At 48.0% G+C, this 1,023,298-nt stretch overlaps 25 protein-coding genes and 4 long non-coding RNA genes across 80 annotated transcripts; 13 read left to right on the forward strand and 16 right to left on the reverse strand.

Moving 5' to 3' along the window:
- Positions 1-2,603: 2,603 nt before the first annotated feature.
- LOC310832860 (transient receptor potential cation channel subfamily V member 2-like) lies at positions 2,604-20,560 on the reverse strand. Of its 2 annotated transcripts, none has more exons than XM_083715115.1 (16): positions 19,751-20,560; positions 16,920-17,090; positions 15,785-15,912; positions 14,083-14,235; positions 13,816-13,956; positions 13,383-13,684; positions 12,367-12,543; positions 11,286-11,444; positions 10,115-10,210; positions 9,284-9,354; positions 8,297-8,462; positions 7,214-7,280; positions 6,139-6,450; positions 5,093-5,210; positions 4,855-4,949; positions 2,604-3,601 (listed from the first exon to the last, which is right to left on the reverse strand). In XM_083715115.1, the coding sequence occupies exons 2-16, from the start codon at positions 17,084-17,086 to the stop codon at positions 3,501-3,503; spliced, it is 2,253 nt and encodes a 750-aa protein (XP_083571241.1). In that variant the 5' UTR covers positions 17,087-17,090; positions 19,751-20,560; the 3' UTR covers positions 2,604-3,500. The 2 variants fall into 2 exon arrangements, with proteins under 2 accessions (XP_083571241.1, XP_083571240.1); XM_083715114.1 differs by having other exon boundaries at positions 16,920-17,102.
- Positions 20,561-23,111: 2,551 nt separating this feature from the next.
- LOC310832859 (transient receptor potential cation channel subfamily V member 2-like) lies at positions 23,112-43,711 on the reverse strand. Its single transcript, XM_083715113.1, has 16 exons — positions 43,245-43,711; positions 40,170-40,355; positions 39,074-39,201; positions 36,872-37,024; positions 36,603-36,743; positions 35,313-35,614; positions 33,822-33,998; positions 32,695-32,853; positions 31,852-31,947; positions 29,821-29,891; positions 28,916-29,081; positions 28,581-28,647; positions 27,865-28,172; positions 27,322-27,443; positions 26,952-27,046; positions 23,112-25,411 (listed from the first exon to the last, which is right to left on the reverse strand). Exons 2-16 carry the CDS (start codon positions 40,340-40,342, stop codon positions 25,314-25,316), a joined length of 2,256 nt encoding a protein of 751 aa, XP_083571239.1. The 5' UTR covers positions 40,343-40,355; positions 43,245-43,711; the 3' UTR covers positions 23,112-25,313.
- Positions 43,712-43,796: 85 nt separating this feature from the next.
- Positions 43,797-65,882, forward strand: LOC310832865 (uncharacterized protein). Of its 8 annotated transcripts, none has more exons than XM_083715131.1 (19): positions 43,797-43,894; positions 45,461-45,599; positions 46,460-46,605; positions 47,133-47,250; positions 47,949-48,077; positions 49,897-50,126; positions 50,753-50,852; positions 52,094-52,168; positions 54,222-54,361; positions 55,705-55,858; positions 57,785-57,863; positions 58,733-58,822; positions 59,329-59,419; positions 61,441-61,536; positions 61,920-61,948; positions 62,182-62,261; positions 62,639-62,725; positions 64,704-64,798; positions 65,644-65,882. In XM_083715131.1, the coding sequence occupies exons 2-19, from the start codon at positions 45,509-45,511 to the stop codon at positions 65,818-65,820; spliced, it is 2,007 nt and encodes a 668-aa protein (XP_083571257.1). In that variant the 5' UTR covers positions 43,797-43,894; positions 45,461-45,508; the 3' UTR covers positions 65,821-65,882. The 8 variants fall into 8 exon arrangements, 7 of the variants coding, with proteins under 7 accessions (XP_083571257.1, XP_083571259.1, XP_083571260.1 ...); XM_083715128.1 differs by lacking the exon at positions 43,797-43,894 and adding an exon at positions 44,440-44,550; XM_083715129.1 differs by lacking the exon at positions 43,797-43,894 and adding an exon at positions 44,440-44,550 and having other exon boundaries at positions 57,785-57,854.
- A 1,214-nt stretch (positions 65,883-67,096) lies between these two features.
- Positions 67,097-71,119, reverse strand: UBC (ubiquitin C). Of its 2 annotated transcripts, none has more exons than XM_083715111.1 (2): positions 70,748-71,119; positions 67,097-69,540 (listed from the first exon to the last, which is right to left on the reverse strand). In XM_083715111.1, exon 2 carries the CDS (start codon positions 69,531-69,533, stop codon positions 67,248-67,250), a length of 2,286 nt encoding a protein of 761 aa, XP_083571237.1. In that variant the 5' UTR covers positions 69,534-69,540; positions 70,748-71,119; the 3' UTR covers positions 67,097-67,247. The 2 variants fall into 2 exon arrangements, with proteins under 2 accessions (XP_083571237.1, XP_083571238.1); XM_083715112.1 differs by having other exon boundaries at positions 70,507-70,847.
- A 34-nt stretch (positions 71,120-71,153) lies between these two features.
- Positions 71,154-73,019, forward strand: LOC310832959. The gene is made up of 2 exons (XR_014558478.1): positions 71,154-71,293; positions 72,578-73,019. It is a non-coding gene; the product is annotated as an uncharacterized lncRNA (long non-coding RNA).
- Positions 73,020-82,661: 9,642 nt separating this feature from the next.
- Positions 82,662-90,638, forward strand: CENPV (centromere protein V). Its single transcript, XM_083715289.1, has 5 exons — positions 82,662-83,031; positions 85,016-85,114; positions 86,843-86,912; positions 88,649-88,763; positions 90,363-90,638. Exons 1-5 carry the CDS (start codon positions 82,736-82,738, stop codon positions 90,485-90,487), a joined length of 705 nt encoding a protein of 234 aa, XP_083571415.1. The 5' UTR covers positions 82,662-82,735; the 3' UTR covers positions 90,488-90,638.
- Positions 90,639-92,272: 1,634 nt separating this feature from the next.
- PIGL (phosphatidylinositol glycan anchor biosynthesis class L) lies at positions 92,273-137,052 on the reverse strand. The gene is made up of 7 exons (XM_083715287.1): positions 135,960-137,052; positions 133,213-133,312; positions 109,831-109,921; positions 103,718-103,785; positions 99,349-99,380; positions 94,263-94,396; positions 92,273-92,775 (listed from the first exon to the last, which is right to left on the reverse strand). Exons 1-7 carry the CDS (start codon positions 136,186-136,188, stop codon positions 92,677-92,679), a joined length of 753 nt encoding a protein of 250 aa, XP_083571413.1. The 5' UTR covers positions 136,189-137,052; the 3' UTR covers positions 92,273-92,676.
- Positions 137,053-138,744: 1,692 nt separating this feature from the next.
- On the forward strand, positions 138,745-244,683 carry NCOR1 (nuclear receptor corepressor 1). Of its 6 annotated transcripts, none has more exons than XM_083714945.1 (48): positions 138,745-138,864; positions 158,789-158,966; positions 162,219-162,349; positions 163,291-163,486; positions 164,533-164,715; positions 166,733-166,846; positions 170,935-170,991; positions 172,164-172,216; positions 173,218-173,284; positions 174,392-174,564; positions 174,839-174,901; positions 175,909-175,999; positions 177,270-177,448; positions 179,301-179,355; positions 179,642-179,794; positions 189,874-190,001; positions 192,470-192,687; positions 195,957-196,019; positions 200,055-200,194; positions 201,719-201,845; positions 203,354-203,915; positions 206,521-206,650; positions 208,872-209,052; positions 210,023-210,196; positions 211,513-211,673; positions 213,342-213,462; positions 215,147-215,248; positions 215,604-215,704; positions 216,670-216,841; positions 217,703-217,843; positions 218,910-218,993; positions 220,343-220,596; positions 221,474-221,828; positions 222,685-222,894; positions 224,590-224,796; positions 225,514-225,663; positions 226,866-227,039; positions 227,514-227,679; positions 229,125-229,621; positions 231,005-231,136; positions 231,559-231,740; positions 233,751-233,974; positions 235,748-235,885; positions 236,753-236,895; positions 237,495-237,548; positions 238,822-239,058; positions 240,790-240,969; positions 243,234-244,683. In XM_083714945.1, exons 2-48 carry the CDS (start codon positions 158,859-158,861, stop codon positions 243,419-243,421), a joined length of 7,719 nt encoding a protein of 2,572 aa, XP_083571071.1. In that variant the 5' UTR covers positions 138,745-138,864; positions 158,789-158,858; the 3' UTR covers positions 243,422-244,683. The 6 variants fall into 6 exon arrangements, with proteins under 6 accessions (XP_083571071.1, XP_083571072.1, XP_083571073.1 ...); XM_083714946.1 differs by having other exon boundaries at positions 238,822-239,043; XM_083714947.1 differs by having other exon boundaries at positions 179,642-179,743.
- Positions 243,724-259,590, reverse strand: TTC19 (tetratricopeptide repeat domain 19; the record flags this gene model as incomplete). The annotated part of the gene is made up of 11 exons (XM_083715246.1): positions 243,724-245,139; positions 245,398-247,366; positions 250,431-250,593; positions 251,441-251,595; positions 253,070-253,164; positions 254,192-254,253; positions 255,376-255,432; positions 255,915-255,953; positions 256,511-256,621; positions 257,615-257,721; positions 259,413-259,590. 10 exons carry the CDS (start codon positions 259,588-259,590, stop codon positions 247,197-247,199), a joined length of 1,137 nt encoding a protein of 378 aa, XP_083571372.1. The 3' UTR covers positions 243,724-245,139; positions 245,398-247,196.
- ZSWIM7 (zinc finger SWIM-type containing 7) lies at positions 259,500-330,469 on the forward strand. Of its 4 annotated transcripts, XM_083715318.1 has the most exons (12): positions 262,477-263,731; positions 264,129-264,236; positions 267,605-267,626; positions 271,353-271,455; positions 275,561-275,665; positions 277,139-277,324; positions 310,342-310,520; positions 321,204-321,338; positions 322,881-322,985; positions 326,555-326,630; positions 328,465-328,842; positions 329,457-330,469. In XM_083715318.1, the coding sequence occupies exons 2-6, from the start codon at positions 264,161-264,163 to the stop codon at positions 277,256-277,258; spliced, it is 426 nt and encodes a 141-aa protein (XP_083571444.1). In that variant the 5' UTR covers positions 262,477-263,731; positions 264,129-264,160; the 3' UTR covers positions 277,259-277,324; positions 310,342-310,520; positions 321,204-321,338; positions 322,881-322,985; positions 326,555-326,630; positions 328,465-328,842; positions 329,457-330,469. The 4 variants fall into 4 exon arrangements, with proteins under 4 accessions (XP_083571445.1, XP_083571443.1, XP_083571444.1 ...); XM_083715319.1 differs by lacking the exons at positions 262,477-263,731; positions 310,342-310,520; positions 321,204-321,338; ... (2 more) ...; positions 328,465-328,842; positions 329,457-330,469 and adding exons at positions 259,500-259,636; positions 285,744-289,666; XM_083715317.1 differs by lacking the exons at positions 262,477-263,731; positions 310,342-310,520; positions 321,204-321,338; ... (2 more) ...; positions 328,465-328,842; positions 329,457-330,469 and adding exons at positions 259,588-259,725; positions 285,744-289,666.
- ADORA2B (adenosine A2b receptor) lies at positions 279,424-300,011 on the reverse strand. The gene is made up of 2 exons (XM_083715251.1): positions 298,884-300,011; positions 279,424-280,776 (listed from the first exon to the last, which is right to left on the reverse strand). The coding sequence occupies exons 1-2, from the start codon at positions 299,237-299,239 to the stop codon at positions 280,059-280,061; spliced, it is 1,074 nt and encodes a 357-aa protein (XP_083571377.1). The 5' UTR covers positions 299,240-300,011; the 3' UTR covers positions 279,424-280,058.
- Positions 312,222-417,417, reverse strand: SPECC1 (sperm antigen with calponin homology and coiled-coil domains 1). 4 transcript variants are annotated; one of them, XM_083715029.1, is made up of 16 exons: positions 417,133-417,271; positions 407,230-407,339; positions 394,848-395,021; positions 392,736-392,871; positions 359,289-360,811; positions 355,687-355,894; positions 354,642-354,715; positions 353,793-353,974; positions 344,215-344,360; positions 342,666-342,766; positions 339,264-339,345; positions 335,181-335,334; positions 334,212-334,314; positions 322,099-322,215; positions 320,828-320,887; positions 312,222-317,365 (listed from the first exon to the last, which is right to left on the reverse strand). In XM_083715029.1, the coding sequence occupies exons 3-16, from the start codon at positions 394,995-394,997 to the stop codon at positions 317,276-317,278; spliced, it is 3,126 nt and encodes a 1,041-aa protein (XP_083571155.1). In that variant the 5' UTR covers positions 394,998-395,021; positions 407,230-407,339; positions 417,133-417,271; the 3' UTR covers positions 312,222-317,275. The 4 variants fall into 4 exon arrangements, 3 of the variants coding, with proteins under 3 accessions (XP_083571155.1, XP_083571154.1, XP_083571153.1); XM_083715028.1 differs by having other exon boundaries at positions 407,230-407,344; positions 417,133-417,235; XM_083715027.1 differs by lacking the exon at positions 407,230-407,339 and having other exon boundaries at positions 417,133-417,417.
- Positions 417,418-417,475: 58 nt separating this feature from the next.
- TIMM22 (translocase of inner mitochondrial membrane 22) lies at positions 417,476-422,563 on the forward strand. Its single transcript, XM_083715312.1, has 4 exons — positions 417,476-417,757; positions 419,956-420,152; positions 420,930-421,002; positions 422,053-422,563. The coding sequence occupies exons 1-4, from the start codon at positions 417,511-417,513 to the stop codon at positions 422,127-422,129; spliced, it is 594 nt and encodes a 197-aa protein (XP_083571438.1). The 5' UTR covers positions 417,476-417,510; the 3' UTR covers positions 422,130-422,563.
- Positions 422,564-424,437: 1,874 nt separating this feature from the next.
- On the reverse strand, positions 424,438-548,353 carry ABR (ABR activator of RhoGEF and GTPase). Of its 5 annotated transcripts, none has more exons than XM_083715052.1 (23): positions 547,592-548,353; positions 495,126-495,328; positions 482,772-482,876; positions 480,818-481,003; positions 477,495-477,602; positions 475,709-475,769; positions 470,732-470,784; positions 469,332-469,472; positions 467,365-467,486; positions 466,344-466,509; positions 464,197-464,319; positions 462,890-462,965; positions 461,528-461,632; positions 458,838-458,912; positions 457,715-457,812; positions 455,929-456,060; positions 432,689-432,748; positions 432,409-432,518; positions 431,955-432,094; positions 430,354-430,488; positions 429,165-429,270; positions 427,319-427,469; positions 424,438-426,566 (listed from the first exon to the last, which is right to left on the reverse strand). In XM_083715052.1, the coding sequence occupies exons 1-23, from the start codon at positions 548,169-548,171 to the stop codon at positions 426,477-426,479; spliced, it is 3,126 nt and encodes a 1,041-aa protein (XP_083571178.1). In that variant the 5' UTR covers positions 548,172-548,353; the 3' UTR covers positions 424,438-426,476. The 5 variants fall into 5 exon arrangements, with proteins under 5 accessions (XP_083571178.1, XP_083571179.1, XP_083571180.1 ...); XM_083715053.1 differs by lacking the exon at positions 547,592-548,353 and adding an exon at positions 523,408-523,696; XM_083715054.1 differs by lacking the exons at positions 495,126-495,328; positions 547,592-548,353 and adding an exon at positions 488,524-489,156.
- Positions 548,354-564,717: 16,364 nt separating this feature from the next.
- Positions 564,718-565,702, forward strand: BHLHA9 (basic helix-loop-helix family member a9). Its single transcript, XM_083714228.1, has one exon. It carries the CDS (start codon positions 564,735-564,737, stop codon positions 565,437-565,439), a length of 705 nt encoding a protein of 234 aa, XP_083570354.1. The 5' UTR covers positions 564,718-564,734; the 3' UTR covers positions 565,440-565,702.
- Positions 565,703-569,768: 4,066 nt separating this feature from the next.
- TRARG1 (trafficking regulator of GLUT4 (SLC2A4) 1) lies at positions 569,769-584,494 on the forward strand. Its single transcript, XM_083714924.1, has 3 exons — positions 569,769-570,508; positions 580,239-580,368; positions 581,860-584,494. Exons 1-3 carry the CDS (start codon positions 570,116-570,118, stop codon positions 581,877-581,879), a joined length of 543 nt encoding a protein of 180 aa, XP_083571050.1. The 5' UTR covers positions 569,769-570,115; the 3' UTR covers positions 581,880-584,494.
- A 7,824-nt stretch (positions 584,495-592,318) lies between these two features.
- GOSR1 (golgi SNAP receptor complex member 1) lies at positions 592,319-637,720 on the reverse strand. 3 transcript variants are annotated; one of them, XM_083715285.1, is made up of 9 exons: positions 637,486-637,720; positions 633,838-633,952; positions 632,543-632,630; positions 630,603-630,710; positions 628,890-628,981; positions 626,998-627,072; positions 606,869-606,898; positions 598,007-598,089; positions 592,319-594,568 (listed from the first exon to the last, which is right to left on the reverse strand). In XM_083715285.1, exons 1-9 carry the CDS (start codon positions 637,520-637,522, stop codon positions 594,444-594,446), a joined length of 753 nt encoding a protein of 250 aa, XP_083571411.1. In that variant the 5' UTR covers positions 637,523-637,720; the 3' UTR covers positions 592,319-594,443. The 3 variants fall into 3 exon arrangements, with proteins under 3 accessions (XP_083571411.1, XP_083571410.1, XP_083571412.1); XM_083715284.1 differs by having other exon boundaries at positions 633,832-633,952; positions 637,486-637,683; XM_083715286.1 differs by lacking the exons at positions 592,319-594,568; positions 598,007-598,089 and adding an exon at positions 603,684-603,822 and having other exon boundaries at positions 633,832-633,952; positions 637,486-637,637.
- Positions 637,721-641,533: 3,813 nt separating this feature from the next.
- On the reverse strand, positions 641,534-679,944 carry CPD (carboxypeptidase D). Its single transcript, XM_083715022.1, has 21 exons — positions 679,186-679,944; positions 674,512-674,759; positions 668,374-668,516; positions 666,628-666,797; positions 665,483-665,847; positions 661,924-662,115; positions 660,396-660,563; positions 658,825-658,934; positions 654,049-654,151; positions 653,248-653,390; positions 652,161-652,330; positions 650,840-651,151; positions 650,197-650,392; positions 649,175-649,310; positions 648,740-648,880; positions 648,335-648,430; positions 648,187-648,251; positions 647,916-648,047; positions 646,671-646,856; positions 645,795-645,894; positions 641,534-645,405 (listed from the first exon to the last, which is right to left on the reverse strand). The coding sequence occupies exons 1-21, from the start codon at positions 679,902-679,904 to the stop codon at positions 645,179-645,181; spliced, it is 4,122 nt and encodes a 1,373-aa protein (XP_083571148.1). The 5' UTR covers positions 679,905-679,944; the 3' UTR covers positions 641,534-645,178.
- Positions 679,845-695,363, forward strand: TMIGD1 (transmembrane and immunoglobulin domain containing 1; the record flags this gene model as incomplete). 4 transcript variants are annotated; one of them, XM_083715271.1, is made up of 7 exons in its annotated part: positions 679,845-679,969; positions 688,049-688,151; positions 688,377-688,655; positions 689,343-689,621; positions 692,238-692,341; positions 693,455-693,495; positions 694,458-695,363. In XM_083715271.1, the coding sequence occupies exons 2-7, from the start codon at positions 688,073-688,075 to the stop codon at positions 694,459-694,461; spliced, it is 786 nt and encodes a 261-aa protein (XP_083571397.1). In that variant the 5' UTR covers positions 679,845-679,969; positions 688,049-688,072. The 4 variants fall into 4 exon arrangements, with proteins under 4 accessions (XP_083571397.1, XP_083571398.1, XP_083571399.1 ...); XM_083715272.1 differs by lacking the exon at positions 679,845-679,969 and adding an exon at positions 686,105-687,629; XM_083715273.1 differs by lacking the exon at positions 679,845-679,969 and adding an exon at positions 686,105-686,461.
- On the reverse strand, positions 684,828-686,184 carry LOC310832979. The gene is made up of 2 exons (XR_014558501.1): positions 686,056-686,184; positions 684,828-685,688 (listed from the first exon to the last, which is right to left on the reverse strand). It is a non-coding gene; the product is annotated as an uncharacterized lncRNA (long non-coding RNA).
- Positions 689,628-700,109, reverse strand: LOC310832970. The gene is made up of 3 exons (XR_014558491.1): positions 700,015-700,109; positions 695,367-695,456; positions 689,628-690,111 (listed from the first exon to the last, which is right to left on the reverse strand). It is a non-coding gene; the product is annotated as an uncharacterized lncRNA (long non-coding RNA).
- Positions 700,110-700,138: 29 nt separating this feature from the next.
- BLMH (bleomycin hydrolase) lies at positions 700,139-716,057 on the forward strand. The gene is made up of 12 exons (XM_083715265.1): positions 700,139-700,271; positions 703,342-703,539; positions 703,623-703,732; positions 704,769-704,910; positions 705,491-705,579; positions 706,171-706,263; positions 707,611-707,766; positions 708,564-708,722; positions 708,821-708,888; positions 709,747-709,864; positions 711,642-711,711; positions 715,102-716,057. The coding sequence occupies exons 1-12, from the start codon at positions 700,259-700,261 to the stop codon at positions 715,251-715,253; spliced, it is 1,368 nt and encodes a 455-aa protein (XP_083571391.1). The 5' UTR covers positions 700,139-700,258; the 3' UTR covers positions 715,254-716,057.
- Positions 716,058-721,051: 4,994 nt separating this feature from the next.
- SLC6A4 (solute carrier family 6 member 4) lies at positions 721,052-759,105 on the forward strand. Of its 6 annotated transcripts, XM_083715140.1 has the most exons (15): positions 729,961-730,073; positions 731,198-731,291; positions 734,477-735,035; positions 739,525-739,659; positions 740,106-740,325; positions 741,952-742,090; positions 743,433-743,567; positions 745,658-745,761; positions 746,000-746,127; positions 749,644-749,756; positions 750,362-750,493; positions 751,549-751,648; positions 752,942-753,042; positions 755,316-755,483; positions 757,027-759,105. In XM_083715140.1, exons 3-15 carry the CDS (start codon positions 734,594-734,596, stop codon positions 757,099-757,101), a joined length of 1,992 nt encoding a protein of 663 aa, XP_083571266.1. In that variant the 5' UTR covers positions 729,961-730,073; positions 731,198-731,291; positions 734,477-734,593; the 3' UTR covers positions 757,102-759,105. The 6 variants fall into 6 exon arrangements, with proteins under 6 accessions (XP_083571262.1, XP_083571265.1, XP_083571266.1 ...); XM_083715136.1 differs by lacking the exons at positions 729,961-730,073; positions 731,198-731,291 and adding an exon at positions 721,052-722,573; XM_083715139.1 differs by lacking the exons at positions 729,961-730,073; positions 731,198-731,291 and adding an exon at positions 725,924-726,049.
- LOC310832962 lies at positions 740,007-924,819 on the reverse strand. Of its 2 annotated transcripts, XR_014558481.1 has the most exons (5): positions 924,294-924,819; positions 902,340-902,439; positions 901,578-901,833; positions 896,807-897,779; positions 740,007-740,022 (listed from the first exon to the last, which is right to left on the reverse strand). It is a non-coding gene; the product is annotated as an uncharacterized lncRNA (long non-coding RNA). The 2 variants fall into 2 exon arrangements; XR_014558482.1 differs by lacking the exons at positions 740,007-740,022; positions 896,807-897,779 and adding an exon at positions 849,661-849,680.
- On the reverse strand, positions 761,278-780,204 carry NSRP1 (nuclear speckle splicing regulatory protein 1). Of its 2 annotated transcripts, none has more exons than XM_083715189.1 (7): positions 780,048-780,204; positions 777,878-777,959; positions 769,941-769,997; positions 767,182-767,313; positions 766,070-766,277; positions 765,170-765,278; positions 761,278-762,885 (listed from the first exon to the last, which is right to left on the reverse strand). In XM_083715189.1, the coding sequence occupies exons 1-7, from the start codon at positions 780,065-780,067 to the stop codon at positions 761,955-761,957; spliced, it is 1,539 nt and encodes a 512-aa protein (XP_083571315.1). In that variant the 5' UTR covers positions 780,068-780,204; the 3' UTR covers positions 761,278-761,954. The 2 variants fall into 2 exon arrangements, with proteins under 2 accessions (XP_083571315.1, XP_083571316.1); XM_083715190.1 differs by lacking the exon at positions 780,048-780,204 and adding an exon at positions 779,860-779,951.
- EFCAB5 (EF-hand calcium binding domain 5) lies at positions 783,579-830,716 on the reverse strand. Of its 5 annotated transcripts, none has more exons than XM_083715010.1 (22): positions 830,593-830,708; positions 825,731-825,910; positions 822,947-823,514; positions 821,685-821,841; positions 820,740-820,803; positions 816,734-816,804; positions 811,773-811,928; positions 807,069-807,168; positions 805,910-806,659; positions 803,442-803,528; positions 803,239-803,331; positions 802,220-802,434; positions 801,031-801,187; positions 798,823-799,112; positions 796,991-797,163; positions 795,008-795,236; positions 794,629-794,781; positions 792,027-792,133; positions 787,461-787,714; positions 786,131-786,363; positions 785,939-786,035; positions 783,579-784,433 (listed from the first exon to the last, which is right to left on the reverse strand). In XM_083715010.1, the coding sequence occupies exons 3-22, from the start codon at positions 823,504-823,506 to the stop codon at positions 784,207-784,209; spliced, it is 4,173 nt and encodes a 1,390-aa protein (XP_083571136.1). In that variant the 5' UTR covers positions 823,507-823,514; positions 825,731-825,910; positions 830,593-830,708; the 3' UTR covers positions 783,579-784,206. The 5 variants fall into 5 exon arrangements, with proteins under 5 accessions (XP_083571136.1, XP_083571135.1, XP_083571137.1 ...); XM_083715009.1 differs by having other exon boundaries at positions 822,947-823,512; positions 825,620-825,910; XM_083715011.1 differs by lacking the exon at positions 825,731-825,910 and having other exon boundaries at positions 830,593-830,716.
- Positions 828,102-950,562, forward strand: SSH2 (slingshot protein phosphatase 2). Of its 7 annotated transcripts, none has more exons than XM_083715000.1 (15): positions 828,102-828,173; positions 871,298-871,341; positions 912,873-912,976; positions 914,655-914,719; positions 922,273-922,394; positions 925,042-925,110; positions 925,546-925,611; positions 928,408-928,602; positions 931,537-931,630; positions 932,987-933,115; positions 935,722-935,768; positions 936,461-936,611; positions 937,915-938,111; positions 943,382-944,240; positions 944,773-950,562. In XM_083715000.1, exons 1-15 carry the CDS (start codon positions 828,171-828,173, stop codon positions 946,747-946,749), a joined length of 4,122 nt encoding a protein of 1,373 aa, XP_083571126.1. In that variant the 5' UTR covers positions 828,102-828,170; the 3' UTR covers positions 946,750-950,562. The 7 variants fall into 7 exon arrangements, with proteins under 7 accessions (XP_083571126.1, XP_083571123.1, XP_083571122.1 ...); XM_083714997.1 differs by lacking the exon at positions 828,102-828,173 and adding an exon at positions 830,278-830,623 and having other exon boundaries at positions 936,461-936,607; positions 937,911-938,111; XM_083714996.1 differs by lacking the exon at positions 828,102-828,173 and adding an exon at positions 830,319-830,623.
- Positions 950,563-953,961: 3,399 nt separating this feature from the next.
- On the forward strand, positions 953,962-978,426 carry CORO6 (coronin 6). 5 transcript variants are annotated; one of them, XM_083715201.1, is made up of 13 exons: positions 953,962-954,284; positions 954,595-954,837; positions 958,757-958,972; positions 965,467-965,589; positions 967,033-967,162; positions 967,658-967,839; positions 969,286-969,405; positions 971,092-971,211; positions 974,392-974,496; positions 975,632-975,777; positions 976,639-976,696; positions 977,300-977,530; positions 977,944-978,426. In XM_083715201.1, the coding sequence occupies exons 3-13, from the start codon at positions 958,775-958,777 to the stop codon at positions 978,064-978,066; spliced, it is 1,536 nt and encodes a 511-aa protein (XP_083571327.1). In that variant the 5' UTR covers positions 953,962-954,284; positions 954,595-954,837; positions 958,757-958,774; the 3' UTR covers positions 978,067-978,426. The 5 variants fall into 5 exon arrangements, with proteins under 5 accessions (XP_083571327.1, XP_083571325.1, XP_083571326.1 ...); XM_083715199.1 differs by lacking the exon at positions 971,092-971,211 and having other exon boundaries at positions 953,963-954,284; XM_083715197.1 differs by lacking the exon at positions 969,286-969,405 and having other exon boundaries at positions 953,968-954,284.
- Positions 978,427-979,782: 1,356 nt separating this feature from the next.
- On the reverse strand, positions 979,783-1,016,329 carry ANKRD13B (ankyrin repeat domain 13B). 2 transcript variants are annotated; one of them, XM_083715146.1, is made up of 15 exons: positions 1,015,939-1,016,329; positions 1,003,492-1,003,627; positions 998,611-998,735; positions 998,051-998,096; positions 997,409-997,552; positions 996,431-996,620; positions 994,648-994,714; positions 994,347-994,428; positions 993,812-993,876; positions 990,100-990,230; positions 989,790-989,947; positions 988,569-988,727; positions 987,201-987,364; positions 985,478-985,554; positions 979,783-983,856 (listed from the first exon to the last, which is right to left on the reverse strand). In XM_083715146.1, the coding sequence occupies exons 1-15, from the start codon at positions 1,016,095-1,016,097 to the stop codon at positions 983,634-983,636; spliced, it is 1,926 nt and encodes a 641-aa protein (XP_083571272.1). In that variant the 5' UTR covers positions 1,016,098-1,016,329; the 3' UTR covers positions 979,783-983,633. The 2 variants fall into 2 exon arrangements, with proteins under 2 accessions (XP_083571272.1, XP_083571271.1); XM_083715145.1 differs by having other exon boundaries at positions 1,003,492-1,003,630; positions 1,015,939-1,016,328.
- Positions 1,016,330-1,023,298: the final 6,969 nt, after the last annotated feature.

Here is a 1,023,298-nt window from a genome sequence, read left to right on the forward strand (position 1 = left end):
CATGCAAAAAGGATGCGGCGAGGCGGAGAGAAAAATATTGCCACCAGCGCAACTTTTTTTTCAAAAAAGAAAGAAAGAGATCTTTCTGTTAATTGTGCAGAAGAGATGATTCACTTACCCAGAAGCAGGAGGAGGAACTGAAGAGTGGTCATGGTTGAGATGCTCCTGGGTGGACAGCGCAAAAGCTTCTGAGATAAAACTCACAAGAAGCAGCTGCTTGTGGCGTGAAAGAGGGGAGGCCTTTTCCAGAACTGCCGCCTCTGTCACTGATGAGACACAACTCGAGACAAGCCCATTGTGGGTTTCCTCACATGAGTTTCAAGATGTGGTTGAGCCTCTGAGGCTTCAGGCGAAGCCGAAGCGCTGTTTGCATCAAAGGCTATCTTCACGGACCACCTTTCCTCCACCTGCTCTCTTTCAAGCCCACTCAAAGGGGTTTCAGTTTTGCACCTGTGTGGGGGCCGCACGTCTTTTGTCTTCTGGCATTTTGACAAGCAACATCTTCTGGGCTACATTTGCTGCTTAGTTCAGTGACGGGAAAGGTGGTTGTAGATAGAACAGGCCCCAGACTCTGCTCACCTGCCATAATTTTCTTTGGGTGCTCTGACACTTTCCAGGCCAAAAACAGCACCACCTGAAGGACAGATTTTATCTAGGGGCTGCCACACTTGCTCACACCCCACCCAGAGCAAGGGGGGCCCCGATCTTTGGTTCACTGGATGTTGCTGGGCTACAACTCACCTCATCCCTGACTACAGACCAAGTTGGCTGATGGAAGCTTTCCCTGCAGATGGTCCCAGGTTCAAATCCCGGTTATCTTTGCTTACAAGGATCTTGAGGAGAGAGTTCCGGGAATGACCGTTCTCTTTCTAGGATCCTGGAAAGCCACTGCCAGTCAGTGCTGACAACACTAGGCTACTAGGCAGACCAATATTAATTTGGGCACATTTTTTAATAGATAAGAAGCTGCTTTCCCCCTGCCAGAATATGAGAACCCACAACAGGGTCATCTCATGCAGCCAAATGCTGAAAGATTCAGGAGAGACCAAAGGAGGAATTTCTTAACGTAGCACATTCTTAAACGATGGCATTTGCTACAGCATTATTTTTATTTGTTCATTACATTTCTATCACACTTATCCTTCACAGAGCTCATGGTAGAACACACATGTATCCTCCTTCCCTTTCTGCTTCATCTTCACAGCAACCCTGTGGGGTAGGCTAGGCTGGGAAGGTAGCAACTGGCTCAAGGGCATCCAAAAGTCTTACACCATCAGCCACCAACTCAGGTGGTTTAAAAGGAGCTTAGACCTGAGGTCCCCAATGCAGGGCCCATGGGTACCACAACACCCTCAAGTAGGGGTCTCTCTCTCTCTCTCTCTCTCTCTCTCTCTCTCTCTCTCTCTCTCTGCAGTAGGGACCAATAAGCTCACCTTGATGCTGAAAATGCAACAACAACAATAACAATCTTTATTGCGGTCCTCCAGAGACCCAACAAATCGTTCCAAACCAATGCACAATTCAGACCGCCTACCTCCAGTTTAAACAAGCAGAAAATGCAAATTCATTAACAGATCGTTCTTTTTAAATGTTTTATTATGTCTTTTATTTTTTTATAAATGTTGGAAGCCGCCCAGAGAGTTTAATGGCTGTGTTGCTGCTCCAACTATAGGTGGCTCTCTGTCTGAAAAAACTAAGGCACTCAGCCAAGCTGCCCTTTCAGGACATCTTTAGCAAGAAAGTTGTTGGAGGGGTTGGGGGAGTGGGGTTAACATCACCCCATCACTGCCGGTTGGTTTAAGCTGCAAATTGAGCAGCAACTTGGCTTCCAAACTTCTAGCACTCCATATGGGCAAGGTGTACTTTCCAAAGGCAGGGAGTTCTGCAGGTTAGTTCTGCAGAGAATGCCTTTATTCACATCCTGAGGAATTTTGGCTCAGGGGATGGAAGGATGCTGAAGAAAGCCTCCTGGTTCATCTTAATGAAGTGAGCAGGGCTTATGTGGGTTCCCCTGGCAACAAACCACCTTGGGGCAAAGCCCTGCAAGACCCTGCCAATTTTGGCAGCAGCCAAAAGAGAGGGGGTGGTGGACAAAATTAATCCTTTATTCCACCCAGCCCTGCCCCTGATGTAAATGCAAGTAAGCCCTTCCCTGGTTATCACATCCATCATTTTATGCACTCAGTCTTCACAATTGGTTGGGGGGAGAGGGCAGCCCTTCACTTAGGTGTGCTTTTTAGCCAAATAAAGACAACAGCATCGTGGGAAGAGTTCAGATTTTATTACAGGCTGCAGTAAGCATAAATAACCACAGAGGAGTTCTCCAAATTCTGGACCTAGAATGCAAAATTCAAACACTTTTATAACACTCTCTAGCTCGTGAACAAACCCTTTCAGCAATATGATTGGATAACAGAATGCATGAACAGCCTGTGGACGCCTAAAGCTAATCTCATTGGTCAGAGCAGCCTGCTCCTAATTACTACAGCAACAGGTAGTTTTGAGCAAAGTTTATAAATTCATTATTTTTTTTTCTTTTTTCATTATTTTTTTTGGCAGGGGGTTGGACTCGATGGCCCTTGTGGTCTCTTCCAACTCTATGATTCTGTTCCATGCAAAATGTTGCTATTCTGCTACCTGTTACCTGAAGTTGTCTGAATTAGTGAGCGTTTCTGACATCCACCTGGGTCCCAGGGCATCACACTCAGGTATCACTGCAGCCCTTCTGATGTTCTTAGGCTGAAACTCTTTGATACGAAACTCTTTGAACTAACCTTCCTCTAAAGCAAGACTGTTAACACCCAGCCTACATTTATTAAAAAACCAGAAGCATTTTTACTGGGCATTGTAGGGGAGGACATTAACAGACAGGATTGTAAATTATTTTTATATGCAATAACGGCAGCAAGAATATTACTGGCACAGAAATGGAAACAAGAAGAATTACCGATGAAAGAAGAGTGGCAAATGAAATTAATGGACTATGCAGAATTAGACAAATTAACAGGGAGGATTCGAAACCTGCAGGACCAGAGATTCTTAGAAGACTGGAGTAAATATTTGAACTATTTAAAAAGCAATTGTAATAAACAGGTTACGCTAGTAAGAAGTTCTGTAAGGAGGATTATGTGAAATATTGCAAGGAAGATTATGAAGAGGATTATTAGTTAAAGATAATTAAAAGTAATAGATTAAGAAATGCAGAATAAGTGATAAAGAACGGAAAATCTTCAGAAGTTGTTGATGGAAGTCTAAAATATTGTATAAGATAAGAATTTATTTTAAATGATTGTTGGAAATGAGATGTTAAAAAACTAATAAAAATGTATAAATAAATAAAAAACACCCGGCCTGTAAAAGGCATGCTGCGTGGTCCTTAACAGTGATTTGTTTTGTTGTTGCCATGGTCAGATTGCTCTCAAGCCATTGAAGGAGCATAGCTGGAGGTGGGTGTTCACGTGGTCTGAGCAATCCATCATGCCCTCCTGGTGTTCTCTCCCTCAGTGGCTTCCGTCTTGCAGCGGCATCTGTTCCTCCGCCACCTCTGGCATCATGAATCGTGCCCTCACCCCCTGAGACACTCGGCTCAGCAGGCGCTTCCCTGGAATGGGACAGAATGGGGAAGCATCTATCAAGGCTGTGAAGCAAGAACAGGCAAGTCTTCAAGGAGGTCAGTGGTTGTGCCCAGGCAAATAAGTTAGGAGGGGCCATAGCTGGGCCTTTGTATGCAGAATGTCCCAGGTTTGATCCCTGGTATCTCCTGATATCTTTCTGCCTGTCACTTCCTGTCCACTGATGCTTGTGGTGCAAAACTCTATGCATATTTTTGTCTGGAATGATATAAAGCTCCCCCAAAATCCATTCCCCCTTCATTATTGTATGACATTCTTCCTCTTCTTATAATAAAAATGTTTTGTTTTTTAATTAAACAAAATGAACCAAAGATAAAGAGCATTTTCATAGCATTCAGATATAGTGGGATATATGCCTCACCCTTTAGCTATTCTAATCTTAGCAGCAATTATAAGGTGGAAAAATAACATCTTTTAGATAACCAAGCAGAGATATTTTAGGACCCAAGGGTATATGGTATCCTAACATATTAGAGATATTAGCCTGAACAGATTTTCAGAACATTTCTATTTGAGAACAATCCAAGAAGATATGTATGTAATCTGCTTTGTTTAATCTGCATCTCCAACATTAAAAAAAAGTTTTTAAAAAAAAAAATCCTGGAAAGACTCTTTCCTGAAAACCTGTAGCGCTTCTGAAAATCTCGGAAGTATAGAGAGAGCAGCTGCAACATCATGAATATTATCTTTAAAAAAATATTTTAAAAAATACTCTTTTGCCAGGAGAAGTCACTCGGCTGCAGAGATGGGCAGGCATGAGACTTTCTCCTGCGACTGGTTTCCTGATTCTGATAAAGCAACATCACCTGCTGGCTGGCCAAAAAAGACAGAGCCACAAGCAGGCTGTGGTGCTGTCCACAGGTCTCAAGTGCCACATAGACTTACCTGATAGTGCATTAATGACTGTGAAGGCAAGTAGGTAAGCAAGGCTTTTGAGTAACAGAGGGGTGGATTGCCTGTGGTTTCCTCCAGCTGTGGCTGGATTTCAACTCCCATCATCCCTGAGCATTGAGCCATGCTGCCTGCTGAGGGTTGTAACTGCACATCTGGAAGGCTGCAGGTTCCCCAAGACTTGTTTAGGACAGGTTTGGTGAACCTGTAGCCCTCCAGATGTTGTTGGACTACAGCTCCCATCATTCCCAAACACTGTACGTACTGGATGGGGGTGATGGGAGGGTCACAGGTTCCCCACAGCTGGAGTAGGATGTTGCTCTTCACTTGCCTTTTGACACTGTCTCGTTGTGGTCTGAGTCTGCAGGCTCCTCCTTGAGGGCTCCCACCTCTTTCTTCCAGTTAGCCCAATCTAGCTCTTCTACTCTGCAAAACATACAAATAAACGGTGAACCACCTGAATCCCGTCGCTCACTTGGGGGAAAGACACAGTCAATATATATTTGCTTATCTGTACAGCCCTTGTTGCTCTGTGGACCTGCAACAGTGCAGGGCACGGTCAAACTCACCGAAAAAAATATCTCTTATCTTTCTCGTCTTTGGAGCCGATAGACAGCTGGCAACCAGACCGCTTGGGTTTCTGCCAATGCCAAACCCAGCTTTTCTCCAACTCCATAATAGCAGTTGCTCGCTGTGGGTACAATTCAGGAGGAATAGTCACATTTTCAGATTTAGGGGTGATTTGAATAGGAGCAGAGGAAGCTGTCTTATATGAAGTCAGACCGCTCCTCCATCTAGCTCTGTATAGTTGACCTGACTGGAAGTGGCTCTTGGGGGGTTCAGGCAAGGGACATTCTCAGCCCTTTCCTGAAAATTGGAGGGATTGAACCTGGGACCTTCTGCATGCAAAGCAGGTGCTGTGAAATGCTGTCCCACCTGTAGACTTGCCACAGGCACCCAGGGGGCCACTTGGGAACAGGGTGCTGAACCACATGGGCTTGTTCCATCAGGGTTCTCCCTATGTGTGAATCCTTTGTCAAGGTTAAGCGAATAAGCAGCTATCAGAGTGGGATCGAGAGTTGGGCAGTGAGGAGGCAGGAATTTGTGTACTTATTTATTTACAGGATCTGTATGCCGCAACGTATAGCTTTATGTTCCCTGGCCAGTGAACAATGGCAACTGTGCTTGTCAAGACCAATGAATAAAGCCAAGAGTCTATGACAAAGAGACATGTTGCAGAACGCTCAGAAACAACCAGTCTGGAGGGGCCTTTAGTGTACTGGTTAATCTGGCCCTGTTCCATCAGGGCTCTCCTTATGTGTGAATCCTTTGTCAGGGCTGAGCTAACAGGCAGCTGTCACAGTGGGATCAAGGGTTGGAGAGTGAGGAGCCAGTGTACTTATTTATTTTCAGCTGGTGTATGCTGCGGCCAGTAGCTTCATTTCCCCAAAGCAGTGAGCAAGGCCCATTATGCTTGTCAACACCAAGGACAAAGCCAACAGTCAATGACAGAGACATGCTGAAGAATACACACAGAAACAGCCAGTTTGGAGGAGGCCTTGGTGTAATGGCCTTGGCTCAAATTAAACCCCCCCCCCCAGAAGTGGTTTTGGACTTGCCTGCAGCTTCCAGATCTTTTGACCGTCTTCAGAGACCTCGGTGACCGTCTCGCTCATCAGGGCAATCAGCATGTTCAGAAGGAGGATGTAAGTCATGATGACATAGAAGAGCAGGAGGAACATCACAAAGTACCTGAACCTCATGTTCTGTTGGAACTCCAACTCCCCCATCCCAATGGTGAACTTGAACAGCTCCAGGGAAGTCTGCAGCAGCCCGACATACTTGACTTGGTCTTTGCCATCGCTGTTGATGAGGGAAGACCCATTCTGGACTGGCTGGGGAGGCTCCCCGGTAAGTATGACAAGGGCTGAAATGGGAAATGAGAATATTTAAATCAGGGGGTCCTTGAAGAATCTCCTTGTAAACCTCTCTATTTGCATGAGAATCCTGTCCCGAAAGATGTCACAACTCAGGACCTACTAGTCATAGACTGTGCCATCCACAACTCATCTTGGGTTGCCAGTTCGTTTCCAGGTCCAATTTGAGGCGCTCACATAAGTGTTTCAAGTGATAAATGACATAGGCCCCAAACAGGTGTTTTTTTTGGGGGGGGGGGGAACCCACCTACTTCCCTACAGACCCTCCTCAGCAGAGGGGGCTCCTTGGAAGTTCTGTGACCCTCTGAAGTTTGGGGGTAGGTGACCCAAGAAAGGACATTCTCTGTGGTAGCCCCTAAGTTGTGGAAGTCTCTCCCCATAGATGTGCATCGGTCACTTCCATTACAGTGGTACCTCGGGTTAAGAACTTCATTCATTCTGGAGGTCCGTTCTTGTATATAGTTTCCGCAATATGCTGAAGACACACCTCTTAACTCTGGCCTTTGCAGGGGGGAGTGTAATGCACAAATATCAATGAATCCCCTTACTCTGCCTAATAACAGGGCCAGCCCTGCAAGTGAGATCAGGCGGCATGTTTACTAGGCATGATTATTACTATGTGTCATTTTTCCTTGTCTTTGTATATTGGATGCAAAAAAACAGTCAACGGTGCTGCTAAAGGAGGAAGTGGGTAGGATTGTGGCTTCTGCTGCCAGTTCTGGCCCTTCCCTGTTAGGACAGGTAGAGACTCACCTGTTGAAAAGCTGAAGAGGAAGATCACATAGACCATGAGGAAATGCATGAGGTTCCGCAGGATAGCCTGGAATGCAGAGCAGGATAGAAGTGAATTGGGGAACCCCAGCCTGATGAAGGACTGGGCAGAGACTTGGGTTCAGATTTTTGCCCAAGGGTGACTTTCAGGTGGTTGACCTTGGGCCAATCACATTGCCTTGCAGTTTAACAGTAGTGCAGTTGCGAATTCAGAAATGCAGGGGCCCTTCATGGTATCCACAGACATGTGCCCTCGCAGCCACACACCCTTCTAATATTATACAACTCTAAGTTTGTACAATAATATTAGAAATATATAACAATAATTAGGGATGCATTGCAATAAGCAGTACTGATCTCCATGTGTTGCCATTCAGTTAAATCGACATTTCTGCACAAATCACATGGGCAAATTGTTTGAGTGCTCCAATATGTTCCTTCTCAGTGAAGGAACTTGTGTTTGTTTGTGTTTAACTTGAAGTGTGCGATTAATCAGCTTCATATAACCGACAGGCTTAACCTCACACAGCAAGCCTATGAGGCAGGTTAAACTGCAGAGGCGTCGTGGCCCAGGATCAGGATCGCAGGGTGTCAATGACTTTTTACTATTTCTGCAGCAGGGTCTCTCCTTCAAGCATCCTGGAGTCGCCCAATCAGCATAAAAGGGAATCCTCACACCCTTTTTGGAGCCAATCGGCGTAAGCAGAAGTGAGTCAGCCACGGAGGATGGGCTCCTAGGGTCACTCTGAAGAAGATACTCAGGAAGAACACTGTGGAAGTTCTGCATGCTGCATGCTGGGCATTTAAGAACTCTGAAAACACCAGGTGCTTAAGTTCCAAGAGAAAGGTGTGCCAGGTCTGTTATATACAGTGTGCTGGTTTTAATATTTTGGTACTTGGCTAAAAGGGAAAATAAAGAGGCAATTCTCTGAATGCCTAGATCCAGGTTTTGGAGTACTCTTTGGTGAGAGGGCGCCAGCAGAGATTTAAAATCGCAGAACATGCAGCAAAGTAAAGCATGGGAACACAGGCTGTTAGACCTTTAGAATATGGAGTTATACCAACCTTGTGTATCATGACAACGTAGATCCCGGTCTGCTGAAAGCCTCGCATGTAATACAGCAGGTTTGTCCAGCCGAGCAGGAGGGAGAAGACCATCCAAGACAGGTAATCTTCCAGGCCTGCAAGGTACATCACTGCCGAAACCAGCAGGGTCACGGACTGCAACAGCCTGTGAGAAAATGGGGGGGGGGATGGGATGCAGAGATGGTCCCGCTTAGCGAAGGCGCCTTTCAGGCATAGAGGAGGCTGCTTGGCCTGCCTAGCACACAAAAGCTAAGCCACATGCCACAGCTAAGCATGAATGAGCTACAGGGTGGATATTCAGTGAAGAAAAGGCAGCCTCTTCACTCCTCCCTTGGTCCTAATACCGCCACAGTACCCAGAGCTAAGCCATGGTTTGGCTATCGCATTACATTCAAAGAGGGGCTTCTAATTTGTCCTAGGGGATAAACCATGACCGCTGAAGCAGGAGCAAACAATAACTACAGTAGAAGTGTCCCAATGAGCGACCTTGGCTCCAGCAATTCCACACAAAAAAATATTTATTTCATAAAAGTTTTGTGCTGCTTGAATGTAAAAAATAAATAAATCAAAGCTCATTATTATTATTATTATTATTATTATTATTATTATTATTATTATTATTTCTACCCCACCCTCCCCAGCCAACACCAGCTATAAAACAATTGATTAAGATACAACTTAAAAACAAGATTAAAATACAACATTAAAATGCAGCCTCATTACAAGAGAAACTCAGATCAGAAACATTTGGGGGATGAAAACATCAAATCTTCACCAAGGCCAGCTATTCAGACTGGTCCTACATGGGCCAGAAAAAGCCAGGGAAGTCCCCAGATAGTTCCTTCACAGAAGGATGAAAAAAGCATGAAAAAAGAGCATGAAACAATAAAACTATCAGTAAAAACAGTTTTAAAACACCTTTTTAAAAAAAAAACACACCTCTTCCCTCCCCCCCCCCCAACATACAGAAAAATCTCGATGTAGCCATCCTGAAGCAGAGTTGTCAGCGACCGGCGTCTTCTCCACAGGTAAAAAGCCTAATAAGCAAATGGACAGGAACACTCTTGTCAGTACAGCAGAAATAGTGCAGCGGCAAATTCAGAAGCGCAAGATCCTTTCATGATAAGTCCAGACTAAGTCTGCACAACCTTCTAAAATTATGCAATATTAATTAGCGATGCATTGCAATGATCACTGCAGACACCCATGTGTTGCCTTCCAGCCAGGTATATACACGGGCAAATCAGCTGGAGTGCTCCAGAACTTCTATCTCAGTGGTTTAATTTGTGTTTCCTTTGAAGTTGTGCATGACAGAACTTGCACAATGGTCTCTTGAAACTTTAACAGCTTGTGATGTCAGTGTTCCTAAATGCTGCATGCAAAAGAATTCTTCCTCAGTGTTCTTCCCCTGTGCCTCTAATTCTCTGTGAAATATTCATTTTTGCTTTATTGTATCCTTGGGTTAGGATATCTCTTGGGTAAGTTAGGATATCACCTATTTTTTTCAAGGCTTCACATCATGGTGGGTTGACAGAAAAAACACACTGTGAGTCTGATGTTTTAGGCTTGTACGTCCAAACTAACCATAGTTAGAATAAACAAATCATGGTTATGTGCAAACCAGGGTAGTGTGTGGAACCTTAAGGACTAGGTACTTTGTTAATTCTTTTAAAAGGAAAGATTTGATGCTGTATAATTCTGCAGCCAATCCTATTTTCTTCTGGCTTTCTGTAGCCAACATAAGATATCAAACACATCCCAAACAGCAGCAGGAAGAGCAATAAGAGTATGTCATACCTGATCAATGAGGAGATACACGCCTCCAATTAAGACAATGATCTGGCCAATGAGCCTCAATACATCTCCAGCAGTGAGTGTCACTGGAAAAGGAGGCTGGGAAGATTAAAGGAAAAAAGATAGGTTGGGAGAGAGAACTTAAGTAATTTATTAAGATAAAAGCAGAGACAATCAACTGTTTGTCAGGGTTTGCAAAAAGCTGCACAGAAGTCTGAAGAGGGTGTTGCCAGTGCCAATCAACTGGTTGATGGTACCCTCTTCTTGACCTAGGCACAAATTTAACTCCCTAAAAACTATGGATGTATGGCTCTGTCAGTACTGGCTTCTCTCTTTTTCTCCAATCTTCATTTTGGTTCTCTGCAGCAGTTTGCAATAAAATAAAATAAAAACCATAAAAACGGATTCTCATTTTAAAAACATTTTCACAGAAAACTATGCACACATTGCTCTAAGTACATGCATTTCTTTCTCTTTTTTGTACATGCTGTTTGGATGGAGAATTGCATTGTAAAATTCAGAGAATGTGAAAGGATGGTCGTGTTTCAGTCTATGGATTGTTCCAAAAAGTGGAAATTAGGTAGGTTTGCCTTTAAATGCAAATTTGGCACACTGAATTTAAATGCAAATTTGGCACACCAACCGTCCCTAACATCTTCTTGCTTTGGCGATCACTTCTTGCTTTGGCGATCATGGATTTAACAATGAGTCCACAAGTGACTGTGGAGGCCAATTCGGGATCCACACGCCCTTCCACAGTGGGGACATTGGTTTCCAGGCGGGAGTTGATCACGGTGTGGATTTCCCTAACATAAGGTACTTTTGTATGCTATCTTCCCACAATATATCCATATTTATGCACACATGCATCTTTTGTACATGTTGCTTGGCTGCAGAACTGCAGTGGCAGATTTGGAGAAGTGTGGATTTCAAAGGATGTCTGCATTTCAGTTCAGAAAGTGGAAATTGGGTAGGTTTGCCTTTCAGCGCAAACTGAATTGCATCTCTCTGCCACCCTTAGCCTACATCATGTATGGGCAGGTGGGTGCGGCTTGGTCCAAAAGGGCCTTGTAGAACAAACAGGGAGCTTCCACACTTCTGCCCTAGAGAGCCACCCTCCTCCTCTCTCTCTGCCTCCCTCTCTGTATCCCCCAAGCCCCAAAGCTGCTGTTACCTTCCCCTCCAGAGGCCGGTGATAAGCAACAGCTGAGAACACGGACATGAACAGCACATAGGAGAAAAAACTGATGTAAAATCTCATGGCAGCAAAGGAGTCCCATTTGCTTTGAAGAAGCTTGTTTATAGGTTCCAGGACCACCATCTCGTACCGCTTCTGTATGTCGGAGAAAGAAAGAAAGAAAATAATTCATTGATTCAGCCCCCACCATCCCTGGTTATTAGCCATGCTGAGGCTGCTGGCAGTTGGCGCCAAAAAACATCTGGAGGGCCACAGGGTACCCTAGCCCTGCTCCAAGTTGCACAAAACCACAGCTTCTTCAGCCTGCAAACAGGTTGGCTGAATAAACTGTGGTTTTGCGCAACGAAGAGGCCTATACTGGTGTGTGTGTCTTTACTTAAAGGTATTAAACTGCTTATTCATCTAAAATGTTCTAAGCCATGTACAACAGTGCAAATCGGCATAAGAATGCCACTACAGTGCCATCAAAACAGAGAGAAACAGGGTACCCCTGCCCTGCTCCAAGTTGCACGAAACCACAGCTTATTCAGCCTATGGCCTTTACTGGTGTGTATATGATTGTTTCAGGATATTGAACTGCTCAATTGTTTCAAATTTTCTAAGACATGTACAATAGAACAAATCAGTATTAAAATGCCAAAACAAATGTCATAAAAGCAGAGATAAAGTACAGCAATCCAAGATTTTCTATTACAGCTTTTTATAGGGAGAGGCCATTGATCAAGGTTACCTATTTTGTTTTCCCAAAATAAGTATCCACAATAGTAGCCATCCTGGATTAGGCCAATGGCCCATCTAGTGTCACAAAGTGGCCAACCAGTGCCTTTGGGAAGACCACAATAAATATATTCTCATGAAGACTTCTTCAAAGAAGAAATCAAGTATCTAATCGGCCTGTGCAAACTTTTTTTGAGGGGGTGTTGCTCAGTACTGGAAATAAAACAAAGATGGCACCAAGAAAATCTCCTGAGAGAGAAGCCTAGATGTAGAGAGAACTGAAGGATCTCCCCCAGTGATTATTTTAAAGCAGACAAGTCACCTTCATTGATCATCTCACCGGAGTATTGCTGCTGTAGGCAAGAATGTCCAACACAGAGTTCTCCTCATAGCTGTCAATGGAGGTCAGGTCATAGAGAGAGATGTGGACAGGCCCGTAGGTCCATTCAGTGAACTTCCGCGAAAGGTGACGGTACTGCGGGTCTTTGATTTCGCGGTGAATAATGTTTTTGAAGATCTAGGAAAGACAAAATAGGGGGAGGGATTTTCTTTGGGTTTTCCCTTCCAACGTTTATTCTTATTTCTACTTAAACATCATATGAGGCCCTTCTTTGTGTGCTCCTTCTACAAGAGGTCTGCAGGGTGGCAAGATGAGAACTGGCCTTTTCAGTGTTTTTGGTGTTTCTAAATGCTTAGCTCTGGAATGTACAGACCAACAACTCCCCAGTGTTCTGCTGGCATGTCTTCTCCAGAGTGACCCTAGGAGTCCATCCTCAGTGGCTGACTTACCTCCTTCCACTCTGATTGGCTCCACTTAGCACAAAGGGTGGGAAGATTTCTTCTCAGTAGCTAAAAAGGTCCCCTTTCGGACACTGGAGAAAGGGACCCTGCTGCAGAAATAGTAACAGGACTTCAATCCCCCATGACCCTGAACCACTACACCTGTGCCAGAAACAGCTGTAGCTTGGAGGGTGTGAAGTCTAAAAATAGTCCCAAAGGCTGGATAGAGAAGCCTGGAGGGTTGAAACTGGCTATCAGGCCTGAGTCTCGCCATCCCTAGAACATGATAGCTGAGCTTGTGCACTGTAATGGCGGACTTGTGAAATCATGTATCCCCTGGAGGTTGACAACACTGACCTATCTTATGTGGCCTGAATCTCTTTGAATTACCTGCTAGCATGACATGAAGATGCCACCTTCTAGATATTGTTGGACTTCCATCTCCAAGTAGCCAATGGGAATGAGCAGTGAGAGCAGCCAGGAGAATGATGGGAACTGGAGTCCAACAACATCTTGGAAGGTCATAGGTTCCTCAGCTAAGAAATGCAGTTTATGATAAACTCCCAACTGACTTACCTCTATCTTTCCAGTCTTGACGGCCAGGGTCAAAGGGTTCAAGCCTTCCCTGTTGGTTAATTCCTCCAGTTTCTGGCTCAGGTTGAGCGTAGCACTGTGCATCAGGATCTTGTTGTACATCTCAATCACCAGCTCCCTGTTCTTCTCATCCATATCATCGGCCACCATCACCAAGGCATGGAGGACTGTGTTGCCGAGGGAATCCCGCTCTGCCAGGTTGGCCTTCTGATGAGGGTTATCCAGGAGATACCTGATCACTTCTGGCTGGTTGGTGCAAGCAGCTAAGGAGAGGGGAAGCTCACCTGGAGGAGGAAGGAGATAAACGGAAGCAAAGCTAGGAGAGGAATGGCTGCTTTTGGCACAAGTTACAAAAACTGAGCACCCACTTCAAGAATCTGTGACAGGGGACTTTAGGCACACAGTATTGACCTACCAAAGTAGAAGCATGCTCCTTTCTCCTGCTGGTGGAAGAACCTTCCACAGGCCTTGGCATGGACGTCAGCACCATTCTTCACCAGGAGCTTTATCAGATCTAAATTCCTCTCCTCAATGGCAATGTGGAGTGCTGTGTGGCCTAGCAGAACAAAAAAGGCATGAAAGAAAATCATTAAAGAAGTCAAACGTAGAAAACAAGCATGTTCTCCTACGCCTGAGTGGAGGAGTTCTTTTTTTAATGCTGTCTCCCCCCCAAGGTCCTTACCTTTATAGAAGCTATCCTTACAAGCTACGTTGATCAGAGGCCTTGGGTTCTTGGTCTCCTTGTCTATCTTCAACAGCAAAGGGATGGTGGGGTTTGCCCCATCTTTTAAATTCAGCAAGGCCTTCATCAAGCAGGTTTTGCCCGTTTCTCCATCTGGAAGAGAAGGGATTTTATCCTTTGTTTGGAGAAGTGCATTTCTTTTTTCTAACAAGGAGGGCCATTCAAGTCTATCAAATGCTATAAGAATATCCAACTCAGCAGGGAGTCTTGCTGTAAAGCTTTAGGTGAATTTTAGAAAGCCTTCACAAAAGAGCTCATCTCCAGATTAAGGATTGTCTTCAAAAGTTGTCTAGAGGGGTAAAGGATCTCTTGGTCTTGAAAACAATATTGAGTTGCAGCTATTTTGAAACCTAACAAAGACCCAGCAGATCTAAGAATCTTTGGACCAATAGTACAAGCTAATCAAGATTAAAATATTTATCTGCTGTCTTTGCTCAGAGATTAAAGATTTTAATCACAAGATATGTCCATAAAGATCAATAAAGTCTCATGCCAGGAGGCCAAATAAGCCACCCCACCCGCATTTCAAACATTCAGGGAAGAGCAAATTTGGATTTGTGAATTAAGTTGGTTCACTTTGTTAACTGCACTGAACTTATCTGCAATTCCTAGCCTTGCTCTTCACCTGCTCTCAGATCCTTTTCACTGGAAATTCACAGGAATTTAACCTAGGGTCTTCTGCACACAAAATAGCTAAATGTATCGCTGTGCTGTGGGTCCTTATGACATCATATACTACAGCATTTCTCAGCCTGTTCAACTGGGTCACGAAATCTGTGCAGATGGGTCACATAATGATTGAACCCAACACATCCTGCAGTCAGATGATGTACATTCATTCCCATGAACAACACTAATTTGTAAGTACCAAATATTTTTCAACAAATTTCAAATTAATTGGGATGTTAAGTTTTTTAAAAAAATTGTATGTCTGAAGCAACAGTTGTAAAATAGGGAAACTTGCAGTTACAAAATAAATGGCCACAAAATATGTAAGGTCCAAAATCAGGTGACGATTTTGAATCAAAATGGTAGAATATGCATTTCACAACTGCGCTGATTTTAACCAATTTTTGCATGTTGGCCCCTGAGACCAAGCAGCAGATTTTTGTCTAAGTCTGGATACAACTGGGATCTGTTTTGAATCAAGATGATGGCTTGAACCTTTCAAAACTGAACTGTGTATTTGGACACCTCTTAAGGTATTGTAATCATATATTGCATGATAATTTGGGAGATCTAGAAACAAGTTTTTGTCTGCTCAACTGAATCAATATGGCAGACTGAGCCTTTCAAAAACTGCCCTGTTTTCAACCACAAGTTCTTTTAGTTTCCAAGCAATGCCAGTTATTAGTTTCCAAACAAGGCCAGGTGTGAAGCAGCTAAGTTGGTGAAAAACCACACAACTTACCCTCAGAAATAATGCCATTAGTAAATCACTTTTTTACTCTTTTCTCTTCTGAACTCCACTGTCAGTCCTCTTGCACTCTGATAGTCCTCCTCAATCCTGCAAATACTTCTGTGAAGTCTGAAATTCCTGCCTATTCTCAGATCAATGAGAAGTAATACTACTACTACTACTACTACTACTACTACTAATAATAATAATAATAATAGCCCCAGCTCTCAGGCTCATGCCCACCTGTGTACTCAGAGTTGGTAAGATATTTGCCACTTCTTCGCAAATAGTCCCCCAGTCCTTCCAGCTCCTCAGGGTTCCCCCTCACGATAGCACCAAAGAGGCGATCCTTGTTAAAAGTCTCCTCTTTACTGTGGAAGAAAAGCAGAATGAACAAATCCGCAACATACATTTGAAGCAGCATCATACCAGTTTAAACAAAGAATCTTGGGAACTGTTGGTTAAGGGTGTGTAGAGTTATTAGGAGACTCCAGCTGCCCTCACAATTTCCAGAGTTCTCATGGAAAAGAGGAACTGACTCCTAAAGCTCTCTGGGAATTGTAGCACTATTAGAGGTCTCCTAACTCTCTGAACCTTTAGCAAACTATAGTTCCTGGGATTTTTTTATTCAGGGAATCGATGGATGTTAAGTTGGTATCATAGCATTTTATGGCATAGGTGTGACTGGCTGGCAACATTAAGCCTGCCATGTGAGAATCCCTTGCAGGTTTGAGCTCATCCCGAAAGGCACACTTTTCCATTGTCTCCTGAGACAGATGGATGCCAACCAGCTAGTCTAGGAAGGACTATACCTCGGTGGTAGAGTTCCTGCTTTGCATGCAGAAAGTCCCAAGCTCAATCCATGAAAGCTTCTCCAGGAAGGGCTGGAGATTTAGGATTTCAGCACCTTTCCCCCTCTGCAGAGGTGGGAGATCTATTAGTATGGCCCGCCCTTGGAGACTGATTGATCCAGTGCGTTTCCAGATGGCTCTGCAGGATTTACCTTTCAGAACTCTTTGGAAGTACAGTGGTACCTCGGGTTGCATATGCTTCAGGTTACAGACTCCGCTAAACCAGAAATAGTACCTCAGGTTAAGAACTTTACTTCAGGATGAGAACAGAAATCGTGTTTTGGCAGCGTGGCGGCAGCAGGAGGCCCCATTAGAAAAAAGGGGTGCTTCAGGTTAAGAACAGCTTGAGGTTAAGAATGGACCTCCGGAACGAATTAAGTACTTAACCCGAGGTACCACTTTATCAACAAATATGGATAGCAGCCTACATGCCCATGATGGAAGTTGTTGTCCGCCGACTTCCATAGGGCCACAGATGATCCCCACCCCTGTAATAGATGGGTTGACTCCTGAAGGAAACTCCTTACCTCAGAGGAGGAATCTTAAGCCCAATCTTAGGAGATGGAAGATGTTCCGGCTCATAGGAGGTTTCCATGGGCCGCGGCTCTCCTTTCCCCCCAACTGCCTGCTTCTCCCTTGCCTCCACATTGTCCAAGGTGCCATCATCTATCTCCAGTATTGGTAAGGTATGCATCACGCTATTGAAAGTGCTGGCAAGAGAATAGATCATCACAAGAAGAGTTATTTAATCTACAGGATATATATAATATAGTAAAATATCAAACATTAAAAACTTCCCGATACATGGCTGCCTACAGATGTCTTCTAAAAGCTATGTAGTTCTTTAACTCCTTGACATCTGAAGGGAGGGTGTTCCACAGGGTGGGTGCCACTACTGAGAAGGCCCTCTGCCTGGTTTCCTGTAACTTCACTTCTCGTAGTGAGGGAACCAGCAGAAGACCCTCAGAGGACTATCTCAGTGTCGAGGCTGAGCGATGAGGGTGGAGACCCTCCTTCAGGTATACTGGGCTGAGGCCCAAATCAAAGCGCAAGATAATAATTTAAACATAAGCCAGCTTCGTCGCTTTATTTTATGAGACGTGTATTAGGAGAGTCTGAACATCATCCAAAATGCAAATATGGAGTGGGTACACAAGAAGCAATGAGTCACTTCCTCAAATATACACCATATGAACGAAGCAAATATGAACCCTTATTCCATGTCACTTTCACTCTTATTGTTGATGAAGGGAAATTTCATTATCCTTCCTCATGAAGCCAAACTTTATTGATTTCTATTGCAAGGTTTAGGCAAATACATGGAAGATAAGGTTACTAGTGTGAAAGGCCTCTCTGAATACCAGTTGCCAGGAACTGGTTCCTGTCACACTCAGGTCTTGATTTGAGGCTTCCTGTTATGTACTGAGTTGAATAGGATCCAAAATGCAGCAGTCTGATTGGTCCTAGAACAATAGGATTCAGAATGCAGGAGTCTGAGTAGTCCTAGAACAATGCAGCAGTATGATTGGTCTGCAGGAGCCACCCAATCCAGCTCCAGATGGAAGTGAATCCACAACCTGATTGGCCTACAGGAGAATTCCAGAATTAGCCAATCACGTGTAGCCCATTGTGTATATGTATATGTATATGTATATATATATAAAGCAGATACTTTGGGGGGGGGGGGCTTTCATTCCTCCTCACCACTATGAGCTGAATAAAGAGCATGAAATCCACTCTCAACTCAGCATATTTCACTTCCCAATGGGGGCCTCTGGTTGTCCCCTGTGAGAATGGACACCCCCAGGATGCTGGACTAGATGAGCCACTGGCCGTCGGGCGCTTCTGATGTTCCTAACTTCTTTCAAGTCCTCCAGAGCTCAACCCTGGAACCTGAGAGGCCCCAAAGAGCACTGTCCCTAACTGGGTCTATTCTCATCCTTATTGCACCGTACCTGGAGCTTTAGGAAGAACAGGGACTGCATGACAGACAGAAATCCAACAAATCAGCACATGTATGCATGCCTGCGCACACAGACACCATTGCAACACCTCTAGGCCAATTTTATATCTGAAACTCACTTCAAGTTTTTAGTGAATAAAAACTTTACTTAAAAAAACAACAGCAAGAAGGCAATCAAGATCAAGGGTCTAGAAACCAAGCCATGTGAAGAATGATTGAAGGAGCTGGGTATGTTTAGCCTGGAAAAGAGGAGACTGGATGGAGATAGGATAGCCATCTTCAAATAATTCAAGGGTTGATACATGGAAGATGGAGCAAGCTGGTTTCCTGCTGCTCCAGAGATTAGGACTCGAACAAATGGATTCAAGTTACAAGAAAAGAGTTTCCAACTAGACCTAGGGGAGAACTTTCGGATAGTAAGAGCTGTTTGGCAGTGGAACAGACTCCCACAAGAGGTTGTGGACTCTCCTTCCTTGCAGGTTTTTAAGCAGAGGTTGGGTGACCCTCTGTCATGGGTGCTTGAGTTGAGATTCCTGCCTTGCAGGGGGTTGGACTAGATGACCCTTGGGATCCCTTCCAACTCTACCATTCTAGGATTCTTTGATTCTGAAAAATATCTCTTGGTTCACCCCCTCTGATTTAAAAGATCATTCCCTAATCACAGACATGTGGGGCTGGGTTTGTGGCTCTGATGACTCCAGAGCAAGGGGAAAGCATTCTGCACGGGCTCTGAAACTCTTCTCCCTGACAAGCAAAAAATAGTACTATTTTCATTTCCCCCCATAAGGTTGTTTAATTTTCCAATTTTCCTTAAAAGCAAGCTGAGGTATAGTTATGCCCTAATATCTTTGGGTCTCTGAAAATTCTCTTTTGTCCTTAACCTTAGCAGAAGGGAGCTGGGTTGTAGTTCTTACAGCAGGAGCAATTGTACTTATGAAGCAAGAAGCATATTAATTAGATGGGACGGTTTTATAAGCACGTTTTCCGCAGATAAAGCACAGGCCCATGAGGGCTAGAACAAACTAAGCACAATAATGGTTAACCTGAACAGTTCTCCAACATAACAGCAGCTATTCCTGAGAGGATAATAATAACCAGCATGGAAATTCAATTAGAGCAATAACAATGTAGCCCCACTCATGAACCAGATACTGGGCATAAGCCATCTTTGCACCATGATACTGGCAGTAGGAACAGCCATGGTTGATGGAAAATATGTTATATTTAAGGGGTCCTCTGCCAATGGACTGAAGCTCCAAATGGGGAGGTCGTTCTGTATCCTTTTCCTGATGTTGTATCTGAGTTCATTTCTTGGGCCACGTACGAGGCTTCATTCCCAGGCTCTCCAAGCCACGCCTCAAGGAAGCAAAATAGAAATTTCCAAAGGTATCTTACCTTTCTGAAGGCGCCTTAAGATTTAGGATTTTGTGCTGGACAGCACGCAGAGACCAGCAGAGTCCAAGGCAGTTACAGATCCCACAATATGACCTTTCGAAACATACGCCTGCGACATCCTTCTGTTTTCCGATACGCGTAACAGGAGAGTCACATTACCCACCTGCTCCATAGGTGCTCTGAACATTTGTCCAAAATGCAAATATTTATCCAGTAGTTGACACACAACAAACAACGAGTTACTTCCTCAAATATACAGAATATGAACCATGGGCGTAGCCAGGATTTATGTTGGGAGGGGCAGGATTTTTGGGGGGCGCAAGCAAGCTATATGTGATGTGACTGGTCAGTTAAGTATATTTATTTATTTACTTGATTTGGGGGGGGTACAGCTACCCCCTGCCCTCACTTGGCTACGCCCGTGATATGAACCCAGCAGCTGCCACCCTCGCCCTTATCCCAGTCTACCTTCAATACTGCCTTACTCCATATATTCCCTCATGACTGCTTCGATCTGTAGAACTGGAACTGTTATAGGTTCCACATAATATCTGTTCCTCATTAGTAAGAATTTGATATTTTAGTGTAGCAGCACCAAAACCTTTGAACTCCCTGCCTAATAACGTCTTGCAGGCACCTTCACCATACTTCCCCCCCCCCCCAGGGCCTGCTAAAAACATCATGCTGTTTTTCTTCTTTTTGTAAAGCGCTTTGAGGTTTTACCTGCAATCAAGAGGTTGATAAATTTCATGGAACAAATAAATAAGAACTTAAAAGATACCCCATGTTACCGTCACTCTTTTTTTGTTGATTGGGTAAAGGTAAAGGTACCTCTGCCCGTACGGACCAGTCTTGACAGACTCTGGGGTTGTGCGCCCATCTCACTCAAGAGGCCAGGGGCCAGCGCTGTCCGGAGACACTTCCGGGTCACGTGGCCAGCGTGACAAAGCTGCATCTGGCGAGTCAGAGCCGCACACGGAAACGCCGTTTACCTTCCCGCTGGTAAGCGGTCCCTATTTATCTACTTGCACCCGGAGGTGCTTTCGAACTGCTAGGTTGGCAGGCGCTGGGACCGAGCAGCGGGAGCGCACCCCGCCGCAGGGATTCGAACCGCCGACCTTTCGATCGGCAAGTCCTAGGCGCTGAGGCTTTAACCCACAGCGCCACCTGCGTCCCCTTGTTGATTGGGACATGGCCCTTAATCCTGAAGCCAAACCTTATTACGATACGATACGATAATCTTTACTGTCATTGCCCCATACAGAACGACGAAATTGAAAAATCTACATAAGACATTCAGAAACCAACAAGCCTGCTATCCCAACCTGGTTAGCCCCCTAAAAACTCTGATACCCCATTTTTAAATACAATATAATATACTCCCATAGAGACTCCTTACACTGTGTTTAAAACCAAAATCGCATTTGGGTAGAAACTGCTGATTTGTTGATTTCTACGGCAAGCATTAGGCAAATTCATGGCACGATGGCTATGTTTTCTCTCCACTGCCAGAAGCTTCTCTTGAGTATCAGTTCCTCTTCCCTTCGGGTCCTGCTTGTGGGGCTTCCCATTGGAGGCATCTGGGGGTCCACTGTGAGAACAGGATGCAGGGCTAGATGGGGGACCGACTTGATCCAACAGCTGGGCTCTTTCAGGTGCTCTTGGGCTGAGCTCTAGAAGCCAAGAACTTTGACCCTAGCTATGTTTATTCTGATGCCACTGTCCCTGGAGCTTTTGGAAGAACAGAGGAGAGACTGTAAGACAGGCAGAAATCCAACACATGCAGCGCACACACCATTCCGGCACCTCTAGGCCAATTCTCCATCTCATGTCACGTTTTTAGCAAGTCATCTCTTTTCCTAATAATCATAATAATAACCAGCAAGAAATACCTGCTGCATTGCCCCCTCTAATTTAAAAGGTCCCACCTAATCTCATACATGTGTGGGGGGATGATCTTATTTCTTGGATTACTCCATGGCATGGGAAAGGCATTCTTTGTAGGCTCTGAAATCCAACACATGCCTGCTCTAGAGGGTAGGACCTGAACCGATGGAGTCAAGTTGTAAGAAAGCAGATTCCGGCTAAAAATTAGGAAGTGCTTTCTGACAGCAAGAGCTGTTCTACAGTGGAACGGACTCCCTCAGGAGGTTGTGGCCTTGGAGAATTTTAAGCAGAGGTTGGGCGGCCATCTTGTCATGGATGCTTTAGCTGAGATTCCTGCATTGCAGGTGGTTGGAGTAGACGGCCCTCGTGGGTCCCTTCCAACTCTACAATCCTATATGATTCAGGAAGCTGCTAATTTACACCCTCCATGCTTTTGCCAGCATGAAAAAGCTTCGGGAGGCCAGAACCTTGGTTAAGGTTGAACCACCGCCATTTTGTCCTCCTATTCAAAGAGGTTTAGATGTTGAAGCATCAGAAGTGGGCAGTGGTCCTTCTTCCCTTCAGGACGAAGTGCTAGCAGCACCATGTGTCCCTTCAGCCATAGCTGTCAACATTTCCCTTTTTCTTAAGGGAAATTCCCTTATTCCAAATAGGATTCCTCGCAAGAAAAGGGAAAAGTTGACAGCTCTGCCTTTAGCACATCTCTTAGCTGGCTCCATAATGACAAGAGAGAAAGGAGACCCTCACAGCAGCGCCACATGAGGGAGATTTGTGCGATTGCCTTCTCTTATACCTCCCAGAGAGTGCCAACTCTTTCCTTTCATGGAGCTCCATAAAAAGGAGCTCCCCCTTCTGTTTTACTGTGAGAGTGTGTCATTTTAGGGGGTGAAACCATTTTTGCAAATTACTTCAGTGAGGGGTCTTAAAAAAATATGTTTTTGGAGAAGAGTGGCAGACGAAGATGATGGACTTTGCAGAACCAGCGAAGCTGGCAGAAAAAAATCCTAAACCAGCATCATCAAGTATTCCAAAAGGACTGGAGTAAATTTATACAATATTTGAAAGATTATTGTAAGCAATTAACATCACTAGCAGGGTTGTCTGAAGACTTGTAATGAGAAATTTTCTGTCTTTCTATTTTTATTTAAATTTTGATCTGTTTTGTAATGAGTGTAATTAGAAATGGAAAACATACAAAATGCAATGATATAAAGGTTAATTTTGAAAGCTGTGAGGCGGAAGGGAAGGAAGTCAATAGGCTCTAAAGAGCCAAAGCAGTAAAGTGGATAACAGTGATGTGAATGTATAATATTAAATGGAAAATAAATAAAGATAGATGATAGATAGATAGATAGATAGATAGATAGATAGATAGTTTTTGGGGTGTGAGGGATTCCAGTATGCTATTATTTTTTGCGACTGGACAACATTCAACTTGGTAAGTCTACATTGCATGAAGAAGCACATCAACTGGTTTTGGAAAGCCAAAGAACTTTAATTTTACCTCCTGTTAACGTCAGGTCATGCTAAATAATACGAGTAACAATAATTTATAATATAGCAGCAAGTAGTTGGCAATCATTTGTAATGATTTTGCACACACTTTACTCAATCATATTAATGTAACCGAAATATATTCTGAATTCCCCTAAGTCGTGCTACAACTTTTTATCAGCTTGCAGTTTTGGAATTTGAAAGTTGAAAAATTCAACACGTCCTTTGTGAGGGAGGGAGTCCTTTACTTCTTTGGAAATGCAGGGAGCGTACCCATGAGAGGAAAAAAACCCCATAATTGCCAGAAAGCAGCATTCCTCACCCCCACACCCCTGAATTTTGAGCTGGTGAATGTGAAGCCCCTGCCTTAAAAGCCCTGGGCACTGTCAAAGTCAGAGCCATGGGAGCCTGACCAGACCCTTCCTGGGCAGCCATCTTGGCCAGAGATGGCGGAAGCAACAGGCAAAAGTATAACAGCTGTGGCGTACACCTCAGAGCAGGGAGTGGGCTGAGCAATGCTGAGGAACCCCGCTCATGACACTTGGGAAAGGCAGTGTGGATTGTGTCCAGGGACTTCCAAAAGCGAGCCCTCAGGATCCTGCCCCTCGCCCATAGGGTCCTTTAGCTGAGGAGTTTTCCCGCCATTTTCCTTCCTCGCCCTCATGGCAGTGCCAGAATCTCAGGCTTGAATGGTTCCCTTTAGAGAGCTGCCTTTTCTCTCCCTACAAGCCATGGAGGGCCATGGGAACGTTTCCAAGGCTAAAGCCTCCCGAGGGCTGCTGTCAAATAAGTGCATAAACACCCATTCCCTTGGGAATTGTTTTTCATGAAGATTCAAAAGGCTGTCTCTCCCTCGCTTCCCCCCATGAGGGGTAGCTTACTTAGTTATATACACTTGATCGTAAGAAAAAAACCTCAGAGCGATTTACAAAAAGAAGGGAGACCCTTTGAGGTTGGTGTTTTTTTAAAAAAAACACAACCAATAGGTGTATAGTTTTTATGAAATAAAATTAATCAGTATGTGGAGGCATCTGCAAAGGCAGCTGGTCTTTCTAAATAGCTTCAGAATAAAATAAATTCATTTAATTACCTCATGAGGAGTTTTAGGGCTCCCCTAAAGAATGGGTTAGAATTACCTTGCTGCATGAAACTACAAAATGGGCTTTTCCTGATTCTAGTTTCATGAGGCTTCTCCCTTAGCTATTGAAAATGTATAGTGTCCTTTCTTTTCTCCTGGGCTTCAATTCATTGACTTAAGGAACCCCTCAAACACGCTCAGTAGAGTTTAGTTTTCTGCACAATACATGTTACTTGGATGTGGTTTGAACATGAGGGCAGATACAGCCTCAGGTTTTTTTACTGACAGTTCAGTACTAAGTAAAGTGTATTATTTAAATGCAATACAAATTTTCTTCATTCCTTTATTTGCCAGACAGTCCCTTTGGAATTTTATTTTGAAGAAGTCTTTAATAGGATCAAGGACACGAAGGTGCTTCTTTCTGTATTGCCCAATTTCACATACGTCAACCAACATCAGAAAATTCAGAGAAGTGCAAATTTCATAGGACAGCTGTCCTTCAACCCGTGATTGTTTCAGGAAGTGTGAGTTAGGTTGTTACACAATGAAGTGAAAACAAAAATGGGGGCTAGGGGGTCAGAGAAGGTGTGGAGTCCATTTTCATTTGCAAGGTGTCGACTAAAAAACAGCCGATTCGCTCCCACAAGAGGTAGCGATGGGCACAAACCTGGATGGATTTAAATAAGGATTAGGGAAATTCATGAAGGATATCAATGGCTACGTTTCCCCTAAACTGTCAGAAGCAGGATGCGTCTGAATAAACGTTGCTGGGAATCTCAGGTGGGCAGAGTGTTTTTGCACTCATGTCCTGCTTTGGGGTTGGCCACTGTGAGAAGAAGATGCTGGACTAGATGGACCTGATCCTGCGGCCAGGTTCTTTCTCGGTTCTTAGGCTGAGACTCTTCGACAGGAGACGGAATAATCCTTCATCTAAGGCAAGACTGTCAGCACAAATCTGTAAATGACATGGAACTTGGGTCTGAGTCACGGCCTTAACGGTGGCCAGGCTGCTCCAGCTAAGCTCTTGCACTTCACAGCTTAAGGAACGTCGCTGTTAATGTGGCCCGAAGAATTCACCGCGTCTTCCTTGTGGCTTCCTCTCACTCACTGACTTCTGTCACGCAAGGGTATTTGCTCCTCCTCTGCTTCTGACGCCGCCATGTTTGTCATCCCCTGTGACACCCAGCTCCATAGACGCTTCCCTGGAACAGGAAACAGAAGAAGGGGGAAGCATCTGTCAAGACTGTCCAGCAGGGACAGCCAAGTCCTCAAACAGATAAGCAGTTGTGCCCAGGCAAATGGGTTAGGAGGAGCCACAGCTGGGCAGAAGAGCACCCACTTTGTATATAGAATTCAGTCCCTGGCATCGTCTCCTGAAATCTTTCTGCCTGTCGCTGCATGCCCGCTGATGCTTGCGGTGTAAAATATGTATACTTTTGTCTGGAAGGATGGTGCCTCAAAGAGTTTGCAGTAAAAGAGAGCACATATACCTTCCCCCGAATTGCATTTTCCTCATCGTTATTTTATGGTGTTCTTTCTCTAACAATAACAACAACAACAACAACAATAATAATACACTTTAAAAAAACACACACACACCAAAATGCCTGGCATCCCTTTGCCTGTTGCCAGGAGAGGTGCTGCTACTCATTTAGTAGATAATGTAGATGAAACAGTGGTCTGATTTACTATAAGGCAGTTCCGTATGCTGCTATGTCAACTCTTTGTTCAGAACCATGAGGACTAGAACCTTCTTTCATTTTTAGTGGAAATACTGCAGATGTCAGGGAACAGGTGGTGGTCAAGACCTTTCTCTCTGTTATACCTTGGAGGGCCATTGCCAGTGAGAATATAGATGAGTTACATGGACAGATATATCAAGTCAGACTAAAGTCAGGTCCCTATGATCAGGGAATATGGGACTGAATACAGTGGTACCTCTGGTTACGTACTTAATTCATTCTGGAGGTCCATCCTTAATCTGAAACTGTTCTTAGCCTGAGGTACCACTTTAGCTAATGGGGCCTCCTGCTGCCGCCGCGCCACCGCCGCTTGATTTCTGTTCTCATCCTGAAGCAAAGTTCTTAACCTGAAGCACTATTTCTGGGTCAGCGGAGTCTGTAACCTGAAGCATCTGTAACCTGAAGCGTCTGTAACCTGAGGTACTACTATGTGTGTGTGTATATATATATAAAATTTCTGCCTTGTATACTTAACTCCTGTTCAGCAGCATTTCATGCTGCAAGCAAGGAATTTTGAATTCTCTTTTTTCTGGGTCTACTAAAAAGATTTCTCAAGGGCAGAAACTCTAGTAAGTGTAGAGAGAGTGGGTATGACCAAGAATATTATTTTTGGTTTTTTTAATTTCCTTTTTTTTTTTTTTTGCCAGATGAATGCACTCAGCTGCTGAGATGGGCAGATATGAGACTTTCCCCTGGGACCAGTTTCCTGATTTGACATAGCAACATCACCACCAGCTGGCATGGCCCTGTGGTGCTGTCCAATGACCTCTTGTGCAACAGAGCTTTCCCTGATGGTGCATTAATGGCTCTGAAGGCAGGAAGGTAAGCAAACCCTTTGAGTAATAGAAGGATGGGGAATTTGTGGCCATCCAAATTTTGTTGGACCACAATTTCCAGCATCCCAACCATACTAGCTGTGACTGATGGGAGTTGGAGTTTAATAACATAAGGACGATCATAGGTTACCCATGTCTGGAGTTGGGTTTTGCGCTTTATTTACCTTTTGACACCATCTCACTGTGGTCTGAGTCTGTAGGATCCTCCTTGAGGGTTCCCAATTCTTTCTTCCAGTTATCCCAATCTACCTCTTCCACACTACAAAACACATACAAACACAAATGAACAATGAACCGCCTGAATCCCATCACTCAGCTGGGAGCAAATATACAGTCGACATATTGCATAGCTGTGTAGCTTTTTTGGCATAATTGTTTGTTTCCCCACTCTTGACATACATAGACGGAGCTGTATCAATACGTAACAAACTACAATAGAGAATCCACCTCGTCACCATTGTGCTGCATTGCACATTAGTCCAACCATAAGGTGCCCTATGGGTTTGCAACAGTGTGAGGCATGGCCGAACTCACCGGAAAAAATATCTCTTATCTTTCTCTTCTTCAGAGCCGATAGACAGCTGGCAACCAGATCTCTTGGGCTTCTGCCAATACCAAAGCCAGTTTTTCTCCAACTCCATAATAGCAATCGCTCTCTGTGGATGCAATAAAGGAAGAGTGTACACCTCACAATTACCTTCCCACCATCTTAGATCTATAGGGGAGATCTGTCTCTTTGCTCCATACACTAATTTGACATTGGTCCATCTAGCAGTGGCTCTCTTGGGTTTCAGGAAGCAGAGATTTCCAACCCTTGAACTGCTGTTCTGCTTATAGAATTTGTTGGCCATTTTGGAGCAGGATACTGAACTACATGGGCTTTAAATCTGATCTTGTTCCTTATGTGTGAATTCTTCGTCAGGGCTGAGCTAACAGACAGCTGTCAGAGTGGGATCAAGGGTTGGAGAGTGAGGAGCCAGGAATTTATGTATTTATTTATTTTCAGCCATTGTATGCTGCACACAATAGCTTTATTTTCCCAAAGCAATGAGCAATGCCCAGTGGTTTTGGACTTGCCTGCAGCTTCCAAACGCCTTCACTGTGTCCAGAGAGTTTGGTGACCGTCTCGCTCATCAGGGCAATCAGCATGTTCAGAAGGAGGATGTAAGTCATGATGACATAGAAGAGAAGGAGGAGCATCACAAAGTAATTGAACTTCAGGTTCTCATGAAACTCCAACTCCCCCATCCCAATGGTGAACTTGAACAGCTCCAGGGATGTCTGCAGGAGCCCAGCATACTTGACTTGGTCTTTGTCATCACTGTTGACGAGGGAAGACCCATTCTGGACTGGCTGGGGAGGCTCCCCGGTAAGTATGACAAGGGCTGAAATGATAAATCAGAATATTCAAACCAAGAGGCCCTTAGAGACCTTGAAAATGTCTCTGTTTGTACCAGAATCCAGTCCCAAAATACTGGCAGAATTCTGGCTGCTGCCACCCATTCCAACGCTTCCTGCTGCGACAAGTAGAAGAGTTTGGATTTAATATCCCACCTTTTACTCCCTTTAAGGAGTCTCAAAGCGGCTAACATTCTCCTTTCCCTTCCTTCCCCACAACAAACACTCTGTGAGGTGAGTGGGGCTGAGAGACTTCAAAGAAGTGTGACTGGTCCAAGGTCACCCAGCAGCTGCATGTGGAGGAGCAGAGACGTGAACCCGGTTCCCCAGATTACGAGACTACCACTCTTAACCACTATACCACGCTGGCTACACCACAACAGGTAGAGACTCACCTGTTGAAAAGCCAAAGAGGAAAATCAAATAGACCATGAGGAAATGGAAGACGTCCCGCAGAATAGCCTGGAACACAGAGCAGGATATAAGTGAATCAAGGGACCACAGCATGGTGTAGTGGATAAGAGTATAGAAATTAAGAATGGGAAGAGACCCAGGTTCAGATCTTTGCCTCGGCATGAAATTCAAGTGGATGAACTTGGGCCTAAGAGCAGGGCCAGCCTCACAACTGAGGTGACATGATTCCTACTAGGCCAGGAGAAGGACTGGATTGAAACCAGACTTTGCTTTGCGAAGATGCTAGCAGTTTTTATTGGATTGGTGTTCTACCAACCTTGTGTATCATGACAATGTAGATCCCGGTTTGCTGAAAGCCTCGCATGTAATACAGCAGGTTTATCCAGCCGAGCAGGAGGGAGGAAACCATCCAAGGCACATAATCTTCCAGCCCTGCAAGGTACATCACTGCCGAAACCAGCAGGGTCACTGACTGCAACAGCCTGTGAGAAAATATGAGGGATGCAGAGATGATCCCTGCTTAGAGGTTTCCTTTACAAATAAGGTATGCAAAATCTGTTCGATTTCTACCTTGCAGAATTCCACAAGGAAGCCAGAGGAGGCACCTTTAAGGCATAGAAGAGTCTCCTTGGCCTGCTAACACACAAAAGCTAAGCCACATGCCCCAGCTAAGCATTGTGAGTGAGAAAAGAAAAAATTGCAGCCTCTTCACTCCTCTCTCGGTCCAGAGCTAAGCCATGGATTGGAGAATGCATTACGTCCAAAGCTGGGCTTGTGATTTGCACCACCCGCCGGACAAACCATGAGAGATGAAGCAAGAACAAACCATATTTAATGCTTGACTGCAAAAAATAAAAAAAAACTCAAAGTGGTTTACGAAATGCAGGAAGCAATGAAATAATCAGTAAAAATGGTTGAAAAGAACTATTTAAAAATTTAATTAATAAATAATAAAATTCTCCTAGGATGCACACTTCTGTAGAGAAGTGCAGATTTGGAAGGATGGCTGTACTGCAGGACTCAAGTCATATTCTTTCAAAAACTGCAAATTATTAAATACTGAAAATATTGAAATGTCTTGAAATACGAACTGAATCCATCAAAATTATTGTACATGACAGCAGGCTATGGTGGGAGAAATGGGGGGGAGAGAGATTGTGTTTTGAATTGTAAACCACCTCCACCCATAATGGCCTCTTGCCCACATGCCCCCCAACATACAGGAAAATCTCAATGTAGCCATCCTGAAGCAGACTTTTCAGTGACAGGCGCCTTCTCCACAGGTAAATAGTCTAAAAAGCAAATGGATAGGAACACTCTTGTCAATACAGCAGCAACAGTGAAGTGGCAAATTCAGAAGTGCAAGATCCCTTCACGATGGTCACAACTAAGTCTACACAACCTTCTCAAATTATACAATATTAATTAGTGATGCATTGCAATAATCAGAGCAGATACCCACTTGTCACCTTTCAGCCAAGTGTACTATTTTCTATGTATATACACAGGCATACTGTGTATATACACCCTTTCATACTGATGGAGCAGCCCTAGGAATCTGGAGACAGGAGTCCTTCTGAGACTCTGCTGCAGAAATAGTAAGGTGTATTTGCCTCCCCCCCCCCCATGACCCTGGACCACTACACATCTGTACAACAGGTTGAACCATCTGGTGGTGGTACAAAAAGAAATCGCTGGCAGTAAATGAGTAAGCAGCTGAGTGGGTATTTATTTACAAACTTACTCACCAGCCCCTCTAGTGTGGAGACGAACAACTATATATATATGCTGCACCCCCCTGCAATCCCTACACAGATCTGGCTGACACAAGCCACAAAACCACAGCTCGCCCCTATACACGAAGCCAAGCCAAAGCACAACTAAGTGCAATACAGCCATCTTCTCAGGAAAACTCTTCACAAAGTTCAAGAGGTCAAGACACAAAGACTTTAGCAACTAATCCACACCTAATGACCCACCTAAGTGGTACTCAGGATATCACTCAAGAAATCACTCAAGGTATCTCTCAAGTAATTAAGGAACAAAAGAAGAAAAGGCACACTAGCCTGGGAACTTCCTCTCTGCCCAGAACATTGGAGGCTAGACACCACACCCCCTCTACAGTATTTATAGGAACTCAAACATTGAGATCCCGCTCTGTTCCAGTAACAAGAAGCCGAAAGCACCAGCCTGAAGATGACGAGTGAGACCTCGTCGAAACGTCGCCTAGACACCCCAACTTTTACACGGGAAGACACCCGAGGACACCAAAACCTGCATTCCTGTACCCGTGAAAATCTACGAAAGCATATATATATATATATATATATGTGTGTGTGTGTGTGTGTGTGTGTGTGTGTGTGTGTGTGTGTGTGTGTTTTAAGGGTGATTTGACCAGAAGGATCACTGTCCTTGGTATGTGCTTTCACTCATCCCTGGTTCACCTCTGGGCAATAAAATCCTGCAAAACCTGGTGACTAATCTGTGTCTCCTAAGGGAGCAGAATGTTGGAAAGATTCCAGAAAGACAAAAGGAAGGATTTGTTCACACAGCTCAGAGTTCAATTGGCCACCAATTTGGGTGGCTTTAAAAGAGGATTAGATCAATTAACGGGGGAGGGAATTATCCGTGACTATAAGTCACAATGGCTGCGTTCTCCTTCCTCTGCTGGAAGCAGTGTGCTTCTGAAATCCAGTTATTGGGAATCTCAAGTTGGCTCTTGCACTCAGGACCCAACTGCGGGGTTCCTAGTGGGGAATCTGGTTGATTAAAAAGGCTCCTCCTCCACAATGTGTTAAACCATCCTAATGGTTCACCTCTTTCTATCCTCACCCCAGATTTTCAACTGATTCGACTGCAACCTTGTGTTTCAGCACTGGGCAGGCAGCCATGAGAGACAAGGAATAACATGTATGCAACTGAGGTGTTACATTATGAAGACATGGTTTATAAGCCAACAACAAACCAAAGCTATACATTGTGTTTGCTTGGCAGAAAAATCAGACGGTTGTGGTCGGCTCAAATGTCCAAACTAGCCATAGTTAGGCTCAACAAACCATGGTTATGTGCAAACCGGGGTAGTGTATATATTTTGTTAATTCTTTTAAAATGAAATATTTGATGCTCTTCATTTCTGAAGCAGTCCTATTTTCTTCAGCTTTCTGTAGCCAACCTAAGACACACAAAAAACCCCCCAAAAAACCCAAACACATCCCAAACAGCAGCAGGAAGAGCAGGAAGAGTATGTTGTACCTGAGCAAATAGGAGATACACGCCTCCAATTAAGACAATGACCTGGCCAATGAGCCACAATATGTCTCCAGCAGCATTTGACACTGGAAAAGGAGGCTGGGGTGATACAAGAAAAAAGAAAGGGGAGGTACATAAGTAATTGAGGAAGATAAAAGCAGTGACAATCAGCTGATTGTTAGGGCTTGCAAAGTGCTGCACAGGACTCTGCCGGCACTGACCAGCTGGTCAGCAGTGCTTACAAGTTCCTTTTTGACCAGATATGACTTGGACAGATCTGGCAGTTTCAGCTTCTCTCGGTTTCTCATTTATTCCAATCTTTATTCTAGTTCTCCACATTTCTGCACCTGCTTATGATTTATTTATTTTTAATCTCATCAAAATGAATTTCATTTTTTTAAAGACATCATGAAAATTTATCCCTGTGAATCTCTGCTGGCGATTTTTGCCTCAAATGCAGATTTTGGCACACCAACCGTCCCTCATCCCTAACATAACAAACTTTTGTATGTCATCTTCCCCTGATATATCCATAATAATGCACACTTGTTCATCTTTGCTTGGCTGCAGAACTGCAGTGAATGATTTGGACAAGTGTAGATTTCAAAGGATGATTGCATTTCAGTTCAGAAAGTGGAAATTAGGTAGGTTTGCCTTTCAGCGCAAACTGAATTGCATCTCTCTGCCACCCTTAGCCTACATCATGTATGGGCAGGTTGGTGTGGCTTGGTCCAAAAGGGCCTTGTAGAACAAACAGGGAGCTTCCACACTTCTGCCCTAGAGAGCCACCCTCCTCCTCTCTCTGCCTCCCTCTCTGTATCCCCCAAGCCCCAAAGCTGCTGTTACCTTCCCCTCCAGAGGCCGGTGATAAGCAACAGCTGAGAACACTGACATGAACAGCATATAGGAGAAAAAACTGATGTAAAATCTCATGGCAGCAAAAGAGTCCCATTTGCTTTGAAGAAGCTTGTTTATAGGTTCCAGGACCACCATCTTGTACCGCTTCTGTATGTCGGAGAAAGAAATAAAGAAAATAATTCATTGATTCAGCCCCCACCATCCCTGGTTATTAGCCATGCTGAGGCTGCTGGCAGTTGGCACCCAAAAACATCTGGAGGGCCACAGGGTACCCTAGCCCTGCTCCAAGTTGCACAAAACCACAGCTTCTTCAGCCTGCAAACAGGTTGGCTGAATAAACTGTGGTTTTGAGCAACGAAGAGGCCTATACTGGTGTGTGTGTGTCTTTACTTAAAGGTATTAAACTGCTTAATCATCTAAAATGTTCTAAGCCATGTACAACAGTGCAAATCAGCATAAGAATGCCAAAACAGTGCCATCAAAACAGAGATAAATAAACCTACTGGTACAGTGTTCATTCTTATAGACAGGACAGGAAAAACATGCAAATCTTTACAAGAAATTAGTAGTGCATAATTGATTGTGCTTCAGTTATGGCACTGAGAATGGCAACAGCAGAAAATATTGGGGCTCGCCGTTTGTGGGTCACCATCCTATGATACTCTGTAGGGCATGGTGCTATGGATTACATTTTCCAGGCTAATCCCATATTTTATATTACAGCTTTTTATGGGGAGAGGCCATCAATCAGGGTAACCTATTTTGTTTTCCCAAAATAAGTATCCACAAAGGCACCAAATCAAGACTCTCTAAGGCAAGAGTAGCCTCCTGAATTAGGTTAATGGTCCATCTAGTTTCACACAGCGACCAACCAGGTGCCTATGGGAAGACCACAAAAAAATTATTATTGTGTAGACTTCTTCAAAGAATAAATCAAGAACATAAGGGGCCTGTGTAAACTTTTTTTTAAAAAATGATGGGTGCAGAGCACTGAAAAGAAAACAAAGATGGCACCAAGAAAATCTGAAGAGAGAAGCCTAGCTGTAGAGAGAACTGAAGGATCTCCCTTAGGGATTATTTTGAAGCAGACAAGTCACCTTCATTGATCATCTCACCGGAGTATCGCTGCTGTAGGCAAGAATGTCCAACACAGAGTTCTCCTCATAGCTGTCAATGGAGGTCAGGTCATAGAGAGAGATGTGGACAGGCCCGTAGGTCCATTCAGTGAATTTCCGCGAAAGGTGACGGTACTGCGGGTCTTTGATTTCACGGTGAATAATGTTTTTGAAGATCTAGGAAGGACAGAAAAGGGGGAGGAATCTTCTTTGAGTTTTGCCTTCCAACATTTATAAATAGTTAGACAGCATCTGAGGCCCTTCTTTATGTGCTCCCTCGATGAGAGATCTGGAGGGTGACAACATGAAAATGGGCCTTTTCTTTGGTGGCTCCCCATTTGTGGAATGCTCTCCTCAGGTAGGCCTGCCTGGCACCTTCATTACACACCTTTAACCACTGAGTGAAAACATTTCTCTTCAACCAGGCCTTTGGCTGATTAAACAATCTATGGCCTTTTAAATGTGCCGGAGGGGGGGTATTGTTTTTTCCGTTGTTATATTATGTATTTTGTGTTTTTATATTGTAAACCACCCTGTGATCTTTGCATGAATGGTGGTGTAACAACATCATCAACAACAACAACAGGAACAGACCAACAACTCCTCAGTGTTCTGCCGGCATGTCTTCTCCAGAGTGACCTTAGGAGTCCATCCTCAGTGGCTGACTTACCTCCTTCCACTCTGATTGGCTCCAGTCAGCACAAAGGGTGGGAATACTTCTTCTCAGTGGCTAAAAGATTCCCATTTCATGCTGATTGGGGAGCTCTGGGATACTGAAGAAGAAGATGACGACACCGGTACCCTTCTATAATGGGTATTTGACCCCCTGTGACCCCCAGACCAAAACATCTCTGCCAGTAATGGGTGTGGCTTAGAAAGAGTTCCAAGGGCTGGAAAAAGAGCCTTGAAGAATTGCACCTGCATCCTGGGCCTGAGTCTCGCTATCCCTGGGACATGATATTGAAGCTTGTGCACTGTAATGGAGTTGTGAAATCATGTATCCCCGGTACAAATCTTGACAACTTAAGAAGATTTGTGCAAGTTGCCCTCTCAGTTTCAGCCTCCTACTCGGAGGTTGACAAAGCCACTTCCGCCCTACAGAGAAGGTGGGGTTGCGGGCTTCACAGCCCAGCCCACATGCGATTGGGAGGATTCCCGGCTGCGTCACCCCCTGGCCAGCCAATCGGCTGGCTCTCGGGGCGTGGCCTGCCCTATTTAAGACAGGACGCGGCCGGGGATCTCCCTCTTTGCCACCTGCCAGCTGTTCCGGTTCTGGAGGTTGACAACACTGACCTATCTTGTGTGGCCTGAATCTCTGCTAGCATGACATGAAGATGCTGCCTTCCAGATATTGTTGGACTTCCGTCTTCTTGTAGCCAGTGTAGCCAACAGCCAGGAGAATGATGGGAGCTGGAGTCCAACAACATCTTGGAAAGTCACACGTTCCTCAGCTCAGAAATGCAGCTGATGATAAGCTCTCAACTGACTTACCTCTATCTTTCCAGTCTTGACGGCCAGGGTCAAAGGGTTCAAGCCTTTCCTGTTGATTAATTCCTCCAGTTTCTGGCATAGGTTGAGCGTAGCACTGTGCATCAGGATCTTGTTGTACATCTCAATCACCAGCTCCCTGTTCTTCTCATCTGCATCATCGGCTGCCATCACCAAGGCGTGGAGGACAGTGTTGCCGAGGGAATCCCGCTCTGCCAGGTTGGCCTTCTGATGAGGGTTATCCAGGAGATACCTGATCACTTCTGGCTGGTTGGTGCAAGCAGCTAAGGAGAGGGGAAGCTCACCTGGAGGAGGAAGGAGATAAACGGAAGCAAAGCTCAGAGAGGAATGGTTGCTTTTGGCACAAGTTACAAAAACTGAGCACCCACTTCAAGAATCTGTGACAGCAGACTTTAGGCAGAATTCATCATGCGAAAGGCTGGGCTGGATGAATCCCAAGCCAGAATTAAGATTGCCGGAAGAAATATCAACAACCTCAGATATGCAGATGACACAACCTTGATGGCAGAAAGTGAGGAGGAATTAAAGAACCTTTTAATGAGGGTGAAAGAGGAGAGCGCAAAATATGGTCTGAAGCTCAACATCAAAAAAACGAAGATCATGGCCACTGGGCCTGTCACCTCCTGGCAAATAGAAGGGGAAGAAATGGAGGCAGTGAGAGATTTTACTTTCTTGGGCTCTATGATCACTGCAGATGGTGACAGCAGTCACGAAATTAAAAGACGCCTGCTCCTTGGGAGAAAGGCGATGACAAACCTAGACAGCATCTTATAAAGCAGAGACATCACCTTGCCAACAAAGGTCCGTATAGTTAAAGCCATGGTTTTCCCAGTAGTGATGTATGGAAGTGAGAGCTGGACCATAAAGAAGGCTGATCGCCAAAGAATTGATGCTTTTGAATTATGGTGCTGGAGGAGACTCTTGAGAGGCCCGTGGAATGCAAGAAGATCAAACCTCTCCATTCTGAAGGAAATCAGCCCTGAGTGCTCACTGGAAGGACAGATCCTGAAGCTGAGGCTTCAGTACTCTGGCCACCTCATGAGAAGAGAAGACTCCCTGGAAAATACCCTGATGTTGGGAAAGATGGAGGGCACAAGGAGAAGGGGACGACAGAGGACGAGATGCTTGGACAGTGTTCTCGAACCTACAAACATGAGTCTGACCAAACTGCGGGAGACAGTGGAAGACAGAAGTGCCTGGCGTGCTCTGGTCCAGGGGGTCACGAAGAGTCGGACACGACTAAATGACTAAACAACAACAACATCAACCTACCAAAGTAGAAGCAAGCCCCTTTCTCCTGCTGGTGGAAGAACTTTCCACAGGCCTTGGCATGGACGTCAGCGCCATTCTCCACCAGGAGCTTGATCAGATCTAAATTCCTCTCCTCAATCGCAATGTGGAGTGCTGTGTGGCCTAGCAGAACAAAAATGGAATGAAAGAAAATCATTAAAGAAGTCAAACGTAGAAAACAAGCATGTTCTCCTACGCCTGAGTGGAGGAGTTCTTTTTTTAATGCTGTCTCCCCACCCCAAGGTCCTTACCTTTATAGAAGCTATCCTTACAAGCTACGTTGATCAGAGGCCTTGGGTTCTTGGTCTCCTTGTCTATCTTCAACAGCAAAGGGATGGTGGGGTTTGACCCATCTTTTAAATTCAGCAAGGCCTTCATCAAGCAGGTTTTGCCCGTTTCTCCATCTGGAAGAGAAGGGATTTTATCCTTTGTTTGTAGAAGTGCATTTCTTTTTTCTAACAAAGACAGTGTAAAGGGCCATTCAAGTCTATCAAATGCTTTAAGAATATCCAATGAAAGGGGTGCAGGAGGTGTATCTTATAATGTCTTCTGAGAAGAGCTGGATCCTAGACTAAGGATCCTGTTCCAATATATTCTAGAGGGTGAGAGGATCCCTGAATCTTGGAAATTGTCTCAAGTTTCCGTCATATTGAAACACAGCTGAACTGTGTTCATATAGGTCAAAAGCACTAGTTGAGCAAAATGAAAATATTTAATATGCGATCTAGGAACAGAGATAAATATTTTCCTCACAAAATTGGTGCATAAAGATCAAGCAGACTTCATGCTGGGGTGCCATATAAGCAACTCCATCCATTTCAAATATTCAGGGAAGAGCCTGTTTCAAAGAACATAGATGCTTTAAATTTGCATATGTATTGTGAATTGTGAATTAAGTAAGTTTGCATTTGTGAATCAAATGGAACTTCTCTGTCATTTCTCCTCTTGCCCATTATGCGCTCCCTGATCTTTTACACCAGAAATACCAGGAATTTAAACAGGGACCTTCTGCAATCAAAGCAGATAACTGTACCTGTAACTGTGCTATGGGCCCTTATGATTTCCTCTGCTACAGAGTTCCCAACCTGTGGGGTTGAAAACCCAAGCAGGTTTGAATCCTGTGTAAGGTCTAACATTCGACTGACAGTAAATGGATGGGTCAACATAGGAAATAAATTTGGATTTGTGGGTTGCCATACCAAAAATGATGGGAACCACCAATCTACTCTATAGTTTGGGAAATTGTCTTTTCTCTATGTGCTTGGACCCCCCCCCCCTTAAAATACCATAGCCAACTTTTGTATGTTGTTCCCTGAGACCAAAGAGCAGGTTTGTTCAGATACTGTTCAGATACTGTTGAGCACCATTTTGAATCAGGTGTAACAGAATATACATTTCAAAACTGCACTGATTTTAACCAATTTTTGCATGATGGTTCATGTCAGGGAACTGACATCAGAGCGAGCAGAGCGAGAGGCGGAGGCAGGGCTCCAGGGCGATGCCAGAGAGGGGACCAGCAGGGGGGAAGGAATTCAGCGTAACACCAATAGAGATGAGAGGGAGATGGAGGAATTGGTGACAGGGCTCCAAGACCCTTCACCCGAATCTAGTGGAGAGAGCGCTGGCACGCCCCTGCCTTCCCCTCACTTGCGCAGACGCGTTCCGCGCAGGGAACATAGGAGGAGACTTGGGGTCAAACAGCTTTTATGCTGGAAGAGGTTCAAGAAACGCCCACTGACGGATTCTGCAAGTGACTAACAGGTCACGGAGGGCGAGCTCTAACCCTAAACATGGTTGAGCAAACAAACTGACTAAACTGAAGGCAATTTACGCACAAGTAACCCCTTACAACCATTACAGTTCATGAGATCAAAGAGCAGGTTTTGGTCTAAATCTGGATACAATTGGATCAAGGTGGAAGACTAACATTTCAAAACTGCACTGATTTTAACCACTTCTTTTTTAACTTTTTTTTTTACAATTCCAAAGAAACTCCAGATGTGAATGTTAGTTAGTTAAAAACAACAAAACTTCCCTGAGAAAATACAGTGGTACCTCGGGTTACATACGCTTCAGGTTACAGACTCCGATAACCCAGAAATATTACCTCAGGTTAAGAACTTTGCTTCAGGATGAGAACAGAAATCGTGCTCCAGCAACACAGCGGCAGCAGGAGGCCCCATTAGCTAAAGTGGTGCTTCAGGTTAAGAACAGTTTCAGGTTAAGAACAGACCCCCGGAACAAAGTAAGTACTTAACCGAGGTACCACTGTAATGTGATTTACTACAGTAAATCACATTTCCCTGCTCCAAACATCACTATCTGTCCTCTGCACTCTGATGGTCCTCATCAATCTTGTGAATAGTTCTATGAAGCTTGAGAAGATTGCCTATTCTTACATCAGGGAGAAGGTTTTTTTTAGCAAAAACCCTAGCTCTCAGGCTCATGCCTACCTGTGTACTCAGAGTTGGTAAGAAATTTGCCGGTTTTTCGCAAATAGTCCCCCAGTCCTTCCAGCTCCTCAGGGTTCCCCCTTACAATAGCACCAAAGAGGCGGCTCTTGTTAAAAGTGTTCTCTTTACTGTGGGGGAAAAAAATCAGAATGAACAAAGACCACAATCTGCAGTGTACATTTAAAGCGGTATTGTACTACTTTAAACAGTCGTGGCTTCCCCCAAAGAATCCTGTCATTTGTTAAGGATGTATTATTAGGATACCCTAGTTCCCTTCACAGGGTTACATTTTCCAGAGTTTTCTTAGAAGAGGAGCTAATTGCTAAAGCTCTTGGTGGGTTGTAGCTTTATTAAGCGTCTCCTGATTCTCTTTAGCAAATGATAGTTCCCGGGATTCTTGGAGGGAATCCGTAGCTGTTAAGGTGGTGTTATAATGCTTCATAGTGCAAAGGTAACCTACATCCCTCTTTAGGCAGAATATAGTCCAGGGAGGACCATACCCCAGTGGTAGAGGCTCCTGCTCTGGATGCAGAAGGTCCCAAGTTAAATCCATGGAAACTTCTCCAAGCAGAGCTGGGAGTGACCCTGAAATTCCCAAGAGCCTCTGTAGACCAGTGGTGGTGAGGCAAATAGTGGTGTCAAGAGATGAACTTCTAGGCCTTATAGACCTTGTTCCAGAAGGCATTCACCAAAGAGCTCTTGATATTGCTGATCTTCTAACAAAATCCGTAATATCAGCCTCCATATCTGAGCACTGGACAGTGGCCAATTTAACACCCATTTTTTTAGAAATGGACCTCTGGGAATTAACACGGGGAAAATGGTGGAAATCATGAATAAAGATAGAATGACCAAACATATAGATGATCCAGTATTTCTGAAGAAGACATAAGCATGGCTTCCACAAAGGTAAGTCCTGTCTAATTAACCTTTCAGAGCTCTTGGAGAGTGTCAACAAAGATATGGCTAGGAGCTCAGCAGCCAGCAGGACCAATAGTCAGCCATGATGGGAGTTATTGTCCACCAGCTTCCAGAGGCCCACAGATGTTCACCATCCCTGCAGTAGATGGGTTGACTCCTGAAGGCAGCTGCTTACCTCAGATTGGGAGGAATCTTAATCCTAATCTTTGGAGATGGCGGACGTTCCGTCTCATAGGAGGTTTCCATGGGCCGCGGCTCTCCTTTCCCCCCAACTGCCTTCTTCTCCCTTGCCTCCACATTGTCCAAGGTGCCATCATCTATCTCCAGTATTGGTAAGTTATGCATCATGCCACTGAAAGTGCTGGCAAGAGAATAGATCACCACAAGAAGGTTTATTTGATTTACAGCAAATATATTGAATAGATTCTAGCCCTTGGGATTACAAAGAAAAGTGCGTTACAAAAAAGGTCTGGCACATTCAGAGGTCCAGGAGCATGGAACTGCATATAACAGAAGATGTATATATGGAACCTTAAATACCTTAAAAACCATCTCCATCTGCACAAACTAGCCTGAGCATTAAGATGCTCACTGTAAGCTATGAGCCTGAAACTCCCTGGTTAAAATCTGCCATTCACATGCCAAGGGTGCTGTGAAAGCCCCCATCTCCAGTAACTTGTGTGTGCTGCAATGAAATGTCGCACTGTGTCCTTACCTCCTCACAGGAATGCTCATTTTCAGGGTTCAAGACAGCCATTATCTCAAAGCAGAATATTCCATTGCCCACCATCCACAACCTGAGTTTTCTCTTTTTCTTTCTAACTGATATTGAACACCCGTGGCTACTGAGAATGCTCAGTCCTTGACTGTTGGGGTGAGGGTCTTCCCCTTAAGTGTGTGGGGGTTTTTAATGGACTTCTACAACTCTGGGGTAAATGCAAATTAGATGTTGGGAAGTGTGATTTAGGTAGATTCACCTTTAAATCTGCACTATACATTGAAATCACAATGATGCATATAAAGTGCATTGCCTATACATTACTACACATTTAAAGCACTATGATACCAGTCTGAACAGCTGTGGTTTCCCCCAAAGAGTCCTGGGAACTACAGTTGTTAAGGATGCCAAGAATCATTAAAGGTAAAGGTAAAGGGACCCCTGGCCATTAGGTCCAGTCGTGGCCGACTCTGGGGTTGTGGCGCTCATCTCGCTTTACTGGCCGAGGGAGCCGGCGTACAGCTTCCGGGTCATGTGGCCAGCATGACCAAGCTGCTTCTGGTGAATCAGAGCAGCGCATGGAAACACTGTTTACCTTCCCACCGGAGAGGTACCTATTTATCTACTTGCACTTTGACGTGCTTTCGAACTGCTAGGTTGGCAGGAGCAGGGACCGAGCAACGGGAGCTCACCCCGTCGCGGGGATTCGAACCGCCGACCTTCTGATCAGCAAATCCTAGGCTCTGTGGTTTAACCCACAGTGCCACCCGTGTTAGGAGATGCCTATTCCTCTCATAGTGCTATGATTCCCAGAGTGGTTTAACAATTAATCCGTCTTCCCAGGGAACTTTGGGAATTGAAGCTCTTTGAGGAGAATAGGGGTCTCGCAACAACTCCCAGTCACTGCTAATAAACTACACTTCCCAGAATTCTTTGGGAGAAGCCATGACTGCTTAAAGTGGTCTGGTGCTGCTTAAAATGTAGAGGAAACCTAAAGGCGAACTGACTCTTGATTTCTCCCCCATTCCAAATGAGACAGATTGTTCTTTTTTTGTTTGGCAGCCCTGTGAACTGCGTAATAGCATTTTGATTCTGAGGTGCTTCGTCTTTTTGCTGAGCAATGCTTTGAGAGCCATCTGCAACGACAAGCTTCCGACACACTCAGACAGAAACTAGGAAGAGGATGCGGCTGAGGGCGTTGCCTCCTGAGATGCAGGACCTAATGGAGTTTCAAGACAACGGCAGCATTCATTATCAAGAGTGCCTCATGTCACATGCCTACTGAAAGGGTGTGAGGCTTCAGATATAATTGCAGCGAGCAGGGGAAACGAGGGGGGGCTAGGAGGCTTTTCATGTGAGCCGCACAATCTGATGTTGTGATGACCCCCGGACTTTAAAAAGAGGGTTAAAAAAATTCACCAAGGATAAGACTATCAGTGTCTACTAGTAGCCACAATGGCTATATTCTCCTTCCACTGTTGGAGAACTCTCTGAATACCAGTTCCTGGGAACTGCAAGGAGGGAGAGTTGCTGTTACACTCATGTCCCGCTTATGGGATTCCCACTGGGGGCAGTTGGTTGTCCCCTGTGGGAACAGGATGCTGGCCTGATGCAACAACTGGACTCCTCTGATGTTCTTAACCTCTTTCAAGCACTCCAGGGCTCAACTGTGGAACCTGAGAGGCCAAAAAGATGTTTTTTTACAACTATGTGCCTCATCACCATCACCATCATCATCACCACTGAACCGTACCTGGAGCTTTAGGAAGAAAAGAGGTACCGCATGACAGGCATAAATCTGACACATTCAGCGTAAACATGCACACACAGAGATACCGTTGCTTCACCTCTAGGCCTGAGGTGAAGTTCCACCTGAAACTCAATGTTTTCAGTAATCTCTTTTCTAGAGTAAAGGAAAAAATCAGCCAGAAATATATGCCATTCCTGATTTCAAAGGTCACACCCTAATCTCAGACATATGGGGGTGGGCATACGGCTTGGATTACTCCATGGCATGGGAAAGGCATTCTGCACACGCTCTGAAACACTCTCATTTTTTGCCTGAGAAGAGCCAGACTTATGCTTGGAATTTTAAAATGATCTCATAGCATGATGAGGGGTGGGTGGAAGGAGAACATTTTTCAGTCGCCACAGTCCACCTTCCGGAGACCACCTTGCAGTGGTGGGTGTGGCCCAGCGTAAAAGTAAGCAGAGCAACAGATACAAATCTTCTCTTTGCAAAGGAAGCTGCATGTTTCCCACAATAGAAAAGTCAGAAGCTTTTGCATGCCTATACCTCTATCCAGGCAACTAAGAGGCATTATGATAGTTCAAGGAGGGCGTGGCCTGGGGAGGCTCCTGGGGGCCACAATGAAAGACACGGGGGGCCACATTCACATCCCTGAGATTCCCCATCCCTGCCACAGACTGGGGACTTTCCCTGGATTAAATTAAGCTCTGCATGTTTAGTTATAGGCGAGGCTTGTTGGGGAGGGGAAAGGAGAAGGAAATAATGGTTTATAATGTACTTACTCCACAAAGAGGTTCCACCCGGTCTCAGTGCACAGGTCTCCTTTATCCTGCCGAGCAAACGATGCCCCGCAAATGCCAGCAATATTTCAAATGTCAGGCTTTTTGGATTCACAACCCCTCCGTTGTTGGGCTGCAAATGCTGATTCTTTTGTTTAAAAAGAATTAAAAGGAAAGAAAAGCAACATTGGCTTTCCTCACTTGCACACCAGCAAAAGGTCCATTTTCCCCCGGCGCAGCATTTCTTCCACCCAACCCGATGCAGAACCTGCCGCGTTCTGAAACCCCGTAGCTACTTGCAGACGGTTATGTCGGAGGCAATCTAGAGGAAGTCGTTATTATTGACTGCCTGTTCCCATAAAGAGAATGACAATTGCATTTAGAAGACTGATGGGTGTGGGAATCGTTCCACGTTTCAGAGATGCCGGAATATTGCTAATATCTGTCTGCTTGCCTCCTGCCAAGGCGGAGAAACAGAGTCACGCAAGGCCCCCGTTGAGAACAAGATTTCCTCCTTTTTTGTTAGTTCCCCTTTTTTTTTTGCTTGTGGTTTCACCACTCGTGCACATCACAAGTTATCTGGAAATGCCACCCTTTGGGCGGAAAGGCACCAGGCACAGCTACACTCACTGCCAGACCTACTTATTGAGAAAGTAAGTGTGCTTTCCCTCATGCTGATAAATTGAGATGAAAACATGAAAAACACATCCCCTCCCCCCTAAGTCAACAGGCCCAGTCCTACTGTTGGGCAGAGTGAGGCAGATGGGGAGGGAGGAATGACTGACACATAGTGCATTGAGAAGAGGCGGGTTCACACAAACAAGGGGCAGGGTTAATTATAAATAACTATAAATTTTTCATTCCACGTATGAATCTCCTCCTGTGAAACAGCTCAAAGTGATTCAACGATTTAGAAACCTCCCACTGATAATGTTTTTAATGGAAATTTCAGGTTCAGACTGGTCTAAAAAATAAATAAATCTTCACTATGACAACTTGTTCAAACAGAAAAAGTCTTGTGTTCTCTGCATGCCACGCAGAAAATTTTACAATTTAAAGTGATTTTAAAAACACTTTGAAGAAACATCTCTGGGCCGGTAAGAGAGGCAGGTGAAGGTCACCTGATCTCCAACAGCTAAATTTAGCATCAAACCATAACTGTTTCCGGTTTGAAAAAAGGACTGTTGTAGCAACCAATCTCTAAGCGCCGCTTGACTCCTTGTGAGAAAAGCAGTTGAAATTCATGGCTGGTTCCTCAGGTGCTCTGATTTGGCTGCAGAAGGTGCGACTCAGCATTGAGAAGTCACAGGTAGGACAGGTGGACTGGACTGTCTGCATCTGGGATCTGAGAGGGTCCAGCAACGCCAGAGACTGAAATGCAGGTTTCCTGACATTGCAACAGGGTTGTTTTCAGTGGCTGCCAACTATCACCATCGTCATCACCAATAATAAACAATGATAACTGATGTGGTTTTGTCTGAAATTTAGCTGCCGAAGCTGTTCTACAAAGGTAATTTCCCCTCTTGCATGTCAAGAGGGTGTTAAATACACTGGAGCAGGGCCAAGGGAAGAAGCTGGCAACCCAGGTTGCGCCTGAATCTGATTGCTTCCCAAACACCCTCATGCCAATCAGGCAGAAGTCCAACTGGCAAAGCTATATCTAGAGATAGAGATGTTGTTGTTTAGTCGTGTCCACCTCTTCGTGACCCCATGGACCAGAGCATGCCAGGCACTCCTGTCTTCCACTGCCTCCTGCAGTTTGGTCAAACTCATGCTGGTAGCTTCAAGAACACTGTCCAACCACCTCGTCCTCTGTCATCCCCTTCTCCTTGTGCCCTCAATCTTTCCCAACATCAGGGTCTTTTCCAGTAAGTCTTCTCTTCTCATGAGGTGGCCAAAGTATTAGAGCCTCAGCTTCACGATCTGTCCTTCCAGTGAGCACTCAGGGCTGATTTCCTTAAGAATGGATACGTTTGATCTTCTTGCAGTCCATGGGACTCTCAAGAGTCTCCTCCAGCACCATAATTCAAAAGCATCACTTCTTCGGCCATCAGCCTTCTTTATGGTCCAGCTCTCACTTCCATACATCTCTACTGGGAAAACCATAGCTTTAACTATATGGACCTTGTTGGCAAGGTGATGTCTCTGCTATTTAAGATGCTGTCTAGGTTTGTCATAGAGATCTGCAAATGCTGTTTGACTCTTTCCCCCTTTATCAGGAATGGGAAGATTTCATTCTGACGCTGTCCGACGCTGTCCAGCAGCAGATGGTTGAGAGCCACATCAATGCCTTGCAGGACCTCTCAGAGGCAGCGAAAGGTTTTGTCCTGGAGAAAGCAGTCAGCGCCATCCAAGGAGGTGAGAGTTTAGGAACCAGGCCTGATAAACAGTTCACTTCTACTGGATTTGCTGTGGGGAGGGAGGGGCTTAAGAAATGCCACACATGCAAGTGAAACCAGAGTTCTCTGATATCCGCTCAGCTTCTCCCAGGAGCAAGCTATTCAGGCTAAGCAGCCAATCCCAAGGTAGAACCAGTGTAGGGCCTCCAAGATCCCTATTAGCTGCTCAGGTCACCTGGTCCTCTTGGGCTAGAGGTCTGGGTATAGTTTCTCTTCCCTGCCACGATCAGCAGGAGACGCTAGGGAGCAGCAAAGCTCTCAAGAAAGACCTGCGTTCAAATCCTCAGTCACAAAGCACACTGGGTAAACTTGAGTTGTCAATTTCAATTTCTCTCAGTTTCTGTTCCCTTTGCCAAATTTCCTTGTCGATTTGCAATTTTTTAAGAAAAAGAGCCCACCAAATCTCTTTTTAGCACACATCTCTCCTAATACACACATTTTTGTATGAACTTTTGCCTAATATACTTTTATTTTTGCAAGCAATACCCCCCCAGTATAATGCATCTTGATATGACATTTCCACTAATATATGCATTTTTTATGCATGTCCTGCTAATAATATGCATTCTGTGCACATTTGTTTGGTTGGAGCCAACACCAAAAATTTGGAGAAGTGTGAATTTTGAAAGATGGCTGCTTTCGTTTCCTATACTATTTCCAGAAGGTGCAAATCAGGTGTGTTAGAACCAAAATGTCAACCAAACCAAATTTCTTCCCTGTCCCTAGACACGGATCTGCCCCTCCACTTTGCCCCTCCTTGAAAAGGGGAGTTAAGAAAATGTTGCGAAATAATCCACTCGTTCTCTGATATTCTTTCAGGTGACGCTTATAAGGCCCTGATGTCGCAGGTTAGCGGCTGCTTAGAGGAACAGATTTATTGCCAGATCGCCCGGGAGATTCAGGATGGAGACCGGCGGGTGAAAAATAAGCCAGCCCTGCTGCTCAATCACCTCAAGGATGGAGTGGTACCTAGCTTTGCTGCTTTGTATTCTCAGTTGGGGCAGTGTGGGGCTGACACCCACTAGGGCTGGTAGGGTGGAATGTGTGGAGCCCAACAGTAGGTGGCGCCAGAGCCAATGACAGGAGAGCAAACTAATTCTCGTTTTGTCCTTCTTCCTGCTGACTTCTGCAAGGCACAACAATGATACTTAGGAGGAAGAGGAAAAGGGCAGGGTCAGCCTCTGGACTGATGGAAGCAAGAGGACAGGGCAAGTGAGGGCAGACTGAGGTTGGCAAGGAAGTGCCCCTAAAGGACCCATCAGTCAGATCGTTGGTCCATCTAGCTCAGTATTACCTACACTGACAGGCAGCAGCTCTCCAGTGCTTCAGACGAGCCTTTCCCAGCCTTACCTGGCCAGGGATTGAACCTGGAGCCTTCTGTGTGGAAAACATTTGCTCTAAGCAACTTTGCTACGGTATCCGGTGGTTCAGCTATTGTAGAAAAAGGAGCCTTAATTCAGCTACATTCAATGAGCCAACTCCTTCCTTTCAGATGACCTTGCTGGAGGAACGGCCGGAGCTGCGAGGGAGGCTGTGTTCTCTTTTTAACCAGCCCTTACCTGCCGATCTGCGTCATCTCACCTGGAAGCTTTACCTCTCTAACACAAAGGGTATGACACATATCAGTTCTCTAAAACAGGCAGGCAAACAGCGAAGGCAAGACCTCCAGATGGCTTGGGCCATGTGGTTTACCTCACCGGTTTGTTTTACTCAGTTTTCCCTTCTGTGAAATGGGTTGCTTTCTTCTCCAGTGGTTTGTTATTTGGAATTAAAACCCACCGTCTACCTGGTAAACAATATTTGGACAACTTATTTGGCCTTTGTGGTTAGCAAAGGTCTGGCAATAACATTGCTTCTGTTTGCATATCTGATAAATGGGAACCATTCCTGGTCAGATTGATGGCTTTTACTTTGGCCGCTGACACCCCTCCTGTCTTGTGTTAGATACTCAGAAAGAGCCAGGCCCCAAACTTCCCTTGCCATCCCATCAGAGATGGACCTTTGGGGTCTTTCCAATGGGAGGTGATCTCTAAGTGGGAAGCAGAAAGCAGCATGGCAGTGTGGCCCTTATGTATTGACATCTAGTGACAGATGGGCCAGAGCAGGATTTGGGTTCAATGACTAACTGGTAATATTAGAAATGGCATCAAAATTGCTTTGCCAAATCCCAGTCAGCTTATCACATGCCCACCATAAATATATGAGGGCATACAACACCATACTGTCACAATTGCATCTCTTTATTTGGCGAAAACGAAATGAAATGCACCAACCGTTGCCTTTCTTCTGTTCCTTTTCTCATTCCCAGCAAGGTTAGGGTATCTCTCCCATTTGGCAGCAAACAGAGCCACTTCCCGGAAGGACAGAGAGATCTCACTGAGGTGCCAAGCCCTGCTGGATTCTGAGCCGACGTTCCAGTCCTTAAAAAACCACAAGGGTAAGAAGAAACCACCACAGGAGTCACACAAAAGTATTGAGGAAAACTGGAGGTGGGATGGGGGGAGGCGGACTCAATTCAGTTTGCATTTAAATGTGAATTTACCAGATTTGCACTTTCTGAAACAATGCATGAACCAAAACAGCCTCTGAAGCTGGAACTTCTCTGAATTTTACAATGCAGAGGAGTAATGTATATAAAGATGCGTATAGTGGGGTGAAGTGTGCATATAAATGCATATGAATTGGCAAAAAATACCATACAAAGCCGCATTGTATTAAGGGAACTTAGTTTGGAAGAAGAAAAAGGTGTGTGTTAGGAAGTGTTTAAGAGAAATTCACTCTGCAACATTGGGGAATTTTAATGAGGGTTTAAAATAACTAACTAACTGTAGGAATAATGGAGACGACAGGAGGTTGGATGCAGGTCAGCTGTGCAGAAGCACGCTGACAAGAACGCTCCAAGCAAGCTGCCGGCTAGCTCTGCCGAGGCTCCTTTGATTAGCAGAAGTCAAAAATTGGAAACAGTAGCGAAACCACCCTGAACTAGACGTATTTCCATCTAATCACATTTTCAGCGTTAGCAATCACACGTGTCAGCAGGTGTTTCCCTCAAAGTTTCCCCCCGATACTTGATTACATCTGCGTCCCTGGTCATGCTCCAGCCAAGCTATATGTCTAACAAACAAATTGTGAGAGGACAAAAGGTCAGGGGGGGGAACCCTGTTTTCTACCCAAGAAGGTCAGGGAAAGCAGGTGTAACGCTCCTGGACATACTGTTGCACGTCTGGTGTGAGGTTTGCCTTCGTAAAGCGGAGCGTTACCTCCACAACTAACTAACTAGCTGATGTGGCAATGTGGAGAACTGAACCTAAGATTGGAAGAATGAAGAACTGACAGTGACTTATTTAGCCCAGAAGAATATAAAGGAGTCCTTCTGGATCAGACCAGTGTCCCATGTATCCTGTTCTCACAGTGGCCATGCAGATGCCTGTTTTTGAGGAAAGCAAGTGTTCCTTCCCACATGCCTAAGTTGGGATGAAAGGAGGAAGCCAGTAGAGACCACAAACAAGACCATGGGGCATCAGCCCAAAGCCTTTGAGGCAGAAAGGGTGGTCTATTTCTTTGCTTTCCCTGGGAGGCGCATTTCCAGTTAGCAGAAGCCATGTTCAAATATATCAAAGGATGTCACACAGAGGAGGGAGAAAGGTTGTTTTCTGCTGCTCCAGAGAAGCGGACACGGAGCAATGGATCCAAACTACAAGAAAGAAGATTCCACCTAAACATTAGGAAGAACTTCCTGACAGTAAGAGCTGTTCGACAGTGGAATTTGCTGCCCAGGAGTGTGGTGGAATCTCCTTCTTTGGAGGTCTTTAAGCAGAGGCTTGACAACCATATGTCAGGAGTGCTCTGATGGTGTTTCTGATGGTGTGGTGATGGAGAGATTCAAGGGTTGGGTTTTCTTTCCAGGTTGCATTTCAGGGTCAGTGCTGAGAAGTGGTTCAATAAGAACAGCCGGCTGAATCTGACCAATGGCCTACCTAGTCCACCATCCTGTTCTCACAGTGGCCAACCAGATGCCCCAAAGAGAAACCCTCAAGCAAGTCCCAAGCACAAGAACCCTCTCTCTCTCCTGCCCTGTGGTTTTCAGAAGTATCACTGCCTCCAATTGTGGAGGCCGACCATAGCCATTGTTGCAAATAGCCTTTGCCTCCATGAATTTGCCTAGCCTTCTTAAAACTATCTAGGTTGGTGGTCACGCTGTGGCAATGAGTTCCATATGTTAACTATGCACTGCTTTTCCAAAAACCTCTCCTTAGTTGCCACACAGTGCCTGCGGAATGTGCTTTCTTATTACCACAAGCTTCAGGGCACCTCCACACCTCTGCCAGACCAAGATTATTTCCTGCCCGTGCCTCTCTTGCAAGCTATTATGGATTTGGGTTCTTCCACCAGCTCTGTGGAGTCTGTTTCTGCCCTCCTGGTTGAAGAATTTATGTCTCTCAAGAAGCTCCATCCTCAACTTGTTAGAATCTCCGTCTCCATCCAGGTATCTCCACCTCTCCACCCATTCATATAGGGTTATAAAGAAAGGTAAAGAGACCCCTGACCATTACGTCCAGTCGTGGCCGACTCTGGGGTTGCGGCACTCATCTCGCTTTATTGGCCGAGGGAGCCGGCGTACAGCTTCCAGGTCATGTGGCCAGCATGACTAAGCCGCTTCTGGCGAACCAGAGCAGCGCACAGAAACGCTGTTTACCTTCCCGCCGGAGTGGTACCTATTTATCTACTTGCACTTTGACGTGCTTTTGAACTGCTAGGTTGGCAGGAGCAGGGACTGAGCAACGGGAGCTCACCCCGTCACAGGAATTTGAACCGCCGACCTTCTGATCAGCAAGCCCTAGGCTCTGTAGTTTAACCCACAGCGCCACCCGCGTCCCTTATATAGGGTTTTAGGACACCCCAATTCCTGCTGAGCAGTGCATAGGATTCCAGCAGCCTTGGCCATCAGCCAAGGTCTCCCCCTCCCCACAAACACCTGGAGGGCAGCAGATTAGGAAGCCTGTTCTATTAAATTAAATTTCATTTAGAACAGCTAATCCAGAATCCAAATGGCACCACTAGACTTTAAATAAGACTCTTTTGATTTACTATTTGTGGCAAATTTCTGTCTAGGATGCTTCCCGGGTCAGCATAGTGGAAGAAGTTGCCTCCCTGCTGGAGCAGAGAGACAGGGATCTGGCAAGGTTCCTGGAGAGCGTTTATGCACAACCAGGTAAGTCTGCTTTGGGGCTCCACCTCAGTAATCCTGTCACTATAGGGGCATTTCTCTTCCTAAACTTTGGGTGCATGGCCCCTGCGCAAGGTACTCCATTTCGTCCTCAGCAGCTACTGAGCATGTTGACTGGCAAGTCCTGGAGTCCTCACCTTCTTAGCGTTCCCCCTCTATTTTTGCTTTTCATCTGCAAATTTTGGGGTTTCCCTGAGCTGGCTTACTCTTCCCTCTTGAGTGTGGATGGTGGTTTCTTGGATGCCTAAGTAACGTCACTCACCTTTGAGCACTGAAAATAACAGGACCACCAATTCTGTATAAGCAAGCTTAACGTCTCTTGGCCAATTTACCCTAAACAAAGATTTGGGATTAGAGGGGAAAGTCCTACTTTCATGATGTTCCTGCTGATGTGAATGCCTTCAGATCCAACTTCTATAGAAGAGATGGGCTACAACTCACACGGATCTCTGGGAAGAGAGATTGATGGCTAAACCACTCTGGGAATTGTAGCTCTGGGTGTGGAATACTAGTCTCCTATCAACTCTCATCAGCCTTGGCGAACTACAGTTCCCAGCGTCATTTGGGGGAAGCCATGACAATTGAAAGCAGTAGAAAAAAGACAGTCACGGAACTGAGAAATTGCACAAAACAAATGAAATACCATGAGAATCCCTGAAACAAGAAGTAATTGACTAGAAATATTATCTTGTGGAAATAAACTACCGGTAAATAATAAAAATCAAAAAGTTTAAGGAAAAAAATCGAAAAACCTAAAATTGAACAAAGCCTTAAGGGGTTGCCGGCTACAAACCTCATTTCACTGAACTATTCAGTTTCCCCAGAAGGAAATAGAAAAATCATAAACCTTAAATGACCAAAATTAAAAAAAAATCATAAGGCAACGGATTTCAGATGGTTTGATTAAGCTTTTTTGATTAAGGCTTTGTTCTATTTTAGGTTTTTCTAATTTTTTCCCTTAAACTTTTTGATTTTTATTATTTAGTTTATTTCCACAAGATAATATTTCTAGTCGATTACTTCTCGTTTCATGGATTTTCACGGTATATCATTTGTTTTGTGCAATGACAATTGAAAGTGGCATCACCAAACTTGGATTTGATATTGAGAATTGTTCCATCAGCTGCTCTGAGAGCCTCTTGGGACTACAAAGCGGGATGTAAGTGCTGTAAATAAATAATCATCATCATATACTTGTAGAATCCCACATCTTTGATGTTTTCCAGGGGAAGACTCCAGAGACACCTTACTCAAGGGACTGAGCCGCATGATCCAGCCGGCTATTGACACTCTGCTTGCTGGTGAGATGCACTTCTTAGCATAAAAAAAAGATCCAAAAAAATTGACCCTAGAGCTGAGACTGGGAACTAGGAGGTTCAGGACCACCAAAAAGGTGTACCACTTCACACATCCCATTGGTAACTTGTTGTTGTTTAGTCGTTTAGTCGTGTCCGACTCTTCGTGACCCCATGGACCAGAGCACGCCAGGCACTCCTGTCTTCCACTGCCTCCCGCAGTTTGGACAAACTCATGCTGGTAGCTTCATCCCACCATCTCGTCCTCTGTCATCCCCTTCTCCTTGTGCCCTCCATCTTTCCCAACATCCGGGTCTTTTCCAGGGAGTCTTCTCTTCTCATGAGGTGGCCAAAGTCTTGGAGCCTCAGCTTCAGGATCTGTCCTTCCAGTGAGCACTCAGGGCTGATTTCCTTCAGAATGGATAGGTTTGATCTTCTTGCATTCCGTGGGGCTCTCAAGAGTCTCCTCCAGCACCAGAATTCAAAAGCATCCATTCTTCGGCGATCAGCCTTCTTTATGGTCCAGCTCTCACTTCCATACATCACTACTGGGAAAACCAGAGCTTGAACTATACGGACCTTTGTTGGCAAGGTGATGTCTCTGCTTTTTAAGATACTGTCTAGGTTTGTCATTGCTTTTCTCCCAAGAAGTAGGCGTCTTTTAATTTCGTGGCTGCTGTCACCATCTGCAGTGATCATGGAGCCCAAGAAAGTAAAGTCTCTCACTGCCTCCATTTCTTCCCCTTCTATTTGCCAGGAGGTGATGACCTGCAAAGCATAGTGATGGCCACCAGCTTGGGTGTCTTCAAAAGAGGACCAGGCAGTTCATGGAACAGGATAAGGCTGTCAATAGCTACTGTACTGGTCACAAGGCTATGTGCTTCCTCCTCAGTCAAAGGCGGCCATGCTTCTGAATACCAGTTTCTGGAAACCCCAGGAGGGAGAGTTGCTTGGGCCCTGGCTTGAAGGTTTCCTACTGGGGCATCTTCTTGAACACCGTGATAACAGGATGGGCTGGTCCAGCAGAGCTCTTCTTTTGTATTTTGATTCTGTCGTTCCTCACCACAACAAAACCCCTCATAGTGCACCTGTATGTGTGTGTGTGTGTGAGAGAGAGAGAGAGAGAGACTTAGGAAGCTACTGCCAGGCAATCTAGCTCATTAATGTCTGCACTGACTGGCAGCAGCTCTACAGGGGTGCAGAAGGAAGGCATTCTCTGTCCTACCTTGAGATGCCAGGGATTGAATCTGGGACCTTCTGCATGTTGGTTATTTCACAGATTCATTGGGCTGCGGGAGGCATGCTGGGGAGACCACACATTCAAGAAACACAAAAGAAACTTTTGCTTGGTTTAATAACAAAAACAAAAACTCATTTTACACTAAATTACATTATATCAATAAGCGTGAACCATCCACCAGGGTACTGAGAGAGCTACATGCTGCTCTTATATACTATAAGGTAAAGGTAAAGGGACCCCTGACCATTAGGTCCAATCGTGACCGACTCGCGTTGCAGCGCTCATCTCGCTTTACTGGCCGAGGGAGCCGGTGTCCAGCTTCCGGGTCATGTGGCCTGCATGACTAAGCCGCTTCTGGCGAAGCAGAGCAGCGCATGGAAACACCGTTTACCTTCCTGCCAGAGTGGTACCTATCTACTTGCACTTTGACGTGCTTTCAAACTGCTAGGTTGGCAGGAGCAGGGACCGAGCAACGGGAGGTCACCTCGTCGTGGGGATTTGAACCGCCAACCTTCTGATTGGCAAGTCCTAGGCTCTGTGGTTTAACCCACAGCGCCACCCGCGTCCCTATATACTATACCCAACAGCTTAATTAACATAACCTAACAGCACCTACTATACTGCTTCACAGCTGTAAAACTAGGTCATGTTATTTGCTCTGGCCCTTAACAACATACACATCTTGTGAAACAATAATGAAACCTGAAACTTAAAGAAACCACTCAACACTCCATACATTGAGCCACAGACCTTCCTGAAGTGTTTGTTTTGCCTCAGAGAAGCTAGTGAGATGCTCTTCAACTTTTGCTTTGTTTGCAGGCTACTTAAACATGGATACTCTGTTGTACATCTGGGACCAGATTATCCTGGGACTGGAGCGGCCATCATACAACTGTCTCCCTGTGTTCACCACCATTTTTGTCCTCCTGCTCCGTGGTCGGCTACTCACATGTCAATCCGTATGTGCAGCCTGGTGAAATCTAATGCCACAACTGTTTTACAAAGCATTGTTAGAGTTGTCCAGCAGATCCCCTGATGGGGACCTTGTGCAGAAATGAATTCTCTCCTCCGCAAGAATTGAGTTTCAAAGCTTTGCTGCAGAATAGATTTAATAAGATAAACGTTACAAAATAACCAAGCAATGGGGTTCAGTCCTTCATGGTGTTCAGTAAACGGTCCTCTCTCTAGAGGGAGATCTTAAGCTTGTTCATCACTGCAGAACTTCTCTGCAACCGCTGCTACTAGCCGTCACCAACAAGCACACACTGGCTTCTCAAGTTTCCAATTCCAATATAAGGTAGTTTAGCTCATTGAAATGGAAAGATGCCAGCCTTCTCTGATGCTTTTGCCAGAGTGAAACTGCTTGGCCACTGTAAACTTCCCTTTGTAGCATTTTAAATACAATGCATTTAAATACCACGTTTTATGTACATTAGACATGTAACTTCAACAAGTACGGTATTGCATTAAATGCTGAGATAATATAGAATTGGTATGGACAAGAATCAGGGGTGAATGGGGCTACATCCTAAGATAATGGAACGTTGTTCTAGTGGAGATCTGTCCATCTGTATGTGGGGGAAAGCTGTAGCTCAGGGGAAGAGTAATTGCCTTCATGCAGAAGACCCCAGTTCATTCCCTGATATCTCCATGTATAGCTGGGAACAACTCTTGTTTGGAACCCCAAATGCCTTCCTGGGGAGAACATCCTACAAGCAGGGAGCCACCACTGAAAAGGTCCTGTCTCGTGTCACCACCCTCCAGAAATTCTAACATTCCTATGACTTTCTTACTTTGCCATCTTTGCATGTACAATCATATCTTGGTTTTCGAACAGCCTAGTTCTCGGACGTTTTGGCTCCCGAACGATCAAAACCCGGAAGTGACTGTTCCAGTTTTCGAACATTCTTTTGAAAGCTGAATGTTCAACGGGGCTTCCACGGCTTCCGATTGGCTGCAGGAGCTTCCTGCAGCCAATCGGAAGCCGCGCTTTGGTTTTCAAACACTTTGGAAGGTGAATGGACTTCTGGAATGGATTCCGTTCGATTTCCAAGGTATGATTGTATTATCTGTTGTTTACAAAGTTTCTTCTAAACTCTGCCATGGATTGAACTTTTTGCTTTTGTGTGGCTTTCTTTTTAAAATTGTTTTAACAGCTGCTGCTTTTTTTGGGGGGGGGGACAAAAGCCCTTTTCTTTCTAAGAGGATGATTGTTGGCCCTACCATTGTGGCTCCCCATGGGTGCCCCACCAGCCACCACTGAGCAGTTTTACCCACCCACCATCCCTGCCTTTTACTGCAGCCAGTGGAATTGGAAGCAACACTGAAAACCTGGGGACCATCTCTGCTTGTGCAAGAGTTCCAAGACATGATGGAGAAACACTTCTTTGAAGATTTGTACAGCCAGTTGCTTGGAGGAAACAAGGAACCCGCCCCAATCCATGACCCTACCCAAAGTAAGACCTTGACGGGCATCTTCTGCTCAGGCTCAAAACATTTACCTGTCAATCAATCAATCAATTTATTATTTTTATTTATTCAGTTTATATACCGCCCTCGATCTGAGGATCACAGGGCAGTTTGCAACATAAAAATACAAAATGAGAACACAAAATACATAAGAAAGAAAGAAAGAAAGAAAGAAAGAAACCAATAACAGTCAATAGAAGAAAAATAAATATCAATCAATAAGTATATTGTGCTAGCCAAAGGCCAAGACAATTACGTTACAACTACCAAAATACATAGCAAACGTTAATGATATAGGAGAGAAAAATCAGATGTGCCATCAGCTGACTCAAGATTAAAAGTCTGAGTTCCCAAAACAATTTATAGCAATATGATCTAACTTTCTCTTCCTAGTCTTTTTTTTGCAGCCAGCCTAAACAAATAGATCTTTTCCACCTTTGACCCCCCAGCAGGCATAAGGCAACCAATTGCAAAGCAAGATTTTTAAAATACAGAATAATAACATTTTTTAAAAGCAGCCAAATAAGAGCCATAATAAAAAGCATGCAAAGCAGCCAGAAGAAAGTAGACCTAAAGGCTTGGACTGGAGCAGAAGGTACCCCTTTGTATCATCCAGAATGATCCCCCAAGCCTATCACAGTATTCTACATACTGCCTATTACATTCTGTCTCCAGGCAGAGCCAAAGATAAAAATATAAAACCGCAGTAAAATGGTAATTGTTCCATCATAGCAGTAAACCACTGAAGCAGTATACAATGTAAGAAGGAAGAATTAAAAGCACACATGCTCTCTAAAAAAATAATAATAATCTCAGCAACTATTGTTTGCAAAACTGCTTGGAGGTATCATTTACAATGAAGCAGTATGCAGGTTTTGTTAATAAATAAATCATATTCTCTCCCCCCCCCCCCATTTCTGCAGACACGCAATTAATATTTCATAAAATGACTAGGTCACTCCAGGGAAAGCGCTTTTAAACTAAAATGCCTTTGGCAGGGGCCAAAACATCACAACTCTCTGATATGGGCTAGGTACTGATTCCAGAGGGCTGGTGCTGCAACACTAACAAGTTTGGTTTCTAGGACCTGCTAAGCTTGGGCATCTGTGGGGGGCATGCATTAGTCTCAGCAATGCTCAATCTCTTGAGATGTGCAGGTGCCGGAATGGGGTAAACGGGGTGAGATGCATAAAAGACATCTGATAATCATCTTGAGGACACATGGCATGAAACTCTAGTGGCGGGGGGAGAGAAGGGGAGAGAAAGCTTCCAGAGTGCACAAGTACATTTTCAAAACATGCTGGAATTTTATCAGCTTTTGTGCCTGTCATTCCATGTGTCATTCAAAGGTATGGGGCAGGATAGCCGATCATAGCTGTCAACCGTCCCTTATTTGGCGGGAAAGTCCCTTATCCCAGCGCCATGTCCCGCAGCTGTCCCTTATTGATGATGTCCCTTAAATTTCCCGAGGTTTCAAAGGAAGCAGCTCCTCTCCCTCCCTCCCTGCCGGGGAGGAGGGAGGCTCCAACTGTGTTGCTTGGCTGCGTTGCTCACCCAATAAGAAGTCTAAGAACGACTGGGGGGTGGAGCTTGCATGCCTTGTGCCGATCAAATCGGCCGCGTTGCCTGGGGACTTGCCTTTCCTCAGCGCTTCCCAGCAGAGAGGTGACGGTGGCTTTCCTTGCTGCATCCCCATTGCTGGGTTGCTGCCCTGTGGGAACCACCGCTTGAGGCTTTGTTTGGCTGCTGGCTGGGCTTTCTGCCTTTGGCTCGGAGGGGCTCAGAAGTTGAATATACCTGTGCTTGGAAGATCCCTTATTTTGGAGGCTGCTGGTCCCTTATTTTCAAATCTGCAAGTTGACAGCTATGTAGCCGATTAACATTCATTATTTCTCTTTCCCTCCCACTTTGAGCTTTTCCTCCGTGGCACTACAGAGATTTCCAAGCGGTACCACCTCCAAGGACAAGGCCAGAAGACAGGAGGCAAGCAAGGTGCTTAAGGGGTGTCCTCTTGCTCCATGGCCCCATGAAAGGCACAAGGGAAAGGGGTGCGGCTCAGTATCCTCAGCACCTCCAGGTGGGGCTGGAACGGCTTCCAGTCAGTGTAGACAATACTGAGCTAAATTGACCAAGGGTCTGGCTCTGTTCCTATTTAAATCAGCCCAAGGTTCAGAACCATGGGGACTGGGATCTTGTCGTTTTGTCTCACTTTGCCTAACCAGCACAGAGCTGACCAGCCCTGGCAAGGACCCAGAACGTACCTAGTGCTTTTTAATCCTTTTTTGCCAATAATAATAATAATAATAATAATAATAATAATAATAATAATAATTTATTTATACCCCACCCATCTGGCTGGGCTTCCCCAGCCACTCTGGGTGGCTTTCAACAGAATATTAAAATAAAATAGTCTATTAAACATTAAAAGTTTGCCTAAACAGGGCTGCCTTCAGATGTCTTCTAAAAGTCTGGTCGTTGTTTTTCTCTTTGACATCTGGTGGGAGGGAGTTCCACAGGGTGGGTGCCACTACCAAGAAGGCCCTCTGCCTGGTTCCCTGTAGCCTCACTTCTCACAGGTAGGGAACCACCAGAAGGCCCTTGGCGCTGGACCTCAGTGTCCGGGCAGAACGATGGGGGTGGAGATGCTCCTTCAGGTCTGCTGGACCGAGGCCATTTAGGGCTTTAAAGGTCAGCACCAGCACTTTGAGGTGTGCTCGGAAACGTATGAATGTATGCTCATGTCATTCTGGTCCTCTCCCACTCCTTCGGAGCATCGGTAGCATTTTTGAGGCTCACCTGAGGGCACGGAAAGACGGGGAGAGAGAATACATACAGCAAACATGGCACGTCCTGATTTTCAGAGAGGAGCGCCAGTTGCTGGAAGAGCAATGCCTTGAGAGGGCGCAACAGGAACAGAGACTTCAAAGGTTCAGAGCGGAAGAGCAGAAGAGGTAAGGCTTTTCATGTCAGCAGCATTCACAGTTACCCACATTCTCAGCTAATTCTCAGTCCCCAGCATGGCATCAGTGGCACCCAAAATACTCTTGCCCCATTCTTATTTTTAAATCGAGGGGATGCTTTTTTAATTATGGGGGGGGGGCATTCCTTGGTTGAGATGTTGCCCGTTGTTGCTTTGTGGGATGGACTGCATCTCTATCCATGTTTTATTTTTTTGAAAATACATATAAGTGCTTGGGGAGGTGTGACAGGGAGCTCAGAGCACCCCAGTTTTTCACTTCAGTGAAATGGGTATATTGTGGTGTTTCTTAGATTTCCAAATGTGCCAGAAAAATTGAGCCGAGAGGCGAGGTGGTACTCTGCTAAGACTTTGCTCCCGGCTGTTTTAACCATTCTGCTGATTACCCTACAGAATAAGGGTCGGGAGAAATTGGGCACCCATATCTGATTTAATTTTCTGGGTGTTTCTCTGCAACATTTTTTTTTAATGGACTTGCAGGCAACAAGAGATGAGATTCCTGCATCTTTTAGAGGAGAATAAGAGAAAATTTGACATGCAGAAGGTCCATTTGGAAGATCAGCTGTCCCAGGTATTTCCTTCCAACCGTGGAATAAAGATTAAGAGAAACACAATCAATTTACGTAGATGGTTGGGGGTGTCCTGGAGAAAGGGGGTGTGCCAACCCCACTGGCTTAACCATGGACTCTCTGGGTGGGCCACTCTGTTCATTACTCTCTCTTGTCCTCTCAGTTCCCCATCTGTAAATTGGGTTTATTAAGGGCACAGCCTCACACAATGAAACACGAATCTGCATAATAAACATAATTGCATTGTGCAGATTAAGCTGAGCTGTACCATTTGAGATTTCATAGCTGCACTCACTAGCATAGCTGGGGGGCGTAATAAAAAAATTAAGGTCATATATATATATATATATATATATATATATAAAATAAATGTTCATAAATGTACCAACCAAGCACAAACATAGATATGTAGACCACATGTCTGGAGCAGCACAGGAAAACCGTCCTGAAACCATTTTGACTCCCAAACTGACCAAATGTTTCACTGCAAGGAGGGAGGGGGTGAGGGAACCTTCCCATTGTCTCAGGAATTGGGTAATCACCACCTCAAAGGAATTGGCAGACTACCAGGAAAGGCAATCAGATAAGGCATTATCAGATAACCTGGCAGACAGGAAAAACAACATTCAAATTTCTGTTGTAGACCGCCTTTTCTGTGATGTAGGTATGATGTTTGTGAAGGGTGGTCTTTGGTTACACCCCTTCTGTGATGTATGTATGATGTATGGAGGGGTGGCCTTGAGCTCCAGGGCAGGGAATTTAAGATGTCTATATTAGGGCAGGCACACCTTTGTTCTGGGTCCTCCTCCATCCTCCTGCGTGTGACGGGAGCACCCTGTTGCAACAGTTTTAATAAAGATCAGGTTTAGTAGCTGCTTTGCTTCTCAATATTCTCTGGTTGGCCTCTGTTATTTTCTCCTACCAATAGGGAACCCACGTAAGGACTCTATACGGGCTCTTGGATACCCCATAAGGGGAAAAGGGCAGATTTTGTTTACAACAGGTGCACTGGGTGGCCACTTACCGCAGGGTGTGTGCTGCAGCGCGCCCGAGCCTGGGAGTGTCGCAGTGGCTCAGGCACCTGCAGGCACCTGGGCTTGGGTCTGCTTGCCGCCTCCCCTTCAGCTGGAGGGTGGTTGAGGGGGAGGCAGGTGGGCTGAGAAGACTCCATGCAGACTCTGGCACCCAAGCGGCTAGCTATGCCACTGGCTGCACTTGAGAAGAATAGACAATCAGGCCTAGAGTCTGGTGAGCTGGAGGACTGTACTACTTTGCCCTGCATTCGGATGTTGAAGAATGAGGATAGCTAGGGACACTTGGCCTAGGGGCAGAATAGGACTGTACCACTAGACTGCTAGACTGAAGACTGGGAGCGGCCGCCGAGACCATATAACACCGGTCTTGAAAGACCTCCACTGGCTGCCAGTATGTTTCCAAGCACAATTCAAAGTGTTGGTGCTGACCTTGAAAGCCCTGAACGGCCTCAGTCCAGTATATCTGAAGGAGCGTCTCCACCCCCGTCATCCAGCCCGGACACTGAGGTCCAGCTCTGAGGGCCTTCTGGCGGTTCCCTTGTTGCGAGAAGCCAAGTTACAGGGAACCAGGTAGAGGGCCTTCTCAGTAGTGGCACCCGCCCTGTGGAACACCCTCCCACCAGATGTCAAAGAGAAAAACAACGACCAATACTTTTAGAAGACATCTGAAGGCATTCCTGTTTAGGGAAGCTTTTAATGTTTAATAGGTTATTGTATTTTAGTGTTTTGTTGGAAGCCGTCCAGAGTGGCTGGGGAAAGCCAGCCAGATGGGCGGGGTATAGATAATAAATTATTACTATTATTATTATTATTATTATTATTACTACTACTACTACTACTACCACTTTAGCCTGCATTTGGGCACTCAGGAGGCAGGAAGGTGAAGTAGTATGACAGTACCAATTCAGCCTCCATTCGAGCACTCAGGAGGTATGAAATCTCTCTCCCCCCCTCCAAAGTTTTAACAACTACAATTTGGCACCTTTCAGGAGAGACAGGTCCGCTACGAAATGCAAATGAAGGCAGAGGAGCAGATAAGCAGGCTGCAGGCTGAAATGCACAGACTTGCTGTGGACAGGAAGATGGTAATATTTTATTTTTCAAAATGAAGTTTTGTTTTAATGAGCTCACCCACTGCTAAATACTAATGCTCAGGGAACTTGTAGACGGAAGCAAGGCAGTCCACTGTGATGGAGATGGTTTGCCCAATAGCCTGGAGCTGGGTGTTCCTATACTGGAAAACATGCATCTGTTTTGACAATCACTGCTCACTGTCCCTGCCATGGCAAATTATCAAGTCAGGCTCTGGCTAGCAAGCCTGTCTATGTTCCAGCAGCCTAGACTTCAGCATTTTGGATTTCTGCATTTTAACTCCTGTGCCTTGGGTCTTAAAACAAACTTGGGTTCCCCAAGGAGATCCTGCCGCTTACGCAGATTTTAATACTTTCCTTCCATATTTTTCTTGCAGCCTTCACCTGACACCTATTCCGCTGGAAGGTAACGTTCTGTCCAGGCATGCAAAGGTACACCCCACAACTTAGAAACATAAAGTCAGAATGTGCCCACAGTGATCCCAAAGGGAACGGGCAGCATAATACTGTTGACTTTGACAACAGGCCTGTTTCCCTTGCATCTGAGAATTGGTGCCTCCCCTTCACAAATGGGCTAAGGGATTTGTAAAAGGGCTTTGCTTTGAAGACTTACTGAGCACCTGATTTCCTGCTTTGCAGTCTCCTCGCCCCTGCACCTTCCCTGCAGTCCCAGACGTCATCTCAGACTTCCCTGCCTCATTCTTGCCTGTCAGACACAGGTTAGTGAAAAGCATTTGCGGGTATTAATCAGGTATTATTGAGATTTGCAATTTGATTCCAACACTCTCCCTAATTGCCTGTGGTGAACAGGAATCACTTCCAGCCAAGCAGGCAGGGAAGCTTATTAAACTGACAGATAACTGGATGTGTGCTTTAGATGCTAACATGCCACAAATGAACAACATAGGCCTGTGAAAGCAAAGAGGCCTAGCAATTTTTGTTCTTGTTGACCAATAACTTTGCATATAAACATTTGCAAATCTGAGATTGAAATAACTCTGGATACAGGCAACCTACTGGGCAAAAAAGCAGGATGTAAGGTTAAATAGATTAATCACATCTCATGATTTGGCTTTTGCATTTCAATCTTTCACAGTTGCTGCACATCAGAAACACAAAACCGCCGATGGAGACACCATTGCCTTCAAACTGCTGAAGCACATGATGGAGACAGCCAGCTCAAGTAAGCAGAAGTTGTCTGTAAAGCAAATGCTGGCATCTATGGAACTCACTGCCACTGGATGTTGCTAATACAGTGGTACCTCGGGTTAAGTACTTAATTCGTTATGGAGGTCTGTTCTTAACCTGAAACTGATCTTAACCTGAGGTACCATTTTAGCTAATGGGGCCTGCCGCTGCCCCGCAATTTCTGTTCTCATCCTGAAGCAAAGTTCTTAACCCGAGGTACTATTTCTGGGTTAGCAGAGTCTGTAACCTGAAGCGTCTGTAACCTGAGGTACCGCTGTACAATGTATTTTTAAAATGAGCTCCTTCCCTCCCTCTCCCTCTCTTTCTCAAATAAAAACAGAAGCCAGGCTGAAAAGGATAAAAAGTAACAGCCAGTAGCCAAAACTGACTGGGACAAAACACGCAGCTGTTTGTAAACTTACTTTAAGTTAATGCAACTAAAATTGAACATTATCAAGCGACACATTCCCTGGGGGTGAAATGTGCCTAGGAGCAGGGACACACATACCGGTTTATAAAATAACAAACAACACAGTGCAGATTGTTGTTTTTCACCCTTTCTCGTTTGCCTAAAACTTTATTCAGGGTCAAGTTTAAAGGCTTTGGGGACGGAGGCACCGGAGGCTGATCCACTGGGGCAAAAGGGGAACTGCCCCACCAACCTGTTGCCCCCACCTCCCTGCCTTCTTACAACCAGTCCAGGGGGGTTGCCTTGCCTGCCCCCTCCCTCCTCCTTAGTCTCAGTGCTGTCCCATGTAGAACTGAGCAGGGAGGAAGACGGGGACAAAACTAGAATTACCTAGTCACTGGCGCTTGCTCTGTCTGCTTTGAGGCTCCTGACCCTCCTCCCACCAGCACTCGTGATGCTCCCTTCATTCTCTTTACCCAGAAACGTCTTAAGGGACATCACAGATCACAGGCAAGGAACACAAAATGTGTGTGCATGCATTGGGCAGCCTGGAGAGTGAGGCTATCGCCATTTCCATGGAAGATAAGTGACACCTTCTGGTCAGAGATGCAACTATTTCAGTACAATACTCCTTGGTGGAAGACTTGGAGATTCTTTGAGGGTTTATGCTTTGCAGAAGTGGATCCAAACTATTGCCATTTTCCATCCTGCTAACGTGTCTGTGGGCTGCCTGGAATTCTACTGAGATAGCATCAATCTGCCAGAAAGTTTCCAGTTTGTAATCTCCATGATCCAGGGTCACCACCCAAACCTGCTGCACTCGTATTGCCTAAGCCAGGGGTCAGAACACTTTTTCACCAAGGGGCCGGTCCACTGTCCCTCAGACTTTGTGGGGGGCTGGACTATATTTGGGGGGGTGTGTGAAAAAATTCCTATGCCCCACAAATAACCCAGAGATGCATTTTAAATAAAAGGACACATTCTACTCATGTAAAAACATGCTGATTCCCAGACCATCCACAGGCCGGATTTAGAAGGCGACTGGGCCGGATCCAGCCCCCGGGCCTTAGTTTGCCTACCCATGGCTTAAGCCATCCAACATTTCACCTGGTAGCTGGGAGTTCTGTTTCATTTTGCGTGGCATGTGTGTGTAGATCTACCAATGCTCAACATCACCCTTTTAGAAAGGGTCAGGAAAAACCTCCATGGAGAACAGGGCTGTCATTGGCTTCTTAGCTGTGATAGCTAAATCAGACCTCTGTGTTGAGAGGCACCCGTATCTCCTAATAGCAGATTTTAGGGATGAAGCATAGGGGGCGGCCCTTGCTGTCGCGCCCCAATTGTAAGGTCTGGGTGGCATCTGGATGGAGATAGCGTGCTAGATTTGAGCTGCACCTCATCCACCAAGACCATCCCTGTATTCCATCTGAAATTGGAATGAGAAGCTGGACCGTACTAGTTACATTGCGACAGCCTGAGCCACAAACTAGTTAAGCGAGAGTGTTGTGTATTTAAACAGGTTGCAACCTAGGTGTCTTACTACCCAGAAATTGTGTTTCTTTAGTTGTTAATGGGTCGAGCACCGAGGAAAGGGAGCGCTTGGATGCAGCCACAAGGGAGCATATTCAGGACTACAATGAAGATTACAAGAATGCAAAGGTATTTTGAAGCATTCTCTCATTGCCTGCCTTTTATATTTTTATGGTATGGTCCAGCAACAGAAAGGAACAGTAACTCTCCACATTTGTGATTCCCCAGCAACTGGCCTTCAGAGGCATTCTGCGCCTGAAAGGATAGGTGGAACACAGCCATCAAAGCTAGTAGCCATTGGAAGCCTTAAACCTCCACAGATTTATCCCATCTTCCCAATGCATTATTAGGAGGGCCGAGATAGAAAAATTATTCCGAGATTTGTCATTTTTATAGGGATAAAAAGCATGACATACTAGGGGCTGCCACCCCACTTGCTAACCCCAAGTATCCCTTTGCCCTTCCCCCACACTGAACCAAACCTCCCTCCCCCTACATTTCACGCCTTCCCCAGCTCAGCTGGCCGTTCCAGTACCTTATGTAACAATACATTGTGTATATAAAAGCTTTTTTATATATTAGGGGAATGACATGAACCTGCTTCCCAGCCTGCCTGTACTAATCCAACTCCCCCTACTTTGCCCCACTGACCAGGTACCCAGGCCTAACTCCTTCCTACAGCCTTCTTTTCCTAAGGCCAGGTGTGGGACACACACTGGACAGGAATAAAGTTGAGGGCTGCAGAGCATTATGGATCGTTGTTGTTGGTAATTTAGTCGTGTCCGACTCTTCGTGACCCCATGGACCAGAGCACGCCACACATTATGGATAGTTAAAGATAAAAGCTGCTGTGAGGGCACATAAAGCTTCCAGGCTTGAGGTGCCACACCTCTGCACTTCACTTTCTATACAAGCCACATGAGCACTTGTGACAGCAATTGCTGCCAAAATTCTGTTTCTTGTTGCCTCCATAGATTGAGATGTTTGGTTATGAAATCAGTGAAGATGAAATAAACAACATCCCCGAAGCCAGAAGGAAAGAAGTGAGAAAGAAACTAGAGCAGGCACTCCGACGAGGGGCAGCAGCTCGTTACATGGCAGCCAGAGGAAGGGGTTTACCAGCATTTATTACCCACATGGATGTGTTGTGATTGGTGTGCCCTTGTTACACAAGCAGAGCCTTTGGAATCCATAAACCTGGTTAATAATCTGCTACTGAGCATTGCTTTTATCAAGGGCATTGTGCTACAGGTACACCTCCCACTGAGCAAATATTAGCCTCTTTGGCTACTGAAGGAAATGTCCTCAGTCACCTAGAGCAGCAATGGAAAACCTAATTAGGCCAAGCAATGCGCACACACCCTATGATCTGATGGTATGTGAGACATCAGAGGTGGGACAAGGAGTTTGCAGACACCACTCTGCCTTTGCCCGTGTGGTGTAATAGAAAAGGGAAGAAAGTCACCTGACAATTGTGAATCCTCCTGGGCCTCAATCTGACACTGCAGAGAACCATTGAAGTAGACAGCCTTTATTTATAGAGCTGTGGATATGTATTAAGTTACATTTGGCATAAGGCAGAACTTGTGGTGTCCTAGTGATGTAGACTATTTTCACACACACAGTTTGTCAGAGTACCCTCCATTGTGACAACTGCATACTGACCCAAAATGGATTGTTGAACCCTGAAATACCGTGTCAAGATGATGCTCTAGAAAAGTGTTATCAATGGTTGGGTCTTTAACCACAGCAGGTATTACCTACCAGAGCAGCCAAATTTGCTTAGGATGGGAACTGCTGTATGGAGTGTGTTATTACTGGAGCTATTTTTAAAGGACCTTATCAATTGCATGTGCAAGCCCTCAATGCTAAATGGTACGTTACATACCATTTTAGATCAAAGCCTCCGCAGTTACTTATCACTCTCTGTTCTTTCTGCATCTTTAAATAATGAAAACAAGCAACTTCCAAGCATAAACAGAACATTTGAGTGGCACCAAAGTAAAGCTGTGCCCCTGGTTTTGTCCTTGCCAGCGTTGTAGAAAGCTCAAGCCACTAAGGTGACTAAAATATAATTGCCAGAAGTCATGGTAGTTGTAGGAGCTACAGTTTAATCAGTTTGAGCACTCGACTCCCAAGTTTCATATTCTGTATTCTAAGCTTACACCTGTTTTAACATGGCAAAAAGTCTGGTGCTGTGACTTCCATCATTGCAGTTATACCTCATGACATGTTTGGTATCAGTTTATTTAGGATTAAGTTGCAGAATCCATGTCAACTTGCACTTAATTTTGATATCTCTCGCTATATGTTACCTTTTATTTCTTTCCCAGAACCTTGCAGTTACGCACAACACCTACAGTGTAAAAAAACTGGGAGAAAAGTATTCTTGAACACCATACTTAATCATTCATGAGAACTACAAAGTAATGTGCAACAAAAACTTTTATTTAGCATTTACACCAACAGTCCAGCAGTTACTTAAAACTTTTATTTACCTTACAATATTAAGACATTAAACAGCTACAGTGCAAACAAATGCTATTGGCAACTTGCAAATAAAGAGTTCCGTTAACACCTAAAAGCCACCTCTCAGACGCAGCACAAGGTGGAGGGTGGATTCTTTCTGGATGTTGTAGTCGGAGAGGGTGCGGCCATCTTCCAGCTGCTTTCCGGCGAAGATCAGCCTCTGCTGGTCAGGGGGAATTCCTTCTTTGTCCTGGATTTTAGCTTTCACGTTCTCAATGGTGTCACTGGGCTCCACTTCCAGAGTGATTGTCTTCCCAGTGAGTGTCTTGACAAAGATCTGCATACCTCCCCTCAGACGCAGCACAAGATGGAGGGTGGATTCTTTCTGGATGTTGTAGTCAGACAGCGTGCGGCCATCTTCCAGCTGCTTTCCGGCGAAGATCAGCCTCTGCTGGTCAGGGGGAATGCCTTCTTTGTCCTGGATTTTAGCTTTCACATTCTCAATGGTGTCGCTGGGCTCCACCTCCAGGGTGATGGTCTTCCCAGTGAGTGTCTTGACAAAGATTTGCATGCCTCCTCTCAGACGCAGCACAAGATGGAGGGTGGATTCTTTCTGGATGTTGTAGTCAGACAGGGTGCGGCCATCTTCCAGCTGCTTTCCGGCGAAGATCAGCCTCTGCTGGTCAGGGGGAATGCCTTCTTTGTCCTGGATTTTAGCTTTCACATTCTCAATGGTGTCACTGGGCTCCACTTCCAGAGTGATTGTCTTCCCAGTGAGTGTCTTGACAAAGATCTGCATACCTCCCCTCAGACGCAGCACAAGATGGAGGGTGGATTCTTTCTGGATGTTGTAGTCAGACAGCGTGCGGCCATCTTCCAGCTGCTTTCCGGCAAAAATCAGCCTCTGCTGGTCAGGGGGAATGCCTTCTTTGTCCTGGATCTTAGCTTTCACGTTCTCAATGGTGTCACTGGGCTCCACCTCCAGGGTGATGGTCTTGCCAGTCAGAGTCTTGACAAAGATTTGCATGCCTCCTCTCAGACGCAGCACAAGATGGAGGGTGGATTCTTTCTGGATGTTGTAGTCAGAGAGGGTGCGGCCATCTTCCAGCTGCTTTCCGGCGAAGATCAGCCTCTGCTGGTCAGGGGGAATGCCTTCTTTGTCCTGGATTTTAGCTTTCACATTCTCAATGGTGTCGCTGGGCTCCACCTCCAGGGTGATGGTCTTCCCAGTGAGTGTCTTGACAAAGATTTGCATGCCTCCTCTCAGACGCAGCACAAGATGGAGGGTGGATTCTTTCTGGATGTTGTAGTCAGACAGGGTGCGGCCATCTTCCAGCTGCTTTCCGGCGAAGATCAGCCTCTGCTGGTCAGGGGGAATGCCTTCTTTGTCCTGGATTTTAGCTTTCACATTCTCAATGGTGTCACTGGGCTCCACTTCCAGAGTGATTGTCTTCCCAGTGAGTGTCTTGACAAAGATCTGCATACCTCCCCTCAGACGCAGCACAAGATGGAGGGTGGATTCTTTCTGGATGTTGTAGTCAGACAGCGTGCGGCCATCTTCCAGCTGCTTTCCGGCAAAAATCAGCCTCTGCTGGTCAGGGGGAATGCCTTCTTTGTCCTGGATCTTAGCTTTCACGTTCTCAATGGTGTCGCTGGGCTCCACCTCCAGGGTGATGGTCTTGCCAGTCAGAGTCTTGACAAAGATTTGCATGCCTCCTCTCAGACGAAGCACAAGATGGAGGGTGGATTCTTTCTGGATGTTGTAGTCAGAGAGGGTGCGGCCATCTTCCAGCTGCTTTCCGGCGAAGATCAGCCTCTGCTGGTCAGGGGGAATGCCTTCTTTGTCCTGGATTTTAGCTTTCACGTTCTCAATGGTGTCGCTGGGCTCCACCTCCAGGGTGATGGTCTTGCCAGTCAGAGTCTTGACAAAGATTTGCATGCCTCCTCTCAGACGCAGCACAAGATGGAGGGTGGATTCCTTCTGGATGTTGTAGTCAGACAGGGTGCGGCCATCTTCCAGCTGCTTTCCGGCGAAGATCAGCCTCTGCTGGTCAGGGGGAATGCCTTCTTTGTCCTGGATTTTAGCTTTCACATTCTCAATGGTGTCGCTGGGCTCCACTTCCAGGGTGATGGTTTTCCCAGTGAGTGTCTTGACAAAGATCTGCATGCCTCCCCTCAGACGCAGCACAAGATGGAGGGTGGATTCTTTCTGGATGTTGTAGTCAGACAGGGTGCGGCCATCTTCCAGCTGCTTTCCGGCGAAGATCAGCCTCTGCTGGTCAGGGGGAATGCCTTCTTTGTCCTGGATTTTAGCTTTCACATTCTCAATGGTGTCGCTGGGCTCCACCTCCAGGGTGATGGTCTTGCCAGTCAGAGTCTTGACAAAGATCTGCATTTTTTATCTGCAATAATAAAACATTATGAATATCTCATTATACTTCAGCACCTTCCCATTTCAGCAATGCAGAAGTTATCCAATAACCAGAAACACTAAAAGCCTGTGAGGTTTTTAACACCCATCAGAACCAATATGAGTATACTGTCAAATAAGTTTCCAACATTTTTCATATTGTATCAGCAATTAACAGAGATACAATGGAATTGTCTCCCATGCATCTACAAGCAGAAAAAGGAGGCAAAAATGGCAAGCCTAGTCAAACTAAGCACTATTTGATATCCTCAAATACTACGCACCAAGGTCAGAAGCAGGGGGGGCGGGGGGGGACCCTTAATACAAAACCACCAAGGAGCTGAGCTGGATGACCTTTTGAAACGCCCTTTTAACCAATTCAGTGATCTCACACTTATTTCCCCCCCCCCACTATGCTTTTGCTCATAAACATACATACTACGCATGCGCTTTCCCAAGCCACCCCCTTTTTTGCTTTAATACTTTACATCGCATTTCCCCTTATTAGAACTGACTCAAAGGCAGCTTATTGCTACAAATACCAGTATAACGCCAGCCCATCACATGCCAAATCTTTTGTAATTATGACGCACTTTCCCGGAAGGATTTGAACTGCACTTTTTGGGGGGGAGGTGGGCGGGAGAACTACCCAGGACGCCTAAAATTAGCCCCGTCAGTTTCTGGCAACCGACTCTCCTCATCCCCGTTTTTCAAAAAATACAGCACCGAGTTTGCTTCTTTGTGCTTCATACACGGGTGCATTTTTACTATACAGTATTAAGTATGTGCGTCAGCTGAGGCTCCCGCTTATACGGTTCCCCGCCCATTTAAAACGCGCGTCTCCCGACCGCCACGACACGGCTTTTGCCCGCTTCTTTGTGAGGACCTCCATTACAGCACAATAAAAAGGAATTTATTGGGGGGGGGGGAGGGCTGGTCTCGGTTTATTCCTTTTTACCTCGCCGGCGCAGAAAGCGCCGCGCTCGCCCCTCAGGCGCGCCTCCCGCCACGAAGCCACCCCATCTCCCCTCTGGCCGGAGCTGCGCAGGAAGACCCTCGCCGAGCCCCCTCCGCCCCCCCCCCCACGTCGCCGGGCAGCGCCTCGCCACAATGGAGGCCGGTGACGCCACGCCCCGGAGGCGCCGCCACGTCGCTCGAAAGGCGGCCTCCTTTCCCAACCACCCTCCCCGCCGTCTTACCAATGTGTTACGACCGCTTCAACTAGGAAAAACGAATCCCGACCGTCGCTTCAGTTGACAAAACTCTCTCCAACCTCTCCTTTCGTCAATGACAGCGCCGAATATGTCCGCTTCGCTTCCGCCCTCTGGTATTTATAGATCTCTGTGGCTTATCGCTCCTCCTCCTGGAAGGAATTCTAGTCTCCTTCCGCTAAAAAAAATAGTCCGGCGATAAACGGTAATGATAGCCACTTCTCCCTTCCCGGTGTATCCTCCGCTATTTGAAAGGAAGGAAAAATGAAAACGGAGAAAGTCGTTGTGGTCTCCTTGTTACGACACGCGATAAAACGAGTTGTGTGAGCTGCGGAGGGATATACAAAGGCAGGTGAAGAGACTCTGCGCAATTTCGACGGGCCGTTGAAGAGAGGCGGGATTAAATCGGAGGCTCGGTGGCAATTGGTGCGAAGGGAGGAACCATGCGATCGCTGATTGGCTCTCGGGTAGGAAAGCTCTGGAAGGATCTGGAGAAAGGAAGGGAGGTGTTTTTCCTCCGTGTGTTTCTAATGAGTAAGTCTTCGCTGATTGGTGCAGGGTGAGGTCACCCTCGTTGCTAAGGCCCCTCCGCTTCAGCGAAGCAGATTTCGAGAAGTGGGGTGGGAGGAAAGTGAATGCGGGCAGTTGTGCGCATGCGGGGAAGGAGGGGGAGACGGCGAACCGGGGGTGGTGGGGGATGGGCATCTTCGCGGGTGGGGGAGGGGTCTCCCGAGGGGAAGTTAATATTAAAACTGAAAAATCAAGATAATAAAACCAAAACACATAAAATACATATAAAACAAAAGAGAATGCTTTGATTCTCTCACAAATGGGGCCCGTCCTCTTTGACGGAAAATTTGGCTCCCCCTCAGAAACCTTCACCATTTAAAAAAATTGGTTATGTAATTAACTGAGGCGTTTCTTTCCTGCTCTTCAGTCCCAGAACGAGAGCTGCCAATTATAACCTCGCTATGTTTTAAAATCTATTTGTTTCTTGTCATACAATTTTTTTTAATTTCATTTTTTTCCATTATGAGGTAGTCTCAAAGCAGAATATTTGAGGGGGGGAGGGGAAATAAATTAAAAGCTCTGCAAGCATTATCATCGGTGAACAAAACTGGAAGGAACGGGGAAGCAGGGTCAAAAAAGGAAAATAAAAAAGGCCAAGGGGGAAAAGAAAGAATTACCACTAACCAGCAAGTCAGGTCTGTTGAACAAAAACACTTGAATAGTATCACCAAAATATGCCCCATAAGTCAGGCTTTGTAAAATGGAGTCACTCCTGCCCAGCAGAACTTCTCCCCTCATACATTTTAAAAGTGGGAGTACATATTTCCATACTGAGTTATCCCCCAAAGTCTTCATAGAAAATGTTAAAAGGATAACCCATATTTATGTATTAAGTTATTTATCATGTTGACCCATTTAGCCACATATGAGGTGCTTGTTCCTGGGAGACGATTCTGTTTGTCTCCTTGCTGCAAACTGTTCCATGTTTTTGTCAATGGAGTTGCTGGCATCGAAACAATAGTTGTGCAAAGCGGTCTTTATTATTATTATTGTTGTTGTTGTTAATTTATATCCTGCCCATCTGGCTGGGTTTCCCAGTCTTTACATAGGGAGCATCCAGCCGTTGGTCTCAAAGTAGACCCACTGAAATCAATGGAGGGAATTTAGCCATGTCTGTCAATTTCAGTGGGTCTACTCTAAATATTGCTTACTTGGGTTCAACGCACCCCCAAGTTATTATGTAGCGATGAAAACAGGGCTCAGCATTTGAAACTCAAGCTGGTGTTTTCTGTTTTTGGCTTTCAACAGGAAACAATGTTCCAGTCCCTGAAGCCATTTCCTCTTCGGAGCTCGCCTGAAATTAATACTTTGTTCTGGCAGATGGGAATCTCGCTGTGTACCTTGAAACGGGGTCACACAACCAGTTTCTCTCTTCTTCCCCTGCCTAGGATTAGCAGGCAAGAGGCACCCTGAATTTTGCAACTTAATAGCATATGCATGTTATTTCCTGTAGCACTTCCTGTAAAAAAAGAAAAAGAAGAAGAAAAGAGGTATCCAGGAGAAAACAGAGTGGATACATATTTTAAGAGGATTGGATACAAAATAAGTTTGAAATGGCTGGCTTGTTGTGTTCATTATTTATTTGCTTTTAAAGCCTTTTACCAAAACCCAACTTTCCTTGTACAAACCTACTGTATAGCAGCTGACCTCAGATTAATAAAATGCAATAAAGAAACAAAGAAAAAGAAAAGCAGTAGTAAAAACGTTGTGAATACAGTGAGGGGGGAAAGTATTTGATCCCCTGCTAAATTTGCCCGTTTGCCCTCTGACAAAGAAATGACCAGTCCATAATTTTAATGGTAGGTTTATTGTAGCTGTGAGAGACAGAATAACAACAGGAAAAAACCCCAGAAACCCAGAAGACAAAAATCAGAGATTGATGCGCATTAGAATGAGTGAAATAAGTATTTGATCCCCTATCAACCAGCCAGATGTCAGGCTACCTGGTATCTTCACTGTATGTAACGAGCTGAGATAAAAAGCACCTGCTGTAAGGGAGAGGTCTTACCTGTAATTCCAGCTTGCTACCTGTACAAAAGACACCTGTCGACAGAAGCAATCAATCCAGAAAAACAGAATGAATTTGCTGCAACCCCTTCACAATTTCTGGGTTGCCCACAGTTTTGTTTTTTAAAAACCCACAATTTGCTTAAAATGTCTTGGTGAGTTTAAAAAACGAGTTTAAAAAACTTCACTTGCCCCCTCAAAAAGGGAATCAATAAAAATATATTCTTCAGCTTTTTATATGGATGAACTCATTGAATCAGACAGATCTATGCTACTTGCATTGCTTCTTCATCAAAGCATACTTCTATGTAACATTGAGAGTCTCACAGATGTCAAGGATCTAATACATATTCCATTCTCTTTGGTGACCAAAGCAATGTGCAAATGGGAATAAAAAAGCTTTTCCTTAATGCCTTATAATTCTGTTTCCCACCCATCTAAAACAATTGCTGAACATCCAAGCAGAGGAAGAGTTCTGTGTTGCTTAGAAGCTTTCAGAATGCATTGTGAAACTGGTGGGGTGATGGCACTAATAAACACTATACTTTATTTATGTCCCCAGTTCCACAAATCTGTCCCTGGACAAATTTGTCCACAGAAATGTCCCCAGATTTGCAACGCATCATATGGGGACTTCCGGAGAGGAAAAATGGTGGGCATCACAACAGCAAGCAGCTCCTGAAGCCGGCCAGAGCCAACTGCACTACAAGGCTGCCTCTGGGCTGCTGACTGCCACTGCTGCTGCCACTACCGAAGGGGAACTGGGGACACTCGGTGGTACATATCTCTTGCCCCCTTCCCCCTTTGTTTTGACTAATCAGGGGAGGCTCGGGGGTTGTGGGTTGGCGGCCTTTGCCCAGTTTTTTAAAAAACTCTGCACATTTATGTTTCACAGGGTGCAAATTATTATTATTATTATTATTATTATTATTATTATTATTATTATTATTAAAATTTTGTTTACACTCCACCCTCCCCAGCCAGGGCTGGGCTCAAGGCAGCTAACAACAAATATGATTTACAGTAAAAGGTAATAGGAAAAACAAACAAACAAAACAACAAACAAACAAACAAACAGTTAATTAAAATATGGCTTAAGAAGGGCTCTGCACCTTGCCTGGCAGATAAACCGCACACCTTGTTCCCGCTCCTGGGCAATGGCCACCCGCCTGTGACTCCCGAGCCTCCCCCGATCTATCAAAGCAAAGGGGGAAGGGGGCAGGAGATCAGGGAAGGCTCGGGAGTCATGGGCAGGCAGCACGCTGTTGCCTAGTTTTTTAAAAACTCTGTGCATTTATGTTTCACAGGGTGCGAAAGAAGGGCTTTGCACCTTTATACAATATGCATGTGTGCTTGGGCCCAGGGTCTTTTGCCTCACCATCCCCACTACTGAATCCCTGTTGCTACTCTGCTTCTGAAAAAAAAGTGTCCCCAGATTCATTGAAAAAAATCTGGTACCCATATGTTAATCTTGGGTCAGTTTGTGTTCCACAACATGTTTACGGGCATAGCTTGTGCCATATCATGGGGTAACTCCAGAATGTAAACCATTGACCCTTGAAAGCCTTTGAAACATGTTTCCTTTTAAATGCTATCCTGAGAATTCTGGGTGACTCAGTGCTTAACGAGTACCAGCTGATGGCAACATATCTATCGTTGCTGGGCTGGCAAAAACCACAAATAAATCCAGATCTTATGACCTCCTTGATCCTTTCAGTGCATTTGGATTTCCCAGAAAAACTGAGGGCAGGCAAGAACTAGGTCACCAGGCAACATTATGAAAGCATCTATTATTTAGAAAGAGGGCTGTGTGTGTTTGCATAGATTTGTACACAAGTCACAAGGTGATGATCAGGGTGTATGCAGAATGTGCCACTGCTGATTTAGGAGAGTTTACACACACACAGACACACACACACACACACACACACACACACACAGTGCCTGCACAGTGGGAAACCAAGGGTATGTCCTGCTGTTGTTTTCCTGAGAAAAGGAATTAAAAGAATTCTCAGGAAACAACCCAATTTCATTGTTTGCTGTTCAGACAAAGAAAGCTAGATTGAGGGTGGCAGGGGGGGAGTGTTTCAGGGATGCTTCTCAGCATAATCTGCCTGGTTTGTGTCTCTTGACTTCAAACAGGACAGATAACGGCATCACATTCATCATCCACGATAACCCAACTTGTATGGATCACAGAAATGCTCCCTTCAGAACAAATGACAACATCCTTGCTTTAGATTATGTTGTTCTCTTCCTGATGACAGTTTTGCTCTCCTTGCAGAACACAAGAATGCCGTCAAAAAAGAAGAAAAAACTTCCTCTCTTTTCCAACACATGAAAGAAACAGGACACGAAATTAATTTTGCAGATTCCAAATTGCTCTTTAACACGGAACATCACCACAAGAGAATAATCATGGAAGCCATCGAGATAGAGAAACACCCTCACAACATGAACAAGCGTGACGACACATCCCGCTTGCCAGACATCTGGAAATTAGCCCTCCCCACAAAAACTGACACCAGATCCAGAGGCACACAGAACGCCAACACCAATCAACCACACCAGACCCAAACCCAGACCCTCTCCACAGATGAATTACTGACACCATCCAGTAGCCAATCCATGGTGGCACCTCCGGATGCTGCACCCCCCTGCAATCCCTACACAGATCTGGCTGACACAAGCCACAAAACCACAGCTCGCTCCTATACACGAAGCCAAGCCAAAGCACAACTAAGTGCAATACAGCCATCTTCTCAGGAAAACTCTTCACAAAGTTCAAGAGGTCAAGACACAAAGACTTTAGCAACTAATCCACACCTAATGACCCACCTAAGTGGTACTCAGGATATCACTCAAGAAATCACTCAAGGTATCTCTCAAGTAATTAAGGAACAAAAGAAGAAAAGGCACACTAGCCTGGGAACTTCCTCTCTGCCCAGAACATTGGAGGCTAGACACCACACCCCCTCTACAGTATTTATAGGAACTCAAACATTGAGATCCCGCTCTGTTCCAGTAACAAGAAGCCGAAAGCACCAGCCTGAAGATGACGAGTGAGACCTCGTCGAAACGTCGCCTAGACACCCCAACTTTTACACGGGAAGACACCCGAGGACACCAAAACCTGCATATATATATATATATATATATATAAAATGTGCATAAATGTACAAGTATATAAACCACGTGTCTGAAATAGTACAGGAGAGAAATCCTGAAGCCATTTTGACTCTCCAATGACCTCAAATATTCCTCTGCAGTGAGGAAGGAAATGGAAAAGCCTCTCCATTGTCTCTTTGCTCACAAATCCTGTTTTCAGGGCATATTTGTGTATGAATAGGGTGAGCCGGTGACCTGGATTCAGGAACTAAGTATTTAGCATCTCAAAAGCAATGCCCAGGCTGCCTAGGTGGAGTAATCAGTGACCATTATCAGGGATACTGACAGACAGGATTTCTGTTGGAGACCGCCTTCTTCTGTGATGTATGTACGATGTTTTGGAGTTATGGGGCATCTGGTTGACCACCCTGAAAACAAGATGCTGGAATAACTAGGCCCACTTTGGACTGATCCAGCAGCCAGGCACTTCTCTGCTTCTGCTTTTCTTTAATTATATCGTTGCAGGGAAACCCGTCCCCCCCATCATTCAGTTTGTACTAACACCACACACTCACACACGACGTTTCTGTTATAAATTCATAGTAAATCAACCATACATCGGATTTACACCGGTCCACTTTTATTTTACTCCATGAAGGAAGGACTATCAAAGGAGGATGGTTTGATACAGGACGGCCATAATCCCTTAACCATACCTGCACATACACAGGAGCCCTACCCAGTTGGCATGACAACCCTGATGGTCCTAGACAGAAGACCATCAAGGACACAAAGGACTTGCATATGGGAGTGGATTCAGCATGGACTGGACAATGATCAGCTCTTCCCTCTGGAGGCAGGAAACTGCCAGCTCCCCTTTGTCTCCTGGAAGTGACTCATGGGGAGGGGGAAAGGAGGAACCAGCCAGGTGACAAGACACTCAGGTTACCCCTCCACAACTCCTCCCTCAACCCCTCCTTTCTGTGATGTGTCAATGTTGTAGTCATGATGTAGTTCTAGGGGTGTAGTTTGGGGGATTAGTAACTAATAAAAGTAGGGGTCTTATTTTGTTCTGGGCTTCCATTTTGTTTCACCTGGTGTCCTGTCGCAACAGTCTTCAATAAAGACCAAGCCTACTGGCTGCTGTTTTGCTCTGGTATTCCTGGCTGGTGTCCTTGTTTTTTTGTCCAAGGGAGCCCTCAGATTTTTCCGTTAACAATATGTTACATGTATATACCACATTTTCCTCCAAGGAGCTCAAGGCATTGTACATGGTTCTCCCTGTCCCCAGTTTACTTTCACGCCAACAAGGTAAATTAGGCTGTGAAAGACAATGGCTGGCCCAAGGTCACCCAATGAGAGCTTAATGGCTGAGCAGGGATTCAAACCCTCATCTCCCAGGTCATCGTCCAAGCACCAACAATTTCTGACTTGAGTACTCATAATAAATCTAAGCAGGAAGTTGAACAGATCAGAGACTGTGCCTCCTCCCATCCTGCTTTCCTTCCTTCAGCAACCAGAATCTAATCAGATCAGGGCCCAGTATCCTCCACTGGGAACGACTCCCTGTCGAAATGCAACGGAGAGTTACACAAGATTGCAGAGGGATCTTTTGCACAACTCCCCCCCACAAGCGAGAGAGGCCTTTCGTGCTGCCTGGATGCCTGTTTGGTATCCTTGCCCAGCCTGAATCACAAAACAGGCTGCTCTCCCAGAAACCTCGCTCTGCTGAGTCACCGCCACGCAAGCATGCCTGATTAAGATAGCGCCAGGCGGTTGGCAGGGGAGAACGGTACTTTTGTACCGAAACACAGCTTATCCTTGAAGGTGAACTTTGAATAACTGGAGAATGTTCCACAGCTTCTAGACTGTTCTTTCTTTTTGCCCTTTAATCCCCCCTTTCTTCCCCCTTCTTCTACTAATCAGAATATTATTCTATAGCCTCTTCCAGCCTGGTGCCCCCAGATGCCCCAGCCCCATCAGCCGCAACCTGGAGATCCGTAGCAACTGGAAGCAGCTGGAATAAGAGGCCAAACAGAAGACACATTGTTAGGGTTAACTGCCTGAATTAGCTAGGCATAAAGCCTGTCAGCCCTATAAACTATATGTGCTCTCTGCTCAAAAATATAATGGAGCCTGAACTCTGCTGCATTTAAATGTCCTTCCATCAGCTGTTCTGGAGGGTTAGCCCAACCCCCCCCCACTGTCAACATTAAAGTCCCAGTGAATTTGAAGGTAGAACTGATAACAGATGTTCATACGTATTGCTCTGTTTAATGTGATATATACAATGGGGGGGAGAGGTTTTTTAATGTAATTTTATAATGTATAACAGAGAGAACAGCTATAAAAACACATGGAAATTCAAAGATAAAAACCGAAACTATAAAATAGGCTCAGAAAATAAGTACAGTTATACATGAGTTAACCAAATTCAAAGGAAAAAAGTGAGCACAAATGCTGTCTTCATATAAAGAATATTGGCAATATCTGAGGTATGCACCAGGAGTCAATGGGAAGCTATGTCTTGGCTGGCCTGAATGGCAATGAATCATGCTTCACATGGTTGAAAAACACGAGGTTGTCCACTAATATCATCAACCTTTGGGCTTTCCAGAAGAAGATTACCACTGTGGAGAGCAAAGTGCTGAGCTATTTATTAATCCAGGGCTCATTCTCTGATATTCTTTCTCTGGGACACCAAAGTTCAGTGTTTCTGCTCTGAGGTCTTCCTGTGTGAAACTGATGGGGGGGAAAACAGGAATGTTTTAACATGAAGCAAACCCTGTTAAGTTAAATGGGAAGCAATTAAACCCCTTTCTTTGGTTTTAAACTGAATTTAACATCGTCTTTTTAAATTGCCATAACCTCCAAGTCACATATGTATTGACAGCTGTGTATTCCCCTTAAGTAAATCCCGTAATGGATAAATGCCCTATAGCCTACCTTTGATTGTCCAGTAAAGGCAGCAAGAAAGGTCACAAGAAATAGAAGAGGGAGAAGACAGAAGTACTGAGTTTTTAAATGAGGACTAGAATCTTGAAAGGGACGCGGGTGGCACTGTGGGTTAAACCAAAGAGCCTAGGACTTGCTGATAGGAAGGTTGGCGGTTTGAATCCCCACGACTGGGTGAGCTCCCATTGCTCGGTCCCTGCTCCTGCCAACCTAGCACTTCGAAAGCATGTCAAAGTGCAAGTAGATAAATAGATACCACTCTGGCGGGAAGGTAAACGGCATTTCCGTGCGCTGCTCTGGTTCGCCAGAAGCGGCTTAGTCATGCTGGAAGCTGTATGCCGGCTCCCTCGTCCAGTAAAGCGAGATAAGCGCTGCAACCCCAGAGTCGGCCACGACTGGACCTAATGGTCAGTGGTCCCTTTACCCTTTACCTTTTAGAATATTGACATTGAAAAATCATAATGGCAGGCACAGAATTATGATACTCGGGAGAAGGAAATTAAGGGCTGGCTGGTGAACATGTTCTCTCCAGTGACCTTTCCTTCCAATACTTGACAGGAAGGCAAACCAAACGAGTTTGACCAGCTGCGGCAGCTTAGTGGAGTGTTTCAGGCCTGCAGTTCTGGGTGGGGACTGGGGTTTGTCAATACACACAGAAGGCTTTAGGTTACAGGAAAGAAATGAGTCAATGTGGAATTTAACTCTTGGGATGCATTCAGAATCAGAAAACCAGAAAGCACTTATTTCTGGCCCCCTTTCCACCTGCTAGGAAACCAAATCTGGGCTTGTGATTTCAAGACACTTTGTATTTATTTATCATTTTAGAAGTAATTCTTAACGACTTAACAATCAGTGTGGCTCTATGGCCCTCCGGCAATGTACCCCGCAGGCCTTGTGACAGCAGACTTCCAAGGAGCTCTGAGGATGTTTTCCTACATTGAGGATATAAGAACTTGGCTGCTGGATCAGACCTACTGGATTGGACTGTTATGAGAATTATAATGTCTAAGATATGAATTAAATGTTCATAAATGTACCAAGCAAACACATACATAAGTATATAAACCACGTGTCTGAAATAGAACAGGAGAACAATCCTGAAGCCGTTTTTACTCTCCCAAATTGACCTCAAATATTTCTCCACAAGGAGGAAGGAAATGGGAAAACCTCCCGTTGTCTCTTTGCTCACAAATTCTGTCTTAAGGGCATATCTGTGTATGAATTGGGTGAGCCTGTGACCTGGGTTCAGGAACTGAGTATTTACCATCACAAAAGAATGACCAGACTGCCTAGGTAAATGCAATCAGCGACCATTATCAGGTATCTGGCAGACAGGATTTCTGCTGTAGACCACCCCTTCAGTGATGTATGTCTGATGTTTTGGAGGGCGGTCTTGAGCTACAGGATGGCAACTTCAAAAGTCTATCCAAGGGCTTGTACACCTTGGTTCTGGGTTCCTCCTCCCTCCTGCGTGTTGAGTGAGGACCCTGTTGCAACAGTTTTAATAAAGATCAGGCTTACTAGCTGCTTTGCTTCTCAATATTCTCTGGTTGGCCTCTGTTATTTTCTCCTAGCGGTAGGGAAACTACGTAAGGACTCTATACGGGCTCTTGGATACCCCATAAGGGAAAAGGAGCAGTTTTTTCTTATAACAGTTCTTAAGTGAAAGGTTGGCACCTCTGCTTCATCCCCATCCAACGCCAAGGCTGGAAACGTCCTCATTCAGCAAACGACATGCTCAGAGGCACACTTGCCATTTTCACCGCTTGTCCCACACAAAACTGGTTCAATGCTTGATGGAGACCTATGAAAAAGCTCCTTTCAAATGACTTGCCAGGAACTTGGCAATTATCAGCTTTGGGGTTCACAACATCCGGTTCCCATGATCAGCGGTGATCTTGTCGCCACCATTAAATGAGACACAGAATTGGCACCCAGTAAGGGTGAGGACTTGCTTAAAGGAGGCATGGATCATTCGCTGTTTACTGCTGAGTCACCTCTGCATGCCTTGGCGTGAGACTTCATATATTTGTTTGTTTCTGGATTAATTGTAATTATATTCTGCATCTCCTCCATGGAGTTCAAGGCAGCAAACATGCACCTCCTCCTTTCCCTTTTATCCTCCCAGAGACCCTGCAAAGTAGGCTAGGCTGAGAGATAGGGAGTGGCCTAAGGTCCCCTGATGGGCTCCATGGCTGCATGGGGATTTGAACCCGAATCTCCTCCATGTTCTAGCCTGACACTCAAACCACTTATACCACACTGACTCTTCTTCCCCCCCCCCCATAATATTTTTTATTTGATTTTCAGAAATATAAACATACAACATAAAATAGTACAAAATCCAAATATCGAGATTACTCTGAATCTCCTGACTCCCCTCCTTCCTTTTAATTCTGTTTTCAGCTGCATATCAGTACTTCTCCAATTTTTCCATCTCCCTAAATTATCTATAGGGGACGTGGGTGGCGCTGTGGGTTAAACCACAGAGCCTAGGACTTGCCGATCGGAATGGTCAGCGGTTCAAATCCATGCAACGGGGTGAGCTCCCCTTGCTCGGTCCCTGCTCCTGCCAACCTAGCAGTTTGAAAGCACGCAAAGTAGATAAATAGGTATCGCTCTGGCAGGAAGGTAAACGGCGTTTCCATGCGCTGCTCTGGTTCGCCAGAAGTGGCTTAGTCCTGCTGGCCACATGACCCAGAAGCTGTATGCCGGCTCCTTCGGCCAATAAAGCGAGATGAGCGCCGCAACCCCAGAGTCGGCCACGACTGGACCTAATGGTCAGGGGTCCCTTTACTCTTTATTTTTTTAAATATATTTTAAAATTTCCATTTTATCATGTATATTAAAAAGGGAGCAGATGAAAGTAAAAAGATGGAAAAACACATCTGCAAAACAGGCACAAAGAAGAGTGCAGTTGCCCAGAAGAACACCAGCGTTATCCGAGTATAAAGTTTAGTTCCAGATTCAAAGGTTTTGCCAGGAAGATGACGATTCTGCTGTACATGTATTAAAATAAAAATACCAGATCATATAAGAAGTGTCTGGAGGTACTAATCCCCGTGCAAGAAGCGTCGACAGCTGGTGCTCGTATGAAAGATATTGTTATTATTACAGGTCGATCCGCGTCTCAAGGCCTTTTGCGCTTTTTTGCTCCAGCCTTGGCATTTTGGAAAGGGCATCTCTGAAGGAGCCCCCCCTTTCCCCCCTCCCCATAGTTCCTCCTCCACGTGGCTCCTCACCGGAGGCGCTGGCACAGCTCTGGAGCGCCCCCGGGCGGCCGAGGCGGCGAGCGCAAGAGGGGCGGCGTGGCGAGGAGAGGGGGGAAAAGGAGCTATGGGGAAGGCGAAGAGGACCCCGGCGGCTGCCGCGACGCGCAAAGGCCCCCAGTCCGGCGGCAGGAAAGCTCCCGCGCCGCCTCCTCCGGCCCCGATCCCCTCTTCCCCCCGGGATCGCGCCTCTTCCAAAGGCAAGGCGGCCCCGCCGGGCAAGGCGACCCCCGCCGCCCCCGCCGCCGCCCCGGAGGAGCTGTGCGCCCTGGCGCTGGGGGCGCAGAAGGAGCGCTGGCTGCAGTTCCAGAAGCGCCAGCGGGTGAGCTGCGAGGAGGCGGCCAGGCTTTTGCTGGACACCTTGTGAGTAAGGAGGAGGAGGCGAGGATGGAGGGGAGGGGGGCCCGATCCGGGACACGCCCCCGCCCACCTGTGCAACCTGCTTTCCCCTTTTGCTCGCGTGCATCGAAAGCTCCAATCGCCACCGCCGCCGCCGCCGTCCTTTTGGGGGAAGCGTCTTGTTTTTGCACCTGCTGGAGCGCGCAACCTTTTTTTGGGGGGGGGGGGCGTCTTCCTGCAAATGCAAGGTGGATGCCCCACCCTTCCAAACGAAGCCCCTCGCCCTTATAGAATCGTAGAGTTGGAAGAAGAGTGCTTTATTTTTCAGGATTTTTATTTATTTATTTTTAGTGTAGGAGTGGGGATTCCCTGCTCCTCTAAGGCTGCTGTCCTAACACCACTTACCCGGGAGTAAGTCCAATTGAATACAATGGGAGCTTAAGAAGCTGTCTTCCTAGAACATGGGTAGGCAAACTAAGACCTGGGGGCCGGATCCAGCCCAACTGCCTTCTAAATCTGGCCCGCGGATGGTCCGGGAATCAGCGTGTTTTTACATGAGTAGAATATGTCCTTTTATTTAAAATGCACCTCTGTGTTATTTGTGGGGCCTGCCTGGTGTTTTTACACAAGTAGAATGTGTCCTTTTGAATGTGGGGCATAGGAATTCATTCATCCCCCCCCCTCAAAATATAGTCTGGTCCCCCACAAGGTCTGAGGGACAGTGGACTGACCCCCTGCTGAAAATTTTTGTTGACCCCGTCCTAGAATCATGGAGTCCATACGGGAATTGAACCTGCAACCTTGGAGCTAAACCAGCTGAACTCTCCAGGCATACTTCTGCTGAATCAGCCCATTGATCAGTATTGTCTAAACTGACTGGCAGGTGCTGTCCAGGATCTCAGGCCTTTTCCCAGTTTTGCCTGGCAATTGTGGGAACTGAACCTGGGACCTGACTCAGATCAAGGTGGCTTCTTGTGTTCCTGCTTCAACCCTTTATTCGGAACCATGAGGGCTAGGATCTTGCTTTGCTTTTATGGATAGGGCCACAACTCTATGACAGAGCGCAAGGTTTGCATGCAGAAGGCCCCATATTCAATCCCAGGCAGCCCCTAATAGCGCTGGGAAGGATGGACCAGGCCTGAGTTGGTATAAAGGCAGCTTTTTAGGTTCTTAACTAGTTTGCTATCGGCCAATAGATGTGGAAGGCCTGACTTCAAATCCCTCTTCCGTTAAGAAGCTCACCGGATGGCAGTGGCTCTGGAAATGTTGCTTATTGATGGATTGCATATATTTCCCACCTTTCCCTGCAAGGTGACGTACATGGTTCTCCTTTTCTTCCTTTAATCCCCACAACCACCCTGCGAGGTTGGTTAGGCTGAGAGGCAGTGTGACTGGCCCAAGGTCACGCCCAGTGAGCTTCATAGCCAAGTGGGGATTTGAACCCAGGTCTTTCCCGGATCCTAGCATGACACTCTAACCATTACACCACCAGCAGCTCTCTTTTCCTCCCCAGTGAGAGATACAAAGTTCATCTTCTGCAATTTCACTGCTTCCAGAAATGGTAAACATCATATTTTTCGCTCTATAAGACGCACCCGACCATAAGACGCACCTAGTTTTAGAGGAGGAGAACAGGGGGGAAAAAATTCTCTCCCTCTCTGCTCAGCGCCTCTCCAGCAAAGCGGGAGGAGAAACGGAAGGGGCTCCATTTCTCCTCCCGCTTCGCTGAAGGGGCGCTGCGCAGAGAGGGAGAGAATTTATTTTTTTTCTGTTCTCCTCCTCTAAAACTAGCAGCACCTTTCCAGCGAAGCGAAGCTTCAACGAAAGCTGCGCAGCCTGCATTCGCTCCCTAAGATGCACACACATTTCCCCTTACTTTTTAGGAGGGGAAAAGTGCGTCTTATAGAGTGAAAAATACGGTAGTTGGCCAGCAAGGCAAAAGTGCATTGCTTCAGACCTCGAAGGAGCATTAACAAACCTATGTTCTTTCCCCTCTCTCTCCCTCTAGCGAGTACCAAGGGCTGGTGAAGCACACAGGGGGCTGCCACTGCGGGGCTGTACGCTTTGAGGTCTGGGCATCGGCCGACCTCCACGTCTTTGATTGCAAGTGAGTGTCATCCACAATCCCTCTCCACCGACCCTTCCCACTTTGAGGGGGGTTTACGGAAAGCGTTCAGAAAGCACACCAACACACAGCGAGTTCATGGGCATAGCAGCATGGCCAAACACAAGAGCTGCTCTTTCAGAGAACTGTTCCTGGAATGTGGCGCTTTTGCCCACAGTCCCAGTCTCATGCACTCACACGTCCAGAGTTTGTTTTGTTTCCCTGACATTTATACCTTGTGAAACAAATACCCCCCCCCCACCCGGAGCGTGTTGGACCAGCGGCGTAGCATGGGTTGTCAGCACCCGGGGCAAGGCAAGTAATTTGCGCCCCCTAACCCGGGGCAAGGCAAGTAATTTGCGCCCCCTAACCCGGGGCAAGGCAAGTAATTTGCGCCCCCTAACCTGGGGCAAGGCAAGTAATTTGCGCCCCCTAACCCGGGGCAAGGCAAGTAATTTGCGCCCCTAACCTGCCGCCGCTGCCAGCTGCTTCTTGCTGCTGCCTGGGCTGGTTGGGTGTGGTTCTCTCCCGCGCTCAGCGCTGTGCTGGGCGGCCGCTGCACTGTCCCTCCCCAGGATAGTCCCTCCCGCGCTCTCTCTCCGCACCGCACGCCTGGCACCCTCCCCCTCCACAGTGGGCGGCGACCCAGCAGCTCGGATCGGATTCGCACAGCCAGCACTGCAGTGAGAGAGAGTGAGTGAGCCAGGTAGGGGCAGAGAGCTGCGAGTGCGCCCCCCAAATGTTGTGCCCGGTGCGGTCGGCCCCCCTGCACCCCCCACGCTACGCCACTGTGTTGGACATCCCATAATATTGAGGGCAACTGCAGAAAACACCCCTTTTTGGGTCACTGGACTATGATATTCTGTAGGGTGTGCTGCTGCAAATAGAAATTCTTCAGATGATCCTTTTTTGCTCTGCAGGCCAGGTCTTTATCAGGATCTACTTCTTGGGCCAAATTTGAGAGTTGGGTTGCCCACCTGTCCAAATCCCTTTTGCTTTGCAAGTCTCCCCATGCTCCCTCTTTAAGCCCCTGATCTTGAAGGCTTAAAAGGGATCTCTGGGAGACTCACAAAGTGTTGTGAAAGTATCTCCCTCCTTTAGGTCCCCAAACTCATGGGCTTCAAAGGGAAGTGTGGGGAGACTTGGAAAAAGCTCTGCAAGTTTCCCCCCAAGATCTGAGACAAAGAGGGAGGGAGAGAGACTTGCAAAGCCCTTTGTGAGTCTCTCTGTGCTCCCGGTTCAATAATAATAATAATAATAATAATAATAATAATAATAATAATAATAATAATAATAATAATTTATTATTTATACCCTGTCCATCTGGCTGAGTTTCCCCAGCCACTATGGGCGGCTTCCCATCGAGTGTTAAAAACAATACAGCATAAAAATATTCAAGTCTCTGGAGGCTCAAATAGAAGCACATGAGCTGTTTTAAATGCTTTGCAAAAGCCTCTTTGTGCACAACATACTTCAAAGGGCCTCTTTGCAAAGGGCTATAAATCCCTTCTTAGCTGATGAGGGAATTAAATCCTGCTGTCTCGACAGTGTGATCTTGTTCCCTACTGGGACATAAATCTAATGCAGAATTAAACCCTGCCTTCCCACTCGTCAGCAGAGGAGTGGGTGGGCGTGGTTTGATCCTGCGGGACTATACGGGCATGGGGGGCAGGTGGGCTTTCAGGTAACTAAGTCCTGACTTCTTTAATCTTTCTCTCCTGCCTTTTCCAGTTGCAGCATCTGTGTGAAGAAGCAAAACAAGCACTTCATCGTTCCTGCCTCGCACTTCAAGTTGCTGAAGGTAGGTTTGGCGAGTTGGGGAGGGTGCACCCAACAGCTGCACAACACCCCCAGACTGCAAAGACAGGCCTGGATTCACCCTTTCTCCTTATTCTGCCCATCTCCTTTCCCAGTTGCAATGGTGATCATACCCTTGCTTTTTCCAAGCAGGACTTTGCTTTGCCCTTTGACCTCTCTGGCTGCAAAACAACTCGCACCGAAACTTGGCTGCCAATCTAGATAAAAGTTGACACCTCGGCTCTTGCCTTTGGCAATGAAGGCAGCAAGCAGCTGCTGTTCCTGGCCTGGGGGAGCCTCTGGCTGCCCCCCAGATGTCCCAAGGCTCCAGCTCCCAGTGGAATGACGGGAGTTGGCAGCCCAGCAACATCTGAAGGACTGGTGGACTATTCCCAAAGCCAGATTCTCTCCCTCCCCCTGCGATGATGGGATCCTTTCTTTTATTTTATGATATCTCTGGCACTGCTGCCATTTGCAGAAATCTCAAAGGGGTTTTCAAGGGAACAAACACGTATTAAAACAGTTTAAATGAAGAGAAACGGAACGACGGAAAACAAAAAGGCAAAAGTCAAGAGGAGGGGCTGGTCAGATCAGGATGCTGAAGAAGCTGGAGGAGTTGCCAGCTGATGACCCCAGAGAGGGACCCAGTGGGTGAAGGGGGGGTTGAGGGCAACCCAGGGCGTGGAGGGAGCCACCCCAAAGCATGCCCTGCTTTCCTATTGCCACCAGGTGACAATCCGTAGGTCACAGCTTCTATCGGCAAGCTCTCCTTCTGATGATCCTGTATAGGGGAAGGTAGCCCTACAGGTAAGCTGGTCCTGAGTCGTTCAGGAAATTGTATGCTAATGCATAAGGAGAGACCTGCTGGACTCAGCTAGTCCAGCACAATCGTAGAGTTGGAAGGGACCCTGGGAGTCATTTAGTCCACCCCCTGCAATGCAGGACTCTCAGCTAAAGTGACTGGGAGCGGCCGCTGGGACCACATAACACCGGTCCTTAGAGATCTGCATTGGCTCCCAGTACGTTTCCAAGCACAATTCAAAGTGTTGGTGCTGACCTTTAAAGCCCTAAACAGCCTTGGTCCAGTATACCTGAAGGAGCGTCTCCACCCCCATCATTCTACCCAGACACTGAGCTCCAGTGCCGAGGGCCTTCTGGCGGTTCCCTCATTGCGAGAAGTGAGGTTACAGGGAACCAGACAAGAGGGCCTTCTCGGTAGTGGCACCTGCCCTGTGGAACGCCCTCCCTTCAGATGTGAAGGAAATAAGCAGCTATCTTCTCTTTAAAGACATCTGAAGGCAGCCCTGTTTAGGGAAGTTTTAAATATTTATTGCTGTATTGTTTTTAACACTCGATTGGGAGCCGCCCAGAGTGGCTGGGGAAACTCAGCCAGATGGGCGGGGTATAAATAATAAATTATTATTATTATAAGGCATCCCTGGCAGAGAGCTATCTAACCTCTGCTCAAAAACCTCCAAGGAAGGGGAGTCCAGCACCGCCCGGGGGAGACCGTTCCACTATCGAATGGGACTTCCTGGCTGCTGAATTCTGCACCAGCTGTGGCTCCCTTGGCCAGCCTCAAGGGCAGGCTCACAAAGAGTGCCCTGCAGGGATCCGACCTTACAAGCTGGTTTGTGGAGCGCACGGCGCTCATTGGCGCAAAGCGCTTTGGGCGCCTCGGGAAAAGCACCTTGTCTAGAAAGGCTTAAGTGTCATGCTGTTGTCATCCTTTTCGCCAAGGGTGCCGACAGCCTCGCCACTTACACCTTCAACACCCACTGCGCCCAGCACACCTTCTGCAAGACATGCGGTGTCCAGAGCTTCTACACGCCCCGCTCCAACCCAGACGGCTACGGTAGGTCCACGGGGGGCCTGAGGCTTGAAGAGGGTGGCGGGGTGTGTGTGGTGGGAGTCTTCCTTTGTTTGCTGCTTTCTGTACAGCTTCCCCCTCCCGATACAACTGATAGTGTTACATTGCAGCACAGGATGCTCCAACTTGGGGTTCCAGCGACCCTTTCCCAGTGTACTCCATTCCAGTCACCCTCCTTCACTCCCAAACAGACAAGTCAGCATTCTGTGGCTGCTGAAGACCCCCAGTCCCAATAAGGTGCTTTTAGGGGTGTTTCGAACCAGTGAGAGTTATTTCCTTAAAGACTTCTGTACTCCTGCAAAACTGGAGGGTTCTCCCAAGCCTGACCGTATCTCCATCCTGCGTACGGATGGTGCCCTTTTGACTATGTAAGAAGCGGCGCTTGGAGAATTGAGCCTGCTGTCAAGTGGAGGACCTGTGGCCCTTGAAAGGTTGTTGTACTCCAACTCACATAATCTCTGTTGGTTGGCCATGATGGTTGTGGGCTGATGGGAGTCGGAGTCAGGGCCGGATTTAGGTTTGATAAGTCCCTAAGCTACTGAAGGGATGCGGGTGGTGCTGTGGGTTAAACCACAGAGCCTAGGACTTGCTGATCAAAAGGTCAGCGGTTCGAATCCCCACAACGGGGTGAGCTCCCGTTGCTGGGTCCCTGCTCCTGCCAACCTAGCAGTTCAAAAGCATGTCAAAGTGCAAGTAGATAAATAGGTACCACTCTGGCAGGAAGAAGAAGAAGAGAAGAAGAGTTTGGATTTGATATCCCGCCTTTCACTCCCTTTAAGGAATCTCAAAGCGGCTAACATTCTCCTTTCCCTTCCTCCCCCACAACAAACACTCTGTGAGGTGAGTGGGGCTGAGAGACATCAGAGAAGTGTGACTAGCCCAAGGTCACCCAGCAGCTGCATGTGGAGGAGCGGAGACACGAACCCGGTTCCCCAGATTACGAGACTACCGCTCTTAACCACTACACCATACCGGCTAAACGGCATTTCCGCGCGCTACTCTGGTTCGCCATAAGCCGCTTAGTCCTGCTGGCCACATGACCCGGAAGCTGTACGCCGGCTCCCTCGGTCAATAAAGCGAGATGAGCGCCGCAACCCCAGAGTCAGCCATGACTGGACCTAATGGTCAGGTGTCCCTTTACCCTTTGCCTTTTAAGCTACTGAAGGTAATGGGAGCCCTTTATATGTCAACAACAAATTGTCGCTGCTTTTTGTGTTGAATATATGCTGTATGGTACCGTAATTTGTGGACCTAATAGGTATCTATAGCCATTTGCACATAACAAATAGGTGCCTGCACAACACAAAACACTGTTGCTGTATGTAGGTTTTATTTTATTTGTTTTTTATCTTATATTTTGGAAATGTACATCCAGTTTTTTCCCCCTTTAAATTTTTTGGAGGAGAGTGGGGCCCTAAGCTATAGCTTGTTTAGCTTATATGTAAATCCGGCATGTAAATCGGAGTCTAGCAGCATCTGTAGAGCCCCAGCTTCACCATACCTGGGACAAAACCACAAGAGTTCAGGGGACGATCGCTAGGAATCCGAGAGCATTGCTTGATGAAGCTTCTCTCCTTCTCTCAGGAATAGCTCCGCACTGCCTGGATGAGGGCACAGTCAGCAGCGTCACCATAGAGGCCATCAACGGCAAGGAATGGGAGAAGGCTGTGAAGGGACACCCCACCATCAGGAGTATGTCCAAAGAGTGACCCAGCCCGTTCTGGTAGGGCAGCAGCCCCCGAGGCTGGTCATTCTCAACACACACACCCCATAGCCCATCTGTCCTGGATCACTGAGAGAAAGATCGATCTCTGTTTCAAATACCTTTGGGAAATAAAACTTGTATTTTTGTAAAACAAACCACTCTCTGCTGCATACTCTCTGACCTGGAAGCTCAGTGGAACAGAAGGGGTCTTCAGATTTGCTGCCAGCCAGTGTAGACAATACTGAGCTATGCAAACTTAAACCCAAGGAAGTTTCCTACATTTTTTGGTGTGCCTTGTGGAAATATACAGGAATCAGATGGTCTTGAAAGCCCTACACTGGCTTCCAGTGGCCTTCTCGGTGGTGGCACCTGCCCTGTGGAATTCCCTCCCACCTGATGTCAAAGAAAAAAATAACTACTCAACTTTTAGAAGACATCTGAAGGTAGCCCTGTTTAGGGAAGCTTTTAATGTTTAATAGGTTATTGTATTTTAGTGTTTTGTTGTTTTGTTGGAAGTCGCCCAGAGTGGCTGGGGAAACCCAGCCAGATGGGTGGGTATAAATAATAAATTTATTATTATTATTACTGGACCTCGGGACTCCATAAGGCAAAGGTGGAGGCTGAAATCAGTGAGAGACTTGAGGCACATGCTGCGTGTGAGGACATCAATATAAATAAGGGAGCCTCTCAAATAATGTAGTGGCATTTGGGGTGGCTTGAAGGCCAGGTCCTCAGTCTGGCTCCTGCAATCTTAGTGAGTTAAAATCATGACTGCTTTATCACATTTTCATCTATTTATTTACAGACTAGCTAAACATTGGTTTGCATTCTTACCCACCCTTCTTCAGGTGACGTACCTGATTCTCCTTCACATTTTCTCATCGCCACAACCTTGCGAGGTAGACTGGGCCAAGAGACACAGCAGATGGCCAGAGGCCACCCAGGGAGAGGGAAAGCCTCCTAGCTGAGTGGGATTTGAACTCGGGTCTCTCCCACTCTAGCGATAATAATAATAATAATAATATAATTTTTTTATATCCTGCCCTCCCTGGCCAGAGCCAGGCTCAGGGCAGCTAACACCAATAAAATCACAGTAAAAACATAACGGGGGGGGGGGCACCCAATTTAAAATACAGGTTAAAATGCAATTTAAAATGCAGCCTCATTTTAAAAGTAGCCAATAGATCAAGACCATAAGGGGAGGGCAACATAAGAGTCAGACTGAGTCCCAACCAAAGGCCAGGCGGAACAGCTCTGTCCTGCAGGCCCTGCGGAAAGATGTCAAGTCCCGCAGGGCCCTGGTCTCTTGTGACAGAGCGTTCCACCAAGTCGGGGCCATTACTGAAAAGGCCCTGGCCCTAGTTGAGACCAATCTAACCACTTTGCGACTTGGGACCTCCAACATGTTGTCATTTGTGGACCTTAAGTTCCTCCGCGGGGCATACCGGGAGAGGCGGTCCCGTAGGTACGTGGGTCCTAGGCCGCATTATACCACACCACATTTTGGGGAACCTTCAGCCCTCCACAGGGCTGATGCTTAGCCTCAGGTGTTGGGGATGATGGGAGCTGGGAGTCCAAAGGCATCTAGAAAGCACTACATATCCCATCCAAGAAATTCAGCGCACAAAAGGTGTTCCCACTTCGTCCCCACATGAGCCTGTAAGTCCAGCTGAGGATGGGTGACTGACCCAAGGCCCATCCACCAAAGTTCAAGGCAAAGAGAGGTTTGGGCTGAGTTTTCCACGCATGCCGCTTGGGACTTTACTTAATTGCCTGGGGGAGGCCACTCTTTTCAGCAACTGTGTCCATTTATTGTGAAATCGCTTTGAGGTGCTTTTACAGGAAGTGGTGCGTAAGCAGAATGATAAAAAGAGACTTTTGAAAAAAGATGGCACACTGTAAACATTTGCAAAGTGAAGTCATTCCAGGATAAATCCTCTCCTTTGGCGCCCATCTCTCGTATAATCCATGTCGCCTTGTAAAGTTCCGTCTCGCTCGCCTTCGCAGAAACGGGCACAGATCAGCGCTTAGTTTCTCGGACATCCGTCATCTCAACCAGACTGCGTCAGCGGGATAGAAGGACCTTGTGCCCTCCTCGGCTCAGCAAGAGTTTTAAGGAGGACCTCCCTCCTCCAGCCTCTCTCGCTCCTGCCAGTCTCCCAAGCATCCTGAGGGAAAAAGGGCCCTTCCCTGTCAGAGGCTGCGAAGCGAGTTGATCACCACGTAGCGCGAGAAGAACAGGTAGAGGCGTCGGAACCAGAGGAGCTGGCTGCGGTGGCACTGCATGGCTCTCTGGAAGGACAAGAGAACAACACCCTCTTTTCAGTTTTGACTTGGGGTTAGGCCGACAGAGGAATCGGCGGGACGCCTTGGGTGAAGCAGAACTATCTCTTCCCTCGCCTGTTTGGCTGCTGCCCCTGTCCTGGTTCTCTGGAACGCTTTCCCCGGTGAGGTCTGCCCAGCACCAACATTAAGATACTTCCGGCACCCGCTTAAAACCTCTCTCTTCTCCCAAGAATTTGACACAGTCCATTTCCTTTAGTTAAAAAGGGTTTCTGGTAGGAGAGGAGAAGAAAGATCTGCCCTGGAGAGTTGCTGCCAGCCAGAGGAGACAATACAGGCCTCAACAGGCAAATCGTCTGACCTCTTCTGTTTCACACACAGTCGTACCTTGGTTTACGAACAGCTTAGTTCTCAAACATTTTGGCTCCCGAACGCCGCAAACCTGGAAGTGAATGTTCCAGTTTTTGATCGTTCTTTGGAACCCAAACGTCCGACGGGGCTTCCACAGCTTCCGATTGGCTATAGGAAGCTCCTGCAGCCAATCAGAAGTCTCGCCTTGGTTTTCAAACATTTTTGGAAGTTGAACAGACTTCTGGATTGGATTCCATTCGAAAACCAAGGTACGACTGTACTCTTGGGGTTGGGATTCTAATACAACCTTCATCTAAATCGAGTAAGCTTTTTGCAACCCATTTCTCACAGATAATCTTACAGGGGCCACATGCGGGTGGTGTGGGGGCCAGAGGCAAAATGTGGGCGGGGCCCTGGGTGTGATTTTGGCTTCTTGTGCAGTGGGCTACATTCTAGTCATTATTACGATTTATTGCATTTATATCCCTCCTCTCCTAGCGAAGGAGCGCAGGGTGCTCAAAACCAGAGGTTTCTCTCTCTGTGTGTGTCTGTCTCATGCACACAAACATACATGCACGTAATTATCTGAAGCCAGCCGCTATTACAGCTCAAGACACATCCCAGGCAGGCCAAAGCACTAGAGGAGATCACAAAACAAGGGTGATGAGAGTCATGACCTGGGGAGAATGCCAAGGGCCGGATAGAGAGGCCTGGAGGGCCACATCCATGGGCCTGAGGTTACCCACCACCTGCTCCAATGCTTCTGTCAGAAACAGCCCCACATCACCTAAATGAGGGTATGGGCCGACAAGAGGACTCAGAAGGGGGCAAAGCAAGGCTGGTGCACGGGGTGTCCTGGGGAGCACCCTAGGTCCAGATCTGACAGCTGTAGAGGGCCACATTTGGCCCCTGAGGTTCCCTGCCCTTCGTTTTGAACATGGTAGAACCAGTGTTTGCAGAAGGGCCTGTGCAGATGGCTGGTTGTCTTGAAAAGCAGCAACTCTCGAGAACCTCAAGTTCATTTTCAAGGCTGCTGGGTGGGTGGGAAGATTATTTATTATTATTATTATTATTATTATTATTATTATTATTATTATTATTGGAATGGGCTGCACTAGGAACTCTGGATATCCTATGGCTCTCACCTTGGCTAAGTCTGCATCCTTTCTGGCCAACACAACCAGAACATCTGGGCTCTGAAGGTAACTGATGGGGGCATCTAAGATGGAGATATACTTGCGGAAAAGGTTCACCGTCTCCAGGGTGAGGACTTGGCAACCTGGGTGGGGGAAACAGAGAATAAAGAGCCGGTGAGATCCAGCTAGCTTTCTGTGCTGTCTTACCTTTTACAGTGCAACCCAACACATGTTTACTTGGCAGTAAGTTCAATGGTGTTCAGGTGGGGCTTCCAACCAGGTTAAGTGAGCAGGAGATTTTAGCCTCAGATGGGATAGTTGCAAGTGTGATAGTGAATAGTATTATTCCAATGGGTTTCTCTGGCACAGTGCTCTACTTGGAAGTAAGCCCGACTGAGTTCAGTTTCTTCCTTCCTAGGATTCACACTCTGTGTCAGACCAAACACCACCGCAAAAATATGCAAAGCTAGGATAACCAATAAAACCTATCAAGCTGAACTTGAGTCAGTGCTGCAGAAGCAAAAAAGGCCAATGCTATTCTGGGCTGCATCAAGAGAAGTCTAGTGTCCAGATCATGGGTAGGCAAACTAAGGCCTGGGGGCCGGATCCAGCTCAATCGCCTTCTAAATCCGGCCCATGGACGGTCTGGGAATCAGCATGTTTTTAACATGAGTATTTAACATGTGTGCTCTTATTTAAAATGCATCTCTGGGTTATTTGTGGGGCATTGGAATTTGTTCATTTCCCCCAAAAAAATATAGTCTGAAAAATTTGAAGTTTATATATAGAAATACTGTAAAATTAATGAGTGATAGAAAAATGGTGGAATGATATTTTATGGCCTTAGCAGAAATGTTATAAGGAGTTAAGCATATATAAGTATTTTAGTTTTAATGGAAAATAAGGTTAAAAAATACATTAAGATATTTATAATATGATAGAAAATAGAGAAAGATGGAAAGGATTTGCTGAAACAATTAACAGAAGTGGAATACAAAAAGGGAGGTGAGAGGAGGTCGAGGAAACAAGGGAATGAAATATATATATATAGTCCGCCGCCCCCCAAGGTCTGAGGGACAGTGGACCGGCCCTCTGCTGAAAAGGTTTGCTGACCCCTGCTCTAGGGAGACATTTACAGCCCTCCCTGAAGATGCTCTCCAAGTCAAGCCTTCGCCAAGCTCCAGGCGCTTTGGACTACAACTCCCAGGAGGGCTGGGGCTGATGGGAGTTGTAGTCCAAGGCAGCTGGAGGACACCAGGTCAGCAGAGGCTGCTCTAGGCTGCCAGCATCGCTGCTCCCTTGGGATGATGCGTCCCATGGCATGTCATAAGTGGACATTCCCAACAGATGGCGCTGTTTGACCCTGAACTAGCCAAATCTGACTGGGAGGTGATTTGCAAGCTCCAGGCATGGCACTGCTTTTGCTAGGATGAAAAGGGACACCCCACCTGCTCCCCTCACCCTCATTTCCCCCAGAATACCCATCTGTGGCTGCCAGGCCACCCATACTGGGGCGCTGTAAGATTTTCCCTTTGCTGCTACGACATCCTCTGCAAATGCAACATCGTTTTCTCTTGTCTTATAGACTACTTGGCAATAATAATAATAATAATAATAATAATAATAATAATAATAATAATTTATACCCTGCCTTCCCCAGCCAAGGCCTGTAAAGAAAACCTCAAAGCAGTTTACAAAAAAAAATTGTGAAACCCCCCCCCCCAACTGTTTGAAACCTTCAGGAAAATAATTAAACTCGGCAATAAGCTAAAAGCAGCATTAAAACAATGCCTAAACTTCGCCTAAACAATGACATTTTTGGCAGGTGGCAAAAGGGGACAGTGAAGGTGCCCGGTTGATATCAAAAGGCAGGGAGTTCCAAAGTGCAGGTGCTGCCACACTAAAAGGCCCATTTTTTACAAATGTGGATGGGCATTTTATGGCACTTGTAAGTGCACCCATTCTGCAGATCAAAGTATCGAGTGGGACTAGATTGGGTAAGGCGATCTTGCAGGTAAACTGGTCCCAAGCTGTTAAGGGCTTTATATACTAAGAGAAGCACCTTGAACTTGGCCTGGTGTAAACGACATTCAGGACTTAATAGCTCTGGGGCCAGGCTATCTGAAACACCCCCCCCCCGGGTTGCACCCAATGCTAATCCTGCTCAGAGCAGACACAATGAAACCAATGGATACGACTAACTTTGGTCCATTCATTCTAAGAGGTCTACTCTGATAAGAGCTGCGTGGCATCCCAGGTGAACTTCCCCTGGTCTCAAGACCAGCCTCAGAAGCCCAAGCCATGGTCTAGCCATCTGGGCATACTGCATTTTGGGGCACGAGGGACGGGGTCTTTTTCGGGCATGTGGTGGTGGCCCCACAAAGGGCTCTTCCTTGACTGGCTTCTAAGAAGGCCCTGGAATCTGTGTCAGGCTGTTTCTTAACACACGACTTGTGGCATTGTTTCAAAGTGACTGTTTCTTAATTACTCTCGAAACTTTTTGGGGGTGCTGCCTTAGCCTGTTAGGGACGCGGGTGGCGCTGTGGGTTAAACCACAGAACCTAGGACTTGCTGATCAGAAGGTCGGCGGTTTGAATCCCTGCCATGGAGTGAGCTCCCGTTGCTCGGTCCCTGCTCCTGCCAACCTGCTTAGTCCCGCCTGCTGCCGAAGTGCAAGTAGATAAATAGGTTCCACTCTGGCGGGAAGGTAAACGGCGTTTCCGTGTGCTGCTCTGGTTCACCAGAAGTGGCTTAGTCCTGCCGGCCACATGACCCGGAAGCTGAACACCGGCTCCCTCGGCCAATAAAGCGAGATGAGCGCCGCAACCCCAGAGTCGGCCATGACTGGACCTAATGGTCAGGGGTCCCTTTACCTTTACCTTAGCCCTTTAGACACAGGGATGGGGACCCCCAAGCCCCAAATGTAGCCCTGCAGCCCTCGCTATGTGGCCCTTGGGGCTCTCCCCAGGCCACGCCCCCTCGCCAGCCCTGCTTCGCAACCTCCTTCAGTGTTTTCGCCTGACTTTGGAGGGTAAATGTGCCTCTTGCACAAAGGTCAGATTGAGATTCCTTGCTCCGCCCATGTTTAGATCTGGCACCACCCACCACCACCATGTGGCCCTCAGAAGGTTTGCTGGGAGGGAATTGTGGCCCTTGGGCTGAAAGAGACTTGTTACCACTGCTCTAAGATCTCAAATATGGGGTTGGGGAACTGCGTCAGACGTATCCTCTGGGACAGCAGGCGCTGCGTTAATACTTGGGTTTAAATGCCCACTTTGCCGCCTTGCAAGTTAGATTTGGGGGGTGAGTGACAGAAGCTGGAATTGCAGGGGGGCGGAATTGATGAGAGAGAGGGGGAATATTTTTGTGTGTGTCCCTTCTGTTTGTGGAGCGAGCCGGGAAGCCAAAAAGCAAGAGGCGTCTCGGAAAATAGCAAGCGCTCCTTTCTGCAGCTCAGGTGGATTTTGGGATTTGCAGGAAGGCACAGGAGCAGGTGGTTCCCGTGGACAGACGCACTTTGGGTCGGCTGCCCTCCAGGCCCCGACGTCACTGCTGCCCCCCCTCCAAGGCCCCCACTTAAGCCCTCCTAATGTGACAGCCTCTCATGGCTGCCAGATCAAATTAAGACCTGCCGGGAACGGCAGCTATATTTGGAATCAGCTTAGCCTAAAGCGGCCAGGCGGGCGTTCCCTGGGCCTTGGGCGATTGTGGGTCAGGGAAGAGGGTGACGTCAATTGGAGGATTTGTGGGCGGCGGCCGGCTGCCTCGGTGGCGGAGCAGCGCTGAGGGGAGCCCGTGGTTTGGGAGGGGATGCCGGTGGCGGTCAGGGTTCCCACCTGTCCCCAGCAGCACTTTGCATACAGCCGGCCGAATCTCACCCACCCCTAGCCAGCTCTGCTGTTGGGCGAGGTGGGCCAGGCCCCTTTGGACCGTGCCATTTGGAACGTCACTAAAGGGCAGCAAATTTTTTCAATTTTTTCATTAATAATCTATAATTGTATGGATTCTTCTCCTACTCGGCCCTGAAGCTCAGCTTAACCTACCTTGCAGGGTTATTTTGGAGATTAAATGAGGAACGGGGAGAACTGTGTATCTGCCGCCTTGGCAAAAAAAAAAAAGGGGGTATAAATCAATCAACCACTCAAAAATATTGCCTAAGCCATCCAACGCTATTATATCCTGCAGCTGTGAGTTCCACAGTTATGTGTCGGGTGCAATGTGTGTTTGTGTGCCCTTCTCTTTGCACCAGACGACTATGTGCAATCTGCAGTTAATAATAATAATAATAATAAATTTTATTTATATCCCGCCCTCCCCAGCCGAAGCCAGGCTCAGGGCGGCTAACAACAATCAACAATCAAACAATCAGATATTCACACATTCTAAAAATATTTCATTATAAAAATCAATTAAAATCAAATTAATGGCAACTAATTAAGCAAGATTCTAAGCAGGTTGCCAGAGGAGGGAGTCAGGCTGTGCCCTGGCCAAAGGCCTGGTGGAACAACTCTGTCTTGCAGGCCCTGCGGAAAGATGTCAGGTCCCGCAGGGCCCTAGTCTCTTGGGACAGAGCGTTCCACCAGATTGGAGCCGCAGCCGAGAAGGCCCTGGTTCTAGTTGAGGCCAGCCTAACCACTCTGAGGCCTGGGACCTTGAGGATGTTATTATTTGCAGACCGTAGGTTCCTCTGTGGGGCATACCAGGAGAGGCGGTCCCGTAGGTACGAGGGTCCTAGGCCGTATAGGGCTTTAAAGGTTAAAACCAGCACCTTACCTGATCCTGTACTCCACCGGGAGCCAGTGCAGCTGGCATAATACCGGATGAATGTGATCTCGCAGCGAAGACCCCATAAGGAGTCTCGCCGCGGCATTCTGCACCCGATGGAGTTTCTGGGTCAGTCTTAAGGGCAGCCCCACGTAGAGCGAGTTACAATAATCCAGTCTGGAGGTGACCGTCGCGTGGATCACAGTGGCTAGGTCAGGGCGAGAGAGATAAGGGGCCAACTGCTTAGCTTGGCGGAGTTGTACTGGATGGCTTTTTAAAAAATGGCCAGGAAAAATCCCCCAATAATAAATAAATAAGCAATGATAAACACCTTCTGGAAACTTCTTCTCGGAATGCAGGTGCCTGCAAAATACAAACAGAACAGGGGTGAGTAAACACCGCGTGGGGTTGAATCCAGTTACCTTTAACGGAATTGCAAAGTCTCATTTATCAAGCAATGCAGCCCTCTTGGAGGACTAAAACTTTTAAAATCTGTCAGTGACACCGGTTTGTCAACAAATGGTTAATCTGACTGACCTGCATGAATCAAACTTAAAAAACAAAACAAAAAACTGTTGGGTTAGGGAGACTTTTTCAAGCCCGAGGGCCGACTTTTCTTCTGGGAAACCTTCCGAGGGCCACATGGCGCTGGTGGGTGGGGCCAGAGGCAAAAGTGGGCGGGGCAACCCATGTAAATTTTTGTACAGTAGGTTAGTTTCTAAGCACATCATTCTCTGCGCACCGTCCAGATGAACAGGAGCCGCGATCAAAGTTCAAGGAAAACAAGCCAGGGAAAATGATCTTGCGTGCAAAGCAGGGCCAGTGATCCTTCTCCTTTTGAACCCCCCCTCAGCAGTAAAGACTGCTGGGCCAGGCAATGTGCAGCGGGCAAGCCTACCTCACAGGGCTGTTGTGAGGACGAAACACGAGGAAAAGACACATGCCTAAATGTTTAGGGAAGCTTTTAATGTTTGATGTATTACAGTATTTTAATATTTTGTTGGAAGCCGCCCAGAGTGGCTGGGGAAACCCAGCCAGATGGGCGGGGTATAAATTATTATTATTATTATTATTATTATTATTATTATTATTATGCCTCAAACTCCGTCGAAGAAGGGAGGGATACAAATGGCAGAGAAAGCAGCCCTTCAGCTCTATAATCCAAAGCAGCTTCTTACAGAGACAAACACACAGCATTCAATGAGATGAATTTTGGAAGATAAAAGAAAGCCCTTATTCATGCTTAGTTACACTGCGGAACTCCCTCCCACTGGAGCCAGTGATGGCCATCAATCTGGATGGCTTTAATAGAGGATGAGGCAAATTCAGGCAGGAGGAGAGGGTGATGGGTGACTCCTAGGCTGCGATCTGCCCTCCACAGTTAGAGGCAGCGATGCTTCTGTGCGTCAACGTCTGGAAACCGGGAGGGGAGAGCGGGCTCCTGTGCTTGCAGGTTTCCTATAGTGGCTTCTGACTGGACACTATGAGAATAGGATGCTGGAATCCCAGGTGGTCCCCACTTGGCCTCATCCTGCTCTTCCCGTGTTCTTCTGCTCCACGGAAGGCCAGTAGGGGGCAGCAGTGACCTCACAGCTGCTCTTGCCTTTTGCAAGTTACACCATTGTCCCTTGCAGCCAAATAGGGTGGGGTGTGATTAGGCAGGCGAGGGGGGGGGGAGACCCAGAGAGTTACCGAACTCTGTGCAATAATGGAAAGAAATCCTTATTGCAGTGGTTCAAAATGGTGTGTCACCGGGTGAGGAGGGAAACCAGGGGTGGATAGGGGCTTCTTGCTAAATTGGATAGTTAGCCTTGGTGAAGACTTGACGTTTTCATCCTCCAAAAAGCTTTTGATTTGAGTTTCCACTGAAATGAGGCTGTGTTTTAATGTTGTATTTCAATCTTGTTTTTAAGTTGTATTTCAATCAATCGTTTTAATTCGGGTGTTAGCCGCCCTGAGCCTGGTCTTGGGTTGGGAGGGCAGGGTATAAATAAAATTTTTTATTATTATTATTATTATTATTATTATTATTATTATTATTATTATTATTACAACCCACCCTAGGACCTTAGGCTGGAGGGTGGGTGAGAAATCTCTTATAAATGAAATAAACAGCACTTGGGTTGCATAAAAAGTTGTAATTTCTAATGTGGCTCTTACGGAAAAGGGTTGTTTTTTTGCAGGGGGGTTGCCAACGCAGCTCCTCGCCCTACGTACGCCTCTATGGCTGTGTATAAGGCAGCTCTGAAGTCCCTACGAACTGAGAACCATGAGGTCTGGAATCTTGTTTTATTTCTCAGGGTTGGGGCACATTCGTAGAGCGACTGCTTCGCATGCAGAAGGTCCCAGGTTCAAAATCTCCCCTCCCAAGTACTGTGGGGTTGGGCTGCATGAAACCCTGGAGAGGCGCTGCTGGTCAGTGTCGACTACACTGGGCTAGACCGGGCAACCTGGCCTATAAGGCAGCACCAGAGGTTCTTGTGGCAGCTAATTCAGACAGGCTGCCTGGCGGAGGAGCCACGGGGCAGGATCACAGCTGCTTCCCAGCCAGAGAGTGAGTGGGGCGGGGGGGGGGAATGCAGAGACCCTTCCCCACTGCGATCATCCTGTCCTTTTAAGACTATAGATGGGAATGGACTGAGCTGGGCAGCTTTTGCAGACATAGACGAGAGAGGGGGGCAGGGGGGTGGGAGAGAGAGGGAGAGAGTTTCAGTCCTTTTCCACTCCCCCCCATCCCTCGTCCTCGCAGTCCCTGAAAGACAAGAGTGGCGAGGGCTGGAGCCGGGCCAAAGAGGGGAGAGGTTGCAGGCAGCTTAGCTCTGCGGCGTTGCCATTTTGGGAATGTTTGTTTTTAGAGTTTGGACTCGGCTGCGGCTGGCGCGGTGTGTGTGTGTGTGGAGAGTGAAGCTGGGGCAGCATTTCCTGATCCAGGGAATGCTATACGCAGGGAACTTTCACAGACACACACACACACACACACACACACTCTCTCTCTCTCTCTCTCTCTCTCTCTCTCTCTCTCTCTCTCCCCTCCCCTCCCCTCCCCTCTCTTTCTTTCTGTATATCTTCCTATAGAAATAAGAATGTATGGCGTCGTCACGTATTGCAGCATGCGGAACCATGGCAGACTGGCCCAGGAAAGCTGGAGCCCCTTCCCGGGGCATGGCGCACCCTCCCCGCTGCTTTAAAAGTGGGTAGGGCTTTGGGGGTGAGCTGTGGGTTGATAGGTGAGGGGGTGAGCGAGCTTTTAAAGGGGGGGAGATTGGTCAGGGATAGGGGGAAAGGGTTGATAGGGTTGGTGAGTGGAAGGGGGACACACACACACACACACACACACACACACAAACCCTCTTTCTCTTTCTCTGTACACACATATATACATTTCCTCTCCTAACCCTTTCTCGCCCAGCCAGAAATCACCAGAGCTCAGTTCCTGCTCCTCTTAGGTGGGTGCCATTGCCATTATAATAGGACAAGGGAAAAATTCAGTGTGAGTTCCGGCACTTCTTTTTCTAGAAACAGAGCATTGCCTCTCCTGCTCCTTTCCCAATCCCCCATGGTTAGGCAGAGAAGAAATAATAATAGAAATAATAATAATAATAATAATAATAATAATAATAATAATAATAATAATTTATTATTTATTATTTATTATTTATTATTTATTATTTATTATTTATTATTTATTATTTATTATTTATTATTTATTATTTATTATTTATTATTTATTATTTATACCCCGCCCACCTGGCTGGGTTTCCCCAGCCACCCACTCTGGGCGGCTTCCAACAGAATATTAAAATACAATAACCTATTAAACATTAAAAGCTTCCCTAAAGAGGGCTGCCTTCAGATGTCTTCTAAAAGCCTGGTGGTTGTTTTTCTCTTTGACATCTGGTGGGAGGGCGTTCCACAGGGCAGGTGCCACCACCGAGAAGGCCCTCTGCCTGGTTCCCTGTAACGTGTCTTCTCGCAGCGAGGGAACCGCCAGAAGGCCCTCGGAGCTGGACCTCAGTGTCCGGGTAGAACAATGGGGGTGGACATCTCTCTTTCTCTCACTCTTTCTATCTCTATCTATCTATCTATCTATCTATGCAAAGCAGATGTTCTGCCACTGATCTGTGACTTTCCCCCTAGAAAGCAGGTTTCTAGTCCAGGTGGTAATTAGTAGAGAGGTAATATAAATAGGATACTGCCTCAAAATGAATCAGATCCCATAGAATAGTACAGTGGTGCCTCGCAAGACGAAAAGAATTCGTTCCGCGAGTCTCTTCGTCTAGCGGTTTTTTCGTCTTGCGAAGCAAGACCATTGACGGATTAGCGGATTAGCGCTATTAGCGCTATTAGCAGCTTAGAAAAAGGGGGGGGAAGGGAAAAAAACCCGCAGGAACTCGCAAGACATTTTCGTCTTGCGAAGCAAGCCCATAGGAAATTCGTTTTGCGAAGCACCTCCAAAATGGAAAACTCTTTCGTCTAGCGAGTTTTCCGTCTTGCGAGGCATTCGTCTTGCGGGGCACCACTGTACCGTGGCTCGCTGTGGCTCTGTGGGGCATCAGACCAGGAGGGACACAGCTCATGGAATGAATTATATTACTGTATTGCCAGCAGCTGAGACCGTCCAAGATCTTTGGTAGATGGGAGGGTCTTAAGTGTCCCCAAAATGCACCACCATTGCTTGCCAAATGATAGGAAGACTGTACCTGACAGCGGTGTAAAGGGATTTGTGGTTCAGGTGACCACTCACTCCTCTCGCGTCAAAGGTCACTACCTGTGTGGGGAGGGAAAAGAAAAGGCGAGTAAGGAAGGAAGGATTTACTGGTATATAGTCCAATACTTTAAAATATATTTATATATTTAAAATTAGAGCATTTTAAACCCACCCTCCAGTCAAAAACGGCTCCCAGAGCAGCTTACATACAGTCAACAGATACAAGACATTCCTTATATACAAGCTTGCAGTCTAAACGACATGGCAGAAGAGGAAAGGGCGATGGGGAGGGTAGAGGAAGAAAAAAGAAGAAGCAAACTCAGGCACCAATTCATCAGGTGAAAAATTAGTTCTTATTCTACTCCACCAGCTGTTTTGGAAACTGTTCAAGGACTGGAGAGCAACCCTGATAGAGATGGTCTTTGTGGTGGATTGGGTCCAGTTTCCTTTTTCTCCCACTGAGGCAGACAGATAATGAAATCAAGACAGCTGTGATTTGGGCAGGGAGTGTTTGGATGCTGTATGCCCTGAAGGATCTGGTTTCAGGGGATGCTGTTTCAAGGTCTTTGGATCCTGATTCCCATTCAGTTTATTTAAAGGTGTGTGTTGGAGGTGAAAGCCCCGCAAAATAGCACATACAATAGGATAAAATAAAGAGCTTCTTCACACAATACGCCGTTAAACTATGGAACTCACTGCCACAGGATATAATGACGGCCAGCAACATGGATGGCTTTAAAAGAGGTTTAGACAAATTCGTGAACTCTATGAGAGGTGGCTAGTAGCCACAATGGCCAGGTTGCCCCTTCACGATCAGAGGGCAGCCTTCCTCCAAAACCAGCTCCTGGGAATTGCACGTGAGGAGAGTTGTTCTTGAACTCAGGCCCTCCTTGTGGGTTTCCCCGTGGGGCATCAGGTTGGCCACTGCGAGAACGGGATCCTGGAACAGATTCTGCCAGCCTTTTCTTACATTCTAAGCTCCAACCAGAGCAGGCCCACAGAAAGTAATGGTTTTTCTTGACATTTTCTCAAGCGTGTAACAAACAGAACATACATAACACATCTTGACTGTGAACTTAGTCCTGGAGAACTTGTAGACGCATAGGAAAAAGAGAGGAATTGAAGCAACCTGAGGATGCAAAATATTTATTTATTCAATTTCATTTATACCTCGTCCTCCCAGGCCAAGACCGGGCTCAGGGCGGCTAACATCAGGGATAAAAACAATTAATTAAAATACAACTTTAAAACGGGATTAAAATACTACTTAAAATGCAGCCTCATTTCAGTGGAAGCCCAGGTCAAAAACTGTTTGGGAGGGGAGAAAATGTCAAATCTTCACCAAGGCCAACTATCCAGACTTGTCCTACGTGGGCCAGAAAAAAGCCAGGGAAGTCCCCAAATAGGAGTTCCATCACAGAAGAAAAAGGAAAGAGGGGAAGGGGATCAAGTTGATTCCAAGCCAAAGGCCAGGCGGAACAACTCTGTCTTACAGGCCCTGTGGAAAGAAATCAGATCCTGCAGGGCCCTGGTCTCATGAGACAGAGCGTTCCCCCAGGCCGGGGCCAGTGTTGAAAAGGCCCTGGCTCTGGTTGAAGCCAATCTGACTTCCTTAGGGCCCGGGATCTGCTATTTATGAACCTTAAGGTCCTCCGTGGGGCATATCAGGAGAGGCGGTCCCGTAGGTACGAGGGTCCTAGGCTGCAAAGGGCTTTAAAATACGTAAAGAGAGAAATCTAGAAGACCAAAAGTGGTGATTGATAAGTTTTAAAGCTAAAGGCCAAAAAGTGTTTAGATATTCAACAGACGGCGGAGATTGGAGGGAAAGAACTGCAAAACAAATTCCGTAACTGAGAAGGTTATGGATTTAGCCCCTCTATGTCGTCTGTTACGTTCTGGGACTTTTCCCGCTACCCTTAAGTTATTAAAACACAGATGTGGAGAAGGGACAAACTTGAGGAAATCTGCCCTGATGCGTGATGTGTGAAAGAGGGAGGGCCAAGGGCGCTGGACCACTCCTTGGCTGGCAGGGGCAGACACGGCACACTTCACAGAATCACAGAAACGCAGAGCTGGAAGGGACCACGAGGGTCATCAAGTCCAACCCCTCGCAGCGCAGGAATATTTTTTGCCCAGCGCGGGACTCGAACCCAGGACCTTGAGATGAATCACCTTGCGCTCTGCCGACTGAGCTATCCCAGCTCCTGCAAAGGAAAGGAAGAAGAAGAGCACCTTCCTCCTTCCTTGCTGGTCCAGTTTGACTCCCTGGGTGACGAGGAGCAGTTTTGCCCCAGTGCAGGCACCGCCCCGCTTGCACAAGAAGAGACATGGCCGCCCAGAGAGTAGGGGAAAGGGCAGAGAGGGAGGATCAAAGGCTTTGCCGCCCGGCCTTCCCTACCGGCTAGGTCTCCACCCTGCTGCCAGGAAGGGCTTCGCACAAACACACACACTGCTCTGCAAAGAGGCAGGGGAACAGGCAGAGCACCCCAAGAAAAGGCCAGGAGGAGAGGTGTGGCCGGCTTTTGAGAGCGCCCTTTCCTGCTCTTGCCTGGCACAAACCCAATCTCAGCACAGCCGCCGCCTCAGTGCCTCACCCCCACGGTCGAGGGTTTTAAAATATATATATATATATTTGTTGATCAATTTTTGCATTTAATTAATGCAACATAATTATTACAAAATATAAGCAAAATATTGCAAAGACATAAATATTTCAGATAAGGACACACACACACACACATATATATAAAGAACAAAAGAGAAAAATAGAGAGAAAAAAGAAGGAAAGTTGGAAGAATTTCTTCCAAATTTATTCTACAAATATCTTAATCGTTGAGCTATTTATGACGTTGATAGCTTGCCCGTCCTTTTCAAACGGGAGGCCAAGAGCGGCAGACGTCAAAACGATGCCATCTGCTATGGCCTCCTCTGGAGATATCGCCACCAAACTCTCAAGGTGAGGGGGGTGGTCTCTGCCAATGCTTGGGCGCCATTTTGATTCAACATGGCAGACCAAAATGAGGATTGGGCATGGCTTCGCCCACTTTTTGTTGGGGCAGCTCCAAACTCACAAATGAAGCGACCCCATAATTTTTTTTTTTAATGTTCAGAATTCCAACGAGCATCAGGGTTGGGGTTTAGATACTGGGAGAAGCCTTGTGGCAGGAGCGAAATGGTCTGCGGGACTCCAGCCTCCAAAAAGCGAGGGAGCAGGCCGAATAAAACAAATTTGGTTGGCTTCTCTCGTGACACAAAACTTGTGGGGGGGATCCAGTGAAGCCGACAGTCGGGAGATACAGGGCAGATGAAAGAAAGGACTTGTTTGTGGGGTGCATTGTTAATCTGTGGAACTCTGGTCGGCCCCTGTGAGAACAAGATATTGGACCAGATGGGCCACTGAGCCGACGCAACAGCCGCTTCATGTGTTCTTACTATTAAGGCCTTATGAACGGTCTCGTTTGGCATGAGGCAACTTCCTTTGTCCATCCCAAAACACCCATTAATCTGCTTCTGGCTTGGACTGTGTAAAATCTGACATTTCCTCCGCCTTTGCATTACCTGGTGTTACGCTTGAACAAAGGATAGCCGTACGGTTCCCCAGGCAAGGCTTGGGGCCTCTGAGAGACCTACACTGGCTCCCAGTACGTTTCTGAGCACAATTCAAAGTGCTGGTGCTGACCTGTAAAGCCCTAAACGGCCTCAGCCCAGTAGACCTGAAGGAGCGTCTTCACCTCCATCGTTCTGCCCAGACACTGAGGTCCAGCGCCAAGGGCCTTCTGGTGGTTCCCTCACTGCGAGAAGCCAAGTTACAGGGAACCAGGCAGAGGGCCTTCTCGGTAGTGGCACCTGCCCTGTGGAATGCCCTCCTGCCAGATGTCAAAGGGAAAAACTACTAGACTTTTAGAAGACATCTGTTTAGGGAAGCTTTTAATGTTTAATAGGTTATTGTATTTTAGTGTTTTGTTGGAAGCCGCCCAGAGTGGCTGGGGAAACCCAGCCAGATGGGCGGGGTATAAATAATAATAATAATAGTAGTAGTAGTAATAATAATAATAATAATAATAATAATAATAATAATAATCTGTGAGAATGAGTAACTATGACCCCACTGGAGTGGGGAGGAGAAAGGCAGACAAGGCAACGCTATGCAGATTCCTCTTCTCATCTCAGAACCTGCTGGGGCTGTAAGATGCTCTCGCTATTAGCAGATGGCGGAGGAATTCAGTCAACAAGAGATTTTCCTGCGAGACTTATCATGCAAGGGACTCTTAAGGAATCTCCCCCTCCAGCTCACCGCAAGCTATTTCCACCTCAGCTGACCTCACCTCCACCCTCTGTCCTGAGAGGGCTGGATAAGCAGCATTTGCGCTTGTGAATTCTGCTCAGGTCGGCGCGTGGATCGGGCCGCAGAGTGCACCCACCCGGTTTGTCAGTTTCGCAGCTGAAATCGAGAGCAGTTGCCTGCCCTTTTTTTTGGCTGGGGGTTCCTCAGAGGGAAGGGAGCAGCTCCACTCCCTGGAAGCTGCAGAGATCGCTATGGCACGCACTTCAATACACTTTGGCATCAACTAATGCACTGCAAGTGGGACGCGGGTGGCGCTGTGGGTAAAACCTCAGTGCCTAGGACTTGCCGATCGTATGGTCGGCGGTTCGAATCCCCGCGGCGGGGTGAGCTCCCGTCTTTCAGTCCCAGCTCCTGCCCACCTAGCAGTTCGAAATCACTCCTAAGTGCAAGTAGATAAATAGGTACCGCTTTATAGCGGGAAGGTAAATGGCGTTTCCGTGTGCTGCGCTGGTGCTGGCTCGCCAGAGCAGCTTCGTCACGCTGGCCACGTGACCCAGAAGTGTCTCCGGACAGCGCTGGGCCCCGGCCTCTTAAGTGAGATGGGCGCACAACCCTAGAGTCGGACACGACTGGCCCATCCGGGCAGGGGTACCTTTACCTTTACTAATGCACTGCAGAAGCTTCCGCACAGTGTGTCAAGCCGGGATTGTGTGGTAATGGTGCCAGCAGAGGTATGGAGGTCTTCCTTTATTTATTTAATGAAATTTACATACTGCTTGATTGTAGGTTTACAAAAACATACAGTGGTACCTCGGGTTAAGTACTTAATTTGTTCCGGAGGTCCGTTCTTAACCTGAAACTATTCTTAACCTGAAGCACCACTTTAGCTAATGGGGCCTCCTGCTGCTGCCGCGATGCCAGAGCATGATTTCTGTTCTCATCCTGAAGCAAAGTTCTTAACCTGAGGTACTATCTCTGGGTTAGCGGAGTCTGTAACCTGAAGCGTATGTAACCCGAGGTACCACTGTAAATTGAAACAAGAAAACTCCCGATGATTAAAAAAACAGTTAAAAACAGGTATCTAAAGAACTTCAAAAGACTATTACAATCCACAGCAGCCAAAAGGAAATAAAACACACAATGACTTCTACACATTTGGATAGAGAAAAAATGTTTCAAGGAAGCACCAAAAAGTGTGCAGCAAAGGCACCTGCCTGAGGTCAATATTAGGGAATGCTGGTTCTACGATCAGACAGGAGGGACCTGCAGCCCATGAGATCTTGCTGGACTCCAACTCCCATCATCCCTGAACTTTGGCCCTGCTGACTCATGGGAGTTAGAGTCCAGCAACATCTGGAGGGTCACAGGCTCCCCCATCCCTGATCTACAAGGAGGCATCCCTCTGTCTCATGTACACACAAAAATTGTCCAGCATCACCTTAGAGACCAACTAAGTTTGTTCTGGGTATAAGCTTTCATGTGCGTCTGAGTATCTGAAGAAGTGTACATGTACACGAAAGCTTATACCCAGAATAAACTTAGTTGGTCTCTAAGGTGATGCTGGACAATGTTTTAATTTTGTGTCAGACCAACATAGCTACCTACCTGAATCTCATGTACACAGTAGGACAATACTGGCTCTAAGATTGAGGAGGAGGGACCTGTGGCCCTCCAGATGTTACTGGGCTTCAACACCCACCATGGTCCTTGACCACTGGCAGGGCTGAGTGCTGGGAGTTTGAACCTGACAACATCTGGAGAGTGACCTGCAAGTGACACCCCCATCCATATCCAAAAGGAATACAAAGGCTACACCTTACCAGGTCGATCTGGTTGGTCTTGACATGCTTAAGGATCAGAGCGGAGAGCAGCTGAGTGTCCCACTCGACAGATGGGTGGTCTGGAAGATCCCTACAAAGAAGAATAAACATCCTCATCATCATCCAGAACGCGGCAGCTAGACTGGTGACTGGGAGCGGCCGCCGAGACCACATAACACCGGTCTTGAAAGACCTACACTGGCTCCCAGTACGTTTCCGAGCGCAATTCAAAGTGTTGGTGCTGACCTTGAAAGCCCAAAACGGCCTCGGCCCAGTATATCTGAAGGAGCGTCTCCACCCCCACCATTCAGCCCAGACACTGAGGTCCAGCGCTGAGGAGGGTCTTCTGGTGGTTCCCTCGCTGTGAGAAGCCAAGTTACAGGGAACCAGGCAGAGGGCCTTCTCGGTAGTGGCGCCCGCCCTGTGGAACGCCCTCCCACCAGATGTCAAAGAGAAGAACAACTACCAGACTTTTAGAAGACATCTGAAGGCAGCCCTGTTTAGGGAAGCTTTTAATGTTTAATAGACTATTGTATTTTAATATTCTGTTGGAAGCCGCCCAGAGTGGTTGGGCTGGAAACCCAGCCAGATGGGCAGGGTATGTATGTATGTATGTATGTATGTATGTATGTATAAATAAATAAATAAATAAATACACTCTTCATCCTAAGAACCTAGGGCAGGCTACAGAAATTAAAACACAATACTACACATCTACAATTGCAGAAGTGAGGCATACCCTCCAACAGTCCTCTGGTGAAAACTGGGGTGTGTCTTTTGGGGCCATGCACTCGGGGAAGCCAGCTGAGTCACACAAGAGCGCAGCGCCGCTAGAAGTGCCATCACTGCAGCAAGCACCCGCTCATCGTCCTTCCTGAACTCAGGGAGGGGAGAAATGGGACATTCCGGGATCAAATCAGAAGCTGGGATGGCTTCTGCAGTCCTGGGAATGCCGCAGGAGAACCGGGGCAGTTCTAGGGTATGATTAAGGTGGGCATTAAAAACATACATCTCTGGTGTCGAAGGCCGGGATACAGAGATGTGTCTGCAGCATCCTCCGGAAGCTGTATAATGAAGGTGCCAGACACACCTGTGCGGGGAGGGAGTCTCACAGCTTAGGAGCCACTACTGAGAAGGCCCTATTCCAGGCCGTTGCCACCCCAGATTCTGAGGGCAGAGGAACAAGAAGGACACCCTCTGCTGATCTTAGCACCTGAGAGGGTTGGTAGGGCGGAACAGAGATGCCATACCCTGCAAGTGTCCCGGAAAAAACGGGACACCCCATTTTTCATTGCGAAATAACAGCGGCCATTTTAGTTGCCATGATTTTGTGCACAATTCCCCCCCCAAAAAGTGGGGAGTTTTTTTGGGGGGGGGGGAGAAACTGCAACGTAAAATCACGTGAGATCACAGCAACCCAAATGGCCGCCATGCTCTTGCGATAAAAAGCGGGGAGATGGCGTCTCTGATTTTGGCTTCAAATCGCTGGAGGGTATGAGATGTCTGGCAGGCTGGATTTGGCCCAGAAGCCTGAGGCTCCTCCCCTTTTCTCTAAGGCAGCCCTGGCAGGGCCTCTAATATGCTGCTGGGCAGGTTTTGACTCGATGCAACAGATGAAGGTCACTCAAGTTCAGTGGAAACAGACAGCTGGAGGCGGTGGGCCGAAATCCCTGGGAGCGCGGTGATGTGTTGACAGCGAGCCAGAATTGCCACCAAAGAGCAAGGGCTGCAAAAACTCACCTGAGTGATTTGGGGAAGGGGCAGAAAGTGGGTTAATCGCGCCGATAAAGTTATAGCTGGTTAGCCTGCAAAATGTCCTTTGGTGAAAACGTAGTCTCCACAGGATCCCATCTTTTCTCAAAACAGGGGGTGGAGAACCACAGGACCGGGGCTTGAATGCGGCCCTCTGAGCCTCTCTATTTGGCCCCCGACTCTCCTCAGAACGCTCCAAACCCCTTCCCCGGCCACAGAGCAGCGATGGCCTTCACGTTGGATGGGTTTAAAAGAGGATTAGATAAATTTGTGGAGGAGGAGGCTATCAATGGCGACTTGTAGCCAAGATGGCTACAGCTGGCTGGTTAGAGCGTCATGTTGAGAATGCCAAGGTTGCAGGTTCGATCTCCGTATGGGACAGCTGCATATACCTGATTTGCAGGGGGTTGGACTAGATGACCCTCAGGGCCCTTCCTACTCTACAGTCAAACCTTGGTTATCGAACGTGATCCGTTCCAGAAGAGCATTCGACTTCCGAAATGTTCAACAACCGAGGTGCGGCTTCCGATCGGTTGCAAGAGCTTCTAGCACCCAAGCGGAAGCTGTGTCCAGATTTCAAAAAACATTTTAAAACTGGAGCATTTACTTCTGGGTTTTTGGCATTCGGGAGCCGAAACATTCGAAAACGGAGCCATTCAAGAACCAAGGTTTGACTGTACAGTGGTACCTCGGGTTACAGATGCTTCAGGTTACAGACTCCCCTAACCCAGAAATAGTACTTTGGGTTAAGAACTATGCTTCAGGATGAGAACAGAAATCGTGCGGCGGTGGCGCAGTGGCAGCGAAATGCCCCATTAGCTAAAGTGGTGCTTCAGGTTAAGAACAGTTTCAGGTTAAGAACAGACCTCCAGAACGAATTAAGTTCTTAACCCGAGATACCACTGTCCTATTCTATGATTTTCTCTCCACCGTTGGAGATGGAGAATACAGGGGAAACAGCACAAGTATTTAGTAAAAGCACACACACACACACACACACACACACCCATGGGCCTGGGCCTGATTCAAGGCATGCTTTGAATGTCCCAGCTGTGCAGCCAGCCTGAACCAGATTTAACTTCTCCGGTCCTCGCAAGGGATTCGGCACCGGCTGGGTTCGCTCAGCTGTTTGGGTGCTCAAGGTCACAGGAAGCAGGGAGATGAGGGAGCAAGAGGGATGTGATGTTCCCTAAAGCCAGTGAATACGTTCTCCCCCCTTCCGACACACACATCCACTGCCCTGCCCCTGCTTCTCATCCTCCCCTTAAAGAACTGAGAAGGACCCCTTTCAAAAACCCAGAGAGCTGCTGCCAGTCAGTGTGGACAATACAGAGCTCGAGGCGCTGGTGCACTTTAGTGCAAATAGCTTTTTCCCTTTGGGGAAAGGATCTGGCTCAGCGGTAGACCACCTGCGTTGCCTGCGGAAGGCCCCAATCCCTGGCAGCATCTCAGTCCAACAGGTAGTACTGGTGGATGTCCCCCACCTGGAGAGCTGCTGCCTGTCAGTGTGGAAAATACTGAGCCCGATGGAACAGTGGTCTAGCTCAACAGAAAGCAGCTTCCTAAGTTCCTGTTAATTCAGAACCACGGTGGCTGGAAGTGCCACTTCCAGCTTTAAGGTTTCCCTATCCTGAAACATCCCTATCCTGGGACGCAGGTGGGTCAAACCCCAGAGCCTAGGGCTTGCCAGTCAGAAGGTCGGCAGTTCAAATCCCCACGACGGGGTGAGCTCCCGTTGCTCAGTCCCTGCTCCTGCCAACCAACAGGAGCACGTCATAGTGCAAGTAGAGAAATAGGTACCACTCCAGCGGGAAGCTAAACGGCGTTTCCGTGCACTGCTCTGGTTCCCTAGGAGTGGCTTAGTCATGCTGGCTTCATGACCCAGAAGCTGTACGCCGGCTCCCTCGGCCAATAAAGCGAGATGAGCGCTGCAACCCCAGAGTTGGTCACGACTGGACCTAATGGTCAGGGGTCCCCTTTACCTTTATCCTGAAACAGGCAATTAAGATCTCCTCCAAATATCTTGGGTGAGTCTGATTTTGAGAAGCAATAGTGGCGTTATTAATCAATGCCTTTTCAGTGGTGGCTCCCCCTTTGTGGGATCCTGTCCCTGAGGAAGAATGTCTGTCTGCTTTTACGTGCTGAGCAAAAAATAATATTTTTGCTGTGATTGACCTTAAATGGGGTGGGCAGGATGTGTTCCTTTTAAATACAGTCACACCTTGGTTCTCGAATGCCTTGTGCCTCTAACGTTTTGGCTCCCGAGCGCCGCAAACCCGGAAGTGAGTGTTGTGGTTTGTGAATGTTTTTTGGATGTCGAACGTCTGACATGACCTCTGTGACTTCTATTTGAGTGCAGGAAGCTCCTGCAGCCAATCGGAAGCCGTGCCTTGGCATTTGAACATTTTTGGAAGTCGAACGGATTCCATTTGAAAACCAAGGTACGACTGTACTGTCTACTGTCAGCTGAGCATTTGAGTCTTTGTTATTTTATTTCTACGATGTAAGTCTCTTTGTGGCACTTGAGTGCAAGCATACAAAAGAATAGCAACTCCTCTTTTTCGAAGGAGGAACTTTGGAGCAAAACTCAGTACCAACATCGCCCGAAGCCCTTGGCGCCGGCTTCATTTAAAAGGTCGCAGCACTCTCTCTTCCACTGCAAAGACCACAGTGCTGTCAGAGAGCTTGACACAGAACGAGAGAGCAAGGTCTCTGCCCTGAGGGGCCTACAATCTAAAGACAGAAGAGAACGCAGGAAGGGGAAGGAGATGGCAGCAGGGGTAAGCGACAGGCTAAAACTAGAATATTAGAATCATAGAACTGTAGAGTTGGAGTCACTGAGTCCGACTCCCTGGAACGCAGGAATAAACTAAACCAAGAAGTAATAGTAATGTTTAAACAACTCAAATATGCCTGTCAATTAAAAAATGCAAAAAAAAAACCCCCACAGCATCAGGACCCTTCGGCAACACTGAAAAATTCTGTCCCTTGAGGATCTCTGGCAAAGGCAGCCTGCAGCTCAAAACAGAAACCTGTTCCCAATCCCAGGCTGTGCTCTGTTTTTCGGGACACCATCCAAGTATCAGCTCCTTTGAACGATTTGTGTCATGACGCGATATCATCATGAATAATATACACTGTTTCCCGGCAGGAGGCCGGGATCCTCTTCTCAGAGATGACACAAGGCCTTTATCGCAATGTGAAATCTGCCGTTCATCTGACGCAGGCTTGACGGGAGAGCAGGCAGCAGCAGGAACAAGTTCATATTCATCATCCTCGAAATGGGGATGTTTGGTGGGTGGGTGGGGGGAGGCTTCTGGGTCAGGAGAAATGGAGAGGGTGGGTCTAAAGGCTGGGAAACCAGGGATAGCGAGCTACACACAAACACATATTTAACTATCAGAAGAAATTAGGCCGCTTAATATCATAGCCTTGCCAACAAAGGTCCATATAGTTAAAGCCATGGTTTTCCCAGTAGTGATGTATGGAAGTGAGAGCTGGACCATAAAGAAGTCTGGTCGCCAAAGAATGGGTGCTTTTGAATTCTGGTGCTGGAGGAGACTCTTGAGAGTCCCATGGACTGCAAGAAGATCAAACCGATCCATTCTGAAGGAAATCAGCCCTGAGCGCTCACTGGAAGGACAGATTGTGAAGCTGAGGCTCCAAGACTTTGGCCACCTCATGAGAAGAGAAGACTCCCTGGAAAAGACCCTGATGTTGGGAAAGATGGAGGGCACAAGGAGAAGGGGACGACAGAGGACGAGATGGTGGGACAGTGTTCTGGAAGCTACAAACATGAGTCTGACCAAACTGCGGGAGGCAGTGGAAGACAGGAGGGCCTGGCGTGCTCTGATCCAGGGGGGTCACGAAGAGTCGGACACGACTAAACAACAACAACAATATCATAGGAAGCTGAGTTATATCAAGTCAGGTCCTTGGTGCATCTAGCTCAGTCCTGTCCGCACTGACTGGCAGCAGCTCTTCAGGTTTTCAGGGAATTCCCAGGCCGACCTGCAGATGCCAGGATTTGAACCCAGGTCTGCACTTTTCGAAGGAACGTGAGGGGGAACCGAAACACACCCATCCTTCAAAATGTGAACCCCTAAGGATTTGGCAGTGTGGGTCCCCAGTCAAATAATGTGCCCCATGAAAATGCATATACTGGGTGTATCGGAAGTTTCCCAGATGCCAGGTGCATTTTGTGACTGGCGCAGGTCCAACTGAGACCACAGGGACATCTCCATCTGGCTGCCCCCTCCAGTTTTCTTAAGCAGAAGGGCTTATTTATTGCATTTATAGCCCATGGTTCATACACACCCCGCTCAGTTAATCCTGACGACAACCCTGTGAGGCAGGTGAAGAAACTGTGACTGACTTCAAGGTCACCCAGTGAGCTTCCTGACTGAGTGGGGATTCGAACCCTGGTCTCCCAGGTCCTAGTCCAACACTCTTAACCACTGAATCACACTGGCTTCCTAGAGTACTTCTGCTACGTGACAGCTCTATAAATTCACCAGGTAAATAAATATGGGGAAAGCAAAACGTCACTTAGAGAAGGCTCTGAAATATTTTCCTTGAAGCGTTTTATTCTGGATTGTTTGATTTCATATTTTAACGTGTTGTAAACTGCTCTGAGATTTTTTTCTTTAAAATATAAAGTGGGATAGAAATGAAATAAAGAAGAAAAAATCTATTGCCAAAAAAGAAAAGGCACTTAAGACATTCGGTTGTGGCGATCATAACCTAGGTTTAAGGTGCAAGTTGGTGATTAGCTGTTACACCTGAGTTTCTAGCACTGAAAAGTCTGCGTTAAAAAGGCCTTCCTAGCTTACAAAAGTGCATTAGATTGGGGAAATCTGCCCGGCAAACACGTCAGCATTAGGCAAAATTGCATACGAAGGCGTGTCAATTAGGAGAATTTCGCGATGAGCTTTCAGGATGACTTATTTTTGTCTTTATTTTGCATGGGGTGTGTGTGTGGGGGAACAAACAGAGGAACTAAAATGGACCGATTTGCCCGTCCCCAAGGTGGGAGCCACTGGCCCGAAAGCCGCCAAGCTCTCTTGAAGAGGAAGAAACGAAGCTTTTTGGAGAGCGCCAAGCCAAGCAACCTCTGGGTTCTTCACAGCCTCCCTCCAAAGCAAACATTACGCAACCGCAGGAACCGCAAGAGGAACTGCCTCTCCCGTGATCTAGAGTAACCCCAAGATCAGCGCTGGCATGCGAGGCCCTCTCTCCTGTCCCCGTTGCCGCAGGGACCCTGTGATGCAGTTCCTCAACTTTGGCCCACAAGGAAAGCCTCCCATTCAGGATGGGTTTTTTTTGTGTGTGTTGGGAAACTGTTTACAATAGTCACATGGAGGCGGAAGGGGGGGGGAGACTCCTGGCAGCACATCAAGAAAACCAGCAAGGCAGGGAAGGGCTGGGAGGAGACGTTAACCCTTCTGAGCCCACTCCCATCCTCTGGCAACAAAAAGCCATTTTGCTGATTTCTCTTCTTTTGCAAAGGGACCGCTGTCATTTGCAATGCTGCAGTTATTCAGTTGCGGTTTCTGTTTGGGGAGGAGACAGCTGTCAATGGCTACTAGCCAGGGTGGCTGTTGTCCCTCTGCTGTGGAGTGGCTGGGGTGGCCCAGTCCCAAGGGTGGGGTTCAAATACATAGCTGTCAACTTTCAGATTTGAAAATAAGGGATCAGCAGCCTCGAAAATAAGGGATCAGCAGCCTCACCTGTCCCGGGGACAGTCTACGGGATATCTAACAATCCGGGATAGCAGCGGGAAACGGCGCTGGAATAAGGGAATTTCCCACAAAAAAAGGGAAGGTTGACAGCTATGTACAAATAATAGAATTATTATTACCTCTCAGAATGTCAGCTGCAGGGAGTCATAGAATCGTAGGGTTGGAAGAGACCCCGAGTGGCATTGAGCCCAACCTCACTGCAATGCAGGAATCTATCTTTTTTTAATATATACATTTTTACTGATTTTTTAACATATCAGTTCCAACAGTCATACAACATATCTTCTCATCTTATACAATATTTTAGACTTCCATCAACTTCTCTGATGATTTTTCTGTTCTTTATCACTTATTCTACATTTCTTAATTTCTACAGTACATTTAATTGTCCTTAACTAATAATTCTCTTCTTGTCTTTCTTGCAGTATTTCAAATAATCCACTTTACAAAACTTCTTGCAGTCCTACTAGCGTAATCTGTTCATCACAATTACTTTTCAAATAGTCATACCTCGGGTTAAAGTAGCTTCAAGTTAAGTATTTTTGGGTTGTGCTCCACGGCAACCCAGAAGGAACAGAGTGCGTTACTTCCGGGTTTCGCCGCTCGCGCATGTGCAGCTCAAAATGACGTCATGCGCATGCGCGGAAACGGCGAAACACAGCCCGCACAGATGCGTGTTACGTTTACTTCAGGATGCGAACGGGGCTCCGGAACGGATCCTGTTCGTATCCAGAGGTACCACTGTAGTTCATATATTTACTCCAGTCTTCTAAGAATCTCTGATCCCGCAGGTTTCGAATCCTTCCTGTTAATTTATCTAATTCTGCAACCTCACTGCAATGCAGGAATCTCAGCTAGATCATCCATGACAGAGGGCCATCCGACCTCTGCCTCGAAACCTCCAAGGAAGGAGAGTCCGCCAGCTCCCAAGGGAGACTGTTCCACAGCTGGACAGCTCCCGCTGTCAGAAAGTTCTTCCAGATGTTTAGCCGGAATCTCCTTTCTTGTTACTTGAAGCCATTGGTTCGGGTCCTACCCTCTGGAGGAGGAGAAACAAGCTTGTTCCCTCTTCCATGCAACAGCGTTTTAGATACTGGAAGATGGCTCTCATATCTCCTCTTTTCCAGGCTGAACATGCCCAGGTGCTTCAACCGTTCTCATAAGGCTTGGTTTCCAGACCCTTGAACATTTTGGTTGCCTCCCACCCCATGGAGTCACCAGTGGAAAGAGTTGCTCTTGAGCGCAGACCCTGTTTTTCAGCATCCCTTGGGGGGCATCTGGTCAGCCCCTGTGAAAACAGGATGCGGGACTAGATGATGATGATGATGATGATGATGATAATTTATTACTTATACCCCACCCATCTGGCTGGGTCTCCCCAGGCACTCTGGGTGGCTTCCAACAGGAGATTAAAAATACATTTAACCACCAGTCATTAAAAACTTCCCTAAAGAGGGCTGCCTTCAGATGTCTTCCAAATGTCAGATAGTTGCTTATTCCTTTGACATCTGATGGGAGGGGGTTCCACAGAATGTAAGAATATAAGAAGAGCCTGCTGGATGAGGCCAAAGTCCCATCTAGCCCAGCATCCTGTTCTCCAAGTGGCCAACCAGATGCCTCCATATGAAATCCGCAAGCAGAATTTGAGCCCAACAGCCCTCTTCCCTCCGGCAGTTTCCAGCAAATGGGATTCAGAAGCACTGCTGCCTCTAACCATGAGAGGAGAGCAGAATCTCCATCACTACTAGTGCTTCTCTTCTCCTTGAATTTGTCCAATCCCTTTAAAGCCATCTGGTTGGTGGCCATAGCTGCCTCCTGTGGGAGGGAGTTCCACAGTCCAACTACTTTCTGGTCATATCAAATTCCTTACAGCCTAAAGTCTTTCAAATATAAATTTTGGAGGGAGGTTATTGTTTTGTTTTGTTCTTGTTTTTATCATGTACTTTGTGGTTTTATTCTGTATTATTGTGCTCTGAACTGTCCCCAGATCTTTGGATGAAGGGCAGAATACTGATTTAATAAATAATAATAATATTGGCTGGTGGGCCAGGGAAGGAGCTGGTGGTGGGCTTGACAGATCATAGAGTCAGAAGGGACCCTGAGGCTCATTCAATCCAACCCCTGACGATGCAGCTGCCCCATACTATAATTATAATAATAATTTATTATTTACACCCCAGCCACTCCATACAGGGATCACACCTGCAACCTTGGTGTTATCAGCACCAATTCTGGGAGCCACACAGCACAAGATCCTCTCTCTCTCTCTCTCTCTCTCTCTATCTATCTCTCTCTCGCACACGCCGTGTTCTGAGCTTCAAGCTTAAAAGCCACACTTGGTTCCTGCGGGCTTCCAGCAAAGCTTGCTGCTGAATTTTGGGGAGAGGAGTGAAATGAGAGCAAGCTTCCTTTCCTATCCAAAGAAGCAAAAACGGAAGACAAAGGGTTGGCTTAGTTTGAGGCTGAACGCATTAGAGCGCACTGTGATCTCGGCTGGCAGCAGGGAGCCATGAGTGGCTCGCAGGCGGGGAGGAGAGGAGAGCAGCAGCACAGCTATACCAGGGGCTGCACTTGTCCTCCCTTGACACACACCCACACACCCACACCCCGGCCACGTGCAAGCATTCTCCTGGCAGGCTCTGAATCAGCGAAGAGGCAACCTACCAAACAGGTCACCCTCCGAGTTTAAGGTAAAAGCTGGAGACAGGAACCTTAGACCTGGGGTTGCAATTGCGGCCCTCCATACCTCTCTGGCCCTCAAGACCCTCCCTCACTGACCCAGTTTTGCGCCCCTTGAGTGCTTTTGCCTGGCTGGAAAGTTGTCCTCGAACTCCCAGAATGCTCCTTGCTTGGAAGAAAAAAGCTCCTTGCTTGTTTGTAGAAACCAGCCAACTGAACAAAGGCCAAATTGACATTTGCTGCCCCCCCCCCGCACTGCCATGTGGCCCCTGGGAGGTTTCTCAGAAGGGAATGCGGCCCTTTCATGTCTCTCTCCCCCCCCCCACCTTATTCCTGCACAGGTGAGATTGGGAGAATCCACCTGCCTTCTAACTAATCACCTGCAACATATTCCAACCAGGGCAAAACAGAAATTTTTTCTTTGTCAAACTTTGAACTGTGGTTTGTCATCCTGGCTTGTTCGGATAAAGCTCCATTGGGAGCCATTGGGAGCTAGCCATGGTCCTGACCTGCGCAGAAAGACCTTCCTTGACTTTGCCTGCCCTGGCTTTGCCTCGATCTGACTTGACTTTGCCTTGGCCTGCTCTGACTATGCCTGCCCTGACTTTGCCTAGCCTGCTTGAAAGCCTCTCCTCCCTGCTCCCACTTCAGCTTCCCCCAGCAAGCCTCATCAGGATAGGCATGGCGGGCAAACTCAGCCTGCACCATAGGATATGCCCTAAAATCCTTTCCAAATGCACATTAAGGGTTTCATGGCCAACCCAGACAAACTCGGGCAAAGAAGTTGAAGTTGTGGGGAAAGTTTCCTTCGTTGGATCAAATGGCGTGTTTTTACATTTTCCTCCTCCCCTAAGCTAAGAATCCCATTGGGGTGGGGAGGTTTGTGAAATCCCGCTCCTTCCAGGAACTGCTGGCAAGCAAAGTTCCCAGCCTGATGTCTGTGCTGGTTATAATTTGCCATGTTCAGCAAATTGAGCCAAAATCTGTTTGCATTTAAAAAGGGGGGGAGAGATGTCTGGGAATTTCTCTGCCAAGACCGCTGGAGGGAGGGGGGGTTGTTTTGGCCTTCAGAGTGTTAAATGTTTTCACTAGGCTGAAAGAACCATTAAGTCTGCCTCCGGCAGCCTTGGTCCCCTCCAGAGGTTTTGGGGACTTACAACTTTCAGCAGCCGCTGTCAATGGGACAGAATTCCTGGAAACTTATAGGGAAGCGGATTGTGGGGACCACAGAGCTCCCAGACTTAGCCAAAGCTTCCTCATCGCACTCAGTCTCTGCTCTCATGTCGTAAGGATGGAAGGAGAGCCCGGGTCCTGGATCGGGTCGGAAGAAGCCCATTGAGTTCAGCCTCCTGCTCTTACCATGGCCAAACGGAAGCCGCAAACGCAAGACCTGAACACAGCCATTGTGCATGATGAATGATCCACTTCGAAAAGTGTAGTCAAGGTGGGAAGGTTCAGAAACTCAACCAAGACCCGTTTCCATAAAAACATATGAAAACTTTATGAAAACAAAACTCCGTAAAGAAGGAACACTTCAAACAATCACACAAAATTAAGGTTGCTCAGAGGCTAACAAAAATAACAAAAACTATCTTATCTTGTTAGCTGACTGAAACACTTACTCATAAATCTTAGCAGGCTGAATGGCAAAGCAAAATACCTTCTAAGGTCCGATCAGATGCTGACAGTCTGTGACGAGAGAGCCCTATGCTTGCCCCAGCCCAGGTTTTTAAAGGCATGCTGACTGCTCCCATTTTGTGTCTTTGATCACCATTCGACACTGGTCTTGAGGTCTTAATGAGAGGCATCTGTGTTTGGGCTCATTATTCCAGGAATTCTAACAAATTCCCACAGGACCCGCAAGCTAATCTTAAAAGGACTATATGACCACAATGGGGTGTTAGGGGAGGGGTAGGACCTCTGGTAGGGCAGATGTTGTGTTCCTTCTGGGGTCATTTGTCGACCTTTGGTTCCCACTCTGCACTCAGCTCTCACCTGTGGCTCCTAGAAGTTGCCAGCATGCGACCGCAGCCACACCCTGGGAAATGTTGTTGACTGGCCAGCTAAATCAGGTGAGGGTAGCCCGATTGGTAACTCACAGCACCTGGTGGCAAGAGCTGGGAAGGGATATAAGGTCAGCATTTCCCTTCGGCTCTTTGCCACAGCAACACGTTTCCTGCCTTGCTGCGTTTGGGTCCTTGACCCTTTGCTTCTTGGTCCTCGGACCCTTGGCTTCTGGACTCCCAGCTCTCTGACCCTCAGACTCTTGGCTTCCTGATTCCTGGCTTCTGGACCCCTGTTCCTGCTCCCACCCCACCATCTTGAACCCGGTCCCGACGTCCCCAGCCAGGACTTCGATTGCCCGTGGACCGGACCGTGACACCTGCAGCCAAGCTGAGAGGGGGGTCGTCGTCTGGGCAGCCCAGGACCTCCAGACACACTGCCCAGGCTTGATGTGCACCATGGAAGGTCACTTAAGTGCTGCTAACATAGCAGTTTGACTTCACCCCCAGTGGCGCACTCCATTGTTCCTCGAGACCCACATGTGCCAACAACAGCAACACAGCAATCATGGCTTGTAGCTACTGACAGACTTGTCCTTCTCCATGAATCCTATTTAAGAACCTCGGAAAAGCCCTCACAGATCTGACAAAAAGAGCACATTGAGTCTAGCATCCTGTTCTCACTTTGACAAACCAGCTGCCTCAAAGGGAAAACAACAAGTAACCAAACAATTTAACCCCTGTGTTGCAAACAGTAGTCAGTAATATCCAAGGCAACACAATGACCAAATACAATGATACAATATCAATATACACTCTTTATATAATATGAAATATATGAAATCACATAAACAGAAAACTCTGAAAGTCACAAACTAGGCAAGTTACTACATAACTTTATGATCACTGCTCCATAGCAATTGTTATATTTTTCCGTTCACCATATAGATGGGTTTATAAAGCATTTTTGTTTCTTCCTGCTGTGCTGAAGAATTATTCCACAAAACAGTGAGTATATCCGGAATCACTGTTCGTCTGTTTGCGAACTACTTCAGCAGCATTGGACGCCATAAACAAAGCTTTACAGCCTGTTTGCACCAGATAAGAATCTGATACATTGCTTCTTTCAGAGACTTGCATAGTCTTCAAAAACTTATAAGACTTACGTTTATTTGGTTTTATGTTTTCTAGAGAATCCATTAAGAGTGCATATTTTGTGACTTTCAGAGATTCACAAGTTTTCTGTTTATGTGATTTCATATATTTCATATTATATAAAGAGTGTATATTGATAGCGTGTCATTGTATTTGGTCATTGTGTTGCTGAAGCACGTGAACGTAAGCAGGTACTCGCTTGGTGTTAAATAAGGATCAGGCAGACTCAGCAATGGAGAATAAGAAGGTGAAGTTTATTGCCAGGCAATAAGGACCCAGTTTGGAATCTCTTCCAAAAGGAACTGGGACCCCGATTGACAGAAATCCAGAGGTCTTTATACCTGAGCAGATCACAGCAAATCATAGATCATGAGACAACCATGAGGCAGTCACGATATTGTCAGCGAAAATTTGCCAATTAGCAAGCTTCTTGCCATGCTACCAGCTCCTTGGACAGGCAGGACTTGAACTTCAGGAACTGACGTCCAGAGGCCTCCAATGGTGGAGCGAGGACCCAGGCATTGTGGCAAGCAGCTGCTGACCTAAGAACCTAAGAAGAGCCCGCAGGATCAGGCCAGTGGCCCATCTAGTCCAGCATCCTGTTCTCACAGTGGCCAACAAGATGGCAGCAGACACCCACAAGCAGGACCTGAGTGCAAGAGCAACTTTTCCAGCAGCTGGTCTTCAGAAGCACTGCTGCCTGCAGCTGTGGTGGCAAGCATAGCCTTGCGGCTAGTAGCCTTATCCTCCGATGCATTCATTCATTTGTCTTATCCCATTACCCATCACCTCCTGGCAAATAGAAGGGGAAGAAATGGAGGCAGTGAGAGATTTTACTTTCTTGGGCTCCATGATCACTGCAGATGGTGACAGCAGTCACGAAATTAAAAGACGCCTGCTTCTTGGGAGAAAAGCAATGACAAACCCAGACAGCATCTTAAAAAGCAGAGACATCATCTTTCCAACAAAGGTCCATATAGTTAAAGCTATGGTTTTCCCAGTAGTGATGTATGGAAGTGAGAGCTGGACCATCAAGAAGGCTGATCGCCAAAGAATTTATGCTTTTGAATTATGGTGCTGGAGGAGACTCTTGAGAGTCCCATGGACTGCTAGAACAGTGTTTCCCAACCTTGTGCCTCCAGATGTTTTTGGCCTACAACTCCCATCATCCCTGACCACTGGTCTTGCTAGCTAGGGATGATGGGAGTTGTAGGCCAAAAACATCTGGAGGCACAAGGTTGGGAAACACTGCGCTAGAAGATCAAACCTCTCCATTCTGAAGGAAATCAGCCCTGAGTGCTCGCTGGAAGGACAGGTCCTGAAGCTGAGGCTCCAATACTTTGGCCACCTCATGAGAAGAGAAGACTCCCTGGAAAAGACCCTGATGTTGGGAAAGATGGAGGGGACGACAGAGGGCAAGATTGGTGGGACAGTGTTCTCGAAGCTACCAGCCTGAGTTTGACCAAACTGCGGGAGGCAGTGGAAGACAGAAGTGCCTGGCGTGCTCTGGTCCAGGGGGTCACCAAGAGTCGGACACGACTAAACAACAGCAACAACAAAACCTGGCCACAGATATTTTCTGGGTGTCAAGCCATTCTTAACCTATTCAGTGCTGGAATGATGGCAGCTACCACTTCGAAACAACCTGTGCCCCTCCTGCTTCCTCCTCCCTGCAGTTCTGAGCTACTAGCACATGTTTGTGTTTGTCTGGTGACATGACCCTGCCAAGGCAGGAACCCAAAGCCAACACTGCGTCCCCCCCCCCCTTCGTTAAATATTTGCCTGCTTTCAATCTGCAGCACACAGAGCTTACAGGGGCTCCGTCTGAGGTACAGGGTTCTGGGAAGAGGAAATTGACCACCTGCAGTGTCAGCCAAGTTCACTCCCTTAAAGGAGAACCACATTGGTCTGCAGAGCGCAATAAAAAGAGAGGGAGACAGAGCACCCGATGACCTACTTTCCTGCAGGAATCAAAATCCCTTGCCTTGCCTGCTCCCTTTTCAAAACGTAAATGGGTTTTGCACATAGGAGGGGGAGAGCAAGGGAGGGTTAAGTGATCCTTTAGACACCAAGCAGGGAAAAGGACATGTAAAACTGCAGCCGAAATTTGCATAGCTGTTTCCTGAAAGCTAGTCGGGAACAGCTGATTGCCTATGGTGAGGAAGAATCACCTCCAGGCGACTAGGGCAGGGGTCTGCAACCTTTAAGACAAAAAGAGCCACTTGGACCCGTTTCTGAAGAAAAAACAACTGGGAGCCGCAAAACCATTGCGACATTTAAAACAAATATATCTCCGAAGCCGCGATCTGACAGCGGGCAGGAAGTGACGTTGGGATGGTGCGTGACTAACGCACGCACCGCCCCCATGCGATGTCACAGCCAGTACAGCGCCCACCACGGTGGGAAGTGTCAGGGCGCACAATGCCTCCTCCCCTCGCTAGTATCCACCCCAGAGCCACGGCAAAGGTGTAAAAGAGCCACATGCGGCTCCGGAGCCACGGGTTGCTGACCCCTGGACTAGGGGAAAAGACCCCTTGAGAAAGTGGATCCTCTGTTTCCTTTGCATTTTGTATTTTTACTGTGTGCTAAGTCCTGCCTAGGACCATCTTAGTGCAAGGCGTCTAAGAAATGCGGTGAAACAAAAATAAATAAATAAATAAATAAATAAAAGCTCTGAAAAAATAAAAACAATTAAATACTGTATTTTTCCATGTTCTAAGACTAGGTTTTTCCCCCCTAATGTCCACAATTTGGGGACGTCTTATACACGGATAGTTCCCCCCATTTTCTTAAACCAGTCCCCCCAAATAGGGGGTGTCTTATACATGGGGGTGTCTCATAGACAGAAAAATACAGTAAATAAAGCTTTGATAATTTACTTATTTATTTTAACATGTTTATCCTTGGAAAGAATTCAGGGCAGTGTTTGAAGGTGTGTTTTATGCCAATGCCCACATTTTCAAACATATTTAATCCTAAAAATACAAACTTTTAAAAAGCTTAGGGGGGTTGTTTAGGGGCTTTTGTTGGGGAGTGTAATTACAGTGGTGCCCCACAAGACGAATGCCTCGCAAGACGAAAAACCCGCTAGACAAAAGGGTTTTCCGTTTTGGAGGCGCTTCGCAAAACGAATTTCCCTATGGGGTTGCTTCGCAAGACGAAAAAAATCTTGCATCCCCCCGTGGGTTTTTTCCGCTTTTTTCGCCCTTTTCTTAAGCCGCTAAGCCGCTTATCAGCTGTTCCGCTGATAAGCCGCTTAACAGCTGATCGCTGGAAGCCGCTTGACAGCTGTAGCGCTAATCCGCTAAGCTGTCAATGGGCTTGCTTCGCAAGACGAAAAAACCACTAGACGAAGAGAATCGCGGAACGGATTATTTTCGTCTTGCGAGGCACCACTGTATTATTATTATTATTAGCTTATATTAGTATTGTTAACTGTTTTATATATTTTTATTATGCATCTTGTGCGTTTATATTATAACTTTGTATTGTGAACTGCCCTGAGACCTATGAGTATAGGATGGTATACAAATTCAATAAAACAACAACAACAACAATAAACTGTGTCACAAAATTCAGGAGAAGTGCAATTTCTGAATTACTATCATGCACTTAACAAGGCAGGTGGTACAAAGCTCTCCTCCATCGCCCCACAGATAAGGGAACCATCCAGCCCTTGTTTCTATCTAAAACTAGCTTGTTGCTGGCTTTGTATGGAGAGTCATTTTTTAAAGAGTGTTGTTGGAGGAGGGGTGTGTGTGTGTGTGTGTGTATGTGTGTGCACGCAACTATTTTAAACACTGAAAAGGTGGCTGACCCGCTTTCCTTTCTTTCTGCTTCTCCCCGCCCCCCCCCCTGCATCTTTGAGCAAACATTCAAGAAAATTAATGATAGTGGGGAAAGAGAAAAGAGGTTTGAATGGCCCAGCAACCCACCTCAAAAGGTTATGTTTGCCGTAGTTGAGGGGTGTCCAATGCCAAGCAGAGTGAGGGGAGGGTTCCCCCAAGATTGATTGGGGTCAGCCACCATTTTCCCATGGAAAGTTCTTTCTTTCTTAAAAACCTCCAAGGAAGGAGAGTCCAAAACCTCGTGAGAGGGTCCATTCCACTGTGGAACAGCTCTTACTGTCAGAAAGGTCTTCTGAACGTTTAGGCAGAATCTCTCTTCTTGTAACCTGAAGCCATTGGTTAAAATCCCACCCTCTGGAGCAGGAGAAAATAAACTTCATCTTCCATGGAACAGCCCTTGAAATACTTCAAGATGGCCATCGTATCTCCTCTCAGTCTCCTCTTTTCCAGCTCCCTCAACTGCTCCCTCATACGGCTTGGTTTCCAGACCCTTGATCATCCTGGTCGCCTTCCTCTGCACATGCTTCCAGCTCATCAATATCCTTCTTAAATTGTGGTGTCCAAAACTGGACAACGTATTCCAGGTGAGGCCTGACCAAGGCAGAACAAAGCGGGGCTACAGTTGTACCTTGGAAGTCGAACGGAATCTGTTCTGGAAGTCCGTTCAACTTCCAAAATGTTTGAAAACCAAACCACAGCTTCTGATGGGCTGCAGGAAGGTCCTGCAGACCATCAGAAGCCACGGAAGCCCCGTCAGACATTCGGGTTCCAAAAAAAGTTCGCAAACTGGAACAATCACTTCGGGGGTTTGCGGCATTCAGGAGCCAAAACGTCTGAGCTCCAGGGTGTTCAGGATGCAAGGTATGACTGTATTACTTCCCTTGATCAGGATACTATATTTCTGTTAATGATATTGTGATAGGAATTTTGAGGTTTTAGATATATGGTAATGTTCATAAGTGTACCAACCGAGCACATACATAGATCAGCACAGGAAGACCGACCTGGAACCATTTTGATTCCTAAACTGAGCAAATGTTTTCTCTGCAAGGTCAAAGTGGAAAAGCCTCCCCATTGTCTTTCCCTTCACAAATCCTGTCTTAAAGGTATGTCTGTGTTTGAATAGGGTGTGAGCCTGTGACCTGGCCCAGGAACTAAGTATTTATCATTACAAAAGACTGGCCAGGCTCCCCAATCAAGTAAACTGCCGGACAGGAGATAAACAAGGACAGGAGAAAAACATTCAAATTTCTGTTTTAGACCGCCTTTTTTGTGATGTAGGTGTGATGTATCTGGAGGGTGGTCTTAGGTTACACCCCTTCTGTGATGTATGTATGATGTTTCTGGGGGTGGTCTTGATCTAGGTAAAGGTAAAGGGACCCCCGACCATTAGGTCCAGTCGTGACCGACTCTGGGGTTGCGGCGCTCATCTCGCTTTATTGGCCGAGGGAGCCGGCGTACAGCTTCCGGGTCATGTGGACAGCATGACTAAGCCGCTTCTGGCGAACCAGAGCAACACACGGAAAGACCGTTTACCTTCCCGCCAGAGCGGTACCTATTTATCTACTTGCACTTTGACATGCTTTTGAACTGCTAGGTTGGCAGGAGCAGGGACCGAGCAACGGGAGCTCACCCCGTCGCGGGGATTCGAACCGCCGACCTTCTGATCGGCAAGTCCTAGGCTCTGTGGTTTAACCCACAGCGCCACCCACGTCCTGGGTCTTGATCTACAGGGTGGCAATTTCAAAAGTCTTTATAAGGCCTTGTGCGCCATTTTTCTGGGTTCCTCCTCCTCTCCTGCGGGTGAGGGGAGCACCCTGTTGCAACAGATCAATAAAGATCAAGCTTACTAGCTGCTTTGCTTCTCAATATTATCTGGTTGGCCTCTGTTATTTTCTCCTACCAATAGGGAACCTGCTGCATCACATTATTTACTCATGTTAAGCTTGTGGTCCACTAAGACCCCTAGATCCTTTTCCTGTGTACTACCGGCAAGCCAGGTGTCCCTCATATTATATCTGTGAAGCTGGTTCTTCTTCTCTAAGTGCCGAACTTTGGAAGCAGCTGGGGAAGGGAGCGGGAAGCTCGCCTGTTTACACAAATCTTCTCTCTCGAACTCTTATTATTTTCTCTGGCAGGGACCAGGCCAGGCCAGGCATCATCAGATGGAAGCCGCAATGTTGATATTTATCTGCATCTCGCTGCAAGGGGGGAAACTGCAGATGTTGCTGCGAAGGACAGCCTGGCGTTCTCAGTCACCGAGAAGATAGGGTGGGGAAACTAAACATCTCGTAGGGTGCAGGGGAATAAGGAGAGAGAGAACGTGGTGTCCTTTCCTTTGAGTTAATAACCTACTTCAGTTGGGTGGGTGGAGAAGAGAGGAAAGAAGCCTTGGGAATGTATCCTGTTTACATTCAAGAGGGCAGAATGCTCATCGCCCCAGAGCCCTGGCAGAAGGGTCTGATTTGGGGGGACAAGTATGGTTCATACAAACAACGTTTCTGCTGTGAAAAGGAGACAGACAGAAGCTTGTTAGGACTCCTGCTGGATCAGGGGAAGTCTCCATCCCTGGACCAGCATCCTGAGCCAGATGTCTTCAGGAAACTCACAAGGAGATGGGAGAAACCAGCGTCAGATTCCTAGATGTTCAGTTGGCAGCCCACAGCCCGCTCTAGGATGGATGCACCGGGCATCTGGATATTCAGAGTATACTGTCTCCAAGGATGGAGGGTGCATTTAGCCAATAGGGCTAATCCCCCCTGAATATCAATCACTGGAAATTATGAGGGGTGATATGGAGGGACTTGATACAGATCTAGACCAGTGGTCCATTCAAGCTCAGTACTGACAGCAGCTCTCCAGGGGTTTCAGGCAGGGCTCTCTCCCAGCTCCGCCCAGAGACCCAAGTTGTTGAACCTGTGTGCAAAGCAGGTGCTCCACCTCAGAGCTACGACCCTCCCCCTAAAAACAAAGCAAGATTCTAGTCCTCATGGTTCTGAATTAAGCTCTGGTTTGAACAGACACAGGAAGATGGTTTTCCCCCAAGTCAGACCATTATATCTACACCGGTTGGCAGAAGCTCTCCAAAATTTCAGGCAAGGGGCATATCTGGTCCTACTGCCAAAAATTGAAACTGGCAACTACTGCAAAGCCAGGGCCTTCTTTCCTATCGTCTGCTCCCTCTCCCCCTGTAGCGCCCCTACATTTGTGAGGCATGAACTGTCATGGGGGGCCCTTCCTAACCAGCAACAAAGTCTGGGTAACCACATTTGTTTGTTTGTTTATACTATTAAATTAAATTTATATGCTGCCCTTCCTCAAAAGATCTCAGGGCGGTTCACAGAATAAAATACAAGATAAAACACAAGTAAATAATTAAACCAAAGCAACCAAACAATAACCACCCCCTTCCTACAGATACAGTGGTACCTCAGCTTAAGTACTTAATTCGTTCTGGAGGTCCGTTCTTAACCTGAAACTGTTCTTAACCTGAAGCACCACTTTAGCTAATGGGGCCTCCTGCTGCTGCCGTGCTGCCGTAGCATGATTTCTGTTCTCATCCTGAAGCAAAGTTCTTAACCCGAGGTACTATTTCTGGGTTAGCGGAATCTGTAACCTGAAGTGTATGTAACGTGAAGCATATGTAACCCGAGGTACCACTGTACATTTAAAACGCTGTAGGATATTAATCACCCATAGGCCTGGTTGAAAAAGAACATTTCTGCCTGGCGCCTAAAATATATGTAATGAAAGCAGCAGGCAAACCTCCCTGGGGAGAGCATTCCACAAACAGGGAGCCACTACAGAAAAGGCCCCGTTCTCGTATTGCCACGCTCTGGACCTCTTGCGGAGGAGGGACAGAAAGAAGGGCCTCAGAGGATGAATGCAGAGTCCGGGACAGTTTATATGGGGAGAGGCAGTCCTAGAGGAATTGGTGTCTTCAATGAGGCTGTTCTCCGACAGATCACCACCCCTTTACAACATCTGTGCTACTGACTTTCAAATGTTGGGATTATTGAAATATATATAGAACAAAAAATTAATCAATTTGAGTTGTGTGACACAGATTTGGTCTCTTAGACCCAAGATTTTTAAGCAATGTTCACTAAAGTCGCTTCCGAGTCTCTTCTGAGATTAGGAGCCCTGGAGCTTAAGTTTCATTAATTTCATAGTAGATCCATCCTTGCTCTCCTCCACCCCGACCCTCCTCTTGGGAAACTGTTCTGCATTTTTGCACCGTTTTGTTTTTTACTCAACACAGCAAAAGGGAAATCCCCAGGGTGCTTTGATTACTCAATGCTGAGAGAAAAGGGACCTATTAACTGGAGCAAAGGGGCCCTGGGAGAAGTGCCACAATACGTCAAGGAGGAGAAAAGAAAAAAACATAACCGCAAATGAAAAGGAGAAGTGGTCATGGTGTCCGTACGATGATCTCAGGGCTCGAACGGGAAACGGCAACGAGCAAGGATGATGGGAAACTTGCGGCCCTCCAGATGTTGACCTCCAACTGACATCATCGCCCCCAACTACTGGCCATGCTGATGGGCCCTGGAGTCTGATAACATCTGGAGGGCCACATGTTCCCCCCTCCCTGATCTGCAAAGAGGCACTCCGCTCTCTCAGGAGCGGATGCCTCTTCTAAATAGAGAAGCCTCTCCATCTCTTGCATGCAGTAGGGAATTAAGATTCCTGTTGGAGTCTGCAAATTGGAACATCAGGCAATTATCAGTAGCAGGGGATGCAGCAGAGGTTCCATTGCTCCATAGAAAGCATTTGATCTTCCCCAATATAAGAAGCAGTACAAATTGCTCTGCAATTGTTTTGCTAGGTGGAAAACTTACACGCCTACAGGCCTGCCCAGTGATAACCTGTCACTTTCCTGCTTCACCCAGCACAGACCTTCACTGGTCTAAATACAACGCACTGTGTTTTTCTCAGATCTGTGTCTCGATCGCCCCTCCCTGACTTGAAGGAGAAGTCACAGGGTCACTGGGGCTGTGGAGCCTCTGTAGATACAGCCCTGCAAGGCTGAGTCACTATGTCTTCCTCTCACTTTCCCCGACCGGGCAGGAATTGCAGCACTGCGATGGACACATTTGGTGCTGCTGCCGTGATTGCAACATCAGATTGGGACCTGAGATCACTCCCTAGTGTGCATATAACATGCAAGACTTCTCCCAAAGAGTCCTTGGAACTGTAAACTCTCACGGAGCTACAATTCCCACGATGCTGGACAAACTACAGTTCCCAGGATTTTGGGGGCGGGAAGTCACACGATTTAAATTGGCTTTAAACGCATGACTTTGAGAGACTCGGGTTCAAATCCCGACTCAGCCACAGAGTCAACTGGGCAGCCAGTCGCTATCTATCAGCTTAACCTACCTTGCAAGGTTGTTGGGAGGATAACATGGGAAGAGGAGAACTGAGTACACCATGGTTGAGTGTGGTGGTAGATCAGTGGCATGTGGTCAGTGGACTAGGGGGCCTAGGCTAGTCCCATAAATGTTTCCCTGGCACCTCCTTCCGAAAGCCTGGGAAGCCTCTGCCCGGCTTAGGGAGTGAGGAGCGAGGCTTGTGTGCACAATGTCACAACGTCGGCGCTTTCCCCATCACCCTCGCAAGCTGGTGACTCCGGCCCTAACAGTTCATCTATGAAAAATTTCACTGCGGTAGATACAAACACAAGAGTAGATCGGATAAAGAACAGAAAGCCCACAAGTTGGCTCTGCGTGCAACAGCAGCTCTCACTGCTTTTAGATTTGTCCAGAAGGGATTCAGACAAATGAATGGAGGGCGATAATGCGATCAATGGCTACTAGCCACAAAGGCTATGCTCTGTTTTCACAGTCAGAGGTAGTGATGTTTTTGAACACCAGTTGCTGGTAAGAAGGGCACTCTTGTGCTCAGGACCTGCTTGTAGGCTTGCCACAGGGATAGGCCACTCTGAGGGCAGGATGCTGGGCTAGATAGGCCATTGGCCTGATCCAGTACAGCTCTCCTTATGTTGCTGGAAACCACAGGAGAGGAAAGTCTCAAATGGGCGAGAGCACTGTTGCACTCAGGTCCTGCTTGTGGACTTCCCCTTAATAGGCACCTGGTGGCCTCTGTCAAAACAGGCTATTGGACTGGATAGGCTGCTGACCTGATCCAGCAGAGCTGCTCTCAGGCTCTTACAACACCAGCATTTTAAGTGTAGAAAGCTACCTGTGGTCAATGATGGTCACATTGGAAGGCGGGATCCCTAGAACCAAACAGCTATCCAGGAGTTCCTTCTTCCGGACGTCCCCTTGGCTGTAGTAATTCCCTGGAAATACGAAAGAAGACAGCTGTCACACTCTGCAACACAGAATCCTCCCTCCTGTGGGAAATTGAAAGCACCAAGGGACCGGCAGCTTGCGTTAAAATAACGGAGCAAAGAAGGGAATATTAAAGAGATTTTCCTGAGACTAACTTGTGACGTTAGTCTGCCGCATTGTAAAAAGTTCAAGAATTCTACAGCACCTTAGTACAGGCTGCTAGGTTTGCCAGGATTTGAAGGCGAAAGGCTGCTGAAGTTGCTTTTTGGGGGAAGGATAGGAGTAACATTTGGAAATTTGGGAGAGTGCTGCGGGCGCCAGTCACAAAATGACCGCAGTGGGAGGGGCAGGGGCATGGTATAACACAAAATGGCTGCCGTATTGAAAGCGAGACAGGACCACGAAACGGCGCAGGCATGCCCCTCCATCTGTCACCGCCATACTCTCTCAGAGAGAGAAGCTCTTTGCATCTCTCCTCTGTTCAGAACAGAACATAGGGCTGGTGTTATGTACTGGGTTGAATAGGATCCAAAATGCAGCAGTCTGATTGGTCCTAGAACAATAGGATCCAGAATGCAGCAGTCTGATTGGTCCACAGGAGCCACCCAATCCAACTCCTGGTGGAAGTTAAACCACAACCTGATTAGCCTACAGGAGAATCCCAGAATTAGCCAATCACGTGGGGCCCATTGTGTAAATAATGTATATAAAGCAGACATTTCAGGAGAACTTGCATTCCTCACGACTATGAGCTGAATAAAGAGCATGAAATCCACACTCGACTCCAAGTATATTTCAGCTGGGGTCCAATCCTGGCAACCCACTAAAATGTGGGCATGTTTAAAAGAGCGTGTTTGATGTGGGAGAGGCGTAGGCAGTGAAAACAGGAACCGAGTAGGAAAAGCAAACAGCACTGAGGATTTTTGAGGGGGACATTTACTGAGACCTTTTGCAGGTACCATAAAAGCTGCTGTTGGGCATGCTGGCACCCATGGGCACTTGCACTGGAGACCCCGCAACCAGAAAATAATCTGAGAAAGCAATTACTTACTGGGTTGCATTAAGTGCTTGGAGTCTGTAAAGCTTCCAAGGGAAATTTTAATGCCTTTTTTAAAAAAAGATATCTATAATGCTAGGGTTAACGGCAGGTCTTGAGTGAACTTCTCAAATCCTGCCAATTCCATACCTATTTATAACATTTATAAAGTGCCTCTTCTGACTCACACACCAAAGTGTTCAAATTAGAGGATGTTGTTAAAACCTTAACATAAGGAGAGCGCTGTTGGAATAGACCAGAGGCCCAACTGTTCTCGCAGTGGTCAACCAAATGTATACAGGAAGCCCGAAAGTGGGGCCTGACCGCATTAATTTATAAAATCTCAAGGTAAAAGCAGCAGAATATGCACAGAAACGAACATATACATATATATATATATTAGAGAAGTACGCCTGCAACAGCCTCCCAAAAGCATATAGGGAAGAATCTAACTGCTAAATAATTCCAAAAGGAGGAGGGTGTCACCACTAAAAAGGCCCTGCTACATTGGTCTTGTTCCTCCCTGTTATTTTTAAATTGCAATTTTTAGATTGGAAGGGAGAAGAAACTACTTTATACCAGGTCACAGGATTTCTTCACCTAGCCCAGCGCTGCCTACTCTGACTGGCAGTGGCTCTCTAGAGTCTCAAGCAGAAACAGGTCTTTCTCATCCCCTGATACGTGCTAATTGTTTTAAAAAGAAAAATTGGAGATGCCACTGGATGAGCTTGGGACATTTTGCAGTTATTCTGTACCCAGTTAAGAAACAGTGTGTGTGGATGTAGTGGCCTTGCTTGCTTTTACTTCTTTTGCCTGGCTGGAATGTGTCCTTGAACCCTAATAATACCTCTTGCTTGTCTGAGTGGAGAATAGGCAGGAGTGTGTAGAAACTAGCCTACTGTACAAATGGCAAATTTTACATTTGTTGCCATGCCCACTCTTCCCTCTGGCCCCACCTTCCACTAGCATGGTGCCCCTGAAAGGCTGCCCAGAAGAGAATGTGGCCCTGAGGTTGAAAAAGGTTCCCTGTCCTTGAGATAAGCAATGCTTCAAAAATCTACCCTCTCATATATTTATAAATAAATGAATCTCTTACCATTCCATGTAGGCTGGCTAGTCAAACGTTGTTGTATGCAAATATATAGCAGTAGTTTCAATTTTGGGGGAAAGTGGTATTATACCCATTTTACTAATATGGCAAACTGAGGAGGAAGGGGGCCCATCACCTGGGCCTTCCACCACACCCTGTAATTCTCGCTTAGCTGGCACTATATAACAAAACAGTAAAAAATTAAGTATAAAATAATAGAATTCTCATATATTCTCACTATATAAAAAAAATACATAATATTGACATAATAATAAACACACTGCAATATATTATTTATTTATGCAATAAATATAAATATATATAAAAATATACTGTATTCAGTAACAATGACATTATGATTAATAATAATCCTGTGACGTCAGAACGACCTGTGCGCGCACTTCCGATCAATATAAAATGGCTGCTTCAGCGTGATGACGCCATACGCACAGCTCCGGAGAGACGGGAGCGCTTCGAAAACAGACGTCATGGTTGCTAAGCAACGCTACGCTAGCCTCCTCCTCCTCACCTGTGGACCCGCAGAGCAGCCATAGCCTGGCTTGAGCCAAGCTGAGGATGGTGGGGGCGAAGAACATTGCTTCGTCATCAGGGTGCGCCGTCACGAAAAGGGCGCGCGTCGCCGGTCCGTCGGCGAAAAGCCTCCGGTCGCTCCCCAGCCGCCACCTCAGCCACCAGCAAGAAAGCAGCCATAGCAAAGGCAGAGGAAACAGCAGGGTGAACAACCCCGTTGCCACCATGACGGGAGAAGCGGGAGAAAAGGGGAGCGCCACGCATAAAGAATCCGGCCAGAAACTCGTTCCGCGACGGAATGCTTCCGTCTGTTCTGTGCAAAAGGGCGCTCTCCCGAAGAGAAAAGGCGAAATGAGATTCACGCCAGAATCAGTCTAAAGCTTCTCGTGGGGTGGCGTGACTTGGACCCATGCATAAACAGCGCGGAAAGGATAGCAGAGGTTTGCAACAATCAATGCAACTCCCCTGACTGCCCTTCAACAAACTGCTTCCCCAAACTTACCTTATGATCTAATAAGAGGATGAGCCTCCTGCATAAGGCCAAAGGGCACGAACTAGTCAGTCATCCTGCTCTCACAGTGGCCAACCGGATGCCCCAAGGGGAAGCTTCTCCCCTCCTGCGGTTTCCAGCAACTGGCATCCAGAGGCATAGGCAGAGCATAGCCATTGTGGCCGGTTGATAGCCATTGATAGCCTTCAACATGGATTTGTCCAATTCTTTTTCAAAGCCATTGAAACTGGTGGTCGTACTGCCTTCTGTGGGAGCGATTTCTATACTTTTAACTCTGCGCTGCTTGAAGAAGTCCTTTTTTATAAGTCCCGGCGCTTCCAACATGCAGCTTCATTGGATGCCCATCACTTCTAGTGCTTTGACAGAGGAGAACAACTTTTCTTTATCTACTCCCTAGATGCCATACATAATTTTATAATCCATTTGACCTTTTTGCATTAAGGAAAGTTACAGAGAAAAGCACTGGAAAATGTGGAATAATGCTTGGCTTGGATGCAATGGATTCTAGCCAACCTCTCCCAATCCCCCTGCAAATGAATCAGGATGAATGCTCAATAAAGAGGTTGTCTGGCAGAACCCTTCCTTTCAGTATTATGCATTATACATCTTCAAGCCCCGATTAATTCAATACTGATTCTATCCTGAATCTTATACAGATGTTTAAAAATAAAGCTATCTCCAACTGCTTAAAAAAAAATCAATAAAGGAAAATCCTACAATCTTTATGGATTTCATTGCTGGTCTTCCTATATATTTTAATAATAATAATAATAATAATAATAATAATAATAATAACAACAAATTATTTAAACCCCGCCCATCTGGCTGGGTTTCCCCAGCCACTCTGGGTGGCTTCCAGCTGAACATTAGAAACAATACAGCTTCAGACATTAAAAACTTCCCTAAACTTCTATTATATAATTTCTATTATATATTTATAACTTCTATGGGCTAGCAGCCAAATAATTATAAGGTTGTCACATTTTTATGGACATAAATTATGTGCTTCCTACAGCTAATTAGCAGGTAAGAAAACCAATGTGAACTTTTGACCATCACTCTAATTCCATACCCTCTACCACATTGATTTATTACCTTTTATACTCTTAAAGGTACAGAGATGTCCTTTAAGAAAAAAAATGAACAGCAAAGAAAAACAAGCTCAGCAACCTTGATAATATGGCATATTTATTTGACCTTAAGAAAGAGTTTGTTGGGGGATGGGAAGACACAATATTTCAGGTTATGTGCTGGCTGTTCTAATCAAAGTACAATCCAGGAAATGGGTATGGCGGTTGCCCAGTGAATTATGGGGAAAGAAACACCTGTAAGCTGGTGAGCACTCCAAATGCTGCTGTCTTTAGGAACCAGCATATCAACCTCTCTCGAGTAGAAAAAATGTATTTTAAAGTATTCCCCATGCACTTCAACAAAACACCCCAGGGCTGAATAGATGGAATTTGGGACTCTGAATTTAAATGGTATTTTCAGCACCCTCTTTAGATGAAAATCTGTTTTTCTCCGCTTGCCTTCAAAATGTGACAAGCAAGCAGTGCTGCATGGGGGCCTTCCTCATTCTGCTAGGTGGTGGCTGTACTTTTGCACCCCAAATCCTGCCTGATTGCTTCCCCTGCTTGGGTGACCGACTGCAAGAGAGGAATGGGCTCCTGAACCTTTAATTGCTTGCTTAATTCCTTTTTCCAGCCAACTATTAAAGGTGCAGAAGCCCCGCCTGTGTAACATCTGACTAAGCGACTTCATTTTTTATTTTTGTGTGGTTTCCCTCCTGGCTCTCCATCGTTTCCCGGAAGTCTTATCTGATGCGTCTCTCGCTACACCCTTTACCTCTATATACTCGCCGACCTCTCCCTCAGAACCCCGCTCCCTTTCTCTCCTCTCTCTTATCGCGTCCTGCTCTCCCATTGGCCGGCTGCTCAGAGCCACACCCCCCTCAGCCCTTTTTCGCTATTGGCCGGGGGCTGCCGTCCTGCTCTCCCGGAGAGGGAGCGTTTGCTGCTTCGCTGCCGCGCAGGTCCTGAAAGAGACATAGTGAGCTCCCGTCGCCCAAGCACCCAATTCAAAATACACTTCTGGAGGGTCAAGAGAAATAAAAAGAGGGTGGCAATGCACCCTAAACCCCTTGAGTTGAGGTGTATATTCTCTCCATTGTTATAACGATTTCGCACGGTTGTTTTGATGGCCGCTCTACGGAGCTGTCAGGACTCTTCGCGGTGAGGGAGAGGGAGGCGGGGGAGGAGTGGGCGGAGCCTCCGCGGGGCCGGAGGGAGGGGGAGGGGACGGCGGGGAGGGAGGGAGTCAAGATGGCGGCGGTGTTGCTCCTGAAACCGCCGAGGTGCTGGAGGAGGAGGAGGATGGTGAAGATGGGGATGAGGTAAGGCGCCCGGGGAGGGGTCGAGGAAGGCGGAGGCGGGGAGGGGGCCGCCATTAGCCCCCCCTCATTGGGAGGGGAAAAGAGGGAGGGCGAAGGCAACGGGTGGGGTCGGGTGGGGGAGGGGAGGCAACTGACAGGTCGGGTGGGGGAGGGGTGAAGGGGTGACTGGAGGTGGGGGAGGGTAACTTAAGGGAAGGTGGGGGGCCCAAAGGGAGGGGAGTAACTTCATACCTCCCCTACCGAAAAAAGGATGACTTAAAAGGAGGGGGATGAACCTGCCTGAGCTCTTACTCAGAGTAGACCCATTCGAAACTGGGTCTACTCTTGAGTATGGCTTAAGTAAGGGGTGGGGGTTGGAAACGTGCAGAACTGCAAAGAAGAGTCTGGATTCCCTCTAGGAAGGAAGCCTCCCCCTAGTAAGTGTGGCGGCCCTGTAGGGCGGTCCTTTAAGAACATCTTATAATCATCATCATCATCATCATCATTAACTGAATTTTAATGACGCTAGTGTAATCGAACAGAAAAGCTCACTGGAGTTCAAAAGAAAGACGTGTTATCTTCAAAAGTGTTTACATAGGGCTGGGAGGGGTAAACAGGCAATACTGTATTGGGGGGACGGAGACGGCGTGGTGAATCGTGTCCCAATATTTAGTTGCGTTGTGCTCTTAACTTTTAAACATACTCTGAGTAAACCTCTTGAAGAGTAATGGGGATGAGTTAGCTGTCTGCGTTGCTTTCAAAGGGTCTACTCTTGAGCGGAACTGAAGTTTGATTCCAGCCTAAGAGACAGCAGGGACGGTTCAAGGCATGTTGATTGAGGATTAAGACCCCTTTAAGCTCAGCGGGGTCCTAACTGCGGTCCTAACTACAGCAACTCAGGAATGAGTCCTGTTGAATTGCAGAAGGGGTGTGTGGGTCTTACTCCCAGGTAAGAGGCTTATGGGGTTAGGACTGCATTACAGAAGTGTAGCTGAAAAGACTGAACTCTGAAGCATGTTTTCTTGGATGTAAGCCTTGGTATTTGTGTGTTTTTATGTTGGAAGCCTTGGAGGGCAGTTTTTATACATTTAATCATAGACTCATAGAATTTTTGAATTGGAAGGGACTCGTGCAATACAGGAATCTCAACATGAGACCCCCACATCCAATTTGAAAACATACCAGACCCTGCTTAGCTTTGTAAATGTTCTAGCAGTTTAATTGCTGCCTATGGGAGTAAATAGACAAGGGGGAGATTCCATCTTCCTTCCCAACTGAGTGGACAGTGCAGCCCTATAAATCTCTACTCACTCACTGGGGCTTGCTCCCAGGTAAGTAGGCATAGGATTGCAGCCAAATTGCTCAGAAGCTTAAGCATATTTATTCAGAAATAAGCTCCTTTTGCTTTGAGGGGGCGGGGCTTCCCCCTAGTAAATGTACCGGTAGTTTGTATAGTAGTCTAAGCTCTACCCAAAAACATACTGAAATTATTAAGGTAGTCATGTCCATTAATTTTGGTGGGTCTGCTTTGAGTAGCAGTAACCTTGGAGAGCAACCCTGTGTGTTTAAGGATGACAGCCTTATAGGGTTAATAAGTGAGTCTTAGGATGGCAGCTTTTCTCCTGAGTAGACCTGCCTGGTGAGGTTGTTGCTCAAAAAGCAAGACCGCTTATGCTCAGCTGGCTTTTATTCATTACTCCTGAGAAAGTGCACCTTGAGTTCCTGCTTTGCAGAGCAATTCTGCTCACACTTGCTCAGAAGTAAGTCTCACTCGGCTCAGTGGGCCTTACTTCCAAGTAATTAAACATAGATAGGCTGCAGTCCCAATGCATAGTTAAACTGTTGGTAAACCTCATGGAAGACAGTTGTGTTGGGTTCATACTTCTGTGGCCGTCCAAATAGTTCTGGCCTCCCAGCTCCCACCAGCCTCGGGCCAGTATGGCCAAGTCTCTGGGATGATGGGGTAGTAGTGGGTAATGGTTAGATTATCCCACCAGGACCTGGGAGACCAGGGTTCAAATCCCCGCTTGGCCATGAAACTCACTGGCTGTGAGCTTGGCCCAGTCGCTGCCTTCATATTCCCTCATACAAACCTGCCTGGGTTTTGAGATCCTTGGGGGAGGGCCTTGTCTCAGTCCTGCCACCCTCACAGGCGTGCTCAGGACTCAGGACAGGGTCTTCTTCGTGGCTGCTCCCAGACTTTGGAACTCCCTAGAGAAGCTAGAGTGGCTTCCTCCTTGTTGTCTTCCCACCAGCAGGTGAAGAATTCCTTGTTCCCACAGGCTTTTGAGAATTGAATGCTTTGAATGAAACAGCTGGCGCTGTTTTTATTGTAATTATTTGTATGTTTCATGTATGTGAATAGCTTCATCTCTATCCATGTTTAATTGTTTTTTAATGGTTGATTTTTCTGTGATTTTAGCGGTTCTTGTTTTTATCTGCAAGCCACCTTGAGTCCCGCCAGGAGAACAGGCAGGGTATAATTATATTTAATAATAATAATGAAAGCAACAATAACAGCACCAGCAAATCCCACCATTCACAGCCATCTGGCTGGGGGCTGATGGGAGTTGTAGTCCAAGACAGTTGGAGAACACCTGATTGGCGCATATGGAGATTTTAGTAGGCATAGTTTAGGGGGAGTTGACATGGAAAAGGAGTGGATTATATTGGTTCTGGGCGAGACTAATATAACGGGGTGCAATTTGTAATCTTGTAATCTGCATTGATTCTGCAAGTGGACTCCCCTGAACTCCATGGGGCTGACACCTGAGTAAACCCATATAAGATCACACTGTGCATCCCCTTTAGATGCCAATGAGAAAAAGAACTACACAACTTTTAGAAGACATCTGAAGGCAGCCCTGTATTGAGAAGTTTTTAATGTTTGATGCTTAGTTATGTTTTATATACAGTGGTGCCTCGCAAGACGAAATTAATCCGTTCCGTGAGGCTCTTTGTCTAGTGGTTTTTTCGTCTTGCGAAGCAAGCCCATTGACAGCTTAGCGGATTAGTGCTATTAGCGGTTTAGCAGCTTCTAGCGGATCAGCTGATAAGCGGCTTAGGGCTTAGGAAAAGGGGGAAAAAGGGAAAAAAAACCCGCAGGAACTCGCAAGACATTTTCGTCTTGCGAAGCAAGCCCATAGGGAAATTCGTTTTGCGAAGCGCCTCCAAAACGGAAAACCCTTTCGTCTAGCGGGTTTTCCGTCTTGCGAGGCGTTCATCTTGCGGGGCACCACTGTATTCTGTAAGCCTTCCAGAGAGGCTGGGGAGACCCATTCAGATGGGCGCGGTAAAAATATTAACATTATTATTATTTAAAATGCACTGACCTGAGCTTTTCCTTATTTTGCTTTCTTTCGTTTTCAATGCCATGTGTGTTGGCACATGGATGCCAACGTCTCATTAACGCTGCTGCTCTTCCAGTTTTATCGTGCTCTGTCCGGGGATGTGTCTAGGCTTGGGGAAAGAGGTGGAACAGCTGAAGAAGTCAACGTGCAGCCTGGGTGTGTGGTCAGGGGTGTTTTGCTGGTGTTTTTGGGGAGAACAACAGCAACAAAAAAGAAAATAATAATTCCAGCGCAACTTGGGCGAGTATAGACTGAAGGAACGGAGGGAATGTTTCTCCAGGTGATAAAGCTATTGGTGGCTGCTAGCTGTGTGGCTGTGTGCCCGGTTCGAAATTAGCAGGGCGCCAGGTGCATTTTGCCTCCAAAGATTCTCCATTTGCGAGCACCTCAAAGTCTGGGCGCCATTTTTTGCCCCTGGCTGACACTCCAGGATTACTGAAACGTACAGTGAGGGGAAAACATATTTGATCCCCTGCTAAATTTGCCCGTTTGCCCCCTGACGAAGAAATGACCAGTCCATCGTTTTAATGGTAGGTTTATTGTAGCTGTGAGAGACAGAATAACAACAGGAAAACCCCTAGAAACCCAGAAGACAAAAGTCAGAGATTGATGTCCATTATAATGAGTGAAATAAGTATTGGATCCCCTATCAACCAGCCAGATGTCAGGCTACCTGGGGATCAAATACTTTCCCCCCTCACTGTATGTGCTTTGAAGCCTCGAAGTATATGTTAAGGGTAGACAATACTTTAAGGAATTAAACAACAAAGAGTAGAGTGCTTTGAAAACTGAAGTATGGTACCAATATTTTTATTGTCAGCACCCAATTAAACATGTATTAACAATTTCTGCTAAAAATGTGATATTAGCAATGTGTCACTTAAGTGAGTTGCGGATTAATTCGTGCTTATCCAAATAATAAACAAAAAGTGTTGCTGCCCCTCCCCCCCCAGTGGCGACTAGACATTCTGTTTTGGCGCCCACAACCCAGGTCCCAGAAGCCATTTGGCTCCTAGCTTTTCCACCTCAGTTTCTAACACTTCCCAGAGAATAAAGCTATAGGTGGCTGCTAGCTGTGATGGCTGTGTGCTGTCAATACTCTTGGAGTCAGTATATGCCTCCGGACTCAATTTGCTTGGAATCACAAGGGACAAGAGTTGCCGTTATGCTCAGGTCTGGCTTGCAGGTTTCCTGAAGGCATCTGGCTGGTCCCTGTGAGGATGGAGTGCTGGACTCAGGTCTGATCCAGCTGCAGGGCTTTCATGTTTAGGACTCACAACTTCCAGGAGCCCCAGCAGCCGTCATGGCTGATTGTCTGAAGGCCACCCAGGCTTTGTAGTCCAACCCTAGTGTGTCAGCTGAACCTCTTCCTGGAAATGTCTGGTCTGGCCACATGGCCACACCCCTTAATCGCATCCCATTTGGATTACTGTGGCACGATCTACGTGGGGCTGCCTTTGAAAAGTGCCCGGAAACTTCATTTTTCCCAAAGAACCATTGCCCAGGGCTGGTTACAGGGAGCCCTTGTTACAGCAGCTCCACTGTGGCTCCCAGCCTGATTCCAGGCACAGTTCTATTACCTATAAAGCCCTGTAGGTTTTAGGCCCAGGCTAGCTGAAGGATCCTATTCTCCCATATGACCCTGCTTGTTCTCTGAGGCCTTCAGGGACGGCTCTCCTCTCAGTCCCACCACCCTCACAGATCTGCTTGGTGGGGACGCAGGAGAGGGCCTTCTGGGTGGCTCTTCCCAGACTTTGGAACTCCCTCCTTAGAGAAGCTCCTCCCTTGCTATCCTTCCGCTGGCAGGTGAATTCTTGTTCCAACAAACTTCGTGGAACTGACTGCTTTTAAGGAAAAGGTTTTCAATAGTGCTGTATAGTGTCTGTGTCCTTTTTATCTGGTATTTACATCATTTTAACCCTCTTATGAGGGACTCAGGTGGCGCTGTGGGTTAAACCGATCAGAAGGTCGGCGGTTCGAATCCCCGCGACGGGGTGAGCTCCCGTTGCTCGGTCCCTGCTCCTGCCAACCTAGCAGTTCGAAAGCACGTCAAAGTGAAAGTAGATAAATAGATACCGCTCCGTCGGGAAGGTAAAGGACGTTTCTGTGTGCTGCTCTTGTTCACCAAAAGCGGCTTAGTCCTGCTGGCCACATGACCCGGAAGCTGTACGCCGGCTCCCTCGGCCAGTGAAGCGAGATGAGCGCCGCAACCCCAGAGTCGGCCATGACTGGACCTGATGGTCAGGGGTTCCTTTACCTTTTAACCCCATTATAGTTTCATTACTTTTTGACTGTTACCTTTTCTTTGTTTTAGCTACCTGTGTTTTATCCATGTTTGTTTTGGATTTTGGTGAGCCGTCTTGAGTCCTCTGTTCTGGGGGAAAGGCAGGATATAAATACATAAAATAATGGGGAAAGGCTGCTTCCATGCTTGACCCAGTGAGCAGGAAGAGGTCGCTCAGAAAGCCTGGGTCCCACTTGAGAGTTGACGCAGATGTCGAGGAAGAGGCGGGTTCTGGCTAGGGAAAGCCCCAGGCATCCATAGTCACTTCTCTGTGTCTATATGATGTGTGTTTCTGCCTAGACGCTGGAGGCTGGTGGGAGTACAGCCCTCCAATCTTTTACCTCCAGCCTCATTCAGAGGAGCTGGAGGTTGAAAACTTTGTCACCTTTTCCCCATTCCCCTGCACTTTTGGATTGCTGCCTGCCTAAGTCAGGCATTGCTGCTTGCCCAGGCTCACTTGTTTGTGGGACTCCCATAAGGGTCTCAAGCCTCTGCTGGGTCTGAGCAACTGAGTCCTCTGTGATCAAAGTCGTTTCTTGCAAAGCTGCACCCCAGCTGCAAAATTTTGCCTGCAGAGAAGTGCCTGGCTTCTCTCCCCCAGCCTCCCTCCCCACAACCCCGGTTGTGGGTCTTGAATGACGTTGTGTGGACGTGCGTTCCCTTTGCAACTCTCTCTGAAGGTCACAACTGCTGCCCAAAGTTACTCCACGCCCCCTCCTGCCTCCTTTCCCCCCCCTTACCCACCCACCCCTTTTGTCCAGGACAGGGCCATTATTCCCTCCTGAAGTCCTTCAATGATTTACAGATATTTCTCGCTCTGGTAGGTTAGCTCATTATGTCAGTGTTTCAAAATGCTTGGGCAAGTGTGATTTATTGATTGATTTATTAACTTGGCGAGAGCTGTTGCAGAGCAAGAGTCTAGGCCTCTCGTCTGTGAACCAGGAAATCCCCGTTTTCAGATCTCACAGCTGCCGGGAGGGACCACAAACGGGTGTCAGAGAGAGCCCCTACTCTGAGAGCAGAAGGTCGGTTCACTCCTCAGCATCTCCAGTTACAAGGATCAAGTGACGCATGACGATGATTTGTTCAATTTTTATTCCCCCATCCCCTGCCAAAGGGGTCCTGGGCAGTAAACGCATCAGTACTAAAACTTTTTCTTTCTTTCAAAAAAACATTTTAAAAAATGGTTAAAAACACTTGAAAAACAGTGATCTGGAGCAATATCTTTCGGGTATCAAAATTCCTGCGTAAGCAGGAGTCTTTTTTAAATCCCTTCTGAAAGCTAATAAAAAGAGAGAGCAGATGCGCCTCACTAGGGTTGCTGTTTCCATGGATAGGGAACCACCACAGAGAAGACCCTGTCTCCTGAGTGAAAATCACCAGGGCCTCCTCCTGCCCTGACAATGGTAGGGCCCGAGATGGGAATCGGGGAAAGGCAGCTATTTTTTGCAAGAGAGATGGCCCTGGTGTTTCTCCTCGTTCGACTATTCCCAATGTGCTCAAAGCGCTTTGCATTGGCATGGCGGGCTGTCCCAGGATTCGGGGGTTTATTTTTCTTTTTTGCAAGGTTGGCTTCTTGTCCCGGGGTGGTTTGATCGAGCGGGATGACTTGCTGGCTGCCTTCCAGCTCTGCGAAGTGTCACGAGGCGCCTTGGGACGGTGTGTCAGCTGATCGCTGGGCAAAGGTGTCCCTGTTTGAGTGTCTCTGTGGATTTAAAGAGAAAGCAGGCCTCGGGTCTTCCCCTGCTTGCCCCAGAGCTAGCCTGGTAGGAGGCAGTGGAGAAGGGGGTCAGGGTGGGAGCAGTTGCCGTTGGTCATTCCAAATGCCGGGGTGTGGATTAGATATGCAGGGCTATATCTGGGCTGGCCTCATGGCGGGGGGCCTGTCACAAAGCAAATTGCCATACAATGGATTAGGAGCTTTGGATTCTGTGCTGATCCCTCTAGCTCAGTATTGCCTACACTGACTGGCAGCAGCTGTACAGGGTTTCAGGCAAGGGGACATTGCTAGCCCTACCTGGAGATGCCAAGGATTGCGGGGTGGGGGGGATTCTGCATGCAAGGTGGATACTCTGCCAGCGAGCTACAAGATTCCAGTCTAAACGATTCTGGATGAAGGGCTGATTTACATGGGAACAAAAGAAGCTGTCATACGCAGAGTCAAACCATTGATCCATTTAGGATCAATGCCAGGGATTGAACCCGGTATCTTCTAAATGCAGAGCAGATACCCCACCGCAGAGTTTTGGCCTTGCAGAAGGATGAGGTAGTTAATACTGCAAGGAGAGCTTTCTCTTCTTGTCAATTTCTCTTTCTTCTAATTTCCCCCAGGTGCAGGAGGATCAGTTTGCTGCTTCTGTATTTAATAGATCTCTGTGTTTATAGTATGTATGTACATTTCAGAACATCCCTGTACTGCTTGATTACAGTAAAACTTCAAGCACTAACTAGATATACCGTATATGTTATGAGGGAATCGTAAGAAGGAATTCCAAGGCTGAACCAGTGAGCAAGGCAGCAGCCTCCATACGTATTTAATTCAACTAGCAGTTTGTAAGCATCCCAATGCAGTGAAAGAGCACAGCAGAGAGCACTGAGAGAACTATTGTATGAAACAGTTAGGAGCCCCACTGCAATAAAATTCATTAAGGAACAGAATGGGCTGGCCGCTTGTCATCGGTGATGTCACAGGCGCTGTCCAGTAGGTGCCTGTGGCACTTGCCCAGCGTCATTCCATGTAGCAACATCCAATGGGGCTGTGCTGGTCAAGGAGAAAGCTGCCCTTTCGGAGCATCGTAAGTGCTTCCTTGGTTCTGCATTGTTCCTGGAAGTGATTTTGAAAAGTGCAAGAGAGGAAGTGTTGGTTCTCAAATCAAGCCTTTCCCCGTTCTCTCCCCCCCCCCCACCCACTTTTTAAAAGCACCGTGCATGCTAATTAGGTTGCTATAACAATTGAAAGCGTTCGGGATTTTGATAGTGCCCAACGGTGTGATCCAACACCTCTGGTTATGCAAGCCCCACGTGCCTCTCTTCTAGTGCAAAAATGTACATCTCCCGAGCGGTGGGAACTCTGAATTTAAGCTTCCCGTTTGGCTGCGCTTGTAAGGACACCAAGCGAGATCTCGCACTCGGAAAACTTAGCAGCACAATCAGATGCGCGTTTGTTGGTACGCTAAGTCCCGCTGTGTTCAACAGGGCTTAGTGAGTGTGTGTAGGGTTTCCCATGGGCAAATTCTACCCAGAGGAATGCAAGAAGAAGCTGCCTTTTACTAAACTAGATCACTGATCTATCTAGCCCAGAATTCTCTACAGCCAGAGGCACTGTTGCTTCTGGTTACCAGTTGCTGGAAACCCCAGGAGGGGAGAAGAGGGTGCTCTTGAACTCAGGTCCTGCGTGTGGCCCTCTCAAATCTGCCAGTGTGAGAATAGGATGCTGGACTAGATTGGCCCCCTTTGGCCTGATCCCACAAGCTCTTCTTACATTCCTATGACAATAATAACAATAACAATAACATATTATTTGTACCCCACCCATCTGGCTGGGTTTCCCCAGCCACTCTGGGCGGCTTCCAACAAAGATTAAAAATACATTAAAATGTCACACATTAAAAGCTTCCCTAAACACGGCTGCCTTCAGATGTCTTCTAAATGTCAGGTAGTTGTTTATCTCTTTGAAATCTGATGGGAGGGCATTCCACAGGGCGGGTGCCACTACCGAGAAGGCCCTCTGCCTGGTTCCCTGTAGCTTTGCTTCTCGCAGGGAGGGAACCGCCAGAAGGCCCTCGGAACTGGACCTCAGTGTCCGGGCTGAATGATGGGGGTAGAGATGCTCCTTCAGGTATACTAGCAGCAGCACTCCCTGCCCTGTCTGGAGATTGAACCTGGGACCTTCTGCATGCAAAGCAGATGTTCTGCCCCTGTTCTATGGCCCTTCCCCAATCTATGAAGCTGCCTTACGCAGTTGATCCACCCGGATCGGTATTTTCTATACATTGGCAGGGTTTCAGGCAGGGAGCATTTTCCCCCAGGCCTGAGATGCCAAGGGAAAATAAGAGAAGAGGGAAAATATTTAAAGCAGCCTGACAAGGATGCATGAGTTTCTGAGGTGTATGTAATATGGTAAAGGTAAAGGGACCCCTGACCATTAGGTCCATTCATGGCCGACTCTGGGGTCGCGGCTCTCATCTCGCTTTACTGGCCAAGGGAGCCAGCGTACAGCTTCCGGGTCATGTGGCCAGCATGACTAAGCCGCTTCTGGAGAACCAGAGCAGCGCAGAAACGCCGTTTACCTTCCCGCCAGAGCGGTACCTATTTATCTACTTGCACTTTGATGTGCTTTCAAACTGCTAGGTTGGCAGGAGCAGGGGCCGAGCAACGGGAGCTCACCCTGTCGCAGGGATTTGAACCACCGACCTTCTGATCGGCAAGTCCTAGGCTCTGTGGTTTAACTGGACAGGGATCCAGGGATAGGGGATTTGCCTTCTTACACCCAAACAAGCTTGTAGAAAGTAGGCTGGAAGGCAGGTGAATAGGGGTGGGCAATGGTTGCTGTGAAATCTAGCAAACAAACTTTCCCCCACCCGACAGGGATTATTCCTTCCTTTTTGTTGGTGAGGCCTGCGGCTCAGCAGAAGAGTATCTGCGCTGTGTGCAAAAGGTCCCAAGTTCATTCCCTGCAGGAATCTCCAGGTAGGGCTGGGAAAGACCCTCTGCCTGAAACCCTGAAAGTCTGCTCTGAGTCAGTGTAGACAGCAGTGAGCTAGATAAAGCCGTGGTCTCGCTGCTCCTGTTTAAACCAGCCCTTTGTTCAGAACCATGAGGACCGGAAACTTGCTTTGTTTTAAGAGGGCTCTTCCCCTCCCACAACTCATCAGTTCAATACAGCTGCAAAGAAGTCATCTTTGGGGGGTTAACGGCCAGCCCTAAATCCGAGTCCCTGATAATGCTATGTAGCCCAGCAGGGGAGGGGGCTTTAGGGGAGGGATGCAAGAAGAAAACTATCCTCTCCTCCCTGCCTGAATAGCTCTACAAGGCTCCTGTTCAAAGCTTCCTGAGCCCTTGACGGGAGTGAGCCTACGCTGCAACGTGTTGTTGCAGTTCTTGCTTATCTTTGTCGTTCAGGTGGATGCCTGGGCTCATGTAGATTCCTGCAAGTGCATGATCCAGTGAGTAAACAGTGGCTTGTCTAAAGCCGCCCTGTGAACACACTGGGCAGAGGTGTAATTTAAACCTCTGACTTCCTGACTTGTAATCCGCTATGGTGAACCAGCTCTTCTCTTCCCTCCCCGCCCCCATCAGAAACTAGGGGAATGCCCAGGTCAACCACACATTCACATTGCTCAGACTGACTCTTAAGTTCCTCCACTGGGACTTGTCGGGGTCTCCTTCTGTTTTGCAAGTGATTCTCGTCTGGGTTCCTCCTCTACAATGGAGCAGAGTGGGGCCACCCCAAAGTGTTTGACTGCTGTAGCAAAAATTATTATTATTATTATTATTATTAATCCTTGTTGCACAGGTTTAGGAAGCTTTTTAGTAGAAGCTCCCTTTGTTCCTCTTGCCTTATTATTATTGTTGTTGCTGTTGTTGTTGTTGTTGTTGTTGTTGTTGTTACAGTGGTACCTCTGGTTATGTACTTAATTCGTTCTGGAGGTCCGTTCTTAACCTGAAACTGGTCTTAACCTGAAGCACCACCTTAGCTAATGGGGCCTCCCACTGCTGCTGCCGCCGCCGGAGCATGATTTCTGTTTTCATCCTGAAGCAAAGTTCTTAACCCAAGGTACTATTTCTAGGTTAGCAGAGTCTGTAACCTGAAGCGTATGTAACCTGAAGCATATGTAACCCGAGGTACCACTGTAAATTATATACTGCCCTATACCCATAGGTCTCAGGGCAGTTCACAGGATAAAATAACCTTCGTAGCGTGGTGAATGCCTGGGATGCAGAAACAAACCATGCTTAATTTATCTATTGATTACATTTATATCCCACTTTTCCTCGAGGTGGTGTACATTGGTCTCCTCCTCCATATTTTATCCTCCTGGGAGGTAGGTTAGGCTGAGAGTGAGTGAGTGGACCAGGTTCACTCAGTGAGCTTTGTGGCTAGGGGAATTTGAACCCTGATCTCCCAGGTTTGAGTCTGACTGCACCACACTGGCTGTCCAAGGTTAAGGAAGAGCACTGAGCTCTTGCAAGCGCCACACCATAGTTGAAACCAGCAATCCATGGCTTCAGATTGTGGTTCTTTGGCAGCGAACACACCATTGCTAAGCTGCTGGGCAGGGTTTGGATGATTAGGCAGACTGTGGTTTAATAAACCATAGCTTGGTAAACTGTGGTTTGCGTGCAAAAGAGGTCATAGACCTTGTTGCTTTCTGGGTTCCTGCAGATCGTTTAAGGCAGCCTTGCCAAATGCACGTCTCTGAGCTGGGATTGGATGCTCAAACAAACCACAGTTGAATAAGCCACCGTTTGGTAAACGGTGGCTAGGTACTATGTGCGAACCCGGCTATAGCACACCCTGTACTTTTCCAGCAGATGGCTTAAGGTGTTTTTGCCAAGGATACACCCCTGGCCGGCCTTTATCTGCAAGAAAACTTAGTGCAGGCCATGTTTTCCAACTGCAGTTGAGAACTACGTTCCTGAGTTCCCAGCTCAAGGGGGCTTGCAGTTGGGGTCTCCGCTGAAATGACGTGACCTTTTTAGACCAGCTGCGCGGCCCAACAGAGCGCTTGAGAGCTGCGTTCCTGGTGCATCCGAGCGAGGGTGGGCGAGACAGTTCCCAACAGCTGTTAACAGTAGCGGAGGATTATTGTTTCTTTTAGCGGGGGGGGGGGGGATCCCTTTGCTTCGATCGTGGCTCCCTCTGTCTCCAGCGTAAGCAGTGCTATTTTTGACGTGTATGGGATTATCAGGTCAACGGGATGTGGCATTCTGTCTCTGCTGCGGAACGGATTCTTTTCGGGGCTTGGTGGACGAGACCGTCCTTATCCCAAAAGCTCGCTGTAGCGGGGAGGGGAGGGAGAGAAGAGGAAACTGTGAAACCTCAGGGGAGAGAAGTCAGAGCACTGGTTTCCTGTCCCAGAATACACAAGTCCTGCATCGGGGTATCAGATCTAGGGCATAGAGCATCATTTGGGATTCCTGCAGGAAGATCTTCTCTGATCGCTGAGAAGCCACGACTTCTGCATAGCCAATTTTTTGGGGGGGGCGGGGGAGCTGTGTTCTAGGTGCCATACAAACAAACAAACAAACAAACAAACAAACAAACTTCACCCTTGGGTGACCAGGTCCCTGGGACTTTCTTTCCGTGCTGACTTGGCAGAAACAACACGCAGCGTTCTCGACTGTTCCATCTCGGAAACAATTGGTTTCCTGCACAATGGGGATTTACCCTCATTAACACTAATTACTGGAGGCTAGACGGGTTTGGGGAGGGTGTGTGGCTCGCCACAGTCGTTTAAAAAACAAAACACAGTGCGGTGGCCATCTTAATTGTTTTTTGTTTTTTTTAAAGAGCAAGTTGTTAGGGTCATAGGCTGTGGAGGAGCCTGGTCAACTGCCCAGATGTCACCTCTATACTTTGAAGCATATATTTGAATCCATAAGGACAAGTAACTTGCTTCACTTGCTCGAGTGATTTTTGCCCAAGGACGGAAAGAAGAAAACGTCTCAACGAAAGAAGAATGGCAGCAGAAGTTATTAGAGTACTCAGAAATGGCTAAACTTACTGGAAGGTGATAAACTCTTTAATGTAGAATGGAAACAATTCACTATTGTAAACAAATTAAGACTTTAGTAGGATTAAAGTAAAAAATGCACAGAAAACCTAGACTGATTATTTGGGATAAATAATAGTTAGGGATAATTTGGAAATGCAGTAAAAAAAGCAGTACATGTGTTAGAAACCACAGAAAGGCGGGGAGAGTCAAAATACGATGTGGAATAATTTAAATTTATGTTTTGTGCTTGTTGTAAAAGGAAAAGTATAAATAAAAATGGCTTGGGTTTTGTTTTGTTTTTTTGCAAGTTTGATCCCTGTATGGGACAGCTGCATATTCCTGCATTGCAGGGTTTGGAATAGATGTTCCTCAGGGTCCCTTCCACTTCAGTTCTATGATTCTGTGACCTGAAATGAGTCTTGAAGTGCTGCTTCTGTAATCACACAGAACACCTCCCCGCTTTCTTGCCTATGTCGACTGTCTGCAGAGCAGCGCAGTGGTTGTGGAAAGCTCAAACACGTGCCACGTTAGCCTGAAATCTATACGGCCACACAAGTTTGAGGTTGGAGGGACGGGGGCAGGAAAGGCAGGAGCCAGCATATAATAATAATAATCATCATCATCATCATCATCATCATAGAAAAGTCTTGAGGCTCCCGAAGGCAGTGTTAGAAACACAGACATGTAAGCTAATTGCCAAAATGGCACCTTAAAACTAAGTTACGATCGCCACAGTGGAATGTATAGGAGCCATCTTTTCCATTATTATTATTACAGTGGTACCTCAGGTTACATACGCTTCAGGTTACATACGCTTCAGGTTACACACTCTACTAAGCCAGAAATAGTGCTTCAGGTTAAGAACTTTGCTTCATGATAAGAACAGAAATCGGGCTCTGATGGCGTGGCAGCAGCAGGAGGCCCCATTAGCTAAAGTGGTGCTTCAGGTTAAGAACAGTTTCTGGTTAAGTACGGCCCTCCGGAACGAATTAAGTACTTAACCCGAGGTACCACTGTAATTGTTATTCATTTCTATGATTTCTATTTCTAGAGCCTTCTCTAAGGGACATTTTGCTTTCCCCATATTTATTGACCAACTTAATTTATAGAGCTGCCCCAGAACAGAAGGAACTGTAGGAAGCCAGTGTGATCCAGTGGTTCAGAGTGTTCGAGAGATCAGGGTTTCAATCCCCACTCAGTCAGGAAGCTCACAGGGTGACCTTGGAGTCAGTCACAGCCTCTTTACCTGCCTCACAGGGTTGTCGTCAGGATTAACTGAGCCGGGGAAAGGTGTGTGAATCATGGACTCCTTGGAGAAAAAAAGTGGGCTATAAATGCGGTAAATAAGCGCTTCTGCTTAGCTGCTTAAGCAAGCTGGAGGGGGCAGCTTCCCCACTCTAGGTACACCTTTGCACCCCTTCCCAATAGCATTTTGTGTCTGGACAATTTCTTCTAAACTTTTCTGATGGTCCTCGAGTGCACCCTTCCTGAAACCTCTTTATAAATGTGTGCAGTCTCTCAAAATACATGCCCAGAATGTACCTTCTGACCCTGAGCACTGGGTAGCACCATTCAGAAGGAGGTGCAAAAATCCAGAGGTTTGTCCAGGTCCTGATCCACTTGCCGGGCAAGAGGGGTATTTCTGCATAAGGCTTCACGAAGATCTACCTGCATAGACACAGAGCACATTTTGAGAATTCTAAGGAAAAACCATCTTCCGCAGAAACTGCTGCTTGCCTTCTATCACTGTGCCATTGAGAGCGTGCTCACTTATGGCTTATGTGTGTGGTACGGAAGCTGTACTACCCAGGACAGGATGGGGTTGTGCAGAGTTGTTAAGGCAGCAGAGAGCATTGTTGGCTGCCCACTCTCCACCTTAGAGCAGATTTATGCCACAAGGTGCCATAGGAAGGCACTGGACATAGTAAAAGATCCATCGCATCCTGGTCACTGTCTCTTCGAGCTCCTGCCGTCGGGACGGAGATACAGGACGATGAAGACAAGAACGAGCCGTCTTAAGAACAGCTTCTTCTCCAGAGCAATCTCGGCCCTGAATGGGAAGCCTGGACTTTGAAAGTCATCTAATCTTCCTTGCTGTATTATACTGTATTGTTTTAATTAGTGTTTCTATAGTTGTTTTGATTTTGTGTGGAGTGCCCTACCTGGGTGGATGGAGCAGCCAAGTAATTTCGTGGTCCCCGAGAGGGGGCAATGACAATAAAGATATTATTATTATTATTATTATTATTATTATTATTATTATTATTATTAAAGCACCTGTGTTGTGGTTCGTGGGCCAGTCCTCCAAACTCCAGCAGGACCTTACAGGGAGAGGGATAGGACGCGAGGGGCTTTGACGCACAAGCCCAAACAGTAGAAAGCTGCTGCCACCTCCTTTACTGGGCCAACGTTTGAAAAGAGTCCAAGGAGGAAAATCCCCTTTCAATATTTACCGGGTTGTCCAACTTTGTGTCACTGTACCGTGACACAGACAGAAATCCAACGGGTATAACCAGTAGGTGGCCAGGCACTGGTTAGCTTCGAGGATTTGCATGGCAAGATGGTCTGCAATTTGCATCTCAATTCCTCCAAATCTTTATTCCTGGAGAAAGGGTTTAGGGACCAATCAGGTCTTTAGATTAATTATCAATTTGCCAATGGCTGTATGCGGAGACAATAACTCTTGATTATCAGGAGGCTTAGGACAGCTGAACTCTGTTTAGTCTCAGAAACCTTGAGGATCAAAGACTCCCCCTTCATTCCCAGACTCTACTGGGCGCTTTGAGTGACTCCCAGCTGCCTGAATTTACAAATCAGGTAACAACTTCTTCCTGCCCAGAGAGGAGGCAATTTGATTCACACCTCGAAAGACAGAGAGTTTTACAATTAAAGAAACCAGACACACATTCCCCAGGATGCCACAGTTTTAACTCTCCCACAATGCTTCACTCCTGTATGAACCAAAGTTTCAACGTACAAAGATTTCCCAACTTCACTACAGCCTGACTACCCGCAAAGAATCCTGGGAACTGTAGTTTATTAAGAGTGCTGGGAATTCCATTCCTTTGAGGAGTCAACTGCATCTCCCAGGATTCTCCGGGGGAAGCTATGTGCTTTAAATGTAAGGTGTGTGTGTGTGTTTGTGTATGAGAGAGAGAGGGATTGGGAGGTCAGGTTAGGAAAGCATGATTTAGCTTGTATGAGTCATCCGGCGTTATGACTCAGTAACGTGGGTGGCCGGCCTCCAGCACAGACACCGCTGGTGGCAGGCTTGGGTCAGAGATGGAGGTGTGTGGCTGCAGGGCTGCAGCTGCATTGCAGAATGGTGCTTTGCAAACCCTTTCCCAGGGATGGGCGGTGTTGCAAACAAAAATGGCTCTTTTCCCTTATGGGGTATCCAAGAGCCCATATAGAGTCCTTACGTAGGTTCCCTATTGGTAGGAGAAAATAACAGAGGCCAACCAGAGAATATTGAGAAGCAAAGCAGCTAGTAAGCTTGATCTTTATTGATCTGTTGCAACAGGGTGCTCCCCTCACCCGCAGGAGAGGAGGAGGAACCCAGAAAAATGGCGCACAAGGCCTTATAAAGACTTTGGAAATTGCCACCCTGTAGATCAAGACGGAGGGACACGGGTGGTGCTGTGGGTTAAACCACAGAGCCTAGGGCTTGCTGATCAGAAGGTCGGCGGTTCGAATCCCCGCGACAGGGTGAGCTCCCGTTGCTCAGTCCCTGCTCCTGCCAACCTAGCCGTTTGAAAGCACGTCAAAGTGCAAGTAGATCAATAGGTACCGCTCCGGCGGGAAGGTAAACGGTGTTTCCGTGCGCTGCTCGGGATCTGATTTCTTTCTGCAGGGCCTGTAAGACAGAGTTGTTCCGCCTGGCCTTTGGCTTATAATCAATTTGACTCCCTCCCCCTCTTTCTCTTTTTTCCTTTCTCCTCCTGTGATAAGGCTGCATTTTAATATTTCAATGTTGTATTTTGATCTTGTTTTTTAAGTTGTATTTCAATCAACTTGTTTTTATTATTGGTTGTTAGCCGCCCTGAGCCCGGTCTTGGCTGGGGAGGGCGGGGTATAAATAAAATTTATTTATTTATTATTATTATTATTATTATTATTATTCTCTGTCTGTGGAAGCAGAGTGTAGCCATTGTGGCTGTGAGCCATCAAGAGCCTTTTCCCCTCTGGATTTGTCTAGTCCCCTTTTGAAACCATCCATGTTGGTGCTCCAGTGGCAGGGAGTTCCACAGTTTAACCACGTGCTGCATGAAAAGAAGCCCTTTCTTTTCTCCATCCCAAATCTTCAAACACTCAGTGTAGCTCCTGGGAGTGATTATATATGGGGGAACCTAGGGCAGTGTTTCCCAACCTTGGGCCTCCAGCTGTTTTTGAACTACAACTCCCATCATCCCTGACTAGCAAGACCAGTGGCAAGGGATGATGGGAATTGTAGTCCAAAAACAGCTGGAGGCCCAAGGTTAACACTGACCTAGGGAGCTAAATTATACACCAAGTGGCTCACTGATCCACCTAGCTCAGTACTGACTGACTATGGCTATCCTGGCTGAGGAGGCCGTGTTGAAATGTTCCCAGTTTCAAATTTCTGAGGTTTATGTCTTCAGTTTTGCATGCTGTATTTTTTTAGTGTTGTAAGCTGCTTTGAGACCCAGATGGTGGAAAGTGATTATTGAAAGTTGATTATTGAAATAATAAAATACAAATAACTAGACAAGTGGATGTGGGTGGCGCTGTGGGTTAAACCACAGAGCCTAGGACTTGCTGATCAGAAGGTTGGTGGTTCGAATCCTTGCGACGGGGTGAGCTCCTGTTGCTCGGTCCCTGCTCCTGCCAACCTAGCAGTTCAAAAGCACGTCAAAGTGCAAGTAGATAAATAGGTACCACTCCGTCGGGAAGGTAAACAGCGTTTCTGTGCACTGCTCTGGTTCGCCAGAAGCGGCTTAGTCATGCTGGCCACATGACTCGGAAGCTCTACGGCGGCTCCCTCGGCCTGTAAAGCGAGATGAGTGCCTCAACCCCAGAGTCTGTCACAACTGGACCTAATGGTCAGGGGCCCCTTTACCTTTACCTAACTAGACAAGTAGCAGACTTTAATTGCAAAAGCAACCATGAGCTCAGTTCGGTTATGGCACAGAAAATGAATGTTCTCTGGTTGGAATGCTGAACTCTTGAAGTGTGAGTGTGTAAGTTTGTTTCTGTGTTGCGTGTAGCTCTGCTTTGAGCTTGTATAAGAATAATTGTATAAGAATAATGTTAAAATCCCAAATTTATTTTACAAATATCAAGGCACATGGTTACTCAGTGCCACCAGTATATGCAAATGTATAGAATCTTAGTTCACAATAAAAATGGAACTGGCTGGTGAATACTTTTTTTTTAATATAAATCTTTACTATTTGCAAAGGGAATCTTTGCATGAGTTAATATTTTACTATCCCTTTGGAGCTGCTCTGCAAATTTCTACTTTTCTCCTTGCTGGCTGTGATGCTTTACAGTTTAAATTTTTGATGTTCTGTTTCTTTTGTGTGTTTTTTTATGTTTGCACTTTTTCTGCTGTTAACAAATTAATGATAAGTAAGTAAGTAAGTCAGTCAGTCAGTGCCAAAGCAGGTCGGATGAGCCTGACACCCACTTTCCCCTCTGCTCTGATATTTGACGTACGCCACCTTTGGCAACCATGCCAACCTGCTGGCATATTTTTACCGTCGCTCACAGCTGCGCTGAAGTGAACCACGATGCTGACGGGTGATGGCGTGGAGTTTCAGCAGCTTCTTAACATTTCTTCTTCTTTTTTTAAAATAATTTTATTTCGCTTTAAACAAATACATATAAATATAGACAACCAAAATTGCGAAAGAAAATTCCTTAATAATAACAATGAAAAAAGCTAAAAAAACTACAAAAAATATCAAAGTACATGGCATAAAGGATAAGCCATTATGGGAAAGAAAAAAGGAAAAGGAAAGAAAGAGGGGAAAGGAAGGAAGGAAGGAAGGAAGGAAGGAAGGAAGGAAGGAGGGGGGAGGGGGGAAAGAAAAAAGAGAGGAAGATGAGCCAAAACACAAGAAGGCTCATCTGTTGTATGCTTCCGTCAAGGTCACAACAGATCATTATTCTTATCAAATCTCTCTGTCTGCATTCCATAGAATCCCTCATCTTTGTACAGTGGTGCCTCGCAAGACGAAAATAATTCGTTCCGCGAGTCTCTTCGTCTAGCGGTTTTTTTGTCTTGCGAAGCACGGCCATTAGCGGATTAGCGCTATTAGCAGCTTAGCGGCTATTAGCGGCTTAGAAAAGGGGGGGGGGAGGGGAAAAACTCGCAAGAACTCACAAGACGTTTTCATCTTGTGAAGCAAGCCCATAGGGAAATTCGTCTTGCGAAGCACCTCAAAAACGGAAAACTCTTTCGTCTAGCGAGTTTTTCGTCTTGCGAGGCATTCGTCTTGCGGGGCAGCACTGTATCAGGAAACATTTCCCTATGCGGTATCATTCTAAACATAACCAGGTCTTTCTTGATCAACCCTTATCCCCTTCTTACCATTTCTTTCTCTCCCCCCCCCCCTCTTTTTTAACAGACTCTTTCCAGGAAACACGATTGCTCGCCGGCCTTGATCTCGCATCGCGGCGAGGAGCCCTCCTCCCAGAATGTCAAGCTCGGGCTACCCTCCTAGCCAAGGAGCGTTCAGCGCAGAACAAGGGCGCTACCAGACGCATTCAGTCCAGTACACATTCCCCGGCGGCCGACACCAGCAGGTAAGGGGGGAGGGCGCGCTCCCCAGGCGGTAGCGCTGGAGGGCTCTCCATGGCTGCTAGCAACAGTGGCCATGCTCTTCCTCCAGTGTTGAAAGCGGCAATGCTTCTTGGTTGCTGGAAACCACAGGAGGCGAGAGGGCTCTTGTGTTTGGGTCCCACTTGTGGGTTTCTTCTTGTGGCTGTTGTGAGACCAGGATGCTGGACTAGAAGGGCCACGGGCCTGATCCAGCAGCCTCTCCTCATGTTCTTATTCAGGAACACAGGAAGCTGCGTTACCCTGAGTCAGACCACTGTTCCATTTGGCTCAGTGTTGTCAACACTGGCCGGCAGCAGCTCTCTAGGGCAGCGGTTCTCAACCTGTGGGTCCCCAGATAATTGTTGGACTACAACTCCCATCATCCCTGAGCTCTGGCTCTGCTAGCTAGGGGTGATGGGAGTTGTAGTTCAGCAACAGCTGGGGATCCACAGGTTGAGAAATGGATCTGGCCCAATCGCCTTCTCAATTCGGCCCGCAGACGGTCCATGAATCAGCATGTTTTTACATGAGTAGAAGGTGCCCTTTTATTTAAAATGCATCTCTGGGTTATTTGTGGGGCATAGGAATTCGTTCATTTATTTATTTTTCCAAAATATAGTCCGGCCCCCCACAAGGTCTGAGGGACAGTGGACCGGCCCCCTGCTGGAAAAGTTTGCTGACCCCTGGTCTACGGGACATTTACAGCCCCCCCTGAAGGTGCCATTGGGGATCAAACCTGGAAACGTCTGTATGCAAAGCTACAGCCAGTAGTATTCATTGTTACCTTCATTAGAATAATTTAAGTCAATGGTTTCCCATCCCTGAGCTCAGGAAGTTGTATGACAAGACTAGCTATGATGATGATGACAGGTCAGGAGAAGCTGGAGGAGCAGACAGTCTACAAAGTAAATGGATAAACGTTTATTGAATACATTGGGGGAAATTGTGTACACTTGAAAACGTTGGCAGCATTAAGATAAATTCAACAGTGTACGTAAGTTTTGATGTATGTAAGAATGGAATACTGAATGGTTTAGTTTCTGTAAAATATGCAGGGATTTATGATATGCAAAATGAACCATGGAGAAGTGTGCATGCACACGAAAGCTCATACCAAGAACTAATTTAGTTGGTCTTTAAGGTGCTACTGGAAGGAATTTTTTTTTGTTTTGACCATGGAAAGAGAGGAAGGGAAGTCATTGATATTTTAAGGATGTTTAAATGTGTATTTCAAATTGTAAAACAGAAAATTTAATTATATGTGTGTGTACCGTATTTTTCTGTGTATAACATATTCGCGGCTGCAACCAAAACCCCCCCTGCACTATCCGTGTATAAGACGACCCCTGATTTTTAATAATAATAATAATTTTTATGTATACCCCGCCCTCCCCAGCCAAGGCTGGGCTCAGGGCGGCTAACAAGCAATAATAAACACAAGTTGAATGAATACAACTTAAAAACAAGATTAAAATACAACATTAAAATATTGAAACATTCAAATGCAGCCGCATTTTTAACATTATTTTAGAGTAAACCTCGTCTTATACATGGAAAAGTACGGTATATGTATATGTATGTGTGTGTGTGTGTGTGTATATATATATATATATATATATATATATATGTGTGTGTGTGTGTGTGTTTGTGTGTGTGTGTGTGTGAGAGAGAGAGAGAGAGAGAGAGAGAGAGAGAGAGAGAGTAAATGGATAAAATGAACAAATTGAAGCAAAGAAAACACGGGTCATTTGAAAAGCAACAACCCATCAACCCTTCAGCTTTCTTGAAAGCAGTTGTGCTAAGGAGGCTGGTTCCTTAATTATTGCCAGCCTCGTGGCTCCTTCGAAAAACCATCCTCAAGTAACTGTCAATATTTGAGCAGCCAGTTGACCACTGTGCCAACCCTCGGACCAGGGAGCTAGAGGCGTGGGTTGCGGCGGGCCCAGTTCTTAGCAGCTCACGTGAACCTCTGTGTCTGTGTTACAAGGGGAGCAAAGTATGTCCCTTCCTTCCTTCCTCTTCTTCTTCTTCTTCCTCCTCCTCCTCCTCCTCGTCCTTCTCCTTCCAAAAGAAACGAAAGGTTCTTCCCGGTTGGGGCATCTCGGTTCTTCAACCTTGAGAGCAGAATAGCTGGTCAGTTGTCAATGTTTGACCAGGCAGGTGGCTGGCGTGCCAACCCTGAGTCGTAAGTACATTAGAGGAGCCCTGCAGGATCTGGCCAGAGGCTTCCAGAGCAGCTTATGTACCATCAAATAAAACCGGACAGTCCCTGCCTTCAGGCTTTATGATCTAAAAGAGTCGGCAAAGAAAGAAAACGGGAATGGGAGCAGAAGAGGGGGAAAGCCAAGGCAATTTCTTAAAGTAAAATTGTAGTTCTTACAATGAGTGGCTGGAACAGTAACAGTTCAGGGGCAGGAGGTCACTTTGGCGGAGCTGATGATACGAGCCCCGCTTCCTGTCTAGATATTCTAAGCATGGGAATTTTTGGCCCTCCAGAGGTTGCTGGACTACAACTCCCATCATCCCCAGAAAGTGTGATAGCCAGCAGCCAGGGATAATGGGGTTTGTTCAGCATCTTCCGGAGGGCCAAAAGTTCCCCGGCGCCTGTTCCGGACGCTGTTGTGACCAAAGCTCCATCACAGACACCCAAACATTGGCCATTGCAGCCAGGGGCTGATGGGTGTAAGAATTAAGAATGCTGGACTGTGATCTGATAGAGAGAGCAGGGTTCGAATTCCCACTCAGCCAGTAAGCTCACTGAGTGTGACTTTGGGCCAATCACTGACTCTCAGCCTAACCTACCTCACAGGGATGTTTTGATGATAAAATGGGAAGGGCGGGGGAGAGCTACCATAGCTGTCAACTTTCCCTTTTTTTGCGGGAAATTCCCGTATTCCAGCACTGTTTCCCGCTGCTTCCCGCTGCTATCCCGGATTGTTAGATATCCCGTAGACTGTCCCTGGGTCAGGTGAGGCTGCTGATCCCTTAATTTCAAATCTGAAAGTTGACAGCTATGAGAGCTACGTATGCCAGCTGGAGGTCCTTGGAGTAAAAGGTAGTATACAAAATAAAATAAAAATAAATGACATCTGGGCAGTGCCATCTTGGGGTAGGCTGCCCTAGAAGGCACTGCTCCCGGGCACTCTACAATTCTATTATTCTCTCTCCTGGGTTGCAGCTGTTTCTTTGTAAAAAATACTGACAAAGTAACCTGCCCCCCACTTTTTATCTTGTAGGAGTTTGCTGTTCCTGACTTCCGCCCTTCTCACTTGGAAGTCAGCCAGGCCACCCAGCTCCTGCAGCAGCAGCAGCAACAGCTTCGGAGGCGGCCCTCTTTGCTGTCTGAATATCACCCTGGCTCCGACAGGTAGGGCGCCCTCGATCTCTGACCTATTGTTACCTGATCATATCACCTTTCCCTATATGCGTCAACTCAACCGCTCCAATCTGCTGCACCAGTCCTGTTGCAGGTTTCCACATAATCCTTTTTCCAAAGTAAAAAAAAAATCTTAGATTGGTTAGATTGGTCTCAACTAGGGCCGGGGCCTTTTCAGTACTGGCTCCGACTTGGTGGAACGCTCTGTCACAAGAGACTAGGGCCCTGCGGGACTTGACATCTTTCCGCAGGGCCTGCAAGACAGAGCTGTTTGTTTGGACTCAGTCTGACCCTTATGTTTCCCTCCCCTTATGGTTTTGATCTATGGGCTACTTTTAAAATGAGGCTGCATTTTAAATTGCATTTTAACCTGCATTTTAAATTGGTTTCCCCCCCCCCCCATTATGTTTTTACTGTAATTTTACTTGTGTTAGCTGCCCTGAGCCTGGCTACGGCCAGGGAGGGCAGGGGATAAATAAAATGTATTATTATTATGATATAACTTAATAAAAGGAGCAGTAAGTAAAAACATGAGCTGTCGGTTCTTCCTCTCTGGGTTCACGGGGGCATTTGCGTTCATAATAGGGGATTTTATTTTGGAACCTCCCCTCTGGAACTGCTGATGGAAGGATGCTTAAACGCGCCGGATTAAAGGCTCTGCCATGTTTTTGAGCGTCAGCGATATTTCAGCAGAGACTGGGCGGCCCCTCGCCAGGGGTGTTGCCTCTGTGTCCAGCATTGCAGATCCCCAAATTGAGCAGGGGGTTGGACGCAGCGACCTCTTAATTTCCCTCCCGACTCTGCCATGCTGCGAAAACACCCCCGCCCACCCCAGATGTGCAAAAACGAGGCTGTGGTTTACTAAGTAAATTGGAACACTTTTTTGGACAGCTGGTGGGTATGCCATTGCACTTATTTCCTCTCCCTCTCAGGCCTCAGGAAAGAAGATCTGGCTACGAGGCCCAGTTCCACCCCGGCTCGTCGCAAGCTGATCACGATGCGCTGGATTCGAAGAGGCCACGCTTGGACCAGGTTTCCGACTCCCACTACCAGCGGGTCAGCGCTGCGACGGTCCTGCCGCTGTCCCACCAGCTGCAGGATGGGCTGCGTTCGTCAGACTTGAAGAAGGTAACGCCGGCTGGGAAGAGGCCGCCGCCAAGTCCTGCCTTTTTGCCCGGTTTGAGGCATCGGCTGTACAACGGTGCCTGGTGTCCTTTTGGACTGGTAGGGCCATTGTCAGGGAGCCCAACAGTAGGTGGCGCCAGAGCCAGTGACAAGTGGAGACAGCTCTAGGAAGCTCAGAGCTCCTCTGCCAAAGGAGTCTCACAGGAACATAGGAAGCTGTGTTACACCGAGTCAGACCATTGGTCCATTAATCTCAGTATTGTCTGCACTGACTGGCTGCAGCTTTCCAGTTTTTCATGGGGGGAGTCTTTTCTCAGGCCTACCTGGATATTGAACGTGGGGTTTTCTGCTCATGAGGCTGGGCTCTACTCCTGAGCAATGGCCCTTCCTTGCTAACTCACTGCTGTAGACTTGGGACACTGAAGGGCAGCGGTTGTGGCTCAGGGCTAGGGCCCTTCAGCTAGTGCAGTATTCAGCTTGCTCTCTGAAGCAAGACAGTTTGCACATATTACACCGATCCTGGCCCAACTGCAATCACTGCCAGTTAGCTTCCGGGTCCAATTTAAAGTGCTGCTTTTAACCTATAAAGCCTTAAACGGCTCAGGACTGCCATATTTCAGGGACTACCTCTATCTGTATGAACCGACCTGGACTCTGTGATCATCATCTGAGGCCTTTCTTTGTTTGCCTCCTCTGTGAGAAGTCTGAAGGGTGGCAATATGAGAACGGGGCCTTTTCTGCAGTGGCTCCCTGTTTGTGGAACGCTCTCCCCAGGGACCTTCGCCTGGCGCCTTCATTACATATTTTTAGGCACCAGGCAAAAGCATTCCTTTTTAACCAGGCTTTTGTTTGATTAATATTCTATGGCCTTCCAAATGTGTTTGTGGAAGGCCGGGGAGTTATTTTTATTATTTTAAAAAATGGTAACTATTTTTCTGTTTGTTTTTATCCCGTATTTTTATCTTGTAAACTACCCTGAGGATCTTCGGATGAAGGGCGGTATATAAATCTAACAAAACAAAACAAAAATATTTCTCCTTTCTCCCCAGGACTCAGCTTTTGGAGGCAAGCATGACGGGCCGCCATCGCCACTCTCAGGCCAGCCCTGCGGAGATGACCAGAATGCGTCTCCGTCCAAGCTGTCAAAGGAGGAGCTGATCCAGAGCATGGACCGGGTGGACCGGGAGATTGCCAAAGTGGAACAGCAGATCCTGAAGCTGAAGAAGAAGCAAGTGAGTTGCCGGAGCAGGGCACCCTTAGGCCTGCTGGATCAGGAATGTGTGTGTGGAAGTCTCTTGGCAGAGAAGAGATGGGATGGGGGGCAGGGAAGCCTTTGGCCGAGGATGAGGGGATGCTGCTGGTAGGTCAGGTAGGCTGCAGGTGGGTGGAGGCAGAGCAGGTGGGCAGGGGTGGAGTAGCAGAGGACGGGGCTGCCGTTCCTGTTGATGGGATCTGGCTGAATCAACAAAAGGTTGGTCAAACCAGGGATCTGGCTGTAGAGCAGGCGTGGCGAACATCTGTGAGCCTCTAGCTGTTGTGGTCCTCCAGATGTTCTTGGGCTCCAAACTTCCCATCAAGCTCCCAGGGATGATGGGAGTTGTAGTCTAGCAACATCTGGAGGGGACTGCAGGATAGCCACCCTGGAGCTAGCAGAAGGGTGTCTGTTTATTTGTCTTAGTTAATAATAATAATAATAATAATAATAATAATAATAATTTTTAATTTATACCCCACCCTTCCCGGTTCAGAAAACCGGGCTCAGGGCGGCTAACAACAAATTTAAAACACTTAATTGATACAACAAAAAACAGCATAAAATACAGTATAAAATGTAAATAACAATAAATACAGAATTCAAAAAACAATTTAGGGGGGAAATCCATCCAATAAGCATTAGATGATCACCAGGGCTAGCTGGCTAAGTTAGTCCTATTTGGGCCAGCGAGGAGGCCAGGGGAGAATTAGCTGTGGGATCCCAGAGCGGGTAATCTTCATAAAAAAGGGAAGGGGGAGGGAAGGAAGGGGAATAAAAGATCAGGATAAGTTTAAATTGAAAGCCAGGTGGAATAGCTCTGTCTTACAGGCCCTGCGGAAGGAGGTTAAATCCTGCAGGGCCCTGGTCTCATGGGACAGAGCACACCACCAGGTCGGAGCCATCACTGAGAAGGCCCTGGCCCTGGTGGAGGATAATCTGACTTCTTTAGGGCCTGGGACCTCTAAACTATGATTATTCATGGACCTTAAGGTCCTCTGTGGGGCAGACCAGGCGAGGTGGTCCCGTAAATAGACAGGCTTTGTATGCATTGTGATGCCACTTCGAGAGTCTTCCCAAGAGTTAAATGAAGTTTAATCATAATTGTATATTTATATGCCATTTAACTGTCGCAAACTGCAAGTGGTCTTTTGCAGAAAAGCAATATAAAAGTTTGATTAAAAAATACTGATAAAAAAGCAAACTTTAAATGGAACTCAACCTAAAAATTGTTTTAAAAGAAGTAATTTCAGCGTTGACAGTACTGTGCTAGATGGACCCGTGGTCTAATTCAGGATAAGGCAGCTTTCTGCGTTCCTCTCCCTGTTCTAACAGGAAATGCTAGAGAGTTTCCCAAACTTGTGTCTCCAGCTGTTGTTGTACCACAACTCCCATCATCCCTGCCCCCTGGTCCTGCTAGCTAGGGATGATGGGAGTTGTAGTCCAGCAGCAGCTGGAGACACAAGTTTGAGAAACACTAGCATATTCTTGTCCACACCAGGGGGTGGAGAATCTCTGTGGCTTTCCTGCTGCCGTTGGACCCCAATTCCCATCACCCCAGCCAGCGTGCCCCGGTTGGTGGTCAGGGACGGATGGGTGCTGGAGTCCCAACAACAGCAGGAGGTTCCACACTGGCGACAAGTGGAGTAGGCAAATCAAAGCATGGTGTACTGGTGATTGTTTCCTTCACCCCTGGTTTACCAAACCCACTTTTTCCTGGTGTAGACTTTTTAGTCTCCCTCTGCATGATTATTTTTAAGTTTCTTTTTTTTTTTTAAGTTCAAAAGCAAAAATACTCTGCAGCCTTGTGACTGGCACAGCCTGGTGGCTCTGCAGTCTCTTTGTGCTCGTTCCTACCTTTACAAATTTACACCTTGCAGCAAACTGTTGATTCAGAGGCTGGCTTTCCCTCCCTCTCTGGTGACTCATTCCCGGTGAGAGCAAGGACCTTGGTACAGATGGCTGATTCTCCCCCCCTCGCTTTTTTTGTCTCCTAGCAACAACTCGAGGAAGAATCTGCAAAGCCCCCTGAGCCGGAGAGACCTGTCTCCCCTCCCCCTGTGGAACAGAAGCACCGCAGCATCGTCCAGATTATTTATGATGAGAATCGGGTAACACTTGCTTCTCCCACCCCTCCTTTTCAAAGCCTCTTTTATATTTGATGCAGGGATTTCTACCGGGCACCAGTCCTTACTTGTGCCCGCGAGAGAGAGGATTCCCGTGTTTGCATGTTGTGATGAGCTGGGGTTGGTGACCTAGTGTGGTTTCATTTCGCATGCCAATTGATCGCACTTTCCCTGGGATGAGAGAATCCGGAAGCTGCCAGTTCCTATTAATGTCTGAACCCAGAAGTGAGGGTTGTTGCTGGTCTTTTTAGGCTCGTGGCTTGGATTTTTGAACAAGTGCCTTGAGCCCCACCCCCTCTGGCTCCACCTCTTCCCTCCCTCTGAGAGATGGAAAGAGAGAATGTGGGTGCAGAAACACACTTTGCTTTCCCAGAGCCTGGTCCAGTAGAATTAATCCGAACTTTTGAAAGCACGTAGAGCAGAAAGAGGAAGTGGGGAAAAGAGCCGCTCTTACAACTTCCTCTGTCAGCTCTATGTGCTTTTCAAGGGAGAGAAAGGCAAACCTTATAAATATAAGGAAGGGGTCTGTGAGTGGGGAGTGGCAATCCCTGGCTCCCTAACAAGCCAGGATCCCTAACAAACTGCGGTTTGTTGTTGGGCTATGTGGCACTCCTGCTTTCGCTAGGCTAGTGAGTTTCATGCTGCACCAGAGACTGCCTTGTTTTCTATGGCGAGAGCCAGTGTGGTGTAGTGGTTAAGAGCGATGGACACGTAATCTGGTGAACCAGGTTTGCTTCCCTGCTCCTCCACATGCAGCTGCTGGGTGACCTTGGGCCAGTCACACTTCTCTGAAGTCTCTCAGCCCCGCTCAACTCACAGAGTGTTTGTTGTGGGGGAGGAAGGGAAAGGAGAACGTTAGCTGCTTTGAGACTCCTTCGGGTAGTGAGAAAGCGGGTTATCAAGTCCAAACTCTTCTTCTTCTTCTATGGAACGAGGTTGTCTTCATGAGTTCCCAAGACTAAGTGCACCCTGTGTACGGTGGTACCTCGGGTTAAGAACTTAATTCGTTCTGGAAGTCTGTTCTTAACCTGAAGCACCACTTTAGCTAATGGTTGCCACGCCGCTACTGCGTGATTTCTGTTCTCATCCTGAAGCAAAGTTCTTAACCCGAGGGTACTATTTCTGGGTTAGCGGAGTTTATAACCTGAAGCGTCTGTAACCCGAGGTACCGCTGTATATAGCAGAAGTCATTTCTTTATTCCAAGTTCAGCTTTGCAAGAGCTTCCAGGGCAACATTTTGAAGCAAGCTTTAAGCTTTCATTTACAAAGCACGTGGCCAGAGTTCCACAAGTTTGGGGCTCGCTCAGAGCTGAATACAGTGGTACCTCGGGTTACAAACACCTCGGGTTACAAACCCTTCAGGTTACAAACTCCGCTAACCCAGAAGTTGTACCTTGGGTTGCAAACTTTGCCCCTGGATGAGAATGGAAATCGCGTGGCGGCGGTGTTAGGCCCCATTAGCGAAAGCGCACCTTAGGTTAAGAACGGTTTCGGGTTAAGAACGGACCTCTGGAATGAATTACATGTAACCCAAGGTACTTCTGTAAAAAGGTGTATTTGTTGGGACTTTCCCCTCCGTCAGTTCACTATAATAAGAATAATAGATAAATTTTGCTTTTAGGAAGATGCAGTCCTCCAGCTGTTGCTGGACTCCAGCTCCCATCAGCCCCTGCCAGCTCAGCCATTGGTCAGGGCTCTGGAAGGCTACATTTGCAGGGAGGGACACAGGTTCCTCACCCCTGGTATATTCCAGAGGCTTTTTAAGCACCGGTCAACCAGATCCTCCAGTGCCCAGCTCTTTTCTGGTATCTTTCCGAGCAAGGAAAGTGTGTGTTGTCATTCCAGGATATAGCGTAATCCTGTGGTTCCCTAACTTTTTGGGTGCACAACCCTCTTGGGTCCATAAACTGATCCCCATTGTCCCCTGCCCTGCCTCATAAAAAGCATTATTTAAATAGCAGTTTGTGTGACCCACTAAGGAACATAATAGCACAATAAAATTCAAAACAGTCACAATTAACTGCACATTGATTCAAAATCCAATTAGAACTATTTAGTTTAATTAATTCATCACAATTGGTATACTCAGTCCAGTGACACCAGCTTTTTAAAATCCGAGAGGCATTTAAACCTCAAGTACCCCATTGCCTCTTAGTGCCCCCCATGCAATCCCACCACCCCCTAGGGAGCTATGCTGCCCACTTTGGGATCCACTGGCGTAATCCATTCCACGTTTGTTAGTCACCTGAGGGGCAGGTGGGCCGTGAAGCCCCTTCCCCGGACCTTCCACCCAGCCACCTCTCTGACTGCTTTAATTGAGGATGCCCCCCCCCCCCGATCTTTTGAGCCCAGCCGTGGTAACTGTGCTCTGTGTCTGTTGCCAAACTCCTGCCTGATGCAACATGGTGGTGGCGACACTGAATGTACACAGGCCTGGCTGTAACGTGTGTGTGTGTGTGTGTGTGTGTGAGAGAGAGAGAGAGAGCTATCTCTATTCTCCCCGTTGTGTAAGCGAGAGCCATTTCCATGGAGAAGAATGCTGTCAAAGAGGAAGGCGAGGTCAGCGCGAATAACCTCCGTTTCAGCTGGAAAGTTCAGCTGGTCTTGGGGGAGGGATATTTTGGCCAGGACGCAAGGCCTTAAAATTCGGATCCCAAAGCTCTTTGGATCCCAAGCAAACCCCTGGGTCCAAGTTCAAGTATCCAAACATCCTCCTGGCCCTTCAGGCATGGTAGACCTTAATGTCTGTCTCCCCCTCCATCATCGTCATCAACGACAACAACAACATATTTTAGCACTGAAGCATTGAGGGGGAGCTTTGCATCTCGGTGGTGAAGAGCCAGGGTTGGGCAGGGGATAAAAGAAATAGGAAACACTTCCCCCACCAGGGCAGAAATGGAACTGGGTTTGGGATGGACAACCCTCCTTAGAAAATATTTTTGCACTCAGAATGTTGTGTGAAATGTTTCCTTAATATATGTGTGTGTTGTTTGTATAAATCTATATGTTTGTGTGTGTGTGTGTGTGTGTGTGTGTGTGTGTATTTTCTCTTAAGTGCCCCAGTGCTATGTCTTAGAATAAGGGACAGATAGAAGGAGGGAATATGTGTGTGTTTGTTTATAGACAGCTTTCTATATCCATTTAAACCTGTGTGGGTGCACATATCTTGTCTATCTATCCATAGAAACTTATCTGTGTGTAAACATAATCGATATCTATCAAAATCTGTGGGTGGGTGCCCACATCTATCTACCCATAGAGAACTCTCCGTGTAGACCTACCTTATCTGTTGAAACTGTGTATTTGCATACACATCTATCCATAGAAACCTCTTTCTGTGTGTAAGCCCATCTATTTATATTGAAACCTCTCTCTCTCTTTGTGTACACCTCTGCCTGTCCGTAGAAACCCCTGGTGTGTGTGTATACCATGGGTAGGCAAACTAAGGCCCGGGGGCCGGATCCGGCCCAATTGCAGACGGTGTGGGAATCAGCATGTTTTTATATAAGTAGAAGGTGTGCTTTTATTTAAAATGCATCTCTGGGCTATTTGTGGGGTATAGGAATTAATTCATTCCCCCCCTCAAAATATAGTCTGGCCCCCCACAAGGTCTGAGGGACAGTGGACTGGCCCCCTGCTGAAAAAGCTTGTAGACCCCTGTCCTAGAATCATGGAGTCCATACGGGAATTGAACCTGCAGCCTTGGAGCTAAACCAACTGAGCTCTCCCGGCATACTTCTGCTGAATCAGCCCATTGATCAGTATTGTCTAAACTGACTGGCAGGTGCTGTCCAGGATCTCAGGCCTTTTCCCAGTTTTGCCTGGCAATTGTGGGGACTGAACCTGGGACCTGACTCAGACCAAGGTGGCTTCTTGTGTTCCTGCTTCAACCCTTTATTCGGAACCATGAGGACTAGGATCTTACTTTGCTTTTATGGCATATATCTATATCCATTTATTGAAACATGTGTACATATCTCTGTCTACATACATGGGTGTATATATATATCAATTTGCTGATTTTCTGGGCCATCCGATGATGCCTTCCTCCCCCCCCCCCCCGGGTTTTGCAGAAAAAGGCCGAAGAAGCCCACAAGATCTTCGAAGGCCTCGGCCCCAAAGTCGAACTGGTGAGCAACCCTGTAATTTTTGTGGCCTTTCCATGTGTGTCTCTTTCTCAAACTTGCTTTTAGCTCTTCCAGCGCAGGAGTGGGGTGGGGATTCTCCCCACAGGTTCTTGGGCCCCGCTTCCTAATCATCATCATCATCATCATCATCATAATTTATTATTTATACCCCACCCATCTGGCTGGGTTTCCCCAGCCACTCTGGGTGGCTTCCAACAAAACACTAAAATACAATAATCAATTAGACATTAAAAGCTTCCCTAGACAGAGCTGCCTTCCGATGTCTTCTAAAAGTTTGGTAGTTATTTTTCTCTTTGACATCTGGTGGGAGGGCATTCCACAGGGCAGGTGCCACTACCGAGAAGGCCCTCTGCCTGGTTCCCTGTAGCTTTGCTTCTCGCAGTGAGGGAACCGCCAGAAGGCCCTCGGCACTGGACCTCAGTGTCCGGTAGAACGATGGAGGTTGAGACACTCCTTCAGGTATACTGGACCGAGGCCGTTTAGGACTTTCAAGGTCAGCACCAACACTTTGAATTGTGCTCGGAAATGTACTGGGAGCCAGTGTAGGTCTTTCAAGACCGGGGTTATATGGTCTCGGCAGCCGCTCCCAGTCACCAATCTAGCTGCCACATTTTGGATTAGTTGTAGTTTCCGGGTCACCTTCAAAGGTAGCCCCACATACAGCGCATTGCAGTAGTCCAAGCGAGAGATAGGCGAGACAGTCTGCGGGCAGATAGGGTCTCAGCCTACGTACCAGATGGAGCTGATAAACAGCTGCCCTGGACACAGAATTGACCTGCGCCTCCATGGACAGCTGTGAGTCCAGAATGACTCCCAGGTGAGTTGGGAGCTCTCCAGATCTGGGAGGGCACTAAGTGTCTTGGTGGGTCGTTAACTTCCTTTGAACTGGAATGCCCTGGCCCAGCTTTCTAGGGCGGGCGGGTGTTCCTGGCTGTGCTGGCTTTGTGCCTGCCGCACGTGCGTGGCAGTGCTTAAAGTGCCCTCTTAGTGAGGTTTGCTATTAAGCAAAAAAATCTTGCCCTGATGTATTCTGTGCTGTGGCTCTGGCTTTGCAAGGGGTTGGGCCAGACAACCCTTTAGACCCCACCCGACGCTACAGTTCCATGATTCCTTGTTCTTCTTACCTTTTTTTCTTTCCACCCCCTGCTCCGCAGCCACTCTACAACCAGCCGTCGGACACAAAGGTGTACCATGAAAACATCAAAACGTAAGTGCCTCGCATCACCACCAACATGATGGTTCCCCGGCCTGGATGGCTTTGAAAGACGCTTGGACTCTTGTATATGCAACTGAGAGATGGATAGTGAGAAGTCCTTTTTACTCATTTTTCTCTCTTTTTAAGAAATCTTTCTTGTTTCCTTTAATACAGTGGCACCTTGGTTCTCAAACTTAATCTGTTCCAGAAGTCTGTTCCAAAACCAAAGCGTTCCAAAACCAAGGCACGCTTTCTCATAGAAAGTCATGCAAAAATGGATTAATCCGTTCCAGACTTTTAAAAACAACCTCTAAAACAGCCATTTAACATGAATTTTACTGTCTAATGAGACCATGGATTCATAAACTGAAAGCAGTAAACAATGTACTGCAATCACATAATCAATCCATCAGTAGCTCCACACAGCCACAAAAACAAAACAAAAAAGCTCTGCAAAAACAAAAACACAAAATTAATAGCAAAAACAGACAGACCTCAGCGTAACACTCAAAATGGAGCACGTTTGGCTTCCAAAAAAAGTTCGCAAACCAGAACACTTACTTCCAGGTTTGCACTGTTTGGCTTCCAAGTTGTTTGAGTACCAAGGTGTTTGAGAACCAAGGTACCACTAAAAAATAATAATAATAATTAATAAATTTATTATTATTTGTTATTATTATTACCAGCTGCAATGGCTATGTTCTGCCTCTGAATATTTCCAGTTGCTGGAAAGGGCAGCGGGAGAGTGTGTTCAGGTCCTGCTGGCAGGCCACTTTGAGAACAGGATGCTAGACTAGATGTGCTACTGGCCTGATCCAGCTAGAGACAGGGTGTTTCTGAATCCTAGTTGCTAGGGACCGCAAATTGGGATGTCCCTCTTGCAGGCTTCCCATGGGAGGGTGTGCCTCTGGTTGGCCCCTGCGAAGACGGGATGCTGGACTCAGTGGGCCCCCTTTGGCCAGATCCAGCAGCCAAGCTCTCTTCTTATGCCTTTCATGCTCTTTTTTTGTTAGGAACCAAGTCATGAGAAAAAAACTGATCCTCTTTTTCAAGAGAAGGAATCACGCCAGGAAACAGAGGGTATGGATCTATTTATTTGTTTATTTTTTGTCCCCCTGTACATAATTTTTTGGGAGTGGTCGGTTAGCTTGTTGTTAGCACAGGCTGTCTTTTCCCTCCCCTTAAAACGCACCCCAAAACTCGCTGTCAGTTACGAGGATATTTGTTTTGGTGCTGAGAGTTGTCCTTTATACACAAAGCAGCACACGTCATTCACCTGCCTATACGTGGGCAAAGGTGGCAAATACCCAAACCTTACAGATGGCTCTCCTTTCTGGGCTCAGAACTCAGCACCCGAAGCCCCACAGGTAAGAGAAATGCCCTTAAATACGGAAGCTATTAAATTTGGGTGTGAATAAGCTAACTGTGACATTAAGACATACTAGCTCACTCGATGAAATAAAAAATGAATGGAATTTAGCTGTACTAGGATGCATCAAAAAGGGTGTGTTTTACATGAGAAGTGCCTACGAAACTACCAACCATTTGATTTTGTGTGTCCTTTGTTAAAAACGAAACAGAGCTCTGATTGAGCACCAGTGAAGCTGAAACTGGGCAAAATTAGGCGGCTTGGTGCATTTCTGGTTTGCACATAATGCTAAAGCGTGGATTATTAAACTATATTAAATCGTGACTTAGCATTATGTGAGAGCCCAGATAAGTACCTTAATTATGGTTTGTCAGCTTGTTTTAAGATTAATCATTAGCCAAGGATTTGTGTCTGGCTTATAAACTTTAGTTGGTATTAACCATAGCTTAGCATTACGTGCAAACTTGGACCTCCTCCTTAACCATGGTTAAGGAGCCATCACCAAATATACAGAGCCATGAGTGAACAGCGGCGAAAAATTCGAGCTGCTGTCAAGGATCACCTGTTCTGGCTGATGCTTTTAAGTATCCTGTGATGTGACAAACCCAGGTTTAAGTGATGGGCTCCAAGGTGCCTCAGCTTTAATGATGGTTTACGCTAACCATGGTTTAGCAGTATTTGTGAACCAGGTCTGTATGCCCTGCTGAAGCTGCCATCTTTTCAGTTTTGTGTCACGCAGTGGCATTCTAGCGTTGTGCGAGAGAGAGCTTTTTTTAATCCAGAAATGGGGGGGGGGGGCTGTGTGTGGAATTAACCAGGAGCAGAAAATCTGTCAGCGTTACGATCAGCTGATGGAAGCCTGGGAGAAGAAAGTGGACCGCATAGAGAACAACCCCCGCCGGAAGGCAAAGGAGAGCAAGACCCGCGAGTATTATGAGAAGCAGTTCCCCGAAATCCGGAAGCAGAGGGAGCAGCAGGAGCGGTTTCAGAGGTAAACGGGAGTTCTGGTCCAACTGGTCTGGAGGCCACCAGGCTGGCAAAGGCCGATCTGGTCCAGCCTTCTGATTTTCCCCAACAGCACCTGGGTGGTGCCTCCCGAGCGGGACATTGATCAGAGGGCCATATCACAGAGTGGTGCAGGAGAGGCAGTGTGGTGCAGTGGTTAGCGCATTGGGAGACCAGGGTTCAAATCCCACTACTCTGCCATGAAGCTCAGTTGGTGATCTTGGGCCAGTCACTCACTCTCCGCCCAACCTCCCCCACAGGCTCGTCGAGGACAAAATGAAGAGGAGAACCACATCCGCCACCTTCAGCTCCTCAGAGGAAAGGTGGGTTTCAATGAATGAAATAATGAATTCAGTTGGGGATTCCTTCTGCCTGTTTTGTGATTCCTCTCCTCCTCTCCCTTTTAAAAGCCACCTTAAAAGGAAGAGGCCACCCCACACATATCCTACGGTGGTGCAAACTTCACGCGTCAGTTTGGGGCTCTCTGAAATGGGCTCAGGCCTCCTTCCCCGGGCTGGATCAAAACGTTTTGTAGTTGCATCAACGTTGTGTTAGGATAGCCTTCTTTACCACCCTTGAGAGCAGCAGGCTGTCATAGGGGTTTCAAAATAGGCCACACAGCACATTCATCTCTGCCCTCCAAAATCTTGTCGCTGTTCCTTGTCCCTCCATTATCTGCCACCTGAGGCGGCTGCATTACTCTGCCTCATGATAGGGCCAGTCCTCTTGCTGCTGCTAAGGTGATCCCCAGTTCTCATCTTATTTATATGTAAAAGGTAAAGGGACCCCTGACCATTAGGTCCAGTCGTGAACGACTCTGGGGTTGCGGCGCTCATCTTGCTTTATTGGCCAAGGGAGCCGGCGTACAGCTTCCGGGTCATGTGGCCTGCATGACTAAGCCGCTTCTGGCGAACCAGAGCAGCGCACGGAAATGCTGTTTACCTTCCCGCCAGAGCGGTACCTATTTATCTACTTGCACTTGACGTGCTTTCAAACTGCTAGGTTGGCAGAAGCAGGGACCGAGCAACAGGAGCTTGCCCGTCGCGGGGATTCGAACCACTGACCTTCTGATCGGCAAGTCCTAGGCTCTGTGGTTTAACCCACAGCGCTACCCGCGTCCCCTATTTATATGTAGGAGAGAGCTAAAAAACAACAACCTTTTCCTCACATCTTTTGCCAAAGCTAGCATGCATTCTGTCCCGTCCGGCCCTGAAGAGGCTGGCTGACCACACCTCACCCTGCTATTGCCAATTGTTTTCCTGTTCTCAGAAAAGAGCTACTTTTTATCTTTTCATTTTGGTTTCCCTTTCTGTTGTTGTTGCACTCCCAGGGTGGGGCAGAGAGGGACCGGACTTTCGGCAACCATCGCCCGGAGCGAGCACGAAATCTCGGAGATAATTGACGGGCTCTCGGAACAGGAGGTGAGAACCGGGCTTCTTATTTATGTTAGAGCATTTTTACCCTGCTCTTCAACCGAAAAGGCTCCCAGAGCGGCTTACATACGATCAAGGAAAACAAGACAGTCCCCTGCCTGCCGAGACTTACAATCTGATAAAAAACCAAAACATGACACACATAGCATCTTTGAATTTGGAAGAGGGGAGGGTGCAGTCATCTTGTACTGAGTCCCTTGCCAGATATATTCTTACAAGCTCCATCCTCTTCTCTTTGTCAGGAGACCCCCTAGTCCCTTCCCAGAGCTATAATTGCCTTCACAGGGAACTCTGGGGATTGTAGCTCCGGGATGGGAATAGGTATACAGTGGTACCTCGGGTTAAGTACTTAATTCGTTCCGGAGGTCCGTTCTTAACCTGAAACTGTTCTTAACCTGAAGCACCACTTTAGCTAATAGGGCCTCCTGCTGCCACCGCACCACTGGAGCACAATTTCTGTTCTCATCCTGAAACAAAGCTCTTAACCTGAGGCACTATTTCTGGGTTAGTGGAGTCTGTAACTTGAAGCGTATGTAACCTGAAGCATATGTAACCCGAGGTACCACTGTACTAACAACTCTCAGCCTCCTTAACAAACTACACTTCCCAGGAGTCTTTGGGAGAAGCCTTGAATGATTAAAGTGATCTCGTAGTGTTTTAACTGTATGGGTGTGAATGTGCCCTTAGCTGGGCCTTTGGCCTGACCCAACTGGGCTCTTCTGAGGTAGGCTAGTCAGAGGGGGGCTTTGTGGGTCGAGACGGGTCTGGCCCAGACCAACGTAGCAAGCCTTATGGCTGGGACATTCTTACGTGTGTGAACATGGATTTGAATCCTGAAGTCCAGCGTGGTGCACACATCCCATAACCTGTGCTTTTTATAGCCTGATCTTACGCCATGTCCAGCACAGCCTGTTTTCTCTGTCCTAATGTGGATTTTCTTACAGCGTTGGCAAACCCCTTAAATCATCTGCAGCAAAGGGTAGCTTTTCATGAACAAGCACCACCATCTTCCCTATTTCTTCTTCTTCTTCTTCTTCTTCTTCTTCTTCTTCTTCTTCTTCTTCTTCTTCTTCTTCTTCTTCTTCTGTACTTGTAACTAAGGAAGTCCAAGATGTAACCGCAAGAGCTGACACCCCCTCCCCCCCTTTTTAAAAAACAATTTTGGCTCTGTCTTGGCTGACTTGGGGGGTCCATTACTTGTAAACAGAAACTTCACTATAAATTTTGTGTGTGTGTTTTTCCTTCTCCGGTCTTGCAGAATAACGAGAAACAAATGCGCCAGCTCTCGGTCATTCCTCCCATGATGTTTGACGCGGAACAGAGGCGGGTGAAGTTCATAAACATGAACGGGCTGATGGAGGACCCCATGAAAATCTACAAGGACCGGCAGTTCATGAACGTCTGGACAGACCACGAGAAGGAGATCTTTAAAGAAAAGTACTTTTATTTATTTTGTGTGGGGTTTTTTAAGGGTGTGCATTGCACAGTAGAAAAATTGGTTGCATGGCGACAAACTAGGGCCAGTAAAGGCAAGTGATGGTCTAATTCAGGAATGGGGAATCCGTGGCCCTCCCATGGACTACAGATCCCATCATCCTTGACCATTAGATGGGGCTAATGGGGCTTGGGAGTCCCAGCAACACCTGGAGGGATAAAGGTTCCCCTTCCGTGAACTGGAACATCACATGCTTTTACTTCCCCTCCATCACTTGCTCTCACTGCCCCTAGATACCTCCAGTATAACTCTGCCTCCTTTTAAATCAGGGATGGGCAACCTGTTCACCTCCAGGTGTTGCTGGACTACAGCTCCCATCATTCTTGATGGTTGGTAGGGTTGAACGGGGCAGATGGGAATTGTATATTATTAGGACCCCTGGACAGTTAAGCCCAGTCAAATTCGACTATGGGGTGCAGCGCTCATCTCCGCTTTTAGGCCGAGGGAGCTGGCGTTTGTCCGCAGACAGCTTTCTGGGTCATGTGTCCAGCATGACTAAACCGCTTCTGGCGCATGGAACACCATGATGAGTGCCAGAGTGCATGGAAACGCCATTTACCTTCCCACCGAAGCTGTGCCTGTTTATCTACTTGCACTGGTATGTTTTTGACCAGCTAGGTTGGCAGGAGCTGGGACAGAGCAACGGGAGTTCACCCCGTCACAGGGATTTGAACTGCCGAACTTGTGATCGGCAAGCCCAAGAGGCTCAGTGGTTTAGACCGCAGTGCCACCCACGTCCCTGAGTGTATATATTATTAGGTCAGCTTCAAACCAATGCTTTTGTAGCCTGGGTTGTTCTGAAGCTGGGAACGGTAATATCTACATATGGACACAATGGAAAAACTGGTTAATTATAAGACTTCTATTTTGTTGGCTCGCCCTGTGAAAGGTCTATTTGCGGGAGCAGTGGGTTCATCTCACGTAGAAGCTTATTCAGCTTAATGATTGACAAAACACAGATTGATAATAAATGCTCACAATTACTTTGGATTCAGCTGTCAGAGTTGTTTGTCTTCTGTGGTTGCCATGCAAGTGACGTATAGTCGTCAGGCTTGGTATTCAACCCTGAAATGCTCACCTTTCGTTAAAAAAACCAAAACAGAGGTCAGGTTTCTATTCCTGATGGATGATGAGAGTGTGAACTTTTAGGCCCTGCAGGTGATGTCTGGCAAAAGGAACGCAGAATGCTGCCTTATAATGATCCAGGCCATTAATCCATCCAGCTCAGTATTGTTTGCACTGTTTGGCAGCAGCTCTCTAGGGGTTCAGGCAAGGAAGCCTTTTCCCAGCCCTACCTGGAGATTAGGGATTGGGCCAGAGATCTTTGGCATGCCAAGGGGGTAGGCACAGCCCCTCAGTTTAAAGGGCCTTTCCCACAAGATTCGAGTCCTTGTGATTCTGAATTAGAGGGCTGATTTAATAGGAACCTACACAGCTGCCTTCTGCGAAGCCAGCCCATCAAGCTTAGTGTTGTCTGCACAGACCAGCAGTCTTTCACCTGGAGATGCCAGGACTCGAACCTGGGACTTTCTGCATGTGAAGCCAGGACTCTCCCACTGGGCTACGGCCCTTCCTCCAGTTAAATGCCAGAAGTTGACAGGGCGAACAAGCAGGGTTTCTTGAAACTGGGGCGGGGTGCTTTGGCTATTTTGAAGCCCTTCTTTTTAATATTTGAAGTTGCCTTTAACCAGGTTGCAAAAGGGGTCTAGCAAAATGTAGCCCTGGTAACTGTGATGGTTTTAATTTTGGATGGCAGAACATGAGGTTTTCTCTGTGTGTTTTCCTCCCCATCAGATTTGTCCAGCATCCTAAGAACTTTGGCCTAATTGCTTCCTACTTAGAAAGAAAGGTGAGATGCATTTTTGGTTTTTTTGTGATGGAATGTGCACTTAATTCTCAAGATGGCTTCTTAAGTGGTTTGCACTTGCAAACTATGCCTGATTAAAATTCTCTACAACAAATATTCACACAAGCACACTTTGACTAAAGGCACTTGCGGTGTGTAGTGTTATTTGTGACCCAGGCTAATGTAATTCCCTCACTTCTAAGCCCAGGTCTGCACAATTGACGGTGAGAGCATTTACATGGCGTATCCCACTGAGGGTCCGTAAGTTAAGCAAATCTTTCCATTTCAGAATGTTCCAGACTGTGTCTTGTATTATTATTTGACCAAGAAAAATGAGAACTACAAGGCCCTTGTGCGAAGGAACTACGGCAAGCGGCGGGGAAGGAACCAGGTGCGTTGCGTTGAGTGTTGCGACCCGCTCGTTTTCTCACGACTGAAAAAGGCAATTTTAAAATTATTATTATCTTACAAATATATATATATGTAATTTTCTATGCAACGTTTTGTGGGGCGCTGTTTTTAAAGAAGTTTCCCCCACCCCAAATGTACTGATGACTTGGGCAAAGGGTTTTTCCTTGGATTAAAACGGGAGACTTCACTGTTGTACCAAGAAAAAAGATCTCTCTCTCTCTCTCTCTCTCACACACACACACACACACTCACTCACACTCACACAGAGCGAGAGATGCCCTTGCCCTTCCTTCCTGTGGGTTCCCCAGGGGTGTCTGCTTGGTGTTTGTGTGTTTGTGTCAAAGGATACTGGACTTATGAGTCTTTGGTCCGGACCTAGCAGGACTCTCCTTATCTCGTTTTGGAGGCTAACCTCATCAACAACGGGATAGCCAAACTGAGCCTCTGTGTGCCAGGGCAGTCTACCTCCAATTACTGTATTTTTCGCTCTATAGGACGCACCGGACCATAGGACGCACCAGATCATAGGAGGGGGAGAACAGGGAATTTTTTTTTTCTTGTTCTCCCCCTCTAAAACAAGGTGTGTTCAAGGTGCATTCACCCAAAGCCTCCGGAGCGCAGCGGGAGTTCCCGCTGAGGCTTCAGGCGGCTACCTTGGAAGCCTGGAAAGCGAGAGGGGTCGGTGCACACTGACCCCTCTTGCTCTCCAGGCTTCAGTGAAGGCAACCCAAAGCCTCTGGAGCGCGGCGGGAGTTCCCTCTGGGCTCCGGAGGCTTCAGGTTCCTTTTGACCTGCTCTTTGGGGCTGGTGGGGGGAAGCGCTGCTTTCCCCCACCGCCAGCCTCAAAGATCCCTGAAGCCTTTGGAGCGCAGTGCAAGTTCCTGCTGTGCTCCAAAGGCTTCAGGCTTCGGGGACAGCCTTTGGAGCCTCCGCAGGGCAGCGGGGTGCAGGCACCCCGCTGCCCTGCATAGGCTTTGCGCAGCCATCCCCAAGCTAGAACAGCACTCCGTCTCCCTGTTCTGGCTTTGGTCTTAGCCGCGCAGCCTGCATTCGCTCTAGAGGACGCACACATATTTCCCCTTAATTTTTGGAGGGGAAAAAGTGCGTCCTTAGAGTGAAAAATACGGTACCAAATGACGAGTGCAGCAGCACCACGGGGCTGTCGGTCTCCTTGCCCTGCTTGGGGGCTTCGTGGAGGCATCTGATGGGCCAATGTGAGAACAGAATGCAGGACTAGACGGGCCGGTGGCCTGATCTAGCCGTAGGGCTCTTAAGTTCTGACACGCACAGACTCGCTCACCCCTCTTATATTCTTACAAACATACACACTTCTTCTTGTAAGTACCAGGCATGGCCCAGTAAATTCTCCCTCCTGTTCCTTCTTTCCCCCAACCATTTGGGACCTGGGAATCTTCTGGAATCCCCCTCTGCTTATCTGATGTGACGCAGGCTGGAACACAGAGTCCCAGTAATTCTCTCCCCCCCCCCCCCTTGGGATGATGTTTCTGCTTGTACATTGGCGGCGAAAACAAGGAGTCAATGGATCTGACCCGTTAACTTTCCAAGGAACATTTTCTGGCCAGCCTTTCCCCAATCTGATTTCCCTCCGACTCTTTTAGGGACAAACTAAACAGGGACATAGGAAATGGCCGTGTACAAGTCGAGTTCACAGTGACCAGCAGAGGCTCTCTGCAGTTTCAGGCAGTTCGTAGAGCGTGAGACTCTTAATCAGGGTTGTGAATTCGATACTCACATTGGGGCAAAAAGTTGCGTGTCAAGACCCCGCAACCACCCCCTCATAAAGAATTAAGACACCAGGACACAGATATTATGTTAATGTTATTGGGCAAATTTTGGCCACAACTTTATTGATTACAGACTGTGAGCAGTATTGGCTTAGGCATTGAATGGACCCGACTATATCTGACTCCTGCCCGCTGCGCAGGAAGTCTGGTAAGGGTAAATCGCCAGAAGGGGGAGTCCCGTTGATGTAGACCAACTCAAGCTCCTCCAGATGTTCCCGTCAGGGTTGTGTCATGGCCGGAGGCGCATGTGGAAGATCAGTGATCGCTCATCAGCTTCACTCCCTCTGGCTGAAATTGTTTGGGGTCAGGAGGTGGGGGCCATGGTTGTGGATCCAAGACAGCAATGTGTAGAAAAATTGTTGTTTGGGGGCTCCGGAAAATCTCTGAATAGCTGTCAATCGCCCGTTGATGTTTTTAGGGGTGTTTTAGCAGTGATTTGAAAACGGAGTGTGTTCAGCCACAAGGTTTTGGGTTTCTTGCTGGCTTGCATTGTCCCCACCTGCAGAGAATTGTGAGAAAATGGTTGTGTCGATAGAAGCCTGATCTCGACTCTCCAGCACAGGGTGGATTTGATTTAAATCACTAGTCAGTAAGACTTGATTTAAATCATTTTATATTATTGCTGGTATAAGCTTAATATTTACAACCAGATGAAGGTTTCATTTTTGGAGTAATAAATTTTCAGAGCAGTTTTTACAGTTATATAAAAAATTACTGATTTGATTATACTATTAGAAATACATTGACAGATAATTATCAAATTATTGTGAGGTTTAATAAGTTAACTGTTTACATTTGGACAACTTTTCTGCTGTACTTTATTGGAAGGAGAAAAAGAATCATTTCCTTAATAACAATTGAAACAATTTATTTAACTAAAACAGTAACATTATAGCATATTTATCCATGTTTGTTAAGTGATGTGGGATATTTTTGGGAGAAGAAAAGGCTTAGGGGTAAACCCTACACCAGGAATGTCCAACAGGTCGATCGCTATCTAGCGGACGATCCCCGGGAGGTTTAGGTAGATCGCAGTCGATTGCTGGGTCCTCCATCCGTTCCCCGCCCTCTAGATCGCGAGAACGGAAGAAGGAACTCTCACTGTTTCATTAGCGATTTCTTGGCAAGGTATACAGTGGTACCTCGCAAGACGAAATTAATTCGTTCTGCGAGTTTTTTCGTCTTGCAAATTTTTCGTCTTGCGAAGCACAACTCCTGTGCTGAATTTCTTCCTCAGTCGCTCAGGCTCCCCCCTCGCTTTCAACCGGCCACCATGACCGTCAATTTGCGCTTGGGCTTCTACGTGGGCAAAAAGTCCGCCGCGCTGCTGGCGCTGCTCTTGGCCGCGCTGCTCTTGGCGCTGCTGGTGCTGGCTATCCTGTACGGGTGCTGCGTGCAGGATCTGGAAGGGAGAGGCGACGAGGCGGTGGCGGTGCCCCCAGACGAGGCTCCCGCCAGCGCCGACCCATCCGCGCGGCAGCCTGGGACGTAAGAAAAAGGAAACAAACTTGCAAGACGTTTTCGTCTTGCGAAGCAAGCCCATAGGGAAATTCGTCTTGCGAAGCGACTCAAAAAAACGAAAAACTCTTTCGTCTTGCGAGTTTTTCGTCTTACGAGGCATTCGTCTTGCGAGGTACCACTGTATTTCTCTTTTACTCCTTTCCCCTGATTCCCCTCCAAAAGTGTGATTTTCCTCCGCAGAGAAAAGCTCAACAACTTTGACCTGAAACCCCCCCCCCCAAAAAAAGGGGTAGATCACTGGGAGTTTTTAATTGTGTGAGTAAATCGCAGTCTCTTGGAAGCTGGTCGTCCCTGCCCTACACAAATCCAGATTGGAGCCTCTTAGTTGGCTCCTTATACTCCTCCTTCCTGCGACTCCTGCAAGCAAGCAGTTGCTTTCCCTTGAGTCCAGTTTTTTTATTCTCATTGACAGTCTTGTTTTAATCTGCAAAAGCAAAGGTCCCACCTGTTCCATATCAAAGATGCTGCTTTGGTTCTGGTATGTTTCCACAGCAGGCAGTGGAAATGAAAACACCAGCTTTTTCTCTCCTAACAATGAGTCATTATTCGTCCCCTTTCTTAAAAAAGGGAAAGTCACTGTGCACTTCCCTCAGGATCTCAAAATGACCTCTAGATTGTTTTATTTATTTAATAGGCAAGCATTAAAAAATTAATACAGTGGTACCTCTGGTTACATACGCTTCAGGTTACAGACGCTTCAGGTTACAGACTCCACTAACCCAGAAATATTACCTTGGGTTAAGAACTTTGCTTCAGGATGAGAACAGGAATCGCGCGGCGGCGGCACAGCAGCAGCCGGAGGCCCCATTAGCTAAAGTGGTGCTTCAGGTTAAGAACAGTTTCAGGTTAAGAACGGACCTCCGGAACAAATTAAGTACTTAACCCGAGGTACCACTGTATTGGCTAGCAGATTTCGGGTGGTTAAAACTTAATTATAACAGCTGCTGCATCACACATACCTGAAAGGCCTCCTCTTTCTCTACAGCTAGGATTTTGCTTGTTCCACCACATCCAAAACTCAATTTGTTTGTGTCCCAGCAACATCCCTGGGGGAGGGCCTTCTCTGTGGCAGCCCCTAAGTTGTGGAAGTCCCTCTCCACAAAGAGGTGCATCTGACGCCTTCATTATGCAGTTTCCAGTGAATGCTGAAGACACAGTCTTTATCCTGGCCTTTGGCACTTGAGTTTCTATTTTTAGGACCAACCTGCTCTCTGCAATTTTAAGTTGTTCTAAACAATATTGTGTTTAAAGTTTTGTAACCCACCCCAGGAGGCTGAAGGGTGGGCAAACAATATCCATGCAGTAATATATAGATAAGGCAGATTGACAATATGCAAAGACCAAAATCGACGACAGGTAGCTGTTTCTGCATCCAAGTAACTATCCTCATTGGTTTACTGATTGCCTTCTAAACCACCATCTCAAGGCAGTTAACAGGAAAGAACAGTGCTTTTTATATGGGGAGACGCAGGAGTACACATACCCCTAAAAATTTTGTGAATCTTTGTACTTTTGTCCATTTGCTGTGCTTATTTCCCCCGATTTGAACTATAAAATTGTGATTTTCTCGAGCCAAAATGAGAGTACCCCTAAACGTTTTGTTTAGAAAAAAAGCACTGTGAAAGAATATTAAAAACATAGGAACAGGGACTGAAACCCTGGCAAGTCAGCACTTGTGGTCTTGGCTGATAAATCCTTGGGAATCGCCCTGCTCTGTGCTTGCGACATTCAGATGTGCAGAGGCAGAAATCAGTTTAAAATCCTGGGCCCGGCCTCCAGATGTGCAGAGGAGGAAACGCAACCTCAGATTCTCTCTCCGTTTTTCTTTTGCATCCTTTTTTGGAGCGCTTGATCTGCCGCTCGACCGGCCTGGGGTGGCGGGGGAGAGACCCTTCCTTGCTGTCCCTAGTTGACACAGTTCCCGGCACGAGCCGCCGTCCCTCGTGGACTGGCCCCCCTCCCCTCCCTCCCTCCCCCCCTCCGCACGCGTGTCCTTCCTTGCAGCAGCTGGTTCAGCCGGGCGATCTGACTAGACAGAAACGCCTGGTGCTCCTGTGACGGCCAATCAAGGCTGCGCTCGGCGCAGGGATTACCTCGTGTGACCCCGGTCGAGATTAGAAGCTGGCATGTGTGGCCAGCCACCTCTCCTCCCTGCTTAGGTGCTTTCCTTTTTCCTTTTTTTTTTTAGTGACCAGGATGACACCGTGAGATTCTCTCTCTCTCTCTCTCTCTCTCTCTCTCTCTCTCTCTCTTTCTTTCTCTCTTCTTCCCCTTTCCCCCTGCAATCTAAAAGTTGGGCAGTCTTCCCCTCTTCAAATTTAGGGGGGAGGCGCTGCCAACAAGTTTGCCTCCCCCCGTGTCATTTGAGCCGTTGGAAACTTGGCCCAATTTTTTTTTCCTTTGACCCCCCACGCCTAACACAGACCGGTATCTCCCTTCTCTGGGCTGTGGATAATTTAAAACAAACAAACCAAAACCCTTTTTATTTTTTAAGCAAGAGTCAAGCATGCAGGTACGTCGAACCGCGAAGCCTCAGCCGACCGAAGGTTTGTGTTCCCAGAACTTGCCTTTTGCTTCTCTTCCATCCGCTGGATAAGCCGACTTTTAAAATCTCGTCAGCCAGTTTATTTTTAAAAGGGGGGGGGGGAGGTTTAAAATTAGGAAGCGGGTGATTAGCTCTGTCTAATTTTTGTGTGTTGCTGTGCAGGGTGGGGGGGGGAGAGAGAAGGGGCTCCCCCCCCCGCGACTTTGTAAAGTTAACCCTTTACATCTGGGGCTGCTGTGATTTGGTGCCAGGTGGGAGCATGGCAAAGGACACCCCCCCCCCGGTTTTTTTATTTAAACCATGTTAAAGAAACACTTGGGATAACCAGTTAATGCCGTAAACGCTTTGGCGTCGTAGCCATAAGCAAGGCTTGTGGAGTCTACTGTGTGCATGTGTTTTTAAGAGCGTCACTTTGAGTTTTAAAGCATTTCAAAGGTAATCTCATTTTCACTCTAAAAATAACTTTGGGGCTTTTCTCCCCCTGCCTCCGCCTTAACTGTAATAAAGATATCTGTTGCTTAGGCTTAAGGAAGGTTTTGTTGTTGTTGTTGTTGTTTTGGAAATTATTAAGTGCCTGCATGTGCGATTTTTAAAAATATATTTAAAGCACCTTTTTTTTCAAAAAACGAACCTTTAGAAACAATCATTTAATATGCAGTCTTTTTCTTATGTCTGGCTTTTAACTCCGCATTTCTTTTCCAAATTGGGGCCAGCCTCCAAGGCATTTTAGTACCTGGTTGGAGATGCAAAATTTTGCCCAACTCCCCCCAGCACCCACAAATGAGGGCCTGATCTACTATGTTCCTTTACACACACCCCTCCTCTCCCCAGCAGGTCTGCCAGAATATTTATGTATTGCCTTTCTTTCCCACCTTTTTCTCCAAGGAGCTCAAGGTGGTTTCATGGTTCTCCCCCTCCCCATTTAATCCCCACAACGACCCTGCGAGGTAGCTTAGGCTGAGAGAGAGGCAGTGTGACTGGCCCAGAACCACCCAGTGAGCTTTGTGACTGAGTGGAGATTCGAAACCTGGTCTTTCCCAGGCCCTAGTCCTATATATAATTTAACCCATGAGTTTGATCTCCCTTCCAGCTCAGCCTGCCCTTAATGGTCCCAAAATCGCCCCTCATTGCGGCTGATGGGGGCCTGTTTTAACCACCTGCTTTGTTGATTTGGAAGCTCCTGGCAGCGGCACCAAACCTCCCTTCGGCAGGAGGCAGGAACGCTGTGTCTCATTCCTCCAGCTGCCCTGTCCCGGGCCTGCAAAGCGAGATGCTTTCTGCTAGAGTTTGCTTCTCTCTTAAATTTAGTAAACAACCCCCCTCCTCCTCCTCTTTGCTTGAGTATGTGTGTTCCCTGGCACATCTGGTGGCACTGTGTGACTATTTGTGTTGGCAAACCCTTCGGACTCTTCTGAATAGACCACGCAGGCCAGGACGTTTTCCGGGGTCGTCTTGCGCACTAGAAACACAATCTAGTTTCTGCCATGCGCCCACTCGACCCGCTGCTCTCTCTAAATATTCCTTGAGTGTGTTAGAATCGGAACAGCTGACTTCCAGCGACTGAGGCTGTTCTCTCTGAGTGTGTATGAAGGGAAAGACCTAAGTTGCAATGAAGAGTACTTCTCTCTCTATATATATATGAATTTTTTTAAACATATCATTTCCAACAGTCATTTAACATATTTTCTTATCTTATACAATGTTTTTGACTTCCATTGGCCACATCTGAAGATTTTTCAATCTTTATCACTTTTATCTACATTGGTTAATTTCTCTATTACTTTGGTCGTTTAACTAATAACTCTCTTCATAGTCTTCATTGCAATATTTCGTCCAATCCCCCTTACAAAACTTCTTGCAATCACAAATGAAGAGTACTTCTCCCTCCCTCCCCCCTGTCCCCCCCCCCCGGAAAAGTTATATAAATGCTGGCTTTGCCCAGTGATCGATTTAAGGCCGTCACTTCTTATATCCTATCAAAAGAAGCCAGCGTAGTGTGTAAACTGAGGTTGCCTCGTTTCTCCCCTCCTGCTTCACCCCTCACAACAACCCAGCGAGGTAGGATGGGCCAAGAGGGGATGAGCGGCCTTGAGATGGACTCAGGTGCCGAGCCAGGGAGGTGCGCTTGGAAGTCTCCCTGGTTGGAGCCCTCGCCTCTCATCCAGGGGTCGAGTAGGCTGTGGCCCTCCTGCAAATGTGGCTGGACTCCCAACTCCCATCAACCCCAAGGCAACGTTTACCAACAGTCAGGGATGATGGGAGTTGTAGTTCGGCAACATGCAGGAGACCACCGTTTCCTTGCCCCTGGGCCAAAGTGGTAGAGTTGATTCCTAGAGTGGGGACAGAGAGAGAGGGAGAGGCCACAGAGAAGGAAATGGCTAGAGCAGCCTTCCTCTCGACCTCTTGCCCTCCAGATGCTTTGGAATGCAACTTGCATCATTCTGACCATTGACCGTATTGGCTGGAGTTGATGGGAGTTTGACAGCACCGGGTTTGTGGGGAGAGACTGGGCAGGATCTGCGTTCTGCGGTCAGGTGCTGGGCTTAGGGTCATGTTTGGCTTTTTTGAATAACAGCTGGCCGCGCCATACAGGAAACCGATGGGGGAATTTTAAAAGGTTGTGCTGTGTGTATGGGAAGTGTGTATGAATATTTCGGAGTCAGGGAGAGAGAAATCAAAGATCTACCTCCGAAAGAGAAAAATCAAAGATCTGCCTAAAGTGGTATCATATAGGGTAGGCATAGGCAAACTTGGCCCTCCAGATGTTTTTGGGACTACAACTCCCATCATCCCTAGCTAACAGGACCAGTGGTCAGGGATGATGGGAGTTGTAGTCCCAGCTGGAGGGCCGAGTTTGCCTATGCCAGATATAGGGTGACGGAAGACATTTAAGTCAGGCATCTTCTCTGCGGCAATGCCAAACCCATGGGTCCAGAGGTGTTCTCTGTGGTGGCCCACCTGGAATTTATCTATTGCATTTATATCCCACCTTTTCCTCCAAGGAGCTCAACATGGTTCCCGTCCCCTTCCTCCTCCATTAATCCCCACAACAACCCTGTGAGGTAGGTTAGGCTGAGAGGCAGTGATTGGTCACATGCAGTGAGAGCTTTATGGCTGGGATTTGAACCCTAGTCTCCTGAGCCCTAGTCCGACACTGACCTCTCCATCACATTGCTTTGGGCACCCTTCAGAGAGCTACATGGCCGCCTTAATATAAACCTTAGACGCCTTTCGCTCTGTCATGGGTTCCCTCCCACCAACCCGTCCTGGAGTTTCCGCTTAGTTTCGCCATGGGGGCTGAGCATTCTCCCTGCAGATCCCAAGCCTTATGCCAGATTGGGCCACTGGTCCATCTGACCCAATATTGTCTGCACTGACTGGCAGCGGCACATTCCTAGCCCTCCCTGGAGACACTGCTCCCAAAACCATTGCAGGCAAACAACATCTTTTTGAAGCCAGATTAGGCCTATAGTATGAGGCTGTTTTGCTAGAAGGCAGGCAGAGGGGCAGGAACGTGTATCAGGATGGTACCATTGACTCTCCTCTTTCCTCACCTTACTGTTAATACTTCATTTATGAAACCCAGAAGCCAAAATTTCATTTAGCTCAAACCCTGTCTCTGCATGTAATTAGCCACTTTCCCCTAGAGCAGAGCTTTCCTAACTGTGTGTCGTGACAGGTGAGTGTGTTGGCTGCAGTGTGCAGGTGTTTCGTGTGAACGCTCCCCACGCTTCTCTCGGGGTTGGAAAAGGGTTAGTTTAACCTCCGGTTTGCTAGTAAAACTGAATTACTGTGTTGCGAATTGATAAAAAGTGTGTCACCAACAGGAAAAGTTGGAAAGCTCTGCCCCAGGGTAACAATTGCCTATAGGTGACCAGGCAACCCTTTGTAAATCTGGATTGTGGTTGCTTCTTTTTCATCCAGGCTGTGAATGTCACTTCATGTGGGAATCTTAAGATTTGTATGAGTAATTCTACCCTCTTGTTGTGGCAGTATTTGTGAGGTTTCCTCATGTTGGGAATATTTCACGGGATCCCAATTCTCATTCATTCTCCTCTCTTTCTCAAATGCCTGGTGTAAGTGAACATGTGGGTGCATCTCTGACTTGTGGGGTGGGGGGCGCCAGGAGGATTCCTGTCCCCGAGATTTTAGCTCGGGCGCTTGCGATCTCCCAGACCTGATCCTGCCGCTGCTGCTGGCTGTAGCCCCGTTGTGTAATTCCGATTCCTTCTATTTCAGCAAATCCCACGTCCTTCCCAAGAAGAAAAAGTCGAGGAAAAAATAGAGGAGGAGAAGGCCGAGAAAACTGAGAAAAAAGAGGAAGAGAAAAGAGATGAAGTGGAAAAAGACGAGAAGGAAGAATCCAAGTGAGTTGTGTCGTGAGAGCCCTAGCTCTGCACCAAGGGGCGGTGGCGGGGGGGGGGGAGCAGGCAGGGGGAAGCCAGTTTAGGCGCCTGCCTGGCGGTGTCAAACCACTGTCAGTCATGCAGGAGTTGGAGGTGAACGACATGGGGGGGGCGCGGCGGCACATGTTTCCCACCCTATCCATCTGTGGAACTCTCTGCCACAAGAGGCAGTGATGGCCACCAACTTAGATGGCTCAGAAACAGAATTCGACAAATTCACCAGCCACTAGCCAGGATGGCTCTGCTCTGCCTCCGTAGTCAAGAGGCAGCAAGGCTTCTGAATACCAGCTGCTGGAAACTCCAGGAGGGGAGAGTCCTCTCGTGCTCAGATCCTGCTTGCGGGTTTCCCACAGGCATCTGGGTGATGGCTGTGAGATCAGGATGCTGGATGCTTCCCTCGTAGCCAAGTAAGATTCTCTTCCATAAACACGGTTTTAACAGTGAGTCTGTCAGTGACTGTGGAGGCCAATTCTGGATCCACACGTCCTTCCACAGTGGAGACATTGGTTTCCGGGCGGGAGCTTATCATGGTGAGGATTTGCCAAGCGTGCCTTCCTCCTAGCACGTTTCTCCCTTGCGTCCTGAGTTCAAGTGTCTTCAAAGCCCATGACACCTTTGGCAAAGGCTGTTCTCCAACTGGAGCGCTCGCAGGCCAGTGTTTCCCAGTTGTCAGTGTTTATACTACATTTTTTTAGATTGGCCTTGAGACGGTCTTTGAACCTCTCTTTTTTTTTTTTTTTTTTTTTTTTTTTGACCACCAGCATTACGCTTTCCATTTTTAAGTTCGGAATAGCGTCGTTGCTTTGGCAGACGATAATCAGGCATCCGCACAACCTTTACAGTTAAAGCACTTTGATGCCCCGTTAAACTGTCGCGGCTTCCCCCAAAGAATCCTGGGAGCTGTAGTTTGTTGAGGGCCTGAAGAAAACCTCCTTTCACACTTTCACACCCAGGCAGTGTGCCTTCTTTTTCTCCTCCCCTTGCACTCACAGGGGATCTCATGTCCTTCCTCGCTCCCCTTCAATTGCACTCGCAACGGAGTTCTCTCTCTTTCTCTTTGGCCCTTGCGAGAACGCAACGCTGGGCCTGTTCCAGCAATCAGTCTCGTACAGATTTTCAGTCCCACAACTCAAAATGCTTTGCGTGGGCTCTTTACGCTTTCCATTTTTAAATTCAGAATAGCGTAGTTGCTTTGGAAGACAATCATCGGGCATCCACACAACATGACCAGTCCAACGAAGCTGATGTTGAAGAATCACTGCTTCAACACTGGTGTTGGTCTGACCCCGCAAGGCTCTCCTTATGTTCCTGTGCTTTAGCTGCTGCCTTGCGGACAGGAGTCCACTTCCCTGCTCCCCTCTCCGGATGAAGGGCCACGAGGTTGTGCAAGTCTCTGCTTGCAGCTGATGTTTGCCACCTCTAATGACTATTGGCACCCATTAAATTTCCTGCGGCCCCCATTGTTCCTGACTGTTGCTCATGTTGGCTGCTTAGAGCCCAAGGAGCAGCAGGCACTGGGTCAGGGCTGCATCCCTGACCTCTGGCTGGCCATGTTGCTTCCGCTTACCAGGAGGTGAGGCCACAGGGTCAAGGGTAGTGCAAACAGAATGGCAGGAAACTGGCTCGTTGTGCAAAAGCTCTCCTTTAGTTATTCAATCAAGATGCATAATTGAACCTTGGTTGTGATTGTGTGTGTTTTCCCCCCTCCCTCTACAGTCATACCTCTTCTTATGTTAGCTTCAGGTTATGTCTTTTCCGGTTGCATTCTGCGGCGACCCGGAAGTACCGGAAAGGGTTACTTCTGGGTTTCGCCGCTTGCGCATGCGCAGACACACAAAATGACGTCATGCACAGAAGCGGTGAATTGCGAGATGCGCAGACGTGGGTTGCGTTCTCTTGAGGTTGCGAACGGGGCACCAGAACGGCTCCTGTTTGCAACCAGAGGTAGCACTCTACTGCGCTTAAAACTCTTCAGCTTTTCATGTGGTCTGTTTGTAACTTGCCTTGAGACGTAGGTAAAAGGCAATGAATGACTCATTTATCTATTTTATGAAAAACATCTTTATAAAAGTAGTTGAATACCACAGTGTCATTGGTATATATGTCGTTTGCAGCAATACAAACATCCAACTATACCAAGAAAGACCTTTAAAAGGTTAGAAACAGACATCAGCTAGCCATCGTGGAAACTAAATAATAATTATTGACAATAACCCCTTTGAGGAGGGTGTTGTTGTTGTTGTTTTTACAGTCCAGCTGTCTATAAATTGTGTGAAATAAAATAATAAATTTATTTCCCCTTGTAAAATGGCAGCCGCCGTGGAGGCACCCTTTGGCACTTTGGGGGGAGAAGGGACCCCCGTCTTCCATGCAGTTGCTTCACGGTTCCGGATCTCATTCTTCTCGCCCCCTTTCTTTTCCCCTCTCAGGGAGAATATCAAAGAGAAGGACAAGGTTGAAGTTGTTCCCGAAGAGCCTGAGGAAAGGGAGCAGGTGGCCCCGCGAGGCCGGAAGACGGCCAACAGCCAGGGCCGGCGGAAGGGCCGGATCACCAGGTCGATGACGAACGAGGCCGCGGCGGCTAATGCCGCGGCGGCTGCCGCCACCGAGGAGCCACCGCCGCCACTGCCTCCGCCGCCAGAACCTTGTGAGTAGACGCCCTGCAAAACAGTTGTCGGCCAGCGGGAAGGGCAGGGCCAGCCCTGTGATGAGGCAGAGTGAGGCAGCTGCCTCAGGCGGCAGATGCTGAGGTGCAGGGAGTGGGCGGAGCTGCGAGTGCCATGAGGTCTGCCCTGTACCTGCTATGCTAACCTGCTGCCCTCAAGTGCAATGGAAGGTACTATGTTTTCACCGGTCTTGGATTCAGCTAATAAAATGCCCCCAAATGCCTAAGTCCTCTGTCAAGGACCTGTTCTCCCTTCCGAGTGCAGAATGAAAGAAAATTAAAATTTGCCAGTTGTTGCGGAAGCAGCAGAACTTTGCTTCTTTTACCCTGCTTTGCAGGTAGACATTCCCGGGTTCAATCCGTGGCAGGACTGGCCAGCTGCTGCCGGCCAGTGCCCGACGACACTGAGCTACAGGGGCCAACAGTCTGACTCTGCAAGAGGCAGCTCCTTCTGTTTAAACCACCCCTTTGTTCAGAATGGGGAGAGCGGCCTTTTAGAAGCGGGTGGGATGTTTTTAATGTATTTTCCCCTGCTTGGTTTTAATGCATCCGTGTGGGTTTTGTTGGTCGGTGGGTGGGTGACCTTAGGCAAGATAAAGCAAGCAACACATTTTAAGAATAAGGATAAGAAACCGGTGTAAATACTGAGCCAAGAATTTGTCCTTCTAGCAGCAACTGTTCAGGGTTTTGGGCAGGGAGTCTCTCCCACAGCCTTGCCTGGGGCTGCTCTTGGGGACTGAAACTGCATTGAACTAAACAGCAACAACAATTTTATTATTTGTACCTTGTCCATCTGACTTTGTTGCCCCAGCCACTCTGGGTGGCTCCTTATGGATCCTCTCTTGACAACAGAGGAGACTGTTTTCTGCCAGGTCAGACTCGTTGCTCATCTAGCGCAGTACTGTCTGCTCTGGCTGGCAGCAGCGCTCCAGAGTCTCACACAGGGAAGCATCTCATCCTCTCTTTTTTACCTGGAGGTGGTGGGGATTCAGCCTGGGGCATTCTTCATCTCCACCTCCATCGTTCTGCCCGGACACTGAGGTCCAGTGCTGAGGGCCTTCTGGCGGTTCCCTCGCTGCGAGAAGCCAAGTTACAGGGAACCAGGCAGAGGGCCTTCTCGGTAGTGGCGCCCGCCCTGTGGAACGCCCTCCCACCAGATGTCAAAGAGAAAAACAACTACCAGACTTTCAGAAGACATCTGAAGGCAGCCCTGTTTAGGGAAGCTTTTAATGTTTAATAGGTTATTGTATTTTAGTGTTCTGTTGGAAGCCACCCAGAGTGGTTGGGGAAACCCAGCCAGATGGGTGGGGTATAAATAATAAATAATAAATTATTCTTACTATTATTATTAATGCAAAGCAAGCGCTCTGAACCACTGAGATACACAGTACCTCTCCCATAATACAAAAATGATTAATGGCACAGCAGTTAGAGTGTCGAACTAGGACCTGGGGCACGAAGCTGCCTCTCTCTCTCAGCCTTCCCTACCTCAGAGGGTTGTTGTGGGGATAATACGGGTGTTGGTGGTGGAGAACTTTGTACGCCACCTTGAGCTCCTGGCGGGCGGGGGGGGGGAGGTAGAATATAAATGCAATAATTAAGCTCAAAATTAAAAAACTGAGAAAATAATTCATCTTACTAACTGTAAGGGAAACAGAACCCAGACCTTCAGATAGCAACAGAAAAAAAATATTTTAAACTGCCTCTCCCCGCTTTGCTTCCTTCACTGTGTAAATGCTTTCCATGCAGATGTACTCTGAAAGTTTTATTTTATGCGTGAGGGTCTGCCTTGTCTGTCCTGTCCTAATTTTAAGAACAGCAGGCCAATAAAAAAAAGCGAACGAGGTCACTCCGTCTGTGGAGACGTGGTGTCGGTGGCCTTGATGCGCTTAAGAAATTCAGTGAATACTTCCCTCTTTACAATGGCCTCGGGACTGTTGATTCTGGTCTATGGCTCCCCGGAGCGAATAAAAGCTCTCCGCAGTTATTTCCCTCAGAGAAAAGGATGACGCCCTGTCATTCTGTGCTCAGGAGGTAGCCCATTTATTCGTCTGTAAAGAGACGAGAAAAATCCAGGCAGCCGTCAGTATTGAAAATCAAGTCCATTATAAATACATTGCCATTTTGTGGGATCTCTTCTTAGCTATATTGGAAGGATTCTGGTTTATAAATTGTAAATTGGAAGGGAAATACATAACAGACGCACTTTCTTATGCAAAAACAGCCCAAACGTGCTTAAGCTTCCTATTGTCATAAGTTGGGGTGTGTGTGTAAAAAAACAGTGACCCAAAGTGGCGTCATTCGATTAAGCTGAATGCTGGAAGATTCAGGAAGAAAGCCCTTTTTCATGCAGCACAGAGTTAATCTATGGAACTCCCTCCCACAGGAGGCAGTCGTGACTACCAAGTTGGATGGCTTTCATAGAGAATTAGACAAATTCATTGATATCAGTGGCTACCAGCCTTATGTTCTTCCCTCCACTGTCGGAGTCCTTTTTTTATAAATCATTTTTATTGATTTTCCATAAAAAACATCCAATTAATATCCAATCATAATACTTCAATTAAAATAAAAAACTAAAATAAAAAAGATCAAATTGTATTTATTAATTTCTCGGAGCTCCCCACGGTCTGGATCTCTGAAGCATATCTCCACATCTTAGTCCTGCTTCTCCTCCTTGTTTCTCCATTTTAACGCTTCATCCTCCGCTGTAGGAGTCCTGATCCAGCAGGACTTTTCTTACGTTCTTATGGAACTTCCAGGCCCTAGATTCTCAGGGCCCTTGCGAGAACCCAGTGCTGGGCCTGTTCCTCGTGCGGATTTTCAGTCTCACAAACTCAAAAATGTTTCGCGTGGGCTCTTTGATAAAGAGGTGCTTAAGGAGAAAACCTCCTCTCACACCCTGGCACCCCCCCCCCCAGTGCCCCTTCGATTGCACTCGCAGGGGAGTTCTCTCTCTCTCTTCTCTTCTCTCTCTCTCTCTCTCTCTCTCTCTTTCTCTCTTTCTTTCTATCCTTCACTGGCGCGCGCAAGGGATCTCTCTTCCTCTTCCTCCCTCTCTCTGCCCCTTGCTTTTTGATGTAATAGGAACCGACTCTCTCCCGCTGTCAGTGGGCATGGTTCCCGAATGGCCTCAGCAGGCCTTAATGTAAACAGATTAATAGATTACGCTGAAACCGCAAGTCTTGGCCCTTTCGCCATCTGACGGGGCTCTCCCGCCCCCCCCCCTCTCTCTCCTTGCTCTGTTTCAGCTTCGGCAGAGCCGGTGGAGACATCCCGCTGGACGGAAGAAGAGATGGAAGTTGCGAAAAAAGGTAAAAGCACCTTTTTCTTTTTCAAGGGTTTTATTGAAGATTGGGCAAGTGTGTTTTGTACAATGCAAAGAGATTCTTCAGTGTTGTTAAACCTTTTTGTAACAGCCAGGAACCTTTTTTTTTTTTTTAAATCAGACCATTGATCCATTCAGATCAATGTTGTTAGCACTGGAGGGCAGCAGCTCTGCAGGGTTTCAGACTCAGCCCTACCTAGAGATGCAGAGAGGCCTGTGGATCCCTAGAACCTTCTCATGCAAAGCCGGGTGCTCCGCCACTGACCTGAGGGCCCTCCTGGCTTCAGAATGCAGCGTTTGTCATTTTCAAATAATTCCCTGAACCGGATGAAACAGACTAGAATAGAAAGATAGAGTAGGAAGGGACCCTGAGGATCATCTAGTCCAACCCCCTGCCATGCAGGAATATGCAGTTGTCCATTAACGGGGATCGGACCTGCAATGGAATTGTGTCTGAAGATCTTCCTCCCCAAACCAACTCACGGTGTTTGGTTAGCCCTCTAAAACGCTGAGGAGATTCGGCTGTTCTGGGTGTCAACATTTCAGTTTTATGAAGCTGGTTGCCTTGCAGCAATAAAGGCCACTCTTGACATTACCTGTGTGTTGACACACCTTGGTGGCCTTGGGTGCATTGCCATTCTGAACGCTTCTTGCAAACCTTTGAGGCTTAAATCGGCAGGTGTTCTGAGTTGTATAAAGTGGAAACTCCCTTGTCATCAGATACCAGAGGTGAGTTCTTGCCGGATATTTATATGTGGGTGAAGAGAGAAGTTTGGGTCCTGTGTGGGAAGGAGAACATTAAAAATGCACCGGTTGAGTTGGAGAGAGGCAGTGTGGCTTAGTGGTTAGGGTGTCAGGCTAGATTCGAGTCCCCACTCCGCCGTGAAGCTCACCGGGTGCAGCCGCCACTTGCCTCTCAGCCGAAGCTCTACCTCACAGGGATGTTTTGAGGGGGAAATGAGGAGAGGAAGAGCATTGTGTCCTCCCTCAAGCTCTTTTATGCAGGAAAAGTGGGATATAACACAAACTAATAATACAAATCACCATTGTGGGTCCATAATAATAATAAACAGTTTAGGACACCTGCTCTTGCTGTTCACTTGCTGGCACCTCCAGCTGAAAGGGCCCCAGGAAACACCTGAATGTGGCTCAGGGGCATTTGTGTCTAGACAAGTGGGGACTGCAACAAAGTGTTGCGGTATATCTCTGGTCCTGACATGGCGGGTGGAGAACCTCAAGCCCCCCCACTCCCAGAGGCGAGGGATGAATTTGGTCCTCCAGATCCCTCTACCTGATCCTTGGGACTGTCTCCAACCCACAGCACCCCCTCTGAGTGCTCTTGTCTGGTCGCAGTGCTTCCGTGAACCACAGTTACTCCTCTTTGCTTGTGAGAGGTGTTTAGTGGTGCCCATTTGCGGAAACTTTTGCATGGCTGGAATGGAGGTGGCTGCAGAATGGTAAGAATGTCCCATCCATTGCCCCGCCCACCTTTTCCTCTGGCCACGCCCACCCCTGGCATGTGGCCCTCGGAACGTTGCCCACCTGGGGATGTGGACCTTGGCCCAGCCACACCTTCTCCAATCCCCTTTTCCCCGTCTTCCAGATGATTCCTAGCGATTACTGCGCATCCTTGTGGTCCCTGTTGGACTGCTTTTTAGGGGGTGGGGTTTTCCCCCTTTGGATTGGCTTTGAAGATTTTTAATTTACTTTTTTCGGTTTCTCCTTCTGCAAGCATCTTGTTTCCCCCCTGAATATCCTGACTTGCAGTTTAACCCCGGACTCATTCTCTCTCTCCACTCCTATCAGCACGGAGACACCAGTTTTGTAGGATAACCCAAAAAGTTTTGGTTCTGTAGAAAGAGGATCAGTTGCTGCCTGAGGAGTCTTTCTCTATCATTTTCACCTGGAAAGGTCTCTTAGCTCTGTTTCGCTCCCACCATCTCTCTCTCTCTCTCTCTCTCTCTCTCTCTCTCTCTCTCTCTCTGCTTAATACCAGTTGGGGTTTTGTGGGGGGAGGTTTAGCAGCTTTACAGCCCAGGGAGAATTAGGTTATGTCAACCAGGGAGACTGCATGATCCAGTAGATAAGCTCTCGGCGCTGCGGGGTCAAGAGAGCTGAGTTTTCCCCCCTTTTATTCTTGGCGCTGACATGGAATGACCTTAAAAGAGTCGTGCTCTTCCCCCCCCCTTCTCTTCCCCCCTCCCAAAGCCGCCTCTGAGCCTGTCAGTTTCGCTGTGTGGGAAAGGAGGCTAAGTCTCATCTTCAGAGGAGAGATTGCCAGCCTCAGGTGTCCTCCTTGGTGGTTTCTCCAACGCTCTTGTCTTCCTGGAAGGAGTATGGGAATCGTGCAGCCCGCTGTGGATTCATTTCCGCACCCTGATTCCTCAGCGGGATAATTAATCTGCATTCAGAGCTTCCTGTGGGGTCATTTATTTTTTAAAATGCACACGCCACCTGGTTTTAGCTGCTTTATTAAAAATAAAATGCTCAGTTTACATAGAGAAGAAAACGATAAAATTATTGGTAAAAGGTAATTATCAGTGAAAGGTAACAGCTAATAAAAACCAGCTCTACAGTCATACCTCGGGTTAAATATGCTTCAGGTTGAGTGTTTTCAGGTGACGCTCCGCGGCAACCCAGAAGTAACGGAACACGTTACTTCTGGGTTTCGCCGCTCGTGCATGCGCAGACGCTCAAAATGACATCATGCGCATGTGCAAATGCAGCGAATCGCGACCTGCTCATGCGCAGGCGCAGGTTTCGTTCGCTTCAGGATGCGAACAGGGCTCCAGAACGGATCCCGTTCATATCCAGAGGTAGCACTGCATAAAACATTCAGAAGGTAAAATAAGCTAATAACAGATTAAAATACACATGGACATTCTGCACACATTGGTAGGCTTGTCTAAACATAAACGTTTTTAGCAGGCACCGAAAAGAGTACAGCTGCCTGATGTCAATAGGCAAGGGGTTCCAGACTGCAGGTGCCGCCACGCTAAAAGATAGAATTCCTTCAGATGTGGAAAGGGTATTATGCGGCGCTTGTAACAGTGCCAGTTCTGCAGATCAGAGCAGCTGTGTGGCCTGTGTGGGGTCAGGCGATCTCGTAGGTAAACTGGTCCCAAGTTGTTAAAGACTTAATAGACTAATAGTAACACCTTGAACTTGGCCTGGAAGCAGCTTGGCAATCGGCGCCAGTCTCTGAGCGCAGGTGTTCCTTGCTGAAAGATAGCTCAGTCGGTAGAGTCTCTCAGAATCTCAGGCTTGTGGGTTTGAGCGCCACTCCCTCTGTGGAGAGGGGAGTCCTGTGCATCTTAATTTGTGGTGTGTAAGATAAAATCCCGCCAAACAGCATACAGTGGTACCTCGGGTTAAGTACTTAATTCGTTCCGGAGGTCCGTTCTTAACCTGAATCTGTTCTTAACCTGAAGCACCACTTTAGCTAATGGGGCCTCCTGCTGCTGCTGCTGCTGCGGCGCTGCCGCCGCTGGAGCACAATTTCTGTTCTCATCCTGAAACAAAGTTCTTAACCTGAAGCACTCTTTCTGGTTTAGCAGAGTCCGTAACCTGAAGCGTATGTAACCTGAAGCGTATGTAACCCGAAGTACCACTGTAGAATTTTTCAGGGTCCTCCAAACCTTTGGCAACACGTAATTTCCCCCCCCCCTCCAGCTCACGCTAAACATACTTTCATACCACAGCAAATTGCTCTGATATCTGCTTTCATGAATGGCAATCTATGCCTATTTTAATTAAATCAAAATCTGAAAGGCTGCAGGTTCGTAGGCCTGCATCCTGGGTTGTGTTGCTGTTTTTTGAAGCAAAGAAAACTTTGTGTAGACCCTGAGGGGGGAAAAGCCCAGAGGTGTCTTGTAAATAAATCACATTCTTCTCTTTGACCAATCTCAGTGCTTCCCCCACCCCACCCCTCCAGCGCAGTTTTGAAAGCCAGAGATTTTTGCGGTTATGATTCCTTTTTTTAAAAAAAACCCAACAACTGTCTCTCTTCTGCTTCCGACAGGGTTAGTGGAACACGGGCGCAACTGGGCAGCCATTGCCAAGATGGTGGGAACGAAGAGCGAGGCCCAGTGCAAAAACTTCTACTTCAACTACAAGAGGAGACACAACCTTGACAGCCTCCTTCAGCAGTACAAACAGAAAGTGAGCAGGAGAAGGAGTTGGGGGGGGGGTCACAGAATCGCAGAACTGTAAAGTTGAAAGGGACACCAAGGGCCATCTCTTAGGGGTCCCTAAGGGGTCCTCACTGCGGGATCACATTCACCCAGTGCTATACCAGCTGCACTGGCTCCCGGTGGAGGAAAGGATCAGGTATAAGATGCTGGTTTTAACCTTTAAAGTCCTATACAGCCTAGGACCCTCGTACCTATGGGACCGCCTCTCCTGGTATGCCCCACGGAGGACCTTACGGTCTTCAAACAAAAACATCTTGGAGGTCCCAGGCCACAGGGAGGTTAGGCTGGCCTCAACCAGAGCCAGGGCTTTTTCGGCTGTGGTTCCGATCTGGTGGAACGCTCTGTCGCAAGAGACTAGGGCCCTGCGGGACTTGACATCTTTCCGCAGGGCCTGCAAGATGGAGCTGTTTCACCAGGCCTTTGGCCAGGGCACAGCCTGAACCCCTCCTTCGGTAATCCTCACAGAACTCTAGCCCAATGGTTGCCATTAATTTGATTCTGAATTGATTTTAGAATGAATTGATTTTAGAATGTTGTATTATTTTACTGTTAGCCACTCTGAGCCCGGCTTCGGCTGGGGAGGGCGGGATATAAATCATCATCATCATCATCATCATCATCTAGTCCAACCCCCTGCAATGCAGGAATCACAGCTAGAGAATCTCTGACAACTATCCTCTGCTTGGAAACCTCCACCGAGAGTTCACCATCTTCCGAGGGAGCTTGTTTTGCCATCAAACAACTCTTACCCTCATAGTTCTTCCTGATGTTTAGTCAGAATCTCCCTCCTTGCAGTCTGAAGCCAGTCTGGTGGCAGCCCTTCAGATATTGGTCAGCCTTGGGTCAAGCGCTGGGGCGGGGGCAAGGAGCGTGCAGGCAATAGCAGGGACCTTTTCTGTCTGGTTTGGGAAACCAGAGCCAGGTTCCAAGAGAGGGCCTTCCACATCTTGAATCAGAGCCATCAGTCCCTTTATCTCAGTATTGTCCACACTGACTGGCAGCAGTTCTCCAGAGTTTCACACAGGGAGGGTCTCTCCCAGCCCTCTCCATGAGGTGCCAAGGATCGATCCTGGGACCTTCCGCACGCAGAGCAGGGCCCCTGCCAGACAGCTGCGGTGCCTCCCTTCAAAAAGCAAAGTAGGCTTCTAGTCCTCATGATAAAATGGTTCAAATGGGAACATAGGAAGCTGCCTTGCACTGTACGTGTAATAAATGAGTGCAACTAACCCTAACCCTAACCCAAAACCCTAAGATCTTGGCTGTACGCCCCACCGAAAATGTAACATGTGAAGAAGCCCTTGTGATGTAGTCAGGAGACTGTTCTGCGTTTGGCGCTGGGTTAAGGGGTTAAAACTACAGAGTTGGGAGGAACCATAGAGCTGGGAAGAATCTAGCCTAACCAATTAGCCGTGTGTGTCTAGTCTGTCTGTCTGCACCCATATATATATATATTTGAGTAACCACCTTCCCCTTATTTTTCTGCCTTTTTTAGTCTTCTCGAAGGCCCCGCGAGGAGCGCGAAGTCTCACAGTCCGAAAGCGTGGCATCGACAGTCTCTGCGCAGGAGGATGAGGACATCGAAGCATCCAACGAGGAAGAGAACCCAGAAGACAGCGAAGGTAACTATTGGCCCTCAAAATCCCAGCTGGATTTGCAGGTTTCGCTTCCCTTTCGATCGGGAAACAAGCTTCATGGGATGATGGGAGTTGTAGTCCATGAGCCTTGGGAGTGCCCTTAGGCTCCTGTCCCAGCGCTCCCTGTTTCTGGACTCCCATCAACCCCCACTCCTGCGGCTGTTGTACTCCAACTCCCATCGGCCCCAGCCAGAGGGCCAGTGGTGAGTCATGATGGGAGCTGTAGCCAGTCTGAAGAGGTCCAGGCTCCTCACCTCCTGAGTACAAAAAGTAGAGAAGGCTGCAGTAGCCAAGACCAGAGCAGGATACTCCACAAACCAGGGTTGTTATTATTATTCATTTAGGAAAATATTTGTATACCGCTGTACCTTTTTAAAAAATGAAAGCGGTTTACAAAAAAAAAAGTGGAACCTTATAATAAAGCCATAAAGAGCTTAAAAACAGGCATCAATTAACCACTTTGGATGGATGTATTCTTAACCTGGGCATTTGGCAGAATACCAAAATGTTTTAAGCAGGCGTTTAAAAGTTGCCACAAAGGGTGCCTGCCTAATCTCTAGTAGCAGAGTGTTCCACAGGACGGGGCCGATGACACCCAAGGCTCGGTTTCTTGTTCTCAAATAAACCTCACCACCTGGGGGAATGATCAACGACACTCCTGCGGGTGAGCTGAGATATTAGGGGGTCAGGCAGAGGGAGGACTGAGTTTTCATCACCTTGGGTAGGGTAGCTGCTGTGGTCTGGCTTGGTGCAGTTTCAAGAGCGCAGAGCCAATCGACTATGTCCACCCCCCTCCAGTGCTTTTTTCCCCAGGGGGGGTACTCAAGGGCACACAGCACCGGCACCACTTTCCACTGTTGTTAAAAAGTGTGGCACTTGCTATAACAGCTTCATGGTGACTAAGGTAAAGGTAAAGGGACCCCTGACCATTAGGTCCAGTCGTGGCCGACTCTGGGGTTGCGGCGCTCATCTCGCTTTATTGGCCGAGGGAGCCGGCGTACAGCTTCCGGGTCATGTGGCCAGCATGACTAAGCCGCTTCTGGCGACCCAGAGCAGCGCACGGAAACGCCGTTTACCTTCCCACCGGAGGGGTACCTATTTATCTACTTGCACTTTGATGTGCTTTCGAACTGCTAGGTTGGCAGGAGCAGGGACCGAGCAATGGGAGCTCACCCCGTTGTGGGGATTCAAACCGCCGACCTTCTGATAGGCAAGTCCTAGGCTCTGTGGTTTAACCCACAGCACCACCCGCGTCCCTGACAGCACCACCCACATCCCTGCAGCGCCACCCACAACCCTGACATGGTACCTATTTTTCTAGGAAAAAGTCACTGACCCCACCCCACTGACCAGAGGCCTGAGGTCTCTGAGGCGCCAGCTCTCCTCTTTTGAGAGTGCGTTGCCCGGCGCCGCTAAGCGTTAATCGTCTGGCATCCCGTTAAAGCTCCTTAATTACCGTTCGGATGCTTACACCCGACTTAATGCCTTTGCAGGTGCTGAAAATAGCTCCGACACCGAGAGCGCGCCGTCTCCTTCGCCCGCGGAGGCTGCCAAGCCCATGGAGGAGGCCCCTCCCGAGAGCGTCTCTTCCGCTTCCAGGATGACCACTGCCGAGGCCGCGGAGCAGGAGCCCCCCGCGAAAACAGCGCCCGGGGCCTCCCCTCCCTCGGCAGCCCAGAGCACCAAGCCGGGAGCCGAGAGCGAGAGCCCTGAGCTGCAGGTGAAGGAAGAGGCGGGGGCCGAGGCGGAGGGATCCATGGAGGCCGAGAGCGGGAGCCAGCTTGCGGACACCAAGCCTGTCCTCCCCGTGAACCCCAAAGTGGAGCCCCTGGAGCCCGAAGCAAGGCTTCCGGAAGACGTCCAGGTGAAGACGGAGAGCGATGCCAAAGAGCGGGAAGAGGAGATGATGGCCAAGGAGAAGACGGAGCCGGAAGGCATGGACTTTGGCTTGGCCCAGGAGGCTAGCGCCCAGAGGATGGAGCCCACCTCGGACAATGACTCCAGCGCCACTTGCAGCGCCGATGAGGACGTGGACGGAGAACCCGACAGGCAGAGGTAAAAAGGTCTGCCCTCCGGTCGAAGGCTGGAGTGTTTTCACAAAAAATTGGTGCTACTGATTGTGGCCAGGTGAGGAGCCGTTCTGGCCCGCTGTGTACCACCTGCTTTGCGGTCTTGTCCACCTAAGTTGGATACACAAGCAAGTTGGATACATGAGTATGTTCCCAATTGAGAGCAGGAGTTGGACTCCTTCGTTCTGTGTGCCAAGCTTGACCTGCCAGAGGTTCAGATTTGGCCTTTGCTCGGAAACCCCTGCCCCACACCTGACATCGTATGTGATGTGGGGCAGGTAGAGGCACGTCTGGCAGTGCACAACCAAATGCACTCCCCATTGTGTCTTTGGAGGTATCGCTGAAGCCTCAGGTCTCTTAACGCGCCACTCTTTGCAAATCCTGCACGGTGCTTGGAAGACCCACTTTTGGGACCTCAAAGCATCCACTCGCCTCACAGCATTGCAACATTGGGAGGCTGGCAGCTACACAGCCCCTCACACCTGTCAAATGTGACCTACATGCTTAGGATCTGAGAAGGATCCGTCTGGCCTGTGGACCCCATAAAATTCCTCAACCCTGATTTAGAGACAAGTGGGTTTTTTTAGTCCAAGACTGCTTTTAGCCACAGGCCTCCTTCAAATGAAGCAAAGGATCTCCATAATTTTGTGTATGTGTTTAGGCCAGGAGTACCTAATCTGCTTGGGCCCTGTGGGAAGCTGTTGCAGGCACCACGAAATAGTGAGAGCCAGTGTGGTGTAGTGCTGAACTAGGAGGACCTGGGAGACCAGGGTTCAAATTCCCACTGGGCAACCTTGGGTCAGTCACTCTCAGAGGTTAGATGGCCACCTGTCAGGAATTCATTAGCTGTGATTCCTGCTTTGCAGGGGGTTGGACTAGATGTCCTTTTTGGCCCCTTCCAACTCTACAATTCCGAGATTCTAAGATGTAGAGGGACACGGCTTCTTCCCAGCCTGGAAATTTGGCTTGCTAGCCCTTCTCCTCCCCGCCCAATCATTCTCGGTTTCCTGCCCCTAAAACACAGAATCCAGTCTGGCCAGGGGTGAAGAGTGGAGTGTCTCTTCCCTCTTCCAGCCTCGCCATCTGCACCTATCTCTGTGATCTCCCCTGCACAGAATTCCTTGCCCATTTCAGCCAGGTGAATTGTTTAAATGCAAGACTGGGCTGGGCTGAAAAAAGCAACCCCGTCCCTCCTAACACTCAAGTCTCAGTGGTGTTGGCCCCGCAGTTTTTCTGCCGCCGAGAGTGCGCAGACTGCTCTTGCACAGCGTGGGGAGTTTGTGTGCTGTCCGGGGAACTATCTCCAGTTGTTCCTTCCGCCTTCCTCTCCAGGGTTTCAGTGCCGTCTGCGATACACTCGGCCCCTCTCCGTGTAATGGAAAGTTTCCTCTCCCCCTCTCAGGGTTGGCTTGGAAGCCATCCATGGAACGGTCTTAGTTGGGCTTGCCCGGGACAGGGCGCTAAATGTCAAAGCTATTGAGTTGCTCTGTTTCCATTCTTTTTTTCTCACCAAGAGTATTGCAGAGAACTTTCCTTTCTAGCCAATGGAGGGGCCGGGGGAAGAATCTCCGCTGTTGGTCCATAAAAGTCCCAAACCAGCCTGCTGCAACCAGCTACCCAGAAGACATGTCCCTTTTTCTTTTTAGTTAGGGTTGCCACCCCGAAAGTTATTGAACTTATTTTTTTTTAACAAAAAACACCGAAATAACACTCCAGGACAAAGCGCCGCCTTTCAGAAATTCCCCCCAGACATCAGTTCCAGGAAAATCCGGATGTATGGCAGTCCTGTTTTTAGTCATAATATTGCTTAATTAATGGTACCCTGTTTTTATCCTACCGTTCCTCCATGGAGCTCAAGGTGGCATACATAGTTTTCTTCCTCCCCATTTAATCCTCACAGCAAACCCTTTAAGGTAGGTTAGGCTGAGAGTGACCACAACGTCACCCAGTGAGCTTCATGGCAGAGTGGGGACTGTTGCTTCGAGTCCAACACGCTAACCACTATGCTACGCTGCACGTCGATGGATCATTTGTTTCCCCCTTCATTTTCTTTCCTCAGTGAGTTCTCTCTTTAAAAAAACCCAAATCATTGGTTTCATAGTTTATAGAAAAACCAATAATTGCAACACAACAAATAGTAGCATTTCAGAAACAATTAGGTACGTCTGTCAGTTGAAGACTCTGCCTTATGTAATTATATGCATACACATTTTCACTCTTTTCGGTTACATTTGGTTTAAATGAGTCCTGCCCTAAACAGATCAAGCCTTTCCAATTTCCAAATAAGAGCATACTGAGTTGGTGATGCTCTGCCATTATCCTTTATCTTCCTATATAGTATTTGTGTAAGGGAAAAAAATCGTCATGCTGCAGTTCATGTGCCTGCCAGCTGGCGGGGTTGGTGAGCAACGTAAGCAGGGGCAGCAACAGCTCCAAGTGTTAACATTAAATAGTGTAGTTACTCCAGGATAAACTTAATCCGCTTTCTTACCTCCCTTCACGGTTCTCAGTTTTTCGTGTTATTTTTTCTGCACATGCAATAGTCCCGTTCCCCCACCGTGTGTTCTGATGTAATTTCCTTCCCCATCCAGAATGTTTACGATGGACTCGAAGCCTTCCCTGTTGAATCCCACCGGGCCCCTCCTTGTGTCGTCCGCGATAAAACAAGTGCCGATGGACTTGCAGCAGCTTCAGCACCGGGCGGCTGTTATACCACCCATGGTACGTTCCGTTCCGCATGGCACTAGGGATCCCCTTGACCAGGAAGACCCCTAGCTCAGCAGAGGGGCACCTATCATTCCTGGCAGTGTGGGTAGTGGTTAGGGTCGGAGGGAGCTTGGGAGTACAGCAACGCCTGGACCTTAAGGAGCAGGAAGGCTTCTGATCAAACCAGTCCCACATTAGATGCTTTGCCAGGTAGAGGGGAGTGGGTGGGGCTGTGGTCTAAACCCCTGAGCCTCTTGGGCTTGCTGATCGGAAGGTCAGTGGTTCGAATCCCCACAATGGAGTGAGCTCCTGTTGCTCTGTCCCAGCTTCTGCCAACCTAGCAGTTCGAAAGCACACCAGTGCAAGTAGATAAATAGGTGCCACTGTGGTGGGAAGGTAAACGGCCTTTCTGTGCACTCTGGCACTCATCACAGTGTCCCATTGTGCCAGAAGCAGTTTAGTCCTGCTGGCCACATGACCCAGAAAGCTGTCTGTGGACAAACGCCGACTTCCTCGACCTGAAGCGAGATGAGCGCCACAACCCCATAGTCGCCTTTGATTGGACTTAACTGTCCAGGAGTCCTTTACCTTTTTGCATTGTCAGGCAATTTGGGCCTCGAAAATCCAGGCAAAATCCTGGAAGCTCTCCTTTTGATGAATACATGCCTTCCGATTGGCTCTGTGCAGATGTCCTCCAAGTTGAATCCTGACATGACAGAAGAACTGTTTCTGGTGGGCAGGGAGCGGGCAGGCGTGGGGGACTCCCTGGTCCTGAATGGGGTAACTGTGCTACCAAAGAACCAAGTGCGCTGCCTGGGAGTCATTTTGGACTCACAGCTGTCCGTAGAAGCGCAGGTTAATTCTGTGTCCAGGTGTGCTGGTCCCGGGGGGAAGGTTACCGTTGGCGTAGTCAAAGTCCGGTCCTGGGTCACTAGCCTGGAAACAGTTCACAAGGAGCGGGGCGAGGTCCGAAGCAGGAAGCCGGGCGGGGACAGGAACACTGGAGGGTCAGGTCTGGTTCCAGGCAGGAGCAGGTACTCAACGACGTTGCTCCCACAACCTGGGACCGGGCTGACTGGCCTTTATCTTCTCTGAGGCCAGGGGCAGCCCCGGCCCACAGGAGACCACTCCTCCTGGGAGAAACCAGTTCCCTCCTCCTCTCTGCCCTAAGCCTCTGCAGTTCAGGAGAGGCTGGGGAGTTACTGGACCCAGGGGGAGACTCTCCTTCCTCTGGCAGGGCTGGGAGAGGCGCACCTGTAGGCACTGTGTCCTCAATCACCTCTGGAGCCAGAGTGGATTCACCTGGTGCCTGCTCCTGAGGATCCAGCACAGGTGCAGGCGCTTCAGATCCAAGGCCCTGCCCCAGTTCAGCTGGCCCTGGAGGCGGGGACTCCTGTGCAGGCTGGGATTCCTCCGGTTCAGCCTCTGAATCGGATTCCCAGGCCATCACACCAGGGCAGCTGGTCTACCAGCTCCATCTGGTATGCCGGCTGAGACCCTACCTGCCAGCAGACTGTCTCACCAGAATGGTGCATCCTCTGGTTATCTCCTGCTTGGGCTACCTTAGAAGATGACTTGGAAACTAAAACCAATCCAGAATGCAGCAGCAAGACTGGTCACTGCGAGCGGCCACCGGGACCATATAACACCGGTCCTAAAGGATCTACATTGGCTCCTAGTACATTTCTGAGCACAATTCAAAGTGTTGGTGCTGGTCTTTAAAGCCCTAAACGGCTTCGGCCCAGTATGCCTGAAGGAGCGTCTCCGCCCCCATCATCCAGCCCGGACACTGAGATCCAGCGCCCAGGGCCTTCTGGTGGTTCCCTCACTGAAAGAAGTGAGGTTACAGGGAACCAGGCAGATGGCTTTCTCAGTGGTGGCGCCCGCCCTGTGGAACGCCCTCCCGTCAGTTACCAAAGAGATCAATATTTTACTTTTAGAAGACATCTGAAAGCAGCCTTGCACTGGGAAGTTCTTAATGGTTGTTCTTTATGTTTTGTTGGGAGCCACCCAGAGTGGCTGGGGAAACCCAGTCGGGTGGGTGGCATATGAATAATGATATAATAAGATTATTATTAAGCTGTTGGGAGCTCTCCTTACGTTGAATGGGTGGCTTCCGATGTCCTCCCAAATCTGTTCCGAGCCGTTTTTGCTTTTCTTTTTTGACAATCAAGTGTCGTGCAAATTTCATGAAATGAGCTGCGTCTGTTTCCTTCGCCCTCCTGCTTCTCTGCAGGTCTCTTCTACTCTGCAGGGGCTCCCCATGAGTGGCTACACCCTCTTCCAGCAGCACATCAAGGCCATGCACAAGTCCACCATGCTGGAAGAGCGGCAGCGGCAGGAGACCATGGAGGTGGATTGCCGGAGGCCAGGCAGCCCCTGCGGCCCATCCAAGAGCCCAAACGTCGAGTGGGACGGTAGGTGGAACCCGCAACCCTTCCACCCTTATCCCGTCTCCTGCGCCCTTCCTCAGCCTTCCACCCTTCAGAGGTTGCTGAGCTGCGGTGACCGTCAGCCCTGGCCTACGCATCTTCCCAAGGTTTCAGACAGGATGTGCGTTCTCAGCGCTGCCTAGAGATTTCTTGGGTCAAACCCCAGGAGAGCTACAGTCCTTTCCTGTAAAACCAAACAAGGTTCCGTTCCTCATGACTCTGATTTCATTAGGAAGCTGCTTGGTACAGAGTCAGACCAATGGGCTGCCTAGCTCAGTGTTGCCTACTCTGACTGGCAGAGGCTGTCCGGGGTTTCAGACCAGGTGGGACATCAGATGTTCTACCACTGAGCTGCAGTTTTTCCCCATCAAATTTTAGTACACTCGTACCTTGGTTCTTGAACCTCTTGGTACTCGGACGTTTTGGTTCCCGAACGCTGCAAACCCGGAAGTGAGTGTTCCAGTTTGTGAATGTTTTTCGGAAGCCGAACGTCCGATGCAGTTTCCGTGGCGTCTGATTGAGTGCAGGAAGCTCCTGCAGCCAATTGGAATCCGTGCCTTGGTTTTCAAACCGTTTTGGGAGTCAACCGGACTCCCAGAACGGATTAAGTTTGACAACCAAGGTACCAGTGTATTATGAGATAGCGGGGTAGCCCCCTGTCCTTCCTTTTCTCATTTTCCATAATTTGTACAGATCTATGATGTAGCTCAATGGTAGAGCCTTGCATGCTCAGGGTTCCAGGTTCCATCACCCCACACTTCTCCCTGGGGAGTGTGTTCTGCAAATGGGGAGCCACCACAGAAAAGGCCCCGTTCTCTTGTTGCCCCCCTCCAGACCTTTCGTGGCTCCTTTGGGTGACACCCCCTGACGCTTGGAATAAAAACGGAGGGGTCCTCTAGTTTGCCTGTGGTCTCTGCAATTCCCAGCCTGACTTGTGCTGCTTTCCTTTCCGCAGGGAAGTCCGTTGCCTACATGCCTTATGCCGACGTCAAGCGAGCCATGGAGCAGGAGGCCCAGATGCAGAGCGCAGTGGTGAGGTCAGCCTCGCCTTACCGCCTGTCTCCAAGGGAGGTCAGCAAGGTCTCCCCGCAGCCTGACATGAATGCCGCTCGCTACAGCGTCCCCCCAGGTATTTTTGGCCCAGCCAACTGTGCCCCCCTCCCCATTTGCTTGCTGGGAGGATCGGGGTAGGTAGGGGCAGGTTTGTTGATGATTGGGTTCTTGGAGCCTGGTATTTATTTATTTTTAATTATTATTATTATCATTATTCTCATACCCCAAAGAATGAATAAAACAGTGAAATTACCGGTAAATGATAGAATCCTAGAGTTGGGAAGGATCATCTAGTTCCCATGCTCTGAGCTAACCAGTTAAAAACAACCATTTGAAGGGTGATTGTACGGGGGTTATTGGGTTGTTGTTTTTATTTTGATTATGTATTTTGTGGTTTTATATTTTTATATTATTCTGTGAACCACCCTGAGACCTCCGGGTATAGGGCGGTATATAAAATAAAATAATAAAATAATAAAATAATTTAAAACACCCCCAAAAATAATTAAAATCAGCTCTAAGCTGAAAACCAGATTCAGGCATATGTAAGCATTCTATGTATCTGGGCAGGATTGCGGAAACAAAAATGTTTTTAGTAGGCTTCAGAAGGAGTGCCTGCCAGCCTGATGACAATAGGCAGAGAATTTGGAGTGTAAATGCTTCCACAGTGAAAGATTCAATTTCTTGTTTTTCGTTGCATTCACTTGAATATTTAGGATCCATGCTTTTGTGACACGTCTCAAGGCAGCTTGCAAAATGAAAAGCCATAAAACTAGTTGATAAATAATCTGAAAAACTTAAATTTAAAACATGGATAGAATTGTAATAGATACTAACTGGTGACAGGGAAGGAGGAAGGACCACAGCTGAACGCATTGAATGCAGGCAGTCCTGGGTTCAGTTCCTGGCGTCTCCAGGTAGAACTGGGGTAGACCCCTACCTGAAACCCTAGAGGGCTGCTGCCAGTCAGTGTAGTAGGCAATCCTGAGCTGAGGGGTTGACTCTGCATAAGGCAGTGTCCCGTGATCCTGCCAACGCTGATAGGGGCTAAGCCCCATTTAGTTTAGCAATAATTTTCTTTCACTAAATGAGCATAGCGTTGGGCTTTGAGCGTAGTTTTTGAATGCACAATTTCGCTTCCTGCGATTTGGGTTTTCAGATGAATCGCAGGCACTCTCAAAGCTTAAAAACGGCAAATTTAAAACAGATTTCTACAAATGAAAACTTGTTAAGTCGAAGCTTTCTGACTACGGCTAGAAACTTGGAAAGCGTACAGAGCGCGGCTCATCGTTCAGTTCTGATATTTGTTAGCTTTCTTTAAAAATGATGCAGATTATTCACCCTGTTACTTACGGAGGCCTTTCCCTTCTCTCTCCCTCCCCTCTTTCCAAGTCCTCCAACCTGCTCCTCATCAAGTCATTAGCAACCTACCTGAAGGGGTCCGGCCCCCAACCACACGGCCCACCAGGCCGCCGCCGCCCCTGATCCCATCTTCCAAAACAGTGGTACCATCAGAGAAGCCTTCTTTCATCATGGGAGGGTCCATCTCGCAAGTAAGGCCGGGGGACGACTACTTTGTATTAAAGGGGCTCATTTTAGTAAAATGCCAAACTGGGGAGACGGCTAGCCTTACCCTGTAGAACAAGGGGCTTACCGTATTTTTCGCTCTATAAGATGCACCAGACCATAAGACGCACCTAGTTTTTGAAAGAGGAAAACGAGGAAAAAAATATTCTGAATCTCAGAAGCCAGGACAGCTAGCGGGATTGCTGCGCAGCTCCTCTATATGGAAGATTTCTTCCCGCTGCACATCCAGGGCATTATGATAGTCATCTTTCAACAAACGTCGTTGTTTTCCTAGCACTACTGTCAAATCTTCCTATACATAATCAAAAGTTAAAAACAGGAATCCCAAATTACACACAGTATACCTTTACAAAACAATAAAGCAAAGGCAGACATTGGCACCAGAAAAAGATACTGCATTCTTCGCTCTATAAGACGCACCAGACCATAAGACGCACCTAGCTTTTGGAAGAGGAAAACAAGAAAAAAAAATATTCTGAATCCCAGAAGCCAGGACAGCTAGAGGAATCGCTGTCCTGGCTTCTGGCTTAGCTGCGCGCAGCCTCTCCTGGGCCAGGGGAGCTTTCATCCCCTGCCCGGGAGAGGCAGCGCACAGCTAAGGCTCCCCCAAGAGCTGCGCTCCCTTTAAAGAGCACGCGGAGTGTGTGTGTGTGTGTGTGTGTGTGTGTGTGTGGCTCTTGGGGGCTTTTCCCCGAGGAGGGAGAAGGGCAGCCCTTCCCCCTCCTTGGGGAAAAGCCCCCAAGAGCCGCACACACGCTCAGCGCGCCTCTTTTAAGGGAGCGCTGAGCAGAGCCTCCCGCCTGCATTCGCTCCATAAGACGCACACACATTTCCCCTTACTTTTTAGGAGGGGAATTAAGTGCGTCTTATAGAGTGAAAAATACGGTAAATGGTGATACGCAAGAAGCAACAAAGGAGGTCCGTTGCGGCCCTTGCTTCCTGTTTCTTCTGCCGAGCGAATGCCAAGTGGGACCTCTGCAGCAAAATGTTGCAGTGCGAAGTTGCTCCCCTGTACCTGATTCCAGTCATCCACTCCTCAAACTCCACTATCAGCGTCTGAGGCGCTTCTCTCTTTGCCCTCTGCAAGAGATACTTGGAGAACTGTCCTTTTCTGTTGCGTTGTGCAAAAACATTCAGAAGGTACCAGGATGCGGAAGCCTGGTGTGTGCACGTGAAGGATTTTGCGCAAGCATGTATGCAGCTGTTCCATGGCAGGGCAGGATGTGGCTCGTCAGTGTTGCTGCTGCTGTTGCATTTATTTATATTTTGCTTTTTTTCTCAGGGCAGGGCTTGAGGTGGCTGGCGCAAATCAAAACAAGACAGGGAAAAAATGCAAAAACCTAAAAACCTAAAAAGGATCGCAGTTAAAGTGCAACAGAGCTCTAACAAAATAAAAGCAATATAAAAACCCTTTCCATTAAAAACAGCCAGTCCCCCAAAGCCTTCTGGTATAAAGCAATGATGGAGCCAGCCTGGCTTGTCTGCGGAGGGAGTTCTAGGCTCTTAGAGGAGCCACCAAGAATGTTCAGTTCCGCTCTTGTTTCTACATACCGACCAGCAGCATGATCCGCTCTGTCCTGGCTTCGAACTGAATTAACACCACATTTTTGCTTCTCTCCCCTTCCGACTTCCAGGGAACCCCGGGCACTTACTTAACGTCCCACAGCCAGACCTCTTACAGTCAAGAACCACCTAAGCCCTCTGTGGGATCCATCTCCCTAGGGCTGCCCAGGCAACAGGAATCTGCCAAACCAGGTAGGTGATGCTGTGGGGCGGGAGAGATCTAGTTTCTGCTCCAGTCTCTGGTGTGAAGTGGGAGGGGGGAGGGAACCCAGTGTTTTCTTGTGAATGGATCCCACTCATAATTCCCTGGCTGTCGTCTGTATGTTCTGAGAATAAGTCCCCATGTGGCCAGCTGTGAGTCAAAACCTGTCTTTGGAACGTGTGAACAGGGGAGCAGCCTTGCAGGATCAGGCCCGGGATGCCTACAGTCCAGCAATTTGTTCCATGCTCTGCTCTGCTTCCAGAACTGGAGGCACTGATGCTTCTGATGGAAACCGCAGGAGGGGAGAGGGCTCATGCACCCCCTTCCTCATTTAATCGCCACAACAACCTTGTGAGGTAGACTCAGAGGCAGTGACTGGTCCCCAAGGTCGCACCTAGTGGGCTTCATAGCCGAGTGGGAATTTTAACTCTCGTCTCCCAGGTCCTAGTCATATATAGATATCCATATATATATATATATGTATATGCACAATTTATTGATTTTATAATAACAAAGAAAAAAAGAAAAACATCATAAACGCATAAACCATATTTTTTTGCTTGACTTCCCTCCACTCCCCCTCTTGGTTCCATTGTTTTGTGCTTGTTCATGCACGCCCATAAAACCTTATATTCTTAACAGTCCAATTTTAAAACCTTCTTCATCTTACTACAAGTGACTTTTAAAAGTTATGCTAATGTGGAAATCTATACACAAAGCTTAAGGAATATGCAGTAAACACTTGCCCTTTTTAAAAGGAAAAAACCCCCAAAATTCAAAGTCCTCTTTCTTTCTTTCGTTTAAATTATCTAATATGCCCTGCATAGTTCAATAATTTGTTTTGCCAATCTTCTTTGGCGGAAGGCTTCTTCCTTCTGCAGGGATGGGCTGGTCTTGGCCTGCCATCCACTCTCAAATACAGGGACAAAGTCTTTCGCTCTATAATTCCATCAAGTCCTGTACATCATTTTCAACATTCTCTTCAAATCTTTATATGTCTTTTCCCAGGCCTTTTAAATAATTTTACATTGTCACCACATAGGGTAACTTCTTTTACTTTTTGCCCTCCCTTCCTCCTCAGTTCCTAGTCTGATACTACACTAAACTGGCTCCTATTATTTTCTTTTGCTTGAAAAGGTGATGGGCTAATTAATGAGCAAGTGCCCTGTGTGTCCTAGGGAGGAACCGACTCCCCTTGTTCAGATGGCATCACTCAGCTGGTCTTTGTTGAAAGAGTGCCATATACATTTCTGAAATTTATTTTAAGGGGGCAGGTAGCATTCCTAGCTTGGAAGTCTCGGCTGCTTGAGTCCCCACACAGTCATAGCTCAGGTTAAATATGCTTCAAGTTGAGCGCATTCGAGTTGTGCTCCTCGGCAACCTGGAAGTAACGGAGCGCGTTGCTTCCAGGTTTCGCTGCTTGCGCATGCGCAGACGCTCAAAATGACGTCACGCGCATGCGCAGAAGTGGCGAAAAGAGATGCGCGCGTGCGCAGACGCGCCATCACTAGTTACGTTTACCTCTAGATGCCAACGGGGCTCCGGAACGGATCCTGTTCCTATCTAGAGGTACCACTGTATATTGCTTGCAGTTTTTGCGAGTTTGAAAAGCATGTGCGTTCCAAATGCTGGCTAGAAACCTCATACGTCTGTCTCCTTTCTTCCCTTTAAAAGCTTCCATGCCGTACATCAAACAAGAAGAATTCTCTCCCAGGAGCCAAAACTCGCAGCCCGAGGGCCTCTTGGTCAGAGCCCAGCACGAGGGAGTGGTTCGGGGTAAGCTGTCTGAGATCTGCTGCTTCGGCCGGCAGGAGTTGCTTTACGCTGAATGAGCCACCTAGCAGAGATGCCACAGGAGGGAATTTTCTGCATAAGCCGGGGGTTGGACTAGGCAGCCTTCGAGGTTCCTTCCAGCTTTGCAAATTGATGAATCACATGCTTATGATAAAGGGTGGTAAACCTCAGCCCTTAACAAGAAGGAAGGCCAGGTTGCAGGACTGGAGGTCCTCTTTGTTTTGGGTGAAAAGGAGTTATAGGGACTGAGGGAGATACCTAGGAAAAATTAGTTCTGGGTGCATGTTTGGGTGTGCTGTGTTTGTATGAGTGGCATTGAATCTGTACCTTCAACCAGGTACGGCGGTGACCCTCCAAGAAGGAAGCATAACCCGAGGGACGCCAGCCAGCAAAGTTTCTGTTGAATCCATGCCGACCTTGCGAGGCTCCATCACTCAGGTATCTCCTTCTGTCTTGTGACGTTGATAATAATAATAATAATTTTATTATTTGTACCCTGCCCATCTGGCTGGGCCTCCCCAGCCACTCTGGGCGGCTTCCAACAAAGACCAAAAATACACTAAAATGTCAAACATTAAAAACTTCCCTGAACATGGCTGCCTTCAGATGTCTTCTGAATGTCAGGTAGTTGTTTATCTATGATGGACCAAGGGAGGGGGCAGTTTCCGAAACCATCACTTGGGTTTTCATGATTTGCAGGAAGAAGGCCTCCACACCCCGGGGTTTGGTCCCTGGCATCTTGACGTAGAACCAGGGGAGGCCCCCTGTCTGGTTATGATAGTAGAAGAACAATAATATTTTGCTGCTGTTGCTGTTTCCACATTTTAAGTAGCAGAATTCAGCAACGATAAATATCTCGAAATGGCGCCTGTAAAAGCAAATCCTATACAAAGCATTCAGACACAACATAAATACAGTATAGATGAAAAGATCAATAAATAAACACCACAACAAAACAACCCTCACATGTACTAATACAATCACCAAAATCCTTCAGATGCACATTCACGCTACACAAACTTGGGTCTCCAGCCGTTTTTGGATTACAACTCCCATCATCCCTAGCTAGCAGGACCAGTGATCAGGGATGATGGGAATTGTAGTCCCCAAAAACCAGCTGGAGACCCAACTTTGGGAAAGCCTGCACTACACAAAACAAAGTAAACGCACAACACCCACCTAGCCCAATCGCTCAACAATTAAACTCTCTTTGCGGCCACCACGTGACTCCATATGCTCAAGTTTCCCACTTCAGTGAAACAGCCCAAAACATTCAGCCACCGTCTAATCGAGTCTGTGAGAGCCATAGCCTGTCCTGGAGAGCGATCGTTCTAGAGGAGGCGGCTTCCATTTCCAGGGCCCGGCTTGGCCCAAGTTCCTAGCTCCCTTTGCTTTCGTTGCAGGGGACACCAGCTCTGTCGCAGTCGGGGATTGCAGCTGACGTGCTGCTAAAGGGAACCATCACTCGCCTGGCCACGGAGGACAGCAGCCCGGAGAAGTGCCAGGAAGAAGCCGCCTCTTCCAAGGGCCACGTCATCTACGAGGGCAAGAGCGGGCACATAATAACCTACGACGGTAAGTCTCAAGCTCAGGGTGCCTTTGGTGTCTGGCACAAGACGTCCCACAACTGAGGAGCGGTGATGCTGGTCCGGTGTTTCTCAAACTCAGGTCTCCAGCTGCTGTAGGACCACAACTTCCATCATCCCATCCCTGATGGGAGTTGTAGTCCAACCTCACCTGGGGATCCAAGCTTCAGAAACAAAGTGCTACCTGGGAGAAATTCCCAGGTGTCAAAAAAGGTTATTTATGTGTGCCACTACTGTGGCCCGTGTTTTGTTAGCCCACAAATGGAAAACGAGCGAAGTCCCAACTAAAGAAGAATGGCAACTTAAACTGATGGAATATGCACAGTTTGTGGACCTAATTTTATAGAATAAGAGAACAAGAAAAACATACGTTTAAAGAAGATCAGGAAATGTTTATTGAATATATGTGGGGAAATTGTGTACATTTGAAAACGTGAGCAGCGTTAAGATAAATTCAGCAGTGTAAATAAGTTTCGATGGATGTAATAATGGAATACTGGATGGTTTAGTTTGTATAAAATATGCAGGGATTTATGATACAGAAAATGAACTATGGAAAGACCAGAGGGGAAGCCATTGATATTTTAAGGTTGTTCAAATGAATATTCTAAAATGTAAAACAGAAAATTTAACAAAAGGAAAGAAAGAGAAACGCAGTTCTAGTTGCTGAGCATTGATGGGGGGGGGGGAGCGGTAACACTAGTTGACCAGTCTTGACTTGATGGGTGATGCTAACAGCTAAGCGTCACCTTTTGGAGTGGCACTACATGGCAACAAAAGAGCCACTTCAATATCCCTCCCCACATTGTTTCTGCCGGTGTCCTGACCCACGTTTCTGCATTTTTGACAGCAATCAAGAATGTCCGCGAAGGAACCCGGAGTCCACGGACCGCTCACGAGATGGGGCTGAAGCGGACGTACGATGCTATGGAAGGCAACATCAAGCAAGGGATGTCGATGAGGGAATCTCCTGTCTCCGCACCGTTAGAAGGTGGGAGGCCTGCCATGTGGCGCCTTACCGTTTCTCTTCAGATGCTTAGAACCTGCCTCGCAGTGCGCATAATCCAGGGGTCGGCAAAAAAATTTAGCCGGTCAGGGGTCCCTTTACCTTTACCTTTTAGGTCTATAAATTACCATATAGCATATATTCAACACAAAAAACAGCGGCAATTTGTTGTTTGCGAAGGACACCTGGACATATAAAGGCCCCCCCTACCTTCAAAACAAAAAAAAAATCCTTCCAGTAGCACCTTAAAGACCAACTAAGTCAGTTCTTGGTATGAGCTTTCGTGTGCATGCACACTTCTTCAGATACACTGAAACAGAAGTTTCCAGACCCTTCTATATAGTGAGAAGGTGGGGAGGGGTATTACTCAGAAGGCTGGTGGGAATGGGTGGTTGGCAGATAGCTGTGATGAGCCTGTTGATGACTCTTAACGACTGCAATAGGTCTTACAGGGAGAAGCAAGGGGTGAAAAGGTGAAAAATGGCTTTGTCATGTATAATGAGATAAGAATCCAAGGTCTTTGTTCAGGCCAGGTTTCTCCATGGTTTTAAGTTTGGTGATAAGTTGTAATTCAGCAGCTTCTCTTTCCAGTCTATTTCTGAAATTCCTTCGTAGTAAAACAGCTACTTTGAGATCTTGTATAGAATGTCCTGGGAGATTGAAGTGTTCTCCTACTGGTTTCTCTGTCTTGTGATTCCTGATGTCCGATTTATGTCCGTTTAGTACCTTCAGTACCTACCTTCAGTAGCTTAGGGCCTCATCAGACCTAAATCCTGCCCTGTTCCCATCTTCTTGCATTTAACTCACGGTATTTCAACCAACTGGCTGTTGACCACATATGGTTGAAACCAAACAAAATTACACACGAGTCAGATGTGATCATACTGGAAGAGATGTTCGGCTGGAGATGTATAAACTTTTGTGCATGCTTGATGCATATGTATTTTATTGTATGAACATGCCACTCTCGTAACGTAAAACAGCATGTGTCATTTGGGAGAGGAACGGCGTGGTTTTGCACCCGTCTTAAGTCCCCATCCGTCTTTTTCAGGGTTAATCTGCCGTGCTCTTCCTCGGGGCAGCCCCCACTCGGACCTGAAAGAGAGGACTGTGCTGTCGGGCTCTATAATGCAAGGTAGGTCTCCCCATGGGGAGGGAGGAGGTTAAAAGCTCTTCAACTCCCCCAATCTGGGTTCTGGTCCAGCTATTTATTGAAAAACAAATCTCTCATATTAACATGGTAGAGCGTGAGACTCTCAATCGCAGGGTTGTGGGTTTGAGCCCCACGTTGGGCAAAAGATTCCGAGACTAGATGACCCTCGAGGTCCCTTCCAATTCTATGAATTGTGAGTCTTTTTATGATAATAAATAGGATGATGGTTATTAAATGTATAAGAGACAGGACTAAGGAAGTATTCCAACAATTCAAAGAACGAGCACCAGTTGAGCCTGGTAAGGTATAAAGACAGTAGACAAAAGATTTATATTTATATACAGTATACACCTTTTGACGTAGATAGAGATATAATTAAAAGAAACTTGTAGAAAAGAGGCAATATGACAGTATACCTAGATGGTAAATAAACAGTGGGTAGTAAATAAAGATAGTAAATAAAGTGGATCAGAAATGTGTATTTATCAATGGCTAGTTTTCCTGCTGGACGTGGGTGGCGCTGTGGGTTAAACCTCAGAGCCTAGGACTTGCTGATCAGAAGGTCGGCGGTTTGAATCCCGGTGACGGGGTGAGCTCCCGTTGCTCGGTCCCTGCTCCTGCCCACCTAGCAGTTTGAAAGCACGTCAAAGTGCAAGTAGATAAATAGGTACCGCTCCAGCGGGAAGGTAAATGGCGTTTCCGTGCACTGCTCTGGTTCGCCAGAAGCGGCTTAGTCATGCTGGCCACATGACCCGGAAGCTGTACACCAGCTCCCTCGGCCAGTAAAGCGAGATGAGCGCCACAACCCTAGAGTTGTCCACGACTGGACCTAATGGTCAGGGGTCCCTTTACCTTTACCTTAGTTTTGCTGCTAAATCAACATCCAGGCTAAATACTGTGAAGTATCTTTTGCAAAGGCCATGGCATAACTACATTTCGGCCCCTTTCATTTAGCCCCCCCAAGTAGCCAAGGGGCTTCAGAATTCTGCGCGTTTCCCCCAAGGCTCAGAAGGCCAGATGTCAGAACAGCTGAGCCAACCTTGCATCATATCACACCTTGCAAACCCAAGGCCAGGCGGCTGATTCAGTTGCAAGAAGTGACATTAAACACTTAAAAAACAAACAACCCATGCTTAACACGGCCCACTTAATACTTTCATTAAAAATGGATTGGAGCTGCGGCTCATGGAAAGAGATCTTTCGGGAGGGACGGAGCAGTCGAGAGGCATTTGCGGGAGCAAAACAGCATTTTCTCCTGCCAACGTTCAGCTGTTTGGTTGTGTGAGCTCTTCTAAAGCTTTCCTCCTTCTCCCTGCTTCCCCCCACAAAAGGCACCCCGAGGGCCGCGGCCGAGGGCTACGAGGAAGGCCTCAAGTACCCGAAGATCAAGAGGGAGTCCCCTGCCCTGCGTAGTTTCGAAGGCGCCATCACCAAGGGGAAGCCCTACGATGGGGTCACCACCATCAAGGAGATGGGGCGCTCCATCCACGAGATCCCCAGGCAGGACCTGCTGAGCCAAGAGAGCCGCAAGACCCCAGAGATTGTCCAGGGTTCCCGGCCGATGATCGACGGCTCCATATCTCAGGTAGGCAGGTGCCAGACAGGTGTCAAAGCCCACTGGAGCAGCTGGGCGTATTCACTCTGAGAAAAAGAGGAAGAGGGCGCGTTTTCTCACCGCAAGCCGAGGGCCGGCCCGAGACACCGAAGAACTACAACTCCCATCAGCCCCAGCAGACACAGGGTGATGGGAGTTGTAGTTCAGCAACATCCGCAGGGGCAAAGCTTCCCCGTGCCTGGTTTAGATCATTATTTGATTACTTGCCCTAAAAGGCCTCGGTCCTGTATACCTGAAGGAGCCCCATCATTCAGCCTGGACCCTGAGGTCCAGCTCTAACTGGGGGGTGTATTTTATCTTGTTTTGTGTATCTCGCTTCATAATGGCAACAGAAATAAAGAAAGAGTAAATGACTTGTAGGGACGTGGGTGGCGCTGTGGGTTAAGCCACAGAGCCTAGGACTTGCTGATCAGAAGGTCGGCGGTTCGAATCCCCGCGACGGGGTGAGCTCCCGTTGCTCAGTCCCTGCTCCTGCCAACCTAGCAGTTCGAAAGCACATCAAAGTGCAAGTAGATAAATAGGTACCACTCCGGCGGGAAGGTGAACGGCATTTCCATGCGCTGCTCTGGTTTGACAGAAGCGGCTTAGTCATGCTGGCCACATGACCCGGAAGCTGTACGCCGGCTCCCTTGGCCAATAAAACGAGATGAATGCCGCAACCCCAGAATCGGCCACGACTGGACCTAATGGTCAGGGATCCCTTTACCTTTTAAAAGACTTGTATGGAAAAGAATTGGGGTGAGGGAAAACGTGTGCGTCTGTGGGGTTTCTGAGGTGACTTCCCATAGCTGTGGACCCACCGAGGCCTAGCTGACGCTGCGGCCCCCCGTCCTCTTCCCTCCTCCAGGGGACGCCCATCAAATACGAGAGCGGCTCTGGCCAGTCGGCAATCAAGCACAACGTCAAGTCCTTGATCACCGGCCCGAGCAAACTCCCTCGCGGGATGCCTCCCCTGGAGCTGGTGACGGAGACCGTGAAGGCGGCGGAGCGAGGGAAGTACGAGGAGGCCAAGTCCTCCGGGGAGGTCCGCCAGCGCCACACGGTGGTCAGCTCCGGGACCTCGGTCCTCCGCTCGACCCTCCACGAGGCCCCCAAGTCGCAAGTGAGCCCCGGGATCTACGAGGACGCCAACGCCAGGAGGACGCCCGTGAGCTACCAGAGCATGTCCAGGAGTTCCCCCATGATGAACAGGGTGTCAGAAGGTGAGTTTCCCTCAGGGGACCCCCGGCCTGAGGGCTGGTGGGAGTTGAAGCCTAAACTGCAGCCGGGGATGGGAGGAGCAACTGACCATTAGGGGACTCTCCGGCCAATAGTCAAAGGTAGCACAGCTGCTTCTGCAGGTCTCGGTACCTGAGCCCACTAATCCAGGGCAAACTCGGCCCTCCAGATGTTTTTTGAGACTACAACTCCCATGATCCCTAGCTATCAGGACCAGTGGTCAGGGATGATGGGAATTGTAGTCCCAAAACATCTGGAGGGCCAAGTTTGCCTCTGCTTGGTCTAGGCAGCTATTCCCAGGTTCCTGCTCTCTGGAGCAGCTGCAGCAACTGGGGACCACTCTCCCCCCACCAGTTTATGTGCCTTCCAACCGTTCTTCTGCATCCAACCGGTCCTTGACAATTCCCCACCATGAATTTATCTCCTCCTCTTTTAAAGTCATCCAACTTGGTGGCCAATGGCTACTGCTCGTGGTAGAGCTTCTGTTCTGCATGCTGAAGGTCCCAGGTTCATTCCTCAGCAGGGCGAGAGCCTTGTTTGAAACCCTAGAGAGCCTTTGCTGCCGGTCAGTGTGGGCAGTCCTGAGCCAAATGGCCCAGTGATCCAACCCAGTGCTCCTATTTAAGCCAGCCCTTCATTCGGAACTGTGAAGACTGGGATCTCATTTAGGGGAAGAGCTGCAGCTGCCAGTCAGTGTAGTGAACACTTAAGTCAGATCCGACTCTGTGGAAAGCACTCGCACACATGTTCCTTAGGTCCAAAACGCCTACGTTTTGAAATATTTCATTATTAGCACCGTTCCTTACTCTGGCTTTTCATTTGCACCCGGCGCCTCTTCAGGGAAGTCCTCCAACCATGAGAGGAAGTCCACCCTGACGCCAACGCAGAGGGAGAGCATCCCGGCAAAATCCCCCGTCCCCGGGGTGGATCCCGTCGTAACTCACAGCCCCTTCGACCCCCACCACCGAGGCGCTACTCCGGAGGTCTACAGGAGCCACCTCCCATCACACTTGGACCCAGCCATGCAGTTCCACAGGGCGCTGGATCCCAGTACGTCCAGTCCTTTTTGAGCTACTTATTGATTTCATTTTTCTGTCTTCATTTTATCAATCTATCGTATTTTTCGCTCCATAAGACACACTTTTTTCTTCCTAAAAAGTAAGGGGAAATGTCTGTGCGTCTTCTGGAGCGAATGTGTGGTCCCTGGAGTCAAATTGCCCAGGGGCGAAAAGCCGATCATGCCTTCTTCTTTTTTTGAAAGAGGGAAGTGGGTGTTTAAACAAAGCGATCAGGGAGGGAGATAAGGGATGCTAGCAATAAAGGAGGCTGCCTGGGAGGGGGGGGAGGTAAAGACAGTGAACTTGCAAGGAGAGGAGACAGGAAGACTGAAGCAATGAGGAGAGAAATTAGAAGAAAAGGAGGAGCAAAAAACAGTTGCAGCTAAGGAAAAGACACTAAGGCAAACAAGAGGGAAGGGAGTGTTGAAAGGAAGCAGCTGATTGGTAAGCGATCGAGAGGGAGATAAGGGACGGTGGAGATACAGGAGGCTGCCTGGGAGGGGTGAGGTAAAAGCCCATGGATCCTCAGGTTTTTTACATTGGGTCACCCCAAATTCACCATCAGATCACATAGCATGTCCATGGCTACATCCTGCACCCAAAAAATGATGCACCCCCTGTTGCGTGGGACCGCAATGGCACAAAAATGTAATTACAAAGTATGGCTCCACATGGATCCTCTGGAGCTTTCCTTTCAGGTCAAAGGCCAGGTCCCAGTCTGAAACACCCTCCCCAACCCCTTTTGATAGGTGGGTAGGGCCACAGTCCCCTGACATTGAGTGACACCAGGAGATTCATATTTGAAGCCGTAACAAAGACAAATCCCCTGTGTTGCAATACAGAAAAATCTGCTCAAATTCAACCGCAACACATGGCTAATAATATATTATAATTAGTTAGATCATAATCCAGAATTTACAAATCTTAAGCATTCACAAATAATGTATGTATAAGTCCATAAACAAGAAATGTTAAGTGCAATGAATTGCTGCCAGGGAACCCCATGACGAAGTTAGGATGCCTTTCAATAGATAATGTCCAACATTGCAGTGATAGATGCTCCAAGGTGTAGAATGCAGCAACGAACAGCAAATGAAACAGGAACAGAACAGAACAGTGTTAGATTCAGGTAAGTAGCCATGTTGGTCTGATGCAGTCGAAATAAAAAAAAAAAATTGTCCAGTAGCACCTTATAGACCAACTAAGTTTGTTCTGGAATAAGCTTTTGTGTGCATGCGTTGGTCTATAATCATTATATGTGCCTGAATGGACAATTCATTTGGAATTTATTCGCTGATGAAGATTCATCCTTGAAACAGTTGACTTATCCCGGAAACACTGTTCTTGTTTTGTTTGCTGTTCATTGCGGCATCCTACCTTCGCCGTGGTGTTCCCTGACAGCAATTTATTACGCTTACCATTTCTCATATTTGAAGCTGGCAGCTCAGTGCTGTGGATGGGCAGATCCTGCCTTTTTTCCTCCAGAAAGTGGTGCAGATGGTTCCCAGCTCCCCCATCTAATTATTATCTTCACAACAACCCTGTGAGGCAGACTAGGCTGGTCAGTGGCATCCGGCCAGTCTGAATTTGCTGATGGAGTTGGGATCTGAACCTGCGGGGCCCTGCAATGCAGACTCAAACCTTCCCTTTTTAAAACGACCCCTTTCTCCCTTCTCTGCCCGCCCAGCCGCTGCCTACATGTTCCAGAGGCAACTTTCGCCCACCCCAGGCTACCCGAGCCAGTACCAGCTCTATGCCATGGAGAACACGCGGCAGACCATTCTCAACGACTACATCACCTCCCAGCAGATGCAAGTCAGCCTGCGGCCCGACCTCACCAGGGGGCTCTCTCCCCGGGAGCAGACCTTGGCCCTCCCCTACGCGGGAGCCAGAGGTGAGTCTGCTTCCTCTGGGGCGGATAACCGGTGGCAGCCTCTTGCACACCTTTCCTCTTTCCCAGCCTGCAACTTTCAACGCCTCTAGCTTTAGTACGTAGGGCTTGTTTGTTTTTAAGCAGGTTGAGGGGTCCAGTATCAGGGGAGATGTGGTGGCAAATGGGTTTGGCGCACCCATTCTTTAAAAACAGAGGCTTTAAAGCAGGGTGGTTGGGAATCTTCGGCCTTTGGGCCAAATCCGGCTCGCCATTTGACCTCTGTGAGGCTGTTTGGGGCAAGCCACACCCGCCTGCCCCACACCTTGGGTTCCGTGTGATGTCAGGGGTGAGTGGTTTAATGGCCAGCCCCTCCCCACAGGGAACTCTGGGAATTGTAGCTCTGCGAGGGGGGAATGGGGATCTCCTAGTGACTCTTGGCACCCTTAATAAACCATGGCTCCCAGAATTCTTTGTGGGGGGAGCCATGACTGTTTAACGTGGTATCGTAGCGCTTATGCGGTCAGAGTCCTTGTTCTTCAACTGACGGTTCACGGCCTGATTGACGCAGCAGCAGCAGCCCCATCCTACAAATAAATGCTTTTTGAAAATTAACAAATTGCTCCCCAAAATGCATATTTGGGTTAAAGGTGGGTCCCCGGTCCGAACCGGCTCGAAGACTGCTGGCCTGAGTGATCTTGTGCATATCTCCATTATGTTCCCCCCCCCCTTTTTAATTAGGGATCATTGACCTGAACACCATGGCACCCACCATCTTGGTGCCCCACCCAGGAGGGCCCAGCACCCCCCCGATGGACAGGATCACCTACATCCCTGGGACTCAGCTAGCGTTCCCCACCAGGCCTTACAACCCTCCTTCCATGTCTCCAGGTGAGAGCTGCCTCCCCGCTAGGTGGGGAGAGCAGGGGGCACGCCCCCCCTCCCCCAAAACAACAGTGGGCCGCTGAACCTTCCGCCCTGGTGGGGAAGGAAACCCATGGCCTCTGTCGCCCTTTGGCCACTACCACCACCACCCCGGAGTTCCAGGCAGGCTGTTGCCACACCCAGCGTCATCAGTCAGATTCTCAATCTTTTTTTGGGGGGGGGTATGCAAAACCTAGCGGCAGCACCCACCTTTGATGTCTTCTGTACCAGTGCCCACCCCCCCTCCCTGCTTTGGTGGATGTTTCCAGGCCATCCATCCTCTCCCCACACTGCCTTAAGGGCCACCAACCAGCTGTGAAGTTAATGGAGTGATTACACTTAACATACAAGGTTTGGGGCTTTTTTAGCATGTCACGTAACTCTTTACTATTACAGTGGAACCTCAGTTTTCGAACGTAATCTGTTCCAGAAGACCGTTCGACTTCCTAAACGTTAAAAAACCGAGGCTGGCTGCAAAGCCAATGGATAAAAAAAATGAAAAACGCACCCCGGAAGCCGTCCGACTTCTGAGGCACGTTCGAAAACGGAAGCAATTGCTTCCGGGTTTTTGGCGTTTGGGTTCCAAATCGTTTGGCTTCCGAGACGCTCGAAAACCGAGGTTCCACTGTATTTACTTATTTCATAAAATGTATGTGCTGCTTTGTTGTTTTCAAAAAGACCTAAAGCAAGCCTCAAAGCGGTTTATATTAACAGGACAGGTGGGGGCACAGCTTTTAACACTCCTGCTGCAGAGAGTCTGACAAAAATCCCTCTGAGATTCCTGCATTAGTTGGCCCTTAGGGTCTCTAGCTGCTTTTGGCATTCTTAGGGGAGCTTCAAACCAGGAGTGTCTTTTTTTGATAAATCCACATGCTCTTTCCACTGACTTCCGCCAGCTTTTATCAGATGGCATCCCTTCCCTGCCCTGTTAGGTTTTTTTCTAGCAGTAGGAACATGAGGGGCGGGGGAACCCTAGATGTCAAGAGGACTTAAGAATTTCTTGTGGACTCTGGCACCCTCTCCAAACTACAATTCCCAGGATTCCTTGTGGGGAGCCATGACGGCAGCGAAACCCCTGCAAGCTGCGTCGTGTCGCCTGGCCTTGTTATGCAAACGGACCCTCTTGTCTTGTTTCCCCACCCACATTTCTCCTTTTCCATCCTCACCAGGGCACCCTTCGCACCTGGCAGCCTCCGCCGCAGCCAACGCTGAGAGGGAGAGGGAGCGCGAGAGGGAAAAGGAGCGGGAACGGGAGCGTGAGAGGGAGAGGGAGCGTGAGAGGGAGCGCGAGAGAGAGAGGGAGCGGATAGCCGCCGTTCCCAGCGAGCTCTACCTGCGCCCAGGTGAGTGCCCAGAATGCCTTCTCCAGCTGCTGCTGCTGCTGCCTCCTCCTCTTTGATACCTCAGAGCCTAAAGTGATTGTGTGTGTGTGTGTGTAATCTTTAATTTGCTAGTGGGAGGGAGTTCCTCTGTCACTAGGAGGCAGGTGGTTTAAAGAAAGCTTCAGCTAGGGCTTCTGATTGGTACAGGCGCCCCGGAAACAATAGCCGGCAGTCGCATCAGACGTCCGGCTTCCGAAAAATGTTCGGAAACCAGAACACACACTTCCGGGTTTTCGACGTTTGGGAACCAAGATACCACTGTACAGCTCCCAGAATCCTTTGGGAGAAGCCACGAAAGGGGTACCGCAGTGCTTCAAAGTACAGCGTGGATGTGGCTCTTGAAGCAGTGGCTCAGACTCTTCAAACCTCCTGGTTCTTTTCTGCTACTGCTGGGTGGGACGTTGCTTCATTTCTAATATTTGTTATATTCTTCAGGCGCTGAGCAGCCAGGAAGGCCAGGAAGCCACGGCTACGTCCGCTCGCCATCCCCGTCAGTCCGCAGCCAGGAGAGCGTCATGCAGCAGCGGCCGAGCATCTTCCAGGGATCAAACGGGACGAGTGTCATCACCCCACTGGACCCCTCCGCACAGCTGCGCATCATGTACGTTCGTTTTAATTCTTTTGTGCAGCCGGGATCCTGTTTGCCCGTGACTGACACTCCTTGTGGATTAAGCAAAGTTGCATCAGGCACTCCTGAGGCAGGACGGTTGCTCTGTGCAAACAGGGATGCACTCGGTCTTCTCTTAAAGCAGTTCCTCAAAGTTGAGTCTCCAGCTGTTTTTGGACTACATCTCCCATCATCCCTAGCTAGCAGGACCAGTGGTCAGGGATGATAGGAATTGTAGTCCAAAAGCAGCTAGAGTTTGGGGAAACACTGTCTTAAAGGGATACATCTGTCCTCAAAGCCCAAGTTGCTCAATGCTTGTAAATAATGTGTTAATTCCTTATGGCTGATAGAGCTTGGAGACAGGGTTATTGTAAGGAATGGCTGCAGGAGAATACCAACCGCCTTTCAAATATTTCAAAGGGCTGCCAGGAGGAAGACTGAGAGAACCTGTTCCCTGTCCCTCAAAATTGGAGGGCCGTGGATCACCCAGCAGACTCTCCTTTGCAGGAGATCTTTGAAGCAGAGGCTGGAGAGAAGGAATCTCTCGGGGGGGGGGGGCAGTTGCAAGACTTACCTTTGCTGAAGCAGGGGGTCAGATTGGATGGCCTCTATGGTCCCTTCCAACTCAATGAGTTGCACCCAGCAGTAGTTGGGCTCAGAGTCAGCCCGCTGTAATGAATGGATGTTGTGTTCTGAAGGCAAAGGAAGGACTGGACCCTGATTAATACAATAGACACGAGGCTTGACCAGCAAGACCCTGGGAGAAAGTGCGCTTGCCACTCCCTGGCCCAGGTTGTTTTATTAACAAAAGAACTTTAACACAGCATTTGTAAGAACCAATAAATTTCCTCTGAGCATTTCAAGAAATCCCCACATGGGGACAAAGTCAGATCAGAGGAAGCTTCTTAACTACAAAGAACTATTTCCTATTTGAGCATGCACACATGTTGCGGCTAAATAAACAGGAACCAAGGAGGACTGCATGTAGCAAACCCCGGAGGTCATAAAAGGACAGACAGGCATTTTACCACCTCCATGTGAACTCTGTTCCTGGCCCTAAGATCTACCTAAAGATTAACAAAAGCTGCATCAAAGCTACCTCCTTCAAAGCTATCTCCTTATTTTTATGTACCCAGGATGCCTGGTGAAGCAACTGGTCTGTACGTGACTGAGATGCAGAGGCTTGTGGGACTGATCAGAAATCATGTCAGTGACTCAAACCCAGATGCTTTCCCCGCTGACACAATGGCTTGCTTGATTTTTCATAATTCCTCATAGCAATCCTAGATGACCACTACAAATAGATACGGTTAAGTTGGTGAAACTTAGCTGGACGCAACCCTATGAGTCTGTGCCAACAGTTGACGATAGTGCCACTCTTGCTGTATAACTCAAAATGTCCTAAGGTGTTACCGCCCTCTTTTTGTTCCGACCAACAGGCAGATCCCCCCGGGCACTCCCACCATCACCCAGGCCTTGCCCACCTCCCGCTACAACACGGCCGCCGACGCTCTGGCTGCCCTCGTGGATGCTGCCGCTTCCGCTCCCCAGATGGAGGTGGCCAAGTCTAAAGAGGGCGGCAAGCACGACGGGGGCCGCATCGAGGAGAACCCGGGGCGCAGATCGGTCGTGAGCGAGCAGCAGATGGAGCAGAAGGCGATGGAGGCAGAGAAGAGGGGGCCTCCGGGCCTGTACCCCTCGTCCTCATCGAGCTACTCCTCCTTGGGGAAATCCCAGCCTTCCTCATCCATCTACTCGGACGCCGGGAAGGACAAGGGCCCGCCTTCCATATCCAAGTATGAGGAGGAGCTTCGGACGCGTGGCAAGACCACCATCACAGCGGCCAACTTCATCGACGTGATCATCACCCGACAGATCGCCTCCGACAAGGACGCCCGCGATCGCGGCTCCCAGAGCTCAGATTCCTCCAGCAGCCGTATGTCTTCGTAGTTTTCCTTTGGCCTCCTTAGCCTGGCTACAGGTTTGGCCCGTTTAGGTGCAGGGCAGTGGTATCAGTGTTTGAAAAAGAAAAGGTTCTGACCTCCTTTTTACTCCTTTGCCTAGTCCTCAGACCTTAGTTGGCACAAAAGAGTTTTTGAGAAAGAGTATTCTTGCAGAGTATTGCTGCTTTTATTCTTAAAAAGTCTTCTTCCCCAACCACGACCGACAGCTTTTACACACACCAAACGCATCCAGCTTTCTACCATCCAACCAACCAACCCACACCAAACACTAATACAGGTACAATTTGGTGAAAGGTTGCATGAGTCATTGTAGGCCGCTGACTCATGCTGACTTAGTTCTTTTAGCATTAAAGAAACAGCAGCCAATTTTTAGCCGTGACAAGTGGTTCTCAAACTTTTATGGCCCTCAAACCCACCCCCAACTCCCCCTACCCTTTACAAAGTATTATTCAGGGTCGCAGTTTCCCTCTGGGACTACTCCAATGTGCTCTACTTGGGGTTACCTTTGAAGGTGGCTTGGAAACTACAACTAATCCAGAACGCAGCTGCTAGGCTGGTGACTGGGAGCGGCCGCTGAGACCACATAACACCAGTCCTAAAGGATTTATGTTGGCTCCCAGTACACTTCAATTCAGAGTGTTGGTGCTGACCTTGAAAGCCCTAAACGGCCTCGGCCCAGTAGACCTGAAGGAGCGTCTCCACCCCCATTGCTCATCTGAGATCCAGCTCCGAGGGCCTTCTGGTGCTTCCCTCACTGTGAGAAGCGAGATTGCAGGGAACTAGGCAGAGGGCCTTCTCGGTAGTGGCGTCCGCCTTGTGCAACGCCCTCCCATCAAGTGTTAAACGAAACTGTCCCAAAAGGGGTTCAGCAAAATGTACTTTGTAAACCCCTTTTTAGAAGAGAGGCTTTCAAACATGGATGGATGAAAATGTTAATCGGGGATCCCCAAGCTGTTTTGGGGTTGGGGGGCTGAGGACACCTATGGAAATCTAAGGAACGGTCTAAAGCAGCACAAAATACCCATTTCACAGAATTAAAACAAGTGGGTGCTCAAATCTTCTCTCTGTCAACAACAGACGAAACACCTGCACACATAACCTTAAACACAGACGGAAAACAGGGCTCCTCTCTAAAATATTTAGAAGGGGGAGGGACCTATGGTGTTTCCTCCAAAGGCAGGCTACCCACCTGCACCCCTATTTATACGGGTTTTCCTGGGAAACAAAGTCAGCCATCTCTCATCCAAAGTGTGAATCACACTTCTACACCAGCAGACCTAATACTACCAGGGGCAGGTCAGGGTTGGGCCTTACGAATGACCTCTGCCTCTCTCTCTCTTCCTCGATCCATGTAGTTTCCTCCTCCCACCGCTATGAGCCCCCCCGAGATGCCATCGAGGTGATCAGCCCCGCAAACTCGCCGGTCCCTCCCCAGGAAAAGATGCTGCCTTATCAACAGGAAGCCCCCAAAATGAGCCAGGCAGAACGTAAGTTCTCACTGTGCAGGATTGGGGCAGCCTCTCGACTTGCATCTTCATGCAGGGAGGGTGAATCGGGTGCAGACGATTTTTTTGATTCATTTATTCAGAGTCGTAGGTCACAAACAGCAAATGACGAATCTTAAAACCGAATAGAGTCGCAGGCCAAAATGCATACATATGTATGGGCGGAACAAGCTTGCAAGTAATTCGCAATTAAGAGTCGCGTATCTCTTTTTGCAGTGCGGAAAGAGGACCTTGCAAGCCTGTAGCTGGAGCGTTTCTTATCAAGTCCCACCAAGCGCCATTGGGACGTTCTGCTGATTTTATGAGTGAACTTTTCTGAGGGCAAATGAGTTCCTCTCCTGCTATAGAGGACCACAGGCTCCCCACCTTCTTGCATTGTGAATCTCTTCTTCTTTTCTAACTAGGAGACTGCAGCCGTCAGTATGAGGGGTCGATCCACTCCTACAGGCAGCAGCAAGATTCTCCATCGCCGCAGCAACAGCAGCAGCAACAGCAGCAGCCTCCTCCTCCGCCACCTGCTCAGGGCGAAGGGATGGGGCCCGTGCCACGAACACACCGCCTGATCACCCTGGCCGATCACATCTGTGTAGGTTTGCGTACTTGTGCACCTCTGTAGGAAACTTCCCCGATGCTTTCATCTGAGGAAGGCATCCCCAAACTCAGCCCTCCAGCTGTTTTGGGACTACAATTCCCATCATCCCTAGCTAACAGGACCAGTGGTCAGGGATGATGGGAATTGTAGTCCCAAAACAGCTGGGGGACCGAGTTTGGGGGTGCCTGATTTGAGGTTTACCCCCAGATTCTCACCGCTGCTTATAGGAACTCACATGGGATCTGATTTCTTTCCGCAGGGCCTGTAAGACAGAGTTGTTCCGCCTGGCCTTTGGCTTGGAGCCAATTTGATTCCCTCCCCCCCCCCTCTCTCTCTCTCTCTTTTTTCCCCCCTCTTTCTTTCTTTTCCTTCTCCTCCTGCGATGAGGCTACATTTTAATATTTTAATGTTCCATTATTTTAATGTTGTATTTTATTTTTGTTTTTAAGTTGTAATCATTCATCTTGTTTTTATTATTGCTTGTAAGCCGCTCTGAGCCCGGCCTTGGCTGGGGAGGGCGGGGTATAAATAAATTATTATTATTATTATTATTATTATTATTATTATTATTATTATATACTTGTAGTGTCTAATACGGTCCATTTCTAGTTCCAATTCATCAAATTTGTACAGCGCTTGATTGAAAAAACAAACAAACCTTCAAAGAGGTGTACAATAAAGGATAAAGCAAAAATGATCCATAAGAAAAACTAACAAGCGTAATTCAAGACTTTCGAAAAGTAACAACCGACTAAAATTAAAATGCACACCAGCTTTCTAAGCATCTGGATAGGCTTGTCTAAGCAAAAAAAAATTCAGCAGGAAGGGTATAGTGACAGCACCTGCATAATTTCAATAGGCAGGGAGTTCCAAAGTGTAGGCGCTGCCATGCTAAAATACTGATTTCTTACTATTGCAGAATGGGTATTATGTAGTCTGACCTGCTGATCGAAGCGGTTGAGTGGGTGTAGATGTGATCTTGTAGGGAAACTGGTCCCCAGTTGCAAAGGGCTTTATCTACTAATAGCAGCACCTTGAACTTGGCCCGCTAGCAAACTGGCAACCCACTTAGGTTATCTGCAGCACAGAGAGAATTCTTCACTTGACGTTATATAGTTAGATGGAGACAAGGGTGGAATAGTTAGCTGGAAGCTGTGGTTCACTGGTAGAGCCCCTGCTTTGCCAGTTCCAGTCCTCCCCATCTCTAGGCAGGGGCTGGAGAAAACTGCTGCCTGAAACCCTCACTGGAGAGCTGCTGCCAGTCAGTACTGAGAATACTTAGCTAAATGGGCCCAGTGGTTTGATTCAGTAGAAGGTGGCTTCCTGCTTTAAATTAGCTTTTTATTGAGACCCATGAGGATTAGAAGCTTGGTTTAGTTTCACGGGAAGGGCTGGAGCACACTCTTTGCTTGCAGACGGTTCCAGGTTCGATCCCCTGCACCTCTGGGTAGGACTTGGAAAGCCTCCCTTCCTGAAATGCTGGAGAGCTTCTCCCAGGACGAATGCTGAGCTAGGTGGATCATCAAGTCAGTTTCCTAAGCAACTGGTGGTCATCATCAGGGCAAGAACTGAGTTGGTTTGTGGGGTGTGATTGAGAAGGGTAGGCACGCGCCACTACCAGCACTCTTGATCGTAGGATCTTTTGCAAACCTGTTAAGGTGTTTTTGGAGGCGAGACTATAATAATAATAATAATAATAATAATAATAATAATAATAATAATAATGGGATTCTCTGCAAAATTCCTTATCCCCAAAGCCAAGTAAACATTGAGTCTACACTGGCTAGTTGCTTTATTTTGTAGAAAAGTTGGGCATCCTTCATCTTGTAATTTCTAAAACACACACCCGCTGCTTTTACACAATTCACAACAAAAATAATTAAAGGTTTCTCCCCTTGACAGCAGTCTGCAAATCAATCACACATGCTTCCTGCCTCAGGTGCTGGTTTGGTTTTGCGAGATTGTTGCTGTTTGTTCATTTTGTCTTTTCCGTTTTCCCCGCAGCAAATCATCACCCAGGATTTTGCCCGCAACCAACCTACTACGCAGCCATCCCTACAGACTCCCACTAGCACATTCCAGACCTCCGCCCCAACTTCCATCGCCACCACGAACCGGGTGAAGGCCTCAAACCGCTACAGCCCTGAGGTGCAGATCCAGTCTGCGCCCCACCAGCGCCCCGGGTCGCGAGTGTCCCCTGAAAACCTCTCGGAGAAAAGCAGGGGAAGGTAACGATTCATGTGACTTTCCACCTTTTTTGCTGTGTGGTCTTGTGTTAGAAGGCTGCGCCGCATTGAGAAGGGGGGTCGTTCTCTCTCACCCACTCGCTCGGAACTGGCTTTGGAGCTCGTCATTGATTTGGCTCGTCATTGACTTTGCTGCTCCACAGTTTGCTAAGAGCCCCTGATCCAGGCCTTCCTGAGAACTGAGACGGAGGCTGCATATGATAGCTGGAGTTTTAAAGACCAACTAGTGGTCTCTGCTGTTTAACATGCCCTGACTTACAAAGTTTCATACATTGCCGTGTATCACCTGGTGATCACTGGATGAAGGACAGCCTAGAAAAACAACTGCCATATTTTTTGCTCCATAAGACGCACCTAGTTTTTAGAGAGGGAAAGCAAGAAAAAAATATATTCTGCGCAGAGCAAAGCAAATAAAATCAAGCAAAGGGAGAGCCGCTTACGTGGCTTGGGTCCCACTTTGTGCAGCTCTCACTTTGCTCCTGCCTTGCTTTAAAAGAGGAGGAGGAGGAGACACCGGGACAGGTGCTTTGCTTGCTTTCCAGCAAGGTGGGAGGAGGGATGGGCAGGCAAAGTGATTGCTGCACAAAGTGGGATAGAAGCCACGTAAGCGGCTCTCCCTTGGCTTGCTCCCGTCTGTCCCTCCTCCCGCTTCGCTGTGAAGCCAGCAGAGCAAGAGGCACTGTGCAGCTCTCGCTCTTGCTCTGCTGGCTTCAGCAGAGCAGCGCAGCACCTCTCGCGGAAAAGCCAGCAAGAGCCGCACTCATGCTCGGTGCGGCTCTTTAGAGAGCTGAGCAGAGCCTCCTGCCTGCATTCGCTCCATAAGACGCACACACATTTCCCCTTACTTTTTAGGAGGAAAAAAGTGCATCTTATGGAGCGAAAAATACGGTAATACTCATACAAAGTAAATAACACATTAATGCTAATAATAAACCATACTAGTGGTAAGTAATATTACTAATATTTACTTGATAAATGGTGAAAACATAAAAATTACATACTGCTTGATTGTAAAAAACCCAAAAAACCTCCAAGCAGTTTGTTCAAATGAAAGAATGCTTTTAGTATTGCTAATTTCAACTGTTTCCCAACATTTGCTAAATCCTTAAAAGGAACAAGATGCTGAACTAGATTGGAGAGCCAGGGTAGTGTCGTGATTAAGAATGTCAGACTTAAGACCCAAGAGGGAGGAGGCTTTTGGTCCCCACTCGGCCTTCAGGAAACTCTCTGGGTTAACTCTCAGGCTAACCACCCTCACCAGGTTGTTGAGAATAAAATAAAGAGGGGAGAACTATGCACACAGCCTTGAGCTCTTTGGAAGAAATGTGGGGTGTAAATATAATATATGGTATGCCTTGCGGAGGACCTTACGGTCCGCAAAAATAACATCTTGGAGGTCCCGGGCCTCAAGGAGGTTAGACTGGCCTCGACCAGAGCCAGGGCCTTTTCGGCCGTGGCCCCGGCCTGGTGGAACGCTCTGTCGCAAGAGACCAGAGCCCTGCGGGACTTGACATCTTTCTGCAGGGCCTGCAAGATGGAGCTGTTCTGCCAGGCCTTTGGGTGGAGTTCAGTCTGACCCCTCTTCTTTTACAAGACCCTGCATATAAATGGCCTCTCTAATTCTTCTCACCGGCTCATACAGTTTAACCTCAGCCTCCCTCCTCGAAAGTTTGGGGCAGGGAGACCAGGAGAGGATTTCTGCGTGTTTATAATTTGATCTGCTTTTGTACGTTTCTTGCCCCGCAACCTCTCTAGGCTTGGAAAGTCCCCAGAGAGGAGCCACGTTTCCTCCGAGTCATATGAACCGATCTCGCCCCCCCAGGCCCCGGCTGCTCACGAGAAGCAAGACAGCCTCATATTACTCTCCCAGCGATCCGAGCCTTCGGAACAGAGGTACACAAGACGGGCATCACAGCAGTTTCACTTTCGTGTCTGTCGGTTAAGTTGCTTGACAGGCGCACACAGAGCCCAAGGTGCCCTGATAGAAATTTCTGGTGCAAGAGTTTGGCAGAGCCTGTTAAAACGTATGTGCAGGTCCTGCTATCGGAACACAGGCCATCTGTGTGAAATCATTCGTCAGGCGAGCGTTCACATAACGAACTGGCAGCTTCCCTTATTTCCTTTGGGGAAATTTCTAATGCGTGATTTGTCCCTTCTGCCTTTCCTCTGTTGTTTCTGCCCGAAACGGCTGCCATCAACCAGCAAAACACAAGCAAGGAAGTACAGTGGTGCCCCGCAAGTCGAACGCCTCGCAAGACGGAAAACCCGCTAGACGAAAGGGTTTTCCGTTTTGGAGGCACTTTGCAAAACGAATTTCCCTATAGGCTTGCTTCGCAAGACGAAAATGTCTTGCGAGTTCCTGCGGGTTCCCCCCCCTTTTCTAAGCAGCTACGCCGCTTATCAGCTGATCCGCTAAGCTGATAAGCCGCTAAAAGCCGCTAAACCGCTAATAGCGCTAATCCGCTAAGCTGTCAATGGGCTTGCTTCGCAAGACGAAAAAACCGCTATACGAAGAGCCTCACGGAACGGATTAATTTCGTCTTGCGAGGCACGACTGTAGATAAACTTTAAGGCTGATCCCTGAATCAGCCATTCCTGTAGCAAGGTTCTGGGTGCTAATTCACCGTGTTCAAATAAGCAGATTTTCACATAGCGAGTGTCAAGATAGCGAGAAACACGTGTATGCCTGCAGGTGTTTTCTTTTTTTAAGACACGCCCGTTTTCTTTCTGCGTCCCTTCTCAACCCTTCATTTTCCGCAGGACGGACTCTCGTTCTCCGGGGAGCATGAGCTACCTGCCTTCGTTCTTCACCAAGCTGGAAAGCACCTCGCCAATGGTGATGTCGAAGAAGCAGGAGATCTTCCGCAAGCTGAACTCCTGCGGGGGAGGCGACAATGACATGGGTAACGAAGGATCTTCAGCTTGCCTTTTCCTTTTCTCAGAAATAATTCCCCAGCCACTGTGTGTTTCCTGAGTGCAGTCCAAGATATCCTCATTTGGCCCTGATGAGATAGATTGATTCCTTCATTAATGCCTGCTAGGATCACTCCCAAAGCACTCTCCTGGGCAAGGGACTCCCTGTCTGTCTCTCTGTGTGAGTTGCTGTTCTATCCTCACCTCCTCCTTTCAATCGACTTTCATCCTCATCTTTGCATTTGGAGGCATCTGGGCCATTCCACCCACTCTTCCTCAACCCGGTGCCCTCCAGACATTTTGGACTACCAATCCCATCAGCTGCAGCTATGCTGGGGAATGGCTGATACTCACTCCTGGTGCAGAGATAGGGTAAAAGCCACACCTGTTGCTCCGCCCACTTTTGCCTCTGGCTCCGCCTCCTCCCCACTGTGGTCCCAGAAGGAATCCAGCCCTTGAGTTCAAAAAGCTTCCTTATCCCTGCAGGGCAGAGGAATGGAAGAGAATCTCATTTAGATGAGGACATGTTTGAATTTGCCCGAGTTGATTCTGATTGGGACGTGTGTTTTGTGTGTCTCTTTTTCAACAGCTGCCGCTCAGCCAGGGACTGAAATCTTTAACTTGCCCGCGGTCACTACCTCAGGTGAGCCTTCCTTGAAAGCACCTAGTGAGTCGTGGGACAGAGGAGGTTCCCTCTTCCTTACCGCAGTCTTGAGCTGCTGTTGGGTGACAAAGCTGCTCTCACAGTGGAGCCCGTGGTAACCTGAGAGTTTGGATGCCGCCTTCACAGCATTTTAGGAAATGTTTGCGTGTGGGGAGAAACCTCAGAAATTGAAACGATGAGGTCTAGAACCTTAAATAGATGCAGCACCGATCCTGCCACAATAAGGGCAGGGAGCTACAGAAGTAGCTGCTGACACTTTGTATGGGGTTGTCACATCGCAGCCACATTCACTTTTTTAAAAACAACAACAACTTGTCCACATCTGTGAGCTCAACAGTCATGGAATTGTAGTGCTGGGACTCCCAAAGGTCATCGAGTCCAACCCCCTGCAATGCAGGAAGCACAGCTAAGACACTTGCATTTCATCAACCAGGAAACATTCTTAGGTCTGTAGATCCCACCGGGGGACGGGGAAACTCTTTAATTCCTGAGGAATTGGTGAGGTGATCGTGCAAGGTGTCATGGGGGGGGATGCCTGTCAGTCTGGCACCCGTGTAAATCCCTTTGCTCTTGCGTTTTCAATGCACACATTAGCAGCCTTGCATGCGGCAAGCCTTTATTATTTTGCAACCAAAACAGTGCTCCTACTGTCAGTCGCTGGCACGGTGGATTTTTTCCCCAGCTGCTTCACAGTTTGCAAACTGAAGCTTTGGAGCATGGGTAGGCAAACTAAGGCCTGAGGGGCCGGATCTGGCCCAATCGCCTTCTAAATCCGGCCCGCGGACGGTCTGGGAATCAGCATGTTTTTACATGAGTAGAATGTGTCCTTTTATTTTAAATGCATCTCTGGGTTTTTTGTGGGGCCTGCCTGGTGTTTTTATGTGAGTTGAATGTGTGCTTTTATTTAAAATGCACCTCTGGGGTTTTTGTGGGGCCTGCCTGGTGTTTTTACATGAGTAGAATGTGTGCTTTTACTTAAAATGCACCTCTGGGTTATTTGTGGGGCATAGGAATTCGTTCTTTTTTTTTTTTTTTCAAAATATAGTCCGGCCCCCCACAAGGTCTGAGGGGCAGTGGACCGGCCCCCTGCTGGAAAAGTTTGTTGACCCCTGCTTTGGAGCATTGCATCAACTGTACTCACCATTTTCTTTCTCTCCCCCCACTTTCTCTGCCCCTCTTGAAAACTGCCTCTTCCTGTCCCTGCCACCCCTCCTCCTCTTGTTCCCTCCCTGTCTCTCTTTCCTCCTCCCAGGTCCAGTCAGTGCTCGAGGTCATTCCTTTGCAGATCCTGCCAGCAACCTGGGCCTGGAGGACATCATCCGCAAGGCCCTGATGGGCAACTTTGACGACAAAGGGGAGGACCACGCCATCGTCATGGCCCAGCCCATGGGACTGGTCTCTGCGGGCTCCAACCCCTCTCTGGCAGCCAGCAGCGATCTCCGGAGGGAAGACGCCAACCCTTCCCCCAACCCAGGTAAGGGCGACTGCGGTACGCTTGGGGGGAAGCTTGCGGCGGCTGCATGGGCCCAGCAGGTCCTTCATACGCAAATTTTGCGGCTTCATGGTTGCAGGCAGGCAATGCTTCCTTCGAGCACCAGTTGCTACAAACCACAGAAGGGGAGAGTTGTTCTGGCGCTTGGTCCTGCTTGAGGGAATCTGCCACTGCGAGAACAGGATTCTGAACTAAATGGGCCCCCAGGACTCGTCTTAACGTTCATTTATGTCACATGCCCTCAATCTCCAATTGACTTCACAGGTGGCGCTGTGGGTTAAACCACAGAGCCTAGGGCTTGCCGATCAGAAGGTTGGCGGTTCGAATCCCCACGACAGGGTGAGCTCCCGTTGCTCGGTCCCAGCTCCTGCCAACTTTGCAGTTTAAAAGCACGTCAAAGTGCAAGTAGATAAATAGGTACCGCTCCAGTGGGAAGGTAAACGGCATTTCCGTGCGCTGCTCTGGTTCGCCAGAAGCAGCTTAGTCATGCTGGCCACATGATCCGGAAGCTGTACGCCGGCTCCCTCGGCCAGTAAAGCGAGATGAGCACCGCGACCCCCAAGCCGTCCGTGACTAGACCTAATGTAAGACGGGGGCACCTGGCTTCCACGTGAAAAGGATCTAGGGGTCTCTGTAGACCGCAAGCTGAACACGAGTAAATTATTATTATTTTTTTTATTTATATGTATATGAATAACACACACACATACCGCGCCCATCTGGCTGGGTTTCCCCAGCCACTCTCAGGGGCTCCCAACAGAATATTAAAATACAATAGTCTATTAAACGTTAAAAGCTTCCCTAAATAATGTGATGCAGCAGCAAAAAATAAGCTAATGCTATTCTAGACTGCATCAACTGAAGTATAGAGTCCAGATCAAGGGAAGTAATAGGACCATTCTATTCTGCCCTTGGTCAGACCGCAGCTGGAGCCCTGTGTTCAGTTCTGGGCACCACAATTTAAGAAGGACATTGACAAGATGGAAGGTATGCAGAGGAGGGCGACCAGGATGATCAAGGGTCTCGAAACCAAGCCTGATGAGGAACGGTTGAAGGAGTTGGGGGTGTTTAGCATAGAAAAGAGGAGAGTGAGAAGAGATATGATAGCCCTCTCCAGATATCTCAAGGGCTGTAACATGGAAGATGGGGCAAGCTTGTTTTCTCCACTCCAGAGGGTAGGACTCGAGCCAATGGCTTCAAGTAACAAGAAAGGAAATTCCGGGTAAACATCTGGAAGAACTTTCTGACAGTGGGAGCTGTTTGACAATGGAACGGTCTCTCTTGGGAGCTGGTGGACTCTCCTTCCTTGGAGGTGTTTAAGTGGAGGTGGATGGCCCTCTGTCATGGATGTTTTAGTTGAGATTCCTGCATTGCAGGGGTTGGACTAGATGACCCTCGGAACCCCTTCCAACTCGTATGATGCTATGCCTTCAGTGAAGGCAGCATGTAGCCAAAGATGGCAACTGGTTGGCTACTGCGAGAACAAGATGCTGGACCAGATGGGACCCCCCCTCTTAGCCTGATCCAGCCGGACTCTTCTTGCATTCCTTTATAAAAACAATTTGAATGCAACTTTTGAAACCAAGCCCACTGCCCACGCAGCAGCCCGTGTCCCATTCTCACCCCACGTGAAGAGGCATCCCCCTCTGTTGCAGAGAACTGGGCAGTCTCTGTCCGAGGGCGTGGAAGAGGCCCTGGCATCCCTTCCTCCACCTTTCCTTTTTCCAGGTGGTGTCAGCAAGCAAAAGCTGATGGGGAAATCGGGCAGCAGGAAGTCCAAGTCTCCGATCCCCGGGCAAGGCTACTTGGGGACGGAGCGGCCCTCGTCGGTCTCGTCGGTGCACTCGGAAGGGGACTACCACAGGCAGACGCCGGTGTGGTCGTGGGAAGACCGGCCCTCCTCCACAGGTGAGCCAGGCCAGTCGTGGGCGCCAGGAGGAAGCGCCTTGCTGTGGGTGGCAAGATCTTCCAGAAGGCTGTTTTTATTTGTTCACATAAAGCATGGGTAGGCAAACTAAGGCCCAATCGCCTTCTCAATCCGGCCCGCGGACAGTCCAGGAATCAGCGTGTTTTGACATGAGTAGAATGTGTCCTTTTATTTAAAATGCATCTCTGGGTTATTTGTGGGGCATAGGAATTGGTTCATTCCACCCCAAAAATGTAGTCCGCCCCCCCCCCACAAGGTCTGAGGGACAGTGGACCGGCCCCCTGCTGAAAAAGTTTGCTGACCCCTGGCGTAAATCAAAGCAAATTAGGCAGTTTCTTTAGGCCACCAGGCCACCTAGCAAGGCAGTTTTCTTTTCCAGTAAGCTGCAGCTCTTCCCTTAAAATGAAAAGCCAAGTTTGCAGTCCTCGTCGTTCTGAATGGAGAGCTCCTTTAAACAGAGCCACAGGAAGCTGCCTTAGGCAGAGTCAGACTGTGGGCCATCGGCTTACTGTTGTCAACACAGACTAACATTATTGGCTCCCCAGCATTTCAGACAGGAGTCCGGCATGGATATGCCATTGAAAGAAAACAGAGCAGCTTAGCCACCAAACCATGTTAAAAAGGCAAATGGGAAAAGGATACATGGGTGGCCAACTCTCGAGAGACTGCGATCTACTTTCAGAATTAAAAACTGGCAGTGATCTGCCCCCATTTGGGGGGGGGGGGGTTCAGCTCAAAGTTGTTGAACTTACTTAGGGAGAAGAAAAGCCCCGTTTTTTAGGGGTTAAAAAACCGGCTTTTTGGGGGGAGCTCCATGGGGGGGGGGGTTAAAGGCAAGGGACAAAGGGGTAAAGTCACTCACAAAAAGATCGCTGTGGATCAAAACAGCAGCACAGAGAAAGCTCCGTCTTCTCTTCCAGAGATCAAACAACAATGGAGGGCAGGGTGAGGGGGCGTGGCAGGAGTCAGTTTTAGCGATGCTAAGGAAAGGGAGGCAGAGATCAAGCACGATCTACCAAAACCTCGCAGGGATCTACCAGTAGATCACAATCGACCTGTTGGGATACTCCAACGAAAGAAAACGGGGGTGGCTTATAACCAGAACGAAATCACAATTAGATTGAAAGGGGTAGGATGCTCTGCTGTCCTTACAATCAAGAGCCATATAAGTTTTGTGAAACAGAAACAGTCAATAAATATATTGGGAGAGGGTGATCCCAGGTGCGGGCCAATAATGCCAGTGGCTTGATGATGTGAAACGAGCCTCACAGGGAGGAAAGGCCTATTCATGGAGGAGGAAAGGACTGTCCTTGGGTACCAAGCCTGCTGTGCTCTGCTTCCACAGCTGGAGGCAGCCATGCTTCTAAATCCCAGTACAGTCGTACCTTGGATCCCAAACGCCTTGCAAGTCGAACGTTTTGGCTCTCGAATGCCACAAACCCGGAAGTGAGTGTTCTGCTTTGCGAACGTTCTTTGGAACCCGAACACCCGACAAGGCTTCCGGAAGCCGCACCTTGGTTTCCGAACGTTTTGGAAGTCGAACAGACTTCTGGAACGGATTCCGTTCGACTTCCAAGGTACGACTGTAGCTGGAAACCGCCAGAGGAGAGATAAGCTATTGGGTTCAGATCCTGCTTGTGGGTTTCACTGGTCAACCACTGAGAGCTGGAGGATGGACTAAAGAGGCCATTGGTCTGATCCGGTATTCTCTTACGCCAGGCATGTCCAAAGCCCATTGGGGGGGGGAGGCTAATCCAGCCCGCTGGTTGGAATATTTCCTGGGGGTAAAATCCCCCCAAAAGCTCAAAAAGCTTAACAACTTTGTGCACTTCATCAAGTCTGGCCCTCTTTGAACAAAGTTTGGGCACCCCTGCCTTACGCAGTTCTGTTCAGGTAGACAACCAGTGGGTCTCCTGCAGCAGAGCTCGGAGGACTCTATTGAGAACCACCTTGAGGGGGAAGGATTTGTGAACCTCACAGTAGCTGATGCCACAAGATCTTGTCTCCCACCAGTTGCACAGGGCGGTAGTTCAGGTTTAACCTCCTAATCCAATTCATTCTGCTCCCAGAATCAATTCATCTCAAGTCTAGTCAACCCTGGGTTGGAATGTGCTTGACCCAAAATGCAGGATCCGGCTGGGGGCTCTGTGCACAGGATGATAGGACTTGGGACGATATTTCAACCCCTCATTTCTTCTTCTCCCCTTTTCCCTCCCCCCCCCCTTCTAAAACCTTAACCCTCCAGGATCCACGCAGTTCCCATACAACCCTCTGACCATGCGCATGTTGAGCAGCACCCCTCCAACGTCCATCGCCTGCGCCCCTCCCTCGGTCAGCCAGGCCGCCTCCCACCAGCCCAACCGGATATGGGAACGGGAGCCGGCGCCCCTCCTATCCGCCCAGTACGAGACGCTTTCGGACAGCGACGACTGAACCAGGAGGAGGAGGCGGCCCAGGGAGGCAAGGGGAAGGACCCTTTTATAAAAGAAACTTCGTTTCTGCGTTGGAAACTGTTGGGTTGCGCTTTTTGTTTTTAAAATGACACGTCTCCCCCCGCCCCCAAGACTTTGCAAGCAAGAGCCGGGACCTTGGAAGATGAAGGAGTTACAGGAGCCGGTTTTGTGGGGGGTTTTATTTTTATCAAGACTCCCTTTCTACGCAAGCCTACGTGAGCAAGGGGAGGCTCAGTGCCCTGAAGATAAATATGTAAAGAGGTTTTCTTTGTTTTTTTAACAAAAAGAAAGAGGAACGGAAAGGAAGGGAAAAAAGGACCTATTCCTGAGCAACATCTTTTATTTGTAAAGAGAAAAAGCCTAACATAATGTCTCCTTAAGGAAAAAAAAATCATTCTTATGTAAATAGAGGTAACTTTTTTTTTCCTGCTGTGTCCCCCCCCCCCCTTTCCACACTCCCCTGTCCCAGCTCTGTTGCTAGGTATCTGGTGTGCTTTTGTTCATTCAAATCATTGCATAAATGTTTTTGGGGTCATTTTATCTTTTTATTTTTAAGGAAAGTGTTTTATCAAAGGGTATAATATTTTGAGCACGCGATACAGCCCAGGACATCTCCTGCCTGTGAGCTCCGGTTTTGAGGGGCAACCACAGTCAACGTGTCCCCCAACCAGGCTCACACCCCTAAGTTCCCCTCCGCATCCCATCCTTGCTTGATCTGCAGAGAGCTACTTCTTGCAAGTAGCACAAACTATCTTTCCTCTCTCCCCCCCACCTAATTCTAGGGATTCCCCACCCCCCCACCCCTTTTCTGTGGTTGTTCAACACCTTGTGGGAAAACTTTTTTTTTTTTTAAACTGACCCCGTTTAATGAATCCTGTACATTTATTTTTTATTTTTAATACAAACCAACCCTGGCCCTCTGGCAGGTGAGGATGTCTTTTTAATGATTCTGCCACGCTGTAAATTTTCTTTCCCCATACAGTTGGGTTTCTGTTTGGCAACACTGTGAAAATACTTTTATTGCATGGGTACATAATGGTGAAGCTCCCTTCTCTCGCTCCCCGATAACACAGACGTGGCGAGGGTTCCCTCGCCGGCCACACACTGAACTGCTTGAATGGCACAGCCCGCCCCGGTCCCGATAATTCTCTTGCTTCAACATTGTCTCTTGTTTTTAAAAGGAAAAAAAAACACCCCACTTGTTGCTTTGACGGGCAGCCATAGTAAATTTGTTTCCCTAAATCAGAAGGCTTTGGGTGAGTTTTGTCTTCTTTAAATTCCATTACTGGGGCGCACAGGGTGTGGGTGGCTGGGGTGGAAAGCTGTGGTTCTGCTGGAAGTCTTTTTCCCTTCTCCCAATTTTGTTGGAAGATTCGGGGTGGATAAAAGGAAATAGTTCTTCATGCAGCGCATAGTTGAACTGTGGAACTCGCTGCTGCTGCTGCTGCAGGAGGCAGTGATGGCCAACGACTTGGACAGCTTCAAAAGAGGTTTTGGCAATTTCATAGAGGATACAGCAAGCATGGTGTAAGGGATGTGGGTGGTGCTGTGGGTTAAACCACAAAGCTTTGGGCTTGCCGATCAGAAGGTCGGCGGTTCAAATCCCCGCAACGGGTGAGCTCCTGTTGTTCGGTCCCTGCTCCTGCCAACCTAGCAGTTCAAAAGCATGTCAAAGTGCAAGTAGATAAATAGGTACCGCTCCGGCGGGAAGGTAAACGGTGTTTCCGTGTCCCGGGGCGATTTAAAAGCCCCCGCGAAGGCAGGCAGGGGGGACAAAGACTTTTGCCCCCCGCCAGCCTTCAGAAGAGGTCCTGGACCTCTTCTGAAGGCTGGCGGGGGGCAAAAGTCTTTGCTCCCCCCTGCCTGCCTTCCCGAGAGAGCGGAGAAGGCAGGCAGGGGGGAGCAAAGACTTTTGAATTTGAAAGCACGTCAAAGTGCAAGTAGATAAATAGGTACCACTCTGGCAGGAAGGTAAACGGCGTTTCTGTGCGCTGCTCTGGTTCGCCAGAAGTGGCTTAGTCATGCTGGCCACATGACCCAGAAGCTGTACGCCGGCTCCCTCTGCCAATAAAGCGAGTTGAGCGCTGCAACCCCAAAGTCAGCCACGACTGGACCTAATGGTCAGGGGTCCCTTTACCTTTACAGCAAGGAAGACCTGGGTTGCAATAGCAGCAACTCTTCCAGCAAGTGGGATTCGGAGACATCAGTGCCTCCCGGATGGAAACTGTGTTCCTGGGAGCCACCAACAGCCTCATCCTCTGTGGATTTGTCTCCAGGAACAGGGATCCTGCAGCTGCTCCCGGACTCCCATGTTGGTTGGTGGGAGTTGTGAGTCCAGTGATGCCGTGTACACCCAATGGGCCAAGCTGGGCCAGAAGAGGGACAGCAACTGGACCTCTTCTGCAACTCTTCCCTGCAGCCCACTGCATGGGCCGCATCCTGCCCCCTAGTCTCTCCCCCAACACATGATGTAGCACATCCTCCTATAGGGACGCGGGTGGCGCTGTGGGTTAAACCACAGAGCCTAGGACTTGCCGACAGGAAGGTCGGCGGTTCAAATCCCCGTGACGGGCTGAGCTCCTGTTGCTCGGTCAACCTAGCAGTTCAAAAGCATGTCAAAGTGCAAGTAGATAAATAGGTACCGCTCCGGCAGGAAGGTAAACGGTGTTTCTGTGTGCTGCTCTGGTTTGCCAGAAGCGGCTTCGTCATGCTGGCCACATGACCTGGAAGCTGTACGCTGGCTCCCTCGGCTAATAAAGTGAGATGAGCGCCGCAACCCCAGAGTCGTCCGCGACTGGATCTAACGGTCAGGGGTCCCTTTACCTTTACCACACACATTGCTCTGTTTGCACAAGGGGCTCTCTTGTCGCCCTGCTTCATGGGGGTGCTTCTCCCCCATAGCTCTAGGTTTAGGGGAGTCCTGAAGTCTGGCCAGCAGTAAGGCCCCTGTGGAGGGCTGGTCAGGAGAGGCAGGCAACCCAAAACAAAATTCTTCTGTCCTAGGCACTGCCCCAGTCCTTACCACCAGAGGCAAAGAAAGAGAGAGCAGAAGCTGGCTTGTGACAGAGTCAGACCCAGGGGTCCATCTGCACCAGTACTGCTGGCACTGACTGGCAGCATCTTGCCAGGTCTCCTAAGGGAGCCCTACCTGGAGCTGCTGGGAAGTGTACCCAGGTCCTAAGAAAAGCGTCCTGGATCAGGCCAAGCGAACTGTGTGTCCCTTTCCCAGGAGTTGAACTGGCTCCCACCAGCTCCTCTGAACTGCTGGGGTTGGGGAAGGAAGAGGAAGAAATGGAAAGGGAAGCAAATTCTCCCATTCCGCCACCCACTTCTTTCTTTTTCCCCAGAGCCCTTCACCCTGCTTAAACACCCCCCCCCCCTCCAGTGGGCCGGTGCCAGCCCTCTTAAATCCTCAGAGTAAATGTTGTCGACTCTCTTCTTTCTTTCTTTTTAAAGATCCACCCTTAAGCTGCATTCATCTTTATTCAGTTTTGGGATGCAAAGCGTAGCTTTTCGTCTCCTTTCCCAGCCCAGAGATTTACAGAGTCGCCTGCCCGCATCGTATATTTCGGTGGCACAACCTCACCCCAGCCTCCTGGGGTCTCCCACCCACTGACCTTTCTTGACCCTTTTACCAGGGATTCTTCATGGGGTCGCCTTGCGTTTCCCGCAACACACCTGCAAAGGGAGACGCTGGGCTTCTGAGGGTTTTGCTGCGATGCTTGCGCCACCCTCTCCCTCCTGCTCTGCCTCCATCACTTCTGTTCTCCTCCTGAGGAACTGGCCGTAGAGACTGGCCCCTTCCTCTGCCGCCTGGCAAGCTCAGCCAGCTCTTTCCGGATGTGTCTGACGGAAGCCCCGTCTCCAGCTGCCTCTGCCTTCTGCAGGGCTTCTTTGTAGACAGCTTTCGCCGATGAATACTCTTCTGCGTTTTGTGGGAGAGAAGCGGGGGGGGGGGGCAGGGAAGCAAATGAGGTAAGTACCCCCGTGACAGAAACACATTTTTCTCCTATGATGCAATTTATGCACATAGCGCTTCACAAAGTCTGCCGGAAACTGAGGCAACTGGAGACAGGAAGATGTGATTTTGGTTGCAGATACAGTGGATGCTCGGGTTGCGAATGTGATCTGTGTGGGATGCATGTTCACAACCAGTGTCTGTGCACGCACAGGTTGCAATTTGGTGCTTCTGCACATGCACAAAGTGCTATTTAGCGCTTCTGCGCATGTGTGACTGCTGAAACCTGGAAGTAACCCGTTCCAGTACTTCTGGGTTTCGGCGGTCCGTAACCTGAAAAAACGCAGCCTGAAGCAGCTGTAATCTGAGGCTCTGGGGGCCCATTTAGGGAAGTTTTTAATGTCTGAGGCTGTATTGTTTTTAATATTCGGTTGGAATATTCGGTTATTATTATTATTATTATTATTATTATTATTATTATTATCATCACTGGCCCTCGGGACTCCATAAGGCAAAGGTGGAGGCTGAAATCAGTGTGAGACTTGAGTCACATGCTGCGTGTGAGGACATTGATATAAATAAGGGAGCCTCTCAAATACAGTGGTACCTCAGGTTACATACGCTTCAGGTTACGGACTCTGCTAATCCAGAAATAGTATCTCGGGTTAAGAACTTTGCTTCAGGATGAGAACAGAAATTGTGCTCTGGTGGCGCAGTGGCAGCGGGAGGCCCCATTAGCTAAAGTGGTGCTTCAGGTTAAGAACGAACCTCCAGAATGAATTAAGTACTTAACCCAAGGTACCACTGTACAGAGGTACCTCTGGTTACCAATGGAATCCGTTCCGGAGGTCTGTTCATAACCGGAAGCCGCTTGTAACATGAGCCACACTTTCGCTAATGGCGTCTCCCTCTGCGCAATTTCTGCTCGCATCCTGGGGCAAAGTTCGCAACCAGGAGCGGCTACTTCCTGGTTAGCGGAGCTTGTAACCCGGAGCATGCGCAACCAGAGGCGTTCGCGACAGGAGGTAGCACTGTGGCCAGCTCAAGGGAAGTCATGGTCCCACTCGATTCTGCCTTGGTCAAGTTACAGGGAACCAGGCAGAGGGCCTTCTTGGTGGTGGCACCAGCCCTGTGGAACGCCCTCCCACCAGATGTCAAAGAGAACAACAACTACCAGACTCTTAGAAGACATCTGAAGGCAGCCCTCTTTAGGGAAGCTTTTGATGTTTAACAGACTACTGTATTTTAATACTTTGTTGGGAGGCCAGCCAGATGGGCGGGGTATAAATAATAAATTATATTACATTATTATTGGTTGGACCACAGCTGGAATGCTCTGTCCAATTCTGGGCACCACCGTTTAAGAAGGATGTTGACAAGCTGGAAGGTGTGCAGAGGAGGGCGACTAAGGAAATTGAGGGTCTGCAAACTGAGCCTTACAAGGAACGCTTGAAGGAGCTGGGTACGTTTAGCCTGGAAATAGGAGACTGAGAGGAGATGACGACAGCCATTTTCAATTACAGTGGTGCCCCGCAAGACGAACGCCTCGCAAGACGAAAAACCCGCTAGACGAAAGGGTTTTCCGTTTTGGAGGCGCTTCGCAAAACGAATTTCCCTATGGGCTTGCTTCGCAAGAAGAAAGCCCATAGGGAAATCTCCGGGGACCTCTTTTAAATGCTAGCAGTGGGGAGCAAAGCCTTTCCCCCCCCTCCAGCCTTCAGAAGAGGTCCAGGAAGGCCGGCGGGGGCCGAAAGGCTTTGCTCCCCACCGCCAGCATTTTAAAAGCAGTCCGGGATAGCAGGGAAGCGCTTCGCGCTATCCCGGATGGCTTCTGAAGGCGGGCGGGGGGCAAAAGGCTTTGCTCCCCCCTGCCTGCCTTCCCGAGAGAGCGGAGAAGGCAGGCAGGGGGGAGCAAAGACTTTTGCCCCCCGCCAGCCTTCAGAAGAGGTCCTGGACTGCGTTTCTCCGCTCTCCCGGGAAGGCAGGCAGGGGGGACAAAGACTTTCGCCCCCCGCCGGCCTTCAGAAGAGGTCGGGGGACAGACTGTCCCCGGACCTGGTCTGAAGGCGGTTTCCATAGGAACGCATTAATTGATTTTTAATGCATTCCTATGGGAAACTGTGCTTCGCAAGACGAAAAGACTTGCGGAACGAATTAATTTCGTCTTGCGAGGCACCACTGTACATGAAGGACGATCCATAGAAGAGGGAGCAAACTTGTTTTCTCCTGCTCTGGAGAGTAGGACTCCAACCAATGGATTCAAGTGACAAGAAGGGAGATTCTAATTATCAGGAAAAAGCTTTATGAAAGTAAGAGCTGTTCCACAGTGGAACGGACGTCCCCCTCGGGAGATGGTGGACTCTCCTTCAATGGAGATTTTAAAGCAGAAGTTGGACGGCCATCTGTCATGGATGATTTAGCTGAGATTCCTGCACCACAGGGGGTTGGGCTACAGGACCCCTAGGCTCCCTTCAACTCTACAATTCCATGGTTTGCAAGGATGTTGATACAGGCATCCTCCTTGACCAAAAGAGCAGAGAGGAGTTACTTGAGGGAAAATGGAAGCAGGGCAGAGTAGCCAAGGAAGCTGACTTAAGAACATGAGAAGAGCCTGGTAGATCTCGTCCTCTGGGTCGTCAACCAGATGCCCATTGTGGGAGACCCGCAAGCAGCCCTCTCCCCTCCTGCAGTTTCCAGCAAGTGATATTCAGAAGCCTTGTTGCCTCAAACTGTGGGGGCAGAGCCTGCCTGTCTTTGATAGCAGCCATCAATAGCTTTCTCCTCCTCCGTGAATTTGTCCAGTGCATTCTTAAAGCCATCCAAGTTGGGAGCCATCACTTCCTCCAGTGGGAAGGAGTTCCACAGTTTCAACTTAATGTGCTGCCCAAATAAGAACTTCATCTTTATCTGCCTTGGGAAACAGGTAATAGATTGAGGGGGGGGGCAACTGTCCTTGTTTTTGATGACAGCTCTCCAGTTAAATCCACCCCACCTACTGTCCTTCAACCCCCCCCCCCCTTTTACAACCCACCTTTGTGCATGAGAATCCCAGCGAAGTTGTTCAACACAACGTAGGTCTCTGGGTGCTCTGTCTGCTGGGCCAGCTCCGACGCCCTCCTTACTCGCACGTAGGCATCTTCGTAGAGGCCCTGGGCATCCAGAGCCGTCGCCAAATCGTTCATCAGAACCACCGTCTGTGTCGGGGGGGGGAAAGGAGCGGGAGGGACGATCTCTCATCAAAAGGAATCCATCCTCAACCAGCCTTGCCTTGTCTATCTAGCAAGAGCATGATCTGCACTGAGAACATCTAAAGGGTGACCAGAGGCCCATTTCAGCAGTGAATCTGCTCACATCAGGGGTGGGGAACCTCAGGCCAGCTAGGGGCCGAGTGTGGCCCTCCAGGCCTCTCGACTGCGGCCCTTGCCAGTCCTGCTCCACTTCTTTTCTGACTGGCAGCTGTTCTCCTGGGTTTCAGGCAGAGGAATATCCAGCAAGGATCCCACCAGCTGATAACTTGCAGGTTATGGTTTTTTTTTTTAACTGGAGGTAAAGGTAAAGGGACCCCTGACCGTTAGGTCCAATTGCGGATGACTCTGGGGTTGCGGTGCTCATCTCGCTTTCCTGGCTGAGGGAGCCGGCTTACAGCTTCCGGGTCATGTGGCCAGCAGGACTAAGCCGCTTCTGGCGGACCAGAGCAGCGCACGGAAACGCCGTTTACCTTCCCGCTGGAGTGGTACCTATTTATCTACTTGCACTTTGACGGGCTTTCGAACTGCTAGGTTGGCAGGAGCAGCGACCGAGCAACGGGAGCTCAACCTGCCACGAGGATTCGAACCGCCAACCTTCTGATCGGCAAGTCCTAGGCTCTGTGGTTTAACCCACAGTACCACCCGCATCCCTATTTAACTGGAGGTTCCCCGAATGCGTTGCGCAGGCTCTTTCCCAGAGCTACGGTCTGGACGCTTAGCTTTGTTTGCGGAGAAAGATCGGTGTTCTCCACTCCCAAAACACAACTGCTCTGCTCCCATGCTGCGCCCTCACCTGGGGGTGTGTCTCCCCTTGAACCTCCATGGAGATCTGCAGCGCCCTCTCGTACATCCTCTGGGCCGCGGCTGCCTGGCTGTGTGCCAGGAGGTAGCGGGCGTACGAGTCGAGGGTCATTCCCAGGAGCAGACGGGTGTCGGATTTTTCTTCCTCTGTGGGGAACAGGAGAGGGAAAGAGAGTGGCGACGAGAGCCAGTGGGGTGTAGTGCAGGGGTCTGCAACCTTTAAGACAAAAAGAGCCACTTGGACCCATTTCCGAAGGAAAAAAAACCTGGGAGCCGCAAAACTCATCATTATAAAAATAACTTTTTTGTCACTTTTTATTATTATTTCTTTGTTTGACCCCTCAGAATTACTCCTCCTCATAGAAATAAACGTTAAATTAACAAGTTACCTTTTTTTGTTTGTGTGTTCTTCACTCCCCTTCAAAACAGTGACCAGCGTACATGCCCCCTTTCAATGCAGTGACCAGCTTACAATGTAGCGGGCGGGCGGGCGGGCGGGCAGGTGACGTCGGGACGGTGTGTGACTAACGCACGCACGGCCCCCATGCGATGTCACAGCCAGTACAGCGCCCACCACAGTGGGGAGTGTTGGGGCGCACAATGCGCCTCCTCCCCTCGCTAGTATCCGCCCCGGAGCCGCAGCAAAGGTGTAAAAGAGCCACATGCGGCTCCGGAGCCGCAGGTTGCAGACCCCTGGTGTAGTGGATAGGAGGAGGCAAATTTTGGAGGTGGGGTCACATATTTCTGAATTCATGTGTCGGTACTGGGTTCAAATTATGCAAGGATAAACCTCTGGTGACCTCTGGGCTGCCCTGGGCTTCCCTCTCTTCCTCTGCCCTGACTTAGGGTTGTCGGAAAGGAAATCAGGGAGGAATTGTAACAGCAATCCAAGTTCCTGAGTTTGATAAGAGTACTACATTTGGTTTTTTTATTTACAGTGGTACCTCGGGTTAAGAACTTAATTCATTCCGGAGGTCCGTTCTTAACCTGAAACTGTTCTTAACCTGAGGTACCACTTTAGCTAATAGGGCCTCCCGCTGCCGCCACTGCACGATTTCTGTTCTCATCCTGAAGCAAAGTTCTTAACCCGAGGTACTATTTCTGGGTTAACGGAGTCTGTAACCTGAAGCATCTGTAACTCGAGGTACCACTGTATTTAGGGAATGGGATTGTGATAGAGGTGTCTGAAACTATGCACGATGGAGAACAGGCTTTCCCAGACTTGGGTCTCCAGCTGTTTTTGGACTACAGTTCCCATCATCCCTGACCGCCGCTTGGGATGATGGGAGTTGTAGTCCAAAAACAGCTGGGGACCCAGGTTTGGGAAACCCTGATGTAGAACATCGTCTACGCTAGCTGACAGCAGCTCTCTAGAGCAGGCACCCCCAAACCCGGCCCTCCCGCTGTTTTGGGACTACAGTTCCCATCATCCCTGACCACTGGTCCTGTTAGCTAAGGATGATGGGAGTTGTAGTCCCAAAACAGCTGGAGGGCCGTGTTTGGGGATGCCTGCTCTAGATTTTCAGGCGGGGGAACATCCCCAGCCCTACTGGGAGATGCCATCAGGGACTGGACCCCGGGACTCTGCATGCAAAGCAGCTGTTCTGCCTTCCCACCATACCTGGCAAAATGTCAACAGGGATGTCCTTTTGTTTTGCGACCTTCTCCTCCAGGGTCAGAATGCAGAACTCGTAGCCAGCCAGGGCCAACTTGTCCCTAAACCAGAAAAATAAAGTAAGTGGGGAGAAGGATGCCATCACAATCCCAAAATGGGGAGCTGCATTATGTTTTCTTACTACTAAGCTGCTTGGGAGGAGGGTGTGTTTTTAGGGCTACATTACTTAAATCGGTTAAATGCAACTGCATTTGTACATTCTGTAAAACAACTGAAATATCGTAATTTTTGCTCTATAAGACTCACTGTTTCCCTCCTAAAAAGTAAAGGGAGATGTGTGTGCGTCTTATGGAGCGAATGCAGGCTGCACAGCTACCCCAAAAGCCAGAACAGCAAGAGGGATTGCTGATTTCACTGCACAGCGATCCCTCCTGCTGTTCTGGCTTCTGAGATTCAGAATATTTTTTTTCTTGTTTTCCTCCTCTAAAAACTAGGTGCGTCTTATGCTCTGGTGCGTCTTATAGAGCGAAAAATACGGTGTGTTTTTGTTCCAACAACCTGTGGAGCCTGTGCGGTGCAGCACTCAGAGTGTTGGACTAGGACCTGGGAGAGGTCTGGGTTCAAATCTCGCCATGAAGCTCGCTGAGTGACCTTTGGCTGTCACTCCCTCTCAGCCTCCCCTACCTCGCAGGGTTGCTGTGAGGATTAAATGGGGAGGAGGCAAACAATGCATGCCACACCTTGGGCTCCTTAGAGGAAAAGGTTTGGTTTAATGCACTAACAAATCAATAAAACAAAAAATAAACTGGCCGATGAGATACCTCAATTCATTCGGCAGGTCAATAATAACGGGCTGTCTCCAGCTAAGATTTGCTCTTGAGTAGACCCAGCGTTTCAGGCTGCGGACATTCCCAGCCCTCCCTGCAGCTGCCTGGAATTTAACCTCACAATTATTCATGCAAGACAGGGGCTGTATCACTGAGCTGTGTCCCCCCTCCCCTGCATGGGAACAGGGAACAGCTACTGAAATTTCAGAGGCCATGATGGAAGTATGCTAAGACAGGGGTGGGGAACTGGTGCAGCAAAACCCGTCTGCCCCCCCACGTCTCCCTGGACAGACAAACTTACTCATTCCGTGCTGCATAGATGCTGGCCAGCTTCAGGGACATCTCTATGATGGCATTGTCATCCTGGAGAAGGGGAAGGAAGGTTGCAGGAGATTAGCCAGCTAAGATTGCTGTTTAGGTAAAGGGACCGCTGACCATTAGGTCCAGTCATGGCCGACTCTGGGGTTGCAGCGCTCATCTCGCTTTATTGGCCGAGGGAGCCGGCGTACAGCTTCCGGGTCATGTGGCCAGAATGATTAAGCCGCTTCTGTCAAACCAGAGCAGCGCACGGAAACGCCGTTTACCTTCCCACTGAAGCGGTACCTATTTATCTACTTGCATTTTAACGTGCTTTCGAACTGCTAGGTTGGCAGGAGCAGGGACCAAGCAGCGGGAGCTCACCCTGTCACGGGGATTCAAACCTCCGACCTTCTGATCGGCAAGTCCTAGGCTCTGTGGTTTAACCCACAGTGCCACCCGTGTCCCTAAGATTGCTGTTTACCCCACTGCTAAGACCACAGGAAAAGCCTGCTGGATCAGGCCAATGGCCATTTACTCCAGCATCCTGTTCCCACAGTGGCCAACCAAATGCGTGTGGCAAACCAGGAAACAGGATTCAAGCACAAGAGCAACACTCTCCCTTCCTGTGGCTTCCAGCAACTGCTTTCAACCACAGAGGCAGAGCAAACCCACCAGTGCTAGTAGTCATCAATATTAATCCCTCCATGAAGGGCCTAATCCTGCCTCCTGTGTTCCATAGTTTAATTCTGCCCTGCATTAAGAAGTACTTCCTTGCCACTAGGCTCCACCATCCGAAAATTGATCATCCCTCTCTCTCCCTGGTCCAATGTCCCCATTCCATCCCCATTCAGGATGTGGTGCTCCAGGAACTGCATGGGCAGAAGTCAGATCAGGATAGCACCTTCTTTGCTTAGCCTTTCCTCACCAGGTGCAACTATCAGCTCACCTGGCCCAGTACCGTTATGTTCCTACATTGTAAACTCTGTGGTCTTTCTTGGTAGGGCAGCTATATAAATCTCTTAAATAAAATGGAAGTTTCTTAAAAATCAAATCTGCAAGTTAGCTTTCTCCTCCTCCAATTCCACCAAAACTACTACAAAGTTCTGTCTCGCTTATTACGTGTTTCTAGAATCCAGACACCTGGGATCAGATCAGGACGGGTTTCTAGCAGAGAAAAATCCTTACTTGCTTCATGTCCCCAGCCAGTAAGTAGCTCATGGCTGCCTTGAAAAGTTTTTCTGCCTGAAATGAGAGGACAAAAGGGGGAAATGGTCAAAAGAGCCAAGAGATAGGGAAAGAGCTAGAATCAGTTCATGTCTAAAGGTGAACCTACACAATTTGCAGTTTCCGTAACAGAGAACCAGAACACATCCATCCCTTAAAATTTGCGCTTCTCTGAACCTTGCAATAAAGTTATCTGGCTAGGTGACGTGTTTTAAAAAACAAACAGTAAAGTGTGCATAAGAATACACTTATTTGTGAAAACAGTATACAAAACTCCATTGTAGTAGGGGAAATTGCTTTGCAAATATGTGTACATTAGGCAAAAAAGCATATAAAAATCTACATTCAGATTTTTAAAACTGCATTAAAATTCTGCTGAATTTTCTCAAAGGGCTTGAAAACAAACACAGATTCACCCGTCCCAGTAACAACTAGGGACTTAAGGGAGCGCTCCCTGTTCTGTAGGCAACAGGGGTTGGCCTCTTCTTGAACTTACTTACGTGATCCAGCTGACCCCTCATGAAAGCCAAATTCGCCATCTGCAACAGACAAAAAAAAAAATGGAGCTGCTTAGATGTTTTAAGAGGAAAAATTGTCCTTTTGCTCTGCTTCCATCAGTGGAGATCTCAACCATATGAAAAACGAGGAGGACTAGAAAGTTGTGCACATTTGATTCTGTGGAATGAAAGCTGAGGTTTTAAGGCTGCTCAATGTTGCACTCCAGAACAATTTATGCACGTTATCCAGCTATGTATTATAATAATAATAATTATTATGGATCTTCTTCCTCATATTTTCCAATTTAACACAACGGGTAGCCGTATTTTCACCCACCAGTGTGTATGTGAGTGTTGCCGCATGAAACTGTTTTTATACGATTGTCCTTGAACTGTTGTTCTATGTGCAAATGTTTTACACATTTTTAACCCGTACAACTGCATCGTTCTTCGCTGCATCGTACATCGCTCTGGGATGCCTCACAGGAAGCGAATCATAACAATCACAATGATAAGATGTTGTGCTGTGATCTCAGGACAGACGTTCCTCCGATTCAGTGTGGCTTCCTTGCAGGGTTTTAAGCAGCTCCTGGACTCACCGTGTCGTACGTATAAATAATTGCTTGCTTGTTGTCCGACTGGTGCGAGAGCCTCGCAGCTTCGTGAAGGAACCTCTCCGCCTCTTCCAACTCTCCTTTCATGATGCTCAGCTGGGGGCAAAAACAGAGAAAGCCAGGTTTAAACCATCAAGTGAAGACCATCAATTTGCACTGGCCGCCAATCTGCTACCTAGCCAAGTTCAAGGTATTGGTACTAAGACATAAAAGCCCTAAGCAGCTCCAAACTGGTTTAAATGTGAGGCCACACCAGCATGGTATAGTGGTTAGAGTGTTGGACTAAGACTTGGGAGATCAGGGTTCGAATCCCCACTCAGCCATGAAGATCCCTGGGTGACTTTGGGCCAATCACTGCCTCTCAGCCTAACCTACCTCACAGGGTTGTTGTGGGATAAAATGGGGAGGAGGAGGGAAGTGTAGACGCCACTTTGAGCTGCTTGGAGAAAAGGTGGGATATTGATGCAATAGAAGAAGAAGAAGAAGAAGAAGAAGAAGAGGAGGAGGAGGAGGAGTTTGGATTTGATATCCCGCCTTTCACTCCCTTTGAGGAGTCTCAAAGCAGCTAACATTCTCCTTTCCCTTCCTCCCCCACAACAAACACTCTGTGAGGTGAGTGGGGCTGAGAGACTTCAGAGAAGTGTGAATAGCCCAAGGTCACCCAGCAGCTGCATGTAGAGGAGCGGGGAAGCGAACCCGTTACACCAGACTACGAGACTACCGCTCTTAACCACTACACCACACTGTGGAATGCACTGCTCTCTGGGCATCAGAAAACTTTCTGATGGAAACAGGACATTTTCCTATGCCGATTAGCACTGGAAAATATTTCCCAAACACCCAAATCACTGAGGAATACCACTGCCTGCTATGCTCTGTCAGTTACAATTTGAAGTATTAGATACCATGAGAAGCTGACTCACTGCAGGTTAGGAGAGTCATTGGTCTAGCTAACCTGGTGCCCCTTGCCCCCCGCCTCCATGCTTTGAACCCCAACACCTGTTAGCCCCAGCCAGCGAGGCCAGTGGGTTGACTCCCACCCCCACTGTGATTAAGTTCCCGTGTCCCAGTTTGGCCCCAGAACCTCACCTTGGCCTTCTTTAGCAAAAGAATGATGGTGTCTTCTTCCTTCGCCTCGCTCTGCCCTTCTGCTGAATCCTTTTCTTTCTCAGCTTCGCGGGAGAAAAGGGAAAAGGCTGGAAACAGGAAGAGGGAGATGGAGTTTAGAAAGCCAGACCCAGAGGGCAGGTGTACCATTTGACCATCATCTCACAGTGTGGAGCGTTTTAGCAGGAGCCAGAGTGGCTCCTAAGGGGATGACATCTGTTTTGCAATCTCTGAACAGTCATCTAGGGCATTTGTAAGTATTATTATTATTTTATTATTTATTAAATTTGTATACCGCCCTATACCTGTCGATCTCAGGGTGGTTCACAACACAAAATCACAATATAAAAAACACAAAATAGATAATTTAAAACAAAAAACAACCCAATAACCCCCTTTCTATTATAATAATAATAATAAACATCAGTAACAACTAATAGTAACCACTTAATACGACTACCAATCATTCGAAACAAAATTTTAATAAATTCCGTCCAGTAGCACCTTAGAGACCAACTAAGTTTGTTATTGGTATGAGCTTTTGTGTGCATGCACACTTCTTCAGATCCACGCACCTTGTTGGTCTCTAAGGTGCTACTGGAAGGAATTTATTATTATTATTATTATTATTTTGTTTTGACTACGGCAGACCAACACGGCTACCTACCTGTAACTACTACTAAACATTCTTTCACTTTTAGATCACTGGACAGAAACACATTATAATAGCTTTTTAGAATGTTTTTCACTATAACTGGTTTTATATGTTTTCAATTGATACTGTTTTCAGAGTGTTGTGGCCTCCTTTAGGATGTTTTTATTTGTTTTAAAAAACTGTATCTCTCTTTGCTGCCCTGAGCTGCATGGAGAGGAAGGGCAGGGTATAAATTCAATAAACCCTTCCTCTTTTATGTTTCTGTTATGCAGGCAATTAGATTACAGTGGTACTTCGGGTTAAGTATTTAATTCGTTCCGGAGGTCTGTTCTTAACCTGAAGCACCACTTTAGCTAATGGGGCCTCCTGCTGCCGTCACGCCGCTGGGGCCCGATTTCTGTTCTCATCCTGAAGCAAAGTTCTTAACCTGAGGTTCTATTTCTGGGTTAGTGGAGTCTGTAACCTGAAGCGCATGTAACCCGAGGTACCACTGTAGCTGGTTGCAACATCTGCCTAGATAATTTTCCAGTCTATGTACTGTAATTCCCAAGCAAATTGTCTTCAGGGGTATTCAATGCCCTTCCTCTGTATCTTATACAGTGGTACCTCGGGTTAAATACTAAATTCATTCCGGAGGTCCGTTCTTAACCTGAAACTGTTTTTAACCTGAAGCACCACTTTAGCTAATGAGGCCTCCTGCCGCCGCTGCACCGCCGGAGCACAATTTCTGTTCTCATCCTGAAGCACAGTTCTTAACCTGAAGCACTATTTGTGGCTTAGCAGAGTCTGTAACCTGAAGCGTCTGTAACCTGAAGCATTTTTAACCCAAGGTACTACTGTACATCTCTGCACAACTGTCACCTGATTTGCGGCCATAACTTTTTATATGGCTTTTAATTATATGGATTTTATGGGCTGCAGTCGCTATAAACTGCTCTGACACACGCACATAAATAACCATTGCTCTTGATCGTATTAAATCCCCTTTTAGCAGCTCAGACTGCCTAAGCCTGGCAACATTCTGGGACATCAACCTTCCCCTTCTTGCCCTTATTTAACTACTGCCTGCGCAGACCCCGCCCACAACGGAAGTCACGCCCCCGTCTCTGGCCACGCCCCTCGCACCTGATAGGCCGAGGCCTCCCGCCAAGGTAGCGGCTCCCGCGGCTGTTGTCAGGCGCTTCCCTCCTCCGTCTCCGCTGCGGCCGGCCCTCGCCTGCGCCAGGCTGCGCCTTCCCAAGGCCGCCGCGGCCGCCGCCACTCTCAGGCCCCTCCGAGGCAGCAGCGCCACACACAGCGACATGGCCCTTTAAGAAGAGGAGGGTGACCTTGACGTCGTCGCTGCCCAGGCACGTGATAAGGGGTTCTGTAACGTCATTTCCGATCTTGTTTATAGACGTCTTTTGAGTAGAGAGGTATACTTTCGGCAGCTTCCGGGGTGAGTTTAGAGCTTTTTTCCCCCCCTCAGCTCCCTGACGGGGAAAATGTGTCCAGGTCAGCTAAATTTCCTATGTCTGATTTCAGCTTCTGGGGCTGGAAGGGGAAGGAGCCATATCGAGAAGTTTCTTCTCCATCCAATTGTCTTCGCTCTCCATTCCGCTTCTCCTCTTTCTCCCCTCTACCTTTCTCAGAGTCTGTGGAACTCTTCTCGCTTGCTGATTGGCCTTTAAAGGCCACGTGGCTTGCCTTGATGCCGCGCGCGCTTTTGATTTTCCCTCGTAGTAACTCTTGCCGGGGAATCTGGCGCCACGTGACTGAGCTTGGTTTCTCTGAGCGGCGCGGCGGCGCATGCGCTTTTTGCCCCTTCCGGGCGGGGGAGAAATGTCTCCGTTGCCAGGCAACGGTGTGGGTTCTGTCCTAAACTCACTAGCGCCATCTCTCTGTTTTTATACTTAAATCTCATAGTAACCAGTTTCTGAAAGAATCAGGGTTGTCAGCAGCTTCCTTAAAAAAAACAACAACACCTAAATTTGATGCACACAGGCAAACTTTTTGTTAAATTTCCAACATATTCTTAAAAAGATAATAACAGAATAAGGAAATATATGACGTGTGTGTGTGCGTGCCATCTCCAACTCCTCGAAAGATTCCATCAACGGCCTCTCCGAAAAATACTACGCATCACTTGGGAAGACAGACAAACTAATACCAGTGTACTGGAAGAAGCAACGATCACCAGTGTTGGAGCAATGATTCCTCAACATCATCTTCGTTGGACCGGTCATGCTGTGAAGATGCCTGATGATCGTCTTCCAAAGCAACTACTCTATTCCAAACTTAAAAATGGAAAGCGTAATGCTGGTGGTCAACAGAAGAGGTTTAAAGACTCTCTCAAGGCAAATCTTTAAAAATGTAGTATAAACACCGACAACTGGGAAACACTGGCCTGCGAGTGTTCCAGTTGGAGAACAGCCTTGACCAAGAGTGGGTCCAACACTCAATAAAGCGTTTTCTGCATGTGCTGTAGAGGGAAGTGAGAGGCAGATGGGGCTCGTCCACCAGGGAATGGTGCCCACCTAGGAGAACGAAAACTCTGATCCTAAAGCTCCACTGCCTGGCGGGATACCTTCGGGAGAAGACAAGGCTCAGGAGTAAACCCTACACAAATTCGGAGTGAAGTCCCTAAGGCGATTGGGTGGCGCCTTGTATGCCTCCTTCTGGCAACTCCGGCAGCCAAACTGGTGCCCAATATCTTGCTCTTTTTCCTTTGGACCACATCAGTGAAGCCAAGAGGGGGGTTTTGCCATCTGGGCAGCCTGGGATTTCCAGGCTTGTGCCCCAGAGAGGTCTCTTCACCCCGAAGGTGCACTCTGTTGTCTCTCAAGACAGACAGATGCCAACAACAAAGCTGTGCTGGGTGCAAAGATTTGGAGCGCTGTGACTCACAACAAAAGTTAAACCACTTGAGCTTGCAAGTACAACCCTACTTATCCAAGAGTGAGTCCCCCATTGATTTTAATAGGACTTACTTCTGAGCAGACTTGGGTAGGATTGCATAACTCGCTCTACGTGGGGCTACACTTGAGACTGACCCAGAAACTCCATCGGGTGCAGAATGCCGCGGTGAGACTCCTTATGGGGTCTTCGCTGCGAGATCACATTCACCCGGTACTATACCAGCTGCACTGGCTCCCGGTGGAGTACAGGATCAGGTTTAAGGTGCTGGTTTTAACCTTTAAAGCCCTATACGGCCTAGGACCCTCGTACCTACGGGACCGCCTCTCCTGGTATGTCCCACGGAGGAACTTACGGTCTGAAAATAAAAACATCCTGAAGATCCCAGGCCGCAGAGAGGTTAGGCTGGCCTCAACTAGAACCAGGGCCTTTTCGGCCGCAGCTCCAATCTGGTGGAACACTCTGTCGCAAGAGACCAGGGCCCTGCGGGACTTGACATCTTTCCGCAGGGCCTGCAAAACAGAGCTGTTCCACCAGGCCTTTGGTCAGGGCGCAGCCTGACCCCCCTCCTCTGGCAATCTGCATAGAATTTTGCTTATTGGTTCCCATAAATTTGATTTTAATTAATTTTTATAATGAAATGTTTTTAGAATCGTTGGATTATTTTGATTGTTGTTAGCCGCCCTGAGCCCAGCTTCGGCTGGGGAGGGCGGGATATAAATAAAATTTTTTATTATTATTATTATTATTATTATTAATATTAATATTATTAATATTATTAATATTATTATTATTAATGTTATTGATTGATTGATTACATTTGTATACCACTCTGCATCTGAAGATCACAGGGTGGTTTACAGCACAAAAATGCAAAACAAGGACACAAAATACATAAAAAAGCAAAAACAAACCAATAACCCACAGCGCCACCTGCGTCCCACCTAGTTGTTTTCTTAGCTTATGTCTAAAGCCATAAGGGATGCAGGTGGCGCTGTGGGTGAAACCACAGAGCCTAGGGCTTGCCAATCAAAAGGTTAGCGGTTCAAATCCCCGCAACGGGCTGAGCTCCCGTTGTTCGGTCACTGCTCCTGCCAACCTAGCAGTTTGAAAGCACATCAAAGTGCAAGTAGATAAATAGGTACCGCTCCGGCGGGAAGGTGAACAACGTTTCCGTGTGCTACTCTGGTTCACCTAGAAATTTGACTGTTTATTTTTTTTTTAATCCATTGAAAAAAGAGAGAGAGAGAGGTCCCAGTGTCGACTTCCATTATAGAACTGAGACAAACAAACAGAAGAATGAAATAAAACTGGAGTTTTGAGTAGGTGCTGATGAATGAATTGAAAATACCAAATTTTACACCACCACAATGTGATAATTTGTACAGTTGATAGTAAACACAACTGCTAAGTTGTAAGTAGTGCTACTTTAAAGCTGCAGATATCAGGTGGTATTGAATGTTTGCCACGCTCCGACTTAAATCCATGTATATTAATGGGCCTACTTTGAGTATGACTTAGTTGAGTATCACCCATATTTCATGATGTTAATACCCCAAGTTTTTATAATGGCAAATGATAGATAGATATCCTCTGATTTAACACTTTGTAGTTGTGTAATTAACTTTAGAGCCTGTCGCTATTCCTATTACTCTTGCTAGTACTATTTTATTAATGTTATCATTTTTTGTTGCTTCATCATTTTTTGGAACGGGTGCATAATATCTCAAGATAAAATTTATATGTTAACAGGCGTCATTTGCTGTATATCTCAAAACATGCATAGGTGACACCCATGTTGTTATAAGGCAGAGAACACAACTGTCCCAAAACCTTTCCAAGAGAAATCTGAGGTGAAACTGCTGCTGCTGCTGCTTCTGCTTTGCCTGCACCCTCTTAATGTCCATCCCTTTGCTCCATGCACACACACAGGATGGGATCATTCCAGATTTTGGCACGTTTTGCGGCTTTCAAGGATATTACCTCTGTCTCCACTTCGGGCTCCATCTGTCTTTAGCTGACCAGGGAGGAAGAGCGGGTGGGGGGAGCCTTGCGCCAGACCTCTGTCTGTTCATCTCAAATATTTATATCCCTAGAGGTCAGAATCCCAGGATCTCCAACCTTCCCTCCTGCCAGAATTCTAGCTCTCTCTTTGCCAAACATGCAATGCATTTAAATAAGCAAGAGGGATCTCTGGGGCAGGAGGAAATTGTCTCTTCTCTCCCCCTCCCACCTTTTCTTTTAAAAGAAGCTTGACAAAATTACACTGACGTTATCTCTCCCTGGCTACCTTCAGATACATCCCAGTTCACTCTCTTCCCTTTCCATCCTGTCTTGAATGGCACCTCTCCACCCCCAGACAGTCAAAAGCATCTGCTTGAGGGGGACTTTGGAATTGAGGGAAGAGAGAGCGACCCTCCAGATTTTGCAAGCAGGCCTTGCAAGCCAGCTCCTGGAAGTCCCAAAATGGTTGGGAGTCCCATCGGTAGTGCCATGGATGAAACTGGCAGAATGCCGTTCCAACTCTTAAGTTCTGTGGTTCTCCAGAGGTAATTTGGGGTTGTGTCAGCTTATGATTTGACCTCTTTCATCCTAGCCGATCCAATGTGCGGGCAGAGCTGATCCATGGATCCTCACATTCAGGATGGAGGAATACCTTATGTTATTTTATTTATTTTAGCTTATTTTTTACCCTTCGGGTCCTAGAGGCTCCGAAGTAGAAGGTGACGCTTAGTCAGTGTTTGTGGGGTTTCAAATTCCCCCGGCGTTATGAAGATATCTGAGAGGCCTTCGCTTTTAATGAAAAATAAACGAAACAGGAGATTTATTAAGGATAAATAAATAGGACCCTCTCTCTCTCCCCCACCCTCCCCTCTTCTGGGAAATGAAACTCGCTTTGTTATCCTTTAATAACAAGCTTGTGTGTGTGTTTGTTTTTCCACCCAGAGAAAAAACTGCCCGCCTCATACATTCTCCTGATGGGTGCCACTCTGCCAGCTTTAGCGGAAGAACTGTTGAGAGAGATAGAAAAGGCTTTTTGCGAGACATCTCACGGTAGGTGGAGGAAGGTATTTGCATCATAGAATTATAGAGTTCGAAGGGACTCCCCAGGGACATCTAGTCCACTCACTGCAATGCTGGAATCACAGTTAAAGAATCCCTGACAGATGGCTATCCAACCTCTGCTTAAAAGCCTCTAAAGAAGGAAAGTTCACCAGCTTTCCAGATAGTGGTCCGTTCTACTGTTAACTGTCTCTTACTGTCAGAAAGTTCCCCCTGATGTTTACTCAGAATCTATTTTCTTGTCATTTGAATTCATCGGTTCAGGTTCTGGAGCGAAAGAAAACAAGATGGCTGCATATTCCACATGACAGCCTTTCAGATATTTGAAGATGGCTCTCATGTCACCTCTCAGTCTTCTCTCCTCCAGGCAAAACTTATTATTATTATTGTTGTTATTATTATTATTATTTGTATTTGTATACCATTGGCTCCCAGTATGCATAATTCAAAGTGTTGGTGTTGACCTTAAACCCTAAACGGCCTCGGTCCTGTATGCCTGAAGGAGCGTCTCCTCCCCCATCGTTCAGCCCAGACACTGAGATCCAGCTCCGAGGGCCTTCTGGTGGTTCCCTCACTGCGAGAAGCCAAGTTACAGGGAACCAGGCAGAGGGCCTTCTCGGTAGTGGCACCCACCCTGTGGAACACCCTCCCGTCAGATGTCAACGAGATAAACAACTACCTGACATTCAGAAGACATCTGAAGGCAGCCCTGTTCAAGGACGTTTTTAATGTGTGACATTTTAATGTATTTTTAATCTTTGTTGGAAGTTGCCCAGAGTGGCCGGGGAGACCCAGCCAGATGGGCAGGGTACAAATAATAAATTATTATTAACCACCCTTCATCTGAAAAACACAAAATACAAAATAAAAACAAGAACAAACCAAACCAATTGCCCCATCATCCCACAAACACATTTAGAAGGATTTAGGATGTTAATCGGGACGCGGGTGGCGCTGCGGGTTAAAGCCTCAGCGCCTAGGGCTTGCCGATTGAAAGGTCGGTGGTTCGAATCCCCGCTGCGGGGTGCGCTCCCGTTGCTCGGTCCCAGCGCCTGCCAACCTAGCAGTTCGAAAGCACCCCCGGGTGCAAGTAGATAAATAGGGACCGCTTGCCAGCGGGAAGGTAAACGGCGTTTCCGTGTGCGGCTCTGGCTCGCCAGAGCAGCGATGTCACGCTGGCCACGTGACCCGGAAGTGTCTCCGGACAGCGCTGGCCCCTGGCCTCTTAAGTGAGATGGGCGCACAACCCCAGAGTCTGGCAAGACTGGCCCGTACGGGCAGGGGTACCTTTACCTTTACCTTTACCTAGGATGTTAATCAGCCAAAGGCCTGGCTGAAAAAGAATGTTTTCGCCCGACACCTAAAGGTGTATAATGAAGGCACCAGGTAAGTCTCCCTGAGGAGAGCATTCTACAAATGGGGAGTCACCACGTTCTCGTCTTGCCCCCCTCCAGACGTCTCATGGAGGAGGATGCACATGAAGAAGGGCCTCAGAAGATGATCTCACGGTCCGGGTCTGTTCATATGGGGAGAGGACGTCCTTGAGGTATTGTAGTCCTGAGCCATTTAAAGCTTTATAGGTCAAAACCAGCACTTTGAATTGGGCCTAGAAATCAAATGGCAGCCACTGCAGTCAGGCCAGGAGCGGTGTAATACGTTCAAACCGTCTTGCCCGATTGCTAAATTCTGCACCAGCTGAAGTTTCCGAACCGTCTTCAGAGGCAGCCGTACGCATAATGCATTGCAGTCATCTTGCCTAGAGGTTACCAGAGCTTAGGCAACAGAGGTTAGGCTGTCCCTGTCCAAAATAGGGGTGCCACTGAGCCACCAGCTGAAGCTGCTGGGAGACACTCCATGCCATGGAGCCCCAAGCAAGCAATAGCAAAGGACCCAGAAGTATCCCCAAGCAATGTACCCACTCCTTCAGAGTGTAGCCCAGGGGTTGGCAAGGCTTACCGGACATGGGCCAGATCACTCCCGCAGAGATCCTTCTGCGCGTGCCCAGACGCCAGAAAACCACACCTGCGCAGCAGCAATTTTGGGCATCTGGGCATGTGCAGAAGCCATTTCCAGCACCACGGACATGCGCGGACGTGATTTCCGGCGTCTGGGCATGCGCAGAAGCAATTTCCAGAGCCACGAAAGAGAGCTGCCACGCTGCACCAGTTTAGCGCAGGTGGTTCGATTCGGGGGTGGCTCATGGGCCAGTTAAACCACCTTTGTGGTCCGCTTCCGGCCCATGGGCCTTCGGTTGCCTTCCCCTGGTATAGCCCCATCAAGAGCAGGCAAGCTCCCATCCCTCTGGTCTAACAGTGCCTCTGTCTTATCTGGATGGAGCTTCCGTTTGTGGTCTGCCATTGCCTCTCCCACCCCTCGTCACCAGCAGAGAGTGCCACAGCCCTGCCAACCATGCAGATATTCTAAGCAGCGGTGCAGATCAGGCTTGAGCCAGAATCCTCCCCGCTCCCCCCGCAGCCTTGGCTGGTTGTCGAGACAGGCGTGGAAGTATTATTGTCCTCTGCATGGCAGATTAGGGAGCTATTTTGATGACCCACACAGAACGATTCCCCACCCCCACCCCCAATATCTAGAGTTTCTCTTAATCCTCCGTGGTGCCTGCCGAGCCAGAGAGCCTGTTTAATGACGTTTATATTTGGGCTTGGGCTGAAACCCAAACCCCATTCCTGCTAGGACTAGTGGTGCCTGCCACCCCCAGTGGTTTGCCTTGCTCCGGGAGCGCGATATGGTTTGCACAGAAACCTCTGCTGAAGTGGAGTAGAGTGCAAACAGCTTTGTGCTGCCTGAAGCAAGGCGTGCGCCAGAAAAGCAATGAACAGGGCAGGCAGGCGCAGTTTATTGGGAACAGCCTCGTGGGCCAAATTGGGACTCTTCCTTCTGGCTCCTTCCCGTGGGCCAGAGGTTCTACACCCCGATCTAAAAACGTGTGACACAAGAGGAAAAAGGAACTGGAGGGATGAGGGGAAAGCAAGCACAAGCATTGGGAGGACCTGTACGGACAAGTACAGAAACCAGTTATTAATAACAGGTCTCATCAGGGATCCCAACCTAGTTTTTATTAATGGAAACTCAGCTTGCGTTGGTTTTTTTTTTTGGTTTTTTTTGCACCAAAATCCACTCCTGGTTCCCCTCCGGCTACCCTGGCCTTCTTCATTTTAGCAGCCTTGATTTAGGAAGGTGGATAACACTTCATTGCTGTGGCTGTTGTTAAACAACCAGCCAGAAGCTTTTGCAGATCTGCGCAGAGATTTTATAAGAGTTCCTAATTGACATTCTGTGCCCTTCTCAGTACCTTGCTGTGGGCCAAAATTAATGCTGCTTTTTCTCCTTCTTTTTTCCAGTTCCCGATGACCTCCTCCTGGCGTGAGTAGTTGCTAAGGGGCCTTCGTTTGTGGCCCTAACATAATGTAAACAGTTAAAAATGCTTAACGTTCACACGGCAAAATAATGTATACAGGAGGGAGCTTCCATAAAATGACATGCATGCCTGAAAATCATATACAAAATGCAAGATCTGGGATGTTGCAATGGTAGGTTTTGTTTACAAGGGTAAACGAAACATTGCAAATAAGAATTTTAAAATAAAATATATAACTGGTTTGCAATAGGGGACTTTGCTCGTGAAAATGTTTGTATCAGGATAAACTCACATCAATACGCTGTTGAATTTTCTTTTAAAAGAAAAAAAACAATTGCAGACTCTTGCAGAAATGGGTAGAACTGAACTGAGTCAGGGGTGGGGAAGAGAGAGAAACTGAGAGAAATCGAAATTGACCTATCCCTAGTTCTGAGTGCTCCTTGCAACTAATGTTGAACAATGTTATTTCCCTGGGAGCTTCTGCTTTCCACTTTATGTATTCATTTACAGCATTTGTACCCTGTACGTCAGCCAAAAAAGGATCCTGGTGACTTACAAGCAATCAGTTCAAACAACCCCTGCCTGTAGGTTTACAATATGAAAGAACATGGCACACGAGGGAAGAGGAAGAAATCAAACTCAGGCACCAGATATTAAGCAGTTGTTCTTAGCAGCTGGCAAAGTTCAGGGGTAGGAGATGGAACAGGGTTTTGGGCAAAGCTGGTGGGTTATGCTAGGGATCTCTGACATCACATTTTCATAGAACCATAGAGTTGGAAGAGACCACAAGGGCCATCGAGTCCAACCCCCTGCCAAGCAGGAAACACCATCAGAGCACTCCTGACATATGGTTGTCAAGCCTCTGCTTAAAGACCGCCAAAGAAGGAGACTCCACCACACTCCTTGGCAGCAAATTCCACTGTCGAACAGCTCTTACTGTCAGGAAGTTCTTCCTAATGTTTAGGTGGAATCTTCTTTCTTGTAGTTTGGATCCATTGCTCCGTGTCCGCTTCTCTGGAGCAGCAGAAAACAACCTTTCTCCCTCCTCTATGTGACATCCTTTTATATATTTGAACATGGCTATCATATCACCCCTTAATCTCCTCTTCTCCAGGCTAAACATGCCCAGCTCCCTTAGCCGTTCCTCATAAGGCATCGTTTCCAGGCCTTTGACCATTTTGGTTGCCCTCCTCTGGACATGTTCCAGTTTGTCAGTGTCCTTCTTGAACTGTGGTGCCCAGAACTGGACACAGTACTCCAGGTGAGGTCTGACCAGAACAGAATTTTGCTACACGAGTTTTTGCACTTGAGTGCATCTTATTGTCTTGGTTTGTTTACCTATTCCATTTATGTCCCTCCAAGGAGAGCAAGCTGGTGTTCCGTATTTCTCCTACCTACTGTTTTATCCTCACAACAACCTTTTGAGGTAGGCTAGGCTGAGAGGCAGTGACTAGCTCATGTTCACCCAGTGAGAGCTTCGCAGCCAATCAGAGATTTCAACCCCAGTTTTCTAGGTCCACTTTTAACCGCTATACCACACTGGCTTTCAATACCCCACAGTTTTTTGCCTCGTCCACATGGGTTGCTAGCCATTTCTGAAACAACAGTGACAAATAAGTTTCTAGCCCTCATTACGGAAACACCCGCTGAAAATATGTGAGCTGTTTTCTCCTTTAAGGCTTCAAAACAAGGACTTAGTCTGGAAAGGGGAAGGTTAAGGGAATGGGAGAAATCAGCTCAGTAATAATTTTGAGAGAGGAGAGCGATGTTCCATAAAAAGGAGAACCTCCATCACTTATTTGGGCTGTTTCTGCTCTCTCTTCCCCATTCTTCCCTCTGGATTTTCTTCCGCCAGCTGTTCCAATCTTGAGTTGTCACCAGCTTCCTGCTCGTGCAAAGACAGAACAACTTTTTTCTTTTTTTAAAGGAATGGCATTTATAAAAGGGGCTTGGATTCTGAGTTTGGAAACAAACATCCTTGTGGGCCTCCAGAGATCCTTGACCACCCTCTCTTGATCCTGCACCCGGCAGCGCTCTTTCTTGCATTTCTGACTCTCCGATTCACGGCATTAAGCGCAAGTCCATCTGCCAGCCGTTCCGTGACGTAGAGATTAGGGTCAACAGTGCTGTGCAGCCTTTAAAATCCCTTGAGTTCTGTCCCGAGCTCTCAGGCGGAATTAGATCTGCTCTTCCCAGAATAGAAAGCCCGTCTTTCTGATACTGTTTTCAAACTGGGCCCTTCGGCTGAAAGCCGCCTCCTTTTGTTTTAAAAGTTTGCAGCTGCAGTCGGTACGGCATCAAGGCAAAACTTCACGTTGCACACCAAGCCACCTTTGGTACATCACATTCTCATGCCCCCAGAACCCAAGCCGGGAGGATGTCCTCGCCTAAAATAACAGCTAAAATCTCCCTAGTCTGTCAGACAGTGGGTTACGTCCTCCTACTAATCACACAGCCTCTCCTGACGTTGGTCGTGTGTGGTAACTGTGTCATCACTGGATTAAGGCTTCTTGGGGAGGGCATTAAATCATCACATCGCGCTCTTGGGATTTGCAGGGATGTTGTTCCTCGGTTTGGCAGGTGTTTCCTCAGGCCCGCGAAATTATTTCTGCCAGAGTCCCCAAACCCGCAAACTTCATTTGACAGCCGCACTGTGTAAAAGGATTTGTCGGTTCGGAGGAAAACCACATCACCCTTTTTTTGCAAGCTTCCCTTCCCGGTCATCGCTCGCCACAGGCAACCAGGAAATTTGGCTTTGTTAATAGATTGCTGTTGGGGTTCTTCTCAGTAATGTATTAACAGCACAAAACCTACTCACAAAAATCAGACAGGAGAACATCTGAATTCAGCAGGGCTCAAGTACGTTTAGGATTGTGGCTCGGGGATGCTATCCAACCAACCTGTTCCACTGGTACAAGGATTTACACTTGCACAGTGGAATTTCCCCCTCCCCCCATGCATGCCCTGTGTCCCCCCCCCCAATATCTGCTCTGGAGGGTTGGGGGAACCCCTGGAACAGATTTAGGGCATGGAGTGAAGGGGAGCATTAGTCCTGACGCAGATGGGATGAATTACTTAGCACTAATCTGGCCAAAACCTTAAACATCAGTAATAAGGTGTCTTGAAATCCAACAGGTGTTTAAAACTGCATGCCAGTTTGGCTGGGCAGTGTGGTGCAGTGGTTGGATCCAGGCTGAGGAACTGGTGGCTTCATGACGCTTTAGCCGGACTCCCAGCTCCTCTTAGGGGTGATGGCAGTTGCAGTCCAGCAACATCTGGCAGCCTGCAGGTGCCCCAGGCCTGGGCTAGAAGTATCTGATCGGGACTAAAGGGAGCTGGGTTCGAATCCCTGCTGGGTGACTTTGGGCCACTTCCTTTCTCTCAGCCGCCTATTGTGGGGAAGGGTGAAAAGCAAAAAAAAACCAGGATAGCTCAGTTGATAAGAGCACGATCTTCTTAATCTAAGGGTCCTGGGTTCGAGCCCCACATTGGACAAAATATTCCTGCACTGTGGGGGTTGGACTAGATGACCCTCAGGGTCCCTTCCAACTCCACAGTCCTAGGATTCTCTGATTTAAATATCCAAGAGGATTAAACCTCAAACAGGACCTCTTGGTTTCAAACCCGTTTAGCTTTATAGTGTAGATCTGAGACCGTCCCAGAGCATTTGGGCAGCAGGAGCAGAACTCTGCGGTTAGAAGCTTAACCCGGCACCTTTTCCATCTTCCCAGGCTGAAGTTCATCTTTGGGGCTTCTGCCGTCCCTGCTCTGGACTTGGTGGACCGCCAGTCAGTCACACGGATCACATCTCCCAGTGGAAGGCAGGTCTACCAGGTACGACCCCCAAAGGTCTTGTCTTGCAGGCAGCTGGTGTGCAATGTGGGCCGAGGCTGGCATGGGCATTGGCTTCCATGAAACCCTGATCGCACTGAAGTATCCCCCTTAGCAAGCATTAGAAGGACCCAGGGACAGAAGCATTGCTTTGCATGCAGAAGGTCTCCCAGCTTCAGTCCCCAGCACCTCTGGGTATGTCTGACAATACTATGCTAGGTGGGCTCTGCTTAAGGCAGCTTCCTTTGCTCCTTCTGATAAGAGCCAGGGGTTCCTTTGCCAACCTGGTACCCTCCAGATGTTCAGGATCACAGCTCCCGTCAGCCCTGGCTGAATTAAAACGTTTGCATCCGTTGATAACAGGATCCCGGAGCAATGTTGTGAGAAGGACGATGAGGAACCCGGAAGGAGCGACCGTTGGGGTGGGAGAGATCTCGCAGTTAATACACCCGGAGCCTGCCCAGCGAACAGTCTGCGTTCAAAGACAGCCGCTGTCTCTGGTGTCTTAGGGAAGAAATAATAATTGAAAAGCTCACTTCTTAAACTGGCAGACAGGGTCCCTCCCGGTCAAGTAAGCCAAGATGAGCTGTCTGCTGCTGCTTCCTTCTGGAAAGCAGCCTCAGGCCTCTGAAGAACCACGGCCGGACAACTCCTTCGCTCCCTGTTCACTTAAAACATGGGTAGGCAAACGAAGGCCCGGGGACCGGATCCGGCCCATTCGCCTTCTAAATCCAGCCCGCAGATGGTCCTGGAATCAGCGTGTTTTTACATGAGTAGAATGTGTCCTTTTATTTAAAATGCATCTCTGGGTTATTTGTGGGGCATAGGAATTCATTCTCTCCCTCCCCCCCAAAAAATATAGTCCGGCCCCCCCACAAGGTCTGAAGGACAGTGGACCGGCCCCCTGCTGAAAAAGTTTGCTGACCCCTGGCTTAAAAGATTTCTTATGCATGATGTCCCAGGAAATGTAGTTGTGAGAAAGCAGATTAAATAATTGTGATTGTTTAAATACATAAGACGCACCCCAAATGGAACCAAACAGTATAAATTCAGCTGAAGAGATGGGCCCCACAAAACAAAGTATCTTAGCTCTTAAAAAGGAGGTGGGTGGGGTTTAACATGCAGGAACTAAAACAAAACATAGTAAAATAATAAATAAATACAAAGAAAGGTCAACAAAATACCCCACTAAAAATAAGGTATTTGGGTGAGCACTCAGTACAATGATGAAAAACTGTCATACTTTGCGTCATACTGGCCGTGACATAAATGAATGGAAAATCGTGGAAGGTTTCTTAGCTCTCAAAGGCCAAGTAGCCCCATGGCAGAAGCTGTGTGTTAAAGATGCCAGACGCAGCTCTCTGGGGAGGGAGTTTGAAGAATCTGGGGCTGCTGCAGACAAGGCCCTCTGCTAGGTCCTAATTCCCCAGATCGCAGCCATAACTCGCACAGCCATTGATCGCCTTCCTCTCATGAATTTGTCTAATCCTCTCATAAAAAGCCATACATATGCCCTGCGGAGGACCTTAAGGTCCACAAATGACAACATTTTGGAGGTCCCAGGTCCCAGGGTGGTTAGATTGGTCTCAGCTAGGGCCAGGGCCTTTTCAGTACTGGCCCCTCTGTCACACCCCTGTGGAACTTGACATCTTTTTGCAGGGCCTGCAAAACAGAGCTGTTCCGCCCGGCCTTTGGACTTTCCCTCCCCTTATGCTCTTGATCTATCGGCTACTTTTAAAATGAGGCTGCATTTTAAATTGCATTTTAAATTGGTTCCCCCTCCCCATTGTGTTTTTACTGTGATTTTATTGGTGTTAGCCGCCCTGAGCCCAGCTCTGGCCGGGGAGGGCGGGATATGAATAAAAATTATTATTATTATTATTATTATTATTATTATTATTATTATTATTACTACTACTACTACATGTTGACGGCCGTCATTGCCTCCTGTGGGAGAGAGTTCCGCAGTTGGCCGCTCTGCGCTGTGTCCTGCTGAAGTCCTTTCTTTTCTCTGTCCTGGATCTTCCACCATTCAGCTTCCTTGGGGGGCCCATGGGATTCTGGTCTTACAAGACAGTTGGGCTCTTCTATGCCCTCTGTGGTAATGGGAAACCAAAGCTGCCGAGGGGTTGCAGTGTGAGATAACTGGGTCTTTGCTGGAGAGTAGATGCTTCATCTTCCAGTGCCACCCCCCCCCCCCTCAGCTTCTCTGATCTGTTTGTTTGCTCCTGCTAATTTACGTCCTTAAAAAAAAATATTAAAGGAAAAGATAACTTTCATCTCAATTACCTATTATTTCTGTGGCAGCCTGCCCCCAGAGCAGTAAATAAGTGGATTAGGCCTGCCAGGCTGAAATATCGTCTGGGGCTCCTCCCGAGCCCTTGGACCAAAACAGGAGCCAGATTAGCTGCGTGACGGATGACACCCGGAGCTGGAGCGGTTGTGTCTGTTGGTCACACGCCAGTTTTGCATCCCTTCTCTGTCCGCCCCCGGCTTGGATGCGTAGGCGGCTCAGCGCTCTCTTCCTTTGCCGCAGCGGCTCCTAACCCTACGTGCAAGGTGGACCCGCAGCAGAACTAGAGCGGATGCGTCTGTTGGTCACATGCCAGGCTTTTCCTCAGGCACTTTGGTGGGGCTGAATAGCAATCCCCCCCCCAATAAGAGAGAGAGAGAGAGAGAGAGAGAGAGAGAGAGAGAGAGAGAGACCTCTCATTGTGCCCAATCTGGAGTCAATTCAGGACAGCTCGGCTCGGAAGTATGTTCCTCTGGCTGGCTTTGGTACCTCGGGACATTGGCGCCTCAGGCCAAGACCTGACGGCCCGACACTCCGGAACCAGGCCATCTTAACACACGCCTCCCCATGGGATGCTCTGACTGCCTCAGGGAAGACTGGCAGACCCTCCCACCCCCTCAAAGGAACACGAGGAGAAAAGAAAATATTAGCATCTTCCTTTTTCCACCCCCCAAAAAACCCTGGAAGCGTTTTCCATACAAAAACCAAGCCGAGAGGCCTGGGCCCCAGAGACTTGATCTTTCAAATTCCAAACAGTTAGAACCGCTTCGCGAGACGTCCGTTCTTTTTTGTTTCCGGTACCGGAGACTTCTTTTGAAAATAATGATTTTCTAAAAATTCACTCGTGCCGTTGGCGTCCGAGGAAGGATACCACTGGGTGCTGTGGGAAGCATGTTTGCCCGGGGGTTCTCTTGTTTTCATTATGGCATTCAATATCTCACCCTTCCTTCCATAGGAAGAGTGGACAGAGCGAACTTTTGGACTACAATTCCCATCATCCAAAAAGCTGTGGCCGATGGGTGTTGTAGTCCAAAACAACCCAGAGGGTTGAACGTGTGGACATCCAGGGAAGCTGAATTTTGGAAGGCTCAGGACAGATAAAAGAAAGCGCTTCTTCATGCAGCCAACAGTTAAACTACGGAACTCCCTCCCACTGGAGGCAGCGATGGCCATCAACTTGGAAACTGCAGAAGGGGAGAGCTACTCTTGTGCTCAGGTCCTGCTTGCTGGTTTCCCATGTTGTTAGCTCTTCTTTTATGTTTTTAGCTGTCAGGGGTAAAACTGGGGTATAAATAAATAAAATTATTGTCGATGATGATGTTATGTTCCAGGAGTTGAGGGTCCCCTTGAATGAGACCGTTTTCACGACGACCCAGGCTGGGCCGGGAGCAAGCGACTGGCCCAAAGGCTTCACTGTGGTGTAGTGGTTAAGAGCGGTAGTCTCGTAATCTGGGGGACCGGGTTCGCGTCTCCGCTCCTCCACATGCAGCTGCTGGGTGACCTTGGGCCAGTCACACTCCTCTGAAGTCACTCAGCCCCACACTCACCTCACAGAGTGTTTGTTGTGGGGGAGGAAGGGAAAGGAGAATGTTGGTTGCTTTGAGACTCCTTAAGGGGAGTGAAAGGCGGGATATCAAATCCAAACTCCTCCTCTTCTTCTTCTTCACTGGTCAAGGGTGGCGGATCTGAACCTGGGTCTGACACAGACTCCTATTTCTAACTCCCCAGCCCACCTCAATCCTTCAGGCTTTCATTAGATACGGCATCCTTTTGTGCGTGTTACGAATAATATGTTTTCCCTCCTTCTGCCCACAGGTGGTTGGAAGCTCAGGGAAACACTACACTTGTTACGCCTCCTGCCACTTTTGCTCTTGCCCGGCCTTCATGTTTTCTGTCCTCCGGAAGGGCGACAGTCTTGTGGTGAGTCTGACCGGCAAGGAGGAATGTCAGGGCGAGAGGCTCTGCGACGGCAAGACAGGTAGAGCGGGACGGAGAATCCTAGCAGTGAGGCAGCTCTCATGCAGCCCGCCCCAACCTGGAGCTCTCTGAGTTGTTTTGGACTACAACTCCCATCAGCCACAGCTTTGTGGATGATGGGAATTGTAGTCCAAAACTATCACCAGCCCCCGGATCGTACAGCCACTTGGATGAAGGGAGTTGTCGCCCAACAGCATAGTGAGAGTTGCTTCCTTTTTCTCATTGTTCCGCTCAACTTCTGCAAAGGAGGAATTACTGAGCTCAAAAGACTAGTAGTGAGGGAACACAGCTCAGTGAGCAGCGTCCGTGTTTTCCTATGCAAAGCCTGCCAGGTTCAATCTCCTGGCAGCTCCTATTAAAAAGGGATTGCGTTGCAAAGGGCATAGGGAAGACCTCGCCTCAAAAAGGGAAATTGCAGAGCTAGGAAGGGGCAGCAGAGATGATCAACAACTCTCCTGTGGAGGAAAGGCTATAATGTTTGGGCCTTTTTCGTTTAGGGGAATAAAGGCAAGGAAGTGGGAAGATACGATGGAGGTCGATAGAATTGTGCCTGGCATCGAGAAAGGGGATAGTGTGTGGTTTTTCTCTGTTCCTCATACAGAGAAGCTGAATGTTGGAAGACTCGGGACAGACAAGAAAGTTTCTTCACACAACACAGGGTTAAACTGTGGCTTTGTGGCCACAAGTAGCCACCAATTTGGATGGCTTTAAGAGACGATTTAAGAGAGGGACGCAGGTGGCGCTGTGGGTTAAACCACAGAGCCTAGGACTTGCCAATCAGAAGGTCAGCGGTTCAAATCCCCGCGACGGGGTGAGCTCCCGTTGCTCGGTTCCTGCTCCTGCCAACCTAGCAGTTCGAAAGCACGTCAAAGTGCAAGTAGATAAATAGGTACTGCTCCGGTGGGAAGGTGAACGGCGTTTCCGTGTGCTGCTCTGGTTCGCCAGAAGCGGCTTAGTCCTGCTGGCCACATGACGCGGAAGCTGTACGCCGGCTCCCTCGGCCAATAAAGCAAGATGAGCGCCGCAACCCCAGAGTCAGCCACGACTGGACCTAACTGTCAGGGGTCCCTTTACCTTTACCTTAAGAGACGATTAGACAAGCTCATAGGGAATACTGCTAGATCAGGGGCTGCAAGCCATGCTGGCTATGCACTGCCAGAAACAGTATGCTGGGAACCATGCATGGAAGAGAGCTGTTGTGCTCCTCTCCTGTGAGGACAGGATGCTGGACAAGATGGGCTTGTGGTGGGGGGGGACTGGTCCAATAGCCAGGGTCTCTTCAGATATGCCCCCCACCCCAGCCTGAGACTCCCAGCAGCAAACAGAGTCTTGTTTTTCAGCCTGCATTAAAAAGCATTCTGCCTCTGCTCTGGGCACTTGGCTGCCCTGCTAACCGTTCTCGTTCCTCCCTTGCAGTGTAAGCACCTTCTCGCCGTCTACCTCAGCCAGGCGCTCGGGTCCTGCCAGGAACTGACTGTCCCAGACAAGCAGCTGACCAGACTCTTGTTGCAAGAGGAGGAGGAGGAAGAAAGATGAAGACCTCAGCCTGGGTTTCGAGAGAGAATCCTCTCCTGCTCCTCCACAAACAGCCTCCGAGATTCAGTAAGGGAACAGAGGACATGTGGGGCTGTCTGGACACTGCTGGACTCCAACTCCCATCAGCCCTTGCAGTTAGCAGTGGCTGGTGGTGAGGGATGCTGGGAGTTGTGGTCCAAGCAGACCTGCTCTAAGCAGCAGCAGTGAATGCTCCACAGGAGTGATGCCTCTGTTTGGAAGAGGCCTTCCCTCCCGAGAGAAGGGAATCCGCAAGTCCTTAGACTCCAACTCTCATCAGCCTCTCTGCCAGCAATGGCCAGTGATGTTGGGGGGTTGAATTTGACATTGTCCGAAGGGCCATGGGGTCTCAACCCCAGCCTTAAGCCAAACTGGGATCAATGAAAGATTATATCTGGGGGAAGCAGGTAGACGTCTACCCTGGACCTCTAATTGCTCCATGCAGAGACTTAGGGTCACATTATAATTTTTGTATATGGGCATGCAGGAAAATGAAAGCTTTTATGTGTGTTGGTGGGGTGTGGAGGGTAAATCCTCCCAGGGCTCCCAAACGTAAGTCCGGTTCTGCGTTCCAAAGCTGAATGCGTCCGCTGAGCTTCTGTGGGGGCACATTTGAATGTAGAACTCCACCCTGCGCTCAGCTCCTTGAACCAATCAGCTTTGTTTCAAGTTTCTAGTCCTTATTACCGGGAAGAGAATGCTGCTGTGATGTATATAGAGAGCGAGCCGATACAGGTGGTTGTTTTTCCAGGCACCATAGCGAGAACTGAGGATGGTAGCTTCTTGCTCAGTCAGAGGGGCTGCTTGCCAGAGGTGAGCTAGGCCACCTATTTTCCCTCTTCTCTTTTCCACCCCTTCTCTCGCTCTCTCTCTCTTCCACCTTTCTTTCTCTCTTTCCCTCTCTTCTTTCCTTTCCCAGAAGGCTGCCCATGGGAGAGGCAGATCACTCTGACCTAAACTCATCACTTGCAGACAGCCTTTCCCCTCTTACCAGTGCAACCTTTTCAGCCCATCCATCCCTCTTCTCTCGCCCAGCTCCTACCTCACCTTAAATCAGACTGTGGAGCTCTGAGTATTTGCCTAGGAGAGAGAAGCCGCACGTTCTGTCCCAATACCAGCCCTCAGCCCTGAAACTCACCAAGTGATCTTGGGCCAGGCACTCGGACAAAATGTCTAACCGATCTCCCAGGGTTGCTGTGAGGACAAAATTCAGAGGACAACAGTGGGTGCCCCCTGGGTTTCCTTGCAGGGAAAAGGCAGGGTGCCATTTAGAAGCCAGGTGTCAAGTGTCGCCTGTCCCAAACCACAGAACATGCTTCCAGCAGAGATACGGCAGGCACCCTCGCTTTCTGACTCTTGGGCAGCTCTTGAATATCTTTTTGCGTCGACCGGCCATTTTGCAGCTCTTCCTTTTTTACTCTGATGAGCCACTCAGCTTAATGGTTATCCGTTTATCTTTCAAATGGCATTTTGTGTTTTTAGCACTTTACCCCACCCTGATATTCCACGAAATAGCTGTACAGGAATACTTCTCTCTGCAATAAAAAGCTAAATTTAAATAAAGTAATAAATGGTTGGAAGGTTGTGACAGGTGACATCTGATGAAACCTCAGAAGCCAGAGGAATAGTTAAATATAATTTTGTTTGGGTTTGAGATTTTTTTTGAGGTGTGTGTGTGTGTGCTTGAATGCATTAGCCCCCCCTCCCCCCAAAAAACAAAAACCTGTAGTAATGCATACAGGGATTCGGATTTTTCTCACTGAGGAAATGACAGCATCATACATTTACCTCCAGCAAAACTGACTACCTGTCAAGGCTGCCCGTTCCATTCACAGCTCTGATTAGACAGCCTTTTCTCTCTCGGTATCAGATATAACCCAAAAAGCACCGTGCTCAAGTTTTCAGGCAAATTAAAACACAGTACACTGACAGCGATGTAGATTTTGGCCCTCAACTCTCCTTTATTAAAGGAAGAAACCGCTGTCACTAGGTTCCCTCCTTTCTGAATTAAAACCAATTTGTTCAGTCAATTCCCCCCCATCCCCTTAACTCTGCCCTTTCTGCACCAATTTTTAAGGGGGAAAACAAGCCCACAATTTATACTTAAAATGATTTCCCATTGGAGAATACCAGCAGCATCAAACAACTGATGACCATTCTTTTAATTTTTTTAAAAAGGCGGTTGCAGGGCAAGAGAGGACAGACAGACAGACACACACACACAACATTCTTAGTCAAAACAACAAACCCATCACGTATATATTTTTAAAAAGTTGCCTTTGAACGATGAAAAAATAACAACCTCCACAAAAGAAAGCGCGAGAGCATCGTGGTTGGGAAACCGGCCCTTGTTCCAGAGGCAAGAATTTGATGTGAGTTCTCTTTTCTCTCTCTTTCGGAAGGAAAATATAAATGTCATCCCTTCTCTCTCACTCCCTCCCCCCCAAGTTTCATCCGTTAGGGACTTAGACAGCATGTAAGGTTGACGGTAGGATTCCTCCTCTCAGAGGCACCATTTTTATAAACAAAACCAAAAACCAAACACAACTAAAATCACAAAATAAATCATCACAGTTTTAAGAGTTAGAAACAAGGGGCCATCCAGAGGCCGTCCATTTTCGCCCCCTGCTCACAGCAGGAGTAGATATGCATATTGTGGACTGTAGACTCAAACTGTGGCAGTACAAACACAGCTCAATGGTGGTCCCTTGTCGTCACGGTCTCCTCCCGGAGTTTTGAGGGTCACACGCGTCTGCCGGGACCTCCAAAAACGAGGTAGTCCTCAAATGCAGGTCGGAGTCGTGATGATGCTGGCGACCGCCAGGTCGCGGTTGCTGCCGCCTCCGCTTCCACCTCCTTTAGCGCCCTTGGGGAAGTCGTCGGCCTTGCAGAGGACGTACCGCCAGAGAATCTTCCGGAAGGTGAAGCGGAAGTCCTGGATGCGGTAAGCGTAGATGATGGGGTTGACGACCGAGTTGGCGTGGGAGAGGACAATGGCCAGGTTCATGATCTCGGTGGGCTTGGCCAGCTCCGGGTCGAAGAGGGTCAGGCAGTTGAGGATGTGGAGGGGCAGCCAGCACAGGGCAAAGAGGCCCACGATGATGGCCAGGGACTTGGCGGCGTTGACCTCCTTCTGCAGCGTGGTGCGGGAGTTGCCCATCAGCTCCATCTGCCGCAGCTGCTTGCAGGCCACCAGGAAGATCTTGGTGTAGATGCCCAGCATGATGAGCAGCGGGAGCAGGACACAGCCGAAGAAGTTGAAGTAGACCATGTAGCTCATGGTCACCACCTTCTCAAAGAGGCATCTCACCTGGCAGGGCCTACGCTGATCCGCCTCAACCGGGCTCCCATTGGCAAAGGTCGTGAAGTTCTCGGCGCAGGTGGTGGCGTTCTCCCCGCGGTTCCAGCCCATCAGCGGGGTGAGCCCGATGCCGAAGGAGAGGATCCAGAGGACGGCAATGAGGACCCGGGCCCGTTTCCCCGTCACGATGCTCTTGTATCTGCAAGGAGAAACACGCGTAAGGACACGGGAAGAGCCTGCAGGATCAGGCCAAGGGCCCATCGAGTCCAGCATCCCGCAGTTTCCAGCATTGCAGAAGCATTGCACAGAGTCATCCCAGCTAGTATCTAGCAATAGCCCTCCATGAATTTGTCAAATCCTCTCTTAAAGTTATCTAGGCTGGTGGCCACCCCTGCCTCCAGTTTTTACAAACTTCTATCATGTCGCCTCTTGCGTTTTCTCTAAATACCATATTTTTCGCTCTATAAGATGCACCAGACCACAAGACGCACCTAGTTTTTGGAGGAGGAAAACAAGAAAAAAACATATTCTGAATCCCAGAAGCCAGAACAGCAAGTGGGATCGCTGCGCAGCGAAAGCAGCGATCCCTCTTCCTGTTCTGGCTTCTGGGATAGTCGCATAGCCTGCATTCGCTCCATAAGATGCACACACATTTCCCCTTACTTTTTAGGAGGGAAAAAGTGAGTCTTATAGAGCAGAAAATACGGTAGTCCCAAACGCTGCAGCCTTTCCTCGATCATTTTAGTGGCTTTCCCCCCGAACCTTTTTGCAACTCCACAAACTCCTTTTTTGAGGTGAGGCAACCAGAATGGTACACAGTGCTCCAAATGCAGCTGCGCCATAGATTTGTATACCGGCATGGTGATATTGGCCCGTCCATTTTAAATTCCTTTCCTAATGATCCCTAGCCTGGAAATGGCCTTTTTCACGGCTGCCGTGCACTGGGTCGGCATCTTCATCAAGCTACAGAATATGACCCCACGGTCTCCTTCCTGGTCCTTCCCCTCCAGTTCAGAGCGTGCACGTGAATTTAAGATTTTTTTTGGCTCCAACATGCATCACTACATTTCTCTACGTTGAATTGCATTTGCCATTTTACTGGCCATTCACTCAGTTTGGAGAGGTCCTTTTGGAGCTCTTCTCAGTCTTTTTTATTTAGTGTCACTGGCAAACTTGGCCACCTCCCTGCTCACACCTAACTCTGGGACATTTATGAATACATTAAAAAGCCCTGGCCCCAATACTGATCCATTAAGAGAACTTTGCAGTTATTGCTACTCTTTGCTTCCTGCAGCTTAACCAACTGACAAAAGACCATCTTGGCTGTGGGTCCTGGGAGACCTGCTCCCTGCCTCGCACACCTTTTCCCACCTGGCCTGGGAGGGCGGAGCTTGGATTGACTCCAGCTACAAAAGCGGAGGCTGCTGAACAGAGTCTTAGGCTGGGGCGTTGCTCAGGTGTGTTTTTTGTTGCTGTCATTGATATTAATTTTTTTAATCTTTATTTTAGATGTTCTTATGACTCATGCGGAAATTGTTTTAATTTGGGCGCGTGCTTTTTGATGTTTTGTTCATTTGCTAAGGACTAATATTGTTTTATTTTGACAAAGAAATAACCATATATAAAAAAGAATAAAACGTGCACCCCACCACCGAGACCATTCCAACCTCCCTAAATTTTGACACCTCTTGCAATGGTTTAACCCCTTTCCATTTTAACAGTACAAATGCTACAAACACCCTCCACATCTTCTCAACATCATTTCTCCTACATATTCCCCGTCTTACCTTAATGACACATGTTAATTTATCATTCATGGCTATATCCCACACCTCTTCCTACCATTCTATTTTATATTCTGCTTGCCCCTACCACTTCCTAGGTATCATGATTCGTGTAGCTGTCAATCTTCTGACAACTTTTGTTAAGTTTGTGATTACTGTATTTTATTTTATTTTCCATGTTGCGAACCACCTTGAGCATAGCTTCAACTACAGAAAGGCGCTATACAATTAAAGTTACGTACAGTGGTGCCTTGCAAGACGAAATTAATCCATTCTGCGATTCTCTTCGTCTAGCGGTTTTTTCGTCTTGTGAAGCAAGCCCATTGATGGCTTAGCGAATTAGCGCTATTAGCGGTCTAGCGGCTTTTAGCGATCAGCTGAGAAGCGGCTTAGCGGATCAGCTGAGAAGCGGCTTAGCGGCTTAGGAAAAGGGCGAAAAAAGCGGGGGGAAACCCGCGGGAACTCGCAAGATTTTTCCGTCTTGCGAAGCAACCCCATAGAGAAATTCGTTTAGCGAAGCGCCTCCAAAACGGAAAACCCTTTCGTCTAGCGGGTTTTCCGTCTTGCGAGGCGTTCGTCTTGCGGGGCACCACTGTATGGTACAAATGCCAGCAGAGAGTTTTGTGAACTAACCACTAGCAACGCTCAGACAGACATGCCAATTTAAGACCTTCTGTAATAATCCATAATGTAAGAACTTGATGTAAGATAGGCCAATGGCCCATCCTGGCATTCTGTTTCCAACAGGGGACAGCCATGGAACTCAGAATCTGGCACAGTGACCCCTGATTGGTCAACCCAGAGATCCTCTGCTGCAGGGCTTCAGTTTCCCATAACTTTCCAATGTCTCCACACCTCTGATGCTTTCCTTAAGCCTGGAGACTGAGAATGTCAGGAGAGAGCTCAGTTGCCGGATCAAACCAATGACCCATCTAGTCCGGCACCCTGTTTTCACAGTGGTTAAGTAAGTAGATGACTCTAGAACTCTAGGGGTGCCCAAACTTTTTTCAAAGAGGGCCAGATTTGATGAAGTGAACATGCATGAGGGCCAACCAAAGGATTGAAGTTGTTGAGCTGGTATTCAGAAGCATTCACAGCTTCTGACAGTAGAGGGAGAAGACAGCCTTCGTGGCTATTTCCATTTATTTATTTCATAAAATCTATACGCCTCTTGATTGTAAAACAACAACAACCTACATACCTCAGAGCCGTTTACAAAACAATAATATCACCACTCAGAAAAATTAAAGCAGCAATAATTTGAGGCATTTGGAAAGTTGAAACAACAACAGACTCAAAGCAGATTAAGGCTCGCGTTAGTCTTCTAAAACCTGCCCCAAAGAAAATGGTTTTAGCAGGCGCCGAAAAGAGGGTGAAGGCGCCTGCTTGATATCAATAGGCGGGGAGTTCCAAAGGACTAAAAGATCGAGTTTTTACAAATGCTGAACTGGTATTATATGCCACTTCTGCAGAGCGAAGCAGGAAAAGTGGGCATATTGGTTTAAGGCAGTCTCGTAGCCATTGGTTAGCCTAAGTTGCGGGGCACCTCTGAATTTACATCACCACCGGTCCCAGAATCCGAAGTGGTCCCAACCACAGACGCACGTTTGCACTGTCTCCTCCGTTCCGCTGCAGGATGGGAAGAGAGCAAGAGGAGACCTTTGCCGAAGCCAAGGTCAACCTCCGGACTCTCCCTTCTGCTCTCCTCGCCGTGGGAAAGAAGATGGAGGCTGTCCAAGAGGCTTGGACGTGGGACGAGGACAATGGGGGGATACGAGGAACAGCAGGGAGTGGGAACAGACTCAGAGGAGGAAAGGGTCCAGGACTTCCCCTGCAAAAAAATTCCAGAGATTCCAAGCCTTCCACATCAAGGAAGAAGGAGCAGGTTGAGAGTTTGGCCATCATTGTTATTTACATTTGTGCCCTGCAAGAAACTCGACACGTTGCCCCTAATTCTTCCCCACCGACTCTTTGAACCTCACAACACCCATGTGGAGTAGGCTAGGGGGCTGACCCAGTGGGCTTCCCAGTGGGGCAGCAGGGATTTGAACCCGGCTCTCTTTTTCTCAGCCCAGCCCTAGACTGCCGCTGGAACCACTGCACAGCGCTGTCTCTCCATTGCGTCTGGCCGTGACAAATCGCTGAGCTCTGCAATTGGCTTTACAGTGGTGGTAAAAAAACGTACAAGTCATTTAACCCTGGGACATTTACACATGTAAACCCAGCTCGCCGCTATTGTAATCGTCCACCACCCACAAACGCATGCCAGGGATTTTTTGCTTGAGAGGAGGATGTCTAGTAATTCGCGTTTGGGATCCCTAGCCTGTTCCAGAGTTCCCTAGCCTGGGATGCAGAGTTCCAAAATTAGGAAACATTCCATAGTTCAGTGGTACAGCCACTGCTGCGCTGCACTGCATGCAGAAGGTTGCAGAATCGGACTCCAGCATCTCCCATCTGAAACCCCAGAGAGCGCCTGCCGGTCAGTGTGGATGGTACTGAGCTAGATGGAGCAATGGTCTGACTTGGTGTAAGGCAGCGCTTGACGTTCCGTGCTTAGCAGTCCATCTATTCACAGCGTTCTGGCTGTGAGTGCCATTCCTTGTGTAGCCGAAATGGCACAAGGAGAAGGGAGTGGCTGGCAAAGTGGGTGGGAGAGTCTTAAGGAGATAAACCTCCAAAATGGCTGAGCGAGGATGGAGTGTGCTTGGTAGGCATGGAGTGTGGGGAGGAGATCAGAACAACAACCACCCCCACCAGGAACTGCGGGTGAAATGGAATGGAGCATGCAGCAACAGGCATGGCCGGCAGAGCACTCAGTACAGTGGCGTCTTGGTTCTCAAACTTAATCCGTTTTGGAAGTCCGTTCCAAAACCAAAGCGTTCAAAAACCAAGGTGTGCTTTCCCATAGAAAGTAATGCAAAATGGATTAATCCGTTCCAGGCTTTTAAAAACAACCCATAACAGCAATTTAACATGAATTTTAACGAGACCATGGATCCATAAAATGAAAGCAATAAACAATGTACTGCAGTCACACAATCAATCAATCAATCAATCAATCAATCAATCACTAGCTGAACTGGGCTCCAACACAGTCACAAAAAAACAAAAGAGAGCCGCAAAAACAAAAGCGCAAAATAAATAGCAAAAACAGACAGACCTCAGCGAAACACTCAAAACGGAGCATGTTCAGCTTCCGAAAAAAGTTCGCAAACCAGAACACTTACTTTGGGTTTGCATTGTTTGAGTTCCAAGTTGTTTGAGTACCAAGGCGTTTGAGAACCGAGGTACCACTGTACTGCAACAAGTGGAATTGTCTTTCGATTTTGGTTTTATCGAGGGATATAAATCCGACAAGCAACAATAACAATGTTTGTTTCAGGCCCTGGTAGCAGGAAACCAGGCAGGTTAGAAAGAGGCTTGGTTTGGCAGTGGAGAATTGTGCCCGCAAGGTGACGATCCCACGAAGCTGAGAAGGGGCAGCCCTCCAGTTGCAACAGGCGCTGGAATGAGGAAGCCTTCCTCCCCTCCTCACACAGAGAGGGAAGTGTCTGCTGCTGCCGCTGCCACAAAAGCGGCCATTCTTTGCCGCCTTATTTGTGCTTCTACTTTGCCTCCTGCATTGAAGGGCATGAATGGACCCCGGCGTTCTTCCGGGATGCCCTGCCGTTCCCATGGAAACGGGACGCCACCAGCGAGCTGGCATTTCGTGCTTGAAATAAGGAGAGAGGCATCGGGGAGAGGAAGAGAGGAAGAGGGAAGGGGGCATTTAAAACTTGTCCTGCTCTCTCCCACCCTGCATCCAAACACACAAAACGCATTTATTTCCTTGCAAAACAAAACAAGAACCCTCTGTTGCCCTTGCTCTGATCAAGCAAGCACAGCTCTGTCGTCATAGAACTCAGGCTGCTGCAAAGGGGCCACAGCAAGCTTTGCAAGACCCAAGTGCAACTTTAAGGTCTGCATTGCTCAACCTCAGCTGAAGATGCAGAGAAAACAGTAATTTGGAAAATGAGAACACCTATGTTGAAGCTCGCCTCGGTCTTTCAGCTGGAACAATGTTTGCGCAGCAGGCAGATACATCTCCTTCGTTTCTCAGGTTTATTTTCACCACCTGTGAGAGCCGGTGTGTCGTGTGGTTCAAGTGCTGGACTAGGCCCTGAGAGGTAAAGGTAAAGGGACCCCTGACCGTTAGGTCCAGTCGTGGCCGACTCTGGGGTTGCGGCACTCATCTCGCTTTACTGGCCGAGGGAGCCGGCATACAGCTTCCGCGTCATGTGGCCAGCAGGACTAAGCCGCTTCTGGCGAACCAGAGCAGCGCACGGAAACGCCGTTTACCTTCCCGCTGGAGTGGTACCTATTGATCTACTTGCACTTTGACGTGCTTTCAAACTGCTAGGTTGGCAGGAGCAGCAACCGAGCAACGGGAGCTCACCCTGTCGCGGGGATTCGAACCGCCGACCTTCTGATCAGCAAGTCCTAGGCTCTGTGGTTTAACCCACAGTGCCACCCGCATCCCTCCAGGCCCTGAGAGACCGGGGTTCAAATTCTCCACTCAGCCGTGAAGCTCACTGCTGGACCAGTCACAGTCTCTCAGCATGACCTGCCTCACAGGGTCGTTGTTGTGGACAAAATGGAGAGAGCGAAAACCATGCGACCACCTTAAGCACATAAGACTCCAATAAAATAAATTACTGAAAAGAAGAAGGGAGGAACCTCAAGGCACAAGAAGGTGGCCATTAATCTCCACAAGGCATGTATGCTCCTTGCAGGCAGAGACCAGCCAGTTCAGCTTCTGCTGGAATGCCGGAAAATGCACAAGTCACGCAAAACCTTCCCACCCACTCTCAAAAAAGTAATTCTCAGTGGGAGGGTTTCCTACCATCTCAATTTAACCCACCTATTCAAAGCAGAACTTCATGAGGGCAACGAAATATGCTCTTCCTTGCAAAGGTCCACTTGTCCAAGGTCAACTATTTGCGGCCAGGGCTGATCAGGATCAGCTTAGCAGGATAACTTGACGGGGTCGTGTCATGTACAAGATTGCTGACCCGGTCTGAGCAAAGATGGCTAATTGGCCAAATCCTGAGGATTTGGTTTTCAAAGCAGATATTATTTTAGGTGGTTGAGGATTCGGAGGGGGGGAAAAAGATAGAGAAAAAATTTTCTTCCCTCTTCAGCATCTAGTACAAATCAGAACTGGACAGAACAAATGTATAATCTCCTACACGCTTGGGGTTTTTCTAAACCCTTTCCTTGAAATTTTGACTTCCAGTAAGCAACGAACACACACATATATTTTACCTGTTTGGGAATTTTTTTGCAAATGACGTGGTGAAATTGGTTAACAGATTGAGAAAAATGAAATTTTCATCATTATTATTTAGATTTTCCACCTGCCCTTCTCCATGAGATGCCAGGGAAAATGACTACCATTTAAAAACACCGTGTTAAAATCAGTTTAAAACAAATTGCACTTGAGAGAATAGGGAAGGACAGTCAAGAGAAAATTTAAATTGGTGAGCCTGTGGTCTTGTGGTGGTGAGACAGAGGGGCAGGCAGAGAAAATGCTGAAGATTTTCATCTCACTTGTGGGAAGATAACCCTCTTTCAACACCAAACCTGCGTCGCTAGCTTCCTCACTCCAACCCACAAACTAGGCATGTCCCTCCCTGTGTTCTTTAAAGAGCAGCTCGTCATTCAACAGGTGCAGCAGGTTGTAGGGACAGGCTTCCGTGGTTGAACTTACGCCTGGCAGATTTCTGCCTGGCAGAAGGAAAGAGTTCATTCACAACCCAGTCCAAAGACATCTGAAGTCTAAATCCCTCACTCAGGAGTGAATTGGTGAATGAACGAACGAATGCCCTCGCCCATCTTAAAGCAAGCAGTCCATCTATTAAGCACCAGTTCTTCCTGCTAACAAAATGGGAATAAACACTTCACAGGAGTCACGGGTCCAAAGCGGAATGGGATAAAGCCTCTCCCCCGCTAGTTGGTGCATTTTAAAAAATATTTAATTTTTAATGAGCCCTAAGAGGCCTTTTCGCTCTTTGATCCTGTTTACCCTTTGCATCTATCAATTTATTAATCACTGTTCAGGCCATTAATGCAGAAAAAGTGTCTCAGAAACCTTGTTTATCTCCTCCCGGCGTTCTCCATTCAATAATTCATGGTTCAAAGCAAGGTGCGATTTTGCATTACGGGCTTCAATCCAGTCTTTATCATAAAAGCCAGTGCGGCTGTTGTGGGAGGGTTGCGCCCATTTCACAGATTACGAGACAACTGAGGCCAAGAAAGAATTAGGGCACAACGCTAGCCTTTGAAATAATCCCTGTGATTTTTTACGGTACCGGAGGGAGACAAACGCCGTCGAGAAAGACTGTAGCTGCTTTGTGGCGCAAGGTCTTGAGAAAAAGCTCCAGAGAAGGTGCTAACAAATAAGGAACCGTGTTCATTCACGCTTTGTTAAGCCATAGGCTATGAAATCTGAGATGAAGCATTTCATGATACCCCAGTAATCCCTCACACAAAGAGAGAGGAATCCTCTGACATGCACACCCATCATCTCTATAACCCTTGCAATAAGTTTTGCCCATTTAAGGTAGGCAAGGCTTATTATGCCCATATTGCAGATAGAACAAGTGAGGCACAGCAAAGGCAGTCACTGGGTTCCAACTTCCAAACTCCCATCACTAACCATGCTTGGCTGCTGTGTTGGAGTCTGAAAACATCTGGAAGTTGCTACATTGGCCACCTCTGGATTAGAGGCTTGTACCAGCAAGCTCATCGTTGTCTCGAAGCCAAAAAGCTATCCAAAATATTCACCGGAGCAAGTCCTTAAAAAAAAAAAAATCTGGCACAAGAACTGCACACCCTCCACCCCACCCCTGAAATTGCCACCTTCCTCCTCTCCACCACCAAAACATCTCGTGAAACGAGTTCTGCTGCCCAGCTACAACTGCAGGATCTGTTCAGGCGGAGACGAGACCGAGAGCATCGCAAGCCCTTCAGTTTTAAATCTGGGTGGCAGCTGCGGGATCTGCTGTGAATTCCAGAATCCCGACCAGGTTTCTTGCTGTTGCATTTTGCACAGGAATGCACAAACCATCTCACACGGTTAGAAACCTGCATGTTCGTATTCGAAACAGTTTTAAAATGGTAACAGGTTCCCCCCCTTAAATGTAAGCTGTGCTTTGCTTTTTAGCCTGCTAGACCTCATGGGTGTTTCTAGACCTCATTGTCACAACCCTACTGTTCTTAAAATAAGAAAAAGCCGAGGTTTGCTGTGCCTGGCTTTTTAGCCGGCTGTTTTGGGTCTGTGTTTTTTAATTCATTTTTTTATTTTTTAGCCTGCATGGTTACAAATCTACGAAAGAAAGAAAGAAAGAAAGAAAGAAAGAAAGAAAGAAAGAAAGAAAGAGAAAAAATTCTGAACATCTCTTCTCTGCCCAGTTACAAATTCAGGAATACCTTCTGGGTATGCCTGGGTTTCCCCAAAATTTGGGTGGTGGCAGGAATGGGGTTAAAGCCCACGTTAAATACGGAAAAAACATTGTGACATTTTTTTTTTAAGCGCTCGTTGGGTTTTCCCCTTTTCCTCTACCTAACGGCAGTGTCAATCAACTTACTCAAGAGCAGCGACAATCAGCCGGGGGAAAACCCTCAAAATACCCCCCAAAATGTAAGCAGCACATTCCTTGTGGTTTTGCTAACCTTTATCACAAACTGCCCTGGAAATTTGGAACCAAAGGCCAATCCAGAAATGTTTTAAAACAATGGTGGGGCGTTTCAGCCCCGTGGGCCTAATCCTAGAATTGCAGAATCTCTCTCTGCAGTTGTGGCTTGAAGATAACTAATAGCCCAATGTACTTATTTTAACGATCAGAGCAAGAGACTTATACAGTACTGGAAGGCAGGAAGGGTCAACGCTCACCAGCTACGAATCAGTGGTCTGAAGATTTCTGCATTTCAGGGGAATCTCACTGCCCTTTCCCTGTTGCAACGCAGAACTTGTAATCGCCAGTCTTGATCCTGAATTCTGATATACGGCCAATATTCATGCACTTCAGTCGGGGCCGATGGCCGGTGTTCTTATCGTTAATGTCAGCTGGCAAAGATTCTCTCTCCCCGCCGCCCCTGGTGATAGTTGCCAAAAAACTATTCTTTAAATATGCATATGACTACCATTAACCAGCACTATTTATTACCATTGTCGTCACGGTTTACCAACGGAAGCGGAGAAGGAAGGACGGTTGAGAAAACGCTCTTCAGCCCACAAATTGTAGGAAACTCTGCCTATTTGTAAGCGTAGGAAACGAGGCTGGTTCATAATTGTAGGAAACGCGAAGCAACGAGGGCGACTGAGTTTTTCCGCCGCCCGGGAGCTGTCAAGGGCGCTGCCAGCCCACATTTCGAGATACCGTGTGACAAATCTGTTTGATGACATCGGCAGCTTCAAGAAGTCCCTCTCGCCGGCCATGCCAGTTCCATCCCAAAACCCTCCCAATGTCGCCTTCAACCCAAAGATGAGTAATTTCTAAGCATATTGTCGGAAGACACCTTATACTGAGTCAGAGCACTGAACAGCAGTTGCAGATGTGCGCAGAAACCACTGGCTTTTTTTGCCTGCGGCCCTCGGAAAACTCCCCTAACGGGAAGGCGGCCCTCAGTCTGAAAGACGTCCCCAAAGTCTGCTCTCTAACCAAGATTCACTCCCTTAAGGCTACCGTATTCTACATACCAGGAAGGATTCAGTAGCTACTTGGAACGAAATTCCAACTTCTGAACTAGCTCCATATTGTCAACTCTGACCGGCAGCTGCTCTCCAAGGTACCAGGCAGAGAGAGCGACAGTCTTTCACCAATAAATAAAGCAAGGCTCTGGTTGTGGAGAAAGAGCTATTAGGCAGGGACACAGGAAGGCACATCAGACCGAGATAAAGCAGTGGTCTATCTAGGTCAGTACTGTCTTCACTGACTGGCAGCCGCTCTCCAAGGTTTCAGAGAGTTAATCAGAGGCTTGCAGGTCAGAAACGCACCACAACTGATTTAACTGGTCAGCCAGGGCATTCAGCCAAACTTGCCCCCTTTCCCCTTACTCTGCTACCAGATTATTTTTATGCTGGAGAGACCAGGATTCGATTGGGGGCCCTTCTGCATGCAAGCCAAAAGAGCTCCATCAATATCAGCACCACAGCTGCAGCAGAGAACCCGCCAAGTCAATTGTTATTCTCAAGTACCACTTTCCCAAGAAGTTCAGAGCAGGAGGGCTTCTGAGGTCCAGCTCCGAGGACCTTCTGGCGCTTCCCTCCCTGCGAGAAGTGAGGTTACAGGGAACCAGGCAGAGGGCCTTCTCGGTGGTGGCACCCGCCCTGTGGAACACCCTCGCATCAGATGTCAAGGAAATAAACAACTATCTGACTTTTAGAAGACATCTGAAGGCAGCCCTGGACAGGGAAGTTTTTAATGTTTGATGTTTTATCGTGTTTTTAATATTCTGTTGGGAGCCGCCCAGAGTGACTACGAAAACCTGGTTAGATGGGCGGGGTATAAATATATTATTTATTACTATTATTATTGGAAGGGGGGAAGGTTACCGCCCCCCCCCGCCGCCGCCCAGTGAGTGTGAATCCCAAGATAAACGAAGTTCGCAGAAGGGAGTCTCCTATCTTCAGAAACATATTTCCACAGTCACAGCGGGATGACTTTGCACGACAGCCGCGGATCACACCCTGCCACTGCTTTTCCATCGAAGACTTTGGCCCGGGCTGATTGGGCAACTGAGGTTATGCAAAAGGAGCAGCCAGGCATGTACAAAGTTGGTCTGCAATGAGCGAATCAGAGAGTTGTTTTCCCCCCAAAGGGTAAATGTATCACAATTGGATTTTCAAAAAAACCAAGCAGGTGTTTTACAATCAACTTTGTTCCTTTTGCTGTTTTACCTTCCGATTTGAGGCAGGCTCCAATCCTGCTGTGTTTTGTATCTGACATACAATTTTTGGTGTGTTTTATTTTGGGGATGGATATTTTGCTAAATCAGAGTCAGCTCATTAAAAGAGATGGGCTTAAATCAGCCAGGACAAACTTAAGTCTATTAAATTCAATGGGTCTACTCAGAGTATGAGGCTAACGTCTATTTTTTTGTTTTTACAGGCATAGCATAGATGCCAAACAATACAGTATCCAAATTTCCCCAGATATCTCTCCCCCGCCCACTCTCATTTCTCAGACCCCCTGAGAGGGGATATTTATGCCAAAAATCTCTAAGCTACGAAAACTCTGAAAGGCGGAAGACATTTCAATGGGTTTGAGACGGGCTGTTATTCATTGCAGTAGGTCTATTCTGCAAATGACTTCCTGCTCAAAGCAGACCCATTGAAATGAATGAACCCAAGAGAGAATCAATGGGTTTACTCTGAGCAGGGCCAGCATTGGGTGCAACTGAGTCACAATATGCCACTCTAAATATATAATTTATTTTTAATAAAGAAAAAATAAGACCACTTTGATGAACAGAAAGATGTAAGTATACAAATGAATTTTAAACATTAAGTAGTGTTGAAAAGATTGCATCAGTAAAAGTAGAGAAAACACCTTAAACATGTGTTCCTTTTCCTTTTTTAAAACACAGTCCCGCCCTGCATTTCTTGGCAAATTCACGGAAGAAATACGGCAATTCTGGGCAACTAGGTAGGAACTGCCGCCTCAGTTTCCCCACTGGGGAAGCTTATCAGCAGATGTTTTCGAGAAAACAACAACTCCGCATAAATTTCCAGAATGATAGTGTCATCCCTTTGTGACATTGATGAGCTAACGTGCCCCCCCCCAAACCATATGCTCAGAGGCGGCAACATTTTCCTCTTCCTCAAAAATATGAGATTGAGTAATATATTGTGACTGATAAGCGGCTAAGCAAGTTCTCCTTTCCTCTGACTGGGCAGTTATTTCTGCAGCTGTGGAACAGGTAGAAATGCGACGGGAAAAGCAGCCACGCTTGCCTGTTGAATGCCTGCCTGCCGTGCAGGGGTTCAAAGGCATGGCTTTCATCCACCCACCTGAGAGGATTCTGGCCCTGCGACAAGCAGGCCTGGATCAGGTCCCGTTTTCCTTCCACACCATTAACTATGTTACTGTTCAAACACCGCCACCACTCCATATCGCTTTGAGCACCAAACACAACAGAAAAGGAGATTAATACATCAAAAACACAGAGGTTGCAAATGAGCAGCTGGTGGTACAAAGCAGAAAACGCGTTGAATAATAATAATAATAATTTATTATTTATACCCTGCCCATCTGGCTGGGTTTCCCCAGCCACTCTGGGCAGCTTCCAACCGAATATTAAAAACAATACAGCCTCAGACATTAAAAACTTCCCTAAATGTGGCCCCAGAGCCTTTCTACCTGGCCCTTGGGCATCCAGGCCACGCCCCTTTCCCTTAGGACACACCTCTCACTGGAGAGGCTCCACCCCCAGCTCTTTCTGCCTATTCTGGATGGAGGATAGAAAGAGGTTGGTGTGAATGTGTGTAGAAACTAGCCTAAGATGAGATTTATATCTGTTGCTTCGTCCATTTTTGCCATGCATGCACTCAGAGAATCTCAGAATCGTAGGGTTGGAAGGAATCCAAAGGGTCATTTCGTCCAGCCCCCTGGAATGCAAAAATAAGCATGCTTCCCTGCCTGGGAGAAAATCATTATATGGCAATTTACTGCCTGTTAGCAGCAGAGATCCACTACAAAATAATCCAGCATGGAAGGAGGGGCAGAGAGAAGGCTGTGCAAAGCCAGAGCCCACTGCTGTGACTGTAAACACAGTGGAGGCAGAGACCTTCTGCTACAGAGCAAGGCATCATGTATGCCTGGATTAAAGGTAAAGGGACCCCTGACCATTAGGGCGAGTCGTGGCCGACTCTGGGGTTGCGACGCTCATCTCACTTTATTGGCCAAGGGAGCCGGCGTTCAGCTTCCGGGTCATGTGGCCAGCAGGACTAAGCTGCTTCTGGCGAACCAGAGCAGCGCACGGAAATGCCGTTTACCTTCCTGCTGGAGAGATACCTATTTATCTACTTGCACTTTGAGGTGCTTTCGAACTGCTAGGTTGGCAGGAGCATGGACCGAGCAACGGGAACTCACCCTGTCGCGGGGATTTGAACTGCCAACCTTCTGATCGGCAAGCCCAAGGCTCCTTTGGTTTAACCCACAGCACCACCTGCGTCCCTAGGCCTGGATTGGTGCTGTGTAAATTGGAACATCAGAAGAACGCCGGTGGGTCAAGTGGATGCTTCAACAGAAAGAGCAGGAAAGTAGCACACGAGAACAATCAGTAGCCTCCTCACACCGTTTCCCTCCCAGCAATACCGATTCAAGGATAGACTGTGCCTGACTGTGGAGGTTCCACAGAGCCCATTGCCATCGATAACCTTATCCAGAGACGGGGGAGAAACCCACACTGAAAAGGTGAACATAGCCAATTTTCCAGCTGTCAAGAACAATATGTGAAACCAGAACACAATCCTCAAAGTTCGCAATATGTATCTCCAGCCAAATAAGCTTCACCAAAATGCAGAGAGAGAGAGTGTGAAAAGTATGTATACAAATGCAAATGTTGGTGAAAATCATGTGCAAAAATACATGGGAGGGCAAACTGTATAATTACACCAAATTGCAGAGATGTGTTAGGAAAAATCTGCAAAACAATGCTTTTCACAAGGACTTTTTTTTAAAAATAGTGATAATAATCACAAATTCATGGGAAAATATGGGGAACTGAGGATCAGGAAAAAGTGAGAAACCGGGAAGTAAAAAATGGAGAGCTTTGCCTATTTGTGGCCATCCCATATATTTATAACTCAAAGTACACACAAATAGTGACCTCGTTCCCCAAATACCTTAGGTAGTTTAAATGGCACCACTGTTTCACAATCAGCAGTCTCAGGGTAACCAAGAATTATAGGATGAACCCCCCTACAAAGAAAAATAGAGCAACCCTCAGCTCCCTAGGGTCTGGGGTTTTGAATTCTGGTGCTGGAGGAGACTCTTGAGAGTCCCATGGACTGCAAGAAGATTCAACCTATCCATTCTGAAGGAAATCAGCCCTGAGTGCTCACTGGAAGGACAAATCCTGAAGCTGAGGCTCCAATACTTTGGCCACCTCATGAGAAGAGAAGACTCCCTGGAAAAGACCCTGATGTTGGGAAAGATGGAGGGCACAAGGAGAAGGGGACGACAGAGGACGAGATGCTGGGACAGTGTTCTTGAAGCTACCAGCATGAGTCTGACCAAACTGCGGGAGGCAGTGGAAGACAGGAGGGCCTGGCGTGCTCTGGTCCAGGGGGTCACTGATACGGAAGGGGGGGCATGTCTTCTTCACCCCTTCCGCCGGTCTCCGGCTGCGCTCATTTTCCTCCGCAGGGACCCACGGACTTAGTCCGACGAGCTGGGTGGCTGAGCAGCCTCACACCCAGATTTTACCGTAACAGTCACAAAGAAGCGGACACAACTAAACGACTAAACAACAACAACAAAAGGTCTGGGGCTGCTCTGTGGGCACAGAAGGAATGGATGTCTGTTAGGCAAGGAAGGAGAGCGTGGCAGGAGGTGGAAATGGAATGGAGTAACCCATGGGAGGGCGTGGTCGGCGGGCTGAACCGACACACACACTCCCCCCTGCAACATTTTATTGCAGGACCACACTTTGTAACAATAACCGTTAATAAGACACCTCCAGCGCTACTGGGAACGGCCTCAGCTGATCGCTTTCCAGAAAAGGCAGGGGGGCAAGCTTTGAACTGCCCTTTTCCGAAGCAAAAAATCTCCGGCCTGCCAGCAGGGAAGAGTTATACTTGTGCAAATATCAGGATATGCTCACAGTTGAGGTTTCGGCTGCAAACAGCAGGAAGGTCTCCTTTGAAGAAGTCAGGTCTCTGGTCTTCCCCCAAGACCACACACACGCACAAGGCTTCTCCAACAGGGACTTCTCACATTCTTAAACATATCTCTAGGATTGCCATATTTCAAGAATTTTTTTTAAAAAAACCCAGGACATCCCAAAAGTTACTGAGCTTTGTTTTGGAAAGCCCCAAAGTTCTTTTGAACACCTTCCAGGTTTCGCCATCGCCCTAAGTGAACTGAGCGTGTTCCCTCTTCCCCACTCGTAGCACTCCTGCGTTCAAGAGCAGTCTACCTTGATCTACGGACCCAACTCAGACACGACTCACTGGACACTACCCGTTTTGTGGTGGGTCCCTGGCACACCTCGCCAGATACACATCCTCCATCCCAGATTTCTCCTTCTCCCAGACCTTTTCATTTGCCCAGAACCCCCCCAGAAATACGGGGGGGGGGGGGTTAGGTCTCCCATCCAAGTACTAACCAGGCCTGACCCTGCTTAGCTTCTGAGATCAGACGAGATCGGGCATGTTCAGGGTAGTATGGCCGTAGACAGGAGGGGTTAGATGAAAAACAGCTACTTGGTTAAGTAGCAAAAAAAAAGGACCAAGACAGACAGAGAGGCACAGCCCCATTGTGAGCTCTTTCTCTTGGCTTAACCTACCTCACAGGGCCATTGTGAGGATAAAGGGGGAAGGAGTAAGATGCATACACTATTTGTCCTCTTGCTTGACCACAGTATCTAGGGACCATCCTCAGAAAACCATTAGCTGGGTAAACCTTCACGAAAGCCCCACAAATTGGGCCTGCATCATTCTTCACGCATGCAAGGTGGTGGCGGGGAGCAGACCAGTGGCTCGCTCAGGGACACACCAAATAGCTGAGCCAGTCATCCAAGGTAGACTGCGCCTGCACAGGGAGGTTCAATGGGAAGATGGTTACTGCGGCTGTCAGAAATGGACAGGCCTGCCATCAATGAATTGGGCAATGGCTGTTAGCCATCACAGATTTAATAACCTGGTGCTTTAATGTATGAAACCATTTATATGGAACTTTTTTACTGTCAGGGTTTTTTTAAATGATTTTTTAAAATGCACTTAATGTCGGAGGGAATAGGCCTAGCGTATCCCACTTTCTAGGAACCTTCAGTGAATGCTGCTTGTTTATTTACATTAGTTTATATCCCACCTTTCTTCCAAGGAGCTCAGGTCCTCCCTCAGCATTTTATCCACACAACAACCGGCTTAGGTCAGTTAGGTGGAAAGGTAGTGACTGGCCCCCAAGTTCACCCAGGGAGCTTAATGGCAGGATTTGAACCCTGGTCTCTCCCAGGTCCTGGCCTGACACTCTAAGCATTACACCACATGGGGTGGTAAGAACCGGAGGCTGGGCTGGGTAGGGCCTGATCAAGCAGCAGGGATCCTTCTGATATTCAACCTCAACCGTATTCCACCTTCAGTAATAACAACCCTGTGAAGTTAACTGATTGGCTGCACCCATTTCGCAGATGAGACAACTGAGGTTAAAAACAAACCAGGATGCCAACAAATCCCGCCCGACTTTAAAACTACCTGGAGAGGAGGATATCGGTGGCCTCCAGGTGACTCAGCCCCCGGACATATATATTTCCAATGAGCTGAATACGGTTGCAACCCCAGGACCTAATAGAAGCACATGGTTTGCTTTGCCATGACTCACACAACTACCGGAATTCTTACCCACAGACTCGGAGGCAGAGGCGGAATTTTAACTCCCACCCACTCCCCCAAGGCCGGCGTTTGATCCCAGGACAATGCTAGTTAAAGAAGAAGAAAAACTAAAGGGGGAAGCAAATCTCTGCAAACACAAACACTGCATCTTGTGGGAGGGAGTTCCATAGTCTAACTATGTTCTGCGTGAAGGACAACTGCCTTTTCTCTTTTCCGGAGAGCCACCGCCTGCACCAGGGACCCCCTTCCACTCTCCAGAGCACAATCTGCTACCAGCGGAATTGCAAATGTAGGAAGTTGCTTTATAACGGACTCAGGCCGTTGGTCCACAGTGAGTAGCAGGGACTTCTGGCCAAGGGGACATTCCAAGTCACCGTTGTGCTAAACTACAGCCCTTCCTTTAAGGACAAAGCGAGGATCCAGTTCTCACACTTCCAAATAAAGGGCTGATTTAAATAGAAGCGAAGGACGCTAACGTATACCAAGTCAGATCATTTGGCTATCCACCTCATTATTCCCTACACTGACTGGCAGCCGGTCTCCAAGCTTTTAGGCAAGGGGGCGTTCCCAGCCATACCTAACCCTGAGCTACGGCTCTTCACTACACTGAGTCAGACCACTGGCCCATCTAAGCTCAGTATCACCCGCACCGATCGGCAGCAGCTCTTATGGGGTTTCAGAAAGCGGTCCTCCCCAGCCCTACCTGAGAGGCAAAAGTACTGGGGGTCAACCCATGCCTTCTGCATGCAAAGCAGGTGCTCTAGTCCTGAGCCGCAACCCTTCTCCAGAGACGTGCAGCTCGGGCAAGCGAGCCAAGCTGCGCAAGCCAAGACTAAGCGGTCAACGCAGCGGAAGTCGCAGGATCTGGGCGAGGGAAAACCCTTCTCCCCTACCCACACTCTCTCCCCCTGATCACTCTGTTACCTAAGTGGGATCTTGATCGCCAAGTACCGGTCCACAGCCACGGCCAGGAGGCTGAAGATGGAGCTCTGGGTGAGGACCAGGACAAAGCTGGCCAGGAAGAGGCAGGAATGGAAGTTGATCCGCAGGCCGATGCTGATGGTGATGGCGAAGGGGATGGCCAGGAGGCCCACGGCGATGTCGGCCACCGCCAGGGAGACCAGGAAGTAGTTGGTGGCGTTCTTCAGGGTGCTGTTGATGGCCACTGCCCAGCACACTAGGACATTGCCCGCGATGGCCAGCACAGCGATCACCAGCTCCACCACGATGTAGACCATATCCAGGCCATGGAGGGCCAGCGGGGACGAGGACGTGGTCATTTCAAGCAGGGGGCTCAGCCCACGCCAGCAAATGCCATGGGTCCACCAAACCCCCAAGAGCGGTGGTCAAGGGAGAGCTGGCCTGCGGGAACGAGGACCTCCTGCTGGCACCAGACATGGAGGCGTGCCGATTTGGGGTGTATGCAGAAGCTCAGCCCACGCTGCCACCACACCGCCTTGCCCGCTGGGACACGTCTTCGGCCATCGCCGGTGGACCGCAGGCCAGGCAATCTCCTGGCGCAATCGGTGATGCTTCTTACGGTGCCAGTCTCTTGCTTTTGTTCTTCTGCCACACCAGAAACCTCAAAGCGGCAGCGCAGAAAGCCAAGGCCCTAGTTCCTGTTGTTTTCTCCCGCCACGTGCCACAGGGTGGGTGAAACAGGACTTCCCCCAGCCGGCTGAGCCCAGGGAAGGGTGCAGGCAGTGGGGATCAGTCTTGCAGGCTAGGAAATGGGCACAGCTGCAGAGTGGAGCGCAGGGGAAGGCCCATCCCGGGAGGCATCTCACAGAAGCAGGGGAAAACCCAGGCGGTAGAAATGATGTTCTGTCTGCAGGAAGCTGATCCACAGGACGGTCCCAACTTGGAGTCGCGAGTTCGAGTCTGACCACGTCGAAAAGCCAAGGCAGAGCTCCTCTCTTATATCCTTGCTAATTAAAAAAAGGGGGGTGATCGCGGTCGCTGCAAACGCCCCTCTTTTCTTAAGCGCCCCCCGGATGCGCTCCTACAAAGTCTCCTTCGCGGAGCCGCGGCGTCTTTCCCCCGCAGCAGAGGCTTGCGCGGCTATTTCTGCACATGGGGAGAGGGCGGGGCGGGGCCTCGGCGGAGCCCGGCGTCCGATTGGCGGAGGCGCGCTCCCGGACTCCGCCCCTTCCTCGCTTTTACCGTAAGGCCGCGAGCGAGGCGCCGCGCGATGTTTCCCGACGCCCTGCAAAACTTAGAAGAAGTCTTTTCGCAGCGAACCAGAAGAGAGAGTCGTCGAGGGCGCCGTGGCGGGTGAGTCAGAGGCGCTCATTCATCCTTATCTTCTTTTTTTAAAAGTGTAATCTTCCGGGGCTGATGATCTGGAAGATTAAGAATGGGACGAATGCACTTTGCACGTCCTCAGAGACACACTGTGAGTCTTAAAACAAAAAGGGGTGTGAGCGTTGGAGACTAGGGTTGTGTTTTATTTTATTTTACTTCCATTGTCCTTTATGAATCACTTTCCAAATGATTCACACTGAGGCATCAGAGGGCGCTAGCTCAGTATCCTGGTATCTCCAAGTGGGGCTAGGAATGTCGCCTGGAAAAACGCTGCCAGTCCGTGTAGGAAAGGCTGAGCTAGATGGTGCAATATCTGACTCATTAAAATGCAGCTTCCTATATTCCTCTTTAAACCACCCCTTAAACATGAGACCTGGGATCTTATTTTATCTTGAAGAGAACAGCTGTAGCTCATTCTCGGTAGTAGCGCCCGCCCTGTGGAACGCCCGCCCACCAGATGTCAAAGAGAAAAATAACTACCAAACTTTTAGAAGACATCTGAAGGCAGCCCTGTTTAGGGAAGCTTTTAATGTTTAGTAGGTTATTGTATTTTAGTGTTTTGTTGGAAGCCGCCCAGAGTGGCTGGGGAAACCCAGCCAGATAGGCGGGGTATTAACAACAACAACAACAACAACAACAACAACAACAACAACAACAATAATAATTAGTAACAGCATCTGCTTTGAATGTGGAAGATCCCTGGTTCAGTCCTTGATGGTCTGGGAGAGAGACTCCCTTGCCTTGAAACCCTCAAGAGCTGCTGCCAGTCAGTGCAGGAAATACCAATGGTGTGATTTGGTATAAGGCAGCTTCCTAAATTCCCTGTCTGTCTATTGATCAGTTGACCAACACACACACACACACACACACACACACACACAATCTCAACTCCAAAGCAGATCTGGAACAGGATAAGAAACCCTACTTAAAAAGCTTGCTGAAAAGATAGAGATGGCAATGATCTGATCTGTGGTGTTGTTTAATTTTTATAAATGTGCATTTGGGTTTTCTATCCTAACCCTGTGTACTCAGGAGTAAGTCTTCTTGAATTCAGTGGGGCTTCCTTCCCAGGCTTTCTCATAAACAATACAAAAGTCCCTGTTGCAAAATAGTGAGCAGGGTTTTGGGTCCTGCAGAGCTCTTCTCCAGCCTGGATGCCAAGTGAAACAGAGCAACGTGGGGGACCTGGCTCAGTGCTGAAGAAGCTGGATCTTCTTCAGGCTGGATCACAAATTTGACATTTAGTCAGCATCTTAAGAGGGAGTGTGTGGGAAGTGATGGCAGACAGTATTCTTATTGTGCCATGAGGAAGGGACTTGTAAGGTCTGAATGCTTGCATCATTTTAAAAATTGCCAATCAGAAAATTATTATTATTATTATTATTATTATTATTCAATCATCTTTCATTTCAAAGAGAAATGCCAAGGTGGTTTACAGACAAACAAAAGCCAGCAATGAAAAACCAATATCCATATATACTTCGCCAAGCTTTTGCTGGCAGCCAAAGGCTCAGAGCCAATATATTCAGATACTTTCATTTATTTACTTGACATTCCTTAAAATTCTTACTCAGCGGAACCTCTCCCAGTGACTTGCTCTTTTATCGCTTCTGTTTTGCAACAAATAGATAGGGGATAAGAAATAATCCGGCTGCTGCTTTATAAGCAAATATTGATAATGATTAAAACAATACATATAACGTGATGAAGCAGAGATGTCTGAGCCAAGCCATCAGAAGGGAGAGGCAGGAAAAACTGGTTGTCCTCAGCTTTCCACCCTGCTCCGCGTCCTGTCAGTTTTCGGGATATTTCCAGCAAGTTTAAATTAAGTTAACAAAATTTGGGTTGATTAATTGTATGAGTGTTGCTTGACTGAACTTTTCAATTTGACTAAACCTTAAGAATAACTTCCTGATGGTAGGAGCAGTTTGACGGTGGACTCTCCTTCCCTAGAGGATTTTAAACAGAGATTGGAAGGCCATCTGCCAAGGGATCCTTTAGCTAGGATTCCTGCATTGGCAGGGGGTTGAGCTGCATGATCCTTTGGGATCCCTTCCCTACAGTTCTATGTTTCTATTATTCAGTCTGCGCAGGAAGAAGCCTGTCGACGGCTGTTAGCTGCAAGGGCTGTGTGGAGCTTTCAGTCCAGAGGCAGTCTATCATCAAATATCAGTTACGGGAGAGCAATGGATGCTGGAATCGGGCCTTTGGTGTGGTGACAGATGCCCTTTGGAACTGAAACTGTACATCAGACAGGCGCTCTCTCCGTGGGATCTCACATTTGCTAAAGGCTTTCTTCTGTCAACAAGAGGCTTGTTTCTGCAGCCGCACAAGCAAACCCTTCTCTCCAACCTCCATCCAGGCAAGAAATGAGGGAGGACAAGAACCAGTGCCAGATTTACGTACAGTGGTACCTCAGGTTACATTAGCTTCAAGTTACATACGCTTCAGGTTACAGACTCCGCTAACCTAGAAATAGTACCTCGGGTTAAGAACTTTGCTTCAGGATGAGAACAGAAATCGTGCTCCGGTGGCAGCAGGTGGCCCCATTAGCTAAAGTGGGGCTTCAGGTTAAGAACAGTTTCAGGTTAAGAACGGACCCCCAGAACGAATTAAGTCATAGAATCATAGAGTTGGAAGAGACCACAAGGGCCATCGAGTCCAACCCCCTGCCAAGCAGGAAACACCATCAGAGCACTCCTGACATATGGTTGTCAAGCCTCTGCTTAAAGACCTCCAAAGAAGGAGACTCCACCACGCCCCTTGGCAGCAAATTCCACTGCCAAGCAGCTCTTACTGTCAGGAAGTTCTTCCTAATGTTTAGGTGGAATCTTCTTTCTTGTAGTTTGGATCCATTGCTCCGTGTCCGCTTCTCTGGAGCAGCAGAAAACAACCTTTCTCCCTCCTCTATGTGACATCCTTTGTGCATGCACACGAAAGCTCATACCAAGAACTGACTTAGTTGGTCTTTAAGGTGCTACTGGAAGGAATTTTTTTTGTTTTGACTATGGCAGACCAACACGGCTACCTATCTGTAACTGATCCTTTGATATATTTGAACATGGCTATCATATCACCCCTTAACCTCCTCATCTCCAGGCCAAACATGCCCAGCTCCCTTAGCCGTTCCTCATAAGGCATCGTTTCCAGGCCTTTGACCATTTTGGTTGCCCTCCAGTTTGTCAGTGTCCTTCTTGAACTGTGGTGCCCAGAACTGGACACAGTACTCCAGGTGAGGTCTGACCAGAGCAGAATACAGTGGCACTATTACTTCCCTTGATCTAGATGCTATACTCCTATTGATGCAGCCCAGAATTGCATTGGCTTTTTTAGCTGCCGCGTCACACTGTTGGCTCATGTCAAGTTTGTGTACTTAACACAAGTACTTAACCCGAGGTACCACTGTGTAAGCTAAACAAGCTGTAGCGTAGGGCCCCACTCTCTTGGGGGCCCTCTAAAAAATTAAAGGGAAAAAACTGGATGTACATTTCCAAAATATAAGATAAAATACAAATAAAATAAAACCTACATACAGCAACAGCGTTTTGTGTTGTGTAGGCTCCTAGGATGTAAGTAATGGGCCCCACCTGCTAGCCTGCTCCCTAAAATATAACTGGTTCTTAATTGTGCTTCAGTTCGACAGTTACTTGGATAAAATACATATTTTGTTATGTGTAAATGGCTTTAGATACCTATTAGATTCACAAATTACTGTAAAGCATATATTCAACCCCCCTCCCAAAAAAACAGCGACGATTTGTTGTTGAAAAAGGACAGCTGGACATAAAAAGGACAGCCGTTCCCTTCAGGGCCCTCATCAAACCTAAATCCAGCCCTGACAAGAACCAACACCCAAGGGTGCCACAAAACAGGGCTGGCATGGGGGCGTGGCTCTGCAGGGGGTGTGGCCTGAGGGTGAGTCTGAGGGCCGGGCAGAGAGGTATGGAGGGCCACATATATATTTTTTTACCTCCAAGGGAGAGGCCCACCATCCCCGGCTTACGTGTGAAGATGGCGCATGTTGCACAGACGAGTGTGGGAAATTAAAGACCCCTCCACTGAGAGGCAGACGGGCGAAGAGGGCAAACCAGTCTTCCCATTCCCAGATACAGAAGTCGACAGGATAGACGCAGGGGGTTTATTTTTACCACACTGGAGACAAGTCAGGGTCCTCCGCGGCACATAAAGGAGGCAGCCGTCTAGCTCAGTGAGCACAAGTTATAGAAACATGGGACTGGAGAGCTTGTAGGCACCCCAGGGGTCATCTAGCTCAACCCCCTATGGGGAGGGAATCACAGCGAAAGGATCCCTGGCAGATCCCCCCCCCCCCCGCTTAGAAACCTCCAACGAAGGAGGGAGTCCGTTCCACTCCGAAAGTCTTTCCTGCATCCGACTCCAGCTGCAAACTCCTCCTCCCCGTCCAGAATCTGCCTTGTGTTTACAGTGGTACCTCGGGTTAAGAACTTAATTTGTTCCGGAGGTCCATTCTTAACCAGAAACTGTTCTTAACCTGAAGCACCACTTTAGCTAATAGGGCCTCCCGCTACCGCCGCGCGATTTCTGTTCTCATCCTGAAGCAAAGTTCTTAACCTGAGGTAATATTTCTGGATTAGTGGAGTCTGTAACCTGAAGCATCTGTAATCTGAGGTACCACTGTATTTACGAATGGATTGAGCGGACAAGAGCAAGATTGGGTCCAACAGTCATGAAGGCTGTTTCTTCATGTGCCGTAGAGAAAAGAGAGGGACTGATGGTGCTCTTCCTCCTAGGAAGGGAGCCCATCTAAGGAGAAGGAAAACTCTGATCCTAAACTTCTGTTTCTTCGGGAGAAGAAAAGGTTAAAATGTAAACCAAGGGTAGGCAACCTAAGGCCCGGGGGCCAGATGTGGCCCAATTGCCGTCTCAATCCAGCCCGCGGAATCAGTGTGTTTTTACATGAGTAGAATGTATGCTTTTATTTAAAATGCATCTCTGGTTTATTTGTGGGGCCTGCCTGGTGTTTTTACATGAGCAGAATGTGTGCTTTTATTTAAAACGCATCTCTGTGTTATTTGTGGGGCATAGGAATTGGTTCTTTCTTTTTTTTCAAAATATAGTACGGCTCCCCACATGGTCTGAGGGTCAGCCCACAGCTAAAAAAGGTTGCTGACCCCTGGTGTAAACCCAACACAAATGTGGAGTCCCTGAGACAGTGGGGTGGTGTATTGTACACCCCAAAACTCCTGCAACCAGATGGGTGTCAAACGTCTTGCTCTGCTTTCCTTTGGGCCACTTCAGCGAGGCCGAGAGGGGGGTCTTGTCGTCTGGCCAGCCCAGCACCCCCAGACCCACTGCCCAGACTTGCAGCCCAGGGAGGTCACTTCACTGCTGCTAGCACAGCAATCTGACTTCACCCCCGAAGGCACACTCCATTGTCTCTCAAGCCATGCAGATGCCAACAACTTTGGCATCCATATCTCCCCCTTTTTCTCCATGGAGCTTGAGGTGGAACGCTGTTCGTCCTCATTTCCACCCCCACAACGATCCTGTGAGGGGTCTGGCCCAAAGTCACCCCCCAGTGACCTTCACAAAGGACGAGTGGGGATTTGGAACCCCCCCAGTCCTTTTTTTAAAAAAAAATACATTTTTATTGATTTTATAATATATCAGTTCCAACAGTCATACAACATATCTTCTCACTTTATACAATATTTTAGACTTCCGTCAACACCTCTGATGATTTTCCTTTCTTAATCACTTATTCTGCATTTCTTAATTTCTATATTATCCTTAACTAATCATTCTTTTCATAGTCTTTCTTGTAATATTTCAAATAATCCACCTCACAAAACTTCTTGCAATCCTACTAGCCTAATCTGTTCATCACAATTACTTTTCAAATAATTCATATATTTACTCCAGTCCTCTAAGAATCTCTGATCTTGCAGGTTTCAAATCCTTCCTGTTAATTTATCTTATTCTGCATAGTCCATGAACACACACACCCCCCGCAAGTCCTAACCCGACACCCTAAACGCTGCCCCACACCGGCTCTCCAAGCGAAGGTTAGGCCTAACGATAGGGCCGGCTCTCTTAAGTCCCTGGACTTGAGGAGATCTTTGGCATTTGATCTTGTAGGAGCCGGTTTGCAGATTCAACGGATGTGGCTGTCATCGATGGACGATTTCGCTTGGGTCGAGCCGCTCCCCAGCCGCAGACCGGAGAGATCCCGTTTTTCCTCACCATTCCCTCTCCGACATAGTCATGGGAGAGAGATTTATTTGCCTCATTCGGAGAGCTTGCCTCTTTTGCCCTCCCTTTCTTTGTGTGTGTGAGTCAGTGATTCAACCCACCCCGAAGAGTTTTGCAATGACCTGATCTCACACACGCACGACTCTCCAGAAGGGACTGTTTGAAAGATCAGCTCGGAGCACAAAGATCACAGTGATGAGAGGGTGATCTTGTTGGCTGGGGGTCTCCCTTGTGGAAAGATGCTGCTGGAATTATTTAACAAGGCTGCATCATTCAGCCTGTTCATTTGCCATACAGTGGCAAAGGGAAGATTGTTACGGTAGCTATTCAGGGTGTAGCTCATTGATTAAGTCGGCAAGTGTTTGAGTTGATTAAGCGGGCATTTAAAAGAAGGCAAAAGACCCTCAACCTGCAAGAAGGCAGGACGCTTTGGGGCCAGTTGATTAAGTGGGCAAATGTCCAGGTTGATTAAGTGGACATTTAAAAAAAGTGCAAAAGCCAATCAAGAGGGCTAGAAGCCTTGCCCCTTTCACAAGGCCGGTGGTGACCATTCAATGCCAAAGCAGTTTGCTTCTTAATTGGCGTCTTTTTAAAGCTGGGCAAAAGTTGTCCTTCGTTCCTGCCTCCCTGACTCTGTGCTAGTGCCGGCGTTTCCCCGCGGTGCCATGAAAAGGTTGCGCTCGCTGCAGATTTTATTGGCTGCCCTGATTTCAGTTTGGTGTTGTGCTGTAAACAGCCTTCAGAGAGACCTTTGCCGTTTGGTGTGGTGATAAAAAAGAATGAGAGAAGGGAAGGGAAAGAGGCCGCGAGGGCTACTGCCAGGTTTATTTCTTTTTAAGGATTTATGCGAGTGTGTGAAGCAGGCTGGCCCTATCAAACGGCTGCTAGCCGTGATAGCTCCATGAAGCCTCCATATCCAGGCACAGTCTATCTGCTAAACGCCAGCTGTTGAAGCAAAAAGCCAGGGGAAGCTGATGCCTCGCTTGGGGGCTTCCAGCTGGGCACTGCTGGCAAACAGGCCTGTGGACTGATCTCTCTATCTTCCAATATACATTAAAACGTAAGGTGTCGTCGCACACTGCAGCGTGGGGAAAGGCCAGTTCAGGTGAGGCCCTTCAGTCAGTGGTTTAGTAAAAGGGAGTTGGGAGGGGAGGGCGTTGGGCAGTCTATGGAGAAATAGGGAAGGGGTGAATGAGGTGGAAAGGTAAGGGGTTGTTAATAAGAATAATAATAATAAATACTACTACTAATAATAATTTATCTATACCCTGCCCATCTGGCTGGGTTTCCCCAGCCATTCTGAACGGCTCCCAATAGAATATTAAAAACACAATAAAACATCAAACATTTAAAACTTACCTAAACAGGTCTGCCTTGTTTCATTTTTATTAATTTATTGCATTTATATCCCACTTTACCCCTTCAAGGAGCTCAGACCACTACGCCATGCTGGTGTGGTCTTGCATGTAACTTGGCCCTGAGCTGCATAGGCACCAGTGGAGAGGCAGAGTGGTGTAGTGGTTAGCGTGTCAGACTAGGACCTTGGGAGACCCTGGTTTGAATCCCCACACTTTGCTGTGTGTAGAGTGAGCCAGGGGAAGCTGCCAGAGGGGTTGGCGAGAGGAGAGGGTGTGTGTCTATGAATATGTCAGTCTGGATAGCTCAGCTGGTCAGAGTGTGGTGCTCTTAATGCCAAGGTTTCAGGTTCAATCCCTGTATGGAACAGCTACGTATTCCTGCATTGCCGGGGGCTGGACTAGATGATCCTTGGGGTCCCTTCCAACTCCGCAGTTCTATGATTCTATTGTATTTAAAGCGGCAGCGGCAGCAGACATGCCAAGAGGATGTTCCTGCACGCAGCTGGGACCAGGGGTGGGTGGGCGGGAATCCCCGAATTTCAACAAATTGGATGGAGAAGGAAGGAAATGGTTACTCAAAACGCCCTTCTCATTTGCAAAAAAAAAGTTGTGAATTACTTTGCTTCTAATGCCTTTCTCCCTTCCCCGAACAGAAATCACATCATTTTATTTATTATTATTATTGTTTCATTTTATATTTATTAAACTTTTATACTGCTGTCCATCCGAGGACCAAAGGGTGATTTAAAATGTAAAAAAACCCAAAAACAACTAACGTAGATTTTGGAGAGTTTCGGGTGCGAAGTTCCATGCCAGATTTCTCAAATCCAGACTGGGCAGATGTTGGCAGTGCTGCAAATGTTGCCGCACTACAACTCCCATCATCCCTGGCCGTGCTGGTTGCTGGGAGTTGGAGTCCGACAACATCTGGAGAGCCACAGGCTCCCCATCATTGAATCAGAGCCACCTTCCTCAACCTGGTGCCCTCTGGGTGGTGGTGACTGGCAACTCCCATCCATCCTGGCCAGATGTTTTACCCAGAGCTCCTGGCATTGACAGGAGTTGCAGGTCCAAAACATCTGGAAAGCACCGCGTATGAGAAAGGTGCTGTTAGAGGATTGTGTATCAGGTCGAGACAGAGCCTCTTGGAGGGTGTAGATGGCTTCGCAAGTAGCAAAGTTCCCATCAGTGTGGTTTCCCCGCCTGAGACACACCGGCACTTCGCACAGTCAGAACAAAACAGAGCAACCAAAAAGGTACAAATGGATGACTTTGCAAAAGAAGGGCTCTGCGCACTTCTCTCCCAGAAATGGAAGCTGAGATGTCAGCTTTTGCCAGTATAAATTGACTGAGTTGGAGCCATCAGCGACTTTTAACCATGCCTGCTGAGTGGAACTTCCATATTCTAGCACAGTCTATCTTGAGATTGCGAGTTCCCCAGAGAGTTGCCTGATGCCCCCTTCAGCACCGTTTTTCATAGGGTTACTTATTTAATTGGTGGCTTAAAAAATATATATTTGTGTGCTTTCAGTTATCCCTGTTTTATTCTGGGAGTTTCCTTGGGTCCTGCACTAGGAGAAAGGCTGGATATAAATAAAATAAATTACTCTCCTAATTTATTCCTGTATTGCAGGAGTTTGGACTACATGAGCCTTAGGGTCCCCTCCAACTCTCCAAACCTCCACCCTTTCCTTCAAGCCTGAGAATGATTGTTCTCTTGTGTTTTTCCAGCCCCCGGAGAAGGAAATTGGTTGAAATATGAGCTGCCTCTGTCATTTCCAGAAGAGGCAAACCAGTTTGGGTTATGTAAGCGTTTGCAACGGCTGCCAATGAATTTAGGATACCTGGCCTCAGGTGTTGGAGCCGAACCTGGAATGGAGTTGCCAAACTCGTGACTCATTTCACCGTTGAGCTGCTTCTTTCTACCTGTCGATCCCTTTTTCCCTGCAATGGCAGCCGGTCCGTTAGGGCAAATGGGTCACTGCCCCACAGACCTCCGACTGCCCTCGCCAACTCTCACTTGCCCTGCCTTGTTTCTCAAAACCAAGCTGGCAAGTGGCTCTGGGTGTCAGCCTCCTCCTCCTCCATCTCTGTGTCTCAGGAGGAAGAAACTAGGACGAGCTGGCTCTGCCTCTTGTTGTCTGTGGCTCTCTTTGGGGTCCCTGCCCCACCAGCCCCAATGGGCACCAGCCACCAGGGGAGCATTGGAAGAGGCTGGTGGATCAGGCCAATGACCCATCAAGTCCTGCATCCCACTCTCACAGAATCATGAGGACTAGGACCGTGCCTCTCAAAAACAAAAGCGAGCTTCTTTGCAAGCTGAATTCTGTAGCTATTGTAAATTTTTTAAAAAAATGTCCTCATGGAAATTCATCAGGATTTTAGGGTGAATTTCTAATATACACACGTCTGTAAGCAGTTTGCCCCAATGTGCTCACTTTTTGCAAATGTTTTTTTAATGTTCTTTTATGAATATTTGCATTTTTTAGGCGTGCCTTACCCTGCCCTGTGCTTTTTTTGCACACATCGCTTGACTGGAGAACTGCAGAATTCTGAGAAGCGTGAATTTCAACGGGCGGCTGCATTTCCAGTTCACGCATGGCTTTCAGGAAGTGCGAATTGAGGCATCGCTGCCTCTGAACACAAACGGAACCACGTTTCTCCCCAGGTAAGGCTGGAGATAAGACTCCCCGTTTGCCAACCGGAGAGCAGCTACCCGTCAGTGTAGGCAGTATTGAGCTAGGTGGACCATTGTTCTGACTCCCCACAAGGCAGAGTTCTTTCATCTGGTTGGTCTCATCACAACACAGAACGTGGGCGCTGAGATCTTCCCACTAGGCTAAGGATGCTTTGAGTCGCTTTGCTCTCATGAGCAAGACTTCAAGGTGGGCTATTTTGGTGCCTTTGCAAATGACACCCTGGGGCTGTCCTGACGGCTCCCCAGGGGGTCCAGTTTCCTCTTTCAGCCACAGACTTCTGGGCAATGACACATTGTCATATGAAGATTTAGCACAGACTGAGAAAGAGCTGTAGGGTAGGGTAGGGTCATCTACACCAACTCTCTGCCATGCACCCCCCCATACCTGTTCATGCAGGCCTAGCAGCTGCACGCAACACATCTGGTGGCACAATACGTCATTCATGTGGATGTTATAGTTGCCACTGCCTCGCCCACCCCTGCCCCAGAACATCTGTTTCCTGCATACCATGGGAGAATGAAATTTGCAGGTGGCCGTGGGACCAGGAGAACTGATGCTGATGCAGCATGGTGACTGAGGCGCATGCACACACACGCTTGAACATGCCTCCTGGTCCATCACATCAAATGCTTCTGCACAAGCCACACAGAACACAAAGTGGTGGTGGTGTCCAATCACATTGGGGTATGAGACTTATTTTTACATCTCTCTGTTGTTGGCCACTTGTCATATCAGTTCAACATGTCAGCGCAACTGTATTTCCCCCCCACCTCCAAGCAATTTGGAAATTTAGAAAACAGCGAGTGGTAATGTAATCTAAGGTTCAGGCGTGTTGGCTAAAAGGTGAGACCTCCGTGGCTGAAACGCATCTGGCTTTTCTGGTAAGAGATCAGGGGTTCCCACCTGTGGTTCTTGAGCTCAACTCAGGTGGTCGGTGGCATGTCTGTGGATTTGTAGTTGGAAAATACTGAATGTTCACATACTGATTTTAAAGGGACACAGGAGTTTGACGAGGAGTTATGCATTTGGACATACTGTTTTGTTTCACTCCTCATATTAAAGTGTCAAATTATTTATTTTAGGAGTTAAGCGTTAGGTAGCAGCTGCTTGCACAATTTATAGCTTTAATGCTTTGCAATTCATTGATTTGTGTTTTATCCTGGCTTGTTGACAAGTCTCTCTATCACCCCCCCTTGCAAATGTCTTGGTCAGCAATAATACCTTGTAGGGTTGTTGTAAGAATGGCAAGGGAATATATTTCTTACCTGCTCCTGTTATTCAAGGAGGTGTGGTCAGTACTTTTTAAAAAAAGAAATCTAATTAAATTGGAGTTAATTGCCCCGACATTGGTTATGTGTATATGTTTTGAATATTTAGAAGGCTGCCATCCTATTTACCTGGGAGCAAGTCCCATCTGGCTCAATGGAACTTACTTCTAAGTAGACTCTGTCCCAGTCTGCACTCTACATTGGAAGCAGTATCCTACTACCTTATACAGTTATAGCTCCCCCCGCAAATAATCCTGGGAACTGTAGGATGCTGTTAAGGGTGCTGAGAGTTGTTAAGAGAGCTACAATTCCCTGTGTGTCCTGGGAAGAAGGACTAACAGTTTAAACCACTCAGGAATGACAGGATGCAGCCTAGACAAGAGCAGCACCAAAAGCCAAGTGTCAGAAACCAAAGGCATTTATTAGAAATATTATGCAGACCCTGCACCCAATGGTTCAGTAATGTTAATCTTCTTTAAATAAAAACATTGGCAGTCGCACATCCTCGACCGTTGAAGTCTCCGAGGGCCTGTACATTCTAGTGTGCTCTTGGTGTATAAATAAGATGGTTTTGCTCTCCGGCGGGAACAGTTCAGACTTGAAGCACCCTGGCCAGGCCAAGAGAGAGGTCCGGTATTTGTTTTTTTAATAACGCTCACAAACAAAATGATGAACAAACAAAATGTATCTGGAAGTTGGCACGTGTAAAGGCTAAAAAAATAAAGATAATAGAAGGCAGGGCAGGGATCCAGAATCTGTTAGCTCTCCCAAAACAGGTTAATAAGCAGAGGAAAGGACTCTGTTCGTTCACTGCCAGTTGGAGTCGATCGATGGCATATTGGAAAGATCATTAGCACCTGCAGACACCAGCCATTCTAGTTGGGACACCTGCTCAGGAGTCATTTGGGTTTTTACAAAATTATGGGGTGGGGTGGGGGGCTCCAGCATCTCTCCAGATGTCAGGAACCCCCGGGCCTTATCCTGCTCGCTTGTTGCTCCTGCTGGGATCCAGTGAAATCCGCAGCCCACAGATGTCCATGCCCAATTCCCTGCATTATATTATGGGGTGCATTTCACTGGAGAAGCATGTAAGATGGGCTGGGAGAATCCTTCAAGTGAGGAGGGTCTCCTGGAGGTGTTGTTGGGGACTCCCAAAGGCCACCAGCCGGCACAGCTGCCAGGGATGATGGGATTTCAGAGTCCAATATCTGGAGGAACACTGGGCTCCCCCCATCCCTGGCCTACAGTCACACGACCCCCAATGCTCCTATGTCAAGGACGGTGCCCCCCTTGGCATCATTTGGGGAAAGGTGGGCGCAGGTTGATGCGGCCACCTAGTGTTGTGTGGAGGAACAAGCTAATAGGCCACCCTCTGGCTTCAGCCGCAGTAGGAGGAGTGGAAAGTGCCTGAATAAAACCCTGCACAGGTGGACCCTAAATTGAGGAGGGTTGAAAAGAGAAGCAGCAGGCTTTGAAATCTGGCGGCATTTCAGTGACTGAGAACCTCGGGGAAATTAAGCTCAGTGTCACCCTGGATTTCTATTCCTGCACCTCATTTTGGGATGGGGAGGGAGAATGAGGTGGAGTCCTAAGGAAAATGGGGACTTTAGGGGGAGGAGATACAGACACACACAACCTTGTCTATCTTCCCAACCTTCAAGAGCAAGGGAAGTAGATTCAGAACCTGCCCCTAAAACATTCCCTTCAAGATGCTAGGCCTCAAGAGACCAGGAGGCTGGTGGCGCCTCTGGCAAAGAACCTGCCCAGGCTTCCTTCGGACACCTCAGCTCAGCATTACTGACAAAACCGATACAGACAAAACTCCCATTCTGACACGGACATTTCAAACACCTCATCTGCTCTCCTTGCAACTGTTACAGGTGCAAAACCACGCCTCGCTTTGCTCTGGAACCTCCTTATTCCCATAGCTGTCACCGTTTCCCTTTTTTAAGGGAAATTCCCTTATCCCAAAGAGGATTCCTTTCAAGAAAAGGGAAAAGTTGACAGCTATGCTTCTTCCCCCTGCTTTTCTGGAGGCAAAACCAAACCGGACCTTCAGGGTGACCAGACGCGAACCCTCACTCACTTCCCGCCTTTCCTCCATCTCTTGCTCCAACTGAGGTGCACAGCAAAGCCAACAAACCTCCCTTTCCCAGCGCCCCCCCCCCCCCCCGGTAAACCATATTTCTGATGCACTCCAACACCTGGACACTCAATGGCCCAGAAACATTAACCTTATAGGCATATATATCTCTCTCACACACACAGCTTTGCCAACTAATGTTTACGAGACAGTCTGAGGGACCGGTTTAAATGAAGCGGGATGAAGCTGTCCTGAAAGGACCTCAGACTTTTTTGCCCCTGCCTGCCTCACACGTAACGACAGACCTCCTCTTAAAGTAGAGAAAATGGCAAAATGCAGACAGCAGCACAGAAATCTCCTTTCCCCTGCAGATCACGGGGCAGTAACATCAGAGGCTGCAATCACAGGGACCTCCAGAAGTTGCTGGAATACTATTCAGCCTTAACTGATGCTGGCTGCAAGGGGCGGGTGGGAGTTTGGGTACCATTATGCCTAGAGGGCCCCCCCACTGTCTACCTTGTGGGGTTCTTGTTCCATCTACTCATGGCTACAGACCTTGGCGTTGGACGCAACTCACTAAAGGAACCGTACTTTTCCTCGACCACAGGAAATTCCCTCCCCACAGCACCTGACTCCCCCAAGTTAAAGATCTGTTTGCCTGATGAAAATGCAAAGGTGGTGTGCCACTTCCTTTAACCCGGTGGCACGTTTTCTCCATAGAAGATGGCAAACGATTTTGGAATGACTGGATGATGTCTGGAGACTGGCAGGTTTTGACTAGGAACCATGAGGACTAGCGCCGGACATCTGAAAGTCTTCAGGCAGAAACCTTACACCAGGCCTGCCTGAAGTCTTCTTTCCACAGCCGTTGGGATGTCAAAGGGGAGAAGGGGCTTTGGATGGGAAGGAGAGACCCAAACAAAGTGGGGGAAGCTCAGCTCAAGCCAAAACCAAAAGCGGGGAAAGAGATTGATGTTCTCTCACTGATGAGATGAACTGGGCTGGGAGGCAGCGGCAGAAAGTGAGGCCTCCTCCTTTGGCAAAGCGAACAACTTCAAGCAATTATTTGGCACCTTCAACTTCGTATCCAGTAACAGAAAACACACGATGATAATTTGGGTGTGCAGGCTGTCCTCCAAACCCTCTGTGACCTTATGGTGGGATGTCTAACACATCTCCTGCAGAGCCACGGGGCACGGAAGAAGCGGCAGCAGATGTGGGCGATGTGGGCATCTGCTCACAAGGCCTCGTGGCAAGGAAGCGCTTCCTTCACAGCATCCTCTAGGGGACCCTGGGGTTCGTGCCCACGGGTCATGTCACCCACACACAACACTCCCGTGACAGGCTTTGCCTCCCGAGTCTCAGAAAGGAGCCAGCGAGTCACACCAAAGCGGCAAGGAGGAAATTCTACCGAGCCAAAGGAAGCGCCACTTGTGTTTGTGACCTGGTGGCCTTCAGGTGCTCCTGATGCCAGCCAAGGAGGTTTCGTGGTGGCCCTTGGGTGACACGCAGGTGTCGTGAAACGGGGCTGGGGAAGGTCAGTGCATTTGGCGCTGCCAACCCTGGCTTTCACCCACACAGGTCATCGACTCAACGCTTCAAGCTCACACTTAAAGGGCACCTGAGTCCTTGCAGAGAAGCCCTCAGTCCTGCATGAATTTTCAGGCTTTTGACGCCGCATAAATCAGCTGTGCTGAGGCTCCCTTGTGAGCTAAGGACAAGTCACTTTCAACAGGAAGTTAACTTGCAGATTTTCAGAGACTTCCCCTCCCCTCACAGGCTTGCCAACTCTTCCCTCTTCTCCCCTGGAAGGGTTCCTGCGCTCTTAGCAGAAGCGCAGTAGGTGGAAATTCAACAGGTAAAGCTTTTGCCTTGTGTCTGCTCGGATGGGACAGACTTCCTGTTGGCACGGCTGTGAAAAGGGCAGGTGGGGTGTGGCAGGAAATTATTATTTTTTTGGCAACTCCAGATTTCCAAAAGCTGTTGGCCCCACCAGCCTCGCAAAGGCCATTGCCCCCCAAGAAAAAAAAATCTATCAGCATGTGCAGAACTCACCCTTTCACCCTCCAAAAAAAACCCCACATTGCCCCCACAACCTTTTCTCTCCACTACTCAAGCTAGCAACTGGTGCCTTTAAACCTGGGTATCAGGCATGGTCAGAGATGGTGGGAGTTTTAGTCCAGCAACTTCCTGTAGGCTGCAGATGTTCCCTGTGAATTAGACAAATAAGATGTCTGCAGCAACACAAGGAGGTTTGTGCAACAGAACACAACTCTTGCATCTCCTGCACCAACTTGGAGGCACTGGGGGGGGGGGGCGGGGAGAATTTTAGAAGGCACCGCTTCTCCCACTATTACGGAAAAGACACCAGCCCAAATCCCCGTGCAACGAGTTAAAGAGACAAGCAGTCTTTGTTCTGCAAAAAAACCCCAGCGGACTAAATCGGGCATCAAGGTGATCCAGTCACAACACAGATCCTGGGTGTGCAGGAGATCTGGGCCTGATAATGGCTTCCTCTAGCCTTGTGGAGCAACGATCAGAAGGGCTCCACCCTCCTCTCCTTGCATCCATAACTCAAGACAGTGCAGGTCCTGGATGGACAGAAGCCTATTCAGATCCCGACAGTCCCTAAATTAGTCCTGGGATGGGGGGAATTTGCAAAAGCCAAGATCAGCCTGGCTCTCTCTACCGTCCTACCAGCTGCATGAGACAGGGCCAAGGCAGCTGTCATTAGGGGAGGGGGGCCTTGTAAGGGGATTTTAAGTTTGGTGCTTTGTTTTTTCCAAAGATGCTGTCATGTTTCAAGGGGTCCTGGCTGTTCCACACAGCGCAGCCTGTTTCAGGAAGCCAGCCCACTCTGCTCTTTTCTTGAGCCTCCGGGGAGAAAAGTAAGGAAGCCTTTCCATGGGACCCATGAAGAGGGGAAGCCACAACCAGGTTTTGTGAAATTAAAGAGGGGGAAAGCAGCAACTTCTGATGCCCTTGGGGACCTGCAGAGGCTGTGCACAAGGCCACCAATTTGTCCGGCGACAAGGGGAGTTGTTCTCTGCCCCACAGCGCAGGGCACCCTGGGTGAAAAGGAGTCTTATTTGGCACGGTCAAGTATGGGGGAGATGTTATTTCCTGCGTCCCCCCCCCAAAAAAAAATAGTCCCAAGCCAAGCAGAGCCCCTCCACTCTGCTTCAGGCTGCAGGCCTGGGCTGGATCGTGGCCAGTCCTTTCTGGGGCCACGAGAAACGTCTGCCGGGGCCTCTGTCAGGCAGGATTGAAGGGGGAGGATCCCTTTAGTGTTTTCCTTTTAAAGTGATCTAGTGCGTTGCATGGTGTTCTTCAGACGCCTTCCTCCTCCTCCTCCTCCTCCCGGGTCCGGAACTCAGGTCTCAAAATATTTGTAGATTTGGGCGACGTACTGCATAACGCTCTGCCAGTCGGGGCGGTCCGTGTACATGATCTCGCTGAGCTCCTGTGACGGGAAGAGATGGCAGCGTCATTGGGAGGGAGGAAAACAAGGAAACGTAAAGCACTTTAGCTGCAGCAGGGGAACCAGAGGGTCATTCTGAACCCCCAGGGACAGTTAAAAGGCACAATGCAGGTGAAATCTCCTCCTCCCTATCCCAGTCTCCCAAAATATACCAGATCATCTTCATAGGAAGTTTGTAAATGTGTGAGTACATACATATTCATAGAATCAAAGAATTGTAGGGATGGAAGGGACCCTGAGAGTCATCTAGTCCACCCCCTGCAATGCAGGAATCCATGACAGATGGCCATCTGAACTCTGCTTTGAAACCTCCAACGAAGGAGAGTCCACCATCTCCACTGTCAATCAACTCTTCCCATAAGAAACACTGTCCAGTGCCGAGGGCCTTGTGGTGGTTCCCTTGCTGCAAGAACCAGGCAGAGGGCCTTCTCGGTAGTGGCACCTGCCCTGTGGAACCCCCTCCCACCAGATGTCAAAGAGAACAACAACTACCAGACTTTTAGAAGACATCTGAAGGCAGCCCTGTTTAGGGAAGCTTTTAATGTTTAATAGGCTATTGTATTTTAATATTTTGTTGGAAGCCCCCCCAGAGTGGCTGGGGAAACCCAGCCAGGTGGGCGGGGTATAAATAATAAATTATGATGATGGTGATGATGATGATGATATTTATCTGGAATCTCCTTTGTTGGTGGGAGCAGTAGAAAACAAGCTTTCTCCATCTTCCATGGATATTTGAAGGTGTCTCCCATACCTCCCTCTCAGTCTCCTCTCTTCCAGGCCAAGCCTGCCCAACACCCTCAGCCGCTCTCGTAACATTCTTCCTGTCTGCTGAAGCTTCTCAGTTCTTCCCTTGAAGCTCCAGAGAGAAAACTGGGTGGGGAGGAGCGGATCTCTGATCCCACGCACACACTGGACCCAACACATCTGAGCCCCAGGGAACGTGACGGCTTTCGCTTCCCCTCTCGCGGTAGCAAATGGAGTAGGGGGGCAGCCAGGAACAGCAGCACCCCCCCCCTCCTGTGCCGGAAGGGCTCCCTATCTGCTTGGCAAGGCTTTCAAGGAGGGAGTGGTAGCCAAGAGTAATTAAATCCCGGCCGTAAGTCTTTTAAAGAAATGAATTTGAAACGCACATACACCGAAGCTCACATAAAACGAGGGGGAACGGGACGGCGAATTGACGGTTGTGTGCCAGGAAGACTTGGTGATGGGGACAGAGAGCCGTGAGCACGTCAGGTTCCCCTGATTTGGGGAAGGTATTCAGGAGATGGAGGCAGGGAGAGTTCAACAGGGAGAGTTTGGCGGAGGGGCCCTCTGGGGTGGGGAGGGGAGGCTGGTTTTCAGCCGACAACAAGGCTTCTAGGGAGCTGGCAAGGAGTTGCAATACTTCTCTTCCAACTCTACAATTCTAAGATTCTATTAAAACTGCCCGAGGGCAGAGGGGAACCTTAGGGAACCTAAGGCAAGCCATCTTATATAGAGAGAGGCCCTTGGTCCATTGAGCTCAGTCTGGTCTGCACTGCAGCAGGAACTCGGCAGCGTTCCTGCCCTGCTTAGCAGTGCCGTCTGAACCTCCCGCATGCAAAGGGGGTGATCTGCCCCTGGGCTAAGGCCCTTCCTCCGAAAATAAGATTCCAGCCCTCATGGCTGAATCAGGAACACAGGAAGCACCTTAACAGAGTCAGACCGTTGGCCATCTAGTTTGATATTATCTGCACAGGACCTCTCTGGGGTCTCCAGCCCTTCCTGAAGTTGCTGGAGATGGTGAGGAAGGTTGCATGCTATGAGACATCTCACTTAATAATAATAATAATAATAATAATTTATTTATATCCCGCCCTCCCCAGCTAAAGTCGGGCTCAGAGCGGCTAACAACAGTAAAAATAGCACAGTTTACTTAAAATCACAGTCAATTAATTGAAATACATTCAAAAATCAATTCATTCTAAAATCAGAATCAAATCAATGGCAACCATTGGGCTAGAGTTCTACGAGGATCACCGAAGGAGGGGGTCAGACTGTGCCTTGGCCAAAGGCCTGGTGGAACAGCTGTGTCTTGTAGGCCCTGCAGAAAGATGTTAAGACCCTCAGGGCCCTTGTCTCTTGTGACAGAGCATTCCACCAGATAGGGGCCACAGCCGAAAAAGCCCTGGCTCTGGTTGAGGCCAGCCTAACCTCTCTGTGGCCTGGGACCTTCAAGATGTTTTTGTTTGAAGACCGTAAGGTCCTCCGTGGGGCATACCAGGAGAGGCAGTCCTGTAGGTACGAGGGTCCTAGGCCGTATAGGGCTTTAAAGGTTAAAACCAGCACCTTAAACCTGACCCTGTACTCCACCGGGAGCCAGTGCAGCTGGTATGGCACCGGGTGAATGTGATCCCGCGGTGAGGACCCCGTAAGAAGTCTCGCCACGGCATTCTGCACCCGCTGGAGTTTCTGGGTCAGTCTCAAGGGCAGCCCCACATAGAGTGAGTTAATGCACGCCGAGGTGTGTATTTCAGCCTGAGCAAGGTCTTGGCGACTCAAGGCTCACACCAACCCCTAGCCACATTGTCCCCCAATCTTAAGAAGAGCCCTGTAGCTGTGCAAAAAATTATTTGGAGCAGTGCGATGGGGCAAACGACTTTTTAGAAGCGATAACTCAACAGGTTTAGGAAGACAGCAAGAGCAAGGGTGCTTGGTGTGTTCCTGTTAGCCCCGTGATCTTTCGCACCTCTGCACCACAGCAAACATGTCTATGGCTGCAAACTTGAGCGAGTCATAGAAGAAGCAAAACGCGAGTAGCATTTTGCTCGCCCCCACATCGAAACCTGCGCAGGCAGAGTCAGAGCTAAGGTTGTACTGGGGGTGCTGGGTTCAAATTCCCTGGTCAGCTGTGGGATTTGCTGGGGATTGGCCTTAGGCGAATCGGTCTAGCCTCACAAGGCTGTCAGGAGGATAAAAACCAGCCCCAGGGAGGAACAGTGGACCATAAATGCCATAAAATAAATAGCTGTGCAGTCTGGGATTGAAGGCTGGCTTTTCTAAACCAAAAGGAGCAACAGATCTGAACTATCCGAGCTCTGAATCACAAAAACCTCGGTGGGTTCGGCAAACAACAGGAAACCCTCAACCAAGCATTTTCCTTTCTTTACGAGCTCAGAAACTCCCTGAAATTGACTGGCCGAGGAGATTCAGGATGATTAAAAGGGAGGGTCTTCCCCATGCAACCGCACTCTTTGACTTGTGGAACTAACAACCACAAGATGTGACGGCGGAAGATGGTCGCTGGTTTTAAAGTGGGAGATTAGATAAATGGAAGGGAGGGTGGAATGGATTTGAAGCCATGCTCCCGTTGCCCGTTTTCCTGCAGGTGCAAATATGACACACACACCCTCCGGTCCCCCACTGGCCTCATCCCCTCCAATGCTATATTGGCACAATGCATCTCCCCAGGACAAAAGCACTCACCAAGCTGGGTTTAATGCCAACGCTTTCGGCAGCCTGGAATGCCAAAAGGAGATTTCTTTTCTGTGGGGAAGGGGAGAGAAAGACAACAAATAGGTCAGGATAGAAGGGCTGTTTTCTCTGACATTAGCCTGCCCCCCCCTCCAGTTGCCATCAGACATTTGCCACGGGTACAGCTGTGGATGGGGAGGACATAGATTCTGTTTGCCTTTGAATGGGAAAGCTCCCCGATCGTTGCTTCCTAAAGCAATAAGCCAACCAAAACACCATGATTCTTTGAAACTTGCACTGCTCCGAATTTTGCAATGCAGTTTTCCAACCCCACAATGTGTGTTTATAGGGGAAAATTTTGCAAAATAAATTGCTTTTTTAAAAAAAGGTGAGAAATAGAGGGCTTAGGCGAGGTGCAAATGGCAAAGACCTCGCTGGGAACACAACCCACAACTGAAAGAAAACAGGCACTCCTTGATTCAAAACCCACAAACGGAAGTGAATTCAAGTATACATCAATCAGGTGAGAAGTAAGTTTCAGATTCTGCTTCTTCCTGGAAGACTTTATTATTGTAGCTACAGCAGAAAGGCACCCAGGTGGCCCTCCAGATATTTTTGGACTACTGTTATTAATTAAATTTCTTAGTTGCTCCCCCCCAATGCAACTGAAAGCAGCTTACAGCAAAAAATAAATAGCATATATTAAAAACCAAAGCACACACTCACAAAATCTAAATTTAAAAGGCCGGATCAATATTTTAAAATTTACAACTGTTATTAAAGGTTGGAACTACTTATAAATAACCAAACATTAACCTTATCATGTATTTTTATTTTATTAAAAAAAAAACTCGGGGCTGATTATATTTGAAACTCCTTGGGAATTGATGTCAGGCTCCGCCTTCACTGTCCTCTTTTTGGGGTCTGCCAAAATGTTTTCGTTTAGACAAGCCTGTCCAAAGGTTTAGAAAGCTGATGCAATTTAGTCTATTGTTATTTTAACTTTCTGAGAGTCTTAAATCATGGCTGCTACATTTCTGCTAGTGTTAAATTTTATTGCTTTGGTTCTCCCCCTTTTTTCTTTACAACCAAGCAGCATATAATACATTTTATGAAATGACTAAATAATAAACAAGGTCACTTGGTCAGGAATGGTTGGTGTGTGTGTGTGTGTGTGTGTGTGTGTGTGTTTACCCTGCAATTCCATTCCACATCACTAGGGGAAAGGTTTCCCCACCAAATCGCCGACCATCTGAAGGATGCTGGTGACAGAGGGGCCTCACCTTGTCCTGGCTGTTGAGCTCCTGGTAGGGAATGTGGGCAGGCAGGTAGGTGTGCAGGAGGGCGCAGAAGGCCAGGCCGTCGCTCCAGCTGCTGCTGAAGTTGGTGATGTCGATATTCTGCGGGAGGAAAAGAGAAGGGAAGGTGAGCTCAGCGGGAGAGGAAACCCAGAAGACAAAAGTCAAGAGATTGATGTGCATTATGATTAGTGAAATAAGTATTCAATCCCTTTGCGAAAGATGACTTAGTTGTTGTTGTTTAGTTGTGTCCGCCTCTTCATGACCCCCTGGATCAGAGCACACCAGGCCCTCCTGTCTTCCCGCAGTTTGGTCAAACTCATGCTGGTAGCTTCGAGTCCCACCATCTCGTCCTCTGCCGTCCCCTTCTCCTTGTGCCCTCCATCTTTCCCAACATCAGGGTCTTTTCCAGGGAGTCTTCTCTTCTCTTCTCATGAGGTGGCCAAAGTCTTGGAGCCTCAGCTTCAGGATCTGTCCTTCCAGTGAGCACTCAGGGCTGATTTCCTTCAGAATGGAGAGGTTGCATCTTCTAGCAGTCCATGGGACTCTCCAGAGTCTCCTCCAGCACCATAATGACTTAGTACTTGGTAGCAATTACAGAGGTGAGACGTTTCTGGGGGTTATTCTGTCTCTCACAGCTACAAGAAACCTACCATTAAAATTATGGACTGGTCATTTCTTCGTCAGGGGGCAAACGGGCAAATTTAGCAGGGGATCAAAACTTTTGCCCCATAGTGTATAAGTCAGCCTCCTTCACTCCTATTCAGCACCATGAGGACTGGGACCTTGCTGCGGATTAGACAAATTCATGGATGAGAAGACCACTGACAGCTGCCAGCCACGATGGCTATGCTTGGCCTCCAGAATCGGAGGTGGCAATGCTTCTGGGAGCCACAGGGGAGGAAGGTGCTTGGATCCTGCTCGCAGGTTTCCCACTGGGGCTAGGATGCTAGCCTAGATCCAGCAGGCTCTCTCCCTTTGACCCTGATCCAGCAGGCTCTCCTTGCTGCCTCCCAAGATCAACAAGTGCGCCAAGGCTGGACAAACAAGCAATCAACTCCCTATCAGTGGCAATAATGCAAAACAAAAGGCCTTTGGGTAGTAGGTTGGCATGGCAAGATGAATGCTGCCCACTGCCTGTGAAATTAACATTTTGGCAGGAGGTCCTGCGGGAGGGAAAGATCTGGGGGCGTTGGGGGAGAAGAGAAACTGTTTGTCCCAAATCTTAATTACCTCCACCTCCCGGCATTGTGTTAATTACATTAAGGAGCTCTGCTAAGATTTGATTAACTCACTTTGCTGCTTTTCAAGAGGAGGAGGGGAGGGGAGGGGAGCAAAGCGGAATATTTCTGTCCATTAACCGCTAGCTTCTTGGGTTTCGATAACGCCCCTTCAGATATTCTGCACCGGGGCAAAATAAAACAAACCAACCTATGCTTGTCTGATCCGTGGGGCTGGTATGGTCAGCGGAGCAGGAGCAGTCAAAGCTGCTATACTGCCCTTTGTAAATAATAATAATAATAATAATAATAATAATAATAATAATAATATTGTCTTCCCTGGAAATTTTGTTGTGGTGGGGCAGGAACTGTGGCTCCTTGCAGGTATTTCCAGGTGAACTGCTTATTGGTCATTCGCCTGGATTTGTTTGCAATTCAATTCAATCCCAAGAAGCTCAAGCAGGGAGGGGGGGTTACATGCTTCTCTCCCCCCCCTCCATTTTATCATCACAACAACCCTGTGAGGTAGGTTAGGCTGAGTACGAGAAAGTGACTGGCCCAGGGACACCCAGTGTGGGCTTCCTACCCAAGCAGGGATTCGAACCCTGGTCTCCCTGATGCTACGCCACAAAGGCCGCCTTTGTGGCGAGGATAATGCCTCCCCTGAGCTCCTGGGAGAGAGGCAAACACTGAACAAAACAGAGCCCGACTTCCTCGCAAAGGGCTGAGACCTGCCGAGATGTTATCCTCCCTGGTTGTTGTGACCTGGCCAGTGTTAAAGGCAAACCACAGAGCAGTTGGGGGAGAGACGGTGTCAGTTGGCCAAGCAGGAAGTCAGCCCAGAAAAGAGCTATCCTGACTTTGCTTAGCCAAACTGAGGAGGCGAGTTCTCCCCTTCCGCCTGCACAGGGAAAGGAGGACCTGGACGGAGGGCCAGGTGCAGCTCCCACATCCTGCAGATCCTGCTTGCGACAGGGACTGGGAAGGAGGGGCAGGATGGAAGCAGCGACGGGGAGGGCGAGCAGCGCCTTGCCGATGTCATCCTCGACCTTGGCTGCAGAAGACAAAAGCAATGCCAGGGAAACTTAGATAGGAGGACACTAGGGAATTAGATGGACACGGGTGGCGCTGTGGGTTAAACCACAGCCTAGGACTTGCCGATCAGAAGGTCGGCGGTTCGAATCCCCGTGACGGGGTGAGCTATTGCTCGGCCCCTGCTCCTGCCAACCTAGTAGTTCGAAAGCACGTCAAAGTGCAAGTAGATAAATAGGTACCACTCCGGCGGGAAGGTAAACGGCATTTCCGTGCGCTGCTCTGCTTCGCCAGAAGCAGCTTAGTCCTGCTGGCCACGTGACCCGGAAGCTGTACGCCGGCTCCCTTGGCCAATAAAGCGAGATGAGCGCTGCATCCCCAGAGTCGGTCACGACTGGACCTAATGGTCAGGGGTCCCTTTACCTTAGGGAATTAGAAGAGCCTGCAGGATCAGGCTAATGGCCCATCTTAGTCCAGGATTCTGCCCTCATGCTTGTGTCCATCCATTTCTGTGGGTCTATTCCAAGTTGAATTTAGAAGATGAGAAGCGTTTGATGGACTGGGCCAAAGGACCTCCATCTAGTCCAACATCCTGTGGCCGACCAGATGTCCTTAATGGTAAGCCCACAAGCAGGATCCGAGAATAACAGCAACGCTCCCCTCCTGCGGTTTCTAGCCACTGGCATTCAGAGGCATTGCTGCTTCTGACTGTGGAGGCAGAGCAGAGCCAGCCTGGATAGGACCCATCCATAGCCCTCTCTTCCTTCGTGGACTGGTCCTCTTTTAAAGCCACCCAGGTTAGTGGCCATCCCTGCCTCTTCCTCCTCCTCCTCCTCCTGTGGCAGGGAGTTCCGTAGTTCGACTATGTGCTGCGTGAAGAAGGGACTTTTCTTGAGGGAGGGAGGGAGGGAGGGAGGGAGGGTGGCATCATTCCCATGCGGATCTGGCGCCTCACCTCAAAAAATAAAAAATAAAGATGCTGCAGAGCTGGAGAAAAGGTCCAGAAAAGAGCCACCAAAATGATGGAGCGACTCCCCAGTGATGCAAGGTTCCTCCAATACAGTGGTGGGAATGAATGGAGGCAAAGTTGGCGTTGAAGAGAAAACACGGTGGATACTGACCAAAAATAAAAAACAATTTGGCAAACCCCTTGGGCTTTTCGTGCAAAAAAAGAAATGAATGATTTTGAGACATTCTGACTTAAAAGAAAGACTGCTTAACGGAACATGGCGAAGATGGGTGTTATTATGGACTGAATGTCTTAAATATATATTTTTCTTTTTAACCCGCAAATGGAAAATTGGAAGCCCTTTTTATCTTTCTTTATTATCTCTTTTCTTTCCTTTCCCCTCTTCTCTCCTTTTCCTTTTTTCTTCCTTTTTCTTTTTCTCTCTTCCTGTTTTCTTCGGCTCTGCTCTTCCTCCTCAGCTGAATACAACAGAGGGGAGAGGGCTCCTGCTCTGGGGTCCAGTTTGCAGCTTTCCCTTTGGGGCATCTGTTCGGCCACTGTGAGAGCAGGCGGCTGGGTTAGATGGACCCAATCCCGCAAAATCATCTTATGTTCTTGATAGGACAGTGCTCTGTTGGCCCTAATGGACTAGCCCCTCTGTGCTGAATTTGCTGGAAAGTCATTGCATTTCACCCCAAAATAAGGATATTCTGGATTCTCCAAAACAACTGCCCAGCTCCATGCAATCTGCCCTGCTAGCTAGTTCCAGGAAAGGGGGGAAAGGAAACCTCTCTCCACTTCAAGATGAGACACTGCACTTCCCAGACACTGAAGGGCATTGCTTACCAAGGGCTGGGGACAGAAATTGCCAGCTATCAAGAGACCATGTCAGTTCCTTTTATTTCCCCCCTCGGGAAAGCCCCCAGCCACCAATTAGTAACTGCCCGGTCACAGTATTTCGAGACAGCCAAAGCAGGGATGCGATTCGCTATTTCTTAAAGTGCTTAACATAACACAGGCTTGCACAAATATTTGAAAAGTCAATAGGGCTGAGACTGCGGGCTTATAATTGAAATAATAAAACAACAAATAAGAATTGGAGAGGGAGAGAGAGAGAAGATGGAGGAGGAAGTAGAAATTGTAATTCAAGATGAAGCAAATGGAGATACTTAAATGAGATTTAATTTGTTTTATATCGCCAAAATTCTTGCAGAAGTATGTTCTTAATTAATGTTCTCAGGCCCTCCCTGCCTCTTATAGTGCAAATCCTTTGCAAGTTTACTCAGAACACAAATCCCAATGGGACTTACTCCCAGGTGAATGACTGTACATCTGCGGCTTTATACGTTTACTTTTCAGATAATTTTCATCGATACTATTATTATAATTATTGCTACACACAACACACCAGTTTTAATCTCCTAGTTTCCATTACAATTTTATTTTTCATCCTCATTAAAATCAGCCTTGGATATTTTATGGTAAGGCAGAATGTACAGAAGAGTCTGCAGGATCAGGCCTATGGCCCCTCTAGTCCAGCATCCTGTTCCCACAGGGGCCAAGTAGATGCCCCAAAGGGAAACCAGCAAGGGAAGTTGCATGTTTGGAGCACATGGTACCATATTTTTCTGTCTATAAGACGCCCCCATGTATAAGACGCCCCCTATTTTGGGGGACTCCGATTTAAGAAAATGGGGGGAGATGTATCCGTGTACAAGGTAAAGGTAAAGGGACCCCTGACCATTAGGTCCAGTCGTGGCCGACTCGGGGGTTGCGGCGCTCATCTCGCTCTATAGGCCGAGGGAGCCGGCGTACAGCTTCTGGGTCATGTGGCCAGCATGACTAAGCTGCTTATGGAGAAACCAGAGCAGCGCACGGAAACGCCATTTACCTTCCTGCCGGAGTGGTACCTATTTATCTACTTGCACTTTGAGGTGCTTTTGAACTGCTACGTTGGCAGGAGCAGGGACCGAGCAATGGGAGTTCACCCCGTCGTGGGGATTCAAACCGCTGACCTTCTGATCGGCAAGTCCTAAGCTCTGTGGTTTAACCCACAGCGCCACCCGCATCCCATTGGTGTACAAGAAACCATCAAATTTTTGACATTTTTTTTTGGGGGGGGGAAACCTAGTCTTATACACGGAAAAATACGGTAAATCCATTCCTTATCAGTCCATTTTTAGATGTCTGCAGGTGAAGGTCTGGCCCTTAGCAATTTCAAGAATGCAAAAAGGCCCTGCTGGATCAGGCCAAAGGCCCATCATCCTGCTCTCACAGTGGCCAGCCAGATGCCTCTTCGGGGAAACCCACAAGCAGGATCTGGGCCCAAGAGCGACTCCTGTGTTTTCCAGCAACTGGCATTCAGAAGCATCGCTGCCTCCGTCTGCGAAGACAGAGCTGAGCCACTGTGGCCAGGAGACCTCGATAGTCCTCTACTCCTCATTGCAGTTGCCTAATCCTCCTTTAGAGCCACCACGGAGCATGGCCATGTGCTTTCCCAGCTGGTCAACAAGCCAGGACAACAAGCCGAGACTGGATAACACGAGCCTGGATCTCCGCCGGAAGCCAGGGCATGGCGAGAGGAAATGTGGAGCGAGCGATGAAAGCCATTTCCCGTTTTATAAAAGTGTGACTCGGGAATCTGTGGGAAAATATCCACACTTGGCCACTGTGCATCTTTTCATTTTTATTTCTTGAACATTTTGTGTTTTTTTGTTGTTGTTTTTTGAGAGCCAGCATGGCGTAGGGATTAGAGTGTTGGACTCGGGGAGACCCAGGTTCGAATCTCCACCTGAAGCTCACTGGGTGACCCTGGGCTGGCCATTGCCTCTCAGCCTAACCTACCTCTCAGGGTGGTGGTTGTTGTTGTGGGGATTAAATGCAGAGGGAAGAGTGGCGTGTGAGCCACCAAGCTCCGTGGAGAAAAAGGAGGGATAGGAATGCAATAAATAATAAGTTTGCCCATTTTCCTCTGGGCTCCCCTCCTCGCATCTGTACAACATCTGTGCAAAGCCCTGGGCCACCAGGAAAGAGTTGTTTGAATTTTGTGTGTGCAGGGGGGAGAGGAGGGTGATTATCTCTGAAATGCAACCTCCTTTACCCCGTTCACAGATCAGCTCCATTAAGCTGAGGTCTTTTCTTTCAACACAGGGAACTTCTGCCAGGCGATAAGGCAGGCAGAACTCTGGGGGATTATCTCAGCCCGACCCCTGCCACCTCTCAGCCGCTGAGAGGCATCGTGGTAAATCACCAGCGGGCAGGAGACGGAGTTGGCAGGCCTCAGCCAGGAAGTCTCCAGGAAGAAATATGGGCTTGGTGAGATTTTTTTGAACTGACAGGCCTCTAAATCACTCCTTGGGGAAAAGAAACAAGATTCTGCTGTTGCTGCTGGAAGGATCTTCCCCACTGCAAGGGAGGAATCCAATTTAGTTTGCATTTAAAGGCAAACCCACTGCACTCGCGCTTTCTGAAATGAAATGTGGACCGAAGCACAGTTCTCTGAATTTTGCTCTGCAGTTCTCCAGTCAGGTAAGGTTTTGCAAAGCAATTTCCCCCAACACAATTTTTGCATCCCTCCCCCCATATACATTCTGTTATATGCACGCTTTATCCTGGTATGTGCATAGAATACACACACACACACATATAAATATATAGAATAGAATGTATATACATAGAAATGCATATACCAGGATAAAACGTGCATGAAACAGAATGTATATGGGGGGAAGGGATGCAAAAATTGTGTTGGGGAAAATTGTTTTGCAAAAAAGTCCCCTTTTAGGAATGTAAGAAAAGCCCTGCTGAATTAGGAACACAAGAAGCACTGAAAGGCAGCACATCTGGTCCAGCCTCCGGTTCCCACAGTGGCTGACCGGATGCCCACGGGCACAAGACCCGGGCACAAGAGCCCTCTCTGCTCCTGTGGCTTCTGCAACTGGCATTCAGAAGCATGGCTGCTACAGACTGCAAAATTGGCACTCAAGCACTGATGCATTTCCACAGACCGATGTGGAAAGGCAGAGTGCTGAATGGTTAAGGTTGGAAGAATGAGCAGAGGAGAGAAATGGAACTGGGCAGGTTTGCCTGACTGCACCCCTCAAACCAAAGAATCCTAAACTGGGAGTGTCTCATTTTTGTAGAACCGGCCCCCAAGTGACCCAGGAAAGATTGTGCGGAACGGACTGTGGGAGTGTCAAAGTGTCAGAATCCGGCTTGCAGTTTCCACTGAAGAGAGGTAAAATTCCACCTGGCTGTATCAGGTGTGCGCCTTGTTGCGAAACCACCTCTCTGCGGACACCCAGCCCTCCAAAAATCCCCCGGATTAGAGAATAAAACCGCAAGAGGATTTCCCCTTGTGGGGAAGACTCAAGGCTTTCCCCCTTATCTGGGGCTGGAATGCAGTTCCTCCTCCCTCCCTCCCACCCTCCAACCTTAAATTGCTGTAGAAACAGTGTTGCAGAGTGGTTAGAGGTTCCTGGAACAAGCGGGCCAAGGAGATGTGGATTCAAATCCACATTTTGCCGTTGGGCTGACAGGGCTGAATCTTCTAGCACTCAGCTTCATTAGGAAGGGGCCGGTATTATTATTCCTAGTCTCAGGGAAAAGAACTTGATCCACTTTCTTTCAGGTTGGAGAGGAGCCTGTTGCAATCTTGGCCAGTCCCTTAAGTTACGGTAACTGGCTTCTGCTTGAACGATTAATGACGCATCCCTTGTTTACTTCAGGGATTATCTGAAGTGTCCGGGGGCAGCCGAAAGGTCAGCGGTATTCAGTCTTCCCCAAAGGACCACACGCCTTCCCTGACGGACACTGAGGCACGGACGGCAAGGCCTCACCACCAGCCACTGAGGGCTGGAACCCCTCATTCAGAGATGAGTCCCTCAGCCTCGCTCAACGCCAGAAAACCCCATTCCCTCAACAGCTGGGCTGCTACCTCCAAAGGGGGAGGTGGGCAAGGGAAAGGGTATTTCTACATTATTTTGCTGTTTACAAAACAGAAAGGAAAATGTTCTTCTCGGTTCGGCTTTCACTCACTCAGACCAAGCATCTAATGAAGTAGGTTGTTGCCTAAAGAAACCCTCAAACCATTTTTTTAAAAAAAATGCTGGTTCATAGCCTCAAGGTGTCATTAAATGCATTTCTCTTCAGGCTACATCTTTTTGTCAGGGATTCTTCAGCCACGATTCCTGGGGGCTGGACTGGATGACCCTTTTTTGGGGGGTCCCTTCCAATTCTGCAATTCTACAATTCTTCCCTGCTCCACGTGTCTGGTTGGAGCTGTTCTGTTGAGGGATTTGTGGGCCAAGACAAAAGAAAGGAGTGCTTCACACAGCTGAGTTAAACTATGAAACTCCTGAGATGGCCACCAACTTGGACGGCTTTAAAAGAGAGTCAGACAAATTCCTCATTTAATCCCCATAACCATTCTGTGAGGTTGGCTGGCCCGAGAGAGGCAGGGTCTGGCCCAAGGTCAGCTTCCTGGCTGAGTGGGGATTCGAACCCTGATCTCCCAGGTTCTAGTCCAACACTCCAGTTACACCACACTGGCTCTGTTGAAGGCCGAGCCCCCCCCCCCCTCTCTCTTTCTCGCGTGTGTCCAGCAACCCTGAGGGGGGAAAGAGAGACAAGTACTGCTTGATCCCTAGGTTAGGGCTGTTGCCTTCTAAGATAAGAAGCTGGATTTGGATGATTTTGGCCCCATGACAAATTGTCGGATCAACAACAGCCGGAGCACTTAAATCATGACCCGACTGCTAATGACGTGATTAATGAGGACGGAGGCTAATGAGACTAAGAGCGAGGAGACAAGAGCAAAGAACAGGAGTTATTAGTCCACCAGCAGCGTGGAGCCTGGGGGCTGCCCCCTCCCTGTTGTTCGCAGGCGTCAGTTTCTCAGCAAGAGAGATTAAGCTTGGGGTCTGGCGGGGGGGGGGGGGAGAGAAACATGGCTCCATCAACACCCACAGAACTGCTTCCACGAAATGAATTATTTGGGTCTCTGGGATAGAGGGGAATCCGGAGCGCGAGAGGCATCAAGACGTCACGTCACTGGCCGTAATGTCAACAGGGTGAAGGAGACGAGAAGAGCAGCTCGTGGCAACAGGAAAAGGCCTCAGGCCTGCCCAGTGGGGTTGCCCTGGGCTCCATGCCAGAGACCAGGAGCGGGGCTCACGTGGAAGCCAAAGGCTCTGCTAACAAAAACGGAAAATCCCTTGCTGTAACTGACGCCGTGTCGTAGGCTGCTTTCAACGTTTTACGTATGCATCTGGATATGGTGGAGTTGTCACAGCAGGGCTGGACAGATCTGTTTCCGTTTTTCTCTGAATTGCAGTCTGAAATATACTACGCCATGCTTATGCATCACAGAATCCTAAGAGTTGGAAGGGACCCCAAGAATCATCTAGTCCAACCCCTGCAATGCCGCTGTCCCACACGGGGATCGAACCTGCAGCCTTGACGTCATCAGCACCAGGCTCTAACTAACTGAGCTATCCAGTTGGTTAGTCGGTGAATTCTCTCAAAAACCCTTACAAGATGCATTCCAGATAAAGCCATCCAGACATAAGAATGCAAAAAGGGCCTGGATGCTGGATGAGGCCAAAGGGTCCTGTTCCCACAGTGGCTGGACCTGAGCCCCACAGCAGTGCTTTCTCCCCACATGCAGTTCTCAGCAGCTGATGCTCAGTGGCATTATTTGCCTCCTGACAGTGGAGGTAGAATATCGCCCTTCTTCACGCAGCGCCATGGTTAAACTGTGGAACTCCCTCCCACATTAATTAAGCTGTGTCAGCAATTGGGTATAGTATATAAAGAGCACATAACTGGCAATGTTTCCCTTTTTTAAAGGGAAATTACCTTATTGCAAATAGGATTCCTCGCAAGAAAAGGGAAAAGTTGACAGCTATGAAAGAGCAGCGTGTACCTCTCTCAGTACTCTGGTGAATGGATGGGTCCTACGTAAAGATTTAATGTAAGAGGAGTTTTTGTAATTAAAGCCAAGCAAAATATATTTTGGTGTTTCTTCATTGTTTCCTGAACGTGTGGTCTCCCCAGCACGCTTTCTGCAGCGCAATTAATCTGCTAAATACGCATCAGGCCACTGTGAGAACAGGGTGCTTGGCTAGACAGCCACAGGCCTGATCCAGCAGGCTCTTCTCGTGGTTTTATGTTCCTAAAATGAACAAGTCCGTCAGCTCGCTTTGGGGGAATGCATAAGTTGCCCAGCACAACGCCCCTCCTCGTGGGCTCAGTGCCCCCCCAACAACCACCACCATCATGTCACAGAGAGCTTTGTGCTGCCAGGGGAAGAAGGCAAACGTGTGGCGTTTGTTTGATGCTCTGAAGATAACAGAGGCAGGAAGAAGAGAAAGGTTTATAAAATAAATGCCTCGCTGAAGTTTCGGCCAACAATTACAGATGCCGCCGCCTTGTTAGAGAGGGTTGGGCAGCTGCCGCAGGAACCGCAGGGATCCCTCCGAGAGCCAAAATTAAAAATAAACCAAAGGAATTCTGCTGTCCTTTGAACCAAGGGGACGTGTGTGTGTGTGTGTGTGTGTGTGTGTTTTGGACCGGAGAGGTGGGTGGTTGTTTTTTGAAGCGAGAGACGAAGGGCGCTTTCCAGATTGTCGGTATTTGGGGGCAGGATTCAATCACACGCTGGCAAGTTTGTGTTGCGCAGTTGCTGCTGATCGGGAGGTCTTGCGCAACAAACTTGCTCCCCCCCGCACTAAAAGCAACAAAAACCACCAGATGCTTGGATAGGCGCTTACTTTGAGGCAAGGTCTCATCTAAGTTCCTTGCAGAGTTATGGGAACACGTGCCTCCTTAAATAGGTGCCTGATCTCTGTGCAATGAAGTCAGGGTGTGTGGGCAGGAAACAGGTCCAGCACTAGGAATCTGTCAGGGATTCTTCAGCTGAGATTCCTGCACTGCAGGGGGTTGGACTAGATGACCCCTGGATTCCCTTCCAGATCTGCTATGATTCTAAGACCTTCAATTCGGTGTAAGCCCAGCAACGAACGAGGCCAGCAGTGTCCTGCCTCGCCTGCTCCGAGACAGGGCAATCTACTGCGCAGCCTGCAAAATGTGTTGAAATGCATTAATTTCAAAATGCTGCTTTAAACAGGCAGGCTGGCGACCCACTGTAAACTTGGGGGAAGGAGCCAAACTGTTGTAGTGGAGTGATTGGGAACCCTTGCTTTGAATGCAGAAAGTCCCAGGTTCAAACAGCAGATGTGCAGACAGGGCTAGGAATTACTCCCTGCCGGAAGCCCTGGAGCTGCCAGTCAGTGTGGGCACTGCTGAGCTAGTTGGCCCAGTGTCTCACTTGCTGCCAGGGTGTAATCTACATTTATCTTTTGCCTTGCTGTTTCCAAGCGCAAGGTCTGTGCTTAAAAGCTCTGCCTTCGAGAGTGGGTTTTTTTCCATAGCTCAGTGGCAGAGCACCTGCTTTGCATGCAGACAGTCTCGGGTTCAATCCTGACACTTCCGGGCAGGTCTGGGAGAGAACTACAGTCGGGAAGCCCTGGAGAGCCGCTGCCAGCCAGTGTCGACAATACCAAGCTGGTTGGATCAAGGGTCTGACTACGGCAGCTTCCTACATAAACCAGCTCTTAATTCAGAATCATAAGGATGGGAAACTTGTTTTAGCATCCCATGTTGCCAAGGGAGTCGGCGTTTGCTGGAGAAGAGGGTGCACATATTGTCTGAGGAGCAAATGGAAATATACTCCATGCCCCCCGCTCAAATGCTGGCTCCTGTTTTTACGTACTATTGTGAGCACCCAGAAGGAAAGGGCTTGGCTGCTGCCACAGTGGTGCTTTGGGGCAAAATGATCCCTTTGTGACAAGCAAACAACTCCGCCACCCACGCAAGCAAGCTGCCCATTTACTTACTGGGTACCCCTCTGTTTTCTTCTGACACCATTTCAGCAGGGCGTTCCTCTTGGAGCCGCCGTACTCCCTCGCCAAAGCGGCCAAAGGGTCCTTCCTCTCCACGCTGGAACCAGGAAGAGGAAAAAGTTTTGTTAACGAACCTCCCCTGTTACTCCGCTTGGACTGCTCCGCTCTGAAAAGGGGCCGGGGATGGCTGCGATCCCCACGTGCCCCCCCCACTGCAAAACACACACCACACATACAACCCCACAGAAATGGCACCAATGTTGGGGAACTGGTGGCCAATTTATGCATTTGCTATAAGGAAAATGCACAGAGAGGGGAAATGTGGCAAGTTCCTATTTTAGCCAGCCGTGCCCTCTTTGGGAGAGTCCATCATGCCCTCCCCGTCCCCAAAATGGCCATGCCCACCACTGAACATGCTCAGTCCTACACTGCTAAAATCGGCCGTGTGGGCCATCTGCTCTGCATTTTATGATTTGGTGGCGTTTTAATAGCTTTATGTCTTAAAAATAAACAAATAGGTGCCACTAGGTGTTCAACCGGTGATGTCTGAGTTGAGGCTGCCAAGCTTGATCGGTAGAGCATGAGGCACTTAATTTCAGGGGTTCAAGCCCCATGTGGTGTGAAAGATTCCTGCATTGCAAGGGGTTGGGCTAGATGACCCTCGTGGCCCCTTCCAACTCTAAAATTCTACAATTCCGCATGCATGGCAGGAGCTCTGCCGCTCAGCACCGACAGACAGCACTGATGGGCACCCAGGAGAGGCAGTGGCTCAGTGGCAGATGTCCCCGGTTCAGTCCCTGGCAGCCTCTCTAGGCAAGGCTGGGGGGAAACCCGGCCTGAAACCCTGGGAGCCTCTGCCAGCCAGTGTAGGTAATATAGGGCCTAATGGCCTGGCTCAGGCAAAGGCAGCCTCCATTCCCCCCCTTCCTTCCTCTCTTTCAGCTCAGCTTCCGTTTCGCTTACCTGAGCTTGCTGGGGGGTTTCAGGCCGCTGTGGGTGGAGGTGAGCATCCTGCCGGAGAAGGACATGGAGGGCGGTTTGCTCAGGGACTCCAGCGAGGGGCTTTTGCGGAGAAAGTGGTCTGGCTTCAGGTCCTCACTTCTCCCTTTCAGCAAGTCTTGGTGGTGAGAGGAGAGAGACAAGGAACCGTCATTTACAGACTTTGGGGTGGGGTGGGGTCTGCTGGTGTATGCCTGGCGCTAGGGCTCTCCTTCCTTGTTTAAGCAGAGGGCCCCCTGCTGGGGGTTCTTTGTGATTCCTGCCCTGCAGGGACTTGGGGGTCACTTCCCACTACAATTCCGTGATTCTGTGACAAGGGTCAGCAATCTTTTTCAGCAGGGGGCCGGTCCACCATCCCTCAGACCTTGTGGGGGGCCGGACTATATTTTGGGGGGAAAATATGAACGAATTCCTATGCCCCAGAGATGCATTTTAAATCAAAGCACACGTTCTACTGATGTAAAAACACCAGGCAGGTCCCACAAATAACCCAGAGGTGCATCTTAAATAAAAGCACACATTCTACTCGTGTAAAAACACACTGATTCCTGGACTGTCCGTGGGCCGGATTGAGGTGGCGATTGGGCCACATCTGGCCCCCGGGCCTTGGGTTGCCTACCCCTGTTGTATGAGCTGATTTCAAGAACATATCTCTGCCCTCCACACACACAAAGAGGAGGGTCTCCCTCCAATAAGCCCCCACCACTCAGGGCTTTGGCGCACAGAGCACATACTCTCCATGTGTGAACCCAAGCTTGCCTTTTCCTGCTCAGAGACAACCCCTTTTCTACAGCAAAGAAGTAAACGCAGAGAAATGTTTTCTTCTGCTGCTGCAAAGCTCAGCCGTAAGCTCTCTCTCTCTCTCTCGCACACTTTTTGCCGTGCTGGCTGGGGTCTGATGGAAGTTGCAGCGCAGAACGCCTGGCGGGCGGCAGGTTGGCGGTGGCTGGCCTTGCAGCAAGGGCTGCAGGAGGGAAGTGAAGACCACGCAACGTTCAGGCCCGGGGGGGGGGGGGGGCTTGAGTTTGCAATACAGGAAGCAACGACTGAGGAGCATTAGCGGACTTAACAAAAGGACGTCACACATCCTGCTGTCTTATGGCTGTTCCAGGAAACAGGAGTCCCCCCACCTCTGCCCACCCCACCGAGAGATCCCTGGCTCAGATCCTCCCCGGCCATTTACTCCACGGCTGCAGCAAGGAGACGCCTGCGGTCTCCCTCTGCTCCTCTTCTGCTGTGTCTGACTATCTGCTCAATTAAGGTAATGGCTGTTCTGCAACTGCAGGAAGATCCAGGAAACGGCACCCTTTTTAATGACCCTCGCAGCAGCTCTGAGAAAAAAAGTCTCCCCTGCACGTAGAGCAGGTTCTTTGGTTCCTCATTTTAAAAAGTTGCTTCTCTAAAAAAGCAACCAATGCCGTCCCAAGGAAACCTGGGCGTGTGGAGACCCGCTGGAGGGATTGGTTGCTGCCAGTGCTGTTGGACAAGGGGCAGAGGGGAAGTGGACAATACTGACATAGGTGGGCCGGTTGTGTAAGTCAGTGTAAGAACCACGAGCGTAAGAACGACGTCACAAGAGCAGCGGGCAAAGGAGGCCCGTCTAGTCCACGATGGCCAACCAGTTGCCACAGCGCGAATCCCGGGAAGCTGAGCCTGAGTGCAGCAGCAACTCCCTCCCCACTTGCGATTCCCCAGTATACTGCCTCCGAGAAGGGAGGTAGCACATCACCATCGCAGCCAGCAGCCAGCCACAGCTTCATCCTCCTCTGTGAATTTGCGATTCTCTGATTCTAAACCTCTCTTAAAGCCCCCCAGGTTGGTGGGCATAGCTGCCTCGAGTGGGAGAAACCAGACACCCGCAAGGAACAGGCCCCACAAGCAGGGCCTGAGCGCAACAGCACTCTCCGCACTCTGGTGACTCCCAACAATGGGGATTTAGAGGCATTAATGCCTTCAAGAGTGAAGGTAGAACATACTGTAGCCACTGGGGGAGTGTCTAAGTAAAATAGGAGTTCCTGCAAACCAGAAGTCTGCCAGTCCTGCCCTGAAGTTGAAGACAGGCAACGAATAATCTGCATGTGATTACGCATACACACACAGCGCCGGACCCCAAAGTGACCCTAAAATGTCACTAAAAGGGCAGAATGGGGGCAGGGCGGGGCAGAACAGTTTACAAGGATCCTGCCGATATGCATGGGGTCCGAAACATAACCCCTGTGGGGGGAAAGGATTGCCTGTAATCCCCCGCATGTTCACTCAAAAATGGAGAATCTTGCTGCTGCCTGTAGGAGTGGATCGATCACTCATACTGACGGCTGCAGTCTCCTAGTTAGAAAAGAAGAGGAGATTCACAACGCAGGAAGGTGGGGATCCTGTGGTCCTCTGTAGCGCTTCTCGGCCTCCACATCCCATCAGCCCTGACGTAGGTAACCGGGAGCGCAACTCATTTGCACTCAGAAAAGATTGCTCATAAAATCAGCAGAACGTCCCTATGGCGCTCGGTGGGACTTGATAAGAAACGCTTCAGCTACAGGGTTGCAAGGTTCTCTTTCCACACTGCAGAAAGAGATACGCAACTCTTAATTGCGAATTACTTGCAAGCTTGTTCCGCCCATACATATGTATGCATTTTGGCCTGCGACTCTATTCGGTTTTAAGATATGTCATTTGTTGACCTACAACTCTGAATAAATGAATAAAATGCCTTTTCTTTTATCTGCCCTGAGTCTTCCAACATTCGGCCTCGTTGACTGTCCCCCTAAATCCCAGTGTTACCAAAGAGTGCGCGGCCGGCCGGCTTTTGCGCCGTCAGTTTCTTTTGAGGCTGATGCTCTTTTCAGCAGATGACACCCACACAACGCATGGGATTCAAATGTCTTTGGACAAGGGGAGCTTGGGCTGCTGTCAGATCGCTGAAGAACCCCACGGGCGATTGCTGTTCTCTCAAAAGGAGCCAGGAGGCACTGGGGGTGGGGAAGCGGACCCCCCCACACACACGCGGCCTGGGAGGTTGGCTGGCTGTGACTCATCCTTCCGAGCCACAGCATTGCCCGACGGGCACCGAGGGAGGGAAAGCGCCAAGAAAGAGCGCCCTGATCATGTCAGGCTCAAAACCAGCCGCCCACCTCAGTGGCAAGAGGTGGTGGTGGGGGACACACACGCAGTCACAACTAAGAACGTCGGCCCCTCTGCTCTGGCTGGTGCTCGCTGGGGCTGGCAGGGTGGAAAGCAGGGAGCTGAACAGTAGGTGGCGCTAGAACCAATGGCAGGTGGAGGCAATTGGCTCTCATTTTGCACCCAGCATCCTCCTAAATAATAATAAAATTTATTTATACCCCGCCCTCCCCAGCCAAGACCAGGCTCAGGGCGGCTAATACCAAATAGAAAACAATTCATTGAAATACAACTTAAAAAACAAGATTAAAATACAACATTAAAATGCAGCCTCATTTTAGCAGAAACTCAACGATGAAAACGTCAAGTCTTCACCAAGGCTAACTATCCAGACTGGTCCTACGTGGGCCAGGAAAAAGCCAGGGAAGTCTCCAAGTACGAGTTCATCACAGAAGGAAAAGGGAAAATGAAAGAGGGGGAGGGGATCAAGTTGATTCCAAGCCAAAGGCCAGGCGGAACAACTCTGTCTTGCAGGCCCTGCGGAAAGAAATCAGATCCTGCAGGGCCCTTGTCTCATGAGACAGAGCTGGAGCCAGTGTTGAAAAGGCCCTGGCTCTGGTTGAGGCTAATCTGACTTCCTTAGGGCCTGGGACCTCTAGGGTGTTGCTATTTATGGACCTTAAGGTCCTCCGTGGGGCAGACCGGGAGAGGCGGTCCCGTAGGTACGAGGGTCCTAAGCCGTGATGGGTTCTGCAAGGAGAAACGCTGAGATAGAGAAGGAAGCCACCCCCTGAGCTGGTTGTGAGTAGAAAGGCAGGGCAATTGGGGCTGGTTGAAGGTAGGTTGGTGGGGAACTGGCCTGTGGCAGCCCCTGATTTTAGAAGGTGGGAGTGTTGCATCCAGAAGGCCTTGCTTGCTATTCTTACAACTCACCTGCCAAGGGAAGCTCTGGAAGATCAGCGTGCTTGGAAAATGCTTTCCCAGAGGGCTTTGGGTTGCTGAAGGTGGAGTGTCTCTGCAACCAAAACAGAGAGAGAAACGACCACAGAATTTAGCCGGTTACATAGCTGGTTAAACCACACATCTGCAAAGACAGAAGGTATGTACCCCCAGGAGAAGGAAGCTCCCATCTGGTTGCTGACAAGACACATTCAGCCAATTTTTCCCCAGGCAGATTCTGCTCTGAATCGGGAGGTGGGGGAGAATATGCCCCCAGGGATGTGGGGGGGAGGGGGCTTGTTTCATGGAAACACAGGCCAGGCACAGAGGGGTGATTGGTGGTGATGGAGAGCCTCCCCTCTGGGGAAAGGTTGGAGCATTTGGGGCTTTTTAGTGTAGAGAAGAGGCAAGTAAGAGGGGACGTGAGAGAAGTTGGCAAAATTATGCCCAGCACAGAGAAAGTGGAGAGAGGAAAGCTTTTCTCTCTGTCCTAACACGAAAACATCACTGGACACCCATTGAAGCTAGATGTTGGGAGGTTCAGGACAGATGATGATAATAATAATAATAATAATAATAATAATAATAATAATAATAATAATAATAATAATAATAGTTGTTGTTGTTGTTTGTTTGTTTCCCACCACTCTGGGCAGCTTCCAACAAAATATTAAAATACTGTAATGAACCAAACATTAAAAGCTTCCCTAAACAGGGCTGCCTTCAGCTGTCTTCTAAAAGACTTCTTCACACAGATTGATGGAGGAGAAGCGCCATCAGTGGCCATCAGTCATGATGGCTACTCTCTGCCTCCGCGGTTCGAGGCAGCCATGCTTCTGAATACCAATTGCTGGAAACTGCAGGAGGGGAGAGAGGGCTCTTGAACTCAGGTCCTGCTTGCTGGTTTCCCATGAAGGGCACCCGGTTGGCCAAGGTGAGAGAGAGCAGGATGCTGGACTAGATAGACTGGTCTAAACCAGTCGTCCGGCCACTGATCTTGTCTGGCTGCACAAAAATGTAAAAAAAAAAACAGAACCAAAAACTTCACAAGGCCTTTTGAAAACAACTCCTGCACATCACACGAGTCATTTTTCTTTTTTCCCCCTAGGCAGAGAATTTGGATTCCCTCAGGATTCAAGTTTCCTGTCTTGTTTGAAAACTGGATGATAGCCAGTCCAGTGTGCGCCTTGATAGACCCCAATTGTTATTATTATTAACTGTGCCTGGATAGCTCAGTTGGTTAGAGTGTGGTGCTGGTAACACCAAGGTTGCAGGTTCAATCTGCATATGAAACGGTTGCATATTTCCCGCATCGCCAAGGATTGGACTGGATGATCCTCAGGGTCCCTTCGAACTCTATGATTCTATGATTTATTATTTTATTAGTTATTAAATTTGTAAAGCACCCTATACCCGTAGATCCCACCTTGATGTCCCACCTTTTCCTCCAGGGAACTCAAGGTGGCATACATGGGTCTCCCTCTCCTCTATTACTCCCTGGAAAAGACCCTGATGTTGGGAAAGATGGGGGGCACAAGGAAAAGGGGACGGCAGAGGACGAGATGGAGGGACAGTGTTCTTGAAGCTACCAGCATGAGTTTGACCAAACTGCGGGAGGCAGTGGAAGACAGGAGGGCCTGGCGTGCTCTGGTCCAGGGGATCACGAAGAGTCGGACACGACTAAATGACTCAACAACAACAACAACAACTCCTCTATTAACCCCCACAACAACCCTGCAAGGCAGGTGAGGCTGGGAGGCAGGCAGTGTTCCAAGATCACCACCAGTGAAAGTTCCGCAGCCGAGTGGGGATTTGAACCCTCGTCTCCTGCGTCTGGCACTCTGAGCACTGCACCACAGTGGCTTGCGTGGTCCGAAGCCCCTCCAAACTGTAGAAGAGCTCCTTTTGGGTTTATCCTCACTCTGGGCATCAGCCAGCATCCTGGCGGACAAAAAGGGAGAGGAGCTGGTCCCTTGCAGCTTCCTGAGGCTGCCTCTGCAAAAAAACGCAGCCCCAAAACTGGGCGGTGGAACCCGCTCGAATGGAGCACCTGTCTTGGGTGGGGTGGAAGGGAGTCTCCCCTCCTGCTTCCATTGTTTCATAAATTACCAGTTCCTCCAGATGCATCCCTGCTGGGTGACTCTGGAAAACACCACCTAAGCTAGTTGTTATATCACCCCAGGTGCTCAGGGATGGGCGGACAATTCCCTGAAGAGGGAGAGGGCTGCAAGGGAGAGGGGAGGGTGTGCCTCTGCATGATCACCTGAGGATGAGCAGTTAGTAAATAAAGAACAGAAACACACGGCGGGCAGGGAGAACACAGAGTGTCTGCAGGAGGTCACCAATCTTAATCGCGTGTCAGGAAAGGTAGGGCAAAGGGCCGCAGCCCAGCAGTGGAGCATTTGAGTTAGATGGAAACAGAGCTGCAGGTTCGATCCCTGGCAACTCTGGGCAAGGGCTGGGAAAGAGACGCCCTGTCTGAAACCCTGGAAAGCTGCTGCCAGTCAGTGCAGGCAATACTGAGCTGGATGGATCAATGGTATAAGGCAGCTTCCTGGGGTCTGATTAATCTCTCCCTTCCATCTCAGCTAAACCTAAAGAAACTCTGCTAAACTTTAACTCAGAACGAGGAGGACGGGGATCTCGCTTTATTTTTTTAGGGGAAGAGACACAACACAGGGACTGCCTGCCCCAACACATGCGATGTTCATCCCGGCATTTATCTGCCTGAGTCTGTACAAAACTCGACTGAAGAAACAAACCCGAAGGAGCAGCAAAGGAAGGCAAACGTTTAAAACTTTTTTAAAAACCTTGTGGGTGGGAGGATTTTTGAAAAAGGTCAGATTGGAAATAGATTTAGAGTTGAAAACTGAATCCACCTCCCCACTGCATTTCAGGGGGTTGGGCTAGATGACTCTGAGGGTCCCTTTGAACAGAGGGGACTTTGGCCTGGCCTGGCTCTCTCTTCCCGACTTCTGCATATCTCTCTGCACGTGCCCCAAGGTTTTGGCCCCTGCCCTCCCCATCACTGCCCACGCCCTGAGCATTTATTGTTTATTAGGGCTCTTGGGAGCAGGGCGGGGGGAGATCAAAACCGGATCGTTATTATTATTTTGAAGACGGCCCCAAAAGTGACCTCCGCTGCTGGATTCCGAGAGGCGGTCAGAAGGGGGGGGGGGGCTTTTCACTGGGGCCCACCAAGGGCTTCGCTTTGATCTGCCGGTATTTGGTGCCTTTGCAGAAAAGAAACAAACAGATCCATTTCCCCTTCCTGGTGGCGACGTGCTGAACCTCCCCCCCCCCCATCTCTCTCTTCCCCTGCCATAAAAGGCTCCCTGAAGTCCGTCCAGCACCCAAAGACCACAAGGGAAGGGAGGGGGGCTGCTCCTTCCGTACCTGGATGGGCGAGACGGCAGCTGCCGGAGCTGTCCTGGTGGGAATGCCGCTGAGAGGGCTCCGGGAGACCTTGTGGACAGGAACGCTTTGCCCCGGACCACCTGCGAGGGAAGAGAAAGCAGCCGGTTGGTCTTTGTGGAAGGGCAGAGGAACTGGCTGCTGGATCAGCCAAAAGGGGACCCGCCAAGTCCAGCACCCGGTTCTCACTGTGGCTGACGAGGTGCTGGCGTTGGTTGCTGCCATCGCTGATGGCAAGTGAGGTCTAATGGAGAGTGAGAGCAGTGTGGTGATGTAAATGGGCCTAAGAAGAGGCGGCCTTGCTGGACCAGGCCTAATGGGGCCCATCTAGGCTGGCATCCTGTCCTCACTGTGGCCAACCAAAGCTAGGGCTACATGCTGCCATCGCTGATGGCGAGTGAGGTCTAATGGAGAGTGAGGGCAGTGTGACATAAATGGCTGCGGGAAGAGCCTGGCTGCTGGATCAGGCCGAAGGAGGTCCCTTCTGGGCCAGCATCCAGCTCTCACGGTGGCTAACTGGATTTGGCTGCACACTGCCGTCACTGATGGCAAGTGAAGCCAAATGAAGAGTGAGGGCAGCAAGATATAAATGGACGCCAGATATAAACCAGGCCCAAGAGGGCCAATCTAGGCCAGTATCCTGCCCTCAATGTGGCCAACTAGGTGCCAGCTAGGCCTAGGGCTACATGCTGCCATCACTGATGGTAAGTGAGGTCAAATGGAAGGAAGTGTGTTATAAATGGCTGCAGGAAGAGTCTGGCTGCTGGGTCAGGCTGAACAAGGCCTATCTGGGTCAGCATCCTGTCCTCACACAGGCCTACTAGATGCCCCAATGGGCAGCCTGTAAGCAGGACCTGAGTTCAAACAGTGCTCTGCCTGCTTGGGGTTCCCAATTAGTGGTATTCAGGGGCATATTCAGGGGCGTTCAGTGGCTAGTAGCTATTGACAGCCTTATCCTTAGGCATGGATTTGCCCAACCCCTTTTAAATCCACCCCAAAAGCCCTGTAATGCCTGACTGCAGGATTCCCAGAAGCAACTGGCTGTCCCCTGTTGGAAGCAGGGAAGCTGGTCTGATCCAGCAGCACTCCTTGTTTTCAGTCTAAAACGTAAGGTTTGACTCGGCATATATAGGAAGGATTGCAGCTCAGCAGCAGAGTATCTGTTGGCATGGAGGTCCTGGGTTCCATCTATGGCATCGAAACAGCCGGGCTGCTGGATCAGGCCAAGGGGGCCCCTCTAGCCCAGCACCCTGTTTTCCCAGTGGCCAACTAGATGCCCATTATGGGAAGCCCACGGGCAGGATTTTAGCGCAACTACAGGGGTCTCCCTGCATTTGAATCACCATCAGTGGTGAACCACTGTTTTAAAATGCTGTTTTGCTGCATGCATAGTGCTGCACAGAGCCCTGGTGTATGTATAAAGGCATTTGCAAACAAATCCATACAGGGAATGCGAATGAGAGCTGGGTGAGGCGCAATTTGTCAGAGAAATAAGAGACCCTCAGCTCCGTGGCGTTTTGGGGTTTTTTACCTGGGCACCCCAAGTCGAACGACTTGATCAACGATTTGACGGTAGCCAGGGACTCGGGGGGCGTCGGCGACGCACGGCTGACGGAGACCCCCTGCCAGCGGCTGGCGGGATCCGCCTCGACTGTGTCCATCACCTCGATGGTTGGCCTGGAAGGAAGAGATGAGAGGGAGGTGAGAGGGAGGAATCCTTTCGATCTGCTGGAGTTCCTGAGCAGAAACCCTGGTGGGGTGGGTGTGAAAGAGCACAGGCCCAGGGATTTTGCCTGCGTTTCGTCTGCATTTTAAGCTCCTTCCCGCCTCCTGGAATCATCGAGTTGTACGGTTGGGAGGGACCCCCCAAAGGTCATCTAGCCCAACCCCCTCGCAATCCTGAAACGACGTGGGAAACAAATGTGCCGCTGTCCTTAGAAAGCCGCACGTCTCTGGATTTTGTGATGCAGTTCTTCAAACGGAACAACAACAAAAAAAACCACGAGGTGTGGGGAACCTTTAGCCCTCCAGATCTTGCTGAACTAGAACTCCCATCACTGACATTGGCCATGCTTGCTGAGCTGCTGGGAGTCACAGCGCAGCAACATCAGGGCGCCAAAGGTTCCCCAGGCTATAATTATATAATTATTATGGTACCCCTTGAAAACCAACAAACTTAAGGTCCTTTGGAGTGGTCAATTTCTTGAGACTCGTGGCTGCAGTAGTTGCTTTCCCATTAATAACGTTTTTAAATGTGACTCGCCACCTGCGATGCAATTTATGTGGATGCAGGAAAGGGGATATGATGACAACAGGCACACGAGACGGATGAAAGACCATCAGATTCTGTGCTGAATGGGCTTCTCTTTTCTCCTCCGAGCCTTGTGAGATCCCTTCTCTCTCTCTCCCTCCCCCTGGCACCCAGTCCATTCCCAAACAGCTGCGTGGCTTTGGCTGGGCTATTAATAGGCACTGAATACTTTGGGGTGGGGTGGGGAGGTGTACATGGAGGGGGTTCTCCCCCCCCCCTTTTGGCATCCCAGCCTTGTCTCTGCAGCACAAGAGCCCCTGGGAAGTGGGGGCAATGAACGGCAGGCCGAGGTGGGGGGGCCTTGCTCACAGCTCAATGGAGGCACTGTCTGCGGGTGAACAGCACCTGACCTGCCCCTTGCCAAATGCCCGGATTTTGTGCCAAAGCGACAGGGAGAGCAGCGAGAGGGGCAAAAAGCCCCCTGGGGACTGATTGCCCCAGTCCTGGCCTGATCCAATACAGGGTGCGGAAAGAACAAAGTTTAGGAACAAGGGACATCCGCTAGGATTTTTTCATTTTCGCTTTTTAGCAGATTGGAGTGGCGTGCTTCCGGCTCCTGCGTACAAGGGGCAGCAGCTGGGCTGGGTTTTTTTAACAGGGCACAAAAGGCCAAGCAGAGGTTGGATTCTGCAGGAGGGCAGCGGAGCAGGGGAATGAGGCTGGGGGGGGGGGGGTTCCAGCCAGCCTTCTGGCGGTTCCCTGGCTGTGAGAAGCCAAGTTACAGGGAACCAGGCAGAGGGCCTTCTCGGGGGCACCCGCCCTGTGGAACACCCTCCCACTAGATGTCAAAGAGAACAACAACTACCAGACTTTTAGAAGACATCTGAAGGCAGCCCTTTTTAGGGAAGCTTTTAATGTTTAATAGGTTATTGTATTTTAATATTCTGTTGGAAGCCGCCCAGAGTGGCTGGCGAAACCCAGCCAGATGGGCAGGGTATAAATAAAATACTATTATTATTATTGTTGTTGTTGTTATTGTTATATTTGCCCCTTGGGGCTGTGCACCCGACCAGAGGAGAAAGGGGGCTTGGGGGCCACAATGGCACGGGCTTTGCTCAGGTGGGGAATGACAGAATTGTACCGTTGGAAGGGACCCAATGGATAATCCAGCCCGACTCCCTGTGATGATAATATGAGGACAAAGTTGTTTTTAAGCATTTACCGAGGAGGCGGGCAGCTAAACACCAATCTGCTGAGACGGCCTTTGCTTTTCCAGACGTTTTGGACTCCATTTCCCACCAACCCCAGCTGGCACAGCCCTGTTTCGGACGACACCTCCCATCACCCCCAGCCCAAGTGGCCATGTCTGGACCTGGGGCAGGTAGGAGTTGTGGACCAAAATATCTGGAGCTCATCAGGTTGGACCCCCCAAAACCCTTCTACTGGGTTCGAAGGGCTACTGGGCATGAACGCACTGGTGGCTATTCCGTATGCAAACTGCAAAAAAAGAGCAGGCGCTCACACAGAACAGAAGCTTTTCCCCAACAGATGTGACAAAAGGCCTGTCTGTTCCAGGACCCCATTTCCCCCAGTGCCTTCTGGAAAACACAGACATGGGACTTGGAGGCAAGGCCTGCCTCTCTCACCATTGCTCCCCAGCCAATGGTCTTCAGAGGTAGACTGCCTCAGGAGCTGGAGGCTTCACGTAAACAGCGGTACAGCCTTACCACGGAGCTAGCCAGCATCACCTGTGTGGATGCGCTCGCCAGGTAGAAATCTACACACACACGGGAGATCCGCTGTGATCACATCCACGTTTAAGGAAGGTGCAGCAGGTATTTTAAACCGACAAAAGGTATAGAGAGAAGAGGCGGAGAAGGGCACCTGGCTGCCAGTCGCAGATTTATTTGCAGTTTTGTACACGTTTGTTGAAATATTAGTCTCCCTCCCTTTCTTACACACAGACATACATACACGTGGCTCAGCAAATTGTTGTCATTACCGGTTCAAGCATGTTTACAAGTATGGAAGTCAAGTGGTCCGATCGCAGAGCATTCCCGAACTGCATACCAGTGTCTGCAGGTGGGATCTGCCCCACAGCGGGTGCCCTTGTGGGTTTCCCCACCACCCATGAGAGGTGACCTCAGTGCTTCTGATCGAGCGAAGTGTCTGAAGTTCGTATGTGTGGCACAATCTCAGCAGAGACCTGCTGGGATCCCAGTGTTCCTCTGCACCCCAATGCCTTCTGCGAAACTACGCAAGGGCCCGAGAGGTGCGAGGCTGGAAGTTTCCCTCCTCTTGCTGTTACTGATCTGGAGTGTTTGCAACCCGCTCCTCAGCCCAAAAGCTGAGTGGCTTACATACAAACAATCAAGGTCAGAGATGAGTCCCTGCCTGCAGGCGCACGGTCACGGCACAAAAGGAAAATGCGAAGGGAAGAGAAGAGGAAATAAGAAGCGAATCTTCAAGTAAAACGGCACTTCTTAAAAGAAACCGGCTGGAAGGGAATTTCACAACATTCTACCTCCCAGGGACTTGTGAGAGGGGCTACAATGACAAGGCGGCGGGAGGAAACAAGCCAAGGACCCCTGGGGGGAAATAACGAGAGAAGACGCTGTTCATCCATGCTCTTTCTTGCATCTCTGGGGCTGGAGGGCTAAATGGCTCCGATCCAGATTTGGCTCAGAGGCTGGCTGCGGCCAACCCTCGAAGTCTACCTGTGCAAATTTCTCAGCAACTGTTCTGCAAGAACGCAGAGACAGGACATTTCAGGATGAGCGTCGGTCATGCCACAGACTTCCCCTGAGTAAAGATTCTGAGGAATAAAATAAAACAAAACGTGGACTTCCGATTGCCTTCACAAGGGATAGATGGGACCACCCTTTTGCCGGCTCTGTAGAGAGGACTCCCTGCAGGGTCGTGGGGTCCAGGTGCTTTTGGTCTGGGGGAAAGGAGCCATTTCCCGGGCTGAAACGCCAGCGACGCAAGCCCAACGTTTTAAAAGCATTCTTGTAATCCAAAAGGGTGGCTTCAAGTTGGAGAGACCCACAGCTTCCCCCCTGCAAGTCAGAATTCAAGCAGCTTCCAAGTTTGCAAAAGGGGGAGAAGTGGGGGCGCAGGAAGATGGCTCTGTAGTGCAGCTACCGAGGGCATCCTCGCTTGACCCTCACTGCCCTCTGCCCTTTCCTCTTTCCTGCCTTCAGATCTCAGGAAAAGCAGCAGCAAGTGGTACACAGAACATAGGCTGCAGAACAGCAAATGGGTTTCTGGGTTCCAAGTCATGCACTGCCACCTAGTGGCTGGTCCCTGTCGTTGGACATTGAGGAAGCATCCAGTCCCACCAGACGGACATTTGCTTCGTGCTCCGTGTGGACAGTTGCCGTGGCAAACCCAGAACAAAGAGGTACGTGCGGCGGCAGGTCGTTCTCAGCGGAGAACCTCAAGTGTGCAGATTAGCAGCTCTTTCCCGTGTCCGGAGCTGGGTCATTTTAAAAACCTCAAAGCATCAGAATGCAAAACTGGGGGCCTGCAGCAACCCCGAAACTTTAGCTTCTCACATATTGCTTTCACATAGCCTTCAGGGAGAATAAATCTCCCCCTTAAAGAGTTAGGTTTCGGAGAGGGAAAAAAGACAGAGAACACGTAGAATGACAGTCTGGAGAAAACGCCAGGAAAATCATTTTGTTGTAAGTGCTCAGATGTTTCTTTCCTGGTTTAAAACCCCGTATTCTTCACCCACGTTTTCAAGGAGGAGCTGTTACATGTGGCGGTCCTGAGCCCCTGGGCCCGGCTAATTGACTGGGATCAGAGATCTGTGGAAAGAGAAAGGGAGACCAAAGGTGGGCTTTAAGGGATGCTGACAGGAGGCAGAGTCCAAAAAAATGGATGAATTGAAACCCCCCACACCTGAAATGTATACTGAGCCAGGCCACTGGAGTATCAAGCTCACGCAGCGTTGCCTCCATCCAGGATGAGATGTCAGTGGACTCCCTCCTTCCACCAGCCCCAGCCAGCATGCCCAATGGTCAGGGATGATGGGAACTGGAGTCCAACAATGTCCAGAAGGCCCATGCATTCTGCGTCCAGCTCCCATTGTCCCTGACCCTGTTGCCTGACGGGAACTGGGAGTCGCCTGTGGCAAGGGGAATCATTCTCCAGGCGACCAGGCTGGGAAGTGCTTGCAAACTGGAGGGGGGGGTCTTCATCCCACAGCCGCTTTTCAGACCATTCATGGGAAATCAGAGGCAGATAGGAGCAACGATTTGCTGCTGTTGACTAAGGACTTTGATCTTTGCAAGGCAGTCCTGAGACCCATTTTTCACATGAGGGAGGAGTAGTTGTATGGATTGCTGAGACAGAATACACACAACCTCCCTCCCTGAATTCCGAACAATTTTTTTATCGTCAGCTTCTCGGCCCTCCTTGGAAAGGTTCTCATCGCCTCCAACAATGGTCAAGACTCCTGCCAAAATAAGATCCTTTGACTCTGCCCAGAGTTTTTTTGTACCATTATCCGTTGGTGTTTAAAGGCCTAAATGACTCAGGCCCCAAATATCTTGATAGACAGCTTCTTTCCCTACAGACAGAGGGAAAGGCACTCATGGTAGTTCCTCAGCGAGGCCTTCTCTGGGATGGCCCCCAAGCTGGGGAACTCCTTCCCCACAGAGGTGCTGCCTGGCCCCTTCACTGTACAGCCTTTGGGGAATGCCGAAGACACGCCTCTTTTGCTCTGGCTATTGACACGTGAAGTGTCACCTTATTTTTATGGCTGCGAGTTGTTTTAAATTTCTTTTAAGGCACCCCTGGGCCCTCGGGTGAAAGTGACATGATAAATAAATTAATAATAGTAAATCATAACCCACACCGCTGTTGAACCCAATCACGCCTGCAAAACAAACCTCTTCTCCGCTCCAGACAGACTCCTCTGAAACCGTGATCAAGAGGGAGACGGGGGGGGTGTTAAACAAGGGGGATCCCCTCCCTGCCCCCCCATTTTTGAGAGTGACCGTTAAAAGCGAGAGCCCGGCAGCCTTCTCAAGCCTCTGCAAGATGGGACAGCCGCGACACACATGGAACAGGACGTGAGGGGGAGACACCAGCGGACGAGGGGGCTTAGTACACACACAGAGCGCAAAGCTGGACTCTAGAAGAGAGAAAGGGAGGTTAAAAAAGCAACGAAAGCAAACAAATGGAAATAAAATTGTTAAAGCACAATGCAGCCTTCGGGGCATGTGCAAAGAGCAAAAACAAATGTGGGAAGGAAGAGGGTTGTTAGGGCTGGAATCAGGCGTGAGGGGTGAGTTTTTGCCCTTTGCACTGCCAGAGAACCTCTTACCTTCACTTCAGGTGCGCTTTGGAGACTTCTGGGGGGGTTGCGCTCTGTATCCTCTCCGGGAACGAAAGGGAATTGAGAGTGAAAGTGGCGGAGAGAAAGGGGGGCTGGTGGTGTTGTGGGAAAGAAGTTGGAAGGAAGTCAAAGGACAGGCACTCCAAGCTGCAAGGGCAGGCGGTTTGCTGCCTGGGGCGAAGGGCACAATGATGGCAGCCCCAAAGAGAGGCCGACAGGCGCGGCAGCTCAGTTTTACCCTGACGCTGGTGGCAAGACAGCGTCCTCCACTGCCCTTGAGGTGTTGGAGACTAGTTTTGGGGGGCCAGGACAGGCTGTGTAGACTGAGGACCTCAACTTTCCTTTACAAAAAGAAAAAGCAAGCTACTAGTCCTTATGGATGGGCAGAGATATTCTTGAAAGCACGCAAAGCGGGTCAGAGGAAAGAAGGTTCAGAAACTTGATACCTTTCTTCACTCCATAATTATGCGAATTGTGCAAAATAAATTATGCAAATTTGCACCGCCAAGTCCGGCCGCAGAGCTGAAGTTTCCTTGGCTTTAAGAGGTCTCGCTGTATCGCTGTCTGCGGAGGACAAATAACTGCCCCCTCCAACACACGCCCAGAGATGCAGTAGGCTGATCTGCCCCACAAGTGTGTGGGGTGGGCCAGACCCACTGCAACGCGTAATGAATAATGTTACGGACTAAAAAATGTCAGCAGAATCAGGGTGGTTTCGGCGCTGCTGGCTGCTTGGCAGTTCCACGGCGCAATCAAATTTGCGATACGACAAGGAAGCTGGACAGAGGCGTGGAAAAGAGGGAGAACACCAAGCGAAACAGACAAGAGAGGCAGGTTGATAAAGCGAGACTCCTTCAACAGAAAACACGCCCTTTGCGAGAACCAGGTGAGGCTTGAGGGTTTTTTTAGAGATAGTTCCTTGTCTCATGTTTTCCATATCATGGACCCAGCAGGAAAAACAGTCCGTCTGCATCTCCTGACCTGGAAACACTGAAGGAGCAGATCTGAACAGGAGTGCATCCAACTAGGGTTGATATTTTACACATCCAGGGGACAGACACATGGCATTTCCGTTGTGTGTGCATATCTGTGCATGTGTGGAAGTGCAACAGATTGCTTGCAGCTGTGGTTTTCTGCTTCGCAGTGACCCCTGCATTGCAGAGGTTTGAATTCGATGACCCTTTGGGTTCCTTCGAACGCTGCAATTCTATGACTCCAAGACCTGCTGGATCAGGCCAAAGGCCCAGGCCAGGGTTTCTCAAACTTGGGTCATCGGCTGTGGTTGGACTACAACTCCCATCATCCCTAGCTAGCAGGACCCGTGGTCAGGGATGACGGGAGTTGTGGTCCCACAACAGGCGGGGGACCAAAGTTTGAGAAACCCTGGCCTAGACCAAGTGAAGGCCGCAGCCCTCATTTGTGGATGCTCTTCAGAAACCTGCAATCAAGGATAGACTGCCTCTGATCCTGGAAGTTCAACGCAGCCAATCAGGTCAAACCACCACTGAAAAGACCTCACCTTCGCCTTCACAGATCTGTCGGGTCCCCTTGCAACGCACCCCCCACCTCAGTAACACGTTTGAATGAAGTGTAGCTGACTCCCAAGGTAGAAAAGAGGTAAGTCTCTCTCTTCCGCACACACTCTAAAAAACGTCAATTGCCAGCATTCTGCCACATGCTGGTGTGAGCAAGAAATCGCAGTTGGAAGCGCCACTGAGAACTGAAGATAAACCTGCCCTTCATATCAACTGAAGATAAACCTTCACCAGAGACCTACCCCCCAATGGGTTCCCTTAGGAACAAGTTCCCCTTCATGCCAGCAAAGGAAGAGAGTCCTCAGCTGACCCCCGGCTGCTCTTCACTCTTCAAATTAACCAAATGAACAACCTTAAAGTTCCTGCAGGAAAGTTCGTCCTCAGGGTGTTTTTTATACTGGAAACCCGTGCTCACTTTTGCACGCATCCCAGTCGCCATGACGACGGGCATTTTGCTTGTGCATGCAGGACGGGAGGAACAAGTGGGACCGGATCATGAGCAGGGTGAGACCCTCTGGACTGTGGAGCCAGTCAAACCATGGTTTAGTGTGAGGCGTATGAGAAGGAACAAGACGAAACAAGTTGATGGGACAGTAATTTGCGTATCAGCTGAGCAGCCTCAACAAGCCTCTGGCTCGCGAGAGCCCAAAGAGAATGTCCTCTTTGGGGATCCAGGGAGGGTCTCCTTGTGAGCCGGAGGGGCAGTGGGGCTTTGCTGAGACTGCTCAAGTGCGAGGAAGTGGGTCAATGCACCACCCTGCCTGTCGGCTGCTGGGCAGGAAGGCTGAGCAGCCTCAATAAAGTCCTCTTCAGGCTCTGAGGAGGGTCTCCTCGCGAGCCAGAACTCTCCAGGGTGCTCCTCATTTCGGGGTCCCACTGCCAGGCTCCCGGGAGCTGCATGTAAATGGGGAGTTGCCTGTATAGTTCACCAACAGTTCTTGGTTGGGACGACACGGGGAAGTGCGGTTTATTAAAAGCAGAAATTTCTACATTCCTCCTCTTAGCCACGTGGGAGGCAGAAGGATGTGAAGAGAAGGAAAAAGGGAGTGTGGAAGGGTATTGTTAGGAGAATCTGCTTACTCAGAGTGTTTGTGCAGGAAAAACTCAGCACTGGGCCAGTTTGATAGAGAGCGGGCACCCTGTTCTTGCTGCCGAAGCAAGCATCCAGCCCTGGCAGATGTGCTTTTCCCTATCAGAACAAGACTTAATTTCTAAAAAGGTAAAGTACCCCTAGACGGTTAAATCCAGTCAAAGGCGACTATGGGGTTGTGGCACTCATCTCGCTTTCAGGTCGAGGGAGCCGGCGTTTGTCCGCAGACAGCTTTCCGTGTCATGTGGCCAGCAGGACTAAACAGCTTCTGGCACAACGGGACACCGTGATGGAAACCAGAGCACACAGAAACTCCATTTACCTTCCCGCCACAGCGGTACCTATTTATCTACTTGCAATGGCATGCTTTTGAACTGCTAGGTTGGCAGGAGCTGGGACAGAGCAACGGGAGCTCACTCCGCCGCAGGGATTCGAACCGCCGACCTTCCGATCAGCAAGACCAAGAGGCTCCGTGGTTTAGACCTCAGCACCACCCGCATCCCTTCATTTCTATGCATGGGCAAAGCAAAGGCGAAGGAGATGCCTCTCTCTAAGCCCATGTAGTTTACAGGCCTGGGAAATCTACCTTCGTTCTGTATGAGGAAAAGCTGCCCTGAACATCCCCCAACTAGTGCGGTTCACTGAAGTAAATTCAGAACATTGTTGGCCAAAGGGAAAGGCGATTCTCAAAGGGCCCCGGATGACATGCGATACATGGAAGACAGGCTCTTTGCATACAGAAATAAAATAGGAAGTGCAACGGAACCTGCTTGGAAAAGGGGACACACAGAGAAAGAATGCGAAGGCATGGACAGCAAAGGGAGTGCAAACTTCCCTGGGTGCCTGCGACCCCTACAAAAAGTCACTGGCCCCGTGCCCCACGCACCTTGTGCTCCCACCCTGGGCCTCATCCAGCTCCTTCTGCAGCCGGGCGCTCTTCTCCTCCTCCTCCAGCAGGCGGCGCTTCACCGTCCGAAGCTCCTGCTGGGCCTCGCACTTGATGTCATTGGCCACGACCACCGCCGTCTGTAGGTCGGCTTGGAAGCGGCGCCACTCAGCCGTGTCCTCCTGGAGTTGAAGGGAAGGAGGGAGGGGAGAGGAGAAGAAGCAAGAGTTTGAGACTCGCCCGACAAAAGCAGCCATCACCGCAGGGAGGTCGGAGGGCGGTTAGCATCAGTTCTCGCAGACACCGGCACAATAAGGCAGTCACTCTCACTTTGCGTGGGAGGGAGGCTGCAGAAGGACACCCCCCCCCCAGTTTGGAGCCTCTTCTTAGATTGTAAGCTCCTTCGGGCAGAGACCCTCCTCTTACTTATTCATTTAATGACATTCAAACACCGCTTGATTGTTTTTTTAAAAAAGCCTCAGAGGGGTTTAAAAATGATAAAGCATTAAAATCGAGACAAATTCACCGCCTGACTTTAAAACATACAAAAGTTAAAACGCTAAAACAGATTAAAATTACACTCCCTTCATTTGGACAGGCGTGTTGAAACAGAAGTGTTTTTAGCAGGTGCTAAGTTTCGGAAATGCGACAGCCATATTGGTGACGCCTGAGTGTGTTCTAAAGCTGGAGGCTTTTAAGCAGAGGTCGGGTGGACACCTGTCGGGATTCCAGTCCTCGTGGTTCTCAGTGAGGGGTCCTTCCCAGCCCCACCTGGGGATGCTGTCAAGGACTGAACTCGGAACCTTCTGCACGCAAGGCAGATGTCCTGCCAGTGAGCTCCCTTCTCACCTTCATCTGCTTGTTCAGGGTCTTCAGCTGCCTTTCCAAATCCGTCTTCTGGACTTCCATTTTCAGTAGATTACCTGGGAACAGGGAAAGTAGGAAGAGTCTACTGAGATAGGACAGGGAGGGTGGGGGCACCGAAGACACTGCCAAGGTAACACAGGGAAGTGTCCTTATCTCAAGCCAGACCTCCGGGCCCATTTAACGCAATATAATCAACAGAGACTGGTACAGATTTCTACCCCCAAAACGGCTTGCAGTTTTAAAAGAATGCACAGCATGGAATAAAATACCCTTCTTCAGAGTCCAAACACTAAAAACTTGCTGATGCCCAGGACACCTTTGGCAGCACAACCCTACATTTACTCAAAAGTTGAGTCTTACTGTATACAGTGGGGCTTCCTCCCCAATTAAGTGATCGTAGCCCTAACCTAGCTAATTTGCTTCTGTCTCGGCTTGCAAAACAGCTTCGCCAGCAGGTGGCGATCTCACATGCAGGCTGGCCCCAATTCAGCTATCATCTTATTATTTTATTGCCTTTATATCCCACCAATTTTCTCCAACGAGCTCAAGACAGTGTGTGTGTTGTTCTCCCCTTCCTTGTATAACCCCCCACAACAACCCTGTGAGGTAGGCTGGGCTGAAAGCCACAGTGACTAGCCCAGGGTCACACCCACTGAGCTTAATGTCCAAGAGGGGATTTGAACCCTGGTTGCCCTAGTCTGATATTCTGACCACTACACCACCACCGGCTCTTTTTGGACCCTGTTTCTGCCCCTGCAAAAGGCTTCTGCCCCCCCCCCATTCATCTTATCAGATATTTGTCGCTTGCGACAGCAGCCTGATGACATCCTTCACTTGTTGTTGCAGAGAGAGAAAGGCATGCTGTGTCTCCCCCCTGCTTCCTTCCCAAATAGGCTGCACTAAATTGAAAATTATTTCTTTATTGGAGAGCGGGAATCTCAAGCAATCCCTGCCAACTCCATAACCTGCTTGCAATTTCTCTCTACATACTGTCCTAAACCCTTCCCCCCTCCTTGCTTCCACCTACTCTCCAAGTCGCTGATGATCTGGTTGTCGTGCAGTTTGAGCGCCCGGTGTTGCTCCACCTGGTCTTCCAGCTCAAAGATGGTCTCCTTCAGGTTCTTGAACTCGGCCTCGTTCTCCGACGTCTTCTCCTGGAGCTTGAGGCTGGTTCGGCTGAGCTGGTCCGCCTGACGGTCGCAGGTCTCCTTCAGCTGAGCACGCTCCTTTTCAGTCTGGACAGAGAGAGAGAAAAGGGTGAGAAATGGCACCAGGATCCTTGCATCGCAGGGGGTTGGACTAGATGACCCTTTGGGTCTCTTCCAACTCTACAATTCTGTTATTGCACTGTGTGAAGCTAAGATGCCACCGCTAAGTGCAGGTGGAGAGCACACAGTGTTTAATTCCCCAGAGACCACCAGCTTCCATTTATATAAATAAAAAAATTAATTGAAAAGGACCATATCCATGATGCCTGTCCCAATAAACTGGGTTTGCTGTCTTCTTTGGGGGGGGGGGTCTAGCCACCTCCGGCTGCTCCTGGACAGGGACGGATAGCCTGGCCGCAATAATCTCTTGCAACACCAGAACTCCTGGGCATCCAATGAAGGTGAATGTTGGAAGATTTGAGACAGATAAAAGGAAGTTCTTCACTCATTGCAGGAGACGAACCTCTGGAGGAGTGTGATATACAGAAACAGGACTGTCAGGAACCAAGCTGTGTTAGCAGAGCTGCAAAATCGTTTCTATGCCAAACCTTGGATGCCGATTCTGGACCAGCAAGTTGCCAACCTCAGAAGACCATTTGGAAGAGATTTGTGGTGAGGATAGGGGACAGAGGCAGCCATGTGCAGAGGGAACAGGATGTCCCAGGAGGTGTGCTGTTTTCTCACAATGTGAGAAAGAAGTTGCCAAGTCTTATAAAGCCCACTGACCACAACCCTGTCCTCCTGATTCATGTGGGCACCAACGATACTGCCAGACACAGCCTTCAAGGTGTTGGAAGGGACCATGGGGCTCTGGGCAGGTAACTGAAGGGCCCTGGGATGCAGGTGGTCTTTCCATCGCTCCTTCCTGTCAAAGGCTGTGTCCCAGGAAGAGCGGGGGAAATACCAGAAGTCGTCAGGAAGGGTTTGGCTGCTTGGATCGTGGTCTCCGCTTCCTTGAAGAAGGAGTTCTGGCAAGAGATGGGCTTGCACCTCACAGCAGTTGGCAATAATGTGCTTGCTAAGAGCCTTGAGAACGTGATCAGGAGAGCTTTGAACTAAATCCGGAGGAGGAGGCAGACAATATACCATATTTTTTGCTCTATAAGACTCACTTTTTCCCTCCTAAAAAGTAAGGGGAAATGTGTGTGCGTCTTATGGAGTGAATGCAGGCTGCGCAGCTATCCCACAAGCCAGAACAGGAAGAGGGATTTCTGCTTTCGCTGCACAGCGATCCCTCTTGCTGTTCTGGCTTCTGAGATTCAGAATGTTTTTTTTTCTTGTTTTCCTCCTCCAAAAACTAGGTGCATCTTGTGGTCTGGTGCGTCTTATAGAGCGAAGTCAATGGGTCCACCAGTTTCAACTCTGAGGAGAATGTAGGTGGTGACAATGCCAAATCTAAGTGGAAGGAAAGGATGAAACTTAGGATGTCTGGTGTGTTTTTTTTAAAAAATATATTTCGGCAGTAAAACCCCAGTTAAAAACGATTTTTAAATAGGCATCAGCTTCTCTGCAGATTTCCATCCCACTCCTTCCCACTTGCTACGGTCATCGCCAACCTCGGCCAAAAACACACCTAGAGTTTCCACTTCTCTATAAATCAGGTGGTGACTTTTGGCAGGGTATCCTGGCTCCCCCCATCCCGGCAAAAGTTCTTCCCACGGGCCGCTCCCTAACTGTGGGAGTTGGGGTTTCCAAGCAGGGCAGCAGCGAAGGCTAATTGCAGGCTTGGGTTACGAGTGCGAGACTCGCCAAGAGAATTAACATGCACTCATCCATTGTGTTTCCCCCCTTTCCTTGAGCACAGCGAGAGCACCTGGTCTCTCTCGAAAAAAAAAAAAACCACCAAGCTGCTAATGAGGTCCATCTGTCTGGGACAGGAGGGGGGGAAAGTGCTGAAGGGCTGGACCAGGAAAGAGGAAATTGCTGCAATTGCGGTGAAAAGGGTCATTCAGCTAAATGTCCAAATGGATGCAGTTCTGCAGGGAAGGGAGGTTGTTAATGTGTGTTGCCCGGATTTTGGATGTACAGGAGAGGCATCGGACTCAATCAGATTGCTGGTTGGCCTGTGTCCATCTTGTTTGTACCAGGAGTGGCTAACTCATGGCTCTCTGGGTGCCGTTGGACTGTGGAACTCCCTCCCACAGGAGGCAGTGATGGCGACCAGCTTGGATGGCATTAAGAGAGGAGGGGGTGAATTCATGGAGGTTAAGGGCTTGGCTCTGCCTCCATAATCAGGCAGTCTGCAATATCAGTAGCTGGAAACCGCAGGAGGGCAGAGGGGCTTCCCACAGGCATCTTGTTGGGCATGAAGCTCTTAATCTTAGGGCTGTCGGTTCAAGCCCCATGTTGGGCAAAATAGTCCTGCATTGCAGAGGGTTGGACTAGATGATCCTTGGGTACCTTCCAACTCTACGATTCTATTACTCTATTTAACTGAAGATTTTACCAGCTGCCAGGGGGAAAGGGAGAAACCAAACAGAGCCGTTTTGCTCATGGTTCCACAAAGAGGGAGAGAACAGAGCGTGGCTACTTCACAGCAAATGCCCTGTGCGGAAACTGACTCACAAGTATATAATACAGGGCAAGAGGGACCAAACTGCACGCGCTGTCCAGTACTTTGAGTATTCAGGGAGCAGGGAGCCAGAGTCCTCCTTCCTTTCCCTGTTAGCATCAGCGAAGCTGACCTCTTGCAAACGGTGCAAATCTGCTAAGAGAAAATGGGGTCCAGCTACGTAGCCGAGAAAAACTCCAGAAAGCAACAGATCTAGGCCCTCTGAGAGAGCAGAAATCTCTATGCACATGAGCTATGAAAGCCAGTATGCTGAGTGGTCTGGACTAACATCTAACAGGGTCCGAGGGAAGGAACACCAAAAAGGTGATTCAGTCGACTTCTTCACTCCTGCAAAGAAGCAACTTAGAAAGGAAGGTTTCTGTGACCCTCCAGGGCACGGTGCCTAGGAAAACCTTATCTGATTACAAGATTTTGATGCTTCTAAAATTTTGTTTTGATGGCTGTAAATATTGTGCTTTTATTGTATATTTCATTTGCATTCTTGCATATGAATGCTGCTCACTGGCTTTGTGAGCCTTGGGGTTAAGGCAGCATGTAGATAAACCATATGGACTCACAGAGCTGGAAGGGACCCGAGAGTCATCTAGACCAACCCGCCTGCAATGCAGGAATCCTGCCCACATCAACATCCCTGGGTGGGCTCAAACCACCAACCTTTGAGTGCAACAGCCAGGGCACCGACCCAACGCAAGAAAAGCCCGGCAGGTTTACTAGGTCTCTCACAACGGCCAGCCAGAAGCCTCTGGGAAGCAGCCCTGGCATTGCTCCGCAGCAGCCGACATTTAGGGATAGACTGCCCCTGCATCTGGAGGCTCCGCTGAGCTCTCCCCACTCCCCAGCAATCCTTACCTTGGCCAGCTGCCCTTGCAGGGTCTTGACCTCGCTGTGCGCCTTCAGCAGCTCCTGCCTGAGCTCCGTGCAGGCCAGCTCCAGCTGGTCCCTCTCCCCGCGGGCTCCCTTCAGCATCTCCTGCATGGCGCCAGGGTCCCCACCCCGCCCAACGGTGTCCATGTCCGCAGCCTTTTGCTTGGCGCTGTCCAGCTGGGCCCGGAGCGAGCCGTTTTCAATCCTCAGCCCCTCCAGGGCCACCTTGCAGTCCTCCAGGGCCCTGGCCAGGCCGGCTGCGCCCTGCCTCTCCGCCTCCAGCAGGCCTCCCAGCCGCTCGATCTCCTCCCGCAGGCCCCGGGTGGCCGCCTGGGCTTCCTGGTGCTCCCTCTCCAGGCCGCGCAAACTGCTGGTCAGCTGCTGCTGGATGTTGAGCAGCTTCTCCCGCTCAAACTGGGCCTTCTCCTGCAGCTCCCCGCACCGCTGCTCCAGCTCCTGGATGGTCTTGGCCTTGCCATCGTCGCTGGCCGGCCGCTCCTGCAGGAGGGCAGCCAGCTTCTCGTTCTCCTGGCCAAGCTGCTCGGCTCTCTCGCGGTGCTGCCGGAAGGAGCCCTCCAGCAGGGCCTTCTCCTCGGCCAGCCGCTCGTTCTCGGCCGTCAGCTCCTGCACAACCTGCTGCTGGTCGGAGAGCTCCTGGAGCGTGGCCTGCAGCTCCTCGGCCGTGCAGTGGTGGTTCTCTTCCATCCTCTGGATCCGCTCCGTCAACGAGGCCACCGAGAGGTCGCTGGCGTTGTTGGGGGAGCTCCCGGCGGGGGAGTCCTGCGGGGCCTGGGAGGGGTGGCTCCCCGACGACGGGGGCCTGGAGGGCACCTCCGCGATGTGCTCGAAGTCCGAGGCGTCTGGGGACAGGGACGCCTTGGTGACGTCGCTGCTGGACGACCCCGAGTTCCGCAGGGAGGCTGTGGCCCCGTTGGCCCGGGGGTTCCCGGGGGGCTGCGTGGGGCTGCCGAAGCTCGACTCCTGCGTGGTGGGGGTGGCCAGGCTGCTTCCGCAGCCCCCGCTGCTGCTCAGGGTGTCTGACAGTGGCGACTGCTCCAGGCGGCTGAGTTTCTCTCTCAAGAGGCGGTTTTCCTCCCCAAGGCTCAGCAGCTCCCTCTGGAAAGCCCGGTTCTGGTCCTGGAGGGTGCGGACCAGGGGCTCCGCCTCGGCTGGCGACACCCCTGCGGGGTGGTCCAGCTCGCAGTGCACCCATTCCCGGTCCTGGTGCTTCTTCAGCTCGCTCCGCAGCTTGGTGATCTCCGAGTCCTTCGCCTTGGCCTCGGCCAGCAGCTCCTTGACCTGCGACTCCAGCGTGGCCTTATCGCCGGCATCCCCCTCATTCTTGCACTTGGGGGCCGGGCGTGAGTGCTTGGTGGGCGTCGGCGCCCCGGAGGAAGTGGGGCTGGGCTGAGCCTTCCTGGGTCTCAGGGCCGCCTTGTCTCTGCCCGGGGTAGTCGACAGCTCCCGCGGGGCTGGGATCCCAGTGCGCTTCGCCGACGGGATGGAACCTGGGAGAGCAGGAAGAAAAAGGCAGTTAACGCCTGGAGCATAAGGGCTTGATGGGAAATCAGCAATCAGGATTCGAACACAGGGCTGCACCCTCCCCCCTGCAGTTTCCGGCAACTGGGATTCTGAAGCATTGCTGCCTCCAATAGTGATGGCAGAGCACAGACACCATGGCTAGTAGCCATCGATAGCCCTCTCCTCCTCCGTGAATTTGTCTTGCCCTCTTTTAAAGGCCATCACTGCCTCCAGTGGGAGGGAGTTCCACAGTTTAACTACACACTAGGTGCAGAATGACTTTAGTGCAGCCGGTGTGGTTAAAGCACTGTACCGGGGAGACCAGCGTTCAAATCCCCTCTCGACCATGAAGCTCCGTGGGTGACCTGGGGCCAGTCACCATCTCTTAGCCTAACCTACCACACAGGGTTGTTGCGAGGGTGAAAAGGGGCAAGAGGAGAACCATGTACATACACCACCTTGAGCTCGATGGAAGTACAAGGTGGCATGCAAATGTAATATAAAAACAACAAAACCATTCCCTCTGCCCTGAATATCCCAGCAATCAGCTTCTTTGTATGCCCACAAGTACTTATTCTCTTAAAGCCATCCAAGTTGGGGACCCCCACTGCTTCCTGTGGCAGGGAGTTCCATAGTTTCACTATGCACTGGAATATGAGTTCTACTTTTACGAGAGAGGGAGAAACACTTTTTGGTATCTCCGTCTGGGCATAGTTTTATCTACTGACTTGCCCTCACCTACTCCCTTCCCTGGCTCTCGCCCCAACCTCCACCTGCTCACTACAGCAATTGTGAGCGCGAACTCTCGGGGCGGGGCGGGGCGGGGGGGGGCGGCAGCGGGCCAACGTTTCCACTGGGGGAGCGAAGCCTGGTGGAACAAAAGCTCCGTTTGAGGCGGGTGCCATTTCCCTCCCCCCCAGAGATGACCTTCAGAGGGAGCCTGCCCGCCTCTCGCTGGCGGAAAGGCCCCAGGCACCCTGCGTGGAATGCAAGGGCAGGCTGCGACCCGGAGAGATCGCGAGCTGCGCTCTCTTGCCAGAAACTGCGGGGAGGAGGGAAAGATCCGGCCAAAAGGAAACAGAGAGGGAGCCTCCCGGGCAGTTCCCCAACAAGGTGCCCCCCAGCTCTGAAAAGCTCGAGAATCGACTGGGACGGGCACGCACTCGATTCTGCCACCGTTGCCACCTTCCCGAAAATCCCCAGCAAAAAGAGGGGGAGAGTTTATATTTTATAGAGAGCGCTCTTGAAGAGTACACTGTTCTAAGAGCGCAGGAAAAGCCTGCTGGATCAGGCCAGTAGCCCATCTAAGTCCAGCACTGTGTTTTCACAGTGGCCAAGCCCAATGCCTGTCTTCTGGGGAACCTGCAAGCAGGATCCGAGCACAAGAGGCTCTCACCTCCAGCAACAGAGATTCAGAAGTGATGCTGTCTCTGATGGCCATTCTGGCTGCCAGCCATCAATAGCCCTTTCCTTCTCCGTGACTTGGCCCCGTCCTCTTTTGAAACCACCCAAGATGGTGGCCACCCCTGCCTTCTGGGGGAGCAAGTGCCAGAAGTTTAAATATGTCGCCTCTTGCTCACTTTCTCTCTGGACTAAAAAGTCTCAAACCTTATTTCACTCGCCAGAGTGGTACATGCTCTGGTTATCTCCTGCTTGGACTACTGCAATGTGTTCTACGTGGGGCTACCTTTGAAGGTGACCTGGAAACTGCAACTAATGCAGAGTGCGGCAGCTAGACTGGTGACTGGGGGCGGCTGCCAAGGCCACATAACACCGGTCTTGAAAGACCTATACTGGCTCCCAGTACGTTTCCGAGCACAATTCAAAGTGTTGGTGCTGACCTTTAAAGCCCTAAACGGCCTCTGTCCAGTATATCTGAAGTAGCGTCTCCACCCCCATTGTTCTCCCCAGACAATGAGGTCCAGTGCCGAAGGCTTTCTGGCGGTTCCTTCATTGCGAGAAGCCAAGTTACAGGGAACCAGGCAGAGGGCCTTTTCAGTAGTGGCACCTGCCCTGTGGAACACCCTCCCATCAGATGTCATGAGAACAACAACTACCAGACTTTTAGAAGACATCTGAAGGCAGCCCTGTTTAGGGAAGCTTTTAATGTTTGACGGTATTTTAATATTTTGTTGGAAACTGCCCAGAGTGGCTGGGGAAGCCCAGCCAGATGGGTGGGGTATAAATTATTATTGTTGTTGTTGTTGTTGTTGTTGAATCACTGTCAAGGGCTCTCTAGCTATGATGATTATATTGCGGAGAGTTGGACTAGATGACTGCTGGGGTGCCTTCCAACTCTATGATTCCATGTTTCTCTTTCTCTACACACACACACACACACAAATGCAGAAAGGGGACAACAAGCGCCATCTGCATCGCACGGGGGTTGGGCTAGATGACCGCTAGGAGTCCCCTGCCAACACTACAATTCTATGAAACCTAAGAGATTTCCTGTTCAGGCTTCTATTCCTTCTCCTCACCCCCTTCTGATTTCAAGGAGCAGTGTTTTAGGATGCGTTTTGCATACATTGCTGAAATGTAAAAAAAAGGGGGGGGGAATATGTGTGTGTGTAAATAAATAAGCAAACAATGACAGAGAGCAAACGAGAGAGAGCTGTTTTCCTCCTTGCATTAATTAGGCGGCTGCCTGCACCTGGCTTTTCCCAAACAAATAAAAAACCAGCCAAGAACACAGAGCACCGCCTTTCAGCCTGGAGGTGGCAAAGGAATTCCTGGCTTGGCAAAGGGGAGCAGAACGGCTTGGCGGCAGATCCAGGGGTCCAGCTCCAACCAGCCGGCCCTCCATGACCTCATCCGGGGAAACTTCTGCCCAACCTGCTCCAGGCCAGTCGCTCCCTCTTGAAGGCCCCCAGCTTCCTTCTGCTGTATTTGATGGGGCCAGGAGGAAATCTGGCTTTGCCCAAACCCCCAGGGACGTTTGTTCATCGGCCTGAGTCATCCGTTCCCGTTTGTGGCTCTGGTGAGGGTCCCGGTCAGTTGCCAAACTCCACATGGGGAACGAAGGGGAAGTGGGGGGGAGATGCAACTGGGGGAACTGGGAAACGGAACTGGGTTCAAGACCCTTCCTTCGCTAACGGGCCTGCCAACTTGGCCACCCCAACGTCCCAGGCCAAGTTTAAGGACTGGTGTCATGGGGTTGTTTTTGGCAGCGGGGGCACGGCTGCAGTCGTTCCAAAAGTAAATGGAATCAAACCAATACTGGCTACAGTATTGTTAGGATGCCTTATTCCAAGTCAGACTGTGGGTCCCTTGAGCACAGGGATGCCTGCACTGACTGGCAGCGGATTGCCAGGGAGTCTTTGGTACAGCTGAGAGGCAACAGGGACTGAACCTGGAACTCTGAGCTGCAGCCCTTTTCCTGGAAAACAAGTCAAGTTTCTAGTCCTCATGGTCTGGGATAAGCAGCCAGTTTCAGCAGAAAGCTGGCTTGTATTGTCAGACCACTGTGTCTATCTAGCTCAGTGTTGTCAACGTGGACAGGCAGCAGCTCTTCAGGGTTTCTAGTTGGGGGGACGACAACAACGTCTCTGGTCCTGTCTGGAAATGCCACCGGCTCCTTCTGCATGCAAAACTGAGCTGTAAAGCTCCCCAAAAAGTAATAATAATAATATTTTTTTTATACCCCACCCTCCCCGGCCAGAGCCAGGTTCAGGGCGGCTAACACCAGTAAAATTACAAAAAACCCCCACACAATTTAAAATACAGGCTAAAATATCATTTAAAATGCAGCCTCATCTTAATAGTAGCTCATAGATCAAAACCATAAGGGGAGGGAAAACATAAGGGTCAGACTGAGTCCAAACCAAAGGCCAGGCGGAACAGCTCTGTCTTGCAGGCCCTGGGGAAAGATCTCAAGTCCCGCAGGGCCCTAGTCTCTTGTGACAGAGCATTCCACCAAGTCGGGGCCAGTGCTGAAAAGGCCCTGGCCCTAGTTGAGACCAATCTAACCACCTTGCGACTTGGGACCTCCAAGGTGTTGTCATTTGTGGACCTTAAGGTCCTCTGTGGGGAATATCAGAAGAGGCAGTCCTGTAGGTATGTGGGTCCTAGGCCGCATAGGGCTTTAAAGGTCAAAATCAGCACCTTAAACCTGACCTTGTACTCCACCGGGAGCCAGTGCAGCTGGTAAAGCACTGGATGAATGTGATCCCGTGGCAAGGACCCCATTAGGAGCCTCACCACGGCATTCTGCACCCGCTGGAGTTTCTGGGTCAGCTTCAAGGGCAGCCCCACGTAGACTTGCAGGGGGCGCCTCCCCTCCATCATTGACAAGCAAAAGTTACAAAGCGTGGTTCAAGAATTCAAAAGCCCTGACAGGGAATCCTGCCAACAAGCACCACGTTCTACGTTAGAATATAAGACGAGTCTGCAGGATGAGAGACCGGGAAGCAGGATCTGAGCGCAAGAGCAGTTCTCCCCTCTTGTGGTTTCTTGTCAGAAGCGGTGGTGGTTGCATCTATGGCCAGCGCTCAGAAAGGCAGTGGTGGAGGCGGCTTATACCGGCTGCAACCACCGAGTCCCAGATCCCTGCAGCTGCAGATGCTGAAATGCAGCCGGGGGTGTAAGGGGCGGGGGCAGCTGTTGGCTCCACAGCCAAAGAATGCCTGCACTATCTCCTTCCTTCCCCCGCCCTCTGCAAAAAAACACTGAGCCCTTTGTCTTTGGCCTTCCATTATGCCTGTAAGGCAACACAGAGCTGTTCTGTGCCTCCTTCTGGTGCAAAATAGCCCCCTCCTTTCTCCCAGCCCCCTGAATTCTGAGTCTGTGTGTGTGTGTTTGTGTGTGCTGGTCATCTATCCTTCAACCTGTTATTCACCACCCCCTGTCTGATCCTACAGTGGGAGAGCCCCAGATTTGCATGCAGAAGACATCTCCAGGTAGGAATCACAGAATCATGAGAGTTGGAAGGGACCCCCAAAGGTCATCCATTCTAACCCCCTGCAATGCAGGACTCTCAGCTAAAGCACCCAAGACAGATGACCATCCAAACGCTGGTTAAAAACCTCCACGGAGGCAAGAGTATTGTTAGCTCAGAAGTGGAAGCAAGAAGAAATTCCAACGAAAGAAGAACAGCAGACAAAATTAATGGACTATGGAGAATTGGACAAAACGACAGGAAGGATTCGAAACCTGCGGGACCAGAGATTTACAGAAGATTGGAAGAAGTATATGAATTATTTGAAGAGCAATTGTAACCAACAAATTACACTAGTAGGACTACAAGAAGTTTTGTAAGGAGAAATATATGAAGTATTACAAAGTAGATAAAGATAGAGATATCAGTCGTGTGTTTTAAATGTACAGTGGTCCTCGGGTTACATACGCTTTAGGTTACATACGCTTCAGGTTACAGACTCCGCTAACCCAGAAATAGTACCTTGGGTTAAGAACTTTGCTTCAGGATAAGAACAGAAATCGTGCTCTGGCGGCACGGCAGCAGCAGGAGGCCCCATTAGCTAAAGTGGTGCTTCAGGTTAAGAACAGTTTCAGGTTAAGAACGGACCTCCGGAACGAATTAAGTACTTAACCTGAGGTACCACTGTAATAGGGAAAGTAAGAAATGCATACTAAGAGATTAGATTGGAGAATTTTCAGACAGGACTGATGGAAGTAAAAAAATTGAGTAAGATGTAAAAGTATGTTTAATTACAGTTGAAAATGGTATGTTAAAAAACTAATAAAAAATTATATATATATATAAAAATAAAAACCTCCAGGGAAGGAGAGTCCACAACCTCCTGAGGGAGGCTGTTCCACTGTCAAACAACCCTTACTGACTATTTAGTTGGAATCTCATTTCTTGTAACTTAAAGCCATTGGAAAGAGCCCTTCAATGGAGGAACGGACTCCCCTGGATGGTGGTGGAATCGCCTTTCTTGGAGGTTTGCAAGCAGAGGTTGGATGGCCCTCTGTCAGGGATGCTTCAGCTGGGACGCCTGCATTTCAGGGGGTTAGACTGGATGGCTCTTGGGGAGCCCTCACAACCCTGCAATTCTCTTGTTTCCCAGGGGAACGCACAGCAAATTGGGCACAGAGCAGGGAGCAGCCCAATATACAGCGACAATAGTGCAAGGAGGAGGGGTGGCTGTCAAAACCCCCACATAACCGGATGTGTACAATTTGGTTCGGTCTGCATTTAAACCTGAGCCTGTCTAAACGGCGCTTCCCGAAACAAGATGCAAACCAAGACACAGCTCTCTTTCGACACAGCTCTCCAGCCCAGAAATGAATCCATGAAGAAGAAGAAGAAGAAGAAGAAGAAGAGTTTGGATTTGATATCCCGCCTTTCACTCCCTTTTAAGGAGTCTCAAAGCGGCTAACATTCTCCTTTCCCTTCCTCCCCCACAACAAACACTCTGTGAGGTGAGAGACTTCAAAGAAGTGTGACTGGCCCAAGGTCACCCAGCAGCTGCAGGTGGAGGAGCGTGGAAGCGAACCCGGTTCCCCAGATTACGAGACTACCGCTCTTAACCACTAAACCACACTGGCTCCATGGATGTTTGTGTTAGGGGGAAATGCATCTATGGGCAAAAATGCTTTTAAAAATGGATCCCATCAGGTGCCCAGGGTGCCTGCTAGGAGAAATCCTAGACAGCATCTTAAAAAGCAGAGACATCACCTTGCCAACAAAGGTCCGTATAGTTAAAGCTCTGGTTTTCCCAGTCGTGATGTATGGAAGTGAGAGCTGGACCATAAAGAAGGCTGATCGCCGGAGAATAGATGCTTTTGAATTATGGTGCTGGAGGAGACTCTTGAGAGTCCCATGGACTGCAAGAAGATCAAACCATTCTGAAGGAAATCAGCCCCGAGTGCTCACTGGAAGGACAGATCGTGAAGCTGAGGCTCCAATACTTTGGCCATCTCATGAGAAGAGAAGACTCCCTGGAAAAGACCCGGATGTTGGGAAAGATGGAGGGCACAAGGAGAAGGGGACGACAGAGGACGAGATGGTGGGACAGTGTTCTCGAAGCTACCAGCATGAGTTTGACCAAACTGCGGGAGGCAGTGGAAGACAAGAGTGCCTGGCGTGCTCTGGTCCAGGGGGTCACGAAGAGTCGGACACGACTAAACAACTAAACAACAACAACAGGGAGAAATCCGGGCAGTAGCATGGGTGACATTTCACGAGGATGTAAAAGAGAGCCATGTAAACTGAGAAAGAAATGGGGAGAAGTGGCTTGAAAGATGGGGGGAGGGAATAAGAAATGGAGAAAAACCCATATTAGCTGATTCGACCCTCCCCATAGCAGTGCTAAACACTGTGAATGGACAACAGGGAATGCTTTTCACAAGGTCGTAACAGGTGTGGGGCATCTCTCTAATCCTCTTTTAAAGCTACCCAAGTTGGTGGCCATAGCTGGTTCCTGTGAGAGGGAGTTCCACAGTTCGTCGATGCTGATGGATGCCTTGCGCTCTGGTCGGTTACTGTGGAGCTGAACTGAACAATTTATGAAGGGCTAGCGAGGGGAGGGACTCAGCCCACCCACAAAAAGAGGGACGTTGCAAGGACCGCCAACCCCAAGGAGCACAAATCGACCCCTCCTTGCTCAGCTATGGGCTTGGGAGCGTATTTCCAGAAAGCGGGGGGACCAGGGCAAAAAGCAAGAAGTGAAGAGAGGCAGAATGGCGAGAACAAAGAGAGGAAATAAGAAGAAGAGAAAGCCAGAAACGGAAAGGCAGGGAGGAACAAATAACAGACTTATCGAAGACCGAGGCAGTATTTGTGGTGGGGAGGGGAGGCAGATAGGAGCGTTTTCGGCAAAGATGCAACAGCAGTTTCCACTGAGATCATAGGCTTGCTGGACAGAGAAGAGTCCAGCGGGGGGGGGGGGGTTGTGTGGAAGCGGGAGATGCCTGCAGAACAGATATGCTGTCTATTATCATGCTTTGTTTTTATTATTACGCTCCACAAAATGTTTTTACTATCGTACACCGCACCGGGATCTTTTGATAAAGGGTGGTATATAAATCGAATAAATACTAAATAATAATAAAGCCATCTCGGCTGGTGGCCGTCACTGCGTCACTGCCTCTTGTGGCGGGGAGTTTCATAGTTTAACTATCCACCACGTGAAAAATTATAAGGCAGAGGGGCCATTATCTCCTAGACTTTACCGCTTGGCTCGGCCTTCTCAACCTCCGGGCGGCGCCAGCTCCGAGGGGAGGGAGCCGCCAGGTGGCCTCGGACTTTGCGTGCCGAAGAGACACTCCAGCCATGAGAAGCCACTGTACCGTTGCCTGGAGCCGTGCGTCTGTTTGCAGAGGGGTGAGTCAGAGAGGCAACACCCGGGCGATGTGGCTAATCTTGCTGCCCTGGGCCTGCCGTCTCCCCAGGCAGGTATGAAGAACGCTCCCAGGCGGGAGCAGACGGAACCAACTCTCTCTCTCTTTCTGTGCAGTCGCTGGGCCGGTTTGTGTTTGCAATTGGTATCGCCCCCTCCAGATCTCTCATTCCTACGGCCTCCAGAGATGCCTGCCCTCTGGGCCTCGCCGCTGATCCGACAGGCTGGAACCTGAATGCAAGAACATCGGAAGAGAGCCTGGCTGCTGAATCAGGCCAAAGGAGGCCCAGCATCCAGCTCTCACAGTGGCTAACCGGATTCAGCTGCAACCCGTCATCACTGGCGGCAAGTGAAGTCAAATGGAAAGCGAGGGCAGCGAGATATAAATGGACGCCAGAAGAGCCTGGCCACTGAATCAGGCCCAAGGGGGCCCCATCCAGGCCAGCATCCTGGCCTCATTGTAACCAAGCCAGCTAGGGCTACATGTTGCCATCACTGATGGCAAGTGAGGCCTAATGGAGAGTGAGGGCAGTGTGGTGATGTAAATGGTTCTCACAGTGGCCAACCAGATGCTGCCAAGTGCCTCCGACGGTGGAGGGAAAATACAGCCGTTCTGCTTTGTTGCCTTACCATCCATGGAACGAGCTAACCTCCTTTTCGAAGCCAGCACAATATGTGGCCGCCACTGACCTTTGTAAGAGCAAATTGCGTATCAGAAACCTGAGTAAATTATAAAAATCACAACTCCTCTCTTTCTGAGCTTCATCCGGAAAGAGATAAACTTGTCACAGCAGCTGTGCTCCTTGTTCCCTGGAAATCTGAATCAGCCTCTGAAGGTTTCACTGTTTGTGGCACTACTGCCCCACCCTTTCTAGCATTTCTTTGAAGCTCCTGAGGACTAGAAACTTGCCCCGGCTCCATTTCCTCTTTGAAGAGAAAGCCAAGATTCTGAAGACAATGACGCAATGCTCTAACTTCCCCGCCACCCCATGGTTTTGTGCAGATATGTCTCTGACCTGGAAAGCCCTCTTGGATCAGAAGAAAAAAAGGTCCATTTAGACCACATCTCCTGTTTCCAACAGGGGCGGCCAACACCCACCCACCCACAACAAAGCATAAAATCTCAGTTCTGTTATTCATCTGCCGGTGCCTGGAATTCAGAGGTATACTGCCTCGGAACATGGAGGCTTTATTGTGATGTGTGGTAGAGATCACGGTATAGGTGACTGTACTGCACAGGGAAGATATTCTTCCACAAGGAAGCTGCAAACAAGGGAGGTGGGGGCCCTACCCCAGGAAGGAATGCTGCTTGGGTTGCTGGGGGTGCTGACAGTGGTGCCTGGATGCCTGAGGATGGTAGGGCAGGCTGGGAGGAGAGAGAGAGATTTCTCCAGCTGGGTAAAAACCTTACTGAGGTTAATGCCATTGTTGCCAGATAAGAATTGCCAGTAATTGCCTGGCTCTTATCTGCAAAGGCTCCAAATCTTTACTCAAAAAATAAAAATAAAAATAAATACCCTTGAGAGGCAGGTAGGATCACATGACCTGGTGGACTTCAAATAAATAAATGTTGCTGAGGAGAGAGAAGGAAAAGGACTCCTTTCAAGGCTCTGAGCTGGTTAGACTGAAGAGATTTACTTGAGCAAAAAGTTATCCCAGATTAAACAGGTAGAAGATTATATAAATAATGTGGACCAGCAGCAGCAGTGTGCCAGCCAGCCATGCCCCTTTTAGGATACTCCATTACATCCCCCCCATTTTCCGCCCCCTCCTGCAAAGCAGCCAGTGAGCATTCTACCCCTGCCCTTGCTCTGTCATAAACTACAAAAGTGACAAAATTGGCCATTTGCTCTGCATTTAACTATTTAATGATGTTTTAATGATTTCACTGCACATCACCACATTTCTCAGGAAAAGGCAGGAAGCTGCCCTCTCAGCTCAGCACTGTCTGGCAGCCAGGAACTGAACCTGGGACCTTCCTATGCGAAGGAGGCATTCTACTACCAAGCGACAACCTTTTCTCTAAATGAGTTGGCGGTTTAGAAATACTTTTCTACATGAATAAATTCTGAGCGGTGCCTGCAAAGACGTGTGTGCTCACCACTGCAAAAAGGTGGAAGCAGGTTCCTTTCGTCACAAAGGCACTTTCTTTTGCCCGCGTTATGATTTTCTGTCAATCACTTAGAGGGACCAAAGAAATGTTAACAGCATCATGCGAGTTTTCATCGGCTTGAAACTCTTTTGTTTTCAAGTCCTTGAGCATTTCCCCACATTGCAAAAGAGGTGGAGAATCCTGGAATGCTGGGATCTGCCCCAGAAGGTCCCTCAATCCCGGAAATTCACAGCTCCCCACGTTATGGCTTGCAATGACACCCCAAGCAGCCGGTGGAAGCTGGAATGAGGACAGCAACTCAGAGATGCAACTCTAAACACTGGTTTGCCCCAAACACTGGACCCTAAGGAAGGAGCTCAACGTCACGCTAAAACAATTGTTCCACCAGGGCAAGCAGGAGGACTCGCCAGACAGAACCTCTCCTTGGGTTGTCTCAAGCACCCCAATTTGGGGGAGCGCAGGGGGGTTGTGGGGGGATCAGAGGGGGCAGCTCACTTGCACAAGTCCTTGAGAAAGGTTTCTGCTGGTGGGAATCGGCATGCAAATCCCGCCCTACCAAGAGCTGCTCGTTGGGGATGGAACCTTGGACCTTCTGAGCTGGGACACCGCTGAGCTGCGGCCCCTTCTCTGCAAAAATAATGTTAAGATTTCAGTCCTCGTGGTTCTGAATAAAGGGAGGAACGGAACAGTAACAAAGGAAGTTGCCTTCTACAGAGTCAGGCCATTGGGTGCATCCAGCTCAGTACTGCCTGTGCTGACTGGCAGCAACACTCCAAGGCTTCTGGCAGGGTCTCTCTCCCAGCAACACCCGGAGGTGCCAGTGGGGACCAAATCTGAGACCTTCTGCATGCAAAGCCGATGCTCTCCTACCGTGTCACGGCCCCTGTCAAACCAGCCCTCAATAAAATGCAAGGAAACGCTTGAGTGGGAACACAACACAAGGCAAGGGGGAAATCCAAGATATCCCGGCGTGAGGCAGTCCACTTAAGCACAGAGCCAGCTGGAGCAGGACAGAACACATCTAATCCAGCATCCTGTTCTTGCAGCGGCCAACCAGATACCCCAAAAGGGAAGCCCCAAAACAGAATATAAGTGCAACAGCCACGCTCTCCCTTCCTGTGGTTTCCAGCAACTGGTATTCAGAAGCTCACTGCCTCTGGGGGAGAACTTATTGGAAATGGCCCTGCAGGATATGGCAATAACCCCCAAACTGCTCCCCCTCTCCCCACTTTTCCATGCTGCTTCTGAATCTCTCATTCAACAACCAGCTCATTTCTAGCTGGTTAGCTAGAAAGCGTGCTAGCTGGTTGGCTCATTGCACTGGCAAAGCCCCACACAGCTGTGTGCGATTCAGGTCGGTCAAGGGAGAGCCTGATCAGGAGGGGGATTTCCATGGAAAGAAAAGGTCCCGAAATCTAAGCTGCCCAGATCAGTGCAAAACCCACCTGGGGGTGCAGATTTCACAGACTGTGTGTTCCTAAGCACATTGACTCGGAAGTAAATCCCGCCCCTCTGTTTTCAATGGGGCTTTACCCCACAATTTAGGATCGTGGCCTTAAGGAGGGATGTGGGAGCTTTGTGGGCACGGACAGCCGGTAGGCCTTGCTTGCTCCGGACTAAGTTTTAAGACGATTGAGGCTTTTTCATTCAGTTTAGTGAAACAGCCACTCACTCACCAGTCGCCTCCAGCGAGCAGGAATCTCCTTTGTAGAAACACCAGGACCTAGAGGGCTGCTTCAGACCATGCCATCCGTCATGGATATTTTAGCTGAGATTCCTGCGTTGCAGGGGGCTGGACTAGATGACCCTAGTGGGTCCCCCCTCCAACTCTACAATTATCTGAGTCTATGTCGCACCAGGGCCCACCTGGCTCAGACTCGTCCACTCCAGACGGGAGGTGGGGAGTCTTTTCCAGCCAAAGGGCATCACCCTCTTTGTGGAGAACCTACGTGGTGTTGGGATGGACCAGGGGGAAAGGGGGTCTGAGCTTTGGGCGGTGGGCCACACTCCAGTCAGGGCATTCGAGGACACGCTCCAGCAGGGCAGGAGCTCCCAAGAAGGGTGCAGAGCGTGGCCAGGGACTGGTACAGCCAAGGAAGAGACAGAGAGGTATTGAGGGCCAGCATTTGGGTGCCGGGCCAGTGGCTCCCCAGTCCACACTGGCCGGCAGCAACTTCAGAGGAGTTCCAGAAGGGTTTTACTGGGAGATTCTGGGGATTGAACCTGGGAACTTCTACAATCAAAGCAGGTGTTCTACCAGTAGCAGTGAGCTATAAAGCCAAGGGATTTCTCTCGCATATATGTATCTACATTTCGTATCCCAAGAACAACCCTGCAAGGTTTAAGCTCAGAGCTGGCTCTATGGAGCTTGGACCCCAGATCTCTCTCTCTCTCCCTCCCTGCTCTAGAAATCTGCCACTCCACAGCACTATCTAGTTATATTAATCACTCTTAAGTAGGGTGATTAAAAAAATAAAAATACATACACAGGCAGCAACTCTAGTTGATATTGCACTCTGACAGCTTGGTGGAAGAAATAGCTTGGCACAACCCGTTTCAGCCTCCAAGGTAATTGGGGGTGAGGGGAGCCTGCATCCTGTGGGCTGGATTAAGCCCATCAGACCTTCTCATTTGGCCCACACCATTGTTTGGGTTAAGCCAGGTCCACTTCCCCTACACCTGATTTCTGCAGATCACCAGCAGACTAGGGAAGTGTTGCAAACACACCCACCTTTTCTGCTTGCATGTGCAAAAAAAAAGGGGGGGAGTGTCACCTGACATTAGGCAATGGACAAGTGGGTGGACCAGCCACCTGTCAAACTCTGCCTGCGGGGGGTGTGCAGGTAAGGATTTGGCCTGCAGGAATGGATCCGGTTCCCCACGCCTGCCTCGCAATACCGCTGTCAGTCTCCTTTCTAGGAAACCCAGGCCTTGCTGGCAAAGTCTTGGGTTTTTGATTCTTGCCCGAGAAAAACAATTAGCCGGGCTGGGTTGGAGGTTAAACCTGTCTCTCTTCCTTTCTTTTTCCTTCACCTGTCAAGGAAGCAGCTTCCGCGCCAGGAGATTAATCATTATCCACACCCCTCCAACGGGGCAGAACCCACAGACATCAGGCGTTGCTACGGTTTAGGGAGGCGGTAAGAGTGGAGCGCGGCTCCGGTGGAGGAAAAACTGCAGCGGAAAACCCCGAGTGGACGACGAATCAGACCCCACCCCGGCCAAAGGAATGAGGGGATCGGGTTTGGGGGAATCAAGCACCCTCCTGCAAAGTGGGACTGATGCTCAAAGTCCCAGGACTCTTGTCTCTCGCTCACTTACACACATTGAATCATAGAACTGGAAGGGCCTGGGAGAGCAACATGTTACCTGGAAGGAAAGGGTTATTTTGCACGCCCAATATTATTAACGGACTGTCAACTTCTAATTAAAACAAAGGCTTCGCCCCTGTATTATTTGAAATATGAGCCCGTAAAAATCAAAAGTTGTTAACTTTGAAAATAAATGATACAAAATACAAGGTTATTGCAGAAAGCTGACATTGAGGATGGAGTCTCCCCATCTCGTCCCGTCTCCCCACATCTTCTGCGCTGTTCCACAACTTCATTTTATTTTCCGCAGGCACTGCCACCTAAACCACAGACAAATTGATTTCACCCTGGCCTAACCCTCTGGCCAAACACTCCTGTCAATGAAATGTCATTAACAAATTGCTGATTGGAAGAGGGCTGGGGGATGCCCTAGTTTATTAGAGCCTAACGGGGCTTTTGCTTTGACCGGGGGAGGGGGGGAGCAATCACTCAGCCGAAGCCACACTTTCAACCTCCGAAGGTCACCCAGAATGCAGAGCAGGGCCAGGCAGCCAAACCACACTTCGTCCATCCCCACTCCTGGATTTAAACTGGAGGGGCCCTTCGCTTTTATAACCGAAAAGGTGTCCTTTCAGGTTGGAAGAGTATGATAAATCTCCCCACACACACTTTTCAAGGAGTCTCCAACCACCCCTGAACAACTTTCTCCTCTGCATGTGCCTCCTGAATGGATGTTAGCAAGCCTGGAACAGGAACTTGCACAGAGAGGCAACAGGCCAACTCCTCTGAAGGCAAGAAGTTCTTAAAGACTGCCTTGAACCACTGATAACAGAGGATAGGTTGGCAGCCTTGGGGGGGGGGGGTAGCCCCTGCCTGGATGTATGGAATTCTTCCACAATGAACGGACATTCAGTCACAAGTGGGTGACTCTAAGGCGCTTCAAGATGGTTGTTGTTTGGGAGTTTGCAAAATGATAGCCAATTGAATAATAATAATAATAATTTTTTATTTATACCCCACCCTTTCCAGTTCAGAAAACCAAGCTCAGGGCGGCTAACAACAAATTTAAAACATTTAATTGATACAACAAAAAACAGCATAAAATACCGTATAAAACGTAAATAACAATAAATACAGAATTCAAAAAACAATTTAGGGGGGAAATCCATCCAATAAGCATTAGATCATCACCAGGGCTAGCTGGCTAAATTAGTCCTATTTGGGCCAGCGAGGAGGCCAGGGGAGAATTAGCTGTGGGATACCAGAGCGGGTAATCTTCATAAAAAGGAGAGGGGGAGGGAAGGAAGGGGAATAAAATATCAGGCTAAGTTCAAATTGAAAGCCAGGCGGAATAGCTCTGTCTTACAGGCCCTGCGGAAGGAGGTTAAATCCTGCAGGCCCCTGGTCTCATGGGACAGAACACACCACCAGGTCAGAGCCATCACTGAGAAGGCCCTGGCCCTGGTGGGGGATAATCTGACTTCCTTAGGGCCTGGGACCTCTAAACTATGATTATTCATGGACCTTAAGGTCCTCTGCAGGGCAGACCAGGAGAGGCGGTCCTGTAGATACGAGGGCCCTAAGCCACAATAGAATAGAATCATAGAGCTGGAAGGGACCCCAAGGGTCATCCACTTCAACCTGCTGGTAGGCTCTAGTATGACCCCCCTGCAATGCAGGACTCTCAACTAAAGCACCCTTGACAGATGCCCATTCAACCTCTGCTTATAAACCTCCAAGGAAGGAGAAGGAGATTGTCCCACGATTGAACGGCTCTTACTGTCAGAAAGTTCTTCCTGATGTTGAGTCAGAATCTCCTTTCTTGCAAGTTGAAGCCATGTGTTCGAGTCCTACCCTCCAAAGGAGGAGAAACCCAGCTTGCTCATTAAATAGTCAACATCATCTCATCTCCCTGCAAACCAATCTTTATTTTCATTTACTACTACGTACACTTATATCCCCGCCTTTTTCTCCAAGGAGCTCAAGGTGGCCTGCACGGTTCTCCCTCTTCTCATTCAATGCCCCACAACAACCCTGCGGGGATTTGAACCCTGGTCTCCTAGGTCCTAGTCCAGCACTCTACCCACTATACCACACTGCCCCTCTTTCAGTAGCTCTTGATCTCTCTCTGCTTCACCATCAACACCCAGGTGGATTTAAAAGAACCTAGTAGTATATCTGCTCGCGGAACTGCCTGGGGGGGGAAAGTGTGCTTTAACTTTTAATAATAATAATAATAATAAAGGCACCGTTTGGGCAGGAAACGTTAGGCCGAGGCCAGACACAACAGCCGTGGTGGTTTGCCGCTGAGCCATCCTGGTATGGGGAAAAGGGTTTGTTCTGGCATGTGGACCTCCTGCCTCCTACGAGTCACAACCTTGTAAATTCCATTCGCAGACCTCCTCCTCCTTCGCAATCTTTTAGATTAAGCAGAAACAATGGAGAAGCTCTGGGGGTGGGAAGAAGAGTCCTGGTATCAGATGCCCGGGGTGGCTGTGCCTCTGCCCTTGCTCCCAGCAATGTCACAGAATCATAGAACTGTAAGACTTTCCAAGGGCCCTCTAGCTCAATCCCTTGCAATGCAGGAATCTCAACTTAAGCATCCATGGCAGATGGCCATCTAACCTCTGCTTAAAAATCTCCAATGAAGGAAAGTCCACTGCCTTCTGAGAGAGTCTGCTCCACTATCAAACAGCCCTGAACTGTCAGAAACTTTTTCTGAATGGTTAGTTGGAATCTCCTTTCTTGCAACTTGAAGCTATTGGTTCGAGTCCTACCCTCCAGAGCAGGAGAAAACATCCTCCATGTAACAGCCCTTCAGAGACGTTTCCGAGCACAATTCAAAGTGTTGGTGCTGACCTTTAAAGCCCCAAATGGCCTCGGTCCAGTATACCTGAAGGAGCGTCTCCACCCCTATCATTCTGCCTGGACGCTGAGGTCCAGTGCCAAGGGCCTTCTGGCGCTTCCCTCACTGCGAGAACCCAAGTTACAGGGAACCAGGCAGAGGGCCTTCTCGGCAGTGGCACCCACCCTGTGGAACTCCCTCCCACCAGATGTCAAAGAGAACAACAACTACCTGACTCTCAGAAGAGATCTGAAGGCAGCCCTGTTTAGGGAAGCTTTTAATGTTTAACAGACCACTGTAGTTTAATACTTTGTTGGAAGCCGCCCAGAGTGGCTGGAGAAACCCAGCCAGATGGGTGAGGTATAAATAAATTATTATTATTATTATTATTATTATTATTATTATTATTATTATTATTATTATGGCTCTCATACCTCCTCTCAGTCTCCTCTTTTCCAGGCTAAACATCCCCAGCTCCCTCAACCATTCCTCATCAGGCTTGGTTTCCAAGCCCTTCATCATCTTGGTCGCCCTCCTCTGCACATGCTCCAAGCTTGTCAACATCCTTTTTAAACTGTGGCAGCCAGAACTGGACAAACATCCATTGCCTCCCGCCCCACTCTTTCCCTGTTGCATCCCGTCTGGTCTTGATAATAGACCTCCTGGCACCAAACCTCCCCTCCGTGTCTCATGCCCCGAGCATTTGAAGGAGAGTTTCCTTCCATGTCTGCCAACCTAGATGGCCTTCAGATCTGCAGAAGGCACAAGAGATCTGCTCCGTCTGTCTCACCCGAGATGCATGTAAATTTTAACTTTCGTAGAGTAGGCTAGTTTCTACTCTACTAGCCTACTACTAGACTGCACTCGCCCGCCCCTCTCCACCCTCCGTCCAGCCAAGCGAAGAGGCAGGGTCAGAGTTCAAGGGCCCAATCCCAGCCAGGCAAAGACACTCAAGGAGGCAGTGAAGCAGCGCTGGTGGGGGCGGGGAAGCCTTGGGAGTATCACAGGGGCCAGAGAGAGAGAGGGTCTGGCCCCCAGGCGTGAGGCTCCCTCACCCCTGCTATACGGATTAAAAGCAGCACCTTGAATTGGGTCTGGAAACAGAGATGTGGAGCAAAGTAGCAATTATTCTGAGCAGAATCTCCTCTCACACGGTTTCAACTCTCGAATTCTTCTTGGGTTACCGAGCAGAGAATTTTGGAGGCCAGGGCAGTGTGGAGTCATACCCTATTAAAATGTCCTTAGATGGGTGGCCTTATTAACGGCTCTGCCAGCGTTCTCTGTGGCCAGGAATAGAAAGGAATCTCCCCCTTGCCCTGCCTGGCTAGATAAGGCTGGTGAGGGGGCACTGGAGTGGCCAGTTTCCCTTCTCTTCTCCTCTCCCTTCACCACCCCTCTGGCAACACGCAGCTTGGCTGGCTTACAAGAGCCGCCTGAGAACGGAAGAAGGGCCTGGCTCCTGGATCAGGCCCAAAGGGGTCCCATCTAGTCCGGTCCTTGCAGTCACCACCAGATGCCCCCAAGGGAGGCCTGAGGACCTGAGCGCAACAACAATTTTCCCCACTTGCAATCCCCAGCAACTAGGATTCTGACGCATTGCTGCTGCCGGCCGGTTTCTCTTGCATTCACTAGTTGGAGATAAATAAAGCAGCAACACTGCTCTACATTGCAGGGCTGTCAGGAGGGTTGTTGGCTGAGAGAGGATGTACGAAACAAGCTTCGGACACACAAGAACGCTTTGCTTTTCCAAAAAAGAAACGTGTTCGCACTTGGCTTGCTTTGCAGGCAAAGCACTCTGCACATGCCCTGAGGCCTGAGTTTCAGCACTGGGGTGGAAGATTCTGGGGGAGGGGGAGTAAATCAGATTAAGTTTCTTTTGTAGACCCAGACAAATAGCTCCTGACTCACAGAGAACAGGAGGGCCTGGGTATGGTAGTCACATCCTGTTGTAAACCAGCATGTGAACTTTCCTTAAACTTCTTGCCAGGCAGAGGTGGCTCATCAGACCCAGAGTGGAGAATCCCCGTCTACAGAGACAAGATCTTTTTGGGGGAGATAAGATTTCCCCATCTCCAAAAAAACACACAAAAAACGAGGATGGTGATGCAGAACTGGGAAAGTTAGATAAAGGCATGGAAATGCAGGTCAAGGGGCTGGAGCAGTTTTGCCCAAGTATTTGAAGCTTTCTTATAAGGTGAGGGGAACAGAGGGGGAGATGTTGGCAGAAAGAGTCACGCAATGCTAAACCATGGTTTGTTTAACAAGCCACAGATTGTCCCACAGACGCTCCAGCAAACCGTGGCTTGTTTCTCCAAGGTTTGTTTTGTCTTTCCTGCTGCTCCTGCAGAAGCATAGTGAGCCTCTGGGTTGGACCAAAAAACACCATTGTTAGGGACAGACACAAGATTTGCACGTGTAACACCAAGGAATAGTTAAAAGAAACCAAGGTTTCCGATTGTGGGTTTATTGGCAGCAAAGAAACCACAGATAAGTTGCTGGGCAGGATACTAATAATGATGATGATGATGATTTAACAACAACAAATTGTTTCCCCAGCCATTCTGGGTGGCTTCCTACAAAATATTGAAAACACAATAAAGCATCACACATTAAAAACTTCCATAAACAGGGCTGACTTCAAATGTCTTTTTATGCCCACGCTATGCCAATTAATATAATCCTTTCCAGTAGAAAGCCACAAATAAAATAGATTGAAACTTTTTAAAAAGGGGGAGCGATATCAAAATGAGGTATACACAGAGTAGGCCCATCAAAAACAAAGGAATCATAGGAATGTGGAGTTGGAAGGGACCATGAGGGTCATCTAGTCCAACCCCCTGCAACAGAGTTAAGTCATCATCCCAAATCTCCTGAGTTAGGAAACAACTTCTTCATACAAGTACGGAATATGCTCACCCCGGTGGAGAAGGTTGCTAGCTGAGATCATTTCTGTTAAGGGTTTGGCAAATTCATGGCGCAGAGGCCTACTGGAGGCAACAACAGGTAACAATGGAACCTGCATGTGCAGAGCTTGTCTACCTTTGTAATACAGTGGTACCTCTGGTTAAGTACTTAATTCGTTCCGGAGGTCCGTACTTAACCTGAAACTGTTCTTAACCTGAAGCACCACTTTAGCTAATGGGGCCTCCTGCTGCTGTTGTGCCGCCGGAGCACGATTTCTGTTCTCATCCTGAAGCATAGTTCTTAACCTGAAGCACTATTTCTGGGTTAGCAGAGTATGTAACCTGAAGCGTATGTAACCTGAAACATATGTAACCCAAGGTACCACTGTATCAGCCATTTTGGGCAGAGAGAGACAGAGAAAGACACACACAGAGAGAGCTGCCCAGAGAGATGATTCCAGCAAAATGATGCTTAAATTGGGCTTTTGACATGTCCTCAGAGAAAACCACTTGGCACCAGAACACGGGGCTAAAATAATCATCTCCCATCCCTTCCCTGAATAGTCTAAACAGGAGCCCCACCTTCCCTCAGCAGTAAACACCTGAATTCCCTGGACCAGCAGAACTCGTAGCAGGTATGTTCCGAGACAAGGGTGTGGGGCAGGCGCACCATGCATCATTTGCGTCCTAGAATGGCCCTGGGGCAGCTTCCCCTCTGGCGAACATCTGCTCACACATTTCCAGACACCACAACATCCCCAAACAAAACCCAGAGTATTTGGCCTCCTCCCTCAGCCATGAGCCGGCAGTGCTTGTGCTCGCAGTTTCAGTAACACCCCCTCCATCCCTGATATTTGCTCTTTTTCATTATGAGTTGGCAGTGAAGGAGGAGCTGCCTTCATCGGGTGCTTGGTCCTTCTAGCTCAGTGTTGCCTGCACTGACTGGCAGCAGCTCTCCAGGGTTTCAAGCAGGGAGGTACGGTTCCCAGAGTACCCTGAGAAGAGGGATTAGCTTGAAGCGCTCTGGGAATTGTAGCTCGGGGAGGGGAATATGAGGCCTCTCAGCAACTCCTTAACAAACTACAGTTCCCAGGATTCTTTGCGGGGGAGCCATGATTGTTTAAGGTGGTATCATAGTGGTTTAAATGTTACTTTTAGAGGGCAGAAATCGAGGCCTTGGAGCCAGCAGAGGAAGGTCTCTGTTGGGTGGCGAGGAAGGAAGGCTGAGGCCATGAGATGCAAAGGGGAGGATGAGGTCGCAGACAAAATAAACAACAATATGGCAAAAGGCCAGTATGTTTCCCCCCAGTTTCTTCCCCCAAAATTGCCAGCTGCATCACAATCAGCAGAAATGTTTTGCAGCAGCAGCAAAAGCAACAAACGGTTCTACAAGTGGATCAGGGAGGGCCAGGACTGGCATTTGCTGTGCCCTTTCCTAGCGAAAAGAGCACACCAGCGCTACCCTTGCAGAGATTCCCAGGGGTGGGGGAGAGGCGCAGCCACACTGTTGCGGAGAAAGGAAAAGAACCAACTGTCTTACGGCATCAGCTTTTGCGGGACTATGGTCTACTTTGTAAGAGGCGTAGGAACCATGGTGAGCACATTCCAGTTTCTCTTGGATCAAGGGTTGCAGGAGAGGGCTCAGGGGTTATCTTCCCTAAAATTCTGGGACCGGGCACTGCTGTCTTTACGTGGAGCAGTGGGGAAGAATACAGCGGTATCTCGGTTTATGAACTTAATCCGTTCCGGAAGTCCATTCTTAAACCAAAGCGTTCTGAAACCAAGGTATGCTTTCCCACAGCAGCGGGGGACTCAATTTACAAATGGAACACACTCAACAGAAAGCGGAACATGTTCTGCTTCCAAGGCAAAGTTCACAAACCAAAAACACCTACTCCCAGGTTTGCAGCATTCTTAATCCAAGTTGTTCATAAAACAAGCTGTTCTTAAACCAAGGCACCACTGTATATCATTTTATTCTTAAAAAGAAGTTGCTTTCAGGTACGTCAGAAGAGATTAGATAAAGGTAAAGGGACCCCTGACCATTAGGTCCAGTCGTGGACGACTCTGGGGTTGCAGCGCTCATCTTGCTTTACTGGCCGAGGGAGCCGGCGTACAGCTTCTGGGTCATGTGGCCAGCATGACTAAGCCGCTTCTGGCGAACCAGAGCAGCGCACGGAAACGGCGTTTACCTTCCTGCCGGAGCAGTACCTATTGATCTACTTGCACTTTGACATGCTTTCGAACTGCTAGGTTGGCAGGAGAAGGGACCGAGCAACGGGAGCTCACCCCGTTGCGGGGATTCGAACCACCGACCTTCAGCTCAGCAAGTCCTAGGCGCTGTGGGTGGCCCACAGCGCCACCCGCGTCCCTCAGAAGAGGTTAGCCACGGCAAAATCTCTTACTACCAGGAACGAAAGGAACTGTCTTGTACTAAGACCCTCAAGTCCATCTGTTGACACTGACTGGCAGCAGCTCTTAAGGGCTACAGGCAGGGGACCTTCCCACCCAACCGTACCTGAGAGGCCAAAGTCTAACCTTGTAGTGCTGGGGCTTGAACCAGGGGACCTCCTACAAATGTCCTAGTGCCAGACGAGAGCCCTCTTAATATTGGTTTGGCTACTGATTGGTTTGGCTACACAGCAGCCCATCCAGTTTACAACAAAATATCAGATGTAAGTTAAATAACAAAAAGGACGCATTCCTCTGAAACACACAAAAAACTACCCCACCCCCTGTAAAAAGCAGTTTGCAGGAAAAATATAAAAAGTTTAAAGCACACTTCAAAAGCCTGAGCAGTAAGAAGGTTTTCGAAAAGACCTCTAAATGAGCAGCATCAAATTAATTGAAACCCAGAAGGGGTCTGGGGTGGGGGAAGACTCCCCCAGGGTAGCTTAGCTACAAGACAAAATGTTTGCATGACAGCAGGGCAAGGCTGTCGCCCCCCCCCCAATCTTATTCCCACTCCCCATGCCCCACAAGAAGTCCTCTAATAATCTCTAGGGGCCCCTGTATGCATAAAACAAACCCACCAGCGGCTGAGCGCCCCCCTTAAAATCGAACAAGATCTGTGAAACAGGCAAGAGAGGCATGCTGCTTTCTGAATCATTTTGGCCAGCCTTGCAGACAGAGACACATCAATTGGGGGTGGGTGGGTTGGCTTTTCAGTGGACCCACAAAGGAGAAGGAGCACACACTCCTTTATTTCTCCAGGAGCTCCCCCAACCCCAATTCCCTGTTTAACATGCATAGCGATGCACTTCCAAGAGGACAATGGGGGGGGGGAGGAGAGGAGGGGAGAGATTCTCACAAAAGACATAGCTGCTCCGAGAGGCCTGGTAACCGTTCCCTAGGGTGCGCCACCACTGCCGAAAAGCTGGATGCCACAGCTGGTTATTGTCTCCCCCATAAAAAAAAAAAACAGCACACAATTCCCAGGGACCTTGCAGCATGCTGGGAGAGACGTCCACCCGGCCCCCAACATCCCAGCATAATTTGACACCCCCCCATTTGTGTGTTTACAGACACTCCTGGCTCTGAACCCAATTTTAAACTCTCTGTTCTTCCTTGGGACACCCTCAGTTTTTGCCACATGCCCGTTCCTCTGCCCCCCCCGCCCCCCTCTTTCGGGAGATGTCCCGGAATGTGCACAGCCAAAACTGGGGGGGGGGGCTTAACTCCTGGGGGAACCCCCGTTTGTTGTTATGACACCGCCCAAACACACAAGCTTCTCCTACAAAGAGGACCCCTCGACTGGTGAACTGATGCTAAGACTCGTTCATCATCTCAAAGTTCGCCATTCATAATTATACAGAATCACAGAATTGGAAGGGGGCCGAAGGGTCATCCAGTCCAACCCCCTGCAACGCGACACAGACGCACATATTTCTAAAAGCACTTTTACACACACACAGTTTGCCCCCCCCCCCCCCAGGTCAAGAGCCCCAGTAGCTCCTCCTGTTCCTTTAGAACAGAGACTCTCCACTCCTGATCCTCTAACCGTTTCTCATGCGCAAATGTTACCTGCCTCGTTTGCGTTATCATAGTGCTTATGGCTCGCGCGAAAGCGATTCAACAAAACGAAACGAATTCTGCAAATGAATCGAAATCCACGGCGAGAGGCTCCGGTGCATTAACACCCGTCCGTCCCCCCCCACACCCACCGGAGAGAAAAGGCCAACCCCGGCGAGCCGGGATGCAGCCCCGCTCCGCTTTTCCTGGTTGGCACGTGCCCGGCGGGCGCCCACCCCCCCAGCCCCACCTGCGAGGGACCCCCTGCGCCCCCCGACATCTCCCCTCCCTCGCTTCCCGCCCCCACTTTCCCGCGGCTAACCGACCTGGCTCCACTTCCTCGGGTCTCCCCGGCTGGTTGCCCATCTCGTCCGGCTCGCTAAGGCCCCCTCGGCCGCTTCATGGGACCAGGTGGGCGGGGAGGGCGGCGGCGGCAGCTCTCCCCTGCGAGCGCCGGCAGAAAGGCAGCGGCTCGCTCGGGCTCGGCGGAGGCATTGTGCGCCGGGCCAGCCCGCCCGCCCGCCCTCGCTCGCTCTCTTGCGCGCGCGCCGCTCCAAGACCCGGAGGCCGCTGCTGGCCGGGGCACCGCGGCGGATCGCTCCCGGCAGCGGCAGCGAGCCAAGAGCCGCCGAGGTGACTCACGGCCGGGGATGGGAGGCCACGCAGCGGCGGCGGGAGAGCACTGCAAGCCGAGGAGGGGGAGGGGGAGGGGGAGGGAGACGAGGGCGCCTCCGAGAGCGAGGGGAACGCAGCGCGCAAAAGCGCACCAAAGGCTGCAGCGGCGTGGCCAGAGCGCATTTGGAGAAGGAGGGGGATCTGCCCCGCGGAGCTTGCAGTCTGGCCCCAAATTTGAACAACGCAGTTGGAAGGGACCCCGAGGGCCATCTAGTCCAACCCCCTGCAATGCAGGAATAATGCAGCTGTCCTTTACAGGCATTGAACCTGCAACCTTGGCGTTATCAGCACCACGATCTAACCAGCTGAGCTATCCAGCTGATGGCTATTCGGACAGTTTATAGGAAACATCATTATTTATTGTTTCCATCATCATCGCCATAGCAGGGGGCGCAATGGGTCAGTGCATGCAGCTGTTAGCCAGAAGGTTGTTGGTTGAATCCCACCCAGGGATGGCTGTGGGCAGGATGATGGCCCACATGGCAACTCTTTGATACTAGTCCCCTTCTAAACCACCACTCCCCAGGGAATCCGCCACCAAAATCTTCTCCCAAAAGTAAAGCAAGATTTCAGTCCTCTTGGCTCTAAATAGGGTTAAAAGGTAAAGGTAAAGGTACCCCTGCCCGTACGGGCCAGTCGTGTCCGACTCTGGGGTTGTGCGCCCATCTCACTTAAGAGGCCGGGGGCCAGCGGTGTCCGAAGACACTTCCGGGTCATGTGGACAGCGTGACAAGCTGCATCTGGCGAGCCAGCACAGCACACGGAAACGCCGTTTACCTTCCCGCTAGTAAGCGGTCCCTATTTATCTACTTGCACCCGGGGGTGCTTTCGAACTGCTAGGTTGGCAGGCGCTGGGACCAAACAACGGGAGTGCACCCCGCTGCGGGGATTCAAACCGCCGACCTGACAATCGGCAAGTCCTAGGCGCTGAGGTTTTACCCACAGCGCCACCCGCGTCCCCTAAATAGGGTTAAATGGGAGCATATTGCGAGACAGAGCCTAGCTCAGCGCAGTTTTTGCAGTGACTTACAGTGACTCTCTGTAATTTCAGACAAGGCCTTTCTGGAGATACTAGGGACTGAACCTGCAATGTTCTGCATGCAAAGCAGCTGCTCTGCAACAGAGTGCTGGTCCCTGTCCTAAACTATGTGGCTGTCACACAAGAATACCTAAACAGAGCCTCCAGGTCCAGTAGCAGTGTACCTCTGAATACCAGGTGCCTGGGAGCAGCAGCTCAGGGAAAAGAGCTGTGGCTTCTGTGCCTTGCTTGTGGGATTTCCCAAAGGCACCTGGTGGGTCTCTATCACGGGTCAACCAGATGGCTGCCAAGACAGCCTCGAAAGCCAGAGTCCATCTCTCCTGAAATGTAAGCCATGGGGAAATTCCACGCTCTGCTCCTCACGGCCTGCAAATCACCCAAAATGGCTAGAAAAAGAAAACTGCTCTTTTCATTCCCAGTTTATGCCCCCAAATGGAGTGTGTCTTTTGGGGGGTACATACAACACCCCTCTGTGTACCCTGCCTGCATCTCAGGAAGGGAGAATGAGGAGGCCATCTGGCTGATCCTAAAGACCCAGGTCCCTCTTCTTCCTCCTCCTCAACCTGCTTTCATGTGAGGGGTTGCAGAGAAACAGAGCCTGTTGATCCCTGATGGATGGTGGGGCAGGAGTGGGTAAGGCCTCCCTCCTCAAAAAAGCAAGGGGGTCTGACAAGGCCTGGCCTTCAAAGGGGATCTCAGTTCTTGCCTGGGGCCTAATTGGAGCCTGTTCACATTTTACAGGGGGATTGAAATGCTAATTAAATTGGACGCCAATGAATCCAGGTTTTGCTGCTGGCATTTCATTAATATATCTGCTTTGTGTTTTCTAAAGTGGCTTGCCTGCCTGCCTGTTCTCTATAGGTTCCTGAGGAGGTGGGGGTCCTCATCCAGAGTACTGTTCTGAAACATGACTTTGGACTTCCTCCGATATTTAGTGGGACAGATCCAAATTCACAAACGACACTGTCCATTTTAAACTCTCATCATTTTTCGGTTTCTACAAATTGCTGGGCAATGCCAGGCACACACACACACACACACACACACACACACACACACACGGGGTATGCTATGAAAGAGTGATGGAAAGACAGACCAACACCAAGATTTCTCTCTTGGGGTGGGGGGATCTGATGCCATTCACATTTAAAGGCACACCTACCACATTTGCACTTTCTGAAAGGATACACAAACCGAAATGAATTTGCACTTCTCCAAATTTTGCAGTGCAGTTTTCCAGCCAAATAATGTGTAGAAAAGTGCCTATATGAGTGGAACAACAACTACTACTACCCACCATTCCCCAGCAGGTCACAGGGCAGGTTTGCAGAGATTAAAATTCTGAATTAAAAACAGTTAAAACAGTTGCGGGAACAGGGAGAGCCCTGCAAACACGAATCTTGGGTGTCCCAAAATAACATAAAAAAATGCATTATATTAGGGGAAACTGCTTTTCAAAAAAAAAAGTGCACATGAAGAGAAATTGACACTAGAACCTTGATTAATCTCCATGAGGACATTTTTTTTGAAATCGCACACTTGATGTGGGAATATGGAGAACGAGGAACAGGGAGAAGTCATAACCGAGCATATTCATCCACCTCCTGCTCTTGATCAACTGCGAAAGGCTGAAAGCAAGAGTTATTTTATTTCCTTTTAAGTTATTGCTGGTGTGTGTGTGTGTGTGTGTGTGGTGCAGGAAACGGCAAGGTTGAATCCTCCCTGGGGCACCAGCCTTGCCTGCGTCTGCAGGAGAGTGACCTTGACGGCTGCATTCTGATCCCAGTGTCCCAGACTGTAAATAATCCTCCAGTTTGGGGGTGGGGGCAAAAGAATCCTGGGTGGAATTAAGGCTGCTGCCTCCCCCCCCCCCAGCTCTGCTAACTGGGAGTCCCCTCCTCTTGCTCACCTTGGGTTGCCTCTCAGCCTGACCTACCTCACAGGGTTGTTGTGGGGATAAAATGGAGAGGGTTTGAATGCCGCCTTGAACTCCTTGGACAAATGGCAGGATAAGAATGCAATTTGTGTTTTTCAAGAATATATAATGAATAGGAATATTTGAAAATTTATCAGCAGTAGTCATCATCATCATTTATTACCGTAAATTTCTATACTGCCCTTCATCTGTAGATCTCAGGGCACTTCACAGCATAATTATATCACACCCCTTCCTCCAAGGAGCTCAGGGTGTTTGGCAAAGACTCTTCGTACGTATCTTCTTAGGCTCTTAATGGGAAACCTACAAGTGGAACAACTATCCACAAAAGCGTCAATCCCTCCAGCCATGGAGGCAGAGCAAAGATACTGTGGCTGGTAGCCATCGATATATACTTCTGTTGATGGAGCCTAGAATAGCATTAGCTTTTTTTTGCTGCTGCATCACACTGTTAACATGAGTCAACAGAGGATGCAGCAGTAAAAAAAAGCTAATTCCATTCTAGGCTGCATCCACAGAAGCCTAATGTCCGGACCAAGGGAAGTCATAAAAAGGTTAAGGCAAAGGACCCTTGACAGTTAAGTCCAGTCGCAGACGACTCTGGGGTTTCAGCGCTCGTCTCGCTTTACAGGCCAAGGGAGCCGACGTTTGTCCGCAGACAGTTTTTCAGGGTCATGTGGCCAGCATGACTGAGCCGCTTCTGGCGAAACCAGAGCAGAGCATGGAAACGCCATTTACCTTCCCGCCAGAGCGGTACCTATTTATCTACTTGAATTTGACATGCTTTCAAACTGCTAGGTGGGCAGGAGCAGGGACCGAGCAATGGGAGCTCACCCTGTCGCGGGAATTCGAATCGCTGAGCTTCCGATCGGCAAGCCCAAGAGGCTCAGTGGTTTAGACCACAGTGCCACGCGCATCCCTAGGGAAGTCATAGTCCCACTCTATTCTGCCTTGGCCATCCTGTGTCCAGTTCTGGGTGCCACAATTTAAGGATGTTGACAAGCTGGAACGTGTGCAGAACCCGAGGGCAACCAAGATGACCAAGGGTCTGGAAACCAAGCCTTATGAGGAACGGTTGAGGGAACTGGATATGTTTACCCTTGAAAAGCGGAAATTGAGAGAAGATACAATAGCCATCTTCAAATAACTGAAGGGCTGTGACATGGAAGATGGAGCAAGATTCCTGCATTGCTGGGGGTTGAAGTGAATGACCATTGGGGTCCCTTCCACCTCTATGACTATGACTCCTCCTGCATGAATTTGTCCAATACTCTTTTAAAAGTATCAAAGGAAAAGCCAGGCATAGATAATAAATAAATACATAAACCAGTCAGCCAGGTTTGCAGAGGAGGCAGGGCTTTGGTGGCCCACCTGGTCCGACTGCGGGCACCCCTGATCTGAGACTTGCGGCTCTTGGGAGAAGGGGCAGCGGTGTTGAACTGAGGTTTTTTGGAAGTGGCAGCGTGTTTTCCCACCCCAACTCCAGGGCTGTTTCACCCTCGTTTCACTTTGCAAAAAAAACCCACATTTCAGCAAACATCTGAGGGAGCTGCAAGCTAACTGAGCGGTCAGCTCTTAAAACTGCTTAACGAGCGCGCCAGTAAAAAAACACACAACACTCACAAAACCTTGCACATATTTTGAAGTTAAGCTTTGAAGCTTCGGCATAAAATATTTACACCACATCAGAGGGTGGTTCAAAGAGTCTCCCCCACATTACAATAAATAAATAAGGATTTCAAATCGAGTTATTGGATAGGTTTATGCAGCATTAGTGCAGGATGCTAAAATTAAAATATGGCATTTTTTTTAAAGGGTTGTTTACTAAATATTGCAGTCATGCTAAATTGGATGAGGGTTGCTTTAGGGCAGCCTCCTGCTTCCTCTGCAGAAGCTTTGGACTACAGCGCTCATGAGTCTGAAGCATCTGGAGAGGGCGCCAGGTTGCAGAAGACTGGTTTAGGTCATCAGAGAAAGGAATTGGGTTTGCTGGAAAACCCAGCATCGCTAGTGTGATCTCAGGCCTCACCTTGAGGCAAGTAACGGAAATACGGCTACCCAAGATAGCCTGTTCCTATTGGGCAGGCAGTACGGCGCCTCCAGATTGGTCAGTCCTGGTATAAAGACAAGAATGCTGACTTCCCTGACTTTTGCTCACTCGGAAGGCCTTGAGAGTTCCCCGCAAAAGGTGCCACCGAGCCCAGATTCCACTGGGGCCTGTTGGCACGAGAGAAAGAAAGTACGGAGATGCCCATTTATGCCAAGCAGTATTAAAACAGCAACACCACTCAGTCCGTCTCTCTCCCTGCAAACATACAGGGAGGCGGTTTGTTTATTCTGCCAAGGCTGCTTTGCCAGAAAGCCTGTTTGTTTGCTTGGCCCTAGCAGGCTAGTCAGCCAGACTCCTAGGGAACAGGCACCGGCTCCTCAGACACAAACGCTGGGTTAGTGGGTGAGACATGTCTGGATTGCAAGACCAGCGCCCAAAGCTTTCTAGGAGACAGCACAGAACCCCCCAACGCACACACTCACATGCTTGAAATGTGAAATTTGTGGCAAGGCGCCACAGAGCCTAGGGCTTGCTGATCAGAAGGTCGGCGGTTCAAATCCCCGCGACAGGGTGAGCTCCCATTGTTTGGTCCCAGCTCCTGCCCACCTAGCAGTTCGAAAGCACGTCAAAGTGCAAGTAGATAAATAGGTACCACTCCAGTGGGAAGGTAAATGGCGTTTCTGTGCGCTGCTCTGGCTTGCCAGAAGCGGCTTAGTCATGCTGGCCACGTGACCCGGAAGCTGTCTGGGGGAAAACGCCAGCCACCTTGCCTATAGAGCAAGATGAGCGCACAACCCCAGAGTCGTCCGCGACTGGAACTAATGGTCAGGGGTACCTTTACCTTTACCTTACCCGCTCCTAAGCCATACTGTTATGATGCACATCTCTCTCTCTCTCTCTCTCTCTCTCTCTCTCTCTCTGGACCATTTGTTGGAAGATTCAGGACAGAGAAAGGGAGCCCTTCTTCCCCCAGCACATAGTTCAACTGTGGAACTCACTCCCACAGGAGACAGTGGCAGCAGGGAGTACCAAAGTGCAGGTGCTGCCGCACTAAAAAGAACAATTCCTTACAAATGCATAACGGTTGTTATGCCGCAGCTGTGCTGGTGCCAGTTCCACAGAGCAAATTGGTTGACTGGGCACATATGGGGTACATGTGTAAGGATATCTTGCAGGTCATTGTGGCATTAAAGCTTTCGCAAACTGGAGCCTGCTTCATCAGATGTGCGAAGGGTTGCCCTCAGCTGATGACCTTCCACGGCCATCCGAGAGCAGCAACCACGAATCGCAATGGTGTTTGACAGACTGATCTCAATTCCGGGTGTGGGACAAATGAGTGGGCAATTTTTGCTCCCATTTCTATCAGATTCTCCGAGAATTCTTACCTAAGACAACATTTGCAGTAAGGTTTTCACCTACAGTATTTGGGCTGACCGCTGGCGCCCTCCAGTGGTTAGACTGCATAAATAACGCGGGGGTGGGGAGAACAGGAAATCCTGATAGCAGAGCCCCATTGAAGACAAGCAAAAAAGAAACTCCAAACGTCAATTCCTGCCGTCCTTCCCCGCTGACCAGTCTCCAGTGATAGGAAGTTCTAGGGTAGTTGTTTCACAACTTTTTTGGGGCCCTGCCCACCCTTGTTTCTAGAAACTCACCCCCAGCGTCCCCTAGCCTATAGAAAGCATTATTCAGAGTTTGCACGACCCACTTGAGATAATAAAACAGTAAAATTCAAAACGGAAACAACTGATTGCACATTTATTCAAAATCCAATTAGAATTTAATTAAAACTGACAAACCTGATCCAGCGATACCAGCTTTTTCAAAGCTTGGTAGTCATTTTTACCCCCCGAGACAGTTAACGGGTGTGGTTTTTTGGTGGAGGGAGGGAAGGGGTTAAGACATCCACTTACTTGTACATATGTATCTAACACATCATATGCCAGGCAAACAGTCAAAAGGCTGCTGGTGTTCAAAGCAGCATTAACCAGTCTCCCCCCACCAAAACAACAGGGCACCCACACACACAACGCACCTTTAAGTCAGCTGCAAAAACTCAGAATAATTTCTCCTTTCAACAGCTACCTTAGGGCCATGGGCCTTACACTGAGGCCACATTCACACCATGCATTTAAAGTGCCACTTTAAAACAATCATGGTTCCTCCCCAAAGAATCCTGGGAGTTGTAGTTGGTTCCGGGTGCGGAGAGTTGTTTGGAGACCTCCCCACTTCCCTTACCACACAGCTACAATTCCCAGAGTTCCCTGGGAAGAGGGACTGGAGATGAAACCACTCTGGGAATTGTACCTGTGCGATGGGGGAACAGGGAGTCTCTGAACAGCTCTCCTCAGCCTTAATGAACTACAGCTCCCAAGATACTTTGGGGGAAGCCATGACCGATTAAAGTGGTATCGTAGCTCTTTAAACGTATGGCTTGTGTGTGGTCTTGGCGTGACTTCCCCCAACGGTGATGGTGTGACTTCCCCCAACGAAACTTGGGAGCTGTAGTTTGTTAAGGGGAACCCTGACTCCCCAGACGAGTTTCAACTGTCAGTCCTTCTTCACTGGGAATTATAGTTCCAGGAGGTACTTGCTGGCAGCATTCTGCCCCGCCCAGCCTTGGATCCCCCACATTCTCCCCATTAAATTCTAAAGCGAGTCGCAAGAGGGTCACTTTAGCTTTCTGGCTGGAGACCCCACGCCCAGCTTTCATCACCCCTTCCCCTACCTGAGACGGGCCGCAGTCGGTTCTCAGCGAGCTCGGAAATGGCCCCCGTGGTGATGGTCTTCTTCAGCCGGGAGCCTCCTGAGGCTGCCATGACGCCTGGCTTTGTGAGCATGTCTTCGCTGCTGGCTCTCTTCAGCTGCAAGAGAGGAGAGGGTCAGATCGCTTTGGAGCCGAGATGGGAGGAAGAGGCATCAGCTTAGATTTCCCACACGCCCACCCCTGCAGGGCCTTCTTAGCTGTGGCCACCAGGCAGGGCTGGATTAGTGGTCCAGGGCCCAGTGGCACGGCTGGATCAAGGCCTTTAGAGACCCATCCTTTGGGTGGGTAGGGGAGCTATGCCTGTTTAAAGTGATATCAAAGTGCTGTAAATGGAGAGTGCAGATGCAGACCCTCCAAGTGCCCCTATTTTCCAGGGACAATCCTGGATTTACAGAAGCCATCCCGGTTTCAGATTTGATCCAGGAATGTCCCACTTTTCCTTAAGACTTCCCTATTTTCATTTGAGGAATGTTGGATAGTATGGAGCCATGCGACCCCTGAGTCAAGGAGATAAGTAACTACGAAACCTTTAGAAGACATCTGAAAGCAGCCCTGTATGGGGAAGTTTTTAAAAAATGTTTAATGTTTTTTTTTATTATTATTATTATTAAATAATATTTATTGGTGTTTCAAAAAGTTACAAGAATAAAAAAAGAAAGAAAAAGAAAAACAGAAAATACAAAATACAGAAAAAAATAAAAAACAATTAAGAACAAATCCATCTTTCCATATCTTATCTATCATTTGCTTGTTTCCTTGACCTCCTCACACCTCCCTTTTTTGTATTCTAGTTCATTAGTTTTTTCAGCAAATCCTTTCCTTCTTTGTTTTAAATACTCAACCTTATTATGTTTTTATATATATTGGAAGCCGCCCAGAGTGGAAGGCCTATCCAGTCAGATGGGCGGGTTATAATGATAATAGTAAGGCATCTGAAAGCAGCCCTGTATGGGGAAGTGTTTTTTAAAATGTTTAATGTTTTATTATGTTTTTATATATGTTGGAAGCTGCCCAGAGTGGAAGGCCTACCCAGTCAGATGGGCAGGGTACAATAATAATAATAGTAATAATAATAATAATCAGTGCTTTTTTTCTATGGGTACCCCTAAACATTTTGTGAATCTTTGCACTTTTGTCCGTTTACTGTATTTATTTCCCCCCAATTTGAACTATAAAATGGTGATTTTCTTGAGTCAAAATGTGAGTACCCCTAAACATTTTTTTGGAAAAAAGCACTGATAATAATAATAATAGTAATTATAATAATAATAATAATAATAGAATAGGATGTCCCTATTTTCCTTGGAGAAATATTAGAGGGTGTGTGGCCTTGATTTAGCAACCCTTTCCTTCTCCACTCATCCACTCAAAGCCATCAAGGACTTGACCTCATTTGCCCCCATGACGGGGACACCTGGAAAACTTCAATCCCACCTGACAGACCACATGGCTCTCTCTTTGAAGCAGGAGATTTAAGCATCTCTTTTCAAAAAAAAGAACTAAAATGAAATAATAATAATAATAATAATAATAATAATAATAATAATAATAATGAACCAAGGCTCGCTCCTCCAGAGAACGATTTCGCCAAACAGCCAGAGACGCAGGAGGGGAAATTAAAAAAACAGGCTCTCGAGTTCTGTGGCTGCTGCAGCGACAGCATCAAACCGCTCCTTCCCTCCCTATTCCAGGCCATCGCCCTCCTTTCATCTCTTGGGCCAACTCACAAAAATGTGGGGTTTGCAGGTGCAGCTGGAAGACAGCAGCCTCTCTGGTAGCCAAGCCACTGACTGGCTGAAGGGAGAGAGACATCTGAAGGGCTTGACGTCTTTGGCAAGGCTTCTCCCGCAGCTCAGGGCTGGCTTGCCTTTTTTGTGGGGTGGTGGGAGAGAGAAGAAAGGGGAGCTGACTTCCTGACCTTTACGCTTCTGGAACCAGTCTCTGCGCAAAGCTCTGATGTCCCGTAACAACCTCCCTCTTTTGTTTCCAAGGAGCTTTGGTCGACCGAAGCTCCACGATTTGACGCTTCCTGCTGCCAGCACGGGATTTACGGCCAACCAGCCTGAAACCCACCTTGCTGAGCCGGGAGTCGAAGGCGAGGGAGGTGGATGACTTGGAGGTCTTCATGCCGATGGGGGCGGAAGGCAGAGGTTTCCCTCGTTCTGTCCCATGGCACCCCTGCTTGGAGAGGGCTGTGCTCCACGGCCTGGTGGCCCCCTTCATTTTCCTTCCAGGCGGGGAGTCAGTCTGCAAAAAAGGAAGAGGGAATGAGGAAAGGGAGGCAGGGGGGAAGCTCCTACTAATGGTACCAGTGCAGATTTGTTTTTGTTTGTTTTTGGGGTTTTTAATTGGAAATTTTATTTACAACATAAACCCCCCACCCCCCAATACAGAAATCCATCCTCATTAAACGTGAACATAACATACAATAAGCATATCATACAACAATACAAACAACCAAATAAAAGACTTCCTTTATCCTGTATCTAGCCTCCTTATTTACTTCTTATAAGCTGTTTCCTTTATGAATAATTATAAAGATTTTTCTAATTATAACTTAAATATCCACAAAGTCTCCTGCAGACATTAATCGAAACAAGTCCAGGTATGTATTTTAGGGCACTGTTTTGTGACGTATTCTCTGCATTTTCCCCATGCTTTTTGAAGCTATTGTCTAGTGTGATCTCTAACTGCCTCTGTTAATCTAGCCAATTCAATATACTCTAACAGTTTGTCTTGCTATTCCTTTTTTGTTGGCACAGTTTCTTTTTTTCAGTTTTTAGCAGTTAGGATCCTTGCCGCTCCTGTGGCATAGAGGAATCTTTTCAGTTCCAGTGCAGATTTGGAACAGCTTTACACATACTAATTTAGATGCATAGGGGTATTGATTGCTGCATTGCAGGGGGTTGGGGTGAATGACCCCCAGGGTTCCTTCCAACTCCACAATTCTATGATTCAAAATACAGAAGTAACTGTGATTATCGGAGCAGATGTGCAACACATTTCCCCCTGCACATCACCCAAAACATGGACGGGAAAGGGTATGATTTTGAATATACTTTACACATACTAATTTAAATGTCTTTTTTTTTAATTACTATTATAGTTTAGTTCTCCTTGTAAAAGGTTGGCAGCTTCTTGTGCCCACCTTTAAAGGCTGAAAACCTTTTTGTTGCATCAGACTTATGCAGGCAATTTTAAAAATCCTTCCACAATCATTGACCCTTTTATGGTTTTTATTGTATGGTTTTATGTTTTGTTGCTCTAAACCGCTTTGATTTTTTAAAAATGGCATAGCGGTATATAAATATCTTTAAATGAATAAATATATTCTTGAAGAAAACACTTTGAGGGTTTCTTTTTCTTGCTATACAGAAATTGTATAAAACAAATAAAATAAAATGTATACTGTCTTGGCCAAAGTTCTATATTAATGCATAATTCTTATATAAAATTTTGATTCATATATTTCTGTTTCGCTACAACCCATATTTGGTTGCCTTATTCTCACAGTCGAAATGGTACGCATAAATGCATTTTATTTACTTATTTGTTGCAGGTAAAACTCAACAACCCTGTGAGGTTGGCTAGGCTGGGAGAGGCAGTGGCTGGCCCAAGTGAGCATCATGGCTGAGTGGGGATTCCAACCCTAGTCCAACACGCTAACCATTGCACCACACAACCACAGAAGCAGTAGCGATTATTTGAATAGAAATACCTTCCAGCGCACCATCATGTGCCCACATGACCTTTGTGTATTGGTGTACCTGTTCATTTCTGATGCCCAGGTGCAATTTGAAGCCCGCCCGCCCACCCTGCAAAGCAGACAATGTCTCAAGGTAGAGTAGGACATGGGGACAGCCTGCTGAACCCCTTTCTCCACCCCACTCCCCGGCAGAGGGAGAACATCTGGCGCAAGCTGACGCAGCATCTGGAAGAGATATTCCACATGTTCTCTGATTCCTCTCTCTTCACACAGAAAACATCACAGAAGGATCACAAGAGTGATTTTCAGCTGCCACAGTTTTAGAAGGCCCCCCCTCAACAGTAGCCCCCCCAAACTGGAGGGACGAGAGGCCTTGAATTATCACTCAGGCACAAACTCTGCAGGCAAGAAGGTTTGTTTTGTTTATTTATTGCTTTTGCATCCCACCTTTTCTACTCTGAGGAGGTCAAGGTCACGTGTACGGTCTTCCCCTTCCTCATTTACTCCCCACAACCACAGTGCAAGGTAGGTTAGGGTGAAAAAAGGCTGTAAGTGGCCCATAAGCTTCGAGACTGAGTGGTGGTCTCCCACGTATATGTTAACACTGTCGCGTAAAGTCCTAAATGACTGGGGTCCCCAACAGTCAAAGGGCCGTCTCCTTCGATGTCAGTCTGCCCGGGGGTTAAGATCAGTAGAAGAGACCCCCTTGGCATCACCCTCTGTGGTTTGAGGAGTTCTGGAGCATGGCACCAAGGCCTGGTTGAAGAGGAATGTTTTTGCCTGGTGCCTAATAGTATACAGTGATACCTCTGGTTGCGAACGGGATCCATTCCAGAGGCCCGTTCGCAACATGAAAAGAACGCAACCCGATTTGCCACTTCTGCGCATGCACGTGATGTCATTTTGCACGTCTGCGCATGCGTGAGTGGCAAAACCCGGAAGTAACCCTTTCTGGTACTTCTGGGTCGCCGTGGGACATAACCTGAAAGAACGTAACATGAAGCAGATGTAACATGAGGTATGACTGTACAATGAAGGTGCCATGTGAGCCTCCCTGGGGAGAGCATCCCACAGATGGGGAGCCACCACAGAAAAGGCCCCTTTCTCGTGTTGCCACCCTCCATACCTCTCATGAAGAAGGGCCTCAGAGGATGATTGCAGAGTCCGGGTCAGTTCATATGTTGAGAGGCGGTCCTTAAAAGTTCAACTTTCTGACAGTGAGAGTTGTTTGACAGTGGAACAGAAGGTGGTGAGCTCTCCTTCCTTGGGATTTTTAAAGTAGAGGTTGGGCGGACATCTGTCAAAGATTCTTTAGCTGCAATTCTTGTACTGCATGGGCTCGGACTAGATGGCCAACTCTATGGTTCCATGAGAGTCATAATACGCTTTAAACTGGGATGCTTTTGCAACCTGCCCTGGAACCATTTGATTCAGGGAGAGGCCTCGAAGCACAAATAATAAACATATCAGCGACCCGCCTGCCACGTATGTCTGGGCACCAGGTGCCCATCAATCTGTCATGTCGCTAGTGCTTGTCGAGGAAGGAACACCCGCTTGTCTTTTATTAAAAAGCTGCCTTTCAATTCTCTTCCGCCCACTCGCCTGCCTTCAAAGGACTGGTGTTCTTGACATCCGGTACAAAAAAAACAACAAAAAACCATGGGTAAAGCAGAAACGGCTGGCTAAGATTAGTTGCCGTGGGGCCTCTGCTGGGAGACAACCCCTTAACCCTCTCCTGGTGCGATACTGCGATGCGTTTGTGTTGAAAGGGACAAAGTATCGGCTGATAAGGGTTAAGGATGGGCGTCATTCTCCTATGTAAGTAATTCTGCCATATCTCTGCACGGAGCTTTTACCAGCCAAATTCAATCACCCGTGAAGCAGATGCACAGAGATTTGTCCACACTCAGAGGAGGGTGCCCGTTGCACCCCTGCGCGGGGCCCACTGCCTTCCAGTGAGAAGGCACACCTGCAACAGATGCAGAGCAGGCTTCTCCAAAAGGCGCCAGGTGATTATTATTTTTAGCCCTCCTCAAAAAGCAAAGCAAAGTCCTATACGGCCTAGGACCCTCGTACCTATGGGACCGCCTCTCCTGGTATGTCCCACGGAGGACCTTACGGTCTTCAAACAAAAACATCTTGGAGGTCCCAGGCCACAGAGAGGTTAGGCTGGCCTCAACTAGAGCCAGGGCTTTTTTGGCCATGGCCCTGATGTGGTGGAACGCTCTGTCACAAGAGACTAGGGCCCTGTAGGACTTGACATCTTTCCGCAGGGCCTGCAAGACAGAGCTGTTCCACCTGGCCTTTGGCCAAGGCACAGCCTGACCCCCTCCTTCGGTAATCCTCACAGAACTCTAGCCCAATGGTTGTCATTAATTTGATTTGAACTGATTTTAGAATGAATTGATTTTAGAATGCTGTGTTACTTTTATAGTTGTTAGCCGCTCTGAGCCCGGCTTCAGCTGGGGAGGGCGGGATATAAATAAATTTTTATCATTATTTATTATTATTATTATTATCAGGCAGAAGAGCAAGATGTGCCTCGAAACTTCGGGCGGTGGTCCAAACCGAAACCCCACAGTTCTTTGACTAAAGCAAAAAGATAGATGGGTCAAAGAAAGGCTCTAGAGGGGGGTGTTATGGGGAAGGTTGTCACAGCTTCCCTACCGGGGGTTACAGAAGTCAGGAAACAGCAGCAAGCCAAGATAGGACTAGGAGAGGTCGAAAGAGACTCCCTCAAACCTCGTTGGAAACCGCAGCGTTTGAGAGATACCAGCCTCCTTGCCTGACTCATCTCGGTCAGACGCAAGCCGGCTTGAGAGGTGGCAAATTTTCGACTGAATGGTTTTTCTGTAAGTTATTTGACGTCCCTGGATGAAAGTGTGATTATAAAGAACGGGGGGGGGGGGGATAATAATAATAATAATAAAGGGGGGGAGAGAGAGAGAGCTGGCAAAGGAAGCCAATAGATGGGGAGGATGGTTGACGGAGATGAAGATTCGTGAAACACATTGATGGGGAACCCAAGCAGGTGCCAGGGAGACTGGTGGATTCCCTGCTCTCCGCACCCCCAGCCCGCAACACACACACCCGGTGCTATTTTTCTCGCCATGAACACCTCCCTCGTTCTCTCAGAATGGCAATGGTGCCCCCAAGAGGTGCCAGAACTGAGTTCCTGTGAGTTCCCCCTGGGGAAAAAACCCTGTGTTGTTCAGTGAGCAAATCCAGCTTGGGGGGGAGAGAGAATTTCACCAGCCTGGATCTCAGGGCTTCTGCCTCGCAGAAAAGGCCCCGTGATGCTACAATTTAAAAATGTTAACGAACTAGGCCACCGCAGGCATTTGACAGGTAATCGATATGCAATCAGCACTGCCGACACCCAGCAGGAAAATAGTTTCCTTAGCATGAGACAGAGAGAGATGGGAGAAGAATGGCTGGGGGTTTCTAATAGGGAAAGCTGAAGCCCACGAAACACTCCCTGACTGGCTTCTTTTGGGCTTGGAAGAGCCAGGAAGAGCAGCGGCTGGGAGTTTGGCACACAGAATTTAGACTTGTGGGCTAGAAGCCTCAGGTAGATGGAGGGGAGGTGAACAAAACCCAAACAGAACTGCCTGGCAATCCTGTAAACACAGACTGGACTTCTCTGGAGAAAAGTGAAATATAGAGACAGTCCTATTGGCTCGGTTGGTAGAGCACGAGACTCTGAATCTCTGAGTCGTGGGCAAAAAGATTCCTGCGTTGCAGAGGGTTGGACTAGATGACCCTTGGGACCCCTTCCAACTCTGTAATTCTATGGTTCTACAGGAGCCACCGGGAATTGATAAATATTGTTATGAGTTTGGAGGGGGAGGAGGCTGTATGCAAGATCCTTCTAACTCCTGGATCAAGCAAGTGTTCGAATATAAGCCAGACTAGCTTCCTGCGTTGAGGCGATCGCTTGGGTGATGGGCCATTAAGAGCGCCAAGGGAAGGGGCTCTGAGTGAGATGCAAAATGGGGGGCGGGGGCTTGCTAATTCAGGTTAATTAGAAGGACAAAGCCAGAGTTTGGTGTTGAGAGGCAGTGAAGTGACTGAGAAGTAGAGCACCCTAAAGATACCCCAGTCTCCGTTGTGCCACATTCCCCAAAGGAAACACAGACCTCGGAACCCCTGGAACCCCTGCAATCTCGCACAACAACAAGGTGTGCAACAAGGCCTATTTCCCAGTTATCCCAACGCATGTATGCGTTAATTCCCCCTGGAGCTCGATAGAAGGTGAGAGACAGCTAGAGGTCCAGAAAGGTAACAGAAGCTGCAGAGTGGAGTTGGGGGAGCATTGGCCCTCCAGGTGCTGCCAGAGTCCAACTCCCAGCAGACAGCATGGCTGAGGGTCAGAGATCACAGAATCACAGAGTGGTAGATTCTAGCCTGACCCCCTGCAATGCAGGACTCTCAGCTAAAGCATAACCTCTGCTTAAAAGCCTCCAAGGAAGGAGAGGCCACCACCTCCTGAGGGAGACCATTCCACTGTCGAACGGCTCTTGCTGTCGGAAAGTTCATCCTGATGTTGAGTCGCAGTCTCCTTTCTTGCAACTTGGTTCAAGCCCTGCCCTCCAGAGCAGGAGAAAACAAGCTCGTTCCCTCTGCCATATGTCAGCCGTTGAGATATTTGAAGATCGCTATCATATCTCCTCTCAGTCTCTACTTTACCAGACTAAACATACTCAGCTCCTTCAACCATTCCTCATCAGGCTTGGTTTCCAGACCCTTGATGGAATAGCAACATCCTAGAGGTCCCAGGCCCTAAGGAAGTCAGATTAGCTTCAACCAGAGCCAGGGCCTTTTCAACACTGGCTTTGGCCTGGTGGAACACTCTGTCTCATGAGACCAGGGCCCTGTGGGATCTGATTTCTTTCCGCAGGGCCTGTAAGACAGAGTTGTTCCGCCTGGCCTTTGGCTTGGAATCAATTTGATTCCCTCCCTCTCTTTCTTTCTTTTTCCTTTCTCCTTGTGTTGGAACTCCTATTTGGAGACTTCCCTGGCTTTTTTCTGGCCCATGAAGGACATCTAGATAGTTAGCCTTGGTGAAGACTTGACGTTTTCATCCCCCAAAAAGTTTTTGATTTGCGTTTCCACTGAAATGAGGCTGCATTTTAATGTTTTTATGTTGTATTTTAATCTTGTTTTTTAAGCTGTATTACAATCAATTGTTTTTATATTTGGTGTTAGCCGCCCTGAGCCTGGTCTTGGCTGGGGAGAGCGGGGGATAGATAAAATTTATTATATTATTATTATTATTATCATCCTGGTCGCCGTCCTCTGCACACCTTCCAGCTTGTCAACATCCTTCTTAAACTGTGGCGCCCAGAACTGGACACAGGGCTCTAGGTGTGGTCTGACCAAGGGGGAATAGAATGGTCCTATTACTTCCCTTGATCTGGACACTATATGAAGGGATGATGGGAGCTGGGTTAGCCAGCCCTGGCCCAACAGTTACAAGAGTCTGCCTTTGTTAGCGCTCCAGTTTGCAATCTCATTGCAGCCTAACCCTGATGCCAGCCTTCTCCAGCTTTCTCCCCAGCCACACGCAGAAACCAGTGAGCTTCGGAACACTCCATCCCACTCTTGGAGAAATCCAAGAGGCCTTTTGCATCCATACAATCTACCCCCAGGGATGGAGGCAGTCTGCCTCTCTGAATACCAGTTGCTGGGCAGTTGCACATGGGGAAAGGGTTCTGTGTTGCCCCTGGATCCTCCTCGCAGGCTTCCCATTGGGGGCATCTGGCTGGCTGCTGTGAGAACAGGATCCTGCACTGGGCAGGCCCCCTTGGGCCTGATCCTGCAGCAGCCAGGCTCTGCCCTCTCTTATCTCTCAGCTGGATCTGAAACTTCACTCCACCCACCACCCTGGCTCTCTAGATTTCCTGGCAAACGGCAGCCTTGCATTCCATGAGGGACAGAAAGGAATTGTTGTGTGCTAAGATTCATCGAGATGCATCAGCCAGAACTTACTGACACGTGGGGAGGAGGAGGAGGAGGAGGAGGAGTGATGAAAAGCCAAGCTTTTGCAAGAAGCTCCCCCAGTTCAGTGAGCTTCTCTAGATTTACTGCTGTTTTTAAAAGTATACCTGCCATATATTTGCAGAATAACTCGCAAACCCCTGGGACTCAAGAGCGTGACACCCTGCGCAGGACAGAGTGACGAATGGGCCCTGGGGCAACGTGGGCTTAAGTGGAACGGCTATGTCATTTTCGTTGGTTATTTAAGTGTATGAAAATTATTGTTTACAGTGCTAAAAGTAAATCCTTAGTTCAGGCAGTATTTATTTCTATCCTACCTGCATATACCCCGCAGCCTTAAACAGGAAGCTGCCCTTTTACTGAGCCAACTCCGTTGGTCTACCTAGCAAGATTCTGGTCCTCATGGTTCTGAATTAAGGGGTGGTTTAATAGGAGAGTCTGCGAGCTGGATCCTTTTTTAAGTCTGGAGACTGAACCCGGACCCTGCAGCATCTAAAACAAGGACAGTCTCACAGCGTTATTTAGCTCAGCATTGTTCACCTTGCTCAGTACTGCCTACACTGACTGGCAGCAGCTCTCCAGAATTTCAGACAGGGAGTCTCAACTAGCCTGACCTGGAGATGCCATCAGGGACTGAATGCAGAGAAAATGGTCTACTATGGAGCTACGGCTCTTTATCATACAAAGAACTCAAGGTGGGTCGCTGCATCCAAACGCTACCTCAGAACCAACCCATCAAAAATATATTCACAAAATCTACAGTTCACAGTCTAAAAAACTGAGTGAAACACACCCACCCACTCCACACATCTGTTGCATCTTCTACACGGCATAGGTTGATGATGACAACTCAAAACACATGTGTGTGTGTGGGGGGGGGGAATAAATGCTTCTACCTGGTGCCAAAAGATAGTCCATGTCGCACCAGCCCAATCTCAAAGTGGCCGGGGAAGGATATTCCACAATTGGGGTGCCACCACTGAGAAGGCCCCGTCGTAAAACATGGTAGGCTGCACTACGTACCTGACCTCCCACCGACCTGGTTGGCGCTGCATACCTGAAGGAAGCAGGGTAGGGGTGAGGCTCCTGCTGGCACACTTGAACTGAACTGCCATTGCATCGCTCCTACCCATCTCCACCCTGGGATGCAGCAGCGACTCAGATGGCAGGAGGTCTGGCAAGCCTGCCCACAAGAGAACAACGCTCCACAAACCCACCCAAACACTTATCCCAGCAGCCGCTGCAACATCCCACGGCAATTACTTCTGGTTGGAGAACAGGACCGCAAAGTTGGGAAGAGTGTGGATTACACAGAAGAGAGACATTTTTGGGTTTGCGTGCAGGGCTTGCCGATCAGAAGGTCGGCGGTTCGAATCCCCGTGACAGGGGGAGCTCCTATTGCTCAGTCCCAGCTCCTGCCAACCTAGCAGTTCGAAAGCACGTCAAAGTGCAAGTAGATAAATAGGCACAGCTCCAGCGGGAAGGTAAACGGCGTTTCTGTGCACTGCTCTGGTTCGCCAGCATCGGCTTAGTCATGCTGGCCCCATGACCCAGAAGCTGTATGCCGGCTTCCTCGGCCAATAAAGCGAGATGAGCGCCTCAACCCAAGAGTTGCAATGGACTACTTCAGATGACAGAGGAATCTTCTCCAGTGGAGGCAGGATGGCCATCTGTCAGGGATTCTTCAGCTGCGACTCCTGCATTGCAGGCGGTTGGGCTAGATGACCCTTGTAGGTCCCTTCCAAATCTAATATTCTATTATCCTGCCAATCGATCTCATCAGGCGATCCCTAGAGCTCTAGGAGATATAGTCAGTGCTGAATACCAGCTGCTGGAAATCGCAAGTGGGCAGAGAGCTGCTCTTGTGCTGAGGTCCCATTTGGGACATCTGGTTAGCCACTGTGGGATCAGGATACTGCGTTAGATGGGCCTGATCCAGCACCCAGGCTCTCTTCTGATGGTCTAATGTAATAATAAAAAGCATTCAAAAACCGAAGAATGCTGGAAGGGGCAAAACTATAAAACAAAGATGATTTGAGGAGTGGGTGGGGAGGTGAATAGCCCCTCCTCCTTTTACTCAGTGCAATAAGAGCATTGGAAGTGCCTGGGCTGGATCAGGCCAAAGGCTCCCCTATTCACAAGCATCCTGTTCCCCACAGTAGCCAAGCAGGCGAATTTGTGGAGCGCAACAGCCAGACGCGAAGTCACTGTATATTCTCTTACAGTGGCTGGCAATCTTGGGGACGCTGCCCTTACACATGGAGGTTCGTATTAGCTGCCATTAGCTGACAGGAGAGGGCAGGCATTGCTGCCCACACACTCGGCAAGGAATCTGTTCACGTGCTGTGACCCATTCAACAGCAAAGGGGAATTCCTGAAGATGTTGCTGGACTCTAAATCCCATCAGCCCCCAAGCCAGCCTGGCCAATGCCCTGTCCTGCCTGCCTTCAGTTCTGCTGCTTTTGCAATATACCCCCCCACACACCTTTTCTCACCTGCTGCCATTGGGAACTCCTGGATGAGGCCAGTGGCCCACCTGGGCCAGCCTCCTGTTCCCACAATGATCAAGCAGGTGCACATAGAATCCTAGAAGTGACCTGATCCCAGAATCATGGATTTGGAAGGGACCCTGAGAGTCATCTAGTCCAGCCCTCAAGGTGGGCTCGAACCACCCACCTTCTGGTTAACAGCCAGACGCACTGACCCACTGCACCCCATAGAAAGCTCACAAGCCAGCAGGACCTGGGCACCTGCTGCAGCTCTCCCCACCTGCGATTCCCAGGAAACTGATGTTCAGAAGGACTAACTACCTCCAGTCGTGGAAGCAGAACACAGCCACTGTGGCGAGGAGCCATCAACAGACTTCTCTTCCAATAATAATAATAATAAATTTTATTTATACCCTGCCCTCCCCAGCCAAGACTGGGCTCAGGGCGGCTAACACGAGGTAGAAAAACAATTAATAAAAATACAAGTTAAAAATAAGGTTAAAATACATTAAAATAATGTGTCTCGTCCTCTTTTGAAGCCATCCAAATTGGTGGCTGCCACTGCCTCCTGCGGGAGCAAGGAGAACACAAGACCCTTGAACTGAGGGTCGTGGACGAGATGGGCTCCCAACTCTCGTTGGCCCTCGCCCAGCATGAGGATGGATCTGGGGGTGATGGGCTCTGCCTTCCCCCCAAAAAGGAACCCTGGGAACTAGTTATTTTGCAGACTGTGGAGGATGGGGCTGTAGTTCAGTGGCAGAGCACCTGCTTTGCATGCAGAAGGTCGCTGGTTCAATCCCCGACGGCGTCTCCGGGTAGGGCTGGGGGAGAGACTCCCTGCCTGAAACCCTGGAGAGATGCTGCTGCCAGTCAGTGTCGGCAATACTGAACAAGATGGGCCAACGTTCTGCCTCAGTGTAAAGCACCTCCCTGTGTGTTTGTATTTCGAATCAGGCTCTCAATTCAGAACCACAAGGACTTTGTGCTTTGCTTTTATTTGGTCTGGCTCTGCATGAGGCAGATTCCTATGCTCTCATTTAAGCCAGCTCTTCACCACAAGGCCTGGAATCTCATTTTATTTTTAGGGAAAGGGCTGTAGGTCACGGGGAGAGTCTGCATGGTCCAATTCCAGGGTCAGGATGGTCCCTTCTTCTGAAACCCTGGAGCGCCGCTGCCAGCCAGTGCTGGCAATACTGAGCTTGATGGACCAGTGGTCTGACTCAGCAGAAGGCAGCTTCCCATGTTCAGACCAGACTATGTTTATTCATGCAGCTCAATGTCATCTGCTGCAGACAGAATCTCTGCCATCCCAGAGACAGGTTTTCCTACCCCCCATCTCCCTCCTCCCTCTCTGGTCCTTTCTGGGGATCGAACCTGGAACCTTCTTCCTGCAGGGCACCTGCTACATCTCCTGAAATGAGCTAAAACTGCTGCCACCTGTCTTTTCTCAGCCTTCCTCATTCCAGGCAATCCGTAGCAGAGCAGCCCTGGAGAACGCTCCTGGGTTGCTGTTGCTAAGCAAACTCCAGGGGAGGGAGAAGCCAAACTCAGGTGGAGCCTCCAGGTGCAGAGAGAGTGTACCCCCAAATGCTAGAGTAAAATAAGGAGTGGAAGAGGGGAGACGTGCTGCATTTGTGCCTCCGGGCTTCCTAGGAGTGCCAGCCCGGCTCTGTTGGAGAGGCAAAAGCCTGGCTGAGATGGTCTGATCCAGAGATGCTTTTGCACGAAGCCGAGAGATGCTCAGCCCGTCTCTGTCGCTAAGGAAACTCCGCAGAGGTGGGGAGGGGGGAGCAACTGACAGCAACCACAGCAGGTCCTTTAATCCGGCTAAGCACACATGCATGCACAGGAGCCTCTGCTAGATTCAGGAGACACAGGGAGGCGAAATAATATTATTTTTTTGCAAAGCGTGTCAGCTTCTTCAAGGAAAAAGGGAAGCCACGTTCCACGTCTTCTGAGGTTTTTCTCTCTCTCTCTGCAATCCAGCGGAAGGGCGCGGGAAGGTCTCGGAAAAAGCAGAAGCCGAGCAGCCTTTTTCCGGCAGGGTGCTGGCTCAAAAGGCTGGGGAGGGGGGAGAACGTACGGTCCAGCTCCCCACCCCCAACCCCCGTTGCCCCATAGGGGGCTATTTCTAAAGCATCCCGGAATCCTCACCAGCTGGCAAAGCACATGGGGGGGGGAGAGAGAGAAAGAGGGAGAGATGCATCTCTCCATCCCTGCCGATAAATAACATTTAAAAAATGCAGAGAGGGGGACTCACTTGTGCCGTGGGATTCGCGCTCTTTGCTGCATCAACAGGAGTGCCGTCCGCCTCCAGCCTCGCCTGAGCAGCATCTGCACACCAGACTCAGAATGCAGAACTCTGTGGAGCTTCTCTGGTCGGAAAACCACATTGCAATGAAGGAGAGAGAGAGAGAGAGAGCGGCTGCTTGAGAAATGATTCACAGACGGAAGCTTACGAGGGTGGTGGTTCCATTTCTTCCCCCTCCCTTTCTTTTTTTGGCATTCAGTACGCACATACACACACAGGCAGAGGGCAGCTCACTAGCGGGCTGCGAGGAAGGGGGGGGGGGACCAGCCAGGGAGCCTACCTGGACCAGAGGAGTTTCGGGGCGGGGGGGGGGGGTGTAGATTTCTGCAAAGTGGAAGGGATGGACTTCTGCATGCAGCACAAAATTAAACTTGCTCCAGTAGGAGGCAGGAATGGGCACCAACTGGGATGGCTTTAAAAGAGGCAAATTTGTGGCTAGGCTGTGCCTCCATAGTGAAGGCAGCAATGCTTTGGAATACCTGCTGCTGGAAACTGCAGGAAGGGAGAGTTGCTCTTGTGTTCGAATCCTGCTTGTGGGTTTCCCACGGGCATCTGGGTTGCTGGACTGGGTTGCTGGACTGGCTGGGACACTGCCCTGACCCAGCAGGCTCTTGTTACGGTCTTAGGTCCCAGATTCAAAGGACTCTTCTCTGTCCGACACCCTCGAGGGCCACTGGTGGTCCCAGCAAGACAAAGGCAGAGCCAGAAGGATAACTGTTATAACCTGGTGCAGAGGGCAGGCGCTTGGGTTTCCTGTAAGCGTTGCTCTGTGTCTCACACATGCAGTGGTGGTGACTCAGATGAACATGGCAACGGATTCCCTTTGCAAAGGGGGGGGGGGGCATGGCTTGCATGCAGAAGAGGTGCCAAGTTTGATCCCAGGCAGGGCTGGGAAAAAGATTCTGCAAAGCTTTCTATTATTATGATAGCGGCACATGCAATGACAAATGTATTGGAGAGGCAGAGAGCAAATGGAGGTCCGCTCGCTCTTTTCTAATGCTAGAAATCCAGGTTGGCCATTGGATTCAGGACTGACCAGCAGGAAGTGCTCCACACGCAAGGGTGGGATTAACCTGTGGAACTCATTGCCACAGGATGTCAAAATCGTAGAGGACAGGCCTAGCCAAAGGATACCTAGCTTTGATAGCTTCATAGAGGCTCTGCGTGCAGGAGAATTTTTTTCTTCTGCGTAGGCACGCAAAAGCACAGGAGCGGGTTGCTGACCTCATTGTCCAGCGCTCAGATCCCAATTAACTTGTGCAACGGGCAAGATCAAGGCTGGCTGCCCGAAGGCTGGCAGAGGTGCTTCTACAAAGCAAGGACCCTGTGTTGCCCCTTTTCCTAGCCCTGCCTGGCAATTACACCTGCAGGCTTCTGCATTGAAGCAGCTGCTCAGCTACTGAGCTGTCCCAAGATCCTAGTCCTCATGATTCTGAATGAAGGCAGATAAGGCACTCTGCCTCTGAGCTACACGCCTTCCTTGGCTGTATTTAATTCCGACTCTAAATAAGACTCCAGACTCAAAAAAGGACATCTTATCTCCCTCTCACCACTGCGTCCTGGAGAGCAGCTGGTTCCATCTATCATGCCAGGCTGTTTGCGCTCTCTCGAATTATTAAAAAAATTGCAAGCTTCCATGCTAAAAAAGACAGCAAGGGACCTGTGTGGAGAGGGCTTAACTTCAGACAGCTGTGCACAATTATGTGGCGGACATCTATAAACAGCCCAGCCTATTCCTCCCTAGCCAGCTTCCCCAAGGCTGGCTTAGCAAGAGGCGCCACCATACCCTCTCTTGGACCAAGGGAGAGGCTGGGAAGAACCAAAACGCTTCTGTGTGCTAAGCAGAAGTTCCCCTGGTGCTCCTGGGCGGCTGGGTTTGGCCTGCACCAACTCTCTGAAGATCAGCAACAGTGGAGGGTTGTCCCCAAGGCTCTGTGTTTCAAGGAATCTCTGGGGAGAGCGGCCTCTTGGTGGGGGGGTTCACCTCCTCACTTGGGGCGCTTGAGGGGTGGGATGCAGATCAGGGCCTGTGGCGGAGGGTGGAGTTTGAGGTCCCACCCCTCTTGTGGGGTCTGAAGCCTGTCTTGCCGCCCCCACCCCAGTCTCAGAAAAGGCGGGTGACAAGGAAACTTCCCACAGTTTCTCAGGGTGATACCGGACCAGGGGCATTGTTGGAAACGGAGAGGGTGGGGCTATATCCAGCCATCTCCTGGCGCTGCTCAGAGCATCAGGAAGGAATAACAGTAAGAAGGGGTCCTCGCTGCTGTGCAAGTCGTGGCGCCAAAGAGCAAAGTTGTGGTTGAAACGAGAGCATGGATGGCGAGGTGAAAAAGGAACAGGGAAGCCATGGATGGCGAGGTGAAAAAGGAACAGGGAAGCCAAGACACACAACAGCCAATCCGGACTTGGGTTGGACTAGATGACCCTTGGGGCCCCTTCCAAGGCTACAACTCTCTGATTTACCTAACTCTTTGAACTACCTAAGGAGACTGGTCACAGTGTAGATCAGCCTCTGCCCATCACTGCCAACAAAGGAAGCCCCAAGTGACTTGCAGTTGCAAAATTACATAACTATTTAAAAAGTTAAAACGAGCAGAATTACACTTTCCGGAGAATTTAAGCTCTGCTGTTGTGTTTTTAAAAGGGGACGCTCTAGTCCTCATCGATGTAGATGTGCCCTTGAAAGCAGACAGGCAACTCCTAGAGAAATCTCAGGAGCCAGAAAGCTTGGCAAATAAGATTCCCAGTAATAAGAAAGGGAATTGGGGGGGGGGGGTCTAGGTGGGAAGATGCCAACCTGCTTTGCAGAGCAGCTGCCTCCTCGTGACAGGAAACAGGGCCAGTGGGGATAATTTGTGGAATGCATGTACAGTCGACGAAATGCAGGCTTCTGTGGCGGAAAAAATCTGTGTTTCCTTTTAAATATGTTTTTGCAACACCCTGTTGGTCAACTGTACTGTGGTCAAAGGTACAACAATTTTATTTTATTTTATTATTATTTCACAAGATTTATCTACTGCTTGGCTGTAAAAAAAAAAAAACTACTGTACAACGCCCTCCCACCAGATGTCAAGGAGAAAAATAACTACCAAACTTTTAGAAGATATCTAAAGGCAGCCCTGTTTAGGGAAGCTTTTAATATTTAACTGGTTATTGTATTTTAGTGTTTTGTTGGAAGCCGCCCAGAGTGGCTGGGGGGGGGACCCAGACAGGTGGGTGGGGTATAAATAATAATAATAATAATAATAATAATAATAATAATAATAATAATAATTACTATTATTACATAATAGTAATAATAATAATATAACAATGAACAAACTTCAAAACGCTCCACAAAAGGAATAAAACAATAAAACTGTCAATAAAAAGACAGCTAAAAACAACCCCTCAGGTATTAATAATTAAATTTGATGGTAGGCTAAAAACAGATTTATGTCTGCACCCATGAGGACTAGAAACCTAAGTTTCTCTCTTTTTTTTAACAAAAGCATACTCCTTCTCCTCCTTTGCTCCGCAGCATGCAAATTTAAGAGCTTCAGTTAAACCGAAACACAGTGGAAGGGAGTTGTGAAAACAGCTTCTTCTATTATTCTGCCAGCGGAGAAAGTCAAGGAGGGAGGAAATCAGTTTTTTTAGGCTCAAGGGAGCTGTTACAAAAGAACGCCGAGCAGCTCTTGGCTTCCTGGCTGCCTTTTCCAAGCCTTGTATTTTTGGACGCAGGGTGGTTTTCCACACAACCACTTTTAAGCTTCCCCTCCCACCCCAAAGAGGAAGAGAGCACTTAGCAAGCCAGAGGAAAGATATAATAATGATGGTGATGATCATCAGAATAATGAAAAAGAGAAGTGCTTGAGAAACAGGGGCAAAAAGAAGAAGCCGCTCATCTGGAGACTGTTCCCCTTTTCCTACTGAGCTTGCACACTTTGAATCTGCTGGCTTTGCGTTCCTACAGACGGACGAACCTCAAGTGCAAGGAAACAAAATGAAGCTATTGCCGCTCGATCCAGTCTCTGTGATTATTTATTATGATCTGATCTGGTATTGCTGTCATTAAAGTACGTTGCCTTCTCATAAAACATCAGTGTGCAGCAATATAAAAACATTTTTAAAACACACACACGCACACACACAAAATAGTTGTTAAAATTACTAGCTACTGTTATGCGTCCATCACTGCACCCTGCAGAGGGTGGCATTTTATGCCGCGATCTCTTAAATATGGGTGGCCGTTTTAAGCAAGCTTGATTGCAAGAAGCTGCCCTGTATCGGGTGGCCAACAAATTAATTAATTGCCTGATCCATCGTTGCTGGGATAGGGTGTAAGATGACCAAGGAATGGAGGCATGCCATTCCTTCCAAACTGAGCAACCGAATATTTAGAATTAAGGAGCAGGGCGTTCTTCCCCCACGAGGCAGAAGGAGGAGCGCAACTCAGTGGCAGAGCAACTGCTATGCATACAGAAGACCCACGGGATCAACCCCCAGAGAGCAGATCTCCTGGCGGTCAGCACAGAGAACACTGAGTTAGATGAACCAATGGCCCGACTCAGTATAAGGCAGCTTCCTAGGTTCCAATTCAATCCGCCTCACACTAGGAACCATGAGGACTAGAACCCTTATTCCCAAGGGAAGAGCTCAGTGGGAGCGTGCCTGCTCTGCATGCAGAAGGTCCCAGGATTCAACCTGGGAATGTCCCCTTGTCTGAAGATCTGGGCTGGGAGAGAGAACCTCAATCTGAAATCCTTGAGTGCCGCTGCCAGTCAGTGCTGACAATACTGAGTTAGATGGACTTAGGGCCCTCGTATTTATGGGACCGCCTCGCCTGGTATGCCCCGCAGAGGACCTTAAGGTCCATGAATTATCATAGTTTAGAGGTCCCGGGCCCTAAGGAAGTCAGATTATCCTCCACCAGGGCCAGGGCCTTCTCAGTGATGGCTCCAACCTGGTGGAATGCTCTGTCCCATGAGACCAGAGCCCTGCAAGATTTAACTTCCTTCCACAGGGCCTGTAAGACAGAGCTATTCCACCTGGCTTTCAACTCGAACTTAGCCTGATATTTTATTCCCCTTCCTTCCCTCCCCCTCTCCTTTTTATGAAGATTACCCGTTCTGGGATCCCACAGCTAATTCTCCCCTGGTCTCCTTGCTGGCTCAAATAGGACTAATTTAGCCAGCTAGCCCTGGTGATCATCTAATATTTATTGGATGGATTTCCCCCCTAAATTGATTTTTGAGTTCTGAATTTATTGTTATTCGCGTTTTATACTGTATTTTATGCTATTTTTTGGTTGCATCAATTGTTTTAAATTTGTTGTTAGCTGCCCTGAGCCCGGCTTTCTGAACTGGGAAGGGCGGGGTATAAATAAAAATTTATTATTTCCTATTATTATTTATTGAACAGCATAAGGCCACTTACTGTGCTGTTATGGGACAGGGCTGTTTCTCAGAGGCAGAGTGCCTGCCTGGCATGGTCCGGTCCCGGGTTCAATTTCCTGGAAGTATCTCCAGTTAATAAATAATAATGGGGGGGATCAAGGCGGAGAATCTAGACTAGAAGATGATTTGGTATAAAAGGCGGCTTCTAATGCCTGCTGGATTCACAACACAGGAGTGGGGAGGGTCAGGAAGCCGCTCTGCCCACTCAAGGCTTAGCTCACAGAAAGAGAAACTGAGGGACGCTGGCAGGGAAGGGAGACGTGGACTCTTTTCAGAAACACTGGCCATAATCACAAGGGAAAGAAAAGGAAGCCACAATGTTTGGACAGGCCCATAATTAGACGGCGAGACGAAGGCCCTGATCCCGCTCAGACTGAAGCCTCTGAGCTGGCAGAAGACGAGGCAACAGTCTAGTTTAAACCACAGGCCGTTATGAGGGTTAAATGCTGGGGCTGTAAATACCACTAATAAACTATCCACTCCCAGTCCTTGAAGGAATGTAGGGGTAGCAGGGGCCACAGAATAAGATCTGCCTGGAGCTACCGATGCGAGGAAACTTTGGAGCGGATCCTGCCAAGTTCGACAGCATGGCTGCCTCCGAGGGTGCTCAGCGGTCCGGGGCCAGCTAAAAAGAAAACAGCCGAGTCGTCAGCCGGCTTCCCCTGCGTCGTCACACAAGCTGAACTGCTGATTCCTCAGGATTTCGGACCTGCCGACGCAGTGGGCATGGCGCGTGGGTGGAGCAAGCAAAGACACGAAACAGGAGAAATTGGCAAGGGGTGGGCAGGCAGAATATATCCAAGGGCATATGGAGAGCAGAAAGTCCCAAGAGAGAGAGTTGAGTTGGATTGCTCAGGAAGAGAAAGAGAGGGATCAGCATTGTTGCATAACCAAAAGCACCACCTCTCTGGAGAGAACTTGAGCGTTAAGAGCTTAGGGAGACATCCAGGGCTGAGAGACAGACAAGTGTTCATACAGATGCAGCTCCGAGGGCCTTCTGGCGGTTCCTTCATTGCGAGAAGTGAGCTTGCAGGGAACCAGGCAGAGGGCCTTCTCGGTGGTGGCACCTGCCCTGTGGAACACCCTCCCAGCAGAGGTGTGCAAGAGTGTGTGGAAGCTAGTCTGCAGTACAAAGCTAAAAATTACAACTGTCACCTCTGGCGTGTGGCCCCCAGAAAGGGAATGTGGCCCCGGGGCTGAAAAAGCTCCTCTGCTTCTATTGCCATATTCTTTTTCGCCGAAGGCCTTCTGCATGCACAGAGCACATTGTTCACCGATGAGCCCCAGGCCCCAATCCATAACCTCCGTTTTACTCGCGGTTCAGCGACGCCCCCCTCGCTTTAAGGGATAACCTCCCTCTTCCCCACCTGCGATGGTTCCTCTGGGCCAAGCTGTCAATCACGCCTCCTTCAACACACTTTATTAAAAATAGCAAACCGATTATTTCTGCCGCAACAGCCATAGCCGCTCAGGGAAGGCTGGCATCTGCCTGCCAGCGAGGCACCCTGTTCCAGCAGTCGCTATGGTGACGGGATATTTAAAGGGGGAGCAGGGAAGAGAAACGATCATTCTTCTGCACAGGGTGGGTAGGAGCACGCCAGGCTTGCGAACGGAGGACAGTTTCACCGGCAGTTCCAAGCGAGCGTGGCGATGGAACAGTGTTCCTTTCCTCTCCAAGTTGAGCAGGCAAATGTCACATTAGAGCAGCATCACTGGCCGAATTATGTAACACAGCAACCCTTTCCAATGGAACACACACTTCTTTGAAAAAGTCACACGTGCAGCGATGGAATATGAGCACTGAGAAAGCCTGCAGGATCAGAAAGCCCACAAGAGCGCTCTCCACTCCTGAGGGTCCCACCAACTGGTATTAAGAAGCATTCCTGCCTCTGACCATGCAGGAAGAGAGCATAGCCAATCTGGCTATTAGCCATCAATAAAACTCCCCTCCATGAATCTGTCTAATCCTCTTTAAAGCCATCCAAGTTGGTGGCCATCACTGCTTCCTGTGGCAGGGAGTTCCACAGTTAAACTATGCTCTGTGTGAATAAGCGCTTTTAAAATCTGCCCTGAATCTTCCAACATTCAGCTTCACTGGATGCCCACAGATTCAAGCGTTATGAGAGAAGGAGAAAAAATATTTCTCTTTCCACTTTCTCTTTCTCCCATGTACAGTTTTATAACCTTCTATCAGGTCACCATAGTATGGAACCTACCTAGCAATATGTTTTTGAACTTACGAAGCTTTAAACTTCACATCAAATCTTCACATCTAATGTGAAGGTCCGGCACTGATCAGAAGCTGCTGCCAGTTAGAGTGGACAATACTGGCTTAGATAGACAAGAAATCTGAGCTGGAATGAAGCAGCTGCAACTGTTGGTGCCAGAAGAGACTCATCAGCTTTAGGCAGGTGCGGAAGGCATTTTGGAGAAAGAGCCATCACATTCCATGGCATTTCCTTGAGTTAAATAGGTTTGGCAGGCAATTCAAAAGCCTACAACATCTGCTTACTCCCCAATGTGAAAACAAGTGCACTATGAAAACCTGTTATTCCAGGGGTGGCCCAAGACATTTTGTGCCTGAGATGGAGTCAAGATGCACAGTAAAGCTGTTTTTTGGATACTTGAGGGACACTAAGCAGCACAGAATGGAAGATGGCAGGATCCCCAAGGACGTACTCTATGGAGAGCTGGCTTCAGGGACTAGGCCTGTCAGCAGACCAATCCTGCAGTACAAAGATGTCTGCAAAAGCGACAGAAAGGACTGGGAACATTAACTTTGTCACAGGCCTGTGCAGAGCTTGTCTGAGACCTGGAGCAGGAGTCTTGTTAGAATAAAGTTATAAACAGACGAAAATTCAGCTGGTCCTTGGTGGAGGACCCCAACCAACTGAGCCCCCTGAGGCCTGGGGCAAGTGTACCCAGTTGCCCCCCACTCTGCATGGGCCTGTCCTGCCATATGTCCTTGCAGTGCCTGGAGACAAAACGGTCAAGTTGTATATCCACAGCAGTGACCAAAGGAGGAATGACAGCTGGGAGGTGCACAAAAAGAAACAACATCTGCAACAGCAGCACCGGACGCCTTCCATCTGCCCCAGCTACAACAAAACATGTCTCTCCCATATCAGTCTCTACAGCCACAGCAGACGCTGTAACTATCCAACAGTTTGACTTCACCCAGGGATTTTTCCCACCGTAACTCAGTTCCAGCACCTCTCAGGTGGGTGCCATTGCCATTATAAGACAAGGGAGGAGTTCATTGTGAGTTCCAGCCCCTCTTTTTCTTGAAAAATAGCACTGACTTCAGTTCACCCCATTGTTTTACCAGACAGATGGATGTCAACAACTGAGGGGGGAAATCCCATAACTACTTCCTTGGGTGTGGGATACAATAATAATAAAAAATATTAAATAATTGATTTGCTGGCCTTTCACAACATCCCAAATCAACTGCTCAGTGGCAGGCCCATTTCCAAACCACCTTCAGGTATCTGGAAATACTTAATTTCTGAGTCACCAGTCTTCCTCACACCCCCAACTCTTAATTAGAGTTGGTGTGCCAGTCAATGTATTTATGTTATGAAGGGCAGTATACACATTTAATTGATAATAATACATTGTCAACCAGCCACTTTGTATTTAACTACAATCAAGCATTATCATAACTTCCAGGAAAGCCCCAGGGTACGTAAAAGATTTTAAAAGTTCACTATGCCACAGGCCCTGGTGGGATAGAGTGTCAGGCTAGGCCCAGAAAGGCCCCACTCAGCCACAAAGCTTACTGAGTGACCTTGGCTTTGGAACAACTGCCACCTCTCGGCCTAACCCACCTAATAAAGTTTTAGCGGGGATAAAAAGGGATATGAAGGAGTTACACTGAATGGAGAGTCAGATAAAAATAGCACAACCCAGATAGTATGATATAGTTGGTCAGAGTGGCAGACTAGGGCCTGGGAGACAAGGGTTCAAATCCCCACTCAGCCATGAAGATAACTGGGTGTGGCCTTGGGCCACAGCCACTGCTTCTCAGCCTAACCAACCTCACAGGGTTGTTGTGGGGGTTAAATTAGAGCTGGGGCAGAGGGAGACTATGTACACCACCTTGAGCTCCTTGGAGAAAATGGTGGGACACAAAAGCAAGAAATAAAAAATAACTATTAAAATTCCTGATAAGTTATTTGTGCAATGGCTGAAACACTTGGTCAGTTGGCAATCAAGGCACAGCAATCAATTCCACCCCTCAATACAGCATTGTAATAATGTAATTATTAATTGAATATATAATATGGCATAATAATTCCCCTCTGCAATATCAGGGAGCCCCTTTACACAATTCGGGTGCCTCTTTTCTCCCTCAGCAGCAGCCCTCAAGGACCCGTAAGCTCTAGGCCTCCCTCACCTGGAGCACACTTACCTGTCCCTTCCAAAGATGCTCCCGTCTGGTCCTCCTATGCAAACTCTCTCCTATGCAACGGCTCCTAGCACGCCCGGCAGGGGGCCACCTCGCGCAAGTCCAGCTCTTCCACCGCCCCAGAAAACTACACGTCCCATGCTGCTTAAGGCCATCCCCACAGAGCGACGCGCCTGGAGTGCATGCCGGGAGTCGTAGTTTCGGCGGCGGCAAGCGGCTTGAGAGACGGCGCTTGCGCAGTGTTGAGTTTAAAAACCGCCAAGCGGCCAACATTTCCCGTGAGCCTCGGCAGCACGAATCCTATTGGGAGAGCCGGGCGCTGCGGAGCAAGGCATGACGGGAGTCGTAGTCTTGGTTTTCTGAGGCGGGGAACGGACAGTTATGGCGGCGGCCTCATCTTCCACGGGCCCGAGTAGGCCCGACGAAGCTGCGGTGCCTCCCGGAGCGCTGCAGTACAGCCTCTTGCTGGAGCACTTGGTGGGCGAGAAGCGCGGGCCGAGGCAGGCGAGGGCCTTGGACCCGGCTGCCCTTGGGGGCTTCCCGGCGCCGGCCAAGAGCCCCGAGCAAAAGATGGTCGAGAAGGCCATGGAGAGCTGTGGCTTCAAGGCGGCGCTGGCCTGCGTCGGGGGTGAGTCGTGGTGAGGAGGGAGGGAAAGAGGGGTTTCGTTTGGTGGTGAGGCGTCCCTTTCTTTCTTTTTTTTTTTTGCGAAAAAGTTACTCGGGCCTTCCCAGCGGCCTACCTTGCAGGGTTGTCGTGAGAAAGACCTTAAGCGAAGAGCGCATGCGCCAGTTATGCTCATTAGCGTCGGTGGAGCTATATTTGTGGTGAATAACAATGTGGATTTTTTTTCTAAATTATTCTATGTTTTCTTTAAATTTATTATTTTAAATTTCTAGTTTTTATTATTAGCCCCAAGTTTTATAATCTGAGAGGTGCAATAATAATAATTTTATTTATACCCTGCTCATCTTGCTGGCGTATAAAGATTATAATAATCTAAATTGCACCTCTCAGCTTCTACAACTTGGGGCTAATAAGTGCTGGCCTACCTTGCAGGGCTGTTGCAAGAACAGCCACAAGGGAAAAGAGCATAAAATGCTTATTAGCAACAGCACAGCAAGCCTTGTGAAAATGCGTTCCTGCAGGCCCACAATATATTTGTGGTTAATAACAATCATTGTGGATGTATTCTATATAGCATTGCATCTCTCAACTTCTACAACTTGGGGCTATGAAGAACCAACCTACTTTGCAGGGTTGTTGCAAGAACAACCACGAGTGAAAAGAGCACTGCGTAAATTATTATTAGCGATGGCATAGCAAGACCTATTAAAAGTTTTCCTGGAGGCCCACAATATATTTGTGGCTAATAAAGAAGCAGGAGAGTTTCAGTGTCATTTATAAAGGCATGCCCATTTGGAAGCCGTCAGAAAATATGTCCTTGCTTTATTGAGCCTTTAGTGGTATAGAAAAGCATCTATATGGCACTTTAGAGCACTTAGAGCTCGATAATAGTGATGAAGAATTGTGCACTTGCTTATTAAACATTTAATGAATGCACTTTTCTTTAGTGGGCTCATCAGCTGCAAAGCATTAAGTGGCAGGATGTTGGGTATATATAATATTGCCTTTATACAAATTTATGGTGCGACCACATTTGGAGCACTGTGTATGGTTCAAAAGGATGTTTTAGATATGGAAAAGTTTCAAAAACTGGCAGCCAATGTGATCAAGGGGATGGAGCAACAGCCCCATGAGGAAAGTCTGCAGTATTTGAAACAAAAAAATTCCTTCCAGTAGCACCTTAAAGACCAACTAAGTCAGTTCTTGGTATGAGCTTTCGTGTGCATGCACACTTCTTCAGATATGTTTTGACTATGGCAGACCAACACGGCTACCTATCTGTAACTGCAGTATTTGAGACATTTTAGTTTAGAGAAAAGGCGAGTCAATGGTGACATGATAGAAGATAGATAAAATTATTCATGGCATGGAGAAAGTGGAGAGAGAAACGTTTGTCTCATAACTCTAGAACTCAGGGACATACAATGAAGCTGAGCATTGAAGGATTTACAACAGAAAAAAGAAATGGCTTATTCATGCAGTACATAGCTAATCTATGGAACTCACTCACGCAGGAGGCAGGGATGGACACCAAAGAGAATTGCTTTAAAAGAGGTTTAGACTGATTCATGGAGAGTAAAGGTGATCAGTAGCTACTAACCTTGATGGCTATGTTTTCCTTCCATTGTCGGAGTCAATATGGCCCTGGTTGCCAGTTTGCTGGGAAACAGAAATGGGGAATGAAGTGCTGTTGCACGCAGGTCCTGCTTGTAGCAGTGGTGTAGGAAGGGGGGTGCGGGCCACCCTGGGTGTCGTCACTGAGGGGGGTGACCACGGAGCCTGACCTGCAGTGTGCCCAAGACACATCTCTCCTGGGGAGTGACGTGGTGGCTCGGGTACCTGCAGGCTCCGCGCTGCCCAAAACGGCAACGTGGGGCTTGCAGACTCCGTGGAGGTGTCTTTCGCACAGTGTGCTCTGCCCCGGCTTGCCCCGCCCCCGGGTGCAGTGCATTTGTGCCACCCCGGGCGCCCGAGCAGCTAGCTATGTCGCTAGCATGTGGGCTTCCCATCGAGGCATCTGGTTGGCCCCTGTGAGAAAAGGATACTGAATTAGATGGGCCACAAGCCTCCCCTGTTTTCATGTGTCCGAGCAGAGTGGCCTGAAATTGAGATGAGGAAGCTTCTGAGAAACAACACTGAAATGGAATTTGGAGCCTGTCACCCTGCTAATTGCCTTGCCAACTTTTCTGTTTACTTGTCAGGATTCGTGCTGGGAGGTGCCTTCGGTGTGTTCACGGCTGGCATCGATACCAATGTGGGGTTTGACCCCAAGGATCCGTACCGCACGCCAACAGCCAAAGAGGTCTTGAAAGACATGGGGCAAAGAGGGATGTCCTACGCCAAGAATTTTGCCATTGTCGGTGCCATGTTTTCCTGCACTGAATGCCTGGTGGAGTCTGTGAGTAACTCTCTGGCTTTGATCTGCTGGTTTCTTGAAATTATTTTCTTATTTAAATATAACTTATTACACTGTAAGCTGTCATTCATGCCAGGCTTAAAGCCACAGTCTTCAGTAGGACTGTATGCATGACTAAAAGTGACAACTCCTGAATATCTCTGTGGTCTTCCCACTGGGGCATCTCATCTAGTTGGCCACTTTGACCTGACCCAGCAGGGGAACTCTCATGTTTTCATCTCAGGCCACTAGATTTATTCCCCACCCACCAGTACAAAAGCAGCACTGCTGCTGCTGTTGTGATTGATTATTACAGTATTTCTTAGGTGCCCTGGGTCAGATACAACTATTTATACAAGATAAAAGCAGTTTCGGATAAATTAGTTGCAAGAATAGGGTTCCGAAAGATGTGGATTTTCAGCATATGACGAAAGCTTATGACGATTGCTTTAGGGGTTGGTGTTTTGTTTTTGGTTTTTTACAATCAAGGTGTATATAAATTGCATGAAATAAATACAAAAGGTGCCTGGCTCATTTCTGTAGGGAGGGAATTCCACAGCTTAGGGGCTGCCACAGAAATTGCCCTCTCCCAGGCCACCCCACCCTTTGAACTTTCAAGGGCAGTGGACCAAGAGGGCATTCTCTGTCAATAGTAACACTCAGGAGGGTCTGTAGGAGGAGGTGGTCTTTCAGACATCTGGGGCCTAAGTGGTTTAGAATTGGTTTTGTATGCAGAGGTTCATGTGGCTGGTCTTGATGTTGTGTTTCTCATTTCCCTAGTATCGAGGCAAGACTGACTGGAAGAACAGCGTGATGAGTGGGTGCATTACTGGAGGGGCCATTGGCTTCCGGGGTGAGTCGTGTTGCTGTTGAGCAGTTGCTGGGCTCCTTTGGATCCTGATAAAGACAGAATGCTCCCAAATGTTCAGGCCAGGAAGTAATATGAACCATAGCACAGAGCAGGATGTTGGACTGCTACTCGCACCTTTCCTATCCTAGGCTGTGGCAGCTGTGGCTGATGGGAGTTGGAGCTCAGCAGCATCTGGGGGACCACAAGTTGCCCACGCCTGGCTACAATCCTGGCCCTATTTAACTTGGAATAAGCCTCACTGAATTTAGTAGGACTTACTGTAGTAGACAGGGCTAGAATTGTGCTTTAGTCTTAGCACCTGCTCCAAGGAGCTGGAACTGCTTGCTGAAGGTGAATGGTCTCATCCTTTCTCTGATGACCTTCCGCTGACAGACAGGTGCTTTTTCTGTTTATACAGGGATTTGTCCTCATAAGCTGACTTGTGGCCACTGTAGATGCTGTGGCTCAGTCAGGTGGTGTTTTCCCCACTGACTGCTTGGATCATGGATGGAAAACCTCTGCCTTGGTCTAAGGGTTCAATCCTTAGGATGGCCTGTAGTTTCAGTCTCCACTGGAATCTCCAAGTAGAGCTGGGAAAAGGACTACAAACCTACAGAGCTGCTGCCATTCGGTGTAAACCATACTGAGCTAGCTGGAGCCGGGCAAGTTAAAAATTAAGAGTGTTAATCTTCCCTAAGAGCATTAAATTGTTTTCTGAACAGCTTCTAGCTAAGCTTGTTATGTTGCGTCCGATTGGTTTAAACGTCTTTGAGAGGGAAAGACAGCTGGCGCTACCTGAATCCCATCTCTGCGTTTGCAGCCAAGAGTTGTAGCTTCTGATCTTACTGAGTGCTCCAGTTTCCAGGGCCAGGACCTGGTTCAGGTCATCCTCTGTAGGGCTGAAATAAAAGGAATATTTTACAAGGGGTTGGAACCAAACCTGCTAGTGGAAGTGATCTTTTTTGCTTTCCAGCCAACAATATAGGCTTAGCTACAGGAAAGAAACTTGATTATGTGCTGTTGTGCTGACTACCTTTTCCTTTTGCCTTGCAGCTGGCCTGAAAGCCGGGGTCCTTGGCTGTGGGGGCTTTGCTGCATTCTCTGCAGTGATTGACTACTACTTACGGTAGCAGCTGATGCCAATGAAGGAGGACCTTCTGGTGTGAACTGTGCAGGACAGCTGGCCCAACTCACTTTCCTGTTCCTGACAACCGATTAAGGAAAGGGGAAAGGTTTCTGAGAGCTGTGTCCTAGAAAACAGGATACGCATCCAGCCCGTGGGCAGAGTCAGCAAGTCATCTAAGGAAAGTGCTGTTCAAACATCGTTGGAGAGGTACGACTAGGTGTTAATTCCAAGGACTGACTGTATTCTCTCAACTCCTTCTGCTAAGTGTATGCATTTGCTGTGGCAAGCATAAAAGCTGTTACAGCGTGTCAGCACTTGCTACAAACACAAGCTCGTAGCTTCATGACTATGTCGGATACAGGAGAAAATTGAAAGATTTAATTTATTCCACGCCTTGTCAAGTGTTTGATGCTAATGAAACAAGAACAATATTTCCTAGATGCTGTGGTTAGTTGTTTGTCAATGGATATCAAATTTAAATTAGGAGTCTGAAATGGAGCTTGACATCTACAAATTCATTGAGGTGAGATCGTTCTACAGTTATTAGTCATGTTCGCTACATAGAGCCTCCTTTTACAGAGGCAGTATACCTTTGAACGCCAAACAGCAGGGGAGGGTTGTTGCCTTCATTCCCTGCCTGTGCACATTGCAGAGACGTTTGGCTGCTTACTGCTGGAAACAGTGTACTGGGTTAGAAGGATCCAGTAGTGAGGCTATCTGTAGATTCCTGTTATACGAATAGTAAGGAGTAAAGTACATTCTCTTGGGTACAGACAGTGTAAAGCTGGAAGCATCTCTCCTGCCTCCCACACTAAGCTTGGTAACCTAGGGCCCCTCTCCCTACTACAGTGCATTCTGGGAAGAGACCCTTAGGAGAAAAGCGAGGGTGACTCTGCCAGTGACCAAGAAAAAGTGGGGTTTTGTCCCCTGCAGATGTTACAGATGCTTGTCAGGCGAGCTCAAGCTTCCAACTGGCTGAAGCGTCTTAAAAGAGAAAGTGAAATAAAACACCAAAGAACTTGGATGGTTTATGAACTACAGTGCTACATCAGGGAGACCTCTCATCCCTCACTCTGGTACAGCACTGTTGGGGGTCTCCAGAGGACTTCAGTGAGGCAGCGCAGCAGGTAGGTGGGACTTCTTGATGATCTACTTAAACTAGGCAGTTATAGCTTGTCAGTGCATAGGCTGGTGTTGAATGTGCCCGGCTCTGTCTTTGGAGGTGAGAGAAGCTCAGCTAGCATCACTGGTTCAAGGTGAGGGGCTTCTTTCCATGCTAGACTGAAAGGAAGTTGCCTTCAAGACTCACCACCTCCATCCACTAAATTATTTTTTCTAGAGCAGGTTCTAAATCTCTGCATTCTGAGTTGGTTTTGCATCAGACAAAGGCCAGCATCATATTGCGTGCTCTCCACCCCCCCGGAGCAAATTGTGATGCTGCATACGGAACCTGGGGCCTTCTGCACCCTCTCACTAATCAGCACCACCACTGGGACTTGCTTTCAAATTGTAATTAAAAGATCACAAACGGGGGGGGGGGGGCACTCGTGTGTTCAGAGCTGGTTTGTGAAGTGACACCGAACAGGAGGATGGAAGCACACCAGGCACCCATCTTGGCATTCCCATGGCAACAGCCCTAGTTGCCTAGGAGAAATATTGCTGTTTCCCAGGCTGAATAATTAAGCTTTCCCACTCTCCCCAGCCTTTATTTCCCTTTACCAGCCCCCTTCCTATTGGCAGAATTGCTTATTGAGCTGCAATAGCCCCTAATAAGGGCATGGGATCAATTGCTTGCATGAATTCTGTCATGTGGTACAGGTGTGCTCATAGCTAGATGTGCAAGACATGGTCTTCCCTCTCCCTTGCATAATCCCTGTACAGGAGGGGAAATGCAGCTAGACTACAGTTATGAGCAAGGGGGTGGAAGGTGGTGTAGATTGGAGAGCTGTTAGAACAAGAGGAGCCAAAGTGGTACCTCTGGCTATTATTGAACTCCCAGTTCCCATCAGCACCAGTGTCCGGCCTAGCTAGTGCTCAAGGGTGAGGGGAGTTTTAGTTAAGCAGCATCTGGAGGGCAGCACATTGGCTGCTCCTATATTAGATGCCTAGGATGTTGACTTCTACTGAGTCAGACCACTGGGCACCCACATCTCACACTGACTGGCAGCAGCAGCTCTCCAGGGATTCAGGCAGGGTCTCCCAGGTGCCCTACCAATTGAATTATTACTCCTGTCATGTGTCCAAGCTAGTTATGCCAAATCTTTTTCTTTTTCAACACTGATTGAGATACGAAAGACCAAACACCCCGGAAGTAATTTGTGCAAATGTTTGGGCTTTGCATTTTATTAACTTTTTTTTTTAATCTCCTCACATGGTTTACATCCATTTAAAGTTTGTCATCTACAGAGAGGGGAGAAAAAACCTGCAACGGAACACAACCAAAAATATATATATATATATATAATATATATCCTTAAACAAGTCAAATATCAATTATACAGTTTCTAATCTAACCTGTAGCTCCAGGAGTCCCAGTCTCCCCTTCCTCACCATCAGAAAAAAGAGCAAGTGCAGTTGGGGGGGGGGGGCTGGCTATGCTGGTATCAGATTCTGACACTCAGAAGTGCGCGGAGGCGCTCTGGCTTAGGAATGACTTCAGCTTCCACAGACACATACATACAGGTAGATGCAGACCCACAAAGATCTGTGCAGGAGGGCCCGAAAAATAACAGCTCTGGCCAGCAAAATATTTCTGGTCCCTGAACGGTGGGCCACAGAACATTCCATTGTCCTGGGCAGAAAGTGTGGCCGAAGTCACTTTTAACGTGGAGGGGCAGGCCCGGAAGTAATTTCTCTTGTGAGGGTGGGGGATTTTTCCATGAAACAAAGGGCTGTCTAGCTTGCCAATACAACTCATTGCTGGATTGCTGCTTGGCACCTGGGTGTGTGAGTGGGGTAGCAATCGGGAACACAGAGCCCCCACTCCTTTGGAGGGCTGCACTCTCCTCGGCTGCTTCACGCAGTCTGTCACAGAGAGAGAGAGAGAAATGGGGGGTGCAGGTGGAGGCTCTTAAGGGCTGAAATGAAACCTTTGACATCCAACCTGAGTCTTCCTTAGCTGAACCCTGTAAGTCATGCTGTGTGAAGCACTGAGAAACGGCCCCTTTTCCAGACACCCTCCTGGGGGAAAGGTGCCCAACAGCCCTGGCAGATGGCTGGGCTGGATCGAAGCCATGTGGAGGAGGCGGGAGCAGGAAATACTCACTGGCTCCCTGGCCAGGCTTGGCTAGCGAGAGCCACCTGCAAGAGGCATGGCCACAGGGCAACCAGCCTCCTGCCTTCCTCCCGGCCAGCCAAATAATCCTTTCAGGGGTGGGGAGCAGGACACTCTCGCCCGCATTAAGATCTGATTTCCTTTCTAAGGATTAAGTTTGAATTAGTCCCAAGAGAATCTAACCATAAATAAAGTGATTGTGGGCAACACAGCAGGGCGGCGGGGATGGGGAGGTAGGTATCACTCTCTGTCACACGCACATCTAAGACTAGCAAACAGCCACTTTCTCTTCACTTTCCTGCCATCAAGGTTCATTATTAAAACCTTTTTACAGAATAAATCAGGAAGATGGCTGCTTTACACCCCCCCCCACATTATGCACAGTTACAAAGCCTACCGAGGCACAGGAGTCACAGGACGAGAGGCTCCCCCAGCATTAAAAAAGTGGGGGGAGCTGCAATAGGCAGGGCTTTTTAAAAACAAAAATGCTGCTGTCTTCAGCCCTGCCAGCTGGGGTAAAAGAATGCAGAGTTCAGCAACCAGGTCTGTCAGGCGAGACAAAAGCGAAGAGAATGTAGGTTGACCAGGACGAGGGGAAGAGCCCTTGGTGTCCTCCTTAAGCCTCCAAAAGCAGGAAAATCCAAGCAAGCAGCGTACATGCAGGCCACAAAGGCAGGGAGCAAAAAAGATCAAGCATTGTTGCGGGTGGCGAGGCCGGCTGGAGGAGAGGACTTGGCTGCAGCGAAGCTCTATTGGACCCAGAAGGCGGCAACCATTTTGGGGAAGAAACGAGAGGCTGTGTCTTCATCCGTCGCTCACTTCCTTCCCACTGCTCAACAAATGGAACGTAAAAAATGACTCCTGGACACAAGAAGTATCAGAGACGTGGACTACTGTGCTGGGAGGTGGGCAGGGGGGAAAGAAGGGTGTGGGGCTGATACAAAATCGTCCCATGAGGTATGGGGCAGCGTCTGGTTCCAGGGCAGCATTATTCTCAGCAGGATCCGTGCTCGGATTCATGAGTCTGTGCTGCGCCCATCGGCTTAGAAAAATGCAGGTGGCTGCAGGGCCCCGGGGCTACACGTCTGTGGAGAAGTAGAGTGCGTTGCGTTTGAGCTCAGCAAAGGAGATGGGCGTGTGCTGTAAATAGTAGAGTAGCACTTGCACCTGCAAAAGGAAAAGTGGGTTAAAATCAGGATAGTCTCTCACACTGCAAAGTGTCCCCAACAGAGAACAGCTCTTGATAGGCAGAGATGTCTTCTGATGGAATCCCTGCGGAATTTATATCTGCCACCCTGTGAAGTTGATGGAATAAAAAGCACAGCAGGAACAGAGCTACGAACCCAGAAGGGCCAGCTTTAGGAAGAGCTGCAATGTGCCCAGAAGCTGCAACATACATACTCTCTCTCTTTCAGTTATTTAACCAGCCCCTCAAACTGCCCCTCCAATTAAGGGAGCCCAGCAGGAATTTGGGCAAAGACAGATGGGACATTTATTGAGCAATGAGGCAGGTCTGGAAGCAGCATTCCTGTGCTCAGTTCACACAAAGTGTGTGCTTTACCACTAAGCTACAATTCCTCTCCAAATTCTAAAGCAGTTTTCAAATGTTACCCACTACAGTTTTAAAAAGATTAATGCACAAGAAGGTAATACAAGTTCGGAGGTTTTAAAAATGAAATTAAGGTCTACCTGAGCAAGCAAGCACGCTCTCTCTATACACACACACACACACACACACACACAGAGAGAGAGAGAGAGAGAGAGAGAGAGAGAGAGAGAGAGAGAGAGAAACAGACACAGCAGCTGCACTTCCAGGGTGAAGTTTGAAAGTTTGCCCAGCAGAGGGAGCTTGCCCATCCAAACGCAGTCGACTCCTCTGCCTGCTGCCCCCCTGCCCCTCTCTTCCCCACCCACTGTACCTGCGCCATTACGTCGTGGGACCAGATATCTGAGGCCAACGTGAGGTGCTGCCCTTTGCTCTCCACCTCAGAAGGTCTCAGCAACGTTGGGCCAAACACAGTCGCCAGATTGTGCAGGGACATTTTGTTGACGGGCTCTTTCTCAGCCACCCTGTGCAAAAAGACAGAGAGACCCACTTCAAAAAGACTCGCAAGATTTTGGCGCTGCCTTCTAAGTCAGCTAAGACAAGGTTTGCAGGCTTTTCCACCGTAGCCCAGCTGGAGAAGATCAGATGGAATTTCTCACCATTTCCCCCCTCTCTCTTTCTCCTTGCCTGACCCCTCATTCTGGACACACACAATTTCCACATGTGAAAGGGACACAATCCCAGCTTCAAACTCCCGCCTTGACGTGGCACCATCCGCTTTTCCCAGTTCCCGCCCCCTGCCAACTTGCCCTCTGAGGTTTTGGCTCTGGAAATCATCCAAAACTTCCTCCGGCACACACACACACACCTTCCCCGGAAACTACTGCTGGCTGTGCTGGTCCATGGCCAGCTATTGCCTTGGAAACCAGCGTCAAAATATTGCCATGTTAGGAGGCAGCTGCGCTCCAGCCCCAATAACACAAGCTGTGCTCCATTTGAGTGGCGTCCAGCAGAACAGATGTGGGAACTGGATGTGCCCTCTCTTCCGAGCAGAGAGCCAAGTGGATTTTCCTTCCAGGACGCAGCGCTGCTCTCCCCCCGTCCTGCAACCACCTCTTTCTGCTGCTGGATCTTCCTTCTCCCCCCCTGCTCCCCCGCCTCCACTGCTTGATTCTTAACAAACAAAACAGGGAAGAGGGATGTGCCAATTAACACAAGATTACAGCCCCAAATTCCCACTGGTGCAGAGGAGCTTTTGGCCTGCCCGGCACTCGGCCAAGCCACAGCTCCTACATTGATTCCATGTCCTCGGCAGAAGCCGAGTGACTTGAGGGAGGGAGGAGGATGGAGCCCGTCCACATCCAAGCCCTCAAGAGCAGGCTGCTAAGTGACAGCGCCATCTCCTTAAACCCCTCTGTCACCTCCCTTTCAGGATCTATAGAGGTAGCTGAGGTTTCTAGACAGTCTGCAAGCAGTTTCTCCTTATAGGAAAAGAGTTGCACCGGCCGCTGAACTCTGCTCCGCCCCAAGGGAAGCAAGTGGAAAATTAGAACGGGTTTTTTTTCCTTTGCTGTGGACCCTGAACACAAGAACGCCAGAAGAGCCTGGCTGCTGGATCAGGCCCACCTAGTCCAGCATCCCAGCAGCCAGCCAGGTGCCCAAGGGGGAAAGCCTGAAAGCAGGACCAGAGCACAACAGCAGTGTTCTCCACACCTGTGCTTCACAGCAAAGGATCATCCGCTCTCCAATGAGACACAAAGAGCTGACCTCGCAGCCAAAAGGCAGAGCTAGTCTGGGAACTGGGGGTCCCCTCTGCAGGGCTTCTGTGGTGGTGGCCCCTCAGTCCTTGGAATGCCCTCCACGTGGAAGCTCTCCTGGCAGCAGCCAAATATTTCAGCACCAGCCAGAGATCATTTCATCTGACCGATCTGCTTAGATCCTCTTCCAACAACTGTTTTACCAATGCTTGGCCCTGGCTTGAGTGAATTTCCTATTTTTGCCGTTCTAGCATTTCTTTTTTTAAAAAACGTTTGCTATGTTGGTTGGCTAGACTTTGATTTGTTTGCCACTTTTTGACTTTCTGGGTCAAACAGCAGGATGAAAAACAAGATAGATAAAGAAACAAAATATCAGGCTCCCTGCACTTTGGGCCCTACCCGATTGCAGTGCTCCCCGTTCACAGACTCAGTCTCCATGTTCTTGAGGCAAGAGGGACTTACCGTTTCAAGTGTTCTAGCAGAAAGAGGAATGTGATGAGGTTGGGGTCAGGCAGAGAACGCAGAAGGTGCATCATACAGTTCTCCTTGGCTGCTGGGTCAGAGAGTGCTGGGGGTGGAAAGGTGGCAGTGAGAGAGCTGGCAAGCGCCCACACCCCAACTAATCTGCAAAAGCCTTGCTAATGTACCCAGAACCACCAAAGTCCAAACTGCACACTCATTCTCAAAAGACCCAGTGAGGGGCAGTAGATACAGACTGTCAGTGCCCAGCATCAAAACCTCAGGCAGCCATGAAGCTCTCCAGGTGCTCTGTTCTTGGTCTACCTCACGGTGGTTGTGAAGATGGACAGCTCAGACCATTTGTCCTTCTAGTCCAAATGACTGGCAGCAGCTCTCCAAGGTCTGAGGCAAAGGTTTCTCTCATTTCCTTTTTACTCATAAGTTGCCAGGGATTGAAGTTAGGAACTTCTGCATGCTAAGCAGGGGCTCTACCACAAAGTAACAGCCCCCCCCCCCAATAAAACGAGGTAACTTCATCAGACTGTTACCGGGGGCAGCCATTCTGCGGACTGCCTGGGTGGGAGCAATGGGAAGCAGGGCTCATTCCATCAGTTTTGCTTGAAAGCCCAGCTCCACCAGGCTCCTGTTACCCATGAACTGTGCCAGATGGGCATTATATGAGCAACAGTTTAAGAACTGGTGCCCAACTTTTATGTTTTCTTCTTCCCTCCTTGTCCTTTTTTCCTTGTGTGCTGTGCTTTTCTAGATCGTAAACCTGCAGGCAGGGACTGTCTCGTTTTAACTGACTGTGTGTAAGCCATTTTGTGCTGAAGAGCAGGGTATGAATGCTCTGAATAAATAAATAAAAATAATAAACTCTACGCATATTGCCCTGAGCTGGCTGCAGGGCTTGGGGGTGGGGAGAATAAAATACAAAAAGGAAATTAACACTGCAAAGATGTGTTAGTTGTTAGGCCGTATCTGGGGTTTCTACGCCTATCCAGATACAAGAGAAATGATACAGACAACTTGCCCCCGCCCTGTCCCCTCATACCTGTGTACAAATTCTGCCCTCTTTGTCCTGTGGTCCTGGCTAGAGTCTCACCCACTCCCTGAATCCTGAGCTCCAAGCCTGTATCAAGAAATTTCTGCGCCGCATCTCTGCAAATACATGTAACACAAGCTCCCTTACCGATACCCTCCATAAAAGCAGGATAAAGCCGATCCGTGAGAAGAGGCTCAGGGAGCTCGCGGAAATACAGCTTCAGGGTGCCTGCGATAGCATTGATGTCCATGTCGCTCAACATCATCAGGATGTCTTTGCTGTCTACGGCAGAATTAAAACAAAGGAAAGAGGAATGCTGGAAGGGGAACGTGCTGTCTTATATACCAGATCAGACTCTTTGTCTACCTAGTTCAATACTGTGAACTCTGACTGGCAGCAGCTATTCAGGGTCTGAGGCAGAGAGAAAGAGAGAGAGAGATGATCATTCCCATTGTCTGCTAACCTGATCTTCTTTTTCCACCTGCCAGGTGCCGAACCTGGGGCCTTTGTATGCAAAGCGGAGACCCTGCCACTGAAGCTATAAAACCACCCCCACCATCCTCAAGAATTCCCCTGCTAAATCAGGCCAAGATCCAGCTAATTCCCTTTCTTCTTTCAATTCAGCCATCTGGCTTTAGAACCATAAGATGAGGTGATAGCTTACTTGGCTTTAAAACAAAAGGAGTAGATATATTTGCAAAGAATAGGGTGAGATTAGGGGAAGGCGACTGACTGTGTTGGAGGGGGGTTTAAAAAAGCATTTATTGCTGCTGCCCCCAATATTTGGAAGACTCTTCCCTCTCCTGTTACAGCAGAGACCTGCTCTGCATGTCTTTGGAAGACACATCTTTCCCCATTCATCAAGCTGGACAATATCCCTCTACAAATATTAACAAAGCCTTATTGCACTTCCACATTTTGACTGCTGCTTTTAGGCACTTGGACAGATGTGTTTACGGAATATCCGTAATGGTGCAGCCAAATGTTTATCTATTAAGCCAGGAGTGTCTAACATGGTGCCCTCCAGATGTAGGCAGACTCCCAACTCTCATCATTCCAAGCTGGCTGGAGCTGATAGAAATCCAATAACATAAAATCATAGAGTTGGAAGGGACCCTGGGGGTCATCTAGTCCAACCCCCTACGATGCAGGAATCCTGCCCGCAGCTGTGTACAAAAGTAGCTAAATAGATAATAATGATTTATCTATTCTTGAATTTATACCCTGGTCCTTCCTCCCGAAGGAGCCCAGGGCAGCAAACAAATACACAATTAAAAAACCATCTAAAATAGTTAAAACATTCTATAAACAATTACAATTCAAGACAGTTGCTGGTGCTGCTGTATTTATATCCCACCTTTTTCTCCAAGGAGTTCAAGGTGGCATATGTGTTTCTCCCCCTCCTCATTTAGTCTCCCGCGACAGCCCTGTGAGGTAGGCCAGGCTGAGAGGCAGTGACTGGCCCAAGGTCACCCAGCACATGTGGCCGAGTGAGGATTTGAACCCTCGTCACCCTAAACCACTACACAATGCTGGCTCTAAGAGCAGCTACAGTTAAAACTGTCCTAAAAGCATTATTAGAGAAAACAGCTAAATAAAAACCTCCGTGTTTAGTGGCAGCATATTCGTGCGAATGCCAGATACAAAGACTGGGGGCTGGCTGCTCTTGGAGAAGAGATCCTTGGCTAAGCAATGAGATGGAGAAAGAAATTGGCACGGCAGCAGCAGAGATGCAAGGGGGAACTTACTGGCGTCAAAGGCTGCTTTCAAGGCCTGGATGTCCGTGGCCACCCCCGAGATCCGGTAGATCCCCACTTCATCAATGCCGCGCTTCTCCACTTCCTCAACGCACTGGCGCACAATGTAGGGCACTTTGGAGCGCTCACGCCTGGAAGCGACAGAGCAGAGAGAGCAAGAGGAGAGAGATGGGTCAGGAGAGAGCCCAGGACACCACGGAAGAAGCCAGGCCCTTGCAGAAGCTGCCTGCATCTTCGCTATGTTTGCAAGCAGTAGGGTTTTTTTTGAAGAAAAAAAAAATTTAGGGACCTTATTAGCCCCGAGTGGCTGAAGACCTGAAAAGGCACAACAAACAACTATTGCAAAGGCTCAGGCTGGCATTCCCTCCCCCTCCGCCCAAAACGTCACCAGACCCCCCTGATCAGGGCAGCCCTGCACCCACCGCCGGACCCGAACCCAACGTACTTTGTGACGACGCTGATTTTTACCCCGAAGACTCCCGTCTGCTTTTTCGATGGGGTCCTTTTAAGGCTCAAGTCGCGGCTGGTGAACTTCATAGAGAACTCCACTTTGATCTGAAAGGGAGATTTCAAGGTCAAAGTCACATCCTGCAATGGAGAAACTCTCTACTACGGGGGTGGGATGGGGGAGAGGAGCGTCCAGGGTGGGCAGTGAGAGCATGAGAGAAGGGGGATCTTGGGCAAGCACCGTGGGGCATGGTATCCGACCCGTTTCCCCTTCTTACCCCGTTCATTTCAATCACATCCATGTGCCAGTTCTTGGTCTGCACTGTCTGGGGATCCAGCTGCAAAAAAGGAACAAGAGGAGAGAATGAGCTTCCAAAATATCCACCCCCAAGAAGAAAAGACCACAAAATAATAAGGGAGAGTGCTGGGCCAGGTAGCATAAGAATAGATTTATTCAGGCCCCATCTGCAGTATACAATTAAAGCAGCACCATACTACTTTAAACAGCCCCCGGAGAATCCTGGGAAGTGTAGTTTGTCAAGGGTGCTGAGAGTTGTTATGAGACCCCTATTCTCTTCCCAGAGCTACAACTCCCAGAATTCCCTGCGATTGTTAAACCAGATTAAAACAGTTGCCAACATTCTACATGCCTGGTAGGCATGTCTAAGCAAAAAATGTTTATAGCAGGAAATCAAAGGAGTGCAGTGAAGGCGCCCCAACCTGATGTCAATAGGCAGGGAGTTCCAAAGTACCATGCTAAGTGGTTGGTTTCTTACAGCTGCAGAACGGGTACTACGTGACACCTGTAAGAAGTCCAGTTGCACAGAATGCCAAGCACTTGAACGAATGGCTTGGGGGCTGGATATAAGCCCATCATCCAGGGGCAGCCCCTCATCTGCAACCTGGAGGAGGAGGAGGAGGTGGACAGCGTTTCATTTCACAGGCATGAGTTGTCCTTGTTCCAGGAGAGGCTCAGCAGGACCCAAAGCCCCGTTGGAAAAAGATAACAGATGGCCGTCTCCGCTTCATGATCAACCAAGAAACGCTCCCATGAATCAGGGATATTTCTGGAGACCGGTTCCTAAAATAAATTTCAAAAGGCCACGTCTTCCACACGGCCCTGCTTGTGGTCTCCTGGGAAAGGCGGCTGAGCTGTTTCCGAAAGGCCTCCGCACTCTGGGAGTGCAGCCTGTCTCAAAGGCGAATTGGGTCGTGCTGGGCTTTTCAGAAGAGGCCCTTGGGTTTCCCAGGAACCAGAGTAGCACCGGTGTGCAACAGGAGAGAAGGTAACAGACAAGCGGATCACGCTGGCAAATTGGACATAAAATGGAGGAGGGGGTGACTTCAGACCTTGGGTCACATGAGCTGCTCTGTGCATGAACAACAGGTGCACATTTTGAACCCTTTATTTGGTTAGCACCTGGGGCATATTCCGTATAGGGCAGGCCAGGCCAGCGTCTTGTTCTCACAGTGGCCAACCAGATGTCTACAGGAAAGCCACAAACAGGATTCTAGCTTAAAAGCCCTCTCCCTTCCTGTGCTTTCCAGCAACTGCTATTCAGACACATTTATCATATAATGGTAGAGTTGGAAGGTGCCACTGGGGTCATCTAGTCCAACCCCTGCAATGCAGGAATCTCTTGCCCAAGGTGCCGCTCGAACCCACAACCCTGAGATTAAGAGTCTCGTGCTCTACCAACTGAACTATCCCAGGTAGACAATACAGACGGCAGTTATATATAGTTGTTGAACTATAACTCCCATCCTTGCCCATTGGCCACACTTGCTGAGGGGCTGCTGGGAGTTGTAGTTCAGCAGCTTCCACAGGAGCCAAAAGTTCCCTGCACCTAGTATACAAAGAAAGGTAGGAGACAACAAACCAAATACCATATTTTTCGCCCTATAGGACGCACCGTCCCATAAGGCGGACCTAGTTTTTTTTGGGGGGGAAATAAAGGGGGAAATTTTTTTTTTCCCCAGGCGCGGGGCTGGGGCGGGGGAAGCCCGAGCTTCCCCCGACCCCAGCCCCCAGAACAGGCAACTCTCCGCAAGCAGCGGGAGCCCGGCGCAGTGCTCCCGCGCCTTGTGAAGAGCTGTGTGAAGTCTGGGCGCGCTGAGCTCAGCACGCCCAGCCTTCAGCATGCAGGCACGGGCTCCCACGGCTTGCAGAGACCTGCGCGAAGCCTGGAGAGCGAGAGGGGTTGGTGCGCACCGACCCCTCTCGCTCTCCAGGCTTCAGCGAAAGCCTGCATTCGCCCCATAGGACGCACATACATTTCCCCTTCATTTTTGGAGGGGAAAAAGTGCGTCCTATGGGGCGAAAAATACGGTAAGTAACATTTGCTACCTAACCAATTCCTTTCATTTGAGCTTCCCCACCCATGCAGGGTTGCACTGCTGTTTTCCCTCTCGCTGCAGATGTTTGTTTCTTTTCAAGAAAGCAAACAAACAGGTTAGCTTGAGGGTTGGATTAGATGACCGGTCGGGTCCTTCCCAACTCTACAGCTCCATGAACCTAGAGGCCTTGCGTTGCATACACACGTCACAAATGCACCAGGAGGACAGAGCCTGGATCTGAGGGAGGGAGCCCCTGCGTGTGTTCGGGCCACAGATGTTCCATGAGGCTGGCAGATCCAGGCCCCCACGCTGTGTCGGCTCCTCCAGGGTGCGTGCGGTTTCCCCCCAGGGCGCCTGGTATCTTGGGAGCAGCCATCTGAGCACAAACTTCAGAGGGGATGTGCGGTCCCGCCCTGCTGATCCACCATTGCTGGCAGCAAATGCTACACAGGGCTCCCGGGCTCCCGCAAGCACACAGCCCCCATCCTGGAGGCTGCAGGATGGGGCTGGCAGAAAAGCAGATGGAGCCCCACACAGAGCCATCAGAGAAGAAAGTCTCCCCTCCCCAGCCCCTCCACCGGAGCCAGAGGCCTTAAGGCTGCAGGTGGGTGATCATTCCCTTCTCCCCATCCCTGAGAAGGGTCGAAGGTGATTTGAAAGCGATAGCTCAGAGTCGGTAGAGCATGAGACTCTTAATCTCAGGCTCATGAGTCCGAGTCCCACGTGGGGTGGAGATTTCTGCATTGCAGGAGATTGAACTAGAACCTTTGGTCTCCAGCTGTTTTCAGACTACAATTCCCATCATCCCTGACCATTGATCTTGCTAGCTAGGGATCATGGGAGTTGTAGTCCAAAAACAGCTGGAGGCCCAAGGTTGGGAAACACTGAACTAGATGATCCTCGTGGTTTCTTCCAACCCTGAGATTCTACGAAGGCAGGATCGTTGCCTGCCGCACGAAGACACTCACTCCAGCTACACCTCCAGGGCTGAACAGCGCTTGCAAGTTACTGCTCTCATTTCATTAAAATTAACTAACTGCCACCTCCAGAATGTCTCAAGGGCTGGAAGATGCAGCAAGCCTGTCTTCTTCCTGCTCTGGAGGGCAGGACTTGAACCAATGGCTCCTAGTTACAAGGAAGGAGATTCCAGCTAAACACCAGGAAGAACTTTCTGACAGTAAGAGCTGTTTGACAGTGGAACAGACTCCCTCAGGAGACTCCTTCCTTTCAGGTTTTAAAGGAGAGGTTGGACGGCCATCTGTCAGGGATGTTTTAGTTGTGATTCCTGCATTGTTAGGGGTCCCTTCCCACTCTACAATTTTATGATTCTATGATCAGCGTTGCAGAGTTGGAAGTGCCCTCAAAAGGTCACATTGCACACCCCACTGCTGAATTAATGCAGACCGTTGCAATTGCAGCATCCCAGCCTCTGCTTAAGATATCTCCAGCGGAGGAGAAAGCCCACCACCTCTTGAGGCTGTCCGCTCCAAGGCTGAACAGATCTCACAGTTCAGAAGTTTCCTCTAACTTTCAGTCTAAATCTGCTCCTCACATGCCCCTTGGTTCTAGAGCAAAGCTACAGTGCGAGATGCAGGCCAAGGGAATTTGGGGGAAGAGGTGTAGCTCAGAGGGAGAGTACCACCAGCGGCATCTCCAGGTCAGGGTGGGAATGTTCACCTCCTGAAACAATGGAGAGCTGCTGCCAGTCAGAGTAGAAAACACTGCGCTAGAATGAACCAGTGGCAGCTTCCTGTGTCAGGGTCATCAAACGATTAAAGAGTGTCCAGGACAACTAATCAAACTGCTGAGCGTTTAGTCAGTGACATTTGCATGTTGCCCAAACCATCACAAACGTCATCAACCATTGACAAAAATCATCAAGGCGGCAAGGTGCCTTTTTGGTTAGAGACAGAAGGGGCTGTGAGAGAAAACTACCAGCGCAGTAAGCACACACAAAGCCAAATGTTTCTGAACGCCCATTGTTGATCCCTTCTGCAAACATTCCCTGGAGCAGCATAGCCTAAAAACCAAAACAGCTACATATACCCCAAAAGGTATGCCCTCAACTTGCAGCCCCATGAATTAAAATTGGGTTATTCAATCCACCAAAATACTTCTTATAACTGGGCTACTTAATCCACCAAAATACTTTGTCAAACAATTGCTTTAATATTTTTCCACATTCTACTCTTCTTCCAAATCAGCTCAGGGAGATATAAAAAGGTCTCTTTTATCCACACAATAACCCGGTAAGTAGGTTAGGCAGAGAGAGAGAGAGAGGCCCAAGGTCACCTGGCAAATTTCACAGCTGAGTGGGAATTTGAACCCAGGGCCTTGCCAGCCCTAGCCCAACACTATTCATGATCCCACCCCGCCAGCTTTAAAAATATTTTCAAAAAGGCAGTTGCCTTTGGTGAAGCATTTCTTGCTTCTAGGCAACCAGGCACGGAGGACTTTGCAAACTTGGAATAGTTGCTTCTCTCTTAAATAAAAAAAAGCAAAAAATCAGGCTGCTGACGTGCATCCTCAATAGCTCTTTTGTATAATTTGCAAAGCTGGATTTCGTCTTGCAGTCCCATGCATGCTAAAAGCCCAAACAAATCCACACTTTGCAAAGGGCCCAAATCTGCCAACCTGCATCCTGAACAGGATAAATTGAGGCCAGGCCAACAGCATGATCTGCCCTGCGTCTTGACTTCCTGGTCCCATTTATTTCAATGCAAAATCGGAACAAGCAGCGAGGGCTTATTTGGGGCAGAGAAAACAATCCCTTGCTGAGGCCTCTGGCAAACAACACCACATTGGCTGATCTCCCCACCCAAAACAAGACCTGTCAAGCCCCCAGATGTACCTATTTCGTGGCAATTGCTACCCACCAGATCCTCAGCTCAGGGAGCCCAGTTGACTCTGTTCCTTAATTTACGGTGTTGAATAAATTGGTTAGCCACCTTTTCAGAATAAAATGTTTTCTCAATGACTTCTTGCATGCGGGAAGAAAGAGGCGCTAGCCCGCCCCTTCAGTAACACAATCCAATTGCACTGAACTTAATTTGAAACAACCGCAAGCTCCCATACTCAGAGCCTCCCTTGACACTGCCCCTTTGAAGTGGCCTGAGATCCCATATGGAAGGGATTTCAGCAGGGCCCTACATGAAAAAGGCTTTATGAAAACCAGCTTGGCCTCATGGGTAACGCCATAAACCTGTCTTTCAGGAATTCTCCCTCCACCCCGGATCTGAGAGAGGGGAAATTTGCTCACTTCGGGCTCCCCTGCCTCGCGGGAAGGCAGAGACTGAAGGATGGGTGGCTCTGTAGGGCTTGGATGAAGGACTACTATCCAGCTCCCGCCTGAGCTGCGAGATGCTCCACAGAGCAAAATACCATTCATTGCTATTGTAACTTATAGGTTTAAAGCCTCCTTAAAAAAAAAAAAGTATTAAAAAAATACTGCACCAAATGTCTTGTGTGTGCACCTCACAACAGCAGTTATAGCTGTCAACATTTCCCTTTTTTAAAGGGAAATTCCCTTATTCCGAATAGGATTCCTCACAAGAAAAGGGAAAAGTTGACAGCTATGCAACAGCTCTGCCCACCCCACTCCCAGCTCACTTTTTAAATATTTCAGACATATGCTGTTTTTTCAGGTCTAAGCAAACATCTCAATGTGCTTGGGAGTTAAAAAACACAAAACCCACTATAAACACCAAGCTAAAAAAAAAAAAAAAAAGATTCTTCTGTAGCTGGATAAAAAAGTTAAAAGAATCAAAAAATGGGTCTGGGAGAAGAAGAGCAGAAGCACAAAAATTAGGAAGAGGAGGGGGTCTTCCCCTGGTGTTGAAAAAAGTTGAGCAAGTGCCAAGCAAAAGGGGCTTTTTGGGGTCCCCTGCCCACCCCACCCCACACGACGGAAGGGCACACAGATGGGCCTCTGCTGCAGCTCTTCATACCTGGGCAGTTTCATGTCTGCAAAAGGGAGATACTTTAAAAATAGGGCGCTGAAGGCGGGAGACAGGGCTCCAGATAGTGAGACCACAGAAGGTCCACAACTCCAACGACAAAGAACGCTGTTGCTTTTAAGAGAGCTGAAGGTGGCTGGGGAGAGGTTGGGCATCCCGAGGCTGCTATCCAGCGCCTTGGCCAACCTGGCGCTCTCCAGCGGTTTTGGAACACCCATCAGCCCCGGCTTTTGTTCTGCTGTCACCCCATTAAAGAAGGTGTTACTAGCTTCATAGCCATCACAGCTAATAGCCACTGAAAGCCCCTCTCCTCCATGAACTTGTTGAATCCTAAAGCTATCCCAGTTGGCGGCCATCGCTGGTATTCAGAAGCATTGCTGCTGCTAACTGTGGAGACAAAGCCATCATTTCTAATCCTCTTTTAAAGCCTTCCAAGTTGGTGGTCATCACTCCTGTGGGAGAGAGTTCCATAGTTTAACTCTGCGCTGCAGAGTTAAAGAATTCCTTTTTAAAATCTGTCCTGAAACTTAGAACATTAAACTTCATTGGAAGTCCCCAAGTCCTAGTGTTACGAGATAGAGAGAAATATATATTGCATATACTTCTCTCTTGCCTTTTCTATAAACTAAAAAGCCCCAGATACTGCAGCCTTTCCTCACAGTTGTGAAAATGGCACATGAATGAAATGATGGTGCTGGTGATGACAATGGTAACACAACCTGCCCCAGCGACACCACATCAGGTGTCGCTGCACATCCACAATGCCGGGATGGTCTCAGGTTTCGAAAGGGCCCTTGAGACCTGGCGTGCCAACCTCCTCTGCTGTGCTCTGGCGAGGACTGGCGATGCAAGCAGAAGAGAGCGGAGATCTTCTGCAGAAAAAGGCTGAGACACCAACTCGGCAACCTTCAGGAACAGGGCGGGGAGAGCAAAACACACACACACCAGAAAAGCAGCAACAATGAAGTCTTGCTAGATTGGATGATCTAAGTACAGCTTAGCTCACAAGCAGGAGGGCATAAGAAGCAGTGGGTTGTCTGTCAAGGCAAATGTGGCAGCCCCACAACCAACCTCTGTAACAAACACACACAGCCATGTATTAGTCTAACCCCATTTTAAAGCCTATCCTCACCGTTCACAATGACCAGCTGTGGGACCCTCTGCCCTGAATCTCCAAGCAGCGCTTGTCAGGGTGTAGGTGGTCTGGTCACAAAACTGGATTAGGTCGAGGGGATGTCCCATTAAACATTAATTAGTTTAATGCTAAGTAAATGTCCAGTGCGCTTCCATCGTCACAAGTCCCATTACACCATGTATGCCATCTTCTGCCCCTTGGGGGAAAAGGAGTGTGCTAAATTGATCAACCAGGGGGGGTGCCCTCCCCCACCCGATGTTATTGGTTTACAACTCCAGTCCATTCCTGACCATTGGCATGCTGGCCCAAGACATTTTGCTGCCCGCCAGGAGGACAAGTCAATCCCCTCCCAAGCTCACTGTGCAGAAACCAGCTGGATGGACAGCCAAATCTTACTTCAAGTCTTGTCACTAGACAGTATCCCCCAGGATACCTGGAGGCAGCTCAGTGGGCAAAAGGCAACCCATTGGACACAGTCCACTCTGTCCTCCAACAGAAGAAGAGTCTTGCAGCTGCTAGACCAGCTCAAAGTGAGCCCATCCAGCCCAGCCGCCTGTCCTCATGGTGCCCGACCAGATTGCCCCTATGGGGAAGCCCACAAGCAGGACCTGAGTGCAACAACAGCACTCTTTCTGCGTACGATTCCCAGCAACCGGCATTCAGAAGCATCAACTGCCTCCGACGGTGGAGAGAGAACAAAGGCTATCAATGGCAGCTGGTTCACTTTGCCTAATATTAGGGCCGGCACCATCTGGCCTGGAATCGGGTGTGATGTGATCTTCCATTGGGGAAAGGAGTTGGGGGAAAGAGAGCTGCTGATACGTCAAGTGTCACCTCCTGGATCCTGGGTGGTCCCATGGAAAAGAGGGAAGGATATCTCTGGCAGGAAAGCCACACACCCCTGCCACCCCCCAACAAGAGCGCACACCAGCTCCAGGAGACGGGCGCCGCCTCCATCCCCCGTAGAGAGAGCTGAACACAAAAGACCCCAGGAAACAAGCTCTCTCTCGCGCACAGCTGCTGCTCCTGCCTGCTTAGCATCTCATCTCAATGAGGGCCTCGTGCCAACCTTGGCGGACAACAAGCATGGCCACCTGTTGCACATCCCCCCCGTCCGCCCTTGCACACGTAGATAGACACACTCAAAAGAAGGGGGGCCCGTGCTTCTAATTAAAAACAGCAACAGCCACAGCAGAGTTACTGGAGCCCAGCCCTGAATGGGTGAAGGGAAGGAGAGAGTCGCCCTGAGCATGCACAGAATGTCCCTTCCCCTCAAGCTGATCTGCAGGGCGAGCCAGAGCAGAAAATTGCAGCCATGTCTAGTTGTGCAAGGGAATAATGTAGGAAGCTGCATCTCAGGGTCCCTCCCCTAATATTAAAAACAAGGCTCTAGTCTTCGAGGGTCTGATCTGAAGGGGTGAAAACAGAAATGCTGAAAGGTGCCTTCTATCGAGTCAGACCACTGGGCCCCTTGATCTCCTGCACGGACTGGCAGCAGCTCTCCAGGGTTTTAGGCAAGAGGGTGCTGGGGACTGAACCCAGGACCTTCTACACTCAAAGCAGGGGTGCTGCCACGAAAACGATGGCTCATTCACAAACTTCTCAAGTATTAAGCGGATAAGGGGGAGTCACAGCAAATCAAATTGGCACAAAAAATGCCTAAGGAGATTTGTCCTCTGCTGAGGATCCCAGGGAAATATCCTGGTCCCATCACAGAAGGTGACCTGCGGCCCCCGACACCCTGGGCCTTATCAGCCTTTACAGGCTCAGCCAAGATGCTGTTGGCGGCTGTACTGGATAGGAGACCCTCAGAGGTCCAGATCGCCCCCGCCCCCAACAGCCCAGCAATTCTATGGCATGCATAGATGGTCCGGATCAATTCCATGCAGACGCCCTCCAATTAAGGGGGCCGTCATCCTCAGGCATCGTCCTGGGAGCTCTGCAGCACCACCCAGGCGCTTTAGGCCTCACCAGCTGCTCTGCTCCAATTCCCATCACCAGACAGTTAGCATGGCAACAGCCGCTCAGCCCCACTGGACCAGAAAGCCTGCTGGCCAATAACCACTTTCCAGAGAGAGAGCCTGGCTCCCTCCTGGCAGACAGCAAAGCAACAAGGGGAGGGAGCGCTAAGCCATCAACCTGATCTCTGCTCCCAGAAGGGGAGAAATCATTTGCCATGTTTTTTTGTGCGTGCGTGTGTGTAAACTGTTTTATATTTATGTCACTTTACAGAGGTACCTCGGGTTACATACGCTTCAGGTTACATATGCTTCAGGTTACAGACTCCGCTAACCCAGAAATATTACCTTGGGTTAAGAACTTTGCTTCAGGATGAGAACAGAAATTGTGCGGCGGCACAGCAGCAGCAGGAGGCCCCATTAGCTAAAGTGGTGCTTCAGGTTAAGAACAGTTTCAGGTTAAGAACGGACCTCTGGAACGAATTAAGTACTTAACCTGAGGTACCACTGTATTGTACATTGCTTTGGTATGCCTAATGGGAAGCTATTAATAAACAAAATAAATAATAATGAAAGGGAGGTGCAGCAGTGTTCCCAAAATTCATGCTAGCCATTTTTTGAGGTGGGGGCTCCCATCCTCTGAAGTAAAGATATGCTTGACTGTTAGCACACACACGAGAGAGAGAGAGAGAGAGAGAGAGAGAGAGAGACTCTGACTGTTGTGGACCCAGAATTCTGACACAGATCAGTGACTCGCACAGGGAGGCAACAGGCACCCTCTGCTGAAGGCATATCATCCTGCTGTGTCATGGAGTGGCCCCCCAGGGCAGTAAAACAGCAGGAAAGGACACTACCTCTGGGTGAGTTGGAGACCAGCCAGCCAATCAGCAGGAGGCACAAAAATCAGGTCAATGGTGCCTGAGCGCTACAGCTCAACAAAACCAGCCAGGCAGAACAGTGAGAGTCAGTAATAGTCTTTATAAGGAGACCCTCCCCTGGCCCTGTGGGCTCAGTTTCCTTGGGGCAGCCAGTGTAAAGAAAAACAAAAACCACAGGGAATTAACGCAGATCACACACCACAACTGCACCTTGTGCTCCCTGGAAATTAAACTTTGGCACAACAAACTTTGATGGTCCTTTGATCCTCACAAACTGTCACGGGACCCCCCCCCCCAAACTTCACACCTAAAGGGATGGGACACACACATACCATCTCTTCTTGCACCCTGTCTTAAGGGTGCTACAGTTCAAAACTGCTGATCTACCTTAAGGACTCTTGAGTACACACACACAACCCATTTCCAAGAGCTGAGGATCAGAGGTCTTGACTTCACCTATATAGAAGCAGACACAGAAGGTGCTGTAAGGGGTGTCAGAGCTCAAATAACTGTGGGGGGAGAGGAAAGGGGCTGTTAATTAAATCCACAAGTTCCACTCCTAACTAAATCATGCCCCCACTTTATAAAAACAGTTGCATGAGGGAAGGCCCCTCTCCAGACCTCCTGCAATATGAACGCCAGGGGTACAGAACAACTTTTTCACCACTGCGGCCCTTGAAGGGACCGGGTCAGCCCTTTGGAACTGCAAGCAGATGCTGTGTGGCTGAGCTGCAGCCCTTTCCTTGGAACAATAAAACAAGATCCCGGTCCTCATGGTTCGGAATTAAGGAATGACGGGCCAATTTAAACAGGAACAGAGGAAGCTGCACCACTGGCTCATCCAGCTCAGGAGCGTTCGATGCTAGCCAGCAGCGGCTCTCCAGGATTTTGGGCAAAGAAAACCCCCAGCCCTACCCAGAGAGGCCAGCGGCTGAACCTTGAGCATCCTGAAAAGCAGGCTCCCCCCATCCCATCCAGTGGCATGGGTTGTCAGCCCCCGGGGCAAGGCAAGTAATTTGCGCCCCCTAACCCATGGATTTGCGCCCCCTAACCCGTGGATTTGCGCCCCCTAACCCTAACCCCCAGATGTTGCGCCCGGTGCGGCTGGCCCCCCCCTGCACCCCCCACGCTACGCCACTGATCCCATCTCTCAAAGCTACAGTCAGGAAAAGGCATTAAGGCAGTCAGTCTTTTTATGCACCTCTAGAAACCTAGAGATTGCATAAACACACGTGCAAAACACTAAGGAACTTTGGGCTAGAAGATTCCAGCAAGGATAAGACGACTGAGTGTGTGCAGGAAGGCTGGGGTGTCCCACGCCTGGTGCAGTTAGTCCTTGGGTGTCCCCTGGAAGCCCTGAGGCAGCATTTTTGACCCGCACGTCCCTCCGCTGTCACCTTTGAAAGGACGAAACAAAACCAAAAAAAAATGCCAGTAGCTCTGGTGACGTTTGCACAAAGCGCATCTCACATTCCCTGCATGTCAGCAGCCCAGGAGCGCTGACCCTTCCTCTCCTAAGAGACTACACTTTGGGGAGAACTCATGCTGTAGTCTTGCCAGCTGGGAAGGGACTGGGAGCGATCTCAGCCCCAGAACCTATTCTTACGAGTGCTCTCTAAAAACCCCACAGAGTACACCTTCTGTGCTGCTTTAAGAGCCAGTCAGCCCCAAGGTTTATGAGGTTATGAAATGAAGGTAAAAATGAAGATCTCTTTTTAAAAAGAAATTAACCAACTTTGAGGCAGCCAGAAAACATCCAAACTATCTCCCTAGCCTGAGAAATATGGAGCCTTAACAAGTGTCAGAACCGTCCAGCTACTCTCCTTTACATGTCGCATCACCCTCTTAGTCCATGAACTCCACAAGCAGCTAGATCTCAGTATGTACAACTCCCACCCTACATTATGCCATGACCGAAAGAAGGCACCAGCAGGAGATTAGGGTAAGGAAGCTGTAGTAGCTATTTCACATGGTGGGGTGGGGGATTCCCACAGCAAGGCTGTTAAGAGAGAAAAAAGGGGGGTCTGAAATGAAAGCCTTGGGTATACCCTGAGAGGCAATTTGACTCCCCACCCGCTGGAGGAGGGAGAGAACTGCAAGTTGATGCGGAGTTTGGAAAAGGAGACAAGTCTTGAGAACACTGCTCCCCCAAAATTTAACCGTGCAGCCACAAAAGTGATGCCTTTCACTGCAGCAGGAGACAGCAGCATATGAACCAATCATTTCTCCCCTCTCCCCCTCCCAAAATAAGCAGAGAGATGCAAGGAAGAGCAACCCCCAGCCCACCTTTTGACGAAGGAGCTTGCTGCGCACCCGGCCCCACAGCCTGGACCCGGTGTTGGGGGTCCGCTTGCCCTCGGAGGCTTCTTCCTCCAAGCTGTCCAGGGAGCAGTGGTCCAGCCGCTCAGAGGCCAGGTTGAGCGGGCATTCGGGGGTCTGCACCAGCACCTCTGTCATCTTGCTGGCTTTCTCCCCACTTCAGCGGGGGGGGGGTTGCTTGGGTGCGGGGAGCACCCCTGGAAATCAGCAATGGATGAGGAGATGCCAAAGATTTCCGAGAGGGTCTATTACCCTTTTGGCTAGCAGTTTGAGGTGGGGGGCATCCTGGAGACAGCCGGTTCCCGTGCAACCTCAGAGACTTTGCAAGAAAGAGCCCCTCATCTCTCCAGCATCCTCTCCGACTTGACTTGAGGGGAACACTCCCTCTCACAGGCTGGAGCAAGGAAAGCCAGTCTCTGTTCCGCCCCCTTCCTAGCAGCTTCTCCACCCCCCCTTTCCCTCTACTGCGTTAACCCCTCAAGCGCCAGGCTGCTTCCCTCTTCCCTAAGTCGTGCACAGACTTTCTCAAGAGGATTAGTCAATGGGTTGCCAGTGGCCCTTGGGTTGGTGCCTTTTAGGGGGTGGGCAGCTCTCGATAAAAGCAGCATCAATATCTCCCTATGCTGGATCATCAGATGGAGGCGCTAACCCATCTGTCCATGTGAGCGGCCAGCCAGATGTCCCCTCCTGAGCACAAGCTACCAAAACAAGACAGTTTTCTGACCCCCTTGGCTCCGTTATTTGGTCTAGATTCTTTTATATCAGACAGAAAATCAGTGGAAAACTTTTAGAGGCTGCTGCTAATTGGTAGATCTGGGAGCAAAAGAATGCACTGGGTTGAGAATTAAGCTAAGTAAGGGTTGTTGGGTTGCTAACATCTAAGTTTGTTATGATTGTTTTCTTTCCCTCCTCTATTTTATACTAAAAACAACCCTGCAAGGTAGACCAGGCTGAGAGATATCACCCAATATACTAATCAAGGATGCAAATCTATGGACTGTATTCACGCTTGTCCTACTCTGGGGAGACCCACTGGAATTAATGAACCTAAGGCAGGCATGTTCTTTCATTTCAGTGGGTCTACTCTGAGCAGGACTAGCCTTGGATAAAATCCTGAGTCTCCACAGTTTTCAGTCCAACACTCAAATGGATATACCAAACCAGCACTTATTTCTGAAGGGGTCTTGTGGCCCAGCTATTATCTGGCGCTCCGAGATTGCGGCATGCGTTCAAGATTGAGCACAATTCCCTCACAATGCAGGTGTGCATCTCAACACATGCTCTCTGCGAGAACACACAGAACCTGAAGCCAAAGCGCTTCCATTTCTTAACAACATAAAGCCTTACACCAGACCATTAGTCCATCTAGGCCAGTGTTGTTTACTCTGACTAACAGCTGCTTTTCAGGGTCTCAAGCACACAGAGTCCTCCCCAGACTTCCCCAACTTGGTGCCGTCTTGGACTACGAGTCTCGTTGGCCCCAGCCAGCAGTCAGCTTTTTAAAGTCTTGTCAGCAAGCCCTGCAGTGAAGTACAGTGGTACCTCGGGTTAACAACTTAATTCGATCTGGAGGTCCGTTCTTAACCCAAAACTGTTCTTAACCTGAGGTACCACTTTAACTAATGGGGCCTCCTGCTGCTGCTGCCGCTGCCGCGTGATTTCTGTTCTTATCCTGAAGCAAAGTTCTTAACCCAAGGTACTATTTCTGGGTTAGCGGAGTCTGTAACCTGAAGCGTCTGTAACCTGAAGCGTCTGTAACGAGAGGTACCACTGTATAAATGCGACTCCTTCTGACAACCTGCTGGTGAAGGAAGGCCCTGCCCTTCCAGTGTCAAGAACTGGCTGTGGTGACGCATGAGCAAGCAACAGGCCCCGGCTCTCTGTCCATGCTCAGAGGCACTTGCACCATGCCACATAACTCAGGCATGGAAAACAGGTGCCGGGGGTACATCACGGCTCACGTTAGGTCTTTCATAATACTCAAAGATGGTAAGGTTTGCATTTTTGGATCTCACCCAAGGATGAAACACCTGCCCCCCCCCAAAAAAAAACAGTGGTCTTTAACACATCCTGATTCCCCTGCTTGATGTAGTCAAGAACATGATGGACTATATGGAATTGACGAAAAGGACTGGCAGAATCCGAGACCAGGGAGAAGGGATGGTGGAACAAGATTGGGAAACTTAAAGTTTATTTATGGAAATACTGTAAAATTAATGAGTGATAGAAAAATGTTGGAATGAAATTTGATGGCCTTAGTAGAAATGTTATAAGGAGTTAAGCATATATAAGTATTCTAGTTTTAATGGAAATGAAGGTTAAAAATATGTTAAGATATTTATAGTATGACAGAAAATATAGAAATATGGAAAGGATTTGCTGAAACAATTAATAGAAGTAGAATACAAAAAGGGAGGTGAGAGGAGGTCAATGAAACAAGGGAATGAAAACCGAGTATGGAAAAGGTGTGATGTATGTTTTTAAATTGTTTTTGTTTTGTTTTGTGTGGGGCTAGGGTTAGGGATAGGGTTTTGTTTAGTTTAATGTGTTTAGCTTAATGTGTTAAGGTTGTGTTGTGTATTGTTTAAATTTTGTATTGTATTGTTTTTTCTGTTTGTTTCTTTTGTTTTTCTCTTTTGTTTTTTCTTTCTTCTTTTCCTTTTTTGTAAATTCTAAAAGTAATCAATGTTATTTGGAAAAAAAAGATGTAGTCAAGAACACCAGGTTTTCACCGATGTCTCCATCTGTCTCTCCTTCCATCCCTCTCCCTCGGAGTAAATGCAAGAGTTAAACAGCAAGCTCAGTTTGGAATGTTCCTTTGCAAATGAGAAGCCAATGTGGTGGTGATGGAGGGGCAGACAGCAGCAGAGGCCTCCTCCTTCTTCTCCTTTAAACCTCCAGGATTCCCCCATAAGCTGGCCTCATTCTCTGGCACCTGCCAGCCATCAGGGGCATCCTGAAGAGGGTCCTCCAAGGCCACAAAAACCTTAAAACTCCAAAGCTGGGTGGTGCTGGGGGGGGGGGGTAAAACATCTGTGCCCCCTGCCCAAAATGCAGCAAGACTTCTAGCACAGCCAACAGGTCAGGGATGGTGGCAATCTGGAATCATTGGCTTATTCATTCAAAACAACCCAACCGATTATCAAGGTCATCAGTCTTGTTGGATTAATTAAACTCAATAGTTTTAATTGGATTTCGAACAAATGTGCAATTAATCATTACTGCTTTGAATTTTATTATTATCTTCCTCAGTGGGTTGTGCAGATGGCTATTCTGAATGCTTTTTATAGGGTAGGGGGGAACTGCGGGTGAGTATATGGAACCAGCAGGGAGGGGGGCAGGGCCCCCCAAAAAGTTTGGGAACCACTGACGTAGATGTAACGAGGCAAAATAAGCAGAGTTTCTAAAATGAAAAAGGAGAAGGCTGTTTCACAAATTCCCCAGCTAGAATTAAGAACAAAACGTTCTGTCCTCACAGTGGCCAACCAGATGTCTCAGCAAGAACCCCGCATGCTGGGCCTTAACAGGTTTGACAGCTTGAAGCAGCTAGTCAGTAAGGGAGATGCACTCTGCTTGTGGCACAGAGGCACTCTGCTTTTTTTTATTTAAAAGAGAAATATGCAAACTAAGCCTAACAGGTGCACACACACCTCAAAGGAGCTTGTCAATGTAGCTAGTGTGGTCAGAGTGTCAAACTAGGAGCTGGGAGACCTGGGTTCAAATCCCCCCTTGGCCATGAAGCTCATTGGGTGTAACCTGGGGCCAGTCACTGCCTCTCAGCCTCACCCATCTCACAGGGTTGTTGTGAGGATTAACTCAGTTGCCTCTCAACAGTTGCCCTAGTTTCCCAAACCTGGGTCTCCAGCTGTTGTTGGACTACAACTCCCATCATCCCTAGCTAGCAGGACCAATGGTCAGGGGTGATGGGAACTGTAGTCCAAAAACTACAGCTGGAGACCCGAGTTTGGGAAACACTGGTCTAGACTTTGACTTTCCATTTTAAAAACAAGCAAGTCTCTAGCCTTCCTAGAAAGTAAGTTACGGTGCAAAATGTGCAGGGACCTTCTAAGCAGTTTCTGTGAAATGAGAATGTGATGTGCACACCTTTTTTTGTTTTCCCTGGTGTTGAGGAATGCTCCCTGTTGCTTACTCGAAAGCAACAGCACCTGCGTTTGTGTGCTTGTGCAAAATCAATATTGTGCAATCTCTACAATCAGGACCAGCAGGACACAGCTGACTCCCCATGGTCAGTATAAGGCTGTTGGGGTGGCTGACTCTCTAATTTTGCATTATGCACCCCCCCCCTCCTGCTGCCATTTTGTGACTGGCGCCTACTCAAAATCTGAAACATGTCCTCTGGTCCTGAAAAGGTTGGCGAGTCCCATACTATACCGTGTTCGGCAAAAGGAACAGCTGAGACCTTATCCTTGCAGTCCAGGGTTGTTACTCTCCTAGTCACTCCCTTTCCCTGAACTAATTACGGTTTGTGCTGGACCGTAGCTAACAAGGCAAAAACTATTATTACTGCAAGTGGCTCGAAATGCTGATTGACGCTGCGCCGCTTCAGAGACTTTGCTGATTTGTGGCTGCTGTTTAATTCCATCTGCTGACGAACTGCCCAGAGCACTGTTTGATTGAGGGAGGCTGATACGTAAATAACATGCAATTGATCCATAAGGAGGCAGAGAGCACAGCCGCTATCAGGAAAAGGCCTTTTTTTAAAGGAGATACTCCCTGGGCCTCTCCAGAGATCCTCTGCATTGTGCATTCATAATGGTTCTCAGGGTGGTGATATTATTATAAACAAGAATAATACTGAATGGCTTCAGAAGAGGATTGGACAAATGAAGAACCTAAGATGTAGTTCCTGCTGGGTCGGGCCAATGGCCCATCTAGTCCAGCATCCTTTTCTCACAGGGGCTACCCAGAGTCCTGTGTGCGAAACCCGCACGCAGGACTGGACCACAAGAGCCCTCGCCCCTCCTAAGGTTTCCCCCAACTGGTATTCAGAACCATAGCTAGTAGCATAGATAAGCCTCTCCTCCTCCCTGAATTTGTCTAATCCACTTTTAAAGCCATCCAGGTTGGTGGCCATCCCTGCCTCATGTGGGAGGGAGTTCCGTAGTTTAACTGTGGGCTGCGTGAATAAGTCCTTCCTTTCATCTTTCCTGAATCTTCCAGCATTCATGGAAGTCCACAAGTTCCAAGGTTGTGAGAGAGGAGGAAAAGCTTTTCTCTATACACTTTCTCCATGCCGTGCCTCAATTTATAAACTTCTGTCTTCTACTCATGGAAGACAACAGTGGCCATGATGCCTCTCTTGGGAAGCATTTATGCCTCTGAATACCAGCCGGTGGGAATCGCAAGTAGGGAGAGCACTGCTGATGTGCTCAGGGCAAAACAGGGTGCTGGAGGAGATGGGCAATGGCCTGATCCAGCAGGCTTTATGTAGGTTCAGCGCCACCATCACAGCTGCCGCCACTGCAGCCACAACTAGAAACCAGGGGTTGGTCCAGCTGCCCCATGCCATATCCTTCCAATACACAGAAGGTCAATCGTAGGCCATGTGCCACCATTGCAAGCCCCATGAACCTCACAAGACCACCTTGTGTGCACCATGGTGAGACAGAGCGAGTTGCCTGCCACTGACCCCGGGGGTCTTCTCCCCCCAAGCCAGGCCTCCCACCTAATTGAAGCCAGAAACAGGTCTCCTGGCTTGACAAAAGGGCCCTTGTCTGCACAGCTCTCCTGGCCGGACAGGGGGGCTCAGAGGCACTGGGGGGGGGGGGAAGCTTGGAACTTGGAGGGGTGGGGAGAAAGAGGCTGCAAAACAACACAGATCTGCGATGGACTGAGGACACGGGGGTCTGTGCAGGATTCTGCCCATAGGCAGTTTAGTCTAAACTGTTTTGTCTCTCCCGGGTCGAGGGAAAAGACTTTGGGGTCTGGTTGAAAAGAGGAGCCACCTTCAGCATCCAGGGAAAGGTGGAATAGTCTGGCACCCTAGAAAGTCACTGCCTGTCCCTGCGGATATTCCCAGCCCTACCTGGAGACGCCGAGGATTGAAGCAGGGACCTTCTGCATGCGAAGGAGGGGCTCTACCACAGAGCCAAAGCTCACCCTCTAACAACGAAACAAGGTTCCAGTCCTCATTGTTCTGAGTTAAGCCCCACTTGGGGCAAAAAGGTTCCTGCGTTGCAGGGGGGGTTGGACTGGATGACCCTCATGGTCCCTTCCAACTCTACAGCTCTATGATTCTAAGGGCTCGTTTCAGCAGGAAGCCAGGAAGCTGCCTTATGCTGGCCCCATTCATTGGTCCACCTAGCTGGGTATTTTCTACAGCAGCTCTCCAGGCAAGAAATCTCTCCCAGCCCTAGCCGGAGATGCTGATGGGGCTGAGCTTCTGCATGGGCTTCACCACAGGCCTCTTGGCCCTCCTTGCCTTGCCCACATCTCCTACCCCCGTCCCTGCAGCACAGCACACACACCTCTGGGCACTGCCTATCGCAGGCAGCCTGGCCGGGCTGTGGCCACTGGGGAGGTCCTTGGTTCCCAAGATTCCCCTGCCCGCCCCCAAGGTTCACACGGCTGGAATCTCCACACCCCCAGCGGCCGTGACTCATGCTCCTTGAGGCAAGCCTCCTTTGCGATGACACGGCCACGCTGTTTCCATCCACTGCCTCCCCTCCAGACGCAGAAACCGCTCCAGGCTAGGAGGCCTCCAGCATTTGGCTAAGAACATCCGAAGAGAGCTGGCCGCAGCTGGATCAGGCCCAAAGGGGCCCATCTAGTCCTGTCCTCACAGGGGCCAACCAGATGACCCCAAGGAGAAGCAGGACCTGAACACAACAGAAGCAACTTTCTCCCTGCATGCAATTCCCAGCAAAGGCAAAGATTAGGCAATTTCGTGGAGGACACGACCATCAGTGGCTACTAGGCCCAAGTGGCTACGTTCTGCGTCCACCGTCAGAGGCTCTGAATAATACCACTTGCTGTGAACCACAAGCGGGGAGAGTGCCATTGCTTATTCATTATTATGTTGTTATTATCCTGCGAGAACCTCAAAGTAGCAGCATAGTTCTGTTCCCTGCCCACCTCTCCATGTTATCTTCACTACAACCCTGCGGGGGGTGTGCCTGACTCAGTTTAGTCTGTTTGCACATGCGACATTGAGGATAATGGTTGAAAACCAGCCCTGAAATTTCATACACAAACAGCCTCCTCTCTCTACACATCCCCAGCCTCTGCTGTGTCAAGAACAGAACCGCCTTCCTTTCAACCCCCCCCCCCCCAAACTAACAGGGACACACAGACATGCTCCTTTTCATTCAGCCCAACTGGATCTCTGTTCAGGGCACAAATAGCTTAGAAGAACCTGACAGAAGCCAATGGGAAGGGGGGCTTGAGAAAGAAACACTCCCCACAGCCCACAGCCACTAATACAAGATGCTTTCCCTTCAATATGACACCAATAGATCTTTTATTACTCTGTGTCTGGTGAGCATCCTATTCAGGCAGGTGATAATATTTCTCCCTCCACTCTCATTATCCGCCTCTCCCAATTGGAGAGGAACTCAACAGTTGTCTTAGCAACTGTTGCTAGAGCAACCGTGGGATAAAGATGATATGGGGCAGTGTGTGTGTGTGTGTGTGTGTGTGTGTGTGTGTGTTTATTGGGGGAGGAAAGGGGCTGGGAAAGCAGGCAGAAGGCAGTCCTGAGAGCAGGGCAGGCTTGCTCCAATTGTTTAGATGTATCTGCTTCAACTGATTTATAGGGAGGGAGAATTTCCGCTGTTGCCCCTTCTCCAGTCAGGGCAGCGCAGCAGAGGGAAAAGATGCCACTTTCTTCCCAATGGTTTCTGGCCCAGACCCAAGGAGCTGCTCAGTTAAGAAGTGCCTGATGGATCAAGCCAGTGGCCCATCTAGTCCAGCATCCTGTTCTCACAGGGGCCAGGCAGATGACCCAAATGGAAGCCCACAAGCTGGTAGCTTTTGATATTCCCCTCCTCCTCTATGAATTTGTCTAATCCTCTTTTATTGCCACCTGAGTTAGTGACCATCACTGCCTCCTGTGAGAGAGAGTTTAACTATGTTCTTGCATGAATAAAGCCTTTATTTTATCTGTCCTGAGTAGTCTCATGCAGCCCTGCTTGGGAGGGTATGGGACTTGCAGGTCTCAAACAGCAGACTCCCTCCACATGCTGCTTGGGCACCTCACTGAAAAAACAGTTGGGAGATTTGAGACATATGCAAATAAGGACTTTGTCATGCAGCCAGAAGTTAAACTGTGGAACTCACTGCTGCAAGAGGCAGGGATGGCTTTGAAAGAGGATTGGATAATTCAAGGAGAAGGGATACTGGACTAGGTGGGCCCCCTTTGGCCCGATCCAGCAGACAAGTACTTATTAAATTCTTATGAGTTTTAATCTGATTTTAGTCTATTGCTATTTTAACTTGTTGAAAGTCTGAAATTATTGTTGTGAATTTTCTTATGGATAATTTTACTGTTTTATCTTTTTTGTAAACCACTTGAGGGTTTTGTTTCTTTTTACCATCAACTGGTTATAAATTTTATGAAACAAACAAACAAATAAATAAAATTGTGTTTGCAAGATATGGCACCAAGGTCCCAGCATTCAAATGTAGATGAAGAAAACTCACACTGAAGCTTTGCACAGGTCTTTGGATCCAGGTTTCCTCCACACCCCTCCCCAAAACTATCCTGTGGCAAGTTTAGCTTCTGATGCACCTCAGAAAAAAACTCAGAAAAATAAACCAAAACCCAAAAGCAGACAACACATTGCTATGAGAACACTCAGACACCCAGCAAAACAGTCGGTCTGCTCACAGACTCTGATGGTGCCTCAGCCTGTGTCAGTTTTTAAAAATAGTGGCAACTCTACATTATTCTGGAATCATCACCGAAGAACAAATCATCTCCCATTTTGAAGGATGGGCCATTTGAGACACATCTTTGAAAAGCCAGCAGGGTATTTCCGACCCTGGGTCAGAGGACAGCCGCGTAAATGGAGAACTAGGTCAATCGTACAACAGCAGAGATGTGAGTCACTTGGAAACTTAGTCTCCCTAAGAACTGCAGGTGGTGTCCGCCAAAATATGGAAAGAGTGAGTTACCTTTGCAGATAAAACTCACTGAAACTGAATAGAGAGTCCACAAAGTAAGTTGTACCAGGGAAGCCCTTTGCCAGCTTGGGGCCTCCAGATCTTTTGGAGTCCAGCTGCCATCAGCTGCAGCTGGCACGGCCGTGTTTTCGACCACAATTCCCACCAGCTCCACCCATGTTTTGGAATCCATCTCCCATCAGCCCCAGTAGTTCTGCACATCTATAAGGCATCTGTTCAGCAAAGGCTGTACTAGGGAAAGACCATCACACAGGCCTAGGAGCAGGGAACTCTCCCTGCATAAATGTGCCACAGGTTTTTTATCTGATGCAAAGCCACCTTGAAGGGCGTTAAGACTCCAAAGAACCACATTTCTGGAACTAGACGTATTCCACTTTGATGCCAAGATTTGACCCTCTGCAAGCCAAGTACAATTTGCGCCCTTGTCAGAGACCAGATACGCTCCAGAACGCGCTTGCGAACATACAGATGGGCTGGAGACAAGAAGCAGGAAGCCAGACAAAGCCGCAGCATGCCAGAGAGGAAAGAGGAAAAAGCAAGCCCACCCACGGAGAGCCTGGCAGAGTGGCACAAAGGAAGTGGTGCCGCCTGCAGCTTGGCACCCAGGGAGACGGGTTGAACTGCATCGCTTTGACATCCTAGCAAGTGGAGGAGCAAAGGGCCTCTTGATCAATGCCCCCAAACAAGGCATGTGATCCCTGGAGCAAGGATTGCCAATAATGGCCTGAAGGGCACTCACTTTTAAAAAGGAAGGCAAGGTAGCAGTAGTAGTAGTGGTAGTAGTAGTAGTAAAGGTAAAGGGACCCCTGACTGTTAGGTCCAGTCGTGACCGACTCTGGGGTTGCGGTGCTCATCTTGCTTTACTGGCCAAGGGAGCCGGCGTTTGTCTGCAGACAGCTTCCAGGTCATGTGGCCAGCATGACTTAACCCGCTTCTGGCAAACCAGAGCAACACACGGAAATGCTGTTTACCTTCCCACTGGAGTGGTAGCTATTTATCTACTTGCACTTTGACATGCTTTCGAACTGCTAGGTTGGCAGGAGCTGGGACTGAGCCACGGGCACTCACCCCGTCATGGGGATTTAAACTGCCCTACTGATCGGCAAGCCCTAGGCTCAGTGGTTTAACCCACAGCGCCACCCACTGGGCAGTAGTAGTAATAATATATTATTTATACCCCTCCCATCTGGCTGGGTTTCCCCAGCCACTCTGGGCGGCTCCCAACAGAATATTAAAAACATGATAAAAGATCAAACATTAAAAACGTCCCTAAACAGGGCTACTTTTAGATGTCTTCTAAAAGTCAGATAGTTGTTTATTTCCTTGGCATCTGATGGGAGGGCGTTCCACAGGGTGGGCACCACTACCGAGAAGGCCCTCTGCCTCATTGAAATGCAACAACCAAGAAGACCTTGTGGCTTGAAAACAAAACACTGCCTCACACCAAGGAACATCCCACATGTTCTCTCACATACCTTCTCCAAGATAACTACCACCGCCTTGGCAATATGTACCAGAGACTGTCCCATTAGGAGGCAGAAATCTCACCCATTTTGCAAAAAAAAAAAAACCACCCTTTTGTGATTCTTCCATCACTTTGTACTACATGCTAGGGGTGGTGTCGCTGAGCTTCAGGGGCAGGACAACATGGATGCATCTCTTCTTGAGGTGCTAGCTTTCTGCATTCGGGTGGTTGGAACGTGGAGGGTGGTACGGTGGTATTAGATGCCATCTCTGCAAAATTCCACAATGCCGGTTCCCCTTCCCACTCTCATGCCCGCATGGCCCTACCTGGACCTGCCCCTTGCCCATGATTTTGTCCACGATCTCGTTGTTGTCCTTGTTCATCTTGCTCTTGTCGTAGCACTTCTCGTAGCAGAGGATCCGCAGCGACTGCGAGCCCTCTAGCTCGATCTCAAACTCCTGCAGAAGTGGGGCAGAGCAAAGAGGAGAGTGAGTGGGGACACTGGGAAGGGTGGGGAGATGGGCGTGTTTGCTGTGTCGCTCAGGGAAGGACCATAGCTCAGCAAGAGCCTCTGCTTTACACGCAGAAGGTCTCAGGTTTCAATTTCCGACAGCACCTCCAGGTAGGACTGAGAACGTCCCTTCCCTGAAACATTGGAGAGCTATTGCCAGTCATAATAACAATAACAATAATAGTAATAATAATTTATTTCTTATGCCCCGCCCATCTGACTGGGTTGCCTCAGCCACTCTGGGTGGCTTCCAAGAAAATACAAACATTAAAAGCTTCCTAAAACAGGGCTGCCTTTAGATGTCTACGAAAATTCATATGATTGTTTCTCTCTTTGACATCTGGTGGGAGGGTAACACTACCGAGAAGGCCCTCTGCCTGGTTCCCCGTAACTTCACTTCTCGCAGTGAGGAAACTGCCAGAAGGCCCTTGGAGTTGGACCTCAGTGACCGGGCTGGACAATGGGGTGGAGACGCTCCTTCAGGTATACAGTTAGGGTGGACAGTATTGGCAGTCAATGGTCTTGGCATACAGAAGGACCCAGGTTCAATCTCTAGCACTTTCAGGCAGGGTTGGGAATGTCCCTCCTGATCTGAAATCCGAGAGAGCTGCTGCCTATCAGTGCAGACAACACTGAGCCAGATGGTCTGACTGAGCGGAACGTAGGCTTGCCATGCTTCTGAAAAATTCCAGACATGTACAGAAATTGGACGCCTAAAATGGCGTCCAGGGGAATTTTTTTGAATTTTAAGAGATGGCAGGAATTTCTGGGACATATGGCAACCTGGGGTTTTCCTCCCTGGTTTTTTTTTTCCATTTTTTCAGGGTGTTTTAAAAACAAATTCCGGGGGAGGCTGTGCCCCACCGGCAGTGGAAGTGACAAGAGGTCACTTTCCTTGGCTGGTGGAGGAGAGGGAGGAGGTGGGGGAGGGAGGCCACGCCACCAATGTGAGCCTGGCCATTTTCAGGTTGGAGGGGGGTTCACCAGGTTTTAGAACAATATTATTATTATTATTATTATTATTATTATTATTCCTGTCAGAGCTGGGCACAGTGACCATCCAGCCGGTGCCTTTGAGGGTCTCCCTCCCGCAACGGAGTGAGCGCAGCCGGATGGAGGGCAGGGGGCTGGAGCTGCATGCGCAGCAGAATAGGGCTCTTGAGGCTCAAGGGGCTAGCAGTGGGAGGCACATTCCTACTCCTCTACCTCCTTAAGCACCAAGGAGCATTAAATTTAAAAAATAAAATAAAAACCAAGGCAGTTAAAAGTAATTTGTCTTTTCATCTGTGTGTAGTTTCAACAACTTTGGTTAAAAAGGTAGCTTCCAATGTTATGATTTAAATCAACCCTTAATCTGGAAGCATGAGGACTAGAATCTTGCTTTATTTTTAGGGGAAGAGCTGTTGCTCAGCGGCAGAGCTTTGGCTTTGCATGAAGAAAGTCCCAGGTCCAGTGCACAACAGCGTCTTCAGGTAGGGCTGGTATAAGACTCCTGGAGAGCTGCTGCCGGTCAGTTTGGACAACACTGAACTTGATGGGCCAGTGGATAGAGCAGCTTCTTGTGTTCTTAATTCAGAACTGTGAGGACTAGACATGCTCACCTCATTCCACTGGGGCTCGGTCGTGTCCCGGAACACCCGTGTCTTGGCTTTGCTGACAAAATAGCCGAAAGAGTCGACTTCCAGTGTGCAGTAGAGGTCTGGGAATAGGGAGAAGAGACATGTGAGGCAATCTTCCTGCCACCCTGCACCTCAAGGGGAGAAGACTGGATACTTCAAACTGGGAAGGGCACCACTGAAAACCAATCAGCTAGATTAACTGATGGATCAAAAGCTTTTGATTGCTCGATCAGCCAGCAGGTTAATTAAAACAAATAAATAAATGCAGTAATAATAATTCTACAGCGTTGTAATCTAACACAGTTCTACGGAGGACGGACTCGTTGTTAGTCCTAGATGAATCAAATAATTGTAGAGATGGAAGGAGCCAATGAGGATCATCTAGTCCAACCCTCTGCAAGGCAGGAATCTTTTGCCCCACATGTGGATCAGACCCACGACCCTGAGATTTACTGTCTCATGCTCTACAGACGAAGACGCTGTTGTGACAAACCCAGCCATGCTTTTGTCTAAAAGCAAGAGAAGGCTTGCATAGCCTTTAGGTTCCAGAATTATCACGTTTTCTCATACGCAACTGTGGTAAGTTAATGGACCGATGGAGCAATATGTGCACGATTAAAAACAGACAAATATTTCTTGAAATGGGCAATTGGCCGGCTCTGAAGCACCACTTTTCCAGCTTTTTCAGATGCAGAATATCTATTTAGCAAACAAACACCACCCCCAGATTTGCACTAGAAGCCAAGACTAGCAGCCTGAGAGATGGTGTTTGCTGATTTGTTAGACTGCACTTTGCCGCTTCATCTGAGGGTGAGACGGAGCCTGGGAAGACCTCAAACAGAAAGCCAAAAAATAAAAATCAGGCTGATAAGGGAGGGGGCTGAAGAGCAAAGCAGGAGGGGGAGGGAAGCCCCCGGCTCCTTGACAGGTGGCGGCTCAGTGGACCCTGCAGAAAAGGCCAGGCAGCAAGAAGCAGCAGTTGCAATCTCTGGCCCCTTCCTGTGCCAGGCCACTGCTGGCTCAAATCACAGAACGGGGCAGGGGAGAAACCAAAAATGCAGACATTCCCCCCCCCCCCAAAAAAAAACCCCGAGGCAGCACTCACTAGCGGATTGTTTGAAGCCCGTGGCAGAGTGGACGATAACATGTAAGAAGCCGTACATCCCAGGAGATTCGTCATCTGCGGAGAAACAAAGAACCACCCAAAGAGAAAGCTATTAGATTTGTTTGTTTGTTTTTCCGGTTGCAATCATTATTATTTGAACAAGCTTTGAGTGGAACTGCTTGGGCTGCTAAGTTGAAGCAATTAATTAAAGGGCCCAGGAAATGACTAACTAATGGAAGAAGACTCAGAAGGGTTGTCTTAGTCCACACCAAGTAAGATCGACGCTGCTAAAAGGCAGCTTTGGTAGGGCTGCAACATTTAATCTGGGCACCTGTTGTGATTCTTTTAACCTTCATCTGATCTGTGAGGACCAAAGCCTCCAGCCTTAGCACACTTTTCACACATACAGCTGCAGAGCAGGCCATCCAGGGCATTGTCACAAATTGTCACCTGTACAACTTCCCCAAATTTCAGCCCTTTACCATTTATTGCTTTCCCCTTCTGGAAACACAAAACCATCCAAGGCATAAGATGACCTCAAAATGCGTTGAATTTTGCCATTGGGGTATGTATACTAACTCAGCCAATGTTAGTGGGCTGGGGGAGTAAAACACTCCCTCATTTTCCCCTAAAGAAACGGTCAGAAAAAGGTCACGAAAGCGTGTGGGGTGTCAATAGGTTGGCACAAACTTGATTTCTCTTAACCAAAGATGATTTTCTTGGGTTTCTTAATGGGGTCAGAAAAAACACTCCACAACACTCCTAATGTTAGTTCTCAGCTGTAACAAAAGAATTTCTAGACAGTTTTAGACCATGTTTTCATAATTTTTTCCTTTAAAAGATAGTTTTTGTTGCTTGTAATTGCCACTGAAAATAACCCACCCCACAGTGGCAATCTCATTGGGATAGAAAGTGCCCCCCAAAACAGTTAATGTGATTTTTTTTCACACTTTGGATGAAGGTTAATTGAACATTACATGTTTTGTTTATTCTATAAAAATGAATAAAACAAACTTTTTTTAAAAAATGCCACTATGCCTCTGCTAAATAATAAGAATAAAAAACAAAGACAGAAGAACTCAGAGAACACAGGAAGGCAACAGTTTAGCCATGATGTCAGGAATCTCAGAAACACACTGCCGTGATAAGAGATACAGCCTTATATACATGGCGGCATCTAGCGGTGGGACAGAGATGTAAACCCGGCCCGTAACCTGAGGCCTGTAGGACATGGCTGGGCACCATGTCGGCAACCTTTGTTGCTTGGGCAGGCCCTGGATTGGTACCCAAACTGGCATGAGCTGTGTGGTTCTTCTACTTCTCGTGGTGGCAGAATCTTGGCAAGGGGGAAACAAAGGGGAGGACAGGGCAATTGGAGCATTTCTGCACTTGGCTGTAGGCAAAAGTGTACAGCACTGCTTTATGGCAGCTGGCGCCCCACTGGGACTGGTAGGGTGGAAGGCAGGGAGCCTGACAGTAGGTGGCGCCAGAGCAATGGAAGGTGCAGCCAACTAATTCTACGGCAGACAGAGACTGGTGAGGCAGTGCTCCGCTTGCCCTAATGGACCAGCCACCACTGCTCGCCCCCCCCCCCCAGCCACCCTTGTCACTCCATTCACAGGATGATGATGATGATGATTATTATTATTATTATTATTATTATTATTATTATTATATTTTATTTGTACCCCGCCCTTCCCGGCTGGAGCTGGGCTCAGGGCAGCTAACATCATAAAACTAACACAGTATACAAAGAACATAAGAACATAAAAACAGGCAATCAATTAATTACAATACATCTTAAAATTAGCCAGAGCAAATTAAAATCTGGACAGATGGCAGTTCACGGTAAAATTGAGAGTGGTTAATATTCCCCAGGGCCAACTGTTACCACTGGTCTTATAAAAGACAGTGTTCCACCAGGCCGGGGCCACGGCCGAAAAGGCCCTGGCTCTGGTCAAGACCAATCTAATCTAATCTAGGATCAGGCAACCTGCGAAATAAATTAGAGGGGTCCCACAGGAACGTCAGAACACTGGTGCACCTCTGCATGAGACACCAAACCTCAAGGATTTACCCTTTCCACGACCTTCAACTTGTTGGGTGGGGGAGTCGTAGGGGTAGAGGGGGTGCCACAGCCCTTGGGCTTCTCAGAAATGCTGGCCAATTTCATCTCACAGTGAAGCAGAAGGCATCCAAGTGCTAGTGGGGGCAGTCAGGGCATCCAAGTGCTAGTGGCGGCATCTAGTGGTGGGACAGAGATGTAAAGCTGGCCTGTAACCTGAGGCCTGTAGGACATGGCTGGGCACCATGTTGGCAACCTTTGTTGATTGGGCAGAGCCTGGACTGGTACCCAATCTGGCATGAGCTAGGTGGTTCTTCAACTTTTGGTGGTGGCAGAATCTTGGTGAGGGGGAAACAGGGGAGGACAGAGCAATTGGGGCATTTCTGCACTTGGCTGTAGGCAAAAGTGTACAGCACTGCTTTATGGCAGCTGGTGCCAACTGGGACAGGTAGGGTGGAAGGCAGGGAGCCTGAAAGTAGGTGGCGCCAGAGCCAACAGAAGGTGCTGCCTACTAATTCTAGGGCATTCCATCTCACAGTGAAGCAGAAGGCATCCAAGTGGTAGTGGGGGCAGTCGGGGGTGGAGAGAGTTTTCCTAGGAGAAGGAGGGCAAAGGCATCACTCACCGTCCTTATTGCTGGTGACAGGAATGTTGTGGACGGTGCGTAGCTTGAAGCACGACCCTGTCAGGACCTGCAGCTCCACAGAGCTTAGCACAAAGGTCTGGAGATCTATCGTGCAGGAATAAAAGAGGTCGGTTTAGCACAGAGAAGAACTTGGGGGTTACAGTCCAGTATGAGAACACAAAGGATCTCTGGTTGCTTCTGCAGGAGATGGTCACCAGGGGGCAACAGAGAGTTAACATTGGGGAGACCCACCAAGGCCCCTCTGGGCATCCTTTTTATTGCCCATTAGTGATGATTGGTCCTTGTGATGTCATCCGGTCAGCTACCTGCAAACCTGCCTGCAAGGTGTAGTGGTTAGAGTGTTGGACTGGGACCTGGGAGTGACCAGGGTTCAAATCCCCACTTGGCCATGATGCTCACTGCCTTTGTCAACCTAATCTACCTCACAGGGTTGTTGTGAGAATAAATGGGAGCAGAGAGCCATGTCTGCCACCTTGAGCTCCTCGGAGAAAAAGGCAGAATATAAATGCAATAAATAAATATTTTGGGGCAAATGTTCTGCTTCAGTTCAAATGGCTGTGTGTGCTGCAGCTTCCTGCTGGTATCTTGTTCACATTTCATACCACAAGCAGCTTATTTCAGGTCTTACTTTTGTGGCACTATGAAGTGCAAGAGGGCCTCTCTGGAAGGCAATAACGTGGTCACATTGGGGAAGCATTGCAGAATAAATGAATAAAGTAGAATGACGTATGGACAGCCTAGCATAAATCCAGGGCTAATGCACTATTACCCCATCAAATATTTATTTATAAAAATATTTATATACCGCTATTTCATTGAAAAATATCAAAGCAGTTTACAATAATAGATAAAAGCATACAATAAAAACCGTTCCAAGAATTAAAATCAGACATCAATTAACTATTGTGGAAAGATGCATTCTTAGTTTTCAGCATATGTTTAAAAGCTGAAACCAGCTTTCTGCTGTAGAATACATGAAATGACCTCTTTGGACTTTATTTTACATGGATGTTTTAGTATTGTGGTGATGGCTTAGGACTATGCAAATAAATTTACCTTATTTTCCCTCCCTCAAACCCCCACCAGTCTAGAGGGACTCTTGCTGTAGAAACAGGTCCCTGGAAGCCCCATTCAGATGACCCTGCAGTCACCAGATTAGCCAGAGGCCAAAGAAAACTGCAGGGTTTTTGGGAAGCCAATCGTGGAAGGAAGGGTCTGGGGCCTCAGGCCCCGAAGCCCCCCACTCCCTTCTTGAACTGGGCATTCAGGTAATGCTAGTGGTCAGCCTGGGCACTGCCAGGTTGTCAGGGGGGAGATGTTACCACAACAAGAATCTCTTGCCTTTCTTCTGCAGCTTTTGGATGGCCTCCCTCCACTCTGCTCGCTCGTAGTCAGAGGAAAGCAGGAACAGGTAGCTCTGGAAGAAAAGCAGGGTGGTGCTCAGCCTGGGTGGCAAACATAGGAGCTCCCTGCCTCCCAAAGAGCAGAGAGAGAGAGAGAGAGAGAGCACATGGCCCACACAAAGAGGAGGCAGATCAGTTTTGGGGCAGGGGCTGGGGATAGCAGATCATGGGGAAGACTCTTTTCTGTTGGAGAGCTGCTCCCAGTCAAGGGAAGAAAATGTTGGACTAGGTGGACAGATAGCCTGACGATACGATAATCTTTATTGTCATTGTCCCATACAGAACGACAAAATTGAAAAAATCTGCATCAAACATTCAAAACCAACAAGCCTGCTATCCCAGCCTGTTTAGCCCCCTAAAAACTCTAATACCCCATAATTAAATACAATATACTCCCGTAGAGACTACCTTACACTGCGTTTAAAACCAAAATTGCATTTGGATAGAAACTGTTTCTCAGGTGGCTAGTCCTAGTCTTTATAACCCTGGACCTTCTTCCAGAAGGCAGAAGCTGAAAGAGATTATTACCGGGGTGCGCACTATCCTGCACTCTCTCTGCAGCTTTCTTATGACACCTGGAAGCGTAGATTTGATCCAAGGTGGGAAGAGTGCACCTAGTTATTCTCTCCGCAGTCTTTACAACCCTGGACAGCATTGTTTTCCCCCTGACTGTGCAGCTCCCAAACCACACACACAGACCATAAGTTAATACACTCTCAACAGTACAATGGTAAAATGCCATCAACAGGTCCTTTGAGAGATTATTTTTTCCGGAGGATCCTCAGAAAATATAACCTCTGACCTAACTTAAGGCATTTTCCTATGTTCTTAAGGGAGGCTCAGTGACAGAGCACCTGGTTTGCTTGCAGAAGGTCCCAGGTCCAATCCCCATTTGGCATTTCCAGGCAGAGCTGGAACCCCAGAGAGCTGCTGCCAGTCAGTGCAGACAATACTGAGCGAGATGGACGAATGTGGCCTGACTCAGTATAAGGCAGCTTCCCACATATTTATTTAAATCAGAACCATGAGGACTGGGAACTTGCTCTGCTGATTTAGGAAAAGGGCTGTCGCTCAGAGGTGGAGCGCCTTCTTTGCATGCAGAAGGTCCAATTAAAAGATTGGCAACTGTAAAGACCCTTCTCTGCCCGGGACCCCAGAAAGCAGCTGCCAATCAGAGGAGACGCCTGCCTCTCTCTTCCTGCCCACAGCCCCACCCCTACCCAGGCACGACTCGTCTGTCCGTACTTTCCCATTGCGGTTGTGGATCCGGAAGGGGATGGATGGGGAGTTGAGCAGGAGCCAGAACTCATTGTCAAACATCTTCTTCTTTAGCCGTTCCATCGCTCGGCTCTGACCCTTGTTCGCCTTCTGGGAAAGAGGGGAAGGAACAATGTTTGACACACAATTCTCTTCCATTTGGGACCAGGGGCATCGGTGGGTCACATAAAAGATTCAGGGATGAGACAAATCTGCATGAAATATGCACATGCTAATCCATTACGCTAACACCTATGTTTATTCCCAAGCTTTCCCCCTGACTCATAAAACTGGACCTCGTTTCATGTGTTAGAACCTTCTGGGTTTCTTTTATTCACATTTATAAACGACTTTTAATAATGTGTCTTAATATTGTGGTAACCTGCCCTTGGACCTTTGGGTGAATGGTGGATAATCATTCCTAATAATAGTAGTTTTAGAATGTGTTTATGTTCTTGCTTTAATGATACTGTACATTGTTTGGGGCTTTGTTAGACTACACACTGCCTAGAGATTTTTAAAATATTAAGTAGATTATAACTGCTATTAAATAAATAACTGAACAGATGCAATTTTAGGCTTTAACTCTCAAAACAGAACAAAATCAACTAATTTTCCATCCGAATCACCTTAGAGCAAATTCTTCAAATCATTTACCCCCCTCAAATTAATTTCCCCAAGAGATCCTGCTCCAGATCCATTCAACTGTCCCTGTTCCTCAGTCCCTAAATCATCTTCTCCCCAATTAATATCCAGAGCAGTACATGTGAAAAGTACAGAGCAGTACGTGTGAAAAGGATCTAGGAGTCTTGGTTGACAACAAACTTGACATGAGCCAATAGTGTGACGCGGCAGCTAAAAAAGCCAATGCAATTCTGGGCTGCATCAATAGGAGTATAGCATCTAGATCAAGGGAAGTAATAGTGCCACTGTATTCTGCTCTGGTCGGGGACGCAGATGGCGCTGTGGGTTAAAGCCTCAGCACCTAGGACTTGCCGTTCGAAAGGTCGGCGGTTCGAATCCCTGCAGCGGGGTGCGCTCCCACTGCTCGGTCCCAGCGCCTGCCAACCTAGCAGTTCGAAAGCACCTCCGGGTGCAAGTAGATAAATAGGGACCGCTTACCAGCGGGAAGGTAAACGGCGTTTCCGTGTGCAGCTCTGGCTCGCCAGAGAAGCGATGTCACGCTGGCCACGTGACCCGGAAGTGTCTCCGGACAGCGCTGGCCCCTGGCCTCTTAAGTGAGATGGGCGCACAACCCCAGAGTCTGTCAAGACTGGCCCGTACGGGCAGGGGTACCTTTACCTTTACCTTATTCTGCTCTGGTCAGACCTCACCTGGAGTACTGTGTCCAGTTCTGGGCACCACAGTTCAAGAAGGACACTGACAAACTGGAACGTGTCCAGAGGATGGCAACCAAAATGGTCAAAGGCCTGGAAACGATGCCTTATGAGGAACGGCTAAGGGAGCTGGGCATGTTTAGCCTGGAGAAGAGGAGGTTAAGGGGTGATATGATAGCCATGTTCAAATATATAAAAGGATGTCACATAGAGGAGGGAGAAAGGTTGTTCTCTGCTGCTCCAGAGAAGCGGACACGGAGCAATGGTTCCAAACTACAAGAAAGAAGATTCCACCTAAACATTAGGAAGAACTTCCTGACAGTAAGAGCTGTTTGACAGTGGAATTTGCTGCCAAGGAGTGTGGTGGAGTCTCCTTCTTTGGAGGTCTTTAAGCAGAGGCTTGACAACCATATGTCAGGAGTGCTCTGATGGTGTTTCCTGCTTGGCAGGCGGTTGGACTCCATAGCCCTTGTGCTCTCTTCCAACTCTATGATTCTATGATCCCACCCATGACGCAGTCTCTCACACAAACACTCTTTGGGGCACTTAGAAAAAGATCCGGGGTCCTGTACCCTGTGGCCTCCTCCTTAGCTATACTGCTGCCTCGGATATAAATTTGGGAAGTCACTAAGTACAGGAATCCAGTGACCGGAAAGTGATTCTGTTTTCAAAGCCGGCTGGTGGAATTTCCAAAAGGCATCTTGCCAGCCTGCACTGGAAACAGAATACTGGGGTAGAGGTAGATGGACCTTTCCATAGGATCCAGCAAGGGTGTTTTTAGCCTGCCCCAGGGCATACCTCCTTCTGCACCTCGCTCTTCATAGAGGAGATCTTTATCTTCATGTCCTCCAGGTCGTGGTCGGGCATGGCATGGACGTGTGGGCAGGAGTCCGACTCCTCCAGCGACGGGAACACCAGCTCGGCCAAGGGCATGTACCACTTGCAGTCATATTGCTGGTGTTTCCTGGGAAGGAAACAAAGAGCTCATTCTGGGCAATCCCAGTGATCCACACAGCCCCATCCCCATTTGGACCGCAGGCCAAGGAAAAGACTCCTGCCCCAGACCCTGCAGAGCTGTTGCCGGCCAGTGTAGGCAGTATGGAACTATACAGGCCAAGTGGAAGGACCGTAGCTCAGTGCTGCAAAGCATCTGCATTGAATGCTGAAGGTCCCAGGTTCAATCCCAGCAGCATCTCCAGGTAAGGCTGCGACTATGCCCTGTCTGGAACCCTGCTGCCAGTCAGTGCAGACAATACTAGATGCCACCGTATAAGGCAGCTTCCTATGTTCCTTTTAAAACCAGCTCTCAGTTCAGAATCATGAGGACTGGAACCTTGACTTTATTTCTAGGGGAACAGATGAAGCTCACTGGCAGCAACTCCAGGCAGACGGTCCCAGATTCAGTCCCTGGAATCTCCAAGCATGCCTGGGAAATATTTCCTGCCTGAAACCCTGGAGTGCCGCTGCCAGTCAGTATAGAGAATGGTAAGTTAGATTGACAAACAGTATCAGGCCACTTGCTACACTCCCATCTGAAGCACCCTTTTATTTAGAACCATGTGGACTGGGGTATTAACTTCATTTTTAAAGAACAAACATTTGTTCAGTGGCAGAGCACACTGTCTGCATGCAAAAGCTCCCAGATTCAGCCCCTGCAAGTAACTCCAAGTTATACCACTTAGGGATATTTTAAGTATATTAAGCGGTATAGAAATTAAATAATCAATCATTCTGCTATGGACAAAGTGCAAAGGAAGGTAAGGATTCCGTCCCAGTGCCCCGTTCTTCCCTACTCATCTAGACCTCCCCCGGGCCTCACCCCACGCCCGTTTTCTTCAGCTTGGCACAGAGAAGGACATCTGTGAAGAGGAAGACGTGGCGCAGCTTGCGGGAGCCCTCAGCCAACTCCACCAAGAAACCGTCCTTGACCAGTTGCCGCGTCTGCAGGTGCGACAGCAAAAGAGGAAAGCATGTGTGTGAGGAGGAGGAAGAAGGAGGAGGGAATGTAAGAACATCAGCAGCCAGTGACCCATCAAGTTCCCAGCATCCCCTTCTCACAGTGGCCAATCAGATGCCCCCAAAGGAAGCCCACAAGCAGAGCCTGAGCGCAAGAGCAACTCCCCAGTATACTGCCTCCAAAAGTGGAAGCAGCATACAGCCTTCATGGCTGTCAATAGCATTATCCTCGTGAATTAGTGTAATGGTCAGGCACTGGCTGGATGAGGAAGAGTGGTGGCAGCTGCTGCCCAAGGAGGGCAAAAGACGATGACTTAGATCAGGGCTCCTCAAACTTTTTAAACAGGGGGCCAGCTCACTGTCCCTCAGGCACTAGTGGCGGCCAGACTAGTTTGAAAAAAATAATATGAAAGAATTCCCATGCACCCCATGCATGTATTTTATTTGTAGTGCACAAAAAACAGGAAAAACAATACATTATTTAAAATGTTAGATTGTGGGTGATAGCCAATGCCAGTTTGCCAGATCACTCAGAGTAGATCTACTGAAAACAATGAACATGAGTCACTTGGGTCTATTAATTTCAATGGGTCTACGCAGAGTAACACTGAGTTTTGCCCACATCCCAGTTACTTGCAGCACTGTCCAAAATGCCTTATTATCTCGACACTCTCGTCTGTACGTCCCCGCTTTCCTCCACAAATCTGTGCCACTTGTGGCAAGGCGACCGTACCTGCCCGCAGACTGTCTCGCCAGAGTGGTGCATGCTCTAGTTATCTCCTGCTTGGACTACTGCAATGCATTCTTCATGGGGCTACCTCTGAAGGTGACTCAGAAACTGCAATTAATCCAGAATGTGGCAGCTAGACTGGTGACTGGGAGTGGCCACCAGGACCGCCTAACTCTGGTTCTGAGAGATCTGCATTGGCTCCCAGTACATTTCCAAACACAATTCAAAGTGTTGGTGCTGACCTTTAAAGCCCTAAATGGTCTCAAAGGGCCAGTATACCTGAAGGAGCATCTCCACCCCCATCGTTCAGCCTGGACACTGAGATCCAGCGCCGAGGGTCTTCTGGCGGTTCCCTCATTGTGAGAAGTGAGGTTACAGGAACCAGACAGAGGGCCTTCTTAGTAGTGGCACCCACCCTATGGAATGCACTCCCATCATATGTCAAGGAAATAAGCAGCTATTTTATTTTTAAAAGACATCTGAAGGCAGCCCTGTTTAGGAAAGTTTTTCATATTTAATGCTGTGTTGTTATTAACACTCGATTGGGAGCTGCCCAGAGTGGCTGGGGAAACTCAGCAAGATGGGCAGGGTATAAATAAATTATTATTATTATTATTATTATTATTATTATTATTATTATTATTATTATTATTATGCCTGGGAGGTATCCTCTAGTGAGAGGCTACAGGGGAAGGGCGGGGACAGTGGTCAGTTTCAAAATGTCTCCATCTGCACTGAAACCAGCCAGAGGAGCTCTGCTGCGTAGTTAGTTTCTGTTATGCAAAAGCTAATTGCATTCCGTGCCTCCGGTGCCTCCCTGCCCTGTGGTCGACCTGGGCTTGCTCGACAGCTCCTTGACGAATTGCTGAAACTGTGACAGTAATCCTCTTCTAATGCTATCGTGGTTGGTGGGCATCGCTGCCTCTGGTGAGAGAAATACTGAGCCATACTGAGCTAATATGCTCCTATGGCTCTTTCCAAGTTCTCAAAATATGCCCCCTCCAGGCACCCACTCTCACTGCTAGGCCAGCCTCTCAGTGCTGGAAGCCTCTCTGGCCCCTCTCTCTCACACACACCCCACTTCATCCCCTCCTGCTTACCTCTCCTTTGGGGGTGGTGACTGCCGTCCTGCGGGGGTCAATGTCCTCATTGATACTGGAGAGGAAGTTCTGAGAGATACGGAGGGCATCTTGGAGCAGCGGGTAGTCGGGGTGGTCAGAAGGAGTGTGCTTCAGCAGATCCTAGTGCAGCAGGAGAGGAATGGACTTGAGATTTTACAGATGTGTTATTTCTTAATTATCTTTGTGTGTGTTTTAATGCATTATGGGACTTTCCAGAAAGTGAGCCATGTTAGTCTTTATGGTTCTACAACTGTCTTTGAGCTGGCTTTGCTGCCGCTGAGGAACACATCTTAAAATGGCAAGATTCAAAAGCCAGTGGGGAAGACATGTTGGCCTCCCAGGACATGTTTGTTTAAAACATGGATAGGCAAACTAAGACCCAGGGGCTGGATCCGGCCCAATCGCCTTCTTAACCCGGCCCATGGACGGTCCAGGAATCAGCGTGTTTTTACATAGAATGTGTGCTTTTATTTATAATGCATCTCTGGATTATTTGTGGGACATAGGAATTCGTTCATTTACCCCCAAAAAAAATATAGTCCGGCCCCCCACAAGGTCTGAGGGACAGTGGAACAGCCCCCTGCTGAAAAAGTTTGCTGACCCCTGGTTTAAAACAAAAGACGAAAGGTGACTTAAGAGAGGACACCCTTTTAATGACTTAAAGTGGCCGTTTTTGAACTTTGCAGTGTAAAACCAGTGAATTACCATTTCTCAAGAGGTTTAATACTATCACTTGTGGAGAGGATCAGGACAAAGGTGTTGCTGGGTTTTTTAAAAAATCACACCGTCCCTTCCAACTCTACAATTCTGTGACTCTACTATGACAAGTGTTAATTGTCTGACCAGTGCCACAATGTCTGTTTTATTATTAACTGTTTTACAAACTGCCATGGTCAGTTATGTACATTATCAGTGTCCGCACTTAATTTTGCTCCGATTTCATCTGGAAAAACCCCAGAAAAAACAGGCTAATGTGGACTAAGCATGTTCTGTAGCCGCAGAACACCAAATATCTTTTGGCATGGGGGGTGGAAAATGGGGAGGGAGGGATGGAATGGCATATTCGGTTAAAGGGCACAGCTGGCACCCGGAGCTGGCACCCGGAGCTGGCAAAACGTTGCTCTATACTGCAACATTTTGCTGCGGGTTCCATTTGAATAGGGTCTATTTTGGGGCTACACCTTGAGATGGTAGTTGTTTTTATTTTAAAAAAAATTCTGCAAGGATTAAATATGGGCAGGTTTTGATCATAGCAGAGAGGCAAATGGATTCCTTGGTTTTGTAGAAATTGCTCTCTTACATACGCATACGTGAGACCGGCTGAATTTTGGAGCACTGGCGTGTGACGGCAACAGGTGAAAAACAAAAGCTATACTTACATGTAATACAAGAGTGCTCCGGGTCACTCGATTTATAGGTTTGTACAGCAGCGCTATAAGCAAGGAAGAGAGAGACAGGTAAGCCGGTGAGTGCCACACAAAATAGCCACTGTATCCACAATCTGCGTCAGAAAAAGCCACACGTAGGGTACTGCCCCACCAACTCCACTCTGCCCTCAGCCAGCCCCCAATCGCCCTGCCTTTTTACACTCAACCAGCCCACTGAGTGGCCCTGCCTGTCAACTTCTTCCTCCTCCTCCTCTATCTCAGCGCTGCCTCTTGTAGAACTCAGCTGTGGGGGGCGGTTTTCCCCTCAGAGAAAGGCAGGGTTCAAATTTATTAAATAAATGAAAACCTGGTCTATTCTGTTATGAGACATTGGAAATAGTCCTTCTTTGTGTACCTCCAACACAAGAGGTCCAGAGGGTGGCAACATGAGAACGGGGCCTTTTCTGTGGTGGCTCCCCATTTGCAGAATGCTCTCCCCAGGGAGGCTTGCCTGGCACCTCCATTATACACCTTTAGGCACCAGGCAAAAGCGTTCCTCTTCAACCAGGCCTTGGGCTGATTGACATCCTTTTAAATGTGTTGTGTGGGGGGGCAGGGTTATGTATTTTCAGTTTTTTATGCTGTGAACTGCCCTGAGATCTAAAGGTATAGGGTGGAAAACAAATAAATAATAATAATAATAATAATAATAATAATAATAATAATAATAATAGTTACAGATAGGTAGCCGTGTTGACTTACAGATAGGTAGAAGCTGCTGAATTACAACTTATCACCAAACTTAAAACCATGGAGAAACCTGGCCTGAACAAAGACCTTGGATTCTTATCTCATTATACATGACAAAGCCATTTTTCACCTTTTCACCCCTTGCTTCTTCCTGTAAGACCTATTGCAGTCGTTAAGAGTCGTCAACAGGCTCATCACAGCTATCTGCCAATCACCCATTCCCACCACCCTTCTGAGTAATACCCCTCCCCACCTTCTCACTATATAGAAGGGTCTGGAAACTTCTGTTTCAGTGTATCTGAAGATGTGTGCATGCACACGAAAGCTCATACCAAGAACTGACTTAGTTGGTCTTTAAGGTGCTACTGGAAGGAATTTTTTTTGTTTTAATAATAATAATAGTAATAGTAATATTGCTGCCTGTGGCTTCAATGTTTTGTTATTCCTGTTTCTCTTCTCACCTCTGTGGTCAGACAGGTTTGGGATTGCTACAAAACCACATAAAGCACATGCCACCTGTCTACAAACAGAAGGGCCTTCTTGGTAGTGGCGCCTGCCCTGTGGAACGCCCTCCCACTAGATGTCAAGGAAATAAAAAACTATCTGACTTTTAGAAGACATCTGAAGGCAGCCCTGTTTAGGGAAGCTTTTAATGTTTGATGTTTTATTGTGTTTTTCATATCCTGTTGGAAGTCAACCAGAGGGGCTGCGGAGGCCTGGCCACATGGGTGGGATATAAGTAACTCCTCCTCCTCCTCCTCCTTCTCCTCCTCCTCCTCCCCATCCTCCTCCCCCCCTGGATATTTGCTGAACTACAACTCCCTGACCATTGGTTGTGCTGGGTGAGGCCTGATGGGATCTGGAGTCCAAAACATGTGGAGGAGACCAAGTTAGGTCTGATATGCTAAAAGCAAACATGGCGCTGGCAGCCATTTTGCCTCTTCACGTGCCCATCACAAATAAAGGCAGCAGAACTTCACACCCATAACCATCTCTGGCCTAACCTTGCCGTGCCCCGTCACACACGTCAAGGTGTGTCTTTGTGTGTGAGAGAGAGATTCATGCTCCCATTTCCTGTGCAAATTAGGTCCCTTCCGCTTCATATGTGAAGAGGGCAGGCTCTGAACAAACATGGCCGCCCTACCACGTTGGGACGTGGGTCTGTAGCCAATGTCCATTGCCTTCAGAGGAGGCCCACTGAAATGAATGGACATGACTAGCAAAGCCCCATTCATTTCAACGGGTCTACTCTGAGTAACAGTTAGCTGGACAAAACCCAGTTAGGGGCAGACCCAGAGCAAACATGGCCGCCCAACCACACCTCTGGTTTAAACAGAGGCAAAAGAGGGATGAATGTCAGTGCCACAGAGATGGGGCACAGGGTTAGGGGACTTGTGGGCCTCCAAATGTGGTGGGCCTCCAACTTCCATCAGCCCTGAACAGCCCTGGGAGCTGGAGCCCCACAGATGTTTCCCAGCTCTGCTCTAGGCCCACATCTATGGACTAACCACCCCAAAAAACTATTGGCATTCTCTGGAACCCAGCCCAGTCAACAGAGCCTAACAGAGGATGGCCCCAAAGCTTCTATCTTTTCCTTTTCCCAATGGGAAATGGGTGGAAAAATGAGATTTCCCATTATATAACAAAAGGATAGGAAGTGGGGGTTGGTGCTGTGAACCGCCCCAAGATCTTCAATGAAAGGCTGTATACAAATTTAATTAAGAAATAAAATAAATAGCATCAAAACAGAGATGAAAAGAAAGAAAAACAAGCAGAACCTCAAAAACAAAGGTTGTACACCAGACCACACCAGCCATCTCCCACCAAAAAAAAAACAATTTTTGCAGAGCTCCTGAGGCATCATCTCTTGCTCTGTGTCACACACCCCTTCTCACGGCAAGTGTGAGCAAGAAGAGGGGAAATTATGATCTTTAATACTATCTGGGTGGGTGTGCCCAAGCATTTGAAACTAACGTCAGATTCTGAAATACAGGCACAGGGAGTTTCCTCAGACTTCTACTTGGGTTACGGAAGTGTGGTTTTAAAAAAAAACATTTTGGAAGAATGACACGGATCAAGTGGTTTTGCACGCTCACACAGTGGCTAAGTGCTTGGAAAACTATTGTTTCATTTCACCTTCTTGAATTCCACATTACATCATCCTTTTTTAAAAAAAAAAAAAAAGTGCCAAGGACACAGCTTAAAGAGAGCTTTCCCTGCTGAACCCCAAAACTCGTGTCTCTCTGGGACGCCTCCTTGAGGAGGCCCACAGAATTTTGGTGTTCGGGACAAAATGGCACATGCGGAACTCATAGCAATTAAAACACACACACACACCCGAAACCCAGTCCTGCCATTAAGCTATAAAACTGACAATTTGCTGCCCTCTAGTGGTGCAGCAAAACCTGCCGCCCGAGTCAAGAATTAGGGCAGGCGGAGGCTGAGCATTCATCTCCCTGAAATGTTTGTGCGCTTGGCTCCAGTCCAGCCCAGACGTGCAGCGTGGATTTCCCCCTTTCCCCGCTCAAAGCCACTTCCCCAAGCTGAAGGGAACAGGCAGGGTCTCGTTCTGAAACGGACGCAAATAGGGAAATTCATCCTCGCCCCCTCACAAAGCAGAGTGCCCAATCCCCACAACCCAACCACCTGTGCCCATGCCAACCCAACGGGGGCATCTCTTGAGGAAGCACCCCACCCCAAAGGGAACGGGTGCAACAAATCCCCATTTCAATGGGACACATTTACGTATAGGAGCAGTGACAGAATTTAAATCGCCTTTAGTAACAAGGGGCAGGTAAAACGCCGTTCCTCCACCCCCACCCCCCCGTGGTGGTTAAAAGGAAATTGACAATTTGACACCCCCGAATCAGTCACTTTGGATAACACCCCTGAAAAGCAAGAAGTAAAAACCCATGTTGAAAAGTCCTAGGAAATGCCCAAAATTGGGGTCCAGCACCCCAATAAAGATGGCCATGATGAAAGATAGTGGCTTCCAACACAGCCCCCCTGCTCGTCGCCATGGTTACAAGGCCTGGAAGGGAGGGGGAGAAAACATTTAGGGGGCAATTGCGGGAGGTCAATACCCCACTTCCCTCGGGCAGCTAGTGAATGGGGGCAAAGATGAAGCAAATGTGAGGCGGTTTGGGGGAGTCAGTGGGTGGGAGGGATGGAGAAAAATGGAACAGGTGTGTTTCCACCCCCAGCCACATTTTGTTACAGGTTCCAAGGATAATTCTGCATTCAGAGGTCACAAAGACCCACGTCAATTGAAGTTGCGCCCTAACGGGACCAGGCAGAAACTGGGGGCAAATAGTGACAGAGTAGCAGTGGGAGCCCCCCCCCCCAAAAAAAAAACCCACCTGCCATAGGGACCCAATATTTTCTTGGGTGTTGGTTCCTTGGTTCCTACTAAATGGGGGGGGGGGGACACCTAGCGACAGAGAAGAGCCCAGCCTTAGCATCGCTTAGGAACAAAGAAATCACCAAGTTGGCACTCCCAAGCAGAGCAGAAAAAAAATAGAAATCTGGAAAAGTGTGTGTGGGGGGGTGTTTCTGAGTCACGCTAAGACCCCTCCACACTTCCCTGGCACCCGGACCGGTGAGGACAAAGGCTTGGTTGCCGGAGGGGCATTTGTGGAGACAAAGAGAGCAGCGAGAGAGAATTCTTACAAGCCACCCCGAGAGAGGACCTCAGACCCGAGCGAGCGACACCGTCCCTGCCCTGCCCACCACCTGCTCTTTAAAAAAAATGGGGAGGGGGTGGAGATGGATGGAAAGGAGACCCCCACCGTAGGTGCAGTTACAGCAAAAGCGGATGATGAGCAGAATCTCCATGGCACCCTCCTTGCGGCATGGCTAGCACCCGGCTCCATCGGTGGCGGTCCGCTGGCTGTCAGTGAAAAGAGCTCCAAAGCCAGCCGGTAGTTGTAGGGGAGGGAGGAGGAGGAGGAGGAGGAGGGAAGGGGGCGTGAGGGGCTATAAGACGCTGCCAGCATTGTAAAAAGGTGCAGACCCCTCCTCTCAGCCCCCTTGCCTCCCGCCTCTCCCCATAAGAGCACAAAGGGATCCGTATCTCCAATGTGCACACACAGCATCGGATATTATCTATCCTTTGATGGGCTCAGGGGATGGTGGGGTGGTGGGGTTTTTTTTGAGAGTCAGACAAAAGAGCATGCTACATAATTTAAACGCTCGCTCGCACACACCTACAAAAATATATGCATGCAATAAAATTGATACCTTCCATGGTAACGGAGGTGTGGCTCTCTTTTGAATCCTTCGGGCCCTTGACTTTCAGCTCCTGCCGAGAGGGGAAAGAACCATTAGAGGCCACCGTTAGGGATCGGGCCAGAGGCCATTCTGCAAACGTCTTACCCAGGAGTAAATCTCATGGAGTTCAATGGGACTTGTTCCCCTTTGAGTGTTACATCCTTGGGGTTGCAGAGTAGACCCACTGGGATTAATGAGCCTACGTTAGCCATGTCCATTAATTTCAGTGAGTAGGTTTTGTACCAGAGACAGCCCCCATCACCCAAGGTTTCTAAAATCCAGTCTCTTTTCCTCTTCTAAATTTCCAAGGATTGCACCCTTTGTATGCCAAAAATTATAATATTTTTTAAAACAGAGAACGAGAGTGCCTCTGAGGATGTGCAGAGAGGACCCTGGCCAGCAAGCTGAGGTCATACACAGGCACACCATTCTACTCCCCTGAGTTATATCCAACTAAATTCTATGCAGAGATTCTATGTAGAGAAGAACTGGAATTAGGGGAGTTACGTTAAGTCACATACATTCATATCTCTGAGTAAGATCAAGATTGGATATAAGCCAGAGGATTTGGAGAGAAAGGGTTGATTTAAAAGAGGAGCACAATTTCTGAAGTTTGTTGAGCCCAAGAGAAAGTAATTTCAGTGGTGGTGGTGGGGTCATTAATAGAGTGCAGAAAGAAAACAAAGAATTAACTACACAGAAGGTCTTTCAGAGACCCCCTGCCTCATTTAAACTCAAAAGACACCTGTTTTAGATGTACTCCACACAGCAATTTCTCCACACAAAAGGCACCATTAGAGTTGCTTTTAACCTGACCAGATATGGACAAAAAGGTTCAGAGAAAAATACATTTCTTGGCTGGCCTCTTCACTCACACTGCCCAACATCACAAGCATCAGATCAGAACAAATAGTCCCCTTTTCAGTCCAGCCGCTGCCACCCACAAATCACAGAAATCAAAGAATTGTAGAGTTGGAAGAAACCACGAGGGTCATCTAGTTCAATCCCCTGCAAAGCAGGAATCTTCTGCCCCACATGGGGCTCAAACCCATGACCCTCAGCTGCTCCACCAACTGAGCCATACCAGTTTCACAAGCAAACTCTTGGAAGTGAGGGTGGTGTGGTGGTAAGACTGTGACTGCTCAAGGAAGTTCCGCTTGTCAATCATGTCACAATTTTGCCCCCCTAAACATCAACAGAGACCCTTGTCTCTGCTTGGGAAGGAAATTCTTCACAATGCCTGGGGGGGGGGATCTTGGGATTAGAATAAATTACGCCAGCAAAGACATGGTATAAAGTAGAGAAAGATGTCTGGGGCAGGGATGAAATTTTGGAACCCTCCTTTCCCGCCAACCCCCAGCAAGAGAAAGTAGAAATGGGATCAGTAGGCAGGCAGGCAGGCTTGCATTGCATTTTTCAAAATACACAATTCTGTTTACTGCACAGTAATAAGGTAGAGATCAGCAAATCCTTTGTATAGCAAAGGGATTTGTAAGATGCCCTACTTTGTGGACTCCTCAGGGCAAAGACTTGTCTCTTTTTGGAGCAGGAAGGGGAGGCTATATTGCTCTATAAAAAATCTCATTAGGCAAACTAGTGTGTGTGTGTGTCCATCCTGACCAACCTCACAGGGTTGTTGTGAGGATACAGTTAAACACATATTCCGACCCACTCACAGGATTAACTCCATCTATGCCACTTTTGACCCATGTGAAGAAAAGACAAGCAAATAAACGACAATATTTTGAATCCTCACCTCTGAGATTTTCTGAAATTGGTTGTTGCTCTGGCTGCATTTTTCTGCCGTCTCCAGCGCAATTTTGTAGTTGTCCACGAAGGCCTTGTACACCCCCAGCTGGCTAGCCTATTGGTGGGGGGCAAACAGGGATATGTGTGCATAGGGAGGGAAACATTAGAAAACCATTAAGTTCATTCCCTGAGGCCATAGGTCACAGCCTTCTTAAACCGTGGCACCCACACTTTCTGATCCATATCCCCGCAGGCCCCATTTTTCCCACATGGGAAATTAAAAGGGGTTCATCACAGGACTCGAGATTATCAAGGCCTCATATATATTTATACCTCCCCTTCCCGAAATAGCTGAGGATCACTCCACAAACAGGTGAGATCTTTGAATGCACCCTCCCCAAATAAAAATAAATATAGTATAATTACAGCTTGCGCAGCAATTTTCCTAAAACCCAGACAAGAAAAGAAATCCAATTTTTGTTAAGTAACAAAGAAACATTTGCATCCACCTTTAGGCAAGGACAAATCCATCTGCAGCAGCACAACCTTAATTTTCTAAGTGCTGCTTTGGCAGGGAGGACTTCCATTTAGTATAGGTTTGGTTGTTTTTAAAATAGTCATTATATTATACAGCAACGGGGGCAGTGGGAAGGACAGATCATTTGCTTCCACAGGCCAGATCCTTATGAGGACCTAGCCTTGCAGGCCAAATCTGAAACATGTCAATGACCTGATGCCATAATGACATCGGGAGATTGGGTGCTCTGAAGGCCCGAAGTTAGGGCTTTAAGGCACCTGAGGCTTCCTATAGACCAAAGCCTGATTTCCACTGCCAATGCAGAAGTGGAATCTTTCAGATGCCTTGATAGCTTACTTGGATACAGCGTGGTGCTGATAACGCCAAGGTTGCAGGTTCGATTCCCGTATGGGACAGCTGTACAGGTGAGTCCTTTAAGGTTCCCTTCCAACTCTACAATTCCATGATTCTAATCATGTCCATTAACTGAAAATTGGCCTTCTCTGAGTAGGAATAGAATTGGCTACAACCCACTTTTAAACACAATCAGAAGCAAACGAACACCTTTTTTGTGTGTGACGTTTTCTCCACTTTGGAACAAAACAAGACAAAAACCCACGCATTGGGCCTTTGCATACCTGCTCCATCTAATTCTAGGAATCAAAAACAGGAAGATGCTCCTCCCAATCTCAGATTAACAGCATCCTTGTTTCTGAATTCAGACAGGACCCCCCAAATGTACCACTGGGGATGCCTAAGAGGCAGCTGATTTTTAAAAAGATTTTGTATATATCCCATATCTGCAACAATCTCCTCCTACGATGGTGCCTTCCCCCAATACATGAAGCTCCATGTGCTTGTTCTCGACTCAAGAACTGGGCGAACTTGTTTGCCCCCCCCTCCACACCACCCACACAGTTTCTCCAAAACTATGATAATGTATTTAAAACTCTTTGGAGAGAACAGGCAGCGCTCAGGGCAAGGTTTCCACCCTGGAAAACTGTCTGACCTCATTTCAAGCAGTTAATAGAGCTCCTGTCTGCAAGGAGGGCTGCTTTTGGCTTCACAAAGACAGCCTTGGGTGAAACCTCTCGCTGGCAGGCTCCATGGAAGCAAGGGGTCCAGAGACCAAATTTCCACAAGCAACCCCGCTCTGGCTGATCCGTGGGCGAAGAGAACCTCAGGAGAGCCATCCTGGTTGAGGCCAAAAGCTTCCATCTCATCACTGCTGGCCAACAGCTATGCTAGCTGGGTGTGAAGAGAAGTGGCTGGCCAAACCACATCTGTTGAGCATCATGTTGGCTACTTCCGTTCCATCTAGCCCATCATCCTATTCCCCCCGCGATGGCCCAAGAAGAAGCCCAGAAGCAGGGCGCCGAAGCAGCAGCCCTCTCCCACTCCTTTGGTGCAAGGGAAACTTCTGTGTTGGGAGAAGAAGTCCTTTCTGACTGTCCCAAACCTCCTGCTCATCAGCGTCTTATTGGGTGACCCTTCGACTCTGTAAACTTCGGTTGTGTTCTACCTCGGATCTTAGTCACCTTCCTTCCAAACAAGGAAGCCTCAAACGCCGTAGCCATTCCTTTCGGAAACAGGCCAGAATGTAAAACAAGAGCCACACGCAAAGCTAAAGCTTAACCACGTATTGCCCCTGCTTTTCTGAACCGTGATGAATTGTTCTTGACTGTAGTAAACAAACCAGCCTTCCCCAACTTTTAGGTCTCCACAGCTGAGGTTATTATGTACTGGGTGCGAAACCAGGGTTTGAACTGGATTTGCAAAGTGTGGTTTTTTGTGGCTTAAGCATTTGGTGCTAGCGATGCTTTATTATTTTAGTGTCTGATGCTGTATTGTGTTTTTACTATTTTTTATTGGGTGGAATTTAATCACTATTATTATTATTATTATTATTATTATTATTATTATTATTATTAGGTGTGACTGGAAACTTTGGTGAATGGTCACAGGAATCGGACGAGAAATATTCAAACATAAAATCGGCATCGGAAACCCACAAAATGCTCACAATTGTGTACAGAGATGAAACTGTAACTTGAAAGACAGTGTATAAGTGGTTTAAGCGTTTTTGTGAAGGGCGGCAAACCATCGAAGATGACCCTCAGTCTGGCAGACCGTCAACGGGCAGAACAGTGGCAAATGTCAACACAGTTTGTGAGTTATTGATGCGGGATCGGTGTTTGTCCGTCTGATGGCAGAAGAACTGCAATTCCATATGAAATCATTACTGGGGTTACTGAGTTGTCCCACCCTCCATATTCTCCCAATCTGCCCCCCCCCCCCGATTTATTTCTTCTTCCAAAACTGAAATCTTCACTGAAAGGGCACAGATTTTCCAACATTTCACACCTCCAAGCTGCTGTGACGAGGGAACTGAAAGCAGTACGAAAATAGGACTTCTTCAGATGTTTTCAACAGTTCTACGAACGTTGTCAATGGTGTATTGTATCAGAGGGGGCCTACTCTGAAGGTATGTAAGGTATGCATGTTCAAATATTTCTCGCTGTCCAATTTCTGTGACCATTCACCAAACTTTCCGGTCACACCTTGTATTATTATTATTATTATTATTATTATTATTATTATTATTATTATTGATCTAGCCTGGGTTTATGAGTTTGGTGCTGGCCACAGTTTATGTGTCTGGTGCTAACCATGATTCATGTGTTTGGTGCTAGCCACAGTTTACGTGTTTTATCCGCACCAAAACTACTGAGGACACCTCCACAACAGAACTAAAAGACTGGTGGTGGACACACAGGAAGCCAAGGACCAGAGAAAGCCTACGGGTAACTCACCAGCTTCTGGAAAAGGTGGCCAAGCACGACACTGCTGTCCCAGTTCTGGACCTGGGGCCAAAGGCTGTCATAGAACTCCTTGTGGATCTCATAGATGTCCTGGATCTTGTAGAAGATGGTCTCGATCTGCTGGATTGTGAGGACAGGCTGGGAGGTGGTGGCTGTTGCTTTCAGGGGCTTCATGGGCTGGAGTGAGCCAGACACAGAGAAGAGGAAGCATCAGAGAAAGAAAGTTAAACACTGGGGACCCCCCGCCATATTCTTGTGAACCAGCCTTGCAAAGAAAACCAGCCGTGGTGCTTTGAACCTACACTTTGCCTCCATGGTCAGAGGCAGTAATTCTTCCGAATACCACACATAGCACTAAACCGTGGCTTGCTTACACCATGGTTTGTTTAACAAACCATGAGTTAACCATGAGCGGTCCCACAGACGATAAAAAAACACACACCATCTGTACGCTACCTTAAGCTCTCTGGAGGAAAAGGTGGGGTACGAATGTGATTAATTAAAAAAAGTAAAAATAAATGAATATATACAGTGGTACCTCGGGTTAAGTACTTAATTCGTTCCGGAGGTCCGTACTTAACCTGAAACTGTTCTTAACCTGAAGCACCACTTTAGCTAATGGGGCCTCCTGCGGCTGCGGCGCCGCCGGAGCACGATTTCTGTTCTTATCCTGAAGCAAAGTTCTTAACCTGAAGCACTATTTCTGGGTTAGCGGAGTGTGTAACCTGAAGCGTATGTAACCCGAGGTACGACTGTATTACCGGACTATCCTGAACACCTCCACAGGCGTTTTAAAAAACAAACCAGCTCCCCACAGAGCACAGTGGCCCTTTGAAATGTCAAGAGGAGTACTTCGCGAGCTTCCCCATTGCGCCAGAATATGGAAGGGGAAGCTTCCCGTGGGCCCAGGCGGGTGTTGCGAAAGGCAGAGCTGCTGTGACTCGGATGCCAGGCTCTCAGGAGGAAGCTGGAAGCTATAAATAGGCCTCATAGGGACACTTTCGAGATGAGGCCACCAAAAGGAAGCTGCAGAAGACGTGGCCGCTGTCTCGGGACGTCTGCTCCAGCCAGAAACATGCGGAACTCGCAGCTGCATGACGCGGCCATCTCCACCGGCTTGGAGCAGGCTCTTTCCTTCTCAAGCAAGGAAGGGAAACTTTGGGTCTCCAGTTATTGCTGGCCTACAACCTCCATTCATCCCCTTGAGCGATGACCACCCTGCCTGAAAGGGCTAAAGGGAGGGGAGAGGGCTGCGGCGGTGCTCAGGACGTGCTTGTTTGTTGTTTACCTATAACACAGCCGTATCTTGAGGACCACCTATCCCCCTAAGAACTGGCCTGGACTCTGTGCTTGTCAGCTGAAGCCCTTCTCTACATCCCTCCTTGAGAGGTACGGAGGGTGGCCACACAAGAACGGGGCCTTTTCTGTGGTGGCTCCCCAACTGCACAATGCTCTCCCCAGAGAAGCTCACCTGGCATCATCATTACATGTCTTTAGACACCAGGGGAAAAACATTCCTCTTTACCTAGGCTGTCGGCAGCCAGCCTCTTTTGGTGTTTTCCACTGGCCGGGAAGGATCTGTCCTCGTCTCCTCTCTGATTCCCAACCTCACTTCGCCCAACTAGCCAGGCGTGAGTTGGGTTGTTCCTCCCAGCTATTGGCCTCCTCTTCACCAGTGGTCCAGCACCGAGGGCCTTCTGGCGGTTCCCTGTCAGCGAGAAGCCAAGTTACAGGGAACCAGGCAGAGGGCCTTCTCGGTAGTGGCACCCGCCCTGTGGAACTCCCTCCCACCAGATGTCAAAGAGAACAACAACTAGCAGACTTTTAGAAGACATCTGAAGGCAGCCCTGTTTAGGGAAGCTTTTAATGTTTGAGGCATTACTGTATTTTGTTGGAAGCCGCCCAGAGTGGCTGGGGAAACCCAGAGTGGCTGAGGCGTACTCACCAGCAATAGTGCTTCGAGCTGGTTGATGTACATCTCCTCACTGGCCAGGAAATCCTTTAGGACCAACCTCCGCATGTCCACCCCCTTCCCAGCATCTTGTCCACCCTAGAAGAAATAAGATGCCACATGTTAAAAGGTGAGCGGAACCAAGACTCAGCTCCAAAGATGATGGTGATGATTGTGTCTCTGAGCATGCAGAGACTGATTTTTCCTCACACTCCCAAGTTGGAGAGTGCAATTGTTTTTTAAAAAATTGTATTCCCTTGCAACTCCACAACCCCCCTGTGAGGTAGGTTAGTCATAAAGGCAGCAACCTGGCCCTGTTTGCCCAGTTGTGTGACCAAGGCAGGATTTGAACACAGGACACCAAGGACCAAGCAATGACACACGAAGTCCAGTGGCTCAGTGACAGAGCACCTGCCTTGAATGCAGAAAGTTCCAGGATCAATCCCCACTGGCAACTCTAGGTAGAAGGAAAGACACCCACCCACCCATCTGAAACCTTAGAGAGCTGCTGCCAGTTAGTGTGGCCAGTACTGAGCTAGACAGAGCAATGTTCTGACTAAGCTCAAGGTGGCTTCCTAAGTTCCCAGCACCCTGGCTAAGATGGGGAATGTTGCATTTACCTGGGGGCTAAGATTTGCATTTCATGGGTCTAAGTCGAGGATGGGGGGGGTGTGGTCCTCCAGACATTGATATACACCAACTCCCAGCAACCTCCATAGCCAAAGACCAGGGGATGATGGGAGTTGTAGTCTGGTAATGTCTGGGGGACCACAGATGTTGCCATAGCTTGTAGAGCAAAAAAATGAAGACAGCCCAGAGGGTTGATCGCCAAGGGTCCCAAATTCACACAAGCCGCTTTCAACACCCCCCCACGGAAGAATGACAAGATACTATTTTCAAAAGGAAATGCAATTTGCCTCTCACAGAGACATTTCCTTGAGACAACATAAACCTGAACATAATGACTGAATTGCACATTTACCTTGAGGTCCATGACACGATCTGGGAAATGCTATTTATTTATTAGATTTTTAAAATCCAATAAGTCCAACACACACACACACACGGTATTCAACAGTAAATACACAGAGCTTGAAGCAGTTCATACCATAATTAAAAAAGCAGCACCAGCCAAACAATTTATCCTGAAACAAATAACGATAATGGAAAACAACTGAACCAGGTTTTTAAAAACCACCTAACTAGAATCAACAAGATCAGACAATTAACATCCCCTAACCCATGGGTAGACGAACTAAGGCCTGGGGGCCGGATCTGGCCCAATCGCCTTCTAAATCCGGCCTACGAACGGTCCCGGAATCAGCGTGTTTTTACATGAGTAGAATGTGCCCTTTTATTTAAAACGCATCTCTGGGTTATTTGTGGGGTACAGGAATTCATTCATTATTATTTTTTTCAAAATATAGTCCGGCCCCCCACATGGTCTGAGGGACAGTGGACAGGCCCCCTGCTGAAAAACTTTGCTGACCCCTGTCCTAACCTGTGAAAGGAATGCCAGGTGAATGGTGGCAATCGGAGGTGAAAATTTGGTACTCAGTGGTTTTCAACCAGGGTGCCGTGGCACCCTGGGGTGCCTTGAATGATGGTCAGGGGTGATGCAGGCAACACTAGCCTCTGCCCCTCTTTCCCTTCCCTCCCTCCTCAGATGCCTTCTCATGTCTCTGCCTCCCAAAGGCTTGCACAGCGAATGGTGCCTCTGGGGCTGGCCATGGGGTGCCGGTTGCTAGGAGCTGAGGCAGCCTCAGAGTAAGCAAGTAGTAGTAGTAGTAGTAGTAATAATAATAATAATAATAATAATAATATTTTATTTGTACCCCCGCCCATCTGGCTTGGTTTCCCCAGCCACTCTGGGTGGCTTCCAACAAAGATTAAAAATACATTAAAATGTCACACGTTAAAAACTTCCCTGAACAGGGAAGTTTTCTGAATGTCAGGTAGCTGTTTATCCCTTTGACATCTGATGGGAGGGCGTTCCACAGGGCAGGCGCCACCACCGAGAAGGCCCTATGTAACAGTGTGAGTGAGCCCAGCTAGCCAGTCCACCAGCCCTTACTGCTGGGAATGGACAGACACGTCCCAGGCCCCTGTGGGGCAGTGTGAAGGGGCACCTCTCTTTGGGGCAGCTCAGGGACCAGGGGCAACAGCAGCGGCTGCCCAGAGAACCCCCAAGGATGGGAGAGAATAGGCTGAGGGATCACTCTATCAGGGATGGTGTTCAGAGAGGCGGCTGGTTCTGCAGGCAAAGGGTGACGTAACTGTGCCTCACAGGGGTGCTGCAGAACAATATAGCTGGCCAAGGGGGCTGTGGGCTTAAAAAGGTTGAAAACCTCTGCATTATTCCATTACCTAGTGGGTTTTCCTTCTAAGGAGTTCAAAGATGTTTTCCGCAATCATTCTCCCATAAGAGCAGGCCAGTGCGGTCACACACACACCCCACACAGTTTTGTAAGGAGCTGATTTAAGGCCACCCACGGGAACCTGTGGCAGAGGTGAAATTTGAAATGGGGACCCTCTTGGCTCTACCTCTCCAGGACACAGGGGCGGAGGAAGGGGGGGTGCAGTGGGGGCGAACCACCCTGGGTGTCTTCGGTGAGGGGGGGTGACATTTGGCGTACCTGCGACTCCCAAGCCTGTGCCGACTTTGCCCCCAAAGGCTCCCAAGACTAACCAATATACTGCTTGAGTGCATATGGAGCCTCTAAACCATGGATTCCTAGAATTGTGGCTTGCAAGATCCAAATAATATGATAAAATTCACAATGGTAAACATTAATGGCACATTTCTGCCAAAACATTCTCTATTCTCACAGTCTTAAAATATACTTTTTAAAAAGCAGGGTGCCTCTGAATACCACTCACTGGTAGTCACAGGGAAGGAGGGTCGCTGCTGCCATATTCGGGTCTCGCTGTGGGGCTTCCCTTTGTGGCATCAGTGAAGATGCAGGAGGCTGGACCGGATGGGACCCCCTTCTGGCCTGATCCAGTGGCCAGGCTTCTCTGACACTCTCAGGTTAAAATGCCAGTGGCAGAATAGCTCATTTCGAATGCCTCCTTGCAGAGACGCTCGTTTTGGTTCGCTTTGCATTAATTGCGGTTCATTTGCACTGTAAACCCTCCAGGTGACGTACTACTACAGAGGCTGCTTTTATGCGTCCACCAAACAAGCGGTTATCGCTGGGTGGTGTTGCTTGGGAAAACAAAGCAGGTACAAATGAGGGCAAGTCATAGGAATGCCGGAAGTGGCCTTATGGGGAGTCAAAAGCCAGTGCTCCATCTAGGCTCAGGGTTGTCGACATGGACCGGCAGCAGCTCTCTAGGGGGCACTCAGGCGGGGGGCATTCCCAGGCCTACCTGGAGAAGCTGGGGACTGAACCCAGGGTCTTCTGCTTGCAAAGCAGGTGCTTTGCCACTAGCTGCAGCTCTGCCCCTAAAAATGAAACAAGACTCCAGTCCTCATGGTTCTGAATCAACAGCTGATTTAAACAGGGGAAGCCTCCACATCGGACCGTGAGACCATCTGCCACAGTGCTGTCTACACCAGGGGTCTGCAAACTTTTTCAGCAGGGGGGCCGGTCCACTGTCCCTCAGACCTTGTGGGGGGCCGGACTATATTGGGGGGGGGGGGATGAACGAATTCCTATGCCTCACAAATGACCCAGAGATGCATTTTAAATCAAAGCACACATTCTACTCATGTAAAAACACACTGATTCCCGGACAATCCGTGGGCCGGATTTAGAAGGCAACTGGGCCGGATCCAGCCTCTGGGCCTTAGTTTGCCTACCCATGGTCTACACCAGTGGTTCTCAACCTGTGGGTCCCCAGATGTTGTTGGACTACAACTCCCATCATCCCTGAGCTCTGGCCTTGCTAGCTAGGGATGATGGGAGTTGTAGTCCAACAACAACTGGGGACCCACAGGTTGAGAACTGCTGGTCTACACTGACCGGCAGAGGCTCTTCAATGTTTCAGGCAGGCGACAAGCCCAGTGGGCCTACCTCACAAGGTTGTTGAGATAAGTAACAGAAACGGAGGCAGAGCAATCAACCCCACTAGTTTCCCCTGTGCTCCTTGGAAGAAGGGAAGGATATAAATGCGAAAGAGCCTGACAAACAAATCACCTTTTTTTCTTGTTGCTTTCCAGCAGTTGGAGAGCTTTGTTGTCACTTGTCTACATTCGGAGGGAAAACCACTTAAGATCTCACCGTCCTCAGGCGGCTCCAACGTGGGGCCTGCTGGGGCTCGACTCACTCTCTCTCCCGCCCCCTTCCAACCTCCCATTCACTCGGTGCCGCGGGCACCCCACGGATCCAAACCCTTTCCCCCCAGCCAATAGCACGACACAAAGAGCCTGAACGCCCGATGGGCTGCCAGCCTGGGCCTGGCAGGGCTGGACTCACACATCACAAACACAGAGGAGAGGAAAGCACACACACAAGTCAAGGGAGCTTTCAGCTGCTGTACACAAACGGGCACATTCCCAACCCAGGGAAGAATAAATAAATAAATAAAAACCTTCCACTCCACTCCCAGGACTTAATTTGTGTGCCTGGCACCAAAACTTCCTGTAAGCTGAGCTTGTCAGCTCCAAAAGGGGAGCTGGTGGAGAGGCCTGCAATTACTCAGCAACGAAACAACAGCAAAAAGAAATGCTCTCTGCCCATGCTCAGAGGCAAGCCATCGTTGCCGCAACACTCCCCCAGCCACCCAAAAAAGCCTGAGGCTTTGGCACTGAAAATCATTTATTTTCTTGGAGAAAGATGAACGTCGTGCTCAAATTAAGCCCTTGCATCTGAGCAGGGCTGTTCCAAAAGCATAGGGGGATTTAGAAATGGAGAGGGTTAGTTTTAGACAGCAACTGTTGAAGGGGAAAGAGAAAATAGCAAGGCACAGAAATATATCGGCTCCAGCCCAAACAAGCAGCCTTATCAGGCCCCGCTGACCTCCAGCTTTCTGCAAACCCCAAACCCTTTTACCTCCAGAGGTGGGAGGACCAGGCGGGGATAAAGACAGACCTGGAAGCCCTTGTTGCTAAGCTCACACAAATCGCCAACATCTTGTTCCCAAGAGGCCCCCAAATCCTGGGAAAACCCTGGAATTATATCAAGCAGGAGCGAGAAAGAGAGACTATGGCAGCATTTTCACTCACCCGATCTCCAAGCCACAAGAGTGCCTCTGGCCATATACAGGTATTATTATTATTATTATTATTATTATTATTATTATTATTATTACAATTCCCTCCATCACAGAACAAGGTGGGATTGAAGAGGCAGGACGTCCAGCAACACCTTGAAATCAGCCACCCCTTGGGGGCACCTCTGGGGAATCGAGTGAGGGGCTGAACCCACAGCAAAAGCCCTCCTCCCCATTTTATTTATTGCATGAACAGCAAACTGTCGTCTCTTGAGGAGCTCCAAGCAGCGTACGCAGTTCCCCCCCCTCGCTTAGCCCCCACACCGAACCTGCGAGGTAGGCCGGGCTCAGAAGCAGCAAGTTGCCCCAAATGGCCACAGGTTTCGTGACCGAGTTGGGATTTGAACCCAGGCCCAAGCCTGGCACTCTAGCCGCTGCACCAGTATGGGCTCAATCCCAGTGCAATGCCCAACTTAAGCCTTTAGTGGCCAGGCTACTGGGTCCTTCTGCCCCCTTTGGAAGCCCCCGTGCCAGTCCCGGAGGACCAGGCCAACACAAAGAGCCCGCCTCACCCCAACTGCGTGCCCACCTTCTCTGAGGCCGGCGAGCAGGGGGTAGCCGGCCTCTCCTCTTCCTCTTCTTCAAGGACCTTATCGAGATAGCCAATGGCTTCCTCTTCTTCTTGCATGGCTCCCCGGGCTGTGGGGAGAAGTCGGCCCCCCTCAGAGGAGCCAGGGGGCAGCCAGGCCTGGCATCGCCGCCTGGCACGGCCTCCTTCCGAGGAAGAGAGCCATTCCCGGGCACCGCAGCCTGGGACGGCACACGGCACACACCCCAAACGCAGCCCGCACCCTTTTTCCAGCCGAGGCAAAGTCTGCGGCCAAGAAACTCAACTCCTGTGGGAAAAAAGCGAAGGAGGAGAAGCCAGGAAACAGGAGGCTTAGCTTAACCCCTTCCCTGGGCTGGCAGCAAGCATGGCTCCCGTCTCTTGGTCTTTTCTTTCGGCCGTCCTTGCCCAACCTTGGCGCTCGTCCAGCAGACAGGAAGTGCCAGCCTCGCCTGCTGGCCTGCCCTCCGTAGGTGGGGAAAAGGACCCTCTCTCCGAGATACCCACGCCTGGCAAAACGAGATATATGTATATATTTTTAAGAAAAAGAAGGAGGTTGTTTCTCTCTCTCTCTCTCCGGTGCCAAGAGAAATGGGGAAAGTTCGTGGGAAGGAACTCCCAGCACTTTGAGGAAGCAGCTTTTTTTCCGTGGTGCAGGAGGGCGGAGAGGTGGAAGAGGAGGAGGAGGAGGAGGCTAAATACACCCCCTCAAAAAAAACCTGGAGGGGGGGAAAAAGCACAGACACAAATGCCACCGGGTGGTTGGAAGAGGGAGGAAAGATGGATGGATCCCAAACTTGCAGCCGTCCCATTTGGACGAAGCAGATGTAGAAATCACCTGCAAAAAAGCAGCTAAAAACTACTGTCCCCAACCGCAGGACGGCCTCTCAGGAAGGAAATGCAACTGTCCCAGCCACAACACTTCCTAGGCTGGGGCTCGTTTTTTTTCTCAGCCAAAAGATGGGGCTGACAACCACAGCCCGCCTCGCAAGGCTGTTGTGAAGATGGCCAGAGGTTGTGTGCAGAGCGGGGAACAACAACACTTGAGTTCCCTCAGGGGAAAAGACGGGGGTATGAATGAAAAAATAAATACAGTGGTACCTTGGGTTACATATGCTTCAGGTACATACGCTTCAGGTTACAGACTCCGCTAACCCAGAAATAGTGCTTCAGGTTAAGAACTTTGCTTCAGGATGAGAACAGAAATTGTGCTTCGGCAGCGTGGCAGCAGCAGGAGGCCCCATTAGCTAAAGTGGTGCTTCAGGTTAAGAACAGTTTCAGGTTAAGTACGGACCTCCGGAACGAATTAAGTACTTAACCCGAGGTACCACTGTATAAGAATTGTAATAATTGGTTAATGGAGAGTTGGGGAAAGGTCCTTTCTGTAGCAAAGTGTTAGGGCAGGGGTCAGCAAACTTTTCCAGCCGGGGGCCGGTCCACTGCCCCTTAGACCTTGTGGGGGGCCGGACTATATTTTGGAAAAAAAAATGAACGAATTCTTATGCCCCACAAATAACCCAGAGATGCATTTTAAATAAAAGCACACATTCTACTCATGTAAAAACACGCTGATTCCCAGTCCGTCTGCAGGCCGGATTGAGAAGGCAATTGGGCCGGATCCAGCCCCCGGGCCTTAGTTTGCCTATCCGTGTGTTAGGGGAATGCAAGTCAGTGTGTCTCGGTGGTTAAAGTGCCAGACTAGGGTGAGAGAGGCCCAGGTTTGAATTTCCACCCAGCCCCAAAGTGAGTTGGGTTACTGCAGGCTGGGTGCTCTCTACCTCGCAGGGTTGTTGGTGAGGGTTGTTTTTTGGGGGGAGAATGACCTAGGCTCTCCTGAGGGCCTTAGGAGAGGGGTAGACTATTGCTCTAAACGACAACAAACAAATATTTCTGGCTGCAATCTATGCAATAATAAGGAAGAAAGGGGAGGGGACACAGGACGTCTCGGGATCTTGAAATAGTTTTTAAAGCTGCAAGAAGGACCGGCATTGACAGCATCCCACTGGCTCAGGAGAGTCACAAAAATGTATTTCCAGTTCTGCCTATGCAGGCTTCTGAGCCACACAGGACTTTTCTTTGGCCCAGGTGAAGAGTCCTGTCGGATGCTTAAGCCTGCATATGCATTTCCTAACAAACACAGAAGAACTATAAGACTGCAGATGGGTGAGAGGGGGAAACCACCCAGACAGATGGGAATCCCTGCTAGCTAGCGGCCCCCTGGAAAGGGCATCAGGGCCGACACAGCTGTAGAGACCCAGAAGCAGCAAGGGAAAAAAGAAGCCTTCTCATCTGCAACAAGGAAGAAAAAGGGGAAGCCGCAGACCACAGAGTTTGCATAGGAGACGCGTTCTGCTGCTCTGGGGAGCTGGGGGGGGGGGGGAGAGAGAAGAACCGCCTTCTTTTCCCACCGCCTCTGAGCAAATATACTCCTTCCTGGGCAATTTCACTCCCTGCAAAAATTCACAAGTCCATCTTGACGAACCAGTGATCTTGTGCAAAATTAAACTGCGCTACTAAATGGGTTTTTATATTGTGCTTTAATGTTGTAACCTCCTCTGGGAACTTAAGGTGAATACTACTACTACTACTACTACTACTAATAATAATAATAATAATAATAATAATAATAAGTGTTTGGGCAGGGGAGATTAAATTCTGCACCCGGGCAGTCCAAAATCCAGCCACTGTGGTGCCGGAGAGGATCGATCCTAATGCCAGGAAATCGTCGAGTTAAGCTGAATGTTGGAGGGTTCAGGACAGACAGAAGAACCTCCTTCTTCATGTGGTTAACCTATGGAACTCCCTCCCACAGGAGGCAGCGATGGTGGCCAACCTGGAGGGCTTTTAAAGAGGATGAGACAAATTCACGGAGGAAGAAAGGGATATTAATTTGATGCTGAATTGATTTTAGAATGAATTTTAATTAATTGATTGTGGTTTTATGTAAACTGTGTTACTTTTACTGTTGTTAGCCGCTCTGAGCCCGGCTTCGGCTGGGGAGGGCAGGATATAAATAAATTATTATTATTATTATTATTATTATTATTATTATTATTATTATTATTATATTGATGGCTATGAGCCTGGATGGCTATGCGCTGCCTCCACACTCAGAGGCAACGGTGCTTCTGAAGACCACAGGAGAAATTGGCCTGATCCAGCACGCTCCTCTTATGTCCTTGTGCTGGACATGGAGCTGGGAAGGGGCAGAGAAAACTCAGCTTCAGCTGCTCAGTCTCTGCCCGACAATCGGCTTCTCTCAACCTAGCCTGTGGCCTACCTCACAGGGTTGTCGCAAGAGAAGCGGGGGGAGAACAGGGCACACGCTTTGGAGGAAACCGTAATAAAGAAATGCAAAAAGAGCAAGCTGCCGCCCAGAAGCACAGAGTTGGGGAGCCCCTCAGAGGTCCTCTAGCCCACCCCTGTCAGCCCCCCGCTTAATACAGGACGCAACCACAGCAGGGTTCAAATCCACACCCTGCCGTGAAGGTTTCACCAGGTGACCTTGGGCCACTCGCTGCCTCTCAGCCAAAACTATCTCACAGGGTTGTTGTGATTCTGCCTAAACACCTCTAACTAAATCCCTGTAAGTCACACTGCAATTAATTTTTGCTTATTTTATTTTAAAACCATTTTTATCGTTTTTCAATCAAACAGTAGACTTACAGGAAAACCGGCACTACCAGTGCACCAGTGTTATCGTTTCCTTGCAATACGCTTGGACTAACGTGAAATATAACAGGTTATCAAGTAGGCTGTTTGTGTGTTTGTACACTATTTTGCCTCCTTCGTAGTAATTTTCCTGAACAGAGCCATCAGCGATGCAGCAGGATCCTCCGGTCCCTCTGCCGGCCATTAGGCTTTCTCTAGAATCTATTGACATCCATAAGGGCTAGAAACGTGATGTTTTGGACAACAATTCCCATCTTCCCTGACCACTGGTCCTGTTAGCTAGGGATTATGGGAGTTGTAGGCCAAAACATCTGGAGGGCCAAAGGTTGGGGATGCCTGATCTAGTCCAACCCCCTGCAATGCTACAAAAACAATTAGCCACAATAGTTTTAAAACATTCAAAAAAAGCAATAAATTAAAAACAGGTTAAAACATGCTTGAAATCACACAAAAACCACATTTAACATAATGTGCAGTTTTACCTGCCCCTTAAGGAAAGGATTTGTGTGGGGAATAGGGGGGGGGGGCAGGAGAGGCAGAGCCGGGTAGCGGAGGGAGAAGAGAGAGCACAGTCAGGGATAAGTAGTAGAGATCCTTTTAAAAAAAAAGCACAGCAAAGACAATGAGGACTAGAGACTTAAAGCCAAGACAAAACTGGGAGAAGGAGCCAGCGCAGGGAATATGAAGGAGTAGGTGACGGTCATGACGGGGGCCTCAAAGCCAGCCACACTTTCCACCCAGGACAACGTGGGAGGCTAAGAGTTAACCGCAAGGGAACGGGAGGATTTGTGGGTTTTAAGGCTTGCAAATCCCCTCAGCTATGGGGCCTCAGCCTCAACAAAGGCAAGCTATTTTCCGTGTGGGTTGCAGGGCTTTCTTCTGCATGCTCCCCACAGCAAAAACCCTGGTGCTGCAACACACACACACTCAAACACCCACCATACTGAATTTTGATTCTTAAATCATGTATGAAGAAAAGCAGATATATGGGGGACAGGTGTCGCCTTTTCTAATCAGAAACCTTAAAAAAAGAAAAAGCAGTGTGGTAGCTCATTATGGCCACCAGGTGGGGCAAGGAGCCCAGATCACAGGAAGTTGGTGCCCTCCTAACTTGATTTTAAAATGAAGACCTGGCAGAAAGCGATTTCCAGGGCTAGGAAGCTGCCTTATACCATCTACCTCAGTATTGCTTACACTAACTGGCAGCAGCTGTCCAGGATTTCAGGCGGGGAAATTCTGGTCCTCGTGCTATCCTTTAAAATAAGGACTGATTTTAAAGAGACGCTGCTTTATACTGAATGAGAACCTGAGTCCACCCAGCTCACTATTATTGCCCACACGGACAGGCAGCTACGTCTACAGCCCCACTAGGAGATACCGGGAATCAAACCTGGGACCTTCTGCATGCAGATCAGGTGCTCTGATGCTGAGCTCTGGCCCTGCCTTGCCTTCCCAGGTAGCAGGCCGTGAAAGAGGCCTCTCTGCCCAAGGCCTCGGGGCCAGTTGAAGAAGAGGAAGAGGCAAGCACTCAAGACCAAGAGGGTACCCTCGTACTGCAGCCTTCAGCCCCCATCGTTCTGCCCGGACACTGAGGTCCAGCGCCGAGGGCCTTCTGGCGGTTCCCTCACTGCGAGAAGCCAAGTTACAGGGAACCAGGCAGAGGGCCTTCTTGGTAGTGGCGCCTGCCCTGTGGAACTCCCTCCCACCAGATGTCAAGGAAAGAAACAACTATCTGACTTTTAGAAGACATCTGAAAGCAGCCCTGTTTAGGGAAGTTTTTTAATGTTTGATGTTTTATCATGTTTTTAATATTCTGTTGGGAGCCGCACAGAGTGGCTGGGGAAGCCCAGCCAGATGGGCGGGGTACAAATAATTTATAATAATAATTCATAAAATCTATGACAGATCATAGAATCTTAAGAGTTGAATGGGACCCAGGGGTCATCTAGTCCAACCCCCTACAATGCGATGAAAACAATTAACCACAAAAGTTTAAAATATTCAAAAAATTAAAATAAACAATAAATGAAAAACAAATTAAAACGTGCTACATTCCAGATAACTGGGTAGCCTTGCCAAAACAGAAAGGTTTTAATCAGGCACAGAAAATACAGTAAAGTTTCCCGCCTGGTGTCAATGGGCAGGGAGTTCCAAAGGGCAGCTGCTACTGCTGCAGTGGACGATGGGAGTTCTTACAAATGCAGAACGGGTATTTTGTAACAGATTGAAGCTGTTGAGGGAGCATGAAACTGCTTATGGTAACCGCACTCTGTCGGGTGGGTCTAGGAGGAGAGGCTTCCCAGGCGCTGGCCAATAGCACCCTGCAAACGTGGCTCTGGTGCCGTTCCGTAATAAGATTTGAGATCATATTTCCACCTCGCCTGCCTTTCACAACATGCAAAGCAACTTTGCAAAGTCCTTTACACCTCCACAACACCTTATCAGTTCTTGGGTTTTAAAAATGCAAATATCCCACAACCTGCTCCAGCACGAGAGAATCGCCGAATTAGACACATTCAATAAATAAAACAAACACAGCACCAACCAGGTTTTAAAGATGGGCCTGCTTCTCCCATGCTCAAATTTAAACAGCAAAAAGGGGGGGTCACCCATCACGTCTGCCCCCCACCTCCACAATCTGTCCCACAAACATGACTTCTTCACACAGAACATAGTTAAAACTATGGAACGCCTCTCCCAGCAGGGCTGGAAAATTACTGCCTGGAACCCTGGACAGCTGCTGCCGGTCAGTGCGGACAATACTGAGGTAGATGGACAAGCAGCCTGACTCGGTAAATGTGAAGCACTTTCAAACACCGTACGCTATCATAGCAACGCCTAATTAACCATCACCAACAGCAACAACAAAGAGGGGGGAAATGGCATTTTTGGCCGGACCCCCAGCCACTTACCACAGTCCCCAGTCCATCCGCTGGGGTGGGCGAGAGGCTCTCGCACCCGTCTCCGCCGTTTCCACCCTCTTGGCTGCGGGCGCTGAGCTGAGGCGACATGGTGGGTGACTCGTCGATGTAGGGCATGGTCTCCGAGCCCCCAGGGGGCGCCTTGGGCTCCTCGTTCCCCTCAGCGTCATAATCCTCCATGCCATAGTTGAAATCTGTCAACAGAACCAGAGAGAGAAGGCCGGTCACTCAAAGTCTGACGGGGAGCTCTGGGCAAAGATGGCAGCAAGTCTAAGGAGCGCTGTGTATTGTTTTCATTCATTTATTTACTTATTGCATTTCTATCCCACCTTTTTCACGAAGGAGCTTGAGGCGGCATACAGTGGTACCTCAGGTTACATATGCTTCAGGTTACATACGCTTCAGGTTACACACTCTGCTAACCCAGAAATAGTGCTTCAGGTTAAGAACTTTGATTCAGGATGAGAACAGAAATTGTGCTCCAGCGGCGCAGCAGCAGCAGGAGGCCCCATTAGCTAAAGTGGTGCTTCAGGTTAAGAACAGTTTCAGGTTAAGAACGGACCTCCGGAATGAATTAAGTACTTAACCTGAGGTATCGCTGTACATGGTTCTCCCATTCCACATTTAATCCCACACAAAAACCCTGTGAGGTAGGGATAGAGGCTGAGAGGCAGGTTCTGTGGCCCAAGGTCACACACCCAGTGAGCTTTTTGCCCAAAAGGGGATTCGAACCCATGTCTCTCCCAGATCCTAGTCTGACACTCTAACCGCCACGGTGGTGCAGCACTATTGCCAGGATGTTGTTATTGATTTGTCACCAGATTCTGTCTTAAAGTTTTAAGTGTCTATTCACTTATCGCATTTATAAATTTCAAATTTATTGTCGTACATTGTTTTAAATGTTTGTTTTCCTTCTGTTTTTTTTTTAATAAAATTTTTATTAGGGGTTTTTACAGAATAAAGTACAAAGACAATAAACAACCTTACTTTTATCTCAACAGAGTTTCATAACTTCTTTGGACTTCCTCGCATCTCCCGCTGCCATTTTCATCATCATAGATTTTTTCCATGCAATTTATCATCTAATTTGCAAATTTTATAACCACTTATTTAAATATAGTCCTCTGCAAATTAATTTCTCTTAATCTCACTTTACATCCCATTCCGATCCGATTTTGTGGTGGCCAATTATTTATGATCAAACATCCTACTTAACTTTCCACCAAATCACAGTATTTTTGTAAATAAGTCTTAAATTTCCTCCAATCTTCTTCAACCCTCTCTTCTCCCAGGTCTCGAATTCTGCCAGTCATCTCAGCCAGTTGCATATAGTCCATCAGCTGCATCTGCCATTCTTCCAGAGTGGGTAGATCTTGAGTTTTCCACTTCTTGGCGATAAGTATCCTTGCTGCTGCTGTTGCGTACAAAAAGAATGTTCGATCCTTCTTTGGCACCATCTGGCCGACAATGCCCAGGAGGAAGGCCTCTGGTTTCTTAAGGAAGGTATACTTAAATACCTTTTTCAGCTCATTATATATCATTTCCCAGAAGACCTTCACCCTGGGACAAGTCCACCAGAGGTGAAAGAATGTTCCTTCATTTTCCTTACATTTCCAACATTTATTGTCTGGCACATGGCATATTTTGGCAAGTTTAACTGGGGTCATGTACCACCTATATATCATTTTCATTACATTTTCCTTCAGAGCATTACATGCCGTGAAGTTCATCCCCGTGGTCCACAACCTTTCCCAATCCTCAAACATAATATTATGCCCAATATCCTGTGCCCACTTTATCATGGCCGACTTAACCATTTCATCTTGTGTATTCCATTTCAACAGCAAGTTATACATTCTTGAGAGTACTTTAGTCTTAGGTTCTAACAATTCTGTTTCCAACTTCGATTTCTCCACCTGGAATCCTAACTTTTTATCCTTTTTAAAAATTTCTTGAATCTGAGCGTAGTGTAACCAGTCTCGCACTTTGTCTTTCATTTTTTCCAAACTCTGCAATTTCCAATTATTGCCCTCTTTCTCTATTATTTCCCAATATTTCGGCCATTTGGCCTCCATATTGGGTCTTTTTCGGGCCTTAGCCTCCAGAGGTGATAGCCATCTTGGAGTTTTATTTTCCAATAGGTCTTTGTATTTTGTCCAGACATTAAACACTGCTTTCCTGACAATATGGTTCTTAAAGGCCTTATTGATCTTAACTTTGTCATACCATAAGTATGCATGCCAACCAAATGCATTGTTAAAACCTTCTAAATCTAACACATCAGTGTCCTCTAGAAGTAGCCAGTCTTTTAGCCAGCAGAAAGCTGCGGCTTCATAGTACAACCTTAAGTCTGGCAGGGCAAAGCCCCCTCTTTCTTTCGCATCAGTTAATATCTTAAACTTAATTCTGGGCTTTTTGCCCTGCCAGACAAATTTAGAAATATCTCTCTGCCACTTCCTGAAACACTCCGTCTTGTCCACAATTTGCAATGTTTGAAACAAAAACAACATCTTAGGCAATACATTCATCTTAATAGCAGCAATTCGGCCTAGCAAAGAAAGCTTCAATTTTGACCAACTGTCCAAGTCTCTCTTAATTTCAGACCAACATTTTTCATAATTGTCCTTAAATAGACTCAGATTTTTTGCTGTTATGTTTACCCCTAGGTACTTTACTTTTTTAACCACAGTTAGTTCTGTTTCTCTCTGAAACCGTTCTGACTCTGCATCTGTCAAGTTTTTTCCCAACACCTTAGTTTTCTGTTTATTTAGTTTGAAACCCGCTACCCGACCAAAGTCCTGAATCAATTGTAACACTCTTTTTGTGCTAGATTCTGGCTCTTGCAATGTCAAAACAAGGTCATCTGCAAAAGCTTTAAGTTTATATTGTTTCGCTCCGATCTGAATCCCTTGCACCAACCGGTCCCCTCTAATCAAGTTCAAGAGCACCTCCAGGACAGAAATAAACAGCAAGAGGGAAATCGGGCAGCCTTGTCGTGTCCCTTTTTCAATCTTAAACTCTTCTGTAACCACATTGTTGACTATCAGTTTTGCCTTTTGTTCTGAGTAAATCGCGTCAATCCCATTTTCAAAACCCCGCCCCACTCCCATTTCTTTTAAATTCCCCTTCATAAATTTCCAAGAGATGTTATCGAAGGCCTTCTCCGCGTCTATAAAAATTAAAACTGCTTTAGTGTTAATATTTGTTTGCAAAAGTTCCAAAATGTCAATAATGTTCCTTGTATTAGCAAACAAGTGTCTTCCTGGGAGAAAGCCTGCCTGGTCTTTATGAATTATCTCATTTAAAACTCTTTTGAGTCTTCCTGCCAAAACGTCAGCAAATATTTTATAATCCACATTTAAAAGGGAAATGGGACGGTAGTTCTTAAGTTGTGTCTTTTCAGTTTCTGATTTTGGTATCAATGTGATGAAAGCTTCCTTCCACGATTCAGGCGCCTTCTTTCCCTCCATAATTTCATTGCTGACCTCCATCAGTGGTTGAATCAAATAGTCACTTAATGTCTTATAATACTTGGAGGTCAAGCCATCTGGCCCTGGAGACTTGCCCAGCTTCATATTCTGAATGGCATGTTCTATCTCTAATCGTGTTATTTTACTATTCAGGAGTGATCTATTTTCTTGTGATAGTTTTTTAAGTCCATTTTTCTCCAAAAATTTTGCAATCTCTTCCTCATTTTGTGGCCCTTGAGTGTATAATTTCTTAAAATATTTCTGGAAACATTTTCTAATTTCCACCGGGTTCTGAATATATCTTCCTTCTATTTCCAAATTTGTTACTATGTTCAACTTTTGTCTCTTCTTCAACTGCCAAGCCAGCAGTTTCCCACATTTGTTAGCCGATTCAAATGTTTTTTGTTTCATTAATTTAATCTTCCATTCTATTTCCTGATTTATCAGTTTGGAATATTGTGCCTGATGAAGTTTAATTTCTCTCAAGATCGGCTGTGACTTCGGGTTTACTCTTAGTTTCTTCTCTAACTCTTTAATTTTCCCCAAAATCTTATCCTTTTTCTCATTTTGTAGTCTTTTCTTTATGGCGTTCTGTTGTATCAAGAACCCTCTCATCACAGCTTTGCTTGCGTCCCAGATTGTTCTTTTTTCCACAGCAGTGTTCAAATTTATCTCAAAGTAGTCCTTTATTGTTTTTTTGGCCTTCTTAATAATCTCCTGATCTCTAAACAAGTTGTCATTCATCTTCCATCTAAAGGAGCCGGTTGGTAATAATGTCATGTCCATTTTCAACGCGTTATGATCGGAGCAGGTCTTTGGGCAGATTTCCACTTTCTTCACCTTAGGAGCCAGACCTCTAGAAATCCATATTTGGTCAATTCTTGTCCAAGTCAGTTGGGCTTCAGAGAAAAATGTTCCTTCTTTCCCCAAGGGGTTCTTTGTCCTCCATATATCAATCCAGTCCATGTTGTCTGTCATTTCGAAAAAGGTCTTTGGTAGTCTGCCATCTTTAGTAACCTTTTGGCTTTGTGACCTATCCATGTTCGTTGAAACGATCCCATTCATATCTCCCATCATGATGATGTTATCATAGTCCAGATAATCCAGCATAATCTCATGCAACTTCTTGTAAAATTCTGATTTCCCTTCATTTGGAGCGTAGATTCCTAATATCAAAATTTTCTCTCCTTGGTGCTGTATTTCAATTGCCAAAATTCTTCCATGTTCATCTTTAAATAGAAATTTTGGTGAGAGGCTCTCCTTTGCATATATCACCACTCCTCTCTTCTTAACTGAATCCGAAGATATAAATTCTTGGCCTAACCTTTTATTTACCAATATTTTTCTGTGGAGCCTAGTCACATGTGTTTCTTGTAGACAAGTAATGTCTAGTTGCTCCTTTTTTAATATGTGAAAGATTTTCTTCCTTTTTTCCGGGCTGTTACAGCCATTTATGTTCCAGCTTAAAAGTTGCAGAGACATCCTGGATGGATCTGTTTAGTTTCCTTGGGATGGTGTTTTGTTCTGTGAGTCTTCAGGGTTCTGAGGTACAGGTACCTGTGGTGGTTCAGGCCCTGAGGGTAGTTCAAGTCCTTTATGAAGGTCCTCTCCGTAGGCAGTCAAAAACTTATCCCTATCTTCCAAAGTTCTAATTTTAATCTTCTTCCCTCTAAAGGTAAAAGATAATCCTTGGGGAAAGTCCCACCTAAAGATGATTGAGTTGCTTCTCAGCAGTTTTACTAAGTCCAAATATTCAGATCTGAGGTCCAACAGCTGTTTAGGAATGTCCTTAAAAATCTCAATTCTTTTGTCCGAAATGTTCAGGGATCTTCCGTAGTGCAGGCCCAAAATCTTGTCCCTTTCCTCCTTTGATCTCAACGTAATCAAACAGTCTCTGGGCTTTTCTCTCTTTGTGAGTCTTCCAAGTCTGAAGGCTGACACAATTTTAAAGTCTTCCTCCTCTAGACCCCAGAACTTGGAGAATTCTTTGGTCAAAAACTCAGCTAGATTACCTTCTTCCACTTCTGGTATCGATCTTATCCTTAAGTTAGTCTCCCTGTTCCGAAGTTCCAACATAGAGAGGTAGGTCTGGTGTTCCCCAACCTGCTTGCTGAGCGGCCTTACTTCTTTTTCCAACTCTCCCACTCTTTGGCTGGTCTCTTCGGCCAGTTTCTGATTTTCACCTGCAGCCTCCTTCAGTTGTCCGATTGCTTGTGCATTCTGTGCAACTTGCCCAGATAATTTGTTTAGAGTTTCTGTATTAAGGTCAATTTTCGCAGTTTGTTGGTCAACTTTCCTGTCCAAAGACTCCAATTTCTCAAGAATTCTCTCTAATACAGAACCAGATCCTCCTGAGGCCATCTCTTCTAGTTGTAATTCCTCAGTTTCTCCCTCCCCTGCCTGTGACAGGGAGGTAGCTTTTTCCTCCGAGGGCAGAGTAGGCACAGATGATCTGCGTGTTTGTGAGGCTGCAGTTAAGGTTGTCAGAGTTGTTTGTCTAGTTCTTAATCCCTTTCTTTTTGCGCCACTCATTCCAAAGTTATCTAGCAGTCAAGGTCAAGCTGAGTTGTTCCCATGAGAAAGCTACGGCCCAGGTGGTAGCAGTCAAACAGAGGGCCGGGAAATAGAAAGTAAAACAATGTTTTTGTTATAAATCCTCAATCCTCTAGGGGGAGCATAAAATGTCCTAAGAAGAAGAGTCCATTCCAATCATACGAAATCTGAACCAATACTTAGGGATCTTCACAAAAGTAGTTTTAGCAGAGTTGGTTTTAGGTTTGCCACAATATTTCAAGTTGTGCTTACTGGAGTTCCATAATGCAAGAACGTAACCATTCTGAACTCCCTCAGACTGTCTCAAAGTTTAAATACAATGTGTCCAAATTTGCAGTCTGACAGTTCTACTGCTCAGGCAGTTCTGACACCTGGGCTTCTTAAATAAAATTGTAATCCACAAAGAAGAGAATATATAAGTCCTGATAAAAGTCCAAAAATCAGTTGCTTACAGTCTTTAAGGGGATTGAAAGTAATTTCTGCGGGTGCTCAATCTGAGCTGTCAAAAGTTCTCTCTATGCCTCCACTCCTCCTGCTCTTTGCTTTAAAAGTCAATGGCTGCGGAAGACGGACTTCCTTTTCCTCGTCTCTCCGCTTTCAGCTTATTTTCAGTATTTTTAGTCCCAAAATTTAGTAAAGTCCTCAGTTACTCACGGGTTGTTGCGTTTTAGAATCTTGTGTTGCAGGAAGAAAGGTCGGCGCTCACCGGCAACGGCAGCGCGGCTTCGCTCCGCTGAATGCGCATAGACCCACAGCGCCGCTGCCCCCTCTGCGATCCGGAGCCCCTTACGGGGTTCCCTCAACGTTTCGGGGGTTGCTCCTGGCGCCCGCCGGGTCCCGAGACCTCAGGCTTCCGCTGCCTGCGGTTTTCCAGAATGGGTCTCCGCTTCGCCGTAGCGGACGGCCCTTTTCCAGCGGAGCTTCCCTCTCCCGGTTAGGAAAGGGCAGCCATTACCGTTCGCGCCGCCTCCGGAAGTCTTTGTTTTCCTTCTGGGATTGTACGCCCAAGTGTGTTTTATAAGCTGGTCTCCAACCGTAATAAATTATCTCTCTCTCTCTCTATTGATCAGTCGTAAATTGACCTGAGTTACTTCTGTTAAAAAAAGAAGTGACTAGTAAGTTGAATAATAATACTGAAATTTGTTGTAAGTCGAGGACTAATACATTTATTAAGAAAATCATAACCATACAGGCAACCCCCATTTACGTGCATTCAATATGTGTATGACTCTATGTGTGCACATGGCACCAATCCCAGAAGTGAAGAGTCCCGAAAACATCACAAAAAGGGGCAGAATGGGGTGTTTGCAGGATTTCCCAACCATGTTTCCAATATACGCAATTTCACTTAAACGTACGGTGCCTTGGAGTGTCAAGGTGGGGTGGCCTGTATTCTGAGCCCCCGCTGTAAACCTCTCACACCTGAATTGTCATCTGGCTATTAAAGCCCCTTCCCCCTTTTATAATCATCGGTAGGCAGCGTTTCACTTCCCCTAGCGCCTCGCTTTTCCCGGGCAGCACACCTTGATAGCAGCTAGCTAGCCTGGGAGAAAAGCAATGACAATGACAAACCTAGACAGCATCTTAAAAAGCAGAGACATCACCTTGCCATCAAAGGTCCGTATAGTTAAAGCTATGGTTTTCCCAGTAGTGATGTATGGAAGTGAGAGCTGGACCATAAAGAAGGCTGATCGCTGAAGAATGGATGCTTTTGAATTATGGTGCTGGAGGAGACTCTGGAGAGTCCCATGGACTGCAAGAAGATCCAACCTCTCCATTCTGAAGGAAATCAGCCCTGAGCGCTCACTGGAAGGACAGATCCTGAAGCTGAGGCTCCAAGACTTTGGCCACCTCATGAGAAGAGAAGACTCCCTGGAAAAGACCCTGATGTTGGGAAAGATGGAGGGCGCAAGAAGAAGGAGATAACAGAGGGCGAGATGGTGGGACAGTGTTCTCGAAGCTACCAGCATGAGTCTGACCAAACTGCGGGAGGCAGTGGAAGACAGGAGTGCCTGGCGTGCTCTGGTCCAGGGGTCACGAAGAGTCGGACACGACTAAACAACAACAAAGCCTGTCATCAGTGGGGCCAAAACAGGGACCCTTCTCTGGCCAGGCCCTGCCTCGCCAACTTTCTGCTGATGTTCTTGCCGACACCTCCTGCCAGCCCCCCAGATGCCTCCTTCTAAACCTGCCAGCCCCCGCATGGTTCGGCCATCAAGGGGGGCCGATGCCAGTTGGGCAAAGGCTGCCCTGGTGGGTCTCACTCCAGACCAAACCCAGGCAGAGACAACTGAGCTATGCCCCATCCCACAGTCAATGGACATCTCTGGGAAAGGAAACTGGGGTTTCTTGCATGGCATGGACTCTTGGGCATTTCTGAGCACAATTCAAAGTGTTGGTGCTGACCTTTAAAGCCCTAAACGGCCCTGGTCCTGCATACCTGAAGGAGCATCTCCATGCTCATCGTTCTGCCCGGACACTGAGGTCCAGCGCCAAGGGCCTTCTGGCGGTTCCCTCCCTGCGAGAAGCGAAGTTACAGGGAACCAGGCAGAGGGCCTTCTCGGTGGTGGCGCCTGCCTTGTGGAACGCCCTCCCATAGGATGTCAAAGAAATAAACAACTATCTGACTTTCAGAAGACATCTGAAGGCAGCCCTGTTTAGGGAAGTTTTTAATAACTCATGCTTTAATGCATTTTCAACCTTCTGTTGGAAGCTGCCCAGAGTGGCTGGGGAGACCCAGCCGGATGGGCAGGGTAGAAATAAATTATTATTATTATTATTATTATTATTATTATTATTATTACTACTACTGCTGCTGCTGCTGCTGCTGCTACTACTACTACCTCAGGTTACAGATGCTTCAGGTTATAGACTCTGCTAACCCAGAAATAGTACATCGGGTTAAGAACTTTGCTTCAGGATGAGAACAGAAATCGCACGGCAGCAGCAAGAGGCCCCATTAGTTAAAGTGGTACCTCAGGTTAAGAACAGTTTCAGATTAAGAACAGACCTCCAGAACGAATTAAGTTCTTAACCTGAGGTACCACTGTATTATGCACAGAGAGTCTGTGCCCAGACCCTGTTCTGCAAAAAATAAGGCTCCCAGATGAACACAACACAGATGTGAGAAGATAAGAAAGTGGGCGGGTGCCAGCTGCCCCCCCGCCTCTCCCCCTCCCCAGAGGCACCAATTCCTTCCTCTCACATTAGTGCATTATTACCTCCTAGAGCATCCCAGCCACCCACTCTGTACTCAGTCAGGCGTGCGGCCCCTGCTCACTCCCCCTCCCCAACAGCCTGACACACTTCCCCACTTTTGCACAATTAACCACGCGTCCTTGAATCCGCCGCCTTGAAGCCCGATGCTTTGTGCCAATTTGCTGTGGCAAGTCCAGGCCAGGAATGGGGCGCTTCTTTTGAGAAGGCGGCTGCATTATAGAGAGAGGGAGAATAGGGGCCACCCCCCAAACACATTAGAAATAGGATCGGGTTCCTGTGTGCTTGGGGGTGAAGCAGGAAACCCACCCCCATTCTGCAAAACTGATGGTTCAAAACAAAACACCCCACAAGCAACATCTCCACCTCGCATCAGTCGGGCCCAATGAAACATGTTGAGTTGCACTGCATAATTTATCCTGCCTCTGAAATTCACGGGGGTTGGGGGAGACGGAAGAGATGACCTGAATGTGTGAATACAGATCCAGGTTTTTTTGCATTGCCAGAAGTCACCTCAAACGCAACAGCTTTGTCGTGGAAACAGTTCCGATGATGATATTATTATTATTATTATTATTATTATTATTATTATTATTATTACTACTACTACTACAACACCCCTATCAGTATTCTCTTTATTATTAATTATTATTGTTGTTATTACTTTGCAGTCACCTTATGGGGTCCTCACTGCGAGATCACATTCACCCGGTGCTATACCAGCTGCACTGGCTCCCGATGGAGTACAGGATCAGGTTTAAGGTGCTAGTTTTAACCTTTAAAGCCCTATACGGCCTAGGACCCTCGCACCTACGGGACCGCCTCTCCTGGTATGTCCCATGGAGGACCTTAAGGTCTTCAAACAAAAACATATTGGAGGTCCCGGGCCACAGAGAGGTTAGGCTGGCCTCAACCAGAGCCAGGGCTTTTTCAGCTATGGCCCCGATCTGGTGGAACGCTCTGTCACATGAGACTAGGGCCGTGCGGGACTTGACATCTTTCCGCAGAGCCTGCAAGACAGAGCTGTTCCTCCAGGCCTTTGACCAAGGCACAGTCTGACCCCCTCCTTCGGTAATCCTCACAGAACTTTAGCCCAATGGTTGCCATTAATCTGATTGGAATTAATTTTATAATGAAATGATTTTATAATGTTTTATCATTTTACTGTTGTTAGCCGCTCTGAGCCCGGCTTCGGCTGGGGAGGGCGGGATATAAATAAAATTTATTATTATTATTATTATTATTATTATTATTATTATTATTATTATTATACCATCCTTCATCCTAAGCTCTCAGGGCATTTTGCAAGGTGAATTGTGGGAGTCGTAGTTCCAAACATCTGGAGGGCACCAGATTGGTGTAGTGGTTAAGGGGGCCAGACGTTAAGATCCAGGGTTCAGATCCTGCCCCAGCTGCAAAGCTTTCTGGGTGAGAATGGGACCGGTCCCCGTCTCTCAGGCCAAGTGTGAGAAGAGGGTGTTGGTCTAGATCGGCCACTGGCCTGATCCACCAGGCTCTTCTCGGATTCTTGCCTTTGACACTAGATGAAGAATTTAGCTTTCAGAGAATCTCACTTTTGTTTTCAAGAGGCAAGTTACTAGTCCTCATGATTCTGTGAGAGTGGGATACAGGACTAGATGGACCACTGGCCTCATCCACTCTTCTGATACTCTTGCCCATGCCACAAGATGTGGGCGACTCTCCAGGTAACATACCAATTGACCCAGTTTACTGGAGTGTAATATGAGAGTTTAGTGATGCTTCTGCACATTGCCAAGTTCCAGAAACTTGCAACATTCTGGGAGAGTCACGGAGCAACATGCAAATGTGTCCGTGTTGCACTGTGCTCTCTTTGTCTCTGTCCTAGGGAAATTTGAGGGTTGAGGTTTGCATCCCAAATCCTCTTCCCCAGAACAGAACAATGAAGGTGTCACAGCGGGGAAAGAAATAAACTGGAAATAACATTCCCCCCTACAGCAGCTCCCTTCTTCCCAGAAAACAATTAAGAGGCCACAAAACAAAAATCCCCAAGAGAAAGAGGAACATTTTTGGCCGCCTCTTTACAAAAGGAGAGCAATGACAACAACAACATCACCCCTATCAGTATTCTCTTTATTATTAATTATTGTTATTATTACTTTGCAGTCACCGTTTCAGAGCACTGGGGCAGATATCTTTTCAATTATCTCTAAGCTGACGGGGTTCCAGTAGCGTTATAGAAGGGCATAAATTTAGCAAGAGCAGCCGCACTTCATCATTCGACCTTTACTTCCGCCTGGCTGCAAATTTAATTTTTATGCGAGTTTGCTCTTTCAAACAATCCTTTCTCCTTATAAACAGGGGGAGCAAACTGGTGCTTTCTAGACTCTGCTGGGCTGCGCCTCTCATCTCGCTGGCCGTTGGTGGAGAAGGAATCACAGAATTGTAGAGACAGAAGGGACCCCAAGGGTCATCTATTCCAACCCAGGAATCGTTTGCCCAACATGGCACTTGAACCCACAACTCTGAAATTAACAGTCTCACGATTTAGCCAGATAGGAATCTAACAACATCTGGAGGACCACGGCCTCCCCCAGAGCAGCCTTTGCCCACTTGGTGCCATCCAGATGTTGCTACAACTCCCAGCAGCAAACACGGCCGTGAGGACAGGAACTGTAGTTCGAAACATCTAGAGGCCGTTCGGTTGCCTATCCCTGCCTTAAAGCTCCCATTCAAGCACAGTCTGTTGCCAGGATCATCTCCTAGGCTCTGCTGTGAAACCCCCCCACCCCACCAAAAAACCCCACTCCCCCTGCTCTTCTGCTTTAGCGCCCGCCTCCCCATCCCGATCCCACGCAACGCTCCTTCGCTAGCAGCTTGAGGCCTGTGCCGTCGCCACGGCAACCGCCTCCTACTGCATCCCACAGTGATGCAATTCCTGCAGCTGTAAAAGCCACTCAGGTGCCCCCACACGGATGAGGGTGGGACGATGCACCCCATCAGCCTTTGTGGCAAAAGGGGTGGGGTGGGGCGTTAAGAGGGAAAGCAAGGAGGGCCCCCCCCAATTCCTGGGGTGAGGTGGGTGGGCAGGAAGATAATGTCCCCCTCTCCCTTTCCACCCAGAGAGGTTAGACAATACTCCCGCCTGCTGAGATCCAACCAAGAGCAAGGCAACGGAATGAGAAGTTTTCAGGCCTGCCAGATCTACTGTGGTGGGTTGGTTTTTCTGCTTGATCCACCAACCGGGCCCGGGTGCGAAATACACTCACCGAAGCGATTAAGGGATGTGGAGCCCACGCATCTCTTCTCGAGGGCCAGAACTGGATATAGCTCTCAGCCCCCCCGCCCCACACGAGGTCCAGTCGTGGTGAAGGGGTTATACAGCATCCGACTAGGACTTGGGAGAGACCAGGGTTCAAATCACCATTCAGCCTTGAAGCTTCTGCGACTTGGGGAGCCAGTCATTGCCTTTCTCAGCATGTTTCTGTTTAAGCCATCCTTTAATTCTGAACCATGAGGACTGGAAGCTTGGTTTAATTCAGGGGACAGGTCTTAACCCAATGTCAGAGCAGCTGCTTTGTGTAACTTCAATCAGCTTCAATTTCCAGGCAGGGCTGTGGGGGAAAGACTCCTGTCTGAAGCCCCAGAGAATCGCTGCCAGTGAGATAGGCAACACCAAGACAGATGGCCCATTTTTTGACTCTCTGAACCCCTGAAATCCTTTTTCATTCCATCCAGCCCCTTCCTACACGGGAATGCCCTCAATGGGAATCCCATTGGACTGTTTGATTACCCCCCCCCAAAAAATAACTAGCTTGCAAGCATGCTTTCTCGATCTCGGTTTGCAAGCAGCGAGGTTAATGCCAGGACCTGTTAAGGGAACCTCGTCTAATCTTTCTTTCCCCCCTGCCGTTCAGAAGTCATTTTAAAACTTCAGCTGAGCAGTGAAAACTGTAATACAGACGGAGGCGTCTCACGGTTCCCCACTGCTTTCGAACTCGGCTCCTTGCATTGCATGTTAATATGAAGAGGTGGTTTGTTGATCCGGCCCTGCATGACCCCCGCCCTTTCAGTAGCCTGGCACTGGGGAGTGTTTGTACCTGAACTCTGCAATTCTTTATTTTATTTTGGTTGGGGGTGGAGTGCCAGATGACAGAAATGGCAAATGAGACCAAAACTTGCTTAGCTGGGAGGGAACCTCAGCCGTGGTTTAAAATGCCTGGTGCGTACAAAGCCCTTAACTATTCTATAAGAACATAAGAAGATGATCAGGATCAGGCCAATGGCCCACCCAGTCCATCCTTCTGTTCTCACAGTGGCCTGTGGGAAACCCACAAGCAGGATTTGAATGCAGGAGTGCTCTCCTCTCCGGGGGTTTCCAGCAACAGGAATTCAGAAGCACTGCCGCCTCTGATCATGAAGACAGAGCATAGCCATCGTGAAGTATCATAGAATTGTAGCGTCGGAAGGGACCCCGAGGGTCATCTAGTCCAACCCCCTGAAATGCAGGAATCATTTACCCAACGTGGGGCTCAAACCCACAACCTGGGTGGCTGAGCTAGTCAACAATTGCCTTCTCCTCCCTGAACTGGCCCAATCCTTTTCGAAGGCCGTCTAGATTGGTGGCCATCACTGCTCTCCCTAGCGAGTTCTATAGCTCCCTCGGTCCCGAACACATGCACTCTTAACATGCTCAGTGGCACTCCACTCAAAGAGCTTGAAAACGCTGGCGCCAAGTGCTTTGTGCGCAATGCCCTCACCCATACGCAACACCGTTGCTTTGTTTTACTGCAGCCATTCTGCGCCACGGCACTAATAATAATAATAAATTTTATTTATACCCCACCCTCCCCAGCCGAGACCGGGCTCAGGGCAGCTAACACCAAATATAAAAACAATTGATTGAAATACTGCTTAAAAAAACAAGATTAAAATACAACATTAAAACATTAAAATGCAGCCTCATTTCGGTGGAAACCCAATCAAAAACTTTTTGGGGGATAAAAATGTCAAGTCTTCACCAAGGCTAATAAAATTTGAGTAACAGGAACTCCCTTTTCTTTTCCTTACCAGAAAAAAAGGACTGCTGGCACCTTTAAAAAAAAGGCTGGCAATTCTTAGAAAGAGCGCATGATGTAGGTGGCCTCTGAGCTCTGGAACTGCCCTCACCCAGACCCTTCCCACCTCACTTCCTCTGCCCTCCTTGCCATGATGGGAATGCCAAGCGCCTGCCATCAATCCAGCCTCGCTCTGTCCTCTGACTCCCCCCGCACACACGCACCCGAAAGGCAGCCCGAGGCGACAGAAAGGGGAAACCAAAGTCTGAAGCAGGACCTGAATGCTAATGCCAGCACCAGAGGTCTCCTTGGCTCCTTGGTGGGTTTGTAAATGAAGCAGCTGTCCTGAAACAGAGGCTGGAAACTGGGGCAGTCCTCTCCCACCCCACAGCACCGCATGCCATCTCCTGGCTTGCAGCAATGGGGAAGGGTGGGATTAGGGCTGCAAAGCTCATTGTCTCAAGGGCCGCATTGTCCTGCAGGCAGTCTTCTGGGGGCCACTTGCAGGCCCAGAGGGAAAAGTAGAAGAAGCAAATGTTGCAACTCTTAGCTTTGAAAAGCAGGCCACAGTTCAACCACAGCCAGGTAAAAGGGCTCTGTATTTACATATATATGAGGGTGAAAGAGGAGAGTGCAAAATATGGTTTGAAGCTCAACATCAAAAAAATGAAGATCATGGCCACTGGTCCCATCACCTCCTGGCAAATAGAAGGGGAAGAAATGGAGGCAGTGAGAGATTTTACTTTCTTGGGTTCCATGATCACTGCAGATGGTGACAGCAGTCACGAAATTAAAAGACGCCTGCTTCTTGGGAGGAAAGCAATGACAAACCTAGACAGCATCTTAAAAAGCAGAGACATCACCTTGCCGACAAAGGTCCGTATAGTAAAAGCTATGGTTTTCCCAGTAGTGATGTATGGAAGTGAGAGCTGGACCATAAAGAAGGCTGATCGCCGAAGAATGGATGCTTTTGAATTCTGGTGCTGGAGGAGACTCTTAAGAGTCCCATGGACTGCAAGATCAAACCTCTCCATTCTGAAGGAAATCAGCCCTGAGTGCTCACTGGAAGGACAGATCCTGAAGCTGAGGCTCCAATACTTTGGTCACCGCATGAGAAGAGAAGACTCCCTGGAAAAGACCCTGATGTTGGGAAAGATGGAGGGCACAAGGAGAAGGGGACGACAGAGGATGAGATGGTGGGACAGTGTTCTGGAAGCTACCAACATGAGTTTGACCAAACTGCGGGAGGCAGTGGAAGACAGGAGGGCCTGGTGTGCTCTGGTCCAGGGGGTCAGGAAGAGTCGGACACGACTAAATGACTAAATAACAACAACAAAAACCTTGCTTCACCCAGGCAAACAAGGAGGCAGGGTCAGAGTTCAAGGGAAGACTTTTACAGCCAGGCAAAAACACTCAAGTGCAAATCAGTGCCGTGTGTGGCTTGGGGAGAGTGTCCTGAGGGCCACACAGAGAGGTATTGGGGTCCACTCTCAGTCCCTTCCCACACTGCCCTAAGCTTTCCCAATCCCAGCTTTGATGGTGCAAGTAACAAGGTGCCCTCGATTGAAACATGCAGATATTTATTTTTTTAATGGCATCCGTCTGTCTTGAGCGACAATGGAGTGCACCTCTGGGGATGAAGTCAAATTGTGACCCCCCCCCCCCCAAGGCACAATTAATGCAAGCCACGCATCTGCTTCCCCCACAGGATGGCACAGCCAAACACTTTTCAGGTTTCGGGCGTGCAGAGCGTACTTGGCACACCTTCTGCCTGGCATTATTCGCACACCAAAAGCCCAAATTATTTCGCCTGCCAAGAACATTTATAATTCACACTCGCTTCCCCTCGTACTTCCCGCCGGGCTATCTTTGCCACAGCAAGGAGCCAAGCTGGGCGTAGGATTCGGAGTGGCAATTCCTGAACTGCGTCCCAGACAGAGAGAGAAACAAAACATTTAAAGAAACAGAGGACACCCAGAACCCAAGTCATGTCCCTGCCTTGGCATCCTCCAGATCAGGCTCTCCGGGAGGGTGGGTAACCATTATTAACCCCCACCCAATTCCACCAGCCCCTTCCACAGCAACTCCTTTCTCTTCCCCCTCTCACTAGAGGTCTAGACCCCTCTCTCACAGGGCAAAAGGTTTCCCCTTACCCCCCCCCAACAGTCATTTTCTAATAATAATAATAATAATAATAATAATAATAATAATAATAATAATGATGATGATGATGATGATGATGTTTTATTTATACCCCGCCCTCCCCAGCCAAGGCCGGGCTCAGAGAGGCTTACAAGCAATAATAAAAACAAGATGAATGGTTACAACTTAAACACAAAAATAAAATACATTAAAATAATGGAACATTAAAATATTAAAATGTAGCCTCATCGCAGGAGGAGAAGGAAAAGAAAGGGGGGGGAAAGAGAGAGAGAGGGAGGGAATCAAATTGGCTCCAAGCCAAAGGCCAGGCGGAACAACTCTGTCTTACAGGCCCTGCGGAAAGAAATCAGATCCTGCAGGGCCCTGGTCTCATGAGGCAGAGCGTTCCACCAGGCTGGAGCCAGTGTTGAAAAGGCCCTGGCTCTGGTTGAAGCCAATCTAACTTCCTTAGGGCCTGGGACCACTAGGGTGTTGTTATTTATGGACCTTGAGGCTCTCCGTGGGGCATACCAGGAGAGGCGGTCCGTAGGTACGAGGGTCCTAGGCCGTGAAGGGCTTTAAAGGTCAAAAGCAGCACCTTAAATCTGACCCAGTACTCCACCGGGAGCCAGTGCAGCTTGAAAAGCACTGGGTGAATATGCTCTCATGGCAGAGACCCTGTGAGGAGCCTCGCTGCAGCATTCTGTACCCGCTGGAGTTTCTGGGACAGCTTCAAGGGCAGCCCCGCGTAGAGCGAATTACAGTAGTCAAGCCTGGAGATGACCGTCGCATGGATCGCTGTGGCCAGGTCGGGGCGGGAAAGGTAAGGGACCAACTGCTTGATGTGGCGAAGGTGGAAAAATGTCGCCTTGGCTGTTGCTGTAACTTGCGCCTCCATGGAAAGGGAGGCATCAAGGATTACTCCCAAACTCTTAACGGAAGGCAATGGCACTAATTGGGCCCCCACAAGAGAAGGGAGTTGGTCCCTCATCCCCATGCCATTCTACAGACAGGAGTCCCTTTAGAGGAGTGCCTTTAGAACCTTGGGAGATAGCCACCGAAAACAGCGTGACGACAGACTTGTGCTAATATAGTATAGGGAGAAAGAGATCGTGTGTGCTTGGAATGTGGTTTAAAAAGGTAAAGGTAAAGGTAAAGGGACCCCTGACCATTAGGTCCAGTTGTGGACGGCTCTGGGGTTGTGGCACTCATCTCGCTTTACTGGCCAAGATGTGGTCTACTATACCACAAAAGGGAGGGGGGTCACATCTGTTGCTCCACCTACTTTACCTCCAGGCCCCACCCACCGCTGGGATAAGGCATCTCAGGAGCTTGAGGGGAACTTTGTGGGGGCCATGGGCCAGTGGTGGGTGGGACTAAAATGGGGGAAAGCATGGGACTCCCAACTTGAATGGCCATCTGTCATGAATGCTTTAGCTGAGATTCCTACATTGCAGGGGGTTGGACTAGATGACCCCTGGGTCCCCTTCAAACTTTAAAATTCTACTACAGTGGTACCTCTGGTGGTGAACGGGATCTGATCCGGAGGCCCATTTGCAACATGAAAAGAGCGCAACCCACAGCGGCACGTCTGAGCACGCACGGGTTGCGATCCGCCACTTCTGTGCATGCGCGGGACGTCATTTTACTCGTCTGCACGTACGCGAGCGGCAAAACCTGGAAGTAACCCTTTCCAGTACTTCCAGGTCACCTCGGGACATAACCTGAAAGAACGTAACACGAAGCGGATGTAACATGAGGTATGACTGTATTCTATGATTCTATTACAGTGGTCCCTCTAGTTACGAACTTAATTCGTTCCGGAGGTCCATTCTTAATCTGAAACTGTTCTTAACTAGAGGCGTGCTTTTGCTAATGGGGCCTCTTGCTGCCACTGCGCCGCCAGCACACAATTTCCATTCTCATCCTGAGGCAAAGTTCTCAACTCGAGGTAACTCTTCCAGGTTAGCGGAGTTTGTAACCTGAAGCTTTTGTAACCTGAGGGAGACGCTTGTAACTCGAGGTACCACTGTACCTTTGTACTGAATGCCTCCCAACATTATTATTATTTTGGAGGGGAGATGCATTTCAACCATCAGAAATTCAGAAAGCTTTGAACCCCAACCCACCCCAAACAAGCTACAGTAGAGAGGGGGGAAAACCCTGAGAATAAACAGAATTAGAACCTGGAATGCTCAGGCAAGGTTCCTGAAACATAAGGCCAGCGACTGCCTCCTCGGCCTGGTCTACCTCACAGGGTCGTCGTGAGGCTGGAACTGGAGGGCAGAACCCCTCTAGGCTGACCTGAGCATTTTGTAGAAGAGGTAAAATAAAATAACCCATGGAAATAATAAAAAAATAAAAAAACAAAATAATAAATAATAAATAATAAATAATAATAAAATAACCCATGGAATTAATGAAAGTGTCATAAGCTGCAGAGAGAAATTCCCTGCAAAAGGAGGGGGAGGCAGGAGAAATATCCCACGCTCATTAGAGTATAAAAAAAAATCAGGTTTTATTACTAATGAGTGTTAACTGGTGGCGGCGGCAGCAGCAGCAGCAGCACACTCAATTGGCCACGAAAATTGTTTTGTGCAAACAGATGGAATTAAGAGCATCAGGTTCTGGCAGGGGAACCTTTGGAGGAATCTCAAAGAGCTGGAAAATGGGCAGCAATGGAGGCCCAGCAAGTTGCAGGGAGGTAAGAAACAGAAGAATTGCTATACAGGGATTGGATCCCAAAATGTTTTTGGGGGAGGGGAGTTTTCTGCAGTTTAGAAGGCCTGGTTTTGTGAGTGTGTGTATTGTGTTTTCTGATGTATAAAAAACAGAGACAACAGTTATAACAGCAGATGGAAATTAAAAGATGAAAAGCGAAACCACAAACTAGAAATAGGTACACAGAAATAGCACAGTTGCAAGGAGGTTAAAATAATAAAGTCCAAGTAAAGACTATTTGATTATTTAGGACAGTTCTAGATTTGCCAGGCTTGCGAGGAGGGCTGTCTTGAAAACGATGGTTCTGCTGCAGGTTCTCTACGCAAATCATTTAGAAAGTGTCTGGAGGTCTCAGTCCCTGCTGAAATCTCAAATCCTGCATAATTACAGCTATATTCCAGAGTGGTACCAAACCTCCAACGTGAAGATTTTAGGATGTTTTGCAATTAAGAAGGGTTGGAGTATCAAAGGGTTAAAGCAAGTTTTTAAGTTTAAGTGGGGGGGGGGGTTTCTCCCAGTCAGTAGGCAGATGTATTTTAACTGGTTTTATATATGAAAATGTTTTACTTATTTATTTTAACCTACCTATCTGTTTTAATTCTTTCCATATGAACTTAGCCGGATCCTGAGATCATCTTCTGAGGCCTTTCTTTGTGTGACTCCTCCATGTGAGGTGGGGGGGGTGGCAACACGAGAACGGGGCCTTTTCTGCAATGGCTCCCCATTTGTGGAATGCTCTTCCCAGGGAGCTTCACCTGGCGCCTTCATTATACACCTTTACACACCAGGCAAAAATCTTCCTCCTTAATCAGGTCTTTGGGTGATTGACAGCCTATGCTATTTTAAAACGTATTGGGGGGTTATTGGGTTGTTTTGCTTTTTTAATGTATTTTGTGGTTTTATTTTGTGATTTTATGTTGTAACCGTCCTGAAACCTGTGGGTATATGATGGTATACAAATTTAATAAAGAATAATAATAGCATATAAATATACATGCAGTTGGGAACGTATTTCCCCTTTTTGCATATGCATGCAATTGTTCTGCATGTGAGTCTTTAAAAAAAACAAAAAGCAGTACTGTGAAATCACATTAAGCAGAAAGCAATTTGTAAATGAAATGAAACAGTAATAATGATAGTGATTCATATGTGAAATGAAGCAATAGTAATAATAATAATTAAAATGATTAATTAAAACTAAAAGGAGTCACAATACGAGATTTATTAAACTGATGGACTTTGCAGAACTGGCAAAACTTATGGGAAGAATCCGGAACCAGCGAGACGAAGCATTCCAAAACCCAGCCAGATGGGCGGGGTGAAAATAAATTACTATTATTATTATTATTATTATTATTATTATTCCAAAAGGACTGGAATAAATTGATATTATGTTTGAAAGACAACTGTAAGCAATTAACAACATTAGCAGGGTTATCTGAAGATTTGTAAGATGAAATTGCTACCTATTCAGGTTGAGTCATATAATATTTTAGGTAATGATATAACAAGGATAGGAAACGAAGCGAAATGTAGAGATGTAAAGTTTAATTCTGTAAATCATCAGACAGGAGGGAGGGAAGTCATTAGGCTCAGTTTAGCCAAAGATATAAAATAAGAGGTTATGATGTTACGTAATGTGATTATATGTAAAACCAATAAAAATTATTTTTTTAAAAGAAGAGATTTACAAAATGATGAACAGTGTTATCTCCCTATATACATAAACATGTAAGGCTGTGGTCAGGTTTGCTAAACTGCTGTATGAAGCGCCTTCTCCCAGGCTTTTAAAAGGGGTTGCATGCTCTAAAATGGCAATGCTCGCAGGTGCACACTCCAGCACGCATCGGCCAAGATCCGCCTCTCTCCTCCTGCGCTCTGAAAGGCACCTCTTTCTCCTCCCTCTCTCCCCACAAATGCTGGCTGGATTTCTCCCCCTGCCAGCCGAATTTCCAAACTCAACTCATCTTGTTCGAAACCTTCAGGGAACTAGGGAAGAAAAGGGAGGTTTTCTTTTGAAACAGAGCACAAGAGGATGGAACATGCCAGCGAGCAACAGCTCCCAGCGCACATCCGCCCAGCGGAGAAGACAGTTCCCAAAGGTTCCTGGACCGAGGACGGCTCCACGGCAACCGGTGCGGCCCTAAGAGGACGAGAATGGGGCTGCCCAAGGGACCCAAAGGAGCAGCACAGGCGGGCAGAGACCGGGGCGAGCGGGAAATCAGAGGCGTGTGAAGGTAAGGAGAGCCCAACAGGGACCTGAGCGCAACAGCAGCAGCGCATGCTCTTCCCCCTTCCAGAGGCACTTACTGCCTCCGACAGAGGAGACAGAACATATTTCTTCATGACATTTGCAGCCATCATTCTCCTCCTCCCCATTTCACCCTCACAACAACCCCGTGAGGCAGGTTAGTTAGGCCGAGGACGAATGACCAGCCCAACGGCTTGGGTGGGGATTTGAACCCAGGTCTCGCCCGGCGCTGTAACTACTAGGCCACACTGCCCAGCAGCCACGGACAGCCTTGCCCTCCTCCGTGAGTTTGTCTCATCTTCTTTCAAAGCCGCCCTGGTTGGCGGCCTCCCTCGTGGGAGCATATAGGGCACAGAACTCCTGAAGGTTAGGAAGGGTCTCAGGAAAGGGGGAGAACCTCTGTCCACCCGCCATTTTGGAGAGACTCCCATCATTTGTGACCATCAGCCGTGGTGGCCTCTGGGAGTTGGAGTCCAATGACATTGGAAAGACCATAGGATTTATCCATTCCTGATATGGGAAGAGGCATCCCAGACCCCTCAGGAGGGAATTCCTCTTCTAGAGGCATTCCCTCCTGAGAATGGTCCCTTCAGCTCAGTCAGTAGAGCATGAGACTCTTAATCTCAAGGTTGTGGGTTCGAGTCCCGCATTGAGCAAAAAGATTCCTGTATTGCAAGGGGTTGGACTAGATGGTCCTCATGGTCCCCTCCAATTCTATAGGTCTATGATCTATAGGGCTAAGGGAGCTGTGGTCTCCTCTCTGATGTCGTTGGACTGCAGCGCCCATCATTCCTGACCACTGACCATGCTGGCAACCAAGGCTGATAGGAGTTGGTGTCCAAGAAGGAACAAGCACGAGGCATTCATTACTTACCCCATACATTTGAAACTTGGTCCCACCGTTCTGAACTGTCATGGCTTCCCCCAAAGGATCCTGGGAACTGTAGTTTGTTGAGGGTGCTGAGAGTGGTCCCCTATTTCCCCCTACAGTTCCCAGAATTCCCTGGGAGAGAGGTTGACTGTTAAAGCACTCTGGGAATTGTAGCTCTGTGAGAAGAATAGGGGCCTCTTAGCAACTCTTGGCACCCTTAACAAACTACAGCTCCCAGGATTCTTGGGGGCAAACCATAACTGTTCAAAGTGGCATGATATGGTTTTAAACGCATAGGGCAAACAGGCCCCATATGCAAGCAATGTGATCCCCATCAACTGTCAAGCACTAGCACAGATTATTTCTTATTTATTACATTCCATCCGACAGCTATTCCCAAGTGGTCTCTCATCCAGCCGCAAACCAGACCTCAACCTGCTTAGCTTCACTACGGCGGCTGTGTCACAGACCTCCGAGCCACTGCCTGCTCTCGACAACTGTCAAGTTCCGAAAAGCTCTGAATATTCACTGGGTATTTGACATCCCATCAAGGGATAACTTGGCTGAATATTCTAGGGAGAAGGCTTTCTGGAAGTTAAACCTGCCTCGAATCCAGGTTAAGAAGAACGCTTATCCTTCTGCACATCTACATAAGCAATACCTGTATTCATTTATGCATGCAAAACAAAAGAAAAGCATGTGTTATGTTGGTCACAGGCCATTTGATGGCCACAAATCAGGGATTTTTGCTCCCCATAACTCCACCACACTGCTGCTTTTTCTGAGACACATTTTTTAAAGGTACTAGTCCTCATTATAACAGAAAAAATGCTTAAAAGGGAAGGAAAACTGCCGCTGAAGGCGTTTCTTGATGATGGGGATAATACTTAGGCAGGATCAGCCAATATGATACCAGACAAATGTTTTGGACTAGAACTCCCATCATCCCCAGCTACTCACTATTCTGGTTGGCGCTGGTGGGAGTTATAGTACACAGAAGCTGGAGAGCATCGCTCTGCCTAGCCCTGCTACAGGGTGCACAAAGCACACCACATATATATAAAAGTTTCAACAACCCCTTGAGGTAGGCTGGTGGGGGCTTTTACCGCCATATGGCAGAAAAAGGGCTGGGAGAGAGGCCCGCTCAAGGCCAATCGGTGAGGTCAAGACAGAGGCAGAATGTGCCGCCACCCTGAGATCTGCGGTTGAAGGGCGGTATACAAATTCAATTAAATAATAATAATAAATTTGAGGACAGTGGAAAACATTGCTTATCCATCTCTTCCTTGTTTCAGGGAACGGTTCCTTATTTCGCATTTAGTACTCACTGAGTACTAAACCGTCTTAAATAAGGAACTGTTCCTTAAAGTCGCCATTGGGGAAGAGTTGTGTGGGACTCTACATGCTCCTGCATGGCCCATGCGCAACGATGATGGGAGCTGTATTCCACAAGAGTTACTGACGCTCAACCAATTTAGTGGTTTAGACAAATTCGTGGAGATAGATAAAGCCATGGGTCCATCTCCACCGGTCAGTGCCTGATCTCTGCAGCCAGGCTCTTCTAACGTCGACTGCCCTCATCCACCGTATGACTTCACTTGCCATCAGTGATGGCAGTACATAGTCAAATCCTGCACTGGGTTAGCCACTGTGAGAACAGGGTGCTGGGCTAGACCCGATCCAGCACCCAGGCTTTTCAGCCCTTCTTGATTTCTGGAGGGCCACCAGCCCCTCATCCCTCCTTAAAACACAACATCAGATCTACAGGGAGAAGCAACAGACCTCACGCTCCTCCTTCCGAATTCCTTCCACATCGATATCCATTCCCTGCCACTCCAAAGCAACAGCAAAAAAGTAAATCCCCGCTTTAAAAACCTCTCTAATGTCCTGTTTCGTAACAAGGAGGGAGGCTGAAGTTGGCACCAGCCAAGTCAAACGTTAAAATAGTGGATTGTCAGGAGTAACTGCAGTCGAAAACAGGACAGGCGCTTCAGCCAGACCAGCTGGTCTGGGGTGAGGGTGAAGAGCATGAGCTCTGAGCCAGGAAGAGACACCTGCCTGGACCCCATCAGAGGCCCTTCCTCCAAGTAGCTCCCACAGGAGATGTTGCCGGTTTGTGTGTGTGTGTGTGTGTGTGTGTGTGTGTGTGTGTGCAACAAGATAGAGGGCCTCTTCTGTGGTTCATTTGTGGTCTAAAAGGTGGCAAGAATTATTCTTTTTGCTATTATGGGAACCACAGAACTGTAGCGTTGGGATGGACATCCAGTCTAACCTGCTGCAAGCAACAAACATTATTATTTACTACTCGCCCTCAGCCTAAGTTTCCAGCTATGGCTTTCATACTATTGCTCCGGCATGGGCCCCACCTGCAGTTTGAATAGTCCCAGTTTCCCCCAAAGAATCCTGGGAGCTGTAGTTTGTTAAGGGTGCTCAGAGTTGGTAGGAGACCCCATACTCCTCCCAGAACTACAATTCCCAGAATGTCTTTTATTTATACCTAAAAGTATATCTCTCTATAGTTTTTAAGCGCCAATATGAACAACACCTGTATGCAAAACGCACACAAACACCTCCCCACCCTCCCTGCCTGGGAAAAGCTCTCCTGTGAGTCAATGGCAAGGGAAGAATTTAAAAATCAGGCCTCCCACATGCCAGTCTGTCAATGAAACCGCAGGGAAAGATGCAGCTGTTTGAATCTCCTGACCTGAAACTCCTGTTTCTAATTGCTGTTTTGACCGGTTTAATTTGTTGTGCTGTGTGCGTGTTTATTCCACACTTTAATTGTGGATACTTTAAAAAAAAAATGTTTGGTGGAATCGCTTTATGGTGGGTGTTTACATCTCAATTTTGCAGTCACTTTTATACTTGTAAACGGCTTAGATGCTGCCTAACTGATTGACTGCATTTCTTTCTTAGGCCAGAAACAGGCATCTCGATAAAACAGTTTATCGGACCTGGATTAAGCCTTGTTCCCGTGTGCTTTCTCCTCTACCCCACATCTGATTTTAGTGCTGATATCTTACAGTTCCATGTAAGGTCTGAACCAGAAAACTGGTTTAGCTTAAGCCAAGATAGGTGCCATTAAAGCATGGCAAGAAGGGTTTGCAACAGGCTATTAATTATAAATTTGATTGTCAAGACAGAATCCTCATTCTGTTTCGTCTCTTAGGTGCATGCAGTGCTAAATTCTGGATTTAGTAGTATTGGTATAGAAACACTTCTATGAACATGGGTTGCTCTCCTCAGGGAAACCCGCCTGGTGCCTTCCTTGTATATCTTTTGACACCGGGAAAAACACTCCTCTTCTCCCAGGCCTTGGTTTCACTAGCCAATCTATGGCCTTTTAAACTGTGAGCGTCTGTGTGGGGATATTATTTTATTTATATACTGTGAACCACCCTGTGATCCTCAGATGAAGAGCAGTATAGAAATACTACTATTAAATGATAATTAAAATAATAATAATGAAGGTGAATGGTGGGAGGTTCAGCACTGAGAAAAGGAAGGACCTAGCACTGAGCTGAACTGTGGAACTCACTGCCACAGGAAGCAGTTGTTGGCCACCAGCCGAAAGGAGGAGTAGACAGACTCTTGATCTCAGGGCTGTGGATTTGAGTCCCACATTGGGCAAAGAGATTTCTGCATTGCAAGGGGGTTGGAATAGATGGGCCTTGTAGTCAAGTACAACAAAGCATGCGTTAAATAGGAAATACATATATAAATATATGCTTAACAGCACAGAAGAATAACCACTCAAAGAACTTCGGTTACTTGGACAACAGAGAAGCTGAGTTAATGAAGCAGAGGAGAGGAGCCTGCTTTTTAAATGTTGTTGTTGTTGATTTCATTCCGTGTTTCATTAAAAATGTAGACGGCCCCCTTAACCCTTAAAACCAGCAAGACATTTATCACACCTGAGACTTCCCGAACGCCAAAGCACAACGCAAACCCAAAATGTCTGAGCATAATGTAGATTTGCACATTTATAAAACACTCTGCTGGAGCCTGGTCTGTTTTCCAAACCCTTGTTATCAACCACAATTCTGAATTTTCAGGGGTGGGGAAGAGACTGAGGTCCAGTTCAACGGGGAAGAAAGAGGTTTGCTTTTGAGCATCATATCAGCTCCACCATCCTAAATCTTTCTGCTTTAATCACAAGCCCTTGAGCCTGGGGAAGAAAGGCACTTTGCATATGTCCAGAGGAACCATTTCTATTACAAACCTGCCATTTTATTTTTTAAAAAAATTACATTTGTTACATTATCATCCCAGCATCCCTCCAAGAAAGCTGCAGTGGTATATACTGTTCGTTCTCTCTCTCTCTCTCTCTCTCTCTCTCTCTCTCTCTCTCTCTCTCTCATATCACATAGAGGAGGGAGAAGTCACACAGAGGAGGGAGAAAGGTTGTTTTCTGCTGCTCCAGAGAAGCGGACACGGAGCAATGGATCCAAACTACAAGAAAGAAGATTCCACCTAAACATTAGGAAGAACTTCCTGACAGTAAGAGCTGTTCGACAGTGGAATTTGCTGCCAAGGAGTGTGGTGGAGTCTCCTTCTTTGGAGGTCTTTAAGCAGAGGCTTGACAACCATATGTCAGGAGTGCTCTGATGGTGTTTCCTGCTTGGCAGGCGGTTGGACTCGATGGCCCTTGTGGTCTCTTCCAACTCTATGATTCTCATCACAACCTGTTGTACAACCACCCTGGAAGGTAGACTTAGCTGAGAAACTGCCCCAATGGCACACTCAGTGAGTTTCAACAGCTGAGCTGTGATTCGAACCTGGATCTCTGCCCTGTCCTACCTCAAGAAAACTTAACTATCACACTGGCTCTTGGGAAGGTGTCTTGGATTAGCATGGTGGCTGATTTCCCAACAGGGCGCCCCCGCCAATCAAATCTTTCCCCCGGCATGAATTCCGTCCGTATTGAATTGGCCTCAGTCTCCTCATCTGCAGTATGGGGGATAATACTACTCTAACTTACCTGGCAGGTTTGTTGTGAAAGAATGGCACACTTTTGAATGCCAAGGGGCCGCTGTATAAACCCTGTTATTGATAAGATTTCTGAAAAGTCTCAAAGATCAGAATTCATATCACGGCTGGCTTCTGACGTCACCTGCCCTGCTTTGCCACCTGGCTCTGCACCCCCAAAAATGCTCGAGACCCCCCACTAATGTGGTTTTGGGGGGAATAGAGAAAGTTCCAAGGCTGGAACCCCAAAAGCAAGGAGGGAAAGATGGAGGCTAGATGCAGGGAGCCAGGAAGAGAAAGTCAAGCTCAGTTGTGTAAGCAGATCACACCTGCTGTGATGAGCTTGCCAGCTCACCAACACAACCCCCCCTTTCCAAATTTCTTTACATCACAGTCTGGGGCGGGCAGAGGGGTCCCCAAGGAAGTTGGGGGGAGGTTAGGGGAACGAAAAGGCCAAGCAGCTCAAACCAGGGTGTCAGGAGTGTGAAGCAAACTCACGAGGGGGATGTTGGTGTAGAATCAAGCTGCATTTTAAGGGGGCATTAATTTCAGAGAGATTCAACTGGAAGTAAAACCCACAGGTTTTTCTTTTTGGGGGGAGATCTCAGTGGATGGTCACCCCACCCCAATTTTGCATCCTCTTTCTCCTTTTCCCTCCCTCCTTTGCCACATCAGGGTATCAACAGCCCTGGCGGGTTTATGTAACCCGCTCCAGACTTCCTAAAGCAGGTATTTTACGAGGCCAGCCACAGCGCATGCAAATCAGAAATGTTGGATAGCAAAATGGGGGGGGGGGGAGATGAGGGAGGGCAATGGTTTTGCTGGCGTGCACACACACTCTCCTACCCCCACCCCTTTTAAAAAAGGCGAGGGAGAGCCCAAATGCCAACCGGTCGCCCGCCTGCCGATGACACAGAACGCCAACGAAAGCTGGTACCCCTGGGGCAAGCAAGAAGACCCCTGTTTCCTCTCTCTCCACCCCCATACATAGACAAGCTCCCCAAAAGATTGGGGGGGCGAGGCACGAAGAGCGCAAGGCACGTACTGCTATAGAGGGTGTCGATCCAGGAGAGGCGCGGAGGTCCCCGCTGGCTCAAGGGCTCCATCCTAATTCAGCGATGATGTTGTTGCCGGGAGAACCATCAAATCCTCCGGCAGAAGAGCATCTCTAAACAAAGGGAGAGGGGTTGGGGAGGGGAGTTGGGGAGCCGAAATGTGGAGGCGCACGACGCCGAGAAGAGGGGTGCAATTTGGAAGCTGGGTTTTTTAAAAATAAAAATAAAAATTGGGGGAGATAGGAAACGCACACAGAGATAAACAGAGCAGCTTCGGGGAGAGAGCAGCGGGGGAAAAAAGGTGGAAGCTGCCAGGGAGGGAGAGGATGAGAGGATGAAAAGGGAGGCAGTGAGGATGGAGCTCACATGCCCGCTGGCAGGGGTGGCGCTGGAGATGTGACAGCCCAGTGTGTGTGTTGGGAGGTGGGGTAGGGAGGTGCTGTGTTGGGTGGGGGGAATAGAGAGAAGGCAACTTTCTTCCCAGGGTTTGAGGGGGAGTGAGAGCCCTGCCCACCAATGGCGAGCGCACGAGTGCTCCCCCAATGCTCCCTTATGCAAGGGAGGGAGAGGGAGGCACAAGATGGGGAGGGAGGGAGGGAAGGGAGCCGCCAGTGCCCTGCGGAGGGTGTCTGGGGAAAAGGGACACACACACACACACACACACACACAGGCAGGCAGGCAGTCTCAGGCTCTCGCCCCCTCTGGAGGGAGATGCATGTTCGGGGGTGGGCTGCAGCCGAGTAGTTAGAACATCAGCATTGCGTGCAGAGGGTCCTGGGTTCAGGTTCTAACAGCAGCTCCGGATAGGGCTGGGGACGTCCCTTCCTAAAACCCCTGGAGAGCTGCTGCCAGCCAGTGTGGGCAGTACTGAGCTACATGGACCAGCAAGTTAATGCGGTAGAAAACAGCTTCCTCTGCTTAAAGCATCTTTTTATTTCAAATCATGAGGACTAACATCATGATTCCAGGGGAAGAGCCGCTGGGGCAGAACCGTGTCACAGACTCTGGAGAGACACTGCCAGCCAAGGCTGACAATACTGAGCTAGATGGACCATTGCATCAGTCTACTGAAACCCAGCCTTAATCCAGAACTTTGAGGACTAGATCTTTATTTTATTTTTCCAGGGAGTTCAGTGGGAGAGCAGGTGCTCTGCATGCAGAAGGTTCTGGCTTCAGCTCCCAGTGGGGCTAAGTGACCTCCCTCTAACCCCAGGGAGCCGCTGCCAGCCAGTGTAGACAACCCTGAAGTATGACTCCATAGAAGGCAGCTTCCTACGCTCCTATTTCAACCCTGTATTCAGAATCATGAGGGCTAGAATCTTAACTTGCACTTTGGGGAAGAATCAGACCTGCTTGGCATGCGGAAGGTTCCAGGTTCGATCCCCGAAGGCATCCTGAGGTTGGGCTGAGGAAAACCCCCTCACTCAGGCAGAAAAAGCAGCAACTCTCCCTTAAGAGTTCATCCCCCAACATGTGGAGCTCAGAGGCAGACTGCCTCTATCTCTGGAGGCTCCACCATGGATTGTGAAACCCAGGTGTTCTCCGCCTAAGCTATCCTGATAGGTAGCGGGAGTAGCTGTTCTGTGGCCGTCCTGATGCTCCTGAACTACAACTCCCATCATCCTCTCTGGCTGCTGACCATCCTGGTTCACAGGGCTGATGGGAGCTGGAGTCTGTCAAGGCCTCGGAAAATGGCCAGGGTTCCTCATCCCAGGGCCATGAGGAAAATCCACTTTGCTGAACGAACTCCTTGGCTACAGGGCAGGGAACCCTGTGGGTGCAGATGTGGATGAACTATAACTCCCATCACCCCTAACCTCTGGCCTTAATGGCTGAGGACAGTCTCAGCACCCTTGAACCACAGTTCCCAGGATTCCTTAGGGTGAGGACGTTGTTGTTTAGTCGTTTCGTCGTGTCCTCCTCTTCGTGACCCCCTGGACCAGAGCACGCCAGGCACTCCTGTCTTCCACTGCCTCCCGCCGTTTGGTCAAACTCATATTAGTAGCTTCGAGAACACTGTCCCACCATCTCGTCCTCTGTCGTCCCCTTCTCCTTGTGCCCTCCATCTTTCCCAACATCAGGGTCTTTTCCAGGGAGCCTTCTCTTCTCATGAGGTGGCCAAAGTCTTGGAGCCTCAGCTTCACAATCTGTCCTTCCAGTGAGCACTCAGGGCTGATTTCCTTCAGAACGGAGAGGTTTGATCTTCTTGCAGTCCATGGGACTCTCAAGAGTCTCCTCCAGCACCAGAATTCAAAAGCATCAATTCTTCGGCAATCAGCCTTCTTGATGGTCCAGCTCTCACTTCCATACATCACGACTGGGAAAACCATAGCTTTAACTATATGGACCTTGGTTGGCAAGGTGATGTCTCTGCTTTTAAAGATGCTGTCTAGGTTTGTGCTTTAAATCTATGGTGTCCATACAAACTTAGTTGAACCTAGGACCTTCTGCATGCCCAGCAGCTGCCCTGCCCTGGAGCTGTGGCCTAATACAGCCCAGCAGGGTCTCTACACCAGTGTGGTGTAGAGGTTAGAGCATCAGGCAAGGCCCTGGGAGGCCTGGGTTCGAAGTCCCCTCTCAGCCATGAAACTATCAGAGGGTGTGTGGCCTTGGGCCGGTCACAGACTCTCAGCCTAACCTACCTCACAAGGAAGACCACATACAGTGGTACCTCAGGTTAAGAACTTAATTCGTTCCGGAGGTCCGTTCTTAACCTGAAACTGTTCTTAACCTGAAGCACTACTTTAGCTAATGGGGCCTCCTGCTGCCGCCGTGCCGCCGGAGCACAATTTCTGTTCTCATCCTGAAGCAAAGTTCTTAACCTGAAGCACTATTTCTGGGTTAGCAGAGTCTGTAACCTGAAGCATATGTAACCTGAAGCGTATGTAACCTGAGGTACCACTGTACATACCACCCTGAAATCCTTGGGGTACAAATGCAATAAATTAAAATCAATTTTTAAAACGCCAGAATACCAAGCCGCATTTCTGCCTTTCCCAAGCCGTCCATGTTTTCTCTCCCCTGGGGGGCAGAGAACAGAATCTGGCGACCAGGGCAGCTGTTTGGCATGCAGAAGGTCCCCAACTTTGATCTCCACCTTGATGGGACCGACGCAGCGAACCCTGGCGTAAGCAGCTTTCGCCGTTCAACATAGAGAACGCCACACCCGCTGTGGCAACAGACCAGGAGCCATGAGGAGGTCGGCTCTGCTCTCTCCCCCCCCCCCCCATCTCTACGTTTAGCCCAAGGAAACGCAAGCGCCAGGGAGCCATCAACCCCAATATGTCACAGTGCCAGCCAAGCGTTGCGGCGCAGAGGCTGCCCTTGACGAGAGCGCTGTTGGCCGGTCCGCGCTTGAGGCAAAGTGCCGGCATGGGGCTGCTCCCCCCCCACCTTTGCCTCTGCATATCCCACCCAGGCAGATGTCTCAGGGAATACCAGCAGGATATTTGCAGCAAGGATAGAATCGCAGAATTACGGTAGAGTTGGGAAGGGACCCCCGGTGGTCATCCAGTCTAACCCCCTGCAATGCAGGAATCTCAACCCAAGCATACCCAACAGAGGGCATGCTAACCTCTGATTATAAACCTCCAAGGAAGGAAAAGGCCTCTGTGTACAGAGTTCTGGGATCCTTTCACTAGGACTAGCGACTTTCCCCTCCTTTTCATACAAAAGCTCAAGAGCTGGCACACCTGCCCAGAAGCACCTAGGGAAGCCCTCATGGGCGCCACAGCGCCCGTGGGCACCTGGTTGGCGACCCCCTGTTCCTGGGGATTTCAACCATCAGTATCATGGGCTGCCCACCGGCCAAGGAGTTTTTCCTAGAAGCCCACACAAATGCTTATCCGAAGATAAAAAGGAGGCGGGCAGGCAGGCAGGAACCCCAACAGTCCTGGAACACTGACTCCCTTTTCAAAATAAAATAAAATAATAATAATTTATTATTTGTACCCCGCCCATCTGGCTGGGTTTCCCCAGCCACTCTGGGAGGCTTCCAACAAAGATTAAAAATACATTAAAACAAAGATTAAAAATCACACACACACACACACACACACACACACACACACAGTATTGTCCCCTTGAAATGGCAAAGTCAGATTTAGAGGATATTATTATACTAGAGCAAGTGATCAAAACCAGCACACCTTGACAGAGCAGCTTTGGGTTGCAAGGCTTGGGGAGAGAACCGGAGTCAGTGTGGTGTAGTGGTTAGAGTCCTGGACTAGGACCCAGAAGACGAAGGTTCAAATCCCTGCTTAGCCGTGAAGCTCGCTGGATGCGGCCTCAGGTCAGTCCCTATCCTTCTCAACCTAACCGACCTCACAGGCTTGTTGAGAGGACCAAATGGGGAGGAGGGAGACCGAACGCCACCTTGCGCTCCTTCGAGGAAAACAAGGATGTACCGTATTTTTCGCTCTATAAGACGCACCAGACCACAAGACGTTTTGGAGGAGGAAAACAAGAAAAAAAATATTCTGAATCTCAGAAGCCAGAACAGCAAGAGGGATCGCTGTGCAGCGAAAGCAGAACTCCCTCCTGGCTTCTGGGATAGCTGCGCAGCCTGCATTTGCTTCATAAGACGCACACACATTTCCTCTTACTTTTTAGGAGGGAAAAAGTGAGTCTTATAGAGCAGAAAATACAGTAATTGCAATATATAAGTAATAATAAATAACATAGATCTATAAATTATTATTATATTATTAGTATTAGTATTCATCAAAATATTTCATGCCAAACAATTGAGAATGGCAAAACATTAGGATTTTAGAAAATCAGAAATTCAGAAATCAGAAATCAGAAATTTAGAAAATTATCATAAAAAAGGAATTATTATTATTGGAATAGATCTAGCCAACGGCACCCTGATCCTTGGGGGGGGGGGGCATCCAAAAATGCGGATCTGAAACCAGGAGATAAGGGAGAACGGCAAAAGATTTGGATCCACCAAGCTTCTTTTCTCCTGGAGGGCGGGACTCGAACCCATGGCTTCGAGTGACAAGAGAGGAGATTCCGACTGAACATCAGGAAGAACTTTCTGACAGTGAGAGCTGTTTGACAGCGGAACGGACTCCCTTGGGAGGTTGTGGACTCTCTCTCCTTGGAGGTTTTTAAGCAGAGGTTGGATTGCCCTGGATGCTTGAGTTGAGATTCTTGCATTGCGGGGGGTTGGACTAGATGACCATGGGGGGTCCCTTCCGATTCTACAATTCTATGAAAACTGCCGGCTGCCTGACTCTATGTCTCCCAAGAGTGATCTCTCTCCCCCGCCCCTTCTCCTCTGCCACTTCACTCACGGACTGGCAGTGCCTCTCAACACCCTCCAAGTGAGTCACGAGGGAGGGGTGGCAATGAATCACCAGCAGAAGGTGGGAAAAGGCGGGGGGGGGGAGAACGTGCCATAATTAGCCCCCAAAGATGCCTGCACAAAGGAGACGGATCAGGACAGTATCTTTGCTCTCTCTTCTTCCACCTGCCTTGCCCAACCTTCCAGTCTCTGCTTCTCAGTTTGTATTGTATTATTTTATGCGCTGTGGCTTGCCGTTGTTTTATTGACTGGAGTTTCGAAATTATTTATTGTAATTGTTAAGAGTGGGTTTCTAATGATAGTTGAATGTAGATTGCTTATTTTAAAGCTGTTTTACTGTCACATTTTTGTACTGCATTACAGTGGTACCTTGGGTTACAGACGCTTCGGGTTACAGACGCTTCAGGTTACAGACGCCGCTAACCCAGAAATAGTGCTTCAGGTTAAGAACTTTGCTTCAGGATGAGAACAGATATCGTGCTCCGGTGGCGCCGCAGCAGCAGGAGGCCCCATTAGCTAAAGTGGTGCTTCAGGTTAAGAACAGTTTCAGGTTAAGAACGGACCTCCGGAACGAATTAAGTACTTAACCCGAGGTACCACTGTAGATTGTTATCAGCTGTACATTCTTTGTTTCTTCAGCTTGAGTATTGTAAGATAGAAAAGGCGGTACAGTATACAAATTAAAAGTGGTGATGATGGTGGTGGTGGTTGCCTGTGTACAAACACAAAACAAATGCCACCCTCATCCTCAAGAGACGACAGAAATAAAGGCAGATTCACACATTCATCCGCATTCTTTTTTTTGGGGGGGGGTTAATTCTTACATGCCCATCAGTTGACTGCAATCAAGATGGCAGGCAGGGATGTGTGTCCCCCCCCAAAAAAACACCACTTATCCTCACAACAACCCTGCAAGGAAGGCTGAGTTGAGAGGGAGGAGACAGCAGGCAACTGGCCCAATATAATCCAGTAAGCTCAATCATAGAATTGGAAGGGACCTTGGGGGTCATCTAGTCCAACCCGCCGAAATGCAGGACCTTTTGCCAAAGTGCTGCTCGAACCCAAAACCCTGCGATGAAGAGTCTCAGGCTCTATTGACTGAGATGGGGTACATAAGTTTATTTCCCCAATTTCCGCATTTTTGGAAGATGCTTGGAGGCTCCTCAGGGGTCAAGAGACTAATGAATTGAAGAAATTAGTAAATAAAATAATAATAATAGAGTGAGACCTGTCAGCATCTCACAGCTCTTCTCAGATACCTGGACTAGTCCACATTCAAAGTGTTCCCATTGGAATATAAGGCTCTTAATAGCCTAGGACCAGTTTACATGCAAGATCACCTTGGAACTTTAAAAAGAGGAATAAACCAAAAACAGATTAAAAAGCACATCTACATTCTACAAGCCCCCATAGGCTTAATGGTTGCTTTTAACTGCTTTTCTAAACTAATAATTTCATTGTTTTATTCTTTTCACAAACTGCTTTGAGGTTGCTGGGTTTGGGGTTTTTCTTTATTTACAATTAAGCGGTATATATGTTTGATAAAAGAAAAGAAATAAAATTCATCCACACTTTAAGGAGAGCAGCCGGGTCATCGTGAAGTTAAACGCAAAAATGCCGGCCTGCAATTATGTTCCTGTAGATTCTGCCAAACTGATACCCTCCAGATGCTTTGGGAGTTGTAGTTCAAAACATCTTCTGGGGGGCGTCAGCTTGGCGAAGGTTGTTTTGCTGTGTTGCTTCAAATTGCTTTTATGGACTTTTCAGATCTAGTGAGCCAGCCTGGGATCTGGATGGAGGCTCTTCTGCTGGCAAAGGATGTGACTGACCACCAAGCTACAGCCCCGTCCTACGTCAGCAGCAGGAACCCAATTTTATCTCTGTGGGGAAAGCAGCATCAGACAAGATGGGCTCTGGCTTGACTCCAGATAGAAGGTGGATTTCTTCCTTTGCCCACTCACGTCAGTGCAAAAGGATGGGAGCGAAAAGCCGTGGCAGCTTTGCATGCCAAGCGGGGCTGGGAAAGGCTCCTCCTGAAACCCTGGAGGGATGCTGCCAGTCAGTGCTGCTAGTACTGAGCCAGAAGGAGCAACGGTATTTCCTGTTCAGCCATTGATTCAGAACCATGAGGACTGGAATCTTGGCTTTAGTTTTAGGGGAGGAGCCACAGCTCAGGGGTGCGAACCCTGTTTTGTATGCAGAAGGTCCCAGGTTTCATCTAAGTGACAAGTTGCTTTCCCCATACAGTGGTACCTTGGTTCTCAAACACTTGGTACTCAAACAACTTGGAACCCAAACACTGCAAACCCAGAAGTAAGTGTTCTGGTTTGCGAACTTTTTTTCGGAAGCCAAACATACTCTGTTTTGAGTTTTACGCTACTGATGTGAATGCCACACTTCCATTTTGAGTTTTATGCTGAGCTCTGTCTGTTTTTGTTATTTTTGTTTTGTTTTGTTGGCTCTTTTTGTTTTGTTTTTGTGGAACCCAGTTCAGCCATTGATTGATTGATTGATTGATTGTGTGACTGCAGTACACTGTTTAATGCTTTCGTTTTATGGATCAATGGTCTCGTTAATATGGTAAAATTCACACTAAATTGCTGTTTTAGGGGTTGTTTTTAAAAGTCTGAAACGGATTAATCCATTTTGCATGACTTTCTATGGGAAAATGCGCCTTGGTTTTAGAACGCTTTGGTTTCCTTCTGGAAAGGATTAAGTTTGAGAACCAAGGTACCACTGTATTTATTTACCTACTTAATTTATACAGCTGCCCTATAGGAGAAGTACAACAGGAAGCCAGTGTGGTGTAGTGGTTAGAGTTTTGCACTAGCACCTGGGAGATCAGGGTTCGAATCCCCGTTCAGTCACAAAGCTCACTGGGTGAGCCTGGGGTCAGTCGCAGCCTCTTCACCTACCTTGCAGGGCATTGTAAGGATTAACTGTGGAAGGGGATGAACCACGTACTCCTGGGGTACAAAGCAAGAATAAGTTCTTCAGTTTACCTGCTTAAGAAGGCTGGAGGGGCCAGCCAGGTGGAGATTTCTAACCCTGGCTCTCTCTGCTAAAACACCCTCTGTGCATGCTCAGGAGGCTTCCCGCTTCAGCTGTGCCTTCTGGCTTTCAGAGGTCAGTTCTAGGGCCAACACAAAACTCTTATTGCTGCGGCAAAGGCAGAGGGGGAGAGACAGCTAATCGATGGAAGGCAAACCTCTAATAAAATAAGAACTGAGAAAATGTGTGCGCGCACGCACACACACACACACACACACAGTCCATCCTCTCCTTCCCTTCTTTACCACAAGGTCCCCAAAGCCCAGGCAATTACTGGTGGGGGAACGAGAACGCAGAAATGGAAACCACCAAGGACAGGTCCAGTCCGGTAAAATTATATATTGTTACTTTTGAGAAGCTCTCTGACATCTCTGCCCTTAACCAGCTCCAGGCCGCCACCTTGTGGCCCAAAGGGATCCATGCAGTAGTTTTTAGATGGGTCCAGGGAGAAAAAGGGAGCCCTTCACCAGTTGAATGGCTGCCTGTCACATTGCCACCAAAAGGGAGTCTGTGCTTTCCAAAAACAGTGGGGGCTAGATTTCTCTGAAAGTCCAGGCTACAAAGAACCCGCCCAAGCGTATCCCCACCATGCATTTAAACCCTGTTTTTAAAACTATCATTATTTTTTAAGGTTGCTGTTCTCTTTTTTCCAGTTTCTACCTTTGGCTCCTAGGCCAAACACACAAAAAATGTGTGCCCAGGAACTTTTGCATGCACTAAATAACACTTTTTAAAAAACCAACAACTTGAAACTTGACGCGAGAGTTTTGCAGGTCTCTGAGCTGCCTTGGGCCCAGGGCCAAGTGCGGCCCTTAAGGCCCCTCTGTCTGGCCCCTCTGTCTGGCCCCTGGGACTCCCTCCATCCCCAGGCCACGCCCTTCACTGGCCCTCCTTCGCACCCTCTTGGGAGTTTCGGATGGGCTGGGGCTGTCAGATCTGTTTTTTGATATTTCTTGCTCCCATGGGAGACACTGGTGAAACAAACTTAAATGGGCAACTTCATGGAAAAGAGGGCTATCAAAGGCGACTAGCAGGAGGGGAGAGCGGCTGAAGATCACAGGGCGGTTTGCAAGATAAAAACACAATTATACATAACAGAATGAATCCCAATTCCTGGAAACCTCAGGAGGGGAGAGGGCTGCTTGGATCCTGCTTGTGGGCTTTCCTTCGGTGCCTCTGTGAGAACAGGATGCTGGCCTAGATGGGCCACTGGCCTGATCCAGCTACAGAGCTCCTCTGATGGAACCTCCATGCCCAGAGACAGTCTATCTAGGTGCCTAGGTTCTTAGGGACTGAAGGCAGCCCTGTTCAGGGAAGTTTTTAATGTGTGACATTTTAATGTATTTTTAATCTTTGTTGGAAGCCGCCCAGAGTGGCTGGGGAAACCCAGCCAGATGGGCAGGGTACAAATAAATTATTATTATTATTATTATTATTATTATTTGGCCACTGTGGAGACAGGAGGCTGGAACAGGTGGGAAACCGGCCTGATCCGGCAGGCGCTTCTTATGTTCTTATGGTGTGTTTTACACTGCTTTTTATAGACGTTTCTTGCAAGTTGCTTTTTTTTCTTTTTATCTGAAAAAAGCAATAGATAATAATCGTCATTTTGATAAATGAGACAGCATCCTTCCCGGCCCTCCAAGAGCTCGTTTCTGCTTTTACCATCGGCAAAAGGCTTTCGCTTCCTTTTGAGGGGGGCGAGGCAGCAAAACCGCAGGGACGATGCTCAGAGGCAGGTGCAGAGACCACCGTTTCCTGAGAGAAGCACTGGCAGCTCTGAAAGCCTTGCAAGCTGTCCCCTCGGCCTCAGAGAGGAGATGCTGCACACAGGAGCATCACCAATGAGTCACCCGAAGTTTTTAGGCGAGAGTTCTTCAGTAGCATCAGACTTCCCCAGCCAGCTGCCCTCTAGGAGTCCCACGAAATCTTCCTTCTGCCGTCTATGCTCTGGTAACCTCTAGGCTGGATTTGTGCAATGCGTTATACATAGGGCTGCCTCTGAAGACAGTTCAGAAGCGTCACCAGGGCTAGAAGGTTTGAGAATATAATGCCAATCCTAGCCCAACGGCACTGGCTGCCAATTGGTTTCTGAGCCCATGGACTGCAAGAAGATCAAACCTCTCCATTCTGAAGGAAATCAGCCCTGAGTGCTCACTGGAAGGACAGATCCTGAAGCTGAGGCTCCAAGACTTTGGCCACCTCATGAGAAGAGAAGACTCCCTGGAAAAGACCCTGATGTTGGGAAAGATGGAGGGCAGAAGGAGAAGGGGACGACAGAGGATGAGATGGTGGGACAGTGTTCTCGAAGCTACCAGCATAAGTTTGACCAAACTGCGGGAGGCAGTGGAAGACAGGAGTGCCTGGCGTGCTCTGGTCCAGGGGGTCACCAAGAATCGGAGACGACTAAATGACTAAACAACAACAACAAAAGCCCAACAGCACTGACTGCCAATTGGTTCCTGGGCCCAATTCAAAGTGCTGGTTTTGACCTGTAAAGCTTTAAATGGCTCAGGACTTGCAATCCCTCAAGGACCGCCTCTCTCCTTTTGAACAGCCCCAGACCCTGAGATCATCATCTGAGGCCCTTCTTTGTGCGCCTCCTCCGTGAGAGGTCCAGAGGGCAGCAACACAAGAACGGGGCCCTTTCTGTAGTGGCTCCCTGCTTGTGGAACGCCCTCCCCAGAGAGGCTCCCCTGGCGCCTTCACTCCATATCTTTAGGTGCCAGGCAAAAGCATTCCTCTTCTCCCAGGTCTTTGGCTAATTAAACAATCTATGGCCTTTTAAATGTGTTTGATGAAAGGGGGTTATTGTTTCATTAAGTGTTTTGAGCTCTCATTTTGTATTCTTACGTTGTGAACTGCGCTGCGATCTTCAGATGAAGGGCGACAATAACAATTTAATAAATGGGAATAATTATCATCTGGAGGGCAGCAGGTTAGGGAGTGCTTCTGTGGGGGTGTCCCTTGTGATCCAAACTGACCCCCAGAAACCCTACAGATCCCGGTCCTCAGAAGCCCCTTGAGGGATGACACACTAAAACGGGGGAGGGGGGGCACAAATGCACGCACGCACGCACACACACACACACACACACACACGCACACACACATACACACACACATCAGGAAGTTGCTTTAGCAAGAGGTCAAAGGGAACCAGACCGTTCCTAATCACCTCTAAAGCACCATGTTCAAAATCACGCACCTAAAAAAAAAGTAACTTAAGGCAGAGCCCTAAATGCTGCACCCAGACAGGAGCTCACCTGCTGCAACTCTGCGAGAGTGCCTGCTCTGGTCTGCTGCCAATCCATCTCTGCTGGGGCGGGATAATTTGTCCATTGTCACTCTGACCGTTCCCCATGCTGGGATGAGGACCTCAGAGAAGAGGCGGCCTGCCGCAGCTCTGCACAAGTTGCTCCAATCAGGAGGCAACCCCCGGGAACAGAACCTCAGAGGACATCTAGTCCAACCCGCTCTAGAGGCAGAAAATTCACAGCAGCAGCATCCCTGATGGAAATCTTTTATCTGCTATCCTTTGGGGCCAATACAGAAAGCAACTGGCATACGACATAGGGAGTCAGACCACTGATCCATCTAGTTTAATACTGTCCGCACTGACTGGCAGCCGCAGCTCTCCAGGATTTCAGGCAGGGTGTCCTCCCCAGTCGTACCTAGAGATGCTGGAGATTGAACCTAGGTGCTCTACCACTGAGCCACTGCCCTTCCCCTAAAAACAAACCAAGTTTCCAGTCCTCAAGGTTCTGAATTTGGGGTTGAAATAGCAAGCGTTCATCTAGTTCAGTATCGCTTCCGAGCATGTTTCCGGGCACAATTCAAAGTGTTGGTGCTGACCTTTAAAGCCCTAAACGGCCTCAGTCCAGTATACCTGAGGGAGCGTCTCCACCCCCATCGTTCTGCCCGGATACTGAGATCCAGCGCTGAGGGCCTTTTGGTGGTTCCCTCACTGCGAGAAGCCAAGTTACAGGGAACTAGGCAGAGGGCCTTCTCGGTAGTGGCACCCACCCTGTGGAACTCCCTCCCACCAGATGTCAAAGAGAACAACAACTACCAGACTTTTAGAAGGCATCTGAAGGCAGCCCTCTTTAGGGGAAGCTTTTAATGTTTAATAGTCTACTGTATTTTAATATTCTGTTGGAAGCCGCCCAGAGTGGCTGGAGAAACCCAGCCAGATGGGCGGGGTATAAAATATTATTATTATTATTATTATTATTATTATTATTATTATTTTGCCTACACTGACTGGCAGCAGCTCTCCAGGACCTGGAGATGCTGCCGGGTCCTTCTGCATGAAAAGCGAGGGCTGTACCGCTACGCTACAGCCCTTCCCCAAGGGCTCTGCCTCCCTGCCACTCCTGGCTCAAGCTTGAGAAGAACACACAGGTAGGCATGTCACTCCCGCAGGGCGTAGCAGTTGCCGTGTTGCCCTAGAGGCAAGCAGCCCAGCTTGGCTTCCCGGCCAGAGGACATCCTCCTCCTTGCCTGAGTCAACAGCCCAAGCGCACCCAATAAACAAGGGCTGTTTGCTTTGGCAGGAGAGGCAAACCAAGGAGGGGTGGAGAGCAAGCCTTTGAATCAGGTCAGGGGAGAAGCTTAGGACCAGGGGCTGAATGCGGATCCTGCTCTCTTGAGCTGGTCCCTGGACACACCCCTCACCAGCCCTGATTCAGTAACAATAAACACAGCCGTACCTTGGTTTTCAAACAGCTTAGTTCTCGTACGTTTTGGCTCCCAAACGCCACAAGCCTGGAAGTGACTGTTCCGGTTTGCAAACTATTTTTGGAACCCGAATGTCCGATGGGGCTAATTTTATTTATTTATTTATTTATTTATTTATTTATTTATTTATACCCCGCCCATCTGGCTGTGTTTCCAACCGAGTATTAAAATACAATAACCTATTAAACATTAAAAGCTTCCCTAAACAGGGCTGCCTTCAGATGTCCTCTAAATGTCAGATAGTTGCTTATTTCCTTGACATCTGATGGGAGGGTGTTCCACAGGGCGGGCGCCACTACCAAGAAGGCCCTCTGCCTGGTTCCCTGTAACCTCAACATCTTGCAGTGAGGGAACCGCCAGAAGGCCCTCAGCGCTGGATCTCACTGTCCGGGTAGAATGATGGGGGTGGAGATGCTCCTTCAGGTATACAGGACTGAGGCCGTTTGGGGCTTTCAAGATCAGCACCAACACTTTGAATTGTGCTCGGAAACATACTGGGAGCCAGTGGAGGTCTTTCAAGACCGGTGTTATATGGTCTCGGTGGCCGCTCCCAATCACCAGTCTAACTGCTGCATTCTGGATTACCGGTAGTTGTAGTTTCTGGGTCACCTTCAAAGGTAGCTCCATGTAGAGCGCATTGCAGTAGTCCAAGCGAGAGATAACTAGAGTATGCACCACTCTGGCGAGACAGTCTGTGGGCAGATAGGGTCTCATCCTGCGTACCAGATGGAGCTGGTAGACAGCTGCCCTGGATACAGAATTAACCTGTGCCTCCATGGACAGCTGTGAGTCCAAAATGACTCCCAGGCTGCGCACCTGGTCCTTCAGGGGCACAGTTGCCCATTCAGGACCAGGGAGTCCTCCACACCTGCCCACCTCCACACCTGCCCACCAAAACAGTACTCCTGTCTTGTCAGGATTCAACCTCAATCTGTTAGCTGCCATCCATCCTCCAACCGCCTTCTGTGCGCAGAAGCCAAGGTGGAAAATATTATTTATTAAATTTGTATACTTTGCCCTTCATCCGTAGATCTCAGGGTGGTATACAAAGTAAAAATACAGAATTAAAAGCACAAAATGCATAATAAAAATAATAAACTAAACAAACCAATAATCCCCCATTCCAAGACACATATAAAAGGGTATAGGATGTCAATCAGCCAAAGGCCATGCAGAAGAGGAACCAGTCGCCTGGCACCTGAAGGTGTATAATGAAGGCACCAGGCGAACCTTCCTGGGGAAATGCATTCCACAAACGAGGAGCCACTGCAGAAAAGGCCCCGTTCTCGTGTTGCCACCCTCCGGACTTCTAGTGGAAGGGGCACACAAAGGGCCTCAGGTGATGATCTCAGGGTCTGGGTAGCTTCATATGGAGAGAGGCGGTCCTTGAGGTACTATATTTACATGCAATGCCCCACCCACTTTTGCCACTGGCCCCGCCCACTACTGGCACGCCCCACCCCACAAAGCAATGTGACTCTCAAGCTGGAAAGTGTCCCTCTCCCTTGCTCAGAATTCTAGCCCTTAGGTCGCTTGATTTTAATGATTTAATTCTAATGCTAGCAAAGTTGCATTTCAAGTCGCTTTGGCCCAGTCTTGAACCCACAACAAAATGGGCTGCTGGTGAAACCTGTGCCCCCCCCCAGCTGTTTAGAGTGTTGCAGGATCAGGCCAATGGCCCATCTAGTCCAGCACCCTCTACTCACAATGGCCAACCAGATTCCTGTGGGAAACCTGGAAGCAGGACCCAAGCAAAAGAACTCTGTCCCCTCCTGCGGCTTCCATCAACTGCTGTTCAGAAGCATGGCTGCCCCCAACCGTGGAGAAAGAATCCTGGCTAGTAGCCATCAATAGCCCTTTCCCTCCTCCATGGATTTGTCAAATCCTCTTTTAAAGGCACCCAAGTTGGTGGCCATTGGTCCCCTGTGGCAGGGAGTTCCACAGGTCAACTAGGTGCTGTGTGGAAAAAAAGGACTTTTCTTTAATCTGCCCTGAATCAGCTTGACTGGTTACCCACCGGTTCTAGTGCTCCTGGGTTTGTTGGACTCCAGTTCCCATCAGCCCCTGCTGGTGTGGCCAGTGCTCAGGGATGATGGGAGCTGTAGTCCAACTGCATCAAAAAGGGGGCGCAGTTTAGCTCGCCTGCATTAAGCTATCAAGGCTTTATGTTGTTGCAGGAATTTATGTATAGGTTGGGGGGGGGTTTGCCCCTCCAGCAGATATCATGCACATGCAGCCCACTACCAAAATCAGCACAATCACTTTTGTGACTTGTCCCCACAAAACACTTCATCACAGTTTCTTCCTATCTATTCAAAGGGCCTTTGCTGCAGTGATACCAAATGTAAGAATTCACTGATAGATGCATCTGTGTACTGACTCACAGGGAAAACTTCAGAAATTCATATAGACGTGAGCTCAGCTACTCAGCAGTCCCTCTGCCTGAGTGATAATTCCTGGCATCCTGATTCCTGAGTGCCAGACAGGTAGCCATTCCAGAAATAACAAACCCAGATGAAGACAAAAGGGTGTGCTTAACTTGGCTGGGAAACAGGGAAATGTAAATATCTATTTTGTTACACTTGATGGGTGTTTGGTGGAGGGCAAGGATAACCATGGGGCAGGGTCCAGGATGCTCAGATTACTGCCACCAGACCTCCCCTTTCATGATGTAACTGTGATGTATTAGTGATGTCGTTTGGGGGGGTGTAACATGGGGATTAGCAGCTAATAAAAGTTGGGGTTCTCTTTTGTTTGGGGCTTCCACCTTGTGGCAGGTGGGAGTCCTGTCGCGACAGTCTTCAACAAAGACCAAGCCGACTGGCTGCTGTTTTGCTCTGGTATTCCTGGCTGGTGTCCTTGTTTTTTGTCCAAGGGAGCCCTCAGATTTCTCCGTTAACAATGTCCCTCTGGTTTTGAAGAAAAAGCAACCAGGACACACTCCAAGGATGCTCTTTTCAACTGGGAGAAAGCCGCTGAGCATTACAGGGATAGCCAGCAGGCTGGGTGGTCAAGGAGGCAAGCAGATCTCTGGGAAGGTCAGGATCTTGAGCATCTTTCAGCTGCTCTTGCATCCCTTCCAGGTAAAAGCCTCTCCATGCGCCCCCAAGTGGTGAAACGGAAGTACCGGCGCAGAACCTGCCCTCGTCTTTCCCTGCATGGAGCTAAAAACCCACCCGGCCCAGTATCCTGTTTCCAACAGAGGACAGCCAGATGCCTCTGCAAAGTCTGCAAGCAGAGGGCAAAGACATCAGATCTCTGACACTTCCTGCCCCCATCTGTGGTCTAGCAGGCCTTTTCTCAATTTTGGGTTCGCACACTAAAAATAAAGAAATCACAAGCCAATTAAAGCAGATGATTGGGGGGGGGGGCAGGGAATAGAGAGCAGTACCAGCTCAGGAAATTGTCAACTGTGGCTTTACTGGCAAGGCAAAAGATCGCCAGCACGATCAGATCACCCGTTTCCTTGCCGACCTTCTGCAGCCGGGGAGATAACAACTTGCCATCTGATCCACCTACAGCCCTCTCTCTCTCTCACGAACGCATGTCTGCAGAGCGACTAAAGCCCCAGCTGAAATCCTTGGCCAGCTGAAAGGATGTTTTGCTCATTTCCCCACAGCCAAGCCAGCAGCCTTGACTCTCAGAGCCTTGCAGATTAATCAACTCGAGTGTGTGTTGATTAATCTACTGAACAATCAACTCAAGCGTGTGGATTGATCAATTATCTCTCTACATTATATATATGTATGGGATGGGGAAAACTGTTTGCAGCCCAGGGGCCACATTCCCCACCTGGGGAACCTTCAGAGGGCCAGTCCTCAGGCAAGGTCTTAAGAGACAGGGTGTGGCCTAGAGGAAAACGTTGCTCACCCCTGCCATGTACATAAATTAATATTATTCTTTATGGTATTGATATTGGCTGCTCAGAAGTAGAGTTCCCTGGTGGATACAGACCCATTCGCCAGATGCAGTCTGCATAAGCTTATGCCGTAATAAGAGAGGTTAGTCTTTTAAAGGCGCGACACAGCCCTTTCTTGCAAGAGAGCGACGCATCTGCACTCAGAGGGAAAACGATAATCCACAAGGTTAATAGCGGGTAAATCACAACAGTGTTGTAAAAACAATTGCAGCCTTTTTAAAAAAAATGTTCACACAATCAGTGGTTTTTTTAAAAAAACAACAACAACAAAACACCACCAGATCTCAAGAACCTGCAAGAAATAGAAGGGGCCAAGCGGGTTTCCTTGGGGAGGTTTTCCATTGCCAGAAGAGGCACCACCAACAAGGCCCTGTCTGCAGTAACCCTCTGATCTACTTCATTCAGCTGGTATACATGCGCCAAGACCTCCTCACTCCATCTTAAAATTTGGGCAGGTAAGCATGGAGACAGTGGCCTCTCAGGTAATCTGGTCTCAAGTGGTTAAGGCCTTCAAACGTTACGCAGCTGCACATGGAGGAGGAATCCCGTTTGATGCAGATCTACACACAGGACTTTGGGGTTCTGACCCAATCAAGCTTCGCTCTCCATTGGACCATTCACTCTCCATTGGCTCTCCTCTTGCATTGAGTACCTGCTGATGTCTGCTTGTGCACTGTCAGTTTTTTCATTTTTTAAAGGAAGCCTGAGTAATTATATGCAAAATTACACACACACACACACTTATCTGTATAAAAGAGTCAAACTGCAGACTGTATTATATTTTTGCAGCCTAACTTTATAAATACATTATATCTTCCTATATACATAAAATATAATGCTGTCATCAAGCAGCCACACTGGAAGTGACACATTATATGAAGCACCCAACTGTCAAATTTGTTGAATATTGCTTTTCAAGAGTCCCAGCCTTTTAAGGTTCCACTGGGCATTCCCCAGAACATGCATTCAATTACCTCCCCCCCACAGCACTAGGGACTAGAAACTTGACTTTCTTCCAAAACCAAAATTAAAACCAAGTTTCTCAGAAGGCTGAAGCTGCAGTCCTATAGCTGCAGGTAAACTCTTGGAGGCACCTGCAAAATTGACTTCTGCACCAAGAAATTGAAAGAGTTTGCCCATTTCTGCTCTGTAATGGCAAAATGATGAAAGAAACACTCTCTTTGGCTCTCAAAGCTTTACCTTAAGATCAGTAGAGCTGTAAAGAACCAGCTGATAAAACTACGAAGTTAAAAATAAAGAAACCTGAAAACAGCTAATGAAGTTTCAGAACTGGTCAGCAAATGCAATCATCTTGATCAGGGCTGGGGGACCCTCCAGGCGTTGCTGTCATATAATATTTTATTTATTGCCATTATATCCCACCTTTTCCTCCAAAGGAGCTCAAGGTGACGTATGTGCTTTCCCTCCTTCTCTCCCATTAATCCTCACAACAACCCTGCGAGGTAGGTAAGGCTGAGAGAAGACAGTGACTGGTCCAAGGTAACACCCAGTCAGCTTCATAGCTAAGAGGGGGAGATTTGAACCCGGGTCTCCCAGGTTCTAGTCCGGCGCTCTAACAACACTGGCTCTCTGTTGGTGCCTCTGCTGGGAGCTGTAGTCTAAAGCATCTGGAGGAAGCCAGGTTAGTGACGGCTGGTCTAAAAGGATGCCAAACACAGTGGAAACCTAAGCAGAGCTTGGCTCTGAACTGCCGCAGGACGCAAACCTGTCAAGAGGGCTTTTAGCTAATTAAAGAAAGGAAGAAAAAAGAGGGTGTCACGTGGCAGCATCGCTATATAGGACACAGGTCAACAGCCTTGGAGGAAAACCTCCCTCGCAAAAGACACAGCTGTACCACCATCCATTTGGCAACGCGGACCGTGACCTTTGGACAAGCATCTTGCCTCAGAAAGAGCTGGCACAGGCAGTTCTCCCCACGAAGGCCAGAATCAGCTCAAATGCACCCAAGTTCCTCCAGGATAATACAAAATATAAAAGCTGCAACTTCCTGGTTAGGAAAAGAACTAGGTGGGTTGGGCAACATGCTCCCCTCTCTTTCACACACACACAAAAACAAGTGGGGAGGGAACTGGCCAAGCTGCACGAGAGAATCTCAGCTTTCCTTTAAAAAAGCTGAGCTACATTTATGTATCCGACAACAGCCACACGGATGCTACTAGCCCAGAGATTGAAAGAATAGAGTCCCTAACCTAGACAGCATCTTAAAAAGCAGAGACATCACCTTGCCAACAAAGGTTGGTATAGTTAAAGCTATGGTTTTCAAAGTAGTGATGTATGGAAGTGAGAGCTGGACCACAAAGAAGGCTGGTCGCCAAAGAATTGATGCTTTTGAATTCTGGTGCTGGAGGAGACTCTTGAGAGTCCCATGGACTGCAAGAAGATCAAACCTCTCCATTCTGAAGGAAATCAGCCCTGAGTGCCAGTGGTGTAGCGTGGATTGTCAGCACCTGGGGCAAGGCAAGTAATTTGTGCCCCCTAACCCATGGATTTGCGCCCCCTAACCTGTGGATTTGCGCCCCCTAACCCCCAGATGTTGCGCCCGGTGCAGCCGGCCCCCCCTGCACCCGCCACGCTACGCCACTGCTGAGTGCTCACTGGAAGGACAGATCCTGAAGCTGAGGCTCCAATACTTTGGCCACCGCATGAGAAGAGAAGACTCCCTGGAAAAGACCCTGATGCTGGGAAAGATGGAGGGCACAAGGAGAAGGGGACGATGGAGGACGAGATGGCTGGATAGTGTTCTTGAAGCTACCAGCATGAGTTTGACCAAACTGTGGGAGGCAGTGGAAGACAGGAGGGCCTGGCATGCTCTGGTCCAGGGGGTCACGAAGACGCGGACACGACTAAACATTGCCCGAGAGGGGGCAATGACAATAAAGATATTATTATTATTATTATTATTAAACAACCAGAGAGATATGGCAAACTAAGCTGATGGACTATGCCAAAAACGGCAAAGCCGACTGGAAAACTCAAAAAACCAGAGAAAAACTTTTTGAAAGAACGGGAAAAAAATTATAATCTATTTAGGAGACCGCTGTAAGCAAATGGAAACATTACCCGGATTCTAATTTCACTTGTAACGTAACAAATGCTATGGATAATATGGATGGATACAAAATATAGATTATATGCAGTTTTAAATGTTGATAATAGGACCCATGGAGTGGATGTCTGGCGATTCAGAAAAATCTCTGTATACGGATATGTATTTGGTATTGTTATACATTTATATTTGTAAGATCAAATAAAAACGATTTAAAAGAAAAAGTTGAGCTAAGCTGCTAGTCCCTGTGGTTTCAAAGTTGAAGCTGAAACTAGTGAAGCCCCAAGGAAAGAAGCCTCTGGCAGTGGACTGCCTTGGAAAATGGGGGCCAAATTTGATGATTCTATGATCCGGCTGCTCTAGACAGTCCCAGGTGTGCACAGGCACACACACACACACACAAACAAGCAACAACCCCACGAGAGGAACCCAGCTGAAAATGCATTCCTGACCCATTTGGCTCAAGACTGCCTACTCTGTCTGGCAGCGGCTCGCAGGGGTTTCGGGCAGGAAGTCTCTCTGGACACGCCAGTGTGAATCGGGGACCTTCTGAAGTGAAACAGCGCAGGCAAAAGAAAACGGGTCGCCTGACGCTGTTGTGAGCTCAGGCGACTAACCACCAATCCAAAGTGGCCCACGCAGGTGGACAAAATAAGGTTTCGGCCAGGGGCGATTCCACCTCCCTGCCATTGCCAACTTTCAAAATGAACCAGGCGTATTTTGCTCCTGTCAGCTGGCCGCTGGCAACCGAGTGAAGATGCCTGGGTGCCAGAATGGCGCCTGGCAGCTCTACCATCTGGGGATCTTGGTGCCTAGCTTATACACCTGAGTTTCTAACACTGGGCCTCTCATGAGAATAATAATACTAATACTACTAATAATAAATTTTATTTATATCCCACCCTCCCCAGCCGATGCCGGGCTCAGGGCAGCTAACAACAATAAAACAGTACAAAAGTACAACACAACACTCTAAAATCATTCATTATAAAATTAATTCAAATCAAGCCACTGGCAACCATTGGGCCAGAGCTCCGCAAAGATTGCTGAGGGAGGGAGTTAGGCTGTGCCCTGGCCAAAGGCCTGGTGGAACAGCTCTGTCTTGCAGGCCCTGCAGAAAGATGTCAAGTCCCGCAGGGCTCTAGTCTCTTGTGACAGAGCGTTCCACCAGATCAGAGCCACAGCCGAAAAAGCTCTGGCTCTAGTTGAGGCCAGCCTAACTTCTCTGTGGCCTGGGACCTTCAAGATGTTTTTATTTGAAGACCGTAAGTTTCTCTGTGGGACATACCAGGAGAGACGGTCCCGTAGGTACGAGGGTCCTAGGCTGTATAGGGCTTTAAAGGTTAAAACCAGCACCTTAAACCTGATCCTGTACTCCACCGGGAGCCAGTGCAGCTGGTATAGCACTGGGTGAATGTGATATCGCAGTGAAGACCCCGTAAGGAGTCTCGCTGCGGCATTCTGCACCCGCTGGAGTTTCTGGGTCAGTCTCAAGGGCAGCCCCACATAGAGCGAGTTACAATATTCCAGTCTGGAGGTGACCGTCGCGTGGATCACAGTGGCTAGGTCAGGGCGAGAGAGATAAGGAGCCCACAATCCCACAATCAGGACCTGAAGGCAGCAGGAACTCTCTTGACTTTCAGTTTCCAAGAACTGGCATTCAGAGGCACTTACGGCCCCTGGCTGAGGATGGAGAACAGAGCCATTGGGCCTTGTGGCCAGCGACAGCCTTAACCTCCATGACTTTCCTTAACCCGCTTTCAAAGCTGCTGATTTGGGCAATGTGTCACTCTCTCTGGTGGGAGCAAATAGCGTAGCCGTGCTGCATGACAAAGTCCTTCCTCTTGACTTTGAAGAATCTCTGACCTCTCAGCTTCATCAGATGACTCCCGAGTTGCATGAAAATTGAATCGCCTCCCACCTGATCCTTGTTAATGGGACCTTCTTCCCGCAAAGGTCTTCTGCTGAGCTGCACTTCTCCCCCCCCCCCTTACTATCAGGTCAGATTCTCTTCCCACCCAGGCCAGTGTTGCCTGCTCTGAACGGCAGCGAGTCTTCAAGATCCCCTGCCGAGGCCCTTCCCACCTCTTGCCATCTGATCTGCTTACATTTCAAGCACACGCCCCCCCCACACACAAAGAATTCTGGGAACTGTAGTTCACCCCTACAGAGAACTACAGTTCCTGTCACCTTTAAACTGCAGTTCCCAAGATTCTTCAGTGGAGAATTTGTAAGCGGGATACATGTTTTAAATGTATGGTGTGCAGGCAGCCTTGGGGTTTGGGGGGTTGCACCTGGGACCTTCTGCATGCCAAGCAGCTGTCCTGCCACTGAGCTGTGACCTGATGGGATTTGGAGTCCGGCACCCCTTGCCTTGGGCCATGACATTCATTACTTCTGCACCAAGAGACTGTTTAATTTCTCTCTAATCCCAACCCTCCCTGTAACCGCAGATGTTTTGGGGAAGGTGTGGCCACTCAGACATGAGGACAGGGCCCTCTGTACATGCTCAGGGGCACCTTGGGTTTCCATTACTGTAAAGACAACTCTATATTGAGTGTTAGTGCTGAAAACTGGCTTGGACACCCCAGGATGTTTCCAGCAGGGATGAATCCCGTAACCCCCTCAAAGCAATGTGTGCGTAGCTGAGAGAGGATTTGCCTCTAGGGGCCAAATTAAAACCCGGCAATAACATGCTCTTCCTGAAAGTCCTGGACCTATTAAGCTATTTTGACAGCGGCATCAATCCTGCTCTCTCTGAGGAGCTGCCTCGGTCTTCCCTGGAGAGGCTTTGCGGCTGGCAGAACGAAAACAAACCCAAGTCTTGCTTTAAGCAATGGGCTCGGTTCCAGGTCTGATTATTGAGGCTGAGCCGGGGATCTGCGATGCTGGGCTGTGGGGAGGTTTGTGCCCAAAAAACTGTTGTTGTTATTAATAATAATAATAATAATAATAATTTATTTATAAAAACTGTTTGCCTGCTGCTTTGTCATAAAAAAAATACATGAAAGTGGTTTGCAACTATAAAGCCATAAAACCATACAATGTAACCATAAAGAAGTTTAAAGAGGGCATCCATTAGCCTTTGTCGAAGGATGTATTATTAATTTCCTGCAGAGGCACTTAATTTGTTGTTGTTATTTATTTATCAAGGGATGTTGATTCTCCAGCAAGTTAAGGTAGCAGTGTTAGAAACTCAGATATATAAGCTAGGGGCAAATGGCTCCTTAAACCAAAGTTACAGTCGCCAAAATGGAATATCAGATGACGGACTGACTGTGACTGATACTTAGTTAAACATCTGGTTAGTTTATATGACAACCTTGAGTTAGATTTAGAGAACTTAGAGAAGTCACTAGATCCAGGGACAGTCCACATATATATTGGCTTATTCCTACCGCTTTTTCTTAATGGTGACATGGACCATTCATAACGAAGAAATATTCTTCACAGCTGTGCGCAGGGCAGTGGGGTGGGGTCAGTGAAGACAAACTACAACAATTAACTATAAAGTGTTCACTGCTCCTGCTTAGGCTGCACAGAAAAAGCACTTTGGTTCCTGAAATTCATTCCGATAGAATGTAAGCGTGAGAATTCTACAGGATGTGGTCTTAGTGTGTGAAAACAGCCCAGATCCAATGGCAGGAACTTCCAGATGGAGATTGTTAGGCACCATCCCACCGCCTGGGCATCCTCACTTTGATAGCCTGGTACAAAATGCGCCTGGCGCCAGACGCCCCCAATGGGCAAGCAGGACCTGAGCACAAGAGCAACACTCTCCCCTCCTGCGGTTTCCAGCTACTGGCATTCAGAAGCAGAGCCATCCTGGCCAGAAGCCAGAGACAGCCTTTTCTTCCACGAGTGCCAGACGCCCAAAGATGTAGCTCAGCACAAGGCAGTTAAGTTCCAAAGCTGCAGTCAAATCCCAGGAATGGCATTGTTATAATAAAACGGGACAAAGCCAAGTCACTTCAGTGGAGCCTCCCTGGGCAGGCGCAGTCTACCAGTGTATTTCTGGAAAATGGGAGAGAGACTGAGGGTGGGGTGGGGCGTGCCAGGACCCCTTCTCCTCGCCCGGAGACCTACCTACGGACGAAGCATCCTCGTGGTCGGAGCTGGTGCAGCTCCAGTCGCTGCTTCCTCCTCCTCCTCCTCCCGCTCTTTCGGGGTCGCAGCTGCAGCCGGGATACTCGCTTTCCTGGACCAGGCGCAGGTGGCGCTCGGGGGAGCCGCAGCCGTCGGGGAGCTCCCGAATTGGGGGGCGTTTCCAGAGGCGAGGGGGCGGCGGCGGAGGCAAGCGCCGGGCCAACGGGGGCTCCCCCGGCGCCGAGTCGTGCGCCCTAGGCGCGCCAGGGCTGGAAAGACCCTTCGGCGTCTCCTTGTGCGCTCCGGGCGCGCAGGGGCTGAACGGGGCGGGCGGCTCTCCTCCGCCTCCTTCTCCTCCCCGCCGCTGCAGCGCCGCCTCCAAGTAGACCACTTTGAACTTCTCCTCCTCCAGGGCCCGCTGGAGCCGCTGCAGCGTCCGCCGGCACCGGCCCAGCTCCTCCTCCATGGAAGCCACTGAGTGCAGGCGCAGCGCCGGCGCCGCCTCGCCGGGGAACTCGAGGCGCCAGTGGTGCTCGAACTCCGCCGCCGCATCTTCCCCTTCTCCCTCCGGGTCCCCCATGACTGGGCGCCGGGCCCGGATCGGGGCCTCCCGGGGCGGAGGGGCCCTTGGCGAGGATGGAGAGCCCCGTCCCCCGCTCCTTTGCGCGGAAGGTCTTCGCCCGTCCGCCTCCCCCGGAGCACAAATAAATTCAAACTTTCCCCAAAGTTTCCTCCTCCTCCTCTCGCTTCAGGAGCTTCTTCCGCTCTCGGCGCCCTGGGCCAGCCCCAACCTCCGCCCGGAGGGATCCGCCCAGCAGGCGGGGCTGCAAAGGCCGGCCCAGACTGCTGTCCCAGGCCCTGGTGCGCGCGCTCCTTCTGCGTGCAAGAAGACGCGCAAGACCCCTAAGGCGCAGTGCACGCGCTTGCTGGAGAGTATGAGTGGCTTGGACCCCCCCCCCAAAAAAAACAAAAATCCAAACGTGAAAAAAGGATCTGAATCGTTTCCTCATATTTCTAGAGAAATGTGTGTCTGGTTGCCTTAGGCAGTGATGGCCAAACTTGGCCCTCCAGGTGTTTTGGGACTACAACTCCCATCTTCCCTGACCACTGGTCCTGTTAGCTAGGGATGATGGGAGTTGTAGTCCCAAAACAGCTGGAGGGCCGAGTTTGGCCACCACTGCCTTACAGGGTTTTCAAAACTCGGGTCGCCAGCTGTTGTTGGACCACAACTCCCATCATCCCTAGCTAACAGGACCAGTGTTCAGGGATGATGGGAGTTGTAGTCCAAAAACTGCTGGAGACCCAAGTTTGGGAAACCCTGCTTTCCGAAGAGACCTTGGTGGCTGCTGTATCAGGCCCAAGGGGGCCCATCTCGTCCAGCTTCTGGCTTTCACAGCGGCCAATCAGGTGCCATCTTTGGCTACCTGCTTCCACCACCTCTGATCGCCACTGCAGTCAAGTGGAGTGTGAGGCAGTGAGATACACACAGATGCAAGAAGACACCAGGGGCCGGCATCCTGTTCTCTCAGTAGCCAAATGAAGAACCTGGGAACCTAGATAGACTGCCTCTGGATCTGGAGGTTCCATATGAAGAGCTAAATCAGGGCAAAGAAGCCCATTTGGTCCCCCAGCACCCTGTTCACACATGGGCCAAACAGATGCCACAATGGGAAGCCCACAGGCAGGACTTTATGGCAACAGAAGCTCTCCCCCCTCTTGTGATTTGCAGCAACCAACAGTGGAGGGAGAATATAGCCATTATGGTTAGAAGCCACTCACTTGAATGTCTTTAAAAGATTAGACTAATTCATGGGGGATAATAAGGCTATCATTACCTCATGTGGCCATGAGTTCCGCAGTTTGTGCCTTGCGAAGGACTTTCTTTTGCCTGTCCTGACTCTTCCAACATTCAGCGTCATCTGCTTTTATTATAAACCTCTCTAAAGATCTCCATTTCTTTGCTCTAAATAAGTAGCTGAAGGGTGCTTTCAAAAGGGTGCTCTTTTGTGGGATGGGTGCATCTCAAGCATGCACATTTTTGGGCGACATCACTGTTGCAAAAAAAAAAAAATGTAATCAGAAAGCTCTGAATAGAAAACAAAAACTGCTGCCAATGTCCCATTTGCAAAATCTGAACAATTGTTTACAACCTTAACACACACACAGTTTGGAAGCACTCTGATTGGAACCCAGAACCTACTATTCATTCTGACTGTCACATAAAATGCACAAACTCAAGAGATATAAACTGGGAGGCAGTGTGGAGTAGTGGTTAGAGTGTCAGACTAGGACCCGAGAGCAGTGGCGTAGCGTGAGGGGTGCAGGGGGGGCCGGCCGCAACATCTGGGGGGGCGCGCTCGCACTTGCAGTGCTAAAATCAGTGCTAAAATCCATGGGTTAGGGGGCGCGAATTACTTGCCTTGCCCCGGGTGCTGACAACCCACGCTACGCCACTGCCCGAGAGAGACCAGGGTTCGAATTCCCGCTTGACTCGGAAGCTCACGGGGTGATCTAGGAGCCAGACACTGACCTAACCTACCTCACAGGGTTGCTGTGGGGATTAAGTGAGGAGGGGGAGGAGAATCTTGAGTGAAGAAAAAGGTGGAAGTATAAAGGAAATAAACAAAGAAACAAACAAATAAGACCAGACACTGAGCTTCTTAGCTATTCTGAACAAAATGTGCCTGAACTCCCTTTCTTTTTGCCTGCTCAGAATCACCCTCTGTTCCCAATGCCTCTCCCTCCTCCCGACCAAATTTGGACTGTGGGCCAGGGGTGGGGGGCCGCATTCCCTTCTGAGCAACTCCACAAGGGCCACCTGCCAGGGGTGGGCGGGGCCCAAGGCCAAAGGGGGCGGGACAAGTGATGCAAATCATCCTTCTTGTCTCTCTGAATGCTGCTTTTCGTACCCAAACCGTCTGCCAGCATAATTTGCTAACCAGATTTAAATGGCGCTGTGGGTTAAACCACAGAGCCTAGGACTTGCCGATCAGAAGGTCGTCGGTTCGAATCCCCGCAATGGGGGAGCTCCCGTTGCTCAGTCCCTGCTCCCCCTAACCTAGCAGTCCGAAAGCACGTCAGAGTGCGAGTAGATAAATAGGTACCGCTCTGGCGGGAAGGTAAACGGCGTTTTTGTGCGCTGCTCTGGTTCACCAGAAGTGGCTTAGTCCTGCTGGCCACATGACCCGGAAGCTGTACACCGCTCCTTCGACCAGTAAAGCGAGATGAGCGCCGCAACCCCAGAGTCAGCCACGACTGGACCTCATGGTCAGGGGCCCCTTTACCTTTGCCTTTACTAAAAACAACAGCCCGATGGCAACTTCTCATGCTGATCCACCAAGCAATTGGCTGATCAGTGCCTGACAGACAGTGCGGTGTAGTGGTTAGAGTGCTGGGCTAGGAGGACCCAGGAGACCAGGGTTCAACTCCCCCACTCGGGGTGACCTTGGACCAGTCACTGCCTGACCTACCTCACAGGGTCGTTGTTGTGGGAATTAGACTTGAGGCAGGGAGAACCATGTACACCCCTTTGAACTTACTGGAGGAGCATGGGAGATATAGAGGCAATTAAGAAATAAATAAGTCATTCCTAGTGAAGTCCCAACAATTAAAAAACATATACAAGAACATCTGTCAGATGACAGCAAAGGAAATCCGGACATCTCCAAAGCAAAATTCTGACCCCCGGTTAACCTCGTTTGTTTTCTAGTAACTGAGGTTGGGGGGCTGGCTGGTGTATCCCCCCCCCCCGGCTGTGGCACCCTGCTGGACAGCACCCCTACTTCTCCACCTGAGCTCCTGACCCGGCCACCTCCGGTCTTCTCCATCGCCTGCCATCGCTGTCTTCCACGGCAAAGACGCTTACGGGACAGCGTTGGAGACAAGGGCTGCCTCTTTAATCCGCAGCCGAAGACACCCCACACGGTTTGGGGGTCTCGCTCTCGCCTCCCGAGTTCACCAGCCTGGAAACAAGAAGACGGGGGTCCTCCGTCGAGTTCTTCCAAGGGAGCCTCGCTCCTCACCGCCTTTCACAGCCCTCCATCCTCGGACTTCTGAAAAAGCCCCCCTCGCTCGCTGGAAGAAGATCAGGCTTGCTTTGATGGAAGCAAATCAGCCGGTTGCTTTTCATTCATTCGAGAAATGGACCCGAAGCTCGCAACAAGCGGTCGGCGGCTGGGAAGCGGCACCGGTGCGCACATCCGCAGGCGCGCACGGAGACCTTTCCTCTCCCGGGTTCCCCCCTCCTTTCGCTGCCCCACCGGATCAAATGAAATGGATTGGATGCAACCAGCTGGCTTGAGGGAGGGGAGGGAGGTTTGCGCCATAAACAAGCCTTCAGTGACACTGGCTAAGTGTTTTCCTGGATCTCCTCCCAGTGCTGATGGAGCAAGATTTTTTTTCCTCTTTTCTTTTTAACTCTGCCACATGCATTAGAGCCAGCTTGCTCCCTGGGGGATCTGCTGGACGTGCGCCACGGATGTGTCTCCAAAAGCGGTTCAGCCTGAGCAGCAAGCAGCCGAAGTGCTTTGTTGTTGATGAGTCGTTTAGTCGTGTCCGCCTCTTCGTGACCCCCTGGACCAGAGACACGCCAGGCACTCCTGTCTTCCACTGCCTCCCGCAGTTCGGTCAAATTCATGCTGGTCGCTTCAAGAACACTGTCCAACCACCTCGTCCTCTGTCGTCCCCTTCTCCTTGTGCCCTCCATCTTTCCCAGCATCAGGGTCTTTTCCAGGGAGCCTTCTCTTCTCATGCGGTGGCCAAAGTCTTGGAGCCTCAGCTTCAGGATCTGTCCTTCCAGTGAGCACTCAGGGCTGATTTCCTTCAGAATGGAGAGGTTTGATCTTCTTGCAGTCCATGGGACTCTCAAGAGTCTCCTCCAGCACCAGAATTCAAAAGCATAAATTCTTCAGTGATCAGCCTTCTTTATGGTCCAGCTCTCACTTCCATACATCACGACTGGGAAAACCATGGCTTTAACTATACGGACCTTTGTTGGCAAGGTGATGTCTCTGCTATTTAAGATGCTGTCTAGGTTTGTCATTGCTCCGAAGTGCTTAGTAAAATAATAATAGCATGTGTATGAGTGTGTGTGAGAGAGGAGGGCCAGGGTGGTATAATGGTTAGAGTGTTGGACTAGGATTTGGGAAAGACCAGGGTTCGAATCCGCGCTTGGTCATGAGGCTTGCTGGGTGGCCTTGGGGGTCAGTCACAGCTTCTGTCAGCCTAACCTACCTCACAGGGTTGTTGTGAGGATGAAATGGGGGGAAGGAAAACCAAATTACTCTGCCTTGGGCTCCTTGGATGAAAAGGCGGCATATGCATATTCATTGACATCCATTTGTCTCTGGAAACAATGGCAGAGGGTGCTTTGGGGGTGAAGACAAACTCAGAAGCTTGCAGCGCCTGCTGTGGCTGTAGAGACTGATACAGGAGAGACATGTTTTGTTGCAACTGGGGCAGAGGATGGCATCCGGTTGTGCTGCTGCAGATGCACCATGGCATTTTGTCTCTCTGTACTCTTCCCAGAGGGCAGTCCTTCTTTGGTCACTGCCATGGATGCACAACTTGACTGCCTTTCTCCAGGCACTGCAGTCATCTGCAAGTTGCCTACAGGTAAGACAAGTCGGGAGATGGTCACAACAGCTCAGTCGCTAGAGCATGAGACTCCTAATCTCAGGGTCATGGATTCAAGTCCCACGTTGGGCAAAAGATGCTGGGATACTGCCGGGGAGACAGGGGCATCAGGCAGGCCTCCAGCTGACTCCAGCCACTGGCCGGCAGCTGATCACCCGTTTCCCTTGGAACAGCATCAATCAACCACACAAGCCTCAGATACGTTTAGAGACCCGTGCACGCTCTATCAACAGAGGGTGTAAATCTTCTCACAGCAGAAGAGGCAGACAGAGCCATGTGTAAGCAGTATTTTACAGCAGTTTATTCAGCAGCAGGAACAAAGAAAAGAACATGTCTGCTTCCCTTCATGTCCAGCAAAACAGCAATGCAAAAGCTATATACAAACAGAAGTTCCCAGCAGATCTGTGCTGGAAGTAAACAGGCATGTGACACACAACAGTCATGCCTGTACCCTTTTAAGGTGGAACGGAACTATATCCTAACAAAAGATTCCTGAATTGCAGCGGGTTGCACTAGATGACCCAACTCTACAATTCAATGATTCTATGATTTGGGGGCAGCTGGCAGAGAGCAATACTGAGCTAGGACAGAGGTCTGACCCGTTATAAGGCATCTTCCTACATTCCTCTTTAAATCAGGCTTTTTCCCCAGAAGTATGAGGACTAGGATCTTGCTTTATTTTTTTTAATTTTTAGGGGAAAGGGCATAGCTCAGTGACAGAGCATCTGCAGGATGAACCCGCAAACTTCAGCTCGTGGAATTTGGTGTGAGGCAGCGAGACAACAGTTTCCGTTGCCTTGCCTCCTACACCAGCCTCCTGCCACATCAGCCGTTTGAATCTTTTCACCCACGCCACACCTGGGCCTTCTTGTGATGCCCTTTCAGCCCCCAAGATCCTGTGGGCAGCAAAAGTCCGGGAAACCCCCTACCTCCCAGTGTGGACACAAAGGCCGTCATTTTGCAGAAAAGCAACTTAAGCCTGCCTTTTGCCAGCTGCAAAACCATTCATTTTTGCTCTTATTCTTGTTCTAGAAGGGACTGCTGCCTCCCCCCACATGCGCCCACTTGACAGCTCCCATCAGTGGAACTGGCACTGCTACAGGAGCCACATGATACCCATTTTGCAATTCAAGGAACTCAGCCTTTTTACCCTTTGGAACTCCCCGCCTGCACGCTTTTTGGCAGCTGCTGAAACCATTTTTGTGAAGGCAAGCTCACCTAGATGTTTAGAAAGCTGATGCAGGTTTTAATCTGTTTCTTGGGTACTGTATTGCTATTTTAACTTTTCAAGAGTTTTAAATTATTGTTGTTAGTCCAGAGGTAGTATTATTATCAGTTTACATTGGGGTGGAAGGTTCACAGGCTATGAAGGACTTGCTCACAAATTTATTAACAGCTGCACAAATTATTATAGCTAGGAAGTGGATTGGGCAAGCAGAATATAAAATGGAAGAATGGTACAAAGAGGTGTGGGATATAGCTATTAATTATAAATTAGCATGTGCCATTAAGGAAAGATGGGGAATATGCAGGAGAAATGATTTTGAGGAGATATGGACGGTGTTTGTAGAATTTGTTCTGTTAAAATGGAAAGGGGTCAAACCGTCGCCAGAGGTGTTGAAATTTAGGAAGGTTGGATAGTTACAATGGAATGGTCTCAGTGGTGGGGGCGCACATTTTTTATTCTTACTTATTTATGATTATTACTTTGTCAAAAAAATAAAGAAAAATAAAATTTCAAAATAAGAAGGGGAAAAATTGTTGTTAATTTTTCTTAGTGATTTTTTGGGGGTAAACCATTTTGAGATAGTTTATAAATACTGTGTGTGTGTGTGTGTGTACACACACACTATATATATTACAATCAAGCAGTGTATACATCTTAGGAAATGAAATGAAATAAATAAGTGCAGCTTGCTAGGCTGCCTTATTTCCTCTAACAGCAAAGACCGCTGGTTGGGGGCCAACAGAATCAGACCCCCAAACAGAGCCCTGAGAAACGAGAGCAAGTTATTAGCATGCTCAGCTTGCAGAAATACAACACACACACACTCTTTGCTTTTTTAAAATCAAGGTGGAAGGGAACCCAAAATCAGTTCACTGAAAATGGAGCCAGCTCAGTGGTCATCCAGAAGACACTGAGCAGTGAACATCTGCTAGAAAAGAGCAAGGGGGAAACTGAGGCAACGGGGGGGGGGGGGGAGAGAATAGACCAGCCTGATCCCCAAACAGTTTGGTGAGGAGGCACACATCACTTGAAACAGATGGCATTGATTTCTATTTTTAAAAATGCACGATAGCTTAAATGTTTAGGTGCAAATTCAGGAGAAAATTGCTGTCACTGAAACAGACATCATGTAACATGTGTCTCCAGGGTGGGGGAAAGTGTGCTCAGATATGTGCCTCTTCCTTTCTATTTATCATTTATTGCATTAGCATCCCACCTTTTTCTCCAAGGAGTTCCTCATTCAGTCCCCACAACAACCCTGTGAGGTAGGCGAGACTGAAAGGCAGTCACATCCAGCGAGCATCATGGCCAAGTGGGGATTTGAACCCTGGTTTCCCAGGTCCTGGTGTGATACTCTAACCACTGCTCCAGGCTGCCTGTCAGCTGCTGTCCACCTGCTGCTGACTGAGGATAGGAAAAGAAAGAAAGAAAGAAAGAAAGAAAGAAAGAAAGAAAGAAAGAACACCACCGTTTTTCCAGTTTGGATGGGACAGCCTTTCCGAGAGATGGCTCCTTCAAAGGACTCAAAGGACTGTCTTCCATACAGCAAGACGCACAACCGCCCTCAATGTATGCGCTGCAACATTTTGTTGCAGTCGCCACTTGGTTTTAAAACAAAGGCAAATACACAGGGTGTGGCTCAGTGGCAGAGCACCTGCTTGGCATGCAGAAGGTCCTATATTCAATCCCTGGCATCTCCTGGCAGGGCTGGGAACAGGACCTCAAAGTACTGTAAATATAATCTTCTGGGTGGGTGAATATGCCCTATAATGTGGTCCGCTATGTGGTGCTTGACATCACTTACAAAAACTCTTTTCCTTTTTTTTTTTGGATTTGATATCCCGCCTTTCAGGGAGTGAAATTCGATAGGTAAAGGTAAAGGGACCCCTGACCATGAGGTCCAGTCGTGGGCGACTCTGGGGTTGCAGTGCTCATCTCGCTTTATTGGCCGAGGCAGCAGGCATTCAGCTTCCAGGTATGTGGCCAGCATGACTGAGCCGCTTCTGGCGAACCAGAGCAGCGCACGGAGACGCCGTTCACCTTCCCGCCGGAGTGGTACCTATTTATCTACTTGCACTTTGAGGTGCTTTCGAACTGCTAGGTTGGCAGGAGCAGGGACTGAGCAACGGGAGCTCACCCCGTCGCGGGGAATCGAACCACCGACCTCCTGATCGGCAGTCCTAGGCTCTGTGGTTTAACCCACAGCGCCACCTGTGTCCCTCCTCTGAATCTGATAGCCTTGAGCTAAACAATAGCATGGGGGTCTAATGATGGGAAAGAACCCTGCCTGAAACTCCAGGCAGCTGCTGCCAGTCAGTGTAGACGATATTGAGCTAGATGATCTGACTTAGCGATAAGGCAGTGTCTCTGCACTTCAGAATACCTTCCCGTGTCTTTAACAAAAAGGCAGAGGACGGGTGGCCTACATGGTGTCTCAGCATTCACAACGACCCTGTGAGGTAGGCTAGACTGAGGCAGTATGCTGGCCCAAGGTCATCCAGGGAGGTTCGTGTCCAGGTATGGATTTGAACCCAGTCCCCTTGGGTCTGTAGCCTGGCACTCTAACACGGGGTGGCCCAAGCAACGCTTTACATATGTTGTGGGACTCCAATTCCCAGCAGTCCCAGCAGCCAGCACGCCCAATGGTCAGCGGCGATGGGAGCGAGGGTACAATAACTTCTGGAGGTTTGGTAATAAGTAACCCAGACATCCACAAACTCGGCCCTACAGGTGTGTCAAGACTACAGTTCCCATCATCCCTGACCACTGGTCCTGTTAGCTAGGGATGATAAGAGTTGTAGTCCCAAAACATCTGGAGGGCCGGGTTTGGGGGTGCCTGAGTTAACCATTACCACATTAGCTCACAAGCACCTGAACTTCCTAATTCTCCCACCAGAGAGAGCCAGAACACAACACAACCTTCCTTTCAGGGATGGAAGAGGAGGAAATCTAGAGTCACCAAAATCAATGAAAAGCGAGTGTATTAAGGAGGGGTCCATCTCTTGCCCCCCACCCCCAACTCTGATGCGTCCATCAAAATGCCTCCATCAAGCAAGGCGATTGGATGAAACGAAACAGGCACCTTTATCCTGCATAAACTTACAGCAGGGTGGGGGGTTGTTTTGTTTTTACCAGCAAGCTGTTAAAAGGCTGAGGAGCCCCCGCCCTTGCTCAAAGAGAGAGAGCGCAACGTGGCTCACTTTATGTATTTACTCATTTTATTGGACGTTTGTCAGCTGGAGCGATCGGAGCTACTTAACTAAATTAAACCGGCTAACATACAATGGGAATTGCACAAATTGATTTAGCCTTGCTGGCATCCCGTATTGCCAGGGAGGGGGAATGGCAGCATATTTCCCATGACGTAGTTAGCCCAAGCCCCCCTAGAAAAAATAGATGACCCCCCCCCATTGTCAAAACCACTTGCCACAGAGGGCGTTCGCCCACACTCAGTTGTTGAGGGACAGTGTCCATTTAGCCCGGGTGGGTGGGTGGTGTCACCGTGCTACTGACTGCCCTGCAGGAATGACCTGGCCGCAAACGATGGGAGAGGAAGAATGAGCAACCGAACCACAGTTGAATATATCCCCCCCCCCAGTTGATCCATGGTGTTGATCCATACACAGCCCCACTCCACACCCCACAAGTCCCAACAGATTCAGACTAACTATGCGCAGCATGAAGAAGTAAGCTATGGAACTCCCTGCCACTGGAGGCGGGGATGGTCAGCAACTTGGATAGCTTAAAAAGAGGATTAGACAGGTCCTGCTTGCTGGTTTCCCTTGGGGGCATCTGGTCGGCCACTGTGAGAACAGGAGGCAGGACTAGATGGCCTGATCCTGCAAGGCTCTTCCTGGTTCTTTGATTTGTGGAGAATGGAAATCCTGGAGCAGAGGATGCAATAGGACCCTTGTACCTACGGGACCGCCTCTCCCGGTCTGCCCCACAGAGGACCTTAAGGTCCATAAACAGCAACACCCTAGAGGTCCCGGGCCCTAAGGAAGTCAGATTAGCCTCAGCCAGAGCCAGGGCCTTTTCAACACTGGCCCCGGCCTGGTGGAATGCTCTGTCTCATGAGACCAGGGCCCTGCGGGATCTGATTTCTTTCCGCAGGGCCTGCAAGACAGAGTTGTTCCGCCTGGCCTTTGGCTTGGAATCAACTTGATCCATTTCCCCTCTTTCCTCTTTCCTTTTTCCTTTCTCCTTCTGTGATGGAACTCCTATTTGGGGACTTCCGTGGCTTTTTTTCTGGCCCACGTAGGACCAGTCTGGATAGTTAGCCTTGGTGAAGACTTGACGTATTCATCCCCAAAAAGTTTTTGATTTGAGTTTCTAGTGAAATGAGGCTGCATTTGAATGTGGTACTTTAATCTTGTTTTTAAGCTGTATTTTAATCAATTGTTTTTATACCTGGTATTAACCACCCTGAGCCTAGTCTTGGCTTGGGAGGGCGGGGTATAAATAAAATAATAATAATAATAGTAATAATAATAATAGTTTTTTAATGCAAAGCTGCTCTCTTGGCACAGCCCACCTGGGTTGGTTGCTAGAGGGGTGAGGAAGCGACCCCACAGCGCCCCATTTGTGTGGGGCGATGGGCAACCCAGATTAACGTTCTGCTTTGCCTGTGGCTGAGTGGCTGCTCTGCAAGAGAAAACAGCCCCAGAGGGAGGGAAAGGGAGAGGCCTTGGCTTCTCAAAGCTTACTCCACAGGGACTAGCCCCTTGGGCGCAGCCTTTAGTTATAGGTGGTGGAAGCACGATAGATTAGCTCTGGGATTAGGGAGAGAGTCTCTCAAGGACTGCTATGAAAGCATAACAGCAAGGAAACCAACCTTAGTGAGCTGATAGATATTTAAAAAGGGCAGAGGGGTGTTCATAGAGACGTCTTCTATCCCTGCTTGATCACTGTTTTTTTCTTTGGTGGGGGAGTCCTTGTTAGTGGCCCCCCATGGCTCAGGTGCACAGCTCAGATTCACCATAGAATCCACCTGATTCTATGGAACATCCAGCTGAGGTCAGACAGGCTCCCTCCCTGTTGAACTTCCGGTGACTGAATTTTAATTTTTAAAATATTAATTAGCAGGCAGTTTGAGCAAATTCTGATTTCATAGCGTTAACTGATTTTTCTTTTCACTGTATTGAAGAGCCAGTGCACTGCTTAGGGATGACTGTAATTAAGCGGTATATATTTATAAAAACGGGACGCGGGTGGCGCTGTGGTCTAAACCACAGAGCCTAGAGCTTGCCAATCAGAAGGTCGGCGGTTCGAATCCCTGCAACAGGGTGAGCTCCCGTTGCTCAGTCCCTGCTCCTGCCAACCTAGCAGTTCGAAAGCACATCAAAGTGCAAGTAGATAAATAGGTACCGTTCTGGCGGGAAGGTAAACGGCGTTTCCGTGCGCTGCTCTGGTTCGCCAGAAGCAGCTTAGTCATGCTGGCCACATTACCCAGAAGCTGTATGCCGGCTCCCTCGGCCAATAAAGCGAGAGATGAGCACCGCAACCCCAGAATAGGCCACGACTGGACCTAATGGTCAGGGGTCCCTTTACCTTTACCTACCGTATTTTTCACTCTATAAGACGCACCAGACCACAAGACGCACCTAGTTTTTGGAGGAGGAAAACAAGAGAAAAAAATTCTGAATCTCAGTAGCCAGAACAGCAAGAGGGATCACTGCGCAGTGAAAGCAGCAATCCCTCTTGCTGTTCTGGTTTCTGTGATAGCTGCGCAGCCTGCATTTGCTCCATAAGACACACACACATTTCCCCTTACATTTTAGGAGGGAAAAAGTGAGTCTTATAGAGCAAAAAATACGGTATTTATAAAAACAAATGGTGGGCTTGAGTGGAGCTTCCATGTCCAGATGTCATTTACCCATGAATACCAGATGCTAGGGAAACAACCATTGAGGAATGGTTACTACCTTATTGTCCAGTTCCCAGGACACCAGGCTGTCCATCATCGGAAGCAGGATGTCCGGGTGGGGGATGGAGTTAGACAAATCCTCATGTGGTTCAAGCCTTATTATTATTTTAAAAAACCCAAATACTTTGTCTTGTTGGCCAAAGCCATGATATATTTTTTTGCTGGTGCCCCAAACCTGTTTGTTCCTGCCTCACTTTGCACCCCTGCTAAACTCAGGTGCCTGTATCTTAAAATTCACTCAGCCACCCATCCCCACTGCCCCTACATGCCCCACATATTCAGAGCTAGGAGAGGTCTTTCTCGGAAAGCTGCTCCCCCCCCCCTTCTCTGAACCACAAGATTTACGGTGTGACAAGAAATCATTCTGACGCTAGGTCCGCCCGCCACCCATTTCTGGGTGCTCAGGCTTGTAAATCTTGCCAACAGGGTGGAAAGCGATAAATCAAATGGGGGGGGTGTGCAGGGGGAGTTCCCTGCCCCGAAACACACACATACACACACAAAAGGCTATATTTGCACAAAACCTGAAATGACAATGGCAAGAAAACTAGGCTGTGTACGGGTTCTGTGAGCAGGTATTTGCTAAGAAGAAAATAAATGTCAATGGAGACATAAAGTACAGGTTTAAGTGGAGCCTCTAAGTTCAGCAGCAGTCTACCCAGTGTTTCTTGCAGGCAGCGAGAAAGGAGTCAGAGATGGGGACGTGATAGAAGCTGAATAATGCATGGCATGGAGAAAGTGGATAAAGGGAAGTTTTCCTCCCTCTCTCCTAACACTAGAACTCAGAGAGATCCATTGAAGCTGAAGATTCAGGGCAGATAACCTAATAAATAATAATATTTTAAATGTGCTTGTGGGAGGGGGCAGTTATTGTTTCGCTGTTTCTGTTTTAACTATTTATTTGTGCTTCTGTCTTGTGAACCTCTCCTGAGATCTTGTGATGAAAGGCAGTATATAAATCTAATAAAACAATAAGATAATAAAAGATAAAAGAAAGTCATTTCTCATACAGCACATAGCTGGACTGTGGAACTCCCCGCCACACAATGGCTGGAGGCAGCCGTGCTTCTGAATCCCAGTTGCTGAAAACCACAGGAGGGGAGAGAGTTGCTCTTGGGCCCGGATCCTGCATGTTGGTTTCCCTTTGGGGCATCTACTTGGCCTGATCCAGCCTGGGCCTGATCCCACATGGGCTCTCCTTATGCCCTTACATTCTCCCTCCCTCCTCCATCTCCCAAGCTGCAAGGTGCAGGAATTTGCTCAGGGGGTCCCAGTCACGCCCCCCGCCCAAGGACCAGGAAGGAAGGGCGGTTGCGAGACAGATTGGAGCAGGTGATAAAAGAGGCCGGGGAAATAATTTGCTCCCTGAAAACAGAGACCTTCCTGTCCCCTTTTGCGGCGGGGCAAGGACCTCGGGGCAGGCAGTTGTCTGGGCTAGCTGCCACCCAGCTTTTGGGATCAACATTCCTAGGAGGCTGGAGGTGGTGTGAGAGCAGGCAGGGAGGCAGTAGGAGCAGGCGGCTGCAATCCCCTCCCTTTTAATCAATTCGTTTCCCCAAAATGAATGTGCATCCCTTTCCACCTCTCCATCTTCCTGAAGGCAGTCGTGGGCCGAGCTGCAAATGGGATTCCTTCTAGTTACGTCTAGTTCCTTCACGTCACCGATCTAGTTAGTTATTCTGCTCTGGTCAGACCTCACCTGGAGTACTGTGTCCAGTTCTGGGCACCACAGTTCAAGAAGGACACTGACAAACTGGAATGTGTCCAGAGGAGGGCAACCAAAATGGTCAAAGGCCTGGAAACGATGCCTTATGAGGAACGGCTAAGGGAGCTGGGCATGTTTAGCCTGGAGAAGAGGAGGTTAAGGGGTGATATGATAGCCATGTTCAAATATATCAAAGGATGTCACATAGAGGAGGGAGAAAGGTTGTTTTCTGCTGCTCCAGAGAAGCGGACACGGAGCAATGGATCCAAACTACAAGAAAGAAGATTCCACCAAACATTAGGAAGAACTTCCTGACAGTAAGAGCTGTTCGACAGTGGAATTTGCTGCCAAGGAGTGTGGTGGAGTCTCCTTCTTTGGAGGTCTTTAAGCAGAGGCTTGACAACCATATGTCAGGAGTGCTCTGATGGTGTTTTCTTCTTGGCAGGGGGTTGGACTCAATGGCCCTTGTGGTCTCTTCCAACTCTATGATTCTATGATTCTATGATGTTCTGCTGGAGTGTGCTGTTGGAATTTTTGGAGCGTATCACACCGATCCTGGCCTGGCTGCACGGCCTGCTAGATAGCTTCCGGGCCCAATTCAAAGTGCTATAAAGCCTTAAACAGCTCAGGACCGCAATACCTCAAGGATAGTTTATACCTCTCCCCATACAGTGGTACCTCGGGTTACATACGCTTCAGGTTACAGACTCCGCTAACCCAGAAATAGTGCTTCAGGTTAAGAACTTTGCTTCAGGATGAGAACAGAAATTGTGCTCCGGCAGCGCGGCGGCAGCAGGAGGCCCCATTAGCTAAAGTGGTGCTTCAGATTAAGAACAGTTTCAGGTTAAGAACGGACCTCTGGAACGAATTAAGTATTTAACCCGAGGTACCACTGTATATACTGCCCCAGACCCTGTAATCATTCTTTGAGGCCCTTCTTTGTGTGCCTCTTCCACATGAGGTCTGGAGGGTGGCAACATGAGAACAGGGCCTTTTCTGCAGTGGCTCCTTGTTGCAGAATGCTCTCTCCAAGGATTTTCAGCTGCTGCCTTCATTATACATCTTTAGGCACCAGGCTGAAATGCTCCTCTCCAAGCAGGTCTTCGGCTGATTAATATTCTACAGCCTTTTAAATATGTTTGAGGGAGGTTATTGTTTTGCTGTTTTTGATTAAACCACTTATTTGTATTTTGTAAATCGCCTCAAGGTCATGTCTAATAAACAATAACAAATAACAGACATCCTTGCTGCAGTCAAAAGGTGAGAAACGAGTTTGTTATTTTTAAGATCTTTATCAGCTTCAGAAAATAAATTTAAAAGTGCCAGACAATCGGTCCTTTGCACAATTGATGCCTAACAAACCTCTGGAACTCCCTGCTACAGGAAGTTGCAACAGTCACTATGCTCAATTGAAAATATGCATAGGATGGCACTCCTAGATGAGTTCATGTGCAGGGTTGCACCGAGGATAAAGTAGGGCAGGGGAGAGACATTAAATGCCCCCTCGATCTCCGTAGTTGGAAGGCGAGAGATGCAATATAACCTCAAACAAAAAATGTTAACAAAACTGACAAATTGCTGTGTCCTTGTTGTTAGGCCCACAAACCTGAGAGGCAGCTTCTCCAACCTTTTATCAGCCTGTGTCTGATTTGTGTCCAGTAATTGATCACAGCAATTACTACCTGTTCCGTTTGTCTCTTGCCATGCTCCTGTTTGGACCTTTTGAAGCCATGGCTAATTTCAGGGTCTGCATCCAATAAATCAGCTGCAGGGACCCCCGAGGGAACGAGGAGGATGGGAAGGGAGACTTCAAAGGGAGGCATGTTTTACACCTGCCTGGTTCTTCATGGATGCTGGAATCTCGCCTTGCCAAGAGGCCCAATTTATTTTTATTTTTAAAAAAGAAATTGGGGAGGGGGGAGAGGCCTAAATTAATAGCTAGCCACAGACATCTGGGAGAAAGGGGCCAGTGATTTAAAGACAGTGTCTTTTCCTGGGAAGGCAACCAAGGTGCTTATTACAACTTTTGGAGGGTCGAAAGGCTGGTGGGGGGGAAAGGAAATTCCGTCCTGAGTGTATGCAGAGCCTGGCTGCAGGATCAGGCCAAAGGGGGCCCATCCAGTCCACCATCTTCTTCTCACAATGGCCAACCACATGCTCCAACAGGAAGCTTGCAAGCAAAACCCAAGCAGAACAACAATTCTCCCCTCCTGTGGCTTCCAGCACCCGGCATTCAGAAGCTGCCTTTGTCCGATGTGCTGGATACGATCATTTATGTACATGGCAAAAGCATATGACTCGTTCCACAGTATCGGGAGCTCTTGTCAGACCGCCCACCCTGCAGTGTAGGCAAGGAACTCGAGTTGGAGGAGAGGGCGTGACAAAGAGGCAGAGTGGTGCACGGAGGTGGGAAAATCTGGCGTCTACATGAGCGGCTTCCTGAATAAGCTGGTGCCCCTAACCCCAGGATACCTGGAGGCTGGTGATAAAAAAGGCTACCTGGGACAGGATTCCATGTGGTATAATTAAATCTCAGCCTCCAGGAGTTTGGAGGAGGAGGAGGAGGAGAAGGAGGAGCCTGGTGCACAGGACTGTCCAGCAAAGATCTGCACAGGAAGAGGGAGAGAAATCTGAACAGAGAGGCTCAAAAATGCCCAGAGCTGCCGCGAGCCACCTGGAACAGCCGGACCCCTGGGAAGGAGAGGCACGAGGTGTGCCCAGGCAAAGGACCCGCTTCCTGCAGCCTTGCAAGGTCAAGTCCCTGGCCTTCCCTGGAAACCTCGAGGAGGCCCCAGAGAAGTGCAGGGTCCGGCCCATGCGCTCCAAAGCCCGGCGCATGGCGGCCAACGTCCGGGAGCGCAAGAGAATCCTCGATTACAACCAGGCCTTCAACGCCCTGCGGCTGGCCCTCCGGCACGACCTGGGCGGCAAGCGGCTTTCCAAGATCGCCACCCTCCGCCGCGCCATCCACCGGATCGCCACCCTCTCCACGTCCCTCCGGTCCGGGCCTGCAGTGGGGTGGTCCTGCGCCCACGCTGAGTGCCAGCCGACCCGGGGCGAAGGCAGCTTTAGTGACAGCCAGCCCAAACTCTTCCAGCCTCGCTGGGATCCTGGATACAGTAAGGGGTCCCCATTTCAGCCCAGTGCGACAGCATGCGTGAAGTACCTCCCTGAAAACGCTTCCCGTCACTTTGTCGAAAACCCCAAAGAGGGCACTTATGGATCCAGCCCTGCCTGTTGTCCAGCCGGCACCCTCCTCCTGGGGGGCCGAACCCCCTACCAGCAAAGACTTGCAGACAGCGGCATTCAAAGTTGTCCTTCTGGTCATTTTCCCTGGAAGCACGGCTTGTTCTGAGATGGAGACTCTCAGCCTTCTTCATCCTTGTGGTCCTGATGGTGAGGGCACGATCCTCTGCTTCCCCTGAAGTTGGATCGGGACAGTTTTCCTAGGATCTCACATTGACCCTTGCAGACTTAGAGAAGTTGCGCTCTCAGGATTTCACATTTCCTCTGGCTGAGTTTGTAAAGGTATACAGATGCTTTTTTGACTGTGCCTTCGTGGGGTAGAGACCTATCTCTTAGGTGCTCCAGCTAATTTGTAAATATATACAGTGGCTTTTTGACTGCATGCTCCTGGGGAATCTGTAAAATGCCATGCACGCTGATGGAACTGTATAAATATATTATATTATGATCTTGCAACCACTGGATACTGCAGGAATATTTGTGTCTTTAGGATGTTTTAGGTTCACGGAGGCCACCCGCCTTTGTGACTTTTCCTGAAATAATCTGATGCCTGCTCTGTCAGGCTGATGGAATCACTGCCCTGATCTGGAGGGCAGCCGCACTGCAAAGCAGCTGAGAGGCGGCAATATTTCAAAGGGGCGTCAGAGGGGTACCCGCCACCAGGATGTGAGCCTCAGATGGTTTTCCACAAGGGAACGTGGTCCTCGTACCAGATGTGGAAGCTTAACCACTACCAGTAGAAACACTGACTTGGGAATAAGCCCTACAGAACTCACTGGGGCTCATTTCTCAGTAGATATCCATGGGATGGCACTTGTCAGCATCACTACAGTTCTGGGCGCAAGTAGAATGTGGGGGATGAGATGTGAACCAGCTGATGTCTTAAGAAGGAACAGAAGGATTCCAGCTGAGACATTTGAACACCAGCACAGGCAGCAAGATAGGTGTGGTTTGTTTGTCTGTTTAGATCTGTTGGGGCATAAACTCTAGAACCTGTAATCCACAAAGGGTGCGCCAGGGCATGCTAAGAGTGCTGCAAGATGAAAGTTAATTAAATAATCGAAGGCCAAAGCATTTTGGGCATGTGTCCCTTCTCTTATTTCGCCTCTTACTAATCCAGACTGTACTGGGGGATTGGGGCACGTGATGGCGATGGGAAGTAATTCTGCTCTACCAGGGTACGGACGGATCAGGGATTTCTAGCTGCGATTCCTGCATAGCAAGGGTTTGGACTAGATGACTCATGGGTCCCTTCCAATGCTATAATACAGTGGTACCTCGGGTTAAGAACTTAATTCATTTGGGAGGTCTGTTCTTAACCTGAAACTCTTCTTAACCTGAGACACCATTTTAGCTTATGGGGCCTCCTGCTACCGCTGTGTGATTTCTGTTCTCATCCTGAAGCAAAGTTCTTAACCCAAGGTACTATTTCTGGGTTAGCGGAGTCTGTAACCTAAAGCGTCTGTAATTTGAAGCATCTGTAACCTGAGGTACCACTGTACTATGATTATCTACACACACACACACACACACACACACACACACACACACGTGTCTGTTGTGCTGTTCTGGCCTTGCCTCCTTCTAATTAGGAGAGATTTCCTACCATCGCAGAGAAAAACAGAGGGACAGATGGATTTTGCTGGAGGCAATCATTATTTCTCTCATGCATTCTTTTAAAACATTCATGTGTAAGAGTGAAGATGGCCTCCCATTTTAATTCAGAAATTTTTTTGTTGCTGGTTTTTTGTGTTGTTGTTTTTTTTCAAAAGGATGAGCTTTAGCTATCTGCAGTTGGGAGACACACTGATCTGCACCGATATAACAGAGTCACTTGATAAAACCAGTTGCTGTGTTTCTGTGACGCTCCTTTTGCCCAGCCGCTGAGATCCCCGTGCCATTATCTACCATGTATCAGTATAGTTGACGGTATCATAGTTATCTGTTCACTGTCCTGAACGGTGGAGCAATTTGTTTTCAAAATTGATGTAACCTCCTCTGTATTTTTGAGCAATATTGGGAAGGGCTGCAGCAGAGTGACAGAGCAGCTGCTTTGCGTGTGGAAGGTCCCAGGTTCAGTCCCCGGCGGCATCTCCAAGTAGGGCTCAAAATGTCAGTGCAGATAAAAGAAAGGACTTCTTCACACACCTATGGAACTCTCTCCCACAGGAGGCAGAGATGGCTACCAACCCAGATGGCTTTAAAAGAGGATTCACATAGGAATTCATGCATTAGTATTGATGGCTACCAGCCATGAATGGCTCTGCTCTGCCTCTGCAGTTGGAGGAAGCCATGTCCGTTGCTGGAAACTGCAGCAAGGGAAGAGGGATCCTGTGTTCAAATCCTGCTTGGCATCTGGTTGGCCACTGCGAGAAGAGGATGCTGGACTAGTTGGGCCAAGGGCCTGATCCAGCAGCCTCCCCTTATGTTATGCCATTATTCCCTGCCTTGAAAGTGTGGAGAATCACTTCCAGACAGCATAGAGAGCTATTGACCAATGATCTGACTCAGAGAAATGCATCTTCCTGTTTAGATCAGCCCTATATTCATGAGGACTGGAATCTTACTTTGTGTTACTTGCAGGCTTCCCATTGGGGCATTTGGTTGACTGCAGAATTCCGGAACTTGCATCTTCCTACTATCCACAAATAGGTTGTGAGGCTCAGAACATCACTGTTTCCACAGTGCTTTCCTTCCTTCTTTGCAAAGGAGTCCTCCAGGGAAACAGCAATATGAGACTCCAGCAAAGGGCAGGAGATTCTGTTCTATTGAGCTTGACCCACACATACTTCTGAGCATCACAGAAGTCTTCTTCAAGCAGAGGAGGGAATGGCATCAACATTCCAACCCGTTTTGTTCTCTGTATGAGGTGGAAATCTTGTTTGGGAGCAGCGGGGGGGGGGGGGGGAGAAAATGTAGATTCTTTTTGTGGGAGGGTGACCCAGCCAGAAAATTCCTCATGTGGTCCACAAGGTGGCACTCTACACTAGTTCTAAACTCTGCACATATACCGTCCCAGGTACCAATCCCAGCATCTCCAGGTAAGACAACAGTTGCAAAGTGCAATGCTGAGCTAGATCATGGGTAGGCAACCTAAGGCCCTGGGGCCGGATCCAGCCTAATCGCCTTCTAAATCTGGCCTGTGGATGGTCTGGGAATCAGTGTGTTTTTACATGAGTAGAATGTGTTCTTTCATTTAAAATGCATCTCTGGGTTATTTGTGGGGCACAGGAATTTGTTCATCCCCCCCAAAAAAAATATAGTCTGGCCCCCGGCAAGGTCTGAGGGACAGTGGACTGCCCCCCTGCTGAAAAAGTCTGCTGACCCCTGAGATGGACCAATGGCCTGATTCAGTATAAAGTCTCTTTAATACAGCCTTTTATTCAGATCCATGAGGACCAGGATCTTGCATTATTTTTTTAGGATGGTTCAGAGGCACAGCACATGCAAAAGGTCCCGGGTTCAATATGGAACATCTGCAGGGAGGCTGAGAATGTCCCCCTGCCTGAAACCCTGGAGAGCCGCCGCTGCCAGTCAGGGTAGGCAATACTGAGCTAGAGGGTCTCCTGACTTGGCCTAAAGCCCATGCTCATCACTGCTTGGGCACTGCAACAGCAGATGCAAAACTGACGTGCTGGTGTGTGCATCCTGCAACACCCCCCTGAGAACTAGTAAAATGCTCAGTCCTTTGAAAACTGGGGCGTGGTGCCTGCCTCGTGATAGAAGTCAGCAAAGAAGGGCACGCAGGTGCTGAATCTAACATCGAGTGTTTCTCACTTTCATAGACTTGAAATAGTATTTGGCAGCAACTAAGAAGATTACCCCTGAAAATGGGCCAAGCCACATCCACACATGGAGCGGGTTGCCCCTTCAAACATCTTGACAGTTTCCCAGGCTCTCCCCTCCTGTTTCGGGAGCACTTTTAAACACTGCCATTTCCCATCTGGTCTTCAGACACTGTCGCTAAATGGAGCCTCCAGATTCAGGGGCAGTCTATCCCTAAACGTCAGCAGCTGGGGAAGCAACAACCAGAGAGGGCTGCTGCCTCCAGTGCCCTGCCCAGTGAGCTTCCTTAAGGCTCCTGGTGGGTGCCCGTGGGTGGGAAAGGGGTGCTGAATCACTACGGTTGGTTTGATCCATCCCGCTGAGGTTTCCTTGAGGACTAGAACAAGGAACTGAGAAGGAGGTGTAAGGAAATAACTGCTAAATGCGAAGAAGGAACTGAGGTTTAGGAATTAGGGATCAGAAGAAACGATTTGGGAATAAGGAAAGTAAGGAGACGCAGGAATAAGGAACGGGGAATAAGGAGCCAATTCCAGCCTCCATCTGCCTTCTCCAGGGCTGCGGCTGCTGTTTCCCACCCGCCAAGTCCCTACCGGGAGCTTCTTCCCAAACCCCGCTTCTCCACCACACAACCCGAGCAATCTGCCCACTGCCGGCGGTTGGCGGGCCGTGCCTTGGGGCGAGCGACCGTCAGGGAAGGCGCTGTGGCTCCTCCTCCTCTTGCCTCCTCCGTGAGCTCACAACCCAGCCTGGGCGGCCCCTTCGACGGACCGGCGCGCAGTTGCCAAAGAGCGCTTTGGAGAGAGAAAGGCGAGCGCGGCGGATAAGAGAGAAGCCTGCGTGGCTGGGTCAGGAAAGCGAGTAAGAGGCAGGAGGAGGACGGAGAGAGCCCCCAGCACCAGGGCGCGGCGCGTGTGATCCCGTCGAGGCGGCGCCTGCGGCTCCCTCCCCGGACCCCCTGCACCTTCGCCCGGATCATGGGAGTCTAAGCGCGGCGCAGCCATGGCCATCAACACGGAGGCGCCGCTGGCGAAGGCGCTGGAGAACTCTCCTCCGCCTGTGGACTCGCACGAAACGGAGAAGCTGTTGACCGCCGTCGGGGTGGCCCCGAAGTCCTTCTCAGCCGGTGGAGAAGGCGGCCATGAAGCGCCCGCCGGGGGAGAGGCCGAGCGCAACGGCCACCACAGCCTGCCTTACCAGTCCGGCTCGGAGGGGAAGCTGGAGGCCACGTCGCTCTCGCCGTCGCGGCTCAGCCTGGGGCGCGCCTCGTCCACGGCCACCACCTCCAACCTCCACGAGCCGGGCCGCTCGCGGGACTATCTCCCGCTGGCCATCTTCTCCTGCTTCTGCCCCATCTGGCCCCTCAACATCCTGGCCTTAGTCTTCTCCATCATGGTAAGCGACCGTTCCCCCGCTCCAGCGCGTCCCCTCGGGACTCCGGCTGTGCGCAAAGACGCGCCGCCCTCGCCAAGTTCCTTGTGCGCCCTAGGCGCACCGGGGACATCGGCACGGCGTCGGGGAGTCGCGGAGCGCGGAAGTCCCCGGTGGGAACTCTGTAGCTGCGTTTAAAACTTGAGCAGAGGGCGTTACATCGGGGAGAATGGAAGAAGAGTGTCGGTAAGGGAGGGGTGTCTTAGTTTCTCCAAAAGTCTGTGAACTGCACGTTTTGGAGTGGACTGTTCTTCCAGTTTCGGAAGGACACGACTTTTGGGGGTTTGCGTGTGAGAGAGAAAGAATATGCAATCATGTCGACCTAGCTGGGAAGAGGAGGAGAAAACAAAGAGTGAATAATTGTTATTAACAACTTTCCCTGCATAACAGACTCCAAATACAGCGGCTCCCTTCTCAAATACGGGGTGGGGCGTGTGCGTTTTTTGGATTGGGGAGATGGGAGAAAGACTTAAACTGAGTGTGAGGATTTGGGGGAATTTAATAATAGTAATATTATGCTAAAAGTGCCCTTTCAAATGTAGAATCTTGCTCACGACTGAATTAAGGCTGCGGTACCCTATACCCGCTGACCTGGGAGTAAGGCGCGTTGAATTCAATGGCAGTTCTGAGCAAAGATGTCGAGGATTACACAGCAATAAAATCAATTTAATTCGCGGGCCAAATTACAAGGGTTTTTGGTTGGTTGGTGTGTGTGTGTGTGTGTGTGTGTGTGTGTGTGTGTGTGTGTGTCTAATTCCCTCTTCTGCTTAGCAAACGAAGTTGATCAATAGCTCCAAACCCTGCCCTCTTCCTTCCCATCCGCCCCAGCTAGACACGGGTTGGAGACAGCTCCCACTTAAGTTAAGACGTCTCAAGAACAGCCTAGGCGTCTCTTGCTTAGCTCTGGATTTTGTCGGAGAGAGATGTAAAAAATTATACAGTGAGGAAATTGGGGGGGGGGGGTTGCCAGAACTTGTTGCCATGTAATGTCGAAATAAAAAAAGACTACCCTGAACATGTACAGAGCGCCTCTGACCACAAAGAACAAACACAAGCTTCTGCCACGGGGAGGGTAAGAGAGCTCAGAGAGCAGTTTCCAGAGCTGATAGATGCAAATTTGGTTGCACATTAACCTCTGACTGGGGGGGGGTGTCCCTTCCATTCCCATCCTGTGGGTGCGCTTACCAGCAAGGTGAGGGGCAGCCATGTGTTAACAGGATCCCCTGCAAAGAATGACAGGACCACAGCAGTCCAGAGAACCCCAAAACGGGCAAAAGTCTCCTGGTCACAAAGGCGTACGAACTAGCGGGGATGCAGTGATTAGCGTGGGAGAGACCTGGGTTCAAATCTCCACTTGGATATATGAAGTTCTCTGGGTGTGATCCTGGGGGGCCAGTCACCATCCTCATAGCCCGACCTACGTCGCAGGGCTGTTGTAGGGATTAAATGAGATGGGGGAGAGACACGGATGCCGTCTTTGAGCTTCTTGGGAGAAAAAGGTGGGTTATAAAGGGAAGGAAGGAAGGAAGGAAGGGGGGACCCAAAGTTTGTTGGGGGGCAGCACCCCCCCTCAGAAGTCACACAGCTTCCCTGTGATGACTAGAGGGAACGAGGAAGAATTCGTTTCCGTTCAGCTGACTATAGAAAGCTCTGGGCATCCATAGGGGGGTGTCTTCCTGTTTCTCCTCTCCCCAGTCTCTCCCCAAGCATATGTGGGGTTGGCTTTGGGGCAGGCAGAGATGAATTTGGATGCTGAGGAGATTCATCCATAGGGCTGGCACAAGGAGGCCTCTCTCTCCCTCTCTCTCCCTCTCTCTCTCTGGATTTGGCTCCAGGAAGGCCTCCTGGCAGATGCAGCCAGGGAAGGAAGGGAAGGGTGGAAAGGGAAACAGAGCACAGAATTCTAGCATTGTACAGTTGGGAGGGGCCCAAAGGGTCATCTAGTCCAACCTCCGCTGTGCAGGATGCTCTTTTAATTTCTAAAACGGGGCGTGCCGGTTCTCAAGTTCCGCCTTTGGGCTGAGATGAGGGCAGCCACCCACCTGCGTCCCTAAGGGTGTAGAGGGCAGGTATCTGGCAGGAAAAGGCCCGGCGCGCTTGACGTGCTCAGAGGCAACGCTTACGCTTTTGGCATGGTTCGAGAAGGCTGAGCTTAGAAACAGAGAGGACTAAGGTTTAGCTGCCACGCAGGGCTGGGAGAGGTGGAGTAAAGGGCAGCCAGCATTATTTTTTTTTTTTTTAATAAATTTTTATTAGGGGTTTTTACAAAATAAAGTACAAAAATAAACAACCTTTCTTTTATCTCAACAGAGTTTCATGACTTCTTTGGACTTCCTCACATCTCCCGCTGCCATTTTCATCATCATAAATTTTTCCCAGCAATTTATCATCTAATTTGCAAATTTTATAACCACTTATTTAAATATAATCCTCTGTAAGTTAATTTCTCTTAATCTCACTTTACATCCCATTTCGATCCGATTTTGTGGTGGCCAATTATTTATGATCAAACATCCTACTTAACTTTCCACCAAATCACAATATTTTTGTAAATAAATCTTAAATTTCCTCCAATCTTCTTCAACCCTCTCTTCTCCCAGGTCTCGAATTCTGCCAGTCATCTCAGCCAGTTGCATATAGTCCATCAGCTGCATCTGCCATTCTTCCAGAGTGGGTAGATCTTGAGTTTTCCACTTCTTGGCGATAAGTATCCTTGCTGCTGCTGTTGCGTACAAAAAGAATGTTCGGTCCTTCTTTGGCACCATCTGGCCGACAATGCCCAGGAGGAAGGCCTCTGGTTTCTTAAGGAAGGTATACTTAAATACCTTTTTCAGCTCATTATATATCATTTCCCAGAAGACCTTCACCCTGGGACAAGTCCACCAGAGGTGAAAGAATGTTCCTTCATTTTCCTTACATTTCCAACATTTGTTGTCTGGCACATGGCATATTTTGGCTAGTTTAACTGGGGTCATGTACCACCTATATATCATTTTCATTACATTTTCCTTCAGAGCATTACATGCCGTGAAGTTCATCCCCGTGGTCCACAACCTTTCCCAATCCTCAAACATAATATTATGCCCAATATCCTGTGCCCACTTTATCATGGCCGACTTAACCATTTCATCTTGTGTATTCCATTTCAACAGCAAGTTATACATTCTTGAAAGTACTTTAGTCTTAGGTTCTAACAATTCTGTTTCCAACTTCGATTTCTCCACCTGGAATCCTAACTTTTTATCCTTTTTAAAAATTTCTTGAATCTGAGCGTAATGTAACCAGTCTCGCACTTTGTCTTTCATTTTTTCCAAACTCTGCAATTTCCAATTGTTACCCTCTTTCTCTATTATTTCCCAATATTTCGGCCATTTGGCCTCCATATTGGGTCTTTTTCGGGCCTTAGCCTCCAGAGGTGATAGCCATCTTGGAGTTTTATTTTCCAATAGGTCTTTGTATTTTGTCCAGACATTAAACACTGCTTTCCTGACAATATGGTTCTTAAAGGCCTTATTGATCTTAACTTTGTCATACCATAAGTATGCATGCCAGCCAAATGCATTGTTAAAACCTTCTAAATCTAACACATCAGTGTCCTCTAGAAGTAGCCAGTCTTTTAGCCAGCAGAAAGCTGCGGCTTCGTAGTACAACCTTAAGTCTGGCAGGGCAAAGCCCCCTCTTTCTTTCGCATCAGTTAATATCTTAAACTTAATTCTGGGCTTTTTGCCCTGCCAGACAAATTTAGAAATATCTCTCTGCCACTTCCTGAAGCACTCCGTCTTATCCACAATTTGCAATGTTTGAAATAAAAACAACATCTTAGGCAATACATTCATCTTAATAGCAGCAATTCGGCCTAACAAAGAAAGCTTCAATTTTGACCAACTGTCCAAGTCTCTCTTAATTTCAGACCAACATTTTTCATAATTATCCTTAAATAGACTCAGATTTTTTGCTGTTATGTTTACCCCTAGGTACTTTACTTTTTTAACCACAGTTAGTTCTGTTTCTCTCTGAAACCGTTCTGACTCTGCATCTGTCAAGTTTTTTCCCAACACCTTAGTTTTCTGTTTGTTTAGTTTAAAGCCCGCTACCCGACCAAAGTCCTGAATTAATTGTAACACTCTTTTTGTACTAGATTCTGGCTCTTGCAATGTCAAAACAAGGTCATCTGCAAAAGCTTTAAGTTTATATTGTTTCACTCCGATCTGAATCCCTTGCACCAACCGGTCCCCTCTAATCAAGTTCAAGAGCACCTCCAGGACAGAAATAAACAGCAAGGGGGAAATCGGGCAGCCTTGTCGTGTCCCTTTTTCAATCTTAAACTCTTCTGTAACCACATTGTTAACTATCAGTTTTGCCTTTTGTTCTGAATAAATCGCGTCAATCCCATTTTCAAAACCCCGCCCCACTCCCATTTCCTTTAAATTCCCCTTCATAAATTTCCAAGAAATATTATCGAAGGCCTTCTCCGCGTCTATAAAAATTAGAACTGCTTTAGTGTTAATATTTGTTTGCAAAAGTTCCAAAATGTCAATAATGTTCCTTGTATTAGCAAATAAATGTCTTCCTGGGAGAAAGCCTGCCTGGTCTTTATGAATTATCTCATTTAAAACTCTTTTGAGTCTTCCTGCCAAAACGTCAGCAAATATTTTGTAATCCACATTTAAAAGGGAAATGGGGCGGTAGTTCTTAAGTTGTGTCTTTTCAGTTTCTGATTTTGGTATCAATGTGATGAAAGCTTCCTTCCACGATTCAGGCGCCTTCTTTCCCTCCATAATTTCATTGCTGACCTCCATCAGTGGTTGAATCAAATAGTCACTTAATGTCTTATAGTACTTGGAGGTCAAGCCATCTGGCCCTGGAGACTTGCCCAACTTCATATTCTGAATGGCCTGTTCTATCTCTAGTCGTGTTATTTTACTATTCAGGAGTGATCTATTTTCTTGTGATAGTTTTTTAAGTCCATTTTTCTCCAAAAATTTTGCAATCTCTTCCTCCTTTTGTGGCCCTTGAGTGTATAATTTCTTAAAATATTTCTGGAAACATTTTCTAATTTCCACCGGGTTCTGAATATTCCTTCCTTCTATTTCCAAATTTGTTACTATGTTCAGCTTTTGTCTCTTCTTCAACTGCCAAGCCAGCAGTTTCCCACATTTATTAGCCGATTCAAATGTTTTTTGTTTCATTGATTTAATCTTCCATTCTATTTCCTGATTTATCAGTTTGGAATATTGTGCCTGATGAAGTTTAATTTCTCTCAAAATCGGCTGTGACTTCGGGTGGCAGCCAGCATTATTGGGGAATTGCAAGAGCATCTCCTCTGGCCAGGGTTTACAGGGTTGGCTGTGTAAACTTGGCAGAGCAGTGGGTGATGGGAAGAAAAGAGCCGTGCTGGAATCGTAGTCCAGAACAGCTGGAGGGCGCCAGGATGGCCAAGGCTGGATTAGTGGTTAATAATATAAAAGCTGAAAGAGAGAGATGCAAAGAGGGAGCTGTGCATGGTAGCAGCCAGGATTCCTCCAAAACAGGGAAAGTTTTTCAGGGAAACGCAGAGTGGTTCCAGACTGAACATAGGAAGCTGCCTTAACACTGAGTCAGAACGTTGCTCCATCTAGCTCAGTACTGCCTACACTGGCTGGCAGTGGCTCACCCGTATTTCAGATCAAGGATCCCTTCTCCAAGCCCTAGCTGGGGACGCTGCCAGAATTTGAACCTGGAACCTTCTGCATGCAAAGATGATGTTTTACCACTGAGCCAAGGCCCATCCGTTAAAAAGAAATCAAGATGCTAGCCCTCATTGGTGCTGAATTAAGGGCATGTTTGAATAGGAACACAGGAAGCTGCCTTATTGGTCCATCTGGCTCAGGACACTGGCTGGCAGCAGCTCTCCAGGATTTTAGGCAGGGAGCCTTTCCCAGCCCTACCTGAGGATGCCATTGGTGATTGACACCTTCTGCATGCAAGGCAGATAGGCAATGGGGAGAAAGGCTTTGATAAGCCCCCCTTGTACAGGGCTTGTCCACAGATAGACAGCAGGCTGAGTAGGACATGGAAATAGGGGGTCGTGGCACATTTGAGCTCTGCATCCATACTAACCACATGAAAACACTTGTTTCTCAAGACCGTCAAGTAGGATCGATCTGGCAATAGCAATGCGGAGCCCCCAGGTTCAGAGGAAGTCTATTTCAGGAGACCAAGAGATGATGAAGAATGCCATGGGGAGGGCCTTTGCACTCCTGTCCTGCTCAGGAGCGTCCCGGAGGCACCCAGATGGCCATACAGCAGGGAGGAGGTTGCTGGGCCTAGGTGGGCCTTAGGCTCCTGGGACGCCTCTCCAGATGTTCTTACGAAGTAAGATAGTTAAGAATGCAGCCTCCATAGGCAGAATCAGCAGCAGGGCCTTTGAATATTTTATTTATTCATTAAATTTGTATGGCACCCTTAATCAGAAGACCGCAGGACAGCTCACAACATAAAAAAATACAAAACGAAAAGACAAAATACATAATAAAACCAAGTTCAAAAACAACTCCCAAACACATTTAAAGGGTCACAGAATGTTTAATTAGCCAAAGGCCTAGGAGAAAGGGAATGTTTTCGCCTGGCACCTAAAGATATGCAATGAAGGTGCCAGGCGAGCCTCCGGGGGGGGGGGGGAATCCCACAAATGGGGAGCCATTGCAGAAAAGGCCCCGTTCTCATGTTTCTGCCCTCTCGTGAAGGAGGCACATGAAGAAGGGACTCAGATGATGAACACAGAGTCTGGGACAGTTCGTATGGGGAGAGGCAGTCGTGAGCCTTAAAAAGGTTTAATAGGTCAAAACCAGCACTTTGAATTGGGCCTGGAAACTAATGGGCAGCCAGTGCAATTAGGCCAGGATTGGTGTAATATTCTCAAACTGTCTTGCACCGGTGAGCAACCTGGCTGCCAAATTGTGCACCAACTGATGTTTCTGAACCTTATTCAGAAGCAGCCCTACATTTAACACTTTGCAGTAATCTAATTTAAAGGTTATCAGAGTACAACTGGGGGACAGACAACCGGGGAGGGTCACTGCCATTTATGTCCTGCCCTCACACCTGGAAAGGGCTGTAGCACAGTGGTAGAGCATTTCCCTTGCATGCAAAAGGCCTTGGGTTCAATCCCAGGCATTTCCAGGTAGGCTTGGGAATGTCGCCTTCTCTGAAATCCTGGAGAGTTGCTGCCAGTCAGTGTAGACAATCTTTAGGTAGAAGGACCAAATGGTCTGTGTCAGAATAAGACAGCTTCCTGCATTATTATTATTATTATTATTATTATTATTATTATTATTTTAACCAGCCCTTTATTCAGAACAATGAGGACTAGGATCTTTAATTTTAGGGAGTCACAGCTCAGGGGTGGAAAACCTGCCTTACATGCCAAGTCACAGGTTTAACCTCCAGGCAGAGAGGCTCATCTTCTGAAACTCTGGAGAGCGGTTGCTGCCAGTCAGTGTAGACAGACCTGAGCCAGATGGTCTGACTCAGCAGATGGGTCCTTGAGAGTTTCCCAAATGCATCCTGCAAAGTAGAGGATGCTGGATGGACCATCTTTGTTTAAGAGATTGTTTCGGCAGTTAAGATTTAGTTTTTGGAGATGCAATCTTGTAGCTGTTACCTGCTGCATTTCAGTGATCAGCAAATACATTTTATTGCATATTCATGAATAGAAGTAGAAGTTCACATCAGCTTATCGCGGCCATTTAAAGTCTTGTAACTGTGAGCGAACTGCCTAAACCTTTGGATGGTGTGAGCCGCCTTGAGCTGGGCTTACTAAGGATCAAATGTAAGAGGACGTTGGAGGCGGACCTTTGGTCTGCTCCAGCAGCCAGGCTCTTCTGAAGAATTATTGGAAGGGGGGTCAGCATTTCTGTCCCCTTTCAGGTTGAGAAAAGAGCCACTAAGAAGTCTTTCCTGACTCCCTGTTATTTTGTTACAAGTCAGGAGCGTGTGATGTTTTTGCCACCTGTGTCCATTTGATTACCGAAAGCAGCCCCAGAGGACCATTACATACTCCACGGTTTCGCAAAGATAACTTCAATTCTCCGCCGCGGAAGCACACACAGAGGCCATCTCCCCGATTAGCAGCAACAACAAAAGCAGGCTTATAAACTGCAGTCATAACCCCGTTTACCTGGGAGTGAGTCCATGCAAAATAAGTGTGTGTTTGTGTGTGTATCTTCTTCTTCTTTGGCGATCCCTCGTAGCTGAGTAAGATTGTCTTCCATAAACACAGTTTTAACAATGAGTCCGTGAATGACTGTGGAGGTCAATTCTGGATCCACACGTCCTTCCGCAGTGGGGACATAGGTTTCTGGGCGGGAGTTGATCACGGTGTGGATTTGCCAAGCGTGCCTTCCTCTTAGCTTGTTTCTCCCTTGCGTCCTGAGTTTGAGTGTCTTCAAAGCCCATGATACCTTTGGTAAAGGCTGTTCCCCAACAGGAGTGCTCGCAGGCCAGTGTTTCCCAGTTGTTAGTGTTTATACTACATTTTTAAATACTACTTTTTTTTTTAATCGAGCACAGCTGTGGAAGTGGGTTCAGGCTGCAAGGGAGGGTTTAATGGGAGAATCAAGGGTGGGGGAAGATTTAATAAAGGGGGGAAGTCGGCTAGCCAAGGGTTGACCTAGAAAGGTGTGTGTGAGTGAAAGCAGTGTAGACCTAAGTAAAAGCACCACACAGACATGCACATTGAAGGTTTCCCATTTGTAATGTAAACATGAGGCAGCTGTGTGCTGCTGCAGCAAATAAAGACAATACAATCCTAACCTGGAGATTTCAGGGATTGAACCAGGCAGGGACATTCTGCATGCAAAGCAGATGCTCTATATACCTTACCCATGTGGGAAGCTGCACAGGGGTCCTTTTTAAAGGTGTTACAAAATTATTATTATTTTAGAAATCTGCCCATGCATGGACCTCAAGGCTGCTGGCTTGGAGAATTTACTTTCCAGTGCTAGATTTATTTATTTAGTTATTAAATATACCACTTGGCGGTGGTGGTTGTTTCTATTAAAATAATCTCAAAGTGGTTTACAAAAAAAAAGCTAAAACTATCAATATTATAAGATGACCCGACAGCAAAAATTCAAACTTCCAAAGATGTTAAAATAACAGTAGACTGGATACAGATCAAAACCCACATTAAATTTCTAAACAACTGGACAGCCTTGCCTAAATAAGAATGTTTTTAGCAAGCACTGAAAAGAGCTCAGTGAAGGCGCCTGCCTGATATCAAGAGGCAGGGAGTTCCAAAGGGTAGATGCTGCCACAGTAAGATGCCAAATTCTCCCAAATATACTGGAACAGGTATTATGTGGTCCCTGTAACAGTGCCAGTTCCACCGATCGAAGCAACGCTGTGGGCTTATGTGGGGTAAAACGACCTCACAGGTAAACTGCCCCCAAGTTGTTCGCTGATAACAACAACACCTTGAATTTGGCCTGGGAGAAAATCGGCAACCGGTGAAGATCTGTGAGCGCAGATGTTCTGTGCTGACAAGGCCTCACTCTGGTCAGCAATCGTGGGGCAGCATCCTGCCCCAACTGCGGCTTCCGGGTCAAGCATGAGAGAAGCCCCCTGTGAACCAGCATGAACCAGGGGGGTGAATGGCAGCGCACAGGTCTAAGACGGGTCCATTTTTCTCCCCTCCCCTCCCTTCTTTTGACAGTCTAGGAACAGCTGCCAACAGGGAGATGTGGACGGAGCGCGGCGGTTGGGGCGGGTTGCCAGATTCCTCAGCATCATCTCCATCGTCCTGGGGACCCTCATCATCGTGGTTTGCACACTGAAGTTCACAGGTAGGTGCCAATCCGTGTCCAACCCAATTCCTCCAAAGACACTCGCTCACAACCCTAAAGAGAGCTCAAACCAAGACGGCATGTTCAACACCAACACCATTATTCTTCCACCGCATGCAATTATTTTGACATCCAGCCGCTGTGTTTAGGCAACCGATTCAAGACGTTTCCTATCAAAAGATCAACAAGGAGCCTAGGATTATACAATACTATCATGTAGTGAGCACGAGACATACAGTCCTTCACATGTAACAGTACACAGGGCCTTTTCGGTAGTGGCACCCTCCCTTCAGATGTCAAGGAGACAAAGAACTACATAATTTTTAGAAGACATCTGAAGGCAGCCCTGTATTGGGAAGTTGTTAATGGTTGATGTTTTGATATATGCTGTAAGCCGCCCAGAGTGGCTGGGGAAACCCAGCCAGATGGGCGGGGTAGAAAGAATAAATGAATGAATTGGAAAAAGCCTGGCATTTCAGGTGGCAGAGCATGAGGCTCTTAATCTCAGGGTTGTGGGTAAAAGATTCCTGCATTGCAAGGGGTTGGGCTAGATGACCCTCCGGGTCCCTTCCAACTCTAAGATTCTATTATTCTAACAAAACGACGTGATTTTCAAGGATGGTCTTTGCAGGGCTACCCTCCCCGCAGCTCCAGGCCAGATCAAAAAACTTCAAGGAAATGATTCTGCCTCGCCTCTCTCAATTTTGGTGGCAGGGAAGGGGGGAAAAGGAGAGCTTTGACAGCATATCCCAGGCAAAACAAACCCATGTTTATGTCTGCAAGGAGTTTATAATGCAGAGCGGCTTAGTGGTAGTGCCTGAGCCAATGCATTCAAATGGTGAAAAAGGAGATTGCGACTAAACTTTAGGAAGGAGATTCTGAGAGTAAGAGCCATTCAGTCATGGAATGGTCTCCCTCGGAAGGTGTGGACCCTCTTTCACTAAAGGTTTTCTAAAAAGAATTTTAAATTTAATTTATATACAACAATTATTCAACCATCATTTTAACATCTCCAACTTCCACTCCTTTTAACGAATGTACTCTGAAACATCTTTTTCAATTCATTATACATCACTTCCCCGTAAGCTTTAACCTTATTGCAAGACCACCACATATGGGAAAAGCTAACTTCTTTATCTTTACATTTCCAACACTTATTCGATTTTGAATTAGACACTTTTGCCAGTCTAGTAGGTGTTAGGTACCATCTATATAACATGTTCCTATAACTTTCTCTTAAACCAGAACATGCTGTCAATTTTATGCCCATATTCCACAATCGTTCCCATGCTTCCATTTCTATGTTATGTCCAATATCTATTGCCCCTCTTTCACTAAAGCTTTTAAAGCAGAGGTTGGCTGGCCATCTGTCGGGGATTATTTAGCTGAGATGCCTGCGTTGTAAATAAAATTGTAACAGGAACACACCTGTCTTGTGCTTGTAAAAACTGCCTGACCAAAATGACTCTCTTTCTCTCTTTCCACCCCCAGGTTACCTGCAATCAAATTAGCATGAGCAAAGCTTGAGGGAAAAGGAGGTGGTCCTTCGACCTGCATATTTATTTGTGTTTTTGAGTGGCTGTAGGATGCCTCCCATTCCTGCGCGGTTGCAAAAGGAAGGACTTTTTCAGCGGGAGAAAAACGTGGGCGTCCTCCACAGCCCAACCCTATCCTGCTCCCATCCTTGGACAGAATTACAGCATGCCCATCTTCACCATTAGCCTTTCGGATCACAAAAAAGTTTATTTCTGGGGGACGAACAAAACGTACAACCCGATGAACAGGACTAGGCAGGAGGGGAAGAATGAAGATCCCTTCCTGCCTGGCACAGGAACTCTCTACCTCGTCATCTGCCACACAGAGAGAAAGACACGGATGGGCACGGAGAACCATCAAGAGGAGGCGCATTTCTCCCAAAGCAAAACTCTCCTTGATCTCCCGCTTCCCCCCACGCCAGCGGCAGTGAACTGGGTTTTGGACAGCTGGATGCTTTGCCTCTCCGCGGGCGTTGGGCAGAAATCACTCCTATTGCCGTGCAGAAAAAATTGAGAAGGAAAATCCACCGAGCCACCCAGCCCATTCCAAATACTGTTTCTCCTCTGCAGGGATGGTTCTGGAGCAGGGATCAAGGGAAGGTGTGGGCGTCGAGAGGGAATTCTGTTTTGTATATTTTGGATGACCATTTGCATGCCTGTACGTAGGAGTAGGAGAAACTCATAGCTGAGCCTTGTCTCACTGCCCAGACGCCATCCTTGTGCTTGCTTGGTCCTGCGCGACGCATGATGGGTTGTTTTGTGGGGTGTTTTTTGTTTCCTTTTTGCAAGAGAGGCCCATGCCGGAGAATTAGTGGCGGTCCGCTGCCTCTCTCCGCGACCCAAGGACGTTTCATCCCTGGGGCGGCTGAGGGGAAAGGGCCCCGCTTCTGCGTCTCCCATCAGCTCAATCCGGCACCCATCAGGGCTGGGATGTGAAAAGGGACTGTTCCGCATCCCTTCGTTGAAATAAATTATAAACCTGCTTAAAAATAATATGCAGGAGAAGCAGATGCAACGGAGGGAGGCAGTTCCAGCGTCTGAAGGCAGCACCAGTTCTTCCAACGGGAAAGCGGGTGTAGAAAACCTTTTTCTCCCTCTCTCACAACACTAGAATACAGGGACACCCAGCGAAGCTGAAAAATGGAAGCTTCAGGGCACATAAAAAGAACTCTCAAGTAATGCTGGGGTTACGTTTTGGGGGTCGCAGGTAAAACCAAAATCGTTTATAGTCAAAGCACATTGGGTTCAATGGTGGGTGGGATTGCCAAAGTCCTTTTTCACACAACTCTGCCGCCTTTTTAATTACCGTATTTTTTGCTCTATAAGACTCACTTTTTCCCTCCTAAAAAGTAAGGGGAAATGTGTGTGCGTCTTATGGAGCGAATGCAGGCTGTGCAGCTATCCTAGAAGCCAGAACAGCAAGAGGGATTGCTGTTTTCACTGCGTAGTGATCCCTCTTGCTGTTCTGGCTTCTGAGATGCAGAATTTTTTTTTCTTGTTTTCCTCCTCCAAAAACTAGGTGTGTCTTGTGGTCTGGTGCGTCTTATAGAGCGAAAAATACGGTAATTGATTGCCAAGCGCATAAAGCTGAATGCACACAAATGTGTGCAAGCTGCGAGGTACCTGTACTTATTTAGGCTCTTGTGCTCAAGTTCTGCTTGTGGGTTTCCCATAATAGGCATCTGGTTGATGCCTGTGGACGCAGGCATCTAGACGCAGGACTAGATGAACCCTTGGTCTGATCCAGCAGAACTCTCCTTAACGTTTTTATGGCCAAGGGACAGAAGGCAGATTCCTCTTTAAATCAACCTTTTTTTCCAGAACCATGAGGACTAGGCTCTTAGGGAAATGGCCACAGGGCTTCTGCTTGGCATGCAGAAGGTTCCAGCTTCAATCCCTGCAATCTCCAAGTAGGGTGGGGAAAACTCCTGCCTGAATCCATGGAGAGCCGCTGCCAGTCAGGGGTGGGAGGACTTTTCTGGCCAAAGGGCAACCTTCTGGAAGCTGCATGGCAGGAACGGGTGAGGCTAGAGGCAAAGGAAAATGAACACAGTGATGGATAGAATCATATAATTGTAGAGTTGTAGCATCCACATGAGGACTGACCTAAGATACAGCAATGATCTGGCTTGGTAGAAGGCCATTTCCTGTGTTCTGGGATGTTCTGGGGAAGTTCTGATCATTCCTGCTGTAAACACCTGGATTCTACACATTCCATAGAATCTATTATCAGAATATTTGGAGATTTGTTAATCCACTGGCCTAGCAATGGAGTCAGCATTTACTTTTCACTGGGGATCAGGAGGCCGGATCCTTCGCGAAAGATCATGCAAGGAAGCAGCATTCACACATCCATCCCAGGGAGAAAAGAAAAGAAATTGAGGCAGCCACACTGTCTCTATCTTCTCATTTCTACAGACTCCAGGTTGGTGTCTGGGAATTCTGGGGGGGGGGGGTCTCCTTTATTTTTGGATGAAAATATCTCTGTCTTCCATTTCTTCCTTTTCTGCAAGAGATTGTATCGTATTTTTGTCTTTATACTTCTTGGCATGATGACAAATAAACAGAAAAGTTACCATGCATGGTCAAAACCTGGGCTGGACTCAAGTCTGTTGAAACAGTCCCTTCCAGATCGTGAAGCGGGAGGTATGAGTTAAATAAAAGCCCTTGCCAGAGGTCTCATAAAAATTAAATATCTATTGCTTGCTACACCCAGCCTCATTTTCTACTCCTAACTGCTGAGGTGCTGTGGAATTCAGGACTTCGTAAGAGGCTGCCTGCTGTCTCTCTCCAGGAGTCTCCGCTCTGAGTCAGGCCATGACTCCAGCCCTGTGTGTTTCAGAGGTGAGCTCCTGCGGGGATGGCCATCCCTGCTCTAACCAACACGACTGGGGAGGTTTAACTGCAGGTGCAATTCAGGAAAATAATAAGAAGGAGGTCTTGCCTATCTGAAGTTTGGGGAACAGCAATCTGGTTAAAGCGACATTGCAGCTGCAAAGAAACCCTGTAAACTGCAGCCCTAAAAAATGCTTCTTTGCCTGAGCAGCTTCTCTCCTGCTGCAATGGGTGAGCCTTGTGGAAACTTGTCAGCATCTCAGTGCAAACCTCTCCCAATATAACAACAACAACAACAACAACAACAACAATTTATTATTTCTACCCCGCCCATCTTGCTGAGTTTCCCCAGCCACTCTGAGCAACTCCCAATCGAGTGTTAAAAACAATACAGCATTAAATATTAAAAACTTTCCTAAACAGGGCTGCCTTCAGATGTCTTTTAAAAATAAGATAGCTGCTTATTTCCTTCACATCTGATGGGAGGGCGTTCCACAGGGCGGGCACCACCACCAAGAAGGCCCTCTGCCTGGTTCCCTCAGTGTCCAGGCTGAACGATGGGGGTGGAGACGTTCCTTCAGGTATACTGGACCGAGGCCATTTAGGGCTCATTTATAAAATATACTCATTTTTGCTAGCTATAGATACACACAAGCACAACATAGTGCAGCCTTATGTGTCACATGCACTTTGCACACACCTCGGGCCAACACACAAATCTTGGCGGGCCTTCTCCACTGAAGAACTGCACCCCAAAATTAGCAGCAGTTCAAATTCCAAAGGATCGCTGTGTTTACGTTTCCCACACTGTTTTGGAAACTGCAAAATTGGCAGGTTTGAATTGAATTCAACTTCAACTGAATTTCTCCCCCAATTGTTGTTCTCTTTGACATGGTGGGAGGGCATTCCACAGGGCGGGTGCCACTACTGAGAAGGCCCTCTGCCTGGTTCCCTGTAACTTGGCTTCTTGCAGGGAGGAAACCGCCAGAAGGCCCTCGGTGCTGAACCAGTGTCCATGCTGAGTGATGGGGGTGGAGACGCTCCTTCAGGTATACTGGGCCGAGGCCATTTAGGGCTTTAAAGGTCAGCACCAACACTTTGCATGGTGTTTGGAAACATCTGGGAGCCAATGTAGGTCTTTCAAGACCGGTGTTATGTGGTCTTGGCGGCCGCTCCCAGTCCCCAGTCTAGCTGCCGCATTCTAGATTAGTTGTAGTCCTTCTACATGCAGTGCATAAACTATGGAACTCCCTCCCACAGGAGACAGTGATGCCACCAACTTGGATGGTTTTAAAAGATGAATTTGCAAAGGATAATGCTATTACGGCTCTGATGGCCATGTCTCCGCAGTTGCAGGCAGAAATGCTTTTGCATCTCAGCCCCTGGAAACCACAGCAGAGAAGAGGGCTCTTGTGCCTGGGCCCTGCTTGAGGGTTTCCCTCGGTGAGGCATCCACTGTGAGACCAGGATGTTGGGCCTGATCCAGCAGGCTCTCCTTATCCTTATGGTCTTCACGTTAACCAGCCTGGCTGATGCGGAAATGGGATGCTGGGAGTCTTCAGTCCAGCACGACCTGGAAGGCTGCAGGTTCCCCGACACAGATAAGCAGAAAGACAAGACTTTCAGAGCTGGAAGCTGAATTCAGCTACCAAAACGGAAGCAGCAGCTTTGTCTGGAATGAGTTGCGGGCTGCTGGGATTTGAACTGCAGGGATCTACAGCCAGCAGCGACAGAATCCCGCTTTCCAGCAAAGGCCGCTGCCCAAAAGCAGGTTCCCTCCGGAGGCGTTTTCTTCCCCCGAGTGGATCTGCGGCAGCTCTCTTCCCATCCGGCTCTCCCTGCCAAATGGAAGCGAGTTCATGGCAACAGCCAAGCTTGCATTATCGCAGCAAAGCAAATTAAAAATAAAATAAAACACAACCCGCCTTTCCCCCCTCGTCATCATCTCCCAAGCGCCGGCTGCAAGCCAGTTTACACCATCAGCAAAATTGATCTGTAAAGTGTGGGAGGAGGGGAGGCTGAGAGCATCTGTTCCGCTTGCAGAAAGCGCCAGGTTCAAGCCGCCCCTGTGACATATCTCCAGATGTGGCCAGGAACATCTCCTGCATGAAACCCTGGAGAGCAGCTGCTGCTGCCGCTGCTGCCGGTAAGTGTGGAAAACACTGAGCTGTCTGGATCACAGGTCAGAATCTATATAAGGCACATGCTTGCATTTCAACCCTTTGTTCAGAGCCATGAGGACTAACATCTTGGTTTATTTTAAGGAGAGCAACCACAGCTGTTTGGTGCAGCCGCCTCCTTTGCATGCAGGAGGTCCCAAATTCAATCCTCTACTGGCATCTCAAGTTAGGGCTGGGAACGCAGCACTAAATGTCACCCCAGAAAGCCCTCAGCCAGCACTTTGGGGGGCTACACTGCTCCAGCATATTCTGGGTTCGTAGAGGGATTTTTGTCTTCTCAGCTCGTGACTTTATGGGCCGGTGGACAAGACCTGCAGCAGGGATCTTTACAGCTAAGGCATAATTCGTGTTTCCATCTCTGCTTGCCTGGTGGGAGACGTGCTAACTGGCTTGTCCAATTAGATTAAGGCTTTGGGTACAGAAGCGAGAAAACATAACGGCTCTTAGATGGAAGGGGGGTAGGAACCACGAACAAGCACATTGCTTGAAAAGCTTACAGCAGGGGTCAGCAAACTTTTTCAGCAGGGGGCTGGTCCACTGTCCCTCAGCCCTTGTGGGGGGCCGGACTATATTTTGAGGGGGGAAATGAACAAATTCCTATGCCCCACAAATAACCCAGAGATGCATTTTAAATAAAAGCACACATTCTACTCATGTAAAAACACCAGGCAGGCCCCACAAATAACCCAAAGATGCATTTTCAATAAAAGGACACATTCTACTCATATAAAAACATGCTGATTCCTGGAACCATCTGCTGGCCGGATTAAGAAGGCGATTGGGCTGGATCTGGCCCCTGGGCCTTAGTTTCCTGACCCCTGGTTTACAGGGAATTGGCTCAGCAGGGCAGAGCCCCAGAACCTATTTGAAAGGCCACAAACATACTTGAAGGGAGAGGGGGCACAGACACTATTCTAATTCATTAACTTTGCAGTGAAAAGCTTGATCTGTAGGACTTAGGACATAGCTGATTGAAACCATGATGAATTTGGGAACACCTTCACTGTTGGAGGCTGGATGGCCCCGAATACGTCTGCTGGGAGTCACAAACGGAGAGAGTGTTGCTGTGGGGCTCAGAGGTCCTGCCTGTGCGATTCCCTTTGGGGCACTGCTTGGTCACTACAAGAAGCTGGACTAGATGGGCCTCCTCTGGCCTCAACCAGCTGTGAGCTCTTCTTATGGAACCTCCAGGTCCAAAGGCAGTCTATCTTGGTTCTTAGGTGAATTTGATCACTGTCAGAAGATAACGCTGGAGCAGAAGGGCTTCCTTTGGCCCAATCCAGCTGAAGAGCTCTTCTCATTAATTAGTCACAGGCAGCTTTTTACCACTGATGTACTTTTAACATACAATTAAGGTAATAAGAGATACCTTTTACATTAAATTAAAGGCTCAAGGGTGTTTTAAAAACAACGATGTTAAGGAATGACAAAATAATCAAACAAGGGAGAGGAGGAGGAGCAGCAAACCTGTAGCCAACCTGCAAACCATGTAGCCACCACCAGGCATTATATAAGCAACACACCCTCTCAATTCATTTGGAGACATTAAAATTAAAAGGTTAAAATGTCTTCAGGAAACAAATGTCTGCACAGAGGCAGAAAACCATCGGTGAAGGAGCGATACCGGCCTTCCTTGGTAGGAAGATCCAAAGTTGTCCTTATCTTATGAACATGAGGACTAGAAACTTGGATTTTAAACACAAACAAATCCCGCCCCCTGCCCCTCCAATTGCTAAGAAATTCTTAAGATTCAAAGCACAGAGGCTGTGTCCTGGGAGGTTGTTCCAATTCTTTCCATGTGTTTGACCTGCTTTTGACTCTCGGCCACGAGAGGTTCCCCTGTGGCTAAAGTCAGCCTGGGAGGTGGGATTTGGGGAGCAAGCCCAAATTGAAGCACGAGAGAAGGATTGGACAAGACAGGATGTAATCCCAAGGAGCACCCTCACCCCCCACCCTCCTTGGCTGGACAGCCAACACACCTGAGACGAGCCAGGCAGGTGCAAAGTGCTGGGCTGCTGGAGATCAGAGCAGCTGCAGAGGCCAGCTTCTTCCACCTTCTATATTATTAATAAATACAACAACCCGATGGGTCCCCATGAATAATAGATCCCAAAAGGAAGATGATTTCCCCTTTGCAGGAGTACATTTCCATCAAAAAGTGCTAAGGCAGATTCATTCATTTCTTTACACACATACTTGCCTCCCCCTTTTATTTGGCTTAATTGCCTTTGTGTCTTATTTTAGATCTAGAACCAGCTTGCAATTATTTGACCCAAGCAGACCTGAGGGGGGAAAGAGGGGATTGAAACAGCAGAACTGTGGAAACAGTGAGATTAAGGATAAGACCTTGAGGACACAGCAAAGCTTTTGGATTATTATTATTATCAAATTTCTTCCATCTGAAGATCACAGGGCAGTTTGCAATAGAAAAGCACCAAAATACGTTATCAGTATGATTGCCAGTTGCTGGAATCCGGCAGAGAGCTCTTGTGCTTGGGTCTTTTCACGACTCTCTAGTGGCTATGGCGACTCATTTACTAGAAGTAATGTTCAGTGGTACCTTGGTACTTGAATGGCTTGACTCCCGAACAAATCGGCGCCCAAACGCCGCAAACCCGGAAGTAAGTGTTCTGGTTTGTGAACATTTTCCAGAAGCTGAACATCCGACGTGGCTTCTGCTTGAGTGCAGGAAGCTGCCAACTGGAAGCCGCGCCTTGGTTTTCAAACGCTTTCAGGAGTCGAACAGACTCCTAGAATGGATGAAGTTCAAGAACAAGAAGTTCAAGAACCAAGGTACGACTGTACTTGACAGAGCCCCTTAGAGCGAAATATACAGGAGGAAAAATGTACAGGAGGCCTCTGCAAGATCTCACGTGGCATCCCACTGGAAATCAGAATTGATGCTGGTGGAAGGCACACCGACTGGGGTGGTGGCTTCACCCCACCTAATGGTAGGGCCGGCACTGTTCCTATTCCTGGTTCAGCTATTGATGCCGCTGGTGGTTGTGCTGGTGGCTGGGCCCTTTGGAACTGGTAGGGCAGAAGAGAGGGAGACCAACAGTAGGGGGCACCAGATCCAATGGGAAGTGGAGACACTTCCCAGAATCGTAGAACCACAAAGGTAATCTTGCGACGCAGAAAACTTTTGCCCAACGTGGGGCTCGAACACCCAACCCTGAGATTAAGTCTCATGCTCTACTGACTGAGCTTGGGTTGTAGGTAAGGAAGAAAGCTGAGGTGGGGATTGGATGAGGGCAGGCTGAGGTTGGTGGGGTAGCACCCCCAATTGCCCCAATGAACCAGTGGACTGGTCCTTAACACATCCGTATAAATGGATGGATGGATACATATCCCACCTTTTTCTCCAAGGAGCTCAAGGTGGTGAACATGGTTCTCCCCCACTTAATTTAATCCCCACAACAACCCTGTGAGGTAGGCTAGGCTGAGAGGCAGTGACTGGCTCACGGTCGGCTAGTTAGCTTTGTGGCCAAGTGGGAATTTGAACCCTGGTCTCTTGTATCCTCGCCTGATACCCAAACCACAGCACCACCACTGGCCACCTGCAGCTGCTCCGTCAAGAGAGCGGAAGACATCCTTGCAAAGCCCGACTTCAAACGAGCCTTCTTGTGGCTGGAGGACCGGGCAAAACTCGAACTCGCTACCCCCTCTCTGTGCTCAGTTACCAATGCATTTTTCCTGGGCTGCAGCAGACTGTGACTAACGAAGGGTGTGGTGGAAGCAGCGGCGTTTGTTGGGAGGCGGCCACAGGAGAGACATCACCCGGCACCGCTTCTCTGCTTCAGAGCTGCCGGGCCTCTTTTGGGAGGCAATTAGGCCTGGCCAATTTGCAAGAGCAATGGCCTTGCGCTGTGTGTGCTTGCCCCAGGATTTCCCCGCCCGTGGGCAGGAAGTGGAGAAGGCAGCTTTCAAAAGGATGTGAGAAGAGGATCAGAGTGAAGGTCTCTCCAGTTTGATGTCCCGTTGCCCACAGGGGCAACCAGGGGCCTGCAGGAAGGTCCCAAGCAGGCCATGAATGCATCAGCCCTCTTCTGTCGCTGTCATGGTATTGAGGGATGGACAGCCACTGAGGAAAGGGGGTTCATTTGGCTGCCCCCAAACTCATTGCCTGCCTGCCTCTCCTTGCCATCTCATCTGTAAGAGCTTTGGGAGAATGTAATGAGAACCTGCTGGACCAGGGCAATGGCCCATCTAGTCTAGCATCCTCTACTCAACAGAGGCAACTTCTGAAAAGCCTGCAAGCAGGACTTGGGCACAAGAGCTCTCTCCCTTCCTGCAGTTTCCAGGAACCAGGATTCAGGATCATGGCTGCCTCCGACCGTGGAGGCAGAACGCAGACATCATGGGCTTGTAGCCATCCTCCATGAATTTGTCTTATCTTCTTTTAAAGCCACCTAAGTTGGTGGCCATCACTGCCTCCTGTGGCAGAGAGTTCCATAGTTTAATTCTGCATTTGCATGAAGAGATCCATTCTTTAATCCATCCCAACATTCAGCTTCAGTGGATGTCTACAAATTCTAGCGTTAAGAGAGAGGGAGATAAGTGGTGGCGCTGTGGGTTAAACTACAGAGCCTAGGACTTGCCGATCAGAAGGCTGGCGGTTCGAATCCCCATGACGGGGTGAGCTCCCGTTGCTCGGTCCCTGCTCCTGCCCACCTAGCAGTTCGAAAGCACATCAAAGTGCAAGTAGATAAATAGGTACCGCTCTGGCGGGAAGGTAAATGGCGTTTCCGTGAGCTGCTCTGGTTCGCCAGAAGCAACTTAATCATGCTGGCCACATAACCCGGAAGCTGTACGCCGGCTCCCTCGGCCAATAAAGCGAGATGAGCGCAGCAACACCAGAGTCAGCCATGACTGGACCTAATGGTCAAGGGTCCCTTTACCTTTACCTTTACTTATTCACTTTCTCCATGAAATGTATTTAAGGTGTCCATTGAGAGGGATATCTGGCCTCTAAAAACCATTTCCTTCAAACCCACAGCTGACAATGCATAGTCAGTCTTCCCTGAACCAAACGACACGTCTGGCAAAATCACACAGCACAGATCCTGTAGGAGTGTGTACCAGTATGGATTACAGCAGGGGAACTCGTTTTTGTTCTTTTCAATAGCTCCCCACATTTAAGAAGTAACAAACCACCCTGCACATTGAAAACTAGAGGATCAAGGATTTAATATGAGCTAGCTTTCCACAGGCAGGGAGTCTCTGTGTGTGTTTTGAAACATGGATCATTCTGTTACATACTGGTGTCTGCACCCTCTCTAGCTGAACGACATCGGTTCTGTATCTCATTCTCCACTGCTCCTAGCTCCCCACGAGTTCTCAAGATACACTCCAAATAGTCTTCCGCTGAATCCCGGGGAGGGGGAAAAGAACTAACAATTCTAAGATTAAATAAATGGATTTTATTTAGGATAGTGCTTAACTTATTACTTTGCCAGCTACAGAAAGCAACCCATTCCTTCCCATCTCAGCAGAGTACAACCACCGTCGACATGTGGCCAAGAAGTACAGAAGAAAATAAAAGAGAATCCAGGGGTCATCCTTTCCAACTCTGGTTGCATAAAATTTGATAGCAAATCCACTTAATTGCCCTTTAATCTTCCCCTTCGCCATTTCCCAAGTCAACAGTTTGTATGGATCCAAAGATCAACCATCAACCATCTGTCCGCTCCTTGTAGGCAAAGGATATAAACCCTGTAATTTTTTTGTTTAAGGAAATCAGCACTAACGGTAAAACGCCTTCAAAACCCAAACAGGATCAACAGTTAAATCAGCTCAAGGAATTTGGAGCATCTGTAAAACAGCAATTTTCTGAGTCTATCTGAACAGATCATGTATTAATTCCAATGGTTCGGGTTTGGATGTTGTTGCTTTTTGCACAAGGTGAACGGGATATGGTCTTTGCTGGGCCCAGAAACAGGTTACTTGGAAGCCTCTAAGTTAAAGCAGTGACTGATGCAAAGTCTCTTGATCAGCCTTGGCCAACCTGGTGCCTCCAGATGTTTCGATGGCGTGCCATAGTCCAGAACACCTGGAAGGAAGGGCACCAGTCTGCCACAGGCCGCTCTAGTCCGACTCCCCACTTTCGCTAAAAGAATGGGCGGAACACGGAATCCGCATTTGCTTCTATGGAAAACGGCGATCTCTTGTCTGAGTCTGGAGAGGCTGCCACAACAATTTGGTAATTTTTTAAAACCTATTTTTCTTTTTAAAAAACCCCCAAACCCCTGGAAATCCAGTGTCTGTTGTTAGAACAGGAGCAGGCTGCTTTAGGACAGGTTAGGAAGCCCGGGAGAAGAGAGCTCACAATCTGATTTCTTTTCTGGTGTGCAAAGGTGACATCTGAAGAGAAGACTGATTCATGCCGGTGAGGACAGAAAAGACATAAAAATAAATGCATCTGCAGCCATCCTACCCTCCCCACGACGTTGCAAGATCCAAAAGGACGTGTCTCCCTCTCTTTCTTAAGTCCTTTAAATAGGAGCATGGCCATCTATATCTCAACAGTTTTACAAAGAGAGATTCCAAGAACACACAAGCCCTTCTCCACGTCAAACATGATGGCCCTTATGTGTTCCCCTCATGCTCTGACTGCGCCTTACATTACATGAATGCCACATACATTACAGTAGAAAACAATGTTTAGAATAGCTTTCCATCTAAATTAAAATAGATTATTTTTTTTAAAAAAACGGGTCCTATGTGAAGCCCTGGCCAGAGATATGAGTCAAGATGATAGGCTTTGGTCGCTCTCAAAAGTCCCTTTCTCCAAAAAGGGGATTTTATATCCCTTGCCCCACCCCCAGAGGATCTCCCCTCTTCCTTAAATCCACCAGGAATCCCTCCTGAACATGCACAGATTGGTGTGCTGTGAAAAGGGAGCCAAGCAACTGGATCTCTCGCAGGGATCTCCAAGAGGCAGGCGGCGGCTCAAAGTAACGCAGGAACAATTGAACGGCTGGACCAGGCTAGAATTATATATATTTTGAAAGAAACCAAATGTCTTCAAGCTGTATTCATAATAAAGCCAGCACGTGCTGGCTTGAAGCCACCTCAAGATCTCAAAACATTTGAGAAAGGCTTGACTCGACATTTGATGGGCAGGTGGGTTTGAGAAAATTGGGGATGGATCTTTTTTGGGTCCCAACCCCACCAAAATATGGTCGTAGGTGACACTAAAGGTGGCAGCATTGTCACGCAGGTTTACTCACCTTGAGCCTACGCATATGTGTGTGTTTTTCAAAAGAAGGGAAGCGTTAATGCACATGTTTTGAGTACAACCGTAACTGAAAAGAGATGAAGGGGGAGACACCTCTGGGGGTTGTGGCCGGCCTCAGAGAGAGGGAGCGTGACCCCCCCCCATGCCGCCCTCCTCTCTGCGTGACCCTCGGCTTCGATTTCACCAGAGGGGGGGCACTCCAACAGTCTTTGCCTGCCTGTCCCTCCCAGACTAGGCAATGGACACCCCCCTCCAAGCTCAGAAGTCTCTGTGCAAAGCGTCCCGTCAATGGAAAGCGTAGAGTAACAAGAGGATGGTGCAGATCCCGATAACGCCGCCCAGGATGAGGGAGTCCCGCCGCTTGCGGAAGTTGATCCGCTGGATCAGGCTGTTGACAGCTGGAAACCGGTCTTTTTTGGGGGGGGAGCAGAGTTAAGGTGATCATTGTGCCAAGGAATGCATTTTGTCCAGGGAGCGTGCCCTGAGTGTTCCTTTCCACTCCCTCCCCGTGGCCCCTTGCAAGGCTACTGGACCTCGGTGACCACGCCTGAAGGAAACATAGAATTGGAAGGGACCCCCAAAGGCCATCTAGACCAACCCCCTGCAATGCGGGAGTTGCAGCTGAAGATTCCCTGCCAGATGGCGACTCGACTTCTGCTTAAAAACCTCCAGCTTTGGATAAACATTCATGGCTTTGATATTCAGGCGCATCCACCACTCTCTCCGTCCTCCATGCAGGCAAGCGAAGAGGCATGGCCAGTTCAGGGACACGTTTCCAGGCAGGCAGAAACTCTCAAGGGAGGGAGAGAAGGAGGGGCAGAGAGGGGTGTGGCCTGAGAGGAGGCGTGGCCTGAGGAGAGGAGGCGTGGCAAGGGAAGGGATGAGAGGTCTGAAGGCCAGAGGTTCCCCATCTTGCCCTGAAGCTACCCACTTCCTCCCCTCCCCTGGACAGGCAGCCATGCTTTCAAAAGCTCTACGATGAGCAGAAATCCAACCGGTGCAGATACTCAATCACAGAAGGGCCCTTTTTGAATCAGAAGGATTTTAGGAACTAGATACATTGGGTGGGGAGGGGCAGATCAATGGGGTGGCCAGCATCTCCCACCCTTTCTTCCTTCACCTCAAAGAGAGTGTAAAGCAGGGCTGGTGAATGGCATGGCTTGGGGAGAATCATGGGGGGCAGGCAGAGAGGCTTGGAGGGGGGCGCATTCAGCCCCCAAGGGTCTGAGGTTCCCCAACCCAATCCATGAAGATTTGAATTTTTAATATGAGCAGAGCATAGGGGAGGGGAGAAGGGGAAAGGAACATGTCAGAACCCTGTCCCCAAGATCATTAGTCATCAAAGAGGGGAAGGAAAAGTCCCCAACTGCTGAGATTAAGGAGAGACATGTGGCTTTAACTGCTTAACAGCTTATTAGTGGGACTGCAATTGTTTTTTTGTCCTCAGAATAAAAGAAAAGGGGGAAGCAATAATGAGAAGGGGGGGTGAGGAAGCTTAATGCTCACAATTATGCAGAATCCTAGTATTTAATCTTCCTAAATGACTGGCTTAGTTTGTGATACAGAGGGAGCTTAGTTGCTTTAGTTAATTGTTTAGAGACCATAACAACTAACTGAGGGGGGGCAGGGGGAGGAGTGAGGGAGGGAGAGAAAGTAACATAGCATATACTGAACATACGTAGGCCAGGGAATCAGGGGGCAAAAAGAAGAAAAAGAAAATGTGCCCCAGTGGTTTACTTCCAGTGCAAGGGAAAAGCATTATAAACACCCTTAATAGACATGGCTTTCCCCAGAGAGAAGAGCAACAGTGCCATTGTGAAGGGGACAGGAAAGATGCCATTAGACTACAACACCCATCATACTCTGCCACCAGCCATGCAGGGGACAAGGGGAGTTGGGAGTGTGACAGCATCTGTGGGACCACAGGTGTCCCTGTGCTTGATGCACAAAGAAGGATTCTTCCAACTCCTCCTCCTTAAACGGGGATGGGGAGCGGCCATGGCCTCTGGATCTTGCGGTACTACAACTCCCATCATGCCCTGCCACCTGCCGCAATGGGGCTGCTGGGAGCTGGAGGCTAATGATGTCCGGAGGGCCACCTGCCTCTCTCCATCCCTGCCTTCCAAGATTCCCTTGCATGTCACGCAGCAAGGAAGCAGGGCTTGGGGAATCTCCTTTGCTCTGGGCCTCGCCTATGAGGGGGTCCCTTGGAGTCGACAGCGATGGCTTTGCAGGAGCAAATAAAAAGCTTTCCCTGCTGATCAGCCGCACTGAAAAAGGCTGCACCTTCTGGAGGTCTTATATCTCCTTCCCCAATAATCTTTTAAGGGTGAAGCTTATAGCCAACGTTGCTTTGTTTGTGCCCGATGCTGGAGGGGAGGGGGGGGGGGAAAAGAAGGAACGGGGAAGGAAAAAGAGAAGCCTGAATGAAATTTACGGTTCATCAAGCTGCGCATCTTTGGGAATGTGATCTGTCTAATCAAATGAGGCTTAATGCCTTTTCTTTGGGCTCATGCAAGGGAGGCAGGAGGGGGCAAAAGCTTTGTTCTTAGGCTTGGGGAGCGAAGAGGAACGAGGAGAACGAGTCAGGGTGGGTGGGGAGACACACAGACCAGGACAGGAACGAGAGCAGCCTGGGGGATGCACTGAAGTGGCAGCAATCTTCCGGTTGGCTGCAGGAAAGGGAGGGAGAGGAAGATGGAAGAAACCCCTGCAGAAGACTCTGCCAACCTTGCCCCCCCCCAGGACTTGGGCAGCTGGGGCTGATGGGAGTTGGGGTCCAAAACATGGTCACTTCATCAGGGGATGATGGGGACTGGAGTCCAGCTAGGGCTGATGGGGGTTGTAGTCCAAAACACGGCTGTGCTGACAGAGGCTGATCGTAGAATCATGGAAGGGACCACAAGGCTCATCCAGCCCAACCTCCTGCAATGCAGGAATCTTTTGCCCAACGCAGGACTCGAACCCATGACCCTGAGATTAATAGTTCTGTGGTCTAGCTTGCAAAGGCTGACCGAAGCGATTTCCTTTGGTGTTTGTTGGAAAGGTTTGCTTGTCCTTTAGAATGCTTCCTCCAAAGGTGGGGGGGGGGGCAGGTGTCAAAGGAGAATTCTCACGACCCCCGTGGAGATGGGTTGGAGAGAGTGGGAATCTGGAGCTAGATGAATTGGCAGAGGGGCAGGCGGAGTCTGAGCGGGATGAGAGAGGGGTGAAATCGGGGCAGTGCCAGTCATCCAGAGGAGCTTGACCCTGGGGAAGTTTCAAGCGGGGGGGTCAGAGAGGTGTCTCCCACACCCTGTGATACTGGACACCTCTAGCCTGGCCTACCCACCCTGTTGCCATCAGCTCCTTCTGCGAGTAAGCAGCCTCCTTGAGAGCAAGTTGGATACTGAGGTGACGCCTCCATCTCAAGGACATGGGGATGCCAAAGCCATGATGAACGAACCTCACATGCCCAGCCCAGGAGTCACCATTTGCTTGCCCAGAGCAAAGGTGCCTGTTCTATGCCATGCTCAGGCTGGTGCCCGCCCCGCAGGGGTGGCGTGCAGCTTGTTGGATCAATGTCTTGCCTCAAACTTTGCCACCCAGTTCCCCTTCTGTGCCTTTAACCCTTGCCTGGGGCACTGCTCAGATTCATGCGTTAAATAATCTGGCAGGAACAGAAACCCAAGTTTGAGTTATTTCACCCGGCAAAACAAGAGTCTTGCTACGTGCAAGTAAGATTCGCACTCCGGAGCAGGTCCAAGGCGAAGTTTAGCTAGAGGAAGATCGCACCCAACCTGCCCAGCCGCAGTGAATTGCAACGTGGGGATGTTTGAAAGCAGAACCGGCTTTCTTTGAAAGGATACTGGCCAAAGTGTTCATCTTGCTCTGTATGGACTTCATCATCCCTCGTTGAGAGGTCATGTTTTCTTTCGTTGCCATGGCAATGCTGGAAAGGAGGTGGGTGAGCAGAGAGAGAGAGAAAAGAAAAGAAAGGTAATGTCACTGGTACCCCGAATAACTTGCAATCTGATATAACAAAAAGCTGCCACGTATATATGTATGGATGCAAGTGGAAGCACGTTGACAAGTACAAGCTGAATACGGTTTCAACCATCATGGTTTCCCGCTCCCCAGAGAATTCTGGGGGTTGTCATTTGATGGGGGTGCATAGGAAATGCCTCTGCTAGAGATCCCAAGGCCCCACTCGGATCCCGGGGTTCCCTAAACAGAGGGGATAGCTGTTAAAACCAGCAGAAGGCCCCACAGCAGGTACCGTATCGTGTTTAAAGCTCCATGAAGGCGTTTCTTTTTCAAAGTTGGAAGCGGTCTAAAGTCTGCTGCTTATGACAAGAGAAGGGACCACAGAGGGTGAAGAGAAGACCATAAGCGACTCAAAACCTAGAATGTTTTAAGGATGCAAGCAAGCAAGCGAGTGAAAGCAAGCAAGCAGGGGGCGGCCGCAACAGGGAAGGAGAGGCGGTGGCTGCTGGGGATGATGACAGTGAGAAGGCACTTTGCTGAGTGACAGGGAGTTGTGCATGAGGGTGTCAGAGCCAGCCCTGGTTGCTGTGGGGAGAGGTCGTGCGAAGCACAACTTGCGGACAGACTGGGCAACACAAAAGCTAATCAGGAGCGGAGAGGGAGATACAAACAGAGGAAGCTGCCTTATACTGAGCCAGACCATTGGCCTATCCCACCCAGGGTTGTCTGCACTGGCTGGCAGCAGCTCTCCATGCTTTGAGGCAGGGAGTCTTTCCCACCAGGCCTACCTGGAGATGCTGCTGGGGTTTGAACCCGGGCCCTACAGGGATGGGGAAGAATCACTTGGCTGAATCCTGCTCTCTTTGATTTCTTGAGGTTTGCTTCGTTTCGGAAGTGTTTAGCCATGTTAAGATGCGGCCTTTAAGTCGGGGCAAACCCCAAGGCAGGTGTATAGGAGGTTGTTGGGTTTTTGTATGTGTTTTTAAAAATGGGAACCTCTGTATACGCAGCACGGCAAATCGGTGTTTGTTTCCACAGCTACCCAGGCCCAAGGGGAAAGAGAGGCAACCCGCTGGCACTCATGGGAGCCCTCTTTTGAAGATCAGGCGAGCAGGGGACGGAGGAAGGAAAACAAAGAAGCAGAAAGGCTTCTCCTTCAATGGTGTGGCAAAGAAAGGGATTCAAAAGGGGATCCTCAAAGCTGGAGGAGCGGCCAGCAAATGTGCAGGAAGCAGAAGGAAAAGGGGTGAAAACGAGAAAATGAAAATGGGAGACAGGAAGGAAATTCTGCAACACAGGGAGCAAGAGGGAGAAAGAGAGGTTTGTTATGCTGCTCTGTAGCACTGGAAAGTGCATTTCCTGTGAACCCAGGGACACAGCAAAACCTGGGTGGATTTGTTGCTAAGAGAGTATCAGGTGCAAGAAGCTGCCTCATCCCAAGTCAGACTCATTCGTCCATCTAGCTCAGTATTGTCTACACTTGACTTAAAGAGGCTCTCCAGGGTTTCAGGCAGAGGATCTTTCCAGTCCTGCTCAAAGATGCTAGGCATTGAATCTGGGGCCTTCTGTGTGCAAAGCAGATGCTCTATGCCGCTGAGCTATGGTCCTTCCAATGCAAAAGGAGAGCTTTATGTGTTCCACCTAGCACTGTCTGCACTGACTGGCAGTGTCTGCCCAGGGTTTCAGGCCTGGTCTCCCCAGCCTTAGCTGGGGATTTCTGCATGCAAGGCGGCTGCTCTGCCACGGAGCTATGGCCCGACTTCAGAGAAAGTCAGAGAAACTTTGCACTGCCATGGAATAAACAACCATAATTGGCTTTAGGTAATTGGTGAATGACAGCAAGTGATTTATGTGATTGGCTAATGAAAACCTCCACTCAGACGATAACACTTCCCAGCCTAGGTATCCGCCTTCTTTACATAAGAAAACCAGAAGAGCTTGGCTGCTGGATCAGACCATGCAACAGCATCATAGTCAGTAGCCATTCATAGCCTGATCCACCATGAATTCCCCCCCTCAAATCCCCTTTTAAAACCGTCCAACTTGCTGATCATCACCTCTTGTGGCAGTGAGTTCCACAGTTACCCATGCATTCTGTGACAAAGTCCTTCCTTCGTCTCCCTTGAATCTCCCAGCATTCAGTTTCAATGTGTGACTTTCTGGGGTTCTAGTATTGTAAGGGGGGAGGAAAGAAGTCTCCCTACCTACTTTCTCCCTGGAGGAAAAATTTATTCAGCTTCCCTGCGTATCTTTTTGACCTGAGCTGTAAAGGAACCTCATAAGGTTTTCCTTTCACCAGAAATCCAAAGCATTACCTTTTCTGCCTCTCAGTTTGTACTCTGAGCATACAAACAATAAAGGTTTGTTCTGCTGGCCAATATGGATTTGCGGCAGCCCGTAGGGACATTTTTTAAAAAATTTTTTACAGAGGAGTCTTCCTTCAAGGGAATATTCAAAAAGCCCCAGAACTGAGCACAGGTTTTACCAGGGAGACATGGTACTGTATGACATTTCTGTATTTATAGGTAAAACATAAACATTCATTCATCATAAACATTCAGGGCATATGACTAGACTAAATTATTTGCATCCCTAAAGCAGAAAATTCACTCTGATAATGCTTCTTGTTTTTGCAGATGTAGTATAGAATCATAGGAAGCCGCCTTATACTGAGTCAGATCACTGGGTCCATCTAGCTCAGAGTTGTCTACACTGGCTGGCAGCAGCTCTCCAGAGTTTCAAGCAGGAGTTAGTTTAAATATGGGAGATGCTGGGGACTGAACCTAGAAAGCTATGGCCCTTTTCCAAGAGAAAGACAGGTGGGTGTGAAGAAACCAGCTTACTGAAGAATTACAGTGGTGCCTCGCAAGAGGAAATTAATCTGTTCCATGAGGCTCTTCATCTTGCGAAGCAAGCCCATTGACAGCTTAGCGGATTAGCGCTATTAGCGGTTTAGCGGCTTTTAGCGGATCAGCTGATAAGCGGCTTAGCGGTTTAGGAAAAGGGGGGGGGAAGGGAAAACCGCAGGAACTCGCAAGACATTTTGTCTTGCAAAGCAAGCCCATAAGGAAATTCGTTTTGCGAAGAGCCTCCAAAATGGAAAATCCTTTCGTCTAGCGGGTTTTCTGTCTTGCGAGGTGTTCGTCTTGCGGGGCACCACTGTACAAGATTTGCATCTGTTGCTCCACCCACTTCCATGTCTAGCCCCGCCCACCACAGGCATGTGGCCCTCAGATGGTTGCCCAGGACAGAATGTGGCCCTCAGCTGGAAAGGGCTTCCCTGAGCAAGGGAGCTGCCGTTTTCTGCCCAAGAAACACATAATTGTTTTTGTTCAGAACCATGATCCTTACCCTGGGCAACTGAGCGGCCCCCGATCTGCACAGGGCTGGGTTTGGGGGCTGGCAGAAGCAACCCAATCGACCCGCCACGACGCCCTGCCAGCCAGCCGTGCGGGTGGGAGGGCCCCGAGCCAAGCGCTAATGTTAAATACATCTCAGGCTCGCTCGCTGCAAAGGCCGCCGCAAGCGCTCCCCTCGCTTCAGCTGGCGGGGGGGGGGGGGGAGGCTGCCAGATGCTTTTCTGTTGCATTAGAAAGGAGAGAGAGGGAAAGGGGGGGGGGGACACCATTAAGGAAGAGAAGCTTGAAAGGAACCTTTTCCGACAGCTGCTTAAAAACCTCCGGTGAGATGCTTGGAGCAGCAGAACCGCCTTCTCCAGCACCAACCTTGCAAAACGGTTTCAGAGCAGCAGAAAGGGGCTGAGTTTTTTCGCTGGGGCAGGCAGTGGGAGGAGGAGGGGGCAAACTCCAAGGGCCAGTGAGTAAGTACCAGCACAGAGCCCCTGCTTGGCGTGTTAGGCTGCGTCCACAGAAGCAAAGTGCTCCAATCAAGGGAAGTAATAGTCCCACTCTGTTCTGCCTTGGTCAAACCACACCTGGAGTAGGGATTCCAGTTCTGCCTACCACAATTAAGAAGGATGTTGACAGGCTGGGAGGTGGGCAGAGGAGGGCGACCAGGACGGCCATGGGCCTGGAAACCAAGCCTAAGGAGGAACGGTTGAGGGAGTTGGGGATGTTTAGGCTGGGAAAGAGGAGCCTGAGAGGAGATATGGGAGCCATCTTCCAGTATCTGAAGGACTCACATGGAGGATGGGGCAAGCTTGTTTTCTCCACTCTGGAGGGTAGGACTTGAACCAGTGGCTTCAAGTTACAAGAAACGAGATTCCAACTAACCGTCAGGAAGAACTTTATGACACTTAGAGCCGTTCGACAGTGGAATGGTGTCCCTTGGGAGGTGGCGGACTCTCCTTCCTTGGAAGTGTTTAAGCAGAGGTCGGATGGCCACCCCTCTTGGATGCTTTAATTGAGATTCCTGCATGGCAGGGGGTTGGACTGGATGACCTTGGGGTACCTTCCAACTCTACAATTCTACGATCCCCAGTGGCACCTCCTGGCAATGTCCCTCCTGGCTGGCAATGTCCCTCCTGCCTGACATGCTAGTGTTACGCACTAAACCTTCCACACCTGCATTTGACCCTGAAACACCTCTGTTTGTGTGTGCAGTAGAAAGTGGTTTGGGAGCTGCACGGTCAAGGAAAAAACAATGCTGTCCAGGGTTGTAAAGACTGCGGAGAGAATAACTAGGTGCACTCTTCCCACCTTGGATCAAATCTACGCTTCCAGGTGTCATAAGAAAGCTGCAGAGAGAGTGCAGGATAGTGCACACCCCGGAAATGATCTCTTTCAGCTTCTGCCTTCTGGAAGAAGGTACAGGGTTATAAAGACTAGGACAAGCTGCCTGAGAAACAGTTTCTATCCAAATGTGATTTTGGTTTTAAACGCAGTGTAAGGTAGTCTCTTGTATTTGATTATGGGGTATTATGAGTTTTTAGGGGGCTAACCAGGCTGGGATAGCAGGCTTGCTGGTTTCTGAATGTCTGAATGTAGATTTTTTTCAATTTCGGTGTTCTGTATGGGACAATGGCAATAAAGATTACCGTATCGTATCGTAGCTACTGAGGGCAACTGGGGCACTGCCCGACCATGGTGATTCTTCTTGCCTTCAGCCAGCCCCACACCTGACTGCCTCTTTACCCACAACCAGCCCCCTGGGGCTGACCTTGCCCACCAGCTCTCTCCTTTTCCTCCTCTGTGTTGCCCCTGGTTACCTCTGGCCCTGCCTACCGTTGGCATCCCTGCCTTCCATCCCACCAGTCTCAATGGCACCAGTCACTGCTGAATATAACTGGGGTGGGTGGGGAGAGTTGAACCACTCGGGCTGTTGCCCAGAGCTAACAGAAGTCTCTCACTAGGTCACTCTGCTAAATGCCACACCCTGGTATATCCTTCTCCAATTTTCAGAAGGAGGTTTAATGTACCCTGAAGAGCTGAGAGAGATCACCCCTCCAAACCCCTCCAATTTTCTCGGGGTTTGCAGCTAAACAAACAGAGCCCCAACGAAGAGTGCCCCTCCCCTCAAAAATCCCCCAGCAGTCGTAAAACTCTAGAGGAGGCAGCAAGAAGCCTTTCTTGATGATGGCGCACAGGAATTTCTGCTTCATTTAGGTGGCGCATGGAGCGTAGCCGGTCATTCGTTTTACTTCATTTCAGGGAAAGCTGACATAACAAAGGGGAAGGGATGAAGGAGGGAGGGAGGGGAGAATGAGGACATGGTTTTGCAAGAGAAAGCACTTCCAAAACTGCTCTTTTCCACGGAGTTGGCAATGCAAGAGAAAAGTGAGGGAGGGAAGGAAGGAAGGGGAAATTTTTGTTTAGGATGCTGGAGCTGAATTTCACACGTGCAAAAAATTAAAAGTAAATTTATCTCACTAGGACGGATTGAGGGGTCATCTCCCCCAAATTCCTGCAAGACAACAGATCTCAGAGGAACAGGTGAAGCTTCCTCATAGCTCATTGGTCCTTCTAAGCCCAGTGGTGTCCACCCTGAAAGGGAATGGCTCCTCAAGGTTTCAGGAAGGGAGTCTTAAGAAGCTCTACCTGTCAGGGATTGAACCCAGGAGGTTCTGTGTCCACAGCACACAGCACAGTTGACCGCTGAACTATGGGTCTTGCACTAAAAGCAAAACAAGGTTCAAGTCCTCATGGTTCTAAATTAAAGGCTGCCTTATACTAAGTCAGACCTTCAGCCTATCTAAGCTCAGTATTGTCCGTGTTGACTGGCAGCAGCTCTCCAGGACCTCAGACATTCCCAGCTCTACCACCTCTGCATAGCAGGGTCTGTCTACCACTAAGCTATGCTCCTTTCCCTAAGAATAAGTTAAGATTCCAGTCCTCATGATTCTAAAGAAAGGGATGGTTTAAACAGGAACACAGGAAGCTGCCTTATCCTGCGTCAGATCACTGGCCCATCTAGCTTAGTATTGTCTACACAGACTGGCAGCAGCTCTGCAGGATTTCTGGCATTCCAGATGCCAGCAGGGACTGAACCTGGGACCTTCACCGTGCCGAGCTCTTACCACTGAGCTATGGCCCTTCTCTAAGGGCTCTGTTGCAAATCTCCTCGGGACCTGTGGAAGACCCCTGGGGCAGATCTCCAGTCTCCTTCTGCTCTCCACTCCCCAGATTACCACCCGCCTTAAACAGATGACGGAAATGCACCAGGAAGGCCAGGGAGCCAACCGCGCTCCAGTCACCCAAGCAGCCGTAACTCAACGCCGCTCAGGCTCTGCATCGCCTCACGTGCTCCCACTGGGTGATGACAGACAAGGAGCTAATTAAGAGACGGGCAAATTCCTAGTGGGTACAATTCCCTCAAGCAACAGCAGCAGCAGCAGCAGCAGCCGCGCTACCACCAATTAATCAGATACACAAATGTTTGCAATTACAGTGAAGAAAACCGGGGGGGGGGGGGGGGAGGAGAGAGAAGAGAACAAAAACATGGGCTTTGTTCTCACAGGGTGTTTTGCAGAAGCCACACCTGAAACGAGGACATGAAAGTTTCCCTCCCTCCCTCTCACCCAATGAAGCTGAATGTTGGAAGATTTAGGACAGGTTAAAAAAAAAAAGCCCTTCTTCACGGAGCATGGAGTTAAACTGTGGAACTCACTGTCACAGGAGGCAGTGATGGCCATGAAAGACGACTGCACAAATTCACAGAGGGAGAGGGCTATCAATGGCTATGAGCTACGATGGCTATGCACTGCCTTCACAATTGGAGGCAGCCATGCTGCTAAATAAGTGTGTGTGTGTGTGTGTGTGTGTGTGTAATGTAAGTAGGCTGCAAATTGAAAAGGCAATGAAAACTCAAAACAGAAGGTGATAGACTGAGTAAAGAGGGGAGCTACCTCTCACAACTTTGCAAACACCTCTGCCCCTCTCTGGCAGCTGCTGCTAATCTATATTTAAAACACCCTCAAATTGCCTTTCGGCTGCCCAGCAGTGCTGAAGGCGTCACATGACGTGACACTGTGCGTTTATAAGATAATAAATGAACATTCAGAAATAAAACAGGAGGTCCGAAGAACAGAGTCCAGAACGAAGAGCTTTGGAAAACAAGCACTGGCTTTGCCTCCCACCCAAGGCAAGCAGTGAAGTCAACTTGTCAAAGTAACAAGGACTCAAAGGTCATTTAGTCCAACCCCCCTAACAATGTTTATTTTGTTGAACTACGTCGATGTTGCTTTTTAAAGAAAAGTTATGACTAAAAGTGTCAAGTGGCTGGTGGCAGTATTTAATTTTCCCTTTTTTATTTTGATACGTCAGTGACTTAGAAAAGATCTACAAAACGTTCCACTATCCTGGTTATTGTGGGGGCAAAATGTCTTCTTTTTGGGGGGAGTGGGAGAGATAGTCAATCAGCAGCGCTTAGGCAATTAAATACCTGGGAAAGTAGCTTGATAGCACAATGTTCTGGTTGACACAGCCATAGGTATACCGTATTTTTCGCCCTATAGGACGCACTTTTTCCCCTCCAAAAATGAAGGGAAATCTGGGTGCGTCCTATGGGGCGAATGCAGGCATTCGCTGAAGGCTGGAGAGCGAGAGGGGTCGGTGCGCACCGACCCCTCTCGCTCTCCAGGCTTCAGGAAGACACCCGCAGCCTAGGCAGCCCTGCGGGAACTCCCACAAGGCTGTCTAGGCTGCGCATAGCAGCCTGCTTCCCGGAGCGCCGGGCGCACTGAAAGCAGAGCGCCCGGCGCTTCGGGAACACATCCACAGCCTAGGCAACCCTGCGGGAGGTCCCGCAGGGCTGTCTAGGCTGCGGATAGCAGCCTGCCGCCCGGTGCAAGGGGCGCCCTGAAGCAGAGTGCCCCTCACGCCGGACAGACATCCGCAGCGTGGGGAGCCCTGCAGGAACTCCCCGCTGCAGATAGCAGCCTGCCGCCCGGCACACCCTGAAGCAGAGCGCCCCGTGCGCCGGGCAGACATTTTTTTCCTTTATTTCCCCCCAAAAAAACTAGGTGCGTCCTATGGGACGGAGCGTCCTATGGGACGAAAAATACGGTAACTATTACCCTAAAATCCCAGTGGAAAAATTACTCCAGTTGTATAAGAAATTTAGTGGGCAGCTATATGGATTAGAAAACTATCTCCATCAATCTCTGCACCCACCAGAAGTGAGATGGCTGGTTGATGGCTGGCATTAGGACCCCTCAGAAATTGTATAGAGGCTAAACTCTGAAGCAGGGAGGGGTGAGCCTTGCAAGTCTGATTCTACAAGCAGGTAAGTGCAAAATGTATGAGCTTAGAAAAAAGACGGGTATGAGGTGGTAGGCTGGGTCTTACCTTATTGTCTCTTCTACCAGCCGGTCAGAGCTGAAACAAAAAAAAAAGGGGGGGGAGTTAAAAGAAATAGAATTTTATACATCACAATTTCTACACAGTAGAACTATATATAAAATAAAATAAAATAAAATAAAATAAAATAAAATAAAATAAAATAAAATAAAATAAAATAAAATAAAATAAATAAAATAATAAAATAAAATAAAATAAAATAAAAGTCCAGTAGCAGCTTAGAGAGCAACTAAGCTTGTTCTTGGTATGAACTTTCGTGTGCATGCACACTTCTTCAGATACTTGAATAGATATCTATACACACAATCAGAGCAGCTTACGATAAAAGCAGGAAAACAGAATGGCTTACTAATAGCTCAACTGTCAAAAAATCTTTCCATATACAAGTTTGGGATTTCGGAAGAAGAAGTGGGTTCTGCTCTCCGTTGACTAATGAACACTCTCTCTTCTATTTATCCCCCTGGCAGCTCTTCTGTGCTTTGTCAAACGGTCTGCAGGGGCCATCAACCATACAAGGCTGACCCAATCTATCAAAAGGTATCTCAGATTTTGTCTTCCAGTGTTCAAAGTGTTAAAAATCGCCTGCTTGACCAGAAATGCTGGAAAAACTACAAGGAATCTCCCCCTATGTGAGTTGCATGAATGGCAACGCAGGATACAGTGCACAATTTGATATGGCCTGACTGCTACCGCCACAGGAAGGGTTCAAGTTGGTATGAATGTAAGGGCCTGCTGGATCAGAAGAAGAAGAAGAAGAGTTTGGATTTGATATCCCGCCTTTCACTCCCTTTAAGGAGTCTCAAAGCGGCTAACAATCTCCTTTCCCTTCCTCCCCCACAACAAACACTCTATGAGATGAGTGGGGCTGAGAAGAGGAGAAGAAGAGTTTGGATTTGATACCCCGCCTTTCACTCCCTTTAAGGAGTCTCAAAGCGGCTAACATTCTCCTTTCCCTTCCTCCCCCACAACAAACACTCTGTGAGGTGAGTGGGGCTGAGAGACTTCAAAGAAGTGTGACTGGCCCAAGGTCACCCAGTAGCTGCATGTGGAGGAGCAGGGAAGTGAACCTGGTTCACCAGATTACGAGCCCACCGCTCTGAACCACTACACCACATCAGGCCAAAGGGGGCTCATCTAGTCCAGCATCCAGATCTCACAGTGGCCAACCAGGTGCCCCCAATGAGAAGCCCACAAGCAGGACCCAGGTGCAACGTTTTCTTCCTCCCCAGACCCCAAACTCTGCAACTGCTTGCCTGCTGATTTCAGCTTGCTGCTGAGCTCCGAGAAAGAGCCCGTGAGCCCCCCGAGAGCAGAATTCCGCCTCCAGTTTGCAGAGAAGGAGAGAGAGAGAATCTGCTCATTTGCTAAGTTTTACAAAAAGTTCCCCCTCGCTGCCGCCACCCCTCCCCATCTCAGCGCATGGATTTCCACATTTAGCAGAACGCTTCCCTAAGGCAACATAACTTTTTGCAGAGTCCCCCCCCCCTTCCCACCTGCCCCATATTTTCTCAAAATATATTTAAACCCCTTGCAGGGAGCAGATGCCAAAGCAAGATGCCCACATTTTATCTAATTTAAGGAGTGGAACGGAGGAGTGGGGGGGGGGAGAAACCTAACAGATTCTTACTTTGGAATGCACGGCACCCCCTGAGTAATATCATGGAAACACATGGAAAAGGGGTTACAAAATAATAATACAGTAATACTGAAAATAAATCAAGGACGGTATGATACAGAAAAGAAAGGAGAACGTTGCCTCTCTGTATGAGTTACTGTTCTGAAGGTGTCTCCCCAATACAGAAACATAGAAGGTTAGGATCCAATCATGTGAAGACCCACTGAAATCCTTGGACATGACGAATACAGGTCCATTTATTTCAGTGGGTCTACTCTGATGCAACCCAGGTGTTCATCTGAGGATGGGAAATTCTCCACATGCTTTAGAACAAAACCAGCTTGGCTGAAAGTGGTGAAGTGTGTCTCTGGTTTTAGTTTAGATAACAAAGGATGTGTTTAAGCCTGTTGGGAATTTCAGCAACACTCCTCTGGACACTCAAGGGTTAAAGCCCCTGCTTCGCATGCAGAAGGTCTCCTGAAAGCCTCTCCAGCTAAAATGAAGATTAGGTGACCTTCCTCTGTTTGGAACCCCAGAGAGCTGCTGCCAGTCAGTGTAGACAACACACAGCTAGCTGGACGCAGCATAAGAGGTAGCTGAGTGGAAGAGCAGCTACTTTGCATGAAGAAGCTAGGCATGTTTAAAGCACTCTTGTTACACCACTTTAACAGTCATGGCTTCCCCCAAGGAATCCTGGGGACGGCGGTTCGTTAACCTCACAGCACCACAATTCCCAGGACCCACAACAAACTACAGCTTCCAGGATTCTCCATGAATTTTAAAGTGCGGTGCTTCAAAATGGATGGGCAAAGTTCACAGGCTTGGGCCTCGTCTACATGACCACACATTTTTTGATCGAGATTCTCAAAACAGAAGCATTTGAGGGAGGGGTTGCACTGCAGGTGGCTGGACTACATGGCCCTTGGGGTTCCCGTGCAACTCTAGAATTCTTAACATTTCAGACAACTAATGGCAGACCTAGATTTCCAGGTGCCACGGGAGACGCATCACGTGCCCCGTTTGATCTGGAGCTGAAATGCTTTTGCAAAGTACACGGGGCTAGTGACACAGCCCCAGAGAGAGGCCTTCTCAGTAGGCACCCGCATTGTTTTAAGATCAAGAGAAATAAACAAGCCCCATATGCACTAATGGAGTAATTAGCAGCAGCGTCAAGAAAGCTGGGTTTATATTTTCAAAAGGCAACAGGGCGGTGGGTGGAGGAGAGCGAGGAAATCCGGGCCGTTTTCCAAAACCTTCCAAGGAGAGTTTGCGGCTCGCACTTTTCCGAGGAAAAGCACAAAGCTAGACTATGGAGCTCACTCCTGCGGGGGGCAGCGAGGACCACCACCATGGATGGCTTTAAGAGGTAAAGGTAAAGGGACCCCTGACCATTAGGTCCAGTCGTGGCCGACTCTGGGGTTGCGGCGCTCATCTCGCTTTATTGGCTGAGGAAGCCGGTGTACAGCTTCCGGGTCATGTGGCCAGCAGGACTAAGCCCCTTCTGGGGAACCAGAGCAGCACACGGAAACGCCATTTACCTTCCCGCCAGAGTGGTACCTATTTATCTACTTGCACTTTGACATAATTTCGAACTGCTAGGTTGGCAGGAGCAGGGACCAAGCTACGGGCAGGAGCAGGGACCGAGCTACGGGGATTCGAACCGCCGACCTTCTGATCAGCAAGCCCAATAGGCTCTGTGGTTTAACCCACAGCGCCACCCGCGTCCTGGCTTTAAGAGAGGACTAGATAAATTCAAGCTGTCAATGGCTACTAAGCATGGCAGCTATGCTCCGTCTTCACGGTCTGAAGCAGCAATTTCTCAATACTGGAAACCACAGGAGGGGGGAGCTGCTCTTGGGCCCAGATCCTGCTTGTGGGTTTCCCAGAAGGGGCACCTGGCTGGCCATTGTGAGAACAGGATGATGGGCCTTTGGCCTGATTCAGCAGGGCTCTTTTTGCATTCTGGAAATTGCTAAGGGCCAGACCTTCTAAAACATCTAAAAATGGACTGATAAGGAATGGATTTGCCATGTGCTCCAAACATGCAACTTACCCCTCCCCACCCTTCTCCTCCTTCTTTTACCTGGCAAGACAGATGGAGAGCTGACAGAAACATTTTTTAAAACAACAACAACACGCCTCTTGGAAAGGGATGGCGTATAAAGATGCTGATGCAAGCTAATGGCCCGGATCCAAGAACAGCAGCAGCCGGCGTCTTCCAAGAAAGATGACCCAACACAAAGCACCTTGTTTACAGTCAATCGTGGCTTTGAAAAGGAATTCCCGAAGAACTGCCTCATGGAATCATAGGGTTTGAAGGGACCCCCCGAGTCATCTAGTCCAACCCCTGGCCATGCAGGAATCACGGCTAAAGAATCCCTGGCAGGGACGGATCCCGGATATGTCCAGGAAATTCTAGACATATGACAGCCCTAAGTTAGACCTCTTAGACTCATGTTCCCTTTTCAACTGGCACCAATCAACTATTGCCCTCCAGTTCACTCTGTCTGGCCCTTGAAACTCTCCACAAGCCATGCCCTTCTCTATCCCCATTCTGCATCCTGTGCGTTTTTACCTGGCTGCCAATGTGTCCCCGAACCGTGATGGACCTCGTCCATTCTCAGTCTGCTCACCATGAGCTCTGACCAGGCCGCACCTCATTTCAATCCTTTGCAGCCGTGGTTCATTTATTAAGCTTGCAATTCTATCCTGCTGTTCCTGCAACAGGGAGAGCACTTGCCAGCAGAGATTCTGCCAAGCCTGCCTGCATAGATTCCTGGACGCACCCAAGCCCCACACCACTGCTCCAGCTCGGATGCTTGAAGGAAGACAGTCCAGCCAGGAACCCTATGAACAGAGGATGCTCCCACCCTCATCCTCACACACTGGGTGGAGCAAGAAAGTGACAAGTACATTAACTGTAACCCAGTGGTCTCTGAAATAAGTTATCTCTCTTTCAGAAATCGAATGTGTGGGGTGAAGAACTACATTTTGCCCCCCGTTATTAGCTGGTGTGGGCACGTCCTTGGGGCCGTCAGAGCTCCAGGGCTTAGCGCTGCGACTCCTGAAACAATGTAAGTGATACATCATCCCATCGCCATCCCAAAATATCCACAGAGCCGAGCAGCGACAATCCTCATTTACGTGTTGTTGGAATGTAGGGCTTTGAGTGAGGATGCTTCTATGCAGCACGATGAAGGCAGAGCCCATGATCTGCAGAAGGGAAGTTACAGAGCTGCTAAGGGCTGGAGATGAAAGGCTGCTTTCAAGGCTGAGCCACTTCCGTTTGGAGAGCAGATGGAGGGGAGCGCTGCTCTCCTGCCCAAGCAGAAGGCCGCAAAGGAGAACTAAGATGGAAAAAGAACTGTGCTTAAGAATAAAGGAGCCGCTTGCAGGGATCGAACCGTGCAACCTGGCACTGGGGATAATAGCTTCACTGATGCACAGGAAATTGAGGTGGTGCTCCAGAAACCTGCTAAAGGGAAAGAAACTACAGGAAGGCAGCAGCTGGAGGGAACGACTCATGGTTTCAGTTGTCTCTACACAAATGCACAGAGTATGGGAAACAAGATGAATTTGAGCTCTTAGCACAGGATGGCAAATACGACCTGAAATACATTACTGAAAAGGCCAAATACATTACAGTGGTACCTCAGGTTAAGAACTTAATTCATTCGGGAGGTCCATTCTTAACCTGAAACTGTTCTTAACCTGAAGCACCACTTTAGCTAATGCGGCCTACAGCTGCTGCCACGCAGCCAAAGCACGATTTCTGTTCTCATCCTGAAGCAAAGTTCTTAACCCGAGGTACTATTTCTGGGTTAGCAGAGTCTGTAACCCGAAGTGTATGTAACCTGAAGCATATGTAACCCGAGGTACCACTGTACTGAAACCTGTTGGGATGAGACTCTTGACTGGAATGTAGGAATTGAGGGGTATAACCTATTCAAAAGGAATAGACCAAACAGGAAGGGAGGAGGAGTGGCGTTGTATAAAATGGATGTGTACATTTGTGAAGAAATACATGACCTGGAGCACGAAAAGGAGATTGAGTGTATAAGGGTAAAAATTGTAGGAGAGAGAAACAACAGTGACCTTACTGCTATAGACCACCAAGCCAGACTGAAGACTTGGATGATGCCTTATGAGAGCAGATTACCAAACATTAAAAAAGGAGAGAAATAGCAACCATGGGGGACTTCAACTTCCCCAATATCTGTTGGGACTCAAACTCTGCCAAGAGTTCCTCCACTGCATCGCTGACAATTTCATTTCCTGGAAGCTGGAAAAACCAACAAGGGGAATCATCTATCTTGGACCTGGTCCTCACCAATAGGGAGGAACTGACTGATGGAGTGCTCAGAAACTTGGGAGGAAGTGCTCGTCTTCTCCTGGGTTTCAGGATACAGAGGCAAGAGAAACACGCACTCTGGACTTTAAGAAGGCCAGTTTTGAAAAGCTGAAGAAGCTCCTGGGTGTGATCCTGTGGTCAGAAATATTCAGTGAGAAGGGAGTTCAAGAAATAGGCATTTCTCTAAGGAGAAATATTAAAGGTCCAAATGCAGATAATAGCAACGAGAAAGAAAAGTGGGAAGCATCTAAGGAAACCGGTGTGGCTGCATAAGGAGCTTATCAATGACCTGAGAGTTAAGGAAGGCATGTACCTCGGGTTACATACGCTTCAGGTTACAGACTCTGCTAACCCAGAAATATTACCTTGGGTTAAGAACTTTGGTTCAGGATGAGAACAGAAATCGTGCTCCGGCGGCGCAGCGGCAGCAGGAGGCCTCATTAGCTAAAGTGGTGCTTCAGGTTAAGAACAGTTTCACATTAAGAACGGACCTCCGGAACGAATTAAGTACTTAACCCGAGGTACCACTATATAAGAAATGGAAGAAAGGGGAAGTATACATGAGTAGCCAACAGTTGCAGGGAGAAAGTCAGGCTGGCTAAAGCTCAGAAGGAGCACCCTTCCAACTCTAAGATTCAATTATTATTATTATTATTATTATTATTATTATTATTATTATTATTATTATTATTAATACCCCACCCAGCTGGCTGGGCTTCCCTAGCCACTCTGGGCAGCTTCCAACAAAATTTTAAAATACAGTGGTGCCTCACAAGACGAAATTAATCCATTCTGTGAGGCTCTTCGTATAGCGTTTTTTTCGTCTTGCGAAGCAAGCCTATTGACAGCTTAGCGGATTAGCGCTATTAGCGGTTTAGCGGCTTTTAGCAGATCAGCTGATAAGCGGCTTATCAGCGGATCAGCTGATAAGTGGCTTAGGAAAGGGGGGGAGGGAAAAAACCCCGCAGGAACTCGCAAGACATTCTCGTCTTGCGAAGCAAGCCCATAGGGAAATTTGTTTTGCAAAGCGCCTCCAAAACGGAAAACCCTTTCGTCTAGCGGGTTTTCCGTCTTGCGAGGCGTTCGTCTTGCGGGGCACCACTGTACCGTAATACATCAAACATTAAAAGCTTCCCTAAACAGGGCTGCCTTCAGATGTCTTCTAAAAGTCTGGTAGTTGTTGTTCTCTTTGACATCTGGTGGGAGGGCGTTCCACAGGGCGGGCGCCACTACTGAGAAGGCCCTCTATCATTCCATGAACCATTCAATATGAACAGAGATGCACTGGGTGGCAGGGGGTAAGGAGGAAGTGGAGGGGTCCTATAGGATTTGGGGGGACAGGCCCCATCCCAAAATGCAAAGCCACTTCAAGTCCTCCAGTTAAGACAGGGATGGCGATTAGCGTTGATGCAGAGGTCACTCTAAGCTAAGGTTACCAGATTTTTTTCAATGAATCCGGGGACACTTTTCAACTTTAATGGATTTTGTATGGGGACTGATTTGTAAATCCTGGGAAATGGGGACGTCTGGTAACCTTACTCTAAGCCGGCCTACTCAAGCTGGTGCCCTCCAGATGTTTGGGAGTTGTGGTCCAAAACATCTGGAGGGCACCAGGTTTCATTCATTCATTCATTCATTCGTTGAATTTATATACCGCCCTATACTCAGAGGTCTCAGGGTAGTTCACAGAATAAAATCAAAATATAAAACCACAAAATACATAATAAAAATAAAAACAATAACCCCGCAAAAAACACATTTTAAAAGGGCTGTGCTTGGGGGCGGGGAGTGATGTAAGCATCTCCACTGGTCTTCCAAAGCAACAGCTCTGTTTTACAGGGGCTCAGCACTACCTCTTCATCCTCTGTGAAAGGGAAGTTTATTGCATTTAAGCTGTGACTCCTGCAATGCAGAGGGTTGGACTAGACAACGCTTTGGGTGTCCCTTGCAACTCTACAGTTCTCTGATTCCACGATTCCCTGTGTGTAAGAAGAAGGGGGAGGCTATGCATTCTCCTTGGGGGTGGGGGGTCCCAGGCTAGCCTATCTGCCTGCTCCCTGGCACTGCCAAAGCCAGGATCCTCCCTCCCTCCTCCCTGGAAGGCCAGTTCCTGGAGAGACTGACCCTCCCATGTAATTGCAGCAGATTCCCCCAGGAACCAGGATAAATGAACTTAAAAAACAAAACTGGGCGGGCATTAATGTAAGTCATTACCACCAACCACATCTGTCAGAACAAATTCCGGTAATTCACTAATGGACTATGCAAAGCTTCTCTCTCCCCCCCCCCCACTCTTACCCATTTCAGCTTTTTCACAGCCCTGCAAAGCTCTGAGCCAGAGAAATCTGCTGGAAAGGAACCACCGTTGAGGAGCTCTATAGGGACACCCACCCACATAAAAAAAGAGATTTGTAATTAAGAATAATTCAAAGGAAACGGGAGGCACTGAGGCCTTCGTTAAGATAAACTAAGAAGAGAGAAAGTTTTAAGGGAGGCTTAAAAAAAGGAAAATATTCTTATCAGACTGAATGTTAATCAAAAGAAGGCATGGGGGGGTTAAGGATGCTATAGTGAGAATGATGGGAAAATGTCAGCCTGCCATTAGGAATGAGAGCTCTTCTGCACGAATAGATACAATTTTGCCCTCTGCTTTTAATTAAAATATAAATATGCATGTATAGAGATAGAGGCATTGACACACACACACACAGCCTAAACCTCATAGGGGCAATAATAATAATAGCAATAATTAAATTTATTACCCGCCGTTTACCAGCAGGCCCCAGGATGGGTTACGACAACCTAATTGTAATTAATTTTTTATTTAAAAAATTGGTATAATAAGTCTGTGAAATAAAATTTAAGTTTAACTTGCAAAATAAATCTGCTAAGGTGCATCCAATAATATTCAAACAAGAATGCCAACGCAGGCACAGATGCCTCAGTAACCAGCACATACCCAGAGCCCAGAAGAAGTTGGACTCATCCATTATGCCGCACCAGCAGAAGTAAACACTGAAAACAGCCATTCCAGAGCATTTCACCTAAGTCATGCCTCCTTCCAACCACTCCTTCCCTGCAGAATCAGATGCTTCCAAAACAAAACATCCTGCCTAAGGCAATTCTCAACCTCCAGGGAGGGGGAGATCGGGTTTAGAAGCACACTTAGGAAGGTGCTAAATGGCTGGCCTTTGCCCCTCCCTCCCTGTGATTAGCAAAACAGGAACAAATTAAGCATCTCAGCAGAGTTATGCAAAACAAAGTAGGCACATTTGCTCAATGACTAAGGATCTCAAAATCCAGCTTTTACTGATTTGCTTCTCTCTCTCTTTTTAAATTAAAGCATGGAGTAAACAACTATCTACTAAGGATCAGAAACTTACTTTTCTCTCTCGTTTTGGTTGGGTTTTTGTTTTTTTTAAATGAAAGCACTGTTAGACTGACATCAGAGTCCACGCTTGGGCAAGAGGTGGCAGAGGCAAGTGGTACATACACTTCAAAGGAGAATATTAATAAGATCTGGATGCTGGAACTTTTTAAAAAAATAGCCAAGAGCCATCCTCTTCCACCAGGGGAAGGAACATAGGAAGCCTGCCTTATTGAGAGTCTGACCACTGGTCCACCAGGCTCAGTACTGTCTGAACTGACTGAAAAGAAACAAAGATTCTAGTCCTCATGGCTCTGAATAAAGGACTGAAATAGGAACCCAGGAAGCCCCCTAAGCGTTTTGAATTAAGGACTGATTTAAACAGGCAGTTGTCCTATGCTGAGTCGGCTCTCGGGTCCATCTAGCTCAGTATTGTCAGCATTAACTGGGAGCTCTCCAGAATCTGAAACAGGGTTCTGCCCCAGCCCTACCTTGAGATGCCGCTGGGGATTGAACTTGGAACCTTCTGCATGCAAAGGTGATGCTCTGCCACTGTGCTGCGGCCCTTTCCCTAGAATCATGATGCTAGCCCTCATGATTCGAAATAAGTAAAGGTAAAGGGACCCCGACCATTAGGTCCAGTCGTGGCCGACTCTGGGGTTGCGGCGCTCATCTCACTTTACTGGCCGAGAGAGCCGGCGTACAGCTTCCGGGTCATGTGGTCAGCATGACTGAGACGCTTCTGGCGAACCAGAGCAGCGCACGGAAACGCCGTTTACCTTCCCGCTGGAGCGGTACCTATTTATCTACTTGCACTTTGACGTGCTTTCGAACTGCTAGGTTGGCAGGAGCAAGGACCGAGCAACGGGAGCTCAGCCCGTCACGGGGATTCAAACCGCCGACCTTCTGATCAGCAAGTCCTAGGATCTGTGGTTTAACCCACAGCGCCACCCGCGTCATGATTCGAAATAAAGAGATGGTTTAAAGAGGAGCAGAGGAAGCTGTTTTCTGCCGAGTCAAACCACTGGGCCATCTAGCTCAGTACTGCCTTCCCTGGCTGGCAGCAGATCTCCTGGGTTTCAAGGAGGGGCATTCCGAGCCCTACTTGGAGATGCTGTTGGGGACTGAACCCAGAAGGCCCTGCATGCAAAGGGAGAGTTCTTCAACCTCCAGCTGTGAATCCTTTCCTCCGTGCAGGGAGTGAGCAGCGTGACCTCACCACACCGCAAGCAGAACGTTCATAAAGACACAAGTCATCCTGCCAAAGCTTCAAGGAACATTCGCCTTATTGCATCCTTTCGAAGTTACAAAAAACAAAGCAAGAAAGAAATTCAACGGGGAACCAGCTGGAGAGGAATGTGTGTGTTCTGCAGTTCCAACAGCAGCCCTTCTTGCTCTCCTACACTTAATTTATTTTTTATAGAAGAGTATATTTTGGTTCAAGCCACCGGAGCATCAAAAATAGCAAAGCACCAGGGTGATTCAAAACTCTGCAGAGAGAGAGAGAGAGAGAGAGAAAGAAGGGGAGAAAAAGAGAAGCACCTTGCCCATCTGGGAGAGAACAGGTAGGATAGGACAGCAGTTTTATTTAGCGATCTTCCTAGCTGAGCGAGCAATTTAGAAGTGCCAAACTGGGCTTCTTTTATCAGAGCTCTTAAAAGCTATGTTGCAATCTGACAAGTGGAGACTCTTCGTCCAGTTGGAGCCCTTTGCAGACTTTGCTGGCAGGACCAAGGGTGGGTGGGTTGGAGGCAGAAGCACCATAAGGATAAAGGTATTTTGGGCAAAGTGCAGCCAGACTCCTGTGCATGGGAGGTGCCTGTGAACCCTACACTCCGTTTATTTATGTATTCCATAAAATTTAGAGCCCCTTGGCAGAATACCTGATCTACATGAAGAAGATCCTGGGTTCAAACGTAGGAAGGGTCGAGGGCAACCTCTGACTGACAGCCTGGAAAGTCACTGCCAGCCAGTGTGGGCAAAGCTAAGTCTGATGGAACAATGGTCTGTCTTGGTAGAAGGTGCTGCCACCTGAGCTCCAATCTTGAACACCTCACTCTGTCAACGCCAGGGTTCCAGTAACTAATGAACAAAGTGTACCCTGCAAGGCTGAGGTCTGCCACACCTGGTCTAAACAATGCGCATTTGCTGTGGGTTTAAAGGTAAAGGGACCCCTGACCATCAGGTCCAGTCGCAGACAACTCTGGGGTTGCAGCGCTCATCTCGCTTTACTGGCCGAGGGAGCCGGCGTACAGCTTCCGGGTCATGTGGCCAGCAGGACTAAGCCACTTCTGGTGAACCAGAGCAGCGCACAGAAACACGGTTTACCTTCCTGCTGGAGCAGTACCTATTTATCTACTTGCACATGACGTGCTTTGAAACTGCTAGGTGGGCAGGAGCAGGGACCGAGCAACGGGAGCTCACCCCGTCGCGGGGATTTGAACTGCCGACCTTCTGATCGGCAAGTCCTAGGCTCTGTGGCTTAGACCACAGCGCCACCCGTGTCCCATTGCTGTGGATTTACGATCAAGCAAATAAATAAATATTTATTGCCATTAGGGATGCTTGCCCTGGAACGCCACTCCTAGGAAATCTTGCAACAATGCCATTTCTCTCCCCTCCACTGGCTGGAAGCTCACCTCCTCTGACACAAACTGCCAACCAAAAGGAAAGCCAAGGGTATAACCAGATTAGTCTGCACCCACCCTCTATTACCCTTGCTCTGCCCGTCATTTGGGGCTTGGAATACACAAAATACGATAAAAATCTAATAGAGCAAATGTTAAAGAGCGTGGTGACCAGGCGTTTTTCGTCCTTATGAACTGGCAGTTGTAAGAATCAGACAGGGAAGAATATAATAGGATCAGTTTGTACCAGCCTTTGCAGACCTAATGCTCTCTGGGTGTTTTGGACTGCAACTCCCATCAGCCCCAGACAGCACTGGTCAGAATCTGCAAGTAGGGACCCTCAAGCCTGGGCCTCTTTAGGTGGCCCTCGGGAATCTCCCCAGCCACGCCTCCTTTCTCAAGGCCACACCCCTCCCTGGCCCTGCTTCACATCCTCCCATGACTGCTTCTGCCTGGCTGGGAAAAGTGTCCTTGAACTATGGTCATGCCTCCTGGGTGGAGAATAGAGAGAGGAGGGTGTACAGAATCTGCACCCGCTGCTTCCCCCAGAAGGTTGCTCAGGAAGGAATGCGGCCCTTGGGCTGGGGGAAAAAAGAAAAGATTTCTCAACTCCTGAACTACTGGGTTGCAGTGGGTCAAAGCCACAGCATGATCACTGTACAAATAAACAATTAACAAAAAAAAAGTGGGTCCCCAAAATGCGTTTTGGGCTAAAGGTGGAACCTCAGGTCTCAATTGCCGAAAATTGCTGTTTAAGTTCTTGTATATATATATTGGGGGTGGGGGCAAGAGAAAACAGTTCTATGAGTTCTTGTATTCTAGCATATACAGAGAAAACTGCTGCACGAGTTCTTGTGTTCTGATATACAAGCAGAGACCATTCTGCACGCGTCCAATTAATGTGTGACTGCTGACAGGCACACCACTTTTGGCCCTGGAAGGTGGCGGAACGGGCTGGCATTTGCAATAACCAGGAACGCAACCCATATGCAAATGGGGAGTTGCTAGTATATATAAAGAGAAAACTGCTGCACAAGTTATTGTGCGTGCATGAGAGTTTTCTCTCTCTCTCTCTCTCTCTATATATATATGTAAAACTGCTGTACTAGCTCTTGTGCTCTGATTTTAATATATATATATTGGGTAAATCCCTTGCCAGGGAAAACAGATGAAAGAAATGCACGTACAGACATAAAAGACCGGCTGTTATCTGTACTAATGATGCTCAAGCAAGCCCACTCTCTCTACCGCATCTGCCTTTCATGCTGGTTATTTATAAATACCAACAACAATAGTAATGGTAATAATAAGGAAGCCCAGGAGAGCTCCTCTGCCCCTTGGAGCATCCTGCGCACGCACTCACAGGCACGCAGAAAAACCCTAATTAAGCTGTTCAAGGACCTGCCTGGCTCCGTTATGTAACTGTGCTCCTCCATCACAGCCATTGTTTCCATAAATGGGAACTCTGAGGGGGGAGACGAGGAGTGGGGGGTGGCCCCACCGGTCAATATGGCAGGGCATCTGCCAGGGCCCCCCACCCCACCAAGGGGGCTCACCCTGGACTTTCTCCTCATGCTTCACCAGTCTGCTCCCCTTCACAACAGTGGTGGAGAGGCGGAGAATCAGTAGACATCGCTTCCTGCTGGTTCCTGTACGCAATGGGCATGGATGGCTAAAAAAACCCTCACTATACCAATGCATATTCCACCTGGCGACTGCCTGATGGGGCATCTGTGCTGCCTGTGGAGAACCAGGTCCCTAAGTTATCCCACTGCTTGCCTCTGCTGCCTTACTGGGCCAGCCACTCCAGACCAGCCTCCTGCTTCCAGTGGTGGGCCATGCTTCTAAGCCATGCTCTGCTAGACGGCCACTGACCTGTGACAGGGCCTTTTTAGTGGTGGCTCTCCATTTGTGGAACGCCCTCCCTTGACTCACCTTTACTTTAAGAGACACCAGTGCCCAAATGTTGCAAGTTAAAAAGATAAGAAGAGCCTGATGGATCAGGCCAACGGCCCGTCTAGTCCAACATCTTGTTTCCACAGAGGCACACCAGATAACTATGAAAATGTTTTTAATGTTTGATGTTTAATTGTGCTTTTCATATTTTGCTGGGAGCCACCCACAGTGGCTGAGGCAACCCAGTCTTATGGGTGGCATATAAAAAGTAAAATAAAATAGTAATAGTAATAATAATAATAATAGTTGTTATTTCTCCTCCATGTATAGGGACACGGGTGGCGCTGTGGGTTAAACCACAAAGCCTAGGACTTGCCGATCAGAAGGTTGGCAGTTCGAATCCCCGCGATGGGGTGAGCTCCCGTTGCTCGGTCCCTGCTCCTGCCCACCTAGCCGTTCGAAAGCACGTCAAAGTGCAAGTAGATAAATAGGTACCACTCCGGCGGGAAGGTAAACGGCGTTTCCGTGTGCTGCTCTGGTTCGCCAGAAGCGGCTTAGTAATGCTGGCCACATGACCCAGAAGCTGTCTGCGGACAAACGCCAGCTCCCTCGGCCAGTAAAGCGAGATGAGCGCCACAACCCCAGAGTTGGTCACAATTGGACCTAATGGTCAGGGGTCCCTTTACCTTTACTTTACCCTCCATGTATAAGTCCAATCCTCTTTTAGAGCCATCCAAGTTGGCGTCTTTCATAGGGGAGTTGCTCCTCAACACCCTGAACACATTGGGCTGCCCTTTTCTGAACCTTTTCCAGGTGGGGGGAGCAGAACTGCAGGCATTCAGGGAAGGCCACCTAGCAAGGCCTGACGCCAAGAGCTTCCACCCTTCAGAGGTAAACCAGGTCTTCATGGAGAGAAGGCAGGCTCTAACCATCCTTGGTATTCTATACTGCCCCCAGAAAAAAACACTTTACACATACAAATGAATTCCTTCAGTGCTGATTTAGGAAATTACTCCTCCCCCCCCCCCATAAGCCATTAAGCTTCAGAAGCTCTCAGGGCTACACTCTCCAAAACACACACACACACACACACACACACACACACACAGAAGTGAGTGCTGAGCTGACAAACTCATTTCCTCTTAGCCCAGCACTTTGCAGGATGAGCAGCTGAAGTCTGTCCATTCATCACCCAGCCCTGTGCCTCCATTTGATGGAAAGACTCGCCCGCTACAGGAGGGAAGGCCATGGGGGGGTGGGGGGAGAAAGGAGAACCACACAAATGGATGAATTATTTACTCTGCTCGCCTAAAAGGGTATTAGCCGGGGAAAGTGGGGCAGGGAAAGGGAGAGGTGCTTTGCAGAGCTGGTCATCAAGGAAACCCAGGAGCTGCTTCACTTATTACTCATACGCAGGATGGGCAGAGCAGCATCTCTGCCTGGGCATCCCTAATGCAAACAAACATTCGGATTCCAACTCAACAGCGGAACGGGCTGCCTCAAAAGGGGGTGGATGGACTCTCCTTCAGCAGAGGTTTCCAAACAGAGGTTGGATGGCCATGTGTCAGGGATGCTCTGCTAGATTCCTGCATTGCAGGGGGTTGGACTAGATGACCCCCGGGGTCCCTTCCAAAGCCACCATTTCTGGGGTGACCCACTTGTTTCAGAGAGCAGTCTGGAGCGCCAGGTGTAATGCTTAAGGCTCTAACTTGACCTTACTTAACTGGGTGCCCTCCAGATGTTCTGGACTATGGCTCCCACCAGCCCAAGGCAGCATGTCAAGCCACTGGTCCCTCTAGCTCAATACTGTCAACACTGACTGGCAGCAGCTCTCCTGGGATTCAGGGAGGAGCCTTTCCCCAGCCCTACCAGAGATGCTCCTGGGGATTGAACCTGCGACTTTCAGCATGCAAAGCAGATGCTCTGCCAACTGAGCTTTGGTCCTTCCTGTAACATAGAGCAAGACCCCAGTCCTCATGGGTATGAACTAAAGGCTAATTTAAATAGGAACATTGGAAGCTGCCTGAAACGAAGTCGGTCCGTTGGCCCATCTAGCTCAGCAAGGACTACACTGACCGGCAGCAGCTTTTCAGGGATTCAAGCAGGAGTCTCTCTCCCAGCCTTACCTGGGCATGCTAGGGATTGAACCTGGGACCTTCTGCATGAAAAGCAGATGATCTGCCCCACCCTCTTCTGGGACCGAAAACGGCCTATGCCTCAGTGGTCGCGCGTGCAAAATGGGAGTTACCTGTATACATCCCCTTAGGACCCTGCTCCCTCCCACCCACCCCAGATTTGGAACAGCCAGCCTTGACATCTGCACCCCCATCAGCAGCTAAATCTTTTATTACGATCTTCCTGCTTTGCTACTTCTCCCTCCTGCAGGAAGAGGAGAGACGCGGGACCATCCCTGGAGGACACAGGTTTATAACAGCTGGCCTTGACCCCAGACTCCTGGGTGGGGTGGGGAGGTTAAAGGGGGGAAATTGCTGGTTCAGTGTGAATGATTTTGGGTCTAGGGGGAGGTTGAGGTTTCGTTTATTTGTTAATTAGTAGATCTGAGTATCGCTTTGTTTAATATTTCACTTTTTAAAAAAACGGATGCCATCTTATATGAAATATTAATGTATTACATGATTCCCCCCCCCAACTTTCCCCCCCATGGTACTATGTATTGTATATCTTTCTTTTGTTGTAAGATGCTCGGAGACCTTTGGGTGACAAGTGACGAATCAGTCTAATAAATGGAAATGAATATTTAGGGGCTTCGAGAACAGTTGCAAAACAACCCTGCATATTTGGAAACAAGCCCATTAATCTGTGGCTACCGGTAAGGTAAGCTCCTGAGTGGAAGCTGCCCAGCAGCTGCGGTCTCCTTTGCAAAGGCTGAAACAACAGAGCTAATTCCCGAGCAGAGAATCCGTCGACATATATCAAGGCTTGCACAGGCGTCGGTGGGGTTTTCCGGTCCCTCCACCTGACCTGTCTAAACAAACACTGCTGAAGGGCCCCTTGGCCCTTCCTGAGATGGAGCAGGATGGAAAGCGCACTGCTTGAAAACATCCCATGGGGAAAATGAAAGGGGGCCGGAGCTTGGAAGGGTACCATCCAGCTGGCAATCAGGATAGGTAGGGGGAACTACAGCTGAGGAATCAGTAACCACAAGGTACCTTCTATATGGTTTCAAAGAATGCAAGCATGCTATAAGCACTCTAGCCTCAAAGCCTTGGATATTACATTTTTGTAAATGATAATAATAAAATAGGCAAAATGCCGACCGAGCTACAGGCAAAATACTCTTGGGATGATGCAAGGTTGCAAATCCCCACCATTAAAGCTGCCACACTACAGCTGCTGCCTCTCTCTCTCTCTCTCTGCTCTGGGCTAGAGAGCCCCACTCTCAAAAAGGAAATTGCATTAGGAGCGCAAGGCTTTCCGGCCAGAAAAACCCTCCAGTCCCGTAGCAGCAGGGCCAGAGCTGCATCGATCCTGACAAGCCACCCACCCAGAGTGCCGCAAACGTCCACGGCAATTAAGCAGAGGAAGGAGGTGGGGCTGGGCTGCGAGGAAAGAGAGCAGTGCCTGGATCCCTGGGTCAAGCGAAAGTATTCAGGCTGGCCACATGAGAAGTTAAAGAGAGTCTGGACAGAGAAGAGTTTCCTCCTTTTCTCATAATGCTAGAATTGTGGGTGAATGTTGGAAGACTCAGAACAGATAAAAGAAAATCCGTCTTCTTCACACAAGGCATCGTTCACCTACGGAACTCGCTCCTGCAGGAGGCTGTGGCGGAGACCAACTTGGATGGCTTGCAAAGAGGATTAGACAAGCTCAGTGAGGGCTTTTGATGGCTGCCAGCCAGGATGGCTTTGCTCTGCCTCCACAGTTGGAGACAGCGATGCTTACAAATACCAGTTGTTGGAAACCATAAGAAGGGAAAGCGCTCTTGTGTTTGGATCCTGCTTGTGGGTTTCACACGATAGACAATACCTAGTTGGCCACTGTGAAAACAGGATACTGGACTAAGATGCCCCCCCTGTGGTCTGATCCAGCAGAGTTCTTATCTTTTCATATTCTTAGACTTCTGGTGGAGGGGAGGGACTGCTCCTCTCATCTGGCTGGAAACTGATGGATGACTTCCTAAAACCCAAGGGAGGAAGGGAATCTACCTGTCCTCTATCAACCTGGAAAGGGAAAGGGAGGTTGTCTTCCACGAGATGGATTGAGAAAGTGTTTTATCAGCCTCAGCAGCCAACTCAATTAGCTTTCGGTCAAAAACCGTATTAGAAAAGATGTGATGAATAGATGTCTTTTTTTAGTCGTCAAGATTTGTGGCATATCCATCAAACTACACACACACACATTTAAAGTCTTGCGCTTTCTTAGTAAGAATATTCAAGACAAATGGATCCTTGGGGACTTGCCTGACAGGTGCTGTACCTGCAAATTTGCGATACCTGCAAATTATGCATGAGGGGCCACAATGCACCAGGAATCAATCTGGCACAGAAATTGTCATAAACCATGATAAATGGGAGTTGCTCCTTATTTGTCACAATGGGATTTGTACAGAAGTTCCGCAAATACAACGGAAGTAAAAATCCACAGGCTGCAGAATGTCGCTTGCTGAGAACTTTGGCCTTTAAATATGAAGTTTCTAGTCCTTATAAGGCACATGGCCTATCTGCTGAAATCTCAGTAGGCAGAGAGGTGACAGAGTGGGGCTGCTATTATGGGGTGTGTGGGGGTGTGTGCTTCGGAGCCCTATTGAGCAGCTCATGGCTCCCCTCCCTAGGGAATAGAGCATGCAGAATTATTTATGCAGGTCACAGAATCTAGTTTCTCTTAGGGCAGAATTGGCTTTAACTTGGCAAAGTACTGATCGCAAGGACGATGCTGCTTCCCACTGTTCAGCCTACTGCTGCCCTACATCCTACCAGTCCCAATGAACACCAGCCACCAAATAGCCCGCAAGTCCCCTATTCCTGCTCCACCCACTACACCACACTGCACGCTCCCTTCCTCCACCGACGTTTCAAAGCCAGAAGGTACTCAAAGCTTCAGGACACTTCTAACTAACAACATTTGCCCATTATCTGTTCGCAACAGACATCCAGCAAGTGAAAATCAATGGATGCCCCTCCCTCAGCCCTTCCAAACTTTGCAAATGCCAGCGAGAGCCCCATGGGGAAACTGAGGGATGCACAGACGCGGTTTATCAGATTCCTTGGCCTATCACAACCAAGCAAAAATTTAAAAAGCCATTTCCTGTAAGAGGTTTTTATGCACCTTTGATTACAGAAAATAACAACTGCCTTCACCAGGAGCAGATATTGGAGAACGGCTCTTCTCGAGGGGAAGAGCGCCCCCTGGAGCCCACATGCTGCTATGGCTTTTGCAGAAAGCATCCTGCTGCTATCACATTTCCCTGCAGATTTTTTTTAGGAATGCAGTTTCATAAAATTAATCAGATGCCTAATGAAGGAGCACACTGGAAGTGAAGCTGCACAATGGGAAGAGACAGAAACACATCTAAAATCTAAAAGTGAAATAATAATAATATCATTATCCCTAGGAAGCACATTATATGTCTTCAGAGGCACAGTGAAATCAGTACGTTGTTGTTTTTTTAAAAAAGCATTTCACTGATTTGCTTTTTCCCCTAACACTCTAAATAATGTAAGGGAAGTCTGTGTAGGCAACTGAGCTGTACATTGCTAAGCACCGCTGTAAAAAAATGACATTTGAGCAAGGGTGCCTTTGCCAACCGGTGGCCCTCAAGCTGTTTTGTACTACAGCTCCCATCAACCCCAGCCAGCAGGGTCACATTGTCCATCTGGATGAATGAGACTGTGCCCCACCAACCAGCGCCTGCTCTCAGCCTGCCCCTCACCTGCCTGCCTTTCTACTCATAACCAATCCAGGAGGTTGCCCTGCCTGCCTTCTTCCTCCTCTTTAGTCTCAGTGTTGTCCCTCATAGAAATCAGCAGGATGGAGGACAGGTACAAAGCCAGAATTAGTTTTCTCTGGCGCCACCTGCTGTTGGGCTCCTTGCTTTTTGCCTAACCAGGCCCAATGGGCAGTGCCCACCACTGCTTTAAGGTGGCACAGGGCTCCTTGGCTTTTCTGGCTGCAAGAGTCTAACACAGACACCCCTGCTGGAAACGTCCCCTAGATGTAGAAAACAGTGGATTATGACAGGAGGTATCGTGGGTGGCGACCAGTTCTCTTTGAGGAATAATCGGATACTAGGCACAGACTTACTTCCGAAGGTGCTCGTGTTCCTTTAAGAAAAGCTCTGTCCTCCTGTTGTTGACGCCACACCCGCTTTTGTAGGACCTGGAAGATAAAGGTAGAAAGTCCCCCCAAAATGAGATTGCAGGAGCAGTGAACCATGTTGTAGTTAATTGTTGCAGCTTGTCTTCACTTACCCCGCCCCACTGCCCAGCTCACAGAAGAATATTTCTACGTTATGAATGGTCCATGTCACCATTAATAAAAAGAGGTTGGAACAGGCCAGTATAAATGTGGACTGTCGCTGGATCAAGGGACTTTTCTTCTTTAAGTTCTCAAAGCTCTTAACCTAGCTCAAGGCTGTCATCTGAACTAGTCAGATGTTTAAGTGGCAATCAATCACAGTCAGTCCATCATTTGATAAATAGGACTTTAGAGCCGCCTTGCCACAAAATGGCAATTAGGCATTCTGTTTTGGTGACTGTAATCTTGGTTCAAGGAGCCATTTGGTGCCTAGTTTATATATCTCAGGGACGCGGGTTGCGCTGTGAGTTAAACCTCAGAGCCTAGGGCTTGCCGATCAGAAGGTCGGCGGTTCGAATACCTGCAACGGGGTGAGCTCTTGTTGCTCGGTCCCTGCTCCTGCCCACCTAGCAGTTCGAAAGCACGTCAAAGTGCAAGTAGATAAATAGGTACCGCTCCGGTGGGAAGGTAAATGGCATTTCCGTATGCTGCTCTGGTTCTCCAGAAGCGGCTTAGTCATGCTGGCCACATGACCCGGAAGCTGTACACAAGCTCCCTTGGCCAATAAAGCAAGATGTGCGCTGCAACCCCAGAGTCGGTCACGACTGGACCTAATGGTCAGGGGTCCCTTTACCTTTATATACCTCAGTTTCTAACAGTGTCTGCAGGCCCCAAGCCCCAGCAGAACAGAATGTTGGCTGTGCCACCAAGTTGCCTGGGAGTGAATCAACAGGCAGGCTCAGCCTCGCTGCTCCTTCCACCATTTGGGCAATTCAAATTGTAGCCTCTGTGAAAAAGCCAGTTGCCAATCGCAGCCATGTAGTGCTTCTTTTGCTGTTCTGGAGGGAGGGAAAGGCTATTCTGCGGTTCTCAGCAGACAGAAGGCAGCCACAGGCTGAGCTCGGTTCAAAACAGCAGTGGCCTCCAGGAAAGTAAATATTTGCTGGAGGGAAAACACAAGCAGGGAGTGGCTCCTTGCATGAAGCAAAGATCCGATTCTCGCTGTTGGCAAATCCTGCACAGCTTTGGGGAAGCAAAAGAGAAATTCCCAGGGCATATTTTTCTTGGGAATGAGGCAAACTATCTTTTCCATGCTCTGTGAGCCTAGGTTTTATTGGAACAGAAAATTTTGCTGTGTCTCTCCCCCTGCTCCTCTTTGGTGTCTCTTACAAAGAGCAGAGATCTGCCTTGCCTTTCAAAGCTAACTCCATAACACCAGACTTCTTCAATCTTGCCAGCCCAGACGTTGCTGGACTACAACTCCCATTGTCCCTGATCATTGTCACAACTCCCTGTGCGATGGGAGTTGGGAGTCCAGTGGCTCCCCAGGTCTTTCTATCAGGCCCTGGGAACTCCCCCTAGGCCTTGCCCTCGCTGGCCCTGCTTTGCATCCTCCTCAAATGTTTTTGCCTGGCTGGAACTGTGTCCTTGAACTCCGATCATACCTCTCTGCTGACTTGGAGAGGGGTGTGTATAGAAACGAACCTTCACTGCCCAACTCACTTTCTCCTCTGGCTCTGTCCACCAGTGGTCTGCGGTCAACAAGAGGCTGCCCAAAAGGCAATGTTGGCCCTCAGGCTGAAAAACATTCTCTACCCTTGGGCTCTGGGTCCTTTCTGCCCTGGTGGGGCTTAGGTGAAGGCCACGCTCCCTAACGACTGCAGAGAGCACTAACTTACTCGATATCCTTCCGCACTGAACCCATGAGATTCTCTCTTTCCCGCACTGCCAGGAAGTTGGTTTTGGTTTTGTGGAATTCGTGTGTGTAGTCCTGTAACAAGAGCAAAAGATTCCAAGCGTGTTAGACTTTGAGAAGTGCTGTTCTTCCTCTAAGGATGAAGCTCAAAACGTTACAAATCATCTGAGAACCTTTCCCAACCCACTGACCTCCTCCACATTTTCTGAACTACAACTCCCAGCAGGCCCTGCAAACAGTGTTCAGGGATGAAGAGGGTTGGAGTCCAATAGCACCCAAAAGGTGCCAGCTTGGGGACGACTGTCCTACAGTATGTATGCACCAGGTGTAAAACTAAGGCTCACACAGAAACAGGTCTACCAAGGACTCTGGCTCAGTAGATGCCTACTCTAGCTTAACAGTTGTGGCTGCAACCTATTTAAGAACAGGATCAGGGTCACATTTATTCTCTAGCAGATGTTCAGGTCTTCATACATGACATGGCGGCCTTGTTCACACACAACAGTAAACCGTAGCTAACTGTGTACTGCGAATGCACCGATTTTGACCAATTTGCTCCTCCCAACTAGCTCACAGAACAAGCAAAGCTATACACGGAGGATAGACACTCACCCTGGAAGACCAGCTCTATAGTCTTGAGGTGTGCCTAGTCCCCATGGTGTTGGTGAATGTCCTCTAGAGCATGGAGCACCTATTTCTGGCTTCTGCTGGTTTGTTCCCAGACAGGTCCAGCTTGCCCACTGCACTTCATGCTCCAATAATGTCCCACCTGGACTCCTGCAATGCACCCTATGCTGCCCTTGAAGACGGCTTGGAAGCTGCAGCTAATGCAAGATGCAGCTGTGAGAATTCCATTAGGCTTCTCACCTAGGGACCATGGAAACAATGGCACCCAAAGTCAATTAGCTACCCAATTCAAGGTCTTGGTTTTGATGTATAAAAGCCCTATGATGCTTGGGACCCACTTATTCAAGAGATTGCCTCCCCATGTATAAGAAATGGGGAACTGGTCATCATCCCTGACCACTGGTTACTCTTAAGACATACAGGGCTGTATCCAACGTTCTCTGTCCGCTAGTGCAAAGGCTCTTGTGCTAGAGGACAGATGAGTTTTAATGTTGTGCAACTGAGGAAGGCAATGAAACCGTTCTGCCAGCAGAAACTCATTGCACGATAGATTGTGCAACTTACTTCACAGCAAGGATGCCAGCTTGTGCGTTCTTTAACTTACCGCCTCACTGGATACAACCTGCAGGCTTTACAAAACATATGATTTTTAAAAATACTTGATTGCTGTGTATTTACTTCTGCAGTTGTAACACCCTACCTTACAGGGAAAGAGCACGTATAAATGATCAAACTAACTGATGAATGCAAAACAAATCCATAGTCAATGTTTGGTGTTGGTTGAAAGGTCATGGTTTGTTCGAAGTGAAACAGAACAAGATTCCTGGTTCAGCTGTAATGCTCTACCTTTAAAGCACATTCCTCTCCCGTCCAAGAATTCTGGGAACTATAGTTCCCCCTGCGCTATAATAATTTATTTCTACCCCGCCCATCTGGCTGGATTTCCCCAGCCACTCTGGGCGGCTTCCAGCAAAAGATTAAAAATACATTAAAACATCAGTCATTAAAAACTTCCCTAAACAGGCTGAAAGAGCCACCAAGTCTGGCAAACACCAGAGCTTCTTCCTACCTGCAAGATGTCTCTGTGCCGCTGCAAGGTGTGCATCAGAGCCGCGTTGAGGGATGGGACTCCGGCGCTGTTGGTGTACTCGGCCATTTTGTCATTTATCCCTGTGAGCTGTGAGAGGGGGGAAAGGGAGCACACAGGTTGGACAGGACACAGGTTCTCCACAGGAAAGTTAAGAGCATGCATTTGGAAAGGGAAAGCACTGCTTTTTGGAGCACACAGCAGCTGTTTTAACGAAGAGCAAGGCTGGCAGAAATCCTGGTGGCAGGTGTGGAAGGCATTCTGAAACAAACGTACAGGCTTTCCAAAACAAATGCTCAACAGTTCCATAATCACTGTTTTGGCCCAGTGCTGTTCTGGGACTTCAGAACATTACAATGAATCAGGCCAATCCAGCACCCTCTCCTCACAGTGGCCAACCAGATGCCCCGGTGAGAAGCCCAAAGTAAGACCTGGGCACAACAGCACCATTATCCCCATCTGCAGTTCCCAGGAACTGGGAGGCATACAGAGATATACCGCTCCAATGGTGGAGTCAGTACAGTTTGATGCAATTTGTGCACAAACAACTCAGACCACCGTATTTTGAGGATTTCTATGCTACTCTTTAGAATACATATCTGAGGGCTATCTATGGTAAGAAATTACCAGCGGTAAAATAAGCAACAACAATGTCAAAGTGCTTCAAAAATGACAGTGTGAAATCAGACAAAGCTATCAGTGTTTAGAATTTTAAAAAGGTCTTGTTACCCAGCCTTGCACTGCAACTCTTGTGTGGGTGAAATACGCTGGCATTTTTCAGGCCTCCCCCTTTGGATTGAGCTTGTAAAGAGCAAAACCCATGACTGAAAAGCAACCAGACAGTTCTGGTGGAGGCAAAGAGGCCATTCCAAGACCCTCCAGGTGGTTTAAATTGGGGTGGATGGAAGGCATGTTGGGATCTACTGGAACATCTCTGGATGGATGTGCAGCAGTAGTAGATTCCTTTGTCCGCCTTCACCAGACTATCCCAAACCAAAAAAAGGTTTAGCAGTACAAAACTGACACAAGACACCGTCAATGGACGTTTACTCAGATAAAATAAAACATAAAAAATCTTAAAATGCTGCATTACCCTGGCAGATCACAACATGCCTTTTTAAAAAGGGAGAGAAAGCTTCCTCTCTTAACAAAGATTTCATTAGATGAAATAAAATGAGTTTGCACAAATCTAAATTAAATTTTGTAAAACTGCAATTTGATACGCATTGAGGGTTCCTGTTATTAACAATGAGATAATTTTATTATCATTCACTAACAGTGGTTTTCTTATTTTTGTGTCTTATGTAAAACGTAAATGAATAAAAAGCATAAAACTAACATAAAATACCTATAATTGTCCCAAGTATTGCTCTCTGAGATGGTATATAAAGGAAAATATATAACATGTATGACTTGCAACAGGTTGGCAAGGGTTTGGCTGTTTAACAGCAGCAACAACAACTTTAAAAAGGACTTTTCTTACCACCTATGAAATTAAGCTTCTGGGATTTCTGATGAATTACAGCCACCTAGCTGTAGATAAATATATATAATCAGGTCATTCCAGGAGATGGCTCATGGAATGAGGAAAGAACTGGCTGGGCCCCTGGACCATCAATCTGCATCTGACTTCAGTCCTAATTTAATCACTAATTTCTTAGCAGTTAAGAAATTCCCTAATGTCTGCATCACAGCAGTAGAATACAACTTTAAAAAAAAGGGGGGGTAAGGAAATTGAAGCAGAAAAGGCATCCATTCCAGGCAGCAGATGACTTTTTTGCTCGTGAGAGAAAACAACTTTAAGGAAACAGAGCCACCACTTTCTGCACCGTTGTTTTTTAAACTGTTCCAGCACCTTGTGTCAAAAACCTTGAAGGTCGCAACAGAGGCCTGGGAATTTAACTGGCTGAAATCCCACTCACCTTCCCCAAGAGCTGCTCGATTTCTACAGCCATTGTTTCGAACATTCGGTCTTGGCTTGATCCATTCAGAAGGGGGGTTGTGTCGGAGCTGAGAAAGACAGACAGACACCCCTCTGTAAATATTATGGCAGAGTAAAAAGGTGCACCTAATTGTCGCAAAATGTCATGGGGGACCCTGCAACCCAGAAGGCCCTGTTAACGCTGGGGAAACCAATGGGCCACAGGCAAATGCCCAAGAATCCCAGGTGCTGATGCCAGTCTCTGTGGTTCTCACCTGCAGAGAGGGTTGCATGTGTGCTCTCCTGGGCCTTAAAGGCACAGAAGGAAAAGCGCTGTTGCCAGGCTCTTCAGCCTGTTCCTTTAAACTGCCATGATGCTGAGCTGCGGCTTCCTATTGTCTTGGACTGGTTGAATGCAGAGGAGTGGGGCGAGGCAGCAGTTGAGGAACCCCCAAAGGAAGAATGCTCAGAGCCCAGGGATTGGTGGTGGGAGGACAGTGAGTGGTCAGAGGGAGAAGGAGCAGAATGGGAGGAGGAGGTGACAGAAGCTGAATAGGTAACAGGGTTTAATGAACAGGAAGAGGCTGGGGCAGAAGACAGTGCAGAATCAGAGGCAGAAGGGGAAGCTGGAGAGGAGTGGAGGAGGGTTGTTGAAGCAGCCAGGGAGTCTCTCCCTACTGCTGTGACCAGTTCCCCTCCCTGCTGGTCCTCCAGAACACACAGAGGAATTAAGAGAGCAGAGCAAAGAGAGACAAGACGAAGGAGCTTCAGATTGCTGGGGAAGGAATCTTAGGGAGCAGTGGGGCAAGACCTACTGGGAAGAGTTGCTGTGACCACTAGGCCTGCACCGTTTTGGCTCTTTGAATAAAGAGTCAGCTTCACTGACACCAGGTGTTTTATTGCTGACCTGCTCTTGACTCTGGCTCCTGACACCTAATCTGGAAAGTACAGCACTGATGAGCTACCCCAGACACTATGGTTTCAGGACAGGTCAACAGCAGCTAGGAGAAGCAGTGGGAAGAACCAGGAAGCAGAATGGCCCTCTTTGCCTGGCCCCTCAAAGCTTCTGGAGAAGTCTCTCCCTAGAAGTAGCCTCATTAGGTAGTGTAAAAGCAACTAGGAATTGTGGATGGGGCACAAGCACAACCCCTAAACTGTGTCAGGTAAGCCACAAGGCAGGAGTCTTGAGTAATGAAGCTCAAAAAGAATAGAGAAAAGACAGGTTTAAAACAAAAACTACTTTGAAATGGTAAAAATGTCAAAAACAAAAGAAAAGTAGGACAGTAGTACCTATACCTGTCGCGCCTTCCTTCTCGGGAGCTGCTGTGGCTGTAGCTGGTGCAGAGCTTGCTGAAGGAGACCAGCTTGAGGTCCAGCTCATTCTCCAGCTGCCGGGCTTGCTTCCTCAGATCTGCACCAACAAGAGAAAAGGGGGGGGGGAGTGAGCCTTTCCTGCCCCCACACACCCCTACATACACATCCATACCCCTACATTCCTACACACACACATTGCTGCTCCTAAGTCCTCAAGGGCAAAAAGGAAGGGGACTCATTCAGCTCTGTTTCCGAAAATGGATATGAATTTCAACAGTGTAATGAGATGCAATGTTTCTAATATGATCTGTCACGGATCAGCAAAATGGAAAGCATTCGGCTTTGGAAATGTTAACAGTGTACTGGCTGAAGAGAACAGAAAATGTGTGCTTCTACTACTGATTAAATGATTGCATTTAGATCCCATATTTTTCCAGGGTGCACAAGGTAGCATAAATGATTTTCCTGCTGCTCATTTAATTTCCACAGCAACCATGTGAGGTCAGTTAGGCTGAGAGGCACTGACCGGCCCAAGGTTGCCCAGGAAACTCCATGACTGAGTGACGATTCAAACCCTGGACTCTTGAGTACTCTGCGACACCCCACTGGCCCTCTCACTGCATCACCCTAGTGAGGTGGGAAACCTGTTGCTCTCCAGATACTGAACATGGGAAGCTGCTGTACACTGAGTCACACCATAGGTCCCTCTAGCTTCAGCCCTGCCTACACTAACTGACAGTTAGCTCTCTGCGGTTTCAGGCAGGAGGCAATTCCCAGACCTAGGTGGAGATGCTGGGAATTGAAACTGAGGGCTTCTGCCATACAGCTATGGCACTTCTTATTTTATTTTTGATGAAAGCAGTTTATACAGTATTATAATAAGTAAATAAAAAGTGGAGTCACAGAATCATAATGTTGGAAGGGACAACAAGGATCGTCTAGTTCAACCTTTGCCTAACATGGAGCTCGAACCCACAACCCTCGTGCTCTACTAACTGAGCTATCCCTCCGGCGGCAGTTGCTAGGGGCAGAACACCAAAGAGGAGTGCCTGCTTATGAACCTCCTGGAAACAACTGCACTCTCATGAAGGAAAACAGCGCATAAAAGCTCCAAGTTTAAAATAAAACTGGTTTCAAAATCCACAGGAAAACAAGGTATTTCAGATAACCTTCAGTCTAATCCAGTAAGCCATAAAAAGATAGTGTCTTTCAGTGCAACTTAGATGGCAGGGTCCCTCTTAGCACCAATTACTGGGAGGTGGGATAGAGAAAGCGAGAAGCAGGGTGCCAGGGGCATGTAAATGCTTTTGAACCATTTGCCTCCCTGCAGGCACCTTTCAGGTTTTGACCTATAAAGCCCTGTGTGTCTCAGAACCTCAGTGACTGCCACCTCCCACATGAGTGAACCCAATCCCTGCGTTCACCATCCAAGGGCTCTCTCCATGTGCCCCCCTCCAAGGAAGCCGTGCAGGGCAGTGACTCGAGCTTGGGCCTTTTCAGTGGTTCCTCCCCGCTTATGGAATGCTCGAAAGCATACCAGCACGAGTGGATAAATAGGTACCACTTCATTCAGCTCTGTTTCTGAAAATGGATATGAATTTCAACAGTGTAATGAGATGCAATGTTTCTAATATGATCTGTCACGGATCAGCAAAATGGAAAGCATTCTGCTTTAGAAATGTTAACAGTGTACTGGCTGAAGAGAACAGAAAATGTGTGCTTCTACTACTGATTAAATGATTGCATTTAGATCCCATATTTTTCCAGGGTGCTCAAGGTAGCATAAATGATTTTCCTGCTGCTCATTTAATTTCCACAGCAACCATGGTGAGGTCAGTTAGGCTGAGAGGCACTGACCGGCCCAAGGTTGCCCAGGGAGCTCCATGACCGAGTGACGATTCAAACCCTGGACTCTTGAGTACTAGTCAGACTCTCTGCGACACCCCAAGTGGGATGAGGTGCAGTGGGAGGACAAACAGCATTTCCATGCACTCTGGCACTCATCACGGTGTCCTGTGCACCAGAAGCAGTTTAGCCATGCTGGCAACATGACCTGGAAAAGCTGTCCATGCCTTCAGACAAACACCGGCTCTCTCAGCCTGAAAGCAGAGACGAGCATTGCACGCCATAGTCGAATTTGACTGGGCTTAACTGTCCAGGGGTCCTTTACCTTAACTGCTCTCCCCAAACAACATGTAGCATGAAAGTACTATATAAACACTGCAAATAAATAAATGGGTGGTATTCAACTAAGTTTTATTCAGAGCTGTTGTTGGCATCTGTCTGTCTCGAGAGACAACCGAGTGCCCTCTTGGGGTGAAGTGAAGACCGCTGCATCGAAGTGACCTCCCCAAAGTCCAGTGTGTATGGAGGTGCTGGGTTGCCCAGACAACATTATCCTCTCTCAGCCCCGTTGAGGTGGTCCAAAGGAAAGCAGAGCAAGATGTTCAGCAGCAGCTTAGCTGCAGGAGTTGCTGGAAGGAGGCGTACAAGGCACCATCCAACTGTCTCAAGGACTCCACTCCAGATTTGTGTAGGGTTTAGTCCTGAGCCTTTTCTTCTCCCAAAAATATCCCACAAAGCAGCGGAGGCTTAGGATTAGAGTTTTCCTTCTCCTACATGGGCTACATTCCCAGGTTGACAAGCCCCATCTGCCCCTCGCTTTCCTCTGCAGCACGTGCAGAAACTGCCTTCCTGACTGTTGAACTCACTATTGGTACCATCCACTCAATCTGCTGGGCCTGTCTTTGCATGCAATGGAAGTCCCTAACTCACCAAGGTTCTGAGAGACCCATCGGCTACCTTCCCCTGGTTTAGCTAGTGAGTCAAAGCCATTCTTGGGGTGCGACCACTGTCGCCTGCTGACAGCTTCCTGGAGCCACAAGTGAGAGCAGAGTGCAGGGTGGGGACCAAAGCTGGGTAAACCACCCCAGAATGAGCATGACGTGTCCCCCACCTGAGGTACGACCCCCTCCCCTAACACCCCATAACCTATTCAGAGCGGACCCAGTTAAATGAACAGATGACCCAACAAACGAAGCCCCCAAGCAGGACCTGAGCGCCACAGAAATTCTCCCCTCCTGCAGCTTCCAGCAGTTAACCCTTAGTTATGACAAGCAAACAGAACCTCCTTACACAGGAGCAGTGTACCACTGAGCACTTTTCATGTGTGTGAGAGAAAGAAAGAGAAAGAGAGAGGGACCCATGATGTCTTGTTTGTGGGTCTCGCATTTGCTGGCCCCGGTTGGAACAAGGCCCCTGATGCTCTGTGCTGGGCCCCACACCTCACCACGCCCCCCCCACTCCATTTTCCCCGCCCTCCTCCGGAAATGTGGCCCAATAGAACCAAAGCACCCCCGCCTCAGCCCCCTCCCCTTCTTGAGCTTGGCCCCCTCCCCCCGAGACACTTGGGAAGCCCTCGCCCTCCCCAGTCGCAGAATATGAGGCCTTCCAGGACCAAAGCGCTGCCTCCCCTCCCTTGACAACCCCAAGAGCCCCCTCTCCATTTTCCTCCCCCTCACCCGGTGCCTCCCTCCCCCTCCCAGCTGAGCTCCCCCTCCCCCTCCCCCTCTCCCACCCCTCACTCTTCTTCCCCCGCTGCCCCTCCTCCCCCCGTCCCGCCCTACTCACCCTCCCAGTAGTTGCTGCTGCCCCCCGCCGCCGCCATCTTTGTTGTCCAACGTCAGCCCTCGGCGGCCTAGGCCGGCGGCGCGCTGGGTTACAGAGGCGGCGCGGGCCAGAGCGCCTTTCCCGCACGACTCTTCCGGGTCATAGAGATGGGGATGGGGAGGGAGAGCAAGGGCTACTGCAGAGAGCGTAGACTGGGAAAGGAGGGCGGTGGAGCGTAGTGGAACCATAGAGATGGCGAGGAGCGGCGGTGGAGTGGGGACTCCTAGAGCGCCAGGCGCGGCAGCGCCACTCGGCGGCTCCCGGCGGTAATAGCTACCCGCACCCCGCAGGGCGGACTTTGGGCTTTCGGTTCTCTGCCCCGCCCAGGTTACCATCTGAAACTTGGTCCTGGGCGGGCGGAAAGCCAAGTTACCGGTAATATACCGTACAATCCTCGCTATGCCTTTGCATAATTTTAATTCTGGTGTAATCTGATTTTTCTTAAAAAAACAAACCCATGGGTTTTATCGTATGGCTTTATGTACTATTGTTAAACCGCGATCTAATGAATGAATGAATGAATCTATTTCTATTCCACTTTTCCCCAGGGAGCTCAAGGTGGTGTGCATGATTCTGCCGCTGCTCATTTAATCCTCCCAACCCCCCTGTGAGGTAGGTCAGGCTGAGAGAGGAATAATAATAATAATTTGTTCCCCACCCATCTGAATGGATTGCCCCCGCCACACTGGGCGGAAGTGACTGGAACCCAAGGTCACACCCAGTGAGCTTCCTGTTTGTGTGGGGATTTGAACCCTGTTCTCCAAGGTCCTAGTCTGACACTTACTAATACTCTGCACTGGCTCTCACTGAATAATTCAGTGGGTCTTGCTCCCATAAGGTTATGATTGCAGCCTAATTAATTGATTCATTTATTTATCATTATACATACGTAACCCAGCTTTCTTCCAAGGAACTCAACATAGTGCATCATGTAAGAAGCCACCTTGTACCAAATCAGATCATTGGGTCCATTCAGGTCTGCATTGTCCAAAAAACTTTCATCACTACTGCATTTATTTACTTACTTATTTTATAAAATTTATACACCGCTATATTTTGAAAAAAATAAAAACCTGAAAGAGGTTTACAAAATATAAAACAGTAAAACCAAGAAAAATTCATAACTATACTTTAATAATAATAATAATAATAATAATAATAATAATTTATTATTTATACCCTGCCCATCTGGCTGGGCCTCCCCAGCCACTCTGGGCGGCTTCCATAAAAACCAAAAATACAGTAAAATATCACACGTTAAAAACTTCCCTGAACAGGGCTGCCTTAAGATGTCTTCTGAATGTCAGGTAGTTGTTTATCGCTTTGACATCTGCTGGAAGGGCGTTCCACAGGGTGGGCGCCACTACCGAGAAGGCCCTCTGCCTGGTTCCCTGTAGCTTTGCTTCTCGCAATGAGGAAACCGCCAGAAGGCCCTTGGCGCTGGACCTCAGCGTCCGGGCAGAATGATGGGGGCGGAGACGCTCCTTCAGGTATACTGGACCGAGGCCGTTTAGGGCTTTAAAGGTCAGCACCAACACTTTGAATTGTGCTCGGAAACATACTGGGAGCCAATGTAGGTCTTTCAAGACCGGTGTTATATGGTCTCGGCGGCCGCTCCCAGTCACCAGTCTAGCTGCTGCATTCTGGATTAGTTTTAGTTTCTGAGTCACCTTCAAAGGTAGCCCCACGTAGAGTGCATTGCAGTAGTCCAAGCGGGAGATAACCAGAGCATGCATCGCTCTGGCGAGACAGTCCGCAGGCAGATAGGGTCTCAGCCTACGTACCAGATGGAGCTGGTAAACAGCTGTCCTGGACACAGATTTGACCTGTGCCTCCATGGACAGCTGTGAGTCCAAAATGACTCCCAGGCTGCGCACCTGGTCCTTCAGGGGCACAGTTACCCCATTCAGGACCAGGGAATCCTCCACACCTGCCCGCCTCCTGTCCCCCAGAAACAGTACTTCTGTCTTGTCAGGATTCAACCTCAATCTGTTAGCCACCATCCATCCTCCAACCGCCTCCAGACACTCACACAGGACCTTCACTGCCCTCACTGGTTCTGATTTAAAAGAGAGGTAGAGCTGGGTATCATCCGCATACTGATGAACACCCAGCCCAAACCTCCTGATGATCTCTCCCAGCGGCTGCATGTAAATGTTGAAAAGCATGGGGGAGAGGACAGAACCCTGCGGCACCCCACAAGTGAGAGTCCAGGGGTCTGAACACTCATCCCCCACCACCACTTTCTGAACACGGCCCAGGAGGAAGGAGCGGAACCACTGTAGGACAGTGCCCCCAGCTCCCAGCCCCTCAAGACTTTAAAAGAAGCAAAATTTAAAATATTAAAACAGATTAAAATTACTTCAACTTTCTAAGCATCTGGGTAGGCAGGTCTAAACAAGGCACCAAAAATAGTGAAAGCACCTGCTTGCTCTCAATAGGCTGGGAGCTCCAAAGTGCAGGTACTGCCATCCTAAACAACTGAGTTCTTACAAATTCAGGAGAGGTATTTTATGTGGCACCAATGGTAGTGTGGTAGTGCCAATTCTGCCAATCAAAGTGGTTGAACGGACACATTTGGGGTAAGGAAATCTTGTAGGTAAACTGATCGTTGATGTATCACATTTGACTGTCTGTTGGAGGAGTTAGTTTAAATGCAACTGAAAAAGACTGGAGGCCTTTGTGATTATCTCTGTTGGTGCACCACAACTAAAGATCTCCATCCCATTAAGATGCCATGTTTGTTACTTGCTGATAACTGAGGAGCCTAGTGACCAAAAGATGCTGTGGATTAAAGCTGGGCCCTGAACATAAAACCAATGCCGTTTAGTTTTGGCTTTATAGCAAGCAGCTTAGTTTGCTTGGTGCAGGGCATGTAGCTGGGTCAGTTGTATATTGTTAGGTAGGAGCGGGTTGGTGATAAAAGCTGTCCCTGAGAAAGTCCATACCTTTGCAGCATTAAAATGTATGAAAACTTTGTTGTAAACACAGACTAGTAGTCATTGCCTGCAGAAGGTTTGATCTTCAAATTTCATTTCAAAAGGATCTCAAGGAATTTGTGTGTGTGTGTGTGTAAATCCCCTCTGCCTGAGCCACTGCCACACAAAAGATGAAACCGTGGAGCAGACAGGCTAGTTATCTAACTTAATAGGGCGACGTATATTCAGCTCCCCTAAAGCCTGTGTAAAGGGATACTGCTGTAACAAGCTGGTGGTCCCACAGTGTGTTTCAGATGCTGTATTCCGATCATGAAGGGGCTGCTCTGTTACAATACCACTAGCTAATCCTTTTAAAAAACAATACAGCATGACTCATACTACCTGGAAACTTGTCTCCCCTTCTCAAGCTGAAGTAGCACCCTATGTTTAATTTTAGGTGGAAGTTTTAAAAAACTCCACCATTGCCCAGAATTTTGATAGAAAGGGATGGTAGGGCCACTGGTGATTTATTGCCGCAGGAGCAATTAAGTATTGTATGTTGAGGACTTCAGTTTTGTTTGATGGGTATTTAATATGGTTGGATATTCTTATAGAACCTGTGCTGGGGATCAGTGTGCAAAGAGGACAGGAATGTAACATAAATACTGAGGGCTTGAGAAAAAGGGAAAAAAAGCTTCCAGCAACTTGTACAGGTGAGAGCTGACTCTTGCATTGCAATTTCCATGTTATTTCAAGGGAGAATTCTAAAGTGTGGCTCTTGGCACCATAATGGACATTAGGAACAGCCCTTTGGGAAGACTAAAGCAAGGCTGAAAGAAGCTTTTGGAGCAGGAGTGGACTCCAATTCCCACTAGCCCAGTGATCAGGCTGATGGAAGTTGCAGTCCAACAACAAGAGGAAGGCCACAACTTCCCTCCCTCGCCCCAATGGCAAAAACACAGGAACAAATGAGGCAGCTGTGCGTGTATTTTGCATTTGATCTAGAAAAAGATGCCCCTGCATATAAGCTCTGATCCACACCAAGGAATGTAACCAGCGGTGAAGCAAATAAGACACAGGAAGAAGAGACATCATAAAATAGTTTTATACAGATTAGAGCTCAGTGTACATGTTAAAAAACCCAACACACACTCACAGAAGAGTCATCAAGCCACCCCACCCCCCATTCACACCCACTGGTTTGCATTCCCAAGTCAAGCCCCTAATTTCAAACTTTGCTTTTGAAGGCACAACAGTGCATGGACTAAGACAGGGATGGGTTACACACCAGCAGCAGTTGCAGACCACTCTTCCGCACCACAGAAGCAAACACCAGATCCTCCAAAGGCATAAGGTGTCGCACAGAGCAGGAGCAGGACGCACTTTTGTTGTTCTTTAAGCACCTTTGCATAATTGCTACCAAACAGATGCAGCCACCTGTGATCATCAAGGCAAGACTTGCCTCCACATTGAGATTCTACATTTCATACAAGTTCTGCAAAGAGGTCTGGTGCCCCACCCAAATACCACCTTATTGCCACCTGGGAAGTTTAGGAGGAAGAATGGCAAGGAGAGAATCCTCTAAATATGTGTTAGGAAGGCCCAACCCAAGACCCATAATATGGCAACAAGGATATCTGGAATCCACACTCAATAATTTGTACTTCAGAAGATTATATATTAAAAGCCAAACATCAATTAAGGCAGAAGATGATTAGGATAGCATTGAAGACTTTTGTAACAGTATTTTGGGATGGATAAAACAGGTAGGAAGGTTGTTAATGGACTTAGGAACTTGATTTCATAGAATCCAATCCTGGCTGATATGAGAGGGACAGTGTTAACTCACGTCTTCAACCTTTGAAGCCCAGGGGGGCACATGTGGAATTAAAATAAAAAAACTGTTGTGGGCACCACACAACACCCATTTCATGGAATAAGGCTGGCAAAGCTGGTCACTGCGTTTCCTAAAGAGGCAAAAACATAACCCCCCCCCAAACAACAGAAAAGCAGGCAAGACCCCAAACCACCTCAACTTTTTAAAAGGGATAAAAATGGGAGGGGACCTTTATGGGTACAAAGAGGTGTGTAGGTGTCTGAGCCCACAGGCACCATGTTGGGGATACCAGGGTTCATGGTCCCTGCAGTTACTTAAGAAGGAGGGAAACTGAAGTTAAGGAAGCCGAGGCCGGGGAGCATATTACCATCAAATCCTGAAGGGAACATCAGTCTGCCTGAGAGGCAGTCTTGTATATTACTCAGTTTAGTATTTTACAACTGTAAACAGCCTTGAGTGCCTTGGCAGAATGCAATTACTATTATTTATTCAATTTCTATACTGGCCTTCATCCAAGGATCACAGGGCGGTTTACAGTGAGCAAATCCAGACAGAGAACAAAGGCTAGAGGGTATTTCTAGCCCTAGCTATTAGAGAGGGTATACTGAAAGCATCATCTCATGGGGTTTCAGATAATTATGGTATATGTACTTAGCAGTAAGCCATAGAATAAGTGTGGCAATCCCAGTCACTGTGTTCCCAATCAAAGAGGTTTGAGATAAGGCCTTGTGGATCACTTATACCAGCCTTTGCCATGCTGGTCCCCTCCATAGGTTTTGGACAAGCTGACCAGGCCTGATGGGTATTGCAGTCTAAAACGTGTGAAGGAGACTAGTTTGGCAAAGGGTGACATAAGCATTTCTCACAACAAACTGAGTCAGTATAGGTGGAAGTATTTAGCTAAGTTCCAATAAGAAAGCTAGCAAAGGATGAGTGACTGAGCCTTGTTTACCTCCCACAGATTTCATTATCTTTCTTCAAAACAAAAACAAAAAAACTGGTCTGTTTTGTTAGCCCGACTCCGTGACAGGTTGCATCTTCCTACACAGGTAATGTAAGAGCCCATGACACAAAGATACATATTGGCAAGAGGACGTCACCCAGCAGATAAATACTTGCAAATGGGTGGTGCCTGTCCAGTCTTGCCTGGCAGCAGCAATGCAGAAATCACCACAATCCTTTCCATTCCCCAACCCTCAAAACAGCCCAGCTTCACTCGGCTGCAATTCATCCACTTCGTGGTTTGACCCCTAGTGAGCATGCACCTGGCTGGATTTTAACCCTGATGCCTTCCCCAAATAAAGCTAACAAGGCTTAAGAAATGGTGATGTTTAACAAGGAAACAAAAGACACACACACATATCCATCATGTACAAAGAGGGAGCTGGTCTACCTTCTAAGAGATTTTTCTAGCCCAAACAGTGAAACATAAAACATCAGAAAAATAGGAGGCAGCCTTAAATCAAGCCAGACCATTTGGTCCATCTAGCTCAGTACTGTCAACACTTCCTGGCAGTGCCTCTCCAGGGTTTCAGGCAGGAGGAACATCCCCAGCCCCATGTGGAGATGCTGTTGGAGATTGAATCTGGAACTGTCTATATGAAAAGTGGATGCTCTACCACTGAGTTGCAGCCCTTCCCCGAAGCTTGTGGTAACTGTGTGTCAGCTTTGCAACAGCTTTTTACTCTCACTATATGCAAAGTCCATAAATGAAATTTCCAAACAAGTGGCTGAAGAGGGGGGGGGGACTAGACTTGTACCATGCAACATGAGGAATAACCACCGTAGTGCCTTCCCATCCAGAACAGGCCCACTAACATTCTCTCTCCCTTTTGGAGATACTTTGAGAAGCAGCAAAATATAATCTCAGCAGAAGAGCAAATTTGCAGTTACAGACTTGGTGCTCAAAAAAGGAAGGATCAAGAAGGAGGTGCCCACTCCCCGCTCTTGTTTTTTTGTGGTTAGGAGTAACCTGGTGAGTTTTCAAAGCAATTGCATATTAATAAGGTTTACTAGGAGGAAATATTTTTCTAGACTACAGATACACAGTCACGAAAGCCACTAGTCTGGCTGCTTGTACAAAGGCTGCCTGAATCCAAAAAAAATGAGCTGCGAAGGACCATTTGGCATCCAAGCCAGGAATTCTGGCTCACAATCTAGCTAGCGTTAGACTCTTGCTAGTCTACATTGTCAAATAGTGAACATCAGAACTTCTGAAGCAGGATCGGTGCGAGAGAACTCAACCAAAACACGTTTTTTATTTTTCAAAAGAACTGTCGCCTTTACTGGAGACAGAGATTCTTGCATCTTGATACAACACTCCTCTTTTGCTAGGAGTCAAAGGTAACCATGAACCAGGCTTCTGCCAAAATAACCTAACCTGAAGTCATTCTTAACAGAAGGAAGAGCTTAATTCCTCTAAGTAGTGAGCAAAGACCAGTTTCCTAACACCCTGCACCCATTAATCCTGCCCCAGGCAGAAGAGAATAAGAGGTTCCAGAGACTTCCATATGCTGCTGGAGCAGCAGTAGTTTAGACAAACGTCTTGGCAGCTACAGTGAATTTCCCACAGATAATTGCATGGAGTGAAAAGTCTCAGATGGGCTTAGGGAAAACATTGCCGAAGTGCTAGCAACGCCACAAAACCATTTGGTCGTTCCCCTCCCTGGAGTGGGCTTGTAAGCAACCAAGCTTCCAGTTGCACTCCTGACTAGAAGAGAAGCCAGCTGGAGGGTGGGGTGGGGGTGAGGTGCCCTCCTTGTGCATAAACCAGGAACTGGCATGAGCCAAGAGCAAAGGTTTGGGAGGACACACGTTCTGGGTCCATCGCTTGAGAAGGGGGAAATGCTCAGTGTTGCAGGATCTGTCTCTGCAGGGAACTTCCCTGCTGCCGGGTGGGTCAGTGTTTGCTAGAGTAGAGTGTCTCCTCCTCAGTGTCCGTTTCATCCTGGAACTCGTGGCTCAGCAAGGACTTCTTGGAGCCCGTGGACATCATGCGGATCTCGTCCTCATAGTCGTCATGGTGCTGTCGTAGGCGGTGGAAGCCGTCCTTGTGCCGGTTGGACTTGATGGAACACACACACCAGATGATGCAGGCTGTCAGGATCACAGCTGTCATGGTAGCCCCTGGAAAAAGGGGGTTGTGTGTGAGAGAAATCAAAACCCACACATCAACATCAGGACAAGGGCAGAAGCTTCTTTAACAGAAGACGACACATGCAACTCCATGGGTTTATCATGCACCTAAGTTACATTTACACACATTACATTTTGCATGTTTATGTAAGAAAATACCTCCCACATATTAATATATGAAGCTGTTCTTCGTAGCAAGCAGAGGCATCCTAGATTCAGGAGCCATGGGGCATGCAGGGGACACAGAAGGAGAAAATGGCTCAAGTCTTTAAAGAGCCAGAGGGGTGAAATGTCTTACTTTCTAGCCTCCTAAATAGACATTCAGACACAGACACTTCCCCCCACAACACACAAGAGGGAACAGTAATGTGGGGTCTCACCTGCTACCGTAACCACCAACTCCCTTGGAAGGCCAAAGATCTTGTTGTCCGTGTCAAACTGCACATGGAGAAAGCTAGCCATGTCATGGCGAACCAAGACCTGGAAAGAAGCAGTACGCATTTCAGCAATTGTGTGGATGAAAGCACAAGTCCAGGGTTAAGTGAGAAAAGAAGCCAACACGCCCCACTCCGAATGTACCAGCAACCAGGGGCCTGGGACTCTATTATGGAATAAGGAAAAAGTCTGCACTGAACTCGTTTTGTGGGGAGGGCAAGGACAGAATCTTAGGGTATGTTTTATGCACAATGGTTGGGGGGGGGGAGTCTGCTCCAGTCCCTAACACACAAATGCTGTCAAACTCAAATAGGTTAGAAAGCCAAATTCCCAGGTGCTTGGAATGTGGTGGGATACCTTCTGGGTAGAGTGGGAACCTCTGAGAGGTTCACATGTAACATTCTTGCCTTCAATGTGAAGGTAAGTTCATGTTTCTCTTGCAGTGGCAGAACCCCTTTCCTCATAATCTCCTTGCCCACAACAAGAGAGACGACTCCTCTCAAAGAGTTCCTGAGCACAAAGAGTTCCTGCACAATTTGGTGTCCTAATTCCTAAATCCCTTTTGACCTTCTGAAAGTACACAGTGTCCCCCTTTCCAAACCCCCACTGTTCTCAGTTCCTCTTTACAGCCAGGACTTCTCATCTGCCTTCTGTCACACAGCTCCGGCTCCCAATTCCCAGAAGGTTCTTGTGTGATGGTCGCCTTCCAAAGAAATGCTTCAGGTCTCATGCTGCATTTCTTCCCAACTCAAGCCAAAGCTGTCTCAATCACATCTTCCACCAGGATTATGAAACAAGGCTGTGGTGTGCCTTTCCCATACCTTGACATGCTGCTGCTGATAGCCTTCCGCTATGGCATGGATCTTATGGTAGCCAGGAGCCAGCAGCACATGGAAATAACCACCTTCCTTAGTGTAGACTTTTACCCCTTCGTTGAGCACAATTTGAGCTTTCGACACTGGCTGTCCATGCCTGTCTCGGACAAACCCATAGACTCCTTTATGAACCTGGAAGGAAAGGAAGGAATCTGAGGAGGCGTACATCAATAAGTACTTTTCTGTAAGGATACAAATCTTCTCTTCTCTATGGGATATGACAAAGGTGGGGAAACCTCTGGTCTGCAGGCTGGATGTGGCTCTCCAGGCCTCTCTATGTGGACTGTGGAGGCCTCACCCCTCCCTAGCCTGCTCTCTGCAAATGCTTTTGCCTAGCTGCCCTCTTGCGTGCCTGGACTGAGAGATTGCCACAGGTGGGTGGATTGTAGAAACCTTTACAAGGCTGGAATGTATAGTCAACTGTGCAAAAGAAAGAGCTGCATCTGCTTCTTCATCCATTTTTGACTCTGGCATGTGGCTCCCAGAAGATTGACCATGAGGGGAATGCCGCCCTTGGATTGAAAAGGATTCTCCATCTCTGAAGTAAGAAAACCTCCATAGAACAAAATATGCACAAAAATTAAGCAAGACCCAAACGTATGTTCCTGATGTTACATTTCCTCATTGCCTAACCCTCAAGGCTTATGACTGGGAACGCAACACATTATCAGGCAGAGTGGCAGGCAGTGGGCCCAGGATGACCCAACAAACCTCAGAGCCAAGGAGGATTTAAAACCAGCATAAACCTTGTTGAAAATCTCAGCTCACTCATTACACCTTTACTGGGTCCTCACTATATCACCCAGAGGAGAGCTGTTAGTTGTCCTCCATATCATAGAGGTCTGTCTGGCCTCAGTTGGAAGTCAGTAATGGGTGCCACTGGTCCCATGCTTGGGAACACAATTCTAGCAGAGATTCTGCTGGCAGCCTCACTCTGGATTTTCTGGATTTTCCTGAAGTCTTTAATGCTGACAGTTGTTTAATATTTGCTTGAGTAGACAGTCATTTTAATGAGCGCTCTGTGCTGTTTAATGATTTATGTGTATACATTTTTTTAATATCGGTTCCGTGTACAATGAATATCCAACAGTAAACAGCTACAAGAAATTCCATCCTGAAATCTAACATGGTGTCCAGCCCATTCTGAGCAATTGCAAACAAAAGCTTGAATGCGTTCAAGTCCAAACTCACCTCCACTAGCATGCTGAGAAGAGATTTCTTATTCTCCGCCCAAAGAGTAGGAAGCTGCCCTGCACTGGGAAAGTAACAGCAGCCAGTGTATACCGTAATCTCTGGGCAGTGTCCGTAGGAAAGACTGAAATCCTGACAAAAAGAAATGCAAAAAGAGGGTTTGTGGCAGGAAAGAGAGACAGGACTGGACCAAAGCGCCACCACTGGCAACTCTGATTGAATTTGGCTAAGAGAAACCAGATCCTCAAAGTGTAGTACAACTGTGAAATACCTTCATGCTTCCCAAGTGACTATTCCATTCAGCCCCAAGCAACACTCCTCCAGGAATATTCTCATCTGCAAGAGAGAGACATAAAATCAGAAGCCCTTTGTAGGAAACAAGCCTGCCCCAAAAGGTCCAAAGCACCCTGGGCACATACCTGACTTGTTTGGACAGCTAGGCTGGCCCAGATGCATTGTGGGATGGTTGTTTGCATACACAGATGCCAAATATCTCAGAGTCTCTTTGTTCTCCACTATAAAAAGAAAAGGGAAGTTAGAGAGTCAACAAGTGTGTGATTCAGCCTGTGGTGCTCGAGGCAGACAGCAAATGTCATGGTCTCATTATAATAGCCGATGAGAAGCCAAGCATGCTCAATGGCCAGGGATGACGGGAGCTGTAGTTCAGCAACCTCTGAATGGTCAAAGGTTCCCCATGCCCAGTCCAAGTTCTCCATGTCTAGTTTACTCCTCAAGAAGCAGCAGGGAATGGAGTGCTCTTTAAAAGATTGAAGATAATCCCACAAGTTGTTTCCAAAGTACTCAGAGGATGGCACAGCCATTACCTGTCTGCACAGGCTTGTCATAGGGGTAAGTGACAAGCAGAGATCCTCCGTCCAAGGCAACAGAGAGGCTGAAGTCTTGCTTCAGTATCAAGTTGTCCATGATGGCCTTGGTTTCCGGTTCTCTTGCCCCAGAGGAATTGCCTAATGGAGTAAGACACAGAGGTTCTCAAGACTTGAGGCAAGCAAACAACTCAGTAACAACCTGGTGAGGAACAGGTGACTCCAGACAGTACACAAGCTTTGCCAAGGCTGCTGCCACAGCACTGAAGCACCTGACCATTCACTCACATTTCTACTCAATGGCAAGCCATCAAAGTGCGTAGATAAAGGCAATTAGTACAGTGCCACAACAGGGCTCTCTTTAACCAATTAGACACCCCTCCCCAGGTTGGGATGAAAGGATTTGGCACAGGAAGAGGGGTGTGCATGCTTTACTTGTGAAATCAGTGTCCAGATCTTTGCCATGAATGTTGGTCAGGCCAGTCTTTGAAGTGCAGTCTCTCTCCTGAGCAATCTCTCGCCCATCTGGATTCAGGGATGGCACGATGACAATTCTTGTATTGTCAATCAGCTAAAAAAACACACAGAAACAGTAAGGGAGAATCATCAAGCATCAGCCAATCCTATCTATCTAAAAGGGGTGGATGTGAAGAAAGAGGGAAGTTGGCTTTTCATTGGATAAGTGGCAGGACTAGGGTGGGAAAGAGCAGCCAGGGCTGTTTTGCACAGAACTGCCTCTACTGGAGAAGCGGGAAGTGCAGTGCATAAGAGGCGGCCCTCCACCATTATTCCACATCCCACAACTGGCAGCAGTTTGACAGTCTGGAAGAAGAACTGAAGAGAAGTTGAGGAATTTCCAAAAGTGAAATGAAAGCAGTGTTTGCCCCTCCCATAGGTGCCTGTCACTGCTTGAATGGCACTGGGACCACTTTGAATGCTCTCACGGCTATCCCTTGGTCTGAAGGCAGCCCTGTTTAGGGAAGCTTTTAATGTTTGATGAATTACTGTATTTTAATATTTTGTTGGAAGCCGCCCAGAGTGGCTGGGGAATATTTTGTTGGAAGCCATCCAAAGCGGGCGGGGGTATAAATTATTATTATTATTAGTCAGATTTATTGAAGTCTCGTGGTGTTGTACCCTTAGCTCCAATATACCAGGTAAAAGCCATGTTTTTCCCACCTGAGAAGTAGAGGCTGACAAATCGGTCTCAGCAGCCTTTACACTCAGCATCACTTTGGATCTCCTGAGGCAGGGGTGGGGATCCTTGGGCCCTCTGGAAGCTGCTGAACTGCAGCTCCCATCACCACTGTTCAGCAACACCTAAAGAGCCATACGTTCCCCCACCCAACCTGAGAGTTCTTCTCAGACATATTCTTTGTTAAGTGACATCCCCCTCTAATAGTCCATAGAGTGCCCGAAAGGGACATCCTGAAGCTGACAGACATGCAACAGCCTACCTTGGTAATGGCCAGGTTCTTTTTGTAGTTCATGCAGAGGAACTCTGCCAAGGCCAAGAGCAGCTCTGTGCCAACAGGGGCATTGCCATGGATGCCAGCCACAAAACGGATCTTTGGCTCCTCTGGCTCAGATTCTTTGGGTTTGTTGGAGATTTCCAGGGACCAGATATGACGAAACTCAACACTTTGGCCCAAGCTGAGAAACAAACAAACAAACAAAGGTACAGCTGGTTAGCTTTTTAATGGAAAGAACAGCTTGAGCCTTGTGTGTGGTTGATGCGTGCAAAAGCCAGAGGCTGCAAAAACAGGATTTTTCAGGAGCCTACGATCCCTGCATAGATTGTTGCCCCCTCTATGTTTCACAAAAGAAGAATAAATAATAAAGAATTCAGAGAAAATTAACAGACTTTGCTCTGCTTGCAGAATACACAGTTTGGGATTTCTCAGGACAGAATGTGGGTTGTCTGGATACAGTGTTCAAATTTGTTTTTTGTTTAGCCAGAAATGTACACAGGGTCACTCCCTATTCAGAGTAAGCTTGTCAAATGCTTGTTCAGGATTACATAAAGGACTTATTATTACAGCAAAGCTGTGACTTCTCCAGAACAAACAGAATTCCCCATAGCCCAGGAGTTCCACCTACCTAGAGAGATTTGTGATCTTCCGATAGTTCAAGTTGAGGCCTCTAAGAGACTCTGAGAGTTCATTGTAGGAACGGTAGCGATGAGGCTGGACATCTGCCGATGACGACAGCAGGAGGCGCTCCAAGCCATTCTCTGCTGAGAGGTCTTTAATCAGGGTCTCAAACTCTTTGGTGACTGTGCCGTTGAGGCCAACCATGTTTATATCTGGTACTGTTCCCTCCTCTACTTTGGAGTCTTTTCGAGTCAAAGTAAAGTTGACCTGCACTGCACCTTTACCTCCAACTTTCACTGTCTTAGTTTCTGAATTATACCTTTCAAAAAAAACAAAAAAGGAGGTAGGGGGAGAAGTTGAAATTTACGTAAAATAAAACTGAACATTCTTACTGCTTGTGACAATAGGATATAGGCTGTTGTTTTTTTATATTGATTACTGAGAAAACTTCAGCATAGCAATTAAATATATGTTAGGAATCTTGAAGGAATATCTGTGCAAGAAGAAACAGGCACATGCCAGGTTGCTGATTCCAACCACAGATCCAGTGGACAGAATGGTATAGTTGTGTATCATGGTTTAGAGTTGGGTTTATATCATGGACTGTATGGAAGCCATTAACAATAGTCTCTGGGTTCACCCACAACAGGAAGCTCTGGGGTTAAGTGATGAATCTGGTTTTGTTCAGCAGTTCAGGCAAAAAGAAGAACAAAGTGGCTGCAAAGGAGCTCTGGGCTCCAGCATACAAAATGGGCATCTCCTGGTTTCTTAAACCAGGGTTTTTAGGGCATGGCCAGGAAGTGAACATACGCTTTGCTTCTTGGCCAACAGATGGTGCTACCGGCTCTAACTCAGTGACTGTCAAGCAAGCTCATAAAGGGAGTAGCAATATTAAATAGTGTTCGCTGAAAAGAGCCACTTGGCCTAGCAGCCTAATCAACAGCAATAGCAGTTATTGATCCCAGAGTATTTATTTCTGTTTTCACATCATACGGAACTCAGGGTGAGTTCCAGCACCATGCCATATAGAGAACATTTTATCCTACAGGCTCAAAGTCTATTTAGGAGAAAGCCCCCAATTCCAAGTTAAAAGTAAATCCTTCCTTTTACAACCCAAGTCACTTTCTTCCAACACAACATATTTTCATGGACCAACTCCTAATAGTAGCACCTTGAATTTGCCCTGGTAGCAAATTGGCAAACAGCACAGATCTCTGAGCACAGGCGTTATATGCTGATAATGCCTTATTCCTGTCAGCAATCAGGCTGTAGCATTCTGCTTTAGGTGAAAGAGGAAAAGATGTCAAATGCAAAGCTGAAAGACTCACCCTCGTGCAGATGCTGTGATTTTGTATGTTCCCTGGGTCAACAGGCGCCAATAGTCTCCACTCTTATAGGTAGAGACAGGGTGATCAATGTCCGCAACACTGATGGTTGCATTTAAGATGCCCCGTCCATCTGTGGCATCCAACACAAACCCTTTGACGCCTTGGTGGACCTGGGCAGGGGGAGAGAGAGAGAGAGAATGAATATGAATCCTGGCCAATGTTGTATTTCTTCTTTAGAACAGAGGAGGACAACCTGTGGCATTCAGGCTCACACATGGCCTCAGCTTCATTTCATGCAGAGGGGCAAGGAAGACAAAACATGGAGAAGAAGGGTGGCAAAAATAGAATGGAGTACCCACCCCCAACCTCTGCCCACTGATGCAACAGGAGAAAAGGTCCCCCACCCTTGGGTTTAGAAGATGCCCTATTCTGGAAGTTCAGAATACAAGAAATTCAAGGGAAAATCTTTTTCATGCAGGCATCCTCAAAGGCTGCCTCATTCCTAAGGCTTAGTGCCTACTATACAGTGGTACCTCAGGTTAAGTACTTAATTCATTCCGGAGGTCCATTCTTAACCTGAAACTGTTCTTAACCTGAAGCACCACTTTAACTAATGGGGCCTCCTGCTGCCGCCGCGCCGCCAGAACACGATTTCTGTTCTCATCCTAAAGCAAAGTTCTTAACCCGAGGTACTATTTCTGGGTTAGCAGAGTCTGTAACCTAAAGCATATGTAACCCAAGATACCACTGTAAAACATATATGCACACGCTAACTGGAAAATGAGTGTCTTTATTTTTTAATGGAGAAAGACTGAACCCTGGCCACACCCACCCACCCTTTACTGGAAGGGGCTTGTGCTCAGTTTTAGAAGAGTCCCCTAGAAAAGCCACAGAATGTCATTCTACGATTACTCATTTATCCAAATTTGATACTTGAATGAACTGTTTAACAGGGCACTCTGTAAAGAGTTTGTCTTCTCATTGTGACAGTACACAGAGATGCTGCCATGCCTGTTCCAACGATTCATGGCACAAGAGATTGAGGCAGCAATAGGCAAACAGTTGTGAAGACAACACACCAACTCACCTGCTTGATGAATTGCAGCAGAGACCTGTGGTTCTGCTTCCAGTATTTTGGCAACTCCTCTGCCTGAGGATATTTGATGCAGCCCAGCTCAATGGTCACTTCAAAGCAATTGGTGTTTAAGTAATTCCAGTCCTGCATGCCACCTGAAGAACAATGATTTATCAGAAGAGCCCTATCAAATGCCTCTGCTTAGCAAGGACCTTTGTAGCATGATACACACAAATAAATCTGTCACTTAATGAATTGAGAGCTGGAATTCTAACTCCAGAATGATGCCCTGGGCCTGTGAAACAAATAAGGAATGTTGCTTTTGAGCAGGTATGTGTTAGTACAAAGGACGACAGCCCAGGCTTAACATGAGGCCTGCACAAAGGCAAGCAGGATTGTTCTTTAATGAAGAGAGTGCTTTTGACTCTTCATATAAAAGATGCAAAAATAAAGCAAAATCACAAGGTAGGAGGGAGCAAGCAAGCAGGGGATGGGAAACACTGTCTGGAAGAACATACAAGTTATTCTTTCTGCAGCACTTGTGCCCAGGTGTAAGGTAGATATAGCAAGTTAGCTTGTTTTAAACTTTTTTGGGGGGGGAGGAGATCTGAAGAGGATGCAGCCCATTGTACAATTTCCTTAGACTAAAAGAATTTCAATATAATTCTTGTTGTATTTCAATCTTGTTTGTCAGAAACAAGGTTTTCTTCACCTCTAGAATGCAAAACCACCTAGAGTGGATTGGGATGCCACAAGCCATGGCAGAAAGGATTGGTTTTGCAGACTCCCGAATGAATGGTGCTTTGGTTTTACCTGGAACATTATACCACTGAGCTCCATTGGTGATGCCGTGAGGGAAGTACTCGCCAGGATACATGTCCGCACAGGGGTGACCCTCAAACATCCGTGCGTTCTCCTGGAAGAGCAAAGGATGACCACCTGTGAAAACTGGATTTCCTGACAGCACTAGAGTTAATGGGCTGTTTCTAGCCAACTCCTACTAGAGTAGACCTAACTGGCTACAACCAAGTGCTTTTATTTCCCAGTTATTGTGCTGCATTTGAAGACATGGACAGTTCAAACATAATGGCACCAATTAATATGCACCTGATTATCACTGTACATAAACATAAGCCCTTGAATTCAGGCCTCCCAAAATCCAAGTACAAACTATTTATTTATACAAATTTTCAACTTCTGTTCACAAACTTTTGTACTTGAGTAGATTAAGCAATTAATGTAATAACTATAGTTTTTGTTCAAGAAGCCAAGGCAACATACAATGTTTAAACAATCTCACCACTTTTCTATTTTTTTAAAAATATTTATTAGAGATTTTCTTAGTACAGTAAAAACAACAAAAACAAAACAAAAGAGCAACAAGAAAGAAAAAAAGAAAAAACACTTACATCAATTAAACAATAAACATATTTTCTTCACTTTTTGGACTTCCTCACATCTCTCGTTCCTGCGTTCCTGATTTATAAAACTTTGACCAGCAAATTATCACCTTATTTCAATTCTTATTTTATAAATTTCCAATATTGTGTCCCTAGCTTTAGATACTTTTATCCAGACCTTATATTTTCTTAAATTTCACTTATGTTCATAATCTTTTCAACTAGCTTAGTGGTGCCATGTTATTTACACTCTTGCATCTTTCTTAACACTCATACAATTTGCAATGTTTTTGTAAATAGTCCTTAAATTTCTTCCAGTCCTCTTCCACTGCTTCCTCTCCCAGGTCTCGGATTCTGCCAGTCATTTCTGCAAGTTCCATATAGTCTATCAGTTGCATCTGCCATTCTTCCAGTGTGGGCAAGTCTTGGGTTTTCCAATGTTTGGCTACAAGTATCCTTGCTGCTGTTGTTGCATACATAAAGAATGTTCGGTCCTTCTTTAGCACCCTCTGGCCAACAATGCCTAAAAGGAAGGCCTCTGGTTTCTTAGGAAAGGTATACTTCAATACCTTTTTCAACTCATTATATATCATTTCCCAGAAAGCCTTAACTCTAGGGCAAGTCCACCAGAGGTGAAAGAACGTTCCTTCAGTTTCCTTACATTTCCAACATTTATTGTCAGACAGATGATATATTTTTGCAAGCTTGACTGGAGTCATGTACCACCTATATATCATTTTCATAATATTTTCTTTCAAGGCATTACATGCCGTGAACTTCATACCGGTGGTCCATAACCTTTCCCAGTCAGCAAACATGATATTATACCCAATGTCCTGTGCCCATTTTATCATAGCTGATTTAACCGTTTCATCTTGTGTGTTCCATTTTAACAGCAAGTTGTACATTCTTGAAAGTACCTTAGTCTTAGGTTCTAACAATTCTGTTTCTAACTTCGATTTTTCCACCTGGAATCCTATTTTTTTATCCAAATTAAAAACCTCTTTGATCTGAGCATAATGTAGCCAATCTCGCACTTTATCTTTTAATTTCTCCAAGCTCTGCAGCCTCCAATTATCTCCATCTTTTTCTAATATTTCCCAATATTTCGGCCATTTGGCCTCCATATTGAGTCTTTTCCGAGCCTTAGCTTCCATTGGTGATAACCACCTTGGGGTCTTGTTTTCCAATAAGTCTTTATATTTTGTCCAGACATTAAACACTGCTTTCCTGACAATATGGTTCTTGAAAGCTTTATGACTTTTAACCTTGTCATACCACAAATATGCATGCCAACCATAAGCATTGTTAAAACCTTCCAGATCTAGAACATCAGTGTTTTCAAGAAGCAGCCAGTCTTTCAACCAGCAAAAAGCTGCTGATTCATAATACAACCTTAAGTCTGGCAGGGCAAAACGCCCTCTATCTTTAGCATCAGTTAATATCTTAAACTTAATTCTGGGCTTTTGGCCCTGCCAGACAAATTTGGAGATATCTCTTTGCCACCTCCCGAAACACTCCACTTTATCCACAATCTGTAAAGTCTGGAACAGAAAAAGCATTTTTGGCAATACATTCATCTTTATAGCAGCAATTCGGCCCAACAAGGAAAGTTTCAATCTTGACCAACCTTCTAGATCCCTTTTAATTTCTGACCAACACTTTTCATAGTTATCCTTAAATAAGCTCAGATTTTTGGCTGTTATGTTTACCCCCTAGGTATCTTACTTTTTTAACCACATTTAACTCTGCCTCTTTCTGAAACCTTTCTGATTCTCAAGATGTCAAATTTTTTTCTAATACCTTAGTTTTTTGCTTGTTTAGTTTAAATCCCGCCACCCGACCAAACTCATGAATCAATTGTAATACCCTTTTCGTACTAGATTCTGGCTCCTGTAGGGTCAAAACCAGGTCATCTGCAAAAGCTTTAAGTTTATACTGTTTCGCTCTGACCTGAATTCCTTCAACCCACCGGTCCCCTCTAATCATATTCAAGAGCACCTCCAGGACTGAAATGAATAACAAAGGAGAAATAGGGCAACCTTGTCGTGTTCCTTTTTCAATTTTGAACTCTTCCGTCACCACATTGTTAACTATCAATTTAGCCTTTTGTTCTGAGTAAATTGCATCTATCCCATTTTCAAATCCCCGTCCCACTCCCATCCCTTCCAGGTTTTTCTTCATAAACTTCCATGAAATATTGTCAAAGGCCTTCTTCACATCTATAAATATTAACACTGCTTTTGTATTAATATTTGTTTGCAAAAGTTCCAAAATATCAATAATGTTCCTTGTGTTAGCAAACAAATGTCTACCTGGGAGAAAGCCTGCCTGGTCCTTATGAATCACTTCGTTCAGAACTTTTTAAAAACTACTTGCTAAAATGTCTGCAAATATTTTATAATCCATATTTAGGAGAGAGATGGGACGGTAGTTCTTAAATTGTGTCTTTTCAGATTCTAATTTGGGTATCAATGTGATGAAAGCTTCTTTCCACGATTCCGGTGCCTTCTTCCCCTCCATAATTTCGTTGCAAACCTCCATTAATGGATGTATCAAATAATCTTTCAATGTCTTATAATATTTGGAGGTAAGCCCATCTGGCCCTGGAGATTTGCCCAATTGCATATTCTGAATGGCTTCTTCAATCTCTTGTTGTGTTATTTTATAATTCAGGATTGTCCTATTTTCTTGAGACAACTTTCGTAGTCCATTCCTTGTCAAAAATTGTTCTATCTCAACCTCATTTTGCGGCCCTTGAGTATATAATTGTTTGAAATATCTCTGGAAGCACTTTCTGATCTCCACAGGATTCTGAATATTTCTTCCTTCAATCTCTAGATTTGTAACCGTATTCAATTTCTGTCTCTTTTTCAACTGCCATGCCAACAATTTTCCACATTTGTTTGCCGATTCAAATGATATTTGTTTCATTAACTTAACTTTCCACTCCACTTCCTGATTTATCAATTTGGAGTATTGTGCTTGATAAAGTTTAATTTCTCTCAAAATCTCCTGTGATTTCGGTCTCGATCTTAACTTCTTCTCACATTCTTTAATTTTCTCCAAAATCTTGTCTTTTTTTCTCATTCTGTGCTCTTTTCTTTATAGTGTTCTGTTGTATCAGAAACCCCCTCATAACCGCTTTACTTGCATCCCAGATTACTCTTTTTTCCACTGTAGTGTTCAAATTTATCTCAAAATAGTCCTTCAAAGCTTTTTGGGCCTTTTTGGTAATCTCCTGATCTCTAAATAAATTGTCATTCATCTTCCATCTAAAGGAGCCGGTTGGAGTTAGTCTCATATCCATCTTTACGGCATTATGGTCGGAGCAGGTCTTTGGGCAGATTTCCACTTTTCTTGTCTTAGGTGCCAGACCTCTAGTTATCCATATTTGGTCGATTCTTGTCCATGGCAGTTGGGCTTCAGAAAAGAATGTTCCTTCTCTTCCTAGGGGGTTCTTTGTCCTCCAAATGTCAATCAAGTCCATATTGTCAGTCAGTTCGAAAAAAGTTTTAGGTAGTCTGCCATCTTTTGTCACATTTTGGCTATGTGACTTATCCATGTTGGTTGATGGCACCCCATTCATGTCCCCCATCATAATGATGTTGTTATAATCCAGATAGTCCAGCATTATCTCATGCAGCTTCTACAAACACCTTGCAAGGTAGATTAAGCTGAATGTGCCCCCAATAAGTATCACAACCGAGTGCAGATTTAAACCAAAGACACCCCAGTCTTAGTTGGACACCAACCACTGCAGACCAGTGGTTCTAAATCCTCAATCCACAAGTCACTTGCTGCTGCAAGAGTGTGTGTGTACGAAAGAGAGAAAGGAAAAGACAAAGAGAGAAAAGGAGAACAGAAATCTGGTCAGAGCTATGGCCAAAGCCATCAGGGAAAGTATTTACTTCCCCCAAATGGAGAAGCCGATGACATGAGATGTAGCTCAGTCCACAGACCATGCCATTATCCACCATCTAAAACAGACATCTTATTTTGCTCACGTCACAGAATTACTCTATGTCTTTCACAGAGCTAACCTTCCTGCCATGATCTTGTACATACAACCTAAAACATCTCTGTTTACAGAAGGAAGGAGGTGTGAAACAGTTTTCCATGTTAAGAACTGAAAGCTCCGAGAATCTGATTTCAGGATTTCTCAAGGACACCCTGGGAGAAATTTTACCTTGGCATAGGAAAGTGCAATTTGCTGAAAGACTGCATCATCAGGGGATCTACTATATGTCGCAACTCCTTGTTGGTCGTCATCATAGGGGTAGTTAACCACTAAAGAGCCTGAAAAAAAATAAAAGAAAATATGGAAAATATGGACCTAACAGGTTTTTTTTTACAAGGTGGCTGCTTTGCCAATGTGCTAAAGAACGAATATTACATTTTTTATATGTAACAGTGTATTTTTGTAATATTTGGTTTAAGTTGTCTGTTGTTGCTTCAGTTTTTTGTAAACCACTTAGATTTTTAGTATATTAAGTGATATAGAAATTAAATAACTAATCAATCCATCAACAAGCAAGCCTATGTCCCTAGTCTCAGGGATTAACTACAGGACAAAGCTCAGTAAACACAGGCAACAATGAAGATTGTGTAGCAACACTGAGGCCACTTACTGGTAGTCACTTGGTCTAAGAGACAGCAAGTCACATTCACTTGTCACTTAGTATGGCAAAAGACAAGGAAATGAAACAGCTACTGAGAAGCTTTGACACTGAATGCAAATGGCACTTTACTACAGGTTGTGACTTAAAAGTTGAGCAAGGACAGACTTCCCGGCTAAATGCCATCAGACAAAATGGAACTTTTTTTTTTAAAAGGTATCAATCTTGGGTCACAGCAATAGCAGCCAAGTAGCCTAGGGAACTATTAGCAATGAAATAAACTTAGGGGGGGAAGGCTAACAAGGTTGGGCTGAGCCTTCTGGAGTGTTTCTATTTACAGACACCCAAAAGGTCTTAGGATAAAGGGTTTAAGTTAAAAAAATACCAAGCTATTATCGTTTATTTATGAATTGCTTTCTCAGAAGCATCTCAAAGCAATTTCACAATACAATAAATACATATATAAAATAATGGCATGTATAAAAACCATTTTAAATCCAGTACAGTTACAAATTGGGTTAAAAATCTCTTTTCAAAAAGCTTCAGAGAGCATGTTTTATAATGAGTCCCATCACTATACAACAGAGGTGGTGAGCTACTGGCCCACAAGCCTCATTAGGTCCACCATTTAGGTCAAGTCATGCCCACCTGCTCTACACCCAACATCACGGGTGACATCAGGTATGGGTGGGGCAAGTTAAAAACCTGGCTCAGCCAGTTTGCAGGCACTACTAGCAGTGTCTGCAACCCCCCATGCAAAATAGTGTTTTGAAAGGGCTTCCCAATAGGGGCTTGTGGAGAGCTTTTGCAAGACGCTCTTGCAAGACCCACATGGTGCAGAAAAGTCATTGTGACATCAGGTGATTGACAGGTGGGTGGCCACATGGGAAATGGGGGAGATAACTATCTGGCCCACTGGCAAGATCCAGTTCCAGACCTTGAAGCACAGTTTCCTCAAGGTCCTTCCAGCCACTTGCTAAATTTTCTTGCAATGACCCCAGAGGTCAGAGAAAAACATTTAGAAGGGATGGAGCTTCCACAGGCACAGTTTACCTCCACAGCTGCTTACTTAAGCTTTGCCTGCAGGGTACTCAGCAGCACAACCCTACCTTAAACCTACGAGAGACCAGGATTCTCTTACCTCCATGCAAGTTTGCAGAAAGCACAAATGGGTAGGTCTTCAGCCAGCTCATGACAGCTAATGTCTCTGGCTGTGGAGGGTCAGTGATCTGGAAGAACTGATCAGGGAAGTTCCGATTCAGGTCATAGTTGTTGCTGTTGTTTCTGCCAACAATCCCCAATCGGTCTCCTAAGGAAAGAAAACAAAGCCTGTTGAGCTTCTCAGAAGAGGCATCTCGTTGGCCTACATGAGATCAGGGTGCTGGGTTAGAAGAACCTTGCAGGGTTCTTCTGGGATTCTATTCTTTGTGTCCCTGGTCCCTCTGCTCTTCATAAACTCAAGATTACATCCTCCAAGTCCCTGACTCCACCTGTTCTTGCTTGCTGCCTCCTATCACTGTACTCCAGGCTCTACTGATATATTTAGATGCCTGATAAAAAAACCCCACCTCTCCACCAAGAACAGCCATTTCCTTCCACTCTTCATTCCTTGCACATTGCATGTTTGCAAGCAGAAAAAGCATCTTAGCTTTGTTTTATGTGAAGTGCCTGGTCTTTCTAGGCGCTCCAGAAATAATAATTCTCTTGGACCATGATAAAATGCCAGGATCTGATGAAATATCCCTGCATCAGATCCTTGCCAAATAACTGTCCTCTTGCTAAAATGGGGATGAATGGAATAAGTTGCCCTTAAAAGACCGATTGGGGAGATAAGATGCCATGAACAAAACAAAGGCAGGCATTCTGGCATAGCAAAAGAAAAAACAAGGAAGTAGGACCCTCTACATAGCTTGTGGTAAAAGCTGGGTAATGAAAACAAATGAAAACTGTTGCCTCTCCGGAGGAATACCTTTGCTTTCCCTTAAAGCAGGGGTCAGCAAACTTTTTTTGGAGGGGGCCAGTTCACCGTCCCCCAGACCTTGTGGCGGGCCGGATTGCGCACACAGGGGGCGAAAAAGGCTTCTCTCTCTCCCCCTGCCTACCTATGCTGCTGCCATCAGCGCAGCGCCTCTTCCAAACACGGCTCCTTTGCCTGCCCTTGTGAAGGCTGCTTTTGGGCCGCTCGTCCCGCCGTGCCACTGCCACTGCCAGCCTCTGCCGCTGGCAAGGGCAGGCACAGGAGCCACAGTTGGGAGAGACGCTGAGCTGCGCTGCACTCTAATCGCGGCTCCTGTGCCTGCCCTTGTGAGTGGCAGAGGCTATCAGTGGCGGAACAAGCGGCTCGAAAGAGCTGGCTGGCTCCGGAGAGGCGCTGCCCAAAATGGCACTCAGCCAGCTCAGCCCAGCCCCCTTCCTCCACTACGCAGGGTGGGGAGAAGGGCGGGGAGAAACCAGGAGGAGGTGCTGCGGTGTGTGAGAGGGAGGGGAGATGGTGCCGGGGTGTGTGAAAAAAACAAACAAACAAAAAAACAGAATCACCGATCCACGGAATGTCCGCGGGCCGGATCTTGAGGGCAATTGGGCCAGATCCGGCCCGCGGACCATAGTTTACCGACCCCTGCCTTAAAGCCACCAGTGGTGGAAAGCACAAAATGAAAACACACAGCTACCTTCATGGGCTTTCTCGTAGCCGTCAGGATTCATGGATGGCATGATGTGGATCCGAGTGTTTTGGACCAAGTCAGTTACTTCAGGATCTGTGCCATAGTTCTTGCAGAGGTACTCAATGAGATTAAGGAGAAGCTCTCTTCCTACTACCTCATTGCCATGCATATTTGCAATATACTTGAACTCTGGTTCAGCTGGATGAAAGCGGGGGTGAGGGAGGGCAGAGAGAAACATGTTAGACCAAGTAACCTACTCTTAGTTGTTTGTCTACCTGGATAATGCACAGCATCTAATGAACTCTATTCTAATGAAAATAGCAAAAAACAAACAAACCCACAAATGCTTAACATACTTGCAAAATAATTTGAGACAGTCAGGCTAGCATAAGAAACCACATATTGAAAGTTGCTATGCCCAGCTTTGAGCAAAACAGGCTTTCTTCATCCCCAACTGGGGCTGACCATTTAATAGGCTGAATAAGGGTGACCACTTGGAAGAGTGGCTCAGGCCACCTCCCCTGTAGAGTCTTGAGAAGCCCCATGTGTTTTGCTGAGGTCTCTTCCCTGGTGGGGCCATGCTTCAGACAGGAAGTGACCAGCAGACAGCACAGAACACCACAAAACAGGGTATCCTCATGCCAATAGCAGCCAGTGTAATGATAAGGATTAGGGGCTGCACAATCCAAATGGAAGCTTTGGGACACTGTAAGTCAAACACCCACACCTCCAGGGGAGCCCCTTCTGTGAGACGGCACAGAATGGCACCTAGTCCTACATTTGCTTGGGATGCAAGAGATTGTCAAAGTATTTGGAGTGGCCCCACATTTCTTGGGGTGTGCACATCTCAAGTTCCTTATTGCTGGCATGGAGATGCCATGCTTGGCCGTGTCTTCTGCCCAAATAATCGGGCTGGACACAATTCTTTGCCAGAAGATTATGGTAGTGGATGCTAATGTCAATAGGTGTTAGTACTGATATAACAATGAATATTTATAGGATGAACTACAGCTTGCCCCATATTTGCCTATTGGCAATGGTGACAGGGGCTGATGGGAATTTGGAGTCCAACACCATCTCAAAGACCACAAGTCAGTCACCCCTTTACAACTGTTAGAGGGTTGTGCTTTCCTTTTGTGGTTTTCATTATTATTGTGCTGGTAAGATGTATACATTGCTCTATTAAATGTTTAAAAAGCTAACTTACAAAAAAAAGGAGACACACTTCGACCCCACAGGAGCAAAGATATGACCATGTCAGTCAACTGTTGACTTTCCAGCCATTTCCAACAACTGGGGAAGAAATGACCCATTATGTCTTTAGCTGGGCATTGTGTTTTTTGCAAGTGTCAAGTAATTTTAAAGGTCAGTCTTACATTTACTGGACTATTCATGTATTGCAGATTCAAGGAATGTGAACACACACACACACAAGGAAAAATGTGCAAGCAGCAAAAAAAGGAAGTAATAATATAGCCTCAACCAGCCCCTTCCTTGGCAGTAGAGGAATTCCTTTGGCACTACAGTACATTAGTTGAAGCTACAATACGGAATCCAACAAAATGGATCCAAGCATCCTTACTTCCTATGTGTCATAATTTGCTTTTCTTTGAAAAGGAAAAGGAAAGGATAACAAAAAATGACCACAGTAACAATAACAGTGGAAAGTCTCAAGGAGAATCATTGTAAAATTCAAACATACCATCCAGACATATTTTACATCTTCCTTGGGGACGTGAAAGTTTAAATAGCAGTAACTGAATAATCAATGAGAACATTATCACAATGATGGAGAGGGGAGACAGATAACTGCCAAAAACCATGGAAATATCAAATGGCTAAAACGTAAGGGGGGATATCCAATGTTAGTCATGCTCAGAGTAGCTCCATTATAAAGAATGGTCTTGTTACTTAAGTCCATTGATTTAAATGGGTTTGCTCCAAGTACGCCTAACATTGGATTTTATCCAAAATTATCTTTAAAAAAAATACATACATACATACATACATACATACATACATCATATTTATAAACTATGTATTTCTTGAACCATCTTGTACATTCTTACCCAAACATATACACTTAAAATTGTAAGTAATTCTGGACTATCATTTCTGAAATAACAAGGACAATCAAACCCAGTGCAGCCATTATTTAAGCAAAAATAATGAGCTAGTTATATTCAACAGAAGTTATAATAGAACTTGCATTTAGGAAACAGAACTCAAGCATCCCAAAGGAGTCCCAATAAAATCTAAAGCTGGAGAATGAAAAAATTCAATCTATAAATCAAGCTCAGTCTCTAAAATACAATCCCCCTCCCCTTTCATTGTTTAACTGAAGAACTCTCTGTTACAAATTCTTATTACAAAAAAGAGCTTCCAGACAAGTTTTGACTTGCATAGCATGTTCCAGAGAATTAGGACGTCACAATAAAGATTTTTATACCCCATCTCCAAAATCTAATAAAGGTAGAAAGAGAACAAGTAGCTGGCAGTTGACTAGTTAATGAGGCTAATTTCCCCACTTCCAATTAACCTTTTCAGTACTGCACTGTATTATGAGAGAGGGAGGGAGGGGGAGAGAGAGAGAGAGAGAGAGAGAGAAAGATCTCCTGAGGTTTCAAGATAAAAAGGAAATGGGAAGAACGAAAGGTATCTGAAGTATTCTGCAAAACCAGCAACAACAGCTTCCTGATACTAAGAGGCTCACTTTTTTTTGCAAGCAGAATGTCCCCAATTCAATCCACAATTGCACCCCCAGGTCGGGCTGGAAAAGAATCCTTGCCTGAAACCCTGGAGAGTCAGTGAGTGTAGACAACACAGAATTAGATAGACCAATGGCTTGACTCAGAATAAGGCAGGTAATTTTCATATTCTGCTGAGCTCACTGGAAGAAAGCACTACATCTTTAGAGATGCTACCTGCAGAATGCTACCTGGATAGGAGCAGCCACAGTAACAAGGTGGCTTCAGCCAGCTGCACACAAACCCAGCTCAGTTAAATGCTTTCTCTTATACCTTCAGAGATTGGGGTTGTCAGTGCTGTCTCTGCGGTGCTCCAGTGCCTGCACCCTTGGAGGAGTATCAAAGACAATGGTATCTTTTTTGCTCCAAAGTTTCTATTGAAGCACACCAATATTTCTTTTAGGACCCCTGGATGATTAAGTCCAGTCAAAGGCGACTATGGGGTTGCGGCACTCATCTCGCTTTCAGGCCAAAAAAGCCAGCGTTTGTACACAGACAGATTTCTGGGTCATGTGGCCAGCATGACTAAACTGCTACTGGCACACGGAGGACCGTGACAGGTGCCAGAGCGCAAAAAACGCCGTTTACCTTCCCGCCGCAGCGGTACCTATTTATCTACTTGCACTGGCATGCTTTCGAATTGCTAGGTTGGCAGGAGCAGGGACCGAGCAACGGGAGCTCACCCCGTCACAGGGATTCGAACCGCCGACCTTCTGATCAGCAAGTCCAAGAGGCTCAGTCATTTAGACCACAGTGACACCTGCGTCCCTGGGAAGCACATTCATAGAAGCAAGAGAGCCATAGGCTAAATTAACTACCTGCTTCGTGGATGCCTGGGTTGTCAGATATTTCCATGACATACAATTCCAGCTGCTTCACCGACTTGCCAACTGAGTAGAGGCGAGCAATATTTGGGTACTCGGTGGCATATTTCCTCAGGAAGATCTCCATGTCAGGGAAATGATGATGGCGGAATTCCTCTGGTTGGATCGCTTGGTGGAAGGAAGTTGTTCTATTTGCATCAGTGGTGTTGGTGGTGTTGGTAACAGACTCTGTGGTGGCTAGTGGCACATCCTGGGTTGGGTCAGAGGCCAGCACCGCTATTGAAGGTTGCAAGGAGAAGTCCACAACAGTTGCATTCCCTTCCTTGACTTCTACGTTCACTTTGGTGACTGGCAGGTAGCTGCAAAAAAGGAGAAATGGATACAAGAACTTTCCTTCTGCTTCAAATTCAATCTGCTTGGCCTCACCTAGGAAGGGCTAACTAAAACACTGATTATGATCAGACAGCATGAAGATTAGAAACTTCCTGAAAACAATCCTGAGGACCCCCACCCAGGAAAAACCTTTCAGTTCAGAAATCAAGGCCATCAGCACCTGGAGGAAGATATATTACAACATTCAGGCTGTATCTACATACAACTGCTATGAAGAGAGTTCCCCTGGATACAGTGGAACTAACTCTTGGGTAAATATGAACAGAATTGTTGTCATTCAATACTTGGTAAAACGTGGTTTTTAATATAAAGTCCACTTCATCATTATTATTCCCATTTCACAGACGGAAAACTGAAGCTGAAAGATTACAAGGCCATCTACTTAATTTCTGCATCTAATCCCACGGTCCCCATGTCAAAACCCAATTCTGTTTGCTGAGCCAAAACAGCTTGTCACCATACAAGTCTTTCCACCTTATCTACAAAGAATTTAGCAAAGCACAGTTAAGGGTAGGATGGGTGCTTAATTCTCATGGGAACTCAAGGAGCCCTTCCTTGCCCTTGGACTTGGCCTGCCTCTTGCTTCTGTTTGCATAAAGCAATATGAGCAAATGGTTCAGGGTGATACGAGACAAGGCAGCAAGAATGGCTTCTACTGTTTCAGGGAAGGAGCTTCCAACTAGGAGCAGCCTTGCCAAGTGCAAGAGACAGCAGCACAGTGTCTTTGCCAGCATCAGAGACTTTACCCCATGACAGCAGCTGTGATGTTGTAGGTCCCAGGCACCAGCAGTCTGTGATAGTCACCAAACCAGTCAGTTGTGATGTTGTGATCAATCCCAGCCACAGCAATAGTTGCATTTTCCAAGCCTGCCCCAGTCACCAAATCCCTCACAAACCCTTTGATTCCAATGTGAACCTGCACAGATTAAACATGAAATAGATCAAAAGACAGGCACATCATTGAAGAGCAATACGATTCTTTGCCTCATCACCACGGTTGTTGTTGGGTTTTTTACTCTATAAAACTTCTCATTTCATGCTTAGAGTTCACTATGAAAGGTACATAGTGCTATTAAATTCATAGGCAAACAATGACACACATAATACAGCCTTTTCCACCAAGATATAAAAACTGCACCTCCAATGCACAAACAGAATTAGAAACTGGCATATTTGTGTGTTACTTGAAAGTGCATTTATGCTTTTCTGAATCACTTTTTATTATCTGAGTTACAGAATATTAAGTAGACAAGACAAAAAAGAGTATCAGCTATCAGCATTTAGATCTGTCTGAAATGTGAGATGCTGCTGCAGAGTAGTGTAACTATGCTTGCATTTCCCATTCCTTTATCTGCAGGGGGGAAAGAGGCTGCATTTGTCCCCCATACTCTTCCACTATAATAGAACAGAGAGTGTCATTCAATCCTGTGACATAATTCTGTAAAACAGCAGCAAAAGACAACTTGTGCTCTTTTTATCAGGCTTGCAAAAGGCAACGGCAGACAGAGACACCCAGTTGCCACTTTAGAGGAAAGGTGTGCTTTTTTTTTTAGTTGCAATTGCTTAGAGGCCTGTCTCAAAATGGATGTTGTTTGACTAGAATGGTCTCTCTGTCTTGAAAACACTACACCACACACAGAAGAAGCCTTTCAAACCACATCTACAGCAACAGCCACCTACAGGAAGGTTTATACTGAACCAATGCCACAATTCTGAGGGCAAAAAGAGGGCAGGGTGCCAGGAAGAAAGGGGATTCATGCTAAATGACATCAAGGCTAATATATAGGTGACATTAGTTTAATGGACACACCTCTTGTTTAGGGTGATAGAAAATGATTAAAAACAAAACAAAACATACATCAGAGATATTTCCTGACTGTTGCTTGGTCATAAATATGGGTTGTATTCAATGTTGGTCCTGTTTGGAGCAGACACTTTGAAATTAATGCCTATGACTAGCTTAAGTTTAATAACTTCAGTGGGTGTCCTCTGAGTAGAAATTAATTGGAGACAACTCCTAGTATCTGCTTGTTTCATTTGTTATTATTGTTATTGATTTTTTAAATCACTTTCCACAGAAGTGTCTCAAGGGTGAAGTTTAATAAAAATAGCCAAAACAAAAACAAAAAACCCCCAGCAGATATATTTAAATGAAACAAACCAATAAGATAAGATAAAATAAAATAAAATAAAGAATATTACACCCATGGCAGAGACCTACTCATCCAACTGAGAAAAAAACCCCATCAGGACAAACATGTATTTAGTTGTTTCCGGAAAATGTAGGTATCAGTCATATTACATTTTGTGAGCTTTCTGCTTTGTCTGATTGGCCTAGGGTGCAGTTGAGGAACGCGCAACACTTACAGGAAATGAAGCCCCAATGCCTGTGAATGGGGTCATCACCTTTCAACACAAGTACATGTCCATGTGGCAGATGGAAGTATTTGACATTTCAAACAGCCTGCAAAAGGGCCAAAACAATGTCTTACTTTTTCAATGAAGGTGAGAAGAGATTCCCGGTTATTCTCCCATTCCTTCTCAAGCTGCGAAGCTGGTGGGTATTTACAGCAGGAAAGCTCAAAGGTGACTTCAAAGCAATTGGCCCACAAGTAGTTATAATCCTGCATGCCACCTAAGGAATTTAAAGGGAAGTATTAAAGTACCATCACTCAAGAGACTTCTGCCATCAGCAGTATTTCTTTACATTATTTTAAACTAGTGGCCTTTTACTTTCCAATGCTTATGTATCCTAAGGGGGGGAAACCAGTGCAGTTTTGAAATCAGTCTGCCACTTTGATTCAAAATGGCATCCAATTGTATCCAAACACAGCTGAAAAACAGCTCATTGAACTCAGGAACCACCATGCAAAAGTTGGTTGCAATATCTTAATAGGTGTCCAAACAGTGTATTATCAGTTATCTTACTAGACTAGAAAAACTCAGTGTCTTTAACTAAAGAGGGGGAGAAAATTAAGCCAAAAGCAAAACCCAGGTGCTGTGGCTTTGGCACTGGAATGGAACATAGAAGGTAACACATTTACCGTAATAGGTTAATACCCCAAACCCTTTACAGGCAAACAGAACTGACGATCCAGCAGCTTTTCTTATTTGGCATCTCTAGCCACATAGTCAGAAAAAGCTCAGAATGTGATTAAAGCAGAAGCCACGCTTCCCTCACTTCTTGCAAGTACCTGGCCAGCATTACCACCACCACAGTCTATCCCTTCAACCAACCCTCCATGAGAGGTCCAGAGGCTGGCAATACGAGAACAGGCCTTTTCTAGGGTGGTTCCCCATTTGTGGAATGCTCTCCCCTGGTAGACTTGCCTGGTGCCTTCATTATACATCTTTAGGCACCAGACAAAATTGCTTCCTCTATAATCAGGCCTTCGGCTGATTAAACAATCTATGGCCTTTTAAATGTGTTGGTTGGAGGGGGACTGTTATTGGTTTGGTTATGTATTCTGTGTTCTCATTTTGTATTATTACGCTGTAAATTGCCCTGTGGTCTTTGGATGAAGGGCACTACTGTATACAAATTTAATTAATACATAAATAAAATAAAGGCATTTTTACTTCTTTTCAGAGCAATTTTATCAGACAGGATCTTCTGTGTTCTTAACCTCCAGCAGTTCAGCACTTGGTGATAAACAGGATTAGAAGTCCCAAGGGACACTGGCCAGATCAGCATATCATTCTTTAAATGCCTATGTAAACTTATATGGGTTTCAGTACCACAGTGACAAAGGCTTTCTGTTATTTGTTACACAGTATAATGCTCTTCAAGATACTCATGTTATACAAGCAAGGCATCTCTTTGGAAGGCAGCACTCTATAGAAAGCAAGCTACAAGCTTTATTTCCTTGGAGGAGAAAAAATATTCTATTAAACATCCCATACCTTTATTTCAAGGATCTCCAGGCAGTCTACATAGTTTGCCCTCATCCCATTCTTATCCTTACAATAACCCTGTGATATAGGCTAGGCTAAGAGAGAAGGTCCTACAGTAAGCTTTATGGTAAAGTAGGGATTTGAAAATATTATTATTATTATTATTATTATTATTATTATTATTATTATTATTATTATTATTTCTATGCCGCCCATCTTACTGGGTTGCTCCAGTCATTCTGGGCAGCTTCCAACAAATTATATCAAATACCATAAACTTCCCTACACAGGGCTGCCTTCAGATGTCTTCTAAAAGTCAGATAGTTGTTTGTTTCAATGACATTGACAGGAGGACGTTTCACAGGGTGGGCGCCAACTACTGAGAAGGCCCTCTGCCTGGTTCCCTGTAACCTAACTTCTCACAATCCGGGAACTGCCAGAAGGCCCTCAGAGCTGGATCTCAGCCTTCAGGTATACAGGGCCGAACCCAGGGCTTCCCTGTCCTAGACTGACTCACCAACCACAACGCTGAGCTGGCTGGCTCTCCACATTACCAGAAACTGCAGCACGAGGTTGATTGCAACAGATCAAGACCAAAGGCAACTCTTCAGTAGACAAAATTGTTTTGTTTTGTTTTTTGTGGGTTGGGAGGGGAGGTAGACACAAAAGAATGTTAACAAGGTTAGTGAAATATGACCGAAGGAAAAAAGCCTTGCCCATCCAAGCTCATGTAACTCTGCACCTTTGAAAGTGCCAAGTAACAGAAAGATTCTGCTCAGAAGAGTTACAACATTTGGGTTAGTGTGCAATTCATTTAGTAAGTGACAAATCTGAGAAAATGTGGTGTGGATGGTGCGTAAGAGATTAACTAAACTGGACGGTTAATGGCCATTTCCCTAGATAGCCTTTAGCTCCTCCTGGCAACTCTATTTCAGCAGTTGCACACTTAAAATGAGTGGGTTATACAGTACCAAGTTTTTAAGGCAGAAAAAATATCTGAAGGGAATTAAGAAGGAAGTAGCCTTAGTGTGAACCTGTTCCCCTTCCGAAAATCTACACTAGTTGTTGCTTATCTTCAGACTATGAATTCCCATTACATCACATTCATGGTGGTGACCTCTTACCAAAAGGCATTGCTTAGTTTCCTGTTTTCCACACAGTGAAAGTGTTCTAACACCACTGAAATCACACTAACAATATGATTCTATGCATGTTTAGGAAATGAATAAAAACTTTTAAACTAGTGGTTAGATACTGCAAGGGAATATATTTCTATGGCATTCCCACAGGCCACTAACCACCTGATATTAGCAACCAAGTGAACCTGATTCACCAAATCTTTAAAAGCTAGTCAGAATACGTGGCCCTTGAGATAGCCACTAAAAAAAATACATAATAATCTTCAGTTCAAGCAGGCAATAAAGAGATGAATGTGCAAGTGAAATGGCAGCACCAGGCAAACCAACCAAACTAAAGCGGTCACATCTGAACTAAAGAACCTACATCAGGGATAGGAGATGAGAGCAAACCTTATCGCTCATCAGCCAGAAAACATGGAAGATCATGGCCAGAGTGCAAACAACAAAACTGAGAACATTTTCCTGGTTGTTAGAAAGTTATGCAGCTTATGCTTGGCAAAAAGGAAGCCCTCACAAACTTGGGAATCAAACTGGCTTCCTGCAGGAGCTCACACAGGGGACGCTACTGTTGGTGAACCTATATTCTACCTAACAGAGGGTTCTATCCACCGTTAATAATCACAAAGCAACTACTCTATTCCGAACTTAAAGATGGAAAGCGTAATGCTGGTGGTCAACAAAAGAAGCTTAAAGACTGTCTCAAGGCAAATCTTAAAAAATGTAGTATAAACACTGACAACTGGGAAACACTGGCCTGCGAGTGCTCCAGTTGGAGAACAGCCTTTGCCAAAGGTGTCATGGGCTTTGAAGACATTCGACCTCAGGACACAAGGGAGAAACATGCTAGGAGGAAGGCACACTTGGCAAATCCACACCATGATAAGCTCCCGCCTGGAAACCAATATCCCCACTGTGGAAGGACGTGTGGATCAGGAACTGGCCTCTACAGTCACTTACGGACTCATTGTTAAAACCGTGTTTATGGAAGACAATCTTACTTGGCTACAAGTGATTGCCAGAGAGGAGGAGGAGGAGAACAGTTGTATAGTTCTTTATCTGTTTGACATCAGATGGGAAGGCGTTCCACAGGGCGGGCGCCACTACCGAGAAGGCCCTCTGCCTGGTTCCCTGTAACCTTGTTTCTCACAGTGTGGGAACTGCCAGAAGGCCCTTGGTGCTGGACCTCAGTGTCCAGGTTGAATGGTGGGGGGTGGTCATACGTTAGTCGTACATAGAGCAGACCCATTTAAATTAAGGAGCATGACTAGCTTATCATCCATTAATTTCAATGAGTTTCTGAGTAAAATTTATTTGGATGCAACCCTGAACTTTTGAGCAGAACTTGCCACTGTGAAGAGTGAATTAACTTAGTCCCTTCAGGATATCCTGGTTCAAAATTAAATGACAAGTTTACAGCTTCACAAGCATTCACTCATTCTGTCTGCTTGTGATACGTTGTTGATTTAGTAAACCCAGAGCTTCCACCACAATTTGGGTGTGTCTGTAGTGGAAAGGAAGCAGGAAAAGAGCTGGCAACTACTGGTAAACAGCATGAAGGAGAACCTTTATTTGAACAGTTAGTTAGGCATGTGGCCAGCCAAAATAAGATGTGTTCACATGACTGGTCCAGTACTTCTAAAAAGTTTAATGCTACTAGGACAAAAGAGAGATGTTTATCCATCAACACATCTGATACTTATGTTGATTATAAAAACAAAATTAGTTAAATGCTGGGCAGGGTTTCTATAGACATGAATAATTCACAATACACATAATTTTCATTTTTAATGTTAACCGCAATTGCAGTTCTAAAATTAAGGTAGTTTGGCATAAAATCTGATAATGTTTGAAGTATCTTTGTTGTTGCTGAGCAAATATTGTAGTGATTAGTTGACCAAATAATTTTGACAAGCCAAAAAGAATGTCAGGGGAAGGACAAGTATAAAGAGCTCTGGCTTCCCTTTAAAAGTCAACTTCTATCAGGCTACAGTAAGTGAGAGAAGGGAGGGAGGGCCACCTCTTAGGCTCAACTGAGAGACCAATAACTTTTGGCTTTCCTCTCTTTGAACTGCTTCCATTCCAGCTGGCCATTGTAAGAACACTAAAAACTAGTGTCTGTCTGTGTTTCCTTTTCTCTCCTCCCAATTCCTTTTGTGTTACGTATTTTAGACTGTAAGCCTGAGAACAAGTACTATTTTATTACTGATCTTTGCAACCACTCAGGGAACGTTTTCAGTTAAAGAGTGGGACAAAAATACTTTAAATAAGGAGAAATGAGATTATCTACAAGCAATTATTGCAAGTATTTTGTAAATGGTTTTAGATAAGAAAAAAATACCAGAAAAAATGTGGGTCTAAAGCAGGCAATGAAAAAGAAATGGTGCAATATGCTTTTCAAATTTGATTAGCATGTCAAAAAAATCTAAGTAAACATGCATAGCTTTGACACTGTAAATCTGTATAGAAATACTAACATAAAAACCTTTCTAATGCAACTGATGCTACTTTTTGAGCTGTGTTATAACCTGGGTGACATACCCAAATTACTTCTGTTGAGGTTAAATACCATTTCAAAGTCATGTAAATCCTATGCTCAGCCACCAGTAAAGCTCAGAAGCTCACCATCAGGTGTGATAATAAAGGCTAACATACCATACTGGCAGTCACTCCCACAGGAAGACCCTATAATTTTTTTTCTATCACAGTTCAATTCCCAAAAATGAAATTATTTTATGCAACCTAGGAATTGTAAGTTTTGGAAGACTGGCCCTTGGGTTCTCTCCAATTGCACCATGTGTTGCAATTATAAGCAAACTTTCTTGGGAACTTTATTTTTCAAGTGCCTCATTTTTTTCAAATTACAGCTTTACAGAGATTAAGGAAAACACAATCCATGCTTGAAGCCTTACAGCATAATAGGCAAAATACAAAAAAAAAAAAAAAAATTTAAAAAAAATGGGAAAGAGAATGTGGGACCGCACAGGAAAACAAGGAAGGTTAGGCACCAGTTAGTCGTGAAGTTCAAATGAATTCAGCAATGCTTACTTTCAAGTCAGCATATTTCGGAGGGCTCTGCATGGCAGCTACAGACAAATTCAGTACTCTGAATGCAGATAAGCAACACTAGTACCAAAGACAGCTCAAAGACCACATGCTCAAGCAACGCAGCCTCAAGTCCAATGGAGTATCTATACCCATCAACCTACGTCTTACAGGCCATATTCAACAGTAAAAGGGTGGCACACAGTAGTGCTCCATAAGTGCTTTGTAAATCTGGGAGAAAGTTTCTCCTGTTAAAACAAAATTAGGCAACACCAACAGACAGCTAGCTAGCTAGCTGCAATGTGCCAAAGCAAGCTATAAAAGTTTGCTTATATCATAAAAAAATGTTTGACAACAATTGAGCCAGGCATTTTCTTTACATAGCTTTTGTTGAATGACATATGAAATGCAAACACATAGAATCAATAAACAGCACCAATCATGTCATCACCTTGATGCTGCCTGCAGGATTCCAGCAGCAGTAAAGTGACAATAAAGAGCAACATGCTACTCTTTTGGAAGATACTAGTAAAGTAGTTCACTTGAGCAGCCTACCTTCCACGTCATACCACTGAGCACCATTGGTGATGCCATCTTGGAAAGTTTCTTCTTCCTCCCCAGGGCAGTTTGGGGTGCCGGTTTTCATTATGGGATGGTTTGATGCATAAGCCTTTGCCAAATACCTGAATACCTCATCATCGGCAGATTTGCTGTACACCCCAGAGGTCTTGTGCACAGCGGAGTCATCAAATGGATAGCTTGCAACAACAGATCCCCCATGCAGGTTCCCGGAAAGCACAAACCTGTTTTCAACAGAAGCGCAACAGTCATCAGAACCAGAAAAGATAACTGCAGGGTAAAGATGCAATTAGATTAATGTGGCATGTTTTATCCCATCACACTAAATTTCTTTAATGAAGCAGCACAATCAACATTTGGAGGAAACACAGTGGCTCTTTTCAGAAACTGCAAAACAACTTGTCAACAAGAGAAGAAGATTCCTGAGTAAGTGTGATGCAGTTTACAGAGTGCTGCATTTAGAAGGGGGGACCACACCAACCCCTGTATTTTAAAAGCCAGTTCACAATGAAGGAACTAGTATTAGAGATGAAAGCCAATTCAGACCATTATCAGCAATTAAGTTGGCAAACAAACTGGGTGCTAAACACAAGAAGCCAGGTCATAAAAATAAGTTACAAGCAGCAGAACCTACAAGCATAGAAATCTTAGGGTGACTATTCCTATAAGCTTGTCAACACCAATTGAGATTAAGACTGATGGGAATTAAGTTTGCAAACTAGTTAGGAAATGGAAGTGCCTAGGAAACAGCCAAGATTTCCTTAGCCCTGTCACAAGTGACTGTACTCTTTAAGCTTTTTTCTCAGCTGATAAAGGAACTTAGGGTTCCTTCCAAAAGCACTTGATATTACGCATTTGGATTTTTTAAACCCGCCAAGATCAGAAAAGCCCCATTTTAACAAACTACTGAGCACCAACCAGAACACTGCATTCTATTCAAGAAAAACAACTCATAAATTGTTAAACTAAAGCATGCATAAAGCTTGATGTTTATTCAGTTTTGTACCAGTGACATAGTATTGCAATTGTAATCATTTTAAGCCCTATAACAAGGCAGAAGGGCAACCACAAAGGACTGCCTTGTTTAGTCAGCTTTAGCGGCTTCTGTTATTTTAATTTGAGGTAATTTTAAACAGATAGAGCTGAGAGAATGTAGATTTGAATGTGCATTGTCACATGGAAGATCTTGAGACACCCAACATAAGAAGTCAGATTTTGTACATTAGAACGGCAACAAGCACATTCGCAAATCCTTATTGAGCTCTTGTTTTCATTCAGGCAGAAAAACATCAACAGAACATCAAGACCACTGCATGATAATAAATTTATTTCAAGTTTGGAAGTATAGTATTTTGCAGTGACCAAAGGCAACACTGCTTCTTACCATGTTTTTGCCACAAGCAAACCCAGTTCACCTCTCAGTAGCCAATACATTCCTGTGCAAAGGGGACAAGCCATACAAACAGCATCTTCTCCAACCACAACTACCCCCCAACCAGCCAGGAATCCTAACCATTCACAGTACAGTTGTATCTTGGTTCTCAAACGCCTTGGTACTTGTATGTTTTGGCTCCCAAACACCGAAAACCCGGAAGTAAGTGTTCTGGTTTTCATACTTTTTTTGGAAGCCTTATGTCTGACGCAGCTTCCACTTGAGTGCAGGAAGCTCCTGCAGCCAATTGGAAGCTGCGCCTTGGTTTTCAAACATTTTCGGAAGTCGAACAGACTCCCGGAATGGATTACATTCGAGAACCAAGATACGACAGTATCAAAAATGTGCAATCCCTTGGACCTTCAGAATCAAAAATTGTTTTAAAGTCCCATCATAACCACAGATACTTCTTGAAGGGTAAAATCCTCTCTCTGTGGCTTCTCTAACTACACACTCCAGATCTCCTACCCAGTTCTCTACAACAATGAAGGCCACCTGGAAACTGGCTTCACCCACAGAAGAACACCTATACTGAGAATCATTTACTGAAACCTTGTTGTCTGTTTCCCCTTCATAAGAGTTGTTAAGGGTGGTGACACAGAACAGGACCAGGCTATCTCTGTGATAGCACAAAGGAGTCCCATCTGACTTAGTTAAGGTCTCTCACCTCAGTTTTTAAGTACCAGGTGATGGAAATGTGTTTAACTGCTGGTGTTTCTGTCACTTCTATTTAGTTGTTATGTTGGTTTCTTTTTGATAGTACAGTATTATGTTTTTATTTCTTTAATCCACTTTGTGACATAGGGAAGGGAATTAAGAGCAGATAGCACCAAGGGAACTGGAAAATAACCAACACAGCACCTGAGCCTCAAGAGGATGCCAGGAATGAAGAGAGGAAAATTACAGTTGCCCAACACATTTTAGCATGTCACCTTCTTTGGGTCATGACATTTTCTCCCTCTTCTACATTTACTCTTCTGTATGAAAAACAGCAATGGTGTGGCAATAAAACAAAACACAATTGCAGTTTTCAATAAACGTTTTCATCCCTAGTATCTAGTTGAGGCTTTGCCTCCTGATTTTTGGTTTCCAGCTAAAAATGTAGAAAATACTTCCATCCCCACATGAGAAAATAAGCTAGCTCCTGGGCTTCAAAAAGGGACAAGCCAAGACATCCAATTATCCAGTGTCCCCAACCCAGTACAGAACAACTGCCACCCATGGACCTCTTAAAACCTTCCACTGCACCCCCAAATAACATAGACAGCATATGAGGCGGCCCAGCCCTGACTGAAACACCCAGTAGGGATCCCACCACCTAAGCCAAGAAGCTCTGCCAACCAATGAAAGCTCAACTGGCTCAGCACTATTAGACCTGGCCCCCAAGGAAAAGCCTGGCCTGCCAAGCATCATGTAAGATTCTACACTTAGGCAGGAAGAACCAGCAGCACAAATATAATACAGCAGCCGCCTGAATTGCCAGTAGTACATGTGAAAAGGATCTAGGGGTGTTAGGAAACCACAAGCTGAACATGAGTCAACAGTGTAATACAGAAGTAAAAAGAACTCAGGCTATTCTAAGCTGCATCAACAGAAGTCTCATGTCCAGATCAAGGGAAGTAATAATCCCGCTGTATTCTGTCTTGTTTTGGTCCCAGGCCCACCTGGAGGTGGGCACCACAATTCAAGGATATTGACAAGCTGAAATATGTGCAAAGGAGGGCAACCAAGATGATCAAGGGTGGAAACCAAGCCTTATGAGGAACTGTTGAGGGAATTGGGCATGTTTAGTCTGGTAAAGAGGAGACTGAGAGGAAATATGAAAGACATCTTCAAATATCTAAAGGGTTGTCACTTGGAAGATGGAGCAAGCTTGTTTTCCCCTGCTCTGGAGGCTTGGATCCAAACCAATGGATTCAAGTTACAAGAAAGGAGTTTACAACTAAATATCAGAAATAACTTTCTGACCGTAAGAGCTGTACAAACAGGCTCCCATGAGAGGTGGTGGACTCTTCTTCCTTGGAGGTTTTAAACAGTTTTTGGATGGCCATCTGTCACAGCATTCGAAATTCGCCAGGAGCCAGGCACATTTTTCACCTGGCGTTTGACCACTTGCAGCCAAGTGAAGATGCCTGACATCGCCATCATTTGCAGGTACATGCCTGGGGGATCCTTGGATATTGATTGTTTTCACACACCCTTAACACATTCTACAGAACTTTATCAGTTAAATCAGCTGAGATTCCTGCACTGCAGGGGGTTGGACCGGATGACCCAAGGGTCCCTTCCAACTCTACAATTCTATGACTATGAGATCCCACCTCCAGAGAAGGAAGCTGCACCCAACCACATAAAGCTGACGCCCTCCCACCGCAAATGAGCCCTGCCAACCAATAAGGGCCAGAAGGATAGTTTAGTCAGTAGAGGACGAGACTCTTAATCTCAAGCTTGTGGGTAAACGTACTATGTTGGGCAAAAAAAAAAATCCTGCATTGCAGGAAATTGGACTAGATGGCCCTTGTGGTCCCTTCCAACTTTACAATTCTAAGATTCCAGGTTACACCTGCCCCCCAAAAGCCCCACCCATACAGCATGGAGACCCTGTCCCCATGCAAAGCACACCCACCAAGAGACACTTGGTTCTGCAAACTAAATAAGAACCCATCCCAAATCACCAGTCAACATACTATAAGGCTCCACCCCAGCCCAGCAAAAGACTGAAGCACCTAGGTAAGACAAGCCATGGGCATAGCCAAGGAGGAGGGCAACTGCACCCCTAACATAAATCCTGGCCATGCCCATGGCAGAGGTCCCACCCCAAAACAAAGAAGCCTCATGTTTTAATTTTCGCATTAAAAATTAGAAGGCATTAATAAGTGACTAATGGATGCTAATAATGCCTCAAAATAATAATAATAATAATAATAATAATAATTTTTATATCCCTCCCCAGCCAAAGCAGGGCTCAAAGCAGGGCTCAGGATGAAGCCCTACTGTCAAGATAAACCTAGCCCACCCTGCAACATGAGACCCCCCATGCCCCAGCACGAGACCTCACCCCTGTTCGAGTGAAGCCACGCCCACAAACAGAACCTCAACTCATTGAGCACGAGGAAGCCCCGCCTCCCAGGAGACGCCTGACCCGCCCTGCGCCACGAAACCCCGCCCCCCGCAACCGGAGCCCCGCCCACTGCGCCCGAGCCCCGCCTCCCCCTCACCGGTTGCGCCGCATCCACTCCATGAGGGCGCGCACTTCGGGGACGTTGGCCAGGTCGGGCTGAGCTGCCCCGAACTGGTCCGGGAAGCTGCGGTTGAGGTCTTTCCCCCTGGCGTTCTCCCTCCCGGAGGCGTCCTGCTGGGCGCCGCAGTCGCCCTCCTCGGCGCGGGCGAAGCCGTCCGGATTGAGGCTGGGCATGAGGTAGAGGTCGGTGCCGTTGAGGAGGCGCTGCGCCCGGGGCTCCCCGCGCAGCCACCCCGCCACCAGCTCGCGGGCCAGGCGGACCACCAGGGCCCTGCCCAGGGCCTCGTCGCCGTGCATGTTGGCCACCAGCTTGACTTGCGGGCGGCCCGGGATGGGGGGTCCGCCCACCGGGTCGCCGACGTCGCCGCTCCCGCCGCCGGGCTCCGGCAGGTCGGCGCTGAGGCGCAGCACCCACAGCTCCCGGCCTTCGCCCGAACGGCCGATGGAGAAGAGCCTGGCCAAGCCGCGAGGGGCCTCGTCCTCCGCCAAGCGCCGCAGCGATGCCCCCAGCTCCGCTTCGTCCAGGTAGCGCGTCGCCGCCCCGCCGCCGGCAGCCGAGGGCTCCGTGGAGGCCGCCGCCTCCGCTTTCTTAATGTGCGCCGCCTCCACCCCGCGCCGCCACAACAAAAATACTAAGAAGAAGAATGAAGATAAAGCGAAGGGAAAGAGACCGCCGCCTCCGCCCCGGCCCGCCATCGCCGCCTCAGATGTGACAGGCCGCTCGCCCGCCGCCGCTGAGGGGAGGAAAAGTGCTCGCTGAGGTAACTCGACACTCGATTGGCGAGGAGGGAGCAGGGCAGCGAGCCAATCGGAGAAGACGGCAAACAGCCAATAGGAAAGGGGAAGGGGGAAAGAGAGCCAATAACAAAGGCTGGAGGGCGGGCTTATGGCGCGAAAGAGGGCGTTGTTTAACCCTTGAGGGCCCGGAGGAGAGAGAAAAAGCGTTTCGAGGTTGGTGAATAGTTGGGAGAGATAGAACGGGAATCTATGGATGGAAAGAAGCGGGGGGAGAGAGAAAGGGGGCGGGAGAAAGCATGACGGAAGCCAATGAAAGACGACAGAGGAGATGACGGAGAGGTTGAGGGGCGGGGCTGAAAGCGGGAGACGTGGAAAGGGTAGAGATGATGTCGACGTAACCAACTGTTCACGTGAATGGGATACCCGCGTGTGCAGCGTCACGTCTGGTAGAGAAAACACGGAGATTTATTAGATTTGTCTATCATCTTGTTTAGCTATTGTATTTTTATCCTGCATGTCTTACAAATTAATTTTAAAAAACAAAATAACAAACGTTAAAAAAACCAGATAGATACTGACCGTGATCTTGCAAAAAAAGACCAATTTTCCTTAAAAGGGTCTGCTTCCTTTGATAACATAAAACGAGCCTTCTGGATCTGACCAAACGGACTCCAACCAGTCCAGCCTCCTGTTGCCGCAATGGCCAGTCACCTCGCTACTTTTGATAACCATCAACTGATATTTTGCCTGTAAACTCCGAGATTCTGTGTGTTTGACTGTATTCTAGTGGCTGATCTGATCCAAGATCATAACAATAAAGTTTAATTGAGCATCAGATATTCACAGTGATGAGAGAACACAATCACTTGTGCTTAGTAGCCATAGATGGTCTCATTCTCCATAAAATTGTTCAATATTTAAAAGTCATCCAAGTTAGTGACCATCACTGCATCTTGCAGTATATGCAGAGTAAAGTCCATAAATAAGTTGGCAAAGGCTGCCCCAGAAGATCTGAAGATAATGGACTTTTTGGACGGGGACCCTTGGATCAGCTTCGTGGTCAGTTGGTGCCACAGGTGGGAAGGAAAACACCTGCAGGCTGCCAAACCCTTTCAAGGTTTGTTTGCGGAGGTTTTCTTGAGACTGACGTATGCAGAGTTGTGAAATCAAGGAAGCTGAGCGGGCTTGGGAGAAGGCATTGACCCTGCAGGAATTCCTCTGTAGGAACATTGTTCTCATAATGGGACTAAAGCCATGAATGATTCGTGACTCACTCGGACCTCTGCGGTTGCTGGCTGTGTATTTATCCATCCCATAATGCAGCCAGCCATTAGGTCTGCTCTGTGGTTCTGCATCTGTTGCACTTAAACCTTTTAACATTTGGACCCCCAAAGATAAGAGAGAAAGAAGCAATGGCTCACTGAGAATGTATTCTCTTTGAAGCGTGTTGCACTTAACAGGAGCTGCTCATGAGAAGAAGTTTCCCTTGGATCCCATGCAGGGTTTTGAAAGCCTCTTCAGAAGTAACCAGGACAAAAGGAGGCCAAAAGCCATTTCTCATGACAATGAATTGAATGTTAAGACTTTGTTGTCAAGTGGAAAGAAACACGAAACATTGAATATCTTTTCCTATATGGAATTAGAGACGCTCACCCCGTGTTTGGAGGGTGAGGAAATGCAGTTTCTCTCCAGTCAAGTGGATTTCGATGATGTGCAAGTTTAACCAAAAAAGTCTCTCACACACACAAACACTAATTTTCTATTTTATTTTTTCAGGTCATGTACAAATAAATAATATACAATATTAATTAAGGAGAGGAAAGAAAGTGAAGCAAATAAAGAATAATAATAATGCACATTTCCCTTCTCGTTCTCTATGTAACATATTCAAATAAAATAAGTAAATTATAAAAGTACATGGATTTACATTTTTCTGCACTCCATTACACCAGTACATTATAAACACACTCCATTTCCCCACAAAACTGTTGTGAGATTATCTGTCCTTCTTTATTCTGATTACCGTAGTCAGCTTTAGTCACATCCTCTGTCCAATGTTCCACTCTTCCAATGTGGAAGTTCTTGTTCTTTTTCAGTTATAACATGGATATTCTTTGTCACTTGTCAGTACCTGAATCTTTGATGGATCCTAAGTGTAGGATTAATGGATCCATTGGGAGTATATAACATGCAATCGTTTCTATTTCTTTTAACACCTTGCTGTGAATATCTGGTTCCAAGATAAATATCCATTAAGCCCATTAAATATGCTGCAAATTGCCACTATTCATTTTACAACTCCCAACAGAAATAGCTTGCTGTTCTATATGTATGATTAGGACATGATGGTATTGAATGCATTAGACCTGCATTTTATATGTATAAATGTATTTTTAGCTTTTATTCTCTTTTATCTTTTTAATCCTTGCACTATTTTATAAATTGCTTCAAGCTACCTTTTGTGGCAAAACTACAGTAATAAGTGCAATAAATAATAGTATCATTATTGCATGATTAACTCAACTTTGAGATTAACACTTATAGTTTGCTGTGGAATATTTAACCAGAGCCACTGTCACACATTCATTAATATAACCAAAATCTCCTTCCCATTTCTGCTGGTAATTATTTTCTTTTGATTCTATGTTGCTTCTCATTCATATGATTTATTTGATCATTTTTGCAAGTTATATTTTGACACCATACGTTCAAATTCCAGTATTTCCAGGAGAGGACCCTGTTTTGCAACTAAAAGTCTGAGTAATATTTCACAACTGTAAATATTGGAAGGATTGTGGTCCTTTTTGTTGCCCTCTTTCAGCCTCTTCCTTTTCCTCCTCTTCCCTAACAGCCACAGACCTGCCTGGAAGCACTTAAAAAAAATGTTTTTATTAAAAGATTTTATTGGGTAGTGTGATGGGATAATGACCTGCTTGTGCGTAAAGCTTGATCCCTCCGGGTTTTGGCTGGTCAGCCAACCTAAGTCTCTAACGGAGCCCCCCAAAGCATGACTCCGTCAGTCGCTGGTAGTATCCGACAGTGGGCGTCTACGGAACTTACTCCAACATAAAAGCTGTTTGACGGACATGCGCCTCCTGGACTCTCTGCGTGACAGCTTCCGGCGAGGGGGGGGGGGTTGCTAAAGGGGGTCTTGTTACCTCCTCACTGTTCTCACTGGAAGTATCCCAGAGCCTCCCCTCCGACTCCCTTTCCCTTTGAGCTCCTGCTCTCCCCCTACTGGTTCCCTCTTCTGCTGCAGAGTCTCTCCTATTCTCCTGGATCCTTTCTACCACCTGTTTTTCCGATGGCAGTTCCCTGACATCCACCTCCCTCCCAGGGCCCCCTTCACCCCCTCCCGCCTCCTCTCCCACTGGCAGTGAGGGTGGAAAGCCCCTGAAGGAACTCTCCTCGTCGTCCGTGGATTCAAACACTTCTTGCCACGGCTTACCGTCTCTTGCCCTGTCTTCCTCTTCTTCGTCGGAGTCTGCTTCCTCATCCACCCCTGACTCTGGGAACCCTTCAAACTCCCCTTCCTCATCGGTGGTCCCGAAATGTTCCCTTCTAAATCGTGCCACGGGCTGCGGTTTCCTTGGGAAACGCCTATGAAACGTTTCTATTAAAATCTCGTCATTGACTGCCTCTGCTGGTACCCATGTGTTTTCTGACTCTACTTCCCCCTCCCATTCTACCAAATATTCCACCTGATTCCCCTTCCACCTGGAATCAATGATTCCTGCCACGTTCATGTCACGTTCTCTCTCTTCTATCACGGGCGTTTGGGTGACCTCCCTCTCACGTTCCCCCCACTCACGTCCCTCTCGGTACGGCGACAGTAATGACCTGTGAAATACTGGGTGCAATTTCATGTGACTGGGCAATCTGAGTTTGAATGCTACTGGGTTGACCTGCTGTATGACCTCAAAGGGTCCCAATCTTTTGGGTCTCAATTTCTTACTCCCTCCCGTGAACGGTAGTCCTTGGGTGGATAGCCACACCCGGTTTCCCACCCTTATAGTTTCACCTTCCCTCCTATTTCTGTCTGCTTGCTTCTTATATTCTTCCTTGGCTTTCTCTAAGTTGAGTTGGAGCTGACGGTGGATCGCTTCCATCTCTTCAACAAAATGTTCCGCCGCCGGCACGCTCCACCTCTCCCCTCCCTCTCCTGGAAAAGCCCGGGGATGACACCCATAATTTGCCAGAAAGGGACTCATCCCTGTGGACTCATTCTCTGCGTTGTTGTAGGCAAATTCTGCCAGAGGTAACTTATCTACCCAATCATTTTCTCTGTCCTGAACATAACACCTCAGGTATTGTTGTAAAATCCCGTTTGCCCTCTCCGCTTGCCCATTTGTTTCTGGGTGCCGGGCAGTTGAAAAATTGATTTCCACGTGCAGTAAGCTCATGAGTTTCCTCCAGAACCTGGAAGTAAACTGTTTCCCTCTGTCGCTGACCACCCTCAAGGGGGCGCCATGCAACCTGAAAATATGCTCTACAAACAACTTGGCGGTTTCCTCCGCTGTGACCGCATGTGAACAGGCTATAAAATGACACATCTTAGTTAATAGATCTACCACCACCATGACCGCTGTCTTGCCTTTGGATTTTGGCAGGTCCAACTTACTCCAACATAAAAGCTGTTTGACGGACATGCGCCTCCTGGACTCTCTGCGTGACAGCTTCCGGCGAGGGGTGGGGGTTGCTAAAGGGGGTCTTGTTACCTCCTCACTGTTCTCACTGGAAGTATCCCAGAGCCTCCCCTCCGACTCCCTTTCCCTTTGAGCTCCTGCTCTCCCCCTACTGGTTCCCTCTTCTGCTGCAGAGTCTCACCTATTCTCCTGGATCCTTTCTACCACCTGTTCGTCCGATGGCAGTTCCCTGACAGGTAGCAAAGGTACATACAGTGTCTCAGTTTTTAGTTTGTGGAGTTCTTTGTTCAGGTTATTTATATTCAGTGTGAGACATTACTGTCATAGGCAGCATGCAGTTGGGGGCAAGAGAAGTGGGAAGAGAGAAGAGAGGAGGAAGAAGAAGGGGAAGACAGCAAACTTTCATTCTATTACATGGTGTACGAGTGGGGCTTTTGTGTCAGCGTCAAGTGAATAGGTATCCTATTTTTATGGGTGGTGAGAGAGACCAAAAGGCTCAGGGTGAGCACTCTGAAATATTGTGTCTGCTGTGTCTTTACCAGGTCATGAGGTTCCCTTCTCACCTTTACACCTGTCTGAAACCTGGTCCAAACCAGGTCTAAGACCGGGAGGTTAAGAATGTGGAAAGTGAGCTTTTCAGCTTATCACGTCCTAGATCTCCTTTCTTCTCAGGTGTGTTTCAGTTACATGCTGAACTGACTGGTAACGACTAATTAATTACGTTTTGTGGCTATTTCAACATGTTCCCAAGAAAAGCTCTATTGACTGGCACTCCCTTTCCACCTGGTCTCATGGCCTGGGCTTGCAGTTGGTGGATGCCAATTTGCTGCAGTGGCTGTTGCCAGATGCTTCCAAAGAAGGCACAGAAATCTCCACGGTGCACAGCAAATCTTTCTGTCTAATTGCAAAATTGTAGTCTCGTGACAAATGTAAAAGAGATGCCTGGTCTAGCTCTCTGTCAGCCTGGATATTTTGTGCCCCCTAATTTTCAGAGAACCAACCCAATTCTCACAGTGGTGATCATCAGCATATTGGTTTAAGGCAGGAAGAATGAGCAAGCCCCCATTTTTAAATCTCAACTCTGATCTATGGGAAACTGTCACCTCTTCTCTTTAAAGGTAAAGGTACCCCTGCCCGTACGGGCCAGTCTTGACAGACTCTGGGGTTGTGCGCCCATCTCACTTAAGAGGCCAGGGGCCAGCGCTGTCCGGAGACACTTCCGGGTCACGTGGCCAGCGTGACATCGCTGCTCTGGCGAGCCAGAGCCGCACACGGAAACGCCATTTACCTTCCCGCTGGTAAGCGGTCCCTATTTATCTACTTGCACCCGGAGGTGCTTTCGAACTGCTAGGTTGGCAGGCGCTGGGACCGAGCAGCGGGAGCGCACCCCGCCGCAGGGATTCGAACCGCCGATCGGCCGACCTTTCGATCGGCAAATCCTAGGCACTGAGGCTTTAACCCACAGCGCCACCTGCGTCCCAATTTCCTCTTCTCTTTAGCTCCCACCAAATAAAGTAGCCATAGAGATTAGCTCAATCCTGTATGCAAAGCACTTGAAGCACATTTTCAAAAGTTGAATTTTACATTACCACCCTTACAGCAGGGTCCTGGCTAAAGTGTGAGCCTCCTGCATCCTCTAAGCCACGTTGCATTCAATCTCCTCCATCCTACAGTTTGGAAATAGAAGGAATGCAAATATCCCAAGGCTGCAAAAGGACAGCCCTAAATCTTATGCTTCTGCTCCCCCTGGTGGCAACTCTCATCATTCAAGAAATTGGAATTTAATAAATGACTGCGAGCTCAGCCACATCAGGCACAGGAAAGAACACCCCATCCAATGTGACAGCAAATTGGAGTGACTGAGAAGTGGTAAGTGGCCCCATTGGTTACCTTTTCTGAGACACTTTCCTTCTATGCCAGCTTCCTTCTGACCTCGGTGCTAGAGCACCTCTCAGTTAGGTCCAGCGTTGTGTTATTTTGGTATGATCTAAGGCTGCTCCTTTTCAGATTTCAGTTCTCTTTGCAAAATGGAAAAATGGTCCTCCTTGGATCAGAGCAGAGGAATAACAAAGATCCTGCCATGCGGCCTTGGTTTCATTAAGAGTCATCCTTTCAACACCACCTGCCCTGTGGGCACTGACTTTGCCCTGTTGCTTCTCATAATAACCCCCGGCCTGGCCCAAGTGGGTTTAGTGAACTAACCAGCATTTTCCACTTTAAAATCTTGCATCAAAAGCAAGGCAAGGGGTTAACAGTGGCTACAACTCATGTAGGTGAAGTCTGTCAAATGTATTAAACAACAGCACATTTTGTGGCAATGGCTGTCAACATTAGTATACAATTTCCAGACAATAACGCTGGCTGTTGCCCTGAGCATGAGGTAAAATGACTTGTTAATTATGTATATTTCTTTCTTTTCTTTCTATTTGGATGGATGCCAAATAGTTTCTTCTCAACCTTTTGGCTTCAGGGATGAGGAGCTGACATAATATTGGATTGGATCTTGTTGGACTTTGTAGCTTAGGCGAGTAATAAATTCTGCTTCAGCAGAGCGAAGAGATGGGCAGAAAGCTGTGACTCGCTGGCGCAAGATGTAGGATCTTAGGATCTGGCAGCCTGGCTCTCCTCCAAGGTGGCCTTTGGCCACCTTGTACAACAAAGACGTGCACAAAGGCATCCCCTTAGCACCCAGTGCTGTTAGAGGGGAAGGGCGTTCTGCCCACTGTGTGCTGCCTTCAGAGTCAAAATCAGGGGTGGTTGACCCATGATAGATGCACTTTGCTGCTTGTTACTCATTGCCTCAGCCACGGCCATAAATCTGGGAAAGGTTTTTTTGGCCAGCTTCCTTTTGGGAGAGAGAAGCACCCAGTGTTTACCCAGGAAGTCCTTAAGAGAACGCGGCCTTGAACTCGAGTGGATCACTTGTCTCTGCACGGCAATAAAGACATATAACCACGGGGGCCTATAAAAGCCCAAGGAAGGCCGTGGTTTGCTCTCCATTTCAAGGCAAGTGCCCACACGATTGGCCTTTCCCAACGTAAGTGTCAGTATTTGGCAGAGAAGAATGCAGTGGGGTAGCAAGGTGGCGTTTCCTGGGGTGGGGGGCTATTTCTCATAGCTTCAATACATATACAGGTCACTCCCCGAAATGTGGAAGGCATTTGTAGACCCCGGGCTGTTGGGTGAAGAAGTATGTGTTCAGGGAAGTTTTTAATGTGTGACATTTTGATGTGTTTTTAATCCTTGTTGGAAGCTGCCCAGAGTGGCTGGGGAAACCCAGCCAGATGGGCAGGGTACAAATAATAAATTATTCTTATTCTTATTTATTATTATTATTAATGGTGCTGACTTTGGGGTGGGTGAGCTTGGGTGACTTGGGCGCTCCTCCAACCTTACGGGGGGCAATCGCTACCACGAGGCACACAATGACTCTCTCCTGCTTCCTTTCTGCTGCAGGTCTTGGGCCAGAGTTCTTCGCAGATGGCCTCAGGGGGGACGGCAGGCATCCTTTGCAGGGCAACTCTCTTCTTCTTCGCACTTTTGCCTTGTGCTGTCACAGGTACGCAACCAGCGTGGGTCCTCACGTGAGCTTCCCAATGGAGTTCCACATCTGAATTGCCTAAAGTGTGTGGGGCAAGATTAAATGATCCTCTCACTCATTCAGCCAAACTGTTGATTTTGGGGATCAGGACAACTATTGATGCTATTTTTTAGAGTCTGTCTGTCTTTTTTTTTTTTTTACAAAACTTTGCTTCATGGGACTGACATCTTTCCCCCTCCCCAGGCACCCATCTGGCTATCAATGGCAACACTGCTGACTACCAGCTGTCAACAAAGCCAGGCGTAGCAGAGTCCCTCGTGTGCACAGTGCACAACAACAGCCAGGGAGAAGAGCTGCTCTGGTTCCGAGGGGACACGCAGGTCGACCTGAAAGATGGAAACAAAGTGAATGCCAGCAGCGTCTGCATCTACCCCGTCGCTGTAGATGACAACGGAGTTTCCTTTACCTGCAAGTTGGCCCGAGATGGATCTGTCATGATCTCTGTGGTCCTGGATGTCCGTTGTGAGTGGCCGGCTCTCTGTTTCTGAGGAAGGGAAGCTGTAGGCTGGGTGCTCTACAGAATTTCAGATAGATAGATAGATAGATAGATAGATAGATAGATAGATAGATAGACATACATAAATATGAGAGAATCTAGTCCATTTTTTAATTAGATTTTTCTCCTTTTTTGCCCAGAAATTAAATGGCATTTAAAATTAAATCTGATTTTTATAGAACCCCTCCCTGTGGAACGCCCTGTGGCACCCCTCCCTGTGGAACGCCCTCCCATCAGATGTCAAGGAAATAAACTACACAATTTTTAGAAGAGATCTGAAGGCAGCCCTGTATCGGGAAGTTTTTAACGTTTGACGTGTTATTATGTTTTATATTCTGCTGGAAGCTGCCCAGAGTAGGTGAGGAAACCCAGCCAGATGGGTGGGGTATAAATAATAAAATAATTGGTTTCTGTGCAGTTACAGACCTGGGTGCTCTGCCTGCACAATGACAGAAGCAACCTTGGTTTTTTTTTTAAAAAGTTTGTTTTTTAATGGTTGCTATTTTGTTTTTGTCATTTGGGACCAGTGCTACAGCACTTGAGGGGTTTTACAAGCCCCCCCCTTCTCTCTGCTCTGAATATTCATTCAAGCGTAATATCAAAGAATTGAGGAATGGGTGCTGTTGAATGTGATCCTTTGTTGTTCTCCACAGTCCCCCCCATCCTCAGCGGAGAAGACCCTCCCCCACAGGAAGAACAGGCCGATGTGACACTGGATTGCCACACAAAGGCCAACCCTCCTGCTCAGATGGCCTGGTATAAGGACAACAGCTTTCTGACCCTGGAGAAATCCCGTTACCACATTTATCAGACCAGCGAGCTCTTTCAGTTAACCATTGCAAAGGCCCAGATATCCGACAATGGGATATACACCTGCGTGGCTAGTTTGGATGGGATAACAGAGAAGAGGGATTTCCACCTGACTGTTGAAGGTAATGCAACTGCTGTGATGTGGCTGGCCCACTGGCCACTTGGGGCCTGTAGCCCAGCCAGCTGAAGTCTTCTTGCTGGGTGCTTGCCTTGATGTCCTTGACATCTTCCCTTCCTACCTGTGTTGGCTGCAGGCAGGTCCTGCCTTGTGCAAGGTCGTCTTCAAAGACCAGGATATTAAGCCTGAAAGCACACACAGGGGTCAGCTTTCTCTCTGGTTTACCTTGTGAAGGCAGGACCAGCCCTCTAAATCCCCCAGGAGCTGCTGTGTTATCAGCAGCTCAGTGTTTGTAACTGGGAGCAAATGAAATCAAGGCCCTGGTAGTCATTACGAAGAAGCCATTTGTTTGCTGTGTCTAGATCAGCAGGTTGGGGAAGCTCAGGACCTCCAGGCCTTTCTCTCCGGCCCCCAGAACACTCCCCAGCCCTGCTCCAGGCTCACGTCAGGCACTTTCCCGCTGTCTTTGAATTGTTGTAATGCCTCTCGCTTACCTGGGTGGAGAATAGAGAGAGGGGAGTGTACATTAGACTCTGGCTTTTGTGTGGCTGGAGTTTTAAGGGGATAGTAAGAGTCACTGCCATAGTTCTGCACATCTTTGCCTTTGGCCCTGGCCACCTCTGGGATGTGATCTCTGGAAGGTTGCAACAAGGGAACATGTCCCTCGACTTCACTGCTCCTGGACTAGATTCTTTGGATGAGGGACTAAAGGGTTAATGGTCCCGCCTTCGGATTAGATGACCTTTGGATCCCATCCCTCACCCCAGTTCCTGAGTATAGACTCAAAGGCATCACCCAGAATATTAAGCATCTGGTTCATGTTCACAATTTGAGATCCAGGAGTGGCTGGTAGGAGCCAGCATTTGGCAAAATAAGGACCGCCATATCTACGTTGCCCCTGTGGACCTCCTGAACACACTCTTGTTCCATTTATGGTTCTAGGAGAGCATAAAACACTCTTGGGCTTTCACAATCGTCAAATCTGCAGCCTCCTGTGTTTGGGGAGAGACCAGTGGTAGACCAGGCACCTTGCATGTACCGTATTTTCCCCTCTATAACACGCAGATTTTTTCTCCTAAAAAGTAAGGGGAAATGTCTGTGCGTGTTATTGAGCGAATGTGTGGTCCCTGGAGCCGTTTGTCCCAAGTGCATGGCAAAAATCAGGCAAAAATCATATTGCGCCGTCAAGGAGGAGAGGAGGCTGCTGCTTTCCTGCATTCTGCCTCAGGGTCTTACTGCCCACCCTGTTCTGTTTCGGTTGCTGTTTGCTCAAACGGAACAAAGAGCAGTGAAATCCCCTCCCCTCCAGGCAACCCCTCCCCTCCAGGCAAGTAGAGAGGAAAGCAGAGGTCCTTCCTTCTAATTCCTCTCTCTGCTCCTTCTCCGTGCTCCGGTGCTGTTGCTGCGTCTGGGGACTCGGCAGGCAGCGGAAAACATGCAGATGAGAGAGAGAGAGAGGGAGAGGGAGAGAGAGAGAGGGAGAGAGGGAGGGAGGGCTGGCTTGGGTGGGTGTGTGGGTGGACTTTTGCCTTCCTTTCCCCCCCCCTTTAAACCCCTCTCCTGCATTCTTAGCCAGCTGCTTCTCCGCACACCCCTCTCGTGCTCCTTGTCCCTTCTATATTTTTCCTTCCCTCCCCACTTAAAACGTGGTTACAAAGCACGGATCCACATGGATCCTCAGGATCTTTGCATTGGGTCACCCCAAATTCACCATCAGATCACATAGCAATGATCTGATGCAAAAACAGGGCTGCAATGGTGCAAAAACGTGGTTACAAAGCATGGATCCACATGGATCCTCAGGATCTTTGCATTGGGTCAGCCCAAATTCACCATTAGAGCACATAGCATGTCCATGGCTACAGCATGCACCAAAAAAAAAATCACGTACCCACTGTTGCCTGGGGCTGCAATGGTGCAAAAACGTGGTTACAATACATGGATCTACATGGATCCTCAGGATTTTTGCATTGGGTCACCCCAAATTCACCATCAGATCACATGTCTGTGGTCACAGCATGAAGCACAAAAAAAACAACTCAACATTGCCAAATTCTGTGTAGCCGCTATTAGGCGTAGGAAACAAGAGCAATATGCAGGTGAAGGCAAATACTTAATTTTATTTATGCTGTCTAATTTTAAATTGCTGTTATGGCCTAATCTGTATTGAAATTGTCTTTTGTCCTTTGTTTTTTTCCGGTGTTATGCTTCGCTGACTAGCTGTACGAGTTAATCTGGTCTGTGACCGTTTAATAAAATTTGATTTGATTTGATTTGAAGCACAAAAATGATACAGCCACTGTTTCATTCAGAATGTTTTTTCCCTTGTTTTCCTCCTCTAAAAACGATGTGCGTGTTATGGTCAGGTGCGTGTTATAGAGCGAAAAATACGGTAGGTTCAATCTCAGGCAGCTCCAAGTAGTAGGTGATGGGAACTTCTCTCTGCCAGAGACCCTGGGGAGATGCTGCCAGTCAGAGTAGGCTGTGCTGTGATGAGATGGGCAAACAGCCTGACCTAGTGTAAAGTAGCTTCTGCTGTTCACTGAATGCATTTAATAGCATTGATACTCCACGTCCAAAATCCAGCTAAGAAGGCGGGTTGCATTTGTTTTCCCAACAGAAGGGAATCTCCCTTTCCCAATGGAGGCTGTCATTGCTGCGGCTGTGGTCGTTTTTTTCACTATCCTCTTTGGCATTGTGGCTCGATGGAAGCGGATTGCACAGGTAAGAAGGACCTGGTATGTTAGAACATCAGAAGAGAGCCTGGCTGCTGGATCAGACCCAAGGGGGGCCCATCTGGTCCAACATCCTGTTCTCACAGTAGCCAACTAGATGCCCCAACTGGAAGCCCAGAGGCAGGATCTGAGCACAACAGCATCAGTCTCCCCCCTGTGGTTTCCAACAGCTGGTATTCAGAGGCCTCCTACCTCGGACACTGGCTAGTTTTCACTGATAGCTGCCTCCTCCATCATGAATTTGTCTAGTCCTCTTTTAAAGCCATCCAAGTTGGTGGCCATCAATGCCTCTTTTTGAAGGCAAATTCCGTAGTTTAACTATATGCTGTGAGAAGAAGTCCTTTCTTTTGTCTGTCCAGACATTGTTTCATTTTGGAAGCTAAAGAGGCACCCAAGTGTATCACCACCCTTTATTAGATGGCAGAGACCAGCAGGGAAACCTTGTGTTGCCTCGGCCAGCAGGGGGCGCCATTCAGGGAACACCTTTCTGACCCAGCTACAGTGTTGTGCTTCAGACCAAAATGCCTCCCACCCACAGTCCTTTTCCCCATCTTCTGCTTGCTTTGTTGAAAGTGAGGAAGGAGCAAGGAGCAAGCGGGGTTGAAAGGAGGTGGGGGAGACACTTCCAGCCACTCCATTTCAACAGGGCTGAGGGCTCTGTGTCAGGTGGGAACCAAAGCTGCTCCTGTGTTATAGCTCAGCCAGTTAGAGCGTGGTGCTGCTAACACCAAGGTCAGGGGTAACTGGTGCTGGCCGGCTGCATATTCCTGCAATGCAGGGGGTTAGACTGCACGATTGTTGGAGTCCCTTCCAGCTCTACAGTTCCATGATTCTATGTACACATTTGCAAGATTTCTACTTGCTACTACTTCCTAGCATAGGGGTAGCTCTCCTGTGTCTCTGCAGATGCTGTTGGGACTCCAATTCCCATCATTGCTGGCTGCTGGGAGTTGGGGTCTCAACCATACCTGGAAAGCCACAGGTGAGCCATCACTGCCCTGCCAAAACCACAGAGTCAGCTCCCATCCGAAATGTATGCAGCTGGAAGACATTAACTGAAACCAGTGGCACTGAAACCCCTCCTTTTTTATTTTTATTTTAGTGCTTTGGGATAGGGTGCAACTCATCAAGCAACACGTTTCTGTAAGTATCTTTGCCACCAGTCCTTATTCAGAAAGCTCAGTGATGAAGCTGGCCCAAAAAACTCCTCCTCAAAGCAGGGCTGGCCAGCGGCATTGTGCAGCCTGAAGCAGAAAACCTAGAGGCACCCCCTTCTCTCCCAACCAATATGGGGCTTGTGAAGGAGCCTGTCAGCCCCCCCCTCGCCTCAAAGGAAAATGCACCCCAGAACAACACAACCCCAGGCAAGCAAGAGGGAACCTGCAGTCTTCCCAAGAGAGAGGCCTACTTTGGAACTGCCATCCCTTGTTTTCTGGGTGCTGGAAGCTGCCTTTCAAAAGGACCCCAAAAGCACACAAGAGCAGGGTGTTATGGCATGTTGATATGTTGGTGCTGGTGGTGGTGCTGCTGCTTTGTAGCCTGGCGTGCAACTTACGAACCTGTGCAGAATGGGCACAAAACACAGCTATGTGGCTGCACATGTGACCATGCGAAGAGCCACAGTTACAGACAAGCCCTCTTTTAGCTTTCTCCCTTCCTTTGATCTTTGAAGGTGGGAGTGTACACTCCAGTCTCATGTGATTTAAATCTAGCCACTGACCACAGAGCCAATGAAAGGGAACGTTATTGTACTCAGGGTAAAGATCTGGCTCCGCTCTCAGCCCAACACGAGCCTTGTCTTACTTATTATATCTATATTATATTTATATCAGGCACCAGGCAAGAATGTTCCTCTATAACCAGGTCTGTGGCTGATTAATCTATGGTCTTTTAAATGTGCTTATAGGAGGGCGGTTATTTGTTTGTTTCACCATTATGTTGTGTTCTCAGTTTGCACTGTTAGGCTGTAAACCTGTAATCTTCTGATCAAGGCCAGTATACAAATTTAAATCATCATCTAGCCAAGATGGGGTTGGTTTGTTTTTTAAAAAACGTTGTGCTCCTTTCAGATGTGTTTACTTTTGATCTGTTTTCTTCCCTTCCAGGTGAAGGAATTCCTCCGCTGGACCAAGCAAAGGAGCACCCCTGCCCATCACCATAGATGACAAGACCCTTCCAGCTTTTAAGGGCCCTGGTTCAGAGGCCTCTTTGATAGCATTTAAAAGTTGCACCCTTTCTGCTGTCTGACAGTTGCTCCTGTAGGTTTAAGTGCATATATTTGGCTTACAATTGAGAAGGTCAGGCTGGCCAGACCTTTGGTGTTTTACCAAAGTAAAATATTAACTTCAGGCTTGCCATTCAAATGCCCAAACTGCAAATCAGGAATGGGGAATTTGTGTTTCTCTAGATGCTGCCAACCCCCATCATCACTGACTGCAGGCTATACTGGCTGAGGCTGATGAGAGGTGGAGTCCTAACGCCACCCAGAGGACCAAAGGCTTCACTCTCCTTGGTGTAAACATGCAGATTATTTAAAAAAGTAAATATAGAGTTAACACACTGGTTGCTGTTTTGCTACAGAGCCAGGTTCAAGGTCTTCATGTTAACTCACAAAGCTCTAAACAACTTGGGACCAAGGTACCTTAAGGACTATCTGATCCTTTATTCTCCACCTTGATCACTGAAATCCTCTGGTGGGCCACCTCCTTGGGGGGGGGGGGGTGTACTCCATGCTCCAGAAGTTCAGCTGGTGTTCACTAGGGACAGAACCTTTCATGTAGTGGGCTCTGCCCTATGGAACTCACTGCCAGTAGAAGTTCAGAAGGAACCACCCCAGCCTTCCTTCAGATGTCTCTTGAAATTTGCACTTTTTAAACACAATATGATTTTGCTCCTTTTAACCAACTAGTACTGGTTGCTGTTTCGTTGTTTTTTCTAATTATGCTTTACATATATTTATGTAAACAATCATAAATATTCAAACAAACAAATAAATACAATATCAATACAAATACCTGTATGAGGAATTATTGCAGGTGTGTCTTCCGCTGCTGCCTTCAGGCATCTCCCTTTTTAAGAAGGCCCTGCATAACCTGAAATGAAGTCTTGGAAAAAAATAGGATTTTATCATTACTTTGCTGGTTAATATCTGCTATGGGCTCTTAATTTGTCCTTCTCCCCACCCACACAGGGAGCTTTTGACAAAACCAAACCAGGAAAGTATCATCAGTGGCGTAGCGTGGGTTGTCAGTACCCGGGGCAAGGCAAATAATTTGCGCCCCCTAACCCGTGGATTTGTGCCCCCTAACCCTAACCCCCAGATGTTGCGCCCGGTGCGGCCGCCCCCCCTTCACCCCCCACGCTACGCCACTGAGTATCATCCCAGCAGCCTTAAACAGTCCCTGACCCGTCTGTCTGCATTGGGGGTGGCAAACGTTTCTGTCTCATTAGCTTATTTTCATGGAACATCTTACTGGCTTGGCTCTAAGAAAGCCTCTCTCTTCCAGTGGGGCAGCCTCCTGCTTTGTGATAGAGGGAGCAAATTTGCATTTTTATTTTGTGAAATGGTTTTCAGGGGAAAGCAGAATGCGTCGGTTGAACACTGCTGGGGAGAAGTTTGCGACTATGTTAACTGAGGGAAGTCTGGCATCACCAAGTGTTCTAGGCCTAAGAAAATGTTTTGCTATTTCAGCCCTGGTGCTTTTCTTCAGTTTTTGGACTACAATTCCCATCAGCTGGGAGGGCACCAGGTGGGTGAAGGCTGCCCCATGGCTATTACAAGGAATTATGCTGCCTCAGGGCCACATTGCGCATTCTGCAGCCTGCTACACAAAATGTAACTATCGCACCAGAAGAAAATTGCCCATTTTATTAGTGTGGCCCAGGCACTGCAGGTTGTATGCTCCACTCCCTATAGCTATGCAATCCTGAACTGAGAAGTGGCTGTCTGACTCAGGTCCACCTGGCCAATAAGTATGATGATACACAATACTTTTGCAGGGCTAGGAGAAGAAAAGGTATAAACAGAGCAGTCCTCGGGGTTACATACAATGCACCCTCGTTTACTTCTGAGCAGGCCTACCTACATCCGAATGAGTTACAAGCACCTTTTGTTTCCCTGCCATGATGGGCAATGCAGAAAGTTGTTGTTGTTTTTTCATTTTTGTGTATCAGGCTGTAATTAAAGGCACAGGAGCCGAGCCAGACAGCAAAAAGCATAAAAGTTGGCAGCACTTTGGGCCTCTGCTCTTTTCAGGTTTGCTGGCTTCTTGCCCCATGAAGACCACTTGGCACCAACGCCGAGGCTTGTGCATTTGTTTTATTTCAACAACATTTTTCTGCTTAATCACAGCGGTCTCTAAGTGATGCATAAATAGGAAGTGTAGGTGGGGAAAAGAAATCAGCTGGTTGGCTGTTCCAAGCCCCAGGGAAGGTTTTGCTCAAAGCTGCTTAAAAACTCCAATCAAGACAATACATGTTTGCTGCCAGACTGACTGGTTGCTCAGCTCTGCCCTTTACCTTGGTTTTTATGGGTGCCCACACACAGCACATCTTTTTTTTTTTAAGTACTTCTTGGGAGCCTCTTGGCAGTCCCCTTCCCTTGCTTCCGCCCATCCCATTCCCATCAATTGTATACAATTATTTTTATTTAATTGGGGAGAGAAAATGAAGTTCTAAGTGAATCAAGAAAGGTGTAGCAAAGTTGTGCCCTCTCCATGTTGGGGGTGGGGGGTGCTCTTTAACATGTTTGTAAATGATCTGGAGGTGGAGGAGAGCAGGTTTGTAGATGACGCAGAAGCAGATAGTGGGTAAGTGAAGCCTCAAGGAGACTTCAAGTCTCTCTCTCTCACACACAAGTATATATTCCCCCCTGGTTACACCCTCCTTTTTTACAGGGTCAAAGTCTAGCTGGCTCATTTTATCTGTTCCAAGATGCCAAACCAAAACTTTTATGGTGGATCATAAAAATAAAGCAATTTAGGAGGTGTGGAAGATGAGTAAGAGCCCAGCTAGCTCAGCCCAAAGCAGCCTTCCCATAACCAGGTGCCGTGGGCTATAACTCCTATAACTCCCAGCTGGGGGCAGATGGGAGTTAGAGTCCACAACACCTGGAGGGCAGCAGGTTGGGGGAAGGCTAATCCAGGGGAGCGTGTGGCCATTCTGGATGCTGTGCAGAGTCCAATTCCCATTGGCTCAGCCCAGCATGCCCACTGGCCAGAGATGACTCTGATTCCCTTACAGAGCCCATATAGAGTCCCTTGAGAGGTCTTTATCAGTAGGAGAGAAAAGCAGAGGCCAACCGGGGTATACTGAAAGCAGCTAGTAAGCCTGATCTTTATTTAAAAGGAAATAAACTGTTGCAACACCGCACGCAGGAGGGAGGAAAACCCCAAATAAAAGGAAACCAGAATTTTTATAGCCTCTGATCCATAGATCGATCTCCCCACAGCCCACCCACCAAGAGCATCAGAAATATGTCATAGAAGGAAGGTACATCGGATAGGTAAGTTTCACAGGATACAGGTAAGTCACCAACACCTCGGGTGTCCGGAATTTTATTTAACATTTATATGACCATTTAAATGGAGAGACAAAAGGAGAGGCAGGCATGGGTGCTTTTCCACCTGTCACCCCAAAAGGTTTTCCTGCCAGTTCTGTTATCGCTCATCCTGATGTTGATAAACTGCTAATGATTACTCATTGTTATTACCCTTCACAGGAAGAAGCCCACCCTTATAAATGCAAGTGGAAGTGCTCAGAGTCTAAGGCAGGCATAGGCAAACTCAGCCCTCCAGATGTTTTGGGACTACAATTCCCATCATCCCTGACCACTGGTCCTGTTAGCTAGGGATCATGGAAGTTGTAGGCCAAAAACATCTGAAGGGCCGAGTTTGCCTATGCCTGGTCTAAGGCTTGGGGGTGCCAGCTTAACAACATATAGAATGTATAAACAGAATTCATTATCTTATCCTTTGTCTAAATAATAAACTTTATCGTTTTATCTATGGCGGTTCTTTGGTATATGTACATATGTACATATGTACACTGTGTAAATCATGTTAGGGCATTATGCGATATATATGGAAACACTTTTGTTGTTGTTTATTCGTTTAGTCGTGTCCAACTCTTCGTGACTCCCTGGACCAGAGCACGCCAGGCACTCCTGTCTTCCACTGCCTCCCACAGTTTGGTCAGACTCATGCTGGTAGTTTCGAGAACACTGTCCCACCATCTCATCCTCTGTCGTCCCCTTCTCCTTGTGCCCTCCATCTTTCCCAACATCAGGGTCTTTTCCAGGGAGTCTTCTCTTCTCATGCGGTGGCCAAAGTATTGGAGCCTCAGCTTCAGGATCTGTCCTTCCAGTGAGCACTCAGGGCTGATTTCCTTCAGAATGGATAGGTTTGATCTTCTTGCAGTCCATGGGACTCTCAAGAGTCTCCTCCAGCACCAGAATCCAAGGCATCAAATCTTTGGCGATCAGCCTTCTTGATGGTCCAGCTCTCACTTCCATACATCACTACTGGGAAAACCATAGCTTTAACTATATGGACCTTTGTTGGCAAGGTGATGTCTCTGCTTTTTAAGATGCTGTCTAGGTTTGCCATTGCTTTTCTCCCAAGAAGCACGTGTCTTTTAATTTTGTGGCTGCTGTCACCATCTGCAGTGATCATGGAGCCCAAGAAAGTAAAATCTCTCACTGCCTCCATTTCTTCCCCTTCTATTTGCCAGGAGGTGATGGGCCCAGTGGCCATGATCTTTGTTTTTTTGATGTTGAGCTTCAGACCATATTTTGTGCTCTTGATGGCTTATGAATGAGCCTCAGCCATCCATTGAATAAAATGGTTTGACCTTGTGAATTGGTCGGTGTTATTCATTATAGGCACAGTAGGTGGAGCTGTCAGAGCTCCCTTTATGCTTTGAAGAAGGGAAACCCGTTTGTTACCTTTCTACCAGATGTAACTTATCAGCTGTCATGCCCGTTTTCATTAATCTTATGATAATTTCTTATAAATATAGGAACACCAGCAACATCTCTGTTGTAAGGAAGCCTGGCAGACATCATTTAGCACAAGGGGCACATTAAGACTCCTCCAAACATCATCTTCTTTCCCCCTCCATGCAAGGAATGGGGGGGGGGGAGCAAGGCTGGATGGGAAGTCACTGGTTTTGTTTTGCTTTTTAAGGAAATGTATTTTAACAGTGCTGTGTTTATTGTTTTCATTATGCTCTGCATTTTAAGATTTTTTATTTTTTTAAAAAATATTGTTTTAATTCTATTAGAGCAGAGCTTTCCAAACTTTTCATGTTGGTGACACACATTTTAGACATGCATCATTTCGCGACACACTAATTCAGGTTTACTAGCAAACCGGAGGTTAAACCAACCCCTTTCCAGCCCCGGGAGGAGTGCAGGGAGCGTTTGCATGACACACCTACACACTGCAGCAGACACATGTGTCAAAACACAGTTTGGAGAGTTCTGTATCAGCGTTTAATTAACTTTTTAGCGATTGGCTTCTACTGCCTTTTTTTTTTTTTAGCTTTTTGTATATAATCTGTGTTGTATGGAATTGTGTAAGCCGCCTTGGAGAAGGAATAATAATAATAATAATAATAATAATAATAATAATAATAATAATAATAATATTCCAAGTACAGTACCTGTAACAGCGAGAAAGCTGAACGGCTCCTTTAAGAGGCGTGCCCCCCGAAACTCTCTCCGCCCCTCTAACGGGGGCGGGGAAGAGAACCCGCGAAGGACAGCGCAGGAGGTTTGTCCTTCCCGCGCTCCGTCGCGGGCCCGGCTTCCTGCTTCCGAGGCTATAAAAGAGCTGCTTCCGGCGCCGGCGCCCGGCCTTGGTTTTCCTCCTCGGTGGCTCGCGCTGCTGCGGCCGAAAGACCCACGATGAGTCTCCCAGGTGCGTGTGTGTGTGGTTGCCATGGGAACGGCAGAGGCCTGCTGGGGGTGGGAGAGGCCGGGCGCGGGGTTTCCATGGCAACGGGAGGCTGCTGTTGCTTTTTGGGGGTGGGGATGGGGGGAAACAGGCGCCGTCGAGCCGCGGGGCCCCAGGATTCCGCCCCGGCACCTGTTTCCCACCCACCCACACTTCAGTCCCGGCCAATTTCGCGAGGAGAGGATTGCACCGCCGAGGGAACGTGTCCCTGAGCATGTGCAGAGTGCCTTCCCCCTCCCCAGGCTCCTGGGGTTGAAGGAAGCGCCCCTTCCTAGTCCGATTTCCGCCCCGGCGCCTGTAGGCTCCCCACCCCTCCTCCCTGCTTTAGTCGATCTCTGTTTTTTATTAATAATCTGATTTTTATTATCGAGAATGAGTGGCTTGTTTGTTTGTTGAGCGGTGGGCAGCCTCGACAACTTAAGCAGAAAAGCCTGGGTATAAATGCCAGAGAAATAAAGGAAGCAACCGACCCTGGAGGCTATACATGAAAAGTAGTTGCCTGATGAAAGAAGGCTGAATTTAGCACCTCATTAAAAGAGCCCTTAGACTTAACAAGGCACCCGGCAGCCATAGGCAGGCAGGAACTGTGGGAAGAACAGTGTGTGGTTTGCATGCTACTTGTGAAGAAGAATAATAATAATTAGCAGTAGTAGTAGTTTATTTCCTCCAGAAGCTTGAGGAACTGGAGGCTGCTTGCAAGAATTAAAACAAATGAAGATAAAACACAGATCACTAAAAACATATGAAAGATAATAGTTAAGACGTAATTAAGATGATAATGGAATCAAAACGATGTAAAAACAAATCTGTCAAAAGGCCGGTAGCAAAAACAGCAGAGCACTATTAAAAGCCCTTTCCTTAAAAGCAGTTAGTTCCCAAAAGCCTGTTGGAATAAAACGGTACCTTCTGTGGTCTTGCTTAGAAAGCTGGTTTAAAAGGGACCCATGAGGGAGCCAGGCCGCTCTGTAATTTGGCCACTGCAGTGGAAGAAGTCCTGGGTTCATACCCACCTGCCCACCCAAACAGTCAATGTGATACATCAATAAAGGATATAGGTTCAGATCTGCAGCCAGCCAGATGCTCACTTAGGTGATCTTGGTTCCAGTAACTATCTCTCTGCCTTCCTCCTTTTTATTCTCACAACAACCTTGCAAGGTAGTTTAGCCCGAGAGATAGCTACGGGAACCAAGATCACCTAGTGAGCATCTTAGTTGGCTGCAGATCTGAACCTATATCCTTTATTGATGAATCACCTTGACTCTGTTTTTCTTACACCACTTGAGTTTTGGTGGCTGTATAAGTTTTGGGGACTTCATGGTAGGGCCCCTGCTTTGCACATAGAAGGCCTGGGGTTCAAATCCACTTAGGGCTGGGAAAGACAGTTCTGAAATCCTTCAGGTTACATATGCTTCAGGTTACAGACTGCTAACCCAGAAATATTACCTCAGGTTAAGAACTTTGCTTCTGGATGAGAACAGAAATCATGCTCCGGCGGCGCAGCAGCAGCGGGAGGCCCCATTAGCTAAAGTAGTGCTTCAGGTTAAGAAAAGTTTCAGGTAAAGAATGGACCTCTGGAACGAATTAAGTACGTAACCCGAGGTACCACTGTACTGAGCTAGATAGACTAATGGCCTGATTCAGGGTAAGGCAGCTTCCTATGTTCCAGTGACAAGATATATATGAAATTAAAAGGTCGGTGTCAGCCCCATTGCCTTTGGGAAACGACAGTTCTTTTTAAAGTTTTATCTACTTTTTGTCAAACATCTTTATGTCAAGATAAGCATGCATTGAAATTCAGCCACCCTGGCAACATGGCAATTAGCTGTGCTTGGGTGAGGCACTATTAGGAAACGTGTCTTTGGCACGAAGCAAGGCCTTTTGATTACAGGAGTGGATCTGGAACAGTTTCACACCCTTAAGAAGGTGGAGGGCAGCATTGCCTAAGAATATAGATACTGAAGACAGAAATATTTGCATAGTGTTAGAATACATTTCACAAAAAGTTGTTTTTGCTGTGGTCTACTTCACATAGGAGCCTGCACACCTGCAGATTCCCAGCTTTTATTTTAAAAAGAAAGAGTAAGTTTCTAGCATTTGTAGAATCAGAGGGATAAGCAAAATGTATAGATGCTGGTCTTGTCTTTGGTGGGAATCTAGCCTGCTCCCCCCGCTCGTCGTTTTTAGTGCTTTACTTTGCCCCCACCCCCAGGCCTGAGGCGGGAAATCCTGCAAACACCCATGAACAGGAATATTTGCCTATTCCATTTTTAGACCACATGTAACACTGAAATCTCCATCTATCCCCTGTTATTACTATAAGACAAAGCACGAAGTTTGAAGGGAGGGGGGAATTGGAAAGGGAATAATTGCAGTGAGGCAAATGTGTAACCTCAGGATCTGTTTTGAGATTGCTGGATTTCATTACTTAAATTATCATCATCATCATCATCATCATTATAATCTACTCTGGTTTTTGGTTTAAAAACACACAAGACAGCTAGCAAAAAGTTAATCTGGTTGCTTATAATTGTTTAAAAGTTTTACTGATTTTTATCTGCAGCTTTTATTATGATGGTTTTATGTATATTTGTTTTCAGGTTACCGGTAGTTTCTTTGTTTTCCTTGTGTTTCGTCTACTGTTTTATTGGAGACTGCTCTTTGGTTAAATAGCTTACAAATCTTCTAAGTAAATAAGCACAATAAAAATAGGCAAACGATACATATAGCAATCATAAAATGAAAAAAACACAGGCAATTATCAACAACAGCTGAACACACTAACATAATATATTAAAAGCCTGTTTTAAAAGAAATTCAGCAATTTGAGTAATAAGAGTGTCTCTGAGAAGAGACAGAGGACATTCCCTGCCACGTCATGAGTGGTATCAGCATCAACCATGTCTGCAGACACCTGTGATGAACTTCCAGCATTCTTCCTGAGCACATCCTTGTTCTGTTCTCTCCATGTGTGCCCTCTGTTGCTGACTTTCAGAATCAACTGTCCTGAATCGACTGTCCTGCTTTGTCTTAGCAGGGTTGAGCCTGAAAAAATCTTCAGCTTTCGCCCAAGCCCTGAAAGCTGAACCCCGGTACTTGTTGGCCCAGAATGTGGCCACGTGCGCAGACCCCCTGGAGGTGTGCCTGGAGCGAGCCGTGGTGCAGGACACGCTGCAAGTCTTCCAGCACATGGTACCTGCTGAAGGCAAGCCCATCACCAATCAGAAGAACTCAGGTAATGGCCACCTCCCTTGAGATTGCACATCCCATTTTAATGCTTTGCGATGCCCATCTCCGCTGTGCTCCTCTGACCCCCAGGACGCTGCTGGATCTTCTCCTGCCTGAACGTGATGCGCCTCCCCTTCATGAAGAAGTTCAACACGGAGGAGTTCGAGTTCAGCCAGTCATACCTCTTCTTCTGGGACAAGGTGCTTCTAATTGTATTTAACTGCCCTTCTGCTTCTTGCATTTATATCCCACCTCCAAGGAATTCAAGGTGGCACACATGATTTCCCACCATCCACATTTTACCCCCTGTGAAGTAGGTTGCGCTGAGAGATGGTGACTGGCCCAAGGTCACCCCCCAGAAAGCATGCCTGAGTGAGGATTTGAACCCAGGTCCTTGACCAACACTTTTAACCGCTATGCCATGCTGGCTCTCAGAGGTGCTTTATTGAGGCTTTGTTTAGGTGCTAGGGCGGGAAGCCTGTGGCCATTTGGATGTTATGAGTCTTGAGAGGTGGTGGAAATTAGGGTCCAGACTCATCTGGAGGGCTTCAGATTCCCCTCTCCTGCTTTGAGGAAAACCCAGCAGACTGGAAGAGCCAGTGTGGTGTAGTGGTTAAGAGCGGTAGACTCGTAATCTGGTGAACCAGGTTTGCTTCCCCACTCCTCCACATGCAGCTGCTGGGTGACCTTGGGCCAGTCACACTTCTCTGAAGTCTCTCAGCCCCACTCACCTCACAGGGTGTTTGTTGTGGGGGAGGAAGGGAAAGGAGAATGTTAGCCGCTTTGAGACTCCTTAAAGGGAGTAAAAGGCAGGATATCAAATCCATACTCTTCTTTCTGTAAACAGGGGTGCCATTCAGGCTTCTGCCTTGAACTGCCACCCTCAGAAACCTTTTTTTTGGGGGGGGACAGCAACCCAGGAGGGGGCATTCTCTGTGGACTTCCATCCCCACAGAATGGTGTCCTCATTGCACAGCTATCATTGCATGCTGAAAACACACCTGACCCTTTGTATTATGTCTTAGTTCTTATTGTTTTATTATCATAACCTGCTCTGGGCCTTGATGGCAGGTAATTGATTCTATAACTAAATAAATAATAACCAGGGGGCCACCACTAAGTGGGCCATCCTAGCTGTAAAAAGGCCAGAAGGTTAAGGTGGGGTGGGTTAGCTTGAAGTCTACCAGGGCTCAACAGACCTGGTTTCTGACTGCATTCTGACTGGCTTATTTTCAGGTTGAACGCTGTTACTACTTCTTGCATGCATATGTGGAAACGGCTCAGAAGAAGGAGCCCGTGGAGGGGAGGCTGGTGCAGTTCCTGCTCTCCAATCCCTGCAATGACGGCGGGCAGTGGGACATGCTCGTGAACCTCATTGGTAAGAGAAGCTGAGGCTAAGGCACTTTGTAGTCCACCTAGGTTCCTGGGCAGAGGATCCAGCATCTTAAGCAAGGGCGGGGGGGGGGGGCTGCTCAGCCAAGACAAGGAAATCAGGAGTTGGGATTACAGAATTCTTTGGGTGGGGCTGGAATCGCTAAAGCTTTAGAAGGTCTTCTGACGAGGTGGACAGTTGCAGTACAAGACGGAGTCAGAGTCCTTTCTCTCTGAGATCCCCACAGGATCTTCAGTCTAGTGCTCTCTTACGTAGTTTTTAAAAATGTATGCATTGAGCTTATGCAGCTAACCAATGGTGGAGTCAGGCTGCCCGGCAGGGTATGTCCAAGCTCTCAGGCAAGCCCAGCATTTATTACCCTGACTCCTTTAACTGGTGATGCTGAGGACTGGACCTAAGGCTCTCCTGGACTAAGGATGTGGGAGGACAGAAGTAGCCTGGGAACAGTTTCATTGTGTCAAGATCTGTGCTTATTTCGCACAGCGTAAACTGAGTGCAGCAGGCAGAACAATCTTTCCTTTGGCCCATCGGTTCTGGTCAGTTACTAAAACTTGTTCCTTCCTAGAAAAATACGGCGTAGTCCCCAAGAAGGTTTTCCCTGAATCACACACCACTGAGGCCTCCAGACGAATGAATGACATTCTGAACCACAAGGTAATTAAGGGGGGGGGGGCAGAGAGAGTGTTACCGTCTCTAAAATCATTCATCTTCTTACCAGTTTGGAAACTTAAGCTCAGGCTTGTAAATAAGCCCTTAAAAATAATCAAGCCCCATGGAATGGTTTAGTTGCCTGCAGGTATCCTGTGTAGCACACTGATGACCTGAAAAAAAGGATGCTAAGTGAAGCTTTCCTGTCTGGTGGCTTGCCAAGAAGATTAAATTCGCCATAGGCGATCAGATGAGTCCATTTAAAGCCTGTTAAAGCCCTTAAAATCAGAGGTGGGCCTTTGGACAGACCTGCCGCTCCACACACACAATGAGTTGACATAGTTTTCACAACCTTCCTGTTCAGATGCTGACACCTGGCATTGCTTGCCAAGGTCCAAATCCATGGGAGCTGAATCTTTTCTTTCCAACTATTAAAAGGTAAATTCTAGCCTGGTGCTCTCCAGATGTTCTGGGCTGCATCCCCCACCAGCCAGCTCAGCCATCTTGGCTGCTCCAGCATCCTGAACTTTGAGCGTGTCGAAAGCAGAGATTGCCATTTAGAACTTGCTTTTCCCGCTTTTCTTTTCTTCCAAACAGATGCGAGAGTATTGCCTCCGGCTGAGGAATATGGTTGAGACTGGATGCAACAAGGATGAGCTCTCTGCAGCCGTGGACACCATGATAGAGGAGGTCAGCTGCTCTTGGTGTGGGGGCAAATGCGATGGCTGAGTAAAAAGAGATTTTCTGTCCCTGCCCCCCCTTTCTCCCCGCACAGGGCCCCAGTCATGATGCTTCTCATTCTGCTGCAAGACTTTCCAAGTGCACCTTAGTCTTTATTGCGTTTATATCTCGCCTTTTCCTCCAGAGAGCTCAAGATGGCATACCTACTTCTCCTCTTCCCCATTTGTGACAGGCCCTCGTCTCTCCCAGGTCCCAATCCAGCACTCTAACCCCTACACCACACTTGCTCTCACACTCTCCTGTTCTGATCCCAAGATTCCCGCTGTATAAATTTTCCATGGATAAAAAAGAAAGAGCTGCTAGGATGAGCTTGAGCTGTCTCATTGCACATTTTGTAAAGAGCACATTGTTCACAGGCCTCCCCAGGGGTTCTTCACGTTTTTGGTGGTGGCAGGCTTGTTGCACGTGGAGTTTGGGGTGGCACGCATGTGCACACCCTCCGAAGTCTTGGGAAACGATCACGCTTTGTAGATCCTGCTGCCTCACTGTGTTCTTGGTGTGAGGCAAGCCAAGTCCCTTTATTCTTAAATCGGAACAGAACTCTGATTGGGAGGAATCGTAACATGCCTGCTTCTTGATTAGGGCAATTTCACTAATCTTCTGTCGAAAGTATAACTGAGCACAGCTTGGACCAGCCTTTGCAGCTCTGAAAGTGGCGCCTTAACAGAGAGATGCAGAGATCCACCATGAATGCATTTTGGTTGTGCTCTTTACAATTTGGAGGGGCACTCTTTCTTCTCTCTGTTGCCAAAGCTGCCAAGAGGAAAAGTATATCAGGCTGTTTTAATTTTACTTTTTTACAGGAGTCGCATTACAGGAGTCCTTCACTGCATTTCTGCAAAGCCCTTGCTTGGTGCCTCCCTAAGTGTCCGTCCAGGGTGCCTGCACTAGAGGGCAGCAGACAACAACGTATATCATTTTTTTTTGCTGTTTTCCAAGGCACTGGCAGCTCCATGCTGGGTTCCCCGTCTCTTCTCCCAGAACTGCCTCCATCAAACTGGTGGCCATTCCACCTGAACATTGTGTAACGTTTATTAGGGAGCAGAATGAAAGAGTCCATAGATTTCCTCTCCCCTTCTGTTCCCTTTTGCCTACTGTGTCACGTTGCTTAGCTTCCACGCTGTTGTTCAAAAAGCTATAAACCAGCTTGATGCCTTCGGCAGAACAGTAGCTTATAAGCAAAGCGAGCAATTAAGCAAAACGAGGGTTTGTGAGTCACAAGCATCAGTTCCCTCCAGCCGATTTGAAGGGAGGCGTCTGGGTTCCACCTTCCAGTAATCTGCTTTCCCTCCCCAGGTGTTCAGAATAGTGACCATCTGCCTGGGGAGCCCTCCGGACTCCTTCTGCTGGGAGTTCTACGACAAGGAGAAGGCCTACCACAAGATCGGGCCAATCTCGCCCCTGCAGTTCTACAAAGAGCACGTCAAGCCCATCTTCGACATGGAAAGCAAGGTTGGGCAATGTGGTAAACACAAGGCAGCCTGTGGACAATCATTGGCCCCCTTTCTGTGAGATCCTTTTTAGATTTTGGAAACGGATAAGACACACCCCTGCCCCACACGGTCTCCTGGAGCCTTCCCAGTCTGTTGCTCCCTTCTTTTCGTTTAATACCACAACCCCTCTTTGGTCTGTTCAAAAGTTGTGGCATGGCTGCAATCATAGAATTGTAGAGTTGGAAGGGACCCCCCAAAGGTCATCTAGCCCAACCCCTGCAAACCTGGAATCTCAACTGAAAGAACCCCTGACAGATGGTCCCCCAACCTCCCTTGAAAAACCGCAAATGCTGGGAAGTCCATCACCTTCCGAGGTAGTCGGTTGCATTGCTGAACAGCTCTTACTGTCAGAAAGTTCTTCTTAATGTTCAGGTGGAAATCCTTACAAAAAGGCCCACCAGATTTCCAACCCCAGATCTCTTTTTGGGGGCCAAGCATTGATTGGTCAGATGGTGATAAAATTGTGACCCAGAACATCAAAACCGTGATGAGTCTAGCAGAGGATATTTGCTGCTGAGAAACGGCACCCCTCATATTATTTCCAAACTTCCATCTTGTTTGAAATGGAACCTCCAGGTTCAGTGGCAGCCTACCTCTGTATGACACCTGCTGGAGACAAACAAGAAATGGCCATCTTTGGCCATGCTCTCCTTGTGAGCATTTTAGTTGGCTGCTATTGCTGGTTCCAGCAGAGTTGGGAGGAGTGACCTCCTTGAAATTAACTTCTTGCGCTAACTCAGCCCTTTGACTTAACAGGTTTGCCTGGTGAACGACCCTCGGCCCCAGAACCAGTACAGCCAGCTTTACACGGTGGAGTACCTAAGTAACATGGTGGGGGGCAGGAAGACTCTTTACAACAACCAGCCCATCGAGCTCCTGAAGAAACTGGCAGCTGCTTCTATACGGGATGGAGAGGTTTGGCCGGCCCTTTCTTTGTTTCGCTCCTTAGCACAGTGTCTTCCTGCTCTTTGCTTCAACTGAAGGGTCCTGATTGTCGCCTGCTCTCTCCTCAGGCCGTGTGGTTTGGTTGTGACGTTGGGAAGCACTTCAACAGCAAACTGGGCATCAATGACATGAATATGTAAGTGCTTGTCGGGTGGGGGAAGAGGGCTGTGATCCTGCACACAGTCCCCCTGGGGATTGTGGGTGTGCACGTCAAGTTCAAACTTTGCTTTGCCTCCATTTCTTTGTTCTTCCGCAAGCTCAGAGCCCCATGGACCGCAGATCTGCTGCACCTCATGCTTAACTGCTCCTGTATGTTGTTGTTTAGTTGTGTCCGACTCTTCGTGACCCCCCTGGACCAGAGCACGTCAGCCACTCCTGTCTTCCACTGCCTCCCGCAGTTTGGTCAAACTCAGGCTGGTAGTTTCGAGAACACTATCCAACCATCTCGTCCTCTGTCATTCCCTTCTCCTTGTGCCCTCCATCTTTCCCAGCATCAGGGTCTTTTCCAGGGAGTCTTCTCTTCTCATGAGGTGGCCAAAGTATTGGAGCCTCACGATCAGCTTCACGATCTGTCCTTCCAGTGAGCACTCAGGGCTGATTTCCTTAAGAATGGATAGGTTTGATCTTCTTGCAGTCCATGGGACTCTCAAGAGCCCCTCCAGCACCATAATTCAAAAGCATCAATTCTTCAGCGATCAGCCTTCTGTATGGTCCAGCTCTCACTTCCATACATCACTACTGGGAAAACCAGAGCTTTAACTATACGGACCTTTGTTGGCAAGGTGATGTCTCTGCTTTTTAAGATGCTGTCTAGGTTTGTCATTGCTTTTCTCCCAAGAAGCAGGCATCTTTTAATTCGTGGCTGCTGTCACCATCTGCAGTGATCATGGAGACGACCTGATAAATGTGTTTACTCCGCAATTTAGGATTACTAGGGGAGGCACTTTCTCTGAACTCCACACTTAATGTGCATTTCATGTGTGCTGCTTTGTAGATTTAACCACAAGCTGGTGTTTGGTGTGTCAGTCAAGAACATGAACAAGGATGAGCGGCTGATCTTTGGGGATTCGTTGATGACCCACGCCATGGTCATTACTGCCTTCACTGAGAAGGTGGGTGTTGGGGCAGCAGGGCGGGTGGCGGAGTTCCTTCCCTTCCTTTCCACGTATATGGCAGTCAACCAGACAATAATTGCACGCACGATCTGTTCATGGAATCCTTCTGGGGACGGTGTGTGCTTTTGAAAGACGGACAAAGAACCGGTGGCCCTCAAAGGTTTTTGGGCTCCATCTCCCATCCGCCCCAGCCAGCCTGGTCAGGGGATGATGGGAACAGCAGTCCAGCAACATTTAGAGGGTGACAAAGATCTCTGCTCTAAGAAGTTGTATTCCGTACACGTGAGAGACAAAGGGATGCTTCCACTGAGAGGAGGATGCCCCTTAGAGAACAACATGCAGAGAACATCTGTGGCCTTCCAGAGACTCGATTCCCAACACCCACCTGCCTCAGCAGGAGCATGGCCAGCGGTCTGGGGTGCTGGGAGCTGGTGGAGGGTCCCATCCCTCTTCTCAAGTGCCTTGTCGACAAAGACCACCGTTCTTCTATGATGAATCATAGAACGGTAGAGTTGATATCTGGATGATGCTGGTGGCAATAGCACTGAGGCCACCAACACTGCCCCCCTTACCAGAGGCAGCTGCTCTTCCCCCAAGGACAGTACAGGGACTCCACAACCACCACCACAATCCCATGGCGAATGCCTTGTTATTTTACATTATGCATTTTAGGTACACAGCCTTCCAAAGCTTTCTAAATTTACTGTGTGTCTCCAGTTTCACAGACAGAAATATACAAAGGTTAGCAACGATGAAAGGTAGTAAAGACAGCTGTGGAATTACTTTAAAAGCCAGATAGGCCCACCAGGCAGTCAACCCAATGAGATCGGACCCTCCTCTCTCTCCTTAATCCAAGAGGGATGCTCAGTCCACTCTGCCCCACTTGATCCTTGCTAGCTAGAAAGGGCTTGTCTAAACATTTGGAGGCTCCTCACCTCAGAAATCCAGAATGTTAAAACAGAGAAGGAAGGCAAGATTAAAAGCCGCAATGCCCCTAGGCTGTTTTTGCCAACGGTTGGCAGATTTATAATTCTCACTAAAAGCTTCTTTAGGCTGAAAGCAGGTATTAAAACATGGGGCTCCCCCCTTTTTTAAAAAAAAAACAAACCTGTTGTGCAAACAGGTTCTAACTACAACTGTGATGTAATTTTCTTTTCCCATGAGGGACGTTTAATCCTTGCCAGCATTCAAAACTAAGCTAAATGTGGCTTGATTGAATTTTAAGAGCTTGAAAGTAATTCTAGTCAGGCCTTCAGAGGTTCTTGCCACCATCTCTTCCAGCTGCCTCGCATGGACCTGAGCACAGTTTGGACCCAAAGTCTTTAAAAGTACTGTAGCATGATTTATTTTATTTATTACCACATGTATATCCTGCCTGCAAGGACCTCAAGGTGGGTTGCAGGGTCTTCCCACTCTCCAATTTATCAAAATCTTGATAAAATCAGCAGCTTTATATATACACTGAATAAAATATCCACAATAAAAGTAAATGTCTAGCTAGGCCTGCAATATTCCGCATGCAATATTCTCCACACTGTAGAACTCCTTATGTGATCCAGATACCAGGCTTTTAGCATTTGGGGTTGTAAAGGCACGGGTGAGGGATGCTTTCAGCAGTTTATGAAATGAAAGCGCAGGTGTCATCTGTCAGGTAAGGGAGGCATTTTATTTCTCTGCTATAAATCCACAAGCAAGTGTGAATCGGCCTGGCCAGGGGAAGCTTTTCTGCAGGGCTCTTCCTCCTGTTGACCCCTGCATTTCCCCCTCTTTCCAGCCAGAGCAAGAGGGCTGCTTCGAAAAATGGCGCGTGGAGAACTCATGGGGCGAAGACCGTGGGAATAAAGGTAATGTGTTGCTAACGCGGTTGCTGAAAGTTGGTCTGGCCTCCTTTCGTTTTGCATCGGGGGGTTGTCTGGATTTGGGGGGAGGGGGGTTGGACTAGATGACTTCCAGGTGTCCCTTCCAGTGCTAAGATTCTCAACAGCGTGCGTATTGGGATAGCGAGCTTAATTCTGGGCCAGTTTAGCACTCAAAGCCTATGCAGTTTGCCCTGCCTCTCTGCCTTAGCAGAATCCTGACAGGCTGGTGGTCAGGCCTGGTTTGAGTGAATTCTTCCCGTTCGCCCTCCATCACTTCCGGCCTCTCCAACCTGGGGTCTCTTCCCAACGCTGAAGTTTCCTGGGTTTGTGATGAGGCTCCTGGACCTCCCTCCTTTCCTGTGTTCTGCACTCTCTGCCAGGATCGCCATTGGGCTGTGTTTGTCCCCCACCTCCTTTTAATTACTCCGGGGTCATAAGGCAGAGATTATAGAATTCCTGCATGGGGTTTATTGCAGAGAGAGAGAGAGAGCACATGAGCACTGACTGGGCTGCCGTGCCTTTAAGCTCCTGATGTAATCTTATTTTGTGTAGAAAGTTCATTACCCTTTCTTCGAACAGCCTCCAGTGGGGGAAACTTTTGCTATTGGTTGTACAATTGGGATAACAACAAGCAGCGTCTTTGTCTAGCAGAATTGTAGCTGCCACATGTGTTCCGTTTCCCTCTTCACTTCCTCTGGGAGTTGGTGGAAGACAAGAGCCCATGGTGCCCTTGAGCCTTTATGCTACCCATGGCCATTTCAAAGAGCCAAGGACTTTTCTGCGTGTACCAGTGTCTCCCATTGAGACTGGAGCTTCTGTTTGCATAACAAGAGCTTTCGTGGAACAGCAGGCGCAGGACTATCTCAATGATCCAGGCGCGCAGGTGGCCCTCACCCCCGCTTCCCAAAAAAGCCGCCTGGAGGTCAAGGCACAGCTATTCTTAGCCCTTCGTTTACCCATCTGTTTTATGAGCGTGCTAAAACCCAGAGTTGCTCCAGCAGTTAAAAACACACACACACACTCCTGCCATCAACCACAAGAGATGAGTGCGAACCACTTTGAGCTTTCAAAGTTTAAAAATAACCCGGTGAAAGCGAGACAGATTACCGGCATTCCTCAGAGTTTACCTTCTCCAGCCTCCTGGCAGGGCAGCCAGGAGGCGTGAGGTTGATTCCTTGAGCTTCTTAGCCTCTTGCTGTTCTACGTGGAAGTCTCACTCCCACTCAGAGGCAAAGCCTGCTTTTAATGAATGGGGCCTGAATGGGGCTTTTTCCTCGAGGGCTCTGGCCTTGCCCCTGAGCAGACTTTGGGGACCTCTCACTTTGGGGTCCAAGCAGAGCCCTCTCGCCACCTCTGCCCAATCAGTCCCTTGCAATGGCCAACCCTGGTTGCGGCTGCTCTTTTCCACTTGCCAAGCAGGCAAAATGCTTTAGAGCCTCTCTACCCTGCAAGGTAGGCCTCTGTTTGGGGTGGCGGGGAGAATCAGGCTGAAGAAGAGAGCTGCTTGCCCCAGGCTCATCACCTGAAGGCTGGCCAAGGCGAACGGCAATGTTCCTTCTGTAAGGACGGTGTGGGTTGCTTGCAGAACGTGTCTTGGGCATTGATTCAATACATGTGTATTGCGGGCACAGAATTTGGCCAAGCCTGAGTCCTCTGTCTTAGTGATCCTTACAACACAGGCCTATAAAACAGGGCAGCAGCGGTTAGTGCTACAGTGGTACCTCGGGTTACATACGCTTCAGGTTACAGACTCCGCTAACCCAGAAATAGTACCTCGGGTTAAGAACTTTGCTTCAGGATGAGAACAGAAATCGTGCTCCAGCGGCGCAGCAGCAGCAGGAGGCCCCATTAGCTAAAGTGGTGCTTCAGGTTAAGAACAGTTTCAGTATGAATTAAGTACGTAACCAGAGGTACTACTGCACTAACATTATTTCTGCATTGCAGCTGGGTGTGCTGAGGCTCAGAAGAGCAGTTGCTAGCTTAAGACATCACCTAACCAATCTGTCTTGCTAGGGGCGAGATTGTCCGGAGGGCTTCCTGGCTCTAAGGCTGGGCTCTGCAGTGCTATGCCTGTGGGAACCCTCAGTTGTTGGTGTCAGCTTCGCCCCTCCCCTCCCAATTCTAACCTTACTTTAAAATAGTGTTTTGGGCCTTCTATGTTTGCGGGGGGTGGGTGCCTATTTTTTGGGCTAGTTTACCTGCTTTTTAAATACATGTTTTATTTGGGGCGCATGTGTAGGTGTGCTACATGGGAGGTGTTTGAGTATTTCCAGTTTTTCCTCTGCGGAAGGGCTATTTTGCAGAACCTGTGAAATAGTTTCTTAGGTTTCCAAATGAGTTCTTAGCCTCCCACACCCATGTTTTTGGGACTCCTCTTCTAGCTGCTTTCCCACGCCACATCCTCCAGGGCAAACCTCTAGCCGCTGCTCCAAAGTCGTCATTTGCAGATATGGTCCTCCGAGAGGGTTTTGGGGATAGCTGGCCTCTTGAAAAAGCCTGGGCTTGTGTGGGAAGGCCAAGCAGCATTCTGGCAGGCCCCTTGTTTAAGGAAGAGGTGAAGAATGAGGATGTTAGATTTGGCACTCAGGCTTGGCTAGGCGTGGAGGCATTAAAATAACAAGCCCCAACGTCAGTCCTTGAAGAGGGTTGATAGAGTATTGCCTGAAACAACAGAGGCAAGATTAGACTCAGGGGCTTAGCTGGAGGATGATGAGTTATGGAGGAAACGCTTAACCCTTTTGTACGGTGCTTTGGGTCCAGATCGCCTGGTCTGGGTTTACCAGCTTAGCATTGTGATCCTGTTGTTGAAAGGCAAGGTCAGATCTTAGACAGGGTTGGAGCATCTGACCTGTTAATTGCAGAGGCAAAGCCACTAGAGGAAACCTGAAAGGCCAATCCTCAGTCACTCAGGAATTTCCAAAAACTCTGGGTTTGTAAAGTGGTGTTTTTGGAAGCTCCTGGGTTTTGCTTCCAAACACAAAATACAAGAGACACCACGTGAGACCTCATCTGTTCCTTGTAGGATTTTGACTTGTGGTGTTTCTTGATGCAGGGGAAAGGCAGGAAAATGTTCCGGGGAGGAATTTGATCTGGGATGGCAGTTTGAGCTTGGTTTGCCTATTTCCCTCCCCGAAGCACATTTGACATTGCAAGCACCACCCAGTCCGCTGGTACAAAGCAAGGAAAGGGGCCTGTATTCAATTAGCTGTGAAAATTAATGGGTCCTTAATGTTCAGAAGCAGTCTACCTCCATGCAGATTTTGCAGGGCTGCCCTCTTAGATTTCAGTGTGGCATAGAGGGCAGGGCCCCCCCAGGTGGCACCTCTTAAGCTGAGCATCTCTTAATAGACCTTGTCCCGTCCTCCTCTTCTCCAGGTTACCTTATCATGACTGATGACTGGTTCTCTGAGTACGTCTACGAAGTGGTGGTGGACAGGAAGCATGTGCCAGAGGACGTCTTAGCTGTGATGCACCAGGAGCCAGTCGTCTTGCCTGCATGGGACCCCATGGGCGCTCTGGCTAAGTGAACTGGTGTGTGTGTGTGTGTTGAGGGGGCTCTCTGCTGCCTCCTTCTGGTCAACCTTGAAGCAAGCATGTGGGGGGGGGGATCTGGAGGGCCAGGAACCAACGCCAAGTGGCCCCATGAGCAAACTCCCACTTGAGGTGCCAGTCTTGAAGAGTGGTGCCCTGTGGATCTTCAGAGGAAACAGTGCTTTTTCTGTGGATGGGGCTACTCTGCAACCTTTGCGTCGACATGTGTGCTTTTCATTGTAGTATAATCCTTTTCTTTTCTTTTTTTAAAAAAACACCCTCTAAAATTATTTTATTCATATACTTGTTTTAAAACTTCAGAAATGATTCTTTCACGCAAACCTCGTATAGAAAAAGACGGGTGGGGGGGGTGAGATGAACGCTTGGGGTGATTGCGTACCACAAAGGGCCACCAAGTGGAGATTAATTGCTTGTTGGTTGTGATTTTGAGCTGCTTGGCTGCTTGCTTGTGGGGAGAGAGGCATATAACCCATGGTGCACGATGCTGCCCACTTCCTCCATGATCTCCATCTGTCTTGTCTTTTCCAACTGAGATGTGGTCTGAATTTAACAGCCTTCTCCCTGGAGCACCTGAATCACAGCCCAGGGGATTTCCCCCCCATAACCACCACTGAGGCTCAGCTGAACCAACGGAAAGAGTGGCTGCAAAGGCTACATTCCAGAATGCCCAGTTCCTGGGTAAAATGGGATTTTTAAAAAATGGCTGCGTTTTTATTTGAATGCCATCTACAACTACCTGGTGCTATGGAGCGTTTGAATAAAAACACTTTGCTGAATGAGCTTCGGTGTCCTGTATTGATATTATTGATGCATAAATTGCTGGCAAACTGCAAAACATATTGCCAACAAATGAATGAGGCAGTGGGGGGGGGAGGGGAGAGAAGACACTCCCCTCCCACCTCTCTGCCAGCAACATTGGAGAGCTGCTGCCAGTCAGAGGAGACAATATGGAGCTACTAGCTCAGTTTAGCCAGCTAGATGGGCAAATAGTCTTGACATGGCATAAGGCGTCTGCTTTGGGGTCCTTCTTTGCCAAGGGTTCTTTCCACACATTGGAAACTTCTGATTTGGCACAAGCCACACCTGCAGATCAAGCCCCCACTGATCCACAGCTAGCTGCAGTCTGTCAGCATGGTGTTGGGACTCCAGCCCCATCAGCCTCGGCCAGCATGGCCCAAAGGGTCAAGGATCATGGGAGTTGTAGTCTCAGCAATACCAGGTTGGCAAATCCCCACACTAGTCTCTGGGAATTAAGCCTGGTGCCAGATCAGAGAGCTCTGAGAGGGGTGGGGGGAATCTGCCAAACTAAAGCAATGGGGAGAAAAACGTAGGGCATATCAGAATGAACTTGGCGAGAGGAGAGATGAAACTGAATGGGTTCTTACTGAAAGCTGGTCGCAGAGTTAATCTCTAATAAAGCAGTTTAGTCCTCAACAAATGTTTAACATCTTGAAAGTTAGGCGACACTAAGACAGGCTTAGGGTATAAAGCTGGGGTCTGCAACCTTTAAGACAAAAAGAGCCACTTGGACCTGTTTCCAAAGAAAAAAAAACTGGGAGCCGCAAAACTCGTCATTATAAAAATAACTTTTTTGTCACTTTTTTATTATTTCTTTGTTTGACCCCTCAGAATTACTCCTCCTCATAGAAATAAACGTTAAATTAACAAGTTACCTTTTTTTTTGTGTGTGTTCTTCACTCCCCTTCCAAACAGTGACCAGCGTACATGCCCCTTACAATGTAGCGGGTGGGCGGGCAGGAAGGTGACGTCGGGACGGTGCATGACTAATGCACGCACCGCCCCCATGCGACGTCACAGCCAGTACAGCGCCCGCCACAGTGGGGAGTGTCGGGGCGCACAGTGCGCCTCCTACCCTCGCTAGTATCCGCCCTGGAGCCGCAGCAAAGGTGTAAAAGAGCCACATGCGGCTCCGGAGCCGCGGGTTGCCGACCCCTGGTATAAAGCAACTGATTTTGTATCCATCCAGGTATTGGGTCAAACTAATTAAAAGCAAACCCCCATTTTGCACAGCAGTCTAGAATTCTGGCCATTTCTATTTTTAAATTATTGGTTTTTTAAAAGTTGCATGCTTTCATGCATTTAATACATCTATCTACACTGGAGTAACAGACCTATTTTAATTGTTGCCTTTAAGTCTCTTAAGTCCCTTGGATTTTTTTTTTTTAAAAAGGGTGTTTAGTTTGTGTAAGAAGCTGCCTTGATACAGTCTCAGGCCATTGGTCGATCTAGCTCAGCAATCTAAACCAGCTGTGGGGAACTTTTGGCCCTCCAGATGTTGCTGAACTGCAACTTGGAATACTATGTACAGTTCTGGTCGCCTCACCTCAAAAAGGATAGTGTAGAGTTGGAAAAAGTTCAGAAAAGGAATGTGGAAAGGTTGCAACATTTGGGGATTTTCAGTTTAGAAAAAAGGCAAGCAAAAGGCGACATGATAGGAGTTTATAGGACTATGCATGACATGGAGAAAGTGGAGAGAGACAAGTTTTTTCTCCCTCCTAACACAAACCACAGAGCCTAGGACTTGCTGATCAGAATGTCGGCGGTTCGAATCCCTGCGACGGGGTGAGCTCCCGTTGCTCGGTCCCTGCTCCTGCCAACCTAGCAGTTCGAAAGCACGTTGAAGTGCAAGTAGATAAATAGGCACCAGTCCAGCAGGAAGGTAAATGGTGTTTCCATGCGCTGCTCTGGTTCGCCAGAAGTGGCTTAGTCATGCTGGCCACATGACCTGGAAGCTGTGCGCTGGCTCCCTCGGCCAGTAAAGAGAGATGAGCGCCGCAACCCGAGAGTCGGTCACGACTGGACCTAATGGTCAGGGGTCCCTTTACCTTTACCTTAACACAAGAACTCAGATATCCAATGAAGCTGAATGTTGGAAGGTTCAGGACAGAAAAAACCACACTTCACGCACATAGTTAAACCATGGAGGGTAGGGCACAAACCAATGGCTTCAAGTGATAGGAGATTCTGACTAAACGACAAATTTCTGACAGTAAGAGCCGTTCGACAGTGGAACGGTCTCCCTCAGGAAGCGGCGGACTCTCCTTCCTTGCAGATTTTGAAGCAGAGGTTGGGTGGCCATCCGTCATGGATGCTTGAGTTGAGATTCCTGCACTGCAGGAGGCTGGACTAGATGACCCCTGGGGTCCCTTCCAACTCTAGGATTCTATAAGGCTGTCTCCTAGCCATGATGAATATAGCCTGCTTCTATGGTTGGAGGCAGCCATGCGTCTGAATCCCAGTTGCTGGAGACCCAAGGAGGGGAGAGGGCTCTTGGGCTCAGGTCCTGCTTGTGGGTTTCCCATCGGGGCATCTGGTTGGCACAAGATGCTGAACTAGATGGGCCATTGGCCTGATCCAGCAAGCTCTTTTTTGCTCATTTCTGCACCTTTCCCAGCTCCACAATATCCATTCGGAACACTACACTGTACTCCACTATTCCTCAGATTTTTATATCCACAGTTTTATTTTCAATTCCTTCCCTAAAGGAAGGAATCTTGCTTCCTGCCCCCCCCCCAATTCAGAAGACTGCAACAAATTCCTATATGCCCTAGGAGAGAGAAAGTGATGTGGTATTTAGAAGCCTAGATTCATTCATTCATGTATTTACAAGTGAATAACTCTACCCTCCCAAAAGAAGGTCTTGGATGTGCCTGGTGGGATCAATGCCATTTCCACCTCCCTTTTTGAAATGCAGCCGCCACCGCTTCCCTTATCCCAACCCCATGCTATATCACAAGCTGTTTTTCTCAACCCAGCCCTTTGTCTGCCCCAAAGCCTCTTTTGAGCAGCCTCTAGGAATGTTTCGTGGGTAATCCGGACGCGGCGCCTCCCCTGAGAAGGGCTGAGACGATCCCCTTGTAATCCATGCAACTCAGATCTCCTCCCGTTGTCCTAACAATTGCCAGCTATTTTAATCCTAATCTATTTGGTGCCCAATTTGGGGCGGCAGGGAGGCGGCAGAGAACCAATTAAAGCTGTGTTGGTACATCTCGGGTGGAGGACAGGAGACCATCCGGCCATGCAGGTCACCCCCACTTCCACAGACAAGCCCCTCGGACCCAGGCACCACTCTCCCAGGTCCCCCTCAACCTGTCAAGCCACCAGTGCAATCCCACCACTGGCCTTCAGATGGCAGCAACTCCTCTCCTTATCCAAGGGGGTGGGGTGGAGAAAAGGATGAAATAACAAAAGGGGGAGCAGGAAAGAGAAATGTTTGGCAATTTCTTCCTCTGTTCCCAGGACTGATGCTGCTGCAGAGATCCCTGCAGACTCCCACCTTCCTCCTGTGTCTCATAATCCCTTTGGTGGGGAAAGGCTGCCGTCCCTCCCTTGTTAATTGCAATGCAGTTAAATTAATACATTTATATCCCAGCTGTCCTCTGAGGAGCTTAAGGTGGCACTCGCTGTCTCCATTTTATCCCCACAGCAACCCTGTGAGGACAGTTAAAGACTGAGTGTGCTTGTGTGAGAGAGAGAGACTGGTTCAAAGCCACCCCGTAAGAGCTGAGTGAGGATTTGAACCCAGAGCTCCCAGGTCCTAGTCTGACACACTAACCTAATGTGATGTTCTCATTTCCCCTGCTTGCTTCAATGATCCACCTGACAGCTCTCATGGGCTTGAGGTTCTCTCAAGAGCCCAAACTGGGGCAGCAGGAGTTCAAGGGATCACCAAATCTCACCTTGCAATATTGCAGGGCACATTTTCCCCCAACAGTGCATCTGGCAGGGAGGCAGTGCAGGACACCCAGTCGGCCTCTGAACCTACTGCAGCCGCAACTCACTGCTCTGAAGGGACAGGCTCATCTTGGACTAGTGACGCGGACGAATTCCTCATCCACGACGCCTGGACCTGAAGTCAACATCCACCTTGCCACTGGCAGAAGGCCGGAAAGCTCCACTGTCTCTACCATAGCTCCCTACCTGAGGACCCCGGCCAATGCAGCATCTGGCTGAGCTGGCTTAACAACGGGCATTATGTGTATTTTAATGAGCTGAATAAAGTGACAGCTTATCCGTCTTGGAGGCGTGGCAAGTGTGTGTATTAACAGTGCTTAGATTTTTTTTTTTTTAGTTGTTATCCTGTTAATGTTGTTAATATTGTTTTATAGAGTATAACTGCCACATTTATTTGTGAAACATATACTATGGATTTTGATGTTAACTGTGATGTTTAGTTGCTGCTTTATTAATAGCTTTTTATAGATTGTAAATATGATTTATGCTATTTTGTGCTGTTCTATTATGTTTGACTATGTTACTCTTATTTACTGTTTGTAAGCTGCTTTGGGATTCATTTGAAAAGCGGCACAGAAAAATAAAGTTATCAATCCCATGTTTGTTGAGCGTGCAACCTCATTTGCTTGCCCAAAGTTATGTGAAGATAATACAATGAACACTCTTTACTGGGTTAAAATGGATTGCACAAGTTGCCCAAACCATGTTTCAGCCCACCATCTTGGGTTAAAATGGAGGCCAGGGTCCTGATGTCAACAAAGACGGCTGCCCCACCTTGTGCAGAGTTTGGAGGCAATATCTGGAGAGGCAGCCAAGCCTCGAAAGAATAGATGGGCGGACAGACTGACCGCTTCCCAAAATATACAGAAGATTTGTTCTGATTTTTTTGCGAGGGAAGTTACACAACAGTGAGTAGTCTCTACAGTATCAGCAGTTATATACGCCTTCCCATTAATCACATTTTGCCATTGCTTTCCTAAATGCAAAAAGCCTGTTGTTGTTCTTTAAGTGGATATGTTGCACCAGAGTGCTTCAACTAATGTTAGTGGTGCAAACCTAGATTTCTGGTGACTGATATCCTTCTTGCAAAATGCTGAAAGTCTAGAGGTGTCCTCAGTCCCTCTAACCCAGCAGTGTGGACTCTGACTGGTAGCATCCCTTCAAGATCTCAAGAAGGCAAAGCTCTTTTCCATCACCTGGTCCCTTTTTAACTAGAGAAGTTGGGGATCAAACCAGGGACCCTCTGCAAGTCAAGTGTGTGCTCTGCCACTCATCTTACCATTTCATGGAAGGAAATTTGTGGTTGGGATGTTTTGTGTGTGGGGTATGTGGATATGAGTTTTTTTTTCCTTTCTGGGAGGAGAGGAAGTGTTTGTGGTGATTAAAAGCAGCCGAATCAGTCTTGGGTTCCATCCCAGCGATGCCGTGCCCTGCTGTTAGGCAGAGTGATAAAGCCGTCTCAGGCAGCAAATTTTAGGTATTAGGAAAGGGCAGGCAAATTCGTAAACTCCTTAATCTGCTGCTATTGTCTTTCTACTGCTAGAGAAAGGGAGTGTCACATTTTCATTTTGCCTCAGGTATCTTGGATGCCTACGCCAGAACTTGTGCAGTAGTGGTTAAGAGCATTGGATGAGGACCTAGGATTCCAGGGTTCAAATCCCCATTCGGGGAGGAATCTCACAGGGTGACCTTGGGGCCAGTCATGGTCTCTCAACCTAAACTACCTCGCAGGGTTGTTGTGAGGGGGGAATGGGGGAAGAACTCTTTGGTGGAAAGTTGTGTAACAGAAATAACAAATATCTTGGGCAGCAAAATGTCTTGGGCCAGCCCTGCTTGGGAGCAACTTCTGATAGCAAACCCCAAGTCCCTTTCCACTTGACAATTTTTGCATTCCCCCCCCTCTTTGTCCTTAAAGTGAAGAATGGAGAAGGACGGGTGAGAATTGCAAAAGTCTGTTTTTCTTCTCCTAATGTGGCCCAGAAGCAGACACACACCCCAGTCTCACATTTGCCACAGTGGCAGGGCACCTGTCTTGGCCTCATCATCCACCCCCAGCCACTCTCTGCCCCCATTTGCAGACCCCCCCTCTCCCTCGCCCCCCCCTCGCGCTTCCATTTATAGCCGCAGCCCAGGCTGCCCTCCCTGACTCCAACCCAGAGGCTCTTGCATTGCTGTGCCTGGAGCCCTCCTCCCGCTGCTGCTGCTGCTCTGAGCTGTTGTGAGCTGGTTGCTTTTTCTGTGTGTGGAGTCACCCACCTCTAGGAGGAGGGTTGCAGCCTGCTGCAGTCCCTCCTGGCAAGGCAAAAAGTTTATTTTTTATAAAAAAGAGAGAGAAAGAGAGAGGAGAAGAAAGAAAGTGACGTAAAAAAATCTTAAAGAGCATCTGGGAATCGGACCATGTGAGAAGAAGGGGTATACAAAGACAGTCCCCGGTGCAAATTGACCCATAGGATCCAAAGCAAATGTAGGTGGGATTGGTGAGGCCGGCTTGGATGAGCCAGTGCAGGAGAAGCGCTCCTGAATCCGCTGGGACACACCAGGTATTTTACGCTTTATTCTCCCCCCACCTCTTCTAAATGCAGATGCCTAAAAGTGCCCTGTTTAGTGATTATGAGACAGAAGCTGGGGAGGGTCTTTTCCTTCGCCTTCCCCAGCAGAGCTAATTGTGCTTTTGCTCATCTTTTTCAATCTTTATTTTTTTAAAAAAAACAAAAACCTGAGATGGCAACGGTAATGCACACCAAAAAAAGAGTCTGTATATATTTGCATGAGAGGCTTTTATGCCCCTGCTGCACTTAAAACAGACAGTCAGACAGTGAAATGTTCCTGCAGCTCCAAGGGACGGGGACGGGGGAAGGACAGGGACGGGGACAAGGGAGCCTTTTGAATTTATTTATTTATTTGTTGCTGTTTCAAGTTTTGCTTGAGTTAAGAATGTGTTCCTTCCTCAGCTTTTCTGTCTGTACATGCTTGCTATCTCAGTTATTAGTGTCAGCTTTGAGAGACGGGTGAGCAGCGTGTTTCAACCAGCTTTTGACTGAGTGATCGGAGCAGCCCTTAGCCGTACTGCAAGATGCAACCTCGTTATTTTAGAGAGAGGGCAGGAGGGAGAAAAAGTGTGCTTTAAACAAAAAAATAGTAGGGACAAGACATTTCAAACAAGAACAATGATTCAGTTAACTTGGGTGCCTTGCTTTTCATGTTGGTTAAGACAGGAAAAACTGCCGCAGCTTACCTGACAGCTTACTGATGTCAAAATATTTCATATTTTCACAACACCTCTCTCACTCACACACCTGTACAGGTGAGAGGGGTATGTGGGTGTCCCCCTCCTTACAGAGCAAACGGAAGGAGCTTATTTTGGTGACAAGTTAACAAGTTGAACTGGACAGAAGCGAAACAAATTTCACAACATGCATGGGTCTATGAAAATAAATTACAAATGTGGTATAAAGTGCAGGATGACGGGTGCTTTTGACCTCCAAGGACATTAAAAAGATTGGGAAAGCTGAAAGGGAGAGAGAGGCAGCAGATGTGGAAATATCTGAAAATAGGTTTGGGGTTCTTTTGTTTCTTAAGACAGTTGCAATGACATATAGGTGGCTCATTACAGCACAGGCAACAAAGGACGGGACCCTGGCCCCAGGGGCCATAACATAGGCATGAAGGAACGAGGAATGTCACTGTGCCTTTTTAGTTCTGATCTCCTCTCAAGTAAGATGGCCATCAAAAAATAAATATATCCCCCTCCTTCTGTTTTTTACCTGTTTTAGGACTTTGGAACCTGGTGAGCTAATTTAAAAGTGATTCCTAGTACATGTTCTCACTTTCTTGGCATTACAGCGCCATGCCTCTTGATAGCACAGCTTGGCTCTGCCTCTCGTGGGGAACCAGTTGAAAATCTGGGAATCAAGAGCACATATGCTACTGTGACTTTAATTTTATAAAGTGCAGGGAAGGGCTGTGGCTCAGTGCGGAGAGCAGATGTAGGAAGTCCCAGGTATAATTCCCAGCATCTCCAGGTGGAGAGCTGCTGCCAGTCAGTGTAGGCAATACGGAGCTAGTTGGTAGTTTCTTTTGCCTTGGCAAATCTTCCATGCTCTTTTTTGCATTGTGTTTTAAATGGAAACAGGAGTGTAGGCCAGCCTCCCCCAACCTGGTGCCCTCTGGGTGTTTTGGATCACAGCTTGGAAACTGCCTTGTGTATAATAATATAGAAAGGTGGTATACAAATTAAAAGTGAAATGGAATGAAGCTCTCATCGGCCTCCAGAAGTGTGCAGGGTTTCTGGCTCAGTTTTCCAGCTGGAGAATAAGCTGCCTTTGAGAGCATTAGGCGCAAATGCACTTGACATTTTGCTGGGTGTTCACTTAGGTTAGGGGCAACAATATGCAAGCTATCTGAGTTTCACAAATCTCTGCCTGCTGTGGAATGCAAAAGCTTGTACACGTGCTTCACCAACTCTCGAGGTGCAAGGTAGGTTTTGAAAGATATATTAAATCACAGCAGTGGCAACCTGATTCAGATAAATGGTCTACCACCACAGAATCCTCTGCCACAGAACAAGGATCTTGGCTTTAGATGGTTTTAAAGGGTCACACGATTTTGTGGAGGGGTGAGACTGCAGAAAGCTCAGAGACAGGATAGCCAAGTGGAGCCTGAATGCACAGAGGTGGCTTACCTCTGAGTAAGTTTCTGGGAAGCAAAGCTGGAAAGAGGGCTGTTGCCATCATCTCCTATTTGTGGGCTTCCCAATGGAGCCTCTGGTCAGCCACTATGGACACTGGATGCTGGGTGAGATAGGTCCCCTTTAGGGACTGATCCAGCTGCAGGGGGACTGCTGTGTTCTTACACTAGATTGTGCCTGGCACTTGGAGACATGCAGAAGTGTGTGACTGCAAAGGCTTCTAATAGGTACTTGGTTCTGTTTATTGTTAATTAATTAGAGTGCTGCAGAACTTAATGAGACATAACCAGTGGTCTTCTTGGGAGAAACGGTTCATATTCCCACAGTCCACAAAATTCTTTTGGTCCTTTCTACAAACAACAGATCTTCCAAGGCAGAACATTTTAAAGTTTGCTTTCTGCTGCGAGGGAGCCCGTCAAGAGCTGGTCTCCCTCAAGCTGCGCACGGCTTGAATGTGAAAAATAGCGAAAAAAGGTCTTTGCCCAAAGGAGTCTGGAATTTCCACAGATTCGTCAGGAATGCAGACCATAATAAATAACAATAACAACAAACATAGACTCAATTGTGGAAAATTGAAGGTTTGTGCTATTCTAGACAATTGGCTCCAGAGCTTGTTGTCTAAGCTGGGAAGAACTTCAGAGACTGTTTTTGTTCTGACTGGGAAGCTATGATTGACCCCCAAAAGATACTAAAAACAAGCTTTAAAGCACGGCTGGCACACAGGCAAAAAGCACACAGGCAAAAAGCCACCGCACCCCAGTGCATCTGAAATGTAAGGGCAGACGAGAGCGGAGGGAGAGGAGAGAGAAAGAGACAGGATGAATGAACAAGTCAAGACTTCACAAGCGTAGCAAGAATGAAGTGAGGAATGGTTTCATAAATGGACCTACAATCTTCAGGAAAAACAAGGTTGAGGTCAAGGAAGACTTCTTAGAAGTGAGGAGAGGGAAAGAGAAGGAAGTAATCTGAGCCAAAGTTTTGGAGTGACAGAGAAGCATGACCCGGGGTCAATGAGGTTTGCATAGGGCTGGAACAGATTTTGAGCGCAAATCCCATCCTTTGGGTTTTAGATGGAAATGGATGGATGCCTCTGCCTGAATCCAGAACACGCTTCTTAAAGGTTGATATGGGGTGGATCCTTCTCTCTTTTAGGGGAGGTCCATAACTCTCTGGTAGCAGCCTCTGCTTTGCATGCATGAGCCCATTCACCCCCAGCACCTCTAGTGAGAAAGGGACCAGGGAGCATGTGATGCGAGAAGACTCTTCTCTCCATGGGGAGCCAGTCAAGAGTAGACAACATTGGGCCAAGTGGACGAATCACCAGATCTGGTAATATGGCGCAGAATGGTCACAGCTCAGGGGGCAGAGTGTATGCTTTGCAGGAATAAGGTCTATGCTTTGATCTCTGGTCTCTCCTGTTAAAAGGATAAGCTAGCATGTGATGGAAAACATCCTCTCTGACTATGAACCCAAACAGACATTGTTAGCTAGAAAGACCAAGAGCATGACTTGGTATGAAGAGATTGCTCTACAGCTTCCATCCCTTCTGTGACATTGGAGGGGTCACTTTATTGCACATGTAGCCCAGGTAGGGCTGAATGTATTTGTCTATTTCTCTTAGTTTCTCATTTTTCCAGCCTTAAATTCTGTTCTTCATATTTCTGCGTTAACTTGCAATTATCATTCTCTTAAAAAACCCTAATGAAAATTAATCAGCAAATTAGGACTGAAATTTCTCCTAACATACAGATTTTTGCCAGTGATTTCCCTTTGTATAATGCTTCACATGTTATTTTCACAAATGTATGTGGTTTTTATGCACTCTAAGCAATTTTTCGTGCAAAATATGTGGTTGCTGAACTGCACCGCAAATTTCAGGTTAGTGTGAGAATTTCAAAGGACACCTGTGTCCCAGTTTGCTTTGGGAAATTGCTAATTTGCTAGTTTTGCATTGAAATCCAAACTGAACCAAATTCCTCCCCATGGTAGTAGATTTTTGAAACGTGTTTTGCTAAACCCTGCTCCAAGCATCCATTCTTCCAAAGGAAGTTGGCCCCGTCTAGCACTGAAGACTCCCCGGTGAATGAAGCAAGTGCTCTTGGGCATAAAATGAAGCACAGCTAAGCGCAGTGACATAAGGCATTTGAGTTATGTACTGAATCCAAGGGAGAAGGGACATATTATCTCACAAAACCAAACACAGACCCACTAGCCCCATTCAAAGAGCCCTGCTTTCTGGTTCTGCTGCCAAAATGGTGGAGGTGACGCTGCCAACCCCTATCGGACCACAATCCATGGTTGGTGGGCTTGGCTTTGATAAGTCAGGAATGTACCAGCCTCCGTTAAATTGTGTGCGTGTTTGCAGGTGGGTTTATTTGTTTTCGTACCACTGGGTGAAGGAGAGAAATGGTTCTCTTTTTTGCAAGTGAAACTGGGGGGGAACTTTTAAGCTGTACTATGATGAAGATTTGGTGTTTGGCTGTGAGGGGCCCAACAGAGTGGCCTCGAAGACCAGCTACCTATCCTTGGCCTGCAAGATGCATTTTAAATGCAATTGCCTTGGCCTACGGCAAAGTTTCCTTTTGCAAATAAATCACCCTGAGTAATCCCCACTCAAAGCTGCATGAACTACAGTTAGATAACAGCCAGGCTACCCATATACATTCATTCCTGAGGTCGGGGAGGACTCTTTCCCATGAGAGTCTGAAAAACCGAAGGGGTGAAATTTCGGCAGGGGTCTGGCATGGGTAAAATGTGGGTAACTACAAAATATGCTCCACAAAGCAAAGTCTGGATTCCACCCCTGCAGGATGCATCCTACAGGGAATGCTTGATTTTTAAAGTTTGTTTGGGGGGGGGCATGGTGTTAGGGCCAGGGCTTTGTGTCTGGTTCTTGTGAGGAAAACTGAAAGTTAAGGAGCATCTGAGCTTACAGAAAGTGCCTTTTCCTCCTCGTGAACTTAAAAGCACAGCCAACTTCCACACCTGGAAATCGCTGATTAGATGTTGTTTTCCAGACTGACCCCTGGCACTTCTCCTCCATAGCAACCAACTATCAGCCAAGAGGCTTCCTGGGTGAAAAGTCCATTCCCATCTTTGCAGTTAAGGAGCAAGGGTTGCATCTTGGTGGTTCATGCAACAGGTCTCAAGTTCACTCCACGGCATCCCCAAGTAGGGCTGGGATAGCGTTCTGCTTGAGAACCTGGCAAGCTGATGCCGATCAGTGTAGGCATTATTGAGCTAGATGGACATACGGCCTGATCCTGTACCAGGCAGCTTTTGCTGAATAAGCCAGACTACTCAAACGAATGGGGGGACCCTAACGGCTCTGGGGGAAGGGCCTACAGCTCAGAAGCAGGGAACCTGCTTTGTGGGCAGGAGGTCCTGGGTTCAGTCTGTGGCATCTCCAGGTATGGATGGAGGAGATTCCTGCCTGGAACAGGAGACAGCCACTGCCAGGCTACATGGGCAATACCAACTGAGATGAGCCAATTGCCTGACTCTGCATAAAGCAGCTCCCTATGTTTCTATTCAGAGCAGCCCTTTATTAACAACCTAGGTGACTGGAATCTGTTATCACAGCTCAGTAGTAAGCAGGGATTTTTTCCCCCAGCCAGAGCTCACAGGATCTCAACTCCGGCACCTAGAAAAATAGCACTGGCGATAATGTAAGCAGAGGGTCTCGGATTTAATCCCCAGCATCTGCAGAAAGGCTCAAACCACTGGGAGCCGGCCACTGTAGATACTCTGCTGGATGGCCCTGTGGTCTGTCTTGCATATCTCCTTCCCACCTTCCATAGTGGAGAAGCCTCTTTTCCCTTAGCTTGCCTCTGAGCAAAGGTGTGCCTGAACCCTCCAAATGTCTCCCAGAGCCCCTTTCAAGGCTTAAGCTGCGCTTGAGAAAAAGAGCAGCCCCAAAGCCGGGTGCACTTTCCAGGTTGTATGTTTTTTATTAGTGGTGCTTCCAGCTGTTGAGGAACAGCCAGCCAGCCTGTGTTTGCGTAAGAGTGACCTTTCCAGCGGCTCAGAACAAAAATAGATAGTAATAAACTCTTATCCTTGATGCTGTTCACTGGGGGACCTGGAAAGTGTTGGGTGGTGACGGGCAGAACGGCAGATGGCGAAGGAGCCAGTCCCAGGGGGAAGTGAGCCCCAAGGGGTTTAGCGCAGACTTTGCCAACCTGGCGCCCTCCAGATGTTTGGACCACAACTCCCAACATCACCATTGGCTGGGACTGATGGGACCCATGGGCCAAAGCATCTGCTGGGCACCAGGATGGCGAAGTCTTGTTTAGTGGATACCTGCTGCCCCAAACTCTTGACATGGCTGCGTGGTCTTTCTTTTTTTAAAGGTGCCTGGGCAGCCTGGCTGTTAAGCAGACCAACCCACAGTTAGACGGGCTGTTACTTACTTGCCATCAGCCGTCCAGGGCTGTGCCACTTGGAAAATGTTTTTTTCCGTATCAGCCCATAAATTTGTTGATGTTGTTTTTCTTGATTTTTTAACTGTGAAATCACTTTGGGATATTTTACGGGAAGCAATTCTTAAAGGAATCAAATATAGAAATAAAACAATATAGAAATAATAGAATGGCTTAAAGCACTATCCCTGCATACATATGGAGGCTCCATTCAGATATTGGGTTGCTAACTGTGGTCGGTCTCCTCCTTTTTCGAAAGCTGCCTTAAGCTGGTGGCTGTCAACACGTCCTGTGGCAGTGAGCAAATTCCATGAGCAAATCCTAAACTATCTATGGAATTGAGCCGTAATTACAAATAAGTTACTTATAGGTATATAAAAAAGATGAGGCACTGGGAGGATGTGACTCAGCAGGAGCCCAGGGTGGCCTTAACCGAAGCTGGCTGTGGAACGGAACGTGAAGATGATTGTGGAAAGTTCTCTCCCAGGGTGCCTGTGACCGGTGGGTCATTCTCTGCCATTCTGTCAAGTCCAACCCAGAGGCTTAAAGTCCACCCGGGTTGCCTCTCTGCAATTGTACCTGGCACTGAATTGCTCTTGCCCAGGTTGTGAAATCACTGGGCTTCCAGTCCCAGCGTGGTTTTTATTATTTTCGGAGGCTGGCTGAGCCCTCCAGTGGCAGAGCTCCGAAAGGATGTCCCAGGCGTGGAATCCTCACGGGAAAAATTGAAAGTGCTCGGTCTCCTGCTCTGTGCTGTTTGCTGCTTCAGGGTCTTAGTAGATAGCTGTGCGCTAGTTGATGATTAACCAAGGTATGACAATTGCAACATGCGCATGGCCCTAGAGATCCAGGTTTCTCTGCATGGGAAAAGGAGCTAGCAGGTGATTGCATGGGGAGCCTTCACAGTGCCCTGGAATTTCAGGATTCAGCAGGTACAAACCCTTTCTTCTTTCTCCTCTTACAAACTGCTCCCACCTGGCCACAGCCGGGAGATGGTGATACTGGATTGTTGATTAGAGTTCTCTGATCTAATAAGGCTCCTGTGGGCTGCATGGGGCAGATCCTCCCCACTTTCCCCCTTCACAACAATCCTGCAAAGTAGGTAAGGCAGTGAAAGTGGGCCAAAGGCCCTCTGGCACTTCATGGCTGAGTGGGGATTTAAACCCAGGTCTTGCCAATTAAGTCCGCAGGATGTTGCTGTGGGATGATGAGGCTGATGAAAGTTGTAGCTCAAAATGTCTGGAAGCCTCAGCTTGGTGACAGCTGGTGAAAAACTTTACTCTGCCTATAATAGGAACTGGCCAGGTGTCCCTACTCCTCTCCTAGAAGAGCACTGGATGGAGACAGGCAGCCCTGTCCCCAACATCTGATGATCTGAGGGGTGTCCTCTCTTTTAACTGTTTTAGCTGCATGCTGTCCATAGATCATTGCTTTGCCCGATGCTTTTTCAAAGAAGCCACTTACGCTAGGCTTGTCCATCACAACACCTTGTGGTGTGACATGCCATGTGTCAACAATATGCTGTGAACGGAAAGTGCTCAGAAGTTACTTTCATGTCTCTTGGGATGTTGCTCATAACTCCCAAATTATGAAAGCTCCTTCATCATTCATACTTGTGGTTTTCGGTCAGATTCCAGCAGTTAAGTGAGCATAAGAAATACAGCTGTTTGTTTAACCTATCACACACTAAAGGTATGTAATAACCAGCAATAGTCTTTTCGTAGAGCTATAGAATTGGAGGGGACCCTGAGGGTCATCTATTCCAACCCCCTGCAATGCAGGAATCTCAACCAAAGCATCCCTGACAGGTGACCATGCAGACAGATGGTGCCCAGAACTGCACACAATACTCCAGGTGTGGTCTGACGGAGGCAGAATAGAGTGGTACTATGACTTCCCTTACTTATAACATACAGAAATGCATTATATTAGGGGAAATTACTTGCAAAAATCTGTACATTAGTCAAAACTGCATACAAAAATCAGTTTATTGGGAAAGATTTGAACTAAAGTGCTGAATAATTTTCATGAGGATTTTTTAAAAACAAATTTGCAGATTGCTGTAAAAATGTGGAGAACTGAATGTAAAATTGGAAAAATGAGAAGCTGGGAGAAATGAAACTGAAAGATCCTTCCATCCCTTCTTGTAGGTAAGGCTCAATGACCCAATGTGGCACCTTCTCTAACTAGCAAGTCATATACCGTATTGGCCCGAATATAAACCGCACTCGCAAATAAGCCACACCTTTAAAATTCAAGAGGAAAAAAGAAAAAAGAAAATACCCAAATATATGCCACTCCCTTAAAATTGGGTTACAGGGTGAAAATTGCTGCGAGCCAATTTAAGCCTTTGATCTTGCAAGCCCGCAAAGATTACCGTACAATCGCTAAAATCGCTATGTAATTGCTACAATTCTGCAGGCACTCAAGCTCGCATATTGGCAATAAAACACTTTTTGTTCAATTTTAATGTGTGTTTGTTTCAGCAGTGATATCGTAAAAGCCAGTTTTTGTAGGTCGTGAATTTAAGCTGCACTTTTAACTTTTCATGGTCGGAATTTTTTTGGGGGGGAAAGTGTGGCTTATATTTGGGCCAATATGGTACTGTAGGAACATAGGAAGGTGCTTTACAGCATCTAGACTAGAACTGCATCATCTGACAGGCTACCACTCTCCAGTGCCTCAGGCAGAGAAAGGTCTTTCACATCACCTGTTAATCCATTTTGACTGGACATGCAGGGGTTTGAACCTGGGACCTTCTGCAGGCAAAGCAGAGTGCGCTGCCACTGAGCTCCTTTCACTCTCTTAGGAACCGATGATGCTTCCTTATACCAGGTCAAACAATTTGCCCATCTAGCTCCCTGGCAGCCAGTATCTGGGGTCTCCAGCAGAGATAATTCCCATCACTGCTACCTGAGACCTTTTAACTGGGGGGTTGGATTCAGGACCGTATGCATGCAAAGCAAGAGGTTCTACGACAGAGCAATAAGCCCCCCTCCAAACACTGGCAAAGTTTCCACGATTTTCGGTGCTCATCGCAGCACACCGTATCCCCACCATCTCAGGGTGGACGGTGGCTGAGGAGAACAGAGTTCTCAGGGGGAGGGGAGGGTGTGCGTTCATTCAAATAGCTGGAATTATGACGGTTTAGAATTCTGCAGCTGGGAGGAAGGGAGGGGCTTTAAAGAAGCTGATCTGGTAACGCCAATGTTCAATAAGCAATGCTTTTTAAAAATCAAGCAAGTACGACACCATAGAAATTAAGAGGGCTGGATACATTGCTTTCATATGTTGCTTTATGCCAGAGGAAGTCAATACCTCTGAATGCCCAGGATGCTGGACTAGAAGCACTGTCTGATTTGCGCATCCTCAAATATCTTGGTTTTATTTTTCTAAGACTGCTTTGTACCTAACATAAGGTAAAAAGGTGAAGGGACCCCTGACCATTAGGTCCTGTCGTGTCCGACTCTGGGGTTGCAGCGCTCATCTCGCTTTATTGGCCGAGGGAGCCGGCGTACAGCTTCCAGGTCATGTGGCCAGCATGACTGAGCCGCTTCTGGCGAACCAGAGCAGCGCATGGAAACACCGTTTACCTTCCTGCTGGAGTGGTACCTATTTATCTACTTGCACTTTGACGTGCTTTCAAACTGCTAGGTGGGCAAGAGCAGGGACCGAGCAACGGAAGCTCACCCCATCGCGGGGATTCGAACTGCCAACCTTTTGAGCGGCAAGTCCTAGGCTCTGTGGTTTAACCCACAGTGCCACCCACGTCCCTTTGCACCTAACATAGCACACCTTAAATGTTCAAAGCCAGCTGGCATGTTCAACCGTCCTGTAAATTAGACCGGTATTACACTCTGCACAATGAAGACTGGGTGGGACATAGGGAGTATGATGTGACTTGAACCACAAATGCTCTGGCTACGGCACTGCTCACACAGCACAACAGCGTGGCTGTTAGATCATTCTTCCCCTATTTGGCCAGATTTCCGTTGGCACAAGACCTACCTGATTATAAAAACAGAAGGGAGAGGTTATTACAAATAATGGCCGGGTTCCAAAGAGCTACTTTGGGCGCGCCTGAGAGTTTGAGTAGGTCAAATCGTGACAGCAGGTAGCAGCAATTGGACATGAAATCAGAGCATTTGTGTCCACTGAGAGGGATCAACGAAACAGAATGAAGAGAGGGTGGCAAGGATAGATCCTTTAAAAAATACTGTTAAAAGAAAAAAAGAAAAGTCAGTGCCAATTAGACTGTCATTGCGGGGGCAGAGGGCAATAGCAGCGTCTTTTCCTAAAGTAGTAACAAGAAGGCCAACCATTACTGCAAATCTGGAGCAAGATGCCAGTAATTGGAAAGCACCAAGAGAGCCAAAGTCCATTGCCTATGCCAGAGTGGGGCTTTGTCACTAGCAGAAGAGGATGCTGGACTAAGTGGGCTTTGCTCTGACCCAGCAGGGCTCTTCGTATATTCTTAGGAAAGGGCCAATTAACCAGATGGATGCAACTCCAGGATGGAAATGGGAACTGCACAGACCTGGGTCTGCTTCGTTGGGATAATTGTTATGGCTCTCCTCATGCTTACATGGGAGTAAGCCCAACAAAAAGCAACAGGGCTTGCTTCTGAGTAGTTGTGTGGAAGGCTGTACTGGAAGAGGAACATTTTGTTCTGCCTGGTAATGTAGATACAGATAGGTAGCCGTGTTGGTCTGCCGTAGTCAAAACAAAAAAAATTCCTTCCAGTAGCACCTTAAAGACCAACTAAGTCAGTTCTTGGTATGAGCTTTCGTGTGCATGCACACTTCTTCAGTATCTGAAATGATTTGGTGACAGTACTAGCAGCAACATCACCTACACCCCAGTACCTGCCATATAGGGCCAGCCCTACTATTAGGTAGACTGAGGTAGCTGCTTAGGCAGCAGATACTGAAGAGCAGTGTATCAACCCACCCCCATTTTGCCTGAGCTCCCTAAGCTGTCCTGGTGCTCCAAGTGTGGTAGAGGATGCGATCCCATTACCAACACTGAAGTAAGAGTCACCCTGGTTGGGTTCTGTATATGGAATGGTAAGAGACCACTACCTTGTCCTTCACATTATACAGCAAAATGCCTTGAAGTACCTGCATCATTGCAAGAGCTGAACATTGCCTTCTACAATCTTGCCGCTTACAATTATTTTTCTATCTCATTATTAAATAAAAAAACAGAAGTTTCATTTCTGTATGCATGTTTATGTAAAATAAGACCATATAACCAATTGATAATCATCTTGCCATTTTCTTTTCCCCTGCACAATTAAAATGTTGAGCTGCCTGTTTCCTCAAACATGTTGCAGGGCCCACAGCTGAGCTGCTGATGCTGGAAAACCCACAAAGGAATCTGTGGCTGGAAAGGCGGTCCTAGTGGAAGTCCCCTGCAGATGGATAGGAAGGCTGCCTTCTAACCCACCGGAATGGAGAAGGCAGCCCCCAGCGAGACCCAGCCCCTCGCGCCTCCAAAGGCCTCGAACTGTAAGGAAGGGGATGACTGCTCAGAGAACGGACTCCTGATCAAGATCACAGAACCTAAATTCCAACTGGTGGAGGGTGCAAACCAAGCCCACCCTAGCCAGGGAGAAAAGGAGGAGACAACGAGCCCTGTGTCCAATGGGATTTCAGGAGCCCAGAGCCCAAGTCCTTGCAATGCGACAGGGGGCAGCGAAGGCACCCCTCCCACACCCGCTGCTCCCATGACCACCACCCTCTGTGTGGCAGAGGGTCAGCAGCAGCTGATGGAGCTGGATGAGAGGGAGACTTGGAGCAAGAAAGTGGACTTTCTCCTCTCTGTTATTGGCTATGCAGTAGATCTAGGAAACGTATGGCGCTTCCCTTATATATGTTACCAGAACGGAGGAGGTGAGTGTCCATTGATTGATTTGATTCAATATTTGTATTCTGCTTTTCCAAACACAAATGTTGAGCTCAAAGTGGCTCACAAGAGTCAGTTACCCTGCAGCCCCCCTGCTTAATCTTGGCACAGCACCGGGGCCTTGCTCCTCTAACATATACTTGGGGGTGGAGCAGGATGGTGGTGCTGTGAACTAACATCTGCCCCCCCCCCGAAAAACCTGCAGCACAAAGCAACCAAAGGCCAAGCGAGAACTGGAGGTAAGGCCGATTGCAAGCATTTATTTGCAATTAAATAAAGAGTATGTATATACATAGGGACGCAGGTGGCGCTGTGGGTTAAACCACAGAGCCTAGGACTTGCCGATCAGAAGGTCGGCAGTTTGAATCCCCTCGATGGGGTGAGCTCCCGTTGCTTGGTCCCTGCTCCTGCCAACCTAGCAGTTCAAAAGCACCTGAAAGTGCAAGTAGATAAATAGGTGCCGCTCCAGGCGGGAAGGTAAATGGCGTTTCTGTGCGCTGCTCTGGTTCGCCAGAAGCGGCTTAGTCATGCTGGCCACATGACCCAGAAGCTGTCTGCGGACAAACGCTGGCTCCCTCAGCCTATAGAGCGAGATGAGCCCCGCAACCCCAGAGTCAGCCACGACTGGACCTAATGGTCAGGGGTCCCTTTACCCTTTTTATGTATATATGTGTGTGTGTGTGTGTGTGTGTGTGTGTGTGTGTGTGTATGTGTATATATATATATATATATAGATGCTTGAGACTCAATTCTCTCATGCCACCCAGCATTCCCACTTAAAAGATGCTGACAGGCAAGGCTGGGCAATGTCAGGTTTTTAACACCACAATGTGTTGCCAGCCAAACATTGCAACCTGGTGATATGCAGCAACAAGCTACGTTGAAGGCACAAGGTGAAACTGTCGCAACTCTCAATGCTGGAGCTGAGAGGCTTTCCTCCCAGTGCCTCGCAGGTCAGGGATGATACAGCTTGTTTGCATTGCTGAGCTGGGGGGTGGGAAGGCTCCCGCCCCCCAGCTGAGTGAGCCCTATGCCTCTCCAGCTTGCATGTGAGGCATAGGGGCTCACTCAGGTGGGGGAGCAGCGGGAACAGTTTAAAGAAGCCGAGGAAGGAATAAGTTGTATTGGACTGGCGATACAGCTTGCTCCTCCCTCTGCAGCATGAGGGGCAGAACGCGATGGTGGCTTCATGTGGCAGTATAGCACAGGTGAAACCGAGGGGACAAGACACTGGACAAAGTTTATTCGAATGTAAATCACGGCTATAGGGCTTTACAGCTGCCACATTTGGGCCAGTCCGACCATATGTCTCTGTTCCTGGTACCAGCATATATCCCACTCAGGAAACGGGCTCCCACAATATCAAGGACTGTTAAAATCTGGCCTGAAGGTGCTATCCATCAGCTGCAGGACTGTTTTGAGAGAACCAATTGGGACATTTTCGATCGTTCAGACCTGGAGGAGCACACGGCGGCAGTTCTGTGCTATATCAATCACTGCACAGACACTGTCACAGTAAATAAATCCATCCGGTTTTACCCCAATCAGAAACCCTGGATGAATAGAGAGGTCCAGTGCCTGTTGCGGGAAAGGAACAGGGCTTTTAGGTCGGGCGAGGTGCAGCTTTACAGTGTGGCAAAAGCAAACTTGAAGAGGGGTATTCGACGGGCAAAACTGGTCTATAGGCAGAGGATTGAGGATAATTTAAGGAGTAACAACACAAGACAGATGTGGCAGGGGATTCAGCATATTACCAACTACAAACCTAACCTTGGTGCTGTCGACGGTGACCCTTTGCTGGCGGAGGAGCTTAACTTCTTCTTTGCTCGCTTCGAGAAGGAGCCACCTGAGACGCCGGTATTACAGCCACCAGCCCATAGGGGCCCCTCATTCACTGTAGAGGAGCATGAGGTGAGACAGGTATTGAGGATGGTGAATCCGAGGAAGGCTGCTGGACCTGATGGCATCACGGGAAAGGTGTTGAAGGGCTGTGCGGATCAGCTGGCGAGGGTCTTTACTAAGATCTTCAACAAGTCCTTACACCAGTCTATTGTCCCACCCTGCCTGAAGTCGTCAACTATTGTTCCTCTGCCTAAAAAATCCACAATCAGTAGTCTGAACGACTACAGACCAGTTGCACTGACTCCAATCATCATGAAGTGTTTTGAGAAACTGGTGCGCCGTCACATTATTTCCTGTCTTCCATCAACTTTTGACAACTACCAGTTTGCATACAGGGCAAATAGATCCACGGAAGACGCTATCACTACCACTCTCCATGCTGCTCTGTTCCATCTGGAGCAGCCGGGGAGTTATGTGAGGCTGCTGTTTGTGGATTTTAGCTCTGCTTTTAACACTATCCTCCCCCATAGACTGGTGTCCAAGCTAGAGGCGATTGGACTCTCCAACTCCACCTGTCTCTGGGTTTTGGACTTTTTGTCAGAACGTTCTCAGAGGGTTAGAGTAGGGTCACATATGTCCACAGCCCTTAGCCTTAACACCGGCTCACCACAGGGTTGTGTGTTGAGTCCCCTGCTCTATACTCTCTATACGTATGATTGTACAGCCATTTATTCCAGCAACAAAATCATCAAGTTTGCTGATGACACTACGGTGGTGGGGCTCATTTCAGGAGGGGATGAGTCCGCCTATCGGGACGAGGTGGAGCGGCTTTGTGCTTGGTGTGGAGAGAACAATCTGGCTCTTAATACGACTAAGACCAAGGAACTGGTGGTGGATTACAGGAAAAAAAAGGCGGACATTCAGCCCTTGTATATCAACGGGGAACGGGTGGAGAGGGTGGCGGAATTCAGGTTTTTGGGAGTGACTATCGATCAGGGCATGACTTGGAGCGCAAATACCACTGCTCTGGTGAAGAAGGCCCAGCAGAGAATTTATTTCCTCAGACTTTTAAAGAAGAACAATCTGAGTGAGAGACTGCTGGTGTCCTTCTACCGAGGCTCCATAGAGAGCATTCTCACATACTGTATTTGTGCCTGGTTCTCCAGCTGTACAGCTAGGAAGAGGAAGGTGCTCCAGAAGGTCATAACCACAGCCCAAAGGATTATTGGTCATCCCCTCCCATCTTTGGAAGAACTGTACGGTTCCCGTTGTCTTAGGAAAGCAAACAATATCCTGCAGGATGCATCTCACCCGGGACACAGTCTGTTTGTACTACTGCCTTCTGGCAGGAGATACAGAAACATCAAGTCAAGGACAAATAGACTGAAAAATAGTTTCTATCCAAGAGCTGTGGCCTTCTTAAATGCAGTAACTCGATAGTGTGACCTGGGAGTTTGATGGGTGTGGGTGTGGGTGTGGCTGGAATGTGGTTTGTTTGGTTGTTGTTGTTGTGTTGCTTTTGTTGTTTTTAAGGGATGGCATCCAATTTCGTTGCACTTGTGCAATGTTGCACTTGTGTAATGACAATAAAGAATCTATCTATCTATCTATCTATCTATCTATCTATCTATCTATCTGCTGCTCCTGAGTCCCTCTGCTACCAGCCGCCTGATGTTGAGCATGGCACTGGTAGCAGAGGGACTCAGGAGCTGTGTTGGTTTCACCCATGATATATTGCCAGGTGAAGCAGCCATACACGGTCCTGGGCGATGTATCAGTACATTGCCCAAGCCTACCGACAGGTTACAAAAAACAACACACACTCCAAGCGGACTCTAGCATGGAAGCAATCTGTATTAACTGAGGGATTCTTAAAATCGCTCCTGGAGCTGTGGACAAAATAGGGAGCTATCCCTAAAATAGCCCCATAGAGGCTGGGCAGCGTGAAATGTTGACAACCGGCTGGAGAGGAAGATAAACAGATCTAAGAAAGGAAAGAAACCGCATTGTTGCCTCGATAAAGTCATTTCCTGACTTGTTCATTCTGATAAGCTATTTTGCAATGTCCTCAAGATGGAAGGGAGAGCTGGCTACAGGCATCAATGGAAAGATCAAAGATTTTAATGTAGCTGGGATTGAACACAATACTCCGCGCCCCCAAAGCATGCACAACTGAGCATGCAACAGGACAGCAAGGATTCAGCTGGCTGACAGATGGAAAACTGGGGTTAGGGGAAGGGGAGTAGTTGGGGTCTTGAACAGCAGTACTCCACACAGCAACATTGTTGTTGCAACACCCCCACCTTGTTCCCTCTATTTCTGGCACTCAGAGACCTTTGTGGACACAGTGCACCCCCCAGGCACAAGAGGAATCTGTCAGCATGCTTGGGGAAACACCAAGGTTTTTAGAACTAATATTCAGGAAGGAGGAGCCAAAGGAAATGCTGACTGACCTTTGCTGAGCAGCGCTGGGGGTGGGAAGTCAAGGGAACTGAGTCTTCTGGGGAGGGCACAGCTGACTGGCTGGCATCTTGATCAGAAACACTCCACACTGCAACATTTTGTTGCGTAGGCCACTTGTTACCATCCAATGCCTCTCTGAATGGTGTTTTAACGTTGGTCCCTTTGATTCAGGGGCTTTCCTCATCCCGTACACAATCATGGCTATCTTTGGAGGGATCCCGCTCTTCTACATGGAGCTGGCACTGGGGCAGTATCACCGAAATGGATGCATCTCAATCTGGAGGAAGATCTGTCCCATTTTCAAAGGTAATCCTCAAGGGGAAATCTTTATTCTCAGAATTCTGGGTCATAGTTAAAGCTGCAGAGCACCTGGCATGTGGAGCCAGGGGCTTTCCGGGGAAGGATTCCTGGCATATGTGGAGATCAGACGTCTTAGACATGTAATTCTGCATTGACCCTCCAAATCCACACATAAAAAGTTCTCTACTTACTATGAGCATAGTTCCCAATAAATGCACACCATGAAAAATGACTGACAATGCCCTTTTATATGCTGTTGCCTATGCCCTCATCCATGTTTTTATGGCCTGTGCTGGAGCTCCATGGCTGCATAGGAACCTCTGCACTCAAGAGCAAGTTACAGGAGCTCCATGTGTTGCATGGAAGCCTCTGCATTACTAACAGATCACTTAACAGGAACATCAGAGCACCCGTCTTTCTTACATTTATGCCAACATTTTCTATCTATCCAGGAATTGGCTATGCCATCTGCATCATTGGCTTCTACATTGCCTCGTACTACAACACCATCATGGCCTGGGCCTTGTACTACCTCATCTCCTCGTTCACGAGTGAGCTGCCTTGGACCAGCTGCAAAAACCCCTGGAACACCAACAACTGCACAAACTACTTCTCCAACAAGAGCACCGCCTGGACTGCCAACTCAACCTCGCCGGCAGAAGAATTTTACACGTAAGTGCATGTAAGTGGAGAGACAGCCATGCCAGAATAAGGTGGAGCAGGGTGGGTGGGGAAGGAGCTTTTGAGGAGGGACGGATGTGTTAAACCCTGCGCTTTCTTTATATGTAGGCACTAGCTCAGGTCTACTAGTTAGCAACTGCTTTTCATGAGCATCAGTGAGAGTTAGTGGTTCATTCTTTATGCCTGCAACAACCTCTGAAGCCCTCTGCAACATCAGCCTTGGTCATTCCCTAACTAGGTGCCAGAGAACACAAGATCTGCTAGAGCTGTGAGAAACATGTCAAAACACACAAGGTTCCTAAGTGCCCAAAGCATCCATGAACAGAGGAGGGTGCATTCTGGATCTCTGGATGACTCCCTGCTCTGTTCTCACCTCCTTCCAATCCATCTCTGCTGGTGGCATGGATAATTCTGTCAAAGTTCTGCACTGAGCAAACCGCCACTCCTGATACAGAAAAGCGAAAGAACTGTCCACCCTCACAGAGAAAGCTGCCCATTGTATCTCTGCATGAGTCACTATTCTGAGTGTAGCCCCTCCCAAACAGAAAGCCTACATAGAATTGTGACTCATGCAGAAACACACAGGCCTGGTTCACATTTAACACTATGTCATTGTTTATTTATCAAACCATGAATTAAAAACAATTTGTCCTACAGATGATCAAACTATGACTTGTTTCGCCAAAGCTTCTTCTGTTTTCGAGCTACTCTTGCCTCATTAGAATGTGAAGTGTCTGGGGTTCAGGTAGCCAAAAAATGCAAGGGTGCTGTTTTCACAAGTAGCACCAAGCCATAGTTAAAATAACTCAAGTTTTAGAAGCCAACAGTAAACCATGGCTTCAAGTCACAGTTTGTTGACCGTAAACAAGCCACAGTTAAGGTACTGGGCAGGGTCTGCACACGTTTAATAAACCAAGGTTTAATGTTACATGCGATCCGCACCATAAAAAGTATGCTTCATAGTATAGTGTATAAAGGAAGCCCTTTCGGGGTATAAGAATGAAGTGGCATCTCCCATTTTAATCAACAAGGGAAATGTGTGCCGGAATTGTCAGAAGTTAGAACTACCCCGCCAACTGATGTTAGCCAATTCCTCGAAATCAGGCTGTAATCAGGCCTGGCTCAAGACGTACATTGTTTTGATTGCCAAAGAAAGGAAATCCAAACCATTTTTGTTAAAAAACCAACTGAAGTAAATAACTGCCACTTTTTGAACAGAACTGGCATGAAATTGACATGAGGTAGCCAGCTCTAGGCTGTTCTTCCTTCTCCCCTGCTCGTACTCAGGAGCAAATCTTTAAATGAGGAGAAGCCAATGTGATTCCCTCCAGACAATATTGGGCTCCAATTCCCATCAGCAGCCAGCATGGCCAATGGTCAGGGGGATGGTGGAAGTTGCTGTCCAACAACATTGCAAGGCTACCCTGTCCCTGACCTCCCGTTTGCTTGGCTTGCATCCAACAGTCACATTGATGGCAAGTTCCCAGTAGCAAGCCCCACTCCATCCCACCCTCAGGACTCATGGACCTGAAGCAAACGTCACCCGCTTGAAATGATCCCTTTGGAAAGTCTGCATCCCGAAGGATCCCCAACACGTCTGTTTCCTTTCCATTTCAGCCGCCACATTCTCCAAGTGCACAGATCCAAGGGGCTGGATGACCTGGGAGGAATCAGCTGGCAGCTCGTCCTGTGTTTGATGCTTATCTTCACCATTGTGTACTTCAGCATCTGGAAAGGAGTCAAAACATCTGGAAAGGTGAAGAGGAAGGACAACAGCAGGAGGAGCTATGCCAGGATTGTATCTGGGTGGTCAGGGATGCTGAATTTGAAGGGGGGGAGGCACATGTGGCCCACCAGGCTTCTCCATTCCTTAGTGCCTTAGGGGTCTTCCCAGACCACACCCCTTCATCAGGCAGCACCCTCACCAGCCCTGCCCTGTCCCCTTCTCAAGTGCATTTAGCTGATTTGAATGAGTTCTTGACATATGAGAATGTATCTAGCTTGCTTGGCTAGAGACTGGGGAGATGGTATGTGCTGGTGTGTTTGTAGAAACTTCTGGCTTTTGCATGGCTGGGATACAGATTACTGTACACAGTAAGTGTCCCATCTGTTTTTACCTCTGGTCTGGCCCAAACATGGCATATGGCCCCTGGAAGGTTGCCCATTAAGGGAACGTGGCCCTCAAGATGAAAAAGGTTCCCTACTTCTGCCACCAAAAAGAGGGAGAACACTTTCATGTTCCTGTCTTTGAGAAGCAGCTGGAATGATCTGAGAGTATTCTGAAGTTACCCAAACTGGTGGCCTCCTGTGATCTTGGCTAGCACCCAGTGAGGATGTCTCCATCCTTCCTTCTGGCTGTGTTTTAGGAAGGCCTTTTCTATACAGAAGATTTGTCAGTGTCAGGGGTGCAGACACCACAAGCCTCCCAAATATGGGGCAGCAGGCAAGGCGCCACTAGGCCAGGAAACCCCATCTGTCCCATGGGAGCAGGTCAAGAGGAAGGAAGTTCAGACTCAGGGGAGTCTGTGCCACCTCCTTGGGGTTAGAAGAGACAGGGCTTTGGCACAGGATGGGATAGTTCATGGAGCTGGCAGAAGAGACCCCCGGAACTAGGGATGGGGGTGGGGGAATTTTATAACATTTGCACATTTCCAGATTTTGCAAGGCAGTTTTCCAGTCAACTAAAATGTACAGAGATGCATATTCTAAGGTAAAATGTGCATAAAGAATAGTTTAATTAAACTAGCACACAAAAGCATGTAACACTTGCTTTGCAAAAATGTATATATTTCCTAAAAATGTATACATTAGGATAAATTTGCGCTAAAATGCTGGTGTTTTTCTTATTTGCCTGGGTCTTTGGATAGGGACATTCAGGCACTGTCAATATTAAAACTTTCATTTTAATCACCGTTTTTAGATATGGTCTTGTTGGGTTTTATGTTGCTAGGCACCGTGGGCATGTTTTGAGTTGTGGTGGAGAGTGGGCTATCAATTTAATAAATTAATATTGCTGCTAATTCAGAGCGAAGTTTTCATCCTTTGTGCTGGTGGTTTCCCTCGGACGAATCCTCAGTCTTGATTTCTTCTCCAAACAGGTTGTGTGGGTGACTGCCACATTCCCTTATGTCATACTCTTTGTCCTCTTAATACGGGGCGCTACCTTGCCTGGGGCCTGGAGAGGGGTGGTCTACTACCTGAAGCCCGAATGGGATAAGCTTTTTGCTACTGAGGTAAGCAGGGGGGAAGGCGGGTGCAACAAATCAGATGAATGGATCGGCTACCTTAAAAGTCCTGTGGCAAATGCAGAGTAATGGATTGTTGCAGACCAGATCCAGGCACTCTTGTATCCCTGTTAATTCTCAACCTTTCAGCAGCTTTCAATACCATGGTATTTCAACTGCGGTATCCTTCTGGAGCAGCTGTGGTGGGCGGCACCACTTCGCAGTGGTTCTGATTCTACTTGGTTGTTTCCAGAGGGTAATGCTTGGGGAGTGCTCTTTGGCCCTGTGTAAGTTCCAAGGTTTACCGAAGTCTGCTCTGCAGCTACTTGGAGCAAAGCCGGTAGTATGCTTGCTCCTGCTCTATGGTATAATGTTCCTGTCGAGATACAACACATACCCATTATCTGTATTTTCTGGAAACAGCTGGAAAACAGGATAAATGGAACTTGCAGAAGAAGCTTTTCTGCAGACTGTCTGCTGAGTGTATAAGGGATAAGACAGTCTCTCAAGTATCCTGTTCCTGAGCTGTATAGGGACTTATGTTAGTAGCAAATTGACAGCCAGTGCAAATCCCGCAAGCAGGATGTGTTATATGCTGGCAGTAGGTTGCCCCCACAAGCCATCAGGCCCTGCATTCTGTAGAACAGATGCCAATGTCATTTCCCCCTGAATAGTTATGAAAGACTCAGATGAGGCTGGGGGAGATTTTGGCCCTCTAAGTAATAAATACAGCTACTGTTGAGATTACAGGTTCTAATATTCGCCAGCCAGCGGGCTCCCGGTTGATAGGAGAGAGTTCAATGAAGAGGAAATGAAGACACATCGTTCTCTGATAAAGCCACATCTCCAATAAGGCCCCGTAGCCTCCCCTAAAAGTAATAAAGGGTGTTAGTATTGTATTGGATGTTTCTGAAGCGAAGAGCGAGGCCAGATTGCGATCTCTGTGCTGTTGATATATGGCCACTAAGCTTTCATGTGGTGGCTCCTGGGGCAGGAACGATCTACAAAGTTGGGCAGTGCTCAGCTTTGAGTCTGGAGAATAAAAAGGAACTGGTTTGTTCTGGAGAAAGCAGGAGATAAGAAGGCTAGTCAGGAAATCTTGGGGTGATGGGAGAAGGACAGCTCAGAGATGTCAACCCAGTGTGTGGCAGCTGAGTATAGCAAATTCCATCCTAAGTACTGTACTATCAAGAAAGAACTGAAAATAAGTCTGCCAGTGGTGTAATGCACTTGGATAAATCTATGGGGTGGGTGAACTTGAAATATAGCGTACAGTTGTGGTCATCTCATCTCAAAAAGGATATTGAAAGAACTAGGGAAAAGTCACAGCTCAGTGGTAGAGTATCTGCTTTGAGTGCAAAGGGCCCCATATTCAATCCTCAGCATCTCCAGGTAGGACTGAAAAATGTCTCATGTCGAAAACACTAGAGTGCAACTCCATCTGCTATGGACCACTGGTCTGACTCAGTACAAATGTGCAGAAAATAGCCACAAGATTATCATGAATCCGGAGCATTTTCTCTATAAAGGAAGGCTATAAGGGTTTTGGATTTTTTTTAACCAGAAAAGAAAAAACGGTAATTAAGGAGAGAATTGATGGAGGTTTGTAATACTATAGTATGATGCAGAGAAATTGGATAGAGTGGCAACTAGGAGTCACTCAATGAAATTGAGTGGCAGGAGAATCAAGACAGGCCAACCCTCTCCCCCAATATAACTTCACATACTGCATTATTAAGATATGGAGCTCACTGTCACAAGATGCAGTGATGGCCAGTAGCTTAGATGGCCAGCTGTGGGGATCTACTGTGGGGAACCCATGGAGTGGCTGTGACTGGTGCTGCCCTGCTAGGTCTTCAACTTCAAGTCCATTGCCTCTGCTACAAAGCAGTCATCCCTGCCTGTATCTAACTGATAGCTTCCTCGGTTACAGCAAGAGTCACCATAGTAAACTCTTAACCTGAAACACTTGAAGCACAGGGCTCAAAACACAAACTGGAAGCTGAAAGCGCTCACTCCTTGCATGGCTTCCCAGAACAACTCTGCTTTTCCCGATACCGCTTTTAGTGAGCTGTGTCTGTTGATTCTTTTCTTTTTAGGTGTGGATTGATGCAGCTGCTCAGATCTTCTTCTCTCTTGGCCCAGGATTTGGGGTCCTCCTAGCCTTTGCAAGCTACAACAAGTTCCATAACAACTGCTACCAGTGAGTTTTCTCAAGGTGGAAGATTACTAGGAAGTGGGGGGGGGGGGGGCTCAAATTGCCATTGTGGAAGACTCTAACAAACATACTGATGGTTTACACATAGTTCTAATTATTTATACTCCAAATCAGACCAGCTGGAGGGTACAAGGAGAATTTGTGTATGGGGTATGTGTGTGTGTGTGTGTTATATCACAAGCGTGTCCTGATTCTCAGAGGGGCATGTGTGTTTCCATTACAGGGATGCTCTAGTCACCAGCACTGTGAACTGCCTGACCAGTTTTGTGTCCGGGTTCGTCATCTTCACCGTGCTCGGGTACATGGCTGAGATGAGGAACCAAGAGGTGGCAGACGTGGCCCGAGACACAGGTAAGCAACCAAGGATAGGCAAATGTGGCCAATCTCAGTTTCTCATTTTTCCAGTGTTATGTTCCATTTGCCCCATTTCTGCAGCAGTTTGCAGTATGGTTGGGTTGTTGTTTTTTAAGTGCACCTGAAAATTTCTCCTAACATAAGTCTGTTTGCAATTTTCTGTAATATGTTTATGTAAGCAATCTCCCCAAACAGATGTATTTTTACAAGTATTTTTTGTATGTTATTTCTACGAAAGCAAGATTTCTTCCTGTAACATATACTTTCGTTGGTGAACTTTTTTTGTCTGGAGAACTGCACTGCAAAATTTGGAGAAGTGTGAATTCGAAGGATAGCTACTTTTCAGTTTGACATACTGGTTTGGGAAGTGCAATGCAGACAAAGAATTCTTCCCAATCCTTTCCTTTTATATTCTCATTCCCTTTCCTGTGATGGTGGGAAGGCTGTAGCCCACTGGGGTGCAGAAAGTCTCAGGTTCAATCTGCAATGGTATCTCCAGGCAGGGCTGGGAAAGATTCCCTGCCTAAAACCTTGCAGAGCCACTACCAGTCAGTGTAGACAATACTGAGCAAGATGAACCAATGGTCTGGCTCAGTATGTTCCTGTATTCTGATGCAAGCTGTCCTGCAGAGAATCTTTTGCATCCTAAGAAACTCTGCACAGCCCCTTTTAAAACAAGAGAACACCAGGCACCACTGTGTCTCGATAGCCAGTTGAGGAAGGGCTGGAACCAGTGAGCAAGGTTCCATCCCTGGCATCTCCAGTCCCCTTCTGAATAAGTAATTTTAGGATGCAAGTGATGGGGGAAGACCCTTTTCTCCCTGAGACCCTGCTAGTCATAGTAGTGGGCTAGGTATCCGGCATAAGGCAGCTAGCTTCCTGAGTTCCCATGAAACATGTTTCAGTGTGCAACTGGGTTCATCATTAGGCAACTGGGTTCAATGGCCTCATTGAATAATTCCTCAAACACTTCTTTGGCTGACTAATTTTGACACACTGTCTAGCCACACATGCAGAACTTGACTTGAAGGCATAAGAAGACACATTCCTAAAACAGCTCAGTATGTTTAGTCAAGAGCTACTTAATTCTCAAATTACAATGATTGGCTTTGCATGAAAAAATATTCCGGGTTCAATTCCTAGCAACTCCAGGTAGGGCTAAAAGCCTCAGTGTTGCCTAAAATCCTTCCCCAAAGGGAACATCTCCAGATGTTGCAGGACTCCTGATTCCCATTAGCCCCAGCCAACATGGCCAATGGTCAGGAATGGTGGCAGTAATAATTCAGCAGCTTCTGGAAGGCAAATCAGAATCACAGAAGAGCTGAAAGGGACCCTTAGAGTCATATAGTCCAACCCCCTGCAGTGCAGGAATCACAGCTAAAGAATCCCTGGCAGACGGTTATCCAACCTCTGTTTAAAACCCCCAATGAAAGAGAGTCCACCACCTTCAGAGAAGCCCATTCCACTGTTGTTCAGCTCTTACCACCAGAAAGTTATTCTTAATGTTTAGTTGGAATTTTAATCCATTGGGTCAAGGTCCTACCCTCCGGAGCAGTAAGAAACAAGCTTGAAACAGTTATCATATCACCTCTAGGTCTTCTCTTCTCTAAACTAAACAGATCAAACTTCCTCAACCATTCCTCATAAGGCTTGGTATCCAGACTCTTTGTCATCCTGGTTTCCCTCCTCTGCACGTGTTCCAGCTTGTCCATATCCTGTGTTACTCAAGTCAGGGAAAGCTAGCATAGGTGATACTGAGCTAGATGGACCAGTGGGGTCTAACTTGGCATATCAGTCAGCTTCAAATGAGGCAGGGAACTCTCCTTGGTTGGAAGCCTTTGAGACCAAGCTGGAAAAGCCTCTGTTTGGAATGCGAGGTCAGAGAGACTGGAACACAGGGATTGCCTTGCTGTTTCAGAATAAAGTCTGGAGTGCTATTTCTAGTTTGTTTGGCCTGGCTTCAAATCATGAAGGTTCCATTTAGTGATTATGGGTAGCATCCTCCTTGAAAAATATACAGATCTCTGGTGCCTGCCATTGGCAAGGCATGGGATACTCTCAGATCTATAAACTTTTGCCCTTCAGAGCTCTGCCAACTGGCTGCTTGAAAGGGATGTTTGGGACTGGATGAAGGATTGAAGGCCCTCAAGATGAAACGCAATACAATTCATCAAGCCAGGGGACAAAGCCGCTCCCTTCCATCCTGCTAGAGCCTGATGCCACACTGAGATAGTGCTGCACAGGATTCCCGGCTCACTTGCTGCAGCAAGCTCCTTACAGGCACCCACAGGGTCAAGAGCATTGCCCAGAGCCAATCAGCTTGGCTCTGGATAATGCTTTTGCTGGCAAAAGTATAGCCACTGGCCATGATCACACATGCCTTAGTTACATAAAGGTTGGATCACTGTAACATGCTCTAAGTGGGGCTGCCTTTGAAGTGTTTGGAAACTTCTGCTGGTCCAAACTGCGTCAGCTGAAGTCCCAACCAGAGCCAATTTATATTTTATCACATTTTTATTGTTTATTGTATTTTGATAATGTAAGCTGTCCTGGGGAATTGTTTAAGGGTGGGGTATATAGCCATCTAAAATAAACAAAAATAATAAAAATGTGGGGAGGATGCAGCTCTACGGCTGGTGCCAGCTGATTTGGCTCCTGGACAGCATCTGAGCTGCAGTTAGCTTTAAAGTCTGAAATGGGCTAGGCCCTAACCATAATGTGAAGCGCTCTCTCCTTCCACACCAACCTGTCTGACCACTCATGGGTAGTAAACATGGTGCCCTACAGAACAGATGCTGTAGGGCTTCTGGGTTTCCCATTTAGGGCATCTGGTTGGCCACTGTGAGAACAGTGGGGAACCGGCATAGCTCAGCAGTAGCATATTTGCCTTACATGCAGAAGCTCCTGGTTCAACTCCCAATGGTATCTTCACATAGGGCTGGGAAAGGCTCCTTCTCTGAAACCCTGTAGGGATACTGCGCGTGAACTTGGACAATACTGACCTAGATAGACTAAAAGTCTGTCTTGGTATAAGGCAGCCTCCTTTGTTTCTAACAGGATACTGGCCTAGACAAGCCACTGGCCTAATCCAAGAAGGCTCTTCCTATGTAGTACTCCAACTCCCGTCCAGAAGACACATTAGATACCCTTGACTGGTGACCTTTGGAGCTAGAGTTGTAGCTGGTGGGAATATAGGAGAGTATGACGTCAGGGCTGTGGAACTCCCTGTCACAGGAGATCAGATTGGCTCCCTTCCTAATGAGTTTGACGTGCCAGATTAAAGCATGGTGGCGAGAAGATACCGTCACAGCTGAACTGGCTCTGAAAGGGGTGGCTGATTATTTATGCTGCTGATTATCAGCTGTTCTGATTTGTTTTTCTCTTATCTGGTATACGGCTTTTGTGTTAACTTATATTGACATTAGCCACTATGTTACAAGCTGGGAAGGGGGGCGGGAATAAACTCTGGAGGAAGCAGAATAAGTCATGGACTGTTATCTCATTGACTGACAGGACCCAGCCTCCTCTTCATCACCTATGCAGAGGCCATCGCAAACATGCCTGCCTCCACCTTCTTTGCCATTATATTCTTCCTGATGTTGATCACTCTGGGACTGGACAGCACAGTGAGTAATGGAGCAGTAGAAGGAAAGGTTCTGTGTGTGTTATTGCAGACTTAGTCCACACTTAGCCAAACCAAATCTGAAGAATGGAAATATTATCTTTTTGGATAACCTCAGTTGGCGTTCGTGCTGGAATGCTGACACTTGACCAGCTAGTAAGAAAACAATGTTTCCCCCACTTCCTCTGGGGCGGAATCTAGAGCCACTTTCCTGAACTTGGTGTCCTCAGTCAGTGAGGCCATTTTGGACTAAGTCCCATTAGCCCCAACCAACAAGTTGTCTTGCCAGGGTCTTGGTCTGGTGGGAGTTTCCTCAAACATCTGGAGAGCATCAGGCTAGGGATGACTGGTCAACACCAAGGAACTGCATCCTTCCACTTGAGAGGAGGCAGGCAAAATCAGGTCGTAGCCTCTGGGGTATGGGCAGAATGTGAATTGCCTGGTCTGGCCCTTAGCATCAGGCTGTAGGGTTATTCCATCAGCCTGAAAACAGGTTCAGTTCACCAAGCACAAACACAGAATTGTTCGGATCCCTTTGCAAGCTCTAAGAGTTCTGAGGAAGAAGGCAGCTGCCTTTCCTTCATTGACTCCTCTGTGTGCTTTTCCCAGTTTGCAGGCCTAGAAGGGGTGATCACTGCTGTCCTGGATGAATTCCCGCACATCTGGAGCAAGCGACGGGAGCTGTTTGTGCTGGGTTTCATTGTGACCTGCTTCTTGGGTGCCATGCCGACGCTGACCTTTGTGAGTAGCTCACCTTTCCATGGCCAGTCAAGCCATTCAGTAGGGTGAAGAGTGTCTGTGCGTTTGGTGTGCAATTTGGATTCCAGACTTCCCTTTAATGCCACCGAGGATGCTGGAGTGCAGCTCTTGGACTGCAAACAATCAGACGCAATCCAAGATTGGTGCTGTTCTCTACAACCCTGCAAGTGATTTCCTTGTTAGATTTTTACCATGCCTTTCCACAGGTTCTGAATGATCAGATTTCAAATGCTTTCCCATGCAGCCTTGATCAGGGCTGTTTTAAAAATGTGTTGTTTCAAAACACTGCAAATCAGCAAGAGCTGCGTTAAGTGGCAATAATGTCTGAGACATTTGGGGGTGGGATGTGTTGAAAAGCCCTCCCAGTGCTACATAACCCAGTTTCCCAAACGATTTGGGGTGTCTCAAATTGCATGTTGTGGCGCTATGATGTCAACAGATTGGATGAGATGCTAAGTTGAACTAGAGATAGTGAAGACTCTGACAAGGGAGGTGTTACTACCAAGCATAGATGGATCGTTTCATGAGAAACCTGTATCACACAGTTTTATCAGATATTGCTCCTTGATTTGGAATGCAAAACAGGAGTCCCAGTTACTGCTGGAGGCACAATTCCCTTCCCCTTTTGGGAAAGTCTGACTCCCAAGGGGGAAAAGAATAGGAACACAAGGGTCTGCCCTCAGCTTTACTGTCAGTCATTGCCCCTTCAACGTTCTCACCAGGGAGGAAACAGAGAGGCATCAATCCCCTACTGGATTACCTACTGGATTGCTCACACATTCCACTCAGCCTTTTCTTATCTGCATGGTTGCTGTATTGTGTGAGGCATAAGAAGGGAAGTTGGAGAAACTGGGTCATTTACACTGTTCAGGATTAGTCAGGTTGCACAGGTACTGAAGAGAGCATCAGATTAAAGTACATTACAGGCTTCTGCTGCCTCTCCAATGAGCTAATGAGCTCTGTACAAGCAAGTTTTGCCTTCTGGGAACTAGAAGCGATCCTGTTGTTTCCCATGATCTTTCTTTCTCTTGCTCTAGGGTGGTGCGTATGTCGTAAAGCTGCTTGAAGAATATGCCACGGGCCCAGCTGTGATAGCCGTGGTGTTCCTGGAATCCATTGCAGTGGCTTGGTTTTACGGTGAGGATAGCTGCATGCCGGTGCACTTGCTGATGCAATGTGTATTTGAGAGAACATCCATCAGAGTTACACTTAATCACTTTTGAATGAGCGTAAGCACATAAAAAGAGCCAGCTGGATCAGGCCAAAGGCTCTTCTAGTCATGACTCCTGTTTTCACCATGGCCATCCAGATGCCCTCAATGAGCACCTGAGCACAACAGCAAAGCTTTACCCTCCCGTGGTTTCCAGCAACTGTTATTTGCTGCCCACAACTGTGGAGACAGAGCACAGCCATCGTGGCTAGTAGCTATGGTTAGCCTTATAGTGACTGGAGTATAATGCTTTGAATGTAAGGCAGGGTTTAGAAAGGGAAGACACATACATTTCACTGCTTTGCTCCTCAAAAGGCAGCCAGTGGGGCATCTGGGCCTTGCTAGATCCATACACCAGGCCCACTGTGGTTGCCTCCAGGCTGTCAGTATTTTGCAGGAGGGACTCAAGCGCATACCAGCAATTTAGGTTTGTGTAATTCACAGAATCGTGGAATCACAGAACTGATTCTATTCCATTATAGAATTGTAGAGCTGGAAGGAATCCTCAGGGTCCTCTTGTCCAACCCCCAGCAATGCAGGAATCTCAAGTAAAGCATCCATGACAGATGGCCATCCTACCTTTCCTTAAAAACCTCCAAGGAAGGAAGGCCCTGAACCTCCTGAGGGAGTCTGTTCCACTGCTGAACAGCTCTTACTGTCAGAAAGTTCTTCCTGATTTTAGCCGGAATCTTCTTTCTTGTAACTTAAAGCCATTGGTCTGAATCCTAGCCTCTGGAGCAGGAAAAAACAAGCTTGCTCCATCTTCCATGTGACAGATATTTGAAGTGCTATATACGCCTTCCTCTCCACAACAGGAGGAGAAATGACATCACACAGCGCCTCTCTACCTATTGTATTTCTATGGTCTGAGTATTTGCCTATCAGCAATACAACTCTGGGGACTTAGCCCCTTCTCATGCTAACTAGCAAGAATATGCATTTGTTAGGTTTGGATGCTAATCTCTCACACTTATGACCATGTACATATGAGTGATGAACCACAGCTTACGTTAGTGTGGATGCACATGAGCTCTGACGTTTCACAGAACTCTTGGGACTAATGGCAGCAGGGTGCTGTGTAGCTTGACAGCCTGCATACTACTGCGTGAAAATCTATGCTGGCGCAATCAAAGCAATCACACTTTACTTTTTTATTCTGCTGAACCTAGTTCATAGGAACACGTGAGTAACATGGGCCTCACCCTATGCTATTTTTGCAGGTGTCAGCCAGTTCTGCAGTGACGTGAAAGAGATGCTTGGATTCAGCCCTGGGTGGTTCTGGAGAATCTCCTGGGTAGCCATCAGCCCAATTTTCCTCCTGGTGAGTCCGTCTGTCCAGCCCAACATGTAATAAGAAGTTTCTCCACAGTGTGTTTGCATCATAAAAGTAAAATATTAAACACACACGGAGACCCCTCTCCTGCACAACAGCCTCTATGAACGTAGCCTTACACTGAGTCACACCACTGGGCCATCTAGCTCAGTACTGCCTACACGGACTGGCAGTGGCCTTCCAGGGTTTAAGACAGAGGAAATTCCCAGCCCTACCTGGAGATGCTACTGGGGATTGAACCTGGAACCTTTTGCATGCAAAGCAGATGCTCTACCACAGACTTTATGGCACTTCTCTCTGACCCTACCACTAACTTGGCAAAGTAACTGCCTCTGGCACAGGTTTGCTATATGATATCTGCTCCTTCACTTTTTTGGGCAGAGCCTGCTCAAGACATGTTGCTACTTAAAGCAGCAAATGGAACCTATGCCCCTCCACTGCCCACTTCCAAGTCAAGGTGCATGGTACCCAAAGCATGCACGTTACTTTGGCACCTGAAGCACTACTATCTACAAGTGCCTTTTCCTGTCCTTGGCAGTAAAAATACCACAGTGAGATAGCTCGTAGGATAGCTCAGTCGATTGAGCAATAGACTCTTAATCTCAGGGTCTTCACTTTGTGCCCCATATTGCGTAAAAATATTCCCACACCGCAGGGGGTTGGACTAGATGACCATTGTGGTCCCTTCTAACTCTACAGCTCAATAATTCTATAATTCAATTTATTGCCTGTTCATAGCTCAAAATTAGCTGCCCAAGGCATCCACCTCCTTCGATCTAATGGTGGGGCTGGCCCTACCGGACCGCTTCTCCTGGTATGGTCCATATATAGCAACACCCTTGAGGTCCCGGGCCCTAAGGAAGTTAGATTAGCCTCAACCAGAGACAGGGCCTTCTCAACACTGGCTCCAGCCTGGTGGAATGCTCTGTTTCATGAGACCAGGGCCCTGCGGGATCTGATTTCTTTCTGCAGGGCCTGTAAGACAGAGTTGTTCCACCTGGCCTTTGGCTTAGAATGAGTTTGTATCCCTACACCTCTTTCTTTTTCCTTTCTCCTCCTATGAAGAGGCTGCATCCTAATGTTTTAATGTTGTATCTTAATCTTTTAAATTGTATTTTAATCAACTTGCTTTTATTATTGGTTGTTAGCCACCCTGAGGGTCTTGGCTGGGGAGGGTGGGGTACAAATTATTATTATTATGCGTAGTAGTTGTGTCCTGTTCCCTATTGTTCTCTGCACTATTGCTCTTTCGGGTCATTACACTAGTTTCAGGAAATTATATTAAAGCACTAATTGTGCAATTGTTTTAAGTAGGTTTTTTTTTAAGAGAGAGAACTAATTTCTCTGAACAAATGCATTTTAAAAAATCTAATACAAAGTGGGAAAGAGGGTGAGTTGGAGGAGCATAAAAATTAACTCACACCTTCAGGAGACATCTAGATAAACTTCAACAAAAGTAGATGGCATCCTTTGCAAAAAATTAAGATTAAAATTAAAGGGCATAAGTAGGAGCCCCTGCCCCTGCTTTGGCAGAGCTATTTCTGGCACTATTAAATGAAGGCTTAATCCCATTCCTAAATTAACTCTGCCAGCCTTTTCAGTGAAGTCAGCACTCAGCATCTGGCAAGAAAGGAGAGGTTTAGCGGCAAAAATTGATGGCAAAAAGTGGCTAACAAATCTTGTGTTGTTGTAAGCCACTTCAGATGGGCATTATCCAGAAAAGAGGCATATAAATATTTCAAAATAAAATAATGCAGGGAGGCCAGCCTGATCTATACCTATTCTCCTAACCCTTGAAAAAATGCTCATTCTCCCCACCTCCCCTCTGCTTCTTTGACATACATCTGTTTGCAATATACTTTTTTATACATACAATCCCCAAACATTGCATATAAGCAAACAGAATGCTGGGAACAGTGGGTAAAAATGGTCACATTTGCATGCCTCTTGTGTCTTCCAGTGGGGCTTGTGCCCCTGCAGCCAGATCCAGCAGCCCTAATCAGAATCACAGTAGAATTGGAAGGGCCCCCGAGGGTCATCTAGTTCAACCCTCTACAATGCAGGAATCTCAACATGTAGTCCCCCATCCAATCTGAAACCATACCAGACCCTGCTTAGCTTTACAACTGTGCTAGCAGTTTTATTGCTGAGACCCATGGGTGACTTCTCAATGGAACTCCCAATCTGCTATCTCATGGTAGAGATGCCTCCCTCTGCCAGAGCCCCATTTCCTGTGAGTTAAATGTTTGGCTTTTCTCCAGTTTATCATTTGCAGCTTCATGTCGAGTCCTCCAGAACTCCGCCTCTTCGACTATACTTATCCTTACTGGACTGTGGTGTTGGGCTACTGTATTGGGACCTCGTCCTTCATTTGCATTCCCACCTACATGGTCTATCGGTTGGCAACCACACCAGGGACACTTAAAGAGGTAGGTGACCATAAGAAGAGCCTGACTTCTGGATCGGACCAATGGTGCATCTAGTCCAGTATCCACTCCTCCATAGCTAAGGCTAAGTCCTTGGGGTGAATCCTCTATATCAGAGCTTTCCAAACTTTTCATGTTGGGGACACACTTTTCAGACATGTATCAATTCGCGACACAGTACAGTGGTACCTCGGGCTACAGACGTTTCAGGTTACAGACTCCGCTAACCCAGAAATAGTACCTCGGGTTAAGAACTTTGCTTCAGCATGAGAACAGAAATCGTGCTCCGGCGGCGCTGCGGCAGCAGGTGGCCCCATTAACTAAAGTGGTGCTTCAGGTTAAGAACAGTTTCAGGTTAAGTACAGACCTCCGAAATGAATTAAGTACTTAACCTGAGGTACCACTGTAATTCATTTTTACCAGCAAACCCAGGAGCACATGGAACATTTGTGCTACGCACTGCAGCCAGCACACTAATGTGTCGTGACACACAGTTTGGAAAGCTCTGCTCTAGATCCAACTCTGTATCTCAGTCTTCACCAACCTGCTGCCCCCCCAGATGTTGTTGTTCCTATGAGACCCAGCCAAGATGGCTGGTGGTCAGGGATGATGAGAACTTCAGTCCAACAACAGGTGGAGGGTACCAAGTCAATGAAGGCTGCTCTACCACTTCCTCATTTTTTCTTTTAAAAAACTTATAAGCGATGTAGACCGGGGCACACTGTCCATGGGTGGGGTTTCCTCCAATGGAAACTTATAGGACTGCGCTGAGCAATGTGCCCCTGCCTGTGGATTGAGTGGAAGGAGTAACTCTTCTCAGCACAGCCGGCATCGAATAAACATTCATGGCAAGCTCAGTGCTTTGTCTGGGCATTTTCCAACGTCATCTTTTAGTTCTTGCCCTGCCTGGTGGGATATTCTAGCATCTCCTGTTATGACTCTGAACATCTATCATAGGGCAAACACAGGAATTGTATCCTATGCGAGTCATACTCAAGAACAGACTGCTTGAAATTAATGGGAATGACTAACCTTGGTCCATTATTTTCAATGTGTCAACTCTGAGAAGAAAACTTAGTTGTGGGTAAAACAGCCAAAACAGCCTTGATCTTGGATACATGGGCCAATATAGAAAAAGTCTGGCTCACGACATCAGTCATCTGGAGCCATTTGCTCTGTAAATTCCTGTTCTTGTGCCCTTAGTGGTGGCTGGTGCCCTCTGGGACTGGAAGGCAGGGAGCCAGAGCCAATGGCAGGCAGAGGCAACTAACTCTTATTTTGTCCCCCTCCTCCCTACTGAGTTCTACAAGGGGCAACACTCAGACTGAGGAGGATGAGGAAGCTGTCAGGCAGCTCCATCCCCTGGACTGCTTTTAAGAAGGCTGGCTGAGAGCAGACCGAGGTTGGTGGGGCAGTGCCCTATTTCCCCAAGTGGAGCAGCCTCCGCCGGTAACACCCTTTGCTCCTTGGATATGCTCTTGTCTCGCCTGAAACCAGTTTCCTGCTATCTCCCTAATATTCTGTTTCTTTTCTCCTTCCTCCACAGCGTATTCTAAAAAGCATTACTCCAGAAACAGCCACAGAAATTCCCTTTGGTGACATCTGTATGAATGCTGCCTAAACAGCTGTTAGTGGGAGGTGTGGGGGGGGGGAGAGGGCTTCACTAGCTCCTTGACTCTCTTGTTGCTTTGAAGCTCCTTCCCAAAGAACTGAATTTCCACTGAGAAGTGTGTTTGTGACAAGAGGCAGAAGTGTGGTGACAAAAGATTAAGGCCGCCGATTGTCTGAAACTAAAGACTGGCTGCACTCCTTAGCACCAGGCTCTCTTCTGAGTTTCGATTCACTGCACTGGTTTTTTTGTTTTGGAAACATGAGGATGCGCTCAAGTGTGGATGAGTATCCGTTACTCCATCCATGGTGGGGTGGGGCAAGGGGCCATCTGAATGCATGCATGGTTTACTCAAGCCTCTTGTCAGGACAACTGTCGCGATTTAGGATTATATTTAGAACTCATCTGTCTGTGCCGACACACCTGTTATCACTCTCAATGTGATCCTCTGTAATAGAACCTGTTGTATATGCTTCTAGGGACCTCACTGTTTTCAACCTAGCTGAAGAAATATGGGAACTCACCCAGCCCAACCCAATGCATTTTACAAAATTAATATGCAGACAAAGTTTCATGGTTTGAATGGGGCCTCTGCTCAACACCTGGAAGAGAGACATTACTGAACCCCCCTGTGCAAGTGTTGAGCTTGTATAGAACTGCGGGTCTTCTGGAGTTCTGCTAGACTTGCTGCAGAAGGAAGGAAGGAAAGTGTATCTACCTGTAAAGATTTTTTGGGGGGGGACCCCACTAGTTATCTCCAAAAAAAAAAACATATCAGAAGAGAAAGAAAGACCCTTTTATCTGATAAGCTATCTATATGCAGGGATTATGTGCTTTAGATAAATGGAAGAGCATTCAGACATGAAACCTACACCGAAGTGGTACAGACCTGCAACAACTGCACCACATGACCCTGCTAATTCTGTACCTGGTCCTAAGAAGGGGCTCAATCTCAGCTGAGGTGGTGAAGCCATCCAGTGCTGGCTGTGGGGTGGAGTGGTCTGCTCACTGCCACCTGCTGCAAGACATTTCAGAAGACTGTTAAATCGTCACCTTGCCACACTACATTGGTGTTCAAATGTATGCTGGGGTTCACCACCTGCATTGCTCCCCCAGCTGTTCACCCACCCACCACTCCAGGTGCAAGTGTACAGGAATGCATTTTTGCCACCATACAGGTGTATCTTTTTACCTATAGCGCTATGTGCTTGTTATAGCAGTCTAATGCATTCAGGGAGCAAATATTCCCATAGCCTAGTGTAGCCACACATAGAGGATTACTTCTTAAGAAGTGTCCTAACTGGGGTTTTTTTGTTTTTAACGGAGTGGGCACAGAGCTGTTCATTATATGCAACCACTCTATAGGAGCTGTGCTCCACTGCAGCTCTGCATCAGGAGACATGGAAGGCAGTGACAAGTGAGGTTCTCACTTTTGAAAGCCTCTTTTATGAGCGCTGAACTCCAAACTTAGAAAGCTGGCGGAGGCACTAAACTTGTATGTTTACTGCTGTTGCAAAAACAACAGGTGTAACTAGCTGGAAGACTGAGCTACACTAAATACACACAGTGCTGAGATTACAATTTATTAGGCCTTTTGACAGATGCTGCTGTTCTGAACACACCTACCCACAGAGTCATTAATTGTTCCAAAGAAAACAGTATTAAATCAATTTCTGGTACATGGAAGTAACCCGCCAAGTGTTTCTGCTGCACAGGCCACATTACAACAGGTGGGACCTGCGCAAGAGGTTGGCTTGGGCGCTTATTTAGGCAACTGTGTGAATTGGGACCATGTTTACCTTTTTGTATGGAGAAATTAAAACTGGAGTTTTATTTTACAAAACTAAAGCATTCCTCTTAACTTGTATATAAATGCACCTGTATTAATTTATGCTGCTGCTGCTTTGGTTATATTGAATGTCCCAAGCTGGATTGTATGTCATCAGTATGTGCCTTGCGATGTAAACTGTTACTGTAATAAATTTAATATCATAATAAAATGACAGTTGTATACCCCCTCTGTCTGGTGGGAAGCAATTTATTAAAATTAAAATATTTCTGGCAGGAAAACATCTTCATCAAAATGAGTGAGTTGATGTAGATCAGGAATAGGGAACTTGTGGCCCTTCATGTGTTGTTGGACTACAATCACTATCATCTCTATCCTTTGTCCTTGCTGGCATGGGCTGATGGGAATTGAGTCCAACGGGATCTATAGGGTCACATATTGCCCATCCCTGCATTTAGGTTCTAGTATTATGAAAGGGGGAGGAAAACTTCTATCCACTTTCTCCACACCACACATAATTTTATACACCTCTGTCATGTCCACCATCACCCCTTACTCACGTTTTTTCTTAATTAAAAAGCCCCAAATGTTGTAACCTTTCCTCCTAGTGGAGTTGCATAGCCTTTTCTGTGGTTCGTCTGTATTGTGGAATTCTCTCCCAAGAGAGGTTTGACTGGCTCCCTCCTTTTTTCTGCCAGCAGACTAAGACCTTCCTATTTAGACAGACCTTTGAAAGCTAGGTGCAGATGATGTTGATAACTGGTCTATCAGGACAAATGATATTTTAAAGCTGGTTCTAAACGTGCGTTATTGTATTTCAACTATTGTTTTCAACCAGTTTGTTTTTATTACTTTGTATTTTAAAACAAAATTGGGACGCAGGTGGCGCTGTGGGTTAAAGCCTCAGCGCCTAGGACTTGCCGATCGAAAGGTCGGCGGTTCGAATCCCTGCGGCGGGGTGCGCTCCCGCTGCTTGGTCCCAGCGCTTGCCAACCTAGCAGTTCGAAAGCACCTCTGGGTGCAAGTAGATAAATAGGGACCGCTTACCAGCGGGAAGGTAAACGGCGTTTCCGTGTGCAGCTCTGGCTCGCCAGAGCAGTGATGTCACGCTGGCCACGTGACCCGGAAGTGTCTCCGGACAGCGCTGGCCCCTGGCCTCTTAAGTGAGATGGGCGCACAACCCCAGAGTCTGTCAAGACTGGCCCGTACGGGCAGGGGTACCTTTACCTTTACCTTTACCTCTTTTAAAACAATGCTTTTTAAATGCTGTAAGCCGCCTTGAATCCCAACTTGGAAGAAACACACACATGAAATCACCATCATCTACCCTTTCATAAGCTATAAAAAAAGTGGCTCACAACATATAAAATACAGAAAGATCAGTCTATAAATTATGCTGGAAGGCAGGAAAACACAACTGCATTGGACCTTATTTTAGCAAACTCGCTACATTTGTAAGATAGTTTGCCTCTTTTATAGTTTATTGAAAAAATGCACCAAGTAAAAACCCTAGAGGTAGAAAAGTGCCTAAGAGATATCAGGCACAAATAAGAACTGGTGTTTGCCGAAATCTAAACAGAAAGACAATCCTGTGATGTTATCAGTGACACAGTCCTTGTTGTTTCCCTCCTTAAAAACTCAGAAGAGGGGGAGAGGGGGAGAGAGAAAACACGCTCGCAAAGCACTAGGAAAGCACATCTCTATTTCTGGAGTTGGCAAAGACACCATCACTATGGTCTCCATAACAACAGCAAGATACAAACTTCCTTCCCGGTGGCTTCCCAGGACACAGGATAAAAAACACATGATGCTTCAAAACAAAAGACTTGCAAGAAATTAAGACTTAATTCAGCAAGGTAAACAACAGAACACAATACCCCAAAAGCCCTCAAACCTGCACTGTAGAGCTGTAGCAACTGAGGGAGTTAATAATCCCAAAAACTGATTTCTCAATCATAAGCAGCGTAGTAAAAGTAACAATAGTGATCTGAATTTTTCCTCTTCTTTTTTTAACTTCAAACTTCCAAAATAATTTGGTGCTGATGCATCACTGTTAGAAGAGGAGGTTACCGGGAGGTGAGGTAAGAAGGACAAGTGCTTCCAAGGGTTTTGTTGAAAATATATTATGAAAACATTCCCTCTGCCAAAGTTCTCACTTTGCCAAGCTAAAGGTAGGAGTGTCTTTTATGACAGCTTTATAAAACCTTGGCGTCTTATAACACACAGGGCCTGATCCAGAGAGCCTTCACACACAACAGCCTGTGTGTGAGGAACTTCCCCTGCCAAGCATATGACTGGCACTGCTGACTCTCTCTCTCCCTTACGTATATGTCACTTTATCATGCTTGAAGGGTGCGACTAAGAAGTAACACAAACACAAAACAGTGTCAAGGGCAGCGTAAGATTCACATCTTTCATTTTATTTCAATGTTTCTGCACAGAAGAATTAACAAAACTCCAAACAAAGTCTCCCCACATTTAAGTTCACTGTGGAACTAAGCGGTGGTGGTGGTGTTTTTTTAAAAAATAAAACAAAACAATAATAATTTTTGCTTCTGGGCTTATTTGTATTCCTCATTAAGTTTGGTTTTCACACTTATTTTCCCTTGGTACCTGTGGCTGGACAGCAGGCTCTAGAGCAGGGATGAGGACACTGTGGCCCTCCAGCTGTTGTTGGGCTCCAATCCCCAGCAGCCAACAGGTGATGAGAGCTGTAGTCCAGCAATATCTGGAGAGCCACAGGCTCCCCGCTCATGATCTAAAGGAAACCTCTGTGAGGCTATTAGCCACAGGCTGGAGCTCACTGCACTGAAAAGACACAGAGCATAAGCAGGTACTGAGGTGCAGATTGTCAGTGTGAACAGACCCATATCAAGCTATACACTCTGTGTCCAAAAGTCATACCTCTCTATCCATTTCTCCTGCAGAAAAGGATACTCCTTTTAAAAATCCTCTTAAAATGAATGGCCTGAAGCTACCGTACTTCAATTCCAGTGTACAATTCCCTCCTGCCTTGGTATTCCCACCAGCGATAAGCACGTGTCACCTTCCTGATATGCTCCTCCTGAAATGAAATCTAATCCTCTTCTTTTTCTATGTAAGACTTGGTGCCCACACGGGCCATCTGCCGAGCCAGGTAGCGGTCTCTTGCTGACATCACTGTCTCCTCGTTACTACGCTTTGCAAATTTGCTCTGGCTCTCTGGAGGTTTCTCTGCTTCCTCTGCTCCCACCCCTGCAGTCCTGTGCTTCAATTCTAATGATCTCTCAGAGTTGGGGGGGTTTTCTCCCCTACTATCACCTTCTGGAGCCCGATGGCTATCTTTTGCCAAGGGCCCAGGGCTACTACTTTTCCTTTTTTGCCGCTGCTGCTGCTTCTCCTCTTTGTGTTCCTGTGCCCCTTTGTCCCTTTCCCTATCCCTGTGCCTCTCTTTGTGCCTCTCTTTCTCTTGCTGTTCCCACTCCGAATACCTTTCCTCTCTGTCTCTCCACATCTTCAGATCTCTATCATAATCATCCCTCTCTTTCCTGTCTTTTCTCCTCTGCTTCTCATCCTGCTCTTCCCGTCTCCTATGATGGTTCTCGGGTCTAGAGCGCTCCTCTTTTTCATGGTCTTTGTGTCTTCTCTCGCGTTCCTTTTCCCTGTGCTGCCCACTTTTTTCCTTCCTACCCCCACCCTCCTCTTTCTCTGGATGACTTGAAGGCACCTTTTGATGGCAGCTTCTCTCCTCGCTGGATGACCTTGAGTCCCTTCGGCTCCTGTGATGCCTGGAACTCTCCCCACTACGGTCAGAGTGGCCTTGCCTACTCTCCTTTTTGTTGCCAGTTCCGCTGTTTGTGTGTGCTTTAGCACTGTTCTCCTCATCACTAGTATCCATTTCCAAGTCACTGTCTGCATCTGGGTTATCTTCTGCTTTTAGAGGAATGTGGGAACTTGTCCTCTCATCCAGGTTTTTGCTTATTTGCTTGGAGTCACAGGAATTCCCACTGGGTTCTTCTTCCTTTATCCTACATTTTTTTTAAGACACAAAATAAAATTCACTCCCTGCCAACTCAGAACAACCTAGCATCATCTTATCCTCCAAAGCATACACCCACATTTCTAAGAAAAGCATGTTTTCATGTCAAGAATTTGTAGGAAACTGCAAGTTTACCGCATTTATTTCACAACAAGAAACAGAAACTCCATGATCCTAGAGAGTATACCACCTCTGAACACCAGGCACTGGGACAATGAATGGTGCTGGCCATTATTTTAATGCCGTGTTTGGGTGCTTCCAAAAAAACTTTCTGGCTGCTACTTGAAACTAACAATGCATAACTGAAACATGTGGCATGCATGGCTAAATATTAATCTCTCATCCAGAATGTGTGTATCAAATGTTCAACTCCTGATTTGCGTTAAACAAGGTACCAACAGCATTCCTAGTTGGAGGGATTTAATATGGGTTCCTTATCAGTTGTCCCTCACTACAGACTGCAAGTGGAATCAGACAAAACTCACTCTGGTGTGCACTCATTTTGCCTACTGGAAGTGATGGGCAGAACATGTAGCAGTCATCATGGCTGCCATCTGTAATGAATGGTTGGCAAAGCCATGAGGCATAACAGGCACACACTCTGAGGCAGTATTTATCACCACCTGTTTTTCTGTCATCTATACCTGAACTTGTTTGGTTCACATCACGTGATCTCATCACATACTGGAGTAGGGTTCGGACCCAATGATTCATCAATCCATGTTGTAAGCTCTGACTGGCAAGTACTTTAACACCCGTAAAAATGACTCGGACTTTGGATTATCTCCAAATTAGCACAAATAAGCTGTGAACATTTATTAGTATTAATGAAACAAGAGTGGCAAGATTTTCCGTTTACCAGAAAAGGAGAATACTACTTCCTTATAAAGGATGACTACACTATTGCACAATAGTCCCCCAAAGAGGGGAAATGAGATGACATTGTCTTTAGTGACAGATATGCTCCAAATGCCCCAGTGACAGCATCTGTAACATTATGAGACATTTGTCTTTTGCTGATCAGTACAGCCTTATCATGTTTCTATACATACATTCAAGAGATATTCCTCTTCTGGAAAGATTAACACAAGACAAAACAAGGTGGTAACAGCTGAGAGTATAATTATAGCTATCAAACTGATAGGACCAGGGAAGTTACAATGTTTCAGTCTTGGGTAGTTAATAAGGAAGCTAACATTTAAGGATATAACCGACACTTTTTACTTCACTAAAATTACCTGTCTAAGCAATCCAGATTCTTCACCCAGAAAAAATTCTGCCACATATACAGCAACTGGGTAAAAGCTTATGTAATTCTAAGTCACTTTAAGACAATTTATGTAGTAAGTGATTAATAAATGCAAATAATAATGATGGTGATGATTTTGAACATGCCTTTCGAATTAAGAGTGGACTTTGGCTAAGGGAAGGTAAAGCCAGCCTGAGATCTGTAAGTCACTAGTGGCACTGCTGTTTCTATAGCTTGCTTGGAAAAGGACACATGCACACACAGAGAGACTATTTGTCAGGGGACATTAAGAAACATGCTTAAGTGCCAGCATTTTATAGCTGGTTTTCTTCTAGAATGTATTATGGACTCTACCTATGTCTAGAAAAACTTCTCCCTTTGTTCAAAAAAACATGTTAATTTCTTTTTTCGTAAAAAAAGAAAGAAAAGGCAACCACAGTGATGCACAGAGCCAATATGAAACATTTAAAAATAACTAAAAGAGAGCACCAAATGAACAATAAAAACAGAGACAAATGGGAACAAGTATAGCATCATGCAATTAAAAATGTGTACAAAACCAGGAAGGAGACAGCCTTCCATGTCTCCCTGGTAACATCCCAAAGCCACATTGCCACCCTGGTGAAAGAGAACAGTAGTTTAATTACCCTCCATATGTTATTATTGAAGGATCACCTTGCAGGTCACAAATGTCTTGGCTTGATGCCAATAAGCCAGCCTAGCCTGCTCCCCACTATAGTCACATCACATCATCTGTAAGGAAACCTTTCCTCATTCATCCAGAGAGAGAGGAGGCACCCACTTGACCTCCGACTGCCATCCCACCCAAGAGTGGAGCAAAAATTCAGTCCCTTCTTTATGGTTATCAAACACCATGCACACTCTGGTTAGAATGAAACTCTCCATTCTGAGCTGAGGGTTGCTAACTGGGACCAAACTCTGGCTCCATTAAGCTAAAAGCCATCAAGGAGATGCTGAAACTGCGACTGCCAGAGAAGTTGATTTTTCTGCATTTCAACCTTACCTGGCCTCCCGAAGGCTGCATTTGGGCATCTCCTCTTCCCCCACTGCCTGGTTTAGCAGGTGCCTGTAAAAGCCACTGAGATCCTTCTGCTTGGTCACATCCAGACATGCTGAAAAAAGGGAAGGAGGACATAAAATTAGGAATTATTATTATTTATCAATAGAGCAGCTGAGAGAAAAAGCTTCACTGCAATTGCCCACATTGCCTGAGATATCTGGAACAAAGCAGGGGTTGTACACAGTACTCAGATTATAGGGGCAGTGATGGTGGGGAACAGCCTCCTTTAGCTACTGTTTTTAGAAAGTTATTGAGGAGAGAATGGTGTGGCTAAAACTGGGGATGCGGCAGGAAAGGAGTTTGAGGGTCTCATCAAGTGCCACCTATCTCCCATCTCTTGAGCACTAGGGAGTATAAGCAGACGTGGTTCCCTCTTCAAAGAGACATGAAGAGGGCATTTCAGAATAATCCAACTGCTGATCACTGGTATGCACACATGCAGTCCAAAAAAGAAACCCAAAATGACAATTCTTAAAAACCACACATACTTCTTATGATGTGAAAATGATATTGTGATAGTGCTGTACGGTGGGCAAGCGTTTGCATTGAAGAGGGGAGATTTCCATACAAACCCCTGAGTTTTCTTTAAGCAAATGTCTCTCTCCCCCCAGCTTACTTCACAAGCCGCACATTATCCCAAGCCAAAGGAGCAAGCCTGGGAACAAAAAAAGAGTTCCCATCTTGACACCTCCTCAAGGAGACAATGTATAAAGGAACACAACCAAATCTGCCAGATGATTCCTACTTAAAGGTCATTTAGGCTACTGTGAGTTCAGAGTCTTGACAATTTGGTTCCTAGCACCCACGAGAGCAATCTATCAGCACCCTGGTCATCTTCCTCACCCTCAATTGCTGCCTCCCTCTTCTCTCTTTCCTCCTCCTCAGCTCTTTCTTGCAGTTTCTTCTTGTAGGCCGATGTTACAAAGGCTTCTTTGTCATCAAACGCGCCTCCTTCCAGTTCACGTTCTTTCTGAATCTTCTTCTCCATTCTCTTTTCCTGCTCCTTCTTCCTTAGCTCGGCCGCCTTGAGAATATTTTGGATGTACTTGGGCTGCAAAGACAAACAGCAATGAAGAAATGGAAGAAGACTGAGATTACCTGTGGCAAATAAATCAAAGGTGCTGTGAATATTGTGGGATACATTTTACAGAAGCTACTGCTGCTCCTCTGAGCTGCCATCAGTACCAAGGCAAAGTTATTGAGCAGAGGCCCACAAAATCTGCCTGGTATCAGTAGCCAGGTGAAATCTGTGCTTGCCACCAATACTACTTGTGATGCTACACTTAAACCCTGAGTTTAAAGCTGGGGGACTCTTCCCAGTCAAACTGAGCCTCATCCAACACTTCGCATGAGGTGAGGAAGATTCTCTGTCATTCTCCAGAACACGAAGAGGCCATAGGGAAATACATGTATAGTGTTTTTCCAAAGTCAGCACCGACTCTGGGAGAGTTCCCCAGGTTCTGGAGAAGGGTGAGAGAGAGCCAGGAAGAATATCTGTGGACCTGTGATCCTGAGAGATGAAGGTGATGTCCAACAAAAATGTGCAAGAAAGGGACAGTGTGATCCAAGTCTAAATGTAGTGTATCTGTAAGACTTGGGCTTAAATCTGACTGCAGAGGCTTGCAAAAGATAATTCTCCCTGAGCCCTCAGTTCTCCATTTTTGAAATAGGAACAGAGGCCCATCCCACATGACAGTTGAAGGTAAACTTGAAAGAGGTGATGCAGTTTGTAAGAATAAAAAAGTGTCACTTGAATGATAAATAGCAGCACCAGCAGATCCCACTCCTGAATTTTCCATGAAGTGCAGGGAGTGTTAACCTTTGATTCCCTTCCCCTCAGTGGCTCCACATCCCTCTTGGCCTCTTCCCACCCACAGCTGGAGGTCTTCACCGCCCCAAACATCCCTAGTGTAAAGAGGCAAAGACAGACATCATACTCATTTCCAGGTATGGACCTTTTTTTCCCCTTTCCCTGCAAGTGCGCTGGCATGACTTTCTGCCTTCTTTTGCTGTATGTCGTCGTAAATATTGTCATATTCATACACTGTGGAGTCTTCCGCCAGTGCCCTCTGGATCTCAAGCTTGGTCTTTAAAAGGAAGGAAAGAAAGGTTATGGTATTTTCATTAGAGTCTTCCAGGAAGCTAGTCCAGCAATGTATTATCTATAATTATCTCAGTTAAGACAGAAGCTGCAAACAAGAGACTTTTATTAAAAACATCTAAGGCGCTAGCGCAGCCTTCCAGATGGTTATACAAGAGAAGTCTTCTCCTCCTTGCTGCCAAGCTTCTGCTTCCAAAGACCTGTGCTGTTTATTCACCCCTCACTGATCCATTCTGGAAGTTTGTCCTAGAAACCTTTAAAGCCAAAATAACAGCCCCATCGTGTGGCCCTGTGTTCTCTGACTGGAAATAAAGCACATCACTATTTACCTGTGTTGAGGATGTGCTCTCTGACTTTGGGCCAGAAAAAACATAAGACAGAGACGGACAGACGGCCACTGGAATAGAAAGCTGCTACAATGGTAGTGTTAGCCCATCATGGCAAACTATGGTTTACCAAAAAAACACAGAAGTTCCCACTTTGTTCCTCTCCTCTAGACAGCAACAGTAACAAACACTCTTGCCTGGCTTAGAGTTACATCCAAGGATCACCGTTTGCTTCACTCTAAAAAAACTACAACGTTGCACCATGGTTTGTTCTCTCCTATCAACAAACCACAATCTGCGTGTTGGACATAATGCTAACCCAGAGATGATGGTTTGTTGCTCCTGCTCACACTAGTGCCTGAGCAAAATGAGAACAATCTTCAAGGGCATTGTAACCCACTTTGTCTCCCTGGTCAAAGAAACACTATGATTGATTATATGGTTACAACACAGAGGTATGTGTTCATTTTTACGCACACACAGGCAAGGTCTATAACAGGGACGTCCATCTCCCAATAGTCTGCGATCTACTCACAGTATAAAAAAACTGGCAGTGATCTACCCATTGTCGTAAAAAGACTGGCAGTGATCTACCTAAAGTTGTGGAGCTATTTTTAGGAAGCCAAAGTTGTGGGTTGTTTTGGGGTTTTTGTAAGGAGATCGCTGAGGAGCCAGAGATCAACCAGGATCTACCAGGAACTCCCCATTATTTACCAGTAGATTGCGATCCACCTCTTGGGCATGCCTGGTCTATAACATTCCCCTCTTCCCAGTAGCAAACCCAAGTGTGAGTCTAAGTTAACTCTACCACCTTGCCCTGAAGCCCCAGGGAGCAACTGAGTAAGCCTTCCCTTCCCTACAGGAAACCAAGGGACCATGCATGTTTCCACTAGGTGCAAACCACAGAGATGTTGTCTCTCATACTCATCATAATCTGCAAAACCATCTTCTGTGTTTATGTAACCCAAAGGCCAGTATTTCTATTACAGAAAAAATTATTTGCTCCATGTCGTTTCTCTCCATGAAGATTTAGCCAAGTGTGGTGGAAATCTAAACAGTGGACAAGTTCCTTTTGTTTTCTCATACTATTAAGACTTTCATTCTGAAACAAAAGTTACACAAGTAGTCAGTCAAGGAGTCCTATATTTGATGTCAGAGAAGGAATTTGCCTCTCCTGGTGGTTTTTACAGTGTGGATGCTAAATTAGTCTCCACGTTTAATGGTGCATTGTAAACTATGAGTAGATATATGGCAACCTGCTTCAAGGCTTGCAGCAGGGTTGTTTTTCTATAACAACTTAGACATAGCCAAAATAAACCCAAGAAAAACAGAGTTGTATAAAAGCGGAACTGTTTATTACGCAAACAAAGTCATGGAAACTAAAAATTCAAGCTTTGATATAAATTATGTCATTGTTAATAAGGAAAGTGTTGCACTTCCAAAACCAAGCGCCAAGAGGACAGGGCTGGTGTGTAAAATTATGAGGATGAATCACATAAAATAATCCAATAATTCATTTATACATTGCACTAATACAATTTTTTTAAAAACCATTATGAAAAGAAGAACAGCTGCCACTCTAATTTTTTTAACACTTGCTGCCAAAACTTGGTGAAATATACTGGTTGACAGCCCTATAGGAAAACCATTAGCCTTGTCAGGTGCCAGTGTTAACCTATTTCTAAACATTTGCACTGGTGTAAGACAGCCAGGTAAATAAGCCTACCAAAGTTGCTGGTCTGGATTTCTTTTCTACTGCTGGCTAAGAAGCTAGACTGCATTTCAATGCAGGCTGTAGAACATGCTCCTCTGCAACAAACATGAAACTGCGGTCTGCCAGCCTCTTGGCAGGCTAGTAAAAAAAAGGTGCTTTCTACCAAGCAGATTTGTGGAGGAGAGACAAGAGTGATCTGTCTCTCCTCTACTAGATTGCTTACTTACCTGAATGGAATTACTGATTGCCTATGGCTACCAGGCAAGTTGTTACATTGAAGGCTTTACTAAAATCTTACTGGAGGGTTGGGGAGGAGACACTAGCATTACCTCGATGCATGATAGTGGAAAGTCAGATTTTAAGATAGAGCATGCTATCTTGGTTATTGGCCTTACCCTGTTCTAATTTAGGTGGCATGTTCCTCAGGAGAGAGCATTCTCTCTTTCTATACATTTCAGGGCAAATTGCCATATACACTGATATCAGTATAACAACCACCGCCATATATATATTTGTGTAATGAGACCAGAAACCAAGGAGCAAGATGTGTGTGTACACACATTGCCAACTTACTTGTTTCATTGCTTGCTTTTTCAAGGCTTCTCGTTGAAGGCTCTCACCCACAGAAGACTGTGAAGAAAAAAATATTTTGCATATTAAGTTACATATAAATATATTTTTGTTTTGTATAGCCCACTATAGTTTAAAAAATAAATAAGGTTGCAGTCCTAAGAACACTTGCCTGGGAGTATGCCCCCAGAGAGACTGACTTCGAGTATTAATATGACCATCTTGAAGGCCAATACAAGTTTGCTACATTTTCAAAACAGTTTAAAAGCAAATAAATATGGAAGCTCATCAGTAGAGAAACACTGTAATCTGCATCCATAGAAAAGAAATTTCCAACAACTGAAATGCCAATATCATTGTCTTTGTCCATAAAATACTGTATTGAGAAGAGCTATGTGGTCAACATAGCCATCTGCACACTGATGACAACATATATTAAGTCCCAATGAAGATGGTGGGACTTAAGAATAAACATGGTTATAATAATAATTTTATCACAGTGGTACCTCGGTTTTCGAGCATCTCGGAAACCAAACGTTTCGGTTTTCAAACGCCGAAAACCCCAAAGTAATTGCTTCCATTTTGAACGTTTTTTGGACATTTAACAGCTTCTGCTGCGTTTTATTCAGTTTTCTCAATTGATTTTGCCAACTGCCCTTTGCGCCTCGGTTGTCAAACCGTCTTGTGGAACAGCTTATGTTTGACAACCAAGGTACCACTGTATTTATACCCAACCCATCCGGCTGGGTTGGTTCAGGCACTCTTAGGATTAGGAACACAGAAAGCTACCTTATACTGTTTTAGTAAAAGATTTATGTTCAAACTGTTGTTGTTCCTTTTGTTAAGCATCGTACTATATTACAGCTTATGATGCAGGTACATAACTACATTAAAAATTGAGAAACTGAGCCTGTAAGCCTGGGATCGGGGCTGGCTGTGAGAGTTCGTGCCATAGACCTGGGCCAGATCTGAGCTGCAGCTGGAGAAGATGTTGGCTCTTGCTGAGAGGCAGCAGCAGAAAGGCAAGGCAGGGCAGGGCAAGACCCAGGCTTGGCCCTTCATGTGGATTGTGGCAGATGCTGTAAGCACCATATAGGGCTCCAACTCCATGGGGATGTGTTGGGCTGTTGTCAGAGCTCAGCTAGCACCCAACATCTCTAACTCAGTTACCTAAGCCTGCTCTAAAGATGTAAAGAGCAAATCAGTAATCACAAAGTGGTTATTTTGTAAGTAGGATAACACACACACACACCTCCAAAGCACATTATGCGGGAAGAAGAACAGCACAGTAGAAAGCAGTGTATTAAGAACAGCAATGGAAACAGCCCTGCTAACTTAGTTCAGAATGCAGTTTCCTTATTCCCAATAAAGTGAAGCACACCAGATCTCTTCTTCACATTTCCTAATTGTACATAGATCTGCAGCTCCCTGTGTTTGCTGAACAAATTTAACGACAAAGACCACTTGTTTATAGAGCATTAGCAATCAAATATTCCTTTCCCTCCACCAGGTGACAGGGAAACATGAAAAATATCTTTTTTAACATTTTGGCAGCTATCGTAGTTTTCCAATCCTGCCATGACTCATACTGAACATCAGCTTTTCTTACAAGTGGAAGAACTTTTGTCACCAGCACTTCATAATACTAAAAAAAAGCAAATGGAAAACAAGCAGCAGGTAATTTTTTATTTTATTCTTATACATTGATGTCCAAGTGGGATGAAGAAAGCTGACTCACCATGACACACAGCAAATTCAAACTGACTTGAATATTATTTTGCTCTTGCAGAAGTGCCATATGCCATTTTTCTTTTTTCTGACACAGAACTGAACTATCAACAATAAAGGTTCTCTAGGTTTTGAATTGCACTCATGTATGCTGCTTTCCTACCTCCTTGAAGTACCAAGCAAATGTTTGAACAACTCTTTTATGCCAATGTACTGTGGTGCTGAATCCAGGACTGCTCACCTGAAGCTTCAAATTACAGGGGGTTGCACTAAATGACCCTTGGGGTCCTTTCCAACTTTACGATTCTGATAGGAGTGACTACAATGAAGAACCCATTGTATGCCCCTGTAAGAAGGCACCTAGAACCAAATACCAAGTGCTGTAAAAGAAGAGAAGAGCTTTCACTTCTGAACTCCACAATGGCACCTGGCAGGCTGCTGCTGGAGGGAGAATACTAGAATAGATAGACCTTTGGTGTTCATCCACCATAGCTATAGCTGCATTAATAAACCCGGCCACGGTCAGTCTGTATGTTATTCTTTTATCATGAAGAAACAGGTTTGGGACTAGCTCAGCTGGACAATGTATCAAAAGCACTGCGCAGGAAGCATAGATCAACTGACCTTTGGAAGACGCTGACTGCCCTATCCATGGCCGATAAGAAACATTGCTTACTGGCTCTGAAGGAAGGTTGGCTATGCATCCAGAAGATAAAGGTAAAGGTAAAGGTACCCCTGACCGTTAGGTCCAGTCGCGGACGACTCTGGGGTTGCAGCACTCATCTCGCTCTATAAGCCGAGGGAGCTGGCGTTTGTCCACAGACATGTGGCCAGCATGACTAAGCCGCTTCTGGCAAACCAGAGCAGCGCACGGAAACACCGTTTACCTTCCCGCCGGAGCAGTACCTATTTATCTAGTTGTACTTTGATGTGCTTTCGAACTGCTAGGTGGACAGGAGCTGGGACCGAACAACGGGAGCTCAACCCGTTGTGCATTAATTGCCTCAGAAAATATGTCTTCAACTTGAGGGACTAAGCTAATTATACTTCAACTCGAAATAACTGACATATTTTGCCCAATAGTTTCATGAAATTGGTCTATTCTTCATGCATACGTCATTTCTCTCCATCAAAATATTTAAAATTCACAATAGTTTTTCCAAGACCTGGCTGTAGGCGGTTAAGTGTACTAGTGTCTGGAGATTATGCAAACAATAAAAGTAATATAGAGGCCTCAATTTCAGTACATAAAATTCTAAAGCGGTCCACCTGTCATTTGTTTGGACAGCGCGCCAAGAAGTTTAAGGAAAACAGCGCCAGCACAAACACCTCTTCCAGAGCTTTATGGGTGACAATTTCCTGTTGTGCTGAGAGGTCTGATAGATGGGAACTTCCTGTTCTTTTGTATTATTTCTACTTATCAACAGGTCGTTTATTAAAGAACCTTACAAAGTCAGCAATCTGGCATGGGATTTCTGTTTGCCCCCAAACATGGTATTCTTTGGAGACACAAAGCTTGAACTTATAATATTTTCTGAAAGGGAAAACTCTCTTAACCCTGCACTAAAAACACCAGGAAATGTGTTGCTCCCTAAAGTCAAAAGAACTGAAACACAACGAGAACTGCAGAGTTTGTTCCCTATATTGCAAATCTTTTAAATTTTTACTTTATTCTATCCCTTTTCATTATTCCTCTTTTATTTCAATCTTTCTTTCATACTTTTGCTACACCTGGTACAGTCTTCTCTTAGGCTGCCAAACTGTTTTTTTTCTTCTTGACACAAAGTACCCTTTTAAAATAAGATTTATAAAGTGCTCCAACAGCTTCACAAGCTCTCCTACCCCAGCCTATAAAGCAGCTAGACTGGATGAAGAGCATCACTCCCTCTTTATCTTGTGGATCAGATAAAAAAAGATATTATAGGGTTGTTCTGCTCCTGAAATAAGGAAGACTGCACATTTAAAAAAAGTATTTCAACTATTTATATATCACTTATCATTGTAGTCTCAGTCAGAGTGGCTGGACCAAACAGACCATTTTGGATTCAACTGTCACATGAAATAGATTGGCAACACATCAAGGTGTGTGTTGGCTTCTGGATTAGAGTGAAGGAAATGAAGGTTCACAGAAATATTGGATATGCTGACCTCTCTTCCATTAAAGCCACACAGAGCAGCAGGCTTTAATAACTCTTGATCTTTCTTTTCTTTTTTAAGAGTTAAACTCTGTCTTAAGTGGGTGGGTGAAACTCCACATATTGCTTTTATTACTAGTTAACAATATATTTAGCATCAGAAGCACAAGGTTTGTCACAAAATGTTCACAGCATTCTTTGTGAATGATAGCATCCAATGAGCTCCTTTTAACTTGTAGAACTATAAAACTGCAAACGGGACACTGTACTACCTTTTCTTGTTTGACTAAACAGAGTTTGAAGCAACAGACTCCTGACACCCATAGCCTTGTGCCACTGAGGCTGCAGCGAAGAGGAGGAGGGGTGCCCTGCTCCAGAGTTCTACAAAACCCCATTTTTCATCAACTTCAGGTGGCTAAAGTCCTTCTGCTTCTTCAACATTTACCTCTTGCTGCACATTAAGATTGGAACTGCCTCTGTGACCACTTGAGTGATGTTCTGTCTCTAACTTCCATTGAAACTTTCCTCAACGCCCACTTTTTACACCTCTCTAAGTACCCCCTGCCTACATTTCCTTCCCAATCCTCTTTTGTTTCCTCTGTGTCAAATTTTAGTCTGGAATCTCCTTGGGACAGGTATCTGCCCTCTTGTACTACGTAAATATATCTTTCAAATAATTCATACACTCCTTGATTGTAAAAGAAAAGAAAACTCCATAGAATTGACAGAAAGCAACAGACATGTTGATGGCACCAAATAAATATTTTTTTAAAACCCAGAACATTATTTTACTTCCTTTAAGCCTAATACAGTATCGGTCCTAAAACCAGTCCTGTTCTCCATGCATACTCATACACATTCACTTCGCTGTATAACTTGGAAATTATAAGAGAAAGATTAAACAACCTCTCAATACAGCAAAGAAAATCTTAATGAAATATGCATAGTAACATTTTTTTAACGGAACAAAAGTTTTCTATCTAATATATGATCACCATGGCCAAGTCAGGTGTGCAGGTTTGCTGGCATGGACTTTATTAGAGTTCAGTTATAAATACACCATCTTCAGACACGCAAGGCGTAGTTTTTGCTGATATGGAAGCAGCCAGGAAATGAAACCCCTCCCAAACGCAGCGCCTTATCTCGGAAAGGCCTAAAATTATTACTAAACTAATAAAGTAATTTTGTTTTTTTAAAAATGATCTTATTTTTTGGTTGATGATAAAGGCAGTCGCTGGATTTATTACCTACTTTGTGGGCTGTGGAATAACATGGGGAGTTCTGTAAGATGCTTCCCCCCATCACCTGCCATGCCAGATCAAAGGGACAATATAAAGAGGCTATCATTCTCCTCTGTACACTCTATTTGCAAATGAGAGAATCTGTTTGGGAAAAAATCATAATCATTTTTTTGTGTGCGTGTGAAAAGCCAGTTGTCAACCACCCTTAAACCCAGTGATAATGCATATTTTTCTTCTCTTTAAATAGTACATTAGACTAGAAGTTAGTAAATCATTGCCTATTTCTCATTAGTTAAGAGAAGATGAGGCGTGGGCAAGAGCAGAAATAGAATGTACAGGTGGAAAGTCAGAGACCTAAGGATACTCTGGGAGGGCACTGAATGTCAATAAGAAAATTCTAAACAATTCGTCTACTGAGCTTACTGTTATAAAGTTTTGCAACTAAGAATATTGCCTGCCGATTTTTCTTCAGATCGGCATCATTAAAAGGGCTAGTGACTTCATTTATTTTTAAATGAAAGTTGAAAATGCAGGGGAAAGGTCTGGGGTATCCCTGAGGGTCCCAAAGAAACAGCTTGTTTCCTTTTACCCATTGTGTTGAACCAAAGGTGAACTGTTCCAGAAGCTTTGCTAAAAACGCCATCTTGGTAGTCAAGATAACCCCACAAATATTTGATAGTTGTTTTAGCAGTGAGCTCACTTGCTTTGATATAAGCTAATTGGCTTACTTTGATGCTCTCCTTATCTGTGGGCTTGGGATGCTGGGCTAAGCCCAGAAAGGGGAACTATCTGTAAGATTTGGGAATTTGCCACCTATATCTTCATCTAGTTAGGTGAAATGACGTATGCTGCTTTGTGTATATGTTATTTATTTATTATATGTATTGGTATAAAGAACATACGCATGTTTGCTTGGGTGCAAACAAGCCATCTCCTTGTTGCGGGGTCTGTCCTGCGTCTGCAAAGCCTAGATGAACTGGCAGGCTACTTTGCTGTAGGTCTAAGCCTTCTTTAATAAAGCACTAGAATTGGCCATTTTGCTGCTTTTGACATCCTTCTTTGGTATTCCTGCATCTGCCTACTCTCATGAGCCTTCCTTTGGGCCAACGTTTCAGAACAGCCATAGGGATCAGAGAACATCCCATCCTTATAGCTTTGCCCTGGGTTTTGTTTCTATGCAATAGGGAGTTGCTTCAACCTGGATTAGATCATTGGTCCATCTAGCTCAATACTGCTGACACTGACAGGCAGAAACTCTCCAGAGTTTCAGACACAGGTCTTTCCCAGACCTAATTCAAAATGCTGGAGATTGAACCTGAAACCTTCTGCAAGCAACACATGTGCTCTATTGTTGAGTTACAGTCCTGCTCCAAGGCTCTTCTACGTCACACCTAAATGTGACAAAGCAAACCAAATCTAGTAACTGGCTTTTTATATATACAGCAATTGACTTATGTATTATAATGTTAATTGCTATAAACCAATCAAAAGTTTAAATTATGGCACCTGTATCTAACATATCTTTGTAAAGTTTATTGTATAATGTGTTTAAAACAGTCTGGCAGATGAAACTTAGAAGGTGGAAAACAAAACTATAAAATTGGCACGCAGAATGAGTACAGTTGCACATGGGTTAAAATAACAAAGCCTAAGTAAAAACTTTCATTGTTATCTGATTATCAAGTATCATTCCAGATTTGCCAGGCTTGTAGCAAAGTTTGTTTTGAAAATGATGGCTCTGCTGTATATGTCATAAAAGCCTGCCAAATCATATAAAAAGTGCCTGGATGTTATAGTTCCTGTTGAAATCTTCAATCATACAAAGGGTGACATAATGGGTCAGTACATCTGGCTGTTAACCAGAAGGTTGGTAGTTCAAACCCACTCAGGGATGGCTGTATGCAGGATTCCTGTATTGCAGGGGGTTGGACTAGGTGACCCACAGGGTCCACTCCAACTTACAATTCTATGATTCTGTGTGTAATGTTCTTAATTATAGATGTATTCCAGAGTGAGTGATACCAAGTGTCCAGTTTTCCATTGAATTTAAATTACTACTCCTGCTGCTAAGATCAAAGTATCTTTAACATATTGATAAGAACTTGGGTTGTGAAACATCCTGAAAGCAGCAATACAGATCCTTCGTCTATGAGAACTAAGCCTATTTATAGACTACATAGTCCTTCCACACTGCTTGCAAATAATTTCCTCACAAAGAATAATAGAAACAGATACTTAAATGATGGTTCTATGGCATGTAGCACCCTCTACTGGAAAAACAATTTATACTACAGAGGGGTTATTTTAAAGTTAAATTATAAGTTAGGCCCATCTTCCCTGTGTACACTGGGATCACATTGTCAGATGAGACTTCTGAGCCAAATGCTTGCTCAGATTCATCTGACAGAAGCAAAGAGTAGCATCTTCTCTCTACAGTACTTGTAATTTGTCTTTATGGAACTCCATCCCAAAAGACACCTGAATAGCCCACTTTTTTAAAGGCCCTTAAGCCGGTAGATAAATCCTTCCCCATTCAGAAAGAATTCAGCAAGCTGGCTAGGCTGTTTAACAGCATATAGCTATGCAGGTCTATCCAAAAGTAGGTCACAACTGAGTTCAAATGACATTATTCCCAGGATGCTTGGTAGAATACTAGGTTGATTTACTGATCTGCTGCTACAGTGGTTTTGAACCTGTATTTTAGTTGGTTTAAATAAATTTAAATTTAGTTTTAACTGGAATTTTTGAAAACTGCATTGGAAGCCTTCCTGTATATCTTGGACTTTGTCCTCTTACAAACATAATAAATAAAACAAATCACAACAAAAAAACTAACCTCATCATCTGAGTCATCCATAAACACTGCATGTTTGACAAAGGTTTTCTGCTGCGCTTTCTTGGGAAATATAAGTCCATATCTGTGGAGAGAAAAATGAATATTGAATATATGTTCAGTAGTCTTGGTAATGTATTTTTCAGCTGTAGCAAAGTCTGAAATGTAAAGAAGAAACACAAAACAGCACTAGCTTTGCTGACAGCATGGAAAACAGGGCCCTGACTGACTGACTGCAGCTACCAAAGCTGAGTCTGCTGAACAGACTCTTGGGCTGGAGAATTGTGGCTGTTGTTTACGTTAATTTTTTGTATCTTTATTTTTAAAATCTTATGAGTTATATGGAAATTGTTCAGTTTGGTCGTGTACTTCTAATATGTTTTATTTATTGTTTATGATTACTTTTGTTATGTTTGTAATTATGTGAAACATGATGCCATTTAATTAAGGAAATTAGGCAAGGAGACATGGTGAGTGTTCTTTCTGCTTTTATAAATCAAACCAAAATATGTTGGGCATTCATACTGGGTCAAGTAATCTGGATTCTTGTATCTGCTGCTAATAATTTATTGGCCTTTTCTTTACATTATTTTCATATTCTTATATTGAGTTAATGTTTTAGCCACACTGAGGGTGCCACAAATGGCTATAACTGTTTTTAATAAAAATACAAAAAAAAAATAGATCAAAGTAAAGAAGTGGATAAAACAATATTTTTGAAGGAAAAGGCATACAAGTGGGTCAGAAGCATCTCTGTTTTTAGAGAATCCGCAAGAGTTACAACAGGTGCCATTTGAGAAGAGGCATCATCTCCTCTGTGTTAGAGAAAGATGCTTCTTTTAAAACAGTGCCTGCCAACTGCAGTTTAAGTGCTTGCATCAAAAATAATAAATAAAGTACTTTTAAGAACCGCCATTAATGGAGGAGGTGGCTTCTTTTTCCCAACTAGCAACAGTGTGACATAGTGGTTGAAGTCACATTGCCAAACTTGACACACTGCAGAGTGTAGATGTTTTGGACTCTAACTCCCATCAGCCCAACCCATCACACCAGTACAATGCTGGGGCTGGAGGGCACCAGGTGGGGGAAAGCCTGAGTTAAAAGTGTCAAGACTAGGCCTAGGGGAGACACAGTCAAATCTCCACTCCACCAAAGAAGCTCGCTGGGTGATCTTTGGCTAGCCACTGTCTTTCAGCCTAACCTGCCTCACGGGATTTAAATGGAAAGGCACATAGAATCATGTACACCACCTTGAGGTGGGAGAGAAAGGTGGGATATAAATGCAATAAATAAATAACACAGTGCAACCCACGCTCCTGTAGGGTTGAGTCTTGGGGCCAGAGAGGAAATCACACACAGTGTGGCGTAGTGGTCAGAGCAGCCTTTCTCAGCCTTGGGTCCCTCAACCATGTTGGACTACAACTCCCATCATTCCTAGCCAGCATGACTAGTGGTCAGGGATGATGGGAGCTGTAGTGCAAGGACGTGTGGGGCTGAGAAAGGCTGGGTTAGAGGGTCAGACCAACATTTGGGGGCGACCACAGTTTGAACCCCCCACCAGGCCATTGCTGCTCAGCCTAACCTACCTCACGGGGGGGGGGATTAATTATTGTTCACCACCTTGAGCAACTTGGGAGGGAAACGTGCAACGGAAATGCAGTAAAGAATGATAAATAATTGGGAGGGGAGCCTTGTTCCTCTTCGTTTCCCCCCAAAGCCCCACTTCACCTCCAAGTCTCTGGATCAGACCCGCCTCGCCCTCCCCGAAAAATCGCCTCAGTCCTCCTCTCTCTCGGCCACCCCGAAATTACCTCAGCCCCATCTTCCGGCCCTACTTTCCTCCTCCTCATGCCCCCCCTTCAGCCCCCACCACGACCTCACTGCCGCCTTGGCCTCCCTCCGGGCAGGTGGTGCCCCCTCCTCGGAAAATAAAATAAAACCGCCTCGGTCCCTGCTTCGTCTTGTCAGTTTCGATGCACATGGACCCAGGCCGGGAGTTTCCCCTCTCCCGGCTCCGTTTCTCCTCAACGCCGCCCCTGCCTTTTCCTCCCCCGATTCCCACCCCGACCCCGCGGCTCCTTCCCCTCGGCTCCCTCTCCACCCCAACCCCAAACCCCCGTCCTGGTTCCCCCTCAGCTCCGCGGCCCCTTCGCCTCCCCTCCCCCACACTCACTGCTTGCTCGGAGCCGCCATCTTGGCGGCGCGGCGCGAGGGCGGGACGAGGGAGGAGCGGAGGGCAGCCGCCGAGTTGCTCTTTCCCGCCTCTTTTTCTCGCCTCAGCTTCTCGCTCGGCAACTGCGGATTCGACGCCGCCCCAGATTCGCCAATGTTTATTCCCACACACTCACTTAATTCCCGCAATTATTGTTATTATTACCGCTTCAGGGTCTCTTTATCAATATAATTTCCCCCTTAGCTTATTCGTTCTTTAAAATATTACCACCTCAGAGCAGTGCTGCAGTTACTGTATAAGCTAAACAAGCTATAGCTTAGGGCCCCAAGAAAGTGCCCCCCCCAAAAAAAAAATTAAAGGGGGAAAAACTGGATGTGCATTTCCAAAACATAAGATAAAAAATGAAATAAAACCTACATACAGTAACAGTGTTTTGTGTTGTGTAGGCTCCTATTTCTTAAGTGCAAATGGCTTTAGATACCTATTAGGTCCTTAAACTACCATATAGCATATATTCAACACAAAAAACAGTGACATTTGTTGTTGACAGAGGACAGCTGGACATATAAAGGGTCCCATTCCCTTCTGTAGCTTCAGGCCTCATCAAACCTAAATCTGGCCACGATTCAGAGTCTCTTGGTCATGGGCAATGTCACAAATCTGGGCATGGGGTTAGTCAGGATTTTTGTGGGGGGCCAGGACTTTTATTAGGGGGGTAGAACCGACATGATTGATCCGTTAGTTAAGTATTTCTTTTGTTTTACTTGACCTAGTGGGGGCAGCTCCCCCCCCCCCGGCTATGCCAGTGCTCTTGATCAATATTTCCCCCACCTTTCTAAAAAAAATTATTACTACCGCTTCTGCTTCTCTTCATTAAAATTGTATTTTTCTGGTAAAAGGTAAAGGACTCCTGAACGATTGAGTCCAGTCAAAGGCAACTATGGGCTTGCGGCGCTCATCTTGCTTTCAGGCCAAGGGGGCTGGTGTTTGTCCACAGAGAGTTTTCTGGGTCATGTGGCCAGCAGGACTAAACCGTTTCTTGTGCAAAGGCACACTGTGACAGAAGCCCAGGGCCCGGATTTAGGTTTGATGAGGCCCTAAGCTGCTGAAGGGAATGGGGCCCTGTATATGTCCAGCTGTCCTTTATCAACAACAAATTGTCACTGTTTTTTGTGTTGAATATATGCTATATATATGGTAATTTATGGACCTAATAGGAATCTAAAGCCATTTGCACATGTTGCCATGCAAACAGTCCATGCAGAATGTAGGCACCCTATACAGTGGTACCTCGGGTTACATACGTTTCGGGTTACAGACTCCGCTAACCCATAAATAGTACCTCGGGTTAAGAACTTTGCTTCAGGATGAGAGCAGAAATCGTGTTCCGGCGGCGCGACGGCAGCAGGAGGCCCCATTAGCTAAAGTGGTGCTTCCGCAGTCCCAGATTTACATACTGTATTAGTATGAATATTACTAGGTCTTTTATAATGTCAAGCTTAAAATTCCCTAAAATTCTGCCCCCTCAGTTTAGTGAGGACATGGGGGCATGGACACACACAAAACAAAGGCACTCTGCACGTGCTCAGGCAGCTTTGCCCCAACATCATCATTTTAGAAAACATTATCTTTTTATTTAGAAGAATGAGCCCTCTACAGGACCTTAATGGGGGCTTTGCCACAAGGGAGTTCCTGTTGTTGTTACTATTGTTACCATTATGAAAAGCAGCCCTTATGTCATGATGAAAATATTTATGATCAAGGTTATTTATGAGAACATTTCTATACCGATATTCATAAAAGATATCGGAGTGGCTTGCAAAAGCGATACATACCCTTCAGTGCAGACCCAGGCCATCAAGCCCAAGGACATGGAGACGGTTGCATTTGGATCTGCTTGTACTCTTGGCACCTGCCCTGAACATCACTTGTCAGAAGGACGGGACATGGGCTTAACTCAGTGACTAGTAAATTTAAAGTATTTTACATTTCAGTTAGATCAGGACTCCCCTGTTTGGTGTATGTGCTTTTTCAGGGACTGAATAGTGTGAAAGATTATGTGTCATTGGGCGGCAGGGGGAAGTGTATGTGTATGAACTTATTTTTTTAGTTATTTTGTTAATATTGCTTCAGAGCAGTGCTTTTCCCCCCTAGGGTACTCAAGCGTATGCAATATTGGCACATTTTGTTCTAGAAGAAAAGTTGTAATTGTGATATTTCACTTCTTTTTAGTTGCTGGTTTGCTAATAGTGTTTTTGTAGATTGTAATTGTTTTACTAATTTTCTAATTATATTTTATGAATTATGCTGTACTTGTGATGTTCAAATATATTGTTGTTCTTTACTGTTTGTAAGCCACTTTGAGAAAGATTTGAATGGAAAGCAGTATAGAAATACAATAAATCAATACCCATATAACAATTCAATAAAAACCATTCAAAAATTAGCTCAAACGTTCCACTAAACATTACAAAAGGATATTTTCCTAACTGCTAACATAATCCTGGTGGCATTATTAGTATTATTAGTAGTGTTAAAACAACTATGCTTGCCATGAGGAAATGTGCACAAGAATAAGGGTGCTTTTATTATTATTATTATTATTATTATTATTATTTAAAAACCCTGTTTATCATGGGGAAAACAAGTCTATACAAGATAAAGTGTGCATTGTTGTTTATTAATTTAGAACACCCATTCTTGTAATGATGCAAAAAATGTGTGCAAGCTTAAATGTTTGATATTATTATTATGTACTTCAAAATTTCTAAAATCTACAGTTGGGCAATACCTTTATTAGGATGAACCAAAATGTCCACAGGAGTGGCAAGCTTTCGGTTTTGCCAACGAACTTTTGTTTCATCTGACAACAAAGATAATATGCTTCTTGCTTCAGAAATACTGCTTTTACCTTATGAGAATTTAACTCATAGAATAACCAGTTGATTGAAACATGAGTAATTGATTTTAAGATTTATGGGTTCCATGCCTAATATGCCTAATACTCTGCCTAGTTTTTGACCTCACAGTGAGGTTTACAACGAAACAAGAACCTGAACCCAGGACCAACACAACACTGTCCATTCCAGTATACAAATTCATTTGTATGTGCATTGAGGTGCCTTTCAGGTAGTCCATAGCCTCATCTGTCGCTTACCCTTTAAAGATGCATCATGTAGACATATACAAACATCTCCAACCCTCTTTTTTTATTAGAAAAAGCTATTTGTATTAGTGCAGAATTGCTGGTGAACGAATTCTGAGCTGACAAAGACCTTTTGGTATCAATATTTTGCTAAGGACACTGTTCCCAGGAACATCATTGCAAAGTGCTTGAAATGTCACCCCCATGGCCCCCTGCAGATATTCACTTGCTGTTGTTCAAGCATCAGATAATCAGAGGAATCACAAATTGTAATAACACTGTAATCAATTTATCAGGCAACGTTAAAAGCAACCTATAATCTCAAATTACAGAATATTAGGTAGATATGCCATTGTTTTTTGTCGGCTAAAGAACGGAGAGAAAACTTTTAATTTCCCCAAATTTTATTAAAAAAAGATTCTGCTGAAAGATAAATTATTGCAAAGATGGAATCTTGCATCAGAACACTGAAAAGTGTTGTCACCTCAGGCTCTAGCCAATGGAAAAGCTCTTAGTTGCCTTAAAATGAGAGCGTAGGTGTGCTTCCCCTTGGGAACAAGTGAAACACAAACTGTCCCTTCATCATGTCAAGCTTAAAATGACTTCAAAAAAGCCACTTCAGAAAGAAGAGCTTTCCTAAATACACAATTTAATTTTGAAGCTCTTTTCTCCTTCTGCCTGCTGCTCTTTTTAATCATTGGTGAATTGTGTAAACTTGAAAGAGGTACAAGTTGTAATTTCCCTTCCCTCTAATCCCCCCCCCCTCTGCTGTCAGAATTAAATGGAAGCTGGGAGCAATCCACCTGGCCCCTGAAGGTCACTTTATTCCACCTATTGCATCAGAACATTTACCTCTGAACATTTTTAAGGCTCTTATCTAGCTTGACAAAGAAGTGTACTGGTAATTTCACATCCAAAAGCACATGGACACACTCGACAAGCACCAACTATGAATAAAAGGGGGTGTTTAAAAATTCTCTAAATGCTTTTTTTTTTTTAAATCACAAAACAATTTTAAACTAAAGGAATGGCAAAAGTGTAGTTTGTGTTTGCCGAAATCTGAGATGACCTAAGCGACCGAGACAGGGTGGGAGTGATGAGAGCTGTAGATGATGTTGCCATGCTCTGACGATGCTGAAGTTTCTTTGCCAGCTCTATTAATGATAGGCAGGTGTTCACCCAGTTGTAGAGATACTCCATTGGAGCTGAGCGAAACTTCCACACAGCTTTTCTGTGTGCACCTAATTGAAATTTTAAAAAATCACAACATGCTAGTTGGCATACATATTCCAGGTCTACCATTGCATGATTCAGCAAATATGTCTGGTGTCATGTGCTATCCCTTTGTGCATATCCTCACAAAAATTAATCATTGGTGTACCCATAGCTTTATGACCATGATGTTTCACTTGACTGATTTCCACTTTTGACTGTGACCTCATGCCCTCCTTCCAGTTCTGCTCTTCAGGACCTTGTGGGAAATAATGATTCCTGGGACTTGCTGGTGCATGCACAAAACCTTGTGTACGAAGATTTAGATCCCATTTAGTGAGTTTCTCATCAACAACTACCAGGAATGGACATTATGGTGGATTGTTGAGTTGTTGGTTGGGGCTCTCGCATGGATTATGGTTGCACATTAAATCAGCTGCTAACAGCATTATGCATTAAGGTCTGTATAGTTGGGATGCAGTCTCAAAATGAGTTTTCCTTAAATGTGGTTAGAGTTTGCAAGCTATGGCACTCCTAATTTACAGCTGCATCATGACTTGAGTCGGTATGCCCACCAGGAGGAAAAGCAAGACTGGGAGAAAAGCATGGCTTTGGTTCTTAAATCGAAAATATAGTGAATGTTTTCAGTCACATTTGAAGTTCAGAACAAAGTTAGCTGTATGAACAAAAGGTAGAATGAAATCTGAATCCAAAGCATAATGTAAAAGCACATTTGAAGCACATCCAATCCCCTCAAAGAATTATGGGCATTGTAGATTGTTAAGGGTTGCTGGGAACCCCGTGAGGGGTAAACTATGATGCTCAGAATTCTTTGAGGGAGGAAATATGCTTCAAATGTGCTTTGGAAATACAGGGTATATACCCATCTCAATTGTAGTAGTGGAAGAGCAAGCCTTGAATACAGAGAGCCATGAATAAAGTATACAGTGGCTTTTGTGTGAATTAGGAATTAAGGTTTTAAGTTTCCCTTCTGGTTTTTTTTGCTACTCTGTTGTCCCAACTAGGCACAGCTATCTTACAGAATTACCTGCTACAAGATGTGGTCACTACAGCCATTAACTTTGATAGTTTTCAAACTCATGGAAGATAAGACTACCATTGGAAACTAGTCATGATGGCAGTGCTCTCTACTGTCATAGGCTTGCCATTTGTCAAGAATTTCATGGACATAGATGGTATTGCCCTCGTAAACAGCATCCAGACAGAAAATGCTGAAATGTTCGGGAATATCCAGATGTACGGCAGCCCATGTCGGCAGTGTTGATTATCACAATTTTTTTTAAGCTCAACAACTTTTGATGTTCACTTTTTGAAATAAGGCAACCCTATACTGAACAGCAGTGGGAGAGAACTATGATCCCCATGTCCTGTTTGTAGACGTCCTATAGGTGTCCTTTTGCCCAGGGTGGGAAATCGGATGTTGGACTATATAGACCTTTGACTTCATCCAGCAGAGTTCTTATGTCAATCCCATCAGGCAGTTCCACAATTATGTAAAATATAATACACTTACCATGGAGGCAATTGTACAGAGTCTCTGGTCGAACCTCCACATAGGCAGCAGTTGGGTCAAAGTAGCAAATGTTTTCAATAAGTTCTCCATCAATTTTCTGTAGTGCAAGTAACATAAATGTTAGAAGGTTTATGAGAAAAACATGAAGAGTGGCTGGGGAATCTGGGATTCATGCTTTTTCAGGATTCTCACCTCTATGCAACAATTCCAGTCCTCAACCTCCTGCGTACCAGCCCACTGGGGGTACAAAATCAGCAGTGCACACTTAACTATTGTATGCACTAGGCTGGGTGGCTTCTCAAAGCACCTTATTTCACTGAAGGAAGAGAAAGGGTCGAGATTCCAGATGCAATTCTGTAACTCCTGCAGCATGAATCGGTAGAAGAGGACTCCCCCACGCCTCCAGTCCCCCACATACTCTGCCTCTGGAATGAAATGACAAGCCAACATTTGAATAATTAGCCTTTAAGTAAAGGGGGCAGGGAGGGGTAGCTGCCCCCCATCAATAAAAATCAATAGAAATACATAGCTAACTGAGGTTCTGCCCCCCCCCCAACAAAAGGCCTGCCCCTCCTAACAAAAACACTCACGTTTAAGGCTATAGAAACACTGGAAGCTGCTTTATACCAAGTTGGACCATTGGTATAATTTAGCTCAGTGTTTTCTGCACTTACTGGCAACAGTTGTCCCAAGTTTCTCTCGCCCTACCTGGAGATACTGTTGGGGATTAAACCTGGGATTTTCTGCATGCAAAGCAGACACTATACCACTGAGCTGTGTAGAGGCACAGATCTGTTTAGATTGTGGCCTTATATGACTTCAGACCATACCCTGGGGGAAAAAGTGAAGCATCTCCAGCGCAAACTGCCAATCTACATAGATGCTCTGAGTACCTAGGGAACCATTCCTATAGGAACTTTGAATCATTTTATGTTACTTTAAATTCTGCTTGGAATATATATAAGAAGAACACACTTGCACTGTCCACAGACTTGCCGTTTTTAACTTGTTGGCTCACAATGGATACAGTACCCTGATGCAAAATTAAAACAGCTCTCCAGTTGCACACTCTTGCTTTGAGATTGTAAAACATGTTTCAAGGCTTGATTCCATTTATCAGCTCCAGAATCTTTGGGTTAAGATGTTGTAAAGTAAAAAAAAAAAAAAAGGATAGGGTCCTAATCATGTGCATAGTACATTTTCCTCACCATTAAGAAACCACAGCTTGTCTACATGCATCTGAAATTAGCAAATAGGACTTCCAGGTCTCAGAGGATGAAATTTTCTGGTAACCCTACCTCTCTTTTTAGAAATTAACTAAAGCAAATTTTGTTACTGGTGGTGCTGGAAGTTTTATTCCAATAATCCTAATCCCACAGTTTCAACCAGCAATATAGCCAAGTCTGTCTGACTTCCTGTCCCTGCTCCCATTTTCTTTGAATATGCTCTGGAGACAATCTTGAATCTTTTTGACTACCACCAGCACCAGTAGAATTTTTCTGCTATCTAAGGTGCAGAATACCCAAGACGTAGAATGGATCTTTCTCTCCAGAATCTTCTTTCAGGATCTCACAAACGGCAGCCTGTATTGTCCGCAGCATCTTCTGCAGGTCTCTGTGCTCACAGGTTGGTAGCTTTGGGCGGCCTCCAAGGTTGACGTCAAACACTGCAATGGCCTGGCCCATCTGATTCCTCAGAGGAACTGCGATACGATGTTCTTCAAACACAAACGTGGTAACCACCACTGAACAGTCTATGCACTTGAACAGGTAATCTCTAAAACAAAAGAGATGACCAATGTTAATATCACAGACTCTACATCATTGTGTCTGCTCCTGCATCAATTGCTATATGAAGCCATGAGGACATAAGAAGAGCATTGCTGGATCAGGCCAAAGGCCCATGTAGTCCAACATCCTTTGCTCTCAGTGACCAAACAGATACTGAACTCGAGTGTAACAGCCCAGTCCACACTTGTGATTTATGAAAGCTGGTATCTTGCCTCTGACACTGGAGGCAGACCATAGCCACTGTGGCTAGTAGCCAAGGATAGCCTTATCCTCCATTAATTTGTCTAATCTTCTTTTAAGCCATCAAAGTTAGTGACAGTCATTACATCTCAAAGCAAATTCTACAGTGTGAATAAATACTTTCTTTTGTCTGTCCTAAATCTTAGAACCTTAAGCTTCATTTGATGCCCCCAGTGGTTTCTAGTATTATGAGAGGGATAAAAATCTCTCCCGTGTTACTTCCCCAACAAGCAGGTTCATTGGATGACCCGACTGAGATCCTGGACTTTGAGGGACAAAAACTTTCTTCCCACTTTCTGCAGACCATGCATAATTTTTTATACACGTTTATCATGTCCCCCTTTCACTCGTCTTTTTTCTAAATTAAAAAGTCTCAAATGTTGCAATCTTTGCTCATAGGGTAGTTGCTCCAACCCACTTGATCATTTTGGTTGCCGTTTTCTGAACATTTCCCAGCTCTACAATATCCTTTGCTCCAGCCAACCTGCTGTTGTAGAAGCTGTTTGACACAAACCTAAAGTAAATGTTGAGCATACAAAGCTTGTTGTATGGTACTTTCTGCCTTGTGATCTAGCAAGGATGGCAGATGAGCACTCTTGGGATGTGTTCATGCTCTTGTTTCCTCTGAATCCAATGTGCTGTTTTGGGAAGTGGCACACACACACAAAGTTAGCCACAATACATATTGTTGGCATCAGTTTGTCTTAGGAGACAATGGAGGAGTGTAGTGTGGCTGTAGAGACCAATATGGGAGAGACATGTCACATGTTTAATGAAATACTGCATTTTGATGTGTTTTTCACCAAACCAGCTTCAATCCAAATAGGGGGTGGGGTGACATTGCTGTATGGTTATGTGTACACAGCCCTAGAGTCCCCACTGTAACTTCCTCTCCCACCATGGTACAATCTGCAGTGAGACTTGGCCAGCTGTGCTAGGCTGCAAGATAAGAACAACTTCCTTTGTAGAATTTAACAAAAAGCAGGGGACTCCAAAGGCATGCAGACAACTCTTTGGCTAAGTTCAACCCCTTTGGAAAGCTGCATTGAACAAATAAGCCTGTGGAGTTGTGGCTAAGAAAATTAAGAGTATTTGATAAGAACTGAAGTAACAATGTGGTTTACTTTGGAAGATGAGTATGTTGCCTCTCGAGAAAGCCAGGCAAGTGTTCAGAGCTGCCAAACCACAACTTCATTACTCCAAAGGAGACTATTGAAGTCCATGCAACCCAACAGCAACCCCAAATACTAAGCCCAGGATGTGGAAGCGAGTGCCATGAAATGGGCTGATTTTTGGTGCGGTAACCAGTGGGGGAGCCATGGACAAAGAAGCACAATTTCCCTCAAACCAGTAATCAAATGGAGACAGAGCCCCATGTTCATACAGAGTTTCATCTGACAACACCCACAACAAGGGCCTCAAGCATTCTTTGGCACCCAGATTGCAACCAGTATGTTTACAATGTCGCAGGAACCGCCCCCCAATCATTCAGTTTGTACAAACTTCACACACACACACTCTCACACACTACATATGCTACGCTTCTGTTATAAATTCATAAAAAATCAACCATACATCAGATCTGCACTGTTCCACTTTTATTTTACTCCATGAAGGAAGGACTACAAAATGGGGAAGGTTTGATACAGGCCAGCCATAATCCCTTAACCATACCAGCACATACACAGGAGGCCCTGCCCAGTTGCTATGCCAATCCTGATGGTCCTAAATAGAAGACCATCAAAATCACAAAGAACTTGCATACGGGAGTGGATTCAGCACGGACTGGACAATGATCAGCTCTTCCCTCTGGAGGCAGGAAACTGCAAGCTCCCATTTGTCACCTGGAAAGTACTCATGGGGAGGGGGGGAAAGGAGGAACCAGCCAGGTGACAGGACACTCAGGTTACCACCACAACTCCTCCCTCAACCCCTCCTTTTTGTGATGTAGTTGTGATGTAGTCTTAGGGGTGTAGTTTGAGGGATTAGTAACTAATAAAAGTTGGGTCTTCTTTTGTTCTGGGCTTCCATTTTGCTTAATCTTGTTGTGGGTGGGAGTCCTGTTGCAACAGTATTCAATAAAGGCCAAGCCTACAGGCTGCTATTTTGCTCCAAGTTATCCTGGTTGGTGTCTTTGTTTTTGTCCAAGGGAGCCCTCGGATTTTTCCGTTAACAATAAGCAGACAACAATCCAGATTCTCCAAACAAAATGTATACTGTGCTTTTCACCAATATTATCAGGGACCAGAAGTTAGAGGTGGGGACTCTGGAGCTGAAAGGGAAGGGAGTACAGGGCCAGCCCCAGAGGTGCTGCTACCAGAAGAATATGTGGGGCCAGTGTCCCCTCCCCAGCACAAATGAAGGATGTGGTACTGCCATCTTCTGATTCAGAGGTTTCCACTGCGGAAGACCCTAGACGACCTGAGCCTCCCCTTCTTCGTCGCAGTAATGAGGCATCTAATCATAAGCCTGCATTTTTTATCAAAGCTTCTATATTTTGATCAGGGCCTGAATCTTAAAATGAGCTTAAAGATTTTCAAATGTTTCATGCCAGGCAGAAGACTAAAAAACCTTGGCAAAATGTTTTTCCTCCTAAGACAAGGGGGCCCCCTGATTTATAGCAGAAAACAATTCTCAAAGTCATAAAAAGGAAATTACAGGCTGAGAGCGAGGACACTGACCTTGCATGTTACAGAAGATAAAAAAAAGCAGAGATAAACAAATTAAGGGTTGGTAAATAGTAAAATAACACCATGTGTCTCCCAGTAAAATGAGCCATATCTTCTTCCTAAGGTTAAAAAGGCCAAGAGCAGTGAAAAAGGCAACTGGCTTGGCTGGAGAAGAAGAAGCTTCTTTCTATTTTTATTTTGAGGCTGGAAACTGTTCCTTCCTTTTCACTTTGAGAAGGTTTAATTCTTTTAAAAGGCTACCTATGATAATGTATGAAATATATTAGCTTAAATGTAATTATGCAAAGGATCTAGAAAGAAAGAAATGTTAAATTCTTATTTCATAGAGTCATATTGCAATAGGAGACCAGAAGGGCAAATGAGCCCAGCCTCCTGCCAGACAGGAGACGCCATCGAGCACTCCTGATATATAGTTGTCAGGCCTTTTTGTTTAGACGCCTTCAAATGAAGGAGATCTTTCAATGTTGATGTGAACTAAAGATCCTTGAAGATAAAAATTTAAGATTAACCATCTGTTTTGGAAGGCAATAGGGCAAGGAGGGCAAGAGGTGAGCTGGTAATTAAGATTCCTTGTTGAGACACATGTAAGATATATTACTACTTATTTGTCATTTATAGATGGAAGAATATATAGCTCTTTGTGTCCCATAAAAGGACAGAAGGAAATGGGTGTATCTTTTGTGATTGGTTCTAGCAAACAGCCAATAGGAATTTCAACCAGGCTGATTGGACAGAGGCAGCCAAAGGAGGAGCAAGGGGGCTGGATTAAGGAAATATAAGTGCTGGCCAGAATGGCAGGAGGCCAGGCCAGAGCTTGGTAACCATATACCACTGTGCCTCTCATTTATTTGTCTGACAAATAAATTACTATTTTAATTTCTCTATTGCTGCGTTGAATATTTCATTCCAGCTAAGCGTTAACCACAAGCAGGGTGCTACAGTAGGAAACTGCTGGGAAAAGGCTACATTTTGCAGCTCTGGTGGTGCCAACCATCAGGCTGCACCTGCTGCTATTACTATACAAAAGGGCTCAGTTTCAGCTTGTTCCTTCAGACTTTTGGGCTTCCCAGAGCCTCACCTGAACCTTGTCCTCTCTTACATCCTGGCTGCACCTCACCTCACAGCAAGGCAGGCAAAATAGAGTGGCTGGGGAGGGAATGCTTACACTTCCATGTGTGCTGCATTCATGAGGCAATCATACATGTGCCTCTGTGTGGCTGGAAACATTTTAAGAACCCACCACATGGTGGCTAATCACATCATTAATGTAACATATAATTAGGCCCTTTATATTGTAAATCATTTTGAGCTGCCATGGCAAAAAAAGGGGACCAATACATTTAAAATAATGATGATAATAAAGCTCACCTGAATATGTTATCTCTTCTTCTGACCACAGGACCTGGAGGGAGATGGACCTCCAGCGGCTCATTCTGATTTGCAGTCATTACTTTACGCAAGGTATAGTCATGCATCTTGAAAAGAGAAAATGCAAAGAGCTTGCCAGGTGGGAAACACCTCAAGAACAGATGTGTAAATATTTTGGGAGGGGAGAAAGACTAAAAAATTATGAGGGACAGTACAGATTATTGGCCAGTGAATCATAGGAAGCTAACTTTGCCAGGTCAGACTGTTTGCTCACCTAGACTAGTACTGTGCACTCTGATTGGCAGCAGCTCTCCAAGGTCCCAAGCAGAAATGCCTGGGATGGAACCTGGAGCTTTCTGCATACATATAAATAGGGGTAAGGGAATCTGTCGATTTTGGTTTCTCTCCGTTTCTCATTTTCCCCATCTTCAGTTCTCTACATTTCCACATCAGCTTGCATTTTAAAAAGAGTTTATGAAAATTCATCAGTATTTACCATACTTCTCCATGTATATGACTAGGATTTTTAATTTAAAAATATGTGAAAAACTGTGGGTCATCTTATACACGGGGAAATCTTCCCTCTATTTTCTTAAATTGGAGTCCTAAAAATAGGGGGCATCTTAAACATGGGGGCATCCTATACACGGAAATATATGGTAAGTACAAATTTATCCTAATACACATATTTTCTATGCAATTTTGCTTAATGTACTCATTTTTGCAAAGCATTCCCCCCTAATATAATGCATTTGTGTATGCTATTTTCATTAATATAGACATTTTTATGTACAGTTTGCATATTCATCCTTGTACACATCACTTAGCTGGAAAGCTGCAGTGCAAAATTAAGAGGAGTGAGAATTTCAAATGATGGCTGCTTTTCGGTTTTGCATTGTTTCAAAAAGTGCAAACTGGGTAGGTTTGTGTTTAAATGCTAACTGAATGCTAGTGTTTGAACAGAGCAGAACCAGATTTAGTTTGTTCATAAGAAAATGTTTCACTGAAACTGGGGTGGAAGAACAATAAACTGCCAGGGCCACAGGTTCTAGTCTAACATGCTACAGCACACATTGCTTAAGTGAGAATGGCCAAAGGCTCACCACCTGCTAAGTTGTGAGAACATTTGCTAAGTGCCCCAAAATGCTGAGCCCTTATGCCAGCCTTGGATACTATCAATGAAGGGGTTCTTTTGGGCTCAGCTTGTCATTGGGTTATGTGGCTACTACAAACCCTGGAGGCTGGGTGTGATAGAAGTTGTAGTCTAGAATATCCGGAGGGCACCAGGTTGCTGCCAAAAGCGTGATACCATCTTGATATCAAAGGATGCCTCTTGCAAAGTAGGAATTTAATCTTCAGTCCCTTGAAGAAGAGTTAAGTAATGCATCAGCTCCACCTGCTGATAGCCTAAGGACTAACCACAGAAGACCTTTGCATCAACTTTACATTGGTTTTTTTGCACAAAGCCTTTGGTAGGACCATCAGACACAATGGAGATGTTTCTTGTACTTCTTTTCAAGACTTTTATTTAGAAGTTTTCAGGAGAAGTGCATATTGCCATGACTCTAAGCTGCATTTCATAATGCAAAGAGGAGCAACAACAGTCAAGATGATATCTGAAAAAGTGTGCATGCACACAAAAGCTCATACCAATAACAAACTTAGTTGGTCTCTAAGGTGCTACTGGAAGGAATTTTTTTGTTTTTGTTTCGACTACGGCAGACCAACATGGCTACCTACCTTGAGTCAAGATGAAGTTCCTCTTGTCAGGAACCTTGGAGTCTAGCAACAGATGGGAGTATAACCAATTAACCACCCCAGTCTGTAGTTCACTGTATTAAACCCAACTCCACCCATGAGCTAAGAAGCTGGTGCTGATGGTGTAATCTACATCCTGTGTCGCACCACAGTGGCGTCCCCTGCATTTTTAAAAGCCACAGAATGGGCAAGATGACGTTTACTTTCGGATTTGTTTTCTTGATCTCTGTTCTTGGGAAGTCTACCACCTTGGATATTCTGTATTCTGAAGAGAAGATCCGGGGTGATAAACATGTAGAGGCAGGGTGTGGAACAGACTTGGAAGGCCTCCTATGCCTAATACAGCACAGGCAGAAATTTAGCAGGTGAAGCTTTTTCCTAACGTGAAGATCAATGCCACAGGACCTGTAGTGAGTGTGGATTTTATCTGCTAAATGGCTGCCTGTCAAGTAATTGTTAGAGGCACCAGAGCCCACCACAGCCCTCTGGTGGTGTATGGGGGTAAGGTTGAGATTGTACCATTTGTTAGAAAAACGGTTCAGGAAGGGCTGTAACTTAGTGATGAAGCATCTGTTTCCCTGGAGAAGGTCCCGGTTATAATTTCCAGCGTCTCCACATAGACCTGGGAATGTCTCAAACCCTGGAGAGCCGCTGCCAGTCAGTGTAGTTAATGCTGAGATAGATGGACCCATGTTCTGACTCAGGATGAAGCAGCTCCCTATGTTCCTAAAAGAAAAAGACTGGGGGGGAAATATGAACAGAAAAGTCCCGCCCCCTTTTTGTGCTTTTCCTAAGTGCTCCACATACTTTATCTCAGTCCTCTTTGCAATTGCTAGCATATTACCCTGTCCTCGCCAGGCTCCATGAAGTATGTAGTGATGGTTTGAAGGTGCGACACACGGGTGAAGAGCCATCCCAGAGCCGTGATGATGACCTGCATGATACTTTCCTTGGTGCGGATGTGGTGGTAGGCTATGCTGAACGTGTTTGCAATCCCCTAGAGGATGAACACATGTTACAATTTGTTTGAAAACAATGTAAAATTTTAAAGCAGGAACGTTATCAAACTAAGCATATCAAAGGGGCTTTTGAAGCAGAGGACTCCTATAGGCAACGCCACTGCAATCACATACTCCAGAGGAATGAACATTGTTCACAGAATCCAGCCAGGCCCTCACGCAGTGACTGTGGCTGTCCCCTTGCAGCCTCCCTGCTGCCCTCACCTGATAGAAACGGATTTCGTGGGGCACAAAGATGGTTTTCTCGTTCTTGTCCTGGAGAGTGTCCAGACCAAGAACACCAAAGACTCTTCTTCGGATATCCTCAAGCGGCAGCACCAAGAAGGAGCCCTTCCTCTCTTCCAGGGGCCGATCCTGGTTCCAGAAGTGGATGTTTCCATGCAGCTGAACTCTGGGGACATGGATTGGCTTGTCGTCTAGTGCTGCTGCAAAGCTAAGAGAAAAAAGTGAAAAGAGGAAGAGGAGAAGCTTTCAGGAGTCAAGTGCCTAGGCAGAAAACATCATAGCAGCAGGCATGGGCAGGAATACTCCCAACATTCTCATTACAGGAAAGAGCAATTTGTTAGGGAAAATGGGTCTCGTCAGAAGAGGTCATCACTGAGAGTGCAAAATGCATTGCCTTCATATTTCCCATGTAATGGAGAGTGAATTTACACCTTCATTTTGCTGCTGTGGCACTTCCTTTCTCTTGCTTGAGTCTCTTGCTTAACCTCGAGATGAAAATGAATCGTGTTTCTGTTTGTAGTTATTCTTCTTCTGGGAAGTTTACCCAGCATAGTTGAACGCATCTACCTTGACCCCCAGGTTGATTTCTTGTGTATTTTGCATGAGAACAAGGGATAGGTTGATTTGTCAGTTTTGGTTTCTCTCCATTTCTATTTTTTTTTTCAGTCTTAAATTCAGTTCTCCACACTTCCACATCAGTTTGCATTTTTTTAATATAAAAAAGGCCTCATGAAAACTCATCTCCTAGTATACACATGTTTGTATCTAATGTTGCCTAATATGTACAAGTTTGCAATCAATTTCCCCTAATATAGTGCATCGTGTATGTTACTTTTACTAATATATGCATTTTTATGCACACTTTACCATAGTACAGGTATATACATGTTTTACACTTTCATTGCAAAATTCAGAGAAGTGCACATTTCAAACCATGGCTGCATTTCAGGTCTTGTGTTGCTTTGGAAACTCCAAACTAGGTAGGTTCACCTTTGAATGTGAACCAGTCCCTGTCCCTACGGATGACTCACAATTGGCATTAAATAATTTTGCTCCACTTTATCATTTATGATTTTTGAGGGAGACTTGGGAAGGAGGAGGCTTTTTGCTCTCTAATGTCTTTTCTGTTCTCAAGAGGTGATGTTTCTGTATTCACAGTGGAAAGCGCAATAAGACACTTTCCTCTTGCCTACAGAGGGTTAATGCTGTTTCTGTTATGCAACCCTCTGTTCTGACAATTGTTGTTGTTGTTTAGTCGTTTAGTCATGTCCAACTCTTTGTGACCCCATGGACCAGAGCTCGCCAGGCACTTCTGTCTTTCACTGCCTCCCACAGTTTAGTCAATAGGTGCTGCTAATTGTTCTGACAATAGGTGCTGCTAAGTAAAGGTAAAGGGACCCCTGACCATTAGGTCCAGTCGTGGCTGACTCTGGGGTTGCGGTGCTCATCTCGCTTTATTGGCCGAGGGAGCCGGCATACAGCTTCCGGGTCATGTGGCCAGCATGACTGAGCTGCTTCTGGCGAACCAGAGCAGCACACGGAAACGCCGTTGACCTTCCCGCCGGAGCGGTACTTATTTATCTACTTGCACTTTGACGTGCTTTTGAACTGCTAGGTTGGCAGGAGCAGGGACCAAGCATCGGGAGCTCACCCCGTCGCAGGGATTCGAACCGCCAACCTTCTGATTGGCAAGCCCTAGGCTCTGTGGTTTAACTCACAGCACCACCCATGTCCCTTATAGGTGCTGCTAATTGTCTCTTAAAGAATTTGTGATTATTTCCTAACTTTCAATTACAGATCCTACATGTTAAAATGCAGAACCAAAACTGCATGCTATGCTAAACACAGAAATATAATCACCCATACTGAATGTGCAGTCTTTCCCACACTTAAGCCTTATTTTATTTCAGAAGCAAATGATCACCCAAGAAAAAGAAACAGCTTTGTGGGTGTTTTTCTTACCTGACTCCTTCCATATCCATGAAAAGTGATTGGTTTAGGACATACGGAGCATCATCCTCTGTGCATGCTACATAGTGTAGGAGAACATCTCCTCGCTCTGGGGAAACCAAGTTATATTCCAAAAGGGCGATATAAGCACTGATCTTCTTGGTGTCTCCATGGGCATCTGTGTCCTGCAGGTGAAAGGCAGATGCCTCAGCCAGTCATCTTTATACACATGCCCCATGCTCCTGGCTAGCCCTCATTTACATGGAACTCATTCTGTTTCTCCCCAAGTCTGCATGCTTATTCATTTGCAACCATTTCATAGGCATGCAAGTCCCACTGCTTTTTGTGGGATTCATCATACAATTGCAGAGTTGGAAGGGATCCCAGGGGTCATCTAGTTTAGCCCCTGCACTACAGGAATCTCAACTGGATCATACATGACAGGTGGCCATCCAGCCTGGGCTTAAAAACCTGTATGTGCAAGTTGAGGTTCTGACAACATGTCAGCAGGTGAATGACACTGGGGACTATCCCACAATTTAATAGAATTGTTAAGAAGGTCAAAACCTAACCTCTTGTAACAAGCCAGTCATATCGAGTCCTGCCCTCTGGGGCAACAGGGAATATGTATCTGCTCTTTTCTATGTGACACAGTTCTTCAAGTATTTCAACAGCGCTATTATAATCTACCTCAGTTTTCTCCAGGCCAAACATAGTCCACTTCCTTCAGACTTCTTTTCACAAGACTTACTGTCCAAATGTCCATCTTTATTGCCCTCCTCTGTTTGTGTTTTGTCTACATCCTTCTTAGAACGGCAGACCCCATAACTGGGCACAGAACTCCAGTTGTTTGAATACAATAATGTGTCTTCACTGCTAAGAGGAATCACAGGAGCATGAATCTGTCTCAGTACCTGAGTTTGCCACAAACTTGACATGAGCCAACAGTGTGACGCAGCAGCTAAAAAAGCCAATGCAATTCTGGGCTGCATCAATAGGAGTATAGCATCTAGATCAAGGGAAGTAATAGTGCCACTGTATTCTGCTCAGGTCAGACCTCACCTGGAGTACTGTGTCCAGTTCTGGGCACCACAGTTCAAGAAGGACACTGACAAACTGGAACGTGTCCAGAGGAGGGCAACCAAAATGGTCAAAGGCCTGGAAACGATGCCTTATGAGGAACGGCTAAGGGAGCTGGGCATGTTTAGCCTGGAGAAGAGGAGGTTAAGGGGTGATATGATAGCCATGTTCAAATATATAAAAGGATGTCACATAGAGGAGGGAGAAAGGTTGTTTTCTGCTGCTCCAGAGAAGCGGACACGGAGCAATGGATCCAAACTACAAGAAAGAAGATTCCACCTAAACATTAGGAAGAACTTCCTGACAGTAAGAGCTGTTCGACAGTGGAATTTGCTGCCAAGGAGTGTGGTGGAGTCTCCTTCTTTGGAGGTCTTTAAGCAGAGGCTTGACAACCATATGTCAGGAGTGCTCTGATGGTGTTTCCTGCTTGGCAGGGGGTTGGACTCGATGGCCCTTGTGGCCTCTTCCAACTCTATGATTCTATGATTCTATGATTCTATTCTAATGCCATTGCTGGTTCAGACCAAGGTTTACCTAGCCCAGCACTCTGCCAGTATTTGGCTAAAAGTCGACTGCATCTCTTTGTTTCTCTCCAGTTATATAAGCCCAGTGATAGCTACCGGGAACATAGAGGTGTAATTTTCCTACCATTTGGTCCTTGATTCAACTGCCTTCCATCAATGCAGCTAATCTTCCCCGAAATGGAAAACCCCAAAACACATTGGCCTTTCCATGTAGGGAAAGACTGTGGCAGAAACACTCACCCGACAAAGAACCTTGAATAGGACATCATACACCGGTTTGATGCACCCGCCATTAGTCACGGCTGCGTGCTCCATCTTGAGCAGCCACTTCCTCCGCGCGCTGCCTCGCAATCGCTCTGTGTGGGTTCGCTCCACCGCCATCATGAGAAACTCCACGATGTTATCCAGCAGTTCGTCTTCGTCGCCGGTGAGCTCAGATACAACCAGCTCCATGTAGGTTTGGAAGTCTCTTTGGGATAACTTCACAATCCCGCTGGGATGCCACTGGGGTATGGGGAGCTGCAGCTTGGCTGCGCAGGTAGCAAAAAACAATGGCAGGATCAGGCAGGACCACATGCCCACCTTTCCCCTAGTCCATTCTTCACACCAGTTCCCTTCAGATGTCAAGAAGGGACAGATCCAATAGTTTTTAACAGTAGGCAGGTGCTTGTTCTCCTTTGTTTTTTGGTTCGTTATGAAAAGTGTGTACCCCACCCTTCAGCCATGTGGTCAGGATGGTGACCACATGGCTGAAGGGATGGTGACTACAACAGTGGCAACCTACATCTTGTGGCCATTGTTCCTTCCCCCCAAACTTGGATCACACAGTGTGGTCATTTACTTCTTATTTTGAGGCTTTGAAAAATAGCTACAGATTTTAATACTCCTATTTTGACCGGGTTGTTGGGAACAACTTGGGCCTTGAATTTAACTTTATAGAAAACAGGGGTGGGGGGGTGAATCTTAACTTCTCACGCTTGATGTTTTGGGAAGGAGCCATAATTCAGTGATAAGAGCACCCTCTTTTCATGCAGAAGGTCCTGGGTTTGGTCCACACATTTCCAGTTAAAGGACCTTAAGAAGTAAGGGTGGGGAAGACCTTTTTCTGCCTGGAACCTTGAAAAGCCTTTGTCAATAGGAAATACTGAATGGTCTGACCTAGTAGTGACTTGCTGTCTTTATCCGCATATGACTTCTTGCTGCTAATATACTTTTGCACACAAGAGGGAGCTCTTGTACAGTTTTTCCAAATTGTTGTTTTTCAAAGAAAAGTTCTCAATAGGAAGTGCAGAAAAAGAGACAATAAATAGAAAAACCTTATTATTCTCTCTTTTGGCCTATGCAGTTCTCTATGGAACATTGCCGGGCTTCCATTTTTTATTTCATGCACAAGTAAAAATTGTGGGGATCCCAGGAATGGAAAGAAAAGCTTCCAGGTGTTTGGTATATCAAGTGAACAGAAAATCAACAGAGGAAAAAATAGAAATGTGAAATCTGTTGTTAATGGCATATGTCTGTGATCAATATGTATAATGAGGTTAAAGGGCAAGATGATGAATGGGGGACTTTTAGGAAAACAAAGTATTTGAGCAAGATAAAGTCTTCTTCAAATATTCAAGGCCCAGTCAGTTTTATGGGCAATGAGAATTAAGGGCTGGATCAGGGCAGCTATCCTGTTTCTGTGCCTCTTGGAGCAAAGGGCAGCTGAGTGACCCTGTCAGTACTGATATCATATGGCAGGCAAAACATCTTTCAGCTTCAGGATTTGCCATAGTTGTTAGCTCACATCTAATTATCCCATTTAAGTTTTTCTCACAATAAACTTTTTGACATTGATAGACCCAGGTTACTCTTGTTCATTAATTTCAGTGGGTCTATTCTGAGTAAAACTTAGTTGAATACCACCCTAAAACAAGAGTTATTAAATCTGTATATAAAAAACAGGATCTATGTTAAATCACCATGAACACAATGTTTAAAACTGATCACAGCAGATGCTATTTATTGATTTGTTCTGATAATTTTGTGGGGAGGTTATATGATAAAATGTCAAGCAATTTTTATCCTACACTTTCGAGTACCTTTCCCCATCATTTTCCTAACTGCAAAGGCCTGGTTTTGTTTTATTTTCTGAAGCAGCTTCATTGTGCTATGTTCCAGATCCACTCTAATGCAACCTGAATTTGCCCCTATGCGACTGAATCTGGTGTGGAAAGTAGTGACAGTCTGGAAGGAGCATCACTCTTTTTATTTTCTGGGTGGAAAGCATGTTCTCCTCAGCAGATCTTAAAGGCTGTTCATTTGGGTGAAGGCGATGCTCCCCTACTAAGCCTTCAAGGTGCCACAAGGCTTTTTGCCCTTGCTGCTGCAACCGAGATGAAGGCTACAGCTGAACCAAGCTGAGATGGTTCAGTAGCAAACTAAGGTAGCAGAAAGCCTTTCTCCTACCTTTGTTTAATGCCTCTTGCTCCATCCCTTCCTTAAAGGTGGACAGAACAGCATCCACTTCCTGCATGTCCAAGAACCCAGAGCATTCATTATCCCATTTCTCAAAGAGCGCAGCCAAGAGGAGCTGTTGCCGGACCAAGAAAGAATTCTGGTGGATCTGATAAAGGCAGAAGGCAAAGAAAAAGGAACGCACATCACCAGTTGCAGTGGTTCATGGGCACAAGCTCAGCAGATATGCATAAATAACAAACTCATGAAACTTGGTGGTTGAAAAAGCTTGGAGATGGACTGGAATGTGCTGAGCTCTGACAATATGTGGCTCGTGGCAGGAATGGGGAATTTGTAGCTGGACTCCAGTTCCAATCAGGGTCAGCCCCCCTGTGAGATAGGGTGAGGCAGTTGCCTCAGGTGGCAGATAGAGGACAGTTGGCAGGGTCCCTGAGAAATGCTTTGTGCCACCTCCTGCACTTGTTGCCCACTGCTGCTGCTGCCACTACCTGTTCCTCTCTGGCCTACTTTTTCTCCCCTGTCACCTTCAGTGGTAAAAACAAAAAAAAAAATTCCTTCCAGTAGCACCTTAAAGACCAACTAAGTCAGTTCTTGGTATGAGCTTTCGTGTGCATGCACACTTCTTCAGATACACTGAAACAGAAGTTGGGCCTATCTGAAGAAGTGTGCATGCACACGAAAGCTCATACCAAGAACTGACTTAGTTGGTCTTTAAGGTGCTACTGGAAGGATTTTTTTTTTGTTTTGACTATGGCAGACCAACACGGCTACCTATCTGTAACCTTCAGTGGTAGTGATGGAGGCCAGCTTTGGCAAGTGGCTTCAGAGAGTGTGTGTCATTTTCTGCTTTCCCTCAAGAGGCAAAATGTCCTTAGACATGCCTGACTCCTACCCTCCCTAGCCATTCAGCCTGCCAGTTTGGGTTGATGAGAGTTGGCCTACAACAACATCTGGAGGGCTACACAATCCCCACCAGTGGCTTATGGGTTTGCATAAGGGTACTTGCAAAAAAAACCACAGACCCTTCGCAGGCCCAGAGAAGCATCCCAGATGCATATAATGAGGACCATTGTCTTTTTCACTGCATGGATTTTAGCCAGACTCCACACAGGTGATTTGTGTCCTGCTTCATTGAACAATAACCCAAGAAAATGTTTTGGGAAATGCTGCTGCTGCTTACTCTCTCCATCTGCCTGATCTTCTCTTTCTCGGTTTGCACGTAACCTTCCTTCACAAACTCCACAAGCCTCTTCACATTTGACAGTGTCGTTTCTTCGCCAACAAAGGTCTCCATGAGCTGCACAAACTGTGGCGGGTTGAGGGACTCCTTGTCAAAGCTGCTTATGGTAGACGGGGGCCCACGGGCCTGGATTTCTATCATATTCATGCGCAGGTCTAGAAGAAAGGAGGGAAGGTTACATCCTGTGCAATACAGATTTGAAGCTGTGGGTGTTTTCAGGGCTCAACAAGTGAAAATAAGTAAGCAGAAGAGCCCACGGTCCCTTTTCCAGGTGTAAGCAGCAGCATGTCATTGGCCCAATAATAATGTATTAGTGGTGGGTTTATACTGGACCATCCACACATTAGTCTGCTTTATTAGATGTTCTGTGATGCATCCCCAATGTTACAGCATCATCAAAATCTGGAGGGGCGCTCTCATACCACAGTGTAAAAAAAGCAAGGCAAAAAAATTACCAGAACGTTTGTGGAATAAAATGTTACAGGATCTCAGCAAGAAGTTATGGGACATGCACTGTTTGGAAATGAAGCAGTATGCCCACCCTGGAAATTCTGTAAGTTCCATATCGAAAGCAGGATCATGTATGACAGTCTGGATGTCATCGTGAGCACAGATAATCATGAATGCTTTTGCTGTTCACAGCTCCCATTCTGAAATTCACCACTTTCCACTAGTTATGTGCATTTCTGTACAACTTACTTGGCTGGAGAACAGCATTGCAAAATTTGGAGAAGTGTGAATTCTTAAGGTTGGCTGTGTTTTGGTTTGTGCATTGTTTCAGAAAGTGCAAGCATGGTAGGTTTGCCTTTAAATGTGAACTGAATTAGATTTCACCCCCATCCCTACTCACAAGCAAAGTCCTTTTTGTCAAAGAAATGGACTACAGGGGCATTCCTGTGAACGAACTCCTGCGTAGCCTGAACCAGATTACTTTATGGTGCTCTAATAAAACATCACACCTGGAAACCTGGTGCTTTCGTTGTTCCAGTCCTCCCGGATTTCCTTGCCATAGTCGGTGTACACGAAGGACAGGTCAGCAGTCTGAAGGTCACCTGCAGGAAGGGGAGGCAACACAAAACAGGCTGCTAAAGAGGCCGAGCTTCGACAGCTACATGCAGACTATAGAAACAGGATGTTGAAGAATGCTGATGGGTGCAATCACCTGACCATATCTTTCCATATATCTTCTGAGGTGCCTTTTCACATGTCTCGCTGTCTAGCCCACTGGGCATTGAGAGCAAATCTGAAACTAAGAGAGGAAGAAAACAATGTTTGTGAATAGGCAAGGATGGAAGACCAAGATGAAGCCCCAAAAGCAGAAGCTAGCCAGAGCTAGTCGCATGATAAAGCTACTTGAGATTGCAGGACAGTTCTGAATTGCGGAAGGGATGTGTGTGTGTGTTTCAATGCTGGCACTTTTGTGCATTGCTCTGGACAGATGTTAAGCTCATGTAAACTGTGGTTTACATTTGCACCTCACTGCCGTGATTTCTTTCTGAGCTAAAAAGATGCAGCCAGATCTGTAGCATCTTAATCACTTCTCTCTTTAGCATTTAAAATGAGCATTTGGTTCAGCTTGTAGCAAACGTGTCCCTTTCGTATCCTCCTGTCTCCACCCCCCATGTGAAAGTATAAGCATCTCTGAACTCCCAGCTCCAGCTTTCCTCATGTCCTGGGACTCTCCACACCTTTGCCCCCTACCCGGATCCAGTGCAGCCTGCCTTGTTTACCCTGAGGCTTGGTGAGCCCCATTAGGATGGCGTAGCAAGCCTTCTGTGATGACGTGGCAGGCCTGTTTAGGAGCAGCAGGGAAGGGCCATCATGGCCAGCAGTGTTAACACTCTAAAAAGGGTGGAGAAGCCCTCAGGTGAGCCCAGCAGCGGCTCTTCCTTGACTGAGTAGCATGAGCCATGATCACTGACCTGGAAATGTTGAAGGAAATGATCATAAAGTGATCCCTGCTATCAGAGACGGCAATCTGCCTCCTTCATGGTCCTTGTTTAATCATTACTCAACACTTGGCCCCTAGCTAGTGATTCCATGTTTCTTTTTCACTTATAATATTTTGGAGCAAACAGGAGCCTTAAAGATGGTGTGATCTGCCCTGGTGTGTGATGAAATGCTTAATTTTTATATCTGCATTTGTTTTAAGCATTTATATGGGGCAGGATACTCTGAACACACAATACCAATTCCAGCATAACTGAACTGACTACCAGTTAGTTTCTGGGCTTAAACTGAAGTGCTGGTTTTGAACTATAAAGCTTTATGGGGCTCAGGATCCCAAATAACTCCAAAACCACCTCTCCCCACATGAACCAAGCCAGACCTTGCAAGAATCAGCTGAGGCACTTCTCCCTGGTGGCTCCTGACTGTAGAACGCTCTCCTCAGGGAGGCTCATGCAACACTATATTTACCTATTCTTAGGTGTCAGACAAAAACATCCCTTTTTACTTGGGCTTTTGGCCCTTGGGATCATGTGAATGTCTGCTTTTTCTAATAAGTGGTGATCAGGACTATGTAGCTTTGAGATCTAAATCAGAGAAGGATACTCTGCAGCTGCTCATTTGTGCACAGAACACACACCGCCTTGAATTGTTGTGACTCAAAGAGCATGGATATGTGCATGTTATTTATTTATTTTAAGCTGTTTTCATTAACTACCTGTGGGCACTCTTGTTGAACAAAACATTCTGGTTGAACAAATCCAATTGATGAGCCACACCTTGAGTTAAGCATGCATAAAGCAGCTCTGAGAACAGGCCAAAATGAAGCTCTGATCTGAGTGATGGTTGTGGGGAGGTAAGGGACCGAGTAGTGTTTTGTTTCTTTAAGGACTCATCCACACTTCCTTTTGTGCCACATTGCTAGGCACAGGTCTGGGTCGCAGTGGAGTTTTTCGTTTGTGCGTGTCCTGGCACTTCGCCCACAAATCGCAGCAAATGGCAATCAGGTTTCCCCTGGATTGCCGTTTGCTCCAATTCAGTGGTAAAACACATGTTTTCACAGGGAAAGCTCTGGGACAAAAATATATACCGGTATATGCTCAGACGTGGACCTAGAAAGCCCAGACCTGTGACTAGAAAGCAGAGCAGAGGTCAGTGTGGATGAGCCCTGGGTGTCTCTCTTGCCTTCCCAGCCTGTTTCCATACAAATGCAAAAGCTCATGAAAGGTGGTCATTATCAGAAACCGTCACCTCAAATGTTCTTGGCATCTGAAGCTACCTCAGCTGATCCTAAAACAATCCAGAATGTATCCATTTATTAGCCAGCAGCAGGAGCACAACAAAGCCTTTGCCTGTGGGTGTGCAGTGCACAGATGTTTGAGCTCCATACAGTAGATATGGTATAAGCAGGCTTCCCAGTATGGTCTTCTCTGATAAGGTTTGGCTTAGCATATTGTTTGACCCGGGCTCATGGTTAAGTTCTCCCATCCCTGCTAAACACAAGCAGTCTGACCTGCTATAAAGCGCGTTCCTGGGTTGGACTGAATGAGACTGCCTGTCATTTCTGATGCCCTCAGGCTCTGCAACCCTTGGTTTAATTGCTACTGAAGTGCAAGGCGTTCATCAACCCATGGGAGACCAGCACATAAACCCAACACTGCTTCACAGCAGAACACACTGTACCTGAAAGCTTCTGTCCTGGCCGTTTGCTTGGACCTGGCACACCTTCGCTGCTCCTGTGCAGCTGCCCCCGACTGCCTGGCTCTGGCTCCTTTCCCGGCTCCTCCTGAGCTGCCGCGGTTTCTGCACTGCTTTGCTCTGCAGCAGCACCTTGACCCTCTAAGCCAGGCTCTTGGCCAGGGCCCAGTTCTTTGTTCTGTGTCTGCTGAAGCCCAGATTGCATGTTAAAGAGGGAAGCAGGAGCAGAGCTTCTGGGCTGTGGATTCCTGTCAGCCTCCAGGGTTTCCACAGGTAGCGCTGGTTCTGATACCCGGGTGGTTACAGGCACCACGTCTTTGCCAATGGGTACAACAGTTTCTTGGGCGGCTGACTCTGCAGCTGCTGTGGCCGCTGGATCTTGTTCCCCCTGAAGTGCTGCTACGCCAGATCCGGGCTCTGCAGATGGCATTTCTGCCTGATCCTGGAGGGCTGTTGCTAGAACGATATCACCCTCCTCTCCTGTGTGGCTGGCCTCTTGCTCCAGCCGGGCTTTCTCTTGGCCAGCAGCTGCAGACCCCTCAGGGGCCTCTTCAGGTGCAGTCATCTCCATGTCAGACAGGATGTCTTTCAAGAGCAGCTTGAGGGCAATGGATTCCTCAGATAATCCAAGTTCACCCGATGGGATGTTGAGGCTAGACCTCTCCGAAATTTGCTCATCTTCCATATTCCCCCAAAACTCAGCTACCTCTATATCGTCCAGTTCTATAATTGGCCCTAGGATAAGAAAGGGTGGTGCTGTTGATATACCCTGAAACTGGAAGCAGGGTACGGAAATGGAGGATTACTATTAATAATAATAATAATTGCTAGTTACCAAGGTCTCCAAGCAACCTCCACTTATAAACATAAACATACTAGACCATTAAAATTTGTATAAAACATAGATATGATGAACCAACCCAGACCCTGCAATTGCCATATGAGGTCCTTCTTTCTGTGCCCCCTCCATGAGAGGTTTGGAGGGTGAAAATATAAGAAGGGGCCTTTTCTGTGGTAGCTCCCTGCTTGTGGAATGCTCTCCCCAAGGAGGCCCGCCTGGTGCCATCATTTTATATCTTCAGACACCAGGCAAAAACTTTCCTCTATAACCAGGTCTTTGCCCTTTAATTAACAGCAGCCTTACATTTCTTGGGGTCGAGGAATCCCTTCTTGTGCTGTGGGGAGCAGTTGTAGAAGAAGACCTCCAGTAAAGATAATATCCTCTGTCTGTCCAAGAGCCCCACCTAGGAAAGAGGAGCACAGACATACCTTTAAGCCTTGCCAGTTCCTACTGAGTTCTAGGTCGTTCATGTACAGTACTACAAAAACCAAATTGGACGGCCTGTGAAATCAGAGTTGTTCCCAAATGGGGGGAAATCCTCCATTTTACAGAGAGGGTGGTGGAAAAGTAGATCACTGAAGTTGGAACGCAAGCTCTGAACTACACAGGGGTTCAAGGGCAGGAAAGAATCTTATGGAAACAGAACACCCAACTTAAAACATTTGAAATATATATTTGAAACCCTATTTTAAATGCTGCTGCTAAAGTAATTCACACATCTCAAGTCACTAAATGTTTGCTCAAATCAAAGGGGCTTACAGCATCTCCAGAAAATGCTAAGCAAGATGAAATCTACAAATAAAGGCTAAACTAGACCTGATCTTAAGAGTGTTACTTCACACCAGTTTAAAAACAAAAAAAAACAAAACAAAAAAAAACACACCATTCAGTGGAAGATGCAGAAGAGTGCAATTTTTGTCAGGACCGTGGCACGGGAGGAAAAGGTTAAATTAAAATACCTCCCCTCACTGCATACAGCAGCCTTCACATAACCTGGACTCCGCCAGGCTTGCTAGTAGTTTACAGTTCTTTGTGTTGCTGTGATCTGAAGTGGTATTTTTAGTATCAACTTATGATGGTGGTATCAGTAAGAATTCACCCTTGATCAGACCAAAGAACCATCGAATTGAGCATCTGGTTTCCTAATGAGCTCACAAACAGGTCCTGAAGGTCCAGCTTTCTCTCTCTCCCCCCCATCTAGTGCCTTGAGATAGACTGCTTCTGAGAATGGAGGTTTATTCACTTATGATATTTATGCTCCACCTTTCTTCTGATGAGCTCATGGTGGCATATGCAGTTCTCCCCCCTGCACATTATCCTCACAGCAACCCTGTGAGGTAGGTTAGGCTGAGAGAGATGGTGACTGGCCCACAGGTCACTCAGACACTTTGGTCCTAGTCCACTTAGGACCTTAATCATGGCTGATAACAGTTGATAGCCAATGCGCTGTGAATCTGAGCCACTTTTTGCTCTCCAGGGCTCTGCTTTTATGCTCTGTGGCTCAGGCTCTGAATACGCTCTGGGCATGTAGTTCTTATCTTAAACAGATTCCAGGCACCCCCTGGAAGCAGCCTGTCTCTTATCTCGGAGGGACAGGAAAATAATCAGCAGGCCTCACTGCCTTGTGGCAAGGAGCAGCACAAGGGAGTCCTTCTCTCCCAGGGAGAGGGCAAAGAGATGACAAAGGCAGGAAAACTCTAGAGGAAACAAGGGCAGAAAATGGAGGGGAAACACATGGTTAAAGGAAAGGAAAGCAGCCCCAAAGGAACGTGGCTTTTCACGGTTCCAGTTCTGCAGTCTCTTTCCCATTATAGCACAGCGTGGTGGTTCACCAGGTGCAAATCTGAAAAACCATAAATGAAACAGATTTCTTTCTTTCTTTCTTTCTTTCTTTCTTTCTTTCTTTCTTTCTTTCTTTCTCTTTCTCCCCCCACTTTTCTCTGAGGAGCTCAAGGTGGCATACATGGCTCTCCTCCACATTTAATCCCCATAACAACCCTCTGAGGTACGTGAGGCTGAGAGGCCATGACTGGCCCAAGGTGAGCTTCATGGCTGAGTGGGGAGATTTGAACTCTAGTCTCCCAGGTCCTAGTCCGACACTCTAACCACTAGGCCACGCTGGCTCTTTTTGGGAAACAACTGCAAGTTAAACTCTGTGAGCTGGATGGCTGTAAGGCTGGCAGCTGCCGAGCAATTTGCTTTTGTGTCGCTTTCCCCTTGTACTGACGAAGGGGAACAAATGGTTGGAGTTGGCCGTTGAGAGCTGGCAAGAGGCCCAAGATGGCTGGATGGTAGCCAAGCTCCTTACAAACAGCAAGTAGAAGTGACAGCAGCACCTGGGGAAGGGGCAGGACTGATGAGAGGCAGCTGTCTTCCTTGCTTTAGTCCAGCCTTTGCCAACCTGGGGCCCTCCAAACACTTTGGACTACAACTCCCATCAAAACCAGCCAGCTGCCTGCTATGGCTGTGACCTGAGGCTCTTGCATTGAGGACAGGGCATGTAGGGTGTCAGAAGAAGGGATTGGGGTGGGGAGTAGAAATTTCTTCAGACTTCCTGAACTGCTTCACAAACTGGAATGCAAGCATCCTTTGAAATCCAGCCTTCTCTGAATGCAACATTGCACTTCTCCAGCCAAACAATGCATATTCCCCACCAAAGGAAAAACGTTCATGTGAAAACGTTAGAGTGAGAACAATGTACAAAATGCATAGCGATAGGCGAAAATGCACCTGTTGGGTGAAATGCAAATAAATTTTAATGCAGAATTCAAAAAACACACACACAAAAAACCCCAAACTGATGTGGAAATGGGGAGAAGTCAATTTAAGACAGGAAGAATTAGAGTTTCTGTTTGTTTCATCCATCCCTAGAGAAAACTTGACTGGCAGATTGTGATCCTGGCAAATGGGTCAGTGGGATTCAAGGCAACTGACTTGCTTGCCAGAGGCTCAAAGGCTTGAACTGGGAAGCTGAGACCAGAGGCGGATTTAGAGGAGTGCGACTGGTTCAGTTGCACTGGGAGGAGATCCGTGAGGGTGCTGTAGTAGGCGCCACAACTATGATGTAGAACGGAAAGTGAGTGGTGGAAGGGTGGAAAATTTTGGCATTGTACAGAGTCCCTCTGAAATTTGAAACCCCCCAGGTCCACCACTGCTGGGATGTAGCCTAGGAAGCCAGCTAGGACTGTGTGCCTCAGAGTTCTTTTTTAGATACAACATGGAATAAAGAGTGTGGGCAGCATTGCCTTGTGTGATTGGCAGGCAGCATGGAGCCTTTGGACTGGCCAGCCCTAGAATAAAAGACTAAGAAACTGGCCATAGAGCAGCACCTTCTGCACTCAAAACCTAGACTCCAATAAATTAACTGTGGAGAATATAGGAAGCTGCCTTATACTGAGTCAGACCTTTGGTCTGTGCAGCTCAGGACTGTCCACGGTGACTAGCTGAAGCTCTCACCAAGTCCTACCTGGGACCTTTGACATGCAAGGGAGATGCTCGACCTTCTCAGCTATGGCCCATCCCCACCTCCTAGGTCTAGGTTTTGGTATAGCCATCTATGGTCCTAAACCAGTCTGGACCAGTCATTTAATGCTGGCTCCACAGTGTCATCTCAAAACGATCCAGGTTTAGAGCCTCAGGAATAGGGATGCATATAGACCAGAATCAAGAGCGAGGTGGAGAACCCCACTCGGTGCTGGGAAAGGGAGGCTTGCCCCCAAGCCAGTGAAAATTAGGCAATGGGAACAACATGCATGCTCAGCTGGGTGAGAGAACGGAGAAACAGATAATTCAGCAACCGCTGAATTTCTATGGATTTCCTTTGCATTTTCTGCTTTCCCTTGAGGTCTAGGTACAGCAGGAACTGATTACAGCACCAGGAAGGAAACCAGGTCAAAGCCTAAGGAAATGCATTAAATTTACACTCTGTTTTTGGAAATGATCCAGGCCCACTTGCCTACTTGCGATGCTCTCAAATATCTGCTAGCATTGTGGGTGCTTGTTGGTAGGGCTGGGAAAATGTTTCGCATCCCCGCTATTACCCCCCTTCCCACCAGAAGCCAAACACAAAGGTTTTGGAGCCAGGCCTTGCAGAAGGTGGAGGGGGTCATTTCAATTTCCTGACAGCCCTTTCCTGACAGCTTGAGTTTATGCCTGTCCTGAATTTCCATGTTTCCCTGAGAGGCCTGTCACTATCCTAATGGAGGGCTCAGCATCCGGTGGCCCTGGGGCCAGTTGACCCACCATCACCATCCTGTCAGTTGCTTGCCTTTTAAGTTGAGCAAGAGAGAGAAACTATGAGCCACCCATGGATTGTTGACTGCCAACTGAGCCCTGCTAGTCACAAAGAATGCTGGGCAAGGTGGGCCTTGCAGGACAGCACAGGCTCTGATTAGGTCCCATGGGCCGCAAGTTCCCCACCCCTAATCTATTCCAATAGACCAGAAACTGCTACTACTCAGAGCTGTGCTTGGGAAGTCCTAACTAGGAATAACGATGGCAGAGATGTAATCCTGCACACATCCTGCAGTCTCTCTGCTAGGGTCTGGGGAGAAACTCGACTCAAATTCACACTGCGCTGAGATCTATGGATGAAGGGCGGTATACAAATTTAATGAATAATAATAAAAACAACTTTTTAAAAACAATATGAGAAGTGAAACTCCACCAGCCTTCATAATCCGCATGTATCCAAATTTTGCAATGCACTTCTCCACTGCATACAAAAAAATGCATCTATTACAGAAATGTTGTATTAATATTAATATGAGTGAAAATAACATACACAATTGCATTGTATTAGGGGAAATTGCTTTGCAAAATGTGCATCAGTCAAAAGTGCATTTCTGCATTTAGGGTTAGGGTTAGGTTATGCATTTCTGTCTCTCATCTGTCTCAAGAGAGAATGGAATGAAACTTCTGAGTTAGCAGCACCAAAGTGACCTCCCCAGGGTGAAAGCACTTTGTGTGGAGGTCCTGGGCTGCCCAGGCGAGAATCAGCGGAGCTACCTTTCCATGGTCGCAGTTGAAGAACAGTTGGAGGAACATCTGCCGCCAGATGTCGTGTCTGATTATGTTACGTGCATCGTTGGCACACTGTAGGAGGTGTTGCAGCAATTGCTGGAACATGTCGCTGTTGAAATTCTTGATGTAAGAATGGAGATACTGGAGCGGCGAGGGGGGAAAGAAGGGGAGAAAACACACATTTTATTCCCTTTTGCCATCACTCAGCATCACTCATTGTCTTGTTCATATGAACCTTAACGATGAGGTCACTCGCCCTTAATGATGACTGGATCATCCTTCCTCCTATTTGTATCCTAGCCTTCCTCCAAGGAACTCAGGGTGATCTATATAGCTGAAAGCACTCTCTGTTTTATCCTCACAACCACCCTGTGAGGTAGACTGGGTTCAGAGAGAACACCTGCTCCTAAAGCTTTGTCCAGAAAGGCACAGACGTCCAAACAGGGCCAGATGGAGCTCCAGGGGTAAAAACTTCTCCCCACAGCTCTCGTTTGTAAATGTAGAAACCAAACAGTGGAGAAGGCAGAGTCCCTGCAAAAGCAGCTAAGCAATGATGCTGCATAAATACACCTCATCACTAAAACATCAGAACTTTGCAGCAAGAGATGGATCTGCAATTTAGGAGAAATGACAAGCAAGCACTGGGAATGATTTCCACACAGCTGCCACCTATTCTTTTGCCTTCAGAAGCATTTTTGCTTCCTCAGAATTGAGGCCACAACTTGCACCAAGCCCAAAACAGATCTTTCCCCCCTCCTGCTTAGGAGTAGCTTGAGTAGCAAATTGAAGCTGGCCATTGCAGAGCCGTTAATCCACCCCAAGAGCTGGATTGGGCCCTTGTGCTTAACGTTCCCTGCTATATTTCCTCTTTGTGTTAAGTTACTTATCAGATTTTTATGTGACTTGCAATTCACAATCATAAAAAAATACATTTATTTATTGCATTTCTGTCCCACCATTTTCTCCAAGGAGCTCAAGGTGGCATAAAGGGTTCTTCTCTTCCTCATTTAACCACCACAGAAACCCTGCAAGGTAGGTTAGCCTGAGAGGTAGTGATGGGCCTTGTGATGGATTCAAACTCTGGTCTCCCAGTTCCTCTCTAACCACTACAACACGGAGATTCTCTTAATGTGATCATTACAATCATACAACTCACTTGTTCTCTAAAGATGTGAAAGCCAAAAGTAGCATAACCTTCCCTTCCCTTCATATTCTGCATTTCTGTGCCACATAGAACATGGGGGGGGGTTCCCCTTCGCTGCAGCCAGCACTGAAATGGAGAACATCAGCCTCACAGCAGGCCAGAGAAATGAAATACTGTAAAACAAATTTATAGATGATCCCCGAAGTAGCATTCTGCACAATCCTCTTCCAAAAAGAAATCTGGCGGTAAGTGGTTCCACAGTTGATTGGAATCATCATTATTATTACTTTTACCAAAGAAAGAAGATCAACAAGAAGAAAAGAAAAAGGAAGGAAGGAAAAGAAGAGGAAAGGATGAAATTCTGGAGACCACCTTCATTTGCCTCAATCCTCCTGACTTTGGGAAGAAGACTATTGAGCCATGATTTATTTGAAGCTGAGGTCTCAGAGACACTTTTAACACTTCAGATTTATTGCCCCGTGAGATTTTAATGGGTAAAAAAATAAGAAGGCCGTTCAAGAAATGTGGTCTGCACAGTGTAAATAATAAAGGCTGTCGGCAGGAACCGCAATCTCCCGTCTTTGGGCTGAATTATGATGGCATTTTTATTTGTATTTTAAAGCCTGCTGCTGTTGTGGCTGGATGGGGCGGTGTGTGCATGACATGTGGGGAAGAAGGCTTGGGTAACTAAGTTCTCCTTAGATTCATGGATGTAATCATGTACCAGTGGGCCTACTCTGAGTACGACTGGCACTGGATGCCACACAGCATCACATACTATGACCTTGTTGTTTCTTTCATTTAGGTTGATTCCAGATTCATCTTGGGCACTTTCATGGTTTTTGCCTGAATTGTTAGCGGCATTGTACAGTCTTGGGGTAATGCTGAGATAGTGTGATGGGCCAGTTGAAAAGTTCATTCCAGGTTTTTGTTCTGAACTGAATTGTTAGTTGACCGTGTGGAATCAGCCTTGATCCATCTATCTCCAATGCCTCCTTTGTTCTCTGGAAAAGTCATCTGAGTGTGGCCTTCAGTCTTTACCTCATTCCAGCTCAGGGGCCCACTGTACCTCCTTTTCTGGCCTTTGGGATTTCCCCAGGCCACGCCTCCTTCAGGGGCCACACCCCTTTCTTCAGACCACACCCATCAGCACCTTCCTCAAGCGCTTTGAGCTGTGATGAGGCATCTTCCTTGCTTGCTTGCCTGAACAGAAGAGGAGAGGCGTGTGTGCACAAACCTCTGTATTTGTGTGTGACTGGAATGTATGTAGCCTACAGTAAAAAGTTGTTTCTGTGTTGCCCATCCACTTTTAGCCTCTGGCATGTGGCCCCCAGGAGATTGCTTATAAGGCAGTGTGGCCCTCAGGCTGAAAAAGGTTCCCCACCAACAGTGGCGTAGCGTGGGTTGTCAGCACCCGGGGCAAGGCAAGTAATTTGCGCCCCCTAACCCGTGGATTTGCGCCCCCTAACCCTAACCCCCAGATGTTGCGCCCGGTGCGGCCGGCCCCCCCTGCACCCCCCACGCTACGCCACTGCCCACCAAGGCTCTAGCCTACGGTTGAACAGGAAGGAATCCAGAATTCAAATGTGAACTGCAGAGACTGATGCCTGATGGATTGTGGTGAGAGAAAAGGGGTTCTTTGCATGCCTGTTGTTGCTGATCCTTCTCCAAATTAGCTGCAGTCACTCTGAGGTTAAATATCTCATTGTGAGCTTAAAACAAGATTTGACAAATTACTTTTTTAAAAAAAGTTTCTCTGCTGAATGCTTAAAAGGATGGCTTTCAAAAGCAGGGAGGTGAGTAATGACATGTTGCCACTTGCTCTGAGTCTCCCTCCAGCTGCCTTATGCTCCATCCTCAGCTTTAGTAAGGAAGCATGCCAACTGGCACTGCTAAGGCTGCTCATGGTTCTAGTCCACAGTCTTGCACTCATAGTTCTTTCAGTGTGACTCCACAATACGATTCATTTCTGATCAAACACTGAGAACTTGGCAAGCAAACACACACACACACACACACACACACACACACACACACACAGAGTTTTTATATCTATATCTATATCTATATCTATATCTATATCTATATCTATATCTATATCTGCAGACTGATTGCCATCAAGAAGCCTGCAGCTCCCTCAGGGATATACCAAACCTCCTGCATGAATCGGCTAATAGAATTCCAAGAGCAATAACAGATGCGCTAGGAACAATGCTAATTGTGTGATAATGAGGGTGCCCATAGAAGATGGTCCCCAGAGTGCCACTAGTGGAAAATCTGAATTCATCAGCACTCTCACTACATTGCTAGACTTTGTCTCTCAACGTTTCCCCTGCTGATTCGCCCTGGAAGGAAGCCTTTGCTTTGGAATCGTTGTTTCTTCCTGGTGGCTGTTGCAGAGCATGGAGAAGGAGGCAGGATGGGGAGGGCTGGAAGTCTGCTGGGGGTGGAAAGGAGATCCCTGGAATGTATAACTGATTGCTGTGTGTGTGTGTTGGTGGAGGTGAACTCAGACCCAAGAATTCAGTATCTGACAGGTGGAGAGCTGCATGCCAAACTGTGTACCTTTGGGTGGCTGAGCTTCCATATACATATATATATATTGCTGTGAGGCTGTGGAGGGCTTAGGTTGTATGATGCCTATACCTAATTCCTGGATCCAGCAAGGGTTAAAATCTAATGAAGGATCCGTTTGTTGAATTGCTAGGCAAGGGCCATAATGGCCCCTAAGTGTGGGTCATACTCATTAGTATAAGAAAAGAAGTTGCCCTTCAAGGAATGGCAAAGAGGTATTTCAAAATTTATCTAGCAGGGGAAGAAACCAATAATAAAACATAAATTACTAATAGATTCTAAAGATAGAGGCAGCTTTTCCCTACCAGATTTAAGGATATATTATGAGGTGTCTTATCTTTGCTGGCTTCGGGAATGGATAACATTGAATGAATAGACTTTATTTGCGTAGCCGACAGGCCATAGCATCAAAGGACAAACACCGACAAAAATACATCACGAATGGATAACATTACAAAATACAGATATTTTAGACTTGGAGGGTTATGATAATAGATTTGGTTGGCATGCGTATTTATGGTAGAAAACGTTAAGGTACACAGAGGATTCCTGAACCATTTAATAAGAAAATCACTATATGTGGTATGGAAGAAATATAAAAATTTGTTAAGACAAAAAGAAGTTGCTTTGTGCTAGGGAGCAAATGGGTACGCCCCCTTCCTCACTTGGCTGGAAGTGAGAAGGACAATAGCCAGAAGGGCTCCAAGTTAGCCAACTTCAGACCATCTTGGGGCCCCTAGCATTGTGGCCTCATTTGCAGGCAGTGGGTGGGGGGGGGGTGGCGGTGGCAGTTTTCTGATTTTGGGACATGGGGAAATCTAAAAATACAAGAGGTTGAATTTCTAGGATCACCCTTGCAGGATGAACGGCTTCTTAGCAGCACAGTTATATGCTAAGGGAAGAGTATCAGGCTCCCTGCCTTGGATTTGCTTCATAACACTAAGGTGGTGTTGGGCTGCCTGGGTGTCCTTTGCAGGGAAAATTGGCAGGTGGCAGGGAGAGTGGATCTTTCTTCCAGCCACCACCTATGTTACCCTTGAAACTCAAGGGGTGTGTGTGTGTGTGTGTGTGTGTGTGTGTGTGTTTCCTGATCTGTCTCCCATCCAGGCCCCGGCTCAAAAGAATATCTACCGGTACTTTAACCCACTTCCTATCTCCACCTGATTATCCACAGAGGGAGAGCCAGGAGGAGGGAAAAGCCCTGCTCAGGGACGTTGCTCCTCCTCACCTCTGTGAACTGCTCTTCGTTCAGCTTCGGTGCCAGGGACTCCACGGATTCCAGAGGCCTGGCATAGATTCCTGTGGAGGTGAAGGAGATGTGAGAGCAGGTGTTAAGCAGTGGAAGAACTGGGCAGCATCCTGTGCCTCTCTGGCAAAGGGAGCTCTTCCTGCATCTTTTAACACTAGTGCAGTTCATTGTGGGTCAATGGGCCACAGCTCATTTGCACAGGCTGGGTTTCTTCCCATGGAAACAACGTATTATAAAATTACACCAGCTCAGGGGCTTTCGATACCCTATATTTGATTTGAACCACAGGATTGGGGAACGTGGGGCGAAGTGGGAGCTCTGTGAAAGGAAGGCCACCTGCCTGGAATTGTGGGAGGCTCCTCCCCCTCAGAGTCATTTGCATAGCCCTGCCTCTAAAACAAACGGACCCCGCCCCTGGATGAAGATGAATTATAGCAGGCAAGTGGAACTTACTTCTGCCCAAGGGGCGCATTTCCTCATGGGCAGCCTTCTAGGGGCCTCAGAGCGGACAAGCCAGAGGCAAAAGTGGACAGAGCAACAGCTGGGACTCTACAGTGGGCCACACAAAAGTTAGACGTTTCTGCACACACATACACAAACACCCATCTCTCCAACATCAAAGAAGGCATTCTGGCCAGGCAAAAGCCCTTAAGGAGGCTAGTGAAAGGCGTGGCCTGGAGACAGTCCCAAGGGCCACATCGAGACGCCTGGAGGGCCACATTCCGCTTCCAGGCCAGAGGTTCCCCATCAAAGGATCACTGCATCAATGGCACTGTTGGTGGGTGACTTTCTCCACTCCGTGACATTGACCTTGGCTTGGCTTGGTTTGTCCGGCACACGTGCCAGAAAAAGGGACTTCCGTTGGCCAACTATCCTTCATCCAAAGATCACAGGCCAGTTTACAATTTATAAAACCACAAAATATTGAAGTGGCATTTTTTTCTGTTTAGAAAACAGGTGGCAGCTGGGGGAAATTGGCATAATCTTGCCCTGATGGATTTGTGTTCTTTTGGTAAGAAAACAGGCTTGGTCTAATATGTAACCTGGTCTACCACTGCAAGCGGTCTTGGAAGGAAAAAACAACAACACATTTCATAGCTTGCTTTCCAAAGAGCAGCACCAGGTTATGTTCTGTGCCACCCCAGCAACAACTGCAGCACCTGTATTTGGAAAACAAAGTTTACTATATACAGTACAGTCAGGTTGCAATTCTGACTTTGGAATAACCCCTATTTATCCCAGAGACTTCCAAGTAAATGTTCACAGTGCTGGGTTGTCTATAAGGATGGATGCATCTGTCATTTTCAGTTTCTCTCAGCTTCTCGTTTTTTCAATCTTAAATTCAGTTCTCCACATTTTTGCATCAGTTTGTGATCTTTTTTTTTAGTCCTCACGAAAACTAGTCAGCATCTTAGAGCAGTTTCCTCTAATAAAATGCATTTTATATGTTATTTTCACTAACATTGTTTTTTTATACACCCCCCCCCTAATACACATTATTCGATTGGAGAACTGCATCACAAAACTCGTTGCAATGTGAATTTCAAAGAATTGCTGTTTGAGTATTGTTGTGGAATGCACAAATTAGGTAGGCCTGTATCAAAATCTGATCCAAACAAATCTCTCCTCTATCCCTAGTTGCCAGATCTTCAAGCTGTGCTTTATGGTGGGCAGAAGATGGGGTGAAGGACGGGGCAAGTTCAGAGAGCATTTCTCTGGGATTTCAGGAGAGAGAGAGAGAGAAATGTTATGTTACCACCAGGGGGACTTCCACCACAGGGTCAGAGAAGACTAACCAGAGAACACCCAGTGGACTTCATTTACTGCTGGCTCCTGAAGACATTCATGGGCAGTAAATTATTTTCATGACCCCATAAAGAACAGCTTTATGCTCGCTCAGTGCGTTGGGCTCTGCTAAATGGATGGCTCCAGGAAGCAAAGAGCAGCTGGTTACCTGAAGAACAAGCATCTCGCTAAAGGGCAGGCAACATATGACCCACAGGTTACATGCCTCGCAAGTCCATTTTTACAAATCAGCCTCGGGCAGACTGGCAGTGGCCCTGGTCTTGCCGCTCGCCTGCCCACTTTCAGCCTTCTCCTAAAAAGACATGGCTGGTCGTACTAAGTGAGCAACAGATACGACTCTTAGTTTGTGGTTCTGCCGGAAACTGGCTGGACTCTGAGCAGTGGTGGCTGGATACTGATGAGAGGGCAGCGGGAGAAGAGGGGTGTGAGACTGACTTGGCAGAGGGGATCAGTGATCTGGGTGAGCCTGTAACAGCTAAGAAATGAGAGTTGGAGGCAGGAGAAGGTGAAGGATTGGAGAGTGAGGAACAGGTGCAGGAGGAAGGAGAGATGGGTCAGGCTGGTGGAGAGTCAAGGGCTTCCACACCTCCTCCTCCTGCCCACACCTCTCCTGTTTCACTGTTTCCCAGGACCAGAAGAGGACTGAAGAGGGAGGAGCAGCAGCAGGTTACACACAGGCATAGTCTTCACCTGCTTGTGCGAAGCACGGGTGGGGAAGATGCATAAGCCGAGGTTGGGGCCTCTCTGTTGTGGCAGCTGCCTCATCTGGTGCACCTCTAGGAGTAGCTCAGAAACACAGGACTGATGGATCTGCCTTTTCCTAACTTGTATGTGTACATTTGACAATAAAGAGTTAATTCCCCACTCTGGACATTCCTTGCCTGGCAGCACCTTGACAGCTTCAATGTCTCAGCTGTGATGGCCAAACTACATGTTGTATTGGGAGTTCTGGGACGGGGACTCCTGATGTAATTTTCACTTTCAGAAAGCAGCTGTGGGCATGATCTGGATCAGAATCTGTAGGATGTGGAGAAACAGAACCCTTTGCCCCAACATAGGAAGCTGCCTTATACACCAAGTCAGACGTCCAGCTCAGTATTATCTATACCAGGAATGGCCAAACTTGGCCCTCCAGATGTTTTGGGGCTACAATTCCCATCATCCCTAGCTAACAGGACCCAGTGGTCAGGGATGGTGGGGACTCTAGTCCCAAAACATCTGGAGGGCCACGTTTGGCCATGACTGATCTATACCGACAGGCAGAGGCACTCCGGGGATTCAGGCAGGAGTCCCTCCCAACCCTACCTGGGATTGAACCCGGGACCTTCTACATGCCAAGCAGGTGCCCTGCCACTGAGCTACTGCCCTTATCTGAATCCTAGGACTTAATCCCCTTCTGTCTGATGTGGCTATTAGCCCAAGGGGAAAATCTAGATACTATGTGCCTGTGGCTGTGTGGTGGTTGTGGGTCAGGGCCACAGCATAGAGGGAAAGGGTTGGGGCTTCCTCATCCTGAGCCTTGACGCCAGGGAAACCTCCACTTTTCGAAGAGCAAAATAACACTGGAAGTTAGAGCTCCAGCGTAACACACGGATTGCGTCTGAGAACCAGAACTATATACAGTCACTGCTGCCTGGGGGATCTCTCCCAGATCCTGCAGAAGCTGGCCTTCACCCCGCAACTTGCCGCCCACGTTCCCTTCTGCAAGGCCAACCCCTCTAAGCTTTGCTCCTTGCAGTGCAGGATCACAGCCGGGCTGGAAGAGGACCCTTCAGCCTTTTCCAGCCTGGTGTCCCCCAGATCTTTCAGGCTACAGCTCCCCTGAACCCTGACCACTGGTCATGCTGCCTGGGAATCATGGAATTTGTGGTCCCAAACATCTGGAGGGCACTAGGTTGAGGAAGGCTGGTGTAAGGCCAAACAGGGTTGGGAGACTGCTAGGGGAAAGCACCTGCCTTTGCATCACAGCTCTTTGGCTACTTGTGATGCATTTGAAGGTTCTGCAGAAACACAGAGTTGGAAGGGGCCTTTGCTGATGGAGAACCCCAAATGTTCCTGAGGGCTCTGTGTGCATCGATTCCTTGCCCCCCCCCCTCCCAGCAATCAGGAACACCCCTCCTTGACTGGAGTTACTTGGATCAGAGCTTGTGGAACAGAGGGAAGGTGGGTGTGGCATCACCTGTCCCATCGTCGCTGAGTTCGGAAGTGACAGACTCCATGAATGACTTCAAGGCACTCTGGATCTGCAAGTGAAAGAACCCATTTCAAGGGCTGGTCAAAAAGAGGCCTCCTTTCGGCCCAATCCAGGCTGGGAGGAGCACCCCTCAGCCTTAAGAGTCATTCAGAGCAGGAAGCAAAGAAGCGTAGAATTGTCAAGTTGGAAGGGATCGCGAGGGCCATCTAGTCCAGCCCCCTGCAATGCAGGAATATTTTGCCCAGTGTGGGGCTCGAACTCACGAACCAGAGATTAAGAGTCTACCAGCGGAGCTATTTGAATTGTCAGAAGTTGGATCACGCACCGGTCTGGAGGTGACTTCTTGACAATGGGCTATGAGTTGGGGGTGCCAGGCCTGGGGGTAAATGGGAACTGGGATAGGTGCGGCATTGTGCAGTTTTGGTTCTGTCTGGCTCCTTACTTACAAATGTGTGGTCTGCCTAGGGACGACCCTGCCTTGCGAAAATCCGATCTTACCCACTGAATCAGATCTTACCTGATGCATGGAAAATCCGGAGAGATTTCAGTGGGTAAGATAGGATTTCTACAGGGCACAGGTGCGAAACAACAAGAAGAGCTCTCAGGCCCGGGGGAATTAATTGGGATACAATATGATCTAATTACACGCCAAGCAGAAGTGTGGGTGAGCCCTAAGTAGTGCTTTTCCTATTGCGGGTCCTTCAGAACTGGAAATTTAGCCCTTCTTTAAAAAATAGTTGCTGACCAAGGACTCAGCGAGTCCATACAAAAAAGTAGGCATGGAACAGAGGGAGAGGGGCTGAGCCTCAGCAGCCATCTTCAGACCAGGCCTGTTCACTGCCAGCAATATGGCAGAAGGAGAGTGGCTTTCAAACCAACCAGGCTTTCTTTTTTTGTGGGGGTGGGGGTGGGGGGTGGGGGCAACGTTACCAGCAGAACAGGGATCTGTCCTGTGAGATCCATTGTCCACTCTTTGAACTGCATGGACAGAGCCTCCTTCCGCATGTCTCTCACGTGAGTCTTGATCTTTTCCACCTGCTCCCTTTGCTTGCGTTTTTCTTTGACCAGAGTCTTCATCTGTTCCAGCCTGCAGGGCACAGGGGTAACGGGACTTGAACCGAGGTGCCTTACTCCCACCCACCCCAGAAATTTCTTACAGCTGAGCAGTGCCTTCCTCCCACTCCCCTGAATTAAATTAATGCTTTGTGACTACACAACTCAGGAGCGGAGTCCCTAAGGCAGTTGGACGGCACCCTGTATGCCTCCTTCCAGCCACTCATGCAGCCAAGCTGGTGCCAAACGTCTCGCTTTCCTTTCCTTTGGACCACATCAGAAGGCTAGGGGGGCATCTTGTTCTCTGGGCAGCCCTGGGGAGGTCACTTTGGTGCTGCTAACACAGCAAAAACAACACAGGAGGCAACAGTTGCGAGTTACTAGTCTGCAGCCACAACAGGCGCTGTGATTCTCCAGCGGTTCACCCCCAAAGGCATACTCCATTGTCTCTTGAGACAGACAGGTGCCAACAGCTAATGGTGGGAGTTGGGGATGCAGGATACTGTACTAATTGAGTCATTGGACTGATCACTTCCCTCTAATGGTGATCACAGCTGGTGAGTGCCAACAGAACTAGGCATGAAACAGGTCACTAAGAAAGAAGAGGGAGTTATCAGCATGCTTGGGTGGGATTCCTGAAGTATGCCCCATACTCCAGCCAGCCCCAAACAAAGACTGAGTAAGGGGCGTGGAATGTTGCCCCCTACTCAGCTGGAAAACAAAAAAAGGAGGGAGGAAAATTGGGGGGTGGTAGAATGGCCTGCCAGAGCCCCTTTTACAGGGATTGCAGAGGAGGAGGTGCACTCCTTAAAGCAATGGGGATATACTGCAACATTTTGTTGCAGGACGCACTTGCATTCCCATGCTCTTAAGAGGTTGGCTCTTGGAGTGTGTAGAGATAAAAACAACCCGCCCTCCGTGTCTCTGCCCGAGTCCCCGTACTGAACATGTCTCCTCAGCCTTTGCCTCCACATCATGACATGCTGGTGGAAGTCAGAGTGGCTGTGCCTGACCAGCACCTCGGAGGGTTGCAAGTCGCACTCTTCCTACCCGCCTCCCTTCACCCTCTTCGACCGTTCCTCATCCGCAGTGGCTGACCAGGCTTTGTGAAAGGGAGGTGGCAGGCTGGAGACACTCACTTGTGCAACGTGGTCTCGGGCACTTTGGTTTTCAGCTCATCTGCGACGGCTTTCAATCCACGCACGTAGGGATTGGGCATGGCGGAAATCTCATAGGCTGGGTTGTGCCTCATCAGGTACTCTCCCAGGAAAGTAATGGGGTCAAAGGTAAGGGGTTCAGATTCCTTCCTTTCCAGGGCCTTCTTCTTCTCCGCAGCCATGAGCAGCTTCTCCACGCCAGGGACCAAGGTGGGGAGGAGCTTATCAACCAGGTAGGCCCGAGTCTCCAGGGTCATGCTCTCGTCGTTGAACCAGTCGCGAGACAGCTTGTCCGGAGGCTCTTTCTTCTCGGCCTTTTTTTGCACCATCTTGCTGTTGCGGAGCTTCTCCACCCTCGTCTGCTGCAGATCCAAAGCCCTCGGCTGCAGGGTCTCATAGAAAATGGACTTCCACTGAGCATCTGTCCGCGGAGTCAACGGCCGAACCGCCCCGCTTGGGCTGCTTGTTGCTTCTTCCAAAGGTGTCTCGCTGACGGGACTTCTCTCAGAACCCACCTCGCTCTTCTCTGGTTCTATATCCATGTTTCACTCTGCACATCAGAAAAAGAAGGAACGTAGACGGAGTCAGAGCATTGGGTCCATCTACCTCAGTACTGTCTACCCTGACCGGCAACGGCTCTTCAGGGTTTCAGACAGGGGTCCTTACCAGCCCTGCCTGGAGGCTCTGGGAGCCTTTTGCATGCAAAGCAGGGGCTGTAACCCTGAGCTATGGCTCTTCCCCCCAAAATATTGGGGCAGCCCTTTCAGAATGTCTCCAGCGTATCACAACCAAGTGGCTACAGGCCTTGCAAAACAAAAAACCCCAAATTTTATATAGTATGATGGCCATTTTTAACTCATATTAATATCAATGAATATTTGTTACAATTTCAATCGAGTCAGATAACGTTACGGAATACTTACATTTACTGGACAGCCTCAGATTAAATATAACTACTGCTAATTGATGATATCAGGCCTATCTTTCCCCTTTATTTTGTATTTGTTATATCTTCCCTTCCCTTGTAGCTGAAGGGTTTCCCAATAATCTATTCAACAATATTTTTATTGTACCTTGTTGATATTGTTGTTCTTGTTTTTGGGTTGTATATAAATACAATAAAAAGTAAACAGCAGCAACAACAACAACAACAAAGAGGCAAGAACCCAGTCCTCTTGGTTTTAAACTAAGGGCTGATTTAAATAGGAATATGTGTGGTATGATTCTTGTGGATATAACTATTCCCCTCTAGCCACCCATTATAGATGGGCCTTAAGATCCATCAAGGTCACCAATTCCACACTAGTTTCGCTCTTGAGAACCCATTCTGTGGTTTTTTTCCTGGATGCCCAGCAGAGGGCCATTTCGGAGACTATGAAATCACAAGAGCTCTGCAGCCCTAAGATTTGGTTGCAGGCAGAATTGCTACCTCATACTTTGGATTTTGAAAATGATTTTTAAAATACAAGGCCCATTTTCTCTGCAATCCTGTTGTCAGCCTTCTGCTCTCACCTCTTGTGTGGAACACCTGGATACCTGCTTGCCAACATGGACGAATAAGGAGAGTAGACACTGGGGCCACAAATAAAATGGTTGAGAAGAGCTGTGCCCACCTTCTCTCCTTAAGCCAAGAGACAAGGCAACTATCAAGAGGTTGTAATGTGGCCCCTGTATGGGCTGTCATCATCACCCCTCCCCACTCATCATGTGGCATGGGGTGAGCTTTAACGTCCCTTATTTTTATAGCCTTTGGACCAGACAGCACTGGATAGCTCAGTTGGTTAGAGTGTGGTGCTGATAACGCCAAGGCTGCAGGTTGGATCCCTGTCTGGGACAGCTGCATATTCCTGCATTGCATGGGGTTGGACCAGAGAACCTCAGGAACCCTTCCAGCTCTACAGTACTATGACTGTGAAAACATAAGATGAGACTTGCTGGATTGTCCTGCGTCCGGTTCGCACAGTAGCCAACCAGATCTCTTTCTCCATTCCCTTCTCTGATCTTTGCTCTCCCTCGCCACAGCATCTTCGGCTCCCTTGGGATAAGCACTTCTCTCTCAGCCCGATGTGAACCAGGTACAAGATGGATGTTAAAATCACAGAGAAGGGAACAGAAGGAGCTGCTGTCTACAGAGCCAGACCACCAGCCCACCAAATTCAGTATTATCTACTGAGCTGCAGTTGTTTCGTAAGCCACCATTCCAGTAGTGGTTCCCCTGGTCAACACCGACAGGCAGCGGCTCAACAGGGCCACAGGCAGGAGTCTTTCCAGCCCTACCTGGTGATGCCATTGGAGCTTGAAGCTGGAGCATTCTGCACACAAAGCAGATGTCCTGCCACAGAGCCCTTCCCCCAAGCATCCAGCCCTTATGACTCTGAATAATGGGCTGGTGTAAATAACATAGAGAGCTGCCTTTCAGCAAGCCAGACTGCTGGTCTAGCTAGCTAGCATTGTCTACACTGACTGGCAGCAGCTCTCCAAGGTATCTTTCCTACTCCTAGGTGAATATGCAAGGCGTAAACCCTACCGCTGGCAGCGTCAGTGACAAAAGGTGGTCCGTGGTACCCTAGTGTCCTGGCGTTTTTTCCCTTCTCTAAGCTCTCCAAAGCCCGACCCTTCCAAAGAGCAGCACAGAAATCGCATGTCTTCCCTTACCTTTTCAGAGCCAGCATCCAGAAAGGGAGATGCCCCCCTCCCGAGCTATGCTGGAGTTGCCTGGGAATTCAAGGAAGAGAGCCGTCTAATTTTAACCACTGAGAAACTTACCAGGGAATCCAGAGGACTCTCACAGAACCTTACTCTTCTGTGTGTGTTTGACTGTTGCCGAGCAACAGTCCCCAGGGGGTTGCTGGGCTTCCAACTACAGAGTGAGGTGGGTCATCTCCCTTTTCTGGCAGCTGGAGGAGGGTGAGCGCCTTCGTGTTCAGCCTTGCTGCAATGACATCACTGTGTTGTTAGGAATAAAATGAGAGAGAGAGATCAGAGTTAACAGCCAAGTCTTATGCTGGGAGGAGACAGTGACAGCCGCATGACCCTTCCTGGGGGAAGAAGAGATCACACGTTTCAGCAAGTGCCTCAAACAGCCTGGAGTAGTGGCGGTAGATGGCTTGTTTTCCCCCTGAGGCTGTAAGCAGAGAATGGGTCTGTTGCAGGTCAAATTCTGGGAAAGCCTTTTGGCGGACTCCTAAAGATAAAGAGAGTAGGGCATGTTCCTGGGGCCACCTGGTCACAACGCCCTCGTGGGCTCTTTGATATAAAAGGTAGCCTTTAGAACCGTGTCGATGGGACTGAGATAAAACTCCTTGGCCCAGCAAACAAGTAAGAGGTGCGCATTAAAAGCTAACCGGGCAGCGTGAATTCGGTGGGGCTTACTCCTGAGTATACACACTTAAGGCTTGTGCTGTAATTAACTGACAGGGCAGGCATGGTCTGATTTCAGCCATCCTTTTCTGAGGGCACAATTATTATCTATACATTTAAGATGGTCCCAAACCTGAACCATCATGGCTTCTTACATAAAGCTGAGCCATTGTGCTGTCCAGCTTACTGTGGTCCACAATGAACTGCGGCAGCTCTCCAGGTTTTCTGGGATGGGACCTCCTTGGTCTTGCCTGGAGATGCTGTCAGGGATTGAACCTGGGACCTTCTGCATTCTAATAAGATGCTCTGCAATTGACCGATGGCCTTTCCCCAGTGTTCCTCTGTGAAATGCCATGTGCCATGTCGTCAGGGGAGGCTTTGCTCTTACGTTCTTCCACCCCAAACGTATCTTTGGCAAGGGTGAACAGAAGAGACCACCTCTGTCATCAGCATGGAGGCTGTGGAACTCCCCGCCCCAGGAAATAACATTGGCTGAAACCCTTCTGCTTCTCCCCCCCAACCATTTGTTGACTGAGCAGACAGCAGAGTCCGCACAGAGCCCAGACAATTAAGACATGAGCGTATTTTAAACATTAAGTAGAACATGTGAATACATTAAAAATTAATCTGTGTGATTTCCTGTCTGAAAACCAGCAGAAGGTGCATGACAGCATGCGTGGACTAGTAGTTCCACTGGACTCAGGCTAGCCAGCTATTAAAACTTGGTTATGGAATATTTTGCTGGTAATGATCTGCTCTTCTACTTAGTGTCTTTTCCCCACCCCTTGCTTTGAGCATCTAAGTTTGTGCTGGACAGATGGGACTTTAAACAGTAGGAAATCAGCAAACAAAATGGCTCTCCTTCAGGACTAGCAATTGTCCTCTGTGTGTGTGTGTTTGTCTTTTGCCCTCAAGGCGATGCTTCTCATCTGGCTCTGAATGCAAGGCATTTTTCCTTTGGTCACATCCACATCATACATTTAAGCACACTGAACACACATGAATTTCCCCAAAGAAACCTGAGAACTGTAGTTTGTTAAGGGTGCTGGGAATTATAGCTCTGTTGGGGGGGATAAACCACAATTCCCAGTATATATATGGGTAGTAAGGAACTTTAAATGTACATGAGCATCTGAAGGCAGCCCTGTTTAGGGAAGCTTTTAATGTTTAATGTATCACAGTATTTTAATATTTTTTTGGAAGCCGCCCAGAGTGGCTGGGGAAGCCCAGCCAGATGGGCGGGGTATAATAAATTATTAGTGAAAACAGGGTGCTAGCATTTTCCTGATTGGCCGGCCGGGGGAGGCCTCAGCACCCTAATCTTTGGGGCTGCCTCCTTCATCTGCTATTTTTCAAAGGATGCTATGGGAGGACTAGAATGTGGTTTCAGACAGCGGGAATATTCCCAGCGCTACCTGGAGATGCCAGGGTTGAACCTGGCGCCATCGGCATGCAAAGCAAGATGCTCTCTGTCGCTGAACTACGGTCCTTCCCTTAAGAATAAAGAAATATTCCAGTCCTCATGGCTTTGAATGAATGCCTGATTTAAATAGGTACACAGGAAGCTCACTGAGTCAGACCATTGGCCTGTCTGGCTCAGCGTTGTCTACACTGACTGGCAGTTCTTAACATTTGTGCATACCCTGCTCTCTGCTTTTCGTTGACTTTTCCCCTATGTGTTCCCTTTCCAGAAAAATGTGCACACTTGCTGATTCTCATGCTGCTTTTGGCTGTTCTTCTTGGACATTTTAATGGCTTTCCATATTTTTGTTTGTTTAATATCATTGGAATCCCTGGACGCAAGGCCAAGAAATGTACTGTAAATACTGTAACCGGCCAGGCTTGAATGGTGAGTATTTTGTTTGCAGTCCAGCAGCAGAAGGAAGACCCTTTTGCAGACAACTTTTCACAGGGAAAGTAACTTGGTGTCACAGATTTAATCAGAGCATGGAGTCAAGCATTCTGTTTATATTATTCAACTGAATACCCTAGATATGTAATATGATTGTGACTTCAAGCCTGAGCTCAGTGACCAAATAGAGAATGCCTTTCGAAGTTTGCTGGGTTTCTATGCCAGTACATTGATACCTTTTTACTGCTCTTGTGCCTTAATGTGCAGAAATGAAGCAGGGGAGAAGAATCATAGCTCAGTGGTAGAACACCTGCTTTGCATGCAGAAGGTCCCAGGTTCAATCTCTAGATAGGGCTGGGAAAGACCTGAAGCCTTGGGAAGCTGCTGCCAGTCAGTGTAGACAATTCTGTGCTAAATGGACTCAGTTTTAGGCAGCTTCCTAGCTTAACCATGTACCGGTATTTAGTTAGAATCATGAGGACTATAGTCTTGCACTTGCTTAGGGTACCAGTAAGGCAGGGGCACCAAAAAATGAGAACGTTTTTGGAACAAATTTGATATACTGTAGATCTTTTTTAAAAAGCATTGGGGGGAAATTGAGGGAAATCAGAACTTTGTTAGATTTCTCAACATCTCATGACACACTCTTTCCCCATTTTTCTGGTTTATTTTCATTACTTATTGCCATCTCAACCAGTGGCGTAGCATGGGTTGTCAGCACCCGAGGCAAGGCAAGTAATTTGTGCCCCCTAACCTGTGGATTTGCGCCCCCTAACCCGTGGATTTTCGCCCCCTAACTCTAACCCCCAGATGTTGCGCCCGGTGTGGCCGGCCCCCCCCTGCCCCCCCACGCTACGCCACTGATCTCAACGAGGGGAGCATCCAGTTAACACAGATCATGCGAGAAAATAAATTCTGCAATGCATTGTGTATGACATTCTTCTATATTCAGCATATGTGTAAGGTTTGTGACATTTTGAAAACTGAAGTTTTATTTTACAGCTTAGGTTGGCTTTTATTTCAAATTACATATGACAGTACCATAACCGTTTTAGTGCTTATGGCCTCTAAATGTCTTTATCTGGCCCTGAGAACATCTTTGGCCCTCCCAAGGTGTCTGTGCTTCACCTCCCATCCTCATCCTTGGAGCATTGGTCAGTGGCTGGCTGCTGGGACTGAAGTTGGGAGCTGGGAATCCAGCAACCTTGAAAGGGCTACCCAACTCTTGTTTGCACCTAGAGTTGTGGGTCCCAAAGAGGTTAGTACTGCCTCCCTGGGATTACCTAGGGGGGCACTAAGAGGCAAGGGGGTGGCAGGGGGTTGCAGAAGGAGGCCCCTCTGAATGCTTATTTACTTACAATTGACCAGACCGAAGCATAAAGCAAAACACCTTCCTTGCTTCTTATTTAAAGTTTTACTGCTCATTGCTTTCAAAGCTATTTCCTTTGGACACATATTTACAATTCTGAGTTTTCCCAAGCTAGCCAATTACTGGTAATAGCTATTGGTTTTCTCATATATCAGTTCTTGTAGGTATGTAGGTGAAGCTTTGTGCATGCTATTTATAAATATATTATGCTATAAATTTCCTTCACTCTTATTTTCCTTAGTATGCGCAAAAATAATTATCCATGCAATATTCTTTGCCGTATATTCTTTTCTTTTAGCTACAAGATGAGATCGGAGCATCTCTTTATTTTTGTACTACCCCGTGTCACACACTCGCGCCTATAAGTTACTCTTTCCGAGGACCTATGGCTATAAATCGGACTTTGGAACAAACCCGCAATTAACTGTTACTTTGAATTCCATTGCGCCGCTTTGCCTTCCTTAGTGGGTCATGCAAACAGTAGCCTAAATAATGCTTTTTTAAAAAACAGGGTAGCGGGGCACAATGCATTTTTATAGGGTGGCGGGACACTGGGGGTGAGTTTATGGAGCCAGGGGGGGTGAGCCATTCCCCAAAAGCCGCACTGACCTAGACGCTCTCGCAGCACCGGGAGCGCGAGGGTTAAGCTCTGCAGAGGGAGGCGGAGTGGCGGCGTGTGGGCGGGGCGCCGGAGGAGGCGGAGCGTCCCCCGCTTGACAGGTGGCGCATGCGCGCTGGCGCTTCATTGTGCCCGGCCGGCCCAGCCCCGCCGCGCCTCAGTCGGCGAGAGACCGTTGGCGGGCGAGGAGCTGCCGCCGCCGCAGCAGCAGCTGTGGTCTCCGCCGACGCGCCCTCCTTCCCTCCCCCTCCCTCCCCTCGCGGTCGCCTCAGCCGCCGTCCGCCCTCCCCCCTTCTCCCCTTCCGAGCCTCTCCGCCGCTCGGCCATGGAGTGACAGGGAAAGGAGGGAAAAGGCTCCCGGCAGGCCGGCCGGGGAGGCCCCGCCGCCGCGCCCCGATGGCTCTGGTGACGGTCCAGCGCTCGCCTACCCCGAGCGCCACCTCCAGCCCCTGCGCCTCGGTGAGTCTCTCTCGGCGCCTCGCGCTCCCTCAGCCGCCAGGGGGGAAGGCGCCGCCGCCGCATAGGGTCCGGCGCGAGGCCGGGCGCGCATGCGCGGCATCCTCGCGCGCCGCTCTTTGCCTCCCTTCTCGGCCAACCGCCCCGATTCCGCGCTGCTCTTTCTCGCCGGGGTATTTTGTCCCCCTCCCGACGCCGTCCCCCTCCTCTGTCTTGGCCCCCTCTAGGCCCGCGTTGACAGCTGCAGCCCATTCATTCTGTCTTTCCCCCTCCATTCATTCATTCTGCCATCCACCCCCAACCACGCGCCTCTCCTTTAATTTCTCCTGACTAAATGAGGGCGCGGAGCTAAATTTGGACTAAAGCTTCCTTTTTTTGAAAGGGGTGTGCGTCTCTTTATTTACAGTTTATTTCAGGAGGACCACAGGAATAAGAAGGCAAGGAGAGCCCGGCTGGATCAGGCCAAAGGGGGTCTATCTAGCGCAGCATCCTCTTCCCCCAGGGGCCAACCAGGTGTCTGTGGGATACCTGCAAGCAGGATTCCAGCACAAGAGCCCTCTCCCCTCCTGTGGTTTCCAGCAACGGGTATTCAGAAGCATGGCTGTCTCTGTGGAGGCAGAGCATTGCCATCATGGCTAGCAGCAATTGATAGTCTTGCCCTCCCCATAAGAACATCAGAAGAGCCAGGTGAATCAGGCCAATGGCCCATCTAATCCAACATCCTGTTCTTACAGTGGCCAACCAGATGCCCCAAAGAGAAACCCTCAAGCAAGACCTGAGCACAAGAGGACTCTCCCCTCCTGTGGTTTCCAGCAGCCAGTATTGAGAAACACGGCTGCTTCCAAAATGAGACTGCCTTGTACTGAACCAGGCAAAATATCCCTTCAAAATAAAGCACAAGCCCAGTCTGCGTGGTGCTTAATTAAGGGGCTTATTTGAAACAGGGACATAGGAAGAGCGTACACCAAGTCAGACCACTGGTCCATCTAGCTCAGTGTTGTTTGCACTGACTGGTAGTGGCTCTCGCAGCCCTACCTGGAGAAGCCATTGGAGACTGAACCTGGGACCTACTGCATGCAAAAGCAGATGCTCTACCATCTGGGTTACAGTCATTTCCCTAAAAGCAAAGTAAGGTTCTAGTCCTCATTGGTTCTGAATAAAGAGTCTTATTTATTAAATTTGCATACCGCCCTTAATCTGAAGATTACAAGGTGGTTTCGCCACATAAAAATACAAAATGCGATCACATAATAAAAGAAAAAGAAACCAATAGCCTCCTGCCCCAACACATTAAAAAAGTTAATGGAATGTTGATCACCCAAAGGCCTGGTTATAGAGAAAGGCTTTCACGTAGTGGCTAAAGATATGTAATGAAGGCACCAGGCAAGCCTCCTTGAAATAAGAAGATAGGATGCTGCCATACAGTAAATCAGACTATTGGTCCATGTAGCTCAGTATTGGGTAATGTGACCGGCAGCCGCTCTCTAGGGTTTCAGACTGAGAATGTTCCCAGCCCTACCTGGAGATGTTGAGGACTGAACCTAGGCCCTTCTACATGCAAAGCAGGGGCTCTGTACTGCTGAGCTATGACTTCCCCATCCAATGACTCATTTCAAGTTTTAAGTTCTTGTTTTGCAAGGATGTGCACCTTAGAATGCTGTTGTTTTTTAAAGAAGGGATTTTTTTTGAGTACCTGAGTACATTTGGGGCTGCCTTTATGAGGGCACAGACCTTTCAAGAAAGCTTATACTAAAATGCAGCAAATTAATGTAATTAATAGTAATTCTGCCACCATCTGCCCTGTGGAAAGGATCCTGATTACTTTGTTATATGTTGGTGTTGTTTGTTGTGGTTTTTAAAAACGTGCCTCATTGTTTCTCCTAATCTCTCTTGGAATGATTCCCCCCCCCCCCCCCGGAAGGTGGGATATAAGAAACTCTAATAAATATGCAGACAGAAACTATAGCAAACAAACCACTGTAGAGTCTTGGGTTCAAGGTCTCAGTGGCATCTCCGACTTAGGACTGGGACCTGACTGAAATTCTGGAGAACTGTTTCCAGCCGCCGTGGGCAATGGTGAGCTTGATGGGCCAGTGACCTGACTTGGGATAAAGCAGCTTCCTATGTCCCTAAGAATAGAACAACGACATCCGGTCCTAAAATACTAAAATACAGGACATTCCAGTTGCCAAAATCAGCAGCAGGAGAATCGAAACATCTCTGGAAATAACAGAGAAAACAAATGGGTCTTTAGGACTTTCCCAACCACCTGAAGGGACAGGGCCTGAGTCGGAGAGAGGTTGGTAATTCATTCTAGGCACATGGAACCACAGCAGAAAGGCCTTCTCCTTTGTACTTGCCAACTTGATTACTGTACTCTCAATAGTGGGTATATGAGGAAGTAGCCAGTTCCAATCTCCTGCTGTACTTACGTTATCATCCTTCTCCCACCCCCTTGTATAAAAAGGTAAAGGTACCCCTGCCCGTACGGGCCAGTCGTGTCCGACTCTAAGGTTGTGCGCCCATCTCACTTAAGAGGCCGGGGGCCAGCGCTGTCCAGAGACACTTCCGGGTCACGTGGCCAGCGTGACGAAGCTGCTCTGGCGAGCCAGCACCAGCGCCGCACACGGAAACGCCGTTTACCTTCCCACTATAAAGCGGTCCCTATTTATCTACTTGCACTTAGGGGTGCTTTCGAACTGCTAGGTGGGCAGGAGCTGGGACCGAAAGACGGGGGCTCACCCTGCCGCGGGGATTCGAACCGCTGACCATGCGATCGGCAAGCCCTAGGCGCTGAGGTTTTACCCACAGCGCCACCCGCGTCCCACCCCCTTGTATAGATGCCAGTTTCTTTTTTAAAAAGGCAACCCACGATCACCACACTTGATTTATTACTAAAAATGTCATTTATCCTGTGCATTATTTTCTGGGATTAAGACCTTAGAATTTGGGCTGCTTGTAGGCATGGGTGGGGCTGCACTGCCATTCCACTTTTCTGTTTTAAAATACTTAAAATATATAGAAAAATAAAACAAAAGAGTACTAACTTACAAAAAAAAATACAATTAGGTATAATATGATGGGGAGACTAAAGCTTCATATACTCTAATTTGATTTATTTCCAGTTTTCTATTAACTTGTGTTATATATTAGTGTCTCCTTGTTCTGCAACAAATCATTTTTTGAAAAACAAGCAAGATTTTCCTCCATTTTAGTTTTGTTAACTTGTCTGCCTGAAACTGTTATGAGGAAGGCTATAAATGCATCTGAAGTGATTGGTCCTTGTCGCCATAGATATCTATCTTTTGTAACTTTTTTTTTTTGGCAAGGGGTGGGTGGTTCACTAACAGCACCGTCCTTTGCATGTTTACCTACTTGCTCTTTAAACGTAGGTAAGGATGAATAAATGTGCATGTTTCGATTTATCAGTTTCTCATTTTTCCAGTTTTAAGCTGAGTTTTCCACCTTTCCACAATGGTTTACATTAAGTCCTCATGAAAATTAATCAGCATGTTAGTGTGCATTTCACCTAATATTCGCATTTTGTATGCCATTTTACCCAATATACACATTATTGCAAATATGTGTCATATGTGCCCTGACACATTTGTATATTATGTGCATTATTTTTAGTGCATTTTTGGCATGCTTTGTACTGATAAACACATTTTGATATCTAGGTTTGCATTATACCATTCATCGGACCAAATTTTCCCCCATCCCTATCCTTGGCCTGCCCTTGTGGTGCTCTCTTCAACAGCATCTCCCCGTGTGTTTTCCCATTCCCCCTCTTTGTATTTCTGCATTGCTCAATCACCAGTTAAAGTCATCATAGTAATATATTGCACATTTGGTGTTGCTTCTTGGCAAAAGGGTTTTTCATATCCATATCTGCTTCCACACACAAAAAAAACGATTGCAGAGAACTCCAGGAGGTTTTTGCTTTCTGCAGAATGTGTGTTTCTGTATTCCTGATGGCCTTGCAGTCTGCCTCTCTTTGATTTTGAACAGTTTATGATCGAAACCAGCAGCTGGCAGCCCCTGGGCCAAATCCACCCCACAGAATGGTACCACCTGCTGCCCTTGCATGAGGAAACTAGGCGGACGTCCATTTTAGCAGGGATGGGCATTCAGCATGTCCAGACACCTTGCTACCCTGCTCCTACCCAAATCACAATTGCTGACCAAGGGATATACCACACCTGGTTCCACACAGAGAGGAGGAAGAGGTTTATCTTTACACTATTACTGTATTCTGAGGGATGCTCAGGTTTCTGCTTACGGTTATATTTTTTTCTTTGAGCTGTGCAGGGTCACTTTGAGGAGCATTCAGAAGCTGGCCTTATTAGAGAGCTTTCCCCAAGCCCTTTCCATTTTTTAAACTCCTGTCCGAGCTTTTATTGCCCGGAGGTTTTCCAAGTGCCTTGCCGATAAAATGAAGCAATGAAACAAGGCAATAAAGATCACAATAAATATATGCGGAATTGCTAGTCCAAAGAAGCTTCCTTGGCCAAACGGTGAAGGCCAGCTCTTAATCAGCCTCCTGAACTGCAGGCACAGAGTGGGGCTGGTTGGCTTGATGGGGAAGTGAGTTATGCTTCCACACAACCTGTTTATTGAGCACTTACCTGATTTGCTTGCAGGGAGATTAGACAATGTTGGCTGTTTAATGAACGTTCGTTGTTTGAAGGGAGGTTAGATGGTGTGGCATCAAACCCACTTCCACCCTTTCCAGTGAATTTCCATATCACTTTCCTTACCATAAAAGGCCTGATGTTTTCGTCAAGATTGTGCAGGCTAAATGTGATTGAATCGCACCCAAAAACGGTGGCAGCCTAGAAGTGCCCACTGTCACATAGTGCGTGTATATGGGGTCCAAGGCAGGTTTTTTGGAAGTAAAGATTGTAGCCAAAGACTTTGAGAGAGGTTTGCCTCTGAATACTGGCTGCTGGGAAACCCAAGTGAGGAATTTGCTGCTTCCCTTCATGCCCTCTTTTCGGGACTCCCATTGAGGCACCTGACTGACCACTGTGCGAACAGGACTAGATAGGCCCCATTCGGCTGGAATCAGCTTCAGGGCTCTTATGAGGCTCTTACAAGTGAATTGCTCAGGGCCAGTGGGTGAGTTTTGCAGTTGAACTGACAGTTTCTCGGCTCACAGCTTGGTCTCTTCACTGCTATGCTATGCCAACTCTAAAACTCAAGACATGCTGTAAAGTCCTGACACCACTCAGATATTGCCTTAAACGCCTGCTTAATTTTCTTTTTGGAGCCTTCCCTGAGAGCTGATGGCGTTAGTAACAGGCCCTTTCAATCTCAAGTGCTTTGTCATAAATATCAATGGGCTCCATGTATCTCCTTGTACATATTGTCTGATGTGGACACTGCACACTGAGATAGCCAGCCCAGCCTCAGAACACAGAATTTAGCTGCTGAGTTGCTCTGCTAAATTTGGGTAGAACCTGGCAGGTGCCTCTATGGCCAAATTAATAATATACATATAAGGCCCAGGACAGAACCCTGCGGCACCCCACTTGTCACTTTTCCCCAGGATGGCGAGAAATCATTAATGAGTACCCTTGGGGCTCGGTCAGTCAACCATCTGCAAATCTACCTAATGGTTACCTCGTTCAACCCACATTTTACCAGCTTCTCTGCAATAATATTATGTGGGGACTTTGTCAAAAGCCTTACTGAGAACAAGATACACTGTGTCCACAGCATTCCCCTGATCTACCAACCTTGTAACTCGATAGCAAAAAAAGAAATGAGGTTCATCTTGGTGTGACCTGGCTTTTGAGAAACCCATGCTGAGTTTTAGTAATCACAGCATCCTGTTCTAAGTGCTCACAGTCCGACTGTTTAATTATCTCTTCTAGAACCTTTCCTGGTATCAATGTCACGCTGCCCAGTCGGTAGTTGATGGGTCTTCTTTCCCCCTCTTTCTGAAGATGGGGACAACATTTGCCCGCTTCTGTTCCACAGGGACCTCACATGCTCTCCAAGAATTATCAAGGGTTATAGACAGAGGCTCTGAGATCTGCCAGCAACTTGGTACCCTCGGGTGCAGCTCATCAGGCCCTGGAGATTTGAATTCATTTAAAGTAGCTAGGTGTTCCCTTAATACATATTTTCCTTTCTTGGGCATCAGCTCCCTCCTTTATTCTGTTATTCCTCAGGTTGGGCCCTGCTTTCCTTTTGTGTGAAGACAGAGGCAAAGTATGTGTTGAGCAGTTCCACCTTCTCTCTGCCACCCAATGGCATTATTATTTTTAACCTCTCTTGCAAGCCTGAGCTCATTCTGACCTCCTCCATGCAACTGTTGGCTATGTGTGCATACTCCTCCTTTGTGATTCTACAATTTCTACATTCCGTGTCTCCTAACAACCCTCAGCACACGCAACAAACTACGCTTCCCAGAATTCTTTGGGGGAAGCCATGACTGTTTAAAGTGGTATCACAGTATGGTTTAAATGTGGCCTATATCAGTCAGGGTGGGCATCTCTTGGGAATCGCCAAAGCCCTCAGACCCAGCTGTAGAGGAGCTCAGCAGCCATCTGCTGTTTGGGGAGGCTGATACTTCTCTTTCCCTGGAAAGTGATGCAGGTGTAGTTCTTTGAGCTGAGCGTGGATTTGGGATTATGATTATGATTACTATTATTTTTCAAAAGCTCATTTAGTTCCTGCCCTGCTGTGTCTTGTGATCCACCGTTCCAAATGTATCCCATCTGCCATTAGCTGTTGTCACCCCCACCCCCAAACTCCCTCTTCTGGCAGCGAAATCAGAAGACTTAACAGAATCCACGATTGGCTGACTATATTCAGCCTGTTGGGGCACAGCTTAGATGCACAGGTCTGCTCTTCACAAAGGGCAGCAGAAATGATTCTATAGCCTTGTTCTCTTGTTCGTGGCACAGTACGCGTACGCGTGAAAAGCTAAGTTCCTAGTCCTCGTGATGATTGACAGGCACTGAGCACTTTTCATGGGCAGTGCTCATGTGTTCCAAAAACCTTGTTCATACAGGGAGACGTTATAAAAGTAGCTAGATACTGTATTCCTGAAGTTTGTTAAAGAATCTCCACTGGCGCATCTTAGAAACAAGTTGCCTTGCACGTTTCATTTAGTTTCATTTCATTTTAAGGATGTGAAAGGTGAGGTTGCATGCCCAGTACGGATTTTGGTGCTTCCATGGGGCAACTGCAAAAACAGACTTGGCTGCTATCTAGGGTTACCTAGAAGTGTGCACCTGATGCTGGACTACAACTTTCAGCCCACCCTGCACCGCTGTTGGTGATGGGAGTTGTAGTCCAAAACATCTGGAGGGTGCAAGGTTGCAGGTGACAAAAGAACCCGATTGGAACTATTATCATTACAGTGGTACCTCGGGTTAAGTACTTAATTTGTTCTGGAGGTCCGTACTTAACCTGAAACTGTTCTTAACCTGAAGCACCACTTTAGTTAATGGGGCCTCCTGCTGCTGCCGCACCGCCAGAGCACAATTTCTGTTCTCATCCTGAAGCAAAGTTCTTAACCCGAGGTACTATTTCTGGGTTAACGGAGTCTGTAACCTGAAGCATATGTAACCCGAGGTACCACTGTAATTATTTCACCCTGCCCTTCCGCCAATGAATCCAGAATGATATAGATGACTCCTCCCCCCCCTTTGGTTTTACTGTATCCTCACACCAACCCTGTGAGGTAGGTTTGGCTGAGAGAGAGCAATGAGCTAGTCCAAGGTCACTTGGGAAGCCTCATGGCTGAGTGGGGATTTGGAATTGGACTTGCCCATTCCTAGTTATCTCTCCCCCCCCCCCCCAATGTTTTTGAACCTTGAAAAGGTATTACAGAGCAGCAGCATCTGGAGGGCAAAATCATGGTCTTGGGATGTGTATCTCAGCCAAGTGAAGGTTGATCTGACTGAGACAAGAAATCAAGGACCACATATGGATTTGAACCCAGGTCTCGCTAGCCCACCCACTACAGCAGGGATGGGGAACATCTATGACCCTGCAGATGTTGTCAAACTCCCATCATCCCTGATCACTGGCCATACTGGCTGTTGGGAGTTGGAGTCTGGCAAGATTAGGAGGTCCACTTCTCCCCCTGTCCAGTACAAGTCTTGGAACCCTGGAGGTGTTGAACAGGCTGTAAATAACGAATCTCGAGCACTTTGAGGGGTGAATGCAGTTGCCAGTTTGTTGTTTGCAGATGTTGCCACATGATCCTGCTGTCAAACGGTCTCTGTTGGGGCTGAGTTTGACTACAGAGCCACAAAAGCAGAAAACAAAGAAGCAGATCAATCTCTCCTTTTTTTGTGAAAAAAGTGTTGGGCTTTTATTATTTACACTGCATGCACCCCCCCCCCTTCAAGGCTCTCTTTTATAGAAGGAGGATGGTTCTGGGCGGGGTGTCTAGACCTTCCGTTATATCCTCCCAAAGCCTATTTTCTTGCTCCAATAAGAGACCATATTGTTTTCCCGCAGGGCAGAGAGGCGGCTGACCCAGAAATGAAGAGATGGCCATTTTCCTTGTCGCAAACGCATATTCCTCTGCCTCTTCTTCTCCTTCTTCTCCCTCCACACCCCCCACCACCCTTAAAAGCATCACAGTTACAAACGCCGCCATCTGCCTCCTTGTCAGTCAGAGGAGAGGATGACCCAAAAGCTCCCTTGTGTCAGGGAATCTTTTCCAGGGCTCTGTGTGGAGGGAGATGTTTGCCAGGGCCTTACGCCCTGCTGCTTCCTCCAGGAATGGGGCACCCAAGGGTGCCAGAGGTAGCGTTTGGGGCTTTTAGGCTTGGGTTGGAGGAAAGGAAGTTTGGCAGCAGGGGGGCAGAACATGGCAGAGGTTTACATACCAATGCACAGTGGAAGCAGGTAGAGAGTGTTCCTTCCTCTCTCACTATTAGAGCTTATGGGTCATCCTGTGAAGTTAATTGGCAGAAAATGTAGGGCAGAGGTGGGGAAACACAGGACCGGGGCCTTCTGTCCTCTCTAGGTGGCCTTCAGAAGTCTGAGTAGTCCATGCCCCTCACCTTGAGTGCCCTTGAACTCGGAGAATGCCTCTTCATTTGCCTGCGTAGAAACCAGCCTATTGGACCCGTTACCCAACCACTGCTGGCATGTGCCCTCCCCCCAGAAGGCTACCCAGAAGGGAATGCTGCCCTCTCTGGTTGGACGGGGCTCCACATCTGGGTCAAGTGAAAGGAAGCGGCGTCACACAGTGCAGGGCTCAGCTGTAGAACTTTCTGCCGCAAGGCATGGTGGTGGATGCTGGCTGAAGTGGCCTTGAAAAGAGTTTGCCACATGCCTCCTCCAAATAATGGACCTGCCTGTGGCTGCCGTGATCGCTGAGGCTGATTGGAGTTGTAGCCCAAAAGATGTATGGGGTGCCAGGTAGGCCGAGGCTGTCCTTACGGGACTCTGCTCCAAGAGAGTGGCCAGGGGAAATGAGCTGTGAAGAGGAACCTAAGAAGAGCCTGCTGGATCAGGCCAAAGGAGGCTCCTCTAGTCCACCATCCTCTTCTCACGGTGGCCACCCAAGTTCCCCAAAGGGAAGCTTGCAGGGAGAATCCGTTGTGGGAAACGCACCTCTACAAAACCACTAGGAGACCTTGTGTGGGTTGGGAGCGGGCCTTTCTCCTCCTCCCTCCATCATCTGCAATGAAAGGGGGTTGGATGGGGGTGTCTGTGTTGCTGGGCTAAGGATTACCATGACACTCTCTTAACGCTTATAAAGCACTTGAGAGCATTCAAGCGAGACCTTTATTGCTATTATTAGATTGGTGCATCTGTGCATTGTGTGAGAGAGAGATGTTCACATCCAAAGGTGCTTTCAGTCCTGGGTCACCCTGAGAGTGAGCGCTCATTGGCTTCCAGTCAGCTCTCTGCCATATCCCTCGAAACTCACAGGACCGCTCCGTGAACCACACAGGAGGCTTTGACACTGGAGATGCAGAGAGCGTTGCCCAATAAAGGATAATCTGGTGCAACAGCCAGGTAGAGAGATTTATGCTGGCTGCAAGATGTTCTGAAGGTCTGGATAAGGTTGGAGGAGACTGTGTTATCTTGGTCACCGCTGGACTTTGTCTTCCTTTGTCTGGTGCAAACGAGACGTGCACGGTGGCACTTTCTTGTGGGTATATGCACTTGGGGCAATAGAGAGGTGAAGGCTTCTTTTTTAAAATAAAATCTGGCTCGCCTTGGTGAGCTGGGTGTGAATTGCATCTTTTCCTGCATTTATATTAAACAGCAGTGGGGGAACCTGTGGCCTTTATTGAGCTCCAGCTCTCAGCAGCCCCAGCCTGCATGTCCTCTAACCGGGGATGATGGAAGTTGTAGTCCAACAACATTTGGAGGGCACCAGGTTGGGAAAGGCTGCTCTTCCCAGGGTGCTGCGCCCACCCTCAGGATAACACTCCCAAACCTCCTTGTTCTGGTAAACACATGTGGATGCCTCCCCTTTTATTTAAACAGTTTAAACAGACACGGCTTTTCCCAAAGAATGCTGGGAAGTGTAGTTTGTTCAGGATGTTGCGAGTTGTTAGGAGACTCCTCTTCTTCCCTTAAAAAGGTAAAGGTACCCCTGCCCGTACGGGCCAGTCTTGACAGACTCTGGGGTTGTGCGCCCATCTCACTCAAGAGGCCAGGGGCCAGCGCTGTCCAGAGACACTTCCGGGTCACGTGGCCAGCGTGACAAAGCTGCATCTGGCGAGCCAGAGCTGCACACGGAAACGCCATTTACCTTCCCGCTGCTAAGCGGTCCCTATTTATCTACTTGCACCCGGAGGTGCTTTCGAACTGCTAGGTTGGCAGGCGCTGGGACCGAGCAGCGGGAGCGCACCCCGCCGCAGGGATTCGAACCGCCGACCTTTCGATCGGCAAGTCCTAGGCGCTGAGGCTTTAACCCACAGCGCCACAGATCTACAATTCCCAGGGTTCCCTGCATGGAGGGATTGACTGTTAAACCACACTGGGAATTGTAGCCCTGCAAGGGTAATAGGGTTCGCCTACCAACTCTCAGCACCCTTAGCAAACTATAGCTCCCATAATTCTTCGGGGGAAGCTGTGGCTATAGTAGCTCTTTAAATGTAGTGCAGATCGGGCCCTTGGCAGAGAAGTATCTTTCCCATCATCTAAGAAATGCTCCTTTTATCTGGAGATGGCAGAGATTGAACCAGGGTCCTGCATACAAAGCCCCCTTCCCAAATTGAGCACCCTGGTTTTGAGCACCCACAGCCATCACAACAAGCAAGGTGGTCTGGGGGCTGGTGCATTTCCGGCCCTCCCATTCATTACGATGGGGCTTGTGCAAGAGAGTGTCAGAGCGGGTGGTGGATCTGGCCTGTGTCTGCTCAACTGGAGCCTAACTGCCTGGAGGATGGCTCCTTGCCCGTGCTGAGTGGCTACTCGAGTGGCTCTCGCACTTAAACCTCACCTAGTAATTGGCTAATTCCATTAGCGGACGCCTGGTAATCTGGTTTTGTAATGAGGCACCCTCGATCCTGGCTTCAGCGTGGCAGCTTGCCACCATTGTCGCTCCAGCCAGCGGTCAAAACTCAGGAGTGACTTGGGCTGAGTATGTGTTGTTGTTGTTTAGTTGTTGGTTGCGCTTATAGTCCAGCTTTCCTCCAGGGAGCTCGAGGATGGTGTACATAGTTCTCTTTCTCACTGTTTTATCATCACAACAACCCTGTGAGGTAGGTTATGCTGAGAATGAATGACTGTCTCCAGATCACCCAGTGGGGGTTTGTACTCTGGCCTCCCAGGTCCTAGTCCAACACTCTAACCCCTACGCCACACTGGCTAAACAAGTTTGGAATTCATTCTTTCCGTCAAAGCATTCCGGACGATGTGATGTACCCATCACAGAATCAACAGTTCCCATAACCCTTAGCAAACTGCTGTGCCCAGAATTATTTGAGGGAAAGAATGAGTTCTGAATGTACTTGAAAGAGTGTGTTCTTAGCCTGAGTAGGGCGAACTGTTTGCCTCCGGGCTTTCAGCTGGCATATTCCATGTTCCCCATCTCTCTGCCTCTTTATAATTTCAAGGGTTCTTCAGAGCCCTTCACATCCTTCCTCAGTTATATTTGCAGAAGCCGGGTTGATGACATTATTCCCCATGTTGCTAATAGCTGAACCGCCCCCGCCCCCAATTATGATGGGGAGAGTGGGGCTCGTTGCGAGTGCCTTGCCCCATGAGCTGGCAGTGTCCTGCTGAATTTGGTCTGTAAACGCCTTGAGGACAGAGACTTATAGTGATGGTTCTGATGGTTCTGTATCCATTGTAATAATCTCTCATAATAGTGGCATTGTGGTGTAAGCCACTGAGCCTTGGGCTTGCCAATCGGAAGGTTGGCGGTTCGAATCCCTGCGACGGGGTGAGCTCCCGTTGTTCGGTCCCAGCTCCTGCCAACCTAGCAGTTCGAATGCACGTCAAAGTGCTTCCCGGCGGGAAGGTAAACGGCGTTTCCGTGCGCTGCTCTGGTTTCGCCAGAATCGGCTTAGTCATGCTGGCCACATGACCTGGAAAAACTGTCTGCGGACTAATGTCGGCTCCCTCGGCCAGTAAAGCGAGATGAGCGCCGCAACCCCAGAGTCGTCCGCGACTGGACTTAACTGTCAGGGTTCCTTTACCTTTTCCTTATGCCACATATTATAAAATACCAGGACGGCGTATGATTGTCAAAAAGACAAAACATCATTACAAAGCAATGTAAAGATTCCTTAAGGGCAATGGATAGCTCAGTTGGTCAGACAGTGATGCTGATAACGCCAAGGTGGCAGGTTTGAACCCTGTGTGGAACAGCTGGATATCCTCAGGCTCCCCTCCTGCTCTACAGTTCTATGATTGGTGTGTTAGCATAAAGGAGTCTTCAGGGTTCACCTGGAAGTCAAGGGTAAGGTTGCGCACTGAATCTCTGGTGGAAGAGCTTTCTGCAGAATAGGAACACCCGGTTTCTGGATGAGGCCACTTGGCTCTGTGTAACAAGGGGAACAGCTAACAGCGCTTCTCTGGAAGATCTCAATGTTTGGGCTGGGATAGGAGGGTTTGCAGAGACATAGCATGCCTGGTAGTCATTGCAAATTTAGGAACTTTTTAAAGGAAATAATAATAATAATAATAATAATAATAATAATAATAATAATAATGGTATTCAAACCAGTTTGGTGCACTTGCCTTTCTAGGACCATGAACCCGTTAAAGGGTGAGGCTCCTGTTCACCGTGACCATACTGCAGGGCAGCCAACGGTTGCAAAGTCCTACTGGGTTAAGAGGTTTCCTTCTCAGGCGACTGAACTTCGCCTTCAAAACACAAACCGCGCAAATTTTAGCGTTGGTCCAGTTTTCCCGTCAAAAGCAAAGGGCTTCTGCTTCTCCAAAACTATGCACGGAATTTAAGAAAAAATACAGCTGGGTGCCTTGTGTTGTGAGTGTGTTTTGGCATTTAGAAAGCAGTAGAGGATGTGATGCTGAAAGTGTTAGCTGAAACTTGACATGTCCCGTTTGATTCTTTCTGACTGTTCACGGCTTCCGGCTGGTATTTGCGGCTTTTGCTCTTGAAACTATGTAAAACGAAAACTCCCAAAGGTTCAGCTCCGGTGACAGGCGAATGTGCTTGCCAGGAGAGGGTGTGTGTGTGTGTGTGTGTGTGTGTGTGTGTGTGTGTGTGTTTCTCTTTTTTTTTCCAATTTCCTGCAGGGTGGAGTATGTTTTGACTTGAGCCTGTGACTAATGACTTGCACATGGCAATTGAATCAGAAAGCAACTCTGTCTCCCACCCCCACCCCAAAATAATCCAGGCACACTTCTTAGGTGAGGTGGGGGAGAGAGGCTTTAGTTCTTCATAGCGGTGGTGAATAGGTTTTCTTGTAGGGTTGCTTAACACCATAACTGAGGCCACACGTGCTTAAATAACAAAAACACACAGTTAGAATTCTGCAGCAGAAAAAGCTGCAGCCTAAGAGATAGTGTGGCTGTGAGTTGAGATCTTTGTGCTTATGTGTTGCCAGAAGCTTAAGCGGCTTTATAATCTCTCTCCTGATATCGGCCCACGATACAGCCTTTCTCTCCTTGCTCAACGATGGGGCACAGAAAATGGTTATAAATGCCTAGGATGCTGTTGTGTCTCCCCACTCCAAACAATTAGCTGTAAATGATACAGCAAAAGGTTAAGGTATTTTGCTAGAGACCCACAAAGGTGCAATTGGTCCATGCACGGCTTTGATATAGATTAGCAGTCTTAAATATTATGGGGTCCTGTTTTCAAGAGTGCTTATCTTGGCAAGCATGTAAATCTGGAGGTTAACTGTCATGAGCTTTTGTTTTTCCTTGCATACCAGGGGGGTGGTATGATAAAAGCTACATTTCCTCTCGTTTTTTGCAGGTTTTCTGGGGGTTTTTTTCATCGGGTGGAACTGTAGGCTGCATGGTGCTGCTTAAAGAGAGCTTACTTCCAGTTCCATATCTCTCTGTGACAAGCCTCTCTCTCTCCCCCCGCCCCCAGCCAAGCCATAGAATCATAGAACTGTATAGTTGGAAAGGACCCCCGGGTCATTTAGTCCAACTCCTTGCAATGCAGGAATCTCAACTAAAGCATCTCTGCCAGATGCCCCCCCAACCTCTGTTTAAAACAAGGAAGGAGAGTCCACCACCATCTGAGGGAGTCCAGACTACTGTTGAACTGCTCTTAGATGCACTGGGTACTGAGGTTGGACTTCCACAATAGCAGTGGATTGCATCCAGTGCCAGTCCTTGGGTCCATTTCCTTAAGTGGGTTTCCTCTGTGTAGAAGATGGTTGGTTCCAACCCAGTACTCCTGCACTGAGCTCCAGCTATTGAAGGTAAAGGTAAAGGGACCCCTGACCATTAGGTCCAGTCGCGGACGACTCTGGTGTTGCGGCGCTCATCTCGCTTTACTGGCCGAGGGAGCCGGCGTACACCTTCCAGGTCATGTGGCCAGCATGACTAAGCTGCTTCTGGCGAACCAGAGCAGCGCACAGAAACGCCGTTTACCTTCCCACCGGAGTGGTACCTATTTATCTACTTGCACTTTGTGCTTTCAAACTGCTAGGTTGGCAGGAGCAACGGGACTGAGCAACGGGAGCTCACCCCATCACGGGGATTCGAACTGCCAACCTTCTGATCGGCAAGCCCTAGGCTCAGTGGTTTAACCCACAGAAGTTACAAGGCCCTTAATTCTTTGGTATGGTAGAGTTGATCTTTGAATAGCTGGACAATGCAATGAAAGCCGTTGTTGCCTGGTTTGCTTATTGTTTGTCTTTGCAAATATTTTTTTAATGTTTCATAACGTATATAAAACAGAGCAAACAGTTATAGAGATAGGTGTATGTCGAAACATAGAAAAGCAGGTTCATAAAATTGCCACGTAAAATAAGTCTAGTCACTCATAGGTTAAGTGTCAAAGTCCAGGTCATGAAAGAAAGAAAGAAGTGAGAATAAAAGTTGTCTTCGTATAAAGAAGGAATACTAGTGCGAAGTAGAGTTCCATATTTGCCAGGCTTGCAGTGATGGCTGCTTCAGGAGTGATTGTTCTTCTGTACGTGTCATAAAGAAATGCCAAATGGCATAAAAAGTGACCACAGGTCCTAGGTCTCAAATTATGTGTTATCGTCTCTACTATATTCCCGAGTGAGTGGTACCAAGCGCCCAGTGTAAGTCAGGCTTCTTTATTGAAAGTAGGGGTGCTGCCATGCCCTCCCTCCTCAGGTGATTTTGCCTGGTGGCAATGTGTCTCCAGACTGTCACAAATGGAGGTAGGTGTGTGTGTGTTTGTTCTGACTCTTGCGTGCTGCAATGGTAAGATTCTCATCTCTTGCTCTGTTTGCTTTTGCCTTGGGCCTTCCCTCCTCGTGAGGAGAATTGCACACACCGCCTTGAGCTCCGAGGAGAGAAGGTGGGTCAGAAATGTAGCAACAGTAATAAAAAGCTCCAGTGAAGTTGGTGCTTAAAAAAACAATTGACTGTTATTTGCCAATGTGTGATTAGTCAGTTGCGCACTTGCAGCTAGTGTGGTGCAGTGGTTAGATTGCTGGACTAGGACCTGGGAAGACAAGGTTCGAATCACGCTTCGACCATGAAGGTCATTGGGTGACCTTGGGGTCCAGTCACTGCCCCTCAGCCTCACCTACCTCTCAGGGTTGTTGTGGAGATTAAATGAGGGGGGTGGGGAGGAGAACCTTGAGCTCCTTGGAGGAAAGGGTGGGATATCAATACAGTCAATAAGTCAATAAAAGTTGTCCCCTTTTCCTGGATCCAGCTTCCATCAGCCTCAGCCAGCACAGCTGTGCCCCAATCAGCCCCGGCCTCATCCAGTCATTCCAGCTCGGGTTGATTTGGATTGTAGCCACAAACATCTGGAGGGCACTGGCTTGGCTTTCTGTTGGGCATCCTAGTCTTCGTCTTGGGGTTTGCAACACTCACAGAAGATTTGCTCTTGGTCAATAAGGATCATGTTCCTACTTGTAGGCTAGGCCTTTGTACATTTTTTGGAAGGTGGGGGAAACAAGGCCCATAGTCGGCATGTGATGTTTGTTTGCAATCTCTTGCCATGGTTGTGTCCTGAAAGCAAACAAAACTTCTAGTTTCTCTGTTTGCGGCCGTCTGCCCATATTCCGTGATTATACAGCTCCTCTGTGTAATTTCCTTTCTTTTCTTTTCTTTTCTTTTCTCTGCCTGATCCACACCGTGGTGGAATGTTGTGCTGCAGAGCCTTACGGCGGAAAAACAAGCAAACTGACCAGCTTATAATTGCCAGCCTTCCAGCTGCTTTTGGCAGCCTGTTGACGGCGGCAGCGCAGCCCCTTAATAGTACAGAAGTCATATGCTTCTGTCTCCTGGGCCCTTGTGGGCATACCCAGAATCCTCTGCACCATGCAGCGGTGTCATTATGGACAAGAGTTTCCTTGTAATTTTGATGCGGTCAGAGAGTTTGAAAACTGTGCTTTCTTTTGTCTGCTTGACACCTCGAGTCCAGTAATTTTGTTAACAGAAATACATCTTTAAAAATTACCTATTATTTCATAGAATTGTAGAGTGGGAAGGGACCCCCGGGGACATCTAGTCCAACCCCCTGCAATGCAGGAATCACAGCTGAAGAATCCCTGACAGGTGGCCACCCAAGCTCTGCTCCTGTTTTGATCCCACTTTGTTGAGACATAGCGCAAGCGCCCCTCCAGATGGGGAAGGGCTACAGCTCATGGGGGAGAGCACCTGCTTTGCATGCAGAAGGTCCCGGGTTCAATCCCAGGTGGCCTCTGCAGGTATGGCTGGGAGAGAACCCAGTCTGAAACCCTGGAGATCCACTGCCAGTCAGTGTAGACGGTGCTGATCTAGATAGACCAATGGTTTATCTCAGTGTTAAAAACTCAGATAACATAGTCTAATCTCCAAATAGCATCTTAAACCTGGGTTACAGTCCCCACAATGGAATGTCTAGGTTCCGTTTTGTTTCCCCCCCGCAATGGAGTTGTTTCTTATTATTACTCATTTATATACCGCTTTATATTTTAAAGAACAAATCTCAAAGTGGTTTACATCACATGATTAAAACATCAGATAAAACACTCAAGAATAAAACAAATTCAAATGTCAAGGAAAATTTTCAGATCCTTCTCTAAGTGACTTTTTGCTTTTCCCAGTTGCCAACGTGGCATCCAGAGATTTCCACATGGCCACAGTTGGATCCACGCCAGCCAAAATGCTCCTGGCACCTGGCTAATTTCAAACACTGGTCTGACTCAGCATGAGGCAGCTTTTATGTTCCTGTGGTTTTTGATAGCAATAATGCAGTAACACCAGGGAAGTGATTGATTCCTTCATTGCAGGCAGTTGGTCTAGATTACCCTTGGATCTATAATTCGAAGTTTTGCAGAGCAACAAAGTGTGGATGGTCCAGCATAAATTCACTGCTAATCTACTGTTACTGGGTAAATGACATGCTCCAGAAGATATCCTTAAAAAAAGAAAAGAAAAGAAAACAGTCTGGAGGGGCTGTTTGCTAAAGCATCCTGTTTAGTAACCTGATAAGCAAGTTGCCAACCTTCCCTTGGCTTCCTTACGCCCCGCGGTGCCTGAAATTGTCTTGTCGTCTAAGAACTTTGTTCAGCTGCCTTTAAAACACCAACAACAGCTCTGTGGCCTCCACCCAGCTGGAATTGACCGGGGGACAGAAGCCGGCTTTGTCTCCCTCCCTCCCTCCTTCCCTCCCTGGGAGATTCTGCTACGTCATCCAAAAATTAATTTTAACAGGGAAGGCTCCTTTTGGGGTAGAAAGGGGACAGCAGCTCTTTGCAGAGGAGCGGGGAATAGAAACTAACCAGCTGTGCTTCCTCCAAAGACCTGGCCGGGGCATCGTCATCAGCACTCATTGGCTAACACTCTGGCCGTCAAGCGGTGGTTGACCTTCCCTTCCATCTGTTCTCCTTCCCTTTGAAGAAGGAGGATCTGAAAGATTCTGAAACTCAGAATTAGGAACTTAGGAAGCTGCCTGATGCCTAGTCAGACCACTAGCCCACCTTGTTCCGTACCGTGTATACCAGGGGTGTAAAAACTTTTTCAGCAGGGGGCCCCTCAGACCTTGTGGAGGGCTGGACTATATATTTTTTTTGGGGGGGGGGGAATGAAAAAATTCCTATTTTAAAATTCCATTTAAAATAAAAGGACACATTCTACTCATGTAAAAACATGCTGATTTGCGGACTGGATTTAGACAGCGATTGGGCCGGATCTGGCCCCCAGACCTTAGTTTGCCTACCCATGGTGTACACTGACCAGCAGCAGTTCTTCCGGGTCTCAGGTGGGGAGTCTTTCCCAGTGGCCACCAGATGTCCCAGTGGGAAGCCTGGAACCGGGATCGGAATGAGAACACCCTGCCCTCCTGTGGCTTCCAGCAGCTGGGACTCAGAAGCATGGCTGACTCTGACCACAGGGGTGCATCATAGTCACGTGGCCAGGAGCCATTGGTAGCCCTCTGCTCCTCCATGAATTTGTCTAATTTTCTCCCAAAGCTATCCAAGTTGGTGGCCATCACTGGCTCCTGTGGGAGGGAGTTCCACAGTTTAACTTTGCACTGGGTGAAGGACTTTCTTTTACCTGTCTTCCAACATTCAGCTTCATGGGATATCCACGAGTTCTAGCGTTACGAGAAAGGGAGGAAAGCTTTTCTCTATCCGCTTCCCCTGCGCCATGCACAATTTTGCAAGCTTCTATTGCGTCGCCTCTTACTTACCTGTCCTCTAAAACTAAAAAGTCCCAAATGCTGCAAACTTTCCTCGTGGGGGGGGGTGTGTCACTTCACCCCTCTCCCCCACGACCACCTGTGCTGCGCTTCTCTGACCATTTCCCAATATGCGCCCAGCCACCACAACCTGTCCCACCGAGCATTTCCCTCTCACACTCGGAAGTAACTTCCTAACGTGTGGCCTGCCTTGACTGGGTCTGTGTGCGCAGGATGAATCTCGGAGGAGCTGAGGCTGGTTCCTTGGCAGACGGCAACAAAACCACCCACTTTCTCTTTCCTCCTCTGCTCACTTTCTCCGCCTGAACTCCGAGGTGAGCAGGGCAAGGCTCCTCCCTTCAGCGCTTGCCCTGACTCGCCAAGGATCACCATATTATTGTCAGCGCTTCAGACGTAATGAGGAGCTTCCCTAAATTGAGGCACTAAAGCTAAAAATGAGGCTGTTCTGGAGGAAAACAGAAGGGCTGGAATGAGCGGTGTGTGTGTGTGGTCTGCAGTTTTTATGTTGGAGGGGTTGCTGCCAGTGGTGGGAAATTTGGTTGGTAATCCTGGTATCGAAACAAACACCTCTTATTCTTTATTTATTTGTTGCATTTACATCTCACCTTCCCCACCCCCCTCTGAAGAGCTCAAGGTGGGATACATAGTTCTCCCCCTTCCCTCAAATCCCCACAACAGCCCTGTGAGGTGGGTCAGGCTGAGAGGCAGTGAGCCATTGGCCTGATCCAGCAGCCTCTTAGATTCTTATCCCATAAGTTCCTAATGCAATCCTCCACCATTTCAGACTACAAATATTCTGGGTCGGGGTGTGTGTGTTTCCCCCCATTTATTGGGGTTTAACCCTCGCTGTAACAGGGACGCGGGTGGTGCTGTGGGTTAAACCACAGAGCCTAGGACTTGCTGATCAGAAGGTCGGCGGTTCGAATCCCCGTGACGGGGTGAGCGCCCGTTGCTCGTTCCCTGCTCCTGCCAACCTAGTAGTTCAAAAGCACATCAAAGTGCAAGTAGAAAAATAGGTACCCTCCAGCGGGAAGGTAAACGGTGTTTCCGTGTGCTGCTCTGGTTCACCAGAAGTGGCTTAGTCCTGCTGGCCACATGACCCGGAAGCTGTACGCCGGCCCCCTCTGCCAATAAAGTGAGATGAGCGCCGCAACCCCAGAGTCGGTCACGACTGGACCTAATGGTCAGGGGTCCCTTTACCTTTTTAACCCTCGCTGTGGGTTAAACCACAGAGCCTAGGACTTGCTAATCAGAAGGTCGGCAGTTCGAATCCCTGCGACGGGGTGAGCTCCTGTTGCTCGGTCCCTGCTCCTGCCAACCTAGCAGTTCGAAGGCACATCAAAGTGCAAGTAGATAAATAGGTACTGCTCCAGCGGGAAGGTAAACAGCGTTTCTGTGTGCTGCTCTGGTTCGCCAGAAGCAGCTTAGTCATGCTGGCCACATGACCTGTACACATGAGCTGTACGCCGGCTCCCTCAGCTAATAAAGTGAGATGAGCACTGCAACCCCAGAGTTGGCCATGACTGGACCTAATCATCAGGGGTCCCTTTACCTTTACCTTTAACCCTTCTAGACAGTTTGGGGATTTCAGTGCTGATCTCCCAGGCCCTCGCCCCATACGTTTTAAACCACTGTATGCCACACAGGTTCTTAACTGCCCATGTTTAAATCACTGGGCATTAAAACAACACATGTCCATGCTTCGATGGAACTACTTTGTTTTTTAATTACTTGGGAAGCGGAAATAAATACGTGCATCTTGCCTTCGGTTTGCAAGGGTCAAAGTTCCCCCTTAGCCTCTTGAGAATTGCAGCTTCTTGGGATTGTGAGGTATAGTTTTACTGCTCGTTTGTTTGTTTGTTTTGGGCAATGAGTGTTTTCCATGCCGTGGCTGCCTTGCCAAGTGCATTGGATGTCTGGGAAACGCTACCTTTGGACCCGGCCCAGAGACACTCGGATCTGTGGGCCAAGGAAGTGGCGCTTCTCCCCTCCACTCATACACTTTAAATCCGCACCCTAACTTGTCATTCTCGTTCCCACCCACCCACAACTGGTGCTGGGAACACCCAGTGTCAAGTGTGTGATCGACTGTCACAGCCTACTTGGCACATGGCCATTCATGTCCCTCTCTCCTCCCCTAATGCTTTGTTAACATGCTTTATGGATGGAGGGTCTTTTTGAAAAAAGGGGAAATGATGAGTGAGGTAAACGCTCTTTTTAAACCCACGGCCTTATTAAGTGGAGGGTCGTCCAGAAGGCCTGGGACTACGATCTTTTCTTTTATCTTTTCTTTTTTAAGCAACTGTCTAAGTTGGTCTCAGGGCCACCCCAAGGTTTGCAGGTGTTTTTTAAACAAGAAGTAGCCAAAGACCCCGGAGGTTGATAGGTGTTCAGTCAAAACTGGAGAGCCACAAATTATTTCTATTTTTTAATTCATTTATTTATTACTCGCCCTTCGCCCTAAGGCCCCAGGGGCAAGGTTGCAGTGTCTGGGAATTTTTGGTTTGGAGAAAAGGCGAGGTAGAGGCGACATGATAGAAATTTACAAAATTATGCACGGCATGCAGAGCATGGAGAGAGAAAAGCTTTTCTCTCTGTCTCATAAAGTTAGGAGTCATGGATATCCAATGAAGGTGAGCGATGGAAGATTCAGGACAAGTTAAAGAAAGGATGCAGCGCATAGTTAAACTGTGGAACTCACTGCCATCAGAGGCAGGGATGGCCACTAACTTGGATGGCTTTAGAAGAGGGTAAGACAAATTCATGTAGGAGGAGAGGACTATCAAGGTCTGCTAGGCAGTTGGAGGATGGATGGTGGCTAATGGATTGAGGTTGAATCCTGACAAGACAGAAGTACTGTTCTTGGGGGACAGGAGGCGGGCGGGTCTGGAGGACTCCCTGGTCCTGAATGGGATCACTTTGCCCCTGAAGGACTAGGTGCGCAGCCTGGGAGTCATTTTGGACTCACAGCTGTCCATGGAGGCGCAAGTTAATTCTGTACCCAGGGCAGCTGTCTACCAGCTCCATCTGGTACGCAGGATGAGACCCCACCTGCCCGCAGACTGTCTCACCAGAGTGGTGCATGCTCTAGTTATCTCCCGCTTGGACTACTGCAATGCGCTCTACGTGGGGCTACCTTTGAAGGTGACCCGGAAACTGCAACTAATCCAGAATGCGGAAACTAGACTGGAGACTGGGGGCGGCTGCCGAGACCACATAACACTGGTCTTGAAAGACCCACATTGGCTCCCAGTACGTTTCTGAGCATAATCCATAGTGTTGGTTCTGACCTTCAAAGCCCTAAACAGCCTTGGCCCAGTAGACACTGAAGGAGCGTCTCCACCTCCATGGTTCTGCCCAGACGCTGAGCTCCAGCGCCAAGGGCCTTCTGGCAGTTCCCTCATTGCGAGAAGAAAATCTACAGGGAACCAGGTAGAGGGCCTTCTCGGTAGTGGCACCCACCCTGTGGAACGCCCTCCCATCAGATGTCAAAGCGAAAAACAACTACTTGACATTTAGAAGACATCTGAAGGCAGCCCTGTTCAGGGAAGTTTTTAAACGTGTGCCATTTTAATGTATTCTTAATCTTTGTTGGAAGCCGCCCAGAGTGGCTGGGGAAACCCAGTCTGTTGGGCGGGGTACAAATAAATTATTATTATTATTATTATTATTATTATTATTATTATTATTATTATTATTATGCTTCTGAATGCCAGTTGTTGGAAACTGCAGGACGGGGTAGCTGCTCTTGTGGCCAGGTCCTGTTTGCTGCTTTCCTGTAGTGGCATCTGGTTGGCCACTGTGAGAGCAGGATGCCAGGCCCGGTGGGCTCCCATTGGCCTGATCCAGCTGCAGCCAGACTCTCCTGATGCTCTTAAACAGCCTGGTATGCCTTAAAGTTGCTGTGCGACTGTAAACGTATGATGGCGCAAACTGTTGAATGCCAGCCTTCTCCCCCCCCCCCGCTCTCCCCCATATGACTTTGGCTGCTCCAGGAGGTAACGGCATTCAAAAATGGCTCATAATTGGAATGAACTGCAGCATGTGCATAATTGAGTGCCGATTTGCATAATGTGACTCATTAGCATACTTTCTTGGCAGCAGGATGTTGGCCGGCTCCGCGCAGTGTGCTCATTTGGCTCCAGTACTTCCCTGGGACTAGAAACCTTGAACTGGAATTTTTGAAAAACACAACAGCTTGGCAGCAGAAGGCGCCTGGGTTAGGCCCACCCCAGACGCTCGTTTAGCGCTAGTGCTTCTCTGGGACTAGATCCTTGAATTTGATTTTAAAAGAACAACAGCGGCCAGGTGGCAGGGGGTGCCCAGTTAGGCCCACCCACAAGTGACATCCTTTTGCTGCTGTTTTCTGCCTCCAACTCATTTTATCCTTCTGTGACACAGTGGTAGGATGTCAGACTGTAGGAGCAAAACGGCCCGGGTTCAAACCCTCCACTCAGCCCTGAGGCTTCCTGGGTGACCTTGGGCTGGTCACTATCTCTCAGCTGAAGCTACCTTGCAGGGTTGTTGTGAAGGTAAAATGGGAGAGAACTATTTGCACCTGCCTTGATCGCCTTGTGATTGCAGGGAATGGGATGTTAAATGAAAGTGGTGGGGAATGGCATGTTAAATAAGCAAATCTTTTTGTGGCATATTCTTCCCATGGGTTAGATCCAGGTCCGGCTCTGGAGGCAAACAACCTACTACTGCTGCTGTTCCCTCCCTCAGATTCAAGAGGAAGGACCAGAGCTCATTGTCAGAGTAGGTCCCAGTGGCACCCCTAAAACAGGGTTTTTGTGGGGCGCAGGCTCTTGTTGGAGGGGCAGAACCTCATATTTGTACTGATTTCGTTTTGATTTGCGGGGGCAGCTGCCCCCCGTCCCCCTTGGCTATGATCATGGTGGGGTGTCGAACAGAAGTAGCTCTCCAGAAGTTGCTGGACTCCCCACTCTGATCATTCTCGCAGCCTGCATGGCATGATGGGAGTTGTAGTCCAGCAGCCTCTGGAAGGCCACTGATGCCCCACACTCCTGGTGTGACCCAGCTTCCTATCTTCCCTGAGCATGCTGTGCCTAGAAGCCCCCAGACGTGCTGCGGGGGGTCGCTTTTTGATTTGGCCACATATAGGGAAAGCTTGCTGTGCTTATGCATTCTGCCCCCACAGATACAGAATCCCAAGAAATGGAAGGGTATAATCCAGACTCATCGCTACCCCCCCCCCAAAAAAATCCCCCACCCCTCAAAACAACATATATGTAATTTACTGAATCAAGAGGATGTTTTATACTGATGTTGCACACTACCTAGATGCTCTTTGAGTGACAGATAAATATATTTAATGTGTCCCTGTGTGTTTTGTGAGGTTCTAGAGAGGGTTTTAAGTGGATTAGCCACACAGCGAAAGTGGAGATGCTTATAGATTTAAGAAACTAGAGTTGACCGGTGAAGGCCGATTAAAGGCTTGACAGAAGAGAGAGAACCCCTTCTAAGCTGCCTGGAATTTTAAAAGAGAGATTTATGTGGCCCTCTTGTCAGGGCAAGTAGTCTGCACCTTGGTCCGTCTGTCCCTCCCACCCCTGAAAACACATTTTAGCAGTTCCTTCCAGCCAGGAGTGCACCATGATGCAGTCACTGGCTTTTGAAAGCATTGGGAAATGGAATCCAGGTATTGTTCTCCCTTCCCCTGCCAAAAGGCTGTTTAAGCCATGATAGCTCAGTAGAACCTCCATGTACGGGGGCAGTCTATCTTGGAGCACCAGGCAACAGAGCCTCTCGCCTCCACGCTTTTGGGCAGACTTCCTGAAGTCATCCACTTGGTCCAGCGGGGCTGTTAATTGCATTTATAAACTGCAGATAGAGTATCTCCCTTTGCCTCAACTTGAATTGCCTTTGGCCATCAACGGGTTGGGTTTTCGTTTTGTATGTTTCTTTTGGACTTTTGGATCTGCTAGATCAGTGGTTCCCAAACCTTTTCTGGCCATTACCCTTTTGGCCCATGAACATCATCCCCAGTGCCACCTACCCTATAAATAAGCATTATTCAGAACAGCGGTTTGCACGCCCCACTGTGGAAGGCATTAACACGATAAAATTCAAAAGAGTAACAATGAATTGCACATTTGTTCAAAATCCACTTAAAACATACTTAGTTTAATTCAGCAAAAGTGATGATCCAGTGATACCAGCTTTTCAGAGTCTGGTAGTCATTTACACCTCTGCCACCCCCTCCCCTTGCCTCTTAGGGAATCCCATTGCCCCCCAGGGGTGCTGCCACCCACTTTGGGAACCCACTTAGATCAATAAGCAGTCTGTTTTCTCTCTTTCAAGCCTCCTCCAGGTAACTTGTTCATTGTTCCTTCATCCGGATTTGCTTGCACACAGCTAAAGTGAAGGTGGGTTTATGAGCCCTGAGACTTGGAAAATGCTATAGTTCTGTCTGTCTGTTTTTAAAAAGAGAGACACCTTTTTAAAGTCCTTCTCGTGCCTTTGATTTTCTCTTGCTCGCAGTATAGATCGTGAATTGGCAAGGCATGGGAGCTTGCTGGTGTCGCTTGGTGACATAACAAGAACATCTGGTTTCGGTGGGGCATCGTCTTGTTTTCTTTGCCCCCACCCTGCGCCCCCTCAGCCCCACGTCAGCGCTCATCCCCTCCGCCGAGCTGATGTCGTCAAAGAGCATCCAAATCCCCATGTAGATTACGGGATTTGCAAGAGAGGACTCCACTGACGGAGATCTGCTACTGAGAAAGCCTGTGAACTTGAGAATGGCTGGCCTGCCAGGATGCATGCAAATGCGGGGGGGGGGGGCGGTGGCACAGTGGCAGGTGGGGCTAGGAGGGAGGTCCCTCCCCCTGCCGTGTGCCCACACACCCCCAGGGACACTGGAGATAGAAGGCTTGGCATACCCTGAGGGACTCTCTGAATCCAGTTTTGTTCTGCATTTGGAACAATGGGATTCTCTCTCCCTCTCTCTGCCTCAGTCTGTGCTGCTTGAAGGAGAACAGCCAGCTACAAATTGTCACTTCCCACCGCTGTGCTAGGAGGTGAGAATTGGTGTACACCCTCCAGGAACTGCAACATCCCTACATCTAGCCATCTGTATACAGTCGTACCTTGGATCCCGTACGCCTTGCGAGTTGAACATTTTGTCTCCCGAACGCTGCAAACCCTGAAGTGAGTCTTCCGGTTTGCGAACGTTCTTTGGAACCCGGACGTCCAACGTGGGTTCCGCGGCTTCCGATTGGCTGCAGGAGCTTCCTGTGGCCTATCGGAAGCCGCGCCTTGGTTTCCGAATGTTTTGGAAGTCGAACGGATTTGTGGAATGGATTCCCTTCGACTTCCAAGGAATTAAGTACAGTGGTACCTCGGGTTGAGTACTTAATTCGTTCCGGAGGTCCGTTCTTAACCTGAAACTGTTCTTAGCACCACTTTAGCTAATGGGGCCTCCCGCTGCCGCCGGAGCACAATTTTTGTTCTCATCCTGAAGCAAAGTTCTTAACCCGAGGTACTATTACTGGGTTAGTGGAGTATGTAACCTGAAGCATATGTAACACAAGGTACCACTGTACTTAACCCGAGGTACCACTGTATTCGCTTTAAGCTGGGAGGGTGGTCAAGGGAGTAAAGGCAAGCAGGGCCTGCAGCAAAATGTTGTAGCACATCCTCACCAGCCCCGCAGAAAAGGAGGGTTCCTGGTCAGGTCATCCTTCTTTGTGTGTCCTCCTCCAAGGGACCATAAGCTGTATAAAACCATGGAAATCTGTGGAGAAGTCCCGTTGTTTGCTGTAGAACATCTGGCTTGCGTCATTCAGAACGCCCTAGGTTCAATCCTGGCATCTCCAGGTAGGACTGGTGTGTGGCACGGGAGTGGGGGCGGACTCCTTGTCTGAACTCCTGTGAAGTGCTGCCAGCCAGTGTAGACAGTACTGAGCTGGGTGAACCAATGGTCTGACTCAATATAAGGCAGCTTTCTATGTACTCTCCCTGCCCCCTCCCTGCTGCTCTCTGGTTTTATTTTTGGGCACTTCCTATATTCTGTAGCTGCTGAGCACGCTCAGTCTTCACTGCGCTGGGCTGTAGAGAGGCAAAAACTACACCTGGAAACTTTGGGATTCCCTAAAACTTGTTAATAACCTCCCTCTTATTTTCTCAGCAGCCGTAATTTGACTCTGTTTCCTTTGGCACTCGCCACCTGCGTGTGGTATTAGAGGGAGCCTCGTAAGTTGGGAAGAAGCCAGGCCTCCGCTGTGGACTCGGGAGGTGGCCGTGGACATCGGAAGCCCCGCTGGATCTGGCCCAAAGATCCAGTTTCTGTTTCCCACCGTGGGAAGGAGACCGCCAGACCCAGGCATCAGAGGAAGCTGCCCTCTCCTGCTGTGGCACCTCACCACCTCCCTCCCAGTGCCCTGCTGCTTCTGAACCAGGATCCTGCATATATACCCCATGCAGAAGTTGGCAGAAAACCCAGCTTCCTGGAAGACAAGGCCTGTTGTTTCTCTTTCAAGGAAGCCAACTTTCTAGTCCTCGTGCTGCAAATATAGGCCGGAAGTCACGTGGGCCGTGCAGACAGGTGGCTGGGCAAAGTTTTTGGGTTCTGAGCTCAGGCAGGGCTGTTCCCAGGCCAAATGGGACCCCGGGGGGAGAATATCCTGAGTGCGCCCACATCCTTCCCATTTTTCAGCTTTGGGAAATGGTGGCGCAAGCCTTGCTTGCGATTGAAGGCCGCGGCCTGGGCGGTTAAGCAAGAGCTTCGCGGAAGATGTGGCTTCTGAAAAGGAAATCATAAAACATTCTCCTTTAGATGTGGTTGGAGAGAAACAGTTTGCCAAGTTTGTCTCTCTCTCTCTCTCCCCTCTTCCCTCCCACTGTGACTTTCCTCCGCTGTCTATCCTGGAGAACAAGCTCGTCGTTTTTCCTTTGTACGTTGATGGTGCTGAGACATATGAACATAGGAAGCTGCCTTATACTGAGTCAGGCCGTTGGTTCATCTAGCTCAGTGTTGTCTACACGGACTGGCAGCAGCTCTCCAGGGTTTCGGGTGGCAGGGATGGGATGCTGTTGGGGATTGAACCAAGGACCCTCTGCGTGGAAGGCAAGAGCTCTCTCTCAGAGAGAGGTGGATGTGCTTTGTCTGCTTCCATGCATGTATTCCCCACGGTCAAGTTGTGTGTTATTGGGGAAGTGACGTAGCTCAGTGGTAGAGAATCTGCCTTGCAAGCTTGAACATCCCAAATTTAGTCTTCAACAGTATCTCCAGGTGTAGGTTTGGGAAGGACTCCCTGTCTGAAACCCTGAAGAATGCTGAGCTAGATGGAGCAGTAGGTATAAGACAACTCTATCATCTATCTATCTATCTATCTATCTATCTATCTATCTATCTATCATCTATCTTTCTTCTAGGCGACATTTTTCCACCTTTGCCGCATCAAGCAGTTGGTCCCTTACCTTTTCCGCCCCGACCTGGCCACAGTGATCCATGCGACAGTCATCTCCAGGCTTGACTACTGTAATTCGCTCTACGCAGGGCTGCCCTTGAAGCTGTCCCAGAAACTCCAGCGGGTGCAGAATGCTGCAGCGAGGCTCCTCACGGGGTCTCTGCCATGAGAGCATATTCACCCAGTGCTTTTCCAGCTGCACTGGCTCCCGGTGGAGTACAGGGTCAGATTTAAGGTGCTGGTTTTGACTTTTAAAGCCCTTCATGGCCTAGGACCCTCGTACCTACGGGACCCCCTCTCCCGGTATGCCCCACGGAGAGCCTCAAGGTCCATAAATAGCAACACCCTAGTGGTCCCGGGCCCTAAGGAAGTTAGATTAGCTTGAACCAGAGCCAGGGCCTTTTCAACTGTGCCTCCGGCCTGGTGGAACGCTCTGCCTCATGAGACCAGGGCCCTGCAGGATCTGATTTCTTTCCGCAGGGCCTGTTGTTCCGCCTGGCCTTTGGCTTGGAGCCAATTTGATTCCCTCCCTCCCTCTCTTTCTTTTTTCTTTTCCTTCTCCTACGATGAGGCTAAATTTTAATATTTTAATGTTTCAATATTTTAATGTTGTATTTTAATTTTGTTTTTAAGTTGTAATCATTCAACTTGTTTTTATTATTGCCTGTAAGCCGCTCTGAGCCCGGCCTTGGCTGGGGAGGGCAGGGTATAAATAAAAATTATTATTATTATTATTATTATTATTATTATTATTATTATCTAACTATCTACCTTTATTGGTTGCTTTCTCATGTCAAAGGCAACTGGAAGCAACTTGTAACAAGACAAACAAACAAAACCCCACATAGATACATTAAAACAAAAACAAACAAACCTTAATACATGGAAAATACATGAAATACATCCCACCCACTCTAAGATGCCACAGATGGTTAGAGGCCAAAGGCTTGGTTAAAGAGGAAAGAATTGCCTGGCACCTAAGATATATAATGGTGGTACCAGGCAGGCCTCCCTGGAGAGAGCATTCTACAAACAGGGAGCCACTGTAGAAAAGGCCCGTTCTTGTGTTGCCACCCTCCAGACCTCTCATGGAGGAGGCACACAAAGAAGGGCCTCCAATGATGATTGCAGGGTCTGGGTCAGTTCATATGAGGAGAGGTGGCCCTTAATGAATTGGGGTCCTGAGCCTTGTAAGGCTTTATAGCTCAAAACCAGCACTCTGAATTGGGCCCAGAAACTGGTGACCACTGCAGGCAAGCTAGGCTCAAACTGTCTCTCCCCAGTGAGCAACCTGGTCACTGAATTCTGCACCAGCTGAAGTCTCCAGACTGTCTTCAAAGGCCATGCTCCATTTAGCAAGATCAGGACCACCCAAGGCTCACGACCTGGCATGAGAGCTGTGTGTCAAAATCCTCGATGGGCTTCTCTCACTGGAGAAGGCTTTCAATGCCTACCAGCCATAATAGCTGTGCTGTACCTCCACTGCTGGAGGCAATCATGCTTCCATATACCAGTTGCTGGAAATCTCAGGGGTGGGGAAGGCTCTTGTGCACGGATCCTGCTTGTTGGTTTCCCACTGGGGCACCTGGTCAGCCACTGGGAGAACAGGATGCTGGACTAGATGGGCCCCTTTTGGCCCGTCTTACATCCTTACGGTGTGTTGCTGGCTCACTGTTTTGATGTGCTCTCGAGGGCCAAACAGCCAGCCCCTCCTCTGTTGCCCTAGCAAATAAAAACCAGCTGCCTGGCTGCTCAGAAGGCTTTTTGTTTTGCTGCCACCTCCTTGTTCACCCGAAAGGGTTGGGCTCTCTCAGAATCACACACCTTTCTTTAAATACCTTCTGCTCTCTGCTGGGGTCCTGCCACTCCATCTAGGCAATTCTCTAGCCAGCGGTTGCCTGGATACCTTCCTCTCCTTGTTAACCCAGCAAAACTAGGTAACAATTTACTGCCTTTAATTACATCGTTAGAATCGCCAGGGTGAGATTTTTAACAACTGGAAGAAAACCTGTTTCTTCATACTGCTGCTGCGTCCTGCGCTCCTCCCTTCTTCCCACCCTCAGTGAAATGCCGTGGTGTGGATCTCTCGTCCATCCTACGCCCGTCCCTGATGGAGCTGGGCACTTTCCACCACTTCCCCAAAATATCACAGGAACATCGGAAGCTGCCTTAGACTGAGTCAGAGCACAATTAGACTTTTGTTCATTCCATGATTTTCCCTTACCCTTCTCTAACCGCATAAAGCCATCTTCTTTTCTTTTAAAAGCAGATTTGTTCTAGGGTGACAGGATTTTAGTAGAACCATACAGTTGAAAGGGACCCCGAGGGTCATCCATTCCAACCCCCTTCAATGCAGAAATCTCAAGTAAAGCATTCAAGAAAGATGGCCCTCTGACCCCTGCTTAAAAACCTTCAAGGAGGGAGAGTCCACCGCCTCTGGAGGGAGTCCGTTCCACTGTTGATCAGCTCTTACTGTCAGAAAGTTCTTCCTGATGTGGAGTCGGAATCTCCTTTCTTGTTACTGGAAGCCATTGGTTAGGGTCCTACCCTCTAGACCAGGGATCAGCAGACTTTTTCAGCAGGGGGCTGAAGACCCCTCAGACCTTGTAGGGGGCCGGACTATACTGGGGGGGGGGATATGAACGAATTCCTATGCCCCACAAATAACCCAGAGATGCATTTTAAATAAAAGCACACATTCTACTCATGTAAAAACTTGCTGATTCCCGGACCGTTTGCAGGCGATTGGGCCTGATCCGACCCCCGGGCCTTAGTTTGCCTACCCCTGCTCTAGAGCAGGAGAAAATGAGCTTGTTGCCTCTTCCACATGACAGCCCTTGCGATATTGGAAGATGGCTCTCGTATCTCCTCCTAGTCTCTACTTTACCAGACTAAACAATTCCTTCAACCGTTCCTCATCTGGCCCAGTTTCCAGACCCTTGATCATCTTGGTTGAAATCCTCTGCACACCTTCCAGCTTGTCTGTATCCTTCTTAAATTGTGGCTCCCAGAACTAGACACAGGTGTGGCCTGACCGAGGCAGAATAGAGTGCAACTATTACTTCCCTCGATTGGGACACTGTGCTTCTGTTGATATGTATTGATTTTAATGGCCCAAACCTATGTTTTATGGTTTACAATTGAATCTCCCCCATGAAGCATCTCGCAGGCGCTCTTACAGTCCCAGCACCCCTTTGGGAACGACTGTCTTAGAGGAAGTTCTTTCTGCACTTATTAAACAGGATTCTGGGTTGTGGAAATGGCAACCCGTGTGTGTTTTTAGCACTGATGGATGAAAGCAAAAAAATAGTGCAGCCCCTGCATGAAAGAGAAAATGCCCCCCGTTGACATAGCAGTCTTCTTTGTTGCATCTCTGCGACAGGCGGGACTCTGCATCGTTGACCTTAATATGCTAATTTGTGGCGCAACGTAGTAACAAAGAGTGCGTTGGCGGTCAGCGAGTGTGGCCAGCTGTCGTTCTTTGTTTTGTGTGTGTGACCTGCATAGGGTATCAGTAAAGTGTGTCACGTACTGGGAGAAGTTGGAGACTGGAAGGTCTGGGAAGCTGTGGCAAAGGATGGGTTGGGTATTCATGAATCATCTAAAGATTCTGGGTTCAAAGAGACAGAGAGGCCAGCCCAGCAGGCTGTCAGTCTGAGAAGGAAGTCTCCATTCTCCAAAGCAGGAACTTCAAGGGGAGAGTCCGGCGTGAAGCCGCCAAATTGAAAAGTTATCGAGAGATTTGATTCCATCCGCTTGGGGCATGAATAAGGACAGTAGTTTCCTCTCTCACCACGACAGGCAATAATGAACTTGACAGCGCTAGGATGGTTGTGTCAGTCACCCCTTTGCTGCTGTCATGTGTGTCCGTTGAATTTCCATTTGACACACCCTCCATTGTTTGCAACTCCCCCCTCTTTATCGCTGTATGTAATGGGCACACTTAAGGAATTCGATCTTGGCAAATCCAGTCGCAGGCTGACCCGCTTCGTACCTCGTGGGCTTGGTTTCCCACCAGCTTTCAGCCTTCCCCAAACGTTCCAGTGCCATTTCCAAAATATTTGCATTTTTGAGAGAGAATAGAAATGGCACTGTTCGACTAATTCATTCCCGTAGCTGGGGCAGGAAACCCTCCTCCTGATTCATGCCCACAGCAGTCAAAATCAAATTTCTCTCAAATTTTAATCCACGCTGGACTTTCACCCTGGAATGGAGATGGCTTTAAAAGGGGATTAGACAAATTCATGGAGACTGCTATTAGTAGCTACTAAGCCCGATGGCTCTGGTTTGCCTCTGCTTGCTGGGAATAGCAGGAGGGGAGTGTTGTTGCTGTCAGGTTCTGGTTTTCCAGAAGAGGCAACCGGTTGGCCATGGTGAAAGTGGGATGCCAAGCACACCTCCAACCAGCCACAGCCGTTGGTTCCAAAACATATGCAGGCCGGCAGGTGGGCACAATGCATCCTCTGCTAACATTCAGGGTGTCTGTGTGTGGACACGGTAGGAAGGGACTGTTGCATCCCAGTTTCCAGCTATGGGTTGCACAACATGCCCTGAAAACTCCCGGGCGAACTTCCCGCTGCTTCTCCAGCCTGGGAGAGTCAGTTTGGTCCCTTGGCTGCCCTCCTTCCTGTGGGCTGGCTACGGTCCTTGCGGTGTGAACTTGGGACCGTGGCTTATGTTTCAGCGCTGGAAGCAAGGACCCCTCAGAGGCTTCTGGTGGTTTTTCAGGAATCCAAGCCCCGTGCAACCCACCAGCCAAAACATCTACTTTACGCATACCCAAAAAAGTTGTTTGTGTGTATGTTAAATCCCTTTTTGGCCTACCCTTATTTTCCTTCGTCCTGGGCAGTGTCCAAAAGGGCTCTTGTTTCAGCAGGGTGGTACTTCAAATGGTTGGGCGTCAGGCAGCAATACAGTGGTACCTCAGGTTACATACGCTTCAGGTTACAGCCTCCCCTAAGCAAGAAATAGTGCTTCAGGTTAAGAACTTTGCTTCAGGATGAGAACAGAAATTGTGCTCCGGCAGCGCGGCGGCAGCAGGAGGCCCCATTAGCTAAAGTGGTGCTTCAGGTTAAGAACAGTTTCAGGTTAAGTACGGACCTCCGGAACGAATTAAGTACTTAACCCGAGGTACCACTGTACTTTTTCGTGTAAGCGGTTAGAGAGCTGGAATAGGGACCTTGGAGACCAGGGTTCAAATGATCCCCGCTCAGCTATTCCCTACTTGGGTGACTTTGGGCCAGCCGCTGCCTCTCTCTGCCCCAGCCTACCTCACAGGGAGGTCAGGAGAATTGTGTCTGCCACACTTGAGCTCTTTGGAGAAAAGATGCACTATAAACAGTGCTTTTTCCTGGGGAAAGGTGGTGGAACTCACTACAAAATTTGTTGGTTTATTGCGGGCCCAGTAGCAATGCCGCTGCTCCCCCCCCCCCCCGGCAGTTGCTAAATGGAAGTTGTGATTAATAAACACAGGCAGACAATGATCTGGATTACAAATGGCCACAACTTTATTGACTACAGATATAAGTGGGTTTTTGGCTCAGGCGAAAGAATCAGTGATTTGATTTTAAAAAGGTAAGGGAACTCAGTTCCCCCAAGATCCAGCTCAGAAAAATGCCTGGGTATAAATGCAGTAGCAGTGATAGTAATTATGCAGATAGTATAATATAGAGGTGCCATTTGGGTAGCATATTTATTTCATGAAACTGAGTATAAAAAACAACAACCCTCAAATAAGTTTATAAAAAATGATGAAACAATAAAATTGTCGGTAAGGGGGGGGGGGGGAACAGCAGTAATTTAACACTTTGAGAAAGTTTAAATAATAACAGGCTAAAAACAGATTGAGTTCACCCGCAAAGGCCCACTCCTCCATTGTCTCCAGAGACAGACGGATGCCAGCAAACAACAACAGGTTAAAAGTCACACCAGCTTTCCAAAGGCCTGCTCTTATTTTGCTCTGCCTTGGGGAAAAGGCCATAGCTCACTGATGCAGCACCTGCTTTGCATGCAAAGAGGTCCCCAGCATCTCCCTCCCAATTCCCAAGGAGCCGGCCTTGCTGCCAGTCACTATAGAGAATACTGACACTGGCACCTTCCCGTCTTCCTATTTAAACCAGCCTTTCGTTCAGAGCCATGAGGACTAGAACCTTGTTTTGCTTTTAGTGCAAGGGCCGCAGTTCAATTTCCCAGCGGCATCTCCAGGTGTGGGGCTGGACACTTCTCCTGTCTGACTGCTGCTGCCAGTCCATGTAAATAATGCTGAGTTATCTGCCCAGTGTTCCATTGATAATTCGTTTCTGAATCAAGGGCATCTTCTTTAACCCCCTCCCTCCCAACCGAATAAGAAAACACGTGAGGATTGACGCAAGGGTCTCTTTCTCCAGACTCCTCTGCCCTCCCTGTTGTCTCTGCTTCCCTCTAGTGGTGTAACCTGAAATTGCACACCAAGGCTCGGCCATGCTCTGACAAGGGGCCATTTTTCAGTTTAGGGAATTTATGAGCTTTGCTTCAACCTTACAGTTGGTGTTGTGTTTGATAAGGTGGCACGTTCGGAAAGGATTGTCTTGGATAGGATACTTAGGATGCTGGCCTATGTCAAGTCAGGCCAGTGGTCCATCCGGGCCAGTACTGTAGACACTGGTTGGCAGCAGCGGCATGCCAAGGTCTCGGGCTTAGAAGGGTCGTTCCCAGTGTATACAAACTGACCCCCCCAACCCAAACTTGCAGTTGACAATAATTCAACCTGGCAGCAGCACTGCGGGGGTCTGGACTAGATGACCCTTTGAGATTCTGGGATTCTGTACCTTCTGCCTGAAAAAAACGCCTGTCAGGGGGAGAGACGGGGAGATGGGGACATTTCAGCTCTGCTGAAAGACCAGGAGGGCGAGAAAAACTCCCTACGCCCTTTCTTCACACTACATGCATTGTTTTATACATGCCTATTAAAGGTAAAGGGACCCCTGACCATTAGAGGTTTTGTGGAGGTTTTGTGAAGCTGGCATTGCTAACAGTAACTCTCCTCCTCCTCCTTTGTCCAGCTCTTCTGAAAAAAGGCATCTAGTGCTAGGGGCCAACACCATGTCCTCTAGCTGTAAAACGGTAAAGGTAAAGGGACCCCTGGCCATTAGGTTCAGTTGTGGCCGACTCTGGGGTTGCGGTGTTCATCTCGCTTTATTGGCCGAGGGAGCCGGCATACAGCTTCCGGGTCATGTGGCCAGCATGACTAAGCCGCTTCTGGCAAACCAGAGCAGCGCACGGAAACGCCGTTTACCTTCCCGTCGGAGTGGTACCTATTTATCTACTTGCACTTTGACGTGCTTTTGAACTTCTAGGTTGGCAGGAGCAGGAACTGAACAACAGGAGCTCACCCCATCATGGGGATTTGAACCGCCGACCTTCTGATCTGCAAGTCCTAGGCTCTGTGGTTTAACCCACAGCGCCACCCGCGTCCCACATGCCTATTACCCCCCCCCCCCAAAAAAAACCCCTAATCTTATTTCTAAATGCAAAAGTCCCAAATTGTGGCACCTTTCCTGGCTGGGGAGTTTTACCAGCCTCTCACTGGTCATTGCACCTTTAGGGGAAAGTCTCCAGGAAATTCCAGGCAGGGGACATCTCCCCTTCCACCCGGTCCCCCAACATAGAAGTTTCCCTGCAGGGTGTTCCCCACCTGAAGATGCACCGCCTCCTTCCGCAAAAACTGACTTGAGACCCTGGAACATAGGGAGTTACTTTATACAGTGGTACCTCGGGTTACATACGCTTTGGTTACATACGCTTCAGGTTACATACGCTTCAGGTTACAGACTCCGCTAACCCAGAAATAGTACCTCGGGTTAAGAACTTTGCTTCAGGATGAAAACAGAAATCGCAAGGCAACGTGGCAGCAGCAGGAGGCCCCATTAGCTAAAGTAGTGCTTCAGGTTAAGAACAGTTTCAGGTTAAGAATGGACCTCCAGAACGAATTAAGTACTTAACCCAAGGTACCACTGTACAGAGACAGACCGTTGATCTGTCTCGCACAGTATTGCCCACATTGGCTGGCAGCAGCACCTCTCCAGGGTTTCAGGCAGGGAGTCTCTCTCTCTCCTAGCCCTCCCTGGAGATGCCCCTGGGGATTGAACCAGCAACCTTCTGCATGCAAAGCAGAGTCTGTGTACCACCAAGCCATGGCTGTTTTCTTCCTGACCTTAAATGGTCACGTTTCCAAATATCTCAACCTCTTGGCTCCTTGGTGCAGGGAAAAGAGGGTGCTTTTCTTATCTTTTCCTGACCTCCGATGACTATCTCTGGCGCGTCTTACGTCAAGGCAGGCCTGCTCCTTGAGAGTGTGTCAAGCCTAGATAATTTAAATACTCGGCATACTCTGTGGCGCGGTCCCGTAATTTTTATCCAGCTCCCAGCCTCTCCTGGCCGTTCCTTTCTGTGGCCAGAGGGCTTGTTGCAAAGTCCTGCTCATGTGGCTCCTTGCCTTTTCCAAGGCAGAAAGGATGCGGCCCACATACTTGGAATGGCTGAGATGGCCTATAGTCATAGCTGGGGGACAGATGAACTGTGTTCCCTCTTCCTTCCCCCACACCAATGCTGTTGACTTATCCAGAAGTTTATGTCTTTTAAGGAATCTGATATTACAAAACGCCATACACCTTCTTTTTAAATGCAGTTGTGCCTTAACCCTAAAACTAAAAATTGGGGCAGATAGAACTCTTAAAATAAATAAATTGTAGGAATGCAACAAGGATTGATTGATTGATTGATTGATTGATTGATTGATTGATTGACATCCCACCGTTTTCTACCTCTCATTTAAGCCCCACCAAACACCTGTGAGGTAGGCTAGGCTGAGAGACCTAGTGACTGACTCCAGGGTCACCCAGTGAGTTTCATGGCTGTGTGAAGACTCGAACTCTGGTCTCCCAGGTCCTCGCCTGACACTTTAACCACAGCACCACACTGATTCTCCATAAAACTGCCTTTCCCCAACCTGGACTGAACTCTCAACAACTCCCAGCCAGCACAACCTGTACAGGCAGCCAAAGGAAAGAAAGAATCACAGAACTGAAGAGCTGGAAGGGAAGAAAGAGTGTAGAACTTTGATTTGAAAGTGTTATTTGCACCAGGGGTGTGTGTGTGTGTGTGTGTGGAGTCAGAGACATCTCTGGGCAGGCTGTTGGGGAGTTGACCTCACTTCCGATCTTTTGTTTAAGAACATAAGAAGATTCTTCTGGATCAGGCCAATGGTCCACTTAGTCCAACATCCTGTTCTCTCAGTGACCAGCCAGATCTCCTAATGGGAAACCCTTTCCTGCTTGAATTCCGCCCCCCCCCCCTTATAAGTACACCCAACCCTGTTATAAGGGGGTGGAACGTATGTACCATCTCTCATTTACAGATTCAAAAGCAGTTCAGAATATACACAAAACCTTTAAAAGCAACAAACGGCAACCATTTAAACATCCAGATTGTCATGCATTCTTGCTTCCACTAAGAGCTTAAGCAAACCATGATTCTGCCAGCCTCCCAGCCGCCGCCCCCCCCCCCCAAAGCCATCTCTGTTTGGCCACCAGCTAGCATGAATTTTAAAAAGGATTAGACAAATTTTTGGTGAAGAAGCTGACAATAGCTCCTAGACACAATTGCTACGTTCTCTCCAGATTCCAGGAATCACAATGGGGGGGGGGGGAAGCACTGCCCTTAGCCTCGGCTCCTGCCTCCGGGGGCACCTGGTGGGCAGCTGCGAGGACAGGATGCTGGGCTCGGTGGCCTGATTCAGCCACAGGGCTCTTCGGATGTTCTTAAACGTGGAAGACTGGTGATATGAGCAAGGTGGGTTTAGCGGCTTCTCTGCTCTGCTCTGTGGCCTGATGGGGAGAAAAAACCATCCCCTCCTCTGCCTCTGATGCGTCCCAGAATGCTTTGGGCTGCCGGGCATGCTCTCAGCTGGCAGAACACCCTGACACCTCGTTGCGGGAACTGGGGCTTGGCGGCTCGCAGAGGGAAAGGCACTTGCCCTGCCAAATGCGAGGCCTCGCTGAGAGTCCCTGCCCTATATATTAAAAATTATTTGTTCACACAGTTTTTGACATCTGGGATGTGCTTTTTCTTTGGTTGGGGGAGGGTAGAGAGGGGAAAAAACAGCCTCACCAGATGTGCCTGGCTGTTCCTCCGCCTTTGGGGAACATTGAAGAGGAAAACGAAACGCACGTGAGATCCACAGGCTGGTGCCTGGAAGGCTGAACCAGCTGTGGACATCCTGCTCTGGCTGCCAGTTAGTTTCCGGCTCAATTCAAGGTACTCACATTTGTGTTTAAAGCCCGAAAGGACTCAGGCCCCACATACCTGAAAGGGCACCTCTTTCCCCTTGGGTGTTGAAGTCAGCAGAGGGGGGCTCCTTGGTGGTTGCACCACCCTCAGAGGCTTGTGGGGTGGCCCAGGGGGAGAGGGCCTTCTCTGTGGTGGCCCCTAAGATGTGGAACTCCCTCCCCGCAGCGCATCTTCCTTATCCAGCTTCCAGAGGATGCTGGAGATGGGCCTCTTTACCCTGGCTTTGGACACTTGAGGCTGCAGATTTTTAGGACCCACCTTATTTTTGTGATGATTCATTGTTTCAAATTTCTTTTACTATTGTGTCTTGATGCTGTGACCCATCCTGGGACCTTAGGGCGAAGGGCGGGTGATTAATAATAATCATAACTGTGGCTGAAATGCCAGCAGGTACAGACAGGTTTTGCGGCAGTTCTGGAAGACCTTGCTGTTTGCTTGTTTGAAAGAGGGAGGTTTTGGTTTTAGAACAACAGAATAGAAGCCGTAGTCAGCCTAAGTCGGGGTGGAGAGCTGGCTGCCCCAGACCGCAGGGTCCCAGCAGCCAGGGAGGATGGAAGCTGGAACGCAGAAACACCTGAAGAGGTGTGGGTGTCCATATAAGCCCCATGATTTGTACGATGGTACAAAGCTGGGGAACGTTTTTATCCTTGACCCTGCCCATTTCTAGCATGCGGCCCTCGGAAAGACACTTGTGCTGGAATACGGCCCTCAAGCTGAAAAGAAACAGGATGCAATTTCTTTTCCCTACAGAACTAAGTTTGTGTTTCACTCTGCTTGGGGAGTCCAGGCAGGATTCCACCTTCCACCCCTTGCTAACTTCAGCATGTCAGGGTTTTTGTGTTTTATTTGTCTGTGTGTTTCCTGAACTTCCTAGGTTTCTTCTACCTTTTTATTTCTCCCTCATGAAAGCATGCTGCGCCTCTTGCGTGCTCTCCTTGGATAGCGGGGGTGGGTGGGATGGATATTCCCTTCCAGATATTCCCCATACTCTTCCAGCAGTGGCCAGGAGGGGGCGTTAAAACATTTTGATGTTATTATTTATCATTTTATTTACAGTATATAAAAATTTTTTGCATACTACTGTGTCATTAAAAAAACCATCAAAGTGGTTTACAGCAGTAAAAACATACAATAAAAACCATTAAAAAGTTGAGAACACAACCACTAAACATTTTGGGAGGATATATTCTTAATTGCCTGCATAGGCCTGGCAGTATAAAAAAGGTTTCAGCAAGTGTTTAAAAACTGGCACGGGAGGCGCCTACTAAATCTCTTTTGGCAGAGAGTTCCACCGGGCTGGGCTGGCAAAACTAAAGGCTCAATTTCTCATTGTTTTCAAATGTGAACTCAGAAAACGGCCCAAGATGCTCTTGCAGGTGAGCTCAGGGATTGAGCTGAGTTCAGGTGGTCCCTGACCTAAATTGTTCAGAGCTTTGTAAATTGACATAAGAACCCCCCCCTCCTGCTTTTATCCTCTCAACAACCCTGCAAGGTCTAGGTTAAGCTGAGAGAGCTTGATTGGCTCAAGCAAGAACTTTGTGGGTGAGTGAGGATCCAACGTCAGGTCCTAGTCCAATGCTCTTAACCGCAGCAACACACTGTCTCTTAATCTTAATAAGCACCTTAATCTCCCTTTTCTCTCCTCTCTTCTGTGTGCAGGAGGCGGACAGCGGGGAAGATGACTGCCGGTTCCAGCCCAGAAGGTACGTCTTGCACCTGCATACATTTTCTTGTACCGTTTTGGCTGCCCTTGATTGCCGCAGCCCCACAAATAGAAAGCACAGATACCTGGAGATGCCAGCGGGGATTGAACCTGGGACCTTCTGCACGCAAAGCAGCAGTTCTTCCACTGAGCTATGGCCCTTTTCCTAAATAGAAAGATTCCTAGAATCGTAGAGTTGGAAGGGACCCCAGGGCTCATCCAGTCCAGTCCCCTGCAATGCAGGAATCCCAGCTAAAGCATCTCTGACAGATGGCCACCCAACCTCTGCTAAAAACCTCCAGTGAAGTAGAGGCCACCACCTCTTGATTTTAAATAGGAACATCTGCAGTTAGACCATTGGCCCAGCCAGCCCAGTATCGCCCATGCTGGCTGACAGCAGCTCTCCAGGGTTTCATGCCAGAGTTTTCCCCAGATGCTCTTGAGGGGTCTTGCAGCAGAGCTCCTGCTTTGCAGGCAAAAGGTCCTGGGCTCAGTCCTGAGTTTGCAGGGGTTTGGCTTTGGATTCTGCTGTTTAGTTTTTGTTGTGCAGGAACGGGGAACCTGGTGCCCTCCAGGTGTTGTTGGACCCCAGCTCCCATCATCCCTGGCAGCTGGGGGGGCAGGGGCAAGGGGTGCTGGGAGTTGCATCTGGAGAGCCACAGGTTCCCTCCCCCCCCCAACTGATCTCACCCGTTATTGAATGTATTTCATACTCTGCACTGCTGACCTAGCCAGTGAAGATCCCTCGCTGTGTGTTTGTGTGCATGCAAGAGATATTGAGGGGGAAGTTCAATTAAGCTGGCATTTAAAGGCAAACCCACCTAATTTGCACTTTGCAACACAGTATGCGAACCTAAAGGCAGACAGTCCCACTTCAGAATTCTCACTTCTATGAATTTTGCAATGCAGCAAAGTAACGCATAGAAAAATGCACATCCTAGGATTAGGGTATCGATCAAAATGCATATATCGAGTGAAAATACAGCATGTCGGAGGAAATGGCTCCACAAATATGTGTGTAGTAAGCAAAAACCGCATTCCAAAATGTGTGGGAGAAATTCACACCAGAATGCTGATGGGTTTTCATGCAGGCTCTCCCCCCAAAAACATGTGGAAATGTGGGGAACTGCATTTAAAAATGAAAAACAGAGAGAAGTTGAAATGGACCTATTTGCCCATCCCTAAAGTTATGTAGCAGGGGAGACCTCAATCCTGTTTCTCCTTGTTCCTCTGTAAAAAAACTGGGTGGCTAGCAAATCTTGTTGCCACCATGCAAGATTGGGCGAGAGAGGAAACGTGTGTGTGGTTTAATTTTCCTTTTCAGTGGACAGCTATTGTGCACTGGGCTGAATCTTGACTTGTGTGTGTGTGAGGGAGAGATAACGATTCTGGCATATTTGAAATGCTTTCTTGCCATGGGAAACGACTGGCTGCTGTTGATGCGCCGACCTCTGTCCTGGGACTTCCTCTTGCACTGGCAGCGGGGAGCGGAAATGGGGTGGGGGGCTGGGAAGATAAACCCAAGCAGAGAACGGTTGAGGTTTTTCTTTTGTTGCCGAGTCGAGATTCCACCCCCCACCCCCGTAAATCTGAATGAAATCTTCTCCACCACCATTCATTGCACAGTCAACTTGCATCAAGGCAGATTACTATTAGTATTAATCCTGCGAGGTAGGTTAGGCTGAGAGACAGTGTGATTGGCCCAGGTTCACACCCAGTGAGCTTCATGGCTGAATGGGGATTTGAACCCTGGTCTCCCAAATTCAACACTCTAAGCACTACACCACAGGGGCTCCTTTTCCCTTGGGAAGCCTGGCTTGCACAGAAATTGCCAGCATTTCAGTCTTTCTTGGTGCCAGGAGCCTACTTATACGCCCAGGAAACTGGCAAATGCAGACCCTTGCTCCATCCAGCACTGTATTGCCCACACTGTCTGGCAGTGGCTCTCCGTGGTTTCAGGTAGGGGTGGGGGGAGTCTTTACCCAGCCCTGGAGATGCCAGGGATTGGACCATGGAGTGGAGATTCCAGCTTTCACAGTTAAAGCAGGTGCTCCACCCCTGAACCAGCTTCCTTCCCATTAACATAAACCAAGATCCTAGTCCTCATGGTTTTCAGATCCGAGTTAAACAGGAACATAATCGAGCTGCTTAAGATGGGCTGTCTAGCTCTCCAGGATTTCATGCAAGGGCCTCTCCCCAGCCCTGCCTGCAGATGCTGCCAGGGACATTCTGCGTGCCAGTCAGGCTCACTGCCACTGAGTTGTGGGTCCTCTTTAAGAAGGGGCCAGCTCCAGGCTACCTTGTGAGTCTGTGGGAGCTGAATCTGGGGCGGGTGTTTACTTCATCGCCTTCACAGCTCACACTCTGAACCGCTGTGTCCAGTTTTATGCTTCTGCAAGGCAGATGGAGGAGGAATTTGCAGTGGGCCCATTGCCTCCATGCCTCTCTTGACAGGAGTAGCTAGACGGTTGGTTTGGAGTGGTTTCCTTCCCTCCTGCCCACCTGCCATTATATACATTATAGAGAATGTACCTTGGAGTGGATACCTTCCCCTGTCTTTCCAGGCAGAGTCAGAAGGCTTCCCAGGCCACTTATCTCTCCTCATTTGCATTCCCTGCCTGCCTCTTATCAGACCAAGACATCTGCTCGGATTTCTGATCCACTCCAAAGCCTGCTCCTGTCCAGGAAATTACACGGGGCGGTGTGGGGGCTCCAGGAGTCATGAACATGACTTGCTTCAAGCAGAAAATGGGACATACACACAGCCAAAAAAATATTTGAGCTCTCTCCACAAGAAACCCGTAATTCCCAGCACTGTGTTGCATCCTATCAGTTCTGGAAACTGCCTTCTCAAGCTGCTGGTGCCAATTTTTAAATTTATTTTAGGCCTAAAGAAAACATGCAACACTTTACACATGCCCAGTGGCATTCCAGCTAGAGAAACAGCAGGTTGGAGCGTTAGGGAGCTGTCTGGTTTATTTCTGCAGGTCTATTTAAACTGCTTTACGGACAAAAGCTTCACCAAAAAAAATGGCTCTGGGAAACTAAAAGCAATAAAACAATTTCTGCAATTGGGGTCTAAAACCGCCCACCTGCAACAGCTGCTGTCTAACCCACTACGGCCACCCAGGTCCCCCCCATCCCCCAGAAAGCCCCAAAACAGGATCTGAGCACAAGAGCCCTCTCTGCTTCTGTGGTTTCCAGCAACTGGGATTCAGAAGCATCACTGCCTCTAACTGTGGAGGCAGAGCAGAACCTCTGACAGAGAATATACTATTTAACAGGGGGTGCCAGTGGCTGGACCTGCCACCCCCCCCCTGCACCTAGCTCCAGTGAGTGCCTTGAGCAACGATGCATTCTTACGTTGCTGGGTTATTGCCTCCTCATAGTGGTTCTCCTTGTGCAAACGCTGGCGGAAGAGATGATGTTCCTTTCCCCACCGCGATAAATGGAGCGCAGCATCTTCAGGGCTGTACGCAAAGCGTAGGCTGGCATGTTCATTAGCAGGAGGGGGAAGCGTGTGCTCCTGTTCTGATATACTTATTACGGGGAAGCGCGTGCAGTTATGTAGCGGCTGCAGTTTCCATCTGTTTCTCTCTTTCTCTCTCTTTTTTTTTTAAAAAAAGCCCAGCAGAGAATGATGTTTAACCAAAGTTCATTCTGCCCTCATTGCAGGAAGCACAAACTTAACAACAACAATAATAATAATAATAATAATTTTTTATTTATACCCCACCCTTCCCGGTTCAGGAAACCGGGCTCAGGGCGGCTAACAACAAATTTAAAACACTTAACTGATGCTACAAAAAAACCCAGCATAAAATACGGTATAAAGTGTAAATAACAATAAAATCAAGAATCAAAAATCAATTTAGGGGGGAAATCCATCCAATAAGCATTAGATGATCATCAGGGCTAGCTGGCTAAATTTTTAGTAGCTGCACAGGTGGAAATTCAGCCAGGCAAACTGGATTTCTTTTTAAAAAAATAATAATATGGCTGTACAGCGGGGCTGAGATCTGCGTGTGCCTTAAAGTGGGGGGACGGTGGGCTGGCCCTCCAGAGGTTGCTGGAATTCCAATTAGCATCAAGAGGATTGGACAAATTCATGGCTATGATGGCTACTAGCCAGGATGGCTATGCTCTGCCTCTGCAGCAATGCTCCTGAATAAAAACTGCTGGAAACTGCAGGTGGCGAGAGGGTCTTGGGCTCTGGTGCTTGAATCCTGCTTGTGGGATTCCCATAAGGGGCATTTGGGTGGCCACTGTGAGAACAGGATGCTGGACTTGATGGGCCACTGGCCTCATCCTGCAGACTCTTCTTATGTTCTCATGTTCTGATCCAGCATCATCCTTGACCACCGGCTATACAGGCTGATGGGGAGTTGGGAGTCCACAGACATCTGGAGAACCACATGTTCCCCTGTTTTAAAGAGAAAGTGGCCCAGATTTCCCCAGACTTGACAGTCCTTAGAAAACATTGTTTTGGGTTCCAGTCTTTCCCCACAAAGATTCACGTTTGCAATACTTGTCAAAAATATTTCAAGTTTACAACACGAAAGTATTAAAGCTTAAAAACATCTGTTGGCTTGGGGTTTTTTTGTGCTGCCTCACGGCAGGAGGTTTTCCCCAGGAAAAACCTGAGTGATTTAGGAAGCAGCTGGTAGCCTTATGTGGCTAGTCAGTAGCACTGTGGGGAGACGGGTGTGCTCTGCCTGTCCTTTCTAAATGGCAGATTGCCAGGCAATTTCCAAGACGCCCTGCAATGGGTTGTAGGCAGGCAAACTGCTGTTTCAGTATTTGCACATGGTGGCAAATCTGATGTCTGGATGCCACCCCCCTAAGAAATTGAGAGGATGGGTTTATGTGGCCGCTTCCCAAAATTTGTGTGGCTTTTGAAACAAATAAACGGGACATCTTTCTCAAATTCCAGATGAAGATGAAATAGCTGCATTGAAAAACACACAAACTTATCGCTGGGAAGGGGGAAACGGAGGATCTGAACTTTTCCTTTCTTTAGGGAGAGGTTAGTACATCTGATCAAAGCAGTGGTTCCCAGGCCGTTTCCTGACCACCGGCCCCCTTGATTCCATAAACGCATCCCCAGTGCCCCCTACCTTATAAAAAGCATTATTTAGAACAGCGGTTTGCACGACCCACTAAGGAAGATAACAAAACAATAAAATTCAAAACAGTCAAGATTGATTGCACAGTTACTCAAAATCCAATTAAAACTATAGTTAATTCAGCAGAACTCCTGAACTTGATCCAGTGATGCCAGATGCTGCATGAAAAACATTCTTACGCATTCTTACGAACGAAAACATAAGGGTGAAGGAAGTTTATAGCACGAAACACTTGCCGAGCACGCACAAACCTTCACCTGCCGCAGACGTAAGATAACTAAGTTACAACGAAAGAGATTGCTGTTGCCAATCATTGGCTATCTTGTGACTTGTGGCAACCCAGAATGGTAAATGCAAGCAAACATTACCAAAGGAAGTAGCTTTGAAAGTGATAAGAGCGGTAGACTTTGGGAACCTCTGGATTAAAGTGGAACGGGTGTGTGTTTGTGTTTTGTTCCTTTTAAAATTCGCAAGAGCAACTCACAGCTTGGGGTGAATTTTGCCTCTTTCCCGTCAAAAAGATTTGCATAGCTGCAAGTTATTGCTAAAGCAAGAATTTGCCTGTGGGTCCAGCCTCCCCATCCTGTTTCTGGTGACCTTTTGCCATGTTGCACAGAGAGAAAGAAAGAAAGAAAGAGGGGAAGGGGCTCTGTCAGCCTCCCACCATATGCTTGCTCTCTCTTTTACGACTGGGGGGCGGGTACCAAAGGAGAGAGCTTGCATGCTGGAAAACCCAACATTTGGACTTCCTAAAAAGCGAAACGTGCTGGGCTGGGCTGCCTCTCCTGCGCCCCAGTCTGAGTGGCAAGGGAAGGACGCTGGCTTTGCCCAGAGGCACTCTGAGCCCCTACGAAGGAGAATAAATTTTGGGGCTTTGCTGGAAAGCCTGAAGCTGGGTCACTGGGAAATATAACTCCCTCTTAAATTGCAGGGCAGATCTCTGGAGATGCCATTGGTCAGGACTGTTCACTGGGTGGAATACGCAGGAAGGAAATTCCTAGCTGAGCAGAGAGCAGAGTTTGGTTTGAATCTGCAATGGAGAACTGTGTGGGGAACCTCCGGACGTTGTTAGACTGGACTTCACTCCAGACTCCAGCAACACCTGGGAGGGCCATTCAGGATCCCCACCCCCTGCTCTTCATGGGACGCTGGTGGTGCTGTGGGTTAAATCACAGAGCCTAGGACTTGCTGATCAGAAGGTCGGCGGTTCGAATCCCCGCGACGGGGTGAGCTCCCGTTGCTCGGTCCCTGCTCCTGCCAACCTAGCAGTTCGAAAGCACGTCAGAGTGCAAGTAGATAAATAGGTACCGCTCTGGCGGAAAGGTAAACGGCGTTTCCGTGTGCTGCTCTGGTTCGCCAGAAGTGTCTTAGTCATGCTGGCCACATGACCCGGAAGCTGTACGCTGGCTCCCTCTGTCACTAAAGCGAGATGAGCGCCGCAACCCCAGAGTCGGTCACGACTGGACCTAATGGTCAGGGGTCCCTTTACCTTTACCCCCTGCTCTGCAGAAATGCTAAACATTTAATACAAACTGAAGCATGGTGGAGTGCAAAAGGCAATGACAAGGAAACTTTTAAAGTTTCTGGTCCATGGTTTCTCCTGCCTTTGGAGGTGCTGATACATCTCCTTGCCAAGGGTGCAAGGGAGCCTAGGGTTGCCTCTGCCTTCCAGGTCTTGGTAGTCTCCACCTCCTCCCATCCCTGATCATTGGCCCTGCTGGGGATGACGGGTGCTGGGGGTCCTGCAAGAGCTTCCCCATACCTGAAATAAAGCTAGGAAGCATCATCCCGCTCATTTCATCATTACTGCAGCCCCTACCAAGCAGGCAAAAGTCTCTCTGGCCTGGTCTGCACCAAGCATTAAAGCACTCTGATGCCACTTCAAACAGTCATGGCTTCCCCAAAGAATCCTGGGAGCTGTAGTCTATTCAGGGTGCTGAGAGTTGGCAGGAGATGCCTATTCCCCCCTCACGCAGCTCCAATTCCTGGAGCTCCCTGTGGAAAGGGATTGATTGTTAAACCACTCTGTGAACTGTTGCTCTCTGTGAGGAAATAAGGGGCCTCCTAGCAACACTCCGCACCCTTCACAGACTACATTTCCCAGGATTCTTTGGGGGTAGCTATGCCTGCTTAAAGTGGCATCATTGTGCTTTAAATATATGGTGTAAGTGTTCTTTCTTTCTTTCTCTCACTTCTTTGCAATCCTCTCCCTGGTTTTTGTGGCACGAGCTTTCCTCCGCACGAGCCCATCATGTGCAAGCCACTAATGGCTTCTGAATGCTTTGACAGGGGCTTTAGTGCAGCATCTGTGAGCTCCTCCACACAGCCCTTCCTTTTTGCCGTGGGTCATAATAAAACCTGTTTTTTAAATAAATAAATTAAAAAGCAGACAAAAGGCCTCTTTACTTTCCCCAGCTGTGTGACACACAGAACTGCCCTCTGAGTTCAGTGTTTGAAACGGGCGGGGAGGGCAGCTGCTTTTTATAGGCACACCTGAAGGCAGGGTTGGGGAACCTGGAGGGCTGCCCAGGTGTGGTCGGGCACCAACTCCCATGTTATAAGAAAAAAGCTGCTCCTTTTCCCTTATGGGGCACCTAAGAGCCCATATAGGACGCAGGTGGCGCTGTGGATTAAACCACAGAGCCTAGGACTTGCTGATCCGAAGGTCGGCAGTTCGAATCCTGTTCGAAAGCACGTCAAAGTGCAACTAGATAAATAGGTACCGCTCCGTTGGGAAGGTAAACGGCGTTCCCGTGCGCTGCTCTGCTTTGCCAGAAGCGGCTTAGTCATGCTGGCCACATGACCCGGAAGCTGTACGCCGGCTCTCTCGGCCAGTAAAGCGAGATGAGCGCCGCAACACCAGAGTCGGCCACGACTGGACTTAACAGTCAGGGGTTCCTTTACCTTTACGAGCCCATATAGTCCTTTTGTAGGTTCTCTATTGGTAGGAGAAAATAACAGAGGCCAACCAGAGAATATTGAGAAGCAAAACATCCCAATGGGTCAAGGATGCTGATGAGCATTAGAAGTGGAGCCTGCCACCCTCCAGGTATCCAGGTCCCATAGTTGTTGATCCTGATGAGGTCCCCCTCCCCATCCCTGCTCTAAGAGACATTCTTCCCTCTCTCAAGAGGGGACACCTCTTCTCAAGCAGAGACATCTCTCCTTCTCTCCCAGGCACCACAAAATGCCATTTCTTAGAGCAGGGCATGGAACTCAGATGTTGCTCGACATCTGTCCTAGGCCCAGCTGGGAGCTGAAGTGCAACAACAAACGTAAGACTCATCATCTCTGGGACGTGGGTTCAAGCCCCAGGTTGGGCAAAAGATTCCTGCATTGCAGGGGGTTGGACCAGATCAGTGTTTCCCAACCTTTGGTCTCCAGCTGGTTTCATACTACAATTCCCATCATCCCTGACCACTGGTCTTGCCAGCTAGGGAAGATGGGAGTTATAGTCCAAAAGCAGCAGGAGACCCAAGGTTGGAAAACACCAGACTAGATGATCTTTGTGGTGCCTTCCAAGTCTATTTTCTGTGTTCTCTCCATGACATCTGGAGAACCCTAGCTTTCCTGCTCTTCTCCTAAAAGAAATTCATGGAGGAGAGGAGAGTGGCTGTGCTCTGCCTTCATGGTGGGAAGCGGCAATGCTTCTGAATCCCAGTTGATGGAAACCACAGGATGGGAGAGTGGCTCTTGCACTCAGGTCCTGCTTGAGTGTTTGCCATGGTCCTTGGTTGGCTGCTGTGAGAACAAGAAGCTGGAGGGCCTGAAGGCAAGAACTACAGTCAGAAGGTAGACAGTGGGAGATTCAGGACAGACAGCATAAGGAAGCTGCCATACTGAGTTAGACAGTTCGTCTGCCTAGCTCAGCATTGCCTACACTGACTGGCAGCAGTGGCAGCTCTCCAAGGTGTTAGACAGGGGGTCTCTCCCAGCTGCACCAAGTGATGCAGCCAGGGATTGAAACCTCATACTTTCTGCATGCAAAGCGGGTGTTCTGTCACGGAGCTAAAGCCTTTTGTTACGGGAAGGTGCCTAGGCACACAGTACATGGCCATCTGGAATTCGCTGCCTGAAACCTTCTTTGGCGAAGGACCCCAGCTCGGTGGCACAGCATCCACCTTGCATACAAAACTGACAACTCAAGCATCCCATCCAACCTTTGCTTTAAAATCTCCAAGGAGAGTCCACCACTTCTCAGGGGAGACCGTTCCACTTTGAACAGCCCTTACTGTCAGAAAGTTTTTTTCTGATGTTTAGTTGGCCTCTCCTTTCTTATAACTTGGAAGACACGGGTTGGAGTCCTACCCTCCCGAACTGGAGAAAACACGCTTGTTCGCTCTTCCATCTGACAGCCCTTGATATATTTGAAGATGGCCATCATATCTCCTCTTTTCCAGGCTAAATATACCCAGCAATTCCAGCTGTTGCTCACCAGGCTTGGTTTCCAGACGTGAACATATATTGGCGTCCTCTATAGGGCGGGCGGGCGGGCGGAGTGCGCCACCTTGGGATGCTTTTAAAAGTGGCTGGGGGGGGGGGGAGAGAGAGAAATGCATGGAGGTGAAAGCTATCAATGGCTCCAAGGCACGGCGCCTCTGCACCCTAGCCATGCTTGCGGACTTCCCAGAGGAAGGCGGTTGCCAACTGCGGGGAAGAGCGCGACGCAGCCGGGCTGCCCCTCTCGGCCCCCCGTCTGACGGGAGAGGGAGGCGACCGGCCTCCCCGGCATCGTCCCCAAGGCCGCGTGGCTGAGCTGCCGCTGCTGCTGCCGCCTTGGGGAGCCGCGGAGAGACAAGGCGCGCCCCGGCCTCTCCTCGTGGCCGGCGAAGGGACGCCCGCGCGCCCCGCCCCTGGGCCGGCCCAGAGGCGAAGTTGGGCCGGCTCGCCCTTGCGCACTGCGCGCCGGGCCGGCTTGGGGAGGCCAGGAGGGCGGGCGCTCCTCGGACACGCCAGAAGCCGCTGCCGGCGCCGGAGCGCAAGCAGCTCGCCCGCCGCCAGCCTCCTGCCTGCGCTGCCAGCCAGCCGCGCTCCTCTCTTCCCCGGCGTGCGCTCTGGTGCGCCCATGCTCCGCGCTCTCCGGCGGGGACCCCGCAGCCCCCTATGACCCTGCGCGGGCTCCGGCGGAGACAGCAAGGCGGCGGGGGCCGAGGAGGAGCAGGCGGCAGCGGCCGACCCCCTTCCGCCGCCCCGGCCTGCCCCCTCTGCCGCCGCCGCCGCCGGCCCCCCAAGATGATCCCCTACTTCTCCGACGACGCCGTCATCTCTCAGAACGCCATCAACCAGCTGTGAGTACCGCCGCCGCTTCTCTCCCCCTCCACCCCTAGTTATTAGGGAGGAAGTTAGCAGGATGGTTGGGCACCCCCTCCCCAAACGTATGGGGTCATTTCCTCCTCTTTCCAGACACGGATTGAGACTCTTACATTCTCTCTCTCTCTCTCTCTCTCTCTCTCGCTTCCTCCTCGCCCCCCCCCCCCCCCGCAATACTTTTCTCGTCCCCTTGCCAGCGCCAGCGGTGGCTCCGCGTACTGCAGCGCAGAAGCCGTTTGATTTTTCTGGGTCTCTCCCCCCCGCTCTTTTCCTCCCTTTTTCCTCTCCTTTCTCTGCTGCCAATTTTTTTAGGAAGTCATCTCGGGTAAAGCAAAGAGTCAAAAGAGGAGACTCTGGTCGGGCGAGTCGAATCTCCTTGCTTATTTCGGATATATTTCTCCCATTCCTGTTGGGGGCACGGGGCAGAGGATAGAGGAAACGGGGGTCTAATCCGTTGCTACGCCGCTCCTGCCCCAAGGAACATCCGTGCGCGCTGAGGGGTGGGTGGGTAGGTGGGTGTGCGAGCGGGCGAGCGCGTGCGCAGAAAACGAGAGGAAAATGGGGTTTAGGTCGGAAGTTAACTTAGGGAGCTCAGCAAGCTGTGTTTGCCCGGACCTGCCCTCCCCTGCTGTTGCCCTCCAGATGTTTCAGACTACAGCTCTGCGCTGGCTGGCTGGCCGGAGTTGCATGCCGGAACACCTGGAGGGCTCCCAGGTTAGCAAATTTTGGAGCAATTGTACTATGCGAGAGGGAAGACGTGCAAGGGGCAGCTTCGAGCCAACCTTGAATCCAAGCTTTGTGGTGGTTTGAGTTGCTGGTCTGAGCGCTTTTGCTTCAGAGTAGCTCTCAAGTATAGGAATGGGCTTCAGCCACCCAACAAATGGTGTGGGGCTGCAGCCTGTGTGGCTACACAGCTCTGTGCTGGGAGCCCCTTCTGATACCCTATCCTTACTGGGGGATTATTGCCACAGAAGTGTGCATGGGAAAGTAGCTTTCGTGAGAGATGGGTGTCTCTCCCCCCCCCCCCAGCCCCATCACTTTGAAAAGTTGCTTGGGGGTTGTTGTTCCTCCCCAAACAAAGCAGTTAAGAACATAAAGAAGAGCCTACTGGATCAGGCCCAGGGGGGCCCATCCAGTCCAGTATCCTGTTCTCACAGTGGCCAACCAGTTGCCTATAGGAAACCTGCAAGTGGGACCCCAGTACAATAGCATTCGCCCCTCCTGGTATTCAGAAGCACTGCTGCCTCCAGCAGCCGTTATGGCAAGTAGGGTTGCTATTGTGAAAATGGGTAAGGGGAGCCTTGTATGCTGTTCTTAGCCCCTTGGGAAATGCCTCGTATAAAAACATCCACAGAATAAATATAATAATTGGAATATTAGAATTGTAGAGTTGGAGGGGAGCCAAAGGGTCATCTAGTCCAACCCCCTGCAATCTTCCAAATTTGCACTCTTGTTTTCAGATGATTCCCCCCCCCCCACAGGTGAGTTCACTGTGCTCTGCTGTCTGTTCCTGAACCCAAGTCCAAACATGCAGGTTTGGAGACAACTTGAGTTTGGCTCGGCCTGCTGTCTTGTTTTAGCTCCCTGCTCTATATTCTTACGCTGGGGGGAGCGTAAACCATCTTTCTTCCCCCCACCCCATTTTTACGCTTGGCTCCATAAGAGGCTTTTGTGGTTTTCCTGTTCTGCGGCAAGGCATACGCCCTTCCCCAGAACCTCAAGCTGCCCCTGCCGCTCTTGGCCTCCACTCTCTACTTTCAGGGCTTCCGCTTCTCAGCACCTTCTCAGACCCTTTGGCCCTCTCAGCTGGGGAAGGGCTTCTGCTATCAGAGACGGCTGTCCAGGAATAGCTGCACAAGAAGTCTGTGTCAGCAAATGGAGCTTTTACATTTGCAGAGGCCCTGCAGTCTCCTACCAACAACTGGGCAGTTGCCAGCCTTGGTGGGGGATGGCTTTTAACGCCTTTCCCTCTTCTCTCCCCGCCCCACTGTCACTGCTCCCTGGTGCAAAAACCCCACTGGTTCACTGGCTTCTTGCCCAAACAAAGCCTTGGTGCTTGGAGCACCAGTTTTTGGCAAGGAAGCAGTACATGGGAGTCTTGCTTTTGGATACCACTTGCTGGAAGTTGCAGGTGGAGAGTCCTGCTAGAGGGGGCTCCTCGTTGGGGCATCAGCTTGGCCACCGTGAAAGCAGAAACCTGAACTACATAGACCCCCCTTGACCTGATCCAGCAGGGCCATTCTGATGCTCCTGTGTGTGGCTTTGCTGCTTCTGATGCTGCTGAGTGCTGGGAACATAGGAAGCGGCCTCATTCTGAGTCAGATTGCACAGAGTTTGGGGAAGGGCCATAACAACTCAGTGGCAGAGCATCTGTTATGTTTGCAGGAGGCCCCAGGTTCAATCGCCAATGGCATCTCCAGGTAAAGCTGGGAGAGAAGCATGCCTGGAAGACTTAAAAGATGCTGCCTGTCAGTGACGGCAAAACTGAGCTAGATGAACCTATGGTCTGGACTCTGTATGTGGCAGCTCCCTGTGATCTTGTGCTCCTAGGACATATTGCTCTGTCTCCAGTTTCAGACTGGAGAATCTCTGCCTCAGTGTTAGAAACTCAAATATATAAGCCAGGTGCTAAATAGCTCCTTAAACCAGGGATACAGTTGGCAGAACAGAACAGCCAGTTGCTATTTGGGGGCCAAACAACTCGAAAGTAGTGCTTTCCATTAGGACTTTGGGGTTCCTGAACTTCATTCTGATTGTGCAGATAAAATAGAACGGATAGAATCCCACAGGATGCGCTGCTAGTGTGTGAAAACAGTCCAGATCCAAGGATTCCCAGGCAGGCACCTCTAGATGGTGATGTCAGATGCCATCCTGGCACCCAAACACCTTCACTTGCTTGCAAATGGCCAGTAGCCAGGTGCAAAATGCGCCTGGCAAATTTCAAATGCTTCTCTGTCCTACCTGGAGATTCTGGGGCTTGAACCTGGGAACTTCTGCATGCAAGGCAGGGGCTCTGCCACTGAGCTGTGGCCATTCCCCATATTACCAAGTGCGGGAGGCCAGGGAGCCCCCTCCTGCAGACAGGGGCTTCTTGAGAGTGCCTGGGTGTGGAAGGAAGGCCAAGAGACGTGTTACTTTCAAATGCAGGTCAGAGAAAGTGTTCTGAGCTGTGTTTCTATGAGAGCTCCTGGGATCTGCAGATTCTTTTTGGGGGGCTTCTTCGACAACAAGATCAGTGTGCCCTTAGCATGCCCGGGGCTTCACAGAGTGCAAGAGGTCAGGTGGTCCCCTGCCCCAAAGAGGTTACAGTTGAAAAATCTGACGCAATGGAAGCGGTAGAGGGAGGGGGAGGAAGTAGAAACTGGGATGTAAAACTGAGAAGCGACTGACCCATGCTTAACCTGCTTTACAGGCTGGGTTCACAGCTGGGCACAGGAATTAAGGGGAAAGCCTTTCTTTAAAGGTAAAGGTAAAGGTACCCCTGCCCGTACGGGCCAGTCTTGACAGACTCTGGGGTTGTGCGCCCATCTCACTTAAGAGGCCAGGGGCCAGCGCTGTCCGGAGACACTTCCGGGTCACGTGGCCAGCGTGACATCGCTGCTCTGGCAAGCCAGAGCTGCACACGGAAACGCCGTTTACCTTCCCGCTAGTAAGCGGTCCCTATTTATCTACTTGCACCTGGGGGTGCTTTCGAACTGCTAGGTTGGCAGGCGCTGGGACCGAGCAACGGGAGCGCACCCCGCCGCGGGGATTCGAACCGCCGACCTTTCGATCGGCAAGCCCTAGGCACTGAGGCTTTTACCCACAGCGCCACCCGCGTCCCTAAGCCTTTCTTTACCACCATTTTAATGCTGTATTGTTTTTAACACTTGATTGGGAGCTGCTCAGTGTGGCTGGGGAAACTCAGCCAGATGTGCGGCGTATAAATAAATTATTATTATTATTATTATTATTATTATTATTATTATTATTATTGCCACAGAGCATTGGTGGGGCCAGAGCAGCATCGCATGTGAATGGGTCCCCAAAGGCAGAAATACCAAAATCCGCTGAGTTTGTCTTAGGGTCCCGTCCTTCAAAATCCTGGCAATGTTGTTGATCCCACTGAGAGAGAGGGGCGGCTCTCTTATCTGCTCGAATCATAGAATTGTAGAGGTGGAAGGGATCTTGAGGGTCATCTAGCCCAACCCGCTGCGGCAATGCAGGAATCGCAGCTAAAGGAATGCAGGAATCCTCACAGAACTCTAGCCCAATGGTTGCCATTAGTTTGATTTTGAATTGATTTTAAAACGAATTGATTTTAGAATGCTGTGTTACTTTTATTGTTGTTAGCCGCTCTGAGCCCGGTTTCAGCTGGGGAGGGCAGGATATAAATAAAATTATTATTATTATTATTATTATTATTATTATTATTATTATTATTATTAAATAATCCCTGACAGATGGCCACCTGGCGACCTCTGCTTAAAAACCTCCAGCAAATAAGAGTCCCCTGCCGTCACCAGCTAGAGTTTAAAAATGCACCTCACGGGACTTGACTTGACTTTCCAGGCTTCTTGCAGGCGAGGGAAGCGTCTAGTGTGACACAGAAGCTTGCATGCTGCATTTTGGGCACTAGGTGTTTCAGACAGACGGCATCTTTTCACCTGTTCAGGATCCACCTTATCTTGTGGAGCAAGCTCTTACGATGTGGTAGGGCATACCATACCAAAAGAATGAGCTTCTGTGCAGTAATGAGTCACTCAGGAACACAAGTTTTCCCCCTTTATCGTCAAAGAGTGCGGCTTTATTAAAAGTCGCTGTTTGGCATAAATCCAGTGTTAGAAACTGAGATGTGAAAGCTAGAGCTAAATGGCACCTTAAACCGAGGTTATGGGCACAACGCAATGTCTAGGCGCACTTTTACAAAGCTGAAAACGAATGAACTGCAGCTAAGATATTTTGTTCATTTTTCACATGGTCTAGTCCTTCCCCTGCCCACCCCCCTAATATTCTTAAGTGGGTCTCCAGTCTTCAGAGAGTAGCTGGAAGTGGGGAGACAGAAAAAAGTCCTCCTTTCCTTCCACTCTGCAGCTGTAATCTGAAATCTTAGGTGCAGTGCTGTGCCCAAAGCTCAGAAACTACTCACGCTAATTCCCTGTTGCAAAATGCTCCTAGAACATCGGAAGTTTCGAACACTGGATAAATCAAGATGTTATTGTGTGCCAGCTCACTCTTACACACTGCCTTCTGCAGAACAGCAGGCTCCGGTCTCTGAATTTGCTACTTCCCCTTTGTTTTTGGGGTGAAGGGCAGGGAGCAGGATGCGGGCATGTGAATTTGCCAGTAACTAGCAGTGGGTATCTATCCGGGGAGATTGCCGTGTGTGTGTTTGTGTGTGTGTGTGTGTGTGTTCTGAGCCCTTTCCTAGAGCGCCTGAAGTTTTGTTGCTTAAACTGAGCACATCCACAGTAGCTGCTGGAACACAGGGAGCTGCCTTCTACTGAGTCAGATCATTGGATTCATCTAGCTCAGTACTGCCTGCACTGACTGGCAGCGGCTCTCCAGGATTTTAGACCAGGTTCTCTCCCACCATGGTTTGAACCTGGGACCTTCTGCATGCAAAACTGAGGCTCTGGCACTACAGCTCATCCACTCTCGGTAAAAGCTTGCCTCCTGAGATAATTGCCTAGGAGAAGCAAGTAAAATGCTGCTGGGCTCCAAAACCTTAACGGCTTTGATGTTTTGTTTTGTTTAACTATCAAGCAGGATATACATTTTACAAAAGGAAAGGAAAGGCAATGTTTGGACATGCATGCTCTTAACAGCCGCTGGATTTCCAGCTCTTTCTCCCCCCTTTTTTTCTTATATATCCCTTTTTCTATAATGCTTTATTGATTTTAAAAACAAAGCAAGTCAACAAAAACAATCCAAAATCGATACATATTACCAAAAAAAATTTAGATTCATACATAACTATTTCCAATGTGACTTCCAATCACCCCATTGTGGTTCCTAAATTACATTTTTGACTACACACTTTCCTTTATCTCCTAAGTTGTTGTTTCAGTTGTATTGGTTTTGTAAAATTCTCTTATTTCATGCAGAAGTCGATCCAGGCCTGCCAAAGAATTTAGATTTTTACAGTGCTCTTTTAGGTGCATTCTGTAAATGTCCCACTATTAAATATTTGATCTCTATCATCTCGGAATCTTGCTGTCATTCTTGCTAACTCTGCATATTCTAACATTTTTGCCTGCCAATCCAATTTGGATTTCCAGCTCTTTCACTTCCATCCCTTCCTCTGCCATGCCTTTAACCTGTGTGTGCAGGCAGCAGTTCAACAGATGCAGCGTTCACCATCACTCCATGCTGGGGGAAAGCTACACATGTTGAATTCCTCCCTGCCCTGTAGCAGTTGAAGAGTTCCCAGGCCCAGTGGAGGAGAAGAAACAAAAGCACACCTGGCAACTCTGGGGCCTCGCCCTGAAAACACAGCAACATAGGAAGCCGTCGTCTACCAATTCAGACAATACTTAAGTTCAGTATTGTCAACACTGCCTCCTAAAAAAGAATGTAAGATTCCAGTCCTCGTGGGATGAACAAAAGAGGAATGTAGGAAGCTGCTTTCTACAGTGCCAGACCAAAACTATCTAGCTCAGTATTTTTGCACTGAGCTTCACACACAGCAATACCTGGAGATGCCATTGGCGATTGAAACTGCTTTTGCACGCAAGGCAGGTGCTCAGTTCCTGAGGTGCAGCCCCAAACATGGCTTATGGATCAGTGCAGCGTTGAGCCCCCGAGAAAACAGCCCAGTATCAGGTGTGTCTTCAGCCATTGCTCCCCTTTTTAACCCTGCTGCAGAAACCCAGTACCAGATGAGTTGTAATTACCGTATTTTTCCGTGTATAAGACTAAGTTTTTTTCTTTAAAAACAGGGGGCGTCTTATACACAGAAAAATACGGTAGTTGCTGTGTTTCTGGTCTCCAGCGTTGCCGCTAGCTTTCCTTCTTTTGATGGCTTGCCTGACTCAATAACTCAAGGCCAGTCCTTTGCTACCCTGCCTCCCAGTAGCAGCCAGTCGCTGGTTTCTGGCATCTCACAGACAAGAGCATCTAACAGCCTCTTTGAGACCGGGGATGGTGGTGTCATGGTTAGAGTGTCAGACTAGGTCCTGCGAGACCAGGGTTCGAATCCTCACTTGGCCATGAAGCTCACTGGGTAACCTCGGCCCAACCATTGCCCCTCAGCCTAACCTACCTCACAGGTGGTTGTGGGGATTAAAAGGGGAGTGGAGAACCATGCAAGCCACCTCGATTCCTTCGTCATGCAGTGCATAGTTAAACTGTGGAACTCCTTCAGTGTTGGACAAATTCATGGAGAAGACAGCCGTCAGTGGCTGCTATCCTCAATGGCTATGCTCTTCCTCCATGTTTGGAGGCAGCAATGCTTCTGAATACCAGTTTCTGGAAACTGCAGGAGGAAAGAGTTGCTCTTGTGGGTTGCTCACACACACCTGGTTGTGAGAACGGGATTAGATGGGACATTGGCCTACTCCAGCTGCTGCTCTTACATTCTTAAATGTTTGTATGTACTAGCGGGGTGCCATGGAGCTGAAAAGCAGTCTATAAGCAAACTGAAATAATTAATGTGGTACCTTGGTTCCACTCAAACTTAATCCGTTCCGGAAGTCCGTTCCAAAACCAAAGCGTTCCAAAACCAAGGCGCTTTTTCCCATAGAAAGTAATGCAAAATGGATTAATCTGTTCCAGACTTTTAAAAACAACCCCTTAAACAGCAATTTGACATGAATTTTACTTTCTAACAAGACCATTGATCCATAAAATGAAAGCAATAATCAATGTACTGTACTATAAAATAAACAAGACAGTATTGTAGATGATAAAAAAAAAATTCTTACCTGCATTGATGATAGTCATTGTTTGGATGAGGGGGCTTTTATCCATTTCTGCAGTCACACAATCAGTCGGTAGCTGAACTGGGTTCCACACAGTCACAAAACAAATTCACTGAAAAAGCCTCAGAAACAAAAATGCAAAATAAATAGCAAAAACAAAAGCACCAAACTTAATCCGTTTCAGAACTCCACTTGACTTCCAAAATGTTCAAAAACCAAGGTACAGCTTTTGATTGGTGCAGGTGCCCCGGAAACAATAGCCGACAGCCACATTGGATGTTCAGCTTCCAAAAAAAAAGTTTGAAAACCAGAACACTTCTGGGTTTTCGGTGTTTGGGAACCAAGGTGTTTGAGAACCAAGGTACCACTGTATTTCTTTATAAACAGTAGCTGTGTACCCCAGTTTAATTTTTAAAAATCAAAACCTTTTACAACTATGTGTGTGTGTGTGTGTGTGTGTGTACATGCATGCGTGCAAGAAAACTGCATGATCTTTTTTTAAAATAAATAAAGTAGATCACCAGCTAGCTATTACAGGAAGCATTTGTCTGCATTGTCTGCCTAAGCCTGGCAGCAAAGAAAAGATCTCAGCAAAGGTTCAAAGTTCAGTGTAGGAAGGCGCCTGCCGAATCTCTATTCGGAGAGCGTTCTGTAGGGCTGGGCCGGTGACATTAAAGACTTGGTTTTGTACTGTGTTGATGCCAAATGAGCCTCACCAATCATAACAACCATTCCTTGATAAACTCCTCTGCACAACTTCAGAGGTGGCAGGCTGAACTGTGGACCAGGGTATATTCCCTAGAAGATGGTGTGGGTGTCTCTAAGTTGCAGCGCCTTTGTGAGTCTATGGTATCAGGATGCTGGGGGACCCGGCTTTTTCATTGGGCGGTTTCCTAGCCTGCAGGACTGCAGAGATGGGATCTTGCCATTGTGGGTGGTAGAATGGAACAGGATCTGAAAAAAGGAGGCATTGCGATAGTAACAGAGTTCTGCCTTCCATGCTTTGTTGAGAATGCCTGCCTTCCGAAGCTGAATGGTGGGGAGTTTGGGACAGACGAAAGGAAGAACTTCTTTGCCCAGCCCATGCATGGTTAAACTCTGGAATTCGCTCCCGCACGATGTTGCTGTGGCCACCAACAGGAATGGCTTCCAAAAGGGGATTGGGTAAATTAAGGGGGCAGTAAGGCTACCCATGGGACATGGGTGGTGCTGTGGGTTAAACCACAGAGCCTACGACTTGCTGATCAGAAGGTCGGCGGTTCCCATTGCTCGGTCCCAGCTCCTGCCAACCTAGCATTCGAAAGCACATCAAAGTGCAAGTAGATAAATAGGTACTGCTCCGGCAGGAACGTAAACGGCGTTTCCGTGCGCTGCTCTGGTTCGCCAGAAGCGGCTTGAGCCACATGACCCGGAAGCTATACGCCGGCTCCCTCGGCCAGTAAAGCAAGATGAGTGCCGCAACCCCAGAGTTGGCCACGACTGGACCTAATGGTCAGGGGTACCTTTACCTTTAAGGCTACCCATGGCTAGTAGCCACAATGTTTTCCCTCCACCTTCCTGGGAATTGCAAGTGGGCAGAGTCTGATATGTTCCAAACGTAGTGTATTCAGGGTTTTAGGAGATATTGAACCTAGACTTAACATACGTCGTCATCTTTTTAAATAAATGAGGTTGGTTTTTCAGCTGCTTACGTTGGCTTTGGCTGGAGGCAGAAGCATCATAGGGCAGAGGGAGGGAGCTCCGCAGTGTCTCTTCACTAGTGACTTGGTGAGGTCCTGATAGCGAAGGAACAGGGAGTGCAAATCCCTTGCTTACAGGCACCCAGCGGTGGGGGAGACCCACCCTTTCCTTCCCTGGAACAGAGAGATTAAAGCTCCTGCGGTTATCAGGAACAGGTTTTGCCACATCCCCTTCTGAGATTATCAGCTGTGGCCAAGCAGGGCCCTTTTTGCTGGTTTTCGTGGGGATTTAAGTCTTGGCTGCGACTGAGCAAATGTGAGGCAAGGGAGGTTTCTGGTTTTTATCTTTAAAGCTACTTGCCATTTTGCTTTTCTCTTCCAGAGAAAAAGAGAGAAGTGTGTGTGTGTATTCCTGTTGAGACAGATGCATGCCTGCTTAAATTTCTAGGCAGCTTTTCAGCCAAACCAACCTTCAGGGTGCCTTTTCTAGACTTGTAGAGTTGAAAGGGACCTAAAGGGTCATCTTGCCCAACCTACCCCCACACTTTTCCAATATTGGTCATCCTCTGGGTAGACCCACTGAAATTAATGGACATGATTAACTTAGATCCCTCCATTTCAATAGGTCTTCTCTGAGTAAAATTTGTTGTTGTTGTTTAGTCGTTTAGTCGTGTCCGACTCTTCATGACCCCCTGGACCAGAGAACGCCAGGCACTCCTGTCTTCCACTGCCTCCCGCAGTTTGGTCAGACTCATGTTTGTAGCTTCGAGAACACTATCCAACCATTTGTGGTCACCTTGCTTTGGACAGAGATCCTGAGTTTTGCCTCCACCTTACATCATCCGGGGAAGACGCAGAGAGAGAGACAGACAGAGAGTGCTTCTGTTGTTTTGCTCCCAGCTGACGTTAAAATTTTACAACCACCATAAAAAGATTAATGCTTAGTGAGCTTTGCCTGGTCAGAAACCGGTAGTTATCTCCAAATAAGTTCAGATTCCCTTTGGCCTGCTTGTCTGGGTGTGTGTGTGTGTGTGTACATACGTAGTTGGGGTCAACTCTGAAATATATCTGTGTCAGCCTTTTAATGGAACAAAATTATGGGTCTGCCCAAAGAGAAGCTTTTTAGGAGTTGAGATGCACCAGTTCACAGCATAATAAAGAATGTGTATTTATTTATTTATTTAGGAAATCTCTGAGAGCAGTGTATTTATGTGAATCACAATTTTAAAACAGTGCTTGAAATTCCCCAGGTGCCAGACGTGTTTTTCAACGGGTGTGGGTCCAGTTGTGAGCAAGTGAAGATGCCTTGTCGTGAGGTTTGGCGAGTGACATCTGCACCAGCCAGCTGGCCAATCTGTAGAAATGTTTTGTCCATTTTGTTCCAGATTTGATGAGACAGTCCATTGTGGCACCTGTAATCCAGGTTTAAGTGCCATTTGGCGATTAGCTTATCTATCTGAGTTTCTAAAACTGTTTAAAAAATAGGCTCCTGTCCAGTACACACACACACACACACACAAATTCAGCAAGCCTGCCTAGCCATATAGTTAGCCCAAACCTGTAGTCATTTAAAAGTTTTTGCCAATAGTTAATCTGTGTTTTTAATGGCAAGCTATTTTATGTCTTTTTTAGTTTTGTGGATTTTAGCTGTGTGGTGTGCTATCTATAATTTTACTATGCATATCACTTAGAGAGCCAATTAAGTGGTTTATCAAACTTTTCTAAAGAAAATACTGATAACTAACATGGACCAAGTAAAGCCAACACGATTAGAACCCAAATCCATAATAGGCAAAAATTAAAAAGAAAGAAAGAAATGTGGTTCTATACTGCCACGTTTGGGCCTATTGAAATGAATGGACCCAGTCATGTTAATTGATTTCAGTGAGTCTGCTTTTGAGTAGAACTAACATTCGACACAAGCCATAGAGTGGGCTACAACTTCCAGGCAACTTGTTGCATGGATGGCTCCTCCATGTTCCATGGCAGCGTATCTCAGTATATTAGATGATTCTGGGGGCGGTCTGTCCCATTGGTACCCTGTTTGTGGGGCTGATGAAAGTTGTGGTCCAAAAGCTCTGGAGGGCACCAGGTTGGCAAAGACTGCTCTTATTAGTAGCTCCACACACTGCTCTGTTGCATGAAACATTTTTGTCATGCAATATCAGCTGTTGGGGTGAATTCTGGAGAATGCCAGTCAGTATATTTGCTCCCTAGGGTAAGTGTGTGTGAGAGAATTTGCCTTGACTTAATTTACTACCTTGAGCAGTTAGAACTGAAAACAACAACCCCAAACCTGCACTCTCCGTCTTAACAGCGCTTGCTCCTTACTAAAATTTCAGGTACACGGTGTGCGTGCTTTGATTTATTTAATACTGGTGAGGTTAATCCTATCCCATTGCAAGATGCTGAGATCTTGAGGGTGTGTTTGAAGATAAAGAGTTGTTTTCTACTTGGGAAGGAAGTTTTTGCAGACAAAGGGTGCCAGTTCTGCTCCTTAACCGTGGGGGCTGCTGGGGAGAGAATCCTGGAGAAGTGCGCTGTGAGTGTGTTTGTGTGCCAGCGCACGGGCGGTGAAATTCATCAGGAATCTCTCCCGAGCGAAATGGGCCAGTGTGGAAACAGGCTGTGAGACCAGATGAGCTCCATTGGCCTGATTCTGCAAGGCCTTCTTATGTTCTTACGGGGTGAAGCAAAGGGGAAAGACAGGCAGGGAGACTCGGGTCCCTTTGAGCAGCAGAGAGCAATGCCGGCATGACTTTCTGGCCACAGTTTTCGTGTTTCCGTGGGCTGAAGCAAACAGTAGCCTCTTGTTCTCTCTGGCAGCTGGATGGATGCAAGACTGGGGCAGAGAGTGCACAGCCCACGGGTCACATGCAGGACAAGAATTTCGGCCTGGGGTAGGTTCTAGTGCTCATGAAGGTGTACTTTTAAAGCAGCCTGTTCCTTTGGGTTTCTTTGTGAATGCTCCCATCTTGCCAGACTTGGGTGTGGGGAATTCTCATCCCTGATTGGACCAGAGAGCAATGACTCATGCAGAGTGGCAAGGGGCACTTGCCTTGGTACTTTGGGAAATGCCCATTTCTACCTTCGCCAACCTGGTGCCCCCCCCCCCAGGATCTTTGTACTACACCTCCCATCTGGCTGGGGCTGATGAGAGTTGTAGCCCAAAGTAGCTGGAGGGCACCAGATAGGCAAATACCGGTACTTCTTTAAAAGCCCTTGGCAATGTTTGTTGCAGCCTCAAAAAACCTGGCAGTGTAAATAACAATAGTAATTCTCAAAATTGTAGGCTGTTCCTAACCCCCACCCTGAGTGTGCCCATCTGTACAGTTCCCCACTCTCTCTCGCTCTCACTGTGCTGCTTTTCCAGCCAGGCTCCCTCCTCAGGGCTGGCAGTTCTGCTTTGGCTCCAATGGGAGCTCTGTGTGGAATCTGTGACGCTACCTGTCGCATCTCTGAGTGAGTTGCCATGCGTAACTGTTCTCTTCCCAAGGGAGAGGCGCCCATAGGAGATGACTGGCACTGAAGGCAAGCCCCTTCGATCACCTGCCTGGTGCTGATCTTCCTCTCACCCCCCCCCCCTTCCTGCCCCAGAGACCTTTGTATCTTCTCCTTCCCCTACTGCCACTTCCTGCCGACACACCTTCCTCCCCCTCTGAACTGTGGCAGGGCCCACGGGTTGCACTCTGGTGCTTTTTCGGGTCTGCCTCCCAGAGAGCAATGCAGGGGGTGTTGAGCAATCATTTCTCTGTTAATATTAAATCTGGTGAGTCCCACCCCACCCCCTGCTTTAATTTCCCTTTCTCCATTCCCTTCCTCCCCACCCCCTACCGCAGTCGACAAATTACCAAATTTGCTATCCTGCAAAGATGCGCCTTAAAATTGCACAGAAATGTTCCCCTCTCAGAGGAGAGCAAGAACAATATTCTACACACACACACACACACACACACACACACACACACACACCATCAAACTCTGAACTAAGCAATTTCTAAACCTCTTCACCCTGGCCTTTGATGGATTATAAAACTGTAAGGAGAGCCTGATGGATCAGGCCAGTGCCCTATCGAGTGCAGCATCCTGTTCTCACAGTAGCCAACTAGATGCCTGTTGGAAACCCACAAGCAGGATTCGAACACAAGACCACTCCCTCCCTTCCTACGGCTTCCAGCAACTGGTATTCAGAAGCATTGCTTCCTTTGATCAGAGGCAGAGCTAGTAGACATCAGTAGCCATCCTCCATGAATTTGTTTTAATCCTCTCTTAAAGCCATCTAGGTCAAAAGCCATCACCTAGATGGGATCCTGTGGGAGCGAGTTCCTCAGGGCAGGGATTTTTTTTGTTTCGTGTTGCCCACCCCTTTTGCTGAATGTTTAGTTTCAAGTGGACTAGAAACTTGACCGTGTGTGTTAAGGAAGGAAACCTGACGATTGTTTCCGGGGAAGCTTAACTCTGCTTATGCCGGCTCAGTTGTGTGTGTTGTGGGGGAGCGATTGGCTCTGGCTTTGCATGCCAGATCTCAGCCCCCCCAGTCCTCTCTCCGTTCTGGCCACCGCCTCGGTTTGGAGGACTTCAGAACCGTGTGCCCTTCCCCCTTGCAGGACAGTGCCCCTGGCTGCTGTAACCGCACACCCCGGCTTAAATCTGGTCTTCCTTCCCCCTCTTATGTAAAGGCGGCCCATTCTATTCTCGGCCTCCACCTGTGGGTCTGAGCTGGCGGGCCGGCCTTGGCTCCGCACTCGCCTGCCCTTGCCTTGTTGCCTGCCCGCCGTTGCCACAACACAGCCCGTCTCCTGTTTGCTCAGCTCTGCGTTTTTGCATGGGCTGCAGCTCTGCCTGAACGGTTTGGAGCGGACTTGGATGGCTGCCAGGGTGGTGGTGGTCTCGAGCTGCATAGAAGCACCGGGAATCTCTGTGTGGGGTGTCAGGTTTTCCCTGCGGGAAGAAAGTGGGTGGTTGCGTTTATTTATACATTTTTCACATTTTACATACCACCTTTTTTTTTCCCGCAAGGAGCTGAAGGCGACGTGTACGTGCTTCTCCCTCCTTTCCTTTTTATCCTCACTGCAACCCTGTAGTGTAGGCTAGACTGAGAGAGGCAATGAAGGGCCCAAGTCCAGCCAGTGAGCTTCCTGCCTCTGTGTAGGATTTGAACCCTGAACTCCCAGGCCCTTCCTAGCCTGATACTCTAACCCAGTGGTTCCCAAATGTTTTTGGTCCACCACCCCCTTGGTTTCTTAAATGCCTCCCCAGTGCCCCCTTCCCTATAAAAAGCATTATTGGGAACAGCGGTTTGCACAACTCACTAAGGAAAAGAATAACATAATAAAATTCAATTTTGATTTTGACTGCACATTTCTTCAATACCCAGTTAAAGCTATTTAATTAATTCAGCAGAACTGCTGAACTTGGTCCAGTGATGCTCCAGATGTTGCGTGGAAAACATTTCCCCACATTCTGACTAATGAAAACAGAAGGGTAAAGGAAATTGATAGCATAAAAAACAACCCTGTAAGGTAGCTGAGGCCAAGTAAGGCAGTGACTGGGCCAAGGTGACCCAATGAGCTTCACGGCCCGGTTGGGATTTGAACCCTGGTCCCCCATATCCCGGTCCGACACTCTAACCACTACACCATACCCCCCTTTTCAGGCTAGAGCCAATTCCCGTTGCCTAATCCCTTTTCAGGGGCCATTGCCCCTGCCTGTGTTCCTCTTCCCTGTTTTCTCCTTCATGGTTCCCAGGGTGTCTTGGTCGAGTGCCAGGGCAGCCCCGGCCACTGTCAAACTCTGCAGGGCAGACTGCGCCCCGACAATGATGCCTTCTCAGAGACACGTCCGCTGGTGGTTCTGCTCTGAATTGTAGCTGTTTTGCAAAAATCCCACTTATTTGCTTGGCACCTAAGTGACATTTTGGATAAGGAGAAAAACACTTCTCCCCCCCCCTTTTTGGACAGAATGTTTGTACTTCAGCATTTAAAAAACAGAAATGCTGAGTCAAGACAAAGCCTGTGATCTTGAGAAGAGAACATGCTATAGAGAAGGGAACAGGGGAGATGAGGATTGCAGCCAAACTTTCAGGCTTTATTTCTTTTCTAGTGCAGAGGACAGGGGAATCCTGTGACCCTTCAGATGTGGCTGGACTCCCAGCTGCAATCGCCTCTGAGCCTTGGCCAGTCTGGGAGTCCCAACAACGTTTAGAGGCTCATGCCTCTCTCAGCCTCACATGCCTTGCAGGGTTGTTGTGCAGATAAAAACAGAAGGTGGCAGGGACAGAATATGCACACTGCCTCAAGCTCCTTCAAAGAAATAATAAACAAAAAACAAAGATCATAGGGAGAGTGTTCCAGGCCAGTCAAGTTTCTAGTCCATGTCAAACTGAACTGCCTTCTTCTGAAGGGTGAGCCAAACAGCTGGCATCTAGAAAGTGCAAGCAGAAATAGAGCATCAAAAGAAAGATTGCCTCTGCTGTAGCCCAGAAAGGGTAGAGAGCCATTCCTCTCCCTTGCGGGCCGCTCTAGCCTAACTCACTTTCTATGGGAACAAATTTCCTGCCTGGTTCCCACCTCTCTGATGTCCACTGAGCCCTGCATAAGAACATAAGAAGAACCTGCAGGATCAGGCCATTGACCCACCTAGTCCAGCACACAGTGGCCAACCAGATGCCTCTTTTGGGCAACCCAAGGCAGGATTCAAGCACAAGAGCAACTTTCCCCTCCTGTGGTTTCCAGCAGCTGGTATTCAGAAAGCGTTGCTGCCTCCGACTGGAGCTAGTAGCCGTGAATAGTCCTCTCCATGAATTGGTCTAATTCTCTTTTAAAGGCTTGGTGGCCATGGCTACATCCTGTGGGAGAGAGTTCCATAGGTTAACTCTGTGCTGCTTGAAGAAGGACTTCCTTTTATCAGCCCTGGATCTCCCAAGCGGGACCTGAGCGCCACAGCAGCAAGTCTTCCCCACTAGCGATTCCCCATTTACTGCCTCCGACAGAGGGAGAACAGAGCCATCGTGGCTTCTGGCCATGGGTAGCCTTCCCCTCCGTGAAAAGGGAGAAGCATGGCTCAACCCGGCACATGGGAGGGTCAGCTCCTGTCTCACCTCATTAGGCAGAACATGAAAAGAGACGCGGAGAGAGGGAGAGAGCGCTGTTGCAATTGCAGACTCGCTTGCTGGAATTTTCTGCCTGCTTCCGTCCAGCAACCGGCTGCCCCCGCCCTTTGCTTGCAAAAGCAAACAGGTGGGTTTCTTTCCTTTCCTTTTGAAGCCACAATCACACACTCCTCAATCGGCTTAAGGGAGTTTTGTTTCTCTTTTCAGTAAACCCTCTGGCCCAGGCCACTCCTGCAAAACAGGCTGGCTTTGTACAGGTCCGTTCCTCCGAATTACTCCTTTTGTTGAACGGCCGTTGGGCAGGGAGGAAATCTTTCCTCTGAAGCTACCTTGTCCTGTCTATTTCAGTGTTGCCAACACTGGCTGGCAGCAACCTTCCAAGGTTTCAGGCAGGGAGTCTCTTTCTCTCTCCCAGCCCTCCCTCTGGAGACATTGAGGGGACCTTCTGCCAGCAGAGCAGGGGCTCTTTCCAGAGCCGTCCCACTGAAACTGATATTGGACCACTTTCCCTGCAGCCAGGAAATAACCAAGTAGCTAAGCGAAGTGCTGAGAGTAGGCAAATGCTACTTTGGGGGCCCAGCTCCTGCCCTTTGCCTTAGAGCCATACTTCCCAGAGTGGGCAATAGCACCCCCCTGCAGTGGGATTAACTAGGGGTGTCCTAAGAGGCATGGCGGCTGCAGGGAGGTGCAAATGACTTTGAAAAGCTGGTCTCCCTGGATCAAGTTCAATTTTGCTGATTCGATTAAACTAAACAGTTTTAAATGGATCGTGAATAATTGTTCAATTAATGATTACTGTTTTGAATTTTATCGTTCTCTTATCTTCCTCCATGGGTTGTGCAAACCACTGTTTTGATTTGACGCTTAGGGTAGGGTAGGGTAAGGGCCTCAGGGGATGAGTTTATGGCCTCAAATGGTTTGCGAACCACCGGCTTCAATGATCCTCCAATGGATGGACGTGGTTTGTAACCAAACTCCCTGCCGCACCTCACAGAGCTCTTCCGCTGGCCAGGTCTGATGCGGAGGAGTGGCTGCCCTCGTTCTAACGAGATCTGAATCGCAGCGGTGACAGCTCTGCTCGCCTGGCCGTTTGTCTTGCTTTTGTAGAAAACTGCCTGCGCTGAATGATTGATGGAAATTTATTCCAGGAATAGAGTGCTCCTGGTAAACCGATCTCCATCTGGGGTGCCGGTGGTGGGGAAACGGCATTTCCAATTTAAGAGGCGATTCTAATGAATCTTGGCATCAGATGTTCCTTTACGGGAGGTGGGCGGTACACAGGGATTTTTTGGGGGGGGGGGAGATGGGGTAAATGGGAAGATGCTTTTCAACTGGTAGAGCCCTGCTGGGTTATATAGTTCACCCTTCTTTTACCTGGAACAGATTCTCTAGCACTGAGCCATGGTTGTTGCCCTAAAATAAGCATAATAATAGATTTGTAGGATTGGAAGGGACTTTCCAAGAGTCGTCTAGTCCAACCCCCTACAATGCAGGAATCTCAGCTAAAGCATCCATGACTGGTGGCCATCCAACCTCTACTTAAAAACCTCCTAAAGGTACAGGTAAAGGTAAAGGTAAAGAGACCCCTGACCATTAGGTCCAGTCGTGGCCGACTCTGGGGTTGCGGCGCTCATCTCGCTTTACTGGCCGAGGGAGCCGGCGTACAGCTTCCGGGTCATGTGGCCAGCAGGACTAAGCCGCTTCTGGCGAACCAGAGCAGCGCACGGAAACGCCGTTTACCTTCCTGCCAGAGCGATACCTATTTATCTACTTGCACTTTGACGTGCTTTTGAACTGCTAGGTTGGCAGGAGCAGGGACCAAGCAACGGGAGCTCACCCCATTGCGGGAATTCGAACCGCTGACTTTCTGATCAACAAGTCCTAGGCTCTGTGGTTTAACCCACAGCACCACCTGCCTCCCTAAAAACCTCCTAGGGTGGGCCAAAAGACCCTCTAGTCCAGCATTCTGCCCTGATGCAAATAAGATTCCAGTCCTCATGGGTCTTAATAAAGGGTTGATTTAAATAGGAACAGAATCAGAGCATTGGTCCATCTAGCTTAGTGATTGATTGATTGATTGATTGATTGATTGATTGATTGTGTTTACCTGTATATCCCTTTTCCTCCAAGGAGCTGAATGGCGCACATGGTTCTCTCTCCCCCCCCCCCATTTAATCCCAACAACCCTGTGAGGTAGTTTATGCTGAGAGGCAGTGACTGGCCCCAATGACCACCCAAGGAGCTTCATGGTTGAGTGGGGATTTGAACCCTGGTCTCCCGGGACCTATTCTGCCTGCTAACCCACTATACCACACTGGATCTCACTGTTGACTACTCTGGCTGGCAGCGACTCGTCAGGGCTCCAGGCAGACTGTTTCTCAGTCTGGAGATGCAAGCAGGGACTGAACCCGGACCTGTCCGTATGCAAAGCAGATGTTCTGTACCCCTGAGCAAAGGACCATCCCCAGATAAGCGAATGTGGCTCATCTTGCGTTAGACAAGCTTCCTCGGTTGGCGTGACCTTGCTGAAGTCCTCCTATTGCTACTGTTTGTGGCTTTTTGATTTATTTCCCCCCCTCTTTGGGGGAAATAAAGGAAGAGCAACATTTGTGTCTAAAATGCATTTTCCCCTTTTGTGGGGAGTCAGCGACTGCTGCTGGCATTCTGCATTCTTCGTCCGGCTGACGTGCCCTCCATGGCAACTCCGAGGGGCGACCGAGCTGGTAGCCTGGATACGGCGGTCATCGCCTTCGCGCTCAATAGGCCTTGAGGCCCTCCCGTGGAAATGTCTTCGGGGACGGGGGGAGACTGAGATGGGCATGCGTCCTTCGAGCCTGCCTTTTTCGACAACGGGCTTTGGCATGACGCAGGGCAGAAATTGCCCTTTCAAGTGGGCTATTGTGCTCTCCGTATGCCTTCAGCCTGCTATTAAGGCATCTTCTCAACCATAACACCACCACCCCCCAATCACAAGTAATATTCAAACTTGTCTGCCCACATATTATCCCCATGCTCATCATTTGGAAGCATGCACTTGGAAGGAAAGAACCCGATACCTTAATTTTCCAAACGCATCCCTCCTTGGTCACTAGCAGGCAGTCCTTACTCACCATAGGCGACCAGATTAGTGGCTGATGGTAAACCTGCTTTTACACCATTGGTGGTATATCCCAGCAGGCTGGATGGGCATGCGTGGCAGTATTCTGTGACTCAGTCATCGGAATCTCAGGTTGTTTGTTTGTTTGAAAAGCATGTTTCTAGCTTTCAAGTTTCCAGAAGGTTCATTTTGAAGCTGTGGGTTAGAATTTCTAAAGCTCCATGTTTGCTGAGCAGTATTTCAATGGCTCCAGTGCCCAGGTCAGATCTCTGTTGGGGATGAGAAGTAGAAGGATAAACTGATTTATTTAGCATTTCTGGCACTAGATGAGTCAGCTTGCTCCAGTCCTAAGGGCTTGGGGAGGGTAACAGGTGTTAATTATCTCCAGCCACACAAAAAAACCAAACCATCTGAGAAACACTTTTGGAAGGTCATCATCAGGTGTTGTATAGATCACTGTGGTCCAGCGCCAAGGGCCTTCTGGCGGTTCCCTCCTGCGAGAAGTGAGGTTACAGGGAACCAGGCAGAGGGCCTTCTCGGTAGTGGCGCCTGCCCTGTGGAACACCCTCCCATCAGATGTCAAGGCAATAAGCAACTATTTTACTTTTAAAAGACAAGTGAAGACGGCCCTGTTTACGGAAGTTTTTAATGTTTGATGCTGTATTGTTTTTAATATTCAGTTGGAAGCCGCCCAGAGTGGCTGGGGAAACCCAGCCAGAAGGGTGGGGTATAAATAATAAATTATTGTTATTATCTACAAGTGCATGGTGCTCACCTTTAAAATCAACACCACTTGTGGAATCTAACTCGGAGAATCAGTCGTGGTGTTTGGCATGTATAGAACAGGAGAAACTGAAAGCTGGATTAGGATCTTCCTGTAGAGACAAGCAATTTGCAGTCAATAAACAAGGCTTCCCATTTCTCAACAACAATTTTCTTCTATACACACACACACACACACACACACACGAGACTTGAACTTAAGAGAGCTTGTGGGGAAGGAAAGGTCAAAACTAGGAGGGCATTTTTGTGTGAAAAGACCCAGTTCAGTCCTGGGACTGAGGCTGGGCTCAGGGACACACCATGTACCTTAATTCTCCATGTGGATCACCCTCCAAGCTGTTCTGTTGTTTGCATGTGTGATTGGTAGAATAGAGAGAGAGCTCCCCTTCATGGATCACTGCCTTGCCATGGCGAAGGGGCTTGAATAACTTGGAGGAGCTATGAGCTATGCCGTGCAGGGCCACCCAAGATGGACAGGTCATAGTGGAGAGTTTTAACCAAACGTGATCCACCTGGAGCAGGAACCGGCAAGCCACTCCAGTATCCCTGCCAAGAAAACTCCATGGACAAAAACAAAAGGCATATAAAAGTTATAATGCTGGAAGATGAGCCCCTCAGGTTGGAAGGCGTCCAACATGCTACTGAGGAAGAGCGGAGGACAAGTACAAGTAGATTCAGAGCTGATGAAGTGGCTGGGCCAAAGCCGAAAGGACGCACAGTTGCAGATATGCCTGGAAGCGAAAGGAAAGTCCAATGCTGTAAAGAAAAATATTGCATAGGAACCTGGAATGTAAGAACCATGAACCTTGGTAAGTTGGATGTGGTCAAAAATGAGATGGCAAGAATAAATATTGACATCCTGGGCATCAGTGAACTAAAATGGACAGGAATGGGCTAATTCAGTTAAGGTCCATATAGTTAAAGCCATGGTTTTCCCAGTAGTGATGTATGGAAGTGAGAGCTGGACCATAAAGAAGGCTGATTGCCAAAGAATTGATGCTTTTGAATTATGGTGCTGGAGGAGACTCTTGAGAGTCCCATGGACTGCAAGAAGATCAAACACATCCAAAGACTCCCTGGAAAAGACCCTGATGTTGGGAAAGATGGAGGGCACAAGAAGAAGGGGACGACAGAGGACAAGATGGTGGGACAGTGTTCTTGAAGCTACAAACATGAGTCTGACCAAACTGTGGGAGACAGTGGAAGATAGAAGTGCCTGGCGTGCTCTGGTCCATGGGGTCACGAAGAGTCGGACACGACTAAACAACAACAACAGAGAGAGCTACTTTATACCGAGTCAGACCATTGGTCCCTACCAATGGTATCATCTGCACTGACTGGCCACAGCACTACCTGGAGATGCAGGGGATTGAACTGGGAACCTTCCGCATGCCAACGAGCTGCTCTGCCATAGAGCTGCCGCCCTTCCCCTGAAAGTAAAGCAAGAGGCTAGTCCTCATGACTCCACACAAAGGGCTGAATCAGGAACATGGGAAGCTGGCAGAAGCGCTCTGGGGTTTCAGAAAAGGCTTCTCTCCCAGCTCTGTTTGGAGAGGTTTGGGATTGATCTGGCGACCTTCCTTCTACATGCAGAGCAGGTGCTCTTCTTCTGAGCCTAGTCCTCAAAGCACAAATCTTTTTCTGCCTCACTCTCCAACCCACGGCTTGTCCGAGGGGGTTCTGATGTCAAGGGAGGATTTACAAAGTGCTGGGGTGCTGCTGAAACGAAGGCGCCTTGATCCACCGCCCCGGGAATTCTGCACGCTTTGCTGAACCCACTTCTCCCTGGGTCACCCCCTCCTCCTCGTTCCTTTGCCTGGAATCAAGAATTGACAGGCTGATTTCTCTTTTCAGAAGTGTGTGCTGACTTCAGATTTCGCCCTCACCTTGAGTCTAATTAGAGAAAGGGCCTGCGTTCCTTGCATGGCTTCACCTAAATATAGCTGGGTCTGGGCTCCCTGACTAATATGGAGCGGGACGAGACCCTGACCTCCTTGACTCGGCCTTACAGTCCTATTCAGAGTGACCATAGTGTCCTAGACTCACTTAGCAATGTGTGACCAAAGGCATTTTCTGCAAGCGACCAGATGCAGGCACTTTCCCTTCCTTTCCCTTCCTTTCCCTTCCTCTGAGCTCTTCTGGGACTCCGGGTTACGTCTCCAGTTGAGCGTCTCGCTTTTTAATTTGCCTGAAGCGGCCGAACTGGCAGGTGGGATCATAGTTGCCCCTCTCACATTTTGTAATGCAACCTTGCATATCCAGCCCCCAAAAGATCCTCTCCACGTTTAGGTTAGTTTTGTCTTGCCTTGGTAGGGTTTTGAGATGGGGGCTTTCCTGGTCGCCTTTGGAGAGCAAAAATGGTCTCCAGCAAACCATGCAGAGAAAGAAAGTGGGGGGGGGGGGGGAAGGAAACTTGTAATTTATGTTTGTTCACACCAAAAAATCCAAGTTGCAGGCAAGGAGATTTCAACTAAAAGTTAGGAGGAACTTCCTGATAGTAGTATCTGTTGGGCAGTGGAGCTGCCTCCTTTGGTAAGGGGTAGACTCTTCTTCCTTGGAGGTTTTTAAGCAGAGGTTGGATGTGCACCTGTCAGGGATTCTTTAGCTGTGATTCCTGCATTGTGCAGGGGGTTGGAATAAATGACCTTTGGGGTTCCCTTCCAGCTCTATGATTCTATGCTAAGCTCTTTGATGTGTCCTAAATGTTACAGGGAGGATAGACTGGTACAAATGTTGGCATTTTGTGACTTTTGCTGGGAGCATCATCATACCAGGTCAACCCGCTTGCCAGTCCACCCTGCTGTTGCCCATTGCAGACTCCACCAACCTGGCTCCCTGCTGATGTTTTGAACTACAACCCCTCACCAGGCTCAGCTACCAGAGGCTGGGGCTGGTGGCATCTGGAGGGCACCAAGGTGGTGATTATGATGCCTGGGTGTTCTGGCTGGCAGGGGCTCTTCTTAGTCCTGGGCAGAGAAGGGTCTTTCCAGACGTACGGAGGCTGCCTGCTGCAACTCTGCACGAGTCATTGCTCTCTGGCCTTCCCTCTTGCTACTCGCCCTCCTCCGAGTTGGGGAACTTTACCATGTTTGGTGTGATGGCAGCATTCAGAGTGGCCTGTCCTCAAAACTTCCTGTTGCATGAGTCGCTCTCATGAGCACCGAGATCTGTGATTCACAAAGAAATGCAGAGACAGGCTTTTTCTCCACACATGAAGTTCTTCCTTGACTCTGACATTGTTGGGTTTCGGGTGCCAGTTGAAAACACTTTGATTTGCCCAGGCCACAGAAGTTTCATAAATAAGTGTATATTCTTTCTGTTTCGATTGTTTTGCTGCCAAAAAAATTAAGTGTATGTACATATTTTTAGCACTGTCTTACTGAATTCTGTTGGTATGTTTTATGTACCTATTCCTGGGCACTTCTGAGGAAGACCAATAAAAAAAAAAGAAGCTTCTACTGAAGATGTATTTTGTTTAAGGAGACTTCGCCTGAGGTGTGATCCAGTCATTTGCGAAATTGTAGCTGTACAACTGTAGGAGAGACTTTATTTATTTTTCTAGCGTTTGTAGAAATAGCTTTAATTGTTTTTAGATTTTAAAAATTGATTTTATCTCATATGCCACTTTGCTAAAGGTGCATGAATCTTGTACCTAAACAATTAACTGCATGTCTTCAGGTAGCAGCTTGATTCATAATCGCTCAGGGCTTCATGCCATACCCTAGATAACTGATTCAAGCAGGTTATGTTCATTTCTATCTCAAAGAAGTTGGCATGTAATATACGAGCAGCTTGGGGGTCACGCTGATGACCCTTCTGATTCCACCTCTATTTTGGGGTTATTTAATGTATGGCACTGCAGTCACACGGGTGGCAAATCCCTTTGAAATATGAATATATTTGGTGTCATCTATGAACAGGCAAGACCTTTGTCTGTCTCTTTCTTTCTTTGTACAAAGTTGTGTTTTTAATACCCCATTTATAATTTTATCCATTTCATTAGCACATGGTTTTATATTTTAGCTTTATTATCAAAATATCTTTGTGTCAGACTTGCTTGGTTGTTGATGTTTGTTTTTCTCTTTCTGTGTTGCCTGTTTTTGTTGTTCAGTACTTTTAAAAAACTGGTTCATACATTTGAAAACAACCCATTTCCTGGTGCATGGGTGAAGCCACCCCCCCCCCAATGTTTGTGAAAAGGTCATGTGCTTCTGGGTGCTTGCTCAATGTCACCATTGTTTATTTGTATACTGCCTTTCCATAGTTAAACCCATACTCAAGGTGGCTTGCAACAGGAAAAGATTTACATAGTTACACAAACAGGACAAAAGTAGCCATCAGCAAATCAATAAAAACATATCAAAACAGACCCAACGAAATCAAACAATCCCCACATAAGTCATAATAAGATCTAAGAATAAAGATACAAAGAATTAATAATGATAGCAGCAAAACGTACATATCGAAAATTTAATCTTGACTGCAACAAAAATCCCTCAGCAACATTTGTGTGTCTGTATTGCAGAAATAACTTTCCCTGGAGCTTTTCCACCTGGAGTCAGCAAGCAGGCTTTGGTTCAGGCCAGTGGCAGACATTTGTTGCATAACCAGACCGTATCTGTGTGGGGTTTTTTTGTATGTTGATAAGATTTATTATTGCTCTCCTGCCTGCCAGTGCCTGGGTGTGTCCAGGGTGCCAGTCAAAATAACCTTCTCAACTCTGGCCAGCTATACGAACTTAGGGTCTGCCTTGCTATGAGGCAGCTTGGGGGGCATGTATGTATTGTGCTGGATCAATCCGTCTTGATGCAAAATGATGAGCTTGTGTGTGACAATGTACCTTTTATCAGTTTTATTCTCTTTGTGCAATATCCAGTCCCTATAGCAGCTTTCCCCTTCCTGATGCACTTGTGCAGATGTCTTGTGGCTGCAGCCGATCAGAGTTGTAGCCCACAGCACCTGGAGTGCGGCAGGTTGGCAGGGGGTGTGGGGCTTCAATGAAAGCCTCTTCTCTCTGCGTCTGCTGCAACCACCTTGTTTGTTGGCAAGTTAGCACAGCTGCCCCTGCAACACCCCCATTCCCTTGTGGGTTTTCGAGGCACCTGCGGTCGTGCAGATGTTTGTATCAAGCAGCTGTGAGCTGGCGTGACTTTCCCACGCTTGGCGGGGCTGGACTTCCTTTCTCGGAAGGTTCCACTTCCCTGTTCTTTTTCTCCCCAGCTCCGTAATGACGCGTGCAGCGTCTTTCTCTTCCCCTTCTCCCCCCGCCTCTTGGCCCATCATCTCCTAGGCTGCTGGCTCTCTCTCACTGTGTGCTCAGAGCTGTGTTTACCCTGCAAAAGCAGCTGAAATTCTATGCCCAGAAGACGAAAGAAAAAAACAACACTTTGTGACCTGCGTAGATCATGGAAAAATGAAGCAAGTTCCTCTCCTTTCTCTGCACCAATAACCTCCTTATGTACACAGGGGCATAGGAAGCTGCCTTTTGCTGAGTCAGACTTCCCAGTCCAGCCAGCTCAGGACTGCCTGCACTGGTTAGCAGCAAATCTCCAGAGTCTTTCCCCGGGTCCCACCTGGAGATGCCATTGGGAATGAAACTTCTGCATGCAAATCAGATGCTGTACTCCACATGGTTCTGATTAAAGGGCTGATTTAAACAGGAATGTAGGAAGCTGGCTTATGTGGAGACGGACCAAGAATCTAGTCCTCAAGTTTCTTAAAGAAGGAACGATGGAACCTTCTTATACTAAGACCACGGCTGCATCTAGCTCAGTATTGTCAACAGTGACTAGTAGAAGCTCTCCAGGGTTTTAGCCCTACCTGGAAATGCCAGTGGGGATTGAATCGGAGGCGTGTGTGTGTGTGTGTGTGTGTGTGTGTAGGCACCCCTCTCACCTTTTTGGATTTCAGCAGGCTTTATATTTCATTTATTCATTCAACTTCTTAGCTGCCTTTTTTACCATCAGATCCCAGGGTGGGTTGCAGAAACACAGTTCTAAAACCACCACGAAACAAGAAAATCATGTAAACTTTTTTTTTAAATTTTCATTTAGAAACAAATGTTTAGAAACATGTGCAAAGCAGTTAAAAGTAGTTCCCATGAAAGATGCTGGCTGGGATAAAGATTCCTACTTAAACGGCTACTTGGAAGAGGAAGGTCTTTGAACTGCTGAATAGAACACAGGGAGAGCTTGCAAGCTTTCTATTTTTTTTTATAGAATATTTTTTAGGATTTTTTAATAATAATACAATAAAAAGAAAAGAAAAAAAATAATAGAAATACAAATACAAAAATAATACAAAATAAAAATAATTAAAAAACACACAGATTTTCCATTACTTATGTTCCTTTAGCTTGTTTCCTGGACCACCTCATACCTCCCTTTTTTGTATTCCACTTCAAATTGTTGGTTCAGCAAATCCTTACCCTTAAATTTTTACCTATTTCAAACCCTTTTTTTCATATTCTCTTAACGTATTACAGCTGGAAACCACTTAATTTCTATCCAACATCATTCTAACGTTCATTAATTTTACAATATTTCTGTAGGTAATCTTTAAATTTCTTCCAATCTTCTTCCGCTGACGCTTGCAAGCTTTCTAAGCACATCACGAGGGCTAGAAACTTGGTGAAAGTGCAAAAAAAGAGAGCCTGTGGTGTGAAGGGTGGGACAAGTCCTCCAACCAGTGCAACATCCTGTTTTGTGGATTTGCAGCCGTTCATATACATGCCTCCTGTGCAAACTTTCCTTTTGAGTAATAAGCAATCTGTGCCAGTGTTCACCTGGGGCTTATCTCTGAAGCTGATACGTGGCGTGCTCAGATTTGCATAGCCGATGCAAAGGTGTGCGTTCTGCTTCACCTGGCTCCAGGCGAGCTACGAGGCTGGGTTATATTTCTGCAACTCTGCCCCATAATAATCTGCTTTGGGTCTTCTTCCTTGTCCCTCCCGTTTTGGGTTCCTGTTTTTTGTATTGAAGACAATTGCTGCTTTTCTGTTAATTCTGTTTGTCTTCATTTGACCTTCTCGGGTCTTCTCACCTCCCGCCTCTGGTTATGCACGAATAATCTGTTTTTCCACATTCTTAAGAGCAAAACTTAGCCTCTCCAATAGGGCCTTCTTTGGAGACTGTGTGCTGGTTAGCCTTTTGAACATTTTCTGATAAGAAACCACCCAGTTCTGAAGTTGGCAAGGAGATCTGGAAGGGATAAATAGTGTGTGTGTGTGTGTGTGTGTGTGTTGCATTGTGTCGCATTGCAGAGCAGCAGCAAGAGGAGGCCTCTGCCCCAAGGAACTCCCAGTCTAACTTTTGGCAGTACAGAAGGTGAGAGAGGGAAGAAGGAAGGAGAGAGGTCTGGAGCAAATGTGAACAAAAACTTGGGGCTGGAGATGAGACTCTGAGCTTTGCAGAAGATGCAGATTTTAAAGAAGAGAAGCATTGAATTAGGGTAGGGAGCCAACAGGTAGACAGCTGCTGTACATGCCACCTGGGAGCAAAAACCTCTGGTCTGGGGGTCCACCTCTTACCAGCATTGCAAAATTGTTACCTGTTTAAAGCAGCCTTCCTGGGGGCTGATGGGAGCTGTAGTCCCAAACATCCAGAATGGGGCAGATTGGGAAAGGCCAGTTTAGAAGCTGATGTGGATCAACCCTGAAAGAAATCCCACTTGGTTTGGCCCTCTCTTCTCGGTCTCGTTATAAGTCATGCTAGGCAAGATTCCTCGCTGGAAGTCAAGAGCTCCTCACCTGGAGATGGGGTTCAGGTGTGCCGGATTGTGGGCTTCATGCCCAGAGCTTTTGAGAAGCCAAGGCTCGATAACCATCCGGGGTGGGGTGGGGCAGTGTTTATTCCGTGACGTGGGAAGCAGAATGGTTAGATAAGGTCATAAATGTTGATGATTCAGCCACAATAATGAAAGGTGATTCATGGCCCGTGGCACCGTTGTTAGCCGTCCTCTGCTTTTGACATGTTACTGGTCCTGTGTTTTTCTTACAAGTTGCTTAAAGGGTGCAAAGGAAGATCAGAGGTGAGCCTGGCTGCTGGATCAGGCCGAAGGGGGGACATATAGTCCAGTTCCTGTTCTCCCTGTGGCTGACCAGATGCCAGATTTGGCCACCCCCACCCCTGGTTTAGAAAGGTTTAGAAAGATGCAAAGAGTCATTAGCCGGTGGGACTCACTTCCACAAGGTGTGGTGGTGATCATTAGCTTTGAAAGGTTGATTAGGGAAAGGGTCTATCAGTGGCTACTAAATGGCACTGCCATGCTATTGCTAGTAACACATTTCTGTCTCTCAGTCCTAATAATTCCTATTAATAATAAAAAAAATTCACCTCACGTACTTTTGAAGCTGTGTTTTTCCTGTTCCTGAACTTCCTAAGAGTCCTAAATGTATTTCTTCTGGAGCTGCTCCGCTGCACTTTTCCATCAGATGATTTTCTGGGCAGCTCACAACAGATTGCAGTAATGCAAAAACAAAACCAAGAGCCTTTCCTTCCAGGCATTTGTCCAGGAAGCGTTTGCAAAGTTGGCCTGCTCTTTATCTAATTCCCCTCCTCTCAGAATAAAAATAAATAAATTTTATAGGTTTCTTTTTGCAGCAGGCTGGGTGCTTTAATTAAACTTCCCTTTCTTTAAATAAACCCCACTGAAGATGCCAAATAGACTTGCCCGGTTCATTAAACATGAGAAGGAAAAGGGGGGGAGGCAGGAGGAGAGGTTCTGGTCTCTCTCTTGGGAGCATTTAAATGTTGGCCGAGTTGAGTTTTCTCTCTCTCTCTCTTTTTAAAGCATGGGAGTCCTTTTGGCAGCGCCGGGGTGAGTCTGGATCGCTTAGCACTGTGGTTTCTGATTGACCCCTTTTTTAAATAAAAAAAACAACACAACACAAAGCAAAACAGCAACAACTTTGTGTGTGTGTGTGTGTGTGAGAGAGAGAGAGAGAGAGAGAGAGAGAGAGAGCGTGGGCCCCGGCTTCTGCGGAAGAGTGAGACTTCTAACCACAGACAGGGCAGCTGTGATGCATTTCGCAACAAATTGCAGATGTCTTTTCAAATAAAAATAGGGCATTTGAGAAGCCAGCCACCTTAAATGTCTGGGTGGCTTTTGTTTTGCGTGTGTGTGTGTGTTTGTTTTAAAGAACCATTTCCAAAAGGCAGGCTGCTGCTGCTGCTGCTGCTGCAGAACATTTGTAGAGCTGCCTGGGCATCAAAATCCCCATCAGACTGGCACGTGGCCTCTGAATGGCATTTACTGAGGACCCTCAGTGGCAAGAGTTACTGCTGCTGGCCTGCTTCCCATTTGGGCACTGCAAGAACAGGATTCCCCTGCGCAGAGAGGGAGATAATTTTTTTCCCTTGTTCTCCCTCTCTAAAACTAGGCGCGTCTTATGGTCTGGTGCATCCTATAGAGCAAAAAATACAGTATGTGCAAGAGAGTCTCATTGTGGTCCTTCCTCTCCACCCAGAGCCAACCCTGTGTCCCCTTCATGCACTCAAACCTCACCATGGTCTGACCCCGCATACGGTGAAGCCACTTTTCAGCATATGGGACCGCCTCTCCTGGTATGCCCTGCGGAGGACCTTAAGGTCCACAAATAACAACACTTTGGAGGTCCCGAGCCTCAAGGAGGTTAGATTGGTCTCAACTAGGGCCAGGGCCTTTTCAGTACTGGCCCCAACATGGTGAAACGCTTTGTCCCAAGAGACTAGGGCCCTGCGGGACTTGACATCTTTCTGCAGGGCCTGCAAGGCAGAGCTGTTCTGCCTGGCCTTTGGTTTGGACTCAGTCTGACCCTTATGTTTCCTTCCCCTTATGGGTCTTGATTTATCGGCTACTTTAAAATGAGGCTGCGTTTTAAATTGCATTTTAACCTGCATTTTAAATTGGTTTTATTCCCCCCTATTATGTTTTTATTGTGATTTTATTGGTGTTAGCCGCCCTGAGCCCAGGGAGGGCAGGGTATAAATTATTATTATTATTATTATTATTATTATTATTATTATTATTATTATGTTGTGGGGGCCCCTCGTAAATAGCAAGAACATTTGCAACCCCACCTTTCCTCCCCGGGTGCTCAAGGCTGCATATGTCCCCGTCCCTCTGCCTTTTAATAAAACCTCGCAACGACCCTGCAGGGGAGGTCCAAAGAGAGCGACTGGTGCAAGGTCAACCCAGAGCAGGGTTGGACCCAGGTCTCTGTGGACCTGCTACTCTGAGCACTGCACAGCACTGTCGCTTCAGGGTGATTGCAGCACTGTGATGACTGTGTGTGTGTAGGGAGGGAACTGGTGATGGAGATTGGGGGGGGGGCACATGTGAGCCCCACAGCCACTCTGCCCCAAGCACCCCAGAGTGACAAAAAAGGGGAGGGAGGCTGATTTCATGCCCCGTTCTTCCCCCACTTTGATGACAACAGTGCTGTTGTTCTGGGTCCAGGATCTTTCATGCTTTCCCCCAACGGACTATATATATGAGGTTTTGTTCCCCTTTTAGCTAATTCTCTCTCTCTCTTTCCCTCTTACAGCATCAGCGAAAGTTTTCTCACGGTAAAAGGTGCTGCCCTCTTCCTCCCGCGTGGAAATGGATCCTCGACCCCCAGGATCAGCCACCGGCGCAACAAGCATGCAGGTAATACCGCCCCCTTCCTTGTACCTTCGCCCCATCCCGAAATCAAAAAGACCCAGGTCTCTCTCTCTCTCTTTTGCCTATTTTGGGCTGCCCAGGAAAATGGCCTCAGACCGGCCTCCCCCAGCCTGATGTGGTTTGGGGTTAGAGTTCCCATCAGCCAAGTGGCTGATGGGAGTTGTAGTCCAAAAGAGCTGGAGGGCACCAGGTTAGGGAAAGGCTTTCTCTAAGCACTTTTAAGTATTTTCAGATTTTATATACATCCCGCAAGCATACAAAGGAATAATTCAGTACCACTCCTTCAGTAATAAGCAGTGTCGTTTTCCCCTCCGCATTGTCAAAAAGTAAGATCCAGCAATATAGTTATCTGTTGTAAAGTCTAACCTTCTACTATAATTAACACCCTGAAATTATGCTTTACCCACAAACAAACCATACCCAAGTAATCCTGAAATAAAATTAAAACTCATTATTTTACTTTCTGTAATTATACAGTATAATCATTGTGAACGTTCTGCATACAGCTCAAGTAAACAGGCTTTTTCAGATGATAGCCTGTTTTGGAACTGTTTACTAAATCGGCGGCGTTGCTTCCTTAAAAACTGTTTCCCCAAACCAGAAAAGGTCATATGTTAACATTTTGTTTTACTGCTCCAAAACATTATGAGCCTACAACACCTTTCTATAATGGGGGGGGGGGGAGCCTTAGAGCCAGTGGGGCAGGTTTGTCTGTAAAATTGTTCAGTCGTTAGAGCATGAGACTCTTAATCTCAGGGTTGTGTGTTTGAGCCCCGCGTTGAACAAAAATATTCCTGCATTGCAGGGGGTTGGACTAGATGACCCTTGTGGTCCCTTCCAACTCAGTAATTCCATGGTTCTTTGAAATATGGCCCCCGGTGCCTCCCCCAGGACTCTCCCCTGTTCATACCCTGCTCTGCACCTTCCTTGAATGATGTTCCCTGGCTGGAAGGTCTTCCTGAACTATGGTGCTGCTGCTGCGAGCATTTGCGGCAGCCGCCACCTGAGGCAATTATATCCGTTTGCCTAATGGATGGGCCGGCCTCAGCGAACTGTCCATGATCCAGAATTCCACTCACCAGGGATGTGGCCGCAGCGGCGGGGCGGTGTTGGCCTGGCTTTGTGGTGAGGAGGAATCCCGGCAGCCTCCGAAAAAAAAAGGCTCCTACTTTCCTTTGCGGTTTGAAGTCGAGGAGGCGAAAGAATCTCTTACTGCCTCCTGCCTTCGCCATTCTGCAGCTCTCTGCGTTGTCATTTACACATGCCAGAAGACCAGGGTTCAGGAGGAGGAGGTGGTGGCAAGGCCTTGTAAGCAAAGCTGATATTTGCTGGACCCCTTCTCTGTGGGCCTTGAAGCCTGAACACGGAAATGTTTGGGATTTGGAGGAGAGAACTTGTGTTTTGTTTGTTTGATTTAATGCTTTCATATCCCACCTTTTTATCCAAGTTGCTCAGGGCGGTGTATACATAGTTCTTCCCCCACTCCTCATTTAACCCCCACAACAACCCTGTGAGGTAGGTTAAGCTGAGAGGTAGTCGCTGGCCCAAGACCACCCAGGGAGAGTTTCATGGCCAAGTGGGGATTTGAGCCTGGTCTTAGGCTGACACTCTAAGCACTGTACCAAACAGGCTCTGCACCTTGACCCTTCCTTCTCCATCCCAGGTGACCTCCAGCAACACCTCCAAGCAATGTTCATGCTGCTCCGTCCAGAGGACAACATCAGGCTGGTAAGTCTCACACACATGTCCTTTCCTTGCTCTTTGGCTGACGCCTTAGGGTGCCTTGCTGTAGTAAAGTGCCCATGAGAGTTGTGGAGCTCAGAATTCAGAACCTCGGGAATCCCTGTTTTTAAAGCTTCTAGTCCTCATGGTTGACTCAGCAAACAGGCAGGCATCTTCTCCTGAAACTCTGGGAGTGGTAAATGAACAAAAAGCCCTGGCACTCAAAGCAGGGGAGGGCAGTCAGTGCCCTTCCTGGCCCTTTAGTGTGAACAAAATCAGAACAAATTAATGCAAATAAATACATAAATAACCACGGTGAGTTGGAAGCAGCCAGCCCACATCTTCCTGGCAGAGTAGGCATTTGCATACAGAAGACCCTAGGTTGGATTCCTGGCATCTGTGGTTGGAAGGATCTCTGAATCAGCGGGTGGGGCAGACCCCTCCCTGGCCTGAGAGGCTGTGGAGGGCAGCTGTCAGTCAGAGGAGATGCTGCTTGGGCTAGATGAACCCGTGTTGTTCATACACAGCTTCCTATGCACTTTTAAGAGGATTAGACAAATTTAGGGCAGATGCAGGCACCAGTGGCTGCTCGCCATCGTGACTATATTCTCCCTAATGTGTTTGAGGCCTCTGAGAACCAGTTGAGGGGGCTCTCAAGAGGGGAGAGAGCTGCTCCTACAAGGCTCAAGTCCTGCTTGCAGGCTTCCCTTTGGGGCATCTAAGTCACCACTGTAAATAATAATAATAATAAATAATAAATAATAATAATTTATTATTTATACCCCACCCATCTGGGTGAGTTTCCCCAGCCACTCTGGGCGGCTCCCAATCGAGTGTTAAAAACAACACAGCACCAAATATTAAAAACTTCCCTAAACAGGGCTGCCTTCAGATGTCTTTTAAAGAGAAGATAGCTGCCTATTTCCTTGACATCTGATGGGAGGGTGTTCCACAGGGCGGGTGCCACTGCCGAGAAGGCCCTCTGCCTGGTTCCCTGTAACCTCACTTCTCGCAATGAGGGAACTGCCAGAAGGCCCTCGGCGCTGGAGACAGGAGACTGGACAGGATGGACCGCCCTGTGGCCTGATCCAGATGCAGAGCTCTTCCGATGTTCTTCTGATTGTTTGCCAAATCCTAGAACCACTTCATATTCTCACGAGCAGCACAGAGTTGAACTATGGAACCTGTTCACACGGGAGGCAGCAATGGCCACCAGCCTAGATGTCTTTAAAAGAGAAGTAGACAAATTCATGGAAGAGGAGAGGGCTACTGATGGCTCCTAACCAGGCTCTGCCTTCACACTTGAAGGCAGCGATGTTTCTGAATCCCAGTTGCTGGAAGCCCCAGGAGGGGAGAGTTGCTCTTGTGCCCTGATCCTGCTTGCCGTTTTCCCATTGGGGCATCTGGTTGGCTGCTGTGAGAACAGGATGCTGGTCTAGGTGGGCCATGGGCCTGATCCAGCCGCCTCTTCTTAAGGAGCAAGTCATGACCCCATCTTCCCCCCCATCCCACCCAGTCTCTTGGCAAACCTCTACTGGTAGTTAGTGCTCATCGGGTGGTTGGGGTGTGCTCCGCACCGCCGCCGGCTCCCAACCGATCAGCAAATCAATTGTTCTGCACTATCACTGGCTGCTTTGTACATTTTCCGTGGGTAGCTTTCTTGGGTTATTTTTTTGATAAATTGGGCTTTCAAGCAAGGAGAACGAGGGGTCGCAGACGGGGACAATGGAGCCACTTTGTGCAGTACCAAGTTGGGAGCGCCAAAGTCATGCTGGGGTCACTCTTTGATCATCCGCTCCTGTTTGTGCTGGGCGGGTGTCAGTCGATACTCGGAGTTGTAGGGGTAGCGGGAAACTTTTGAGTGGCCAATCCCTGGGCAAAGGAAGGTATTCTTTCTTTGGATGCCCAAAGAACTGACTTGATTAGCGATTATTATTATTTATTTTATTTTATTAAAGAGTGTTAAGGACTGGCTTTGAGAAGACGGTGTTGCCTCCTGGTCAAATTTAATTACCTCCATGTATAAAAGCAATAGAAGAAAATGGGTAGAGAAAAGCTTTTCCTCCTTTTCTTGTACAGTGGTACCTCGGGTTACATATACTTCAGGTTACAGACTCTGCTAACCCAGAAATATTACCTCGGGTTAAGAACTTTGCTTCAGGATGAGAACAGAAATCATGCTCCAGTGGCGTGGCAGCAGTAGGAGGCCCCATTAGCTAAAGCGGTGCTTCAGGTTAAGTACAGTTTCAGGTTAAGTACAGACCTCCGGAACAAATTAAGTACTTAACCCAAGGTACCACTGTAATGCTAGAATTCATGGACATCAAGTGAAGCTGAGTAAGATTCAGGGTAGATAGAATAAAGTACTTCATTCAGTGTCTGGGAGGTGGGACTTCTTCGCCTGCCACCTGCAACAGCCAGAGGCAGAATTCATTTCCGTTTCTGCCGTGAGAGAGCATCACTTCCTGGGTTGCCATGCTCAAGGCCATTATCAACTCAGGACCAGGTTGCCTGAAAAGACCCTCCCTCCTGTCTGCTCCCTGTAGACTTGTGAGATTGCTTAGATCAGTGGAGAGAAATCTTACTTGTGGTACCACGCCCTGCAAACATCACAGGGCAGTGACCCCAAAATGGTCATATGTGATGCCTTACCCACCAGATGCTTCAAACGTCATTTAAATATATTTTCCTTTTTTCCCCAGCCCATAAGAATTGACCTTGTTGTTCCTGGATTCCTGTTTTATGTAACGCTGCTTTTTAACATGTTGTTTTTGTCTGCCACTAAAGAGATTTTTTTTTAAAAAAAGCTAAGCAGTTTAGAAGTGCTTTTATATAGATAATACAGAGCAGGCACGTTTAGATGAGCTTCAGAACTCATCTTTCCTTGGCAGAGGAGTTGGGATTTATTGATTTTCCCCTAAGCACGCCCTTTGATCTGTGCAGCCCTTCCGAGATCCAGGGATGAGGCCCTTTCGGAGGAAACGTTTGTCCTTTCCTGGATTATGGAAAAAGTGCTGACGTTGGTCAGAGCCTAGAAATGACGCCTAACTCTGTGGTCCAAGCCAGCTTTCCAGTTTAGAAATAGCCCCGGTTAACGGGCAGATAACAGTAGGAAGTTGCTATATTTACACTCAGTTCCCAAACTTGAGTAGGGAAGAGGATTGAGAGAGTGGTTCCTATATGTTGAATCTGCCCTGTTTGCTTTTCCTGAAGAGTAGTTTTTGGTGGCCTTTCAGGGCACAGTAGTGGAGACCTGGGTCTCCAAAAACCTGTAATGCTGTTTTGAGTCGTCTTGGTGCGTCGGGAGGCGTATGCCCATAGAAAGCCTGCTTGCTGGGCAGGAATCATTACAGCAAAGTGTGGACTTCTTGGCTAACATCTCTGAGAGATCAGAGCACCTACTTCCCATGCAAGAGGTTCTGGGTTCAAATTTGGCTTAAAGGCACCCTGGGTATCAGGAACGGAAAAGGCCTTTCCCCAGGTCTTGGAATTCTCAGCCAGAATATGCAGAACCGATTTTGTATCATAGAAACAGAGAGTTGGAACGGAAACCGCCCCCCCAGGGTCATCTAGTCCAACCCCCTGCAATGCAGGAATCCTGGCCAAAGAACCCCTGACAGATAGCCATCTTCACAAGGGGTGGGAGATACTATTTCGTAGCAAGGGGTAAAAAATGCCCCCAAACCATTGGAGCCTTCTCCACTTCAATTTGAAGGCGGTTCTTAGGTTGGCAGGGCAGAATCTGCTGTTCCGCTATTTGCGTGAGACTTGCACATAGCAGCCGACCAATCAATAGCTTTGACCAGGACAGATAAAATAATTCGTTTTTTAAACCATGGGTCTAGTATGCTGTATCTTAAGCCCCATGGGGATATGCATATGCTCAGACAAATTTCAGAAGTTTTGCTTCATAAGTTTGCAAAACATACCTAAGCAGCAGAACCCGGTGGGCCGGTTTTGTGAGTGGTACAAGCAGCATTTTTAAACCTCCTGGACTGGAGGGCCCTGGGTCCAAAGCCGCCTCTTTGGACTGCGTGTGTCCCCACCCACCCTCTTGGAAGGACACCCGACAGCGAGCAGGGAGGGGGATGACTCCTCCTCCTGCCAGGCCTAGAAATTTGCTCAGCAAATCCCATTTCGGCAGCTTGAGGGCAGGCCGTCCCTTTTGGCCTCTCCGATCTCTGTTTAGCAGTGATCTTATGTCAAAACCACCCTGCTAATTATTGCTGCCCAGATTGGTTTAGCAAAGCAAATTAGATTACGCTAATCCACTTGATGCCCGACAGGCCGCTGGAGAGCCAGCAGGAAGCTGCAGTCCATATAGAGAGTTAAGGGGAAAGAAGCTGTGTTTCCCATTTTAGCGTCTGCTGGCTTCATAGCAGGACATGCCTTGCACTGTATAAAGCCCTGCCGGATCACATTAAACCATGGGGTTGCCAACGTGGTGCCCGTGGGTGACTGCCTGGCCATCCATACTGCCTAACATACCTGCAAAAGGTCTCAATAACTATCCCCTTCTTTAAAAAAAACCAATGCACAAGAGGGGCTTTTTGCTCTTACTGCTCAGTTCCTGTTTACACAAGTGGCTCAGCTTCTCCCCCATTGAACATACACCCCACCCCTAAGACATGCCCATATTTCATTGGGAGCCAGGATTGGATGCCTGCTCTCCCTTCCCTTCTCAGGAGAGGTGTAAATATCCCCATCAAGGAGGGGAGGGCAGGCCCACTCCAATTTGTGGTCCTGTCTCTCTCTTTTTTGCTCTTTTATGGGTGGCAGCTATTATGCCATGGGGACGCGGGTGGCGCTGTGGTCTAAACCACTGAGCCTCTTGGGCTTGCCAATCAGAAGTTCAGCAGTTTGAATCCCCATGACGGGATGAGCTCCCATTGCTCTGTCCCAGCTCCCGCTAACCTAGCAGTTCAAAAGCACACCGGTGCAAGTAGATAAATAGGTACTGCTGCAGTGGGAAGGTAAATGGCTTTTCCGTGTGCTCTGGTTTATGTCACGGTGTCTCTTTGCTCCAGAAGCAGTTTAGTCATGCTGGCCACATGACCCAGAAAACTGTCTGAGGACAAACACCGGCTCCCTGGCCTGAAAGCAAGATGAGCGCCACAACCCCATAGTTGCCTTTGACTGGACTTAACCATCCAGGGGTCCTTTACTGTTTTTATTATTATGCCGTGCCCTCGTGTGCCCATTGGCTCAAAAAAGGCCAGTGGAGAAGAGGGCTATCAATGGCTACTAGTCAGGGTGGCTGTGCTCTGCCTGCCCGGTTGAAGGCAGCCGTGCTTCTGAATAAAAATTGCTGGAAACCGCAGGAGGGGAGAGTTGCTCTTGTGTTCAGGTCTGGCTTGCGGGTTTCCCACTGGGGCATCGGGTTGGTCACTGTGAGAACAGGATACTGGGATAGATGGGCCATTGCCTCATCCTGCAGACACTTCTTATGTTCTTAAGGCTGACACCGGCTACTTAACTAAAATATATCTGCCCGTGTTGGTTTTCTGTTCCACCAGTGACCAGATGGGTTCATTTGAAAAAGCCCCCAGCAAGCAGGATTTGCAGGGTCAGCCCTCCTCCTATTTGGCACCCAGTTTCCCAAATTACACTGCTATTGGACAATGATGCTCCATTTTGACCCTCACGGGACAGCTGTACCCACTGGCAAGTCCAAGGAAGTACAATAAAACCATGTACTCATTCATAACTGAAGCTGGTGCTCTGTTTTGTCCCACAGATCTGTAGGGAAAAGCCACCGGGCGTTGGGGGCAGATTCCCCATGCCTTCCTGGGGAAAACCACGGTTTCTAGCTCTCCGCAGTTGGAAGCTAAGCCACATAAGACTCCTGAGGGGTTTCTGGGGTGGGATTTGTTCAGGCACGGTGTTTAACTTGCATGGTTTACACCGGTGCCGGAGTGCCACTTCCTGTAGCCTCGAGCCTGCCCTGGAGGAGCCCATTCAAGGTTTCAGGCCCCCCGCCAGGGCCCTCCCGTTCAGGAAATTCTTAGAGAAGAACCACGACTATTTAGCAGAAGCGGTTCTTTCTGTGGTTGGGCTCCTCTGGGCAAAATAAAATCCACACACCCTAGATGGGCCAGTTAGCATAATCAAGACGTCCCTTCTGCGGCAGTGCCGTGGTTCCTCTTGCAGTCCGTGAGGTCAGAAAACATCAAGCAGAATGCAAATGTCCCTGGAGTTGAGCTAGGAGGCTGTAAAAAGAAAAAGGATGCGCCGTATGCCAGGGGTCCGCCCCACCCCTGCCCAGGGGCATCTTCAGGCCACACAAGGCAAGTTCCTCTTGGCTTCTTGTAAGCGGCTTGCGCTGCGTGACGCTGGCTTCCTGGCATGCCGCGTCAGCGCCCGTACGTATCTTGCCGACTTGGCATGAGGATGGGGAAGCAGACCGGGGGCCGGCGGGGGGAGGAACTGGCATATATAGTCTTCCTTGTGCTGACTCAGCTCCTCCACAGTCTGGAGCTGAACCTCGCCGGCTATTCTTGGTCCGTACGGCCAAGCGCCCGTCTCCTGTTGTTCATAGGCGGGCTTATTTCCTATCATAGAATTGTAGAGGTCGAGGGGGAACTCCAAGGGTCATCCAGCCCAACCCACTGCAATGAAGTACATGAAGCCGAAGTTTTCCTCTCTGATCATGGGGGAAGTTCTAGTTTCCTTGAAGGATGGAGGGATTCTCCAGGGCATGTCCAGAGGTCCGGAGCAGGTACACACTCACACACACACACACACGCCGGTTGAAGCTATTCCCTTTATCCAGCAGCTCAAAAAGACTTCGTGTAATTGCAGCAATCTGGGGTTTTCAGCATCCCACTTCTGTTGCAGAGCAGTAGGGAGATGAGTTTGGGATGCCGCATTGAACATCCCGAGATAATCTCAGGTTTTGGGTTTGTTTTCGTTGTTTCTTTTTAAGAAGAGGAAGCAAGCCTCCTGGCTGCAGAGCGAGGTTTGAAAGGCCACGGATTTGATGCAGTCTTAATCGTAGCTCAAGGAGTTTTCTGCACTGGCACAGACCTTGCTTCCTCTACAGGCACCAGCAGTCAAAGATGCCCTGTTTTTCAAGGGGAAACCGTTTTGCAGACATGCACAGTTTAGGGGATTTGCTGGGTTCTGCGTGCTCTTGGCACCCTGGGCTTGAGTTAATGTTGATGCAGAATTGCTGCCCACTGAGTCACTGTTTTCTTTTAAGATGGCACCCTTTTCCTGCCAAACACTTTTTGCTGGCCTTCCAAGCCCTTTTTCCGTGGGCTTTGGCTCGTACTTGGAGACCAGTGGCAGATGCGTCTCCCCTCTCTCAGGCTGGCAGAGATGCAGGGAGCGCCATTGCTCTATGGCAGATCCACCTGCATTGCAGGCAGGAGGTCCTGGGTCCAGTCCCCAATGACATCTCCAGGTGAGACTGGGAGAAAACCCCCTGCCTGGAACCCTGGAGAGCTGCTGCCAGCCAGTGTAGACAGCAGTGAGATCAATTGACACCCCGCCCCGGTGTAGAATATGGAGAGTGGGCTCTACAAACAACTGAAAAGCTTTTCCCCTTCTTTTCCCAGGCTGTGAGATTGGAAAGCACGTACCAGAACCGGACTCGATACATGGTGGTGGTCTCAACCAATGGGCGGCAGGACACCGAGGAAAGCATCGTCCTGGGAATGGACTTCTCTTGCAACGACAGGTGTGTGGTGAATCAGAGTGAGAGAGCTGACCAGGATGTGCAATTGTTATCTTATTTTTTTGCAAGTTCTCCGAGAGGGCTGTCAGATCATTGGGGGGGGGGGGGTTGGAGCTGTTTCCCTCTGAAGGACGGATTGAAGCATTTCTAGGATCACAGAATTGTAGGGTTGGAAGGGACCCCAAGGGTCATCTAGTCCAACCCCCTGCGACACAGGAGTCACAGCCAAAGAATCCATGTTGTCTAGAAAACAAGGGTGCTTAAGAGGGAGCATCACCAATCAGGTCCTCAGTGTGAGTGCTGGAGCCTTCCCACAACAACCACCAAAGTGGTGTTGCCACAGAGCACAAATTTCTAGTCCTCAAGGCTCTTGGTGCAGCACAAATCTCAAAGCAGGTGAGATTTCGAATGAGCTCGAGTGAAAATTACTTAATTCTGATCATATTTTTTTCAGAAACATCATTGAAGGATAACATTTATTACGTAGGCAACCCTGTTTTCTTTGTTGCAAGCCACTCTGAGCTCGATTTTGTGTGTGTGTGTGAAAGCAGCATACAAATAAAAGGTTGAATGAATGAGTAGACCATCTTTCCTCCAAGGAGCTCAAGAATGGTGTGCCTGGTTTTCTCCCCACATCAACCCTGTGGGGTAGAGGGAAGGATTGGCCTAAGGTCACCCCACTGAGCTTTCGGACTGAGCGGGGATTTGAACCTTCCTCTCCCAGGTCCTGGTCTGGCACCCCTGCAAAACCCTGGCCCTGTTCCCTGTTCTGTTCTAGTTTGGGCATAAAGTGGTTCAGCCCAATGTCCATTTCTGTTTGGTCTTGGTGTTGGTGCGTGGAATAAGTTTTCCCATCCCTTCCAGCCCTGCTTACGTATCTCTTGCTTGCTTCCTCGGACACCGAATATCCCTCCCCTCTGACCCACTGAGTATTTACAAACCCAATTTAGCCTTGTTGCTGGGGGCTTTGGTGGAAGTGGTAGGTGAAAGAGATCCCTAAAAATATCTCCAGTCTCTTTGGGAAGCTGCTCAGAGGTGCCCTTTTTCTCCTCACGCCCCCCCCCCCACTTCCATGAGTTAATCTCATTTCCTACACACACACACATCTCTACCTTTAAGAAAACCTCCCCTGGTGGCTGGGGGGTTTTTTTTGTGGAGGGGGTGGGGTTGTCGGTAGACTCTGCCTGTGTGTGATACCCTCTCTGTTGGTTAACCATTTTTTAAAAAATTACATGGCTCCTTTCCAACAAACTGCCCAAGGTGTCCTGCATCCAAACTGACAGTGGAAACAATACCAATAATGTAAATAATAAGAAAAATGTATGTGCATTTATCTCTGTCTCTCACTCTCTGAGTCCTAATGTTTCCTCCAGGTTAGAGAAAAATTTTGTCTGGTATTATCGTTATTTAATAATAATAATAATAATAATAATAATAATAATAATAATAATAATAATAATTTATTTATACCCCGCCCATCTGAGTTTCCCCAGCCACCCTGGGCAGCTCCCAATCAAGTGTTAAAAACAATACAGCATTAAATATTAAAAACTTCCCTAAACAGATGTCTTTTAAAGAGAAGATAGCTTCTTATTTCCTTCACATCTGAAGGGAGGGCATTCCACAGGGCGGGCGCCACTACCGAGAAGGCCCTCTGTCTGGGTCACCTTCAAAGGTAGCCCCACGTAGAGCTATGAACTCATGAAAAAGTGGGGAGGGGAGAAAGAACCAGTAATTAAATCTTCTTCCTGTCCCTTCATTCTTTTTGTGGGAACAGAAACCGACAGCAAGGAATTGAGAGAAGCTACTCAAGGGGCAATTGATAGGCTGTTCATCATTCATTCTCTACCTTCCACAGAGAGAGAGCGCTTATCACAAAGCAATAAAACAGTCTGAGCCTACCAGGATGAAAGCAGGGAGTCCTTTGTCAATGTGTCTTGCACGGACAAAGACATTGCAGGAGGTTCCTGGCTGTGGGGAAAGGCACCGATGAATAATGTTGTGATCCTCCAGGGGGTCACCGTTGTATCCAATGCTAGTCCCATTCAGAGTAGACCCATTTAAAGTATCGGCCAAAACTAACTTGGGTCCTTTCATAGAAGCTTAGAATTGTAGAGTTGGAAGGGACCTCAAGGATCCTCTAGTCCATCCTCATGCAAAGCAGGAATCTCAACAAGATCATACATGACAGGTGGCCACCCAACCTCTGTTTTGAAACCTCCAAGGAAGGAGAGTCCACTGCCTCTTGTGGGAGACTGTTCCACTGTGGAACAGCTCTTGCAGTCAGAAAGTTCTTCCTGATGTTTAGAAGGAATCTCCTTTCCTGTAACTTGAATCCATTGCTTCGAGTCCTACCCTCCAGAGCAGGAGAAAACAAGCTTGCTCCATCCTCCGTGTGACATCCCTTGAGATATTTCTAGACGGCTATCACATCCCCAACTCCCTCAACCATTCCTCATCAGGCTTGGTTTCCAGACCCTTCATCATCTTGGTCTCCCTCCTCTGCACACCTTCCAGCTTGCCAATGTATGCTGGAGTCTGTTCCAGTGCTTTGAAACATCCATCTCCCATGGGCCTTCTTTTTCTTTTTGTAAAGGATTCTCTTGCAGAGTTTAAATCGTCGTCCTCCCCTCTCTTTTGTTTCCCACAGCAGTGTTTGCACAATGGGGCTGGTCCTGCCACTCTGGAGCGATGCCTTGATTCATCTGGATGGCGATGGGTAAGAGCCTGTGATTGTCTGGTTTTTGTGTTGCTATGAACGTGCAAAAAGGCATCCAGCCCTCCTCTTCTCTCTCCTTCCCTGCCCCGCTTTGCAATGCAGGAAGCGTTATTGAGTGTGACCTACATGTAAATGTTTCAGAAGGCTCTTGGCCAAGTGTTGAACCATCAGGCAACTTCCAGTAAACCCTGACCCCCTTGTCATCCTTCTGAGGCAGGAGGGCAGCCTGAACCAACATCTGGCCCCCTCCAGGTGTTTTTGGCTGCAACTCCCCATCAGCCTCAGCCAACATCTGGAGGTCACCAGGTTGTCCAGGGGCTGCCCTTTTTCATAGCCTCCCATCTGGCCTTTTTCGATGAACACTGAGTGTCCAAACCGCCGTCTTTGCTGAAGTGTTGTTTGACTGGCTGTTGTCTCCATTTCCCTCCTTTCCAGGGGCTTCAGCGTCTCGACAGATAACCGGGTGCACATCTTTAAGCCTGTCTCTGTGCAAGCCATGTGGTGAGAGAATTTGTGTTCCTTTATTTTTTTACACACAGTTTATAGAGAAGGTTTTTGGAGTAGGAAGGAAGAAGTATTCTCAGAAATGGAGGCTCATGAGAAGCCCTTGGAGGCTGGAACGATCCTTGGACCTCTCTTGGGTGTGCATCTTTCAGCTGCATTATGTAGAAGCTTGGCTACTCCAAGACTGATGTCACTGCTTTTCATTTGCGCTTAGGTCAGAACTGGTGCTCTCCAGAATGATGGAATGCAGTCACCATGGGCTATCTTCAGTATACCACCAATGTTGTGTTATAATAATAATTTACTGTATTATTTATACCCCGCCAATTGGCCGAGTATAGCCAAGGTTGCAGGTTTGATCCCCTTACGGGACAGCTGCATATTCCTGCATTGCAGGGGGTTGGGCTTGATCAGGGATCGGCAACCTGCAGGCCATGGGCCACAAGTGGCCCATGGGGGCAGTTTGACCGGCCCACGACCCCCCCCAACTGAGCCGCCTGCTTGGCAAGTCGCCACGCACTGCGCTAAACCAGCACGGTGCAAGGACTCACTTCCGTGGCGCCGGAAATCACGTCTGCACATGCCCAGCTGCCAGCCCAGGTGCTGGAAATCGCGTCTGCGCATGCCCAGGTGCTGGAAATCGCACACACGCAATCCGGCCCACAGAGAGATCTCCACAGGACTTGACCGGCCCAGGCAAGTATAACCTTGCTGACCCCTGGGCTAGATGATCCAAAGGGTTCCTTCCAACTCTAAAATTCTGTGGTTCTATGGTTACCATGGAGCCCTCTGTTACCTCTGCGTTGGTTGGTTGCTTGGTTGCTTGGTTAGTTGGTTGGTTGATTTTAGAGCCCTTATATTTGTTTTACAGCTCTAATGTCCAAAAGAGTAGCCTAAATACAAGCATTTATAACCAGAGTCCCCTGTCTGTGGGGTTACAATGTATTTAAAAAAGACACGGCATACAAGGAAAAAGGGAGGAGGACAGAAGAGAGGAGGAAGCAAACACAGGTGCCAGTTGCTAAAAGTGAAGTATTGGTTATTGCAGTGACTAGCTGGAATGGGGGAACAGTTCAAGGTCAGGAAGTTGCCAATGAAACTGGCCTTTCAGCAGAGCGACCTAAACTCTGGGTGACGTTTATAAGGGATTCTCTTTGGCATCCAAAGAACCAGGCAGAGCTTTATATGTCCAGGTTTTGCCTGCTAAGCCTGCTGGATAATCCTTCTCCTTTATAGGACAGCTCTCAGTAGGGTTCTTCTGACAAGTTTGCAGATTCACTGACTCAGGATCGCTTTCGCTCTTTCGAAATGTGTCACCCATTGAGCTTGCGATGTATTTGTGGGAGAGCTTCATGTCTTTGCTTTTGACCTAGATCTTTCAGGTCCCGGGCAGAGAGTCAGGACGCCAGCTCAAAACAGGTGGAGCGGCTCCTTCTTAGAAAGCGTCTCGGGACATTTTTAAATGACAGCACATCCCGTGATGGGCTTCAACCCATTGTGGCTCCCTTCCGAGCTCAACAGCTCTCAGGAAGGGACGTAAACATGGGAACATCATGGGGACATCACGAGAGCCAAAGGGGCCCAGCCGCCTGTTCTCTCAGTGGCCAACCAGATGTCTCTTCTGGGAAACCCACAAGCAGGAAGGACTTGAGCACAAGAGCAATTCTCCTCGCTTGCCATTCCCAACATTTGCTGCCTTGGACCCTGGAGGAGGAACACGGCCACTTGCCTTGCCTTCCATGCCGAGGGAAGAATTTGGCACCATGTGAGACTGGACATTGCCTGTTTGTGTGCAGCGTGTGTTCTGGGCTGGCTGTCAGACTGGGCTTTGGAAAACTGTGGGGAGGAGAAGAAAGCCCCCCATCCCGCCCCACCAGAAGCTTACTAGGAGATTCATAGAACCATAGAATTGCAGAGTTGTAAGCGGCCCCCAAGGGGTCGTCTCATCCAGTCCCCTTCAATGCAGGAATCACAGCTAAATGCAGAATGAAGCAGCATTTGCTACATTTATTTTTATTTATATATAATAAAGCAATTGCATTCTGTGAAATAGGAGGAAAGTGGTGGGTGTGGTGTGGGTTGTAGGTGTAACTGGAGAATCCAGGTATTGAGCGTGGGGCTCCCTTCTTGCTCAGCTCCCCTATAGGTCTCCTTTAGAGGTGCTCTTGCCTCAAAAGGTGGAAAAAATATAGCCAATACTAACAGCTAAGTGTTGTTGTTGCTGTTTACTTTTTATTTCTAATTTTCAAAAGTTTACCAGTTGATGCATACTAATAGCCAAGTGTGATTATTTAGTGGAAAGCAAAAGACAAGTTTTGCACCTTATCATTTGACTTCGTTGATTATATAGCACAATCAGAAGGACTTCCCAGCAGAGAAGCAGCTACAGTATGCATTTATACCAATAACCAGTAACCTAGCCTGGCTGCATCTCTTTGGAGTCCAGGTACCTTTGATAGGCTATATGATTGACCAGACATTTCTGTGAAGCAACAGAGAGATCTCCATTTTATTTTATTTAATAAAATGTTGAATGTATTAGGAAAAGCAGTTCCAAATTATTATTTTTCCTACTTTGTAATCATGCGTATTTTCTTTGGGTTGATACAGTTTCTTTTAATAATAATAATAATAATAATAATAATAATAATAATAATGATAACAACAGCAGCAGTTAAGCATGTCATTTCTCCCTGGCTCAGCTGTGGACCCTCTCCGCCCTCTGGCTGTTCCTGATTCCCTGACTTCTTTCCTCTGCTTTTATTTTCTCCCTCCTCCACCTGCTCCATCCAGGTCTGCCCTGCAGAGTCTCCACAAGGCCTGCGAAGTGGCTCGCATCAACAACTACTACCCGGGGAGCCTTTTCCTCACATGGGTCAGCTACTATGAGAGCCACATCAACTCAGACCAGTCCTCCGTCAACGAATGGAACGCCATGCAAGATGTCCAGTCCCACCGACCCGATTCGCCTGCCCTCTTCACGGACGTGTGAGTAGGGCTGGGGACGGTTTTGATTCCTTACCTGCCTTCCACCCTAACGTCCCGGGGCAGGTTGCAGCCATTCCAAGGTGCAACATTAAAACAAATAACAGTCATGAAAGTAAGAACGGACCTGCTGGATCAGGCCGGTAGTCAGTCTAGTAGTCCAGCATCCTGCTCTCACAGTGGCCAGCCAGGTGCCCATGGCAAACACACAAGCAGGATTCGAACACAGGAGCAATGCTCTCCCCTCCTGCGGTTTCCAGCAACAGGCATTCATAAACATTGCTGCCTCTGACAGCCATCAAAAAAGGGACTCTTGAGTGTCATCTAGTCCCAACTTCCTGCAATGCAATTGATAGGGTGGGTCTTGGAAAATATGCATCTCGGATGTCAAAGGTCAGCGGGTTTGAAAGCATGCTGGTTTTTCTGCCAGCCTGTCTCGCCTGTCAGCTGGGCTTGTTTCGCAAGGCCTATCCCTCAGCCAGCTATAATCATCCTCATCATCGTGATTCGTTCTTCTACATCATTAGAAGTAGTTTCAAAACACAAAAACAGCAAGCACTTTTGAAACAAGATTAAATCCTTGACAAAGTGGAAGTCTGTGGCAAAGACCCAGTTATCCATTGGGGGAACAAAAATGTATTCCCTTGCTTCTGGCAAGTACATGTGCTGGGCGCCTCCAGTCGTATCTCGACAGGGGCGCTGTTCCACAGGGCAGGGGCTGCCACACTAAAAGCCCTTCTCCATGTTATTGTGGAGCTGTGCGCTCCACAATACTGTTTATTACTGTTAGATTCATTCATTTGTTGGCTTTCAGACTCAGCTGTGGCCACATTGCTTCGTATCTCTGCTGGTGGTCTCAGAGATATCCATCTAGCCGGGATATGTCTGTGTGTGTGTGTGCTTTGGTCTGATCCAGCCAGAGGCTGTGTTCACATACAGGACGATGGCATATATACATGGATGAGAGGTGTTTATTCCCAGAGTGCTACGGTCCTTGCTGATAAGCCCTGACTATTTTTACCCACCAGCGATAAGGCCAGAGAGGCTGCTGGAATGCACCCGCGGGTGCTGCTGGCTGCGTGGTGCGTTCCATATCAGGAAGCGTGGAGCCTGTTACCTTTCCAAGCAAGGTGGAGGGGCAGAATTACAGGCCAGGCTACAGTAGCATCTGCTGGCAAAATTGTGCTGGACAGGACCTCTTCAGGCTGCAAGATGGCTTCTGATGGAGAGGCCCAGTGTGCTGCGGTGGTTGGTACATCTCACTGGGGTTCCCTGTCTGTCCTTGGCCCTGAGATTCAGTGGTGTAGCGGTCAAAGTGTCGGGCTAGGGCAGGGGTCAGCAAACTTTTTCAGCAGGGGGCCGGTCCACTGTCCCTCAGGCCTTGTGAGGGTCTGGACTATACAGTGGTACCTCGGGTTACATATACTTCAGGTTACAGACTCTGCTAACCCAGAAATATTACCTCGGGTTAAGAACTTTGCTTTAGGATGAGAACAGAAATCGTGCTCTGGTGGCACGGCAGTAGCAGGAGGCCCCATTAGCTATAGTGGTGCTTCAGGTTAAGAACAGTTTCAGTTTAAGAACGGACCTCCAGAACGAATTCAGTACTTAACCCGAGGTACCACTGTATTTTGAAAAAGAAAATGAATGAATTTCTATGCCCCACAAATAACCCAGAGGTGCATTTTAAATAAAAGGACACATTCTACTCATGTAAAAACACGCTGATTCCCAGACCATCCGCGGGCTGGATTGAGAAGGCGATTGGGCCGGATCCAGCCCCTGGGCCTTAGTTTGCCTACCCATGGGCTAGGGCCTGGGAGAGACCAGGGTTCGAACCTCCAATCAGCCATGAAGTTCACTGAGTGCAACCTTCAGCCAGTCACTGCCTCTCTCGGCCTAACCTACCTCACAAGATTATTGTGGTGGGTTAAATGAGGAGGGGAAGAACCACCTTGAGCTCCTTGGAGAAAAGATGGGGTATAAATGCAATATATAAGTGAAAAGAATGCCAGAAACATACTGAGGCAGACCAGTCTCACACAGTATTGTGCTGAGGCTGTATTACAGGAGTTGGTGGGGTGGGAGCTGCATTGGCCCCAGCCAGCATGGCCAAAGGTCAGGGGTGCTGATAAGAGTTGGCGTCTGCAGGGCCACACATCCTGCCCCGAACCCTTGCTGTAAAGAGCTGTGGCCATTGATCTCGCCCATTAAATCCTTGTAAAAGAGGATGCATAAAGGTTGAAACACCTGTCTGGTGTGGTTTGCTGTGGAGGTCCTTCAGAAGGGGTTGGGGGCCTCAGGTCCAGGGGCTAGGGGAGGCCCTCGAGGTCTCCATCTCTGGCCCTCAGGACTCTTCACACCACATCCTTCACTGCCACTGTCCAGATGGCAGGTAGAGAAGGGCCTGGACTCATGCCTGTAGACTTTTGCACGAATTGCTCCAGCCACTTTTGTAGCCCCTGGCTCCACCCACCACTGGCAGGTGGCCCTCGGAAGGTCACCCAGAACAGAGTGTGGCCCCCAGGATGAAAAAGGTTCCCCACTCAGCTTGAGAACTAGAATTGTTTGTTTTTATTACCCTGCTCTTTGGCCAAAACGGCACCCGGGGTAACTTACATACAGTCAAAACAAGACGGTCCCGACCCGCAGCCTCACAATTAAAAAAAGACATGGCACACAAGGGGAAAGGACAGGGAGGGAAGAGGAAAATCAAAACTCAGACCCCTATCTCTGAACAGTTGTTCCTAGATTCACCAGGGGAAGGAGGAGCTTTCAGCAGAGCCGATGGTGTGAGCCTGGCTTCGCAGCTCCCCCACAGAGGCAGTCGGAGGGAATGGGGCTTTTTGTCTTGAAGCCAATGTGTACAGTGCCCCCGCCTGCCCAAAAGACTTCTGAAACTTATTTTTTCTTCCATTTCTCCCCATGCTCCTGCAGCCCAACGGAACGGGAACGCACAGAACGTCTCATAAAGACCAAGCTGAGGGAAATCATGATGCAGAAAGATTTGGAGAACATCACGTCCAAGGAGGTGAGGAAAAGGAGGCTGGTGAGCTTGCCCCCCCCCCCCCAGATGATAATAATAATAATAATAATAATAATAATAATAATAATAATAATAATTTATTATTTGTACCCCGCCCATCTGGCTGGGTTTCCCCAGCCACTCTGGGCGGCTTCCATAGAAACCAGAAAACACTAAAATATCATACATTAAAAACTTCCCTGAACAGGGCTGCCTTAAGATGTCTTCTGAATGTCAAGTAGTTGTTTATCGTTTTGACATCTGGTGGGAGGGCGTTCCACAGGGCGGGCGCCACTACCGAAAAGGCCCTCTGCCTGGTTCCCTGTAGCTTTGCTTCTCGCAATGAGGGAACTGCCAGAAGGCCCTCGGCGCTGGACCTCAGCGTCCGGGCAGAATGATGGGGGTGGAGACGCTCCTTCAGGTATACTGGGCCGAGGCCGTTTAGGGCTTTAAAGGTCAGCACCAACACTAAAGAGGGCAGGGAAGGCTGAGTGGGGTTTTCTCAGGGGGAGGGACACCTGGTTGCTGCAACCACATCCTTCAGTCCTATTCCCCACCCAGAGCTGCCAGCTGGAGTGGGGCATGTTGAATCTTTCAACTTTGAAATCCCAAAAATGAGGGGAGCTAAAAGCTTGCAACATGGCTTGGGGATTCAAAAGTTAGTTAGGTTAAAATAACATAATTTAGTTTTGCTTGGTAGGTGGAATATGTGCAAAATGGCATAGAAATCATTAAAAATGATTGCCAAGTACTTGCGGTTATATTATGTATTAATTATTCTTTAGCATTACCTGACATTTTCAGAAGCCAAAATTAAAATTATTTGGTTTTCCAAAAGTAGTTTGTGTGCTGCTTCTTCAAACATTTACCAAGCTAAATGTTGTCCGGTCACAAAAACCCCCAGCAGATTTGAATTCCTTACACCCAAAAACGTATTTTAAGTGAAGAATTTTGCAAAAAAAAATTAGGTTTCACTGTCTAAAATGACAAGCCCTACTGCTGGAGACAAGGAATCCAAAGGCCAATTGCTGCCTTTTTACGGCTTTTGAGAGCCTGGGGGGCTGACCTTCTTGCTGTTGGAAGTCTGACCCAACCCTTGACTCTTGCGTCTTTTGTCTTCTGTGGGTCTGGCTGCTCCTTAAATGTTTTGTTTGATTCCAGGCAAATTTCATAGACTTTTATAATTGGAAAGGTACTCCAAGGGTCACCGAGAAATCACAGCTAAAGAATCCCTGGCCCTTTCTCCTGGGGCCATAAGAGAAGGGAGGTGGGGGTCTGCTGAAGGGTACTGCTACCCCCCCCCCGGGGTGGGTGTTTGAGCGGTGTAACAATGCACCTCTTTCCCCCTCTCTCCTCCCCAAGATCCGCACAGAGCTGGAGATGCAGATGGCCTGCAACTTGCGGGAGTTTAAGGAGTTCATTGATAATGAGATGATCGTCATCTTGGGCCAGATGGACAGCCCCACACAGATCTTTGACCACGTCTTCCTGGTAAGTGTTTTGGCACATGGCTGCTAGGAATGCTCACAAGCTGCTCAACTTTACTTGCTGTCATCCCCACCCTCTTAGAAACACCCCCCATCTGCTCTGCCATACAGACCACCATCTCCCTCTTCTGCCTTCCGCCTCACTGCTCCATCACGATTAAGCTTAGCCAGAGTTGCAGAAACTGGCTCTTACTTATAGAGACTGAGATGTCACGTAAGAACATCAGGCCAATGGCCCGTCTAGTCTTGCATCCTCCTCTCGCAGGGGCCAGCCAGATGCTTGGATGAAGGCAGTAAGCGGGGTTTGAGCACAAGAACAACACTCCCCTCCTGTGGCTTCCAGAAGCTGGTAGTCCGAGGCATGGCCATCTCCAACAGTGGAGGCAGAGGGTGGCTGTTGTGGTTGGCAGCCATTTATAACCCTCCCTCCCTCCATGAATTCGTCTAATCCTATTTTAAAGCCATCCTGTACAAGGGAGTTCCACAGTTTAATGGTGTGCTGCACAAAGGAAGTCCTTTCTTTTATCTGTCCTGAATCTTCCAACATTCAGCTTCATTGGATGTCTACAAGTTCGAATGCAATGAGATTGGGGGACGGGGACTGCCTACTGGGGGAGCAAGTACAGTGGTACCTCGGGTTACAGACGCTTCAGGTTACAGACTCCACTAACTCAGAAATACAGTGGTACCTCGGGTTAAAAACTTAATTTGTTCTGGAGGTCCGTTCTTAACCTGAAACTGTTCTTAACCTGAAGCACCACTTTAGCTAATGGGGCCTCCTGCTGCTGCTGCGCCACCGGAGCACGATTTCTGTTCTCATCCTGAAGCAAAGTTCTTAACCCAAGGTAATATTTCTGGGTTAGCGGCGTCTGTAACCTGAAGCATATGTAACCTGAGGTACTACTGTAGTACCTCAGGTTAAGAACTTTGCTTCAGGATAAGAACAGAAATCATGCACCGGCGGTGTGGCACCAGCGAGAGGCCCCATTAGCTTCAGGTTCAGAATGGTTTCAGGTTAAGAATGGACCTCCGGAACAAATTAAGTCCTTAACCCGAGGTACCACTGTACATGCATTAAAGTTGTTAAGTACGGTACATTTATTACATAAGCAAACTGAAAAGACCCAAGACAGAGCAGAGAGTGCAGGCAAACCATCTCCTGCAAGGCAGATGTCTGGCATATCCCTGAATCCCTCTCGCCATCCTGGGGCCTGGAAACCAAAATGGTCAAAGGCCTGGAAACGGTGCCTTATGAGGAACGGCTAAGGGAGCTGGGCATGTTTAGCCTGGAGAAGAGGAGGTTAAGGGGTGATAAGATAGCCATGTTCAAATATATCAAAGGATGTCACATAGAGGAGGGAGAAAGGTTGTTTTCTGCTGCTCCAGAGAAGCGGACACGGAGCAATGGATCCAAACTACAAGAAAGAAGATTCCACCTAAACATTAGGAAGAACTTCCTGACAGTAAGAGCTGTTCGACAGTGGAATTTGCTGCCAAGGAGTGTGGTGGAGTCTCCTTCTTTGGAGGTCTTTAAGCAGAGGCTTGACAACCATATGTCAGGAGTGCTCTGATGGTGTTTCCTGCTTGGCAGGGGGTTGGACTCGATGGCCCTTGTGGTCTCTTCCAACTCTTCTATGATTCTATGAATTTCTGAGGTTACCGGAGCGTCCTGCCCACACCCTTATTCTGGGAGAAAACAACAGGAACAAAGGTGCCCCGGGAAAGCTTGAGAACAAACACAGGAAAGGCTTATTCAGGACTAGCAGGTGGGATTCTGCTTCCAGTAAAGCCCGGGATGGCGATGCTCTGGGTGGAAGCATGCGATATCCCCAACCAAAGGGTCCTCCTCCTCTTTTTCAAGCTGTGTAAACACCAGGCTACTGAAATGTTTGAGCTCGCCTGGTGCCAAGGCACGTCTCGCGAGGCTGCGCCGGCTGATGAGTCAGCAGCTCTGGGGCTTTTCCCACCCACCCTCCTCCGGCCAGATGCACAGGCCAGGCATCAGTCAGCAGTTTTACGTAAGAAGACGACACACCTTTTCAGCCCTGACTCTCTCGGCGGAATCAAAAGTGGATAGAGGAATGTTCCCCCTCTTCTCTTGTAACGCGAGAACCCCTGGAGAGCCAACAAAGCTGAAAGTTGGAAGAAAAGAAAGTCCTTTTTTCGTGCGGCAGCTAGTTGAACTGTGGAACTCCCTGCTGCAGGGAGCCAACTTGGATGGCTTTGAAAGAGGAGTGGACAGATTCATGGAGGAGAGAAGGGCTATTGATTGCTGCTGGCCAGAATGGCTCTTCTCTGCCCTCCACAGTCAGAGGCAGCGACCGCAGGAGGCGAGAGGACTCTGGTCCTGCTTGCCATTTTCCCATTGGGGCATCTGGTTGGCCACTTAGAGAACAGGATGCTGGACTAGTTGGGACATTGGCCTGATCCATCAGGTCTCTTCTGGGGTTCCCTTTCCCCTTTTCTGACCCTCCCGTTTCCCAGCCAGGAGCCCTGGGTTCTTTGCCCAATACTGTTCACTCCACCTCCCACCCCCTGCTCCGTTTGTACACCCTGCCCTGTTCTTGACGTGATTTGATTTCCCCCACCCTGTCTTCTCCCTTTGCGCAGGGTTCAGAGTGGAATGCCTCCAATCTGGAAGATCTGCAGAATAGAGGGTAAGTCCCAGAACATGGCCATGATGAAATGTCCTTCATCCCACCCAGCAGAGAGCAAAAAATCAGTGACGGCCCCCCAGTTCCACTTGGTTGCTGGGGGGGGGGTGTCTTCAGACCAAGGCAGGGATAGCCAGGGTGGTGCCCTACAGACTATTGGGACTCCAATGACATCTGGGAGGACTCAGTTTGGGAGCCATTTCCTTCTCTATGGCCTGTCTCGCCACTCCAGGAATCAGCTCTATCACTGTAACCCTTCGGCAGCAGACCCACAGCCTTCCATGTGCTGCTGAAATCCAACTCCCATCATCCCTGGCATTTGACCGTGCTGCCTGTAGGGGCTGCTGGGAATTGGAAGTCCATCAGCATCCATAGGGTCCAATGTTGGCTGATGTGGACCAGAACAACAGTCAAGGTTCCGATGGCCGTGTGTTGGGGATTTATGAGCTGTGAGGGTGGGCATTATATTACCCTTGGGGGTCTCTTTGACTCTACCATTCTATGATTCTTAGACATTTCATAGGGGTGGGAAGGATTCACCTCACCCCTGGTTTTTATTTTATTTTATTTATTTTGCTAAACCTCAAGGAGTTTTTTCTTGTCCACTTTGTCCCTTGTTTTGGAAACACAACTGTGTGGGGTGGGGGGGTGTCTAACACCCCCCTAAACCAGCCTTATTGCCCTTTTGGCTTCAGGGTGCGGTACATTCTGAACGTCACCCGAGAAATCGACAACTTCTTCCCTGGCGTCTTTGAGTACCACAACATCCGTGTTTACGACGAGGAGGCAACAGATCTCCTGGCTTACTGGAACGACACCTACAAATTCATCTCCAAAGCAAAGCAAGTTCCCTTTTTATCTTTATGTTAAAAGCATGTCCACATCCGTATAGCATGTGGGCCTATAGCTAAAGATACTCTGTTGTATCCACCGCTAGACTTACAGTCTTCTTCTTTGGTGATCACTTGTAGCTGAGTAAGATTGTCTTCCATAAACAGGGTTTCAAAAGTGAGTCCATAAGTGACTGTGGAGGCCAATTCTGGATCCACACGTCCTTCCACAGTGGGGGCATGGGTCTCCGGGCGGGAGTTCATCACAGTGGTAAGCCAAAGGTGCCTTCCTCTTAGCACGTTTCTCCCTTTCATCCTGAGTTCGAGTGTCTTCAAAGCCCATGACACCTTTGGTCAAGGCTGTTCTCCAACTAGAGCACTTGCAGGCCAGTGTTTCCAAGTTGTCAGTGTTTATACTATATTTTTTTAGATTTGCCTTGAGAGTCTTTGAACCTCTTTTGTTGACCACCAGCACTACGCTTTTAAGTTACCATTTTTAAGTTCGGAATAGAGTAGTTGCTTTGGCAGACGATAATCAGGCATCCGCACAGCCTTTACAGTTAAAGCACTTTGATGCCCCGTTAAACTGTTGTGGCTCCCCCCCAAGAATCTTGGGAGCTGTAGTTTGTTGAGGGTGCAGAGAGTTGTTGGGAGGCCCCCGATTTCCCCGCACAGAGCTACAATTTCCAGAGCGGTTTGACAATCAATCCCTCTTCATAGGGAAGAATGGGAATTGTAGCTCCGGGAGGAGAATTGGGATGGGGGGGGGGTGTTTCCTCCTAACCGCTCTCAGAACCCTTAAATAAGAATGAGATGAGCTTGCTGGATCAGGCGAAAGGGGGCCCATTGAATCCAGCCTCCTGTTCTCACTGGGGCCGACCAGATGCCCATTGTGGGAAGCCAGCAAACAGGACCTGAGCATAAGAGCAACTGGGATTGAGAAGCATCACTGCCTCTGACTGCGAAGCTAATATCCACCCATCGTCTCCATGAACTTGTCTAAATGTGTGAGTGTGAATGAGGCCTGCGAGTTTCAGAGGATCTACTCTAATGACCCATAGAGAGAGATGCAGATACATATTGTGTGTACGCATGCACACACACAAAACACATATTGCCAAACTGGGGCTGAGGTGAGCTTTGGTCCACAACATCAGGAGAGCACCAGTTTTGCAAGGTCTTGAGATATATATGGCATTTATTGATTCCGTCTGTGAGACACTCTCACCCCAGCAAAGCCGTTTGAGTGATAACTCCGTTGGGAACTTGGGTAACCTTCCTCCCTCCCCCTCCCTTTCCCTTTATCGTCTTGCAGGAAGAACGGATCCAAGTGCCTGGTTCACTGCAAGATGGGGGTCAGCCGGTCGGCCTCCACGGTGATTGCCTACGCCATGAAGGAGTACGGCTGGAACCTCGACCGGGCCTACGACTACGTGAAGGAGCGCCGGACCGTCACCAAGCCCAACCCCAGCTTCATGCGGCAGCTAGAAGAGTATCAGGGCATCCTCCTGGCCAGGTGAGTCCAAAACAGCCAAGACTGCACCTCACATCCCTGATTATGGGCAACTGGGAGCCAGAGGGTGTTTCATGGAATGCCAGCATCTGGCTTCTTCTGAATTTCAGCTTTCACACACAGAAATGATATAAATCCTTGCTCTCTTTGATGCAAAGTTCAGGAAACTTTTAGAGCTGCAATAGCGCTCTCTCTCTCTCTCTCTCTCTCTCTCTCTCTGTGTGTGTGTGTAAAAAAGGGGGCATTTTGGAAGAGCACAAATGCATAGTTTTTAGCTTAGTTGAATATCTTTTTACCCCACTTTTCTGCAAAAAAGAAGAAGAAGAAGACATGGGGAGCAATCAATGCATTTTTCAAATGGGATAAATTGCCAAAAAAATATGTTGGGATGCATTTAAATCAGTTGTGATGAAAACAAAGTCAGTAAGAACTGTTGGTCATTGAAACTGATGGGGGAACTTGGGGGGGGGTGACCCCAGCAGGAATGAATTAAAATTTAGGTCATCCTTTTAAAAAGCTTTTTAGCTGTGCGCACTGTGTGTGTGTGTGTGTGTGTGTGTGTGTGTGTGTGTGTGTGTCCCACAACCTGCTTCCCCCAAACAGCAAAACAACTTTGCTTTCTGGCTGGCTTTCGAGGGGCCTGTGTGTTTGTTTGTGTGTTGCAGATTCCCCCGGCTTCCCCTTCCCCACCTTCTCAAGTTCCTTTTCTTATGCAAAACTGAAGGGGTTGTTTTTGTAACGAGAGACCCCCATCATCTGATTGGGAAAAGATGTCTCAATATGTCATGTGTCTGTGTTTTCCTTCTCTCCCCCCCCCCAACTGTACACATGTGTGTCCTCGGGTGACCTCCAGAGAGCGGAAAGAGAGAGAGACGGCTTGTCCTGCCAGAGGGATCCCAGCTCACGGCCACGTGGTTCCCAGGTGGCTTTGCTGTGGATGTCGGGCCTTTTGAAAAGTGTGTGTGCGTGTGTGTTGGGGTGGCACATGGCAAGGGGGGGGGGCGGCTAGCAGCAGGTTATCTGCACCGGCCCAAACTTCTTAATGTTTGGGAGGTGCTTGCAATGCAGATTCTACAGGGCCCATCGCAGAATCCCATCCAAAACAAACAAAACCCCAATACTTGGCAGTTGCTATAAACCACATTTCAAACATTCAAAGCCCTTTGCGCACAGTTATCTCGGCCGTCATCCTTGCGACAAGCCTGCAAAACAGGCCTGGGATCCTTGAGACGCATCCAACTATGCTCTACTCAAGAGTAGACCTGTTGGAGTTAATGGGCCACAATCAGTTGTGCCTGTTCTGTTCAGTAGGTCTACTCTTAGTAGGACTAAACATTCAAATAAAAGCTTATCTCCCTATTGCACACTGTGGTTGAGGTGTAGTAAACGAGTGGTTCCGAGGCTCACCAAAGTTTTCCTGAGCATTTTTATGATGGGATCCTGATCTGGACAAAGAGGTTTATTAATATGCACTTTTGAAATCTCTGTTAGGCAATGTCATATTTGCTCCAAGAGGCACAGGGGAGGGCTACAATGGCTAAATTCTGCCTCCACAGGCAGAAATGCTTCAGAATACCAGCTGCTGGAAACCACAGGAGGGGGAGAGTGTTGCTCTTCTGCTTAAATCCTGCTTGTGGGTTTCCCACGGGCATCTGGTTGGCTACTATGAGAACAAGATGCTGGACTAGAAGGGCTAGTGGCCTGATCCAGCAGGCTCTTCTTATGTTCTTAATGCCCTTTCCCCACCACCACCAGCACCCCCAAAAAAGCAAAAACAGCAGGTGGATGTTTCCTCTCCAAATCATTGAGGTCAAGGAGGTGCTGGCATGGCATAATGGTTAGGTGTGGCATTATTTGGGCAAACACCATTCCCAGTAATAATAATAATAATATTTTATTATTTATACTCCGCCCATCTGGCTGGGTTTCCCCAGCCACTCTGGGCGGCTTCCAACAGAACACTAAAATACAAGAACCTATTAAACATTAAAAGCTTCCCTAAACCGGGCTGCCTTCAGATGTCTCCTAAAAGTTTGGTAGTTGTTTTTCTCTTTGACATCTGGCGGGAGGGCGTTCTACAGGGCGGGTGCCACCACCAAAAAGGCCTCTTCCTGGTTCCCTGTAACCTAGCTTCTCGCAATGAGGGAACCGCCAGAAGGCCCTTGGAACTGGACCTCAGTGTCTGGGCTGGATGATGGAGGTGGAGATGCTCCTTCAGGTAAACCGAGGCCATTTAGGGCTTTCAAGGTCAGCACAAACACTTTGAATTGTACTCAGAAACGTACTGGGAGCCAGTGTAGGTCTTTCAGGTGTTATATGGTCTTGGCAGCTGCTCCCAGTCACCAGTCTAGCTGCCACATTCTGGATTAGTTGTAGTTTCTGGGTCACCTTCCCAGGGATGGTTCCTTGTAATCTAAACAGCGAACAGGGGACGCTGCCTTCAAACCACAAAGGTGAATGGCATAGAGGAACCTGACTTCCGGATATTTAGCAAAGACCCACCAAGTCCGACATCCTGTTCTCACAGTGGTCAGCCAGATGCCCCAGTGTGAAGCCCCCCAAAGCAGTCTCTCTCCCCCCAACTCTTGTTCCCCAGCAAGTGATAATCAAAGTTTATTTGTTTATTTCACAAAATGTGTGATTGTATTAAAAAAAACCCTCAAAAGTGGTTTACAGAAAAAACCAACAAAATCAATTAAAAAGATTAGCAGCCATAATTTAAGGCCAATACGTGCAGAAAGTCATCAGCTGCCTCCACAGTAATTTGATCACAAATCTGCAAGAGTGGAATTTTGTGTTTTGGGGTTCTTTCAGGATTTAATATGTCATCTGTCAGTATTCATGATCCGTGTGGGGTGTGCATGCATACTTTAGTTCTCAAGAAGCGTAGATCAGGTTGTTGCAGATTGTAGAGGCTGCTTTGAGCACCCAAATGGTAATTATGGTAAATATAATTGTGCTCTTATGAGAGGCAATATGTGGCTGTTACAATGAGCAGCTGTTGACCAGCAGCTAAAAGTACTGTAGTCCAGAGAAACCTTCTTGACCCCTGCCTTGCGGCCTTGTTTACCATCGCTGCCCACACCGGGGCAGATCATTTGCTGATTCACATTCATATGATTAGCTCTTGGGTTTCAGATCCTGACTCTGCAGGGAAGGTTGTGGTTCTTGGGTTACACCTTTGCCAGGTGTGAGAGTGGGCTGTGGGGCCAGGGGGTTTTCCAACAGCAACTGCTTTTTGATGCACTGCCAAGCCACATTCCCTCCCACTAGCAAGATCCTTCTATTCTCTTGGACCTCCTTCCTCCCAAAACTCCCTGTCTCTTTTTTCCCTGCGCAAGTTGTGGGTTTTTCCTTAGAAACCTAACAAGAACTTCACAATAGACTGGCTGCTGGGTCAGACCAGTGACTCATGCAGCCGAGCATCCTGTTCTGGCAGTGACCAGCCAGGTGTCCTGACGGGAAGCCCCAAAGCAGGAGCTGAGCGAAACAGCAACAGTCATCCCGTTTGTGATTCCCAGCAGCTGATATTCAGAGGCATAGTGCCTCCCACGGTAGAAGCAGATTGTAGCCACCTTGACTAGCAATGTTTGATAGCCTTATCATCCCAAGAATTTGTCTAAGCCCCTTTAAAAGCCATCCATGTTGGTGGTATTGTTGTTGTTGTTGTTGTTGTTATTTAATTAAATTTGTGTACCTGCGGGTCTCAGGGTGGTCACAAAGTAAAACCACAAAATGCATAATAAAAATAAGAACAAAAACAACCCAGTCTCCCCCAAAAACCCATTTTAAAAGGGCATGGAATGTCAAAACAGCCCAAGGTCTGGTTGAAGAGGAACGCTTTTGCCTGGCGCCTACAGGTACATAATGAAGGCGCCAGGCAAACCTCCCTTGGGAAGAGCACTCCACAAATGGGGAGCCACTGCAGAAAAGGCCCCGTTCTTGTGTTGCCGCTCTCCGGACCTCTCGGATGCACTGTGTGAATAATTCCATCCTTTTCTCTGTCCTGAATCCTTTTGTCTGATGTTCTGGTATTATGGGAGAGGGAGAAAACATTGCATGTACTTCTATCAACTCCCCTTATTTTCCTTTACTTCTAACTCTAAAGCCCTGGATATTTATAACTTTGGTGCTTCTCAACAACCCTGCCACAGTTAAAGTGGAAGTGATCCCGATTCTTGTGCCCCTGAGAACATGCCATGTACTGGTGGTGGCCCTTGGAGGAGTGTGGCCTGCTTGACACACCTCCCCTTCGTCACCTCTCGTATGGCTACATCAGGAGGGCTGCTACCCTCTCTGGAGCGCAGCTTGCACTGAGAAGGGGAAGACAGAAGCAGCGTCCCTGGCTCTCTGGCTTTGGACGGAGTCTGTGCTCCCTCTAGGGGCCAGAGCTTGTAAGCTGTGGAGCAGACGGCACAAAACACCCGCAGCAGCCAGGCTGCTGCCCTTCTTCTCACCAGCTGCAACAACATGTTTTTGTTCCCTGGAAGAGAGCTGCCCTCCGTGTCCCCGGTGGCAGCGGCACGATTCTGGGAACAGGTGGCCGAGCAGGAACAAAACCAGCATCTGACCAGAGATGGCAAGCACCTGACTTGAGCATTGTGGTTGCAGAGCCCCTTTGCAGGGCAAAAAACAACCTCCCCCTTCCTGGATCCCAACCCAATAGTCTATATTAGAGCTTGAGAGCTGTTCCAACAGAATTGTGCAAGTCTGGTCCTCTGTCCATCATCAGAGTTGAAGGGCACTTTTCCACTCAGGCAGAAACACTTGAGGAGGGGAGTGCCAAGCAGGGGCAGTAAGGGGGGGTGGCCTGGGGAGAGTCCTGAGGGCCAGATGGAGAGGGCTGCAGGGCCGCATTCAGCCTCCAGCCCTGAGGATCCCCCCTTTAATAGGCACTGTTGATTTGTACGATACAGTGGAATCGCATGTCTCTTGAGTCCTGGCTCTGCCTCCAGGAAGGGTGCTGTCAGCAGCAGGGGACCAGCTGTTCTCCAGAGTCCTCTTCCCAGCTCAACAGGTGTCCCTGCTTTGGCACAGAGTGAGTCAACACTGGCAATTTGCATAATACACGGAGGCCCCTTCATCCTTTGGGACAGAACTCTGGTTGTTTTAGGGGACCAGGAGAGCCGATCACGGACTAACCCCATCTCAAACGCAGCGCTTCCGTCCCCTCTCGTGAACTCTCCCCATGCTGCCTTTTCCCCTTTGTGCCTTTTGTCTGAGCGGCTTTCGAACCCAGTGCTGATTCTCTCCCCCTATCTCCTTCCCCGCAGTAAGCAGCGGCACAACAAGCTGTGGCGCTCACACTCCGACAGCGACCTCTCCGACCACCACGAGCCCATGGGCAAGTCCGGGATGGAGGTGAGCAAGAAGGAGATCACCACGTCGGCGGACCAGATCTCGGAGAGCAAGACCTCCTGCGGCCACCACCATGTGCCCATGTCCCCTGGGCCCATGACCGCCAGTCCGCACACAGAACACTTGTGCCATCTGGGTGCTGATGCCGCCGGGAACTTGTGCAGCATCGAGCGGGTGGTGCAGCTAGAGATCACCACGAGAGACTTCAATACCGAGCAGATGGAGGACAAGCTGAACTTGAACAACATCAATGGGTGCTCCTCCGGCTGCTGCTTGGACGACTCAAAGTTCTCCCTGGATAATTGCAATGTCTCGGAAGCCTTGCTGCAGCAGCGAGAGGCCTTGGGGGCAGCGGCAGAGTTCCCGGACTTGGCAGTGGATGACTTGGAGAAGGACGCCCTCAAGCAAGGAGACGGGAACATCCACCTGGTGCCCATGGAAGAGCTGGAGTCTTGCTTGCAGGACGTCTCCAACCATAACTCGCCCAGCCCCCCTCCTGTGACCTCCGTGCCAGAGGAGGCGGACTTTGGCGCCGACCGGATCGACTTCTTCAGCGCCTTGGAGAAGTTTGTGGAGCTCTCTCAGGACAGCCGGCCACGGACTTGTTCCCACTCCAGGACGGAGGATCAGGGGGGCGGGAGGAACGGTCTCTCCAAAGTGTCAGGGCTGGAGCTGTCGCCCTCCAACCCCACGGAAGATGCTCAAGGAAGCAACTCCTCGGACAACTCGCCGCAGCCGTCCGAGGGGTCCTCGGTGGAGGAGGAGCGGCTGAAGGTACGCACGGCAGGCGGTGCTTTTCTGCCAAGTGTTTTGAAAATAGGAGCCCCTGCCAGAAGTTGAATATTGGGAGTGCAAGAGGGGGGTGAGGGAGTAAACGACATTGAGGCACAGAAAGATTGGAACAGTGGCAGGAAAGATCAGAATATTTATGGGGCTGGAACTAAGGCAAAGTGATCCACTCAGAGGCCATTGAAGTAGGGGGATCTTGGAGGGGGGCAGGTCACAGAACTCAGCAATGCTCTCCCCAATTCCTCATGCTAATGTTCGCCAAGTTTTAAGGTGTCCAGAATGACTTCGATGGGGCATTGTGAGGCTTCTAAATGTGGCAGCCAGCAGGGTGAGGAGCCCTGGGGACACAGCGATGGAAGTTGGGCCCTACCCTCAGAATCCACTGCCACACCATTTGTTTCCCCTCTAAGTTAGAAAGGTGGTGAACTACAGAATATTTTGTCAAAACACGTGCTGAATGCTGGGAGCATTTTATTTGTAAAATTCTAACATTCTTTTTTCTCTCTTAAATTTAAAGCTTTCTGAACCGAGCCGTTCGGGTGGCCTGACTCGTTCTCACTCTGAAAACGCCATCTCTGTGAAAGACATCATCACCGAGATCGAATCGATCCGCCAGGGGGCAGGGCAGGGACAGGCGAAGACGGACGCCTTGAACAATCCGGTCCTGGTGTCGAAGAGAAACACGGTCCATGAGCTCCCTGCCGAGTCAGCCTGGGAAAGCAAGCCTCGGAAAGCCGAGCCGGGCGAAGGCAGTGGCTCGGTCCCAAAGGAGGCGGCTAGCGAGCCTTTGAAACCGGACCGAGAAGCCACTTCAGCCCAGCCGGTGCCTTCTTGTAAGCTGGATGTAGAAGATGACGGCAACTCAGGAGAAGACTCGGCGGAGGGCCATCCGAACCCCGGGCCCAAATGGTGTCCTGGATCGGTACGGCGTGCCACCCTGGAGTTTGAGGAGCGCCTGCGGCAAGAGCAGGAGCTGCAACACTCTACCCCTGTTGTCCTGCTACCCATCCGGAAGAACTCCAGGATCGAGTCCTCAGCAGTGGCCGATCCCACAGCAAAGGGGAAGCACGAAGAGCCATCTCACGAGCCGGCCCAGTTCTCTGGGGAGAAGGTAGCCTCAAGAGCTGGGGGTGCAGAGACTGGGGCTGGTTCGGAACAGCCCCCCGAAATGCCGCCGACGTCTTCTCCCCCACGAGATGGCCTATTGGCAGAGCTGGAGGGGAAGGCCAGAGAGCACCGCTTGGTGGTTTCTCTGGAAATCCCGGACAGCCTCCCAGCCCCTGGCCTGCTGCTTCCGAAAAGGATTGAAATCATAGAGTACACCCACGCGGTCAGGTTGCCCAGCCCCACTGGGCTGGAAAGGGGCCGAGATGACTCGGAGGAAACCAAGATGGCCACCACCTCATTGGCAGTGGACGAAAACTGCAACGCTGCTTTATGTTCCCAGAATCTCCCGGGAGCCTTGCCCAAGCCGGTACCTTCCGAGCCAGAGAGCAAAGACTTTAAGAAGGCAATTTTTACCTTGGGTAGCCCTGGGGAAGATGCTGTCAGAGGACCGGCTGACATGCGCACCTCTCCTCCTGCGAGTCGGGCAAGGTGCCCCCCTCCGCCGCCCTCCAGTCGCCAGCCCTTCGTTTGCTTGCAGGGGGTCACTCAGGACAGCACAAGCACCGACCCTGAGCCAGCCCCTCTGGGGGGATATGCTGGCAACGGACAGTTTGCCTTTGAGGAGAGGGGAGGTGCTCTGCGCCGGAGGAGCGAGGGTGCTTTGACACACTGGAGCCCAGAGGACTATGACCTACGCACTCATAAGGTGGGCACGGGTGCCAACACTGTGGGGGCTGCTGCCACACCTCTCCTTCGCTGCGGCCTTCCTCACAGCTCCAGCAGTGACAGCATCAGAGACCTGAGGGGGGATGCTGTGAGGCAGTGGGCAAAGGACCTTGAGGCCCGGGTCCAGCAAGCAGGCCTCACGCTCCCTTCTCAGATGAAGCGCTCAGCGTCACTGGCAAAACTGGGCGGCCTGAACTTGTCAAAAAACGACTTGCCCTCGGGGAACCCCTTCCCTTCCAGCGCCAGGCCAGCCGCTCTGGAATCACTCCGGGGTCCCTCCGACCACGGGGAAGCACTCTTGCAGGGCGGCCTAGCTTTGCCAACGCCAGATCCTGCCCCCTCGTCGTTGCCCGCCCCCCAGCCCACGGCGCATTTTGTCAAGCAGCTCAAGATGGCGGCCGAGTCCATCGCCCTCAGCAGCCCCGTGGAGAGGCCTCTGGCGCAGTATGCCAAAGAGTTCAGCCTAGCCCAGCAGCTTCCGGGTGCGAAATTGACTAGCCCCCTAGAGGCCCCGCTGCCAGGGCTGGCGACGACGCCCCACCCGCCCCACTGGTTGGCTGTGCTCCCCCGGCCCCAGCATGGTAGAACTCGACCGCCCAGAAGGCTGAGAAAGGCAAATGACAGGAAACGAACAACCAACCCGTTGTACAACACCATGTGAACTCCAGCCCTCTCTCTCCCCCCTCTCCTCCCCCCCACAACAACTTGACTTATTTTGCAACACCCTCGTCGTGTTTTCTCCAAATGGGGCAGATGTAATATATATTGAAACATGCACTTTATTGGTTTAATTTTTATATGTTCGTTATTTTTACTGTTTCTGTTGCATGTGGGTTTTGAGGTGGCTGGTTTTCATGGTTCTCCCCATCCCACCCCCCTGTGCAAATGACTGCAAGATCACAATTCCCCCCCCCCCTTAATTTTTTTTAAAAAATGTTTTAAGCCCTTAACGAACCTCAACACTTAATTTTTTTTTTGTTCTTAAAAGAACACCCCTCCTTTAAAACAAAAGAGAGAAGGGAAGAAAAATATCTGAAATGCTCTCTTTCATTGGGCCAAAAGAAAGATGCGCTTTTATTGTTTTAAAAGAATTACAGATTTTGTGGCAGATGGGGTTGCAGAAGGAAGAAAGGAAGACAGTTAGGAGGGAAAGGAAGACCATTGGGAGGGAAAGGAAGACCATTGGGAGTGAGGGGTGTTCTCTTAAAACAAACTTCATTCTTTTTTAGGGGTTTAACCCTTTCATTACTTGAATAAAGCTGTGGGCCTTTTCAAGAATATGGCCATATCATCTGTTTCCTTTCTCCTCTTCCACCCCAGTCCCCCTTCTTGGTTCCCCTTCCTCCTCCTCCCCCAGTCCTGAAATTGCCTAGCCTTCTCTCCCTGCTCTGATACAATCCAGAAGCTGACTAGTTTATACAAATATATACCCCCACCCTTTGTGTTCTTCTCCATCATTCCCTGACGCTTCTTGCGGAAAGGCTTGTGTCTCTTACATTGTACATAACAGTGCTCATGTAGATAACTCATTGGGGGGGGCAGCGGCATCTTTTCGTTTTGGTCCCAGAGGAAAGGAGCGATGTGGCATCTCTTCTGCAAACTGGAAAATGAATTTGCCTATTTAACATCGTTTTCTCTGCGGTTAACCAGTGGCAAATCTGCAAACACTTTCTGGAACGGGCTTAACTCCTTTTCCCTTTTCTCTGACACTTGCCTCTCTTCCGTTATTTCTTTCTTTAAAAGGTGATTATTTCTGTCAGCTTGTGCCAAATGTATGCATGTTTCTCTCTCTCTGAAAAGCAAAGAAAACCTTCAGCTTGCATGATCCTCTTGTTCCCAGTGCGTTGTCTACAAGGCACAACTGTCCAGTGTTTTAGCAAGGACATCTGTTGGCCCTGCGCGCCAATGCACTCCCCGTCTTGCGCACACATGTGTGCCGTTACATTTTATTTTTTCTGGAGATCAGGGTTTTTTAAATGTCCTCAAATAACACGCCCCAGTTGTGCCGAGTTCTCTGCTGCGCCAAGACCTCGTGTGTCAAACTGTGGTCCCAAACTAGCGTCTCTAAATTTCCATGTTTTTATGGAGAAGTCTTTTGACACCTCCCATCTTCTGATGCACCCAGGAAATTTTGCAGGAATAAAAGAATAACCCTGCTTCCTAATGAGAAAGAAGTAGGCCATTTTAACCCCTTCTCTTAGGAGAACAGGCTGGCGAATGCTGCACTATAGGAGAATATCATGAAAAGATATATTTTGGGGGGGGGGCTGCTTTCCCACAAGCCTCCGGCAGGTAAGAGAGAAAGGAGATCCCTAAAACTAGCCAGGGGAACTTGTTGCCAGTCAAATATCCCTTCCAAAGTGGAAAGTGGCTGCTATCATCACTGCATGTTGACATTTGCCTTGATTCTTTGTTTAAGCCTCAGCAAAGATGGGTGCTTCTCAAATGTGAGAGAATCGTCTGTGACTAAATTCCAGGCGGATTTACTTTATTTTTTTCAGACCTCACAGGGGTGTTGAGGAGTGTGTGCCTGCCTCCCTCTTAGATTTCCTCTTCCTCGTCCCCTTTCCCCACTGCAGGTCCAGGCCTCTTGTGAACTTTGCAAAACGGAGAGTTCTGTAAGCGTAAGATGTTTTGCCCTGATCTTTTGCTGAGCAATTCTCCCGGAAATCGGGCTTTGTGTGTTGTTTTTTTGCAAAGTGTCTTTCTGATGACTTCTCTGCCAGAGCCCCAAGTTGGACTAGGAGCTGTTTTACCTTCCATTGCTTTCAGAATCCAGGGTTGGCATTGAGGCCTCTTCCGGAAGCCAAATCTGTGCCTTCTGTCTCATCTCTGCCAGGGGTTTTGTTGTTGTTGTTGTTGTGGGGGGGTATCCCCCCCATCTCTGTCCCCCTCTTAATATTAAACCCCTGCTCTTCAACTTTGCACTCCGTGACCAATCCCAAACTGCCACGTTTATCAAAACTGGATTTCTGAAATGCATCGTAGCTGTTGGCGAGTTTTGTTCTTCTGTATGCAGATCTGCTTGTGGGAAGGAAAACAACTATACCACTGGTTCAAAGCATGGCTGTTGGTTTGTTTCTCTGTTTTAGAAAAAAAAGGGCATTTTCATTCTTACTCCAATGTATAAAGTTGATGTTTTCTTTCAGGGCATCTTCCCCTCTTTCTCCCGCCTCCCATTTTTTGGGGGGGCTGCCCTGCGAATGTCAAAAATGTTCAGCATCATCTCAGCAGCAACTCTCCCTCTCCCAGTTTCCAGCTCTTTGACCTAGCTGTATACTGTGAGCTTTTGTTGAGCCTTGCACAAAGAGAGGGGTGTGGAGATCTGGGTGGGTGTCTCTCTCTCTCTCTCTCTCTCTCTCTCTCTCTCTCTCTGTGTGTGTGTGTGTGTGTGTGTGTGTGTGTGTGTGTTGGGTCCTTGCTGATTCTGTATGTGGACAAAACAGATCTATATAAATATATATAATATTTTCTGTACCATGCCTTCAGCTGAGTCTGTATCCCCCTCCCCATATCTCCCAGTTGTCAGCTGGCTCTCTCTTTCTCTCTGTTGTGTGTGTCAAACCCACTTGGCTTGTAAGAGAATGATTTCACCCTAAACCGCAAAACTGGCAAACCACCACTCCTTTTGTTTATTTTTTTAAAATTGGCAGGATGGGAGTTCTGTCTTCCTTCGATGCCTCTCCCCTTTCTGGGGGCTTTGCTTCCCCCCCCCCCCGCAACCAAACAACTCAGCCTTGGATGGATCTCTCCCCCATCCACAAAAAGTTGCCATCTCAACACGCCTGTCCAGAGCCAAAGGGCTAAAGGTGGGGGGGTCACTTTGCTTAACTCTCCAAATCGCCATTAGATGCCCCCTTTGGAGTGATGCTACTCCCCCCCCCCATGGCTTGTGCTGGGGAATATCCCTTCAAACCTCAAAGGAGGCCACCAAACAGGGGAGACACACACACCTACCGCTTTATTGATTTCCCAGCCCAGGATAAACTCTGGCTGTTGAAATGGGCTGTGCCTACTGGAATAGCAAGCCCTGTTGTGGAATCCAAATATCCATGTTTCGCACTGATAGCAGGCCTTGGTGCCTTTTTGGGGGGGTGGGGGAGCTGCCTTCAAGGCTGTCTCAGCCACTTCAGGTCGAGAATTTGGCAAGAGCGTTGTGGCCTCTTGTCTTGATCCATCTCTCTCTCTAAACGCAGCCCTGTCCTACGGTGATTGTGGCTGTGGGTGTCTTTCGCAAATTTGGAGCCCTGCACTGTCTTGGGGGAGAAACACCTCCTTTTATTGCTGGTCTTTTCTTTCTTTTTTACATATCCTCCCCCTGCCCCTTGACCTTTGCTCTCCACCCACCCAAGAGTGGCTTGTACCATAGACTTTTGCCCGACAAAGGTGTTCGGCTGTTTTTAAATGTGAACTACTGCGTTTTCAGGGTGCGGATTCAACGTTCTTGTTACTGAATAAATTTTTATTTTGAGAATCGAGTGTGTCTTGTCTGAATCGGATTGCAAAGGTGGGGTTCATCAGTGGGCCACGAAGGAAAGTCAGGAGCCTGGGTCACCAGCAGCAGGGGCAGGCCCCTTAAAATTTCAGGTACCACCTAACACCAACATTTGTAAGTCCTCGATCTTTTAGTGTGGCAGCCCCTACATTTTGGAACTCCCTGCCCATTGAGCCTTCACTGTTCTCTTCTCAGCACCTGGTAATAACATTCTTCTTTACACAAGCCTACCTAGATGTTTAGGAAGTTGAAGCAGGTTTCAATCCAGTTTTAGTCTATTTTTTTCTTTCTTTCTTGTTTCATTATTCTTGTTAATTTTTCTTGCTTTATTCTTCCTGTCAACCACTTTGTGGTTGTTGTGGTTGTTTTTAACAGTCGAGGGGTGTATTTATGAAATAAATTATGTAAACCACTTGGTGAGGTCCACCTGAAAAGCCAGTATATCAATAATGTAAATAAATAAAATAAATTTTATTTATTTCATAAAATCTGGTATATTGGCTGATTGTAAATAAAAAAGCAAGACCTCAGAGTGGTTTACAGAGGGAAGGGGGGGGGGACAGATGGGGCTGGGCAACCTGCAAAGGGAGACTCTGATCCTAAAGCTCTGCTGTCTTGTGCAATCTCTTCGGGAGAAGAAAAGGCTAAGGAGTAAACTCCACAAATCAAGAGTGGTTAGATGGTGCCTTGTAGGCCTCCTTCCGGCAGCCCAGCTGGTGCCACAGAGATCTTGTTCTGCTTTCCTTTGGACCACATCAGCGAGGTCGAGAGGGGGGTCTTGTCGTCTGGGCAGCCCAGGACCCCCAAACTTGTGTTCTGGAGAGGTCACTTTGGTGCTGCTAGTGAAGCAGTCTTGCCCCCCCCCATACACTCCATTGTCTCTTGAGACAGCTGCCAACAACAACTACACTGAGAGATCAGTCGGGTTAGCCTTGAAATACTTCTGTTCATAGAATCAGAGTGGCTAAGAAGTGTTAATAAATAGGGGGTTTTTTGCTCCTTTTTTACTTGCACTTACTCTTGTGCAAGAAGTGTTTTACACAGCAGTCATCTTCTTGTCAACGTACTAGAGGCAATTGGCATCACTTTACAAGCAGTCCCAGGGTACAGCTCTCCGTAGTGGGGGAGGGGATGGATTCCATGCTAGGGAGCGTAAAATCATAGAATTTTAGAGTTGGAAGGGATCCATGAGGATCATCTAGTCCAGTGATGGCCAAACTTGGCCCTCCAGCTGTTTTGGGACTACAGTTCCCATCATCCCTGACCACTGGTCCTGTTAGATAGGGATGATGGGAGTTGTAGTCCCCAAACAGCTGGAGGGCCAAGTGTGGCCATCAGTCCCCTGCAATGCAGGAATTGCAGCTGAGGAATTGCAGGCAGGTGGCTATTCAACCTCCGCTTAACACCTCCAATGGAGGAGAGTCCATTGATTAGGAAAGGGGCTGAATTTTTTTTATTTAAAAAAATGGGAATAAATGACTGTTTGCCACATCACAAAAAAAGGATTCTGCAGAGCTGGGATATGTGTAACCCAAAATGATAGCAACCGCCCCTTGCAAAGACAGGTTGGTTTGTTTATTATTCCCTTCCCCCATTTTTTTACACTTACCCGCTTTCACACGAGAAACCAAATTTTGTTTTCAGAAACAGTGGGCAGGGGATCTCTGAGGATATATTCTCTGCATCCCTGGGCAAGAAGGAGATGCTGGGTGCTAACATATTGATGCTTTTGAATTCTGGTGCTGGATGCTCACTCGAAGGACAGATCCTGAAGCTGAGGCTCCAAGACTTTGGCCACCTCACGAGAAGAGAAGACTCCCTGGAAAAGACCCTGATGCTGGGAAAGATGGAGGGCGCAAGGAGAAGGGGACGACAGAGGACGAGATGGTGGGACAGTGTTCTCGAAGCTACCAACATGAGTTTGACCAAACTGTGGGAGGCAGTGGAAGACAGGAGTCGGATACGACTAAATGACTAAACAACAAAGCAGCCAATCTGTATTTGGGAAATGCCTTTATGCAATAGCAAAGGGTGTCCAGCAGAGGGCCTGCAGCCTAGAACTATGCCCCATGACCTCATAGCACAGGGGGTCCTCAACCTTTTCAGAAGCCTGCATCCTTGGTTCCATAAACTCATTCCCAGTCCTCCTTACCTTACCCTTTAAAAAGCATTATTTGGAACAGCACCTTGCCCAACCCACTAAGGCAGATAATAACACAAAATTCAAAACAGCCAATTGTATTGTTTTACACGTTTATTCAAAATCCAGTTAAAACTATTTAGTTTAATGGTTACTGGCGCCTGTCTGTCTCGGGAGGGAATGGAGGAGTTTGCCTTTGGGGGTGAAGTCAAACTGTTGGCAGGTTGCAGAGCTAGGTGGCCCACAAGGGACAAGTTGCTTGTGGGCTGCCTAGCTCCATATTACCAATGGAGTGTCAGAGTTCAGATCCCTTCTCACCCTTGAAGCTCACTGCTCTAGTCACTGTCTCTCCGCTTAACCTACCTTACAGGGTTGTTGTAAGGGCAAAATGGGCTGGAGAACTATGTATACCACCTTGAGTTCTTTTGAGGAAGGTGGGGTATAAATGTGATAGATAGATAAATAAATAAGCAGCTTTAAATGTGTCCTCTGGGTTCACACGGGGGCAACACCAACTAATGGTTACAGTGAGGCTGAAGGTGAGTATATCAAGCATTTAAAATGCTTCCAGCCTATCTCTGTACAGAGCGCTTACCCACCACCTACCCCTCCTTTCTCTCCCAATAAATTAAACCTCAGCGCTACCAGATGGGACCTATTTGACACGCACATACATTTAAAACGTTTTTTTTAAAAAGAGGCATTATGGATGTACCGAACCCTGGAGTGTCTGGAGGACAGGCTAAAAAAGAGAAGGTGTTAAATAACAAAAAAAACAGATGTAGCTGAAGAATTAAAAAAATAAATAAATTCACAACACAAGGGGAAAGCAACCGGGTGGGAAGAGGAAAAACCCAAACTCTGGTGTCAATTCTGAAACAGTTCTTATAATAACTAGTCGGCACAATTCCATTATGTCTGTGAGTTTTAGTCCGAGCAATCCTGCTTGCCCACGGCGCCTGTGCCTTCAAATCCTTAGTGAGAGCCCAGTGGAACCTTCCCATCCAGTCGCAGTCTATCGCAGGGGAGAGAGAGAGAGAGCGCTCTGCCTTCATGCCCTATTGGAAACGGGGGGGGGGGGGGGGCTGCGATATAGAGGGGGCCTTCTGCTTGCTCGCTTGCTTATAAAAAGAGAAATTATCACACACACACACCAACACCCGGGAGCTGTATTAAAAGGGGGAGGGGGGTCTCTCCTCTCCCTTGCCAGATGCCCTTTCCAGGGCTTGGCTGGGCCTCTGGAGGCGGCCGCCCATTCCCCAAGGAGGGGGGCTCGCAGCTGTCGCCCCCTCCCTCGCTGGGGGGGGGGGGGAGAAGCGAGCGCTGGAGACCTGAGATGGTGGCGGCAGCGGCGGCCGCCGCAGCAGCAGCAGCAGCTGCTCTTCCCTCCAGCCGCATTGAGGCCCCTGCGCCAGGCGCTGCGTGCCAGCCCGCCCGCCCCGGAGGACGCCATCCAGCTTGGCAGCGCCCGGACGGAGCGAGCAGAGAGTCCCCAGGCCACGGGACGGCGCCCCGCTTCCTCCTCCTCCTCCTCCCGCGCCCCCGATCCCTGGAAATCTAGGTAAGGCGCAGGACGCACCCCTCCCAACCTCCCCAAACGGCGTGCGCCCTTGGAGAGACCTGGGCGCAGGTGCGTAAAATGGAGAGGGAAGGGGGGCCCTTTCTTTCCTTCCGCCGCCCCCCCCCAAAAAACTGCAGGCTGCTAAGCAGACGGACCATCCGTGCACACGGGAAAGAAGCTCTTCTGGCTTGCTCGCCCCCCCCCCCCGCCAGCGAGCCCCCCATATCCCCTCCCCCCTCCGCTCCAAACCCAGAGCCGCTGCAGAAGCCAGGCTATATTAGGAAAGTGACCTCTGGGGTTTGCCTTGCAGAGCGCCTCGCCTTCTATAGCCGCCGCAGCGCCGGGGAGGAGTTCCGGCTTCGACCCTTTTTGCCGCCTTCTCCGAGGGCCCATTGAAAAAAAAACCCCGGTGGCTTCCCTGGAAAGGAACGCTTCCTCTTCGCCCCACCCTCCCGGAGCCCCGGAGCGGGTTTCGTCTTCGCGCAAAGAGGTCCTTGGGGGGCTTTCTTCTTCCATCTTTCTGCCGGCACCTCCTGCGCGTTCACACGATCAGGTGAATGCGTGTACGCGTTTCCCGTGCATGATGCCAGGACTGTCGAGTTCGATACCCGTGCCTGTGCTTTGCATGACCCACCGCGTGTGTGAGAGTTAATAACTACTTAGGCCTGTACCCAACTAAATGGACCCATGGAAGTTGGTGGGTTTGTCTCTGTGTGTATTCCACCACCATTCGCCCCATTGATTTTATTCGCTGTCTGTCTCTCCGCCTGCCTTGTAATCTTTTTTCTATGCCACGTTTAAACTTTAGAGATTTCGTGGTGTGTAAATAGCCAAAGGAAACAAATAAAAGAAATTAAGTTAGGTACTCATGTTTGCTTTTTGTGGGTCTTAGTGTGGCTTAATGTGCCCTAATTTAGGGCTGGAGATCATCTGCAGATGTTGCTGGGCTCCTAAACACCCAGCAGGCAGTATGTTCGGTGTTAAGAATCGATAGCGAGATGGGCGCTTGCCACAACGGGGGACACAGGCATTCCCCAGCCCTGCCCCATTGAGACTTACAACGTTTTAACACACCCCACTGCTCCCCTTTTCTCCTCCAGTTCTCTCCCTCCTTGCAATGTTCAGTTTCAGATTGTAACACCCATCAGGGACAGGACCCCTGTCCTCTTGTAGCCTTTAAGCTAAGCATCATTGCATGCTGATGGTGCTGCCTAAGAAATTGTGTGTGTGTGTGTGTGTGTGTGTGTGTGTAAACATAGGAACAGCAAGTGGATATCTAGGAACTGACATAGAATCATAGAATTTTAGAGTCGGAAGGGGTCCTGGGAGTCATCTAGTCCACCCCCTGCAATGCAGGAATCTCTGCTAAAGCATCCATGATACAGAGCCATCCAACTTCTGCTTAAATAAGTTTTTAATATGGTTTTATATACACAGGAAGCCACCCAGAGTGGCTGGGGAACACCAGCCAGATGGGCAGGGCATTAACAACAACAACAACAACAGTAACAATAACCTTAATAATAATAATAATAACCTCCAAGGAAGGAGAGTCCACCACCTTCCAAGGGATTCTGTTCCACAGTCAAACAGCTCTTACCCCCAGAACGTTCTTCCTAATGTTTAGTTGGAATCTCCTTCCTTGCAACTTGAATCCACTGGCTCGTCTCTCTGCGAGATTGGTGTCTATCTTTGCAAACAGGACTTGGGGTTGTGTGTACGTCTGAGTGTGCACGCTTCAGGGAGCCGACTTGAGGGGGGCTCTTTCGTGGGGGGCTTTTTGGGTCGGCAAAAATGACCTCAAGACCCATTAGAGTGAGATATTTCTCCCTCTTTTCCCCATGCTGGTGGAACGTGGGGGTCGTGCAGTGAAACCTGGCCGGAGACTCAGAACAGAGGGAAGAGAGATCCTTTGCACGATCAACAAATGAGAGAGACAGTGTGGTGTAGTGGTTGGGACCTGGGAGATCAGGGTTTAATCCTCGCTCAGCTGTGAAAGCTCATGGGATGTAACCTAGGGTCAGACACTGTTTCTCTCAGCCTAGCCTATCTCACAGGGTTGTTGCAAGGATACTATGGGGAGGACCAGACCACGTGCACCCCCTTGTGAGCTCCTTGAAGAAAAGGTGGGATATGACTATAACAATAATAACTGCATTGATAAAAAATCATTACTATTAACTACGAGTTACGGCTAGAGGGGGGATGCGGGTGGCGCTGTGGGTTAAACCACAGAGCTTTGGGCTTGCCGATCAGAAGGTCGGCAGTTCGAATCCCCACAACGGGGTGAGCTCCCGTTGCTCAGTCCCTGCTCCTGCCAACCTAGCAGTTCGAAAGCATGTCAAAGTGCAAGTAGATAAATAGGTACCACTCCGGCAGGAAGGTAAATGGCGTTTCCGTGCGCTGCTCTGGTTCGCCAGAAGCAGCTTAGTCAAGCTGGCCCCATGACCGGGAAGCTGTACACCGGCTCCCTCGGCCAGTAAAGCGAGATGAGCGCCGCAACCCCAGAGTCGGCCACGACTGGACCTAATGGTCAGGGGTCCCTTTACCTTTACCTTTTACAGCTAGAAGATATGACCCCTAGCACTAGATGGCTTTTTTCAGAAGAGCTGGACAAAGGAGGAGGAAGAGGGTTACTGTTAGCAATGCCAACTTCACAAAACCTTCATGTGCAGGTGCGGCCTACCTGTGAATACCAGGCGTTGAGGATATAAAGAGGGGCCAGCCAATCCCCTTAGTGCCTTGCACATCAGCTTCCATGATGCCTCTGTCCAACTGCTGCAGACACACAGTGCTGACCTAGATGGGGCTTTGCTCTGGCCCAGCAAAGCAATGTTCTTCTGGAATCAGTGGAACTCCTGGCTGCAGGATGAAATGTGCGTGCTAGGGCACACTTTTAGGCATTGGAAGCTCAGAGTTCTGGGGTGAGAAGTCTCAACTAGCTGTAGGCTTTACTAGGTCGATGCTGGAAAACCGCAGCATTTCTCTTGCTCTCGGCCTCATTCCTCCCATCTGCAGTATGGGTCTAATAAGTCTGGTCTACCTTCTAGTGCTGTGACAGAGAGGAGGTCCATGAACTGCCTTGAAACACCCCAGAGGCACATCTGTCCATGCTGAGGATAGCTGTGATTTAAGGAGGGAGCTAGTGGCTATTTGATCTGATGGAATGAAAAATTGAAAAGCTAGTTCCTGGCCCCAAGGCGCTTACATAGCCTGAGGTTTGACAGTGGGCAAATAATGGAATAACTATACTACTTCTTTATGTATAACTGACAAAAACAAAAATATGCAGGTTGTATTCAACTGTGTCCTACTCAGAGTAAGCCTGTTGAAATGAACATGCCTAAGTTAGCCATGCCCATTACTTTAAATGGGTATACTCTGAGCCAGACTAGCATTGGACACAAACAATATTGATATCTCTCTGTGTGTGTATATATATATTGCGTGATATAGACAAACACACACACACATATATTTTCTTGATTTGCATAACTAGTTCATGGCACCAGTTTTGAATTTTATTAATGCTGTGATTGAATTAGCAGTGCAAAAGCAATACAGGGTTGTTGCTGGTTTTTTTATTTTAAAAAAAATACTAACTCCCTGATGGGATTGGAGTGAAAATGGAATTGCTATTGCGGGTGTGGGGGGAAGGTGTAAGAAGATGCTGGAGTTTACAGAAGCAGAAAAAATATTGAGGGGAAATACCTAAGCTTTCTCCTCCACTCTCTCTGCCCCCCCCCCCCAAATTTAAAAATAGCCAAGGAGAGGAAAAGGAGAGGGAATGAAAAATTAAAATGGGATGTATGGGATAGAGTATCCTGGAAAAAATAATGGGTGGCTGGATCCCTGAACAGGGGCACTCTTGTGGGGAAAGGAAGATGCACTGCAACACTTTGTTGCAGCTCCCCCTTATTTAGAATAAAACATTGAGGGGATTTTAATATAAAAAGTGGGGTATATCATGTGGGCTACATTTTCAGGTCTTTTGGAAGGGTTTATTTTTTCCTAAAATATTTGTGTACTGCTTGATTGTAAAAAAAAATGGCAACACGAAACAAACTCAGAGTAGTATACAGAAAAGATCAAACCATAAAAACATCACTGAGGAAAGCTGATGACAGTAATATAAGACTAAATAACAGTAGACTAAAAACAGGTGAAAACTCACACCGGCTTCCTAAACGTCTGGGTAGGCATATCTAAACAGGAATGTTTACGAAGGAGCTGGAAAGAGTACAGGGAAGGCAGCTGCCGGCCATCAAGAGGCAGGGAGTTCCAGAGGTGCAGGCGCAGCCACACTACAGAGCGGTTGTGCCAGTTCCTCAGATCAGAGCACTCTATGGGGCAAGGCGATCTCCTCGGTCAACGGGCTTGGCTTGGGGTTGGGTGTGCGTCTTCTGTTTGTCCCCTGCTGACCCCCTCTTTCTCCTTCTGTGTCCGCCCTTCCCTTCTGCCCCCCCCAAAAGAAGCAGGATCCCTCCGCCATGAGTCGCCGGGTGGTGCGCCAAAGCAAGTTCCGGCATGTCTTTGGTCAGCCAGTCAAAGCCGACCAGATGTATGAGGACATCCGGGTCTCCAAGGTGACGTGGGACAGCTCCTTCTGCGCCGTCAACCCCAAATTCGTGGCCATCATTGTGGAGTCTGGCGGTGGGGGGGCCTTCATGGTTTTACCCCTGGCCAAGGTACGTTCCCCTCTCCCCGCTGGCAGGAGGGAGCATGTTTGAAGGAGGGGGAGGCTGATGATTGCGAATGGTTGTTCAGCTAATAATAATGACTTGCATAGCATTCAATATTTATATAGTCAAAGCACTTTGCATTCATTATATCTTTGCAACAATACAGCGAGGTGTTGTTGTTGTTGTTGTTGTTGTTTAGTTGTTTAGTTGTGTCCAACTCTCTGTGACCCCCTGGACCAGAGCACGCCAGGCCCTCCTGTCTTCCACTGCCTCCTGCAGTTTGGTCAAACTCCTGCTGGTAGCTTCGAGAACACTGTCCAACCATCTTGTCCTCTGTCGTCCCCTTCTCCTTGTGCCCTCCATTTTCCCCAACATCAGGGTCTTTTCCAGGGAGTCTTCTCTTCTCATGAGGTGGCCAAAGTCTTGGAGCCTCAGCTTCAGGATCTGTCCTTCCAGTGAGCACTCAGGGCTGATTTCCTTCAGAATGGAGAGGTTTGATCTTCTTGCAGTCCATGGGACTCTCCAGAGTCTCCTCCAGCATCATAATTCAAAAGCATCAATTCTTCTCCTGCAAGGTGGGATCTATATATTCAGAGCACTTTGCATTCATTATCTCTTTGCAACAATCCGGTGAGGTGGGCCAGTTGACTTCTGCCCCGGAGTGTGGATGGAGTTTTGTGGCTTGTCTCAGCAGGAGGAGGGTACCTAGCAGACCCCTCTTTGTTGCTGGACTCCAACTCCCATCATCCCCAGCCACGCTTGGCCTGCTGGGAGTTGTAGTCCCGAGGTGGCTGACTACAACTCCCAGCAGAACATTAGACGATTCGGGACAGGGAAAAGAAAATCCGTATTCACTTAGGGTATAGTTAATCCATGGAACTCGCTGCGGCAGGAGGTAATGATGGCTGCCAACTTGGATGGCTTTAGAAAAGGACAAATTTCAGCAGCACGCTGTGTGGTGTTAAAATTGCCCCGTGCCTCTTGCCCTCAGTTCTACGCCGCTGGCACCCAATGCAGCCAAACTGGTCATGCTATCCTAAAATCACTTCTGCTAGATGGGCACTGGCCTGATCCACTAAGCCCTCTTTATGTTCTTTTGGAGGGCAGCCCCCTCATCCCTGCTGGACAAGGTAATATTTTTGCTGAGGGTTCAAGAGCTTCATGTTGGGAGCCACTTCAGCCAAGGTGGGAAGTCTGATGCCCTTCAGACAATTCACAGAGTCACAGAATTGCAGAGTTGGAAGGGACCCCCAAAGGTCATCCATTCCAACCCCCTGCAAGGCAGGAATCTCAGCTATACCCTCCGTGATAGATGGCCATCCAACCTCTGCTTCTAAAACCTCCATTGAAGGTTCTGTTGTCAAACAGCTCTTACCCTCAGAAAGTTCTTGCTGATATTTAGTTGGGTGCCCTTCCTTGTGTCTTGAAGCCATGGGTAGGCAAACTAAGGCCCGGGGGCCAGATCTGGTCCGGGAATCAGGGTGTTTTTACATGAGTAGAATGTGTCCTTTTATTTAAAATGCATCTCTGGGTTATTTGTGGGGCATCGGAATTCCTTAAAAATTTTTTTTCAAAATATAGTCTGGCCCCCCCACAAGGTCTGAGGGACAGTGGACCGTCCCCCTGCTGAAAAAGTTTGCTGACCCTTGCTTGAAGCCATTGGTTCGGGTCCTCCCCTAGGAGAAAACAAGATTGCTCCGTCTTCTGTGGGACAGCCCTGGAAGTGGTACAACCCTGACTCACCTTTGCCGCGTCTGTGTATCACCTGTACTTTGGTCCAGCATCACCTTGAAATCTGGGCACCCTTGCTTCTCACCTCCCGGTGTTTGGGAGAAGCAGAATTTATCAAAATTCTCCCTTTCGGCGTGACCATGAAAAGCTGCCAGAGGTCTCTGTGCATTTGCTCAATCCTAGCCTTTTTTAGGGGGAGAAGTTGCCTGAACACCCCCCTTCTGTTCCTGCATCCATTCTTGGGAAGAATTATTACCCCTTATTGTTATGCAACCTTGCGTTTGAATTCTCAAGAGCTGTTTTTTTTATCTCTCCACCACACAGGCCCCAATATCCTGGGTATGGCCTCAGGCACAGCAGGGTTTCGGGGGGGGGGTCCCAGCTGCCTCAGCAGGGGGCACGTGTGTGGTTGTAGGAGAAAGGAGACCACCTGCCATTCTCCTTTCTGAGGGGGACATTTTTGTGTTACCATAAGAATGGAAAGGCCCCTTGCCCAGGCTGGGGCTGCTGCTTAGAAGGACGTCAAGGAAGCGTTTTGCTTTGTGGGGATCTGAATATATCACCCCCTTTGCGTCCCCATAAAGTTGCAGGAGTGGTGGGTGGGGAGAAATGAGTTGGAAAAGGTCCCCTTCCTCAATAAATTAGGTTTCTGTATTAAACCAGCAACATAATTTCCTGGTCTTCTAAAATCTGGAGGCTGTCACCCAATTTAAATGGATTTGCCGGCTGATTAATTGATGTAACCACAGCTGATTAATCCGTTCACCAATGAACTGATTGAAGATCATTGAGTCCTCCCTTAACAGGGGCCACCTTCTTTTTTGGAGATTTATGTCTTTGCGATAGGGTTTTGATTTTTCAATGAATATTTACTGTTAAAAAGAACCGCTAATGTTAGTATCTCCCTCTCGTACATTTCCTAATTACAGTAACACACCAGAATGAAAGTAGGTTTTTATTTTGTTTTATAGAAGATAGCAAACGTGGCCCTAGCTGTTACTAATAGCTTGATCCTTTTAAGTGAATCAAATGACGTTTCCATTCATAAACCTATGGCTTAGACGTTTTTGCAACCTCACAGAGTTCTTTTGCATAACTCCAGCAGACCCATTGACACAAATGCATAGAGGCGTCTAAGCATAATAAGCATTTTTGACACACCGCCTTCCTGGTTACAACTTGAACTGCACAATTGTGGGCCAGTGTGATGTCCTGGTTGGACTAGGACTCTGGGCGCGAGACTAGAGTTCAAATATCTGCTCTGCCATGGAGCTCATTAGATGACCTCAGGCCAGCTACTCACTCTCAGACTGACCTACCTCACAGGGTTGTTCTGAGGATATAATGGGGGGGGGGGAGAGAGCTATGTACATAAAGAAACCGCTTGTGTTTCTTCAGTGATGGTGCTGATTATTGCTAGGTTGTATTCAACTTATGTTCCACGCAGAGTAGAGCTATTGAAATTAATGGACCTAATTTAGTTTGCAATCCTGTACAGTTCTACTCTGAGGTCAGCCCCATAGATCCCAGTGCGTAAATGAGTATAGGATTGCAGCTTGAGTCACGCTTTTTAATTTCAGTAGGTCTAACTCTGATTAAAACAACAACAACAACAACAATTATTATTATTTATACCCTGTCCATCTGGCTGGGTTTCCCCAGCCACTCTGGGCAGCTCCCAATCAACTATTAAAAACAATACAGCATTAAATATTAAAAACTTCCCTCAACAGGGCTGCCTTCAGATGTCTTCTAAAAGTCAGATAGTTGTTTATTTCCTTGACATCTGACGGGAGGGCGTTCCACAGGGCGGGCGCCACCACCAAGAAGGCCCTCTGCCTGGTTCCCTGTAACCTCGCTTCTCGCAGGGAGGGAACCTCCAGAAGCCCCTCGGTACTGGACCTCTTCGTTGAATAATACCGATCATTATTGATTAAATGTCTATTCTGTCCTTATGTCCAAAGGAGCCCAGGGTGGCAAACTCCCCATGTGTGTTAAAACAGTGCAATTTTTTTTAAATTATTTAAAAACTTTTAAAATATTGAAAAAACTTTTTAAAAAAGTAAATGTTGTAAAACCTAAAGGAAAAAAGTGTCTCCCCAGTGGTTTGATGGAAACATTAGAATATGGAGAGGAGTGAGATGGAAACCTGTGTTGATGCCACATAAGTCAATGGCCGAGATGCGGAAGGGGCTCCCCCAAACCTTTCCTTCCCTGGTCTTTCAGGACTGGAGCCTTTAATAAAATGGTGGGCCCCCCCCCCCCTGGTTTTTCATTCTGGACAGGCTATCTGGAAGGCTGGAACAGTTGATGTTCTTGTGGTAGTTGTTATAAGGATTTACTTGCAGAATCAGCCTTGCTGGCATTTTGCAACAGGAAATGTCTCTTCCCCTGAGGAGGCTAGTGATGGTCTCTGTTAGGCCACTGAACAGGAGGCTGGACTAGATGGGCCACTGGTCTGATCCAGCAACCAGGCTCTTCTGATATTCTTACATGAGCACAGGGGACTCTTGCACCTTTAATTGTGCAGGAAAATCCTTCTGCACATATATATTAAAGATGCAGTAGCCCCAATCTGCTTTGCATCCAGCCATCCTACATAACTGAGGGGAGGGAGATTTGACACCCTGATTCAGAATCCTGTTTAAAATAATAATAATAATAATAATAATAATAATAATAATAATAATAATAATAATTTATCCTCTAAGAACCAGATATCTTTTATTGTTGCAGCTCTCTGGTTAAAGCAAAGCTCCTTTTCAGTTTTTTTACTTCATCCTCCAATGTGTTTGCAGTTCCTCCTGCTTTTGTGTCACCCGCAGGCAGGGCTCCTTTAGTACGTGAGGGTAACTCGCCGTTTTATGTCTTACGCCTCTGTGTCCAATTAAAAGGACGTCATAGAACCCCCAAGGGGTTATACAAAACGCTCATTCTACCCTGAGCAGATCCGTTGAAAACAAAGGGAGTGACTCATCTTGGGTCCATGAATTTCGGCCGATCAGCTCTGAGTAAGACCTGGTTGAAATGTGGATTGAAACCCCTCCCATGTGTCCATTTTCCAGCTTTGTCTTTGCAGGACCTCTGCCCCCCACCCTCCATCCCTCGCTTTCCTTTCTCCCTGTCTTTTCCTTCCTGGTGCCCGCTGGTGCCCTCCCGGCCTCTGAAGGGCCTCGCCCAGGTCCAAAACTTTCCCTCCCCTCCCAGGCGGCAGTTGAGAGACGGACGAGAGCAGTTGGCCTTTCTGGGGACAGCGCTGAGCTCACAATAATGAATGACTCACTTCGGGAACAATTGAAATGATGGCAGGAAGTTGGGTGGGGGGATCACTTTTTCCACGGGTCAGGTTTCCAGCTGGGCTGTTTACTGCGTGACGCAGGGGGATCGGCCCGCCTGACAAGGCCGGCTCTCTCAAGGTCGTGCGGCTAAGGCAGAGGGTGGGATATCTCGGCTGGTAGAGCAGGAGACTCGTCATCTCAGAGTCGTGGGTTCGAGACTCCTGCACTGCAGAGGGTTGGACTGGATGACCCTTGTGGTTCCTTCCAACTTTACAATTCTGTGGTAAGAACGGTTCAGTGATGGAACCATTTGCCTAGACCAGTGTTTCCCAAGCTTGGGTTTCCAGCTGTTTTTGGACTACATTCCCATCATCTCTGACCATTGGTCCTGCCAGCTAGGGATGAGGGGAGTTGTAGTCCAAAAACAGCTGGAGACCCAAGCTTGGGAAACACTGGGCCCTGGAGCATTCCCTCAAGCAGAGATTGGACAGGCATCTCCTGGAGATACTCTAGCTCTAGATTCTTCTAGCTCTGGGCTGGACTAGATGATCCACGAGACCCCCTGGCGACTCTTATTATTCTTTGAATTGATAATACAGTGGTACCTCAGGTTAAGAACTTAATTCTGGAGGTCTGTTCTTAACCTGAAGCTGTTCTTAACCTGAAGCACCACTTTAGCTAATGGGGCCTCCCGCTGCTGCTGCAGCGCTGGAGCACGATTTCTGTTCTCATCCTGAAGCAAAGTTCTTAACCCGAGGTACTATTTCTGGGTTAGCGGAGTCTGTAAGCTGAAGCGTATGTCACCTGAGGTACCACTGTATACTTCACTGTTGGCTGAAAAAAGTTTTGTGACCTGTTGTTGTTTAGTTGTTTAGTCGTGTCTGACTCTTCGTGACCCCCTGGACCAGAGCACGCCAGGCCCTCCTGTCTTCCACTGCCTCCCGCAGTTTGGTCAAACTCATGCTGGTAGCTTCGAGAACACTGTCCCACCATCTCGTCCTCTGTCGTACCCTTCTCCCCCTGTGCCCTCCATCTTTCCCAACATCAGGGTCTTTTCCAGGGAGTCTTCTCTTCTCATGAGGTGGCCAAAGGATTGGAGCCTCAGCTTCAGGATCTGGCCTTCCAGTGAGCACTCAGGGCTGATTTCCTTAAGAATGGAGAGGTTTGATCTTCTTGCAGTCCATGGGACTCTCAGGAGTCTCCTCCAGCACCAGAATTCAAAAGCACCCATTCTTTGGCGACCAGCCTTCTTTATGGTCTAGCTCTCACTTCCATACATCACGACTGGGAAAACCAGAGCTTTAACTATATGGACCTTTGTTGGCAAGGTGATGTCTCTGCTTTTTAAGATGCTGTCTAGGTTTGTCATCGTCTTTCTCCCAAGGAGCAGGCATCAGGAAACCTTTAGTAGGTTGGCCGTCTTTTTGTGGGTCAAGTGTGTGGGGCGAGGGCTGCCTTTCTGTGTGTTTACAGATCTCTGTGTGTTTACAGACCGGCCGTGTGGACAAGAACATCCCCTTGGTGACAGGGCATACGGCCCCCGTGCTGGACATTGACTGGTGTCCCCACAATGACAACGTCATTGCCAGTGCCTCCGAGGACACAACAGTCATGGTAAGCGATGGCACCTTTGGAGCAAAAGCATGGGGAGTCCAGGGAGATATCTTGGATTTTGGCAATTTCCTCCTATTTTTGGAGGGAAGGGTGTTTCTAATTGGCAAAGGGGGCATGTACTGGACGTGGTTGGGTACCCGTAGACACCTCATCAATTTGGGAGCCCCGATGTAGTACAACAGCATTTTATAGAGGTGGCACAGGGGGAGACGATTCAAACACATCAGGTCAGGGTTTTTAGGGTCCCTCCACACGTGACGCACGTGGCGCTGTGGGTTAAACCACAGAGTCTAGGACTTGCCGATCAGAAGGTCGGCGGTTCGAATCCCCGCTACGGGGTGAGCTTGCGTTGCTCGGTCCCTGCTCCTGCCCACCTAGCAGTTCGAAAGCACATCAAAGTGCGAGTAGATAAATAGGTACCACTCCGGCGGGAAGGTAAACGGCATTTCTGTGCGCTGCTCTGGTTCACCAGAAGCGGCTTAGTCATGCTGGCCACATGACCCGGAAGCTGTACGCTGGCTCCCTCAGCCAATAAAGCGAGATGAGCGCCGCAACCCCAGAGTCGGCCACGACTGGCCCTAATGGTCAGGGGTCCCTTTACTTTTTTACACATGACTCGAAGCACGCAGAACCAGCCTCCTTTTCCAAACCAAAAAGTATGGCCGTTCGCCTTTAAATCACTGGAAAAGGTGTCAGGGGCTGTTTATAGATGGCCGGCCAGGTCCTCAGCCTGGCGTCTGACTTGCTAGGTATGATGCAGCATTTTGGGCTAAGAATAGCTCAGCGCACGACAACTCAGCAACTAAGAATAGTTGGCTCTGTGGCCTTGGCTGGAGGATGGGTAGGAATGAAGAAGGCGGCAGCTTCCTCTGACACCCCTCCCCAAATTCCTCTCCCTCCCCTTTTTCTTCTCCTTTCGCAAAGGACACCAAAGTGTCCTCCATGGAAAATCTTTTTTCTTAAATGTATGTGTTTATCTTTATTTATGAGCTCAGGGACCATAGGCAGCTGCCTTATCCGGAGTCAGGTCCATTGAGTTCACTATTGTCTACACTGACTGGCAGCTGCTCTCCAAGGTTTGAATCAGGGGGTGACCCCGTCCCTACCTGAAGGTGCCAGGGATTGACGTTGGGAGCTTCTGCATGCAAAGCAGGTGACCTGTCACAGAGCTGCTGTGCCCCCTCCCCTAAAATTGGAACAAGTTCCTAGTCCTCATGGTTCTTAATGAAAGGGCTGGTTTAAATAGGAGCAAACCATTGGCCCATTTAGCTGAGTTTGGTCTGCACTGGCCGGCAGCATTTCCCTGGGGTTTCAGGCAGGGAGAGCCTTATCCTGAAGATAAGGTGTCACTGGGGCTAGAACCTGGGACCTTCTGCATGCAGAGCGGGTGCTGAATGCCTCTGAGCTGCTGCCGTCTCCATCGCCGCCTCTTTGTCCCACCAGGTCTGGCAGATCCCCGACTACATCCCCATGCGCAACCTGACGGAGCCAGTCGTCACCCTCGAAGGGCATTCCAAGCGTGTGGGGATCCTGACCTGGCACCCCACAGCACGCAACATCCTACTGAGCGCAGGTAAGACCCTCTCCCCAGATTCAGGCCCCTCGCTGTGCCTGGTACGGTTATTTCAAGCCTGCAGCTCCCAGCATCCCAAGCCATTGGCTGGGCTGGCTAGGACTGATGGGAATTGTGGCCCGAAATGTTTGGAGGATACCAGATCGGCAGAGGCTGCTGATTTGAGCTCCTCGGAAGAAAGGTAGGATTCAAATACAACATCAAGTGCCTTCCTGGCCCATCCTCTGCTAAAACAGCTCACCTGGATCTCCTGCCACCCTTTTGTCCTGCTGGAGTAGGCATGGCCACCTATTGGCAGCCACAAGAACTGCAGCGTGACGACAGCCTTACAAGTATATGTATATAGTAAGATATTTGTCTAGATCAGCCTTCCTGCAATGTGATGCCCTCCAAATGTTTCAGGACTGCAGCTCTCACTGCAGCTGACTGTTCTGTCACGCCAGGCTGACTGATGCCTCATTTTGGCCCTTTCCCAACTCCCCTTCCTTCCTGCAGGGGGCGACAACGTCATCATCCTCTGGAACGTGGGCACTGGGGAGGCGCTCCTGACTCTGGACGACCTGCACACCGACCTCATCTACAATGTCTGCTGGAACCACAACGGGAGCCTCTTTGTCACCACCTGCAAGGACAAGCACCTGCGGATCATTGACCCCCGGCAACACCTGGTTGTGGCAGTGAGTAGCCGCTGCTTCCCCAGCCTGCCACTGAGCATGTGTGGACAGCCTCTCCTGCTCCCTGGCTTGTCTCTCCTTCCCTCTCTCCCCTCCCGGCCCTGGGACAGACATCTAAGGGTAAGCGTCATGGCCCAGATTCCCTTGGACCTGGGACAGGGGACCTGTGGGCCTGCAGGTCTGTTGCTAGACTCCAGCTCCCATCAGCCAGCATGCTCAATGGTTGGGGACAATAGGAGCTGGAGCTCCTGAGAAGCTTGACCGCTTGTAACGGAAGAGGTGGGCGGACTTTGCACATGCCCAGAGGCCCACTCTTCAGGCACACTCAGGGGTACTTTTCTCCCCACACTGTCCCCAAGCTTAGCAGTGGGGCGTTGCCTAGCCAATTGGAGAGGCTTTTAAATATATGTATTTATTTATTTCATAAAAGTTATACACTGCTTGATTGTAGAAAACCGCAAAGCAGTTTACAAAAAGGGATAGAACATGAAAGTTATCGCTCAGAAAAAAATTGCAGAAATCATTTAAAGCTTTCAAAATGTTAAAATAATAATAAATTAAAAACAGATTAAAACTCTTGCCACTTGTTTAGGCTTGTCTAAACAAAAATGGGTTTAGCAGGTGCCCCAAAAAGGGACAGGGAAGGCACCTGTCTGATATCAATAGGCAGGAAGTTCCAAGGTATTTTATTTTATTTTGCTTTTTTCATGGATGAGCTTCTTTGACATCCCAAATGAGCCAGCAGCGCAGAGCGCTCCTGCTCACATCATGATGAAGATACAGTGGCAGGAGAAGTAAGATTGTAGTCCTCATGGTTCAAAAGAAATATCTGGTCTGGAGAGGAAGCTGCCTTAGGCTGAGTTAGACTCTTGGTCCATCTGGCCCAGTATTGTCTGCACTGACTGGCAGCAGCAAGGCAGGGTTCTAGGCGGGAGCATTTCCCAGCCCTGCCTGGAGATACCATTAAGATCCTGGTACATTCTGCATTCAAGGCAGATGCTCTCCCAGTGAGCTCTGACTCTTTCCATCTGGGAAGGGGCAAAACAGCACCGATCTGTCTGTTTATGGCAGTTAACTGGGCTTTTTTTGCAATCTGTTAACTGGGACGCAGCTTACAAAACCAGATCTGCTTCTGTCTCAGACCCAAAGCATCCTCCTTTAGGATTCGTCCCCCATTATGCACTCGCACAAATGTAAAAGTGAGCCTCTATGTTAAAGGAATGCGAGTGCTCCGTGTCAGCCTTAGTGGCCAACCAAGTGCCTGGGCCAAGCCCTCGAGCAGGATTCGAACGCAGGAGCAGCTCTCCCTTCCTGCGATTGTCCCGGCAAAAAGCTGTGTTCCTTCTTCCTCCCCTCTCTGGAGTGTGCTCTTACTTGGACCTGTACTAACCTTGTGTGTGTGTGTATCTCTCTGTTTGGTCCTAACCTGCTTAACCCTGCGGCCGCCAGGAGAAATTCAAGCCCCACGAAGGCGCCCGTCCCGTCCGAGCCATCTTCATGGCCGATGGCAAAGTCTTCACCACCGGGTTTAGCAAGATGAGCGAGCGGCAGCTAGCGCTTTGGGACTTGGTATGGCTTGGGGAGGGGGTTGCATGACGGATGGTGGGGAGGGGTGTGTGTGTGTTTCTCTTGGGGTGGGGGGTCTATCCTGGCCTTTCTATCAGCAGGAGGAGAGGAGAGGGAAGGAGAGCGTATTGGAACCCAGATCCCAGTACTGAATGAAGAGTACCAACCAGGGAATCACCACTGGTATTTTTGGAGGAAACAATATGATACGATAATCTTTATTGCCATTGTCCCATACAGAACAACGAAATTGAAAAAATCTACATCAGACATTCAAAAACCAACAAGCCTGCTATCCCAGCCTGGTTAGCCCCCTAAAAACTGATACCCCATAATTGAATACAATATACTCCCATAGAGACTACCTTAAAAAGGTAAAGGGACCCCTGACCATTAGGTCCAGTCGTGGCTGACTCTGGGGTTGCGGCGCTCATCTCGCTTTATTGGCCGGCGTACAGCTTCCAGGTCATGTGGCCAGCAGGACTAAGCTGCTTCTGGCGAACCAGAGCAGCACACGGAAACGCTGTTTACCTTCCCGCCGGAGCGGTACCTATTTATCTACTTGCACTTTGACGTGCTTTCAAACTGCTAGGTTGGCAGGAGCAGGGACCAAACAACGGGAGTTCACCCTGTCGCGGGTATTCGAATCACCGACCTTCTGATCGGCAAGTCCTAGGCTCTGTGGTTTAACCCACAGCGCCACCCGCATCCCGAAAGACTACCTTACACTGCATTTAAAACCAAAATCGCATTTGGATAGAAGCTGTCTAAATGACAACAAAGGCCTACCAAAAATGTGTACTGACCACAGTTTCCCCTTTCATTATCAATGGGGGGCAGGTGGGGAAACAAGGCAGCTCACTGTCTCCCCCCCCCCCAATCATTTAGAAAACTTTTTGAACTGGTTGCCTGGAGCCAGTTTCAACTCGCCCCAGGCAACCAGGCACATCTGGTAGGGCTACCCTTGCTCTCTGTTCCATGATCTGCAAGCTGCAAGATGTGAATGGAGATAAGAGGGAAAGGTTGAGACAGATTTATTTAAATTTTAAAAAATTCTGATTTTGCTGGTGGTTCTAGGTTCTGGCCCTTAGCCTCAGTTCACAACATGGTCTTGTTCAGAGAAGCATATTTCCTCCGTGACTTCTTGGTCCTGTTGGGAAACACTGACTCTCGACACACCCTACATTTTAAAGCCCATTCACTTTCCTCCGAAGAATCTTGGGAAGTGTAGTTTGTTAAGGGCGCTGGGAATTGTAGCACTTTGTGGGGGTTAAATTGCAGTTCCCAGGATTCTTGGGGGAAATAATGTACTCTAAATGTATTATTATTATTATATCCCACCTTTCGTTTAAAGAGCACAAGGTGGTATACATAATTCTTCCCCTCTATTTTATCCTCACAACAACCCCATGACGAAGATTAATCTGATGCTGCTCTCTGTGGCTTTTTCTCAGTTTTGCCGCTTGGGGTGCGCACCTCTAGAGTAAAAGAACCACTTGAGAATTAACAGGGCTCTCCCACCACACAGCGAGTTTTATTAAAAATTAAAATTAAAATTTTCCTTGAGAAATCTCCAGGGGCAGCAGCAGCTCCCAGCCGGCAAACTCTCCATCCTTCTCACCTCCTCCGGCTCCTCCCTTTTCCTTTCGACACACCCTTTTAATCCTCTCTCTCCCCTGCTCACCCCAGGAAAGGTTTGCCCCCCACGAAGGGATGCGGCCGATGAGGGCCGTCTTCACCCGCGACGGACTCGTCTTCACCACAGGGTTCACTCGCATGAGCCAGCGAGAGCTGGGACTCTGGGATCCGGTAGCTGGGCCACGCATGGTGTGGAGTGTTTTCCCACCCCCCGGGAACCTGGGCGCTTTCTGCGACATTGCCACCTCTCCCGGCACTCCGAGTGTTTGGAGACAGGCCAGGCCAGGGCAGCTGCAAAGTTCAGGCGAGGAGACATGTGCTCAAAGGCATTAATGCGCAGAGGAACATCAGAGGGACACCATAATTTCCAGCAGGGCAGCTTTAAAAAACATCAGATCCCCCTGGATCCAAAGGTCCAGCATCCTGTATCCTCTAATTCAATGTTTCCCAAACTTGGGTCTCCAAATGTTTTGGACTATAATTCCCATTATCTCCCAACATCTACATGCAGCCGCTGGGAGAGATCATCAGGAGGTTTGGGCTGGGTGTTCATCAGTCTGCGGATGATACCCAGCTCTACCTCTCTTTTAAATCAGAACCAGTGAAGGCGGTGAAGGTCCTGTGTGAGCATTTGGAAGCGGTTGGAGGATGGATGGATGGCGACTAACAGATTGAATCCTGACAAGACAGAAGTACTGTTTTGGGGGGACAGGGGGCGGGCGGGTGTGGGGTGGGGGACTCTCTGGTCCTGACTGGGGTAACTGTGCCCCTGAAGGACCAGGTTCTCAGCCTGGGAGTCATTCTGGACTCAACAGCTGTCCATGGAGGCGCAGGTTAATTCTGTGTCCAGGCGGCTGTTTACCAGCTCCATCTGGTACACAGGATGAGACCCTCCCTGACCACAGACTGCCTCACCAGAGTGGTGCATGCTCTGGTTATCTCCCACTTGGACTACTGCAATGCGCTCTACGTGGGGCTACCTTTGAAGGTGACTCGGAAACTGCAATTAATCCAGAATGCGGCAGCTAGACTGGTGACTGGGGGCGGCCGCCGAGACCACATAACACCGGTCTTGAAAGACCTACATTGGCTCCCAGTATGTTTCCGAGCACAATTCAAAGTGTTGGTGCTGACCTTGAAAGCCCTAAACGGCCTTGGTCCAGTGTATCTGAAGGAGTGTCTCCACCTCCATCATTCTACCTGGACACTGAGGTCCAGTTCCGAGGGCCTTCTGGCGGTTCCCTCGCTGTGAGAAGCCAAGTTACAGGGAACCAGGCAGAGGGCCTTCTCGGTGGTGGCACCTGCCCTGTGGAACGCCCTTCCACCAGATGTCAAAGAGAAAAATAACTACCAAACTTTTAGAAGACATCTGAAGGCAGCCCTGTTCAGGGAACCTTTTAATGTTTGATGCATTACTGTTTTTTAATATTTTGTTGGAAGCCGCCCAGAGTGGCTGGGGAAACTCAGCCAGATGGGCAGGGTATAAATAATAAATTATTATTATTATTATCCCTGGCTAGCAAGACCAGTAGCCAGGAATGATGGAAATTGTAATCTGGAACAACAGCTGGAGACCCAAATTTGGGAAATGCGGCTTTAATTCACACACATACAAAGAATCAGGCATTATAGCTGCTTCTTGCTCACTGACAAGGCAGTCGGGCAATTGAACTAATTTGCATTTCTCAGTCGGTAGAGCATATCTGGGTTGTGGGTTTGAGTCCCACGTTGGGCAAAATATTTCTGCATTACAGGGGTTTAGATTAGATGACCCTCGTGGTCCCTTCCAACTCTCCAGGTCTAAGATTCTAAGACAGGTGTGGGCTATAACTAACATTAGTCCTACTCAGAGTAGACCCACTGAAATTAATAGAGGTGGCTATCTGAGGTTCATCCCTTCACCTGTCATCGTTTCCCTGTTTGGCCACTGGAGGGCGCATCTCTAAGTTGCTTCCTGGGAGATGTAGTCTTTCAGTGCCTTGTCAGTGTTGGACTAGGTGGCATTGAGGACTTCATCCCCCATCATGCATTGTGCAGGAGGCCAACTAATTGAGCCACCATTAGAGGCAAATGCCATGTTCCTAGAACCTTGCAGTGGTGTGGATTTGCAGAAGTATGTGTGCTTGTGGGGAGTGGGGGGGGGCATGAAAATCGCAGTGCATGCTGGGAATGCTGTGTTCCTAAGTGTGCAAAACATAGGAACTGGGACTTCTAAAAGAAGAGATGGGGTTTCTAGTTGGGGGGACCCACCCCTACCTGGGGGCGGGGAAAGGCAAAGAGAAATGTTAATCCCAGAGCTGCTACAGGGTGACCTTTAAAGGTAAAGGGACCCCTGACCATTAGGTCCAGTCGCGGATGACTCTGGGGTTGCGGCGCTCATCTCGCTTTACTGGCCGAGGGAGCCGGCGTACAGCTTCTGGGTCATGTGGCCAGCATGACTAAGCCGCTTCCGGCGAACCAGAGCAGCGCACGGAAACACCATTTACCTTCCTGCCGGAGTGGTACCTATTTATCTACTCGCACTTTGACGTGCTTTCCAACTGCTAGGTGGGCAGGAGCAGGAACCGAGCAACAGGAGCTCACTCCATTGCGGGGATTCGAACCACCGACCTTCTGATCGGCAAGCCCTAGGCTCTGTGGTTTAACCCACAGAGCCACCCGCATCCCTATAGGGTGGCCTTTACACAGCTGGCATTTAGCATGGCCAGACTTCCTGCTCCAAGGCCAGCTGTGTGCTTGAAGAATGACCTGGCCCTCAGCACATGCTCAGAGGCACACGGTCTCCTTGTTTTGCTCCTCCTGGTTCTGAGCCTTGGGCTCCCTCCCGGCATGGGAACCCAAAAGTCAAGACGGTGGAAGGAAGGTGATTCAAATGCCTGACAAAGGGAAGCGGGGGGTGTCCCTAGCTTAATGGGCTTGGTTGGGGGGGCGGGTCAGACTAGATGTCCTTTGAGATGCCTTTCAATGGAGCTCAGTGGCAGAGCCCAACAAAACATTGCATGCCGCCTTTGTATACCATGCCAGGCTCTTTCCCCATATTGCCCAGTGTTGTCTGCACTGACTGGCAGCGCCTTTGGCAGGGAAAGCTCTTTCCCCCCATCCCACGCTACCAGTTTCTGGAGATGCCAGATTTCGAACCTGGGACCACCTGCGTGCAAAGTGGGGGCTCTGCTACTGAGCTGCAGACTCCCTCTCCGCTTGGGTCGTGGGGCTGAGGAGGGAGGTTGGGTAGTGCTGGGCTTTTGGCTGAGAGAAGCCATCCCCATTTTGTGTGTGTGTGTGATTGCTGTGCCCCGATTGTGTCTGGTCTGGTTTTGTCCCCTGTGTCCTGACACCCCCTTCTTCCTGCAGAAGAACTTTGAGGAGCCCATAGCCCTCCAGGAGATGGACACAAGCAATGGGGTTCTCCTTCCCTTCTATGACCCCGATTCCAGCATAGTCTACCTGTGTGGCAAGGTAAAAAGTGATAAAAATGCTCCCTTATACCAAGATGAGGGATTCTTTGGAATGCAGATAGAGAGAATTGATAAGAATAATGATCTGTTGTGACCTTGACAGAAGTGTACAATAGATGAGCTTTCTTGTGTTTTGGCTCATCTTCCTCCTTTTTTTCTTCTTCTCCTTTTTTTTCTTTTCTTTTTTTCTTCTCATCCTTTTTTTTTTCCTCTTTCCCATAATGGCTTATGTTTTATACCATGTACTTTGATATTTTTTGTAGATTTTTAGCTGCTTCTTCTTCTTCTTATTATTATTATTGAATTTTCTTTTGTAATTTTGGTTGTCTATATTTATATGTATTAGTTTAAAGCAAAATAAAAGTTTTTGTTTTTTTTAGTGGGAGGCTGTAGCGTTCCTGTCTGGCCACAGAAGAGATGGGGCACTAGAGCCCCTGAGGCCTACTGCCCCCATTTCTCCCACTGTTTCCATTTTGGGCATTCTTAAAATTGGTACCCGAGCTCGCTCGCTTTCCTCTCCCCTCCTCCTCCCTTTTCCTTTTGCAACAACACTTCTGCGGCATAGTGGCCTGTAAGAGTGTATTGGCTCCTGGGGTTCACACACTGGCCACACTCTCTCTCAGCCTGTCTACCTTGCAGGGCTGTGAGGATAAAACAAGGAAGTGGGGGAAGAGTGGACCGAGTACATTGAGGGAAGATCTTCCAGGACTGATATCCAACGAAACAGATTGCTTTTCAGGAAAGTGGAAAGATGCTCAAAGATATGGATTTAGCTTTTTGGATTTAGATTTTGAGGGTTTGGGGTTTTGTTTTGTTTTTTAACAAAAATATATTTTGATGTTTTGAGATATTTTGGATTTTTAGATTTTAGATTTTTTTAAACTTTTGATTTGTAGAAAGAGAGCTCTCCCATAAGGCAAGCCCTACCCTGCGTTTCAAATGTGTGCGCATTTTCCTCCTATTTATATTATTTTCTGCACTCAGGGCATCCCCCTATCCCTGTTTATCAGCAAACTTCTGTGCTGATAAAAGCGCAGCAAACTTTTCCTTGCCCCCTTTTCCTTGCACGCTAACTCATTAAAAACGAAACAAAAAGCCGAGTTACTTCCCAGCCTAAATCTCCTGCTTCCGTGCAGGGGGACAGCAGCATCCGGTACTTTGAGATCACGGACGAAGCCCCCTACGTCCATTACCTGAGCACCTACAGCAGCAAAGAACCCCAGCGAGGGATGGGCTTCATGCCCAAGAGAGGCCTGGATGTCAGCAAATGCGAGATTGCCAGGTATGGCTCAAGGCCCAAGAGGTGGAGGGTGGCTTGAGAGGTGCGGGGGAACATTCCTAAGGCAGGTTTGTGGCTTCAGAAAGAAGAAAATCTCGGTTATTACGCTCTCAGCTGCTGCGTGCCAATCTGACACAAATTGAATTTGACGTGAATCGCACCACAGATTTGTAAAGTTGGAAGGGACCCCCACAGGTCATCTGGCCTGACCCCCTGCAATGCAGGAATCACAATTAATGAGTCCCTGACGGATAGCCGGCCAATCTCTGCTTCTAAAGGAAAGAAGGGAGTCCCTTCCACTGTCAAACGGCTCATAACCAGTGAATCACCCAGTGGGCCTCCCTGCAGAGTGTGTTTCACTGATGAAGGGGCCACCACCGAGAAGGCCATTTCCCCAATGGCTGCTAGCTTCATCTAGGTTGGTGGGATCTGAATAAAAGCCCCAAATAACCATGACCTTAGTAGATGGGGGAGCCTAGTGTCCGGGGAGCTGATGCTTAAGGTGTTGGCGGCGCAAGAATCTAGCCCAGGTGATAGGGTTGTGCCTGCCCCATAACCCACAGAGGGGGAGCCACAGCCCAGGGCCCAGGTGCTGCTCTCCAAGCCTCTCTTCCTGGCCCTCAAAACTTTCCCCTGGTGGGTTTTTGCCTGGCTGGAAATTCTCACCCGAAACTCTGACTCTTCGCTTGGCATGATGGAGGATGCACAGGTGTGTGTCTGTGCGTCTGTATGCAAAATTTGTTGCTCCGCACACTTTTTCCTCCGGCCTCACGCCAGCCCTGGCATGTGGCCCCCAGACTGAAAAACGGGTTCCCTGCCCTCACCTGACCTCGTGTCCCCCTTTTCCTCTCCCTCATGAAACAGGTTTTTCAAGCTTCACGAACGCAAATGCGAGCCCATTGTTATGACCGTTCCACGAAAGGTGAGCAAATGGAAGATTTGGGGACCATGGGCATGTCAATTTGAACTTTGGGGGGAGGGGGAGGAAGAACCATTATTGGAGACACACACACACCCCGGCTGCATCAATTTCCCAATATACATGAGCTACAAGTCCCGTCAGACCCAGAAACCAGGCTTGATGGGAGTTGTAGTTTAGCAGCACCTGGAGGGCTAGAGGCTCCCGTGCCATGCCTGCTCTAGAACCGTGGTTCCCGAAATGGGCAATTGTGCCCCCTGGGGGCAGCGGGGTGTTTGTGCTGAAGGGGTAAATGACTAACAGACTTTGAAAAGCTGGGGAAAGTTCACTAATTCCATTTCATTAATTAAATTTTGTTTTGAACAAATGTGCAATTAATTGTTGCTGCCTTGAATGTTATTGTGTTATTGTCTTCCTTAGTGGCTATTCTAAATAATGCTGTTTGTAGGGTAGGGGACACGGGGGTGAATTTATGGAACCGGGGGTGGGGTGGCCCCCAAAAGCCATTGTTCTAGATGGACCAGATCTTAGTCCAGAGGGCATTATGGATAGCAAGAACAAAGCAGTCTGGAATCTCTCCTGTTCCCTTCTCTCTGTTCTGGACAGTCCGACCTCTTCCAAGACGATTTATATCCTGACACGCCAGGGCCTGAACCCGCCCTCGAGGCAGACGAGTGGCTGTCGGGAAAGGACGCGGAGCCCATCCTGGTTTCGTTGCGGGACGGCTATGTCCCCGTCAAGAACCGGGAGCTCAAGGTCACCAAAAAGAACATCCTGGACAGCAGGCCCCCCACGGGGCCACGGCGAAGCCAGTCCACTTGCGACACAAATTTTTCGGTGAGTTTTTCTCATCCGCTCAGAGGTGGGAAAGGGGGGTAAACTTGACGGCTATGGAATGCTCTCTGCAGCAAGAGTTAAATCAAGTTGCGGCGCCACCTGGTGGCGGTTGGAGAAACAACCACAAAATGCCCTTCAAGGCACTTTGACGTTGTTCAGTTTCCTCCAAAGCATTTTAGTGGGAGTTTCAAGGGGGTTGCGGAATGGACCCAAATGGCTACAACATTTGGTGGAGGCTCACAAATGCTGTGGACTAGAAGCTTGCTTTTCCCCATCCGAAGGAATGAAGGGTTGAGACCTTTTCCAGGGAGCGTGGTGGGGTCCCCTAGGTCCTGCCACTCCTCTAACTCTTGCCTTTCTCTCTCTTTCTTTCTCCGTCCCTTCTCTCCACCTGCTTCCCCCCCCCCCCAAAGCATTCTGCCTTGGAGGAGCTTCTGGAAGAGATCCGGTCCTTGCGGCAAACTGTCCAAGCTCACGAGAAGCGCATCTCTGACCTGGAAAACAAACTCTGCCAGTTCACCAACGGGACGGACTAGCAACTCCCTCCACCCCCCGAAAAAAACACCCACCCACCCACCAGCCTTGGCCATGCCTGGGGACACCCTCCGTCGGAGACCCGGATTCTGCATCTTTCCCCTTTCCCGGAGACTCCGCTGCTTATTCTCCCATGGCTCAGCAGACGTTTGCAGTGGGGAGCAGGGACATTCTCCCCCCACCTACTGGAAATGGCCCACCACCCTGACCTCCCCCCCCCCCAGCTTGGACTTTGATCTCAGCTGCTTTGGAATGACAGGCAAGACCTTTTTGGGGAGGGGGAGAGAGAATGAAGGAGAGAGGGATCAGAGTTCATATCTTGGTCCTCCACCCTGTCCCAAAACTGGGCCCGACACCCACCCTCTACCTCATCCTGCCTTCTCCTTGCCACAGAACGGGACAACTGTGTTATTTTTATTGGGGGGGCGTGTTCCATGTGTGTTTTGGGATGCAGTGACCGGGGTGGGGTGGGGTCGAGATTTGAGGTTGAATGGAGATGGGGGGGTGAGGGAAGTGGGGGGCAGGCATTGCTTTGGGGGGGACAGACCCTGCAGGCGGGGGCAGACGTTGGCCAGAGGAGACCATATCGGGTGGCCGCTGTGCTGAGTGAATGGGTGGAGTATTATGGGATGGCTCAGAGCAATTATCTGGGGCCCTGATGAGTTGCCTCACGTCTTTGGTTTGGGGGTGGGTGGGCGGGTTGTTCTCTGCAATATGTAGTTCGGTGGAGTGTCAGCTGCTTGAAAAGGGGGAGATCTGTAGACCATCCCTGAATTGTGAGGATGTGCCAGTGAATTTTGGGGATCCCTGGAATGGAGCGGGAGGGGGGCTGTTCCCTCTCCCCCATGCTTGTATTGCAAAGCCGCAACCTCTGGGGGGGCTGGGGGGTGGGACAAGGCAGGAGGGCCATTGCTCATGCGCAAACGCTGATTAAAATATATGTGCAGTTACAAGGTCTCATCGGACGCAGCCTCTCTTTTTTCTGTCTGTGAAAGGGCAAATCTGTGTCTATCAATCCCACTGGATCCCTTCCATAAGAGTCTATAGCCTCCAGGGCTGTGCTGTCATTGGACAGGGTCGGACCCAGGAGGGACTGGATTCGAATCAGCGCTCGGCCACAAAGCTCAGCCTTAGATGGCTTGCTCTCTGCCTAACCTAATAAAATGGGGGAACAAATCATGAGGGACAGTATTTACATGGGTGGCGCTGTGGGTTAAACCACAGAGCCTAGGACTTGCCGATCAGAAGGTTGGTGGTTCGAATCCCCGCGCCGGGGTGAGCTCCCGTTGCTCGGTCCCTGCTCCTGCCAACCTAGCAGTTGGAAAGCATGTCAAACTGCAAGTAGATAAATAGGTACCGCTCCGGCGGGAAGGTAAACGGCATTTCCGTGCGCTGCTCTGGTTCGCCAAAAGCGGCTTAGTCCTGCTGGCCACATGACCCGGAAGCTGTACGCCGGCTCCCTCGGCCAATAAAGCGAGATGAGCGCCACAACCCCAGAGTCGGTCACGACTGGACCTAATGGTCAGGGGTCCCTTTACCTTTTTAATAAATAAAATGAAAGAGCTTCTTCTTAAACCATAGCTCCATGGTAGATCCCAGATTCAGAGTTGCAGAATCTCTCTCAACCGTACCTGGAGAAGTTCAGCCTGCAAGCTGGTCGCTCTGCCACTACGGCCCGTTCCCAACAGACGCCAAAAGGATGGAGGCAGGAGACAGCGAAGGTTCACGAGGTTTTATTTTGTGTCTCTGTGTAGGTAACACACCTGAGCAGGCTGGTTGTTGTGGTCCCTCCCCTCAGAGAGTGGCTTCCCCCTGGCTCGTGGGGTTTAGGGACCCACATCTTTTCCGAAGAGCCACACACACCCCACCCCCAACCCCGGTCCACCCCCAAACTGTGCACGACACATTTGTCTTGTCTCGGTGGGGTGCTGAGGTGGGGGCACGTCTGAGAACTAGGCGTATCTCTGGCCCCCCGCCATTGCCTGGCAAAGGTTTTGGACAAGGAAGAGGCATGTGTGTGTGTGTATTTGTGTGTAGGTTAGCACCATTGAACAACGGGGGTTGTCGTGACCTCAGAGAGCTCCAGACGCTCTAGGAGGGCTACACCAGGGGAGGTGTGTTTTTCAGGGAGAAGGGGGGAGGAATAAGAACTGGAGAAAACCCTTAGCTGCAGGATACAGACCCCGTAAAGCCAGCGGTCATGGCTGAAACCTTCCACTTCAAAGCCACTGACCTGGTTCAGCAAACCATGGTTTACTGTGACGTCTGCCAGCTTCCGAGCTCTGTCTCAATGAGGAAAAGAAGCGAAGAGTTTGGGGCAGGGATCTGTGGGAGAGCAGAGGACAGCGAGGCGGGTTGAGGGCCGTCACATGGAGGATGGAGCAAGCTTCTTTTCTGCCGCTCCGGAAGGGAGGACCCGAACCCATGGCTTCAAGTTACGAGAAAGGAGATTCTGACTCAACATCAGGAAGAACTTTCTGGCGGCGAGAGCTGCTTGGCGGTAGAACAGGCTCCTGGCAGGTTTGTAAGCGCAGCTTGGGTGGGCACCTGGTGTGTATGATCACGTTGAGATTCCAGCATCGCAGGGGGTTGGGCTAGATGACCATCAGGGGTCCCTTTCGACTCTACGGTTCTTCGCTGCTAGGAGGCACCAAGCTGCACATGTCTCCGCCTTCAAAACCAACCTGCCCATTTACACTGACTCAGGTGTAGGCAGCAACAGGAGCCCTGGAGATGTCAAGGGAAGCTTGCCCACTTCCTGGGGCTGGGGGGGGGGCGTTGCTTCCTCCCCCCATCCCTGGCACTTAGGCTTCCCCTTGCCCTCCCTTTGGAGTTTGGAAGCCATGTTTAGGCAAAAACAGCCTTGCAGCATTGATACCAAACAGGGAGGGTCGGGAATCAGGCAGGAGAGACCTGGGTTTTTGAAGAGCAGGGTTCGTAAGTGCACTTGGTGCTGGGCAACAGGGGAGGGCACAGGCTACTGGCTGAATTACAATTTCCAAATTAAAATAATCTAGAATTTATCTCCAGGATCCACCTCCAGGTTAAATTATCCCAGTGCTGTGGACTTTCAAAATGCAGGGCTGAAAGTGGCATCCCTCCCATCCTGCCTCTATTGGGCCCTTGGAATCCCCAGGCCCCACCCCTTCCTTAGCCCCACCTCTGCCTAGAGGCCCCACCTCCCTGGCCCCACCCTCTCCCTACAGGCCACACCCCTCACTGCCCCTGCTTTTTACTCTGCTTGAAGATTTCTGCCTGGAACTGCATCCTGGAGCTCTGATCCTGCCTCTCGGATGGAGGATAGAGCAGAGTGAACACAGGTAAAATTTGCATCCTTTGCTCCGCCTACTTTCCCCTAGCCCCGCCCACCGCCGTCCTTCCTTGCCAATCATCTCCTGCTTCTCTCCATAGCTGGGCACCAATTTTCCTGCTCTGATTCAAGCGCAAGTTTTAAAAAAAGGCTTGTGAGGGGAAGACCCACCGCAGGGAAGGGGGAGGCTGTGTGCTATCAAGGTGTGCAATGTTTTCAACTTAAACCAACTCCTTGCTGCAATTCCGGCATTGCAAGAGGTTGGAGTAGATGATCCACGGATCCCTTCCAACTATGCAGCGCTAAAGTCCCTTTACAATACCTATCCATTCTGCCCTTTTATTCTGCCCCCCCCCCCCCGCTTGTGACATTGATGGTTTCTCCCAGGCACGGGGAATAAATCAATACATTTTGGATGGAGCCGGAACCATGGAGTTGTGCTCAAAGCTGCTCCTCCTCAGAGTAGACCCATTGGAGCGAATAGATATGACTGACTTGGGTCCATTAATTTCAAGGGTCTACTCTGTGAGCAACCCCACGACTCCACCTTGTCACTCTGCTTTCCTGCCCATCAGCCACATTATTTCTGGGGCCAATGAGGGCTAGAAACTTGCTGCTTTTAAATGAAAGCTGTTAGCTAAATATGACATTAAATTCTCTCCTGGTTAGTTAGTTAGTTAGTAAATAATGAGCAGCCCCACAGACTGCTTTGAAGACTGGCGCTGGAGAGATTAAGCAGCACTTGAGGAGAAGGTGTTTTAACCTGTCTAACGCTAATTTTCCATAATCTGGATTCTTAAACTGTGACTCCTGCAACACCGGGGGGTGGGGTAGGGTGGACTAAATGATCCTTTGGGATTCCTTCCAACTCTACAATTCTATGGCTCCAATTAATTTTAATTTTCTATTTTTAAATTCCCCCCTCCAGAGCTAATAACTTCTGTCTTCCTCCCAGATCTAATAGCAGTTGGTGAGGGGGTTTTTGGAGGGGGGGGTATTATTGTTATTGCTTTCTATCAATTTATTGGTTTATTTATAGTCTGTATAAGATACTCTGTTTCTTAATGTTTGATGTTTTGTTGTGTTTTTCTATATGTTGTAAGCTGCCCAGAGCGGCTGGGGAAACCCAGCCAGATGGGTAGGATATAAATTGAAAAAAAATATTATTTCAAATTATTATTACAGTCGTACCTTGGTTTTCAAACAGCTTAGTTCTCGAACGTTTTGGCCCCCAAATGCCGCAAACCCGGAAGTGAGTGTTCTGGTTTGCGAACTATTTTTGGAACCCAAACGTCTGACATGGCTTCTCCGACTTCCGATTGGCAGAAGCCACATCCTGGTTTTTGAACGTTTTTGGAAGTTGAACGCACTCCTAGAACGGACGCCATTTGAGAACAGAGGTACGACTGTATTAAGAATGTGAGAGGAGCCTGTTCCAGTAATTTGTCCAGTTCTCTTTCAAAGCCATCTAGGCTGGCGAGTTAACTAAGATCAGAGAACGTAGGACATTAAACAGCTCCTATTTCCACCCACGAATGTCCCCAACTTCTAAAGGCAGTGGCTGCTGCATAGCAACCCCCCCACCCCCCAAAAATATCCACTCTGTTCCGACATTGATTCCCGCTCTCTTTCCTATATTCTGCTGGTGCCCAGAATTGCAGAAACACACACAGCCGCCCCCCTGCCCCTGGGAGGGTGGGATGCTTTTCATGGGCAATGCATAACCATGAGGACGGATCCTGCCCACCGCAGGATGGGGAAGACACCCAGCTAAGTCTGGCAGGCTGTACAGAGACAGGGATGAAGTGTTCTGAGTGTGTGTGTTTTTGGGGGGAGCATGCATTTCTGCTTCTCTTCTCCCCCCCCCCCACTTTGCTCCCCTAAGTGCCTCCGGGGTGCAAAAACCTCCAGTTCGTTGAGACTTACCTGCCCAGCCACCCCCCCCCATAGAGGAGTGGGGAGGGCTGTTAAATGGCTCAGTGTTGGGGAGGCGGAGCGCATTTGGCGCCTCCCCAGTCGGGTCAGTATTTCTACGCCCCTCCCCCGCCCCCCAAATTCTTCCATTCCTGCCCCCCCACCTCAAATCCTTGCTGATAAGTCACTTGGCATGGCTGAGAATAGAAAGGGGGGGTCCTCAGAGTCTGCGGAGCTCTGGCGCCACCTGGAGGCAGGCCAGGGGATTGTGCATGGGTGCTGCTGGCTCCCCACCATCACGCAGCGCCCCCCTCCCCGGATCATTGGGTGTGGGGGGGTGTTCTGCTACTGTTCGGTGAGTGAGAGGCGCAGGATCCGCTCGAACTCCTCCTCTTCCTGCCGCGAGCGTCGCTCGGCCTCCTCTTGCTCCTTTGCAGACAGCTCCATGGCCAGGCGGAGTTGCTCTGCGTAACTGGGCAGCGGGTGGCTGGGCCCCCTGCCCGCCGTGGGCACCGCGGGGGGCTGCTGTGGGGTTGCGGGGTGGGGCGGGGGCGTGTGCTGGGGCGTCCTGGAGGAGCAAAGGAAAGAGAGGCTGCTTAAGTTGGCAATTCAGTTAAATGATATCGGTCAAGGGGAGACTTAATTCTGCTGCCGGAATGGAATTACAGTAGTACCTTGGCTCCCAAACTCCATCCATTCTGGAAATCCGTTTGACTTCCAAATCCGTTCACAAACCAAGGCATGGCTTCTGATTGGCCCCGAAAACATTGCTGACAGCCAAAAGACATTCATCTTCCAAAAAACGTCCACAAACCAGAACACTTACCGTATTTTTTGCTCTATAAGACTCACTTTTTCCCTTCTAAAAAGTAAGGGGAAATGTGTGTGTGTGTTATGGAGCGAATGCAGGCATCAGAGAAGCCAGAACAGCAAGAGGGATTGCTGCTTTCACTGCGCAGCGATCCCTCTTGCTGTTCTGGCTTCTGAGATTCAGAATATTTTTTTTCTTCTTTTCCTCCTCCAAAAACTAGGTGCATCTTGTGATCTGGTGCGTCTTATAGGGCGAAAAATACGGTGCTTGCAGGTTTGTGATGTTTGGGAGCTGATTTGTTCAGGAGCCAAGCCGTTTGGGAACCAAGGTACCACTGTATAAGATACACAGATTTTGATTTATTTCACTTTGTGAGGATGCGGGAAGAGTCCTGTTGGAACAGGCCAAAGAGGGCTCCTCGAGTCCGGCATCCTGTTCTCACAGAATCATGAGGGCTAGGAACTTGTCTCTTACAAACAAAAACGAGTTTCTCCCAAAGCTGAATTCCATAGCTAGCGTTAAAGAGCAGAGCCTGCTGGATCAGGCCAAGCCAAAATATTCCCGCATTGCAAAGACTAGATGACCCTCATGGTCCCTTCCGATTCTACAAATTCTATGATTCTGTGGTTCTGAAAGGAATGAGTCCAGCATCCTGTTCTCACATTGGCCAACCAAATGTCCCACCAGCTCTTCTGATGTGAGAATGGACAGTTTTACTGCATTTACTACATTGAATACTGGATCCCACCCACCAACCAGCCATGGACAAGAACATCTACTGCCAAGACAACGTTGAAAAATACAACCCTTCACCTTGTTCCCTCTTTCAACATATTACAATACAAAACCAGTAACCACTTAAAAAGGTTAACTCTTCTCCGCCTCTATACAATTTTGCCAGTTCCATCTTCTGGTGTTCTTAATGCTTATACCATAATAAAATATATTCTTCTTTTACGAATGAAGTGGGCTCTGGTCCACAAAAGCTTGGGGCCTTAAGAAAATGTGTCAAGCCTTTAAAGTAAAACAAGGCTCTTTGTGGATGTTGACAAACAACTGGGAGTCAACAACTGGGAGACAAACGACAGTGGGAATGCCTCATGGTCCAATTAGGTCTCTGAATCAAAAACAAATCTTTTGCTAACTAGGAATGGACTTTTGCATCAGCTCAGTGTTGAAAACAAATCCCTGAGCTCAGAGGCACTCTGTTCTTAAAAGTTTTCCCCAATGTATCTTTTGCAATTGGTTCTGGCTGGAGGGTTTGGGGGTTCTGTTAAAGAAACCTTAAGCAGATCTGACCAGCGTGAAGTTTGTCCGCCCCTGGTGTGGAGACCCCAGAGATGGAGAAGGGATGTTGTCAGAAGCATCCTGCGCTCACCTGTCGACTTTGCGCCCGTCTTGGGACAGTGGGTGGGTGCCTGGCTTGCTGTTCGTCAGGGCCTCCCAAATGGTAACCTGCAGGGGAAGAGAGGGGAGGAGGTGGAAGGAGGCAGAAGACATTTGCTCCTTGATGCACCTGAGAGCTCGGACCCTCACTTTTCTGCCCGCTTTAGTACTGCAGTTTAGCGTTCTGCATACAAGTGGAAGAAACAGGAAGGTTCTCCTTCCATTTTCAGCTGACCACAGTTTAGTGTTACGTCCCAATCGGAACAAACCATGGTTAGTTGTGGTGGTCATGTGGAATTGCTATGAGGAATTATGAAAAATGAAGCAAACCATTGTGTTAGCGGTGAAAGCATTACTTTGGCTGGGTTTGAGTCATTGACATGATTTCTGCTCCAATCCCACAAGCCTCTGCATCTCTGCCCCATTTTCTCTATGCCTGACAGTACGTATAAAGCATTCTACACAAGACCAGTTGCTTCACCAGGCATCCTGGGTACAGTGGTACCTCGGGTTAAGTACTTAATTCGTTCCAGAGGTCCGTACTTAACCTGAAACTGTTCTTAACCTGAAGCACCACTTTAGCTAATGGGGCCTCCTGCTGTCGCTGGAGCACGATTTCTGTTCTCATCCTGAAGCAAAGTTCTTCACCTGAAACACTATTTCTGGGTTAGGGGAGTCTGTAACCTGAAGCGCATGTAACCTGAGGTACCACTGTACATGATAAAGAGGTAGCTTTGATGTAGCTTTTGTTAATCTTTAGGTAGATCTTAGGGCCAGGAACAGAATTCACATGGGGGTGGTAAAATGCCTGTCTGTCCTTTTATGATCTCCAGGTTTTGCTACATGCAGTCCTCCTTGGTTCCTGTTTATTTAGCCTAAACATGTATGCATGCTCAAATAGGAAATAGTTCTTTGTAGTTAAGAGGCTTCCTCTGATCTGACTTTGTCCCCACATGGGGATTTCTTGAAATGCTCAGAGGAAATCTGATTGGTTCTTACAAATGCTGTGTTAAAGTTCTTTTGTTAATAAAAACGAGCCTGGGCCAGGGAGTGGGATGCACACTTTCTCCCAGGGTGTTGCTGGTCAAGCCTCGTGTCTATTGTATTAATCAGGGTCCAGTCCTTCCTTTGCCTTCAGAACACAACAGCTAGTCTTAAGCATACTTTGTTCAACTGTGGTTTGCCGAAACCACAGTTTCTGAAGCTGGCTCATTCCCTTTCAACGGTAAGATCAACCACAGTTTAGGGTTCAAGCATGAAGGGACGTTGCAGACTGAAACAGACACACCGGGAGAAAAGAGGGAGGAGAGTGAGAGCCCAGAACCACTGCATGTCACAGCAAACCATAGTTGATTGTTGCAACCAAACCAGCCCTTGGGACTGTCTGCAGACCAGACGTCTCACTGGCCTGTGTAATGATGCCTCCTTGCCTGGAAGCAACAATGCACATACGGATGAGAGCCATGTCTGGTTTGTGCAGCCACTGACAGGTTCTCACTAGGTTCCCCAGCCTTGATTTAGCAGATTACTCTCGCTCTCCCCTGAATGGCATCACCTCCCCTACACAAAGCTCTCCCCACCAGCCAGGCTCCTGGAGGTCCTTTGAGACGCCAGAAGGGGGGGGCTCCCAGTGGCTCTTCTGCATGCAGAATAACACATCCCCCAAGCCCTACAACTCTGGTCTCGGGGAATAGGGGAGGGATGGAGAGGCCCACCTGGTCATACTCGCTCCCAGCTTCTAGCAAACTCTGCTGGATGGCGAATTGGAGGAGGTCGTCGTCGTCTTCTCCTCGCAGGGGCTCCGGATGGGTCCCAATGACGCTGTAGCCTCGCGGGGCCTCGAACAGAGACGGGTCCATCTCATAGCACCGGCAGGAGCCTGGGGGGTATGGAGAGGATCAAAGCCACAGCACATCCCCCCTGTCAAAGAGGTCTCGCTTCATCACGCCTTGCTCCTCTTCCTCCCTACCCCTGGAAAATATACCTGCACCCTCTCCCTTGCCCTGCCGAATGGGGCCTCGGACTTCTGCCCTGAGTTTCCTCTGGTTTCCTCCGCTATGGATCTGCTCTGTATTTTGGAAGGTGGTTTTTCTGTTTGCTGGAATCAGGTTTTGCAGGAGAGCTTCCTAGACCAAGGAGCAGATTCCTGCCTGTATGTGGAGAGACGGTCAGGCGCCATCTTGAATCAAGATGGAGGGCTGCATCTTTTGAGACTGCAGTGGAGAACAGCCTTTACTGGGTGTCATGGGCTTTGAAGACACTCAAACTCAGGATGCAAGGGAGAAACGTGCTAGGAGGAAGGCACACTTGGCAAATCCACACAGTGATCAACTCCTGCCCAGAAACCAATGTCCCCACTGCGGAAGGACGTGTGGATCCAGAAATGGCCTCCACAGACACATACAGACTTATTGTTAAAACCGTGTTTATGGAAGACAATCTTACTCGGCTACGAGTGATTGCTGCTGAAGGCTGAAGAAGGAGAAGAAGGAGAAGGAGAAGGTGGTTTTGACCACTTGTTTCCAAACTGCACTGATTATTATAATTTTGTTTCTGAAACTTCCGAAGCAATTTTGGGCACATGGCCCCTAAGTGGTGTTATGATTCCTTCTGGGTGCATTGAGGATTTTCTATCTTGCTTCATACCCCCTCCATTCCCTTTAAACCCCCCCCCATTTACATCCATTTTCCTCGTGCCTCATACAGCTGAGGGGACCCCCCCCCTCCAAAGGCTCCCAGCTGTTTCTTCAAACAGCACATAGCTCATCTATGGAACTCACTGCCACAGGAGGCAGTGACAATCAACAACCAAAATGGGTTTATAAGAGGACTGGAGAAATTTGTGGAGTAAGGAAGGGCTATCGATGGCCGCCAGCCACAATGGCTCTGCTCTGCCTACACAGACAGTGGCAGCAAAGTTTCTAAATCCCAGTTGCTGGAAACTGCAGGAGGGGAGAGGGGTCTTGTGTTCAAGTCCTCCTTGCATCTGGTTGGCGACTGTGAGAAGAGGAGGCTGAAGCAGATGGGACATGGGCCTGATCCAGCAGGTTCCCCGTATGTTCCTCCTCTGCCCCCCAACGTACCAAGAGAGCTGGAGCTGCTTATGCTGGAGCGGTCACTGCCTGGCGACGGGGCATCACTGCCAGGGCTGCCGGCCCCTCGGATCGAGACCACGGCTTCATCGCAGCCGTTGAGGTTTCCAAAGGTGATGCGGGCATTGAGGATGTGGAAAATGGGGATTTCTAGCCGGGTGGGGAGAGAACAAGAGAGATTAGGGGTTTTATGGAATGTTAGTCCTACTCAGAGTAGAGCCACCAATTTGTATAGGCATGATGATGATGATGATGATAATAATAATAATAATAATAATACATGTTATTTATACCCTGCCCTCCCTGGGCTCAGGGTGGCTAACACCAACAAAATCACAGTAAAAACATAATAGGAGAAAAAGAGAGGGGAGGAGAAAAGAAAAAAAAACCCAATTTAAAATACAGGTTAAAATGCAATTTAAAATGTAGCCTCATTTTAAAGTAGCTGATAAATCAAAACCATAAGGGGAGGGAAACATAAGGGTCAGTCCAAGTCCAAACGAAAGGCCTGGTGGAACAGCTCTATCTTGCAGGCCCTGCGGAAAGATGTCAAATCCCGCAGGGCCCTGGTCTCTTGGGACAGAGCGTTCCACCATGTTGGGGCCAGTGCTGAAAAGGCCCTGGCCCTAGTTGAGACCAATCTAACCTCCTTGAGGCTTGGGACCTCCAAAGTGTTGTTATTTGTGGACCTTAAGGTCCTATCTGGGTTGGCATCCATCTGTCTCTGAAGACAATGGAGTGCACCTCCAGGTGGGCAGATGACAGGTTTGTGAATAGGAATTGGGAGGGGGTGTTACAGGGGGGAAAGAATAAGAAAAGCCCTGCATGTTGGGTGTGACATCTCCAGTCCCTATATTGATGAGAAAACCTCAGCGTAAATGCAGTTCAAAATCCAGCCGAGGACAGAGGGGAGGACCTCTCGGCATTTCAGGCCACGAATGTGAACACACCCAGTGTTGTCTACAGCCCTGCCTCCCCAGAATTAGCCGTGATTCCTGCACTGAAGGGGGGTTGGACTAGATGACCCTGGGACCCCCTTCCAACTCCATGATTTCTGGGCTCTCTTGCCCGGAGGGAAAGGAGCATTTTGTAAAGTCGTGGAGCTGCAAGGGACCTTGAGGGCCACGTAGACCAACCCGCTGCAATACCCAGCGTGAAGGGCAAGGACCAACCAGCCCAGCTCTGCCCGGGGGGGGGGGGTCGTCTCCTCACCTATTTTCACAGGGAAGCCCGGGGGCAGGCGCAGAGTGATGAAGTCCCTCAGCTTGGCAAAGAGGGCGTTGCTGACGGCCATCAGGTCAATGATGGGGGCCACCTGCTCAGCCAGCGAGAGAGGGTGGTCTTCGCAGAGCCACAACTTCGCCTTGAACCTGACCAAGGGAGACAGAGAAGCCCAAGAGGGGGGTGGGGGGAGAGAGAGACTGTGAACCCTGGGCTGTCCTTCACCCCCAGCCCACTCAAAGGAGGATCTCTATCCCTCCCTCCCTCCCTGCCACCCACCCAGCCAGCCAGCCTGCCTCACTTCTGCGTCTTGGTGGTGAGTTCAATGGGGCGCCCCATATCTCGGCTGCCCAGCTCGAAAGTGGGGTTGAAGTATTCCTCTGGCGTGATGGCTGTGGGGTTGGCATGGCTCAATGTTTGCGTGATGAGAGCCTGCGGGGAGAGAGAATGGAATTGGAATTGAAATACTTTATTGTCACTTGTATACAGTGAGATTACACAAGCACTCCACACTCAGATCTCTTAGTCTTTCTTTTTTAAAATCCTTTTTATTAAGTTTTCTTTAACACAAACAAAACAAAATGAATACACTAATGTTCTACAGTCTTATGTACACTTATTTTCTCAACGCTCTATCGAGCACGGACTTCCCTCCCATCCTTCAGAGGTTTTCATATTAATATTTCTTTTTTTTCACATATTCTTAACATCATCCTACTCATGTCATAAGATTTATATTAATCCTACTACAGTCTTTAAACTTCTACAATTATTACGTATATACTCCACACATTTACTCCATTCACTTCTGAACTTTATTTCCTCTTGGTTACGGATTCTGTGGGTCAGTTTTGCTAATTCCACATATTCAACCATTTCTGTCAGCTCTCTTAGTCTTAATTCCCCTTGTTTACTGACGCACACCCACCAAACCCAAAAGTCAGTTGCCCTGTTGTTATCTTTTCATTCAGCAGCCTAACAGCCCACGGACAGAAGCTGTTCTTTACCCTGTTGGTGCAACTAATCAGGCTTCTGTATCTTCTGCCTGAGGGCAGGAGATCAAGAAAGTGCCGGCCAGGGTGTGAATAATCATCCCTGAGAATTTTCCTCACTCTCCTGGGGCAAAGTTCTTCCGCTATTTCATCCAGCAGATTCACGGGACAGCCCATAATATATTGTGCTGTATTCACCACCCTCTGTAAAGGTAAAGGGACCCCTGACCATTAGGTCCAGTCGTGGCCGACTCTGGGGTTGCGGCGCTCATCTTGCTTTACTGGCCGAGGGAGCCGGCGTACAGCTTCCGGGTCATGTGGCCGGCATGACTAAGCCGCTTCCGGCGAACCAGAGCAGCACACGGAAACACTGTTTACCTTCCTGCCGGAGCGGTACCTATTTATCTACTTGCACTTTGACGTGTTTTCGAACTGCTAGGTTGGCAGGAGCAGGGACCGAGCAACGGGAGCTCACCCCGTCGCGGGGATTCGAACCGCCGACCTTCTGATTGGCAAGCCCTAGGCTCTGTGGTTTAACCCACAGTGCCACCCGCGTCCCTACCACCCTCCGTAGGCACTTCCTATCAGTTGATGTCAAACCAGCGTACCACACCGTGATGCAGTATGAAAGGACACTTTCTATTGTGGACCGGTAGAAGGAGATCATCCAGGGGCGCCGACTTATGAAAAATATTGGGGGGCGGGGGCCCATACCGACTTATAAAAAATATTGGGGGGGCCCAAGACCTCCAAACCGCTGCTGCTGGGGGAACGAAAGGGGCGAGCCCCGGGCTGCCCGACCTTAAGTGAACCTGTGAGGGCCCGCCCTTTGCGGCAGCCAATTGGCTGCCGCCGTGGGCGGTGAATATTAATGAGCTAGGGGGAATCCCCGCTTCTCACGGGGCTGGCGTCTGATGCCAGCCCCGCGAGATTGTTGATGGGTCGAGAGCCCGCAACCCCACCCCCTCTCTAGATCGGGAGTGGCTTTGTTTTAACTCATTACTGAATACAGATAGGTAGCCGTGTTGGTCTGCCATAGTCAAAACAAAAAAAATTCCTTCCAGTAGCACCTTAAAGACCAACTAAGTCAGTTCTTGGTATGAGCTTTCGTGTGCATGCACACTTCTTCAGATACCTATCTGAAGAAGTGTGCATGCACACGAAAGCTCATACCAAGAACTGACTTAGTTGGTCTTTAAGGTGCTACTGGAAGGAATTTTTTTTGTTTTCATCACTGAATGTATTTTAAAAGGTAACTATTGTCAAACAAGGAAAATAAAAAATACCAACATAATTTTGTGATTTTACAAAGCATAATATAACTAATAATTTTCTTAAATTATTGGGGGGGCAGAGCCCCCCCAAATGAATTTTTGAGGGGGCTCGGGCCCCCTCAGGCCCCATGGAGTCGGCGCCTATGAGATCATCAAATGTTGATTGACATCGTTCTTTTGCAACACTCTGAGAATACAACAGAATTGGAGAGTTGGAAAGGGACCCCCTGGGGTCATGGGGTCCAAGCTCCTCCAATTCCGGAAGCGCGGCTAAACAATCCCAGGTGGGTGGACAGCTGAGCTCTGCTTAAAACCCCTGATGCAGGAGTTCTGCTGCTGAAGGGCTTCTACCATCAGAAAGTTCTACCTGACGTTGGAATCTCAACTGGAATCCATTGGTTTGGATCCTATCCTCCAGTGCAGGAGAAAACAAGCTTGCTCCATCTTCCAAGTGACAGTCCTTGAAATATTGGGAGATGGCTTTCCTGTCTCTTCTCAGTCTCCTCTTTTCCAGGCTAGACATACCCAGCTCCTTCAACCATTCCTCATCAGGCTTGGTTTCCAGGCCCTTCATCATTTAGGTCGCTGTCCTCTGCGCGTGTTCCCCCTTATCAATATCCTCCTTAAGCTCTAGTGGAGGACTTTGGGTGGATGTCGGCACGCCAGACACTTTAGGGGTTGGGGGGAGGGTGTTTGGGAAACCAAGGCAAGGTTGGAGGGAGGGTGTCCTAAGAAGGGGTTTGTTGCTTCGCCAAGCTTTGGTTTCTGTTTGATATCCTTTCTATCCCACCTTACGAGGGGGACAGCGAGTCAGTGAAGGCATTGTGGTTAGAGTGTCGGACTGGGACCCCGGGGAGACCAGAGTTCGAATCTTCCCACTTGGCCATGAAGCTCTCACTGGGTGACTTCAGGCCAGTCAATCCCTCTCAGCCTAACCTACCTCGCAGGGCTGTTCTGGGGATTAAATGAGGAGGTGTGGAGAATGAATGAATGGAACCATCATAAGCAATAAAACCTGAAAAAACGGACAGGGGCCTTTTTCAGCCTTAGGGCCACACTGCCTTTCAGACAAGCTTCTGGGGGCCACATGTCAGAGGTTGGTGGAGCTGGAGGCAAAAGGGGGTGGGACGAGAAATGCAAATTTTACCTTCATGCACTAGGCTGGTTTCTACACAAACACACAGCCTCTCTGTCCTCTATCCCGGAGCTGTTAGCAGAGCTCAAGGACACCTTTCCAGGATGGGGCAAAGCAAGGGGCAGTGAGGGGTGTGGCCTGGGCAGGGGCCGTGGCTCAGGAGGGGCGTGGCCTGTGTAGGGGGCGTGGCCTGTGGAGAGTCCCATGGGCCAAGGAAAGAAGCCTGGAGATCCACATCTGGCCCTTGGTCTGAAGATCTCCAGCTGTGCTGCAAAACATTATTACAGTGGTACCTTGGTTTACGAACTTAATCCGTTCCAGAAGTCCATTCTTAAACCAAAGTGTTCTTAAACCAAGGTGTGCTTTCCCATAGCGGCAGGGGACTCAATTTACAAATGGAACACACTCAACAGGGAGCGGAACATGTTCTGCTTCCAAGGCAAAGTTCACAAACCAAAAACACCTGCTTCTGGGTTTGCAGCGTTCTTAATCCAAGTTGTTCATAAACTAAGCTGTTCTTAAACCAAGGCACCACTGTACAACAAAAGGAGCCTTCGAATGGCCTCTGGGATGCAGTGTTCCCCATATCTATGGCCCCCACTTATTACTCACCCCATTGTTGGGGCCCACATGTTGTTCGGCAATGCCCAGGAAGGACTGGAGAGGGGTTTTCCCACCTGTAAAAGACAAACACACCAGTAGAGCTTTTTCCCGGGCTGGGAACCTGTGGCTTTCTGAATGCTCTCGGTCGTCAGCCCTCATCCCATCTCTGAGACTTTGGGAATGGGCCGCAGCTCAGCGGTAGAGCATCTACACATAGGAAGCTGCCGTGGGCTGAGTTGGTCTCATCAAGCCCAGTGCTGCCTGCACTGACTGGCAGCAGCAGCTCGCCAGGTTTCCCAACGAGGGGTTTTGTCCTACCTGAAGATGCCTTTGGAGACTCAACCTGGGACTTGACACTGAGCTACAGCCCTTGACTTTTAACTGGACTGGCAATCAGTTAAAACCGATTTTTCGTCCACCGCAAATCCACTGGATCACCCTCAGTTTTGGCTCTAGACAGAGGCAGTGTGGCTCTTGGGTATCAGGATTCTGCCTGACTGGTACACCCTGGAAGACCCCCGCAAGGAGAGGCCAAAAGGCTTACCTTTGGTTTTTCCTTTGTGCTGCTCCGAGAGATGCTCAGTCCGCGTCCGAGTGATAAGCTCTACATTGGAAGCCCCGTAAACCTGAAGAGGGAGGCAGGGGAAATGCCAAAGATTGCTGCCGGTGTCTATGGGAAAGAACAACTTCCCTTGCCTCCCGACATTCCCTGCAGCAGCTTCAAGCTCCTCGTCTTCAGCGATAAAGCTCTCTGCTTCCATCACCCCGACTGTACGGTCCTTTGCATACTCTCTCTACCCAAAGACCCTTCTCCTGCGAAGATACTCGCCCGGACCGGTCCTCACCTTGGCCTCATACCCGTTCACCACCTCCGTCTTCTCGCTCCTCCAGCCCAAAATACCCGTCTTGTTCCTGGAAGGGAGAGGTGAAACAACAGGAGAGGTGGAGCTTAGCTCTCTCTCCCGGCCACAGAATAAATCACCACTCAGCTCCATGGGTCCAGTTCAAAGAAGAAGAAGAAGAAGAAGAGTTTGGATTTGATATCCCGCTTTATCACGACCCGGAGGAGTCTCAAAGCGGCTAACATTCTCCTTTCCCTTCCTCCCCCACAAGAAACACTCTGTGGGGCTGAGAGACTGCAGAGAAGTGTGACTGACCCAAGGTCACCCAGCAGCTGCATGTGGAGGAGCAGGGAAGCGAACCCGGTTCCGCAGATTATGAGACTACCGCTCTTAACCACTACACCACACTGCCTCTCAAAGAGGAAGATGGGGAGAGGCCAGGTGCGATTTGGATGCCAAGAGCAGCCGCTCCTCTTCCAGAAGAAAAAAGTCACGGAACCAAGAAATTACACAAAACAAATGAAATACCATGAAAATCCCTGAAACGAGAAGTTTCAAAAAGTTTAATTTAGAAAAACCTAGAATTGTACAAAATGAGGTTTGTAGCCGGGATCCTGTTAAGGCTTTGTACAATTCTAGGTTTTTCTAAATTTTCCCTTAAACGTTTTGATTTTTATTATTTAGCTTATTTCTATGAGATATTTCTAGTCGATTACTTCTCGTTTCAGGGATTTTCGCGGTATTTCATTTGTTTTGTGTAGCAGCTCCTTTTTCAGGGGAAGAAGAACAGGCATCCACCATGGAAGCAATCAGCTGGAGGAGACGCTGGTTGGAGAGGCCTACAAGGGGAGCTCTCACAACTCAACCCAACCCAGGATTTTCAAAACGAGGGCCGCATGTTCTCCTGGGCAGCCTCTCAGGGGCCAGATCCCAGAGGCAAAAGAGGCAGAGCAATGCTTGAAAGTTCTCTCTTTGTCTAGTAGGAGAGCTTCTACTCTCTCTGTCATGGACTGGCTGGATGCAGAGGAGTGGGAGGAGGCAGCAGTTGGGGAACCCCCAAGGGGAGAAGGCTCAGGGCCAGGGGAGTGGTGGTGGGACAAGGATGAGGGGTCAGAGGAAGAAGAGGGAGCGGACTGGGAAGAGGAGGTGTCGGAAGCTGAAGAGGCAACAGGGTTTGGTGAGCAAGAAGAGGCTGGGGCAGAGAGCAGTGCAGAATCAGAGGCAGAAGCAGAGGCTGGAGAGGAGGGGGGGCCAAGAGGCAGAGATGGGGCAGGCTGCTGAAAAGGCCAGGGACCAGCTCCTCTCCCCCTGACCGCCCAGAACCAGTAGAGGTATGAAGAGGCCATAGCAAAGACAGGCAAGATGAAGGAGCCTCAGACTGCTTGGAAAAGACCCGGGGAAAGCTGTGGGAAGGTGAGGGCTCGCAACTGCCTCCTTGGGGCAAGTGCTGCTGGGAAGAGTTGCTGTGACCACTAGGACTGCGCTGTTTTGTTTCTTTGACTAAAGAGTCAACTTCTCCAACACCTTGTGAGTTGTGGCTGAGATGCTCCCGGCACCCACCTTGACACTGACACACGCCTCTCTCTTCTCCTTCCAGCCCAGCAAAGAGGAACGATCAGGTGAAAATACTCAAGGAGAGGATGAAGGAGGGGTGACGAGGGGCCAGGTAGGGGTGTGGCTCAGGAGAGGGCGTGGCCTGGGGAAGAGGGCGTGGTTTGGGCTACATTTGGCCCGCAGGGCAGAGGTTTCCCTCCCCGCTGCTCCAGAGGATGCGATCCTGGCTCACCTCTCAAAGGCAATGTTGCGCGTGTCCAACTGTGTGGCGACCACGGGGGCCAGGAGGCGGCCCATCACCTGCTCCTCTGTGGGCTGCACCATGGCCAGCAGTCCCTCCCGGTCATGGGCGGCCAGCGCCAGCGTTTCGGTGTAGACCACTTGCCGGTCGTGGTCAATCTCCATCACGACGGCGCTGCTGTCTGCGGGGCAGAGGAAGAGAGAGAAATGACCAGTGCCCTCCTGAGAAGGATGTATCCTGACAATCTGGCTCGGCCAAGGGGAAACCAGTGGAGTGTGCGGTCCCTTAGGGAAAATACGGCACTGCCCCACCATCCTCAGTCTGATCTCAGCCACCCCACAACCAGCTGCCTTCTTGCTGCCTGCCGGTCTCTGGGGCTGCCAGCTTCCTTCGGTCCCAGTGAGAACTCAGCAGGGAAGAGGAAGACAAGGACAAAACAGGAGTAAGTTGGCTCTGGCGCCACCTGCTGTCAGGCTACCTGCCTTCTGCCCCATCCGCACCCAAAGGGCAGCAGCTACCATGGGGCGCAACCCAACCCCCAAATTATTTATTTTTTTGATAATGTGTATATCCCTCAGTATCAAACAACAAAAAACCCCACACAAATTGTAGCAATTGCAGCAGCAAAGCTGCCAGATGCACCAATACAACTTCAAGAACAAGCTTTTCTTCACCCTTCAGCCTAGCCTACCTCACAGGGTTGTTGTGGAGGCGACAGGCAGGTGTCTGCTGCCTCAAGGCCCTTAGAGCAGGTTAGGAATACAGAGCAACTATACAGTCAACACATACTTTATATAACTCATCACGATATAAGTGTGCCCCGTTTCACAACCATGCACTCCCGTGGTCCCCCCAAAGCACTGACTTTCCGCAATGGGAAAGTGTGGCCCCTGAATCTCCCTCCGTCTTCAAGTTCCCTTCCCTACAGGGCCCCGGGATGTGAAGCGGCTCAGCTGAGCTCCCAACAACCTTGTCCTCGGAAGATGAAACTGCGGCTGCCGCGCTGCCACGTCATGTGGTCGAAGCCCAGGAGCGTCGTGTCCACCCGGAGGTTCTGTCCACACTTCCAGACCTTGTACGTGTCGCTGGGGCAGATTTTGGAGACCAGGGGGACTGCCAAGGGAAGGGGAAGAGAGGCAGCATTAGGTGTCAGTGCTTTTAACTTTTCTGTTTGGTTTTGGCTGCATGGCTTTATGTATTTTTGCTGATTTTTAATGGAACAGTGGTCTATATAAATAAAGATCTCACCCGCTAGGGCAAAGCGGGTCCCCATCCATGGTTCAGAGCTCCCCCTAAAAGCCTGGCTTGGAAACCCCAAAGTGGGAGGGAAATGACTCTGTGCATGCTCAGAGGTGCTCTTGAATTATCCCAAGGATGCACAGAAGGGGCTGAGGGTGGGAGATACACCCTGGCTTATGCTGAAGTCCTGATATCACTTTTAATGGGGAAAAAGGCAGGATGGGGGGTGGGGGCATGTTGCTTTCAGTGATGGGAGGGGGAGCCTACAACCTCATTCCCAAATGAACCCAAAGTAGTTATTATTAATGTTGTTACATTTATTATTATTAATCCTACGGTTACTTTTTCTTATTACTCTGCATGCAAACATACCCCAGCTTGTAAATTCCCATTTCATCTCCACGTAGAAATCTTGAGCCTGGTGTAAGGAGAGAAGAGGTCAAAGGTCAAGGGCTACAGAGGTCAAAGGGATGCCGGATGCCTGGGTTCACTCTTGGCATCCTAGCCCAATCTTCTAGGTATGAGTCTTGAAAAACTCTCAACTCTCTCTCTCTGTGACTCATTCATTTAAATGTACAGTATAACCAGGGTTGCCAACTTTTTTACCAACCCTGACTCCTCTGCCTTTAACAACAGCTCAAACCCCCAGGAATTAACAGACAGGAACATTTACACCTGTGCTGGACTCCAGCTCCCATCACAACCCTGTTTTGGACCACTGATGGGAGTTGTAGTCCGATAGAGGAAGAGAGGAGAAACAGAGGCAGTGGAGGGGATGCATTTACTTCCGACAAAAGGCTATAGGTCCCTGCCCTGAGGGGGTTACAATTGAGAAAACCACCGGCAGCAGAGACAACCAGGAGAGTATTTTTCTTCTCCCTTAGGGATGACGATGGCAACGAGTTCAAGGAAGCCCCCCCCCCCCCGCTTACCTTGCGCAGCCTCTCAAGCAGGAGGGGGATGCCGGCCAGGCGCTTGATGGCCCGCTGGTAGTCACGGTAACGCAGCACCAGCTGAACGAGCTCCAGATCCCGGGTGCTCACTGCCTCCTGCAAGACTGTGGAGGGGAGAGAAAAGGAGAGTCAGGGGCTGGGGGGGCGGGCATTGGCATAAAGTTCTTCCCATGGTTTAGTTGGAATCTCATTTCTTGCGGCTTGAAACCATGGGTTCGAGTCCTCCCCTCCAGAGCAGGAGAAAACAAGCTTTCCCCCTCTTCTAGTTGAAGATGGCCATCCTATCTCCTTTCAGCTTCTTCTTTTCCAGGCTAAATAGACCCAGCTCCTTCAACCGTTCTTCAGAACCAACCATTCTTCTGCGAGTCATTCTGGACTCACCACTGTCCATGGAGGCGAAGGTTAATTCTGTGTCCAGGGCAGCTGTTTACCAGCTCCATCTGGTACGCAGACTGAGACCCTCCCTGCCTGCGGACTGTCAGGCCAGAGTGGTGCATGCTCTAGTTATCTCTCGCTTGGACTACTGCAATGCGCTCTACGTGGGGCTACCTTTGAATGTGACCCAGAAATTGAAGTTAATCCAGAATGCGGCAGCTAGACTGGTGACTGGGAGTGGCCGCTGGGACCACATAACACCGGTCCTGAGAGATCTGCATTGGCTCCCAGTACGTTTCTGAGCACAATTCAAAGTGTTGGTGCTGACCTTTAAAGCCCTAAATGGCCTTGGCCCAGTAGACCTAAAGGAGCGTCTCCACCCCCATTGTTCTGCCTAGACACTGAGGTCCAGCGTCGAGGGCCTTCTGGCGGTTCCCTCCCTGCGAGAAGTGAGGTTACAGGGATCCAGGCAGAGGGCCTTCTCGGTGGTGGCGCCCGCCCTGTGGAATGCCCTCCCTTCAGATGTGAAAGAAATAAGCAGCTATCTTCTTTTTAAAAGACATCTGAAGGCAGCCCTGTTTAGGGAAGTTTTTAGTATTTAATGCTGTATTGTTTTTAACACTTTATTGGAAGCTGCCCAGAGTGGCTGGGGAAACTCAGTCAGATGGGCGGGGTATAAATAATAAACTATTATTATAAATTATTATTATAAGGCTTCCTTTCCAGACCCTTGATCACCTGGTTTGCCCTCCTCTGCCCACCTTCCACCTTGTCGATATCCTTCTTAAACTGAGGTGCCCAGAACTGGACACAGACGGGGTCTGACCAATATATATATGAATAATTTATCCCTGCAAACTGAAGATGACACTTCACACATCTGACAAGGCGCCTGACAACAGACATCATAATAAATCTGTTCGCCTTTGCAGGGGGGGCTGAAATCCGGGATCCAATGTGGCCCTCCACCCATGTCTGTCTGGCCCTTGCAAACTTGCAAACTTTTCCCTAGCAAACTCCACCCCTCCTTGATTGCTTTTTGCCTGCCTGGAACAGGTCCTTGAATGATGGACCATTCCTCCATTCCCTTCCCGGATGAAGAGGTGAGGGCGGGTCTATGCAGAAAACTCCAACTTTCGCTGTACAGTAAAGGTAGCATTTACCTTTGTTGCCCCGCCCACTTTTGTCCAGGCCCCGCCCACTCATGTGGGAATTCCTAATGAAAGGAATTTCCTTGCTGTCCTTAAATTTATTCACCTCCCCGCCCCCGGGCAGGAAAAGAGCCACCCTGGAAGCAGAGTGTCAGACTCAGACCTGGATTCACATCCCCCCACTCAGCCATGAAACTCACTGCCTGTGACCTTGGGGGCTCTTCATTGCCCCTCAGCCTGGCCTACCTCACAAGGTTGTTATGAGGATTAAATGAGGAGGGGGAGACTAGTGTGCGTCACCTTGAACTCCTTGGAGGCTATTGTGATGATTATGATATTAAAAAGAGTTAAGATAAGGTGCAGCAAAGGAGAGATAAGTAAAACACCATGGAAAATGGGATGGGAAATAAAAAAAAGAAAAGAAAATATTATTATTATTTTTAAAAATAATTCCTTCAATGACAAACCTAGACAGCATCTTAAAAAGCAGAGACATCACCTTGTCAACAAAGGTCCATATAGTTCAAGCTATGGTTTTCCCAGTAGTGTTGTATGGAAGTGAGAGCTGGACCATAAAGAAGGCTGATCACCGAAGAATGGATGCTTTTGAATTCTGGTGCTGGAGGAGACTCTTGAGAGTCCCATGGACTGCAAGAAGATCAGACCGATCCATTTTGAAGGAAATCAACCCTGAGTGCTCCCTGGAAGGCCAGATCCTGAAGCTGAGGCTCCAAGACTTTGGCCACCTCATGAGAAGAGAAGACTCCCTGGAAAAGACCCTGATGTTGGGAAAGATGGAGGGCACAAGGAGAAGGGGATGACAGAGGACGAGATGGTGGGACAGTGTTCTCGAAGCTACCAGCATGAGTTTGACCAAACTACGGGAGGCAGTGGAAGACAGGAGGGCCTGGTGTGCCAGGGGGTCACGAAGAGTCGGACACGACTAAACGACTAAACAACAACAACAAAATTCCTTGAAGGAAACAGTAAATAAATAAAGTAGACCACAAACCAAAAAAATTGAAAAGTGAAACTGGTCAGAAGTGAAACCAACAAACCCATTATTTAAAACAGAGAAACTGAGAATTAAAAACAGGTCGCACGTCAGCTGTGGTGGAACTGGGCCGTCCAACGAGAGCAAAAGCTGGTTTGAAGAAATCTGGCTCTGCCTGCTTGTTTCAAGGCTTGTCGTTTTGCAGAGAAGCACAACTCCATCCAAGTGCGTTAATTTCATAATTGGCTCGGCATCCGGGAAGCCGAACTGGAAGTGATTATAGGAGGCAAAATATCTGGAAGGACATGCACCATTTACACCCAGGACACCTCGGCGGTTTCGATGTTTCATATGGCAAATTTCCTAAATAATTTTTCAAAGCAGTTAAGGAACACTCCCACCCACATCAAGAAAACCACAGAACCGCTAGAGGTTGAAAGAAAACAAAGCCACGTAATAAATTTGTAAAAGCGACAAATCAAATATTTATTGCCGTAGGGCGGTAAAGAGATCAAAGCTTTCACCCATCTAAAAGGCAAAGGCATTTTAATTAGGGCAGTAAATGGGCGCTGGTAGAGGAAGGCAGTGGCGCCGTCCCAGGCAAATTTACTCGGAAGTAAGCCTTGCTGCGTTCTATGGGACTTACTCCCAGCTAACTGCGTACGTCGAGGGGTGGGGAACTATTTTCTGCTCAAGGGCCGCATTCACTTCTGGACAGCTTTTGGGGGGCCACATGACCACAGTGGGCGGGGCCAGAGGATCCAAGAGTGGGTGGGGCAACACATGCAAATTTTACCTTTATATAGGAGCCTGGCTTCTACACCTGCACACTCCTTTCTGGCCTCCATCCAGGCGAGGCAAGAGGCATGGACAGAGTTCAGGGAGCCATTTTCAGGTGGGCAAAAGCACTCGCGGAAGGTGTAAAGTAGAGCCAGTGAGAGGCGTGGTCTGGGGAGAGTCCCAAGGACCAGACAGAGAGTCTGTGAGGGCCACGTTTACACACACACACACACACACACACACACACACACACCAAGCCCTCTGGTTACAGATAGGTAGCCGTGTTGGTCTGCCATAGTCAAAACAAAAAAAAATTCCTTCCAGTAGGACCTTAAAGACCAACTAAGTCAGTTCTTGGTATGAGCTTTCGTGTGCATTCAGTGTATCTGAAGAAGTGTGCATGCACACGAAAGCTCATACCAAGAACTGACTTAGTTGGTCTTTAAGGTACTACTGGAAGGAATTTTTTTTTGTCAAGCCCTCTGGTGCGTGGGATTTCAGTCTAAGTCTCTAGTTCAAAGCACACTTACCATGAAGCCAGCGTGGCCTAGTGGTTAGAATGTCAGACTAGGACCTGGGAGAGACCAGAGTTCAAATCCCACACTCAGCCATGAAGCTCACTGTCTCTCAGCCTCTAACCTACTTCACAGGGATATTGTGGGGGAAGAACCACGTAAACTACCTTGAGTTTCTTAAGAGTTTCTTCAGCCGGTATAAAATTCAAAGGCCAGATTGCTCACGAAAACAAGATGGTTTGAGCACATAACGCCAATCCTGGACTGACTGCACAGGCTGCCGATTAGTTTCCAGGCCCAGTTCAAAGTGCTGGTGCTGACCTATAAAGCCTGACTTGGCTCAGGACCTCAACACGTCCAGGACCACCTCTCCCCTTACAAACAGACCATGCGCTTGGCATCTGAGGCCCGGAGAAGCTCAGAGGGTGGGAACATAAGACCTGGCCTTTTCTGTGATGGCTCCCCAATTGTGGGAGTCCCTTCCCAGAGAGGCTCGCCTGGCGTCATCACTACATATTTCTTGACCCAGGCCTATGGCCATTAAATAATCTTATGGCCTGTCAAATGTAGGAAGGACTGCTATTGTGATTATTTTATTATTATGCTCTGTGTTATGTTTTTATTACTGTGCTGCGTAAATTATGTTCTTAATGTTGTACATCGCCCTGGGATAATCAGATAAAGGGTGATATACTGAAATGATAATAAGGATAATGATGCAATAAATAGATAAACAGCAAGATATCAGGGAGGCTCCTTTGGACACTGTGGGGCTTACTTCTGTGTAAGCATATGCACAACTGTGGTTTGTGCCGTGATCCAGCCAAACTAGAGCACTATATCAATGGGAAAGACTGAAGCATGAACATTTCAATCTAGAGGGTGGTACTTCATTCTGGCCGGATCAGGCCCACCCCTTTCCTGGCTCCTCCCCTGGCCTGCTGCTGCCAGCCAGTGCAGATCAGGCTGTCCCAAACAAACTGGCACCCTGCCCCTGCTCCCACAACGCTGATTTCAACTCCCAGGCGGAAGAGGTGAGACTCACCTGTCCAGCCGCTGCGGTTCTCCTTGCCCACATCCGCCCCATGGCGCAGGAGGACTCGGGCGCACTCTAAGTGCCCCAGGGTGGTAGCTAGGTGCAAGGGGGTGCGCCCTCGGGGGTCCAGCTGTTCGATATCCACCTGCTGGGAGAAAGGAAGGATGAGGTCAGCATCCTTGGGGCAGAGGACCCTTCGCTTTTCCTCGGTTTGTCTCTGCCTCGGTGCCCCATGGAATCGACAGCTTGCAAAAAATAACAGATGATATTCTTTCTGGACAGACACACTGAATATTACACAAGTATGTTGACCGCTACTCCCGCACAATTTAGAGGAAATAGGCAAGAATGTGCACTTTCACGCTTGCTTTTCAATATTTGAATAGAAACCTTGGTTTGCGCTATGAGACAACAGAGGGAGATCAACAGAGCAGTGCATAATTCAGTTGGATATAAACTGCTTTTATTTACAGAATATATTCTTCTGTTTATTCCTCATATTACTATTCCCACGTTGATGCAAATGACAGATGCCTTTACTAAAATATCAGGATATTCTATTACGTAACTGGTGGAAGGAGAGCTAATGGATGCCAATCTGGTGAAAATTTGTTCACCCATCCATTTAAGGAGTAGCAGTTCTGCATTTTTTCTGAATCCATTTAGGTATGACCTTGCCAACCAAGGTCCGTATAGTTAAAGCTCTGGTTTTCCCAATACTGATGTATGGAAGTAAGAGCTGGACCATAAAGAAAGCTGATCGCCGAAGAATTGATGCTTTTGAATTCTGGTGCTGGAGGAGACTCTTGATGGACTGCAAGAAGATCAAACCTCTCCATTCAGAAGACTCCCTGGAAAAGACCCTGATTTTGGAAAAATGGAGGGCACAAGGAGAAGGGGACGACAGATGATGAGATGGTTGGACAGTGTTCTCGAAGCTACGAACATGAGTTTGACCAAACTGCGGGAGGCAGTGGAAGACAGGAGTGCCTGGTGTGCTCTGGTCCAGGGGTTCATGAAGAGACGGACATGACTAATCGACTAAACAACAACAATACCAAAAGATAGAATTTTGTCGGTATAGCTCTGCAATATAAATAAAATATATAGAGAGGTTTCTTCCGATAGTGATAGATGAGAGTCATTAAACCATACCCTTTGGCAATTTTATTTGTTTCGAATATGTCTATGGGGTTCCTCAACTCAGATAATATATTTACAGAAAATGCAATTACAACTTAATTAAGGAGGGTTTGGCATTCCAAATATAGAGCTATATATATCATCATGCTTACTTATTGCCAAGTATTAAATACTGGAAGCCTACAACTGGCATCAATTTTCTGATCTGGGCAACTTTGGAATGCACATATATAATAACACCTTTAGTTTGATGGACAGTATTAGGATCAAAATATGTTAGAACGCATGAATCTCTGGAATCAATTATGCCAGTTAGAAACTTGTGGAATGCAATGTCTAGTAAAAATAGATCGGACACCTTTTCCCATGCTAAAATTGACTTTGTGAGGAAACCCAGCTTTAAAAATTGGGGGAAAGATGGTGATATGGAAAAATCGGATGGAAGGCATATTGACTTTGGACCAACTGATAGATGATGAAATTTTAACATACATTGTCTTAAGAGATAAACAATCTATTGGCTGTAACCCAACAGCTTATTTACATTTGCTAACAACCTTATTTGGACCAGCAGAACCTACGACGTCCGAGACACCTGAGATAATGGAAATATGTCTTCTTAAATGCCTGCATAAGCCTAGTGAAATACAAGCTTTCAGAATCTCTAGTGGCAGAGGGTTCCACAGGACTAGGCCAATGGCAGTAAAGGCTCAGTTTCGTGATGCTGTCAAAAGAACTTGCCAACTTGGGGAATGACTTACAATGTTCCTGCGCGTGATCTCAGGGATATCACTGAGGTTCACAAGGTACCTTGAACCTAAGTTGCTCAGGGATTTGTAAATTAATACAAAGACCTTGAGCCTGGCTTGGTAGTAGATGGACAACAGCCAATGGTGCGAGGCTCCTGAGAGCCAAGCTGCCTCTCTCAGGGTTCGAATCCTGCCAGGGCAGGTGTCGGATACGGTTCCCTCGAGGGGGGATCTGCAAAGAGGCAGCGTCAATCTCTCCTTTGGGGCTTTTGTGTGTTAATTGCAAATAATGGAAGCTTGCTAGCATTCCAGGCTGAAGCAGAAAGGAAAACAGTTTGCCAAGTTTCGAGGGCGGGCTTTCCAGAGACAGTTGCCAAGGGCCAGACCCCTGCCATCCATCCCAGCCCGTTTGTTCTGTGTCGTGACACAGTTTTGACGGCTGCCTTCTCGCCTGCATCGGATCTGCGCTCTTTCAAGAGCTGCCCCCGGGAAGGATGTTGGGTGATGCAATTTTGCAGAAAACAAATGATTCGTTTCTCCACCTCCCCACCCCCTGCCGTGCCACAGAGGGGGGCCGGAAGAGCTGTGCTTTATTTGCATTTTTCCAGGTACTAGGAGGCAACTATACAAATCTGTGGACTGAGGATTGTGTGATGTTTGCATCAGCTGAGTCACTCGGCCACCGTGTACCTGTTTACGCAGAAGTCAGCCTCACTCTGCTCAAAGGGGCCGACTCCCCAACAATATTATTGTTGTTGTTGTTGTTTAGTCATTTAGTTGTGTCCTCCGGAACGAATTAAGTTCTTAACCCGAAGTACCACTGTATATAGGACGTGGGCGGTGCTGTGGTCTAAACCACAGAGCCTAGGGCTTGCTAATCAGAAGGTCAGCGGTTTGAATCCCCACGACAGGGTGAGCTCCTGTTGCTCGGTCCCTGCTCCTGCCCACCTAGCAGTTCAAAAGCATGTCAAAGTGCAAGTAGATAAATAGGTACTGCTCCAGGGGGAAGGTAAACGGCGTTTCCATGTGCTGCTCTGGTTCGCCAGAAGCAGCTTAGTTATGCTGGCCACATGACCCGGAAGCTGTACGCCGGCTCCCTCGGCCAGTAAGGTGAGATGAGCGCCGCAACCCCAGAGTCGTCCCCGACTAGACCTCATGGTCAGGGGTCCCTTTACCTTTACAGTATCTTTTGGGAGACGAGGCTACCAGAATATGTACACTAGGGTTGTCATATTTCAAACAGTGAAAATCTGGGCAGAAAAGTTGTGGAGCTGTTTATTTATTTATTTTGCAAACACACACAAAAAATCTGCTTTGGAGCTATTTTTTAGGGGGAAATGGCAAAAAAAGAGGCACCGCTGACACAGGCTGCCATACGTCCAGATTTTCCTGGACGTTTTCCCAATTTTCGCCCGGACACAGCTGCAGTATTCTGAAAATGTCCAGGAACATCTGGATGTATGGCGGCCCTACTTGTACGCAATAGCCCGATACAGCGGGGGGGACGGGACGTGTCTTTCCTGGCTCGAAAGCAGCGCTCAGCCCTAACTCCCACACCCCAATATCCACTCCCCAGGCTGTGACTTCACAAGTCCTTGCCTTCCTTTGCCTCACCTGCAACACACCTCTTCCCTCCCTTCTGTCCCAGAAGCTGAAATAATCCCTGGTGCCATCTTCCACTCCCACCGCTGGAAGATCTGTTGTTTCCCTTTAATTACAAACCTTTTTCATTAAAGTAATTAAAAGATGGTGGCACTGAGAGAGAGAATCTCCCTCTCGAGTTTCAATTAACTCTCCTCACTCCTTAGACAAAATGAAATTGTGCGCCTTGATTGATTTGTCCTCGCGAAAAGAGTGTAGCGAGGGGTGGGCACTCTGTACATGCTCAGAAGCTTTCGCTTTTTGGCAGGGTTGCTTCCCAAAGTCCAGCGTTGGGTCCCACCAATGGGAAGAGCCATCCTTTCTAGACCCTGAACATCACTTGGTCTCAAGTCTTAGGAGCAAGTCAAACCAGAACTCCCAAATATTCCTCCCAAGTTACTAGCCCCTTTGATCTGGAAAAGACTTTTTCCCTCCCACGCTAAGATATGTGGGATCTTAGATGGCTAACTTTAATGGGGGACATCACAGGGTGGGGTCAGTTTGTTTGGCATAACACAATTCTGGTTCCCCCAGGCGGCTCTTTGGTGAATCCATTTCTAAGATAAGGAAATTAATCAACCTGATCTCAGCTCTATTTGCATTTATGCAAATTTGGAATCATCCGCTACAGATAACAGACAGTGGCCTTAAAATAACGAACAGCAAAAAGGGGAGGGAGGAGGCAGCATGAATCAATAAGTGTTCTGAGAAGTTCTGCTTTTATAAACCAGGAAAGTGAACCTGGGGCTTAGGAACCATTTGCCAGGCAAATCAGAAATAATCCTGGTGTGAAAAGTAATTAGGAAAAAAAGGAAGAGGAGGAAGAAGAAGTTCAGCAAACAGAGCATAGTTTCCACTAAGTCTCTGAGTCTGTGCAGAGTGCATTCCTCACCCAAGGCATTAACTCATGTCAGTCCACTTCCACGTATCTCACAATACAAGAGCATTGGACAGGGGACCCAGTAAAATTGGCAGTTAGTCAACAGCAGAATTTTGGGGGGTGGTAATTTATTCAGGAAAGCATGCTTAAAGAGACTTCACAAGAAGTTGTGTCAACTGCTAGATTAAATGGGGGGGGGAAGGGTGACATAAATTTATGGAGGAGCAGATCTCTATCCTTGGCTACAATGGCTAAGTAGAGCCCCCATACCCAGAGCAAGTCTACCTGAGTACCAGACACATAAGAACAAACAACAGGGGAATGCTTCTGTTTCTCCTGGGCACACCTAGTGAGTTTTCCAGAAGGTCACCAGCTGGTATCTGATGGAAGGAGACTGGATGAATGAACCACACTTACAGAAAGGGTGAAACGCAACTATTGTAAATAGCAGCCTCAAGGTGCATTTCAGATTCTTGCTGGCCAGCACTGAATATTCAGATGCCCATCCTGGCCACCAAAGGGACGGCTTTCTTAGCAACCTGCGCCAACCCAAACTACAACTCCCACCAGCCTCAGTGTGCCCTGTGTTACTTTGAAATTTGGAGGGTAAGGAACAATGGGATGAAGGTTGGGTGAGGGGGAGAGAAGCCAAATTAAGACCATTGACTGCACCCCCCCAGCACAGACAACAATAATAATAATAATCATAATAATTTATTATTTGTACCCCGCCCATCTGGCTGGGTTTCCCCAGCCACTCCGGGAGGCTTCCAACAAATACACTAAAATGTCACATATTAAAAACTTCCCTGAACAGGCCTGCCTTCAGATGTCTTCTGAATGTCAGGTAGGTGTTTATCGCTTTGACATCTGATGGGAGGGCGTTCCACAGGGCGGGCGCCACTACCGAGAAGGCCCTCTGCCTGGTTCCCTGTAACTTGGCCTCTCGCAGTGAGGGAACCGCCAGAAGGCCCTCGGAGCTGGACCTCAGTGTCTGGGCAGAATGATGGGGGTAGAGATGCTCCTTCAGGTCTACTGGGCCTTTGAGGCCGTTTAGGGCTTTAAAGGTCAGCACCAACACTTTGAATTGTGCTCGGAAACGTACTGGGAGCCAATGTAGGTCTTTCAAGACAAGACACCTGACCCCTCTCGGAAGACAAACAGGAACCTGAATGCCCCTGTACGGCTCCACCCATCCTCTCCTGCCCTAGATCTACCCCTGAGAGTCAATATCATAAACCCCAAAGCTCAGTGCGTGATCTTGTTTGTTTGCCGGCAGATCCCCAGCCACGCCTCACTGCTGTTCATTGTTAAGGAAAAGGGGGAAATCCGGGTGTGGCAAACACATCTCACCCGGAATTGAGGAGGTCTGGCAAACAACTCCTGAGCTGTGCCCTTAGGTGTCTGAGATTCATGCACCAGGCCCTGGATTTCAGCAGTGATGGCTCATCCATCTGTCACAAATGGGGCAGTGCCCCCACCAGACCTTAGCAGGGTGATCAAGTCAGGAGTATCTTGGACCCTGAGATTTTGGGGCCCTCGCCTGAGACCTAGGGACTGCCCCAGGTTACTGTAACTTCCATCACAGAGTACGCTGATGACAACGTAGTGTGTACACACTCAGAGGATGATCTCCAAACCATCCTAAATATCTTCACAGCTTACAGAATGCTTGGCCTATTGCTCAACAGCCAAAAAAACCAAAGTGCTGCACCAACAAGTACGAAATAACCCCTCTGCAGCGCCACAAATCCAACTCAATAGTGTAACCTTGGAAAGTGCTGATCACTTCTCCTACCTGGGCAGTTATCTTTCCACAAGGGCCGATATCGATGCTGAAATCCAGCATCGCCTGAGCTCTGCAGCTTTCTCCCAACTGAAGCACACTGGGACATTCGCAGGGAAACCAAAATGCATTGTTTACAAAGCTATTTTACTATCAGCCTTACTGTATTCTTGTGAAACATGGACCACTTATAAACACCATCTTCAACTCCTCAAAAGATTCCATCAATTGTGTCTCTGAAAATTTTTACACATCACTTGGGAAGACAGGCGAACAAATGTCAGTGTACTGGAAGAAGCAAAGATCACCAGTGTTGAAGCAATGATTCTTCAATATCAACTTCATTGGACTGGTCATGTTGTGTGGATGCTTGATGATCGTCTTCCAAAGCAACTACTCTATTCCGAACTTAAAAATGAAAGCGTAATGCTGGTGGTCAACAAAAGAGGTTTAAAGGCTGTCTCAAGACAAATCTTTAAAAATGTAATATAAACACTGACAACTAGGAAACACTGGCCTGTGAGTGCTCCAGTTTTGACCAAAGGTGTCATGGGCTTTGAAGACACTCGAACTCAGGACGCAAGGGAGAAACAAGCTAAGAGGAAGGCACGCTTGGCAAATCCGCACCGTGATTAACTCCCGCCTGGAAACCTATGTCCCCACTGTGGAAGGACATGTGGATCCAGAATTGGCCTCCACAGTTACTTACGGACTCATTGTTAAAACCGTGTTTATGGAAGACAATCTTACTCGGGTACGAGTGATTGCCAAATAAGGCGGCCCTGGAAATGGAGGTTAAGTGGGAGAGGGGTTGGGCAGACCTCACAAAATGTCTGTTCTAGAATTTGCAGGCTGCCGCGCTGAAGCTGGCAAGATGCATGCACGGTCTTCTTAATAAGTTGTTGTTATCATATGCACTCTTGTCCACTTGGAGATTCAAGCCCACCACCACCACCACCATAATAATAATAATAATAATAATAATAATAATAATAATAATAATAATAATAATAATAATAATTTATTATTTATACCCCGCCCATCTGGCTGGGTTTCCCCAGCCACTCTGGGCGGCTTCCAAAAGAATATTAAAATACTGTGATACATTAAACATTAAAAGCTTCCCTAAACAGGGCTGCCTTCAGATGTCTTCTAAAAGTCTGGCAGTTGTTGTTCTCTTTGACATCTGGTGGGAGGGCGTTCCACAGGGAGGGCGCTACTACCGAGAAGGCCCTCTGCCTGGTTCCCTGTAACTTGGCTTCTCGCAGTGAGGGAACTGCCAGAAGCCCCTCGGTGCTGGACCTCAGTGTCCGGGTAGGACGATGGGGGTGGAGACGCTCCTTCAGGTATACTGGAGAGGGTATACCTGGATAGGGTATACCAGGAGAGGGGATCAAGCAAACCTGGAAACTTTATGTCAGACCTGAAGGTCTGCCAACACTACCCACCAACCTCAGTCCACTGCCAGCCAGCCTCCACCTAACAGCCTTTTTGCTGCCTACCAGTTGCCAGAGCTGTCAGTTTCCTCAATTTCAGTATCACACCTTGTAGAAGTCAGCAAGGAGGAGGATAGGGCCTGTAGGGACAGCTTCCTGCCAGGTAGTGTGTCCAGTGTAGGCTAGCGGCCTAGGGAGAATGGGGCACTGCCCTACCAACCTCAGTCCGTCCTCAGCCAGCCCCACACCTAACAGCCTTTTTGCTGCCTGCCAGTCAACAGCGCAGTTAGCTTCTCCCTCAATTTCAGTGTTCTGCCTTGTAGAACTCAGCAAGGAGGAAGATATGGCTTGTACGGAAAGCTTCCTTCCAGGTGGTGTGTTCAGTGGAGGCTGGTTGTCTAGGGCAAATAGGGCGCAGCCCTCCCAATCTCACTCCTCCCTCAGCCAGCCCCATACCTAACTGCATACTTGCTGCCTGCCGGTCTTTGGGGCTGCCAGCTTCCTCCTCAGAGTTGTCCCTTGTAGAACTTAGCAGGGATGAAGAAGATGGGGTCAAAACTAGAATGCGTTGCCTCTGCCTATCGTTATCTCCACCTCCACCTACTGTTCAGATCGCCTGTCTTCTGCCCCACCAGTCCCAATGGGTGCCAGCCCCTTCTGGATGCAGCCTGTTCCTTTAAGGAGCGAGCAGCACCCCCGGAAGAAGAGTCAAATGCCCCTTTCAATTCCATTCCTCTTCTTCCACGCTTTTCCACCTGGCCAGAGTTGCTGGATCCAGGAGCAAGAATGTAAAACTTCCAGAATTATAGTTGGAAGGGACCCCCAAAGTCATCTAGTCCACCCCCTGCAATGCTGAAGAATCCCTGACAGCTGACCATCTAATTTCCTGGACCCCATCCTACAATGTTCCATAAGACTGCAATCCTATATGTTAACGGGGGGGGGGGGGATTTTCTCCTGCAGCACTTAGATGTATCGTTGATATTATCTGGTTAACTGGAGATGAACACAGCACACACATCCCTTAATACAAGGATAGCAAAGGTGAGGTTACTTTGACACTAAGGGTCCAGCAGCCAGTTGTTGCAACTTTCCCCTGCCTGGTGCCCTCCAGATCTTTCAGACTACAACTCCCATCTGCCTTAGCGTCTCTCGGCTGTGCTGGCTGGGGCTGATGGTAGTTGTAGTACGAAACACCTTGAGAGCACCAGGCTGGGAAAAGCTGAACTGTTTTCTGTTGCCAGCGAAGCAGATGCCTTTGCTGTCCTTCGTTGTGGGCTTCCGGAAGCCCAGAGCTCTCCCCCAGTTCACTGCTTCCAAGCTTTTCTGCAGCAGAGTATGCTTGCGGGAGGGAGGTGGGGACCACGACAGGGGCCTTCAAAGGCCTGGAGGACTGTCAGACACAAGACGGAACAGAACACCTCTGGAGGCAGAGGTCTCTTCCCTTCCCCTTGAAGCTGAGGCCACCCATCTGTTATGATCTCCTTCCACCCTGGGTCTCAGACCCTGCACTGAGCAAAGCATTGGACTCCAGGAAGCCTTGTATCCGGTTCTCACAGGTATACTTCCTCTGATTGTGGAGGTTCCACCTTTGGATATTACAAACAAGATGAATTTTAACAGGGAGAAATGTAAAGTATTGCACTTGGGCAAATAAAATAAGAGGCACAAATACAAGATGGGTGACACCTGGCTTGAGAGCAGTACATGTGAAAAGGATCTAGGAGTCTTGGTTGACCACAAACTTGACATGAGCCAACAGTGTGACGCGGCAGCTAAAAAAGCCAATGCAATTCTGGGCTGCATCAATAGGAGTATAGCATCTAGATCAAGGGAAGTAATAGTGCCACTGTATTCTGCTCAGGTCAGACCTCACCTGGAGTACTGTGTCCAGTTCTGGGCACCACAGTTCAAGAAGGACACTGACAAACTGGAACGTGTCCAGAGGAGGGCAACCAAAATGGTCAAAGGCCTGGAAACGATGCCTTATGAGGAACGGCTAAGGGAGCTGGGCATGTTTAGCCTGGAGAAGAGGAGGTTAAGGGGTGATATGATAGCCATGTTCAAATATATAAAAGGATGTCACATAGAGGAGGGAGAAAGGTTGTTTTCTGCTGCTCCAGAGAAGCGGACACGGAGCAATGGATCCAAACTACAAGAAAGAAGATTCCACCTAAACATTAGGAAGAACTTCCTGACAGTAAGAGCTGTTCGACAGTGGAATTTGCTGCCAAGGAGTGTGGTGGAGTCTCCTTCTTTGGAGGTCTTTAAGCAGAGGCTTGACAACCATATGTCAGGAGTGCTCTGATGGTGTTTCCTGCTTGGCAGGGGGTTGGACTCGATGGCCCTTGTGGTCTCTTCCAACTCTATGATTCTATGATTCTAGGTACCAGCAGATGGAAAGTTTTATTTGCTTGGAACTTGATTGCTCTCTAATGGATAGTTCCGGAAGTCCGTTCGACTTTCAAAAATGTTCGACAACCAAGGTTCGGCTTCCAATTGGCTGCAGGAGCTTCCTGCATGCAATCGGAAGCTGCGGAAGACGTTTGGCTTCCAAAGAACGTTCGCAAACCGGAACACTCACTTCCGGGTTTGTGGCATTTGGCAACCAAAGCATTCAACTCCCAAGGCGTTCTGGATCCAAGTTACGACTGTACTTACTGATCACCAAAACGATCACCCTGCCTCCCTACCAAAAGCTTGAAGCAGGCTAAATTTTTGTTAAAACAAAAAAATTCCTTCCAGTAGCACCTTAAAGACCAACTAAGTTAGTTCTTGGTATGAGCTTTCGTGTGCATGCACACTTCTTCAGATAAATTTTTTGTTCAGCATCTTGTTTTCAGCATCATTTGGAAGCCAAGAGAGTCTTGTAAGCCTAGGGTGAAGGCTGTTGTTCTCCAGCGCTCTGAGGACACAGCCTTAAACACAGCTGTTCAGTTTGGAGCCAAGAGGTGCTGCTAGCCTTGCCCACTGCAAACTAGGATCCCTGTTTGGCTAACCCAGCAGAGCTGCTCATCTTCAGAGCACAGGGGAAGCAAAGCCGGTGTGGATCTGGTCTGTACCTGGGCTGGCAGGTGTGTTGCAAGAAAGGTGAGGGATAACGGTAAGAAAATGGAAAGATTTTGTGAGTTTCAACATCATCCCGGACCACTGGCCAGACTCGCTGGGGCTGCTGAGAGTGGCAGTCCAAGAAGCTGCCTTGTCGTGACTCAGACCAACAGTCCATCTAGTTTGGTATCACCTACACTGACTGGCAGCAGCTCTCCAGGGTTTCAGGTGGTCTCTCCCAGCCCCACCTGGAGATGCTGTACAGCTTTTGCCTTTTGGAGGGCACTAGGCTGGAGAACAGTGTCCTAAAGAAGGAGTGGCTAACCTGTTAAGACTCTGGCTCCCATCAGCCCCATCCAGAACAACCAATGGTCAGGGATGATGGGAGTTGTAGTCCAAGACACACCTGGAGGGCCACAGGTTAGCCTAGGATAGAGGTGTTTGTGACGACCTCCGTGACAGCAAATCAGAGGCAACCCCAGCAGAATTGGGGCTCATCAGGACATGATTAATTTCTGAAGTGGGACCCCAGTAATGTACAGCAAAATAATAAATTGGGTAGTGCATAAAGTAACTATATGAACCCCAAACAAGTGTGGCTGGGGAAACCCAGCCGGATGGGAGAGGTATAAATAGCAAAATCATCATCGAATAAACATCATAAGCGGGAATGTTGTTTCTTCCACCCTCCAGCTTTTGCTGTGCTAGAGGAAGGAGCAAGTAGCAGGTGTGGTGGCAATGGGCATGGGATTCAGCTAAGCCCCAGCATGGTGCTAGATCTCATGTTCTTTCTCATTTGGGGGGGGGGGCAGGAAGGAAAGTCAGGGCTCTCCACTCCTTTGGCCACCTTGAGGCCCCATAGCCTCCAAAGAGGTGAGTCCTATTATGCTTCTGCAGCATCAAAACGAAGGCTTCTCTGCACATGCTCAGGTGCCCTCTTTTACTGTGCGTCATGCCCACGTCTCTCTCTCTCTCTTTTAGGCATGCTTTCAAAGACAGCCCCATGGCTTTCTTCACCTTAGGGAGGATCCTGAAGGCTGCTTGCTGCCAGAGGGTTTCAGGGTGGCGGACGGATCTGCTTGTGCCAAGCCACAGTCGCCAGTGCCAAACCCTGGAAAGAGAGCTCCTGATGCCAAGATTGGGGGGGGGGGGAGGCGGTGGGAGAAGGGCCCTCCATTCAGTAGAAACCCCACAACACTCAAGTCCCTCTATCCCCTTGCCTTTTGACGCCCAAACCCCTAATATCCCAACAGTGCTGCAGGAACCGCAATATTTGTGTGTTTGTAGGAGGGGGGGCTACATCAAGAGCACCCAAACATGGGTGGCACCAGAGGGTGGGCAAGGAACCTTCCCCCGTAAGACAATGAACTTGTCCCCAACTCACCCCCAATTAAAATACACTGTTATTTTTCTTTTGGGGATCTTAAAACTCCCCCACCTACTTTGCCCATTCTGTGCCCAACAGAATTTCCCCCCTGGGGCTACCACAGCTCCCCAATCCTCCCCGCAGCCTCTCCTCCCTCCCACCCCCAAATCATGGCTCCTTCTCCTCCCTGCCCCTCATCCATCCCCCCCTCTCTCTTGCAGAAACCGGGGGAAGCCCCTTTCCCGCGAAGGATGGCGAGCGCGCTTCCTCGGAGCCGCGCCGGGCGCCTCCTATTGCATCTGCCCCCTCTCCATTGTTAGGGTGGGACCCCAGGCAGCCTGCCCTCCCCTCGCCCGCCCGTCCGCCCCCCACCAAGCCCAGCCCCGCCAGCTCCCAGGGACACCCACCTGCTCGGAGCTGAGTTCGGCCTCCAGCTCGCGGGGCTGGTTGTGCCACACCAGGGAGTGGAGCGGGTACCCGGCCTCGGCGCCCTTCCTGGCACCGGGGGAGGCGGCCAGCATCCTTTTGGCACCGGGGCGAGGCCGTCGGGGGGGCTGCAGCCGCATGTGCGCCGCCGGGCCGGGCAGGAAGGAGGGAGGGAGCGGGCGAGGGCGGGGGAATCGACGCTGCGGGCCGAGCCGCGGCAGCAGCAGCAGCAGAGGGGAGGGCGAGGGGGAGGGAAGAGGAAACGCAGGAGGCGGCGCGAGGGTGGCGCGCGGCGGGATGGAGAGGATGGGGATACCCCCCTCCCCGCAAACCACCGCTGCCCCCGCAGCTGCAAAGGAGAGGGGAAGCTCCTGCCTCGCCCCAGTTGGGGGGTTGGAGGCAGACGCGGCAGCAGGGCACCATGGGACTTGTAGTCTTCCGAGGGGGCTGGCAGCGTGAGCGATGGAGGGGGGCGCATGAGCGGCGGAACATCTGCTTTGCGCGCAGAAGGAAGATCGCGGTGCCATCCCCGGGTGGGGAAAGGCTGCTAGCCCAACCCTAGAAAGCCGTTGCTGCTGGTCAGTGTAGACAGCACTGAAGAAGGTGGGCCATTGATATGACCCAATATAAGGCAGCTTCACTCCAGGGGTGCCAACGTGAATAAAATATTGGGGAGCGCAGGTAAGCCCCACCCTGAATAATCAATCACAAGATCTGGTGCACACACACCATTTGAATGCCAATGGCCATACACTTCTTTTGGGGGGTGGCCCCTCAAATATTTTATTGGGGTCTCTGTGAAGACCCCTTGGTCCCTAGAAGTTGGCTCCTGTGCTTTGAGTGATGCCATTTCAAACCTTGTTCAGAAGCTTGAGTGGCATCTTGGTTTATTTGTAAAGGAAGGGCCGTGGCTCAGGGGCAGAAGACCGGACCTTGTTCCAGGTTCTGTCCCCCAAAACCTGTCTGTGTAGACAGTACTGAGCCAGGTGGACCAGTGACCTGCTCTGATGCAGGCCAGCTTCCTTAGCAGTACATAGCTTCCTTCATGTGGCTCCATCTCAGGAGTCAGCAGACTTTTTCAGCAGGGGGTCTGTCCACTGTCCCTCAGACCTTGTGGGGGGCTGGACTATATTTTTTTTGGGGGGGTGAACGAATTCCTATGCCCCACAAATAGCCCAGAGATGCATTTTAAATAAAAGGACACATTCTACTCATGTAAAAACACACTGATTCCCAGACCGTCCGAGGGCTGGATTTAGAAGGCGATTGGGCCGGATCCGGCCCCTGGGACTTAGTTTGCCTCCATTTCCCCCAGCATTGACCATTTTCACCTGCAACGGCTTCTGGGGATCTGTAGGGCAGAGAGGGGGTCCATCCCTCTGAAAATAAGCAGAACCCTGTAGCTGGATCAAACTCTAAAGTCCTTTCTGTGTTGGTCATTCTTGGCTTCAACTGAGGTGAGGCATCTGTGGCCCTCCAGATGTTGCTTTTTTTATATAATATTTTTTATTAGTTTTATAAAATACAGAAAAAAGAATAAAGAACGTATTATAAAAGTAAAAAAGAAAGGTTACAAATTTTTCTTACTCCTTTTTCCAAATCTGTTGGACTTCCCCACGTCCTCCCAACCCTGCATTCTCTGTGATGCATAACGTCTGCAATTTGTTAACTTATTTCAATACTTATTATATCTTCCTTTTTATCATGTTACCCAATTTCAAATGTATTATAACCCAAATCATGTACATTTTCATTTTAACACAATAAAGTTGTTTCATTATTCTATCTCTGACTCCTTGTACCTTAATTTCCATTTCTTTAATTTAACGTTACTGAAGCTAGAATTTCCTAAAGGGTGCGTTTTTTAACATTCATACAACTTATAATGTTTTTCCAAATAGTCTTTAAATTTTCTCCAATCCTCCTCGAATGTTTCTTCTCCCAAGTCTCGGATTCTGCCAGTCATTTCGGCCAGTTCCATATAGTCCATCAACTGCGTGTGCCATTCCTCCAGTGTGGGTAAATCTTGTGTCTTCCAATATTTTGCAATCAGAATCCTTGCTGCTGTAGTAGCATACATAAAAAAAGTTCTGTCCTTCTTAAACACTCTCCGGTCCACCATGCCCAGAAGGAAGGCCTCTGGTTTCTTAGGTAAGGTAAATCTCAGTACCTTTTTTAGTTCATTATGAATCATTTCCCAGAAGGCCTTCACTTTCGGGCAGGTTGTGGCCCTCCAGATGTTGCTGACCACTGACCATGCAGTCTGAGGCTGGTGGTAGCTTTGGAGCCCAACATCTGGCAGCCTGCAGGTTCTCCACCCTGACACAAATCCATAGCTTCTCTGCATGCAACCCCCACCATTTGATTTCCAGACAGACATTACAGAGGAGACCATCTTATATCACATGGGACCTGTGGGCTCCTTTTCCTAAAAATAAAGCAAGGGTCTAGTCCTCTTGGATCTGAATAAAGGACCAAATTAACTGAGAAATATCATTTCCCGGTGTTGTCAACTACACTGACTGGCAGCAGCAGCAGCTTTTCGGGATTTCGGGTAGGGTTCTCTCCCAGCCCTACCTGGTGATGCCACTGGGGGATTGAATCTGGGCCCCCCTGCATGCAGCACAGATGCGCTATGACCCTTCCGCTGAAAAATGAAGCAAGATGCTAGTCCTCATGGTTCTGAATTAAAGGCTGGTTTAAACAGGAACAATGTAAGCTGCCTTGTACAGAGTTCGATCATTGGCCCATCTAGCTCTAAGGCAGCACAAGACCAACATGAGCGCAGGCAAGGAGATCTTGAATATTTCCCCACCCTCAGTCCCAGAATTGTTGGGGGCTGCTTTAAGACCAGGGACACGAGGTGCCCTGTGCCAGAGCTTTAGAGGTTGCAGGTGGAGCAGCCAGGATCAAGGGGTGGTCGGGAGAGAGATGGCGCAGCGCTGGCTGGGAGGGCAGGTGTCATCATCTGCCATTTAGACCAGGTGCCCAGTCTGCTGCTGTGCTCTCTACACGGTCAGCGGAGAGAGAGAGAAAATAACGAGCTGCCGAGAGCTTGCTTAGTCATGCAGGTGGGTAATCTCTGCAAGGAGTGTGGAATCCTCCAGGATCGGACCACACCTGGAATCCCAGGTGCAGGACGGCTGCAATTCCAGAGTGAGAATGACAAAGGAGGAACTTCCTAGACAAATCCTCAAGGGGGAGCCCTTGTGGGATAGTGGCTACAGTCTCGGGCTAAGGTTAGGAAGGTAAAGGTAAAGGGTGCTCATCTCGCTTTCCTGGCTGAGGGAGCCGGCGTACAGCCTCCGGGTCATGTGGCCAGCATGACGAAGCCGCTTCTGGCGAACCAGAGCAGCGCACGGAAATGCCGTTTACCTTCCCGCTGGAGCGGTACCTATTTATCTACTTGCACTTTGAGGTGCTTTCGAACTGCTAGGTGGGCAGGAGCAGGGACTGAGCAACGGGAGCTCACCCCATCGCGGGGATTCAAACCGCCACCTTCTGATCGGCAAGTCCTAGGCTCTGTGGTTTAACCCACAGCGAAGACCTGGGTTCAAATCCCCACTCGGCCCTGACTCTACACCTGTTCTGCATGGTCGGAGGCAATGAATGCTTCTGAATACCAGTCTCTGGAAACCACTGGAGAGAGGAGGGCTGTTGTGCTAGCCTGCTTCTCATGGGTGGATCTCATTGGGGGATCTGGTTGCTCACCGTGAGAATAGGATGTTGGACCAAATGGGCTCCCTTTTGGCCTGATACAGCTCTTCTTACGTTTTTAAGCTCACTGTGGTGAAAGCATTTGCCGGGCACTCCCTACCTCTCCAACCAGCCCGCCTTGCAGGGTCGTTGTGAATATTACATTGTAGGGAACTGACCTACGTATGCTCCTTGGGAAAGTAGAATACAAATGTAATAAATAAACGAGAAGACAAACATAATATACGGGAAAGTTTTTACACTATTTCATTTAATGTATAGCCTGTCCATCCTCCAAAAGGAACTCTGTATTATGCTCCTTGGGAAAGTAGAATACAAATGTAATAAATAAATAAATAAATAATTAAATAAATAAACGAGAAGACAAACATAATATACGGGAAAGTTTTTACACTATTTCATTTAATGTATAGCCTGTCCATCCTCCAAGAGGAACTCTGTATTAGTGCTGGGGGAGGCTGTCTCTGGAAGTCAGGGTTAGAAAATTCCCAGCTCCAGATGGTGGTCCAGCCTGGGGTTGGAGACCTCTGATGAGAGACGGAGCATCAACTCTCCAGGCCAGTGGTCCCCAACATGGTGCTCATGGCCTCAGTGGTACCTGTGAGGTCCCCTTCTCCCTGGCACCCACAAATCCCCTGAGCCCCCATCCAGCCTGCTGCCCCCTTGTTCATAACTCTTTTTTTCCTCCCTTGGGAGGTATGAGGAGCTGAAAGAGGAAGTCAAAAGAAGGGAGCTCTTTCCCACTTAAGAAGGTTGAATCTCTTTAGACCACTTGGGAGATTATAGTTTTTATATATATAATATTTTTTATTTAATTTACATTTTATCATAATCACCTTCCATTACATAATTCGATAACCAAAAGCATTGCTCACACTGAGCATCAACCTCCCCCTGTCCCGCTTTCTGGCTTTCATAAATAATCACTTACATCTTAGCATTACTATACCCACATATTTACCTTCTTAATAAACTTCACCTCATTAAATGTAAATCAGTTCCCTATGTTTGCATTACAAATTATTTCAACTCAAACCTACAAACGTTTTCAAATGTTTACAATGTTCTTTTATATATAATATAAATTTGCTCCAGTCCTTTTGAAACAGCTCGTTGCCTTGATTTCGGATCTTTCCTGTCAACTTTGCTAATTCTACGTATTCTGTCATCTTGGTCTACCATTCTTCCAATGTTGGAAGTTCCTGCTGCTTCCATTTCTGGGCCAAAAGTATCCTTGCTGCCATTGTGGCATACATAAACAAGTTGACATCTTGGGAGATTATCAAGAAACTCTCCTTGAATGTGCTCTGCAGTTTTTTTTTCTTTTCCTTTCCCATTCAGGAAAAAAATCCACACACACACACACACACACACATATATATATATTAGCAGTGTACAATACGTGGGAAAGCTTAATATAATATGGTATAAAATCATTAATTACATCATGATAACATGAATAATCAAATACAACAGGAGTGCTAATGGTAAAAAATAAAAATAAAAATCAGGCTTTAGGGGCCACCAAAATGTTTGTGCATAGAGAGATGTTTCCAGGAGATCAGAGCGAAAAAGGCGCCACCATGGTTTTCAAGAAGCTCTGTGAAAAATATTGATAGAAATATTGCTTTAAAAATACGATATGATTAAGATTGGTAGAGTGCAATATAAAATTGAGAAATGTGAGATGAAGAGATAACACGGAGAATTGTCAGACATGCTGATGGAAGTCTAAAAGAATGATTAAGTGAGAACTGGATGTTTAATTTGGTATAAATTTATGTTGGAAAATTAATAAATATATATATATATTTAAAAAGGCGCCACCAACTCCACAAAGATGCCAGCATGGTTAATGAGCAGTGTCAAGGAAACTGTCTAAGAAGCAAGAAGGTGCCCTTTAGAAAACTTTCCTGAGCAAGGAGAAGAAAAAGGAAAGCAAAATTAAGGAAAAATTATCATGTAAGTTACTGAGAAAGCAAATGAAATATTTTTGAAAAATGAGAGGCTATTGTTTTAAAATGCCAGGCCCGATAATATATATTTAAATAGAGGCAGGAGAATGGAATGGGAAGTAGCTGGACAACTGTTGAAGGAAGATTACAGGCAGAATGAATGAATACTTTGTGGCTGTCTTCACCGCAAAAGATGTAGGGCAGATATTTGTGGCTGAGCTGGCAAAGGAGTCTGAAGAAGTGACCCGGGCAGTGGTGACAAGAGATGGAATTCTAGGCCTTTCTTCTGTTAAAAACATAATAACAAAAAAATAATTGGGTCCAGGCAGCATCTGTAGAGCTGGAGAACTGCAAGTTCTACACTTCTGGTTTATTGGCAGCTGGTCCAGAGAGAACAGGCTTCTTGATGACATCTAAAATGGGGCCTGCATGTCTAAGAGCAGTGTGCAAGCGACTATGCAAGGGACAAAGGAGACAGCGGTGGCCTCTGTGCCCTGCTGGTTGGAAGCAGGGTGCTCTAAACGGTGGAACTCCCTCCCACAAGAAGGAGCGATGGCCCCCCACTTGGATGGATTTAAGAGAGATTTAGACAAATTCATGGAGGAGGAGAAGGGATTCTGTCCTCCCTCCTCTGTCAGAGACAGTAAATGCATCTGGATACCAGTTGTGGAGAGAGTGGCTGTTGTGCTCAGGTCTTGCTCTCTGCATTTGACTTTGCCTGCTGCCAGCGATAATGGCATTCAGTCCAATCTGCCACCAGGCTGGCCAGTGACAAAGGGATACTGGGCTAGATCAGGACCCTTGGGCCTGATCCAGCAGCCTGGCTGCTCTTATATCCATTTCTATCACAGCATCTTCACTCTCCATTCGCAGGTGGCCCAATCTTGCATCTACAGTAAGAGAGAATGCCAGGCTAGATGGGCCTGATCCTTGGGCCTGATCCAACAGCCAGGCTGCCTCCTGATGTTCTTCTGGTCAAATCCACGAGACTTTGGCTGCTGTTCAAAGCACACTTCCTTACTGGGACTTTGGGTGGTTAGGTTTCTGAGATCATGCAAATGGTACTGAGATGAATATTTAGAAGGCAACGAAAAAATCAGTCTTGATAACGATAATAATTATGATGAAAATAACAGAATCATAGAGTTGGAAGGAAACCAAAAGATCACCTTTTGGTTTCCAATGCAGGAATCACAGCTAATACTGCAGTTTTAGCCTCTATTGTGGGCCTTATCCTTACCACGGGGTGTGGCAAGAACAGTCCTTTCAACTCCATTGTTGGATGAATGCTTTTAGGAAATGTTTCGTGGGCTTTCTTTTTAATCTCCCATTCAAGTTCACCTGTTTAGTATTTCATCTTCTTGTTCACATTTGGCTGTGCCCAATGTCATCCCTACTCGGAGCAGACCCATTAAAGGGATTAGGCACAACTCAAATCAGTTTGGTTGCTTTCCATGGGTCTGCAGAGAGCATAACTTAATTCGATACAACCCCCCTTTTCTTTGTAGAAAGAGACAAATATTGTTGATGTTGTTATCCCACATTTTCCCCAGCCCGGGACTGGAGGCAGCTTACACAAACCCAAACAGCTAAAACGGAAGAGAATGGTTAGAAAGCAAATAAACTCGAGCAGAACTGAAACAGTACACAATAATGATACATTTATTTA

This window comes from Podarcis gaigeae (assembly GCF_964106915.1).
Source record: "Podarcis gaigeae genome assembly, chromosome: 15".
Lineage (NCBI taxonomy): Eukaryota > Metazoa > Chordata > Lepidosauria > Squamata > Lacertidae > Podarcis > Podarcis gaigeae.

Coding starts and splice junctions, on each gene's coding strand:
- LOC310832860 (XM_083715115.1), bottom strand. CDS start 17,086: ATGCATACCTTACCAATACTGGAGATAGATGATGGCACCTTGGACAAT. Junction 6,451..7,213: donor CCTCTTCAGCTTTTCAACAG/GTGAGTCTCTAC, acceptor TTCCCATTTCAG/CCCTTGTCATACTTACCGGG. Junction 4,950..5,092: donor GATAAGAGATATTTTTTTCG/GTGAGTTTGACC, acceptor TATGTTTTGCAG/AGTAGAAGAGCTAGATTGGG.
- LOC310832859 (XM_083715113.1), bottom strand. CDS start 40,342: ATGATGCATAACTTACCAATACTGGAGATAGATGATGGCACCTTGGAC. Junction 39,202..40,169: donor AAGATTCCTCCCAATCTGAG/GTAAGCAGCTGC, acceptor TTTCCCCCACAG/TAAAGAGAACACTTTTAACA. Junction 28,648..28,915: donor ACATTGTCATGATACACAAG/GTTGGTAGAACA, acceptor TCTGTGTTCCAG/GCTATTCTGCGGGACGTCTT.
- LOC310832865 (XM_083715128.1), top strand. CDS start 44,485: ATGGCTGGTTCCTCAGGTGCTCTGATTTGGCTGCAGAAGGTGCGACTC. Junction 47,251..47,948: donor TTACCTCTCTAACACAAAGG/GTATGACACATA, acceptor TCTCATTCCCAG/CAAGGTTAGGGTATCTCTCC. Junction 50,127..50,752: donor GAATCTCCGTCTCCATCCAG/GTATCTCCACCT, acceptor ATTTCTGTCTAG/GATGCTTCCCGGGTCAGCAT.
- UBC (XM_083715111.1), bottom strand. CDS start 69,533: ATGCAGATCTTTGTCAAGACTCTGACTGGCAAGACCATCACCCTGGAG.
- CENPV (XM_083715289.1), top strand. CDS start 82,736: ATGGGGAAGGCGAAGAGGACCCCGGCGGCTGCCGCGACGCGCAAAGGC. Junction 85,115..86,842: donor CTCCACGTCTTTGATTGCAA/GTGAGTGTCATC, acceptor TGCCTTTTCCAG/TTGCAGCATCTGTGTGAAGA. Junction 86,913..88,648: donor CGCACTTCAAGTTGCTGAAG/GTAGGTTTGGCG, acceptor CTTTTCGCCAAG/GGTGCCGACAGCCTCGCCAC.
- PIGL (XM_083715287.1), bottom strand. CDS start 136,188: ATGGTGGCAACGGGGTTGTTCACCCTGCTGTTTCCTCTGCCTTTGCTA. Junction 133,313..135,959: donor GCTGCTCTGCGGGTCCACAG/GTGAGGAGGAGG, acceptor TCGTATTTCCAG/GGAATTACTACAGCCAAGGG. Junction 103,786..109,830: donor AGACCAACCAGATCGACCTG/GTAAGGTGTAGC, acceptor CTCCCCACACAG/GTAGTGACCTTTGACGCGAG.
- NCOR1 (XM_083714945.1), top strand. CDS start 158,859: ATGTCAAGCTCGGGCTACCCTCCTAGCCAAGGAGCGTTCAGCGCAGAA. Junction 211,674..213,341: donor TGGGAGGGTCCATCTCGCAA/GTAAGGCCGGGG, acceptor TCCGACTTCCAG/GGAACCCCGGGCACTTACTT. Junction 227,680..229,124: donor TCCGCACAGCTGCGCATCAT/GTACGTTCGTTT, acceptor TCCGACCAACAG/GCAGATCCCCCCGGGCACTC.
- ZSWIM7 (XM_083715316.1), top strand. CDS start 264,067: ATGAAACTCGCTTTGTTATCCTTTAATAACAAGCTTGTGTGTGTGTTT. Junction 271,456..275,560: donor GTGGAAGGCAGGTCTACCAG/GTACGACCCCCA, acceptor TTCTGCCCACAG/GTGGTTGGAAGCTCAGGGAA. Junction 275,666..277,138: donor GGAAGGGCGACAGTCTTGTG/GTGAGTCTGACC, acceptor CCTCCCTTGCAG/TGTAAGCACCTTCTCGCCGT.
- ADORA2B (XM_083715251.1), bottom strand. CDS start 299,239: ATGACCACGTCCTCGTCCCCGCTGGCCCTCCATGGCCTGGATATGGTC. Junction 280,777..298,883: donor GCGATCAAGATCCCACTTAG/GTAACAGAGTGA, acceptor TTCTCCTTGCAG/ATACAAGAGCATCGTGACGG.
- SPECC1 (XM_083715027.1), bottom strand. CDS start 417,402: ATGTTGGCCGCTTGGCGGTTTTTAAACTCAACACTGCGCAAGCGCCGT. Junction 392,872..394,847: donor TCGACTCCCGGCTCAGCAAG/GTGGGTTTCAGG, acceptor CCTCTCTTGCAG/CTGAAGAGAGCCAGCAGCGA. Junction 342,767..344,214: donor GTTCGACTTGGGGTGCCCAG/GTAAAAAACCCC, acceptor CTTCCCTCGCAG/GTGGTCCGGGGCAAAGCGTT.
- TIMM22 (XM_083715312.1), top strand. CDS start 417,511: ATGGCGGCGGCCTCATCTTCCACGGGCCCGAGTAGGCCCGACGAAGCT. Junction 417,758..419,955: donor GGCGCTGGCCTGCGTCGGGG/GTGAGTCGTGGT, acceptor TTTACTTGTCAG/GATTCGTGCTGGGAGGTGCC. Junction 421,003..422,052: donor AGGGGCCATTGGCTTCCGGG/GTGAGTCGTGTT, acceptor TTTGCCTTGCAG/CTGGCCTGAAAGCCGGGGTC.
- ABR (XM_083715052.1), bottom strand. CDS start 548,171: ATGGGGGACCCGGAGGGAGAAGGGGAAGATGCGGCGGCGGAGTTCGAG. Junction 477,603..480,817: donor GCCACCTTTTCCAGAAGCTG/GTGAGTTACCCG, acceptor CCCCACCAATAG/GCTAGCCAGCTGGGGGTGTA. Junction 462,966..464,196: donor TCCACAACCGCAATGGGAAA/GTACGGACAGAC, acceptor CTTTTCTTCCAG/AGCTACCTGTTCCTGCTTTC.
- BHLHA9 (XM_083714228.1), top strand. CDS start 564,735: ATGCCCAGAGCTGCCGCGAGCCACCTGGAACAGCCGGACCCCTGGGAA.
- TRARG1 (XM_083714924.1), top strand. CDS start 570,116: ATGGCCATCAACACGGAGGCGCCGCTGGCGAAGGCGCTGGAGAACTCT. Junction 570,509..580,238: donor CCTTAGTCTTCTCCATCATG/GTAAGCGACCGT, acceptor TTCTTTTGACAG/TCTAGGAACAGCTGCCAACA. Junction 580,369..581,859: donor TTGCACACTGAAGTTCACAG/GTAGGTGCCAAT, acceptor TTCCACCCCCAG/GTTACCTGCAATCAAATTAG.
- GOSR1 (XM_083715284.1), bottom strand. CDS start 637,522: ATGGCGGCGGCGGGGGGCAGCAGCAACTACTGGGAGG. Junction 630,711..632,542: donor TCGAGCAGCTCTTGGGGAAG/GTGAGTGGGATT, acceptor CCCCTCTCACAG/CTCACAGGGATAAATGACAA. Junction 606,899..626,997: donor GAACACGAGCACCTTCGGAA/GTAAGTCTGTGC, acceptor TTTTTGTTTCAG/CTCTGACCGGCTGGTAGAAG.
- CPD (XM_083715022.1), bottom strand. CDS start 679,904: ATGGCGGGCCGGGGCGGAGGCGGCGGTCTCTTTCCCTTCGCTTTATCT. Junction 662,116..665,482: donor CCCAGGCATCCACGAAGCAG/GTAGTTAATTTA, acceptor GCTTTCATCCAG/CTGAACCAGAGTTCAAGTAT. Junction 648,881..649,174: donor TCTGGACACTGATTTCACAA/GTAAAGCATGCA, acceptor TTACTCCATTAG/GCAATTCCTCTGGGGCAAGA.
- BLMH (XM_083715265.1), top strand. Junction 703,733..704,768: donor ACCTCTTCTTCTGGGACAAG/GTGCTTCTAATT, acceptor GCTTATTTTCAG/GTTGAACGCTGTTACTACTT. Junction 706,264..707,610: donor TGGACACCATGATAGAGGAG/GTCAGCTGCTCT, acceptor TTCCCTCCCCAG/GTGTTCAGAATAGTGACCAT.
- SLC6A4 (XM_083715136.1), top strand. CDS start 734,594: ATGGAGAAGGCAGCCCCCAGCGAGACCCAGCCCCTCGCGCCTCCAAAG. Junction 735,036..739,524: donor ATGTTACCAGAACGGAGGAG/GTGAGTGTCCAT, acceptor CCTTTGATTCAG/GGGCTTTCCTCATCCCGTAC. Junction 755,484..757,026: donor CACCAGGGACACTTAAAGAG/GTAGGTGACCAT, acceptor CTTCCTCCACAG/CGTATTCTAAAAAGCATTAC.
- NSRP1 (XM_083715189.1), bottom strand. CDS start 780,067: ATGGCGGCTCCGAGCAAGCA. Junction 767,314..769,940: donor AAAAGCAAGCAATGAAACAA/GTAAGTTGGCAA, acceptor TTCCTTTTAAAG/ACCAAGCTTGAGATCCAGAG. Junction 765,279..766,069: donor GAGGGAGGCAGCAATTGAGG/GTGAGGAAGATG, acceptor CCCTTTTTTCAG/CATGTCTGGATGTGACCAAG.
- EFCAB5 (XM_083715011.1), bottom strand. CDS start 823,506: ATGGATATAGAACCAGAGAAGAGCGAGGTGGGTTCTGAGAGAAGTCCC. Junction 821,842..822,946: donor CCCGAGACCACGTTGCACAA/GTGAGTGTCTCC, acceptor TGTGCCCTGCAG/GCTGGAACAGATGAAGACTC. Junction 786,036..786,130: donor ACTGGAATTGTTGCATAGAG/GTGAGAATCCTG, acceptor CTTGCACTACAG/AAAATTGATGGAGAACTTAT.
- SSH2 (XM_083714999.1), top strand. CDS start 881,570: ATGACCCTGCGCGGGCTCCGGCGGAGACAGCAAGGCGGCGGGGGCCGA. Junction 933,116..935,721: donor TCTTTGACCACGTCTTCCTG/GTAAGTGTTTTG, acceptor CCCTTTGCGCAG/GGTTCAGAGTGGAATGCCTC. Junction 935,769..936,460: donor GAAGATCTGCAGAATAGAGG/GTAAGTCCCAGA, acceptor TTTTGGCTTCAG/GGTGCGGTACATTCTGAACG.
- CORO6 (XM_083715201.1), top strand. CDS start 958,775: ATGAGTCGCCGGGTGGTGCGCCAAAGCAAGTTCCGGCATGTCTTTGGT. Junction 967,840..969,285: donor GGCAACACCTGGTTGTGGCA/GTGAGTAGCCGC, acceptor TGCGGCCGCCAG/GAGAAATTCAAGCCCCACGA. Junction 977,531..977,943: donor CTTGCGACACAAATTTTTCG/GTGAGTTTTTCT, acceptor CCCCCCCCAAAG/CATTCTGCCTTGGAGGAGCT.
- ANKRD13B (XM_083715145.1), bottom strand. CDS start 1,016,097: ATGCGGCTGCAGCCCCCCCGACGGCCTCGCCCCGGTGCCAAAAGGATG. Junction 993,877..994,346: donor GCACAAAGGAAAAACCAAAG/GTAAGCCTTTTG, acceptor TGTCTTTTACAG/GTGGGAAAACCCCTCTCCAG. Junction 983,857..985,477: donor GACGGGCGCAAAGTCGACAG/GTGAGCGCAGGA, acceptor TTGCTCCTCCAG/GACGCCCCAGCACACGCCCC.